Source organism: Coccomyxa subellipsoidea, assembly GCF_000258705.1.
Source record: "Coccomyxa subellipsoidea C-169, whole genome shotgun sequence".
In the NCBI taxonomy this organism is placed as follows: domain Eukaryota; kingdom Viridiplantae; phylum Chlorophyta; class Trebouxiophyceae; family Coccomyxaceae; genus Coccomyxa; species Coccomyxa subellipsoidea.
Window position 1 is genome coordinate 1,356,969 of NW_005178040.1, and position 1,058,245 is coordinate 2,415,213.

At 54.0% G+C, this 1,058,245-nt stretch overlaps 223 protein-coding genes across 223 annotated transcripts in view; 111 read left to right on the plus strand and 112 right to left on the minus strand.

The window, feature by feature from the left end:
- Positions 1–4,164: 4,164 nt before the first annotated feature.
- On the plus strand, positions 4,165–4,605 carry COCSUDRAFT_60902 (hypothetical protein; the record flags this gene model as incomplete). The annotated part of the gene is made up of 2 exons (XM_005650379.1): positions 4,165–4,308; positions 4,447–4,605. The coding sequence occupies 2 exons, from the start codon at positions 4,165–4,167 to the stop codon at positions 4,603–4,605; spliced, it is 303 nt and encodes a 100-aa protein (XP_005650436.1).
- A 242-nt stretch (positions 4,606–4,847) lies between these two features.
- Positions 4,848–10,816, minus strand: COCSUDRAFT_40132 (hypothetical protein; the record flags this gene model as incomplete). Its single annotated transcript, XM_005650380.1, has 14 exons — positions 4,848–4,976; positions 5,143–5,256; positions 5,452–5,649; positions 5,954–6,151; positions 6,347–6,649; positions 6,915–7,050; positions 7,368–7,494; positions 7,873–7,989; positions 8,332–8,479; positions 9,016–9,178; positions 9,544–9,794; positions 10,152–10,319; positions 10,491–10,646; positions 10,757–10,816. The coding sequence occupies 14 exons, from the start codon at positions 10,814–10,816 to the stop codon at positions 4,848–4,850; spliced, it is 2,268 nt and encodes a 755-aa protein (XP_005650437.1).
- A 379-nt stretch (positions 10,817–11,195) lies between these two features.
- On the plus strand, positions 11,196–12,520 carry COCSUDRAFT_22161 (ubiquitin conjugating enzyme). The gene is made up of 4 exons (XM_005650381.1): positions 11,196–11,383; positions 11,493–11,561; positions 11,701–11,901; positions 12,017–12,520. The coding sequence occupies exons 1-4, from the start codon at positions 11,351–11,353 to the stop codon at positions 12,158–12,160; spliced, it is 447 nt and encodes a 148-aa protein (XP_005650438.1). The 5' UTR covers positions 11,196–11,350; the 3' UTR covers positions 12,161–12,520.
- Positions 12,521–13,550: 1,030 nt separating this feature from the next.
- COCSUDRAFT_60906 (hypothetical protein) lies at positions 13,551–14,763 on the minus strand (the record flags this gene model as incomplete). The annotated part of the gene is made up of 5 exons (XM_005650382.1): positions 13,551–13,724; positions 13,830–13,945; positions 14,049–14,277; positions 14,388–14,584; positions 14,718–14,763. 5 exons carry the CDS (start codon positions 14,761–14,763, stop codon positions 13,551–13,553), a joined length of 762 nt encoding a protein of 253 aa, XP_005650439.1.
- A 472-nt stretch (positions 14,764–15,235) lies between these two features.
- Positions 15,236–17,604, plus strand: COCSUDRAFT_12871 (cryptochrome; the record flags this gene model as incomplete). The annotated part of the gene is made up of 6 exons (XM_005650383.1): positions 15,236–15,444; positions 15,547–15,877; positions 16,078–16,179; positions 16,414–16,752; positions 16,850–17,095; positions 17,257–17,604. The coding sequence occupies 6 exons, from the start codon at positions 15,236–15,238 to the stop codon at positions 17,602–17,604; spliced, it is 1,575 nt and encodes a 524-aa protein (XP_005650440.1).
- Positions 17,605–19,961: 2,357 nt separating this feature from the next.
- Positions 19,962–21,579, minus strand: COCSUDRAFT_60908 (hypothetical protein; the record flags this gene model as incomplete). The annotated part of the gene is made up of 6 exons (XM_005650384.1): positions 19,962–19,970; positions 20,089–20,250; positions 20,395–20,580; positions 20,697–20,918; positions 21,041–21,308; positions 21,422–21,579. 6 exons carry the CDS (start codon positions 21,577–21,579, stop codon positions 19,962–19,964), a joined length of 1,005 nt encoding a protein of 334 aa, XP_005650441.1.
- Positions 21,580–23,237: 1,658 nt separating this feature from the next.
- On the plus strand, positions 23,238–25,285 carry COCSUDRAFT_52611 (hypothetical protein; the record flags this gene model as incomplete). Its single annotated transcript, XM_005650385.1, has 6 exons — positions 23,238–23,282; positions 23,388–23,651; positions 23,771–23,950; positions 24,086–24,337; positions 24,455–24,593; positions 24,772–25,285. The coding sequence occupies 6 exons, from the start codon at positions 23,238–23,240 to the stop codon at positions 25,005–25,007; spliced, it is 1,116 nt and encodes a 371-aa protein (XP_005650442.1). The 3' UTR covers positions 25,008–25,285.
- Positions 25,286–28,178: 2,893 nt separating this feature from the next.
- Positions 28,179–30,881, plus strand: COCSUDRAFT_12868 (calcium/proton exchanger; the record flags this gene model as incomplete). The annotated part of the gene is made up of 7 exons (XM_005650386.1): positions 28,179–28,334; positions 28,617–28,833; positions 29,141–29,345; positions 29,658–29,801; positions 30,021–30,198; positions 30,423–30,571; positions 30,761–30,881. The coding sequence occupies 7 exons, from the start codon at positions 28,179–28,181 to the stop codon at positions 30,879–30,881; spliced, it is 1,170 nt and encodes a 389-aa protein (XP_005650443.1).
- A 531-nt stretch (positions 30,882–31,412) lies between these two features.
- On the minus strand, positions 31,413–36,324 carry COCSUDRAFT_64891 (hypothetical protein). The gene is made up of 10 exons (XM_005650387.1): positions 35,966–36,324; positions 35,531–35,687; positions 35,158–35,313; positions 34,782–34,983; positions 34,528–34,655; positions 34,253–34,362; positions 32,899–33,003; positions 32,538–32,765; positions 32,167–32,388; positions 31,413–31,892 (listed from the first exon to the last, which is right to left on the minus strand). The coding sequence occupies exons 1-8, from the start codon at positions 36,025–36,027 to the stop codon at positions 32,687–32,689; spliced, it is 999 nt and encodes a 332-aa protein (XP_005650444.1). The 5' UTR covers positions 36,028–36,324; the 3' UTR covers positions 31,413–31,892; positions 32,167–32,388; positions 32,538–32,686.
- Positions 36,325–51,407: 15,083 nt separating this feature from the next.
- On the minus strand, positions 51,408–52,618 carry COCSUDRAFT_32406 (hypothetical protein; the record flags this gene model as incomplete). Its single annotated transcript, XM_005650388.1, has 2 exons — positions 51,408–51,656; positions 52,376–52,618. 2 exons carry the CDS (start codon positions 52,616–52,618, stop codon positions 51,408–51,410), a joined length of 492 nt encoding a protein of 163 aa, XP_005650445.1.
- Positions 52,619–60,542: 7,924 nt separating this feature from the next.
- Positions 60,543–61,756, plus strand: COCSUDRAFT_27505 (hypothetical protein; the record flags this gene model as incomplete). The annotated part of the gene is made up of 3 exons (XM_005650389.1): positions 60,543–60,674; positions 60,781–60,864; positions 60,969–61,756. The coding sequence occupies 3 exons, from the start codon at positions 60,543–60,545 to the stop codon at positions 61,326–61,328; spliced, it is 576 nt and encodes a 191-aa protein (XP_005650446.1). The 3' UTR covers positions 61,329–61,756.
- A 1,510-nt stretch (positions 61,757–63,266) lies between these two features.
- COCSUDRAFT_40138 (hypothetical protein) lies at positions 63,267–67,783 on the minus strand (the record flags this gene model as incomplete). Its single annotated transcript, XM_005650390.1, has 13 exons — positions 63,267–63,334; positions 63,605–63,865; positions 64,000–64,303; positions 64,526–64,717; positions 64,984–65,201; positions 65,374–65,530; positions 65,688–65,854; positions 66,006–66,182; positions 66,394–66,598; positions 66,765–66,924; positions 67,060–67,247; positions 67,344–67,448; positions 67,577–67,783. 13 exons carry the CDS (start codon positions 67,781–67,783, stop codon positions 63,267–63,269), a joined length of 2,409 nt encoding a protein of 802 aa, XP_005650447.1.
- Positions 67,784–73,849: 6,066 nt separating this feature from the next.
- On the minus strand, positions 73,850–78,040 carry COCSUDRAFT_40139 (hypothetical protein; the record flags this gene model as incomplete). Its single annotated transcript, XM_005650391.1, has 8 exons — positions 73,850–73,963; positions 74,112–74,267; positions 74,573–76,291; positions 76,436–76,597; positions 76,955–77,154; positions 77,333–77,488; positions 77,586–77,814; positions 77,984–78,040. The coding sequence occupies 8 exons, from the start codon at positions 78,038–78,040 to the stop codon at positions 73,850–73,852; spliced, it is 2,793 nt and encodes a 930-aa protein (XP_005650448.1).
- Positions 78,041–80,955: 2,915 nt separating this feature from the next.
- On the plus strand, positions 80,956–82,697 carry COCSUDRAFT_35450 (mitochondrial carrier; the record flags this gene model as incomplete). The annotated part of the gene is made up of 8 exons (XM_005650392.1): positions 80,956–80,978; positions 81,120–81,205; positions 81,287–81,412; positions 81,509–81,633; positions 81,730–81,786; positions 81,826–81,939; positions 82,068–82,235; positions 82,473–82,697. The coding sequence occupies 8 exons, from the start codon at positions 80,956–80,958 to the stop codon at positions 82,695–82,697; spliced, it is 924 nt and encodes a 307-aa protein (XP_005650449.1).
- Positions 82,698–83,030: 333 nt separating this feature from the next.
- COCSUDRAFT_27509 (hypothetical protein) lies at positions 83,031–89,514 on the minus strand (the record flags this gene model as incomplete). The annotated part of the gene is made up of 17 exons (XM_005650393.1): positions 89,030–89,514; positions 88,856–88,924; positions 88,696–88,752; positions 88,494–88,613; positions 88,215–88,356; positions 87,891–88,053; positions 87,571–87,703; positions 87,168–87,477; positions 86,679–87,002; positions 86,233–86,412; positions 85,756–85,994; positions 85,533–85,637; positions 85,198–85,365; positions 84,639–84,823; positions 84,068–84,291; positions 83,589–83,778; positions 83,031–83,301 (listed from the first exon to the last, which is right to left on the minus strand). Exons 1-17 carry the CDS (start codon positions 89,210–89,212, stop codon positions 83,031–83,033), a joined length of 3,063 nt encoding a protein of 1,020 aa, XP_005650450.1. The 5' UTR covers positions 89,213–89,514.
- A 204-nt stretch (positions 89,515–89,718) lies between these two features.
- COCSUDRAFT_27513 (translation elongation factor) lies at positions 89,719–92,926 on the plus strand. Its single transcript, XM_005650394.1, has 8 exons — positions 89,719–89,743; positions 89,852–90,038; positions 90,208–90,594; positions 90,952–91,173; positions 91,351–91,560; positions 91,748–91,930; positions 92,087–92,221; positions 92,352–92,926. Exons 2-8 carry the CDS (start codon positions 89,865–89,867, stop codon positions 92,379–92,381), a joined length of 1,341 nt encoding a protein of 446 aa, XP_005650451.1. The 5' UTR covers positions 89,719–89,743; positions 89,852–89,864; the 3' UTR covers positions 92,382–92,926.
- A 534-nt stretch (positions 92,927–93,460) lies between these two features.
- Positions 93,461–99,976, minus strand: COCSUDRAFT_40142 (hypothetical protein; the record flags this gene model as incomplete). The annotated part of the gene is made up of 15 exons (XM_005650395.1): positions 93,461–93,670; positions 93,760–93,943; positions 94,219–94,442; positions 94,710–94,907; positions 95,201–95,326; positions 95,428–95,543; positions 95,667–95,775; positions 96,014–96,209; positions 96,550–96,620; positions 96,737–96,961; positions 97,076–97,449; positions 97,627–97,687; positions 97,802–98,011; positions 98,238–98,521; positions 99,658–99,976. The coding sequence occupies 15 exons, from the start codon at positions 99,974–99,976 to the stop codon at positions 93,461–93,463; spliced, it is 2,907 nt and encodes a 968-aa protein (XP_005650452.1).
- A 1,174-nt stretch (positions 99,977–101,150) lies between these two features.
- Positions 101,151–102,624, plus strand: COCSUDRAFT_64895 (hypothetical protein; the record flags this gene model as incomplete). Its single annotated transcript, XM_005650396.1, has 4 exons — positions 101,151–101,318; positions 101,585–101,622; positions 101,731–101,860; positions 101,992–102,624. The coding sequence occupies 4 exons, from the start codon at positions 101,151–101,153 to the stop codon at positions 102,178–102,180; spliced, it is 525 nt and encodes a 174-aa protein (XP_005650453.1). The 3' UTR covers positions 102,181–102,624.
- On the minus strand, positions 102,564–104,270 carry COCSUDRAFT_60920 (DNA topoisomerase IV, alpha subunit; the record flags this gene model as incomplete). The annotated part of the gene is made up of 5 exons (XM_005650397.1): positions 102,564–102,767; positions 102,852–103,003; positions 103,114–103,313; positions 103,529–103,708; positions 104,248–104,270. The coding sequence occupies 5 exons, from the start codon at positions 104,268–104,270 to the stop codon at positions 102,564–102,566; spliced, it is 759 nt and encodes a 252-aa protein (XP_005650454.1).
- A 440-nt stretch (positions 104,271–104,710) lies between these two features.
- On the plus strand, positions 104,711–107,040 carry COCSUDRAFT_64896 (hypothetical protein). The gene is made up of 6 exons (XM_005650398.1): positions 104,711–104,980; positions 105,239–105,413; positions 105,538–105,675; positions 105,781–106,034; positions 106,149–106,382; positions 106,519–107,040. The coding sequence occupies exons 1-6, from the start codon at positions 104,882–104,884 to the stop codon at positions 106,729–106,731; spliced, it is 1,113 nt and encodes a 370-aa protein (XP_005650455.1). The 5' UTR covers positions 104,711–104,881; the 3' UTR covers positions 106,732–107,040.
- Positions 107,041–107,954: 914 nt separating this feature from the next.
- Positions 107,955–108,807, plus strand: COCSUDRAFT_60922 (hypothetical protein; the record flags this gene model as incomplete). The annotated part of the gene is made up of 4 exons (XM_005650399.1): positions 107,955–107,975; positions 108,094–108,216; positions 108,391–108,508; positions 108,692–108,807. 4 exons carry the CDS (start codon positions 107,955–107,957, stop codon positions 108,805–108,807), a joined length of 378 nt encoding a protein of 125 aa, XP_005650456.1.
- A 1,010-nt stretch (positions 108,808–109,817) lies between these two features.
- Positions 109,818–119,650, plus strand: COCSUDRAFT_35453 (ATP-binding cassette transporter; the record flags this gene model as incomplete). The annotated part of the gene is made up of 27 exons (XM_005650400.1): positions 109,818–109,993; positions 110,242–110,362; positions 110,499–110,684; positions 110,786–110,945; positions 111,241–111,462; positions 111,789–111,907; positions 112,099–112,305; positions 112,471–112,642; positions 112,856–113,091; positions 113,366–113,532; positions 113,653–113,813; positions 113,968–114,068; positions 114,240–114,351; positions 114,503–114,648; positions 115,230–115,325; positions 115,537–115,699; positions 115,893–115,999; positions 116,126–116,215; positions 116,434–116,587; positions 116,707–116,816; positions 116,922–117,017; positions 117,158–117,294; positions 117,746–117,967; positions 118,295–118,466; positions 118,780–118,867; positions 119,009–119,175; positions 119,354–119,650. 27 exons carry the CDS (start codon positions 109,818–109,820, stop codon positions 119,648–119,650), a joined length of 4,185 nt encoding a protein of 1,394 aa, XP_005650457.1.
- A 4,692-nt stretch (positions 119,651–124,342) lies between these two features.
- On the minus strand, positions 124,343–128,769 carry COCSUDRAFT_27516 (type II DNA topoisomerase). The gene is made up of 13 exons (XM_005650401.1): positions 128,458–128,769; positions 128,227–128,307; positions 128,041–128,103; positions 127,719–127,951; positions 127,467–127,610; positions 127,106–127,349; positions 126,883–127,005; positions 126,613–126,732; positions 126,403–126,489; positions 125,985–126,204; positions 125,296–125,480; positions 124,873–125,106; positions 124,343–124,695 (listed from the first exon to the last, which is right to left on the minus strand). The coding sequence occupies exons 1-13, from the start codon at positions 128,755–128,757 to the stop codon at positions 124,495–124,497; spliced, it is 2,235 nt and encodes a 744-aa protein (XP_005650458.1). The 5' UTR covers positions 128,758–128,769; the 3' UTR covers positions 124,343–124,494.
- A 269-nt stretch (positions 128,770–129,038) lies between these two features.
- Positions 129,039–129,711, plus strand: COCSUDRAFT_35455 (small nuclear ribonucleo protein E; the record flags this gene model as incomplete). Its single annotated transcript, XM_005650402.1, has 5 exons — positions 129,039–129,077; positions 129,177–129,266; positions 129,378–129,456; positions 129,547–129,592; positions 129,702–129,711. The coding sequence occupies 5 exons, from the start codon at positions 129,039–129,041 to the stop codon at positions 129,709–129,711; spliced, it is 264 nt and encodes an 87-aa protein (XP_005650459.1).
- Positions 129,712–130,315: 604 nt separating this feature from the next.
- COCSUDRAFT_27519 (DUF185-domain-containing protein) lies at positions 130,316–132,873 on the minus strand (the record flags this gene model as incomplete). Its single annotated transcript, XM_005650403.1, has 10 exons — positions 132,648–132,873; positions 132,386–132,449; positions 132,086–132,283; positions 131,896–132,019; positions 131,623–131,789; positions 131,325–131,510; positions 131,106–131,210; positions 130,819–130,965; positions 130,572–130,707; positions 130,316–130,455 (listed from the first exon to the last, which is right to left on the minus strand). The coding sequence occupies exons 1-10, from the start codon at positions 132,710–132,712 to the stop codon at positions 130,316–130,318; spliced, it is 1,332 nt and encodes a 443-aa protein (XP_005650460.1). The 5' UTR covers positions 132,713–132,873.
- Positions 132,874–133,571: 698 nt separating this feature from the next.
- On the plus strand, positions 133,572–168,404 carry COCSUDRAFT_12734 (hypothetical protein; the record flags this gene model as incomplete). The annotated part of the gene is made up of 49 exons (XM_005650404.1): positions 133,572–133,783; positions 134,977–135,077; positions 135,156–135,322; positions 135,462–135,573; positions 136,366–136,385; positions 136,581–136,643; positions 137,121–137,234; positions 137,620–137,739; positions 137,919–138,041; positions 138,431–138,565; positions 140,029–140,253; positions 140,440–140,559; positions 140,943–141,190; positions 141,492–141,768; positions 142,042–142,230; positions 142,473–142,489; positions 144,210–144,436; positions 144,707–144,936; positions 145,774–145,863; positions 146,132–146,210; positions 146,447–146,674; positions 146,861–146,889; positions 147,698–147,911; positions 147,986–148,108; positions 149,248–149,548; positions 149,733–149,943; positions 151,481–151,621; positions 152,210–152,380; positions 153,980–154,264; positions 154,692–154,799; positions 155,013–155,222; positions 155,947–156,079; positions 156,578–156,649; positions 157,752–157,976; positions 158,557–158,669; positions 158,893–159,081; positions 159,370–159,580; positions 159,705–159,907; positions 160,615–160,767; positions 162,302–162,475; positions 163,106–163,246; positions 163,738–163,892; positions 165,649–165,712; positions 166,050–166,134; positions 166,466–166,627; positions 166,890–167,077; positions 167,441–167,563; positions 167,773–167,949; positions 168,165–168,404. Coding segments are annotated over 49 exons (7,698 nt in total), but the record flags the coding sequence as incomplete, so codon positions are not given.
- Positions 168,405–168,945: 541 nt separating this feature from the next.
- On the plus strand, positions 168,946–170,266 carry COCSUDRAFT_52618 (hypothetical protein). The gene is made up of 2 exons (XM_005650405.1): positions 168,946–169,141; positions 169,400–170,266. The coding sequence occupies exons 1-2, from the start codon at positions 168,983–168,985 to the stop codon at positions 169,583–169,585; spliced, it is 345 nt and encodes a 114-aa protein (XP_005650462.1). The 5' UTR covers positions 168,946–168,982; the 3' UTR covers positions 169,586–170,266.
- A 1,098-nt stretch (positions 170,267–171,364) lies between these two features.
- Positions 171,365–174,375, plus strand: COCSUDRAFT_40146 (hypothetical protein; the record flags this gene model as incomplete). Its single annotated transcript, XM_005650406.1, has 7 exons — positions 171,365–172,197; positions 172,563–172,614; positions 172,876–173,017; positions 173,152–173,341; positions 173,673–173,949; positions 174,023–174,106; positions 174,208–174,375. The coding sequence occupies 7 exons, from the start codon at positions 171,365–171,367 to the stop codon at positions 174,373–174,375; spliced, it is 1,746 nt and encodes a 581-aa protein (XP_005650463.1).
- Positions 174,376–174,918: 543 nt separating this feature from the next.
- Positions 174,919–175,388, plus strand: COCSUDRAFT_9567 (thioredoxin-like protein; the record flags this gene model as incomplete). The annotated part of the gene is made up of 3 exons (XM_005650407.1): positions 174,919–174,960; positions 175,052–175,138; positions 175,287–175,388. Coding segments are annotated over 3 exons (231 nt in total), but the record flags the coding sequence as incomplete, so codon positions are not given.
- A 1,522-nt stretch (positions 175,389–176,910) lies between these two features.
- On the minus strand, positions 176,911–178,948 carry COCSUDRAFT_64899 (hypothetical protein; the record flags this gene model as incomplete). Its single annotated transcript, XM_005650408.1, has 6 exons — positions 176,911–177,155; positions 177,444–177,631; positions 177,931–178,160; positions 178,311–178,475; positions 178,588–178,706; positions 178,834–178,948. The coding sequence occupies 6 exons, from the start codon at positions 178,946–178,948 to the stop codon at positions 176,911–176,913; spliced, it is 1,062 nt and encodes a 353-aa protein (XP_005650465.1).
- Positions 178,949–180,824: 1,876 nt separating this feature from the next.
- On the plus strand, positions 180,825–183,967 carry COCSUDRAFT_13058 (cytosolic phosphoglucose isomerase; the record flags this gene model as incomplete). The annotated part of the gene is made up of 11 exons (XM_005650409.1): positions 180,825–180,922; positions 181,044–181,155; positions 181,273–181,401; positions 181,499–181,711; positions 181,833–181,984; positions 182,162–182,379; positions 182,547–182,713; positions 182,849–183,040; positions 183,223–183,456; positions 183,567–183,730; positions 183,862–183,967. The coding sequence occupies 11 exons, from the start codon at positions 180,825–180,827 to the stop codon at positions 183,965–183,967; spliced, it is 1,785 nt and encodes a 594-aa protein (XP_005650466.1).
- Positions 183,968–184,508: 541 nt separating this feature from the next.
- Positions 184,509–185,035, minus strand: COCSUDRAFT_32424 (hypothetical protein). The gene has a single exon (XM_005650410.1). It carries the CDS (start codon positions 184,930–184,932, stop codon positions 184,744–184,746), a length of 189 nt encoding a protein of 62 aa, XP_005650467.1. The 5' UTR covers positions 184,933–185,035; the 3' UTR covers positions 184,509–184,743.
- Positions 185,036–185,196: 161 nt separating this feature from the next.
- On the plus strand, positions 185,197–186,750 carry COCSUDRAFT_64901 (hypothetical protein; the record flags this gene model as incomplete). Its single annotated transcript, XM_005650411.1, has 5 exons — positions 185,197–185,383; positions 185,654–185,785; positions 186,009–186,155; positions 186,259–186,402; positions 186,600–186,750. Coding segments are annotated over exons 2-5 (570 nt in total), but the record flags the coding sequence as incomplete, so codon positions are not given.
- Positions 186,751–188,485: 1,735 nt separating this feature from the next.
- COCSUDRAFT_60929 (hypothetical protein) lies at positions 188,486–189,344 on the minus strand (the record flags this gene model as incomplete). Its single annotated transcript, XM_005650412.1, has 4 exons — positions 188,486–188,545; positions 188,663–188,722; positions 188,839–188,943; positions 189,201–189,344. 4 exons carry the CDS (start codon positions 189,342–189,344, stop codon positions 188,486–188,488), a joined length of 369 nt encoding a protein of 122 aa, XP_005650469.1.
- A 284-nt stretch (positions 189,345–189,628) lies between these two features.
- On the plus strand, positions 189,629–192,826 carry COCSUDRAFT_60930 (hypothetical protein; the record flags this gene model as incomplete). The annotated part of the gene is made up of 7 exons (XM_005650413.1): positions 189,629–189,719; positions 190,403–191,047; positions 191,204–191,547; positions 191,701–191,853; positions 191,983–192,246; positions 192,483–192,608; positions 192,749–192,826. 7 exons carry the CDS (start codon positions 189,629–189,631, stop codon positions 192,824–192,826), a joined length of 1,701 nt encoding a protein of 566 aa, XP_005650470.1.
- An 864-nt stretch (positions 192,827–193,690) lies between these two features.
- Positions 193,691–196,770, minus strand: COCSUDRAFT_64902 (hypothetical protein; the record flags this gene model as incomplete). Its single annotated transcript, XM_005650414.1, has 8 exons — positions 196,570–196,770; positions 196,052–196,303; positions 195,686–195,935; positions 195,220–195,569; positions 194,745–194,973; positions 194,327–194,524; positions 194,083–194,192; positions 193,691–193,924 (listed from the first exon to the last, which is right to left on the minus strand). Exons 1-8 carry the CDS (start codon positions 196,630–196,632, stop codon positions 193,691–193,693), a joined length of 1,686 nt encoding a protein of 561 aa, XP_005650471.1. The 5' UTR covers positions 196,633–196,770.
- A 112-nt stretch (positions 196,771–196,882) lies between these two features.
- On the minus strand, positions 196,883–199,595 carry COCSUDRAFT_27528 (Oxysterol-binding protein; the record flags this gene model as incomplete). The annotated part of the gene is made up of 7 exons (XM_005650415.1): positions 196,883–197,564; positions 197,796–197,922; positions 198,019–198,167; positions 198,379–198,546; positions 198,688–198,837; positions 198,957–199,127; positions 199,350–199,595. The coding sequence occupies 7 exons, from the start codon at positions 199,593–199,595 to the stop codon at positions 197,319–197,321; spliced, it is 1,257 nt and encodes a 418-aa protein (XP_005650472.1). The 3' UTR covers positions 196,883–197,318.
- Positions 199,596–203,184: 3,589 nt separating this feature from the next.
- COCSUDRAFT_12949 (long-chain-fatty-acid CoA ligase) lies at positions 203,185–207,173 on the plus strand (the record flags this gene model as incomplete). Its single annotated transcript, XM_005650416.1, has 11 exons — positions 203,185–203,276; positions 203,375–203,444; positions 203,586–203,705; positions 204,380–204,538; positions 204,642–204,740; positions 204,853–204,957; positions 205,340–205,615; positions 205,903–206,029; positions 206,163–206,218; positions 206,332–206,457; positions 206,973–207,173. 11 exons carry the CDS (start codon positions 203,185–203,187, stop codon positions 207,171–207,173), a joined length of 1,431 nt encoding a protein of 476 aa, XP_005650473.1.
- A 1,473-nt stretch (positions 207,174–208,646) lies between these two features.
- Positions 208,647–211,196, minus strand: COCSUDRAFT_64904 (kinase-like protein). The gene is made up of 5 exons (XM_005650417.1): positions 210,723–211,196; positions 210,510–210,625; positions 210,255–210,421; positions 209,756–210,025; positions 208,647–209,425 (listed from the first exon to the last, which is right to left on the minus strand). The coding sequence occupies exons 1-5, from the start codon at positions 211,024–211,026 to the stop codon at positions 209,077–209,079; spliced, it is 1,206 nt and encodes a 401-aa protein (XP_005650474.1). The 5' UTR covers positions 211,027–211,196; the 3' UTR covers positions 208,647–209,076.
- A 2,918-nt stretch (positions 211,197–214,114) lies between these two features.
- COCSUDRAFT_32425 (hypothetical protein) lies at positions 214,115–215,230 on the minus strand (the record flags this gene model as incomplete). Its single annotated transcript, XM_005650418.1, has 1 exon — positions 214,115–215,230. A coding segment is annotated over exon 1 (848 nt), but the record flags the coding sequence as incomplete, so codon positions are not given.
- A 3,093-nt stretch (positions 215,231–218,323) lies between these two features.
- COCSUDRAFT_64906 (NAF1-domain-containing protein) lies at positions 218,324–221,545 on the minus strand (the record flags this gene model as incomplete). Its single annotated transcript, XM_005650419.1, has 9 exons — positions 221,191–221,545; positions 220,840–221,055; positions 220,426–220,632; positions 220,170–220,312; positions 219,937–220,054; positions 219,585–219,811; positions 219,207–219,418; positions 218,916–219,041; positions 218,324–218,694 (listed from the first exon to the last, which is right to left on the minus strand). Exons 1-9 carry the CDS (start codon positions 221,296–221,298, stop codon positions 218,324–218,326), a joined length of 1,728 nt encoding a protein of 575 aa, XP_005650476.1. The 5' UTR covers positions 221,299–221,545.
- Positions 221,546–222,129: 584 nt separating this feature from the next.
- On the plus strand, positions 222,130–225,376 carry COCSUDRAFT_60937 (hypothetical protein; the record flags this gene model as incomplete). Its single annotated transcript, XM_005650420.1, has 8 exons — positions 222,130–222,351; positions 222,627–222,778; positions 223,219–223,423; positions 223,713–223,992; positions 224,239–224,359; positions 224,462–224,528; positions 224,656–224,853; positions 225,116–225,376. 8 exons carry the CDS (start codon positions 222,130–222,132, stop codon positions 225,374–225,376), a joined length of 1,506 nt encoding a protein of 501 aa, XP_005650477.1.
- Positions 225,377–225,545: 169 nt separating this feature from the next.
- On the plus strand, positions 225,546–225,995 carry COCSUDRAFT_60938 (hypothetical protein; the record flags this gene model as incomplete). Its single annotated transcript, XM_005650421.1, has 2 exons — positions 225,546–225,554; positions 225,744–225,995. 2 exons carry the CDS (start codon positions 225,546–225,548, stop codon positions 225,993–225,995), a joined length of 261 nt encoding a protein of 86 aa, XP_005650478.1.
- A 444-nt stretch (positions 225,996–226,439) lies between these two features.
- Positions 226,440–229,655, minus strand: COCSUDRAFT_40156 (hypothetical protein; the record flags this gene model as incomplete). The annotated part of the gene is made up of 8 exons (XM_005650422.1): positions 226,440–226,632; positions 226,893–227,027; positions 227,330–227,454; positions 227,633–227,861; positions 228,036–228,316; positions 228,636–228,856; positions 228,993–229,163; positions 229,268–229,655. 8 exons carry the CDS (start codon positions 229,653–229,655, stop codon positions 226,440–226,442), a joined length of 1,743 nt encoding a protein of 580 aa, XP_005650479.1.
- Positions 229,656–232,988: 3,333 nt separating this feature from the next.
- Positions 232,989–237,736, plus strand: COCSUDRAFT_60940 (hypothetical protein; the record flags this gene model as incomplete). Its single annotated transcript, XM_005650423.1, has 13 exons — positions 232,989–233,018; positions 233,245–233,391; positions 233,476–233,627; positions 233,726–234,092; positions 234,354–234,524; positions 234,761–234,997; positions 235,152–235,276; positions 235,410–235,658; positions 235,986–236,582; positions 236,701–236,853; positions 236,966–237,083; positions 237,237–237,410; positions 237,584–237,736. 13 exons carry the CDS (start codon positions 232,989–232,991, stop codon positions 237,734–237,736), a joined length of 2,673 nt encoding a protein of 890 aa, XP_005650480.1.
- A 1,949-nt stretch (positions 237,737–239,685) lies between these two features.
- COCSUDRAFT_64907 (hypothetical protein) lies at positions 239,686–241,334 on the plus strand. Its single transcript, XM_005650424.1, has 5 exons — positions 239,686–239,878; positions 240,065–240,175; positions 240,264–240,333; positions 240,452–240,733; positions 240,916–241,334. The coding sequence occupies exons 1-5, from the start codon at positions 239,782–239,784 to the stop codon at positions 241,013–241,015; spliced, it is 660 nt and encodes a 219-aa protein (XP_005650481.1). The 5' UTR covers positions 239,686–239,781; the 3' UTR covers positions 241,016–241,334.
- Positions 241,335–241,606: 272 nt separating this feature from the next.
- Positions 241,607–244,077, minus strand: COCSUDRAFT_27529 (hypothetical protein; the record flags this gene model as incomplete). Its single annotated transcript, XM_005650425.1, has 6 exons — positions 243,754–244,077; positions 243,251–243,496; positions 242,835–243,140; positions 242,412–242,680; positions 242,084–242,230; positions 241,607–241,846 (listed from the first exon to the last, which is right to left on the minus strand). Exons 1-6 carry the CDS (start codon positions 244,019–244,021, stop codon positions 241,607–241,609), a joined length of 1,476 nt encoding a protein of 491 aa, XP_005650482.1. The 5' UTR covers positions 244,022–244,077.
- Positions 244,078–244,234: 157 nt separating this feature from the next.
- Positions 244,235–246,242, plus strand: COCSUDRAFT_52624 (thioredoxin-like protein). Its single transcript, XM_005650426.1, has 7 exons — positions 244,235–244,333; positions 244,674–244,782; positions 244,874–244,905; positions 245,140–245,265; positions 245,384–245,422; positions 245,581–245,698; positions 245,810–246,242. The coding sequence occupies exons 1-7, from the start codon at positions 244,250–244,252 to the stop codon at positions 245,857–245,859; spliced, it is 558 nt and encodes a 185-aa protein (XP_005650483.1). The 5' UTR covers positions 244,235–244,249; the 3' UTR covers positions 245,860–246,242.
- Positions 246,243–247,183: 941 nt separating this feature from the next.
- Positions 247,184–249,502, plus strand: COCSUDRAFT_35465 (S-adenosyl-L-methionine-dependent methyltransferase; the record flags this gene model as incomplete). The annotated part of the gene is made up of 8 exons (XM_005650427.1): positions 247,184–247,322; positions 247,440–247,643; positions 247,760–247,952; positions 248,056–248,179; positions 248,317–248,376; positions 248,485–248,610; positions 248,799–249,053; positions 249,245–249,502. 8 exons carry the CDS (start codon positions 247,184–247,186, stop codon positions 249,500–249,502), a joined length of 1,359 nt encoding a protein of 452 aa, XP_005650484.1.
- Positions 249,503–249,749: 247 nt separating this feature from the next.
- On the minus strand, positions 249,750–250,665 carry COCSUDRAFT_12599 (hypothetical protein; the record flags this gene model as incomplete). Its single annotated transcript, XM_005650428.1, has 4 exons — positions 249,750–249,920; positions 250,035–250,248; positions 250,373–250,463; positions 250,590–250,665. 4 exons carry the CDS (start codon positions 250,663–250,665, stop codon positions 249,750–249,752), a joined length of 552 nt encoding a protein of 183 aa, XP_005650485.1.
- A 3,018-nt stretch (positions 250,666–253,683) lies between these two features.
- Positions 253,684–256,033, plus strand: COCSUDRAFT_12792 (ribonucleoside-diphosphate reductase small chain C; the record flags this gene model as incomplete). The annotated part of the gene is made up of 7 exons (XM_005650429.1): positions 253,684–253,778; positions 253,999–254,102; positions 254,273–254,365; positions 254,483–254,613; positions 254,911–255,180; positions 255,439–255,648; positions 255,914–256,033. 7 exons carry the CDS (start codon positions 253,684–253,686, stop codon positions 256,031–256,033), a joined length of 1,023 nt encoding a protein of 340 aa, XP_005650486.1.
- A 580-nt stretch (positions 256,034–256,613) lies between these two features.
- COCSUDRAFT_35468 (hypothetical protein) lies at positions 256,614–261,453 on the minus strand (the record flags this gene model as incomplete). Its single annotated transcript, XM_005650430.1, has 18 exons — positions 256,614–256,723; positions 256,911–257,106; positions 257,716–257,930; positions 258,281–258,487; positions 258,735–258,858; positions 259,013–259,140; positions 259,239–259,393; positions 259,506–259,651; positions 259,761–259,889; positions 260,050–260,143; positions 260,225–260,301; positions 260,405–260,496; positions 260,527–260,528; positions 260,600–260,764; positions 260,864–260,887; positions 260,992–261,047; positions 261,205–261,277; positions 261,383–261,453. The coding sequence occupies 18 exons, from the start codon at positions 261,451–261,453 to the stop codon at positions 256,614–256,616; spliced, it is 2,064 nt and encodes a 687-aa protein (XP_005650487.1).
- Positions 261,454–261,897: 444 nt separating this feature from the next.
- Positions 261,898–263,596, plus strand: COCSUDRAFT_52626 (CRAL/TRIO domain-containing protein). Its single transcript, XM_005650431.1, has 7 exons — positions 261,898–261,945; positions 262,029–262,111; positions 262,239–262,395; positions 262,504–262,726; positions 262,830–262,905; positions 262,996–263,149; positions 263,309–263,596. Exons 1-7 carry the CDS (start codon positions 261,919–261,921, stop codon positions 263,420–263,422), a joined length of 834 nt encoding a protein of 277 aa, XP_005650488.1. The 5' UTR covers positions 261,898–261,918; the 3' UTR covers positions 263,423–263,596.
- Positions 263,597–263,987: 391 nt separating this feature from the next.
- Positions 263,988–265,044, minus strand: COCSUDRAFT_32430 (hypothetical protein; the record flags this gene model as incomplete). Its single annotated transcript, XM_005650432.1, has 2 exons — positions 264,662–265,044; positions 263,988–264,566 (listed from the first exon to the last, which is right to left on the minus strand). Coding segments are annotated over exons 1-2 (364 nt in total), but the record flags the coding sequence as incomplete, so codon positions are not given.
- A 341-nt stretch (positions 265,045–265,385) lies between these two features.
- COCSUDRAFT_60947 (hypothetical protein) lies at positions 265,386–267,538 on the plus strand (the record flags this gene model as incomplete). Its single annotated transcript, XM_005650433.1, has 5 exons — positions 265,386–265,500; positions 266,414–266,496; positions 266,601–266,654; positions 266,800–266,970; positions 267,131–267,538. The coding sequence occupies 5 exons, from the start codon at positions 265,386–265,388 to the stop codon at positions 267,536–267,538; spliced, it is 831 nt and encodes a 276-aa protein (XP_005650490.1).
- Positions 267,539–268,338: 800 nt separating this feature from the next.
- On the minus strand, positions 268,339–269,983 carry COCSUDRAFT_27533 (cyclophilin-type peptidyl-prolyl cis-trans isomerase). The gene is made up of 8 exons (XM_005650434.1): positions 269,734–269,983; positions 269,599–269,647; positions 269,464–269,507; positions 269,316–269,361; positions 269,163–269,200; positions 268,956–269,064; positions 268,775–268,843; positions 268,339–268,608 (listed from the first exon to the last, which is right to left on the minus strand). The coding sequence occupies exons 1-7, from the start codon at positions 269,872–269,874 to the stop codon at positions 268,788–268,790; spliced, it is 483 nt and encodes a 160-aa protein (XP_005650491.1). The 5' UTR covers positions 269,875–269,983; the 3' UTR covers positions 268,339–268,608; positions 268,775–268,787.
- A 230-nt stretch (positions 269,984–270,213) lies between these two features.
- Positions 270,214–273,365, plus strand: COCSUDRAFT_35471 (zeta-carotene desaturase; the record flags this gene model as incomplete). Its single annotated transcript, XM_005650435.1, has 11 exons — positions 270,214–270,259; positions 270,531–270,607; positions 270,716–270,892; positions 271,001–271,216; positions 271,349–271,503; positions 271,700–271,873; positions 271,972–272,126; positions 272,262–272,416; positions 272,554–272,745; positions 272,934–273,115; positions 273,269–273,365. The coding sequence occupies 11 exons, from the start codon at positions 270,214–270,216 to the stop codon at positions 273,363–273,365; spliced, it is 1,626 nt and encodes a 541-aa protein (XP_005650492.1).
- Positions 273,366–280,214: 6,849 nt separating this feature from the next.
- COCSUDRAFT_32432 (hypothetical protein) lies at positions 280,215–280,880 on the plus strand. Its single transcript, XM_005650436.1, has one exon. The coding sequence runs from the start codon at positions 280,351–280,353 to the stop codon at positions 280,618–280,620; it is 270 nt and encodes an 89-aa protein (XP_005650493.1). The 5' UTR covers positions 280,215–280,350; the 3' UTR covers positions 280,621–280,880.
- Positions 280,881–282,076: 1,196 nt separating this feature from the next.
- Positions 282,077–289,522, plus strand: COCSUDRAFT_60949 (IKI3-domain-containing protein; the record flags this gene model as incomplete). The annotated part of the gene is made up of 20 exons (XM_005650437.1): positions 282,077–282,088; positions 282,591–282,692; positions 282,831–283,005; positions 283,191–283,387; positions 283,715–283,879; positions 283,991–284,170; positions 284,332–284,461; positions 284,976–285,152; positions 285,318–285,537; positions 285,734–285,977; positions 286,147–286,374; positions 286,560–286,794; positions 286,893–287,058; positions 287,270–287,501; positions 287,625–287,816; positions 287,971–288,144; positions 288,298–288,444; positions 288,607–288,828; positions 289,027–289,213; positions 289,317–289,522. 20 exons carry the CDS (start codon positions 282,077–282,079, stop codon positions 289,520–289,522), a joined length of 3,591 nt encoding a protein of 1,196 aa, XP_005650494.1.
- A 413-nt stretch (positions 289,523–289,935) lies between these two features.
- On the minus strand, positions 289,936–291,403 carry COCSUDRAFT_32433 (hypothetical protein; the record flags this gene model as incomplete). The annotated part of the gene is made up of 3 exons (XM_005650438.1): positions 290,759–291,403; positions 290,350–290,552; positions 289,936–290,084 (listed from the first exon to the last, which is right to left on the minus strand). A coding segment is annotated over exon 1 (227 nt), but the record flags the coding sequence as incomplete, so codon positions are not given.
- Positions 291,404–294,142: 2,739 nt separating this feature from the next.
- On the minus strand, positions 294,143–295,603 carry COCSUDRAFT_13180 (cyclin-like protein; the record flags this gene model as incomplete). Its single annotated transcript, XM_005650439.1, has 5 exons — positions 294,143–294,505; positions 294,623–294,704; positions 294,812–294,987; positions 295,144–295,284; positions 295,370–295,603. The coding sequence occupies 5 exons, from the start codon at positions 295,601–295,603 to the stop codon at positions 294,143–294,145; spliced, it is 996 nt and encodes a 331-aa protein (XP_005650496.1).
- Positions 295,604–296,170: 567 nt separating this feature from the next.
- On the plus strand, positions 296,171–299,953 carry COCSUDRAFT_13147 (putative ATP-dependent RNA helicase; the record flags this gene model as incomplete). Its single annotated transcript, XM_005650440.1, has 13 exons — positions 296,171–296,293; positions 296,393–296,455; positions 296,560–296,683; positions 296,774–296,909; positions 297,005–297,251; positions 297,364–297,465; positions 297,606–297,784; positions 297,897–298,107; positions 298,247–298,461; positions 298,590–298,683; positions 298,900–299,003; positions 299,174–299,435; positions 299,708–299,953. The coding sequence occupies 13 exons, from the start codon at positions 296,171–296,173 to the stop codon at positions 299,951–299,953; spliced, it is 2,106 nt and encodes a 701-aa protein (XP_005650497.1).
- Positions 299,954–301,122: 1,169 nt separating this feature from the next.
- On the minus strand, positions 301,123–302,146 carry COCSUDRAFT_12541 (hypothetical protein; the record flags this gene model as incomplete). Its single annotated transcript, XM_005650441.1, has 4 exons — positions 301,123–301,383; positions 301,488–301,536; positions 301,622–301,685; positions 302,032–302,146. The coding sequence occupies 4 exons, from the start codon at positions 302,144–302,146 to the stop codon at positions 301,123–301,125; spliced, it is 489 nt and encodes a 162-aa protein (XP_005650498.1).
- Positions 302,147–302,449: 303 nt separating this feature from the next.
- Positions 302,450–303,422, plus strand: COCSUDRAFT_52630 (SOH1-domain-containing protein). The gene is made up of 4 exons (XM_005650442.1): positions 302,450–302,561; positions 302,648–302,741; positions 302,852–302,930; positions 303,012–303,422. The coding sequence occupies exons 1-4, from the start codon at positions 302,477–302,479 to the stop codon at positions 303,108–303,110; spliced, it is 357 nt and encodes a 118-aa protein (XP_005650499.1). The 5' UTR covers positions 302,450–302,476; the 3' UTR covers positions 303,111–303,422.
- A 5,068-nt stretch (positions 303,423–308,490) lies between these two features.
- On the minus strand, positions 308,491–310,751 carry COCSUDRAFT_64915 (hypothetical protein). Its single transcript, XM_005650443.1, has 8 exons — positions 310,415–310,751; positions 310,114–310,320; positions 309,810–310,016; positions 309,630–309,705; positions 309,423–309,542; positions 309,200–309,326; positions 308,894–309,089; positions 308,491–308,778 (listed from the first exon to the last, which is right to left on the minus strand). The coding sequence occupies exons 1-8, from the start codon at positions 310,538–310,540 to the stop codon at positions 308,680–308,682; spliced, it is 1,158 nt and encodes a 385-aa protein (XP_005650500.1). The 5' UTR covers positions 310,541–310,751; the 3' UTR covers positions 308,491–308,679.
- A 1,600-nt stretch (positions 310,752–312,351) lies between these two features.
- On the minus strand, positions 312,352–315,888 carry COCSUDRAFT_64916 (RNA-binding domain-containing protein; the record flags this gene model as incomplete). The annotated part of the gene is made up of 8 exons (XM_005650444.1): positions 312,352–312,429; positions 312,505–312,662; positions 312,752–312,945; positions 313,039–313,694; positions 313,896–314,045; positions 314,787–315,096; positions 315,428–315,550; positions 315,790–315,888. 5 exons carry the CDS (start codon positions 315,886–315,888, stop codon positions 313,342–313,344), a joined length of 1,035 nt encoding a protein of 344 aa, XP_005650501.1. The 3' UTR covers positions 312,352–312,429; positions 312,505–312,662; positions 312,752–312,945; positions 313,039–313,341.
- A 3,093-nt stretch (positions 315,889–318,981) lies between these two features.
- Positions 318,982–322,287, plus strand: COCSUDRAFT_12736 (WD40 repeat-like protein; the record flags this gene model as incomplete). The annotated part of the gene is made up of 11 exons (XM_005650445.1): positions 318,982–319,137; positions 319,253–319,405; positions 319,500–319,674; positions 319,798–320,088; positions 320,205–320,331; positions 320,486–320,696; positions 320,801–321,013; positions 321,132–321,371; positions 321,501–321,659; positions 321,765–321,896; positions 322,024–322,287. Coding segments are annotated over 11 exons (2,121 nt in total), but the record flags the coding sequence as incomplete, so codon positions are not given.
- A 984-nt stretch (positions 322,288–323,271) lies between these two features.
- Positions 323,272–324,267, minus strand: COCSUDRAFT_40168 (hypothetical protein; the record flags this gene model as incomplete). Its single annotated transcript, XM_005650446.1, has 5 exons — positions 323,272–323,310; positions 323,399–323,519; positions 323,616–323,707; positions 323,842–323,921; positions 324,069–324,267. The coding sequence occupies 5 exons, from the start codon at positions 324,265–324,267 to the stop codon at positions 323,272–323,274; spliced, it is 531 nt and encodes a 176-aa protein (XP_005650503.1).
- A 935-nt stretch (positions 324,268–325,202) lies between these two features.
- COCSUDRAFT_27543 (uroporphyrin-III C-m) lies at positions 325,203–326,757 on the plus strand (the record flags this gene model as incomplete). Its single annotated transcript, XM_005650447.1, has 3 exons — positions 325,203–325,351; positions 325,466–325,704; positions 325,903–326,757. The coding sequence occupies 3 exons, from the start codon at positions 325,203–325,205 to the stop codon at positions 326,361–326,363; spliced, it is 849 nt and encodes a 282-aa protein (XP_005650504.1). The 3' UTR covers positions 326,364–326,757.
- COCSUDRAFT_32440 (hypothetical protein) lies at positions 326,733–327,739 on the plus strand. The gene is made up of 4 exons (XM_005650448.1): positions 326,733–327,038; positions 327,205–327,305; positions 327,387–327,512; positions 327,652–327,739. Exons 2-4 carry the CDS (start codon positions 327,208–327,210, stop codon positions 327,710–327,712), a joined length of 285 nt encoding a protein of 94 aa, XP_005650505.1. The 5' UTR covers positions 326,733–327,038; positions 327,205–327,207; the 3' UTR covers positions 327,713–327,739.
- Positions 327,740–335,732: 7,993 nt separating this feature from the next.
- On the plus strand, positions 335,733–336,663 carry COCSUDRAFT_32441 (hypothetical protein). The gene is made up of 2 exons (XM_005650449.1): positions 335,733–336,275; positions 336,380–336,663. The coding sequence occupies exon 1, from the start codon at positions 335,888–335,890 to the stop codon at positions 336,239–336,241; it is 354 nt and encodes a 117-aa protein (XP_005650506.1). The 5' UTR covers positions 335,733–335,887; the 3' UTR covers positions 336,242–336,275; positions 336,380–336,663.
- Positions 336,664–336,988: 325 nt separating this feature from the next.
- Positions 336,989–337,794, minus strand: COCSUDRAFT_83614 (hypothetical protein; the record flags this gene model as incomplete). The annotated part of the gene is made up of 3 exons (XM_005650726.1): positions 336,989–337,163; positions 337,323–337,490; positions 337,592–337,794. Coding segments are annotated over 3 exons (546 nt in total), but the record flags the coding sequence as incomplete, so codon positions are not given.
- Positions 337,795–339,476: 1,682 nt separating this feature from the next.
- Positions 339,477–341,166, minus strand: COCSUDRAFT_12683 (Nhpms2 complexed with Adp; the record flags this gene model as incomplete). The annotated part of the gene is made up of 7 exons (XM_005650450.1): positions 339,477–339,579; positions 339,669–339,751; positions 339,885–340,187; positions 340,282–340,383; positions 340,511–340,726; positions 340,811–340,942; positions 341,032–341,166. The coding sequence occupies 7 exons, from the start codon at positions 341,164–341,166 to the stop codon at positions 339,477–339,479; spliced, it is 1,074 nt and encodes a 357-aa protein (XP_005650507.1).
- Positions 341,167–343,074: 1,908 nt separating this feature from the next.
- COCSUDRAFT_60958 (hypothetical protein) lies at positions 343,075–344,897 on the plus strand (the record flags this gene model as incomplete). The annotated part of the gene is made up of 4 exons (XM_005650451.1): positions 343,075–343,093; positions 343,448–343,544; positions 343,729–343,930; positions 344,217–344,897. The coding sequence occupies 4 exons, from the start codon at positions 343,075–343,077 to the stop codon at positions 344,895–344,897; spliced, it is 999 nt and encodes a 332-aa protein (XP_005650508.1).
- A 313-nt stretch (positions 344,898–345,210) lies between these two features.
- COCSUDRAFT_60959 (hypothetical protein) lies at positions 345,211–346,293 on the minus strand (the record flags this gene model as incomplete). Its single annotated transcript, XM_005650452.1, has 2 exons — positions 345,211–345,379; positions 346,172–346,293. 2 exons carry the CDS (start codon positions 346,291–346,293, stop codon positions 345,211–345,213), a joined length of 291 nt encoding a protein of 96 aa, XP_005650509.1.
- A 5,518-nt stretch (positions 346,294–351,811) lies between these two features.
- On the minus strand, positions 351,812–352,894 carry COCSUDRAFT_60961 (hypothetical protein; the record flags this gene model as incomplete). The annotated part of the gene is made up of 2 exons (XM_005650453.1): positions 351,812–351,980; positions 352,773–352,894. The coding sequence occupies 2 exons, from the start codon at positions 352,892–352,894 to the stop codon at positions 351,812–351,814; spliced, it is 291 nt and encodes a 96-aa protein (XP_005650510.1).
- Positions 352,895–355,845: 2,951 nt separating this feature from the next.
- On the minus strand, positions 355,846–356,530 carry COCSUDRAFT_60963 (hypothetical protein; the record flags this gene model as incomplete). Its single annotated transcript, XM_005650454.1, has 2 exons — positions 355,846–356,014; positions 356,448–356,530. 2 exons carry the CDS (start codon positions 356,528–356,530, stop codon positions 355,846–355,848), a joined length of 252 nt encoding a protein of 83 aa, XP_005650511.1.
- A 17,325-nt stretch (positions 356,531–373,855) lies between these two features.
- Positions 373,856–375,392, minus strand: COCSUDRAFT_12621 (zf-UBP-domain-containing protein; the record flags this gene model as incomplete). Its single annotated transcript, XM_005650455.1, has 5 exons — positions 373,856–374,098; positions 374,221–374,346; positions 374,464–374,640; positions 374,732–374,941; positions 375,165–375,392. The coding sequence occupies 5 exons, from the start codon at positions 375,390–375,392 to the stop codon at positions 373,856–373,858; spliced, it is 984 nt and encodes a 327-aa protein (XP_005650512.1).
- Positions 375,393–376,190: 798 nt separating this feature from the next.
- COCSUDRAFT_27547 (hypothetical protein) lies at positions 376,191–377,404 on the plus strand (the record flags this gene model as incomplete). The annotated part of the gene is made up of 4 exons (XM_005650456.1): positions 376,191–376,562; positions 376,655–376,949; positions 377,078–377,210; positions 377,303–377,404. The coding sequence occupies exons 1-4, from the start codon at positions 376,211–376,213 to the stop codon at positions 377,402–377,404; spliced, it is 882 nt and encodes a 293-aa protein (XP_005650513.1). The 5' UTR covers positions 376,191–376,210.
- A 3,242-nt stretch (positions 377,405–380,646) lies between these two features.
- On the minus strand, positions 380,647–386,158 carry COCSUDRAFT_64920 (DEAD-domain-containing protein; the record flags this gene model as incomplete). The annotated part of the gene is made up of 15 exons (XM_005650457.1): positions 380,647–380,785; positions 380,905–381,206; positions 381,324–382,374; positions 382,478–382,568; positions 382,707–382,954; positions 383,086–383,349; positions 383,471–383,647; positions 383,766–383,993; positions 384,109–384,284; positions 384,425–384,599; positions 384,709–384,874; positions 385,038–385,323; positions 385,453–385,655; positions 385,745–385,919; positions 386,020–386,158. 13 exons carry the CDS (start codon positions 386,156–386,158, stop codon positions 382,282–382,284), a joined length of 2,421 nt encoding a protein of 806 aa, XP_005650514.1. The 3' UTR covers positions 380,647–380,785; positions 380,905–381,206; positions 381,324–382,281.
- A 5,559-nt stretch (positions 386,159–391,717) lies between these two features.
- COCSUDRAFT_60971 (hypothetical protein) lies at positions 391,718–392,903 on the minus strand (the record flags this gene model as incomplete). The annotated part of the gene is made up of 4 exons (XM_005650458.1): positions 391,718–391,859; positions 392,181–392,371; positions 392,514–392,651; positions 392,808–392,903. 4 exons carry the CDS (start codon positions 392,901–392,903, stop codon positions 391,718–391,720), a joined length of 567 nt encoding a protein of 188 aa, XP_005650515.1.
- Positions 392,904–394,844: 1,941 nt separating this feature from the next.
- COCSUDRAFT_13116 (vacuolar protein sorting-associated protein 35) lies at positions 394,845–399,153 on the plus strand (the record flags this gene model as incomplete). The annotated part of the gene is made up of 15 exons (XM_005650459.1): positions 394,845–394,919; positions 394,998–395,129; positions 395,219–395,307; positions 395,419–395,560; positions 395,704–395,852; positions 395,978–396,077; positions 396,195–396,400; positions 396,510–396,723; positions 396,863–397,018; positions 397,148–397,288; positions 397,408–397,635; positions 397,819–397,965; positions 398,075–398,284; positions 398,678–398,884; positions 399,001–399,153. Coding segments are annotated over 15 exons (2,349 nt in total), but the record flags the coding sequence as incomplete, so codon positions are not given.
- Positions 399,154–399,353: 200 nt separating this feature from the next.
- COCSUDRAFT_22211 (WD40 repeat-like protein) lies at positions 399,354–401,241 on the minus strand. Its single transcript, XM_005650460.1, has 7 exons — positions 401,032–401,241; positions 400,887–400,955; positions 400,580–400,753; positions 400,319–400,462; positions 400,047–400,184; positions 399,721–399,936; positions 399,354–399,634 (listed from the first exon to the last, which is right to left on the minus strand). Exons 1-7 carry the CDS (start codon positions 401,083–401,085, stop codon positions 399,512–399,514), a joined length of 918 nt encoding a protein of 305 aa, XP_005650517.1. The 5' UTR covers positions 401,086–401,241; the 3' UTR covers positions 399,354–399,511.
- A 530-nt stretch (positions 401,242–401,771) lies between these two features.
- COCSUDRAFT_46447 (hypothetical protein) lies at positions 401,772–403,612 on the plus strand (the record flags this gene model as incomplete). The annotated part of the gene is made up of 7 exons (XM_005650461.1): positions 401,772–401,861; positions 401,963–402,017; positions 402,140–402,237; positions 402,338–402,391; positions 402,536–402,607; positions 402,751–402,830; positions 402,963–403,612. 7 exons carry the CDS (start codon positions 401,772–401,774, stop codon positions 403,252–403,254), a joined length of 741 nt encoding a protein of 246 aa, XP_005650518.1. The 3' UTR covers positions 403,255–403,612.
- A 193-nt stretch (positions 403,613–403,805) lies between these two features.
- Positions 403,806–405,635, minus strand: COCSUDRAFT_12946 (autophagocytosis protein; the record flags this gene model as incomplete). Its single annotated transcript, XM_005650462.1, has 8 exons — positions 403,806–403,836; positions 404,065–404,115; positions 404,271–404,437; positions 404,559–404,726; positions 404,814–405,070; positions 405,178–405,248; positions 405,371–405,438; positions 405,543–405,635. Coding segments are annotated over 8 exons (906 nt in total), but the record flags the coding sequence as incomplete, so codon positions are not given.
- Positions 405,636–409,506: 3,871 nt separating this feature from the next.
- Positions 409,507–413,726, plus strand: COCSUDRAFT_64923 (hypothetical protein; the record flags this gene model as incomplete). Its single annotated transcript, XM_005650463.1, has 11 exons — positions 409,507–409,657; positions 409,785–409,917; positions 410,187–410,219; positions 410,456–410,616; positions 410,754–411,036; positions 411,231–411,324; positions 411,903–412,094; positions 412,180–412,392; positions 412,475–412,542; positions 412,656–412,766; positions 413,574–413,726. Exons 2-11 carry the CDS (start codon positions 409,843–409,845, stop codon positions 413,724–413,726), a joined length of 1,383 nt encoding a protein of 460 aa, XP_005650520.1. The 5' UTR covers positions 409,507–409,657; positions 409,785–409,842.
- A 309-nt stretch (positions 413,727–414,035) lies between these two features.
- COCSUDRAFT_22213 (hypothetical protein) lies at positions 414,036–418,037 on the plus strand. The gene is made up of 13 exons (XM_005650464.1): positions 414,036–414,191; positions 414,275–414,330; positions 414,476–414,519; positions 414,650–414,779; positions 414,888–415,083; positions 415,218–415,417; positions 415,577–415,795; positions 415,918–416,148; positions 416,246–416,398; positions 416,515–416,709; positions 416,858–417,043; positions 417,149–417,357; positions 417,510–418,037. The coding sequence occupies exons 1-13, from the start codon at positions 414,101–414,103 to the stop codon at positions 417,664–417,666; spliced, it is 2,067 nt and encodes a 688-aa protein (XP_005650521.1). The 5' UTR covers positions 414,036–414,100; the 3' UTR covers positions 417,667–418,037.
- A 167-nt stretch (positions 418,038–418,204) lies between these two features.
- On the minus strand, positions 418,205–419,050 carry COCSUDRAFT_52641 (hypothetical protein). Its single transcript, XM_005650465.1, has 3 exons — positions 418,745–419,050; positions 418,576–418,623; positions 418,205–418,472 (listed from the first exon to the last, which is right to left on the minus strand). The coding sequence occupies exons 1-3, from the start codon at positions 418,843–418,845 to the stop codon at positions 418,409–418,411; spliced, it is 213 nt and encodes a 70-aa protein (XP_005650522.1). The 5' UTR covers positions 418,846–419,050; the 3' UTR covers positions 418,205–418,408.
- Positions 419,051–419,214: 164 nt separating this feature from the next.
- COCSUDRAFT_64925 (hypothetical protein) lies at positions 419,215–420,213 on the plus strand (the record flags this gene model as incomplete). The annotated part of the gene is made up of 3 exons (XM_005650466.1): positions 419,215–419,386; positions 419,513–419,562; positions 419,705–420,213. Coding segments are annotated over exons 2-3 (534 nt in total), but the record flags the coding sequence as incomplete, so codon positions are not given.
- A 3,038-nt stretch (positions 420,214–423,251) lies between these two features.
- Positions 423,252–425,318, plus strand: COCSUDRAFT_27556 (cobW-domain-containing protein; the record flags this gene model as incomplete). Its single annotated transcript, XM_005650467.1, has 7 exons — positions 423,252–423,603; positions 423,682–423,800; positions 423,909–424,053; positions 424,134–424,333; positions 424,464–424,631; positions 424,788–424,897; positions 425,036–425,318. The coding sequence occupies exons 1-7, from the start codon at positions 423,411–423,413 to the stop codon at positions 425,316–425,318; spliced, it is 1,218 nt and encodes a 405-aa protein (XP_005650524.1). The 5' UTR covers positions 423,252–423,410.
- A 1,346-nt stretch (positions 425,319–426,664) lies between these two features.
- COCSUDRAFT_10686 (CRAL/TRIO domain-containing protein) lies at positions 426,665–427,534 on the plus strand (the record flags this gene model as incomplete). Its single annotated transcript, XM_005650468.1, has 4 exons — positions 426,665–426,712; positions 426,828–427,050; positions 427,134–427,267; positions 427,376–427,534. Coding segments are annotated over 4 exons (564 nt in total), but the record flags the coding sequence as incomplete, so codon positions are not given.
- Positions 427,535–429,207: 1,673 nt separating this feature from the next.
- Positions 429,208–430,126, minus strand: COCSUDRAFT_64927 (hypothetical protein; the record flags this gene model as incomplete). The annotated part of the gene is made up of 2 exons (XM_005650469.1): positions 429,208–429,776; positions 429,966–430,126. The coding sequence occupies 2 exons, from the start codon at positions 430,124–430,126 to the stop codon at positions 429,623–429,625; spliced, it is 315 nt and encodes a 104-aa protein (XP_005650526.1). The 3' UTR covers positions 429,208–429,622.
- Positions 430,127–431,292: 1,166 nt separating this feature from the next.
- On the plus strand, positions 431,293–432,930 carry COCSUDRAFT_64928 (hypothetical protein; the record flags this gene model as incomplete). The annotated part of the gene is made up of 6 exons (XM_005650470.1): positions 431,293–431,456; positions 431,604–431,715; positions 431,879–432,119; positions 432,225–432,305; positions 432,409–432,507; positions 432,647–432,930. Exons 1-6 carry the CDS (start codon positions 431,434–431,436, stop codon positions 432,928–432,930), a joined length of 840 nt encoding a protein of 279 aa, XP_005650527.1. The 5' UTR covers positions 431,293–431,433.
- Positions 432,931–433,214: 284 nt separating this feature from the next.
- COCSUDRAFT_27559 (ARM repeat-containing protein) lies at positions 433,215–435,747 on the plus strand (the record flags this gene model as incomplete). Its single annotated transcript, XM_005650471.1, has 7 exons — positions 433,215–433,283; positions 433,455–433,639; positions 433,850–434,041; positions 434,162–434,269; positions 434,509–434,775; positions 435,095–435,325; positions 435,592–435,747. Exons 1-7 carry the CDS (start codon positions 433,280–433,282, stop codon positions 435,745–435,747), a joined length of 1,143 nt encoding a protein of 380 aa, XP_005650528.1. The 5' UTR covers positions 433,215–433,279.
- Positions 435,748–436,443: 696 nt separating this feature from the next.
- Positions 436,444–437,382, minus strand: COCSUDRAFT_52643 (hypothetical protein). Its single transcript, XM_005650472.1, has 2 exons — positions 437,189–437,382; positions 436,444–437,023 (listed from the first exon to the last, which is right to left on the minus strand). Exons 1-2 carry the CDS (start codon positions 437,305–437,307, stop codon positions 436,891–436,893), a joined length of 252 nt encoding a protein of 83 aa, XP_005650529.1. The 5' UTR covers positions 437,308–437,382; the 3' UTR covers positions 436,444–436,890.
- A 147-nt stretch (positions 437,383–437,529) lies between these two features.
- On the plus strand, positions 437,530–438,974 carry COCSUDRAFT_52644 (ribosomal protein L22 component of cytosolic 80S ribosome and 60S large subunit). The gene is made up of 5 exons (XM_005650473.1): positions 437,530–437,621; positions 437,997–438,162; positions 438,307–438,385; positions 438,482–438,568; positions 438,772–438,974. The coding sequence occupies exons 2-5, from the start codon at positions 438,003–438,005 to the stop codon at positions 438,827–438,829; spliced, it is 384 nt and encodes a 127-aa protein (XP_005650530.1). The 5' UTR covers positions 437,530–437,621; positions 437,997–438,002; the 3' UTR covers positions 438,830–438,974.
- Positions 438,975–439,698: 724 nt separating this feature from the next.
- Positions 439,699–441,475, plus strand: COCSUDRAFT_27563 (ClpS-domain-containing protein). Its single transcript, XM_005650474.1, has 5 exons — positions 439,699–439,775; positions 439,854–439,908; positions 440,214–440,319; positions 440,439–440,580; positions 440,767–441,475. The coding sequence occupies exons 1-5, from the start codon at positions 439,728–439,730 to the stop codon at positions 440,923–440,925; spliced, it is 510 nt and encodes a 169-aa protein (XP_005650531.1). The 5' UTR covers positions 439,699–439,727; the 3' UTR covers positions 440,926–441,475.
- A 610-nt stretch (positions 441,476–442,085) lies between these two features.
- COCSUDRAFT_60985 (hypothetical protein) lies at positions 442,086–443,321 on the plus strand (the record flags this gene model as incomplete). The annotated part of the gene is made up of 5 exons (XM_005650475.1): positions 442,086–442,091; positions 442,415–442,486; positions 442,813–442,974; positions 443,077–443,206; positions 443,248–443,321. 5 exons carry the CDS (start codon positions 442,086–442,088, stop codon positions 443,319–443,321), a joined length of 444 nt encoding a protein of 147 aa, XP_005650532.1.
- Positions 443,322–444,246: 925 nt separating this feature from the next.
- On the minus strand, positions 444,247–444,610 carry COCSUDRAFT_12698 (hypothetical protein; the record flags this gene model as incomplete). The annotated part of the gene is made up of 2 exons (XM_005650476.1): positions 444,247–444,350; positions 444,472–444,610. Coding segments are annotated over 2 exons (243 nt in total), but the record flags the coding sequence as incomplete, so codon positions are not given.
- Positions 444,611–445,918: 1,308 nt separating this feature from the next.
- COCSUDRAFT_46451 (Arginase/deacetylase) lies at positions 445,919–451,014 on the minus strand (the record flags this gene model as incomplete). Its single annotated transcript, XM_005650477.1, has 15 exons — positions 450,924–451,014; positions 450,779–450,833; positions 450,610–450,688; positions 450,303–450,480; positions 450,019–450,190; positions 449,649–449,906; positions 449,329–449,509; positions 448,782–449,038; positions 448,358–448,517; positions 447,953–448,142; positions 447,519–447,775; positions 447,114–447,298; positions 446,671–446,805; positions 446,229–446,415; positions 445,919–446,058 (listed from the first exon to the last, which is right to left on the minus strand). Exons 1-15 carry the CDS (start codon positions 450,965–450,967, stop codon positions 445,919–445,921), a joined length of 2,478 nt encoding a protein of 825 aa, XP_005650534.1. The 5' UTR covers positions 450,968–451,014.
- A 242-nt stretch (positions 451,015–451,256) lies between these two features.
- Positions 451,257–453,098, plus strand: COCSUDRAFT_12975 (Pantoate--beta-alanine ligase; the record flags this gene model as incomplete). The annotated part of the gene is made up of 10 exons (XM_005650478.1): positions 451,257–451,367; positions 451,450–451,493; positions 451,570–451,618; positions 451,700–451,741; positions 451,830–451,916; positions 452,051–452,143; positions 452,245–452,411; positions 452,576–452,643; positions 452,770–452,855; positions 452,982–453,098. The coding sequence occupies 10 exons, from the start codon at positions 451,257–451,259 to the stop codon at positions 453,096–453,098; spliced, it is 864 nt and encodes a 287-aa protein (XP_005650535.1).
- A 4,219-nt stretch (positions 453,099–457,317) lies between these two features.
- COCSUDRAFT_32453 (hypothetical protein) lies at positions 457,318–458,214 on the plus strand. The gene has a single exon (XM_005650479.1). The coding sequence runs from the start codon at positions 457,390–457,392 to the stop codon at positions 457,573–457,575; it is 186 nt and encodes a 61-aa protein (XP_005650536.1). The 5' UTR covers positions 457,318–457,389; the 3' UTR covers positions 457,576–458,214.
- Positions 458,215–458,509: 295 nt separating this feature from the next.
- Positions 458,510–460,522, minus strand: COCSUDRAFT_60988 (hypothetical protein; the record flags this gene model as incomplete). Its single annotated transcript, XM_005650480.1, has 5 exons — positions 458,510–458,850; positions 459,078–459,222; positions 459,571–459,762; positions 460,253–460,381; positions 460,502–460,522. 5 exons carry the CDS (start codon positions 460,520–460,522, stop codon positions 458,510–458,512), a joined length of 828 nt encoding a protein of 275 aa, XP_005650537.1.
- A 970-nt stretch (positions 460,523–461,492) lies between these two features.
- Positions 461,493–463,017, plus strand: COCSUDRAFT_12960 (terpenoid cyclases/Protein prenyltransferase; the record flags this gene model as incomplete). Its single annotated transcript, XM_005650481.1, has 6 exons — positions 461,493–461,754; positions 461,851–461,917; positions 461,997–462,121; positions 462,228–462,324; positions 462,517–462,676; positions 462,841–463,017. Coding segments are annotated over 6 exons (888 nt in total), but the record flags the coding sequence as incomplete, so codon positions are not given.
- A 41-nt stretch (positions 463,018–463,058) lies between these two features.
- On the minus strand, positions 463,059–468,119 carry COCSUDRAFT_46454 (hypothetical protein). Its single transcript, XM_005650482.1, has 13 exons — positions 468,066–468,119; positions 467,435–467,689; positions 467,182–467,315; positions 466,975–467,094; positions 466,815–466,868; positions 466,518–466,664; positions 466,037–466,177; positions 465,687–465,779; positions 465,364–465,495; positions 464,937–465,053; positions 464,420–464,557; positions 463,923–464,082; positions 463,059–463,729 (listed from the first exon to the last, which is right to left on the minus strand). Exons 2-13 carry the CDS (start codon positions 467,682–467,684, stop codon positions 463,641–463,643), a joined length of 1,575 nt encoding a protein of 524 aa, XP_005650539.1. The 5' UTR covers positions 467,685–467,689; positions 468,066–468,119; the 3' UTR covers positions 463,059–463,640.
- A 153-nt stretch (positions 468,120–468,272) lies between these two features.
- Positions 468,273–473,391, plus strand: COCSUDRAFT_52649 (NADP-dependent glyceraldehyde-3-phosphate dehydrogenase). The gene is made up of 15 exons (XM_005650483.1): positions 468,273–468,635; positions 468,944–468,999; positions 469,119–469,223; positions 469,350–469,445; positions 469,558–469,623; positions 469,731–469,850; positions 470,092–470,170; positions 470,287–470,364; positions 470,476–470,516; positions 470,753–470,959; positions 471,359–471,514; positions 471,857–471,998; positions 472,109–472,149; positions 472,621–472,659; positions 472,781–473,391. Exons 1-15 carry the CDS (start codon positions 468,491–468,493, stop codon positions 472,898–472,900), a joined length of 1,491 nt encoding a protein of 496 aa, XP_005650540.1. The 5' UTR covers positions 468,273–468,490; the 3' UTR covers positions 472,901–473,391.
- A 137-nt stretch (positions 473,392–473,528) lies between these two features.
- COCSUDRAFT_60992 (hypothetical protein) lies at positions 473,529–474,705 on the minus strand (the record flags this gene model as incomplete). The annotated part of the gene is made up of 3 exons (XM_005650484.1): positions 473,529–473,860; positions 473,960–474,218; positions 474,679–474,705. The coding sequence occupies 3 exons, from the start codon at positions 474,703–474,705 to the stop codon at positions 473,529–473,531; spliced, it is 618 nt and encodes a 205-aa protein (XP_005650541.1).
- Positions 474,706–475,832: 1,127 nt separating this feature from the next.
- COCSUDRAFT_40188 (hypothetical protein) lies at positions 475,833–483,370 on the plus strand (the record flags this gene model as incomplete). The annotated part of the gene is made up of 20 exons (XM_005650485.1): positions 475,833–476,060; positions 476,145–476,329; positions 477,582–477,696; positions 478,169–478,374; positions 478,490–478,640; positions 478,755–478,847; positions 478,952–479,077; positions 479,199–479,342; positions 479,454–479,540; positions 479,936–480,223; positions 480,435–480,581; positions 480,635–480,766; positions 481,052–481,221; positions 481,366–481,387; positions 481,514–481,597; positions 481,757–482,017; positions 482,218–482,349; positions 482,572–482,794; positions 482,899–483,038; positions 483,200–483,370. The coding sequence occupies 20 exons, from the start codon at positions 475,833–475,835 to the stop codon at positions 483,368–483,370; spliced, it is 3,105 nt and encodes a 1,034-aa protein (XP_005650542.1).
- Positions 483,371–483,939: 569 nt separating this feature from the next.
- COCSUDRAFT_40189 (RabGAP/TBC protein) lies at positions 483,940–486,042 on the minus strand (the record flags this gene model as incomplete). Its single annotated transcript, XM_005650486.1, has 9 exons — positions 483,940–484,047; positions 484,227–484,352; positions 484,431–484,481; positions 484,570–484,671; positions 484,805–485,008; positions 485,145–485,246; positions 485,366–485,548; positions 485,653–485,813; positions 485,904–486,042. The coding sequence occupies 9 exons, from the start codon at positions 486,040–486,042 to the stop codon at positions 483,940–483,942; spliced, it is 1,176 nt and encodes a 391-aa protein (XP_005650543.1).
- A 642-nt stretch (positions 486,043–486,684) lies between these two features.
- Positions 486,685–489,334, plus strand: COCSUDRAFT_46456 (hypothetical protein). The gene is made up of 8 exons (XM_005650487.1): positions 486,685–486,929; positions 487,073–487,140; positions 487,221–487,367; positions 487,474–487,553; positions 487,699–487,926; positions 488,130–488,229; positions 488,361–488,477; positions 488,703–489,334. The coding sequence occupies exons 1-8, from the start codon at positions 486,758–486,760 to the stop codon at positions 488,898–488,900; spliced, it is 1,110 nt and encodes a 369-aa protein (XP_005650544.1). The 5' UTR covers positions 486,685–486,757; the 3' UTR covers positions 488,901–489,334.
- A 275-nt stretch (positions 489,335–489,609) lies between these two features.
- COCSUDRAFT_60997 (hypothetical protein) lies at positions 489,610–495,765 on the plus strand (the record flags this gene model as incomplete). The annotated part of the gene is made up of 16 exons (XM_005650488.1): positions 489,610–489,996; positions 490,127–490,294; positions 490,542–490,629; positions 490,763–490,821; positions 491,112–491,327; positions 491,539–491,584; positions 491,727–491,887; positions 492,287–492,421; positions 492,562–492,602; positions 492,813–492,986; positions 493,587–493,699; positions 493,975–494,175; positions 494,469–494,638; positions 494,887–495,011; positions 495,178–495,280; positions 495,562–495,765. The coding sequence occupies 16 exons, from the start codon at positions 489,610–489,612 to the stop codon at positions 495,763–495,765; spliced, it is 2,391 nt and encodes a 796-aa protein (XP_005650545.1).
- A 1,341-nt stretch (positions 495,766–497,106) lies between these two features.
- Positions 497,107–499,914, plus strand: COCSUDRAFT_60998 (hypothetical protein; the record flags this gene model as incomplete). The annotated part of the gene is made up of 8 exons (XM_005650489.1): positions 497,107–497,158; positions 497,468–497,635; positions 497,788–497,899; positions 498,025–498,254; positions 498,438–498,661; positions 498,773–499,009; positions 499,177–499,263; positions 499,663–499,914. The coding sequence occupies 8 exons, from the start codon at positions 497,107–497,109 to the stop codon at positions 499,912–499,914; spliced, it is 1,362 nt and encodes a 453-aa protein (XP_005650546.1).
- Positions 499,915–500,187: 273 nt separating this feature from the next.
- COCSUDRAFT_60999 (hypothetical protein) lies at positions 500,188–501,187 on the plus strand (the record flags this gene model as incomplete). The annotated part of the gene is made up of 3 exons (XM_005650490.1): positions 500,188–500,410; positions 500,554–500,709; positions 501,114–501,187. The coding sequence occupies 3 exons, from the start codon at positions 500,188–500,190 to the stop codon at positions 501,185–501,187; spliced, it is 453 nt and encodes a 150-aa protein (XP_005650547.1).
- A 376-nt stretch (positions 501,188–501,563) lies between these two features.
- Positions 501,564–502,715, minus strand: COCSUDRAFT_61000 (ribosomal protein L22; the record flags this gene model as incomplete). The annotated part of the gene is made up of 5 exons (XM_005650491.1): positions 501,564–501,644; positions 501,738–501,835; positions 501,992–502,058; positions 502,218–502,475; positions 502,677–502,715. 5 exons carry the CDS (start codon positions 502,713–502,715, stop codon positions 501,564–501,566), a joined length of 543 nt encoding a protein of 180 aa, XP_005650548.1.
- A 715-nt stretch (positions 502,716–503,430) lies between these two features.
- COCSUDRAFT_61001 (hypothetical protein) lies at positions 503,431–505,091 on the plus strand (the record flags this gene model as incomplete). The annotated part of the gene is made up of 6 exons (XM_005650492.1): positions 503,431–503,523; positions 503,692–503,799; positions 503,905–504,126; positions 504,313–504,476; positions 504,647–504,800; positions 504,936–505,091. 6 exons carry the CDS (start codon positions 503,431–503,433, stop codon positions 505,089–505,091), a joined length of 897 nt encoding a protein of 298 aa, XP_005650549.1.
- Positions 505,092–505,806: 715 nt separating this feature from the next.
- COCSUDRAFT_12656 (cytochrome P450) lies at positions 505,807–509,453 on the minus strand (the record flags this gene model as incomplete). The annotated part of the gene is made up of 9 exons (XM_005650493.1): positions 505,807–505,966; positions 506,207–506,487; positions 506,806–506,984; positions 507,308–507,524; positions 508,048–508,263; positions 508,407–508,517; positions 508,777–508,995; positions 509,143–509,236; positions 509,329–509,453. The coding sequence occupies 9 exons, from the start codon at positions 509,451–509,453 to the stop codon at positions 505,807–505,809; spliced, it is 1,602 nt and encodes a 533-aa protein (XP_005650550.1).
- A 496-nt stretch (positions 509,454–509,949) lies between these two features.
- COCSUDRAFT_27574 (DUF1692-domain-containing protein) lies at positions 509,950–512,937 on the minus strand. The gene is made up of 8 exons (XM_005650494.1): positions 512,647–512,937; positions 512,443–512,516; positions 512,252–512,335; positions 511,964–512,143; positions 511,606–511,749; positions 510,980–511,213; positions 510,520–510,663; positions 509,950–510,385 (listed from the first exon to the last, which is right to left on the minus strand). The coding sequence occupies exons 1-8, from the start codon at positions 512,786–512,788 to the stop codon at positions 510,227–510,229; spliced, it is 1,161 nt and encodes a 386-aa protein (XP_005650551.1). The 5' UTR covers positions 512,789–512,937; the 3' UTR covers positions 509,950–510,226.
- A 165-nt stretch (positions 512,938–513,102) lies between these two features.
- COCSUDRAFT_32457 (hypothetical protein) lies at positions 513,103–513,808 on the plus strand. The gene is made up of 2 exons (XM_005650495.1): positions 513,103–513,560; positions 513,673–513,808. Exon 1 carries the CDS (start codon positions 513,297–513,299, stop codon positions 513,465–513,467), a length of 171 nt encoding a protein of 56 aa, XP_005650552.1. The 5' UTR covers positions 513,103–513,296; the 3' UTR covers positions 513,468–513,560; positions 513,673–513,808.
- Positions 513,809–514,962: 1,154 nt separating this feature from the next.
- COCSUDRAFT_12787 (hypothetical protein) lies at positions 514,963–521,860 on the plus strand (the record flags this gene model as incomplete). The annotated part of the gene is made up of 15 exons (XM_005650496.1): positions 514,963–515,005; positions 515,225–515,412; positions 515,877–516,011; positions 516,314–516,508; positions 516,824–517,006; positions 517,377–517,601; positions 517,839–517,898; positions 518,203–518,334; positions 518,713–518,911; positions 519,454–519,571; positions 519,862–519,967; positions 520,184–520,228; positions 520,659–520,793; positions 521,109–521,270; positions 521,609–521,860. Coding segments are annotated over 15 exons (2,178 nt in total), but the record flags the coding sequence as incomplete, so codon positions are not given.
- A 1,227-nt stretch (positions 521,861–523,087) lies between these two features.
- COCSUDRAFT_52651 (hypothetical protein) lies at positions 523,088–524,044 on the minus strand. The gene is made up of 3 exons (XM_005650497.1): positions 523,665–524,044; positions 523,447–523,583; positions 523,088–523,365 (listed from the first exon to the last, which is right to left on the minus strand). Exons 1-3 carry the CDS (start codon positions 523,786–523,788, stop codon positions 523,201–523,203), a joined length of 426 nt encoding a protein of 141 aa, XP_005650554.1. The 5' UTR covers positions 523,789–524,044; the 3' UTR covers positions 523,088–523,200.
- A 315-nt stretch (positions 524,045–524,359) lies between these two features.
- COCSUDRAFT_27575 (alpha subunit of acetyl-CoA carboxylase) lies at positions 524,360–529,098 on the plus strand. The gene is made up of 10 exons (XM_005650498.1): positions 524,360–524,787; positions 525,066–525,140; positions 525,289–525,516; positions 525,755–525,910; positions 526,140–526,346; positions 526,606–526,757; positions 527,077–527,203; positions 527,482–527,644; positions 527,852–527,979; positions 528,304–529,098. Exons 1-10 carry the CDS (start codon positions 524,455–524,457, stop codon positions 528,382–528,384), a joined length of 1,650 nt encoding a protein of 549 aa, XP_005650555.1. The 5' UTR covers positions 524,360–524,454; the 3' UTR covers positions 528,385–529,098.
- Positions 529,099–529,148: 50 nt separating this feature from the next.
- Positions 529,149–530,179, minus strand: COCSUDRAFT_52653 (mitochondrial inner membrane translocase). The gene is made up of 2 exons (XM_005650499.1): positions 529,848–530,179; positions 529,149–529,700 (listed from the first exon to the last, which is right to left on the minus strand). Exons 1-2 carry the CDS (start codon positions 530,049–530,051, stop codon positions 529,650–529,652), a joined length of 255 nt encoding a protein of 84 aa, XP_005650556.1. The 5' UTR covers positions 530,052–530,179; the 3' UTR covers positions 529,149–529,649.
- A 164-nt stretch (positions 530,180–530,343) lies between these two features.
- COCSUDRAFT_40194 (hypothetical protein) lies at positions 530,344–531,474 on the plus strand (the record flags this gene model as incomplete). Its single annotated transcript, XM_005650500.1, has 4 exons — positions 530,344–530,416; positions 530,538–530,624; positions 530,970–531,234; positions 531,396–531,474. 4 exons carry the CDS (start codon positions 530,344–530,346, stop codon positions 531,472–531,474), a joined length of 504 nt encoding a protein of 167 aa, XP_005650557.1.
- Positions 531,475–539,869: 8,395 nt separating this feature from the next.
- Positions 539,870–540,982, minus strand: COCSUDRAFT_61007 (hypothetical protein; the record flags this gene model as incomplete). The annotated part of the gene is made up of 4 exons (XM_005650501.1): positions 539,870–540,216; positions 540,361–540,524; positions 540,622–540,677; positions 540,962–540,982. 4 exons carry the CDS (start codon positions 540,980–540,982, stop codon positions 539,870–539,872), a joined length of 588 nt encoding a protein of 195 aa, XP_005650558.1.
- Positions 540,983–541,381: 399 nt separating this feature from the next.
- Positions 541,382–548,879, plus strand: COCSUDRAFT_40196 (hypothetical protein; the record flags this gene model as incomplete). The annotated part of the gene is made up of 22 exons (XM_005650502.1): positions 541,382–541,555; positions 541,638–541,805; positions 541,901–542,101; positions 542,213–542,341; positions 542,455–542,569; positions 542,661–542,832; positions 542,949–543,144; positions 543,469–543,684; positions 543,987–544,222; positions 544,396–544,573; positions 544,779–544,941; positions 545,227–545,486; positions 545,736–545,956; positions 546,198–546,365; positions 546,572–546,734; positions 546,954–547,016; positions 547,135–547,340; positions 547,457–547,600; positions 547,720–547,988; positions 548,212–548,319; positions 548,496–548,579; positions 548,710–548,879. The coding sequence occupies 22 exons, from the start codon at positions 541,382–541,384 to the stop codon at positions 548,877–548,879; spliced, it is 3,804 nt and encodes a 1,267-aa protein (XP_005650559.1).
- Positions 548,880–550,029: 1,150 nt separating this feature from the next.
- Positions 550,030–551,572, plus strand: COCSUDRAFT_40197 (hypothetical protein; the record flags this gene model as incomplete). The annotated part of the gene is made up of 6 exons (XM_005650503.1): positions 550,030–550,130; positions 550,260–550,346; positions 550,559–550,626; positions 550,751–550,858; positions 551,013–551,212; positions 551,477–551,572. The coding sequence occupies 6 exons, from the start codon at positions 550,030–550,032 to the stop codon at positions 551,570–551,572; spliced, it is 660 nt and encodes a 219-aa protein (XP_005650560.1).
- A 1,289-nt stretch (positions 551,573–552,861) lies between these two features.
- On the minus strand, positions 552,862–555,453 carry COCSUDRAFT_40198 (hypothetical protein; the record flags this gene model as incomplete). The annotated part of the gene is made up of 9 exons (XM_005650504.1): positions 552,862–553,092; positions 553,397–553,433; positions 553,582–553,729; positions 553,995–553,996; positions 554,127–554,293; positions 554,572–554,706; positions 554,867–555,008; positions 555,133–555,185; positions 555,307–555,453. The coding sequence occupies 9 exons, from the start codon at positions 555,451–555,453 to the stop codon at positions 552,862–552,864; spliced, it is 1,062 nt and encodes a 353-aa protein (XP_005650561.1).
- A 1,279-nt stretch (positions 555,454–556,732) lies between these two features.
- COCSUDRAFT_46459 (hypothetical protein) lies at positions 556,733–558,263 on the plus strand. The gene is made up of 4 exons (XM_005650505.1): positions 556,733–556,829; positions 557,026–557,205; positions 557,350–557,487; positions 557,764–558,263. Exons 1-4 carry the CDS (start codon positions 556,823–556,825, stop codon positions 557,961–557,963), a joined length of 525 nt encoding a protein of 174 aa, XP_005650562.1. The 5' UTR covers positions 556,733–556,822; the 3' UTR covers positions 557,964–558,263.
- Positions 558,264–558,764: 501 nt separating this feature from the next.
- COCSUDRAFT_61011 (hypothetical protein) lies at positions 558,765–560,739 on the minus strand (the record flags this gene model as incomplete). Its single annotated transcript, XM_005650506.1, has 7 exons — positions 558,765–558,932; positions 559,096–559,281; positions 559,426–559,596; positions 559,795–560,016; positions 560,118–560,225; positions 560,399–560,497; positions 560,713–560,739. 7 exons carry the CDS (start codon positions 560,737–560,739, stop codon positions 558,765–558,767), a joined length of 981 nt encoding a protein of 326 aa, XP_005650563.1.
- Positions 560,740–561,393: 654 nt separating this feature from the next.
- Positions 561,394–562,885, minus strand: COCSUDRAFT_64941 (ribosomal protein L14 component of cytosolic 80S ribosome and 60S large subunit). The gene is made up of 4 exons (XM_005650507.1): positions 562,751–562,885; positions 562,342–562,471; positions 562,121–562,205; positions 561,394–561,998 (listed from the first exon to the last, which is right to left on the minus strand). Exons 1-4 carry the CDS (start codon positions 562,853–562,855, stop codon positions 561,917–561,919), a joined length of 402 nt encoding a protein of 133 aa, XP_005650564.1. The 5' UTR covers positions 562,856–562,885; the 3' UTR covers positions 561,394–561,916.
- Positions 562,886–563,599: 714 nt separating this feature from the next.
- Positions 563,600–601,193, plus strand: COCSUDRAFT_46461 (hypothetical protein; the record flags this gene model as incomplete). The annotated part of the gene is made up of 93 exons (XM_005650508.1): positions 563,600–563,707; positions 563,795–563,858; positions 563,945–564,148; positions 564,306–564,538; positions 564,641–564,770; positions 565,413–565,591; positions 565,626–565,858; positions 566,000–566,262; positions 566,410–566,575; positions 566,678–566,864; positions 566,985–567,148; positions 567,272–567,473; positions 567,605–567,867; positions 568,048–568,224; positions 568,375–568,508; positions 568,740–568,897; positions 569,068–569,231; positions 569,513–569,785; positions 570,021–570,219; positions 570,316–570,465; positions 570,723–570,981; positions 571,197–571,289; positions 571,401–571,438; positions 571,587–571,840; positions 571,976–572,177; positions 572,407–572,560; positions 572,683–572,973; positions 573,147–573,418; positions 573,600–573,744; positions 573,847–574,106; positions 574,313–574,618; positions 574,843–575,100; positions 575,259–575,560; positions 575,707–575,947; positions 576,055–576,214; positions 576,371–576,537; positions 576,671–576,820; positions 577,013–577,270; positions 577,398–577,559; positions 577,693–577,854; positions 578,105–578,342; positions 578,536–578,673; positions 578,795–579,048; positions 579,206–579,349; positions 579,581–579,725; positions 579,903–580,076; positions 580,329–580,495; positions 580,603–580,851; positions 580,971–581,203; positions 581,317–581,507; positions 581,687–581,766; positions 581,921–582,186; positions 582,344–582,599; positions 582,833–583,555; positions 583,679–583,879; positions 584,046–584,274; positions 584,432–584,553; positions 584,697–584,927; positions 585,089–585,340; positions 585,599–585,823; positions 586,016–586,239; positions 586,476–586,614; positions 586,801–586,920; positions 587,201–587,408; positions 587,513–587,704; positions 587,855–588,153; positions 588,379–588,534; positions 588,674–588,763; positions 588,905–589,002; positions 590,046–590,265; positions 590,397–590,597; positions 590,686–590,997; positions 591,126–591,379; positions 591,638–591,807; positions 592,043–592,293; positions 592,408–592,435; positions 592,642–592,817; positions 593,042–593,263; positions 593,420–593,554; positions 593,655–593,933; positions 594,523–594,690; positions 596,778–596,885; positions 597,003–597,105; positions 597,235–597,347; positions 597,504–597,641; positions 597,810–597,941; positions 598,050–598,204; positions 598,320–598,383; positions 598,534–599,179; positions 599,304–599,409; positions 599,738–599,966; positions 600,408–600,581; positions 600,830–601,193. 89 exons carry the CDS (start codon positions 563,600–563,602, stop codon positions 598,570–598,572), a joined length of 17,097 nt encoding a protein of 5,698 aa, XP_005650565.1. The 3' UTR covers positions 598,573–599,179; positions 599,304–599,409; positions 599,738–599,966; positions 600,408–600,581; positions 600,830–601,193.
- Positions 601,194–601,524: 331 nt separating this feature from the next.
- COCSUDRAFT_27585 (hypothetical protein) lies at positions 601,525–608,023 on the minus strand (the record flags this gene model as incomplete). Its single annotated transcript, XM_005650509.1, has 15 exons — positions 601,525–602,122; positions 602,486–602,671; positions 602,818–602,889; positions 603,074–603,304; positions 603,661–603,855; positions 604,285–604,421; positions 604,541–604,622; positions 605,069–605,274; positions 605,479–605,750; positions 606,040–606,213; positions 606,406–606,488; positions 606,673–606,849; positions 607,040–607,228; positions 607,405–607,539; positions 607,742–608,023. 15 exons carry the CDS (start codon positions 608,021–608,023, stop codon positions 601,928–601,930), a joined length of 2,616 nt encoding a protein of 871 aa, XP_005650566.1. The 3' UTR covers positions 601,525–601,927.
- Positions 608,024–609,657: 1,634 nt separating this feature from the next.
- COCSUDRAFT_61016 (hypothetical protein) lies at positions 609,658–612,495 on the minus strand (the record flags this gene model as incomplete). The annotated part of the gene is made up of 6 exons (XM_005650510.1): positions 609,658–609,910; positions 610,133–610,380; positions 610,494–610,619; positions 610,732–611,864; positions 612,063–612,174; positions 612,280–612,495. 6 exons carry the CDS (start codon positions 612,493–612,495, stop codon positions 609,658–609,660), a joined length of 2,088 nt encoding a protein of 695 aa, XP_005650567.1.
- Positions 612,496–614,096: 1,601 nt separating this feature from the next.
- Positions 614,097–615,302, minus strand: COCSUDRAFT_64945 (hypothetical protein). The gene is made up of 2 exons (XM_005650511.1): positions 615,271–615,302; positions 614,097–614,997 (listed from the first exon to the last, which is right to left on the minus strand). Exon 2 carries the CDS (start codon positions 614,888–614,890, stop codon positions 614,450–614,452), a length of 441 nt encoding a protein of 146 aa, XP_005650568.1. The 5' UTR covers positions 614,891–614,997; positions 615,271–615,302; the 3' UTR covers positions 614,097–614,449.
- A 739-nt stretch (positions 615,303–616,041) lies between these two features.
- On the plus strand, positions 616,042–620,063 carry COCSUDRAFT_61018 (hypothetical protein; the record flags this gene model as incomplete). Its single annotated transcript, XM_005650512.1, has 13 exons — positions 616,042–616,078; positions 616,201–616,334; positions 616,449–616,573; positions 616,707–616,876; positions 617,063–617,220; positions 617,335–617,472; positions 617,661–617,751; positions 618,004–618,165; positions 618,468–618,700; positions 618,946–618,981; positions 619,243–619,348; positions 619,522–619,652; positions 619,917–620,063. The coding sequence occupies 13 exons, from the start codon at positions 616,042–616,044 to the stop codon at positions 620,061–620,063; spliced, it is 1,668 nt and encodes a 555-aa protein (XP_005650569.1).
- Positions 620,064–621,608: 1,545 nt separating this feature from the next.
- Positions 621,609–622,385, plus strand: COCSUDRAFT_61019 (hypothetical protein; the record flags this gene model as incomplete). The annotated part of the gene is made up of 4 exons (XM_005650513.1): positions 621,609–621,617; positions 621,918–622,001; positions 622,121–622,207; positions 622,302–622,385. The coding sequence occupies 4 exons, from the start codon at positions 621,609–621,611 to the stop codon at positions 622,383–622,385; spliced, it is 264 nt and encodes an 87-aa protein (XP_005650570.1).
- A 1,820-nt stretch (positions 622,386–624,205) lies between these two features.
- COCSUDRAFT_40205 (hypothetical protein) lies at positions 624,206–626,540 on the plus strand (the record flags this gene model as incomplete). The annotated part of the gene is made up of 6 exons (XM_005650514.1): positions 624,206–624,322; positions 624,556–624,800; positions 624,986–625,150; positions 625,474–625,696; positions 625,833–626,039; positions 626,319–626,540. The coding sequence occupies 6 exons, from the start codon at positions 624,206–624,208 to the stop codon at positions 626,538–626,540; spliced, it is 1,179 nt and encodes a 392-aa protein (XP_005650571.1).
- Positions 626,541–629,253: 2,713 nt separating this feature from the next.
- On the plus strand, positions 629,254–634,002 carry COCSUDRAFT_83615 (hypothetical protein; the record flags this gene model as incomplete). The annotated part of the gene is made up of 13 exons (XM_005650727.1): positions 629,254–629,395; positions 629,711–629,837; positions 630,124–630,187; positions 630,484–630,561; positions 630,737–630,808; positions 631,034–631,165; positions 631,367–631,474; positions 631,958–632,130; positions 632,382–632,528; positions 632,702–632,797; positions 633,018–633,211; positions 633,428–633,576; positions 633,871–634,002. 13 exons carry the CDS (start codon positions 629,254–629,256, stop codon positions 634,000–634,002), a joined length of 1,614 nt encoding a protein of 537 aa, XP_005650784.1.
- Positions 634,003–634,381: 379 nt separating this feature from the next.
- Positions 634,382–634,576, minus strand: COCSUDRAFT_10967 (hypothetical protein; the record flags this gene model as incomplete). Its single annotated transcript, XM_005650515.1, has 1 exon — positions 634,382–634,576. A coding segment is annotated over one exon (195 nt), but the record flags the coding sequence as incomplete, so codon positions are not given.
- An 843-nt stretch (positions 634,577–635,419) lies between these two features.
- Positions 635,420–636,497, minus strand: COCSUDRAFT_61021 (hypothetical protein; the record flags this gene model as incomplete). Its single annotated transcript, XM_005650516.1, has 5 exons — positions 635,420–635,616; positions 635,734–635,797; positions 635,908–636,063; positions 636,225–636,335; positions 636,474–636,497. The coding sequence occupies 5 exons, from the start codon at positions 636,495–636,497 to the stop codon at positions 635,420–635,422; spliced, it is 552 nt and encodes a 183-aa protein (XP_005650573.1).
- Positions 636,498–637,886: 1,389 nt separating this feature from the next.
- Positions 637,887–639,785, minus strand: COCSUDRAFT_13105 (Mak16 protein; the record flags this gene model as incomplete). Its single annotated transcript, XM_005650517.1, has 5 exons — positions 637,887–638,126; positions 638,649–638,811; positions 639,049–639,222; positions 639,332–639,546; positions 639,759–639,785. 5 exons carry the CDS (start codon positions 639,783–639,785, stop codon positions 637,887–637,889), a joined length of 819 nt encoding a protein of 272 aa, XP_005650574.1.
- Positions 639,786–640,100: 315 nt separating this feature from the next.
- COCSUDRAFT_32466 (thymidine kinase) lies at positions 640,101–641,852 on the plus strand. Its single transcript, XM_005650518.1, has 5 exons — positions 640,101–640,384; positions 640,467–640,624; positions 640,718–640,807; positions 640,921–641,121; positions 641,350–641,852. Exons 2-5 carry the CDS (start codon positions 640,574–640,576, stop codon positions 641,545–641,547), a joined length of 540 nt encoding a protein of 179 aa, XP_005650575.1. The 5' UTR covers positions 640,101–640,384; positions 640,467–640,573; the 3' UTR covers positions 641,548–641,852.
- Positions 641,853–641,902: 50 nt separating this feature from the next.
- Positions 641,903–644,116, minus strand: COCSUDRAFT_61024 (nucleic acid-binding protein; the record flags this gene model as incomplete). The annotated part of the gene is made up of 8 exons (XM_005650519.1): positions 641,903–641,988; positions 642,121–642,295; positions 642,399–642,512; positions 642,792–642,896; positions 643,041–643,202; positions 643,317–643,472; positions 643,627–643,785; positions 644,060–644,116. 8 exons carry the CDS (start codon positions 644,114–644,116, stop codon positions 641,903–641,905), a joined length of 1,014 nt encoding a protein of 337 aa, XP_005650576.1.
- A 533-nt stretch (positions 644,117–644,649) lies between these two features.
- Positions 644,650–648,750, minus strand: COCSUDRAFT_61025 (hypothetical protein; the record flags this gene model as incomplete). Its single annotated transcript, XM_005650520.1, has 14 exons — positions 644,650–644,848; positions 644,975–645,075; positions 645,228–645,330; positions 645,467–645,687; positions 645,902–646,120; positions 646,424–646,494; positions 646,605–646,687; positions 646,814–646,929; positions 647,047–647,130; positions 647,269–647,353; positions 647,487–647,551; positions 647,754–647,912; positions 648,315–648,500; positions 648,637–648,750. 14 exons carry the CDS (start codon positions 648,748–648,750, stop codon positions 644,650–644,652), a joined length of 1,806 nt encoding a protein of 601 aa, XP_005650577.1.
- Positions 648,751–650,384: 1,634 nt separating this feature from the next.
- COCSUDRAFT_61026 (PLC-like phosphodiesterase) lies at positions 650,385–652,390 on the minus strand (the record flags this gene model as incomplete). The annotated part of the gene is made up of 5 exons (XM_005650521.1): positions 650,385–650,540; positions 650,802–651,006; positions 651,348–651,538; positions 651,798–652,154; positions 652,262–652,390. The coding sequence occupies 5 exons, from the start codon at positions 652,388–652,390 to the stop codon at positions 650,385–650,387; spliced, it is 1,038 nt and encodes a 345-aa protein (XP_005650578.1).
- Positions 652,391–653,732: 1,342 nt separating this feature from the next.
- COCSUDRAFT_61027 (hypothetical protein) lies at positions 653,733–657,109 on the minus strand (the record flags this gene model as incomplete). Its single annotated transcript, XM_005650522.1, has 9 exons — positions 653,733–653,786; positions 653,888–654,052; positions 654,296–654,753; positions 654,897–654,945; positions 655,100–655,328; positions 655,516–655,784; positions 655,876–655,968; positions 656,092–656,644; positions 656,946–657,109. The coding sequence occupies 9 exons, from the start codon at positions 657,107–657,109 to the stop codon at positions 653,733–653,735; spliced, it is 2,034 nt and encodes a 677-aa protein (XP_005650579.1).
- Positions 657,110–657,698: 589 nt separating this feature from the next.
- On the minus strand, positions 657,699–663,187 carry COCSUDRAFT_61028 (hypothetical protein; the record flags this gene model as incomplete). The annotated part of the gene is made up of 15 exons (XM_005650523.1): positions 657,699–657,809; positions 657,917–658,050; positions 658,323–658,811; positions 659,104–659,319; positions 659,584–659,783; positions 659,920–660,103; positions 660,256–660,418; positions 660,543–660,662; positions 660,885–661,112; positions 661,372–661,473; positions 661,601–661,756; positions 661,915–662,091; positions 662,279–662,452; positions 662,761–662,846; positions 662,977–663,187. 15 exons carry the CDS (start codon positions 663,185–663,187, stop codon positions 657,699–657,701), a joined length of 2,751 nt encoding a protein of 916 aa, XP_005650580.1.
- Positions 663,188–664,934: 1,747 nt separating this feature from the next.
- Positions 664,935–685,448, plus strand: COCSUDRAFT_40212 (hypothetical protein; the record flags this gene model as incomplete). Its single annotated transcript, XM_005650524.1, has 45 exons — positions 664,935–665,168; positions 665,369–665,490; positions 665,596–665,696; positions 665,842–666,048; positions 666,308–666,501; positions 666,762–667,010; positions 667,287–667,545; positions 667,655–667,794; positions 667,985–668,240; positions 668,492–668,738; positions 668,955–669,154; positions 669,391–669,530; positions 669,763–669,936; positions 670,080–670,103; positions 670,334–670,505; positions 670,720–670,901; positions 671,137–671,301; positions 671,593–671,821; positions 672,237–672,443; positions 672,691–672,902; positions 673,013–673,109; positions 673,334–673,494; positions 673,933–674,100; positions 674,419–674,637; positions 674,998–675,168; positions 675,546–675,827; positions 676,234–676,314; positions 676,648–676,877; positions 677,130–677,241; positions 677,472–677,684; positions 677,998–678,264; positions 678,555–678,665; positions 678,809–678,974; positions 679,223–679,379; positions 679,594–679,739; positions 680,030–680,244; positions 680,525–680,656; positions 680,900–681,034; positions 681,292–681,429; positions 681,724–681,910; positions 682,161–682,317; positions 682,598–682,775; positions 683,100–683,270; positions 683,538–683,697; positions 684,115–685,448. The coding sequence occupies 45 exons, from the start codon at positions 664,935–664,937 to the stop codon at positions 685,446–685,448; spliced, it is 9,102 nt and encodes a 3,033-aa protein (XP_005650581.1).
- A 1,862-nt stretch (positions 685,449–687,310) lies between these two features.
- COCSUDRAFT_12682 (hypothetical protein) lies at positions 687,311–688,697 on the minus strand (the record flags this gene model as incomplete). The annotated part of the gene is made up of 5 exons (XM_005650525.1): positions 687,311–687,448; positions 687,642–687,725; positions 687,879–688,049; positions 688,246–688,418; positions 688,604–688,697. Coding segments are annotated over 5 exons (660 nt in total), but the record flags the coding sequence as incomplete, so codon positions are not given.
- A 2,652-nt stretch (positions 688,698–691,349) lies between these two features.
- Positions 691,350–693,415, plus strand: COCSUDRAFT_35513 (putative amino acid transport protein; the record flags this gene model as incomplete). The annotated part of the gene is made up of 8 exons (XM_005650526.1): positions 691,350–691,471; positions 691,562–691,680; positions 691,768–691,918; positions 692,013–692,248; positions 692,391–692,616; positions 692,776–692,869; positions 692,965–693,083; positions 693,271–693,415. The coding sequence occupies 8 exons, from the start codon at positions 691,350–691,352 to the stop codon at positions 693,413–693,415; spliced, it is 1,212 nt and encodes a 403-aa protein (XP_005650583.1).
- Positions 693,416–694,218: 803 nt separating this feature from the next.
- Positions 694,219–701,556, minus strand: COCSUDRAFT_13072 (hypothetical protein; the record flags this gene model as incomplete). Its single annotated transcript, XM_005650527.1, has 18 exons — positions 694,219–694,356; positions 694,758–694,945; positions 695,320–695,520; positions 695,797–695,887; positions 696,005–696,175; positions 696,408–696,455; positions 696,526–696,636; positions 697,313–697,426; positions 697,673–697,854; positions 698,113–698,252; positions 698,536–698,594; positions 698,942–699,170; positions 699,528–699,696; positions 700,030–700,143; positions 700,327–700,560; positions 700,793–701,004; positions 701,241–701,323; positions 701,461–701,556. Coding segments are annotated over 18 exons (2,580 nt in total), but the record flags the coding sequence as incomplete, so codon positions are not given.
- Positions 701,557–704,218: 2,662 nt separating this feature from the next.
- Positions 704,219–707,380, minus strand: COCSUDRAFT_22252 (NADH-ubiquinone oxidoreductase). The gene is made up of 10 exons (XM_005650528.1): positions 707,281–707,380; positions 706,848–706,986; positions 706,572–706,721; positions 706,272–706,435; positions 706,030–706,172; positions 705,703–705,897; positions 705,393–705,536; positions 705,003–705,201; positions 704,627–704,777; positions 704,219–704,470 (listed from the first exon to the last, which is right to left on the minus strand). The coding sequence occupies exons 1-10, from the start codon at positions 707,325–707,327 to the stop codon at positions 704,399–704,401; spliced, it is 1,404 nt and encodes a 467-aa protein (XP_005650585.1). The 5' UTR covers positions 707,328–707,380; the 3' UTR covers positions 704,219–704,398.
- Positions 707,381–707,532: 152 nt separating this feature from the next.
- Positions 707,533–710,948, plus strand: COCSUDRAFT_64948 (hypothetical protein). Its single transcript, XM_005650529.1, has 9 exons — positions 707,533–707,654; positions 707,810–708,175; positions 708,264–708,488; positions 708,595–708,720; positions 708,902–709,764; positions 709,872–709,967; positions 710,150–710,213; positions 710,350–710,537; positions 710,629–710,948. Exons 1-5 carry the CDS (start codon positions 707,556–707,558, stop codon positions 709,073–709,075), a joined length of 990 nt encoding a protein of 329 aa, XP_005650586.1. The 5' UTR covers positions 707,533–707,555; the 3' UTR covers positions 709,076–709,764; positions 709,872–709,967; positions 710,150–710,213; positions 710,350–710,537; positions 710,629–710,948.
- A 273-nt stretch (positions 710,949–711,221) lies between these two features.
- Positions 711,222–717,432, plus strand: COCSUDRAFT_52662 (hypothetical protein; the record flags this gene model as incomplete). The annotated part of the gene is made up of 15 exons (XM_005650530.1): positions 711,222–711,350; positions 711,534–711,628; positions 711,720–711,852; positions 711,956–712,064; positions 712,213–712,326; positions 712,635–712,841; positions 713,323–713,459; positions 713,772–713,921; positions 714,214–714,380; positions 714,638–714,812; positions 715,098–715,227; positions 715,526–715,759; positions 716,306–716,560; positions 716,883–717,076; positions 717,271–717,432. 15 exons carry the CDS (start codon positions 711,222–711,224, stop codon positions 717,430–717,432), a joined length of 2,391 nt encoding a protein of 796 aa, XP_005650587.1.
- A 592-nt stretch (positions 717,433–718,024) lies between these two features.
- On the minus strand, positions 718,025–721,114 carry COCSUDRAFT_12961 (tyrosyl-tRNA synthetase; the record flags this gene model as incomplete). The annotated part of the gene is made up of 9 exons (XM_005650531.1): positions 718,025–718,162; positions 718,375–718,548; positions 718,876–719,111; positions 719,482–719,653; positions 719,837–719,906; positions 720,014–720,147; positions 720,414–720,547; positions 720,722–720,917; positions 721,016–721,114. The coding sequence occupies 9 exons, from the start codon at positions 721,112–721,114 to the stop codon at positions 718,025–718,027; spliced, it is 1,353 nt and encodes a 450-aa protein (XP_005650588.1).
- A 551-nt stretch (positions 721,115–721,665) lies between these two features.
- Positions 721,666–724,532, plus strand: COCSUDRAFT_27599 (kinase-like protein; the record flags this gene model as incomplete). Its single annotated transcript, XM_005650532.1, has 7 exons — positions 721,666–721,809; positions 722,395–722,576; positions 722,698–722,728; positions 722,865–723,132; positions 723,405–723,628; positions 723,897–724,095; positions 724,367–724,532. The coding sequence occupies exons 2-7, from the start codon at positions 722,448–722,450 to the stop codon at positions 724,530–724,532; spliced, it is 1,017 nt and encodes a 338-aa protein (XP_005650589.1). The 5' UTR covers positions 721,666–721,809; positions 722,395–722,447.
- A 2,602-nt stretch (positions 724,533–727,134) lies between these two features.
- On the plus strand, positions 727,135–729,403 carry COCSUDRAFT_61038 (hypothetical protein; the record flags this gene model as incomplete). The annotated part of the gene is made up of 6 exons (XM_005650533.1): positions 727,135–727,291; positions 727,615–727,787; positions 727,994–728,084; positions 728,344–728,423; positions 728,736–728,907; positions 729,249–729,403. The coding sequence occupies 6 exons, from the start codon at positions 727,135–727,137 to the stop codon at positions 729,401–729,403; spliced, it is 828 nt and encodes a 275-aa protein (XP_005650590.1).
- Positions 729,404–729,623: 220 nt separating this feature from the next.
- On the minus strand, positions 729,624–732,139 carry COCSUDRAFT_46469 (hypothetical protein; the record flags this gene model as incomplete). Its single annotated transcript, XM_005650534.1, has 5 exons — positions 729,624–730,475; positions 730,696–730,812; positions 731,053–731,310; positions 731,607–731,723; positions 731,921–732,139. 5 exons carry the CDS (start codon positions 732,137–732,139, stop codon positions 730,191–730,193), a joined length of 996 nt encoding a protein of 331 aa, XP_005650591.1. The 3' UTR covers positions 729,624–730,190.
- Positions 732,140–733,200: 1,061 nt separating this feature from the next.
- Positions 733,201–735,325, minus strand: COCSUDRAFT_27604 (cyanase hydrolase). The gene is made up of 7 exons (XM_005650535.1): positions 735,213–735,325; positions 734,989–735,038; positions 734,761–734,882; positions 734,490–734,636; positions 734,298–734,342; positions 733,957–734,061; positions 733,201–733,788 (listed from the first exon to the last, which is right to left on the minus strand). Coding segments are annotated over exons 1-7 (534 nt in total). The 5' UTR covers positions 735,215–735,325; the 3' UTR covers positions 733,201–733,725.
- A 385-nt stretch (positions 735,326–735,710) lies between these two features.
- On the plus strand, positions 735,711–743,767 carry COCSUDRAFT_83616 (hypothetical protein; the record flags this gene model as incomplete). Its single annotated transcript, XM_005650728.1, has 23 exons — positions 735,711–736,037; positions 736,227–736,400; positions 736,703–736,771; positions 736,883–736,945; positions 737,054–737,116; positions 737,259–737,411; positions 737,534–737,711; positions 737,871–738,037; positions 738,150–738,424; positions 738,642–738,803; positions 738,983–739,095; positions 739,360–739,609; positions 739,901–740,122; positions 740,254–740,389; positions 740,519–740,703; positions 740,816–740,979; positions 741,085–741,185; positions 741,471–741,751; positions 741,889–742,017; positions 742,161–742,344; positions 742,653–742,770; positions 743,074–743,265; positions 743,610–743,767. 23 exons carry the CDS (start codon positions 735,711–735,713, stop codon positions 743,765–743,767), a joined length of 3,864 nt encoding a protein of 1,287 aa, XP_005650785.1.
- Positions 743,768–744,806: 1,039 nt separating this feature from the next.
- On the minus strand, positions 744,807–746,140 carry COCSUDRAFT_32470 (hypothetical protein). The gene is made up of 2 exons (XM_005650536.1): positions 745,053–746,140; positions 744,807–744,869 (listed from the first exon to the last, which is right to left on the minus strand). The coding sequence occupies exon 1, from the start codon at positions 745,516–745,518 to the stop codon at positions 745,213–745,215; it is 306 nt and encodes a 101-aa protein (XP_005650593.1). The 5' UTR covers positions 745,519–746,140; the 3' UTR covers positions 744,807–744,869; positions 745,053–745,212.
- Positions 746,141–746,966: 826 nt separating this feature from the next.
- COCSUDRAFT_83617 (hypothetical protein) lies at positions 746,967–750,278 on the plus strand (the record flags this gene model as incomplete). Its single annotated transcript, XM_005650729.1, has 10 exons — positions 746,967–747,014; positions 747,248–747,295; positions 747,409–747,579; positions 747,891–748,167; positions 748,586–748,796; positions 749,073–749,163; positions 749,428–749,559; positions 749,656–749,729; positions 749,859–750,030; positions 750,156–750,278. 10 exons carry the CDS (start codon positions 746,967–746,969, stop codon positions 750,276–750,278), a joined length of 1,347 nt encoding a protein of 448 aa, XP_005650786.1.
- An 18,620-nt stretch (positions 750,279–768,898) lies between these two features.
- Positions 768,899–770,240, plus strand: COCSUDRAFT_12575 (Hiv-1 Rna binding protein 1; the record flags this gene model as incomplete). The annotated part of the gene is made up of 3 exons (XM_005650537.1): positions 768,899–768,979; positions 769,397–769,557; positions 769,985–770,240. Coding segments are annotated over 3 exons (498 nt in total), but the record flags the coding sequence as incomplete, so codon positions are not given.
- Positions 770,241–770,775: 535 nt separating this feature from the next.
- COCSUDRAFT_46472 (hypothetical protein) lies at positions 770,776–776,100 on the minus strand (the record flags this gene model as incomplete). The annotated part of the gene is made up of 12 exons (XM_005650538.1): positions 776,038–776,100; positions 775,433–775,684; positions 775,145–775,281; positions 774,529–774,856; positions 774,038–774,193; positions 773,482–773,745; positions 772,987–773,103; positions 772,448–772,577; positions 771,711–771,836; positions 771,509–771,583; positions 771,165–771,359; positions 770,776–770,924 (listed from the first exon to the last, which is right to left on the minus strand). Exons 2-12 carry the CDS (start codon positions 775,667–775,669, stop codon positions 770,776–770,778), a joined length of 1,914 nt encoding a protein of 637 aa, XP_005650595.1. The 5' UTR covers positions 775,670–775,684; positions 776,038–776,100.
- A 2,685-nt stretch (positions 776,101–778,785) lies between these two features.
- On the minus strand, positions 778,786–780,546 carry COCSUDRAFT_61044 (hypothetical protein; the record flags this gene model as incomplete). Its single annotated transcript, XM_005650539.1, has 6 exons — positions 778,786–779,039; positions 779,194–779,305; positions 779,437–779,567; positions 779,725–779,862; positions 780,039–780,209; positions 780,531–780,546. 6 exons carry the CDS (start codon positions 780,544–780,546, stop codon positions 778,786–778,788), a joined length of 822 nt encoding a protein of 273 aa, XP_005650596.1.
- An 805-nt stretch (positions 780,547–781,351) lies between these two features.
- COCSUDRAFT_52664 (ATP-binding cassette transporter) lies at positions 781,352–791,368 on the plus strand (the record flags this gene model as incomplete). The annotated part of the gene is made up of 29 exons (XM_005650540.1): positions 781,352–781,761; positions 781,915–781,953; positions 782,061–782,227; positions 782,336–782,456; positions 782,591–782,921; positions 783,063–783,208; positions 783,354–783,429; positions 783,534–783,652; positions 783,779–783,857; positions 784,006–784,273; positions 784,545–784,620; positions 784,826–784,975; positions 785,216–785,382; positions 785,621–785,781; positions 786,044–786,307; positions 786,564–786,667; positions 786,871–786,966; positions 787,241–787,361; positions 787,651–787,757; positions 787,945–788,034; positions 788,254–788,407; positions 788,761–788,867; positions 789,080–789,309; positions 789,630–789,857; positions 790,032–790,168; positions 790,290–790,412; positions 790,607–790,782; positions 790,998–791,117; positions 791,228–791,368. The coding sequence occupies exons 1-29, from the start codon at positions 781,621–781,623 to the stop codon at positions 791,366–791,368; spliced, it is 4,239 nt and encodes a 1,412-aa protein (XP_005650597.1). The 5' UTR covers positions 781,352–781,620.
- Positions 791,369–794,130: 2,762 nt separating this feature from the next.
- Positions 794,131–798,356, minus strand: COCSUDRAFT_46474 (FAD-binding domain-containing protein). The gene is made up of 10 exons (XM_005650541.1): positions 798,160–798,356; positions 797,932–798,049; positions 797,736–797,831; positions 797,489–797,630; positions 797,073–797,216; positions 796,819–796,931; positions 796,410–796,601; positions 795,628–795,751; positions 795,020–795,290; positions 794,131–794,748 (listed from the first exon to the last, which is right to left on the minus strand). The coding sequence occupies exons 1-10, from the start codon at positions 798,279–798,281 to the stop codon at positions 794,604–794,606; spliced, it is 1,467 nt and encodes a 488-aa protein (XP_005650598.1). The 5' UTR covers positions 798,282–798,356; the 3' UTR covers positions 794,131–794,603.
- A 1,108-nt stretch (positions 798,357–799,464) lies between these two features.
- COCSUDRAFT_4945 (acyltransferase-domain-containing protein) lies at positions 799,465–801,583 on the plus strand (the record flags this gene model as incomplete). Its single annotated transcript, XM_005650542.1, has 5 exons — positions 799,465–799,640; positions 799,751–799,820; positions 800,174–800,439; positions 800,809–801,067; positions 801,416–801,583. Coding segments are annotated over 5 exons (939 nt in total), but the record flags the coding sequence as incomplete, so codon positions are not given.
- A 1,329-nt stretch (positions 801,584–802,912) lies between these two features.
- Positions 802,913–805,820, minus strand: COCSUDRAFT_61052 (hypothetical protein; the record flags this gene model as incomplete). The annotated part of the gene is made up of 7 exons (XM_005650543.1): positions 802,913–803,074; positions 803,352–803,489; positions 803,924–804,191; positions 804,532–804,701; positions 805,034–805,216; positions 805,547–805,645; positions 805,755–805,820. 7 exons carry the CDS (start codon positions 805,818–805,820, stop codon positions 802,913–802,915), a joined length of 1,086 nt encoding a protein of 361 aa, XP_005650600.1.
- Positions 805,821–807,690: 1,870 nt separating this feature from the next.
- On the plus strand, positions 807,691–808,162 carry COCSUDRAFT_61053 (hypothetical protein; the record flags this gene model as incomplete). The annotated part of the gene is made up of 2 exons (XM_005650544.1): positions 807,691–807,709; positions 807,930–808,162. 2 exons carry the CDS (start codon positions 807,691–807,693, stop codon positions 808,160–808,162), a joined length of 252 nt encoding a protein of 83 aa, XP_005650601.1.
- Positions 808,163–810,616: 2,454 nt separating this feature from the next.
- On the minus strand, positions 810,617–814,790 carry COCSUDRAFT_40229 (hypothetical protein; the record flags this gene model as incomplete). Its single annotated transcript, XM_005650545.1, has 11 exons — positions 810,617–810,701; positions 811,020–811,159; positions 811,470–811,673; positions 811,955–812,251; positions 812,517–812,595; positions 812,752–812,923; positions 813,206–813,324; positions 813,485–813,798; positions 813,937–814,053; positions 814,220–814,283; positions 814,666–814,790. 11 exons carry the CDS (start codon positions 814,788–814,790, stop codon positions 810,617–810,619), a joined length of 1,716 nt encoding a protein of 571 aa, XP_005650602.1.
- A 553-nt stretch (positions 814,791–815,343) lies between these two features.
- COCSUDRAFT_61055 (hypothetical protein) lies at positions 815,344–820,749 on the plus strand (the record flags this gene model as incomplete). The annotated part of the gene is made up of 12 exons (XM_005650546.1): positions 815,344–815,400; positions 815,607–816,326; positions 816,452–816,561; positions 816,687–816,807; positions 817,072–817,179; positions 817,583–817,777; positions 818,017–818,167; positions 818,450–818,515; positions 818,800–818,959; positions 819,221–819,469; positions 820,107–820,284; positions 820,612–820,749. 12 exons carry the CDS (start codon positions 815,344–815,346, stop codon positions 820,747–820,749), a joined length of 2,253 nt encoding a protein of 750 aa, XP_005650603.1.
- Positions 820,750–821,161: 412 nt separating this feature from the next.
- On the minus strand, positions 821,162–822,460 carry COCSUDRAFT_22269 (plastid ribosomal protein S10 small ribosomal subunit; the record flags this gene model as incomplete). The annotated part of the gene is made up of 3 exons (XM_005650547.1): positions 821,162–821,667; positions 821,922–822,092; positions 822,365–822,460. Coding segments are annotated over 3 exons (442 nt in total), but the record flags the coding sequence as incomplete, so codon positions are not given.
- A 186-nt stretch (positions 822,461–822,646) lies between these two features.
- Positions 822,647–827,301, plus strand: COCSUDRAFT_35522 (cofactor-independent phosphoglycerate mutase; the record flags this gene model as incomplete). Its single annotated transcript, XM_005650548.1, has 11 exons — positions 822,647–822,889; positions 823,050–823,082; positions 823,282–823,458; positions 823,724–823,912; positions 824,158–824,258; positions 824,385–824,514; positions 824,695–824,805; positions 825,177–825,398; positions 825,826–826,026; positions 826,540–826,695; positions 827,146–827,301. 11 exons carry the CDS (start codon positions 822,647–822,649, stop codon positions 827,299–827,301), a joined length of 1,719 nt encoding a protein of 572 aa, XP_005650605.1.
- Positions 827,302–827,866: 565 nt separating this feature from the next.
- Positions 827,867–830,251, plus strand: COCSUDRAFT_61058 (hypothetical protein; the record flags this gene model as incomplete). Its single annotated transcript, XM_005650549.1, has 6 exons — positions 827,867–827,909; positions 828,290–828,411; positions 828,902–828,970; positions 829,106–829,313; positions 829,428–829,864; positions 830,039–830,251. The coding sequence occupies 6 exons, from the start codon at positions 827,867–827,869 to the stop codon at positions 830,249–830,251; spliced, it is 1,092 nt and encodes a 363-aa protein (XP_005650606.1).
- A 1,856-nt stretch (positions 830,252–832,107) lies between these two features.
- Positions 832,108–834,639, minus strand: COCSUDRAFT_61059 (hypothetical protein; the record flags this gene model as incomplete). The annotated part of the gene is made up of 7 exons (XM_005650550.1): positions 832,108–832,374; positions 832,544–832,664; positions 832,964–833,195; positions 833,459–833,591; positions 833,837–834,016; positions 834,213–834,349; positions 834,483–834,639. 7 exons carry the CDS (start codon positions 834,637–834,639, stop codon positions 832,108–832,110), a joined length of 1,227 nt encoding a protein of 408 aa, XP_005650607.1.
- A 551-nt stretch (positions 834,640–835,190) lies between these two features.
- COCSUDRAFT_61060 (hypothetical protein) lies at positions 835,191–838,085 on the plus strand (the record flags this gene model as incomplete). Its single annotated transcript, XM_005650551.1, has 11 exons — positions 835,191–835,411; positions 835,491–835,551; positions 835,725–835,805; positions 835,893–835,990; positions 836,122–836,209; positions 836,427–836,522; positions 836,635–836,760; positions 836,974–837,081; positions 837,310–837,357; positions 837,476–837,562; positions 837,858–838,085. The coding sequence occupies 11 exons, from the start codon at positions 835,191–835,193 to the stop codon at positions 838,083–838,085; spliced, it is 1,242 nt and encodes a 413-aa protein (XP_005650608.1).
- COCSUDRAFT_46476 (Actin/actin-like protein) lies at positions 837,962–841,982 on the minus strand. Its single transcript, XM_005650552.1, has 7 exons — positions 841,626–841,982; positions 841,401–841,514; positions 841,147–841,291; positions 840,708–840,961; positions 840,132–840,357; positions 839,490–839,729; positions 837,962–839,178 (listed from the first exon to the last, which is right to left on the minus strand). The coding sequence occupies exons 1-7, from the start codon at positions 841,706–841,708 to the stop codon at positions 838,984–838,986; spliced, it is 1,257 nt and encodes a 418-aa protein (XP_005650609.1). The 5' UTR covers positions 841,709–841,982; the 3' UTR covers positions 837,962–838,983.
- Positions 841,983–842,112: 130 nt separating this feature from the next.
- COCSUDRAFT_46477 (kinase-like protein) lies at positions 842,113–849,285 on the plus strand. Its single transcript, XM_005650553.1, has 12 exons — positions 842,113–842,369; positions 842,688–842,978; positions 843,117–843,231; positions 843,652–843,856; positions 844,133–844,370; positions 844,868–844,988; positions 845,273–845,477; positions 845,804–846,077; positions 846,410–846,691; positions 846,977–847,133; positions 847,385–847,554; positions 847,862–849,285. Exons 1-12 carry the CDS (start codon positions 842,286–842,288, stop codon positions 848,111–848,113), a joined length of 2,394 nt encoding a protein of 797 aa, XP_005650610.1. The 5' UTR covers positions 842,113–842,285; the 3' UTR covers positions 848,114–849,285.
- Positions 849,286–849,685: 400 nt separating this feature from the next.
- Positions 849,686–850,169, minus strand: COCSUDRAFT_61063 (hypothetical protein; the record flags this gene model as incomplete). The annotated part of the gene is made up of 2 exons (XM_005650554.1): positions 849,686–849,736; positions 850,002–850,169. The coding sequence occupies 2 exons, from the start codon at positions 850,167–850,169 to the stop codon at positions 849,686–849,688; spliced, it is 219 nt and encodes a 72-aa protein (XP_005650611.1).
- Positions 850,170–850,442: 273 nt separating this feature from the next.
- COCSUDRAFT_40236 (hypothetical protein) lies at positions 850,443–852,411 on the plus strand (the record flags this gene model as incomplete). Its single annotated transcript, XM_005650555.1, has 5 exons — positions 850,443–850,647; positions 850,864–851,085; positions 851,222–851,380; positions 851,626–851,837; positions 852,142–852,411. 5 exons carry the CDS (start codon positions 850,443–850,445, stop codon positions 852,409–852,411), a joined length of 1,068 nt encoding a protein of 355 aa, XP_005650612.1.
- A 1,766-nt stretch (positions 852,412–854,177) lies between these two features.
- Positions 854,178–855,157, minus strand: COCSUDRAFT_52669 (hypothetical protein). Its single transcript, XM_005650556.1, has 2 exons — positions 854,302–855,157; positions 854,178–854,253 (listed from the first exon to the last, which is right to left on the minus strand). The coding sequence occupies exon 1, from the start codon at positions 855,017–855,019 to the stop codon at positions 854,849–854,851; it is 171 nt and encodes a 56-aa protein (XP_005650613.1). The 5' UTR covers positions 855,020–855,157; the 3' UTR covers positions 854,178–854,253; positions 854,302–854,848.
- A 386-nt stretch (positions 855,158–855,543) lies between these two features.
- Positions 855,544–861,822, minus strand: COCSUDRAFT_12762 (exostosin-domain-containing protein; the record flags this gene model as incomplete). Its single annotated transcript, XM_005650557.1, has 16 exons — positions 855,544–855,831; positions 856,101–856,231; positions 856,752–856,894; positions 857,236–857,375; positions 857,557–857,688; positions 857,860–857,941; positions 858,143–858,245; positions 858,716–858,881; positions 859,135–859,242; positions 859,555–859,714; positions 859,812–860,051; positions 860,243–860,340; positions 860,460–860,514; positions 860,619–860,724; positions 860,964–861,080; positions 861,195–861,822. 16 exons carry the CDS (start codon positions 861,820–861,822, stop codon positions 855,544–855,546), a joined length of 2,697 nt encoding a protein of 898 aa, XP_005650614.1.
- A 275-nt stretch (positions 861,823–862,097) lies between these two features.
- Positions 862,098–864,077, minus strand: COCSUDRAFT_64964 (glutathione S-transferase). Its single transcript, XM_005650558.1, has 5 exons — positions 863,708–864,077; positions 863,437–863,598; positions 863,215–863,343; positions 862,770–863,036; positions 862,098–862,491 (listed from the first exon to the last, which is right to left on the minus strand). Exons 1-5 carry the CDS (start codon positions 863,804–863,806, stop codon positions 862,381–862,383), a joined length of 768 nt encoding a protein of 255 aa, XP_005650615.1. The 5' UTR covers positions 863,807–864,077; the 3' UTR covers positions 862,098–862,380.
- A 206-nt stretch (positions 864,078–864,283) lies between these two features.
- Positions 864,284–865,061, plus strand: COCSUDRAFT_40238 (hypothetical protein; the record flags this gene model as incomplete). Its single annotated transcript, XM_005650559.1, has 4 exons — positions 864,284–864,394; positions 864,542–864,664; positions 864,757–864,798; positions 864,924–865,061. The coding sequence occupies 4 exons, from the start codon at positions 864,284–864,286 to the stop codon at positions 865,059–865,061; spliced, it is 414 nt and encodes a 137-aa protein (XP_005650616.1).
- Positions 865,062–865,169: 108 nt separating this feature from the next.
- COCSUDRAFT_27619 (phenylalanyl-tRNA synthetase) lies at positions 865,170–869,938 on the minus strand (the record flags this gene model as incomplete). Its single annotated transcript, XM_005650560.1, has 11 exons — positions 865,170–865,877; positions 866,292–866,504; positions 866,837–867,107; positions 867,423–867,628; positions 868,032–868,194; positions 868,418–868,552; positions 868,701–868,793; positions 868,950–869,149; positions 869,314–869,521; positions 869,645–869,700; positions 869,881–869,938. 11 exons carry the CDS (start codon positions 869,936–869,938, stop codon positions 865,600–865,602), a joined length of 1,881 nt encoding a protein of 626 aa, XP_005650617.1. The 3' UTR covers positions 865,170–865,599.
- Positions 869,939–870,400: 462 nt separating this feature from the next.
- COCSUDRAFT_27621 (ribosomal protein S3Ae) lies at positions 870,401–872,644 on the minus strand. The gene is made up of 7 exons (XM_005650561.1): positions 872,537–872,644; positions 872,348–872,453; positions 872,180–872,239; positions 871,959–872,036; positions 871,586–871,729; positions 871,132–871,264; positions 870,401–870,950 (listed from the first exon to the last, which is right to left on the minus strand). Exons 1-7 carry the CDS (start codon positions 872,593–872,595, stop codon positions 870,751–870,753), a joined length of 780 nt encoding a protein of 259 aa, XP_005650618.1. The 5' UTR covers positions 872,596–872,644; the 3' UTR covers positions 870,401–870,750.
- A 631-nt stretch (positions 872,645–873,275) lies between these two features.
- Positions 873,276–874,712, minus strand: COCSUDRAFT_27626 (Cpn10-domain-containing protein). Its single transcript, XM_005650562.1, has 4 exons — positions 874,485–874,712; positions 874,228–874,333; positions 873,868–874,106; positions 873,276–873,666 (listed from the first exon to the last, which is right to left on the minus strand). The coding sequence occupies exons 1-4, from the start codon at positions 874,623–874,625 to the stop codon at positions 873,418–873,420; spliced, it is 735 nt and encodes a 244-aa protein (XP_005650619.1). The 5' UTR covers positions 874,626–874,712; the 3' UTR covers positions 873,276–873,417.
- A 290-nt stretch (positions 874,713–875,002) lies between these two features.
- On the plus strand, positions 875,003–885,260 carry COCSUDRAFT_61071 (hypothetical protein; the record flags this gene model as incomplete). The annotated part of the gene is made up of 25 exons (XM_005650563.1): positions 875,003–875,234; positions 875,521–875,600; positions 875,774–876,061; positions 876,347–876,649; positions 876,923–876,970; positions 877,129–877,221; positions 877,349–877,492; positions 877,643–877,720; positions 877,951–878,210; positions 878,500–878,566; positions 878,713–878,770; positions 879,017–879,207; positions 879,614–879,841; positions 880,319–880,501; positions 880,827–880,989; positions 881,266–881,357; positions 881,590–881,715; positions 882,113–882,271; positions 882,572–882,694; positions 883,121–883,288; positions 883,684–883,821; positions 884,239–884,328; positions 884,500–884,587; positions 884,794–884,902; positions 885,155–885,260. The coding sequence occupies 25 exons, from the start codon at positions 875,003–875,005 to the stop codon at positions 885,258–885,260; spliced, it is 3,615 nt and encodes a 1,204-aa protein (XP_005650620.1).
- A 669-nt stretch (positions 885,261–885,929) lies between these two features.
- Positions 885,930–893,908, plus strand: COCSUDRAFT_64969 (hypothetical protein; the record flags this gene model as incomplete). The annotated part of the gene is made up of 17 exons (XM_005650564.1): positions 885,930–886,015; positions 886,255–886,416; positions 886,740–886,843; positions 887,123–887,287; positions 887,660–887,742; positions 887,976–888,091; positions 888,390–888,532; positions 888,712–888,997; positions 889,156–889,440; positions 889,663–890,138; positions 890,281–890,412; positions 890,844–890,932; positions 891,397–891,663; positions 892,044–892,182; positions 892,474–892,730; positions 893,082–893,261; positions 893,675–893,908. The coding sequence occupies 17 exons, from the start codon at positions 885,930–885,932 to the stop codon at positions 893,906–893,908; spliced, it is 3,204 nt and encodes a 1,067-aa protein (XP_005650621.1).
- Positions 893,909–894,499: 591 nt separating this feature from the next.
- COCSUDRAFT_64970 (hypothetical protein) lies at positions 894,500–900,186 on the plus strand (the record flags this gene model as incomplete). The annotated part of the gene is made up of 15 exons (XM_005650565.1): positions 894,500–894,740; positions 894,866–895,024; positions 895,136–895,295; positions 895,438–895,495; positions 895,627–895,752; positions 896,061–896,262; positions 896,487–896,577; positions 896,865–897,013; positions 897,350–897,598; positions 898,046–898,212; positions 898,488–898,682; positions 898,941–899,091; positions 899,225–899,307; positions 899,610–899,797; positions 900,074–900,186. Exons 1-15 carry the CDS (start codon positions 894,510–894,512, stop codon positions 900,184–900,186), a joined length of 2,322 nt encoding a protein of 773 aa, XP_005650622.1. The 5' UTR covers positions 894,500–894,509.
- Positions 900,187–902,763: 2,577 nt separating this feature from the next.
- Positions 902,764–920,287, plus strand: COCSUDRAFT_61074 (hypothetical protein; the record flags this gene model as incomplete). Its single annotated transcript, XM_005650566.1, has 42 exons — positions 902,764–902,934; positions 903,455–903,496; positions 903,626–903,709; positions 903,865–903,951; positions 904,141–904,215; positions 904,570–904,766; positions 904,987–905,035; positions 905,155–905,215; positions 905,368–905,456; positions 905,597–905,806; positions 905,948–906,067; positions 906,164–906,298; positions 906,389–906,475; positions 906,761–906,916; positions 907,110–907,265; positions 907,367–907,465; positions 907,817–907,984; positions 908,264–908,342; positions 908,480–908,537; positions 908,723–908,832; positions 909,586–909,806; positions 910,059–910,170; positions 910,393–910,768; positions 910,966–911,052; positions 911,220–911,408; positions 911,805–912,035; positions 912,302–912,523; positions 912,781–912,957; positions 913,315–913,525; positions 913,767–913,981; positions 914,332–914,496; positions 914,811–914,993; positions 915,226–915,301; positions 915,511–915,745; positions 915,881–916,720; positions 916,877–917,049; positions 917,231–917,362; positions 917,729–917,953; positions 918,335–918,494; positions 918,833–919,074; positions 919,503–919,697; positions 920,048–920,287. The coding sequence occupies 42 exons, from the start codon at positions 902,764–902,766 to the stop codon at positions 920,285–920,287; spliced, it is 7,140 nt and encodes a 2,379-aa protein (XP_005650623.1).
- A 1,501-nt stretch (positions 920,288–921,788) lies between these two features.
- On the plus strand, positions 921,789–926,557 carry COCSUDRAFT_61075 (mate-domain-containing protein; the record flags this gene model as incomplete). Its single annotated transcript, XM_005650567.1, has 12 exons — positions 921,789–921,872; positions 922,241–922,318; positions 922,479–922,550; positions 922,671–922,833; positions 923,142–923,272; positions 923,393–923,483; positions 923,771–923,956; positions 924,358–924,504; positions 924,879–925,008; positions 925,397–925,608; positions 925,895–926,083; positions 926,373–926,557. The coding sequence occupies 12 exons, from the start codon at positions 921,789–921,791 to the stop codon at positions 926,555–926,557; spliced, it is 1,668 nt and encodes a 555-aa protein (XP_005650624.1).
- Positions 926,558–927,362: 805 nt separating this feature from the next.
- On the minus strand, positions 927,363–936,133 carry COCSUDRAFT_46483 (hypothetical protein). The gene is made up of 17 exons (XM_005650568.1): positions 935,795–936,133; positions 935,433–935,558; positions 935,185–935,272; positions 934,740–934,931; positions 934,336–934,535; positions 933,883–934,064; positions 933,548–933,744; positions 933,181–933,342; positions 932,745–932,893; positions 932,276–932,464; positions 931,840–931,977; positions 931,407–931,581; positions 930,925–931,141; positions 929,072–929,282; positions 928,569–928,827; positions 928,257–928,339; positions 927,363–928,054 (listed from the first exon to the last, which is right to left on the minus strand). Exons 1-17 carry the CDS (start codon positions 935,930–935,932, stop codon positions 927,935–927,937), a joined length of 2,826 nt encoding a protein of 941 aa, XP_005650625.1. The 5' UTR covers positions 935,933–936,133; the 3' UTR covers positions 927,363–927,934.
- A 592-nt stretch (positions 936,134–936,725) lies between these two features.
- COCSUDRAFT_61078 (hypothetical protein) lies at positions 936,726–944,961 on the plus strand (the record flags this gene model as incomplete). Its single annotated transcript, XM_005650569.1, has 21 exons — positions 936,726–936,932; positions 937,094–937,210; positions 937,362–937,433; positions 937,749–937,950; positions 938,084–938,154; positions 938,277–938,421; positions 938,787–938,961; positions 939,229–939,459; positions 940,295–940,526; positions 940,772–940,817; positions 940,927–941,117; positions 941,534–941,614; positions 941,820–941,949; positions 942,064–942,188; positions 942,480–942,610; positions 942,908–943,045; positions 943,202–943,325; positions 943,442–943,506; positions 943,747–943,826; positions 944,109–944,340; positions 944,652–944,961. 21 exons carry the CDS (start codon positions 936,726–936,728, stop codon positions 944,959–944,961), a joined length of 3,105 nt encoding a protein of 1,034 aa, XP_005650626.1.
- A 1,060-nt stretch (positions 944,962–946,021) lies between these two features.
- Positions 946,022–950,827, minus strand: COCSUDRAFT_40245 (hypothetical protein; the record flags this gene model as incomplete). The annotated part of the gene is made up of 10 exons (XM_005650570.1): positions 946,022–946,184; positions 946,314–946,411; positions 946,548–946,793; positions 947,075–947,176; positions 947,401–947,579; positions 947,997–949,785; positions 949,946–950,155; positions 950,276–950,396; positions 950,505–950,720; positions 950,796–950,827. The coding sequence occupies 10 exons, from the start codon at positions 950,825–950,827 to the stop codon at positions 946,022–946,024; spliced, it is 3,156 nt and encodes a 1,051-aa protein (XP_005650627.1).
- Positions 950,828–951,495: 668 nt separating this feature from the next.
- COCSUDRAFT_52674 (selenium binding protein) lies at positions 951,496–956,231 on the plus strand. The gene is made up of 16 exons (XM_005650571.1): positions 951,496–951,570; positions 951,833–951,952; positions 952,046–952,075; positions 952,185–952,296; positions 952,386–952,463; positions 952,582–952,620; positions 952,730–952,809; positions 952,939–952,988; positions 953,088–953,151; positions 953,436–953,636; positions 953,893–954,068; positions 954,398–954,470; positions 954,753–954,850; positions 955,104–955,230; positions 955,424–955,519; positions 955,757–956,231. Exons 1-16 carry the CDS (start codon positions 951,532–951,534, stop codon positions 955,799–955,801), a joined length of 1,428 nt encoding a protein of 475 aa, XP_005650628.1. The 5' UTR covers positions 951,496–951,531; the 3' UTR covers positions 955,802–956,231.
- Positions 956,195–959,534, minus strand: COCSUDRAFT_32478 (hypothetical protein). The gene is made up of 7 exons (XM_005650572.1): positions 959,440–959,534; positions 959,188–959,233; positions 958,559–958,685; positions 958,118–958,327; positions 957,626–957,800; positions 957,205–957,350; positions 956,195–956,982 (listed from the first exon to the last, which is right to left on the minus strand). Exons 3-7 carry the CDS (start codon positions 958,619–958,621, stop codon positions 956,869–956,871), a joined length of 708 nt encoding a protein of 235 aa, XP_005650629.1. The 5' UTR covers positions 958,622–958,685; positions 959,188–959,233; positions 959,440–959,534; the 3' UTR covers positions 956,195–956,868.
- Positions 959,535–959,980: 446 nt separating this feature from the next.
- COCSUDRAFT_32480 (S-adenosyl-L-methionine-dependent methyltransferase) lies at positions 959,981–962,643 on the minus strand. Its single transcript, XM_005650573.1, has 6 exons — positions 962,258–962,643; positions 961,910–962,087; positions 961,493–961,652; positions 961,155–961,242; positions 960,708–960,910; positions 959,981–960,461 (listed from the first exon to the last, which is right to left on the minus strand). Exons 1-6 carry the CDS (start codon positions 962,381–962,383, stop codon positions 960,167–960,169), a joined length of 1,050 nt encoding a protein of 349 aa, XP_005650630.1. The 5' UTR covers positions 962,384–962,643; the 3' UTR covers positions 959,981–960,166.
- A 698-nt stretch (positions 962,644–963,341) lies between these two features.
- On the plus strand, positions 963,342–966,526 carry COCSUDRAFT_40248 (hypothetical protein; the record flags this gene model as incomplete). The annotated part of the gene is made up of 7 exons (XM_005650574.1): positions 963,342–963,900; positions 964,404–964,488; positions 964,657–964,792; positions 964,945–965,052; positions 965,571–965,721; positions 966,084–966,233; positions 966,387–966,526. The coding sequence occupies 7 exons, from the start codon at positions 963,342–963,344 to the stop codon at positions 966,524–966,526; spliced, it is 1,329 nt and encodes a 442-aa protein (XP_005650631.1).
- Positions 966,527–966,822: 296 nt separating this feature from the next.
- COCSUDRAFT_35534 (hexaubiquitin protein) lies at positions 966,823–968,928 on the minus strand (the record flags this gene model as incomplete). The annotated part of the gene is made up of 7 exons (XM_005650575.1): positions 966,823–967,039; positions 967,156–967,383; positions 967,524–967,751; positions 967,885–968,112; positions 968,247–968,474; positions 968,580–968,806; positions 968,911–968,928. The coding sequence occupies 7 exons, from the start codon at positions 968,926–968,928 to the stop codon at positions 966,823–966,825; spliced, it is 1,374 nt and encodes a 457-aa protein (XP_005650632.1).
- Positions 968,929–969,620: 692 nt separating this feature from the next.
- COCSUDRAFT_61084 (putative AX110P protein) lies at positions 969,621–972,041 on the plus strand (the record flags this gene model as incomplete). Its single annotated transcript, XM_005650576.1, has 8 exons — positions 969,621–969,645; positions 969,934–970,157; positions 970,298–970,361; positions 970,522–970,602; positions 970,757–970,903; positions 971,048–971,130; positions 971,464–971,604; positions 971,862–972,041. 8 exons carry the CDS (start codon positions 969,621–969,623, stop codon positions 972,039–972,041), a joined length of 945 nt encoding a protein of 314 aa, XP_005650633.1.
- A 1,418-nt stretch (positions 972,042–973,459) lies between these two features.
- COCSUDRAFT_64975 (protein serine/threonine phosphatase 2C) lies at positions 973,460–977,021 on the minus strand (the record flags this gene model as incomplete). The annotated part of the gene is made up of 8 exons (XM_005650577.1): positions 976,711–977,021; positions 976,191–976,340; positions 975,840–975,931; positions 975,450–975,613; positions 975,088–975,262; positions 974,411–974,631; positions 973,847–974,012; positions 973,460–973,591 (listed from the first exon to the last, which is right to left on the minus strand). The coding sequence occupies exons 2-8, from the start codon at positions 976,300–976,302 to the stop codon at positions 973,460–973,462; spliced, it is 1,062 nt and encodes a 353-aa protein (XP_005650634.1). The 5' UTR covers positions 976,303–976,340; positions 976,711–977,021.
- Positions 977,022–979,148: 2,127 nt separating this feature from the next.
- Positions 979,149–982,552, minus strand: COCSUDRAFT_61086 (hypothetical protein; the record flags this gene model as incomplete). Its single annotated transcript, XM_005650578.1, has 9 exons — positions 979,149–979,323; positions 979,576–979,700; positions 979,890–980,078; positions 980,275–980,392; positions 980,529–980,624; positions 980,772–980,931; positions 981,102–981,226; positions 981,365–981,687; positions 981,953–982,552. 9 exons carry the CDS (start codon positions 982,550–982,552, stop codon positions 979,149–979,151), a joined length of 1,911 nt encoding a protein of 636 aa, XP_005650635.1.
- A 2,223-nt stretch (positions 982,553–984,775) lies between these two features.
- On the minus strand, positions 984,776–987,293 carry COCSUDRAFT_27636 (sulfur stress regulator; the record flags this gene model as incomplete). Its single annotated transcript, XM_005650579.1, has 8 exons — positions 984,776–985,454; positions 985,701–985,820; positions 985,988–986,089; positions 986,201–986,293; positions 986,412–986,567; positions 986,664–986,738; positions 986,990–987,091; positions 987,228–987,293. The coding sequence occupies 8 exons, from the start codon at positions 987,291–987,293 to the stop codon at positions 985,230–985,232; spliced, it is 939 nt and encodes a 312-aa protein (XP_005650636.1). The 3' UTR covers positions 984,776–985,229.
- Positions 987,294–987,741: 448 nt separating this feature from the next.
- COCSUDRAFT_46488 (hypothetical protein) lies at positions 987,742–995,864 on the plus strand (the record flags this gene model as incomplete). The annotated part of the gene is made up of 13 exons (XM_005650580.1): positions 987,742–987,958; positions 988,726–988,964; positions 989,157–989,246; positions 989,442–989,654; positions 990,030–990,211; positions 990,704–990,898; positions 991,233–991,353; positions 991,809–991,928; positions 992,149–992,316; positions 992,995–993,078; positions 993,539–993,706; positions 994,367–994,513; positions 994,942–995,864. The coding sequence occupies 13 exons, from the start codon at positions 987,742–987,744 to the stop codon at positions 995,029–995,031; spliced, it is 2,034 nt and encodes a 677-aa protein (XP_005650637.1). The 3' UTR covers positions 995,032–995,864.
- A 301-nt stretch (positions 995,865–996,165) lies between these two features.
- Positions 996,166–998,682, minus strand: COCSUDRAFT_27640 (DHDPS-domain-containing protein; the record flags this gene model as incomplete). Its single annotated transcript, XM_005650581.1, has 6 exons — positions 998,295–998,682; positions 997,767–997,959; positions 997,570–997,636; positions 997,307–997,403; positions 996,768–996,995; positions 996,166–996,336 (listed from the first exon to the last, which is right to left on the minus strand). The coding sequence occupies exons 1-6, from the start codon at positions 998,601–998,603 to the stop codon at positions 996,166–996,168; spliced, it is 1,065 nt and encodes a 354-aa protein (XP_005650638.1). The 5' UTR covers positions 998,604–998,682.
- A 483-nt stretch (positions 998,683–999,165) lies between these two features.
- Positions 999,166–1,002,271, minus strand: COCSUDRAFT_61091 (aspartate kinase; the record flags this gene model as incomplete). Its single annotated transcript, XM_005650582.1, has 9 exons — positions 999,166–999,309; positions 999,459–999,606; positions 999,740–999,825; positions 999,934–1,000,072; positions 1,000,233–1,000,407; positions 1,000,652–1,000,753; positions 1,001,077–1,001,347; positions 1,001,737–1,001,934; positions 1,002,158–1,002,271. The coding sequence occupies 9 exons, from the start codon at positions 1,002,269–1,002,271 to the stop codon at positions 999,166–999,168; spliced, it is 1,377 nt and encodes a 458-aa protein (XP_005650639.1).
- Positions 1,002,272–1,003,078: 807 nt separating this feature from the next.
- COCSUDRAFT_27643 (P-loop containing nucleoside triphosphate hydrolase protein) lies at positions 1,003,079–1,006,129 on the minus strand. Its single transcript, XM_005650583.1, has 6 exons — positions 1,005,750–1,006,129; positions 1,005,298–1,005,564; positions 1,004,870–1,005,052; positions 1,004,476–1,004,598; positions 1,004,033–1,004,230; positions 1,003,079–1,003,679 (listed from the first exon to the last, which is right to left on the minus strand). The coding sequence occupies exons 1-6, from the start codon at positions 1,005,933–1,005,935 to the stop codon at positions 1,003,572–1,003,574; spliced, it is 1,065 nt and encodes a 354-aa protein (XP_005650640.1). The 5' UTR covers positions 1,005,936–1,006,129; the 3' UTR covers positions 1,003,079–1,003,571.
- A 2,717-nt stretch (positions 1,006,130–1,008,846) lies between these two features.
- COCSUDRAFT_12759 (hypothetical protein) lies at positions 1,008,847–1,010,330 on the plus strand (the record flags this gene model as incomplete). The annotated part of the gene is made up of 3 exons (XM_005650584.1): positions 1,008,847–1,009,071; positions 1,009,362–1,009,615; positions 1,010,048–1,010,330. 3 exons carry the CDS (start codon positions 1,008,847–1,008,849, stop codon positions 1,010,328–1,010,330), a joined length of 762 nt encoding a protein of 253 aa, XP_005650641.1.
- Positions 1,010,331–1,010,764: 434 nt separating this feature from the next.
- On the minus strand, positions 1,010,765–1,012,764 carry COCSUDRAFT_46490 (hypothetical protein). The gene is made up of 6 exons (XM_005650585.1): positions 1,012,659–1,012,764; positions 1,012,458–1,012,539; positions 1,012,307–1,012,377; positions 1,011,956–1,012,139; positions 1,011,508–1,011,619; positions 1,010,765–1,011,166 (listed from the first exon to the last, which is right to left on the minus strand). The coding sequence occupies exons 1-6, from the start codon at positions 1,012,691–1,012,693 to the stop codon at positions 1,011,072–1,011,074; spliced, it is 579 nt and encodes a 192-aa protein (XP_005650642.1). The 5' UTR covers positions 1,012,694–1,012,764; the 3' UTR covers positions 1,010,765–1,011,071.
- A 342-nt stretch (positions 1,012,765–1,013,106) lies between these two features.
- Positions 1,013,107–1,013,670, plus strand: COCSUDRAFT_12908 (Sm-like ribonucleo protein; the record flags this gene model as incomplete). The annotated part of the gene is made up of 3 exons (XM_005650586.1): positions 1,013,107–1,013,220; positions 1,013,331–1,013,426; positions 1,013,593–1,013,670. 3 exons carry the CDS (start codon positions 1,013,107–1,013,109, stop codon positions 1,013,668–1,013,670), a joined length of 288 nt encoding a protein of 95 aa, XP_005650643.1.
- Positions 1,013,671–1,014,595: 925 nt separating this feature from the next.
- Positions 1,014,596–1,019,089, minus strand: COCSUDRAFT_64981 (hypothetical protein; the record flags this gene model as incomplete). The annotated part of the gene is made up of 8 exons (XM_005650587.1): positions 1,014,596–1,015,723; positions 1,016,162–1,016,372; positions 1,016,685–1,017,225; positions 1,017,520–1,017,754; positions 1,018,091–1,018,189; positions 1,018,353–1,018,488; positions 1,018,766–1,018,841; positions 1,018,958–1,019,089. The coding sequence occupies 8 exons, from the start codon at positions 1,019,087–1,019,089 to the stop codon at positions 1,015,138–1,015,140; spliced, it is 2,016 nt and encodes a 671-aa protein (XP_005650644.1). The 3' UTR covers positions 1,014,596–1,015,137.
- Positions 1,019,090–1,020,160: 1,071 nt separating this feature from the next.
- COCSUDRAFT_46492 (hypothetical protein) lies at positions 1,020,161–1,023,654 on the minus strand. Its single transcript, XM_005650588.1, has 5 exons — positions 1,023,313–1,023,654; positions 1,022,452–1,022,716; positions 1,021,984–1,022,166; positions 1,021,513–1,021,678; positions 1,020,161–1,021,272 (listed from the first exon to the last, which is right to left on the minus strand). Exons 1-5 carry the CDS (start codon positions 1,023,354–1,023,356, stop codon positions 1,020,920–1,020,922), a joined length of 1,011 nt encoding a protein of 336 aa, XP_005650645.1. The 5' UTR covers positions 1,023,357–1,023,654; the 3' UTR covers positions 1,020,161–1,020,919.
- A 197-nt stretch (positions 1,023,655–1,023,851) lies between these two features.
- On the plus strand, positions 1,023,852–1,028,729 carry COCSUDRAFT_27646 (glycoside hydrolase). Its single transcript, XM_005650589.1, has 12 exons — positions 1,023,852–1,024,118; positions 1,024,301–1,024,405; positions 1,024,599–1,024,752; positions 1,024,984–1,025,101; positions 1,025,443–1,025,586; positions 1,025,854–1,025,957; positions 1,026,092–1,026,203; positions 1,026,560–1,026,694; positions 1,026,949–1,027,058; positions 1,027,424–1,027,509; positions 1,027,862–1,028,037; positions 1,028,259–1,028,729. The coding sequence occupies exons 1-12, from the start codon at positions 1,023,899–1,023,901 to the stop codon at positions 1,028,280–1,028,282; spliced, it is 1,488 nt and encodes a 495-aa protein (XP_005650646.1). The 5' UTR covers positions 1,023,852–1,023,898; the 3' UTR covers positions 1,028,283–1,028,729.
- Positions 1,028,730–1,029,814: 1,085 nt separating this feature from the next.
- On the plus strand, positions 1,029,815–1,032,487 carry COCSUDRAFT_61099 (2-phosphoglycolate phosphatase; the record flags this gene model as incomplete). Its single annotated transcript, XM_005650590.1, has 8 exons — positions 1,029,815–1,029,854; positions 1,030,012–1,030,083; positions 1,030,202–1,030,269; positions 1,030,420–1,030,584; positions 1,031,002–1,031,133; positions 1,031,426–1,031,606; positions 1,031,923–1,032,096; positions 1,032,381–1,032,487. The coding sequence occupies 8 exons, from the start codon at positions 1,029,815–1,029,817 to the stop codon at positions 1,032,485–1,032,487; spliced, it is 939 nt and encodes a 312-aa protein (XP_005650647.1).
- Positions 1,032,488–1,033,003: 516 nt separating this feature from the next.
- COCSUDRAFT_27651 (vacuolar H+ ATPase V0 sector, subunit D) lies at positions 1,033,004–1,036,313 on the minus strand. The gene is made up of 8 exons (XM_005650591.1): positions 1,036,193–1,036,313; positions 1,035,922–1,036,019; positions 1,035,675–1,035,791; positions 1,035,304–1,035,408; positions 1,034,865–1,035,006; positions 1,034,460–1,034,593; positions 1,033,835–1,034,062; positions 1,033,004–1,033,543 (listed from the first exon to the last, which is right to left on the minus strand). Exons 1-8 carry the CDS (start codon positions 1,036,239–1,036,241, stop codon positions 1,033,361–1,033,363), a joined length of 1,056 nt encoding a protein of 351 aa, XP_005650648.1. The 5' UTR covers positions 1,036,242–1,036,313; the 3' UTR covers positions 1,033,004–1,033,360.
- Positions 1,036,314–1,036,683: 370 nt separating this feature from the next.
- On the plus strand, positions 1,036,684–1,038,082 carry COCSUDRAFT_46495 (thioredoxin). The gene is made up of 4 exons (XM_005650592.1): positions 1,036,684–1,036,814; positions 1,037,024–1,037,146; positions 1,037,364–1,037,408; positions 1,037,619–1,038,082. Exons 1-4 carry the CDS (start codon positions 1,036,737–1,036,739, stop codon positions 1,037,706–1,037,708), a joined length of 336 nt encoding a protein of 111 aa, XP_005650649.1. The 5' UTR covers positions 1,036,684–1,036,736; the 3' UTR covers positions 1,037,709–1,038,082.
- Positions 1,038,083–1,038,231: 149 nt separating this feature from the next.
- COCSUDRAFT_52684 (iron permease FTR1) lies at positions 1,038,232–1,041,544 on the minus strand. The gene is made up of 7 exons (XM_005650593.1): positions 1,041,316–1,041,544; positions 1,040,910–1,041,145; positions 1,040,482–1,040,672; positions 1,040,147–1,040,217; positions 1,039,720–1,039,898; positions 1,039,219–1,039,426; positions 1,038,232–1,038,934 (listed from the first exon to the last, which is right to left on the minus strand). The coding sequence occupies exons 1-7, from the start codon at positions 1,041,440–1,041,442 to the stop codon at positions 1,038,861–1,038,863; spliced, it is 1,086 nt and encodes a 361-aa protein (XP_005650650.1). The 5' UTR covers positions 1,041,443–1,041,544; the 3' UTR covers positions 1,038,232–1,038,860.
- A 1,180-nt stretch (positions 1,041,545–1,042,724) lies between these two features.
- Positions 1,042,725–1,048,941, minus strand: COCSUDRAFT_46497 (hypothetical protein; the record flags this gene model as incomplete). Its single annotated transcript, XM_005650594.1, has 14 exons — positions 1,042,725–1,043,415; positions 1,043,681–1,043,765; positions 1,043,942–1,044,032; positions 1,044,359–1,044,629; positions 1,044,853–1,044,944; positions 1,045,188–1,045,323; positions 1,045,740–1,045,906; positions 1,046,191–1,046,315; positions 1,046,715–1,046,859; positions 1,047,171–1,047,339; positions 1,047,882–1,048,093; positions 1,048,361–1,048,458; positions 1,048,603–1,048,702; positions 1,048,816–1,048,941. 14 exons carry the CDS (start codon positions 1,048,939–1,048,941, stop codon positions 1,043,199–1,043,201), a joined length of 2,034 nt encoding a protein of 677 aa, XP_005650651.1. The 3' UTR covers positions 1,042,725–1,043,198.
- A 463-nt stretch (positions 1,048,942–1,049,404) lies between these two features.
- COCSUDRAFT_52686 (hypothetical protein) lies at positions 1,049,405–1,051,069 on the plus strand. The gene is made up of 4 exons (XM_005650595.1): positions 1,049,405–1,049,619; positions 1,049,900–1,050,118; positions 1,050,349–1,050,478; positions 1,050,611–1,051,069. The coding sequence occupies exons 1-4, from the start codon at positions 1,049,551–1,049,553 to the stop codon at positions 1,050,700–1,050,702; spliced, it is 510 nt and encodes a 169-aa protein (XP_005650652.1). The 5' UTR covers positions 1,049,405–1,049,550; the 3' UTR covers positions 1,050,703–1,051,069.
- Positions 1,051,070–1,051,409: 340 nt separating this feature from the next.
- On the minus strand, positions 1,051,410–1,054,886 carry COCSUDRAFT_40265 (hypothetical protein; the record flags this gene model as incomplete). Its single annotated transcript, XM_005650596.1, has 9 exons — positions 1,051,410–1,051,537; positions 1,051,842–1,052,072; positions 1,052,352–1,052,561; positions 1,052,809–1,052,923; positions 1,053,102–1,053,175; positions 1,053,296–1,053,441; positions 1,053,729–1,053,901; positions 1,054,170–1,054,337; positions 1,054,536–1,054,886. 9 exons carry the CDS (start codon positions 1,054,884–1,054,886, stop codon positions 1,051,410–1,051,412), a joined length of 1,596 nt encoding a protein of 531 aa, XP_005650653.1.
- A 943-nt stretch (positions 1,054,887–1,055,829) lies between these two features.
- Positions 1,055,830–1,058,245, minus strand: part of COCSUDRAFT_61106 (hypothetical protein) — a gene marked incomplete at both ends in the record, with an annotated part of 3,765 nt that continues 1,349 nt past the window's right edge. Inside the window, 6 exons of the mRNA XM_005650597.1 lie at positions 1,055,830–1,055,987; positions 1,056,352–1,056,582; positions 1,056,944–1,057,105; positions 1,057,416–1,057,530; positions 1,057,741–1,057,814; positions 1,058,078–1,058,223. Of these exons, the coding sequence (XP_005650654.1) occupies positions 1,055,830–1,055,987; positions 1,056,352–1,056,582; positions 1,056,944–1,057,105; positions 1,057,416–1,057,530; positions 1,057,741–1,057,814; positions 1,058,078–1,058,223 (886 nt within the window). The remainder of the gene's footprint in view (positions 1,055,988–1,056,351; positions 1,056,583–1,056,943; positions 1,057,106–1,057,415; positions 1,057,531–1,057,740; positions 1,057,815–1,058,077; positions 1,058,224–1,058,245) is intronic.

Sequence of the window (1,058,245 nt, forward strand, 5' to 3'; positions counted from 1 at the left end):
GCCGTGCGCTTCCTCCGTCTCAGTGCCGGTAAATCTTTTACCATGCTGGCCTCCTAGACCACACCCAACAGTCCCTTCGTGCAGTATGCATCGTGCCATCTTTTTCTTGTACAAGCTTGCAGTGCAAGCACAGCATGCTACAGAAATGTATGGACTGCAGCGGTGCCACATGCCTGCAGCCACTAAACATGGTTGACTAGAGACTTGAGACTGATGAGAATGTGTAGTTGTAAAACAGACACAAAGTTGGGTGTGAAGGAAAAAACAACAGCTGCTTGGGTGTGGCAGATGGAGGCAGTCACGAGGTGGAGGAAGAGGAGCTGGAGGCTGGGCCGGCCAAGCGGCGGCGGCGGGGCAAGGCGGTGAAGAAGAGTGCGTCAGACCTGCAGGCTGAGTGGGCCTGGCTGGCGGAGATGCGGCCAGAGGACCAGCCCTGGCTCTTCTTCGCGCTCTACAAGGCCTACCAGTCGCAGGTGCCCAGCCCTGTGCACCCCGCTTGCTCTTTCATGTTCGTGCTGCTGCGCATCCATGAAATTTAATAGTGATCTGGCCGTTGCTGTTGGCTCATCACTGCAGCGGTGCTGAATGGGCGTACCCTTCCAGCACTATTTGTGTGCCACGAGGGGCAAAGAGCGGGGCTCTGAAATGCCGCACTGCTGTGCAGGGCAAGTACGAGAAGGCGTGGGACAACCTGGTGGAGGCCAATCGACGCCAGCGCGATACCTACAACTACGACTCGACGGTGAGCATGCCCCCACTTTGTTTGTTTCGTCAGCAATGTCGAGCAATCAGACACCTTCCTCGATCACAATTCTCATGCATGCTGCTAAGAAGGTTCTTGCATGTCTCTAAGATCATTTGGATAATGGCAGCAGGATCCGTCATAAAAATTGTAGCAAATTGTGATCCATTTGTGTTCAAATGCTGAATAGAATTTTTCATTTGTTTCAATCGCTGAATAGACTTCATGGGTACAGGAGGAGGGCAGGATGGTGAGGGGTTTGCAGGAGGCCTTCCCTACGGTGAAGGCAGATCCAACGGTGGCGCATGTGCTGTCGGGGGAACTGGGCCTGAAGCAGCCGGGCCCCATTTTTGTGGTGGGCCTGCCGCGCTCCGGCAGCACGCTCATCGAGCAGATCTTGGCCAGCCACCCTCAGGTCTTCGGCGCAGGTCAGCACTGCTCGCTCAATGCTACAGCAGGGGCAACATGGCTTCCTGTCTTGTGATGCAATCCACCTAGGCTTAGCATTTTTTACGCATTGGGCCGGGCCCCTGCATGTCTGAGACTTTCCTGCTACAAACTGTACCTGAGTTTCGCAATCAATTTTACAGAGGTATGCAAATTGGATGGTGGGTGCTGCGGCAGGAGAGGACACGGCGTTTGCGCCTCTGCTGCCGGTGCTGTTTGACGTGATGAAGGGGCAGCCACGGGAGAATGTGCGGACGCCGGCCGACGTTGGCGCCCTCTACATGGCCAATATGCAGGCCCGCGTCCCCGAGGTGCCCCTTCCCTTGTATCGCTCCCCATGCCCTTAATAGCACCTTCAAAGGGCGCAAACTGTTAATTTTGAATGGTCCATCTTTCTCAGGACATGTTTACTGCATGCAAGGGCCACATGATTCCGCGCATGTGTGCTTATGGCATGTAATACTCCCTCCGGTCTTTGAACTCTGCAGAAACCAAAGGTTTGTGTACCAGTCAGCTCATCGATCTTGCTATGCGCAGGGCCAGAACGCGACCCACATCGTGGACAAGATGCTGCGCAATGCGTACAACCTGGCGTACATCCAGATGGCGCTGCCGGGCGCGTGCCTCATCCACGCCGTGCGCCACCCGCTCGATGTCGCTCTATCCTGCTTCGCACAGCCCTTTGAGGGCCGCGGTTTGCCTTGGGCATCCCAACTCGACGGTACGCTTTTGTTTCCAACACTTCCCATCTCCACTCTGAGCTGATCATCATTTACATTGTCACCTTGGGTGACCAGATCGAGCACACATGTAAATGCATGATGCTGCAAAGTGGCAGCTGGTTGAATGTATGCAGGCAGATAAACATGCGCAGCGCTTGAGCTGTTAAGGCGAGGCAGAGGATAATCCTAATCGGTCACGGTGTACTATTGACTGTGCGCAGAGATTGCGACGGCGATAAAGAACCACCACGACATAATGGAGCACTGGGATGGGCTGCTGCCGGGGCGCGTGCTGCGGGTGCCCTACGAGGCACTGGTGGGGCAGCAGGAGGACTGGAGCCGGCGCATGCTGCAGCACTGCGGCCTCCCCTGGGACGACGCTGTGCTGAGCTTCCACACCACACAGCGAGACGTCCACACCGCCAGTGTCAGCCAGGCACGCCCGCACCCACTCCTTGCATCTGAATATATATAATATTCCAATGGCATTGGCAACTGCATCCTGGCATGCTCTTGTCTCTTGGGAATTTTGACTTCTAATCAGTCCTCAAGATAAATTGTTTCAAATGTTCCCAACTCAGAAACTCAGGAGAAACTAGCCGAGTTCTTCCTGATCTATATATTTGCACCAAGTCTGCCCAACCTGATCAGAGATCTGGCACTGCATGCAATTGCACTGGACATGTATGAGATGCTGACGATTGTCCGTGATGCTGACAATTGTCAGCTCAGATGCAGCATCGTCCTCATCCTTTTGTCAAGCTTTGTCCGATGAAAGCACTGGTAGTGAAAGTTCGTTGCTGTGTTGTGGCAGGTGCGCCAGAAGATGTATAGGAGCTCGATAGGCAAGTGGAAGAAGTACGGAGACATGCTGCAGCCTGTCCGGGAGGCACTGCATTCCTACATCAAAGAGTATGAGGAGAAGTTCCCAGTTGACATGGTAGCAATGCATGAGGAGCTGTGACAGTTGTTGAAAAATTTCTGCTGCTCTGATAGAAACAGAGCATATATAAAAATCCTGAAACAGTCCCTATCATGAGCTACCCTCAAGTCTATCCATTGCAACTTGCAGTTGTATTCGCATGTTGCATGCCACGGTGGCACACCCTTCAATTGATCAGGTTGGGCACACCTGATGCAAATTCATAGATCAGGAAGATCTGCTAGTTTCTTCTGGTGTTTTGATGGGAGAAGAATTTCAAACCGAGATTGATTGTAAGACAAACTCCTCACGAGAGAGAGAGAGAGAGAAACATTACATCATGCCAGCCAACAAGGCTGATTAGATGTTCACTGTATCTAGATCAGTGTTTACGCGTCCTAATGAGAGTCTGATAAATTGAGCCACCTGTACAAGATCATCTTGCCACATGAACTGACGCATAGTGGTAATACTGGGCCTAAACAGGCTGTCATACCTAGCACGCAGATCATGAAGCGCAGGACATTCAAAGACAATATGCCGTTCATCACTAATGGCCTGAGTGTTGCACAAGTGACAGAAACGTTCCGAGCGAGGTACTCGATTCCCCCAACGACCCTGATCAACTGGAAGACCGTGACAACCAGTACGAAAGCGCAGGAAGAGTCTAAGCGTGGTGGCAGACACAGAGATCCTAAGACAATGGCGACGGGGAGGAATAGCAGCAAACCAGTTCTCATAGGTACAAAGTCGAGGCCCTTGTGTTGCACAGGTCCTAGGACACAAGGCCAAATTCTCCCAGTGTGCATCTAATTGACCCTGTAACTGTTGTCTAACCTGGGCCAAAGAGATCTGATCCATAGTATTGCAAGCAATGTCTAGGGAATACCCAAGCTTTTGCAGGGCCTTGTGTAAACTCCAAGCCCAGTTCTTTGTATTGTGCACAATAGCATCCCTGCAATCACGAGACTTCCCTTTCCCACAACGCATGCATGCAGACTGCTGACTCGTCATCTGCAGCTTCCCACCGCCCGGAAGCCATCCATGTCAGCTCTGATCCAAGCCGTTTCTCTCCTGTCATATTGGACACAATCATATTCAACCTCGCAGGACTGAGAAGATTCTCCTTCATTGTTCTCTGACCCGATATCACTGGCACAATGCCGATCGCTGGTCTGGATCTCACCGATGCCCATATTTTCCAAGGGGTAAATTTGGTGCTCCCAGCATGGTTACTGCTTATCTTGTTGCCGAGGTGGAAGGTCACACACGCCTTTGCCACGTTCACGGCAGTGGGATTCAGCATTCTTTACACGCTGCTCTTCGTCACGATGCTTCTGCAGCCTGTCGGTGACTTCTCTTTTGACAAGTTCTTCACCTATGAGGGCGTCAAGGAGGCTCTGTCATCTCCAGAGGTCGTGCTGCCAGCGTGGGTGCACTATGTTGCCTTCGATCTGTTCACGGCCAAGTGGCTGGTGAGCGCAGATTTTATTCTCTAAGATCGCGAGCATCCCTGTCCAATTGGATTGCTTTGTGATGAATGGCTGACGTAATGTTTGCAACATCAAAGTATATTTTTTCCTGAGGGGTCTGCATTTCGTTCATATCTGCAGGTGCAGGACTCCATTGCCAACTCTGTGCCGCACTGGCTCCTGGTCGTTCCATGCTTACTGGTCACCATGATGCTGGGACCAATGGGCCTTCTGTCCTACTTCGTTGTTAGGACCATTACATCAGCAGTGCGGCAAAAGGATGCTACCAAGAAACAGTGAGGTGGCCGCAAAGTTAGACAGTCATCCAGACCAAATGAATGCAGCAATGCGGCTTGAGTGGTCTTTGAGCCTTCTGGATCGCTGATTCGGAACGTTCTGGAAGTTCGTGAAAATGCTGAGTCTCAACTTGGTGTCCCAACTGAGCAAAGGATGTCAGCTGAGAAGGGCACAAATGCTGAGCGCAGCTCTTGTGCAAGGCACGAGCAAGTATAATTTGCACCAACAATGAGGACAACCTAGCACTAAGAGGAGCCTTCATTGGTCTTCTTGAGGTCTGCCTGATGCCTGGCAGCAGCAGCCAACAATTTTGCCGTTCTATGCTTGATGAAATCTCTGTCCAGCACCCCATCCCACTCTTCATCATCCTTGCCCTGCAGACATAGGCATCTTGCCTGAATAAGCTGATGTGCTGTTCTGTTTTGCACATTGTACGATTCACTGTAAAAAATGCAGTTTGGGATGGTGGAATGGACGCAGAAAGCTTATATTCAAGCCTGTTTTCGACAAGCATGTGCATGGAATGCCATGTTGCGTCACCTCTGGAGTGGCTGCACGCCCATGGCCCTGGTCAAAATCTGCTGGGTACCCGACCAATCGAGACAGGATGTCCTTGCTGGAGTCCTTTGCGCTTGTGACCCCACTAACTGTCCCCTGCGCAGTGCATGCCAATACACTCACACTCATGCACACAAAGACATCCGATTGAGTCGAGCCACTTCCAGAAACTCGCTGTGCCCCCATCATCTCCTGAACAGTAGAAGATAACCAATTTCACAAGATCCTTGAGGGGTTCTGATGTATTCATAGGACACTTTGAAGCAGCGCTTAGAAGTCAAAGGTGCTCACCGGATCATTCTCAGTGGATGTTCCCATCCAGGCGGGGCCCATCCAGGTCTGCCTGCGCGCGCCGTGCCTCATGGCCGCCTCGCTCAGCTTTGCTGCCTGCCCGGCCTTGCCAGCAGCCTCTGAGCCGTCCACCATGCTGCTCCTGCGCTTCTCCTTGACGCAGGAAGACTTCAGCCGCCCAACCTTGTCAGCCACCACCTGCACATGCCCACAACCACATTCGACAACACTCTGCATTGCCCAGAACTCCCTTCTCTGCTATCTATGGGATGCAGACATCAAGGCAGAGCGAGAGCCAAAAGTAAGGAGAAAGGACTGCCTTGCCGTGTAAATGCAAGCTGACGTGAAGATAGAGGATGCCAATTATGGAGGCAGTGCAGATTTCAAACAAGGGACAAAGCGCGGTCCTGCTCCTTCAACAGAAAGCACAACAGTACGGATGCGATTTGCCCATTAGTGGGATTGTAAGTTACATGATGCGCCTGCAGTGGGCGGATCGGACCTTGGCGAGTTGCGGCAGGTCCGGGAAGAAGGCTTGCCCATCCAGCCTGCTGCCCACTGCAGGGCCACCGGCGGGTGCTTCCTCAAAGGTCAGCGCGCCAGGCGCTGCCTCTACCTTGCCCAGGATGGCCGCCAGACTGGGAGTCACCACCGAGGAGCGCCTGGCCACTGTGCTTGAACGGCGCGCCGCCTCCCCCACCTGAAAGCAAAACGCTCCTCTCAAATATGTGCTTCCTTTGTGCCACTGCGGTACTTCTGATAGCGTGACAATCGTGACTTTGGTAGCCTTCCACCAACCATACATCATGTGTACCGTTTCATCTGTGACACTGCCTACTCTGAATGTATCAATACGTGCTTCATGTGCCGTAAAGAGCATTTTCTTATGCCCCACCTTGGAGGTCCGCCTTGACCCGGCAGAGCCGACAGAGTCAGCCGCACCGTCCTCTGGGATGGCCTGCACGGGGACAGAGGACTGCCTCCGAGCAGCCGCTGCCTCAGCCACCGAGGACTGCCGCCTGGACGCAGCAGGCTGCAGCGCGGCCGACTGCCGGCGCGCGGCCGATCCGTCCACAGCCGCTATCGACTGGCGGAAGACGCTGCTGCGCTGCCCTGGAGATGGCGCGCCCGGCCCCAGCTTCTGAGCGGCGGACACCGCCAGTGCTTCGTCCAGACGGCCCAGCAGAGAGCGCAGGCCCTGCACCAGTAAGTGGCATTATTGACTGCACACCCATTGTCTTCATCGAACCTGTATTAGACAAAGTACACATCGGCTTGGGCACCCGAACACATGACATCGATACATTCTGCTGGTGAAGATGCACCGCTTCTCTGTCTCTCTCTTCTCTCTTGTTCAGAATTGCAGGCGTCCCCTGATGGTAAGAACGGAACAGCCGCTTTCGTGCACGGAGAAGTTCCTATGAAGGTGTCTGCCCTCACTGGGAGATGAGCGCTGAATGCACCTGCTGGGCGTTGATGCAGACGGTGCGCACGCGGTTGAACTGCTTTGTGGACGCCGCATGCCGCTGCTGCGCCTCCGCGATCCTGTCCTCCAGCGCTCGCAGCTCCTCTTCCGCGCTTGCAGCCGGTGAGGCAGGCCTGCTCCATATGCATCCGTCATCAGATCATCCGCTGTTAGAGAGGCAATTGCAAGAATGCGGGGAGCAGCCACCACATCCATCAGGCTTCAGACGGCGCTTGAAAATGGCTGGCCTTGCGAGAGAAAGAGGCAGGGTAAGCAAAGCATGTGGCAGAGGCAGCCCTGCTCCACAGACATCCATTGCAAGGGAGGAAATCAGGAGGGAGTAGGCAGCTTATTCAGCGGGCTGTTCATATCAAAAGGCAGGCATCTGAAAGCAGCTCAGCGTGCATGAGAGATCAGGAACGTCCTGCAAAGCATAGGGTGAAAGGCACACATTGCCATGGCTTCCAGCATGGCGTTGCGGCTGTCCAGAAGGGCGGCCATTTCGCCCTTTGCTGCGGCCTCTGCCTCTTCTGCCAGGCGCACCAGCTCCTTCATGCTCGCCTCCTTTGCCTGAAGCTCTGCATGACACAGCTGCTGTGAAAACTATACTGTACAGAAGTCACCAGTGCCATGCATGCCATTATATTGAACATCTCGGTTTGAAATGAGTGGCAAATCTCTGATGGCTGCTGCAGGGTGGAATTGCTGTAACACCCCTTGCACCTAATCAAATTAAACACTGCTGAGCTTCAGCATTACTGCGACTCTCGGTGATTCAGTAATAGCTCTGCATGCCCCAAACACAGCTGCTGTGAATTCCCATTGTACCATACAGAAGACACCAGCGCCGAGCATGCCATTGTATTGAGAATACCCGTTTGTGATGATCGGCAGAATCTCTGATAGCTGCCGCAGGGTGCAGATGACTCAGTGCGGTGCATGTCTGCAAAGCGCACCTTCCCAGAAGCCGATCACTTCCTCGGGGCTATTTGCGCCGGTGATGGTGTGCAGCCGAGCCCATGCGGCCTCCATCTCCTCTATCTGCGGCTGCAATGTCTGCAACACACATCTCCCTCCTCAGCAACAATTATCTTGCCAAATCACCCTGTTATCCAGCTCGACTGTGCACCCTTCATCCTTGCTGTTCTGGTGAAAGGTTTCACATGCATGGCCAATACTGGCACAATTTCCCTGAGACATGCTGACACAATTGCATTGTGACAATGCTGACACAGGAGCGCTGGGAACTGCTGACACAATGCTCACCCATAAGTGTAGAGACATGCTGACACAGAACATCACAGATATGCTGGAACACGGTGACACGTTGCTGACGCATTTTCTGACACACAAGTGCTCAACCACGCTGACACAGTGCTGACTGAGAACAAGCTTTTTATTAGAACAAGTGGCACATGCCTGCAGCTGCTGCTCGAAGGCCTCCTCTTCCAGGCGGGCTTTGGCGGCTGCTTCGCGTTGGACGGCGTCGAGCTCGGCCTGTCGCGCGCGACGCTGCTCCTCCTCCGCCATCTCCCTCTTCTGCCTGTGCTCCATCGCACGCACCTGCTCGCAGCATAGCCCGCTCACCACAACGCCACAAGCATGCCCATTTTGTGCTACCCTCTTGCCCATCTAGAGCCACCTTCAGACCACATGCTGCAACACCCTACGACAGACTCCGACTCCTGTCCCACTGCTTAAGGCTGTGTGGTGTTGATGAGGCCTGCTATGCCAACCAGTAAAGTATGCAGCAGACGACATTCCCCTGCTGCTTCACGCCTAGCAAGCCTATACACTGCTTGCTCTCCTGGCTCTGTCTTGCTCGCTCTCAACACACCCAGATTCTGCAGGGTCCAAAAAAACACACACAGGCCTTTCCTCATGCAGCCAGCTACATCAATCTGGAATGGTCAATTCCTGCGCTGCCATTGCTGTGCTCAATCATGCAGGACTGCTTCTTGGCGATTGGGCCGCCTGCTCGTATTGGGCGATAAATGATCATTGCAACATACGAAATCCTATGCATTTTCCTCCCAGCAATAGCGATGCCGCGCCTCCTTGCGGCGGTCCTGCAGCTTGCGGGCCCAGTCGCTGCGCACGGCCTCCTTCTGGGCCCTGGTGACTGCCAGAGCGCGATCGGCATCCTCTCGCGCCGTGCGCGCCGCATGCATGTGCTCCGTCAGCACCGCATGGTCCTCCCCAAACGCTAACAACGCCTCGCGCCCCTCGCGCACCCTCAGGTCCTGCGCCATGTGCTCGCGCCTGCGCCCACATGCACGCATTCACTTCTTCCACGGTTGCTAGCTCACACTCATTTGTGCAGAAACAATGCAAACTGTGCCGGGATCTTGCTGCTGGACAACATGCTCGCCTGATCATGTGACCTTGACCACTGTCATCTCTAAGCAACGCTATGGCTTGAGGATAAAAGCGGGGCTGCTCGTTTGCAGGGCAAGCGTGCCAACTAGCTTTGCAGCGCACCAAGGGGCCGCACACAGGCATGTTGCGATCCACTGGACCCTAGAGGAGCCAGCTTGACTTGATCAACATATACACACCTCGTAGAAAAAGCAGGGATGCAAAGACAAGCCTGGCTTGATCAGAGAGGCATCCAGTCTCTTACTGACAGCACGTTGCTCATCAAAGCAGGCTTGGCGGCATTCCAGGAAGCAGGGGCATGCCTGGTGCGCTCTTGCAGGAGGGTGTAGAGGCGGTGCTGGGCCTCGGTCTCAGCCATGTCGGTGTCCAGGTGCGCCAGCTCAGCCTCCAGCGCCTTCACGCGCGCGTTCGCGTCCAGGCCGCCGCCCGGCATCAGCGCTGCGCAGTCCCGGCTTGTCAACGCCAGCCGCATCAGCTGCCCCTCCGCCTTAAGCGCTTCCTGCGCCCAGTCTGGAGTGTAAGACACATGCGTCTGCTGATCCTAGCATCATCATTTTCAAGTGAAAACAAGAAGACGGTGCTTGCTGCCCCTCCGCCTTCAGTGCTTCCTATACCCTTTGAATGTACGACAGGCGTATCTTCTGATCCTGACATCTTCTCTTTCAAGTGCTAAGGCGAAAGACGGTGCTTGCCGCATGCAGAAACACAAGGACAGCAGTGTCCATGCTGCTTAGCGCTGGTTTCGATGTGTTTTGTAGAAGCTGGGGCAGTGATGTACAGTATTCATGCTTGCCACGTGCAGTATATGGATGTACTATTTTGACGCGGATATATTTGTCAAGGTTATGGGGCTGACCTGTCGCAGCTCGTTGATCTTCTCCTGCTTGACCTCGAGCTCGCGGCGCAGGCGCGTGATGTCTGCGATCTGTAGCTCGCTGCCGGCCTTGCCCTGATCCCCCTTGAGCGCTGCCAGCGAGTCCATCAGCGCCCTCCTCTCCCTCTTTGCACCCTCCAGCTCCAGCCTCTGCCGTTGCACACAATAAGTCAAAACAGTTACTTACAATCTTTCCCTGCACAGTTATGTTGCACCATATCTTGTTGATACCTTTCTTGCTTAGGCGGACACTGTCTTCAGAGTGCCAAATGCATACATACTCCTTACACTGTGTGAAAGACAGGGGATGGGCGTCTGTACCAGTTCCTCCTCCTCAGTGAGCTCCTCGTCCAGACTCAGTCCCAGCAGGTCGGTGCCCGCTGGAGCCAGCCCTCCTGAAAGCTGTTTGAGGGCGCCATTGTGAGGAGACAGCTGCTCGAAGGCCTCCTCCAAGTACACGGCCAGGTCTGGGTCGGCCTGCAGTGACAAGAGCAACAGTTGTTTCGAAGCCTTCAAATCTGCTCGCAAACAAGCGATGATGAAAGCCGTTGTATCTTCCTTCAGACCAGCCGATTACCGTATCTCACCTTGATTAAATCATCTTTCATTCGCAAACGAGGCAGTCGTAAAGGCGCTTTCACCGACATACTGCTGACAGCTCTTACGTTGGGCTGCCCCGACTTTGTTCTTTCACTTTCAAATTAATCTTTTGTGTCCAGGCAGTTTCTTAAGATAGCGCTCATTCGTCCTGTGTTGGTGGACATCAGGAGGCAGCGGTTACATCCAAACCATGAAGCTGCACGCCTGGCAAAAGGTCATCATGGTGAATACTTTGTGCCCTGATACAGTTCGTCTTCTACAAGCAGATTTCAAAACTCCGATGCATCATCTTCGTGACGCTCGAGCAAATCAACGCTCGACGAAGGGAGCAACCGCCAGGCTGGAAGACACGGAAGAGACGCCGTCGGACGTCGCGTAAAGGCCTCCCGACCCATCGATGTCGCCTCTCTCGAAGAAGAAGACGCACGCAGAGAAGAGAAGTGGCCCGGCTGGCGTTGTTACTGTGCGTTGAAACACTTATTCTGACCAGCTGAGATTGCTCGCTGAACGTTGTGCCTCCGTTTGAACCTGCTTTGGTATAGATACATTCCGCGTAGGTGGCAAGTTTTTCCTAGACTTTGATGGCATCAAAAAGAATTCAAAAGGAGTTGCAGGTAGGCATTATGTGGCACTTTGCAGCAACGGATGCTTTCGATGGCCGCCTTTCTGTGCTCAAACACTTTGTGTCGTGTGTAAGACCTTGCTCTGCGATTGGCTTTGCAGGACTTGCAAAGAGACCCTCCTACATCATGCTCAGCAGGACCTGCTGGAGATGACCTATTCCACTGGCAGGTGTGGTGCCTTCTCGACTTCGTCACACTTTGTCTGTTTGTGAGGTTCACAGGTTCTCTAAGAGCTAGAAGCAGCAACACGAGGTGGTGATCAATGTTGATCAGGTTCAAAATATATGTTGTTAACAATTGTATCGCAGGCCACTATCATGGGACCTGGTGACAGTCCATACTCAGGCGGTGTCTTCTTCGTCATGATTCACTTCCCTCCTGACTACCCATTCAAGCCTCCCAAGGTGCAGTTCCAGACAAAGGTGTACCACCCCAACGTCAACAGCCAAGGAAGCATCTGCCTGGACATCCTGAAGGAGCAGTGGAGTCCGGCGCTCACGATCTCAAAGGTGACTTTGTTGCCAGCAGCACTACCGTGAATTTTACCCAATTGAATGAGCTGCTTGCCCATGCCTGTGCACCTGTTGGGCTGTATGAAAGTGACACGGTGACTGTGCTGTGCAGGTCCTGCTGTCCATCTGCTCGTTGCTGACAGACCCCAACCCGGACGACCCGCTGGTCCCTGAAATTGCACACATCTACAAGACAGACAGGCAGCGATATGAGGAGACAGCCAGGGAGTGGACGAGGAAATATGCGATGGGATAACACCGCTGAGCTCCCTTGTACGCGGGTGGATGGGGACTGCTCTAGCATCTGGTGCAAATGGTGCAGAGCAGACTTGAGCTGTGGGTCAAGCAGGCCAGTATTGATGGGCCAGAAGCTGCCTGTGGCAGGCTTTGCCCACATAGCAGCAATGTCTGATGCCACGAGACTGAAGGAGACACAAGCTGTGGAAACGTGCTTGTTGAGGATGATGGTGCTCTTGAATCCTTCAATCAACTTTGAAAGCAGTGTGAAGTGCTCTGCAGCCAGGCTGTTCACTTCCGTGGCATTGGTCTCTAGGTGCTACCAGCCCAAAAATGGACAAATGGCATGCACATCTCTGTAATCCGCAACATTTTGCTGACATGATTGCTCTCGCTATCATAGCAGCTAGCTCAGTTGCGACAACCTCCGCGGCCCGCTGGAGTCCCGCTCAGGCTTCCCTTAGGCTTAAGCTGACAGGATCTGGCGCTCTCAGATTACAGCATGCATGTGTCTCATCTTCAAAAATTGAAATTTGCAGGGTCATCGATTACTTATCGTTCGAGCCAAGGAAGAACTTGAAGAAAGTGTCCCTGTGACGTCAGCGTGACGCTCAGAGAAGAAAGGCATGCAGCATCAAGATGCACCATACCAAGATCATTTGAAGCTGAATGATTCGATGGAGCCAGATCTCAGGTCGATGCACATAACAGGCCAATGAGACCCTCGTCCAAGGAAAGGATTGTGATTAGCGGATGTCGTTTCCAGCAAGCTTTTACGCCAAAGTAGCAGGTCTGTGCTTCTTGGTGAGTGATCGAATGCTCTCCTACACATTAAAGTTGACCCAGATCTGCAATGACCACTATGATTGGGATATTTACTTCATGTTGTGCAGGTTGGGGCAGGCATGGAGAGCTTTATGATCAAGACGGGCTTTTATAACAAGTGCGAACCTTGAATGACCATTAATACGAAATAGTAACGATTCCTAGTTGTCTCCTTGATAATTAATTCGAAGTCTCTGTTTTGGGCCATGAATGCTCTTCCACTGCACTACATACAGGGTGACTGAAATTGAAGCTCAGCGATTGGAGGAATCAAGAGAAGAACGTGAGGCGTTCAAAAAGATGCTCAGAGAGGAGATAGAGAGACAAGCCCGAGAGAAAAACATAGCAATCAAGCTACCTGAGGACTGAGGTGTAAACCCAGTACAGGTGACCTGAAAATCACTCAGCAGAAGATCTAAAAACTCTTGCGGGCCAACATAGTAATAGACAGTGCCCAGGTGCTCCTTGTGAGATAACGTTCGGTAGATGAGTCCATGTATGCCATAGTTGAAGGGTCATATAGATAGCATTTCAAAAGCTATGGGCAGGTTGCCGGTGCTGTGATTGTGCTCCTGATGTCTTCATCAACCCTGTGCTTTTTGCTTGGCTGCTGCCTTAATCCTCTCAGCCACCTGCCTTTTCAAGAATGCAGCTTTGATCCTTTCTCGCTGCTGCTGAGCCTGCACCTCTTTCTGTTCCCTTTTCCTGGCCAAGCGCTCCCGTAGCTCTTGCGTTTCTTCCTCTATCCTCTCCAGAGCCTGCTTGCAAAACAGACGGACCTCTCGTTCCAGTTGCAGGTCGATGTTCTTGCCAATTGAACGTCCTGCAAAACTTCGTGGTCAGCAACAGTATGTTCAGCCCACCTCAATTTTGTCATCCCTGCGAGCCTCCTCGCGCTTTCTCTGCTCCAGCTCACTCCATTCATCCTCCTCCCATTGCCTCCGTTGCTGCTCCATTTCCATGTCAGCACTCGTCATGCCTGCCACCTCAAATTGATCAGGAATGTCTCAGGGACCACAATTGCACATTAGCAGCTGTACAATGTTGGCAGAGCTTGGCACACCAATGAGAAGCAGGCGCACCTCCCTTTCTTGTCGCTGCTGCAGCACTATCAACAGGAGCATGCGACGCTGTGTCTTCATGGGCATAAGACTCCATCTCCCGCCCCTCATCATCGAGGGTGCCCTTGCGCACAAAGTCCACATTGTACAGCTCATCCTCGTCGTCATGCTGCCCAGATGCCAGTTTGTCATACAGCCGCGCTTTCCGCTCCAACGCAGAGTAGCTTTCAGCCAAACGAGCTGCTGGTGTCTACTGCAACCAGAATGAGCTGGTGAGGGACAACACGAATTGGCAAAAACAGTTGTGAGGCACAGTCAGAGCTGGCAATGTTGGTTTGCTATAAGTGTTGGCGTGATGACCTTGATGTGCTCCCTGTCATAGCGATCTCGCTCCTCAACCCCAGCATTCTTCCTCGCATGCTTTGACAGGTCAATGCCAGCAGTGCGCCGTGACCTGCGCGCTGCAGCAGCTGCTGGGTCCTCTTTCGTGAGCTGAGCCTCCTGCTGCTCCTTGTATAGTGCTGCTTTAAGATCCAAGATGCCCGCAGCTCCCACTCCTGTTGGTGAAGCCGAACTTTGCTGAGTCTACCTGAATCTTGACCGGCTTCACCGGTATTTGACTAATTCACACTTCATCACCTTCGATCATGCGCCTCTTTCTAGGCTGTACGGAGCTCTCTGTGAGCCAACCTAGACGCTCCCTTTCCCTTTCGGGGGGAGGTTGAGTCTCTGACATGCTTGCCAAGTCCTTTGAGCTGCTATGTAATTGAAAGAAAGATTGTGATATGTTTCCTGTGCTGATGTACGTGGAATGGTTGGCGACTCGAAAATGCAGTGGTGTCACTGATCACTGAATGCCCTCAGAGCTTTCAGAGCACTCAGAACACTCACGGCTTCGGCGCGTAATTCGACAAGCAATCAGAAACTTGCCTCTGCCTTCTACAAATCCCCAAACCAATGAAACGCTGCGATCGAAATCATATGTGGATGGACCAGCTTCCCCATGATGAGAAGCTGTCGACCTCATCTCGGGACATGTATTCCTCCTCAGCTCTCCTCCCTGCATAAATATGCAAATCGGTATACGATGCAATAGGTTTCTTGCAAGAGATTTCGCATCTTGCCGACCGACCTTCAAGCTATTTCATATTTGTGCTGGAGCCAGGAGGGTTTCAAGCAACAAGTGTGATGCCTCTTCAGATAGGGACATGGTATCAAATGACATCAAGAAGGCTGCGATAGTTTGGATAAGGAGCGATATACGCTTGGCCGATCATGCGCCCTTGGTGTCAGCTTGCAGCCTTCCCCAGACCTGCTTTGTCCTGCCTGTCTACTGCCTGAGCCCTGCATTGTTGCAGCCGCGCTGCAACATTCCAGGACTCAATGGCATTCCTGTCCTTGGTCCTCACCGGGGCAGGTGGGACAAGATTTATCAGAAGCCACCCACCCTCTCTGTGCCTATTTTTGCAGCAGTGTATCATGCAGTGTGGACGAAGGCCTGACGTGGCTTGCAACACAGGTTTCTCCTCGAAGCCCTGCAGGCTCTACAGCAGCAGCTTGCTGCACGCGGCTCGAAGCTGCATTTTGCTGTCAGCAGACCAGCGGAAGAAATACCTGCACTGGTCAGAGGTCTGGCTGGGCAGGTCTCCCATGTTGATCTGTACCACTACCTCCAAATCGGACGGCACTCAGTTGAGGAAGAGGACGCCGTGGCTGATGCCTTCCACGCCGCTTGCAAGGAGTCACAGCTGACCTCAGAAGTCCACCACTTCTGGGGTCACACGCTGTACCATCCTCATAATGCTTTGGCAGCTCTGAAGCCGCCCGCCAGAGACTCCAATTCTCAATTGGTGTCTGCACCGGACAATCTTGATGACGTGAGGTTTAACAACATCCAGGCGCTTTTCGCGGATGTGCCGCATGTGATGACCAACTTCAGAAAGGTGAGCTGCTCCGCACTCTTGATGGGCGTGATGTCATCAAATGATCTTTCAGACGGTCAAATCATTCCAGTTCAGAGACACCACTGAATCAAATTTTGCTCTCGCAGGCGGTGGAGAGTCATGGCTTTGTCCGTGAACCCTTGCCTGCGCCAGATCAGATACCGCCATTCCCTGACAGCATCCCTAGTGCAGCTCCTCTGCCCAAGAAGGTCAGGAGCCTGTACAAGTCAGCAGGAGCTGCCCTGGCTGCCCTGGAGCAGCTGACAGCATGCCCAGATCTGGCCAGCGAAGCCAGGCACCCTCGGTCTGCATTCTGCCTTGAAGGTGGTGAGTTGGAGGGCCTCATGCGGCTGCGCTACTACCTCCATGGCAATTCAGAAGCCGCTGGCGCAGTGAATACAGCCGAGCCAGCACAGGCTTCCACAGCATTGTTTGGTGAAGAGGCCAGCACTGACAGAACAGATGCAGATGCAATTGCAGCATTGCCGTCCATTAGCGTGGCGCAGGAGGGCATGCCAGGGGAGGCAAGTGTGTCTAGAAATGATTCAGGGGCGGCGGATGGGAACCTGTCAGCTCCAGCGCCGATTGACTCCTTCAAGGACACGCGCATGTTGGCCGGGGGTGTGGACAACAGCGCCAAACTGAGCGCCTACCTGGCGGCCGGGTGCCTGTCGCCGCGCATGGTCTATGCAGAGATACAGAAAGCAAGGAACCAGAGTGGCGGAGACAGCGGGCACTCCTGGCTCATCATGCATCTGATCATCAGGCAGGCCCCACCCCTTGTTTTCTGCGCACATGCTAGACCTCCATGCATTTGATTGTTGCCGGCAACACTGAATGACAGTGAAATGTGTGTCTGGAGATTTGCACTAGTTTGAGCAAGCCAGCATTTCTTTGCCCAGGGATTTCTTCCTCTTCACAGCACTGAAGGAGGGCGACAAGCTGGAGCGGCCAGAGGGCATCCGAGGGGAGGCAAGACAGTGGCGGCACTGTGATGAGGAGTTCCTGCGCTGGTGCCGAGGGCGCACAGGCTTCCCATTTGTGGATGCATGCATGCGCGAGCTGGCCGCCACCGGCTACATGAGCAACCGTGGTCGCCAGAACGTGTCCAGCTTCCTGTGCAAGGTGCTGGGATCCCCCAAGACGGCGGTCATTATGCCACCATCTTTCATGTCAGCAATGTTGTGCTGTCTGTGAATTTAAGCTAAGCTTATATCGATGATGTGCCTCCAGAGCATGAATAGATAATGAGATTTGTCTGTGTAAGCGACTGCTTTCATGCGCAGGCGATGGGGCACAGTTGGCAGGTTGGAGCGGCGCTGTTTGAGACTCTTCTGGTGGACCATGATTGGGCGGTAAACACAGTGAACTGGGCCTATTTTGCCGGTGTGGGCAATGACCCGCGTGACCGCATCTTCCGCACTGTGAGTCAGGGAATGACCTACGATCCTGAGGCGCAACACATCAATAGCTGGGTGCCCGAGCTCAGTAATCTCCCAGGGGATTTTGCGCACAGGCCCTGGAAGTTAGAGAAGGGTGCTGCAGAGGCCTGTGGCTTTGACCTATGCAGGGACTATGTGCCTCCCTTGCTGGATGCGTCAACACAGATTGCGATAAATTACGGCAAAAAGTAGTGAAGTGCAAATTAGGAGACGAATGTTACAAAGTCCGCATTGTCCTGCAACTGCTATGTGTTGGAGCTGCTCTTTCTGCCTTGCGCTAGCTGGGAGCCACTCATCACAGGGTGGTACAGTACCTCTTCAAGTGTGTATGTGAATTTGCAAATATATTCTTACACATGGAGAACTTGATTGCATGCTCCACGCCCACCACAGATGTGCGGTTGTCCTGCATGCATGGTTGTCCTGCATGCGCATCCGTCAGTCCAAGGATTAGTCTTGACGCCAGCTGCTAAAAGGAATTCTGCGTTCCAGCACATCATCGACGGATCCTGGACGTGTGTAGATCCAGAAAAGTCAGTTTGGGATATTTATTTGATGAAATGATATTCAAGCAGGGATTCTTTGTGTTGGTAGCGCTGCTCGCCGTCCATGCCGTCCACGGGCAGAGACTTGGACCCACTTCATCGCCCCAAACTCCCGGCGTGAGTCAATTGTATCGGATCCAGAATGGGACTTGCTACGGAGCGGGACATTTCCAGTGAGCATCGTTTCCTAGCTCGCGACACCTGTTTAAACCAGCAGGATCTACCAAACGAGCCAGAACGGCGATCTGCCCCTAATGTCAACAAGATATGGGATACCAGCATTGCATTGAAATCATGCCATGGGGCCAGGGGTGTCGGCCGCTTTGTGGGCACAGGTCTATTTCAGGTTTTCAACGGAACGTTCAATGGATATGGCTCGCTGAACATCACCACTGGCACCTTCTCAGGTCAGCTGCTAGAATGTCTATACTGCCTTCCTCCCTTCAAAGACACTTCAGGCAACTCTTGATTGCTGAGCAAAGTCTGCCTGACATGCTTAAGGCAGGTCACTCAGAAGGCAGAGCTCCCACACTGTGTGTCTCACCTGCAGGGGATGGCACATGCAATGGGACTGACAGCACATTCTTCTCGCTCTCCAAGAGCACATACATGACTGGCGATGGCACAGTGCAAGGCAACGGGAGCTTCTTGGTTCCAAGCGGCACTTTTGTTGGGTCCGGTGAGAGTTTTGGCGGCCCTGTCAATACTGATCTGAAGCTCTTCATTGCCATTTGTCATGCGGCCTTGTCAACACTGATCTGGAGCTATTCCCTTGCCATTTGATATGCAGCATTGTCATCAAGCGAGCAGACCGTATAAAGTTGCTGCCAGTGACCATACCTGAGCATGGGCGTAACCCTTGTCAAATATTGGCATGCAAGGTGAATTCAAGGGCTCTGCCATCACCTATTACGGGGGTGAGGCAACATTCCAGGCCACATTTGGGAAGGCAGTTGGCAATCACACCGTCACAGGCAAGAAGATCGAGTGCGAGACCAGCAGCTTTGGAGAATATGTGGTGAGAAACGTTCTAGGAGCCACCTCAGCACCAGTGCGTACTTGATGCCCTGGAAGAATTTGGTCACTTGATTTTGCAAAGCATCAAATCTACCAGAGGCAACAGTGCTGCCATTGCAAACATGTCCATCAGCAATGGCCAGGCCCGGTATCCATAAACATGCATGCACACTTCATCAGCAGGTCTGTCTGGCGTGCAGTCTGTGTTGAATTGCAGTCCGTTCTTACACGGGTGTGATGTACATGTCAGGGGCAAGGCACTGCTGATGGGACCGGGCAGCTGGTTGGCAACGGGGCGCTTGACAGTGAAGACGGCGAGTTTACTGGAACAGGCACCTTCACAGGGATTGGAGATTGTGAGGGGGCAACATTTGCAGCGTACTGATGATGTCAACAGCATGGCTGGCAGGCGCAGTGAGCTGGCACATCAAATCCAACTGGAGTGTCTGGCGCCTCTTCCAGTGAACTCATTTGAAGATTCGATGTCTGATGGATCTGGTAGTTGATAGAGAAAGGCTCACAGTCAGGTCGATTAAGCCCTTCAGCTAATATCCAGCCCAAAAAGGGTGGAGCATCAAGTGTCAATATGTTACCTTGTCTTCATTCGTCATTGTTGCATTGTCAGGATTGACGGTCACATAGTATATATGGGACCTGTGCCAAAGTATGCGCATGCATGCTCGCAAAAGTGCTACTGCAACAAGCAGAAATTCTTTGTTCATGGGCAGTTCTTTCCATCGGCTGCAAAGTGGAGTGCATCATTGGCGCTGCCACGCTTAGCTTTGTCATTGAGACTACGTTTGCTGTATTGAACACCACAGACTGCCTGCAGATCTGTGACTGACCTCAATGTACCCAGACTTTCTCTGCAATGTCCTTCAATGCACGTAAGAGTCTCTTGTCCAAATATTGCAAGGACCCCTCTTCTTGAGCTCTCCTTTGCTGCGGCATCCTGCAAAACAAATCGCACACCTTGCAATGCGACTTTCATTCTCCCTAATCAACGACGGATGCAAGCTCTGCCATGCGACAAGGTTGTGAGTAGATCTCAAGCTTTAAAGAGATACCCAACGACAAGAATTTGAATGTGCCCTTGTGGAATGTGTCCACTCACCTGTGTTACACATGACTGGAAGGTATTCCGGTACGCTCTGCTATAGAGGTGGTAGGCAATGCTGGAGGGTGGTGAGAAGACATCGTAGCCATGCGTGGACATGCGCGCCAGCATGTACTGCTCCTCTCCAAAGAATAGAAATGGCAGATCTTCATAAGGGACCTGCGCATACAAATAAATCCTCAGCCTGGTCACAAGAGTTGGAGCATTCTCAAAACCTGTACAGGTGCTCAAATTCAAGGCAAACGGAGGATTGCTAAGACCGCATATGATTAATATGAAATGAAGCTGCATAAAAAAATTTACCTCCTGGATGAGCTGCGAGCGGGAGAAGGAGAAGCCGGCAGCCCAGAACAGGCTGGGCAGGGGTGCAGCAGCGCACTCTGCCAGGCGGCTTCCCACCAGCCGCAGCATGCCGTCCTGCCCAAAATGGCTTGCGCGGAGCAGAACTGGCCTGTCATCGGCTGGCACCGTGGCCTGCAGCCCAGACCCCTGCACAAATATCCATGATAGTCATTCTTTGCACGCATCTCAGGAGCAGCCGAGATAGTTAAAGCATAAAATAGAGCAGTGGAACAGCGTCCTGGGCTGACAAAGAGCATGCACACCTGGAAGTCTGGAGGGTAGGTAGATAGAACTGCCTTCCCAAACTGCGCCTGCTGCTCACAAGCGGCCAGCCAATGGATGAGCTGCTCGTCCCAGCCGGGTGCAAAGCGCATGTGCGAGTCAATCTGGAGGTAGTACTCCTCGCCTGCCCATAGCTTCTGGGCCAGCATGCGCGCCTTGCAGGGACCCGTGGCTTCTCTGTCTGGGATTATGATCTGCCTTATCTGCCCACATACAAGGTCACAGGTCAACTCAAGGATGGGGCCTCAGCACATGACAGCACTAGTGCAGTATATATTTCAAGATTTGGATAAGTGGTTGCTCGGAGGTAAAACTGCAGACACACCTGTTTCTGGTCCACGCAGTGAGACAGGTCCAGGAAATGGGCATCTGCAATGGCATCAATCTGCCAGACAATGCCAATGCGGACGCGGGCTGGATGTGAGGCCTTGGCCAGGAGGTCATGCACTGTCCAGCGTGTCTCTGGATCTCTAAAGGCGGCAATGGAGACAAAAATGCGGCTCTCTGGCTGGTCAGGATCCGGAAGAGCGCGTGGGACGGCACAGTCTGAAGCGGGGGAATTTGCTTTTGTGAACCACACTGTCAGCGCACACCTGCATAAGCATTCAATCAACAGAATGTTGTCACTTGTGTGGCGTGTAGCGATCTTAACCAGTGGAAAGAAATGCAGCTAGTGAACATGCATGCCAATTGGAGACAGACCTACCTTGCCTCATGCGCAGGAAGCACTTCATGGGCTATGTTGCTTTCAAAGACCACTAGGCGATTGGCCATGGGTGCAACCACAACAGCAGGCTCTCCTGCTGCATAGCCTTGGCTGCTGTGTGCATCCAGCTTCAATCCTGGCCGCCATCTGTCGCCCATGTTATAAATGCACAGCTGGCCACCATGTTTTGCCGCATCCCAGCCAGGATTCAGGTACAGGATGGCAGTGACAGAGCGACTGGGTACCGAATCTGAAGCATCTGTGTGACGCTCTGTAAACAAAATTTTCAAGGATCACTCATGTGAAGGTGATGGTCATTTGCTACTGTTGCACTTCTCAAATAAAGACAAAAAGGAATATCATGTGCTAAGGATGCATGGCATTACCATAACGAGCTCCGTTGCCAGGGTACATTGACAGCTGGATCGATGGGCGTCCACCGACACCATATCCACAAAGTGCCAGATCTGCTCCAAAGCAAGTGCTTGATCAGGAGATGGCTTACTTCAGCAATGCGATGGCCAAGGGCTGGCAGGGTGGAGTCATTCATGTGGATCAACTTACCTTTCTGCAGAGAAAGGACACTTTGTGCGGCAGCCTGGAGGGCTGGCCCTGAATGCGTTGGCTGTAACCAGCACATCCTGTCGCCACGATAACTGCTGTTTATTTGCACGTCACTCCCACCACCTCCCATCCCAGCAGGCTTGTTGGTCTGGTCCAGTATCCGTTCTGCATCGTGTCTCGCAGCCTGTGATGCATCAAAACTCCTTGAATCATTATTTTAATACTAGCAAGCCTGTCAAACATCAAGAACCATATCATATTTTCCCTGAGAAGCCGCACCTTGCACCCCTCTGCCATAAAATCGTCCTTAATGAACAGGCCCCCTTGGCGACGCAGAAGGTCGCCAATCGTATTTTCGCCATAATCTGCATTTGTTCAGGAAAGAAGATCATATCCATGCGTTGCATTGTGATCAGTAAACCTGGAGCATTGAAACAGTGGCTTACCTGTCGATGTCTGCCCAGAGATCACATCAGTGTTCTTTCCACAATGCTTGGGATTTTGTGATAGGATAGACAAAATTTGCGCCTTCACTCTGTCAGGTAGTTGGGATATCATTCCATCCTGCTCCTTATCGGTGGCCATGATCAGAATATTACCAACGAATGAAGGTGTTGTATGACTCAATCATCATCCTGCAGTCTTAATCAAAATTTCCAAAGTATTAATGTATACTTAATGACTTTTAATTCGCTCTTTGGAGATCCAAGGTAAATAGTACTGGATCCAACGCCGGAGGAACGCCGTTAGACAGATCGGGTGCAGCTGCATGCAAATGCGTCCGTGACAAGAATATTAGCGATGCAATACTCCGAGTATTGCATGTGCAACGTGAGCAGATTTCTAGGTACTTGAAGTGGGAGTCAAATCAAATCAAATGCGGGGAAGCCCTTCGTTATCGGCACAGTGGCTGAGCCAAGCCACAAAGCTTTGCCACCCTTCATTTCTCCAGCGGCGCCCCCCTCTGAAGTTCGCTACTGTTGCAAGAACTAGACTGGGAAATGATTGTCAATCATATTCCACGCATTCTGCGTTCCAAACTAGGCGAAATGTGTCTGTCGAAGAACAGATGTTCAGATCTTGCAGACGACCTCAAGGAGTCAGAGGACTCAGGTGCGCGCAAAGGTCAATTGACGATCTTCAGTCATGAAGATGATCTATTCAAGCATGCATCTGTATGCGAATTTGACCTGGAACGGATCCCTGGACTTATCTTACCTTGCTTGCCACGTGCAGGACTTCAGTGGTGTCCATGAGTCTGAAGACAGGCATTGTGGGCCTTCCTAATGTTGGAAAGGTAAAACCACATGAGGATTAGTCAATTGTTTTTTAAACATGATAATGATGGGCGCCTTTTCCCTGTCAGAATACTGCTTCTCAAGGACGCTGCCCTGTGATGTAGAGCACTCTTTTCAATGCGATCTGTGAGAATGGAAAGGCACAGGCAGCCAACTTTCCATTCTGCACAATTGAGCCGAATGTGGGGATAGTCGCAGTCCCCGATTCCCGTCTTGAAACCCTCAGCAACATATCAAAGTCCAAGGCCATAGTGCCGACCTCTGTGGAATTTGTAGACATAGCCGGGCTGGTCAAGGGTGCCAGCAAGGGGGAGGGCTTGGGCAATCAGTTTCTGGCCAATATTCGGGAATGCGATGCGCTAGCACAGGTGCAGTACTTGGCGCTTCTTGTGGTTTACATTGCTCTTCGTCTTCTCTTACATCCACCAAATCCTGAGTTGAGACACCAGCTTGGTCCAGATAAGGTGACTTGCTTGAAATTGTGCAGGTGGTCAGATGCTTTGAGGACGAGAATGTGATCCATGTGGCGGGCAAGGTCGACCCTGTGGAGGACACAGATGTCATCAACTTTGAGCTGGCGCTTGCTGACATCACACAGATCGAGAAGAGGCTGCAGCGGCTAGAGAAGGGTCGCGCAAAGACCAAAGAGGAAATTGCCTCCAACGAGGTACCGCTAGGGACTACCTCTGATGCATGTGCCGTTCAGCTGCAGAGCTGCCATCTTCATCATTTTGACAATCTCCTCACATGACCCACTCTGTTCACAGAACATAAGAAGAAAAATTTCTTGCATCCTGTGCAGGTGGAAAAGGCGGCGTTGTCGCGCATTGTGGAGGCACTGGACCAAAACATTCCAGCGCGAGCAGTGCAGCTGACGGCTGATGAGAGCGTTCTTGTGCGCGGGCTGCAGCTGCTGACCATGAAGCCCATGATATATGCAGCCAACGTCAATGAGAGTGACCTGGCGGACCAGGGGTCCAGCAATACTTTTGTGCAGGCTCTCCGGAAGAAAGCAGCCCAGGAGAACTGTGATGTCATCATTGTTTCCGCACAGGTGTGGCTCTGTGGACTTCAAATGAGCACTTCCTGGGTCAAAATGACAGTGAAGCCTTCTGAACACAGAAACTCAACGGGATGATCAGCAAATGATGGCGCATGTTGTGCTGGACAGGTTGAGGCAGAGTTGAGGGAGTTGGATCCTGTGGAGGCAGCAGAATACCTGGAGTCCTTGGGAGCCTCAGAGGGCGGCCTGGCCAGCCTTATCAGAACTGCTTACCGGCAGCTGGGTCTCCTCACATACTTCACTACAGGTAGGCATGCATTGCATTCGTCCAGCATGGGAACTTCTGCCCTTCCTTGAAGGAAGGGCTACTTCTCCCCACAAAGCCACAGGATTGCGCCTGCTATGGGGCGTTGGCACGCAGGTGCAAGTAACAGCTTTGAACTGGCAGTCATTTCTAAACATTCCATGTCATAATGTGTTTGCAGGTGTTCAGGAGACGAGAGCATGGACAATTCGAAAGGGGATGACTGCACCAGAGGCGGCAGGAGTCATCCACTCAGACTTTGAAAGAGGGTTCATCAAGGCAGAAACCGTGGGCTATGATGACCTTGTGTCGGCTGGCAGCCTCGGCCAAGCCAAGGAAAATGGAAGGCTGAGATTAGAAGGCAAGGAGTATCTGGTAAACGAAGGCGATGTCATGAATTTCAAGTTCAACGTTTAATTTCTCAGTTTAAGCTAGGACGAAGTCTGGTTGCAGGACCTGTCAGCAGTCTATCTAGATCTAAATTTGATAGGCGATCACAACTTTTCAAGTGGGGGAATCGCTCGACATCAACCACTACATTTATTTCTCAATACTTGCAGCACTGTTGTTTCGCTAGCAATTCCATGTCTACCGAACCATGCACCCAACTGCCAGCATAGCACTTCTTGGAAGGATTAGTTTAGGAACGTCTTTGGAGTCACATTGACACTTAAGCAGTTAAACTCTCTGCAAGGAATGCCATTCGCTCCATTTCTCATGCACTATGTGCCCGAGGCAACATTTGTGAACCCTGTTGGACGACCTGCATACCAAGCAGAGTGATCAGGAAATCTATAAACAGCAATTTGAAGTCATGGGAGCACATTATGATTATTTCTGACAGAGTGTAGTAGAGCATGTGCATCTCAATTTAGCACTAATGGGTCAGCAGATTAAGAGACGTCACAAGCACTGGATCAAATTGCAGCTGAGAGAAAGTCACCTTCTGACAGGTACCAAAGGGAGAAAAAGTCAGTCGAATCTCTGCAGGGTCGGGCATCGTAACCATCTGCAGTTTAATCTTATCCCCGGTGCTTCAAACGGGCACGCTGGACATAGAAGTTGTAAGCGAGCACTGAGTAGTCCACATCATCTGACGTGTCCTTGTCGTTTGCGGTCAGCGCTGGATTGATGCGCTTAGCGGTCACTGCAGCCCTCTTTGGCTGTCTCCGGCTGTCTGGAAAGCGCTTAAGCCAGCTCAGGCTGTCGATATACAAGTCTATGTCCTCAACTGGCTCTGGACCTGCCACAGGATCTGGGCGTGGCATGTCGAGCGCATAACCCACACATAATGGGCAAGGGCAGAATCCTTGACCGCCGCACTCGCTACATCGTGCATTGCCCACATAAAAGGGCACGCCTGCTCCTCCAGGCTGCATGTTGCAATAAGTTGTGAGGCTTTCAGCAATGAAGATGTGCAATAGCAAGAAATGCGTCAGTGTTGGGACTCTGGCATTTCATACCTCTGTTGGCATGATGCCAACGCCATGGCACTGTCCGCATGGAAGTATTCCATCTCCATTTCCTGTGTTCACACAGAGCAATGCCACTGCTTTTTCTCTGCACCGTGGTCTTTCTCTTATCTCTGACGGCGGCAGCAGGACCCTTACCGCACATCTCGCAGTGATGAAGTAGGCCAATCCTTTCAAGTTCTGAAAGGTTGTGAGTCGAAGGTTGCTGGTACAGGGATGGAAGCGACTTGTAACTATGAAGCTTGCTGCAAAATCTCAAACAACACCGCTCAAAAGTCCTGAAGAATTGAAATGGTGAGGTTCTTACGATTTGCCACTGAGATTTTATGCATGTGGGCCTACAGCAAGGACATGCCGAGAGGTGCATCTGAAGTAGAAGCCAGATCAACACAACAAAGATGCACCCTTTTGAGCTTGTGAGATGGAATTTCCATCATTGAAATCTCGGCATCCAAAATTACGATCAATGATCATACATCGAAGCAGAACATGCACTCTCTGACTCTTTCAACCCTGTGGCCCTCACTGACGAATGAAACGAAGGAATATTCCTTTCACTTCTCTGATTGGTCTCCTTCGTTGCATTTGCAAGTCCTTGGACTTTTCTTGGATGACAAATGCATTAAAGGTCGCGTCACTAGATATATCTTTAAGTGCGCGAGACCGGAGTTCCCTCTGAAGTAACAGAGGAGAAGGGTACTCACGTGGGTGCCTCCCGAAGGTGAGAGTGCCTCCAATCAATCCAATTTCCAGATGATGCAAGAATAGCAAATTATCCTCTTGTGATGGCACGGCTTATTGGGCGGATCACAAACATCGTTGCCTAAAAGACCTCTGCATCCCAACGTTCGGAAGCTCTTTCTTGTGCTCTGCTCGCTGCTAGCGAAATTTGGAAAGCAAATCAGTTTCTCAGAGCAAAATGAGGGTGCGAGCACCCGGAGATCGTCTCGTGTAATCACTAGAGAGGCCTCTTATTCAGCGGTAGGCTGGGCATTCACAAACCAAATGGCCACCCCATATGCCAGAGCTCGAGCTCATTGGCGGCAGGCGAAGCGACGCATTAATTTGGAGACAGCGTCTCTACCCGATCGTTTCGCAGGTCCGAGGACAAGAGCTTGTAGTGCTGATAGCAGTATGCATCTGAAGCAAGACTACTGGAACTTCAAATAGCTGCCCTAATCACCCCATCAAGTGATCAGATGATAGAAGAAAGTATTTGACAAGGCTGCAGAGTATCTGGACCTGCGGGCTGAAAGCTAGTTGCTATTTGGGGGTATATGAGCAGGCATCCAAGTGTTCCTTATGTGTTGGCAGGCAACGAGTCTGACACTGATATGGCACAGCCCATTCAACGAGCCAGGCAGGCTTTGAGGCAAGCGGACTCTCTCAACACAGCGCGGTCTTACCGGAGTGAAGGCGGCATAGGGTCACAGGATGACAGCGACGTCGAGGCACAGGTCCTTGGAGGCAGGAGTGGGTCGAGGCGGGACTCGTCGAGTAAACAATCCTTCGAGGGCCACATGGGACTGCTATTCACGCCAGGATCCCTCGAGAGGGACCATGGCTTTGCACCCAGATCATTGCAGGTGCATGACACTCCCCCATGATGGCTTCGCCGCATGCATCAATTTTCCCAGCAGATCAAGCACCATGCAATGCACTTAAATTTGTATTGTGTCAGCAGGCGCCCTTGATGGCAGACAATGGCAACGCAGAACAACAGAACAGCACTGCGACGTCTGGTGAGGCACACTGGCACCCTTCAGCCTGCATGAGATGACCTGATGCATGATCTATTCGTTGCCGTACACAAGATGTTTGCCTGGGCTGGCGCAAATGACTGACTGTTTCCATGCAGCCTCAGAGAAGAGCAAGAGCCGCTGGCGATCGGCGGTGCGCAGCATAGTGGCGATCAACAGCATGCACCCGGCTAAGGCGCCGCGGCCGGTGAGCTCCGTTCCAGACGAGGATGTCGCCGAGGAGCCAAAGCAGGTTCCAGGTCAGCTTTCCAGCATATCTTGCTCCTGCTATGGTGCATTCAGAAGAGTAAGTTATCGGAATGCACGTGTGCAGCTCACTCTGGCTGATGTTGGCATGTGGAGAGGCCGCGAAAGACATGTGTGGGATTGCAGGCCTCATTTCCCCAAAGACTGACGCGGCTGCGCTGCTGCGGCTGGTCACCAGCAGCTGGATGAGCCTCTTCCTCATCTTTGTGCCCCTGGGGCTCTGCGCAAAAATCTTCCACTGGGGACCAGTTGCCATCTTCGTTTTGGTGGGACCCTGCCTACCCCTTTGACAGTTGCATGCCCTCCCCCATATTTAAAATGTCATAGCCTGGCATACGCCCACATCTGCAACATCCAAGTCTTTCGGAGTGTGTTCACCTGGTGATCCAGGCCAAATTGTGCGAATGCCAGTCTGTCATGCGTGCTTGCAAAGATGAGGCGCACAAGGCCAGAAGCAGCGTCTGGATTCCATTCTTGCACCAGTCGCCCTGCAATAGCTGAAGAAGTATGGCATCAAATTGACAAAATTGTGTTTTTTTCGTCCACAGAATTTCATCGCGTTGGTGCCCCTGGCGCTGGTGCTGGGGGAGGTGACGGAGGATCTGGCGCTGCGCTTTGGTGACATCATCGGTGGCCTCCTCAACGCCACTTTTGGCAACGTGGTCGAGCTCATCCTCTCCATCGCGGCCCTCTCCAAGGGGCTCTACACCGTCGTCGCTATGTCCCTCGTCGGCTCCATCCTCTCCAATCTGCTCCTGGTTCTCGGTGCGCTCGTTCTCCTCCTGTCCCGCCTCAGCTCTCCTCGCTTGCTTCTGACTCTATTTTGAAGCCTGTTGCTGCCCATGTGTCCAACCAGAGGTCCCATCTGTTGCCTGAGGGTCGAGAGGATGCATGTGTCTGGGTAATCTTGATGCACCACAGTGCATGCAAGCTGCTGTGGGAGCACTTGTTTGAAGCTGGTTTTGGCGTGCTGCTGCCGTGCATGTGTATCAGTCATCATGGACCCAATAGAGGGCATGCAAGTCGCCCGGAGAGCTGTGTGATTGAGGCTGTGTGGCTGGCGCTTTCGCAGGCTTCTGCTTCCTGTGCGGGGGCTCAAAGTACAAGCAGCAGAGCTTCAACATGATGGTGAACAAGGCGTGCTGCAGCCTGCTCTTCATCGCCAGCGTGGCCATCGTCATCCCCACCTCCGCGCTCTCCTTCTTTGGGCCCCAGCGCGTCGACGACACCACCCTGCGCAACCTCTCCCACTCCATCGCCATCCTCCTTATCCTCCTGTGAGCGCCTCCCCTCCCTCTACTCTCTCCCAGTACCTTGCCCTCCATGCTACTGTGGTATATCAGCGCACTGACACTGTAATTTTTCGCTCCTGCGCCTGCCTTGGTTACTGTATTTTTGCAGAGGATTGATCTAACGGATTTTTCTGTATTTCCTGCAAATTCTAGAGCGTCCTTGCTGCTTCTGTTGATTGTGAGATGACGTGACAGAGATCCACTGTGTGGCTTGTAGTTGTGGGAGCATGTGGGTGCTTGGTTGCCGTAAGGTGCAGCCCAAAGGAAAAGTATCTATTATTGCTGGGTTGATGGCAGGTACCTGTGCTACCTGCTGTTCCAGCTGAAGACGCACAGCTCCTTCTTCAGCGAGAGCGAGGGCGATGGCGAGCCCGCACTGTCCCTTGTCGCCGCATTGGGGGCCCTGGCCGGCATCACTTGCATTGTTGCCGTCTGCTCAGAGTGCGCACACCCTTCTGCTGTGTTTTCTGCTAGAAATAAAGGACACACTCTATCTTAATCACACTCCTAATGGGAGACTCAAAGTGACTGACGGACCTGTGGTGCTCAGACATGTGTGGCCCCTTCTGCTGCTGCTTGACCTGCAAAACGCAGGGGCAGACCTTCTCAAGTGTAGTCCTGATGCTCTGAAAGTGACTGAAAGGGATGCAACTTGTGCAGGTTTTTGACGGGGGCTCTGGAGGAGGTGGCGGACAAGAGCGGGCTGGGGCAGGCCTTCCTGGGGCTCATAGTGCTGCCCATAGCCGGCAACGCATGCGAGCACATCACCGCAGTGTTCGTGGCCGTCAAGGACAAGATGGACCTGGCCATCGGCGTCGCCCTTGGCTCCTCCATCCAGGTGTGCACCGGATGATTCTGCAGGGAACCACAATTCTGTGATGGGACCGCCCAGCAATGCATCATATCCTGCTGTGCAAGCTAATCACGCAGGAAGGCAGAACTCTCAAGAGCGGGAAAGCACAGCAATACACTTGTATCTTGCTTGCATGCTGTGATGTTCATAGCTCCTGTCTTAATGCATAGAGAGAAACGCTGAGATACAATGGTTGCTGTTGCGCGCAGATTGCGATATTTGTGCTGCCGGTGATGGTGCTGGTGGGCTGGGCCATCAACCGCCCCTTCCTCCTGGACATCGAGCCCTTTGCCGCGCTCGTCCTCACCCTCTCAGTCATCCACACCTACTTCGTCTCCTCCGACGGCAACTCCAACTGGTGAGCCTGCGCTCTTATTGCTCATCGCCTTACCATGCCGCCCATGCTGTTTTGTTGTGCTGTGCAGTGAGTGTGCAGCCCCGGCCTTGACACCTGCAAGTCAACCTTGTTAGAGTGCTATGAAATCCTGGTGTGCAGTGGGCATGTAGCTTCAGGAGTGACTTGAGATGTGGCGCATGCAATGTGCAGGTTGATGGGAGTCCAGCTGGTTGCCACATACCTCCTCATAGCGCTGCTGTACCTTTTCATGCGTGATGAGGAGAAACCCAGCCAGAGCATGCTGGTACCGTCAACAACGATGCTGTTGTAGGACTCCACCAGCTGTGAGGCGCTGCCAAGGATATCTCTTACTTGAAGATTCAAGCGTCTCATTTAAGTCCGGTCCGGACTGTAGTGTAGTGCAACACCTGCACTACACTAAAGAAGTGTCAAGGCTGAAGTGGGAGCTGAGAGTGGAAGGTCAAAGTAGATGTGTAAAGTGGGTCCACTTCCTTCTGGTAACAACGTTGGTTTTGTACGGGAGCTTTGGAGAGCTTGAGCTGAGTCATCATGAGTTACTTTGCAACAAAAGAGTGGGTTGATTATGCCTTCTAAAACGCCTTCACAGGGTACGCATCACAATTTTGTGATGCCTGTCTTGATGACGTTGTATCAGGCGTGGTCAGATGCAATTGAGAGTCCAATGAAATTGGGGATGTGGGCAAATATGGATAGGTCCATGTATGAGATTATCATCATGCCTTTTCAGATAGAGACCTCTAGGTATTGGGGGCCCCGGGGGTTTATTTTAAAGACCTGTCTTCACATATCTAAAGGATCATTGCAAATTCTCTCCTGGTTTCAGTTGCCTGTTACAAATCCACGGTCGATGCACCATAGCGGTCTTTAGACGTTGCATACCAGAAACTTTCTGACTTGATGTCAGGTTGCAACAATCATGCACGGTGTTGCAGGTTGATCTAAGATAGTCATTTTGGTAGCCAGCACCAACCTTCCCCTCAATGTAAACTTTTATCCACAAAATTTCACTCGAGTCCTTTTCTGTTCTGACACAAGCAATGAGACAATGAGACGCCTAGAACCTCCAGCACGTGTGGATTTCGTCAACATGTTACATTCTTTTCTGGTACACTCAAGAGACCTCTTCATTTTCACACAAAGGATGATGCCTGTCTCCATGATGGTGGCAAAGGTGCGGAGCTCAATATCTCTGGGTCTCCTGGTCCATCCGGAGGCTGCCGCTGCCATACCCTGTCTGAGCGGGCCACTGGGTGGCAACTGGCCGCCGCACGGCGCCGCTTGCTCCAGTGCGATCATCGTGCTGCAGTCACAGCTTAACTCAGAACCTGCCACTACTAACAGCCGAGGACCATTAATTTAGACGGTACACATTAATTGCTGCCTTTGCTACAATTGAGAGGACAACCATGGTGGTTACAATGCAGGCATGCAAGCATTGCAACTGTTGTGCAACCATTGGACTTCTCAGCAGTGCTGTCATGCGCAAGGCACACTATCAATGCATCTGGCAGCTGCAGCTGAGAATTGCAGCTGCAGTGAGACCTGCTTTGCAGCACTGAGAAGGGTGATCTCACCTGTGTGCCGTTGTAGTATCCGCCTGCCGCCGCCCACACAGGGCGTTGCTGGCGCGGGGCTGCCATCGAGGTTGCCGCAGAGGCCCCGCCAAACGTCAGCGGGCCGGCTGCCTGCCCGGCTGCCTGGCCGTAGTACCCACTGCGCGGACCGAAACCGCCAACTGTGTACGGGTCCGACCCCTGATCGTTGTTCCAGGTCGCGGACGGCGCCTCCCCAGTGAACTGCACCGGCAAAACAAATCCCATCAATCTCATGCCTTATTAACAAAGACAAGGGACAGACAAGGCAAAAGCTTTTGTGGGCCTCTTGGGGCCTCCCTGCATGCGACCGCAGTGTTATGTATCTCCAGAGTGGAAATGGTGTTTCCCACCTTATCGTTCCTGATGGTGATCTTGAGAGCGGCAGGGTGCAGCGCCTGCTGCGGTTGCTGCCTGCCGCCTCCACCCCTGCCGCCCGCGCCGCCCCTTCTGCCCCCACCCCCACCGCGCTGCGCCCCTGTTGTCTTCACCGGCACCGCCATCACCTTGCCCTTTCCAGCACCCTGCTTCTGCACTCCTCCGCGTGCCACCTTGAGCCCCTTCTTCTTTGCCGAGCCCGCCTGCAAGCAAATGCCACCTTGGAATCTCTCCTATCAATGAGCCGAACCTCTGCCTGGTGCTGGTTGCGAAAACCATACTCCTGTGCAGTCAGCAAGGTGCTTGAGTATGAATTGATTGTGACACCTCCAGTACCTGATCTCTGTCAGCAGCCTTTCCCTGACTGTCTCGGCCAGGTCCACTCGCCCTTCCATTGCCTCTACCGCGCCCTGCCTTCCCACCACGACCTGAAGCACCTCCCTGCTAAACACAGGTGGACAATCTCGCGTCATAATCTGATCAACGTGATCTGATACATGGAAAGGACATATGGTGGTATGCAAATGACACACCAAGCAAAATGTTGGTTGTACAGATTGACATCCAGCCCAAAGAGAGCCTGATTAACTAAGCATGGCTAGTGGTGAACCTTTCGTGCAAGATACTGCACCCTTAGAAGAATCGAAATGATGTCTCAGTAAATTATGATGCATAGTACTGCGTTAATTGGAGCTGACCCAGCAGATGCAGTGAGTTGACAGACATCAAGCTGACGCAGAGAAGGAAGACTCGTACCCTGCCTCCTCTCCCAGCTCCAACCTTTTTGCTGCTGGCAATCAAAGCGTCCAAGGACGAGTTCAGCCGTTTCTCGACGTCGTCAAATGCCATGTGACCTCCCAGAGGCAGGCAGAAGGGAAAGGAACTGATGGATCTCTACTATTCAGGTGCCGTAGGAATACGATCAGGCCCGGAAAAGTGTTCAGCAGGATAGAACAGGATCTGACCGCAATATTCTGGAAGAAGAGGAGGGCATTCAAGGAAGTCTCTCGAGTTGCCGTTCTATGACTTGGTCCTAATGGTCAAAACCATTTTCGCCAAATGCATCGTGAGCTTGACTAGTTTCGCCATACTCACTGAGAACAATGTAAAGCTTTCATTCAGTTCAGCATGCAATCAGCATGCCAGTGCCAATATCACCAGAATTAGCTCTCTGCGTCATCTTCATCAACAAGATACGAATACACAGCCTCAGTGAGCAACTGCACCCGGATATATCTGAGATCTAGCTATAGCTCTGGACTTGACTCGAGTCTCAGTGGCATTGCCAGTGGCTGCACGCACTGCGTCAAGGCATGCAATGCATCTTTACCAAATATAACCAACTGATATTCGAAGACACTCGTCGGATAGACCGAAGAAGCAGAGAACTCCTGGCACAACTTGTATTGTATACTTTACACGGTTGGTAATGCAGCTTCTGCATGCACTGTACATTCAGTTTTCAGCCACATCACGTTGCACTGTTCATTAAATATGTAACGAGCTGGAATCCATTAAACGTTCATTTCTATAGAGTCCAAGGATTTCCCAGCACTATCACGATGGTCACCATGACCTGTGGACACCATGCTGGTCATGGACAAGCCTTCCAAATGCGCAGTCAAGGTCCATGCCTTCAGAGGAGCACACGTGTGCAGAGCTTGTGCTGGGTAAGTCTGCTCATTGTGACCTTGGAAGGACCCCGGCTGCATTCAAAGCTTCCATCGCAGCACCCTGGGAGTCGAAGAATGCTTGGTACGCCTCTCCTGACACATCCAAGATGGCTGTCCAGGTCCCACCCTGTGGCAGGCAAAGACTCAGCGTCAGCTCTGTTAGATTAGATGCCAGGTTCTCTGCACACTGCACCCTGCAAGACATGCAATCAACTGAGCCGAGGACAGGAGGGCAGCAGCAGTACTGTGCAGGCATTACTGTCTTGTCAAGGGATTCAGGGACCCTACAGACCTGCTGCAGGACCTTGCCACAGTACTCCCTGGCACTGATGGTCGGCGGCACAGCGCGGAAAACTCCATCGCACAGCGGCCTGTACATGAGAGGGCTTGCGTTTGACTTCTGGCGCTGCTGCGGCCCTCCTGCGCAACAAAAGGAAAGTCGGTCTTTGGGACACCCAGCAGAAGAAGGGTGGACAAGGCATGTGCTTAGGAAAAAGAAAACCTCTGACAGCCTAACGTAAGTGAGACGTAGAAGGCAGTTCTCACCAGTGGCACCACCATTCAGGCGGGGGCGCTTCGCCCCAGCGGCGGGGGTCCCGTTGGCGCCCTGCTCGGAGCCCTTGCGCGCGCGTGGGGGCGCCTTGCGGTCCTTGTCGGCGCTGGTGCGCGTGCGGCCGCCCAGCAGCAGCTCCCCATTGGGCAGCTTCGCAAAGATCAGGATGTCCCCCGCCTTGAGCTTCAGCGCATTCTGCACACCAATAATCTCCTCGTACACGAATGCCGTGACGTGATGCATGCGCAGCATTCAGCATGTGGCGGTTGTCATTCGCCACCGGTGCATTGCTTTTTATCAGCCAACCTTCAGCATGACAGTCTGCAAGGTACAGTAGGGCACATTTCTTGGAGGACAAGGAGGGCGCACCAGGGCTGGAGCGACGCCTTCGAGGAGGTACATGCGGCTGGAGTTGTTAATCCATGAGCAGTAGCGGAAGCGGTGTCGGGTCCCGTAGGTGTCGATCACCTCCACATGGACCCCATTCTTGTCTTCTAAGGAGGGCAGATGTGCCCTTGCATGCACCTGCAGCAACAAAAGCAATGTTAATTTGGGTTCTGCGGCGGCAACAGTGCACACGAATTGCACACAATCTTTGCATTCATGCAGCATGCAGCGGGATGGTCATCAGCACAGGGACCACCATTTCCCGCAGGTGCATGAGTGCATGACATGTGGGATACATGCCATGCCTGCTCCATCCTTGGACATGATGGTCTCATGCCAGAGCTGTATGGGTCACCTTGGGAATCACTACACGGCCGTGGCCCCCAGCATCGCTTGTGGTCAGCTGCTTGTCAAACAGGAAAGTGGCACTGTACGCCTCCAGTGATGCGTGCGTGCCATGTGTTGGCGTTCCTGCGCTTGTTGTCGCGTTCTCGGGTGCACCAGATGATGGCCTGCAAAATATGCTGATGGTCAGACAAAAGCTTGAAGCGTCCCCACGTTACTGTCCTTGTGTGATTCAGATCTTGCCAGGGTGGAGCAACCAGCTCGACAACACCGCCATTGGATCGCGATTTGCGTATTTAAGTACCTGTTAACATCATGCTTTTTAGAAGCACAACGTATCCATGAACGCGCGGTAATTCACCACAATCGCCACAATCGTCTACTTCTCGAGACCTCGTACTTGTGCAATCGTCAATGTCACCACGGTATGTTAGGCTGGACTCACGCTGATGCATCGGTAGCCGCCGGTGCAGCACTGGGTTGCGACGAGTTATCCACGGAAGCCATCGCTCACGCAGGTAATCGAGACCACAGCCTGCCGCCAAGATATGTCACCAAGGTGTGCCTACCACGCTGTGACACCCAGTGGGAGACGTCTTAATGCTCAAACCTGAGTCTTTTGAAATCTAGAGGATGCAGCCCTTCTTCTCGTTGTCCACCAAGCAGATAATTTGCACAACCTAAAGGTCCTCAAAGCGCCAAAACACCGTCTGCTGACGATCGCATGAACACACGAAGGGAGGAAAGCTGCTGTGGGAAACGGGGCAAGCGCTTCCGGGCGCTCTTGATGGATTTCAGATCTGCATCCAAGGATCTGCATGGACCTCTGCATTAATGATTATTGCGGAGGCCAAAACCCTAAGAAGATTTCGCCATCGGAGAGGGTAATAATTAGGGGCATTCTCCGGCATGCATGAAGTTTTGAGCGATTCAAAGAGGTCTCGGAGCCTGTTCTCGCAGATATCAACGGGAATATGCAGATGCAAAAAGCCCTTTCTCTGACAACGATCCTAATGTGAAGCTACCAGAAAATATAACCTCCAAGTGCCGATCAATTTGCAGATGCTACTGGACCCTGCCAAGTATGACTCGCTCATCATGACGCTCGTCATGCGTCCGTACTGATTGAATATTTGAGACAATCTGATCTGTTGAAAGAGAGCGCCACAGGCTGTACCTGCCGAGCCTCAGCAAAGGATGGCAGGGACAGCTCGAGCTCAGATCACCTTCGAGGGAAAGGAAGTGCTTGAAGTTCGTGTAAATGAGCCAGGTAATTGATATGGTCACAAGCAATTCATCAGGAGGATCTGATCTTGAGAATCATACGCGCCTGAACTAGCAGAACCAAGACTCGCTCCACCTTGCAACGTGCTCTGCTGTGTCCAGGGAAGGTGTCAGACAACATTTTAAAGCTGCGAGGAGACCTGATGGCTAAGTTGAATGCGTACATGGGCACCAACGCCTGCCAAACCAATGAAGGTGCGAATTACCGGTCCTCCTCTCCTGCAGGCTGTGCACACCCTGAAGAACACACCTGTTCTGCTCACATAAATCCGCTTTGCACAAAGCGAAGCGCAATTAACCAGTAGATCCTTCTTGTCCAGATGACATGTTGGAGGAGCTTATATCAGAAGATGATGATGATAATGATGCGCCGAAGATGGAGTCTCCGAAAGGCAAAGGGAAAGGAAAGAAAAGAAGCCGGGGCTAAACAGTTGGAGCATGGCCCCAGACAATGGCACAGGCAACCATGAAGCAATATATGGGATTGTGGTTACCAACCTTAGAATGCTGTCTAGATTTTATTATATACCACCATGAAATGCGGCGGTGATGCCGGCCTATCCAGCCATAAGCGACCCTTCTAGATATAGTCTGCTTACATTTCATGCTACGAAAGGCTGACTGGCATGTGCAGCTTTAGAGTTCGTCATTCCTGTAAGATGCTCTCAACTGAAAAAGCCATTGGCACTAAATAAAATGAAGAGCACAGAGCAAATCTAGATAAAGAAAGACACTATATTAGTGCCATCAGATTTATAGGGCACTGCAGACTGTTAACGCTGGCTCAAATACTCCTAATAGGCTCTACACATGCGGCTTCTAAACACTGATTGAAGCGAGCATTTCCACTATGGATCTGCGGTGTTTCAGATCCTCCAGGTCACTGGGTTCCAGACTACTCAGCAGGGCCCTTATTGCTGTCAGCTTCGCCCTGTCTCCAGTCTCGGCACCTTCTCTGCTGCCTGCGGTCAGAGTATTATGCTTAGTTCTGCTCTGCAGAGGAGTACAACACAACAAATGCAAAGCACAGAACATTTTTGGATCGTCAACCTGCCCGTGCCTCAAACTGGCTTGTCAAGCTGGCACCCTCACCTGACAGCCCAAGGTGACAGAGCTGTGCAGTTGCACCCAGAATGTCCCTCAAGCGCTCCGCCGGGGCATCTCTGCTCTCACCCACCAACAGCGCAATGGCTCCTAGCATCCCAGGCCTGCCGGTCGCCTCTGCACTCGGCCCTGACGCTGCATCCACCGCCTGCCCTCTCTGAGCTGTTGATCCAGGTCTGCATGCAACAATCTCTGCTCCTCTGGAAGAAGCTGCACCTTGGCGAGCACTGGCAGGGCTGCCCAAGGGCCCAGCTGCATCTGCATCCAAACGCGCTGCATCCTGCAAACTCCTCCTCTGCCTGATGCCCGCATCCTCTGCACCTGCTGGAGTGCTGCCTGGGGCTGTCTGCCCTGTCGCTGGGTTGCCCTGCGAGGCTGCTGGTGCAGCTGCCACCCCTGCAGCCACGAAGGGTGCTGGCCCTGATGGCCGCAGGAAGGTTGACAGGCGCTGCAGCGCAGACGGCCGCCGGGGCGCCCTCTCACCGCTGCCGTCAGCCGGCGAGCACGGCGGCGGTTTGTTTGCGATGTGAAGATCATCCTGCTCAGGTAGCAGTGAGACACAATCAGGAAGCCATTGCACTCCCAAGCTATGCAAGGAAGCTGGTTTCTACTCCAGGAATGTGAGAGGTTCTTGCACAAGGGCCTATCAGTCTTAAAGTGGCCACTTTCAAAGCTCTGCGATAAGGTCGGGATGGCAAGCTCACCATGTGCGAGGGCACCTCCTTCACAATATGTGCTCCTGGCTGAGAAGCTGACCCGGCAGGCAGCTCAGTCTTCTCCAGCAGGCAGGAACCCAGCTTCACCAGCAGGCTCTGGTGCAGCTCGCGCGTGCGGCAGCGCACAATCTTGCGCGCGGGCACATGCAGCAGCACCTTCTTCGTCTTGGTGAACAGCCCGACCCGGACAGTCACCTCGTGGTGGAGTAGCACTGTCAGACCTGCAGGCACACAAGCCTTCCTAATCGACATGTCTCTCAACAAGTCTGCCATGTTTAATCATACAAAGCTACAGGAAGTGTACTTCCATGTCTGCAGATCGATGAGGACAGTTGTCGCAAGGTAAGGCTTACAGAAGAGCCATCTGATAGGGAGATGAGTGGGGGATGGAGTTGGCGCACCCGAGGAGGACACGGAGAAGAGGTGCACGAGCGAGAAGGCCCAGCGCACGCTCTGGCGCTTGAGGTCAATGTACAGCACGTGGCGGTCGGTGAAGATGAGCGCTTTGTTGTCCTTGTTCTGCAGGTAGTCCAGCACGGTGTCTCCAGAGTAGCGACCCTTCTGAAGTCGCGTCAGCATCATGCGCTGCTGCCCCAGATTTCTCATGTCTCCTGCCATGCACAGAACACATACTTCAATGGGGAACACTTTACTGAGCGGTTCAGGACGTAATGCCAGGAAGCTTATCAGTCAACAGCGGTCGTGTGTTTCATAAGGCACACAAGACTGTTAGGATTAGCTCCTAATGAGAGCCTTTGCACAGCGAACCAGGATCACAATCAATAAAGGCCTCTGCACAAAATGAGCTCATACCTGACACGTCGCTGGCAAGGCCGGAGAACTGGCGTGGGTTCCTGACGCGCGTCTTGGGCGGGCCTCGGCTGGCCTCGTCGCCCCAGGCCTTGATCTTCCCGCCGGCGCTGCACAGCGCCTTGGAGAGCATGTCAAGCACCCCAGACGTGGGCTTCAGGAAGAGCCCTGACGCGCCAATATACAGGCCGTGCGACATGCCCAGAAAGCCATTGTCCTGATCACAGGACAGAAACTGCGTCAGACACATGCATTTTCAACCAGGGATGACAACACCTGTGTCCGATCTCGATCGGCTTGAAACCATTTTGACTGAGAGAGGAATACTACTACGCTAGGTGCACGTGATGAATAGGGCATTGCATGCCTGCCAGCGGATTACGGGCTCCTTCAAGATGCCAATGGCTCCTTCGTAGAAGCCCACTCCAGCGGACTGGAGGCCATGCAGCAGGTTCTGGCGGTACGTCCTCGGCCGAGTCCTGAACCTGTTGATGTACTCCTGGTCCGTGGTCAGGATTGCCAGCGCCTTGCCTGCCCCTCCAAGGATCTGCATGCATGCAAATCTCCAGTTCAATAAATCCAAGGTGTGTGCATGCATCTGCGATGACATGTGTGTGCATGTGTTCTCCTGCATGTGCAATGCAAGGAATGGAAGTAGCAAAAGCATCGAAAGAAAGCATCGCTGCCATGTTTGCAATGTGGCACCCGCATTAAGTGGAACAAGGACAGAGCAGCAAGTAGTGTACCTGACCAAATGCGTTCATGAGGCCAAAGGCAGTGTTCCTGAGGAGGGTAAATGTGCCACTGAAGACGCCATCCAGAAACTCCTCGGGAGAGTGGGCCCTGGTGGGCTCGATGATGAGGCTGGAGATGCCAGACAGCACGCTGCTGCCCAGCACAATGGGCGTGCCAAGGATGTCCACCTGCCCCAGCACCTTGTGCATCTGCTGCAGCGCCTGCCAGCACCCCAGGAACCCTCAGACATCAGCACTAGTAGCTGTCAGTAGCGGGCGCAAGTGGGTGGAAAAGGGGCCGTACTTAGTACGGGGCATAACTTCGAGGGGATTACGGGTAGATGGTGTACTCGAAGGGAGTCTGGTGATGAGTCATAGATTTATGCACGTCTGTGGGCGGGTGGATCCTACACAAGGCATCATCTCCGGTTGATGTTCTTGACCCTTCTTATTTCCGCTGATGAGAGCTAGGGTCAGATGACTTGCAGACAAATGACCAATAAACAGCATGCTGTGCACATTGCATCTCCCTTGGCGTCTCTTCGGCCAGGAGGCAGAGGCTTGCTGACCTGGAACATGAGATGGCGAGTCACGATGCTGTACAGAGAGTGCGGGCTGACAAAGGCATGCTGCAGCGGCAGAGCATGAATGCGCAGAGGCAGGCTGTTGATGTCCAGGAACTGGATTCCCAGCGTCGCTGCCAGCTTGAGGCGGCCCAGCACTGCCGCCTCATTGCGCATGCCGGATTGGGGAATGAGCGTCAAGTTGCAGCGTATCTCCTGGCGCATGCCACATGCCAGTTTGAGAAAGACGTCCTTGGCGCTTCAGAATGCAAACAGAAGATCAGGGACTGGGATTCACAGATCTATCAAGACACTGGAGGGCCCAATTAGGACGGGAAATCACCTGCACAAGAAGCTTCTCAAAATACCATTTGCGGTTGCTCCGCCCGCCAGACCCGAGCTGCCTGGTGGAGGACGCACTCAGAAGATCCTGCAACAAAGTCATGAGACCCCATTATTGCTTGAAACACATCTGATAATACAAGAAGCCACAGCGCCTGGCAATGCCTTGTCAGTAGACATCCGACAGATGGCTCACCTGCAATGCTGCCCTGCTGTGATCCTGGTGCAGCAAGCTGGTGTGCGCCGGTGTCAGGCCGGTCTGCCAGATGTCCTCCAAAGGCATGTTCCGCGCAAGAGCCACCAGCACATCCAGAAACTCCTCCTCCAGCAAAAGATCCATCTCCTGCAAAAGCAGATTCACAAGGTTCTGAAGCTTGCTCAAAGCAGCATGCAAATGTGTGAACAATGGTTTTTTTAGCATGCAAAAGACAGAGCACCTGAAGCGCCAGGCGTGCGCTCTTGAAGTAGAGGATGGAGGGGTTGTGCTGCACTGTCTCCCAGCTGGCCTCAAGGAAGGGCTGCCTGCTGTGGAGAGCAGTGGCACCGGCCCCATCCTGCTGGTCAGGGGAGTGTGATATCAGCCTCGCCTTCAACATCCATGTTTGAGCAGGGGGCAAAACCAAGCGCATGTTTTCTCACCTGATGGCCCATCCTGGTGGCGTGGGCAAGGACAACAGGGTTTGCCGAGGTCAGAAGCTGATTGTCAATCTGGACATCTCGCACGGCAATGCGTCCTGCATTCCCTGCAGGTGACTGCCTGAAGTCTGCCTCCACAGAGTCCAGCAGCACGTGGGCAACCTGCCCAAACAACCCTCTCTTATGCCCCTAAAGTTGTGCATATATTTTAGCATACAGTGGACAAACTTTTGCTGGCACATTGGGACAAAGGGGGTAAATTAGCAAGTACCTCTCGTGGAAGGGAGAGTCTGCCAGCTTCCACAATGGAGACCTCAATGCCTTTGTGGAGAGCGAGCTCCAGGCACAGATTGGGCAAGACGGCTTCTCCAGAGCCTGCCTCCAGCAAATCCTCAGCTGCCCATTGCACGCGCACGCGCAGAGAGCCAGCCGGGACACAGTCCACCCCGGGCAGCGACTTGGCACGCCGCATCAGAGGGAGCCACATGTACTGCGGCCTTCCATCGCCAAACGGGTCCAAACGGAGGGAAGCCTGCAGAAAGAGAATTAAATCAATGCCGCTGTCTATATTATTTAAAAAGCATTGCTATGTAATGTAATGGAGTCATACTGAAGCCAGTCAGGAGAGTAAGAGAGTGAGACCTGGCCTACTGCGGAGTCTGCAGTCAGCCGCCGGTGGGCAAAGACTGTGACTGTCAGGGAGTGGGTCAGAGTCACATCCGGAAACACCAGTTCCTGGTTCCATTTGGGAGACATTGTTCCCTGCTGCATCTCAGTCCGGGCGCTGATTGAAGAGGACTCCCCTGTCACTGTGGCCAGCGCGAACAGGTTTGCCCCAAATAACGAGGGCATCTGCTCATGCGGCAGAGATAATCCGCGCGCCTCAAGGACCTGCAGGAAAATCACATCTTTGCTGTTAATTTTTTGTTGACATACTCTTTATCACAATTCACAATCAGAGAGCTGGACCATGCGTGAGCGTCAAGAAGTCGGGCAACAAAATTGGAAGATTATCCGCAAGACAGCTCGAAAGCGCTCACCTTGACCCCAAGACGGCCTCGGCTTGTCCGTGCCATCTTGAGGTTGGCTGCATGCGCGCTGCTTTCTGGAACGGCGCTCACACTCTGTGCGAGAGGGGGCTCTGACAAGCTCTGGCCTGAATGCTCTGCTAGCACTGCCAGCACCTCCTCCCTCTGACTGACCTCAGCAGCCAGCGTGCGCACTCTCAGAGTCATGACGTCCTGTGGCGCCACGCGCCAGCAGCAAGCAAGATTGATCTCACCGCTCACCTACAACGCTAGAGCATGCATGCTTGAGCAGTCTCCAAGCTTTCGAGCTGGCGCATCATGCACGTTGTATCAAATGTTGAGTGCATTCAGTATCCACTTTCAAAAAGGAGGTCATGCTGTAGCGGGCCCTGCATGGCATGGGCAGGCGGGCGAGTCTGACCTTGTCTTTGACGGTGTGCCTGCCAAGGGTGTAGCGGCGCAGCTCTGCGCCGTGCGAGCTGTCACCGGTGTCATCAATCTCGCTCAAGGGAATGACAACATCTCCCAGAAAGACATCCTGGCCCAGCCTCGCTCTCCGGTACACGCTCACCTGCACTCATCGCAGAGTTTCAAACTTGATCGTGAATGGCACACTCAATAGCAAGCGTAGTGCTGCTCGTGGCAACATTTGTCGAGAGCATGGGGCTTACCTTAAGGTCTGAGGAGATCTGCACGCTCTTGAAGGACGCCTCATGCCTCCAGACAGGGTAGGGGTGCCCAGGAGCAAGATTCGTCCGCAAGACTTGGCCTTCACAATGCATGACGCAGAAGAACCCGCCTCGTCTCCGGCTGAAGTGTGCTTTCAGGCCCTTCTCAAAGCTGGCTCGCTCTGCCTTGGCCTGAGAGGAGCTTTCAGGCTGCTGAGGGGAGCGGCCCTGGGAAGCATTCTGCAGAGTGTAGAGGCCCTGCACACCAAAGATACTCTTTGCTAATAGGCATGCATGCATGTAAGCAAGCCCTGAGTGTATGTATTTGACCATTCGGCATCCTCATAGCGCAACTGAACAACAAGATGATCACCTGCGCATTCTCGACCCTGACAAGCAGTTCCCCGCCCAAAATGTCCTCCTTCTGTGCAGGTTCTGCCATGTCGCTGCTCTCAGCAAAGCGCGCATGGCGCTCCTCACGTCCTCCACGAGCGAGCACAATCGATGCGCGCCGAAGCGCATTTGACAGCCGTCCCTGACCACTTGGCTGCGCTGGTGCCTGCATGTCCAGATGATGCATACCCTCAGCAAATCACGGGAAAAAGCGTAACATCATGCATGCACCTCTTTGGCTTCATGCTGCATGACGATGTATGCAGTCAGCACATACCAAGCACAAGCCTGACATCATGCATGCACCTCACTGGCTTCATGCTGCATGGAATATAATGGAAGAACGGTGGGACTGTCGCACCACTGGAGACTTTGGGCTGGTTGCAGACGACGAGGCGTCCGATGTTGGCAATGAGCTGCTCCGGGTCAAAGAAAGCATCCTGGCCATCCCAGACCCCTGGCGCTCAGGCTTGCTCATGGCTGTGTCAGGCGCCAAGAGGTCTTTGACATCCTGTTGCACGCAGCACATGATAGTCCCACTTCAGCCCTGATACGCATGTGCAAAGATGGGACCTGCCAACTAGTCTGCGGGCGATCATCATGAGGACAATTGATCAGCTGGAACAAAGGCTGGAATGCAAAGGGCCCGTACCTGCTCGGCTAGTGTTGCGGAGCCAGCAATGACATTGGACACATCCAACCCCAGCTGAGGCAGCCTCAGCATCGTTCCCTCCAGAGCCTCCGACTCAGGGATGGCCTTGGCAAGGCTCGATGACGTGTCTGGCACTGGGGACGACTGCATTGGCGCTTCCGACAGGGCAAAGGAAGACAGGCGCGCGTGCCCACTCCCAAGGGAGTGGCTCTGCTCCCTTGCAAAGGTCAGCGTGTCCCCGTGCACGTCTGCGCCGCTGACATCTGCCTCATACTCTGCTGAGTGTGACGCGCCACGGCCCGCTGCCCTCTGCGAAAGCTGCGGATCAAGACGATGCAAAATGTCAGTGGTTTTGACATGCAAGTCTTCCAGGACTCATGAGGGCAGCTTCTGATGGGACGTTCACCTGATCCAGCCCTTCACCAAACGCAGGCGCTTGGCTCAATGGCTCTTCAGCCTCATTATCAGCCTCCCCGATCGCACTCAGCTTCCTCACGATGTTCTGGCTTTGAGCACTGTCAGCATCCTTCGAGCCCGGCGAGGCCTGTGGAATGCTGCTTCCAGACCGCATGATGGCTGCATGGCCTGCACATGGGGGGTCATAGGCTCCTAAGCCTCAGCTTCCCTGCCATTGTCGAAAGGAAACAGTAAACTTACTACGAGGCCCAAAGGAACACAATGTCAGGGAGCAAAGTCTTGCGCACCACCCTCTGACAAATTACTGGTCTGATGGCGGGGAAGGTTTGGCAGTCGCTGCTGACGGTGTGCATCTTCGCGTTTCCTGTGCTGGCCAGCCAACTTGGAGTCCAGGATGCCCAAATCCAGCGGCTGCTTACATTGCATATCCTGCAGCTGTGTGTTGACGTCCTGTGGACACAGCAGAAATTCAGACAGCTGCATGCCATTTGAGCAAAACACACATGCATGCAAATGAATGGAATGCACAGCTGTAATCATGACAAGGTCACCTTCAGGCGTGCTTCCAGGCGAGCCAGTTTTGCTGCAAGCACTGCCATGGTGTCTTCATTCGTTCCCTGAGTGTACTGATCCTTTCTGTCGCTGAAGCACAGCACCCGAGTGGGCCCATCTGCATGCAGTCCCACATACACATGGCGCATGTCTGGCTCTGGCTGGTCCTGCACACACAAAGGGTGAGAATCAGTGACTGTTGCAGTCTTACGGTAAGACTCTTACCCCTACAACTTCAAATGCATTGATTAAATGTTTATGATGGAGCAACTCACCACCACCTGTGCCTTTCCTGAGCCCGGCTTCCCTGCCGCAATAGTCAAGGGGGTGACCAATGCTCTGCCCATGGTGCCCGCCATCTTGGACACAACATTGGAGCGCTTGAAGCCTTTCATCTTGATCACAGGGTGCGCCTGCATCACAAAGAATGAGTCATGCAGCATCTATTGAGGCCGCACTGAACGAGAGAGCACCTGTGGGACAGTAGGAATTTGGGGGTTGGGAAGCAAAAGAAACCTTGATGATGTCCAGCGGGTACTCATGCATTGCTTGGTCGAGGTAGCCATTCTCTGCAAAGAGCACCACTCGGATCTTGTGCGAGAGCAATGGCTCATCAAAGGCATACTCCAGGTGCTGGCCAGCTTGCACAGTGTCCCAGGTTGCGCTGCTGAGGTCCTTCTGCTGGAACCTCAAGTTGAGCGCCTCACACCTGTTTTGGTAGCACCACACTTCCTCAACAAACACTCTCTGTTAAGTTTCAACCAGATGCACGGAAGAGAGCAATGGTCCAGCCATCATCAAAATGCCTGAATGTAAAGGAAAGTAGAGAGTACCTGTTGACAATCCTGTAAGGTGGCGGCTCGAGGTGCAGGTTTCCAAGGGAGATGACGCAAGAGGCGCCTTGCATGCTGATGCTGACAGGGAGGATTTGGAGCTCCTTTGTCGCAGAGTTGAAGACCCGCAACCCAAAAGATCCAGCAATCGCGATCTGCACCAGACACAACAACACAACAATCGGTCACTGCGCACGCAGTGCATGCCAGCTCACTGCGTAAAGATAAATATGAGCACGTCAAAGGAGGAGGGGTCATTGCCAACATGCCTGGAAGGCACCAGACCAGCCCCACTGCCCAATGCCTGGGCGTGCACAGAGCTCCAGAGGCTCATCGGCGTCACACCAATGAAAGGGGGCCCTGGTCTCCGGCTCAAGCTGCCATATGGTGCTGGTTCCTCGCTGCCCGCACTGGATGGTCCCATCGCTGGTGTTGCAAAGAATGAACTTGTGGCTGATGGTGATGACCTGCAGCAAGCATGTCTCAGCTGTGTTGTAAAAGAGTACAACAATCGCCAAGGGCTGCAAAGCGTTCGCAAGAGGATCATTCCGATTTGATTTTATTGATTAGCTTTGGGCAGCACCTTGGTCCGGTGGTAAATGTCTGGGCCAAATGAGGCATCGATAGCCAGGTCATATCGCTTCAGCCGGGATGACTCCCCTGCGCCGTCATCCTGGGCAGCAGTGCAATTGAAGCTTGCAAGGAGGTGGCCCGGGTCGCTGTGCTTGTGCCAATTCTTCTGCTGCTGGCCCTGCTCATCTCCCTGAGCCGGGCCTGGCTCAGTGCTGTCTGGCTGCGCAGCTGCCGGCGCCCTACATGACCATGAAATGCCATCAGTAATAGCAGTCAAGTATGCCAGGGCATGCCCAGCTGGAATTGATGGCAATGAAGACTAAGAAAGCTTTGAAGGCTCTGTCAGCAACATATGAGACAGGCAAAGGAGTTACCTCTCGCGCTGTTTGGTCCTCTTGGACCTTGCGCTGATGATCTCAGGTGCCTCCAGCAGCCGCAGCCCGCTGACAGCCTTCTCACCGGTGGTCATTTGGCTCGGCGACAGTATGTGGATGCTGCCATGCATGCCCACCGACTCCAGGTTGATTGAGCGGGACCAGAGCGCTGTGTGCATGCACACGCGCATGGCACCACGTGGCGAGCTGCACGCCACACATGAAGATTACTTAACCACCATACACATGCCATTTGACTGCGCCCACAAACACTGCAAAACAAAACTTGAATATGTGCAATCTGAAGGTAAATTAAATGCTGCAGCTCACCTGAAGAGGACAGGGTTGGCAGTGCCGTTGTCTGCCATGGGAGGTGCAGTACTGTTGGGCGCTGAGCCATACGGGCTGACATCCTTGATGTTCAGCGCCGCGTTTGTCTTGTTGACAATCCAGTACGGGCAGAAAATCACCACGTCCCGAGCCTTGCTCGCAGCGTTCAGCTTCGCAGCACGAGAAGAGCAGTCAGTCTCAACTACTCATTACCTCTGTCCTGATGGGCCTGAAGATGTTGGCAGAAAGCACACTGTAATCAAAGAGCACCCCATATTAGAGAGCACATTAACTTGGTACAGAGGCCCTGTGTGTTATAATGTTACGCACCCTGTTGTGGAGACGCAGAGTCAGCCTGGAGCCAGCCAGTGCAGAGATGACAGGCACGCCAGGCGCTGACTGGTCCTTCTGCAGGAGGATGTCCTTGGCCAGGCGCAAGCCAGGCAGGTCAGCGATGATGCTCCGCCGCACGCTGTCATCCAAGCCCAACGCCGGGGGGTAGTGTATGGCCACCCGATGGCGTGACTTGTAGTCCTGTTTCCATGTCATGCTCCAGTCATATCAAGCCAATCACCAAGCGTCATTCAATTATCCAGTAATAAGGCAGTGTGAAGGGATGAGGAGAAAGGACACAATTGGCAGAAGCACACCTGCAGCTGCATGGCCATGTGGATCTTCCGGCTCATGTCATAGCTGTACACCTCGATCGAGCCGCCGACACCAACATCAAAATGCTGCGGCCTGGCGCTGCTGTCTGTCAAAGTTATGGTAATCTCGCACGGCAGGCAATTCCGGAGTGTCAGGGGCGGCTGGAAGGACAGAGTGAACTCTGGCATGCTCTGAGCCAGACCAGTCCCCAGGGTCCCCTGCATGCAATTAAAGATTGTTTCCAGCCTTATTGATAGACTTGCTATCTTGTCAAAGCCCTGGTCGAAAGAAAAGTTTAGCTCACAAGAAATACGCAGACGCACTTGGTGCAAGACTTGGGTCTCCTGCAGTTCCAGGCAGCAGTGGAAGTCTGGCTTGCTGCCCTGAGGTGCGGCAGGGCAGGTGTACACCCCCTGCGCGTCCTTCAGCTTGGTAGCATCCAGCGTGATCCGGTCCCGCTTCGCTGGCTTGTAGGAATTGGCGTTGTCCACTGCTTGTAGATAGAGCACTCCACCCCTGCACAAGTACATCGGTGACTCACCAGTTCAATTTGACGGTGATGGATAGGAGTATGGGATGCATGTGCCTGGAAAAGCTCACCAGACTGAGTTGACGGCAAGGTAGCACTGCGAGCCCGGTGCAAGGGGCCCGCTGTGGGGTGCCCTGCTGAAAGTGGTGCCGCGCCCGTGAGTGTGCACGACAAAGCTGAGGGGCGTGTTCGTGCGATTCTCAAGGCGGAACGGTGAATGCACAGTCAGCACCTGTGGCAGCACATACATGTGAGTACTGTGCTACTTTCAGGTGATCTGGAAGGTTGAATCCTTGCGTTTGCCTGTGAACTCTTCAAGGAGGGAGAAGACCGCACCTTTGTGCGCACATCAAGGGCGACATCAAGGATGATGGGCGTGACAGCCTCCTGGGAGGGGCTGCTAATGGCGTAGGCGTACTTGCCCACCTGCAACGCAGTTGTTCAGGCACGCTTAAGCACATGTTGGCATGCAAGAACAGCATTGGTGCAGAGATGAAAGAGGAGATGGGCAGCCAGAGTGCATCTCCATGGATGAAAATGCAATCCAGGCGTCACCTTGTCCACCATGACATCACAGTTGGCAGCGAAGCTTCCCTCAAACTGCATGCATATGGTCCGCCCAATCACCTGTGCACAAGTGGTGTTCACAAAAATTTATCAGAAAGACCATCTCAGCACAGGAGTATGTCAGCACAGAGAGTAGCATTCAGTGCAGCAGCTGAAACATCCATGTAAAGGGCCGTTGGGCAGTGTGACCTGCTGCTGCGTTTCAGCCAGAACCACATGGTGCTCCACAGGTTCCACGAGCAGAGGGCTCTCTTCCCAGGTGTTCAACAAATGCGCAATGCTGGTCCCCTCTGGAGATCTCGTCCAGTATGAGAGCCTCAGGCCTGAGCGATTAACAAGCCTGCACAGTGCACCATCAATCTCAGAATTGCAGCGGCGCAAGAAGGCTCATCTCAGGCCCTCATGTGAAATCTGGGAGACGCAATGCAGATGTGAGGATCAACTGAGAGTGGGGGTTAGCCAATCACCTGTAGATGGTTGGCTTGCTGGCACTGCTGCGGGACAGCCACTGCATGGCTCTGCGCCTGACAACGGTGGATGCCTGGGCCAGAGACCCCTGAGGGGAGCATGAGAACAGGAGCAGGAAGCAGCGCAGGTCTCCAAGGGACCGGAAGGCTGCTGGGGTGGCTATGAGGTTCAGGCGCTGGTCAGAGGTCAGGTTGAGGCAGCGCAAGGACGCCAAGTGGCGGAATGTCAAGACCATAGTCCAGGCTTCAATCATGGGCTCTATAACACCACAAAATGGTATGTATATGAGTAAATTTCTCGCCCTTTTGGAAATCAATGGTTGTAATATACTCTGGGAATCCTCGATGGAGATTCCCCCACCAGATTTGTATCTACATAATTGGCAAAGGGTTGGTTGCATGGAACAGTTCCATATGAATTAGTTGTGAAACTTACCCTTTGCATCGACTGCGCTGTTGAGGAAGAGGACCTCAATTCCAAGACTGACGCGTCCGGTCGTTTCTGACAGGGACTCTGGCGCCGATGCCTTCCGCTCAAATTTAATGTCCATGTCCTGAAACACAGCTTTCAGATTGTACAGCAGACGTGTGGTCGCCATATCGCATTGTACAAAATAGAAGCGAGAAAAAGAATTTAGAATGAACGCCTGGAACCGGACTGTCATGACCTCCAGCTGGCCACCATGAGAGCGGTCATCTATGAGAGCCGCAGTGAAGCTGTGCACAGTCATGTCAAGCTGCATTCTTCCTGGGTGTGGAGAACTGGCTGTCTGCTTTGAACCCCCTGCCACTTCACCCTACACACAACAAAGTGCACTTTTTGTCTCTATTTGCTTAGTTGGTTTCTCAAGTGCCCTGAAACTTGGGATCCAGATTTTGCCTATTTTGGAAAAATTAGGGCCTAACATCAACTACACAACCTCGAAACCTCCAGCACTGCATCTGAAACGGCTAGTGACAAGTGCATGATGAAGGAGGTTGCTCACCGTCTGCCTAGAGGCAGCCGAACAAGAGATGTCCCTCAGAAAGCACTGGATCATGGGCCCAGAGGTAAAAGACGGCTGGATGCGCATGTCAGACAGGCGCACAGTGGCGATTGTGTTCTGAGGCTGCTTCGGCAGCCGCTGCCATGCAACCTCTGCTGTGGCTTGGAAGTGCGTCACGAGGACCTTCACAACAGAACATTAATCAGAGAGTCACAGCAGATCCAGTACAAAGAAATTGTAAGCACACAATGTCAGGCGTATGGAGCACACAGGAAAGGGTGCTTGCCTGGGGTTGCTGGGTGGGAGCAAGCTGGCAGGAGGTGGAGAGGTCGTTGGCATTGATGCGGAGGATGGTTTCATTATAGCCTCCCCAGAAATAGCCAACTCGCAGCCCGCTCCACTCTGTCAAGAGTCCTGTGTCCACCGTCTCAGACTGCGCATGGCGCGGCTCAGGAGCATGGGCCTTTGGCAACAGAAGCTCGGACCTCTCCAGTATCACATTGATGTACATCCACTGCTTGGGTCCCAACGCCTGCAATGAGGCAAGTAATACTCAGCCAGCCTCAAAGAGGTCAACTGCAACCCCTAAAAAGCAAATGACATATCAGGCCAGTGTAGAGCAATTTGCAAGTGACTCTGTGAGATCTGCACAATCTATTTTATTGGCACTGAGACATGAGATTAAAGTCTTACCTCAGGATTGGGTGCAACCCATGGCCGCACAAAGTAGTGGCTGAAGGTGGCTGCAATGTCCGTGATGAAGGCTGTCTGGCAGAGATGAGGCCAGCACAGCTGCGCTCCCTTCCCCACAATCTCCAACAGGTGAGGTCCTCCTGCAGACGGGCCCCCAGGGACAGCTGCCCGACCAGAATGCAGCACATACTCCAAATAGAAGCCCTCCTCATCCTCCGACTCGTCTGTATCCATATCCTGCACAGATACCATATAAATTGGCACCCCTGAAGGGCGCCCTTATGACACGATTAGCGCAGTGGGAACTCAAGTTGGCAACAGAGGGAATGCTGTAATTTTCAAGTATGAGCAGACCTCGCCAGCTGCGCTCTGCGCGTCTGTGCCTACTGACTCAGCAGTAGGCCGCAAGGATCTGAGAGACCTCGGTGTAATCGCTTCGCCAAGGGGCTCCCACTTCAGCGACGACAGCCGCGCCAAGCTGTGGGGAGGATTGAAGCCCTGTACCTCAATATGACAGTGGCTTCATTACTAGTAAACGAAATAACATTCTAGTGCAAAAGCACAGGTGCTCTGTATGGCAGTCAGTAGGAGCTCCATTGTGCCAAACCTGCTGCGTGCTTCCCACTGAAATCCTGGACCGATGTCTGACATGCAGTGAGTCCACATGGCGCAGGCCAGAGGACATTGTCGGCAGGTCCTGCCCAATGCTGATGACTGGAGGGGCTTGAGAGGGCGCTGCACTGCAGGCCCTGTCATCGGAGATCTTCAGGGTCCGGCTGCAGACAATGATGCTGAATGAGCCACAGGTGTGCACAGCTGCCTTGACCTGCAGCTCGCGAAGCCTCACCTGCAGCCAAACAAGCTCACGTTTGATTTTACAACCCATGCTGGCAAGAAAGACCATAGCATCCTTCCAGAGACATGCGTCATCTTGCATTGTGAAAAAGAGGACACACTCTTGCCAGCGCAGGTCCGGAGCCAAGGAAGGTCTCCGCGCTTGAAGGCGGCGCGCCACCCACAGCAACACTGATGGCGCCCACATTCACCTCCACCTGCCAGACTGGAGGGTTGCTGCGATCCACGCCCAAAGTCTCTGGTTGAGGGCCGGTAGGCGGCAGCCGGCGGCCGATGGGGATTTCCGGCCTGAGCCGAGGCCCAAAGCTGCAGGCTTCCTCCATGTTCTCCCAGATCACCCCCATCAGCACCTCAAACTCCACGCAGCCAAACGTTGCATCAACACCCGGCACCCAGACCTGAAGCAATTACACGTTTATTCACACATTTCCGACGATTCCAGCAACCTTGTTATATGCATAATTCTGAGCAGTCTAGCAGACGTGGACACGTCTGGCTGCTTGCCTGTACGTGACAGGGATCTGGGGAGATCTTGACAACTGCATCTGCGCCGCTCCAAATCTCACGCGTTAGCTCCTGGGCATGGAAGCCCTGCTGCAGGGCTCCAGCCGATCCCCAGTACAGCTTGGGTGCTGAGCATGTTAGCACAGCGGTGGCAGCACTGCCATCATGCCAGTGATGAAACTGACCATGCACCATCCCTGCACACAATGGCTGGTCAGGAGGATATGCAGGCATCTTGGCTTACACATGCCCGGACTTTCCTAAATGTCCTCTCTACGGCGCTGTCTCTCTCCAAGCGCTGATGAGGTGCTCACCAGATTGCGCCGTGCCCTCCGATGCTTCCCATGCATCTGAGCTGCCGCTGGCTGCCATTTCATTCACTGAGGGGTCCAAGGGTCCAGTGGACTCCCTGGTTGGATATGCTGTGTCTTGCGCCCAGCCCTCCATGTTTGGCTGAGCCGTCTCAGAGAACGAGGCCGAGGCAGGCGTGAGGACGGTGACATTGCAGCACGCGAAGCGCAAGAAGTCATCTGACCAAGAGTGCCTTGGAACATCCAGCAGCACATCCCTGAGAGTAACCTGAAAGTAGGAAAATACAGAGAACTGAGACCTCGTTTAGCTCTCTATATGTTTGTCAGGTTGGCATGCATGCAAATTGACAGGGATCATGAATAATCTGACTACCTCAATCAGGGTGCGGTAGCTCCCATCCGTCACTGCAGGTTTCAAGGCCGGCCCTTTGGCAGGCCATAAGACAGAGCGCATCTCGCTGCAGCAGTCTGCAAAGAAGCTGACATCGCGCAGGAAGCGAATGGTCAGGATGGCACGGACACCGGCGCAGCTTGCAAGGATCTCCGTCTGTGGCAGGAGCATCTACATGCAGGACACAATTTCCTTCTTGTTTGTCATGACAAGGGATCATGGTCCGAAACAAATGTCAGAAAGCTCAGCAGCATCACAAGTGTGCTGGGACAGATTAGCTTGCCTCCATGGCCGACATGCCGTCAGAGAAATTGCGTGCATGGTGCACCATGTGCTTCGTCTGGCTGACAATGATGCCAGGTCCAGATGCTCCTCCTCCGATGCACAGCACAGTGCTGTACCGCTCTTCCACACACAGCAGATCATGCACCTGAAAGCACCCACATACAAACTTTTCAGTGAGGCCTGGGCTCTCAGGCTATGGCAAGCATGATGGGAGATAGCAAATGTAATTGAGCCTGCTATGATCGTCGATATAGCTTCATGGGCCGCACCTGCAGACTCTCACATCTGATGACCACCTTCTCTCCTTCTGACTCTCTGGTAGCGCTGGTCCGCTCTCCAGAACATTCTTCAAGGGCCAGCCTTGCAAAGCTCCTGTTCCCCAGCGATGCCTGCAGCTCCAGAGAAAGTTTCACTACAGAGAACCCAGCGCTATTTGGATCGAAGGGGTGTGCAATGTTCTCTCAGCGCATAATCTGCTAGCTTGAAGGCTTTGCATGTTCATGTGAGGTGTAAGGTCTACCTCAATCTGTGCACAGTGCACATGGACATGCATCTGTAGCGCCGTGGCTGCCTCTTTGATCTCTGCGCACGAGGAGTGGCTGCTTATATGCGCCTGGCGCTGCAAGCCACCTGCCTCAAGTCCAGAGACGGCAGCCTGGGGAAGAAGACAGAACATTGGGTGATTGCAGGTAACACCCACGTTTTTTGTCATCTTGCCTGCACACCATTGCACGATAAGGTGACTGCATGTTGCTTCATAGTACCTCCACAAGGCTGCATGCTGTCTGGAGGCCTCGCTCCACTGTCCCCAGCTCAATTGCAACGGAGAGTACTCTGCCGACCTCAAGCAAAAACTCAGTGCTGTCTGTGCCTTTTGTCCAGCAACCAAAGAGCTGCGAGTCAGCAGTGACTCGAAGGTGCTCAGCGTTGACGCGCATCTGCCGCGCGAGTCTACTCCTCTCTGCGGCCCTGAGCCTCCAGACCTGGAGATATATAGCCAAATCTTTACTAGATTGGTTACCTGTTTGCAGTCTGCAACGTATAACAGGCTCCAGCTGCTCTAGCTGTGTATGCATAAGTTTTCATGCCCTTCAAGAATTCTAGAATCTAGCACCTGGAATGTCCTCTGCAAGAGGGCTCTTCTGCCAACAGCCATGGTGCACTTTGACACTGACTCGATGACCCTCGCCCTGAAAGCTCCCTCAGCTAGGTCCTCCAGAGAGAGTGTAGCAATGCTGAACCTGTATTGCCAGCATGCCCCAATTGTCAATGCTAGCATGACATGCCATGTACTAGCATCCCCTTTTGGAGAGTAGCTAAGGAGTAGCTCAGGAGTAGCTCAGGAGTAATAAAGCTCACCTGACATCCTTGTTTGATCCTTCCAATGCCACGCTCGTCTGCAGGTTGGACAGTTGGAGGCAAAAGGCGCCAGGAGGGGCCATGCCATTAGCAGCCGCGCCAGCCTGCTCTAGCCGTATGGACACAAGCGGGCAGCTCCACTGATGGGTCACCCCAATGCCATAGCGTGGCTGATGAGCACCCTGTTGCAGCAAGACCCCTTGCATGTGGAGCAATGTGGAAGGTATTACTGAGAAGGAAGGCATATCTTTGGCGCGAAGGTTCCTACCTGACGAAGGACATTATCCCCTTCTCTGCCATTAGAAGCAGAAGCATCCAAGGAAGAGACAGCTGAGTGGTACTGGCGCGTGCGTACCAGTGGGGTCGCCGGACTCTTAGAAGGATGACTGGCGGCCACGCATGATGCGTGCGGCAGGAAAGGCGACGGGGGGACAAGACTGGGGTCGCTGAATCGAGCGCTAGTCATTCCCTGGAGTTCATAGGAACAAGGACATTCAATCGTGTCCGGCAGGCTTTTTCATGAAATTTTTAACATGCTGTTCACCCGAATAAAGGAAGACAAGAGGGAAGGACACGCCTGGGGGGGTTTTCTGCGAGAGAGGTGTGTTGCTATAGCAGAGCACACAGCCTGGTTGTTGAGCGCTGCATTGAGGCACCCCCAAACCGTGCACAAGTCCTCCACGATGGCTGCTGACAGGGTTATGCCAATTGCAGATATCCTGGTGTCCAGGTGCAAGACGCGTCTGCACATTCAAGCCAACAGTTTCAGTGAATTCATGTACCATCAAAGTATTGCTGTACTTTATCCTTCACTGTCTGAAGAAAAGGAGCATGGAGTGAAACCTGTGGGCGAAGCCTGAAAGCGCGTCGATGCTCTGACGCATGCCTGTGTCCACAGTGAATGGCTCGAGCAAGGGCGTCTGCCCGCGCAAGTTTACAGTCTCACCCCCGCACAGCTCAGCAAACTGAATCGCCAGCTGGACATGAGCCTGTGATGATAAAATATTCAAACTTCAGACGCCATTCGTGGTCTCCATGCTATACAAACCTTCATTGTTCCAAAGGTAAAGTTTTCTTCAATGGGAGAGATGATGGCTCATGCCTGCAATTTGTCAGGGCCGCCATCTGACAAGCGCCTTGCAGGGTCTCTGGCTGAGGAACCAGGCTCAGACGGCCATCCTTTGCTGCTTGCGGACTCAGCGGTTGGTGGAAATGAGTCCCACAAGCGCCCTGATGCAAAAGCAACCCTGGTAAGTGGTGAAAGAATTCCCCATACCTTACTCACCGCAGCATTCTTCTTTGCTTTAAACCCACATGAACGTGTACTGTATGTTCTTGTCGCCTGACTCTCATCAACACTCACTATTATCGATACTTATAGAAAGGATCCAGAAAGCATTGACCAGGTGCGTGCACTACGTAGGGGTTCACCTCTGTCTGACGTGGTTGCAGCAATGAGAGGCTCTCGGGCCGGCGTCCCAGACTGAGATTGTGCAGAGGCGCCAGATGTCAGCGCCAGATCTCCAAGGAGAAGCACAAGGACCCTGATGCCCTCGTCCTCCAAGGGTGCAGCAGTGTTCGCAGGAGAGCTAAATCCAAGCCCCATACTTGCAGCATGCGGCGGTCCTTCGTAGGCAGATCCATGAGGCAGGATTGGAGGCCTCTCAAGTTGCGGCAGTGGTATGCATGGCAGCAGAATGAGGACTTTGCCGACTATGACCTGCACCAGTCACAGACAGTATCTTTGGAGGACGATCAAGGTTTCTCACGCAATCATGCATGAACAAGGAAACAAGAATCTGTAAGATGACTTTGAGTTGATTTACACCTGCAACCCTGGAAGGCTCTGCGTCTCCAAGCTCTGCAGCTGCGCGGATCGGACTGACTCTTGAACCACCTCCTTCAATGAGACGCTTGCCTTCACAGCCAGTGGATCTAGGTCTGGCGCTGCCGGCCATGCGTCATCCAGAAAGCCGGCGATGCGCAACAGAGATGAGTGAGAGTAGATGGCATCCAGTGCCCCAAACCTGACCCAGCACTTGCTGGGCTCACTGGCCAGCAACGGCAGGCGATACTGCAGCCGGACAAAAGCATCCTGCAACGAGATGACAACACAATGATTTCTTGTACTCGTCGGAATGCATGCACAATGACATGAAACCCTCATGACTCCCAGTAGCTCCCAAGGTGTTTTCACATACCCCATGCTCCGCGTTTCCACCAGTAGCAGGAGACATCACGAGCCATGGGGGCACAGCGCCAAATTGCGGCTTTTGAGAGCTGGATGCTGCCTCAGAGCCTGACATGCCACTCCTGAGCTGAGCTGCCCCAACCTCCCTGAACGTGAGACCTGCAATGCTGCCATCAAAAGCCGTGCGCATGGAGCCTGTGATCTTCTTCAACTCTGGCTGGATGTGGGTCAATGCGCAGGCCTGCAGCTCGCGCATGCACAGCTCAAACACCGCCGGATGGCTGCGCTTTGCTGCCAAGGATGAGGCTGACGACATGTGTGAGGCTGCAGGTTGCGGATGGACATGGAAAGCCAGAGACACTCTGGGACAGTGGAAGCGCAGCTGGATGTGCGAACAGGGCCCTTCTGCGCTGCTGCTCGCCCGCAATTTTGCAACAGCCAGCACTTTGGCCAACTTGGCTGACAACACCTGCTCAGCAAAACGGAAGTTTGCGGTCTGCCCTGCATTTAGGTATGAGGAAAATGCAAAAAGAACAAAATCTCCCTAGCTTCATACCTCGACAGGTATTGCGCTATGCACCGTTGCCCATGCCCACCAGCGGTACCTCACAATCTCGCACAGGCTGAGTTCTGCCTCATGCTCCTGTACAGCAAACGGGGCCTAGTGTGTTGACTCCCAGCCTTTCATGTACAAAGGATGTCCATCTTGACTTGCTTAATGCATGTGACATGGCATGGGCCACAAGAGTTCAGCACTCGTGTCTATCACAAGGTGATGCAGATGCCTCGCACCCTCAGCAGTCTGGCAGAGCCATGCCATGGCATGCGAAGCCATCGGCGCGGACCGTGCTGGTTCAGGTATGCCTTCATGTAGGCATGTCGCAGCGCACGGCGCTCAGGCGTCACAATGGCTGGTGAGGTCGTGTGCAGCAGACCCATGCGCTCTCTGTCGATGCAGCGCACTGCATGCTGCCACCACTGGGATGGGGAGGCGTCAATGGGCACCTGCAGAGTTGGTCACAGATGACGAGATTTGTCATGTATATTTTCAAATTCGGCATGGTCCCTGCTTTTAAACAGTAGGGGCCATTCTAATTGTTCTGACTGAACGAAACCGTCAGATTTACCTGTGGGCGTATCTGCAGGTAGCTGCTGTGCCTGAGGTATGTGAGTAAGCTGGCTCTGATCTGGAGAATTGCCTCGGCGCATTCGCTGTTGAAACAAAGTGGGATGGCATTTGCTGAAACAGTGGCTGCCAGAGACTCAGACTGGCAGGACCAGTTGGCTTGCACACTGAGGCCCCATCTCCGCAGGATGCTGAATGGCAGGCGCGCTGTCCGATGCATGGCCGGCCTGGTTCACAATTGGCATCAGAGTTTGTTTGTCAATATAATGAATTCAATGCAGGACAGGGCACAATGAGAGCCTCACCTGTCTGAGGGAGCCAGGAATTCCAGGCTCAACCCCTTGACATCTAGGGAAGTCTGGAAATCAGTAGATGCCATCACTGTGCTGGTGCTTCGCACGAGGACATCTCTCAGAAGAAGGCGGAAGTTCCAGGGAGTGTCAGCTGGGCCAGATACATGTGCCTGCAATCAAGTTATCTCAGACCATCTAATCATGACCATAGAATTCACATGAAAGGGTGACAGGGAGCCTCATAAAAATGTCTGTTTACCGGCTTCAGAGGCTGGCTTGGGCTGAAAGTGATGGACAAGTCGTGAAGACTCAAAGAAGCGTCTTGCAGGAGGCGCTGCACATATCTCCTGCACATGGGGACACATGTCTGCCCAGGAGATGACCATCCCCGCTTTCCACCCCACAGCAAGCGATCAACGGCAGCAAGCTTTGGACCATTGATTCTTTGTGCCGCTCTGATCTCCTGCTGCCGCTGCGCTTCTGGGCTTATGGGCTGCACAACAGACACCATGCGTGCAGTTCAACATTCAGCACATCTTCGATATTGATATCATTTCATTGAAGCATTGAATGTTTTGATGAGTGCATTGCAATTCCATGCTGCTCTACCTGTGGGAGACTTCTGGCAACCAACTCAATTGACAGCCCAACAATGCGCAGACGTGCACACCCCCGTGCCCGCCATGGCCAGGCAAGCTGGATATGCACGCTTCCGACGGTGACTGCAAACACATAAATCATGTGGCAATGTCTGATGACTCTTAGTCTGTGTCCAAAACTCTGCAGAAAACAAAAAAGCTTCAGTCGGGGAGTTAGGACTCTTCACCCACCCTGCCGGCATTCCAGATGCCAGTCTAGCTTCCTCAAGATCTCTGACGACAGGGAAACTCCATGCAAAGTAATTGAACCTGCGTCAGCAATCTCTCAATGACCGCTTGAGGAGGCAAGTGTTGAACTGGCCCTCACTGTGTCCATCGGCAAACAGAAGCACTAAAGCTCGAGTCATACCATCCCAAATAGAAAATATGGATCTGTCCACTGTGATGCCAGACAATTTTGGCACACATCGGATGCTGGATTTCAGACATACGAGTCGCCTCAGTGCCTGCACCTTCCTGCAGACACTCGAACAGTCTGCTACTTAGTCTGCTGCAGCATTATCATCAGTGCCATGAAGAACACATGCATCAATGATAACCTTGTATTCAGTAGATTGGGATACTGCACCTTAGGAGGAGCACGACAATGACGAGTAGCAGCGCAAAAAGCAGAAACGCAGTCCAGATGTGGACGAGCCACATCGGGAGTGCTTCAAAGGGACTAAGAAATCGGACGTGCACTATGACAGTTGTGCATTTTATATGTTAATGACACTAGAATCCTCATCGGGGAGGACGTCCGCAAGGAAGATCGAGGAGCAATATTACTCATTATTGTACGCCCAAAGGAGACACCCGCTGATCTCTTGTTTGACGAGCCAAGAACCTTGTTGAACATTTACTTTGCTGATACAACATTTGCGCTTGACATTTCAGTACTGAAGTTTCTCAAATTCCTCCTTCCTTGCTTATTGAAGCGACAATTGGTGCGCCAGATATCATGAACCCCTGCATGCAAAAGGGGATTGACGAATATGGATTTTTTCGCCGAAGGACAACGTCGGTTGTCGCCTCTTCGTCAAATCTTCTTTCAAACCAGTCAAAGATCCAAATTGTTCACAATCTTTCTGCGCACTATTGACTTGCTGTGTCACTTCATCATAGGTGAGAGTGAGCGTGTAAATGTCCTCATGAAGATCAAAGCGTGATATGAGCGAAGGTGCTAGTGATGATGTCAATGTACACAATTCTGGGAAAAGAACAGAAGAATGTCGTCGCATGGTCGATCATGCCCTCACCCGAAATCCAGTGGTCAAGTTCATGGTAGAGAAGCTTGAGGAGGTGCGCATTAATTGCTGTACATATCTGCTGCGACATCAGTGGTAAAATTGCTCACAACCATAACGCAAGTAATTATAGACTGTTGATATCTCCTATTTGCACGCAGGCGGGCTGTCCAGTAGGAGAGAGATTCTTCAGTTTGGAATCCTGTTCAGAAGAAGTGGGCGGTGGATTCAGAGTCCCTGACGGCGTAAGCTCACAGCGCACATTATTTGTTCTTCGGACTTTCCAACGCAATGACTGATTGGGGCCCGGTGGCTTGAATTCTGCATATGAGGGCTCAGTGTTGTGCAGGTGATTGTCTGCAGCAACCATTTGTCAGCCCAGGAAGAGGTGTCTCACGTGCTGACGCACGAGTTGATCCATGCTTACGACCACTGCAGAGGCGCAGACCTGGACTGGACCAATTGTGAACACCACGCCTGCAGTGAAGTGCGGGCTGCCAGCCTCAGCGGTGACTGCCACTTTAAGCAGGAGCTTTTGCGAGGGAACACTGGCTTCAGAGGCCAGCACCAGCGCTGCGTGCGCCGCAGGGCGGAGCTGTCCGTTGGAATGAATGATTACTGCAAGGGCCCAGGATGTGCTAAGCGGGCAGTGGATAACGTGTTTGACCGGTGCTTTGCCGACACTGCGCCATTTGACAGGATACCTTAGAATAGGGAAAACGATTGCACCAGTCCTACCTCCTAGGAACTGAAGTACTCCAGCAATTGAATGAGGACGCATGCTAAGGATGCCGTATTATTGCTGCCAACTTTACTAGGGCATCTGGACAGCTTCCAAGCTGCTGGAAGCTGACTCCAAGATGAAATGGTGAAGTGACAAAGTATTTGCAACTGCAGTGGATACATATGAAATGAGCTCTCATGAGCTGATCAGCGCTGATTAGGTTCCCCTGTGACACTAGTCAGTCCATGGCGAGGTGACCTGATATCTTATAAGTAATTACTTTCTTAGATGCTCGTGATGAGTGAATGCGATGAACTTCTTGGAGATCTTATTGATTCTGTGAGGATGCAAGCACAGCGATTACACGATTTGCAAGCCGATATCCTCATTACCAATGTAAAACCCAGGCAGACATCTAGAGTCACCTAACCACCCAGCTGCCTGAGAAATGCTCCTCCTGTGGATTTATGATGTCATGTTACAGTCCTCATGCAGGAACTCCCAAAGGCTTCGGGTGCTACACCAGCTGGTGCTGCAGTACTGCATTTGCTTGCATGCACAAAGGGTACAGGTGTGAGGGTGCGGCATTCCCTCATCACATCCTTCCTCCAGCCCAGGCTTGAACATGAAAAGTGTTGCACACTCTCATGCGCCCGAGTGTTTCTCCCGTCCAAGAGGAAGCTGTTCCTAAATGAAGCCTGACATCTCCTCGAGCATCTGCGGTAGCACACAATGCCGCAGGCTTACCAATGGATGGGTTGCATCTGCAAGAAGGCAACATCAGCAAAGCACGTAAGGATAACGTTGCAAATAGCAGAAGACACCTGAGACCTGGCGCACGGTTGAACAACGCCCTCCTCAAGAGCAGCAAATGGTGCAAAATATCGTCTGTAAAGCACTCTGATGGGTGACATGCAGGTCAAAAGAAATGCTCACCTTTGTATACTTTTCTGTGCCTTTGATAACCTCTTCAATCAATTTGTGGCGCTCTGCAACATGTTCCTTGTAAGACATCGCCTCGATTCGCTCCAACTGGGATGCTTGGCACTGATGTTCTCTGCCATGCCTTGTAACCTGTACGCACTGTGGCTTGTGGTCACCGGTGGTACCACACTGGTTACTGGCACGTGATCACCACTGCCTGGCAGTGCCACGCCATATGTATAGCCGCATGGTGCTGTGCCATGCGCACCTGTCGGCAACAAGAACATAGCCCTTCCAGTGCATACGCACATTATGATTATGTGCGCATGCATGCATTGTCTGACACTGCAGTCGCTCCTTAGACCTGCCCAGCTTTCCATATTGGTCCAGCCATAAACACTACTCTGGGGTTGCCACAATAAGTCAGGCATCCAGCAGGTATTGACATGCCACATCCCTTTGCAAGAATTACGACAAGTAAGGTCTCAAGGCTCAGGAAAATAGCTGATCTCCTGAGTGCTTGTCAAGTATCTGCGATGAGTTACTGCTTGGATTTTGATGTCAACAGCAATGGAATAGAGCACTCAAGCAACTCCACCAGCTGCGCATTGCAGCTATTTCGATCTTGCCGGCACCACCACATGCGCCACCAATAGCGTTGGTGACCGGCATAGCTGCAGGCAGAGGAGGAATACCACGCAAAAGGAAGGTGGTTGTGCCTGCCAAGTAGAAGTCTGACGCAGTGTCTGTTCAGGATGCATATTTAAAATATTAGTATCCAGACCCCGCAGCCGTGCAGAGAACAAGCAAAAAACCTGATGCTTTCCTAGATCTAAGACCATCGGACAAGAGAGATAGTTCGGAGTTGTCAACGAACTCCACAAGGATTTCGTTGTTGTATTTGATTGTATGTGAACCTCTTAATTTGCTACCAGGTGGAACGTCCTTCTTTACGTTCTAATCTTATTCCACAAAACTATTGCAACTCGCATGTCTACTTCAGTCCGCATAGTTCACAGGCAGTCCATAAAAGGTAGTGAACAAGCTCTTCAACCTGCTGCTCTCGCCTGCATGCAAAGCTGCAGCTGATCTTCCCAGCACTGAGACAACCTGGCCTGCTTCTGCCTGCATCCCAACGAGGCTGCATTTGAGGCGGTCATCAGCAAACACCTCGCACAGAGTGCTTGTTGCTGCAAGTCCACGCTGCTGCATGTCCTGTTCACTTGCTGCCGCCTGACTTGCATCAGCATGCGCTGCCAGCTCTGCAAAGACCCTTGGCAGGAATGCAGGTGCAGCAGCCAGGAGGCCAATATATGCCTCGGAAGGGTACTGCTGACCTCTCACTTCGGCTGCCGGGCTTGCATTTGCGATGCCATTCCGCTGGTCTGCTGCAGCTGGCTGGTGCACCCCAACTGCATACTGGACTACAATTCGAGGAATGCTGTCTACCAATGTCTGTGCTAAGCCTGCCTGCTGCTGAGACGGCGTATGACTGGCTGCTGCTGCCGTCAGGATCTGCAATGCGCCATAGTAAGACCGCATGCTCCCCTTGCTGCATTCTTGCAGAAGAGCGCCTGCCAGACAATCCAACGCGACGCCTGCATGCACTCATTTCAAGAGTTCAGTCTCTCAGACAAATGGATTTCTGACGTTGCTGGATGATGTGCATGCACAGATTCAAGCAAGATTCAATTGTTGTGAGAACATTTTGAAGAAAGCTGACATGACGCACCTACGCCCCCCGGAAATGTCTGCAGGCCTTGACGTGCTGCGTCAACCAAACATCTCGACCTCTCAAAGCCGGAGTCCAACTGCTCTGAGTCCACTTGACTGCTGCAACCTGTCAAAATGGAGAGCTGGAGGCTGAGATATCCCTCAGGTGCCACGCTGGGTAGGGCTGCTGCTCTCTGCGGCACTCCCAGAGCACGAGTGGCCAGAGCTACAGGGTAGATGGGCGACAGGCACAGGAGCGCCAGCATGCGCAGCGTGGCTTCTGTGATTGTAGCGTAGAAGTAGATGATGTCCACCGCCAGAGTCTGCTCAATCAAAGCATCAGGGAGGGACTTCAAACACTGTTGTACACGCATGCCCTTTTCAGGTGATTCCCTGGGTCATGAGGTTATAAGTGCACGACAGCGAGCGTGAGCACTCACCTGGCATTCCAGCGGAAGCCGCGCCAGGGGTCCTGGCATGAGTCTTGCACCAATTCGCTGCTCTCCAGCATGCATGCTCGCCTCCTCCTGAACCCCCTTCTTCACCTTACCTGCGCTGCCTTTTGCGGGCATTGCTGTGATGTACAGCGGGGTCATTTGAGCCTGGAGCTCCTGCAGGGTTGCGCTGATGGGCCCGTCCGGTCTGGAATAGCGCGCAGCATTGTGCAGCATGCGCAGAGCTGTCAAGGAAGTTGTTGGGTGCTTGCTGCCCAGCTCCCACAGCAGGCGCGGCAGCGGCTGCAACACCAACTTGCACACTCCAATCAATGTCTGCATCATGACAGCTTCTTGCGAGGTATTGGCATGAAAAAATTAGGCATGACCATGTAATAGAGTATTCATCCTCAATCAGACATGTAGGCGTGAGCATTCACAAAGAGGATGTTCATTCTCAATCAGACATTAAGGCATGAGCATGAACAGAGAGAATAATCATTCTCACTCAGACGTTTAGGCATGATCGTGAAACAGACAGGACATTGTTTTTCAGGCTGCAGCCTCACCCTGAGCCAGCCTGCAGCCTCCTCTTCGCTGATGAGCGGCAGCCCCGTGGCAGGGTCAGCATAGAACACATCGGGCCGCGCAAGGAAAAAAGCGCGGAATTGCAGGCAGGCAGCAGCCACCGCTGACCTGGCGGTGACGCGGCTCGTCAATGCATCAACAGCCGCCAGCAGGCTGTGCCGCCGTTCCGGAGTGACAAACGGCAGCGCAGTGCGCACACCTGCTATGCATGCATCCCTTGCTCAAGGTACTTATTCAAGTAGAGAACGCAATATCTGCTCATAAAATATTTTCTCATAAAATGGCAATCGCAGTACATATTCGTGCAGTGCAGCAAGGACTGTGATGGTCATCTAGATTCAGGGAGCAGACTTGAAGGAGTGTGTGCGCACCCGACAGGACATGCGTGTAGACATCGGCGGAGATGGCGGGCTGCTCTGGCGCCTCGCCAATGCTGCTGCTGGCTGGCAGCACCTGGCCGTCCCGCAACAATCCCTCGTAGAAACCCAGCAATCTTTCCATCCAGATGACATTCCCACGCTGTGACGCCTGCAGAGCAACTCAGGTGAACAATGGCAACCTGAGGGCTGCTGTGACAGAATTTACATCTGCTTTGAATTCCTTTTTTCTGCTGACAGAGTTCATTCCTGCCATGTACTTTTGCTTTTGCATATCTACATGGAGGCAGGGGATCGCGGAGGTGTACCCGAGCATCAGTGCTTGTCAAGAATCTCGTGAGCAGCTTCGCGGATGACACATTGATCTTCACCAGGGAGTCTGTGACTGCCGGGGACACTCTCACCACCGGCGCACTCACTGGCACGTGAGGCGCAACCTTACTGATGATGGCAGAAGCCCATGCCGGGTCGCTTCCTGCACACATCCAGCAAACTCATAAACAAGTAAACCCGATAAGCCGCATTGCATGAGAACACAGGCATGCTGGAATGCTGAGGGAGCAGAATGCGGCGGAAATGGACGTGTTCAAGCAATGATGAGGCAGCATAATCAATTGAAGACTTACCCGGCGTCATGCGGTCGAGAACAAGGCTTGCGCAGTGAAGGATTGCCTCGCAGCACTGCACCGCCGCAGCATCAGGAGCAGAGGACAGCTGGCCTGGGGTGCATTCCACCCATGCCTCCAACAAGCGCTCCAGCAAACTCTCCAACGCAAGCTGACGAGGCTCCTTTGTGTTGCCTCCTGCAATACCACAAATCTTACAAGTCCCAAGGACCGTAATGATCAAGAGGTGTGCAGGAACAGTGTGAATTCGGACAACGCACTAAAAAGCTATTTCCGATTAGATGTGGACCATGAGCAATCAAATGCGTGGGGATGGATGGAGTCGAGAGCCCACCCTCAGCAGCACCGGTTCTTTGCTTCTGCCCTGAAGGCTGCCGCAAGGGGTTACCCTGGCTGGTGCCGATCAAGTGCGCCATGAGGGACCTCGACGGCGGTTCAAATCGCTGTGCAAACAACGTGCTATCTGCTGCTCTGCCTGACACTGATGCGGGTGTATTGGTGCCTGTGCCAGCTTCCACATGCGGCCTCTCGTGGAGCTTGCGCTGGTCAACACTTGCTGCCTGATGCAGCAGGCTTCTCAACCCCTCAACCACCTGCAACATGTCAAGGCCCCTCACATGCGATGTGATCAAATGTAGAAGGAGCACTCCAATTTGTATTGGATGCTTCAGCAGTGGTGAACCTTGCATTTGAGGTCATTAAGGGTGGACAAGCAATCTTGTTACTGTCTTGGAGGATCCTGCAGTGCTTAGAGCGCACCTCCAGCAGTGTCTTGACAGAGCCGGCCTTGACAGAGCGTGAACGCTGGGAGGGCAGCAGCAGGTGGCTGTAGTGTTGAAGCGCCGGCAGCAAGAAAGTGCCAGTGACCTGCTGCGGCGCTGCTGCCATCATCAGGTTCAAGAAACGAAGGGCATCCTTGCTGCACGCCACAAACATTGACGAGCTCATTTCAGGAATCCAGCAGTTGTGACTGCAGACAGGTGCCGGCAGTACCCCACCTCGAGGGAAACCATCGTTTGAGAGTTTCATGCAGACAGTGCAGGGACATGCTCACCGGACAGCCTCAGCCAGATGGGTCATGGCACTGGTGATGTGAGCCATGATGAGGGGCAGAAAGGGCGCCAGTGCGGCAGGTCCCAGGCCAGGGAAGACAACAGCCTTGAGTAGGTCTTTGAGAGCCGCACGCACACTTGTATCAGCATCAGCTAAATGTTCAGCCAGTGCTTCTACAACAAGCCCCGCCTGCATCATCATCGGCCGACAGCTTTATAATTTCAGAGCAGGACTGCTCCTACTTCTTTGAGCTTGTCAGGCACTGTTGCGTTCAACGCAACCCACCTGGCTCTTGAGCTCCGCTGGATGATTCGAAAAGAGCTCTGACATTCCCTGCAGAGCGTCCTTGCGGACTTTCTCACTGTAATGACCAACTTGGCCAAGCAAGTCCTGCACGAAGGAAACAAATGATTGCGAAGACATGCGGATTTGAATATGGTTTGAAGTAAGCTGATGCAATAAAGATGCATAATGCACGCTATAAGTGCTATCTCAGACTGGATCGTCTCCCAGATCACCTTCAGTGTGAGGTTGCGATCACTGACTGCAACTCCGGCACGATCATCCGTGAAGGCACTCTGTCCTGGTAGGCTGATGGATTGGGCCTTAAAATTTGTGTCCGTGGCATTCTGGGCTTTCGGCAATTTTTTGCCAACCTTGAGCTTTGCACGTTTGAAGTCGATTCCAACACCTGCATTCTTGCTGCGCTTCCTTTTGGCCTTCATTACTTCAAGATACCACGATGCGAGGTAGCCAGGTGGAAGGGAGAGCGTTTTGTGGTTTTCCACAGGAGCATTTCTCATGGCACACACAGCAGGGAGTGAAATTGAGAACCCTAGGAGTCACCTGGACCCTAAGCAGCCACCTCTCCTTCGTGTGGTACTGATATATATGTAGAGGAAGGCCTAGAGGGAAAGATGGTGCAATCTTATTACATCAGACAGGGACTGCCAAACCAAAACACACACAAAATCTGCTTGACAACTGGCTCGGTCCATCAGAGGAACACACACAGGAGTCAATGCAAGACAAGAGGCCAGGCAGACAATGGCAAAACCAACACCTGCATGCAGATGGTGAGAAGTTAGAACCACAGAATAAAGGAGAACATCTCCCGCGCACACGGATGCATAAACTCCCAAGCCAGGAAGCACTGTGATATGCAGCGCTGCTGAAGGTTGAAGTGAAGAGCCGGCTGCAGAGGAAGCCTCAGATGAGCTGCGAGCACAGTAGAAGGCAGGGCAGAAAAACAACAGGTGCACACACATGACTGGCGATTAAAATCAAAGCGAGTGTCCAAAACTTAGCAGGACATCAGGAAGAGTATTGCTACTGTCTCAGCTCTGTGGCCAACACATAATGAGAGGGTCATTTCTGCACTGCGCGTTGCATGCAATAGCTGAGCTCAGCATGCTCAGCATGAGCGCAGCGCTGCAGGCACCATGCATCAATGTTCAAGGCACCATGCATCAATGATCATCAGAAAGGCCCTTACACCTCTCTGGCAGCCAGTCACCACCTGACAGATGCCATGCAACTGCTGAGTTGCCATGCTTCTTCTGCAAGTTGCACCTGAGACACTGCACATTGCACATGGTTAAGTGCATGCATGCTTGGCAACAAGTGGAAAGGCTAAGTGGTTTGCTGGCGTCAGATCTTATAGAGCAGAGCCTTTACAAAACAAGCAACCTACATGTACACTGGGGAGTGACACAAGCTACAGGTCATCTTGTGCCTGTCTCCAACCACAGACAGAGTCTGGAGTTTGCTGAACACTTTCCGCTGAACTGGTGAAACCTCAGGAACGACATTGGTCCTGAAGTACAGCTGCACAGACCCCAGAACAGCAGTCCTCAAGTATCACAAAGGGCTTGAGGTTGGAGTTGCCCTCATGTTCACCCCTCCATTCCAATCCACCTGCAGCCTCTTTCTGTTTCCTGCCATCCTTACAGTCTTCAAGGCCGGCTGCAAGCCTTCAATGGTCTGCAGGACACAAGCTTGATGTCATGAGAGCATGTACAATGTCTTCTAAAGGACACAGTGTCGACAGAAGTGGTAGCAAGGACGTTACTGGCAGGTATGTGAGCTGAGCTGAGTCAGTGAAAGACACCTATATGAGAGAATCTCACCCAGTGTATCGTAGGAGCTTTGCAGGTTCTTCTGCGCGAATATAAAGACAAGGTAAAAACAGGCGGCCAGAAGCACGAGGACGGCCACGAAGACTGCATCATGGATGATGTCAGAGAATGAAGAGCAGGAGCTGAGGGCAGTAGATTGGTATATACCCTGAAATCTTCGTTTCCAGCACTCCTCCAGAGGGGATCGTTTGCGGACATGACCACTCGAGAGTTTGTCACTGATGAGCGCGAGAGCAACTTACTTCCACATACGGTCCGCTGTACCTGTGGCGACAGCTCCCGCCTCTGCCTTCCGCCATTTATCTTCCTGTCATAAGAGCTCTGGTCATTCGTACGACGCTTCGTCATGCTGGCACCAGTCTATTGAGATTTATCTAAAGCTCTTCCAAAGCTCTTAGTTTGCTGGGTAGCTTTGCGTGTCGCAGTTTGCTTTTCAGATCGCTGTGCAGCTTCCAAAATTTGAAGCTGACGGGTGCCAATTCTGGCAACCCCCACCATCCTGCATGCAAATGATGTCCTGATCTGCGAGCCACCGAGAAAGACAGCACTCTGCTGTATGTCAAAATGTCATGATTCTGTATCAGCTTCTCGTTAAGCACAGACAATTTACATGTTTGGGAATATTTTCCAATTACAGAGAGTTCATAACTAGTAGCAAGTGTAGGATAGATGTCTGCGCATGGGTGAAGTCTCTCCCCTTGAAAGCAATCACTTTTGTAGCAGAGTCGGTTGAATCTGCTTGATTCAGGCCAGAGCCAGTAAGGCCCTTACATTCCTGTCTTCCCGTCTGACAAACCAATCCAGTCTTGTAAGACACTCAGTCAGTGCCTCATGATACTGTCACCAGGCATGAGCAATCGCATCTCACTGAGATGATCTCAGCCTCGCAGGAACAACCTCTCAATTGCCATCACACTCTGAGACTTCAACATGACGTAACAGTGCCGGCTGCACTCAGCCACCAAGCCAGTCAGCAATGCTTGTAAGCCAGCCAGCGGGCAGCCAGCCAATCATATCTGCCTTTGCCCCGACCCCAACCCTACAATCTGGCCCTGTCTTGGCTTGCATTTTGCAGTGCGGACAGCGTCAATTCCCTACGCACTGCGCACTGAGTGGCAGCTGGGGTGCCAAAAGATCAAAAATGGTTTTATTGAAAGCCTTGGCTAGTGTGGGTTAGTCCTTGCCAGGGGAGGATCAAGAGAGATACTGTAACGCTGTATACCGCGTAATACCATAACCTCATTTGCTTCCAATCGCCTGCCCGAACCACCTGCAATGATGCGCACAAGTCACTTGTTCAACAGAAAAGTTCTCATCAGCGGCTGTCACAGACAGACTTACTTGCACTGAAATCACGACTCAAAAGCTTGATGATTTACCATGTCCATTCCGCCAATGGCAGCGCTGAGGATGGCTTGCCCACTGATGCACATTGACCAGCTGAACTTTTTTGATTTGTTGTATATGATCCAATTATCAAAGTTCAATTTGTTGCCATATAGAAAGCTAACAAGGAAAATGACCATCAGTATCCAGTTGGCGCGGAAGAAGACCCGCTGGATTTTTTTCGCAAGGGTCGCTCCCAACCCTGCATGCGTTGTACAGTATTTCTGGTTGGTAGTTTTAGACAGCTCCAGTGCGTAACCAAAAGCAATGATTGCGGGGGCTGTCAGTGAGCAGTATTCTCGCCTACCATCCTTTCCTTGAGCACATTGCCAAGATCTTTTCATACACACAAGATAGAGGAGAACGAACCAAACTGCAGGCTCGTCGTCTGGTATTTTGGACACCGAGTATGGGTCTTACCCACAAATACCCCGGAAAGACTGCAGCAGAACAATATGCCGAACAGACGCCCCAATAGTGCGGTCGATCTGAGACTCCGCTGTGTCTCCCAAGCAAGACATGAAAGGACCCCGAGAGCTCCCTGACCGACCTATTCCAGCACAAGGGGCAATCTATGATGATGTCCATGACATGGTGTGGGGGACCTGTGGAGCTCCTAAATCTTTGATGCACTCTCAGAGGAAGGGGCATGCTTTGGACAGAAAAGAATGTCTGCATTTACGCCTTTTTACTTTACCTGGCATATCTGGTACGGCCCTTCAGTTTTCCTAAGAGCCCCTGCCCAGCAGCCATGATTCAGAGCTGCCTGTTAAGACAGGCACAGCCTTCGAAAGCAAGAGAATCCATGAAGGTGGCCGCCCACCCACCCAGAATGTATCCCACGACTAGTAAGGTCGTTGCAGCACTGAATATCTTGACGCTTTGCCTCCAAGGTATGTTCTCCCTCTTCTTCTCGTTGCGCATCTGCACAGCAAGAAATATGGCGATCAGCCAGTGAGTCGGCGGCGAGGTTGGACATCTGCCTTCTTTCATTCTGCGAAATGTTGGTTGCGCTAGATACCACGATGCACAAGAAGTAAAATCAAACTGCCAAACCTCAAATTCTCGTCTGCGGAATGACCTTCTCGACCTCATCTTCTCGCAATTTTGACAGTGTATGTGGTCAAGATCCCTGAATCTTCGGAATCTCGTCCGTTCTCTTGTATCACAGATTTTCACCAGACATTGACTGAGCTTGAAATTAAAGTGATCCAGCCTTTTCTATTGATCACCACATTGTACCAGGATCGAGAAAATATCAAGAGAAAGAAGATGTTTCATCGCCAAGTTGCCTGATTAGGTTGTACTCTGAGCACACCACACTAGTAAAATCTTTCCTGTGATGCCCTGTGAACAAGCCATAGTGTAAATTGACTGGAAGTGTGTTGTTTTGCTGAGATCAGTCACACTTCAAAGCAACCGCGCTCGACATAGTTGCCGCTGATCCCTTGCCTATGTCGTTCGTAAGTTCTTCGCCATTTTTGCTCTCGAATAATCTTTCAGTCCTGGATGTGCAGCAACCTGGTTGGATAACGGTGGCAAGCCGGACTCAAAGCCGGAAATACAGGATATATGATGATTAAGGAAAAGCTGCAGCTTTTGGAGCTGCACGCTGTGTAATCCAGCCATACAGGCGAAAGCAGTTCTCAAAAACCCAACCATCGAGTGTTAGGCGTGGTTGTGAATCAACAGCGTGATCACAGCGAAGTCATCTGAAGACTTAAAAATTCATCCAGGGCCTCATGAACGGAGTATGCACTTGGCAACCCAACATTGTAGGACTGATAGCAGCAATCGGCCTGCTTTCATTTGGCTACTTTCTAGGTAAACCCACCTCCACATACTCGGTGAAATTCTGCGTTAACTCGTCTTCACGGATGCACTGCTCACCGTTCCTTTGATTGATACACAAGCGCCACTGCAGGTGCAACGGATGGCGCTGTGGGTGTGTATGGCCTTCAAGGTCACATTGGCGAGGTAAACATAAAAGGAGTGGAGGGTTCAAACACCTCTAGATGCAAAAACGTGTCAATCTGCTTGTGCGTCTCTCCAGCAATTTTCTGATTTATAAAGTATCGAATTCCATCTGATTGGTGCTGGCTCAACAGGCTTTAGGCCAAAATTACAAAGCGCAAAAGAGAGCAACAGCCGCCGAGGGACGCGGTAAGACGTGCCAGCAAAACTCACTGGAGAATGACTTTCTCTTGTGGGAACCTCTTTGGAATTTTACCATCCTCCTGTCCTTCTCTGTGTTCTCAGGTATGAAAAGAAAAATTCCCACATTCTTGAAACATCCAATATTTGCCTTGGACCTTGTTGCTCGTTGTTCATAGTACAGTCAGGAGGCTGCAGCTGACTTGTGTGCGTGATGCAACCCGCAGCTGTTATGAACATTATATGCAAAAAGTATGTCCGTGTTTATTGGCGAAACTATGGTCGTTCACCTGGGCTCTGGTGCTCTGCTGGGCTGGGTGCCCTGGCAATGGGTCTCTTCATTCAGTCAGCCTCCAGCCACTTGACAATAATGAGCTTGGGCCATATGGTGGTTTGCTGCGCGATAGGCGGTCTTCTCAGCGTGAGCTTCTCAGGCCAGCACTTAAACAGCATGGTGCTCACCATTGTTTTTTAGATTGAAATCACCCCGCTGTGTTGCGTATGTGTATGTGTGAGGTCCCAACTGCATGTTGCAAGGTGCTTGAAGCTCTGACTGAATAGAAACTTTTACTTGACTGTGTCTGGAACTCAATTGATTCCCACTGTCCTGCAGGTACCTCAAGCTCAGAAATACAGCCAAACACGCATTTACTATGAAAGTAGTATGATTTGTTGTGCTGTGTTGTTTCTCAGTCCTTGGCAACTCGTACTAGCACAATAAGGATGGCAAGTCCGTCTTGAAGCTGTATATCCATTGCAAAGGGCTATATTACCAGTGCGATTTGCCTGATCTTATCTACCGAAGCCGGTCTGATGAACCAGCCATGACATATGAGCAGGTCATGACAGATCTCAAATAATCATTATAGGGTCGTAACAACACCATCTTACAAATTTCAGCTGCTGCAGCTACGCATGCGCAGTTGTAAGAGTGGACTTCATCAGCTTTTGGGGTCTTTCCTTGAATCTACAATCCCTAGATACAATTTTGTCAGACAGCAATCCAACTCTGCAGGCTGTATGTGCAGTACCAGCCTGGCAAGCCTTGTCAATTTTTCCATAATGCAGAATCATCATGCCATGACCAAATGCTGCGCCTGTATCTTTACCATCCTATGACAGGTGGGCTGAGCTGCTGCTTGCTCCACTGCCGAGTTTACCGCTCTCGCCTTCACGCGCGTCAGCACAGTCAAACACATCAAAACCTTCTGGCTCTTGAGTGCCCGCCTGCAAGCAGAAATCCAACGCAGCATGAGCGAGGCACATTGATCTCTACCCTCATCCACTGATGAAGCTTTCTTGATGCAATGCCAAGCCTATTCCAGGGATGCTGGGCCAAGAAGGGCATGCCAAGGTGCGCGTGATGGGCTCTCACCAGGTGCAGTCGCTGCAGCGCGTCCACGTCCTCGTCAATCTGGACCCCCAGAGCCGCAGTGCGCTGCAAAGACAAGTCCTGCAGCACGCAGGCAGCCGCTGCAGGATCGCCCAGATCGCGCGCAGGCAGAATGCGTTCAGCCGTCCCCAGGTTCTCCTGTACAAAATCACCAGGCGTCAGATCTCCCAACAGACATCCCACTGACACCTCAGCACAGCTGCCGCATGCTAAAAGCAATGGCTTTTGCAGGTATTCTCAACTAGCCTGCAGAACCCCGACAGAAGCACAAGACTATGACTGACCTCTCGCTTGAAGATTGCAGAGACCTCAGCACAGCTGCCGCTTGCAGACATTGATGGCTTCTGCTCTTAATCAGCTCGCAGCAGCCTGGAATGTTTTTCAAGCACAGGCGCACTGAAGAAGGCGAAGTAAGCATGCATTGAAGGAAGAGATAGCGCCACCTGGTCTGCAAGGACATCCAGTACATCGGCGTCGGCCAACAGGTCTCCAGTGTCCTGGTCGGCTTGGTGCCTGGCAGGAGGCGCCACATTCTCTGTCATGAAGGCCGTCACATCTTGCCTTGGCAACCGCGCATCTGCCTGCAGCCCCTGCAGCAGTGCCGTATCCTCGTACACCTCCAGGACGCCTGAACCAGCGTGTCGTGGGGAGTCTTCCCGCTGCGCGCCGCCCACAGTACGGAACTCTGTCTCCTCATAAATGCCGAGCCCTGCCGATTGCTGTGCGGCCGGCTGCGGTGCGGCACCGGGGCCGGCGCGACACGCGGCAGAGCCGATGAACTGTGTGTCCTCGTAGAGCTGCAGGCTGTCGCCTGGGCCGCCTTGGCCGTTCTCCTTCATGAATTGCGTGTCCTCGTAGAGCTGGAAGCCTGTGGGGGACTCCTGGGGCGGTGCGGCGGCCGCGGAAAAATCTGAGCCCTCACGTTCTGCCAGCGAGCGGGCGGTGAGTGCGGAAGCCGCCCGCATGAACTGGGTGTCCTCGTAGATTGCCAGCTCCCCGCTGGCGTCTGTCTGAGGCTTTCGGCCAAAGACCTGCGTGTCCTCGTAGACCCTGAAGTCAAGGCCGGCTTCACCCAGGGCAGGCTCGGCTGGCGCTGCCTGCAGTCCTCTGCCAGTCAATTCGTCCCCATGGCTGACCGGCTCTGCATGCTGCGCAGCTGCGCCTGCGCTCTCGTGAGGCAGCTGGCTGGCAAACATGCTGTTGAGGGTGTCGAAGGCGGCCTGTGTGCCCATGGTGACGGTCGGCTCGGGCGCGACGCTGCGGCGGAACGAGCTGCGCCGCGCTGACGGCTGGTGGCGGCCGGCAATCAGCTTGGCGGGCAGGGCGCCGCCGGACGACACGCGGCCGGCGCCGCGGCGTGGCAGGGAGTTCCCTATCTGGCTGGGCCAGGGCGCGTCGTGCGGCAGCGCGCCGTGGAACATGGAGTTGACCGCGTCAAAGGCGCTGCGCGTTGCGATCGTGATGTCGGCCCCGCTGCGCTGTGCGGCTGCCGTTGCCTCGCCGTGCATCTGCAGCTCTGCCTGCACTGCACCTGTAGATCCCTGAAGGCCGTGCTGGTCGCCTGCTGCGGAGAATGGTGCACTGGCGGACGGCTGCCGCTGCCTCGGCAGGGCCATGGTCTCCGCAAACATGTTGTTCACCGCGGCAAAGGCGGCTTGTGTCGCGATGGTCACGTCCATTGCGGCGTCAACCGTCGGCTGGTGCACCTCAGCCGCCGCGGCGAGGTCAGAGGGCAGCTCCTCCTGGACGGCTGTCAGTGGGCTGCCGGAAAGCGAGCGCTCAAAGGCCGGCGAGGAGGGCTGCGTGCGCGGCTGGCTGCTGCCGTCCGAGGCCGGAGACGCACTGGAGTTTGCGCGGCCTAGCCGCACCGCGTCGCACTCCTCTGCCGCGGCCGCCAGCTGCGTGCGCACCGCCTTCAGCCGTTCCCCAACCGCTGGCTGCTGTGCGGCCGCACCTGCATCCGGCTCACTGCAGCCTGCCATAGCTGCAGGGGAGCGGTGAGCTGCGTCCGGGGAGGGTGTGGCGTGCAGGTCCGGCTCTGGGGCGGCCCTGGCTGCAGGCGACTGGACTGGGGAGCTGATGTCCATGGCGTCTGACGCAGGAGACCGCTGGGTAGCCTGCGCCGCAGCCTTGGAATGCTGCAGATAGTCGCGGGCACGCACCTGCAACCAGCAGATCATCATCAGGTTCACTAATCTAAAAGGTGATGCGTCATGATGATACAGTAGCAGGCCACCATTTCTGTCAACCTTTGCGTTTGCAGAAGCATAGCATTTCAAGATTTGAACAAATGCTTGCGCTTCTACCTCCTCAAAGCTCAACTCAATCCCAGAGGGACCCTCCAGCTTTTCAGCATCCCAGGCAAAGCGCTCCTCGCGCTTGCGCTTGGGGGCAGGGCCCTCCGCCACCGCCCTCTCACGCGATGCAGCAATGGGCTCGTGAATCGCCTCTGACGCCAGTGGCTGACCCTACAAGCCACAATTCACATGCTTACAGTGTGGTCCACAAAGTACTCATTAGCCCCCCCCAGCACCATGTGATGCTGACAATGAGCGGGCGCTGGGTCATGGCGTGCCCAAATCGAAATTGAAATGAAGAAACCAGAGGCTAGGGAGCTCAGGATCAGCCAGAAATCACATCACAATGAAGAAAGAGAGTACGATCAGTCTTTTGACATTATACAAGGTCCATGTGCAAACCATTTCTAGATGCAGTCGGCAGCAATTCGCCGTTAGATTGCACCCAGGGCGGCAAAGCGCATGCATGTGCTCTACATCGTGAAATTGAAATGTCAAATTGTGGACTCAATAATTCAAGCAGCATACCTTGTGGAGTCGGAGGGGATCGTGCTGCAGGTGCTCCTCTAGGTCGGGTGCGTCCAGGCGCAGGCGCAGGCTGGGTCCAGCCGCGATGTCTGGCTTGGCCCTGCGTCGTAAGGGCTGCTGCGCCAGTTCCTCGTCCACATGGATCTCCAGGGAAGGAGCCGGTTCCACCATCAAGGACTGCTTCTGCTTCAACTTTGCTCCTGTGCACAACAAAATACCAATAAACCAGCAAACATAAATCAGTAAGCGCCGGTGCACCAGTATGCACACAAGTAGATGAACTTGTAGCAGGAACTTCACGTGCCAGAAAGCAGAGGTGTGCTATTGCACGCTCAATGTTTTTTGTACTTTGGGTTAAGGCAATGGGTGCATGCACACCTGCCCATCTGCCGGGCTGCTGCATATTCTCCTTTCGGGTCTGTTCAAAGGTGCCCAGCTGTTTCCAGCCCGTCTCTCCTGTGTGAGCGGCTTCTGGCACTGCTTCAGCAGATGATCCGCCGGGCCGGAATGCCTCGTCCACAAAGATGTCCAGCCCTGCACCGAAGCAACCATGAATTTAAAGATTTCAGTGATGTACAGTTTTGAACCAAAATAGTGATGTGCTTGTAAAGTGGTGCAGATGGAAGCATACCGCCAGAAGGCCTGTTCTCTGAGTCGGATGCGGCTGCAAAGAGGCCCTTGCGCTTGGGCCGGCTGATACCTCCAGCTGCCTGGGCAGTGGCAGCTGCCTGCCTGGCCCGAGGACCCCGCGGCCTGGCCGCCTTGAGGGTGTTCAGCGCCGCCCGCGCTGGGTGACCATTCTCATCCTCTGCTGCAGTGGCTACATCGCCCTCCACCGCCTTGCGCGCCTGCCGCCGCGCCTGCCACATCACAGGAAGCTGTTGCATGATGCTGACGGAGATCTCAGAGGGCACTGAGTGGGAACGGCACAGCGCAGGATCCATCCTTGTTTTGCTCCACATGCTATCTACAGATCAGATGAATAGTTGGAGTAAAGCATTTGTGCAGTGTCGACGAGTGAAGACGCACCATTCTGTGCTGGAAGTCCTCGTACTTGCTGCGCAGCCTGTCAACAGGGTGTGCCATCCTGTGCACGAAATCAGAGTATGACCCATCGTACTCAGGGGAACAGGGGTTCGTGTTGTGAGCAAGCCAAAATTAGGGATTGTCCATACCTTTGCAGACCGGCTTGGAACACTTTCTCTGCCTTGGCGTAACTGCCTCGCAGCTCAAGGTAGGCAGCATATGCAACGTAGTAGACACAGAAATCCTGCCCAATGTTGTGTTCCTGCGCTCACCATGCATGCTGAACGGCAATTGTATGGAGGAAGAGTATGTGCCTAGGCGCAAATACCCTGAAAGGCAGGTGGAGAGTGCTCCCACCTTCAGGTATGTGAAGACATCTCTTGGCTCCGGCAAACAGTCGGCCTATGGAACACCCAAGAAAGTTGAAGTTGACATAAACTTTCAAAGCACTCCTGGCATATGCCCGGTGGAAAGAGAGGCTATCGTTAAGGGGCAGGCAAGGCAGGAAGGTGAGCTTTCTTACATACTGAATCCACACACGGAGGTAGCGGACGTCGGTTTTATACTGCGAATTGTCCTGCAGCTCTCTAGTGCAACGTTCCAAGAGCGGAAGGACCTCCGCCCTGTGCCCCCCGCTCTTGAAAGTATCCTGTGTCCATTTGATGAACCTGCAGGATGTTGGAGTGTCAGCTTGCGTGAGGGCAAATATGAACAGTGCATTCAGGCGAGACATTACGGGCAGATACCGCACCTCAGCCAAACTTCCAAGGGGTCGGGACCTTCGTACTCTGTAATTTCTTTCCAGAAGAGCCTGCAATGGAGTTTTGTCAGCCCAGCTGTGTACGTGCCATATCAGCAATTATAGTCCTTGGAAGAATAGTACATTTCACATGTTTATTTGCTCACCTCCGTTGCTCTTCAACCTGAGAATCAAATTTCTTTGGAGTCTGGGCAGCTTTTTTCAAGATCTGTGTAGGGTCCCTTCCTTGCTTGAGGGGCTGAAAGTTCTCCTTGCTGGTCTCCCAGTCCATGACGGTCTCACCTCTTAACGTATTGTGGGAGACCCAAGAGCTGACATCTGCCCAAAACAGCTATACTCTCCCCATTTATCATTGAGCTGTCCGTTGAATTGTTCGGAATTAATTGGTGTCTAAGCGTGTCTTGTGTTGAGGCGGGGCAGAGAATGCTCCCGAACTGCTCATGTTCCACACGAGCAAATTATCCAGAAACTCCATCACTGCCCCAAAGATATATTGTTTCTCTACGGAATAAAGAGCTTGGCACTAGTGAGGCACTCATCCACATTATTGTTGCAGGGCTACAATGACTGTGACAGGGCACTGCAGTTTCGGATCAGTCAATAAGTGTCTTGTCAGGTCTCCATTCTCACAAAAAAGACCACCACTCACTAGAGGACGAGTCAGATCAAGTGATAACTGTTGCAGAGCACGGCAAGAAGACCGTGATAAAGGAGGCATTGACTGGGACGCTGAGTGGAGTAAGGCAAAGCAGAGTGAGTGTTTTTATTCTGACATTCTTCACTCTGAACTATTCACTCCAGATATGCTTTGCGTGCCAAATCAAGACCTTCACTGGGATGTGTTGACAGACCTGCCTGAGGTGGAGAGCAGTACTAGCACAAGGAGATCAGCCAAAAGATTACGACGAGATCAGATCAGAGAGCAAGAAAGTCTTTTGCTTGACGTGTTTAGCGGAGAGAACTTCTTCAAGGCAAGTGGTCGCTGTCTCTCCCTTGCCTGAGCAACGCGTGAGTCCTGCTTACTTCGGCACTATAGTAAGGTGCTGAAACAAACTGCAAGGCATGTGATTATACCTGACAGAATCAACTCGTGGTTCTGCAGATTGCCGGTGGTTTGGTGATAGCAATCTTATTTATTTTCATCGTTGTCGTTGGGCCTCCCACTCGATGATGGGGATAGCCGAGGCCGGTACCTGTGAACTACAGTTGGTCTGTGAGCGAGAAGACAAGAATTGTACGGAAGGCAGAGCGAAAGCGACTTTGCATAAGGAGATTACAGGGAATCTGAGTGGGTGCACGCACATTTGCTGGTAGCACGAGAATGCATGGTGATTTCAATTTGCCTGTCAGCCAAAGGGCAGCAGGGTGGCAATCGCAATTGAAGTGCTGTTGACAGTGCATGGAAAGAGTCAGGGATGCACACTCGGTCTACATGGCGAGAAGAAAATGATATATTTGCCAATGGGCAATCTAGGATGTAGCCAGCGCAGCCATATGGGGCCTTTCTTGGAACAGCAGATTTTTGGTATTATTTTCTAAGAACAACAATCAACCTGATGACGATATCTTATCTTGAAGCCACGCTTCTAATTGAAGTCAACTTGAATTACCGTGCAAATTTTGAACTGCAAAACACCTGCCAGGCTAGGCCTAGTATGCCTATAGTACTGATCATTGCTCACAGCTGGCCCAGCCACCCAGCCAGACTGCGCAGCTGATCAGTGAATCATTATACATAATCATTATATATAATAAAAAAAGAATTCTTATAATAATTCATGAATCTGTGATCACTCATGAGCGCGGGCTTCTGTGCAGCATAACATGCATGAGTCGAGCAAACTCCCACGAAAGCTTATTGTCCAAATCTCAGTGATGAGATCATACTAATGGAGAATCTGCATTGACCCATGTCTTCCTGCAGTGCACCCCCAAGGCACCTTCCCTTTCTGTGGAAGCTGCCTTCCACGACGCAGGCCATCCCATCGTCCATTTCTCTTCCTCTTTCCATTACTATGAAGTTGAAGAATTGACGTCTCCGTAAAGGACACATACAATTCTCACCTTTATCGCTTCATTCTCATTCAGTCTCACTGGCAAGTTGCGGTTCGGTGTACATGCACATTGCACAGGTCTATTTTGCTTTCGTACTTGGGATTATGTACGGTCTTGTGAAATAGAAAATAGCAGCGCGATAACCTTACCCCTTTGACAAATGTCTAACAGTGAGCACAGCTGGTGGGCTTCAGAAATTCAGCGCTCCTCAGCTGCTTGTTTGGGATGAATTGCTCAGTGGATCCTGTCTTTATATAGCCTTGCACTTTTGATACGATTGAGAGATCATCAGGCAATAATTTGAACTGATTTTACTCGTTGCAGGAAGCATGCCGTTGCTGGGTGCACCGCTGGCTTGGTTTCAGTCCTAGCCCTGCATCCGTTGGACGTCGTCAAGACTCGTCTCCAAGGTACAAGGTGCTCCTCAGGGTACTTTGGTCGCTACTAGATATTTTGATGGCGAGCCTGAACCCGTGTATGCTCCTCTGCAGTCCAAGACGGTGTGGCCGGAGTCCTTCCAGTGTACTATGGGACTCGAGATGCACTTTTCAGGATTGTTCAGGACGAGGGTTGGCGAGCGCTTTATGCTGGCATATCGCCAGCCCTTCTGGGCGCAGGTGCGGCCCCCATCTCAACAGACATTGTTTGTCCTCTCCAGCTAGGGACTCAGGCGCTCCCTTGTGCATTGCTCACGACTGTTTGCCATGGTCCAGGGCTGTCATGGGGCATTTACTTCACAGCATATAACAATGCAAAGATGAGGTGGCAGGGTTTGAGGAATGAAGCCTCCTTGTCAGCGCCACTGCACCTCCTGTCTGCTGCTGAGGCCGGTTGCATTGTAAGTATCCCTCACTTTGAATGAATCCTGCAACATGCTAAGTGCATCATCTGCATCTCGAGGCAACCTTATTTGACTGCTCAAGGGCTGCTGCAGGTCTGCCTGCTGACGAATCCAATCTGGGTCATCAAAACGCGCCTCCAGCTGCAAAGGGTGAGCAGCCTGAAGGCACTTGGTGGAAGAACAGCACAGCGAGCAGCCAGGCTCTCGAATCCATACAGAGGCTTTGGGCATGCAGTCAGACAAATAGCCAAAGAGGAGGGGTTCGCAGGGTTCTACAGGGGTCTCCTCCCATCCCTGCTGTTGGTGAGCTCTGCTCCTCTCCTGCGCATGTCATTGATCATGCAGCGCGAGCTGTTGTCACGTTATCTTACTTGAAGACTTATGTCATTTCAGGCAAGTGTTCAGCGCAATGAGATGCTGGTGATGCGCAGGTGTCGCATGGCGCAATACAGTTTATGGTGTATGAGGAGCTCAAGAAGGCGGCATCAGGGCCGCTCATGCGAGACAATGACAGCAAACAGCCCCTCAATTCCCTCGAAATCTCTGTCATCGGAGCAGTGTCCAAGCTTGCAGCTTCCATCGTGACCTACCCATCACAGGCACATACCGACATCATGTCCCTAATGCCCATGCATCAAAATCATCAACTGTGTGACATGTGCACTGTGTGACATCATGTCCGCTCCCCCCTGCCGCTCCTTCAATTGCGGAGCTGTGGGCACCTTCTCACAGAATGAGAGACTCGTGATAACCTGCAGACATGAAATATCATGCATAGAGATGTCTACAGCAGCTTCGACATGAATCACGTGTGAGGGTGGATGTGTGATGGGCAGGTTGTGCGTGCTCGGATTCAGCAGCGTCAGGACCAGTTCAGGGGCGTGCGCTATGACAGTGGCTTGCGCACTTTACAGGTGACTATGCGCAGAGAAGGCGTCAGGGGCCTCTACAAGGGCCTGCTGCCCAATGTGCTGCGAGTCATGCCGCAGTCAGCCATCACTTTCCTCATCTATGAGAAGGTCATGCAGCTGCTTGATAACCAAATCCAGTGGCCTGCCTAGCAAGAAAGGTAGCAATTGTTTTGTCTGACCTTGAGGTGCTTAGATGGATGTTGCTTGTTGGCCCAGATGCTTAGATGCTAGCTAGTATACTACAATATCTAAAGAATTCAGAGCTACCAGATACATAAGGATTGCCACACCAAGGCCTCAAATGGGAGGGATGGACTCAAACAGACAGTTGGCAAGCTGTGTATGTGTCTCACGTAGTTGGGAGGGCAAGCTTCAGTAACTTGCAATCATGTCTGGACCCCATCAATTGTAAATCAAAATTGCAACTTGAAGGTTGGCCCTACTTGAAAAGTGGCCTTGCAGCGCAACCTATTGCACTGTATTCTACATAGTTGCAACACTTGGAGTGGCGCCCACAACAGGTGCATACTTACTACTGTCCTCCCAGAACTTTGCCAGGTCAGACAGCATGGTGCACCCATCGGGCGCAGCACTGGTGAGTTTCTGGGCAAACGGCTTCCCTACAACATGCACTGCCAGCTTCCTCCTTTCCGGCCCTCCAGGCACCAGCAATGCCTTGAATACTCCCTGCAGCTCCTCAACAGTCAGCTGCTCCAGAGCCGCCACCTCCTCCTCCCGCGCCAGGAAGTCATACCTGCAACAGGGCAGCCAGCTCTCAGACACTGCCACTCTTGAAAGGCCACCGGATCTGTCAATCACCCCAGCCAACAGCAAAGTCTAAGGTGACCTGCTCCAAATCGCCGTTATGGCAAGCTGAAGCAAGACAGAATGCAAGACATGCAAGGCAGTGCAAGCGCCAAGAAGGACATCAGGAAAGGTTAAAAACATAGAGAATCAGGCTAGAATGGCAAAAGGTAGAAAGATAGGGGCGGCAGGGGTTCCATGTGGAGCAGAGTGCAAGGTAATGTGGCTGGCGCGCACCTCTTGCTTGAGATCTGCTCCCAGTTGCGGTCGGCCTCGTCTGCCAGGGTGTGGTCCTTCTGGGTCTTGGCCGCGATGAGTGCCTGGCGGTTGGAGTCCAGCTCGTCCACTGACAGCGCGTCCAGCCGCGCAGCAAAGCCCCTCAGGAATGCCTCTATGCGCTCGTCTGCATGCCCCGGCCCAAAAGTCGCTGTTCAACGCAAGCAGCACCGTCAGCTCCCCTCACACACAGCCGCTCCAGAGGACATATAAATGTGCCCCATGATAGTAACCCATGATGACCATGGACAAAAAAACAGATGCTGCATGGTCAGGCCATCTTAATGACTGGCAAAGTCATCCACAATGCAACAAGAACAAGCTGCATAGAAGGGTCTTTGGACCTTGCCATGACTAGCATGGTCATCCACAGCGCGAAAAACCCGGCTGCATCGAGCAAGATGAGCTGAGGAGGGGGCGCAGCAGGAGGCAACGCGCACCAGACACGACGACAAAGGCAAAGCCGAGGATGCCGTGGGTGAGGCGGGTGGAGGCGTGGACGCTGTAGCCCAGCTGCTCCTTGGTGCGCAGCTGGTCGTAGAAGGGCTCGGACAGCACCTGCTCCAGCAGATCCAGCGCCGCGCGCAGCCGCACCTCGTTTGGCCCCGCCATGAGGTACACCTCCGCCACCGAGCAGTCCTCCTCCGCGTTCTTCACCGGCGCCCTGCGCACACAGATGCACCCCTCATGCACAGTGTCCACAAGAAAATTGGGAAATGTCTCGCAGTCGCAGCAATGGACTCTCTGATGAGGCGTTACTTGCTTGGTGCTGGCTCAAAGTGTGACTTTTTCTTAGTGACATTTTCTAGGGCGGCCTCCAAGAGTGTCGCACAACAACAACCTCCAGGGAAGTGTCTCTTGCCAGCGCATAAAAGCGCTGTTTCGCTTCGCACTGGTGTGGAATGCCAGAGTGAACAGAGATTGCTGAAAGGGGCAATAACAACCAGAGCGACACACACAGGTGGTGATGGCAGCAGGACAGCGCAGCAGGGGAGGGCAGCGGAGCAGCACCTGTGGAGAAGACTGCTGGCCTGCGGCAGCATGGCGACGCGATCGAGGGGCCGCTCGGCAGCTGGCATGATGCCGTCAGGGAATGCGGCGCGCACAGAGCTGGCGATCTCCATCGCATCATCCGCTGTCAGGTTGCCCTGCAGCAGCGCTGTGATGTGCGTGTCCCTGAACAGCCGCGGCAGGAACTCCTGCGCGCACCAGACCAAAGATGTGGAGCACTCGGTGAAAGAGTTGGCGTTCAGGGTGATGGATTGTTGGGTGACAGCAAGGTGAAGGCATTTCTGGCAGCTTGTGCCGCGGTGAGCTCAGGTTATGGGTGGTGAAAATTGTCGTCAAGGCTTTGTGAGACTTGGTGGATCTCGCCATTCCGACGAACGAGACAAACATCATCGCTCACCAATGCCAGTTTTCCCCAGTAAATAATCATTCTGTCTAATTATTATGCATTTTCTCTCACTTCATGCGATTCCTCTCAGTAAAGCAGTGTGTCTCTCTCAGTATATTGCTGAAATTAAGGAACATGAGTTAGAGATTACTGCGTGACTAAACATGCCTGCACAGCTGCTGGTGTGAGCAGTTTGAGCTCCAGAAGAATGTTGTCCACATGCCACAGGTGCTTGAGAGCGCGCAGCCGCAAGTAGCTGGCATGCCGGTCGGGCTTCATGTTGGCATTCTGGTACTTGCGCGCCAAGACCTCCCGGATGCGGTCGAAAGACTGAGGGTCAGCCTGTAATCCACCACCATACTTCACAAGATGCATGTGTTTTTTCAAGGACACAGGCCACTAAACATTTGACATGCATGAAGAAGAGGATTACATCGTGGAGATGAAAACTGGAAATTGGATGAAAATTCAGGAGCTCTAATGTAGCTCAGGGATAAGTAAGAAGCAACCTTCAGTGAGACCAGCTGCTGCACAATGGTGGAGGTGAGCAGTGCCATCTTGTGACTGAAGCCCTCAACCTTTATTTCGATGCCAGACAGACCTTCAGGCCACACCTGCAAAGTTCCAAAAACACCGTGAGGACACCATCATTGCTGTACTGGACAATCTTGGAAGCTGATTGAGGCATGCATGATCAGTGCATGTCAGAGATGAGGGGCAGGAAGGGCGCACATCATATCCAAGCCCGGCAACATCAGCGAGGTAGGTGGTCTCGCAGAGGGTATCCTCCAGCAGTTTCATGGCGAGGTGCGTGGCTGCCGCAGCCCGAGGGCTCTCATAGGCCGCCTTGGACGTGATGTTGATGTATGCAACCGCCTTGGGCACCTCAAATGTGCTGTCCAGTTTGTGCCACACCTGCAGCCCCGGCGCGTCTGCTATGAGCTGTGGCGGAGTTGCCAGAGGCTGAATGCCTCCATTCTGCTGTGCAGCTCCGTTGGTGTCCCCATTGGCCGCCTGTCATATGGAAGCCACATGCGATCAATGAGGCATGTTTGCATGCATGAGACCCTTCAGCCTGTCATGACGAAGTGCTGGCAGACCGATATGGAAATATCCTGCATGGCAGGAGGGAGCCTACCTCCTCAGCTGTCCCTGACATGCCTCTGACCAAAGCGGCAGCAGCTTCTTTGAGCGCAGCTGCCTGAGCACCGTTGCTGCTGGCATCTGCATTGCCAGCAGAGCGCAGCGTGAAATCTGTTGGTATGTAGTGGTTGCGGGGAGGCAGGGAGAGGGCCCGCATCATGGCCTCTGAGGGCTCCTCCCAGGACCTGACAAGCTCAGCAGGTAGGGGCAGGGAGACATATGGTAGCTCAAACCTGTCATGGCATACTGCTCTGTCAGGCCGTGTTGCACACGGCACACAAATGCAGTCCAACGGTAATGTGCAGTAGGAGTCAATGACATGGCATGTGGATATGCTGGAATGAGGTGTTGAGAGAACTGTGTACCAGGGTTCTGTGCTGGAGATTGCGCCAGGCTGTGACAAGACATTCTGCTGTTCTATCAACTCTGTGAAGGCGCTGGTCTGCAGGTCAAAGCGCGCTGCTGTTGGATTCATGCGATCTAACAAAGTGTTGACCTGCAGCCAATCAAACACTGGTGAGTCACAACTCCAGTTCTTATGCATGCTGTTAGTGTACATTTCAAATAAATTGGGGAGCTGTACCCTTGAAGTTTGCGCACCAGTGATGGATCCCAAGTATCATAGAGGTGGGGCCCGCACAGGGCGTGCTCTGGCGCATAGTGTGGCATGTCAGCAGCAATGCGAGCCACGTACTCGCAGGCGTCCTCCTCCTCAGCGAATCTGAATTTCAGGTTGGCGATGGCAGCGAGCTCATCAAAAACCCACTGTTGGGGCCCCACCGTGCGCAGCATTTGCAGGTACCCAAACAGAAAGCCCACCGTCGCCAAGCCGTTCCCTGACCATATGCATATGAAGTGTCAGAAAGGACGGACGTTTGTTCTAGCAAATGATCCAACGGCTTTCTGCACCGCATCATAAATCGCCTCAGACCCCTTCACATGCAGAAAATGCCAGAGCCCCTCTGACACGAGGGATAAGAATGGTGGATGGATGAGCACACCAGGAGCAGCTCGGAGGCCGGCCTCAGTGAGGGTGATAGTCACATCAAAGACAAAGAGGGCCGAGTTGCGCTCATAGCCGCTCTCACTGACACCGGCGCTGAGATTGCTGGCCAGGCCGGCGGCCTTGAGGGCGCTCAGCAGGCTGCCGCTGCCCTCATGGCCCACCAGGTGGCTCACGTAGTCTTCTGCCTTCTCCCTGTAGGCTGTCAAGAGCGAAGGCAGCTGGAAAGTTACCGTTAGCTGGTGGCCCTGCCTCACCGCAGGCATCATGTGTAGCCTGCCGCCCTGCGACACAGTTGCTGATATCAGCTGCTCAAGTTCGTATATGCCAAGATGACAATTTTACCTTTTGAGGGATTTGGGCAGGCAGGAGGGGAAGTGCACCGTGAAAGGCAGGCCGACATTTGAGAACTCAGGCCTGGGTCCGCGGCCACAGGGGACAGCTGAGAAGAGCTCCAAGACCCACTGCTGCAGTGTGTCCAGCGGCTCTCCGCCAAGGACAGCTAAGCACATGCGCTCAGCGCTATAATTTTCCCTGGGTGCATCATGCATGCTCCAGTTCAGGCATCACGTCAAACCCACTTTAAAGGGTCATGTTTGAGGTCTGCTCCGGCAGCAAAGAGCATGACATGAAGCGGCTCGTATAATTTTTTAGCAGTCCTGATAAGTCACATAAACATGGACAGAAAATACAGGCATTTCATGAACGATGGAGGACTCACTTATAATACTGCACCAGCTCTGAACGGACATCGATGCCCTTTGCGGCTGGGCAGTCCACCAGAGACTTCCTGTTCCCCCATGTGAACTTCCTGTAAATGTGACCCTCATGGGATGTGTGGCAGCGCAGCTGCGCCAGCCGCATCGAGTCATCTTGCTGGACCCCTGCCATGCAAATGTCAGCAATTCTTCATCTATCTGTCATGTTGAAAGTCTATGTTCGGAAGCCCTTCACTCCTTCTAGCAGCTCACATGAGGATAGCCAGTGCACAGCATTTATTAGAGGTTACTGTCTCAAAGCAGCATGAAAGAAGAGCTGAAATTACCAGAAAATTCATTGTCCACAGCATTGACCTCCCGCTCAAGGGCATCAGCCTTGCAGAGTGGCGCTACAAAGAATTGCGAAAATCGCTGAAGAGCGCCGTGCAGTGCGTCTGGTTTGCAGTCAAAATGATAATTTGTGAACTCCTGTTCAGATAACATGCAGGATGATTGTTTGCACAAAGCACACGAATGACAGCCACCATGCCTGAGCATGACATGCAACACACTTCTAAGTACATCAGTGCAAGGTGAAATGTGGAGATAGCTGATTTGGTCCGCACCAGCTCTGTGAACGCATTGGCTGAACCTCCGTGACTCTGCAGATATGCGTCATAATCGTTCTCGTCGGGGAACTGCTCGGAGCCCATGAAGAGCATATGTTCCAAATAATGACTCATGCCCTGTTTCAAAGCAGGCAAACATCAGCCTAAGAGCATATTAAGACACGCAAGCATTAAAGAGAAGCTTACAATGCAATCTCACCGGAACATCATCTGGATCACTGAAACTGCCCACCCCAACCGCCATGGCTGCAGCTGCCTGTGCATAGCATGAGAGCCATATGAGATGATGCATGCTGCCAGACATGTAGATCATACTGCAGAACAACGATGTACAGTACACAATTACATGGAGCCATCACCTTTTTGACACCCTTGGCCGTCGCTTCATCACCAGAACCATCCTCATCTTCACTGTTGTCACTGTCCTGCTGCGCAAATCCCTCCGAGTGTCAGCAAGCAATGCCATGCCAGGCAAGCATAGACCAGGGTAGATCATTTTTTCTGTGGGTCCTGGTGCCTCAATGATGGCGCACCTCCTCCTGAGAACTGTCGGCCTCACTCGACGCCATGCTGCTGGCGTCGTCATCTTTTATGGAGGATCTCTCCATGTCTGGATCCTCAATGAGGAGGACATCTAACTCATTGGCTAGACGGATGCGTCTGTAAAGCCTTTTGTCCTGTGGACTCTTCACGGGCTCTGGTAGTATCGTAGTCATGCTATAGTGCGGCTGTGCAGCTCCTTTTAATTTGGAGGACCTAGAAACATCCTTCAATGCTGAAGGGACGCGCTGTGATACCAAGTGAGAATCACTCACACCCCACCGTGCCTGCAGTCGTGGCGGGGAGCCTGTGATGCTAAGAGGCGATGCCAGTTGCCCTCCACTTGCCTCAAAAAGCTTTTAACTCTCTGCAAACGGAAACTTTTTATACTGATGAGGAGCTGCTTCAGAGTGATCACCACCAGATCACAAGAAAGATGAACCGCACAAGATCAATCAGATCTGATCAAGGAATCGATCGATGCCTTCTGGAATTCACAAGGGACCAGAAAATTCAGGAAGTGCGTTCGAAATACATTTGCTTTGATGGCACCAGGCCAGCAACACCATCTACAGCCTCCAGGAGCCAGATTAGGTTAGACTTCTCATTTTATTAAAGCCTGCCCAGGCGCTGAGAGCCGCCTCCTCTCCTGGATTCTTCAAGCAAACCTTTCTTTCTCCAACCAGACTACGCATCCTCTGTTGCTGGTGAGCCACTTTTCCCTTTCCATGTGTATTGTTTTGAGGCTGAATATGAAGTTGTTTTGCCTTCGGAAAGCTTGGCTTTTTGATCTGACAAGATTGTGTGCTGTGCAGGAAACTCGCAACCATGGGTAAGGAGAAGCTGCATTTGAACATTGTGGTCATTGGTCATGTCGACTCCGGCAAGTCCACCACCACCGGTCACCTCATCTACAAGCTGGGTGGCATTGACAAGCGTGTGATTGAGAAGTTCGAGAAGGAGGCTGCTGAGATGAACAAGCGGTCCTTCAAGTACGCCTGGGTGAGTGTTCAAGCTTCTTCGATGAAAAGAATATTTTATGCATTGGTGGCGAGGTTGCTGGATGTGTTTTTGTTGCCTTTTGGATTCTGGCTGCTGATTGTAGCGCCACAGTGTTTTCAGCTTCCTGTAGCTCTGGTTTGCCACTGACTGCTCTGCCCCTGTGCTGCAGGTGCTTGACAAGCTCAAGGCCGAGCGTGAGCGCGGTATCACCATCGATATCGCCCTGTGGAAGTTCGAGACGCCCAAGTACTACTGCACTGTCATCGATGCCCCAGGCCACCGTGACTTCATCAAGAACATGATCACGGGAACCAGCCAGGCTGACTGCGCTGTGCTCATCATCGACTCCACCCCTGGTGGTTTCGAGGCCGGTATCTCCAAGGACGGGCAGACCCGCGAGCACGCCCTGCTCGCCTACACCCTGGGCGTGAAGCAGATGATCGTGGCCCTGAACAAGATGGACGCCACCGAGCCCAAGTACGACCAGAAGCGGTACGACGAGATCGTGAAGGAGGTCGGCAACTACATCAAGAAGGTCGGCTACAACCCGGCGAAGGTGCGCCTCACAGCCGATCTTGGCGGCTCTTTGACCTGGCTATCTTGGCTTTGCAACTGGTTCTCATGACTGCTGCGCAGTTGTGCCCTTTGGGTGTGCAACATCCTGAGGAAAGGCTGTCAACGGGGGGTTTTGGCTGCCTATGGCGTCCACCAGGACGTCCACCTGTCCTGCAGCTACTGCATCGGGAGCTGACACTTGCTCCCTTTGTTGCCATCAGTGGCCTTTCTGGTTGCTTTTGTGCAGGAATTTGCAGATGTATATCTCGGAGCTTTACAGGTGTTGTAGTAGTGTTCTGGCCTTTACAAGATTTTACCCTGGCAGGATTGCTGACATCAACCTTTTTGTTGGCTGCAGGTCAACTTCGTCCCCATCTCCGGGTTCCAGGGCGACAACATGATTGAGCGCTCCACCAACCTGGGCTGGTACAAGGGCCTCACCCTGCTGGAGGCCCTGGACGCCATTGACCCCCCCAAGCGTCCCTCCGACAAGCCCCTCCGCCTGCCCCTCCAGGATGTCTACAAGATTGGCGGCATTGGGACTGTACCGGTGGGCCGTGTCGAGACCGGCATCATCAAGGTGAGCATGGCCACAACAGGACAACCTTGATTGACTTGGTCCTGACCCATGCAGGATGCATGCATGACATGAAGGATCATGAGGCAACAGCAGGATGCAGTTGCCATGGCACTGGCTGCAATGGTAGCCTGTGGGCTTTTAGATGTGTTGCTGATGCATTTCGTGTGTAATGTGCAGCCCGGCATGGTGGTGGTGTTCGCTCCCTCCGGCCTGACCACTGAGGTCAAGTCCGTGGAGATGCACCACGAGTCTCTGCCCGAGGCTGCCCCAGGTGACAACGTGGGCTTCAACGTGAAGAACGTGTCCGTCAAGGAGCTGAAGCGTGGCTTTGTCGCCTCCGACTCCAAGAACGACCCCGCCAAGGAGGCCACCAACTTCACTGCCCAGGTGCGCATCTACTTGCCCCACGCAGCACTCTGGCAGCCTTTTCTGCGGTGTCTATATCTGCTGCATGTCATGCATGTGATCAGAAGCAGTCTGGACTGCTTTGTTGGTTGCGGATTTTTTTATGGTTTGATGATCAGGGCTGCAGGAATGAGCTGTGAGAGTGACACAGCATGTGGCTGGTGCGCAGGTCATCATCATGAACCACCCCGGCCAGATCGGCAACGGCTACGCGCCCGTGCTGGACTGTCACACAGCCCACATTGCCTGCAAGTTCCAGGAGATCACCACCAAGATCGACCGCCGTTCCGGAAAGGAGCTGGAGGCCGCTCCCAAGTTCCTGAAGAACGGTGACGCCGCCTACGTCATCATGGTGCGCCCTCTGACCACACCCGCCCTGTGCTGCTGCATTGTGCCATTGCTATAATGCTATTTTTTCCAGCAATGTGTAACACGTCCCTTCTTGCCTGCTCCACAAACTGCCTTCTGACAAATCTTGAGACTGACATCCATGTCCTGTCCTGTGCAGGTGCCCACCAAGCCCATGTGCGTGGAGCCTTTCACAATGTACCCTCCCCTGGGCCGCTTTGCCGTGCGTGACATGCGCCAGACCGTGGCAGTCGGCGTCATCAAGGCCGTCGAGAAGAAGGACGCCTCTGGCAAGGTGCGCCGCGCTGCCTCCTTCCCACTCTATGTCCCCGCCATCCGTCCTTGTCGCCCTTTGCTTGTCAGTGATGTGAGGAATGAGACATGTGCAGATCAGCTGTGCTGACTGTTGTGAACTGTCCTTGCAGGTCACCAAGGCAGCTGCCAAGAAGAAGTGAACCGCTGAGAGCTGCATGAAGGTCTGGGCTTGGGGCTGTGCATCCTCGGCTGGCGATGCCCGCCCCTGTTGTGCCCAGGCAGCTCCTGCCCAGCGGGAGCTGCTCAGCCCTTGCTGGCATGCCCTTGTCGCAAGGCATGCTCAGAACTGGGTGCTGGACTTTAGGTGGCGTGGCTTCACGAAGCTTCTTGTCTAAGCAGGGCCTGCCCTGCGGTGTGCGCAGTCTCCTGTGCATTCCAGATCTTCGTTGTAGCATTGTTACCAACCCTTCACCTCCTCATAGGATAGGCTTGAGCCCTGTGTTCTGGCTTTCATCAAACATTTTGGAACTCCCAGCGCTGTGCCATCGGTGTTTGTGACATCAGGATGTTTGGTGGGGATGACATACTTCTCGTTCCATACTTTGAAATCTCAACTTGTTTCCTCTATATAGGGACTGCTTTGTGACCCATCAACAGACAATGTGTTTCAATCCTTTGGTTTTGCAAGGGAGCTCAAGTGCAGTCTATACTTATGTGGGCGTGTAACCAAGGCAGTTTTAAATGCTGTGAGGGTGTCATATTTGTGTTTGCATTGTTTTCCCATCGCAGCAAATCTGCACTGCAGGTGCACCACGTGGGCTCCAACATCTTCTTAAAACGGGCTGTTGGCAGGCAACACTAAAAACATCTATATGACTGTCAGGCGCTAACATTTCTGATGACTCATTCAGCAATTCGAATTGCTGATTCACAATAGCAGCATGGACAACCCTTAGTAACTAACACGTGTGCACCCCATGTTCTGCTTGACTGTGAAGTTCATTCTGCCAGCTATGGACAATGGACTGCTCACAACTCAGATTGCTGAGCATTGCCTCACCTAGGCCAGCAGGTGTCTTGTGATAAGTTTAAACAAAGCAAATTTGCTCTGTTAAAAACCTCTTCATGTGTCAATGGCATCACTAGAACCTTGTGATAATTTGCTCTGTAAACAACCTCTTTACGTGTCAATGGTATCACATCACATACATCCTGCAGATATCACAACGAAGATATAAATTGCCAATGACATCTATCCACACATGACCTCCCGTCTCCTTCAAGCGGAGGCCTCCTGTTGCTGCAGAACCGCATGCTGGTGCCAGGCGACTGGATCCTGTTCGACCTGTTTCATCAGAGCCTTTACAACTGCAACGTCGCCTGTGGGTTGGCTCCCCGCTGTTGGTCTCACGGGGAAGATGTCCCGCACGTCAGGCAGCACCGAAGAGTAGGGGTTGGGCATCTTCTGCCTGCCGCCTGTCACAGGACCCTGCAACATACAGGTTGTTCTCAAGCTATTGACAAAACATGCGCACCAGCAATTACCAGCGCAATAAAAGGCATTCTTGAGTCTCTCACCTGCAAGCGGAAGAGCAGCAGCCACACAGCATCGGCGTCCAGCTTTGCCAGGGCAAGCAGCAGCTGACATGCAGTCGTGCGCTCAGTAAGACCCGCGCTGTCCGCCACATGCACGGCCACAGCATCCGCCACCTTGGCAACGATCTGTGCCAGGACTCCCGCGCACCCGGAAGTCGATGCGATCCTGAGCAGGCCAGAGGCATCATCGCATAATGGCGCGTACCTAGGCGCTACACTAGCAAAAATGGTCCTCCCAATTTTGTTGCTAGCCCTGGTTGCGAGTTAGGGTGATCTCTAGGATGAGCCAACTCACGGGCCATATACTGAAGAGAAGACTTGCAGGGACCTTGAGCAGATGGGGTACATGCTGAATGGTATATGCAAATGCCAAGGAAACTGAGGGGCATTGGGGACATTTCTCTCAAGGCTAGGGAGCATTCTTGAAGTTCTTGCCCGTACCTGAGCAGGCATGTGAGCACAGCTGAGCGTGTGCGTTGCACGACGGCCGGTGCCGGGCCGCCGTCCTCGGCTCCGAGCGCGGTGTCAGGACCGCGGTGCAGCAGCAGTGCCAGCTGGGGCCACGCCTCCTGCGGGAATCTGCGCGCCAGAAATTCGCCGCCTCCGACGTCTGTGTAATCCGCCAGGAATCCCAGCGCATGCTCCACTGCCGCCACCCGTGCATCCTGCACACGCATGCACACGCACGCTGTCAGTGCAGTCAAGGGTATCTAGGTTTTGGGGTATATGAGTTACTTCTAGTGAAGTCAAGGCCTGCAGCGTGCCAAGAGAGTACAGAAATAAAGCTTTGTTTTCGCTGGCAGTAGTGGCGCAAGCCTGGCTTCATGTGCTCCTCAACTCAGGAGGATCCGCCGCAACGGTGTTGTCATAAGACAAGAGTGAGCTATGCTTGATACACAAGGCGTATTGCAGGAGAATCGCATGGCGGGCACCTTGAGGGACTGAACCAACGGCGACCACAACGCATGGATGGTGGGGAGCAGCTGCGGCGTTTCGGGCGCCACCGGCTCTACGGAGGTCTTCTTACGGACGGCGGCCTTGATGCGGTATTCATGGATGTCTATCACCGCCGACGTGTGCTGCAGCGTGCGCAGTGCACTCCTGGCCGCATCCATGGCCAGCAGCACAACCTGCACCGTGGGATGCTTGGATCACTCCAGAGCAAACGCTCACATATAATCAAGCAGAGCAAGCCAATCAAGGGAGTGACTGACATGTACTGAGAAATCAGTCATGACACCTTGCTGCGTGCAGCAGACATTGCAACAAAACAATTGACCTGCTATCATACTGAGAAAGCAAATCCCCACTTGAACTTGCCACAGAATCTGCTATGGCCGTGGTTGCGTAATATGACGCCTGCCCAAATGTGCCTCATGAAGATGCTGTCAAAACAAAGGAGGGCCTAAAGGGGGATGCTCACCCGCAGGTCGGGTGATGTCAGCAGGGGGCCGGCCATCAGCGCGGCAGCGTGTGCCAGGGTGGCATCTGCGTGGGCCCTGCGCAGCCGATCGTCTGCCTGCGCCCAAGCCTCTGCACTCCACGACACCTGCAGCATGTCCCTCATCATGGTCAGAGCACTGCGCATCAACCAAACGGGAGTACATTCGCCGAAGGGTCTTGAAATATTTGCAGAGTTGAGATAAACACCTGGGCTGCTTCCTGCTCCTCATCAGTGAGGTCCAGCGCTGCTTCGCCTTCATCCTGCTGTTGCTTCTTTTCCAAGTGCTGCATGAAGTACTGCCTCACCTCTTCCTCTGTCTTCCCTGAATTACACAATACACAGGCCTCGGATCAAGTGGAAGCAGGATACATAAATGGTGGATGTCAACATTGGGAGATACAACACCAATTAGAACAGTGAGGGTATTTGCTGTCCGGAACCCCACCCCTTTCAAATTCCCTCTCAGCCTCTGCATTCCGTTGATGGTACACATCTCGCTTAGCTGTGCTTTCTCTCTCCGCCTCAGATGCTGCCTCCTCGGCAGCTGTCAGCACCTGATGCCCGCATAGGAAAAGATCCCCTCAACAGCAGCGCTCTTCCGGTGCTTCCATGTGCATTTCAGAGCAGCTTGGACAGCATGGAGCAGTTGCTCTGCACATCCAGGCCACCACTCTTCCGTTCTTTCAGTCGATGAGTATCTCCTCAAAGGACAAGTTGGCACTTTGAGGGAGGAAAATCTTTCTTGTAGCTACTGCATCGTGCAGACGGCAAGGAGAGGGCAGCGCCGCTCACCGCGGCGGCGTCGGAGGCGGCACCGGAGCAGATCTCGCGCAGGGCGGCCAGGAAGGCGGCGATGTGGGCCGGCCGCTTGCGGTGCGCGGTGACAGCCAGGCCCTGCACGGCCGCGCGCGCCGGCTCTGCCAGCAGCGGCAGCAGTGCCGGCGCCATCCCCGCCCGCCGCAGCAGGGCCGCAAACAGATGCGGCGCCCTGCATGCCAGCAAACCCATCGAGCGATCTGTTGTGCGGGTGCTTTGTCTCGAAAGCATCGCCAGCTACCCTGATGTCCAGCACAATCGTGCGATTGTGTCTCGTGTAGGCAATCCCCACTGGTGATGGTATCCTTAGCCCGCACAGGGCATCTGTCTATGGTCTTGCTGCGCATGTCAAGACATCCTTGAAGAGCGCACACAGGCGTCCAAGTGTTTGTTCTGCACCAGCTCTTCTTGCAGCCGGAAGCTGAGGAGGGGGGTGACTGTTTCGTTGTTGAGGACGATGCACAAGGGCGAAATTGCTAGCGTAGTGAGAGGTGCACGGAGCAGTGAGTCACCTGGGATGGCTGTCCAGGTGGCGCAGCTGCCGACACAGCCCATCCACAATGTAGTCCGCGTTCGCCCGCACCTGCACCGCGTCCTCCAATCAGCATTTACTTCACATGGCGGCCGCACAGACTCCCATTTGCTTTCCACAACACGCAACGCACGCATGTCATCAGTTAAGAGATGAGGGGGCAGCACCAGCTCCTCCAGGCCAGCATAGCCGCAGTGCAGGCAGATGGAGCCGACTGCCGCGGAGGCTGCGGAGGCGACGGAGGGGCAGGGGTCAGACAGGCGCTCCAGCACGGGGATGAGCACGGTGTACATCAACCGTCCACCCGCCGCATACCGCCGCCCGAGCGCGCGTGCAAAGGCGCCAACGCCCTCCAGCAGCGCCCTCGACAGCAATGCATTCTCCGCCAGAGCCTGGGAAAATTACATAACACTGGCTCGGCGCCCACACATGAACTAAACACCTACAAAAGGCGCCATTTTACAACGGGGACCCTGAAGCAGCCAAGTGGAAGTGCCAGGGGTCACCTGGGGTGTCAGGCTGGCTGCTGCGTCGCCCATAGAAGCATCGGCGCTGGTGGCGACTCCCCACAGAGGCTCGCGCACCAGCTCCTCCTGGGTCATGACCACTATGGCCTCCAGCTCCGCTCCATGCCCTTGCAGACTATACTGGCCCTGCCTGGGTGCCTCGCTGTCTTTGTCCGCCTCCATTGAGCCCAGATAGTTGGCCGGGCGCCAGGCAGCCGATGCCCCAAAGATGACCTCGGTGATGACGACGACGCATGAAGCTGCAGATAGCTGCCAGCTGGCGCTGGGCGCGCCACGATGGCGGGTCCCCCCCGGCAGCAGCTTGCGCAGGTCGCTGATCAGGCGGTCCAGCAGCCCACGCAGTACTGTGCCACCTGTCATTGCAGTGCCCACAACAAATATTCAGTGCCCACAACAGATCATCCAGCTGCATGTTCATCATCGTTGAATGCTATGTAAGGGCAACATCATGAAGAAACGCTCTCCCTGCTAATGAGGTTTGATTTGGTTGAATAGGCATGCATGTGTGCGTCTTCCAGTCTGGGACCCACCTGCCAGGCTGGCAACACGCCCAGCGGTTCGCGCGACGCTTGCAACTGCTTCATAGGATTCCTGGGACGAGATGTGCGCAAGACCATTCGGCATCCTCGGCAGCAAGATGGCCGACTGGGCCGGATGCTGTTCTTGTGCTGATACAGGCTGCTGCTCTCCACTCTGCAGTCTGACCTCTGCATCAGTTGCAGCGCCCTCTGCGCTGCCTGCTTCGCTGGAAGGCAGCGCCTTGGTCGTGTGCGAGCCGCCTTCTTGGGGCGCATGCAGCAGCAAGCCGGCAGCAGTGCGGTCGAACTCGAAGCATTGGCACAGAGATGCACACAGCAGACCCAGCTGCACCGGGCTCTGCAGCACCTGCGACGCCACCAGCTGCACATCCGCCACCTGTGCGCAATAGGCATGCCTTTTCAATTGCATGCTTCACTTATTTTTATTCTACTGAATCGGCGGCAGGTAAAAGAAGACAATCACCTCCCAAAAATAACAGAGTGACCCCAAATAGACATGCAAACTGTGCTCTGCCAAAGGCCCGAACCATGAGCCGACTTTCACACATCTTCCTGTAAGGACTCACTCACCAAACGCAGTGAAGTTTGCACGAAATATGTACCTGCATGGCGGCGGCCAGCCGGTTGGCCAGGGCGAGACCGTCCCCATCAAGGGTGCGCACAGCCGGCAGCAGCGCACGCAGCAGGCGGCCGATGAAGCGCTCGACAGAGGCCTGCGGCAGGTGCGCGTCCAGGGAGCCCTCCGTTTGTACCCTCGCCAGCCATGCGCGCGGGGGGGCTGCCACTGCCGGCCAGGTGTCCGCTGCCAGCGTGAAGACCAGCTCCAGCAGCAGCTCGCTGCATGGCGCCAGCGTGTGCCGGCAGCTCACCAACAGCTTGCACACACCTGCAAGACGACAATCCGGATCATCGCAGCAATCATTTAGTCGTCAAACAAATTCTTTATTGCACAGGCTCATGAACGGTCTTGAGGATACCTCCTTCCCTGACCTTGACATCGAGTGCTGCCACCATTCTGCTTCTCAGAAGAGTGCCACCCCCAGACATAGGGGCATCGTGTCATCCAGAGTCAGCATGAGGGCAGTGCTCAGAACAAGAGATAGAGATGAACATTACCTTCGGCCAGGGCCTGGCGGACTTTGGGGTGGCGGCTGGAGGCTAAAGGTGGCAGGACGCGTCTCAGTAGCAGCTCCAGGTGCGTCACTGTGTTGGCCAGCCAGGCAGCGTCCCTGATGACTCTGTACTTAGTCTGCCCATGCACCAATGATGTCAGGATCCAGACATGACAGGGAACCAAATGGAGCATGCATCCAAACGCTGCTTCTCAATCAAGAGCTCTAAATTCCATTTGCAGCAGGATCAGAAAGAGTCACCTGTGCGTTGGGTGCATCACGTCTGCTTGACACGGGCACTTCTAGGGCTTTCTGATCTTGCCCAGGATGTTGCCCGGGCACTGCCACTGCCAGTTGCTGCAAGCCCTTCAAAGCTACCAAAGCATCTGAGCTGCTTTGTATGCGCTCCCCACCTGGAAGACAAGCATTCGTCAAGCAGAAATCTTCTTCGAGGCTGGGTCTTGCGAGAAAGGGTGAAGAACCAACTTTAAATCTAACTATGAGCACTGTCAATTGTTGCACACCTGCGCTTCTTGCTGCATTTGCAGCAGCGCTCCGGGCATCTGCTGTGGAATCATCACTCAGTGTGATGCAAATGACAGAAAACAGGCCGGCCAAGGCCTCCACAGTGGCTGTGGTGCTGGCTGCAGCCCCGCTCTGCTCCCTCGTGCCATGCCTGGTCATCGCTGACCCTGTCCAGAAATGGGCATGACAGCGTTCAGACTGACCTGGCTTCACTGCACTGATCTCACAGCACTTTTGAGGTGTCAATATTCCTCAGCAAATGGTCCAATTACTTTACACAGCTGCTTGACTGATTCATGCTGATTGACACCAGCAGCTGTCATGTGCAATGCCAATGACTCCTCACAACATGACGATGGCAGTGGCCCCAGAGAGAAGTGCACACCTTGGAGGAGAGCTTTGGACAAGCCGCCCACTGCGCCTGGCAGCACGTAAGACAGTGCCTGCGCATCATTCACAGCTTCGTATAACAGGCGTAGGGCCCGGAGCGCAGAGAGTCGAACTGCCTTGCTCCCATGCAAACCGGCGCCAGCTTCTGCACTGGCTGCCTCCTGCAGCATCATGGCGATGGCGGCCACCAGTGGCGTGCTGGCCTCTGACTGCAGCGTCTGTGCTGCCGCGGGAGATTCATCTGTAATAGTGGCGAGTAGTGCAACCAAGCACTCCAGAGCCGCATGGCGGACCTGCATTTTGGGCACAAGCATTAATGGGGCAATCCATTTGGTTTGGTGATTATCATGTCTGAAAAACTCAAAAGAATTTGTAATTTCATGTATATCCGAACAAACCTCTTCTGCCGCTGCAGCACGGCTCAGGGCAGCTACAGCTCCAATGCGCTGCAGCAGTTCGAGTGCACGTTCTCCATTCTGGGGACAGCATCTCTCCAGCAGCGTCTTGCAGCAAGACAGTGCTAGCTCCGCCACCTTGTCACTTTTTGCAGCAGGCACGGATGCAGCAGCAGCTCCTGAGCTGACTCCTGGATGAGGATCAGAAGGCCTTCTGCTTCCTGGTCCTTTTAAGGGCAATGAAGTCCAATGGCGAAAGAAATTGCAAAGTATGACTCGCCTGACTCGTTTCTGACAGCGTATATAGAGTCCACTATGAACAGCAGTGGGAAGAGCACATAGTCGCTGCAGCCCTGCAGCCCATCTCTGTCGAGTGCATGCAGGCGAGCATCCAATTTGCGTAGGGCATCGGACAGTTCAGGTACGTCATTGCGATGCTGCATCAGGCAAGAGCACAACGGTCGCAGCTGCTGAAATGCAACACGCCGAGCTGTCTCCATGTCCATGTGTTGGCTAGTGATACACTTTTAAGCAAAATCTTCACATAACACGCTGGCGATGACAAGAATCTATATCTCGATCTCAAAACGTGACATTGACATTGATAAGCATGCTCTCCTCTGCTCTGAGATTGGCATTCCAGATCAAGACTGTAGCTTCCCTGGACTGGGAAGCCAGGGCTTTACCCCTGGGATAGTTCCCTCGAGGGCAAAAGGGTGAAGCAAGTCCAAGAAAGATATCGTCTGCGTCAGCGGATCTCACCACCAAACCCGAAATCACCCTCATATGAATTAATCTTCTGAATATCAAGATGTTGGCTGCATTCCATCGCGACCTTATCGCCACACCATTCCTTGGGTCGCGTCGTTTGGTGCTAAGAGACGAGGGCGATCATGTGCAGTGCAGTCTCCGCGATCACGCTGCGAAGATTTGTTCGTCCAGCACCTTCCATTTGAGTCAGAAGATCCACCTCGATGAACGTGGGCACTCGCTTGTCTGGACGGATGACAAAGCAAGGGCAGCACGGCAATCCGGAGTGAGCACCCCGGAACGACTCGAAACCCTGCCATTGACGCTCTTAGCTGAAAACACTATGGATGATGTCGCTTACGTTGACCTGAGATGTTTCGGCTTTCAGGTGAAGGTAGTGTTCATAGGCAACCTCCTCAACTACGAGGAGATCTGCTCGTTGTACCACGACTGCGAGAAAATGTTGACAGTGCATGACCCAGCACGTCTCCTGCTGCACCTGTACCTCCAGGTACATGTGAATCTGGATGCGGGCATACTGCGAGGATCGTCTTTTGATTGCCAAATCTAACAGCTCAAAAGATTACATAGTATTGGTGTCCATGCTGACTCCGCACTCTGTCACTTGCAGGGCTACAAAGACCAATACGGCGACCCCTCTGACCAGCCTTCGACTCTTCTCAACTGCATGGAGGTGGGTCAGATCGCTGCCCATCCTCACACGCAGTCATCTGCAGCTTGGCTGGGGCTGAATGTCCTGGGTGGTGGCCAATGCAGGGAGACTTCAACTACATCCTGCACGACTCCAACAGCAGGTGCGCCTAGAAGTGCGATTTCTGCATGCCTTCTGTTGCAATTCAAGATCATACAGCGTCAAAACTTGCCATGTTGTTGGGTGTAACACTTGCGGAGTTTGCAAGCAGGTATCTGCTCGTAGCCAGAAAGGGTGCAGCTCCACTGTTTTGGGGCGTCGATGATGGCAACGGCGATAATGTCATCATTAGCACCGTGCCTGCCTACCTGTCATCCTTCCCTGCCGGATGCGCTTTCGAGGTACGTGAGCCCTTCAGATGGCCATTTTGTCCTGATGCATCAAGTCCTGCAGTCATCACCGTGACCTTGTCACGTGGGTTGCGAGGATGTGAGCGTCAAGCTGAAGCAAGTGTTGGTGCACGACGGTGCAGAGCCAGGTGAATGACGAGGGTGAGGGAGACTCGCGCATGTTCAATTTTGAGCGCGACAGCCCCAGCCAGCGGGGTGTTGACACTGTGCGCCGCATAGACAGCAAGGGGCACCTGTGCGGACTGATGTTCAAGTCTGTGAGTGGGCACGATCTGGTGCATGTGCCACTGGCGCCCAGCAATGTCTTCTGACCAAGGATAAAGGATCAAGGATAAAGGATCAAGGCCGCTGTTTCTCTGTCATCTCAAGATGAGTATAGAATGTACAGAACTGATTGCTGCTGAGGATGAGAGCCCTTGACAGGAAGGGATGTGTCATATGTACGATACACTCAAGAGCTGCTTTAGGACTGATGGAACAAAGAAACAGCTGGGGCTACAGAGGAATCTGAGTCAGGCTGAGTTGTCAGTGGTGCAGAGTGGACTGCATTGTCTGCTTTTCTGGCTGAGTTCGCTGGGGCTCCTTGCTCAGGCCCGGCTGGTCTGGGAGATTCTCAATCGGTGGTGGTAGCAATGTTGACACAGTATGACCCAGTACCCAGAACAAAGACATCCAAAGTCTATTGGATGAGTGCTTATGTGCCATACTGCTGAAGGAGACTCTGTGCTAAGGATGCTGTAAAGTTGTCAATGCCGACCTTCTCATACAAGGCTTCAATTTCTGCCTTTGCATCCATTTCAAGCATTGCATCCAACTCTGCCAGCACTGCTGGCTCTGCTGACAGGGGACCGGCCTTCAAAGAAACTGTCAATGCTTTGTCACGAGTCGTGAGGGGCCCCTGCAAACATTCCACATTGCATCAAGTTCATGTGCACATGTGACTCAAACCTGCACATGCAACGCATATTATCAGGAAGGATACCTGGAGTACATGATTGGGGACTCCATGCAGCAGCGCAGCACGGGCAGCGAGCCATGTCAATCCAGACAGCCCATACTGCGCTGAGTGCCTCCTTGTGCTCCCATACTTGTAGACACAATAGATGTTGACGCCAGCGGGGTTCCAGTCGACCACTGCACACAACACCCACCATCTCATGCCACTGCCCATCAGATACCAGTGTTCATTCTGGGAAACAGAGGCACGAAAGCACATCATCAACACCATTGAAAGGAATTCAGACTCAGTGTGGTCCCGTTGTGAAGTGACTTGCCTGCTATGGGGGTCAGATGTGGTAAAGCCTGCGTCAGAGCATGCAGAAAGGCCCTCGTCGCCATGTCTGGCATCCCCTTAGCAGTGACCAGGATGCCCCCAATGTGCTCTGCAAAGCCGTCATCCACAAGCCGCTGAAAAATAGCGTCCTTCTCAACCACCACAACAAACCTGGAGCGCAGGCAAGGAGCAAACTGTAGAATTTGATGACGCTCACAACTGACAGGAGATCACCAATGTCTTTGATGTCAAAATGCAGCAGCAATGCAAAAAGACATGCACCATGCGTCAACCCTGAAGCCTAATGCATGGCCACTCACTTAGCAGGGCTCTGAAAGCCAAATGAAGAGACAACTCTGCTGTTGCCTGGGATGTTCCTCGCACACATGCTGCAATCCATCCACTCCCCGGCTGCCTCCTCTCGCACCAGCAGTGGTCCATAGACTGCTCCCCTGCTGGCACAGCTGAATCCCAGCAGCATGGAGGGCACCTGTACCATGCTGGCCACATCCTGGATAGCCTGGTTCACCTGCTCTGGTGTCTTGAAAATGTCCAGTGTCTTGAGCCTGCGTTTGCAGGCATGCATAGACTTGATAGACAGCATCCTTGGAGCATAGGCATGAAGACATCCTGTCAATACTCTCAAATTTTTGTACAAGCCAGACAGGAGCAGGGTAATCAACCTGTAGAAAACGTCCCTCTGTGATGCTATCATGCCCAGGCTTGTCAATTCGTATGCTATCTCCAGAATGGGGAACAGCCTTGCATAGCCATGGGCTCCTTGTCCTTGTCTTGCCATGAGTGAACGTGTTCTCTCACGTGTCCCATATCTTGTGATGACAGTTCCCTGCAGCATGAGTGTACTGCGCTGCGTCACGCACAGGAGCGCCAAAATGACATATGTACATCTGCCTCATCTGCATCAAATGTACATAGAAGACCTGCTTAATGTCTTGGAGCAATTTGTCCAGCTCACCACAGAGATGTCCGGTGCATTTTGCTGGTGGAAGAGCTGCTCCAGGAATTCTAGTATGCAGCTTTCTATTCTCGACAGTACTTCGTGTGGCTCCACATCTGTGATTGTGTGAGTAAGAGAAATTTGCACCTCAGATAGGTGGCGTTCTGCATCTGTGCGTGGGCTTCTTGCGAAGAGTAGGAGTAGACTCGTTGTCTTAGAGCATGAACAATTATGCAGACTGAAGTACTTGTCTCACTTTACCTTCTTCATGTTCTTCCAATCTTTCATCGACGTAGTGCTCATGCTCTCCGAAAGAATTATGAGCTGCTGCTTGATCGCCATTGAACCTTCCATCATCCAACCAGTCGTCCATCAGCAACTAACTTCTGCTCTGTTGAGGTATAGATTGAGCTTTCTCTGGTACAATCACATCTTCATTCCTTCCTTTTCATGCATGTTGCGTAAGCAGGAAACGAGTTCCCTTCGAGGTCCAAGGAATTGGATGTGCAGCTAAAATTGGCTGTGGCCTACTCAGATTTTCGACCCCCTGGGAAGCCTTGACTCTTGTTCTTGAAAATCGCTTCCAATTGCCCGATCTGTCCCTTCAAACCTCACATGGGTTGCAATCTGGTCGGATTACAAAAAGGTTCTGCCGATCTTGCAGTTCAGAGATGAACAGCGTTGAAAGGTGATGGGTTTGACAGCATGCTCGAACTTTGCGTGGTGGTTCACCCAGAGTTGTTGTGACTCCAAATGTGAAAGATAACTTTTACAGTGCTGCATGGCTCCGCCACAAGAGCAAGGGAAGCCAGGATGGCTGAAGCTTGCTACTGCTTGCTACTACTGTCTGGCGAGCATGACAGTGCAGTTTATGAATAAGGTAATAGACTTCCTTGTTGATGTTCTAGAACAAAACGTATTTCAAGTGAATACATTCCATTAAGCTGAACCACCCAGTGACCTGTTTGCAAGTTGCAGATTTGCCTTGGTGATTGTGAGAGAAAGTGTCACAGTCGACACCTGGAGACGATACTCTCCTGCAGATGATGAAAAGTTTTCCAGATGATTGCATGTCTCTGCTTTCACTTGCTACCATAAGAAATGCAACCATTATTGATACCTCACCCTACTCTTGCAGGCGCTCTTCACGCTCTATGGCTTCAACTATCCCCTGACAGTGGCATTCCTGCAAATGGCAGTCATTGCTCCTGTCTGCTATGCTGTGGCCCGCCCAAAGCTGGAATGGGGCATTGCTCGGGGCACACTACCTTTGGCAATGGTGAACGTCCTGAACGTGGTCAGCGGGCTTATAGGTCAGCCTCTCCCTACATCTGCTGTGCTTCCTCTAATGCGGCAGCAGAGCTGCTTCCCAGAGTGTCCAGTGACCTGGCAGTGAGTGCAATATTGAGGAGCTCATCTGAAAAAGTGGCTGTGCAGGCACGGGTGGGCTCAACGTTCCCATGTTTATAGCTTTGCGGCGCTTCACACTCTTCTGTACCATTATCTTGGAGCGCTTCATGATGCAGAAAAAGCACGATAGATCTACGCTCGGAGCGGTAGCCATCATGATTGGAGGTGAGCGCCTTCCGTAGTCTTGTTGTTGGACTTGCAAAGGTATGACCGGCTCCATCTGCACTCTGTCTAGGCAGTGAATAAAATTGGCCTGGGCTGCTTGCACAGGTGCTGTGATTGCGGCGACGACAGACTTAACCTTCAGCGTGTATGGCTACGCCGCGGTATTGGGCAATGATTTTCTGACGGCGTTGTACCTCATCCTGGTCAAGAACACGCCTTCAACAGCCGGCTTGACCACCACTGGGCTGCTGTTTTACAATGCAGCGCTCTCCCTGCCTCTCCTGGCGGTGGCAGTGGCTGTGTCGCCGGAGCCCGCTGGGTTTCTATCGTACCCTGATGCTGCCAGCAGAGGCTTCCGGGTGAGTGCCTGAAGCTGCGTCCATGTGGGGTTTGTTGGTGCACTTGTGATCATCGCACACTTGCATGCCATCTCTGGAGCAGTAGGAACACTGGCGAGTATGTGTGCTGCGCAGGTCACGCTTATGCTGAGCTGCGTGTTGGGGTTGACGATTAACCACTCAACTTTCATTTGCACCCGCTACAACGATCCTCTCACGACCAGCGTGGCGGGAAGCCTGAAGAACATCATCATGACCCTGATTGGCGCTGTCTCATTCGGCGACTTTGTATATGCCAAATGGAACGTGGTTGGGCTGGGGGTGAGCATGGCGGGGGCCATTTGGTATGCCACACGGGCGGCCATAAAGGTGTGATTCACAGCTCTTGAGACAGAACAGCCATAGTTTTCTGAAGCATGGGTGACTTTGTCATAAGTAGGAATGCTTCTATTTTGCACTTCAACAAATTTGGCCGTGCTTGAAGGGATTTGTGCATCGTTCACAGGCAAGGAAGAGGGGGTTGGCGCAGCAGCTGATGATGAGGGACCCTTCAAAGAGCGGGCCTTTAATAGGGAGAGATCGGCTGAGTGCGTTGAGGGCAACAGAGGCTGCCAGGAACGGCGTACAGGCCGGTGCATCAGCCAGTCAGAGCACTGCAGCCTCGCCCAGCAATAACACCAGCGCTCCCTTGGTGACCAAGCGGGTGGAAAATGTTTAGGGAATGAACTCTTTCAGGACTATCACACTGACATGACCGAGGTTGCTGCCCTTATCCTACCTGGGATGTTGACATCACAGCAGGAACGTGCAGCTCTCAACTAACTCTGGGGGGTGCTTAGACTGTACAATGCACAGTCTATGTACAGTGCGCATGTGTTCAATAAGCGCTGCTTAATTTTGCAAGGCATCCATTAATATTCTGGCATTAATGAGGATTTCAGAACGTTCAAACTATTCAGGGGATGGCAACAAGCTGCTTGTTGAGTGGAATGTCAATGACCAAAAGTGTAATTCTCAAAGCTGGCATAAAAGCTTTGGACGCAGGCAAATACAGCAGAGCATATGAGCATATTCTGGTGATTTGAATGACCACTCATCGCGATATTAAAAGCTGGCAGCATGTGCACTTGCATGTGCTTGGCACTTGCATGTGCATGTGCACTTGCATTTACGTACTGATTGCTTGCAATTGAACCTCACAATCATTGGAACCTCACATAATGATTAGTTGGTCTGCCGACTGTGCTGGCAGGGCCATGCAGGTATTCATGACACCAGAGAGTGGAGAGCAAACTACCTTCTAATGCAGCCTGCATGGTAGCCTCTGGGCTCTGGGTTCGCGACTCATAAAGATTATTATTATTATTATTATGGTAGAGATGCTCTGAGCAGGTGTGGGCAGACAACAATCACCATGCTGCTATCCGAAAATAGCATTGTCGCCCTTTCAGCGATGCTTTCACCTAAGGCCCAGGCCCATCCTCATTTGGAGTACTCTGAAAGCAGATCAGAAGTATTAAACTCAAAGGTACAGCTCCTTCACAAATGTTTTGCGTCAAGAGCTTACGTTGCCGACCAGTGCAATGTGACATGCATTGGACGCGTTCACAAACACTTTCTGAAATCCTGAAACCCTTCATGTGAAAGATCGTCTCCAATATGATCTTCAAGAAATTTAACTTTTCGGCGCTATCCTGATATTGCTGCCAGTAGCGCAGGTTTCGTGGGTTTCCGACAGTGCACCATGTCGTCAAAACTTTCGAGGGCAGTTGTGAGGACGCCACGAGGGTTCAAGAAGGTGCTTTGCTAGTCTCCCTCTTTGAATTTCAGATACTCAGCAATTCTGCTTGAGAAGCCATTGGTCTACAAGTGTCCGAATACGCATGACCTGACGCTCCAAGGCTGCAGGTGCTCGCAGTGCAATTTGGATTCGGTGTGGACATGCACGGCCAGGACCCCACGGTATGTGGCACCTCCGGAAGAGTGTTTTCCAAGACTTTGATTTAGATCTGCTACATGTTCAATGTTGTCAGCAATGCACACAGAATTTCGATGCTCACTCGTCCTACCTGATCCCCAGAGAGCGGCAGTCAAGGCAGTGGAGGATGCTCTTGAGAAGACCAGCCTCCCTGCTGTCCTGGAGTTTGTGCCTGGAGGCTTTGAGGGAGTGCGCATCAAGACCAAGATTGCCGTCCCAAATCCTGTACGCCTCCTGGGGTGCTCCCACCTGATGCCTCTTCCATTGTGACACTTCTGGGATCCCACACACCACGACTTCTTTGCTTCGCATCTACATTCCAAGGCAAATTTTCAGCAGAAGCATAAATGGACCACCTTCAGTTGTAGCTTCGTGAGGTGTGGTGTGATGGCTGCTCAGCAGAAGGGCGTCGATGTGGACATCGTGAAGAAAGTGTTCCCCTACGGCAAGATTGATGACCCCAAGATTGTGAAGGGAGGCCTGCGCTGGCACAGCGGAATCATCATTCCAGAGCTGGGTGCGTCCTGGGAACGGACCAACAACAATTGTTCAGCATGCCCGTTGAGCCTCACAACCAACAGATCATCATGTGCGCATCAATTTGCATGCATATGTGGGGTAGAAAATTTTTTTCTTTGGGAAGCAGGCAAGCTGCTTCCTTGGTGATGCTTGCATGAGCAGTATCTGTTCTGTGCTGCAGGTGACCCACCTCCAGAGATGGAGTTCAATGCAGAGACCAGCGACGATGAAGATGCTCCAGTCACATGCAACGACGAGAGCCTGGCAGCTGTGGCTGCTGTGCGGGTTGGATACTAGGGGTGGCAACCAGGCTGCATGTCATTGGGCTTACTACTTGCCATGCATGTGCCACATGGGTGGCTTTGTGCAGAGAGCTCCCTGTAGGCTGTTTCAATGTTCAACAGACATGGCACTGTGGAAATATGAATATGGCATTGATCAATTGTAAACATGCATTTCAATGGATGGTTTCTGCAGTCTGCAGTAATAAGTGAGATGACAAGGAGACAAAAAAAGTGATTGCCAACAATCAAAGCCTTAAGAAAGTATGTGTCGTACACTGGAGCATTCCAAGGCTGAATGCAGGCTAAGCCCACTTGATATTTTGATTGATGCTGCAATTAACGCTGCAATCCCCAAGCTTGCCAGCACCTGCATATGCATCGTTTTGAAGACTCTACCATCGTGCAGCTTGCATGGTCCACAGGCAGCGGTCCTGCTGCCAGAGTATGCCATTGGACCAATTGCCATAAGAGCTGCTCTGATGTCAGTCTTACTAGTAGTCCATCACCCTGTGGGCCAGCCATACGACGGAGTCCGACTCAGACCACGTGGCCAGCTTATTCAGTCCAAATGTATCAAAGCATGCTGCTGGCCACCATGGTCATCGTTTCAAGGTGATGGAAGCATGCTGAAAGATGTGAAGGGTGTCAGCCCCAAAATATCACTTGCTTCATCACCATGCCAAGAGCCACCAGTGCATGCAATGGAGATGTAGATACTGATTCACCCTGATAGGGTAAGGGAAATGAAGAACCCCTCTCGGAATTGTTTCGGAAAATGGACTAGCTGAGCAAGTTTAGCCCGTCTTCGGGTTGTATGAATGCAGCTTATCACTTATGGTTGTAGTTGAATGCACCTGAAACTTACTGCGATGGTTGGAGGTTGGTTTTGTCATTGCTGATATAGCTGGTTGGAACAGATCGACGAGGCTGTACAACTTACTCTGAACGCACATAGCAATATTACTCCCTTGTCATGTTCAAAAGAGCTTTTGGAATGAGTCAACATTCCCCAAGGCTTTGACCATGGCAGATGATAGGAAAAGGGGCCCTGTCCGTGACTCAGGCGCTACGATAACACGAAAGATAGTGCCTGGCCGCTTGAGACGCGAGGAAAGAAAGCTTATCCTTGACAAACTTATTAAAGAGAATGGGAGACAGAACAGCAGACTTCGCAGAAAGATACGGGAGCGGCTGGATAGGCAAGTACATGTCCTTCCATCCTTTCTTGTATACATAGCACTGACCACTTGTAGATGACTTAGCATGTCGTACAAAGTCAGTCATGCCGTTATAACGTTATTCTGGCCCACACTTCAGTCACTCATTATGTCGAAGTTGCACTAGCTCAGACTTCATGGCATGGTATTCATTTATGTCAGTACATGCAATCCAGAATGGGGCCGTTGAGCCCGACATCATGATGATTGCCTCTTTGCATTGCTTGCAGGGCCGGTGTCCAGCGGCCAGAGGTGGAAGTGCGGTTTGAGAATTTGTCTGTGTCAGTCGAAGTGCTCCTTGGACAGCAGGCGCGACAGACACTTCTGAACTACTACAGCAATGGCATCACGGTGAGTACATGCCTTTACTTACAGGGGACAGTCTTGGGGTTATATACGCGCTGCTTGGCATCCACAGCTGCCCATGTCTCTTGTTGTATGGCTGGATATGAATGGTACTATCTGTCAGGAGTGATGTGTTGCACAGGCTGGTCTGTCGAGGTGTGGACTCCGGCGAGACCGGAGGCAGCACCTGCAGATCCTGGACCGGGTGAGCGGTGTGCTGCGGCCTGGCCGCATGACCCTTCTCTTGGGCCCGCCCGCCTCTGGCAAGTCTACCCTGCTGCAGGCCCTGGCAGGGCGCCTGCCCTCAGGTGGCAATCTGGAGGTGCAGGTCCTCTTACTATGTCATGCTCTCACACAGCAGAACATGCTGCTGTCATGTGGCATGCACTTTGGGGCGCACATGGCAGTGAGAGGCGCTGGCAACTGCAGGTGTCTGGGAACGTGACCTACAGCGGCCGCAAGCTCAGCGAGTTTGTGGTGCACCGCACCGCCGCCTACTTGGAGCAGCAGGACATCCACATCCCCCACCTGACTGTCCGGGAGACTCTGAACTTTTCCGCTCGCTGCCAGGGCGTGGGCAACCAAACTGGTGTGTGATGAACCCATTCATGCGCGCTACGGCCCATGGGAACACCCCTCAGCACAGGAAACTGCACCTCAGTGCATTTCTGCTCCTGCACTATTCTCTTTGCAAATACCCGTGACGATGGGTACATCTTATGATGTCTGCAGTCTCATGTACTGTATATTCTGTGGTTGATTGGATCTGGCGAGTTCAACAAAGGGCCGCCTTAAAACTGCAGCTTGTCTGCAGGACATACCTTGCAATTTGGCAGGAAGAGCATGTAATATTAATTATAATAATGATCCTCTGTGGGGTGCAGCTGAGATGGCGGAGCTGCGCAAGAGGGAGAAGAGGGCGGGGGTGGAGGTGGAGTGGGCGGTGGATACATTCATGAAGGCGTGCGCGCTGGCGGGCAAGCGCGAGAGCCTGGTTACGGACTATGTGCTGCGCCTGCTGGACCTGGAGATCTGCCAGGACACGCTGGTGGGCAACGACTGGTTCAGGGGCGTCAGCGGCGGCCAGCGCAAGCGCGTCTCGGCAGGTGCGCTGTTCATGACTCTGGAACCACATACTATTGCGTCATGGATGTTTTACGTAAATGGTGGCCATGATCAATTACATGATGCACTGCACTGCAGGCAGCGTGCTGCTCTTCAAGCTCTGCCAACAACAGTCGATGATGAGACACTATAAAATCTGCCAAAATTTGGGCCGCGTCAAGCTCGTTAGAATATGCGTTTTCTCACCAGAAATGTCATGCTTGGTTATCTGTTCGTGATGAGGTACAGCACTGTGAAAGGTCCCGCTATTCATCTGTCGAGCTGGGCTGCTGGAGCCATCAACATGTTGGGTTGGGCATCTGTGCAGGGGAGATTCTGGTGGGGCCGAAGCAGGTGTATCTGCTGGACGAGCCCACCACAGGCCTGGACTCCTCCACCGCGCAGCAAGTGGTCCGCACCATTGGGGACTTTGCCCACATGGATGGGGTGCGCCTGGCTGTCATGCCTATCACCTCAAAGCCAAATGCATGGGGCATCATTTGAGAGAAGAGAGATGCAAGAAGTACAAGGCAGTGTGAGCGCCTGTTAGACCACCACTTCCATGAATGCTGTGAAGTGCTGGTGTGAGAATACTTCGTCAGACCTTAGCACTGAAATTTTACTGATGGGGTTGCCAGGCAACGGTCATGATGGCGCTGCTGCAGCCCTCACCGGAGATCTTCCGACTGTTTGATGACGTGATGCTGCTGAGCGACGGCATATGCATCTATTACGGCCCATGCACCAAGGTGCTGCCCTTCTTTGAGGGCATGGGCTTCCAGTGCCCGCCGCGCATGGCCATTCCCGGCTTCCTCCAAAACATCACCTCCAGCAAAGACCAGCAGGTGCGCAACCTTGGCTGCCCATGTCTCATGACGGTCTCTTCTTTGCAATTTTGTTGTGGACCTTCATGACTCCTTTTTTGATGGTGTCTTCTTTGCACAGCCTGCTGCCTGAGTACACCGTAATGCCGATGATAATTCGGTAAGTTGATTGTTCCTTGGGTGCAGCAATACTGGGCCAAAGACCCCACACTGTACCGGGTAGTGTCAGTGCGGAAGTTTGCGGACGCATATGCTCGGTCAGACGCCGGAGTGGCCCAGACAGAGGCATTGCTGAAGCCATTCAATTGCACGGAGGAGTCAGACAAGGCGCTTGCCTGGACCAAATTCGCCCTCACAGGTGCGCGCTGAAGCTGCTCATGTGCATGAAGTGCTCATATTCCTTTGCATGCATCTTTGACATGTCTGCGCACCAGTTGCGTCGGGGACTCTCTGCTTGCTTTCTGCATGTAACAATTGGGCTCTTGTCAGCATGCAAAGCTGCAGGAGGCTATGAGGGCGCAAATGTCCAGTAGACTTAGTAATTTCAAAACCTATTCGGATGCTGACACAGGGTGGCAGGCGTTCAAGGCGTGCCTGCGGCGGGAGTGTATCCTGACGGACAGGTACCAGTTCCTATACAAATTCAGGACGTGCCAGGTACTCATCATGGCCACCATCACCGGCACAGTCTTCCTGAAGACCCGCCAGGCGCCCACCTCCCTGCTCAACGGCCAGAACTACATGTCCGTCTGCTTCTACTCGGTCATGGTCCTCTTCTTCAATGGCCAGACTGAGCTCACCATCGCGGTACGCCCCTCCCTCCCCAATGCACCTTGAGAATCGCATCAAGCTGAAAGTCATGCAGCAAATGTTTCATCAACTTTGGGCACCGGTTACCGCAAACTCTCGGATGACGTTCTAAAAGCTTTGTTCAAAGCTTTGTGCAATTTGGGGTCAAGAGATGGGTAGAGACTTCTTGACCACTTCCAAGTTTTCGCCTGATGCCGTCCCAGAGTGCATTTGGCAACATGTTGGCATGCTACTGTGCTGATTGTTAGTAAGATAAATCCTTTGCATGCAGGTGGACAGGCTGCCAGCATTTTACAAGCAACGCTTGGAGGGGCTGCACCCTGCGTGGGCCTACACCCTACCCATCACTTTCCTGCGCATCTTCTACTCCCTGACGGAGGCCGGCATCTGGTCTGTGCTCGTGTACTGGCTGGTCGGCTTTGCCCCGGACGCCGGCAGGTGAGCGTGTATCTTTGACCCCCACTGACTACCTTCTGCTGACCTGAAGGCTGGAGCACCAACGTGCAGGCTTCTGATCTGAGGAAAATGAGGGGAAATGTCATGTCATGCAATGTGCAGGTTCTTGGTGTTCTTCGCAATCCTGTTCCTGGTACACCAGAACGCAGTGGCCATGTTCCGGGTCTTTGCTGCGCTGACGCGTGACATGGTGGTTGCCACGTCTGTGGGCTCCCTCTTCCTGGTCATATACCTCATGCTGTCCGGCTACATCCTTGCCAAACGTGCGCCATCTGCAGCTTCTATGTACAGGCCATGACTGCAGCCACATGTGTGAAAGCGCCCTCCATGGATGGCTTCTTCTTCATTTCAATGCATTTGTTGTGATGAGGCCAGGCTATGTTTTAGCTTGATTTTCTGAAGGCTGTGTGTTTGCAGCTGACATGCCCAACTGGTGGGTGTGGGCATATTGGCTGGATCCCTTCTCGTACGCCATCCAAGGCCTCATTGCAAATGAGTTCTCGGCGCCCCGGTGGAATGTGCCATACAACGAATTCTCCAGCAAAAGGAGGAGCATCACTCTGGGACAGGCATGCCTGAATGTGCGCATCTTTCACCGCATCTTACACTCTGAGTTACCTCTCTGGGGGGCTTTATGAAGAGCTTGGCGCTTATCAAATTGATTGTCACCAGGTGTCATGGTTTGGCAGGTGAGGGGCTTCAGGGGAGAGCGGTGGTGGAGCTGGGTGGCAATTGGGGTCCTGACTGGGTCTATCATCCTATTCAATGGCTTCACAATACTGTTCCACCAGATCATGCCACGTGAGTCATCCTCTGCCCAATTTACCCTCAGTCATCGATGGCATGCATGTCATCATGTGTCAAAGCCAAGCCAGAGCAGTGCATGCAAAGGTGCCTGCTTTCGGTTTGTAATTACAAATCCTCTCATGCATTGCATGCATGTCATGTGCAGCCTTTCAGAAGCCGGTGGCAGTCATGTCAGAGGACAGCCTGGAGGAGCGTATAGCAGCGCAGAGGGGCACCCAGCAGCAGCCAAAGACCAGCAGCAGCAGCACATCGCGCAGCGTGACCGCCTCAGAGCGCGCATACTCCGTCGCGGCCGCCGCCGGCCTCATCCTGGACACTCCTCCCCTGCGGCGCATCTACAGCATGCCTCACAATGCCACCCGCGGCCTGAATGGCAACAAATCTGAATCATGCAGGCATGCGTGCTACTGCCATTCCTCTCTCTGCACTCTTTCTTTTGGATAGAATGTCTGCATGCATCCATAGGCAAGGGGCGAACAAGCTCTGAGACAAATGCATCTAATAACACTGAATGGTATTCTGTTACCTGCAGCTCGCCAGGGCCTGATATCATGCACACAGCACCTGTCGAAGCGTGGCATGGAGGAGCAAACCGTTACAAAGGGTCCCCCAGGACACATGTCAGGCAGCTGGCCGAGGACCAAGATGCTGCGCTCATACCCAACAGAGGCGGCATTGCCAGCTCTCGCACCCCCTCCTTCCGGTGAGAGTCGCCTGACCCTAAATGCTAGTTGAACTGTCTAATTTCGCAGAGGCTGAGCTGCTGGCGTTCGTTCGACAATCCTTTCAATGGTTATATTCAAGGGGCATTGCGGAAGGATGCTAGCTCTGCATGCAGGGATGGCGTGCTGGATGAGGGTGAGTCGCTGCAGGCAGTGCAGCCGCGCATCAAGCACGGCATGGTGCTGCCATTCTGCCCTGTCACCCTCACCTTCCGCAACATCCACTACTTTGTGGACCTCCCTGCGGTAAGTGGGAACTGGCACCACCCTTCACACCATCTGTGTAGCGCCTTCGATGCATGCATCAAGCACCGATGACACTTGCGTCCCTCGTTGTCAGGTTGGAGGCAGCGCTCTGAATCAAGGACCAAGACGTTCTGTCTGGCTGTGTCAGGGGCACGAGGTGGATCTGAGGTTGGATCCGGACAATCCCGGCCACAGCAACAGGGCTGGGAAGGGCCTGCGAGCAAGCCTGCCCTGCTGGGGCTCCAGGAGGCGGGAGCTGGAAATCCTCAAGGGCATCTCTGGCATCTTTCGGCCGGGGGTCCTGACAGCACTGGTGGGAGTCAGTGGCGCTGGCAAAACCACTCTGCTCGACATCCTGGCCGGCCGAAAAACAAGTGCGCAGCAGATGTTATTTGGGCTTTATATAAGACATTGCTTGCTGTTTTGGTATAATGGGAGCAATGAAATATCTCAGGTTACTGTGGTATGGGCTTGTATGATACAATGCATGCTGCACGTGAAGGCCTGGTACACCTTGAAAGGAAGTAAAACATGTGGCATTGAAGATTGTGTGCGGGTGATGTGCAGCGGGGAGGATCACAGGGGAGGTGCGGGTCAATGGGCACCCATGGGAGAGCACCACGTATGCGCGCCTGTCCGGCTACGTGGAGCAAACCGACATCCACTCTGCCAAGGTGCTGGCTGCCGAACCAACTCCATGCTTTCACGATGTCCCATCCAGAGCAGTCAAAGGCTGGGATACAGCTTCAATGCTCGCTGTGTGAGGGTTGCCTAACGCTCTGTGAGTTGTTGTTCTGCAGGCCACAGTGCACGAGGCGCTGATGTTCAGCGCAGCCCTGCGCATGGCTGCCAACATCCCCCGCAAAGTGCGCGTCGCTTTTGTGGAAGAGGTACGCACCCGTCTTCACAACGTTTGCTCAGACCACAACGCAGAATGAGCTCCTTGCCAGCATATTAATGTGCTGGAGCATGTGTACACGTCTCACAACCACTGTACACCCCACATCTCTGAAACTAACTTCTGGACATCTTGGAAAGCCTATCTTTCCTGACTTCAGAGGTCCCTCCTGAACTCAAAGGCCTGACTGTGGATGGCTGTGCATGGCAGATGATGGAGCTGGTGGAGCTGACTGGGCTCAGGGATTTACTTGTGGGTGTTCCTGGGGGCACTGGTCTGAGCGTGGAGCAGCGCAAGCGCCTGTCCATTGCCGTGGAGCTCATACCAAATCCCTCGGTCGTCCTCATGGACGAGCCCACCACTGGTCAGCCTACCACCCACACTATCAAATCTCCCTCGTATTCTTTTGTGACTTTGCACTTATTGTGATGTGTAAATCATGAACCGGGTCTGCTATGAGCTGGTATTTAATTTTGCATGCAGGTCTGGATGCCAGGGCGGCTGCCATCGTGATGCGAGTGGTCAGGAACATAGTGGACACAGGCCGAACCATCACATGCACAGTGCACCAGCCCAGCATTGAGATCTTTGAGGTAGGGTGTATCCAGATGTTGCTGCAATTTTCCCAGGATTGTAATTGCACAGCAGTAGGGAAGAACAAAGACAGCAATGGCGCTTGACTTGCTCTTGTGGTGCAGGCGTTTGACGAGCTGCTGCTCTTGAAGCGCGGCGGCCAGACCATTTACTGCGGGCCCCTTGGAGCACAGTCATCAGACTTGGTGGCGCATTTCCAGGTGGGCTCCCTGGCGCATGAATATTCTTGCAGTCGGCAAAATTGTCATTGGAAATCAAGAATTTTTCACACACAGCCCTGTGAGATTGGAAGCATGCCTTGTTGCAGGCCATACAGGGGGTGCCGCCTCTTGTGAGGGAGGACGAGGGTGGCGTTGGGCGGCTGGAGCTGGCTGCCATCAACCCGGCGACCTGGGTGCTGGACATCAGCACGCCTGCTTGTGAAGACCGTATCGGCGTGGACTTTGCTGACATTTTTGCCAAGTCGGAGCTGGCCAGGTGAGGTCTCACGCCCCACTATGATCCTCCTTGTGATGACCCCTGTCCGCCATGCATGTGACAGCAGCTTCGCTATGCGCGAGAACGTCAATCATGAAGCGCATTATTCGGAATGTATTTTACAGCATCATGGCCTTGTGCAGACTTCCAGACAGCTCTAGGCAAGGTCCACAAATTCTGCACTGGAGTACAGAGCAGTGCAGAATCAGATAACTCTGCGCAGCGCATGGTGTTGTATCTAGCATATCATGCGCTGCACAACCCGTTCCTTTTTAGTGCAGAGCCGTCCTTCCAGTCCTGTGTGTTAAGGAAGTCATGAGGGCTGGGCGCTGGGCGCTGGAGGATCGCAAAGCCAGCACATCATGCGCTGCAAAATTTGATTCTTTCCAATGCAGTGCAGAGCCATTCTGCCAGTTCTCTGTGGTGTTAACAAGTCTGTGCTTGGGTGCAGGGCGGTACAGAAGCGGATAGCGGAGGGTGCGCGGCCGAGCGTGCTGCCGTTGACGTTCTTGCGGCGGTATGCGCAGCCGCTGGGGTCGCAGCTGGGGCAGCTGCTGGTGCGGAACGCGCGCTGCTACTGGCGCACGCCGGATTACAACGCCACACGCATGGCCATCAGCTTCGGCGTTGCGCTCATCTTTGGCTCCATGTACTGGATGCGCGCCACGCGCAGGTGTGCCTCCTACACTTCTTGTTTAATCTTTTGTGGCCCACGGCAAGCTCAAAGGGCACAGTGCTTTCTGCGCAGTGCTTGCCTCTCATCGCGGCCTTTTTTGTGTATTTTTATTGAGACAACTTGAATCGCTGTCTCGAGGGCCCTGATTGCTGCAATGATAATCCCTGCTCCGAGCGGATCCAAGATGAACAGCTGCATTGACATCTGGCTCTTTCTATTGAACGGAGGTAGACAAAATGGCTGCCTTGCCTCCTCCTTTTTAATGCGAGATCTATTACTGCTAAATTTGCTTCTGTGAATCTTCTAAGCTTGTGACCTGTGCAGGCTGCTGCCCAAGGACATTCTGAACATCCAGGGCGCGCTATATTTCTGCACATTCTTCATGGGCATTGTGAACAGCCTCATAGTGCAGCCCGTGGCTGCAGCAGAGCGCACAGTGTTCTACCGTGAGCGCGCAGCCGGCATGTACTCTGTCGCCGCCTATTCCCTCGCCATGGTGAGCTCCTCTCCCTTTCCTTGCCGTTTCCAACGAGGCTGAATTGCCCTAGGATTGATCCACGCAAATAGATTTTCACCAGTTGCCTCAGAACTACAGACGCTTGGTTCAGCATCTTGTACACATGCTGATGTTGTTATGAGGCATTCGTCATGCCTGATGACCACTCATTGCTGCTACAGCGGGAGACCCATCTGCTGCAGCTCCATGCACCAATTGTAATCAATAATGGCACCTTCAGATTGGCACATATATGCAGTCAAAGCTAGCAGCCATAAATGCAGTGGCTCATGTAAATGGTGCACACATGCAGGGGCTTGTGGAGGTCATGTACAATATGTTTCAGGCCATACTGTACAGCTCAATTGTGTACTTCATGGTGGGCTTCAGCAGCTCTGCTGGTGAGCCTGCCCTCTTCCACTCGCCTGCCAGTTCTATAGACGTTGGTGATAGTGGTAGCCATGAGCCAAGGCAATGCGTTGCGTATATAGTGCAGCATTTAGGTTCTGTGCTGAACTGCTTGTGATGCCTGGCGTGCGCAGGAAGCTTCTTCTGGTTTGCTTTCTTCATGTTTGCCACGCTGCAGTATTGCACCATGTATGGGATCATGGCGGTGGCTGTCACTCCAAACCTCATGATGGCTGCGGTGCTCTCGTCTGCGTTCTTTGCAATGTGGAACCTCTTCGCTGGCTTCATCATTCCAAAGCCGGTGCGCCCGCAGAGGATTGCACTGGGATGTTTACATGACGATTTTGTGAGCTGCCCCTGCAACATTGCTCTTTCTGTGTCGCACAATAAATGGTATCATTTCTAGGCAGTTAAGAAGAAAGTGAATCTGCGGCAAGGCTGAGCTTGAACTCTGACTCCTTTCTTGGCATGCTGCGCAGCGCATCCCAGACTATTGGTCTTGGTATTACTACTTGAACCCATTCGCATGGAGCATCTATGGGCTGGTGGCCTCGCAATTGGGAGATGACTTCACCAACTCTGTCAACACCTACGGCTTTGACCCAGACGATGGGCCATTCGGCCAGGACCTTTATGTAGCGCAGTTTGTTTACAGGTACTACGGTTACGATGCAACATTTCTGGTGTACTTGGTCCCCATCGTGCTGGGCTTCACAATAGCATTCTGGGGCATTGCAACTGCAGGGCTCAAGTATCTCGTGTACATCAGTAGATGACATCATCCTGGCGTTGAGCATCCCGTTATGAATGTTCAGCCGTGTTTGAAGCTGCCAAGCCAGTTGCCTGTCAGAGTGGCACCCTGAGGGCAGTGCTGTGGGTATATGGCAGAGTATTCATTGGGGATGCATTGACACGGCAAGCTGCCACACGTTGCGTCCTTGGATTCAGACTAGAAGACCTCAAAGATGTGCAAATTTCAACTTGTAAAAGTAAAGTCTTGTTCAGTCAATGCTGCAACTAATGAGGAGCTCCTTGATATTTCATGTTGGCGTGCCTGTCACAAACTATTGGCTTAGCTGCGCGGCGTACAAAGGGGCAAGAAAGCTCTCTCCTGGCTTCAATACCAGCTGCCACGGGGTTATGATCAAGATGGCGCAGCAGATGAAACTATTCTCGTAATATACCCGCAAGCGGCTGTACTTCACATAGGTTCGAGTTACCTGCAGAACACATACAGTATGTCAGGTTATGATGACCTTGTGCACATCGAACATATCTGCGCCCAAAACATATATTAAGTTGTCATCTGGCAAGGTTTCTCAAGCTTGGCATCTCAGCACTTCAAAAGTATGCCAAGCATGCAGCATCAAGAATGATACTTACATAAGTTACTGCACTGATGCCAAGGCAGATGCATATCCTGCCAATGATCAAGACGGTGATATGGGTGTTGAATGACTGCAAACAGAAGCCGCAGGCGAGCAATGCGAACCCGCTAATTAGTATTTGCAGCATTATCGGGAAAGAGTGCTCCTCTCTGTAGATTGACGGGTCATCAACATGGAGGAATCCTGCATGAGTGCACACTGCTTTGCTGAGACCTTCTTGAATTTGAAAGACCCCTGCTTTTCACAAAGGGAATCGCACTAGCACCTTCATTGAACAATTGGGAGCACTCTAGACCTGTAAGAATAGCGAACATGATAAGGACGATGCTGTCGAAAAAGGGAGCTCCCACTACACCCCTGATATCCATCGATCCATCCTTGCACAAGTCACTAGCTTCGCAAGCTGCCAGGGAAGGTTCCCAAGCAGCAATGTTGCTGTGTACTGACTGCGCAACCACAAGTTCATAGCTTGTTGTTGTCATGCAGGAAGGAACCAAAGGGAATCCTGCAACAAGTTGAGAACACACCTCTGAAACTGAAAGGAGACTTCGAATACTGCAAATGTCGAGGTGTATTACCTGGGCAAAGGAAGTCAGTCCCATCGTTCCCGAACTTGTGCCTGCAACGCAAATGCAGAACAAGTTTGATTATCAAGAGCAAGCGAGGCAGATTGTGAAAGCTTTGGCGGTCGCATTGATGCACATGGATTGTGTACATTATGTGTGACAGGCATGCTTCATGTGGTGAAATGCACACAAGCTTGGCACTCACCTAGGAAGTAGCCATACATAAGGAAGCTCATGGCCGCCAGGAGTCCCACAAAATTGGGCTGCAAGTTGCTGATAAGCTTGCACGTGGCATTCTCAAGGGCCTGGGGGTGGAAAGGGATCAAATTAAGCATGTCGATATGGGAAAGTAGGAAGATTGTGTGCAGTACCACTGTGGCACAGCCTTTCTATTTCTGTGATTTCAAAGTACAGTGTATCGGTTGCCTCTCCAAAATCTTCCACGACAAATGGTAGCTTGTCTTCGTTGAGGGTTTGATGGTGACTTTGGAGTTCTCTATCACAGAGGACTGAACCCCAGCAGGTGCAGCTCACTCACGAACGACATCGACGAAGGAGGCTGGCGGCGAAGGAAACAGATCTATGTCGATTTGTGTTAACAAGAAGAATGTCACTTTGCGACTGGCAATTTTTATGGCCGCTTCTTATAAAGGATAGATATTCATTTCGCAGTCCCACTAGGAGTCCCAGATTGCAATGATGGCCTGACTTGAGTGTCGGTGTCTCAAGACCTAAATTGGCAAGTTACTCACGGGTGAGCACTTCGTCGGATACCACAGCGCAGTACGAGCTGATAGAATCGATTTTTTGTCACAAGGGACTCGAAAGATTTGGGTAGCCCGAGTAAGACATTCTGCCAGCAAAAAACGCCTGGACAATTGTTGAGCATCAGCCTCATTTCGAGAGTTGCACTCTAGCCAGGAAAGTGTTGCCAGGAAAATGCATTCAAGAAAATATATTGTTGAAAAGCAGGTAAGATGCATCAATGCGCTGCTGCTGAGCTCTGTGACATAAAGCGAACAGCCACGGCACCGGGGTGATTGACTGAAAAATACTGTCGCCGTGCAGAAATTGGATGAGGCAAGGAGGCAGTACATAGACAAGAAGTCAAATACTGCATTTTTTGGCACTGCATCATGCTGGCTGCTTATTGGGTACCTTGCAGGTTGGCTGCCTTCCAGCTGGCTGACACATGCTTGTAGAAACTGAGCAGATCACAGGCCATATAAGGACTGAAGAGGAGCCATTAAATTGCTGGGATCGCAACACTGCGCAGGAGCCATTGGATCTCTTGATCTACAGCTCGATTCCTGTGAGGTGCTTGCAGTCACATTGGCAACCTGCAGTAGCAAATTATGGTGCAGCAAACCTTGAAGCATCATCCTGCCCTGTCAAGACCACACCTGCCCACCTTCTACACCATGGTTGTCACACACGATGGAAGTCAATCAAGTCCATGCATTTGAAAGCAGGTCTCAATGGCTACCTCTTGCATGGCTGTGATTGTTGTGGAGCAGGCCCAAGAAGGCTTTTGGAGCATTATCACGTGCAATCTGATGAAAGTGAAGCGCTTGCTGGGGGCTGCGGAGGTCGTGATACCAGCCACCAACCTGATGCTCTGCCTCCTCATTTCCGGAGTGTCTGTTGGTGCGGTCCTTACATGAATTTTACGGAAGCTGAACAGTGTGAGCAACATGTGTCCGTTTCTGTCAGTCCCCTGCTCAGTCGATATCTGAAAGCTCACCTTGTCAAATTTGTTGAAGCCCGTATCAGACTGGTCACCGATAGTGTCAATGGTCAGCACGGCGGTGCATGATCAATACTTGCTTGTGCTCCCCAGTTGCTGGAGTGGCCGCGGTACAGCAGTGCCAACGCCGCTTTCTTGTTGCCAGCTGGGAAGCGGTGGCGTGTACTGGCTATGCTATGGCCACCTTTGGCGCAGTTCTTCTGGCAGTGGGTGCAGATGTGTTCAGCCAGATGGGGGGTCCCAGCAAGCCACTGTGGATCACTGGGCAGATCCTTGCCTGCATTGCCATTGGCGCTATTGACACAGTACGTGCCTGCCTAGGTTCTTATTTGAACAGCTTGCTTCTGGTCAGTTCTGGTGCACTGCTTCAGGCTGCTCTCGGATTTTGACCCGTCAGCAAACCGTGGCTTTGCGCCTTGCAGGTGTACCATACAAAGTACCGTTACAAGGAGATGAGGCGGCAATATCAGGCGGCTTTCCTTATTCTTGTGGCTGTCTTGACGACGCCCTGGCACAGAGTTCTTCGCAGCAATAATCCATGCTTTTAGTGAAGTTGTGTTGCTCTTGCATCGCGCTAGTATTCACCAAGAGATGACACCGGTGAGAGACCAAGGCTGCTTCAGCTCCTTGCCATCCAATCAGATTGCAAACATTTCCCACGGATTTTCATCAAAGGTCAGGTGTCCAAACATCATGGGCACAATAAAGAACTGTGGTTTCCATGTGTAAACATCAGTAGCCCTACAGATTGATCCATGTCTGTCAATTGCTGCGGTACAAGGCTTGTGCTCTGCAAGGATTCATGACACATCGGATGGCCATCAGTAATTACATAGTGCTCTCTGACTGCAAGTATTCACTCTGTGCAAGAAGAAAGAAGCTCCTGTGTTCAACATGTCGATGAAGTGAATTGTGACCGTGCTGTCCAAGGGTCCTATTGCGCTCATTGTAATCATGTTGCTGATGGTATGCCTTGTTTGTCTGCCCGGCTTATGCAGTGCTCCGGTGTGCCATGTTTGACTCTTTGCAGGAACTAATTGGAGAGCAATTGTCAGTTGGAGAGCGACTGTTCGATGCTTTCCTTGGCTTGCCATCCTTCGAGAGGGCCGCCACTTTTCTGAGGGACGACTTCATGTCTGCTGTCCCTGCCCGGTTGTCTGCATTCCACCGCCTTGTCGACAGTTTTCTATTGGACCTTGTGTCTCACAGGACCTCCATATTGCCTGCTCAGTGATTGGACGTGTTTGTGTGCCATGTTGTGATCAATACTGCTTTTTGGCCTGTGTTTTGCATAGTTGCACGACACGTCCGGGGACGGGAACTATCCAGCCTGCACAGAATCATAGAGATCAAAGACTCAGACATGGGCTCTGGGCTAAGAGAGGCCTTGAGAGTGGCCTCCTAGGAATTCAGATGGCTTGCATGGGGTAATGCAGTGTCATAGGAGGATTCCTTCAGTTCAAGAGTCAACTTGCTATTTTGTTGAAGCTTCTGCTGTCTTGCAGGCCCCTGTAGACGGGAGAAAAGTATCAGCGGAGGACGAAGGAGCCAGGCTATTATTACCTGACTGAGGAGTGCTTGAAGAGTCTGGGATTCAAAGCATGGGGGCTTGTTGGATTGGACTTGGATTGGGAAGGGAGTCATGTTCTGGGTCCGATTGGCAGTACTGACTGGTCCAGTGATTCTTCTATAAGTATAGTTCAATCTTGTCTATAAAATGCACAAGCATTTGGATGAACTCGGAAAGTAGCCATGAAAAGCCAGATTGCACATTGGAATTATTACACAAGTTTCAAGCTGGTGTCAAGCAGCACGCATACATGCTATTTGGCCCTGCACATTCTGCAGCACCACTGAGAACCTCCCGCATCCCAGATATTGCACAGGAATGCAACATCTGTCTGTCAACAAGCGCACAATTAAATGTCGAGGTCTTCTAATGCAAGACTTGCTCCGTGCGCCTGTATGAGGGCACGCCTCGGCTCCACTTTATCCCCCATGAGTAAAGCGAACAGGTGGCTCGCCTCAGCTGCGTCGTTCACAGTCAGCCGCTTCAGCATGCGCGTGGCTGGATTGAGGGTTGTGTGCCACAGTTGGTCAGGCATCATCTCCCCAAGACCCTGCATTTCACAACAGGCTGCTTTCAAGCTCACATGCGCCGACAGAATGGCGAGAAGCATTAGACATCTGAAATCACTCCGCCATGTTCGTCAAGCCAGGCCTGCACCAGTTGAGCATCAGAAGCCGTGCATGTGCGCTCATGTGACAGCAGCAGCTCAGATGGAAGCACAGCGCACCTTGAAACGTTGTACAGTGTAGCTGCCTGAGGCCAGTCCCTGCGTGCGCGCAGATAGCTCTCCTTCGCTGTAGAGGTACACGCTAGAGCGTCCCACCTCCAATTTGTAAAGGGGGGGTACGCCGACATAGATGTGACCTCTATCAAACAGATCGCGGGCGTATCTGAACAGAAAGGTCAGCAAGAGCGTCCGGATGTGTGCGCCATCCACATCAGCATCTGTCAGTAGAATGACCTGCATGGCAGCCATCAGCAGAATGTTGCATGCTGGAATCACATGATGCCACAGAATATGAGCACTCGATGACAATGATGAGGTGATCCATGATGAGGATTGCTTGATGACAGATGATGCACGTGTCATGACAGACACAATGAGGGGCTTCTGAGACTGATGTCAACAGGTGATCCTGGAGATGCGCACCTTGCCGTAGCGCAAATTTGGCATTTCCTCGCCCTTCAAGCCCAGTCCAAGGGCCACAATGAGATTCGAGATCTCATTGTTCTTGTAGAGGGCCGCATCATCCTTCCTCTCGACATTCAAGATCTTGCCGCGCAGCGGCAGCACGGCTTGGAAGCGCCTGTCCCTAGCCTGCTTGGCGCTTCCCCCTGCATGCCATTTCCCATATGCCTTCAGTGATGCCCTCCTGTCTGCATCAAGATGATCAAGTCCTAGCAGGCTGCACCTGCCTGATGTACCTAATGAACACCATCAAGCATGTCTATGAACATGCCATGGGGCAACAAGAGCAGCATAGCATACATCAGAGCATGACCACATGCCTGCAAAATTAACGTGTACTGGCCACATGGCGACATGTCTGCAACATGTGACCAGGGCAGCCAACATGCAGCCATTTCATAAAATTCAGCAGACATTCTACAGAGCTGTGCCCCATTCAGAGGACAGATTGCCATTGGCCAGTGGACAGGTTGCATTCGGGAGGCATGTGGTTATATCAGTGCACAAGTGGCTGTGCCATCTTGCATTCAACAGAGATGTGGCCATGTCTGCTGTAGATACATCATGGCACGGCCCAACTGCCGAGCATGCATGACATCTGAAAGGCATGCATGTCACCGGAATGCTGAGGAAAGGGGTGCAGCACTGACCTGCTGAGTCCCCCTCGACCACGAAAATCTCCGAGAGGGCTTTGTCCGTGGATGTGCAGTCCGAAAGCTTCCCAGGCAGCGTAGATTTGGTCAGAAGACTCTTTCTCCGCACCAGCTCCCGCGCCTTTTTGGCCGCCTCCGCCGCGCGCCAGGCCGCCACAGCCTTTCCCAGAACAAGCCCCAGCGTCGCTGTGTCCATTTCTAGGCTCTCCATGATCCCCTGCATCCAAAGAGCATGCTTGGCATTCCAGGGGCATGTTGACATGAACCCAAGCATCCTAGGTGCTGCAGAGGCACAAGACATGAGTGATACATGGTGCGCACAACAGAGGCATCTGGCATGAGCAGACTCTGCCAGATAATGTGCAGACAGTAAGCAAACATGAAGCAACAAGAGAGCGCATGAGAGGTTACCAACCTTTGCCACGCAGGCATCGACTATCTTGCGGACTTCTGGGTTGCCTAGTCGGGTCTTCGTCTGCCCCTCAAACTCAGGCTCTGGCACCTGCATGGGCATGACATGCATGTCATGCCTCGATGCAATTCCTGAACATCCATGAGGCAGGAATAACATACATTGTTCATGCAGTGCATAGGAAGCCAGTGTGAAGCAGTGATGATGTTGCACCTTCACAGAAATGACGCAGCTCAGCCCCTCGCGGATGTGATCCCCAGCGAGGTTGGCCTCATTCTCCTTCAGGGCCTTTGTCTTTCTCCCTAATGTGTTCAGCGTCCGGGTCAAAGCCGCCTGCATTAAGGAACACATGCGGCAGGCAATAAATGATAATTCCATGCATGTGCCTAACTTGGCCACACGTGTTCCTGCCACCGAACAAACGAGCGCCCAAGGTTGTACAGTGGTGGCAGCTCCAGCATGAGAGTACAGGATGCTGCACACCTTCAATCCATCGATGTGCGTGCCGCCGTCTATTGTTTTGACGCTGTTGACAAAGCCGATGAGCAGATCTGAGAACGTATCGCTGCACCATTGCAGAGCAACTTCCACAACGACGCCGTCCACCTGCCCAGCATTTGGCACCCTTAGTCACCTTCACATGTCAGCATGGGACAATGAAAGTTGTAAAAGGAGCCAGGGAGCAGTGACAGTGCCACGCTCGCACCTTTTCCGTCACAAAAATGGGCTCGTGCATGGGCTGCGAGTCCCGGTTGAGATACTTCACATACTCGCAGAGGCCGCCATCAAAGTGAAGCTTCTCCCACTCAGGCTCTGGGGGAGGGCTTGCACCATTGCCGTTGCTCGGTGCGCTGCCTGACTCGATTGTCCTGAACCAGATTGTGGCATTGCTGTTTAGGAAAGCCAGCTCCTGCAGACGAGTGCGGATGGTCTTTGGGTCCATTGTCACCCTGCTCCACAGCCAACATTCAATCTCAAGATCAAAGTTGACAAAAATAAACAAAAGTCATGAAGAAGACAGAAGGAGTATATACAAGAGAGCATCTGGAATGCAAGAAGAGCCGCACCCTTTGGCAAAGACATCCTTATCGTACAGGAACTTCACTTGTGTTCCAGACTTTTTGGAGTCCTTCTTTGGCAGCTGAGCCTCCAGCAGCTCTGTCATGGGCCGGCCCTGCCTGTAGCTCTGCTGGAACTCCTTGCCTTGCCGCCTGCACGATAACGCTGAAATTCACATCCTAGAATGCTGCATTCCGAACAAGTTACAGAAGAACAAGCTAGCAAGGCCTGCAAGAGTCAGGGCCAGGTTGGCATCTTACCAGACAGTGACATGGAGTTGTTCTGAGAGCGCGTTGACCACTGAAATCCCCACGCCATGCAGCCCCCCAGAGACACTGTACCCGCTCCCCTGCCCTCCAAACTTTCCGCCAGCATGCAGCACCGTCAGCACAGTCTCCAGAGCGGAGCGGCCTGTCTGTGGGTGTGTGTTGGTGGGGATCCCCCGCCCGTCATCCGATATGGTGACCCACCCGCTGGTCAAATCCATCTCCACCTGTCCAAAGAATGTGCAGGTCAGGATCCAGCTACCACATGACTAGGCTGGGCTTTGGGGTGATTGACACACTTGCATTGTGCTCGTACCTTGACAGTGTGCGCATAGCCGCTCTGAACTTCATCGATGGCGTTGTCCAGGATTTCATACACCTGCAAGCGGAGGGGTCAGGCCGGTGGGATACAATTGTGAATGGCTGAACTTGATAATGAGGGGTTGTGGTTCACACATCCATTGAGCAATAAATTTCAAACAATGTGATTGAAGTCCTGTACCAGATGATGAAGGCCCCGCTGACCCGTGCTTCCGATGTACATGCCAGGCCGCTTCCTGACAGGATCCAAGCCTTCCAGCACCTGAAGGTCGTTCAATTGTGTACAGTAACCAATGTTTGGCTGGGCTTTGGCTGCAGGTGCCAGAGACGTGCAGATTGCCAGACTGTGCAGCTCTGCAGTGACAAGAAAGCAGGCACCAAGAAGGCTGGTCTTCGCCAAAATGGCACGCACCTGAATCTGATCGGCATCGTAGTCTCCATGGGCGCTCAAAACATTAGATGGACTTGTCTGGGCAGCAAAAGTGGTGGTCAAGGACCGCCGATGGTGGAGGGTGGCTGTGGTCTGACATCCTCCAACTAGCTTACCACCCTCATCCAGGCAAAAAACGCCGTGATGGGGCCTGGATTCAATCTGCAAAAATGTGCGAAGAGGAATCAAACAAGTGCACGCCCTCTTGAAGTAGGCTCCATGCATGGTTGGAGAATTAATTGAGTTCAACAACGTGCTAGCATGTCCGTTTCCAAACAGCATTCTCTCTTTAAGTTCCTCAGAGTTCCTCTGCTTCAGAGATTTGATGAGATTGGCGCGAGGGACAACAATGAAAGTGATAGAAGCTGTGACAGCTCGGAGCTCACTGCAGAACGCCGCCGACCCGCTGGCTCCGAGACATGCAGTCAGAACATTCTCAGCTAAACTCAAAGCTGATAAGTTTCATCAGCATATATACACGATTTCATATCTGTGTCTTCTTGCTCAAAAGGATTAGCCTGTAGCCTGAGGAATCCCCTCTGTCCCTGCAGAAAGATCTCAAGATGGCCACCAAAGTCAAGAGAATTATGACCCAGCCCATCGTACGTCCTCCTTGTATGATCTCAGATTTCAAAATTTGTGCTCACTTCTATCAGGGCACGTCCTGTGCGTGGGCTAAAATCCTGGTGTGTTCCATGCAGAATCTTATATTTCGCTTCTTGCAAAGTCGGCAGAAGGTGCAGATCTGGCTCTACGAGCAGACAGACCTTCGCATCGAAGGACGTATCATTGTAAGTCTTTCAGACAAAACCTCAAATCACTGCCCTATCATGTCACCCAAGATCTTTGCTGTACCTGTGCCAGTGATCAGCCAGAGATAACAAGTGCTTGTGTTCTTGCAGGGGTTCGATGAGTACATGAACCTAGTGCTGGACGAAGCGGAGGAGGTCTCCATGAAGAGGAAAACAAGAAAAGCACTAGGTATGCCTGGAGGGTTTGCTGCAGCTTTGTTGTATGCAGAGAAAGTACAACTGGGCTGGGTGCTAACGTACATGTTCAATGATTTCACAGGCAGAATACTTCTGAAGGGCGACAACATCACACTCATGCAAACGACGTGCGCCCCTGAACCTGATGCCCGTATCCTACTGGGAGGCCTGCTTAGCTGTAAAACCCATGCTGACCCTAGTCTGATCTAATGCTTGCTGTGTGTCTTGAATCTGCAGAGGGCGATAAGTGGGGTACGTCTGAGAGCGTGCTGAGGGCCGCGAATATGTCCTTGCAGCAGTCAGGCCCAGCCCTACGTGTAGCTTGTCTGTTCCATATCGCGCATGCAGACAGCATGCGTCTGTTCCAATCACCTGATCCACCTGACAGCTGGATATGCACATGACACCTGCCGCTAGGGTGTGAATTGTTTGCTAGTCTCCGGGATGTCTGCTGTCAACTGTGAAACAGATATTCAATAGGTTTGTTTTGGCAGCATGCTGCTTTACAAGGCTCAGTAACAATGAAACAATCTGCAGCTGCAGTACCAATGAAGCACGCCAACCATTCTTGGGCTGGAGATGCATGCTATCGCGTGCCTGACCAATGTTAGAATTGAGATGGGCTTTCATTGACGTACACAATCCTGCAGGTCCATGCAAAACAAAAGGCACAAAAGAAAAGGCCACACTTCCCATTTGCAGAAGCATATATACAGTGAATTTCTTTGAACGACCTCACATCTTGATCAATATGAATGTCGATATGATATGAAATATCTGATCCAATGCTTTACCTTGTCAAAAAAAGGGTATGCCATTATTTGACTGCGAGGCTTCACGGCAGGCGCTTCTTAACTTAGCTGGCCTACAAAGAACGAAGTGTTTGAGTAATCTTGCAGCAGTGGGTTGTATCCATTGCTTGTGGTGGTGTCCGCAATGCTTGCATAGCGCTTCATGAATGCTTCACTTTTCATCACCGCCGTCGAGATGCCTGCACCAGAAACCATCAGGCATCATTTGCCAGACAAAAAAACAAAACAGGCACTCAGCAACAATTCTCACAAGCTGATTCTGCAAGGCATGCGAAGAAATCACAAAGGCATGCACCTCCAGCTGAAGCCAAGCCCTGTTTTGCCAGCACTCCATACATGCGCTCTAGCATGTAGAAGTCGGTTGGGAAGAATATGTCTGCACTCCCGGGTTCCATCAAATATGTGCTGTGATCGATTGTCTGCCCACCAACCTTGCGGAAGAATGCAATTTTAACTCAGTTGTCAGCATCACCCTTTTTCAACATATCTGTGTCTGCACATAATTTGTCCGACTACTCGAATGCAGAAGGGACAGGGCTTACTGTTGTTGCTGCCAGAGGAGCATTTTTCCCTGGTATTCTTGTCTCAGGAAGCTGATCAAAATCTGCAGCAAGGATGCAATGGAATGGGCAAGCCTTCACGAGCGTGTCGAGCAACATCATGCATTTTGTCGGGAGGAAAATTGTGTTCTCAACATTATCGAACCCTGCAGCATCATAGAGTCCTTGTAGCACCGCAGACAGGCAAGAGGAAGCAAGTGAGGTCAAAGGCCATCATTGTTGACGCATGACATGAGAATCACATGACACGAGTTCTCACCTTCGCCCACAGCCCAATCCAGCAGACGATGCCAAACAGGCTTGCCATTGTGTTCCCAGGGACCCACTGCTAGGCATTGCTGTATCAAGTCATCTGTCAAGGGCTCCAGCAACTCCTCTGCTTTAAATCGCTCCGCCATTGGATCCTGCATGATGGCATGGAAGAGTTGAGATCCGTCCTCTAGTTTTTACAAAGGACAGAGAATATGCCACCAGACTGCTGCACAAACAAGTGTGGCATGCGCGCTCACTTGCTTTTGAATCACTGCTGTCTGCAGCCAAGGATTTGATGTGCTCTCCCTGTGCACTCGGTCATGTGGACAGTTGTCCAGCACTTCCATGAGCAGCAAGAAGCAAGGCTCCTCACTCTGGCTGCTGTCCCAGCCAAGCAGGTCAGTAGCATCCCTGCACTCAACCTGCTCACTCACAGAATGTCTCACATGCAGCCTGGACGTTTGCCATGCATGATGGGGGGTGGCAGAAAATTTCATGCCCATGATCCAGCCGCTAAATGCGAGGATGGTTCACCTGATAATGGCTGCTGTGCCCTGCAGCGTCTGCAACAGTTCTGTTCTGCAGCTGTGCCAAATGGGGGCTTATCTCCACACTGCAATACTGTACATCTCTGTAGACCTCTGGAACAGAGCATCTCAGATGGTCCAGGATATCCCTTGCCAATGTCCCAGTTCCCCCACCTGCATGCATGAACCTTGGAAACCAGTCGACATGGAGAAGGGCAATGCAACATCTCATCTTTAAGTAAGCCATCTGAGGGGGCAATATGGCATACTGGAGTCCCACCTATCTCAAAGATACGCAGCGGAGTGTCAGGCTTTGCCATCTGGCTATGCTTGTCTAGAATGAAGTTCGCTATGCTTTGACCATAGTATGGTGTGAAGATCTCGCTGGGCGTGAGCCATGATGCCTGCACAGGACACCCTTGTGCTGGACCCACCTTCTAATATCGGGCAGCTCAAATGATTGCGATCACAAAAATTGATTGATGAAGATGGACACCAACCTGTAATTCATTGTAGCGTTGCTTGACAGCAGCCAGATAGTCTGCTTGCCCTAGCAGCTTGCTGAACTGCAGAGGCTGCCCAATCGATCCTACTGGCAGGACCCCTTTGGATGAAGTAAAGTACCCCTCGTGAGGATCATACAGCGACTTCTGCAGATAATCTCGCAGCTGCAAGCACAAAACATGGCTTGAATATACTGTCAAATTCCTGCAGTTGCACTTTTCTTCAAAGCGATCTACAAGGAGGCACTGAGGACAGCTCTGGCTCACGAGTTCTGGCGATCTCCTTCCAAGCAATTCTGGCTCTGCGCTGGCTGATTCAGTGGCAACCGACCTGCAATTGAATGAGCAGCAATTGTTAGGGTATTTCGTAAGCTTTTTATCAACGTTGTGATCTGTTGCAAATCAGTTGCACATATGTAGGTGATGTGGATCACCAGATCCATTTCTTGTGAACTTAAGCTCACAGTGGTCCAGGAACATAATCAGCGATCAGACGTTAATTTTAGCACTTGAATCTTAGAGGACGCACCTGGCATTGCAAGTCAGTTGCCTAAAATTGAAAGGTGCCCTGAGGCACCTCAGAGGATGCACCATGAACACTACCGACGCTGAGGCGGAGTCACAAGCTCCATCTCATCGTTGCAACACGTGAGAGTTCTGGGATTATTTGTCTCGTGCCCACTATCTGCCAAGTAACATTGGAATACTGAAGACCTTGGACTGCTTACGAGGACGCAATTTTAGGTGTCCTGCTTTCAATAATTTCCACGTTCTGATGACTTCCTCTTTTACTGGTCGCCAGTAGCAACAGGCCTGCCCTCGAATGCCTTGCCTGCCTTGCATGAGATCTCCAGCATGCTTTGCCTAATCAGGCTGCCCTCTCCTGTTCCGAAACTTTTGTTTGCCGTCACAACGATGCCAGCCGCCACTTCTACATTAAAAAAACCAATCAACATGATCTGTAGCCTCCAAGCTGCAATTGGGTGTCATGATGCACTTTGAACAGCTCAAAAAACGGAACGTATTAATATACACTCAGCAGCCGCTTTCTGTTTTCTGCAATTTTAGCTGAAAGCTTTTCATTATTAGGAATGGCTCAACAATTTGACTTTCAGTGGTCTGGCGCATTGCGTGCATTGTTGGGGCGGTTCCCATCTTTGGAGGACGAGCCGCAGTTGGGCGCATTGCTGCAGGCACAGGTGCATCACCTTCTTTCTGCGGGTGTTGTACGGCGCAAATTACGATTTGGATAATTGTAAAAAATAATTAGCGCTGCCAGCATCGCACTGATCTGTGGCTTAGACCCCCATTACTTCCTAGCCAAATCACACCTTGAAAGCAGATCCCACTGAAACGATCTTTTCCTTTTCCCCATGAAAACCACAAACCTATAGGTTCTTATTGATCTTAGTATCAGTGCGTGACTTTTGGTTTGACGGTGCAGGATCCACCTAGCATTAGGCACATACTGGACGCCCTTCAAGGGCTCCTCATTCGCCCAAGCCTCACCCTGGGCATTGGCAGCTGTTTCCGCCCCGTGCTACTTTCCCTGGTCAGCGCTTTCGTGGATGCCCGTCTCAGCGGTGCCACACGCTCGGGCCCCTCGCATGCAGCCGTATCTGTGGCCCTCATCAGCCTTTTGGACCTGGCTCCACAGTTGGAGAGGTGAGCGGATCTGTCTGCTGATATTCTGTACATGAGGCATGATGAAAGTAATACAGAACTTTGAAGGCCCAATTTTTGTTGTTATTCAGAAATATTTAGGCGGGATGACCATACGATTAACCCCGTATGAGTCATCCAGCGCAACATTGGGGCGCCACCCCTTCGGGGGACATAATATGGCGTGAGGCCCAGCGTAAACGCCTGAGAATGAGGCACCCCAGTCGAGTCTTGACTCCTGGGGTGCCATCTGCTGATTCCATCGCCGTGGGGAGTGGTGCCGTCGGCGCCGTGACCCTTTCGGTCCTACCCAGCAGGGAACATTCCCACAACCATAGCAATGTGCTGTCTGGAATGCAGGCAGCCCCATCCAAGTGCTCCTGATGGTGTGCTTTGCAAACAGGGTCGTCGTGCGGTACATGGAAGCTGCTGAGCCGCCATTCCATCAACTGCTGGCAGGGCCAACGTCCCTGCTGAACATTGGGAGTCCTGCAGAGCCCATCACGCAGGTAATAGAGCTTCTCCATCCAGCAATTAGCCGCATGACTGGGTTTTTTGTGAGAGATTTTTTATGCTTGTTCTTGAGTAGTGAATCACTGTTGTTTTGCATCACAGGTGCACATGGCCAGAGCTGCCATGCGCATGCTCCAGATGTCCCCAGGCCTGCGCGACAAGTGGTCTTTGGCCCCCATCCAGGCCCTCCTGCTTCATATAGATGCTGATGTGAGGTGGGCGGGCGTGGAGTGTATGGCTATCCTCACAAACATGGTGAGGGCCCCTTTATTCCTTACTGGTATTGCACTTAATATGTTGCCTGTCAATATGTTTTTGTCCTGTTGGTGAAGGTCAATATGCATGGAAGGGGTGTAGAGAAGGTGTGTGTGGGTGCAGAGCGATGCTGGAAAGGAGAGTCTCAGGGCTCAGGTACTGTCCAGCGAGGAAGCTCTGGCGAGCGCGCTGCGGTGGCAGCAAGACCGTCTGCGCTACACTGTTGAGGATGCATGCCTCTGGATGCAGCCACCTGCCCATTTCAGCAGCGCGGCCGGCTCTGAGACTTCCCGAGGGCCAGGCAGCAGCTCGGTTGTGCCTTTGTCAGGCATGGCTGAGCCTGCGCTGCCAGCAAGCGGCTTTGTATCACTGTGTGGCGTTGAGCTGCCCTGCCGAAGCGCTCCTGGGCTTGCCACAGCAGCGCACAGCAGAACCCCTTTTGTCAAGACGGAGACGGTGGCCCGCAACCTGGAGGCTGCTGCACTGGTGCTTTGTCAGCAGCGCGCTCTCCTCTTGGAGGGCCCACCTGGTGAGTCCATACCATCTCATTCCTCAAGCATATCTGGATGTTGAAGGAGGCCTAGGACTTATGATGGTGCATTGACAGGGTCCGGCAAGTCTGCTGTGGTGGAGGAGCTGGCGGCTGCCACTGGCAACAGCGACTTCATCCACGTGCATGTGGATGACCAGATGGATGCCAAGAGCCTGCTGGGCGCCTATGTGTGCACCGCTGTGCCCGGCGAATTTGTCTGGCAGCCCGGCCCGCTCACCCAGGTACCACTATCTTCTGCTAAGACTTTCTGCTCCTGAGACTTTCTGTCGAGATATGTAGAGTGCTGTCTTAGTGCGTGCAATGTCCTGCTCTTCTCTGAAATGTTCTGGATGTTGCTGAGTTGAAATTCTCTTTGGGCAGGCTGTGTTGGAGGGCAAGTGGCTGGTCATAGAGGACATCAACCTGGCTCCAATGGATGTGCTGGCTGCCCTTATCCCCTTGCTGGAGAGGCGCGAGCTGCAGCTGCCACAGCGTGCCCAGTCCTTGTCAGCTGCCGACGGTTTTCAGCTGCTGGCCACCATAACCTCATCCCCAGGTGTGGCTTTCATTGTTTTTGATAGCTTATATATTTAATGTCTTGCTGGAATTTCAAACCATTGACCGTGTGCACTCAATTACCTGCCTCATGGCTTGCATGAAGTACCCATGGAGGTGTTTGCTTTGACTGCATCTGCGTGGAAAATTGCGCTGTTGTGAACAAGGGTCATTGTTCCGGTCTTGACTGGTGATTTATTGTTGGCCAGGTGGGGGCTCAGGGGGAGCCTATGGCAGCTCGCAGGGCGTTCGAGACCTGTTGGGAAGCCTGTTGGCCTCTGTGACAGTCCAGACTCCTACTGGGCAGGAACAGCTGGCCATCCTATCCCAGACACATCCCCTCCTGGCGCCTCTGCTGCCCCCTGCTCTTGCGACACTCAGCCTGATTCGGCTTGCGGCTGGGCAGGCCACAGCAGACAACAGCACTGAGTGGTCTGCAGCTGAGGTCAGCCCATATCCATACAGTACATACAAGCGCCATAAATAGTTTTTGCTCATGTCCCTTCGTGCTCTCATGGTTGATCATGTAGCCATGTTGGCTGTGACATCGGCATGATGTGAGGTCATTGTCTTGCAGGAAGCAAATGGGTGGGACAGCTTAGCAGGAGCGGCGTTGGAGAGTGCAGGGTTGCATGCTGGGGATGCAGCTCTCCATGTGGGGCGCCATTTCTCCATGAGGGACGTGCTCAAATGGTGTCGCCGTATGCAGGTATATATCTGCTCAATCCAGCAGATGCACAGCTTCCAAGAGTCACCTCATGCTGTGTTCTGTCTTCCATCCCCAATTTTTCAATGTTAGCAACTTGCAGTCACGATTTTGGCTACAGAGGCAGTTCTTGTGCTGCGCAGTCTGTGCATGCGCCCCTTCTCCAGAGGTCCGTAAGGACCCATGACAATCCGGACGTCCACTCCGACGTGTCTCTGCTGCCCGTGGCAATGCGGGAGGCTGCATTTTTAGAGTCAGCCGACTGCTATACTGCAATGATTGCCAAGCCAGAGGTGCGCCCAGTATGGTTTGGCTATCTTGATGCAAAATCCAGTAAGAGATCCGATCCCTTGGAATCGTCATGCAGTAGTGTGACGGACTTTGAAGTGGTTGTTGTATTTGCTGCGCAGGCTCGGAGGAGGGTGTTGACTGCCATGTTGGCGGTGTGGGCGTTACCAGAGAATGTTCTGGAGCAGTACCTAGTGCTGAAGAAGCCCATGATCCAGGACAGCGGCGCAGATGTGGTTGTGGGCCGCGCTGTGCTGCCCAAGGTCTCAATGCAGGCCGATCAGAGCACCAGCAAGAAGGTGTGCACTTGAATCTGCATGTCTCAGGCATCTCAAGATGCATACGCCCAGAGCTTGAATGTTCTTAGGATTCATCACTCTTTTGTTGGAATACCTACCTCAAGGGAGTTGCTCTGCAAGCAAGACATGCACCTTACAAATGGGGTCGTGCTGGCACAGGTTCGCAAGTCCAGCTTTGCGCGAACCGGCCAGGCAATGAGGGCAATGGAGGCTGTGGCGGTGGCGACTGCTCAGCAGGAGCCTGTGCTGCTGGTGGGAGAGACCGGCACTGGGAAGACCACCCTGGTGCAGCAGATAGCTGAACAGGTGTGCTGCTTGATGCCTGGCCTTTGGCATCACCTGTCCCGTGCAGTACCCATGCATATATCACCCAAGCAATGGCGATGATGATCATATTGTTCTGATCATGATGAACATATCAATAGACTACAATTCTCTGAGCCGTTTGCTGGTGATTCTGGACGCATGAAAGCACCAAGTGTTTATACTCCAACCCATTCTGTATGTGCCTTCATGTCTGATGCATCTCGTTCCCTCGGCCTCATTCGCAACAGGAAGGGCAAGCTAAATATTCTGGTATTGATGAAGGCCACATCTGCAGAAAGCCACTTTGCCACCTCTATGGAAATGTGTTGTCACGACAATGCCACATGTGGCAGCAGCGTCACAGTATTGCTTTGTGCTGTGGCAGGTGGGTACCAATCTGGTGGTGCTGAATCTGAGCCAGCAGACGGACAGCGCTGATCTGCTAGGTGGCTTCCAGCCTGTCGAGCCTCGCCATGCACTGCTGCCCCTACTAGACCGCTTCCAGGTATGTTCCTTTTGCTACATCTTTACTTCTGCCCAAAGTCAGCCCCATGATGAGGGCCGTTCAGACATACGCCACTTCTGGACAGGAGCGCGATGCCCATCTAATGCCACCTACAAATCTTGTGATGATCAGTGCAGAGCATGCCAAGAGTGGCTTGAGTGCGGGGGTTTCTGGTTCAGGGGCTTGTGCGCAGAACCTGGGACCGTGGCAACAACGATGAGTTCTTGGGGCGCGCGATCAAGTATGCGCAGCGCCGCAAGTGGAGCTCGCTGCTCAAGGCTTTTCACACTGCCATCGGCAAGGTGCCTGTGCTGATCTCTCTTGAGCTGCCCCTTCTCCTCAATTTGAGCTCTGACCTGCGCCACATCCGCTGGAGATTCTGTGTTGTTTTTCATATGTGACATTCTCACCCGTAAGCATGATCTCTGCAGGTGGAAGCAGTTGACTCCCTGGCGGCTGAGGGTCAGGGCAGCAAGCGGCCCAGCAAGAAGAAGAAGATGTTTGACAGCAACCTGAGGTGTGTAGCCGGCACTCTCCTCTTCCTTGATATTTGAATTGACTCATGCATCAGGCTGCCGCAGTATGGATGCAGAAATGCTCTTGCATCTGGCTTGCATCACTGAGACTTGCATGTGCCTTACATCGCTGAGACTTGAAATGCAGGGAGGACTGGGCGCAGTTCAAGGAAGAGCTGTCTGCGGCAGAGCGAGCGGCCAAGGTGGCAGAGGGCGGCTTTGCTTTTGCTTTCAAGGAGGGAGCGCTGGTGCAGGCGCTACGCAACGGCGACTGGGTGCTGTTAGATGAGATCAACCTGGCACCCTCCGAGGTAAGAAGTTTGCCCTCACAATACCTGATTGCAGGCATGCTTGCACCATGGTGTGTGTCTGTCCGTAAACTGCCTGGGTGGCTACATGTTGGCGGCATTTTCAGGTCCCGTACTTTTTTTATCGATGCAATGGGGTGTATATATATGAGGTTGGTTCAAAATTGGGCCAACAGGAAACGGAGTGTTGAAGGAAAGGCAGAGGTGAAAGACAAAAGTGATATGGGCGGGTTGGCCATACGATTAACCCCGTATGAGCCATCCAAAAGTGGGGCGCCACCCCTTCGGGGAATATATGGCGCATGTCCCAGCTCCAACGCTCAAAAGTGAGGCACCCCGGTCGAGACTTCGGACTCCTGGGGATGGTGCCATCTGCTGATTCCATCGCCGTGGGGAGTGGTGCCGTCGGCGCCGTGACCCTTTCGGTCCTACCCAGCAGAGAACATTTCCACACTTTGAGACAAATTTCAGCGCCCCATGCCGCGTCCTGTGTTTGTCCCCTATAGAGTGCAATGCTGTTTTTGTACTGTAGGCGCTGGAGCGGCTGGCTGGCCTGCTGGAGAACGAGAGGGCCAGCATCACCCTCATGGAAAAGGGCACCACTGACGCCGTCCCCCGCCAAGCCAACTTCCGGCTCTTCGCTGCCATGAACCCCGCCACCGACGCAGGTCCATTTCATTTCTACTCCTTGCTCTGCAACCCCCATGCTCTTGTTCCCCTCAGCATGCCCATGATCTGAGGAAAGAGAACTGTATTTTTTCCTGCAAGCTACACATCAACATGCCATGTTCCAGCCAGGATTTATATTGAAGAGGGGGCCGCAAGGTTGACCGGGGAAGCTCTGATGCAGGCAAGCGCGAGCTGCCGGCGGCGCTGAGGAACCGCTTCACAGAGATTTTTGTGGCGGAGCCTTCGTCGCGCGAAGACCTGAGGGGCCTTGTTGCAGCGTACCTGCGAGACACTGTGCCCAACCCTCCCCTGGATGCAGTCGTCGACTTCTACCTGGCTGCCAAACTAGAGTCGGTGCGCATGCCATAGCTTTGCCACATTCTTGATGAACTGTGTTTGAGCGATTGGCTATGCGAATGTTATGTGCATCCTACTAAAGCAGCTGCGCTGCACCTTCACGGGGTGCGGCTGTTTCGCTTGGGTGCCACATCAGACCTGTCCATTCAGCACCCTCTGGCAGCTTCTCAGTGGCCATGTGCGGTCTATAATGAACAGACATCTCACTGCAACACAATTACATTTGCCAATTCCTCATCATGTTTACTGCTCATGCTTTGTCCTTGGCTCAAAGACCGACTTGTGCCAGCTCTTCGGCTTGTCATGCCTGCTGTGTTTTGCGGTCCTCGGCGTGAGCATGAAAGCTTTGCCACCTCACAGGCGGTCATCACTCTTCTACACAACCCAATGCAGGGAGGCATGCCAAGATATTGACACGGTGTGTGCCCCTTCGCTCACAGGAGAGGAAGCTGGTGGACGGCGCTGGCAGCAAGCCGACCTACAACCTGCGCACACTGTGCCGGGCTCTGGAGTACGCGCGTACGGTGCTGCCGGTGTATGGCCTGCTGCGGGCGCTGTACGATGGCTGCAGCATGGCCTTCCACACCCAGCTGTCCCCCTCCTCCGCCCCTGTCATGGAGGGCCTGCTGCAGACCCACATCCTGGGCGCCGGCACCAAACTGAAAGTGAGTATGCGTTTGCTGTTGACTGCACCTTGTACCTTTTGGCAAGAGAGCAAGATCACATGCAGACAATGACAATGCCTTTGAGCGCAATGCTCCGCACCACAGTGGGTCTTATAATAACCATTATCATGACTTCCTTCCCAGGCAGGGCATAATCTGGAGGCTGAACATTTTGTGTTGCTGCAGGCTCTTCTGCGAGCACCAGCGCCACCCCAAGGGGGCTCCCATGTGCTCTTTGACCACTTCTGGGTGGAAGCAGGCGACCAGCCGCTGCCCGAGCCAAGCGCTGAAGCCGAGGCCGGCCGGGTGCAATTTGTGGCGACGCCCAGTGTGCAGGGCCACCTGCGCAGCCTGTCGCGCGCTGCACTCACCCGCCGCTACCCCGTCCTTCTGCAGGTACCCGTCTCTGCCGCCTCTTGCAACTTCCCATGCTGGCTTTTCACACTGTCTTCTTCATCTTGCCCATTCCACCGTTTAATTTGTACGCATTGGAGATGCCCAAGGGCGGGAGAGGATGTGCATGACTGCCATTGTGGATGTCAAAGTTGTAGCACACTTTCCGCCCTTGCTGCACGAACTTAGGCAGGCTATCATTGCCTATACAGTTCACAAGGTGAGTCTTGACTGTCAGAGGGGGCCATTATGATCAAAGAAATCAGCGGTGGCTGAGATTAAGAATTTCTTCACAGGGTCCGACGTCGAGCGGCAAGACGAGCCTGGTGACGCACCTGGCGCGCGCGACAGGGCATCGCTGCGTGCGCATAAACAACCACGAGCAGACGGACCTGCAGGAGTACCTGGGCAGCTATGTGGCGGACGAGGCCGGCCGCCTGGTGTTCCGCGAGGGCGCCCTCGTCACCGCCGTGCGCGCCGGCCACTGGGTCATCCTTGACGAGCTCAACCTGGCGCCCTCCGAGGTCCTGGAAGCCCTCAACAGGTGCCGGCCCTTTTCCTTTTACAGGCCAATGTGTGTAGGAGGTGACCATGCATGTGATGCCGCTGCCTTGGAACAGGGAGTGAGCGGTGTTTTGGGAGATATCTGCTGTGCGGTTGATTGCCTCGCCCTGGTGTATACCCTGCTGGGAGCTCTGCTTGCATATATGCATTTGTTGGTGCCCTTGCGGCTGACCAGCTTGCCAGCGGGAGCTCCTCAAAATTTGCAATGTAACCCTGCTGACTTTACAGTCCTTGAAACAAGAATTCTGGTCCTGAACGTCATTTCATGAATGATGCTGCAGGCTGCTGGACGACAACAGGGAGCTGTATGTGCCGGAGCTGGGGGAGATGGTGCGGCCGCACCCGCACTTCATGCTGTTTGCGACGCAGAACCCGGCGGGCGCGTACGGCGGCCGCAAGGCGCTGTCGCGCGCGTTCCGTTCGCGTTTCCTGGAACTGCACGTCGGCGACATCCCCGACTCGGAGCTGGCCCACATCCTGCAGCTGCGCTGCGCCCTCGCGCCCTCCTACGCCGCCAAGCTTGTCGCTGTCATGCGCGAGCTGCAGCGCCTCCGCCAGGTACACTCTTGCGCGGCCGACTGATTTTTCAAAAAGCTGGTTTTCCCTGGATCTCGCTTGGAATTGGCGAGTGCCTCAAGGGGTAGAATTTGTGGCAGCCTTTGCATGCAGCTTGTCTGCAGACACACCGTTGCCTCTGGCAGGAATAGCGTGTGATTATAACAATGCTTGAGTTCTAATTTTATCTGCCGCATGTTAGCGCTCGCCTGTGCTTGTCTGGTGCTGCTTTGCATACAAGTCAGTGAAACCTGAACAGATTTCGTGACTACGCAGGCCACGAACGTGTTTGCGGGCAAGCATGGGTTCATCACGCCCCGGGACCTGTTCAAGTGGGCCGGCAGGGGCGCAGTGGGATACCAGGAGCTGGGCGAGAATGGCTGCCTACTCCTGGCCGAGCGCCTGCGCGACCCTGCCGAGCGCGACGTCGTCCAAAAGGCCATCGAGGACATCATGAGAGTCAAGGTCCGCCACCCTTCAATGCATGTGATCTATCTTCCAATGTGTCGTCGCCTCCTTGGCCGGTGCGCATGCGGGCCTGTTCTTTGACTGTCACTGTGTTATATATTTGATAGGAGGAGGCCTGAGCATGAGATGCTATTGTCTCGCCTCCTTGGGCTTTGCGTATCAGAGCCTGTTTGTCCAGTGTTGGTGTGTTGGAAAATCAATTCGAGAACACCTCTGAGCGAGGCATGCTTTTTTCGCAGATTGATCCCCAGGAGCTGTACCAGAGAGAGGGGGGTGAGCCCCAGCTGCGACTGCAGCAGGCCCTGCAGCTGGAGGCACAAAATACAGATGCGCACAAGCTCGCGCTGCAGGCGGCCCTGTCTGGGATCGTGTGGACTGCAAGCATGCGCCGAATGTACACCCTGGTTGACCGGTATGTGTCTCTAACGCTATATTAATATAAGCCTAGGCATTTGCTATTTTTTCAGAACATGCATGTGCCACTTTTTAGCCTAGTTTAGGTGGGGAAAAAATGTGTTCAGGTTTGTAATAAGGGCACGAGCTTCTTTTTGGGGCATGCATGGCCTCTGGTAAATGCAAAGATCATTATTTGGGATGCTTCATGCCTGGAGCTTGAGGAGCTTAACAATTTGTATTGCTGCGCAGGTGCCTTGAGAATGCGGAACCGGTGCTGCTGGTGGGCGAAACAGGAACGGGCAAGACGACTGTCTGCCAGATGGCCGCGCTCATGCGTGGGCAGCGGCTGCACATCCTGAATTGCAACCAGCACACCGAAGTCTCCGACTTTCTTGGTGGATTCCGGCCCGCCAGGTGAGCATGCATGCATGCATGGCGTGCAGCGAGCCTTCTGTGCTTTCAGTATGCTTTAGAAAGCGCAACCTTCTCTCGCTAACCTCTGCCAACTTGATGTTGAGCATCATTACTACAAACAGCAACCTCGAATACAATTCAAGGGCTGGTAAGGGGTTGATGAATCAAACTGACCACATGATTTAAGATGGGAGATGCTCACGAATCGTTGGGTGTTCCAGGGACCGTGCCGGCGCGTTTATGCGGTTGGAATCGGCAATTGAAACAATCAGAAATTCCCCTTTGGTCACACGCTTCAACATGGACGTACCCGCGGCGCCCACCGGTCTAGAGGCGCCTGACCTCCTCGACACTGCCAAGGCTGCTGCCAAGGCAGTCCACACTGTGTTAATAGCCGTCCAAAATGATGGCTCTGCACATGACATGCAAGGTGTGTGATTCACAACCACCATATGGTGCTTCTGTCCTGGGGCAATTGGAGTTGCTGCACTGTGATATGGCTTCAACTGATCTGGACGCCTTGGATTATGGGACCCTGGGAGGCACTTCATCAGTACTATCCTGTTGTCTGCATGTGTATTTCAAGGATTCCAGTGTTGGTGAGCTGAAGTATAATAGTAGGGATTATTTGCATGATGCATTTCTTATGGTGCAGGTCTCCTGGAGGACCTGCAGAGGGCGGCCAGTGAAGCCATGTCGGCAGCGGTGGCTGCGCGAGCGCCGTTCCAATGGGTGGACGGGCCATTAGTCACGGCCATGCGGCAGGGCGACATCATCCTCATTGATGAGCTGAACCTGGCAAAGGACGCAGTGCTTGAGCGCATGAACAGGTGACTGCAGTCATCGTCCATCAATACCAACCATGTCGAGTTGCATGTGGTAACTCTGCACAGTCTCGGAGCAGTCATCTCCTTTGCGCGTCACAGTATCCGAGGGCCTGTAGCGACCCAGCATTTCGTATTTCCAGTTTGCTGATGTTCTCCGTGAGAGCACTGTACCCAAGGATGGATCAGGAAGCAGGGACTTGATGTTGAGTTCCTAGTCTCCGCTGCCACTTGGACCTGTAGCTGACGTGTAGCTGACTGCATCTTTGTGATCATACTCTGGATTTCCCTTTCTTTCTCAAAATTGTGCTGTCAATGAACATCCGTTGCCGGCTGCTGCAGTGTGCTGGAGCCTGGGCGCACGTTGACGCTGGCGGAGAAGGGAGGTGCGGGCGCTGAGGAGGTGGTGGCGGCGGCCGGCTTCCGCCTGGTGGCCACCATGAACCCGGGCGGCGACTACGGCAAGCGCGAGCTGTCGCCCGCCCTCGCCAACCGCTTCACCACCGTCTGGGTGCCCCCTATTGAGGACGAGGCCGAGCTTGCGCAGATCCTCAATGCCCGCGTCGCAGGTGCCGCCTTGACCCCCTGTGTGTATCTGTTTGCCTGTCAATTGGGCATTGTTAGAGGTAGATTGAAGGCCTGTGGCAGCGATGTCTGCACCAGCTGCAAATTTGAGGCAATTTGCTTGTTTGGCCTTTGAAATGTAGATAGGACAACATCAGGTTCTCACAACTTCTGGGCCCGAGATGATCTGTATCAGCTTCATTCCCTGAGCAATGCTGCAGCGTGCTTTTTTGCGTGCACAGAAATGCTGAGGCTTGAGGCATGGCATGACGCAGACGAGGAGGTGCGTCAGGAGGTGGCAGGGCGGCTGCTGGACTTCTGGCGCTTCTTCCGGGTCGCAGCCGGCCCCGCGGCGGGCGGCGCGCTGTCAGTGCGCGACCTGCTGGCCTGGGCCGGCTTTGTGAACGCGGCCGCGCCGCGCATCGGCGCTCTGGCCGCCTACGCCCACGGCGCCCACCTCGTCCTCCTGGACGGCATCGGCCTCGGCATCGGCCTGCCCACGCAGGTGCCAAATCCCATCTTCTTCTTTGGATCTCTCTTTCCTCCGTGATCTACAGAAAAGTATTGTTCAAAGGCATGCCCCTGCCCTTTTGGATCAGGTGTGTACTCGCAGTGTTTTACACATTGCAAGGGCCAGCGACGGGTGCAGATGCTGCGAAGTCATGCCTGAGGCAGAAGTTCAGGAGTCTAGAGTCTCATTTCCACGAAGTAGCCTTTAATACATGCCCGCAGCTTCTTTTGAAGGCCTGCAGCTTTATGCATGTTATTCAATTGCTGCAAGCATGTCTATCTCGTGCTGCCATCATTAATGTCGAGTGAAGCTGCCACTAAAACCTGAGTGTGCACTGTGCTGCTGCAGACTGCACAGAGGCTGCACGCCATGTGCCAAGAGAAGCTGCTGCAGCAGCTGCCGGAAGCTGCGCGCCCGGCCGCGCTGGCGGCTGCGGGCCACATGGTCCTGGACACCTCCGACGCACACCCGCAGCATTCCGCGGGGCCACATGACGAGGATCCCAACGCTATGAACATTGACAACGCACCCTGTACAACAGTAGCACAAGGTGTGCCATGACACCTGCACCTTCTCAAGCTTGCATCCTCCCTATTCTTGTTGCCCTGCTCTGATGCTTCGAAGAGGCAGTTATTAATATGAATCTGAATGTCAATTTGAAATGCCTGTGCAGGAGTGACTGCCGGCGTTGCATCGCCGAGCAGCACGTGGGGCATCCCGCCATTTTTTGTAGAGCGAGGACCCCACAGCGGCGCGCAATCCGGCGCCGCCTTTGATTTTCGGGCGCCCACGACGGCGCGCAACGCACTGCGGGTGCTGCGCGCGCTGCAGCTCAAGCGCAGCGTTCTGCTGGAGGGCAGCCCTGGCGTCGGCAAGACCGCACTTGTCGCCGCCCTGGCCCGCGCTTCAGGCGAGCATCCTGTCTCCGTCATGCTCCTGCCATTTGCCTGCTTCAGCTTATACTCCTTTTGAGAGCCTTTTATGGACATTTTTGCATGTATTTGAAGGGACCTGGTCCTGCTATTTTTGTTTTTAAGAAATACAAGGACGCACTCAGCATGTCTGTTTCTGACTTGTGGACTCTATATGCGCAGGGCGGCGGCATGTGCGTATCAATCTTAGCGAGCAGACAGACATCATGGACCTGCTCGGCGCGGACCTGCCGGTGGAGGGGGGCCTGCCGGGTCAGTTTGCTTGGTGTGACGGGCCGCTGCTGGCCGCCCTCAAGGCCGGTGACTGGGTGCTCCTGGACGAACTCAACCTTGCAGGTAAATTGCCTGGCATGCATGACTTGGAAATTTTCAGAGATAAATTTGGTTCTGGGCAAGCGCAAGTTGTCGTTATTGCAGCGCTCATACAGACTCATGCTGTGAGTACCTAGCCTAGATATTTTAGTAATTTATTCTTCTACATGAGCCAGGGGGATACAACTAGTGTATCTAGTATCCCCCTGTACAAGCTGCTGTGAGGGTCACTGACGGATAGTTAATCTCCCTTTGTGCAGGTCAGAGCGTCCTGGAGGGCCTGAATGCGCTCCTTGATCACCGGGCGGAGGTGTTCATTCCGGAGCTGGGTTCCAGCTTCCAGTGCCCGCCCACGTTCAGGATCTTTGCGGCGCAGAACCCGGTGCAGGAGGGCGGCGGCCGCCGTGGCCTGCCCAAGTCCTTCCTCAACCGCTTCACGCGCGTGCATGTGGAGCTGCTGGACGTGCATGACCTCCAATTCATTGCAGGTGGGCCTTCAATTCACACACTCTTGCCACCTCACTGCAGAAGCTCGGTGCAGGTTGTTTGAGGCAGTGTCGACCTTAGTGTTGCTGTTATCTTGTCCCGTCTTTTATGGGTGCTCTCCTATGGTGCCTGGAGCATATACTAGCGTTACCTTCTTGCTAATGGTGTTGCAACGTTGCCTTCTGCAGGGTCGTTGCATCCTGCTGTGCCGGCCAGCGTGCGGCAGCGCATGATCGCCTTCCTGCAGACTCTACATGTGGGCGCGAATGAGGCGCGCTCATTCGGGGGCGTTGGCGGTCCCTGGGAGTTCAACCTGCGCGACCTGCTGCGCTGGTGCCAGCTCGTGGAGACTGTCACTGGCGCCAAACAGCCTGGGTGCCCATCTGACTCCCACCACTGTTTTGCACCGCAGAGTCTAAACAGCGTGCTGTTGTCATGCTCTTTCTGTGCCAAGAGGAATGGCCATCTGCAGACAATTCGTAGTTGAACTCTGCCAGAGCCCCTGTTATATCTAGAAGAAATGAAGTGAGCAGGGATGAGGTAATCGTGAGAACTGGTGATGGTGGCTGCCCGATGATGACAAATCATACTAGTGAGAGCGTGGCCGTCAGTCTTGCCTTGGTGTATGCCTTGCTTGTTCCACCTTCACCTCTCCCCAGATCAGGAGGTGGGCCATGACTCCGGCATGCCCGCGAGGTGTGCCGGATGCGTGGACCACCTCCTGAATCGCCCACCCCACACCACCCCCCACTCAAGTGCAAGGCCGATGGCAGGATCATGCTCAGATGATACTGGATTATGAGAGCTGAGGGCTGCCACCCACGGGAGTAAATCCTCATCATGTTAATGTGCATGGAATCATGTTTTGGTGGTTCTCTTGCACATGCAAGCGTTCTTTTGGAGGTCGTGAAAGGAATGAATGTACCGGTGTACCACAGGTGCACCTGATCTTCCGTGAGGTCAAGCCTGGTCTTGCCCTTGACCCTGTCTCTGTACTGTGTGGCAGGGTTGGCGATGACGTTGAGGAAGCAGCTGCGGCACACTTTGCAAGGCTGCTATTTCTGCAGCGCATGCGCGCTGCAGCAGACCGGGCTTTTGTTAGCCGAGCTTTTGCCGAGCATTGGGGCACAGCCCTGCCAGCCTTCAGGCGGCCTCCGATCCTAGCCTCCCCCGAGGCCATCAACATTGGCTGGGCAACCCTGCAACGTGCCCAACAAGGTGAGGCAAATCCCAATACTCGTTTCCCCTCAAAGACTGTTCGTTTGAACTAGGGGTCATAGACCAGATGTGCTGAAGGTCTGGATGTACTGCAGGGACTGGCACAAAAGACGACCTGCAGTTGCTGCAAGGACAGGGAGCTGCTCTTGAGTCGCTGGCGCAGTGCATGCAGCTGTCCTGGATGTGCATCCTGGTCGGGCCTTCTGGATCGGGTGAGCGTCCTACCTTTGCCTCATGCAGACATGTATGCACATGGTAATGTGCTGGTGATTGGGGCCCTGCCCATGCAGTCAAGGAGTTTGTGAGGGGTGCTCTGTGCGTGGTGCAGGCAAGACTAGTTTGGCGCATGTGGTGGCTGGGCTTGCTGGGCAGGAGCTGGTGGAGATTGCACTGACCAGCAGCACCGACACCTCCGACCTGCTGGGCGGCTTTGAGCAGCTGGAGCCACGCCGCCAGCTGCAGGCGAGCCTTCCACCGCTGCTTTCCCATTGTCATCTGTTTCAGAGGACTAGAAAGTTAACATGGGCTGTACAGCAGGACATAGCACATCTGCATTGTGAGGCTTGACTGAGGTTTTCATAGCTATTCTGTTTTTGGGAGAGACGGCATGACATGCAGAATTTCTGAATGCAGGAAGCAGCGGATGAAGTGGGAGGCTTGGTCAGTCGGACTGTGGGGCTGCTGCTGTGTGGCACTGGACGGCGACCTTCCGATGCTGCCGACCCCAGCGGCCTCGCTGATCGGTTGCGGCTGTCTAAGGACATCAGTCACGCTTGGATGGCATGCAAGGGAGCAGTCAGTGCTCTGTCAGACGCTCCGAGCCTCGACACAGGTGGGTGGGGGTGGACTGCTTCAGTTCTCATGTCTGGGGACGGACTGCTTGAATGCTTATCTCTGCATATACAAAATGCATGCATGCAGACTGTGCGCTGAAGGAAGGCTGTGGCTGTGCAGGGATCCTGCAGCAGGCTCTTGGAGGCCTCCAACGAGTGCTGACCCAGCTGGCCAATACACTGGCGGCCTGCCCTGCACCACAACTGGAAGCAGAGGCGGCTGCAGAACTCACCTCCCAGATCTCAAAGTCGTCCCGTGCAGTGGCCGATCTCACCACGGCGCTGCTCGAGCGCATTGGGGACGGCGTTGCAGGACGGTGAGCGCCATGCACAGAATGCTCCTCAATATGAACCCGCACACTCCACTGATTTAAGAGAACTTGGAATATCCTGTGAAGGGGCCATTCCTTACATTGATGATGCCCATGCACATGAACTGATGAGACGGTACCAAGCAGTGCATATTTACCTGCAGCTGACGCCCAGTGCATGCACGTCTGGTGTGAGTGATGTGTTCGGCTGAGAACTTGTGCACAGTTTTCAACTGCAGAAATCCCATTGCATGCATGTCTGGTGTAAAATCCCCTTCTGGCTGGGGTCCAGGTTTGAGTGGGTGGATGGGGCGCTGACGCGGGCGATAGAGGAGGGCCGCTGGGTGCTGCTGGACAACGCCAACATGTGCTCGGCCACCGTGCTGGACCGCCTCAACCCGCTGCTGGAGCCGGCAGGCGCGCTGCTCCTCAACGAGGCCGGCACCGCCAATGGCCGGCCCCGCGTGCTGCAGCCCCACCCCAACTTCCGCCTCATCCTCGCCCTCGACCCCAAGTGCGTCCCTTTTGAGACCTCCTGTTTTTCTTTCATGCAAGCTGCCTCCGCGATAGCATGCTGCATGGCTCTATGACCACATGGAAACTATTAGTCTAAACCCTTTTGCACAATTGATGCTGATGGTGTCTGGACTTGGGCGCTGGCTCTGGTGTCAGAACCTGAAAATCACTTCACTGTGCAGGCATGGGGAGCTGTCCAGGGCCATGCGCAACAGGGGCATCGAGGTGTTCGTTGCAGATGCGCCTGCGGATGAGGGCAGGGAGCCAGGTGCCTCGGGACCCCTGCTCGGGGCCTCAGAAACATCTGAGAGCCAGGACTTGATGGCTGTGCTCGCCCTGCAAGGCGTGCCTGGCTCAGCCCTGCCTCGCGCCATGGTGGCTGCACACCTCGCTGTCGCCCAGGAAGCTGCGCGCTGCCACAGGCAAGTCCTTTGTCTGAAGTCTTTTTGCTGCTTTCATTATCTCACAGTCAAGAAGGGCATGCACTGTTTCTCCTCTTTACTTGCTTGTGACCCTAACAACAGAAAGCATAAATGTGAGCAACTAGTAGAGGAGATGTCTTGAGGTATCCATTGTTTGAACAGGCGGCGGCCGTCGGCACGGGAGCTGAAGCAGTGGGCGTCACTGGCACGGCTGCTGTGCGAGCGCGGCCGCCCGGTCGCCGCCGCGCTTGCCACCGCCTGGCGCCACGCCTACGTCAGCACCCAGCCGTCTCCGGACGCCCGCGCCTTTGCGGCCGCCGTCTTTGAGCGGCACTGCGCCGGCGCATCGGCCGACGCCGCGCCTGCCAATCCCCTTGCGCTCAGCTTGCACCGGCCGGCTGCCTGGCCCAAGGCGCTCTCTGCAGCCGGCATTGCCGCTGACTCGCAGCTGGCCGCTCTGGAGGTGGACGCTGCTGTGCTGACGCACCTGATCGCGCAGATCGGTGCTGCAGAAGCGGCCAGCTTGGCGGCTGCGCCTGGCGGTGTGAGCAGCGCCTTTGGTGCGGCTGCTCTGCCAGCGCCGATGCTGATGGCGCACCTGCAAGGTGATGCGCTGGAGGGCGGCGCCACAGCTGCGCTGGTGCAGAGCATTGGCGGACATGAGGCTCTGGAGGCTGGTGTTGAGGGAGGCTTGCGGCTGCTTCGCTTTGCTGTTCTTTGCTTTGCGGAGCGCGCCTCAACGCTCGACTGGCAATGCCGGCTGCAGTGGCTCTCTTCCATCAAAGAACTGGTGAGAACCCATGGCTTGTTGTGATTCTGCAGAATGTTTGGTGCACTTTAATGTCTGCATGGATCGTCATAAATTGACCTTTTTATTTGCAGGCTGATGGGTTGGCCACCGGGTGCACCTCTGCCAGAGAGGCAATTGGACAGGCCTCAAAGGCTGTAAGAGATGCTCTGGGACATGCCATTTTCCAAGAGCTCCTGCAGTTGTGGCCGACAATGCAGGTATGCCCCCCAATCTTCCCGGCTTCTTATCAATGCCTCACCTGAACCAGCAGCAATATTCTTGCACTGGTATTTCTTGCACCTCTTAAGCTGTACTGCAAACTCACAACTCATGGTGCATTTGCAGGACCTGCTTGAGGCCATCCTTCCGCCAGATGCACAGACAGCTGCCAGGAGCAGGCCTCTGTTGCCAGGCACCCTGGCCATGGTCCTGCAGGAGTCAGTGTGGTCGTCCCAAGCCTTAATCCTGTCAGCACGCCACTCGTCGGTCAGATTAGCTGCCATGCACGCATCACTCATGAGCGCTGTTCTTGAGGCGGCTGGCGCTGCTGCATCCCCCAGCGTCCTGCAGCTGTCCTACACACGCTACATCAACCCCCAGGTATGCTCCATAATGATCTTTGTGATTAAAACCCCTCAAGCGGTTTCGAACTGGATGTGCTGTTCTCTAGAAATCTTCAAAGGGGTCCTGATTGATTTTGTCATGTGGGGTTTTGCAGGTCAGAGCAAGGACAACTGCTCCACACCCTGTGCTTGACAGCATCTACCCGGCATTCGCAGCCCTCTCGGCGTTTGAGGCGGCTTTGCTGGACCCACACTCAGCTCCCCAGATCCAATGGACCCCACAGCTGGCTCAGCAGGTACAGATTCTCTTGGACTTCATCTAAGCCAGCCAACCTTCCATCCAAACTGTTTTTCTTCTGCCCACAATGATGTATGTACCAACTTGCACCACCACATATTCCCTACGCGCTTTCTGACTTCTCATATGTCTCTGCTCTCAGGTGGCCCTCTTCCAGGAGTTGCGCGACGCGCTGTGGGAGCTGGCGCACGGGGGCCTCACGAGCAGAGCAGCCCCTGCAGCCCTGTCAGTGCAGGAGGAGCCCTTTGCCTTTGCATGGCTGCGCTTGACCAAGGCCCTGCGCGGCATTGCGGCAGCCGCTCCCGGCATAGCATCCCTGCGGGAGGCCGAGCGGCTGGCCGGCATCGTGGATCAGGTCAACGGCGGCCTGGGCATGCAGAGCGGTCCCCCACCCAAGCCGCTGCTGTGGCGCGGGGGCGGCCACCCCAGCAATCCGCCCTCCCTCGAGCTCTGGAACGCCTCCCGACAGCTGCACCTGCTCTGCAACGCCGCGCGCGCCCCCGCCACCGGCGACTTTGGCGACAACGCCGCCGCGGCGCAGCTCGTCCCTCGCACCCATGCCGGCATGCTGGAGGGAGGAGAAGAGGAATATGGCATGCAGACCGGCCCAGATGGCGAGCCTCGAGTCAGCAGGGAGACAGTGGCGGCGGTCGCGGCGGCTCTGTCCTCGGACTGGGGCCTGCGCCGCGCGCTGTTGGAAGGGGCGGGCCTGTTTGCCATGGCGGCTGCCCTGGCTGCGGGCCGCAAGGGCACGTCGGTAGCCGGCAAGCTCGGCGACATGGAGCCTGAACAGGCCGCCAGCAGCGCTCTGGCTATTGTGTCCGCCCTAGAGGAGCGCGTTAAGAAGGCCATTGAGCAGGCGCGAGAACTTTCACTTGAACCCACTAAATTAATCTCATCTTTCGACTGCCATTACTGTCTTTCTGACAAATGCAGAGCTTGATGTTTGGTGTTTGCACTGCAGGCGCTTACAAGGGTTGGGGATGAGCGCGCTGTGATTAGGAATGCAGCCCCTTTGTTGGACAAGCCTCTGGATGATGGTGTTCTGCCAGAGGTGTTCCCGACACAGTTGATGGCAAGCGACACCACCAGATCTCTGCAGCACGAGCTCCTGACCTTCCAGGTAGGCCCACGATGCTGTGACCGTCTTTCCTCACAGGGCGCGGTGTGTTTGTTCAATATGCATTTTACATCAGCTCTGAATTCTGCTGATGTGCTCTGCAGGATCACTGGACCCTCCAGAGCCAGAGACAGGTCCTGCTTGCTGCGACTGTGATGTTGCTGTCGCAGCAGAGGGCTGATCCTTCAGGGATGAAGGACAGAATGAGGACGCTTGTGCTGCCAGGCTGCATGGCTGCTGGCCGCAGCATCGATGACTTTGCCCCTCTGCAGCTCCTGCTCTGGCTGCTTGATGCAGAGGTGAACTTTGACATCCCATGCCATGACTGCAATGTCACCCATGCACCGTCCCAAGTACTGCGCAGACTGAATGCAAGAAATATGTCTCATCCTCTTTCTTATTGCAGCACCTCCAGTACTACAGCATCAACACTTTACATCCGCGCTCATGAGGGAACCAATGTTGCGATGTCTTGCAGGAGGATAGGGCTACGGTGCAGCAGCAGCTGCCACAGCTGACCCACGAGATGTGGTACTTTTGGCATGCTGCACTTTGGGACTGCAAGCGTGGCACACAGAGCCCAACAGCTCTCACCCAGTCCTCCCTGAGTGGCCTCGTGGGAGCGATTCTGGATGCAAGCAGGAAGAGCAGCCTGGCCATGCGCACTGCCAAGTCACTACAGCTCAGACTCGCTGCTCGGCATGTGTCCAAGTGCGGCCCCTCGGCAGCTCCCTTCCCATGAAGCAATAAGCTTCTGCCACTGCTCATGGGCAGCAATCTTGTGCATGGCTGTTAAGTCAAAAGAGCAGAAGTCATAATTTTATGAAAGTTTTTTACATGTTTCCTCACTTAGCAATGCCCACTGCAGGTGGTCCACAGAGAGGGCTCTGCCTGCTGGCGCAGCAGCTGCTGCAATGGAATGGGCAAGCCTGGGAGCTCTCCTGGCAACCATCTTCGCTGCCCACCGGCCTTCCCTGCCTGATGCCTCGGCGCGTGAGGCGCTGGACGCCGCAGTCGCCTCTCTTTTAGAGCTCACCGCTGCACAGGGACCTGACACGCCATCTGCCAGGTGATTGTCTACTGCCACTCTCAATTTGCCAGTCGAGTTTGTATTATAAATCGCCTATGTGCTTGATGTGAATCACCAATTTTTGTATTTGTCAGAAGGTTATGGAATTCAATCTGGGGTACTAAATTCCTGTCCGGTGTCACAGCGAGGAGGGTCTCAGACAGCAGATAAGAGATCTGCTGGCTTCTTCCAGCCACAGCCTCCTTGTGCAGTTGCTGCAGCCTGTGCTGCTGCCCCTCCTTGCCCTTGTGCTGGAGGGCAGCCAGGCCACAAGGGCGGCCGGCCCAGCCGCTGCGTATGGCGCACAAACCCTCTCTCTTGAGGCCAAGCGCGGCGCTGCCTGGGTGCTGCTGGGGGCGGCTCGGCTGCACCTCGCATCTCCGCCGCCCGGGACCGACCCGGCTGCCAAATACGCACACAAGCGTGCACACCTTCTGGCTGTCCTGGAAGACGTTCTGGCAGGGCTTGAGGTGCGCCCAAAACAATTGCTGCCTCCAGGATTCAGACAATGGAAAGCTATCGTTCATTTTAATGCACAAGGATGTCCTGCACAAGTCACATGTGAAGCGCTGTGCGGTATCATGTGGCTGTTCAGCTTGATAGGCTACTGACAGATACTTGATCCCTTCCGGCACGTTTCGTGTGACTGTGCATTGCCATCATGCTAGAGCGGTCAGGCGCAGAACCATGAAAGCTAATACTTGTGGCACTGCTTCCCTCGAGATGATCAGGGATGTCTGGGTGCAGGTACGGAGAGCGCTGCAGCGGCTGCCGCTGGGCCCGGACGAGTCTCACAGCATTGCTGTGCTTGAGGAGAGGGCTGCAGCGATGCGCGCAAGAGCGGAGGAGCTGCGCGCTCAGACGGTGCCGCGGCCGCAGCCGTCGCAGTACCCGGCCCTGCAGCAGGAGCTGGCGCGCTTCATGCACAACCTCGGCAGCGTCCAGCGCATCGTCGCCCTGCTGCAAGCGCTCCAGGTATGCCATGAAGTCTGCTGCTATCTCTTTCCTCTCCCTTCACTCCAGGCATCTTATTTGTTGGATTCAAAGCCCAATGCAGCCCATCTTGCTGCTTCATGTACTGATCACCTGTGAAGTGCCATGAATTTTTAGATCGCACTGTTGTACAGGCTTCTGATTTCTCAGCTAAAGCATGTATTGTTCTCTGTTGCGGGGGTCTCATTGGTGGATGTGCTCTGACAGGCGGGCCAGCAAGGCGCAGCGGACCAGGCAGGCGTGTGGCAGCAGAATGCCGATGCATGGGCCAGCCGGCTGCTGCCAGCCTTCCCGCTGTACGCAGACCTGCTGCAGCCGGTCGCACTGGCCGTCTACGAAATGCGCGCTGGTTTCTCCATGCTCGCACACGCGCATACAGCCCTGCAGACAGTGGGCACAAGTCTGGAGCTGGGCGCCGTCCTTGCTCAGCTCATGGCATTCCCTGCCACCAACCTCCGCTCAGGTGAGACCTATGTGTCAATTTACACTATTGATAGCAATGATTGACACACCTGCTTGATCAGAGAGGTTTGGGAGCCCCTTGACAGTGATTCTGATAGGCTAGTGTGCCCTGGTGCAGGAGCTTCGCTGCTGTGCAGTCCTGCGGCGGTGTCAGTGACAGCCGCCACAGCCAGGCAGAGTCAGCAGGGCCAGTCTGCCGCCGGTGCTGAGGTGGCTGTGTACTCTGCGCGCCTCAACGTGCTGCGCGCTGCGCTGCACTCCGCTGCACAAGCTGTGCTTGGGGCAGCGCCCAGTGACTCCACTGCAGCAATGGCCATTGCACCATCGATGCCTTCAGGTGAGAGCAGGAAAAATTGAGCATCTCAGGGCAAGGCTTGAGGCGAGTACCCCAAGCATAGAGAGTATGCCAGTCCTGCATTCGTGAGTGGATTCCATAGTCAGGGGATGTGTGAGGTATGTACAGCCAGTCTGAACCCTATATATTCCTGAATGTTTTGTGAAGAAGGCCTTGTGCAACTATTTTCACAAGCATGGAGATACTCCAGTCCTGCAATTACGAGTGGATGCCACAGCCAGGACATTCGTGAGTGTATTACAATTGGTCTGGACCAATTTAACTTCTAAATGGTTCTGGATAAGGGACTAATGTGGAGCGTGCTATGCAGGGCCAATGGCGCAGTTTGAGGCGGTTCTGACGGCACTGCTGGGCGCGTGGGAGGAGGTCAAGGCGGCCGAGGAGGCGCGCGCCGCACTGGAGGCCCAGCTGTTCAAGACCAAGACCCAGTCCACCACCATCCTCACCGAAGAGGCAAGTTTCCTGCATGCGTCTTCTTATCACTGTCCCCATATGCAGCTGCAAGAATTGTGCTCCTGGGCCCTTCTAGCACTTGAGAATTTTTGATGGCCTGTCCCATAACTCGATTTTCGTTCGGTTTACCCCTTATTATAGAAGATGGGAACGACGTTATTGAAATTACGGGTTCACTCTTTGAAGTTTAGAGAAGGACTTAAGACTCTCAGCAATCCCATCGCAAGGCAGCTCAATAGCCTGGGGTCCACTGCTGCAATCGGTGGGCCCCCCACTTCCGCTGCCAAGAGAGATCCGTGCGGGGCAGCCCGCAAGGGCTGCCGGCTGCACGCGGCTGACAACCGGGTCTGTCTACATACCCACGGAGGTCCCCAGCTCTCCACTGGTGGTCTTCACTCTTGACATGACCACATTCCACAACACCCGCATCACACCATCACATCCCGTTTTGGAAGGAAAATTGGTGTTCACATTTTGCGCATCGCTGCACTTGCTCAGGAAGAAGAGGAGGCAGATTACAAGCAAACCTTCCCGGACCACTCAGCTGCGTTCGCAGACATCCTGGATGCAGAAGGTGATGAGGGCATGCTCGAGCCGGCTGCTCCTGCCGCTGACGAGCAGGCAACGGAGGCCGAGGCCGGCAGCGCAGCCGCGCATGCCCTGCTGCAGGGAGACCTGCTGGAGGACATTGTGCAGGAACATACCAGGTGCACATTTCATTATGTCACATGCCTTCTTTCTTCCATTTCCTTTGGTCATTCCCAGGTTAGCGTTTATGTTGGTGCACTTCAGAGTAATTCATGCCCAATTGTTCTGCGTCAAAGAGTCTGTGAAGAGAGGATGGTGATGTAAGGGAGGTGCGCTAATGTGCAGGGTGTTCCGGCATGTCGCTGGGGCGCAAGATGAAGCTGGTCAGCTTGACAGCAGGATGGTGTTCAAGCATGCGTATGATCTGGGTGCACTGCTAATGAGCAAGCATGCAACCGCCGGTGGCGTGCTGCCCCCCGAGCTGGATGAGCGCACAGCCGCCGGCCACCTCATGCGGATCTGCTTGGAGCAGCAACGCCTGTCGGAGGCGCCCGCCGCCACATCATCCGATGCTGCAGGTTTGCAATCTTCTGCTGCTTCTCGTTGCTACATTCTCTTGAGATGTCTTGCTGCTTCCTGATGCTGCTGTCCATCCACTATCTGCAGTTTATCTTGCAACCTTCGCAGTGTGAAATTACCGTATTTGTATGTGTCTTGCAACCTTGCAGTGTGAAAATTACAACCAAGCTAATTACTGTTTGCACATGCTGCAGCGCGGGAGGGTGCGCTTGACATGGAGAAGCCGTCACTGGCGGAGGCGGGCCTGATGGAGGAGCCGGTGCAGGCGCTGCGCGCGCGTCTGGAGCAGCTGATGGCTGACTGGCCCGACCACCCCATCCTATCCCAGCTCCTCGTCCTCTGCGACCGCCTCGTAGGTACGCCCTTGCACCCACGTCTTGTATTGCGTCCTTTATGTCACTGTAATTTAACCTGCCTGAACACCATTGATGCATATTACGGCATACAGACCGCTGTCGGGCTATTGCACTTCCTCCCAGAGCTGCAGGGCAGAGAAATTGACAGCGGTGAATAGCAAAGGTTCCCCACACTATCCTCCTTTGGGTCTTGCAGAATATTGACATAGTGAGGGGTGGCCGGTGCAGGCATGGTGGCGGAGGCTCCGCTGAAGGCGGCGCTGACGGGGCTGGAGCTGCTGCTGGCGCGCTCGCAGGTGTGGCAGGAGACGGCGGCCTCCCACGTCAGCCTGGCTCCCCAGCTGGAGCGCCTAGCCGCCCTCGCGCTGCGCTGGCGCCGCCTGCAGCTGGCCGCCTGGCGCTCACTCATCCGCACCCTCGCCCAACGCCACGCCGCCGGTGCGGCCGCTCGCTTTTCCCCTTCGTTTAGTGCACATTCTTAATTCCTGCTGCCTCCAGCAGCATGGAGTCGACCTGCATCACCGCTTGACTTGCGTGGTGGGCTGCATCATTAGGCGCCATGTATGACACACGTGATGATGGAGGTCGACCCTTGGCTGCATCCTCAGCCTCTGCGCAGCTTTTGCAGCGGAGATCGGCTCTGATTGTTCTCTTGTGGATGTTTGGGAATCTTCCAAATGACATGCGGAGTGATGCCGGGGTTGCACGCGTGCAGGGGCGCACCGGTCGTGGTTCCACCTGTACCGCATGCTGATGGCGCCCGGCGAGGCGGACGCCGAGCAGGACACGGCGGTGGCGGTGGCGGTGGAGCAGTTCATGCAGAGCGCCACTCTGGGAGAGTACCAGCGCCGCCTGGACCTCATCGGGACCTTCAGGTGGGCCCGCTTGAAGGCAGACTGGTATTTTAGCACAACATCCTTGTGACCGTGACTCTTCATTGATGAACCTTATGAGTTTTGAACTCAAGAGGAATTGGTGTGCATGCACAGATGCCAAGCGGCTGCAAAGGGATCAGCAGTCCAGACGCTTGTGGCGATACTGGAGAACGTGCATGCGTACTACAATCAGTTCAGTCCCCTTGTGGACAAGGCCATCAAAGACAGCCTGGCGCCCATCGAGAAGCGCTTGGAGGTGTGCATTCTTCCCCCAAGTATTATTAATAAATTCCCATCATTTTATCTTGGACTTTTTGTACATTGCTCAAATCTCTCTTTGCAGAAGATTACACCTCTCTATGAACACCTCAACATTGCGTAATGCAGATTTCGTAGCAGCCATGTAGCTCATTCTATAGAAGAGCAAGGGAACTTCGGCAACGGAACGATGCTGACGGCCGCTTGTGTGTCAATTGCAGGACTTTGTGAAGCTGGCCAAGTGGGAGGACCGGGGCTACCACTCCCTGAAGCAGTCCACGGAGAAGGCCCAGCGCCAGCTGCACAAGCTGCAGCGCCAGGCCATCGCCGCGCTCAAGCAGCCGTCTGCCGCCGTGCTGGCCGATGCCGCCAAATCCATGGGCATGGCCGATCTGACCGCCCCCGAGGCCGTCCTTGCCGACTCCGCTCGGCAGCGGCGCAGGAAGCCCGAAGCTGCGCCACCCACTGAGCTGGAGCTGACCGCCCAGGTGAGCCTTTGTTTGACGCAGAAATTCCACAGCTGAAATGATTTAGATATCCTGCAGATCAGATGGGGTTCAGAAGGAGGTGTTGACATTCCCTGGGTTGCAAGGGCCCAATCGATTGCATGGTCTGCGGTGAATGAGTTCAAATTGCTCTGCATGCGTTGGCACAGAGAGTGATGGATGCGGGCCGAAGAAATGATTGCACTTTCGCAGGCTGCGCAAGATGCCGTGCACTGGCGCGCCTTCTGCACGGCCGTCATTGCTGATTTGCAAGCGTCGGCTGTGCACGTTCCTGCTGCCAATGAGACAGATACTGTACGGCCCGACGGCTCCACGCTGTACCGGCAGCGCATCCCACAGCTGGCGCAGCGCATGCAGGACGTCCTGGCATCAAGCCTGGACAATGTCGGCCACCACGCTTCACGTACTGCTCTTTCCCATCTTGGATCAACGCAATTTCGACTGCAAGCAGGAATGTAAGAAGCCAGCGGCAGCTACCTTTCATGCTTTTCCTGTTTGTGTTTCTACATCACGTAGCATGAAATAAGCTTCTGATATATTTTGTGCTGCAGATGCGGGGTCGCTGGATGCTCTGGCGGGCGAGGTGGCGCAGAGGGCGCTGGATCTGCGTGGGGCGGCGGACAAGGGGGCACGCTCGCGCAAGAAGAAGGCCCTCACCGACCTGCTGCACGCGCTGGCCGCCGCGGGGCTGTCGCGCCAGCGCAGCGCCGTTCCCTCCGTCGAGCGCAGCGTCCATGCCTGGTTCACCCAGGTGCGCCCTGGGCAGCACACAACCTCCCTTACTAGCTCTTAAATTTTGCCTTTTTGGTGGACATATCAGGTGGTAGAAAATGCTGCTCCTTGTTGGATGTGGGCGTAATCAAGGCTGCAGGCGTCTTGATCCATGAAGGAGTGTCTTGTTTATTATCGCCTGATCTACCCTGGGTATCGGCTACTTGACTCTTTCCAACATGCAGTGTTTACCTGCACTGCTGTAAATGTCATGACTGTAACTCTTAACCTTGGCTTGTTCTGGACAGGCCTCCCCAGGTGCACTGCTGGAGCACCTGCTAGGCGCAGAGGCTGGCTCCCACAGCGCCCTGCCCACGGAGTCAGTGGCGCAGGCGCGCGCTCTGTGGTCCAAGGCGGACGTGTACTACTACCGCAATGTGGCGCGCATCCAGCGCCTGTGGCAGGTACCTTCTTTGCTGCTCCGCTGCATACCTGAATTTGATGGTATACCCTATTTTGCCGTCTGCACTGCTGAGGGAAACTATTCGTATCCCTCACCCTTGAAGCTGAGAGAGCTCTTGCATGTTCGAGAGTATGGGGTCATGAAGCGTCAGGGAGTGAGTGTGTCAGGATCGCCAGCATGTGTCTTACTTGTTCTCAAGATGCAGTCGGTGTGGGTGCGCGCAGGCGGCCCAGGCGCCGAGCAAGGACCTGTCGCAGCGGGAGGTGGCGGCAGCGCAGCGGCTGAGCGAGCATGCGCTGTTCCTGCAACGCCGCCAGCGCGCCTTCCTCGGCCGCCTTTCCACGGCCGCAGAGCGCCTGCGGTCCCTGTCAAGCACGCTGTCTGATTTCTCGGCTAGCGTAGATGCGCCACCAGCCGTCCCTCCGCAGGCGCGCATTGACCCTAGTATTCTTAATAATTTTCTTTGAAAGTAAAGCACAGTCTTCAGGAATTACATGTCACATCATATTTGCATGCTGTTCAGAAGGGCAATTGTAATGGCCAGCCCCTTGTAAAACCAGGATCTTCTTGACTGATGGAGGAGCTCTCTGGGTGCAGGAGGCTTACAGGGTGTGGGCTCAGAAGCAGGCGCAGCAGCTGGATGACCTAAATGTGCTGGTGGGAGGCTCGGCGCAGCTGCTGGAGGCGTTCTCTGCTGTCGAGAACGCTCCACAGCCCAATAAGCAGCTCAAGGTGAATTCCCAATATCAACCAGAGATGCCACACGTAACTTGCCTATAAGTGGGTTTAACTTTGCATGCTACGATTTTGAGACCCTGTTTGTGTTGATTGCAGGATGCTGGCGGCTGTCTGCAGCGGTGCCACATGGAAATATTGGCAAGCAAGCAGGCTCTGCAGAGCGTGCTTCTGCAGTGCAACACATCTGCCGTCCTGACACCTGCACATGCGAGGATCATTCTACACAATCAGGAGGTCAGTGTCTTCACCATAAACTGCAGGTTTTTGTTTGATTCCACATCCGTTTCTGTGATTATCAGGTGCAATTTAGCAGCGGCGTCATTCAGTGCTGAGTACAAATTTGCGCATGTGCAGGTCCTTCAACGGTCGGAGGCGGATCTGTCTGCAGCCGAACACATCCATGCATACTCCAAGACTGTCCCCAATTGGTCCAAGGTGCAGCAGGCAGTGGCCAACGCAGCCATGGACGGTGTTCAGCTCCAAGCAGCAGCCTGCACATTCACAGCGCCGACAGAGGCATGTGACATGAGCTCAGAGCCCATGGAGGCGTGGTCGATTGCCATGGAGGCAGCAGTCACCTCAATCCTGCTCTGGGCACAGGCCGCTCAAGCCTCTGGCCCTACCAAAGACAGCAAGAATGGTAAGCACCATCGCAACCTCTCAATCCTTGCATCACAGCCAGGACGCTCTTGTCCCATTCACTGCACAAAATATGAAGGGGATTCCATAGGAAATCTTGCAGATCTGAGTGTAATGTTGCATTCAAGCAGGCACCACAGAGGAGGGAGTAGAGGAGGAGCGGCCGCCCAGCATCACAGAGATGATGAAAGACCTGGAGGGCCACGCCGCTCTCCAGCGCCTCGACGCAACCTGCAACGCTGCCGAGGCCCTCACTGCCCAGATCGCTGCCCTGGGCACACCCGATGCTCCTGCCGGTGCGTGCACACCTGCTCTTATCCTCCTTTTGCCTTTTGAGATCTCACATATGCGTTCACGTTTCTCCTGTGACCCCAAAGAGTCAGCAAGAGGCAGAAAAGTCTTGTATGAAATTCTACACAGGAGTCAGCAACAGGCAGGCAGAAAGTCCTACAAGTAACCTTGTCAAGTCTCCCAGGCTGAACCCATTGCGGCTGAGGGATGCAGAGATGTTGCTGGCTGAGTGACTCACGATGACGTCTGTGTACATCAGGGGCGGGTGCGATGGCGGCACAGTCGGCCGCGCTGGCGCCGCTGCTGGGAATGGCGGCTGGCGCGCTGCAGGCCGTGGCCGCGCGCTACCTGGCGCTGCACAAAGCCCTGGCAAAACTCGGCTATGTGGCCGCCTCGCTCTTTGTGGGGCTCATGCAGGAGGGCTTCTGCACCGCCGAGGCCTCCGAGGAAGAGGCCGTCGGCGGAGAGGGCGGCTCCTTCAAGGAAGCCGAGGGCACGGTGAGCGCCGCCGCATACTCCATCTGTTCAATTTGCTGATCGTGTCCAGTCCAGTCAGTGAAGCATGCCCCTGTGTGCAGTCGGTGTTACTGGTGAATGGCAACCCATTGTAAATGCGGTATATTCTTTGCTGAGCATGTCCATCCGGTCACGCAAAAAAGCATGCTGGAGCATGCATGGAACCCATTTGGTGATGGGGGTGTGGTGTCCTCGCAGGGCATGGGCGAGGGCGAGGGTGCCAAGGACGTGAGCGACCAGATCACAGACGAGGACCAACTGCTCGGCGCACAGCAGAAGGACCAGCCCGCAGACGCCCCCAAGGTGCCGGTCTGATACACAAACAACATACAGACCCGTCAGAATTCTTGACCAACTATAGCTTCTTCTACAATTACTTGTTACGACCCCAACCCCTAGCATGCCTAGCTCCCTCGTTCAATAGATATATGCAATTTTTATTGGACATGGCATCAGGGGAATCGTGCACGGAGTTTTGGTAACAGGAGAGGAATCTGACAGGTGGGTCCTGCATGCGCGCAGGAGGAGGAGGAAGCAAAGCAGCAGCCGGAGGAGGAGCAGGATGTGAAGGGGGTGGAGATGGAGGGTGACTTTCAGGGGGACATCCACGACGTGCCCTCGGACGCAGAGAACAGCGAAGAGGAGGAGAATGAGGATGAGGATGGGGAGAAGCTGGACCAGGAGATGGGGGATGTGGGGGAGCAGGGTGAGGTGGTGGACGAGCGCATGTGGGGCGATGAGGACAAGCCCGAGCCGGGACAGAAGCCCGGGGAGGAGAAGTACGAGAAGGACGCCCCCGTGCAGGTGCCTCCACCTTTCTCCCTGCCATGTATTTGAATAATCATTAATCATCGAAGGCATATGCTGCCGCGACTTTCTTCTTGTCTTCAAGCTTGGACTTGCGAGGGGTCTGCACCTCTGTGTGTGTGTCCCCTGGAGGGCCTAGGCTTGCACCAAGTGATGGGTCCCTTTTTCTTCAAACTCAAGACTTGCAGGGATTCTGCATCTTTTTTGTGACCCCTGGAAAACGCAGGCTCACACAAACAGCACTTGCGAAGTCAAAACGCTCATGAATGTCTTTGTATGCACAGGTGGATGACAAGAAGGACCTGGAGTATCAGGCCGGCCAGGAGGAGGAAGCTGGCGGGGAGCAGGGCAAGGAGCCTCAGGAGAAGGATGGCAAGGGAGAGAAGGACAAGAAGGCGCCTGATGAGGCACCAGCCCCAGACCAGGAGGCTGCAGAGGAGGAGCAAAGGGAGGAGGGCGGGGAAGGCCCCATCAACGAAGATACAGAAGAGGGCTATGAGCAGCGCCAGTTTGCCGCTCCTCAGGTCAGCCGATACCTTGAACATATGACGTGACATTTTCTTTTACAATCTTTTCTTCCATACTTGCATGAACGCATTTCTCATTTGCACGTCTTGACTAATACCGCAAGTCTGTGCCATTGTTGCAGGCGCCTGAAGAGGAGCTGGAGCTGCCAGAGGACATGGCCTTGGATGGAGAACAGGGGGACAAGGAGGGCCAAGAAGGCAATGAGGAAGAGGCTGGCGCCGAGCACCCTGACGACGCCGTGCAGCAACCATTTCCAGAGGGGGCCGACAAGGAGGAAGCCCCTGCAGACGGGCAAGAGCAAGAAGAGCAGGGCCCGGACACCGCTCCCCCTGACGAAGGCCCGCCTGAAGAAGGTCAGCAATCTTTGGTTTTAAAAGCTCTTCTTTCGCATTGCAGCCATTTTGAGCCTGAGAGGCACCCACGCCCACTCCTGAGAGATCTTCGAATGCTCTTTTCCTGCATTGCTGTTGTGTGGCGTCTGAGAGGCACCCACGCTCATTCCTGCTTGATTTTAATTTCATTCCTTGCTGCTGTGTAGCAGGTGCAGACGCGGCCGATGAGGCTGCTGCCAAGGCGTTGGAGGAGGGCGGCGGCGATCAGGCGCTGGACGAGTCGGCAGAACCCGGCGAAGAAGAGGAGGTGGAGCCGGCAGCGCAGCATGGCTGGGACGAGGAGCAGCCAGAACAGGACGCCCTCCCAGAGGCTGGGCCCACAGGGCTTGCCTCCCAGGCAGCCGCTGCCCAGGTGTGTACAAGAGACAAAACTTCATTTTCGTGACCCAGCTGTTGACAATCTGCTGAGTGGCGGCCAAATTTCGCTGATGAATTTCCCCTGACATGTGCAGGCAGCAGCACAGCCGGATGCGAGAGGTGTTGGCGACACAGACAAGGATGAAGCAGATGCTGCCGGAGGACAGGATCAGGGAGCGATGGCTGAGGTGAGCATTATCTGAACTCCTGACAATTGTGGAAGATACGTTGCAGTGAGTAGTTCTGACAGGTTTCAGGAGTTGCTGCAATATTCTGAGGTATAATTGTACTGACATTACATTGTGCTATTTGTATTGAAGGCGTGTGTCGTCTCTTTGCAGGATTTGAGCGCTCCAGCAACTCCGCCGCAGGCGCACAGCAGCCGCATGGGCGCATCCGAGTCCGGGCGCCAGGGCAGGGGCCGAGCGGAGGCGGCGCAGGGCGGAGACCAGCCGCCCAGCCGCCAGGAGCAGGCCCTGCAGCAGGCCAACCCCTACCGCAGCCTCGGTGAGCAACCCTCTAGACAGCTCTTCTGCAGCGCATTCACAGCAAATTGAGTTGGTGTGGTTGGAAATGTACAGGCTTGGTGGCAGAACACTTGCTGGTGTCGCGGCTGTTTCCAACCCACGAACCTTCTCTGAGTATCTGCAAGGTTGTGCTGGCAATGCTGCTGTTTGCAACACTCGCAGTCAAGGAGGGAAACATTCACTTCTATTGTGGCATGGCACAGGTGATGCCATGGAGCAGTGGCGCAGGCGCTTGTCCGTCACGATGGACTCCGCTGCACCCGACGCCGGGGATGGTGCCACCCAAGACCATGACGAAGACATGACGAACGAGGACAACACGGCAGGGGGCAACTATGAGTTTATTGCTGACGGCGACCGCAAGCAAGCAGGCATGCCACTGTCTTTGACTGCCCTTCTATCGCCACATGTGAACTGCTCTGGCTGATTGATGTTGCCTATATTCTCTTCGACAAGAAATTCAGGCCAGGCTGGTGCTTGACTGGTGGCTGGTGTGGGAGAGCAGGCGACACGCAAGCGCTGGCACCGGCGACAGAGGAGCAGGCGCGCGAGGCGGCTGCTCCCGAGTCGGGAGCTGCCGGCGGAGACGCCGATGAGGCCATGCCGGATGCTGGGGCGGCGTCCGATGAGGAGGAGGCCGCCATCGCGCAGCCTGAAGGGCCTGATGAGGAGCCCCAGCAGGTCAGGCCCCCTTCTCAATTCACTGTGAGGCAGATTGCAAGACGCCCATTTATATACTTACATCAATATAGGCAGCGGACTCTGTTGAGGGTGGTGTGTGGGTTTTGGGCTATTAAGCACAGTGCAAGTGGCACATGTCTTGCCTCTTTATCAAGTGGCTGTGTTTGGGGATAGTGCGTGAAGTTTGGGTGCTGGTGTGTACAGGCGCTGCGGGGGAGCAAGCAGCAGAAAGCGGGCGCCAACAGGCGTGCAGGTATTGCAGAAGATGAGGAGGATGAGGACATGGGAGAGGATGCTGAGGAGGAGGGTGACCTGGCGGACGGACAGGAAGGCTCGCCCAGGGGCGAAGAAGGTCACGATGCGGCCATGGACAGCTTTGTGGCGTCCCTGCTGCAGCGCACCTCCCTCAACGGTGGCCCAGGTGAGACTCCTTCTACGCATGACATTCAAGCAATCATCTGTTGGCAGAGTTGAGGGCTGAGGCTTCACAGCCAAAGCTCCGGGCAAAGCAAGCTGTACGAAAGCTATGCACATGCTTGCTGCCTTATTTTCCTGTGCTTCTCCTGCTTGGGTTTCTTGATGTGCAATCGTTCCATCACTGTGGCCCGGCCAAATCTGTTCCTGATGTTTCCTGGCAGCAGGGGGAGAAGACGATGAAGACGCGGGCGAGGTGTCAACGGAGGAGGCGGCAGCGCTGCGCGCGCAGATGGAGGAGCTGCTGCGGCAGCCCACCGCTTCTGACGACGCAGACGCGCAGTACGGCCGGGACATGTGGGCGCGCTGCGAAGCCCTTACCGCAGGTGTGCACTCCAGCCGCATGTCCTGGTACCGCTAGATGATTCTCACTGAATCGGCCTATCATGCCATGACAGAGGACCATCTTCGTTCAGTACGGCACACAATCTCACATTTGTGGTTCCTTGCACCGCCAATCAGATAAAAAGTCTCCCTCTTCTAAGTTCTTTCTGGACATCCATTGTCTGACAAGGGTTCAACGCTAAAGACGAAGAACAACTAAAAGGGGTCGTGGCGTGTGTGCAGGGCTAGCGGGTGAGCTTGCAGAGCAGCTGCGGCTGATTCTGGAGCCAACGCATGCGACGCGGCTGGCAGGCGAGTACCGCAGCGGCAAGCGGCTCAACATGCGCCGTGTGATTGCGTACATAGCGTCCCACTTCCGCAAGGACAAGATCTGGCTGCGCCGCACCCGCCCCGACCAGCGCACCTACCAGGTCAGCCCTCCCTTGCCAGCTGTATCAAGTACCTGCTGTCACGTTTTGCAGCATGAAACAGTACGGGATGGGCAGCAGCCTGTCTCCGCGTTGCACAAGTCCATGGGAGGAGTCCGTTTTCGCATGGTGGCCACTGCAAGCGTGCTGGAATATTTATCTGCATATTGTGAAGGCTGGTCCGTATCTCCCGAGGTATCTTGTTCGTATAGGATGCTGAAAGGTCATTCTGAATTCTGCTTATTTGAATGCAAATTCAGAAGTGCGGTGATGTGGTGGCAGGTGGTGCTGGCGGTGGACGACTCGCGGTCGATGGCGGAGAACGGCTGCGGCGGGTTTGCGCTGGAGGCTGTGACGCTGCTGGCGCGCGCGCTGGCGCGGCTGGAGGTGGGCCAGCTGGGAGTGCTGCGATTTGGCGGCACAGACCATGTGCGCCTGCTGCACGCCCTCGATGCCCCCTTCACCGACGCCAACGGGCCCGCCGTCCTCTCCGCCCTCCGCTTTGACCAGGTACTGTGCCACGCCAAACTCATCCATATGCCTCTGAGTAGACGCAGCCTAGCCAGGGTTGAAGCTTGCATGCCATCAAGCTGTCCTGCTTTTGCACAATTGAGTTCCTGTGCCATCCTTGGAAAATGACCAGAGGTGAGGCTGTTTTGAAAAGTTCATGAGTTCATGTGGTAAGGGGCAGAGGCTGATGTTGTACATGGTGGGTGCAGGACAACACGCTGGCGGACCGGCCGATGGTGGAGCTGCTGACGATGCTGATGCACATGCTGGACCTGGCGCGCGCGAACGCAGCTGCCCACGGCTCCGCCCAGCAGCTGCATCAGCTCGTCCTCGTCCTTGCCGATGGCCGCTTCCACGAAAAGGACTCCCTCCGCCGCATGGTCATGGTGCGCTCCCCTGCCGTCAACCTCATTCGTATGTGGCAAGCTCCAACAGAAGCTCCTCATCTGCATGCTCTATGCTGGCATTTTCCTAGCACATAAGCAGGATGTTGACAAGCGCCATAGAGCTCCTTACCTGCATGCTGCTGTTCTGGCAAGCAAGCGAGAGGGAGTTACTGACATGCATGGTGGGCTGACAGCAAGCTGGTGGGTGTGTGCAGGAGGCGGCCTCGAGGCCGGGTGTGCTGCTGGCGTTCATAATCCTGGACAACCCGGCGGCGAGCGTGCTGGACATGCAGGCGGTGCAGTTTGTGGGCGGGCAGCCCACCTTCTCCAAGTACCTGGACAGCTTCCCTTTCCCCTTCTACATCGTCCTGCGCGACCTGGCCTCCCTGCCCTCCACGCTCGCCTCTCTGCTGCGCCAGTGGTTTGAGCTCAGCGCTGCCGGTGCCATGGGCTAGGCTAGCCTGAGTGCATACGACTAGAATTTTATATGCAAAGGCAAGCATAATTAAAGCATGTTGAACGGTGAAGTGGATGTGGCTGTCACAGTGATGTATGATTGAGAGTGGTATTTGAGGTTTTACATGAAGAGGCATGAGCAATGTAATGATCAGGTCCTGTGCCATTGAGAGAGCCATCTTGTAACACACTCCAAGCCTTATATTGCCGCTGAGCCAGATGGGACCAGGTCGGCAGCTGTTTAGTTACAGATACCGCTTCATCCACTAGCGGAGCTACCCACATGAGTACTCCCAGCCGGCCTGCTCCCTGAGCATGGCATTGTCACTTGTAATGGAGTTGCCCAGCTGCAGGCGATTGATGCTTGGACTGACATCATGCTCTATAAGCTGCCAAAGGGTTCAAAGGAGGGACATCTTCTCTCCTTTCTCTCGAAATCCACCCTTCTGAGGCCAGGCCCGTAGGAAGCTGCGAGAAGCTGGACGATCCTCAGACGAAGGTCTCCTTTCTTGTGAGAACGTATCTCAATTCTACTAAATTGTTGTCCAGCAGTCAGCTTGATGCATTTCGCATCTTCATGTTAGTTGCTCAAGCTACCTGGAGGCGTCGATCTGTGGTTTCACGATTCCAGAGCCAACTTTCTTACGTTCTACTCTTTGGAACAGAGGCCCATGAAAGCAGCACGAAAGAACTGCTGGTGAAACCTGTGGAGCCTGGTCCGGAGGATTGCTGCCAGGTGAGAGACAGAAGTGGAAGCGCTGATGTTGGGAAGCCCTGAAAAATGTTGACACCCAGGCGCACCGATATAGCATTTGGGCATGCTCCATCAAGTGTGATTGGCAGTAAGATGCTCTCAAGAGGGACCTGTGAATATTAAATTCGTCGATCTTTGGAGTTTGTTGTGTGACCCCCTATACCCTTGTTCTGAAAAGAGCGAGGAGGTGCAGCACAGACTCACAGCACTCCCATTGCTAACAAGTGATCTCATGTGCAGAACGGCTGCCAGAATTGCGTGTGGGAGGTGTACAGGCGGGACCTAGCTGTGTACAACCAGCAGCTGGCTGTGCAGGAGGGCAGACCGCCACCGCCAGTTGTGCTCGATCCATTTGCAGAGCTTGAGCGGAAGATCCAAATGGAAAAGGAGGCTCGGGAACAGACGCGGGATAGAGGTGCTGGTTGATGACCACTGTAGGGCAGCTGCAGAGAGTCATGTGCATACTCTGCCGCAGTGGTGCCCTCACTTCAATTTCTTCTCGGGACCTGTAGCTGCAGCACTGTCTGTCAGCATGCAGGGCATGCAGGGTGCTTTGCTAAGGTCCTGAGCCACATGGTAAATTCAAAGGACAGACCATCATATATATTTTGCATTGAAAGCTTCAACAACAGCCGCTCGAGCTGGAGCTCCAGACAAGTTTCTGTCTGAGTGTTGCTACAGCTGTACTGGCTACCAAGCTACAATTGCAGCTTTGCTTGTCAGCTTAAGTCTGATCTGACTGTCGCGCTTAAAGACCTATAATGTTCATTAGGTGTAGGGCAAGTTACGCTGTACATTACAACAAATTGAAAACAGATGTACATGTGCTGATGCAAGCCTTGATGTCCAAGGTGCACGTGCATGCAACAATACTGGATGACTCCGGTGGTACGTTGTGTGTGCCCATGACATTCAACAGTGCATCAGGCTGACATTCAGATCTCAGAGTGAACACTGCTTGGAGCATAGGATTAGGAGAGTTATGAGCGTATAAAGGTATTTACCATGGGTGCTGGCCATTTGCAACAATTGTTGCTGCTCACCTCACCGGTACCCAGGACTTCTTGAAGGTGTTACCCGCAAGCTTAGTAATTTTAAGGATCCGAATCTGACTTGATTGTAACGCCTCACTGCATAAATTTTTGCCTCGTGATGGTTTCATATGAGCATTGAGCACAGTTATGGTCATGACAGCATTGATGCCACGATGCGCATGCAGCGCAGGATGAGGACAACTAGGGGTTTCAAGAAGCAGATGTGAGTAGGAGAAAGGCACGAACTGAGCAGGGCTAAGGTCATTATATTTAATGACTTCCCTGCCTTCCAGACATGCAGGGGACTCTAAACTATCTTGTTAGTTTAGAGTCCCCTGAGACATGTTGCAGTGCAATGCCTGCATGCTGCAATCCAGTCAGCAAGAGGTGCACGTGCAGTTCACAGCTTGATGGAATTTTGGACTTGCAGAGCGAGCATGCAAAGCGATTCCATGTTTATTGCGATGTAAGTACGTCCTTTCGACCGTAATGCCAGCAATCCATCAATGATCAAATCTATCCGATTCACGTACGTGGTGTAAAGGATGGAAGAGCACTCTTGGACTCAACTTGAACCTCAGCAGGGCGATTCTAACGAGATCTTGATGGCGAAATTGTCTGCTCTGAAGCTCCTCTTGAAGGTGATGGTTCTGTTTTTCTCTTTGAATGTCCACGAATCATGTTCAAATACATCTTGATCTATTCATATAGGAGTCAATTGCCCAGTTGTGGCTCATAATGCGGACAAAGGGTCTCTTTCACGACCTCACAAATGCTTATTTGAATGCAGACGACATCAACAGCTATTCTGAGGAATGGATGGTCGGATGGAAGCACCTCTGGGAGCCAGCATGCTGGAGGTGAAGGTGGTGTGCAAGCTCAATCTGGGGACTGCAAAAGCAATGCAGAAGTCAACACCACCGCCCTTGCACAGAGCGCTTCATCAGACGCGCAGCGAGGCAGGCTGCGCAGCTCTGCCAAGCGGCGGGCGCTGGGCTTCACACCTCTGCGCCGCAAGCTTCAAGCCAACCTGATGACGCCGTCTCCTGCTACCAGACCCCGAAATGAGCACCTCAACGAGTTCACACATCCGAATGATGAGGAAGAGGGTGCGGATGGGCCAGGCAGTCTGGCTGGCTGGCACAGTCCTGGTCAGTTTGAAACACCAGCCATGGCGAGGCTGCCAGCGCCGGGACAGTGCATGGAGCAGGCGGCCGCGCTCAACACCGCCGAGCCGTCCTCAGATGTCCCCACGCACCAGCCAGCCGGCACCTCTGGCACGCGCTGCCTGGCAGTGCGCTCACCGCAGCCCATGCAGGCCCGCCGCCAGTGGGGCGTCCTGTCCCTGCAGCAGCAAGCTGCGCGCCCCCCAGAGCCGCAGGAAAACAACGAGCAACAGCCGCCGCAGCCGCTACCCACGAACAGGGCTCCACTGGCGGAGCACAGCCAGAACGACAGCGACTTCCTGGATGTGTCAAGGTCGCGCGGCTTCCAGGGAGCCGGCCCCAAGAGGAGGAGCCACCGCGCTGCACCCTTGAGGAACGGCAGGCCTGGCAACGCTGTGGCCCCCAGCAGTGTGCGGCCTGTGGAGGTAGCGGAGCCCCTGGACATCTCGCCTGAACCCATTCGTGAAGGAGATGAGAGCAATGAGCCCGCCAGGGAGCAGCCACAGTGGCGGCGCAAGCAGGGGCTCTCCATGGAGCCTGCAGGGCGCGCGGACAGGGAAGCCAACCTGGTCTCGACCGGGCTCCAGCTCGCGCTCAACTTGGCAGCAAGCCCATCAGATGCCCAAGGCTCAGGAGCAGCAGGCACTGAGGCAGCGCAGCCCAGGGAGGACGAAGGGGAGGAAGAGACGGGGAGCAGGCAGCATGAGGCACAAGATGCAGACAGCATGAATGTGTCCACCGGTCATCCGCTTGCTGGCATGTCCTTTGTGCCGGAGACATGCCTCCCGGTGCTGTCCCTGCCGCCCTCTGACACAGTGCCAGACACGCCGGACGCCAGGTCTGTGCCAGGCTCCAGATCAGCAGCCAGGAGTATGTGCAGCAGCGTGCCAGCCGCAGGCCACTTGTCTAGCATGAGCGCCCAGGCACAGCAGAGCATCCACACAGGGGAGGGTGGGGGAAGCGAGCATGCAAGGGATGCATACACGAGCGGGGGGCAGGGCGCTGCTGCCGCAAACAAGCAGAGAGGCACTCAATGGGAAGCATCATTCATGAGATTTGCCAGACCGGTGCTCGCTGCTGTGCCGTGCACATCCACTAGGTGACATATCCATTGCATCTCCAATCCTGGTACCGGTAACACATGCCTTTGGGACTGCCCTGATGGCAACTTACTTCTTTTAACATCTGAGCTTGGGCATGCAGGTGTATGGCGGTGTGCTTGGGCGATGAGGAGTCACCCTGTTGCAGCCTGGAGGTCTGGCGCTTGGCCAGCACCTCAGAGCCTGCTTCGTTGTTGGGCAGCACGGATGCGCGCCTTTGGACTGAGCGGCCTGAAGGCCTACAGCTGCAGCAGGGGCTGTGCTTGCTCCCCACAAGGCGCGCATGCATGACCCAGCTAGTGTGCTTCAAGAAGGGATCGTTTGTCTGAGCAGCCAGGGACACAAGTGACTCAAACCATTGAAGACCTTGCTGGTGCAGGGATGGTGTGATGCTGCTGGCATCTGGATTGTTTCAGATGCAACCTGGGCCGTCCTGCATCAGTGTGCTGTGGCTTGGGGTGGGCAAGGAGCTGCACACACAGTCTGTCCAGCGACTTTCCTCACCACAGCAAACCACCTGCCTGTTGGTGTCAGGCGAGGATCACATGTTTGCAGCAGGTGAGCACCCGCCTGTTGCATGCAATTTCCTTCAAGGCTCTATTGAAGGCTGATTATTGAGAGCCTGAAAGTTAGTATGAGGCTGACGTGCCAGTAGCACGTGAGGATGCCGATGTTGAATGTGTGGCCGACAGGGGAGGGCGGCAGCGTGCAGCAGTGGCGCGTGTCAGACGCGGCTGACAGCTTCAAGGAGCTCCCTGCACTGCCGGCCGCCAAGTATGGCAACATCGAGTTCCCAAACATTGCACAGCTGGCGCCGGCTGGCCCAGACTGCATCCTGGCCTGCTCCTCGACAGGCTCAGTTGCCCTCTGGAACCATGCCAGGTCATCTTCCCATCATGCTCTATCCCCACAACCCATTTGTTCACGTTCTCGCATAGGCGCCCTCTCCGAGATCGTCATTCATCAGGTGGCAGTCCTAGACGAGCAGGTGCAAGTCTCCTAATTATTTAGAATGAATGGAAGGGACTGGAAGACAACTTGATCCAGGCATTATAACCATTATTGCACGCTCTTCCTGCCAAAAGGCAAGGTACGTCCTGCAGGCAAGCTGCAGTCAAAGGCTGCCACAATCCTACCCCTTTCTGGACTCGCCAGATCCAAGCAAGGCCAGATCCAGGCATTTGATGGTGATCATGTGGATCTGTGCCGCCAGGGGGGAACTGCTGATTGCGCGGCAGCACAGCGCATACAGCGTGCGCGACCTGCACCTGCTGCCGCCGTCGGTGGCGGCGAGCGCGGCCGGCCGGGGTCTGCGAGCGGGGCTGGCGGCTGTGCGCGACAGCCGTCTCCCGCCTGAGCAGCGCGGCCCCTGGCGCCTCGCGAGTGTGGTCATGCATTACAACCAGCTCGCAGTGGGCTCCAGCCTCCTCGATCAGCAGGCAGGGCCCCCTTTCCCCAACACCTCCTCTGTGCTGCACACAATCTGTCATGTGCCTCTAATTTGCGCTGGCTCTCCAGTAGCCTTCCAGGACCCTGCAGTTAACTTTGGGGGTGTTCATGCAGGAGGTCACTCATGTTGCCATGAGCGGGATGCTTGCGGCTGTGGCGCTGCCCGGGGGCGCGATCCACGTCATCGATGCTGTCCAGGTTTGGCCACATTGCCCAGCTTCCCCACAGAAGCCAGCATGCTTGCAATCTGTGATTGAAGATGTACTTGAGATGCTCATGGTGTTTGGATGTCTCTGCAGGGGACGACACTTGCAGTTGCGCCCCCATGCGCAGACTGCATCCAGCTGACTGCGATCAGCTTCCTTGACGGTGGCGCTCTCACTGCCTTGGCAGGCAATGCAGTCTGGTACTATGAGCTGCAGCCTGGCCTCAGGGAATGCTGCCCACTGGCTGTAAAGACAGTCTGACAGTGCCAGCTAGCTGAAGGCAAACTTTACACAAATTTGGCCTGGGCTCGAGCTCATTATGTAACTTTATAATGATAGCAAAAAAGTTAAGTAAATCTGGCAATTTGGCATGTAAGGTGCAGAGTATATTGTAATTCGATACTGCTTTGTATCTCCTAAGTTTTGAAGCAATCTCTATTGCATGCATGGGAGACCTCCTAGCTAGGGTGATGCGGACTCAGCAACGGAAGGCGAGGCGAGCCAGACACATGTTCAATTTCATGGCCCCGATCACCATACGTGAGAGCTACCGACTCGTAAAGTATCTTCAAACATTTGTTGATTCCTTTCACCTGAAGTGCAATGCAGGGCCTCTTTGTCGCTCAGGCTTCTCTTCCCACTTGTTGCCAAGCGAGTACAAGTGGTGCTGGGACTGCACCTTGGAGAGCACCGATCGCTACCAGCAGGCACATTTTTCGTGGGTCATACAACATATCAGCTACACACTTGCGCTCTGCGAGCAGGAGACATGCACGAAAAAGCGTGCAGATCAGCAGATGCCTTTTGGATGTAACGGAGGATACCTTTGAAAAGGAGGTCTTGCAGGTCCGATCGAGACTTTTGGAAGTTATGTTAGTCTTTGCGTTTCCTTTTTTCGAAAGTTCTCATTCCTGAGAGTTCCTGGTGTGTCCTGCAGGCTGACGTCCCTGTCTTGGTTGACTTCTGGGCGACGTGGTGTGGCCCCTGCAAATTGATTGCGCCACTATTGACCACATTGGAAAAGGTATGTGTTGTGTCGGCAGCACACGTTCACCAACTCGTGATTGTGGCCTACCTCTGGGAGGATAGGGCAAAACTCCAAAGCCTGAGGCACACAGCTTGCAAAGATATTATTACTTATTTACCTGAGGATGGCTTCTGCACTCTTGCAGGAATACGGATCTGCTATGAAGATTGTCAAAATTGAAGCAGATCCCTGTCCAAACCTTATGGAGCAGTATAAGGCACGACCCCTGCCTACCTTTGTGCAATATGCATGCATCTGTCCTGCACATTGTAGTCCAATCTTGAAAAGGCACACTTTTGATTTGGAGCCACTCTTAGGTGCGCAGAGGGCCTGACTAGAGCTATTTGGGATAATATGGTGCCTGGTCCTCCTGCCTGCAGGTGTATGGTTTGCCTACCTTGATCCTCTTCAGGGATGGGAAAGTAATCGAGGGCAGCCTGCAGGAGGGTGCCATTGACAGGAAGAAATTGATTGCCTACCTGGAGAAGCATGGTCTAGCTCCTGCAGCAACGTGAGAGGCAGAGCGCTGCAGCACAGCATGTACCTTGACATGATGGGACATGACTGCCGCACCAAATTTTTTGATCAACTTCTCCCAGGCTGTCCTGTGTGTCAGAGACAGATGTACTTGAGTGATAGTTTGTACTTGCTGTTCTGCAACAAGATGTGCTGGCCGGGCGCATTTTGAATCTCACGGGCATACCGTATCTGTCAATTCTTGAGACCTGCGAACACCGGGCTGATGCACCTTAAGGCTTCGTTTCAGCTCCATGGTTGCATGTGAGTTGCTGAAATGCTTGGTGACCACAGAATATCGTACGTGTTGCAAAGCAGCAGCAGCAGCAGCAGCAGCAGCAGCAGACAGCAGACAGCAGCAGCAGCAGTGAAAGCATCTGTAGCTGCAAACATATTGATCAAAACAGACCGCAGAGATTGATATATCTCGATGTGCCACCAGTGAATGCTGGACAGGACGGCAAATTTTTAAAAATGATCAAAGCCATTGCAACCTTTGCAAATTGATCGCACTGCCTTGTATGTCTTGCATCTCACCTTGGTTTAAATCCGATCCTGCAGAACCAACAAGGCATTACATAGGCAGTCAATCCCAAGTGTAATGTCACAAGCTCTTTTTAGCTTTGCAATCGCTCTTGGCGGTGTTGTGATACCATGCAATTAAGCCCCATTCTTCCTTCATGTTGGCACTTTCATTCAAGCTGGTGTCATGACAATATAATAGCTAAAACAAACCGAAGTCATTCTCCTGCACTGAGGTCAGCACCACCCAGGCGCCCATTTGCTCAATCAGGACAAGCCAAGCATACATAAGCATTCTGACACCAACAAATTTTGCATTTCCCCGCCCATGTCAGCATGCATTCTCTTGAGTGCTGCATTCCACCAGTCCCCAGGAGGCTCATCATGCACACTCAACCCACCCTGCCTGAGTCCTCCTCTGCATCAGTATCATACATAGCTACTCACGTGCCCTTCCACAATCTACATCCTAGACGGGCCCATAAAGCCGTGACATTTGTCTCATCCCTGCAAATAGCTGTCGGTTCCGTGACCTGCGCTGCTCGGCGCCTCCCCTCTGCTGGCCCGGTGAACCCCACCCCTAGCTCTCCTCGCCTGGCAGACCCAGGCCTTGCACATTCGCAGCGCAGCTGCTGGCACAGTCCACCTCTTTACAACAGGGTCCCAGGAGCATGCGGGCTGCAGGGCCGTCAGTCTCTGCGCCTCGGTTGTGGCGGTGCGGTGCGCGCGCATCAGAGGTTGGCGGTGTCGTCGGAGAAGATGTCGGCGACGCCGAGGGTGGGGGGCACGTCGTGATCGTACCAGCAGGTGCCGGCGTCCAGGTCGGGCGTCTGCATCTTCATGAACACGCTGGGGCTCTGCGGGTGCATCGCCAGGCCCAGGCCCCCCGCCAGCGCTCCGTAGCCCCCCATCGCCGGCAGCCCCATCGCGCCATCCAACCCTGCTCCCCCCACCGGCCCCGCGCCCATCGCCGCGCCTGCGCCACCGCGTCCCGTCTCAGTAAAAGAAACAGCCGCATCATCCAGGTGCGAGGCTGTAGGAGTATGCTTCTCTTGACTTGTGTGAGCTTCGAGCAACCTCAGTGGAATTTGCTAGGTCTTCTCCATGACTGCAGTAGGGATTTAACACTGAAGTGGTGGACAACGATGATGCAATATTCTATAAATTCTCACCCCGAGCATGCAGCACCTGCCAGGCCTGTCTTGCAATGTATAGTAGAGACACTGCCAGGGCTATGGCGAGGGGCACAGCTGCAGGGAAGCACCTGTGGGGTGGGCAGCGCCCTCGGCTTTGAAGAGGACGCCGGGCGAGAGGGGCGCGGGCGTCTCGGGCAGGGCGCCCATGGCCAGGTGCTGCGCGTTTGCGGCCGCCATGTCCGGCAGTGCGTTGGCCTGGTTCTTGGTGGACACCAGCCACACCTCTATGGGGTCCGTGTCGCTCGTCAGGATGGCCCTGCGCATGCCATGCAGTACGATTGAGAATGTTTCTTTAGGAAAGGACAATTGAAAACTGAGGTGTGTGCCAAGGACTTTCTCAGGGGTCCCTGCCTTGCATGTCTTGTAACAGGTTGCCCCGCCTAAGAGGTCATCCAAGGCTTTCGAGTCCAGGGGAAAAAACCCTTATCCAATGAACCACCCTTGAGCCGCGTCAGCCCTAAGGACAGCGCATGCCAAGAGATGCAAGGCTGCACTCAAAAGGCAGGCATCGTCTCAGCATGCAGCTGATGTCAACAGCACATCCGCGGAGTACACCTGTAGTTACGCGGCTGCCCCATCTCCACGTCAGACTCTGGGTCGGGCACAACCAGGCTGGTGCCCTGGGGGGCTGTCACGGCGAAGACGGTGTCAGAGTTGATGGTGGCCAGGCTCACGATGTCCTCGTTGGTCACGTACAGCCGCTCTTTGTTGGCTGGGTCCTCCGTCATCGAGTGAATGCTGCTCCGCACATGCGCTATGTGCTGCTCCAGCACGTCCGAGTCACTCTGCGCGCAACAACAAAGATGTCTCAGAATGCCTAATCATTGCAGTGCATGCAAAGATCATCAAGTGGGATATCAAGACCCTGCGTGAGGACGCTAAAAATCTGCTGTAGGTTGATGGGATTGACAGAGGGTGAAATGAGCTTGAAGCACCTGGAGAAGGGCGATCTCGTCAGTCATGAGTTGGATCTCTCGAGAGAACTCCTCGTCTGCACTTGTCGCCATGGGCCTCCATTGGATGTTGTTCTTAGACTTCTTCTCAATGAGCCCGATGCCTTCCAGGACATTAGTGATGTCGTAGATCCGTCGTTTTTGCACCTGCATGCTCAACAGGTGGGTTAGAACAGAATGAGAAGATGGAGCGACCTGCAATCTAAGTAAAGGCACAGTAAAAAATGAGCAGGAACCAGCTTAATGAGAGGGTACGCACACTCAGGGACTCTGCTGCTTTGTTGAGGTCCAGCACACCATCCGGAGCCGCCTCCACAAGAGCCACGAATTTCTTTGTGAGCAACCCCAGTGAGCTGTCATAGCGGCAGTTGCCTGTGCCTGCGCAGAGCAGATGTGGCACATGATAATTTGAGTCCAACCCACCGCAAGGGGATATCTTCTGAAGAGTATTGCCTGGACTGCACAGCTCATGGGACAACACACCGGGAGATGGCAGCACACCCACCTTGACCGGGTGTCGTGGCGGGTGATTTGGCTGTCCCTGATCGCGAGGCCGACCTGCGGACCACGCGGCCGGAGTTGCGTCCAGCAGCTGCCTCTCCACCGCCGTGGTCCCCCATCACATCCCTGACGATGTCCCCAACGATGGAGTGCCCCCCTGTCCCCGGCCTGCCGCTGCTGCTCGGTGGCCCCTCCGTGCTGGCCGCTTATGAGCTTGCCAATCCCTGCATCGCACAAAGGCTGCTTTGGTGCAGCTGGAAGGCTGTGTCAGAATTCTCCCAATGCATGGCACCCGTGAATAGCTGCTTAAACGCAGGATTTCAACATGCTGAACAACTAAGCCTATTGTTGGGGTGAGTCGGAAAATGATGGAGAGGTCTGGTGAGGATTGAACCTGCTGCTGAGATCCGACCTCTTGCCAAGCGTGGAATAAAGGACACGATCTGCACAGCACGCCCATGAATTGGTCTTTAAAAAATCGTTTGTATCGTCATGATTCATTTTCATATAATTCTGTACGAAGCTGATCCAATACCATAGTAAAAACAACAGATCAGGTCGAGGTGAGGAAAATAAGGCAGGTTTAAAATTGCAAAATGTGCTGTGTGCACGCACCTGTAGAGAAGGTTTAATCGATGATAGCTTTCATCATGGGGCAATAATCATGGGTGCGCTTCTCACGTTCTTTGCGCTTGCCTGGCAGGCACATTATTCACTTAGGGACTTCAGACTGTGGAATATACAGGGTTGATCATCAATGCATCCTTGGCGATTGCCAAACATGCGATCGCCTCCTTATAGCGGACCTTGTGGGCTCCTCCATGATGTGCTGATCGTGCTTGCAGGGGTAAAGTGTGTAGCCACCACGGGGTCTCTGGATCGATCGCCGTGCCTACCTCTGCACACCTCGGGTTTCAACTGTCACACACATGTCTATAGATCTGGCAAAGGCCTCGCTAGCATGCACCGTCATCCCCGGCTACGATCGTGCTGCGAACCGGGTCCGGATTCCCGCCACACCCAAATTCCAGATGTTCTGAAGACCCCCAATCGGTGGGGTTGTGGATAGGGTGGCCTTGGCTGGGAGCTCCAAGATCGATCATTTCAAATGTGCAAGGCCTGCGAACTTGCAAAATTGTTCGAAGCCTTCCTTATGTTGTCGCCTTAAGACCTGCGCCCCATGATGCATGCGCTGAGAGGCTCGGCAGGCGCTCGACCTAGTGTATGGGCCTCAGGTGTGAGTGACGGCTGCAGCGCACGATTTGGCCTGCCTTCTACGCAGTTCACTCAGCAAAAGAAGCCTTGTGCGCAGCACCAACGGTGAGGGTGCTCGCCCAGCGAGCCGCAGACTATGAAGCATACACCGCTAGAAACCCTACAACACCATTCTCTAGTACAATTTTGGAAGAGAGGGCAAGGAGTGTTCCACGAAGAGGTGTTATGTCTTGAAGGAGGCAGCTGAAATCGTTTTATCGTCGAGTTGAAGATTGATGGGCAGGTTAGGGGTGTGTGCATAGGAGACTTGGCCATCAGTTGTTCTGGTGATCGGATCTGAGTAGTATCATTATCGGCTCAAACTCCGTGTTATACATGTCTCGCTTCAGTTTTGCTTCTGTGCTGCCGCTATGTTGCATTCAAGTTGAAAGCATGCAAGGATTTTGCATGGTGTGGAGGTACCCTAGCCAGTGAGGTAATAGGATACTATACAAATATCCTCTGGCAGATTAAATTGGCATTGTGAACCAAAAAAGGAGACTTTTCGTGTTGGGCGATTGCAGGAATCTCTTCAAGGGGGTCACAGTCGCTGTTTCCCAACGGGGTGCAGCAACTCGAGCTCTCTCTCCGGCCATGGTGGTGCGTTCCTACAGAAAACTGAAATATATAGTATTGAACTGATTTCACTTTACTTCCAATATGTCAACTGCCAGTAAGTTGTTGAATCAATCACTGCGATCACTGTTGCTCGTGTGCTGTGGGCTTACTATTTGTTGGATGATGTGTGATGGAAAGGAGTTGGAGACAGCGTCGTTGCAAATCTCCCAGACTCCAGAGTGGAAAGCTTTGGAAGATCATGTCACCGAAATCGAGAAAACGTAAGTCGATCACGCATGCTTGCTTCCAGAGGCGACGATGTACACAAAAGGCCTGACTTCGAGCCAGCGTTTCCTTTTCGAACATTCCAGTCAGGGATCGCTTACAAAAAGATATGCGCAGGCATTTGAGGGACCTTCTCAGGGACGGCCACAGAAGTGATACCCTTTTCCACGAGTTCAACAAGATTATTGCAGACTTCTCAAGGCAGAGGGTCACGAGCAAGACTCTCGAGGTGGCGCAGATCCATCATTATCAGTATATCCTATTCGTACATTCTGTCTCATTTGCACAGCATGCTAATTTAATGCTACTGGCAACCCCATTGAAAACTTCTTGTGTGCTGCTGCAGCTTTTGACGAATCTGGCTGAGAGGGCCAAGCTGCGGGAGAAGATTAATGCAATGTTTGCTGGCGAGCACATCAACACTACAGAGGACCGCGCTGTGCTCCACGTGGCCTTGAGGTCTCCGCGCACAAAGGTGCGGCCGGCGCGGCTCTTGAGCTACACTATCTGGCTGTTTTAATGCAGGTCCTTTCAGCAGAACCTGCAGTGACCAAGGGATGTCTGCCCTGCAGAAAATTGTTGCGGACGGCGTTGACGTGGTGCCAGACGTCTGGCAAGTGTTGGACAAGATCAAGGACTTTTCAGACAAGGTGCGCTCGGGGGAGTGGTTGGGCGCCACTGGCAAGCCCCTGACGGATGTGGTGGCCATCGGCATTGGCGGCTCCTTCCTTGGGCCGCTCTTTGTCCACACAGCCCTCCGCACAGACCAGACCGCGTCAGAGCAGGTGCACTTCTCACACACATGGGACTGCTTTTGCATTTGGTGGCCCTTGTAGCCAACTGCAGGCCTTCCTTTTGCCTTCTTTCTGCAAAATTCATCTTCCTGAGGGCACTTTTGGCATGCAGGGCCGGGGGCGAAATCTGCGTTTTCTTGCCAACGTGGATCCAGTGGATGTGGCTCGCGCACTGAATGGCCTGAAGCAGGAGACCACCCTCGTGGTGGTGGTGTCCAAAACCTTCACCACAGCTGAAACCATGCTCAATGCCCGTACTGTACGGTGAGCCTCCTTGGCAACTGCACTGCCATAATATCAAATCCTGGTTCAACTGCATGCACTCAGGACATCTTGTGCTGCAGCCCCCACAAGATCCTTCCATAGGTTCTCTTTGATAACGCGAGCAAGACCATTACTAGACGCTGCTGGATGGATCGAAGTGGGCGCTGTATTGTGCAGGACATGGCTTACCACTGAGCTTGGCCCTGCGGCCGTGGCCAAGCACATGGTGGCGGTCTCGACCAACCTGAAGCTGGTCAAGGAGTTTGGCATTGACCCCAACAACGCCTTTGCCTTCTGGGACTGGGTCGGCGGCCGCTACTCCGTCTGCTCCGCCGTCGGCATGCTGCCTCTCAGCCTTCAGTACGGCTTCGACATCACCGAGAAGTTCCTGGAGGGTGAGTAGCTTCTACCTGCCTACTCTGTCAATGGCACATCTGTGACTCTGTCATCATGGCTGCAAAGCATGCAAGGACCATCTGTGTTCAGGGCAGCAGAAGAACAGTTACAAAATTTTGCTCTTCTTTCTGGCGCTCATTTTAATTTGTTCACTGGCCCACCTCAGGCGCGCACGACGTGGATGATCACTTCCGGACGGCGCCGTTTGAGGACAACATTCCGGTGCTGCTGGGCTTGATGGGAGTGTGGAACACCACCTTCCTGGGCTACCCCTCCCTCGCCATCCTTCCCTACACCCAGGCCCTCTCCAAGCTCGCTCCCCACATCCAGCAGGTCCGCACTTCCCTCAAAATGCTTAGGTCAGGTTTGCATGCATGAACACTTTTGCCCACCATATGACACTATCAGCAGCAGTGACAAGGATAAAGGGGTTCTGAGCGGTCATCTATGGTGACTGCTGTGCTGCAGGTGTCCATGGAGAGCAATGGAAAGGGCGTGGCCCTGGACGGGTCGAAGCTGTCCTTTGAGGCCGGCGAGATCGACTTTGGCGAGCCGGGCACCAACGGCCAGCACAGCTTCTACCAGCTCATTCACCAGGGCAGGGTGGTCCCCTGCGAGTTCATCGGCATTGTGAAGAGCCAGCAGAGTGTCTACCTCAAGGTGCGCTGCAACACAATTCACCTGTCCCCGCCCAAATAAAACCGCTTCTGCACACACAGAGCATTTTTTAACAGTCCTAAATTTTGCAGGGCGTCTCAGTTCTCCTCTAGAATGTGGTCATGGAAGACTAGTATCCTGCTGGTCTATACAAGCATTTAAGTCACATATATAAATTGGCGCAGGGCGAGGTGGTGTCCAACCACGACGAGCTGATGTGCAATTTCTTTGCGCAAGCGGACGCGCTGGCCACGGGCAAGACGCCGATCGAGCTGCGCGCGGAGAACGTGCCAGACTCGCTCATCCCCCACAAGACCTTCACAGGCAACCGCCCCTCCATCTCCATCCTACTCCCCGAGCTGAACGCCTTCACCGTGGGACAGATCCTGGCGCTCTACGAGAACAGGATCGCAGTTCAGGTGCGCTAAATTCATCTCCCTTCTCACTGCCAGGTTCTGACAAGGTGCCTGGCAACTAAGAGTGATGGTCCAGCTACAGGCCACATGACGTCAGATGTACGGGTGTTGAGCAGGGCTTCATTTGGGGGATCAATTCTTTCGACCAGTGGGGAGTGGAGCTGGGTAAGGTGCTGGCCAGCAAAGTGCGCGCGGAGATGCACACCTGCCGCACCAAGGACCGCAACGTGTCCCCCACCGACGGCTTCAACCACTCCACCACCAAACTCCTCAACAGGTCTTTGCTGCTACCATGATCTGCTCCAAGCATTTGCCTTTTTCTATGAAATGTGATATACTCCTTGGTGCATGCAATCGGTGGGGTGTGCACGAGATACTGTCAGCTGATACTGGGGCTGTTGTGCGCAGGTACCTGGAGGGCAAGGCTCGCCTGTTGTACCCCGAGCCCGAGGATGTGTTCCCATGCGACCTGATTGATTCAGACACGTGCCGCCCTCCTTCCTCATATGTGTAATTGTGAGGAACTTACAGCAGAGGAAAGACGGCTGAGAAGACTATTTGCTGGTGAATGTTATCGTATTGTGATGGGCACAGACAGAAATCCAGATAGCTGATCTCTAACAGAGTACTGCGGACATCAAAGCAGAAAGTTGTATGCGCATCTCCTTACCCTAGGGTAGGCTAGGCTACTTTTGGCAATACGCTGCTTGAGTGGAAATGGGCACCCTTCCTGAGAGACCTGTAAATCTTGCAAGCCTGTGTCATACCCGGAATGGGCCGTCAATAATAGGGTGCTGGTCAAAGCTATGCTCCAAAATACACCTTCAAGTTGCTCTTGCATTTCCCGGAGGCCCCTCTATTAGTAGCACTACTTGATCATCATATATGCATGATGCGTGTGCCAGAGATCAGTGATGCCATATCATAAGATATGGCGTGTCTAAGCTCAGCCGGAGTGTGACCGTACGGTGGTTCTGGCCTGGCCACCTTTGTTCCTCTCATTTTCAAGATGCACCACGCCCGGTACAAGTTGAATGCTGTCGAGACAGATCTCAGTCAGTCAGTCGGTTACATCTATTCCAGCCACCTCAGGCTGATCAGATGTCTGACTCTGATCGTCAGAGTCAGCGCCCAGCATCACATCCAAACATTCTGACACAAATGTGGTAACCCCAATCAAGTCAGCCTGCCAGAAGAACTGCAACATAGTAGGACACTGAAATAGTGAAGAATACTTGTCCCTAATAGGTTGCAGGTGTGGGCACTCAAACACTAAATGTTTCTCATCCCCTAGACTGCCGGGTCCACACAATGTACAGGCACGGTCAGCTCGGGGAATCCTGGCCCAAGAGCCAGTGTCCCTGGGCAAGCCATGACAACCCATCCTGAAACGCAGCATCTGTGTGACACACCGAGCAGGCAATGGCAAGGACAAATAAGATTTCCTAGCAGAGCCAACAGGGCGAGCAAACCACGCATGATAAGTGCAAAGGCGAGAATTATGAGACAGGCAGGTCCTAGGGCAGAAATCAAGGTCTGCCCAAACAGAGGCAGCACGAGCATCAAGCAACTGGGTAAATCGTGGCACATCAACATGGGTCATATCTGATCATCAAAAGACACATATATTGCGATGTGTACTGCTTTTCGTGTTGCTTTGGTGTACTTTATGTTGCCTGAACAGGAAATGTTGTACCTTGAGATCCTGTTGTTCACTTTAAGCTCCCATAATCCGCGGTCCTCCTTGACTGTCCCTTTTGAGACTCTGCGCCAAACCGTGAAACCCATCTACCGGTGACTCCGAAGACGCAAGGGTAAGATTTGAGCAGGGAAGAAGAAGCCGTGAGGAATAGAGGGAAGAGGAAGTGGTATCTGTGTCCACCGGTGCACATCCTCAGCAGAGCTGACCGGGTCCTCTCCAGCTTTCAACGTGAGTGTGCGGCAGTATGTGGCCAGCTGATCTTTTTCTTGCACCAAACAGTTGCCTGTAGTTGTGCAAGGGCGACGCCTTTCAACGTGCTTTTTTAGACGACCTCACGATGTCCCGCGAAATTCACCAGGAACACATTGTGAATTGCTTTGTCTGTTCTCTTCTTCCTTTGTTTCACTTGTTTCAACTTTGCCCTTCTCGCGCAGCAAGTGCCGATCAACATGTGCACGACTGTGCCTCGGGGAACTAAAGCAGTACATGTATGCGCAGCGTGATGGGCGTCCTGTCCCACGTCGACGGCGTGGCAAAGAATTTAGTCAACAATTGGGCGTCTTCGGCCCTTCACGATGGCGGCGTCTCAAGCGCAGCCCGTGAATGCTTTGAGGGGGCGACAGCAATAAGGTGTAGTGCCCAGCCTGCCTGGAGATGGCTCAGCTGAATGCTTGCCTCTGTGCACATTGAGGCAACGACGAATACTCGCTGATCTGCAATTCTTGTGATGTGTCTTGATGTTGCCAGGCGCCTTGTTCTCAGCCCAGGCTTGCCACACTGGCCACCAGTTTTTCGTGGCCACCGTCATAGCCGTTCTTTTGTTACTGATCAATCGGTGTGACTCTATCTACAGTCTTTCCGTGGTTGCCGGGCGCGAGCTCCTCATTGCCGTGGACGACTTCCAGCAGCAATGGCAAAAGTCTTTCCAACACCTCGACCGATCCCTGGCTGGGAAAGCAGCGTCCACGTCTTCTCTCTACACTGAAGAACGCATGGACAGGTGAGCGCCTCACTTGCTGAATCTCTTCGTCCTGTGCAGCCAGCATCGGCATGTGGCTTTGTTTCTCTTATGGGAAGCCCTAATCGGGACTTGCCCTTACCAGGCCATCGGCACTGGAGGATGTGGAGGCAGCCTATCAGAAGGGCGACTGCAAAACGCTGACAGCCATGCCCATTGTTGGGGACAACAACGATGTTTTGGGAGTGGTCTGCGTGGGGCTGCCTTCACATGTACCCCTCACATCACAGTGCGTGCTCCTGCGCTACCCCTGTTTCGCACCCTGCACCTTTGAAAGTAACCCTCATGTCACTGGCTTGTGTGGTCTACCTTTGTTCCCAAGCACTTGTAGCTTATGAAATTTCAGGGGGCACCATTTGTGTCTTCAAGCAATTCAAATGTACATAGCATGTGGTGGGTTGTTGAGGAGCTCGCAGTGTTCTTCAGGCATGTGCATACATTGGAGACGCTGGCAAAGGCCCTGGCGCCCCACCTGCAGCAGTACAGCACGGGCACAAGCGCCACGTGGGACACCAGTGTGTTTGGCGCCAGCGCCGACATGGACTGCCTGCCAGGCTGCTCCTCCGACAACGGCGGCGAAGAGGAGTGGATGGACTTTGACTTCAGCGCCTATGCAGGTGCCCACGCCCAGCCTCCACACCGTCGTCACTTCCCAAATCTCAAGGCTTTTCCCTTTCACTTGGCCAGCCAAGAGTTCAGTCCACCCAAGATCCCCAGCTGTTGTAGGGCACAGAATTGTGTTAGCAGTTCATTTATTCTGAGATGAAGCCATGCTATGCGCAGATGTGATGGAGGACAACCTGAACTGCGATGTGGTGGCACTGGACCACTCTTCCCGGTGGAACGGCCTGGAGCAAGCCACCGACGGCCGCAATTCCACATCCCTGGTATGTTGATTCCCTCAGGAGCTCAAGGCAGAGAGCGTTTTGTACATCTCCAGATGCCTACACAGATCCCTTTTTGGTCTTGAGCCTGATGGATTGCTTTCTCTGTGCCTGCAGGAGAGCACTTGCAGTGAGTGCTTCGAGACTGCGGGGGTCATGCGTGCCAACCTGGCAGCTGGTGCCCTGCATTGCTGATGCTCTGTCCCTCTGATGCACAAGACAGACTTTCTTAAGCCGCAGCCAGCAGGGAGATCATTTCATACAAGTGGGGAGTCATTTGCGTCGAGTGACTTTGCTGCTGGAGTTCTCTTTGGTGGTCATCGGGCCGGCCTACATGCACTGTGCAGACTGCCTCTAATGCTCCATTATTCCAAGGGCGCTTGCTGGGCGGGTCTTGAGTGGTGGCGCTCTAGAGAAGCTCCCTTTTCTGACAAAGCCCCTGGCACCTGGTGCCTTGGCGCTCCAGCCTGGCTGACGCCAATCAGTGAGCAGGATGGTCTGGGGAACTTGAATTCCCAGGCACGTCCTGCACTTGGCACTCAGAGTGTGTGCACCTTAGCAACAGCTTTGCAATCCACCCAAGACACTTAAGTATCTCTTGTTCCTTCTCTTTTGAATCTCAGAGAGTAATCGTGGGCACGCTTTTTCTGAGGGTTTCGGACCCCCTTTGCATGCGCTTGTCTGTGCAGCAACCCGGGGTTGGGCAGTTTTAGTGTACCAAAACATTTCTTTGTCAGACCTGTGAGACGTGGTTATCTTGTATTAGGTTCCGGTGAAAGCCAGTCTCTATCTGGGACATACCAAATAAATGTGTTCCAGACAATGTTGTCAACAGTACCTGAAGTGGCAAGTCCTGCAAATGATTCTGATCTCTGCTGTGGTAGCTGCTGTAGACATGAAGGCGTTTGCAAGTTGTGCGGCTGCTACAGTAGATATGTGGCTGACATTGCTTGACGTTTTTTATGCTGCGATCGTTTTGGATGGGACAAGTGCCAGGCACAGTGAACCTGACTCGAAAATGTACTCAAAGCAGTATGTATCTTCTTCAACAATGTATTGTTGTCACTGAGGTACCTCCGGTTGTCAGGTGCGAAACATTGAATTAACAATGGGCCCATGGCAGTGAATCATCTGATAGTGTTGAGTGCTTTGCAAGGGCATCTTTCAATTATAAACAGATTTGCTGTGTTGCGACGTTTTCATATTGCAATGACATGGCTGCTGCAAAATTGAAGCAGAGGTCAGTGCTCGGTCAAGAGCCTAATTCAAGCATGGGTCTGTAAAAACAAGCGTGAATTATGCAAGCCCATTACCATCAATGATGCAATTCTTACTATGCTAATCATACTTCAAGTGAGCATTCATGCGTCCTTGCACTCAGTCTAGACCTAGCGACTAGACTCTCTAGTCCATGCATGCACTCTGCTGCTACAAGTGCGCAGCGCCATGCTCTTCCATGTATGCATTGATTTCCTCCGGGCTCATCCCCTGCAAGCACATTATCCCAGTGTTGCTATGCTTACTTGTACCGCTCTCTACTCCTGGACCTTGCAGAAAGGCCCATCACTGCCCTTGAAGCACAACAGACGTCTGATGCTCTCTTACCTCGAAGGGATCTTCAGACGACGCCCCCTCTGTCGCAGTCTGCACGTACTGCTGGATCTCCTGCAACATTGCAGCCATACGGTGGGCACCAGACACTATAGAAGAGAGGAATCTAATCTCAAATACACTTGCATGCAGGGATGACTGAGGCCGCCAGAGGGGGGGGTCCAGGGTACCTGCGGTGTGAGCCCTTCAAAGGGGTCATCATCGTCTGTGAAGGGCTGCCCTGCCAGCACCATCCGCGCCTTCTGCAGCTTCCTGGCCTCCTTGTCCTCGTCCACCTGCCACCCCCGACACCAATTATTCAATTCTGCAGTACAACGCAGCCTCCTCAACCTGCCTGCCACATGCCTCCTGCAACTTGGACCACATGTCCAGTGATCTGGACCATGCTGGTAGGGCAGGCTTGCGTATGTCCCTTAGCGGCCTGCTTACAACTTGAGGGTTTGCATGCTGGACACATGCTGCCGCGCGAGCACTGGCCATTTATCACCCAGTGATCAAGCAGGGAGCATGCGGCAGCGTGCAGCATAGTCACCTTGGGATCGGCCTTTTCTGAGCGGTAGAGGCGCGAGAAGAGGAGGCCGGCCAGCGCGGTGACAAAGACGCCCCAGTACAGCTTCTCCCACGTGCGCAGCCCCTGCGCATTGCTGTCCATCTGCCGCCTCTCCCAAGGGAACATCCATGCGCTCGCTGCAGCGCAACCAGGCCGCGGCAGTTATACCTTGCTACTGCATGCTATCCTTTCACACTGCCGCATGCACATCATGCAACCACAACATCCGCTGCACAAACACGCCAGAGGCACATCTGTGTTGACAAAGACTCTCCAGGCATTGCACGAGCAGGTCTTTCATACGGAATGTACGGACCTTTCGCCAATCACAGGTGACAGTACTTCAAGAGCTCACTGGCAGGGAAGGATGAGAGCAGAGTGACTCACCTGTTTGTGCAGATTGCAGCTGAATGTCCCCTGGAGAGTCTGCTCTGCTGCTGGTGGAGGCCTCTTCCGAGCCTGCAGCAGCCTCTTCGGCTGGCGCTCGGGATGCCCTGGGAGGTCGTTTCGGCTGCAACGTCTGTTTATTATAGTAGCCTTGGTATTCTTTTGGAAGATCTGACAGGTGTCTTCGTTGCTCTTTGTTGGCGGAAGAGCCCAGATCAACCAGTTTGCTGATTTCACGTGTGTGGGCAGATCGTGCCAGCGCCACCAATCTTCGAAGCATCTCTACTAAATGTTCTTACCTGCAATATTAATATCTGACCATGAGGACAATGATAGATTCTCCTGCCTCATTTCCTCTTCTTGGGCAACCCTATACAGACCCTATCAGGGCCCGGTCTCGGAAGACGGAAGTTGCCGTTGCCTTGAGCTGAACAGTTGCATCGAGATTCTCAACGCATCTCGCGTGTGTAACAGTTGATACGATTGCACTCACTCCTCCTGTGCACTTATGGCCACTGACTTTTTTCTTTGACACAAACCTTTTACTAGGCATCGTGCTCTATTGAGCGTTTCGGAAGTACTGCGTCGGCCCTGTAAACAGGTGCTTTGCTGATAATCACATTCTATTTTGTTGTATATAACATCAACACAGTGCCATCATTTTAAATCGAACGCAATTTGCCGATTTCGACTTGCCTTGAGAAGGTCGACATGATGTGCAGGAATGGCTGTTGCGCGGGTTCGAATACTCGCAATCTTCTTACTTTTGATATCGGCGTGGGTCAATCATATTGCAGCCCAGGATTTGTCTGCCGCTGGTGCGCCAGCCAGTCTGGCATCACTTGTTCCATTGGTCGACGGCACGATAGCGCCCGAGGTCAGCCAGGCGTCAACTCCAGCAATTGTTGCAGACACCGCGGCATCTCCCGTGGCTTCGACTGGTGTTACCAACCAAGTCACAGACGCCGTAGCGCAAGCTCCCCAGGTGCTCGGCACTGACCAATCAGCTGCCGCGAGCACACCGTTGGACCCTGGCATCACTGCCGTGCAGCCACCAACACAGCCGACAGACCCACTCCCTGTAATCGATCCCCCAGCTCCGCAAGATGCGCTGCCACCAGTGCCTCCAAGCGACCCAGTCCTTCCCGTCGGCCTCCCAGAGATCCTGGCAGCAGCGATAGCCCCAGCACTGGCAGCGGCACTGGCCCCTATAGAAGTGCCGATCATTACGACAGCAGCACTGCCGCCGGCCATTGTACCACTGATGCCACTTCCTCCTGCATTGGCGCCTGCACCGCTGATGCCGCTCACAATGCCTTCGATCCCGGCTATCCTGGCGCCCTTGGCTGCGCCCTGGGTGGCGCCCTGGACAGCCCCTGCCCTCGCCCCAAGCATGGCGCCAGTCTGGGCCCCTGTGTCAGCGCCTTCAGCACTCCCACCAAGTACGGTCTCATCTGAATTTACTTGACATTTCATTCACCTTGGGCAGTCTGAACATTCCTTGAGCACAGCCAGCATTCTAATGTGCAATAATTATTGCAGGTGCTGATGCTCGCATCAGTCTGGAAGGTGATCTTGCCATTGTGTGTCTGTTGCAGGCGAACAGCTTGCTCCAGTTCCGGCTCCTACTCCAGGGGTTGCCCTTGCACCGGCCATTGCACCGGCTAATGCACCGGCCTTTGCACCGGCCCTTGCAACGGCCATTGCACCGGCTAGTGCACCGGCCTTTGCACCGGCCCCAGCACCAGCCCCAGCACCGGCCCTTGCACCGGCTCTAACACCGGCCATTGCACCGGCTAGTGCACCGGCCTTTGCACCGGCCCCAGCGCCGACCATTGTGCTAGCCACCGCCTCGGCGCCTGCACCGGGCCCCGCGATGGTCCCGCCACAACAGGATACTCCCTTCAACACCCTCCCGCCGCTCTTCCCCTTCCTCGCTCAAGTGCGCCCCGTGCCTCCACCCTTGTTGCTAGTCTTAAAGTGGCGCACGCCTCTTGCCAACAACATCTTCCATGCTGTGCCAACCAAGGAGCAGTCTGCTTTGGGTAACCTTGTAAAAGTAGAAAAAGCGTGCAAAAGTTTCTGTGGTGGCCAGAGGACCACTCCATCGCCCACGCCTTCTCCCAACCCTCAGCCGGGCGCCAGAGTGCAGATTATTCCGCAGCTTGCCGGCCAGGATGCGCTGACGCCGGCACCGCCTTGCGGACAGCCAGCCAGGATCGCAGGCCCCATGGCTGACTACAGTCAGGTGCAACGCCTCCTCATGCCCTTGCCTTTAACCGCCCAGTGATGTGCAGCATGAGTGACCTGGAAAGATTCCGTCACAGTGCTCCATTAGCTCCAGATTTTGCGTCCATCGTTGCTGTGTTGGCTGCAGTGCACGTGCACCTGCCCAACGGGCTTTGCGCCACTGGAGCCTGTCTGGCCGCCCGCGCCAGCCCCTGCACCCGACATGGCCCCTGCACCCGCCCCCGTGCCAGTCCCGGCACCCGCTCCTGCACCTGGCATAGCTCTAGTGCCTGCACCCGCTCCAGTACCTGCGCACGCCCCTGGTCCCGCGCCGTTTATAGCCCCAGCGCCTGCTCCTGTGCCAGTCCCTGTGCCAGCACCGGCTCCTGTGCCTGCACCCGCTCCTGCGCCAGTACCCGGTATGCACTTCAGCCCTCCTGATTTTCACATTAACAGATTGATTTGATTGGAAGATCAACCTGGACCAAGATGCTTATTACTGCATCCTTGGCTCACATTATAGGGCCTGCTGCGCCACTTGATTTGGCAAGGCCCAATTTGTGGTGCAACGCGCATAATTCCTTTTTGAGTTTTATGGCAGGATTCGCGCATATCCGCGTGTTTGATATCTGTTTTGTCCTGGTGCAGCCCCAGCTCCGGTGCCGGCGGCAGTACCAGCCCCGGCGCCTGCGCCTGTACCTGCACCCGCCCCCGCCCCTGTGCCGGCACCTGCCCCCGCTCCAGTGCCTGCCCCCGCACCTGCTCCTGTACCAGGTCTTTACCGCCCATCTGCTGCTTCTTGTGCTTGTTTCCCCTTCTTTCTCGGACCAGGTTGATATGAGCAGCCCTGAAATGAGTAGCCTGCAGGAGCTAAAACATATGTCTGACAATATTCCTATTATTCTGCAATGCAGCTCCTGCGCCAGCACCTGAAGCGGCGACGCCTGCGCCAGCGGCTGAGCCTGTGGCAGGTCTGTTTGCTCCTCATCTGACCCGAGCCTGCCTGCTTCTGCAGCCTGAAAGTCCCACCCCGATATGCGTGTATGTGCAGCAGTTACATCTGGTCCACAGCTCAAGCATCCAACAGAAACTCTGACTTTGGAGAAAGTATTGGTGGATTATTTGATTGTTTTGGTAAAAAACTTAGGGAACTGACGTGCTCATGTTGGGGTGTGTGCAGCTCCTACACCTGCACCAGCTAGCCCCACCCTGTCGCTGTCCGCCTCTACGTCGGCCACAGTAGCTGCCACTACCAATCCCTCCAACCCATCTTCCTCCTCCTCCTCTAAAAGCTTTGGAGTAAAACTGCCCTGAAGACCAGTGCGCAAGGGTAACTGGTGCCCTGACAGCCTCAGCAGTGAGGTTAGTTGCATGCAGAGATATGTTGCAGGATGATAGAGGACCATTCTGTTGGATATCGTGACAGATGATTATTTTATGCCGACATAGGCAATCGATAGCCAATGCGTGTACGCCTTGATCATTATTATTATAATGAAGTGCATTTTTGGATCCAAGTCCTTTAAAGTCTTACAAGTGGACACTGCTAATGCTAGAGGGGCCTTGTAGATTGCAATCCCGGTATTGAATGCAGAGTAAAGGATGCAAAAGGTGGATCTTGTCTTCTGTAAAGAAAGTAATCATAAATGCTCATGAGCTGACTGAGCTACGGCCTAGACACTTGCATGCCAGCTCATGCCATGTCACAGGTGAAGAATGTCGGTCAATGTCCCCATGAAAGGCCTCAGCATCACAACAGAAAGTTTGCTGCAGGCACAACAGTACACAACAGCTCATGCTCTTTCAATGCCGCATCAACCCTGCAGCGCTCTGGGGATCTCGTGGTGCTATCAGAGTCACTTCTTGGCAAAGAAGGACTTGATGCCCCGCTGGCCCGGCAGCACTTTGGCGCCGCCCTTCTTGGCACCTGCCTTTGCCGGCTCCTTCTTTGGCGGCGGTGCTCCAGCGCTGCCCTGCGACTGGCTTGATGCCTTGGCCGCCTGCGCCGCTGCAGGCTCTGCCGGTGTGGCCGCCTTCAGCTGCGCCGCTTTTGCTGCAGCTGCTGCCGGGACATCCTCCTTCTCCTGTTCCTGCAACGATTGAAATCCCTTCAACACCGCAGCACCATTGAGAAAATCTTTTTGATCATCACTCGACACATCTATGTTACTCGTAGCGTACTAAACTGGTCCTTTGTGACGTCCTGGCACATGAGCATAATAAAAATGAGGCGTGCCTGTGGTTGTACTGCCGGCTGGGCTGGCTCTGGCGCAGGCTCGTCCTCATACACCATCTCAGTCACCTCCTCCCCCTTGTCATTGTATGTCGTGCGCAGCACCTTCCTCCGCTTGGGGCCGCCTGCACAGTATGCATCATTTCTACGTCAGTGCCATGTTTGAACTCTGTACAATACAATATGGTTGTCGCCATTGTTTCCCATGCGCAATTTTAAGCTGCAAGACTGCAAGACAGCAGACGGATGTGACCATCACCTGCGGCCTCGCCATGGTCTTTGATGGTCCCTGGCGACGGCCGCTTGGCCGCGGCTGCCTTTGCGCCCGTCTTCTTCTGGGCAGCAGGCTTCGCTGCCTTCCCCTTCTGACTAGCTCCCTCCTCTTCCTCGCTCTCCACCACGGCAGCCTTCGGTGCGGCCGTTACGCCATTTTGCTTTGCCGCCGCAGTACCTCTCCCTGAATATCACAACAGCGGGCAAGTCAACACTGCACAGTTTGCAGGAAGTACTGCATGATGGGTTAGGTGTCCAAGATAGGACCGAGTGCAGCAAGGAGTCTCCCTGCGCTGGTCAATCACCTCATCACCCCGATGAAGCTTCCTACTGTACCCATAGAGCAGCACGGTTGCAACAACAGAGACAGTTGCCCGGCTGAACATGATGCATACGGTGCCCACCTGCGCCCCTCTTGGGAGCTTCCCAGTCGCTGTCGTCATCCGACTCATTGAGGACAGTGGTGTTCTTCCGTGCGGGGGCGTTCCCGGAGCGCGGCCGCTTGCTGGCGGGCTGGGCCGGTGAGTCAGGGCCTGACTCATCTTCATCGTCGTGCAGCACGTGCGCTCGCCTGCCCGGATTGCTCCGCTGGATTGGCGCCTGCTCCTCTTCGCTTTCGCTGCTGCTCTCTGCCTGCGCACACATGGTGGACACACCTCAGGGCTCCTGTCATTCTCTGACTCCCTCAAGGCTTCATCCCTTAACGGAGAGATGTGAGCTTTCAACCAGAAACTCTGTCAAGCATGATGGACAAAGACGTACATCAATCTATCCGCATACACCGGCGATATTCTTCTTGCGGAGCATGGTGTCATCTCTTTATATGCTGAATTGAAGGATCTCAAAACTACAGATTGGGACAGTGGAGAAAGAGCTCACCTCTTCATTCAGGCGCAGGGCTGCTTCGGCGTCCACAGCAACGGTGGAATTCTGCTTTGCTTCGGCCGGCCGCGCAGCTGCCTTGGCCTTCCCGGCAGCTGTGGACTTTGCTGCTGCCGCTGCCACGCTCGCCTTTTTGGGCGGGGCCTTGTTCCACATGGCTGACAGCGCTGCTCCCTTCTTCCCAGCGCCTCCTGCAGCCTTGGCTGGCCCCTTGGCTTGATTAGTGGCTGGGCCGGACGCTACCGCCGGTGCTGCCGCAGGTTTTGGTGCAGTGCTGGGTGCAGCTGCGGCTGCCGGCCCCGACCCCTTGTCCTTCGCTGCCTCCGTGCCTTTGCCAGCCTCCTTACCTGCTTTGGAGACAAAAGGAGTTCACCATTGAGCACACTGGATGCAGCATACACACTGCTGAGCGTGGGTGCAAGCACCGCTTGTTAATTATGATGTTCAGTGGCAGAGTTCTCACCGGCAGCGGCCTTTTTGATGGCAGCCACGACACCTCCATTGGCCGGAGCAGCTGGTTCCTTGGCTGCATCTGCTGCTTTGCGCGCGCCAAGAGCCTTGGCTGTGCTGAGTGAGGGGTCATGCTTTGCCTGCTGGCACTGCACGGCGCTCCAGCGGTTGTCTGCCAGGCAGTTGTCGCTGCCGCCCTTTACCAGGCTGGTGAAGAATTCCAGCGTCTGCAAGTTGTCTGTGTTCCACAGCTCCGACGCATCCTGCACAGCACAAAGGACCACCTCATGCGTGTAGGTATCTGAGCTTTACAGCGCTTGTAGCACAAGCATCGTTAGAGCTGCACTGGTTGGAGATGGGTGCCCACGGTGGTGCTCACCTTTGGCTGCGTGGGCTGCACGCTGTAGACGTGCAGGGATGTGATGGGGTCCAGCGTCTTGCGGCGCTCTATGAGGCTTCCAGAATCGACCAGCTGGATGCTGTGCTCTGGCTCGGGTCCCTTAGTCCAGCCGGATATGAGATATGTCGCTGAGACCCTGCCCTGGTTCTTCTCGAGGAACTCCGACAGGACCTTCTTGGCTGCATTAGCTGGTAGAGAATATTGTCGTGCCAACCATTTGAAGGAGACCACCTGCAGTCATACAAGCTATCACATGATGACAGACATCCTTGCTGCAAAGCATACCACTGAATCAGACATCGAGAAAGACTTGCACGGTGACCACTTCCCAACTTGATGGGCTTTCCAAGCACGTCCATTTCTAGGCCCTACAACTGATGGGCTTCCTGATAAATGACACATCTTCCGAAGGTAGAGGTCTAGGTATCACATTGCATTCACCACGGGCGCCCACAATATAATTGCAAGCCATCAAAATACAAGATGTGGACAATCACCTTGAGCTCTTCTTCCACAAGCTCATTTATGGTAGTGAAGAGTTTCTGCTTGTCAATTCCCATTGTAGAGAGTACTTTAGGAGGATTTTTACCGCTGCACAGTAGGTCGCAACATTTCTTGGTTTGATATCTGGAACCAGAATCCAAACATTTGCTTTTGTTGCTATTCGACAGAATCTCTCGAGCAGAAAGGGAATCCGCGAGAAACCATTATCCGATGCAATAGAAAATTGCGAGAGGTTTAAGTCGCTTGGTGAGTCAGTCCTACATTAAAGCCTATATTGGCTGGAACAGGAAGCTTCAGCATGCAAGAGATCTTGAGGGGCTGCTTACATCAAGCATCAAGCAAGGGTGGCACACAATAGGTCAGACCGGCAAGTAGGCGATGCGCACATGCAACACAGCTCCTGTGCAGGAAATTGATAATCACTTGCAATTGCACCAAACACAAGTTGTCACAACATTACTTTGCAAAGCACTCGAGTTACTAACGAAGTAGTACTTCGTCAGCCGGCACTTTATGCATTACCATGCAATCGTCACACCGCACGACTGCGCCATTAAATACAATCTTAAATGCAATGCCGAGATCAAGCTGCTGCAGGTGCGAAAGATGGCTGCTGACCAGATCAAAGTCTTCTTGAGCAGGAAACCCATCTGCAGCGCTGGCAATCAAACATGCAAGCAAACGCCAGCCAGCGGAAGAGAAAGATATCTTGATTGTCATGATAGTGCAGCCCCGGAGCGCGTCAGTGCGCATGCGGGGAAGTGGGGCTGGCCGGGGGGTCAGTAGCGCCAAAGATGTCGCGCACTCCGGGCCAGTGGCCGGCATCGCGCGCCTCAAAGTAGCCGCCATGATAGACGTAGGCCTGCTGCTTGCCCGGCTCGGCGCCCTCCACGCGCGTGAACCAGCGCGGCCTGATCGGGTCACCCCGCTCCGCCGCCTTGCGCGCTGCGCGCTGCTTCGTCTCCAGCCGCAGCTTCTCTGCGTTCGCCTGCACATCCCATCAGTGATCATTGCCTTTCCTACTCCACAAAATCACGGTCTTCACCGAGCCCTGAAATGCCAAAATATCACATGTGCAGCGGTACAATGACGCAATTACGTGACCCTCCTGCCCATGAAGAGAGCATGTGGGCCCTCTTGGCTTGGTGTGGCACCCATTATCCATGGACTGCTCCACTTAGTGCTAGTATAACAAGGAGACAAGAGGGAAGGGCTCTACCTGGTCGTACTGGCCCAGCTCGAGGTGGTGCTGGTCTGGGCGCAGGCGGCAGTCCGTCGGCGCCAGCTTCTCCTCCAGGCCAGGCGTGATCTCATTCAGCTGAATGGCCCACTTGGTCAAATTGTACCTGCAGCAACAAATTACAAAGGTTGGCGACAATGACGCGCCGCAGTGACAGTCATTCCGTCGCATTTTTGTTGCAACTCAGCTTCTGGGCGCTCACCTGGTGGGGTCTGGAGGGGGCTCAGACTTCTGCCATAACAGGCTCTGTGTGTTGTCAGGCATCTCTGCGTACATAGCCTCATCCCATTTGCCGAACAGCAGCGGCTTCACCATCTTCTCGCCAGTCGGCAGCTCCAGGTGGCCCCGCACCTGCCAGCCCACAGCAAACTTCAGTGCAATTTCGTCCCAAACCCGAGCGCATGCCCCTACTTTGCTTGTGGACAGCAGGCCTTCAAATGAAGCTGATCACAGTATATGAGACCACAGGAGAGGCAAGCCAACTTGACATCAACAGCTCAACATGCAGGCAAAAGTACATCACGTGCACCGCCGTCAGGTGAGACTGAGAGCTGGAGCTGACCTCGTGGGCTTCGCGCATGCGCAGGACGCCTTGCTCCCGAAATTTGAGCTTGCACACAAGGCCGTTGGCGGAGCTGTGGATGCGCATGGTGCCCCCATGGTCCACATATATCTTGCCAATGATCAGGTTGTTGATGCTTGACACCACCTGTTTCAGCATCCCGATGCACTTCAGCACGCTGTCCAGCCTCGCACACCGGGCTGACCACTCAGTGCAGCAGCAGAGAGGAGCTGCGGGGTGGCAGCACAACAGGGACAAGGGAGCTGTGTGAAGAGAGGGCAGGATGCTTGCCTTGTTCCAGGTGTACACGTCCCCGTCCTGGAAGGACAGGGTCAGCAAGCCGATGGGGGTCAGCTCGATGGAGCGGCCCCAGAACTTGCTCTTCACGTCTGCATCCCCGGCAAACTTCCAGCCGCGCCCCTCGCCGTAGGCTGCCAGCACTGTGGGGTGGTGCACCACCTGTCATCCCACAACACATCGTTTAAATAGCAAGCAGAAAAGGAGCCTCATACTCTCCATGACAATTTTGTGTCAATACAAATGAGTATGCTGCGTTATTAGTGAGTGTGCCTCTGCACCTTTTCAACAATGGCCCGCAGCCCCTTCTCAGGGTGCACGATCTCGTAAGTCTCGCCCAGCAGGGGGTTGAAGGGCTTGCTGGTGCGCCCAGCCGTGCTCGAGTAGCCGCTCACTGCAAATGCCGCCACGTACAGCATGCGCTCCTCGCTGCCCGCCGGGAATGTGGCAGCCTGGCCACACAAAACCTCTCAGCTGGTAGCACCGCATGTGCAAGCACAAGCATGCGCATGTGATCGTCAGGCGAGCAGCGCTTGCAAAGCTTGATTTACCGAGGCCGTGCACTTTGGGAGGATCAAAGGTGGGTTGTCAGTTCACTGCACACTCAAAAATTTGGAATTCAACTGTCCAGGATACAGTGTCCATAAGCAGGGGTGGGACAAGTGGAATCTCACCGTGTCAAGCAGTTCGCTGTATTCCAAATCCTCGGCGATGCGCTGGAGGGCGGAGAGGGGCTCGTTGAAGTAGACGGGGAGGCAGATGCGCGTCAGGTCCTTGCCCACGCACTCCTTGATGATGGACCACAGGCTGACGCTCTTCTCCTGCTGTGCCGGCGGCGGCAGCCGATCCCTCCGCTCCGGCGCTGGCAGCTCCTTGGCCAGCCACTCCGGGACATCCTCCTCCCCACTGCAGCACCACATCGGATCATTGACACCGAGCAGTATATCCCTCCTCTCAATGAGGCAGGATGGTCCCTCACGGAAGAGAGGGACATGATTCAGACAGGCCCCTTCATGTCATGCCGACTCCAGTGTATAAGAAAGTATTTTAAAGAGACCCACAAACAGGGCAGTGCGTACAGCTGCGCAACAATCACCCCAACGCCCGGCAATAAGGTGCCTGTGTTGCCTGTTGCTGTGACATTCACTGCCTTCACAGGGTCATTCAATGTAAACTTCGCAAGAGAGGTCATGGCAGGAATTCCAGACACTGGTAGGTACCATGCTTTTCTTGTACAGGTCAGACGCATGTGCAGCGATACAGGCATTCTTGGGCTCGGGCTTTGAGGGGCGCGCTCACCTGGTCTGTTTGGCAGGCGTCACAGGCTCCACAACACCATTCTGGGAGGAATCCTCCAGGCTCCCGGCGCGGCCGATGCTGCCGAGGCTGCCGCTGCGCGCCAGCTCAAGGGCGTCATAGAATACCTCTTCGTCTTCGTCTGTGCTTGCGCTGTCTGCACGCTCCGTCGACTCATCCTCGTCTGCGTCCGTGTCCGACTGTTCGCTCTCCCCAAGCTGCGTCAGCTCCCACACTTAGCATGGCAGTAATTTCTCTCACCTAGCATGCACTTGAAACTGGCTGATAGAATGAGCAGAAAAGTGTAATTCCCTGATGACACCCTGTATAACTGGAATGGCATAGGGCAGGTTTGGATCTTGGAGAATTGTGTGCCCACCTCAGAGTGCTCCAAGCCATCTTGTGTGTCGGCCAGGGACCTTCGGCTGATGTTTCTCTTGTTGCTAATGCGGCTCTCAACCACCATGGCAGTCTCCAACTGCCGCTTCTCATTCTGCAACCAGGCACTTTGGTAGCTCAGGCTTGTGGATGCCCCAGAAATTCTGGGCCAGAATTTAAAATTCCAACCTGAGGACCAAATGATGACTTAAATAAGTGCACATGATTGTTTATTCCTGGATGACAAGAGGGCGCACCTCAAGCTTGTGGAGGTGTTCCAGCAGCAAGCGGCGCTTGTCGGACTCGGCAGTCATAAAAATGTGGTAGCGCTGGTGCTGCTTCACGAGGAGGTCCTCCACAAACCCGCACAGGTCATCGCCTGCGCCCCTCTCCTTCAGCCTCTCATGGACTCCTTCGAGGTCCGTGAGGAAGATGTTGTCCCCAGTCACAATCCTGCAGAGGCAAACCGCTACATGAAGCAAGATGTTGGAAGCGTCAGATACAGCTTGTAGACAGTCGTTGTGTCGTATTCGACATGTCTGGTAGTGCAGCAGTGCAAGCACACAAATCACCTGGCCATGGACTTGGGGGCAGTGGCATCAGGTGTCTCTGGGGTCCTGTCATCCCACACCTCCTGCGAGTAAAAACAGGCCAGCAATTGGACTTCAGCCAGTAGAGGGGGAATTGCTGCTACTTAATGGCTGGGTCTTTGAGGGATAGATCATGGTGTATACTGGTATGGAATGGGAGGCATCACCTTTGCCTGGCTCAAGGCAGTTATCCAAGCCCACCTGTCCTCCCTGAATGCAAATTTGGCCATATGTCAGCATCCAAACAAGATATTGCCACCCATGATCCTGTGCTTGTATCCTCCCCACAGCAGGATACCAAGTGGTGCACGCACTTGGTCTCAGCTCGCAATCTCATCACTTTGGCGCCGTTGTGCATGTAGAACTTGCGATAGTCTGTGGAGGATTCCTGGATACTAGACACCTGCACAAAACATTGAGATACTAAGCTATGGTGCCGTACACAAGATTGCCTTCATTACGCACTTCAAGACAAAAGCAGCACATTTTCAGGGCATGTGGCCCCCACCTGCAAGTGTAACTCTGCCTGGGGTGCAAGTGTCTCCTGAGATCCAGGGCTGGATACACCCATGAGGGCATTGTTCCTGTGGCACAATAAGCGCTCAGGGTGGCAGCCCAGATGCAATGAATCATAAGGGCATTTGGGGCAAGATGAATGTATTGGCACAAGAGACGGAAGACCACCTCTTCCACTTGTTCTCCACAACGCCAGTCTCTGCGCCTATCAAAGTCAGCTCGCCCTGTTTGCGAAGCTGCTCAAAAAGCGCATGGACATTCACTCTGCTTTCCCCAAATACCTGTGCCACACAATTGTCAGATAAAAGATTAAACTATGCTCAGGTCACATAAAAGAAACATGAACACAGGAACGTCAAAAGTGCAAAAGGCCAGCTTCCATATCACCTTGTAGTACCGAAGAACGCCATTTTGCAGCACGAACAAGCGGTGTCTCCAACCCTTGCCAAAATTTACGTATTTCACAAGAACTCCTGCGACGATCTGCATTAAAGCAAAGCCTCTTGAGATCCAGCGCTGCTATCGCCTTTACAAAGTATGCCAGATATCTAGGGACAGGGACCAGACAGTATTTCCGGAACAAGTTAGCACAAATAATGGTGAAATGGAGTGTACCTGCTTATACATCGGATGAGGATTGAGCTCTGGGACTTTCAGGGCCAGCCTTAAATCCTCGCCAAACCCCATTTTAGGACGACTCTTCATGACTATATTGCAAGAGATCCGTCGCTTACAACACGCTGCGCGCTAGTAATTCGATGTAGTAGCATCATAATAAGGGGACGAGCGGCACAGGTTCTCAAAGCTACAGCGTTGGGTCAAAGTGACAGTGACAATAGGCGATTGTCACATCGTTGATGGCTAGCTGCCACATTAGAACTGTATGCGCCGGAGAGCATACATCGACCAATTGGGAAAAGTCGTTGTCAGACCAATGCTGAAGGCATTTGATGTCAACATGTCTTCCCGACAGTAGCGAGCCCATCGCGTGCCTATTAACTTCAACGGCCCTCGCGGTACAAAGGGAATAGAACTATCCATAGAGATGAAGAGTTCGAGATTGGCCTTCCTCACATATTTGCCTTCTCGTTTGTGGGAGCGACATGATGGGCTCGCCACATGCATTGCCTTGCTCTGCAGGCATTTGCACACCTCCAGTGCAGAGACGTGGTTGTCCTCTTCTAGTACCAAGCGGAGCAAGCTCGCGGTTCCTGCACAGCACGTATAGCTGTGCGAACAGAAGATCCTTGTCGCATGTATCAATTTCAAGACGGTGTGGGCGAGATTACAACAGGCTAGCTTGCCAGGTGCTCGACGTGCATACTTCCTGGAATAATAGTGTGCCTTCTGTTGTTGAAGGTCTTAGCATACTGTTGATTTGTATTTGCTCCGGATCTCTTTAATTGCTTTTTTTTTGTACTAAATGAACTTAGGATGCCTTGGGTACGCCTGAAACTTGTTAAGACTCTGGGCTCTGAGGAGAAGACAAGTTACTGTCGTCGTTCAACAAGTCGTTCTGGACACTGCAGGTGCAAGCCCCTGAGCGCACTGAGCAGCCTAGAGAAGAACCCGTTCTGTTGGAGCCAGATGGATCCGAAGTTTCCTTCATAGGGGTCCCACAAATGTAAGCTTCCTGACGTGGTCCTTTGTGCTACATCCACCAAGCTACACTTCCGTCTGCTTCGCCGATGCTTGCAATTCGTCTTTCTGCATCAAGATAATTCTTTGCATGTGCAGGTGGGCGTCTCTTGCTGACGCACATGGTGACAAGCTGGCTGCCATTGACCCCCACCAGAGCCCAGCAACAAAGCTGACGTTCCTGTGCGTGCCATGCCCCCTATCAGTGCATCTATTTGTGAGGCTCAGCAACAGTACGGCTGATCTTGAATCGGTCTCCTAAGCTATGTGGGTGCATGCAGGGAGTTGGAATCTCAGATCATTCAGTTTGCAGCGGGTCTGCGAGCTCTCAGCCTGAAGCCTGGAGACAAGGTGACCACTTTCATCACTCATGAGGGACTACCTCCTTGTCCAACTGCAGCATGCCATCTCCACACAGCGCTCATAGCTTTCTTACAGGCCTGGAAGCCCTGATGTGGCATACTCACATCGCATGGCATGATGACATCGCAGGTGGCGCTGTTCAGCGAGAATTCGTCTCGGTGGCTGGTGGCGGATCAGGCAGTGATGACGCTGGGCGCTGCAGATGCGGTGCGCGGGGCCAGCAGCCCGGCGGAGGAGATGGCCTATATTGTGTCCCACTCTGAGAGCTGCGCCATCGTGGCCCAGGACTCCCAGACCCTGGAGCGCCTGGCCCCAGCACTGGCATCGTCATCCTCGCAGAACGGCAACGGCAATGGCTCAAATGGAGCTTTCCACAATGGGGTACGCTTCCAGCTTACTTCATACTTTGCATGCGGGGTGCTGAGCGATTCTTTCTCAACAGCACACAGGGCTGTTCACCTGCTAATGAACCGAGTTTACATTACGGTCAGTACAGAATGATGCATGATGAATGATGCATGATGCATACAGAATCATGCAGAATGCAGATGTTTAGCTCAGTCTGTCCTGATCGGGCTGTGGGCGGGCAGCAGGTGCATCGACCTGCGGTGCGCTTTGCTGTAATACTATGGGGCGAGCCCAACGACAAGTGCCGGTCCTTGCTGGACTGCCCAGTTCTGTCCTATGCAGAGGTTTTGGCGCAGGGGCACCGCGCCTCAAATCAGTTTGAGTCCGCCCCTCTGTCCTCCGACCAGCTGGCCACCATTGTCTACACCTCTGGCACCACTGGCAACCCAAAGGTGCCTTCCCTGCTGAGCACTGTGATGAGCTCCTACACCTCATACCATGGCACATTTTGAATATGTTCTCTCCTGCTCTGGATCTTTTGCACAAGTTAAAGGACACTGTTCTTTCGTGTGCAGGGTGTCATGCTGACGCATGGCAACTTGAAGTATCAGATGGACAACTTAAGCTTTTTTCTGAAGCCCAAGCCCGGGGAGCGCTCGCTCAGCCTGCTGCCTCCCTGGCACATCTACGAGCGCTCCTGCGGCTACTACCTCTTCTCTCGTGCCTGCACCCAGGTCCACCCTTTTGTTCAATATATGTTTATATTACTAGCCTTGTTGCTTCCTGCATGAGCTTGTTTGGAGAACCCAATGCATGATTAATTGCTGGGTGTCGCAGGTATACACCAACATTCGCAAGTTCAGGGAGGACTTGTCCGCCTATCCGCCCCACCACTTTGTCTGCGTCCCTATGGTCCTCGACACACTGTACGGCAGGGTGTGTTTTCTTTCTCCTGCCTCTCCTGCAATCTCGTATGCTCGTCTTTGCTGTAAGCTGTCCATAAGGAAATCTCACCAGAGTTGAAATGCTGTCCCAATGGTGTGTGCAGGTGCAGCAGCAGATCAAGAAGAGCTCGCTGGTGAAGCGCACCATAGCGCGGCTGTTCTTCGCCATCGGCGCGGCCTACATCCGGGCCAGGCGCATTCTGGACGGCGTCGCGCTGGAGTACGCGCGGACGGCGCCCTCCATGTTCCGGGTCATGCTCGCCACCTTCACCGCCGCTGTGCTCTACCCCCTCTACAGGTCAGCCTGGAGCCAAAGATCATTGTCCATCACATCTGCCATGGGTGCTGTGCTCATCAGCATGACCCTGCAATGTATCCTCTCTACAGCAGAGGAGCGCTTTCTTGTCTGGGTATCAAGCATGTACAGAGATCTGCAGGTGTTGTTGCACAGTTAGGGAGGCATCAGGAAGCTTTTTCATGCTCTTCTTGCTGTGCTGATTTTCTCTCCCTCTCTCTCATCCGTTGAAGTGCTGCAGTGCAATTCAAGAGTGACTCTGATGGGTGCATGTGGGGGGCGGCAGGCTGGGGCAGGTGCTGGTGTTTGGCAAGATTCGGGCGGCGCTGGGGATCATGAGCACGGTGATCAGCGGCGGCGGCTCCCTGGCGCGCCACCTGGACGACTTCTACGAGACGCTCGCGCTACCCGTGCTCAATGGCTGGGGCCTCACCGAGACCTCCCCCGTGCTGTCCTGCCGCCGGGACGCCACGCGCGAAAACGTGCGCGGCAGTGTCGGCCTGCCCATCCCCGGCACCGTCGTCCGCGTCGTTGATCCCGAGACCCTGCGCCCCGTGCCCGAGGGCCAGCAGGTCAGTTTGAACGATTTGCCACCTTGCTCAACTCTTTGCGCGCTTGAGGGTTTGTTTTAGCAGAATCACACAGATCTCTATTTCAATGGTACTGAGAGCTTGCATGCCTTGCTGGCCCTCTACAGGTGGATAATTGTGAAAGCCTGCCTGTGTATGAGCCACAGCTTGAGGACTAGCATGAATAGACAGACAGAAGCTGCAAGCCTCTTGGGCCTAATTTGGTGTGCTTATCAGCCCTAAATTGATGAAATGAAGCATTGGAGGCTCAGGGAGATGTGGTCATGCAGGGGCTGCTCCTGGCAAAGGGTCCGGGGGTGATGAAGGGTTACTTCAATGATGAAGCGGCCACCGCCAAGGCATTTGTGGCTGGCGACGGCTGGTTTGACACCGGTGATCTCGGCTGGCGCGCACCAAGTGAGCAGCTTTGCCCCCTATGGCATCCCTGCTGTGCTGCGATGGTGCAAATCTCATAGAGTGCAAGAGTTTCTGTCGATTCCGTGAATGATGTTTGTGCCTGAGACTGAGGGCTCTGTATGTGGTGTTGCAGCGGGCGTTGCTGGCAGCAACATGGCGGGGCACATCGTGCTCACCGGCCGTGCAAAGGTGCGCCAAAGCTGTCTCCAGTGGGTGCAACAATGCTCAGATTCAATTGTAAGCTTCTGCGCCTTGCATGGCAGCACCTGATTACTGACAACTTACTGGCACTGCGCTCGCAGGACACGATTGTGCTGAGCAGCGGCGAGAACGTGGAGCCGGCGCCGATAGAGGACGCATGCGCGGTGTCGCCATTCATCCAGCACCTGGTTCTGGTGGGGCAGGACCACCGCATGCTGGGCGCCCTCGTGGTGCCCGCCCCAGAAGCCTTCGCCGAGCTGCAGGACGTAAAGGGTGCGCCTACTTTTCACCCTGCCACTCTCAAAATGCTTACCACCTTCCCACAGTATCAGGCACCTGCTCACTGAAGAGCAACGCCCACTTGCTGTGCATTTGCACTCCTTCTATGCTGCTATCCTTGGGCTAGGAGAGAGGAAGAGAGAGGGCTTCTTCTGGTCCACATGAGATGCTTCTATTGTCGCAGAAACAGGAGGTGTCTTGTATGCTTCACATGTTCAACTTACACTGCGAGGCAGCCCTTTCCCCTTAATTTTCGCGCTCGCTCTGCTTCCACATCAGCTTACTATTTTCTCTGATGTGATTCGATCAGAGCTTCCTTTCAACATCATGAATTGCAAGTTCTTGGTGGAGCAGCAGAGCTTCATTTCACATCGGTGAATTGCAAGTATTAAGTGGAGCAGAGCTGTTTTTACATCAAGAATTGCAATTTTTCGGTGGAGCAGGGCCGATGAGCGAGGAGGAGGTGCGGGCGGTGATCCGCGCGGAGATTAACAAGGCGTGCGCATCGCGGCCGCACTTTGAGCGCGTGGCCGCCTTCACGGTACTGCAGGAGCCGCTGTCTGTGGAGGGTGGCACCCTCACGCGCACATTCAAGCCGCGCCGGCCGGCCATCCACGCCAAGTATGCGCGCGAGGTCGCCGACGTCCTCTCCAAGCTGCGCTGAGAGTGGCCGTGAGTACTGAACTCTCCGAGTTTGTTTCCGTGCACGCTCTGAGAGTAGTACACTGAGCTGCTGACCGTGGCGGTACTGGACCGGGCCTGCTCGTGGAAGCTGCACACGGGCAGCGGCATGCAATAGCCTGTATGAAGTTCCAAGGAATCAGCTGATACAACCTTGCAGACACCGTCTGGAGCAAAGACTGGAATTGCCCTAGTTGGGGCGCCATTCATTACCGCCGCACCTTGCATTGTGATGCTGCATCAAGGGCCAATTCTGGCCCTTGATGGAAAGCTCTTGGGAGGAGCTGTTCGAAAATTATGAGGTTTGCTCAGTGATTACTACCTACACTGGGTATTGGTGCCTGCAGATCTGTTGATCTGTGCAATGACATTGTTGCTGAGCAGTCCTCCTGCGTACCTTCCAGGCATGCATGCATTGAAGGCAGCTCGTTTTTGTGTTGGATGATAAGAATGGCGCTCTTTGTTGGCAAGTAGTGCTCACACAGCAAATGAGTGATCGTCTGTTGATGGTTGTTCATCAGCCCATGCAGCGGGTATAGGAGCAAACAATTTTGGTGTTTCGATTTTGTAACGGTTTAGGTTAGGAAGCCGGTGTAGGAAGCAGGTGTTAGGTGTCCACACAATGTATGCAGTGTATACTCTTGTATTAGTGTGTTCTCGTGCTCAGTCGCTTTAGGTTGCCTCAAACATCTCAAAGAAAGTAGGGGAAATTTTGAAACCTGTCAGGTGACAGAATTTTGTACCACTTTTATTCCTGGGATCTTATGGCTTGCTATGGGTCGAAGTCCATCTTCCCATAATTTATAAAGCTGGCTTGCTCTGTTGGGTAGGCAATTTTGTACTAGGATGTATTAGGTTGTGTCACTATCAGACGGCGTGGTCAGGGTGTCTGCAGGATTTATAGGAGGTGTTGGCGTGAAATAGTTATTATTATTATGAGATCGATCAAGGATATCCAGCAAGCTTTTTCAATAGCCTGAGTACCTCTGTCATTTTTAATGTGGCCACATCACTAACAACGTTGCACAAGCCGCCTTGTCATCACATGAAGGGTTCATGCTGCGTGCAAGTCAAACGCATCCATGTGCACATGTCTGTCTCCTACACCATATGTTACCAGGTATTCAGCACCTGGCCCCGGCTGGCGTGGGGCAGTACAAATACTGAGCACCGTGCCCATGCTTGATTGGGTCTTGCTTGGATCTGGCGAGTCCAACAAGGGGTCGGAATTTGGCGGCCTTTACATGCAGCTTGTCTGCAGACGCACCTCACCTTCGGCAGGAAAAGCGTGTAATAGTAATCATAATAATAACAATTCACCACAGAGATCACCACTTGCCTCCTTGCATATGCAAGGCGATTTGGGTACGTCATTTATAATCCTCATGATCATGCACTTGTGTTCATCGTGCACCGTGAGGCAATTTGATTGATGATCAGCACGTGCATGCACTCAGCGTCGCTAAAATGCTACAAGCACTCCAGTGTTGGACATGTCAATGCTCAAAGCCAGCAAGCAGCTTGTTAAATGCTATCCTACACATTCCATCTCGGTAGGGGTTCTTTGAGGATGGTGCAAAAATCCAAACACTACCTACAGCACAGAATGCTGTTCTAGACCTGATCCTGGTCCAGATCTGATGCATTCAGAGAGCTTATCTATTCAGGCCCCTCCAGAGGCAACTACCCATTCAGCACATAAGATTTATAGTTCTGCAATTTTGTATTTCAGTGAGCACCATGATGCATTGTTTCACAGCCATACATTCCAGCTATTCATTGGTGCCACAATACAAAACCCTTTCACTCATTGAGTTCAGTGCTTATGCATACTTGGCAACTGTACATGATAATCCCAGCTCTAAAGACCGCGCCACCGGCTGTCTCTAGGCGTTGGCGGTTACAGCAAAGGAATGGCTGGTCCTGTCCAGCGCCGGCTGCCGATTGCTCCCAAGCGCCCCCACGCCGGTAGAACTCAGCCTGCGCTGCTGCTGCAGCCGGCGCTGCCTGGCGCGGTGGATGACATCCCGGATGCCCTCCTCGCTCTGCAGCGGCGCGACGTCGGCCGCGGCCGGCTCCTGCGCGGGGCTGAGGACGGAGGGCGCGCCGTCGTGCAGCCAGGGGTGGCGGCGCATGGAGGCCAGGCCGATGCGGTGCTTGGGGTCCGGCCGGAAGATGCGCGCCAGCAGGTCCTGCACCTCCAGCGACAGCGCAATATCGCCTGGCAGGTAGTACCTGCAGTGGGATGCTCCGTCAGCGCAAGTGGGGGCGGTTTTGAGAAACACAGAGCATATTGCATAAACTTGGTGAGGTGTGCCTTTCAACTTGATTTCCCGTTGCAACTACAGCTGCCGGGAACAGTCTCCTCGTGTTGCACTGCAACTGACAATAGCCCTGTTCTAAAGCGGACGGAGTTCCAAGTTGCATGCGCAATGAGGTCATGTGTCCCAAAAGAAGGCTCATGACCTTGGGATGAGACAGCGGCGCTCAAGGGAGCCTGCTGGTCCTTTTTTCTCACTCAAAGGAGTAGAATATGAGTTTTTCTTGGGGATGAAAGGGACGCACTGGCCGCGCACAATGCGCTGCATCATGGCGCGGTCCAGGACGCCGCTCGCGTTGGCGTCGTGACAGAAGGGCATGCGCCCGGTCAGCATCTGGTAAAGCACCACGCCGCACGCCCACACATCAACAGCTGCCGCGTCGTAGGCACCGGTGGCCAGCAGAACTTCAGGCGCCATGTAGCCGCGCGAGCCCACCGCCGTCTTTGCCATAGAGTCCATCGCCGCGCTCTTGGAGAAGCCGAAGCCGCCGATCTTCAGCGTCGGCGCAAACACGCTGCAGCATGCGCAGAGCGCTCGGTGTACATTTATCCAAAGCGCCATGGCAATATGACTGCCGCTTTGCGCAGAAGTGGAAGCAATTTGCTGAACTGCGTCCGTGCTGTGGCTTCAATAAAGTGTGTCTGATGAGAGCAGCGCAGTCAGAATGCAGGCGCTTTAGAGATCTCACGCGCTCAAGTCATGGCAGACTTCTTGGATATTACTTTTAAGAAGGGCTTCCACACCTGCCAGAGAGGAAGATGAGCTCGGTGCGCAGGTCGCGATGGTAGACACCCTTGCTGTGGCAGTAGGCCAGCCCGTCTAGGAGCTGGCTGAACAGGGTCAGCGCCTCCCTCTCTGGCATGGGGCTAGTGCACTTATCCGCCAGCTGTCCAGCTGATGCATACTCCGCCTGGGTCACAGACTCTCTCAATTATTTGAATGACTTCAAACGCAGAGCAAGCTGCAGGCAATTCAAAGAAGGTGAAGGCAGTACGTACCACAATTGCCAGCTCTGTATCTGTTGTGAAGACCTCCCGGAAGGCCAGGATGTTCGGGTGGACTAGCTGCCTATGATTCAGGATCTCCCGCTCCACGTTCTTGTCAAGCAGCGTGTCTGCGCACATGCGTAAGATGAAAGGTCCCATCTGAGATTCAAAAAGAAACAATGTCCATACTGGCTTCGTTTCAGTGAGGAGATTCTTATAAGTTACCTGCAGACTGCCTTACATATTTCACAGCCACTAGCTCCTTTGACCGTCTATGCCTCATCAGCTTGAGGGTCCTCTGCTGAGCATCCCCAAGGTGCCCAACTTCCTCGTACGCATACTGGCCATGCTGTGGTGTTTGAACCAATGACCTGAGCTTGCTGACTTCCTTAGCCTTCGTTCCATTGCCATCTGTCCCAAGCAGGTGGCTGATGTCCGCAACCTGACAGGACGACTGGTGCAGCATCGGAGCTGCTGCACTGGCTTTTGGATGACGATCAAAATGAAAACAACCGAAGCAACCAGCCATTATATTCGACGATCACAATCCACCAACAAGCCGCAACTTCCGAACCTCGGAACGACGAACCTGTGCAAGTTCTGCCGTGATGAATTGCTGTAATAATTTGCTTGCAGATGAGAAGAGGATCTACCGTGATATGATCATCAGAGAAAGAGATTTGGCAGGTCTCCCCCAGCCTCCTCCCTTTCTGTCGACTTCTTCGTTAGCAGTTCCGCCAGCTGGCTCTGTGGCTTCAGGGAGGACATGAAGCTGCTCGGACAGAGGAAGCTGCCGCAGCGAAACGCCGCTGTACTGGCCGGAAACTTCTTGGGTCCGGCCTGATTCATCGTCGTCACCCCAGTGAATGCCTTTCAACGGATGCGATATCTTGCAATGAATTGTGGCTCGGAATTCCTTGTACAGGTAGGTACACAAGGGTGCGAAAGGGTGCTTGAACCTTTGATCGTTTCGGTGGGTCCTGTGCATCAGTAGGGCTATCGGAGCACCTGAACAAAGTCTTTATGACTGGGATGATGATTGCAGTAGCTTGAAAATACTTTGCAGTGTTTCTCAGAACCAAAGGATACACTGCTCCGGCAATTGCGCTGGTGAAACTTGGCGTGTTCCGTCAACTGTTGGTTTTATAGTAAAAGGAGCCATCGACTTTGAAATGCAGCTGAATACTGTAGATAGATAGACAAACATCTCCACTTCAGCATCGGGTATGTTAAGCGTCGCTCAATTTATTGTGCGAAAATTTGTAAGGTAACATATTCCAGCCAGGCACATGCAACTCCAGGATCAAAATCTTGGTGCGCTACAGATGATGCAGCATCTACGGGACACATCATGGCATGCAAAGAGCTTGCTGCTTTTGCTGATAATCATCAGTGCTCAGCGAGCAGCAGCACTGAACAATCGCATAGATCTGTACAGAAACAGTGCCCAGCTCGATGCGAACCCACTTCGACGGCTCAACAACGCCATGGTACAGACTCCCATAGCAGCTATGCATCATGCCCTGCTCTGGGAAAGAACTGCTTTCAGCTTGTACTGACTGGTCTTGCAATGCAGTACTATGGAGTTGTGCAAATTGGCACACCCGGCCAGAACACAACTGTGTGCTTTGACACTGGGAGCTCGGTCCTGTGGATCCCAGCTGACACCTTCTCAGGAATGGACACGACAGCCCAGATGCAGAGCAAGTTCTCTACAAACGCATCCAACTCTTTCCAGGCATGCGCTCCCCCTATCACATGCTTCTGCCCGATCTTTGCAACGCCAAATGTTTTGCAAGTTAGCTGAGTCTGTCTTTGGTCTGTCACAGGTTGTCGCGCGGAATTTCTCAGAGAAATACATGACAGGAGGTGTGGTGGGAATGCTCGGCTTAGACTCCCTGAAAGTGGGGGACTTACTGGTGAACAATGCAAGCCTCGGCTTGGTGACTAAAGCCTCTGTCAATCTTACCGGCGCCTCCTGTGACGGTATTTTTGTGAGTGATCTTCCCCCTCCTTCCGTGCCTCACAGCATATGTGTGCTTTGGGTTGTTTGCCTGGGTTCATTTGCCCTCAATGCTGCTGATCAAAAATTTGTGTTCTTGCAGGGCTTGGCACGCCCCGGACTGGCCAGACTGGGGCGACCAGCATTCTACAAGATGCTGTCGGAGAAGGTGAGCGCGCAGGTCATTGGTTGACAACTTTGCCACTGCGTGAGGTGAAGGGCAACTTGTGATCCTTCTTGTGGATGCTCTGCAGGGATTGCTAGATGAGCCAACGTTCTCTTTGTGGCTGAATGGCGACCCTGCCGGCGAGCCGGCTGGATCAATCGAGTTTGGCGGCAGCGATTCTGCGCTGTACACTGGGTCCCTGTACCCTCTTCCTGTCATCAGTACAAAGTGCGCCCTGTCCCATTTCTAGGTCTATGAAATATTCTGAACATGCGGCCCTGCCCTGCAACGCTTTGCATATTTGATGGCAACACGCTCTCCTTTTGTTCGGACAACAACAAGTTTTACAACCATGCATTGCAGTCTCGAGAACTCATTTCTTTCATTTTGGCAGGTACTGGATGGTGCCGCTGATGGGAGTGAGAGTTGGGGCCACGGCAGTGCCAGTGACTGCACGCGGGGCAATCCTGCACAGCGGCAGCGCCCTGAGCCTGCTCACATCCAAAGACTTTCTGTACCTAGGAGCGGTGATCCCTCATTTGCGAGCTGATATTTGCAGTTCAATTGCCTGCATGCACGCTGTGCAGTTGCCATATTTGTCAGAAACCCTTGCATGAGGCAATGATGGCTATTTAATGTAAACACATGACGTTTTCCATGCAGTCTGTGCCGGGCGTATTTCTGGGGAAGGAGTCAGGAGCGTTGGAGATTGTTGGGGGATGCAGCAACATCTCCTCACTGCCAAACATCACCTTCAGCCTGGGGACGGGCAACTTCTCTTTGACACCACAGCAGTACATTGTACAGGTATGCACCTGGAGCTCTACACAGCCCCTGCTGGCTGCATTGTGAATGGAGATGTGACAAGGCTTGTAGAAGTGACTGGCCTGAAGTGGACTTTGTCTGCACAGATTGGTCCCAGTGGTGCATGTGCACTGGCCTTCCAGAGTGGGGCGTTGGATGACACCATTGTTCTCGGCACAAACTTTCTGCGAGCCTTCTACTCGACTTTCACCTACAATAGCACGAGCAAGAGCTCCTACATCTCCCTGGCTCCATCAGCACCGGGGACACCTGCCAGCAACCGTGAGCATCCAACTTCATGTCCTGAGAAAGCTCATGAGAGGTGCAAGTCAGGGGTCAGTGCCTGTTGACATGTGCTCCCTATTCTGAGTTGATTAGAAGAGTCCTGAGCCTCAGAATGGTACTACCACAGGGAGGAGCACCCAGGAGCTTGGAGCTTACCCTGGAGATCCGTTCACAGGTGTGCAGCCAAGTTACCAAATCCGTGCGGAGTGAATTTATATATGGCAACCAAGTAAGCCGCCTCACGTGCTACTGACATGACTTTGCCTTTACAGCAGGGACACTTCCGCCCCCGGCCACGGCTGCGGTGGTGGCCGCGGGGCCGGCAGCCTCGCCAGGAGCCACCGCCGCGGCGCTCACAGCCGCCATTGCAGCGCTGCAGCCGCCCGTCACCGCACCAGCGACCGCAGCAGCCTCCATGCCGGCCGGGCCCATTCCCGTCCTAGGCGGCACGGTTCCCATCACGCCCGGGAAGCCGGCGGCAGCCGCCGCGGCAACAGCAGCTGCCCTCGCGCCCGTGCCGGCCCCGGCCCCAGCCCCAGCCCCGGCCCCGGCGGTAGCTACTCAGGCAGCTTCCTCTTCTGCTCTGCCAGCTGTGGCGCTACCAGCATTGCCTCCCGTGGCAGCAACTCCGGCAGCGGCGAAGCCGGCAGCGGCAAAGCCGGCAGCGGCAAAGCCCTCGACTGCGCCGCCGGCCCTGCAGCCTGCCGCGCTTGCCTACACAGCTCTGCCGCCGGCGTCCACCGCAGCTGCCCCTCAGCCGGGTGCTGTGCGAGCCCCAGCTGTGGCCCCAGCATCGTCTGTGCGGCCACTTGCCTCGTCAAAAGCAGCAGCACCGGTGCCCACGGCCCCTGCAAAGGCTCCCAAGGCAGCCGCAACACTAGTGGCGGCAGCAGGAGGCGCACCTGCACCGTCACAGGCTCCCACAACAGCCCGCCCACAGCCGACAGCGCCGAAGACGCAGCCGCCGGCAGCGGTACCGGCTGCGGCTGAGCCGCGCGTTCGTGGCACTCCAGCCCCTGCACCCTCCACCGCTGCACGCACAGCCGCAAGCACACCCCTGCGCGGCTCTGTGTCGCTGCCCCCAGCTCCCGCTCCTGCACAGGGGTCGGTGGCGGTTGCAGCCGTCGCTGCACCACAGCCTGCGCCAAAGCCAGCGACCAAAGCTGCAGCGCCTGCAACGGCACCCGCAACAAAAGCTGCCGCGGCAGCCGCAGCTGCCGGTGCTCCTGCACCTCGGCACGCAGCCCCACAGCGGAGCGCTCCTGCTGCCGCAACGGCAGGCTCCGGCGCTCCTGCTGCTGCACCTGCAAAAGCTGTGGCGGCTTACAGCGTGGCGAATGCACCGGCACCGGCTGCCAGCACAAAGAAGCCTGCAGCAGCATCAAAAGCAGCAACAGCAAAGCCTGCATCGGCGCCAGCAAAGGGGCCTGCCAACGCACCGGCACCGGGGCCGGCCGCCGCAGTGTCAGCGGTAAAGGCGGCCGCACGTGCCAGTGTGGGTGCGCCCAGGCCGCAGCCGCTGCCGCCCCAGGCAGCAAAGCCGCCCTCGACAGGAGCAGCGTACAAGCCGAGAGTGGCGACAAGCCCACTTGCTGCCCCTTCCAGGGCACCTGCCACAGCGCCTGATATGGCGCCAAAAGGTGCTCCCCTTGCGGTGGCAGGCGCACCTGCGCCCTCTGCCAGGGCGAATGCTTCCTCTACAGCCGCCAAGGGAGCGCCCGCCCCGGCGCCGGTTTCTATGCGGCAACCCTCTACTGAGCAGCTTGTCTACGCGACTGGCCTGCCCCTTCCTGCACCTGCGCCTGCACCAGGTGCGCAGTCACCTTTTTGCTGCAACACATGCACGTGGTTGCATCTCCAAATAATTAATTTAGCCTGCAAAGACAATGGCCTTCTGGGAAGTCGGAATGGGTGTCAATAATGTCGTGCTCCTGCAGGAATGGGCATGCTATCCAAGGATGCGGCGCCACCGTTCCAGGCATTGGCAGGCATCGAGGCCCTGTACGGCGGCCTGACGTCTCTGTGGCAGCTGCCACTGCAGATCACCGACACCAACGACACGCTCTTTGCCATGTACCTGGCATCGCGGCCCCTGACCGCCAAGCAGAACGCCAGTCTGGCCAAGCCCAGACCCCCCACCACACCAGGCTTCGGTGAGAGCCTTCTTGGCTGGACCCACTGCATCTGCTTGACCCAGTCACAGTCTTAATGCAGCATTGGCCCTGGGACCACCACCTGCAAAAGGATTACTTACAGGATTGCAGGGAATCAGTAGTACGCGTCTCGCGCGCCTGATGGAAGCCAGATGTAGAAGGGGTGGGAATGCATGGTGCAGGTCAGCCGGTGTCGTTGGTGGCCCTGGATGAGGATTTAGACACATGCGTGGTGGGCTGGAGCTCCGTCAACTCCTGCAGGGCCAAGGGTCTCAACGAGACCACCTGCTCCCTCATGCCAGTCTTCTCCGACGTGGCCACCGTCAAATGGCAGTGCCCCTTCAAGAATGAGACCAAGGTGACTGAATGAATCTTCCTGTCCCTGCAATCAGAGTCCGAGTTCGCTGATGCGTAGAGGATATTTTGGCTTATGAGTTTGGACCGCTTGGAAGGTCTACGGCCTGCTTCATCACCCTCACGTGCCCTGTGTGGCAGTCACAAGCATGATGTCGGATCATGCACTGCTGCAATAGGGACATTCAACTGGGCATCTTCAGTGACAAGTGCTGGCTGGCACCACAAATTTAGCTGCTGTTGTTGATTGTTCACACCGTGTGAGAAATCCTCAGGGAAAGTCTTGCCTCCACTACTCAGCAAAGGTGCGAAGGGAAGCTCGTTTTGGGCATTTAGAATGACTAGGCTGGCTGGCACTGCAGGTGGAGCTGCCAGTGGGCAGCGGCAGCTATGTGCCGGTCAGCCAGCAGTGGCTGCTTGTCCGCGCGGGCCCCAACGCCACTATCACACGCGGCGGGCAGCAGATCTACAATACCGGCCTGGGCAAATGCCTGGACGTGTGCACGGACGCCTCCGTGTACAGCCAGTGCGGCCACCCGGGCAACATCTTCCTTGAGGTGACCTCCTGCCTCCAACTGGAATGTTTGCCATGCTTCGATAACTTTGAGACAGTTGACGTGCTGTTTCCTGAGTGTACTTGCTGATGAATGATGGCTTGCTGCCTCTAGAAATGATTGTTTCAAATTTTAGTGAGCACAGATTTAATATTCTGCCTGGAGGTTTGCAGCGTTGTTGAGGGCTGGTGATTAATGCGCAGGACTGTGATGCGACGAGCCGCACGCAGCAGTGGCTGCTGACGCCAACCGCAATGGCTAACGCCACCCTGGCGACTGCTGACAAGAGTAATCTGACGGCCTACCAGGCACGTGTGGCTTGCATTGTTTTTCAACCGCGTGCAAGTCTGGCATCTGCTTGCATTCCGAACTCTGCTGCTAGCTGCAAGGGCGCATTTGGAAAGGCTCTTGCCACGAGGGAGTCAAAGAGGGTTTTGCTGGGATGTGCAGATCTCCAGCTACTTTGTAGACCAGGCGGCGAACATGACAATGGCGGCAAATGGGACAGAGACCGCAGTAGCAAGAACGTGTTTGGACACATGTGAGGCCGAGCGCTCAGCCGACGCTCTGAGCAGCGTGTACCAGGAGACAACCTGCAATCTGCTGCTGCCTACCTACCCATCCAGCGCTGCAGCCTTCCCGTGCAGGAGTGCTGCTCTGCCCCGCAGCATCCTGCAGGGGTTTGCCATTGTCATTTCCCAGCGAGCTGCTGCGTCTTGACAACATCGTTAGAGCAGAATATATCTCTTCTGACTGCCAAAGCACATAAATGTTCCCCAGACACAAGTGAGGAGAAAGAAGGAAATAGATTGCAATGTAGTGAAGCTAGAGCTTCTGTGTGCAAGCTTGAGAGCGCCGTGCATGTGCTTATGCAGCATGTACTATCATTGTGTCTATAGAGCAAATTGGCAGTAAAGATGCTTGGACAGCGCTACGTGTACGACTATGCATGACAATAGAAGGCTTGCCGTAATCTCCTCGCAAGGCATATATCCCACACCCAATCACAACAATGCATAAAAAATACTTGGACTCATATGATGCATCATAGCATGATCATTTCATGAAAGATGCATACATGATGGTGCCCTATTTTGCAAGTTGCCATGTGACCATCACACTGGTGACTGGTTGATTTGTCACACCAATTGGTAAATTTGACCACAAGGGTACACTGCGCCCACAATACTTTCCCAACACTTGGCATTATTAGAGGGGAGTGCGCTCGTGATGTATTCTTTACCTAGACCTGAGCTTTGCTCCTATTACTCTCAAGAGCTCTCCCAAATGGTGCTAGTTATGTAGATACAGTTAATCAAAGTATCAATCAGAATAAAGTCATGTCTGCTCCCTTGCAAGTGGTTTCTACCATTACGGCTGTATGTCACTTGACATCACAGAAGTACAGAATGTATCGAAATTCCACAACAGGCAGCGTTGTGATTATGTCCCTGCATGGAATGCCTGCCCTGGGACATTTATTAAACACTTCCGCGCATGGTGGGCACCTACTGGGAACGCTTGCCTTGTCCAACCCGCTGCAGGTGCTCCCTTCTGCCCCTCCCAGAGCTCTGCCCGCCTCCTATGTATGCATCTGTCGCTGACGCTGCACCCTGCATGCCTAGCGGCCGCGGCGGCCCATACTGTGCTTGCTGAGGCATGTATGACAGCTGTGCCTGGTACTGATTGTTGCCGCCGTATGCTTGCTGACCATACTGGTCTGGAAAGCTGCCATACTGCGCGGCGTACTCAAAATTGCCATAGGCGCCTGGCTGCGCTGGGGCATAACTCTGCTGGTGTGGGGCGTAGGCTGGGCCCGCACTCTGCGGCGGTCCATAGCCGGGTGGCCCGTACGGAGCATAGCCTGGCATGAAGCTCCCTGCAGCAAGCATCAGCGCATTATAACCGTTTGCATGTCTCAGAGGTTCCACAGGCACTGGTGATAGGTGTACTGCCCTTCCACTTTACTGCGCCTTTTCTAGGCAGGCTATCATTTGTTTGTGCAGCGGGTGCTCCACTTTCACAACAGGCTCCTGTGAACAAGAGGTGGGCGAGAGAGTTGGCATCCAAGGGGAGGGAACAAAGGGACAGCGAACGCACCGGGCCCCGGCCCTGCATAGCCTTGCATTGGCTGAGCAGCCTGGTGGTTCTGCTGGGGGGCTTGCCTATGACCTCCCTCAGAGTAGCCGCCGCCCCTGCCTCTGCCCCGCCCGGACCGCCGGCCTCCTGCGCAATTCAAACACTCCGATCGTCATTCCAAGCTCAATCTTGAAAACAAATCAAGATCCAAGCAAACATCCTGGGCTCAACCTTTGACACCCTCCTGGACAACTGTCCGGCATGTATAACATGGGGACGGAAAGTGACATTGCAGAGCTTGCTCAGGCAGACCTGTTCCGGGGTCGGCGCTGCCGGTGCTGTGGCGCCCATTGTGGCGGCCGCCGCGTGCCCCGCTGCGGCCGCGAGGGGCGTCCTGCGCCTTGCGCTTGGCCGGCTGCAGCGCCTTCTGCTCCCGCCGCCATGCCGCCTCCTTCTCATCGTCCGAGAACTCGTACTCTTCCGCGTCCGCTTCGCTCACGGCCTCCGCCTCACCGGCATCGTACCTGCACAGCATTGTACTCTTAAAGAGAAAAGTTACAGGATCACAGACTTGAGGGCTGCTCACCTTAGGAACACCACTTCATATATGAGTTACTGCAAATGAGCTTGACAGATATGCCACAAAGGAGATGGCATCGGGAGGACTGCCCAGGCAGATAGTGGGCTCACCCCTTAACATAGAGCTCCTCTGGTAGCACGTACTGCGTCAGCCTCTCCACGGAGCACATCTCCGCGCCCACGGCCAGCTCGGCGGGCGGCGTGGGCCCGCATGCATAGCGCAGGCTGTACAGCGGCTGCATGACCGGTCCAAAAACCTCCTCCACTTTGCCTATGGGCTCCCTGTTGCTCAAGCACAGCACGCTGCCCTCTGTGACTGCACGCCCGTTCTCTGGTGCCTGCATGCGCAGCAAAGCAAGTCCCATCACATGCAGGCAAGCCATGATCTGCAGTGAGCTTGGGCAGGAAAGGAGCTCATAGAAAAGTGTGAAATTCTTGATGCCCATTTAGGACAGGTGCACACCTGGACCACAATGATGGACCCAATAATCGCGGACACAAGCCCCACTGGAAGCAGCGTGTCCTCTGGGCTAATCTGCACGTCCAAGGGCTCCACTTGAGGCAAGGTAGCCGCCTCCTCCCTGCAAAGCCACGGACAAAATATAGTGTACCAGGCTCCTGTTATAACGCAGTCTAATGCAAGGGGCATGCGAAAGCCTCTGCCCCAATACAAGATCGTGGCAGGAGAGGCCTCACCGCTTGGCAGCCTCAATTTCCTCCTCTTCCTCTGCATTTGGGTCTGGGCCATCTCGCTCCATCCGGTCAATCTCTGCTCGCAGCTCCTCAGGGTTATAGGCGTCCCGCTTGACCACCAGCTTCACTGTCTCATCCTCGCCAACCTGTTGAATTTGCCGCAAAAGTAAAACAGAGTAAGGAACTTAAAGTCCGAAGTTGAACTAAAAGCACAGCGCGTACATCAAATGCATGCAGGAAAAAGATTCACTGACGGCACCTTGAGCTGGATTCGAAGGCTGGGAGCATCACTGGTCAGTGCCATGACTGCATTATCTTCGTCATCGCTGGAGTCTGATTCCGATGAGGTCTCCTCGCTTGACTCCGACATGGACTCATCGGAGCTGGATGCTGCCTCATCATCTTCATTGTCTGCCTCATCCCCTCTGTCAGCATGATCAAGGGTCTCCCCATGTGTCTCTGCTTCCTGCATGTTCCGACATCCCATTCTGATATGCATGAGGTGTGCATGCATGCCGGAGGTTCGGTGATAGCAATGATCCTTCCTCCTCTACTTTCAGTGCAATGAAGACGCACAAAATTTACCGACAACATGGCAGTAGTGTGTGTGCCCTAATCCTAGCCACAATTGCATTGCCGGGAGCCACGATGTGGGTTCATGGCTGTCACATACCTCCATAGGACTGTCGATATTGCTGGTCACAAGTGCCTCTGCGTGTGGCTCCAGGAGCTCATCCTCCTCCTCTACTTCCTCCCCCAGCGCCTGCCGGAGCACTGGGCCGACAGGATCTGGTGCCCCTGCTGCGGCCCGAGCCGCTACAGCCAGATCATCTACTGAGGGCAGGTCTTCATAATCCTCCTCGTGCATGGGAACCCGTGCTGAGCGCGCCTGTAATGCACCGTGATGATGCATGCGTGAGTGCGTAAGAACAGGAGTCACTGGAGGTTCAAGCGGAGTGCTGGGGGCCTAGTACCAGCTGGACTATTGCCTTAATTTAATTATTGCAGGCGCAGGAGCTCTCACCCTCGGCTGGTGAGGCGCTCTGGAAGGCCTGATGGGGGCTTCAAATGTTCCTCCCGCTGCATAGGCCGCCGCTACCGACATGTCGGTGTCTTGATGCCTGCCTCCCATGGCTGCTTCCTTCACTTGAGAGATGCTGTTCGATGAGGCTTTCGGTTTATAAATAACCTATGAATTCACCATTTTCGACATTTAATACACGTGGACGTCAGTGGCCGAAAGCCAGGCCCTCAGAAGCGCGACGTCTAATTTCCAGTCCTGTTCAGCACTGATAAAACATACACAAGCCGGTGTCGAATACTTCAGGGAAGTGCACTAGGACACAGCAAAGCAAATTTTTGAAACAGCTGTCGCAACACTTGTGTACTTCTGCTTCACCAGAGTGCGAACAAGCAGCCTTTGGAGCAGAGGAGGAAGCTCTGGGTGACTCATTTCAGCCGGTGACAAAGCGGGTGTCGGGCGCGTGAACTTGAGGCTAAAATTTGCACCTCAATGAAATTTAGGCTGAGCGGGGCAAGCATTGCGTCTAATTGAAGGCTGTGGGACGGAACTGAGGTCATTTATTCTCATAATTCGCAATCCTTTGAAGGCCAAGGCGTGTCGCATGTATCTAAGGCTGCGCTTAACAGGTCCTGAAATCTCGTGAATACAAGGCTCTGTTCGTACAGATGTCGCCTTCGTAATCTATGCATTGGAAGGGGCATTCTCCGTTCATTGCTGGATGGTTGTTAGAAGTTGCAGTAGGGCCATTGAGGAGTCTTGAGCAGCCTCGACATGCATCATATACACTGCCTTGGATGTGTTAGATGCGCAATTTAAATCCCAAGCACGATTTTGCTAGCAGATGAGTGAGGCCTGGTCTCGTCTAATTGAGTGAGGCCTGGCCTCTTCTGGTGGCTAGGTGTTGCGCATACAGCAACAGAGCACAGTGTGTCAGCATCTATGTCTCTGCATGAGCGCACATCTGGCATACGGCCGTCAGCTGCACCCCCTCAGAACCAATGGGCAGCAGAGAAAAGCAGTGGGAATGAAGAGCTGCCTGTATCGAGCTCACAGCGGCAATTTGACAGGGGAACAACATTCCTTCGAGTGGGCAGCGGAGACATTGCAGAGCTGCATGAACGCCTAAGCTCGTCCCGTGGGTCAGGCACCAGCACTGACGGGGTGCGTGGCTGGAGAATTCCCCAGCAGGTTCAGTGCCTTTCATTCTCCGACAGGAAAAGACGCCACTGAGCGTTCTGTGCATGCACAGATTGATCAGCAGACGAGCGCCCCTATACCGGAGCGAGATTGGTCAGTACGGACAGGGGACTGGCAATATCGGCAGGTGCGCATGCATGCCAACGCATGAGCCTATCAGGAGAGCACCGTCAAGTTCTTTTGCGGTGCATAAAATTTGCTGCACAATTGCTTCTAATGCTCATGAGGATCTGGGGCAGGGGGAGGGGCCGGGGCCGAGCAGCCCGGTCAGAGGGGAGCAGAATTCTATTGTGGCATTTCTGAGGAGCAAAGAGGGTGCGCTGGGCCTGCTGAGCATGGCGCTGCTCATCTTCCAGGGCACTGCGCTGTCCCTGACTCTGCGCTTCTCCAGGTGCCCACACCACCGCTGCATAGCACCCTCTTTCTCTCTGTCAGCATCTTCTTGGACCATTAGTAATCGATGATGTTTTCGAAGGAGCAGCTATCCTTTAGATTGACAGTTGGGCCTGAAGTTGAGAGTTCGAAGGTGCCGACACCATCTGCTGCATGGCACTCTCTGTCACAGCATCTTCTTGGAGCATCTACAATTGATTTATTTTCTGAAGGAGCTACTGCCCCTAATTGAGTCGGGCCTGAATTTGAGGGTTGGAAATTTAAAATCGAGTTTAAATCAGTGATAATATGACGTGCAAGAGCGGCATTGGAGAGGGACGGGGAGGCTGACCTAGCATCGTGTGGCTAGGTATCTGGTCGCTGCCGAAGCTGTAAAAGATCTGATTACATGCAGATGAAAGGAAGTTCAGAGATGAATGTCGGGTGGTGTGCTGGCAGGACAAGGGGAGGAACTCAGTACCTGGCGTCGGCGGCGGTGGTGTGGACGGAGCTCATAAAGCTGCTGGTGTGCATGGTGGCGCAAATGGTGGAGTGCGGGCGCACGGCGGGGCAGCGCGGCCTGGCCTTCCGGGCCGAGGTGGTGCATCAGGCCGAGGAGATCCTCGGCCGCTCCTGGCCCATGCTCGTGCCCGCCGCCCTCTTCGTCATGCAGCAGGCGCGCTTTCTTCCTGAGCATGCCACCCCCACATGCATCACACAACTGAAGTCATCGACCAGCCATAATTCTTCATGTTGCCCACTCCTCTGTTCAGATCATCTCTGCATGCTCTCAAGAGCTCCTGCCTGTCCTGCAGGACAGATATTTTGATGGAATAGACTACAGGTGTCTCGGCATGAGGGATGTCAGCAGCAATATATGCTACATTGGCTGCATGTGGGTTGGGATGGGGGATATCTGCTGGACTGTTTTGAGGCATTCAAGTGCCGTGCAGGTTCTGGTGATAGTGGCGGCAAGCCACCTGGACGCCGTGACGTTCCAGATCTGCTCGCAGTCCTTCAAGATCATGCCAACGGCGCTGTTTGCGGTGTGGCTGCTGGGCCAGTATCTGGCGCCGCTGCAGTGGGCCTCGCTGCCCGTTCTGGCCGTCGGCGTGGTCTTTGTCACAATGAATGGTTCCACGCCGGCCGGCGGCGGCAGCTTTGAGGGCGAGAGCGACCTTGTACTGGGCCTTGCCGCCTCGGCCCTGTCTGGCCTGTCCTCTGCCTATGCCGGTGACTCTCCTGCCTCATGCACCCCATCTTGAAGCAATGTGTCATCTGACCACCCTCAAGATGAAAGTGTATTTAATCGGCAGCGCAAGGGACCATAATTGTCAAACTGCATGCCGTTCTGAAGTACCGTCCTCTGTCACTAGCTGCCACAGAGGCAGCTTTCTTGTCTTGGGCCTTGTTGGGGCTGCTGCGGTAAAGTTTTAGGCGGATGGTTGTCTTACGCTGTGTTGTGTGGGGTGGCTGCAGGGGTGTATTTTGAGAAGTATGTGAAGGGGAAGCAGGGGCAGACGCTGTGGATCCGGAACCTGCAGCTGTCCTTGTATGGCGTGTGCCTGTCGCTGGCATACACCTACCTGAAGGACGGCCGGTGAGGGCCTCTGTCAGCATCCTTGCAAATCACCGTGGCTGTGTCGCTCTCCTTGCCAAGTAGTTGTGGTGCACGCCTGATGGCAATTCTGTGGGTGCGCAGATCTGTGGCCAATGGTGGACTTATGCAGGGCTTTGACGGAATTGTATGGGGAGTTGTGGCACTCCAGGTGTGTCATGCCTCACTTTCTTTGCACATGGGAGGCTGGCCTGATTGGTGATGATAATGCTTCTTAGCACCTCAAGGGTGCCTGCATGTTGGGCTTTCTTAGAGACCAGCGCTGCAATTGAGCGCAGGTGTTTGGGGGCTTGATTGTGGGCATGGTGGTAAAGTATGCTGACAACATCCTGAAGAATTTTGCGAATGCGCTGTCCGTGATATTCACGGTGATCGGGGCCATCCCGCTGTTCAGCCAGTACCCCAGCGGCTGGTTCATTGTGGGCGTGGCAGCCGTGATGCTCTCAGTCTTCATGTATGGCAAATCCACACCGCAGGTCAGTTTTCTGCCCTTCTCAGACAACTCCATGCCCATCAAACCTGCCGGTTCTGCACAATGTCAGATCCGTTTTGCTCGCTGCAGTTCCATGCATATCCCAGATTTAATCCTCCCAAGCTCAAGATGCAACCTGGATCATCTGGAGTACACGCGCCATCGCTGCACGTGCAGCCCAAGCGGTTGCCATGGCTCACTGGACTCAAATTTATTTTTCCAGAGATGTCAAAAGTGGCTGAGGACATGGAAATTGGTGTGAGCAGGGGTATGAGACATTTGAGGCGTGCTTCAAGACGCTGGCGGGGCGCAATCTGCTGCCGAGCACGATGGAGGACACGGCGGGCATCATGCGCTGGCTGTCGCCGCTGCGCCGCCGCCCCGACAGCGCCTCCGACATGAACAGCCGCGGCCGCTGCAGCGCCCGGGGCACCGCCACGCGCGTCATTCTCATCGCATCCTCCATTGCGATTCTGATCGCCATGATCGCTCTCACGCACCACCCCCGCACCCAGGCGCGCCCCTGATGCACTCTGCTTTCAAAATCTGAGTTTGAATCTCGCAGTCCTCGGCATTTCCCATTCAGAGTTGTGGATACTAGTTGACCTGGCCCTCAGCCCGTCTGCACTTGTCAAGCTAGATCACGTGCGGGCCAGACATCATTGCTGAACCCAGCCTGTGCGGTTCCCAGCCTGTATGCCAGGGGTACGCTGCTCCCTGCTAGATTTCCTGGCCCAAAGCTATGCCACAGAAGACACAGCAAAGAGTCATCAAAGGAAAATATTGCTCTGCAGGCCCCATGGAAGGCGGACAATTGATATGTGCGGTTGCTTACTGCCTGGTGTGGTTTCTGTGTGGGCAAGCGCCTGAGCCTGTGCTGGCCCTGGTGTGCAGGAGGTGATGCAGCGTGGCGCAGAGGAGATTGGCAAGATGCTGAACAAGGGGTTTGACCGGCAACGCATGCCCACCAGCCAGATGGCAGCCTCTCAGTTGGACTCCGCCTCTGGAGTTGGCCCAGCAGACCTCGCAGGCGAGCAGGGGTTCCCAGCCGCCAGCACCGGAGCATCTCAGCTTTTCGGTACCTCGGATGCCAATAGCGCTGCCAGGCAGTGGATGAAGGATGGTCTGGATGATGAGATGAGCTGAGAGGATTGTCCTAGTGCTACATGTGCGTCAGCAGTTCGGCTAAATTGTCACTCATAGAACAGACGTCTGAGGCTGAGAGATACTTGGGAGTGGAAGAGGCATGAGTGCTTACATCACATCAGCGATTTCTATTACGGTGTTTTCAACGCCAGCACTGAACAAAGGCTTGTGCTTTATATGGGGATCGTCAGAGGCTTCCATCACAAACACAGCGGAATCACAGGTTTACAGCCATTACTCCGCGTAGCAGTAGTACAGCATTGTATGTTATCAGACACTTTAGCACATGCCGCATTGGGCAGCCCAACCCATCCTGGATCCTTGAAATAATGTAATCACTGCTCAGTTGTCAGACAAACGATTCTTCACGCACTGAATGGCACTGTAGAGGTCCAGCTGGCATAGCACAACAAATTTTTGGCAAATATGTAGCAGCTCTTGCTGTCAAGGATGAAGATCGCCATGGGTTGCATTGGCAGCCATTAGGTGATCTGTGGACAGCGCGCGGTGCTGCAGGCGGTTGATGAGGATCCAGATGAACAGGTGGATAAAAATCGCATAGGCAAATGCCGCCAGGCGCCCCAGCGGGTACTGCTTCAGCACGCGCACAACCGTCGACGCCGTAGTGTCCAGTATCCTGCAGGCCACACACCAGCAGCCTCAATGCACATGCTCCAGCATTGCAATTTACATCCCATCCAGGCATCACATCAAGGACAAACTCTGTGCAACCACTACCAAGGGACTCAATCCTGCGCAGCGCCTGTGTCTTGTCTCCCAATGCAGTGGCTTTGCATAATTGTGCATGCCTTTCTAACCCATTTCTCGAGCCAAGCTGTGATCATTAGGGGTATAACGAGTAGAGACTTCCCACAGAAAGACAGCGGGGGGACTCACGCGGCACCGGCCTTGACAGCGCCGCCGACGCGGTTGTTGTTGGCGAGGCGGTAGTAGGCCTCCCCCATGGCCTCCATCGGCACCACCACATCCCCCTCCGCAAGATACCCAGCCGACCTGTCGCTCTTCATGCGCCTGCACAACAGGCACTTGTTCCTCAGTCATACAGAAGCATACATTTGCAAACAAAGAGCATTTGCTACTCCCACTCTCAAGATTTCCTCAGGAAGGCCTCTCTGCTGCATTTTCAAGTCCAAAGCCAGCCGAGCACAGTGGAGCTGAATGAAATGAGCCCCGAAATTCTGACACTTTGAACCCTCCCAGACAACCGTGTTCCCAGTGGAAACAATATCAGTCTTGATATTATGCACTCCACTGTGGCATGCCACACTATCCATGGCCGTCATACACATAAAGGGCGGTGAAGAGAGTGGTACCTATTGACGCGCTCGGCCTGCTCGCGGGCAGCGGCCAGCTCGCGTTCCAGGGACAGCTGCTGCGCAGCTTTCTCCGCCGCCAGGCGCTCCAGCTGCGTCTGCTTGAGGTACAGCAGCTCTGTCACCTGCTCAACGCCGCTCGTCATCCATATATTTCTAGGCCGTTGTGGGCACCTGATTCAACAATCTGGATCACCCAACTCAAAAGATGTCATGCACAAGCAGCATCAAATACCATCCTCCAAAATGGGTGACATGGCCAAGTACAAGAACAAAGAGAAGTGATGAGCGGGGCGCAGTCACCTCTCTGAACTGGCGCTGCAGGTCAGAGGCCGGCCCAGCCTCATGCAGCTCGCTGCTCAGGCGATCGACGTCCTGCTGCAACCTTCTCGCCCAGTCCTCTGCTGCCTGCCGCTGCGCTGCTGCCTCCTGCAGAGCTGCACCCTGCTCCCCAACTGTTCTGCGGAGCGCATCCACCTCACCAGCATCTTGCTGGGTCCCTGGCTGCGCCTGGCTGCCAGCCGACTCCATCCTGCACCACCAAACAGGTACATTTAACGTCTTCCAAGTCAGAAATGCACAGAAACCATTTTTCGCTCTAGCAGGGCTCTCAACTGAGACGGAGCCAGCAGGCAAGGCCAGCACCCACTCAGAATGTATCAGGAAAAAAGCATAAGGAGAAATGTACGCCTTTCTGGCCAAGCACCTGGCAGACTGCAAGGCCAGGTCCTGCGCGAGAGCATCGGCCCGCTGCTCGGCGGAGAGCGCACGCTGCTCGGCCTGCGTGCAGCGGCGGGTGCGGTCGTCGAGTGAGCGCTGCATGGCGGTCAACGCGGCGGCGCTGTCGGCCAGGCCGGCTTCCAGCTCGGCCTCGCGCGCCACGAAACTGCGTCGCGCCTCCGCATGCGCGCCCCGCTCCTCCTCCAGCCGACGCTCCGCCGCAGCCGCCTCCGCCCGCAGCGCCGCCACCATGTCCTCCTGGCTCGCCTGCATGAGCCATTGAATAGGATGATAAAGTACCTCCAAATTTGTTTACCCCTTGCGCTCCTGGTCTGCCTAATTTGTTCATACATTCCTTGCATCAACCACATGTAAAATTCTTATTACTTTCTCTGCTTTGAGTGCTCAGGTCGAGCCGCAGAATCTGCTTGGTTGCCAACTATAGATACAGGGCGTGCGAGCAAATAGTGGTCAGCTCTCTGGAGACCTTGGCCCTGCTCAGTCCCCGTGACCGCACCGTGCGCACCTGCCACCTTGTGCTCCTTGCTGACTGGGATTGTGCAACATCATGAGGAGGCTCTCACACCTGGCTTTCGGTCTGCAGCCGTGCGTTTTCTTCGGCCAGCTTGGATGCCTGGGCCTCCGCCTCGGCCAGCCGCGCCGCCATGGCCCCCCTCTCGCGCTCCAGGGCCTCCTCTGCAGCCTGCTGCGCGGCGTTGGCCGAACTTGTAGACGCCTCTGCTGACACGCGCGCCACCTGGGCCTTTGCCAGCTCGTCCTCCAGCCTCTCCGCCCGTCCAGCAGTATCTATATCACATGCATTAAACAGCCATTCATGAACAATGTTCTAGTCAGGGTGCAATTCGTGAGTTGTTCTGGGGCAATAGACCACGTCTTCAGGGATGACCAGGCAAGGCAATGAGGCCATGCACAGGGACGCCACCGGTGAGCTTGCTGTCGGCGTTGCGCAGCTCCTCCTCCAGCTGCTCGTTCTCCCCTCGCAGCTGGTCCAAGCGGCGCCGCAGCTGCTCGACCACCCGCACGAGGCGAACCTCCCTCTCGTTGTTGCTGGCCGACCCCTGCATGTCTGCAGGGTCCGAGCCTGGAGCCTCCCCTGCAGGCCACACCATCCCCTTGTTAGCACACTGCAGATGATGGAGAAGAATTTGCACCTTGTTGAGTATGTATGTGGAGAACTGGGAAGACCCGGGTTCGCACCAGCAGGAGGGCCGGCGGCAGCAGCTGCAGCAGAGATGGCTTCCGCTATGGCAAGTGCCTGTGACTGTGCTGCCGTGGTCGTGCTTGGCCGTGGCTCGCTCGTGCCCGGCTGCTCTGGGTCGCCCCTCTCGATTGCATCTGCCGGCTTTGAGTCACTCTGAACATCAGGTGTTGCCTCTCTGGGGTTCCCCAAGAGCTGGCTGTCTGCCTCTGTCTTGTCAGCTGGGACTGCAGTGGAATCTGAGTCAGGCTGAGGTGTCAGTGGTGCAGAGTGGACTGCATTCTCTGCTTTTCTGGCTGAGTCCGCTGGGGATCCTTGCTCAGGCACGGCCGGTCTGGGAGATTCCCGATCGATCTGGCCGCTTCCCTTGGAGGGCAACTGGAGCATCACGGCAGAAGGGCTGCTCTCAAAAGGAATTTTGGCACTGCTTGGGGCAAAGGGAATGTCCGGCTGCGCTGCTGCAACACCAGGAGAGATTCCGGTGCTCCCAGGAGGTTCTCCAGCTGCCATGCCAGAGCTCAGCACTGGCTTGTCTGCTTGAGTCCCTGTGCCTTTCGGACTGGTGATGGCAATATGCTCCTTTTCAGCATCTCCCAGGGTGTCTGATAGCTTGACCGTAGGGGTTTCTCCTACTGCAGATGGCATCTCAACATCCGATGTACTTCTTCGCTCTGGAAGATCGGACGTTACAGCCTGCAACACAAGGATATGTAAAGCTTAAAAAAATAAGGAGCGACGATAAGGCGCGCGCTGAAGTGCGTGTGTTCAGCAACTGACTTCAAAAGTGTTGTCATTCAGTCGCTCTGAAAATCCAAGAAAGTTTATATAAAAGCACATCTTGTGCTCGACAAAGCATTCGATTGCAAATCCCATCACCTGCTCAGGAGGTTTGCGTCCTCCGACAGAAGTTGGAGCGTCTTGTTGATCCCATCGAGGTACAGCCACAGTCTTAGCTGTCCTGTCCACGGCTTCCAGCAAGCCTTCCGCTGCCTTAAGTCTGCTCTGTATCCAGTTTGCCATGCTTAATCTCGTGAGGCTCAATACAGCTTGAAATGTTGATGCAATGCTCAACAACAGTCGAACATTCCGTGAGTAAACTTGTCCCTTGTTCTGCTCAATCAAGCTGTAGGGTGGACCAGGACTTACAGGGCGTCCCTTTTCATTAGTGCGTCTTCGCAGTGGTCCGTTTGTGCTCATGCAATCAGCAATTTCTTGTGAATCCTAATCTGGCAACCTTGGTATATGCATGCAGACTTTCATGCACACACTCAGTATCTGCGAGCTTTCGAAGAGATGACAGATGCCGTGTCGTGTATTTCATAGCGCCATGCAAGGTAGTAGGAGTCCAAGTTTGGGAATTGTGGTTCAAGGAATCAAGTATGCAGATTGACATCTTGCTATCTGAAGGCCTGTCTTTGAGAACCCAGCAGATCACGCAATATGAGTTCTACCGAGAGCGTTTACAATCCTCGGCTCACTCATGCTGTCTGGTTCTGCACTCGGACGTCTGGATCGCCTTTGGATGGGCAGTACTTGCAAACACTCCAGGTGCAGACGCAGGCAGAATGCAATATCCAGTGTCTTTCACACGCCCAAGACGCTCTAATGTACCTCTCATTGTATGACTGTGACATTGTTGTCTTTTCATCGCATGCTAGGAATTCTTGCTGGACTCCAGCACGGCCGATGCCACCTACATGACCATCATTGGAAGAGCCCGTGCTGAACCGCTCAGGTGCGATTGTGTGCATATTTTCAATATCTTAACCATTCTAATATCTTCCTTTCTCCTGATACCGGCGATCAACAAGACATCGTGTTGTGCAGTGTGGCTGTATGGGTGAAGTGCGTGGAGTTACTGAAAAGATATCTTCCCAGGTGAGCAATGTGTACGTGTTGCGAAAAGCACTGCATGAAGTATCACTGTCCATTTTCATGAGAATTTGGGCCTGACATTGCATGGAAGGATCGGGAAAAGTGCCCACAAACCCTCCCCTGTGACTCTTCCGTGTGCAGATTTGAAGCATCCACAAGCACCCTACAGGAGATCAGAGCTTTCTGCTCTGATTGCATGGCCAGCATGGAGGATTTGCAGCCTGGTATGTGCTGCCCTTGATGGCAAAAACTAGTGGTACTGACACACCTTTTCAAGCTTGGCTACTTCAGTGCTCCTGTGCACTCAAGGCTATTCCACATTGACAGGCCTCCTCAGCTCCTTACAATTTCTGCAAGCACTGGTGGCACAGCAAGCAGGGGAGAGTTCCCCAGCTCGTACGCTATTCAGGTCGGAATTCACCCACTGTGCTACTGCGTTTGTTGGCTGGAGTCCTATTGCAAGAGACAGGAAAGGGTGCATCATGAGTTTTGGACATGGCGCCAGAAACATGTCCTGGGCTGGAGAAGTAAGAATCATTCTTACAACTTTGGTGTCATCAAGATCAATAACGCCCTCTGTGACTACCCTTGCAGGCAGGCAGATGACTCACAGGCAGGCTTGGACATTTTACCCGCTGGACATGGTTCACCAGTCTCCCGGCAAGAGCTTAGCACGCCACCTCGTGGTACAATCCCGGCTTTCTTGTTTGGCATGCTGTTCAGAAACACTTGTTGCACATGTTGTGCATTGCCACCTCACATTGACCATCATGCTGGACGCATGCCACTGCATCATGTTGTATAGAATGATTCTTACTTCACTTATTGTCTGCAGGCCCGGCGTCAGAGCATGTCAATTCCGCATCCCAAAGCAGGGCTACTGAGTCACGATACCAATCCCAGGAAACAGACCTCATACCAGATATGCTCACGTTCGCATGGCTGCCAGAGGCTGCTCAGGAATATCATTCTCTTGAGAGCTGTGCAGCATTTGTGCTGTCGCTTGCTGTGGTATCCAAGCGAGGTAAGGTACAAGCTAGTTAAGGATGTCCCAAGTTTGGCTTGTTTCTTTGTCTACTGCCGGAGCAGAAAGGTCTGCCCTTCTTGTTGTCCAGGGGCCTTCAGCAAAGGCCTTGCAGACAGCATTTCACCAGACAACTTGGCTGGGGAGACATTGAAACTGCAGAAGCAGCTCAACACAATTGCAGCGCTGCATCAAATGCGGGGCAGGCATGCGGCTTATCTCCCAAACAGGAGAAGCCCAGAAGCGTCGGCCAGAAAGAGGTCCGTGGCACTACCATGTCGTATAGCGATCCAACCGGCACCTTCTGTCTTATTGCTTTACTCAGTCCTGATGGCAGCATCTTTCTTCTGCAGGCAGCACCGCGTATCAGCCAGCAACAGTGAAGCAGCTGCCCTTCTCCTGGATGAAAATGACATTGAAGCAATCTTGGAAAGTGTGTGCGGGCCTTCTGCCCTGCCAAGCACAGCAGCGGTAAAGATCTGCTCAGTAATTACTACAGCAATGAATTCCTGCATTTCATCATTTGTAAGGGGTCTCAGGACTGCTGCGCTGCAAAGTGGTCCTTCTGTGTAGGGTGGGGCATCAGCAAATGGTGAGAGCAGCAGCGGTCACACAGAGGCTCCTGAGATGTGCTGCAGCCTTCTCAGTCACCTGTTGCTGGATCTCTGGCAGCGCGCTGGACCAGGGAATTCCTTCACCCTTGCACTGGTTCTGCTTCGGAGGTGAGCCATTCAGACATGGCGCTCTCTGCATCAGATTGATACAGGGAGCGGGCATGAGTTCGGCCCCTTCATTTGGTTCATCATGTCACGTTGGTCAGCATGATTCTTGGCGAATCGTCACAAGCTCTGGTGTGTGATGACAGGTTGCTGAGGGCTGACAGGAGGGCTACGCAGCTGCGAGCTTTTGATGTGCTTTATAACATGTCCCTGAACTGCGAAATCCTATCTCCAGGCTCAAAGGACAATACCTCTCCTTCTGTCCAGGTGCAGCAAATCCTACACAGTACTCAGTGTCTGTACTTGTTAACGGGCAAGTACTCACTATCCACATACTCATGTGCAGCATGCATCTCAGGGGCCGGATGTGGAGCTTGTGGCCGTCTTCTCCGATGAATCTTTTGACAATGCACACAGCCCTCTGCAGACCAGAAATGAGCAGACAAAGCAGATAAAGACCTGGCTGAGGATGCTGCTGTTTGAGCTGCTGCTGTTTCTGGCCCAGGTAGGCCGCTTCCCATCGCATGCTTACCACATCTGCAATGATGTGACTTTGCCGTATCTGCTTTATTTGCTGGGTGGTGTGCAGAACAAGGCAACCAGTGAGGAGCTTTGGCAAGCCGCAGTCGGCTGTCTGTGCCATCTGTGCTCAAGCGGAGGGGATCTGAAACGAGAGTGGCTGCAGCCCATGCCACCCCGAGCAATGGCTGCAATCCTCCGCTGCAGCAGCCAACATCACTGGTGTGCCACTAGCTCAGCGTCTACACCTTTGCTGTCCACAGGATTCAGGCTGTATGCTGAAGGTCAAATCAAATGAAAACTTGCTGGGGTACTTGCAGGCCGGACAGCCTCCATACCCAGCTGGTCAGGTTGACGACCAACCTGCTGTATGTGGAAGATGACAGCCCAGCAGCAGACAGGAAGGGCAGCAGCCAGCAGCCAGAGGGCGGACTGGAGAATGCAGACAGCATCCCCGACAGCAACTCTGATGGCGGCCTGTCCTTCAAGACCGCCGCCACAGACTCCGAGCCAGCAGCCGCGCAGCCGTGCAGCCATGCCGGCCTGCGCCTGTCCCTCGCCCGGCTGCAGGCATTTGGGGGGGTTGAAGAGGTGGCGCGGCACTTCCGAGCTGCAGCCTCTCGGGAGGCCCGCCGTAACCTACTGTGCATCCTGCTGGACTGCATCGTCGCCCGTCTCTGCAAGGTGGTAATCACCTTCTTGATGTTTTGCTGAATCAAATCAGCTGATGAAAGGTGAAAAGGAAATTCAGTTGCAAGCTTATGTAACCCAGAGATGGTGTGAGAATCGGTGAGGCAAGTTCAGCTCAGCAGGAGATACCCGAGATCTCAACTGGTGACACCGTGCACGCTGAAAGAAATGTCAGAACATTGATCATTTGGTAACCATCCCTGGGAAAGAGTGGCTTGGTTGCAAGATGTTATGCACATCTTTCTGCATGCCACTCAGGGGTTGCACGAGGAGGCTAACGACATCTCACAGCTCCTTGAGGGTCCCGAGGATGCTTTGCTCATTTGCCGCATGATGGCCGCCAGCGATGTGGCAGATGCCCTCAGCGCGGCGTTCCTCTGCGGCCTTCCCGGCTTTGCGCTCCCCATTGCCTCCAGCCTCAGCCTGCCGGTGCTATTCCTCCCTTCTTGCAAGGTCGCCCATTGCTTTGCGCTGCTGCTAGCGATGACACATGATGACACAAAGTACAGCGACTTCAAAGACAGTCCGTCGGCGCTATCTGCAAAGCCACCCACACGTCTTGCATGCAATGCAACTCATTCCAATCCACTTTTGCCTTAAAGGTGTCATGGCATCACCTGGTGTCGCTGGAGTGGGGTGACAAAGCTCGAGCTGCATGTGCGCAGGCGTCGATGCAGGAGAGCGAGGCAGAGCGGATGCAGGCAGCAATAAGGCTGGTGCTGGAACAGGCGGAGGCCCTGGCAGTCAGCACTGCAGCCGGCGAGCTCACGCCTGCGCTGCTGCCTGCACTCACCCACACGCTGGCCGGCGTCAGCAGCGCAGCCGCCGCCTCGCAGGGCGCCAACGGCGTCTGGGCGTGCCTGACCGACCTCTTCTGCAGCCCGGATCCCCGCTCTGCCCAGGTCTGCTAAGCCCGCTAGATCTGAGCTCCACATACGTGCTGGGTCTGTATGGATGTTGCCTGCACGTCTCTGAGTGCCATCATTGCTATAATCAGCATGATGTTGTACAGTTTTGATAGTGGGCGGGCACCTGACCAGCAGAGTTATGGTGCAGCTTGCGGAGTCATGGCTGCTCCGCCTGCTGGTGGCTGCGGCAGAGAGGCATCTGCAGGAGCATGAGGAGGCAGTCGCACCGGCCCTTCTCCCAGTGCCGCCGGGCACCGGCTCAGACAGCATTGGGTGAGATCCTCCTCCTCACCCTCTGAGTCCCATCATCATCTGCACCTTGTTGCATTGAAGCTATGATCAGCCACACTTTGTAAGCTTCATGATGTTGTGAGCAGACCAAGATCAGGGCATATTATGGCTGCAGGCTTCAGCAGGAGCAGTTGGCTGATGTGCTCCAGCACATACTGGACAAGGCCACTCCAAGGGTCAACACGGTAGCGCGGCTGGTGAGGGTGGTGTGGCGCCTGCTGCTGGTCGTGAAGCAGCGCTGCAGCCTGACGCACAGCGTCTCCATGGAGCTGACCTCCCCGCCCATCTCGCCGCCCTTCCTGCGCAGCCTCCGCGGCGCCGCGCGCAGCATCTGCACTCCCAGGCACGGCCCACTCCCGAATAAGTCCAGAGCATCCTTTGGAAATGTCCACCAGGTCGTATCAATACATCGAGGACGTTCACCTTACTTCTTACATACTAATTGCTTATTTACTGCTCACTTACCTGATAATGGCGTCAACGGATGTTGCATTGTGTTTCAAACGAGTGGCTTGTTTTTGTGTTCTGTATCAAAGTCGCGCTGTGTCAGCACTTATGTTCAAAGGATGGAGCAGTTTTTTGACAGGGCCGATTGCAAGGTCTCCAGGGCTGGTCCAGTCTGCACCTTATCTCGGCTCTGGGCAATCGAGGAACTAAACCTCTATTCAGCACGTGAGGGCGCTGCGCGCAGGCCGAGCACGGGCAAGGAGGGGAGCGGGCACCACCGCGTGCCGTCACTGGACGCAGCGCTGCGGCGGCTGCGGCTGTCCGACGAAACATACTACAGCGCGAGTGCCAGCGCGAGTGCTGACCAGGAGGTCCTCTCGATTCCCCCACTGCCGGCATCCGAGCGGCAGGCCTCGCGCTTCTCCCTGGACCCTGCTGCGTCCAACGGCGCCGCATCAGATGACACCGCGGCCACTGCATCGCCGGCAGACAAAGAAGACGAGGAGGAATCGGAGCCGGGGGATGAAGCTGGCGAGGCCGGTGTGGAGAAGCCCAGCCCACGTCCAGAGGGCGCCAGCATGGATCTTGCAGCCCGCGGAGACATGGCGAGGCAGGAACAGAAGAGCGAGGGCGACGCTCCTGACGGAGCTTCGGCTGCAGAGCCGGGCGCGGAAGTGCACGGCGGTGGCGCATCCGCGCGCAAGGTGCTGGTGACTGAGGAAGAGGAGCAGGGCGGTGAGGAGGAGGCCAGTGTATGGCACAGCTACAGCGCTGCAGAGCTCAGCCTGCCCACCCAGGCCGTGCTTGTCGACTGGCTCTTGGACGCGCCAGACATCTGCAGGTGAGCTGAATTCGCCTCTGTATTTTGTGCAGTGTGTTGCACGCTTCATAATACGCCAGAATTAGTCCCATGTCATACTGATTTTTGCTGATTATGGTGTCTGGTGTGCCTTCTGCAGGGAGGAGGCCTTCCTGGAGCTGGGCCGTCTATTGATCATCTCCCTGGTCTTGCCGGCGCAAGTGTCCTTCTCCCAGGCAAAATCCTTCTCACTGGACGCAGCCGCCGATCTGGACCCGCATGCTGACGTCATATCAGAGCAGAATGCTGTCGGGTGCGCAGCATCCGACTAACCATTTTGCATCAAAGGATAGCTTGCACCCTCTTCGCTGTCCGTTGCTAAGCAGCTTTTACATACAGGGCTGAGCATGATATGTGTTTTGCAGGACGGTGGCTGCATTCCTGGCGGGCACTTTGGGCGTGCCGCATGATCTGCTGAGCAGCGTGTCCCCGGTGATGCTGGCCCACATATTCCAGAATATGCCACAGAGCAGCCCCAAAGAGGTAAGACCACACAGGCTCATTGCCATACAATGTCTTGCTCTATTACCCGCTGTGCGATCTGCACACAGAGCTGTCATTGACTTCAATGCCATCCCTGGGACAAGGCAGCCGGCGTGTGATTCAGTGTGTATGAGAATGCACATTTGCATGCAGGCCTGGTCAAGCACGACTCTGAGGGATGTCCGCGCAGCAGTGCTGCTGTTGCTGGCAGCGCGCTGCAAGGGCAGCCTAGAGGACACGGCAGCTATCGGCGGCAGCAGTTTCTTTGTGGGTGTGCTCAACGACAGGGATCCTCGTGTGCGCCACATCGCTGCCAGCTTCCTGCAGGTGTTGTCATCACATTCCATCACATTACATCCCAGCTGTTCCTCCCCTTGCCAATTTTTTGCATGTATCCCAGGCCTCTGCTTAATGATGCGGCATGTGCACTATCTATGTTTGTGTGGATAGGCGCATCAAGGATGACAGTGTGATGTAATAGGGTGCATGTGCATGCGCAGGCCCACTTCATGGCAAGTCAGCCAAGAGCATACAGGCGGGGTCTGAGGCAGCTGGTGATCCAAGCGCAGCAGAACGCAGAGGATCGGCTGTGCAATGCTTTTCTGCAGGTCTCCAGTCTGCTTGATATGCGCCTTGTGGATCCGGCAGCATGACGGTTGTGGCAAGTCCCATAATATGGGCTTGTCTGCCAGTTCATGATGTGTATGTGGTGGTCAATTTTCAAGATGCATTCTAGACTATCATCTCTTAGTATGTTGCTATTGCAGTGCACTAGGTAGTCACTGTCTGCTTTTGACTTTGTGTAAGTGTGTATGTATCTTAGCCAGCTTGTCTCTAGGTAGGTGACGTTTTGAATATACGATACATGTATGATCATCATTACAGGCGTGCATGCCGAAACTAGATAGTTTCGTAGACGATATGAGGCAATCTTGAAGATGCGTTCCAGTAATATACATGCAGCACTGTCAGGTTCAAAAGACACATTTCAATGTCTCTCTTGACAGTGCTGATTTCAGTCAACGCACTGCAATTCCACACACATGTGGGCCGATCAGGCCAAGGCCTGGCACTGAAAAGTGTCTCTCCTGCTCCAGCGTGGAGAACTCGATCCCAATCTTTTCAAGTGGGTCCCTGTGCACCGGCAAATTTGCGTCCTTCAACCTTCGTCGTGTGTGTAATTGCACCTTTCCTCCCCTGCCTGTGCTGGTGTGGACCAGCAAACCCTTACAGACAAAGCAGCAAACCCCCACAGCCGCTCCTATTCTGGGCTGTCTCACCAAGGAATGAAAATCACCTGGTGAGATTGCAGCCATCAGCCAGTGCTTGTTGCAGAGGATTCAACACCGCTTGGGTCAGCCGCAAGAACGGGTGCTCTTGCCCAGCAGCTACATGCTCCAGAAAAAGCAATTTTCCTCCCGGCTTTAGAACCCTGTGCATCTCCCGGACGGCTGCTTGTACATCTGCGACGGAACAGAGTACCTGTTGCAGCCAGCCAACATGCCGAGTCACCTTGTCAGCTGCAACAGTCACAACATGCATTCGAGGGCAGGCTGGCGTGTCACTTCTGGAGTTTCATGGCAGCTGGAGGACATGAAGGGGCCCACCAATGTGCAAACCACTCTGTCAAATGTGCTCTCTGGGAAGGGCAGCTCTTCGGCAACCCCGTTGACCAAATTTAGACTCCTCAGCCCATGCTGTGCGGCGTTGGCACGGGCATATGGCCACATTTCTGGATTTGGGTCCACAGCAGTCACGTCCAAATCCTACTGTGCATAAAACAGTGTGCAATTCTGCAACTAGCACAGATCAGATCCACGGCTTCAACAGGACGGAGAATAGTCCAATCACCTGGAAGTACTGCGCATTTGGCAGCGTGCCAGCACCAACATCCAAGATGCTCACTGAACTTTGGTCTGTTGGTATGAAGGTTTTGAACAGATCTGTCCTCACAGGGCCCACAAGCTCCTCATATTCCTCTTCGAATTGGCTCATGTTCCATGCAAAGTACTTATCATACCACTGCATTCGACTCCTGCTCTGACAGAGACCACAGCTGCAAGACATGCCTACAGCACAGAAGCCAAAGGACTTCATGAGAGCAGCCCCGACAAACGAAGGCAATTTTGCAACATGAAATTGATAGAAGACAAGATGGGTAGCCCATGCCTAGAAGAGCACGTCTGCTTGTGCCAAGGCATGAGATCTGTGTCGGCCTGGCAATAGTGTTGCGGACTCTCGACCTCTGAATGCCAATGGCTTTTGCAACATCTCGATTTGGTTGGGGTGTCCTAGTGTAATTGTGTGTAGATAAGCCGAGGATCATTGTGTATTGTTGGCATCAACGCATCCTAGATCAGCCAGTGAGTCACCTACCGTGAAGGGCGATCAATTCGACGATGCCAAGACAGATTATATCTAGAAATGATCACGACCCCGAATTTTTCAGCTCATACTCGGCCTTATTCTTCCAAATTCATGTCTGAATAGCGCTCTCTGATTGGCTCGAGGAAGCTGCAAAGGGATTTAATCATACACAGACGATGTCTCATGCAAATGCGCTCCTCTGGTGTTTGAGATGAATCTGACGCAGTTGATATATACGAAATGCTTATAAGAAAGCCTCGCTGCACTTTGGAAGCGATCGGTGCTGAATATTGTTTGCTGAAGGTACCAGACATTACGGATTGTCTCCGGCATGGAGCAAACCACAGACAAACTCTGCATTCCTGGACATGATGACCCAGCAGATATCAGTGCAACTCGCTCTTCAAAAAGCATACATTGGGACGAGGGTAACACATCAATAGACTAACCTCCCCCTCGTACGAGATCTCATAGAACGTGTTGGGTATATTAGTGTGAATAAGGGCTCATGTTGGCAACTGAAGAGTGATAGAACTTCTCTTCGACAGCTGATCAGACTTCCTGCCGTATGACCAGTCTCTGCAAATTACAACCTGTGTCTTGTGTCCATGCAGCAAACTTAGAAGAGAACGAGAAAATAAAAGCAGAACTTATGCCTACGAAGATCAATGAGCCAAAGACTCCTTATCATGCACCTCTCGGGGAGAGCGATGATCCTGACGAAGGTACGACCCATGCAAGGCCTACTGGACACTTGCTGTGCACACCATCGTGCTTTCAGTGACACATCGTGACTACAGGGGGAATGTACAGGTGCTGCAGACATGGCGCCTCTGACTCTGGAGGATGATTATGCACGAACCCCTGCCGGTAGCCTGTCCAGGTGTGCTTTCAACTGGCTTACTGCTGATAGCTCAAAATAAAAGTTCCTTGCCATGGAAAAACAGCGTGCAGCGGGCAGTCTGCGATATGTCAGATCCTCACATGCAGTGTCGCTGCAGGTCATCGGCGGACAGGACAAGAAACACCGCGCACATAACAATCGCAGAGGCGTCCACGCGGTTGGAGGAGACTCGGAGGCAGGAGGCAGCAGAGCCATCCATGTCAAGGTCCAGCGGCGGGTACTCCAGCGGCCCAGACCGGGGCTATTCCAGTGGGGCAGAGCGGTGCGGCTACACCAGCAGCGATGGCGAGGGGCTGACCTCGGAGGCCAAGAGCCTCAAGCGGAGGCGCTTTGAGCAGCACCGCAAGCAGCACTACAACATGAAGGCCGCCCTCCAAACGTGCGCAAACCTGTGCTTGCTAATCGCTTGCTCTGCTTTGACGTCTGCGTTCCCCTTTTTTTTGATGTCTTCATGTGCAAGACTGCTGCTTCTTGAGTGTGCATTGAGTATAGCAATTAAAATGGTATGATTGATATCTGCATGTTGGTCAGATCTGAAGGAGCGGAGATGGTGCTTTGCAGGGGGAAGAAACTGGCGGAGCAGGATCTGACAATGGCAGGTGTCATCGATGGTCAAGGGGCAACATCAAAACGCATGGGAATGCCTGAAGGCTTGAAATGATCCTTGCAGAGTATAGCTGTCATGTGCCGTGCCAAGCTGTCCATGCTTATCTGAAAAAGCCCTCTTGGAGCGGAGAGCTGAGCAAGTCTGACAAGCTGCACATAAACGCTGTACATTAGTATTACGTGCGCTTTTTATGCCAGCGAGTCTCACATGTGCATAAGGACCTCTGCCTGGTGTCTGTTGCAGTCTGGCGCTCCAGAGGCTTTCAATATGTGATCTAGAATGTTGAATACTCGACTTGCAGAATTATTAAAGACCAAATCAATGTGTCTTACACGGGTGGTGACATGTAACCAGAAATTAAAGGTGCTCACTCAATCCTGATGTGATGACAGCAATTACACCGTGAATTCATGCCTTTCAGGCTTCTGTGTACACTACCAGTAAATGCTTCGACAGGTGCAACGATACGATCTACAGACATGCACTACGGCACTGTATTGACAAACGCAGTGTACATGTTGATTGGCTGCCTGCTAAGTTCTATACATCCGACAACCACGACTTCACTTATTTCAGGCTTTTCAAGCCTTTCGACCAGCTACCCACTTCAACAACAGTCCTTCTATAGAAGCCACAGCATGCTTTTCACTTGCGGCGGTTGGTCCTGACATGCTTGCGCTCGTTGGGATTGTGCTTCCACACGGCCAGAGCGGCAGCGGCAGCCTTCACGTGCGCGGGCAGCGCCGCGTTCCTCTGGTGCCATGTCTCCACGCCAAATTCGGGCGCGAATGGGTCCGCGGCCGCCTTCTTCTTGGCTCTCAGCTGCGGCACGCGCTGCAGCAGCACGTCCTCCCTCAGAATGGGGTCCTTCCGGTTCTTGCCGCCCTGCGCACCACAACACAGACGCCAGTGTCAAAACCGGCAAATACTGTTGCAACGCCTCTTCTGTGCCCCTTGTCAGGGACTCTGCTGCTTTAAGAGATCATTTATCAAATCTGATGGTAAGCTGTTCCTTTAGATGTCTCAAATATTCCTCACGCCACGCATGGAAACGCTCAGAACATGGCCCAGGATGATTAACGGTGAGAGCGGGTAATTGGAGAGGCATGAGAGAATGTGGACCTTGGGCTTGGGCAGAGGAAAGCGGGTGCCGCGCAGGATGTGCTTCTTGCGCACGCCGTACTGCTCTGTGCCCTGCGGGCCCACAACCACCTCCACCTTCTGCAGCGCCGCATTTCCACAGCTGCCACAGAACAGACGGCCCACCTCCTGCGCATGCACACCCACCACTGCTTCACAAACATGACACCCCCAAACAAACTATCACAGTCCTTCATCCTGTGCACAGACACGGCCCTGCCAAGCACCACACAAGCAGATGCTATATAGAGTGAGGAATACAGGGTTGAATGGGTATTAGAGTAGCAGGACAGGGGCAGGCAGAACTGACCTTGGAGACCTGGGAGCAGGCGGTGCAGCGCAGAGCCCAACGGCGCGTCTGCTGGATGAGGCGGCCATCGGGGGAGGCCAGCCGCAGGCCCATCTGCAGGATCACGTTCTGCATGGCAAAGTCCCCCGTCACACACACCACGCTCGATGTGCTCGCCTCGCTCGGCTCCTCCTGCTGCTCGTTTTCCTCATCCTCATTGTCCTCGCTGTCTTCACCATGTGATGCCTCCTCATCTGCTGCCTCGTCTGCACCTGCTCCCTCCTCATTTCCTGACGCAAGCCAGGTATGTCTATCAGCAAGATCCCATGTTCTTTAGCACCAGATTGCAACAGTAGACCTGCCACTGTACCAGGAGAGCAATCTTCCACAGATGAACAACATGGTCCATTTGCTGATGGTACACAGGGGAGGTTGACAACACACCATCATCTGATATTGATGCATCGTCGGCCGCGTCCCCCTGTGTGCTGTCTGGCGGCTGGCTTGCTGCTTCTGCACTGCTGTTGGCGGCAAGACGAGCCTCATACTTGGACTGCTTGCGCCTGCGCCGACGAGCTGCATTTGCGCTGACGGCCGCCACTTCCCAATCTCCATCATCCTGCTGCACCTCATCAGCCGCCCCCTGCTCTGCTGTGTTGCCCTCCGCAGCCTCCCCATCGCTGCGCTCTCCCGCATAGCTGCTGTCCTCCAGATTCAAAGCTTCGATCTCGGAGCAGATCTTGCTCTCGCCTGTGCATGCGCCAGTCGCCCATCCATCAGATGTGCTTCACAAGCAGCATACAAGAAAGCATTCAAGATGACTCAGCAGACTTGAAGGGATACATCTGGCAGGAGGATACCTTGGCTCTGCTGACTGTCCTGGGTGGCCTGGTCGAGGGCATCCCAGTCCGCGCCTTCCTCGCCCCAACCAGGCAGCTTCTTCACACTAACGCTGGCCTTGGAGTGGACCCGCGGAGGAGGGGGTTTGCTGCGCAGGTTGGTGTGCCCATGTGCGGCCACCTCCAGGGTGTGCGCCAGCGCGATCAGCTTGATGTCCACCGTGGAAAGGGAGTGCAGCTCCCCGCTCTCCCGAGCGAAGGCCATCACTGCAGATACGGCAAGATGCTTCTGTGAGTGCCTCCGAGTTGAATGAAAAACAGGATGGGTGCGGACACTTGGTAGCAAGAAAGTTCAGACATAGAAGGTAATGAGAGGACGATAAATGAGGAAATTGACAGCTTTCTCTCTACGACTATGGCACTAGTAAAAGCCCCTTCAGTAAACCGAAGTACTAACCCAAGGCGGGCCAGCTTATAGGGGACGATCGAGCGTGAATTCATATGTTGTATGGGTTTTGACGCACCTGCTCGGACAGACTCCTCTGTGGGCTGGATGACCTTTATGGTCTGTGGAAAGGCCTCCAAATTCTCCCGAGACTTTTTATCCTTGATTTCCTGCAGCACCTCCGGGATGGTGCATATCTGATCTGCGATCCCATCCATGCGCATTCCAGCTATAATAGCATTTGCATCGATAACAGCCGTCGTGCTTTGCTGACTTACAGATGGTTCCGCCGTCTCTTGAACTGCAGCCAACTGCGGCTCTTTCTTAGCCACACTTGCCCACGACATTGGAACGAGCCTGCCCTTCTATCTCGATGCTCTGAACGTATGCCAGATCTTCAACTTAATTTTTCTTATTGAGGAAATTGCTGAGTGAGATTTGGAAACCCTGCAAAGCCCCATAGCAGACCCCAGACCCTGAAGACAGGCACGCCGTCGGTCTGAAAATTATGAAACATTAGACCATGCAACTTCTCACAAGAGCACCCACGCGTTTGCTGTGTGCTGCCTTACCTGATGCTTCGGACTCTCATATTTGCAAAGACTTTGCAACGCCATCTAGTTTCCAATTCACAGATCGCCAAGATGAGCACCATCAAGGTACTGTCGGATCTCTCCAAACACCCTAGATACCTGCGGTCCAGTGAACGTCTTATTTTAATTTATGTGAAGAATTGGCCGGAAAAGCAACGCGGTGTTTCTGATTTTCCTTGACATCCATTCTTGTACTAAAGCGTCCTTAAATATCGGGGTGATCGTGGGATGCCGTGATTGTAAGTATGCTCAAATTGAGCCTTACAAGGGATTGGCGGTTGATCTGAAGACGTCATTCTAAGTCGGCAAATTATTTAAGTGGAAAACGAATCCGATCACCGGCGAGCACCTGCTTTAGAGCACTTGAGGTCTTACCCACGTTTGTGCGTTGTCGCCTCGTTGACAGGTCGGAGACCAGCTGCCAGACGCCACCGTCTACGAGGGAACTCCTAAAGATGCCGTGAAGATCCGTGATCTTTTCGCTGGCAAGAAGGGTATCTTGTTTGGAGTGCCAGGTGTGGATCCTAGGGCAAAACAAACATGTCACTTTTTAGCTGCTCTGTTGACTGGACGGCACCTGAAGTGGAGTTTCTTTTTTTTTCACAGGGGCGTTCACTCCAGGCTGCTCGAAGACACACGTATGTTTCACACCCTTGAATCCCCCAATTTGACTTCCTGTATGAAAACTTGCATGCGCGTCCATCACAAGACCCAACAAAACTTGTCACATGCGTCTGTGGCCATTCTGGTACTTGTTGCACCGTGGATTGACAGGGTTAAGAGACCCTCCAGAACTGCTGGAAGGTGACGATTCTTGGTACATTTCGACGAATATCTGTACCCGCTCAATAGTTCGTTTTGTGTGCGCGCAGTTGCCAGGATACGTGGGAGACTATGACAAACTCACTAAGGCTGGTGCAGAATTGATTGCATGCGTCACTGTGAACGATGCCTTTGTGGCAGCAGCATGGGGCGAGGCAAACGGTGCTGATGGCAAGGTGCACATCCTCTTAATTAGTCTCCTCTGTCATCCATTTACATTGCGCTCGGCTTCTTCCATGAAAATGCTGTGACACACATATACCTTTGTGTGCTCATAACTCTGTGCTTTTCCAGGTCAAGATTCTGGCTGACCCCCATTTGGAGTTGACAAAGGTGAGTTCAGCCGAGCACTTCAATGCAAATTTTCTGGATATTTATTAAAGCATCGGCCTTCCCAATGGTGCATATAATGGCGCGCTTGGATCTGTGAGCCATTTGAGGCATAGGAAGGGGCTGCTGGAGTTGTCTGACTCGTACAAATTGTCATGCAGGGGCTTGGGCTGGTGCTTGATGCTGAGGGCATGCTGGGAACCAAGCGCTCGAAGAGGTACAGCGCAATTGTCAAGGACAACGTCATCACTCACCTCAATGTGGAGCCGGATGGCAGTGGTGCGTTGCCCATATCTCATTCATTTGCAGCGCATCTCATTTCTGAGCTGCATTGTTTTACAGGAACCTGAAGGTGCGCAGACTAAATTATTGTGGCGCCTGTTTCTGCAGGTCTCACATGCTCCCTGGCGAACGTTGTCCTGAACCAGCTGAAGGAGTAGGGTTGTTGGGAGTGGCCAGATAATTCTACGCGGGAAAACTTGCAGCCTGCTGCGGCCCTTCAAGCTCGGTGTTCAGACTTTGCATTGCAGCGATCAGTGAGTACGAGTGGTGGTCAAGGACACTAGAACTTCATCTGTCCTCTATAGTTTGGAGTTTGCGAGGCACCCTCTGTGGAAGGCCGCCATCTGTCAGACTGTTGGATTCAATTTGCAGGCGTTCTTGTCTATTTCAGATGGAAGTCGATGACACATGTGGTAGGTACTACTTAGTAAGACCTGGAAGTAGGCAGGTACTATATTCTGGACTCACATGGTGGGTCTTGCAGGTGACGAAAAGTTGCCGCTGTTGCATTTCTTCAGTGTAATCTGATCTTGCTGCATATTTCCAGATCTACAGCTACAGTGTTCATGACGCGCATGCACTGTTTCTATCAACATGATGATCATGCACCGCATGAACATGGCCACCATCATGGTGTGGGCCAAGTTTCCTTGCTTGTAGCAGCTCCTCAATGTATGCTTGTCATTGACAAGTTGTCAATTTAAAAAGGTTACTTAAATCGATATCGAAATGGATGCATCGTCAGCTGCCAATTTGCAAAGCCATAGGTAAATTGGGCGGCCGATAGGTGGTGGCGCCACCGTCACGGTGGCTGTTGCCGGCCGCGGCATATGCATGCACTGCATAGCTATGCACATGCGGCGTCAACTTGAGTGGTCCCCAAAAGCATGAATTTTTGGAGAATCATCACGTCACAGGAGCCTGATAATGCACGATTCCGTGACTTCTCATCTTCATTGCCTGTTTCATGATGAGTCATCGAGTCCAAGTGGCAGGTCCGAGCAGCTTCCTACCCTATGGAAAGCTTGCGGTCTTGTGTGATCTATTGTACCGATGATAGAAAATATCGAGACAGATCACGCTGCACGTCATTCCTGTCGACTCTGACGATTGATCGCAATATAAACAAACTTTGCAGCAGTTGCCATGCCTTGACATCAATCGCCTGCAGCCTTGGCAAGTTTGGCAACAGATCCCCAGGCTGTGTCCTTGTCGGTACAACTGACTGTTCATAATGTGCAGAAGAGATGTCTTGGGTGTACCAAGGGGCGGACAAATTCCCTGTCACCGACACCTGTTGGGGAGACCTCAGAGAATTACTCTTGTGTTGAGGATGCAACGCACTGCATCCAACAAGCATCCAACAGGGGAAAACAGAGCGAGGGTTGCGGCTGTCCAGCAGGTACGATTCCTCAGCAGATGTAAGGTGTGCTCAAGGCCTGAGTGGGTACTGGAGGCTGATCGTTACTTCCACCGCAGCTGATGAGGATAGATGAGGAAGGAGCATTTGTTGGACTGGTGGGCGGCTCACCCACTAGGACACAGCCACATGCCAGGAAGAATAGTCCATCTGCGCCTCTAGACAGCAGAGACGCCAGATTTGTAACAGAGCTGGTCTTTGGTGAGCTCTTGTAATGCTGCATTTTGTAACCTACCACCAATATCTGGAAATATCCAAGGTGTACCGTGCTCCAGTCTGTCCAGATTCATGGTGAGCAGCCTGTTGGGACTGCAACAGGTGTGACTCGATGGAGAAGGAGGTTGGATTGGCTGATCAGCCAGCTCAGACCAACAGGAGGGGCCCTGGATCCACAGCTCCTGCAGATACTCAGGCTGGGCATCTTTGAGCTCCTCGAGCTTAGAAAGCCGGACTGGGCAATCAATAGCCATGTCGACCTGGCAAAGGAACTAGTACGACCTGAGGCTGCTCGTCTTGTGAATGGTGCGCACATTGAGGACACCAGGTGTTGACTTGCAAAGCAGTTGCGTCTTTTTTGCAGAGCTGATGTGCCACATGGCAGATGATGCAGGAAGACAATACGGGCATTGCTGCTGCAGGGGTCTTGAGAAACTTGACGCGCATGCGCACCGCAAATGCGATTCCTAAGCCCAAGCTCGAGCCGGGGTTCAGTCAGAGTCAGCGGGCAGATGTCTTTGGCATCGCTGCCAGTCACCCCTCCTGGCTCGTTGAGCGCTGGATGCAGCGCTTTGGGGAGGCAGAGACTCTCAAGCTGCTGGCGAGCAACAACAGGTCCGCTGGGTTTTCTCGAGGTGTCTGAAGTAAGAGATGGTGACAGCTCTTTTATTATTGAGCACTCTGTACCTGCATAAGCATCTTGTGTACCTCTTTGCAGGCGGCCAGTGTACAGTCTCCGTGTCAACACCATGAAGGTGGACATTGGCGTTCTGGAACAAGAGCTGCAGGAAGGTGGTGTAGATGTGGAGCGATCGCCCTATTTGCCAGAGGAGTACTTGCGGGTACGTGACCTGCAAGACTCTAGCAATTCAGAATCGCCATTTTGGCTTTCCCAGGGCCCTACTGCTGATACGAGATGTACTCCAGCACACCAAGACGCCGCATGCCATCTCCTAAAAGCTTGCTTGGCATGCCACAGGTGAACAGCGGGCTTCAGGAGGTCCTGGGGCAAGGACTGCTCAAGGATGGGCTATGCCAGGTGAGCAGAGTGGCTGATCTGGAGGTTGCTACCAATAAGACAGAGTCTCCCCTGACCTGGTTGGGGCGCAACTTAGCAAGACCCGAAGATGTGGTTGTGGGGATGCAGGTGCAGGATGAGTCAGCGGGCATGGTGGTGTCGCTGCTGGATCCTCAGCCGGGCGAGCACGTGCTGGACGCGTGCGCTGCTCCTGGCGGCAAAGCGCTATTCGCGGCCGCCAGGATGCTGGGCAAGGTGCTTTGCAGCACCCTTGCTTTTTTCAACATGTGAAGTGAAAAGTGAGAACCAGGGAGGAAGAGAAGAGTAGGAATATAGCAATGGGAGAGATGGATTGCGTCAGTGGGGCTCCCTCACCGTCATCTCTGTTACCGCTTCAAATTTGTTGAGTGGAGAGAGTGTGAGATGGTGAGCTGCGCGCGCAGGGGCAGCTGGTGGCCAACGACGCTAACGCACGGCGGCTGCGGGGGCTGCCTGGCACTGCCGCGCGGCAGGGGTTGCCTGCCGGCTTCCTGACGGTGGGATCGGCAGATCTACGGGAGCAGTCCGGGCAACGCCACGTGCCCTTTGACCGCGTCCTGCTTGACGCGCCCTGCTCTGGGCTGGGCGTGCTTGCCAAGCGCGCCGACCTGCGCTGGCGCCGACAGCCGGCCGACATCCAGAGCAATGCGCTGCTGCAGGTCTGCTTTTTCCTGCCTCGTGGCTCAATGCTATGCGTGTCTCCACCTGACTGAGCCAGGTGATTATTGCTGGCTCGCATACTGCTGAGCATGAACACGTGCTCAGTGGGAGTGCGTGTTCTGCTGGTGAGCGCAGAAGCGGTGCATGGAAAGTTCTGACCTTAAGGAGAGCACCATGAACATTTGTGCAGGATGAACTATTGGACGCGGCTGCGCAGCTTGTGAGGCCTGGCGGCCTGTTGGTCTACAGCACGTGCAGCATCGAGCCAGAGGAGAATGACTTGCGCGTCGATGCGTTCCTTTCAAGGCATCCTGACTTCACTGCGGAGCCAGCCCCACCAGGTCTTCTGCCAGACAGCGTCCTTGATGACAATGGCTTCATGGCCACTTTCCCACATGTGCATGGCATTGATGGGGCTTTTGGTGCACGCTTACGGCGCAGGCAATGACTCTACTCGTTGAAAATTTACCAAGTCTGTAAACAATATGATACCATCTTAAAATGAGTTTGAGGACAGGTTGCTGACCTCAGGCTGCTCTCCTCTTGACACCACTCAACTATCTGCATCCTTTGAGAGTACGCTGTGTGTTCAAAGCTCTGCCCTCTCTCTTAGCAAGAGCTCTTTAGGCAATGCATTATACGCGATGCAATGCCATATGGCACAAGCATATTGTGGACAAAGCGCAGATGAGCAGCTAAAGAAACTTGTTGTTCTTCCAGAGACCATCATTGAGGTAGTGGACGTTCTCCACAGCAATGCCCTTGTTGATCTCCTTTATGTCCTTTGTGGACATCTTCGTGAGACCCACCGCCATTGCATGCTCCTTTCCTTCCGCGTAAATTGCGACAGGTGATTCGGCATCCACCTGACCATTCAATTCAGCACAAGTCAATCACCACACGCCAATGAGAAACTATTATGCACTTCATTATGTGCCAACAGGCTGTGCAAAGCTTCAGAAGAGCAGCAGCAAAGTCACCTCATCGTGAAGTGTTGCGCCAGGAGATGTGAGCCCAGGGCACATGATGTTTGCTCCGGACAGGACAAATTTTATGGCGCCTGTGTCTGCTCGTAGCTTTGGCATCATATCCGGGTACTTGTGAAGCAGTCTAAGAGTGGGAAACCAGTTGTCCTCTCTTTGGGCGAAGAACAGTGGCTCTCCATTGATGCAAATGACTTGCACTCTGTCAGGCCTGCAATAAAGCCACCATCACTCTCAAGACCCTAGCGTGTACTTTAAATGCATAGTATGCACGAATGATCGCCAAACGGACATGAGAAGCAATAATTGCAAAAAGAAGGCAGAAAGGGGCTCACAGTTTGGCGAGGATTGCCTGTTCCTTCTTTGGAAGAATGTCTTCAATGGCACCAGTCTCTTCCAGAATTGGATAAGTACTACATACTTTAGCTGCGCACAACAATGATATATCTCAGGTGTTGCAATATTCAGCCATTTATCTTCAGGATCAGCAATTAACTTGTTCCTGCAGCATGATGCTGAACTAACTTAGTATAGGTCTGATTGAAAAATTACCTCTGATGCCTCTTTGGATGGACGATTTCACCTGGTTTTGTGTCGAGACGTCCTCTGGGGTGAATTTCTTGAACATCACCTCATCAACGTTGCAAGTAATGCCTTCACCAGATCTTCGAATGCAAGGAATAGTTTACAGATCTCTCACGGACAGTCTTTGCGATCTAATGACGCTTTTAACCTGTAGAAGTGGACCATTTCACAAATGGGTTCTGCCGAGGGCGTCGTGTCGGTGTCTACAATGGCGTTCCATTGATCTCCATCGTCTTCTGCGTTCATGTTGAGATTGGGAAGAAATTTTTTCTCAATCACACCTTTTTGGCTCTACAAATCAATCGAGAACTATTTTGCCATCACCAGGTGTATTTCAACATCGCTCAAAGCATCGAAGCAGTCTCCACCGTTCACAGGTCTGTCGAGAACATGATCATTTTCAGGATTAATGCTGGAATCAGCCATCTGGTTGACAAGCAGCTGGTAGCAGATCCTAGAACGGGAAAATTGGAAGTTTTAAGCGTGAGTTGCATTCTCTATCAGACCCCTGTGACAAACTACTTACTCAACCCAATTTTTTGTTTTTTTCTGATTGAGGACTACTCATGTACTTGCATGTATGCTGAGGATGACGTCATTTCAAAGGCACCAAATAGCTTACATTTAATGCACTTGCTGCAACAGGACCAAGACAACCTGGTGCATTTGACCTGGACCGAGAGACTGCCAGATGGTGGAGCTCTGTACAGCGATGGAAAGCTGGTGGAGCCCGAAGTGGAGTGCATTGTCATGCCCGGAACGTCTGCAACTTTTGAATTGATACAGGGGAGGCGGGTCTGGGTGATGAAGTACGAAGAGCAGCAGTACTTTTTCTGGTGAGTCTCAGTGAGCTCTGGGATTGCAGGAGTTTGATTTCCAGTCAGACATTGGATCTCTAAAAGTACGATGGCTTCACAATCTGTGGTTGTGCTGTGGCAGGGCCCAGGAGCCTGATTCGAGTCAGGACAGCGTGGTTGCCGAGACAATAACAACCTGCCTCAATGCTGGGGGTGCAGGTGAGCAAAGAGCACCCCGCAATAAATTAATCTGGTTTGATACTATGGCGATGCTTGGGCAGGCCGCCAAAGAAATTCTGTCTGTCTGTGCAGCAGCTGAAAGTGATTCTGAGGATGAGGACACCGCCACAGCAGATGTACAACCCGAGATGAGCGGCCTTGTAGCCAAACGCCTGGCCGAGATGTTGGGGTGAGCAAGACTCTTGAATCCCTCACCAGATATCCAGGCTCATGCATTCGTCAGCCATTGACGCACCTCTAAGAGCTCAAGAGGGGATCAAATATAACAGGAGCATCCAGTGCCCGCCTCGGCAACCTGCGACATCATCGGCAGCTGCTGCGCCGTCGGCCAGCGCGCCTGCAGTGGACGCGAGAGCGTTGGCGGCAGCTCTGGGCAGCATCAGCAGCGGGCAGGTACAGATGCAGCGGGCTCCGGGCCCCAACCTGGCCGACGTTCTGACCCCCGAAGTCATCATCCCCCTGCTGCGCCAGCCAGGGGTCCTGGAGCGCCTGGCCCCCCACCTGCCGGTGCGCCACCATCCTGCAAGCCTTTGCTCTGTTGCTACTCTATGAAATTTGCAGAATGTATGCTTTCTTTGCACATGCCGAGAATGTTAGGACCCCAACATTCACATTAGCAAATGCAACCAGAGGTGAGTGGGGTACTGGGGCATGTCCTGACAAGGCTGAGGGAACCTCCGGCGAAGTAATGAGAGATCCACTGCGCAGAGGATGTGTATGACAACCCGAACACAAGACCGCTGGAAAGGTGGACATCCAATGCACATGCTTGGGCATCATAGACAGTCGAAGACTTGGGTGCTGAGGTGCAGGAAGAGCACCGGAATGACGCCGCGCTGATGGAGCTGGCGGCCAGCGCGCAGCTGCGCCACCAGCTGTATGTTTTGGGCGCCGCACTGCAGACCGCCCAGCTGGATCCCTCGCAATTTGGACTGTCCGCTGCGGTGTGTCGCAGCTCTGTCATACCAAGGCATTGCCTGTCACCACTACTGGTGTATTGGGGAAGTTCAGCAAGCTTTCCTGCTTGAAAGGGTTGTCAAGTTACTTGTGCTGTGTACAGGGGTACACTGTGGCCGATTTCTTGGAGAGCATTCAGAAGAAGGTGGACGAGGAAGGCTCTGCTACCCGGCAGGCTTGAGGGGCATGCAGCACCATTGAGATGTGAAGTATGACTTTTGACCTAATCTTTCACCTGAAGATCAGCAAGATAGGCGCTCAATAGATTATTGTGTTGAGGACAGAGTTCAAGTGAGAGGATTACTAGTAGGTTCAGATTGCAGGGTTCGATCGTCTCAGATCTGAGATGCAGGGATGTAAGGCAAGCTGGCAGGTAATCAGTAGTGATGGTTCAAGTTTAACGCTAGTCCGGGTTGCGAGTCCAAACCTGCAGCCGCGCCCACTCGCTTGCCATTATCATGATGACTCGTTCCAATTGGATTTGCTGCAGCCGCTGCGGCGCCGTGCATCGTGAATCGGGCCAATTCCTGAACAATCTTCAAAAAGGCGGGCACGAATCATGCATGATGATCATGCCATGGAGCGAGTGACATTAGTTAATTCCTTTCTCCTTTCTTCCTTCTTTCCAAAATCATGCATGCATTCTCTTGACTTTAACTCCCTCTGAGGGGGCCACGGCGGTAAGGCGGCCCAGCTTCTTTCGTTTTCGTGCGGCTGCTCTCTCCTCCATTCTCGCGGCTGCCCGACTTATGTTCACCTAATTGCCAACCTGTAAAATTCATGGGTGCAGAGGTCACAGGACTGGTGCAATTGCGATGATGACGGTCGACTTTTGCGCCCCCAACTTCCTGGGACGTGATCTGCACTCCGACGTCCACCATTATCCTTGCAGCATTCCTTCTCTAGCTAGATCGTTAGATTCAGTTCATCTAAATGGATTTGTACCAAGATCACCTCCGTTAAAGCTAGACGTTGCAACCCCACGAGACGTGGCAGAGCATGATTCGAGGAGTGCAGATGTTGGCGAGGCTGAGGATGGCAGGCCTTCTGGTGCTGACATAGATGTTATGTCACCATCATCCTCAAACTCCTCGAGAAATGAAGAGAGCGATGAGCCTCTTCTCTCTCCAAACGGGGACCGCTTTGTAATGTACCCAGTGAGGTGAGATCCTTGCAATATGCTGCCATGCGTCAAGATTTGGCATTCTCCTTGTCACTGGGATGCAAAAATCAAAACTTGGGTCCAGGCTGGATCAAATATGTTTGACATGGATGTTGACAGGTGTGTCCTAGGTGTCCTAGGTGAAAGGAGCCTGATGTCGTGAGTGACGCAATCTGTGAGTTTCATGGCCCATTTCAGTGTGAGAGTGATGCATGCGCAGGTACCAAGGCGTTTTTGAAATGTACAAAAAGGCAGTAGCGAGTTTTTGGACGGTAGAGGAGGTTGACCTGTCCCAGGACATGCGCGACTGGGAGAAACTCTCAGGTGCGGTGGCGATGCAACATGCGAGCTATTGGGCCTGCATGCTTTCAGTTTCCATCGGTGCAGCATGATCCGTTGTGAAGTTGGCTCCCAGTTGTAGCAGCGTTCCAGTACAAAGGTCAACGTGTGTGCGGGAACTTGTAGACAAAGTTGCTGAGGGCTGTGCCGCGCAGATGACGAGAGACACTTCATCACGCACATCCTGGCCTTTTTTGCTGCTTCTGACGGGATTGTGATGGAGAACCTGGCTGTCCGCTTCATGTCAGGTACTTAATTTGGTAGCAGTTAACATTCAGAAGCTCTGACCACTCTCCGAAATCTGCAGCTTGCAAAATTGCGGCAGAATGCAGAGCAGCAACTTAGTGTGCTGAATGCCGCCACAGAGGTCCAAATTCCGGAGGCGAGGGCGTTCTATGGCTTCCAGATAGCCATCGAGAATGTGCACAGCGAGATGTACAGCCTGCTGCTAGATCACTACATCCGGGATGTGGACCAGAAAGACAAGATGCTGAGGGTGCGCGGCCGCCTCCTCTCACCCCCGCTGCCAGTGCAAGCATATTCCGCTCAGATGCCAGAAGCTCCTCTAGATGCCCTCTATTTGCCAGATGCCATGCTGCCTCTCTAAAAGCAGCCTTGGAAACATTTGTCAACTCGGGCATGGCTTGCCTGGAGTCCATGCTGTGACGGTGGCTGGCAACTTGTAGCCAGGCACTGCCAAGGGAAGGGAGGGCTGCATGAGGCAGATTGCAGTACCGTAATGCTGCAGATACTTGGCAATCTTGAGGGGTGCTTGCTGCGCTCGTCTGCACAGGCTATCCAGACGGTGCCGTGCGTGGGGAAGAAGGCGGAGTGGGCGCAACGATGGATCGGCGGCGGGGAGAGCTTTGCCGAGCGGCTGGTCGCGTTCGCTTGCGTGGAGGGCATCCACTTCAGCGGCTCCTTCTGCGCCATCTTCTGGCTGAAGAAGCGCCTGCTCATGCCCGGGCTCACCTTCTCCAACGAGCTCATCTCGCGTGACGAAGGCCTGCACACCGACTTTGCCTGCCTCCTCTACAGCCAACTGCAGCACCCCCTCGACCAGGTGCGCACCCATGTGCCCACAACTCACCTTTGCGTGCGCTTTCATGAGCTGCATGTTGAGGGCATAGAGACAGGGTGTCAGAGAAGCCGTTCTTGTGACAAGCCCCGAGCACGCTCATCAGAATTACTGCTACCTCGACTGTCAAGGGGCTCAACTTCACGATGATGTGAGAGACCCCATGGCGGCACACGTCAAGTTACCAATGCATCACTTTGTGACAAAGTATTGGAGTCTTACTGGAGGTGCTGGGTGTCGCAGGCGGCGGTGTACAGAATAGTGCGGGAGGCGGTGGAGCTGGAGCACGAGTTCTGCTGCGAGGCGCTCAGCTGCGCGCTGGTGGGCATGAACGCTGACCTCATGCGCCAGTACATTGACTACGTGGCCGACCGCCTGCTGGTGGCCCTGGGCTGTGAGAAGCTGTACAACACCGCCAACCCATTCGACTGGATGGAGATGATCTCCCTGCAGGTGCTCTTCTTGCATGGGCCACTCTTCACGTGCAATTTGCTGATTTGGTGCTTGGAATCTGGAGTGCAAATTTACTGGAAACTTTGCCTGAAGGCAGGAGGCAGTGGGTTGTTGCGCCTTCGCCATGGAACACTCTTCGCCTGTGATTACGTGCATGCTCCAATGTATGTTTGGAGTAGATTGCGGGAGTACATATCTGGTTGCAGAAGCCAGCAAGGCTTGCATATCTGGGACAGTGCTCTGAGCAAGAGAGTGGTGCGTGCAGGGGAAGACCAATTTCTTTGAGAGGCGGGTGGGCGAGTACCAGAGGGCCGGGGTGATGAATGGCGCACAGCCAGCTGGAGAGCGGCAGGCCTATGTTTTCACAATGGACGAGGACTTCTGACTTTTAAAAGAGCCGCTCATGCAGCTCTCTGTTGCTTTGCTGCCATCAGCTGTCAATTTTGCGCTGGACATCTCGATGCCTGCGCACCCCGGTGCTCATGCTTGATGTATCATGTGAATTATCCACCACAAACGGTTTGTGCCAGTGTGGGCCGCTGCCCTTGCCTGTCCCAATTCTTTATAGGAGGACGAATGTGCATGACCCTGTGTATCATGTCTACTTGTTGCATTCGTTGGCGCAGTTGACATCAAGTGCAACGCTCCATGTTTTAGCACTGATTTTACATAGCTTTGACGCTCATTTGTTGACTAACTGATGCGAGTATCATAGAGTGCGACGAATAAGACTATGCTGACAACCTCGCTCACAGCGACAAATATATAGCTAATTGTAAAGAGGCTTGTGGATACGATCTGAATAAGCTTCTGTGACTTACTGAGATCTTTGTGCAGTACAGACTAAGCTAGACTCAGATCTGACAGCGTGGTAAAGAATTTAGATCAAGATGCACTTCATCCGTGAACAGATTTCAAGTGCGGTGTCAGATACACAGGTCTTCTCATGTGCGATATGAAACTGGCTACAAGCAGCGCGCCAGCTCTGCAAACTCATTCTTGCACCTGACCAGTCCCTCTACCCTCCGTGCCAGGCCGTCCCTCTTTGCAGTCAGCACCTCCACCGCCCCAGGAGCTGCACCACACAACTGCCTCAGCCCAACTTTCCCCTTTGCCAGTCCGCCCAAACACTACTTCATGATCCCTGATATCTGTGGATTCCACAACAGTATTCTTGAAGCCATGCAACACAGGATGCTGCAACAGTGCTGAACCGGGCTCTGTTGTCAAAGCATCCAGTGTCAGTGGTATTCGGGGCTCACATGCAAACCAGGTCATGAAGTGCTGGTCGGTGCGCGCGAAGAGGTGGATGGACAGGTCTGTGGCCAGGCGGCGCGATATGGGCTCGAGGAAGGCGGCCTTTAGCGTCGCCGGAGCCTCCTCGGCCGCCACGCTGCGCCGGATTGCCATAAAGTGACGCTCCGCCATCGCGCACACGCTGCTGTACGTCTTGTTCACCTGCAGCATCAACAGTCATGTCACGGCTCTGAGACTACTAACCACCTGATGGCTTACATTACCTACATGGCAGGCTAGCAAAGCTGCAGCCATCACAATCGGCATGTACAACCACCTTTTGGAACTACAGTCCTCCATAATTATACCTTGCTGCTTTGAAAATCTTGAAGGACAGTACTTCTGTGCTCCGAGCCATGTGCACCAGAGGCACACCCTTGTTAAGGGATCTGACAAGCATTGAAGTCATATCCCTCTGCAAGTTATGGAAAAAGTTGTTCAGGGCGAATCCGGGGGGCGGGATGGGAAAGAGGGGTCCGCACTGAGTTGCTGGCGGGCTTGGATGGGGCCGTGGTCTGGAAGGAGGCCAGAGGCCGTCGCGCACGCCGGGTGTTGGCCAGCACCTCCGGCGACGGTGTCTCAGGCACCGTCATCTGGCTCGCCGCCATCATGTCCCTGCATGCATGCAGTGTATCATCTACTTGATCCCAACACATCACACATCTTAGCGCTCCTCGCCTACCTCCTGCCTCCTTCCAGCCTCCCTATTGCAGGCAAGCAAGACATCAAGGGGAGGCTCAGCTAGAGGGTGCCGTACCTGTCGTGCAGGACTTGGGTGGGCGCAGGTGGCATGTTCTCCTCGCAGTCATCATCGTCCGCGAGGCTGAGCGCGGCGATGGAGTGGGCCTTGGCAGCGTAGGCGCTGGTGGCCACGTCGAGCTGGTGGCGCACGATGCCGCGGCAGTGCTCCTCCAGGCCGCCCACAAACGCCTGGAACGCAGCACGCAGCTCCGCGTTGAACGCCACATACGGCCGCAGCGCGCTGTCTGCGCACCCCCGTTTAATCCCCGTTAAAATCTCACCATGCACCATCAAGCAGCAAAATTCACAGCGTCTACATCATCTCAGCCAAGTGCCATGAACTCCATGGCTCCACGCGACACTGCCGCATCACGGAGACGACAGTGATCTCAGCTTGTCTTGGATTGGGGAGGTTGCGACCAATACGACTCATAACGTTCAACGCAGTCAAAGCTAGGAGACAAGTCTGCAAGGGCCGGTGCCACCGTGGGGCCGGGGTGGGCCCGAGGTGGTGTCTTTGCAAATCCTCTCCGGTGCTCTCGGAAGCGACTGCTAAGGAGCTCTGCGCAATTGACCCCCCAGGATGATGCCCCACCTTGGGGCGCGGCGTGGTCGACGGCGATGTGCCAGGTGCGGAGCAGGACGGCAGCCAGGCGCGCGATGAGGCGGTCCAGCAGCGGCAGCAGCAGCGTCCGCGCCGCCGACCGCGCCACATCCTGCGCCGCCCGCGCAGCCGCCGCCGTGCCACCCGCTCCCTTCAGGCTCAGCGACAGCAGCACATTTGCCACGCTCGCGTGACCCACTGCACCCGTTGGCACACCCTCTCAGCAGTGCGCTCGTGCCTTCCCATATGCACTTGAACAAGAGACTTGGGTTTTTGCATCATGTTCATCTTCAATGGGCGCGAGTGTTGTCAGACATCCGGCGCGTGCTCTGCCCTCCAGGAAAACAGGAGCACTGGGATGAGAAGGGCACAGTCCGCAGCATAAGCGACAGCCAGGGTGAGTGCATGTAGCGGTCCCCCAAAGCGCCAGCTGGGAGGGGCTCACCGCCAGGGAAGGGGAGCTGGGTGACGGCGGCCTGGAAGTCGGCCATGCTGCGCTCGAAGGAGGCTCCCCCCAGCAGCCGCAGCTCTGCGTTCGCCACGTCCGCCGCGCCCTGCACTCCCGGCCACTGGTCCCCGCACACAGCAGCACAGTCAGCTCGCGCACAAATCCAGCACTCTTCAGGCATGCAAGACAAGAGCTGCAGTCAGTATCCTCGGCGAGTATAACGTCGACGAGAAGTCCAAGAGGGTGGGCCACAGGAGAATGTTCTGGATGGTGACCTGAGGGGTGCCACTGGCTGCGCGCTCCTCCTCCAGTGTGAGGCCGTGCTGCATGAGCTCGGGTGAGGCAACGCCCTCCAGCAGCATCTCCTGGAAGCTCGTCACCGCGCCTCCCACCTGCTTCATGGCTGCGCACCGGACCCATGTCATCACGCCAGCTGCATTATCACTGCTGGTCATATATGCATGCGAAATGTAAGGCTGTAAAGGGGGGGTCATGGCATACCCAGTCGCCTGAGGGAAGCCGTGTCCTGCATGTCATGCAGCTTTGACTCCGACTGCGCCAGCTCGGCTGCCAGAGTGTTGGAGCGCTCCTGCAGCAACGCCAGTGTCGCCGGTGCTGCATCCCTGTACCTCCGGGCCAACTCTTCCTCCAAATACCTACAGGAAACGATCAAAGTGCTAAACGAAAACCTGATTCAGCACGATGAGTGATGTTCTAATTCTGCTGCGGTGTTGCAGCGCAATGTTGTCAGGCACGCATGCAAGGCACCTTTTGAGGTTGCCGAAGCCGATGCAGGATCCAAAGCGCTCCTCGTCAAACCCGCCAGCGATCTCCTTGCGCAGGTGCTGCAGGCAATCCCTGTCCACGGCCTGGATCTGCTCCCTCCACTCGCTGCTCTTGATGATGGTGCGCTCCTGCACACATGCACCCCAATACCACTACCACACCCGGCCAATCAACAAAGCCATGTATATTGAAGTGAAGAGAATCAGAGAGCAGTCAGCAATGCTGATGAGTGCACACCTTTGGCAGCGCCACGAAGAAGGGCTTCACATTTGCGCTCAGGTAGCCTGCAGCAGACAGGTACCGGTCCACCTCCCAGCGCTCTGCAAACTCCTTGAGACGGTTGTCAAACTTGCTGGCCACCACGATCTGGCAACAAGCAAGGATCAGGCATCAGCTGTGATTTCACATTGTCACGGGCAAAATGTCACGATTCATGTTGTAAGAGAGCAGAAATCATTATATCTGGCTGAAAGTGATGGATGTGTATATGTTCAAGTTGGCATGAGCAGTGGCATGCCACACTCACCGTTCTCTGGAAGTGCGGATCAAGCTCTTGGACAACATGCATCCAGAGGGAGCTGCACCACTCGACGCTGCTCTGCTGGAGGAAGAGGATCAACCTGCACCCGAAAACGCTGTTTCACTCTATCCATTCTCCATGGCATTTAGGACTGGCAACATGTACATGGACAGGCACGTGCCTGTTGGGAGGAGCAGCTTGAGCCTTGACCATCTCCAAGATGTCATTGGGAGTGCTGTCTCCCTCTCCCTGCCTCGCCTGTGCTCACAGCCCCGTCAGAACCCACATCATCAAAAGGAGGATCAAGAGCAGCATATACAGGAGATGATCTGGCAAATTTGAGGGGCTCAATTTGGCGCACCTTGAGGATGAATCCAGGTGTGTCGATTATGGTCAGATTGGGCGCATATGCAAACTCAACACGCAGCACGATTGGCTTGGCTGACACGGTTCCTGTCCCAGCAGTGCACCCAATTGCTGAACCTCTGTCTTGGGTTTTACCAACTGATCACATTTGCTGGTATTCAATTGCTGCAATGAGTGCATGTGCAGGCACATGCCTCCTGTTTGGCGCAGGTGGGCCTCTGTCATCTCTCTGATTGCCTCAGCCACTGCAGTCTCAGGGTATATGGGTGAGCCAAATTCCTCAGAGTCCTCTGCCTGAAGTCTGCAGCGCGGTGTCTCCGCTGTGGGATCGTGGACCATTAGGCAAATGAGGGGCCTGTACAACATACTTTAATTAGTTTTTTTGCAGTTGGGGAGGCATGTAGTAATTTCTTCGATCTTACAAAGGGAGGTCTGCAATGGCAATGATGCACACCTGCGAGTGCCCATCTCCACCTCCCTGGACAACAATCAATTAAATGCTTAAAATCCGAACTCAGGATACCAGCGTTGCAAAATAAGCTTCGATTGAACTGTTTCCAGTTCTCAAATCAGCAAGCACACCTGACGTTGAACTTGAATCCAAGGAATGCTTCCAACAGTGAAGACTTCCCATCGCTCTACGACATGCAGAACAGCCAGTAAAGTACAAGCCATCGATCAAGGTTACAAATGACGGCATCAAGGATGTAAAACAAAGCATTATTGTCTGGAGTATTGTGGTTGCAAAACCCCTGTCTCATGCAATGGCAGCGACTTGAAGGGATTGGTGCCCACCTGCCCTCCGATAGCTACGATCTCTGGTATCGGCAGAGATTCTCCAAAAGCAACAGCAGCTGCTTGGAGTCGGCTGTGTAAAGCCCAATGATCTTAGACAAATTAACAATGAATGACAGTTTCAGTGAACTTCAATAAAGATAAAATTTCTCTCAAACTCACAGGAAACTCGTCGTACCTGTATGCTTCAAAGCGAAGTATTGCTTCTGCATTGGTGTAGAGGTCAGCATCATCGCTGGGGGGCCCCATCGCAGGAAGGTCTTTCGACTATAGCAGGAGATGCTGCTGTGAGACACAAGGAACCAGTGGAAGGCACAAATAACTTACACAGGTCAAATGTCAGCTATGCCACATCGAAGATATTTGCAGTGTCATGTGATGCTCACATTAATCAGCTTTCTGCTAACTGCTTTCTTGGGCTCCCTGGGCTGTGCATTTCGAATTTATCCCTCGTGGGCCCACGTGGAAGCTTCCACGTGATGTCACCGGTTGGCGAATCCATTGCCTTGGGGAATCCGAGTGACAGTGCTGTAGTGAATTCTCACGACAACAACACTCAAAATCGGGCCAGATAACATCAATCAGCGTTTGACAGGGATAGCAGGGCGTCACTTCAGCTTTGTATGGGCCTCACTGGTTTGGGAGCGTCTTCTTAGAAGGCGTGTTGGATCAGCATCTATTGCTCATCGACGGACTGATCTGAAAATACGAAAAATGCTTTCCTTTCTCAAGGGATCTGAGGTATGCGAGGTGTCTGGGATTGTGTTGGTTGGGAGAGGGCTTGTCAATTGCTGATCTGTGAAGTGATCTGGCGTTGCCCATAGGTGCAAGAAGAGGATAAGGCATCAGCATTGAAACACCTCATCAAGAACATCAGCGGATCCGATGTTGAAGCAAGTCTTCGGAGGTGTGTATCAGCTGTTTGCCTGTTATATCGAAATGAAATGCGTCCAGGAACAATCAACTCGGTGTATCCAAGGGAAAGCTGATCAAGTGTTCTCTGTTCCTTACAAGTCTCTGCTTGTCCTTTACAGCGGTGGAGAGCAAGGGTTGCAAGATAAGGGAGGCCTCGAAGCCCTTCTGCTGCGCTTCTTGCGGGCTGAAAAATACAATGTGCCCAAAGCAGAGAAGCGGCTTAGAGAGCATGCTGAATGGAGGAAAGTGTTCTTCCTTAATGGAAGCATCTCAGAGGTAGTTTACTAGTAACCTACCTCTGAAATCTGGCAGCCCTGCATGATTGCCTTGAAGCATTCCTGCATGCAATAGGCATTGATCATGCGCTGTCTGTATGCATTGCAGGAGGAGATCAAGAATGAGCTGGCTGCTCAAAAGGTCTTCGTGCAAGGCTGTGACAAGTTTGGCCGTGGGATTATTATACTGCTGACAGCACGGCACAGCAAGTCAACCCGTGATCTGGACGAGACCAAGCGTTTGATCTGCTACAGTTTGGAGCAGCAGATTCAGCTGCATGATGCAGTGCGCAATCCGGACGGAAAAGGCATCGGCATCTTTGACATGCGTGGTGCGCCCACAATTTTATTATACAGGCGCGCTCGTCTCTTTGCATTTTTGAGACCCACTACTTCGCCGACAAGTGTCTGAGAGGGTGGTGGCACTATATGAAGGAATCGGCATGGACTGCTTGGACGCTGGTGCTCTGCGGGCTGTGTTTGACCTCCTGCAAAACCATTATCCTGAGAGGTGCGGAGGTTTTCTATGCTGGCTGTGTTGTCCAGGATGTACCAACAATGGCCATTGCATCCATTTGATGTGTGCTGGTGCATGCGGCAGGCTTGGGGCCCTCTACATGTATGAAGCTCCGACAATTTTCTGGGCTCTCTGGCACGCAGTCAGCCCTTTCATTGATCCAGAGACAAAGAAGAAAGTGATTTTTGTGTACGGCTCCTCAGGGGCAAAAGAAATCCAGAGCATCATTTCTCCAGAGGTGACAACCTAAAGCAGCCACATTTTCAGTTCTGGCAATTGCCCATAAGCATCTTTTTCAGCCGTAAATTGACACCTTTCCGGATGGTCTTCACTATTTTGGTGATGTGCATCAATTGAGTCTGAAGCATCTTGATGTTTGCTGCTATTACATGTGCAGGTGCTACCCACAGAGTTTGGCGGCACTGCGGAATTGATCCCTGCTGAGAAAGCTGTAGCTCAGTTCAAGGGAAGCACCAAGGCACAGATTCAGAACGGAGGTTTGATCTCTTAGAATCAGAAGAGAGTATTACTTGCAGTCAGAAGTGAGCTGAGTACTTTGGATATTGGACATATGCAAAGAACTCTGAAGAGCAGTGCGTATGCTCTTGATCTGTCAGCATTGAGTAATCTCCTTTCAACCTTTCCAGCATTTCTTGAAAAATCTTTAAGGGCCATTGCCAAATTACTTATCTGTCAGCTGATCAGCATTCTATTCTTGCTAGCCAAGCAAATCTCAATGGCCATGCCAAATAAGCATTGGTTTCCTACAGCTTCATTGACAATTGCATGCCATGGGTTTCTATGTCTGCGATCCTGGCATTAGATCGAGGTCGTGTGTCTGTTATTTACACTTTTATGGACATTTGAAATCATCTCAGCAGTGCTTGAGCCTTTTGTTTCTTGCCTGAGATGCATTCAGTGAATGTCAGGGTCATCTTAAAAGGTTCTGGTGGGGCCTGGGTCCTTCGGGATCCGGCTCCTCGACAATCATGGCAACATACATAATGGCTGGGCAAGGTGCTTCGATAGAGGCGGCCCTTTTACAGTTATCGGCATCACCATAAACCACTGATCAACTGGGTCGGGCTTCAGCAGCCAGGCAACATCACAGAGAATTGAATGAAAAGGATGTAATCAGACGAAATAATCGCCGGGCACAAAGCGACGCTTCAACAGAGGTTGCCCTGACAGCAACAATGTGGGTATACAAAAACGGAGCAGACAGAGGCCAGGCGATAGCGGCTGGGAAGCATAATAATAAATTGATGTTAATGACACAGTAGTAAAAATATCTAGGACGGCCAAGCTTTGGTTGGGGCGGAAGAGGCAACAGCCGCCAGCCGCCATTACCAGTAAAAGAAGGATGCGACGGCTGTTTGCATCATTGTCTGACGCGAAGAATCGACCGCAGTAATAGAAATGGCCATGAGACCTTTTACAGAACAAGCAGATTTTGCAGTGTTGCGTTCTTGTGTGTGCCCTGCAAAACCCAGGCAGGATGTTCTGGGTCCTGGTCCAAACCTAGGACAAAGCGCGTACAAGCTGTATTGGGGCTTTGAGGAGATTTTAGTCTAACCTCCTGCAGTTTTCACCTGATTGCAGCTCCTTGAACACCTGCCAGTCCAGGTGTGCCTTTGCAAACCACTCAGCTGTGCTCCTTGTGGGGGTACTTGATCCACAGTACAAGTGCAGGTCTGAGGCTCTGTTTGGTGACCTTGCATTGCTGGTTCGGTACGGGTCTACATGCTGCTGTGTAGTAGCTTAGCAATACAGGTGGCGGCAAGCATTGTGGGGCATTGGGTACCCCCCTTGCTTGTTTCACCGAGAAGCGCTGTTATTGCAAGGATTTGGGCAGTCTTTACAATGACAGCAAATGGCTGGACCCACCCGCAGCACGCACAATCTGTTTGGCCTGTGATTTGCGTCCATGTCCTGCCCTTGACTTGTCGCTGATTTGGACCGACATACATCCACAAGCAGCCTTGCAGTCCTTTTTGGCAGTTGATACTTGTCTGCGTGCTGGGATGCATATTTTCGAGTATTCATGATGTGTGTGCTACTGATGGTTTGAGATATGTGGGACGCTTAATCAGCCCTGCGTGGCTGGAAAAAGTGTAATCTCTCTCTCTCTCTTGACGCCAGCATGAAGCCATTGGAGCCAATGCCGCCAATTAGCACTATGCTCGCGCCAGTGAATTCGAGTCACTGGCTCTAGTCAACATGGTACATAATCTGTGCGACAGGGTGCCTTGACCCAGTTCATGGCCGTTACAATACACAATTTTCTGTAATGTAAGTTGAAGACTGACATAACAAAGTAGTCATTTTATGCGATGACCAATCTGCAAACTTTGTCTTGAAGACAGACCAAGCGTCATCCTGTTCATGGAGATGTGATTGATGGCATAGATGGGCTACACGCTGACTTGTGATTTGATGCCGTGCGGGGGTACCAACTGCTACATATGTATGACATGGCGACGGTGTCCACACCGGCAGTATCACCGGCCGGTGGCGTGCGCACATGCATGGGTTCCGGCGCAAATGCATGGGTTCCGGCCAAGATGCGCGCGGCTGAAGGCGGCCTTGGTGCATGTCATCATCGTGATGATCCGATCGGGAGTCCCATGGCCATGCTGCCTTCACAATGCACAGAGACAACACTGCATGCAAGAGTTATCGGTGCTCACTTCAAGTTTGTGCTGTCCTGCTGGGTCATAAGAAGAGGATGAAGAAGATTACCGTCTAGATTATCAGGGCATCCAGAATTTAGGGATGGAGATTAGTTATTTCCAAACCCTCTAACCTCCCCGCAAAATGGTAGGTTTTACCTAGGGTTTTGAAAAAGATAGCGTTCTGATTCGCGTCGAATTTTGCGTTACGCAAGGGAATTGGGCAGGCAGAGCGAGGCTCACTCCCTTCTAAAGCCATAGCAGCCGCTCAATTTGCCCATCGGCGACGTCCGGCAGTGCCCACTTGGTGTCAATTTGCATTATTCTTGTCATCAAGGGCGCTTAAAACCTCATTTGAGCACATACTCCACAGAGGGCTGCCAGTTGGCACTGATTGCCCTCTCTGGCATGATGTGAAATCTCCAGGGCTCATTTCCTCTCCGAAGCACCACAAAGGGGGGCTGGACTGAAAGCAACACCAACCTGTTGGGGCAGATTGTCTGGTCGAAGAAACACGTCGACGTAAGCGTGACCCTTCCTTCATCAGGGACTTCACCTATGCTCCCGTCAAATGCGGGGAGCAGTCACGACCTGAGTGCCTCTGGCGATCGTCTCAGTGATGCAAGTGCCCAAGCATTCAGCAGAGCGCTGATTGTACAGCCAGAGGGCTCCACAAACCTATCAGCACTGGCAAGAGATGGCGCGGCAGAGTCCGGGATGGGGCTGCATGGGCCGCCCGCAGTTGCAGGTGTGACATCATCATTGCCTTGATTGAAGCTCTGAGATCGCCCGGTATGCAGTTGTGGACAAATTCTTTAATGTGGACGCAGGGTATGAAGCAGGAATGCTTCAGGGTGGTGCACAGGCCGCTGTGTCAGGCGTTGTTGCCGCGCCTGAATACTATTATCCGCAGGTAAGATACCTTTGAAATATCTGCCTGTGGCATGCATGCAATTCAGGTGCTCCAGTTGTGACGAATATGGACATGTGCGGTTGAACGGCTGTTATACTGTGCAGGGACCTTACCAGTATGATCCGTACTATGGCAGCCTGATGTATAACCAGCCGGTGGTACGTCCCTCACCCCCTCACTGTCATTGGCGTCATCCTGTCAGCCAATAGCTGCACATAGCTAACCCGTGTCGGATCCATGGTGGACAAAAACTCAACAGGTGTTCAGTCCACGCTAGAGATAGCTGTGTTTTGACAACTGCAGGCGGCAGCAGCACCGACGGTGGCCGGTGGCCAGGCCCGCTTGGCACTCCCCACAGAAATCATGGAAGAGGAGCCGGTGTACGTCAATGCGAAGCAATACCACTGCATACTGAGGCGACGCCAGCAGCGAGCCAAGGCAGAAGCAGAAAACAAGCTGATCAAAACACGCAGAGTGAGTGGCCCTCTGACTGCTGCCGGCACAGAATAAAAAAATGCCAATGCATGCTTCACATGTGCTGTTACATAGATAGATGCTGCCTGGTTCTCCGGGCTGAAGCACTGCGTCTGTCCTGCTGCACTGGCATGCGCTGACATCTTGTCCCCATGCGCAGCCCTACCTGCACCAGTCACGGCACAACCACGCGACGCGGCGCATACGCGGGGCGGGCGGCCGCTTCCTGACCGCGCAGGAGGCGAGGGCCCTGGAGCTGTCAGGGGAGATCAGCGGCAACTCCAACAGTGGCGCAGCATCCAGCCAGCCCAGCGACAGCCAGGCAGACAGCAGGAACCAGCAGCCCAACGGCCCTGCAGACTCTGTCTTCCTGCCTGCTGCGCCAGATGCTGACCGGGATGGCATGCATGCATCAGATTCAGCGCCGTCACCCTCACAGGGGGAGGCCACCATGCAGCAACAGGCGTCACAGCAGAACCACATGGCTCAGAGTGTTGGAGTCCAGCAGACACTGGACCAGGCGATGAACAGCCAGCTGGCAGCAGGGGCTGCTGTCAGGGTGCAGTAACGGCAACCTGGATTAAGCATCATCATTTATTTGCAGAATGTCCACCTGTGGAAACTTTCACGCTCTGGCGTTTAATGCTGACATCTCCGCGAGGATCAGTTTGTTTTAAACATTGCAATGCCTTGAGTGCTGCAGGGGCATTTAAAGTGTCAGAGCTAATATAATGACAGTATGACTCGCTGAGGGAGAGCTCTCAGTTGCTATGCGACTGGCCGTGGGCGCGGGGTTTATCGTTTCTGCAAGCTCTCACGCATTTCGTTTTGTAGCAAATCCCGCGACACAGGGTCTTTGTTACTTGTGTATTTGTACTGAATCACCGATAGGGAACATGCTTTGTGCAGTATTAGAGGTATTTGTATAGCAGCTGGTCTTTCTTGCGGCTGAGCTAGCAGGGATCCGGCCAACCTACCTGGCCCAGCCATGGGTGATCTCCCAGGAGATTGTAAATACCCTCTGGCGCTTCAAGTTCGAAGGAGTATGAGTAGAAGATCATCAGCATTCTGCACATTCTTTCCACGCTCACAGCTGGAGTGATGCAGAAGCTCATCAATCTCAAGAGCTCAACAAACTCAAGTGGATGATCAGTTTTAGAGCTTCCAAATTCCCCACAATTGCAAAAATTTTGAGAAGAGGATTATTCTGTGTTGTTGCAGTGTCTTTTCCCTGTGCAGATGATGTTGACATCGGCTTTCTGCATCAATGCGAGGGAATTGCGCCCTGGATTCTGATCTAAAAAACCAGGATCTATAGCGCTATAGCGCTAGCGTTCAGCACGACAATCTCTCACAGGTATGGTAGCTACCACAAATTCCTTTGCAAGCTTGCGATACAGTACAAGCTGAAGTCTCCCCTCATTCCAGCTGTTGCAATCAGTCGGTGCCCTCCCGTGACACCCAACTCGTCTCAGCTGATGCAACAATTTTGCGCAACATGGGATTTAATTATGCGGCCAAACTCGTAGCTGCATGTTTAAGAAGTGTCTCTCTGCATTGTATCTACCTCCAAAAGCATTGCAAATTCTGCCAGTGGGCTCCAAGCTAGAATATCATCACCACAAGACATATGCACACCTTAACCAGAGAACGCTCCCAGTGAGGCCCTTGTCAGAATGCATCCAGCCATGTAATGCCCAGTCATAAAGCATGTTGAACATCAGTGATAAGTGCGCCCTCGAACATGGACACTGGAGACCTCAACGATGAGCCATTGAGTTGTGGAAACAGAAGAAGACCTTACAGGCTCGCTAGTGCTATAGAGGCGCTGCTGATAGAATCTTTATTGCTGTTGTTGGCCGATCATTAGCGTCTGCACATGGCACACGTGCATAAGAAAGATACAGAATTGCACTGTTTGGATCACCACCTGGACACTGGAGGCATGAGTGGCAGGCTAAGAAGAATAGCTGGTCAATAGGCACCTGTTTGAGTGTTTCCTATCCTCTTTACAACGCTCATCCCGTTGCAGACACGCCCAAAAATTGTATGCTTCCCATCAAGATGCGGTGTGAGATTGAGTGTGATGAAGAACTGCACACAGCCATCAGATTTGACAAAATAGTATAAAGTTGCCAGTATTAACGCCATGCTCTTTGCAACCAGATGCAAGTGAGAGAGCGGGAGCTTGCCTGGCTGCCGTTAGTGTCCTTGCCTGAGTTGGCCATACCTGGAAGACAACATAAGGGATGGTCTGGACTGGCCTGACATTCTGAAAGATGAAGCATTTTCACATGCTTACACATGCAATGCAAAACCCAAGGATTGCCAGTGGGACCGCTTACTCAAGATGCCCGCTCCTGTGTGACGCAACTGTTGATGTATCTCGTCCTGCAATGAACCCAAGCCATCTCTGTCAAGTTTTGCAAAGTGAACGATGAACCATCTCAGGGTCTTGCACAACCATTAAGCTTGGACCAGACAATAGCATACCTCAAATTTTCCACCAAAGATGGACTCTCCCCCTCTCCCCGTGCCTGTGGACGACACGTACTATGCATGATGACACCTTTAAGCAATTTCACTTCAGGTCCTGGGAGATCACACTAATCTTCTGTTCGAACATACCTGTGGGGTCTCCTGCTTGAATCATGAAGTCCTTTATTATCCTGTGCATCTGTGCAGACGCGTGGAAACATCAGACCCAGAGCCACCTACCACGCTTCATTGTAAAAGCTTCTTGGAACCAACTGATGGCCTCACCACAGTGTTGTTGTAATACCCTCTTCGAGACAGCTCCAAGAAGTTTTTGCATGTGCGGGGAGCGTGCTTCACATATAGTTCTACTTCAAAAGTTCCCAGCGTTGTTTTGATCTCCACACGAGGAGCACCGCCATCTGCCATCTGTGATAACCAATATTTTCAAATCGTGCAATCAACGAGAGGAAGGCTGTGCAGAGGGTTTCCACAGCGAGCAGAAATACGAGTAATAGCACAAATGCTTTAAGCAGACTTCAGTTATTGCCTAGCTGTCGAATAAGAGTTCCCATGTGATCTCATCATCATCACCATCGACGTGGCGACCTCTATCTCTATCCATACGTCCGCGATGGGCTAGAACTTATTTCTTCCTTACTGGATCTCCACTAACTTTTCCTTCTTAAACTTACTGTTTTTCCAATGCATTGTGCTTCCTCAATGTGAAGCTTCTCATTATTCGACCGTGAGTTGATGAGAACACCAATGGCGAGTGAAACATACAGGCTCATGAATGTCAGGCCCACGTTGAGTGCGCAGCACTCTTGTTTCTTTTTCACAAACAGGCGATCATCTTTGCGTCCTATCCAGCATACACACGCCAGGAGGCAAGGTAAGTGGTCTAGTTTTGGGCAGCTTTGGTGTGGCAGGTCGTTGGCCTCGATTTCTCTGCCAATATACCTTTGACAATCTGACGATCGTCAATGCTTGTTTCTGATTCTTTCTACGCCGGTGATCAGCAATTTGGTGACGTATTGTTTGTGCAGTTTCTGCTGCCTTAGCGGCGCCACTGGGGCGCACAGAGCCTGGTGTAGATGATGTGGGACTTAAGGATGCTCCCCTGCGATCGCTCTTCCCTGAAATCCCCAACATAGCGCCTGTGAGCGCCACAACTCCTTGCTTTCGTCACTTTGATGGTTGCTGCAACTGCAAGAAGGGCTTGTTCCTCCTGTTTTCGACTGTGTTGAGTGGTCCTGCATGCCTGCAGGGTGCCCCAAAGTTGAAGGTGGCGATTGTGGGCAGTGGGCTGGCCGGGCTGTCCACTGCTGTGGAGCTGCTGGATCAGGGCTATGAGGTGGATGTGTATGAGTCACGGCCATTCATTGGCGGAAAGGTTGCCAGCTGGCAGAAGGATGGCAACCATGTTGAGATGGGGCTACATGTGGTGTGCTCCCCATGCCAATCTTGAATTTTTCTGCTCCCTCATCTATGCTCACTGCAGTACGGACGGGTCAGGCAGTCTCTGAAACAGCGCTTGTGTGCCTGTCCGCAGTTCTTTGGCTGCTACTTCAACCTGTTCAGGCTGATGGCCAAGTGCGGCGTGCTGCAAAACCTGCTGCTCAAAGAGCACGTGCACACTTTTGTCAACACTGGCGGCGACGTGCGCGAGCTGGACTTCCGGTTCTTCCTGGGGAACATGAAGATCGGCGCCCCCTTCCATGGCCTCAAAGCCTTCTTCACCACGCCGCAGCTGTCAACTCTCGACAAGGTCCGCTGCATGCTGTAGTCTTTCAGCTTCCTTTGCCCCACAGACCATACGAGGAGCACTTGTTAAAGTAGAATGGTCTTTGTCCAAGAAATATCCCGGCGGGGTTTTTTCATGGTCAGGATGTGTGGGCAGGTGGCCAATTCACTGGCGCTGGGCACCTCGCCAGTGGTGAGGGCGCTGTTTGACCCGGAGGGCGGCATGCGCTCTGTGCGCGCTCTGGACAGCGTGTCCTTCACACTGTGGTTCAAGAGCCACGGCGGCAGCCAGGCCTCCATTGACCGCATGTGGTGCGTGCCAGCCATGCAGCCACTTTGACGCTCTTAGAAAATCTGAACCTGCGGATATACGTGCCTGAGGATGCACTGCGCATGCCGTGTGGTGGTTGCTTTTCATTGATTTCGATCTGCAGTTATCTTGGGCTCTGCTCTGGATAAAAGGCTTGGGAGTGGGACATGGGTCGCTTATGAATCTGTGTGGCTGCAGGAACCCTGTGGCGTATGCGCTGGGTTTTCTGTCGTGTGACGACATCAGCGCTCGCTGCATGCTGTCCATCTTCCAGTTCTTTGCAACCAAGACAGACGCCTCCGCGCTGCGCATGCTCAACGGCTCACCTGCAGACCGCCTGCTGGCACCCATCTCAGATTACATAGCATCCAAGTAAGTGCTTCTACTTTCAAATTAGTGCGCTCTGCTGCAACTGCCTTCAAAGAAAGGCCTGGCCTGGCAAGCACCTGACATTCATGATTATCGTGCAGGGGTGGCAGAATACACACGCGATGGGGCTGCAGAGAAATACTTTATGAGGAAGCGGGCAACGGTGAAACGGAAGTGACTGGGCTGCGCCTGACAAGGGCTGGCGTCGAGCATATCGCCAAGGCTGATGTCTACGTTGCTGCACTGGACGTGCCAGGTGGGCTGCATTGCGAAGTCACCAGAATAATTTGATCTCATCAAGGGCTTCTTTGTGGGAATGCATCCACATGGGTCGATTTTACGGTATATTGATTCCCCCCAGATATGACACTAAGACCCTGCCTGGCTGCAGGTGCCAAGCGGTTAGTACCGCAGGAATGGAGGAAGTGGCCGCTCTTTGACAACATCTTCACACTGACGGGCGTGCCAGTGATCACAGTACAATTGCGCTACAATGGATGGGTCACAGAGCTGCAGGACCCTGCCAAACTCAGGGATCTCACCAAGGTGAGTTTTCAGCAGCTTTACACCCACACACTGCCGCATCTGCTGCAAGCAAATGCAGCAGGCAAGTCTGTGTGCAAGGAACAGACAGAATACTATGTGTCACATGTCTATCTGAATACCTTCATCTGCCTTTGCAGGGTGCCCAAGGAATGGACAACTTGTTATACAGTGCAGACGCTGACTTCTCCTGTTTCGCTGATCTGGCCGTGACCTCACCAGTGGAGTACTATAAGGAGGGGCAGGGCAGCCTGCTGCAGTGTGTGCTGACTCCTGCCGACCCCTACATGCCTCTTCCCAATGAGGAAATCGCCGCCAAGGTCCACGAGCAGGTGAGCCAACATTCTCAAGATGCCTGTGCACCCTCGTGTATCGTTTTCCACACATGATATTCCAAGTTGACGATGTGTCGCTTTTGGCACGAGATGGCGGGAACAACAGCCTTGCAGACCTTTCTCTTGGTGTAGCGTATGGCCTCGCGGCCAGCACAATGCATTACTCATCCACCTTGTGGCTGCAGGTGCTGCGCTTGTTCCCCACAGCAAAGGGCCTGGAGGTGACGTGGCATTCCATCGTGAAGATCGGGCAGTCCCTGTACAATGAGGGGCCGGGCATGGACCCCTTCCGGCCAGACCAGCAGACCCCAGTCAAGCGCATGTTCCTTGCAGGCTCGTACACCAAGCAGGACTACATCGACAGCATGTAATGGCCCTCACATACTCAATGTTCCTCCTTCATGTGCCATTATCCCTGGAGTGTCCCACAAGAGTGTCAGATTTGCTGTTCAAAAGCCTTCCTGAATCTGCCGTGCAGACCGTGATCAAAGAGCTGATGGGCTGCATGCTTGTGCTGCAGGGAGGGCGCCACCCTGTCAGGCCGGATGTGCGCCTACAAAATCTTGGAAGCCGCACCCTCACTGGCAAGAGCACCTGCTGCCGTATCTGTTGCCTAGGAAGATGAGCAATGCGACGCATCTCAAGAACAAAGACCAGGCTTATGGCTGTAGAACGCTTCTGGCTGGTCTGTCAACTTTCTGCACTCTTTGTCTGACTGTTGCTGTTCACGAGAGTGTTATGAATGAAGCTCTCTAACAGCAAAATGACTGAAAGAAGTGTTTCTGGCACTTGGAAATCCTGTATTCTGCAGGCAGTAGTGCTGCTGCGTCAGAAATTACGCCTGAAGTAGTTTTGCTGTCACTTAGCATGCACCATTGGATTGCTCGACCTAGTAATACATGTCCATCTCTTTAGGGTGTTGTTTTGCAGTGAAAAGAATCATTTGCAAATGCCTCTGCAATGGCATTTCAATAAGTTGTTGAACAGTTGATATCAAATGAGCGCGCTTTCTATGGGTGATTAAGGTGAGCATGCTGGTAAATCGAGCGGGGGGCTTCAGTGGAGGCCCTATGATATTGTCAGCTGACATCGTTTCTTCAAGAAAGTACAATCTTTACTTTGGAAGACTAGTCTGGCTATCTATAAACTGGCTCTGCAAGATCTGGGCTCAATTGTTCTCATGTGAGGACACTGCGCGCATGCATGCGGATCATGGCGCCGGCTGGCGTACATCACTGACAAGAATGCTCCGCAGCTGCAATAATTTGCATTGCCATATGGCCATCAATATCCCTTCACTGCGGCAGACAACCATAGTTGCACGACACGGCTGGTCAAAATTTGGACACGCGTTTGCGAACGTTCGCGACACCGCGACACCGCGACACGCGTGTCCAGACCTGAGGACGTTAGTAACCATGCAATCGGGTGATGACTACAGATTACTAAGGTTGACGGAACCTCAAAAAGCTGTTTCCGGACCCGACAACGCAAACTTTATCACCAATACCGTGCCCTAAAACGAGGCCACCTTAATTGGGATGAGAGCTAAAAATATATCTTCTGAATGGGTTTGTTGCACGTGCCTGATCCAACTTCAAGGTTCAGCGGCAGAGAACACTCGAACTTCTCTTGGGAGCAGAGACGCACATCTATGCTGGTCACTAGCTCTTCGCACGTTATGAGCTGCCCCTCTATGCTTTTATCAGCTTTTTACAGGCCTAAAGGAAGTCCAGATGTGAGCGATCCTTTGTGATGGGTGGCTGTGCTTCTGCTTCAGCAAACGATACTGAGCATAATTTGAGTATAAAAGCGGCGAAAGCGGAGGTTGCTGCAGAGCCGGTGCGTTCCTGCATGTACTCGAGGAGACAGGCTAAATGTTAATAGGCATCGTTTCCAAAGGAAGCGGACAGCTAGGAGAGGCAAAATGGAGCACACATCTGCAGCTCATTCTGGAAGATTTCTCTCATCATATGACTTTCATTTCAATCGCCAAGGTAGCCGTCTGGAGTTCAGAGTGAGGGCGGGTGACTTCATCCAGCTGCACTGCTCTTGAGATTGAGCAGCCCATCATGCGCATAAGATTTGTAGTGAGCAACACCGGATTTAATTAGAAAGACTGTATGGCTGAGTGGAGCAGGGCTGGGGGCCTCCTGAATAGCAACTGAGCGCTGAGCAATATTCTGGCAGGCCCAGTACGCCAATGGCAGGCCAGGGAGCCTGGATTCTGAGCGCAGGACAGCAGAATCGGGGCAGCAGGGGAGCGCTGCCACCAGCAGCAGTGCTGCAGACGCGGGCGAGGCATCCTCCCCCGGACGCCGGGGGTCTGCCGATCTGCAGTCCCCGCGCTCAGTGTCTCTGAGCAGCGACGCCACGCGGCAGCACTCCCTGAGCAAACCGCCGCTGCCACCAGCGCGCACGCCGTCCACCGGCTCCTCCATGCCGCCTGTGCGCAGCGCGCCCCCGCCCTCACGTGGCTCCCCCACGCAAGGAAGCGCCGGCAGCGGCAGCGCCTTCAAGCCGGTTACCCCAGCTTGCAGCAGTATAGCAGAGGACGGCGCGGTGTCTGCCTTTGCAGCGTCTGTGGCGGAACATTATGAGGAAGTGGGGGGCGCGGGGCACGTCCTGGAGCTGCAGCCTGCCATGAGCGTCCCCGAGCACATGCTGCTGGGCCGCTCACCGCCGCCTGCGCGCGCGCACTCCATGTTCACCGGCCCCGCAGCGCCCCGGGCTTCCCGCATGTCCCTGGGGGCCGCCCGCAATAGCGACAAAGGGCTCGAGCAGGCGCCCGAGCCCAGTGTTGGTGCGCCACTGCTTGAGACCAGACAATTATGACCGAGCTCGTCCCTCATCTGAATGTCCCTTTCTACAAGAAGGAAGCTTCACCGTGAAGGACAGCTGCCACAGGCATGTGTGAGAAGACCTTGATAGAGCCGGGGTGTTGTGCGTGCAGATCACATACTGGGCCTGGCCATGTCGGTGTTCCGAACAGACTCGGTGCTGCTGCACCTCCGGGACGGGGACCAGGTGTTTGCGCGTGGTGGCGACGATGCTTTCTCGCCCGGCATCCGTGCAGCGGCGTGCCGGCTGCTGGAGCCGGCGCAGCGAGGCATCACTGTTGTGGAGGATGTCGCGGCGGATGGCAGGTCTGCAGCCTCTGCCAGTCATGTCTGCAAAGTGCCACTGTCATTATGGAGATCGCCCCGTGCAATGATTCGTGTCCTATTCAGTCATGCAGGACCGCAGAGGGAGACATGTTGGTGTGGGGTTGCAGGGTGAAGGACAGGCCTGACATTAGAGCGGAGGTCATGTTCTTTGCCGCCACTCCTTTGGTCGCCGCGAACGGCTACCGCCTGGGCTCCTTGTGAGTGGCCTGCCCCATGCTTTCTGTGACCAACCCCAGATTTGTCCATCAGCACATTCCATGCCTTGGGAGTGAGTCCACTGAATTTATGCACATTGCACGCGCTGACCATGTGGGGCCTGGGGTGGCAGGTGCTTGTGTCACTCCAAGCCGCAGAAGTTTGACATGACGACGCAGTTGATCATAGGCAGCATGGCGGACCTGATGGTGAGGGAGATCTGGGGCGCCTATGAGCACGCCCACAGGCAGCGCATCATGCAGCTCATACGTGTGGTGGAGTGCTACAGTGAGCCGCTGCTTTTCGTGGAGGCCTCGCAGACACAGCCCTGGCACCTGCTGCACCTCAACGATGCCGCCATCAGCGTCACAGGTGAATTTTCCTAGCGAATCCCCTTGAACCTTTGCACCCTTGCTCATTGTTTTGACATCCATTTCCTCTATTCTGATAAATTGTGGGCTTGTCTGAAGACCCTCTCTAAAAGAGATTGTTTTGTGTTGTGTGATCTTGATTGCCTGTTTATGAGCGGATGTGGATCAATGTGCAGGGCTGGACATTGCAGTAGCTGCGGAGAGGCCTTTCTGGGACGTGTTCAAAGGAGTGGAGGAGAGCAATTCAGTGGTGCGGCCCTCCAGAATGTTGCAACATGTGTACTCGTGGTGAGAGAGTCCCAGCCAACATGTTACTGTATGTGCTGCTACTGCAGCTGCTGTAGCTGATGCTGGGGCGTGTCTGCAGAAATTGAAGAGCGTGTCAGAAGCGTCGGCGTGCGGCCAGGAGTTCACTCTGCAGGCAATGCAGGCCTCAACTGCGGAGACGTCATCCGCTGTTCCCTTCGCACTGGTCTTTAGGTGCTTCCCCTTCTGTCCTGCTCTGTAGCATGTGCAAAGCCACATATGCAATTTTAGTCATCAACTCATGACCACCGTTTGTGTAAACAGAAACAGCAGGTATTTAGCAAAAATGCCAGCTGTCCATAGCATGGCATGGTTGTAATGGCAGCTGTCAGCCATCATCATAATAGCAAGATACAAAACTTGCTTTTGACCCCCTTGGTGCCGCGGATGTAGCCACACTCCAATGGAATTATCAAGGGGACACGGGCGCGCATCGAGCCCTGCTGTCAAAGTTTCTTCACAGCACAGAGCTGACAGTGACTGGGGTGCCCTCAGGCCGGCTGCGATGGAAAGCATGGCGGATGGGGAGGCGGTCGGGGCAGCAGAGGCGGAGAAGCAGCGGCCGATCAGCAATGCGGGGCGGCACTACTACTTTGTGGGCGTGCGCCTGGATGCTGACGCTGCGCTGACGAGCGCGGCCGAGCGGTCGCCCTTCGTGGGCCTGCAGCTGGGCCTGCTGCTGGGCAAGGGCGCCTACGGCCGCGTCTACAAGGGCTACTACCACGGCAAGGTGGTCGCTGTGAAGGTGCGCGCGCAAAGGCGTTCCCTTCAGCAGGCTGTCCATGGAAATGGGGTTTTCTTGAAAGGATAGGATCCTTTTTGGATGCATACAAGTGCTAGCAGATGTTTGGAAAGACTTCGAGGAGATCAAGTTGTTGATTCTCATGGAACTGTTCCTGCGTTTCTTTGCTCTTTTCAGGCGCTCAGGTGCCCTGCTCTATGAAAGTCGAACATGCAGTCATTGTTGGTGCTCTGTAAAATGGATGTTCTTGGCAATTAATGTGCCTTGCAGTGACAATGCTATGTATGATTTTTTTGTCTTAATGGGATAGACTGCATGTTGAGGTTGTAAAAATATCCGTGCATGTGCGATAGTTACACCTGCCATGGAGTGCCAGACTCCACTGTATAAGGTGATCTCTCAATCATGTCAAAGATGGTCTCTTTACAGAATTGAAGACTTGAAATACGAATGATCAGCAACCTGCTCAAGGACAGGAGACTTTCTCAACCTGGGGCAGACATATGGATGGGGTTTCTTGAAAACTGGCACGTGGGCCTAGGAGGAAATGCTGCATCACCCTGGTGGCATGATCTCATGAGGATGTGTCTAGAGCACACCTGCTGCGCTGCGAACCTCCTTGCTGATTAATCTGACACGACAGTGCATCTGTGCACATGCTCTAGCCAGGTTATTACTCGATCATACATGAGTTCTGAGATGGTGCGGTGCATGATGAAACAGGTGTGTGACAGCAACAAAGTGCGCCGCAACAAGGAGGGTGTGCCCATTGAGGCTGATGTCACCGCCCACCTGGCGCACCCAAACCTCGTCCGAACCATTGATACCGCGTCGGCCTACAGGGAACCCCTGCACAAGCTGAACTGGGAGGTCACCCAGGATGCTGCTGCAGCCCCTGAGAGCCCAGCAAAGACCCCTGTGGCCAGCCCGGGTAAAGAGGAGCAGCCTGTGGAGGAGACATGGCTGCTTCTGGAATACTGCGACCAGGGCTCCTTCATTGTGCGCAGTCTCCCCTGTTGTCTTTCTTGTTGCTGATGTGTGAATGCAAGCGCAATCCCTCTTCTGTCAGCGGATCAGATGTTGCATGCAGTGGCCAGTGATTAGGGGAGGCATTCAGAGAAAGCACGTGATTGATTGGCTGTGGTGGTGTTCCTGGCAGGATGCTGTGTTGGGGGGCTGGTTCCGGCTGACGCCAGATGGGCCGCCCAACATGGCGACGGTGCTGGCGACTGCCGGCGAGATTGCCTCAGGCATGGCGCACCTGCACTCGCGCGGAATCGTCCACGGAGACCTCAGCTCAGGTCTGTCCACCTCCACACTTTGTGCTGTATTCTCATAAAACCTGCACATTCATTGCTACTTCGCTTGTGATAAATATAAGACTGAACTCTGTCTAGTTCCAAGAATGAACCACTGCGTGCCGCCGTTGCGCATGCAGCAAAGATTGCACTCTTTCGGCAGGGACTGCACATGTGTATTGCTGAGTGAGGGAGTGTTGTTTGCGCAGGCAATGTGCTGCTGACGTCATGCGCGGCGAATCCGCATGGCTTCTGCGCCAAGGTGTCTGACTTTGGGCTGGCGCGGGACATGGACGTGGTCAGCCGAGTGGAGACGAAGACCACTGGCACAGTAACGCACATGCCCCCAGAGGTGCTCAGCCATGGCATCATCAGCAAGGTCGGCCTCTGTCCTCCCCATTTTGTCAACATAAACCCAATCCCATGGCTCCCTACAGGTTCTTCTGAAGGAAGCTGTGTGGCTAGCAACATTGCATTGCGTGCTGCCAACAAGTGACACTAGGTCTCCAAGACACTGTCTAAAGCATAACTGCTAAAGTCAGTGAGGAGATCAAGGCAGGATTTGTGGGTCTGGGTTGCTTGAGCAAAAAAACATGGTCTGGGTGCGTGCAGGCTGCGGACGTGTTTGCGTTTGGTGTGCTGCTGTGGGAGATGCTGAGCGGCGAGCGCGCGTGGGACAAGCAGACCCCTGCGCAGGTCATGCTGGCAATCGCCCTGCAGCAGAACATGCTCACACTGCCCCCCACACCCCTGCCAGAGCTCAACAGGTGCGCCTGGGCGCCAGCCCCCATGTGCCCAGTGCACGTTTCTTATTTTCTGTTGTGCCTTGACCGGTAAGGTGTCCTCCTGTGGCATCGAGCCTTCAAGCCTCGCCATGTGCGCAACAAGTGAGTCTACATAGAGTTTGTGACACCAGGTTGCCTGTGCACGTTCCAGGTTGGGGCGGCGGTGCATGAACTACACGCCGGATGGCCGGCCCACATTCGCAGAGGTCCAGCGGGAGATAAAGGCCATGCAGACCCACGCAGCCACTGATGATCGCATGTCTCTGGGCGCCCGTGCGTTTTCCTGCCCCCGTTGAAGCCTCCATCTTCCATCGCGGATGCACTCAGCCGTCTGCCAACTGAGCGTGCAGCCAGAGCCTGTTGCTGCCAGATGTGCCATCAGGTCAAGAGTGGGGTTTTGGTCCAACCAACCTCTGCATGTCCTCTCGGCAAGTGTTGCATTGTCCCGTTCTAATATATTATCGAAGTAGAAGATGGTGTTGGGAATCAAGGGGTGGCATGATAGTCACGTGATGTTCAATTGTTTTGGCTTTGGCCCAGCAATAACCTTCCCAGTCATCAAGGGCCTGAACCCATCTTCATGTGCATGTGTGCATTCCATTTCTTGAATATTGTGCCAGAGTTTGACTCCTGATCAGTGAGCAGATTCGTGCAGAAACCTCAGCCCAGGCGCCAATATGAATTTTCGGCATAATCTTTTTGGATAGCCGGCCATTCAATTATTGGACAGATCGAGAAATGCTCTGTTTTTTGTGGCAGTGTTATGTGATCAGATGTGGTGCATTATATGCAGCTTTGTCGTGCCTGCTTGTCCAGAAAGAGCAGTTTGCTCGCTTGCCAGTACCAGTGCAAACAATTTTGGGGAGGGATGTTCAAAGGGATTTGAGTTGTGCCCTATATGTGGACAACTGTTGGCTAGTGCGAGTTGACTTCCCATGGAGCCTTTTTGTCAAGCGCATTACGCAGCATTTGCCTATTTCAGATGGAAGGCAACTTGCTATGCTGTGAATTGTGAGCTTTGTGTGCTACATATATGTCTAGACATGACTATTTCCTGCCGTTCCAGACGTCACAGTCAGTTCCTGTATCATAGAGGATCCTGTGATTTTTGACGATACCGTCCACTGGAACTTGAAGTATGGTGAGCGCAGTGCTTTGTGGCGCTGTTGGGTGGAGAGTGACGTCATAAGCAATGCAATACTTGTTGATGACATTGGGATGCAAATGGTGTTTCCATGATGATGAATACATTAAAATGCTTATAAAGTACATATCATATCACGTTGGCACTGCATGGCAGGGGGTACTGAAGAGTATTCCAGTAGTCTTTAGTACCCTCTAGGCCTGTTCATGGATTTTGTGGAGTAAATGCATCAACGCGACAGTGTCTGATACATTGCGGGCACATGCTTACTAAGTCATGGCTTTGCGAAGAGCTATAAGGCTGGTATGCTTCCATCCCATCTTTGAATAAAACTTAATTGCTGGAGTGTTGGAGCTGTCTGCCAAGAGTTGAAGTCTCAACAATCCTTGTGTGGATGCCCAGTCTGATGCAGCTCTCTCAAGCTGTTTCCCAATGCCTGAAATCATTAAGCAAAAGTCCATAATATTATTGTTGACAACTGAAGGACAACTTGGTTTCAGTCAAATAGGGGTAGAATTTGTCTACCTTTGCTGCGGTATTCTTTCTTGACACTCACGTCTTCAACGAGCCCCACAAAACCTCCCTCAGCAGTCGAAATCAACTTCTGAGAAGTGATGACGCCCACCACCTGCAGAACAGATCAAGGGAGGTTCTGGGACCGGCAACATCGGCAAACCCTAGTACGAATTTTCCCTTAGCTATTTTTTAAAACATACCTCGCCATTGATCTCAGCAACAAGTACATATGCATCTTTACTCGACAGCAGGAGCTCTACGCCCTTCTGCTGTTTTTTGTAGTCGAAAGAGAAGTCAACTTCGATTGCAAATAAAAGTTCGAGCAAATGCAAGATCCCTGGAATATCGGAAGCTCGCGCTTCACGGATCAATACATGCGCTGCGCCCTCCATTTGTTATCTTCCATTTTTGTGTGGACTAAATCATCTCCAACCCACCAGATGCATCCAGGAAGCTGGAGGATGCTGCCCGCCTGGCCCGATCTGCCCTATTGGGCGCCATTCCATCATAGCGCATGGTGTTCTGCTTGTCTCCTTCTGAATATGCTCTACTATACTTACTACCATAACGTGCTTAAAAAACTCAGGCTCATTATAAATTACGCAAACTGAGGAGGGCCAGCGAGCGCTTGGGCAGCCGGCCCCCACTGCAAAGCAATGCAGAGTCTGAGTATATTGCGGGAACGCATCACCCAATTATGTGGCTTCACGGCCACATCTGATGCTAGAACAATAGCTGCATTTTGTAGGGATGCTATCAGTGGGCAGATCTACGTAGCTATGTCTGACTGCTCCATTCGATGCTATGGAGGCCCTGGTGAACAGGTTCGCGATCTCTGCTATTTCTCGGATCCCATCGTGACAAAAAGTTGAGAACAGCGCATTAGCTTGCATGTTAAATCTCAGGAGTCTGATTCCTAGTACTGAAAATGGTTCCTACTGGAAACTGGCAGCCGGAGAGTTTTTGGCTTCTAATGTGTGTGCTGCAAGTATATGTGGATCAGCGCAGCATGTATACCTGGTTGTAGGCGATGTGGGACGTGCAGCTTGAGGCGCATTGCAGTGCTAACGAGCAAGACAGAATAATCTCCTTTGAGCACATCTCAGAACTAGATGCATTATTTGTGGCGACGGCATCTGGACACTTGTTCGTTATCCACGTTGAAGAGCAGGCTGAAGTCGAAGAGGTGTGGGGATTGCTACTATGATACTGCTGCATCAGAGTCGCTTTTGTGCTCTGTGTGACTCACATATGGGGATATATGAAGTCCAGAACAGGCAAGCCAAACACTAGTTGGATACAATTGCCCTGTGTGCAGGTAGGAGCTGTGACGGGTGGAGTAGCTGCTGCTCGATGGAGCCCAGATGGGGAGGTGCTTTCATTGGTGTCTGGGCAAGGCCAGCTGCTCCTCATGAACAAGGTCATCTCCTACTGAATCAGCAACATGCCAGACCCGGACATAGGCCCGGTTCTTGCCTCCCCTTGTGCCTATCTCATCTTTTTGAAATGAAGTGGGTTGACCTTTTTTGAAAATGAAGGTCACTCGCTGTTGATGCAGGACTGGGACACCATAGCAGAGACATGGCTTTTTGGCTCCATCGAGAACCCCATCCCTGCCCGGCCGCTGGCCGCAGAAGCCATCCCTGACAGTGTCTGGCTGGGCTCTGATGACGTCAGCCTTCACTGGCGAGGAGACGGCAAGTTCTTTGCCACTGCCAGCCGCGCACAGACAGGTACATGCCATGGACTGCTCATATGGAATCCACTGTGAGGATGCGATCTTGGGGAGCCACCAGGACAGCCTGCACTTCATGTTTGTAACAAACTTGGGTTGGTATACTGTGCACCCCAAGCAAGTACCACGAACTTTGCTCTTGTTAGGGCTGAAACATGTCATGCACATCATCGTGCGCCACAGGTGAGCCATGGGTGGTGCGGATTTGGGAGCGCGAGAGTGGCGCGCTGCATGCAGTGGGGGAGCATGCGCCGGGCCTGCTGGGGAAGCTGGCATGGCAGCCCAACGGGCGCAACCTGTATGCGGCATGCAGGCAACCCGACGGCGCTCTGCGCGTGCTGCTCTTTGAGCGCAATGGACTGCAGCACGGCGGCTTTGATGTGCCGGGAAAAGGCAAGGCTTTGAATTTTAGTTTCTCCCGGCGTGCATGTTGCTTGCAGAGTGTGGGATCTCCCATGTTTGTGGGTCAAGACCGAGTCAATTGACGCAATGCAGGCACCATTACTAGAATGGAATGGAGCCCCGACTCGGAGTGCCTTGCCATTGTCCTGTCATCTGCTGAGAGTGCAGCAGGCCCCCAACAGGTGCAACCTGCTCAATATTGCTCAACACAAGCTTGCCAAATATTTTCCTGGATTTGGTCCAGTCGATTTGGACCACTTGCACAGCATCGCGGTCTCCTGACTGACACCTCTCATTCTGGTCAGGATGTGGACCAGGAGCAGCACAGGGTGCAAATCTGGCAGCGCATCAATTGGCACTGGTACTTGAAGCAGGAGCTTCGCCCATACAGTGGCTCTGAGCTCCATGTTGCATGGAGCGAAACAGCGCTGGCCTTAGACATGGTCGCCAGCAATGGGACCTTTGGCAGCGTGAGCCTCTCGACTTGTGACTCCCCCAAGACCTTAGTCAATTTCTTGCAGTAGCATAGCAATGCGTAAGGTGGCAATCTGGTGCTGAGGGCTTGCTGGGCTCGTCAACAGGTGAAGTTCAATGCACACACTTGCGTGAGTGAGCGGGGCACGGCGGCTGTTATTGACGGAGCCAAAGTGTTGATCACACCTCTGGGCCTGGCCGTTGTTCCGCCGCCCCTCAGCGCTGTCGTCCTGCTTGCGCCGGCTCCTGCCTCCTGCGTTGCCATCAGGGACTTCACTGGAGCAGAGGTGCTTGCTTCCTCCCCAGATACCTCGCACGGATTACAAGCATCTCCTTAAGCAGTGGTTGCCTGTGCACCCTGTGTCATGATATGTACATATATGTATGTGATCAGATTGCAGACACTGACTGTCTGCATTGTTTTCATGCTTTTCATGTTGATCTGCAGGCGATTGCCATGGTCCTATCAGATGGCAGGCTGGCGGTGATCAGCTGCCTTGAGGAAGATGATTGGGAGGTGACAGTTGAGACACTAGCTGCCTCAGGCAAGCCGGAGGGCCCGGACGGCCTTCCTGCCTGTGCCAGCGAGCTTTCAATGGACTGCATAGTCCTGCCAAGAGGCCTTGACCTGCAAGGCTCCCGGTGTGTGGCATTCAGAGTTGCCCTTGTCTGCGAAGCCTGGTCATCTTAACAACATTTCAACAACATTGTTTGTAAATTCCTTTGCCTTTGCTTCGCGTTCACTAAATGTTGACATGCATGCAGGATTATGGTATGGACATCAGATGCCACACTTCTGGTGGTCACTCGTGTGTCATCGGGGCCTGCTGCTGAGGAGCAGGACGTGCTGACAGAGCTGTGCCTGTCATGGCATGCATTCCCAGACCATACGAACAAACCATTGGCAGCCTTAACGAGTGGGCTCCCTGCGTTACAAATGCTTGTCAATAATACTGAACTTCCATCGAGCACAAATGCATGCATGTCTGGCGGCTGATTACTTGCATGAGCAGGAGCCTGGCCGCTGAAGGAGACTTTCCCCTGTGTCTTGCTGACTGATGATCATCTCAGTCAGGCTCTCCTTTTCTGCAGGTCAAATAGTAATTGACCCCCTGGACATCCAGGCCGCAGTGTCCCTTCCGCAGGGCGGCGCTCTGCTACAGTCAGGCAATGGCTTGCTCCACAAGTGTCATGGGGGCAGCCTGGAATCTCTGCCCGCCCCAGACTGCTTCCCAGAGTTCTGCCCTGTCATGTGCGCGTCACCCGCTGGTGCACTCTTAATAGAGGGTATGCTTCCGATTGCTCCATGTAAGATTCGTGTCAGAAACCATTTCTGAGTATATTTGTTTCACAAAGTCCTACATGAGGAGGACATGGAAGGAGCAAAGGCCTGATCAATGCTCTTTGTGGTTTAAACATGCTGCATTTCGACAGGGGGAGAGCTGCCGCCCGTCTTGGGACTCTCCGACAAGGGCAAGCTCTATTGGGGCCCGCTGCTGCTCTGGGAAGACTGCACATCCTTTGCAGTACGCGCAGAGGGCGCCGGCGGCCCATACTTGCTTTTCGTCACGAGGGACAATGTGCTGCATACACTGCCCTTTACCAGCCTGCTGAAGCCCACAGACTCGAGTCCCCAAGCAGATACTCATAAAAGGTGAGTACCAACTTTCACTCAATATGCGTTTACTTGTAGTGCAGCATGTTCGAAGAACATCAGGATGAAACACACATTTGCAGAGCAGGGAGCCAAGATCGTTGGTTGGAGTGTAGAGTAATGGCAAGCTTGGCATGGCATGGATGTCCATTGATGTCCAACCCACTGAATTGGCTGCTGCCTGTCCATCCCCCAGGCCAGCAGCCAGGAAGCAGGACGGGCAGGCGCGGCACTATGCGGACATGCATGCAGCCATGCGCGGTCACGGCATCGCGTCGACCAGCGGCCGGGATGCCAGCGTGCGCGCCGTTGAGGCCGGCAGCCGTCTCGTGGCCGCGCCGCGCGGCGCCGACTTTGCAGTGCTGCAGCTGCCCCGGGGCAACCTGGAGACTGTCTCTCCCCGCGCCCTTGTGCTGGCCGCTCTCGCCCATGCCCTCCTGGTCAGCCGCTCCTCCCTCTCATTTTTAGAAGCCAATTCCCCACCAGTATTTTGCATTGCAACTGCCAGTTGCTATATTCTCCTATGCACCTATTTAGGGATTATTTGTGGGGATTAAATTTGCTGTCTAAGGAATGTTTAGAAATTGAGACTTTCATTTAATGTCACAGGAGGACGATTATGCGGCGGCTTGGCGGTTGGCCGTTGTAAACAGAGTGGATCTCAACCTGATCGTGGACTATGCATGGCCGCGCTTCCTGGCCCACGCATCCGACTTTGTGCAAGCAGTGGTGGATGACCAGGCCGTGTGCGACCTGCTGGCGGCTCTTCGGCTAGACAGCGTGGCTGCCCCCGGCGGGTCCTATGCCTCTGCCCTGCCTCACCCTAACCCTTCCACAGTACGTTTTTCTCGCTATTATCACAACACTTTGCATACCACACATTCTGCTTGGCCCTGCGGTTTGCCTGATTTGCTGCTTTTTTGTCACAGCATGCTCAGGGTACAGAGTTTGATCAATGGTCAGTGTTAGCCTGTTCGCAGAGACCTCATGAACTTGCTAAGCACCATTGTGGTCGTGTGCAGGAGGCACCACAGGCGGTTGAGGAAGGCAAAGTGGCTGCCGTGAGCCGGGCAGTGAGTGATGCTCTGGTCGCCATTGATGCGGCTGCTTACCTGCGGCCACTGGTCACAGCACGCACCACTCTGGGCGACATCCATGGTGCTCTCCAGCTCATAAAGGACGCCAAGGAGGCCCAGCTCGCCAGAGATGAAGCCCCACAGGTCAATGGCACCGGAGAGCCTGGCGCAGCTGCAGGAGGTACGCTGGTTGCACGGCCCGCTGCCTATGTACAGATATATGCTGTCATGTGTTGCACAAAGAATATGGCGTATTGACTCTTGTAATCTGTTGTGCAGGGGACCAGGCAGCAGCTGGTGCAGGGTTTGCGAATGGCAGCGGTGTGGAGCTGGCGGGGATAGGAGCTCTGGGGCGGTGGCGCAGGCGTGTGGCGCGGGCCGTACCGACGGCCGAGGACGCCCTGCGCCACCTGCTCCTCTCCGTGGACGTTGATCGCCTCTTCAGGTGCCCACCTCGCTCCCAATCCTTCCCTTCTTGTTGCTTGCTGGATTGTGTAATTGTCTTTCTTGTTCTGCAGCACTCCTTGCTTTGGGGGGTAATGACATTCCCCCAACAGCCCCACGTGCCACAGCTGTCTGTTGCATAGGAGCTGCAGGACAATGTTGGATGATTAGGGAGGTGTTGGTGGCTTGAAAGGATGGCTCTGTGGGTGCAGGTCTGCGCTGGAGATGTATGAGCTGGAGCTGGCGTTCATGGTGGTGGCGCACAGCCAGCGCGACCCTGGCGAGTACATGGCGCAGCTGCAGACCTTTGCAGCGCTGCCCCCGGGGCCCCTGCGCCGGCACGCCCTCGACATGCACCTGGGCCGCTGGTGGCATGCGCTGCACGCCCTGCTCCAAGCCGGCGACGCCCACTTCGACGCTGCCCTGCGCCTCGCCCGCGACAAGGTACCCCCTCTGATAAGCCAGAAAACCCCGCCCGACCTTGCAGCACTGACTACTGCCCTTCCATGCAGCACTGCGCTGCAAACTCCAGGATGACGAAATGGTGAGAGGGCGCTATGAGTGCAGGGTCTGCTGCGGGAGCTATTGGGAGCGTTGCCTGCCGGCGACGCGCGGCGCGCGCAGGTGCTTGAGGCATATGGGGAGGCGCTTGCCGCCCGCAATCTGACAGAGGACGCAGCGCTGGCGTTCCTGGCTGCAGGCTGCCTGGAGCAGGCGTTGGCCCGGTACAAGGTGGCCGGCCAGTGGTGCATGGCCTTCGTGCTGGCAGGCAAGCCCTCATTGCACCAAAGACCGCTGTTCATACTAAAATGTACGGTATGTTCTGCCCAGCGCTCAGCTTGCGATGTGAGGAGTAAGGGAGGGTGGGTTGAGAGGTTGCAGCGTGGAATCATATGCAACTGACGTGCAAAAGGGAGCAGGGCGGCTGGGGTGGGCGGCGAAGCAGGTGCAGGCGCTGGCAGCAGAGCTGGTGGAGGGCCTGAGCGGCATGGGGCGGCCGGCAGAGGCCGCCACTGTGGCTGCCACCCACCTGCATGACATTGAATCCGCCGTGCACCTCTTCTCCCAGGCCCACGAGTGGCGCCAGGTGTGCATCCTGCGCTGATACGGCATTCTCATTGGGCATTCGCCTTTGGCCTCATGGACCATGACATGAGAATGACTTGGAGCAATGCCATGGAGAAAGCATGCGCGTTCCTAGGTCAAGTTCGCGCACCTCCTGAGGTTGTGTGTCTGGCAGGCGTCGTACACAGCGTACCAGGAGGGGCGTGAGGACTTGATTGAGACTGTCATAGCGCCCGCAGCAGCCGATGCAGCAGCCACTCTCCTCAGCCGTGCTCTGGACGACCGCAAACGCACTTGCAAGTACCTTGGCCGCCTCAAAGAGGTGACAGTTGCTGATAAAATACCGGAAATTGTGTGCACGAAGCACGCATAGCTTGATGTCTTTGCCCTGGGGTGTTGTGTGGAGGACACATAAAAAGATGAGCACATTTCATTCTCTGGATTCTCACCTTTTTTTTAGGTGACATTGGTTGCCGATGTGCAGCTGAGGGAGAAGCGCGCGGCCATGGAGGCGGCGCTGGCGGCCCAAGAGGACGGCGACGCCGACGGCGCGGCCGCGGACGACATGTCTGACGTGTCCAGCGTCGTCAGCGGCCTCAGCGCTTACACGCAGCACAGCGCGGCCGCCACATCAGGGCCCACCTCCACTGGCACCTTCGCACCCTCCACCGTCGGCGGCCGCCGCCCCCAACGCCGGCGCCAGAAGGTCTGGGCTCCTACGCTTTATCTCCCTCGCGGTTCCTTTCTTACTGGACAGCGGCAGGCAGGCACAGGCTGCGAACCTGACATTTATTGTGAGGTCGGAGATGCCACGTGAGTTCTATACACCCAGCACACATCCGCAGCAATCATGGGTGTGTCTGCTTCCGGCACAGCATTAGTGACTGATTTATTGTGGGAGCAGGGCTCCAAGGCGAACCGCATCAGGCAGGGTGGCCCGGGAGAGGACAAGGCCCTGGCAGCCCACATCCTGGAGCTGCAGCCGCGCGCGCAGCAGCTGGCAGAGGCCGCACAGCTGTGCGAGCTGCTCATCATGCTGGGCCACGAAGCAGACGCGCGCACCCTCCAGCAGGCAAGCCCAGCCTGCATGCGTGCAAGCAGAACTGGCTGTGATTCTCACTTGTCTTCATGAAGTAGGTCTGCTGCGCTGCTGCGCTGGGTTGGCTAGGTGAGAATGTGTGCACAGCTGCGCAGTGATGTGCATCCATGCCATGCAGGCTCTCTCAGATCTCACATCGGAGTGCGAAGCCGCCGCTGCATACATTCTTGCCAACGCAGACACGGTGAGGCATACCGCAGACGACAAGCAGAGCGCTCGTCAGAAAGAGCCTGCAGGGACAGAAATGAGCTGGAAGTGGGACATACTGCGCCCGATAAAGAGCGCATTGCCTTCGTCTTGACTGCAGGCAGAAGTGTATTGGACACTGAAATGTGGAGGACGCTGACTTGGATATTCACAACCTTACTCAAAGCAATAGAGAAGGCCGCGAATCTTGTCCTTGATGGTCATGAAGGCAATACAAACACTGTTGGCACCGGTGTACCCAGTTGAACTTGGATTAAAACTGACGCTGCCTGATGAAATGTTGACTGGGATGATCATAAATCAAAACCATATCCAGCTGCACTGATAATCTCCATAGTCATGCAAGGAAGCTACAAATTCCTTGCATTTCAGGCTTTCCACAGACTTGCAGAGAAAGCTGATGGTAGGGTTCCAGGCAGAAAAGTTATATATCGACCCACAAACTAGGGGTTAAAATCTGCAAATGGCGCTCTATCAAATTCGAGCCAATATCTGAATCAAATAAAGCAATGAAGAATCGAACGGTTCTCAAGGGTTTCTGTAGGACTCCAAATTACACTGTGTGGATCTAGCAATAATCTTTTGAGTCTTCTTCTAAAACGAGGAACGGTGATCTCAGATCTCGTTCTGCATAAAGCATATTTTGGTGATCTCAGGTGATATTCACGCAACCTAGATAGCTCATATACCCTTAGCACAATACATCTAATATACCAGGATGGTGTGAGCTTCTCTCTTGCTGAGTCATGCAACATCGCGAGGCAACAAGTGTTCACAAGATGCTTGATGTTGCACCCAACTTGCACGATTGAGAGGTTGACGCCGGTATATCGATGCACCAGGACCATACTGTGCCTTCTACATGACCTTGCCCTTTACGGAATTCCTGAAGGTGACGCAGTAATATTGATTTGTTTGTAGGGTTTCAATCACTGAACACATCTACGGGCACCAGCTGTGAGCGACGTTCTTTGCAGCTAAAGGAGAGCAATATAGCTTGCATGCTCTGAGAAGACTCTGAGAAGACTCTGAGCTCGATCTGTCCTGTGAACATATGCAGAGTATGCAGACTTGCCAGAATTTCAGACTTCTCCTGTGCTGTGAAGGGCAGGACTTCCCTTGAGGTAGACGCAATTGACTAACATGACTGCCCATGACATTCCCACTAGCGCAGTCACTGAAAAGCACAAGCAGGCAGTCCTGGAAGACCTGCAATTGCATGGGTCAGTCTATCTTCTGATGCCTTTGATCTAAAGAAGTTTTGGATGCTGTCAGGAAATGAAACGGATGTAGCTCAAGGATATTTTAATTTCTTTATGCACTGCTGCAGGTACCAGCTCACATCGGGGTCCAAATTTGGAGCAGACTACTTGTTGTACATTGGGGATCCCAGCACGTGCCATGCTGCAGCTTGTGTGCGCATCCTTCAGCCGGGGACTCCCCCAGACCCCATCCTTCTTGCTGCTGCAGTGCGCAGCGCATTTGGTGCACGCAAGCTGCTGCTGCTTGCAAGTGTGGATGACAGCACAGGTGTAGTGGACTACATGACTTTGTCGCAACAACCTGTTCCTCATGGTCCTGTGCAACTGTAATTGATGGAAATCAGCATCTTTCCTTGCTAAAGCCATCGGTCGATATGGGGTGCAAAGACCTGATAAGAATTCTTACGGCAGTGTGAAGATCAATGTTGCCACGTGGCGCACCAAATGCTGGGCATTGTTTTAATTATTCACTGGATCTGTTTGTGTACAGAGACATTACAAGTGCGCAAAGCATGCGCTTGATCATGTGATAATGGGTTGGTGCAGAACATGGGCATGCATCCAGTAGTCCCTGAGCGTCCCTATTTGTTCTGATCACCTGATCGACAAATTCTACAGTCGTTACACAGTACTGCTGGTGAAGACACCAAAAGCAGTCTGCCCCCAGCAAGTGTCTCCTGTTCGTGCCTGGCATATTAACAGAGCACACTTGCACAGAACAAGGCAGGAGGACACCATTCTCATTCCTCAGGGCATCTCAGACTTGTGATAAATACCATTTCTGGCAGATCAACTACAGGAATTCTCAACCAGATGCATACGTTGGTGCTTCTATAAAAGGACAGACTTTGAGGTGGACACAAGCCCTGCACACTTCCACACGATATATTTCTGCAGGACATATCTGCCATCCTGGGGTGCCTGTGCCCCGGCATTTACAAATTACGAACACACAATGTGTCCTACGTCTGACACCAGACCATGAGATTGTGATTGCCCTCGCTCCTCCAATACAGAGCCAGCACAAACAAGCGTGATGCGGCATCACTGATCCCTGATGCCCACTGAAAGCCACAAATTTGTTAGGAGAAGCAAATAAAATTGTCCCAACTGCATCAAGGCCTTGGGGCTTGGGTCAAGGAAGGAGGGGCCAAGCTGCTGCAAAACTAATGTGAGTGGTCTTCAGTTGAATTACTGACGCACGCCGTCCCACGAAGCAGCTGAAACGGGCTCCGCAGCTCCTGCCAAAGCAAGTTGCTGATCAGAAGATTCTTCATGCACTGTTCAGAAGCCCTTATCAACACATGCCACAAAAGCAGTAGCCCTCATACGATTTTTTCCTCCGCATGAGCTAGATAGCTTGCTCAGCATAGCGTATATGTTTTGTTAATCATCGGGCCAAAGAAGCTGCTCTTGCATCAAAATATGGAGCACAAGGAGACAGACCTGTGCACAGGCGTGGTGTGCTTCCTCGATTAGCACCTCATCACCTGTCTGCAGGAGGAAGGGGGCACACATGGTCAGATCAAGATGACTCTTGAGACTTCACCAAGGCGATACACCTAATGTGCCTCAAATTGGGCCAGCAAAAGAATGACATTAGGCCAATGCGCAGAGCAGACCCACACAGAGATGGGACTAGCGCCACCAATTAGCGGGGCAGTAGCACAAGAGAGGAAGGAATTAAGGGGTTATGACACTTCCAGAACACCCCCTTTGACGGGTGGGGAGCTGACTGCCAGAACAGTGCAGCTGCACCGCGTCATGTGGGGCTGCAGAAGGGCCCCGGCCTACACCGCACCACCGCTGCCGCAGCCCCACGACATCCTTGCAGGGGGACAGCTGCCGCTGCGAAATGCTGCGCTGACTCACCACCACTGCCACCCCTGCAAGGACGGACCGGCGGCCAGCCAAATGGGGTCCTCCGCAGGCACAGCACCCCACCCGCCCAAACCACCCCAACTGGGCTTCTTGTAAGGCCTACCCACACACCAAACACGCTTCAACATTCCGGCACCAAAGCTGCTCTGATACCCGTGAGGTTGGTGCACTTGCATCAATGAAGAGTGTCAATGCTATTGACATTGGCCGATATCAATATGCTCAGAGTGTCATCAGCTACATTACAGCAGGGACCACAAGAGACAACGGCCATAGAAGGCGAGGCCCCTCACAACCTTTGAGCAATCAGGAGGTGGCCATGCCACTCCCAGGAGCCCACTCTGCTTCCAACATCTTGGTATTGCCCATTGCAGTCTGGGAGCCGCTGCTAGCATGAGGAACATTCCAACTCGGGAACAAATGGAACACATAGCTTGCAGGCTGGCAATTGCAGGAATCCACGAGCGAGGATATGGCTTGGGCTGTGTACCTTTGTGGAAAGAGCTGGGGCTCTGAGGGAAGGGGACCTCCACAGAGTTGCTCCTGGAGCAACTGCGCTTGAGCGGCCGCCTCCCGCCTGAGCCGTTCTGCACTGATCTGTCTGGGTCTGAGGGGCTGCCGCGCTCAGCAGGCTGCAGTGACCTGCTAGCCCCCTTCCCATCCAAGCTGTCCCCTGGGCTCGGCTGGCCGCTTGCAAACCTGCCACGGCCGCCGCCGCAAAGGCTGCCATTTGCGCGGGAGCTCCTCGGCGACTCTGACATGCTTCCATTGGGCCGCCTTGTATCCCTGTCAGCGACGCTTGTCAGTCTGTCACTGGCTGGCCACTTCCCCGCATGATTCCTGTCAGCGCCCAACTGTGCGCCGCCAGCTTTCAGGGCGCGCTCAGAGTCTTGGTGCAGGGCTGAGCTCGAGCTGTGGGCCTGCCGGTACGCATCGGATCGCCAGCAGTCCAAACCCCTGTCGGAGCCGTCTTGAGCGGCGGACGACCGCTCGGCTCTGTCCCGGGCCCTGTCAGAGTACTCCACAACCCGCACCCTCCTACTCTCCCTCTCCTGTGGGTCGTCCGTGCGGCTGCGCTTGTGGCCTGCCTCTGTGACATCCCTTCGGCCGCGACTTCCCCTCTCGTCTGGTCGGGCGCGCTCAGCCCCCCTGTCCCTGTGGGCCCTGTCCCTGTCGTGGCGCTCGCTCCTGCTGTCCCTATCGCGATCGCGCCCCCTGGCCTCCCTCTCGCGCCCATCCCTGTCCCTGTGTGAGGCGCGCTCGCGCTCTTTGCCCGCCCCTGCCTCCCTCGCTCTCTCTCTCTCCCTCTCCTTTGTTCGCCTACGCTCTGGGCGTTGCTGCTTGCTGTCCTCCTCCTTGTCCTTGCTTGGCGCTGCCTTGGCCACCACCTGGAACAGCCAGGGTGCACAACGTCACACACTGCCTCGCATATTTGGTCGCATCTATCTCACAGAAAGTGAATGGAGTAATCTTCTTGAAGTACTGCCACAGCTTGCAGAATGAGGTAGCAGTACTATCAGAGATCAGAAGAACCTGCACATGATGCACTAGGGGTGTCACTAGTAATGCAGTCAGCATGAGCTCCTTTGCAGCACTTTCACACCAGCATACTGGAGTAAAGGTCCACATCGCACCCCGTTTGGCAGGGACGTCTCCGCAGCATGTGGCGGCTGAGCACCGCTGTCCACAGCTGCTGCACCGCGAGAGCTGGCAGCTCCCGGTGGCCCGAGCGACATGACAGGGCTGCCCTGGCCCGTCATTGGAGAGGCCTGTGGAGTCGCGGCTGCGCTGCTCGCCTGCGCGCCTCGCGTCAGAGCAATGTAGCGCGCAGGTGGCCGCTGATACAAGCTGTGCACCTCCATGCAGACCTCACAGATGTCCTCAAAGGTGATATTGTGCAGCTCCCACCAGGGAGGCTCCTCAGGCAGGGGGATCTGCCGCACCCCCACAATCACACCACATCACAGGCAGAGCTGGACCAGGCAAAGTACTGAAAAGACAAGAACACTCAAAGATTGCGCTGCGCAGGCTGCTCGGTCAGCACTCCTTACCTTGAGACGCCGCGCGGCCATGAAGATTATGCCGCAAGCCACCACTTCGCTCTTCAGGCGCACGCACAACGTCGTCCTCAGGCTGTACAACGCACAAGCGCGCTTCAGTCAGCATGTACCTTATAACTTGACCAGAAAATGCAGAATGCAAGGGCTGTTACAGCTGCCATTATGTCACTTGCACCTCACCTGTCATTCGTGAGGTTCCAGGCTTCTTGCATCAGCTCTCGATGCCCTGTGCCCAGCATCATATGCAAGTGGTTCAAGACCAGCTTGTGCGGATGCTCAACGTGCACAATGAAGCCAAATTCGCGCAAAATCATACGCTCCACTCTTATAAGTTCGAGCTTCATCGTCTCATACTCCTGCACAGCACCGCACAAGCCAGGCATTCAGCATAAGCATGCAGTGCACAAATGCAACCTGAGCAAAACCACCAGGCAAAACCACCGGGGGACACCAAGAGTACTTCGGACAAAAGAGGACTTCGGATACAAGGGTAGAACAATCAAGATGCGCACCACAGTGTAGAAGTCTAGTGGTTTCAGGGGAAGAGCCTGCCGCCTGAGCTGCAAGCGGTAGAAGACAGCCAGAACGTCCCGTACGCGGCGTGGAATTTCTTCTAGCTTTGTGGCGAGCCAGCAGCATGTCCAGGCCACTTTCTGCATTGAAAATTCCACATCAGAGGCGTTGTGCTGCTTAAATTCAACCGTGCTAAACAAAATCCAGGGTGGGCAAGGATCCTACCTCTACATCGAATTTCGCCATCGATTCTTTGCAGAAAAAGCGGTGGAACAGCACTTGTCCTGTTGCCATAACAACTTGAGGAAGCTCCAGCAAATAGCCGCCCGTCTGGATGAGGGTAGTCCCAAATATTCTGAGTTCTGTCTCTGTGTCCTCGGACACACCATCCTGTCTCGATGGGCTCCTTTCAAGATCTTCCTTGCTGAGGTAGAAATTATCAAGGTTCGTGTAGATCATCCTGGCCGAGGGCTACAGCCAAAAGAACACCTCCCAGAAGGAAAATGCCGCCACACACCACCAGCGCCCACACAACGGTGCTGTTACTCACCACCCTCTTCATATGCACAACATTCTGCAACAAATTCCAGCGGTAATTTGAATTTTTTGTACTGGCAGTCCGCCATGGGAAGGGCACGAAGCTCTCGAAGACAGGACCGTGCCCACGCGTATACGGGCGGATATTCCCGACTCTGGTCCGTAGACAGGACTGGGGGGCCGCATGCATGGTAAATTTTTGCAGGGAAGTTTGACAATATCCCATCTACTGGTGTTGTGGAACAACAGTACGGTGAAAAACAAATGTACCTTAGGCTATCGTTTTAGGAGCGTGCTTTAATTTCCATCGAAAAAACAACTATTATTGGATCCTGTCCTTCGCGTTAGGCACGTCCTTAGAAGAGCAATTGTGCTATATTTGATTTTATGCATCGATACTTGATCCGCTCATTGATAAGCACCTGTCATCAAATACACGTCCAAGTCAATTTTGTAGTTTGTCGATCTTGACAAGGCTTGGGTGCACCGATGACAGCTAAGGAGCTGCCAATATGGCCCTTCAGGCAGACGATACTCGATACGGTCTTCAAACACCCCATCACAGTCATAATTGGCGAGACAGGATCTGGAAAAACTACACAGATCGCCCAGGTCCAGTAACTCTCCAATGCTTTGGAGCCCTCGAGGTCGCTATAAAGGTTGCACTCAATAACACGCATTCAAGGATGACTTATTTTTTGTGCCGTATAGATGCTAGACAAAGCGTATTGTGCCAGAGAAGGTTGCATTGGAGTGACACAACCGCGGAGGGTGGTAAGTGAGAAGCTCAGCTACTGGCATCCAAGCTCTGCATTTGACAAGTGTCTTGAATTGCTCAAGGGAAGACGCACGCCTGAATGTCTGGCTCACCTTTGCAGGCTGCACTTACTGTTGCCCGGAGAGTGGCAGAGGAAATGAGGTGTGAAGTGGGGCAGGAGGTTGGGTATCGTGTCAGGTTTGAGGAGCGGACTTCCAGGAGGACGCGCATTGTCTATTTGACAGGTACCTTTCCCACACAATTACTTGACTTGCACGGCAATCTTCTGATGTACCTCCAGCCATCCTGTTGAGTTGCTAGCCATTGCCTTACAGACGGCACGCTGCTACGGGAGATGTTGGACGATCCAGAGTTGTCTGCATACTCGGTGATAGTGCTGGATGAGGCACATGAGCGCAGCCTCAACACCGACGTCCTCTTTGGCGTCCTGAAGAGTTTGGTGAAGACGAGGTGAGGGATTGTGCTCATCATGTCAGCACCCAAAGCTTGCTGCCTAGAACATGGTCATCGGGCAGTCTGACGGAGAATTGCCTGAACACATGCAGGCAGAAGCCGCTAAAACTCATTCTCACGTCAGCCACGCTTGATTCTGCCAAATTCTCTGCGTACTTTGATGGCTGCCCAGTCCTCAACATTCCTGGCCGGCAGTATGAAGTGCAGATTGTCCACTCACAAGGCAACCATGAGAATGACTATCTTGCTGCTGCTGTCGACACAGCACTTGATATCCACCTGCATCAGCCTCCCGGAGACATCCTTGTATTTCTGACAGGGCAGGCTGAGATTGACAAGGTAAGGTTTCCAGTACGTGCGTCATCATCATAGCATGAATTCTTTCGTGTGTGTTACCTGTTCAGTGTCCGTGCATGGCATTCTATAACTTAACTCTGTATTTGTGCTTCAGGCTGTCAAACAGCTTAGTGAGGCAATTGCCGAGCTGCCAGAAGACTCCTGCCCTGATCTTCTGATTCTTCCCCTGTATGCTGCCATGCCCTTGGAGCTTCAGGTATGCAGTAGCAGGAACTACCTTTTTTACTCTTGCCTTGTATGTACACTTGTCCTACACGACCAGACATTATGTTGAAGGGCCTCAAAGACACGTGATGGGATCGCAAATGTGCTAACTGGAGGTGAATGTTGCGGCAGGCTCGGGTGTTTGCTCCGCCGCCAGATGGTTGCCGGCGCTTGATCATGGCCACCAACATTGCTGAGACGTCCATCACTGTGGACGGCGTTGTGTATGTGGTGGACCCTGGCATGGTCAAGCAGAAGTCCTACACCCCAGCCACAGGCATGGAGTCTCTGCACGTGGTGCCCATCTCAAGGTCCGTCTACAAGCCTCGCCGCCGTGTCATGCCCATGCAATCTCCTTCGTCACTGGGGAAGAAAAGGCTTTGCTTCTTTTAAGTAAGGGGCATCGCACTCCTTCTGGTGCAGGGTGCAAGCCACGCAGAGGGCTGGCAGAGCGGGGCGCGTGTGCAATGGCAAGTGCTATCGGCTGTACACAGCCCAGTTCTTTGAGAGGGAGATGAGCGAGACAACGGTGCCTGAGATCCAGCGCACCAACATGCTGACGGCGGTGCTGTACTTGAAGAGCCTGCCGCTAGACATCGATGTGCTGGCGTTCGACTACCTCGACTCTCCAGGGGTCAGACACATCTCCCGCTCTCGTACGCTGCATTTCCTGCAACCAGACCTACAGCGGGAAAAGCGCAATGGCCCCCTGTGCAGCCATCTGTATTGGTCAGTTTGGCCTGTGCTGAGACAGGCAACCTTTTTGTTGGCAGTCAGAAGCGTTGGAGGATGCGCTGCGGCAGCTGCTCATTCTGGACGCCCTAGACAGGGACGGCCACATCACAGAGCTGGGCAGGCGCATGGCTGCTCTGCCCCTTGAGCCCAGCCTTGCCCGCTCACTCCTGGCCGCTGCAGATCATGACTGTCTGCCAGAGACTCTGACGGCTGCGGCCATGCTGTCTGCCGAGACTATCTTCTTGGGGAACAGGTGCTATTGGTCCTTCCCCTCGGATCCTAGGAGCGTCAAAGGCACCGTCTGCTCAGAGGCTAAACCTTGATACTGTGCGACAGGGGGCCCGTGCAGCTGTTGAGGAATGAGGCTGGCGCGCATGGGAGGCAGGGAGAACTGTCAGAGCAGGGCCGTGCAGCTCTGGCAGAGCTGATGAAAGAAGGCTTGGGAGACCACATCCTCATGCTGCGCATCTTTCAGGTTGGTCTCCTTTTATGCTGCAGACAAAAAGGAGCCTTCCAGCAGGATCTTTGTCCTCCATCTTTGTGGGCCCGTCTCCGCGCGAATGAGCCTTGAAGGCTGACATGTCCACATACAGCTCCCCCATGCGGACCCCGAGCTCTCTTTCTGTTTAGGCCCTGCATGAACCATTCAGTTGGCAGCTGCCCAAAATTTGAAATTCGATCTGCGACGCAGGCCTGGGAAAGGAACAGCTTCTCATCAAAATGGTGCAAAGACATGGGTTTGGATGTGCGGGGCATGCACTTTGCAAGGGAGGTGCGCAAGCAGCTGGCAGACCTGTTGGCACATGCAGGGGCCAAGGTGCTGCCTGAAGCCTCTCTGGCTTGCGCCAAATCCATTGCGAACAATGCAGAGGACAGGAGGGAAGCAAAACGCAGGCGGCATAGCTCAGGTGCTTGAGCATGTCTGTGCCACTAGCCATCACAGCAAAGCATGCCTTTCCCTTTAGTGGCTCATGTAAAAGTCAAGCAAGGGGTGGATTGTGCCTTGCAGGGGTGGATGCTTTGCGGAGGGCTTTGCTGGTGGGGTTTGCAAACCGCCTGGCGCGCAGAATGCCCCGGCACAATGGTTACAAGACCCTAAACGAGAGGGCCACCCTGGCACAGTTGCACCCGGCAACCGCAAGGATAGCGGCTGATGAAGACGGCCTGATGCCGGAGTTTGTCATCTATTACGCTCTCTTTGCAACAGCCAAGGTGTTTCTGAGCAAGGTGGGACCTTTCAGACAGTACATGTTTTCCCAAGGTCTGTGCAGTTGTCATGTGTGTTAAAGCAAAATCTGATCTGGTAGATGGATCTCAGCTGACGGAGCTATATTTTTGTTGTTATTAATATTACACGCTTGTCCTGCCAAAAGGCAAGGTATGTCCTGCAGACAAGCTGCAGTTGAAGGCTGCCACAATCCTACCCCTTGTTGGACTTGCCAGATACGTAGCTGTACACTACACATTTTTTGGCATTGAGGTGTTATGCGCAATTGTAGGTGTGCCCTATGGATTCAGAATGGGTGGAGGACATTTTGCCAAAGCTGCGCAACATTGATGTGGAGCGTCTGAGTGGAGGAATGACTACAAAGAAAGCTGCAAAGCGAGCAGCAGTTGTGGGAGACTTGTCTGAGAAACAAGTGGTGAAGAATGTACCAGTGGCAAATGCTCGCAAGAATGATTTAGCCGCAGTCGATGCAGCCCGGCAAAGATACCTTGCCCGGAAATCTGACAAGAAGAAATGAGCACTCTTGGCCCAAGTTCTGGGTGAGGTCAGTGTTTGAAAAGTCCCAAAAGGGTAGCAAGCATAATTGGACACTTGCTGAACTTCGCGAACTGTAATCATGACTCAATGACGAGTTTGAGCAGATGTGCTGAGATTTGAATTGCTCTACTTGCATCATAATTGCTGGAAGAGCTAGAATCTGTCCATGCAACACCAGCGACTGCAGCCGTTGCGCACTGTGAGACTGTCCAGGTTGAACTGGCAATCATCCACTAGTACGCAGAAGGCTTGTGTAAAATGCTGTGTATTAAGCATTCCATTATAATATGTGCGCCAAGCATGTTTATGTGCTGGCTGGTGATTACAAATCCAAAGCTTTCATAGCAGACTGCATACGTACATGTGCACTGATGCTCGTGATTGTTACGACTTCTCATTAGATCACTCAAACCGCAACTTCAATGCAGGACCCCGTGCCACTGCCCCTTGAGACCGTCAGCCCACTGTCAATAAAATGAGAACTTGCGAATGCTGCCACCGTTACTTTCTGCGGGCGTGCTCTGTGGCAAAGCATGCTGCAATGTGCGACCTAAGGCGAGCGCGAAAGCCGTCTGGGTGACCGAGACAGAGAGCGGCGCGGTGACAGAGAGCGGCGCGGCGACAGAGAGCGGCGCGGGGTCAAAGAGCGACCCCGGGACAGAGAGCGCCGCGGCGAGAGGGAGCGCCGCGGCGAGCGCGATCTGCTGTACTCTCTCACAGGGGATCGGCTGAGGCTGGCGGCACGGCCCCTGCACCGTTTCCCAAGGTCGTCAGTGAGAGCAAGCACTTTGCACCTCAAGATGCCATGATGTAAACACAGGCTTCACAGCTGGCAAGGATCGCGCTCGGTATTGTGCATGTTCATGGCGGCAGTGTAGTTCTTGCCTGGGGGTAGGCGAGCGGCGGGTGTAGACAGGAGATCTGCTGCGTGGCCTCCGGTAGGGGGACCGGGTGCGGCTGCGGCTCCGCACACCTTCAGAGAGTGTACGGCCATCGGCTTCACGTGCTACATACTCCACAGACAGAGGGCGAGTGTCACCTGTTCATCCACACTCAGTTATGGAAAGGAACCTGGCATACCCAAAGAATGTAACATCTGAAGACCTTGACGAATGCAGTCAGAACAATGATTTTGCTTTCTGCGAGTCATCAGCAAGTATGGTGCGCGCCTGGCAGGTGGGTGCCGTTCACAGATTTGAGAGCATCGGCCGCCTGATCTACATTCTCAAACTGCACAAATGCATAGTTGCGCTTGATCTGCACGCGCTTCAGCCGACCAAAGGGCTCAAAGTGCTTCTCCAAGTCACGCTCGCGTGTCCGATCCGCATCAAAGTTGACCACAAAGAGAGTGGTCGCAGGCTTCATCTGCCGCCGTCTCAGATCCTCACGGCGCCGCACTTCCCCATCCATCTGACCAGCACCCGCTCTGTTGGCTCACAGACATGCAACGTATGAACACTTTGAAGCAGTAGCTTGAGATGCGGATGCCCGAGAAAGGGATGAGGCCAACCCACCTTCGCCCACTCAACACGAAGTCTTCGCCTTCGGTTCCCAAATTCACGCCTGCCAGCAGGAAGAAGTGCAGCTTAAATATTTGAGCCTTCAGGCCTGGTGGCGATAATACAGCATTAGAAAAAGGGAGCCTCACCCATCAAGTCCCCTGATGGCATCATCGCCATCTCGAGAGTCCCTCATGTAGACAAATGCAAAACCTGCACACAAGCTCCATTGTCAAGATCAAGCCACACGTCTCCAAAATATCCAGACAATGCACAGGGGGCCGCATCGCACCTTCAACCCAGCAATTGCTGCGCCGAGTCTACTCTTGAGTGTCAGGAAGGCAACAGTTGAAACTGAGGTTGGATTGCTGGTTGGTGATGGCAGAAAAGTCATGTGGGTGTCTAAGGTTGCTCCGGGCTCGTAAGGCACACGTCGATCGCGGCAAGCCTTCGTCTGTGCGCTTGGACGTAGATGTCCCGCGGATGCAGGTCAGGGTGAGGGCGGAGAAGGGGATGGGTTGCCACGAGGTTGTCTGGCGTGTCAGTTGATGAGCCTCACCAGTTTTCATGTCCACCCTGTCCAGCGATCCATATCTGTCGAAAAGCCTCTCAATCTCCCGCACGCTGGCGTCGTACTCAAAATTACCACAAAATACAGGTCTGTCCCCGCCCATCCTTTGTGGAAATATTGTTTCTGGGCTCAGTGGCTGTCACCAAATGGATTTCCAGAGACTGCTTGCGCTCTGAACGTAATGCAGGCGTGGTAATCCCACACAATCTTTCTCTGGCGAGGTTCAACCATGGACATTTGTGTGAGATGGGTCATGACTGATCAGCTGACCCGTAAATATAATAAGAATATAATATCGATATATATATTCGAACCGTAGGAATGACTCATCACCGTGGATGCCTGCAGAGCTGATTCAGCTGAAGTGCCCCAGAAAAGACATTGTCCACACATTGTGACTCAGATAGTTGGATCTAAATGTTCAAACTGGCGCATGGCAGCTTTGCCTGACGAGCGACGGCGCTTTGAGTTGGAACTCGAGTTCATCAACTCCTTGGCCAATCCGCAATATGTGCAGTGTAAGATTCTTTGTGGTTTTACCTTTGTCAAAATGGTCCTGCACAGTCAATCAGTCTAACCTTCTCAGCCTGTGATGCTGTAACAGGGATAGCACAGACATATGGGAATGACACATCTTTTCTAGAGTACCTGCAATACCTGCTCTACTGGAAACAACCGCAATTCGCAAAATACATCATGTAGGCTTTCTCTAATTTGCATCTCCTTGCCTGCTCCATGCATCTTTCTTGAGTAGGCCTGTACTACCCTTGGCTGATCAGCACGTGCTCATGAGGGTGCGCGGGTGCAGATATCCTCATTCCCTTCACTTCTTGGGGCTGCTGCAGAGCCCGGAGTTCAGGACGGCAGTTGCCCTTGCCCCAGTACGGGTGCGCCTCTGACACCATGGCACCTATGCATCTGGAGGTATCAAAGGCATATTTTGCTGACAGACCTGCTGAAATTTGCAGGAACTCATCGAGAACCAGCAATTCTTCATGTGGCAGCACTTCAGGAAGGACAGAGAATTATCACATGAGGGATCAAATGCAAGTGCCGATCAGAGATAGGACATTGTGATGCCCGGCAACGAGGGCTTCTGCTGCTGAGGTGGACACCAACTGGAATTGGCAACCTGTGCAACATGCATATGCTGTGCACATGATGCAACTTGCTGATTCTTATCGGTCTTCTATAAAGTCAGCACTGCAGGCCAGTGCGTCCAGTATGTGACTTTGCTGTGGGAACTGGCATGGTATTTTGAGTGCCTTCGTGCAGTCTCTAGCTTGGTTCATTCCTTTCCAGACACCATCAGGCTTCTCCAGTCCTCTAGTGTGTCCAGTACTAATGTGATTTCGTCCGCTGTAACTCACCTGCCAGCACAGTGTATATGTTGAGAGAAAGAAATCGTGCTGAATTTGGGATAATGAACATAAAATTGGCCTTGTCAGGGAGAATGATCGACACCAAAAATACCTCGGGGGCTTCCCTCACGTCCACCGCTCCCTTCAATCACAGCACCAGCTGGTTAGCAAGTTGGCAGGACTTTCCTGGAAATCTTGTGACCGGTCAAATATTTCGTGGGTTTGTTTGTACGGTACCCCTTGCCGATAGCACATCAAGGTGCCACCCGGGCTATTGACAATACTTCTACCTACTGGTGATGGTTGTATGCATGTATTGCTGTATTACTCGAAGTGTGCCCAGTTGGACCTCTTGTGCGAGGTGCAGAGGCAAGCCATGCCAACATGAGCGGCGGTACCGAGCGCAAGGCCGCGACTGCACCAGCAGAAAAATTGGCAGGTGCCGACTGAGATGAACAGGTGGCATAAGCCAAGGCATGCTGTGACTTGCAGGTTACGGCAGCATGAGCGATGTAGCTGTGCTGCTGCGTGCTGTCACAAAATCTCCCCTCACGCACATGCTGTCTATAGCAAGCAGCCTGATGGAACGGGGATTCTGTGCCAGGCTGCTTGCTATTATAAAAATTGCACCTCTCATGCACATGCTGTCTATAGCAAGAGACTGCTAGCAATGGGATTCCTGTGCCAGGCTGCTTGTTGTCACAAAAGTGCCCCTTTCATGCACATTCTGTCTATAGCAAGAGACTGCTAGGAAGGGCGTTCTGTGCCAGGTGCTTCTTGTCACAAAACACCCTTGTCATGCATTATGTTCATTATGATTACAGTGTCGGCATATGCTGTCTATAGCAAGCATAATGCTCAGAAGGGTTTTCTGTGCCAGGCACACCAAGGCGCCGCAATTCTAGTAATTCTGATGAGGGGGCTGACAAGCACTCCGCAGCAACTCGGCTCTCGGCGGCAGCATGAGGCTGCTGACAGGCCGACGGCAGGAAGGCCCGAGCACAAACACCAGGCAAAGGCATGTCATGAACTGCCAGCACCAGACAGCGTGGTGAAGAGCCGCATGAGCAACCTTCTGTTGCTTGCTGTGCAGCGGAAGCAGGCTCCTCTCATGTGCATGCCACAGTGTGCACAGGGCAGCTAGAAGCCGATGCATGGGTGTTGATTATGGTTTAGCAGAGCAAACGGTGACAGAGCTGCAGCGGCTCGACGAGGGCAATTTAGCAACTTAGGATGTCATTAATGAGAGGGTATTCACTGCCCATATCTGCAATGCAGCATCATATGTAGCATTGCTGTAGTGCAAGCCATCATGTGAGCACATTGGTCCGCAGCCTGTGTGCATGCACATCAAGCCTTCAGGCAAGGAACCCCTGATTTGCACGACCCCATCGATCAAATCAGACATTCCTTTCAAGGCAAATGTGCAGGTTGTCATACTGCTACAGGGACAATCACTGCTGCACCTTGAGTTAGGTGATGCAGGTCCACGAGGTACAGTGCCCCATCAGGCACCAGTAGGCCTGCCTTCTGTATGGCTTCGTTGTAGAGATCAACATTCTGGTATGTCAAGTGCTTTCTCTTCTCTTCCGTCTTCAATTTTGGCGGGAAAACTTCAGAGATGCTGAAAAAGGACATGGGTGGCAGAGCAATAACCTGATAAACCAGTAAGGAACATCTCAGTCAGCGCTCTAGTTGAGGGTAATCACATGTCCACAATTACCATAGTCAATGAAGTCACAAGGTCATACCTTTGAGGCACTGACAAAACCATGTACGGCGTGTCTAAGCGCCTGCAACTGCTTGGCATAGTCAGCAGGATCATCAATGTGCAGCATGTGCCATAGCCCCACACTCATTACAACTGCATCGGGAGCCACATTCGCCCTACTCCTGCATGCCCAGAAATTTGGAAAGTGTGAGGTTCAAAGTGCCACAACGCACAGGACATTTGCCGGTAACTCTTCAGAAGAGCTGACCCCATTTTTTCTCAGAAAGGTTTTGCACCCACCAGTTGCCAAATAGCTCTGTTAGATTAGCGATGTATGGTGCCCATTTGAAAGTGGCTCTGATGTTGTTGGGCAGTATGTACTCAAAATCTTGATGTCCATACACAATCTGCTGTGCTGTTGTAGCAGTCGCACACAAACTCAGTCATTGGCAGTGAATAAGTTGCCGCAAGGTCAGCTAGTCATGTTATGCGAGTTCTCCTGGGGCAGGCGCTGTTGATCCCGGCTGGGCTTACATTCATTGTTTGAAGCAAGACGCAGAAGCGCTGCAAAGAAGAACCTCGCAATGGAGTCCCCCGCAACCACAATCCAGCGATCTGCCAGAGCCTTCCGCATGTCTGCGGGTCCTTGGCGCCTTGCTCCGCACCGCAGGGCTTCACTGGACCACTGCCAGTTGTCTGCATGGCTTGGCCCGCACGTGGCTACACTCCTCGTACTGGTATCACAACTGTGACAGCACCACCGCATTCCATGTGAGGACCTCGACATGCGAGGACAGCGCGTGTGTAACTTGGGGGACAAATCATTTTGCAGGCACCAGCACTGGGCCCAAGAACCCGCCAGTCGGAGGCGCCCACCTGACATTTGGGATTCCCACCCATCCCCCTGAATTGAATCGAGTATCGCAGAAATCATCGTATTCAAATCGAAACCCAGTCCTTGCCCTGCACAGTGATGACGCCCTTCAACTGGGTGGAGGTGGGAGCAACCTCATGCACTACGTGAGCTGCGAGAAGTATAGCATTGCAATTGCAGAGGCTTACGTCGAGACATTAATGGGCGTCCTTGCAGTTTTTTCTGCATTCCGCTTCCAGGCAGGGAGATAATACAAAGTAATCAATAGTATCAGAAAAATGATCGACCCTCTCCCCAAATATTTCTTTGTTTCCATTTAGTTGTCCACACGACCATTTCGAAGATGGTGACTACCCGCGATTTGTTAAGTCTAGCTTTCGGAAATGTGGGTGAAAGCCATAAAGGAAACCCCTGTTCATCGGTAATTGAACGATGCAGCAGGTAACTTTGGCCACTTGCAAAGTTTACTTTCGATGAATGTGATGCTGTCAAAAGCTTTGTAGCGAGAAAGTAATGGCATGGCCCCCGTTGGTGAGAGTTCAGTGGGAGGGTTCCCGAGGGGTTTGTATATCTTGAAGGGGCAACACCCTCATAGAAATGAACGCTCTCTGACTGCCAAATGCTCCCCAAATTGAAATACAAAAGCTGAGCACTACTGCAGTATACATATGTATAATCCAGTCGGCCAGATACATCAAGTTTCAGCACGATTCACCAAGGAGTCCGTTGACTGCAGACTAGTACTGCAGCCAAGCAAGCAATAGGAAATGAGTATTCCATCGGAGAGCGATTCTGATTGTGACGCGTGCAGTCCTTGTGCAGTCCTAGAAAGATACAATGCTGCAGGCTATTCTGCTGCTCTGCGAAATACGTTCAATTTTGAGCGTGCAAACTTGGAGCTAGCTGATCTTTGGCAGCATCTAGGCAATGGCAGAAGTCACAAGACTCGAAAACCTTTACAGGATGTACTTTTCAGAGACACGATGATGGCTGTGAGCCTGTGCGACGGGTAGGTTTGGACTAGTGTCTTTGTTGGCAGAGACTGCATCACACCGGAGTGTATGATCTTAATGCTCCTGGGTGTCAATGGTTGCACAGGACAGGAAGGAATGCAGATGCCTGCGAAGGCCTGGTCTCAGCGGCTGTGAAAGTGCTGCCACAAGCAAAGAAAAAACAACTGCAACGGCTTGTCAAAACTCAGTCAATAGAGGCCATTAAGGAGCAGAAGCGAGCAGCAAGGGTGTTAGGTGCAGTAGATGGTGAAGGAATTGCCTGGACTGATTTGGCGCCTGAGCTAGTGGAAGCAGTGTTCGACCGCTTGGATCCTTGCTCCTTGGGTGTCTCTGCTTGCGTCTGTACCGCCTGGCATAATGAGGCAAGGAAGGAGGGCAGATGGATGCGCATGTATGAGAAGGCATGCGGCATCACTTTCCGAGAAGCAACCGGGCAGCAGCTATTCAGAGAGGCAGTCCGGGACCTTGTGAAAGGCGTGTCGTCTGCCAGTCTGATGTGCTCAATACATCAACATGAAGAGGATGCAACATCAGTTGCAAAGCACTAATGCGCAGTCGGTGCATGCATTGACTCCACTTGTGGCTCACAGGGAAAAGCAGGCAATATCTGAGGTACAGTAGTGGGCGTCGTCTTGGGGGCGGCGTCCTCTTCTGGCTTGACCCAGCTGCAGATCCCAACAGTTGCCCTCCCATCTGTCCTCTTATACGAGAGGTGAGGCTGGTCAGGCTCGCACTTACCTTATTTTCAGAGCCTCATATGACTTTTAAGATGGTTTCTGGGATTGTTCAGGTGACACGGTACATTTTGGAAGGGCGGGAAGCAGGATTGCTGTCTGATGCCACCATTTCAGACAGCTCTGATGATGAATGCGCACACATCAAGACAACTTATAGAGGAAAATTGTGGCAACGATTGGAGTAAAGGAACACACAGGATTTTTGCACTTTTTGCCTAGTGCAACTGCAAGATCAGGATTGCTTCAGGAAATGTTTCCACCTTGTTGAAGAGTAGCATGAACTATGCAGTGAGGCATGCAACATGCAGGGCATGTGTCTTTGTGTTAGGAATTTTGTGGATCCATTTATGGGCAATGCAAGCGCAACTCCCCGGTCCATATAGCTGGCGTCTTGTGCCACCATACGATGCCACCGCTCCATTCAAACAACTGCGCAGCCGCTGCGTTATTTTTAGTGCGGCTACAAAAAATCAGCGCAGCCTGGCAGTGCAAATGCACTCCCATTGACGTGTTGGGGACAACTGTGTGGGAGTTTATATAAGTAATACGAACACAGGAGTTGCCAGTGTATCGATATATCCTCACTAGTGGTACTTGCAAGTATACGTACTTGCAACACGCTTGTGGAAAAGTACGTATGGAACGTGCATTCCATGTATGCACGCATGACAACGTGCTCACCATCCGTGAAGCTTATCTGCGGTTTGATCAGTGGCTTCATGCATGCATCATGTCACTAGTTTACTGCCTTAGTTTGAAAGCTATTAAAGACAACAGAAAAACTTGCATGAAGTCAGACGCATGCAGTCGTAAGCCCTCTCATGAAAGCAAAAAATGATCAACCAACCAGTGTATTGATCAAGATCCGTATGGATGAATCTTATGCATGAAGTGTGGCTGCAACTTGCACATGAGCTCGACATGTCTTCAGAAGACAACATCAATCTTCCTGAACATCGTCTGCAGTCAATTTTTGCATCCTTTGTCTTGCTGTCTCATCTTCTTCAGAACTCCTCTCCTTCCGTCTCTTCAATGTGACCTGCCAGATACATGACTGCTTCAGGGACTGCGTTGCTCATACATGATCAAGGCAGTGACTGTATGGGTTGCAGTGTCTTCACAAAGAGATGATCACATGACCGGGCTGGCCCTACCCCTGATGGTCGCTGAAAGGCTTGTGTTGTGGCCTGCTTGCCACGTTTGAACAGAGACAGCTTTGTGTCAAGGTCTGTGAAGGTCACACGGCCCTTGTCGAAATAGAACCAAAAGGTGCTATGGTCCTCATCATTGTGAACCTTGTAGTTGTATTCCCTGATCCACTCATAGGAGATATGATCCTCAGCATCATCCCTGCTCCCATGCATCATCAGAAGCCTCAACATGCGTGCCAGATTAGGGGATGCAAAGTACTCCCAACAAACAAACGCAGAATGTGTGCAGGGTGAGGCACCAGTGCACACCGGCTCGAGGATGGCTCATCAGCATTGCGCTGAACAGGATCCTCTTCAGGCAGCAGGTATGCCACAAATCTCTGCTCCTTCCCGTGCTGGTCACTGTTCAGAGTGAAGGACTTCATGATCGCGTGTTCTACGCAGCAGAGAAACCCAATGTCAGCACAACTTCTAGACATGGAAGGTTTTGAACTAGAGCTGTTCATCACAGTTGCAAGTATCTGAAGCTCACCGGCTAATCGCTTCACGCTGTCTGGTGGGAGGCTTGCGAGCCTGTCATGATCAGCTGTTGGCTCTCCATCAAACGCCATGCGCACGTATATGTTCCCCAATCTGTCAAGGTCAGGGAGGACTGCAGCCACCCAGCAAACTCAGTGAAATTTGAAAGTCAGCTGAGACGCGGAATCCGAGGAGCAAGAGACATAGGGGCTGCTCATACCGGGCATGATCTCCACAGGAGTCAGGCTGGGATCTCGGATGTGTGTTGGGGGGGCCCTTGCTTCCTCAAAGGTTGCCTGTCGTGGTCAGCAGAACAACTTAGCTCACCTTCAAACACTCTAAATCAGGGATGTGCAGCAAATAAAACCACAGAGTGTGAGCGCAGCAAGGACAGATCCACCTCAATCGCAGCAATCTGCGCATCGCGATCGATGGCTTCGTCTTCAGTGGCCGCCACTCCGGATTTCTCTGCACTCCTCTGCTGCCTGCGCTCCTCCATGTCATTGGCAATGTAGGTGGTCCGCATGAGCCAAGACAGTTCCGTTCCCTCGCCACGCAATCTCTCCCTTCTCTTTGTAGCCCCCGGTCCCTCTTCTGTTGTCGGGCCCTGCCACACCAATGTCCATCATGTAAGCAGATACACAGGCGCCCTCCCAAACAGTCAGCATGCAGATCAGCACTGCAACTCGTCCATGCAGGCATACCATGACTAATGCAGCATCCTCTGGAGCCAATGGTTGGGCGATGTCTGGGACAGCATAGCGCTGCGTATCCAGCAAACTCAGCGGGATGCCCACACCGCTCTCCAGGATGAGGTCCTGCCGCATTTCCTGCTCCAGGGTGGTGATATTGAACTGTGACAGCTTGTCCGGCTGAAGCACTGCAACCAGCATCTTGGGGTCGCACGGCACCTGCACATTGATGGACAGCCCCCATTTTGCTTCGAGTGTTGATGCTGGCTTGTATGGCAAGCACTATACCACAAGGCGAGAACTCGGCACTCACCTCCGGCAGGCTGGTGCGAAACCTTACATTGCTGACAAAGGGAGTGTTTCGTTTAAGACGGTTTTCAGGCTTTTCCACAACTTTGGCAGGGCTGTGGGGAGGCCTCGACCTGCCAGCCTTCACCATTTTTGCCAGACGGATTCCACTCACGAAAGATCACAAGCGTGAAATACGTTGTTCTGACGATCTGTCAATCTGCAATTGCACCACATTTGGCATAAGCAAAGGCTTTGATCAGTGTGTCGAGAAACTTTTGATGTGGGCTTGTGAACATCTTCCATGCCACGATGACGGCTACAATTCAATAATGAAAAACAAAGTTTCATATATGTTGCAGACAGCCATTTAAGGATTCCCTGCCATAAAATATTGAGCCCTCTTCCGTTTCAGAGGCCTAACCTGAATCCCTCGTGCACGTGGTAGGGTTTATGGGGATATAATGAGAAGTCCGAGAAATGCCCAAGAAGAGCTTCATGAGGTATAAGTGAGAAATAATTTTACAGATTATTCCGAAAATGCAGATGTACCTATCTTTCGGTGCTCCAGAGAGCGATGTAGTGTTGTCAGGACAGGACTTGATATCTATTGTGGAGTGCTTTGCAGACCAGGGCGTCACAGAAGAGCCACAGGCCCAACAGGATTTGAAAATAGTGTTCACGTCAGAGTGTCAGGATTTGCGTGTTGGAGAGCGTGCGAGTAAGAGGAGACGCAATGCAGGCACGGCAGCAGCGCTTGAACACATCAGCTCTCAGAAGGGTGGGCGAACAGATCGCCAGAATGGTGCATCTCAAGGAGTGGATGATGACACGCCTATGCCAGCAGGACCTCTGCCGAAAGGCTGGAAGGTGTTTTACAGAGTAATTGGAGACGGCAGAAAATGTGAGCACCACCCTCTCCTCATTGCATGTATGACAAGATTGAAAAGAGGCATAAACCACTGGACTTCTGGAGAGATCTTGACAAAGCACATCTTTGGGCATGTGGTGATAAATTACATGTCTGGCACAGATAAGGTCTATCAATCACCTTATGGAAGGATCTTTCAGACATACACAAAGGCAAAGCTCTACTGGGAGCAGGATAGACGGAAACCTGCGGGGCTCAACAGCAAGCGATCAGCCGCCCAGCAGCCTGAGGGGGACACGGCCAAAGATTGGCCTTCGCCCGAGTCCCTGAATTCTCTGATCTCATGGCTGAGGGAAACATCAATGGGAATTCCCACCGCAGTGATCGATGGACACTTCAGAGAGGCTGTTCTTCGAGCTCGGGCCACCATACTTGATGTGAGGAGCACAAGGCGATTGTGACCATGCAGGCCTCTTGCAGGAGTTTCCTTGGACACTAGGTTGTACTTGTGAATTGATTACACAGCATCTCCGCATGTCAGCAGTCTTGGAAACACATTGGCCACTGGCAATTGTGAATTGCCTGGCAACACACCAGTGCACTTCAGACCTGGTTTGAACCTCCTGCACTTGATGTGTACGTGCCCTGCTGAAGGCTTTAGTACATGCCACTCTGAAGGTGAACATTTTCCGCTTGAAGTGCAAATGTAATATATTGTAGGACGTACCATAGTACCAACGGTAGTCTGCTCCCAGCACACAGGCTGTTGCCGACTTGAAGTTACAAGTTGCCAAAGCTACTGTTGAACACTGGCAGTGTCGGGTGACAGTGACTAAATGTATGGTGCATACATGCGGTGCAACTTGGCACTATGCATGGTATGGTCAGATCGCTGTAATGTCACTAATTTCATCCACAGTATGTTGATTCTTTGAGAAAATATTTGAAGGAGGAAAGTGGATTTCCAAGGTTTAAATTTTCAATTTTGAGCTGACACGTCAATGACGTCATATCTATTAGACGCCCTGTCAGGATATTGAATGAGAATGAGAACTCCAAAAGCGAGTGTTGGAGTTCTCATTCGGGATTGACTGTCATTCAGTTGGAAGTGTCTCAACTCCTTTCGTCTTTGTCAAGCATGAGCTACTCTCTTTGGGCAGAGCCGAAAGGTGCGGCATCTTGACGTTCATGGTTTCGATAGTGATCTGGGTTCCAGTGGAGGATTGAAACCAGCTTCCTCGCAGGTTCTGTACGACATAAGTTGCAGCAGGAAATTAATCAGCTAGCCTCAGCACACAATGCACCGAAATTCACACCACACATCACGTTGCTCGGAGGAATTTCCAACGTTTCCGAGGAGTTCGTCTTGAAAAGAAGTGAGGGTGTGGCAAATCAAATCAAGGTGATGTGTTGGATTATTGAATAACATTTTCCAAGGCGTTCATGTAGAAAACAGACCTTTCTTCAGGCACTTGTCCTTCAACTCTGCAGGCTTTTTCTGTGGAATTGACCAAACCTGCTGCCGGCAAGCTATTTCATCAATGCGTGTATATCTTGTGTCAGCGAGACAAGCCCCTGATGGAAGCTGCTGCTTCCATAAGGAAAGCGTTCAATCACAATGATGATCTCAGTGACTACATGCCTCATATCTCACTCCTCTACTCCGATATGGATCAAGACACGAGGTGCGTCTTTTTTAGCATCCACTTATGGAGTTACGGGATTTGTCTGCATTAGATTGACCTGGCGGATCCCCAACAGCATATTTTGCAATCCAGGGAATCCATTGTTGATGCTGAAATGGAACGACTCGGGAAGGAGGAGGAGGTTTTGTCTCAAGCAATGCCCATTGACAGCATTACATTGTGGAGAACGCCAACAGAAGACAATACACTCTGCTCGTGGACCTTACTGAAAGAATATCCCTTGAGGAAAGATTAGATCCGTTGATCACAACGCTCACTGGTTTTGACTATGCCCACACCGCGAGTCCAAGCAACAGAAGCAAGTTGGTGTACAGATCCGAGTTGGTTGTAATACTTTTGGATGGCCAAGCGCATTTGCAGAATTTAGCGGTAGTATCAACTGAACGAAGCAGGCATGACCACAGCAAAGACGCATTCCTTGTGGTCCCAGACCACCTTCAGGCGCTCTGCCACTGACACAGATGGCGGCACCAGGTAAAGCATTCGGGGGCCAGCCACAGGGTCGACAGCTGTCAGGCCCTGCACCACCCCGGCCCGCGAGCGACTGGACAGGTTGTTGATGAAATCGATGAACATGCCGCGCTGCCGCGTGCGCCGATCAGCATCGGGCTGGGGGGCTGGAGCCAGGCACAGGACGGCGCTCATGGCAGAGACGTTGCTCAGCACGTAGCTCAGGTCGGCGCGCACTGTCACATCCAGGGTGCCCGGCCAGCTCTGCAGCTCACGCACTGTCCACACACCAGCATTCATGCAATCAGCAGGGCATCCCTTCTAATACTCGCGTGATCTCCATTAAACAGACAAAAAAAAGACAATGTGATACAGTCACATGAGTTGCACCGCTTGGCAAAGCATAAGCGCCCAAGACACTTGATCGCAGGTCGAGTGAGAAAGCTAGGTGTACAGCAATGGAGGGCAGAGCCACACACCAGAGCTGCTGGTTTCTGCGGTGCAGATCATCTCGCAGACGGGGCTGCCGCTCTTGGCCAGCATGCCCTTCCATCGCGGCCATGTTCCACCGTCCACGCTGGAGGGCCTTGAGGTGAGTGCCGGGGGTTCCGCAGGCATGGAAATTTGCCCTGCATATACCGTACAAAAGTTTTAGACGCCATCTTGTGCCGTCATGTGTCAGGCATTTCACTATCACAAAGGAACACCAGTCACCTTCTTCTACAGAGCTCCTCCTCTGCAGGCTGGTAGGCGGCCCAGGCAATGTCTCTTGCTTGTGCTCAGCAGCTGTATCTGCGAGGCCTGCTGGGGCATCCCATTTTGAGACTCTGCCGGATCTTCTGCTGGACACCGAGAGCCTTTCATCCAGTCTTGCAGAATAAGGCTGGGCTGGCGAAGAATGATCAGCAAAGCTCCTTCCCCTCTTCATTTCTCCTGCGCAGGGGACGTGGCTTGTAAGATAATGATATGGTGCTGTACCTCAACTGGAACGCAAAGGATGTCAGACCAGCTGCTGATCCAATCTCGATGTCGTCAAGAGGTTTCGGACTGATTCACCAACCTGACATGGACCCATGCGGCTCATAGAAAGCTCGCGCTGGGACTGGGACACGTGATGGGGGCCCCTGATCCGATAATGCTGGTGGCCAGGAAAGCTGTGGTGAGTTATCCCTTGCAAAGCGCGGTCTCCTGTTCCAAGCAAGCAAATCCTTGAACTTCATCCCACAGTTATCTTTGCTCTGCTTCAGGAAGATTAACAGATCTTTCTCACCTTCACAACAGGCATCTGTACATTGTGACAAACTTCGTTCTCTCATCGTGGCTCCCAGGAAATGGTTGCAGTGCTTGCCTGACTGGCGGTGAATCTCCACGAGGGCCGCTGCTCCTGTGGCTTGGCTGCCAGCCAGGCCGGCCAGGGGATGGAGGGAACCTGCCTCCACGCGGGTGGCCTCGTCCCCCCGAGTGAGACCCTGACTGGCCCCTCTCGTCCTTGAACTCAATTCGAACATGAGACCCATTGAAGTTGGCACCCTGCAGGGCCTCCAAGGCAGCTGCTGCAGAGCCCGGCGTGTCAAAGTCTATGAAGGCGCAGTTGGAGCGGCGCAGGAATTTCCATCCCGTGACCATGCCGTAATCCCGTAAGGCAGCTATCAGCCTGTCCTCATTCACCGCCGGACCCACCTGCCGCAGATTAAGAAGCCTTTTGAGGACAACAGGGACCGCTGTAGAAGCAAGGCTGAGAATGGTCGCATGCCGGAGTTCTTGTTATGTTCACAATTACAGTACTGTTCTATGCTGTTCCTGCAACAAGAGGCAAGGTGCATGTGCAGAGAGCTACAGCTCTAAATCAAGGCTGGCCATAAAATATACCCCTTATTGGACTCGCAAGTTTCAAGCAATTGACGCAGTGTTCCGTGCTCATATTGTTCCCGGGCCAAATGGGCAGGGCAGTTAATACACCTTTGAAAGCACTAATTGGATCACACAGTGCGCCAGTGACACTGGCACTGACCTGGCCAACCCAAAGGGTGCGGCTTCCACCTCCCAGAGGAGGCCCAGATAGTGGTGCAGATGCGGGTGGGTCTCTGCCCTGGGATGCAGCGTCACGGTCCAGCGCTTGCACTGCCTTGGCACCCTGCATGGATCAGTTTTGGGTGAATAAGTAAGAGACACCGAACGCATGAAAGATTGCCGTTGCCATGTCATTGAATCATCAAGAAGTATCTGACCAAGCTTGTGGTTGGTCCACGAATGACTGAAACACTGCATGAACGGGCACCACTGAAAAAGGGCGCAAAGGGGCGTTGCCTGTGAGACAGTCGGATACTGCAGGATGAGGCCTGGCCTGATCCCAGCCACTCGCAGTATGCTGACAGGCGCTGCAACACCCTCATCAACCAGCCTCCTAAGCACCCCCTCCTCGCCACGGGGGCTGCCCACTCCACCCACCCACACATGCACCTTGCCATCCATTCCATCAACCCTGTGCATGCACCAAAGCTCATGTTATGCACATAAACAGATTTTGCTCCTTGGGATAGAACCAGCTCGAGCAAAATGCGGGTGGGAGGCGTTGGGATGGTTTCCTCATGCAAGGACTACTATGAGATCTTCTGCGGTGGTGAACCATGCGCCCTAACAATCTTGGCAAACAATTTAGACACCAGATGGCTGCAAAACTGGTCAAAGCCTTTCATGTCTCTCACCCGGAAGGCTGATCTGGTACTTTGCAGAATCTGACATTGGATCGCTGTGCACCCCACACGGGCGCATCGCACATTGCCTCATAGCAACATGCTGCATCCCTGCATGCAGTCGTGCATACTGAGCTCATCAAACGTCCTTGAATCAATACTGGCAAAACAAACAGAATTGAAAGAGCATACCCATGCACAGGCAGGACAGGCCTGGAAGGTGGCGATGCAAACCTGATGTCAGCAAAGACCACAAATGCTTCATCACGAGGAGCTGTGGGCTGCAGCACGTCCACAACCGTGCCAAAAGAACTGCACTCTGCCCTTATGGCAGCATCTGATAGGCCTGGTGGGATCCCAGTCAACCACAAGATTGACGAAGCCAAGCACACGTCTCCGCCAGGCTGCAGTTGCTGGGGATCAATGCTCACGGTAGGCAACGCGACGTGACTCGCCCTCTCACTCCCTGGAGCATAATCCCCTCCATTCATCCCAGTGATTGTCTAAAAGCACACAGGACCGGCCCAAAGCTCCTGAGATTGGCATGCAGCAAATTATATTCATTCAAGTGACAACTACAAGTGGGGACGTGCCCCACCGTCATCTGCAAGGACTTGTCCTTGTCCTTGCGGATCAGTTTGCCCGCTCGCCTCTAGCGAAAAGCCCTCAAGCGAGAAGGATCCAGGTCTGCATACCACCACATTTGGATTAGTACCCATTGTTGATCAAGGAGCAGGTCCAGTATGAGCGCCAGAGAAAAAGATGGACCTGCCATACCTGCATGCACCTTCACGCTGCCCAGCAAAGGGACTGGCGAGTGGGGATGGGCGCGGCTGCACATCCTCTCTTGCATCTGCAGGAGAAATTGGCAGAAACGGCTTTGCTGCTGGCCACTGTTCACTGCCTGGTGCGACCGGTGGAAGCGCCTGCAGTAAGAGGGTCAACATCTGCCCAGCTTCTCCTGTGCTTTTGCTCAAGGGGCTCCCTGCACAATGCATGCAACTCTTGTAGTGCCTCAGCTTCAGAGAATTGCTGCCACATTCAATCAGGCTGAAAACGTAGTTACACTCCTGCTGACATGCACACTGAACATGTATCTTTACCTGCATGTTGTTGCGAGCTGGAGATGGACTCCGTTATCCAGTGCTGCACATGGGGCATTGATTGCAGCACCTCGGCTGCCAGGCAGTTGCCCTGTGAGTCTGTATCAGCAGTACTTGCCCCTTGCCTATTGGCTTCTGTGGCATCTGCCTCAGAGGGTCTTAGGAGGATATCAGACATGAAGCGCTTTGCACCATGGAAGAGATCCCCATGTCCCTTCTGAAGCCCACGCAAGCAGGCAGAGAGGACTTTCTGAGGGGCTGTCCTGAAGATCGCACTCAAGGCGGTTGTCATCACAGATGCCTTGGCCCGTGACGCCTCCTGACTTTGCCTGCCCTGCTCAGATCCCCGTTGGCGCTGCTGCGAGTCCGGCCTGCCTGACATTGACAGGGAGAGGTCCCTGATACACATTTACGATACGGTCAGGTCTAGATTCTGAGTGGCTACAACATGTGCGTGAAGGAAGCGCACAAGAATGCAAAACACACACCTTAGTAGGAATTCTGCGCCTTTCATGACAGCCCTCTCCTGGGACGTCTCAGCAGCAGCCTTGCACACAGTCCCCAGACCTTCCAGGGCACTGAGGCAGGACGCTTCAGCAAGCGCAGGCTCGGTCTCCCAGCTTGCACTAGGTCTGGACAAGTGTATCAGGCCGCTCACAGCAGCATCTGCTTTGTCGGGGAAATTCGCTGCGAAACTGGGAATAAGAGTCGAAACCAATCGCTGTTCTCCAAGGGATCCTGGCCAGATTCTTACTAGTCAGAACTAAGTTGCTGTTCATGAGTGTCAGTGATTCCCCTGCATGGGCTATCGACTGGTGCTTGCTTAAGATGCAGACCTTTGGTTCTACTAAGCAGATGTTCAAAGGCTCTGAGGTCGCCTTTTGATGCCTTGGAAGAAAGCAAGAGATAGCTCTCATATAGTCTCCTGATCTCCTGCCGACGTCTGGCCATATCTCCTGAGGGCCCATTCTTGATGGTGTCCCCTTTTGCTGTTCGTTTGGCATCGTGGGTCTGGGAAACTTCACTCGACGATCTCTTGCGTTTGCCGTCTTTCTTGCTCTGGATGCCCATCAGGTGCCCATCCATGCGCACAAACCCCAAGCTCCAGTAAACCTCCCTAGTGAATGATCTCCAGATTTGAAGACAACCAAGTCCTAATGTATCAATTGTTCTCGGTCGAAGTGGACGGGATGCAACATTGTGCAAGGCATGACTCACCATGCATACGCTGGCCTCATGAGTCACCGGTTGTGAGCAGGAAGCCAAGAAGACAAGCCAAGAAGACATCTACCTGATGCACCATCTGATAGGTGTATGTTCTCTCTTATATCTACGTACGCATTGCAAGGAAATTAAATCTACATGCGTTCAGTGTATAGTGTGTTTCAAGTTCAAGTGTTGATGTGAGCTGCTTAGGTTCAGTTCGGCTGACCATGGAAAGAATTGATGGTGTCATGCTGCATGGTGACGGTATGGCTGATCTCGCGTGGATGCCATCCGATACCGCGTTTGAGCTGTTCAGTTGTGGAGCCGATGGTAATTTACTGGTCACAGACCCAGCAAGCGCGACAACGAGGCTGCTTGGAAAGAATGAGACTGCGAAGCTGACTTGCTTGGCGGTGCATCCTGTGGGGAAGATTCTGGCGGTTGGCGACGATGCGAATTTTGTCAAGGTTTGCCCCCCATCTTGTTTAATACTCTTTTGGGCCAACTGCATACAAAAGTAGCTATCCCCACAGTGCGACCCCATTTAGTGTTCTTGTTGCCCTCTGCAGGTCTTCAAGCTACCCTCAGGGGAGTTTGACAAGGTGGCAACCAGGTTCTCTTTGCCTGTTCGAGCGGTTGCTTTCAGCCCGAGTGGCACAAATATTGCAGCAGCAGGAGATGATGACGGCATCAAACTTGTGAATGTTTCCGACAGCAAGGTATGCAACGCAAAAGTTGCTTGATGCATCAGCTGCATGGCTGTGCTACTTGTCATGTGACCAGCAACAGAGCCCGGGAAGTGTTTCACTTGAAGCCTGCTCATGTGTCGTGGAGGTCTTCCGAACTCTCAAGGCCGGGCCATACACACGAGCCCTGGCATATGAGTGCGACGGCAAGTTCCTGGCATCTGTTTCTGCACACGGTCATCTTCAGATTTGGGACACCACAACAGGAACTGCTTTCAGTCTTCAAAAAGCAGCCCCTAAGGTATGGATATCCTTCACACAAATGGGTGTATTAGAAAATAATGTCATCCCAATTTCCTCTTTTTTCCGCAGATCTCAGCATGCGTGCTCTGCAGGTGGACACTGCATCACCTGCTCGCTGTGGCCTGGCCTGGCATCCGGACGGGAGCCTTCTTGCCTTGTCGGACACAAACAATGGCATCACTCTCTATGAGAAGCTGTCTTGGGATCCCATCATGCACCTTGACGGGCACACAGCGCCAGTCAATTCACTGCAGTTCTCTCCCAACGGTATGATCAATGTCAATTGTCCCTGAAGTCGTATACTTTGCAAAATTTCTTTCTGAGCAATTGTAGCTCCCCTAAACACTCAGTGTCAAAGGCATTAAGCAGCTGTGAGTTGGTGCATAACAGGCCTCTATATTGCAAGTGCCAGCCGCGACAACGATGTCATCATCTGGGATGTGTCCCAGAAATCCGTAATTACAAAATGCAAGGCTCCCGCTGTCCTTTCTGCTCTGGCCTGGCATCCTGGCAAGGAGGAGAACATCCTGGCGGGTATCAGTGAGGACGGCTGTATCACCCTTTGGCGTGATGTGATCCCAGAGCACCTGCCACGACCAGCAAACATGGACGACCCCTCCCCTGGGCTAGAGGCTGACAATCATGACGATGGAACAGCCGATCTTGACGGTGAGGGCCACAGTGCGACCCATAAGTGTTTCCCACTATGAGTGCAGCACAGCATTGTATTTTCGAAATCCTTGGTACTCTCATGTGCATTGATTCGTGCCCTGATGCGCTTTGGCATATTTCACCAGGTGATGGAGACATGGAAATGTCCACCAGTCCAGCTGAAAACTCTGAATGCGCCAATGATGCTGGAGTTCTCTCTGGGGACACTGCTGGATCCATGGAGGCAGGGCCAAGGGTTAGACCGCAACCCAAGTCTGCATACCAAGGAAGGCCTCTGCAGCGGATGCCAAAGCTGCCAAAGCTGCAGAACCCGATTCACCCTGGCTCAACTCCCACTGGTACAATTTCTGACGCGATCCAAGCATTATAATGATCACCAAGTCGTCTATGATTGATCGTGGTCAAGCATTTTGATGAAGAATCAAATGCTCTCTGGTGTGTCAGGGGAAGGCAAGCGTCGATGGCTGGCATATAACGTGAGTGGCTGCATCAGCAGCAGGGAGGATGATGGGTTCTGTGTGGTGGAGGTCAGCTTTCATGACACCTCGCGCCATCGGAAGCGTGTCCCTCTGCTGAATGACTTTTATCATTTCTCCATGGCCAGCCTCGGTGCAACGGTGCGTCCCTTGGCCTCCTTCTAGTAGAGTGTGAAGCACTTTGTCTAGTTTTCCTCTTGCTGTCCTGTGGCAATGTCTGATAACGCGTGGCATGGCGGAGCCAGGGCGCTCTCTTTGCCAGCACCTCCAATGCGGATGCTCCTTCCATGGTGATGTACCGACCCTTTGAGAGCTGGGCGCCCAACAGCGACTGGACAGTCGGTCTTCCAGCCGGGGAGGAGGCCTGCGCTGTGGCAGCAGGAGAGTCGTTCTGCGCTGTGGCCACATCCCGGCAGCTGCTCCGTGTGTTCTCTGCAGCAGGCAAGCGGACGCGCCATGTCCTGATCAATCTATAGCAAATTCGTGTGACTTGCATGTTGACTCTGGAGTCTGACCTGCTGAAGTCATGAATGATGCATGATGTGACCAAACTTCTGTGTCCTGGCAGGCCTGCAGCTCAGCGTCACTAGCATTCCCGGGCGGGTTGTTGCTATGGCCGCGCATGGGAACCTGGTGGCTGTCGTGTGGCATGCTGGCATGCCTGCCCAAGATGGCCACCAGGCTCTGGCATACAGCCTGTATCGGGTTGATGGGCAGGAGCTGGTGCATAGTGGCATGCTCTGCCTCAGCCCACAGTCCAGTCTCAGCTGGATGGGCTTCAGCGAGGAGGGCATGCTTGCCACTCACGACTCCCTGGTGCGTCTACAATCCCCCATAGGGTCATTGTGCAGCTCAAGGACAGACTGAGGAAGCCCAAAGGAGAAGGATCAACCTCATTATTCACTGTAGCAATGTTTGACCATCTAGAGTGCGTGTGACATGAAGGGCGTGATGCGTCTGCGGTCCTCAGTATATGGAGGCTGCTGGGTCCCTGTATTCGAGGTGTCGAAGGGGTGCTCAGAAAACCAGACATGCTGGCCCATTGGCATCAGCTCATCAGAGATCTACTGCATCATCAGCGCTGCCAGCGCGTCTGGACCCCAGGTAGTGACTGGGGCCTTCAGCACATACTTGCACACTGTCCAAAAACACGAGTGTGACCTGATGTAAGAATTCGTTGTGCAGAGGAGCATAAATTGATGCACGCAGGTTGTACCACGTCCTGTGCTGAGTGTGCTGCCCCTGCATATCCCAGTTGTGGCCGTGGATGCTGTCTCCGCACAGCTTGAAGCTGATGCATTGCGGCTGCACGTTTGCGTCACACACATGCAAGACCTCGAGGTGAGCTTGCCAGTGCTGTGGATCAGGCAGTGTAATGGAAGGCAGGCCAAAAAGTTTACAGTAATATGTCTGTCTCATTGAATAAAAGTGTGTGGTTCCTGCACAGGGAACAAGAGACGACGCAGAGAATGAGATAGAGGCAGCCCAGAGGGATGCAGACAAAGCGCTGCTGAGGGTTTTCCATGCAGCAATAAAGGCTGAGAAGATTGCCCGTGCCCTGGAAGTGGCTGCACAGCTTGTTCTACCTGCCTCTCTCCAGGGCGCGCTCAAACTGGCCACCCATCACAGGTGTGACGCCTCTGTTGTTGCTTTCAATTTTTTGGTTAAGCAGGCACATTCTCATGTCGTCTCAAAACCCGGGCACGGCTTGCAGGGTGACTGCGCTTGCTGAGCGTGTGCAAGCCCTGATAGAGGAGGCAAACCAGGATGACAACAGGGATGCTTACCTTGCCCCAAGATATGCAAGCAGCTTGACGGGTGTCTGCCCGAGGGACATCACAGCAGAGGTCCGAGCCCCTCTGTCTTGGTGTTGTTTCAAGAGAACAAGTACAGACAGCAGTTGTGCAGAGCAAAGACAGTGCAAACTAAGCTGCTGGCATTTTTTCAGGATGATGACCATGCTGCCGGGAAGTCTGAGAATGGCACTGACACTGTCCACGAACTCGAGGCCAGCAAAACCCCACTGAGCTCCCAGATGCTACGGTAAGCGCTTTTATCATCACTTAGCAAAGTTTCTGGGAAGAAAATGAGCAGTGTGGGTCTCAGGATGCTCTAGCTGATTTATTATGCAGGATGGATTTAAATCGGGGTCAAATTAGTACTTCATTTCTTGTCTTGCAGGGAGAAAAAGATCAACAACGGAGAGGCTGGGCAAAAAGCTTCACAAGGCAAAGCATCAGCAGACGGTCCTCAAAAGACTGTCGGAGAGAAAAGGAAGGAGACTGGTGGCAACCCATTTGTCCGGAAACCCAAATTTACAAAGCCATGAAAAGCCCTCAGTTTCAAGAAAGGCCGCAGTGTGCAAGAGATAAAGATTGACAGGTCGATGATGTTCTTTTGCATGGCCAGTTTGTCCACCTGAAACTTGGCCACCTTTAATATCTATCTATATAGCCAGGCAATACTACAATTGTGATAACCTAAAACCTTCATTCATAAGAAGGGAATAAAGAGCAATTGTGTTGGCCAACAGACATTTCGGAGCAAGCTTTGCAGACCGATTATAGCTCTCAAGCTCTCAAGAAAGAGCAATATTACAGTTCCCTCCCGTTAATCTTTTAGATACATACGGTACATCGTCAGCGCATGAAACATTCATGATGAAAGATCAAATTTGCACATGAGTCTGGCAGCTCCTGTGAGCATCTGCATGATTCTAGAATCCAACTGACTCCCAGCCCTTCTTTTCTAGAGCCTGCATCAACCGCCACAGACGATCTTAGACCCAGCCTTTCACAGATTAGCAAATCTGCTGGAATGATCAGAAATGCTGTGAGGAATACCTGTCGAAGTGCCTTGATGCGCTTCCTGTTGACCTTGCCATCACTCTCTCCAATGCGGGATGCAGATCTGTATTCCACTCTGTCATTGCCAGGGAAGAAGAATTCCACATCATCAATAAACCTGTGTCATCAACAAACGGGAATGTCATATCATGACATGGAAAGGGGATAGGAAAGAAAGGAAAGGGAAGGAAAACAAGGATGTGAATGCCAGCACCCGAACGTTGGGCTTTGGTACTCCGCATATAAGTAGCTATCTGTCTGTTTCACAATTCGAGGCTCAAAATTGTCAGGCTTGAGACTGGACACCTGCAAGGATACACACATCCTCTTAAGTTCACACCACGCTGAGAATGAGAGTGAGCCTTGCAGAGTCTGCACTTATCAAGTCTGGCGAATGCGTGGACAGAAAAAGGGGATAACCATCCATTCCAACAACGCACCACACTGGCAAGCTCCTCCATTGCCTCAGCTTGAGTCTTCTTGAGTCCTTTGCGCTTGGACTCCTCGGAATTGAAAGTCCCTGCAACATTGCCCAAGCACATATGTCATGCAACAGATGCTTTCGCACCTCAGCGTCAATCAAGCGCCAGGGACCATTTCATGTCAATGCACCTAGCAGGTCACACGCTGCTGGTAAATGATGACGTGTTCAGGGACCAACACTCACATGGAGGAATGAAGTGTGCTATGTCATTGGCCTCCTCAGCTGTACTGACGCAGTTTTCGGTGCTTGGACATAATCCAAGAGCCTTGAACCCACTGTAGTCCTTGACTCCGAGTGCATTGGGGCGAGGAGCGGCCCCAAACGTGAAGAGAGACGCGATAATCCCGACGTTCAATCCATTCAGGAGCACCTCCCTGTTCATAAGACGTGAAGTATCGCTCATACATCCCATCATTGACATTCCTGCAAAAATGATACTGGTTCCTCGTCATTTGCATCAGCATCTCATGGCACCCAATTCTGCAGGAATAAAGGCATCCTGCAGTGATCTGGGTGATCTGTGCTTTTTTTACTTCGTGTGCTTTGCTCAATTTGGACAAAACCATCAGACGTATTTGAATGGATAATATTTCATAGTCCCAGACCTTCTGTTGCTTTGGGCGCCCTCATCACCACTAGCTCTAACGCAGAATTTGCCCCTTGGTAAAGCTGATCGGAAAGCAGAAGTGCGCAGTGTCGGTCTGCAATATTGAAGCAAACTCGTGCTGCTGCCCACCATCGTTTGACGCTCCATCATATCGCCAACATGGGTCTAATGTTTTTGATCTGGCTCTGTGGTTGGAGAGCTTGTCAGAGCAATGCATGCAGTAGCCAGATTTGGCAAGCTGATGACTAACGATTACCACAGGTTTTTAGGCTGCCCCTTTCGCCTCATTGGGCTCCAGTCACATGGCTCGACAACGAGAAGGCGGTGCGATGTGCTTCTCACGTCATTACTTTCAGCTCGGAAGTGCGTATCATATTTGACTAGATCCGATGGTGTGTCAAGCATTCCAGTTTGTGTCCTTCAACTCTGGGTCCTTACAGCAGCACCTGCACAAATCACCACCTCAGCTGACCTCTCTGCTGCCTTTGCTTCCCTCGTGCGGGAGACTGTATACTCGACGATGTCCAGTCTCTTGCACAGTTAGCAACACCAACGGTGCCACCAACGGCGAGTTTGCCGACCTCAGTCGTCTCTCTCCGGAAGCAATTTTGGCAAACCGTAAAGAATTGAGGGCCACAGGTACAATTTAGGATGCTGATCTTTCACTTCAACTGCTTGCTGGTTGTGTCTGTTCCAATTGACCGTCGCAGATGAGGCAGATTCAACTCATTCGTGTGTGTGCCCCAGGGTCAGGGCCTGGTAGCGTGTATCTGGTGGGCACCGGTCCTGGTGATCCATTGTTGCTAACACTGCGGGCTGTTCAGCTGATGCAGAGCGCAGATGTCGTTCTGTATGACCGGTGCGTGTCATAGCCACTATTCAAGGCTGTTGTCTGGGGCTGTCAGTGACCTAGCACTGAACACCTGGCGCACTAAGAAGACTCCCTCTAAAAACAACATTTTGCGCGATTCAGGCTTGTGTCTCACGACATCCTGCGGCTTGTACATGCGGGAGCCAACATGATCTATGTGGGAAAGGAGGCAGGGCTGCACACTCGGTCACAGGACGAGATTCATGCCCTGCTTTGCCAATTTGCGGAGAAGGGATCCACAGTTCTGAGGCTGAAAGGTGGAGATCCCTTCATCTTTGGGCGAGGGGGTGAGGAGGCAGAGTACCTGCGTGATCGTGGAATAGCAGTGCACTGCGTGCCAGGTAACATACCTTTATGTGCTCACGCAGGCTGTGACAGCGCATAGCTCATATTATAAAATTTAAGGCCTGAGCATGGATACAGCTGTGAATTTGCAACAGCAATTCTATTGGAGTATGTTCTCGTGCGTATGGGATTATTTATCAGCCAGAGAGCTGGGAATAGGTGCCAGTATTGAACCTGGTAATTGTTGAATGCAGGGATCACTGCTGCCTCTGGCATCTGTGCCGACCTGGGCATACCAATGACGCACAGAGGCCTTGCCACCAGCGTCCGCTTCCTCACGGGCCACTCGAGGGAGGGCGGCGAAGAGGAGCTGGACGCCTCAATGGACACCATCACAGACGCGCACACAACCCTGGTCGTGTACATGGGCTTGGGCACCCTGCCAAAGCTGGCGCAGCAGCTGCAGACGGCGGGGTGTGACTCTGGCATGCCCGCTGTTGCCATAGAGCGGGGTACCACACCAGAGCAGCGCACCGTCTTTGCGCCCTTGAGCATGCTCGCCGCAGATGTGGCCGCTGCCCGGCTGAAGTCACCCACGCTCATCGTCATTGGTGAAGTGGTTGCCCTCTCGCCTGGTTGGGCCCTACAGAGGTCCAGTGGAAGCATGCTTGGCTTGGAACATAGCCCAAAGTCAATGCTTGCTGTGGAAGCTTAAAAGTTCATCAAATGCGCTGAGATATAAGGATTATGAACGAGTGGTGAGATTGATTCGAGCCACATTTCATGATTTGTATCACGCCTTGTTGTACAGGCCCTTCCGGGCAATGTACTGTTTTCGTAAAGTTTTCACGAGACGCCTGCAGCGGGAGGTCCTCTGAGAAGTATTTGTTTCAGTCATGTTGTTCAAGTGGTGTCCGTGTAGCTGTCACAGTTATGGTGATTGGTTCAGCATTTGGGATCTCTGTTGTGTCTGAGACTCTGGCAGAAGAGTCTTGCAAACAAAGAGAAGAGAGACGCAAACTCTCTTCTAGAAATGAAGGCATCGCGGGCGCCAGTATTGGAGAAAGGGCTGCATCAAAACGTTGTTAAATTTAATATTACAATTGGATTTATTCTGTCATGGTTTAATCTGATAATGTCTGCATTCGAGTTCCTCTTTCCCTAATTCAGTAGTGAGGATGTGAAATCAGACTGCCGCAGACCGCGGAGGTCCTTGCAATTAGCTGGCTAACAGCACAGCTGAGAATTTCTCTCCAGATAAAACATTTCAGTCAACTTGAGGCCGGTCAACAAGCGGACTCCCTTCATCCATGATCAGGTTGAGGGCGGTGGTGGTGTAGGAACTAGAAGCGCCTGCTGGTAGATTGTAAACAGGCAGAATACTGCAAACCTGCATGGATCAACACAGTCTCCTGTCAGCTGTGCCAATGGCAGTGTACACCAAAGCGCCCAGCTGTCCCTTGATCTATTCTCCCATTTCAAGGGCACAGACGCAAATGCATACGCTCTCCCATTTCACAGTAAATAGAAGCAATGCCTGGTCGAAGGAGCCTCACATGATGGACGTTAAGATGTGCTTCCCACCAAGATCTCCCGATTTCATATTGGCCACAGAGGCCAAACAGCATACAAGTGCAATCCAAGCTGCTGCTTTGACCTGCAACCAATTAAAATAGGGGCTGGCTTAGTCTGGATGCTTTCCACGAAATGAGTATGCACCGGCGGCGATGGGCCCAACCTTCAATAGTATGGAAGCTACTCCCGCCAAAGACCCCAGAACAGTGAGGATGTCGGCTGAACTGGCAGGTTTAGGGGGCAGTTTGTACTTCTTAACCTCTCCTGGCCGCCTGGGATCTCCAGAAACCTACATCGATCAAATGCAGATGAACTGACTGTTGACACTTAGTGTCCAAGGGAATGTCTGACATCAGACATTCCCTTGGATCGAAGCCTTCCACGGCTTAGAGTATGGGAAAATGAAAGTGATCTGTGGTAGGGTTCACCTTTTGCACTGCCACTGCCATTGCGGTCTGCACGTCCAGGGTTCTAGCACTTGTGTGTTAATTGGAAAGTTGACGGACTACAATACTTGATCCGCTCACCTTGGCTTATGTATGCCAACAAGCACTAGAAACGAAGGAGGACTACTCCTGTTCAGATCACTATGAGTTCGCAGCGAACAGGCCTGGACACGTAAGTACAGATTACGAGTTCCTGAGTATATAAAGTATCCCCGTCGGAGGTGAATATGAAAAGATCACTGGTTTTTGATGCAAAAAGAGATTCTTCTTGGCTCCCAAAAATGGAATAAACCCTTCGTAGGCTATAGAAGGGGGCATTAATGCAGCATTAATATTAATGCAGCCAAAATGTTCACATTGACGGAATTGACGGACCGAGGAAGTGAGAATCAAGGTCTTACGGATCCTCCTTCACATTGTTGCTTCCGACAGATGTCAAATGAGAGGTAGACATCTACACAGACTCTGACTCTGAGAACGACATTTACGAAATTCAGCACACGTGTTCTAACTAATTAGTACTATTGCCACTGCAGCTGCAGCCGCTGGCCTCCGCATGCGACCCAACTTCCACTGCTGGTAGCTGCATGGCACTTAATAAGGATGGATGGCTTTCCAGGTAGCTAGGTTGACGTCTGCATGATCATGAAGAGCAAAAGCTTGCAGGGTCATGCATTCAGTGCTATAGCTAGCATCGGTGGTACCAAGTTATTTTGCTCGTCTTGAAGATTCAATTCAAGTCGGCAGACAGCATACTCTTGACAATTTTTCCAACCGGTGTGCAACAGATTTACCAAGCAATGGCTACATTCATATCATCATATGTCAGCCATGGCCATTGCATGCATGCTACGTCCCCATTGTGAGCAGAGCAATATCGGCAGATTCAAATTCCATGTTCTACAAAAAAAAACTTCTAGATACACAGGACAAATCAAGCAACTCGACAATTGCGGTAATCATCAAAATGAAACCTCCAGCCTTATTCCTATTTCAAGGCCTTACCTGTACTACCCTGATCTTACAGTAAAAGATAAATTCCTGCATTTACATCAGGCATTTCAAGCGTTGACAAGGACATACAAAGGGTAGATGGCAACGTTTCCGTGCACTGACTCGGCTCTGGCAGGATCTGCTGGTCTTGCATGGACATCCACGGCGGACAGGCAGTATACGCCGGGATGGAAGAATGTGACTGCAAAGCTACTCGAAGCTCGTCCCCCTTGATCTACAGAAAGCTGCAGCCCTGCGGACACTCACACGACACAAGGCATCAGGAGGACCGAGAACAAAGCATTGGCCAACATATACGTGGGCGAAATGACAGCTCACCTGACACCTGTCCGGCGGCCATTGCGCTTGATGTGTCAAAAGCCCCCTCAAACCGTCCTCTCAAGTGGCTCCCGTCATGGCATGACACCGAGAGGTCAAAAAACTGACTGCTACTGGTGCTGTTGCTTGCCTGAAGCACCAGAATCTGTGGGAACCTCTCCATTACAAAGGGCAGAATTGTACCAGACTGCTGCAAGAAGAAGAGCTTGACATGATAATAATCAGATGGGAGGGCAGGCACCTGCACGCTGACATGAAGAGGGTAGCCTGCCGGCACAGAGGGGCCCCACAAGGAACCCCGTGATACCCAGGCATCTGACAGCTTGTCTCCAGCTGCCAGAATCTCTTGCATCCTGCAGGGTGCCATCTCACCACCTGCATTTCCTTACAGGATCGTCAGCACCTCATTCGTTGAAGCATTGGTCGGGCGGCGCTCACTCAATCGTCCCTCAACGTAAATGCAGCCATCCACTGTGTGCAAAGAGTTAAGAAGCACAAAGACATTACCTGCTTCGCTTTCAAAGGGAAGGAATGATATACTGAGCGGCGATCCCAGTGGCGGAGGGCATAAAAGAGTGAGGGCCCGAGCGTCAAGCCCCTGTGACACCAGATCTTGCGGCAGAGGCAGCACACCAATCTCCATGGGCATTGCTGCAGCAGAGCACACCAGCCTTCAGCATTCTACTGTTCTAAAGCGCACGCCTGCCTGAGGAATTGATTGGGGACTCAATGCAGCAACAGCTACCTGCATCATGCAAGTCCTCATGTCGCCAGTAAATGGAGAAGCTCCCGCACAGCTCCTCTGCCACAGTCTCCATGGTGTAGCGTTCGCTGCTGTCCATGCTGCGGCCGCCCTCTGCGCGTTCCCCTGGCCATCTGCTGGAGCGCAGCCGGTACGCAGTGGCCGTGCTGCAGTCCACTATGCAGGACACTGTCACGCGCTGCCTTGCCGGGACCAGCTTGCAGTGGGCGTTCAGCGGGGCATGGCCATCTGCGCACCAGGCACAATCAGCCGTCTCACGGAGGTTCGTACTTGGAATCTGCGCCTGCAACAAAGCTTGACTTCTATATAAAAGAGTGATTGCATGCACATAACCAGACAACAGCTCCAACAGACCTGGGGATCGCGCTGCCCATGGCCTTGGGCTGTCTGCAACGCCCTCCCAAGCTGGTGAAGCTGGTGCGGGTGTCACTCGCCGCCCCAGCCATACCTGGTCAGGCAAATTCATGTGAGAGATTTGCACTACCCTGAGGGAGCCTGGATGGAGTTGGATGCGCAAATGAAGCCCCGAGCATGTCAGGCACAGAGAGCTGCAGGCTGCAGACGTACCTGGAGAACAACGTCTGAGCAGTTCATGGCGTCCACCTCCATGACGCAGCACCTGGACACTCCAGCATCCATGTACATGGCCGCCCGCGCATCCGGCGCCTCTTCTCGCACGCTGGCTGGGTCCAGTGGCTGCGCAGCCGCAATCTTGGGTTTGGGCCGAAGACCGCCGGCTCGCTTGGAGGCCGAGGACAGGTTGAGGTCCCCCAGGGAAGAGGAGCGCCGGATGGAAGAGGTCTTGCTCTCCTGCTCTCTGGTTTGCGCCGCCATATCGTGCTCATGGAAAGCCACTGACACCACCTGCAACAGGTGTTGATAAGGTCCGCCATTTGTATCTGACCCATTGATAGTGCACGGCAGAGGAAGACTTCTGACAACTTACCTGCAACGAGGGCAAGAAGCGTAGGTGGATGGGCAACGTGATGCGCCGCCCAATGGTGTCTTCCCTGGAAGCCTCATCCACACTAGAAGCATACTCCAAGCGAACATCCAGACGAGCCTCTTCGTCTCCTGTGTATGAAGCCACCTGCAGCAAGGGCAAATTGTGTCGTACATGCATCCAGCCGGAAAAGGGATTGCATGGGAAAACACTGCTGAGCAGAGAACAGGTGCTTACCTGCGCGGCATGCAGCAACAGCGGCACTTTGGTGCGGGCCTTCTGAGGAAGCAGAGGCACAGCTGCTTGCAGGTGCGCTTCATCCGCCGACACCGCAACGTTGACCACCTGTGCCCTGTGCGGGGGCCCCGCTGATATGCTGGGCATCTCATTGCCTTTCAGTGTGCCTGTCAGTGAACGTGGCTGCGCTCCTTGAGATTGGCCTCCCTGCTGTTCAACGTTGATCACTGCGGCGACCACCGGCAGCTTACCTGCGCCGCAACACTCTTCTGTCAGATCATGATGGCAGATGCTGCAATTAAGTGTTTGCAAAGGGAAGAGGCACGGGGCGTGACCTCACCAATGTTGGCAAGGCTGATGCACCATTTTAGCACCTGCCCCTTGAGGGCGGCGGCTTTCGTCAAGGTCACAGCGGCAGAACCCTGATTCTTGGCGCTCGCAGCAGTCTTGCTCTCCTTCTTTGGAGGCGCAGCTTCAGCACGTTCGGCTGGACGCGCCACACACGTGGGGGCCACCTCAATGCGCGCCTCCACAAGTGGAAGCGGATCCACCACGCTCACTCTGGCCTGTGCACAAGCCCGCCAGCAAAATCAGTTCTTTCATTGTCGCGCCAGACATGCGATGGCCAGGACCCAACACATGCTCATCTTGGGGACCTCAGTAGACATCCAACCTGGGCCCCGCCTCCAAGCTCCTTACTGGAGGCATGTTCCTTTGGCCAGGCCGCCCCAGCCAGGAAGAGGTGACGAGGCGTCCAGGGCTGCCTCCAAGACACTCCCAGTGCCGTCACATCGCATCCCACCACCGTGAACATGCCCACAGTCAGCGGAATTCCAGTCAGCAGGACCTGCACACCGAGCGCAAAAGCATCATCAGCTTCCCGGCCGTGGCATTCCAACACACTCACTGATTTGCGCTCTGCTGCTTCAACGCCCGGGCTTGTGCAACAGCAGAGTCTGAATTCAGCTGGAAAACTGCGGAACCCAAGCACACCTTTGTGGCGGGTGTCTGAGGTGGAAGCCACATGGCAACCGGGTTGGGCTTCCACACAGCCTGTTGGGAGGCCATTTGGTCACGCGGCGCCACTGAAGGGTGCCCGGCCCACTCCACCTCCAGCGTCAGTCGCTCAACCTGGCTAACATGTGGACCTTCAGAGCATGCAATTGGCCAGTGTGCCAGCAGAATTGCTTTTTAAAGCAAAGATTGGCAGAAGGCTTGCGGAGGCTGCCCACCTTGATTGGGATAACGGTGGGGTTGCGAATCTCGACCTCGACGGTTGCCACCTCCCCGCACACCCAAGAAATCGATCCCGCCTCCCCAACGGGCACCACAGGCCTCTCCTTACCCGTCACCTGGACATCGGCATATGTATCTGTCATCAGAGGCCTCTTCTGTACAGCACATGGCTACTACACCGGCAGCAATGCTCAAATTCTCAGCAAATTTGCGCACAGGGGGCTGTGCAAGGTCCCTCACCGCCCTGAAGGCGTTGTATATGAAGGGGCTGAGGCTGCCGGCCAGGCTGCCCTCGGCAAGGGCCACGGAAGCATCGACGGATGCCTTGACCACAACCCCACGAGGCTGCAGCGCTTCTGCAGCCGGCATGGGCTGCACCAGGGACAGCAGCGGGGGTGGGCCTGGGCCGCCGCGCCGCTTCTCTGCTGGCGTCATCTGATTGGCCGCTGCTTCGAGTGTCCGCTGCAGCGCCTGCTGCCGGCTGGGCGGCAGGTCCCTGTGCAATGGCAGGAGATCAGCTGGCAGGAGGAGGCACAAACCCTCTCCCTGCAAACAAACTGACAAACAGCTATGACTGCGCGACAAGCACCTGCAGTGCTCCCTGAGCAGCAGCGAAGCAGCGTCCCACACGTCTGCATGCTGACCCGCAAGGATGGCTGTGGCAAGCACGCCCTCTATGCAGCCGCACCGCACCACGCTCCAGTGGTGCAGCACACCAGCGGAGAGCGGCCGTCGCGCAGGCAGCAGCTCCTCATCCCCATCCTCATCCGCCATATCAGGCGGCTCCAGGGCCCTGCGCGCGATCTGCCGGCACAACACTGCGCCTCAATCCTTTGCCTTTCACCCTGCTCGACACAGCTCTCACAGTGCCAGCATGCGGCTCGTCGCATCCCTGGCAGTGGCCCCACCTGCAGAGTGGCGAGGTTGGGACGCTCAGAACTTCTTGAGAACTCCACTGCCTGCCAGAGCAAGAGCACACGCTTCCGGAGCGAGCCCACCATCCCCATGACCTGAGACATGGCAGAATCGAGATACCTTACGATTGATTTACAACTCTTGACTCAACAGGGGCAGCTCAAACACACAAACACACATGCATATGGACTTAAAGCCACATTATTGTTTTCACAGTGGCAACAAGTCCTGGATGTTACGCGAGGTTTCGGGCCTTGCAGCGCGTTATCAAATGCAGGCCAGCAGATACATGGCATTATCACACCTGCGCCGCCTCCATGATGTTGGCGAGCTTGTCCTCAGTGAACTGCAAGCCAGCCCCCAGTTCAACGACGCCACTGATGAGGTCGCTGACTTCGCGCCGCGCCTTAGAGCCACGCAGCCCCACCAGAAACCTCGCCCAAGCAAGGTCCTGCTCAACCTGTCATACAGGGCAGGACATGCTAAGTACAGAGAAGCACTTGGGGGTGCCAGCCGCTGTAGGTCAGCAGTGCGGCCAAGCCTCGACTCACCATCAGCGGGAGGACGCTGCGCCGCCGCAGGACAGAGCGAGCGTCTGCCAGGAGCGCCCGCACTTCCGCTTCCAGCCCGACGACCTGCCGCAGAGACGTCCAGAAATCCGGGCCGCCAAAACCTGACGAGCCGCGTGAGCCCGCACTCCCAGCGTCCTCAGCCTGCAGGCGTGCAATTGAGGGGTGGCGCGTCTGGGTCTCAATGCCAGGCGGGGGTGCAGTGCTCCGCAGCGCTCCACTTTTGATGCAGCTCTCCAGAATCTGCAAGTAGTCAGCCAAGCGATCTGGTCATGCACGAGATGCCAGTGTGCAAGGCATGGGATGCAGTAGCAAGCTTAATGTGCTCCACTCCAAATAAGAGGAGCAGTACCTTTGCACTCGCAAGGCCAGCCAAGGCAGTGCCATGCCATGCAGTGTCTGAGCAGGTGCGAGCCAAGTCGACTGCAGTCAAATAGTGCTCTGCTGCATCAGCAGGAGACCCTGCCAGCAATGAAACATCCCCCATCGCCTTCTGCACACGGCAGTACCGCCGCTTGCGCATCATTTCCTGGGAATCAGTAATGCTGTCAGCTGTTGCGGAAGGTAATACCATAAAGTCCAGATGAGGCAAGTTATTGCTGCAGACCATGCACCTCGTCTGTGTAGAGTCGCCTCTGCACTTCTTCCACAACAGAGACAGAGCTCATGAGCTTGTCTGAGGTGTCGCAGAATGTGTTGAGGTCAATCATGGCAGGGCCAGCTGTCAGCATGAATCTTTCCAGCTCAGCGAGCATGCCAGCCGCAAAGTCAAGCATAACAACCTCAGCGTGGCTCGCCAGCTGGTCCAGACCACCTGGACAGGCATTGAGGGTGTCACAGTGCTGTTACTTTTCGGAGGTATGGCTTGAACCAGAACAAGCACAGTAGAGTATTGCACCTGACTCCGTTGGAGGAAACATCATGAGGTAGGGCTTGTCGCTCTTGTCCTCCTCCACAGCGGCATCACCCGGCTCAAAGAAGAAGCACCTCTGAGTGATGGCATCCGAGTATGCCCTGCAAATCAGGGCACCAGATTCCAGGACGCGGCGTGACCTGGACACATTCCATTTACGAGACGTGCCCCGCAGTAAAATGTATGCATCACCTGCAGCGGGTCTCAAATTGCCGGTATGCAGAGCCAATATCTGTCACGGCAGGACCGTGGCATATGCCGATGACGCCCAGCACCTTCCGGTACATGTGCAAGGGCGTCAGGGCACTCTTATGCGCAGCAGCTTCTTCCTGAACCACAGGGTCACATTTACGTGTGAGATACGGCTCATGTGCCCGAGCACCCAACGCGACTAATCACATCTTCTGCTTGCACAGCCATACCGGCAAGAAGCGGAAGTGCATGAAGCCATTTTTCCAGGGGAAAAAAGTGAATGGACTCTTCTGCTGCTCCTTGTAAAAGGACCGCAGCAGTTGCAGTTCCACTTGGCGGTGCTTTGTCAACAGCCTGCAGTACTGAGCTAGCGTTTCTTGCGGGATGTCTCCGACAGGGACGACAACCTGCAGCAAACATTGTAGGTCCATGATAGTCGCACTACCAGAAAGTCCCCTTGTGGATACAGCGGGACTGGTGCTTGGACGTTGTCAATCATGATCAAAGATCCGCACCACTTGTACTTCCGCAGGGCTGAAAAGACTTGTCCCAGCCTCCAACAACCTCGAAGGAGCTGTTGTATTGGCCATTCTTCCCAACGCAAAATCTTGAAGTTATGCTCAGAAGGTCACACCGCCACATAAGACCCGATAAATGGATTGTATGGAGCCCAAAGTTGTACTTTTTTAAGTACTTCCATTTAATGTTATATCTGCAAAAAGGACCTGTAGAAAAACGTAGCACCCCATCTGAAGAGGATCTGCTGTCCTTAGTACTGGTGCATGTAGCTCGCAGTCGACACAATCATTGTGCTCCTGCGACAGACCTCGCATCAAGTAAATTTGCATAAATTCCCTCTTTTTGCTGCTAAAGATCACTTGCGTATTAGAAAGATGCATGCGTGCACGTGCTGCTACTTGGCAAAGCCACCAGCCTGTCTTGTGCGTTCAATGTTTCGGTCTCAACAAATTGACTTCTTGACTTCTAGATTGTGTGCCAAAAGCTCGAAGTGGTGTGCAAGATCAGTAGATGGTGATCTAATGAACTTGTTTGTGGCAAAGGTTGGGCAAGTTGGTGTGTCTTGCTTGCTTCGTTTCTCTATGCTTGCTTGAAGCACGATGTCATTAGCGCGGATCACAAGGATTGCCGTCCGATTTTCTCCCTGGTCGACTGATTGTCGCAGTGCCAGAGATTTTCTGGCTAGGATAACCTCTGCCCAAGGAACGAACCCAGACTGCCAGATTACAACTCAGCTGAGAGTATCAGGCCGCCCTTCCGTCACCGTGGAATACAGCAATAAAAGATCCGACACATTTGATACATCCGGCCTGTCCGCTCCTCAAATACTCGCCAGACTAAGAAGCCTCTCAGACGAGATGGACACCTCAGATATCCTCTCCAAGGTCGGTGTTGCAAATACCAAGCTTGAAGTGCCAGTGGAGGTTGGAGCCGGTCAGCATAGAAGGGTGTGATGGCGTCCAAATGCTGCAGCAATAATATGGTCAGGTGAGTTCCCAGCATCACGTGTCTGGAAGTCAGCTGGAAATTTTGTCTTTGATATAATGTCAGCCCAGATATACATCAGTCATCTTGAGAAAATATGCATTCAGGAGGAGAGAGGGATGCCTACATGATGCCTGCATGGGGCATCATGGCTGGAATATTGAACTTGGAACCCGGAGACAGTCTGGGAACTGTGGCTGAATAGTCTCTGAAGAGAACCGTAGGACTCAGGATCTTCACATTTGCGCAAGCATGCTGTCATGTCACCTCAACGATGTTGGTGTAGGGTTCTATACAAGATCCAGATCCCAAGGCAGTCTGCGCATTTCCGCACGTATTCCTCGTGAGATGATGGCATGGATGATGAGGCATGTAATACTGAAGTGCTTCTGTCATCTATGTTAACTTTGAGTCGAAGCATATGTTAGTTGAGATGTGTACCATTGCGCCTATGCCGCTCGACTGTTGGTCAATGCCAATCGCATTTTCTTGAGTGCTTCCCTCTGATTTGCATTGCTCGGTGGATGAATTCATGCATAGGCCGATTGCAATGGAGCATGCATGCAGTGCTTCGTAATCTTATATGCGTATCGGCAACTTACACAGTGGCGCTAGTGCTAGCACTGACATAATGATCCTTGCCATGATCGGTACCTCCAGCACTGAGCAATATTGTTATTAATGGCAACCGTGCTCTCTACATTATCTTAAGGACATCACTCCTGAGCCAATGTGCTGAGATGGCGCAGCGTCGGACGACCATGAGGGCAGTTCCAGGGGGACTCCAGGGCCGACAACCTTGACAGTATTGTCTGCATCTGCGACGCTGTGAGTGCTTTGCCAATCATCACAGACGACCGGCACGCTCGCATGGCCAGCATTGCGCGCACCCTGCAAACATAGTGAGGTTCAAGACATATTTGGCCACGTAACCTTGTAGAAGTCGGATCACAGTTGCAACATATGCACCAAAGCCAAAATGTGCAGTACCTGCTTGGCCGCACCACCTTGGCTGGCTGCGAAGCAGCACTGCTCACAGCTTGGCTAGACATCTGAAATGCTGCAGAGTTCCCACTGATCATAAGATGCAGCAGCTCTTGAACATCTTGGATGCCAAAGACAGTGTCCTTGCTGAAGGGGACAGCCGTCAAGTGAAGTTGTCCTTGGTCGTCCTCCTTGAAGTCGAAGCCATTTGTGTGGAAGATGTCAATTTTGTCCCTGCACATGCAAGGATAGTATCTCAAACCGGAGTGCTTTGTCACAATAAAATCGCAGCGTACATTGAGTTGCTGACCACAGCAGAGGAGACAGCGCCTCACTTCAGCAGGATAGCCTCCGCTGGGGTTAGGTGGAGGGGCTGAGGGCGCAGCAGCGGCTGTCGATTCAGAAGTGTGATCTGCTGAAGCCTCTCAAAATTGTACTTCTCATCTGCTGCATGCTGGTCTACAATGAACAGATCTTTGCCAAGTTTGGCGAGGATGAAGCCGAGGTTGAATTGGCCGACGACGTCCATACGCGCAAAGTCACTCTTCTGGAAGATGCGCTCCAGCTCGAATGACGCAGCATCTCCAGCATCACGAGGTTCATCCTCCTGCTAACATCATGGCATGATCAAGAAGAGTTTGAGCTCCCCGGAAATGCATGTCCCATACTGTGATGTGTTCTCTCATTTTCATTACCTTCAGAGAAGCTGCGCTGTATTGGCACGTGCCAGCTTGCTCAGAGCCCAGCTTGGCAGAGTCTCTTGACGTCCATGCCAAGCGGATGGCATCTAAATCCACATGCACAACCGTGGCAGGGGGCTCAGACATCCTCCTTCGCTTTTCCATGCTGGCCCTCCCATCGGCATTTGTACAGCCGCCTAGCTGCTGTGATGTGCAGACGAAACATTTTGGCTCAGAGCCCTTACTTGAACAGACACACAAATGCCCTAAATTTGAAGATGAGCCGCATGTTGGGACTCCAGCAACTCACCTTTTCATCAGGAAGCTCCTCTTCTGGACAGGCATCCGAGGTGTCCCTCACCACCGGTGAATTTTGTGCATGCTCTGCAGCAGGCATGATCCACTGCTATTTAGCATCATCCGAGGATGTTTACAAAACTGGAATAAAATTTTAGTGCTTGGATATCCAACATAATGAATCCTGCACATCTCTTCTGCCGTGTTCACTGCAGATGAAAGATCACCTGTTGCAGATGGGCTGCAAGCCTCCTCCACAGGTATTTCTGGTATGGGACGGGCGCAAGAGGGCGCTGGGATGGGCGGCCTGATGGCGCGACATGCATTTGAAGGGTCTCATCTATGCTTGTGTGTCATGACAAGGATTAAGGAGACATTGAGCATTGTTGAACCACTTGCTGACATAAGGAATTGTATGAGAGGACCGTACAGTGAGTCGGCGGACATGCTTGCACCACTGATGGTGGAAGAGACTCCAGCAGAAGAAGGTTCTTGCGTCGCAGCTGCATCAGTGCCAGGACTCCTGGGGGAAAGACTAAGACGATGGCCTGCGCTTCACGTGACCTCCTAAGACACGTCAGAATGCACTGGCGCTGTTGGGAGGCAATTGAAAAGGATGGGAGCAGCAGATGGAGGGGCACAACTTGTCGTTGCCCAGGATGACTTACCAGGTTCTGGAACGAGAAATGAGGTCAACAAGGGCTGTGTTGACCTCAGCTGCCCCCTCGGCTGACGGCTGATGCTGGTCCTGGCTCCATGGGGCTGATCACCACAAACAACTCCCTTGCGACCAAATGAGCCCAGTCCTCCCACAGGCAGCCGCCTGCTGGACAGGTCAAACTCTGAGTGATCAATTCTTGTGCATATTCAGGAGAAGTGTAAAAGCATAGGAGAGGGAATTGCTTGCACCTGCTGAGCAGAGGGGCCGCTGGCGATGTTGACTGCAGGCTGTCTTCAGGTGCCTCCGCCGCCTCATCGTCACTCATCTCCTGCGCCGTTCACAGCGGGGTGAGAGGGGACAGAGCATGCCCTGGACATATGTTCTATGCATGCAATTTGTTCACACGGCAGAATGCAGGCTCGTCTACCTGACTGTCACCAGTGTAACCATGGCTACTCGCAGCAGCCGCATCGGGTTGTGGTGCCAGTGTCACGGCTGCTGGCTCCCACATTCGAACCAGCGCCTGTGCAAGATTGAAAGGTCATACAAAATTGATGCAACATATCATGCCAGCATTAGAAATCATATTGTGAAAGGAGCATGCACCTTCTGAAATGCCTCCAACAGTGCCTGCTCCTGATGGATGAGCGCCTTGCGCTTGTCGGGTGTGACATTGATGTCGTAGCTGCACGTGCACAGCCAAGAGCTACTGTCTGAGCCGAATGTGCTTCTACGACTGTAGATTGTGGCAGATCAGAGTTGCATCAGACAAACCTGTCCTTGGGAAGTCTGATGTCAACGAAGGCTGTCGGCCGGACATTTGCTGCATTTCCGCAGCTTGTGTAGGTTCGGTAAGTCTCCATGAGCACCTTGGAAAACTGCACAGTTGCACAACCTTATACTGTGGCAGGAGGCTCCTGACAACAGGGACCATCGACGCATCTACACATGTGACAGGGCAGGGCAGGTGCTTGCCTTCGGCAGGTTGACAGGGCGCCCGTTTAGGAAGAAGTAGTGCCGTTCCCCAGCTAATTTTCCAAAAGATGCTGATGCTCTTGAGACAAACCTGAGGAAACACCGACCATTAGAGGCAGAAGACATGCAAGAGCATCTGCCCTCCATGTGCCCATGCAGAGTAGACGCACACCCGTGCATAGAGATTTCATTCGTTGATGCTTCATCCAAGGGTATCAACGCCTCAGCCGTGCGGCTCCCAAACACAGTGACGATGTTGTCGCGCATGCTTGCAAGCCCCTGGGTTGAAATGATCCTTGTCCGAGGACCTGTACCCACCTGCTCACAAGGCTCATGCAGTCAATCATTCACCGACAACATTGACCTGGAAGTCACAGGCCGAGGAGCTTGATTGGGCGCACAAAAATTTCACCTGATTGGTACAGATGATGCGCACTCCAGTGGAAATAATTGCATACGCTTGCAGAAGGGTAAGCAGCTTTGCAAATTCTCGCTTCAGGTGCCGTCTCAGCTCCTGATCAGCACAGAGGATGTTCAGAACCAGCCATTCCAACACCTTGACATTGATTACCGCATGTGGTGGTGCCGCATGCGTTGGTTGCCAGAGATGGAGGGCCTCCTTGGCTTGATTCTCTGCACACCTTGAAGCGCACTGGAAGTGGCTTGAAAAGTTCTTTGACAGCAACGGTGGTGCCCTTGGCACGGGCAACAGCTGCTGTTGAGAGGATGCTACCATTCTTATCATAGGCTATCCTGGTGCCGGTGGTGCTGTCCTCTGTTCGAGTGGAAACAGTGACCTCTGCAACTGCGCAGAGTGAACTCAGAGCTTCCCCACGGAAGCCAAAGCTGCTCAGCTCCTGTGCATCCAACTAACGATCAAGAAGGGACTCTGGCTGGCAAATTTGGCGGTGTTGGATTTGAAAACTGGCAAGAACACGCACCTGTAGATCTGCAAAGGAGGTCAGCTTGGAAGTGTGATACTTCAATGTCAGAGCCCGATAGTTTTCATTTGAGATACCACATCCATTATCAGCTACCTCGATGAGCTCGCTGCCGTACTCTTTGAGCTTTATCTGAGAGAGCAATGCAGGCAGCAAAGTTCAGCAATCAAAAATTTTGGACCATCAAGGTGTTGCAAATTACTTCCTGGAAACAAGATCACCTCGATGTTGGTTGCACCAGCGTCCAAAGCATTTTCAAGAAGCTCTTTGACTGCTGTTGCAAGATCCAAAATGACCTGTCCACTTGCAATGCGATGGACTGTTGCTGCAGGCACGGGTGCAATGGGCCGTGCCATCAATCGCTCCAACAAAACGTGTACGAATTAAAAGCAACTTTGAGGACTGACGTCGTCGAGCCTCACAACATCAATCGGTTTTAAAGCCCATCAACTTGGCATAGATGGCAGGGGGGTGTCACGACATATACATGCATCCAGGAAAGCTTGCAATTTCTGCGAAAAAGGAATAGAGTAGGCATCTCTTCAGATAGGATTTAAATTCCAGCGCAGAAACTTTGCAAGAGCATTGTCGTTTCCAGTCCACAATAATGTATGCATTTCCCTTTACTCACGAACGAACCTCCAACTTGAAACCTGGCTCCTTGATAGACTTCAAAACAATTCAGGTCGCGCGATGCACCTACGTCACAGTATTCCATATCCCGCATGTGCATTTTAAACACCAATTGGTTCATATCGATGCGACCAACAGATTACATGATGCACGATTCGAAAGTTTGAAGACATTTTCCGATTTTCAATTTTACTGTTCTTTGACTGAGAGGATGCCCTGCTGCACCATTTCCTATGTTGAACAGGCACCTGTACAATATCCAGCTTTTGAAGGAAGCTCAGACCATAAAGTGACCCACATTCTGCTGCGGTTTCCAGCACTCTGTCGACGCCAGCATCCTAGGCACAGGGCACCGTTACCTATATGGACTTCACATCATTACCGCGTCAGCAAGAAGCAGGACGCTTGCCTGCTACCGCGTCTCTGGCCCTTGAGGCAACAGGGCCACTTGCCAACAGTGTTGTAACGCATGCATGCATGATGTGCGTGGAATCTCACGCCTGCTCCGGGCCACTCAGCGTTGTGCAGATCCTTGCGCTATATGGCGCGCTAGACCGCGTCAACAGTGAACACATCCTCTCATGTGCGTCGCTGCTTTTCACGCTATCCCAAGACATCTGCTGCATGTGGCCAATGAGTTTGCCTGACGTGCATGCGATTTCTATGTCATCTGTGCTGTGTCTCATGCAGACAGACTCTTATTGCCTTCTGTGAAGTCGTCTGTGCAGCTTAAAATGACCTTGAGCAGGATAGTGGAGCAATCCTACTCTGTCATGGAGAGCTCAGACTGCTGTATGAAAGTGAAGACCCTGTTCTTGAGACTCACGAACAAGTTGGTATTGGGCTGTCCTGCCCGTCTGATGCTGAGCCATCCTGTGGATGGCACCATTTAACGAATGATTCATAATAAAGCAGCTGAGCTCATAATTTACTAATAGTCGCACTGAGCTAAGTGTAGCCAGGTAAATATCAGGTGCTGGCGTCTTTGAAAGGCCCGGAATATGCCCTGGCATGTAGAGGAGCGGTGACATAGTCAGGGCTATGGAGGCGCATTTCTTGCAACTCTTGCACTTGCTGTTTGAGGCAGTCTGTTTTATGTCAATCATACTGAGCAAGCAGGAGCAGCAGCAAATATGGCGGCAACAAGATCTGACGGCAAATAGGCTAGTAAATGGCAACCGAAGCAGCAGGCAGCCAGCAATCTCGGCACTCTCGTCTCTGTGAGATGAGAGCAGCGCATTCATTCTGCAGCTGTGTGCTCCAGCATACTGCTCTGGTTCAATGTCCCTTAATGCATACCGATACCGATCGAAACCAACAGTGACAACATAGGATTCCGGGCAGCGCACAGTTGGAACTGTTACAGACCTTAGCGAATTCAAAGCTTCGGCCTGTGCTCAGGGAGCGCTGCACAGTTGTAGCTCTGCTGGAGCACAAACTGCCTAAGACAACACGACGTCTGTCTGCAACAGCGTCCCTCTACCCGGAGCTATTTAGGCAGAGGCCAAAATACGAATTCAAACGGGACATAATCTGAACTGTGATTCTACAACCTGCAGCTGAGAACCCTGAGTTCTTCCGAGATCGTGTCGCAAAAGGCCGGTCAGATTGGATTGGCCTGTCTGTTGGGTATGGTCCCTTTGACAAAAGGTGAGAAATGCTGACAGCAGAGAATCCCCTTCTTGATATCCGTGGGCAGCTCTGTTGTACTGCATGTGGCGGTGGCGGGTGGCGGGACTGTGCCCATCGTGTGGCCCAGTTGCTGTTCATATACAATCGTTATCACTTTCAACAGCCATCCGCCTGATCCTCATTCACACTTCCCATCTCGACCGGCGGCAGCATATCACGGCCTGGGGGCTGCTTCACGGCAAGCTCTTCGTCGGCGCCTTCTCACAGCACATCCGCCGCGCAGATCCAGCAGGACACAGCTGCCCGCATAGCGGCTGCGAGAGTCAGCCCGCCACATTCACCCACGTCTTCATCAATTGCCCTTGGCAGCAGGGGTGTGGGACTGGCATGCAGCGACATGGGCAGCCGTCACAGGGGAGGCCGCGCCGCCTCGCAGCACGGACCTGCTGCTGGCAGATGACACCAGGGTGTGGGAGCCGCCGCGGCAACTCAAGCCTCTCTGGCAGCGCCTCCGCTTAGCTACCATCTAGGCCTTAAAGGGGCTCCCCCTTTAAAAAAAAAAAAAAAAAAGGCCGCCTACTAGCGCGGCCGTCATCAGCCGGACGCCCACACATCGCCCGGGCAGCTCGCAGCCGCATCTTGTCTTCCTGCAGGAAGGCTCTCCTGGCCGACTGGCGACTTGCCACCGCCAACATTCGGCTGTCACCGGGCGTGCTCAGCGACTGGCTCCGGGGACGCGATCCCACTTTCAGCCGGGAGGAGTTCACAGCGCGCTGGTGCCACCGCGGAGTCCTCTGCACGGTGGACGCCCTGCCGGACGCACAGCCAGTCATCCGCTGGAGCGCACAGCACCCAGTGCCGCTGCCCGCTTGATGCTCTCCTTCACCAAACATCGTACCCGGCCTGCCTTGACCTACAACAGGTGGCCTGCCCTGGCCTTAACCAGGTGGCCTGCCTTGGCCTTAACCAGGTGGCCTGCCTTTTTTTTTTTTTTTTTTTTTTTTAAAAGGGGAAGCCCCCGCTATTACACAGGTGCCAGTCGCACGCTTCCCAGCACGCATGCAATAGGATATTTGGGGAAACCTGTCAGAGTTGGGGCACGCAGAGCACTCCCGCAGGAGGATAATGCGATACTGAAGAGAAGAAGTGGCAAGTGGTGCACGCTTCCCATCTGGACCGGCGGCAGCGCGTGACAGCGTGGAGGCTGCTGCATGGCCAGCTCTTCGTCGGCGGCTTCGCGCGTCACGTCCACCGCGCCGATCCCGCCGGTCACGTTTGCCCGCATCCGAGCTGTGCAGGTCAGCTGGCCACACTCACCCATGTCTTCATCATCTGCCCTCTCGCCGCCGGGGTGTGGGACTGGTTCGCAGCGACATGGGCCGCGGTGACCGGAGACGACGCGCCACCGCGCAGCGCCGACCTTCTTCTCGCCGATGACACCAGGATCTGGGGACCGCCGCGGCAGCTCAGGCAGCTCTGGGATCGCCTGAGGCTCGCTACAATCTGTCAGCTGTGGGCAGCATATCAGCGCGGCCGCCACCAGCCAGATGCGGCGGCGATCACCCCCGGAGCGGTTGCGGCTCGCATCCTGTCTTCCTGCAAGAAGGCCCTGCTTGCCGATTGGCGGCTCGCGACCGTCAACGTCCGGCAGACAGCAGGTGTGCTCAGCGACTGGCTTCGCGGACGCGACCCGATGATCACCAGGGAGCAGTTTGCGGCGCGATGGTGCCACCGCGCGGTCCTCTGCGCGCTGGAGGAGCTGCCGGGCGCGCAACCAGTCATCCACTGGAGTGCCCAGCATCCCGTGCCGCTTCCAGCGTGACGCTTCCGATCCACCATTCACTGTACCCAGCCGGCCACGGCTCTAACTTGGCTATCTGTATGACCATGCTCTCATTTGGCCTTCTGCCATGACACCCGCTCGTGTCGATTCTTGTGTTGAACTCACACCCTCTCTTAGGGGGGCCTTTGCGATAGGTGCTCTGGGCACATGGGCGCTAAGAGCCTTCGTCATACCATAGTCAGGCACGGATGACTAACCTTTCACCAGTCCCGATCCCACCCCGGCAAAGCCCGGCCTGTCGTTCCTTGTCTGAGACCCCTTTTTGCCTTAGAGCCCTGGGACCACAGATTGCCTACCAGACGCTTTGCGCCTCTCCTACTTCTAACCTTTGCCAGCGCGGAATGGGGCTCCGAGTCACGTGCTTCCACTGGTCGAGGGACCTGTCGAGCTCGGCCCAACACGGCCCCGGGGGTGCCTCCTTCACCCCTGGGGCACTGGCCTCGCCATCCAGTGCCGGTGGCCTCGCCCACCACCGGACGTGTTTGCGCGGCTCACATCTTGGGTATCCCTCGGCCAGACGGATCCATCGTGCGCCCCGCTACCTGTGGAGTACCGTGCCGGAGAGCTGGAGCGTTGGCGCAAGCTTACAGAAGACCACCCTGCCCAGGGCTTTAGGCTATCAATAGTTTTCCAGTGATCCTCCGATGTTTCTGTCTCACCAGCAGCCCCAACAATCCCCGTGGCTAACCCGAACTGCGCCAGCATGCCCGCCCTACCTTCCAACCTTCATGTCATCCGTGGCCTTCTGCCTTAGTGTCTGTCCTCCTCACCATTCACTGTAGTTCATTGAAGGCTATCTGAAGGGTTTAGGGTTTCCAACCCCAGCATCCACCCTTGAACCTGAGCGGGTGTCTAGGACCTTGGACATGATGCCTCCTGCCTATCCCCGCCTCCAATGTGGTGGGTGTGTGTATCTGGTCGAGTTCTCGCCAGCCTACCTGTTTTTCGCCTCATTTGCGGCTTCATATCTCCCATATGCCACCGTTTGCTTGTGCCCCACCTTGCTGGCAGATTGAGGCATAGTTTAGGGTCACATTGCCAGCCCCGAGCGGCCCCTAGTGGTAATGGGTCCGAACGCGATCCTGTTCTATCCCTGTCGGCCAACCGTATCAACGTGCCTTTCATGTCTGTTCCACCACTGGTTGCCCGCACATCCATAATTGCCTGCCAGTGATTGATGATTGCCTTCTTTGCTGTGACCCCTGCCTCCAGCTGCAAGCCCTAGGCTTGCCCCGTGGGTCCTCCAACGTCACCTCAGCGGTGTTGCGTTGCCGGCGGGCTGGAGCGCGCCTCTGGGGATGAGGTTGCCCTCTGGTGCTTGGGACATGTCCATCGCTAGGAGCCTTTCTGTTGCCTTTCTGTGGTATGCCTTCATGCTTGCGCTTTTCTTAGGTATCGCATTATCCTCCTGCGGGAGTGCTCTGCGTGCCCCAACTCTGACAGGTTTCCCCAAATATCCTATTGCATGCGTGCTGGGAAGCGTGCGACTGGCACCTGTGTAATAGCGGGGGCTTCCCCTTTTAAAAAAAAAAAAAAAAAAAAGAAGCGCAAGCATGAAGGCATACCACAGAAAGGCAACAGAAAGGCTCCTAGCGATGGACATGTCCCAAGCACCAGAGGGTAACCTCATCCCCAGAGGCGCACTCCAGCCCGCCGGCAACGCAACACCGCTGAGGTGACGTTGGAGGACCCACGGGGCAAGCCTAGGGCTTGCAGCTGGAGGCAGGGGTCACAGCAAAGCAGCCGGCCACGGCTCTAACTTGGCTATCTGTATGACCATGCTCTCATTTGGCCTTCTGCCATGACACCCGCTCGTGTCGATTCTTGTGTTGAACTCACACCCTCTCTTAGGGGGGCCTTTGCGATAGGTGCTCTGGGCACATGGGCGCTAAGAGCCTTCGTCATACCATAGTCAGGCACGGATGACTAACCTTTCACCAGTCCCGATCCCACCCCGGCAAAGCCCGGCCTGTCGTTCCTTGTCTGAGACCCCTTTTGCCTTAGAGCCCTGGGACCACAGATTGCCTACCAGAAGCTTTGCGCCTCTCCTACCTCTAACCTTTGCCAGCGCGGAATGGGGCTCCGAGTCACGTGCTTCCACTGGTCGAGGGACCTGTCGAGCTCGGCCCAACACGGCCCCGGGGGTGCCTCCTTCACCCCTGGGGCACTGGCCTCGCCACCCAGTGCCGGTGGCCTCGCCCACCACCGGACGTGTTTGCGCGGCTCACCCCTTGGGTATCCCTCGGCCAGACGGATCCATCGTGCGCCCCGCTACCTGTGGAGTACCGTGCCGGAGAGCCAGAGCGTTGGCGCAAGCTTACAGAAGACCACCCTGCCCAGGGCTTTAGGCTATCAATAGTTTTCCAGTGATCCTCCGATGTTTCTGTCTCACCGGCAGCCCCAACAATCCCCTTGGCCTGTCATCCGTGGCCTTCTGCCTTAGTGTCTGTCCTCCTCACCATTCACAGTAGTTCATTGAAGGCTATCTGAAGGGTTTAGGGTTTCCAACCCCAGTATCCACCCTTGAACCTGAGCGGGTGTCTAGGACCTTGGACATGATGCCTCCTGCCTATCCCCGCCTCCAATGTGGTGGGTGTGTGTATCTGGTCGAGTTCTCGCCAGCCTACCTGTTTTTCGCCTCATTTGCGGCTTCATATCTCCCATATGCCACCGTTTGCTTGTGCCCCACCTTGCTGGCAGATTGAGGCATAGTTTAGGGTCACATTGCCAGCCCCGAGCGGCACCTAGTGGTAATGGGTCCGAACGCGATCCTGTTCCATCCCTGTCGGCCAACCGTATAAACGTGCCTTTCATGTCTGTTCCACCACTGGTTGCCCGCACATCCATAATTGCCTGCCAGTGATTGATGATTGCCTGCTTTGCTGTGACCCCTGCCTCCAGCTGCAAGCCCTAGGCTTGCCCCGTGGGTCCTCCAACGTCACCTCAGCGGTGTTGCGTTGCCGGCGGGCTGGAGTGCGCCTCTGGGGATGAGGTTACCCTCTGGTGCTTGGGACATGTCCATCGCTAGGAGCCTTTCTGTTGCCTTTCTGTGGTATGCCTTCATGCTTGCGCTTCTCTTAAGTATCGCATTATCCTCCTGCGGGAGTGCTCTGCGTGCCCCAACTCTGACAGGTTTCCCCAAATATCCTATTGCATGCGTGCTGGGAAGCGTGCGACTGGCACCTGTGTAATAGCGGGGGCTTCCCCTTTTAAAAAAAAATAAAATATACACAGCCATCATTGAGAAGGTGGAGGCCCGCATCGCCCGCTGGTCCGGCTTCAGACTCAGCCTGCTGGGCCGAGCGTACGTCGCAAAACAGGTGCTGGCCTCCATGGTCACCTACCATGCCACCTTCATACCGGTGCCACAAGACTTGCTACAGAGGCTCTGCAGAGCCATCCACACTTTCGTCGCGGCGAACCGGCCGGTGACCCCTGGCGCAGCGGCGGCGCTGTTCCCAGGCAAGGACGTCTGCTTCCGCGCGGCCGCACACGGCGGCATCGCGCTGGTGGACATCAGGGCCCAGATCCTGGCTCTCCAGGCCAAGGTGGTGGGCAGGCTGTTGGAGCCGGAGCAGCTGGCCTGGAAGGCCTACTTCGACCACTGGCTGTACAGGAGCACAGCCTGGCTGGCAGCGCAGGAACCCGGCACGGTGTCAGCGCGGCGGCAGCACATCTGGCAGCTGGGAAGATTCCTGCTCTTCTCCACCTTTGCAGCGAAGCATGTGGAGGCACCGCAGCGCGTCCGGCAGTACCTGCATGCCTACCAGCAGCTGCGGCCCCATCACCTGCGGAAGCCGGAAGCGATCGGCTACGACGCAGTCATGGGTGAGCCCCTGTTCTTCAACAGGCAGCTCACAGATGCAGTCAGGCAGCCCTTTGCCTGGGAGGACTGGGCCAGGCTTGGCCTGGTCAGGATCAGCCACCTGCGCGATGTCGTGCGCGGCCCGGAGCATCCGGATCGGGTGGTGCGAGAGCGCGTGCCCATCCTCCTGGCTGCCTTGCCAGCAGCCTGGAGAGCGCTCATTCAGGTGCAGCCACCGGCCGCTATGTGGTGCGCATTGCCGGACCCGTCGGATCGCCGAGTCTGGTCTCGCACAGCCGAAGGTAGCACCTACCTTCTCAGCCACACAGTAAGCAGCACAGGAGCCCTTGTGCCAGTGGAAGGAGGCGTTGCAGCCATGCACGCATTCCTTCCTCCGGCCGCGCAGCCTGCATTGGTTCAGCACTGGGACATCACCAGGCCCTGGCATCCACGCAGCGGCACACGTCAGCAGCGCCAGCACGCAGAGCAGCTGCACCCAGAGCAGCACCTGCAGGTGGAGCAGCAGACAGGGGAGCAGCAGCCAAGGGAGCAGCTGGAGTGGGAGCAGCAGCTGCCAGAGCCACCGCCACCACCGCCGCCCACACTATACTTCTTTGGCCTCTGGGGATCCCAGGTACAGGACCCTCAGGCTTGGGGGCTCGGCACGCGGCCGGCACATGAGTTTGTAGTGAGGGAGGCCACCGCGCGGCGACAGGTGCTTCACAGGATCAGCAAGGGGGAGGCCAGCCCGGCGGGCCCGCTGCGACCAGCCATCTGGGCTGATACCACAGATGATCAGCGCAGCGGCCTTCGGGCGCTCGAGGCGCGATGGGAGGCCAGGGCTGCAGCTGCTGGTACCGCGTCGCAGGTCTTAGGCAAGAGGCCTCGAGGGCAGCCTGATCCCTCCTCCTGGGCGATCTGGATGGCTGCGCCGCAGCCACGTCCGGTTCCGCTGCGGGACCGCGGCGGGCCTGCGGGCGCGCCAGCGGGCCCTTCACCAGTGCCACAGGGAGCAGATGTCACTGTTGATCCTGCTGCTGCTGTCACAGCAGACCCATCAGCACCTTGGGCTCATGTGTGGCAAGTGGTGCACGCTTCCCATCTGGACCGGCGGCAGCGCGTGACAGCGTGGAGGCTGCTGCATGGCCAGCTCTTCGTCGGCGGCTTCTCGCGTCACGTCCACCGCGCCGATCCCGCCGGTCACGTTTGCCCGCATCCGAGCTGTGCAGGTCAGCTGGCCACACTCACCCATGTCTTCATCATCTGCCCTCTCGCCGCCGGGGTGTGGGACTGGTTCGCAGCGACATGGGCCGCGGTGACCGGAGACGACGCGCCACCGCGCAGCGCCGACCTTCTTCTCGCCGATGACACCAGGATCTGGGGACCGCCGCAGCAGCTCAGGCAGCTCTGGGATCGCCTGCGGCTCGCTACGATCTGTCAGCTGTGGGCAGCATATCAGCGCGGCCGCCACCAGCCAGATACGGCGGCGATCACCCCCGGAGCGGTTGCGGCTCGCATCCTGTCTTCCTGCAAGAAGGCCCTGCTTGCCGATTGGCGGCTCGCGACCGTCAACGTCCGGCAGACAGCAGGTGTGCTCAGCGACTGGCTTCGCGGACGCGACCCGATGATCACCAGGGAGCAGTTCGCGGCGCGATGGTGCCACCGCGCGGTCCTCTGCGCGCTGGAGGAGCTGCCGGGCGCGCAACCTGTCATCCACTGGAGTGCCCAGCATCCCGTGCCGCTTCCAGCGTGACGCTTCCGATCCACCATTCACTGTACCCAGCCGGCCACGGCTATATTTTTTTTTTTTTTTTTTTTTTTTTTTTAAAGGGGAAGCCCCCGCTATTACACAGGTGCCAGTCGCACGCTTCCCAGCACGCATGCAATAGGATATTTGGGGAAACCTGTCAGAGTTGGGGCACGCAGAGCACTCCCGCAGGAGGATAATGCGATACTTAAGAGAAGCGCAAGCATGAAGGCATACCACAGAAAGGCAACAGAAAGGCTCCTAGCGATGGACATGTCCCAAGCACCAGAGGGTTACCTCATCCCCAGAGGCGCACTCCAGCCCGCCGGCAACGCAACACCGCTGAGGTGACGTTGGAGGACCCACGGGGCAAGCCTAGGGCTTGCAGCTGGAGGCAGGGGTCACAGCAAAGCAGGCAATCATCAATCACTGGCAGGCAATTATGGATGTGCGGGCAACCAGTGGTGGAACAGACATGAAAGGCACGTTTATACGGTTGGCCGACAGGGATGGAACAGGATCGCGTTCGGACCCATTACCACTAGGTGCCGCTCGGGGCTGGCAATGTGACCCTAAACTATGCCTCAATCTGCCAGCAAGGTGGGGCACAAGCAAACGGTGGCATATGGGAGATATGAAGCCGCAAATGAGGCGAAAAACAGGTAGGCTGGTGAGAACTCGACCAGATACACACACCCACCACATTGGAGGCGGGGATAGGCAGGAGGCATCATGTCCAAGGTCCTAGACACCCGCTCAGGTTCAAGGGTGGATACTGGGGTTGGAAACCCTAAACCCTTCAGATAGCCTTCAATGAACTACTGTGAATGGTGAGGAGGACAGACACTAAGGCAGAAGGCCACGGATGACAGGCCAAGGGGATTGTTGGGGCTGCTGGTGAGACAGAAACATCGGAGGATCACTGGAAAACTATTGATAGCCTAAAGCCCTGGGCAGGGTGGTCTTCTGTAAGCTTGCGCCAACGCTCTGGCTCTCCGGCACGGTACTCCACAGGTAGCGGGGCGCACGATGGATCCGTCTGGCCGAGGGATACCCAAGGGGTCACGGCTATAACTTGGCTATCTGTATGACCATGCTCTCATTTGGCCTTCTGCCATGACACCCGCTCGTGTCGATTCTTGTGTTGAACTCACACCCTCTCTTAGGGGGGCCTTTGCGATAGGTGCTCTGGGCACCTGGGCGCTAAGAGCCTTCGTCATACCATAGTCAGGCACGGATGACTCACCTTTCACCAGTCCCGATCCCACCCCGGCAAAGCCCGGCCTGTCGTTCCTTGTCTGAGACCCCTTTTTGCCTTAGAGCCCTGGGACCACAGATTGCCTACCAGACGCTTTGCGCCTCTCCTACTTCTAACCTTTGCCAGCGCGGAATGGGGCTCCGAGTCACGTGCTTCCACTGGTCGAGGGACCTGTCGAGCTCGGCCCAACACGGCCCCGGGGGTGCCTCCTTCACCCCTGGGGCACTGGCCTCGCCATCCAGTGCCGGTGGCCTCGCCCACCACCGGACGTGTTTGCGCGGCTCACCCCTTGGGTATCCCTCGGCCAGACGGATCCATCGTGCGCCCCGCTACCTGTGGAGTACCGTGCCGGAGAGCTGGAGCGTTGGCGCGAGCTTACAGAAGACCACCCTGCCCAGGGCTTTAGGCTATCAATAGTTTTCCAGTGATCCTCCGATGTTTCTGTCTCACCAGCAGCCCCAACAATCCCCGTGGCTAACCCGAACTGCGCCAGCATGCCCGCCCTACCTTCCAACCTTCATGTCATCCGTGGCCTTTTGCCTTAGTGTCTGTCCTCCTCACCATTCACAGTAGTTCATTGAAGGCTATCTGAAGGGTTTAGGGTTTCCAACCCCAGTATCCACCCTTGAACCTGAGCGGGTGTCTAGGACCTTGGACATGATGCCTCCTGCCTATCCCCGCCTCCGATGTGGTGGGTGTGTGTATCTGGTCGAGTTCTCGCCAGCCTACCTGTTTTTCGCCTCATTTGCGGCTTCATATCTCCCATATGCCACCGTTTGCTTGTGCCCCACCTTGCTGACAGATTGAGGCATAGTTTAGGGTCACATTGCCAGCCCCGAGCGGCCCCTAGTGGTAATGGGTCCGAACGCGATCCTGTTCTATCCCTGTCGGCCAACCGTATCAACGTGCCTTTCATGTCTGTTCCACCACTGGTTGCCCGCACATCCATAATTGCCTGCCAGTGATTGATGATTGCCTTCTTTGCTGTGACCCCTGCCTCCAGCTGCAAGCCCTAGGCTTGCCCCGTGGGTCCTCCAACGTCACCTCAGCGGTGTTGCGTTGCCGGCGGGCTGGAGCGCGCCTCTGGGGATGAGGTTGCCCTCTGGTGCTTGGGACATGTCCATCGCTAGGAGCCTTTCTGTTGCCTTTCTGTGGTATGCCTTCATGCTTGCGCTTTTCTTAGGTATCGCATTATCCTCCTGCGGGAGTGCTCTGCGTGCCCCAACTCTGACAGGTTTCCCCAAATATCCTATTGCATGCGTGCTGGGAAGCGTGCGATTGGCACCTATGTAATAGCGGGGGCTCCCCCTTTAAAAAAAAAAAAAAAAAATAAAAAAAAAAAAAAAAAAAGCAGGCAATCATCAATCACTGGCAGGCAATTATGGATGTGCGGGCAACCAGTGGTGGAACAGACATGAAAGGCACGTTTATACGGTTGGCCGACAGGGATGGAACAGGATCGCGTTCGGACCCATTACCACTAGGTGCCGCTCGGGGCTGGCAATGTGACCCTAAACTATGCCTCAATCTGCCAGCAAGGTGGCCTTAAACTTCGTCGCAAAACAGGTGCTGGCCTCCATGGTCACCTACCATGCCACCTTCATACCGGTGCCACAGGACTTGCTACAGAGGCTCATCAGAGCCATCCACACTTTTGTCGCGGCGAACCGGCCGGTGACCCCTGGCGCAGCGGCGGCGCTGTTCCCAGGCAAGGAGGTCTGCTTCCGCGCGCCCGCACACGGCGGCATCGCGCTGGTGGACATCAGGGCCCAGATCCTGGCTCTCCAGGCCAAGGTGGTGGGCAGGCTGTTGGAGCCGGAGCAGCTGGCCTGGAAGGCCTACTTCGACCACTGGCTGTACAGGAGCACAGCCTGGCTGGCAGCGCAGGAACCCGGCACGGTGTCAGCACGGCGGCAGCACATCTGGCAGCTGGGAAGATTCCTGCTCTTCTCCACCTTTGCAGCGAAGCATGTGGAGGCCCCGCAGCGCGTCCGGCAGTACCTGCATGCCTACCAGCAGCTGCGGCCCCATCACCTGCAGAAGCCGGAAGCGATCGGCTACGACGCAGTCATGGGTGAGCCACTGTTCTTCAACAGGCAGCTCACAGATGCAGTCAGGCAGCCCTTTGCCTGGGAGGACTGGGCCAGGCTTGGCCTGGTCAGGATCAGCCACCTGCGCGATGTCGTGCGCGGCCCGGAGCATCCGGATCGGGTGGTGCGAGAGCGCGTGCCCATCCTCCTGGCTGCCTTGCCAGCAGCCTGGAGAGCGCTCATTCAGGTGCAGCCACCGGCCGCTATGTGGTGCGCATTGCCGGACCCGTCGGATCGCCGAGTCTGGTCTCGCACAGCCGAAGGTAGCACCTACCTTCTCAGCCACACAGTAAGCAGCACAGGAGCCCTTGTGCCAGTGGAAGGAGGCGTTGCATCCATGCACGCATTCCTTCCTCCGGCCGCGCAGCCTGCATTGGTTCAGCACTGGGACATCACCAGGCCCTGGCATCCACGCAGCGGCACACGTCAGCAGCGCCAGCACGCGGAGCAGCTGCACCCAGAGCAGCACCTGCAGGTGGAGCAGCAGACAGGGGAGCAGCAGCCAAGGGAGCAGCTGGAGTGGGAGCAGCAGCTGCCAGAGCCACCGCCACCACCGCCGCCCACACTATACTTCTTTGGCCTCTGGGGATCCCAGGTACAGGACCCTCAGGCTTGGGGGCTCGGCACGCGGCCGGCACATGAGTTTGTAGTGAGGGAGGCCACCGCGCGGCGACAGGTGCTTCACAGGATCAGCAAGGGGGAGGCCAGCCCGGCGGGCCCGCTGCGACCAGCCATCTGGGCTGATACCACAGATGATCAGCGCAGCGGCCTTCGGGCGCTCGAGGCGCGATGGGAGGCCAGGGCTGCAGCTGCTGGTACCGCGTCGCAGGTCTTAGGCAAGAGGCCTCGAGGGCAGCCTGATCCCTCCTCCTGGGCGATCTGGATGGCTGCGCCGCAGCCACGTCCGGTTCCGCTGCGGGACCGCGGCGGGCCTGCGGGCGCGCCAGCGGGCCCTTCACCAGTGCCACAGGGAGCAGATGTCACTGTTGATCCTGCTGCTGCTGTCACAGCAGACCCATCAGCACCTTGGGCTCATGTGTGGCAAGTGGTGCACGCTTCCCATCTGGACCGGCGGCAGCGCGTGACAGCGTGGAGGCTGCTGCATGGCCAGCTCTTCGTCGGCGGCTTCTCGCGTCACGTCCACCGCGCCGATCCCGCCGGTCACGTTTGCCCGCATCCGAGCTGTGCAGGTCAGCTGGCCACACTCACCCATGTCTTCATCATCTGCCCTCTCGCCGCCGGGGTGTGGGACTGGTTCGCAGCGACATGGGCCGCGGTGACCGGAGACGACGCGCCACCGCGCAGCGCCGACCTTCTTCTCGCCGATGACACCAGGATCTGGGGACCGCCGCAGCAGCTCAGGCAGCTCTGGGATCGCCTGCGGCTCGCTACGATCTGTCAGCTGTGGGCAGCATATCAGCGCGGCCGCCACCAGCCAGATACGGCGGCGATCACCCCCGGAGCGGTTGCGGCTCGCATCCTGTCTTCCTGCAAGAAGGCCCTGCTTGCCGATTGGCGGCTCGCGACCGTCAACGTCCGGCAGACAGCAGGTGTGCTCAGCGACTGGCTTCGCGGACGCGACCCGATGATCACCAGGGAGCAGTTCGCGGCGCGATGGTGCCACCGCGCGGTCCTCTGCGCGCTGGAGGAGCTGCCGGGCGCGCAACCTGTCATCCACTGGAGTGCCCAGCATCCCGTGCCGCTTCCAGCGTGACGCTTCCGATCCACCATTCACTGTACCCAGCCGGCCACGGCTCTAACTTGGCTATCTGTATGACCATGCTCTCATTTGGCCTTCTGCCATGACACCCGCTCGTGTCGATTCTTGTGTTGAACTCACACCCTCTCTTAGGGGGGCCTTTGCGATAGGTGCTCTGGGCACCTGGGCGCTAAGAGCCTTCGTCATACCATAGTCAGGCACGGATGACTCACCTTTCACCAGTCCCGATCCCACCCCGGCAAAGCCCGGCCTGTCGTTCCTTGTCTGAGACCCCTTTTTGCCTTAGAGCCCTGGGACCACAGATTGCCTACCAGAAGCTTTGCGCCTCTCCTACCTCTAACCTTTGCCAGCGCGGAATGGGGCTCCGAGTCACGTGCTTCCACTGGTCGAGGGACCTGTCGAGCTCGGCCCAACACGGCCCCGGGGGTGCCTCCTTCACCCCTGGGGCACTGGCCTCGCCACCCAGTGCCGGTGGCCTCGCCCACCACCGGACGTGTTTGCGCGGCTCACCCCTTGGGTATCCCTCGGCCAGACGGATCCATCGTGCGCCCCGCTACCGGTGGAGTACCGTGCCGGAGAGCCAGAGCGTTGGCGCAAGCTTACAGAAGACCACCCTGCCCAGGGCTTTAGGCTATCAATAGTTTTCCAGTGATCCTCCGATGTTTCTGTCTCACCAGCAGCCCCAACAATCCCCTTGGCCTGTCATCCGTGGCCTTCTGCCTTAGTGTCTGTCCTCCTCACCATTCACAGTAGTTCATTGAAGGCTATCTGAAGGGTTTAGGGTTTCCAACCCCAGTATCCACCCTTGAACCTGAGCGGGTGTCTAGGACCTTGGACATGATGCCTCCTGCCTATCCCCGCCTCCGATGTGGTGGGTGTGTGTATCTGGTCGAGTTCTCGCCAGCCTACCTGTTTTTCGCCTCATTGGCGGCTTCATATCTCCCATATGCCACCGTTTGCTTGTGCCCCACCTTGCTGGCAGATTGAGGCATAGTTTAGGGTCACATTGCCAGCCCCGAGCGGCACCTAGTGGTAATGGGTCCGAACGCGATCCTGTTCCATCCCTGTCGGCCAACCGTATAAACGTGCCTTTCATGTCTGTTCCACCATTGGTTGCCCGCACATCCATAATTGCCTGCCAGTGATTGATGATTGCCTGCTTTGCTGTGACCCCTGCCCCCAGCTGCAAGCCCTAGGCTTGCCCCGTGGGTCCTCCAACGTCACCTCAGCGGTGTTGCGTTGCCGGCGGGCTGGAGTGCGCCTCTGGGGATGAGGTTACCCTCTGGTGCTTGGGACATGTCCATCGCTAGGAGCCTTTCTGTTGCCTTTCTGTGATATGCCTTCATGCTTGCGCTTCTCTTAAGTATCGCATTATCCTCCTGCGGGAGTGCTCTGCGTGCCCCAACTCTAACAGGTTTCCCCAAATATCCTATTGCATGCGTGCTGGGAAGCGTGCGACTGGCACCTGTGTAATAGCGGGGGCTTCCCCTTTTAAAAAAAAAAAAAAAAACTTAACTAGGCACTCTGTATGACCATGCTCTCCTGGCCTTTTGCCATGACACCCGCTCGTTTCTTCTCATACTTTGGTCACCACCACAGTTCACTGGACATCTGGGCGCTAAGAGCCCCTTGGGTTGTATCAGGCACGGATGACGGCTTTCACTCCTGCAGTTCCACCCCGGGTCAGCCCGGCTTGTCACCTTGTATGTTTTCCTTAGAGCCCTGGGGTCACAGATTGCCGCGACGGAGCTCCTTGCGCCTTCACCATTTGCCAGCGCGGAATGGGGCCTCAAGCACGCGGTACCACCGGTCGAGGGACCCGCCGAGCTCAGCTCTGCACGGTCCCTGGGGTGCACCCTCCAGCCCCGGGACACTGGCCTCGCCCCCCAGTGTTGGTGGCCTCGCCCCCCACCCACCGTGCTCGGGCTGCTCACACCATGGGTATCCCTCGGCCGGGCGGCTCAGTCGTGGGCCCCGCTACCAGTGGAGATCAAGACCAGAGCGCCGGAGCGCCGTCGCCAGTACGCAGAAGCCCATATCACCATGCCCAAGGCTCTCGGATGTCAGTTCTTGTTGTTCCACCTTCGCATGCTTCACCTTGAGCCTCACCAGGCCTTTCCGATTGTTCCACGATAGTTTTCAGCCATTTTCTCGACCGTGGCCGTTGCATCATCGTCATCCGTGGCCCTTTGCCTTAGGAAATTTAGATTGCCTCCTCGGCAGTTGTCTCATGTGCACCACCATGAGCGGGTGTCTAGGATTTTGAACACTCATGCCTCCTGCCTATCCCCACCTGTGCACTCGGTGGGTGTGCTGCTCTCGACTTCTTATCGTGACCTACCTTCATAGCCAGTCAGCCGGATCGGCGTGTTGATGCATCATTATGTTTCACAATCCCAGCAGTTTAAATCCTAAATCCTAAACCCTAAAGAAGGCCCAGCGCCTGACTCTTGCTGGGCTGCCTCGCACCCGTGGCTGCGCAGTGCAGGCCCACGCTGGAGTCCAGAACTATCTGGGCGTCGCTGGGGCTCCTCGCGTGCACTGTCGTGTTATCGGCATGCTGGTGCATGACTGGTGCTGGCTGTCCGGAAGGGAGCCTGATGGGTTGGAAGACCTGCTGCTGCGCGAGGAGCCTGGCATGTGCTGCCATCGGCTGCGCCGCGAGCACGAGAGGAGCGGCGACAGCGGGCTGCCCTGGAAGACGCCCGAGTCCACTGGGAAGGCGTCGGTGTGCCAGCCGTTGAAGACGACGCGTGCTGTCGTGCCGCAGTACAAGAGCTGCACCCAGCGCAGCGCTCCGGGCCCAAAGCCGACTGTCAGCATGCACCGCTCGATCCAGGCCCTGTCGAGACGGTCGAAGGCCTTATCGAAGTCCAGGAACACCAGGACTGCAAGGGTTGGTTTATAAGACTCATTGGTCGATCTGTGGAAAGCGTGAGTGGTGGGTTAACAACGTTGTGATACTCTTAACTTGTGAGTTCCTAACTGGCTGCTGGGTGGCTGCCAGGTAGCTGATGTCCTCAAGGTGGGCTGGCACGTTGTCCCCAATCCAGCGCTTGGGGAGGAAGCCTGTCTGGGTGGCGTCCACAACCTGGTTGAGCAGCGGGCCGATGCGGCTGGCGATCGCCCGCGCTGCCAGCTTTTTTTTTTTTTTTTTTTTTAAGGGGGAGCCCCCGCTATTACATAGGTGCCAATCGCACGCTTCCCAGCACGCATGCAATAGGATATTTGGGGAAACCTGTGAGAGTTGGGGCACGCAGAGCACTCCCGCAGGAGGATAAGGCGATACCGAAGAGAAGCGCAAGCATGAAGGCATACCACAGAAAGGCAACAGAAAGGCGCCTAGCGATGGACATGTCCCAAGCACCAGAGGGTAACCTCATCCCCAGAGGCGCACTCCAGCCCGCCGGCAACGCAACACCGCTGAGGTGACGTTGGAGGACCCACGGGGCAAGCCTAGGGCTTGCAGCTGGAGGCAGGGGTCACAGCAAAGCAGGCAATCATCAATCACTGGTAGGCAGTTATGGATGTGCGGGCAACCAGTGGTGGAACAGACATGAAAGGCACGTTTATATGGTTGGCCGACAGGGATAGAACAGGATCGCGTTCGGACCCATTACCACTAGGGGCCGCTCGGGGCTGGCAATGTGACCCTGAACTATGCCTCAATCTGCCAGCAAGGTGGGGCACAAGCAAACGGTGGCATATGGGAGATACGAAGCCGCAAATGAGGCGAAAAACAGGTAGGCTGGCGAGAACTCGACCAGATACACACACCCACCACATCGGAGGCGGGGATAGGCAGGAGGCATCATGTCCAAGGTCCTAGACACCCGCTCAGGTTCAAGGGTGGATACTGGGGTTGGAAACCCTAAACCCTTGAGATAGCCTTCAATGAACTACTGTGAATGGTGAGGAGGACAGACACTAAGGCAAAAGGCCACGGATGACATGAAGGTTGGAAGGTAGGGCGGGCATGCTGGCGCAGTTCGGGTTAGCCACGGGGATTGTTGGGGCTGCTGGTGAGACAGAAACATCGGAGGATCACTGGAAAACTATTGATAGCCTAAAGCCCTGGGCAGGGTGGTCTTCTGTAAGCTCGCGCCAACGCTCCAGCTCTCCGGCACGGTACTCCACAGGTAGCGGGGCGCACGATGGATCCGTCTGGCCGAGGGATACCCAAGGGGTGAGCCGCGCAAACACGTCCGGTGGTGGGCGAGGCCACCGGCACTGGATGGCGAGGCCAGTGCCCCAGGGGTGAAGGAGGCACCCCCGGGGCCGTGTTGGGCCGAGCTCGACAGGTCCCTCGACCAGTGGAAGCACGTGACTCGGAGCCCCATTCCGCGCTGGCAAAGGTTAGAAGTAGGAGAGGCGCAAAGCGTCTGGTAGGCAATCTGTGGTCCCAGGGCTCTAAGGCAAAAAGGGGTCTCAGACAAGGAACGACAGGCCGGGCTTTGCCGGGGTGGGATCGGGACTGGTGAAAGGTGAGTCATCCGTGCCTGACTATGGTATGACGAAGGCTCTTAGCGCCCAGGTGCCCAGAGCACCTATCGCAAAGGCCCCCCTAAGAGAGGGTGTGAGTTCAACACAAGAATCGACACGAGCGGGTGTCATGGCAGAAGGCCAAATGAGAGCATGGTCATACAGATAGCCAAGTTATAGCCGTGGCCGGCTGGGTACAGTGAATGGTGGATCGGAAGCGTCACGCTGGAAGCGGCACGGGATGCTGGGCACTCCAGTGGATGACAGGTTGCGCGCCCGGCAGCTCCTCCAGCGCGCAGAGGACCGCGCGGTGGCACCATCGCGCCGCGAACTGCTCCCTGGTGATCATCGGGTCGCGTCCGCGAAGCCAGTCGCTGAGCACACCTGCTGTCTGCCGGACGTTGACGGTCGCGAGCCGCCAATCGGCAAGCAGGGCCTTCTTGCAGGAAGACAGGATGCGAGCCGCAACCGCTCCGGGGGTGATCGCCGCCGTATCTGGCTGGTGGCGGCCGCGCTGATATGCTGCCCACAGCTGACAGATCGTAGCGAGCCGCAGGCGATCCCAGAGCTGCCTGAGCTGCTGCGGCGGTCCCCAGATCCTGGTGTCATCGGCGAGAAGAAGGTCGGCGCTGCGCGGTGGCGCGTCGTCTCCGGTCACCGCGGCCCATGTCGCTGCGAACCAGTCCCACACCCCGGCGGCGAGAGGGCAGATGATGAAGACATGGGTGAGTGTGGCCAGCTGACCTGCACAGCTCGGATGCGGGCAAACGTGACCGGCGGGATCGGCGCGGTGGACGTGACGCGAGAAGCCGCCGACGAAGAGCTGGCCATGCAGCAGCCTCCACGCTGTCACGCGCTGCCGCCGGTCCAGATGGGAAGCGTGCACCACTTGCCACACATGAGCCCAAGGTGCTGATGGGTCTGCTGTGACAGCAGCAGCAGGATCAACAGTGACATCTGCTCCCTGTGGCACTGGTGAAGGGCCCGCTGGCGCGCCCGCAGGCCCGCCGCGGTCCCGCAGCGGAACCGGACGTGGCTGCGGCGCAGCCATCCAGATCGCCCAGGAGGAGGGATCAGGCTGCCCTCGAGGCCTCTTGCCTAAGACCTGCGACGCGGTACCAGCAGCTGCAGCCCTGGCCTCCCATCGCGCCTCGAGCGCCCGAAGGCCGCTGCGCTGATCATCTGTGGTATCAGCCCAGATGGCTGGTCGCAGCGGGCCCGCCGGGCTGGCCTCCCCCTTGCTGATCCTGTGAAGCACCTGTCGCCGCGCGGTGGCCTCCCTCACTACAAACTCATGTGCCGGCCGCGTGCCGAGCCCCCAAGCCTGAGGGTCCTGTACCTGGGATCCCCAGAGGCCAAAGAAGTATAGTGTGGGCGGCGGTGGTGGCGGTGGCTCTGGCAGCTGCTGCTCCCACTCCAGCTGCTCCCTTGGCTGCTGCTCCCCTGTCTGCTGCTCCACCTGCAGGTGCTGCTCTGGGTGCAGCTGCTCCGCGTGCTGGCGCTGCTGACGTGTGCCGCTGCGTGGATGCCAGGGCCTGGTGATGTCCCAGTGCTGAACCAATGCAGGCTGCGCGGCCGGAGGAAGGAATGCGTGCATGGCTGCAACGCCTCCTTCCACTGGCACAAGGGCTCCTGTGCTGCTTACTGTGTGGCTGAGAAGGTAGGTGCTACCTTCGGCTGTGCGAGACCAGACTCGGTGATCCGACGGGTCCGGCAATGCGCACCACATAGCGGCCGGTGGCTGCACCTGAATGAGCGCTCTCCAGGCTGCTGGCAAGGCAGCCAGGAGGATGGGCACGCGCTCTCGCACCACCCGATCCGGATGCTCGGGGCCGCGCACGACATCGCGCAGGTGGCTGATCCTGACCAGGCCAAGCCTGGCCCAGTCCTCCCAGGCAAAGGGCTGCCTGACTGCATCCGTGAGCTGCCTGTTGAAGAACAGTGGCTCACCCATGACTGCGTCGTAGCCGATCGCTTCCGGCTTCTGCAGGTGATGGGGCCGCAGCTGCTGGTAGGCATGCAGGTACTGCCGTACGCGCTGCGGGGCCTCCACATGCTTCGCTGCAAAGGTGGAGAAGAGCAGGAATCTTCCCAGCTGCCAGATGTGCTGCCGCCGTGCTGACACCGTGCCGGGTTCCTGCGCTGCCAGCCAGGCTGTGCTCCTGTACAGCCAGTGGTCGAAGTAGGCCTTCCAGGCCAGCTGCTCCGGCTCCAACAGCCTGCCCACCACCTTGGCCTGGAGAGCCAGGATCTGGGCCCTGATGTCCACCAGCGCGATGCCGCCGTGTGCGGGCGCGCGGAAGCAGACCTCCTTGCCTGGGAACAGCGCCGCCGCTGCGCCAGGGGTCACCGGCCGGTTCGCCGCGACAAAAGTGTGGATGGCTCTGCAGAGCCTCTGTAGCAAGTCCTGTGGCACCGGTATGAAGGTGGCATGGTAGGTGACCATGGAGGCCAGCACCTGTTTTGCGACGTACGCTCGGCCCAGCAGGCTGAGTCTGAAGCCGGACCAGCGGGCGATGCGGGCCTCCACCTTCTCAATGATGGCTGTGTATAGGGCTGTGGCAGCTGCAGCTGCCTGAGTGGACAAGGGAATGCCCAGGTGCTTGACGCCGTCGCCCGAAGCCGCGAAGGTGACTCCTGTGACTGGATCAGGCCCGGCGAGATGGCTGAGGCTGCCAGCTTGTAGTCGGTGTTCAGCAGCGTGATGGGCCTGTAGCTGGCCGGAGACTCCCTGTCCGCTCCCTTCCCCTTGTACAGAAGAGTGATGCGGCCCTGTAGCAGCGATGGCAGCAATGCTCGACTGGCGCCGCTGCTGAAGGCCTCCTGGAGCATGTCTGTGAGCTCCTGCCCCAGCTCGGGCCAGAACCGAAGGTAGAACTCGTAGGGATGCCGTCCAGCCCAGGCGCTTTGCCGCGCGGCAGGCTCTTGGCAGCGGCCTCCAGCTCTGCGAGTGAAACGCTGCCACAGGGCCGTTGCTGGCTGGGACTGGATGAGCTGTCTCCATGACGCTGGCAGAGCGGCGAGAAGAGTCGGCAGGCGATCGCGGATGGCGCTGCGCTGGTGCTCCGGGCCGCTCAACAGGTCGCAAAAGTGGCTCATCCTTACGAGGCCTAGCCTGGCCCAGTCCTCCCAGGCAAGAGGTTGCCCGCGTGGCTGAGCTCGTCTGGCTGGATGCGGCGATGAGGCTGCAGATTCTGATAAGCGTGCACGTACTGCCGCACGCGCGCCGGGGCCTGCAGCCGCTCTGCTGGGAAACTGAAGAAGAGTAGGAATCTGCGAAGCTGCCAGATATGCTGGTGGCGCGCTGAGAGCGAGGCGGGCGCCTGGGGTGCCAGCTAAGCGGCGCCCCTGTGCAGCCAGAAGTCGAAGAAGGCCTTCCAGGCCAGCTGCTCTGGCTCCAGCAGCCTGCCAAGCACCTTGGCCTAGAGTGCCAAGACCTGGGCGCTAAGGTCCACCAGCGCAATGCCGCCGTCCTTTTTTTTTTTTTTTTTTTAAAGGGGGAGCCCCCGCTATTACATGGGTGCCAATCGCACGCTTCCCAGCACGCATGCAATAGGATATTTGGGGTAACCTGTCAGAGTTGGGGCACGCAGAGCACTCCCGCAGGAGGATAATGCGATACCTAAGAGAAGCGCAAGCATGAAGGCATACCACAGAAAGGCAACAGAAAGGCTCCTAGCGATGGACATGTCCCAAGCACCAGAGGGTAACCTCATCCCCAGAGGCGCACTCCAGCCCGCTGGCAACGCAACACCGCTGAGGTGACGTTGGAGGACCCACGGGGCAGGTCTAGGGCTCTTGCAGCTGGAGGCAGGGGTCACAGCAAAGCAGGCAATCATCAATCACTGGCAGGCAATTATGGATGTGCGGGCAACCAGTGGTGGAACAGACATGAAAGGCACGTTAATACGGTCGGCCGACAGGGATAGAACAGGATCGCGTTCGGACCCATTACCACTAGGGGCCGCTCGGGGCTAGCAAGGGGACCCTAAACTATGCCTCAATCTGCCAGCAAGGTGGGGCACAAGCAAACGGTGGCATATGGGAGATTTGAAGCCGGAAATGAGGCGAAAAACAGGTAGGCTGGCGAGAACTCGACCATATACACACACCCAACCACATCGGAGGCGGGGATAGGCAGGAGGCATCATGTCCAAGGTCCTAGACACCCGCTCAGGTTCAAAGGTGGATACTGGGGTTGGAAACCCTAAACCCTTCAGATAGCCTTCAATGAACTACTGTGAATGGTGAGGAGGACAGACACTAAGGCAAAAGGCCACGGATGACAGGCCAAGGGGATTGTTGGGGCTGCTGGTGAGACAGAAACATCGGAGGATCATTGGAAAACTATTGATAGCCTAAAGCCCTGGGCAGGGTGGTCTTCTGTAAGCTCGCGCCAACGCTCCGGCTCTCCGGCACGGTACTCCACAGGTAGCGGGGCGCACGATGGATCCGTCTGGCCGAGGGATACCCAAGGGGTGAGCCGCGCAAACACGTCCGGTGGTGGGCGAGGTCACCGGCACTGGGTGGCGAGGCCAGTGCCCCAGGGGTGAAGGAGGCACCCCCGGGGCCGTGTTGGGCCGAGCTCGACAGGTCCCTCGACCAGTGGAAGCACGTGACTCGGAGCCCCATTCCGCGCTGGCAAAGGTTAGAGGTAGGAGAGGCGCAAAGCGTCTGGTAGGCAATCTGTGGTCCCAGGGCTCTAAGGCAAAAAGGGGTCTCAGACAAGGAACGACAGGCCGGGCTTTGCCGGGGTGGGAATCGGGACTGGTGAAAGGTGAGTCATCCGTGCCTGACTATGGTATGACGAAGGCTCTTAGCGCCCAGGTGCCCAGAGCACCTATCGCAAAGGCCCCCCTAAGAGAGGGTGTGAGTTCAACACAAGAATCGACACGAGCGGGTGTCATGGCAGAAGGCCAAATGAGAGCATGGTCATACAGATAGCCAAGTTAGAGCCGTGGCCGGCTGGGTACAGTGAATGGTGGATCGGAATCGTCACGCTGGAAGCGGCACGGGATGCTGGGCACTCCAGTGGATGACAGGTTGCGCGCCCGGCAGCTCCTCAAGCGCGCAGAGGACCGCGCGGTGGCACCATCGCGCCGCGAACTGCTCCCTGGTGATCATCGGGTCGCGTCCGCGAAGCCAGTCGCTGAGCACACCTGCTGTCTGCCGGACGTTGACGGTCGCGAGCCGCCAATCGGCAAGCAGGGCCTTCTTGCAGGAAGACAGGATGCGAGCCGCAACCGCTCCGGGGGTGATCGCCGCCGCATCTGGCTGGTGGCGGCCGCGCTGATATGCTGCCCACAGCTGACAGATCGTAGCGAGCCGCAGGCGATCCCAGAGCTGCCTGAGCTGCCGCGGCGGTCCCCAGATCCTGGTGTCATCGGCGAGGAGAAGGTCGGCGCTGCGCGGTGGCGCGTCGTCTCCGGTCACCGCGGCCCATGTCGCTGCGAACCAGTCCCACACCCCGGCGGCGAGAGGGCAGATGATGAAGACATGGGTGAGTGTGGCCAGCTGACCTGCACAGCTCGGATGCGGGCAAACGTGACCGGCGGGATCGGCACGGTGGACGTGACGCGAGAAGCCGCCGACGAAGAGCTGGCCATGCAGCAGCCTCCACGCTGTCACGCGCTGCCGCCGGTCCAGATGGGAAGCGTGCACCACTTGCCACACATGAGCCCAAGGTGCTGATGGGTCTGCTGTGACAGCAGCAGCAGGATCAACAGTGACATCTGCTCCCTGTGGCACTGGTGAAGGGCCCGCTGGCGCGCGTGCAGGCCCGCCGCGGTCCCGCAGCGGAACCGGACGTGGCTGCGGCGCAGCCATCCAGATCGCCCAGGAGGAGGGATCAGGCTGCCCTCGAGGCCTCTTGCCTAAGACCTGCGACGCAGTACCAGCAGCTGCAGCCCTGGCCTCCCATCGCGCCTCGAGCGCCCGAAGGCCGCTGCGCTGATCATCTGTGGTATCAGCCCAGATGGCTGGTCGCAGCGGGCCCGCCGGGCTGGCCTCCCCCTTGCTGATCCTGTGAAGCACCTGTCGCCGCGCGGTGGCCTCCCTCACCACAAACTCATGTGCCGGCCGCGTGCCGAGCCCCCAAGCCTGAGGGTCCTGTACCTGGGATCCCCAGAGGCCAAAGAAGTATAGTGTGGGCGGCGGTGGTGGCGGTGGCTCCGGCAGCTGCTGCTCCCACTCCAACTGCTCCCCTGTCTGCTGCTCCACCTGCAGGTGCTGCTCTGGGTGCAGCTGCTCCGCGTGCTGGCGCTGCTGACGTGTGCCGCTGCGTGGATGCCAGGGCCTGGTGATGTCCCAGTGCTGAACCAATGCAGGCTGCGCGGCCGGAGGAAGGAAGGCGTGCATGGCTGCAACGCCTCCGTCCATTGGCACAAGGGCTCCTGTGCTGCTTACTGTGTGGCTGAGGAAGTAGGTGCTACCTTCGGCTGTGCGAGACCAGACGCGGCGATCCGACGGGTCCGGAGATGCGCACCACATAGCGGCCGGTGGCTGCACCTGGATTAGCGCTCTCCAGGCTGCTGGCAAGGCAGCCAGAAGGATGGGCACGCGCTCTCGCACCATCCGAACCGGATGCTCCGGGCCGCGCACGACATCGCGCAGGTGGCTGATCCTGACCAGGCCAAGCCTGGCCCAGTCCTCCCAGGCAAAGGGCTGCCTGACTGCATCCGTGAGCTGCCTGTTGAAGAACAGTGGCTCACCCATGACTGCGTCGTAGCCGATCGCTTCCGGCTTCCGCAGGTGATGGGGCCGCAGCTGCTGGTAGGCATGCAGGTACTGCCGTACGCGCTGCGGAGCCTCCACATGCTTCGCTGCGAAGGTGGAGAAGAGCAGGAATCTTCCCAGCTGCCAGATGTGCTGCCGCCGCGCTGACACCGTGCCGGGTCCTGCGCTGCCAGCCAGGCTGTGCTCCTGTACAGCCAGTGGTCGAAGTAGGCCTTCCAGGCCAGCTGTTCCGGCTCCAACAGCCTGCCCACCACCTTGGCCTGGAGAGCCAGGATCTGGGCCTTGATGTCCACCAGCGCGATGCCGCCGTGTGCGGCCGCGCGGAAGCAGACGTCCTTGCTTGGGAACAGCGCCGCCGCTGCGCCAGGGGTCACCGGCCGGTTCGCCGCGACGAAAGTGTGGATGGCTCTGCAGAGCCTCTGTAGCAAGTCTTGTGGCACCGGTATGAAGGTGGCATGGTAGGTGACCATGGAGGCCAGCACCTGTTTTGCGACGTACGCTCGGCCCAGCAGGCTGAGTCTGAAGCCGGACCAGCGGGCGATGCGGGCCTCCACCTTCTCAATGATGGCTGTGTATAGGGCTGTGGCAGCTGCAGCTGGCTGGGTGGACAAGGGAATGCCCAGGTGCTTGACGCCGTCGCTCGAAGCCGCGAAGGTGACCCCCGTGACTGGATCGGGCCCGGCGAGATGGCTGAGGCTGCCAAGCCCTAGGGCCTGGCTCTTGCTGCGCTGCAGCCTGGCTCCTGTGGCTGCGCAGTGGAGGCCCACGCTGGCCCCCAGCACGATCTGAGCATCCCGGGGAGTCCGCGCGTGCACGCTGGTATCGTCCGCATGCTGGTGCATGACTGGTGCTGGCTCCCCTGAAGGCAGTCTGATGGGCTGGAAAGCTAGCTGGCCTGCAAGCATCCTGGCATGCGCGGCCATCGGCTGCGCGGCAAGCACAAACAGCAGCGGCGAGAGGGGGCTTCCCTGGAAGACGCCGGAGGCCACCGGGAAGGCATCGGTGTGCCAGCCGTTGAAGGCCACTCGCGCGGTCGTGCCGGAGTGCAGAATGTGCACCCACCGCTGCACACCGGGCCCGAAGCCCACCGCAGCCATGCACCGCTCAATCCAGGCCCTGTCAAGGCGATCGAAGGCCTTCTCGAAGTCCAGGAAGACCTGCACGCCTGGCTGGTGTGTGGCCTCCAGGTAGCTGATCTCCTCCAGGTGTGCCAGCACGTTGTCCCCCGCCCAGCGCTTAGGCAGGAAGCCTGTCTGTGTGGCATCCACCACCTGATTCAGCAGCGGCCCGATCCGGCTGGCGATCGCCCGCGCCGCGAGCTTGTAGTCGGTGTTGAGCAACGTGATGGGCCTGTAGCTGGCTGGAGACTCCCTGTCTGCCCCCTTCCCCTTGTACAAGAGAGTGATACGCCCCTGCGTCAGCGGTGGCGGCAGCGCCGCTTCCCCGCCGCCGCCGAAAGCTTCCTGCAGCATCCCTGCCAGCTCCAGCCCTACCACAGGCCAGAAGCGCAGGTAGAACTCATATGGCAGGCCATCCAAGCCCGGTGCCTTGCCGCGCGGCAGGCTCCGGAGGGCAGTCTCCAGCTCTGCGACCGACACGCTGCCATCACCGCGCTCTCCTTCTGCCGCTGCAGCTGCCTGAGGGGACAAACGCTTGTCCACTGCCCGCAGCAGCTCATCCTGGGCTGCCAGCGACACCGGCTGCGCCGCGAAGAGGCCTGCCGCTTCGTCGCCACTGTAGTACTCCCGCAGCACCGCGCCGCCCCGATCCCTGCCGGCTGGGTGATCCAGGACAACCCGTGGGCTGTCAGGGGCTGGACCTGTCCTGAGGGCCATCAACTCTGTGCGGCCCTGCCGCTCCGGGGCCAGGTGGTGAAACCAGAAGGTGGACTGCTCACCGTAGAACTGCCATACGATCCCAGCCTGGAGTGCTGCCCCCTTAGCTGCCTCCACATTGAGGCCCTGCAGAAGCTGGTGGGCATCCTGCCATGCCAGAAGGGTGTCTGGTGCGGGCCGCCGGGTGAACGCCGCGAGTGCTGCGCGGCTGTCAGACTCCAGAGCCCGCTGAGAGGCCCGGCGCTCCGCTGCGAGAGCCCAGGAACGCTGCATGGCCATATCTTTGACCTGCCTCTTCAACTCCACCCACCTGCTGCCCTGCGTGACGCCCTCTCCGAGCGGGTGTGCGGCAAGATACTCCGGAATCGCTGCCGTAACGCGATCGCAGAACGGCTGATCGTCCAGAAGATGAAGGGGCAGCCTCCAGGCTGCAGAGCCATACAGTGTGCTGGCTGGAGCTGTAAGGCTCAGGCTGACCCCCAGGTGGTCTCCTGGATAACCAAGAACCTGCCCGATCGCTCGCGGCTCCCGGCTGACCCGCGCCCGCAGCGTCTCCGAGACCAGCCAGCGGTCGAGCCGGGCAGCTGACTGACCTGTGGTGGCAACGTGGGTGAAGGCACGACTGCTGGGGTTGAGGTCACGCCAGACATCTTAGAGCTGATGCTCAGTCTCCACGAGCCGCAGGCCGGTCCAATATCCATGCGTCCGCTGACCGGGCTGCCCGGCGGCCATGTCCTGCTGGCCTGCAATGCAGTTGAAGTCCCCTCCCACCAGAAGGCAACGTGCTGCTGGAAGGCTGGGCAGCAGCTCCTGTGTGTAATACTGCTGTCGCTCCGCTGCGGCCGCAGGCGCGTACACGGAAGCTACCGTGTAGGGCTGGCCACAATAAGTGAAGTCCACTAGTAGGGTGCGTCCGGTGGTGCTGCAGTGACGCACCGTGATGGCTGCTGTGGAGGCTGTGGGTCTTAGTAAGACCGCTACGCCGCGTGACTGGGAGGTGAAGTGGCACCAAAATGCGGGCCCGCTCCAATTGCAGCGAAGCCCGGCAGGCCCCTCCTGCGCCCATGCTGTCCCCTCCTCTGTAGAGCTGTGGTGGGTCTCCTGAAGGAGGATGATGTCCCACCTGTCGCGCTCCAGAAGGTTGAAGAGGCAGAAGGTCCCGTCCTTTCCCGCGCGGAAGCAGGTCGCCTTGCCCGGGAAGACTTCTGCGCTGCCTGTCACTGGCCTGTTCGCCGCGACGAAGGTGTGGATGGCTCTGCAAAGCCGCTCCAGCAGCTCCTGCGGCACTGGCACGAAGGTGGCATGGTAGGTGACCATGGACGCCAGCACCTGCTTGGCGACGTACGCCCGGCCCAGCGTGCTGAGGGGGAACCCGGACCAGCGCGCGATGCGGGCCTCCACCTTCGTGACGATGGCTGTGTGGAGGGCTGTGGCCGCCGCTGCTGGCTGGTTGGACAGAGGAATACCCAGGTGCTTGACGCTGCTGCCTGGGGCCGCGAAGGTGACCCCTGTGACCGGATCTGGTCCGATCAAGTGGCTGAGGCTGCCCCGGCCCAGCGCCTGACTCTTGCTGCGCTGCAACCTGTCTGCCCCCGTGGCTGCGCACGCTGGAATCCAGAACTATCTGGATGTCGCTGGGGCTCCTCGCGTGCACTGTCGTGTCATCGGCATGCTGGTGCATGACTGGTGCTGGCTGTCCGGAAGGAAGCCTGATGGGTTGGAAGACCTGCTGCTGCGCGAGGAGCCTGGCATGTGCTGCCATCGGCTGCGCCGCGAGCACGAGAGGAGCGGCGACAGCGGGCTGCCCTGGAAGACGCCCGAGTCCACTGGCTGCCCCAGCTCGGGCCAGAACCGAAGGTCTCCTGCAGTTCCACCCCGGGTCAGCCCGGCTTGTCTCCTTGTATGTTTCCTTAGAGCCCTGGGGTCACAGATTGCCGCGACGGAGCTCCTTCCGCCTTCACCATTTGCCAGCGAGGAATGGGGCCTCAAGCACGCGGTACCACTGGTCGAGGGACCCCCAGCTCAGCTCTGCACGGTCCCTGGGGTGCACCATCCACCCGGCCTCGTCCCCCACCAACCGTGCTCGGGCTGCTCACACCATGGGTATTCCTCGGCCGGGCGGCTCAGTCTTGGGCCCCGCTACCAGTGGAGATCAAGATCGGAGCGCTGGAGCGCCGTCGCCAGTACGCAGAAGCCCATATCACCATGCCCAGGGCTCAGTTGATGTCCGATCTTGTTGTTCCACTTTCGCACGGTTCACCTTGAGCCTCACCAGGCCTTTCCGATTGTTCCACAATACTTTTCAGCCTTTTCTTCGACCATGGCCGTTGCATCATCGTCATCCGTGGCCCTTTGCCTTAGGAAATTTAGATTGCCTCCTCGGCAGTTGTCTCATGTGCACCACCTTGAGCGGGTGTCTAGGATTCTGAATGCTCATGCCTCCTATCCCCAGCTGTGCAGTCGGTGGGTGTGCTGCTCGCGAGTTCTTATCGTGTGTTACCTTCATAGCCAGTCAGCCGGATCGGCGTGCTGATGCATCATCATGTTCCACAGTTCCAGCAGTTTGAGGCCTAGCTGTGGTACTGTGGGCCGCCCTTCCCGCCCCTTTTTAGTGGTGTCGGGTCCGAACATGATCCTTGTCTTCTCGACCGGCAGCCAAGGCTCCATGTACAGCTTTGCCTTCCATGATTGTCCGGTTATTGGTTGCCTGCAATGCACATGATAAAATTCCTGTGATTGTTGCTTGCCTGCTTTGCTGTGCCCCCTGCCTCCAGATGCAATGCCGTAGGCTTGCCCCGTGGGTCCTCCAACGTCACCCGAGGGGTGTTGCGTTGCCGGAGGGCTGGACTGCGCCTTGAAGGATAAGGTCACCCCCTGGTGCTTGGGACATATTCATTGCTAGGTCTTGCCTGTCAGCGGTTTGCCTTCATGATTGCTCTTCTCTTTAGGTATCGCACTATCCTACTGCGGGAGTGCTTTGCGAACTCAGGGTTCTCAGCTGCAGGCTGTAGAATCACGGTTCAGATTATGTCCCGTTTGAATTCGTATTTTGGCCTCTGCTAAAATAGCTTCAGGTAGAGGGACGCTGTTGCAGACAGCCGTCGTGTTGTCTTAGGCAGTTTGCGCTCCAGCAGAGCTTAAAGTGTGCAGCGCTCTCTGAGCACAGGCCGAAGCTTGACACTTTCAGTGCATTGTGCATTGGATGGATATTCTCTGCTGTGTGCATGTGGCGCCTTGTGATGACTTGTCATGCTATGCTGTTTGGGCTTGCCTGCCTGCCTTGGTTTGCATATTGCCTGCTTGCCACTGGCTATGGATCCTGCCTCCATATGCAGGCCTTTGGCTTGCCCCGCGGGTCCTTCAACGCCACCCATGGGGTGTTGCGTTGCCGGCGGGCTGGAGTGTGCCGCAGGGGATGGGATTACCCTGTGGTGCTTGGGTCCTGGTCAGGAGGGGTGCATGCACCTTGGCGTCTGATGCACAGTTTGCCATATGTTTGGGATGTGTTGTGCCGGGGAGTCGGGTTTGCTATCCTATTGTAGGGCTGTTGCTGTTTGCCAGTTAGGGTTTGTATGTCTGCTTAGGTGAGCATGTTAGGTTGTGGTAGTCTTTTAGTTGGTGGGCCGTCTCTGGCCGTCCGGCTCTATGCCCATGTCACTGCTCGACCACTGCTCGACCCAACGGCCGGAGCGCACCTTGTGCTGTGCCCTGCCCGGAATCCTATGTTGTCACTGGTGGATTTGATCGGTATCGGTATGCCTTTTGCATTAAGGGACATTGAACCACCCATCAGACAGGTTTCCTAGATATCCTTATTATGCATGTGTTCTGGAAAGCGTGCGACCAGCATGCGTGTGTAAGCGAGGTTCATCCTTAAAATAAATAAAAACTTGTGACTGGAGACATAACTCCAGCCACACTTTCACCCCTACTGTTGTATTATGCTTCGTTTCAAAACCCCGGCTAGTACACGGACGCCTGCCAGTATAGGTCCATTGGGACAGCTGGTGATTACCTCGCTGAATGGTAAGGCCTTGCAGAGCTTTAATGCAGGATACTGCGACACAATGGAGGAGCGCAAACATTAGGGCAAGTTGCGGATATCGATAGGCAAGTCATAAGAGTCCTTCCGGAAAGAGTCCCCATAAGCTAAGCAATCCAAAGCACCAGGAAATGTCATTTGCCTCCTTTGCAGGTCAACGGCCAAGACAACCTCCTTGTCCACTGAACTCAAAGGCTTGACCTCGAGATGTGGAGCGTTGTATCATTACATGACAGGGGTGCGAAGACAAACTTTGAAAGGTGCCAGCATGATACAGGCCTGATACAGGGCCTAGGGTGAGTGAATGCAGGACACTAACGGCGCCTGCTTGTCTTGTGCTTCTGTGGAACAGATGCCTTCTGTTGAAGAGGTACAGGGAGGAGGCTGGCATCTTTGAGCTCTCCTCCGGCTTCCGCAATCGACTTCCCTGCTTCAATGTAGATCATCAGGTCGCGAACCTACAGCAGGCAATGAGCATCTTCCTTTCAGTAGCCCCAAGAACCAATGCAATCATGTCAAGCGTTGCACAGCGTGTTGAGAAATTCACTTCAATCTGTGTTGATGGGTGCCATATTCTCAAGAACGTGCCTGTTCCTGCAGGTCTTCGATGAGTGCATCTTTCTTCGCACACTCAGCCTGACAATATGCTTGAATTTGCTTCCGAGCAGTCTCCAACTCTGCCTGATTGAGCTCCAGTTGACCGTTGACTTCCTTGTAGAAGGTAGCATCCTTTTCCAATTGCTTACTTTTCTCGATAAGGGCATGCTGCAGAAGAAGCAAGAAATAAATCACGTTCCTGAACTCGACAGTTGCAAGATTGCCAAACGTCTTTCTTGAGGTTTGCAGAAGAAGATGGGGGCAATCATCTCACCATCTTTTGCTCAACTGCACGCCGGGCCCGGTCAGAAGTCCTGGCATCCTCGCTGGCAGATTCACGCTTCTTGGACAGGTCCTGAGCCTGACGCTTCACTTCCTCCAATTTCTCTGCTTGCTGCTGGAGCCGATTCTCGAAATATGCGCGCTGCTGATTTAATTGGCTGACAAGCAGCTGGTTGTATTCCTCGCTCAGGTAGTCCACTTTGCTTGCCACAAGAGCCTCCTCGGTCTGCGGATCTATCTGCTCTCCCCTGCAGATCAAAGATTGGTGCTACATCTTATCATGCGACATGCCTCGGACATTCCACAGTTGACATCACTTTGGGACAGCACAAGCATGCCAGTACTCACAGGCTGGCTCCATCGCGCCGTGAAGAGACTGGGTCTGGGCTGGGCAGTTCCACCAGCTTGCCATTCTTTTTTGACTGGACCAAGCGGTGTACGTAGTTGTCACTAGCATAGTCCCACACGCGCTGTGCTTCCAGCTCCAGCGCATAAGAATGACCCGTCTCCTCGCTGTGCTTCGCGGCATGTCCTTCACGGTAGCGGCCACAGCCCATATGCCCGCAAATGAGGCACATCCACAGGTCCTTCACACAGAGGCCACTGTTCACACAGGTCTGTAGTGGCCTCAAGAACGCAAAATGTTCTTCATAAGCATGCAAAGCTTCCACGAGATATTGGGCAGGACTCGCTGTCGGAAGACCCTCACCCTGGAGGTGCCGCAAGTCAGGCAGTGAGAGTCTGCAGAGCTTGCTCCAGAGCAATATCGGCACACAGGGCAGCTTGTGTCCCCCCAGCGCTGCAGGCACTCATTGTGGAAGCGGTGATTGCAGACCTGCGCATGCAATATGGAGCTCGGCTCTGGTATCACACTCTTTGTTCAGAAGCCCATCACACCAGCATGTATGCCAACAATTGTTGCAGGGGCGCCAGACATGTGTGAGGTGTACACCGTTGTGACAATGCCGCTGATGTGCTCATCCAGCCTCTCGAGACAGACAGGACATGTGGGCAGCTCAGTCTGTCCTGCAGGTGGCGTGGGTACCGACGTGCCATCAGTGCTGCTGATGAATTCCAGGTCTTTGACAAAGACCAGTCTACACATCAGCTCCGGCTCCAGGGAGGAGAACTGCGCACCACTTGCAAGCCCGATTAGCAGAGGAAACCTCATCCAAGCGCAGTTTACATTTGTGACATTGTGCCTGCTCCAATCCTCATACCGGCTTGTTGTTGAAATTCAGGTAGAACTCATCAGTGGTGGCTACGCTGATGAAACGCAAGAGGACCATACATGCTGCTCTGCCACCCTCTCGTCTGACCAGACGCATATCTTTGATCTGTGGCAAGTAGGCGCCCACATAAGAGCAGAATTCTGCGACTCCCATGTCTGAAGGGAGGGCCAGCGCGCACAGCCGGTCGCCACGCCCCACCTGCACCAGATCAAGAATTAGACTCTGCGCTTGGCACGTAGAATGGCAGCATTTCCCTACCTACCCACCTACCCCAGATTCAGCACTGCCTGTGATCGCCTCAGAAGCTGTCCAAATGACAGGCGTGCCCGGGTAGGGAGCGATGTGAGAGGGTATGAAAGGGTTCAGGACAGAACGAGTGATCAACTGTGCATCGGAATGGTGAAGGAGGTCGTGCTTGTACCGGAAGCTTAGGTGAGAAGGTGCCAGCCTCATCGCGTCCGTGCGTCTGCCGGTAAAGGTGCACTATGCCAGTGACGTGCTCCACGCGTGGATTTCCCACAGATACTTGAATTTCGTCAACGTCCGCGTTTGAGCAAGGGCCAGCATCAGCAGATGGGACTCCACTGCTGCTGGCTGAGCTGCCCTCACCCGTCTTGCCGCTGTTAACTTCGATCTTTACCGCATACATTATACTTTTGTAAGAATAAGTACACCCGTTCTGTATTAATTGCGATTCATGATGATGAAACTCGTGCATTGTTGTGTTGCTGACAACTGATGAGTCATCGGAACCTGAGAGAAGGTGCCAACGGCAACCTGATTTCCCACCCTCACAATTCCTAGACATATTTGCTATGATTGTGAGATCTCCCAAGTCCTATAGTGGCGCAGGGACTGGAATCAGGGCTGGAAGTGTGCAACGATTGATGTTGTAGACATTGGAAACCAATGGTCCGACCACAAGGGTCCGCTTCATTGATATGAAGCTTCATGAAAGACAATCAAGGGCCACTCAGTTCCAGGAGAGACGCAGATTGGAAGCTTTAAACAGGCAGCGTGCGGCTCGGAGGGATCTAACATCACATGTGCGCCAGCTTGCACTCAGTGAACACAGCAATGCAGCTTCTTCTGCCACCCCGCAGGTGAGCAATCTCATCTTATTGATGCAATTTTCTTGATCAGAACCAAAGGTTCACATGAAGGATGTGTACTCACGCAAGCAGCCATTGACACATGGCCAGGCAGAAGACGACAGCCTTGCCACCAGCACCTCAGCACAGGCTCGAGGCGAGGAAGTAGTAGTGGGCACGCACGTATCTGGGCTCCGCACCTTCTTTGCAAACCAGCTCATGCAGCATGAATGGCTCACAGATGTACCGGGCGACCTGGCTAGCCAATGGTGTGGCATTTGCCCAAAGCATGGTGTTACATCTCTTCCGAACATGTCCAATGTGTCCCTAAACTTTATTGAAAGCACTTATTGCATGTTGGGGATGCAGGCTGGCAATGCCAAGACCGGAAGGCCAGCGCTGCCTTGTTATTGCTTCCCGGCAGAACACCATCAGCCGCACACGATCAGGATCCATTCTCCATTCTTTCCCGTCACCTCTTCCTGGTGGATCTAAGGCCACTCATGGAAATGCGGACACTTTCTCCATTTTGGACACCATATTTTCCGAGCCAGAGAAGACCTACTTTGTCCTTGACGTGATGGCATGGAATGGATGCCTTTTATATGATTGCACTGCCGAGTTTCGCACATTCTGGGCGCAAAGCAAGCTGGCAGAGATTGCTGGTGGAGAATCCTGTCAAGGCGGGTTCTCTTTTGTCCCTGTGCCGCTGTTTCCCTGCAACCCAGGTGAGAAGGAGTTTTATGGAGACCTTGTTGGCAATGCGCCGCGCTCGATCATCAGTAAGGTTCTGACTGCTGATATGACGATGTGCATGCAGAGGGCATGCAAGCCGCCTACTCAGGCATGGTGCCATTCCAGCTGCGAGATGGGCTCCTTTTTCTCAACAAAGAGGCACACTATGACTTGGGGTCTTCACCACTTGCGCTGCTGTGGAAGGACGTCCACAGCTCCAGGTTTTCCCTGGACACCGATGCTGCCGGTGTAGTGCCACAGTGGCAGCACGTTGTGCTGCAGTTTTTGGACAATGGGTGCCTGGGGACTGGCGATGACCCACCTCTGATCGTCGGCACAGTGCCACAGGCCCTGTTCTTGAGCAAGCCAGACCAGTTGAGGTGCATTCTCAGACTCTTTCAATTCCAATTTGCTTGCAGCTTCTTCGGCTGCTGTATTATTATTCGTTGCTTTGTCCAGATGTCTCTTCAGACGCTTTCTTTCCAGCAACTTCCCGACTCTGCTGCAGGCATAGAAGACTCCTGCGATTCACCATCAGGGAAGGTGGACTGAACTTGAGGGAGGGAGAACTTGTAGGTGCTGATCTGCATTTTGAAGGTCCTGCCAATCAGCGACGTGGCAGGGCAGATTTAAGCAGCAAGGTAAATCTGCATCATGATACGTAGCGTTTGGCTAGATGCCAATATATATTGATACGCTGACGACCCTGCTGTCATGCTCTTATTGCTCGCAGATTGTGTTTCAACACCTTGCCCGCAGCAACCCTATCACCATCGGTATGTTGCTGGAGGTATCTGGTCACGATGACAGCCACCGGGGTGAGTTGAGACCTTGATGAATGGTGCAACCTGCATGAACTGAGCACATGATGCATTTCTGCACCGTGAGACAAAGACTTGGGTCTGTAGGGGCATGTTTTGAGCTGTCCGTCTTGGCATACCCGATTACAGATGAGCTGGGACTTTCTCAGAAAAAGGAGGGGGGTCTAAAGGGTCAGAGTCCTGGCGGAAGCACTAGCAACGTATCCTGGTCTTCCTCAAAGTATCCTGTGCTTGCAGGGGACACTTGCGAAAAGTAAGTTTTGCAGCTGTGTCAGTATCAAATGCCGCATTCGGTGCCCATTGTCACAACCGTGCCATTAGCTGATCAAAATCATGAACTGAACATTTGAACCATCATGCTCTTAAGATGCGTTCCTACTTTTAGTGCTGTGACCTTTTTTGTAAATAGTATCACAGCTATATTTTGATTGTCAAAGGCTTGATCCAAGATGGAATATCCATCTGACAACACTGTCACCGGCAAGCTCTTGACGCTTCACCTGGGGGGGTTGAAATTAAGCCAAAAGCTTGCTATTAATGTTGCAACTGACACCGTGTGACTGGGCATCTGTATGCAATTATGCATGCCATCATATGATTCTGATGAAGATATATTAAACACTACATAATTCAAGGAGAAAGAACAGGTACTGCCGATTCGCCCCATCTCATCAGATGTACATGTTGACATCATGATTACTACTGAGATGACGCCTCATGGCATGATGCTGAATCAGAATTGCTAATAGCCATGTCAACATGTACATGAAAGCATATGCTGGCACCCCAAGGACAGACGTGCTGTGCAAGCCTTGCTGTTTCTGGAGGCAGCTTTCCAATCGACTGTTTGCATGGTACTCAATTGGCGCAGATCTGACAAGTGCGAGCGCCCGCGGGCGGGCGCGAGGTCATACGCGATAAGGGGGGCAGAATTCTTTCGAACCTAGGGATCAGGCCAGACGTGAGGAAGTGGCCGAGAGAGAGAGAGAGAGAGAGTGAGAGAGACCGAGAGAGAGAACGCACTGGAGGGAACCCCGTAGGAGACCCTAACATGCATACGCGCAGAGCCAGAATGGCAGAGCAGGGAACATCACTGGTAACAGCTAGCCCCCGTCATCAAAAGGTAAATGGGGGGGCAAGGAGAGGGAACCAGGAAGGGGCTGGCAAGGGGCACGGCGGGCCCGAGAGGACCGGCGCAGAGCCACGGGTGGGATAGAAGGGCCGGAAGGCAAAGGGGCAGAAGACCGGGGAGGGACACCGGGGGGTGCCACAGGGCGGCGGGGCCGAGGGGGGGCAGACGAGGGAGGCCGATATCAGAAGACACAGAAAACACACTAGAGACTGCGATTGCAACTCTCTCTCTCGAGCTCTGGAGTGGGTCACGACTCGTCGCCGTATCCGTAAAGCCAATCGCCAGGGACATAATTAGAGATAAATTAGGGCCTAAAACGGGGCAATCCCCTCGAAATGACCTCTAAACTTCAGTTCGCGTTCCGTACAGCAAGCGTGGCCGCCTGATCAGGAGCCAAGTGGCTCAGGGAAGGGGCAAAATATAGAGATAAATCGTACCAGGTTGGGCGACCATTAAGTGCGAATGGCCATAAAGAAAACGTGCATAGATTGGGATCCTAATTAAGACACATCCCCCATTCCCGGCACCGGTGGTCACCGCTAACATCCGTAGAGCGGGGGGCCCTGGTATAAACATGTGCTGGGTTTTGTTCTAGTCCTCCAGAAAAAACGTCCAAGTCCCGATCACCTGCGCGCCGTTGAGCACTGTTTATCCTGCGTGATTCACACAGTTCGCATCAACATTGGGCAGCGTATCCTGGCCCAGCCTAGCAGTCCTTAAGGCTAAGGACATCGCGGGCCCCTTTCCCCGGGATTCCATGTGAAGTCTGCGTTGACACTGGTGCACAAGGAATGTGCGCTTCAACGGTTCCCTGGAAGATCGCGCTGAGGAGCCATCACGCAATCCTTTTCCAGGTGGGATGTCTTTCTTGACAGTCTTCCTTAAATCTGGCACTGCTCCAGCAAGCCTCAGCACTGCCCTTTATATCTTGCATGCTTTGGAAAGGGGTAATGGGGCATCCATGATGGAACGAGCACCTCGTAGATTCATACTCTGCGAAGTGTCAGGTTTTGCACGTGTGTCTTATCGCTGGAAAGTTTATGATGGATGCGTTCTCTCCTGATGCGTTTGTGTATTGAGTCTGTAGGCATGCAGTGGCTTCAGTTGGTAGATCAGAGCACGATAGAGCCAGGGTCTCTCTGTGGAGATGGCAAGTGCTGACTTGGTAAGTGGACTCAGTGCGCTTCACCAGCCCACACATAAGGGCTCAGTGGATATAACCCGTCCAGAGGGTTGCTTCGTGGGCAACCTTGGGAGATATGTCCAGGTGAGCGCAGATCATAGAGTAGCGCATTCCTGTGTGTGCGTGTTTTCTGGGAGTTATGAAAGTGCCTTGTGACCTCTGCCATGCATCCTGTCCAGATCAGAGCCCTGATAACGCGACATGCAATGTAAATGTGGGTTTCTCATGGTGCTTGTAGACTGGAGTCCTGGGGCAGGGCACGTTTGGTACAGTCATTCGGGCGACCGACTCAGAGACCAACCCGCCTACCGATGTGGCCATCAAATTGTTACCACGCGGCAACTTCATCAAAAACTTTAAGACATATGTAAAGCGAGAGATTCTGCACCAGTCCTCATTGAAGCACCCTTTCATTGTATCACTTCGAGAGGTGAGTTTGCTGGATGTTCCAAGGAACTTTGTGCCAGGCAGTATGACTGTGAACAACCCCGTGCGCCAGCCACGTCCTGAACGATGTAGCTGATACATCTTTGTACCGCAGGTCTTCCTCACCCCAACACACCTGGCTATTGCCATGGAGTTTGCGCAAGGAGGGGACCTTTTCATATATGTCTTGCGACATCAGCCCATCTGCCGGCTGTCAGAGCCCAAGGCTAAATGGATCTTTCAGCAGCTGATCATTGGCTTGGATTACTGTCATCAGAGGGTGAGTAGGCAGTGTGGCCTTATTGTTGTCATAGAGGCACAAGGGAACTAGAACAGTGCTGGCGCACATTGTGCAAGTGTATTAATTTGTGCGGGATTTAAGGCTCCCTCTTTCCTAGAATAAGCGGTCCATGTATCTTGTTTATTAAATACCCGCACGTGTGTATTTGGTGTGGCAGGGTGTTGCAAACAGGGATCTGAAGTTGGAAAATCTCTTGTTGGACCGGGATGGCTGCGATGGAACCAGGCCCCTGCTGAAGATCTGTGACTTTGGGTACTCAAAGCATGAGATGAACTCATCAGCAAAGACTGGGGTTGGGACCCCCATCTACATGGCGCCAGAGATCATCTATGGCAGCAATCGCTATGATGCAAAGGCGCGACACTTTTGATTTTGTGACCTGTAGTTGCGTGTCTCAACATGTCTCGACTGGAAGCTCTCGAGAGGCAGTCAAATGCTTAGCATAGCCTGACACTGCGGTCATGGGTTTTTCAGATGGCGGACATCTGGAGCTGTGGCATCATCTTGTATGCGATGCTGTTTGGGCGGTATCCATTCAACGCGCGGGAGAGGGACTACGCCAAGAAGATCGTGAAGGCGCAGTATGTGGTGCCGGAGGACATCCCCGTGAGCTCAGAGTGTGTGGACCTGCTGACACGCGTGCTGGTGGCTGACCCCAACGCGCGCCTCTCCATGGAGGACATCAAGATGCACGATTGGTTCATCCAGGACCTCCCAAAAGACGCCCTGGACATGAACGACTTTTACCTTCAAGTCCCCCAGTACTTGGACATGGTAATCATTCTTCTCCCGCTTGCTCTATGACACATTTGACGATGAACAACCTGCCGCAGCAGGCATAGGCTGAACAATTTTGTCTTGCATTAATTCAAACCTGATGTATTTTTGCAGTATGCTGAGGGCGTCGAGTCATTGGTGGAGCAAGCCCAGTATGTTGGCCAAAGCGGAGAAAGCAGCATGGCATCCCTTTGACTGGACCCACGAAGCCGTCAGCTGGGGTGTGCTGCACAAGACAATTTGACCAGGAAAGCAGTGTCCATGCAAAAGACAATGTACCAGATATGTTTTCCCAAAGGGACCTTGGAAGGTCTGCCTTGTCAGTAGGGCTCACTGCCAGTGGGCCTCCAACCGATGTTGATCACGTTCTGATCTGTAAACGACATCGGTCACTCGCGGTTGCTTTGAGGTGGCAGAGTTTCAGAGTGTTGACGCGTGAATTTTCCTGTTTTTTCTCGCAATAAGGATATCTGTGATGGTCTCGTGTGTGTTCACCTGTCTCTTATCATGTGATGGCTATTGGCCTCAGGGTCTGCAATTGTGTTGTGGCGATAGTTTGTGATGATAATGACGACGGGAGAATGTGCAATTCAATCATTGTTTTGGGAGAGGATTCTTTACTGTTGTCCGCAAGGTTGTCTGCAACCTCAGGGAAATAGATCATACTTTTTATAGAACCTTAAGGCGGAAGTTTGCTAGTGCTTGAGTATAAGCATGGCAACCCAAAGTATATAATAAGAACATTTGCAAAGCATGTAAGAGCCTCTTACTAAGAGGTGTACTAATTCAAGATTACAAGACATTTTTAGAGCCTCCATATGACTCATGTCGGACATGCCAGGAGTTAGTAAAGTACCATATTGGATACCTATGCACAGTAACATGATCTAACAGCATAATGCAGCCTTAATATGCGTTCTGATGAATTATAGGCACAACTTGTTGCTCACATTGAATGCTCACATCCCATTGTCTCTTACGGGCGCTTGTTGGAACTCTCACATACAAGGGTCAACTTCCTTCACTGAAAGCAGTATTTAGACATTGTTTCGGTCAAGCCCAAACATAAATGCTAGATTTTCCTTTTTCCTGAGCTTTTCTTCTTTTTGGATGCATGCTGGACTGCCTCCAATTTGCGCCTCTTGAGCTTGCCTTCTTTGCGCACCTGTACAAGCACACACGTCCGCTTGCCAAGATCCATAGGCGAGTTCTGTAGCCCGGCAACAACAAGTTTTGCTGGGCATTGAGGGTTGCGTGCCCTTGCTCACCTGGTCCTGGTTCTTCAGCTCATCGCGGATGTGAGCTGTTGGTCCTTGGCTCTTGAAGGGGTTCTTCCAGCCTCGACCACCCATCTTGAATCTGGAATCAGCACTGCCAATTGTGAATTTTGCTTATCTTGGGGAATTGAGAAGAAAAGTCAGCAATAGTCAGTTAAAATTCAATTTTGCTAGTAGACTAAATGGGACACATCCTTGATGTACTGGCACATAGGCGCACCTGTCCGACAAGTTTGCTGTATCCTTTACACCCGCATCAGGCAGCTCCCCAGTAGCAGGCACACGCATCTTGCTGCTGCGCACCCACTTCTTATACAGGCCCGATGGCTGACTCCCCTTTTGACCCAGTTTCCCGCTCTCTGTGCGCTTCCTCTTCCCTGCCTGCACCTTCTCATTGGGCTGCAGCTGGATGTAGCAGCGTTTCCTTTTGTCCCAGTGGAACCTTCGCTGCTGCGCTGCCATGCCCGCCTGGCAGAGACACATACCAGCATTTACAAGATGACCATGAGGTATGTCAATATTGCAGCAATGCCCAAGCACATGAGGCAAAGATCACTGCGATGGTTACAGCATGTACATTTTGGTGGGCTGCCACCTACCGTGTCATCCTCCATGAGGTCCAGGACAGCTGCTGACATCAGGTCGTCTCCACCGCTGCGGTGCACTGCGAACCCCTCATCCTCGTAGCGCGACGACTTGGTGCTGGCTATGAAGCACTCTGCATCGCGGAAGCGCCCTTGCTCCAGTGCCTGGTCGCCCTCCCTTGCCGCTTCACTGGCCGCCCTGCGGAGTGCTGCAGGGTCCACACTACCTTGGCTTACTGCATCGCCTGCTGCCTTGTTCTCCTGCTGCCTTTTGGACCTCTGTCACACAACAGCAGCATGGGTCATAAGTGCTGCACTCAAGTACACCTTCCCTGACGCAGTGGATACTGATAAAAGAAAAGATGAGGGGCCCGCATGCCTTGATAGTGCCATCGTGCACGCCGCGTTTCAGGCGCATGACCTCCAGGAAACCGGCCGGCCCATGCGACGCTGTCATGCCGGGACCCGACATGCAGCCGGCGCCCTCGCCCCGCCTGGCCGGTGCCACTTCGGCCTCCAGGACGGTGGCTGATGGGCGATAGGCTCGCAGCCTGGCAGCAATGTTGGCCATGTCCTCCTGCAGGTATCCGTCGCCAGCGTTAGCACAAGGGGAGCCAATGCCTGCACCATCTAAAAGATAATTTGTGGACCCTGCAATGCTGGTCTGCATGCACTATTCCAATGAAAGGGCTCACCTGAGCCTCCAGGCCCGCAAGGCTTGACTGGGGGCATGCTGCGGCCAGATCTGGATGGACGCCAGCTGCGGGCATGCTGCGGGCCCGCGTCACCGACTCTGGTGAGGCTGCCGGCCGCGTGCGCTTGTACAGTAGCCAGGCATTGGCGCAAGACCGTTGCAAGCCCTGCAGCTCTGAGGCGTTGGCCACAGCCGCCCGCACGCGCTCTGCATTGTCCTCAAGCGCAGCCTGCGGCAGGTTGGCATCAGAAAAGGTATGCATCGTGATGTGGCAAGCATTACTCAAGAAGCCACTTTGAATCACAGATTCCCAACTCCAACAGTGCCAGGTGTTGCCGATTCACCTGAGGGAAAGTCCCATACAGGGAGACATCACTGCTTGCGCCGCCAGCAACTGCAGCGGCCTGGGCAAGTGACGCAACGGGTGCGGGTTGCACGCCGCGAGACAGGAACAGGTGCAGGTCCAGCAGGTATGGCAGCTCCTCTCGCGTGAACAGTGAGTAGGCGGTCCCGGACCGTCCTGTTGACGGCATGACATGTATCAGGAAAATGCAGGCGTTGATAAGTTTCGCACTATTGGTTTCTTCAAGTCAGAGAGATGCTGTCCCGACAGGCAGCTTATCAATTTAATGAATCAATAACAAAAGGAAAATAGCGCACCAGCGCGTGCTGCCCGACCGGCGCGGTGGACAAAGAGCTTGGGGCGGGCAGGGAAGTCATAGTTGATGACATTGTCCAGCAGCGGGATGTCAATGCCGCGCGCAGCCACGTCTGTCACGATGAGGATGTTCACTTGGCCCGCCCGGAATTTGCCACTGTGAATGCGACGAGCAGCCTGCAGGCAGAAAAGTTTACCTCAGGGTGTAAGCCCATCGAACAGCTTCCTGGGCACAGCATATTGCGACTCTTGCACTGTGGAGCATGCCTCATGCGTGAGTGCCAACCTGATCCATTTGGCCGTACACGCAGGCACTCCTGAGGCCTTCACGGGTAAGCAGCGTGTGTAGGAACTCCACATGGTGCCGTGTGGCTGTGAAGATGAGAGTTGGGGAGCCTTCGGGGATGACTTCATGCAAGAGCCACAGCAGGGCGGCTGTCTTGTCTTCCTGCCTGCGCCCATCATGCACACGACTGCACGCGTCAGCAGGGTGGCACTTATTGCAGCTCGATCACGACATAGCGAGATGGCCACTTACTTGTAAAGGCCTGCACATTCTCTAGCATTTGCCAATCTGGAGTCGATTGGAAAAGCGTGATTAATGAAGGACCGCACCGCAGGCAGGCAAAACAGAGCTGCAGGTTTGGGGATAGTTTTGTGTCAGCGTCTAGTCGCACGAATGCCGGGTTCTTTAGCCCAGCCCTTGCAAATTCTGCAAGGGCTGCAGGCAAGGTGGCTGAGAACAGGAGTGTCTGGCGCGCATCCCCCATCTTGCTAAGAACTGCCCTCAGTTGCTCAGCAAAACCCATCTCAAACAGCTGGTCTGCCTCATCAAAGACGCAGTACTGCACAGTCTGCAAACTCATGCCTTCCACCTCCTGCAAGTGGTGCATCAGCCGGCCTGCACAAAAGCAAGATCCCGTCAGCCTGCATGACCTTGGGCCCTCAAAATGCTCAAATACGGGGTGCCGCCAGTCTACATTGCCGCAGGTGCTGCCGTCACGGCACGGCAGCAGAGGGAGGACCTCACCAGGGGTTGCAAGAAGGATGTCTGGGTTGGCAGCTAGCTCAGCAAACTGAGCCTCCATGGAGTCGCCTCCCACGAGAACCGCTGTGCGGAGGTCAGTGTAGCGGCTGAGTTCTTTAACGACCTTGTGCAGCTGCAAGGTCAGCTCACGGGTGGGAGCCAGTATGAGTGCTCTGGCCCCAGCCCTCGGGGAGTGCTCCCGCAACCTGGTCAGAGACAGAACATTATCTCAAAGATGACATCAGCTTGAGAAAATACACATTTTTCGAGCCATAGCTCCCCAGCTTGTGCTCACCTTTCAAGCATCGGAATAACGAAGGCTGCCGTTTTTCCAGAGCCTGTCCTTGCCATGCCAACGACGTCCTGGCCCGTCAGAGCCAGGGGTAACGTGCGCCGTTGAATGGGGGTTGGCAGCTGGTATCCCTTCCTCTTGATGCCCCTGATAATAACTGGACTCAAGCCCAGCGTCTCTGCATGGTCACACAAGCTGTCAAGAGTTGGGTACTCCTACTGTGAAGCCAGCAGATAAACGCCCCCAATACTTTAGCTCAGATTACAAACAATCCCCACCAAAGCTTCCGGGCTTCAGTTTCTTTCTCTTATCCTTGATGGCCTTTGCTCGCCTCCCTGAGACGATCTGGGGCTCTTCAGCAGTACCAAACTCCACCACTTCAGTCCCTTCCCCCTGACGTGCATCATGATCCTCCATCCCTGTTTTTTTTTGCAGGCCCGAAGCTTGTTTGTGCACCCAGAGAAGCAACAAGTGCTCTTTCGCCTCTATCGCCGACTGACTAACCGGTGACACACAGCTTCCTCCGAGACGGAAGGTGCTCTCCTCTTGATCTCAGAGTCTCCAGGGCCACCTCCCCTCCCTTTCTGTGAAGATGGAGAATATACGCTCAAGGATCCTATCTATCATGGTTAGTACATGTTGTTCATGCTGAGGAGTCTCATTCAAGGCAGGGGGTTGTGGTGCCTCAGAAGCCCCCTGGAGAGTGCAGTGACAGGCCAGAGACTCCTCAGTAACGCTACTGGGGACGAATACGCAGCCCAATCAATCCATGGCAAGAATAGCATATTAGGCATAGACCGTAAATTTGTTGACAAGGTAAACGTGGTTTCCGCTTTGCGTAGCCAGGTAGAACAATGCAGTTGAGATCTGTCCGGTCTGATCGTTGCACGGATCACAGGTTCGAATCAAAGCAACAGGAGGCGACGGAGGATCTGGAAGTATTAGTGTGTGGAAAAGTAATAAGAAGGGGAAATTCAAGCCTCCCGATGGAGGCAACGGTGGACGTGGTGGTGATGTCATCGTGGAGGCTTGCTCCATGTGCGTTATAAATTCCTAATTGCATCAAAATCTTGCCGCATGCCAGACTGTCGCTCCTCAGCAATTCCCTTCTTTGCATGGCATGGCAGGATCAAGGACTTGACTGGCATTCGATTCGTACAAAAGGCAGGGCGTGGCGGCCTGGGCAGAGCTCAGAAGCAGGCCGGCGCTCGAGGAATTGACAGGTTGAACACCTGCAATGCCATTGTGATTTACGCTCCTCGCATTCAAGATTTCAGACTAGGCATGCACTTCCAGGCACTTAGCACTTTGTGTGGCTCTACCAGAGTCATAAAGGTGCCAGTGGGTACCACAGTCGGCTATGTGCCCGCGGACATTAGCTCCTTTGACAACACCATTGCTCATTCTGATGCTGGAAAGCAAGGAGTCACAACTGCACTCGCTGAGGATCTCAATTCCGTCGAAGAGTATCAGGATGACAGCGATGATCTACAGACGACAGCTACACAGCAATCTGACAGCGATGCTCTGGAGAAGAGAAAGCTCAAGCGCACAATAGCTGACTTGACAGCACCAAACTCCTCCTTCATCGTGGCACATGGTGGTCGAGGAGGGCGCGGCAATGCAGCACTGCGTAGCACACCAAACAGGTATGCTCCCGTTTTGGGCCTGTTTTGGGATGCTGCTTACCCCTGATTGGTGCCAGAGCCCAGCAGGCAATGGTGGGTCCAAGGACAAGCGCTGCCGCGTCACATGTTTCTGTGGTGCAGACCAGCACTTCGGGAATGTGAAGGTGGCCAGCCCGGTGAGGAGGTTGTGGTTGAGCTCGAGCTCAAGTTGCTTGCGGACGTCGGTTTTGTGGGCGCACCAAACGCTGGCAAGAGCACGCTGCTTCGAGCGCTTTCCAACGCACTACCAAGGGTCAGTTTGAACCGGGAGCAAAGGAAAGAAAGGAAGAGAAAACTTGTCAAGTGGGGTCATGTGTTGTGTGTGGAGAAAACAATGTCAACGAATGTGTTGTTGTGCCAGCCTTGACGCGATGAGCTTCCTGCAGGTTGCCAGCTTTGCATTCACCACGCTCCAGCCGCAGTTGGGAGTGGTGCTCTCTGATGAGCGACGGATGATCATCGCTGACATACCTGGGCTCATAGCTGGGGCATCTGATAATAGAGGCCTTGGACATTCTTTCCTGAGGCACATCGAGCGTACCAGCATGCTCGCATTTGTAGTTGATCTCAGCACTGGACTGCACGGTGATGGGGGCCTCCCACCGTGCCAACAGCTAAAGATGCTGCAGGTTGGGCATCCTCCTACCCACACGGCCAGTTGTTTGGAAGTCAATATGTGCACTGCTGCTGAAACGAACCCCATACCGATGTGCCGAGAATTCGGGTGGACCTTACCTGCAGGATGAGCTGCGCCTGTACTCGCCCGCGCTGCTTCAGAAGCCTGCTATAGTGGTCGCTAACAAAACAGATTTGTTGAAAGAGCACGAATCTGCCCTGGCAGTGACAACATTGCAGCAGTCGACAGATTTACCTGCTGTAGCTGTGTCTGCACTGAAGCGGGATGGCATTTCTGTTTTGAGGGATGCTCTTTTGCAGCACAATCTACGCCCTGATCTGCGACATCATCCCACACAGTGAAGTGATGAAAAACACATCTTGAGATCTTGAGCTGAGTGGCATTCGTTCATTCATTCGCAAACAAGGTCTATCAGATCTGCTACTTGAGGAGTGTACCATGCTTGTAATCTGCACCATCTGATGTTTTGTTGGCCAACTGTAGTGTACTCCTCCATGGTGTCAACCCCCAGTGGCATTGTTTCGCGTTGTTGCCATTTGCATCTTGCTTTGATGCCAAACTTGCATAGTGTATAAGTTTACATGCACAAGGGCAACGACTGGAATTAGGGAGCACACAGCGCAAATACTTATGACTTATTTATTTTCTCAGCTAACTCGACAGAGCAAGCTGAACCATCTCGATTGCCTCTTCGAACCAATGAACCATGTACTGCTCATAACATGCATGCCCCATACCAGCAAGTAAGCTCAGTGATCATTGTATCAAACAACACCCCTCTAGCCCTGAAGGTGTGCACATAAATATTATGCGTGGAAGTGTCACAATCAAATCTTCACTGCAACTTGAAGTCCTTCAGGTCTATCAAGATTTCATTTCTTCTCAAAAATGGCAACGTGAAGGGATCATTGTAGCGGGCAAGCGTGTATCCATCTCCAGGCGATAGGCCATCCACAAGCAGTGCCCCCCGCAAGCGCCGTTCTGCTTCAACGACCTGCAGAACACATAATGTGTACAGCCACCATCATGGCAGGCATGTGGACTCTACACTTCTCACGGCCGATGTATGCCAATGCTGAGGAGCAGCAAAAGCAGATGCCAGCACAGAGACAACTCACCTCACTGTCAAGTGGAAAACCACTGAAGCTGAGGGCCGCCATTGTTTTGTTGCCCTCTGATACCACTTGCATTCTGCAAACATAGAGTTGAACGTGATTGCCCTGATAAAAGTTTCATTGCAGCAAGGCTGAATGTGAAACTGCATTCTCCATTCTTGTATGCCAGTGTCCAACCTTGAGTCTCTTGGAGTTGGAAATTTGTCTGGATTATTCCCCAATTTTGCTTCCATGACAAAGGCCATCTTCCCCTCTCTGCTGGCTTGTCCTGCTGTGGTGAAAACTGGAGTCGTCATCTCCATCTTTTGCTGCAAACCATTCACACACCCGTCAGCGATGCAGTCTCTCCTATGCAGTCTTCTGCATACACAATGCTGGGTACTGCACCTTCTCATTGTTCCCGCCAAAGATGTAGCCCGCCAGATCATTGAAGCCAGATCCTGCAATTGCATGGCTTTGGTGTCTCATAATCTTCCTTAAATCAGTTAGCCTCAAATTTTGAGCATACAAAGCAACTTGGAGATAATCTTACCTGAAGCCGGTGATGATCCTGAAGGCATGGGTATCTCTGCTGTCAAAAATTGAGAGTACTGTCTCACTTCATAATCTCTATTCTTTTGCAGAACCTGATACTTGGGCGTGTCCAAGTCTGGAGTTTGCATGGGACTGAGAGCCATACTCATCACATGTAGGACCCCCTCCATCTGCAATGGCAAGCAACCATGAAGAAGAGAAAAGCAAGATGACTGTTCAATGTCTTGCGTTATGAGAGTTATGGCAACAGCTTACACTCAAAAAGTTATTGTTAGCGACTGCATCCCAAACATCGCGTTGGCTCTGCAGCTGTCCCCCGCCACTTATCGTATAGTAAGACCGCCCTGTAAAGATGATATTCTGCTGCCAAGGGAAAGCCTTCAATCTAGCACTGAACGTCCACCTGCCAAGCAAACACCACAGGCACCTATCTGAGAAAAGGCATATGCACATAGCAAGCAGCGCAACGGTATTGAGCACGCAGGATCGCCACCTTGTCACAACTTCTTCAGGCCAATCTCCTTGAGCGCTGCTGTGCACAACATGCTCAATGTCGAAGATGTTTGTAAGAAGACGCAAGTTCTGCGCAAATGCTGCTCTTCCTTGCAGCTGTACAATGGGATCTGAGAAGCGAAAGTCCTGGGCGTAGCGACTTTCCGTGATCACCTAGAAGGTGTGAGATTTCACATCAGTTCATACTTAGGACTTCAGCATGCAGTTCCATTCCAATCCAACTCTTTCCATCACATCTCACCCCTTTGGTGAACATCTGCTCGATCTCACTCTCCAGAGAGTGAATGATCTGCTCGGCCCTCCCCGTGCTGCTTTGGTGCGCTGGTATTGAAGCTGGTTTGATAGAGTCACTTGCGGGGCTTATTGGACTTGCCGTGCAGAGGACACGTCGTGTGCAGAGTTTTCGTGCATTCAGACAACCCCTGTGAGTAATGGCTCTCAGATGGTTGCGTGGAGGCAGGATCACTGGCAACGAATTCATCGGACAGGAGACTGTGCAGATCAACGGTGTGTCAGCAACCTTTCTCGAGAGAATGAATGTCGCTACACAGTCTGAAGATAGCTTGAGGTACCTTGCACGAAGATAGCGTGGGTGGACAACACGACGGTTGACACGGTTTCACATTCGAGCTCAGGACAGCTTCCTATTGACAGGAAGCTGGGGGTCGATAGGAAAAGGAAGCACATTTCTCGACATTGGTATGGTTGCAGATGTCCTCATGAACACTTCTTATGACTTTCGATGGTGACATTCTCAGCACTGTCAGCGCTGACGCTGCAGCCGGCCGGGGCGCCCCGCGCCCCAGGGCTGGGGCAAGCCCTACTAGGGATCCTAGTATTACTGGGATCCTAGGATCCGGATAGTATTATATAATATCATATGATATGATGATCATGCATTGGATGCATCATGGATCTAAAGATCAGTCAATTGTCATGGTGACCGTCCAGGTCTCTGTCGCCATGTCTTGCATTGTCCCTTCCAGCACTGCCTCAATGCCTTCAGTCTCTTAATCTCTGGTGTGTGTCATGTCACAAATAGACGGTCAACTACATTGTCTCTGGGTGATGTTGACATCAACATCACCAATGGTACCACTGTCAAGTCCCAGAGCCTCGACTTGGAGCTGATCAGCAGCTTGAGCAATGTGGTAAAGTTCTCCGCGCTGTCGCTTGCTAGCATGCTTTGGCACCATTGCTTGGCATGCAGATATGTCTTCAGCCACTGGGATCTAGTAATCAAATACCTAGGGACCCTGACTTGGATGCAAGGGAGTCTAGCCGCATCAACAGCAGGAACTTCTTGGTTGGAGCAGCACTCACAGTCGAGCATCCAGAAGGCTTAGACGCCTTCGTTCCTAGCGTCTGATCGCTAGGATGATATTGCGACTCCAGAGTTTGCAAAAGCCGTCACCTGCAAGTTTGATGGCAGCTTTTCATCTGTAGTACCCTCAAGTGCGCAGTGTTTATCAGTTGCTGGTATACCATGATGAGAATGCCAGAGAGATTTTCAAGGTTTGTAGTTGGAAGCACAGTGGTAGGTGACAAACGCAGGTGGGAGCTGCACCTGCGCAGAAGGTACCTGTGCGGAAGTTGCAGGGGCTTCCTTGGGAGCTGACGCCTCAGCAATTGTTCGTCGTACAGCTGCTGCCCTGATAAAGCCCCAGCCCCAAACATTCAGCCATCATTCAAAGCATCTACCTGGTGTGTTGCCAAGCTAGTATTGAAGTGTCCACTCTTGAAATACAAAAAGGTGCCGAGTTGCTCTCACCTTGTGGAGTGCAGCTCTGACGTTGCTACTCGCTTGTAAGGCTGCACTGTTTCTGATCCAAAGCCTGGGATATGAAGGTTCCTGTGCAAGGCAAGCTTGCGTATTGTCATCAAATTAGGCACAGCTAACTTCAAGGGCTTCTCACACTTAGCCAGAATCTAGCTCAATAGGGCATATGTGCACAGAAGATCGGCGCACGCACCAGGTCCTCTCAAAATATGGAGCCACGTCTGATGGTGCAAGCTGCTCTGCACCTCGCTTGCGCGCAGAAGCACATCCAAACACAATTGCCTTTGTTATCCAGTCTTCAGCCAGCTCCAGTAAGGCAGCCTCAGCCTCACTGCCTGCGCTGCTTGCGCTGCCCCCAGCCGCCGTTGCCAGCCTCTCAATGCTCTGCAGCACCGACCTTTTCAGAGGTAAGGCACTCGCTAACAAACAAAGTCATGAGCCTTCACAGATAGCTGGAAACCTGATAACACAGTGAATAATGTCGGTTGACATCGTTGGTAACATTATCAACACATTATCAGCGCACCCTCTTTGGAATGATCCGCCTGTCCTCATCTGTCAAGGGTCTCTGCTGCTGAACTGGTAGTGCCTGGGGCAGAGATGGCTGCACCGCTGGCTGTGGCCCCACTGCTCTGTACAAAGGCTGCCCAGCAACCATGTGCGACTGCAAACATGCAAAACCCCGGTTGTGATTGTTGCAAACAGCTGGAAACCCAACACCTCCACCCGCATTCCCATTGACACACAGCAAGATGGGAGCCAAAAGAAAATTTTCACGTGCTGTGCAATACTGTCTGTGATAAGCCTTGTAGGCACTCACCTGATATTGGGGCTGGGCAAAGTTCTGGGGTTGTATGCCTGGCTGACTCATCACAGGTGGCCACTGACTGTAATTCTGAACCACCGGCTGCTGCATGGGTCGTGCCTGCCGTAACCGCGCCAAACCGAGTGTTTTAAGGGCAAGCAATATACCGGTATATACTTCTCCTGAGGATAGACAGAGCTCAAATTGATGGACCAAATCTTGACCTACTTGGAGTCCTTGGCTGCCTGCAAATCCGATTGGACTCTGTCCCAGAGACGGTCCAGGGAGTCTGGGTACATTGATGGATGCTCTGTTGGGAGCATCTGCAACAAGCATCAAGCGCGGAATTGTTGGTCCGAGGTACCCCATCAGCGATAGTGATGAGGACATACAGCAGCACTGTGAGAGGAGCACATGAACCAGCACACGAACATGTAGTTTGCTGCTGAGGTACAGGTTGACTGGCTGAGAGGTTCCAAGGAGGCCCGCGAGGCAATTGCTGTTGCGAGAAGCCAAGCAAAGATGTTATATCAGGTCGCACACTTCCCTGCAAAGCATAGCATTTCCACCACTAAGCGTGGGATTTATTTGCTTGAAGCAATCTATGATCTCACGGGGGGTTGAAAATTTCAGGACTTACCAGTGGCATGATTGGCAGCTGCCCAACAGCAACAGGTGGCTGTGGTCTAATTTGTGCCGCTGCTGCCTGAAACTGCGCTAAGGCTGTGGACAGACAGATCACAGTCTCATAATTGGCCAGAAAGGAATGTATTATTACATTTTAGAGTACATGAAACGACAAGAAAGCACAGAAATGATACCATAGCATTACACAGCCATTCACCTGGTGGCTGGACAGGTGCTGGCGCAACAGTTAAACCTTGTGTCACAACGGTCGCGCTTGCGCCCTGTTCAAGCACCTTCTGATGTTCAGAACATGAAGTGAAAGCACGCCCTGACCGCCAAATTGTATAAAACAACAAAGTTATGCCTGTTGCTTTGTTGTCACGTGTGAAAAGGGAATAAGCAAAACCATATCCAACTTCCCTCCGTTTGCTTACCATCGTAGCTGATGGCTCTTGATGCCGTGACATGTTACCAGATGTCTGCTGACGTATTGGATTGAGGTGATCTGACTGTATGAACAGGGGCTGTTCCTGAACACCTTGAATCTAGCACCGCAGCCTACTATGCAACATAAACATCAAGGCCAGCTTTCGGCTAATCGCATTTCTTCGTCATGTGTAAAGAAGAGTGTAGTGCTTTTCGTTATTATTGTGCTCCTGGGACGGGGGAAAATAGTATTTTTGTTGCATGATATTCACTTGCGATTCAGCCCTTTCTATCAATCTTGGCGCTCGCTCTACCTTGGGTACCAAGGGTGTCTGTTGGGTTGATGTCTGATGGGAAAGGAGAAATGCAGCAAGCGTCAGGAACGCCTCCCCGTGCGTGGAAATTCATGCATGATACTGCAGGACAGAAGGAAGATCATGAGGAAAGAGATGGCCCTGAAACAAACCTCGAGAGCAAGAATAGGGAAGAATGTCCTAAATTTCACTTCAAGGAGCAGAGGCAAACAATTCACACGTCTCAATCCAGCCAGATGGTGAGCTTACACATGCTTTCCCCAGCCTATATTCGCACACTTTTTTTTTCTGTTTGCTACATGTGAACGTTTAAATGTACAATAAGTGCGGGTATCTTTGACTACCGGTTGGTATTTTCCAATGTGCACCTTCAACTTATTCGTTATGATCCCAGACAACGTTTGTGTTGCTGGTATCCCTTCCTTGCATGCCTCTCAACTCAAGATGTCTCAATGTGCAGGACGAACACAGGATCATGACTCCTCAGGTGCGACACAGGCCGTATCAGGCTTCCAGATCAGTATGACCAAGCTGGCTCCAAGTTGTTGCTCATATACGCTGCACCATCACCTCGAACAAAACGAGAGAATTCACAAGCCTAGTGAATTATGAAAGATGATGCTCACTCGCACAACAGCCTGGTCATTCCAGCACTCACTTTCCTGTTCACTTCCCCATCGTTCAGGAAGAGCAGGTCAAATGGCTGCAAGATGCCAGCAACTCCGTGAAGAGGAATGCCTTCTACATGAAGCGTGCCCTGGTGCGCATCTTGCATCTCGAATTTCGCTCTTTTCAGCGAGCCCTGGAGTGCTAGTGGTCAGCACGGTTATGTATGCAGGACGAGGACAACCTCAGGGAGGCACTGCGATTCTCGGCTGCCATGCTTGTGGAGCTGCGCACATCCCTGCTGACACCTCAAAAGTATTTTGAGTTGTACATGCAAGCTTTTGACGAACTCCGTCATCTTGAGGTGATGCTCTTGGACCATAATCGCCTGTTCTCCTGAAGCATGTACCTGTAAGACCCTGCTCATAACGCACTTATCCCAATCTGGTGCAGGCATTCTTCAAGGAGGAACACTCGAAAGGCAGATCATATGCGGATCTGTACGAGCTTGTCCAGCACGCCGGAAATGTGCTTCCGCGGCTGTAAGGCCCCCAACGGGCCATCTTGGCTCTGGCAAGTTTTGAAAGGTGGAAGTACAGGTGGCTTCTGTCATCTACCTCAGTGCTCATTAAATCATGCTGTTGATGACACAGGTACCTTCTCTGCACAGTCGGCTCATGTTTCATCCGCTCAAAAGAGGCACATGCCAAGGATATTCTCAAGGATTTGGTGGAGATGTGCAAGGGTGTGCAGCACCCCACCCGAGGGTTGTTCCTGCGATCCTACCTGTGCCAGGTGACACCGCCAATGCTTTGCAGTGCCCCTAGAGCATGGCAGAAGATGACTTGACTTTGATAATGATTCTTATAACATTGGCACCAGCGAGCACCTCAATCCAGACATTCTTGAAGATGTGGAATGTGGTGCTACATGATCAGGTGTCCCGCGGGTTGCTCCCTGACACAGGCTCAGAGTATGAGGGTGATGGTGGCGACATAAATGATGCCCTGGAATTTCTGCTGCTGAACTTCACAGAGATGAACAAGTTGTGGGTACGCATGCAGCATCAAGGCAGCGGCAAGGACAGGTGGCTGCTGTCTCCTCCATTCCTTCTGCATCCAATTTGGATTATGCTTGGTGACTTTTGGCTGGCCGTGTGCACGGAGTGAAAGAGGCAGGTATAAAGTTTGGCATATCTGCATGGTTGCGCAGAGAAAGGAAAGAAGGTGAACGCCAGCAGCTCGCAGACCTCGTTGGCAAGAACCTCACCTACATCAGTCAACTGGAAGGGCTCGACTTCAAGCTCTACCAGGTGCATTCCAGTTCCACACACTCATGTCGATTCAACTTGTCTCTGGTTTCCCATGAGCGCTCACTGGGGCATGCACAATCCAGATAAAGGGAGTTGACTGGACATTGTGTGCCACAGGATGTTGTCCAGAGCCGAATGATGGAGCAGGTCGTCAGCTGTAAGGATGAGATTGCGCAGCAGTATCTGATGCAGTGCATCATTCAGGGCTTCCCTGATGAGTTCCACCTTGGCACACTGCCCACTCTCCTGGCAGCTCTGCCAGAGCTGCAGTCCGGCGTCAAAGTCCACCTCGTCCTGGCATCCCTCCTTGATCGCTTGTCCAGGTGCGTAATCCCCTACTCAAGTCTGCTGGAGACACCGGCGAAATCGTCTGTGCATGTCTTTGCAGCTGCCGCAGTTGCTGCATCTGAATGTAAGAATTTTTGGCTGCAGGTTTGCCGCCACAGATGCCTCAGTTGTGGATCAGTTCAACGACAGCGACGCATTTGGTCAACTGTTGGGCGCTGCGACGAGGGTGTCAGAGCAGCACACCGAGATGCCTGGTGCAGACATTGCAGCCATGTATATTTCCCTGGCAAACTTCGTTGGAGCAGTGTATCCAGATCACCTCGATTACATTGACCGCGTGCTGCAGTCCTGCCATGAGGTATTTTACCTATGACTGTCTCACAGCAGGTTTTCGGCCTCGTTCCAATTCATATTTTAAGCACATGTATGGCTTGGTCAAGTGCAAGCAAAGAGAAAACTAAGTCAACTCATTTACGTATATTTGGATTGCTCGACAGGCACTGGAAGGTCATGGGGACATCAGGGAGGACAGGACAGAGAAGCAGATAGTCGCACTGTTGACGTTGCCACTCACTTCCTATGACCCCGTCACTGTTCTGGGCTTGTCCACATATCCCCGTGTCATGTCACTCCTGAAGCCAGCCACCTGCAAGGTATAATCCCCAGCAATGCTCATTTGGTCCTGCCTGATCCAAAACACATTTTACATCGTTTCAACAGGCACGGTCCGGATTGCTTTTAAACGTTGACGTTGGCCCAAAGCTCCAATTGTTCTGCTGCAGGCCATGGCAGTCAAGATTGTGCAAACGATATTGAAGGTTGGAACTGAGATCAGCGAACCTGCACAAGTGGAGATGCTGCTGGACTTCATTGCTCCTCTTGTGGCTGATGTCCACCTGGACGGAGGCGATGATGATGAGGAGGTGCCCCCATGGCCTTGTCTTTCTGCAATGTGTTCATGGCACATCTGCACATCTTCGCAGTGGCTATCAGCCAGTGCTGCAAATGTCGGTGGAGTTCAGGCATGAGCTCTGGTGTGCAGGACTTTGAGGATGAGCAGGGGCTGGTGGCGCGGCTGATCCACCGGCTGCGGGCCAGCGATCCAGCACAGCACTATGCATTGCTGCAGACTGCCCGTGAGCGCTTCTCAGCCGGTGGCGCGCGCAGATTGCGGCACACGCTGCCGCCTATTGCATTTGCTGCCTTGGGCATCGTTGCTCGCCTGGCTGCTGCCGATGATGCCAAAGCAACAGGTCCTTCGCCGAAGGAGGTGAAAGTCTGTTGTCATCCTTGCCAAACATGGAAAATGGCGCATAGCCTGGACCTGTCAAAAGCTAAGCGAAGCATCATCACCAGACTCCCTTTGTCAGTACAGAACCTGTGGCGGCATCTCTGCTGAAATTGACGTGCTCAGGGTGGAAACATATCTAATGATTGGTTGTGACATGAACAGGTGCTGCAGTTTGTCCATCAGTGTGCGGCGCAGCTTGCCGAGGCGGGTGAGAACGCAGAGATGGCCCTGCAGCTCTTTCTCACGGCCGCACAGTCCGCCTCTGAGCATGCCCGCCTTGAGCTCATCGCTTATGAGTTCTTCGAGCAGGTAGGGTGCTGAGGATGGACTCCTGAGTGTCTGCGCACATGCCTAGGGCAATCCCAATTCCCTCTTAAGCTTGCAGAAGCTGCCTTCAATTTCTGGTCATGGCCTGCAGGCCTTCATACTGTTCGAGGAGGCGATCCCAGACAGCGCATCTGAGCGGGTGGCTCTGGCCAGCATCACAGGGGCCCTGCAGCGGTGCCGCATCTTCCCCGCTGAGCCCAGAGCCACACTTGTCCACAAAGCCACTGGGTATTCTGCCAAACTGCTGCGGAAGGCTGACCAGTGCCGAGCTGTCCTGGCCTGCTCTCACCTGTACTGGCAGGTGCTCACCAAATCCCTTCTGTCAGTTGCCTTTTGGTATCCCGTCCTGCCTTCTGTCAGACTGTGTTTTGGCAATAGTCGGTTGAGTGTTTCGGACATCGCTCGATGTTTATTGCTCTCCTTTGATCAGGACAATGCGGAAGCTACCAGCGAAGAACCAGAAGAGGGACAGGTGGCAGCTGGAAGTGAGGAAAAAGCCCAAGCAGCTCCCTTCAGTGACGATGGTGAAACTGGCGATGGGGCCAGTTCTTTGCAGCCTCCAGTGCGTTTACCTCTGATGTTTTCAGTTTACACACTTCAAATAGTGCAGTCCTGTGCTTCTCAAGCCAAGGACATCATTTAAGTAATCGTTCGACAAATTCTTTTCTGGCGCTTTGGTTGCAAGTGAACGGAGTCGCACATTGTGCAGGTGCAAGATGGGGAACATGTGATGATGTGCCTGAAACGTGCACTGAAGATTGCACACGCGGCACAGCAGCAGCTGGCTGTTGCGCTGCGTTCGTCTGATACTCTGCCTGCATGGCTCTTTGTGGAGATTCTGAACCACTACCTGTACTACTTTGATCAGGGGCTGTCATCAATCAGCGCCTCAGTCCTGCAGGTGTGAACCCTCTCTTGCAAGGTCCAGGGCAGCACTCCTAGTTAATGTCCAAAAGCGCCAGTTCTCCTCGTCTGAGCCTTACACACTTGTCTCACAAGAATGTCTTCATGTTGCAGAACCTGTTGGAGTTGGTGGCCAATGAGATGGCCGGAGAGAATTGCCAGGCAGATGCCGGTTTGGTTGCATTCTACAATACTACCCTCGCACACATCGCTGCTCAGAAAGTGAAGCCGGAGAAGGCCAGCCTGTATGAGGCCCTGCAGATATAATATGTGTCCTTGCATATGTTCGTCTCTGGCATGCGTTAGTGCTGACTGTTTATCATCGTCTTGCTGTTGTGACTTTGTATTAGTTAAGAGGGAAGGCTTGAGGGCGTGGTAGGACATGTAGGACACTTCCGGGGAGTGCTAGCCGTGATGTAAGAACAAAATCCTTTGAGCAGAATCTTTCCCTTGGTCCAATCAAGATTAAATATTACTGGCAATTACATGGATCTTTACTGGATTAATATTATATGTCCTCACGAATTTGAGCAATGCACCATACCATTGACATTGAATATTCAAATATTAATAGCCTTCTCAACAAATATTTTAAAACTTGGGCCTGCGCTTCAAAGGATGAACCTCAAGAAGCCAATTTCTGCCAGCTTCCATCAAGCGACTCCTTCCACGTTGTCACGTTCCCCTGGCTGTCTGATACTGCTAGAATGCTTCCAGTCACTGACCAACTCACCCGCCACACAGGTGCCTGCACCAGAGAACATTGTAAGAAGGCATGCTTGAAGCAGACATGCAGGGCACATCATTCCCACCAAAAGCGGAAGGCCTTCGCACCTTGAAGTCATGCAGAAGCGTCGGTGTCCATGTGCCGGGTGCGTCTCGGCCCTCAGACCAGATCAGCACCTTCCCATCCTGGCCTGCAGACGCCAGGGTGTTGCTGGGCAGTCCCAGATTGGGAGCCCAGGCAACATCCCGCACCCAATCGCTGTGCCCTGTCAGCGCAGGGCCCTCCTGCTGCCACTCACCCGTCTTCTCATTCAAGCGCCACACCTGCATTTCCATTGGTTGAACTCGGTTGTCATTGATGCCGCAAATCGGAAACTTGCCAAAGCATTGCAGAGATTGCCGCCACAAGCACCATTGATGGGTTGTCAGCATACCCTGACTGTATTGTCTGCACCAGACGAGGCAAGGCGCTTCTCAGGTTGAGCGGGGCCCTTGACTGACACGAGTGAGCCCGCAGGCGCTGCTGGTGACCATGACACCGCTGTTGCGCCCAGACTGTGGGCATCTGCTACCTACACCCCGCCCCAGCACCCCTTATGTCAGGTCCAGCACTCCCACTCATACCTTGGAACGGGACTGCAAAGCAAAGTGATGCTTGTGCCTGTGCTCTTTCCCCCTCAGCACCCAACAGCAGCTGCAGCCGCACCTTGTAAGGCGTCCAGGCACCCTCGTGATATGTGAGAATGGATATTGACCCATCGGATGATGCTGCTGCCAGAATGAGGCCGAGCTCATGCGGTGCAAACGCCACGCTGTTCACAGACGCGCTGTGCACGGGTGCCGAGTATGCCTGTGAGCAGGGCAGCCATGCATGCCCGACTTTAGACTGACAGTGCACACCATATGGTACTACTTGCTCCAACTTGGCCGATTCTTTGAGTTGGCACAGAAAGAAAGCACTGCGCACCTGGACCCACTGGGACTCCTGAGCTTCCTTCCACACTATGACTTTGTGGTCAAATCCGCAAGATGCTAGGAGACTGCCAAACTTTGGGTGTGCCCAAGTCACTTGCCAAACAGGTCCTTCATGTCCTACCAGCTGTGACACTTCCGCCATCTGATCACCAGCTGTCTCAAACACCTGTCGACCGACACAATGGCACGTCTTTGTCATGTGATAGCTAGATTGCTGCAAAACATCAGATGCCCATGATGAGTTGCAGGACAGGCACACAAAGACAGGGAACGTTTTGATGAGATGGCAAGAAGAGAACCTTGATGGTGCGATCAGAGGAACATGTCGCCAAGCGCCGTCCATAGTAGTCAAATTGAACGTCATGCACCTGCGCAGGCAGTGTTTTTAGAGGCACAGCCTCATTACTTTCCATTTGCAAGCACATAAAGAAATCGTTGATTCACCGTGTCAGAATGCCCCGTATCTATTTGCGCGGGAGCAGCGACTGCCGCGGCCATTGCAGCGCAATGCAAAAGCGCCTGAGATGACCAGTATCCTGAAAATCTTGTGCGAGAACAAAGCGAGCACCACCACCGTCGAGCAGGAACCTGATGCTACCTGATGCTTTCAAAAGAAACAACAACCCTTTTCCTTGGATCTTAAGCAATATTAACACAATTCCTCTACGTAAAGTGCATGCAGGACGATTGTCAGTGGGACTGGAAGCTCATTGAAATAAGGTATTGTCGTAAACAGATATGTTCATCACCCTACGACATGGGGTTTTTGAAGGGGCTGAGACTAGGGTTCTCTTAAGGTGCCTCTCCTTCGTACTTCTGTCCATGGAGCGATTATTTAGGAGACAAATCGTCTCTTTTATCTCGCCTTTGTAGAGTTGCATTGACGCTGCACAGTGCGGGGCATCGAATGCAATGGATCAAACAAGAGCTCTTTTGGATGAACTCATGGGGGAGGACAGAGACGGGGATAGGAAAAAGTAAGGATTGTTGCGATTATATGGCGCATAATTTTGTTTCCGATCAACAATCTGGCGCTGATCAACAAGTACATTGAAATCTAGTTGATCTCAAAAGTTGATCTAAGACCACATCGAAGTGTAGTTTAACTTAGTATGAGAACTGACTTGCGCAGGGTGAGAAGGAAATTTTCAGATGCAGACGTTTGTCACTTCTACGTGGTGGGCATGTGCCCATATGAGGAGTTCGAGCGCACCAAGCACGATTTTGGTGCCTGCCCACTGATCCATGACGACGATCTCAAGGCGCAGTGGGAGGTGCGCATTCCAGAGCCAATGTGAGTCCAACAAATGCTGCGTATTTTAAACTGCAAGCCATGGCGGTGTGGACCTCAAGCGCAATTTACTATCATTTGCAGGACTTGGATGACAGGTCGAGGGAGCGGTTGGGCTTCGAGAAGGAACTTTACAAATGTGAGATCCCCTCTTTGATTGCACAAGGCTCCGCAATGTAATGTTGCTCAGTGACTGACTGTGGAGCCAGAGAGCTGATAAGGCTGGAGCCACTGTAAATCGACCCTGTAATTTGTATTTAGGGATCGACAAATTGATGCTGGAGCTGAAAGCAAAGATACGCCGCAATGAGGAGCGCGTTGCGAGCGAAATGGCGCCGCCCATCAGCCTTGAGGACCAGGTGAGGCAGAGCCTTCAGCCGCAATCCCAAACCTCGCCATGCCGTGGGCTGGACCCCAAAGACAGCGGTAGTGCTCATAATTCTGTTGTTGCACATGCAGAGGACGCTGGATGAAATGGCGGCTGAGCTGCAAGAAATGCTGACGCGGTCAGAAGTGCTTGGCGAGGAAGGCGATGTGGATGGCTCCCAGGCTGCTGCTACCCAAGCGGAGGCGATAAAGGCAAGTTTACCTCCACCCATTCAAATGTCAGATTGACAGCAGTAGAGAACATAGCAAGATTCCATGCTGCCCGTGTAGGTGCGCCGGGCTGCTTTTGAGGAAGAGGCTGCAATTCGAGCTGGAGGTGGACCAAACAGATATGGTCAACAGGTGCGGGCAGTCGTCTGTGATGTGGTCTGATGGTGAATTTATATCTAGCGTCTTCTTGGGGAAAAGGCTGCACACTGCAGCAAAGTGATATGCCATGTCGCTGGACTGTTGTCCAGCGTTCATCCCTTGCATCATGAACGCAGGAGGTGTGTCCCCTTTCTGGAGTCATCATCAACAAAGAAGAGAGCCGCTTGCGCGACCACAAAAACGGCAAGAATTATCGGTGAGTGAATGAGACTCGATCATCAACAGGTTACATACTTACAAGCATATTAGCTGTTGGCCCTCCGCAGAAGCCAATCCCTGGACTGCTCTTTGCATGTATCCTTATTTTCCTCGTGGTGCTTCTTTTCAGGACTTGGTGCAAGACACACGAGAAGTACAATGAGCTGATGGAGATCTTCAAACGGCGGGATGCAGAGCGCGATGGCTCATCTCGCAGTAGCAGGCCGCGAGACGGCGGCAGCTCCAGAGATCGACCCCGGGATCGGGAGAAAGACAGGGACAGAGAGAGAGACAGGGTCAGGGACAAGGACAGAGATAGGGACAGGGAGCGACACAGGGACAGAGACAGGGAGAGGGACCGCGATAGGGACAGAGACAGGGACAGGAAGAAGCCAAGAAGGGAGCGTGATGAGCTCTTTTGAGTCTGGGGTCAGGAGTGAGTCAAGAAGAAGCAGTTGAATTTACAAGGAAAGCGGCACAATTGCGTTTCCCTGGGATTCAATCAAGCAAGTTGCAGCAACTCATGTTTTGGTCAATTTGCTGCATGGAGCAGCTTTGCAAGCAGATTTACATCCAGTTGGTTCTCTTAAGCTCTTTCAAATAAAGGCTGCTGGTTGGTCCTCATCATGTATATTCATACATGCTTGCAGCTTACATTGTTGCTAATACAAGCTTGATGTATCAAGCGCATATGACTATTGCTATTGTACAAGGCCTCAAATTTACTGGGGCGAACGATCTGTGAATACAAGGGTTTATCTGGAAAAAGCGTTCCAGAAATACATCTCAACTCAGGCGCTGCATTCAGTTGCGCAGATCCACTGACAAAAGAGGATAGGAATTTACAGAGAAGACTTTGAACTTCCTGCTGCTCCTCAATCCCACAGCAAACGCAGCATGTTGCCAGAAGTCCTTTTTGTTATGGCCGACAGACAGGCTGACTGATGAAGTACAGCAGATGTTGATGTCAACATCACCAACCAGCTGCCATGGTGTAGTCATACCTGCATCACCCAAAAGTGCATGAGCATCACCAAGTGCAAGCGGGTCCCGCATACAAGCACAAACAACCAGTTGAGAAAAGGTGATCAGCAGTCGATGCAATTTCTCAATCAAACAGTCCACGCCAGCGACGATCTAAACACACAAGCGTACACCATCATTGATGCAATCTTTGCAGTTGCACAACAACCAGCCTCTTTCAATCTCAATGGTTGGGCTGAATGACTTACTCAATTGTGGGGATGACAGAAGCAATGAACTTCAGGAAGAGGACCAGGTAACTGCACAGATTCAGAGAAAAAACTTCAGTAGGCAGCATTTTGCGGCGCTGGAAGATGGGGCAGGTTGCTCTTGATTGGGACAAGGCCGTGCACCCTTGATGTCATGGCAACATCAGTCAGACAGGAGGCTCCTGCGAGGCCTCCCAAGATCTTACCTGTCCACTTGAAATGGCTTGCCACTGGCCTCAGCCATACTGGCCAGCTTCTTCATTACAGATGCATGCTTGCAGGGGTGAATTGAAGCAGCCAGCACGCCCGTGTTTGGGAAGGGATCCACAGTGATGGTCTTGCGCGCATGTTCCTCGCTCACATCCTCCAATACCTGTGCATGGCATTTATGTCTCATTTGCTGCGATCTGAACCAACAGCCCCAATCAGCAGTTCCCAGCCAGCTGATACTGACAACAAGATTTTCTCAATCAGGTACATGGCGAGCAGCCCACCTGGTTGGGCTTGAGCGGCTGCCGCTTCTCATCGTAGCCCACCAGCCAGAAACGGGGCACCTGGTAGTACTTGTCGTACGTGATCATGAGGTCGTACGTGCGCGTGCGCATGATGTGGTCCTGGTCTGCTCCTGGGCTTGTGATTGCTGCGGCCTGAGGCAGCATTGCCTGCAGCACAATCTTTGCCCTCAGAGGATGCCATCCTAGAGTATATTTGGTAGTCTGGATGGTGGCAACAGAGATGAGAAATCCTACCTCGTCCTTTTCTGCTTCGTCATCTTCCAGCTCGAGATCATCGATGTCAGGAATGTCGTCCTCAGGATTAGTTCTGGCCTCGACGGAAGGACCTGCAGCAGACTCGGGATGGGAGCTGGGGATCTCCTCTGCGTCCCGGGTGTCCTGTGTCGCAGGAGGTGCTACCCAACCATCTTGCTCCGCATCCTCCACCATCGTGTTGGCCTCAGCACGCATGCCATATTGCTCCAGCTCACTTGCGCGCTTGTTCGAGGGTACTGCATCCACCAAATGATGATTCTCAGCACGTCAGCGAATGAGGTGCTCTCTTGAATCAGCACAAATGATTGTGTCCAGAGCCAGTCTTACAGTCCAGGCATCCCACCCTTGCGAGTGACGAGGTACTGCTTGTCCTTTGGAAGCCAGTCCTTCGACTTTGCGGGGTCACCGGCTTCCCTGCAGATCAGGTAAAGAAACATCGACTACACCGTCATCATCACCAGGGATCATACACCCACCACAAACGAGGCAAAATTTCAACAGTCACTCTCTGGAGAAGGCGACGTCTAGAGACACACCACGACCACGTCGAGCATGTCCTCACTAAGTAGTCTCCTGATCTTACAAATTCGTCCGGGGTGAGCACCTGTTGGCGCACAACGGCCTGCTGTGTCAGCGGTGCCCAGGCATGGCAAAGAAAGTACCAGAGTTTGACTAGAAAATGTACATAGTCGAAGATTCGAAGCGCACCCCATGTGTTTTAAACCCTGATTCACTCCGAACAGGTAGCACACGCTCTGCAGCACTCTTAAAGGCAGTATGAATAGCGTGCCTCATCGCACTTGCTTGATCTCTGTGTTCTAGGCCATATCTTCAGCAAGGCACGCGATCAACCGATGCGAGCACTATTTTTACTCTCGACAATACGAAATGACGGTCTTCCTTAGATGCAATTCTCCGTCTCGTGCCAGCATGGCATCAATGGGAACTTGCCAATCTAGGCTGCTCCAATGTGATATGAACTTGCTTGGCGACAGGTGGTCTTCCAAGCAAATCTATGCCAGAACCAGAATTCGTACCTTCTTGGCCTTGCATGTGCATTGTTGAGCCTGTGGAAATGACTTGCGTCCGTCTGTCAAGTTTTCTTGCTAAGATACACAATATAATAATGAATATTCGAATTCGTCTACAGTGTAACTTACTTGAAGTTAACTGTGACGTTGCAGTGTAGCAGGAATTCGAATATTGTGTATCATGGTTACACTGTGTAACCACTGGGGCCACCGCTGGCAGTGATTCACTTGAATTGGTGGCTCCATGGTCATCGTGACCGGTCCCACCGAGACGGTGACTTCGGTACCGCCCCGGAGGCCGCGGCAATGTACACCAGCAATTCCACCATGGTGTACACATATATGCGTGCTCAAGCTTAGGTCTCAAGAGGTTGATGATATCGATAGCATCCTGATCAAACTCCATCGTGCTTATGATGTTGGCAAGCTAATATCAATATTGGCGCCACGGTGTGGCACACTTATTGTACATTGCCACTGTCTCTGAGTGTTGCAAGAAATCCACCACCCCTAAGGATGATACCCTCAGTCAAAATTGAGCACAACACCCTCCACGTTGATGACTTAATTGATCAGATGTGAGGCGACTTGCGGCGGGGTACAGCTACAAACTCTGTTGCAGTCTATCTGTCTATCTGGGGCCGGCTAAGTGATCTCAAGCATTGCAACATCAACAGCAAGATTTACTGGTATGCTGGACAACTGAGAGTATTCTCCAGAGAGTTCATGGATGCTCTGAAGCAGCAGGTCCCACAAGGTCTGTCCACGTCGCTCTGGCTGACTTCTGCAGAGAAAGAAAGGTGTCAGTCATTTATTCAACTTGGAAACCAAAAGTCAAGCTCAAAGATTTACTGGAGATTTGCATTGTACAACATGTGCATGATGGCAAGGGTGAGATCGACAACCTCACCGCATCAAATTTGGTATCTCATCTTCCAGGAGCCGCTTCAGATCTTCCTGATTTGCTCTGACGCATAACCAAGCACCGCCTGCTAACTCCATCTCCAATTGCAGGGGCGCCCATAAGCATTCTCCGTCAAAGAATCGCATCTCCCTTGCTGCCACATTGCCTATAGATACTTGCTCCTGCAGCTGCTCTGTGGAGAAGCCTGCAAATATAGGTGAGAAATTTGACATAGGAAAAGAGGCAGATCTGACAGCTTTTCCAGCCACATGAGAAATGTATAGGAGGAGGAATATCGCACCAAAACGGAGACCGGGTTCCTCAGAGGCGCCATGCAGAATCTGGGAACCTCCAAGATCAGCTCTGGTGTGTAAGACCTGTATGCAAGGATTACATTCAAGACTGCTGCATTAAACTACATCATCAATCTTTGCTTGGAGAACGACCGTCAGAAGCGCTGATGTACTATGCGGCACAGGACAGGGAGACATATATATGTCCATACCTGCAGACTGTGCGTCGCAACAGGACCCCCACAACATACATCATTGTGAGAGAAATGTGTGCGAAGCTGTTGGCTTCCAAATAGCATGTCGTCATGACTTTGAGCCCTGCCACCTTGCTCAGCACTACTGGATGTTCCTGCTACTCCTGCCTCTGAATCTCTGGATGCACTTTCCGCTGCACTGGTTACCGGGCTGCCTTCTCCTGTGAAATGCTGCCATTCACTGCTTGCAGCACCAACATCCACTTGGTCTTCTTCCTGCCAAAGTCCAGTCAGCGATCGGTTACATCCCTGCCAAGAAAAGGTCAAGTATTGAATAACAAGTGAAAGGAAGGACTTGTACCTCTTCAGAATCGGTGTCACCAATACTGAAGGCGAGTCGAAAGGTCTGACCCTCATCTGTTTCGCTTGTTTCCAAATGCTCGACCTTCACAATGCCAAAGCCTGGAACATGTCGTGAGAAATCTCCTTGCAGATAATCAGTGCCGCCAACGCTGTGCCCCTGGGCATAACATGTGGGAGAAAATTCAGCATGTGCTTTGAGCTTAGCAGGGTTCCGCACTGAATTCAGCACTTGCAAGAGAACTTGCCATGTCACCTGAGTGCCTCCTGTCAAGCTATAGTCTCTCACTTGATTTGAGTTGTCTGAAGGCTTGTTCATGCACAAACCAGCACTCCCTTGCATTGGTTGTGTGGATGTCAGCAGGACAACTGCCCGCTGAAAGAATCCTCTAGCCAAACAGAGAACACGCCATTTCAGTTCTTCATTTTATACCCATGCGTGAGCAGAAACCCACAATCTAATAAATATACCGTAAGATGCATATTTCCGACACACATGGTCTATGCTCCATGCCCTTCCAGCTTGAGCCACACGATGTGACACAAGAGTTATTCATATCACCACACAACTGACACAGGCATGCGCATGGCGGGGCTAGAAAAAAAAATCCTCCAGGGTGGCTCAGGATTCTCACTGCTGCATGGGATGCGCAATGAGAAGTGCACCAGGCTCCGGTGTATTTGACAGCAATTCCACTCCTCCCATCTGCAAGGAAAGAAAGTCAAGAAGACAATGGAATATAGATTTTATGGCACTTAGAGAGGCACCATCAGTACGAAGTCTGTGTAGCCATTACCTCCTTCCCATAGTTGGCCCCCTCTTGTCGCTTGGATCTAGCAGCTTGTTCTCCATCTTTCCCTGTGATGACCACGAGACTGTTGCACGATATGCAGCTTGTGCACAGGATGAATGGCTAGCTGCCCACATGCAAAAAGGTTCAACGCTAGAATGCCGCCACGGCAGGGCTCACCACTGTAAACTCTGTGCTTGTCTGCAAGACGAAGCAGTGCACTGAGATAGCGAAGGCTGGCAAGCGCAGTGTCGATGGTGGATTCTGTAGAGGGCTGCAGACACAGCACGTGCTTACAGCTAACATCATGGGGATGACGCTGATTGATGCCAGGAAGCAGTGCAGCATGCATGTCCAGGATCTTGCATCATTGGATAATCTTGTTTGCATGTGGTGCATGGCAGGAAGAAGACTGACATGCCCCTCCTGAGTAAAGCATCTGGGCCAATGGATTTGATGGTATGACTGCATACTCACCGGATATCTGAAGGACTGTTTTGCAAAGTCTGCTACAGATCGGGGCATCAATGGTGAGGGAACATAGAAATTCTGTCCTCCCAGAAAGGTGTTGACCAATGCATCCAAGTCCGAGGGAAAGTCGTGCTTCGTCAGGAGAGCCTTGAGCACTGGATTCCTGTCGAACTCTCGTGCGCTGAGAACAGCACAGGATGTCTGAGATCAGCTTGATTTGGCTTCACATGACGCTGAAAATTTGTTGCTGTGAGGGCGTACCTTCTAATCAAATGCCTGAACACCGTTCGATAGAGGGCTGTATGCATCACTTGATTGCAAGCAAACACTAGAATTGTACCATTGGAGCTCTACCCCTGTGAGCACGGCATCTTGCAAGTGGCATACTCACACCAGGGTGCCACAATGCTGCATTCGCGTAAATGATGATGTGAAAGTGATCAGTAGCAGATCACCAAGGTGTTCTAGCACTCCTAGTCTCCGACTATTCAATCTGAAGCTGAACATCATTTGCTTTTGTCAGACAAGCCAAAAATCCCGTACGACGGCGACACCTCGATCGTGGCGTCCAAGAAGAGGAACGAGAGTGCTTTCCATTGTCAGATTCCTCTCCTTCTCAATCTCTAAGTCATGGACGAGTACAATAAATAGCGGATTGACTTTGTACACACAGGGCATTGGCGAAAGCCGCATCGCGCACACTCCACAGTCGCTGATTTGGACTACCAGACGATCGCGTAAAAGCTCAAGAGCAGGCCTCTCGATTTGGACTTTGATAGGTATGCATCATTGTGAGCTAAATATGGATTATCTCCATGATCATTCATTGTGGCCAAGATCGGGGATCCAATGCTGGACACGTGCTCATCACTTCATCAGCCCGCTAATCGTTGCGCCTTCTGCCAGGGATCGCTTCTTAAGTTCGGCCATCAGAAAGTTTAGTACTATTCGACAGATTGCAACAATGCATTCGAGGCGCGGGGACGTTGAGATGGCTCTCCTGCTCTGTTTGGTGGGCTTTGCTGCTGCACAAGAGCCGGTGAGCACTCCTCTTGGATGAAGCAATTCAAAGGAACGACCTCCAACCCTTGAAAGCTTTTCACCAAGCTTGACTTTGAAATCTCAACAAGGGTGTAGACATCCCTTCAGCCCCATTCAATATTGCTGTGGCTCCTCGGGCAATGGGACCATGAGGTCTGAATTTAAATAGCTGCCCCAAGCTCCTTTAGTACCTCGAAACAACAGCGTTTTCACTCGTTTTTCCATTGCCTCCTCAGCTTCATTTCACACCCTTTTTCTGCTGCTCAGGTACTTGGCAATTTGGAGCTTCAGGGGCGCAGGGTGAGCTCTCAGTGTATCTTTCCTTTTTTTGTACAATTTGCTGGCTATCTACGAAAAGTGTTGCAGTTGGAGCATGCTGCATTCCTTGCTGTGTCAGCCCCTGTCACTCTGTCGTGGCAAGGATCTCTGTACAGTGACCAACCTATTGGCACTTGATTGTGTCAGGGTGGCATGCATGGTGTGAGATGCATATGCAATGTGCAATGTGATTGAAGACGCTTCTCGCGATGCTATAGATACTGCAGGCTCCGTACTCACAGACATCAACTCCATACGAGACTGCTTGCAAGTTGGTTGCCATTGGCAGTAGCGATGGGACCGGAATTGCTGACGGTAGCATCACCTGCACTGGGCCTGGAACGCCCGTGATGCTCTCTGTCTCTGCAGATCTGAAGAGGTGTGTGTTGTGTCACATTGCATACTGTCCTGCCAAATCTCCTTATATTGCACAGTACATGCAGAAGTACTTGTGCTCCATTTATTGAGACTATCACATGCTGGATTGGGAAATCACATATCCACGGATATGTGCAGGTTTTCCAGCAAGTTCACCGGCGTGACCACCTCTGATACAGTCCCCAGCAGTGCTGCCATTCTGGAGATCAGCGACACAGTCAATGTCGCGATTGTGAACTCAGAAATGACTGGGATACCCGGCAACATCCACATCAGAAATTCCACAGTTCAGATCCTCAATGGAAGCTTCACGCTGAACTCGGGCGGCACTGCCGGCGCAATTTCCATCGATTCCTCACGTGTCCTGATTGACTCCAGCAATTTTGCCAACAACACTGGCGCAGCTGGTGGTGCCATTCAGGTAGGGTCCCCTACCCACTTGCTCCAGTGCCTTCTGCATTCCTCGATGAGTATCGATTGATGAGTGGGACTCCCTGTAAACCAGAAAGTTCACTGCAAAAATTTACGGGCGATGCTGGGGTGTTTTGACGTGGAAGGAGGCTGCCGGAAAAGACAAATGCAAACCTGACCGGCATGTGCATGCTCATGTACCAGGTGCAGGGGCAGTCGTCGGTGGGCGTCACAGACTCAACGTTCCTGGGCAATGTGAATGCAAACTCACAGGGAGGCGCGCTCGCTGTTGGCCCTGGTGGCCTTGTGCAGGTCTTAATTTCTCCAAGCACTTTGCCGTTGAATTTGCAGAATGGGTGCTGCAGGCCTGCAGATGTTTCAAGCGTGTCAGCCAATGTCTATTAAAAGTTGAGGCCTTTGGCCTGCTGGCATTCATCCATTCACTCTCAGTGTCTACTCAATAATGCTCGCAGGTTCTCAACTCGCAATTCACTGCAAATGCAGCCAGCAGGTGCGTGAAGTCATGAGGATTTCTGTGGTTCTGCGGACAGCATGATAATATCTCTGCAGTGAGTTGATGTCTGGCAGATGATTCTGATAGTCACGCAGGGGTGGCGCCATCTACACGTCTGCTGCAAGCTTGTCCATCATCAATTCTCAGTTTATGCAGAACACTGCCAAGACAACCGGAGGCGCAGCATACAATGCAGATTCTTCTGCTCTCACCCTTCTCAACTCGACATTCACCGGGAACACCGCAGGCATGCCAGACCCTGGCGTGTTTTCAAACACCATGGCTTGTTGCAACCAGCCTGCCCGATTGCCCGTGGTTTTGCCAAAAAAATTGCTGATGCAAATACCCATTTCTGCCCGCAGGTGCCCTGGGAGGAGCTGTGGCAGCCGAGAGCACTCAGTCAACGATTGGCGGATGCATTTTCTCGAACAACACTGCGGCTAGCCAGGGAGGAGCACTGTATCAGAGCAACACCACCGGAGACGTGACCACATGCACGTTCAGCGGAAACAAAGCTGCAAACGGAGGAGCCCTGTACCAGAATCTGGCGCAGAGTGAGTGATGCATTCCAACCTTCATGAGTCAATTGGTGTCGCTTTATATACGCATCTAATGCTGAGCCGAGCCTGTCATGTGCAGGCAATGTCATCCGCACTGCCTTCAATGAGAACGCGGCATCTCAGAAGGGGGGTGCACTGTTTTCCACCAGCTCCACAGGGAACATCATGAACAGCACATTTACATCCAACAAGGCGGTGCAGTCTGGGGGTGGCGTCTTCCAGAATGACTGCGCATCCTCAATCTCCTTCTCTATCTTCTCCAAGAACGATGGCGGCAGCGGTGGTGGAGGAGGTGCGCTACCTGGTCCTCACTGTATTCTAAGTATCCTTGCTGCGAAGAGGTTATATTGAAATGTGCCATGTGCTGACACCAGGAATCTACCGCAATGCCTGCAAGGGCTTCACAATCAACTGCAGCTACATCGAGAACACCAGTGCTCAGGTAAACTGCTGCTTGTCACTCGGTCTACTTCGCGAGCTTTTTTGTCCCCATTATGTGTGTGGATGATATCTGCTCAAGAATAGCTGAGAAAGTGACGAGCTCCTTGCTGGCAGGGAGGCGCCATATACCAGAACAACTGCATATCGAACAACATCCGTGCCACAGTTTTTAATGGGAACAAAGCCCAGCAAGGTAGCACGCTGTTTCTGAACAACTCCGTACCGGTAAGTGACCGCGCAAAATCCTGCCTCGCTGAGACCAGCTGCCATGCAAATTCTCCTGCAGGACGGCATGCCATTTCCTTTTAATGTTATTCGATGTTCATTTGAAATTGCTTTTCCCCCAGGTGATCAACGGGAGCTTGTTTGATGGGAGCACGAGCGCCGGATCTTCAATCTATCAGAACTCTGATGGATCAGTGAGCAGCACCTCAACAGGGTCCTGAGGTTTGATCAGAAGACTGCATGACCAGCTCAGAGACTGCACTCAGCAGCTGCTAGTCACAGTCATACTCCCCCATTCGGATATTAATTATGGGGCGCGGTAGCAAACACTTGCAAATGTGCTCCTCAGGCTGATGGGCCCAATTTGTGCCTTGGACAATGTAGGAGGCCGCCCCGCTCAGGACTTCAGGGCACTCAGGAGCCTTGCAGATGTGCTATGGCCAATGTACAGGATCCTATTGACAACTTTTTGATACCTGGTACACGTTGTCCTCGCTGTGGGTTATGCTTTCCGTTTACCACTGGGACCTGCAAGGGCACCTTGCACCTTCCAATAGGTCACTGTGCTTGGCACTGCTGATGTGGCCTGTTATGCATATGGTGCATTCAACTGATGTGAGTCTATAAAATTATGATCATCATGCTGCCATTGTTGACGCCGCGTGGTCCAATATATTTCACATGAAAAAGATGCTCGTGCACGTGGTGAGGCAGTGCTGCACTTGCACAGCCATGGCCATGGCCATCGGCATCGTTATTGTTAGCCTGCACACGCATGAGGAGTCTAGGCCTGTAGTACACTAGCAGGCCGGCCTGGCGCACGCCTGGGCAGCTCAGCACAGCGTCGCATACAGCCTGCCGCAGTGTGTGTTGCTGGGCCGCCGCTGCAGGCGCCTGCCGGCAGTGCTGATAGCCCATTTGGCCCCCGCCGCGGGGGCCAATTTAGGCCCGGCGAAATAGCCAAATAGGCTATCTGTTGCAGTTGCGGCAACTGCAACAGAAAGTGTACCATATGGGTGTACACACACAACACTTTGTGCCCAGTAACAGAACAACATGACGCATTGTCACATCATTCACGCTGCAGGAAGGAAGGAAGGAATTTACACAGGAAATTGCTTATAATTCATGCATGCAAGGAATTCCGAATTTACTATCATGCACCCCCTAGGGTTACAGATGCATTGGGGGGAAGGGAGGGCTTGGATAGGAGACCGCCACGCCTCTCCATTCACTAGAACACCTCAGAAGTGTCTTATAATCTAGCCTGGACACCGCGGTTCAATCAAAGAATACGCACAGCTTGATACAGTAGTTCCAAAATTGTTTCCATCATGATGTCGCAGACATCCACCGGTTCGATGAGGCCTTTTACTTTGAGCCACAATCGCACCACGCACCTGAGTATCCTCCCATCCACAACTGGTGAGCACTCCCTGCTATTGTTCTCCTAGTTTTTTTAATCACACATTCTGCCTCATCTAAATTCTCTTTGCATACTCTCGCAGGTAGAGGGTGCACCATCCACGCTCGCGGTCCTCGACGTGCTGTCCGTGCCAGCGCTGTAAGTGCCTTCGTGTCTGAAATGTTGAAATGGCCACCACAAATTTGCATTTAATCAGTTTGTGCACATTTCCTGGTAGCTTATCAGAATGTGCTTGCCTGCTTGTTCAGTAGCGGATCTCTGAGGTCAGCTGCTGATTTTGCAGGAGAATGCACCCACAGACAACAACCGGCGGGACCTGATCCGCAGGCATGTCACGTCTTTGGCTGATTATCTATGTTGATGACTTCCTGTTCTTCTTTCGTCTTGCTTGCTTGCTTGCTTCCCTGTTCTTTGACTTAGATCAATTGTCTGATGTCCTTATCTGCTATATCTGCAGAGCTTTGGCTGCAGCTGTGGCTGTTGTCCCTGCTGCTGCAGCTCGTGCAGAGGATGCCTCTGGTGTTGCATCTTCCCGTATGTCATACTCCAGATTCCTGGAGTACTTGGACATGGGCAGAGTGAAGAAGGTGAGGCTTTCTGTCTGCTGTTGTGCTGTGGTGTTTTGCTTGTTGGTAGTCTAAAACACTGCTGCCTTAATGATTGCGCTGTACTGAATGGCTGTAGCATATTCCCAGGTGGATCTGTATGAGAATGGCACAATTGCTATTGTGGAGGCGGTGAGCCCAGAATTGGGCAACCGCGTGCAGCGCGTCCGTGTGCAGCTGCCAGGCACCAGCCAGGAGCTGCTGCAGCGATTCCGCGAGAAGAATGTCGACTTTGCTGCACACTCAAACACAGAGGATGGCGGCGCCGTCTTCCTGAACCTGCTTGGTATGCCAGCGCCAGCTTTCACAAGCCCATCTGTCGATTTGTTGCTCTTTCTCTCAAAGGAGACTTGCTGAAGTTCATGATGAACAAGCATTGGCATACCAGACATTCAACTCCCCGTGCACCCTTTTATGCAGGAAACCTAGCGTTCCCCCTGCTGCTGGTGGGTGGGCTGTTCCTGCTGTCGAGGCGCTCCCAGGGTGGCGTTGGCGGCCCCGGTGGCAACAACCCACTGGCGTTCGGCAAGTCCAAGGCCAAGTTTCAGATGGAGCCCAACACAGGCATCACCTTTGATGATGTTGCTGGCGTCGACGAGGCCAAGCAGGACTTCATGGAGGTGGGTGCACACTCTGTCGTCTTGTGTTGATGTCTTGTCAATCTGGCTTTTGCACACAAGCTATAACTAAACAAAATTGTGGAGTTCTTGTGCTCAAGCACGAGATGTTCAAGTTGCAGCAGAAAAGTTTTTTATGAAAGATTGAGCATTCTTGTCCAGGTGGTGGAGTTCCTGAAGCGGCCAGAGAGGTTCACGGCAGTGGGAGCCAAGATCCCCAAGGGTGTGCTCCTGGTGGGCCCACCAGGCACAGGAAAGACCCTGCTGGCCAAGGCCATTGCTGGAGAGGCCGGCGTCCCATTCTTCTCCATCTCTGGATCTGAGTTCGTGGAGATGTTTGTGGGTGTTGGAGCATCCCGTGTCCGTGACCTCTTCAAGAAGGTGCTTCCTTGTTGCCTTCCTTGCACAGCTTCCGTGGAGCTCCAGCATGTTGGGGTTCCTGAGGCTTAGTCAAGCATGCACAATATTACGTGTAGTTCTCGATGTGGGGACCCACTGTGCAGGCCAAGGAGAATGCCCCGTGCATTGTGTTTGTGGATGAAATCGATGCGGTCGGCCGGTCTCGTGGAACTGGTGTTGGAGGCGGCAACGATGAGCGCGAGCAGACGCTGAACCAGCTGCTCACAGAGATGGACGGCTTTGAGGGCAACACAGGCATCATCGTGATTGCTGCTACCAACCGCGCTGACATCCTGGACAATGCACTGCTGCGTCCTGGTCGCTTTGACAGACAGGTGGGGGCTGGTGCAGAATGAGTGATACCAATGAACAACAAGCTTGAAGGCATGTATGGTTTTGCATACATTGCTTGAAAGCTGAGTGCTTCCGCAGGTCACTGTGGATGTGCCTGACCAGAAGGGCCGTCTGGCAATCCTGAAGGTACACGCAAAGAACAAGAAGCTTGCTGACGAGGTGGACCTGTCACAAATCGCCATGCGCACCCCAGGCTTCTCTGGAGCTGACTTGGCCAACCTGCTGAACGAGGTGAATGTTTCCTGGCTTGTCCTGGAAGAGTTTTCTAGCAGTGACCTCACTACCAAGTAAGGCATACTACTGATGCTTGAAAGCACGTACTGATCACTAATTTTTTTTATGTGCAGGCGGCCATTCTGACAGGGCGCCGCAGCAAGGCAGCGACCAGCAACAAGGAGATTGACGACAGCGTTGACCGCATCGTGGCAGGCATGGAGGGCACCCCGATGGTGGACGGCAAGTCCAAGTCCCTGGTGGCATACCACGAGGTCGGCCATGCTGTCTGCGGCACCCTCACGCCCGGCCATGACGCCGTGCAGAAGGTAAGCTGCCCCTGCCTTCTTTTCTTGTTTTGGACAAAGTTTCCTAATACCTCATCCCAAAAACAAGGGGATCAATAGTATTTGAACAGAGTTGGTTGCAGAGGGTAAGGATGACAGGACTGAACCAATATGCGCCCTTGATGTGCAGGTGACTTTGATTCCCAGAGGCCAGGCCCGGGGCCTGACCTGGTTCATCCCAGGCGAGGACCCGACCCTGATCAGCAAGCAGCAGATCTTTGCGCGCATTGTGGGCGCTCTGGGCGGTCGTGCCGCCGAGGAGATCATCTTTGGTGATGCCGAGGTTACCACTGGCGCATCCAGCGACCTGCAGCAGGTGTGCACCATGCATCTCTTAATCTTTCCCCACCTCTTCCTTCCCGTATAATGTGTGCCCATGTTGCTGTGTGCAGAGGCTCACTCGCGACTTGCCATTTTGCAGGTGACCAACATGGCGCGGCAGATGGTGGTGAACTATGGGTTCTCAGACATTGGCCCCTGGAGCCTGCTGGACCCCTCTGCACAGTCGGGTGACATGATCATGCGCATGATGGCTCGCAATGGCACCTCCGAGTCACTGCAGCGCAAGATCGACGACGCTGTGAAGAAGATTGCAGCAGAGGCGTATGAGGAAGCGCTCACACACATCAGGTGGGCAGCACTAGACCCCCTAAATGTTGTGATGTTCTGTGCTGACGCACGTCTTATGCACTAGACCCCCTAAATGTTGTGATGTTCTGTGCTGACGCACGTCTTATGCATACGTGAATTTAGATTTTCCTCACCATGATTCTGTCGTGCAGGGAAAACCGTGAGGCCATTGACAAGATTGTGGAGCTCTTGCAAGAGCGTGAAACTATCAGCGGCGATGAGTTCAGAGAGATCCTGGGCCAGTACACCACCATTCCTGAGTCAAACTTGAAGGCTGCAAAGTCCACTCTTGAGCCCATTCTGGCCTGAAGTGGCGATCTGTACTGGACAATGTGGGTTACCTGAGATTAGCTGAAGATCTTAGTTTGATGGAGCGGTGTGTGTTGAGTCACAGCAAGCCTATGGTCACCATCACGGTGACGTGAATGCTTTTCTCTTTGAACAGCATGTTGTATCATTAGAGGGTCCATGGATAGGCTCGGTCCAATTTTGACGGCTGTACACTCTGCTTGAGCTTAGCAGCACCTCTGGCAGGCAGGCCCTTGGAGCTCCTGGAGTTTGAGTAAAATTGGAGTGTGAAGCCCTGAGGAAATAAAATTTGACGTTCATTCACCATGTAGCAAGTTGAAATGGAAATTGTCGTATAATGTACACTGTACAGTGTAAATATGCACTGAACCAGCTGCCTGCAACATTCAGCCGTTCTTGTGTGTAGTTTACAATAACAGAGGCATAAATAAAAGAGATATCATCTTTGTTGCAGACATTGCCAAAAAAAGCAGCTCTGTCTCCTTACATTGTTCGCAGTGCCTGCCAGTGGTGTGTCTTGCCTCCAATTCAACTTGATAACGTTTTAAACCGTTACAGACGCACAGGGGCCCATGTCAAGGGCTGCTGACCACTCTGATGCTACTGCACATACACTTGACATCATTTATCCACCGGTATTTATGAAGTGACACCAACTAAGCTGACCAGTGACTCTGGTAAATCACTGAGACACGGTGAAAAGCTTCGCAGGGACAAGTTCCAGGGCATTCCAGACCAGTAATCAGACGTTTTGCAGCACTGGACGAATAAGGGGATGCATTTGCGCGATGTACACAAAGCACCACCTGCACATAACGAACCTCGGTCTTGGCCCTGGTGTATGTTTGAAGCAGGCTTCACGCAATGGATAATGTGCCACGAAGGAGCAACGGCAAGGAAAATACTTACAGTAACCAGCAGCAGACGACGGCCAGGAGACACAATAGATGTCTCAACCTGTCAAGAGGAGACTGGCAGGTCAGTCTTGCTAGGAAGCTAGTAACGATATGACACTGTGATTGGACAACATGGAAGCACAAGATGAACAAGAAGATCTGCGAATTGGAAGAGAACGCACTGCTTTTCGTCCTTCTTTCCTCCTGTGAAGGCAACACTGAGTGCAAATATGACCTCCAGCGCGATGAAGAAGCCAGTGACACCCCAAAAACCGGATGCCATCTTCTTATAAGACCTGAGTTCACTCCAGCTGACTGAAGCTGGACACAGTTCGCAAGGAGTCAGCCAAGTCTCACATAAGCTTTCTCTCGCTGCCCTAAACTGCGGTGAGGATCAACCAGGACGTTGACCTCGTGCCTGTACCCTGTATGCAGAAGAATTACCCAGCTAGGGCAGATCTATAATACTAAGTGCGATGCTTGACGGGATGCTAACCAAGGAGTGTGCAAAAGAGCATGCTTCATTCCTATAAAATGCCCGCGCCCGTAATCATGAATGTACGGACCCGGATCCAGAACTGATCTCGGCCCGTAGATTCCAGGTTCGCAGTTGTTCAATTGAGATGTTCACACTTTTGGAGACCGGAACATCGATTGGCACAATAGATGTGACCGTAACCTGACTTTTAGAGAAAGCACCAAGTCCAAACGGGATTCTTCCTGCTCGTCCAGGAAAGCTGGGCAGGACTGAGAAATAGTTGACAAGGAGTCTTTCGCACTCCTTGGAACACCAGATCTCAACGAACGTCAATGATAATCTTGAGGTATGATATTGGAAAGGCACGATAGGTATTTTTCGTTCGAAAATGGATCTCAAGAGTTTGGGTCTACTTGCAACTAGCCAGTGCTACTTTCAAACTCAGCACGAACGTGGCTCTTGTGCCCAACAGGTTTCTGGCAACATCCATCGCAACATGAATCCGGACATTTCCCAATCAAGGTGACCACTCTTGCAAAACATTTGAAGATCAAGCACTGCACCTTCACGAAGCTTCGTTATGCCCAGCTTGTCCTCCTTCAACTGTATTATAGCCCTGATGTAGCGGTGTCACTAGCAAATAGGTGGTTTCGTTTGTCTGCAGTGCTTTGGTTAGCACTGCTTTGGAGCTGCCAGAAGGGATGGATTTGCTGGACGACCTTGATCTTCCTTCCCTGGACGACCTCTTGCTGCAGTTTTGCGAGAATAGCGACAACGGCGTTTTGCAAGCTGATTGTCATATCACTGGAAGCTGCTGCGGGCACACATCACCCTGCAGCCAGGCCAGTGTGGGCCCTTCAGCAGGGCTGGCAAGCAAGCTTGGGGAGCGGTGCCTGCACACGCCAGAGGGCGAAAGCGCCTTGATGGCCACTGGTACCACTGCTGTACCATTCAACCCTCTGGACAGCAGCTGCAGCACTGGCCACGGGCGACAGCTTGCAGACTCAGCCCAGGCCACTCTCAGCCAGCACCAAGTTGAGAGACCCACCAGCAGCAATGATAGCAACCCCTGTGAAGAGAGCCCGCAGAGCAGCTCTGATGTTTGTCACAAACGGCGCCGCATGGCTGACGGTGACGCTGCCTCTTCTGGGGAGCAAGAGGATGGTGGCCCTTGTAGCCCTTGCCTGAGCAAGCATAATGAGGTACAGCTCCTCCCACAAATTGTGCCACACAAGCATGAAAGAGTGCCATGACTTTTTAGGTGCCCAAATATCTTCAGGTTCTAGGCCACACAGTACCTATGACCAGAAGCAGTAAAACATGAAGCTCGTGTTCCTACAATCAGGGCTCCAGGGCAGGCAGTCCGGAAGGGAATGGCGGCGAAGATGAGCAGAAGCGGCAGGCGCGCATGCAGCGCAACCGGGAAAGTGCTATGCAGTCCAGGCAGCGCAGGAAGATGCAGCTTGAGGAACTTGAGCGGCGCAATGCGGAGCTCCAGACTCAAAACACCCACCTCACTGGCAAGTTCCCACTCAAGCCGCGTCACACCCTGTGAAACAACAGGGTGCTGTTGAAAGGTTGCGTTGAAGCGCAGTTTGCTGTGCATGGAATGTCTGTCAGTGCAGGCATACTGAGGACTGGGCTGTGTTGCAGGTCTGGTGGCGGGGTTGTCTGCCGAGAATGCCGCTCTGCGCCACCAGCTGGCTGCTGTCCAGGGCAATGGCTCGGCACCCCCTGCGATGCCTGCGCACCCAGGCAGTGTTCCTGTGCCAGCAAGGATGCCGGTGCCCTACATGCCATGGATGCCTGGCATGCCCTACATGGGCCCCACGCCAAAGGTAATCAGTTCATCATCTTATGTGGTTCAACTGAAATGAGACGCGTGAGACTCTCTCAACTACCTTGGTAACAGGGTAGAATTTTGCTGAACTTGAGCGTGATGATATTGGGCAGGTTGCAATCCAGAGGTTGCCTGTGACACGCCCGGAGCCAGCAAACGGGGCGGGTTCTCGTGCCAAGAAGGCGGACACGAAGAAGCGGGCTCGTGCTGCAGCTGGCAGCACAGCTCTCCTGGCCCTCTTCTGCTTCTTTGTGTTCATGGGGCCTGTGCCCTTCTGGCCTGGCAGCAACAGCATTCCTGCTTCCAGAAGCTCGGTGAGCTTTTCCTTTCCCACCCCGCTCTGGCTATTTCTTCTTACTCTACATCAGAAGCTTTTATTTATTTGGGAGTAACTTTATTTCTGAACCTGCTTGTGTGCATTTGCAGGTGCCACTGCAGAACAACTACGTTGCTCTGCCATCTGCTGCTCGCACTGGGGGAAGAGTGTTACAGTCTGTGCCAGATGATCCTTTCCCTGAAGGGAACTGGACTTCTGGTGAGTGACCATGCCTATTGATTGGCACGCTGTCAGCTAGCACCATGGTCCCAAACAACAGACTTGATTGGGTGTTACGTGCAGATCAACCACATGAGGGACGGGTGATCAACAGGACAGAGGGCGTGTTGGGCACTTTGAAGGAGGCGAATGACAGTGCATTCGATCTGGAGTCTGCAGAGGCAGCCCTGGTGTTGCAAACCAGCACTCAGACAAAGGCATCAGCTCTGCAGCGCTTGAAGGTGTGGAATGGTTCTCGCCAACTTTGCTCAAGCTTCATGCCTGCCAATGGGACACAATGTAGCGCGCTATTCTCCTGACTGTATTATAATTGCCTGTGCAGGACTTGGGTCCTGTCACTTTGTACAGCGATTGGGGCTCCGACGGGGGTGTGGCAAAGGTGTGGGAGAATACCGGGAGCGTGGGCATCAGGAGTGGCCGGCCCCTCATGCCTCCACTGCAGTGTCGGGAGGTGGGTTGCCAAAGTTTGAGCTCTCGTTGGCATAGCCATGAACCCGAACTCGGTTCTCCTGCGGGCAAGGCGGATTCAAGCGTCCTCGACACTGCCTATCCCTTTGCAGGTGTTCAGCCTGGATGCAAGCCAGAATGTGGATGCAGCAGCAGCACGGCGGCAGCTGCAGAACTACCTGGCCACCATGAGCAGCTTCCGTGGGCGTGCTCTGGCAGGAGGCCCTTTGGCCATGCCCCCAGTTTCTCGGCATGCCACTCATGAGGTGCGTTGCACGGCGACATCCAGTAGGTGATCAAGAAATGCAGTATGCAAATTGCCTGGGGCTCAGGAGTGTCTGGTGATGGCTATCTAATGTAATCGAGTTTGTGTGCAGGAGGACGTCAAGCACAGCAAGCACCCAACAAAGATTGGATGCGAGGACTCCGACAGCGATGTGGTGGTTTCAATTATGCTGCCCGCTCAGCAGCCGGAGGAAGGGGCGGGAAACAAGTCATTCGCCAGCCTCGATGAAGTCTTTGTGGTAGTGGTAAAGCCAATGAAGAAGTACGTGACATACGCATGCTCTCTTGAAACTCCGGTTCTGGTGTGAGCGAGCTGTCTCAGCATGAACAGTCCGCAGGTGTCCAGTTCAGATCTTATCTTGTAGTTTGCCTCTGAACTCACAATACTATTAAGTGTCCATCCGATCTTTTCTTGCTGAGAACTCTTTTCTCGAATACCTGAGCTCAGGTACACCTCGAGGTGTACAACTTGTAGCTTGAAGCACGCGTGGGGTCTGGTGAAATGCCTCAAAACTTTCTTTGATGTCAATACATTGCCTGAAAGTGATCAGTCAGTCTGCTTAGTCACATAGAGGCTTGCACTGGCTTGGATGACACCTTGTACATGTAAAGAAGCTGTCCATGAATGAATCTCAAGCATCGGTACCGGTTGATTCATGAAGGGAGTCACACAGGGCACCTGGACTTGGCCAGAGGAGAATCTGCACGAAAGCAGGATCTCTACCATCACAGACGCTTGGTACCAGGGTGCACACATGCACAAAGAGAATACTAGAGTTGCTATAATCATGACACAGCACATCATGTGCTCAGCATGAGGCTCATGGCCAGCAGTGGCCGCGAACGCGACCGCGACAGCCACTGCAGTTCAGTATATAATGGTGCCACCACTTGCCTGCATGTGTAGCAGCGCTAACCACATGTCCTGCGTTGTGCATGTCTTCAGATTGCCGTATTGCACGAAGTGGTGGTTCTTAGGTGAATCTTAGTGTCAGCCCAAGAACTGAAGCTGCCCAGAAAGCGCACGTGCGCCAAGAATTCTTGATGGAGATCTTGAGCACGATGGATCATTTGTGATCCTCTAGAACATCGAGATAGAATTGTGGTGATATATGACCAGGTAGTTTGTGCAAATGTCGTATTTGTGGAGTTTCCTCTTTTGAAACGTGCCGATGAGAATCTTGCCTGACTCCTGCTTTGTCTCAACGCTTGTAGAATAGAATATTGACGAGAGCAAGCTCTATGGATAGACAAAAGAGTGCCGCACGTCCTCAGGCAGATTCTGACGAAGATGAAGTGCCTTTGGCAGTCAGCCTCTATGACAACGGAGGAATCGATGCTTCGCCAGTGAGTGATGATGTTGCATTGACGCATGAAGAGAGTCACAAATTCCAGCCCGTGCCTGCTACCATCATAACAGGCTGTCTTGGGGCAGGTGAGCTCGATCTGACAATTTCACTCGCTTTCCACAGCACAGATGGCCACTTCATGAATGATACTGTTCGCTGTGTAGGTAAAACCACCCTTGTGCATTACATACTGAAAGCAGAACATGGGATGAAGATAGCAGTGGTGATGAATGAATTTGGAGAGGAGCAGGGGTTGGAGAAAGAAATGCTGTTTCAGCAGCAGGTACCGCTCTAGCTGCGCACCTCCAAAAATGACAAAGATCATTGCATAGCGAGCTGACTGCCAACGTACAGCGATATAATACCTGACGCTTTTGGTGATCTGCTGCAGGAGGCAGACCTCTTTTCCTTAGGGGAATGGGTTGAGCTCGCAAATGGTTGCCTTTGTTGTAGCGTCAAGGATGACTTCCTCCGCGCTCTGGAGGCCCTTATGGAGCAACGCCGCAATTTTGATCACATCCTCATCGAGACCACAGGTGAGCGTATATACAGTCCCCACATGGTGCTGTGCAATATCAATGTCTCCAGCTTGGTCTCAATGTGCCATGGGAATGAGCAGGTCTGGCAGATCCGGGGCCGGTGGCTGCATCTCTGTGGACAGATGTGGAGCTCCACAGCTCCATCTGTCTGGATGCCATCATCACTGTTGTGGACGCTCTCAACCTGCAGAAACAACTACTGGACCGCCTGCCCACCGAAGGCATCAATGAGGCCGAGCGGCAGATCGCATACGCTGATGTCATTCTGCTGAACAAGGTAATGGCGGCCACGCCATGCAAAGTAATCGTAGACTATGCATGACCTGACAGGGCAGAACTTTGAGGGCAGAACTCTGGAGCAGAGTAAAAACGAAAGAAACTGCCAATGAAACTTGTGGGCTGGTCAGGTGGACATGGTGGAGACGCCAGAAGATCTGAGCGCTACTGAAGCGAGAATCAAGGTGATCAACTCAGAGGCAGTCCTCCTGCACACCCAGCACTCCCGTGTGGACATCAAGGCAGTGCTTGACAGGGGGATGTACAGAGATTCGTTGTGGTCGGAGAGATGGTCAGATGTCCATGAAGGACCCAGCGCAGATAGTGTGAAGCACAGCGAAGATTCCAGCAGAGCTGAGCACAGGCACAGTAGCAGTAGTCACAGCAACAGGCACTCGCACGATAGCAACACAATAGAAGTTGGCACGGTTTATTCCCCCATTGAAGCCACTCAGCCTGACAGCAATGAGGCCAGCAATGTGAGGGAAATTGACCACTCCCATACAGAGCGTGCAGGGATCACCACCCTGACATTACGGACAGACCTCAGACTAGATTTGGAAAGGTGAGGTGCCCAAGTCTCATTGCTCAAAGGTGTGCCAGAGGAGGAGGTCAGGCTTGGTACTCAAGGTGCAGTGGGAAGGTTAGGAAGGTGTTCCCAATTTCTGTGAAGTACTGTTTTCTGACCTTGAGTGGCCTGCAGGTTCAAGCGGTGGATGGAAGATCTGCTCTGGGATGACGGGGATGGAGGGGCGCCCAGATCTGAGATACTCCGCATGAAGGGCATTGTGCACGTCACAAAGAGCGATGAACCACACCTGGTGCAGGCGGTCAGGGAACTCTACGACATCACAGAGGCACCCCACAGGTCACCTGCAGGTGCAGGTTTGAGCCAGTCACGTGTCGTGCTTATAGGTCGCATCAAGGATCCTTCGGCACTGCACGCAGGATTTGAGCACTGCCATGATGAAGGAGGGCGTGTGTAACAAAAACTTTCCACCTTGAAGGTGGCCAAGAATTAGCCCAGTCCCTGGGTGCATGCAGCCACTCAGGCTGCCGTTGAATGATTCAGTGGATAAAACACAGCAGGGGCTGTACACTTGCCACTGGCGCCCGCAGCGGCCTCACTCATATTCAGTCCAGGCTGTTGGATAGTCTGCTGTCTCTGGCAAATGCCGCGTGGCCTGGGGGCGGTCATGGGGGTGATCACAGCAAAGGGTTGCCACAGCCCCGCGCGGCCCCAGGCCCTGCATGCAGGCGGTGCACTGTGCACTACACTAGAACACAGATATCATAGTTACCTGTCATGCCCATTTCATGTCCATAAAGTGCAAGCTGCATGTGCCAATGATGTGGCATCAGATGAGCCCCTGTGGCCACAGCTTCCCTCTAGCTACGGCCTTCATGGGCTGGGGATGTCATCTGACTAGATTCTTCGGCTTGCAGTCCATCTCGCCAAAACTTGCATTCCAGGAGTATTCTAAGACAGATGAGGTTGCGCTTCACCGCAAAGGATGTTCAGACGACAACGTTGCGCTGTCGCTTTTGAAAGAGGCTGTATTCAGAAGTATGACCTGTTCTGTTTCACAAGCGTTTGAATTTTTGCGAGAATGACAGACGCAGATACAAGAAGTGTTGAATTGGCCTGGTGCGTTCGAAAGGGGATGAAACACCCCCTCTGCTGTCACGCATGGCGACCTACATAGTTATAGTTGTTCCAGTTGACATCGACTTTTGCTGCATCAACATGACTGATTTGCCAACTCATTGGCATTTAAAGCTGATCTTGGCGTGCTGTGCCTATCGAGTTTTGAAGTAGGCGTCCTGTGTCTGTTGCAGTACCAATCCTCTTCTGTGCGCTATATCTTCCTCTCCAGTCCACCTGCGCGTGCGCCTGTGTGAAGATCTTGTATTTTCGAGGACCTTCAGATTGCCAGGCCGACGATGCCAAGCATGCCGGCCCATATTGGCATTGCCTGCACCCCCTTTGAGCGCAGACTTGGCAGAGCCTTCTGGCGGACTGGTTGGGGAGCTGCGCAAGCGGATAGGTAGGATCCTACCTTCAGTGGTGATGTCCTGGATGCTTGAGTGTGCTGCAGACTGCAGCCCTACAACCCAAGAGCACAAATATCTGTTAATCGCCAGTCCCACCTGCTGCGAGTCTGTAGCTTGTCTGATATGTGAGACCTGTGCCTTCGTGGAACTATCAGATAGCCATGGGGACGTGAGAGGACAGCTCGCGAGGGGAGGAGAGCCCGTGACCGAAGACTTCTTCCAGCGGTGGCTCAAGGCAAAAGGCGGTGTTGATGAGGCTGAGGCTTGCATCAGGGCCCATGCACAATGGCGGGCAGACTATATTCCCTTGGGCCGGATCCTCGAGGTGGGGCCCAATGCACACTCTTCACATCTGGCATATGGCACCCGTCTTTTACTTTGCTATGCCAGATAATTCATAAAGATTTTGACATATTATGCAAGCGACATGGTTGTTTCAGGGGGAGATTGCCAATGAGCTGGCGGCCAGGAAGTGCTTCCTCCAGGGCTGTGACTATGAGGGCCACCCCGTGTTGGTGGTCTGGGCAGCGCGGCATGATATGGGGAACCGAAGCTTAGATGAGACGAAGCGCTTCATCTGCTACTGCCTGGACAACACCATTGCTGCATCAGACCTGCGCGTGAATTCAGGCGGCCAGATCAAATGCCTCTTCGACCTGTCAGGTCTGGCCAACAGCCCCTCACATTGCCTGTATGCTGTGCCAGGCCTGATTGAACTTGAACTCTGAAGCTGAATGCTCATGCAGGGTTGCGCACGAGGAACCTGGATGTGAAGGCGCTGCAGGCCATCTTCGAGCTGCTCCAATCACACTACCCCGAGCGCCTGAACGCGCTTTGGTTCCTTAACGCCCCCCTCATATTCTGGGGCGTCTGGCGCCTGGTGAGCTCCCAGGACCCTGCGCACAAACCGTGATGACCCCGCAACTGTGCTGCTCTCATTCCAGCTGAGGGCAATCAGCAGCTCAGGCAGTGGGTGAGCTGCGCGCAGGTGCGGCCGTTCATCCGCACGGACGAGACGCGGAACAAGATAGCGTTCCTGTCGGGGAGGGACAGGGTGGAGGCCTTGCGCAGCACAATTCCTCCGAGCGTGCTGCCGGAGGTGTACGGGGGCGAGGCACCACTGGTGCCGCTGGAGGATGCAGCGCTGCAGCGGCTGTCCATTCAGAGCGCCGCTGCGGCCAACACGGCAGGCGGCAGCGCTGCGGCGTTGGCGGCCGGCACCGGCCCCGGCAAGGGCAGCCGCCTGTCGTCGGCCACCCGCGCCGTCAGCCGATGGTCCGGCGCAACCTGGGCCCTCCTCAAGAAGCCAGCCCATGTGCGCACTAACGACCTCAACACTCGATGTGTCCCTGATCTGACAAGCTTGGTATGACCTCTGTGATGCCGTGATATCGATATTTCTGATCCCAGTTGACCACAAATCTATCAATGACTTGAGATGGTGTTGTATCGTTTTCGCGTTTGAGTGCTGCATGATGTGTGACAGGCTGTGGCATCCTCGCGCATGTGGGCGCACTGGCCGCGCTTGCGGCACAGGGGCCAGGGCGGCAACAGGAGGGCGATGATGCGCGCGGCTTCGCAGCACCTGAGGAGGGGCGTGGGCATTGAGCCCCACGACGACAAGCACCTGCTGCTCCACATCCTCGACCCCAACTTCCTGATCCAGGTCATCCGCATCCTCGCGCAGAGCGCCGCACAGGTCTTTGCCACCCTTCCCTTGTGTTTGACTGCCTGAAACAGGATGCGAGAACTTCACAGCATGCAGGCAAATAACTATTCATTCTGCAAGCCTGCGAGTAGTTTGTGAAGGTGGTAGTCATTGCAGGCGCTGCTGTGGGCGTGGACGCATGCGCTGCCAGTCAGGCTGCAGCGGCCGGAAGGCGATGCTGCTCGCTTGCCCTCAATGGCACCAGGCGCTCTGCTTGCACCCCCCAAACCGGCTCTGCTGCAGCCGCTGGTGATGTGTCCGGCAGCCGAGGAGGCAGTTGACACAGGCATCAGCAGCGGCAAGGCAGCATCAGGCGCGGCCGACGTCGCGTTGGTAGGGAGAGCGCAACAAGTCACGTGGGCGGCAGATAATGTGTGTATAACAGGGTCCGCCGCAGAGTTCCAGCAGATGCATGCAGCTGCCAGCTCCTTGTATATGCGCAGTGCTATGATTGCACTGATAGTCGCTTCCCTGATGCTGTCGCTATTGCTCGTGTTTGTCAAGCATGTGCAGTAGAGTAGCCATTGTGAAGCAGATTGGGATCCAGGAGGCCTTCTTGTACTGATATAATCTTGACAGACAGGCCTGCTGCATCCATCTTATCCGGAAGTCTTGCCACTGCAATTTTGGAAGTCTTTCTTTCATCCCTCTTTTGTGTAGTATAGTGTAGCCATGCGGTGCTGGTCAAACACTGATCAAGTCAGGTCTTGTGAACGAGCGAAGTGTGCCTGACAATCCAGTGTGGGGAGCTTGCTGAGCCAGATCTTCACCAATTTTGTGACAGCAGCATAGGACGGTGCTGTGCAGTCATGGGATAGTGAAGGAGGTAGGTTGAAAGCCTTCAGACTGGCGCAAAACGTCTGTAGCAAGTCCAGGATGCTTTGGCTCGTACCTGTGCAGGACCTGCGGGCAATCTTTTTTATAGAGTGGGCTTTGGTACTAAAGTCGACGGAGTTTGTTGCCGGTGTCCTCAAGAGATGGAATGGTGTTCATGTGATGAGCTTCGACTATACTGCTGTGATATGTCAGTTTGCGTGGCTATTGTTGATCACGACAGTCATGCATTGACAGCAAGCTTGATTGTGGCTAAAAACAGCTAGAAACCAGCAGCGTAACATCCTAGTTATAATTTACAGGCGTAAAGATAGTGTATTGACAGCATCTGTACGCCATTTGCAAACAATTGTCAACAATTGTCAAGGACGATAATATTTGTAAGCACCACAGCATCCGAAAAGGAAGGGTCATGGAAGGCTGCATCGTTGCAACTTCTCTCTCATATTGCATTCAGCCCACCCTGTGACATTGACGATCCTGGATTCAGACTGAATGCAAACAACTGTACATGAAGTGGCTGAAGTTGAGATTGCTGTCTCAAGGTCTATTTGTTCCACTGTCAACAGCATTGTGCTGCACAGTGCTATCCGCCTACTTATGATGACCCAGCGCACTGAAGGACTTTATGTATGGTACATGCATAGTCAGACCTGGATGTCCCATTGGCATGAGTACATTGTCCCGAATGGTTCAGTGCATCAGTTCAGACGGTAGAGCATGTCCAAACTCAGCAGCGTAGTGCTCGCCCAGTGCAATCCTGTTGTACATCAGGTTGGCAACAACGTAGTCCGCGGACGCTGGTCGCACAGGACAGCCCACACCAGTCACCCGCACATTGGTGTTCCTGTAATACAGGTACACACAGCGATTTAGTTTGACCTGCTCCACTTTGTACTGCTCCACCAATACTCACACTGCAAAGTGCAGATGCAGCTCTAATCATCATCCCTTAAAGCCTTATATTAATCAGATGCTAAACTTCTCTGCAAATCAAGTGTCTGAAGACTTGCTCTACGTGTAGCAGCAGGCTCACCTGGATATGCGATACAGGCTCTCCTTGAATGCAGCGCACGTCTCCGGATCAAGCCGCGAGATTTCTCTCCTCAGGGCGCACATGGATTCTCCTTCCAGGTCCAGACCCGGCCTGACCCCAGAGGCAGCTGGCTGTGACCCAACACCAGCTGTCGTGGTCATCTTCGGGAGGACAGCTGTCCCATCAGCACGATAAGAGTCCAGGAACTGAGCTTGCTGCCGCTGTGTTGGCAAATCTGCATGGCAATGGCCGTGCCAGCTGGCTTCGTGCACAGCTGAATGGCAAGCACGCTTGCCGTGCTGGGATGGCAGGACTTGCTGAACGGCTTCCCCGGTCATTATCCCACGCTGCTGTCCACCTTCCACCTGCTGGCAGCCATTTTCATGCTTGCTGGTGGCACGCTTTCACCATTTTGGTTGCAACGTTGGACGATGATAGACAGCTTTACGGAGAGGCTGTGAGTTGAAGGGAGAGGGAGACTGATTACCAAAGACAGCGGAGTCCTTCAACACTGCAGGTGAGGATGAGAGCAGGTGTGAAGGGTGCAGATCATGCAATGAAGGGGAACACAACACTCACCCTGCCTCTAGGTGTGCAGATCCTGTTGCTTCTGCTTCCGGGCACTCTGAAGGGGCAAAGGTAACTTGTAGTGGCTACGAAATGTGGAAAGAAAACTTTGAAGCAGAAAAGGAGGCACGAAGCGCATAACCAGGGCACCACCTTGCGTCGGACCCATCCTTGGACTTGAGTTGAACACCTGTCTCAGCTGCCCCAGCCGCGCAGCTGCTACCCTTGTCCAATGCATCTGAATCCCTAAGACGATATCGAACACCGCCAGCGGATTCCTGTAGCACATGCGACACATTCAGGCCGTCCAACGGTGGTTTACGTCAGCATCAATTTCAAAGGCAGCACTATAATCACGTCTAAAACTGTACAACAACAGCGTATGTGCAGCACCTTCAGGGCTGTAACGTCCGCATAGTCCATGTGGTATTCCATGGCACAGCAAGCCACTTTGCAGCTAGAGACGAACAAGCATAACACACAAGGTGCCGTATATTCTGTCGTCACCGAGCACCCGATCAATCTATATATCTCCCGATCCAAGAATTTCAAGGACTGCTCCTCCTGCCTTGAAGTAAAATGCCTCTAGCCGCAACATGGACATCGGGAACTTAAAGTCGAGCTCCGCCACAGAAAAAGGGATTCGCCGCTTTCCGCCACTCGATCGTGGTGGTGGCGCAATCTGCAGGTTGGCCCCCACCTGATCAGTGGTGGGTGGCCTGCATCTCTGCCCTGTTCCCATTAAAAAAGGAAAAATAATAATGTAATGTCGAAAGAGGTCAACTTTGGCATGCGCCCGGGAGTCTGAGACTTGGCAGCCAGCCAGCTTGCAGTGGGAGCTCTGTGGACTCTGCAAGACGGCTGTGAGGAGAACGTTACGTGAAACACAGTCGAGGGCTCCATGCTCAGCTCCAGCCCCAATTGGTGAGCATGGCTGCAGGCTTCAAAGACGTGTCTGGCATCGTGCTGCTTTCAGCACCCTTGGTATATGCTCCATTGCGTCCAAACCATTGGCAGAGGTTCCTACCATAAGTGGACCTGACAGCGGCTGCAACCTGGTGTCTTGCGCAGGCGTGAGATTGATAAGAACGTCGATAGGTTAATAGATGAATTTGAGGTGCCGAGAGCGACGTCGGCACCACCCCACCTGCAGGAAGGTCGCTGGGGTGGTGGGCCTCAAGTGGTGAGCTCCCATGGCCAGCAACAGGCATCAAAGGAACCATGCTGAAGTTCCATGATAGAAAGGATTTCGTTTTCCAGTCACTATTCCTTCCTAATTCGGGGTTGGCACCTTTCCAGTGGACTCTATGGACAGTATCCCAACTGTTGTCTTGTCGTGATTGAAGGGCGCAGTGAGTGGGCCAAGCAACGGGGACGGTCGATGGACCCCAGCGGAGGGATTCTCAGACATTCGCTGCGATGAGGACTATGAGGCATTCTATCGGGCACAGTTAGAGGCCGGTCGAAAACTGCCTCCACCGTTGGAACACGGCACTGTCTATGAGAAACTGCCGCCGCATTTGCAGCATCGACTCAGCCAACAACAGCAGCGGCTCCTTGCCTCCCGAATGTCGCCATCACCGAACGGTGCGTGCCTTTCTGTTGCATGAATGTGACCAGGATTGGACATCCTCTTTTGTGAGCAGTGCAGGCCATCCATGATTCTTACAAGTCAGTGCAAATGATGTGCAGGCCTTGATCCGATAAACGAACGGGGCGTGAGTCCAGCGCCGGGCAACGGGCTGAACATGCTGCAGGCCTTCCAGCAGCTTGGTATGCTTACACCATCACAATGCCCTTTGTTGCACCCTGATGCGCGTCCCCACATTCAGGCGGCAAGTATTATGAACAGAGCTCACACAACACGTTTCTGCAGGCATGAACGAGCATCGGCATTCCCCAGCACCGCCACCCATGTCCCAGCAGGAGCAGCTAGAAAATCTTGCGGGACTGCAGCAGCATCTTGCACAGCAAGGTGGGCGCACATGCTTGCCTCCCCAGCGCCGTGTCTTTGGCAACTCTGCAAGTGCGAGTCCAAGTGTTTCCCGCGCTGCCTCGTCAGCCTTTAATTGTGCAGGATGTCCTCAAGGGGGGCCGTGCTGGTGGGTGTGCAGGCGATCAGCAAGCCCAGTTGATGGCCATCATGGCTGCAGCAGGGGGGTTGCGGCCCAATTCCACGCCGCCGCCCATGACGCACACGCCGCCGCTGCCATCGCAGACGCCTCCGGTGCCTTCTGGGACGCCCGGGGCCGTCAGCCTAGCGGCTAACGCTGCGGCCTTAGCGGCTGCTGCCGCCGGCCAGAATGGCTTCCAGGGCGGCATGAATGGCGGCCTGCTCGGGTCCCTGGAGTACCAGGCGGCATACCAGGCATGTTTTTACCTGAGAGCATTCTACTAGACTTGGATCACAAATGACTCAACTGAGCAGTTTTGAGTGCTTAGTGCCGTCTGAGAAAATATGGCAACAGCCATGCATGTTGCAGGCATGCTGACGGCCTCGTGTGCTGGTGCAGGCGGCGTATCAGGCAGCGCTGACGCAGCAGGCGGCGGCGGCTCAGAGCATGCTTATGCAGCAGCAGGGGAACGCCTCGCTGGCGGCGCTGCAGCAAGCGCAGATGGCAGGCAACTACAGCGAGGCCCTGGCCGCCCAGGTGGCCGCGCAGCTCTCCCTCACGCCCGGCTACTTCAATAACTCCAACATCAACGCAGCAGCCGCTGCTGCCGCCGCTGCCGCCGTGCAAAACCTCATGGGTGCGTCCTTTGATCATGCCATATCTCTCTCAATGGCTTCCTTTCCACTGTGCAAAGTAGGGGCTCTCGTATGCCGCTGCTTTGCCACAGTACCCTGTGCTTCACTATAAAGCAGATCTGACGAGCGGAGTAGGTGTCAAGGCTGAGAGGCGGCCATGTGTTTGTGTGTAGGCGGTGGGCACGGCAAGGGCGGGGACAGGGATTTGGACGGCAAGCGCGGCGGCCGGGACAAGCGGGGCAGGCGTGGCGACCGGCGGGACCTGGAGCGCGAGCGTGAGCGCGAGAGAGACCTTGAACAGGACGGCGCCAATCAGTTTGCCAGCCGCTTCCAGAGCATCGAGGAGGTGCTAGGCCAGGTATAGGGCGCACCCTCTCAGCCTGATCAGCCTCTTGAAAGCTGTACAACGCCTCATGCACGAACAGAGTACACAAGGCTGCTGGGGATGTCTGTGACTGAGGGGAGACAGGTAGCACCTTTCCAGGAGGCCTCACGCCCCCTTTCAGGTGGTGGTTTGGATGCAAGGGAGGGAGCACAAAGAGACTGATTCAAGGCGACTGTGGAGCAGGTGATGGCCGTGGCCAAGGACCAGAATGGGTGCCGGTTCCTGCAGCGCAAGTTTGACGAGGGGGGCCCTGCGGCCATCCAGGCGGTGCTGCCAGAGGTCCTGGAGCACCTCATAGAGCTCATGATGGACCCCTTTGGCAACTACCTCATCCAGAAACTCCTTGATCGATGCTCGGAAGACCAGCGCCTTGCGGTGACTGCCCTGCTCCTCTCTGTGTGCAGCAACTCCAGTTCACTGTGCAACGACTTGCCACTAGAAATCAGAGCATTGCACTGTCTGCATATGCTTGAAAGCATGCAATCTGTCTTCCAGGTTTTGAAAAAGGCTGCGGAGCGCAAGGAGCTAGTTCAGGTTGCGCTGAACACGCACGGCACCCGCGCTGTTCAGAAACTCATCGAGACCTTGACGAGCCGTGAGCAGGTGATCCCTCATATTGATACTTCGATCACTGCTCTCTTCTCCCTTGGACTGCCAGTCCCTGACGATCATAGCCTCATTAACCGATCAAATGGAGTTGAGTCCCTGACGATCGCCGAGCAAAGCCACATCCACCTATTAATTGGAATTGAGTCCCTGACGATCGCCGAGCAAAGCCTCATCCACCTATGAAATGGGTTAACTGTCCAAAACCTGATGGGGTGTTGGCTAATTGCGCCCAGGTGGCACTGGTGACGGATGCGCTGCGTGGGGGAGTGGTGTCGCTCATCCGCGACCTGAACGGCAACCATGTGATCCAGCGCTGCCTGCAGCGCCTGGGCCCCGAGGACAGCCAGTTCGTGTACGACGCGGCGGCCGCGCACACCATGGACATCGCCACGCACCGCCACGGCTGCTGCGTGCTGCAGCGCTGCATCGACTTTGCCACGCCGCCCCAGAAACGCCGCCTCGTCGACCAGATCACCAGCCACGCCCTGCCCCTCTCCCAGGTGCGCACACTTCAGCTCTTTGCCTCTTTGTGCTTGAGAGTATCTCATAGATCAGCACCTTAATTCACTGAGGCTTTACGGATCATACTGCTAGCAATGCAAGTGTCGTCTTCCCAAAAAGGTTCCTCGCATTGGGAAGCTTAGACACTTGCACTGCAGCATTCTGAATACCAATCACCCAGGATGCTTTTGAAGCAGAAAACGTGCCTTTGCTCTGTATCGTTTTTCAGTGGGTGGCTCGTACAGGACACCAGTCTGAGCTGCATGCCTGGGGCAGAACATAATGCATATCCTGACGGCGTGGCTGCTGCTGTGGCAGGATCCATTTGGGAACTACGTGGTGCAGTACGTGCTGGAGCTGGGGCACTCAGAGGCGACAGAGTCCATCATGCGCCAGCTGTGCGGCCACTACCCGGAGCTGGCGCAGCAGAAGTTCAGCAGCAACGTCGTGGAGAAGTGCCTCAAGCTGGGCGGCCAGAGCCTGGCCGAAATGCGCGAACGCGTCATCCGCGAGCTCCTCAACTCCCCCCTCATGCCCCGCCTCCTGCAGGTAAACTCCTCTTGCACTCTCTTTGCGCGCTCCTTACCCAATTGGCTTGCATTGCTTCTCTTACACCACATCACTCACAGGATGCTTCTCTGGTTATGAATCAGGAGATCTGCTGGGCGTCCCTGAGGAGAAGTGCTGGAACATGCGGCAGCATGCATGGCTTTGTCGCGGATGTGCCCACGCAGTGGCTGCCGCCTGAGCCTGTGATTGCATGCATGATGCCATCCCCCCCCCTTTCCACTCATGTGTGTTGCCGGTTTGCGCAGGATCCGTACGCCAACTATGTGCTGCAGAGCGCTCTGAGCGTGTCGTCCGCGCAGCTGCACAACGACTTGGTGGATGCGATGCGCCCCTACCTGCCCTCGCTGCGGGGAACGCCCCACGGCAAGCGCATCCTCTCCAAGATCAACGTCAAGATCTGAGCATGCACCACGTGCACACCCTGCAGGCACGCATGCGCCAATAGGCCCTGCAGGAGATCACCTGAGTGCGCCCTCTCGGTTTGCAATGGCATGATCTCCTGCCAAGGCCGCTGGTCATGCCTGCATCACAGGCTGCATGACGAGTCCAGGGGAGCTGTGTACATGCCTGTCTGCGGCCCTGTGTCGTCCTTCAATTTTGGCTCTTCTGGATGCGACATCGTGTCATTTGATGGGGTGCAGCTCTTGGGTCACTGCGGCCTCGTTTGACCGGAAGGCTGCAGTTGGACCTTCAGGATTGTAGCTGGTGTATCATGTGGTCTTGACATCATTGGAAGGCTGTTCATTGAGCGACGCCATACTGTGTAAATGCACCAAAAATTCTCTGAGACTGCCAGTACAGGGTTTGTAGCAAAGCAGGCTTTGGCCGAATCAGGGTCATGGCCCTCCTCAGATGAGTTGTAGAAGGTTTTGTTGAGGGTGTGTGCATGTAAGCAGACAGACTTTGGTCTATTTCTGTACAACTAGGGCTCAAGATTCTTTCAGATTGATGCAGACTGATAGTGCCATCATGATCCTGATGAGTTGGAGTGTGCGATCCACTATGTAAATCCTGCACCACAGAAGTGGCCATATGACTCGGTTGGAGTTTATTATATTCACCCTGCATACAACCAGCATGCGGATCCTTGTCGTGATGGGCATCTGTCCTACATGGGTACATTGCATTTACACCGTCAAAGCACGGGCGCCATTGCCATGAGGAAAGTGGGCCACACGTAATTGCGGACACAGCAGGTCTGCTGCAGCAGACAAATTCTCTGGATGGCTGATGAGCCAGCCCTCTCAACAAACACACGACTGCCATCATCAATCCCAGCAGCAGGTCACCCGTTCAATCGCAATCAGTTAATTATAGCAGCGCTCATCAGAATATGCGACTCAGGTGCCTATTCTTTCTGGCCTTGACACACAGAAACTTCCATACAGTGCTGCATTTATTGTGCACAGCCAAATCCAGCATTGATTATGTTCATAATGGGCCACATGGACATCCAGGCAAGACTCTTGCCCTGCCACCTCACTGACCTGTGCTAAACAAGATATTGCTTGGCAAGATGCCCACAAAGGAAGACCCTTTCCGGTTCAGTCATCCACAGTTTTGGCCCTCCCAGGCAACGTGTTGATGCCTGGATCCAAGTTTGTGTTGTACTTTGCGTTTGCTGGGGCTGAGTTCCAAAAACCAAACGGCTTCACAGGTTGGTTGATGGCATCCTTCCTGCAGAGAACGGGAAGATGACATTAAATCTTCCTGTTCAACAGGTTCGAGGACCATCTGAAGAAGTACAGGCAGTCTTGAAGCAACAAAGGGTCAAAAGATGTCGGTTTGAAAACGAAGCCCAATAGGCATGATTGGAACAGCAAGGACATGCATGGGACTTACACTTTCTTCCTTTTCATGTCAACGTTGTCTATGTGGGCATTCCAGTAGTCCTCCCTCTCCTTGGGGTCCTCCATGTTCCTCCTTATGATGTGGCCAACGGCCTCGAGAATGAACGACATTAAAAATGGGCTGTTCGCTCGCCACTTACATCTTTTGAATCAACCTGATCGGATCTTGGAGGACGTCAGTAAAGGAACTGCAATCCAGTTACTGGATCCCAGGACCAACCAGTCACTCAGTGCTTTTGGCCAAACCCTAAACCCAATTGTAGGGCAGGACGGTTACTAATTGATGGAGGCCGCCACTGCATTCTCTGAGCTCTGCAGTGCACAAAGGGGAAGCAACAGACGTCCAGAGTCCCAAGGGCGTCATCGATCAGCTGCTTGGGTAGGTGCCGGCATAAAGTAGAGGGGACGTCGGCGTTGAAGCAGAGGTCGGTCATCGTTGGCTGGCCTTCTGCACTGCATTTAATGGGGAAAGTTTTAGTGGATCATCATGAAGTCTAATGCGTCCAATTATCCTGAAGTCGTTTAGTGGTGTAGTGTTTCATTCCCAGCTGTATGCCACGCGTTTGCGTGAACATCTTAGGTGGATTCCATGTTCAGGACTTCTTGCCAACTGCTGAGGCTGATAATCTACTTGGGTATCAACACGAGAAGTTTGGAGGATCTTTACTTTTGATGCTTCACAAATTGTTCCTGCTCCGCCTTTGATCGCCCAAGCGTTGCACAGCAGCAGCTTGGCAGATATCATTTCCTCTGGGGGCCGTATTATACCTGGAAGACGAAAGTGCTTGTGATTACTGCAGGATACCATGGCGGTGGGTAAGAAGCCCGCAGCCGCACCCCTCAAGGGCAAGAAGAAGCCCGCCACCTTTGTCATCGACTGCGCCAAGCCAGTGGAGGACAAGATCATGAAGATCGGCGAGTTTGAGAAGTTCCTGCTGGACAAGATCAAGGTGGACAACAAGGCTGGTGCGTCTCTTGCTCGCCCAGCATGGTGCCAGCATTTCTGCTCATATCACTCGCTGTGCAGCTCTGGAGGCCTGCGGATGGAGTCGAGCTCTCTGATTTCAGATGGCGTGGGAAGAATTGCTGAAGCCATTTTCTTGTTAGCAGGTGTGCTTGGGGACAACGTGGTCGTGTCAAAGGACAAGACAAAGGTGACAGTGACATCAGAGATTCACATGTCGAAGAGGTAAGCCGAGGGGCTTGTTTTTCTTGCTCTCAACACATCTGATTTGTCTTGGCAAAGTGCCAGATGGGCGATGCTGAATCTCCCTCCTTGCCGCAGGTACCTCAAATACTTGACCAAGAAGTTCCTTAAGAAGCACAATGTCAGGGACTGGCTGCGAGTCATCGCCTCCAACAAGGACCGCAAGTGAGTCTCCTTTAAAATGCTTGCAAAGCATGAAGAGTGATGTAAGGAAGAAAACACAGACACACAAGGCAGTCAGAGCGCCAAGAAAGAAGGGCTGCCTTGTGGAAACATACAAGACACCTCCTGTTTTGTGATCACATGAACAGGAGATTTCTGCCGCAGCTGTTCAAGGCCTCTTTCTGATAATGATTGCTTTTGCGCAGTGTGTACGAGTTGAGATACTTCAACATCGCCGACAATGAGGCCGAGGAGGAGGATTGAGCATGGTTACCAGTAGCCCTGTTGTGAGATAAGTGTGCAGCTCAGCTGCGAGGGGACCAAGTAATCATTGAGCACTGGCGAACATTTATTGCTGGGGTAACATGGCAATTTTTTATCGCAAGGCTTTGTAAAGTCATTCTCATACTACAGCGCAGCATGCATAGCTCAGTGCCATGCCTCATAAGTTCATAGCCTTCAGGTGTACAAATGGCAGCCGAGACATTATTTCCATGATGGCATCATGATCACGGCGCTGGCTCTGCAGTGGCATGCAGGCTGACATCATGCACTGCTCACTTTGCCAACTTGGCATTTAGATCAATGAAACAAACATTTTTTGGCATTTCACCCTCTGCTTCAAGCAAGTTGCAGTGAACTCGAGTGCAGCTTCATTGGACTTCAATTGTATGGGGCAGTTACCACAGGTATGTTAATCTGCTGTATGGCATGCATGATCTTCATATGATCATCACTCGTGATGCCATCATGATCGGATCAGAACTTCAAGTTCTTGAACTTTGTGTGAACTTCACCTTGAAGTCCTTGAAGCCTGAGGCCACCACCGCGCGTGCGAACTGCTGCAGCTGCGTTTTCACTTTGCATTTTTTGCATGACCTTCCAGTCAAGCTACTGCATCTGAGACTCCTTTTGGCTACATGCAATTGAAGGTGCACCTGTCTGCCAATCCGTGTGCTGAATCATCTGGGCCCACCACCTCTGCAAAATTGGGCCCAGGGTACCATCTACGGAATCTACTCAACCTCAGGGTCAAGGACCGTAATGTATCGTGGACTTTCGTGCCATGCCAGAAGCAAATCAGAGGCGCATTGCGAGTCGTATTACTGAATAATCCTCGGATAGCGAAGTGTCTTGCTGTGTGACCTGTGGTGGGCCCTTCATGGGCGTCGTGGGCCTACCTCTGTCGCTGAGGGTTCCTTTGCAACAGGTGAGTCCCTTTTCTGATATTCATCCCGCTAATTTTTTGGTGACAGCTATGAAATAATACCGTATCATGTGTTTGCAGGATATATGTCGTTCTAGCGCTGCGAATACGACTCCATTTCGCAAGACTGGACCAGGCAAGAGGACATTCTCATGTGCTCAGCCAAGAGTCCTGTGAATTGGTATTGGCTGTGGAAGCCTCATGATTCCTGCATACAGATGCCATGACATGCGACGCTTATTGTCGCGATGATTGGTTTGAGTGAATTACTAGTCAGCCCTTTGTTCTGAAACCATGCACTGCAACCATGCGACCAAGTATAGCCTGTACTGGTGCATTGTTTGGCTAGAAGCTGCTACGCTAGTCTGATGCAATGCGTCAGCTTCATCTCAACGAAAGCAAATTATACATACAGTCTCATATGAAGTGGTGCCCTCGCAGGTCTGAAGAGACCACATGCTTCTCCGCGCATATCTTGTGCTGCTGGATCAGGAGGAGGGGTTTTGGATAGGCCCACAACGATTGGATTGCCGGGATTTGATTTAGGGTGAGCCAGAAATTGGGTCTTTGGTGTAGCACGCTCATGGCGTACACCACTTCAGTACTGGCACCAGAAGGAAACTTTTAGTGGAGCTCTGCATTCCACAAGTAAGTGCATGTCTGCAGGAAAGCAACCACCAGGCAGCGACCTCGATTTTACCGAGTCATGCTGCACAATGACGACTTCAACAGGCGAGAGTACGTGGTGAAAGTCTTGTTGAAGGTCCTCGACAATTTCACGATGGAGGATGCCATCAATTGCATGCAGGTAAGGGCAGCGCTCAAAGACCCTTACACCACCTCATTCATGACACTTGTCCTGCAAGTCCTGTCTCGTTTGCCTGTTGTTCTTTCCTTTGTCCTGCAGTTTACAGCAGTGCTGATGGGACTGGCCTGCAAATTCCAGTTCCAAATTGCAGTTGGTTTCTCTAGTAGACATTCTTGTGCTGTGCAGGAAGCGCACACAAATGGTGTTGCTTGTCTTGTATCATGCCCACAGGAGGATGCTGAGAAATACTGCGAAGGCCTCCGGACCAATGGGCTCATCAGCACCATTGAGCCTGCAGGAAACTCTGGGGGAGGTTCTGGAGGAGATGGGCCGGATGCTTCTTAAATTCTCAGCTTCTGCTGCGGTCTGTGAGCATAGCTGTGCGCAGCTCTGTAAGCAGGCTGCAGCTGCGTTGTGTGTGCTGTATTTATGCCCCCAAGGAGCGCTCTTGGTGAGGGTCTCAGACGGTGACTAAGTCAGTGAGGGTCATGCCACCACAGTGCAATTTGCCAGACGGTGCTCAACAAAACATGTGAGAGTGTACAATCAGAGTCCTTGGGAAGAACACCGTGGTTGAAGACTTTGCAATTATTTCTCGAGTCTGTCTGGAGAAGTAGTTCGGCCTCGATCTCTCAGCGATTTATCGACTAGCTGAGCCCTCACTCCAGCAAGACCTTCTGTACAATAGCGGATGTACTCCTACTCTGGTGCTCCAACTTGGGTTGCAATATCGGGCTTGTTTGCTTGGACTTGTTAGCTTTATCCAAGTGGAGACCCTGGTCTGATCCAGACCGGATCCAAGAACTATACTTGAAGCACAATCACTGATTGACATGGCATGCAAATATTATTAGCGTACTACATAGAATGCAGAGAGCGTGTAATAACTTTTCTTAAACTAAAATCTATGTTTGTAGCTCTATGCACCTGTGGATACGCAGCTGGAGTGCAAGAGCACTCTCAGACCCAGGCACTGAAACCCACAGTGGGTTTGGGCACATGCATGCATGATCCGATCACTGATGGCATTGTTTACGGCGCAGTACGAGTATCTAGTTGCAGCCGGCAAGATTTATACCACCGTAATAATGTGACATCAACAGTGTCACCACGTCTAGCATCATGCTATGATAGTTTGGCATCAGCGTTTTTAGTGGCGAACAAAATCGAAGCCAGCGTTCTCATCAGGTGCATGAATCTCACGGCCTCCAATCTGCCAGAAAGCGCGGGGTATCTTACGCGAGGTGACCACGTGCCGGTCCTTGCCGCCCGCCGGCCGCAGCTGTGGCAGCCGCTTTCCTAGGAAGCACAGGCCTGTCAGGAAGCGCAGTGCGCGCCGCGGCATGGACTTAAGGAAGCTTCCCGCGCAGGCAGTTCTGTGTCAATGAGTGCAGCAGAAAGTGCGCGGTCCTCCAGGACAAGCCTCACTCCCTACATATCGTAGAAGAGGATTTATGATGGCGTGAAGCTTTGTCCATGGAGCTCTGGCCAGATGAAATCTGGCAATGGGTGTCAGGAGCGGTTGTGTGTGAGCGGATCTGCAACGGCGTGCCTGAGGAAAGCAAAGGAAAGAGGAACATAGATTTGTCCTAACATTTGTCTTTCTTTAAAGAACGTCACTCTTCAACTGGAAAAGATTGCATTATTGAGTACCATTGATCTCCTAGGCTGATGCTGTCTGCTGACGCCGCTCAACAACTGGGATCCTGCAAAGTAAGAAACTGATCTGACACTTGCAGTTCACATTTCTGCATTTTGGAGGATGTTTGCCTTCATCATCTAGGCGACACATAATTATAATTTGTCGTTCTCTAAGGTTTTCTTGTGTATGCAGGCAGCAATTAAAGCAATTGAGGACCTGCTTTCTCAGTATTTGGTGCTGGATGATAAGAATGACACAGCTCAGGTCAGTCAGTCAGAAGTCTATATTACATATCAACATATGTGTGTCAGGAGACACGCTGTTCAGGGTGCGTGACGATCTGGATCATCATGGTGGCTCCTGCTCTTTGTCAGGTGATACCGCTGGAACAAGCAACACAGCACCTTCTACTGGCACAAAGTGTCAGTTCTCTCTACCAGTGCTACATCCGCTTGAGTGGCGAAGATGTGGAAGACAGCCCACACGCAAAAGACATGGTCAGCCTACTTCAACACCGCATGCGCACATTTTTGCAAGGATATACCATCACATTCCATTCTTTGTGTTTAGCTATTGCGCGTGTGTTGCAGGAACGTCTGAGACTCTATAAGAAGAAGATACACAAAGTGGAGTCCCAGAAATGGTTCAAGGAGCACAAGCGCTCACTGGAAGTGAATGTCTCAGCAGCTAATCGCTTCATCAGCAATGCTATCCCAGAGCTGACCGCAGAGCAACGCTCTGCCCTGAAGAAGGTGCTCTATCATCCCATGTACCTGGTCCTTGCTAGCAAGGCTGCAATTGCATGTCAGCAGTGCATGCCAAAGCGGTCCTTATGGGGACTGGTGTGACTGCAGGCAAGGAATCCTGGCAAGAGAGTAAAAGAATCACAGCACACAGAGGCGCCATCAAAGTCACCCACAGACGACGCAGCAGACTTTTTAGACTCAATGCAAGTCCCGGAGCAGCCGCAGAGGCAAGCCACAGGTGACAATCCCCTTCGGAGCAATTAACCCTCCTCTGCACAGTAGTGGACGCCCTGCCGGACGCGCAGCCAGTCATCCGCTGGAGCGCACAGCACCCAGTGCCGCTGCCCGCTTGATGCTCTCCTCCACCACACATCGTACCCGGCCTGCCTTGCCTTAGACAGGTGGCCTGCCTTGGCCTAAATTGCTGACCACAGTGTGGGCAAAGTCAGGACGAATGTAATTGAATTGGATTTGCTACTCATGCAGGTCAGACAAGGATTGATGCAGAATTGTCCCAAGAAGGCCGGATCTCCAGGCTGGATGTCAGTGTCGCTATTCAGAACAAAGAGCATGGAAAGAGCAAAGGAAAGAAGAGAGGAAGAGAACCCAAGCAAAATGAGCAAACGAATAGATGAACAGGATCTTGCCTCTTGAGTGCAGGTCCATCATCTCTGTCTCTAAATTATTGCCTTGAACCAAATTCCGCAAAGCTAGGCCTTGACTCAATCGCATTGTAGATTTGACTCATCTCAGACTTCCAAAGGAATGCAGCAAGCACAACTTGACTTACATCTTGATTTAAACTCATACTTGCCATTGTTCCTAGCCACTGTTACTCAGATGCAGTCGTTCATTGAAAGAATATTCACTGGGTTGACTAGACTCATTTCAAAGCGAGGATTGCTGTCATCGTGCTCATCCACTGGCAACTCGACAACTCATGATGCCTCAACAAGTCATCAGCTAGTGATCACAACACCGGCAGTGGTGGCAGAATGTTCTTTCACAATTCTGCTAACAACTATGTTAATAGTATATGTCCGTCAATGGATGACCATAACCACAGTAATGCTAAAGCAGATGGAAAGTGGCCCTAACAAAAGAGCAGCTGCATAATCATGATCAGTAACGGACAACAATAAATGATGTCCCTGTTGCGCTGCCTACCATTGTCACACACCTACTAACTAAGTCTTTGTGTCTCTCGCTCTCTCCTTCTCACAAGCCTGCAAGCGCTCTCTCAGGAACCAGAAAGACAATTTGCTGCTCATTTATCCATTATGATAGGAAGCCCAACTTCTCCCCGTTTTTCTTTGCTAGCCTGATCAGCCCTTGCACCTGCTTCTGTTCTGCTCCAATCTGTGCTCCAAAGGTTTTTATTACTGCAGCACACAGCAATGAAGATGGGCAAAATGCTTCCTTCATGCGCGTTCCACCAATGAGAGCGCACATAGTACCAAGCCCTGTGACACAGCGTTGATTTGGATCAGTCCAGAGGCATACCTTGAGAATGTAGGGATATAGCCTTCCCTCTAAATTGGTTGAACTCTTTCTTTCCCATAGCGTTGCGCACAACGACGACAATTGGTGTGAAGGGCCCTGTTCCTGACTTGTTACCCATCCTCGTGACTCGCCGCGTCCTCAAACAGGTTCCTGGGAAAGTAGTGATGCTTATTATGACCAAGAGTAATTGATAGCTTCAGAGCACTAGCAAGCTATTGATTTCCAAGGCATCGTATCCTCCTGCAATTTCAGAAGGGGCCTCCCAACAATGAAATGGTGAAGACGTGGTATTAGATATTGTGTAAAATATTGTTTCTTACCATTGGTACTGCTGTACTGTTCTTTCAATTCACAAATCCCAGGTGCTTGGGCGAAAGAATGCCATGAAGCTATAGATGGTGAAGCTGCAGAACACAATCGATAGGATCTCGATGGTCCTGGCGGCTCTGTGAACACGCTTCGATGCCGGTGTCTACACCTATTTGTTATGTGTGACTGGCAGCTGGCAGGATAGGCTCTGAAAGCTACGCGGTTCATACCACCGATCGGTAAGGATCTCTGACAGCCAACTCCGCAGAATACCAGATAATACAAAATACAATTGAGCAAGCACGTATGGTTTAAAAGAAATGCTCTTTTTTCGCTCGTCAATGCCACACGCCTTCCTGAAACTCTGACCACTGAGTGGTCATTTGGTCGACGCCCAGTTTTTAGGGTTAGGGTTGCATTTCTTAAGGGTGAACAGATGCCTCCCATTGGCCAGTCATGGGCAGCTTGGATCTAATATCTCCTCCCTCATTTCAATCCTCCTTTGTCCCTTCCTGGTGAAGTTCATAATATGGAAAGGCGTCTTTAGCATGCAGTGTTATCGGATGTCACGTGGGTTCCAAAAATGGTGACAGTGCCTGGCAGCCTTCACTGATTGCAGTGCAAATACAAAATTTGAGTTAGATCAGATCTGCACGTGCACGGCATCAGATGGGTTATGAAATGCGGATGCGTCATGGAGGGATTTATTCAAATGCTGCAGCAGACGGGGCAATCTGCTAAAACCATTCCTATTCCCTGTTACCGACAAGCTCAGCTGTCAGACTCAAGCTTGTACAGCGCCACCGTGACAAAAATTCCAAAAGCCCAGGGTTAAACCAGGCAAAGTTGCAAGTGAACAATCCAAGAGTGATTCTCTTGCCCACATCGACACCATTGAAAGCCATGTAGCAATTGCCCCATTGGCATGCCAAGGCAATTGCAGACTATCTGCCTTGTTGAGGGAATGAATACTGCAGGTCCAGAGCCTTCAAAAATGACACCTCCATTACCCGCCTGTTGGTTGGCACGAGAGAGGCAGTACATCTATGAAATATTGAGCCCTTTAGTGAACAGATGTGCAATGAAGGACTCTAAGACATCAGCTGAACACCGCAGAGAAGTCTGTGATCCTGCTGCATCACTCAGCTTTGGCATCTGCGGGTTTAGTGTCTTCCTGCGCCTCGCGCTCTGCACGCAGCTGTTCATCCAGCGCCCTGTAGTCCACTGTGCCAGATCGCCGCCGCCTCTTCCTGTCCGGCTGCCCCTCCTCTGCAGCTCCTGCGCCCCAGACACCACGCCTCATTTTTACTTTGCAGCCCAGGACTCACACATGCGCTGCCACAGAATCCACACTTCATATTGTCTCGCCATATTTATACCAAGACGCTGCCAATTTCACATGACATGAGCACAGGCACATGGGTACAGCAAAATGGGCATCCTCGCACCATTGGGCTCGGCGGCAGCGGTGTCGGCGGCGGCCTCCTCAGCCGCGGTCTGCGCCGCAAGAGCTTCCAGGCGCTCCTGCATCTTTGCCTTCTCGGCCTCCGCCGCGGCCTGCTTGGCCGCCTCTGCCTTGAGCTTCTGCTGCCGCTCGTACTCTCGCTCCCACCGCCAGTCCGCTGCATCCCATTTCTGTGAAGGCCCCGCACAGCAGCCCACCCATCAGCGCCCCAGCCAACCACTTCGCAAACGGTCGTCCCCCTTCATTGCTTTGAATTATGTTTCGCAGCAAGGCAAACACCATCTGCACTCATTCCATGCAGTGGAGAAGCTGCACTAGGAGGCCCACTCCAACGGCGCAAGGCACATGCCACATGCAGTTCTGGGGCAGAGGTAGGCCTTGGATGACTTGAAATACAAAGGCAAGGGTAGCGCAGGTGGCGGCACCTGGTGGTTGGGCTCTGCGAGGGCGCGCACGTGGGCGGCCACGGAGCGCGAGAAGGCGGACACGACCTGGCCCTGAGTGCGGTAGCCGCCCTCCAGCACACTCACCACTCGCCCCTCGCAGCACCGATTCGCCACCTGCCCGCACCAGCCATTCCTAATCTAGTAACCACCGATAGACCACAATACCCAATATAAACACAATGGCAGAGGCAACAATTACGGAGTGCTGTCAGCCACTCGCCATCACTATCCACCTCATGCTTGTGAAGAATTAGCCTAGCCCTTCTTCACTGAGGCCCTTGTTGCAGTCAGCTCCTGTCAGACTTTCATGGAATGGCTGTAGGAGCCAGTCTTTGAGGCATTGGGCGTCACAGTACAGGGCATGGGATGCACGTTTATCACTATCCGAATGATGTGCTTTAGTGTCTGGGCCAGGGTGTCACCTGCACGATCTGGGAGGTGAGCCACTCATAGTCCTTCTCCTGGATGCCAATGAAGCGGTTGTTGATGGAGTCCTTGCGGTGCGCGTCAAAGCCCGCGGAAATGAAGATGAGGTCCGGCTGGAAGCGCACCAGCGCCGGCAGAATCTTGTCGCGCCACGCCCGCCGCCACGTCGGCACACGCCCACCTGCCCACACACCAGCTCTTGTGAAGGAGTCCCTCACAAGCAGGCGCGTTCCCGACTTGAGCTTCTCCTGCCCATATCTGCTCTGCAGAATGTACTGCTTGCCTCCCTGAGACTGTGCTGCCGCTGCCAGAAAAATTGTGCTCACAGAGGTAGGAATTGAATAATTGCCAGTAATACTGTGCTTACACAGATAACAACCAGTCCAGATTTGCAGACAAACCTGGTCCAGGGATGCCGACGTTGATGATGCGGAGGGGGTTGTCGCCTGGCTGCGTGGAGGCGGAGAACTCTCCATCGGGGTCCTCCTCAATGTCCTCCTCCAAGGGGCTACCGGCTGCAGCGCCGTCCTCGGAGTCCCGGCCCGGCGCGGGCGTGCCGTGCTGCGGCTGCTTCGGCGGCGGCGGCCGAGTGTCGCAGGTCGCTCCGGAGCCCGGGTAGAACCAGTGCCCCGCGGCCGGCTGGCCATAGCCTTGCACGCTGCGTACAGATGCATGCAACCGGTCAGAGCTTGGGGTATATCTTGACGCCGCACCAGAGTTAGAGTCAATGTCTCAAGGAGTAAGTGCATCCTCACTAGGACAGCTATTCATAGGACAGCTGAAGCGTTCAAGTTCGAGTTAGTAGCAGCTGCAGGTGGCAGGAGTGCAGGTGCACCTGGCGAAGAAGATATTATCGGGGTCGTCAGTGTCGCGCCAGGGCTTGTACTTTGGGAAGGTCTGGGAGCCCTGGCTGAGGGGCGTTTGGAAGTTGTAGTTGACCAGGGTTGGTACCGTGTTGCCGATGCATGCCTGAGTGCCGTTGCCGTGATGCACGTCAAAGTCCAGCAGCGCCACCCGCTGAATGCCTGCCACACCAGCGCACCACGTTGGCAACTCTCCTCTGCCCGCTCCTGACCCTCCTGGCAATTGAGTAAGAACGAGCAAAGCGCCAGCAGTCCACATGATGCATACCTTACATCACTGTCACTCTGCCCAGTCATTGATTGCAAAATCGTTGGGAGGTGACAGGCTATGTGATAATTTGAAATAAATGGCATGTAGGAGGGAAGAGAGAGCAAACCTGCATCTTGGTAGTGGGTCATGGCGTATGCAGCGCCAATGGCCAGGTTGCTGAACAGGCAGAAGCCGTGGCTGCCGGTGGGTTCGTTCGCGCATGGCACCACCCCAGTGGGGCCTGCATGGTGCCCCGGCGGCCGCACCGCACAGAACGCGCTCCGAACCTGCACGCGATGTAGATCCACCTTATAAACATGCCTGACCAAGAGAGGGTCTGCTGCATCTACTATTCTAGCTCCATGAAGAGAATCACCCACAGAAGATACCCACAGCCATTCAAGGGTTTGAGATGTGTGTTCCTGGAACCAGACTGACTGCAACACAGGCTCCTCTTCCTTGAGAAGAAGTAAAAGAAAAACAGAGCCATATCAAGGTGGAAGATGTGCTGTTCCACTTGCTGTTCTTAAGGGTACGACCAATGAGGGCACCTGCTGTTTCACGACGCGGTCAACAGCGGCGATGACTGCGCCGGCGGCGGCCAAGGCGGCCGTGAAGCTGCCGGCGGAGAGGGCGGTGTCGCCGTCCAGGTGGCCCAGCTCTTGGCCCTCCAGCGCGCCGCAGGTGTTCTGCAGGGTGCGCACGTACGACCACTCATGCACGCGCAGGATGTCCGTGATGCGCGCGTGCGGCGGCCACGTCTCCCACTCCAGATCCGCAAACTCCGCGCTCCGCAGGATGCCCAGCTCTGCATCGCAGTCCACCCCTCTTTGCGCTTATGCTCACTGCTGTACTGACTCCTGAAGAGCTCACCAGAATTGCAAGGGTATCCCTATGCTCACTGCTGTAGTGCACTGACTACTGAAGAGCTGTCCTTACATTACAGAGATACCCCTGTGCGCCCATTGCTCACTGCTGTAGTGCACTGACTCCTGAGAGAACTGTCCATAAAATACAAAGATTATTCCTTGCTTGGGCACATGCAAGCCTGTTGATGTGACAATTGGATGCAAGAATGTGGGATGCCGAGGGGCTTGCCTGAGTCTGTGAGGACGTGCAGGCGTTTAATATTCTCTGGGGGAGGAGGGCGGCTGCCGCGCAGTATGGGGAAGGGGCACGTGTTGTGCAGGTGGCACTCGTCAGGGGCCACTAGCAGTGTCTGAAGCTGACCACCCCTGTGTCCATTGCACTCCGCATTGCTGAACACCGCAACAACATCCTGCGCACGCCCAGCACGCAACAGCAGTCAGCATGACGCTTACTCGACTTGACATACACCCCTCAAATGTGGAAATTATAAGCAATGCGGACGATCCATAGAAAGCTCCATCTGCAGTCTGAACAAAGGGAGAAAGCACCTGATGACCGCGCTTGGCGGCCCATTCCAGGGCGGTGAAGCCCCTCACGTCCCTGTTGGCGGCAGTGCTGGGATTCGCCTGCAACAAGGCCCTCACAGCGTCCACATTGCCCGACTTGGCTGCCAGGTGCAGCGGAACCTGGCCATCATGGTTCTTTAGATGTGCTGCAGCAGTCCCGTGGCCTTGCAGGAGGACTGACAGCAGCTCAGGGCAGCGAGCCCGAGCACCCAGATGCAACGGGGTGTTTCCCTGCTTGTCCTGCACATGATCAAGTGGCCCTTGATAAAGACTTGCTCTATGAATGGCGGCAGAGCTTGGGACATCTCTGAAGGGCAGTCAGGAATTCAAGACTTAGGGGAGCTGCGCTCACCTTGACCTCTGTCGAAGGTGTGTCATCGAGGGCATCTGCCGGCTCGCCACTCTCGATTGTGGGTGCGGGATCTGTTGTCCTGGCGGCCTGAGCGCCATCTAAGAGGGCCTGGGCCACCTCTGCACAGCCACTGGCAGCTGCCCAATGCAGTGGGAGCCTCCCATGGTCATCTCTGAACCAAGCAGCACACAGCTTGGTACAGAGCACATGCAGCAACCTGACTCACTGCTGCCCATATTGTACAGGAATGTTCCCCTGTAGCTGATGCATCCATTCTGCTTTACCTGTCAAAGACTGATGCATCATGCTGTAGGAGCAGCCTTGCTGCCTCGGCGCTGAACTGCCGTCTGGCAGGCAAGGCCGACAAGCATGCTACCATGTGCAGCGGCAGCGCCCCCTCGCACCGGCTGTTGACCTGTGTCGGGCTTTTCTCTAGCAGTGCTGCGGCAACAGCAAGGTGCCCTGCACAAATTCCCCTGTTTCGTGGATGTGCCATCCTAGGTCTCCAGCTCTCAAATCATAATCACATAACTCAACATATATGCCTTGATTTCTCAATCAGGCATGTTCGTTTTTGTAATGGATCCATACCATGCAAGAGACTGAGCTGCAAAGGGGTGCATTGGTCCAGATCCCTGACACGCAATTTTGGCTGCTCAGTATCCGACGCCTGCAGCAACGATGTCATATGTAAAGAGTTCTCTGACGCTCACACTTTGTATCCATCGAGATCAAGAACAGAGAAAGCAAGAGAGCGCACCAAAAGGGTTCTGATTGCCTCCAGATTTCCAGCCTCTGCCGCATTGTGCATCAAGCTGCAAGCATCATATACTCTTTAATACATGCATATTACAATATCGCAGCTCAAGCAGGCAGGAGCAAAGATGATGAAGAGGTTTACTCACTAGATGTTCGTGTCTTCATCTTCACTGCTGGAGTCAGAATCCATGGTTTTCCAAAAGCGAATTCCCTCACACTGGAAGAAAAAGTCCTGCGTGAACGATGATCTGGAAACTATTTGAGAACGAAATCACCGCCTGCAACAGCGTGCACGTGCAGGGCTTTTCCTAAGCTGTAGGGTTTCATGTTCAGATATGAATTCCATCGCACTCTCGCTCGCGAACATTAATTTCGCATCTGAAATTCTATGTACCACGTCGCCAAGAACCGTTGTGCTGACGAACCGAATCGGAGGAATTTCGCACGCAACGTATTTCTGTCGTTGGCAACATAGCAACATGGTATCAGATACCGTGCAGCCCAAAGTGTTCACTGAACCACAGAGCATGCGCGAGTTTTCTCGGGAGCAGAGGAAACTAGGGCGCCGGATAGCGCTGGTCCCTACAATGGTGAACAACGATCTTGATCTGCTCTCTTTGCACCCTGCTCCAGTTCAGCCTGCAATTGCTCATCAGCTACTGGTGATCACAGGGATACTTACATCAAGGACATTTGTCCCTCATCAAGGCTGCGAGGTAAGTGTCAGAGGCCTGATCAAATGCAGCATCCCTGACCAGCCCGGTGAGGTGACCTATGTCTCCTGACCTGTAGGGACTTGGCAGAGGTTGTGATTGTCTCAGTTTACGTCAATCCTACACAGGTGATACCTCAAAAGCCTGCTTGCTGCTTGAGGTTCAAGTTTCTCTGGTGGCAACTTACTCACCAAGACTGGTCTTTGCAGTTTGCGCAGCACGAAGACTTCGGGGTGTATCCTCGCGATGAGGTGAGTGACACTCAGGTCGCAATATTTCTTAGACTATCACTGTAGACACAGGATGTGAAGATTTCAAGCAGGGAGCTGCCTGTGTCAGGAGGGCGACATGCAGAAGCTCACAAGCCTAGGAGTCAATGCTGTCTTTGCCCCAGTGCGGCTGTATGCCTCAGGTATGCCAGAACCAGTTACGAATGGCTCCAATCCTGTAGAGCACACCCAGAGGCTGCAAAGGTTGGGTCAACTAATTGATGACCTGCAGGAAGTGGCAGTGCAGACGGCAGCGATGCTGGAAATGTGGTGGGTGCTGGTGAGCATCAGAAAGGCGCTCACGAAACCTTCATTCAGGTTGAACAGCTTCAGCAGCCGCTTTGTGGGCAGTCACGGCCTCACTTCTTCAGAGGGGTAGCCACGGTGACCTGCCCAACCTCTCGAGGGCATATCTTTCGATTGGAATGCTGAGCTCGAGCGGCGAAGGGGATCCACAGGGCTGCTGACCCTTCCAATGTTTGCAGATTGTTGCAAAGCTCTTCAATATCACAGAGCCGGATCTTGCAGTCTTTGGGCGGAAGGACTATCAGCAGCTGCTTGTCCTCCAGAGGATGGCAAGGGATCTGAACTTTGCAGTGGAAGTGGTCGGCATGCCCATCATGCGAGAGGACGACGGCCTAGCCATGAGCAGGTGCTGCTCAGGGCTACCTCATGACTAGTGTGCATTCTGCTTACTGAGAACTCCCAATATTCAAGGGATGTGCCCGGGGTGAATTGCTGCCGCGATTGCTGAATTGTGTCTTCTCGAAAGCTGTGTGCCTCGATGAAATTGAGACTGGCCTTGTGTGCTCGCAGCCGCAATGCATTGCTCTCTAGCGAAAATCGGCAGAAGGCGCTCAGCATCTCCCAGTCTCTGCAGGCAGGTCCATCGAGTACTAATCTTGCCTTTCGTTGTTGGGAGGACAACTTACAATATCTTTTTCATTCTAAGATATCATATTATTGATGGGCCTTCTATGCTTTCCAGTGGGCGAGGAAGATGGTGGAAGAGAGGAGGATTGTGAGCCCAAAGGAGCTACAAGATGCTGTGGCTTCTCGCATCTCAGCAGCAGGAGGGAGAGTTGACTATGTTGAGGTGGGCTGCACGCTTTGCCTCCCTCAGAAATACAGCGCTGTTGATCTAGGGAGTTCTTGAACTTACCTAGTTCTACTGCACAGACAGCGTTGGTGCAGAGCGAGCCCATGATTTGCCTGTGTGCAGGTGGTGGATGCATCAGATCTTAAAGAAGTGGAGGACGCCACAAAGCAGCCTACACTGATTGCAGTGGCAGCGTTCTTTGGCTCTGTACGCCTTATAGATAACATTGAGATTAAATGAGATATACATTGTCTGGCAGACTTCGAGGGGCTGACTCAGAGGCATAGTTCTTCGATGCACATAGCCCTGTGCGTTTCATCGGGTCTTTCATCAATCCATGCAGATCAGAGACTGTAGAGCCTCAGTCAATGATTGCCTTCTTCCCAGAGCCGCCAGTGTACAGCAGTACTGTAGTCGCCTAGCTAGTCACATGTGTGACTAGCTAGGCTTGCACGTGCCCGCGTGCACTGTGGGGTTCATCACTTAGTGGCAGGCTGGGTGTACTGCCATGCTGGGGACTTATTGGGTGCGCATTGTTTCAATGTAGGGTGATAGCAGTGACCAATTTGAAGGTTTTCGCTTCGAAGACAACTTGCAGCACTGATGAATCTGAGGGCACCTTCGCTGCAGCTTCGATAAGCGTGTTATGCCCTGCCCATTGGTCTTGAAGTCAAGTTTGTTCCAAGGATGATTTCAGCTAAGCTCTCCGATCGGATAGATTTAGTATGCTATTCTTGCCATCCACCAATCGATGTGCCTGACTGTACTCTATGCCTAATTGCTGTGGACTGGGGGCTTCTTTGCGAGGTCCAAGGCGGAAAAAGAAGACTAAGGACTCTCTTGCTCAGAACTTGCATTCGCCTGCCAGCTCAGTTCCAGAGCAACACTTGCGTGCGTGCCTAATCTTTGTGTCCGTTGCTCATTCTATTCCACATCCTGTAACATACAGCGGCTGGGAAGAGTGCATGTGCTTCTTGTGTTGAGGTCAAACAAGGGCCAACCGTTGATGAACTTCAACGAGATCGTCCAAATGATTGGGAAAGATTTCGAAATGATTTGATATGTGCTTGATCGAAAAAATGCAATGTGCAGAAAATGGGGATGCCAGCTCACCAACATACCAGACTTCGCTGCAAACGACCTTGCGACGATTACAATCATCAAACAGCATTGTTTCACACAGCAGCGTTCTCAGTAAGTAGCATCTTCATGCATATGGTCTCTTGAGGGTGACCCCTTGTTTTTGCCTGAACAGTCACCCTGCTACTTTCTCCCTTGGATTTGGGCTGTTTCTAGCGCCTTGAAGAGCTTCAACAACGCTGGTACATTGCAGGTGACAGTGCATACCATGATGCCGAATCTGATCTGGAAGACGATGGTAAGCAAGGCTTGGAGCATTATTGCTGGCCTGCAGTTCCACCGGTCTCTCTGTTGTTGTGGGAAAACCCATCAAGCATCATGTGTGCCTGCAGGATTGGGGCACAGCAATGTAAGCACCAGTTCAGCTTTTGCATCTTCACCTGGCCCCAGCAGTACTCAGGAGAGCCCACAACTGAGCGGCGATGAGCACTCCCCGTCCATTTTTTCGCCCTTTGCAGCATTCATTGTGAGTCGCATTCTGATCCTGCTCCTTTGCTTTCACAATTCTCAGTGTTGCACCCTGTACTTCGAGGGCAATAAGGCCCTGATGTGCTCTCCTGCATCTGTGGCATGGTCTCTGGCATTTCGTCAGTCAGCTTCTGTCTGATCCAGACTGGGTGTCCAACAGGGAAAGGCGCGGGCAAGTTTGAAAGGCAGCAATGAGGACAGTCACCCTGACAAAGTGCCCTCCGACAAGGTTCATCCGCATGATGTGCGCAACTTTCTCTCAATTCCCCCAAAACTTGTTTGTGCATTTAGATCTTCATCGCTCAGGCAAGTCTGTATGTCTCACCTGCCAAATGACACTGCCTGTGTGGTGTCTATCGCAGGAAGCACTGCCTGGCAGTACCTTGGTTGCGAACGGGCCCGGTGGGGGATCATTTGGGAATGGAGCGGCCATCATGGAGCAGGAGGAGTCCACTGTGGGCTGCATGTCCATCCTGCACCCATTCCAGCCGCCGCCCAAGCGACTCATACGCACAATAAAGCCTCCTGCGGGGTCATCCTTTAATGTGCGCGCCCAACTTATACCCCACATGGACACCTGTGCTCCTGTAATGTGCATGAAGTGATGATGTGTCAGCGAGGGGCGAGCCCGTGGAAGCATCAAATTGATCAACTTGCCTATAGAGGCGTACTGAGACAACTTGGCGTGTCATGTTGGTGCAGCGGCAAGCGCCAAATGTGGGCCGGGTGGACGGGATAGAGTGCTGGGAAGAGCCGGACGCGCGAACGTTCATGGTTCGAGGTGTGAACTACATGAAGGACAGGCGAAAGGTTCCCAGCGAACACTCCGTCTACAGGCATATTTACATCCCGCTTCCACAACTGCTAGCACCTAGCATAAAAGAGCACTGCTGATTGTGGCGCTGATGGACTGCTGTTGCTACTTTGCAGGTTGCTGGGGTGTGATATCTATTCATTCGAATTCAAAATCAATCACATATCCCGCCACATACAGCTGCCGCAGCCGCCCACTCTTGGCCCTGGCGCACGGTCATTGCCGGGCCCAGAGCAGCTTCCACCTCTGCTGATTCTGAACATCCAGTTGCCCATGTACCCGGTGAGCCCCCCGCTGCACACCCATCTGTGCTCATTCTGGCATCTCGCTGCTGTGCGTGGGCCAACTGCATGAGCTTTAGATTGTACTTTAAGAGAAGTGAGCTTACCGCAAGCCTTCACTTGTCTAAGATGATTGTTGATATTTCATCAAAGGTTTTTGAGGAATTGCTCGTGTGTCGGACAGGCATCTCTCTGGGGCAAGAGCGACGGTGATGGCCACAGCCTGGTGTACTATTTTGGCCTGCCTGAAGGCTGGGAGCCCTCCATGCTGGACAACAAAGCTGCGCTCGGCCTCTTGCAACGCTTTGTCCACGATGGCACGGAATCAGATGGGTGCGTCACTCTCTTTATTGCTTCAGCTCCAAATCACAGCAATTCTCCCAAACCTTTGCACGCCAGGGTTCTCAATGTTGAGCAGCCCTCCTTGCAAACCATGTACCTTACACGTATTGTCAATAAGACACCAGTCTGGACTGCTGCACCTCATGCACATTCATCAGTAGTGCTAGTGGGCCGGCAGATGTTTGCCTTGTTTGATGTACTCTGTTTGCACAACGATGCAGCCCTTACTTCTACCCTGGCGCTCGCACTCTTCTTCGTGTCTTACATTTTCTCCTCTCTTAAGTGGCAAGACCAAGCCAGCCAGCATGCAATACCGTGCATGAAGGGCAAAGTACAGAACATCCGGTGAGGGAGCAATGGCGGCCATGCAGGACGTCGACGCGGAGCCGGCTGAAGCTGGTGCCCCGCGTGGCCAACGTGGAGCAGTGGGCCAAGGACGGGCCGCTGTCCATGGCTGAATACAAGCTGCTGAGTAACTACAACGACAAGCCCGTGCTGACGCGGCCGCAGCAGCGCTTCTACTTTGGGCCCAACTACATGGAGGTATATCAGAGACTCTAGCTATATGGGTCTAGTGATAGTCTGTCACGTGCAATGCATGTGCTAGTCCTGGTACTACGGTAGTCTAGTAGATTGTGATATCTCAGATTACATCTGTGATCTGTGACATCCCTCCGCCTCATTGAGAACAGGGGCCGTCACCCATACACAGAGTCCTGATGATCTTGTCTGGTCTGCCCTGGAGGTCACCCTGGACATCCACGCCTGGGCCTACCTCGCGCGCAAAGCCTTCTCCTCCTACATCCCCCGCCTCGGCACCGTCGTCTTTGAGAACGCGTTCATCATCCAGGCAAGCGCCTGACAACCCTGCTGTCCCTGCGCATTAGGCATGCTGCACGTGCACCCACCAGCATGATGGGACTTTCAGACTGCATTCTTTGGTCCTGGCACAACAAGGCTGCTCAGTAGGGCCAGGTATAATGATGTCTGGTTTGAAGATCTTGCCCTGCTGTCATGCTCATATCCCGGTGAGATACTGTGTTGTGCGCATGGTCTCTCCCAGGTGCAGAGCCCGACTCCAGATTGGGGTCAACCACCCCTGACAGCTGTGCTGGACAGCTGAGGCACATGCCTGTGCGCGCACCTGCTGACTGCCAACTGGCATGTGCGCGGTGCAGGGGAACCGGGAGGAGGAGCTGCCGGAGGTGGTGCTGGCATGTGCGCGCGTGTCGCGCGTGGACTTTGGCAAGGTGCGCGCGTTCCCCGCGCAGCTGCAGCGCAACATGTCCGACGCAGCGCGCGCCCTCCCCATGCGCTACTCCGCGCAGCAGGGCCTGGACAACCCTGCGCACACCTCCGAGAAGGCCGTAGTTGCCAACGCTGTCTAGCGGACGCTGTCTAGTGGACGGTGTGTGCAAGGCTGTCTGCTTTGTGCTCATGCGACACATCCTGAACATGCAGACATCGGGGCACGTCTTTTATTCTGATGGTGCACACCGCAGCAGGAACTTTGTCGAATCGCTGCCTGCATGGCGCGTTGCAAGCTGTGGCGTGGGTTGCAAGATGGCAAGGAGGTTTTGGTTGGAGCCCTAGCTGCAAAGCAGTTGACTTTGTGGCCCGGTGTGTTTTGTGGCCACTGTATGTCTGCGGGAAGGAAGCAGTGCAGCTGTGATAAATTCAAGCAGCTTGTTAGCCTTTGTCGGGAGAGTTTTCTTGGGTTTTTGTGTGGGAACCTCATCATTGTACATCACGAGCAGAGCCCTTCCAAAACAGCAAACTGCGCATTGATCCTCTCGCTGTGTGCTGGGAGAGCTTGCTGGTATTGATGTCAGGGTAACCCCATGGCAGTCACTGTCACAATTGTGGTTTCTGGGCATGCAAACGTGAGCATTGAGGAAGCATAGGCATATATGAAGCAGCTTTCAAAGTTCAAAGTTTGCGCCGACAAATGCCACATTTTTGTGAGATTAGACTATCGCAATGGTTGTCGGGGCTATCCAATGTCTGACCTGTGTTGAGAGGACTGCATGTGTCTAGCACTGCTTTGATCATGCAACAAGCATGCATGCCTCTTGGAGATGGGGAGTAGCGCTCTATCCCTAGAGTAGGGTGAGTTCAAGCGTGAGTGTCTACAAGTCATGCAACAAAGCTTGTCAATGGCGACTGTACGGCCAATGGATCTCATTTCTCCAATTTTGATTCTTTTGGCCGCCACCACATCAATTTCTATCCGGGTGGTGCCTCGCAGTACTGGTTGCTGCGCTGCCAAGCTGGCAATGTCAGTGAATGTGATTGTAAGGCAATCTGCTACAATCGCCGGGAGATCATTGCATTGTTGATGCATGATGTGCAATTGCAAGGGAGCTCATTCTCATAATCTCTGGCACTCACTCTGCTTTTAGTTTGCATTCTCCCCCTCTCACTCTCTCACTATTCTGCTACAAAAGCCGCTCTTGTTGATCATGGCGGCTATCCCAAGACTGGCACGTGCCCATCACTGCAGTTGACCACTTCAGAGAGAAATCATTCAATGCCTTAGATGGACCGCTCTTGCTTCTGTGCTTGAGAGTATACTGTACACAATGCTTCCCCTGTGTCCTTAAGACCTAAGCACTTGGAGGATGTGCATCCTGTGTCCTTTCTGCCGCTATTCCATCCACACCAGCTTGTTGGCTCATGCGAATCCCATTGTCACTGCCCACCAGAGGTTCCGCAATCTTCAAGCCAGCTTCAGAGATTTGCGAGTCTGTGAGTGGCTGTGACGCTGCCCCTGGTGCAGCCATTTCCTCTGACACCATGACGTGTGTGCTGCTGCCTGGATCTGGGCTCTCATTCTGCTGTGTCCCCTCGTAGCTTTGCGATTGTGGTAAGAAATGCGGCCCAAAATTGCTGTAGTCGACCTGCCTCGACCTCTGATCCAGGACCTCCAGTATCTGAGATAACATGTCTGCGCGTCCACAGCAAGCATTAAAAAGGGGCTTTCCCATGCCCATAAATGTGGTTGTATTCTCATCTGGGATCGAGTCTTGCGTGGATCTGGCGAGTACAACAAGGGGTAGGACTGTGGCAGCCTTTCACTGCGGCTTGTCTACAGGATGTACCTTGCCTTCTGGCAGGAACAGCGTGTAAACAATATGAAGAATGTTCTCATCCGGCAGGCTTGTGAGAGCGCACCTTGGAGCTGGGCTGCGGTGACGTTGCAGTGCTGCCACCAGTGCCTGCCGTCCCACAGGGGGGCCTCTGACAGCAGCATCTTCATGGCCAGGTGCACCACCGCCACCGCTATCTGCTCCGCCTTGTACTGCAGGCTCAGCTGCGTCTGCAGGCTGCAACCCCCACACCCAACCGTCAGCCGCCTTGCCCATGATTGTTCCAGTGTACAGCTATGCATTGATGTTATAATTGTCAGCGGAGCGAAGATTGGAGGGGGTATGCACGTCAAAAAGAGGAAAGCAAAAGAAGTCTGCCGGGTGGACCCTGTAATGCCCTGAAAGGTGGGGACTCAGCCAGGAGACCGCAGGTGCAGGCTGCATGCCCCACACCCAACACTCAGCAGCCTTCCTCATGCACATGCTAGCAACCCAGGGATGGGCAAAAGTGTGCCAAGTGATTGCACACAAAGGCCGCCAAAGGGAGCGCAGTTCAAGTCTTGCCTGATGTTGGTGACGTTGAAGATGATCTGGGGGAGGTCGTAGAGGTTGTTGCGCAGGGGGGTGTGCATCTTGAGGCGGAAGCCGCGCTCGTTGACCAGGTTGAGCGCGATCCTGTAGGGGTGCAGGATGCTCATGTTGAACCCCAGCGCATACATCACCGCCCGCTCCGCTTGCAGCACCCGCTCCCGCAGCTCATCCTGCATTGCCTGCAGCCGCCACACAGAGCTGTATTACTACGCTTGTGCAACATTGCTTCAAGTGAAAACCTTCCATCGGCGCTCCTTCTGAGGCGGTGTGTCCGCAGTATGGATGCAACGAGAAGAATGTCCTATTGCTTCCTTAGCCTGGTGGATGCGAAGTGAGACCTCCCGTCCTGCGTGCTAAGAAATTGGAAATACGGACTGGAGACTCCCCATCCGACAAAGGGTGAGATCATGCAGCTTCAAGCTGTGTCGCTGCGCTCAATTGCATGATTTTGGAGATGCTTGCAGTCTGGTGTACGCAATTGATTGGGAACACCGATCATGCAAGCAGACTGACTTCTCAAAATGACAGCAGCCCGGTGGATGCAAGCAGTGTTTGTACTTCAGTCCTGCGTGCTAACAGAAAGGCATCATGGACTGTTTGTACATGTGCTAGATGGGCAGCTGCAACAAATGGCTTGGATGCTGGGCAAGAAGCAGGGAGGATGGGCACCATGACATGCTCCAGCTCCCGGGGCTGCTTAGCAAAGCGGACGCCGCTCACAACCTTCAGGATGTCTGTCAGGGCTTTGGGCGTCTCCTCAATCTTGCCGGCCAAGAACAGGCATGCACATGCTATCACCTGGACGCCCACAGCGCATCCCTCTTCAGTATCTCGATGTGCAAAAGACCTTCAAGGAATTGGGTCTCACTGCGATGCTTGGGACGTCCACAGAAAGCTGGGAAATTGTGAGGGGCTTACGAAGCAATCATTCTGCCGCATTGAATTGCAAGCATAGTATCGATGGCAGAGAACGATCGCAGTCGCAGCTCCAGTCTGGACCCTGCATTGCAGATTATGATTTTGTTCTGTGAGGCCATGTGTTTTGTGAAGGTGGTTACATCAGGCAATCTTAACTGCACCCACGTACATCTTCAGCCTCTTTCCAGCTTCTAGAAGCAGCTGGCAATAACTCCTTCGAAGACAATTCTCCTCCTCGATGGACATGCCATCGTGACGAGAGGGACTCGCCAAGTCGAGATCCGCTCTGCATATTTCTTTTGGGTAAACTATTTTGTCACAAGCGTCCTCATGAAGAACCCATGACCAGATCTCCATGCTATTGCTATAGTTTTTGCAATGAAAAGATCATCCTGAGGGCGCTTTCTCAGAATACACGGTAACTTTCTCATTCAAGCATATTTCTGTTGACATTTTCAGGGTTATCAGACCGACATACATCAAGTGGAGAACAATAACAGTGTCCAAGGATCTGGCTGCCATCTCTATATTTAGACACCCTCTTCACCGTCACCTTTGGCATCCAGCAACGCCCCCCACAATCATTTCTTTGATCAAAGTTGGAGATTTGTCCTGCAAAATTTACTTTGGGGTTTTGCCTTGAAGAGTAAGGGAGGTCCTCAACTCAACAAACTGCCTTGTTTGTTCGTTTGATCTGAACTGATGATCAGCATTTCTTGCTTTCCCTGGTGACCAAGAAGGAAGCTTGACTGGTCCAACTGAGACAAAAATGGCGGTCTCAATCCTTTCATATGACAGGATGATATTGCTGAAGGAGAAGCACGCCGAATACGTAGCCAGCTTTGAAAAGGTGGGTCACAGCATAAGTGCTTCAGTAGCTGTCCCTCGAAACACGATGCTGCCTTTTGTCCAATCTGACTCCTTGTTGATGACCTTACAAACAAATAGGCATGTTTATGGATGCTGACATTCTTGTGCATCGCAGAACAAGGAATCTTTTGAGTACTATGCAACCGAACATTTTCGCATGTCGGGCGTTTACTGGGGCCTTACAGCCATGCACCTGCTGGGGAAGCTGGACGTGATGGACAGAGACACCATCTTGGGATGGGTGCTGTCCTGCCAGAAGGATGATGGGGGTTTTGGTGGCTCAGAGCGCCACGACTCACACCTCCTGTACACGCTCAGTGCCGTGCAGATCCTCGCGCTATATGGCGCGCTAGACCGCGTCAACAGTGAACAGATCCTCTCATGTGCGCCGCTTTCCACGCCGTCCCAAGACATCTGCTGCATGTGTCCAATGAGTTTGCCTGAAGTGCATGCGGTTTTAATGTCTGTGTCTCATGCAGATGTCTCTAGCCTTCAACAGCAGGACGGCTCATTTGCAGGAGACAGCTGGGGAGAAATAGACACAAGGTGAGGGCATAGCCCTTCGTGTCCGTTTCCCTGGCCTTAGCAGCTCGCATGCCAACAAAGTGATTTGCTCCATTTGCAGGTTTTCATACTGTGCGCTATCCTGTTGCTCGCTGTTGGGCAATCTCCAAGCTGTGAATGTTCCGCGAGCTGTCAGCTACATTGTGTCCTGTCAGAATATCGATGGAGGCTTTGGATGCTCAGCAGGTGGGCTATCGCAGATCCACAAGCCTGTGGTATACCAGTAATGCCACTGCTGCTATGTCTCGGTTTACAATGTCAGACATCGGCTGACAGCGATGTGCGAAGGCAGGCAATGAGTCGCATGCCGGCCAGGTGTTCTGCTGCGTGGCAGCTCTGCATATTGCAGGTGCCCTTGACCGCTTGGACAGGGACTTGACATGCTGGTGGTGAGGGAACCCCTCCTTATTGCTGAAGACCCCGCATGGACCGGTTGCATGCATTACATTGCCAACTTGTATTCCGTTGGACCCAGGTTGACGGATCAGATGCGAAACCATCTGATAGGAGAAGCAGGGATGCAGATGTTCTGCCCTCAGGCTTGGTCCCCTGTCGCGCCGAGAGCGGGTTGATCTGTGCAGGCTGTGTGAGAGGCAGACGAAGAGCGGCGGGCTGAATGGTCGGCCAGAGAAGCTGCAGGATGTGTGCTACTCCTGGTGGTGCCTGTCAGCCCTCAGCATCCTGGACCGCTTGCACTGGATCGACCGCGATGCGCTCTCAAACTTCATTTTGGAGTGCCAGGTTCGCTCTCGTCAATGTTTCTTTTCAGCTGCCCTGGACCAATGCCTCCTGCCTGTCACAATGAAACAGGCCGTTGCAATTCTTTAATGTCATTTGTTGAGAGCATCATGAAGAGTCTGCAAGGGGAAAGTGGAGAGGAGCATGCGTGTGTGATGATGATGCAGGATGAGGAGAGAGGAGGCATTTCAGATCGACCAGACGACATGGTGGATGTCTTTCACACCTTCTTTGGCATTGCAGGCCTCTCCCTGATGGGGCTGTGTGATCTTGAGCCGATTGATCCCACCTACGCACTTCCTGTGAATACTGTGCAGAGCGTGCTCAAGGAGCAAGCGCTGTGACCCCTTCTCGCTGAGTGTCCAGCTATCATTGCAGGTTTAAAGGCTTGGCAATGTGACACATTTATGCCGTCACACTCTAGGTCTTACAAATGTATAATACTGGACGTTCTAGCATGCATTTCAAATAAACGAAGCCTCTTTGATACTGTATAATCGTCCAAATTGCGCAAGAGAACAAAATTGTATACTACGTAGTAAGCTGAGGCACTCTTAATATATACAAACTCCCCATAAACATGAGAGGCGTACAGGTCAAGTCTGCTAAGTATCTTGTCCTAATCTTTCACAAACACAGATGCCCACTGTTGGATACATGAGCCGCACAGCAGCTGGAAAGACATGCCGACCTACAGAGACAGCCTGACCTACCAAAGATGCATTTCAAACCCCCTACAATGTTCCCCCTATCAACATCCTCAACGCTTACAGATGATCTTCTTTACTGCAGCCCCGGGGCGGGCCTCGTCTTCCAACTACAGACCCCTTCTTGCATATGGGTGCACCTTTGTCTGTAGTACGTGTATCTCATTATTGCTACACCGTCAAGATGTTGTGCGTGGCAACCTCCCACAGGTGCTAGCTCCATATATAGTTCTGCCCTTCAAAGGTGTGTCCTCACACTCTCAGGAGGAATAGTAGAGGCCGTGAGCGTTGTTCTTGAACACCTGTGCATCTAGCAGCTCCTCCAGGCCCGGCATTGGCAGCGCAGCACCTGCCAGAACAAGGAAAAATATCAATTTGCAGCAATTGCATGCCATGATTCATTGCTTCATTGCAGCCTGCACCTGCATGTATTCTGACTGAGGCATTCGGCCAGCAACAAAATATTTCCATATTCTGACTGGCAATAGTAGGAGATGATGGTGTTAGGTGTCTATACTGAGGTGGGAAGAGAGGGGGCGCACTTGCTGCGTCCACCACGGCCTGCTGGGTCTCGGAGCGGCCAGCGAAGGGGTGCGGCTGCTGCCCCTGCCCCTGCGACAGCACCGTGCACATGGCCAGCACGTCCGGCAGGTGCGGGAAGCACAGCTGGTCCGCGCGCGCCGCCTGCACCGGTGTTGCCACCTGCGCCCGCCATCAGCCCCCATGAATAATCTGTGCAAGTAAGGCTTGATATCCTTGGCAAGCTAGTCCGCGTATGGCAGCCACAGCATGTATTTGTTGAGCTCTCAAGGGGGACAAAGGCACACATCAACCAACTCCTGAATGCCCGAAAAATTACATCACGGGGTGTGAATGCTATTCATCTCGCGCAGTCGGGCGCCCGAATCAAGGCTCTCATCTCCGGCTTTGGCTCATACAAGAATGAGCCAAGACTTGCTTGCTGCTGTTGGAACAGGCCAAGAGCATTATGCTGAGGGGGGGAGGGGGGACAGGGGAGAGAGGATGTGCGGGAGCCCACCTCCCAGAAGGTGTGAAGCAGGCCGAAGATGAGGTTGTCCTCACGCTGCATGTTCCTGGCCAGACCCTCTGCGGCTGCGCTCGTCAGTACGTGCGCATCCAGCTGCTGCGAGTCCGGCGCCAGCGACGGGGACGCCGCCTGCACACACACACCTCTTGACCCGTCACGGAGCATCCTCACACGCACACCTTGCAAATACGCAGCAATGCTCCCTGCAGAGACTTGGTGGCCGCCCTGCAATGATATCAGCACGACTATCCAATTGCTGATCAGACAATAGGATTTTCTTGAGAAAGTAACAGGCACCACAGCTACCCTTGAACAATGCCAGAGCAAGGAGGCTCTCAGGAGATGTGCTACCAACAGATTCCAGCAATACCCTGGTCGTTTTTAGGTGCAAGTCGCCCCAGATATTTTGAGGCTGTGTTGAGCTGTGGGGTGGGGCGAATAGTGCTGGGTTAGGGTGCGTGGCAGAAATATTGAGGGCCCTGGCAGAATGCGGGGCAGAGCAGCGCACCTGGAGGGCGGCTGCGATGCGCTGGCGTTCGGCGGCAATGGTCTGCACCTGCTCCATGACGGCTGCGCGCGTGTGCAGCAGCCGGTCCGTCTGATCCGGGCTCAGCTGCAGCTCACCCTGCACCGCCACTACCCCCTAAACCTCACACCCTTCTTCCACTCCCTTGATCAGGCCCCCACACTCCATTCAAAGCCCGAGGTCTCCATTAATGACACAGCAGATGGGACGGATACCCCACGGACTGCCAATAGCCAGCAGAGTAGATTGGCTGCAGACACGGCATCTATGCAGCAAGAGAAGCGCTTTCAAGAGATAGACAGCTTGCTCTAGCTACTTCCCATGGTCCAGCTCCCCTTCTCAGCGTTGCCAGAACCACAAAAAAATCACACACAGGCATTTACTGCAGCAGGTGAGAGCGGGTGCGCACCAGGATGGCCTGCCAGCCGGCCAGGGTGGGGGGGTTGAGGGTGGTATTGGCGGGCAGCGCGCATGCCTGCAGCGCATAGTGCTTGTGGATGGCCTGCGGATAATGCGTCCACGCCTGCCTCTCCGCCTCGTGCTGCACCCACACCCCAGGCATCACAAAGGCAATTGCGATCATATTGGCTGATGATGAATGAGAGCATTTAGTGGGGTATCAAAGATACCAATGCTGAAGCCAATGGTCTGAAGAGACAGCAATGTGGCAGCTGTGGCCTCAAGGGCCATCAGGAGCTGTAGGGTTCTCTGGGAGGGGCAGATGGGACACACCTTGGCGCCCACGAGGGAGGCCAGCTCGGTGCGTGCCTTGATGTCCAGGTCGGCCCCGCGAGCAAACAGCTGCGCCATTTGCTCGTGGTACGCCTGCGCACACGACCACACACCCCTTCAGAGCTCCGTCTTGGGCGCCTGTATTACGCAGGCTCACTAGCCAACCAGCCTACCAATTCCACGTTGCCCACGTTTGCATGCATAGTGGACATATATGGGCCATATGCACTTTGCACATGAACTAGAAAGGAACGGCGGCCGCGCCTGCGGCCTCGCCTGCTTGCAAAGCAGAAACACGGACGTAAGCACGGCTGCCGAGGGGATGGAATTGGGAGGGGAGGGGCCTGCACCTGGGTGAACCTGCTCCAGTCGCGGAAGCGGAAGAGCTTGACCTGGTCCTCGCTGATGGCCTCGCCGGAGACCTGGCTGCAGAAGCGCGCCAGCGCCTGGCACACCTCCTTCTGACGCGCCGCCATCGCCGCCTCTGGACCCTGCCGCGCGCATATCATATCTTATGCAACCCGTCAGACTTTGATGCGCCATAGTCATCTCCAGATGGGGCCAAAACTCTATGACACTCAAAGCAGGGATGCGTGGAGACCGTCCTTGCGCGGTCTTTATACCTCAGCCGTGGCTCTCTTTTCTGCCTCTGTGTGGGGAAAAAAATCCGCCCCGCAGAAGACACTAGAAGAAGCATTCACACGCCGTGAAAGTCCATCAGTCATGCAAATCAACTAAGGATTCCAGCGCAATATTTGAACAGCCGAAAGTGAAGTTTTCAAGGCGGCGGGACGCATCCTCAGCCTTAAGTATCAGGGCACGGGAGCTCACCCCAGCGTTTGCTGCAGTCTGCACTGCAATCTGCGCTGCCATTTCCAGCTCGCGCGCGCGTTGGGCCAGGTTCTCGTTCTGGCGCTCCAGCGCTTCCTTTGCGTCTGCCAGCTCCTTGATCTGGTTCTCTGACGAAGTGATTTTCGCCTGCACAGAAACTCCTCATTGAGTACTCCAGCATAAAATACAGTATCTGGCCCAGCCCTACCAGGGGTTCTGCACCATCTGATGTTGCCCAGTAGCAGCAAAAAAACAGAGGCGTGTTTTTGGGCCTCTTGGACTGTTCAAGGGGGTCACCTTTTGGCGCTCGCGGTACTTGCGCTGGTTGCGCCTATTCTTCTCCTGTGTCGCCTGCAGTAGAGGTACTTTGTCACATAAGGAGTTCAGAAGTGGCATGGCAGGGACGCGGTGTCACGGTCAGTTGTCAGTGTGAAAATATACAGCACAATGGGCTCACTTGGATGCGTTTCAGGTGCAGCGCTTCTTCCGTCAGGGCCTGGCTTTCCTCGGGCTTCCCGGCTGCTCCTGCGCTGCCGCTGTCTGCCCGCTGCGCACTGTTACCAGCATCCATGCTGCCCTGTAAGAAGGCAGCCGTGGCTAAAGCTAAGCCCAATGTCAGTGCATGGCTGTTTGCAAGAAGCCTGTCAGACAGAATTACGCGTACCTGCGCGGCCTGGATGTTGTATGGGCCTGCCCCGGCAGCCAGCTGGCGGGACAGCTCAGCGCCCGGGTACATCTGCGGGTTGCCCCCCAGAAGCTGCATGATGGCTTGCACCGACGCGTTGTCGTTCGCCCAGCCTGCACATGTCCAACGTCAGTGATTATTTAGGGGCTCATCCATACTCAAGCTGGCGCCGTCAACTCCCAACTTGGGCACGGTGAGTCTGGACCCAGGTGTTGTGTATCTCTGCGCGCACCTGTCATCTGTCCGAGCAGATTTTGGGCGCCGGCCTGAGAGGTGGCTCCCAGCACTTGCGCCAGTGCGCGCGTCGCCTCTGGCCGTATGGGCTCCCCCTCAGCGCCCTGTCCCTCCTGCCCAGGGGCCCCTGAGGACTGCTGCTGGGCCATGAGCAACTGTCCAACCAGTGTCTGCACGCTTGGGTCGACTGGACGACTGGGGGCTGTGGGTGCGGGCAGCGCGGTCGACTGTGGCACGTATGGCTGCATACCCCCTGCACAGGTCCAGGCGCTGGTGGAGATTCAAGCTGTACTGCCCTGTCGCTGTGTGACGGCGCAGGCGTCTTAGAGGGGTAGCATGCCAGCGTTTAAACAAGAATTACATGAGCATCCTGTGCTTTTGGTGGACCATCGGTTCCCCACGAGTTGCACTGAGTCCTATCTGCACGAGCTGGATTAACCAACTTTGGCACTGACGTGCAGGTCAGATACCTTCACTCGGTTCAAGTGGGCGCCAAGATCAATCCTCCAGGGAAAGATTCACGAGAGAGCTGAACGCGAGGGCCACACGGGACCCATCAGGGCTCGATCAAAGCAACCCCTTTGAACCTCCTCGTTCCTGTCTACCCCTTCACACCATTTGGGGCACACCTTGTCACCCCGATTGTGCACGGAGGCAGGCCTCGCAGGAAGCTCCCCACCTTCGCCCTTGACGGAATCGGAATGGCGTGAGTGCTACTACTCTGATTGCTGAGCGCCTCGTAACCGAGTGCACTTCAGATTGACGACACCTCACTTCCCCCTATAGGGCTTATTATTCCTGGTCAAAATTGACTGAATGCTCTTCATTCATTTCTTCTTGAAGAGAAGAGAATAAGCAAAGCCTGAAGAATTCATTTTTGTGCGACAAGTGACCTTCACCTCACCACTGGGCTTGTGGAAGGGCTGCTGGCTATATCCTGAATTATTGGACGGTCGTCAGTGCCCAGTTGAAACTGGTGGTCCTCCTGCGAGTGTTCAGTACATCTCTGCGCAGGTGATTGCAAAAGGCATTGTATTTCATCGACGACGACAACATGAGCACCGATTTCTACGGCGATATCTTGGCGGCCTCTGGATCCTACAAATTCCTGTTGAATGGTAAATGGCTCGAGTCGAGTTCTGGGAAGACAGTGCCCATTCTGAACCCCGCGACCAACCAGACTGCCTACACCGTCCAAGGTAGGGACGCAACGTCTATAAAGAGCATGCGGGATGGTTTACCCTAGTCGAGTGACGCTTGATGGAAAGTAGCAGATTATTGTGATGCCCAGCATAGTACAGACAGCATCTTTTGTTGTTGACGCGATACGAACCAGGTGTATGTGTCATTTCGCCGTAGCGTGTTTCTGCTCTGCTATCATCTGCCCTTGCAAAGCGACGACCCTCCCATGTATCGCCCGGAAACCTGTGTCCCTACTCTTGGCCAAACAAAGGCTTAAGCTGTACTTCACGCACAACTTGCTCACGCCATCCCTTGAACATCGCAGCTTGCACACGGGAGGAAGTCGATGCCGTCTTCGAGGGCGCCAAGAAGGCTCAAAAGGTGAAGCCTAAGGATCAGTCCTAGGGTGTAGCACCTTGCAGGGTGGTATTAAACATGATTTGCGACTGCTGCTATGACTTTATCCATGTGGAATATTCTGCAACCTCTTTGTGCCACAGGCATGGGCTCGCACGCCCCTTTGGAAGCGGGCAGAGTACCTGCACAAGGTTGATGGCCTGATGAAGGCCAATGCACAGCCGATGGCCGACGCACTTGTGAAGGAGGTAAAGTAGATGAGCGCTAGTTGCTTGCAAGGACAATTTTGTTTTCTGGGGGTACACATGTTGAAAGGCATGAAACTGTCGTGGGCTGTGATATGGCGTGCCCTAATGCCTCCCCTGCACTGACAGGTTGCCAAGGGCGCGAAGGACAGCCTGACAGAGGTCATCCGCAGCGGTGACCTCATTTCTTACACTGCTGAGGAGGGCGTGCGCTGGCTGGGAGAGGTGCGGCTCCCTCTCGGCAGGCTCCCTCGATCTGCATGATGGAGGCAGCCTAAGAGCTTACGCAAATGTATGGCTAATTCATGTTGTGAGGAGGTGGTTTGGCTTTGTGCAGGGCCAGATGCTCATGAGCGACTCCTTCCCAGGCCAGGACCGCTCCAAGATCTGCCTCGCCTCCAAGGTATGAAGCCAGTACCTTGGACTTTTCAGTAAAGGATTTCCATGAGTGTCATGGTCGCCTGCTCAGGAAGAGCATGGTCAGAGGCCCCCACCTGATCGCTGTCACAGGTACCCCTCGGCGTCGTGCTTGCCGTGCCTCCCTTCAACTACCCGGTGAACCTGGCTGTGTCCAAGATCGCGCCCGCGCTGATGGCCGGCAACACTGTCGTCTTGAAGCCACCCACGCAGGTTAGTATCCTTGCACTTCATTCCTCATATATCTCAGCAATGATTCAGTCTACCCTATTTGGCACTCGGCACTGACTTTCACGTATGCATCCTCTCCTGGTGTAATCCTGATAGTCGTGTTGTCCAATTTGACAAGCTTTGCATACTGAGCCTCGTTTCTGATTGGCTTCCTTGGCTTTCTGTGAGAGGCTTAGCGCTACGCGACTGTACTCAGATGTGTTGATGTAATATTTTTCTGCAGGGTGCCGTGGCAGCCACCCACATGGTGCAGGCCTTCCATAAGGCTGGCTTGCCTCCGGGTGTCCTCAACCTGGTCACTGGTGAGTCATGACCTCCACGTTCTCCTTTTTCTCATCTCAGAACCCATTTTAGAACCCAAGGACAATCCAACATTCGCGCTGAGTCCCCCTGAAAATTTCTGGGCCTTTCTCTGCAGGCAAGGGCAGTGAGATTGGGGACTACCTGACCACTCACCCTCTGGTCAACTGCATCAGCTTCACTGGAGGCGACACCGGTATATCCTATACTCCTGTCCACAAAGCATTTTTTTGTCCACGTATTAACATTTAAAACTGTTCAACGACGACAAAACATGAGTCTGAAAGCAGAGCCTGGTGTCTCGCAGGCATTGCCATCTGCAAGAAGGCGGCTATGGTGCCAATCCAGGTACTTGCTTCCCAATGGCTGTCAACACCACTAAATAACATCAATTACTTGCTATTAAACCAACCCACACGACCCCAATGCACAGATGCCGCTTGGCTCTTGGGGTCGTCAATACCTTGCTTAAACACCCACAGGACCCCTATTGACAGATGCCTCTTGAAGCCCCTCGGACAGGATGATAAATATTGCTTATAATGCATTGCCCAAGAGTACTGAGAGGGCCTGCTGCGCTGCAGATGGAGCTGGGAGGCAAGGACGTGTGCATTGTGTGCGAGGACGCTGACCTGGACCTGGCTGCCAAGAACATCGTGAAGGGGGGCTTCAGCTACAGCGGCCAGCGCTGCACGGCCGTCAAGCTGGTCCTGGCGCTGGAGAGCATCGCCGACGAATTGGTGGCCAAGGTCAAGAAGGGCGTCGACGCCCTCTCTGTTGGCGCCCCCGAGGTGGGCTTGCAGACGTCACTTGGCTCCTACTGTGATTAAACAGCATATAGCACAAAGCTGAGGGCCATCCGGCAATTAATTTTTGGTGGGAAACACCGAGCGCTGGGCCCTTTCAGCCACTGGTCTTCCATGAATGGCTCCTGGTTGTGAGGAGTGAGCTGGAATGGTTTAAAAATGAGAGATAGCCTGCCAACAGAACATCCGGGAGGATCAGTATTCAAGGTGTGCTTTTGAGCAGACTGCAAGGGCTGAGGATTGCTCCCTTTGCGCATGTCTCCAGGATGTTAAGAGTTGAGCTGGAATGTCCATGTCGAGATCTCCTGCCAAGGAAACATGCAGGAGGATCATTGATGAGCAGACTGCGGTCGAGCGGCTGAGCATGGTGCTTGTGCGCGGCAGGACAATGCTGCGATCACGCCGGTGATCAGCAAGAGCAGCGCAGACTTCATCGAGGGCCTGGTGAAGGACGCGGAGGCCAAGGGCGCCAAACTGCTGCAGCCCTACAAGCGCGAAGGCAACCTCATCTGGCCCCTCCTCATCGACCATGTCACCCCTGTGCGCGCCCTGCCTGCACCCTTGTTTTATAACTGGCAGAACCCTGCACCGACAAACGATATTTTGGATCACCAGTGGGGATTGAAGACAAGGATCGCAGACTAGCCAAATTTTCCAGGCGGTGAGCCTCTGCAGGCAGGGTCAGGCACAAGATAAGTGAAGAATTTTTGGTTGCCTTGGGTCTTGCAGATGTCTGTCTTGGGCACGTTAGCAACTGATCTAGAATGCCCAGAGCTGTGCCTTGCACCGTGACTGCTGAATGTTGGTCCAATAGCATATTCATCCTGTTGGACAGCAGAGCAACTGGTCAGTGCTGAGTTTTGCTTGCCTGGCACACTGCAGGACATGCGGCTGGCGTGGGAGGAGCCCTTTGGGCCGGTGGTGCCCGTCGTGCGGGTGAAGTCTGTTGAGGAGGCGATCGACCACTGCAATGCCAACAATTTGGCGCTGCAGGGCTGTGTATTCACCCGAGATGTGGATGCAGGTATGCGGTTGGCACACATCATGTGCCATGCATTCTTCATTACCATATGACCTGGCATCTTCCTGGAGACTGAAGGCCCCCGCACTGAGCCCAGCTGTGTATTTGTGCAGCCATCCGGATTTCTGATGCCATGGAGACCGGGACTGTGCAGGTAAGAGACACACTGATCCCCTTTTATATTCAAATAAATAAAAGGGGATCTGTGGGAATTTAATGGGCAAGAGGGCCAAGAATCTTGAGCCTGTGCATCTCTACTAGCCAAAGAGGTATGCAGACATCAAAGCAGTGCGAGTGCCAGGCAGACCAGAGGAAGGGCTGCATCGCGAGTGCACATTAAGTAGCAAAAGTAAAATATCCCAGGACCACTGGATGACCGCTAAATGACCGCTTTGCAACCATGCATACGGGTGTGGCTAGGCAAGGAGGTTACAGACGGGCAGGAGTGAGGGTCAGCCGTGGGCAGGAGGACTGTGGAGATGCAGCCCCACCTTTCTGGGCCAGAGCACCTGTGCACAAGTGTCGTGCAAAGACAATCGCGGCGGACAGTTTGAGCAGGCAGGGGGGAATTGCATGTGAGGGCGCCTGTGAGCATCTTTCATGACGCTCGTGTGCTGTGCTGCAGGTCAACAGCGCGCCGGCTCGCGGTCCCGATCACTACCCAGTTCCGTTTGCTCTTCCCTCCTATCTCCAACTGTGCTTATGCTTTCCTGCTTGCGTTTATGCAAATTTTTGCATTGAGACGGCTGGGACAAGCGACTGACGCCTTGTGCTGGTTCTTGCAGTTCCAGGGCTTCCGCGACAGCGGCATCGGCAGTCAGGGCATCAAGAACTCCCTGGCCATGATGGTCAAGATCAAGAGCACCGTCCTCAACCTCCCGCAGCCTTCCTACACCATGGGATGAAGCGGACGTGTCCGCACCGCAAGCAGCGCAAGCGCGACTCAGGGTCTAGGGCCGACGCTGCATGGGATATGTATTATTTCTGTGTGGAGTTCATTCTAGCATTAAATGGCCACCTATATCTGGCTATATCTGGTGTGGGCAGGGCACAAACTTGCCCCTCCTCGGATTCTTTGCAATATCACTCGTCGATATGTGTCTTGAAAGAGGGCCACACTTTGTGTGCGCCAGTCGGCTGTGTGTGTACCTCCAATCCCTGTTTCGCGCACCCGATGTAACGCGCACACATGACATTGTTGTGCAATCTATAATTCAAGTGTGATACGTCATACATGATGCGAGGGTTGCTTATACATATATGGTGATGGTACAATTGATGCAAGGCTCTCTGCTGAAGCGGTATTGCCTCTCTCCAGACGCGGTGATCGTAATCAGAATTAAGTCTACTGGCCTACTTGTGACCAACAAGAGCTGTAAATTTCAATTCGCCGATTTCCAATGTTGCCATGCTCAATGAACGACCCTCGCAATGCATCTGCGTCCAAGCAAACATCCATGGTAATTTACACCACAAGCACTGCCAGACAGCCGCACATTCTCACCCTCACATTCCTGCTGCGGAAAACATCATTCAAGGGCCTGCAAGAATCATGCTGAAAAGCATCTGTGCGTTCGGGTCCTCAATGTACTGGGGCAGCTCCTCCTTGGTGACCCATGCATAGTCGTGTGGGCCACCGCCTGGCTGCAGGGCAACTGACCCCTTGATCAGCTGAGCCCTGTGGAAGAACATGTCATAGTCTGGGTAGCGTCCATGCCCGGCTGGCGAGTTGCCTATGAAGTAGACCTGCCTTCCCTCATCCGCTGTCAAAACACCTTCTAGAGCGCCCTCTGCTGCCTGCTTAATCGTCTGCCCTGCCTCATGCCCCCTCTGTGGAAAGTGCCAAACTTCCTTGCCGCCTTCACCTGCATGATGACATGCACTCCCTTGAGCACACTGTGGTCAGGAGGGCATGCATGGAGGCTGCATGGCAACGATCCAGCAAGGCCTGTTGCATGGCGTACCTTTGCTTCTGACTAGGAAGAAGAGGCGTTTGTGCAGGGCTCGCCGCAAGGATTTGATGTCGTTCTGCTCGTCTGCCTCAGTGATCCTCGATGCGAACGAGAAGCTGGTGTCTCCCGCATCCCCTTCAGGCGTGTCGCCGCTCTCGCCACCTGTCACCTTGGTGAACTCGCTGGGCAGCTCACGCCGGTACTTGCTGAATAGCCTCTCCTTCAACTCATGGTATTCGATCTCATAGAGCGGATCCTCAGGCACTACTACCTGTGGCCACAAGCAGTGCTTATTGTTATGGAATATGTATTAGACACTATTGGATTGGCTTTGAAGCAATAAGGAGGAGGCATACTCACCGGCAATCTCTCTAGAACGCAGGCAGCAACGAGCCTCCTGCCTTCTTCCTGGCGTACAGGAACATAAGGAGTCAGATGGTGCTGAGGGACATCCTCCAGATCACAATAAAGTGAGCAACCGCATGAGAACGTACTGTAGAGAAAAGACGATGGTAGATATTCTGATATTTAAGAAGCACTGATGTGGATTGCAAGTGAGTCGAGAGGTCTCTTGCAATTCTTGTGGTGATGCCAGCAGCCAATCTGTACATGCTCTTTGCTCTTCCTTTTGTTAATTAGAGTATCTTGCGCTTAATTATCATGCAAGGCTTGCAAGCAATCCACAGCCATTCGCTGTAACTTGAAGGTGGCCTGGATGGTCGATCAATCACAGCGGCCTGCAGACTTGCTGGCGTCATTGCGAACACGTGGCATGGCAAGTAATTTCTCGAGGCCTCTGCTGCCTGATCGTGTCGTTTGCATTAGTTTTCTTTACTTTACATACAGTTACAAAGGGAGACTGTTGTCTCTCGAAGCAAATTTGCCCACACCTGCTGTAGATCAGTTTCAATGCTCGGCCCAATGTAGATCTGGTGGTATTATTTTAGTATCGATGATGTGCTGGTATCCTTCTGAAGACTTGAAAAGGCATCAGGAGCGTTCCAAGATTAAAGAATAATGAGAAGAAGGACAACGAGGATTGAGGAAGACGAAAAGGGACCGACCTCTCTCCTTGGTTGGGACCTGCGTTTCAAGGAGGCAGAAGTAGAAGCTGAATTTCTGAGAGGTCTGCAGATAATGCTAAGAATTTCTACAGCGCCTGACTTGCACCTGTGTTGCATGCTACGAAAGATTGGGACCCTCAGAATGTACCAAAGGTGTTGTGCCTGCACTGTAGGCCAAGATGTTGCGTCTAAGATTCTCGACGCCACCTGGTCGATGTTTTGTGCCGTTGCTGGTATCTTTGCGACACGCAGGTACGCACAGCCCTTGTGGCAGGAAGAAATGCAGGTGTAGGTGTAGAGTTCAACATAGATTGCAAAACGTGCGTGTCAGCAGGGCCAAACATGCCGTGCTGACTTTCCTTGCTTTTCTGCAGGGACTTTGACAATTTCTCCAAATCTACAGTTTATTTGAACACATTGTCCGCCTTGGTCCCAATCGTTCTGCTCCTGCTCTGCCCGGGGTGGTATGTTGCCAACAGACGGTGGCTCTTGGCTTTCATCAAAGCCAAGCACCTCACCCTAAGTCCCTGGCACGGCAGAACATTTCCCCGCCTGGATACATCCTGGGCTGTTTTCTTCTCTGTTGTCTTCAGCAGTCGCACCTGGGTGAGTCATATGCAAAAGTGCCCTGTCTGAACATTATCGGCCGTATGCCCTTCACAGCTGTACATCCTGCATGCGAGGCCCCAAGGAATCTGAATGTGATGAAAGATTGGAAACCAAAAAAAGCAACACTGCTGTGAGTTAAGACGCTGAGATGTGTCTTCAAATGGTTGCAGCTGCAGCTGGGCGACTGCCTCTTCTGGAACACTGGCCTGCACATGGAGATCCTCACATCCTGTCTCTGGATAGTGCTGAGCGTCATGCGCACACCCGTGTACTGCAAGCGGTCTTCAATTGCGGCTGTCCAGGAGGAGCCTGTGCTGAAGCAGATAGACCTGCTCCTGTCGAAGACTGGTGCAGATGCATTGGCAGGAGTGTCCGGCTATATAGAGGCCCGGCCCCTGCATGACGCCAATGTCTGCGATCTCACTATGGCTTACCTCTCGGTATGTGCCTTTCAACCCCGATCAAGCAGAGCTAGGCGATCAAAGACATGTTATGCATTTGAGGTTACTTGGTTTGCTGTGCAGATTGTGCTGGGAGGCGTGATTCCCATCAACATAATTTTCTGTTTTGAGCGGATGCTTCGAGTGCAGCATGCAAAACGCGTGCTGGCGGCCAGAGGCAGGAGTGCTGAAGCCGGCGGTCTGCTGGATGACCAGTGCTATGCGCTCATGACAGTAATGGGTCTTGCCATTGGCCTCAGCATAGCCATGTGGCAACTGGTAGAGTTTCTTGATTTCTCGTTCCCCGATGGTGTGATTCCCTCAGACATCCCACGTATTTAGCGGCACAGACAATGTCTGGCTCAGCAAAGGCTAGATTCCATCTGGCTAGAGCTCTCGAGCCCATGTGTACAACGGCAAATTGACTTCAAGTTTACCCTCAGCTGACTTTGAGAGTTTCAACTGATCTCAGTGAGATCATCTCACACTGGTACCAGACCTCATGCTGCATGCGGCATGCTTTATACTAAGTTTCGAGAATTAGTTATTACAATTTAATTGACTGCTTGATCGGTAAGGGTGATGAAATGTTAATGGCGATCACGTGCATGCAAATGAATTCACGGTATATGTTTTGGAAGTATCGTGATCACGGTAAAACAGGCATGAACCGACAGTGTTGATCAGGCCTGGGACAAGCTTTTCATTCCAGTCCAAATCTTGGTTAATTTCCTTTCCAGCAGATTAAAGTAGCACTTCCAATACTGGACTTCCATGCATTCTGTCCATCATCCTTGCATCATCCAGCTGTCCAGATTTGGCAACACAGCACGCAAAGCAGAATGTTCCTGCAGGTGACGCGCAGGAAACATGGGAGTTGGCAGATGCCTGATCGCTTTGCATTGCAGAATTAGCACCACTAAGTTGTGTGAAACTAGTCTGTCCCGCAACTGATGAACTCATAATAATTGATGCTTCAGATAGTCATCAAAGCAATATAACAAGATGAAAGACTGCGAGCCGGACGTGTGCGGAGACACTGACGACGAAGAAGAGTCTTGTGCAAAAGAAAGCAGTGCAGAAGAGGAGGAACACGGTACGTTGCTTTCGACAAGAATTCTGAAAACAAGCTTGAAGTCTAGGCCAAAGCAATATGCTGCTGCTCTAGCAGCAACTTGTTTCTTGTCCACGAGAGAACAGAACTACCAACAGTATGATGATTTTGGCCGAATGCTACTTGTCTGTACAATCTATTTGTCCGAATTAAGTCTTGCTGATGTTATACCAATTATGTGCCTCTGCACCAGCACAAGATGGCGAGGAAGCAAACGAAGCCGAGTCGCAAGAAAAGCAGCGCGATCGAAGAGAAAGTAATATCAGAGCCTTATTGTCCGGCAGGTAAGGCCATCCGCAATGCCGTTCTATGATATACTTGAGGCTCAGGCCATTGCTGACTTATACAGTGCTGCCTGTGTGTTCTGCTCATAACGCAACCTTGTTGATCTGGTCTGCCATGCGCAGCTTACAAGTGCAGCGCAAGGCTCTGCTGCCAAAGATCCTGGATGTCAACAATGCAGAGGCCACCCTTCGGTCTGCCTTCAAGTCTCCGTTCCCAAACGCACCTGCTCGGTCAGATGTGAGCACCCAGGCCCAGTGGAAAATTGCAATACTGAGAAATGCATGCCATACCGACACAGGCAATTTGCAGACGAGTGCAGTGCTGATGTTGTCTCTTCATAGGCCCTCCGGCGCAAGCTGCTCAAGAGGCGCACCTTTGTTCCCTGGGGAAGCTCGACTCCCTTCAAGCTCCGTACACCCCTACACACTACGGCAGAACCTCCACCATTGCAGCCACCAGTGAGCCCTCCTCCCTGAATTGCCTTCAGTGTGAAACACTCATCACTTTCTTCCCTGGAGCCCTAGACTGCCAGTCCTAGGGGACTACCACAGTCTCGGACCGAGCCAGGATTGCCTTCAAGCATCCTGCCTTGCATGTCATATGATAGATTGCCCTGCTGAGAGGTCATCTGGGGCCTTCAGATACTAAGATATAGATAGGATTATCAAACCTATAGAGCCCTTGTAATTAAATTAGCATTGTCTGACAGATGGAGGCAGAGGATCCTGAGGAGAGGCTGGTGCTGTGGGAGCCGCCGCCATACGCAGATGGCAGTCCAGTGGCAGTTGATGGCATGCTGACCAAGTGGCTGCGCCCGCATCAGCGCGAAGGCGTAGCCTTCATGTTCGAGTGCGTGACAGGCCTCCGGGACTTTGGGGGCAACGGCTGCATCCTGGCAGATGACATGGGCCTGGGGTAAGCGTCCTGCCACTTTCGTAGTGGATTGTACTTGCAGATGCCAATGTGCTCGTCCTGGCTGCAGGAATTGTGTGGCAATGCGCGGAGAGTCAAGGTGCTCTACTGGGTGCAGGAAGACGCTGCAGGGCATCTCGCTGCTGTGGACGCTGCTGCAGAGTGGGCATGCCCTTCTGGGGGGTGAGCCGCTGGCCAAGCGAGTCATCATCTGCTGCCCCACCTCACTGGTCAGCAACTGGGACAGCGAGTGCGGCAAGTGGCTCAAGGTGCATAACTTCGCTCTCAATGCATTGGAATATTATTCCGCATCAGGATTCCATCGGATCTGTTCATGGCAATCATGAGTCCAGATAGGATCACCAGATCTCTTTGACATGCAGGGAAGGGTGAGGACGCTGCCACTCAGTGAGTCTTCAAGGGATGATGTCATCAGCAGCATATCTGACTTCCTGCGCCCCAACACCATGTACCAAGTAAGCTCCAGGCATTCCATCTTCTTAACCTTCTTTACTGCCTATTATTGTTCTGAGTCTCCGCCTTATAAATAAGCGGTTGATGGCTGCACTGCTGGCTGCAGGTGCTCATCCTGTCCTATGAAACATTCCGACTGCACGCTGAGAGGCTCAAGGGGGAGCATGCCTGCGATCTGCTGATCTGCGACGAAGCACACAGGCTGAAGAATGACCAGACCCTCATCAACAAGGTACTTGAAATATGCAACATACATTCTGTTTTGTCTAGCTCTGGTGGTTCTTTCATGTCATGAAGACGTGGACATTCCCATTGCCAGGCTGTTTGAAATGCTGATGTGTGACTAATCGCAGGCACTGGACAGCCTGGCCTGCAAGCGGCGGGTGCTGCTGTCCGGGACGCCGATGCAGAACCACCTGGACGAGTTCTATGCCATGGTCAACTTCTGCAACCCTGGAGTCCTGGGCACCCCCTCACAATTCCGCCGCCACTATGAGGTCTGCAAGACTGCTCTTAATAAAGCACTCACCCTCACATTACACCAAGCACACCTTGTCCTTGTCATTGATATGTATTGCTGTGATGTGAAGTTCAGAATATATCTGCAGGGCCCCATTGTGGCGGGTCGGGAGCCTGATGCGTCAGAGGAGGTGGTGGCGAAGGGTGCAGAGCGCAGCAGTGAGCTGAGTGCCATCGTCAACAACTTCATCCTACGCCGCACCAACTCCCTCCTCAGCGCCCACCTGCCCCCCAAGGCACGCCCTGCCCACACTGCATGCCCCCAATCCTAAACACCTCTGCCTTCTCTCCACTTCCCACCTGGCGGTCTTCCCCACATGGTCGCGCACAAGCAAAAGCATCAAAGGAGGCCCTCTTTTTTGGCGGTGCATAAGTGTGGCATGTCATGCTCATAGCGATGACGTAAATGTGGCTTGCGCACAGGCACTACAAACAGGAATTTCTTTCTTGGATAGTGGCCACACAGTGGCGTCAAATCCTCAATTGTGCCGTGTTCCCACATATCCCCTTTGGCGAGCACCTCCTCAGTACTGAGCAAGCTGATGAAATTGGCTGTGCTGTGCGCAAACAGGTGGTGGAGGTGGTGTGCTGCAGGCCCTCACCGCTGCAGGTGGAACTGTACAACCACTTCCTGGCCTCCAACGCGGCGCAGCGCGTGCTCAGTGCGGAAAAGACCAAGGGCAAGGCGTCCGCCCTGACGGCCATCAATGCGCTGCGCAAGCTGTGCGGCCACCCCAAGCTCATCTACGACCTCATCCACCCCACCTCCGGCAAAGCCCCCGCCGAAGCCGACGGCTTCAAGGCAAGCCGAGTCATCATTCCATTTTGCATGGCTGATCTCTGGACTGAAGCGCGCAAGGTGCTGCTGCTAGAATGGCATGCATGGTGACCAGATGTAATATTGTGGAGGTAACAAACCCCCATTGGACAAGAGTGGGCAATGGTGTGATCTCCGGTGCCCACTCTTGCAGCATGACAACTGTGCACAGTGTCATGATGCAAGAGTGGGCAGGTTTGGTGTCAACGGTGGTGCATTTTCTGTCAGCTCACAAAGAGCTGTCCGTGCGCAGGACTGCGCCCAGTTCTTCCCTCCGGGCCTTTTCGATGACGGGCGCGCTGGCCGCTCCAGGGGCATTCTCCCCCAGGGCTGGGACGCCCTCTCAGGCACGTCCGGCAGACCTTTTTCACTCTGCTGTCTCTCACTTTGCACTGGGAAGGTTGGCCTGACAATCTGCCTGGGGATGAGGCCGGGAAATTTAACGTGAGGCAGTTCCCTGCAGGGAAGATGGCGGTGTTGGGGTGCATGCTGGCGCTGCTACGGCCGACGGGGGAGCGCATCGTGGTTGTTTCCAACTCCACACAGGTCCTGGACCTCATCGGCCAACTCTGCCGTGAACGCTCAGTACGCACCCCAGCCTGTGCGGCACTTGAAATTCTTGTAAAACCAGTACAGCATAGGGACAAGTGATTCAGCCATCATCCGCATGTTGGATTGCCTCAGCCGAGGAAGCCCCAGCAGCCTTGTTGATGTCTTTTAATGACAAACTCTAATCATGGAATTGATATCACCAGCTGCAGTCGCTTCTGCAGCCTCTTGGGCTTCGTGGGTTCTAAGCTTTTGGGATGGGAAATGTGGGTTAAGTACAAAGGCCTGTAGTCTTCTGAAACTTGCCTGTGGCTGATGCAGTATCCTGCGCTACGGCTGGATGGCACAACGACGCTGAAGAAGCGCGCCAAGATGGTGCAGCAGTTCAACACGGAGCTGGGCCAATTTGTGTTCCTGCTGTCCTCCAAGGCCGGCGGCTGTGGCATCAACCTCATCGGCGGCAACCGCCTTGTGCTCTTTGATCCAGACTGGTGAGTTCCAAGCACAATGCAATACTCTCATGCCTGAATCTGTCAGTGACTGATGTGAAAGCACCACTTCTTGTCTACTGCTGCTTCCTTTGGGGCCAATAACGCGTTCCATGATTTAAATTCTTCTTGTGTTGCCAAACGCAGGAACCCTGCAAATGACAAGCAGGTAGGCTGCCCGTCTACCCCTTGCTTTCCAGCCGTGCATCTGATTTCTTGTGCTTGTTCTGCTCCTGTGCTGCACGGCAAATTGCGGTGAGCTGCATATGATCTCACCCTAGGCTTCGCCTCTCAGGCTGCGGCCCGCGTCTGGCGAGACGGTCAGAAGAAGCGCGTCTATGTCTACAAGTTCCTGACGACCGGCACCATTGAGGAGAAGGTGCAAACAGCCCATTCTATGCATCCCACCATCTGACAAAGATTTTTTTTCAACACCGGGGATGCTGAAAGGGGGCCTTGTAATTTGTGTGTAGGGTTACCTGGCAGAACAGATATGGAAAAACATGTGTTACTCACCTGTATTGCGTGTTGTTGCCAGGTGTTCCAGCGCCAGCTGGCAAAGGAGGGGCTGCAGCAGGTGGTGAACAACACGGGGGCGGCCGCGTCTGCGTCGGCCGGCTCGGACGCAGGCGACGGCGGCGGCATCGCAGCGGCCGCCATGAGCGCCGAGGACCTGCGCGACCTCTTCACGCTGCGCCTGCACACGGCCTCCGACACCTTCGACTCCATGTGCGACAACGACGATGACGAGGCGCCAGATGATGAAGGTAGCAACGAAGGCAGCGCAGCAGCCGTCGACGTGCACAAGGACCAGGCAAGTCACGCGCAGCTGCCAGTCGCTCTCACCCTGCCTGCTATTTTGAACGGCGTTAGCTTGGGGATTATGTGACTGCAGGGGAGCCATTTCAATGACCTACACCTATGCTGCGTGAATGGGCTGATTGGGGAATAAATTGGTCTGGTCTGCATCAAGATGAAGGGAGAATTGGTGCCCATCAGATTGGGTCGCCGGCGGAGGAGGATCTGAAGAGCTGGGGGCAGCACACATCCACGTCTACTGTGCCGGACGCCATCATGCACACCATCGGCCAGCAGCTGCCGGGCCAAGTCTCCTTTGTCTTCTCCTGCAAGGTACACCGAAACGCCCCCACCGTGCCCCTTCCTTGCCAGGCCTCTGCAAGCCCTGCACATCTTACACTGTGGCGTTTGAAGCAGCGAACCACCACTGAGAGAAATAGCTGGCGTGCAGACGTTCCATCGCTGCCCTGCTGGAGGTGGCGATTAGAAGCAGAGAGACAACACCAAACAGGCACAATTTCTATTTATGCATAGCATTCTTTTGTGGTCCTGCAGGTGGCTGGGAAGGCAATAGAGGGAGAGGAGCCGGAGGAAGCTCCAGGGACCAGCGGCCGGGGAAGCGCGGCGGCCGGCACTCCAGTGACGCCGGCCGCGCGCACCGGCCTGTCAGCCGCCGCGGCCAGCGCGCCGTCGCGCATGTGCATGCCGGCTGTCACTCCCGCAGCTGCATCCCGGCGCTCCCCGCCGGCCACCGCCTCCGGACGCAGAGAAACTTTTGGTCCGTCACCACCTACGAGTTTCTGATCACTGCAATGTGCAACTGCGGAGAGATTGCTGGAGATGAGAGGAGTGGGCTGATGGAATGGTGATTTGGTCTTGCAGGAAAGGAGAATGAGCAGATTGGTGCAGCCCCTCTCGGCACCAGCCGGCTGGCAACCAGGCTGCCTGCTAAATCCATGTCCTGTGCGGTGTCAACAAAGCTGTCTCCCTTGTCGTCACATCGCCTGACGCCGCCCTCCCAGGTCTGCTCTCTCTTCTGCTCTTTGGTCAGCTGCAGTCGACTAGACTTTGCACTGGACACTGTAAGCACTGTGTAAGCACTGTAAGCACTGTGCCAGAAATAAGTTTGGCAGATGTGGCTCCTTGCTGCATGTGCTGAGCGAATGTGTGTGTCGCTTTGCAGAGGAAGAAGTCTCCTTTGACGGCGAAGCATGTCACCATGGGCGCTCTGGAGCAAGCAGTGCAGCAGGAACCAGCCAAACGCCAGAAAGCACAGCTCGGCAGCAGTGCTACAGCGGCGGAAGTGGTCTGGCCTCACAGAGGTGGAGAATCCTCTGATGATGATTTTGAGTGAGTCAGCGCGCATCTATCTTGAAACAATGCGGTCCTGCCAGAAGAGCGAATTTTATTCCCCATTGTCACAGAGATTCAACCCCTGCGCTGGTGATTGTAGTTTAATTAGACAATAAAGTATAAATGTCTCTTTCATTTGTGCAATCAGCAAGCGTGCAAGACTCTGAGAGCAGGCATGATATTTTATAGTAGGTCTTAAGGAACAGAGGTAGGAGAATAGTATGGACAAGAGAAATTTACTGTACAATAATCCGAAATTTTAGAGGTCAGCCTGGGTTTACAATTCATTTAGCGAAAGTTCGTGGTTCATGTCTTGTGGTACTTGTTTCCATTGTAATGGTTTCTGTCCTCAAGATACTTCTTACCACATGCATGGTATTCACCTGTCACGGGCCATGGTAATCAATTGTTCCAAATTGATAATTTGCTTCTGATGCCAGCCTGTGCCTATCCTATGTCCAGGAGGTCAGATCAATGTCTGTAAAGATTACAAGAAGCTGTCCCCAACTAATCTCAAAAGAGCTGCAAGCTTAAGCCTACTTTACAACACGGCCAGCTCTCAACTGTCTGTCATGAAATGCTATTTGAATCCGCGAGCTGCTCAGCAATGTGCAGAATGGCGTGCGCGTCAACTGGAGGGTACCGCTGCAGCAGTTTCAGGTTTGCAGAGAAGTCTCCCTGTCACATGCCATCACTACTACATCAGCTTCCCTCCGATTTCCATTTTGTGTCTTCCCACGGAAACACTTTACTGTAATGCAATGCGAAGCATGAAAAGGATAAAAGTAAAGGAAATGAGTCACACTAGTCAGAAGAATCTGGAACCGAAATGGTCTATGCTGGTCAAATGCGCACACCTGCAGCAGCTCTCCACGAACGTTGACAAGCATGGCAACGCAGGTACGCAGCAGGCAGTCTGTGCGGCCGCCCGGGTCAGAGAACAATGTGTCCCACAACCGCACAGCGTCCGGAAAGGAGAACTCCTGCACGTCAACCACTTGGTCTAGAAGTCCAGCAAAGTCACTGCAACTTAGTCAGGAAATCCTCGAACAATGGCATACCTGTGTCAAGAGGAGCGTGATCCATCTGAAGGCATAAAACTGCGGGTTGACCTGCACGGCAGTAATCTGTCACTATTATTTCCAGGAAAGTCTATGTGAGGCTGCATGTTACTGAAACACATAAAGCAGCGAAGCGCACCTTGTTTTTGTGCGTGAGGTGATACCACAGCTCTGGATCAACCTGGTTTAAGAGGCTGCTAAGACGGGACAACATTGCTCTGATGCCCACTTCACTATTGTCCTGCAGCAAGGGTTTGCCATATCTCAGCAAGATCATGCATAGCAGCACTTAGGAAGGCTCTTTGAAGGCAGCAAGCAGAAAGCTTCTATTGTTTGCCCTCTACATGAGGAGCCCAGGGTGGTCCTGGGCACACCAGCTGCTGGCAGAAGTTGTCCCTGAACTCTGAAATGATGTCCATGAAGCAGAAGAATGCGTCTGCCTCTGCATGCAATGCAGCGTCTCTGTCGCAGTCGCAGCGGAAGTGGAAGTACAGCGGCGCCAGAAGCTCATTCATGCCTTGCACATAGCGCAGGCCCGGGTTCAGCTTTGCAAAAATGAACAGCACCCGCTTCATTTCCTGCTCACATCAGCACACAACCTTGTCAACAGGATATCGTCTCAACAGATGCAGGGAGAGAATTGGCAAGTGTGGGTGGCTGCTGTGAGAGACCAGCAGGGTGTGGGGCAGATGTAAAGAGCAGTGCATGGCTGACCTCTCTGTGGGTGACGGCTGCCCCATCATCGCCGCTGAAAAAGTGCAAGCCTGGGTGGGTCCGCATGACATCCCTGTCTATTTGCTCCATCATCTCAGCATCCTGTGGCACCACACGCAGCCTGATCACTTGCCCTGCCTCCAAGAATATGCACTGCCGCTCGAATGGAAATATGCAGCAATGCAAGCTGATAGGATCTGGCTCAGGGCGCATGCTGGCACCTTGAAGAAGGCGTTCCATTTGCTGTCAATGCTCTGGCTGAGGGGGTGGTCCCCTCCCGTGCACCCTTCCTGCTTCTTGGGGTCTATGATGAGCTCCTCCCTGAATTGCTGATATGCCGCCCGCTTCTGCCGCAGCACGCTCTCCCATTCCCCCCTGTCCGGGGGTAAATACCCCAGCAGCAGCTGCAAGCAGCCACACACAGCACTTTAGCCGCTGGTGACTAGGGCGACTCAGTTACCAAGCACCGGAGAGGATTGGGGATGCGCATGCATGCAGAGGGACGCACCTTCCAGGCAGTTGCTCGCATGCCGTCCTTGTCAGGGATCCCATGAAATGCCAGGCGCCTCAGCTGTCTCAGGTCAATCTTCTTTGTGCCCAGCACGTCTGTGAACCGCCTCAGCCTGTTCCTGTGTGAGGGGCTGTCCCCACTCACGCCCTCTGAACCACCTGCGACAGGGGAGATGTAATCATAGTCGATGCATGTCTGGATGCATGTTCTGCCAATTAAAAGGGGTTGGGCTGATCAGCCAGGCAGACCTGGCTCTCTCAACCCGTCATTTGTTATCTGGCTGCCATGGTTGACAATATTGGCTGGGCTAGTTGACAGGCTGAGTTGCTTCAGGCTCAGAGGGTCATCCACAACCCCTCCTGACGATGTTGATGAGGCCTCTGCCATGCCCTGGGATTCCTGTTCACGATGAACACGCTGCACCTGATCATCAGCAATTAAACTATATCATGGTGGGTACTCAAGATGCACAGGAGCAATGGAAAAAAGGGGGGACCAAACCCAAGTCCAGAACACAGAGATCGTTGCTTTATAGATTATGCTTCAGTACACTAAGAAGGTCTTTTATTATATTATATTTATTCAATGCTCACCCTCTCAGCAAATGGTGACTGCTTGGTCATTTCGACAAGTGGATTTGGACATGGTCGAGATAGAATGGACTGCAAATCTACCCATTTCAGCCACGAAACTTTCAGATGTGGCCAAGACTGAAGAAAGAGGGACCACAAGGAGATTGGTGTCCTAGAGAGGACATTCCCTGGGCCGGCCGTGCTGACTGATCAAAATTAAGCCTGAATTTCAGTTTCACTTGTCAGCTCTTTTGTCAAGCTTCTTCAGATCGGCACTATATTTGCATTCGAAGTACTTGAGATCCTCATATGATGCATCTTCCACTTCAAAAGCAGAGCAACATGTAAGAGCTCGATGGCATGCATGAGCTGGAGTTAAGTGAGGGTTTTGCAGGGTTTCTTCTTGAGATCATGTTTGCCAGAGCTTAAATTTCTAATATAATCGTAAATGTTGTGATGAAAGAGTAGAGCAGTCTGCAAGGAAACCAGAGAACAGAAGATTGATCCACCACAGACGATCGCCGATTATTATGAATGTGCACACCTCATCGAGGATGCTTGCACCGTCCTGCTCATGTCTGACTCTGCAGAGTCTTACACGTTGTAGATCAGCTTTTAGGATTCAGGCACTGCAAAAGCGGCAGCGGTATTCTAGGCAGTACAGCCAATGTGGATCTGCCAATGCCCGAGTGGACTCCCTAGGTTCGTAGCTTGCCCAAAGCTACTTATCACATTAGTGGCATCAAGGCGCAATTTCTTCTTGCAAACTCTAATGGCAAGGCTTGGCAAAGCAACATCCTTTCATCATACCTGTCATTCCTGGCTCACATGGGCTGTTTTTGCAGAGCACGGTAGATATATCGATGAAGTTGCGACATCGGTTCGGCCAGGAAGGATAGGAAGTCTACTAAAGGTCCGCATATGGTCCTTCTAGGGATGGATATGGCTCATCACAAATTTAGGCTTGCTTGATCTGGAGGTACTGCCGCACAGGTGTTGGAGGCACAAGGGCAGACAATCGTGCCTCCATTGGATAAAAAAGGTTTACAACCTCTTCTGATCCCATTGGCGTGCCGTCCATCTACTGCAGGCCCAGTATACACTTGCTTCTTGAGATGGCCAGACCTCTCCAGCACACGAGTGCGCCCTGCTTCATTCTTTGCATCGCCTGCTATATTGGCGAGCAATTGATACCAAATGATACCCCGTGACGGCTCCACAATCATCTTATTCTGCATGCATGCAGGGCCTCCCCATTGTGGAGACTTCTAGAGGGGCAAGGCAGGTGCATATGTTAGCAAGGAGCACTGACGAGTACATCCATAGGTGCGCAGAGCCACCCAGTGTACACCCCACACGATCCCGCACTCTCATGTCATACCCAAGCTTGACATCTGCTGCCCCAGTCCATGTCAAAAGCAGCATTGTGTGGCTTTCCGGCCGCCTGAGTCTGTGCACTTGATCGGCGCAGAGCACTCTGTGAGGAGGATGCCGCTGAATCATCAGACAGCCTGGCGTCTGCAGCAGGGCAGGAGGGGCGAGACCTTTATGAACGGGGCGCTTTCCGCAGCTCTGGCTTAGGCAGCATTGATGCGTACCTTGTGAGGAAGGCAGGCATGTACCCAGATGTGGTGGAGCGGCTGGCCATGAACCATGTGCAGAAGGGCGACCAGATGTCAGCCCTCATCACTGCCGAGTGGTGAGCTCTTCACTCCCTTCTGCTTTATATCACTCAATTAGCATCTGTGTATTGAATCGGAGCTGTTGACTCTTGACTTTTGACTCAGAGCTTGCAGCTCAGAAGACTTGACCACTTCCAAGTGAAGGTCACCGTGTCCAGATACCAGTTGAATGGACTGAGGAGACTGACTGTAAGAGGATATGACCCAATGTGCACTGCAGGTACACTAGCAAGAACCACTTCCCGGGCTGGGCGAGGCCATTTGAGTTCAACGCTCATCTGTACAACAGCATAAGCCGCAACGAGGAGGCGCGAGATGGGGTCAGCTCCCTCAAATCCACGTACAATTTGTCCTGCCTGCTCCACTGTCAGCAAGTTTTCTCCATTCTTCAAAATGGACACAACCTTATCAGATCTCAGAAATTTTGCTGACGTCGGCAAGCTTGTTGCAGGCTCGCATAGCGCTGCGGTTCCCCTGGTGGACGCTGTCGGGCGGCTTCCATGAAACTGCAGCGCTGGCGCAGCTGCCAGACACTGCAGCTGAAGTTAGAAAAGCACTGGACATGCAGGTCAGCTGCTACTCCACAATGCTATCTCTCTCCAATGTTCATTTGTCTTTGCTGCGTCCTGGGTGCATCCTGCTGTCAGAAATGGTCAATCACAACAACACACAGTTCGACAATTACGGCCCCTTGCGCTGCCGATAAAAAAAAACCCTCACGGGAGCACACTCTGTCTACCTCGGTCCGGCTTCCTGGAATGGAGAGCATGATGGTAGGATCTCTGTGTTGCAGAGCTCCATAAACAAGGAGGGGATTCCACCCGGAGTGGCTGCAGCGCGCAGCCCCAACCAGGTAGCCATGGATGAGGCGGACCATCTGCTGAACTGCGTGGCGGCTGGGGAGGGCGACTGGGATTCCGTCAGGCAGCCCCTAGCAGAGAAGTATAGGGAAGCCGGGCTGTCTGCAGTTGCCGATTTTGTGCTGGCGTAGACACTGTAGAAGTGGGCAGCGGAACATTTTTGAAAGTTTTGTGCGCTGCAGGCATTGGGTGTAAGAGTATTTTGTGATTACTCACGAGATTTGGAACTCCTGCCTTCTCGGAAGCAAAATAGAAATCATACATGCACTCAGCTTATGCAGGGGCCTGTCCTGACTCTAGCGTCGTCAGAACAACGCAGGCAGTACTGTTGATCCAAGTGGTTGATAGTGTACTGGAGCTATATCCGGTCCTCAGTCCTGCTGCAAACAATTAGTCCTGGAAATACTTCCTGGCAGACCTGCCTAGGTCTCTAGATGAAGCTGGAGCGCCGGTGCATCAGCCTGACTGGCCTTCCGAGGTTCAGCTGGCCTGCAGGGCTCCTTGCATTTGTACAGCCCATGCATTGAGATTGATTCTAGCTGATGAAAAAGCTAAGATTCATAATAATGTTCACATCAACAGATAATGATAATGATAATGGTGATGTGTCGACGCAAAGCCTTGGATCAGGCATGCAAACGTAATTGCCTCGTCCAAGAAAATGATGCCCAGATCATCCAACGTCTGTTCTGCCTGCCCGATTACAACTGCACAGGAAGCTGCTACAAGAAGTTTGGTGTCAACCTTTCTCCACCAGCACGACACTCCTCAGAATCATTATGATGCACAGCAGATGTAGCCCAGGATAGATCTGTCGACAAGAGACGACGGGGTAAAAAAATGGCTAACCCTTCGGTGTATGTGCCAGCGATTGCTGTGGCTCACACGTTGGGCCTGATCCTTCTCTTGTACAGCTTGGAGAAGGTCTTCGGCATCTTTTCCAAGCTATCACGACGATTGAGACGGCGTCCGAAGGTCGAGAAGGTTGCATCAAAGAAGGTGGGCTTTGAGCCGAGGGAGGAGAATGGCAGCACGATCCACAAGATCGAGGAGGAGGAGACGGACGACGCGGCTTCCATCGCTTCAAGCAGCTCCGATGACGGAGATACTGTGCGCAGCAACCACGACTGGGACTCCAGTGCCGACGCGAGGGCAAGGGCAGGCATCGTTGCCGAAGCCGAGCCCCACGTCCTGACACCTCCTTGGATCAGGGGCTGTGCCTGCCAGGTAACTTCTAATTTTCGTTTTGACGTGCTGTAGGTCCGATGCACAACGACTCACTCCATTGCTGGCAATGACAAAGCAAGCCGCTCTGCTCCCTTAAGTACCGGCACCAGGACACAAGGTTATGACACAGGAGATTCTGGTGCAGGGGGCCTGCAAGCATGACAACCGCTGGGTGCCACGCCACATCAGTGGCAGGCAAGATGAGGAGGATGGCCACGCCACAGCAGCCTCAGAGCGCGACCAACAGATGCTCCTCGACTACCCTGCAGAACTGGCCTGGAGCGGCCTAGCCTGCTCGGTGCGTGCAGTTCCCCATGCCACTGGAAAATGCTCAGTCATGCATGAAGTTTGTAGAGAGCCAGTGCAAAGGATGGAAGGCATTGGCATGAGTTGCCCAGACTGTCTGCTGATTGACCTCTCTGCTGCTGAAGTCCTGCTCATTCCCCACCTTCAATCAATCAAGTCCAGTCAATCAAGCCCATACAAGGCTTGATAAAAGTGATTTGAAAGGAGGTGCACTGTTGACAATCCTGGTGTGTGAGCAGGTGCTGGACAAGAACACAATGCAGCAGAAGCAGATTCTGTACCCTTCTTCTGGCATGGTGGTCCCAGGAGAGATGTGCGCCCTTGTGGGTCCCTCAGGAGCAGGCAAGTCTCTCTTAGCTCTTTCTCAAGGAGCTCTGTCATAAATCATTTTTGTGAAACAATTCGTTCAGAGCTCTGCTGGACGGCCCCTTTTTTGAGCCGTGTATCTGCTCGCTTGCAGGCAAGTCCACTCTCCTGGACATCCTAGCCATGCGCAAGGGAGGCAAGCTCATGGGGCAGGTGCGCTCCTCTGACCCACTTCAACACTGCTGTTGCGCCCTTCCTCCAGATCCCTTTCAAAAAAACATGCAATTATTCTGAACCCACTGTTCCGACTCTTATCGAGCGACTCTTATCGAGCGCAGCACTGCTGCTCTGCTTCATGTTCGACCAAGCACACGCCTTTGTCAAAGCCCATGCGATGATTCTCTCGAGCAACACCCCTTGGAAAGGCACCTACCATCAACATCATCAACAACAACATAAATGATAACGATGATGATCAGAACTCCCTGGTCGACTGGCTGCAGGTGTGGATGAACGGCGCGCCGCTGGGGGAGCGGTTCAAGCGTTGCAACGCGTACGTGGCGCAGGAGGATGTGTTTGTGCCGACGCTGAGTGCGTGGGAGACGCTGCACTTCCACGCCATCCTGCGCCTGCCCAGGGGCACCAGCCGCGCCGACATCAAGCAGCGCATGGACGATGTCATGGCAGTCATGGGCCTCTCACGAGTCCGCACCACCCAGGTAAGTAATTCCCTCATATGACCTGCAGATCAACTCATTATCAGCACATCAGCCTTGTTGGCTGTTGGCTGATGAATATGTAACGTTCCTCGCTCACACTTACTGGTGTAAAAGGGTGCTTGGTTATGGGGTACTGAGAGGCTGTGGAGCATGTGCCCATTTTGGCGGCAGTATCTTGAGCATGAGAGTGATGCGCTGCTGTCTGGTGCAGGTGGGAGGAGCTCTGCCAGGAGGCATCTTGGTGCGAGGCCTCAGCGGTGAGCACCTTGCCCGACACCCACAACGATTTACTGGAATACTGATCTGCGACCTCAACGCAACGCAACGGTGACAACGCAACGGTGCAAAGGTGCCCAAACTGTTTACAGAAATGGAATGCTAAGGGTGGTGGCGGTGCAGGGGGTGAGAAGCGGCGGCTGACGATATCGTGCTCGCTGATCGCCAAGCCGAGCATCCTGTTCTTGGACGAGCCCACGACTGGGCTGGACGCGTTTGCGGCGCTCAACATAATGGACCACATGTCGTGCCTGGCAGCGCTGGGCCACACCATCATTGCCTCCGTGCACCAGCCCCGCTCAGCCATCTGGGATATGTTCCACAAGGCACGATCCCCAATCCCCTGGCTCCCACATGGGCAATTATAAGCAGGCAGTGACATTGCACTCACTCAAGGAGGGAACCTCTGGCCTTGAGTCACAAGATGAGGCCTCTGTGTAAGGCACCCTACTTCAGCATGCATCAACTTGACTCGAGACTCTCGAGACTAAGTGGCTCAATTGTGAGTTATAACCCACAGCTGTGACAGGTTACTGATTGCTGTTGCCTTCTTCAAACACTTAACACTGGACATCAACTGCCAATGGCAGTCTGTCAGGCCACTTCACCAATCGAGGAGTTCCCCAGGGAAGCGTTTGTCCTGGTAATCAGATTGAGAGCGCAAGCTGGGGTGTCGTTTGCAGGTGGTGGTGCTGTCTGAGGGGTACCAGCTGTACGCTGGCGACCCGAGCCAGGCGGTGCAGTGGTTCAGCGGCACGCTCCAGTACACCTTCAGCCCAGACAAGGACGGCACTGTCCCCGACTGGCTCATGGACATGGTGAGTAGCGCCTCCTCTTTTCACACAGCTGTCTGCTGATGTCTCAGATTGCTAGCTAACTCTTTGAGCAGTGTGAGTGCAAGAGGGGCAGCATTGCACCATGGCATCATAGGTTGACCTAATCCCATGGTTCAATGCAGGTGTCTGTCGGATTCACAAAGCCAAAGGATGTTGCTGCACGGTGCGTACTCTGCTCCCTGCTCCATTTCATTCCTGCATTGCAACTGCTCACACCTGGCATGTCAGTGCGCAATCATGCCAATACAGCGCTCTGACAGCCCACTGGCTCCGTTGAAGGCTGATGAGGCATCCAAGAGTGTCAGTCCATCATCTCGCATGAAGTCGGGTGAGGCGTAGAAAAAAATTGTCAGCAGATTAGTGATGCGCGCAGGTCGATGACGTCACGGGAGGAGGTGGCGATAGCGGCGGGGGAATGGGCCGCGCGTTGCGCCAAGGTGGACAACCCCGAGGGGAACGCCATCCGAGACCTGGCCGCCAACGCCACGTCAGAGGCCAGCTCAGTGCACAAGCTCTCCCCCTGGTCTCGCAGCCGCTACGCCTCCAAGTGACCATTTAATTTTTCTGTTCTTGGCAGAACCTTTGCTTTGATGCGGGCGTCGCAACGTGATGCACGGTTGAAAGGAAGGAAGGATTCCAATCTTCTTCTCTCGCCAATACTTGAGGCAATATGCTTGAATATCTAGCTGTAAGCATCATAGCACGCCTTTGCACATGCGTGAATGGCCGGAAGCCCTCCTTCACCACCATCACTTCATCTCATTGTCTGGTGCTTCAGGACGCATGATCGAGCAGAGAGTTGATGAGATAAATATCGGCCCAGATAGTTCCATTCTGATATCTTGCTGCAAAGTCTGTGTTCACATGTGTTGGTGCTGGAAACTAGCATGCATCTGATCCGACTGTGCTGGATATAAGCAAGTGAAAACCACAACAGTCATTGTTAAATGCTAAGTGCCGCCAAAAGCGTTCTGTGAAGAATAAGAGCACCGGTTGGTATGGGGTTCAACTCCTAATGCCCGCTGGTGTTCTTTTTTGCTTCCTTTTTTTTCCACTCAGGCTTCAGAGACTGAAGGTGTCAAGCGCTCCGTGAATGTATTCCACTTGTGTAGACTCGCATTTGAAATGGTGCTTTTCTGTCATGCAGCTGGGGAACACAGTATGTGGTCCTGCTGAAGCGCTCTTTGCTGGCGCAACTGAGGAATCCCACCGACACCACTGCGCGCCTGCTGCTCTCCACCTGGGTCGGCATGCTTGCCGGTGCGCCCCTCGCTGTCCAATCCTGGTTACAATGCTGGCCAGACTTTTGAAATCCATGCATGCGCGCATGCTGTGGATGATTTCATTCACTCGCGCGAGATTGAGCTTGACTGTTGGAAGATGCCACACCTGGCTTGCATGTCGGCATGCAAGCACATGGGCTACCCCACTTCTTGGAGCTGCCTTGTGATTGGCAACGCAGGGGTGGTGCCAAGCTATTTTCAGACTTGCAATTTGAGCATTGCCTTTGTTGAGGAAGACAACGGCTGGTGCAGGGCTGACGTTCTACAACATCCCGGAGGGAGCGAGCGCGTCCTTCAGGCGCATGGCAGTCATCTTCTTCATCATGCTACTGTTTGAGCTGCTGCCATTCTGCTACATGTCCTTCTATGTCTTCGACCGCAAATTCTTCATGGCCGACCGCGCCGCTGACCTGTACCATACCTCCGCCTACTATGTCGCCCACACAACCGCAAGTGAGCATCTATTCCCTTATAGTTTCTTACTGCAATCTTTGTGCCATGTAGCTCTACACCTGCAGACATGGACCATGAAAGAATGTCTTCACCATTACCTAGGTTGCATCATCATGTTGTGTCCGTTGCGCTGCTGTCATGTTTCATGAAAGTGTGTTTGACTTTTAAGGCATATTGTCTCGTGAAGAGGGCTTCATCTTAGACGGATTTGCAGCTGATGCTGGGTTCATCTGATAGAGACTATTCTGCACTGGTCTTAGATTTATCTTAAGACCCTTGTGCACATGTTGCAGGCCTGCCGTTCGTGATAGTAAATACCCTGTGCGGGGCCTACTCTGTTTACGGGCTGGCGGGATTGCACTACGAGTGGCGCGCAATCCTGCTCTACGGCGTGATAATGGTGCTGCAGTCCATCATTGCCATCCAGCTCATGATCTTCTGCGTCTACCTCACCCCCAATCAGGTGATCTCAGTGCCCCAGCCACTCATGATTTTCCTGCGCATGTCATCAGCTCAAGGCCATGCAAATTTCAATCCCTGGGAAATGATACCTCGTACTAATTTGTTCCAAGAGCTTCATCATCGGCTGAACCCTGTCATGGTAAGTGCACACGTCTTGGCATCTGCATCCCTGTCTGGATATGTCTGGGAGAGCAACTATGTCAGTTCTAATGAAGGTAATCTGACGAGAGTCTCTATCCTGCTTGGCAGGACTTGGCGTACATATTGGCGACAGGCTATGTGGCGATGTCAATTCTGCTGTCTGGGTTCCTGCTGCGGCCCAGCCAGCTGACAATTCAGCCCCTGCTGTGGCTTTCCTATGTCTCCTACCCCAGGTGAACATCTTTCCTTCTCTTTAAAATGTCATGTCACCCTGCGGTAACAGCACCTGTCCAGGATGTGTACAGGACCTAAACATGAGCAAGACCCACCCATGCGGCCTCCACTCGGTGAGGTACTCATTTCCCAGCTTTAATGATAGGGGTGTTGCTATGCATGCAGATGGACATATCAGGGCCTGGCACGAAATGAACAAGCTGGAGTGCTGTTTTGGCCGCCCAATTGCCCCAAGAACCCCAGCCCCGGCAAGCCTTGCTGCTTCACGGTGTGATCCTGGGCTCCACCTGAAACCTTGTCTGCCTGCCTGTGCAGATGGACCTTTCAGGGCTTGATCAGGACTGAGTTGCAAGGGGTGGTCTTCCAAAAGAATGAATGCATCTCGCAAGACATTCCAGGCGCCACTAGTGCCGAGATCAATGCGGTATATCTCACTTCTTCTTCATGCCTCCGCTGCTAGCTCAGCACTGGGCTGTGTCCATACTGCTGCATGCATGCGCCTTGCAGAGTTTACCTTGACACTGAAGCTTGCGCTGTGCTGATGCGCAGATCACACAGAATGCTCAGCTGGCGGCACAAGCAGCAAGCCAGGGGTTCACCTGCCACCCCACAGCCACAGGAGACCAGATCCTGCAGTACTGGGAGCTGACACTCACCATTGGAGAAGTCATAGCAGTCCTCGTCGGCTTCTACGCCTTCTTCCATGTTGTGTCCTTCATCGCACTGTCTGCTCTGTACCGCCAGAAGCGATGAGCTTGGTGCTCACATCAGCTCAGGCTAGATGCCTCCTAGGATGCCTCCAAGGATACCTCCAAGGATGCCCCAGCCTTGAGCGATATTGACTGCAGCAGAGAGGAAGCCGAATTCTTGTGAAACGGTGCTGCTGAGCAAGAGCATGGTGACTGAGATTACTGAAGACATTGGAAACAGTTTGTGATCTGCATGTGAACTGGTATGCATTCGTTATCCTGCACTGTATTCCGTCCCCTATTCAGACTCTACAGCTGCTAGCAGATTGCACTGCGTTGTCAGGATTCGAGCTTGGGAGTTGACTCGAGGTGAACTGAGCACATGTAGAGCAGTGATGCCTGCACCTATGTGTGCTTCTTTGCAAGCAACTTTGGCTGAGTGTCACACTCTTTGGCTTTGAAAGAAGGCATCCTGACAGCAAATCAGGCGGCAACAAATTGCTTCCTGGATGCTTCATGGTCATGTATGCTTTTTATCATGCAAATGTCAACAATGCATGGCGCTGTAACATTCAAGTACGAAGTACTGAAGCGCCCTGCATGCTTCTTTTCTGCTTCTTCGTATGCTTGCACCGGGATACTAGAAGCATGGGAATAGTATTCCCATTTGGGTTCCCATGCGCATGCGCGCAGAAATGATTGTATAAGACCATCACCGATTTGGAGCCCAGTGATTGGGCAACTCGTCTCGGCTCGAGTGTGCACCAATCGAGGAGTTCATTTACATTGCTGTTTCCACACTGTCCTCCTTTCTCCTCACTAGCTGGGCCGCAGGCACCTGCTGGCATGTGCGCACCTGCGGGCAGCACAGGCGACAGCTGCAGTTCGCAAAGAAGAACAATGGGCCCCAGTCGAGTGGACCACTCCCAGTCCTAAGATTAGTTGAAATGAATGTGTCATTAGCATCGAAAGCCCAGCTTTTAAGGTCACTTGCAGACAAAGGTTCGCAAGGTGCGCATGCCACGATCTCTTTCGGTGAAGTCATCAAGCAGCTCGGTCTGCTTGGAGACGATCTTGGAAACGCTTCTGATGTGGCGATCTCAGACATCTCAGGAGGCAACGATCATTTGATCCAGCTAGCCAACAACCTTACGTCTAACAATGAGGTGTGCTAGCTTGTTGAGGGGCGGCTTTGGCCCCCTTTGAACTGTGCTCTTGACATGTCTCTGTAAAATGCACTGTAATGTCGTTCTTGCAGCAGTACTCAGCACGATGTATGATTGCTTTGTTCCTCTGGTGTGCCACCTAGCCACAGTTCTGAGTGGACAGCCAATTGTGTGTCTGATGTGATGCAGGACTCCCAAAAGCTCACTGGAATACTTTTGCTTCGCCTACTCATCGATGAATGCAGCGGCCAGCGCTTCCTGCAGGCTTTCCCAGCCTGGGGGGCCAAGCTGGTGGGGATGTCCAAGGCATCAACCACGACCGAGATACAACACAATGTCTGGGCTGCTCTGCGGAGCCTCTTCTTGCGCATCGGCCAGATGTGTGACCTGCCAGGAGTGCGCCAGGAGGGTTCAGCCCTGGCTGGCAAGCTTGCAGGCGCCCTTGGACCCCTACTGAAACAGAAGCAAGGCAAGTAGCAGCCCCCTAGCACGTCCTGCAACAAAATATCGCTTTTCACGCATGTCAATGTAAATAGGCTCCATTCGCATGGTACTGGGTGGATTGACAGTCTTCGATATCAATGCAATGATATGCTGCAGGTGAGTCGATCGGGACCGATGCAAGATCCGCGGCTGCGGATGTTGAGGCGCTGGAGGCACTGGCTGCGGCGCTTGCAGCGGTGCCGACTGCCTTCCGATCCCATCTGAAGCTGCTGGGTCAGTTTGCAGGCGAGGCTCTGTGTGGGGTGCACAGCACCGCTGCGCTGCGTGCAGCTGCTTCCCACTGCTTGTCCCTCCTGCCGCACGTCACAGGCAAGTATTCCTTAAACTCTGAGGAATCTTTTCTGTGATAGCCGAGGAGGTGAAAGGTGATAGATGAGGAGCGGAACAAATAAATGTGTTCTACTGTCTGGTTGCAGGTCAAGCAGAGCAATGGAGCGAGGCTGCACAGAATGTCCTGGCAACAGCGCACCTGCAGCTGGATGTCTTATACATAGGACTGGAGGATGCTGCTGCGGCCAAAGTTTACAGGTATGCTATACTCATGGACGATTCGCTTGAGCTTCAGTCCCCACACCTGAACAGCTCTTGCACCTTCTGTGCTATGGGAACAGAGTGCTTTAGGATATGGCTCATTCGGAAATCATGATGCGCAGGTCAGCAGTGAAGCCGGGCGCTGCAGGTGTGCAAGCGGGTGACACTCCAGCAGGCACCATCCAGAACGCGCAGATGGTGATTTTGGCGCAGCAGCGGCTGGCGGCAGTGCTGGACTGCCTGGAGAGGCTGCTGACGCAGCCAGCGCTCGCCCCTGTGCCTGTGCCCGGCCCCGGCATTGTGCAGCTTTGCGCGCGCATCCTGTCTGTGGACGACTCCCTCTCCCGCGCCGGTAAGCGCCCTTTCGTGAGGATCTCTGGTAGCAAGCCTCATCTTGGGGCAAATTCTAAGCGCTTATTCCAGGCTTGCAAGGTGCTGATTATACAGCTTCATATACAGGCTGATTCTCCAGGGGCTCTTGCACTTGGTCAGGATGTCTGTGGCATAGAGTATCAAGAGTTGTCTGTGTCTGCAGGCCGGGCATCTCCATCAGCAGCGGCGTACACCGAGCTCCTAGCGGTGCTGCCGGGCATGCACGCAGCCGCCGCAAAGCTGCTGCAGCTGCTGCTGCACGTGGGCGGCGGAGCGCTGGTCCCGCAGCACAAGGGCATCACCCGCCTGCTCGCTGACTTGCTGCGGCGGCTGGCCGCTGAACCCCCATCCTTCCTTGCCACATCCTCCTGGCTCGTCCGGAGAGAGGTGGGCCAGCACCCTCCTGCACTGTCTCGCTTCTTTCTGATGTCTCTCGTCCAGTACGCTAACTAAGGCATTGCCTCGGCAGCTCTTTCAACAGAGGCGTTGTGTGCGCAGGTGTATGCATGCGCGGCTGGGCTGATTAGGGTGGGCGGCTGGGGCCCAGTCAGGGATCTGGCAGCGCCAGTGATGCAGTGCATGCTGCTGGAGCTCTACACCGCCCCGGCCGGCACAGCGCAGGCGCCCAAGCCTGGCGCCAAGCAGGCCAAGAAGCGCAAGAGGGCCAAGGCCGACCAGAGCCTGGATGACCTGGCAGGCATCAGCAGTGGCAGCGCCCTGCTGGCATCCGCGCATGTACGCGCCTGCTGCCCACCCGGCCTGTCAAATTACCACTAGCTTCAGATGCTATTATCTTCGTCAGAGTGTGTGCGTTGATTTGAGAGTAGATGATGTAGTAGGATTTCGGATGTTCTTTGCCTGCGAGGCAAGCAGCTATTGACGTGTATGCTGCTGGACTGCAGGGCTTCAACACCCAGTCGCCTGCTGTGGAAATGAGGAATGCGGCGGCTCAAGTGGCTGTGCTGGCCCTTGTGGAGGAGCTCTACAAGGTCAATCCTTCATTCTTACCCCGTGGGCTCATTCAAGACCTTCACATTGTCATGCTTGCTATCTTTTGAGTCTCTTGCTCGCATAGAACATGAGGTATATTACAACTGCCCCTTGCTAGATCAAGAAAAATACTATGTTGGCATCACTCACCTTTTCCCTTGCTTGCAAGCTTGGCCATGTGCCTGCTCTCCCAAGACGCCCTGAAGCAGTGCACGTGTGCTTGAGGAACGGGAATACAATGATGAAGAGACTGAGGCTATGTCGAATCGATTTGTCAAACAATGTCAATCTGTTTAGAACGTCTCTTTTTTGTGCTCTGGAAGACGTCTGGGGTTGAGGGCATGATGCTTAGAGTTGGTTGATATTATCCTCACAAAGCAGAGCATCATGCTATGCAGGTGGGAGGGGCGGTCCTGCGGCTGGAGGCGAGGGCGCAGCTGGATGCAGCAGTGGCGCACCAGGCGGCGACGGCGGCGGCCGGCTGCGAGAGGGCGTCCAGATCTGGCGCGCAGGCCCCCCGCTGCGTCCGCGCCGTCCAGCTGGCGGCTCTGCGCGCTCTGCTGGCGTCCGTGCTGGCGCCGGCCGCGCACCGGCCGCCCTTCCTCGCGCACGCCCTTCATGCCTTCCGCAAGGCGCGCCACCCGTGCTGACAAACCAGCGTGTCATTCCTTCAGCATTTGATGAAGTCATTTTTTGGCTGCCCTAATTGTTGGTACCGGTTGTGATTCTTCTCTGCAAATATTACTGGCTTGACATGGTTGCAAGGCGTGTTGTGAATGCAATTATCACTTAGAGTCTTCACTCTTTCTGTCTGCATATTCATTGCACTAGCGGTTGCTTGATGTCGAGTTGGCCGCTGCCTGGCTGGCTGTTTGTCCCCTGCAAGATACGGAGCTGTTAGAGGCAGTGCAGTGAAGCAACTGATGTTTAAGCTGCAGGGGCTGGGCTCAGCAGACCCGGAGATGCGCGCCTTCTGTGTCGGGGCTCTGCTGGCCTGCGAGGCCTTTGTGCACCCGCGCTCCCAGAGCCCATGGCCTGCCGCCGCCTCGGCCGCGCCTGCCGTCACCGGCCCTGCCGTGCCCAGCACCAGCTACCTGGGGGTGCCGCGCATGTGGTCTGCCATCTCACCCGTCCCCGTCCCAACAGGTGTTCAAGACCTCATCATGCCCTATTTGATGTCTCTGCTCATCTATGTTGACCTTTCAAGCTGGGATTGGATCACAATAAAGCCTCAGGCCTGTGCTGTAGTGTTGGACTCCCTGTTGTAGCTAAAGCACTTCTTTGCGCAGGCCCAGAGCAGGAGGCAATGCGCCAGATGGAGGCAGCAAGCCATCCGGGGTTTGATCATCCCATGCACATCAACGCTGTGATGGCCGCTGGAAAAGGTGCTCACATGGGTGGCGGCCAGGCACAGCCCATACAGGCAGCTGAATCCATCATGCGGGGTCAGACTGGCGCGCAACACATTCTTGGCAGTGAAGAGCCCAAAAGCATCATAAATAATAGCACGCAACCGACTGCTGGAGGTCCCGCAGAGGGTGAAGCTGAACCTGCAAGTAGTAAGCAGGCCCGAAGAGAAGCAGTAGAAGCAGCAGCTGAAAAGCAAAGCGCAATGCAGACGGAGCCGCATCCAGTTCTTGGGCAGCAGAGCAACGGAGCCTCTTCTGTGTTGTTCCATGCACAACAGCCTCAGGTGCTCGATGTTCAGCAGGCGGCGCCCACTATGCAGAAAATGAGCCTCCTGCTTACTTCTCCATGCTGGAGGTCTTTTCACAGAAAGTGGTGATGATGCAGAGGAGTACAGAGGGTTACGGGACTGTCAGAACAACACAAGTTGGCTGCTGTGCAGGTGAGCAAAGGGCCTGTAAGGAGCAGCCAAGAGGCACTGGCCCCGGCCGCTCAGGAGGAAACAAGCAGCGATAGCGAAGGCTCCTTGCCATCATTAGACACAGGGAGCGCTGGCAGTCAGAGCTCTGATAGCGATGAAGAGATGTGTCCTGAAGTGTGTTAAGTGAATGCATGAGGTTTTGTTGACGCCGTGCGACTTGTGCATGCGCCTCAGGGTAGTAGTAGGAAGAACATGTTCTGAGTATGGATGTTGATGGTTGTATACGTATTAGTGCCGCCAAAGATACTCAGCATGTTTAGGATAGTAGAGCGCTGCTCAATGTCTATGATTCTGTTTGTCAGCAACCTGCTTGTTACAGAGCCACACTTCATATGAGGCTGAATGAGCGTGTCCCTTGCACATGATAATGGCTACACCATCAATAAATATCCAATCAAAAGCATCAAAGAATCACATGAATCTTCTCTGCCGCTCCATGAGAGGCAACTGGAATTGACTGAATCGCTGGGCATCCGACTCTCGCAAGACCACCTGCATCACAAGCACATGTTTGCGTGAGCCTTGAAAGCTTGTGTACAGCACACAGTGAGTGCGACACCCTGCGGACAGGAATGCAGGACCCACCGTGAGATGTGAGCGGTACATGCGTCGCACACCGGATCTGCCGCGGCCGTGCGGCCAGGTCTTTTTCAGGTGAGACCCCTGCCCCACATGGATCAGGTCTGCATGCCATACAGAGACATCAGCATCTAGCCAAAAGAGGGACACTACACCTGCATGGCTACTTGCACAAGTGATGATATTTCAGTGATATGATATCTTCACGATGAGAGAGTAAAGCATCGTTCAGCTGGTTTCAAGTCAAATGGAATGCTTACCCACACTCAGCCTGTCGCCATCTAGTCCATGGTTGTGAACAGCGTTTGCCTTGGCTGATTGCAACACCTGCACATTAACTTCCATAAGGCGTGCAGACGCATGCAGACATTCTAATTTTTGCTTGCACATTTATAGGAAGAGATGCAGGTTTGCTGTGTACAGGTGTATGTTGCTTGCCTTGAGGCAGATGCGGGCAGCCTTCTTGGGCGACATTTGGCACTGCACAATGGCATCATCCAGGTGCTGCCGCCGCATCAGGTCTGTCCACATTGCCATCTTTTTGGGAGATATAGGGATGGCCCGATGCACCGCCTGTGCTGTCTTGGGATCCCTGTCTCTGGGACCCAGCCTGCGTCTGCTGCTGGCAGCATCCTCCTGCCCCACCCCACCTCTCCTTGAAGGTCCTGGGGTCTGTAGCAACGGGTTGATCTCTGCCTCCTGTGCTGCTTCGTTGGCAGCCGCCGATGCAAAGGTCCGCGTCGCCTGAAGCAAAATAGGGGATCACTGGCATTGGGTTCCTTCAACAAGTGGAATGACAGGTTGTATAGCAGAAAAGGACACGAGTCCAGACTTATACGTTATGATTCGCTCGGCAGAGAGGTATGCTTGCCATGACACATCCTCAGGACGCCAACCGTCGTGTCAAAGACAAATTAAAGTTTAATTCGTATACTCATGACTTACCATGCTTCCAGACCACCACGTCAACAGGGATTGCTGCATCACGATCGGTCGGTCTCCTAGGTCATTAAATGTTGCAATTGCATTGGAACACAATGCAGAGGCGAGTGGGCCTTCCAGTGCGCTGTGACCAGAGCAAGGCAATAAAGATCTGCTTGGCAGCTGTGACAAAAGAAGTCTCGAGTTGCGAATGAGGCTCTGCATTGGTAATGCGATCTGTGTTTGCGTAGAGGTTGATTAGGACTGCAAAATTTGTAGCAATTGCTGACTTGTGATCGCAGCAGTCTTGGAAGGGTAGACCTTGTTTGCCACAGGGTAGACCACTTGGCGTCGAGTGCGAGGCGTTCCTCCCCGAGCTCCCCACAAAGCTGTATGCCGACAGCCATAAAGGGAAAAAAAAGCGCAATCCAGAATCTCCAGTGGTCTGTTGTAGTGCTTTATAATATCTCCTGCTCGACTCGTTTACAGCTACAGCAAGCCACTCGCTATCTACAGACAACGTCGGCTCCGTCTTCTACCAGCGATGGCTTTCTTTACCACCATACCTCAGGTAACGAGCAGTGCACGCAAGTGTCTCTCCAAATGGTACAAGAATTTGTTTTGCATCCACCTCTCGTTCAGTGGCCCTCTAGCTTTTCGTCGGCGCGTTAGGGATCACTCACAGATGGTCGAGTTCATTGGATTCCATTACCATGATCAAAGCAGAATATCTGGAGCATAAGTCATGTTGATGAAGTGTTTCGTGCATCAGCAGCAGATGTCCCAGACGGCGCTGGGCTTCACCGGCCCCATTACCAGCTGCTTGGCAAGCCATGTTGCCGCCACAGCCTTGGAGTCGCCACAATTCCAGGTAATATTTTAAGACAATCTCTGCATGCACTCACCTGATTGTAGCACTCTTCAGATGCAGCCAGCGTGCGTGAGCTTGCGTGTCGTGTTCGCCAGCATAGCACATCCTGGGTTACCAGTAAAACCATGTTTTCCAAGTAGGCTGAATCTTTTTCATTGTTGCTTGCAGACGGACTCATTCGGCCCAGTGGTGGCCCACATGGGGGGCATCTGGAGCCCAGGCTGCAGCACAAACAAGTCTCGGCCCCACACTGCCATAGCTGACCTCCCAGCCCAGGTATGGCACTGCCTATCGCGTGGTCAGATCTGGTGTGAGCCATTCTGACACTGTTGTTTTCAACATATTGAGAGCCCTGTGCTGAGGCTGACATCTGCTCTGCAGCTGGAGGAGCCAGCGCCCACAGCTGACATCCAGTCGCCTGCTGTGGAGGCAGATGATGGCACCGAAGAGGACTACACTCCCCTGGACCGTCCCTGGTACGCAGACAGGCTTGCACAATACAAGCTGTACCCGGAGCACTGCGCGGTGGATGCCACCAGCAAGGGGACATCAATTGATGGCCAGCTCGAAAGCGCTGAGCAGTACCGGCACATTATCCTCAAGGTGCGCCATGCAGCCCTATACAATCCTCTGTCTTTGTCATTGCAGGGATATTTACACTTTAGACAACTTCCAAGTAGAGAAATTCCGTGCAAGTCTTCAATTTCCTGCACTGGCACACGCACGATGACACAGACTCCGCGGACAGCAATAATTCCCTGTTGCTTTGAATATGCTGGTGCTGTGTAGGTTGGGAAGACTGGGTACTCCTTTGCGGACACCCACATGCCACCACCAGAGCTTCCTCATGCCGCGGAGCACTTCAGCATGTTCAAGAAGCACTGCGCATTGGGCTCCACCTTGGTATCAATGGACGATCAGCTCATCAGCGCTGCCGGCGCGCCCATCAGAACGTGCGCACACCCCTTCCCTTGCATTGCCCTATGCCAGTGATATTCCTTCATTTGCAGTGAGGGATCACCAGACATGCCCGGTTATGCCCAGCATCAACGGGTCAATCAAGCACTCACAAGTTCTGCGCTGCCCTGCAGGTAGGCATGTCCAGTTACTCCTTTCCCAACAGTGATCTCCAGAGGTGCCCACAACCGCCTCCCTCCAATGCCAGCACAACCAGCGGCGCGCCCACCAGTGAGAGCCCCACAGAGGAGCCATGCCCGGCTCCACGTGCATTGGATCTGCTGGACTCCCTCTGGACGCAGTCACTGCCCGGCCAACAGGTGACACTTCCCCTTCTGTTGGTCCCCTTATATAATGGTGGGTGATTATGGCAGCTGTCAGCTGAGGAGCGTGCAATGATACGTCTGTAGTGTTGGTACAAATGCTATGCTAATCAGCTTGATTCTGCGTGGCAGGTACCTGCAGCTGCCAGCCACTGCCACCAGCCAAGCAGCTATGTTGAGTTACCCATCAGGCGGCCAACACGCCGATGGAGCCTTCGCAGCATCTTCTCCTCATTCTGCAAGCAGGTGCCCCTGCAAGTGGGAATGATGGCGCTGCCTCTGCAGTGAAGAGAGGAGACCTTTCAGAAGTATAGAGTTGCAGCTGTATGAATTAGTACAGTTGAGGAGACATTTGGTGAACGTCCAGCAGATTGGACAAGCAGGACCACCTGAAGCACAATTTTCACAGAGGCTATTCACTGCGCATAATCAAGTTTGTCTCGCATACAAGATCTGCTCAGGCAGACTACGCAGCAGAGTCGCTCAAGTATGCAAGGTTTGGCAGTTGTTCCATTGCTGATAATAGAGTTGTTGGCCACAACGGCACAGATTTGGCAGCAGTGTCTGTTATCTGCCACAGGTCATGAGAGCTGCAGGGGATTTACGTGCATGTCAAAACATTGGGTTGGCCGAGACTGCTGAGGTTGACATTGCTTTCATGATCATGGATGTTTTGTCTGATAGGTCATCCTGTGAGAAAGACAGAGACGCCTGATGCGTGGTAATTTATTGCAGAGTGAGGTTCAGGATACTTTGCAGCACAGCATTCTGCCCGAACCATTACATACTGGAGTAAGTCATTCAGGTCTTGATACCTCGACAGGTCAACGCATCACATTTCAGATGTCGCAAAACTGTGTAGATGCCGAACTCAGACCCAATGCAGATGGACTTCACGGATATTCTTCTCAATTTCTCAGTGATACGCCTGACTCACATTGTCACCTTCCACTGGGACATCATTAAATATTGTAGGACACCCCGCCAGCATGACCCACAGCTCTCACACAGGGACTGCGACTTCTTGTGACTCTGCACCGGCAGGGGTCACACCCACATCCCTCCGCTGCACCCTGACCTGCAGGCCATTTGCAGTGTGGATCGTGGCCCCTGTCGCCATGCCCACGCTCTCCGGCCCCTCAACGAAATCAAATGTGAATCGCCTGCATGCACGCAACAGTGCCCTGAGTCCCCCTGCACTGTCACCTGGTCCCTCTTTGCTACACCATTTACAAGATTGCCCTTCCATGTGAGACATTAGCAAGGGCACCATGTAGCGCACTATGCATGTTTGGTGGGCCAAAGGTACCCTCAAATCTTGTGGTGAGAGGTGAAATGAACTTACAACCCGCACTTAGATGTGAATTGAATGTAAATGTACAGCACGGGTGTAAGCAGCTCACCGCAGGAGCATGGTGAGAGCGACGGTGGCCTCCAGCAGAGCGAATTGATCGCCCACACATTTGCGCGCGCCCCCGCCAAAGGGGATGAACGCGAAGTCAGACGCCACCTCGTTGGGGTAGAAGCTGCTGCCCTGCGCCTCCGGCCGGTAGCCCGCCCACGCGCCGTTAAAGGCCGGGTTGCTGTTGGTCTCCGAGAAGCGCTCCGGCCTGAACGTGTCCGGGTCCTTCCACAGGTGCGGCGACCTGTGCAATGATTGGAACATGATCGTACCACTGCTGCTCTACAGTCTGAAGAGCTGCAGCAAATGCACCAGCTTCAAAGGATCCCAACACTGCTGGATGTTTCAAAACTGATTAGCCACTGCTCTGGAGAGACGCCACTGCTGTTACTTGGGACTCTGATGAGTCAGCCAAAGTTGCCAGGTACCACAGAGCCAAGCAGATATTGCGCAGCATGGTAGAATCTTTCAGTAGTTTGATTGTCTGCTCCAGGTATTTGCAGCCACCAACCAGAAGCCTGCCCGGTGGCTGCAACAGAGGCATGCTGACAGCATGCGGGCAGTGTGTTCAAGTGGGGCGCGCCTGTGCAGGTTCCAGACGGAGATGAAGATGTCGGCGCCCTTGCCGATGGGGTAGCCGGAGGAGTCGCCCCCCAACGGTGCCGGCAGCACGTCGTCGGAGAGCGCGCGGCGTATGAGGATGGGCGGCTGCGGGTACATGCGCAGAGACTCCGCCAGCGCACACCGCACGTACGGCATCGCCCGCATGTCTTCAATGCCTGCGCGCGCCAGCAAAAGCTCAGCGGACAACCTGAGGAAACACCATGACTGCTCACGTCTCAGTGCAATGAGGTTGTCTTTTAAGAGAATACTGACATGCCCTTTGGCGTACGCCTTCTCAAGCTCCTAGAGCCTTTGCCCACCTTTACGCGCCATTGCTTCTTCTAGAACTCTGCAAGAACTACATACAGTGCAGAGATTGGAATAGAAATTCAGCAGGCAGCATCTGCACTGGCACGTTATTCCAAACAAGGAAGAACACCAGGGAATTGCGTGGTGTATATGCCGTCTGTCTAACAGTGGGCAGGACAGGGGGGCGCACTGGGGGTTTTGTCGCCGAGCACGGAGTCGATCTCAGCCAGGACTTTGGCGTAGGCGGAGGGGTGAGTCAGCAGCGCGAAGAGCGTCCAGGTCAGCACGGCTGCGGTCGTCTCGTGCCCCGCGATGAGCATGGTCATGAGATCGTCGCGCAGCTGCTTGTCCGACAGGTCAGCGTCGCGCATGTCCACCAGGAATCTCAGCAGCGAAGGATCTCGCACCTGCGCGCGTGCCAGCCCTGTCAGTGACGCAATACTTGCGTTGTGGAAGACCTGGCGCAGTGTTTGCTTTAGCGGTGGATGAGTTCATGCGGGTCCTTTCTGCCACAATGTGGCGCTGGTCAGGCATTCACAGTGGAAGATGCATGCTAAATTGATTGTCCAGATTTGAGCCTCTGCATTGTAACTGGTGGTGCCGGCCAGAGCTCTCTGCTGGACAGCTGAATGCTTAAAGTGCCCTGCCCTTCCCTTTACAAATCTCAGGTCACCACAGCATGGCTGCTTGCTGGGTCATGGGCCCAGAGATTCAAAACCCTCCAGGAAATATTATTATAATCGCAACGCTTGCCTTGCCAAGAGGCAAGGTGCATCTTTAGACATGTTGTAGTTGATCTACCCCTTTGATGGACTCGCAAGATCCAAGCAAGACCTAATCAATAGTGGGCACGGTGCTCACTACTTATACCGCCGGGGCCACCTCCATAATGACTGTTGCACAAGCTGCGAAGAAGGAAGCTATGCGCACCTTGGAGTAATCCCTGGCCTGCAGCGCCTCCACATCATCGGCCTGGCGCGTCTGCTTGGCCTGCGCGATGAGGTCATCCAGGCAGGCATTGATCACCGCCAGGTCAGCGTTGAACTTGCGCTGACGTGGCACAATGTACTTGGTGATGGGGATGTTCCAGTAGGGGATGTAGAACGTCGAGCGGTGCTCCGCCTCTTTCAGCACTCCGTACACAGCCTGCCAATCACAGTCACACCACTGTAAAGCCCTTGCGTAAAACTTCATCGTTTCTTGCTTGCAAAGGAAGACTTTTGCAGATCCTGCCATGCCAGTGCTGCTCATTGCAGGTGATTATCGGCCATGCATGAACAAATTGCTACCTTGATGACTGGGGACTCCTTGGTGATGGAATTGAAGTCATAGTTGAACACCCCCAGTCCGATGATGTCCAGCCCCAGGCTCAGGAAGACCTCCTCCATATCAGTCTGCCCCTGCACACGACACCAGTCCCTTTATCTCTAACCAATGTGCAGCCATGCCAGCCTGCCACCTGGCAAATCATGCTTAGTCGGCCAGGTACCATCACTAGTAACAGAAGTGTCGGTATGAAGATGTGCATTGCTTCCAGTGCAGGTGCACAAGCGAGCCATTGAGTCAGACGGTGACATTGCATCGCGTCCAGCCAACTCAGGGCTGACGCCGATGACTGATTGCCAGAGCCAGCGCCCAGCATAGAGGTAGGTGAGTCACCTCGCCGTCAGCAGTGAGGGCGTCGAGGCTGCGGATAGTCTCCTGGGTGCAGGCGCCAAACATGGCAACCATGGTTTCCAGGTAGGCCTTGTGGAAGGCCGGCACGATGGCGCGCCGCCGCGGCTTCCACGTCTCCAGATCGGCTGGGATCAGCCCCTTGCCCATTATGGGCTCCAGGATCTCCGCCAGCACGCCCTTGTCATAATTGAACGCATTCTCCTGGTGGAGCAGGAGCACAGGGGCTGTCAGCTTCTGCAGCACTGCAAACTGCTGCAGCAGACCCTGCTGTTGCATTTCACACGGCAAGCAAAGTGCATGGCAAGGGTCTTGGCAGGCTTGGGTGTGGTGTGAGGTGGGAGGGCAAACCTTGAGGAGATGCCTGACCACGACTGGATCCGAGACGACGATGAACGCCTTCGGCCCAAATGCTAGCTTGTAGACGCCTCCGCTGTCCAGGAACCTGAAGATCCAGGGAACCTTGAGGCAAAGGATGGAGTGATCAGGGATTGTCATTGAAAGATTGGCTGAGCGTGCATGTTGCCAGAAGCCCACCACTGGTACAGGGCTTTGAAGAGTGGTTCGTCTCCTGCCAGGTCTGACAGCTCTCCTTGAGCCACAGGAATAGTCTCTCCTCCCACATTCGGCTGAAAGTAGCCCTGGCTGAGCTCTGTCAGCATGCGACTGAGGCCATCCTTGGTGTTGCCCTTTCCCTTCACTGTCGCATAAGCCAAGGCCAGCAAGCTAGGCGTGAAAAACAGGCCCACGCCAATCAACGTGTCTTGAAGGGAACAAGTGACAACATTCCTGATCCCGTGTTTGCTTTGCCTGTGCTGTCTCTGGAAGGCATGCCTATGACAAAGAGATCGACTAGATTGGGAGTGTGATATTTGCTGCCACGACGAGGTTCTGAACGGCAATCTTGAATTTCTTATACTCAATGCACTGCAAGGCTCTGCACTGTGCGAGGTGCTACAGGACGATCGCAAAGATTGCCCACAAAAGAGCATTGCTCCCAAGTCACTCCACGTTCATCTAGAGATTCATTGCCATTGCGAATTTGAGATAGTTTCAGCTGATTTGATCCGAACAACCAATTTGATCAGAACAAACGTGGGTAAAATGAGCTTTCGAAATTCGAGATGATGTCGGAAATTAGAAGGACTGATCCCTCAGGATGAGGCATAGGGTTTACAATTCCTGGGTCACAAAATAGAATAGAAGCCAAAACAAATTTCAACAGCCCATATATGGGCTGCTATATAGGTGCAGTCCAACTACCCTTGCAAGTCAACACTGGTCCACCAGCCAAACACCTCTCAAAAAGCAACTGATGCATTAAGCCACTTATGCCCTTCACACTGACGCCCTCATATACTTACAAGCAAATCGCAGCCTGCTCCTCTGAGAGGATTAAGTGTGCCTTCCGCACACGGCGGGACATGGCACAGTGCTAGATCTGCTTGCCCAGGTCCACCTTCTTCTTGATGGCCTGGTGGCCATGGTAGATGAAGGCGTCAACAATGCCCGCCACGGTGAAGATGCCTCCCACGATGGCACACACGCTTGTCAAGAAGTGCAGGAAAGACATCCTGGTCTCGTGGTACTTCACCTGCGCCCAACACACCCCATCTTTGGATGCCCCTCTCTACACGTGTTGCACCAAAAAGTGCCAAAAAGTGCGATGTCCGGCACCTGCAGGGAGTTGCAACTATGTGATGGCAATAGTGCATGAGGAGGTCTGACCTTGATGGGCGAGAGGTCATAGTAGAAGAAGACGCCCGGCAGCTGCGCCTGGAAGTCTTGGGACCCCTTGAAGTGCTCCGTGACCGAGTACTGGTTGCTGTTGATGGTGTGGTTGTGCGAGTTGACATATATAGTGGGCACCACCTGCGCGCACGGCAACCACCGATGATAAACCTGGCACTGGTGTTGCTTGAGTACCGGTGGCATTGATGTGTGACTGCAAGGATGTAACACCTAACACTATGTACACCATTATCAACAGATCTCTTTCATCATTAAGGGCCTTATGCATATCCGGTGCTGACAGTTTCCTGCAAATGGCATCAAGATCCTGCCAGCCTCCTCCTCCCACAAATCCCGAGTGCCCCATGCCTTCTTCCATTCTGGGATTGAGTGCGTACACTTCCCACGCACTGTTGGGTGCATGCAGAGGGCAGCATCCTAAAGAGAGGGGAAGCACCTTGAGGAAGTACTGGTAGGCTCCGGGGAGGCCCTGGGGGTTGCGTGTGTTGAACTTGGGCAAGTTCACGCGGTCCAGAGGGTTGGTCATGCCTGGGTACTCGTGCCCAAAGCTGAGCTTGTCGATCCTGTGGCTCAGGTCGAAGGTGACCCCCTGGAAGGGCACCAGGTCGTGCACATGCATCGGCCCCTGCTGGAACGACTTCCCAGGTGCAAAGTGGAAGTTCCCCGCCACCTGTGTGCCACGCAGACACAACTCTTGGCCCTTACACGGAAAGAATTGTTGACGTCTTGACAGTGGGCTTGTGCGTAATCACGTGTTGTCAGAATTGAGAGGCACTCTGATGCATGTATACATCACAAATCGATTGGTCAGGCGCCCAAATGGCACAGATTAGGCAAAGAGGTAGGCAGACATCAAGGCAGAGCGAGCGCCAGAAGATAGGAGAAGGGGCCGCCTCGCAAGTGCACATCAGGTAACAAAAATACAATGATACCCCGGCCCAGGAGCACTAAATGACCAGATTGCATACATGCACAGGTTCCTATCGACCACATCAAGCAAAAAATCTCCAGCGAGGCTTCCGGCCATACGGGCAATGGGAATAGCCAATAGCAGGCAAGCACCTTGTTGACAGCCAGGGAGCCCCACATGTGGCACCCTTCCCCCTCCTGCGCACGCAGCTTCTCCACAAAGCCCTCCTTCGCGCACTGTGATATTTGCTGCGGGTCTGTGAAGCCCCAGCCCTTCCGCCTGTACGCAGCCCGCACCTGCAAACAACACATCCCTATCGCTTTTGTTCTCTAACAAGAAAACGAAATCTTGTATAATATAGAGATGGTGTGTGCAGGCCCACATTGGCGCGCTCTGCAAGCCAATTACTGTACTGGCAGTGATTGCATGGAGGCCGCCTGACACTGATCTAGAAAGATCTCATCACATGTTGGTCGATGAGCCTCAATGGAGATTCGGAAAGCAGCACACCTCCTCACAGTTGTTGCAGCACTCTTCATCAGGCGCCGCGCCATAGCACGATCCACACTCCGTCTCGTTCGCCTTGTGCAGCAGCGTGTCATCCAGCTCTGGCCCCACCTGGTGCTTCTCTATGCTGTCCGGAATCACCACCCCATTCGAGTCTAGCCGCCGCTTATACACATCATGATCCTGTCCACAAAAGTTCACACTGAGCAAATGCAGTCAGTTTCCTGCCTTGTTACGACGGTATGGCAGCTGAGGATGTGGGAGACTGCTGCACAAGACAGGAGAGCTTACCACATCCAGATGCATCTCTCCGCTGATATCCATCAGGTCTAGGCTGATCCATTCGCATGGGAGCGCAGGAAATGTCATGTCGAACTGGAATGACACAGACTCACATGTCAGCTACGCTGCAGGTTTGTATCCTACATCAGGCAGGCGACAGTGGCGAAAGTAAAATATGAAGCCATCGTCTCGATACGCACGTTGATAGATAGTTGATCCCCTCTCGTAGTGTCTACCGAAAGCTCGTTTGTGGTGGTGATCTTCATGAAGAGACCTGTCCAGGTGTACAGATTTGATCAACCATCAACGCCAAAAGCATGCGCAGCGCCACCCGATCGGATTAAAATTCTGGCACGAACAAACCTTCGAACGGCTAGCGCTGAATGAAAGGAGACGAAACGCACTTAATTCGGACAGGAAGAGGCAGAGCATTATTATGCTGCTGCCAATCGTTATGATGCCCCCACTTAAAGTTCTCTGAAAGAAGTCTTCATTGACTTTTGGATAGGCGTCCAGATTCTTCAGTTTACTGACAATCCCCTCCATAGGATCTAAATTCCGCCACCACCTTTTGCTCTTATGTTTCTCGAGACATCACTTCCGACCATTACCGAATTCAACTGATCCCAAGGAGAGCCACATTGCGCCAAATCTGTTTCACGTCAAATCAATCAATGAACAAGATCAATTTCAACGTCCTGCCAGCAGAAGCCACAGGATTGATGGACTTTGCATGGCCCGCGCCTGGAGAGGTCTTTGAGATCAATTACCAAGATCGCCGTCGGCTGCGCGCTCTTGTCACTCTAAATCACTGAGTTGAACATGAACCCAACTTCCTGCCCTGGAGGAAGCGACTTATAAGCGCTGTAATGTAACTGTCAATACCTGTAGACATGTTTGACAGTGTGAGACAGTTAAAATTTGCTCCAACTTGATTTTTTTGGGAACATCTTGATCTGATCTGACCAATTATTCCCGATATTTCGCGTCTTTTGCACCTGCTGAAGTAGGGATGGGCAATTTTTATGAACAATGACACTCAGTATGTTGGACGATGTCCAACAAGGTCCTAATTCTGCGGAACCGGCCAGTCCTCCCTACACCGAAGGAGAGGCAGTTTCCATTCAGTCAGAATTGCAGGATCGCCTGCGATCGAACCATGCGGCAGAGGCATCTGGCCGTGTTCATCCAGAGCTTGCCCCTTTTGCCCATCAGCTTCGGCTGAAGAGGCAGGCCCTGTCAGCTCTCCTGAGCAACAAGGTTGCCCCAAGCACCATATTGGCTCGTCTGAAGCACTGCAATGCCTCAAAGGTGCGCTTTTAGAGCTGCTCTGCATGCCCCTAGTTTTTTTTAAACATGCCTGTAATCCTTCAGTCGGTGCAAACCCAAAATAGACCGCTACACTCACTTGCGGTTGCAACTCCAGGTAGCAAGTGAGCAGATCCAGGCGCCGCTGCAAGTGAATTCCAGCCTTCTCTGTGCGCATCGGCAAGATGCTGGGCAGGCTCCCCAGGAGAAAGCCGCTGCAGCACCGGACGTTGTGACCCTGCGCGCCGAGCGATGCAGAGCTGCAGAGCACGCAGTGCAGGACCGGCTGGATCAGCTGGCAAAGGGGGCGCCAGATCTGCCTGCACAGCCGCAGGCACGCTCTCCCCCTCCTGTCCAGGCGCAGATCCGGATTGAACAGCAGTCACTTCCAGCGGACGAAGATCACAAAGCCTGTCATACCATGCCTTTTGCCATTCTTTAATATGAGTTCTCCTGCCACCAGTTTCTGTGCCAGCTTGTTTCAAAAATAGGGGTGCATGGCTGAGCATTGCATTGTCAGCAGGTCGAGCAGATGCAAGCGCTACTAGAGTGGAAGCGACTGCACTTGCTGGGGCTGCAGCGGGGCCTGCGCAGCCAGGTGGCGGCCGAGCAGCGGCTGCAGCAGGACGCTGACGTGGCGCAGCTGGCTGACTGGACCGCCTGGCGCCGGCCCATGCCGGACCAGCCGCTGCGGCCTCCGCCGCCCCTTGTACCTCCCGTGCGCCGCGCCGCCGACACCGGCGCCTCGACGCAGGAACTGCACGCCGAGATGCTGCGGTGCGCCAAACTCTGATCACTTACATGCTCTTCCGCAATTCATTGGAATGCATCATGGCGGCCCGCCTGCTCTCCCTGAAACCAGCCCAACTACGCACCTACCGCCACTTTTGGCTACCTGGTATGCCAGCGAGCAAGTTCTGCTCGATAGGTACACACGATTCTGGTCTATTGTCTTGTGAAGAAGGGAAACAGACAAAGATGAGGATCGTGGTGTGCAGGGCAAGGGCGGCAAAGGAGCGGGAGGCGATGGAGCAGAGGGCGCGCATGGAGCAGGAGAGACTGATGCGCAATGCGCAGATCCGTGCGGCCGACAACATGCGCCGGCGCGAGGAGATGCTCGCCCGCCAGCGCCAGGCCAACATGGCCAAGCTGGTAAGCCAATTTGACACTGCATGCCCCTTAATCTCTTGTATTGATGTAATTTTGCTGATGCAATTAGCTCCTTGTGTTTGTAGGTATACACAGTCAAATTGGTCTAGCAGCTGTGGTGAGGACTGGGAGCATTGAGGGTCACAGTTGACGCGGGGTGCTTGTGCGTGGTGCAGAAGGAGATCCAGGACCGGCGCAACTTCTGCCAGGAGGTCATCGCCTTCCACCGTGACACACTGCGACCTGCCGGCCTCACCGCCGCCAAGCGCCGCATGCAACGCAACAACGGCGTGAAGGCCTGGCACGGTGCGCACCCCTTCCTTCCCTGATCTGTAGCAACGATAAGCCCGCTACCCATGTGGTATCTCATGGGGTCTTGACGGACCCTCCTGATGCATGCATGGCCATTTGTACTCCTTCATCAACACTATCCTGGTGGGGTGCTGCTGAGAGTGTGTCAGGAAAGGGACCAACCCCCATCGAGGGAAGGTACAAGTGGTGATCGGTTCGGTGCAAATTGTGCAGGGCGGGAGGGGCGGCGTATCGGTCGGGAGGCAGCGGCGCGCATAGTGGCGCTGCGGGAGCAAAACTACGAGGAGTATCTGCGGCTGGCGCGCACCACCAAGGACAAGCGCCTGCGCACGCTGCTCGACAAGACCGACGCCATCATCTCCGATCTCGGCCTCAAGGTGCTGCAATTGCCTCCTGCTGGTGTGAAGGGCGTGGCTTATGCCCCAGCAACTGTGAAATCAACAAAGCAAGATTGGAAGATCCAGGACACCTCGCCCACCGCTGACTCGTGTCCAATTTCCGTACAAAAGATGCCAGGTCGGCGCACCAGTACTCCTGCTTACAAGCACAGCAAATAGTTGGACCTGCTTTAAGGAAGAGCCGGCGCAATAGATTTTCTGCTCACAAGCATGATGCTGGCTCACAGGGGCGTTTAATTGCATTTGAAGGAATGCCCAACAAAGCTTGTGATGAATTGTCAGTGTTGAACAATGAGAAAATGCAGCATATTGCAGATGAAACTCACATCAGCATGTGTTATAGCAATAGCTTTGAAGTCTTCGGTATCAAGTTCACGTGGCGGCTGCAGGTGGCTGAGCAGCGGGCAGCGATGCTGGAGGAGGCGAGCGCAGATGACGTGGCACCGTGGATGAGCGGCGACGTGGAGGAGGAAGCTGCCGCGGAGCTGCGCAAGAAGGAGGAGGACCTGGACGCCGAGACGCTGCACCTCCTGCACACGCAGCGCCAGTACTATGACTCCGTGCACGTCATCAAGGAGAAGGCGTGTGCACAGCTCCTTGCTGTAATCTTGCCTGTTTTCTATACTCCAGTGTTGCAGCAGTCAAGATTTTTTTCAAGGCAGCATGCCTGCAAGTGGCTGTCCCAACAACGATTTGGTAAGTTGCAGTTTTTGCCGCTTGCTTGTACTGGAATGACATGGCTCACTTGGCAAGTGGTTGAATGTCTAGTGAACAGCGTGGTGCCGTCCTCAAGCTCCGATCGTGACCAAGCGCAGAAGTCTTACCAATCCAAAGTCTTAACGAGCCTCAGCATACAATTCTAAACAATCGTCTGTTTGTTGCGCGGCAGGTGCGGCAGGCGGAGATGCTGCAGGGGGGCACGCTGCGCGCGTACCAGCTGGGGGGCGTCAAGTTTCTGGTGTCGCTGGTGAACAATCGCATCAACGGCATCCTGGCCGACGAGATGGGCCTGGGCAAGACCATCCAAACCATCGCCACGCTCGCGTTCCTGCAGGAGTCCAAGCGCAACAATGGGCCCCACCTCATCCTCGCCCCCAAGGTACTCCCCGCCCCTGCGTGGCCTGTTTTGTCATCCATTGTAGCAAATTAATCAATTTTTTGCAGAAGTGGGGGCTAGTCTCCTGTGAATATGCATGTGCTATCTCGCTGCTACCGAGCTGCAGTGCAGCCATGCTGTCAGGCTGCCGGTGCTCGTGTCCGGTCAATTACAAGCACATGCATGCTTCCAAAATGAATATGGTTCAAGCCCTACAGCCTGCAAAGCAGATCACCAGGCTCTGGGCAGATGCTTCTGCATGCTTGTGAGTGCTTGTAAGAATGACTGATCAGGGGCGTCTGGGTGGCTTCTGCGCAGGCGACGCTGTCGAACTGGATGAACGAGTTTGGCAAGTGGGCGCCGAGCATGGGCGTGGTGCTGTACGACGGGGGAATGGAGGAGCGCAGGGCCATTCGCGCGCAGCACCTCGACAAGCCAGCCTTCCATGCGCTCGTCACCCACTACGACCTCATCATCCGCGACAAAAACGCCCTAAAAAAGGTGCCGCCCTCTTTTGTAAACATTTCCTTCTCGGCACAGCATGCCCTATGTGTTGCAGCGTGCACCTGCGGCCCATTCCAAGAGTTCATCCTGTCACAGCATGACAACGATCATGTTATAGCGGCGCTAACGCAGTGGATGCGTCGCTGTAGAAGCCGCTGATGTTGATTGTCCCAGTGATGATGGAGGCGTGTCACTAAGCTATAGATCAATTGAGAATGTGGGCCTCACAGGTCCTCTCACGAGGATCGGACTACTGTTTAGTGGAGCGTTCAAGGTTACTATTGAAAAGTCTCGAAGTGTAAATTGAGAACCTCATTCTGTTGCGCTTGGGCTTGCAAGCAAAAGCGGTGCGCGCGCGTGGGTGCAGATCCAGTGGGAGCTGCTGGTGGTGGACGAGGGCCACCGGCTGAAGAACGCGGAGAGCAAGCTGGCGGAAATTCTGCGCACCTACGCGTTCAAGCACCGCGTGCTGCTGACGGGGACGCCCATCCAGAACAGTCTGGCCGAGCTGTGGGCACTGCTCAACTTTGTGCTGCCCCAGGTCTTCAACTCCTCCGACAGCTTCGACGAGTGGTTCGCCGCCCCCTTCAAGGTTGGTTCTTCCCACCCTTTCAAGGCTGGCCTGAAAATGGGATCACAGGCGAAGGCAGCAGGCTCTTGTTTTGATGCCCAACAATAATGGTGTGAGCGCCTTGCACGACATATGACCAGTTGTAGTGCGCTCGGTCTTCTGCACACCCCTGCATGATTGCCAGAAGGAGGGATGTGTCTGTTTGTAGCAAACGGGGTCTGAAGGGTAAAACTGGCATTTTTGCAGGGGCAGGGCGAGGATGTGGCGGTGCAGCTGAATGAGGAGGAGCAGCTGCTGGTCATCACCCGCCTCCACCAGGTGAGCTTTCTGCCTCAACACCAGAGTTCATACAACATGAATCTGCCAATCACTAGGCACCGCAGGAGTGCCATGTACTCAATCATGGCAGTGCAGGCCCCTTTTTCTCTCAGTAACTCTAAAATGACACATGCATGTGCATGCATTTGCCCCATGAGTTTCAGCTTCAAATTTTTGATGGCAATGCAAATGCAGCCCTTTTCTGCATTGTTAGCCTTCTGCCACCAATGTTCACAACAGGTGTCAGCAACTTATTTACCAGCGTCCCATAACTGCCAGTTTCTCACCCAGCATAGCGGTGCAGGTGCTGCGGCCGTTCATGCTGCGGCGCACGAAGCGCGAGGTGGAGACGGAGCTGCCGGGCAAGACGGAGCACATCCTGCGCTGCGACCTCTCCGCCTGGCAGCAGCTCTGGTACCGCCAGATCGCCGAAGAGGTGCCGCCCTTCACCCTCTCTCAGTCCCTGTCAATGTCCTCGATGTTTGCAGCTGCAGTGTGAGCTGCCTGTCTTGCACAGTAGATCACCATATGGTGACCTTGATTGAGTCCTAGAGACCGCCTGGCGGCAGCTGGCAGTGCAAGCCAAGTAGGTTTCTAAGAAAAAAGGCATTTAAAGACGTGGAAAATGCACCAGTCTAGGGTACAATTGAGCAGTAGCTTGCCTTAACACAAGCAGCAAAGTGGAACCAGCAGGAAATCTAACAAGAGTGCCATGTTAATCTGTCAGAGTCCTCTTCGATGTGCCGCCTGATGAAGAGTTGCTAGTTCTTCCTTTGCAATCTTCTCATTCAAAAATATACAAACTTGCTCTCAGGGGCGCGTGGCGGTGGAGGGGAAGGCGGCACGTAGCCTGCGCAACAGCGCGATGCACCTGCGCAAGGCGTGCAACCACCCCTTCCTGTTCCTGGCGGGGCAGCATCCGCCCTACGAGCCGGCCGACGCTGAGGAGATCGTGCGCGCCTCCGGCAAGATCCATGCCCTCGACAACATCCTGCCCAAGCTCCGCGCCACCGGTGCGCCGAACCCCTGCACGCCCCTTTTGTCTTGTTACCCTGTGCCACCCCTCTGATCTTATACCCCAATTGAAGCATACCGGCCCAGTCGCCCTGGTTCAGCCCGCTGAGCCAGGGATCTGAAAGTTCATGTACAGTATTCGCATATGTGGCCTGCTCCGCCATGATTCTTGTCTATGTGACAAAGCCTGGCTCTGTTCCCTTGGGGATCATGGCGGCATTCCAGTTGTTCGTGCCATTCTGTGGGTGCACGAATGTTTGGAGAAGCTGGCGTGGTACCCTGAGGAGGTTGATGCCCAGCCGCCCAGCTGACTTTCCTAATCTGCTCGGCAGTCCATTCACAGCTGAATGGGCTTGAGAGCACCTGTCGATTTGGTGATTCCTTGGCCACATAGTTGAGGACGTACCGATGGAAACACAATAGCAGGAACACTTCAACGGCTCCTCTCACAGCGGAACTTTGCGGACAAATACTTTTTCTTCATCAGCAAGCAATGCATGTGGTTGTATAGAGGATGTGGAATATGCATGCGTGCGTGCAGGGCACCGGGTGCTGCTGTTCAGCCAGATGACACGCGCGCTTGACGTGATCCAGGACTACCTCGACCTGCGCGCCATTCCCCACCTGCGCCTCGACGGCACCACCAAAACCGACGACAGGTGCCGCATTCATCCCGGTTGCCGTCCAGAGCAATTGGCATGGTGCAATTTTACATCATGATCAAATACCTGATCCAGGACCGAAGTTCAAAGAACAGCCAGTCTCCGGCAAAGACTTTCTGCATGTTTAACCACTGTGGCTGCTCGCGTCGACACAGGACAGCTAAATGCCATCACAGTTGTAAAGCAATAAACAGTGAGCTTCCGAATGTTATGCTGGAGCCTGGTAGGACGGGGTTGCATGCATGTGGAGAAGGAAAGTAACAGAATCTGCACTGGGGTGTGTGCAGGGGGCGGATGCTGGCGGAGTTCAATGCGGAGGACAGCCCCTACTTCATCTTCCTTCTCTCCACGCGCGCCGGCGGACTCGGCCTCAACTTGCAAACCGCCGACACGGTGCGCCTCGCTGTACAGTACAGTGTTGCAGTTGCTGTGTGTCATCCAGAGATGCTCTTCTTGTTGGTCCCTGGGGTCAGTTCTGCGATGGCAGCTTGACAAGCCATCATTGTACTGGCTGGTTGGAAGCAACAGGCAGAGCCTGAGATGCCTTCATGTTCAAAGCAATTCTGCGGAATGCTGCAGAATAAGGATGTGCTCGGGTCTGGTGTGCAGGTCTTGATGTTTGACTCCGATTGGAATCCACAGATGGACCTGCAGGTGTGTCCCCACACCAGTCCTGCTCCCACTATCCTGTTGTGCTCTGATTGAGCTCCTCCCAAGAATTTGTTTTGGGGAACCCGTTGTCATGAGCTTAATTTCAAGGCGGTAGTGTCAAGCTTTGGACACTGTGATATCTCGTTCGTCGTTCTTGGGAGATCCTCATTCTAGCACATCCTGGATGCCTCTGGAGTGCCACACTTTCTTTGGCCATGCTAGTGTGCAAGAAATTGCATGATGCCCCATCCATACTGGATTTTTCATTGCATGCCTATCCAATATCCGAAGATCAGGTGCATCGCAGCAGCGTCTCTATGACCGCCTTCCATCCTTCTCTATTCTGAGCTTTCCTCCACCAGATCTTGTTCGCAAACATGATAAAAAACGGTGGCTCCCCGGAGGCACTAAAATCCCGTGGCATGTGCTGCAGGCGGGTGACCGCGCACACCGCATAGGGCAGAAGAAGGCGGTGCTGGTTCTGGTGCTGGTGGCGGCTGGGACCATAGAGGAGGCCATCCTTGACCGCGCCCAGCAGAAACGCGACATTGACGCCAAAGTCATCCAGGTGGGTCACACCCCCACCCCCTGCTGGTGCCTGTTCTGCCTCCTGCCTCTCATATTCATTCCTAGCATGCACGCCTCTCCAAGATGCGTCAGGACGGGACTGCAGCAGTGTTGCAGCTCAAGAACCAGCTGCTCTGCAAGAGATTTTTGGAGGGGCAAAGCACCATTGGCTTGAGTGTATTCCATGTGGCAGTGTAGAGGCTGGAAGTGAATGGGCTGATCATGGCAACGTCACACCTGCTAGAGAACTTCTCATTGATGCAGTACCTGAGATTCACGCCCATCCTGAGGAGGTGGCAACTTTGTGTTATGGCAGGCGGGGATGTTCAACGACGAGAGCACGCACAAGGAGCGGGTGCAGGTGCTGCAGTCGCTCATGGCCAAGGGCACCGGGGACGTGGGCAGCGGAGTGCACACCCCACGCGAAATCAACCAGCTGCTTGCACGCACAGACGCCGAATTCCGCACCTTCCAGCAGGTGCGTGCACATGCCCCTGTCCTGGTGCCACATGAGATGCCACACTCCGCCGCGAGCAGTATGGCCGTCAAAACGCTCGCTGCCACAGAATTTGCAGACTAAAATTCTGAGGATGACATTCTGCCAGGACAACCCTTACAGTCCTTGCAGCTCCGACCTTGCCACATAAGTGCACTCGTGGATTTCTCGGTGATAATTCTTGGCACCAAGGGTACAGCACAAGAGCACTTGCTTGGCAAGCCTGTGCCTGCATAACAGGCCTGTGGCACCTATCAAATCTGTGGTGTAGTGACTGATGATGTAGCAATACAAAGTTATTAAGGTATTTCGCAATGCAGATGGACCGGGAGAAGCGGTCGTTGGGCAGCAAGGCGGCGCAGTTGATGACGCTGGACGAGGTGCCCAAATTTGTATTTGAACAAACCTCCGAGGCCAAATCAGGCACGGCGTCTGACGAGGAGGGCCTCGATGACATCATGGACCCCCGGCAGCGCCGGCGGCTGCTGCGCAAATCCGTCGCCCAGTCAGAGGTTAGTCAGCCTTGGCCACTTCTGACACTGATGCTGCACCCGACAGCACTCTTCAGATAGGAGTGCAGCCTCCGCCGTGCCATATTCAGCTTTGTGGGCAGGCGGCAGAATCCGCAGGCCCTGATGCTACAAGCCAGGAAGCATACTCGCATTCCCAGATGTTATGTCCTTCTCAGGAGGCATGTCTGCAGTCCATTTAAGCACGGCACCAAGCAGAATTTAAGGCATGCAGACGTGACACGTGATCTTGTGTGTGTGTGTTTGTGTGCAGACATCAGATGCAGCGGCGAAGTCATCTGCAGCGACGCCGTGTGCCAGCCAGAAGACCTCCATGACCAGCCAGCCTGCAAAGAAGCGGAGGCAAGAAGAGCAGGTACCAGTTTTTTGCATTTTCTGCGCATGTTCTGATTGCTACATGCATGCTGCCAGGGCCTTCAGAGAGCAAGCTCTGATTGTGTCTTTCGAATTCCACACTAAATTCCTCTTGTGGATGTAGAGGTCAGTCTTAAGAGGTGTGGTGTGGATGTCAGGTGGACTCTCCTGAGGGGTCAGAGAGCGAGAGCAGCAGCAACAGCGAGGGGGATGCGCCACAGAGGAAGCGGCAGCTGACAGCCTCACCTGCACCCAGCAGAACCAGGTGTGCCACCAAACTCTGCGCCTTGCTTGTGATTGGCCTGTTTCTTTCCTTTGTAAGTGCAGTCTGTCAAATTGCCTACAAATTGCTTTCTGTACTTTGCGGCAGCCTCGAATGGCCAAGAGAGGAACGAAAGGTATTGAAGGGCCCATCAGCTTTGTGATCTTGTGGTGTTTTGACGTTGTCTGTGCAATGGCCTCAGCAGGGAGAGTCCAGCTGTGGAGATGGTGGAGGCAGCAGAGAATGGGAGTGGCAGCAGGGGCCGCCAGTTGCAGCAGAGGGGAAGAGGGCGAGGCAGGGGCGGCCGTGCAAGACCACCAAGGAAACCTTGATATTGTTCTAAAGAATAGAGAAAAGAAGGGGACGGCTGCCCTGCCAGGAATGGCTGTCCCTGGCTTGCGCCATGCTGATATTGCTCTTGCTTATTCACCCTTGTGAGAATATAATGAATGTCTGTGAACACTTCAAGATGTGCGCCAATGCCTCGAAGAACACAGGGATTGACAGAACATTGCAATTGTGGTTGCTAAAGTGCATTGATATTACTGCGAACCTTGCATTGAATATAGCCAGGTATGAACTGTATTTAGTGCCGGCTTGCACCCTAGTAAACCCCAAACGACCAGAATTGCAGAGCGTGTACTGTACTCTTTGTATTCTGTATGTAACACCGTGTTGTGACATGTCATTGCCTCATCATATAAGACCCTGTCCATTCCCCTCGACAAATCCCCAACTCAGATAGCAACTCTGTGCTTATGCCACGTCAGCTGCCTGGCCATGGGACGTGCGGCTTGGGAGGATTCAATTTGCTGGGAAGGATATAGCCAAAGTGATTGCCTTTCCCCGAGGGCCTTGCTGTGATGTGTCGCGCCTTCTTCATGTTCAACAGCATCTGCTTCATGAAGCGCTTGCTCTTCAGACCCTCGTTCTGCGTGCACACGTTTGTTTAGTAAAATGCTCGATTGTAAAAGCTGGGTCCATGTGCGTGCAAGTGCAGGAAAATGCACACCTCAGCAGCCTCCCAGATTTCTGCAGTTGTTAAGGGCTCGTCTGCATTCTTGAGGATGGTAAACAGCACACTCTTGGCTCCTGTCCTGTATTCCTCGCTGACTGGTCTCAAGTCCTGCTTCTTTGATTTCGTGACTCCTGCATGCAAACGATGGGATCCTTCAGCCGATATGGCCATGGGACAGGGCCTTCACAATGACGGCAAGATATCCTGCCTACCTCCTAGTGGGTGTTTGCCCTCTTCTGCAGCAGTAGCGATTTGTCTAAAACCTAATCCAGCTAAATCCTGGCGTAGAAGCCTGGTGAAGAAGGGGTTGACCAGGCTCTGTAGCCGGTTCCTCATTCACGCTGATACTGTAATGCAGTACCAGTTTCCTTCTCTGATATTTTGATAACAAGAGTAATCAAGAGAAAAGACAGTGATGCTGCAGAAGCAGAAAGATTTTTGTCAGTTGCAGATCGCCCCTCAGATCACCATCGCTGTGACGGCAAGTCAGGCAATTTCACACTGTTGAACGCAACCTCTTCTTGAGCCTGAAGCACCCTTCAGTATGTCGTTTGAGCGCCAGACTCTTGGACCGAGGAAGGAAGGAATTTCCTCCAACTCAGCAAATGTCGATGTGGAAAGGTGTTGCCCACCCCTATCACATCAACCCTAAATTGCATGGAAAATGTGAGGATACTCTCTTCCTGAATGCATTCCAGCGAGTTACTGACAACTTGCAGAAGCTATCATTGAGCTTGAGATGAAGACAAGTACATGTGCTCAGCGCTTCTGAACTATTGCTTGCAGAACCTGGGCCCGTTTCGAGTTTCCTTGGAAACTTGAGCTGTCGCCTCGTCAGAAACCCCGGACCCTGTCCAGTCACATTTGGCCATCTATCTCTTGCCATCTCGGCCAAGCAAAGGACAGCCTCGGCCGGTGTACATGCACTTTTTGCTCAATCTGAGAGCAATGCTGTCCTGAAAATATATTTCGAGCATTGCGTGTTCCTAGGCAGCGTCAGGGATGTCGCAATTTTCTCTCCCAGCCCATCTGTCCCCACAGACTGCTCATCGACAGGGAAGCTCTTTGACAGCCAACTCGCAGCCATTGCCTCCAAGGCACAGATGTGGTCCATTGTTGCGTCGAGGAGATATTGGCAACGTACGAGCTCAGGCCAAGAGCAAGAAGACCAACCCTGATCCCCCAGATACGCCCAAAGATGAAAATCGTCTAGGGGGCAGGGAGTGGCTGCAGCAGCTGCTGTCCAAGTTTGGACCGATCACAGAGAAGGCCATGAATACACACGTTCTCGATTTCGAGAAGCCGCTCGTCGAGCTGGACAACAGAATAAAGGAGGTCTGCCCTGCTTGTGCCTTTCATCTTATTACTAGCGCTGGCGAGAACCGCACAGTTTGATGGAATACCTGCATCAGAATACTTCCTTATATCGAAAAAGGTTGTTTAGTGCATTTGCAGCATTGTTTCTTGTAGCTGATCGTTGATTCACTTGTGAACTGACTTGCAATCTATGAACGCTGAATATGTACAGTGAAGTTTTCGCTGGCGATGCCAAGCATCTGTCGTGCACTTGTGGATTATGCTAAAACTTACTGCATTTTTATTTATGTATTCAGGTCAGGAAAGTTGCAGAGGAGAACGGAGTGGATGTCTCGGAACAGGTCAAAGAGCTCGAGGCAAGGGCAAAGCAGGTAGGAAAACCCTCTGCCACAAGCTTACAATGGAGACTTCAGTGCAAAAGTCCGCTTGTAGGATCAGCATCAAATGCTGCATGCATGGCACCCAGCTGTGATGCAGCGATAGCAATCTTTGACGAGTCCTTTTCTGTCTGTGGTGCAGCTGCGCAAGGACACATACACGCGGCTGACGCCGGTGCAGCGCCTGCAAGTGGCGCGGCACCCCAATAGGCCCACCTTCCTGGACATCGCGCTGAACATCAGCGACAAGTTTGTGGAGCTGCATGGCGACCGCGCCGGCCTGGATGACCCTGCCATGGTCTGCGGCCTCGCCTCCATGGACGGTGTCTCCTTCATGTTCATCGGCCACCAGAAGGGCCGCAACACCAAAGTGCGCAGCTCACCTGCTCACCTGCTCACCCTACATGCCATGCATGCATTGCGGACACCGTTACGGCCTTGCATGAAAGCTGTCAGCTCCAGGTGCATCTGAGAAGTACTTGTCAGCGACCAACGCCACTACAAGTCGCTTTGAATTACACGATGGGCTCTTAATGAGGCAGGCTGATGAGGGGTGACAGTGTTGTCGTGTTTATTTGGAAGGCTGAAATGTGGGTGCGCACGTGCAGGAGAACATCTACCGCAACTTTGGCATGCCGCAGCCCAACGGCTACCGCAAGGCGCTGCGCTTCATGCGCCATGCGGACCACTTTGGGTTTCCCATCGTCACCTTTGTCGACACCCCGGGCGCCTACGCCGGCAAAAATGCCGAGGAGCTCGGCCAGGTGCACTATCTCCCCTTCTCTAAACTGGATGCCAACGACCTGCCTTCACCTGTTAGGCACCTGTGGCTGCATCACAATTGTCCGAGGTGCAAATGCGTGCAGCGATTTCTGATGCTTTTATTGATGTGCAAATGTTCACGCAGCAGGTGTGGTGCTGCCCCCTGCTTGCAGGAATCTAGCCAAAAGCACCTGCGCTGCAGACCTTGAAGGGACTTGTGTTGTTCTGCAGGGTGAGGCGATTGCAGTGAACCTGCGGGAGATGTTTGGCTTCGAGGTGCCCATTCTGAGCGTGGTGATCGGGGAGGGCGGCAGCGGCGGCGCGCTGGCCATCGGCTGCGCCAATCACAACCTCATCATGGAGCACTCTGTCTACTACGTCGCCTCCCCCGAGGCCTGCGCCGCCATCCTGTGGAAGTCTCGTGACAAGGCCGCCACGGTGCACCCCACGCCCCTCCATCCTTTCATTTTCGTACCTGCAACTTGTGCTTCCGAGGAAAAAAAATTGATAAATTCCTAAATTGCCGACACTGCGTTTTGAGCACATCTAAGCATTTTACCTGGCATTATGATGCTTCAAGTGCAAAGAAAAGGCAGCAGGCAATTGCTGCAAGAAGAATGTGAGATGCAGGCTGAGGAAAGGTGGTCTTTACACGGCATGTGTGCTGAGGGCTGGGGTCTGTGCTGGCTGCTTGCAGGCAACAGAGGCACTGCGCATCACATCGTCGGAGCTGGTGACGTTTGGCGTCATGGACACGGTGATCGAGGAGCCGCTGGGAGGCGCGCACGCCGACCCCATGGGCGCATTCCCCGCCATCAAGACCGCCATCATGAAAATCTACAACGACAAGTGCGCCACCCAGCCACTTGCTCTGCATGTCTCTGTGTTCGCTTGCATGTGCATAAGCTAGAAATTGCAAGATGCACTGCACAAGTAGTTTCGAAACAAGTGATCCCACCTGATTTGCCACGACATCAGAAGTGACGAGCTAGCCCCCACTGACACTGTCAGCCGCATCTGGCGACAAATGCTTGCTGCTGGAGTGGAGGGCACCAGGCAACAGGTGTAAGTACTAGGTGCCGCCAAGCTCTTTGCATGGAGAGTGTTGGGAGGCATGTTGGGAATCGATGGTGTTCAGATGTGTTGAGCATGTGACAATGGCGTGCAGGTACGCGAAGCTGTCACCGTCGGAGATCCGGCTGGACCGCTACGCCAAGTTCCGCAAGCTGGGCATGTTTGAGGAGTTCCTCGTTCGCGGCGGGCAGTGGCGGGAAGCACGCGCCGCACGCGCTGCCGTGAGCCCCTGTCCCACACCCTCTGCCTTGACATGTTTCTAATGCACATGCAAGCTTGCTACCACCCATGCTCATACCCTGCTCCCACACACTATTCAACACACCTGCAGCTTGAATTCACCCGCGCTAGTGTACTCTGCTCTGACATATTCCTGCACGTCAAATCTTGGGACCTCGCCCCAAGATGCGCAAGTCACAGCCACAGCCGCAAGGACAGCACAGTGGCATTGCTGTCATGTCCTTCAAAAAGTTGGCTGATAGAGTACATTGTGGTGCAGGCGGAGGGTGCGCGCACGGCGGCGGGCACATGGGCGCCGAATGCGGAGGAGGCGGAGCTGGTGGAGCTGATCGTGGACAAGGACGAGGAGTGGGAGGAACGCCTCAAGGGCAAGGAGGCCTGGATCAACAAGCCCGCCCAGCCGCCCGGCCTCCTGCGCTCCGGTGCGCGCGCAACACTTCTCCCCACAACATATCCCCTGCTTTAAAATGCCGCCCTGGCTTCACTGCAACTCCTCTGGAACATGAGGCGTCAGCCGACCCCATAATCGGGCACCCCTCATTTGCATTGCTACTTCCTTAGAAGATTAGTGGCAAGAGAAGTGGAGGTTGTGTGTGGACAGCGTGTGAGTAACGGTGGGGCATGTGCAGGCATCATGGAGCTGTCGATCTCGATGATCGAGGCGCGCAGGCGGCAGCAGGCCGCGGCCGCGCAGGAAGCCGTCGAGCAGCGCCGCTCAGCCCAGGCCGACAGTGGCGCCCCCGCACAGCTGCCCTCGGTGCGCCGCATCTCCACTGGGACTTTGAACATGAATTCTTGAGCCCCACAGACCATATGCAGACGTGTAGGCAGAGAGCACAAAAGATAGGATCAAGGGCTGCCTGATGTGATGCTTGCAACATAGGAAAGCTCCCAACCACATTGTGTAGGTTAGCCTTGGCATAAGGGGAACCTCCTTGCTGTTGATGCCTCAACATTGCAGGACATGAGCCATGTGCAAGTTTGCACACGGTTGGTGCTGGTCCAGAATTGCAAGTGATGATGGCCGAGGGGCTGCAATTGCCTGCTGTTGCGCTGACGCGGGTTGCGCATGCTGCTGCAGGGCAATGGGAGCTCGTACATTGCGCACAGCGACTCGAAGGAGCGCAACGGTGCCCTGGTGGAAGCTAAGGCTGACAAGTGAGCATTGGAAGACTAGCCAAAGCTCAGAAGCAACTAATTTCTTGGGCCAGTCATGGAACGGCTGAGGAAAGACTGTCGAGGCTAGGCACAGCGCAACGCAACGCAGAAACTTGAGGGCTTAACAAGCTTGCAGCAAGGAATCTGAGACGAGAGGTGCTGAGGAAGAGGGGCACAGCGAGACCACATAGCGATTGGCAAGGTAGCGAGCGAGTACAACAGAAGACATTAGGCAAGTCAGCAAGCTATCAAGGACGAGCCCATACCAGGTTGCTGCTTCTCCCGGCAACAGGGCAGTGGAGACGGCAGGCATGCGGGGATATGAAATTCTGAGCATCAGAATCAATATTTCTCTTGTGCGGCGTGCTGCGCCCCATTGGACATCTGCATAGCATCCCAGCAAGGACGGCCTTTTGCTGCTTACAACCTCTTAGCTACGCATGTGGGCCCCTGAGTGCTTTGGATGCAAACTGCATTGAGCAAGTGAATTGAGACGCGGTTGAGAGATCACATGTACTTTCCTGAGCAGTGTAGACGGCAGTGGTGACATCTGCTGTCTCCCATGTATTTTTTCTTCTTCACAGAGAGCTTGACATGTTTGCTTGCCAAGATTTGGTCATGATATGTATGAGAGAGATGTCAGGGACATGTGGAACTGTTGTGACGTTGGTGAGAGGTTTCACTCCTGGAAACGTTCTGAATGAACATGATGTGAGCCATGAGCATACCATAGTCAAGAGCCCTTGCCGGTATGAGTACGGCAATGACTTGCACCCATATGCTTAAATTGCCTGCAATCCAGGATAAATTTACCACTGCACAGGGCACAGCATTGTTGTTGATGTCAACATAAAGGGCTTGCCTCCAGATCTGCGAAACAGACAGATGGCCAGGGAAAAGATCTTGCTTTGACCCATACAACATATATGGTACCATATAAAGGGCGCTGATGCCCAAAGTAGTGCAGATAAAACACTGATGACTGTATGGCTCTAAACCATTAGCAGTCCTCTATAGCTAGTGACTGGCATTCTGCACATTCTATCACAGTGCAGCCTGGCCATGGCTCAGTATTGCAAAGACTCTGAGGAAAAAGAAGACATCATTTCAGCTTCAGTTCGGGAGCATGTCCCAGTTCATGCGTATACTACTGATGATTGCCACCCCAGGCCAAGACCAGGAACACTGAAGCATTGCTAATCTGGCTGGCTGCAAGGCGAGTTGCTGCTCAAAGTAATGTTCCGAGTCTCTGGCTGAATGGTTCACTATTTAGAAGCCGCCGCCTGCGCTCGCTTTTTGCTGGAACCGCTGTATGATGAACTGCAGCAAATGAAGGGAACGCTTGAGACAATATGTTGGCGCGTGTGAAACTCAACATATGCTGTTGTGAGCACTGTGGCACCAGAGGGCCTCCACATACACATGTGGCAAAGCTCAGGAGCTAAGAAAATAAGGTTATTTTCATACCTGAGTTGTTTCTATGAATCGCTTTGCACAGTCGCTGAGACAAGCCTCCTCTCTGCTGCCCAAAGAGCGACCTGGTGTGCCAACGCATTTGTCCCAGCATGTGTCTGTCAATCGTGCGACTGTCTGCTGCATCTGAGCCTTTGCTTGCTCATTGAGTAAGAACTGCTGCAACTCGGGTGATATTTTCTCCTCAGAACCGCTCATCGTCTTGTCAGATCACTTTTTGCCAAAAGACCTTCCCCGAAAATAAAATTATACGGTGCGTTCGTCGGCTTCTCTGAGTGGATACCAAATGATTTGCGTGAATGATCGTCTAGATCTGTGATGCCGATGTTCACAACAACAATGCACCTAGCCGAAGCAGCTCCAGCGAAGAAGCTGCGGCTCCCCCGCAGGTCCTCCCGCTCTAGCTACTCATTCTTCCGAGGAAACTGGCCCTGCTTCCTTTCTCTTTCAGTTCTCCGGTTCCATCAGATGAGAAAGTAGGGATCCAACCATGGACATCAACGCCATTGAAGGAACCGTTGAAGGCACTGAAGGCGTACCACTTCCGTTTGACGACAAGAGCGGTCCGCTTGCTATTTTTAGTTCATTCTGCTCCTGGTGTATCCAACTGTATTCAGCTACAAATCATCTGCTAGTCATAATAAAATCGAGCGATCTCATCTCTGCCGTTGGAATGATGCGTAGATCAAGACGGCTTTGGAGCTGTAATCCCCACGCTCGGCATCTCTGCCGAGAAAGTGACGGATGATCAAATCGATGAGATTGCCGAAGGTGCAGTCGCCGATAATAGTCAAGCTGAAATCGAGAATTATGTCTTCGAGGCTCCCGAAGTATCGGAGGCTTATGCAGGCCCTGCGGACGGCGAGACAGCTGCGGGTAGGCACTCTGTGCCTCACACCACATCCAGATTCAACATCTGCATCACATGTTCGTGAGTTGTCCTCCAGTCTCGATATTTATATACATATTTGGCCTGTAGACCACCCTCATCAAGACGCAAGACAGCATCTTCTGCGTCTTGCCAATGTAGAATGAAAAGAGCGCCAGGCATCTTGGACGTGTCTATTTCTCTTCATGAACAGCAATTGGACCTGATGCACCTGCTGTTCCCCGCAGAATCACCCCTTACAGGAGAGGTGCAAGATGGTCTCATTTCTCAAGGAGACCCGCAAGCATCAGAAGTGGCAGTCACAGATACGCTTGAGCACACGACGGCGGTAGTGCAACCTGAGACCGTCGCCATCAAGGAGACATCTCCTGAGGATGGATCTTTGGATGCTGCAACCGCGGTCGTCTCAGAAGAGCTCCCAGTGAAGGAGTACCTGGATGCAACAGTGGTGCCAGTCCTCAGGGATGGGCTGCGCATTCTGGCCAAGCAAAGGTGCGCCAGACCACCCATAAAGGTTGCCAATTGAGCCACAAATTGGCCTTTCTGGGGCTTGCTTTGCTGCAGGAGTGAGCTGATGCACATCAGGGGTGACAGTGTTCATATATGAGATAATGTGGATGCTGAATGGCCTCTGCGCTCTGTGATTTGCGCAGGCCAGAGGACCCATATGAGTTCTTGGGAGACTATATCAAGGCATACAAGGGCCCTGGGCGGACAGAATCATCCGTGTGATTGGATGCCATTGTGCCCAGCACGTGCTCTATTTACTGATGCAAACAGACTGTTGCAGAAGCTCTAAGCATGTGCTGCTGCACTTGCATGTTGGAGCTGCAGATGTCTCAATGGACTGTCCCGGATTGTGCTTTGGCGTGGACCTGCCATTAGTGGTGACTTGATGATACTCTCTTATGAAAAACTATGCCGTGACTATGGTGCTGCAGCTCCTGATTAGACACCCATTTCGTTGTTACATTCTGTTTTACCCTAAAGTTTCTCACATTCAATCACTCGTGGCAATTTCCTAATGATTTGTCATTGCTAGCTGTCACCCATGCACTTGCCATGCGATCTGATGCCTGACATGAGTGTCTCCTACCCCTGAGATCTCATCGCCTAAAGAATAAAATTGATCCGGACGGTTGTGACGATAAAAAACACCAAGAATTGGCACATGCGTGGGTGCCAGCACTCGCATGGCCAGCTGTAAGGCAGCTGTGTCTGTGATGACGCCGCTTGCATGACTTGCCTAACCCCACTGGACGACACTGTGCTCGTATGGTCTTCTCTTAGTCTTTAATAACTACCTCTCGCCCTCAACTGAGTGGCACTGACCTCGCTCGTCTCCAGTCCCAAGGGGGCGCGTGGTGCAGTCAAAGGTCTACATTAAATCTGACATTTGTGTAGTAGCTAGGGTGTCTCTGGAAACTTTACTGGAAAAATCCGCATCCGTCACTGCGCAATTACATGCCCAAAAGTGTTGGAATGCGCCCTGAACAGCACAAGGTCGTTCGAAATCTGCTCTGCTCAACGTTCGTTTTGGAACATCCCAGAGTGTATATCAGTCATGTCTCATGCAAGGCGCAATGGCACCTTGCAGGCCTTGCATTAACAAGTTCCGTGAAAGTTCAGCTAGATATGATGATAATCAGAACAAGCATCCGAGGTGAAGTCTGCCCACCGTTGTAAGCACACCAGCCGGCAGTGTGCCTGGCTCAAGCCACTGCTGTCACTGCTACCAAGAAGGTTCTTGGGTGCTCCGGCAAGGGATGCCGGCCGGCCTGATCTAACATTGGCGAGGCTGCTCCAACGAGTAAAGAGACAAAATGCGTCTCAGAATTTCAGTGTCTCCTTGTTATACATGCCGGGTGCATGTTGCTGCAAATTCCGGCTCTTTGCTAAGACAGTCCACTACTGAAAATTCAGGTGCCCCTTGCAGGCAAGCTCCAGGGTGATCTCATTTCTGCTATTGCGGTTTGTTCTGAATCCCTACCCTCCATTGTCCTCTCATCCTCGCCTCACGAGGGCTGCACAACAGAATATCCGCCCGCAGCTGCCCTGGGGGCCTTTCTACTGTGCTACCCTCCGGGCAGGCAGGGCCAGACACCCAATATTCCCTCTGCTCCCTCCTGCACGCCGCCACACACACGCCCGGCCGGAAAAAGCACTCGCCCAAATTGCGCGTCTGGCCATCCCATAAGCTACCCAGGCTGGGAGCTTATTGCATCTGGCCCAAGCAGCTATGTACTCCACTGGACAGCAGGTCAAACTCCCGATGAAGCAGTGAGCAGGGACCCTCAGCTGCCTTGCATATTTCAACCAACCGGCAGTCAGGCGTCGGGCGATGAGCGCCTGTCAGCTGCGCGGAAGGTGTGGAAGCCCTCGATGAAGTTGCGGCAGAAGGGGCACAGCGGAGGTTTCTTGTTCACCTCGCACAGGCGGATGGCGCAGTCTATGCAGAGACCGTGGCGGCACCCGTTCACCGCCACGTCCAGCTCAGCTTCCAGGCAGATGCCGCAGTCGTCGTCCTCGCCCGCCAGCTCCGGCTCAAAGCCGGTGATCGACGCCGCGCGCGAATGATCTCCCACCGGCCGCTGACTCGCCTCGCCGTTGCCGCGCCCGCCGCGCCTGCGCACGCACACCAGCGCCTCTCAGCTTTGCTCACTCTCGCACATTTCTGGCACTGGCCGTACCTGGCTCTGCGACACGGTGTGGGCTGTGGCTACGTCAGACATGTGCCATGGAGTCTGACTGCTACCTGCCTGGCTGCAGGGTGCGCAGGATCCGGGCTAGAACAGCGCAAAGAGAGCCGCCCGCATCAATGAGGCCCTGTCCTTACACATGTCAATGCACAGCATGCATGGGCAAGGGCCAGGGGTGCTGCATCCTGACTTCTGATTGGAAAAAAACGGTTGTTAGGTACAGTACCCCCGAAAGGGCCAGATAAAAGGGGGTGAAAGAGGGGGGAGCGCACTTGAAGGAGGAGAGGGTGCGGCGGATGGAGAGGCTGGACTTGCGCACAAGGCCAACAGAGAGGGCACGCCTGCTCAGACCAGCCTCCTCACGGCGCTCGCCGTCAGAGCTGCCCTCCAGCGGATCCACTGTCACTGCACGCTCCAACTCCTGCAGCCGCTCGCTCATCTGCACAAGCAATTCCTCAGCCCCTGCCTGACATTTGGGTGACAAGAAATTGCACATGGTTTCTGTATCCTGGCAGACTGAGCTGTCCGGCAAAAACGAATCCAAAGGAAAGAATATCCCTGGGCCCCCATGCCCACAATCGCTGGGCACCTTGCGTGTGCCTCTGTGACAAAATAAGCTGTCCAGTAGAAGAGGGTCTGAAAGAACCACACTCCTCAGCGCCTGCCTGACATTCAATGGGTTGCTCACATGCACACGGCCTCTGCACTGTGGCGGACTGGGCTGTCCAGTAGAACAGGTTCTCAAGAATACATATCCCTGAGCCCCTTGCCTGACATTTGCTGGACATTTTCTTGCACATGGCTTCTGTGTTGTGTCAAACTGAATTCTTCGGCAGAATCGGGTTGTAAGGAACGATATCCCAGAGCTTCCTGCCCGCCCCTGCCTGGCGTTTGCTGGACAAGTAGCTCATGGCCTGGGCATTCTCGCAAAGGCCTTGTACTACACTGCACAACTTGCTCGCAGAGGGCCTCTGTGCTCTGGAAATTTGAGTCCTCCAGCAAAGAGGGTCCTGACAGGCAGACATAGGAGAATTGAAGCTTGGGGAGGCATGGCCTAATCACCGTGTTCTCCAGGAAAGAGCCTGTCGTGATGCGCCTCGATATGAACGGAGCGGATGCGGACTTGGCCCTCAGGGGGCCGCCGTCCGCTGAGTGTCTACAGCAGGTGTCGTCACCGGTCGAGCTTGGTCCCCGGCTGCCTGTGCAGATGCACAGAAGGGGTCTCAAGCCCTGAATTGTGTTGTCTACTGTTGCCTTTGGTTCTGGTCTGGTAAGCAAGTGGATCTTACACCAACAAGGAGTCAGACTTGACCAAGTAGAGAGCAGGCAACTCCAGGACGCAAGCCTCGCACCCGCTCTGCTCTCTGACAGGATCGCGCTGCCGTCTGCCGCTGTGAACGGGTTCAGCGCGACCCGCTCAAAGGGGCTGACGGTCGCGCGGTGGCCCGCCGCAGGCTCCGGAGGGGCCGGCTCGGGAGTGGCGGCCTCAGCAGCCGCCCCAGCGTCCGCGGCAAAGCCCACGCGCTTGGCAGCGGATGATGAACCGCTGCTTCCCGGCCGCTCCTGTCCCCTGTCAGAATCCCTTGGTGCTGCCGCGGCCAAGCTGTCCTGTCCAGCCGGCGCTGGAGGCTCAGGCTGGGGTGAGGCGGAAGGAATGCCGCCGTCCGTGTGTGACCCGGCCGATGCGAGCCCCTCGTCCTCGTGCTCCAGGACATTATGGAGGGTGGTGGCGGAGCAGGAACGCCGCGGCAGACGGTGCGGCGGCGGCAACCCCGCGTCGGCCGGCGCGCCGGGGCCGGCCGTGCTCGAGGACGCCTCCGGAGCCGCCTCCAGGGCCACCACCGGGGCCGTCCTCTGCTTCCCTGCCGCCTGCTGCAAGCGCGCATGATTAAGTCGAGGTCGATCAAAGGTGCTGATAGCAGACATCTATGCAGGGGTTCAGGACAGGGCGCAGATTACCAAGGCATACATCGTCAGACAAGTGAGTTCGCTGGCCCCTAGCATTCCCCCATAGATGTGCAGCACAGTAGCAATGGCAAGATGCTGTGTTGTACGCTGTTACATTTTCTGATTGCGGGGGGCGCTTGCCTTGAGCTGCTCGGCGTGTTTGCGCATGCGCTCGGCGCAGACCTTCTCCACCTTGAAGGTCTCCAGCCAGTCCAGCAAGTTGCGCCGCAGAGCGTACGCCGCCAGCGTCGTCAGCTTCTGCGGCCCATACCCTGCGTTCCACACCACAGCACCCTCAGGCTCACTCAAACATGTCGCAGCAAAAGAAAATGAAGAAGAGCAAAGTGCAAGACATGAATCAAGCAGGCTACAGTTGCTTGCTGCCTCTGGCTCAACATGTCTGAAAGGCCCCTGGTGACCCTGCTGTCCATCAGGATAGACCTCAATCAAGTTCAGGACATCAGGAACATTTCAACGATATTAAGCCAAACCAGAGTAAAAGAATACAGATAGGGGCAGAGGCCCAGGCAGGGCCAGTGCATGAGGCCCTGAAAGAGGGGCTGCGCACCGTCGTCAAGGTCGCGGGCGGTTTCGAGGGCGATATCGATGGCGATGGTGGGATTGAGCACGGTGGCGGCCTGGCGGAAGCCGCGCTGCCAAGCCACGTGGTACGGCAGCTGCCGCAGGGAATTAGTCACGCTGCGCAGATCGATGCGGCCGTCGCCCTCCCACGCTCGCCGCGCCACCTGCCCATCCGCAGCGCGCAGTCCCCCTCCCCACGTCCCCAGAGCGTCCGCGTGCGCCTGCGTGCAAGCCACCAATACTAACACAACACTTCACAAGCAACATTTTTGTGGTTGCAGAATGGCCGCGTGCCACTCTCAGCCCCGTACACGGTGGTTCCTGAGCACGAGGGAGACACGACAGCAGTCGACGCACATCTGCTTCTCGAAATTCCACCCAGATTGGCAAGCATGAAGCCTACATCTCCCCAACTAACAAAAACATATAAATTTGCTCCAATGCTTGCAGGGTGATTTCAGCAGGCCTCTGCCTAGATCGGTGCAAGGTTCAGCTAAGCGCTGAGTGGTGTTTTCCTTTGCACAGCTTGACTATGACGAGATGGAGGAGACAGAGGACTACTACGACAAGGACGGCCCTCGCGATGACGAGTATGAGAACGTGCAGAGGGCACACCTCTTGATGATACAGGGAGCTCAGCCAGCGCAGCCTTAAGATATGAATGTGGGCAAGGCGCCGCAGGACACAACACATGGAGGGTGCGGTTGAAGGGTGTGTCACCTGCAGCATGGCTTGGAGGATGGCGATGTGGCCGCGCTGGGCGGCGAGGTGCAGCGGGGTTGAGCCGGCGGGGTACTGCAGGGCGGAGGTCATGTCGAGATCGACCGTGCGCACCATCATGCTGGCGCCCGCCCCCAGCAGCGCCTGCACGCACCCCACGTCCCCCAGTGCCGCCGCCATGTGCAGCGCCGTCAGCCCATTCTCCGCGCGGCTGTCCACGTACCTGCGTGACGCCAACATGATTGATAGCTTGCTTCCTCAAATTAGCAAGAATCAGACTTCTCCTGTGTTTGCTGGTGAGAAGGTTGCTTGGCGGTCAGAAGTTGCAGCCACTCTTGCACCTGGAAATGCCTCGACAAGCACAGCAGCGGTGGCTGTCATCCTTCACGACTCTTGAGTAGTGAACAGCTGCATGTGTGTTTAAATTGCTGAACTACGCAAGTTTAGCAATGATAATGAGTCCAGAATGGAGCGAGCTCAGCAAGTGATGGCTGGGCTTCTCAAAATGAATGATGACACAGTCCTTGAACTGGGCGGGGCTTTGCAATAGCAAGATCAACCAAGAGGCAAGCACAGTGCGTGGCAAGGGGAGGGCGCACCGGCACTGGCCGCTCATGTCGTGGATGCGCACATCGCGCAGGGGCACCTGCCCATCCTCCGTGTGCACCTTGGCGCTGTCGCTGAGCAGCAGCTTGAGCACGTCCGTGTGCCCGTTCACCACCGCGTAGTGAATCGCGCTGCGGCGCTGGCTCTTGTCCACCGCAAACACGTCCGCCCCCTGATCCAACAGGAACTCCACACAATCCACCTTCCTGCACCACCCAAGACACTCCCTATGCTCACACCGTAAACTTTGATGTCCTTCACAGGAAAATGGAGCGTCCTGTGGGCATCCATCGGCGGGAACCCATCAGGTATGAATGTAGAAAGAAATCATGGAAGGTTGGTGGGCAGGCCAAGACCAAGGCCTGCTGTCCTTTTCCAGTTGTGGCCTGCTCTTGTGTCGTGCATTTCAATGAGCTTGCAAGCGGCAGTGAGTGCATGCAGTGAAAGCTACGCACCCGTTCTCAGTAGCCAGCATCAGCGGTGTCTTGCCGCTCAGTGTGCGTGCGTTCATCACATCCTTCACAAAGCGTCCCCAGGTGAACAGAGTGATGCTGGGCTCCTTCAGCTCGCCAGTGCTTTCGCCGCCAGCGATTTGCGCAGCTGTGGATTGCAACACTTCCACCACTGCCTTGAGCACCTCCACGTGGCCTTGCTCTGCAGTGCAACGATAAGTGTGAGGAGTCTGCACAGAGTCTTAATACAATCACAGATGAAGTGCATCACTTGGATTGACTTGCAAGCGTTGCGCGAGCCAAGGGAAACAAAAGGAGCAGCCTTGGATACTTTTGAGAGTTTGGGGTCCCCACCAGCTGCGTGATGCATGACATTGTACTGATAGTTGAAGAATGTGAAATTTGCAAGCTCTGGTTTCACTTCCAGTACCTGCACAGGATAGAGCGTGTACTTCAAGACGTCTGCACAAATGCTTGACACGAATCGCATGGCCAAAGATCACAGGTGTACATGAATAGCAAATTATGAAGCTCGTTGCTCGATCTAAATGGCAGTGTCGGTGTGAGATATGAGTTGCCAAATGTGAAAGGGGCCAGCAGGATGACGCACAAAAGAACTTAAGCACGTACCTCTCGGACATTATCAGGAAGACCTTGACATCCCGCCGAAAGAAGGCTTCGACCTCCAGGAGAAGCGCAGGAAAGAACAGCCCCCATGTCCCCACAGATGTGGACTTGAAAAGTCAAGGGTATAGTGGCTGATGTATCACAGGGTACACAAAAGTCACTTATTGCTCAAGGTACTCCGGCCCATAGATCAAGGAATAAATGCTCAAAGAACGGCTTGGACGAAAAGGTTTTGCAGGACCTGTGACTAAGTCGACGACGACGGTTCACCGTGTGGTCTTTTTCGAGATCCTACGCTTCACCTTCACACAAAAGCTGGCACATTGTTTGCGCTGCCCATAGGGCGGAATAGAAAGTGGGATCGTTTGCCCAAACAGAAATGTTATGTGATAGCTTCTCAGGGCTGCCTGGACGACGCAGAATGAGTCATGCCGATGCCTATGTGGAATCTCATTCGGGCTTTTGGAAGTTGAATGCGAAGTTACCAATCGATTCAAAATTCAGTTTGAAAGGCCAACTTGAAGTGGCGAAGAGGCCAGTTGGAAGGCCACAAGACGGAGGGGTGATAAAAGATTACTCGCAGTTTTATGTGCAATTTGCTTCTATCTAATTCAACTTCAATATGAAAGGTTGAGATTGTCGTGATCATGATGATCGTGCCATCCGGTCACCGGTGGGCCATGGCCACTGCCAGTGGCCCTGGCTGGCAGCTGCAGCCGGGCATGGCATGCCCACAGGATAGATCTAGGTCATATGCAGCATATGTTGTGCCAAGATCCAGAGGGTTATTACTGATCACCTGAAATATTCTTACTCTTAAGAATGTGCAGTTGGCCCATACATGGGATTCCCCGTGATGGGAACCATGGATGGACCATGAATGGGCCCATATAAGAACAGGCTGGCACATGCCTGAGATTGCTTCAGCAGCTGGTCAAGGTAAGACGCAGGAAGCTTCCACCGAATCCTACTTGAGTCGGAGTCCATGGCTGTCGGCATATGTCGTTAGCGCCACTGTCATTGGGATGCCATAGTAAGCATCCGACGTCAACTACCTTAGCATGTCACCGGAGCAATTCGTGTGTCTTTGAAGTACAAAGTTTTTTCAACATGCATGCAAATCATCATCAGAACGTACACGTTGCCTTGAGAACAGACCTCCTTTGACGAATATAGCGCTCGCTCTGTCATTCATTTCATGCTTATGGACATAGCCTGCAAAAACCCGATTTAGAGTGACTTCCAAGCCACAATCTTGAACTCGAGGACCACCAGAGATCAACAGATCAGGCGAAGCTTGTTGGCATTGTGGCACCCCAATTCAATAGACAGTCTTCACTATGCACAGCCAAGATCAGCCTTGCAACCCAGCATTGGTGCTGCCATGTCAATCTATACTTGGCATGCCCACAAAGCTGGTAACGCTGTGATGCACCATCTGCTAGCGCTGTTGAAAGTCTTGAAAGCAATTTGGCCGTGACAACCTCACACTGATCAGTCTCGCACAAAGATGAAAGTCCCTCCACTGCCTGTCTGGGAGCCAATCAGCGTGTCATCGTCCAAGTACGTCAACAGGTAATCCGACCCAAAATTCCTCTCCAGACTGGTGGAGGCGCTCTGGAATAGGGCTGGCAGTCTGGCGCGCAGCGGCACAAAGACCTCCGCCTCCCTCAATGCCAGGAGGACCTGATGATTCAACCAAGACCGCGGCAGTATTGCAGGGGCCAAGAGCAACTCCAGCTCATCTGTGATACTCAAGTTCCTCACTCCAGCTTCCTGGAACATCAGGCGTATGCGCTGAGGGCTCCTGATGTCATACTTTGCTCGCACCTCCACGGTTCCTGCCAAGCACATGCACAAAGGTGTCAAGATTCGGCAGATCATCACAGTGATTACTTGGCAGTGCTGCCAATATGCATGACAATATAATGGAAGCAAGGCTGAGCAGATCAGAAGCCCACATGTATAAGGGCAAACGAGCTCACCTTTCTGGAGTAGCATGGGAATGCTGAACTCGATGATGTTCTGGACGTCGCCCTGCTCCACATCTGAAAATTGCTGATAGATGTTGCCGACTTGAAAGGGTGCAGGGCGATCCGCAATCAAGAGTGGCCTGACATCTGGGGCTGTTGTGTATATCAGTCTCCACCTGCCACACAACGCAACCTTTTGCCATGCGTTGCTTGTTGTGCAGGCAAGCATGGGCACTCAAAAGAAGACCTCTATTCGTAATCAAGGATTCTCACCTGCCAGGCAGCAAGGTGTAATCAATTGCCCTGTTTGAAAGGGCCTCCAGGCCCACCTGCAATGAAGACCACAGGAATTGCCTTAGTCAGGCTCTCCTCGACGGGTCTGTGTACTGTCAAAAGGATCCGAGTCCATAATACTTCATTTCGTTGATCTCACACTCCTATTACTTGTGTGTAGGACTTCCAGCGGTCACCTGAGCGTCTAGTACTTCAGCCCTCTGGGAACTCGAAGCAGTGCCGCCTCGATTGGTTGGTGCAATTGCATCCAGCAAGACATACTTGGCTTCCGAGATGTCTACACTACCAGATGCAGATCTACAAGAAACAAAACTCTTACGTCTGGGCCGATCACATACATGTCGTTCTGCAAAGAAATGTCCATGCTGTCTGATGCCAGATGTCATCGAATGCATACAGTTCATTGTGATCGATATTCTTATCATGTACTCCTTCTTCCAAATCATTGCATGGATCGAACTTATTTCGGTGAAGTGCTAGGAACGCCGTTAACGTTGGTTGGGATCATGCTGTGACAAAGCAGAGCATGATGTTCCACTTGCACAGGAGTTACATTAGTGGACGTTTTCGTTACCTTCAAGATACTGTATTGTGCAGATCAAGCGTTTCCGACACATTGAAGACTTTGACAGCTGGGGATGTGGCATGCAACAGATTCAGTGATCTGAAGCTTTTCTTTTCTTGCCGAATGGTTGAGGGCAGTAAATCTGAAATGCGATGATCATTTAGCAAATTAGCAATGAAGCCGAAGCCGAGCGAGCTGCGTTTTAAGACTCTGTGCGACTTTTTCGACGCTTGCGCTAGTCGGAAAAAGTCATCAAGGAAGAAGGAGCTTCTGAGGGATTTTGCAAACAAGTTCATAGAGCGTGGATCGTCCGATGTGTACGAGATCTACCGCCTCATGGCACCCTCGGTAAGTCGTTGCTGATCAGTTGAAGTTTTCTGTCCTCCTGTGAACAGCCAGTATCTATCCTGACACTGATATTGATGATCAGCTGGACAAGGAGCGCGACCACTACAATTTGAGAGAGGCAAACCTGGTCAGGGTCTTGATAAAAGCATGCTTGTTGGACCCAAAAACATCCTCTGCAGCAAAGAGAGCCGAGAACTGGCGCCAGGCGGGCGTGAAGAACGCCGGGCAATTCTCAAATGTCATGGAAGAGGTATGCTGGGCTGCTTGAAGCTTGTTGCTCATGGCTTTGCTGCAAGCATGTCCTCTGAGAGTGGTGTGCATGCGCAATTGCGTGCATAATTGCAGTACCTCTTCCGGACGTGCTGTGGGAAGCAGAGGGGCATGTCAGGAGAGGCAGAACTGACAGTGGGCGAGCTCAATGACATTTTGAACAAGCTAGCCGGCGGCGGCGGTGAGGAGCAGGTCAAATTGTTCACGCACCTGATCCAGATCACCACAGCCACACAGATGCGCTGGATTGTGCAAATTGTTCTAAGGGACCTCAAGGTGCGATGCACAAGTATCTGATGTACGTAGCACTCCTCTTACCTACCTATCTGCTTTGTTTATTTTTTTGGATGAGGGTTGGACAGTAATGGGAGCTGTGCATTTGTGCAGATTGGACTCTCAGAGACGAGCATCCTGAAGGAGTATCATGTGGACGCTGTGGAGCGCTACAATGTCACCTGTGACTTCCCTGGGGTCATCCGAGAGCTCACTGACCCGCACAAGAGGTTTCCGTTCCAGGTGTGCAGGACACGCTATGCACCACTTGCTGCTCTCATGCGTTTTTGCAATTATCAGGAGCACTGCTGATTATCAGGAGCACTGCTGATTAATGGAATGCATCATGGTGACAGGACATCAAGGTTGGCAAGCCTGCCAAGCCCCAGCTGGCCAGAGCTGTGAAGGGGCCAGAGGAGGCCTTCAACATCATGAAGGGCAGACCATTCGTGGTGGAGACCAAGTTTGATGGTGAGCAAGTCTTCCTGAAGCTGCACTCCTGGCGGTCTTGTTCCCCAGCAGCAGACTGGCAAGTTTTGACGCATTGTGAAATGCTGTGCAGGCGAGAGGATGCAGGTGCATGTAATGGAGGATGAAGTGCAGTACTACAGCCGCAGGGGAATTGAGCATGGCACCTACTCCCACTACACCATGCTGGACTCTTTCATCAGAAAGCAGCTGCGAGAGACAAATGTCATCCTTGATGGCGAGGTTGTTGTCTGGAACAAGACTAAGTAAGCACCCATATAAATATGGTCGTTCTTCCTAAGCGAGAATCGATTGCAGCCTCATGTCCCCTTTTCCTATCTTCCACATCTAAAGACAATTTGGTGTGATGTGTTGCCTGCAGGAAGAAGTTTGAGCCATTTGGCGGCATGAAGGGGGCTGTTCTGGCGGCAAAGGACAACAAGGGGCCCGACGAGAAGCTGGAAATGAACGGATGGCACGGTGACACAATGACCAGCGACCCAGACTACGAGACGCCCTTTGTCAAGGACCTGGAGCTGGTCTTTGTGGTCTTCGACATCCTGTACCTGCGCGACCAGGTGAATCCAGCATTTTTATCTCACAAGGATTCAACCATTGCTATTTCCAGGTAGTCAGCCCTTTCCTCCTTTATTGTCGCTCGCTCTGTCTTCACTTTTGCAGTCTCTCTTGGCTTCAGTAGTCTAGGGACGGAGTTAGAGTGAGCGTTAAGAAAGCATCAAAGAGCATCTGAAATTGAAATACACTGGACCCTAATGCCAGCCTATATGCATCGAGAGGCCACCTAGAGGGTCGAGAAATGCAACCCTGACACACAGCAGATCAGGGGCAAAGTCAGGACCAACTAAGCAGTCTCTTAATACAGCCAGCTTGCATGCATGCAGAGTGTGATCAACCGGACCCTGCTGGAGCGCCACGAGCTGCTGAAGGAGCTTGTGATCCCTGCGCCTGCCGAGGGCCATCCAGTCAGCTGTGCCATGACTGGGCGAATGGTCTGCCTGCTGCCGGGCGCACCCCTCATCACCGGCGTGCCGGGCTCGAAGCTCTCCTACGTACTCGACGACATCCAGGAGAAGTTCGAGGAGTCCATCCGCGTCAATGTGATCTTTCCCCACTCCCCGCAGCAGCATCCATGGTGCATGTCTGAAATGTGACATAATTGAAGCTATGCTTGTCAGGCCCCACTTGCCCTCAACGCTTTTCTCGAACATCACCTCTGTCCAGTCACCATGACCCAGGGGAAATATTGTATCACACAATTGCCAGCATGAATTGAATAATCAACCTTCATGGGGCGCCTCGCTGTTGTGGTTGGATATTGCAACTTGTACTTTCGTCTTCTTGGTAACAAATTGGTAAGCGAAACAAATGTCGAGACGAACTTATTGTTTTGTGTCCGCAGGAGGAGGGGATTGTGGTGAAGGCGGCAGACTCGCCGTGGCGCTGCAACGACCGCGGCATGGCCTGGCTCAAGATCAAGGCGGACTATGTGCACAAGGTGGAGATCGACGCGGTCATCATCGGAGCCAAGTTTGGCACCGGCAGGCGAGGAGGCGCCATCGCTGAATACCTGCTGGCCCTGGCTGAGGTGCCCCAAGGGGGCACCACAGAGCCCTCCACCTTTGTCTCCTTCTGCGTGTAAGCCCCCTGCCCTCAGCAGCTGCCAGTGTTCCTTTGTTTCGTCGCACTGCATGTCAGGGCAAGGTCATGCACACACGCATGCATGCATGCGTACGTTACGCATGTTGTAATAAATAGGAAGGAACAGAGGATTCAGGGAGGGTGGGAACCGAGGTATGGATCTGCTGCAGGGTGGGCACAGGGGTGAATGATGCGGACCGTGACACGCTGGCAAAGAGGCTGGAGCCGCTGTTTGTGGACAATGTGAAGGGGAAGAACTGCGTCCCGCGCTGCTACCGCACGACTGGGATGCCAAAAGAGAGGCCGGACGTGTGGATCAAGGACCCCACTCGCAGTGTTGTCCTCCAGGTGACCAGCGCAGACCTTTCTTCAGATCATGCCATTCTGCCTTGGATCTTGATGTGATGTTTTGGACAGCAGGGAAAATCCCCATGACTGTGCCACTGAACATCCATGGAATCGCTCTCGACACCTGAGATTCCACAAAGGATCATGTTGTTTAGGTAAGCATAGAGAATGAGGGTGATCCTGAGTGTATCCAGTGGATGTGCAGGTGCAGGCAGACGTGAGGACAATAGTGAGCAAGCAATTTGCGTCGCGCCACTCGCTGCGCTTTCCGCGGGTGCAGCGTGTGCGCTGGGACAAGGGCCCTTTGGACATCCAGACCGACCAGGAGCTGTGGGACATTGTCGAGTCCAACCAGGGCGCCATTGTGGGTGCGCACCCCGTTTCAGCAACTGACACTCTGTAACCTACCGTTCTGTCACAATATCTTCTGTGAGAATTTTTGGCAGCATTTCTGTGGAACATGCAGAAAAGGTGCACTCTCCTTCTATCACATTATCTTCTCTGTTGTTTGCCACGATGAGGCTTCCCAAGACCTTGAAGGTATCGCGAGGTCTCCACATAAGCCCAGGGCTTGATGAAGCTGGGAAGCTTCATCATGCATTGCATGTCATCGGTAATTGCATGTAAGTTGTATGTGTGCTGGGGTGTGACAGGCGGGGAGGGCCATGACATGGAGAGCCCGGCAGGGAAGGGCAAGGGCCGGGGAAAGAAGCGCGCAGTAAAGGGGGCAGCGACGCCGGCACAGCAGCGCAGCAAGGTGGTGGAGCAGTTTCTGCCGACGGACGTGTCCCACATCCGCCGGGAGTGCGACGCGCTGCGAGACTCCCTGGTCTATTTTGTGCCTGCTCCCGTCAAGACCGCCAAGTACCCCAAGAAATACCTGGAAGAGGTCGTTGCGCGCCTCGGCGGCAAGGTGCCTCGCCTTAACTTGCATCTACTTTCTGAATGCATTGCAGGCAAGACCATCAGTAGGTCGCGTCCACTGCTCGCTAGCGCAGTAAGCAGATGCTCCTTTGTCATAGTGGAGCTATGTACGGCGTGCACTGCATTGCCGACAGAAGACCAGCAATGCATCTCTACCTTTCCTATCAGGTGCTTCCATGCTTCTAGCAGGTCAATGTGGGTCCAGCCAATAATCAGAATTGTACCGGGGGGTGCGCAGGTGACCCAGAACTACGTGCCGCGCGTGACGCACGTGATAGCGCAGGACGCGAACGATCCCTTCTTCAAGGCGCGCAGGGACAAGGTGGACATGATCAGCGTGGAGTGGCTGCTGGAGTGCGCTGCCAAGCAGGCGCTCATCTCCTTGCGGCCCCACCACTACATGCACCTCACGCGCGACACCCGCAACAACGTCCCCAATGTCTGCATATACGGCGACATGTGTGGCCTGCCCACTTTCTCTCTGTGTCACTTGACAAAGTTTTGCAGCAGTGGTCCCTTGGTTGCAGCCTTTGATATTGCTTTAGCAAGCCGATTGAAGTGTGGTCTTGATTCTGCTAGCTCTGGGATCTCCTGCATGGCATATACTATTCATTTCAGGAGCATGTCATCAGGGCGTTCACTGACAAACCTCAAAGATTGGTCTTCAAGAGAGGCTAAGCCGGAAGGACGGGGACTGTAGGTACTATGAGGATGTCAGCGCGATTGATGTGAAGGTCATCCTGAACAATCACGCCCACCTGGAGCCTGGGGCACTGGATGACCTGGCGGCACTCATGGCTGATGAGGCTGGCGAGCCGCAGCCAGGAGTGGCCAGCCGAGCAGATGGCACAGCGCAGCTCTATAAAAGGTGTGAGACGCTCGCAGGTGCCCAGAATTTGTTTTCACAGAGAACCTCAACCTTCCCCAAGTGATTCAGCATTATGGAAGTGCTCATGCATGGCTGAACTCTGAGCTCTCATATAAGGGACAATGAGAGCTCTCATCCATGAAGAGTTGTGTTCAAAGTGCCAGCATGAGTTTGCTGGAGAGAGATCTGGATATGGTGGCATGCAGGCTGAAGAGGAAGCCGGGTGTGGAGGACATCATGCTGGCGGTGGACAGGGAGCTGGCAGAGTATGGCCTGCTGGACAGCACTGCCTGCCTCTTCCGCGGCTGCCACATCTGCCTGCTGCAGCTGCCCGACGACACCTGCCCCGCTGCTAAAGACAGCGCCCAGGTCTGCTTCTCTTCCCTAATAATGCGCCAGCTACCTCGGATGCTGTGTGTACTGCTGTGTTGGCCTTTGTCGTCCAGACGATTCTGAATGGCAAGATGTGTGGTGTGAGCACATTAATTGGCCAGCCAGCATCGAAGGAAGCTTACGTAGGCGATCACACTGACATTTGTGGTAATGCAGGAGGGTGGACCACGGCTGGATTGCGCGCATGCAATGCAGGAGTCGGCTGCCGCTGCAAAGCGCGAGCTGGCTGCACTGCAAGCCCAGCGCAGGAAGCTTGAGGTACAGCACTTTCCCAACAAAATTGATTATTGCTGCGCCATACTCAGTGGTACCAATTTTTGCAATGAACCCCTTGCGTGAAGTGACATGTGTTCAATTATGGGATGGGTGCCCCCAGGTGATGCTGCATGGAGGCAAGGCGCAGGATGCCATCGACATGTCCACCACCCACATCGTCGTCATTCCCCCTGCCAATTGCGCGATGCCCCGCCTGAGCCCTGCAGACCTGCTGGGCATCCTGCACAGCGAGAAAGGCGGCACCGCTGGCCTCACCACCCTGCGCAAGCTGCTCGCTGCTGGCGAAGTGCACATTGTCATGCAAAGGTGCCTTTTTTCCCCCTGCATTCCCACCTTGCTGTTGCCAGTTGACACCACAGCGCCGTCAGAATGCTGTCTGGTGCTTGGGTGGAGTGACTGCAGTTGTGGATTTCTGTGCGCAGCTGGTTGGAGGAGAGCCTGGAGGCCCTGAGGCAGGCAGCAGAAGGGCAGGCTGTGCGGCGTGCATCGGAGCTGCGGCATACTGTGCCTCTGAGCAGTGACAGCGCGCCTGATACTGTAGCAGACGCACCTGAGGACATCCCCAGGTACGCCCACATAGCAGCCAACTCTTTGCAGCATCGTCTCGACCACCAGTGTTGGCATTTGCCCATGCAACAAGTGTTATTTTGGTGCTTCCATGTCTGATGTAGCCTGGATAGCACAGAAATGTGGACTCATATGTGCTCACCTTTGCCGCTGCCAGTTTTGAGGACTGGGGCTGGGAAGATTTCGGGGTGACCACTGCTGCGACGCCGGTCACCAGCGGCAAGCGGGGCCGCAGCACGAGCCCGGGAGAGGGGACCGCCGGCACGCGCGCTAAACGCGGCAGAGGCAGCAGAAGCGGCAAGACCGCCGGCAGCACAAGGGGCAGGGGCGGAAAGGCAGCCAAGCCGCCGCCGCTTGCGCCTGATGTCGGCAAGAAGCCTAGCCGGGGTGTGCACTTTACAAGCTAGCTGTGTCCATGTCGGCTACAGTTTCCTGTTGCTGGGGTGCTGATTTTCACATGCCATTGAGTATGCATGCACTAGCAGTGTGTGGGCCTGCTTACGCGCTCGTCATCGACAGGATCATGCATGCATCAGCGGAGGTGCTGGAAGCATTCGTTGCGGTGCAAATGGTAGTCTAAAGAAAATGCTGATATGGTGTTGATTGCCAGGTGGCGCGGGGAGAGGCCGAGGGAGAGGAAGGAAGAAGTACGTCATTGATGACACCAGCAGCAGCAGTGATGGCGAGCAACCAGACATGGATGCCAGCGTGTCCGCACGTGATGAGCAAAGTCAGCAAGGGTCACTGCAGCTCACCTCAGCACCCGAAGCTGCTGCTCCGCCCCTGATCAGTACGTTTTGCACTCTTGCAAGCTCGCGGCCTTTTCAAGCTGACTTTGCCAGATGCTATGCATGCAGTCAGCACTTGTCTGATGTCCTTCGCTTTGACATGCAGATGGCCATCAGAGCACGTCCATGCTTGAGGACCTGCTGAGCCTGCCCATCACAGGCAATGATGCTCTACCTGCACCAGCCATCGGTGGGTCCAGGCAACAACAAATGACTGGTATGCCTCCATGCCAATCATCTGCTGCCCTTGACTTGCATTCTTTGTCTTTTGGGTGCATTTGCACAATCTGTGGCAATGTGTGCACAAATGTTTGGTCAAGGTGGACCCGTCTTCTCTGCCGGGTCCAGGAAGCACCGGTGCTGGAGCTCAGAGAGACAGGCAGGCTTCCGGAGCTCATCATCCGCAGGAAGGCAGTGCTCACCGGTGGACACACGAAAGTTTACAGCCTTTGGCAGAGCCACAGCCTTTGGCAGAGCAGCCCACTGCTGAAGTGGGTACTTTAGCAGAGCGCCTGCCAGTCACAACCGCTCCAGAGGGTGCAGGAGAGCCTGTGCATGTGCAGCCCCCAAGTGCTGGCACACAGCCTATTGGAGCAGCCTCAGGGGCGCCAAGACTGTCCCTGAAGGAGCGCATAGCACTGCTTACACAAAGGAACAGACCAGCTGGGTGAAAGAGCAGGCAGCTGGTTGCTGTTTGCTGGGCTCTATCATGGCACTGCATGTGAACCCTGAGGTGACTGCGCAGTGATGCATGCAGATGCAAGAAATCTGCAACAGAACACCGCATGAAATGCACCTTTAAAACTGATGTTGAACATCTTTGAATTGTACTCCATTGCTACCAGCTGGAACTAATTTCTACTTGTTAACAAGCGCTCCAGACTGTATCATTATGATGCATGCCATTGGCATCATTCGTAGGAAGTGGCGGCAAAAGTGCGCCGAGAGTTGTAATATGTTTTGTTCCTCCATATGTTGGGAAGGTGCAGATACATTATGTCCATTTAAAAGATATCTGAGGCATCGCAGTCAATGTTTTTGCTTGCTGTTGTCTGCAAAGGAGATGGCCAGGGTGCATCTTGGGTGCATTGGTAAAGCGAGTTGCCTGAAGTGGCCATGAGCCTTGGACGTGATTCGCTTAAATTTGGACAGAGATAATGCACCTCGCGTACCGTGCTCGGATCGTCTCCCATGTTCAGAAGCGACAGATTGGCATTTTGAGGGCAGAATTGAGGCGCCTTATAAGGTCTGAAAGTTGCGAAAGGTGCGCACATATCGTTTCCGAGGTGGCCGATGCCATTATGAAAATCCGTGCCTTTGCTTCTTTTGTAACATGCTTGATGACAAAGGCATAGCTCAATGTTATAAAATGCAACACAATAGCCAAGAGGTATACAACGTGGTGATTTTCGTCGCGATGACAAAGCACCTTCTGGTCCACCTCATGCGACTTAGATAACGAGAGCGAAGTGCAGCCTACATTTCGTGCCAGATCTGGGCACAACAATATTCTCATCATTCAAAAATATTGTGTTCTGGGTGTTGCGTCTCCGCGTTGTCTCGCCTGTGCCTAGGCTGACAAAGCGGCATGTACGACCGCAGGCTGAGGCTCCGGTTGTTGGACTAGATCTACACAAAACATGGGACTCCCTAGATCTGCGGCAAAAACCCTGTGGCCACTGGTGGCCCTCATCGTCATCGCCTGGATCGTAGAACTTTGCGGGCTGCTCTCCCTGCACAGGTAGGAATACAATGGGAGAACCCTAGACAGCCTTGACAACATGCTTGTGCTCTACTGACCTTCAAGAGCTGCCAGGGACGTGTGTCAAATCAAATGGGAGTGATACTGCCTGTCAATGGTTTTCCGCAGGTCATGCCAAAATCATGAGCACCGGGACTGGTACAGCTTTGCCCAGCTGCCACACGCCGCAGAATGTGGCAAGGTCCTGCGCTATCTGTGAGTGCCCCAGACCCATCCTCTTGCCTCAATCTGGGAGGAACGCTATCACAACCAGCAAGTCCCACAGGAGATCAAGCCGAGTATTGCTTGCCTGAGAGCAGAACATATAAGTGCTGGGGCAAACCTCAACAGACACTGCTGTCCCTGGAGGTATCTGTGGTTGCCAGTGCCAAGACGATGAGCATTTCTCTTTGGTGTGCTGTGTGCAGGTGGTGGGTGGTGTTCCTGCAGTTCCCCCTGGTGGTCGCCATCATCTGTGCCCTCATCGGCTGGCTGGGTGCGTTGTCCTTACACCCCCATGGTGAGCCATTGATGTATGTTGCACTTTGGACCAACGATCCAGAAGCTTCTGGCCTCTGCTGAAGTGATGGATAGACAAACATCCGAGTGTGGTCATGCAGGCTCTGCCTACAATGCTCTGGCGCGCTTCAGGCTGGCCCTGATTGGCCTGCTTGCAACCTCCCTGGCGCTGCATATGTGGGCCACCAACGTCACCCTCAACCTGGCAGGTGCAGCACACCTTGGTTGTCACTGTTGTTGGGTTCATTAGCTGAGATGGCTGTGATGAATGGCTCCCGTGGCTGCCACAAGCGCCATGAATGGTGTGGTGGCAGTGCAGCGTGAGTTCTGGGTTGTAGATTTGTAATGTGTGCTGGCGTGCAGACTCTGACGCGACCCCCTACCTGAGCAAGAGCGAGATCACCCGCGCCCGCATCACCCTCGTGGGCTTTGCCGTCGAGTCCCTCTTCACGGCAAGCACCCCACAACCCTACTCTTATCTAGTGCACAAATGGGTTGTCAGTAATGTCACTGCACGTTTTGCCTGCTGGGAGAGACAAGAAGCATCTGCAGACAAGTCTGAGGTGACCATTAGAGATGCCAGCTTTAGGTGGACTTGTCAGATCCTAAGGAGACCCGGTGAAACATGGAGACGCCCCTGCAACACATATGATCCTCACGGTTTGGCGTGCCACAGTCTTATCAATTATAGGGAAGGTGCTCGCGAATAATGCCAGCCCACGCCAGCTGGGGCCATGCATGACTGCAAGCGTTGCTGATTAGTCGTGCTAAAGAAGCTACTGGCAATTGTTTAATGCTGAGCGGCTGGCATGGTGGATTGATTGCAGGCGCTGCTGATCATTGCGCTGGGGGACGACGGAGAGGACGTGGCCATGGAGCCTGGCATGGGCGTGCGCGAACCTCTCGCCTCCACCGCCCTGTAGCCTCGCACCAGCGCTGCACCAAGACCAAGCCCGGCGCCCGACACATGGCACCCGCAGTTCCCCAAATCAGGATCAAGCAGTGAGCTGCCTCCGGGCAGCAACTACCAGTCTTGATGAGAACATCAGCAACGGGGCAAACGGGCATCAGAACAACAAGCAGGAAACTGCAGACCATGCCTCATCTGATGCTCACAAGAGATCCTGCGCCATAAGACACTACACCAGCATGGCGTGGGCCAAGCTGGGTAACAAGGGAAGCAATAATCATTATGCTGTCTGATCTGCAATCAAGTTGCAGACACACCAACACAGGGCAATGTGCTGCTGAAAGCAGGTTGTATGCGATGAGTTGGAGCAGATTGAACGCATGATATGATGTCAGCCGTTTCTGGGCCATGCTTGCATGGAGAGAGATATCCAAATTATGAATGCACTGTGCATAGACTTATCCTGCAAAATACCTGTGCTTGGAGTGTTCGTCAGGTTGTGCCAAGTCACCATGCTTGATATGCAGTCAATTTTGAGAATGAGTGCAGGATGTTCCCTGCAGAAATTGATTTGGTCTGAACTTGTCCATTTGCGCTGCATGGTAGCATTGCCATCTGGTTTTGCTAAGATAGGCTTTTGAAATACTCTGAGTATAATGAAGATCCTTATAAGGATCAGATCCTGATATACTAATCAGGAGATTTTCCGAGGATGGTGAACATCTTACAGTGAAAGTCTGAACATCACTGGAGGAAACTGAAAAAAAAATTGTAACAGTGATGGCTATGTGTACACATGGGAAGCGCTCATACTTTTCTGCATTCACCTCGCCTCAGCAATTTGCTGACAATTCACTACCTAACTAACCATATTGTACAAGACCACAGCACACTGTGGCCTTGGGTCCAATCGTCTACACTTAGCCCTGCTCTCACAATGTCACAAGTCCTCTCAAAATTCTCTCTCTCTGGTGTAGCACACTCCTGATCATCGACAACCCTCTCGCAATCTCTGTCATGTGACACACCACCGACCACACTGCAGGAAAGCCCAGCCGCGCAATGACATACTGGGATGGAGGTATCCGACAGCAAGTGGTGCACAACAAGGGCACGGCAGCCCTCTCTCCCTACATGGCGCTCGCCCTACCTTGTACGAACTGCTTTCCCACTTGGTACAACGAGATGCTTAGCTGGCTAGATGTGCTCTGTTGACGCTGCGAGGCAGCCCTGCATCGTGTTCTGGCGCTTGAAATAAGCGCGGTATCCTTTGCATGCTCTCTTCGCTGAACATTTGGCGGCTCAGGCGGTGCCGAGGGCGCCCTGCAGTGCGCGCTGGCCGTCGCAGCAGAAGACCCATGCGGAGTAGAGGCAGGCGGCGCTCAGCACGGCGGCGGCCGACAGGTTGACCAGCAGCGAGAAGGAGGCCGGCTCCGCCAGCGAGGCCGCGATTCCCAGCATGACCAGCTCGCTGCCGCTGCAGAGCGCCACCTCAGCACTTGACACTGACGCCGCCTCCTTCGGCTGCACCGCCTGCGGCCGGCATCGAAGATAATAACGAGAAATGAAGTGACTCAGATTGTGAGGGGGGACCCTGCTCAACAGCGCCTTCCAATGAAATTTGTGCCGGCTGCAAGCAAAAGGCTGGAAATCGCTTGGAAGGCGGGCGGGGTTGCACATGAAATCACAAATGTTTTGTTAGGTGCAAGCAGCAACTGAGCCTTCTTCTGTCACACAAGATTTAATAAGAACCTTGTGCTTCCTTTAACATTTTTACGGCCTTAAGACACCATGAGAGGTCCTGTGCAGGTAGTAAAGGAGGGTGTTTCACACGCACCATCTGGAAGAGTTGAGAGTCCACCATGTCGTAAGACCTGCGAGGAGGCAGGCAGGCAGCAGTCAACACTGCAAGTACTGCTGTCATGTGAGCTGCAATGTGCGCAACATCAGCCAGATCTTTACTCTGAATATGAGTACCAGAGAAGGCGTATATATAATCTTGCATCAGCAGGGAAGCCCCACCAGAGGCCGATGCGCGAGAGCATGATCAGCGCTGAAAACACAGCGACGGCGACTGGGATGCCCATGACAGTGCCTCCCAGCAGCCCAACCGCATCAGAGGCAAGCACCTCCAGCGGCATATGCAGCACCCTCTTGTACAGAACCGCCGCTCCAACCAGCAGCACAGCCTACATGGTGACCATGAAAAATTACATACACGGGCACACTGATCTCCCTGGTGGTGTGGGTCGTTCTGAAGCAACAAGGACCTCAGGAGTATTGCAAGGTACAGGAAAAACAAGCGTTCGAGGTGCAGGAGGGGAGGGAGCCTGCCTGGAAGCTGATGGCAGCTACGCCAGCTCTGAGAAGGCCCAGCCGCGATATACAAAGCCTGCCGGCCCAGGTTCCCACAAATCCCATCGCCGCGCACCCACCCCTGCATTACACACATTCGGGAAGATTACATCAATCTAGAATCCCATGAAATCCACGCGGGGAGTATGATAGAAGGGAAGGAGCACAGATCTGCTCAGACTTGCACAAGAGGGAAGGAAGCGGAGACCCACCTAAAGAGGGCAGCAGCAGTGCCGCTGAGACCCCTTGAGGCCAGGAAGGCCGTCATGAGGCCGCCAGGGCCCAGCACTGCGTTGAAGTAGAGCATGATGTACGCGATGCTGGCCGGCAGAATCGGCTGCTTCAGATACAGCCTCCACCCCCACATCGTCTGCTGCATCTGCAGACATGGGTGCAAACTCAGTACACCACCAAGCATCCTCTTGATTAAAAGAGCATGCACTCCAAGCAACCCCACACTTCACCATCTATCATCATTGCTGCACACCATGACATGTGCATTGACCGTGTTCTGAATTGTTTGGGCAGTTCCCGAGTGCCCATCCGCATGGTCACAAAGTCGATACGCACCTTTATTTCTTTAACTGGGGGCACATCGGATCATACGGTAAGGATGCGCAAAGAGGTGTGAGCATGGGCAATGCGGAGAATGACCACCTGCAGGCCGAGCTGGTAGAGGATGCCGCGCAGGATGTGGCGGTCAGCATAGGGGCTAGGCGCCATCGGGTTGGCCGCCCGCTCCATTGCCAGGCTGCGCACTCGCACCATCACTCTCGGTGTCGCCTCAGAAACCTGCACTGTCGCGCAAATCGTATCTGATGTACATATCTTGCTGTGCAGGCGGCAACCCCTGCTGCAAATACAACAGCCAGCCAGCCCCTGTGGACAGTTGTTCTCAATCGGGACGTCCTGCCGCGTGATGGAGGAGGAGGCAGAATAAGCACAAGTGCACCTTGTCGAGGAGCCAGAGCTCGAGGGGCAGGCCCACAGCAGCACAGGCGACGAGGGCAATCAGCGCCTTGGCAGGGCCCAGCTGGGTGAAGCACCAGCCGAAGCACAGCGTGCCCACCATCTCTGACAGCATGTCCATCCTCCTGATTACAACCACCAAGGCATTTCTCTCAGGCCTCCATTTTTGTCCATTCAGCTTGGAACACTTCAATTACGAAATTTCCTCAGCAACAATCATTTTGAGTGAGGCCTGGGAAGGCATCACACCTCAGGATGGCGTTGCTGGTGGACAATGCTTCTGGATTGGTCTTCCCAGATAGCTGCACCCAGCATCAGAGTCAAGTCAGAGTCAAGATGTCTTTTGGTATGGTATTTTGCAGCAAGGTTCTGTCCATGATGATGTTAGCCCAGTCAAGCTGAGGCACGCATGCAGGATTGCACCTGGGTTATCCAATCTCTCTCGATGGCAATGTCCGACGCAAAGGCTGACAGCCTCTCCACCATTGTGCACCCGAGCAGAACCAGAAACCAGGTGCTGCGCTGCAAGTTCAGAGTCGGTCCCAGGTGCAATACGTGCACCATCACCATTCCTGCACCCAGCATCATGGCCCTCAGGTCTGCTTATGTGCAAGCAAAGATAATCTTTCCGTATTATGGCCATCACAGCCTTGCAATTTTGCTCCAGTATGAACTGCGCTGGAACCCACAAGACAAAGTGGAGGCTGCAGAAGGCTTTGGCTTGCCTGCGGTGACTATGGCAGCGGTTTGCGCCACTGCAATGAATCTGAGGGAGGTGCGTCTGGGAGTCAGATCCAGAAGCTGGCCACACCAGGGTCCCAGCGTGATAACTGCCAGGGGAGAAATGAAGCCCACAAGGGCAATAGTCTGGAAACCACCTACAGACCCAACACACGCATTCAGGTACCACATATACCCCCAAAAGACGCAAGCGCAATAAAAGTGGCGGTAAAATGAGCATGGAAAATAAGAGAGGAGATGACATCACCATTGATTCCTGCCAGTACCAGTGGTAATGCAAACCGCCAAGACCTCTCCACCAGGCAGTTTATAGTGTACAGTTTGTATCTGCAAACAAGTACCTGTCAGAAGCAGGTGGATTATCGAAATAAACGTGAGCGCCTTGACGTCTCAGATCTCATAAGCCCAGTATGCAACAGAGAACAAGTGTATGCCCGTCATTAGGCTCTCACACAAGCTCCAAGGCTTCGGGATGGCTAGGCCTCGATTCGGCAGCTGCAGATGAAGCATTGCAGAGCAAATATCGTCTATTCAGACTGATTCTGACGGCCTGGGCAGAAATGCACAGAGGGCCCAGTCAGTGCACGTCGCCTGAGGCTCTGATTGCTAATTTGGATCGTTCTGATGCATCTCGCAGAAATCTTTTGAAAAATCTATGCACCTTTCTATTAATTGAGAGGCCTTCCTTTCTTGTTGAAATGCTGGCATCATCCCACCCATGCTGTAAGCAGATGCCCGCAGCAAAATCATAAGGGCTGTGATACGTGCTGGAGCATCGTACGGAACGAAAAAAAGAATCGAAGTGTTGCCCATTGATGTCAGGAGCTTTCCTGCTTCCGAATCTGATTCCGAAACACGTACGAGACATTGAGCTCCTGTGAACAGATCTCTGCAAAGAAATAGAGCCCTTTGTTCCTGTGACGAGCAAAAGATCGCATTACAGACACAATCGAATGTCTTCTACCTAAGAGAGATATTTTATCGCGAAAGACAAAGAAAACGAGCAATACAACGCGAAATGAACGCACGTGCTGGCCATGTGACTGATGAAGTCCTTGGAAACAGCAACGAAACCGAAGAGCACTCTTGCTGAGCCCAAAATATTCTCTCAACACAGAAAATGGCTAAAACTTTCACGATTGTATCAGCCTAGGACAAGGAGGTTGCCACTCTTGCCTTTTCATGGAGCCATACTACGATGTCAGGTGATCTCAAAAATAAGTCCTGACATCCTGTAGGTTCATTGAAACACAAAAGAATAAAAGTCACAATGCAAGGGATCATCAAACGTTGTGTGTAAATTTACTTGTAAATGTCTTGAAGAGATCAGTGCAACAGAACTGCTTCCATTTGCCAATGAGCAGACTTTGATCCCTTGTGCACAATGTACACCTATCGCAGAATCAGGAAGACGTAGCGTCAGGTCCCGCAAAGTATCAAAGCGCATCAGCACCGTCAGTTTAGCAGAGCGCGAGAGTGCTAGAAACGCACGCCTTGATGCCCTCGAAGACGATGATGCAACTGGGGAGGGCATAGTAGGCGACAGCGATGAGGAATTTGTCATCCAAGACTCTGATGATGGTGAGGGCCCCTCCTGCAGCTTCTGATTCCTTGTCAAGTGACCCTTCATGCGCCTAGCCAGGAAGAAATTTTCTAAAGCCTCACAACAGGCTGGATTTTGTTCGTGACCTGTCAGCATACTGAAGGTAGAATGCATGCGTGCAGACTTGGAGCTTGGAGTGTCGGCCAAGAAGCGCGGGGACAAAAAGAAGGGCCCAAAGCGCAAGACGCGCGCCATGCTGGAGGCGGAGCGCAGAGGCCCCATCACCTTCGCAAGCCTCCTGGAAATGGCTGGAGATGCAGGTGCGCCCCTCACTGGCAGCCACAAAGCCTGGCTGGCATGCAAAGTGGCATTCCAAGTCCAGATTTTATACGGATCACTGCCCACATGCAGAATGCTCAGCAGTGACTGCTAGCTGAAGCCATCAGGACAGCTAGAAGTCTTCAGTCGTCTATCTGATCATCTGTAGCAGCTGTGCAAGATGCTGTATCCCAAAGGGCCCTGGGCACAATGCCCCTGTTGTACTGAGGGTGCTCTGGGCCATAATAGGATGAGTCTTCTGTTCATTCCTCGTGCAGAGGGAGGGCCGGCGAAGGAGGCTGAGGTGATGTACACAGCTGCGGCTGTGGGGCCGCCGCAGCACAAAGCTACGCGCAAGTGGTGCAGCGTTTGCGGATTTGCGGCGCCGTACAAGTGTGTCCGATGCGGATCGCGCTTCTGCACCAGGAAGTGCTACGCTGTGCACATCGAGACGCGCTGCCTCAAATTTGTGGGCTAACTTCAGCCCGAGCAGTATGTGGTTTCTCTTCTCTGGCTCGCAGGGACCTTCAATTTGGACTAAGCAACTTTGGTATAAACGATTGATTTTCAAGTTGACGTACTTCAGTTGTTGGGTGCTCATTTGAAGGCTGGCTGAGGTAATTTGACATGCAAAGAGTGCTGAGATATGTACATTGAGAATTCTATACTTCCAGTGCAATTTGGCATTTGTGGTATAAGAGAATTGTGATGTCTGGACTGTGGATGCATTCGCTGCGTACAAATCGCATCCATGCAACACTGTGACGATTTGTCAGACTCTGTGCTGCAAGATATCTCACATTCCATAACCAGCTCATACTGGGTACCATATTCTAGAAGATGTTCTCATTGTTGCAACCCCTTTCACTCTAAAGTTGTGCCGCTCAACATTTTGATCATGAAATCAATGTCCACTACCACACCATTCTGGGGAAATATGTTTTAAAGCAAAATATCTGACATCAACAATTGCCTGCAACCCTTCTGAGCTGTGAGAGATGACACACAGTGCTACTTCTGCCCAAGGCACAATTGAAATGATGATGAGCACTTTCCTTTCAGCAACAGCACAACAAAACAAATTTGTTTGCTCACTGAAGCGATGATGCTTGGTATTCCAGAGGACAGCCAATCTATAACGCTAAATCAATTTCCTTCTGAGCATAAGTCTGTATGCTTTGGCAAACAGCTGCCACTTGTTCGCCAGAGGAACAACACATCCCGCATGGTTCACATTCAATTGAATATTGATTCTCTACACTGATCAACCGGCCGGGAGTCACTGACGACTCCTGGACACCGCCAGATGCATCATGCCCACTTCCAGGGGCTCCTGCTTGCGGGAGAAGGAGAAGAGGCTGCAAAGGCTCCATCGGCGGGTTGGCCGCCTGATGGGCAGTTCAACATAGCTGCTGGGCTCGCGGCAGCGGCTGGCAGCTGCAGGTACCTGCCACAGGGAATCAAGCTGATAAGCACTGCAGGTCTCACTCGCACCATCCTTCAGACAATTACTGGCATGCTCCTCAGGTGACAGCTGCCATGGTTATCCAAACGCGGCACAGCCTGTACACTGTTATATTTGAGGGGACCAATGGCAGGGCAGGTGTCACCTGTTGGCCGGGCAGTGACTGCGTCCAGAGGGAGTCCAGCAAATCCAAGGCGCGTGCAGCCGGGCATGACTCCTCTGAGGGGCTGTTGCTGGTGGGCGCGCAGCTGCTCGTGCTGGCACTGGATTGAGGCGGCTGCAGGCACCGCTGCAGACCGGTGTTTGCAAATGAAGATCCTGTCTTGCCCACCTGCAGGGCAGCGCAAAGTTGTGAGTAATTTGCTTGATTCACCCCTTGATGCTGGGCATCCCCGGGCATGTCTAGTGATCCCTCACTGCAAATGAAGGAATACAAATTGGCATAGGGCACCATAAGGGAAGGGGGTGTGCGCACGTTCTGATGGGCGCGCCGGAACTTCTCAGCGCTACGTAGCTGATCGTCCAAAGATTCCAAGGTGGAGCCCAATGCGCAGTGCTTCTTGAACATGCTGAAGTGCTCCGCGGCATGAGGAAGCTCTGGTGGCGGCACGTAGGTGTCCGCAAAGGAGTACCCAGTCTTCCCAACCTGCAAAGCACCAGAGAAAGTATCATCGTATTGCACACACCAGGGAATTATCGCTGTCCTCGGAGTCTGTGTCATTGTGCGTGTGCCAGTGCAGGGAATTGAAGACATGCACGGAATTTCTCTACTTGGATGTTGTCTGAAGTGTAAATATCCCTGCAATGACAAAGACAGAAAATTGCATTGGGCTGCAATGCGCACCTTGAGGTGAATGCGCCGGTACTGCTCAGCGATGTCGAGCTGGCCATCAATTGATGTCCCCTTGCTGGCGGCATCCACCGCGCAGTGCTCCGGGTACAGCTTGTATTGTGCAAGCCTGTCTGCGTACCAGGGATGGTCCAGGGGGGTGTATTCCTCTTCGGTGCCATCATCTGCCTCCACAGCTGGCGGCTGGATGTCAGCTGTGGGCGCTGGCTCCTCCAGCTGCAGAGCAGATGTCAGTCTCAGCACATCGCTCTCAATATCTCGAGGAAAACAGTGTCAGATTCACTTTAGATCTGACCACGCGATAGAGAGTGCCATACCTGGGCTGAGAGGTCAGCTATGGCAGTGTGGGGGCGAGACTTGTTTGTGCTGCAGCCTGGGCTCCAGATGCCCCCCATGTGGGCCACCACTGGGCCGAATGAGTCCGCCTGCAAGCAACAATGCAGCTGATTGAGCTTATTTGTAGAAGTTGGCTTTATTGGACACCAAGGATGTGCTCTGCTGGTGAACACGACACGACATGCAAGCTCACGCACGATGTTTGCATCTGAAGAATGCTGCAAGCAGGTGAGTGTATGCGGAGGGTGTCAGAATTTATCACCTGGAATTGTGGCGAGTCCAAAACTGTGGCGGCAACATAATGGCTTGCCAAGCAGCTGGTGATGGGGCCGGTGAAGCCCAGCGCCGTCTGGGACGTCTGCTGCCGATGCACGATACACTTCAGTAACATGATTTACGCTCCAGATATTCAGCTTTGATCATGGTAATGGATTCTATGAACTCGACCGTAGTGATCCTGTGAGTTGATCCGACGAAAAGCTGGCCACTGAACAAGAGAAGTCTTGAGATGGAAAATAAAACCCATTCTTGTACCGTTTGGAGAGACGCTGCATGCACTGTTTGGATGCTCTTTACCTGAGGTATGGCGGTGAAGAAAGCCATCGCTACTAGAAGACGGAGCCGACGTTGTCATTGGGTGGCGAGTAGCTTGTTGTGCTGTGAACGAGCAGAGCAGGTGATACTCAAGAACGCTGGAACAGAACACTTGAGACTCTGAACAGCGCTTTTCTTCTTACGGCTGTCGGGTTCAGCTTTGTAGGGATTCGGGGAGGAACGCCCCGCACTCGACGCGTCTATTTAGGCACGAACGAAATTAGTAAGTAATTTCTGCCTAGCTAGCTTGCATGTGCAACTTTCTCTGGAGTCTCGCGTGGCATGGCAATTTCAGGACAGGATTCAGGCTAGAGAAGGCCAACACCCCTTGCTGGAGCATATCACATACAATAGCGCCGGCCGGGCCGTGGGACATGCGACTCGCATCGGCAAACTTTCGGATAATTTTGCATTCAGTAAACGGCAAGCTTGCAAGTCGGATTTACTTCAGCGCTAATGCGGGGCTAGAGCAATATATCATCTGCAGTGAGGGAAGATGTAGTGACAAGAAATGCAAGAGCTATTCAAAATTTTTAGAGAGTCCAGCAATAATGGATCATCTATGCATGATGCCATTTCTCAACTTGAAGTGATCACATGCCATGCCACGGTGTGCAATCTTGATGATCTGATCTGTGTGACATACCTGCCTGCGTCACTGGCACTTTGTCAGCATGTTATAAAGAAGAGCAGTCAGCATAATCACTGGGTAACTCTGCGGATAAAGAGTTTCACTGTGAACTTAGCTGACAATGAGGCCTCCAAGCTGCATCAGGGACCATTTTTATCGGGAGAACTATTGGATATCAGCTTTGTGCATTGATAAGCAGGTTTAAGCCTGGCATTTGGGAGCAAGCCTATTCGACGCCAGCGTGCTCCGTAATTACTGACAGGCTGGGCCATTGACTTCAGCAGTCAATCTTACAAGAGTAGCCCTCAGCAGCCAGTAGAACATGCTGCTGGGTCCAGATTAGGTGGCGACTCAACGCCCCCATGCCAGTAGATACACTTTTCTGCCACACAAGCAGCAGACGTTGTCACTGCGGGCGCAGCGCTCACACCCAAGATGTCAACATAGAGATCCCTGTCAGGCGCAAGAGATCATGTGCACACTCCAGGCTGCCGCAATGATAGTCAGTTCCACTGCTGTAGGTGAGCCGCAGACTAGATGGGCAGCTGACAGTGCTCATTCTGAAGCGCTCTTGAGCTTGTTGAACACCTTCTTGACAGCTGCAGAGTTCTTCTTCCGTGCAACAGCCGCCTGATACCTGCATCCCCAAGAGCACAGACTTCAAGAGGTGTCCATTCCAGGCCACCAACATCATGGCCGAAGAGAGGTTCTGTCCTGACACTGCTGCAAACCAGTGTCATGCAGACGCTCCCAACACACCTCTCAAAGTCTGTCTGTGTCGTCTTCAGTGCCCGCTTGGCCAGCTTCTTTCCCCATGTGCTGTTCTCGAACTTGGAGAATACATCTGCAGCCACATACCCAGCCATCAGCGCACATCTTCTATAACAGGCATCCACAAAACCAAAGACATACAGAAAATCCACCCCCTCCATCTCACACAGTACACCTGGACAGTGGCAGGTCAGGAGCCTGATGATCACCTGACTCCTCCAGAGCTGCTGACAACACCTTCTTCTTGGCTAGCCTCGGGATCTCAATCTTGAAGTCCGTGAGCACCAGCCTCTTGAAGTTAATGATGCGACGCACCTCATCTGGCCTGTCAACCAGTGCCTGCAATCCCACCAAGCAAGGGAGTTCAAGGCCCCAAGAAGAGGGTGTGCACACACGCCAGACCAGTACAACTACAAAAATATTGTCATTGCTTCTACAATCCCAAGGGTAAGTCTGTGTACACATGTCTTCATTATGAAGACTGCAATAAATAATCGTATCGAGATATTGACAAGCAGGAATAAGTCCATGTGCAAATATGAATAGTCACATGGGAATAAAAATAATGTCTATTTGCTGATAGCTATCCAGCTGGCCGATACACGAGCGATAACGCACCCTGTTCTGGTCTACAACATCAGAGATGACCACGAGCTTTCCATACTCCTCGCCGTAGTTGATCAGAGCCACACGCCCGATCTCAACGTACCGGGAGAACGGCATCCTGCTGAAAGACCTGGTAATGTACCTGGGATGCTGTTCTTTGGAGGAAGGCCAAGGAGGTGCAAGGAGGCGGCTAGTGATGACTGCGGGTTATGTTGCTTCCACGTGTCTTGATGCCTACTCAGGCAACTGCCTCACATGCAACAACCGATCGGGACAGCAATGGCAAATGTTGTCTATGTTCAATTCCTGAACACTCACAGAAGTCAGAATAGAGTTGGATGTGCTCTTCAAAGGGAACAAGGCATGCAGTATAGAACTCCTTGTGCTTCTTAAGAACCTGCATGAACCTGGGTGATCGTCCCACGAATTTCGCCTAGACACATTGGGATTTGGAAGGCAGAACTGCTATCGGTCAATTTCTCGCCTCATAAAACGTTGGTAAAGTCTGGAACACAGCAATATCAGCAGTACTAGGTAGTTGAAGTCATCCATCTTCTCGCAGACTATGATCGTATTGCAGAGTCCAATCAGAGCAAATTACCCTCTCTGCTTCTATTGGTTTATGCTTGAATGTGATATGGTGGCTCTTATACATTAATGATGTAGAAGCATTCTCGCAGACGATAAATCAAGTGTCGCCTAGGACGTATATAGAGAAAACATCACTCCGTTTTGCAAGCCATTCTAGTCTTTATCTGTTTTCGTCAAACTTCTGATCACTTGAGCATTTCCAGGGTGCAGGCGCGGATGTGATCGGGCCACCCTGCAGCACCAGTGCTGCTGCACAGCTGAAGGGTGGGAATGGAAGTCTGGCAGGACTTTGGGCAGAAAATTGACCTGGCCGTCCGCATCAGAGACATTCTACATGATTATCCAGAGGGCACAAGCGTCTTGAAGGAGCTCATACAGGTAAGAATGTTGTCGTCGGAACACAACCGTCCGGCTGGAAATTTTTTTCTCATCAGGACATTGTGACATTTGCTTGTGTTCCTGCAGAATGCTGACGATGCTGGCGCAACCACCATAAGGTTCTGCCTTGACGAGCGGCAGCACAAGACAGGTACATACATGACTTCATGATGACACAACCATACTGATCAGCAGCATGCCCTTGAAAGGATCCGCTTGACGTTGTGTGACCCGCAGATCGCCTTGCCGCACAGTCACTGGCTTCCTTCCAGGGGCCGGCCTTGCTTGCGTACAATGATGCAGTCTTCTCAGAGGCAGACTTCCAGTCCATTTCCAGCATTGGACAGAGCGTGAAGCGTGAGCAGAAGGGCAAGACAGGCCGTTTTGGTGTGGGTTTCAATGCAAGCTACCACCTCAGCGATGTTGTCTCCTTCATATCAGGTGCTCACCTGCGCTTTCTGCTAGTATCAGCAAAACATGAGACTGTCAACGTGACAGGGATCTTCATTTTTTTTGTGGAGTTTTATGTGTTCATTGTCTCTGCAGTGCATGCAGTGCTCCAGCTTCATAAGCAAACAATTAATGTGTCATGCATCAGGGAGTCAGCTCGTCATCTTTGATCCGCACTGCACCTACCTGCCGAACATCACGCCCCAGAACCCAGGCAAGCGCATAGACTTTGTGCAGTCGAGTGCGGCCGCAGCGCACCCGGACCAGTTTGCCCCCTACCAGGCCTTTGGGTGTGATGCCAAGAGCTACTTCAGGGGCACTATATTCCGATTCCCTCTGCGGACTGCTGAGCAAGCCACAACTAGCCGCATCTCGAAGCAGGTGCTGCAATCGCCTGGCTGTTTTCCATCCCATTGCCTTGCTTCCATTATAACGTTGAGAAAAACGGTCAAGAGCACTGATGAATCTGTGGGGACTGAGCAGGTCTACAAAGTGGAGGGGGTGAGGGATATCCTGGAAGATCTCCAGAGGGAGGCTGTCAGCGCGCTGCTGTTTCTGAAGAACTTGCAGCGGCTGGAGGTGTATGAGTGGGGGAGGTTGTCAGCGCAGCCGAGTAGGCTCTACAGCTGCCACCTCAGCAATGCATCCCCAGACATCCTTGCAGACAGGCGCTTCTTCACTGCTGCTGCAGCCAGGGCAGGATCAGACAGCGTGGGGCAATCTGCCAGCCTCAGTTCCTACTTGGCCATTTTTGAGAGCCAGAGCAGCGCCAGTGCAGAAGCAGACAGACAGACCTTTCTCATCAGCCAGTCTTGCGGCGGCGCAGCATCTAATGCCCTTGCTGCAGAAGCTGCCAAGTGAATTCACTACACTTCCCTGTCTTGTAGCATCTATTTGATGAGAGCATGCAATATGTTATTTGTTTTTGCAATGTCCCGTAAAAGTGTCTGGTTTGCTCAACAGGGCCTTCAATGTATCTGTGGTCCCTTTCGCTGCGGTTGCTGGCCGTTTGGCAGAGCCAGATGCAGCTGCAGCCAAGCCTTTGACTGGGCAGGCCTTTTGCTTCCTACCCATAACCACCACAGATCTGCCCGTCCATGTCAATGGTAACCTCCTCACTTCCCACTGCCTGTGTGCACTGTGTCTCTAAGCATCTTTAGTGACATGTGCATGCAAGCTTGCTTACCTCCTTCAGTGGCTTGTAGTAATTTTGCAGTCCTTCTACAACTGACTGACAATGCCTGCCGCATGGCAGGCTTCTTTGAGCTGTCCAGCAACAGGCGAGACATATGGCATGGCAAGGGCATGGCTGGTGTGGGCCAGCTCAGATGCGACTGGAACATCAGTCTGTTGAAGGCAAGCCCAAATCCCCAACCCAACGTACCCTCCATGAAGCACACCGCAGCGACGATGTTGTCGGCATGTGCTGATCATGTACCTCCAAGATGTGATGCTTGCCTGTGCGCAGGATGTTGCGGCCCCGGCCTATGCGAACCTCTTGGCAGAGGCAGCCAAGGGTCTGGGCCCCAGCCCTGCCTTCTACAAGCTTTGGCCTGTGCAGCTTGTCAGGGAGCCCTGGGCAGTGCTGGTCACAGCGCTGTATCAGGAGCTGCCATCACGCAAAGTGGTGCACACCGCTGCTGGAGGCGGCAAGTGGCTTGCTCCGGACAATGCGGTCTATGTGGACGGCGCTGTGCAGAGGTCTGGCATCTGCACCTGTATTCTCTTTCACGAGAATCTCTGAATTCGCAATTTTCCTTTTGGCATGCCAAAAACAGTGTTTGTGCACATGTAACATGTAACGAACAGGAGTTGAGACCGTGATTGCCTGGTCTTGCATAGGGACAGTGCTCTTGTGGATGCGCTGATAGCGGTGGGAGTGCCCATTGCCAGTGGTCCGCCAGAGGTCACGCGCATGCTGGTGCAGCACACTGTGCAGCGGCCGCAGCTGCTGTGCCCGGCCTCCCTGCGCGTGCACATCCGCTCTGCCCAGCGTGCCACCCTCGCCGCCTGCAGCGCTGACAAATCTCGCGCAGCCGTCCTTCTGGCCTACTGCCTCCAGGACTTGGATGAGACCGACCCTGAGTCGTGCCTGGAGCTTGTTGGTGAGGCCATCAACTGTATTTATCCTGCAAATGATCAACTTCAGAAATATTGGATTCTTTGAAACCATGTACCTTATAATGAGATCGTGGTTGATATCAAGTACATGGCTTTGTGTGCATGTTCAAAGCAATATTCGTCTGCAACAGGGCTACCACTGCTGCCACTGATGAATGGTACGATCAAGGCAATGGAGCGGGTGGCTCCTGGTCAGGATGCAGTGTATATCTGCAGCGCTGTTGAGAGGAAACTGCTCGGCGCGCATGCCGCGTGTCTTGTGGACTCCGACGCCTTGAGCAGGGAAACAGCCGACAGGTGTGCAACATCCCTGGGTCCTCATAATTGCCTTGGATGACAGGCATGAGCGCCACTGACCGGCCAGATGATACTATGTCGTTTGAATTGTGCATTCTGCAGGCTGACGGCAGTGGCATGCACCGGGTGCCTGGACCTGCAGCTGGTGGACAGCTCGGCTCTGGTGGATGTGTTTCTGCCGCGGCTTCTGCCGCGATTCTGGCAAGGACAAGCGCTTGTGTCCTGGAATGCTGGAGCTGACGGCGCCCCCACAGCTGACTGGATAGCCTTGCTCTGGCAACAGCTGCAGGTGTGCAGCTTCAGTGGTTTACCAGACGCATAGACTACCACAATAGCACGGCGTTCTTTTGCATTTGGTGCATGCGGCTGCGGCATGCATGGATGACAAGATGTTTTGATGGTTGCACAGGCGTTTGATGACCTCTCAGTCTTCTCGCCATGGCCCCTGCTGCCCACAGCATCCGGCGAGCTGGCGGCACTCACAACGCTGGACAGATCTCTGCTGGTGTGGGAACCAGATGATACTACATGGGAACCTCCTGTCACATCCGCTTTGACAAAGCTGGGCATCAGGTAATTACTTGCTACCAGATTCAACTGATTACATGACAACATAATGCGTTGATGCTTGTGTCTTGCGTCTTGACTCTGGAGAACAATCTTGGTGGGAGCTGAAGCGGCTATTCCTGCTTGCAGGCTTGTGAGCAGCAGGGCTGGTGTTGCGCACCACAAGCTGCACCGCCATGTGCACCTGGGGACTGGGCGAGGCGTCTTGGCTGCTCTGGAGGTGGTCTTTGCGCAGTCTGGGCCATATGCAGGAAGCCACGCTGAGGAGCTGTTCCAGAGAACTGGCATCTCTCAGGACGAGAGGCACGCTCTTCGGCGGCTCCTGCTGCAGGTTGGCTTCAGCAGCATTTCCCATCAGCTGTTGTGTGAATTACAGGGTCAATTCCCAAGCTTCAAATTAATATTTAAGACGATATTGCGTGTGGCAATCAAGGTGTTGAGCCTGTATGCATGCATGGACAGGAGAGGTGGCTGCGGGGGCACCCAGAACACTTCGATGTGCTGCGTCACCTGCCGATCTTTGAGACGGCATCTTCAGCTTCAGAGAGCAGAGAGTCCGGATCACCGGCCTCCTTCATTACCCTGCTGGGCCAAGCCTTCATCGCCCCAGCAGCCATGCCGAGCTCTGCGCTGCCCACCTCTTTCGTGGCATTCGCAAATGATGCCGAGAGAAACGCCCTGCAGCTGCTTGGCGTGCAGCCTCTCAGCCGCAGCGAGGTCCTCAGGTGCCATTTCACACCAGGTCCTGTATGAATAGATATACAGTCTATGGCGTGACGCTCTTGAGAAGTCTACGCTGTCTTAAGTGATGATGTGAAGTCAGTTTATATATGGCTCCCCAAGGATTGAGAAGCGAGGGTTGAAAAATCCTAGCCCTTTTAAAATGTCATGAATGTGCCTTGCAGGAGGCATGTGCTGGGCCGTCTGCCTGACCAGTCAGCTGCGGCAAGGCAGGCTATAATGCTGTATGCGCTGTCCCACCTGCCCCTCATGGTGGCAGAGGACCATGCAGTCCTGGACCATCTGCGCGTGACCCCCTTTGTAGACACAGAGTCTGGCAAGCTTCAGCCGCCTGGTATTCTGTACGACCCAAGGCAAGCTCTCCTTCAGCCCTTCTCCTCCTCTCATGATCTTGATTGAAGGCGCATATAGATTCATACATGAATACTGTAGGTGCATGTTCTTCATATATGTATGAAGTAGGATGGGATCCAGTGTGCCTTGGCATGCAGGAAGCCCGAGCTTGTGGCTCTGCTAGACAGCTCCTCCAGCTTCCCAGCAGGCCCCTTTGCCTCAGAAGAGGCGCTGGCTTCGCTGCAGCGGCTGGGCCTGCGGTCCACTGTCAGCACTGCAACGCTGCTGGACAGTGCGCGAAGCGTTGTCGAGCTAGCTGCTCGTGACCAGGAAGCCGCTCGTGCCAGGTAGGTGCTTCACACCTGGTTATGCACCTTGTACCCTCGCCATCGCTATCTTATCCTGCAATGACTATTACAGGACCTTGGGAAGTATTTAGTGTATGAAATATATTCTTCTAAAAGAGGGGAGTGATCCTGTAGTACCTGAACCACCAGTATTTATGAAGCTGGTTGTGGCAGAGGTCAGCTGCTGCTGGAGTACCTGGAAATGGAGGCTGGTCGCCTGCTGGGCCCCTCTCAGGGCCAGCAATCCGGAGTGGAGAGCCTCCTCAACAGAGTCACTGCATTCCGACAAGCTCCAAGCGCATCGCCTTCTCCAGAGGCTGCACGCTTCTGGGCGGTGAGCCAATTTGCTCATTTCCATATCCCAATGATCACAGCCCCTGCCTTTTGTATTCTGCACATGGAAACCGATGATGAAGGTTGGAAGCCCGTGGTCTCTCCATGCTTCGAGATACCTGACTCTTGAAAGATCTTGGTTTTTGACACCTTTCAATGATGTCAATGCAGGAGATGGGCGGGCTAGCTTGGTGTCCTGTATTGGCTGAGGCGCCCTTTGAGGGGCTGCCCTGGCCGAAGCAGCAGGAGCTTGTGGCGCCTCCGCGCGCCATGCGTCCCCTGCAGGACCTCTGGCTCTGCTCCGGCACCATGTGCATCCTGGCAGCTGACTGCAGGTGCTGCTTAACCCTCAAATGGCATTCTCTTCTCCACCCATAGCAATGTTCTGTCTTCTTAGTGGCGTCTTTCTTGAGTCCAAAGAAGAGCGTCTTCTTTCTTGCATCATTCTGGCATACAGGGACTTGGACTCTGCAAAACTTCTATTGTAATACAGGATCCATCATGAAGTATGCTGCATGGCATGAACATGTGCTGCTGTGGATTGTGCTTTTTGCGTTCTTTCTGGGTATGGTTTACTCATGGATGCAAGCAGTGACAAGTGTGTCACATGGAGCAGGACAGCTGTGTTGGCGGACGGGCTGGGCTGGTCTGCGCCGGTGAATGGCTCGGTGGTGGGAACGCAGCTGGCCAGCCTGGGTGCAATGCACCCGGCCGGCCAGGCCGCTGACGTGGCGCTGCAGCAGCGGCTGGCGCGCGCGGTGCCCCAGATCTACACCTGCCTCTCCTCGCTCAGCCGCCACGACATGGAGGTGGTGTCCGCCATCCTGTCGGACGCGCCCTGCGTCTGGACCGGCAATGGCTTCGTGCCCGTAGCGCGCGTGGCCTTCAGGTGAGTCATCCTCTATCACAGTGGTTGATACTGCATCCCCTGGGCGCTTAGGCATGCGCATCTAGCATCCCCTTCCTGCTCAATGCATGGAGCCAGAGCACCTTCATCTGAGGCCTTATTTACCTTGGCTGAATGTGCTCTCTGTCCTGCTCAACTGGCATTCTGACAATCTCCTCATCTGTATTGTTTGTTCAAGCTCGGCTTTTTTCATGGATTGAGAAATGCTGTGTTGTAGGGGACCTCTGAATCTGAGCCCTTGGCTGTACTGCATCCCCGGTGACCTGCAGCCATTCAGGCAAGTGCTGGCGGAGCTGGGAGTGGCTGAGTCCTTCACAGCAGACCAGTATGTGGGCGTCCTCGCAGACATGGCAGCAGCATTTGGCAAAGACCCCTTGTCTGCGGCGCAGCAGGAGCAAGCCGTCTCTGTGCTTCAGGTAAAAGCTCATCAGAGGTTCCTTTTATATATTGCTTCACTTTTTGTCCCTAATGATCAAGTGCTCATGAACTAAGTTCCGCTCTTTCTCTTGCAGGCACTGTCAGACATGCGCGTTAATGCTGACAAGCTTTACATCTTGGACAGCCGCAGCGTGCTTGCACCAGCCAGCGACTTGGTCTACAATGATGCTCCATGGGTGCCAGACCAGCAGATCAGATTCGTCCATCCAAAGCTTTCCAATGAGGTGTGCCTTCTTCAACCGGGACCTGACATGTCATGATTACAAGGAAAGGGTATACAGCAGGCAAAGCCAATATATGTATGTGTCACAGGGGCAAACATCATGCACGCTTTACTGCAATTGGTGGTGGGAGCCGTACAGACTTTTGATAATGTGGCACAGACATACAGCAGCGCGTGCCTGCTGACGTACTTAATATTAGGGTGTGAGATTGGCAATGACTTTTTCTGCAAGAGTATCACGAAGAATGGCGGGCGCAGGTGTCTGAGAAGCTGGGCGTGAAGTCGCTGCGGCGCATGATGCTGGCAGACAGCGCAGACACGGTGCCGCTGGGGCTCCACTCGGTGGAGGCCTTTGGCCAGAGCGAGGCGCTGACGACGCGGCTGAAGCACATCATCGATGACTACGCGGACGGCCCCGGAATCCTCATGGAGCTGCTGCAGAATGCTGACGATGCGGGCGCCTCTGAAGTCTCCTTTTTGCTAGACAACCAGCAGTATGGCACCAACTCCGTATTGGGTGCGTTGCCAACCCATGGGTTTCTGTTTGCCTTGCGTCTTGTTGGCTTTATATCGGCGAAATATCTGAAGATGTGAGGATCCTCCCAAGTAAACTGTGAAGGTGGTGCCGTTGAGCAGCAAGTTATTAGCAAAGGAAGCAAATTGCCAGGTGAGGCTTTGGCAGAAGTAAGGGGCACGCATGCATGCTGTGACGGGTGTCCTGTGGGCTTGCAGCGCCGCGGATGGCTGCATGGCAGGGCCCTGCGCTCCTCTGCTTCAACGACGCGGTCTTCACGCCTTCTGACTTCCGTAACATCAGCCGGATAGGTGCGTTTGCCGTCTGTGGACTCTGCTTTTGCCACCTTTGCGCAGACTGCAGAACAGTCCCTTTCCTCAAGAATTGAAATCTGAAAAAGCTATTCTCTTTATGTCTTGCAGGTCAGGACACGAAGGTCGACAGGCCAGCCACTACAGGGGTACGTCACACCTGGGCACATCCCCCTGCAAAATGCCGTGCATCCTGTTCATTTGCATCTTATTGATGGTGGCTTCTGCTTCAGCGAATCTAGACAAATGAGAAAAGATACATGTCGCATATGGCCGATGTGTTGTGTTGCCGTGCAGCGCTTTGGTCTGGGCTTCAATGCTGTCTACCACTGGACAGATCTGCCAGCCTTTGTGAGTGGGGACTATCTTGTCATGTTTGACCCGCACGCCAAATGGCTGCCTGGCACCAGCCCTGCGCAGCCGGGCCTCAAGATTGCCTTCCAGCGAGCCAATCTCCTCAGCCAGTTTCCAGACGCCTTCCAGCCTTTCCTGCACTTCAACTGCTCCCTCAGAGATACATATCCCGGCACCCTTTTCCGATTTCCCCTGCGGTGAGCATGCCTCCACGCTTGCTGATCACTTCTCTGTGAGCGTGCCTATTGCAAGCATCATCTTGGAGCTGAGTCACCAAGGCCCTGACATGGATGCACAACATTCAGTGCGTGACTTGTGTTGGTACAATGCAGGACCGAGGAGCTGGCGAAGCAGAGTGAGATAAAGGGTCAGGCGTACACGCCCAGCAGCGTGCTGTCTCTCTTTGAGGGCATGCGCGCTCAAGTGGAGCGGACACTGCTCTTCCTCAAGAGCGTGCGCTCTGCAGCTGTCTACGTGCGCGACGCTGGAGACGAGGCTCCCCGACTGCTCTTCAGGGCCAGCATGGACACTCAGGTGCCCAATTCAACTCCCCTCAATGTTTAAATGACGTATACAGCATTATGAAAAGCAGCCCATGCAACCATGCTCGATAGCCCTGGCGTGCCTTGATGTTTTGAGCAATGCAGAGTTACTAATTGCAGAGTTATCGGCAGCACAATGGCTGTGTCTCTCTTCTTGACTCTGGTGTGTGTCACCTGGGAGGATCTGCATCGATGTAATTGCTTAATTGTGCAAATCACAGGACGGGCGCAGCTCTCAGGCTGCCATCTGCCGCTTCATCGGGGAAGGCGGCAGGGTGCAGCGGGAAGCCTTTTACCAGAGGCTGGCAAAGGCTGGCCCTGCTGAGCTGCCTGCTGCGCAGACCACTGCCACTGTCACGATTGAAGACCTCCATGGTACATATCCAGCCGATTATAAGTAGCTCACATGCCACTATACTGGGCTAGGAGATGCATGTTGGTGATTCCTGTGAGAAAGCAGTTATCACGTTGTCTGAGGATGCTGATGTTGTCTGCAGGTGAAGAGCAGAGGAAGCTGGTACAGACATGGCTGATCAGCAATGCACTGGGCGGCAGCCGCGCCAGACGCATGGCTGTCCAGATGCAGAAGGCTGGTAGGGGCCTCGTCCCCTGGGCGGGAGTGGCGGTGCCAGTACAGCTGCCTCCTGCCAATGCCCTTGAGCCTCTACAATTACGAAACAATGAGCATGAGCAGCTGGTGCAGAACCAGAGTGCTGCCCCTGCGGCCGAGTCTACTCAGCCGCTGGTTGGGCGTGCCTTCTGTTTCCTGCCGCTACCGTGCTCCACAGGTTAGTTTCTCTTGCTGCTCTATATATATAAATACATATATATATATTTATCTCGATAGGATCCTTTCCCAATCTCAAAGTGTTGCGCATTTGCAAGTGTACAGCGTTCTCCATAGCTCTGATATTGTGCAAAGTCATGGATGTCAGCAATGAACACTTGTATGTGATGGCAGGGCTTCCGGTGCATGTGAACGGCTACTTTGAGCTGAGCAGCAACCGGCGTAACATCTGGTTCTCGGACCTGCCCTCAGATCTGGCAGGGCAGGGCAAAGTGCGCTCCGACTGGAACCTGGTTCTGCTTGAAGACCTGGCAGCGCCCCTGTATGCCGGCCTGCTGGCTGAGTCAGCCCAGCGCCTGGGGCCTACACCTGCCTACTTTGCGCTGTGGCCGCCGGCAAACCTCGCTCCGCCCTGGTCCAACCTGGTAACGCAGCTCTACAAGGAGGTGCGATCTGTTGTACCTTAACTGTAATCTGCTCAGATGGCACATCTTGTCAGCTTTGGTGGACTGAAGGTCTGAGCTTCTGTCTATTTCTTGGCAGCCTTGCACAACAATCAAGACCAAAGAAAGGGATCTGCGATTTGAGTTTGCAATGGAGTTAGAATTGGATCCTGGAATGGTGCAGGTGGCTTCCCTGAAGGTGGTGTGGACAGACAGCCGAGGCGGCAGGTGGGTCACACCCACAGACGCCCTCCTCCCAGACGAGGCCTGCACCGCCGACCCCGAGCTTGCCGCGGCCCTTTCCATGGAGGGGATGCCCCTGGTGACGGGTGCGCCAGCCTGGCTGCTGAGCGCCTGGCTCAGTAAGGTCCCGGGCATCAGGACAGTCACGCCTGCTGCTGTGCGCTCTCACCTCAGGGCGAAGGGCGCAGGATTGGCTCTGGCGCAGCGCCCTGCAGAGGAGCGTGCGGAGGCAGCTGCAGCAGTGCTCTCCTACTGCCTGTCAGGGCTCCCACTCTCTGCTCCCAAGGCGGTGCAGCAGCTGGCAGGGCTGCACATTGTGCATACGATGCAAGGGGGGCTGACGGCGCTGCAGCCGTCTGAGGCAGGCGTGGCGCCCCTTCTGCTTGCCACTGGGGAGCAGCAGGAGCTCCTGCCTTCCAGCCAGGCGGCCCTCGTCCTGCACTGCAAGGTATATTCTGCTCCATGCCATCTGGTGAAAGTATTATGCATTAGAGTATTGCCTTGCACACACTGATCTAGTCACCTGGCTAGGGCTACTTTCTTTACACACAATTGTCTCTCAGGCTAAAATTTAATTCATTCATTCATTCATGTTTTGGGGATTAATAATGGTATGTGACATGGGCCTAAGAATCTGATGTGTGCGTTCTGCAGGCTGATTCTGTGCTGGGAGGGAAGCTGCTGGCGGTGGCCGGCTACGGTGCAATGAACATCAAGGCTCTCTCGGCTGAGAGCCTGGCAGAGACGCTGCTGCCAGAGCTGCTTCCCAGGCACTGGAGGGGCCAGGAGACGGTCACCTGGGACCCTCAGGCGGCCGCTGCCGATGGGCACTTCACCGCAGACACGCTGTGCAAGCTGTGGTCGCTGCTGGCTACGTTGCCTGACCTGTCGGCTCTGCAGTCCTGGCCGCTTGTCCCAGCGCACAAATACACCCTCAGCCAGCTGGGCTCTCCCTCCAAGGTGGGACTCCCATTGTACCTCCTTTCATCCAGAAATGATCTGATTGTCGATATCGAGCATTGATCAATTGTACCTCTCTTTCTAATGGCTAGGATGGCTTCAGGGACATGGCCGGGCAGGGACTCTATCACACTATCCTGGATCACCATCGAGGCAAATGTTTGAGTGATCTCTTCTTGTTAAAAAGCAATGTGGTGAACTCAAGGATTCACCATGGTACACAGGTGGTTGAGGAGGGCGCCTGGGCGGAGGGAGTGAGCTCAGCGTTGGCCAGGCTGGGCGTGCGCGTGCTGGACGGCAGTATCCTTCCCCCGGCCGCCATGGGCTCTGCACGCGCGCTGGTCAACCCTGCCACGGGCTGCGGCGTGCTGTCCGCCATCAGCAACGCTGCAGGCGGCGACCTCGGCCGCATCGGCCGCAGGATGATTGCCGAAGGTGTCACCACAGAAGAGCGACAGCAGCTGCGTGCTTTCCTCATTCAGGTCCGAGACTCACTTATGAGTCACCTTTCTTCGTGACATCCTATTACCATTCACTTGATGCATGAGGCGCCCATGTGTCGTTGGAGGCTTATTTGCATCGTTTTCTTACATGAAAATGACTATATACACTCTACTGTACATGTGCTTTATGCTTGCAGGAGCGGTGGTTCAGTGGCCCCGGCTGTGTGACACCGGCGCAGCAGAGCGTGGTCAAGGCGCTGCCAATCTTTGAGGCCGCAGCAGGCGCGGCGGCTGGCGATGCTTCTGCAGAGGAGCCAGCTGCGGCATTCCTGGATCTGCTGGAAGGCCGCTACCTGGCGCTAGATGGCACGGACGAGGCTCTGCTGGGGCCGGGCTTCCTCAAGCATGTGGCGGCTGGGGAGGCCAGGGTGCTTGTGGAACGGCTTGGGGTGCAGCTGCTGACGCATCAGCAGCTCATCACAGACCATGTGCTGCCAAGGTGAAGCCACAACACCTGTCCTCCCCGACCCTGCTAGGCATGTGCATGTGACCTTCTAGGCCAAAAGCCATCCAAATTCTTTTGAAAACGGCAGGAGCGCAGCTGGCACGACTCTGCCCCATCACAATGTTCTTGCTGTGCTGCAGGTTGCACAATATTGCGCCCGCTGCCAGGGATACTGCAATGCTGCACCTGCTCGACAGCATCCAGGCAGTCCTGTCCAGCAACCCGGCACTTGCGAAGCAGCTGTCTACAACAGCCTTTGTGCCAATCAAGGCTTCTCTGGCCGCGCCTGTTTCCCTGTACGACCCAAGGAATGAGGAAATGGTCGCGCTGCTCGATGCAGACACCCACTTCCCCTCAGGGCCCTTCAGAAAGGATGACAAGGTGCTGCGCTGACAAGCCTGCCACTCATGCATGATTGGCGTGTAAAGTTGTGTGCTGCAAAAGCTCTTCATTAAAGTATCTGATCTCCTCTTTGGTGTTCTTCACAGGTGCTGGATGCATTGAAGGCTCTGGGTCTCAGGAGTGAGGTTAGCTCGGAGATGTTCCTGGATGCAGCTCGGTCTCTGGACAGCCTCAAAACCACGCCTGAGAAGGATGTTGACCGAGCATCCCTCCTCCTTGAGAAGCTGGACGAAGTGGCCACTCAGGGTGCGTTGAAGCTTCTTGCCTTCTCGGAGTGCTCATTATTGGGGAAGCAATTGCTGGTCCAAAGCTCCTTTTTTCTGCCCATGCAATATTTTAACAGCATGCAGAATTGCTTCAATTTGGACAGGTCCTGAAACAGTGCCGACACGGTGTGTGCAGAGGATGTTGAGGATCAGGTTGGCAATGACCTGAGTGGCAACGAAGGGGACTTCTGGGAGAAGATGAAAATGCTGTGCTGGTGCCCTGTGGTCACTGTGACACCCCACCCGGACATGCCGTTCGCCAGAGCCAGCGGCCACCTGGCGCCACCTAGGATCGCCCGCCGGGTAGGACACAATGCTGACAATTCCCTGACAATGTTGCAGACACTGTAATCTTTGAGAAAGCCATCATGAGAGCCTCTTTATTAGTGCGGTGCCCTCATACGCAGCATATGTTCAAGGTCTCCACTGCATGCAGGTGCATGAGGCTTGGCTGTGCTCGGCCAGCCTCCGCCTGGTGAACGGCAATCCGGGGGCAGCTCTGGCGTCCAGGCTGGGCTGGGCTGGTCCCCTGCCAGCCACCACGCTTGGCGCACAGCTGCTGGAGCTTGGCAGGCTGCACCCCCAGGTACAGCCATCGACCAAACCTGCTTGTCTCATGGCACTTGTGTGCATGATACAAATCAAGTATATATATGCATCACGGTGGTTTACGAAGTCGCAGTATGTCTCTGGAGTGGGAGCAAATTCTTCGTTTCCTAGCCCAAAAATTCTATTTCAAAAGTGAGTTCAAGGGCCCAAATGGAAGGTTCCGTGGCAGGTGGAGGATGACATGCTGCTGGGTATCCTGGAGGACAGCGCTGTGCAGATCTATGCCGGCCTGCAAGCACGCCTGGACGACGCAGCCGAGTGCGACGCCGTGCGTGTCATGCTGGAGGACAGTGCTTGCGTCTGGGCCGGGCGTGGCTTTGTTCCGGCTAATCGCGCTCTGCTGAGCCTGAACCATGACTGCACCCCCTACCTGCACCATGTGCCGGAGGCTGTGGCGCCCTACAAACAGCTCCTTGCATTTCTGGGGGTGAGTTTCTGTCCTTTCCCTGTCCCTGTTTCTTCTCGCTCGCTTGGTGATACTCGAAGTGCTAAATGTGTGAATGCTGTATCTTGGAGAGTGCGTGAAATTAAATTCTGTCTCGGGTCTGTGGCAGGTGGCTGATGGGCTCAAAGCCGCCCATGCCACGCGCGCGTTGCAAGACATGGCGAAGGAGCAGGGTTTAACCAGCCTCAGCCAGAAAGAGTTGTCTGTTGTGGTCCACCTGGCACGAAGCCTAGCAGAGATGAAGGCGGGAGGTGCCTCCATACATGAGCAGGTGCTCCCGGCTTCTAATCTTAATCTGTTGCGGTTACTGAATGCCAATACTGTGACCCATTGGCCAGCATTCCAGCATTTCTGAGTCATTTGCGCGGGCCAATTCGCTTATAGCATTAATTTCGTCACTGCAGGTGTGGCTGCCAGACAGCGAGGGCGTGATGGCGTTGGCGCGCCACATCTTCTTTGACGATGCGCCGTGGCTGGCGGGCGGCGGGCAGCGCCTGGTGCATCGGGACATCCCCAACGACGTGGCAGAGGCCTTGGGCTGCCAGAGCCTGCGCTACCATCACCAAGTCCGCCTCCAGCACATTGAAAACCTCCTCAGGGAATTCTTAGTGCTGTCGTGATACGCTCCTTGCCACTCAATATCTGTCATTGTCAAGGAGACGTTTGGCAAGGCCATGAAAGTCTGCTGCAAGCTGTGAGGCCATGTCCATATAATCAGGATCTCTCCAAACCAAGCATACGTGGGTGTGTGATCGATTCAAGCATAGAAATAATTGAACAAGCTTTGACGTTTGCGATGGTGCGTTGCATGTGCAGGTGAACACCCGCATGACGGCGGATCTGCCGTGCGCGCCAGCCTCCATGATAGCGCCGTTGCTGACAGCGGCGGCCGAGGACATGGCGCATGCGCTGCTGGACATTGCTGAGCTGGCGGATGCCGTGGGAGCGGAGACCATGGAGGTCACACTAGACTACAGGCAGCATGGCGTCGAGTCGCTCCTGCTGCCTGGCCTGGCAGACTTCCAAGGACCAGCCATCTGCATCACCTTGCCAGGTGTGATCCTTCTACAACAACCTGGAATGTACCCCATGTACTTAGATTTGTAAGTACAGGTGGCTATACTGAGGATATGCGGAAACTGGTGAACGAAACCTAAACACCCAGGGGAGTCAGCATAGGCTATGTGAAAGAGACACGTTATACAGATACAATAACTTAGGAATTAACAAAATGCATGCAATTGCAGGAGTGGTGCTCAGCAGAGAAGAGCTGTGCCAGCTGCAGTGCCCCGGCACGCCGTACCGTGTGCGCGGCAGGAACTGTCGGTGTGGTACCGGCCTCCTGAGCTCCTACAACCTGACAGACCTTCCCATGGCCATCTCAGGTAAACCTCCCAAATACTTGTCCATGCATTCCTTGCCCGATGTCGTGAGCTCATGCTTGGTCACAAAGGCACACATTGTGTTGTGAATGACGCCCAAGAAAGAACATGTTGTGCCTCACAGGTGACAGCCTGTACATTTGGGACCCGCATGGGCATCACCTGTCAGCTTCAGGCAAGAAGGGCACCGGCGCCAGCGCAGCAAAGCAGTACCAGCACGTGGGCGGAGAGTCGGATCTGGTGGCGCGCTTCGCTGACCAATTCTCAGCATGGGACTTTGGCGGCCCGAGCGTTGACATTAGCTCCAAATTAGACTGCACCCTCATCAGGCTGCCTCTGCGCAGCGCCACTCAGGCGCCAGGCAGCAGTGTGTGCCAGGTGGGTGCAATCCGATAAATTGTCTCATACTGTCTGTCCTGCAATGCAGGATTGCACTTTGAACTTGCAATTCTCTTTGCAATCGAGAGATTTGGAAGCACACCGAGCCAGTGGTTATTGCAGAGGAAACTAAATTATGGGCATGCGTGGTGTGCAGGACGTCTGGGATGTGGAACAGGCTGCGGCCCTGATACGTCAGTTCTCTGCACATTGTGGGCGCATGATGCTCTTCATGGAGTCACTCCGCTGCATCCGCACCCAGCACACCCTGCAGGACTCTGCCGCTGTTCCCCTCTCCCAGGTCAGTATGATTGCCTTTGCAGAGGATGTTGGCACCCATTCGGGGGGTTCTGCTTTCCCAACAGTATCAGCAGGGTTGTTTGCACCATCAATGCCAACGGTTGACACGCACATCTGCAAAGACATTTGTGCCCCCAGCTGCTTGCAGTACATTGAGCTCTGCATTCCTCTATAGAGGGAGTGCTTTTGCTTTCATTAATGGCAAGTACGAGTACAGTCCTTGGCATTGCAGGTGTCCCTGGTGCCGCATGAGCCTGGCAGGCGCGTGGTGTTCGATGACAAGGACTGGCGCCACAAGTCCCTGGGCCAGCTAGTCCGCGGGCACCGCTTCCCAGGCATACGCAAGACTCTCAGCTTCACCATTGTCACGACCTCTGGTGTGCCTCTGCAACCAATCTGTCTTCATACCTTCTGGACCAAAATGCTCAATTTTCTGTGTAGAAGATTTGCTTGAAGTACAGTGGCACCTGCTGTCTCCTACTGTGACCTGAGCAAAACATAGAAGCATCATGGGAGCGCAAGAACAGGCACATGATGGGAATTATTGGGGGCAGGAGACAAGAAGGACGTGGTGCCAGAGCTGTGGCTGGTGTGCGCCAATGCCGGCATGGGCGCGGCGAGGGATCTGGCTGTGGACAGGCGCTATGCAGCGCTGCAGCTGGACCCCACAGCCGCCGTCGCAGTCCGCTATGACAACATCAAGGACCCCAAGGTCCTCCCTGCAGGAGGTGTGTGCCCCCATGGGCTTGGAGGTCTTGGGAATCCCATTGCGCATTTATAAAGTAGGACTCTCTTTGACCGCACAAATGGAGGATCTGATACACGGGTTGCTGGACGTACCTCGATCCTACATCCCTAGGAACTGAAAATTTTGTAAAAATAATAAACTCCCATCTGCAGTTTGTATTGTTCCTGCCGAGAAGATCGGGTTGTAGATTGAATGTAAGTTGAAGCTTGTGTGCACTGTGTGTGTTGGGCAGGTCTGTTTGCTCCGGTGCCGCTGCACCTCGGCAGCCCAGCCAACACGGCAGGGGCACTCGCGGATCACCTCCCCTTCCTGGTGTACGGCGCCTTTGCAATCAGCCGCAGCGGCGGCAGACACATCGCCGGCGCTGACAGCGTGCATCGACCACCCATGCCCCCACAGGTTGTGCAAGCCCTTTGTGTATTTCAAACGTGTTTGTGCATGCTCTGTTATGCTCTTCTGTGTCAATATGAACGAGGTCCTGATGTGGTGGTGATGTTGTCCTGCAGGCCCTCCAGCAGACACAGGAATTGCTGGCTGCGTTCAATCAAGATCTCATCGCCACAGGCGTGGTCACTGCCTGGTCAGATGCTTTTGGGGTGCTACTTAACCGCTACGCAATTCCGGGCAGCTCGCGACTGCGACCCTGCTCTGCCATCTACGACATGGTGCCTAGCGGGAGCCATGGCACACACGACGAGAAAGAGGCCCTGGTGATGAAGAGAGCTGCAAGGACTACGAGATACATTGCGGCTCAGGTGGCTCACAGCCGAACTTGTTGCTGCAGAATAACTGCTGAATAAGTTTTGTGCTTTTGGTCCCCGCCCCTCTTCCCAATTTTGATGAGGTGTTCATTCTCCTCTGCGATGTGCTACAGGTGTGTGAAGACATTGCGAGGAAGCCGCTGTGGCAGCTGCGCGATGGCCGCATGGTGGGCCTGAGCCAAGGCTGCTTTATACAGCCAAACGCGGATGTCAGCGAACTGGGTGCGGCAGCCCTGGACTTTATCCAGCGCAAGCTGCCACTCTTCAATGTCCCCTGGCATGTCAAGACGGTTCTGGAGGCGGCAGGCATGAAGGATTGCAGCACTGTCACTCCCAAGGCTGTCAGGTGGGCTGTGCCTCGGGGTTTGGTACTTGCACTAACACAAAATCTGTGTTTGCGGGCCCAGAGATGCCACCGTATCTGGCGTATGAGATTGCACGTTTCCGTTGTTTTCGCAGACCCCTTCTGAAGCAGATGATGAAGAGTGGAGACGGGGTGTCAGGCCTCAACCCCACTGAAGCTGCTGAGCTGCTGCATTTCTGCTTTCAAGACATCTGCAGCCTGATGAAGGAGCTGCAGTTGATGCCACCACTCCCAGACCCTCCAGGACAGCAGCCATCAGCGACACAACAGGAGAGAAATGCTGCAGGTTGACACCCCTTTTGTGACTTTGTTTTTAGCTGTGGTAGCTTGCATGAGCACCAACCGTACTGCTTGTATGGAGATTCCATGCCGGCATTTCTAGAATGATAATGCTGTCTGTTTGTAAGACTGCGACCGTTTGGGCGGATGGCGTGGAATGAATGGCTATTTGCTTTCTCCATGCAGAGACGCCGCAGCCACCAGGGCCGCCCCAGAATTTGCTGGACGAAATACTGGGAACCGCAGCAAACAATCATCATGTGCAGGTGATGAAAGGCTCTAATCCCCTGCTTGTGTGGAACATACGCGCGCCTTGCAGTACAAGTATCTGACAGGTCGCCAGCCCCTTCAGAACCTTGTATTTACCAAAGCATGTAACATCGGTAGATATATACTAAGCAGATGACGGCTGTGCTGCAGGCGACAATGTCGTACTTCAGGGATGTGCTTGGCATGGAGGCCGGAGCTGCAGCCAGGGCAGCTGCTCCAGTGCATCAGCGAGATCTGCCTGCGCAGCGAGCACCTGAAGAGGCCCCAAATGCAGAGGGGCCAGCATCAGCTTCTGTATCATCAGAAGCTGAGGCGGCGATGCAGAAGCAGCGCCAGCTGTCAGGGCTGCTGCAGGAATGTGTGGGCCTGCCCACGCCCACTGCAAGCAGCAGAATTGTGGCTCTTGGAACACGCAGGTGATGTTCTGAAATTGCTCTCATGATTGAGTCTGTCAGGTCTTGTGCGATGTGAGAATCTGGTGTTACTTATTCTGGCAACAGAAAGATGTGGGCACTGCGTTGCTGCCTATTAATCAAAAGTGCTTGACAACGAGTGTTATTGCTGCTGGTGCAGGCTGTACATGCTGCCGCAGCAGTGTCCACTCAGCCTCATAGATGTGTTGCCCAAAGATATCGGACTGTGCGATTCCCTGCTGCATCCACTGGTGGTGGAGCCTCTTGGGGAGTGCCTTCACAGGGCAGACGTTGCAGATGTGGTGATGGTGCAGCCGTTCACACTGCGGGCAGCTGCTTTGGCGCTGCAGCAGATGCTGCCCCATTTGTGGGCCACAGGCAACTCTGTGTGCGTAGCTTGGCAGGACGGCACGCAGGTGAGCGTTCCTTCCTTCTCACATTGCCTCCACTGTTGCATTTGGCAGTCAATTAGATCATTTAGACCCACAGGTGCTGAGCAATTTGCACGCAGCCTTATGCCCATGTCCTGTGACACCTGTTCCATGGTCGTCTCATTGCTTATGTCCTGGCGTCTGTGGCAATGCGCCAGCTGCAATCCACTTCTTTGTAATGCATGGGTGTAACGCTTTGTGCATCTGGTACTGCACAGGGTGGACCCACGCCAGAGAAGTTGCTGCAGCTGTGGCAGCTGCTGATGGCCCTGCGCGACCCACTCCCCTCAGGTGACGTGGCACTGCTGGACCGCTGGCCGCTCATCCCCAACCGATGCGCCCGCGGCACAATGGTCCGCGTGGCGCACCGCGCTCTCATCTTCTGCCCGCCCGATGTGACCCACGGTGCAGGCACATCAATAGCAAGCGCCCAAGTCCCGACACAAGTGCACAACAGCAGCGCAGCTGGAGAGGCGGACCTGTCTGACCAGTGGGCAGAGATAGAGAGTGCATCCTCCTTGGATGGCTTGGAGGATCAGGATCTTGAGATAAACAGACTTCCTCGGCTGGACCTTCAAAATCTCAGGCATCGGCTCGACCAAGAGATGCAGCCTCTCTTGACAGAGGAAGAGCCGGCTAGCGGCACAGCAGAGGGCGACAGCAGGCAGCAGGCAGACCATATTGAAGGAAGGCAGGGCAGCTCAGCTATGGGCCAGGCCATGCCAGCCAGACCAAATGCAGATCTCTTAGCAGAGACCGAGGTGGAGGAGCCGGCTGGGCCGTGGGAGTGGCTGCTGCCTATCTTGGAGCGGCTGGCGCTGCCGGTTCTGGACACCCGATTCGGCATGCTGGCCCCAGTCTGTGCTCTGGATGGGCAGCTGTCCGAGCAGGACACCATCCTGCGCAAGCTGCAGCTCTGCAGCGAGGCTGGCCTCTTCCAGGTGGATTTCTCTCTGCCTCATCATGATATTCACCCCCTCACTGTTACCGCAAGCTCCTCGTTGATCCTCTACAGAAGTGATTTGAGATGTTGCAGACAGACGCTGAGTTCAAGGCTCATGCAGGTGGATCAGCTGGGACAGATGGACTGCGAGCACCTGTTCGGCTACTTTGCACAGCATGTACCACTCACTGAGGAGCCCTCCCAGCTGGACTTCTTGCGCTGCATTCCCATCTTTCCGGCGCTGCTTCCCGGCCGCCGTGTGGCTCTCAATTCAGGCCAGCAGGCTGTTGCCACCTGCCCTCCAGCAGTGATCACTGCGGCGGTGGGGGACGTCAATGCATTGCCAGAGCAAGTGCAGGCACGGCCCAATCACTCTGCAGCCTCCCTGCAGATCCAGATCACTTTGCCTCCGTTACCAAGGCATACTGGAAGGCAGTCATTGACAGGAGTAGGATGAGTACCGTGTGACAATTTTTCACGCTGTGCAGGGCATGCTCCTGGATTTGAGGCCGCAGTATGAGCCCCTGTACCGCGCCCTTGGAGTTCCCACAATGTCAAAACCCCTGCTGATGGCCAAATACGTTCTGCCCCACTTCAGTCAGCTGGCGCCCCCTGCCCAGGACCACGCCTTGGAGAAGATTCTGCAGCAGTGGCCGGTGTTGCGGAACAATGTGGCTCTGTTCGACGCGCTGACCAACACACCATTTGTGTTGACAGGTAAATGACACTGCATCAGTCAGCTCTCTGTCCTCTGTGCCTGCGCAACACTATATAATGCAAGCTGCGTTTGAAGACAAGGAGGGAGCTTGATATCACAAGTGATATGTTGAGGGTAGCCAGGACTGCTGAGTGACTGCGATCAACTGTACTGCAGCCACTGGGGAGAGGCGGCATGCGAGGGACCTGTACAACCCAGCAGTGGCATTGCTGGCCAGAACCTTCCGCGATCGGCCTGTCTTCCCCACCGCTCAGTTTGCCACTCCTGGATGGACTGAGGTACATGTGCCTCCACCCCTTGTAAAGACCGCTGAAAGCTCTTGCTGACTCATGTGCCGAGAATGCTAAAAGATTGCAAGATGCATTACAATGCATTTGGATCCCATTCTGCAAGCTGATGCGGGAATTGCATGGGTTTGCAGGTGCTCAAGCAGATCGGTCTGCGGTGCGAGGTGGACAGTGTAACCTTCCTGGCGTGCGCTCGAGAGCTGGAGAGCTGGGGCCTCTCAATGGCTAAAATGGATGAGGAGCAAGTGGGCGAGAGCATGGCTGTGGCCCGTGAGCTTGTGCAGGAGTTCAGGAGCAACACTGCCCTGCACTCCAGCGAGCTCTTCACCGCTCTGCGGGACATCGCCTTTGTCCCTGCAACCAAGGTCCTTCTCCTACCGCCAAATGCACAACGTTGATCACATTCTCCTCAGTAATGGTGGCATCCTTCATCCCTTTTTCCTGACAACACAACCCAAGCGTCCAAATTCAAGACTATTGAAAAATAGGGACGGGCCAATAAGAATGCAAAATCTGTGCGTTGCAGGGGTTGCCTGGCAGCCACGAGGCGAGAGCAGTGCTGGTGAAGCACTCACATGCGGCCCTGCACAAGGACTGGCCCCTGGCATGGGCGGCTGCGCCTATCCTGGAGGAGGGCAGCGTGCCCCCTGCGACCGCCTGGACTGCGCTGGGGCTGCGGTCTCCGCCGCTGTTCTCCACTATGCTGCAGCACCTGAGGGCCCTGTCGAGTGATGCCGGCCAGGGTGCACTCAGCAGCTGGCCTGCGCGCGGGCCCACGGTTGACGAAGCCTTCGGCTCCATCCTGGACTACATCTCCGCGCAGGCAAGAATTTTGCCAAAATGATGTGGGCCCAAACATCTGGGGTTGCTAGATCAGCGCTGCTTAAGTCCTTGCTGAAAAGCAGGGCGGAGCCCCAACAAGTAGATTGTATGCTGTTGAAGCAACCACATGATGCCTACATGGCTGTACAATTAGCAAGTTGGTTACCTTCTGACAATGCTAAATCTGTGAATAAATGGACAATGTGATCTGCAGGGGTTGAATCCTGCGCAAGCGAAGGAGCTGTCGCATCTGGCGCTGATCCCTGTCGCGAATGGAACCCGCTTGGTGCCGCCGTCCAGCCTGTACGTGCGGCTGAGGGATGACCTGTCACCCTTTGCTTTTGAGTTGCCTACCGCTCTGGTCGGCCGATCCACTACCCTGCAGGAGCTCGGCATGAAGGCTGCACCCAGCGCAGCCGACCTCATCTCCTTCTTAAAGGTGCCCTCTTTGTCATCTGGCCACAGCAGAGCAGTAAACAGAGCTTCAACTGTGCGTGATATGCAGGTCCTCACCTAGTTGGAGTCTCCTAGTCTCGAGCACAGCTTGAGGTCGATGTTTTGAAGCTGCGTGTTGAGTGGAAGAGTTTGCAATGAATTGCGCTTACTAGAAGAATGCCATGTTGATGCACAGGGACTGCGGCGGACCCTTGGGAGTGCACCGCTGAACATCAACGAGGTGCGCGCGGTGCTGCGGCTGCTGCGCTACATCTGTAAGCACAAGGACCCGGAGCTGCTGCGGCTGCTGCGGCAGGCGCAGGCGGCCGACGGAGTGCTGGTGCCTGCGGCTGACAGCCGCCTCGTGCCTGCCAGCGCATGCGCGCACACCCTCACCTGCCCTCCCCATCTGCTCAGCAGGTGACAGCATTGTCTCGCTTTTGCACCTTTTGCTTTATTGTAGTGAACTCATACTGTACTTCTCCGAAGGCAACGTTGCATGCCATGTAGGACTGATGCCCTCCTTGTGCATGGCATTTATTGTCGGCACATTTAGTGCTTCATACAGTGGAGTACGAGCAGCGTCGCCATGTGTCAGTGCTTGCCAAGCACGCCTGTCTCCACTGGCAGTTTTGTATAGACTTGAGGCCGTGCAGGGCTGCGGAGTGTGTGGTGTGCGCGCATCCCCAGCTGCCACTGGACATCTGCCAGCTGCTGGGCATTACCGCACTGGAGGACATTGCATATGAAAGCCTGAATGAGGCAGAGCCCCTCCAGTATCAGAACATCATCCAGGTGAGGCATCTTACAAACATAGTTGTTTTCTGCCTGGGCAAAGCCAATCAGTTGCAGCTATGCGGTCCCAGAAGGTCAATAAGATCAGGTGCTAGCAGACTTGATTCACGTTGCCTGGGTAGAGCCACCAATTGCTGAAAGATGCTGCCAGGCGCATGGTTCCTAGAGGTGTTGTGTTTGCGACAGGGGCAGCACCGGAGGGACGTGCAGCAGCTGCTGAAGAGCCACGAGATGGCGCGTGCTGTGCATCAGGTCGTATCACCATATGCAAAAGCGGTGCCGGCTCTCGCGCTGAGCGTCAAGGACGTGAGGGCTATCCTGTCCGGTGCGGCAGATGCCCTGCACTTTGTCATCGCCTGCCAAACCACTGTGCACTTCAAGGCCAGCAGGGCAGTTATTGCCCAGAAGACCCCTTCCATGCAGGCAAGCTGCTCTGCCTCCCTTTGCTTCTTTTGCCTTGATAACCCAAGCTATTGCAAAAGGTCTGGTGTAAGCAGCAAACAGCAGCGAGCAGTTGCCTTAAATTGAATTGGAGGTCGTGCATCTGATTACAATTTCCAGTGTTCTGATTGGTGGACTCGCACAGGTGTATGAGTTCACGTCGACCGCGAGCGGCGCAGTGTTTATCGCTGATCCACCGCCGGGCATCCAGCTGGCCACGCTGCTGTCCCGGGCGCTCAGCCGCGCGCTGCGGAGCCCCCTTGCGCTGCCTTTGGAGCCGCTGCTGTCCTGCGCCGCCGCCGACCTTCCGGCCGTGCGCGAGGCACTCCTGCCGGCTGCCGCAACTACGAGCGGTGAGTACTGCTCCTCTGTGGTACTGGCATGCTCAGGCAGTTTCATGGATGACTTGTGGATTTTACTATATGAGCCCTTACGATAAGAAGAATGGGTGTCACAGGAGGCTTGGAGCTGGCCAGACTGGGCGCGGCTGGCAAGCTGGGCACCACCTTGCTGCCCAGCGACCAGGCGCTTGTGCAGCTGAAGCCGCTGCGCCCATTCGCTGCCGGGGAGTTGTGTGCCTACCTGGCTGGGGCGTCGCCTGCTGCATTGGCGGCCAGGGCTGCCCAGCAGCGTGCAAACGGCCTCACAGGTGCTTGCCATTGCCACTCCACAGCCTTTTAAGTTCTTGTCATGATCTCCAGGCGCAGCAGGGCTGTGTGTATGACTTGGATGGTATCTGAGGCTAATCGATGCTATTTGGAAGGGACGGAGACCTCAAGGGGCAGGATATGTTGCCCAGGGGTCTCGGGTGGAGGGCAGGTGCTGTGCTACGGGCGAGTGGCACGCGACGCGCGGCCGGAGGAGGGCGCGGCCGTGTTCAGGGTGTCGGTGGAGGTGTCAGCCAGCCACTTTGCCTACCTGCTCTCCTCAGAAGTCTACTCCTTCCGTGGCGGCAGCGCCGGGCCGGGGCCGGCCGGCGCCGCGCAGGACGCCGGCCAGCCGCCGCATGACGCCCCGGCAACGCCGGGCGCCGATGACCCGATCAGCAATGGCGCAACCAAACTGCCGCAGGCCAGTGAAGCAGTCTCTGAGCAACTGGTGAGCGCAAATCGATTTCTTTGAATGAGCGCCAGCATTTGTGAAAAACTGCCGTTGAAGAATTGCGATGGTTAGTGAGAAGGGGAGAAGAATGCGTCGATAGGAGAGTAGCTAGAAATGATTGACGTGGATATAAAGGAAGATGAGTGCATAGCTGGTATGTTGATCTACACAATGGGGCGCTGTTGCTCTGTCCTCATTTCAACGCGCATCGGACTGGTGCAGGCGGTGGAGCCGAGGGAGGTGGTGTCGGCGATCCGGGACATGCTGTCGGCTGCAGATCTGCCGCTGGGTCTGGAGCGCGAGCGGCTGCTGGAGCACTCCCTCAGCCTGCAGGCCCAGCTCAAGGCCACCCAGGCCGGCCTGTCCCACCAGCGCCAGGTGCGCGCAGTCTACCGCCGAATTCTCACCATTTCTGATGCATTACGACTCTGCATCCTGTGGGGCATTCCTTGGTAAGCAAAGTAGTCATGTGTCAGTATGCGCGCTGTTTGTCATGGTGTGTTGGGGGTTGCATCAGGCGGCAGACAGCGCTCGGACGGAGGGGGAGGCTGCCCGAGAGGCGTGGAGGTGCCGCATCTGCCTCAGCGCTGACGTGGACGCTGTGCTGGTGAGGCATTGCCCACCCTGGCCTTTTTCAACACTCTACCTGCTAGTCATGGTGTCTGCCTGCTGCAACACGTATTGGAGCGTGTCAAAGATACAGTGGAAATGCACTTGATGCTGAGAATATGCTTTGGGTGGGGTGCAGACGACGTGCGGCCACGCTCTGTGCTGGGACTGCGGATCAGCCTGCCGCCAGCGCTGCCCCTTCTGCCGCACACACTCACCCGTCATCCGCCTCTACAAGTGACCTGTCTGCCTTGTGGCGTGGTGTTTGGGGCTGCGTGCCGCCCTCCTTGCCTTCGATCGATTTAGCTGTAGGTATATAATGTAGAATGTGCGTGCTTAATTGTAGAACCAGCTGTTTGAATCTGAGCTCGAAACAGGCTGTACACATATGTATGCAACGGGACAATGCATTTATTGTCAGTGCCGGAAGTGAAGCTAGTAGGAGCCATCAGAATGTATTCCGGGATTTTTGTTAGCGTCTGCCAGACACATTGAACATTCTGGTAGTAGAGAACCTGCGGAGTGTAGCTAGCAGAGAGGGAGAGGCTTAGGTTTCCAAGAACTGCAAGAATTATTATTTGGTCTGTGTATCAAGATGTGCAGTAGGCCTAGGCCTAGGCCTAGGCTAGCAGTAATATCGCAAAGTAGAGCTAAGATCTGATGCACGGATGTAGATGGTCTGTTCGAAGTCCATTTTTGCCGTGCATTCTGTCTTGCTTCAAGTTAAGATATCCTGAGCCGTTACGGACCGTTACACCACGAAAGCTCACGAATTGATCCACTACATAGCGCTTTACAGATTAGAAGTGTGTATTAAATCACGCTTTAAAGTTCCCGTATTGGTTTTCCGAGGCAAGCATGAATTTCAGAAAGGCACAACTGATCTCGGAGAATAGCGATGTGCACGTCCTAGACCCGCCCACTCCCCCACGTCCCTTTCTGAAATTATGGCCGACCAACGCACCACAAAAGCAAAGGCACCCATTAGAACGGGAGCTGCCTGTTGAGCTAGCCGACCGTGTTTGGGGATTTGTGTACGGTGAGGCTTTGCTGCACTTCTATGCTTTTGTACTGGAATGTAATGGTGTGGGAGCAAAATAACCGTCAGTGAATCTCATCAATGTTAAAATTGCTCACGAGTTCTCTTGTGCAGCCTGAAATTATGTCGTTTTCGACACAGAGGAAAATGAGGCACACTGGATAGTGTCCCAGGAGGGCACCCACCTGTCACAGACATACTTGGAATACCTGCACGCGGCAGCTGAAGGGTTGCAGAGCAGGATTGGCAGCCACAGCATTGCATCTCGGGCGCTGATCATCAATCTGGGGCCCACCTGGCCGACAGCCGAGGCTGGGCGAGCCTTCGCCGACAGCATATCAGAGATGAAGGTGGATGCTTGGGAGCAGCCTCCAGGGCTGGGCATCTGTCCCCTGGACACCCTCTTCAACGCCTGCACCACCATACACCGCTGGCTCTCCCTGCAGGATGACAATGTGGCGGTGAGAGCTGCCACCCATGATGCCCGTCTTTCTGGCATGTTTCCGTGCGCCACCAGCCCCTGAGTTATTGCAGATTTTGCTCACCATTAGGACATCTGCGTGAGTGAAGGAGAGGGAACTCAACGCTGCAGGTGTTGCACGTCAGGGGCTTCTCTGGCGCCGGTCTGACATTCCTGGCCCTGCTCGCGGCGTGTTTCCTGCTGTTCAATGTGGAGTGCCGCTCCCTAACGGTTGCCCTGGCCATGATGCCTGACCTCAGGCTGCAGCGAGTCTTCCACCAGACAACCCCGGCATCCATACCACCCACAAGAAGGCGAGCAGTCATGCACCTTGTGAGACCCCATTCATGCAGAGTAACTCCTCGATTGGGGGCATGCCGTTTGGTAAATGCATGATGGCTGCTTGGCTTGTTGCAGGCAGTTTGGGGGAGCTCAGCTGCGCTACGGGCACTACTTCCAACAGATTGTCACGCCCGGTGCACTGCCGATGTTGCGCAAAAAGCGGCTCATTCTGTTCAAGGTGACGTTGCGCGGGTGGCAGAGGGACGAGCACGCAACAGAGCACGGCAGCAGTGGCAACGAGGCCAAAAGGCCAGCGAAGCCCTGGTCTGAGTGGGAAGGGCCTGGTGGACAGCACATCCAGCATGGCAGCCAGAGTGTGAAGCTGCGACGGGCGTTCTTGGTCATCTACCAGAGGGGCCGACAGATCTGGGCAGATGAGGCTGCGCCAAATGTGCGCGTCTGCCTACGATATTACCTTCATATTCCTCATCCCTCCTTTTCTTTGAGCTGCAATAATATCAGAGCCATAAAGTTTGGTGCATGCAGTCCAAAGTTGATTCTGTGTGATATTGGAAACAGGGAGAAGAGGCGCTTTTTGACGTGGGCATGGTCCTGAACGGCGATATCACAATTGCTCTGTGGAGAGGAGATCAGATGGGGCCTTGGGACAGGCCCAGCTGGGCTTATGCTTTCCACACTGCCTTCATGCAACCAGGAAAGCTGCCAGTCACTGCTGATGACCTGGACTTTCCAGGATCAGAGTCAGCGGTCGATGGTCTCGCAATGGACCTCATGTTGGAAGAGGACACCCAGTCACAGGAAGCTTTGTCAAGGTGTTCACCACCTTTCACTGATTTCATGCAAGAGGGGCTCTTTGGCAAGCTTTTTGTGCTCTCACATATCTGCAAATATTCATTTTTGCTGCCGGCTAGCACATGCGATCTGCACGCATTGCACAAGCAAGGCATCTGACGAATCTGTAGGCTGTGGCCGCACATAGTGGGAGGCTTTCTGTCGGTTGCAACGTGGGCGACCTGATGTTTCACATGAGGCGATCCTTACAGACTGTAGTTGACACTGGTGTGGTACAGGGGCCCCAAGGGTGGCACGCTGGACGTGGCGGAGCTGCGCGCGGACTGGATGGCGCTGGTGGCGGGCGTGCAGGCGGCGCGGTCGCGCAGCAACGCGATGCAGAGCGCCCGGGTGCTCGAGGAGATGCTGCCCTTCGTCCGCAAAGGCCCCTCGCCAACCGCCGCGCCGAGTAGCCCTGCCCCGGCTGCACAGCCCGCATCACCCACGGCCTTGCCTGGTGTGGAACACAGGCAGCAATTTGATGGCACCACTCGTGCTTGGAAAAGCCCCACTTGGATCAACCAAGTGGGACGTGTCACAGATGAGGCACAAGTAGGCACCAAGATTCTGCTGAAGGATGAGTGTGAGATGTGGGTGAAGTTCAGGACGCTGCACGAGATAATAGTGTGGTGTGTTTGGTGCAGGTGGGGAAGGGGAACAGGCAAATAGACAGCCTGCAAAGGACCCCCCAAAGCGTCCGCCGCCACCTCCGCCGCCCAAGAAGAGCGTCAAGGCAGGGAAGCTGCCAGCAATGCCGCCACCTGGCGCAGTCAGCGAGTCAGGGCCCCAGGCCGGTCCCAGCAAAGATGAAACTCCCAGCAGTGACAAGGGTGCCAATGCCAGCGCAGCGCCGCCCAAAGTGAAGCTGCTGTTCTGGACGAAGGCGCCTCTCCAGGTGAGGATCTTCCTATATAGTAATTGAGCTGTACCACTGCCATGTCTTTTGGATGCAGCAGAGTGTGCTATTGTGAGCCAGCGGTGAATGCGTATGCTCCTGTGCTGCCTGCAGGGAGGGACAATCTGGTCAGACCTAGCCAGTGCGAGGATGTTGCTGCAGCAGCCCATGAAGGCTGCACTGCATGCCCTTTTTGTGCAGATGGCTGCCGCTCCACCAACATCATGTAAGGCTCTGCTCATCCATTGGTCACCCAACCATTTCCCACATATAATGTAAATCAGCACACTTTCATCCATCCTGATGGCTGGCACATTGAGAGGACCAAGGGAGTTGGGTGTCTTGTAGGGAGCCTGGACAAGGGAGCAGCGGAGGTGCTGAAGGTGATAGGGCTGGGGCGCGCAAACAACGTGGCCATCATGCTGACGCAGTTCACCGACTTCAAGGGCGGCGCTGCCGACATTCGAGCTGCCCTGCTGTCCGGCGCCCAGCTGAGCATAGAGCGCCTCAGCCTCCTGTGCCAGGTACACTTGTCGTGGTATTTGATCCCTCTATATTTCTGGAGATCTCGATCTCATCGTACCTCCCCTGATTTGCATTTCTGTAGACATCCTTCCAGGGACACACATGCATAGCTCATATGTCCCAGCATTGAAAGCTGCATTTGTTTGGAGGTAGAGTGAGACAAGGATATGATGACTCCCAAGTTGTCCTGGTGGAATAGCAAGGCGGTGGAACGCCTGCGCAGATGGCGCCGACTGAGGAGGAGGCAAAGAGCTTGGCGACCTGGCTGAGCAAGCCGGGCCACAGCGCAGCGCAGCTGACGGGGCCGGAGCGGTTCCTGGCAGTGATGGCTGCGGTGCCCCGCATGCGCGCCAAGTGCGCGGCCCTGCTGTTCCGCGCGCAACTTCCCGGACTGGTGGCTGATGTGCACGCTGCGCTGGGCTGCCTGCTGGCTGCATGCAAGCAGGTGGGGATCCAAAAGGCATACAAGGTCACCTTATGAGGATTTTCTGCAAGGCACTTAGAGTCCAAGCCTCGTCCGTTGAAGCTGTGCAAAAGGCAACTGTACTTTTCATGGAAGTTTGCCTAAGTCACGGCTTTTCATTGGTTGGGGCGTGGCCAGGTGAGGGAGAGCCAGCAGCTGCGGCTGGTGCTGGTGGCTGCTCTGCAGGTGGGCAACTGCCTGAACGAGGGGTCCCACCTGAGCGATGCCAAGGCTGTACGCATAGAGTCTCTCCTGAAGATGGCAGACCTGCGGGTGAGGTCTCTTCCCACACATGGCTCCGGCAACTCGCTCTTCCTTCTTCGCTTCCTCATTTCTGCCATGCCATGTTTGATGAGCGATGTATTCTTTTCAGGTGACACGCGCCACTGTGAGGGCCCCGGACCACTGGCAAGGCTCTGCCACAGAGAGAGCGCCCGCATCTGCCTCGACACCAGCAGCAGAGTGGACCCCTCCCAAGGGGACGCCCCCTGTCAGGACCCTGCTTGAGTTTGTGGCCTGGCTCGTGCACAGCATGGAGGGCCCATTGGGGGACGGTGCTGGGCGACAGAATACTGAAGGCTTGTCTCATAGCCAGCGCGTGTCACTGCGGCATGATCTGGGATCTGTTGAGGAGGCGGCCAAACGGATCAAGGTGCCCAATTTCAATCTGCCAGGATGCACAGTTACCATTCTTTTGCTTTGACGGCGCTTCAGCACTGAGATCCTGCACTTGTGGCTCGCTGCTAGATGCAAAGATGGGACCTGAGTTCATGTGTGTGCAGGGAGACATGGCTGAAGCTCTGAAGGCAATTGACAGTGGCCTCGCGGCAGCAGAGCCAGAACTCAGGGCATGTGTGTCAGAGGCAGATAATCTTATGCACTTACCGGCAAGATCTGGCTTAGCGACAACAGCGGCAAGCAATCAGCCCTCCTCAGCTGCAGTAAGGGATGTTGACTCTGAATCTGGTAATCCTGGGCGATCAGAAGCAGGCGTGCGCACAGAGCAGCAGGCAGGCAATCTACCGCAGATGCCTTGCTCATCAGATCAAGGCCATGATGACAGGCTGCACCTGGGATCCCAAGCATTCACAGCATGTCTTCAAAACTTCTTGGTGCGTCATGCAGCTCTGCCACACACTTTATGGTTTTCTGGTTTTAGTTGGTTCTATTAACCACATAATGTTGGTCGTCCTAATGCAGGATTGCTGAGAGCCTCTCTACAATTTGCGTTGTGCCTGCAGACTGAGGCACAATCACAACGAGCCTTACTATTTGAGGAGGTTGCAAAGGCCGAAGCCGCCATCGCCGGCTTGGCAGCTTTTCTTGGGGAGCCTCCGAACAGCGACCCCGCAAACTTGTTTGCAGTGGTGTGGACGTTTGTGTTGGCATTTGACAGGGCATATATTTATGTAGCCCAGTTTCTGCCTCCTTGAGACCGTGACAACTTGTCACTGACAAGTGCTCAGGACCAACGGCATCTCAGACATTGAATCATATCTTACATACAGCAGGCAAAGATGCCTTGTTTGTAAGCGGGACTGATAACACTCAGAAATCCGCTCATCTCAGTCAGGAATGAACAATCATCACATTCACAAGACGATACTAAATTGATCCGCATGCGCTCCAGTGATCTCCCACATGAGGTATACCTCCTGTACGTACTAATAGCGCTGACTCAGCGCTGTCGGATAGCGCTGGGGCTGCTTGCCAGCTCCACAGTAGCATAGACCTCACAGAGTCGAAAGTACAAAAAACATGGGCAGCCTGTGACAGGATGCGCATTGAGCACCGTGCACCGAAGCACCTTGGCATCATAGTCCAAGGGTTCATTGGAGGCCAAAAGTAGACTTCAGGGCTTCCAGCTGGTCCCTTATGCCGCTGGTTGCATCATCAAGAATTCCGCCTTTCTGCAGCTGCTCATCTGCCGTGGTGGCCTCAGTTTCTAGCACCTGCACACGGATTGAAAGCTGCATTGCTTAACGTCAGGGACCTTGAAGAACTCACGGCAAATATCCAGGTAAGTTGCTCACTGCACCATTGGGCACCATGTTCACTGGTCATCAATGTGCCAATCACACGCTATGCTACGAACTTTCAGAGGATTCGTGATGATGCACTTACACCCAGCTGCTCTGCAATACTCTCCTGCTGCTCTGGATTGCCAATGCTGGACAACTCCTCTTCCACCTGTGCAAGAAATTTGAACTTTGGAAACCTCACTTGAGCACTGCAAGATGAAAATGGATCTCCCCTGCTGTTCAATGATCCGTCGGGTATTATAACACGAGGATTTCACCTTCGGTAGATCGTCGGTCAACACGTCTTCCTCAGCCAAAACGGGGCCTGGCGACAGCAGGACCAATGAGTCAATCGGAGTGGGGATTATCAATTGAACCTTGTAATGTCAGTTTTCCGATTGCGTGTGGCGCACTGAGCAGCGAGCATAGTTGGCAACACCACCGTCCCTTACCTGTGCATGCCAACAGAGTAGCCAGCACGGCTCCAGTGATGCGGACTGGCAAATTTCGAACCTGAACCTGCGAAGGAATCGCGCATACAAAGTTGAATTGCATGGACTTGCACGATAAATATGAGAATAGGGCCCTGCATCTTATTGACGAGCTCCTGGCTAGGAGGGTTTCGCGTTCTTGCTGCACGTCAAGGTGAATGCCACTTTCATGTTGCATTCCATATGCACAGCCTACCGAATCAGAATCTCGTTGGGCGCAATTCACTCGCGTAGACATACGCTGGTTCCCGAAGGTTCCAATGGGCTTTGCTGCGACCCGCGTCCCGCGTCCGAACGAGACGCATACCTGGGGCCTCGCTGCGACCGCTGACATATTCATCAATGCTTTGGTACTAGGAGAGGGAGCTGCATTAAAGATTGATGGAGCCGGTGCTTTACGTATTCTGTGCCAGGAGCTCCATGGTTCTTTCAATGCTTATCTGGCACGTGAACAACGATGCCGTAACCCCCTTGTCAGCAAGCTGGTTTCTCGTTCATTGTCTTGGGACGCAATTGGCACTACTTACATTACTATGTTAGCGTGTTGTATATGCTGGTGTGATAAAGAGTGTATGACGTGCTGGTCTGAGCAATTGCTATAATTCTTTTGTCTGCTAAAAGAATCAGACAAGAATGATGTGCGATTCTGATTACCAGGCAAATTAAAGCATTCATATATCTGCAAAGTCCAGGAGGTGTTTCACAAACGTGCGACTTTCTGCTGTGGAGGATGAGGGCTCTAGTGTGCAGCAAACTAGGCGATCCTCTAGCAACGGAGCCCGCCAAGAGTCCCTTGGACATCGTTCATGACCATCCAGAACCAAATCTGCGGGACAGGGATGTCAGGATACAGATTGTCGCGGCCTCATTGAATTTTGCCGACGTTCTCCAAGTACAGGTGAAGACCTCCAGCAACTGGTGCAGTGGTGATCTGGGACCGTCATCAATGCATAACATGAATCCCACTGATACAGGATTGCGCAGGGCCAATATCAGGACAAGCCACCCCTTCCCTTCATCCCCGGCTCTGAAGTGTCCGGAATTGTCACCGAAATTGGCAGCAAAGTGCGCGGCGTGACACCGGGAGAACACGTGAGCTCATTCACTCATTTCCTATCAACCAAATATGGTTATCCCTTAACACAGCTGTTCACCAGGTCTGCATGCTTCCGCTGTCCACATTTGCGCTGACTCGGCTTGCCCTTGCAGGTGTGTGCTGTCACAAGAGGGGGCGCCTTTGCTGAAGAGGTGGTCGTACCGGAGGGCGCTGTACTGAAGCTGCCTCATGGCGTGGACCTCATCACAGCCGCAGGTCTGCTCCTACGCAAACACCTCCTTCTTATGCTTACTGCTGTGCTCTTCCCAATGGCATGTGCTGGAGTCATGATGCAGCGGATCGGTGGTACCCGCACAGATAGACAGTTTTATGTTGTGAGCGCAGGGCTTCCTGTGGCATTTGGCACGTCGCATGTGGCGCTGAAGGAGCGAGCAAATGTGCAGCCAGGCCAGACGGTGCTGGTCCTGGGAGCGGCGGGAGGAGTGGGCATCGCTGCCGTGCAGGCATGGGCTTGCACCACGATCCTCTGCAAGAATACCACATGTGTTCATTCACACTTATTGCCAGCACATACAGCATCACGGACAGATGGAGGAGCCGGAAGCAGCTGGGTGAAGAGACGATGAGCGTTTAGGAGGTGTGCTGCTGTGCAGATAAGCAAAGCCATGGGAGCCAGGGTGGTGGCGGTGTGCCGCGGAAGCAGCAAGGCGGAGGCACTGGAGAGGCTGGGGGCCGATGTAGTCATTGACACCTCACAGCAGCCGGACACACCTCTGCGAGCCCTCATAAAGGTGTGACCTAGGCATGCGCTTTGCACCCTGTACTTATCTCTCTTGTCATGTGATTCCTTTGCCCAGAAAAGTCATGGACACATTAATGAGGATTAGGATCCCACCCATTCTTTACTACTGTATCTGTCCAGTATTGATGCTGAGGTTTCCTTTTTGTGCTTGTGGCAGAAAGAAGCACCAAAGGGCGTCGATGTCGTGTATGACCCAGTGGGCGGCTCTGCCTTCCAAGAGGCTCTCAAGGTTGCCAAGTGGGGTGCTCAGATACTCATCATCGGCTTTGCTAGTGGCAGCATCCCGAAGGTGCTCTATCTCTCAGCACCAGAAGGACACCTTGAAGACATCTTTACAAGCAGTGCCTTTGGTTCGCTGCTGTCCTTGCAGTGCATTAGATGCTTTTGTTTCTTGCAGGTCGCAGCAAATATAGTGCTTGTCAAGAATTTGACCCTGCATGGCGTGTTTTGGGGAAGCTACATGCAGCACAAGCCCATTGTCCTTCAGAAGTCCCTGCAAGAGCTTGTCAGCTGGTGGGCAGCAGGGAAGATCAGCATCTCAGTGTCCCACAGGTTTGCTGCCCCGTACTCATCACCTTTCGCCATCGGAAGAACTTATGCTCAAGCATAATATGAGTACAAAATGCCACTGGATTAAAGGTGAGTTACCTTGGATGTGCACTGCCAGGTTTCCTTTGGAGGAGTACAGGGAAGCTTTCAGAACGCTCATGCACAGGCAGGCAGTTGGCAAGGTATGCTGTGCATCATCAATGGGCATCCTCTTTCATCGGCACAACGCTGTATCTGTCGTAATGTGTGCTTCTAGTGGCGACACCTGCATCCTGGTGTCTCATTAAAGGGCAAGAATGACGATTGACAGTACAAAACCTGGTTGCGTGCAGGTGCTGCTTCTGCCGGGTTCAAGCACGAGTCGGCTTTGAGAAATTGTACATCAGAAAATTGTACACCTATTTGTACAGGAGCAATATAATCAGGAGAAGCCGTTGACATTAGGACATGGCTTTTTTGTGTTCTGGAGGTATTAGGAATTACATAAGGACTTACAGGGCATGTATGTAAGTCTAGGGCCATAATCTTGTGCTACCTGGCATGATGAAAACGATGGCGAAGTAATATCATGTGCATATGTGATGTGGGCAGATGCCAATGCAATGAGGCCATGTCTTGCAAGGGCTGCAGCAGTCATGCATTGCAAATCTCATCAGAGAGCACTGTGCAAGCAATGAAAATCACAAGATCTTCTTGTTGAGCACACTGGGCAATTGGATCCATGATGTACTGTGTCTCTGCCTCGTCATACTTTTCGGGTCAGTTTTCATCAAATTGTCAAAAACACCTCATGCATGCCGGCCGGGGGGGGCACTCCTGTACAGATGGTCATCACCCGAGACGGACATACACCCTGCACGCATACTTTGCCGCTGTTCCCCAGCCCGCCTCGGTGTGCGGCGGGAACTCTGATGACTTGCCTTCCTTGTCCAAAAACACCACATGCAGCCGGTCGCCTCGCGAGCAGGGCAGCCCATCCTGCCATGTGCCAACAATCAGCAGGTCAGCCCCATTTTTAAAACGCCTGCTGATTGAGTCAATGGAAGGGTAAAAGAAAGTGCACAACAACAGAGAAATACAATATACCCAGTACAGCGCGCACCTGGCCATATGCGGCTGAGAGGGACGTTGCCAGGGATGTGCGTGATGAGAGGGCCTCAGGCGGCAGCGTCAGCCCCCACCTCACTCCAGCATAGAAGCACTTGATCCTGCACATCCAAGCACCCTTGATGAATCCTCCCTTGACGCTTTTATCTGCTTCACCACACCTTGATCCAGCTGTGTTGTTTGCAGTCACTTTGACCATTGTATGAAGCTATTCACTTCCCCGTGGATGAGTTGTGGACATTTGCTTCTCCACTGTATCATGCTGCCAGCATGCACGCCCAACCACCTTCTACAACTCCACACTCTCTGGGTGTGACTCAAAATTGAGCGAATGCCACAAGGACAGGGGCAAAGGGAGTAAGGCACATGCAGCCCTCTCTCAGCGAGCAAACGATGTCACTCCTCCTGTGAGACTCAGCGGCAGCGCACCTGCTGGGCTGCGGGTCGGCATCTGTGTGCTGTGCGCGCTGCCGGCCGTCGGCCGCGGCTGTGGACGCGACGGCGTTAAAGCGCTCCTCGGATCGGCCGTCCTGGCCGCTGTCCTCGTGCTGCGCCCCACGCTCGTCCTGGTGCGCCGATCCGCGCGGCTCCGCCTGCAGCGTGGACACCTGCTCCTCCATCTCGCAGCTGCCCTCATTGCCCTGCCTCTCGCCCTCCCCTGCGCGCACCGGCCATTGCTCAGGACGCTGCACGGAATGGTGAGCGAGACGGCGGTGTGATCTTGCGGTTATCTGACTTGATCAATCCCTGTGGCATCTCTTGCAGGCACTGACTCTTATCATGACAAACTTAGTGAGAGTTGCAGGTCCCTTCATGCCTGCAAGGTGGCATATTTCACAAGATCCGGAGAGCCAACCAAATACGCTGGATCCAATTTACAGTCCCGTGCATTCACAAGCCACTGCTTGGGATGTTGTCAAACGACCTGAGCCTTTACAATGTCCGAGCAGACAAGGGCAGGCCCTTTAGAAAGGCCGCTTCGGCGATAGTCTGCAATCTTGGCGGCCGCACCTGGTAAATGGACAGGACAAGAGATGGAGCACGATCAGTGTGGAGAGGCGGGGTTGAAGGATCAAGGAGTCTCTGGAATGACGCATACCTTGCTTCCGTGGGCGCTTTAGGCTGGGTTGTTGCTTCTGCCCGTCGCTGCTCGGCTGCTGGTCCCCCAGGCTGCCACTTCCATGCTCTCGCTCACGCCTTCCCCCAGAAGAATTGGGTCTGCTTGCTGTGCCAGAAGGCCTGGGCCTATCCTTCTCGTCGCTTCTCGGCTGACCTGGAAGAGCAAACATTGGAGATATGCAGTGCTCGCTTGGGCAACAACAGCCTCCTCGTATTCAGTTAATTTGCATCCCTCTTCAGTTGTCCGAGAAAGTATCTTTGATGCAATTATCAGTTATGATTCTAAATTATCATTTATGATTCTGAATTTTTATACCGTGCTACTGCAGGGAAAAAATAGACAGCTGGATTTCTTGCCCAGCAAAGTTGGAGAACTCATCAATACACTCCAACAACGTGTACCTGGAGGTCCTGGTGCGGTTCTCCTTGGGCGAGTGAGCCCATTTACTTCCCGATGGATCTGCCTTATGAGAGCTTCGGTCGCTGGGTCAGGCTCTGCCATTTCCTGAGCAAAAGCGCCAGGAGCTGATCGCACAATCAGACTTTCACGTTTCCCATAGACACTCCACTCTGGGTGCGAGAGCAGGTTTGCAAAAGCAACATTTCCAAGGCGGATTCAACGCATTGTGCTCCCTGATTTTGCTGCTGCCAGAGCGCATAAGGTACTTCTTGAAGGCGTCGGGCGTCTCATCTTTGAACGCTTTGTCAGCGAGGAGCTGCTCGGACTCAGTTACCCGTCAATCAAGCAAGGGATGTATAGCCTGTGGATGTCTGGTGCCAGCAAGTGCATCGCGGGAACTCTTACTCCATTTTGTCCCAGTCCACGTCAGCCACGTGATCCACATCACTGCCACGTCAGCTGTTCCTTCTTTTCTGGGTTACTGGAATTCCTTGAATGTATTCCTCTGGTCACAAGGAACTAGATGACCTCTAGATGCCTGGAGAGCAACCGTAATGGGCAAGCAAGTGTGACAACTTCACTGGGGTTTGAAATCAATTTCACGATTTCTGAGCAGATATTGATCAATATCTCATCATGATCAAGCTAATGAGCTTCAAGCTGCCGCATGTTGTGCATCATAATGATGCCATAATTTGATCGTAGATATGCCTTTCTCCATCACACTGCATCGCCGTTGACCAGTTTTAAATTTGATCAAGCATTTATTACTAAGTCAAACCATGAGTCGTGTTATTTCAATTCCTTTCTGTGAGACGAATCGTTCAGTCTCCAACATTCAGCAGAACAGTCTCTCACTTGCGCAGTGCCGGACACCCATGCGACATCATATATGGGCAAAGCAAATAGACCGAATCGGTACAATACACATGTGACAAAGGCTCTTGCGGATTCTTTGCAGAATCAGAACTGCGGAACATGGTGCACTATGTTGATGCCGTTCAGCACCTTAAATGCGTGCCAATCCGGGTACCTGAGCATGCTCATATTACGTAATATGGGGCCTCCAAGTACTGCACAAATAATGAAATTTGGGGCCTTCAGGTGCTGGGCCCCGGCTCGCCCTTCTGCACGCGCGTGTAGGTGGTCATCTTGTCGTAGCCCTTGTACTTCCAGTACCCGTACACCGCCCCAAAGATGGACACCGCAATGAGCGCCATGATGCCCAGCACAGCGCTCCAGCCCGTCAGAGTCAGAAAGCCCACACCCGCCTCCTTGGGCGTCAACGTCCCCTCCTGTTGCACGCACACAAACCCATGCAATGTCAGAAACAGCTCTGTAACGGCAACTGATGACGGCCCAGCGTATCCACTTTGGTACTCCAGAATCATCTACTTGTACGGTAGTAGCCATTGAGGAATTCACTTGATTGTTTTTGAAAAGTTGCCCTGTTAGTCTGCTGGCACCCAAAGGAATCTAAAATGCAAGACAGCCTGACACCATGTCTGCCAATGTGCCATCCAGAAGAAGCACCAGCGCATGCAGGCACGGGAGCAGGCCGACAGCTTTCCCAGCTCTATTGAATAGGCTGCTGGGAGGGTGGTGTTGTGATGCTAGACAGCACATTGGGGAGCTGGCTGGTGCAGAGCAGTGCCCACCTTGAGGCCCAGGCGCTGCTCAATGGTCTTGATCTGGGTGGAGATGGCGGCGGCGCTCATGGCCGTGTTGTAGTGCGCGTACACGTCGCCGGGCTCCGCCAAGCGCACGAGCGTGTCGCACGCCGGCGCCAGCTTGGACACCGGCTTGGCCGCCTCCTTAGGCACCTCTGCCAGCCTCCTCACTGCCTGCACAGCCCCAGCCGCCAGTCAGTGCTAACTGTCAATTGAGGAACGCGCATGCCAGTCGAGAATTGCATATGCTGGACGATCAAGACGTGAAGCCAGGGTGTGAAGACGCGAATGGGTCCCCAGGGATGTGGGAAGAAAAGCACCTTATTGTCGTTGGGCACCTGGACCTCTGGTGGCAAGGCGACGGCTATCTGGCTGGCCAGGCACGCCCTCACCTGCATTGCACAGCCCACCATTTAGGGCACCCTGCCTACCATATTTACACCCTCTGAACGACCTCTTCTGTGGGTGGGTTGGGTAGACTTCACGTGGAAGTCTCTGGCCATACTCTGGCAGCCACCAGATTAGCTGGGAGATACAGAAACAGGCTGAGAGAGAGATGATGACAGGAGGGCGGACCTGGCCGATGCCGAACTGATCGAGGCCCTGGGAGCCGAGGCAGAGGGCGGCGATGTCGGAATCGCAGATGTCGGTGACAGGCGCCTTGGGCTGGTAGAACTGCAGCGCGTACCGTGCGGCGCGGCCGGTCTCGCGCGCGCACGAGGACGACAGGCTGTCCACCTTGGACACCAGGCACTTGAGGATGGCACCCGTGCCCTTGTCCTCCTCCGACCGTGCTTCCGCGCATACCTGCCGATGCACCCATGACACGCCCCTTCAGTGACATTTGCTAGTGTACGCTGCCAAGAAACCTACCACATGGCGCCCTTCCTGGACGCCAACAGACTCGAAGGAAGCATTTAAAGATCAATTTGCAAGAAAGCAGTGCTCCCGCACGGCCAGGACCCCGGAGATGGCGGGCCCGCTGTAGCACGTGCACCCTTGGCATGCTTGACCGCATCACCTCACCATGAACGCAAACGCACAGTCCTCCCTTTGCAGAACCATGCGTCTTCCACAGATTGCTTTGGAGGTCGTGGGTGTTGGAATCATGAAAAAAGCAAGTCTACCAAGAATTGTGAAAGGTGAAATGCAGGGAGTGTGACCTTGGGGACGTCGTCCTTGCAGGCCTGGCGCAGGTCGTAGTCGAGGCGCCAGTCCTTGACTCGGCGCGCCTGCTGGGCGGCCAGCTGGTCGCGGCAGCCGGCGCTGTAGTCCGCCGACTCGATGTGCGACAGGAGGCACGTGAACACGCGCGCCTTGCCCGGCCGCACCCCCTGGCAATGCGCCGCGCGCTCCGCCTGCAACGGCGCACCCACACGTGTTATTGGGTGAGAGCTTCCCCTTTTCCCTCTCTTTCCGTTTCTCGCCCAGGCCCCTCAATTGTCCCAAGATTTGGCACAAGGTGCCAGATGGCGCAAAATTGTAGAACAACCTTTCAGCTGATCCATGCCTTGTGCCGACCTGCTGTCCTTTTGTGGAGTGAGCCGGTTTGAATTCTGCATCTGTGCGTATGGTGCTCAGCATTGCAACCGTGGTAGTTTGTGGGATTAGTCCCTGGAGGCCCTAGTCTATCCTAAATATCCGTCAGCCCACACCATGGATATGGAGTTCTGCAACGGTGGATTAGAAGTGCAGGTGCCAGCTTGGCAGATGCTAGCATGTCAGGGTCCATGCACTGCTTAAGGTTGCAGCCGTTTCAGCATTTTGTGCATTGTGAGCAGCAGCACCTTGCATGCGGCGGCCAGGTTGGGCATGAGCTCGGTGTTTTGGGACTGCAGGATGGCCAGCTTGAGCTCCTCCTTGCGGCAGGCGTCCGTCAGCTTGTCGTACTTCTCCCGCAGGCACGTGTGCACCCTCCCCTCCCCTGTGCACACGTTGACTGCACGTTCACAGCCTGCAGCGCGCTCCCTACAGAGGCCCAACGTACACCACTTGCATCAAAACTCGTGACGACACGCAGGAGGTGTTTTGCGGCAGGCTCACCGGCTGGAGTGTCCTTGCAATAGGTCTCCACATCGCTGTGGCAAGCCTCTGCCAGGATGATGTCGTTCCTGAAGTCCCGCACCTGCGAATCAGGCCCCAAACTGTCAGGTGCATTCTGCAAGCACCTCATAGCGCCACGGTGATCCGCCAATATTGCTGCCTTGTGATCGCATTTTGTGCATCAGGATCCCCACAAAATATGGATTCCTCTGAAACAAATGAAGCTGCATTCCGGGTAGTGACCAGGTCCAGTGCTATCCAGTGTGTGTGTTGACATCGTCCAGTCCAGCCAATCAAACCAGTGTGTGTATCGAAGCAAACTAGAGTGGGCCGCACGTGGGCGTTTGCTTAAGAATCCCTAGTCTCTACTCTCTACATAATGGAATTTGCTGTCTTTTCAAGCTCCCCAGCCCCGTTTTTGCAGCTCGATTTACATTCGGGCAGGCCATAACACAATTGCCCCACCTTTCTCTGGTACTCCTCTAGATTGGGCAGACTAAGTAGCAAAAGCAGTAGATTAGAGATCACCTCCATCTTGACGAAGTAGAAGACCTCCTTCTTGCACTCAGCGTCGGTGACCTCCTCGAGCTTCTCGGTGAGGCAGCGCAGCACGGTGCCGCCGCAGGGCTGGTCGATGGACGTGGACGTGCACGCGTCGGCACACTTGTCCATTATCGTGTCGTGGCACGCTATGCTCAGCCGGTAGTTCAGCCTGTGCACCCCGACAGACTCACCTCACGCCCCGGCCACCCCAATCCAAGACCTTCCTCATACATCCAAGCTTTCCTTATACATCAGTGTTGCTAATGCTCTCCACCCTGCTTCTTCAAATCTGGTCCAACACTTCGCATGCATCGCCTGCAGCAGGACAGAGGCAAGGCATGCAATATAGTGTTGCTACTGCTTTTGCGGAGGGAAATGGTGGAATGTGCAGTAACAGGCGAAGTGGGCATCGTGCCTGTAGTCGGTGGCGGCGTTGGCGGCATGCTTCTGGACCTGGGCCTTGCAGGTGGCGTTGAAGGCGGGCTGCTCCATGTTCTCCTCCAGGCAGCGGATGATCTTGGCGTGGCCGTGCTGCACGTCCTTGCAGTAGCGCCCGATGTCGGCGCTGCAGGCCTGCTTCATGGGGAACTGGAAGTCGATGTTCTCCGCCATGCGCACCTCCTGGTCAAACAGCGTCGCCTTGCACTCGTAGCTCAGCTCCAGCCGCCTGCGCGCACAGGCACAACCGCATCAGCATCCTCCGCGCCCAGTCACCATGTGAGGGGGCATGCCTCAGCATGCATGTACCTGCTTGGTGGGACATTAATAAGAAGCGGTTGAGCTGTGACCATCGTGAGAAAGACAAAGAAGCATGCATGCGTGATGGGAGGTCGCCAGTTGAGATGTTGGAGTCAAAGCAGGGAAGGAGGCTTCCCGCCAAGAACTTAATATCCATTCTGACATTGTGGGGGAAAGAAAAGGACATGTGTGATGCAAGCAGCGCAGCCTAGTCTCACCTGTCCTGCAGGCAGCGGATGACGCGGGCGGAGCCGGGGGGCACGTTGGAGCAGAACTCCTGGCGGTCCTCGAAGCAGGCCTCGGCCAGGGGCACGTCGAAGCGGATGTCGCTGGACGCGTACTCCATTATCTTCTGCACGCGCGCCGAGCATGCTGGCGACTGGATCTCGTCCCTGCGGAGACACACGCGACTTAGCCATGATTACTGTAGAAGTTGTGTCCTGAACTTTGTCAAAAGTACACAGGGTGTGGTCCAACAAATACGGTGCACCTTGCCAATATAAACAAGTGATGGTGATCTGACGACAAGGAATGCATGGCGCTCTCCGGCTGGGCATGGGAAGGTTGGGAGGTCTGGGCCGCACCTGTAGTCCTGAAGGCACTGGATGACACGAGCGTCATAGCCCACGACAGTGTCCATGGAGTCGCGCTCAAAGCCGCACACATGCTGCACAACATGACATGACAAATGTCAGGGGCACTCCATGTCTGATTATTGCTCCTTTTAGCGGTGTAGCATGGTATCGGTGTAAGGCTGACCCATGCATCGTTGACAGGGCAGGAAACCTCCACATTGGGTGCATGGCAGACAGGCAGGTACGTCATGCAGGAAGAAATGCAAAGCAGCGCACCTGGATGTCCTCTTCGCAGAGCACGCGCAGCTTGGGGTCGAGACGGAAGTCGGCGGCGCGCGCCTCCATCATCTTCTCCACCTCCACCTTGCAGGCAGGGCTGAAGCCGGGCTGCTCCCGGTTGTCCTCCAGGCACTCCTTCGCGCGCGCATTGCCCGGAGGCACGTCCGCGCAGAACTGCTCCCCAGCACCCACCGGGCTCAGCCTTGCCCTTTCTTTGCTTTAATCAAGTCGTAAGTACCCATACATGACGCTGCTTCAAACAGAGCTACTTTGGTATCTGCAGAACTACACAAACAAGTAGAAAAGCTCAGCGGCCAATTTTTTGTCTACTGTATTGAAGAAGAGGGGCGAATAGGGGCCGCACCGTCTTCTTGTCTGCGAGGCAGGCGTGGAAGAGCTTGATGGAGAGGCGCAGATCCTCAGCGTTCTCCACCTCCTGGCGGAACAGCTGCTCCTGGCAGTCCCATGACAGCAGCGGCCGGTGCTTGGCCAGGCACTCCTGCACCTCCCCGCTCTCTGCCTTGGCATCCTTGCAGTTGCTCACGACGTCCGCCTGCCAGGCACCATGAACAGCTCAGCACCAGCAGCAATCAACCCCTGGATGCCTTGCCTGTCAAAGCATGAACACCAGGACAAGAAATGTTCTTTAACAGGGCTGAGACAGCCAGTCGGCCTTTGTGCGCCTGTCATCAGGCAAGTGAAGGACATGCGTGAGGGGGAAAGACCCACATCGCAAGCTTCCTTGAGCTCCTTGTCGGTGCGCCAGTCATTGGCGGCCTCCATCTGGCGCTTGAAGACCTCCTCCTTGCAGGCCGCACCCAGATCCTCCACTTGCTCACGCAAGCACCCCAGAATGCTGTAGTGCTGGAGCACACAGACAGATCTGTGAGCACATGTGAACCCATTCCAATCACCTCTGCTGCTTTGTTGTCAACAAATTCATTGTGCTCGTCTTCGGGTCAGGTCAGCATGCGCTGTCGGATGATACTGGCTCTTTATGTGCAGTGAGCAGTGGAAAAAGAGGAGTGCGCAGTGAAAAAGAGGCGCTGTGTATCTGCTGCCCCACCTCAAAGTTGCCAGCACACAGCTTGTCTGCGTCCGTCTTGCAGGCCTTGGCCAGCGGCAGGTCGCGGTTGATATTGTCGGAGCGCTCGATCTTGAACGAGGTCAGCGCCTTCTTGCACGGCTCGCTGGTTTTTGTGCCGGCATAGCCAGGCTTGGATTCGTCCGCGAGCTGGTCAGTGATGCACTTGGCCAGGCGGCCCTCGCCCGGCTTCACAGCTGCACACCACTGGTCCAACTCCTCCAGGCAGGGCCCTGCGATTGGCACAGCCTCTTCACACGCCATGCCCCATACACATAAACCCCCATGAATGTTATTGCACCTGCAGCTTTTCATGGGTGTGCCTAGATGACCCACCATTTCCTAGGCACATTCATGAAACGTTGCAGCTACAAAGACGCTAATGCATACCGTTCCACATCTCGCACATGCGGAAACAGTCAACACCCCATTTCATAGGGGCGCCAAAAAGGTCTACAGAAGACAGCATGCATTGCATGCATGACGAGCTCTGCCTCGCCTGACACACAGGGGACAAGCACCTGTCGTGGAGATGTCCCCTGTTCCGCTGGCGATCAATGCTGCTGGCTCAGCCTTGATGACCTGAGCGTTGACTGGCACTGTCTCCTCCTGGTAGTCCTGCGCCTCCACATTGGCCTCTATGGCCTTTTCCAGCTCCGCCCCGGACTTGGCAGGCTGTGGTGCTGTTGCTGGTGCCGCTGCTAGGGACAAGAGGGGCGCGCACAGCAGACAGGCTGCCAAGAGTACTGCAGCAGCAGGCGCCTGGCACAGGAGTGCCTGCGAGGGAATACAATTTTGTCAAAGCAGGCTCATGGAAATGTCAGATTGCATCGCCTTGTATCACCCTTGCTCATGAAAAACGAATGCAGTGGCAGTGAAGGCTTCATGTTAGATCCCTGCTGGCAGTGTTGGAGTACAGCCTTATTCAGGAGGCATCCAAACCTGGCGGTGCTGCCTCATCGCAGGCAAAGCAGATCTGAGGCGTCTGTCTGGCCCAGATACCTGTTTGCCCTCCTGTGAAACACGCAAAGCTCTATAAGATCTTGGGTTCAGTCCCCAACTCACAACTTGGCAACATGCACTTCCAGACTTGCTAATCACGTCTGGACCGTTCATTCCTTGTTCGATAGAAATATTTCAGTTTGAGAATTGATCTTAAGACACCCACAGTGGCTCTGTGATTAAAGCCCCCTTAACCGCAGCATCCAACACCCATATGTCTGTCAGGAGATGATGAGACAACTCAACCAACAACTCAAATTCTGTTCCCTAGAGCACAGCATTTGGATTAATGTATAAGAACTGTCTCATGAAGGGAAGACATACCTTTCAACCTGCAGGCCTCAAGACTTCCTCCTCAGTGTAAAGACGCCCTGAGCAGGCTCCACAGCGCTGCCAGGTATCTCGCTGTGAAATTCCTCTTTGGCGTCCTGATACTACGCCGTCGATCGAAAGGCAATCTTCCTTGTATATGTTTCAATGGGAAAGATCGCGTCTCGATTCCCTTCGCGCCAAGGCGGGGACGAACACGAAGGAGACAAAATGCAAGAACGCCGCCGAATGGGTGAAATCAGCAAATTTACATGCATGAAAGGGTGGGCTGCCTTCTGATAAGTCTCCATAGCCTTGGGATCGAACAGATAGTGTGCATGTCACACAGCAGGCTGCAATGTGAACAGCATGAGCTATCACATGCTTGTGGCCCGAATGAAACAAGTAATTTCTGAGAATCGGTGCCAGTGGGCGTGCGGCCACGCATCGGCCGGCCATGGGGGTTTAGGCTCCCAACTGCCCATATTGAGTAGTGCATGTGCGAAAGCCGCTTACAATTGATGTCCGGGCCCTGACGGAGCATGTCAACGTTCACTGCCAGATCTGCAATATTGGATTGGGATTGATCAGGTGAATCTCCTTTTCTTCGCATTGGCATGGTTTGGTTCATCTGGCGAGTTCCTGTGCCGCTTGCCTTGGTGTGAGCTCTTGCGTTTGTATTGGCTGCCGCCATTTTGGGTGGTGGCCGTTGCATGGCTGTGGAGGCTGCTGAGTGGGTTCAGCTGCCGTGCACAGAGCTGTGGCAGCGGCTGTCCTGAGTTCAGGGCAGCACCCCACGAGCCACTGGCAGCAGTCTGGCCCAGGACTCCATCGCAACCCCTGAACCAATCCATCCAAAAACATCCTCGTGAACAAATGTACAGTAGGCACAAGCAGTACATCTCCAGGCTACACCATACAGCGCAGCACAAGCTGCACAGTGCAAGAATGCACCACCTCATCTAATCATTAGTCCACATTAAGCACACACGAGGAGTTTCATGCCGCATGCCTTCAACAGGACAGCATTACAATTTGAGCAAGCTGCAAGAAAGCGCGCACTCTGTGGATGGCTTTGCAGAAGTGCCGGCCCTCTCCTGGACTTTGATGTGGCGCTTGATGCTGTTCATGGCCCAGCTCGAGAGCCTTCGAATGGTCCAGGATTTCAGGGCTGCGTTGTGCAGGTCCTTGAAGAACTCGTACTGCACTGCCTCACTGCAGTTGGCAAGGGCCCACCAGCAGTCGCTGTCCAGGTCTCCACAAATGGTGCTGACCTTTGCAGCGCCCTCCATGGCAAGCTTTGCGAGGCACTGCATGGCGGAATATGTCAGCTGCAGCCTTGCACAGCTTGGCAGTACAGAGAGAAGAAACAAGCTGGAAAGGAAATGCATGCACACCACAGCGCTGACTATTTGTGCCGTACCTGTACGCTTGGGAACATTGTGCAAAAGGGCAGCATGGGCAGCGTGCTGATCTTGCTCTCCAGAAATTCACTGGCGCTCATGGTGAGGCTTTTCTGTAGGAGCGCGTTGTACAGGAGGGAAATCACCTGCACAAAGTGGCACCCCTTCAGAATCGCTATTTTCCCTCCCCGGTTCAACAAGGGAACATCCATTAAGCAGCTATTGTCATGCGTCTGACAAGCATCCTTGATGTCTGACCTGCTCCTGTTGCTCTGGCTTGCTCAGCGCAGCCAGCGCTGTCATGCATGTCTCAGTGAGGCTGTTGGGGTACAGCAGCTTTGTCTTGACGAGCTCTCCCAGCACCCACTGCACGCCCTCCTCCAGGCTCTCGAATGGCTCGTGCTGCATGAACAGGTATCCTTGCTGCCCTGCCAGGCGGCAGCCTTTGCTCTCTTCTGCTGCTGCTGCCCGGATGCTGGGCTTGCACTGCTGCTGAACCACAAGGGCACGAGGCTTCTCTCGCTGAGATGCGCTCTGAGGCTGCTGTGACGACTGTCCTGCCACCTGCTTTGTTTCGCAGGCTCGCAGGCACTCTTCGATGAAGGCCGACACTTCGTCGGACTCTGTCTTGGCTGCATCTGGGGGCACGAGATCTTCCGCGCATGGCTGCTCCTGGACTTCTGAAGAGAAACCACCGGAAGCAGCACTGCTCATGTGCTCTGCTATCAGCGGCAGGTCCTCTCCTCTCAGAAGTGCCTCCCTGTGAGAGCTGTCAATGCCTCCTGTGCCGCACTGCTCCTCGGGTACTCCATGCACAGCGCCTGCCGGCAGTGCTAGCCCTGGCGCATCCTGCTGGCTCCCATTCAAAGCCCCAGGCGCTTGCAAGGCATACTCGCCCACCATCCAGCGGCATGTGGCCAAGTGTGGCACTGGCTCTGTTCCGCTATCTGCTTCTTCTGAGCCTGCCTCACTTTCAACTGCCTGGGACACAGGATCTGCTTGCGATGGGAGCTTGCTGGTGACAGCTTCGCCTGCAGCTTTGCCATCCACCTGTGCTGTGCGCCCCAAGCATGCATGCTCGTGTTCAGCGGCGGTCTTCCAGATCTGCTGCTCATGCGTGGGCACTGGCACAGACTGTGGCTCTGCAGAAGGGATCTTGGCAACCACCAGCTGCTTGGGCGGGGAGGGGACCTCAGCGATGCTCTCATCTGACAAGTCAATTGAGTCACTGTTGGAGGATGACTCGCTGCTGGTGCTCTGAGTCGTCGAATCGCTCGAGTGGCTGCTGGTACTGCTGTCTAATCCTGACTTGGCTGACGTGCTGCTGGAAGAGGACTTGCCGTCAGTGTCACTGTCTGACTCACCTGATGCCATGTCCCTTGAGCCGTCCGCTGCATGCAACAACGCAAGACAAGTCATGCATGATGCAAAATCATACTGGGACATAGCATCACGCAGTGCAAATACCTTGCCACTCGTGTGCCCATCAAAGAGCCGTCCTTGATCTAGCTTGCACTGTATTGCATGGCTGACACAGTGTTTCCCAAGAAGGCAACAAGGGTCACGGTCTGGGAGGTAGTATTGCCAACCCGTTTGAGCGGCGGTGGCAGATGTCTCAGGCTCCGAGGCGGGGGTATTGGGCAGCTGCATCAGCAGGCTGTGCAGTGCGTCTCGAGACAGGTACTCCTTCTGCCGGAGACCCTGCGCAACCGCGCCTTCCACAGACGGAGGCCGCAATCTGCTGCATCCCTGGCTGTAAGATCGGGTAGCACCTGGCAGTGCCGGATCAAATGCTTCCAGCGCTACCTGGCTGTTCTCCTTGCGAGCTGATGGAAGGCTGAATGGTTTGAACACAGGCTTGGAAGTCCACGCCTTGCTCACGCTGGGCTGCGGCTGATTGCTTGTTGCTATGGGCTTGCGCCTGGTCCCTAAATGCTTCTCAGACTTGACTGCTTTGGCGCTGTGTTTGGTTCTGGATCTGCTCTCCGGTGGCTGCAAGAGGTCTGTGAGGCTTCGATCCATGCAATCGAAAGTTGCACCCCCCTTCCTGTCGTCTGTGGGTGCTGCACTGACTGGCGGACCAAATCTTGATTTTGCTGCATTCTTGTGCTTCTGCCTGTAATGTGGAACGCGTGCTCCGGATGAGGAGGTCAGTGGCCCTGCATAGCATCCAGCATAAGGTGAAGACATGCAACATACTGGACTAGTATATGCTTTATTGCTGTTGTACTTTGACTTCAGGTATGTACGCATCAAGCATGCGCAGTCAATCCATGGCCATCAGGCTAATTGATTTGAGGACTAGATGTAGATGACATGTACAATCGATTGGCTGGTGCAGAATTCTGCTTTGCACAGGTGCCAAGCTCGTGAGGGCATACCAGGATTGACTTCACAGTGCTGGTCCATGATTGGAAGGTCGTCCAACCCAGGCACTGGCTTTTCCATTGCCTGGTGCTGATATCTCATTTGCGCATGCCTCCGTGTTAGAACGGCTGCTGTACTTGCTCCTGCCAGGTTAAATATCGTCCTGTCACGAATCCTTGGCAGGATGAATGCAAGGGGTGATCTGCACAGCAGTGCTTCCATTGAAGACGAGGACACATTTGAAGCAGCTCTAGTAGAGCTGCGCTGCCAAGTTTGTGACGAAGCTGTGACAACGAATTGTCTGACTCGATCGCCACTCCCTTTCAACGGCACCTACGCTGTCATAGAGAACGCTCCTCCACTGGGGGATATCAAGCAAGTTGCCCAGACCAGAAGGTAAGTTTCTGGTCATCGAAAAGCAGCTCGAACAGAATTGCCGACTTGGCAGGAATGATAAAAGCCTTCGCCACATTGGAACGCGGCACGATTTGGCAGAATGCACAAGTTGGATATTAGCAGCAGGGTGTCACCGGATGTTAATAGAAATGAACGAGAGACTTCACGAGACGACTGGCAGAAGTCTTCACTCTTGCATAATAAGCGTCGACCGCTGCAGCTGCCCACCAGAAGATAAGAAACCCTTATCGGACAGCATGCTCCAATAAATATTCCGAGTAGATCGCTGATAATAGAATGTCCATCAAAATATGCCGTCTGCTCAGGAGGAAAAGAGCAGCATGACATTGCGGCGGTGCCTATTTAAGGAGTGGAGATGACATGCATGGTTGAGATGTGTTCATGCACTGGGCCCCATGGGCCTGTCACAGACGGTCACATTACATCTGCAGCTGCAGCACATGTACATCCAACGTGGATGTACGTACCACGTCTGCTGCCTTCACAACATATTTGAGTAATGGCTGTGCAAGCAGCTGTTGCAAAGCAGATACCTGCGCAACCATAGCAGTGGGGGGTCTTGAACACTTCCAATTGCTTGGTCTGTTGCTCACTCATATGGAAGTATTGCACAGGTCTGGCAGAAGATATGCTGCATGCAAGACAGGAGAAAAGTCATAGCTGTCTATTGCTGAGAACATCGCTGCATTGTATGATGTCGTTTAAAGGTAAACACTATAGGTTGCTGATGGGTTAAGGTACCTGTGTCACTGGTGTCACTGAGGGTGGCGCATGTGTGTGCATGATGTGGCCATGATTATGGCAATGATCATCCAAGATGGTGATAAGACCACTTCAAAGATCACCTGCATGACTTACATGTGTGCTGCATCATGTGCAGTACTTTTAGTGTTCACATTAACAACAACAAAAACGCCAGAAAAATGCTCCAGTTGTTGCATCAAGTCTCCATCATGACATTGCACATGCACATCATGACCACGATCGTCCCAATTGTTGTTGCAATATCCTAAGGGCACCTTTTCTTTCTGGTGCATAGCGGCTGCAACCTTCTGATCACTCAAAGAGCTCAACAGCAACTGAACCATTATGAAATGCAAGATGTCACTGTTGGGCATGCAGTACATGCCCGGGCAATGCTGCAAACAGGCTTTGTCAGTGAGCATCAGAGGCTTAACAGGAGACTTTACTGCTATGTCACCGCAGTGTCTTGCGCCTTCTCCTTCTCTGCATGCAGCTCCACAATTCCTGCTCGCCTCCGGCCCTTGTGCCCACCTCCCTGACTGCCTTTCTGCCCCTGACTGCCTTTCTGCTGTCCGTCGATGACATCGGCAATCCCAGATGCTGCTTCCCCTTCCATGCTCATTGGTTCTCCATCCCCTTCCACACCCTCATCATCCTCATCATCGCTGCTGCTGCTTGCATCAGGGCTGCCTGGAGGCAACTCTTTGGCAGGCCGACCATCCCTCAGGGACCTTTCAGCCAGTGAGACTGCCTGCTCATCCTTGAGGTCCAAAACCCCACAGGCAAGATCCATCTCAATGTGGGGGCGTCCCTCCTCCACGTTCTCGATGTCCAGCCCTTCAGGCTCACTCGCAAGGGCATGCGCCAGCTGCTCATTGGCCTGCTGCATGGACGGCAGGAAGGCCTTGACTCTTTTAAGGACACTGCTGGGCGGCAAGAGGGGTCCAGAGCTTGGCAGAGGTCTGCTCTTGTCCTCACCAAAGCACAGCTTTCGCTCTGCACAACACCAAACGTATTATTATTGGAGTGGAATCTGCCAGCCTGGCAGAGGCAGAGGCAGAGGCTTTGCTTGTTGCAACTCTTGGATTGATAATTTCAGCATCAAACTTCCAGCAGCAGAGAGAGACACAACTGGACGGGAGATGCTCGTGTTAAATAATGCACTATAAGTGCAGAAGATTCAGGCAGTAATCCAGACAACCCTTGAAAGATGGCAAGTGATTATACATTGAGATCTATCCGTGAATTGAATAAAGAAGCAAGAGGTACCTAGCAATGACACTGATGGGATTTCCAAACGCTGTCTTTTTGGCCCTTCAGCTCCTTCTGCATTGCTCGCTGGGTCTGCCATCATTTGACACCCCATTCATTCCAGACACAACGAGGACCTTTGGATCTGCACAAACAATCCCACTTCCGGAAGGGCATTTCGGAGGTGCATGAGGGCAGTCCATAACACGTCCTGGTCGCTGACAAGGGCACAGTACCAGAATTTCCTCATGGAACGACGATGTCGCATCTAATTAGTGGGAATTGAAGCCTTCATATGTCTGATGCACAAGGTGCTCGCACCAAGCCTGATGCCGGTGTGGACGCACAAACTAGAGGAGGTGGGCTTACCTTGAATGCCCCACCATTCGTTCCCAAGGGCAGTCAGGAGCAGCGCCCTGGCCTGAGACTGTCGTCCAATGTCAACGCCGCTCCATTTGTTCCAGCATACTTTAGCGCTGGGATTCAGAATGACAGCGGCACTGCTCGGTCTGGTGAGCACCTACTGTGCTTGCATCAGTTTTCTGGAGTGGAATCACAAGTTTTCTGGAGTGGAATCATAACGATTGGGAGGAAATGAGCTTCTAAGGAGAATTTGGATGATGCAGCACATTTTGAGAATCCCTGCTAATGCCGATATTGCTGCTGATATCCTTTCCCCATGCTTGTGCAGGACCAAGCTCGCAGTTGTCCGCAAGCGCAGCATCAGCTGCGGTGTTTGTGCCAAGCAGCTCCAGCAGCAACATCACAAATGCAAACCGTCTTGCATCCATGTCTTCTGCTGCTGCACCTTTTGTTCCCAAGGCTGGTGCGATGCTTTTCTCCCAGTGGGATTTACTTGGTTTCAAAGTATGCTGTCATTGTCTTGATTTACGACTGCAACCGAAAGCTGTGCAATTGACATTATGCTGCATTGTGCCGTGCCTCCAGAGTCCTTCAACTCCCCAAAGAGCAAGGCTGCCAACGGCCATGCAGTCCGGAGCTCAAGCAGGAATGATCTCATGCTGCCAGATGGGGATGATCTCCTGGGCATGACAGCCCACACACCAGGAGAACTTGCACAAGTACTCCCTTTTTATTGAAGTTCGATCGCAATTAAATGTAGGGCCATATTGCCTAGCCACAAGCGAATAGGCTTGCTCGATCTTCTCTGCAGTGAGCCTTGTGTCACTTGGCAGGCGCTGAGCAGCAGGGCTCCATGGAAGAGCACTGGCTTTAGTGGAACAGATGGTGCAGCGCCGGGGACAAAGATGGAGAGTGCACCTTCTGGCGCCAGTGCAGTGGCGCCAACATCTCCATCCAGGTGACTGTCATGCTCTTGCATGCATTGCCTAAAGGTCAAAGCAGTGGAATTCAGGGTCAGAGCAAGTGACATTAGCTTAGCGATGATGCTTGCCTGAACCTCTTGAGGAAATGCTGCCGTGTGTTGCACGCAGGCCGTATGGTTCTGGTTACAGCCAGGGATATGCACCGTCCCCGAACAAGGGTCGCGGCATGGCCCAGGCGCCAGGCGTGCCGGGTCGAGGCGCTGCCGCTCTGGGGCGCGGCCGGGTCGGCCCGGATGTTTCCGGCAGGGGCCGAGGCAGGAGAGGTGGTCCTGGAGTAGGTAAAGGCTTTCCGCACCCGATGATTGAATTTGCATCCTTGTAGATGACACAGTGTCAAATAGAATCTGCAGATGATGTAGATCTCGAATCCCATCATATGCGCTAATTGGATGCTTGGGCTACTGCAGTGCAGCAAGTGAATGCAGCACAAAACCTCTTGACATGCGTGTGCCTGGGGCAAGCAGGAATGCAGGGCGGCATGCCACAGGGCGCAGGGGCGCAGGGTTCAGTGTCTCTCACACCGCATGGCATTGAGCTGAGCAAGTCATCTGCGGCGGCTGGCTACTTTGCTGATCGCCTCAGGACGGACGAGCGCCAGCGCTCATACATGACACTGCAGCAGGTGGGTGGCCATTCAGTCCCTGCTTATGCGTACTCAAGCTTCACGGGGAGCCTATTTTCAGGTCGTTTCAAGTCGTCCCAACAGCCAGACTTGAGCAGATTCTGTGCTGTGCAGGTGAACTCTGGGGAGCCAGACTGGGGACTTCCTGAGATGGTGCAGCAATACCATTCATTGTATCCCTTGGAAGACATTGCAGCAGCGCGCGAACAGCCATCCCAGGCATTCGGCATTCCCACCATCGTCCTGAAAGGTGTCAGCAGCAGAGATGGCCAGCCGTACACTCTGCGCCGCCTTGACAGCAGACAGGCATGGTCATCTTCCCACCAATGAATCTGTACACACAAGAACACATGAAATTCAACAAAAGAACAATCTGCAGCCAAGTGGTTGCCCACTGTGACACAGGTGTCTTCTGAATACCAAAGAATGTGAATGTGCAGGTTCCTCCCAGCCCCGAGCTTGCCACTTCAGCACAGGAGGTGGTGCAGAGCTGGACGCTGCTGAGCAGCCATCCAAACCTGAATGTTCCCCGTGCTTCATTCATCACTGGCGAGCTAGAAGGAGGAGCTGCGCTCGTCTTTGCGCATGCATTTCATCCTACAGCTGTCACGCTTGATCAGGCCCATTTGCAACCCACCTCAGGTTTGTTCCTCTTCTGAAGCAGTCAGATTACCTTGTTGGGCCTCAATCTGGCAACAGCATCTGCTTTGTAAGTTGAGCCAGACTCATGATGACTTTGGCAGGTTGTCATATGCTGAGCTGATGGAGGTTCTGCCCTTGCAGCAATGGCTCGCAGTGCTCCTCCCACAGAGGAGCAGTTGTGGAGCTATCTTGTGCAGCTGATCTCTGCCCTGAGGACGGCGCATGGCTCCGGCCTGCTCCTGCGACCCGCATCCCTGCTGCCCTCCAAAGTCCTCCTTACAAGTCCTGGCCGCATCCGAGTTGGTGAGCTGTATTCCTTGGTCATAAACAGTTTCCCGAAAAAACATGGTGTGTATGTGGAAATGGCCTCAGTATTTTTCTTTTGCTTGGCGGGCAGATGAGGCTGTGATATCACCTTTTGATCTTGCCCCCATTGCATTGCAATGCGGCTTAGTGGGTTGCATGGCCAATTTACTGCAGGAAATTTATTTATCTGTATGTAGGAAGAGGGCTCTGCATCTTTAAGTTTGAAGGTGCTACCAGCGTCACGTGCTCGTAAGAGGAGTGAACTAAAGGGAATGATTTGAGTAAGTCATGGTGCACAGGTTCGCTGGGGGTGGCGGACGTGATGGCGGGGGAGATAAGCAGCCGCGAGGAGCTGCATGCGCTGCAGCGGGAGGACCTGACGGCGGTGGGGCGGCTGCTGCTGGTGCTGGCCTGCGCAGGGGCGCCCCCCAGCCTGGACTACGTGGCGGCCGGCTTCTCACAGGGCCTCACTCGCACCATTTCTGCCCTCCTTGCTTCCTCCCAGGGCAGCTCCTTCGCCTCCTGGCAGCAGGTGCCCAGCCCTTGCTCCTTGTGCTTGAACTGGCGGCATCATCACCCTTGCAACCTCTAGAGTTCTTCACCAGCTTGAGCAACTTGAGAGCTGTAGCGCAACTGTATGTGGCAGCTCAAGCAACTGTTTGCCATCGCCTTGCGCAAAGCAGTGCAATGTCATGTGCGAGAAGTGAGGCTGATGCTGATGAAGAGCATGATTTAAACTTTAACAACTGTATAATTGTTGAGTCGTATCGCCTGCAGGTGGCGGCTGTGATGAGCGAGCAGCTGGTGGCCGAGGTGGACCGGCATCAGCTGGCAGCCGAGGCCGCCGCCATGCAGGCACGCCCCCTGAGACATGACATTGGCCTTTGACACACCCTGATGCAGCATGCTTTGCATGTTTGGCAGGTACCCATATAATCGAGGTGCAAATTGAGTACCACCCTTTCAGAGCATATCACGAACATACTGTGCTATAAGTGACTTACGGCAAGTGCTGGACCAGTGCTGTCTGGGAGACTGTGGTAGCATGTGCAAAGAGCTAGTGGACCGGTGCAGGTGTGGAAGGGCGCGGAGGACGGACGGCTGCTGCGCGTGCTGGTGCGCCTGAGCTCTGTGCTGGAGCGGCCCGACAGCGACAGTGACCCCCAGTGGGCGGAGACAGGTATGCTTCCTCCATGCTGTCCTGGACAGAGGAGTCCTGCTGTCATACTCTCCTGATCTCTAGTTCTGTAACTGTCTCAGCTCCTTGTGCTGTGCATAGCTGAGCTGACACCTATATAGTGCTGCCGGGGGTGGTGATGCGATGGTGATTGTGCGTATGACATGGGTATACAGGGGATCGGTACCTGCTGAAGCTGTTCCGGGACTTTGTGCTGCACCAAGTGCGAGAGGACGGCTCGCCCATGCTGGACTGGGGTCACGTGGTCGAGTGCCTCAACAAACTGGATGCCGGCGTGCCCGAAAAGGTACTCGTCCTGTGCCACTCTTTCTCCTTTTGCCATATATGATTTAATCAGTAAGTCAGAGACCACTCACTCATAGAAGCAGGAGGTGCCCGTGAGATTAGGTGGCAAATCAGGACTTCCTTGTGCAGGCCAATTTAAGTGCATGGAGCTCTCAGCATGATTGCAAGGAGAATTGGAGGCCAGAAACCCACGAGGACTGCGTGTGTCATAAATTTGTCAGCTTCCAAGGCAAACAACACTCTGAGATGTTGCTGTGCTGAGCAGATCACGCTGATGAGCCGGGACGAAGCCAGTCTCCTGGTGGTGAGCTATGCAGACCTCAAGCGCTGTCTTGAGGGTGCCCTGGGAGAGCTGAGGACCAGGGGCTTGAACTCCCGGCCTCAGATCCGCTTGGATGCTCGCAGACGTTGACGACTCCTGACAATCCATGCTGGGCCCAGGAATTGTGGAGTTCCTTTACAGCATGGGCCTCTGATGAGGAGCAATTCGTGACACAAGTATCTGGAACACCCTACTGAGGTAGCGGGGGCGGATGTCTTAGGATTACAGGTCTTGACATGATTCTCCATGCCGAACAGCATTAGAACAGCGAGCACTTAGAATCCCACTTTGGAATGAAGAGATTGTTGCACTCGTGTATAGCATTGTTGAAACGCAGACATTGTGACTTTGCTGTGCATGGTGCCGTTTGTTAAAGTTTGCCTCTTGAGACTGAGCGTGACAGGATTGCGTGTTGTTGGCATTTGTACAGTCTTCCCGTATTGGGTGCAGATGTGCGTTGTTTCCTGAGTGATGTCCTGTGGGACCTAGAGCTGGCTCCTGTGCTAAGAGCAGCATTGAGTTCTTCCTTGTCTGAGCGGAGACATGATTATTTTCATCAGAGGCATGCATGCCAAGTGTCTTTGGGCAGTGCGAGCTAATGGCAGCTCCATGCCTATGTTCAGGACATGACGTGATCGACCGTGTGATCACAGGAATTGGATTGAATTGGACTGTAGTTAATCTGATCATCAGAACTTCTTGATTGAATCGGATGCCTCCTTTCAGAATTATGTTGACGTCAATAGATCAGCCCCGAGGCATAGAATGAAGTGCAAGATCACTTTGCATCTATTGTGAATTGAGCATATAGGAATCTGCATGGAAAGTTGTCATAGGTACTTGCTTATTGCCTCCAGTGCTGTCACAAGCGCCATTCACCTGTGTCAGAGAACAGTATCAATATATTTTCTGTTCAGCTGCAGCTGCTTGGAGCCAGCTGGGCTGTGTGACACTGTGCAGTGCTATGGCCCGGCTTATAGATGTTGACCAAACCTTATTACATTTTCCTTTCCAAAAGCAAATTTTTTCTTCCCTCTTCCCTTCCTTTCAAAACCTGACGTCATACGCGCTCATGACGTGATAGATCAGGCCATGACTCGCTGCATGAGCAGTGCTCATTGAGCACTCTTCAGGATCCCAGACTGTGACATGCCGACACATCTCTAGGGATAGCCGATTTGTCGAACACTCTCTACAATCATAAAATTGCTGTGCACAAAAAATTGTCTTTGTGCTCCTGGCGATCTGACGCCCAGATCCATTCATAGGAGGCATAGATTTTTTGATTGGAATTATTATTGAGTTCTTTCGCTACCGTCTTATATATTTAGGCGTCGGACATGCCTGATGCTGCCAAACAAATAAGCTTTCCTCTCGTAAACAACGAAGGACAGAAGCTCACTGTCTGGTTGTTTACAAACGTGAAAAATGCAAAGTGCGCCTCTCAAAGTGATTCCTCTATGTCCAAAAAAGCTTGCTGGATCCTTGTGTTTGGTTTGAGCATCGAGCCTGAAATAGTCTGCCCTCTGAAAGAGTGTCTGCACACAGGGACATTCAGCAACAGCTTGTAGCTGGATCTCTGGAGCCGGAGCTCGCATTCATCAATGCCAGTGTGGTAAGTGGATTGAAAAGAATATGCCCGAGGTGCTTTTAGCACAAATACTTGCAGTGACAGCCACCTGAAGCATTGCTTCTGCAGGTGCCAGACCTCCTCATAGTCCACACAGCAGCACAGAAGGCCTTGGCGGCACACGTGCGAGGCTCGTTGCGCACGCGATCGTTGCACGCAGAGCTTGTATACAACTTGTCCGGGTCCAAACATGTGCGCTCAGTTTTCCAGCCCCCAGACGCAGCCACCCCGGTACATTGATGTATGTCTCTCGTGGCGAGAGTGAAATTTGATGTCAAGGCGAAAAGAAATGCAGAGCTGGTTGTGTTCTGCAGGTCGGTCAGTCACTGCAGCGCTTTGGCATTTCAGAAGAGAGCGAGAGCATCCTTGTGGCCTCCTTTCACACAGGCGATGCTGATGTGCGCCCGGCTTCCAATTTATCAAATCAAATGTAGAAGTGGTTTGCGCAAGTGACTTTGAATGATTGCCATGGAGGGTCATCTGCTAATAATGGAGTCTTGGCTGACATGTCGAGCAGGCAGAAAGGGTCCAGAGCATTGTAGAAGGAGATCCTGTCGACCTGGACGCTCTGTCCAGCCTGGCAGACATGGCTACAGTGAAGAAGGTGAGGCTACCACAGTGATGCTTTGCACTCATGCACTGGTTCCTCTGTGTCTCATTCAAGAAGGAAGGGGTGCTCATTATAATGCAATGCGCAGATCTACAAGATTGCTCCGCCAGAATTGGAGGTGGGGAGCGTTGCAGATGCCATCTGCTGCAGAATCGCTGCCAGCCACTGCTGAGAACAGTGTAGGTTGCCCTTGGCGGCTGCAACCTGGAGCCAGTGGATGCACACTGCAATTTTGACCACAGTGGTCTGCCCTAACATGCCTGCCAGATTGCAGCGCTGCCTGCAAGGTTGACGTTGTTCAGAAACCAAATGCAAAGCTGGGGTAGCACTGCATGGGTTTGTCTTTCCCACTGTGAAGTGCAGCCTGTGCAGGCCTTAAGCCTCAGATCTGACTGAGAATAGTTGACTCCCCAGTGAGCGCCCTCAATGTTAATTGAATGCTTCCATTTGAAGCTCACTGTGAGCAGGCTTGCCTGCTCTGACAGGGACGGCCATTGTGAGATTGGCGGCCTCAGGCTGAATGGTTTCTAATCCCAGCTGCAGCGCTGGCGCGCATGTGCATGCTCCTTGCTGTTCACACTGTTCAATGAGACTAATGAAACACCAAAGTGATCTGCATGCAAACTGTGAATGATCATATGAAATTTATGTGCAGACGTGTAAAGCTCCACCGTGACCGTGTGACACCGATTCGCCGAGCGGAGCTTCAACTTGACCAAGCAATTGCAACGTTTGTCCATCATGTTGATCCATTTGGAGATCCAGTCATGACTGATCAGCTGCAGCCACATGGCCATGGGCAGATGTCCAGTTGTCTGGCATGAGCTGAATTGAGGGGTCGAACAGGCTGCATTAAGTGGGGCGCCTATGCCCTGTAGACCTCCCGCCAAGATGCATGCTTTCGCCAATGAATTGCCGGGCGCTATCCGGAAGCTGCGAGACCCCCCGCCTCGTTTTGTCAGACTGGGAAAATTCAAGGGACCCCCCGACAGACTCTGGAACAGGTTCGGCACTTGTGGCGTTCCCTGATTGTCTTCCGGATGGAGGCACTCGCGGGCACGCCTTTACATTGACCATTCATTTCACGCCTGATCTCCTCTTCACTGCCCACTCCAACTTAAGAACTTCGTTGCTCTGCACTCTGCAGTCGGTGTTGCTCACGGCCACAATCGCTGCGTGCAAAAGCAAGGAGTTGCGAAGGGGACGTCGCAGTGCCCGTGCTCTTCTGCCAAGAAACGCCTGCAGTGAGCGGCGGGTGGAAATTTGTTCCAGTGCTGCGATAAAGTTCGCATCCAGCGCCGCAGCCTGCATCAGACGGTGAGCAGCCAGGCTCCAAAAGAGCTGCCCGTTCCGGCAGCTTTGATGCGTCGCTCCTCCACACATCTTGCTAAAGTTTTCTGGGCGAGTGGAGCGTCTTGAGACGCAAGCCTGGTGCAGCTTTTAGAAGATTGCCGAACAACTCGATTGCCGACCTGTGCTCGCCTCGCTGCGATTCCCTGTGTCCCTCTGGTTTTGGCGCGTCGGGACTCTGTGCACACCATCTTCAGGGCTGTGACTTCGGTGTACGACGCCCCAAATCTTACGGCTCTCTGTTTTGTGGCATTTTTGTGGGTCGACATCAAGCTTTGTTCATCCTAAGGACAGGTCCGGGCAATACGGGGTGTCGGCAGTCCAGTTCGTGCAAGCCGGAACTGGCGGCGATTGCTTTTTAGGCTGGGACGGCGTGAGGGGCTGCGTCAGTGGTTGGCCCCTTAGATGGACTCAGTATCAGCTGCGTAGAGCATATCGGGAGGCTTCGTTTTAAGTTTGTCGAAAAGTGTCTTGTGGGGCTGGTGCATCGAGTAGCTAGGATTAGGGTGAAGCCGGAACTCGTGCTGAGGGCCCCTCTCAGCAGTGTGTTGCCATCCCTGCAATTTTGTATGTGACATTCATATACTTGCGTGTCGCAGGAACCATCAGAGGTCTTGATCTTTGTCGCGAAGCTCGGAATCCATGACTCCTTTCGGCGCCCTCATCGCCTTTGTGGTCACAGCAATCAGCGCTCCATTGGCGACAGCTGAGTTTTCATGGTCCAGCGTGTCGAATAAGGACAGCCTACAGAAGGGAGAGGTGAGTCTTCGTCCCGCAGCCTGAGCAGATGTTTGTGAGCCTGCAATTGAATCTTTTAGAGAAGAGGCGTCTCCGCTGAGAGGCAAGATACAGCTTGTCGCACATGGGAGATCATCAGATCCCATGTTTATGTAGCCTATGGGGCTGCAGCGCCTGCTTGTGCCGGCGTGCATTTGGCCTTCACCCACCAGGGCTTTACACCAGAACTCATCAGGCAGATCTGGTCTGCGCAGGGCACGTTCTATGGGCAGCAGGACGGGCAGGATGCACAAGGGACCTGCAGCTACAACGAGAACTTTGCCAATACAGTGAAGCTGCCCTGGAGCAGCGGCACTGACATGACAATTGCGCTGAACGATGCCCAGTTCGAGAATGGCAACGGCTGTGGGCTCTGCATCAAGTTCAGAGGCACCGGCGCCGGCCTCGGCACCACACCACCCAGCACCACCGAATGGAAGACCGGCTTTGTCAACAACAGGTGCTTCACGTCTTCACTACAGCGTCTGCTGCTTGGTCTGGCCTGCACCCCGAGCATGCATGCATCTGTGCACCACTGCCTGTCTCGTGTATTTGTTGGCCCGCTCCTTCGGCCTGCATGCACCTGTGCACCACTGGCTGCTTTGGAGTCTCAGGGATGCTGATATGCAGCCGTGCTGAGCGCAGGTGCCCCGAGTGCGCCTTCGGCGACATCGACATGAACTCGAGGGGCGACGGCCGCTGGAAGGTAGAGTGGTACGCGGTGCCCTGCAACGTTGCCGACACCCCCCTGCGCTATGACATCGTTGTCAGCTCCTACTACTGGTTCTCCCTTGTCGTCTCCAACACCAGGTGTGCTACCTGGCCATCTTTGCTGTACTTCCACCCAGCAAGATACTTCTCAGCTTGAGCAGGTAGTGTTGCCACCAAATAGAGCACCACATAGAAGTCAGCATATCGAGTGGTCCAGTGCAGAGTTGTGCCTTTGCTGATGTGACTGCTCTGTGGTGATGTGGACGTAAACGGGCGGCAGTCTCTGTGTTGAGCTGATATTGGGGGCGAGTGTATGAATGGCCCAGTCGTGCGCGTGCTTGCATAGTCATGATCCTGTGATGGGGTCTAAATGTGCCCGGCAAATGCGCAAGTTGCTGAGTCATCATGCATGCTTGCGGCAGGGTGCCCATCGCGGGGGTGGAGGTGAAGCTGAACGGGGAGTGGTTGCCGCTCAAGCGCACGGTGAACAACCAGTGGCCCTACTACAATACCCACGGGCCCTGGCAGAGCAGCTTCCCCATGCCCATCCGTGTGACCTCCGTTACGGGCGAGACCATTGAGGACACCATCACCTCTGCCAAGGGCGGCGACGGCGCCAAGCAGTTCTCCGCTGTCGGCGGCTCGGTGCGCCTTTTGCTCCCTTCTGAACAACACTTGTCAGTAACACCCCCGGCAGCATCTTTCTTGTGATTTTTGCTGACCTCTTAGCGTGTTTAGCCCTGAAACAGTACTGATTGTGGGGCTTTGCTGGCGGCTGCAGGGAGGCAGTGGCAACACCACGAGCTACTCAGCGTCAGCGCCGTCTTCCTCCTCAGGCTCATCTGGGTCTGGGAGCTCCTCGAGCCCCTCACCAAGCAGCGGCAGCAGCCCGTCGCCGGCTGCAGGGCCTTCATCCTCTCCCGCCAAGGCCCCCTCCAGCGACAGCTCCTCACTGTCAGCTGACGGCAAGATGTACATCATTGACTATGTGAGCTCCCCAGCCTCCTGCCACCCCCTTGACTTTGACTTTCTAGATTTTCCAGTGCTCTGTGAATCCAAAATTAGCCTCAAGCCGTCCAAGTTCATGTCTTTGCCCAAGGACCCCAAGGAGGTGCTGGACCCACAGGCCAGTAGGATCAAGGGGGCTGCATGCCAAAGGGCTGCAAATAGTGCACACAAGAATGGCCTCGTGAGCGTGTGTTCTGTGCTCTTGGATGACCAGGATCTGAGCAGCAGAGCCTGAAGGACAATTGCCTTGTGCGCGCAGGGCCAGTGCGGAGGGAACGCGCTGGAGTGCGGCAAGGGGTCGACAACACCGTGCATCTCCGCTCCCTGGCCGTCAGCCGCCTGCAAGAGCAGCGGCTGGACCTGCAATCGCTACGACGACGGCCTCTTCCAGTGCCAACCTCCCAAGAGCCAGTCCGGCAGCAGCAATACCAACTACGCCGCTGTCTCTGTCGGCGGCCGGAGGCTCTTAGGCGCGCACTGAAGCGTGCCGGAGGGTGCTGGCGGTGCTGAATTATTTGAAGGGCGCTGAGCAGGACCCTTAAAGTGGACACAGAGAGGAGGGGTTCCACAGGAGTGCTACGTGAGACATCATTATTTTTTCCGCACAGTGGAGGCTGCACAGAGGAGACTCACAACCAACGAATGAACACAGCTGGAACCGCTCTCAAGTTGGCCCAGCACCGGGAGTGCGTTGCGAAGTCGCAGCCTCCCGGCACCCCATCCTCACATTGCGGAACAGCATGTAGCACGCCAGAATTTTTTTGGGGTCGCAGGATCCGCCGTCCTGGCCCAAAGCCGCGCCCTTCTGGGCGGTGCCCCTGGTGTTTTGTTTTCTCTCTCTGGATTGTTGGATTTCGAATCTGGCTCCAGGACCTGCGCAGTATAGCTTGCTAGCCTGCGCATGCCCTGGCTGCCGCTCTGTATTTGTCTGTGTGTCCCAGCAGGCCATCGACCAGAAAATTCGGTCTTTGTCCACAGTCAGGCGTAATCTTTCTTCGGAGGGCCCTTTTCCGGAAGGTAGTTCGGTGCAGAGGGGAGGGCATGCAGCGGGCAGTGCATGGGTCTCAAAGCAGAGCCAGAGGCCACCTGCTGCCCTGAAGTGACAAGGCAGGCGAGGGGAGAAAGCTAGACTTAGTCACCTTTGCGGCTTGCACCAGTCATGTGCTGATTTCGGCAACAGCAGCGCTCCTCCTGAGCGTGCTGACCATTTGCGCAGTGTTTGTATCATGGCAGGGGTATACTTACGCCCTGGAGGTAGAGTCATTACTGGTGGGTAGTCATCCCGGGCCCTGCCCCTATGCCAGGGGCAGCCCAGTGGGCCCGCTCAGGGAATCCCAAGCAAACCCCCAGTCGTCCACGTGAGAAACATTCCCTGCTGAGCACTAGTCAAACTCATGCTGGAGCGAACACATTGCAGTCGTGTGTCAGGTACATAATTTACCGGCTGGTCTTTTCGGGCATGCGTGTGTGATATATCCGCTGTATTCTTTGCGCGAGGTTGGTTCCTTGGATGGATGGCCATACAGGGAGGCTCCCATGATGGGTGCACCCTATTGTACCTTTTTGGGACACCTCGAGAAAAACTTAATATATGTCGGGCAGGCATTGACATTGAACCATTGAGAACATTTAATTATGAGTGCTACTGAAATTCTTTGTTAGTCATGGGCCGCTGTTGGCTGCATTGGCAATACATCGTCGAGAATTGGGCATGGGATTTCATTTGCTGTCGATCAATTAGTGGGCTGTATGGTGACTGCATGCATTGCAACAATGTCAAAAATTTGACTATGTTGAGACTGCTCTTGTAACCAACATGTACTTCATACTGCTGGCTCCAGTCCTATGAAAGGACTCCTTTCCGCTAATTTCATGATGTTGATCACCTGATAACACTGAATATGGGCTTGTGCTGCAAAGAGAATTGATCCATAATAAATCTACATGCATGCAAGCAGCTCCTGCAGGAAAGAAGAACCCCACGGTTCGATTCCTACATCAAGTATATGCAGATGGTCCTTAGGAGCTAATGATGGGTGGACCCGTGGGTGGCCGCTTTGCTTTGGTGAACACAGGGCCCTCATTCTAGCATTTGGCAGAGGACAGCTGGCATTGAGAGCTCTTGACCGACTGTACACCTTGATGTATTACCTAGCAACGCGCACATTTTGACGTGCGAGCACAATTGAACTTGGGATTCTGTACAAGGCCTTGATCGCTGATCTGGTATTTAACCATCAATGCGCGCTGGCTCATGGTAATATGGATAAAACACGTCGCGAGGTCCTAATTCCGGGCAGTCTTCTGCCTTCAGAACATCGTGGCGAGGGGCGCTTTCATGTGAGACAGCTTGCCCCTGGTGGTTCCCAGTGCCACTTGTTTTGCTGTGTATCGACACCCCCTTCGTCCCCCTTTCACACCGATAAGTCGGCATTCTTATCTATCTGTACAGAAATGTCCATTTTACATTAAACTTTCCGCGGATCGCAAGGTTTAGCGACATTCCGCGAAAACATATTTCGAGATTGGCTCAGCAGGGTATCGTGACGTGCGTGAAGCGCTCAAATGCGGCACTCGAAGCATTCATATCCATTTCTGACCTTCGGAATGTGCGCATCAAGCTCCCATGGGAGGAGGCACAGCAGTACTGTCTGGACGCGCCCAGTGGTAAGAGGGCTTCCCTTCCTTGCAGCGAATTTGATTCTACCCAAAGTCGGGTAATACCTCAATTCACTAAAACGGTAAAATATTAGTCTTTTAAGAGGGAGACTTGGGGTACTTCTCAGGGTCAGATTGGAAAAGTCAGAAGAGGGCCAGAAGCAAGAGGAAGCCAGGAGACTGGCACAACCTGCAGCTGCCTTTCACGCCTGCAGCACCAGCTGCTTCCAGCATGAAAGAAGGCACCAAATTTTGCTCTTTGAACAGGCCACATACTAGAGCGGCTGCGCAGCCCAAGGCAGAGCAACCTCCCACAAAGCGGCCACGAGGGAGGCCTCGGAAAGCAGGCACCGCTGTTCTGCCCCCCACAGCCGTGCCGGTGCCAAGACGCGGCGCTGCGTTGCTGCAGCGCATATCGGAGATCTCAGAAGACACATGCACCAGGTGTGCTATCCCCAGAACAGAGTAGCTAGAAAGAAATCAGCGCCCTTTCAAGCCATTTGCTGCACGATAGATCTAGGGCTAGAGAGCAGTGCATGTGGTTTGACAGGTGGGTGGTAGGGACGCAGCTGCTGGCCAAGGTGCGCGGCTGGAAGTGCCACTGGCCGGTGGTGGTGTGGAGCGCTCGGCTGTGCCTGCGCAAGGACATGGGCCAGCTGCTGGAGTCCCACAAACATGGTGCGCTGCCGGCCTGCCCACTTTCCCAGGAATCATTCCCTTTGCACCCCCACATTGTGCCCATGCAGCACCTCTTATGAGGAGGTGACTCTTCCTATGCGGCCCCACATTGTGCCCATGCAAGATCCATGTGAAAGGGAGGAATTTGGTTGACGTTTGGGGTTGTACATTTGGGTGATAGCTTCTGATAGCAACGTGCAGCTAGGGTGAACCAGTACTGAGAATCCACCTGTCAGTGGCACGGGGTCAGGGAGACATGCAAGTAATTGCGCAGATGGCGTGTAGACAGCAACGACACATGGTTGGTGTGCACAGAGCGGGTGCTGGTGCGGTTCTACGGCGAGCGCAGCATGATGTGGGTGCGGCAGGAGGATCTGCGCAAGGACAGCCTGGACGACGGCCATGTGGCCGACATGCAGGACTGGGAGCGCCTGCACCGCAAGTACACACCCCTCTATTCCATTGCAATTTCACTGACCTGTCAGTTTACAGGGAACTCCAACTCAAGTACTTATATAGTCTTGCCTAGGAAAGTTACAGGAAGAGGATCTTCTTCTTTTGCTTCCCCTGGTCTCGTTCGGCCATCTCTATCTTGGGTGCCACGTTGCATGGCTGGTTTCGTCGTGACTATCTTGTTGAACCGCGGGCTTGAGGGCAAAGCAGGATGCAGATGTCAAGCACTGTGCGGTTGAGTGGGGGTGAGAATGTGTGCTGTGGCGCTGTGGCAGGCCTGGGCTGGTGCAGTCGGTGTTGGAGGAGCTGGAGGGTGCCTGTGGCGAGCCGGCGGCCGAGGTGGCGCGCCTGCAGCGCCTGCAGCAGATACACTCCTTCTCCACCTCTGCTTCCTGCACTCTCTGCCTGGAGCCAGGCACGTCACACCCCCCTTCACATTTCCTTCAAAACTTACAGAGACGCTTAGTGGCAAGGGACTTTCAACTTCAGAGTCCCCTGTTACCAGAGCATTTGGCATTTGTCGGTCAGTACTTGTGGGGCCTGGCACGAAGGAGAGACTGGTGGGGTGCGGTGTGACAGGGGCAGAGCTGCACTGCGGGCAGTGTCAGAGGGCGATGCACACGCTGTGCCTGCAGCAGCCATGCCTGACGCCGACCGACCTACCAGACGGCGCCTGGGACTGCCCCTGCTGCGGCCAGGCCAACACCTGCCTGGTGCATATTCAAGCTACCTCTTGAAAACTGTTTTCCACGCTGGAAGCCGGAGCTCTGCACTGCCGTAATGCGGTGCATTTCCGCTGGAAACGTGCAGGGAATGAAGTTGAGTTGCATTTGAGACGCTGCAGGGAAAGCAGTGCAGTTCTGAAGCGGCCTGCTGAGTCAATTGCAGGGGGATGAAGCGGAGGTTGACACAGAGGAGAAGGTGGAGCGCATGGGGCTGACGCCTGACTGGATCATCCAGGTGCCCGTCTCCTCCATGCAGAGTTCCCTCCTCCACCCGTCAAACCCAGCCATTGCTAAAACACCATAATCACTAATCTTGTCAACAGGGTGCTGAGGAGACGCCGCACCCTATCACCTCCTTCTTCAAGCAACAATTGCTCAGCAACCCCAGCCGTCTAATAAGATCTTGCAACCCGTGATGTCTGCGTTAAAATTGATCAGAGGGATCGGTGCACGCATGCAGGCGGCGTCTTTTGTGGTGTTTCGGCTGCCGCGGCCGACGCCGGAGCAGCCGTTCATAGCAGGCCTGCTGGATCCATGCACCAACTCCATGGTGGCGCCCAACATCCCCGCCCAAGTCCTCTATGACAAAAAGGTCCGCCTGCATATCTCAGCTTCACCATCTGCCATATTGTATTCATTGTTTCCCTCTGTGTTGCTTTCGGATGCCGCCCAACTACTTGCAAAAATTGATTCTAATTCCGATCCATTCATCCAGACCACAATCTCCAAGCATCCGCGGTTGAGTATTGCAAAAACTCAGCTCCTGACTGCGTGGAAAGCTGCGGCCGTGCAGATGAACGGGCTGCTGATGAGCAACAGCTGGGCGGGGTTCCATGTGCTGCTCAACCCCGACTACTCGGCCGCCACTCAGTGGCGCTTCGTCAATCGCGCCATCGACGAGGTGGAGAACGACCGGGTGCACCCCTGACCCCCAATGTCCACCCAAAAGAAGCACAATTGCCTTGCAATATACCGAGGAAGTTAACAGCCTTTGAATGCAGCTTGTCTGCAGATGCACCATGCCTCCTGGCAGGAAAATCATGTAATACTGTAATGATAATAATATCGGCGATTCCAGCAGAAAAGAAGCACCCTTCAGCACCTTCCCACCCAAGGGCATGCATGCAAATATGAATCCCTGATGTAGGGCCAGCGGTGCCGGCACCCTAGAGTGGAGTGAAGGCCCCTCACTGAAGCGTCTCTGTGCTTAGACAGATGGTGCCCACCCACCATGCATGCTCAACACATCAAGCAGACATTAGGTGCACTGTCCAGGGTAGACGGAACACAACCTGTGTTGGAAGAAGCAATTGGAATAAATTCATCACGCGCATTTATTATGCTCCTGTCTCAGGAAGGTTGAGCAGGAGGGGTGGTTGCGCAGGTGCCGGCGGTGCTGCTGGTGTGCCGCAACAGCACGGACACGGCGTACTTCCAGCGCCTGCGGCCCTACCCGCGCGTCATGCTGCGCCGCGGCAATGCCCGTTTCAAAGATTATGACAAGACGCCCATTGGCTTCGGCGTCGCCGTCTTCTGCATCGCCAAAGCCCCCGCCACGTGCGCGCCGCCACCCCCTGTCACGATAAATCATGAACCTGTATGTATTTTGAATCAGCGATTAAGACATAAAACCACCTGGAAATATGCGCAAACTTGGTGGAATTCTTCAATATAAGATATACTCTGCTAGTGTGGTCTTCCTGAGCTGGTCACAGGCACTCTCAATTGTCAGATCATGGTGCAGCAGAAGCATCGCTCGTCAGTGTCATGTTTGTCAAAAGGACTTGATGTCAAGATGTTGGGTGCAGGGAGCTGTACGAGCGGTTCTTTGACGGCTTTGCGGCGATGGGCGAGCCCAACATCCCCATAGACAAGGCGCTGATGCAGAGCACTGCATTCTTGGAGCTGCTGGGCCGCCTCAAGCGCCACTCCGAGGAGCACCAGCGAGACCACTGGTCTGGCCCCTGCCCCACCATGCTTTTATAATTCTCTTTGGTCTCGACTTCATTCCTCATCTGCTGTACCTTTGCTGGTTGTCTATGTTCAATTAGATCGCTTCTGGGGCAACAGCTAAGAGTCCCAGTGCAGGGAACGTTTAAGCTGGCTGAGGGCTTGCGGTTGGGTGCAGGATCCAGTGCAGCCTGTGCGTCCAGTGGCGCATCATCGCCTATGAGACCCTGCTGCAAGTTCGCAGCGACGCCTCGTGGACCTGTGCGCAGCTCAGGTGATCCGCGCACTCATCTTTCCAGGTCTGTGAGTCGCCACAGGCACAACGTTATTTGCCAGGCAATGTCTATTCTGTGTTCATCTGTACACATACACCTGGGGAACATGCTCGTGATACTTGAATGCGATCATGGAATATATGGAACAACTGGGTACGCAAGCTCTGACTAAAGATTGCCGAGCAGGCCGCCATTCTCCTCCTGTCGGACACCGTGCAGCAAGCGCGAGCTGGCCGGCACCCGGGGCTATGCCACCATCGGCTCCTCTGAGTCAGCGACGCCGGGCCAACCCAGTGACGGCCCATGTGCCGGGACGGCTGCGCACGAAGACCAGCCGGCAGAGGACGCGTGCACTGCTGTAGAGGCACCTGGCAGCCTGGAGGCCTGCGCCAGCACCAGCATGGATGCTGCGGGTGGAGCTTCTTCAGAGTCCTCCTGCGCAGCAGCAGCCGCAGCTGCCGACCCGCCCCAATGCCCCTTGAGAGCATGCACCGACAGCAGCTGCTCAGAAGGGGCCGTCCAATTGGAGACAGATGCTGCACCGGGCGATGCGCCGGGCGCATGCAACAGCGACCCCGAAAATGCGGCACACACACTGGCGGTCCCCACTTGCGCTGCTTGCCGCGGAGAAGAATCGCTGCAGCAGGACTCGCAGGAGAGCGACACTTGCCACCTGCAGAGCTGCCAAGTCAGAGCGCCAGTGCAGCAGATGCAGCCAGCACAAGCGCATGCTCCGCAGCAGCAGGAAGCTCCCGTGCAGCTGGCGCAGCAGCACGCGGTAATTGCATTCACTACATGCGGAGTGGCTACCAGAGCCGCAACTCCCTGCATGGAGCCGGCAGGGAGCCCTGCGGCTGAAGGAGGCTCTCTTGTGTGCAAACCACCTGCGACGGCTATAAGTGGGGATGACTCTGCTGGCGGCAGCAAAGGCTGTGAGAGCGTGGCCCTTTGTGCAGCCGCCCCTGCATGGGCCTGGGCGACACAGCACCCGGCGGCACCAGGTGTCGCAGTGGATTTTCCACCTGTGGGACAGCCAGGCACAAGCAATGTCTCCGCACTTGGGTCCCGGCAGGCGGCTGGGCCGCAGAATGAGTTTTTGCAGGCTGCATTACAGCGGCTGCCGCCTTCTCAGATCCTGTCCACAGGTGGCCTCGAGTCTGCCGGCGATGAAGAGTGCCAGGTAGACGCCACAGCAATTCCTTGACAGCCGGATTTATTTAATCAATGTGGGCCAACAAGCTGCCATGCTTGCCGAGGCTTGTTTCTCACAGAATATTATTAACCAATGTAATAGGAAGTCCTGAGCTTGACGTGCTGGTCTGCTCCCTGCAGCAATTGAGCGCCATAGAGCTGGCGCGCAACGCTCGCATCGCGGCAAACAGAGCGTTCATGGCCAGCGTCAGCGCATCCTTTACTACCACAGGCTCTGATAAAAGCAATATTGATGGTGGTAGCCTCCCGGTGGACCACCCCCTCGTGCTGGCAGCCGCCAGGCAGCTGGCAAGGACGGCGGCGCTCGAGCAAGCCCGACAACAGGTGCACAGCATGGCCCACTCATACGTGCAGCACATTTTTGTGCACAATACACTCTGCGAGGCGAAGACCTTCGACAGCTCCGAGAACTCGATCACTCCTGTGAAGTAGTAAATCAATGAGCAACCGAAGAGCAACAGGCCTGGCGAGAACACCCCTAAGAGGAAGTACTTCAGCCCAGCCTCTGTTGAGAACTTAGATTCTCTCTTGAATGCCGCTAGAACATAGAAGCAAAGGCTTTGCAACTCTATGGCAAGATACATGGAAATGAAGTCTGCTGCTGATGTAAGGAACAGCATGCTCGAGTTACAAATACTGAGCACCCTGCCCACGGTTGATTGGGTCTTGCTTGGATCTGGCGAGTCCAACAAGCTATCATTCAGTCAGGAAGTTGTGCCGCCTGTGAATGCAGGTGGAAGCAGCAGAGCGGCAGTGGCACACAGGGCAGCGCGTGCGCAACATGAAGGCTGCTGAGCTAAGATCCCAGCTGGCTGCTCTGGAGGAGCAAGGCTTGAGAGCAGAAGAGCTGCTGCAAGCATCCAGGTTGACGTACAAGCAATTGAGAGAGGAATATCGGCATGAGACCGTGTGCTGACACCTATCACCTCTGGTACTGCGAACAATTTCTGCACTTCCGACTGTCCTTTACAGGAGGTTCATCGCAACACTTAAAGCAAAGGTACAGCCATTTGATTTTCATACATTTTCCAAAAAGTTTATGCCGAGTCCTTGCAGCTTTCATGCATGTGGGAGTGCGCTTTTCCAAGCACATCATGATCATGCAAGAACAAGGTAATTACTGCCCGTAGCAAGAGAAGCATGGGCCTGCCATTGTCTAAAAGTGAATACATTCTAATGGCTGCAGTGGCCCAGTAGACACCTACCTAAATCACACTGGCAACCATATCAGCTGTACATGCTTTATCAAACTAATGATTAGTTTTAATCTAATGATGTACAACAAGCACAGGTACTGTCTTTAGCTCTTATGGAGCTCATCTGCAGAGCACATGAGGCAGACATTGTTCAACACCGCAGAAGCCAACACAGCTGCAGGGCATCGCCTCCCGGCTTAAGCATCTCAAGAGTCACATGCGGCGGCGGTAAATGACACTGTAGGTGGCCGTCCTGCCCCCGACTGTGATGGCTGACTCCACGCGCAGAGTGTTGACATCATCCAAGACATAGAAGAGGTCATAGCCGGTGCCTCCATGCGGCTCCGGCCAGACCAGGTCTATCCTGAAGGCTCCGTCTGTGTGCAAGCTCACCCTCCCGCGCGCCCCACCTGTGCAAACAGAAATTGTCGGCCTTCTCGCTGTCTGTTTGAGCAACTGTGTTCCACCCAAGATCAGGTGATTGATGTTGAGGGAATGGATGTTTGGGGGTGAGATGATAATCTGACCTCTCCTCAGATCCCTCCTCCTGTGCTGCCTCTCCTCGCTGGTCAGCGGATACTTCTCCCTCACCTGGGCACAGCACTTCACATTAACAACCTGCCCTTCCACATAATCAACCTAATTATGTCTATCGCTGACACCATGTGTGCATCGAAGAAGAGTGCTGTGGGGTTGGGCACCTTGAACCAGGGGATGACGCTGGTTATGGCCATCTCGAAGGTGTCATCTGTGATGCTGATCTCCACGCCCCTGACCAGATTGATGGCCTTGCGGATCAGCCCGTTGAGGCCCATCAGATCCATCGCGGGATCCATGGAGTCCGATGCATCCTTGTCCTTTGCAGCCACACATTTCCATCATTCGACAATTGCTTCAACCTACAAAGCGCTTGCGATGCCTTCCTGTCTTGTAATATCTCTCCTCTAAATTCACATGCAGATTGAATGAAACAGTGTCAGGTGGAGGAAGGCAATAGCCTGCCAATTGAGAGGCTGACCTTGAGCCACATGCCGTTCAGGTTCTGCGCTGACTGTAGCGAGGCAGCAGCTACCGCCGGTGACTGCACCGCCGCCGCCACCGCTAGCGCCAGAGTGGACTGCTCCTTCACCTGCGATGCGCAGAAAGTCTTGAAGGCAAATGGCTGAGCCCTCAAAGAGCCCAATGGCCCTGGACCCTGAGTGTAGAGGACGGCATGGGACCTAAAAGAATAAGTGCAGAGATGAAGGAAACAAAGCTCATGGCTCACCGTGGCATAGATGTGGGCAGCCATGACCAGGAGCAAGCAGGCGCACACTGTGACAGCCGAGACAAGCAGGTCTGGAGTATAGAAGGCAACACCTGCACATCACGTGCATTCTCTTATGGCCTGTGAGCAAGGCGCTGCTTGGCCTTGGCATGTGATGACAATGTTGCATTAATGCAACGGGCGTGCTCATCAAGACATGCTCTTTAAAACACAGACAGGACAGGAGTGCACGGTGGTGAAGCTGTGTGCCATAAGCACTTCCTTACTTGTCAAGACAGCAGCAGCAAAGAAGGTACAAAGTCCAAGAAGCTGGAACAGCTTCTCCTGACCCATGGCTGCAAGTGACACCAGCTTTGTCCTTCCACGCACTACAGTGTTAGAGGAGGTCTGTGCCGTTGCCAGAAGAGTTGACTGTGAGCGCTGCTGCAGATACTCTTGCTGTGCTCGCCCTGCATGGCGATTACTATGGCTATTCCATGCAACCAAGGTCACTGCAGGCCAGGACAGCAGTGCAAGAGGCAAATGAGACTGAAGGCGATCCCAATCAGGGAACTCACTGGCTCTCCGCTTTCTCCTCCCATTTGCAACAGTCTTGTATATATCGACGGCGACGAAGGTCACCAAGATGGCTTCCCTGATCATATTGAGAGTGACTAAGCTGACTTCCTCAATCGATCATCTCCTTTGCATCGTCCCTTCTCGTTGTCCAGTGCATCCAGCAAAGACACCAATGTTGCCGCTCTCACATCTCACTACATGCAAAATGCTTAATAGATCAATTAGGCGGATGGTGTGGAGGTATTTGATTATTTGCACAAAATGTCCAAGGCTAATGATTACGTCTACTCAAGATTTCGGTGACGCCGCAATAAGCTTCGCTCCATGCGATGGTAGAAAATGAATATAGGAGTTTAGCTTTATATTTCCATCTGGGCCCAACAGAATTGGCGTTTCCAATCAGTGAATGACATGTTACCAACTTAGGCACTCTGCCTTGCTAAATTTAGGACTGAAATCTCTCACACTTCTCATCCGTTGCATATGTCGTGCCCGATCAGCTCCTTGGAACATCATCTCACATACAGGATGGCTCGAGCTTCCATGTGTCTCGAGACCTCCCTCCGTTTGAAACAAAAATTATTGGCCTGGTGCACAATTTGATGAAATGATGATGTTGGACACATGTGTACAGCTGTACAGCTACTAGCAAGATGATAATTGATTCAACCTGGGCCAACTGGCAAGTAACTTTGGGCACTGCCTGTAATGATCCAACATGATGACCACCTATGATACACAGCAGACAGAATATTCATCCATTGTTGCAGGCAATAATGGGTGTGCAGATATCAACTGCCTTGAGTGGGCTGCCACCCAATTCTCGCCCATAACACCCACTCATTGCTAAAGTCATCACCAGGCAGCCTGTTGGCGCGCATTCCCCGCCCTCTCAGCTTCATGCTCCACCTCATACTCTATGTTCAGCGGCCGCCGCCGTTTAGCGCCCGCAGCACCCCGACCCCCGGCGGCCGCCGCGGCGCCGCGCTTGCCCTGGGCCGGTCTGTCATGGCCCTGCCCGGCCGCCTCGTCATCCTCGCTGGAGGAAGCTTCCTCGTCAGAGCCATCCTCGTCACCCCCACTGCTGCCCGGCTCCTCGTCGCTGCCAGCATAGTCCTCCATGTCTTCGTCCTCCTGAACGAAAGGAGACACATCTCTGTGAGTCACTTCTTAAGCCGGACACACCACACGTCTCAAGAGTGCACTTGCCAATCAGTGCCAGGCAATACCAACATTCTGTTGACAGGGAAAAGCATGCTTGTGACAGCTCCTCCAGGATTAATTCTCCAACAGAAAGAAAGAGTGGAGCATCACCGCATCAAAGCCAAGGTCCTCCTCATTGACATACTCCACCTCCTCCTCTTCATCCTCATCCTCGTCATCATCCCCCTCCACATACTCATCCGCTGCTGCATCACCCTCCTTGATGGCCTCCTCCTGCACGCACAGCGACAACCCATCTTTATCCCTGGTGCGCATGCGCTCATTCCCTCCACAGACGGTCAGCTCTTTGAAGAGTCAACAAATGCTTAGACAACACAGTGCCCAGACCCATTCCATGACACTGCTGATGACATGCTGTGAGCACGTTTAAAGTGAGCAGGTGTGCAGGCTGACCTCGGCGGCCTCCAGGACCCTCTCGTAGACCTTCTGGTCAAAGTTGTAGATGTCGCCGTAGGTGCCCTGCTTCAGCCGGTTCAGCAGCTCCTGCTCGATGCTGGTCTCCAGCTTGGCAGCCGTCAACGCCTTGGCCTCCCTCCTGGCATCCCTCTTCTCCGTCCTGCATCAGACGAATCACAGTGGCGACCTCAGAGCTGCCTCACCACAATGCCAGGCGCACCACTCTTCCGCAAAGATTGCCCTGAATGGCCTTGCAAAGAATTTAACGCCGTTTGTTCTTGTGTCTTCATGCAGGCCCTGCAGCCAGTTGCGAAGCCTCCCCTTTGTCAAATCAGGCCCTCTTCATCAATGTCAGGTGATGATGCTGCTTGTGGGGAGCATGGGGAGGAAGGGTGACCTGGCAGGGAGCGTGACAAGCTTGGGGCGGGGCTTGAGAGCGAGGCGGCGCATGCGTACGAGGTACTGGGTGATCTTTGTCAGCCGCTGCTTGTTCTTGTGCACCAAAAACTTGGGCCAGAACGCCAGGTGCTCATCAATCTGCTCCAGCGCTTCCATGTACCTCTTCTTCAATCTGCAGGGCACAGCGCAGCAGATTCATTCAGACTTGAGAGGTTTGAGGGGTCGTCCCTGGCATAATAGGATGGGTCCAGTCTGCATAGGTCCACCACGGCTGAGCTGACCTGATCTTCTGCCATAGATTCTTGGGCGTGTGTGCGCGCTCGATTGTCTTTATGTAGAGGTACAGGCGGCCATCCTCCTCACGAATAGTGGCATATCTGCTGTTTGCCAGGGGGCATGATGACCGGTTGCAGAGTCCTGTCACGTTGTACTCATTTCTGCAGAAGTTCTGGGTCTTGGTCTTGACCTTGTACGTACAGTGTCCATGATTGATGACCTGCGCCCAGGCAAGTGCAACAAACCTTACTTCTAGTACTCTACATTTCTAGCACCATATGCGCAGAAATCAGTAAGTCCCGAATTGCAGGACACGTTAGTATGGTAAATTACACGTTAATTGCTATTGTCGTGCATATCTTCTGCAAAGTAGACGTGAACGTTGTTTCTACATTCCCAACCAAGAGCCCAAATCGCTAGCGAAAGTCTCACCTGCCAAATCACTGCATCGTTCTGCATGATGCTGTCTTTATGTCAACCTCTTCGACCACTGCTAAAGGGAGCACAGCAAAGAATAGCAGAATACAGCCGTGGACAAGCACTTTCCCTTCGTCTATTTAGCTCACGATCACCTAACCCTTACGATCGCTATTGAACACAAGAGTGAGTATATCTTAAGATGAAGTAGAATGCTCGGTTATCCTCTGCTCTGTTTGCTGCTTGCAAAATTCCTCCAGCTTGGGCCAAAACGGCGCACGTGCGCCGAATCAGCAACAATGAACAACAATTTCTTTTCGCAGCACGCACAAACACCCGTTGATTGGGAAATTAGATATCGATCACGAGACAATCGAGGCTAAGGTATTCTTCAAGTCTGGTTCAATTTTTTGTCGTCAGGATCTTTAACATGTTCACCCAATCGCCACGGCTACTGCACGCTGCTGCGCTTAGAGAGACTTTATTTTCCATAAGTGCACGACTAGGATACTGCGGCTACCCCTCCCTGTCACACCCTGGTCATTGCATGCGCTGGGCCCCTCGCGCTCACTCCCTGAGGAAAACGTCGAGATTGCCAAGGGCTGACCTGACACGGCTATCATGCACACATAGCAATTTAGGCAAGTGCTCTTGATCACCTATTCCTGTTGTTTCATGCTGTATGAATTTCTTTAATGGGTTGCTGGGACCATGGGGCTACAGGGGCGACAGGTCAGAAGGAGGGCACATTTGTCCACCCTTCTCGAGAAACAGAGGATGAAACCTTGTCAAACAGCCCAGTTGGCCGGATTGACATCATCCTTGGGCCGATGTTTGCTGGGAAGACAAGCGAGCTGCTGAGACGAGTGGAGCAGCATGAGGTGCAGCCACTCTCTCACTGGCACCCTGTTGCTGTCATGCGCTTCAATATCTCTTCAACCCAGTTGTTGATATTATCTTCGTCTCCTTGGCAGGCAGCAGGGAGAAAGGTAGCAGTGGTCAAGTCTAGCGTTGACACCCGCTACCATGCAACCCGGGTGGTCAGTCATGACGGCAATTCCAAGGTGTCCTCTCCTCTTCTATTGATAGATCTGGATGGTCACTTTCTGAAGCCATGCTCATGACCAGTTGCACTTCAGCTTATTGCGCTAAGTAATATTGTTGTGGGGTCATGCAGGTGTGCTTTGCTGCTTCAAGTTTGGGGGAGCTGCGTAGACAATTGGGGGACAAGTATCTGGAGTACAACGTGATAGCCATTGATGAGGCCCAATTCCTCCCAGACCTGCTGGAGTTCTGCACGGCAGCTGCCGACCTCGACCACAAGCACATTGTCATCGCTGGGCTCGATGGTGACTTCAAGCGCCAGCGATTTGGTCAGGTCAGCTTACATCTCCCTCTCAGGAAAGATCATTTGACGGCATGCCGTGCTTTCTATTGTTCCAGGTTGGCAACCAAAGCTAGAGGACATAGAACATACATGCAGGGCGTTTGCAGCCACATCTGCAAGGCCTACAACACTCTGTGCCAAGCAGTAGTGCGCGGTGCGTCCAAATCTCAGGTCCTGTGCAGGACATGCTCACTCACAGGTTGCTTGACTGACATGCAGGTATTGGACATGGTGTCTGTGGCCGATAGCGTGACAAAGTTGGCTGGGAAGTGCGCGTACTGCAGTGAGCAGGCATTGTTCAGCCTCAGGATTGCTGCCGATGAGAGGCAGGCGCTTGTGGGGGGTGCTGATAAATATGCGCCTGTCTGCCGGCAACACTACGTGTCTCTGAGCAATGTGAGAACACCAGAACCCTGAATGCAAACTGCTTGGATGTGGTGTCTTCTGGGCATGGGGGTGGACTGCTCTTTTCTTTTACGAGAGTTTGCGGGGAATTGATTGGACCATGATTTCTTCCGGTGGTCCTCAGTTCAATTCAACCTGTGTAGATGTAGAGGGGGATGATTTGTAGGGGATAATTGTACATGTTTTAGTCACAATGTCATGAATTGTGTATGAAGAGGGCACTGCCAAGAGACAAATGCAGCGCCAGGAGTCATTTGATAACTATTACAAGGATGTCCATGTCACACAGAAGATTTGTAATGCTAGGACATGCAATCCAAAGAGCGTATCACTGAGATCTTTTCAAAGACATGTCACTTGTGAGGAGTCACTTGATCGAGGCATTGGGGATGCTCGCTGTCACCGGTCCCTTGCCAGTCATGAATGGAATGCCCTTGTAGACAGCCAATCCATCTGCCGATGCAGAAAACACAAACATTCAGGTGATGAGAGCTCTGAAACAATGAAGCACCAAGAATGCAATGAACACCGACCGTTGGTGACAGAAAGACAGACAGAAAGCAATGTGGTGAGCACTGTGAGCACCTGCATTTGTGACCAGGTCGTCTGCTAGCTTCTCAAAGATCTTCTTCTTGGGGTTCAGCTGCGCATCAGGTTCGCCAGTGAAGCCCTCAAACTTTATTCTTTCCCCAATCTGTGCATCTGGCGGCGGCGCAATGGGATCCACCTTATCGTGACTGGCATTGGATGCACACAACACCTGCAAGACACAGGACCCCATATACCTCGACACAGGAGATAAAATCATCTCATCTGGCGATGTCAGATATGTAGCGCAACATGTCAACAGTCTGAGGGCATACCATGCCAGAAGACAGCACATCCCTCATCTTGGCCGGTTTCAGGTTGCACAGAACCACCACCTTCCTCTGCTGCATCTGGTCCAAAGGTACAAATTTGACAAGGCCCGACACAATCTGCGCCCACACCAATGCCTCAGCAGAGCTCCTCCATTGCAGCACACAACCAAAGAAAGGGGCATGCAGGGCACCCGTACTCAACACGAGCACCGCTGCATCCGACTATAGCATAATATATTTATTAAACGCTGTTCCTGCCAGAGGCGAGGTGCGGAGATAAACTATAAGATACAGAATTCGAGAAAATCAAAGTCTTGCCTGTCGAGGCTTGTCCTCGCCGAGGTCTATCTCCTCCACATAGAGCGAGTCTGCGTTGGGGTGCTGCGCAACGCTCACAATCTGGCCCACCCGGATGTCCAGCTGGTCAATGCGCGCCTCCGCATCCTTGGCTGCCGGCGCTGCCTTGCCCCCATCAGCCCCCTCCTTCTTTGACCCCTTGGCCTGTGCCAGTCAAAGATTTCAAACAAGCGGAGTAGCATCAGCACCAGCAACAGGACAAGGGCTGGTGTAGATATATTTGAATGAAAGTGCAACATAATCCTTTGTTCAGTAGCAGAGTGTAAAGAGGTGAATGTGATGGCACACCTTCTTTGGTGGGGCTGCCTCTGGTGCTCCATTTGCTGAAGGCGGGGCCTGCTTTGTGGGCGGAGGTGCCCCACTGGTGGAAGAGGCTGCCTTTGCAGCCGGCGCTTGTGGCCTTCCGCTGCTCGGTTTCTGTGTCGAAGTTGCTGACTCTGAGCCCTTTGCCTGCACATGTTGATTTTCAGGTTCACTGTCCTGTAGCACACTCTTTCCCTAGTTCTTAAGAAGATGGAGCATTCGGTGAAGGCAAAGATTTTGTTCTCCTGAACATGAACACACCTTTGCTGGTGCCACGACCGGAGGCTGCAAATTGAGCGGTGGCTTCTTGAAGTTGACCTTGGGATAGATGCCTTGTGTGTCTGCCCTATGCTGCAAGTAGTCGTACCATCGCACAATGTTCTTGTGGCGGCCTGTTTGCGCAGATGGAAAGGACACCTGCGCACAGCTCAGCGGTTTGGCACACCAGGGATACCGCTGCAAGTGTAGATGTTCAAGGATATGCACACAAAGCAACGCTAGTTAGTGATGCACGCTAGATACTCAGTCATGAATGTAATAGCGATGGTATCACAGAAGCAGCAGATCTCACCAGGGCTGGATGCAGGACACTGAAGAGCACCAGATCGGCAAGGGTGAGGGTGGTGCCCAGGAGGAAAGTGCGGGTCAATAGCTCATCGTCCAGCTTCTGGAGGGCTTCCTCAGATATTGGAGACAGTATGGAATAGCGAGAGGAGAGCCACTGTGCTATCTGCGAATACCCTTTACCTTTCAACATTGATCTGCTGCCAGATGATGCTCTCAATAAACTGCGAGAGATTGCACGATGATCATACCAAGGCTTCGTCTTCTGGATTGCTGCCAAGGAGCTCGCTTGCTTTACAGCCGGACTTTGCCAGATGTTTGCAGATCGTATTGCTGCCTGTCAATGTCTGCCCAGTCTGAGTAATGAGCTGCAGTTCCTTTGAGTTGTCTTGAATCTCAAGATTGCCAACAACACCTGAATAAGATGCCACTAGCTTCACGATATTGCTGTCCTCTGGGCTGGGACTGAGCAGCTTAAATACTGCCGTCTGCACCATGAACGCAAAGTATGATTAACCGCTGCTTGCTGCCCTTCCTGTATCCCCACTGAAATGCTGCTCTGTAAGTTCTGACAAGCTGGCAGCAATGGCTGCCTGTATCAGTCTGTGTGTGATAGGAGGTACTCGAAGGAGATCTATCAGTCTTTTGGCATGCGTTCGATATCTGAACGCCCTTGGCAAAGGTGGCCAATTCAGGCGCCCATCTGCATGCTTGTGAGCTGTTGTGAGCCTAATGAGAGAGAACGGAAGCGAGAATTTTGCCACGATGCATTTTACGGAAGTACTAGCAGCTCAAAAGATGGCCATGCGCTCTCAAAGGCTAACTCAATGCTTCAAAGTGTCGTGACCATCAGTTGGCCAGTTGCCAATGGATCAGCCTGAGTGATCAAATGCATGCAGTAGTTAGCATGACTGGGCCTGGTCAATCCCTCTCAAAAATACTATTGTCACAGCCGTAAGAACCCTCTCTAGATGCACATGCACGGCTTAAGCGCTCCTGCTGGCCTACTGCTTCCTCCGTGGTCGCGCACTCAAGCCTGTCCGATGCCGAGCAGGTTGTCGAGGTACTCATTCCTGAACACACCAGCCGGGTCTGCAGCGGCGACAGCCGGCCTGAATGCAGCTATCTGGGGGTCCATGACCTTCTTGACATATGTCTCCCAGTAGGTCTGAGGCACTCCCTGCCCACTGTGCAGCAGCTGCTCCTCTGTCAGCGCATTCCACTTTGCCCTGCAGTGAGAAGCTTCATACTCAAAGTGAGCAAGTGAGTGATACCCAAACGCGGCAGGTATGTCAGATGTGTAACCCAGTGTTCTTCATGTCAAGCTGTCATCTGGACAGGGACAGAGGCCTCACCAGTGTGGCTTGGGCGGGCTGTCAGGACTGATGACAGTCCAGGCATCAAAGACCCTCTTCACAAACTCATCCCAGTGCGGCGTCCATACATTCCCCAGAACCTGCATGCACAGTGGCTTCAACAATGCAATAGTCACTCTCTGCATTGGCGCTGCAGGCTTCAAAAGGAGCACCGCCAATCTGTAGGAGTCTTTCACTGTGTCAAAGGTTGCCTATCCAAATGAGGTGGTCTTTGAGGGGGGCTGCGGCTCACATCTATCCAGCAGTATATGTCATCAGGTTCGCCATGATTTCCCTCCAGAGTCACAGAGCTGCCGCCTGTGAAACGCCACTCTACTGCCACATTGAGGGCATTGCTGCATGCAGCAAAGAAGGTATGCTTGGAATGCTGGCAGCACAACAAACAAAATCATCCTCAAACTGTCAGCACTCCACGAAAGGCAGATCAACAGCATGCTGTGCTGTTGCCAAAGAAGCAGCTGGGTATCCGACCTTCCATACTGCACAATGATGTCTTTGGCAATGCTGACAGCAGCATTCCAGGCATCCACCACGTTCTGGAAGTCCTCTGAGACTTTGAAGCACAGCTCAAAGTCGTAGATGTGGTCCTGCTGCAGGCCGGGCTGGTAGTGGATCTGCGATGGGAGTGTTTTCAGGCCGCTCTTCACAACCACATTCTGCAAGAGGACCACCTGAACGCTCGCTGACAGCACCTGTGAAGGCAAAAGTAAATCATCAACCCCTATGATTCCCATGTAGAAAGGGTGAACAGGTGCACTGACTCCTATAGACCCCAGGCAGCATTGTGATTTTGAATGGACTCTTGCCCATGCTTTTAATCGGCGGTATGCTCCTGCAATCTGAGCAAAGCGCATGGCGCATGCATGCATGCATGGATATCTAACAAGATTCCAATATGTCTCTGACCTGCAGGTCCAGATCTCCTGTCTGCTGCGCAATCTCTGCAATCAGCCAGCCAAGGTATGTGGCAGCATTGAGGGCCAGGTTAGGCTTTGACAGAGCGTCGTTGTTGAATTTCTTGGGCTGAGTGCCGTCTGAGGGAATGGCCGCACGCGTGGCGGCTGTGATCCAGAGCTTGTCATCCAGAGGATCCCACTTGGAGCCATCGAAGTGGGGAGTCTGCGCCTGGTTCAATGGGAAATACAGAAATTCCACGCTGCCCACAAGAGGCTTGTCAGCATTTGACTGAAGTCATTCCACCAACTTCGTCAAAACAAGCAAGGAATTTACGCTTGCAAAAGGAGAAACAGATTCAAAGTGGTGTGCAGCTGAGCAGTCCGAAAGCTGTGCACACCTGTAATGGCTTGTTACAAGTTCCTGCACAGGAGCAGTGATTCTCATCGGGACCTTCAAGGCAAGTTGCTGGGATGTACCAATCTGCAAAGAAAAAAGAGGTGATGCTACGGCATCTGGTCAGGGGATGATTACCTTGATGTAAGCAGCAGCGTCCGGCCGTCCGAAAACCTCCCTCAAAGTGGGGAATGTGTTGTTGTCGTACACTGCAAAAGAATGGAAAAAAATTTCATGCATGAGGCTGACCATGAATACGGGAGCCAGCTGAAACTCTGGGATTAGGTTAGGCATGTATAAACCAGTGCTATTGTAGTACCGAAGGGCAAGTCAGGATACTGAGTGCGGCTTGAGAATGCAAACACAATCTCCACAATAATGCCCATCAGCCCAAAATTGAACCTGCAAGCAACAATGCAGGATTGGCAAAAAATGGGCGGGTGCATGCCCTTCGATAAGTGCTATGCCTGTGAAGATTGCAGTGCAGGAGTCAACAAATTGTCAGCTGGTGCACATCAAAATGCTCACCTTGCTTCGTTAAATAGAGGATGGCTGGCAGTGTACTCTATCACCTCCCCAGCACCATTCACAATCTTGATGCTGTGCACAAAGTCCGCAATTGCTCCAAAGCCCAGCCCCTTGCCCTGACACAGTAAAACAAGTCCATGCCAGGTGCGAGGTAACCTTAAGCAAGGCGAACCAGTGATTGATCAGAATCCAGAAGCAAGCATGTGAAGGAATAGGGATTTAGAAGGGCTCACATGGCTTCCAGTGGATATGGCACCAGCCATGCGTGGCATTGTGGTGGCCACTTGCGCCGGTAGCGCCGAGTAATTCAGCAGGACCTGAGCACACACTCATCTGCTTTGTCATATGAAATGGAACTGCTAGAATGTGCATGCATGACTGGAAGGTGCTGCTTCCTTCCAAAATACGTTTTGATTTCGAGGGATTTACAGGGAAAGAGGAGCAGCCAGGCGTACCGCGTTGTCATCAGTCCATTGAGACAGCTCGCCGGCTTGTACGCCTGGCGCTATGCGGACAAGGGGGCTGCCATCTGCATCTGACCTGCATACCACCCATTTCAGATGGTGGTTAACTTGGTAAAGTGGTTATAATTGAAAGGTGCTGCCCGTAAAGCATGCATGCATTGGCCGTCAGTCACGCCCATTTGGCTGCAAGGGCATCGACTTGTGCGCACCCAATCAGCTCAATTCGCTTTCCTGACGGCAGAAGCAGCTCTGCAGTAAAGATGACGGTGGCTCCCTGCACATGTGGACTTCCTTACAAAGCAGCCAATACTCTCTTCAGGCCATCATTTTTGATATGAAATTGCACCCGGAGAGTCGGCTGCAGACGCCCTTAGAGCTGTGCGTCTGCCCTAAGAGTCGGCTGCATGCGAGTTCAGCTAAGCTTGCTCAATAGCAGGAAACTAAAGTGCTTTCTTGGCAAAGAGGGCTGTACTTACCGCGTCGAAGAAGACTGGCGTCCAGGAGTTGCCATGGCCGATGCAGCGCACATTCTCGCCGGATGCGGCGGCTGCCTTCACCGCAGAGACGACCTGCCCCACTGTGCTGGGCGCCAGAATCCGCCCCGGCGCAGTCGGCAGCAAGCTCTGCTCCGTGTTCTGCGCAGCCCACACCCTCCTGTGCTCACTTGTTCGGCAGCTGCTGTGATCTTGTCAAACTTCTGAGTGCCATGCAGTCTTTCTTCTATGCTGCTCGTCCCCAAGGAGTGCAAAGGAAGACCTCAATCTAAACAGCACCCAGGACTGAGGCCTCGTAGACCCCTAATGAATGCCGTCGCGCAATGCTTTCTGTGCATGTTTGTTGATAATTTACTTTTACATTACACGCTCTTCATGCCAAGAGGCAAGTTGTGTCTGCAGATAAGCGCTACCACATCCTGCCGCTTGTTGGCAGATCCAAGCAAGACCAAGGCAACCGTGGGCACGGTGCTCAGAACTTATCGCCAGCCAGGGTAAAGTGAGAAATGAGAAGTCCACAATATTGCCATTATACAGGCGGACCTGCCAGGTGAGGGTCTTGTTGGTGTAGCCCAGGCGGCCGTCCTTGATGGCAGCCGTGCCTGTGAGGGGTAGGTCGATCGCAAAGTGCGGCAGGACGTCCTTCTGCTGCCCCGGTAGCGCTGGCAGAATGCCCAGCGATGTCCCCGCCGCGTACCACAGCGTGTACAGTCCCCTCAATGCCTCGGCCTGATACACCCACAACATTTGTTTCTGCATGCTTGTTCATTCTCAGCAGCATCACACAGACATGCACCTCCTGAAAGGCAGAGAATTTTTGGAAAGTTTCTTCACAATTGAGCTGAATCGGGTGATGGAGGCTGACCTTCTTGGCTGTGTCTGCATCCTCCAGCAAGCTTGGCTTGCTGATGACTGACAGGGTCCGGAAAATCAGCGCGCTCCAGTTGGGCGTGGAAGAGTTGACGTCTGCTGCTGTCATATGGGTACCTGTGGGCAGCAGGTAAGTGATTTTATCATCTTAATTCTGCAGGCAGTGGATTATTTTCTAATTGGCTTGCAGCAAAAATGCAGAATGCAAAATGCAAATCAAGTAAAGTGACTGAGGCGCAGCTTCTTTAACAACTGTGTAAGGCGTCAGGAGGTGACAAGGGTACCTTCTAGTGCGGTGTGTAAGGGAAGCAACAGCCCTTGCAGGGACCCGGAGGCATTCAGAGGTTCCCAAAATGGCTTTTGGGAAATGGTTGCGGCGGTGCGAGAGACGAGCACCGCCAGGAAGAAGAGGGGGACCTTCCACGTTGCCAATTCCATCGAACGCTTCATAGAATTTTGATATTTTCAGATTCACTAGTAACCGTCCAGCTCAACTGTAGACTAATGCCAGGAAATTACTTATGGTTAACTGCATATCGTTTGGACGAACGTTGAAAAGGCTACCTTGTCAACCGTGCGCAGTCGAGGCTTCAGAGCCCGTTCTACCGCCCGCTCAGAGAAGTAAGAGTTTAAAATGCTCTAACAACCTGACGCTATGAGTTCGTTTGACTCGATCCACCACTACCATGTGCTGAACAGGACGCTCCGTCTGTCTATATAGCAAGATGCAGCATTGGACTTCTTTTGCCACTTCTGTCAAACGTGTTTCGGCAGGAGTAACTCGTTTGAGTGTTCATTGTACTCAATACTCCGCATCATAGACATCCTTTTCAGCTCCGGACCCATCTACAAAAGTCGAAATTGCAGGACACATTCCCGGAAAGGGGGGACCCATGACACTGGATCATGTCAGATCATAATTATTATGTAATCCATTAATAATCAATAGATAATGTAACCCATCAGTCACCAAAATCATGAGCCCTTAGGTCAAGCCTTGCCAAAAAAAGGACTAGCTGCCAGCTTGAGCCTCCAGTCAGTGACATCATGTCAGTGACATCGTTATAGCTGGTACTGTTACGAGATTTTGCCATGGAATAGTACAGTGGACCCGCAGAATGGATCCTAAGAAACATTTCGAGAATTGCAAAAGATGCATTGCACTGAATGGCCACATAGGCTACCTGCCTAATATTTCCTTGACCATGTCCATTACATGCATGCATGGCCAATATCGATGAATTATAATCCCATAATCAGTCCCATGCACAATTTCAGCAGATGCCATTTCTCAAGACTAGTCAGTACTGTGCCTTCCCACGTAGCATCACTCCAACCAAGTCCTGTGCTATCAAAAAAATTAGTGTTGCAGATCTGCATGTCTCTTTGAACAAAAACCATCACTGCAATGCGAGCGCGGCCTTAGGTCTTCAGGCATGTCAAGGTGACGTTGTTAACAAGGATTTCAATTGCAGCAATAATGTCACAGCAGTGCATCACTTGTTCCATTTGTAAAGCTGCAGCATGCTCATCCACGGTGGTAAGCATGTAAGAGTTGCTTGTCAAAAGAATATTTCAACATGCCTGTGTGTGGATCTCTGTCACCTCTTTTAATTAGAAACGGCAGGGGGAGTAACAAGAACAAGCATTGTTCTCATTACTCCCCCTGTTACGGGAAAACTGCCTGAGCAGAAGCTGACAATTCCTGTTGTCCCATACTCGAGCATTTGTGGCTGCAAGCCTTTACTCATCCTCCAGAGCAGGTGCCTTTAGAGAGGACGCTCTGCCAAAGGCTGAAATGATGCCAGCCACATCGTCCACTATGGCTCCCTGGATGCCCAGCGTGTACTGGTAGCGCACCCACTCCGGATCGTTGTTCTGCAGCCCGTAGGTCAACACCTGCAGCCAATTTGGTAGCACCATCAGCATTGCTCTTGCAAGCCCCTCATACAGCAGAACCGCAACCACATTTTTACTACAGCGTGACATTTAGATATTAAGAACCTCCCTCTCCTAGGGCACGCCCCAATGGTCCAGTGCAGCTCATCCGATGAGTCATCCATGATGCGCTGAACACTACCATTGAGGCAAGCCTGCATCTGCACTGATTCCTAGCTGAGCGCTACGGGGGACGAGGTCAACAGAAGGGTGGGGACCCACCTTGAGCCCCTTGCTGCGCGCGGCTGCGATGGCCGGCTGCTGCTGCTGCACAGCGCCGCTGTCCAGCACCAAGCCTTGCAGGCCGGCCTCTAAAGAAAATGCAATGGCGGCTGCGATGCTCATGCGACGTGCGTCCGCATGCCAGCAGGTGCCGCCGGCCGACAGCAGCAGCACCGGGAAGCGCGCCTGCCGCTGCCTCAGCGCCCTGCGCAGCAGCAAACAGCTTCAAATCACTGTCTCACAGATCACTGTTCTGTTTTGTTCAAATCTCTTGAGAGCTCAGGCAGGGAAGGACTCAATAACAGCTGACCATGGATTTTGCAACCCACTGGCACAGTATTAACATCTATCCATTCTCTCTTGAAGGTATCTGCACCTCCATCAGTGGGCATACACAGGCGCTATGTGCAACCAGGATCATCCATGTTCAGCTTCGTCTCCAACCCCCATTCAGATCCCACATGTTGCTGGACAAATCCAGATCCTAGGGCTCTAGAAACTGGAAAACGGGTAATCTTGATTGGAATAGTTCAGATCTGCAGTTACGAGGCGTGCCTGCAGACGTCTGGGTCGAAGGAGGAGAATACGATGGGGCGGCTGCTGTGAGTGGCGACTGCCTGGACCTGGTCTAGGATGGCGTTGACCATTCTGTCCACCTCATGGGACGGTGTCACCGCCATGTCAGGGGGCGTTGCCATCTTCACCTCTATGTCAAAGCCCACAGAGGGGTCCACTCCCTGTGCACACCGCAGCAGTAAGTCAGCAAATAATGCGCCATGATTTCCTGGTAATTTGACAGACTTTCCATTCTCATTGGCTGGATTGACTGGTACAGATGGCCCCTGCCGACTGTGCGCCAGGAAATTCTGGAGACCCAACTGAACGTCAAGTCCACAATGTGATCTCAATCATGCAGGCGGCTGTGAATAAGCGGCTGAGTTGAATGAATTTCCAGTATCCTGTGGTGTATAAATGCAGTGGATTTGATCTGCCCACCTGGAAGACTTCTGCCAGGGTGGGCAGCTCGTCGTCTTCAGAGACGGCCCACCGCATGGCATGGCCCATGCGCTTGCCCTGCTCACTGTTGAACACCCGCCCCAGCCCCGTACAGGGCAGCTCAGCCGCGCTCGTGGAAGCACCCGCATGGCTGTTCACTCTGTCACTGCAGCTGTCCCTTTCTTCGCAGCTTTCCTGGGCTGTGGTGCTGGAGTTGCTCCTGTGAGCGGGCGACAGCTGCTTGAACTCCTCCAGCGTCAGATCGCAGATGCCCCGCAGCTGAGGCAACCCCGACTCGCGTGAAAATATCAGCACGCTGTCGTCGTGCCAGATGACTGGAATGCCATCGGCAGTCACCTGCAGATATCAAAGCACCTCAGCTTGACCCCTTGTGTGTACTATGGCCAGTGCTCCAGCAGATGCAACCTCGTCTGATTAATCGTGAGCAGGATGGCAAAGCGTACCTGAACATCAAATTCAACAAAAGATGCGCCGGTGGCTGCAGCTGTGTTGAAGGATCGAATCGTATTCTCCCTGTACCGCATCAGCGGGCGTCGTGTGGAAGGACTAGCTGCTAGGAGGTTCTCACCCATCCTGTGTTGGATGTATAATGAATTTTCTAAAGGCCCAACAAGGAACGTGAAATGGCCTTCCTGCCTCTGACAAAGATACAGTCGGCAGGCATGGAGAAGGTGAATGTTCACACGCACCCGCGATGCCCACCGAAGACCATACCATCATGGCTAGACTTCTGAATGACGCCCGTGAGACTTCTATGATATGGGCTGGGCCTCACTTCCTGCAAAGGCAATTTACAACGTTGGTTGAAGCGCGCAACATGCCGGCCTGTGAAGTCGTACTTAAGACACAAAACCACGTGATGGAGCACTCTGATTGTGAGAATCTTGAATCATATAAGGCAGTATAGCTGAGCAGTCATATTCATTACCGTGTGTTACCCACAATCCTGGCTGGAATGCTCGAGGTTGACGACAAGGGCAAGGTTAGAAAACAAACAAATTTGGGTTCGAACCTGAGTGATCAAATCGTTTGTGAGGTTTTCAAGAAGCTCCCGCCGAGGAGATGTCAATGAACCTCTGCTCAGCTTCGCCATCGCGAAACGCTGCAGCATACAATGCCGTTCTACAGTCTTGGAATGTCAGCCTGCACCGAGGGCCAGGTATTGGGAAAACGCCTACACTAGAAAATCTGAGAGAAACCAACCAAGCCGAGCAGAAGCGAAGTTGCTTTGACAGTATTTCGGATCTCCCACACAGAAGGCATCTCTCGGAAGCATATGCCGATTTAGGAGAAGCTGACAAATGTGCTCACGTGGCTGAATTGCATGTGAGCCGAAATCCTTTGATTACAGCAGTTGTACGTAAATACAACACTCTTTGGTGCAATCAAAAGACCTACTACCTCAAGCCATGTATAAGTACACTCCGGAAACTCCCACCCCCGCCGGCCAGGACCCCCTTCACAAGCAGGCCTGCTGAAGGCCTAGGCTGAAGCCTCAACCACTATGATTTCCAAAGCCTGGCTGCGGATCCGCTTTAAAATTTGCCAAGGAATTTAGAGCTAGCCACACAATGTTTCTGGCTGCAGTTAGAAAAACAGCAGGGTACAGTCTGCCAACAGCTCTCTTCCTATAAATGACCTCCATCTGTTAGACCTCAAGTGTGAGACCTCATGATCACAGCATGTCCGTCACGAGAGAGCATAAAGATCATATAGATACAACAGACAGCTCGGAATGAAAAACAAGGGGGGTCACAGACCTTTGCACATATACATAGTGTGGCAACAGGGGTCATCGCTCATTGAGCAGCAGAAATAAGAACCAATATCACGCAAAAAGAAACCAATACTTCACGACGTGCTCACAAAGTCCACAATGCGGTCCAGGTGAATCATTCTGCTGCACACAGGATCTCACTGCCTCAGGACGCCACCACGTGCCTCCATGATGCGCCTCTGCACATCTGCCTGCGCATGCATGGCCACCCTGGTCAGTGGTCGCTCTCAACACCGGAAGAGCCTTACCTACATAAGGGGGCACAGGATGCAGCCCAAGCAGGGCCAATCACCTGGTCAGGAGGGTGGAGTGCATCGATGCCGAACAGCGTGTGCCTCTGGGTTTCCCAGGACGGATAGCAGTGCAGGTGCCAGTACTGCGTGGACATGACTCCCGTGGGCATGCGCCGCGACTGGTGCAGGCGGCACGTCCCCGGCGTGATCAGCACCTCGCAGCCCTGCAGCAACGACAAGGCAATCAGCGGCCCGCTAGCACTTCTGGAGCACTGGGGATTATATATGCTGCTCTCAGCCCATGGCAATGCCTATTGCGTATGATGTGTCCTTCTCAAGTCAAGATGCCGAGTATGTCAGGACACTGCTCCCGGCAAGAGGAGGTGCATTGTGCATGCTGCCAAGCAAAGCAAAGAAAGTCTGCCGTGTGCAATAGGATCACACAGCTTCGGCTGTTGTCCAATTACCGAGCATGTGGCGCGGCTGCCGGCGTGGTAGCCAACCCCAAACTCAACCGCTGCCGGGGCCCGCAGTGGCAGCCTCGGCAGTCCCCGGACCTCCTGCGCCTGCCGCAGCCTCTCGAGCGACGCGCGCCTGCGCTCTACACTGACGCCGTGGGTCATTCCCAGCATCTCCTGGATGCGCTGCAGCTCCACCAGCTCATGCTGCCCCCACTGGAATCCAGCCGCGCCCGGGGCGGCCCTCTGAGCTGCGCCTCCGCCGGCCGGAGGCGCCAGGGCGGCCTCTGCCACTGCCATGGCTGCACCGCCGTCCAACTGGCGCTGCCTGGCGTTGCGAGCTTCTGCTGCAGCCAGCTGGCTGCGCGGAGAGCGGCGCAAACCGGCCCTGCCGGGAATTGGCCGACCTCGGGGAGGCGGCGGGTGCGCTGGCGGCGCCGGCGGCGGCACTGGCGGCGGTACCAACCCTGTTGCCAGCAGAACACCCATTGCTGCCCTTTCCTCGTGCAATGACCAAGCTTACCTGCATAGACCAGGGACATCACTTTAAGAAGATACTGCAATAGGAGCTCCTGTTGGAACGGCAGGTGTGCAGACAGGTCGCGCGCACCTTGCTCCAATCGCGGTATGCTCCACTGGAGGAAGACATCCTGGACGCCCTGCGCATTTGAATGTAGAATTCTGAGCAGGGCTTATAGTTATATTGTATGCGTTGTATATGCAAATCGGCAGGGACACCTCTGAACGTTGTGTGAGATACACGGCAGCAGGGTGAGCTTCTCCTTCCAACAAGTGCTGAGGCAAGCCACGTACAATGCGGTTGAAGAAGTCAGTGCCCCGTTGCTGTGCCCTGCGCGCGCCGGTTGCCCTGCCGCCGGCAAACATGGCGTTCCAGGTTGCCACAGCGGAGCCCGACACGGCCTTCCAATGCTTCTTGCGGCGCTCGCGCTCGGCCGCGTCTTCGGGGGCGAGCCTGCCCTCCAGCCCCTCCGCCATGTTGTTGATCAGCAGCGCTGGCACCGGCGGGGCCGTCACATCCGTCCTGTGCACAACAGCGCCCACATTAGCTACTTGACTTGGTGATTCACACACTTCAGCATGATGCACACAGTTCAGTGCAACAAACCAAGGCAGGCAAATGCTGCACAGCTGACTGGCTGAGCGTACAACATTTTCTTGGATGGCAGTGTCAGAAAGCAGGGAGGAGTAATATGAAAGTTTGTTTGCACCTGCAATTGGGGCAGTTGGCGGCCTTATGCAGCCAGCCCATGAGGCACTGCCCGCAGAACACGTGGCCGCAGGGGACAAGGGTGTGCGCGCACACCAGCATTTCTTGACACACTACGCATTCAAAATCATCCTCCAGCTTACTCAGCACGCTCCGAGACGACGGCGCCGCCGCCGCCCTGGCACCAGATGAGGTCCCCTCCCCACTGGGGCCCACTGTCTCCTCCGCCACTTCCAGGCTCAATGCAGCCTCTTTGCGTTTGCGGGCCCTCTGCTCGAGCGCAAACGGGGTGGTCAGTACCTTCAAAGTGTGGTGGAGGAATCAGCAGGTGCAAGATGTCAGAGAGCGATGCAATGCAAACCTCCAAGCCGGAGCTGGTGACAGACACCGGCATCCCCGCCAACTGCTGAGAGAAGGACAGACGCTGTCGCAAAGGGCTGCCACCTCCATCATCCTGCAAGATGTCACAGTGACTCACGATGACAGCCACCCTGCTAAAATGAAATATGACATGCAGGTGAGGACATGGAGGTGCACAACTGTAAATCGAAGCAATCTAAGATGCAGCGATGCCTACGTCGATAGTGAGATCCACAATCTCATTCACCCTTGCATGGGCTGTTGCGGAGTGCGTGATATTTCCAGGGGTCCCAGTCAGATCGACAGGGCCCTGCGAGGCTGCAACTGGGGCTGGCAAAGCAGGTGCAGCAGGCTGCTCGCCAGCTGCAGGTGATGCAAGAGGCCCTGCAACAGGAGCTCCTGCAGCTGGCTGCTCTGCAAGTTGGGGATGGGGAGGGATCTGCTGCTGAGGAGGTACTGCCTGCACTGTTGGAGGTTGGCTTGCACACTGCTGCTGCTGCGGCTGCTCATGTGAGAGTGCTGCAGCCACTGGCTCTGGTGCTAGCTGCGGTGCTGCCTCCTGAGTGTCTTGAGCAGTGGGTGATCGTGCTGCAGCTGCAGCTGCACGAGCCTCATGGAGCAGCGCTGAAACTCCGTGCACCACAAATGCGAAGGGGTTCTGCTCTGGCCTGCCGTCCTTCAAGATCTTGTCCGTGCCACCAAAGTAGATCTTTCCACCATCGTAGACCTCTGTCAATACTGCCCTCTCCAACTTTCTGCGGTCGATATACCTGCACGATAAGGGCATCGATGTCATGGGTAAAATAGACGCAACTCATCCAAAATGTGTCAAGGCCGGCACACCAAGCAACAGGATTCTGTGTCCATCAGGTTTCCCGTTTTGCAGGAGGACAGGAGTCGATGGAGAGTGCGTACACTCCGTTCGTGCTCCCCAAATCTACGACGCACAACCTTCCATCCACAATGACGAACCTAGCAAATCACACGGGCTCAGGACCTTCGAGTTCACCAGCGGAGCACGCAGCATGGCAGGGGAGTTGTCCTCAACGTCAGGCAAATCAAGGGACTCACTCTGCGTGGGACCGTGAGATCAGGGCAGGGAAATCAGGATGTTCAAGCAGCAGGTTGCTGTCTGGGTTGCGTCCAATTGTGAACTTGCTACCAGGACTAGTGGCCAGAGCATTCAGAGATACCGGATCCCCTGGGAATCCGTTGGCGTCCAAGGATCTTAACATCGCAACCTGATTTCACTTCACCCTCACCCAGAGACAGCAGCCGGCGAAGGTCACAATGGTCTGGACTTTGTAAGCATCATGCGTCAGAAATCTGAGGGAGTTTATGCACTGGAAGGGTTGACAAGCCTGGACACCTCACAGTATGAATCCCAATTCATCAGGAAGAGCTGTATCAGATCAGTCTGATGCCAAGCGATAATGCACTGATTTAACAAGTCCACAATTACATATGCATGCCACAATGTGCATAGGATACGGTACATCATGGGATCCCCGGGATGATCCTGGAGCATGATCAGGCTGCGGCCGACTCGGATGAGTCTTGATCAATTGGATGCAACTTGCAGCTGAAGCACGTTGACTTAATATCATCAATGGTTACATAATTTGGTATGGGAATCAAATGCTGTCTCAGCTGCAGCATTTCCGAGCACGTTCAGGGATGTTTGTTCACACAAAGAGTTGTTCTCACTGGCAGTCCATTATACTTATCACTCAAATTCCTCACGGAGTCAACACTCTGGTTTGCTGAGGCCTTCAATCTCAGCAAGTGCAAACATGCAACAATAATAACAGCACTCCTCTCCAGCTACAGCTGCATCTGGTAGAGCTTCCAGAAAACTAGTGCCAGCAACAGCGCAGACAGGGCCGACAACGAAGTCAGCAGCATCAGCCATGGCCTCTCACTCTGCTCCACGGCCTGCAACAGACACACAGGTACTTCGAATCAGACCTTGTTCCAGATAAAGTCAGATCTCGATGCCCCATGAAAGGCTTTCAAAAGATGCCACGGATGAGACCGCTCACCTTCTGCATCAGCTTCTCCACATGGACCTCCTTGAGACGCCAGCTCTCCTTCACTTCCTCTGCAATCATTTCAATGGGGAGATCGTTGGGCACCATGAGCTCCTCCATCTCAGCCTCCCTGCGCTTGGCTGCCTCTGCACCACAGAAATGCCAGCAGATAAGGTACACATCACATATCACTGTGACCCAACTCATAGACATTTCATGCAGAGACGAAACCTAATGCAGGGGAATCTGCTTATGGAGCTGGCTGCTTAACAAATGTGATGTACAGAAGGCCAGCAGTAAGGTACCTCTCACACATGATTGTCCCCAAACTTATGGAATGCTGGGGAGACATCTCATGCAGAGGACTCTAGTGATTCAGCTGGCTGTTTGACATCTGTGATGTACAGAAGGGGCCTACTTTTGATGTCCTCTATTGTTTCGTCATCATTCATGCTGCCCACCCAGGGCAGCCAGCTCCACCTGCTCTTCTTCTCTTCCTGTTTCGCCTCAGCCGCAGGTGCCCCCCCATCCGCTGCAGCCGCGTCTGCTGACCGGTCTCCCTCTGGGGCATCGGCGCCTTTGTCCCCTGCTGCTTTGTCATCCCCCTTCCAGGGGTTGAGACCCTTCACCCACCCTAGCCAGCCACCACTTGGTTGAGCCTCTCCCTCTGAACTCTCCTTCACTTGCGCCGCGCCGTCCGCTGACGTGGCTGCCTCCACCACGCCATCTGCATGCTCTTGCTGGGGCAACGTGCCAGCCAGAGACGCGGCTGCGGCTCCAGCCTGCTCTGCCGTGTGGGGAGCACTGCCGTTCTGAGACTCCTGGTGTTCGTCCTCGCTGCTGCTGCTGCCGTCGTCGCTGCTCTCGTCCTCGCTGCTCTCATGGCCACCAAAGCCTCGTCCCGAGCCTGCACATGGAAAGAGCCCAAGTTGTCATCTCACTGCCAGCACAAGCCCTGCCACCCTGGCTTGGCAATATCCTGAGCATCCAAAAATTGCGCAAAGATCAATCTGAAGGTCAGCCATCCACTACCTAAACAGGAAAAGCCCCTGCCTTCACAGACGGCAAAATCTATACAATCAGTCTCCTCCTGTTTGGGTCGCAGGGGGTGTCACATGTGTCGATAGCTGCGAACCTGAGACCCAGCTGGACATCAAAGCTACTGCATGACACTGAATTCTGGGGAAAAAGGAGCTCACCTGGGCCGCTGGTGGAGATACCGGCGCGGCCGTGCACTGGGTCAACCTGCTCGGGCCAGGTGCGCATGGGCACGCGGTCGTCCGAGGCGGGGCCGAGCTCCAGCTCGATGCCGGCGTCGACGCGCGCTGGGGCGTCGTCCGCGCTCAGGATCTGGCCGCGGCCGATGCTGGGCACGCGCTCCACTATACGCCGCCGGATGTCCCCCATCGCTGCATCTGCGCGGTGCCGAATTGAGCCTATTTAGGAACACTTCGGAGGACTTCATTAAATACTCTTGTCATCTACAGGATGCCCGGCTGTAACGTTGGCAACAGCCGGGGCCGCATCACGATGCAACTGCCCCGATGGTGATTGGATCTCGGCGTGGCAACATTACAGCTGGATATTGAATGTTTGACGACAGAACAGCGAGTGGTGCTAGAATTTTACTGTTTGGGGTTGCTGCGGGGACCGGGCAAGATGCTGCTAGCATTTCGCACCAGCTACATTGTCGGTGTCGACGCTGCCGGAGTCTTCCCTGGGCCTGGGGCGGACGGGGCGGGTGTAGGGCATGTCCTCGTCGCCGTCATCCTCGGTGATGCTGTAGGCAACGCCGGGGAACAGGTCCTCCGGCGTGATGTCCTTCAGGGAGTCCATGATCTCCCACACACCCCGCGGTGCCCCATTCTTGGACTCCCTCCTGCAAGCATCCCCAACTTAGTGAAGTTTGCAGCCTCCATGCTTCCACTGAAGTGCAAAGATTCCAACAAATCTGGAATGTCTTTGCGACCATGCACAAGGGAAACTCAAGGATAGAAATTGAGTAGAAAACGTACCCCTTGCGCGGCCGAGCGCCGTTGTCCTTGGACCACTCCGGTCGTGCGCCGTTGCCGCCCTTGGCGGCCAGCTCCTTGCCGGCCCTCCGCCGCACCTTTGCGGCCGCGCGCGCTGCAGCCGCCTTCGTGACGGCCACCGCAGCCGCGGCCGCCGACGCTGCCACCGCCGCTCGGGATGAGGCATCTGCATGGTAATGCACAACATTCACCACAATTTGCTCCCAAGCAAAAATTGCCAAGGTGGCGGCTAAAGCAACGTTTGCCTCTTCTATGGATGGAGCTTGGAAATTCCGAGCTGCTCTGCAACTAATAATTGAGAGCTGGCGGATTGCGCACCTGCAGCAGAGCGGACGTCGGTGATGTTCTGGTCCTGGGAAGCTGCAGCGAAGGCTTCAGCCTGCTGGTACGTGCTGTCAGTCTCCTCCTCTTCGTCCTCAAAGGGCTTGTAGATCAGCTGCACGTGCAGCTCTCCCTGGCCCCTCTGCCCTGGCACGCTCGACTGCACATCAACTCACATTGTCAGCCCAGCCAATTGATCAGCTTGAACAAGCAGGGCACGGGGCATGCACCGTCCATTGTCAATGCATAAGTACAGTCCTTTACAGAAGAAGGCAGCGTCAGACCTGAACAGGCAGCCATGCAGTGGTGCGCCCATCGCTGGGCATGCGCACGAGAGGGAACTTCACATAGCCCACATCAGGCCGCCCGGTTATGTGAGAATCGCAGACCCTGATGGTCACCACCTGCACACGTCACAACAGCGCATCAAGCACCCAACAATAGACTCAACATACCTCCTTGCATGACCCAGCACACCCATTGCACAGCCATGAACTGCATTTGCCATCAATGGCACCTTGTAGCTGCCATGGCCTTATCAGTGCTGGTTTTCGCTGGTTGCCAACTGCAGTTCTACACTCCTCACAAGGGGATGAAAGTAAATACAGGCCCAGAAAGTTTGCCACCCCGACGGTGTGGTGCAGCCTGGATGAGACAGTTGCCTGGCTGATGGGATTTTCCACGAGGAATTGGAACTCCTGGTTCCAGACGGGCGCGCGGTGGCTGCCGGCGTGGCTGGTGTCGTCCTCGCGGCGGCTGCGGAAGGACTGGTCGCCCACCTCCAGGCGGCAGTACGGGTTGGACTGCCACGGGAAGCCCCACACCGGCAGATTGCGCGCTTCCAGCAGCGTCACCTGGCCAGACAATAAACATGTCGCTCACAGACTCCTAGTGTCACAGACTGGCACTAATGCTGCGGTTTCAGACCCCACAAGGATCATCAGTGCTGAAATGTGCATAGCCTGATATAAATACCTTGCTGATCCGTGACACTTAAGGGGGTATTGCCAGTGAAAGTCTCTCCAAAAGCGTCAAGGGTGAGTTTGGGAATTGAAGGTGCCAGCAGGCATCATGCTGACCACATGGATGAAGGTGTGGAGAAAGTATAAGTACCGTCAGCTCGCCATGGAAGGAGTCTGGCAGGGACACTCCGCCAGCTGCAGACTGGGGCCCAAGCGGCAAGGCTGCCATGAGGCTGTGCTCAAGAGCCTCCGACTGCAATGGAGAACATCACCCTCAATTGCAAGCAATAAGCCCAGCATGTCCCATTCCCAAAAACATAAAGCTTCCTCATACATTTAGATATCAAGGCAGCAACTGTTGCTGAATGGCTTCTATATACCTGCAGGACGGCGGATGCCACAGCCCTCATAACCGCATCGCGCCCGACTGCAGCTTCAGCGACGGCTGTGACCGCAGGAGGGATGTTGATGTCTAGCCGCTTGGGCAGGACAATGAGGCCTGGCAGGTCCACTGTGAACAGCTTGGTGAGGAACGCCTGCATGCACAGAGATACATGCCACACCATCAGGGCAGCTGTGGGGTTTCCTGCAGTCCTGCCAAAAAAATAGCTATGAACAGAGGGGGCGCTTCCTGGATTCCTGCCTCAAGGGTAGCTCTGAACAGAGGAAGCAGTGGAATTGCCAGGGAGGTCACCTGGAGGATGGGTATGCGCATGACGCGGACGCGGTTGTAGGGCAGGAGCTGGACTTTGACGTTGGGGGCGCCGACGAATGCCAGGGAGATGCTGCCGATGTAGGGGCACATGGGCGCCAGCCGCAGCTTGATCCACATCTTGCACTCCAAGTCCAGGTCGCTCACCAGCACCGGCAGCTGCACAGCCACAACACCCTCCAATACCAATGTACTTACTCTGTGCGCGCTCTACAGTGTATCAAGACTACCAAACCGGCAATGCTTGAATGTTTTGGCATCAGTCCGCCCATCACCCTTAGTTCCAACTCACCTATTTCATCAAAAACCAAAAAAACAAGTCAACTATAAGCAATAAGGGACGCACCTTGAAGCGCCACCTGCCCTGGCCCACTTCAATCAGCAGCAGCATGCGGGCGCCTCCAGTGTAGCGCACGTCCACAATGCCATTCAGGTCCGAGTCCTTGCGGCTGGTCCGTCGCCGCATCTTTGAGAAGTATGGGGCCTCGTGGTCTATCGTGAACTCCAGGATGCGCAGCCGCTGCACCATAACCCCTTTGCTGACCCGAATACTAGGATCTCAAATACATTTAGAACTCTGTGGGATCACAGCCAATATCTTGTGTGGGAATGCTGGGCACTTGCCTGAACAAAGCGTGGGACCATGCCGTCAGTGACCAGGTTGTCAAAGACAGGCTGCAGAAGGTCGGCAATCCAGCGCTCTAAGCCTCGTTGGTACACTCTCCACATCTGCAGGGGATCGCCAGAGTCAACCCTCCATCTCTCGCCTCTTGCAAAGATTTGAAATTATATCTGGACCAAGCTCGTGACTATCTCTTGAAGACACACCTTCCGCCAACACATGTTGACCCACTCCACAGCCTCCTCATTGTCAGAGTAGAGCACCATGGCTGTGGTGGTGGTGTCTGGCTCCCCTGCACATATTCACATCATGTCCTAAGTAACTCTCCATTCCTGTCCTTGCCAGAATGCGTAGCTGCTTGGGAAAGCTAGAAACATAAAGCCTCTGCCCATGTCAATCATATTGCAAAAGATCACCAGTACCTGCATATGTTCCGTATGGACTGTAGGGCAGGGCATCAGCATGCCACCAAATGAAGCGCCGGGAGATTCGCTGCCACCAGGGCATGTGGCCCAGCCACTGAAGAACATAGTGTGCACACAGCGCCAGACCCGCCCCCAAAAACACCAGCCGCAAGTCCCGCCCCTTGCCGGCCAAAGGCGCAGGCATATGCACCGGCGCTGCGATTGCCATCTCAGCCACTTCATTGCCTCTCCGTCCTCTCAGATCCCACCGAGACTCCCGCCTGAAGCACATGGCGCACTGCTTTTCAGCCTGGCTGACAAACAGTATTGGGGTTCTGGCCTTGTCCAGTACTGCCAATTTCACTGGGAAGACGAAGTTTCTTGGTATCCAATGAGGACTTGGAAGATGCCAAACAACAGGGCATACCCGCTGAAAGAGCTCTCGGCATGAGCCTTCATACGGTCTGCCAACTGCTGCTCTGAGAGCTGTGAGCGAGCCGCATGTCCCAAATGCTCCACCCTCTGCAAGCAAGAAATGACAGTCTCGAGTCACAGTGCGAGTAGATAATACGAGAGGAAGCCTCTGGCAAAGCAGCACTCCCTCTCTCTGAGGGAGACCCTGAATTAGTCATCAGCAGGGCTGATCAACAGCTGTTGTGCAGAGTAGAGATCTCAATGCATGCTTGCCTGGGTCGAAGGTGATGGGCTGACAGCGGCATTTCTGGGCTTGCAGCACAGCCGTTTATTGCCCACCAACAAATGCCTATGACTGCGCCGTATACAGTCCTGTAACATCAGGAAAACGATACTGGGTCCTCAATCTGCCAAGATCTTCTGGTTTTCATCATGACTATGTGTCCTATTATATACATAGTAAAGGACATCACAGGCTCTATGGGGATTGCCTTGGCGGCTATTGTTTGCACAGTCAATAAAGTAAGCATACGAGAATCACGAGCAATTATGTTCGCATAGTGAGACATCGAATTGCATAGGCTTTACAGACCTTGTCAGCAAGCAAGCTGCATCCATTCCGTCGAGAGCTGCACAAGCCTCGCTGCAGCAAAGCTCGCCTCTCGGAATGCAATATAGTCTGAATGTGATCGCTCGTTAACATCTGATCAGTGTTTCCGCGACAGGTCCCTTTTGCCACCTAGACTCTTGACACTTGACATTACTATGAAGTTCGTATCCGACTGTCAGGGCCATTTGGGAGACGATAAGCGCAAAGAACATTCGACATTTGTACCAGTAGCAATTGCAATTCAAGGCAGATTTGGGACATTGCGCAAGATTGGCTCCAGATGGGCAGCGTCTTCCTGACTTCGTCTCCAACACGTTCCCTCTCCCCGAAGAATTTTTCGAGGGCGAGAATGTAATCAAGTTCGTGAAGAGAGTCCTGAAAGGACAAACTTCGAGACTAGAGAGACTCGGAAATGCCTCTGTGGTAGTTAAGCGTCCTTGCTTCGTGAGAATCTACTCCGATGCAAGCCTTCATGTAAGCTTGGCCCGTCCGTTTGATTATACCCCAACATATATAAACATTTCTCATCAAGATAAATCAGCCTAGCACTTATGATGAAATGTTAGCGTGTGCATTTGTTGTACCTAGTGAAATGACCTCGTTTCATCAGTACATCATGTTGATGTCTAACCCCTGTCAAGGACAAGTTCCCAGCTGACATATTAGGAAATGTTCGGATATAATTTGTAAATGCGGCAACTCAAAACTTCTCGCCTGATGGACAAGCTCTGTGGATGCAGATAAAATGAAAGGGGGAGGATCTCCTGGACTTGTCAGGACTGAGGACCTCGCAACGAACTACTTTGGGGCCACTCAGCTGTTCAAGAAACGCTAGACATCTTCCAACTTCTAGGAATGCACGCTGATCCTGCGGCATCGTGACAGCTGCCCCGGACCACTAAGCACATGTGAGAAGCACCAGAAACAACCTAGGAGGTGTACATCTTTAGCCATGTCAGCGGCAGGCGCGGTGGATCACCTGATCGCGCAGATGCGCAAGCAGCAGGACCCGCAGATGCCACCAGACTGCGTGGGACGCTTCCTGTGCACCAAGTCCTCGTGGCGGGGGAAGTACAGGCGCATCATGTGCATCACACCCAATGCAGTGATCACGCAGCACCCCGACAACCTGTCCATCACGAACACCTACAGCTTCACTGGCGAGTCGGATATTGATGGAGTGACGGTGGGGGCTTCTGAGGCGGAGGAGCAGGAGTTTATTCTCTCAGCACGATCGGACAGAAAGGCGAGGAATCAACTCCGCTCCTTTCCTGCACGCATGCAGATCTTGGACATTGCCATCCTTTTTGTACCCGCTTGGTAGTGCAATCCCAAAAGAAGGGACCTGTTCATTGATGGTGCTTAACCCATTGAAATGGCATGCAGAGCAAATACAAGGGCGTCAAATTCTCATGCAAGCAGCGAGCGCCGCTTCTGACTGCTTTGTACCAATGCATCACCCTTGCCGCTATCGAGCAGCGCTGTCCCATTGCAACAAAGATCTTGGGGTGAGAACAATCTTCTGTGCTCTCATTGCAAGGCAACTCTCAGTTCAGAATTCAGGCTGTGCTTTCACTAATAACGCTGCCCGGCTGAATATCTTGTTTTTGCAGGTCCACCCAGGTGTTTGTAGCGTACAAACTGAAAAAGGGTCAGTGGGTACCAAGTAAGCTGCGAGTCACATCCTTTGCTGTGGAGCGATTGGATGCATATGGTGAGTGGACTTTTTCGGTGCATGGAGCATTTCTTGCAGCAGCCGTAGAAGAAGTTGTGCACTTCATGTAGCGCTGCCCTATGGCAAACCTTGTTGGGCTTTGTCTTCACAGATTGAGAGCATATTGTGCATGCCCGGCTGCCAGGCGGTGTGATTTGGCGATTGGAGTACCGCAACATGGCCTCCCCTGCAGCGCGCCTCCTTGTGACGGGGGTTAACGACCCTGGCTCGGTGTTTGCCTTCTTCGGCAAGGTGGGCCGCTCGCCGCGTGTCTTTGCAGCCCGGGACCGGGACACACTGCTGCGCGAGCTGCAGACTGCAGCCCTGAAGAAGATGGGGCTCACCGTGGCAGGTGCGAGGCCTGCACTGAGCTCACCATGATTTGGCTGGAAATAGCTCCTCAGCTTTGCGGTGGACACCTGTAATGCGAATCCTGCCGTTCGCATGCATGGCAATGCTGTTTGCGGTTGCAGGAACCAACCACCTGCGCTAGCTGCAAAGCTGTGCTTGTTGTCCAGTGCCGCAGTGGATGAATCTCTGCTGGGAACCACAGATGATATCTGAAGAGACCTCTGCGGGGAGGTTCTTGACGGTGGTTCAATTTGTCACAGTGGACAGGCAGGCAAGGATGAGCGGGCCGGAGCTGCTTGAGGCGGTCGGCAATGCAGAGCGCGAGCGCGCAGCCGCCCCAGACGAGGTGCCGCTGGGCGAATGGGAGGCGGTGCGTGTCCGGCCGGACTGCAACGCGCCCCTCATCTCCCAGGCGCTGCTGGCCAGCGCCGAGGAGGCCAAGAGCCTTCTGCAGGTGGGGATTTTGATCCTATCTTGGTGTCTCTCAAGAATCTATTGGTGTGGTAAAACAGCTTTGATACTGCTGACTCACATGGCTGAATATGTCAAATGCAAGAGCACGATTGTTGAGTACCAGCAAGCGAGCGGCATACGGGGTTGCAAGAACATTCTGGTCAAGGAAAGGGAGGCGCCCTCTGCAATCCTGAAATTTTTCAAGTTGGCCTCATGCGCGGGCGACTGCAAAAACAAACTGGGATTACGCTGCTTCGGCAGGAGGGCGGCGAGGGGCGCAGGAGAGGAGTGACGCGGAGGCTGGTGCTGACGGGGGGAGCCCTGCTGGAGCGGCGGCCGGCCAGCTACGAGGTCGCCGAGCGCCGGCAGCTGGCGGCATTGGCAGCCGTGGTGCGCTTCGCCGCGGAGCCCACCTGGCTCGGCCTGGAGTGGACCGACGGCGCCCCAGCCGCCATGTATGTCCTGCCCGGCCGCGACGCCCTGCTGGCCGCCCTTCTTGACGCCGCGCAGGTGTGCTTCATCTGCCCGCTTCCTTGTATTCTTCAAATATGCCATGCCCAAGACATCTCTTCTCCGGTCGCTCATGCTGTCTTTCGAGCATGATTGCAGGACCGAGACAGGGAGGGGTGGTTGTAAGTGTATTCAAGCTGCGCCCTTACCTCCGCCACTCTGGGATACCCGAACCTGTGTGGCACATGAGCCAGACTTGTATGCTGTATCCCACATGGCGTGTGTACTGTAAAACATCATGCCGTCAGGTTAGTAGGGTGCTCGGATTGCACACAGGTGTCGGCGGGGCGGCCAATTCCGGTGCTGCCGCAGCACACCTTCCCGGGCAATGTCGTGCTGTCCAGCCGGGCCACGTCCGGGCTGTCTCCGCCAGTTCTGCCAGACGCAGAGCTGGAGAGGCTGTGCCTGGGCCACATGGCCGCTGCAGCCAAGGAGGCCCTCAATGCGCTGGGGGATGTGCCCAGCTCTGCTGCGGAGGATCCCCGGCCCAGCCAGGCAGACACCAGTGACGGCTCTGCATCAGATCACATGTCGGGTGAGAGGCCCAAACCACTCATGTCAGCTGCGTGCCAGGGAAGCTATGCCATGCCATACTGCTGTGTTTCTCATTCAAAAATTTGGTGACATTGGCGTTGCTGGCGCAGTGGGCTCCCCACCGGATGTGAGGCGGCGCAACATGATTGCGGGGATGGCCGCCTCCTTCGGCGGGAGGAACCGTGACAGCGCAGAGGCCGGCCGGCAGGCCGCTCTCCGTGGCATGCCTCACAGCGCCGGCTCCCTCCCGGTGAGCATCCCTTCCTGTTTCGTCTGCAAAAGCCTAGACGTCCTGATGAGCCATCGCTTTTACTTATTCTGCTTCATAGGCTGGTGCCCAAGACGTCACCACTCAGGTTGAGGCTGACACATGTTGGCCTCATGTCCCTACATGCAATAAGTTGCAAAAGGTCCCACGTCTTACGGCAATTTCTGTGCAGGAGCCGGTGACAGAGTTTCGGCAGCGGGTGGCGGAGTTCAACGCATGCATTCCATACAGCGGGGTGTCATCCGGCGCTCGCCTGGACGACCCGGCGCTGACGGTGCTGCTGAGCCTGCTGCCGCTGGAGCCGCCGGCCGGCGCAAATCCCCCGCCGCCCACCACTAGAGAGGCCATCCGCACCATCAACGTGCTTCACTGCCTGCAGCGCCTGGCCACCTCCGCCCCCATCGCCGCCGCTATCGTCCAAACTCCTGGTGTGCCCTCCAGAGCATGCTCTCAAGTCCCATATTGCAGGATATTGGGGGTCTTGCTGTCATAGAATTTGTTGGAACGAGCATAACGAGCCCGAACAGGAGGTTGCTCTTGGCATTGTCATAGTGAGCAGACACAATAGAGGAGAGGGACTGAAAAAGGCCTGTATCTTTGACGGCAAAAACTCAGCTTTGTTACTGTGTCTAGCTGGAGCCACAGCAGAATTTGAGAGATTTGAGGTGCGTGTGCGCAGGGGCGGTGGTGCGCGTGTTTGCAGCGATGACGTGCGGGCATGAGCATGTGTCGGCAGAGGCGCTGCGGCTGCTGGCGCGGCTGTGGGCGCCGGCCAGCGCGCGCTCGGGGCAGGGCCCCTGGGTGCTGCCGCGCGTCGGCGGACCCTCAGCCATCGACGCCGCAGAGACGCAGTCGCAGCTCGCCGGCTTTGATGCGGCCGCCGCCGGCCGCATGGCCAAGTCAACCTGCCTTGGGCAGAGCGGCCGGTGAGCAAGCGCTTCCCCTGCACACAACAGCATGCAACACAACATAAACAATTAGGCAGATTGATATGAATTGTATAACCGCATATTGTTTGCAGATGCACCTAGCCTCTTGGCAGAAATAGTGTGTGACAATAAGTGATGTTTAGAAACCATGTAAAAGGCGTCTTGCAGCTAGAGGCCTGCCTGAGGCGCCTGTGTGTGTATGTGTGTGTTAAGGGCGGCTGCTTTGGTGGGAGTGCTGCGAGCAAGCGGCACGCCAACGGCGGCGTATGCGACGATGGCGGCCGTGGAGGCTCTAGCGGCTGTCGTGTGCCTGCCTGGCGCGGACAGCACAGACCCCATCCTGCGCCATGCACTGCTGTCAGAGGCCGGCGCCCTCGGCCACCCTCTCTTTGCGCTCTTCTCCCACCCAGCACGTATGCACACCCATCTCCAGAACCTCAATTATCTACCTCTGCCTCCGCCGCCTTTCGAGAAATTGATTTTGCTGGTACAATCAAGAAAGGCGCCGCTGCCCGTCAGAAAACAAGACCTTGCTCCTGAGCTATCGGTAGTATATCTGCTTGCATACACACCTCATGAAGCCAAGCCTAGCTCATGTGAAACCTGCCATGGACCTTGCTGAAGCTGAGGAGCACTGTGGCCACCGCAGGGCGCGTGTTGGATGCTGCGGCGCTCATAATGCGCGCTGTGGCGTCGGGCGGCGAGAACGCGGCCGCCCCCATGCGCGAGGCTGCCCTGACCGAGGGAGCCATGCTGCACCACCTCGCTGTCGGCATGTCCGGAGCTTCGGTACGTCCTTCTCCTCAAGAGAAGATTCATTGTCTTGGCTTACAGGATCCTTTGCTGCCGCCTCCTAAAGCACTGTGTGATGCTTGCGTGACGGCATTGAGTTCTGGACACAGAGGAGTTTGCCACCTTTGCCGAGCACTGCTTGGCGCTTGCACGGCTCCTGCCTTGCCACCCAAAGACGTCTCTTCTTAGAAGAGGAGAGAAGTGTGATGTGGAGGATGCTGTGGTGCAGGATCCGCGCGCCAAGCTGAGCCGCGACCTGGTGGGTCTGCTGGCGGACGACTACAAGCCGGCCCTCGACCTGCTGTGCCGCACCTACCCACCCGGCCTCCTGCAGTATCTCGCGCAGCCGTTGCCCCTGCCGCCCGCCGCAGCTCCGCGGCATCTTCCGCGCTCTCCGATACAGGTCAGCGGGTGCAGAGCTCGGTGGAGCTTTTTCAGGAATATATGCGGGAATTGACATCAAAATAGCGGTCTCTTTCTCGGAGTTACTGGCTCTGCTGGCAATACGGTAGGAAGTAGGCTGATGATGGGCTGGGTGGCATGCAGATTCAGGAGAGGCAGGCTGAGCAGGTGCCTCAGGAGAGGGCTATGTCGCCCCAGCCCCGGCACCCTGGTGCACCCTCCTCGCAGCGGGAGGTGCTGTCCGATGCCTTTGTGAACCAGCCCATGCTCACAAGTCTAGCAAGAACATTTAAGAGCCTCTACTCTTGAGCATTATAACACCTCATATCTAAATATTTGTGCTTGCAAATGCTGAGTTCATCGCAGCGCGTTGACAGCCATTCTGTGGCGGCTCACAGGTGCCAAAGTCTCCGGAGCGGGGCCATCTGAGCCCAGTCAGCAGCCCGCCGCGCTCTCCCAGATCAGTCATCGAGAGACCAGGCTTGGACCGTGCTGCGAGCAGCAGCGCAGATGCAGGCGGCGTCCTCGAACCGGGCCTCACCAGACCGCCGGGCTCTGCCACTGATGCTGGTGCGCCCCAAGTGCACCCCAGGAAACCCTAAATATTGGGTGCCTTGTAGCTTCCTCCTTCCCAGGGACCGAACCTGGTAGACACACAACAGCCCAATATACACGTGAGAGTTTTGATATGACAATATGAGCTGTGTCATATGCACAATTTAGGGATGGGTGCCACCTGTGTCCTCACCTTTGTGGATGCCAGAATGAAGCTGTTGGGTTGCAGGCTTGGTTGCAAGCTCCAGCGGTGTGGACCGGAGCAGCATGCGGCAACCGGAGCCGCCTGGCATGAGCCGGGGACTGCGGGGCAACTGGGGCGCCTTCTGGACGGCTGCGCTGCGGGACCACTGCCATGCCGGGCTCATCTGGAACCAGCAGACGCGCTCAGAGCTGCGAGAGGCCCTCCAGGTCAGATCCTTCACCAATCACTGGTCCTGGGATCAACCGTGGAGCCCTATAGTAGCCTAGGCAATTGGGCACCCCTGAAACAATACGTGTCGGGTTGCAACCGCTTCATTGGCCTTGAAGCAAGCCGTTTGCAGACTCATGTGTGCGCATGTAGGGCAGCAATGCACTGCCAGTCTTGCGGCCGTTCTTCCAATATGGCTATCCAAACATGAATGACACACCTGTGACCGTGCAGGCAGAGGAGGGCGCGCTGAGGGCGGGGCGGACTCGCGTGGCGGACGGGGCGGGCGGGCGGCCGACGTGGAACCATGCGGAGTTCCGAGTGCGCTATGCGTCACTCGCGCACCACCTCTGCGTCGCCGGCATCTACATTAAGCTCCTGCTGGATGGGCTCGATCAGGTGCGCTCAGCTATGTCCCACTCCGAAGTACAGCAGAGTGGCACCATCTGACCCCTTCACAAATAGATTCGCAGTCCGTGGCAACTCAGTGGGTTGTATTCTCTACGTGTGCCGTGCTGCTGTTAATTTAAAGCTTGCAACTAGCACCTGGGGTACTGAAGGTGCCGAACGAGGTCTATGTTTCTTGTGGTAATGAATGTGACATCACGGCCACATGCATGACATATTGCCGTTGGCAGATATGTCGTTACAATTGTTGCATGCAGTCTAAAGAAAACAAGTGTGACTCAGGGGGCGGTGGACAAAGTGCCGGCGCCGCGGGAGGTGTTTGGGGCGCTGCACCACCACTTCCTGTGCCTGGCGGACGCAGGGCTGCGCCTGGTGGGGCCCGAGGATGCAGCGCAGGGCGCCAGCGAGCAGGCGCTGCTGGCCGCCGCGGTTTCGCGCGATCCTGAGGCCGAGCGCGAGCTGTGCGCCCGCGCCATGGCCGCCCTATACCACTCCCACGCCGCCGCAATTGGTGCGCGCTTCGATCCGCCTACCTTGTGCGTTGTGTAGCTATGTATGCATGAGTGTCGGGCCTGCTCCTGCAGATCACCGGCTTGGCGCCTGCATAGCAGAGAGGATCAGAACAAAAGAGATAAATGATGAAGATTGCATTTGTCGATTTCTCATGATGCAGTTTGCTCATGTTGCACCCCTCATCATAGCAAGTGTCTGCTTGTTTCTCCAGTATTGAAGCCCACCAAGCTGAGACACGGTGAGAGAGAGCTGGCAACCCAATCTTGCGACGATATCGAAGATGAGCACCTACAAAACAATGGTGCTAAAAAGTGAGAAATAGCTGGTAACCCATTCTCGCAACGATATCCCAGATGAGCAGTTACAAACAATCCCGCAAGTTTTTGTCTTTAGGTAGGTTTGAACATGCGCAGGCCCGTTTGACAACACGGCGCACATGGCGGCTCTGCTGGACCGTACGATGAGCCGCGGCCTGCGCCACTGCCTGCTGCGCCTGCTGGAGGCCCTGCTCATCCCCAGATGCGGTCACAGCGACGAGGCCGCCTCCCAGGCCGCCCGCGCAAATGCTGTTACCTTTGTGGAGGCAGGAGGCGTCCAGCTGGCTGTTGACCTGGTGGCAGGTTTGGCAGCCTACTATGCACCAGCACAGCATCTTCTTGGCCTTGTTCATTGGTTGAGATATACTCAGTTTTTCTCTTGTAAGATATCTTTATATTGCAATTTTCTTCTCGCCATCTTCGCCTCCTGCATGGGAAACGGCTGCTGGCGTGGCAAAGTCAACTGTTTGACCTGTGTCTCTGCGGCTGATGGGGCAATGAGGAACCACATGGTGCATGGAAATGTGACGGTGTCACATGCGGCCTGCAGGTGCACATGAGGCGAAGGAGCGGACGCAGGTGCCTCTGCAGACAAATCTGATTGCGTACAACAGCCATGCCACAGAGGTGAAGGAGTGGTTTCACTACGCTGAGGGCGGGGAAACGAAGGGTGAGCCCAGAAACAAGGCGGACAGGCAGGAGGGGCAGCGCCTGGGCCCAGTCAGCAAGGATGAGCTGAAGACCCTCTTCTACAAGGGCAAGGTGCGCCGCTGATCTGGAATCGTGCGCGCGTCCTTTGAAAGAGCATTGATGAGAAGCAAGACTGCCAAAGAGAGAAATTGTACAAATGTTGCCCTGGGCCGGCTGTGCAGATTGGGCTGAAGACGCCAGTGTGGGTGGCTGGAATGGCGGAACCTGTGCCGATGTGGGCAAATAGGGAGGTGCGGTGGCTCGTCTCCAAGGGCGCAGGTAATTTCTTTCAAATATGCATCGCTCACCATGTCGTGTAGCAATCTGCATCTAGATGACCCACTGCACATGCATCACTCCACAGCAGAGCGGCAGCTGCTGTGCCGCAATAGAGCGGCAAATGCTTCCTTGAGCTTGCACTGCTTAAGTTGATTGCAGTGCATGTTGCTTCATAAAGTAAAGTGTTCTTACCTGTGACGTTTCTGCTGTGGCTGTGCCACCAGGCACAATGAGCCCGACGGAGGCGGCGGAGATAGCGCTGCGGGTGCTGCACTCGCTGGCGCAGCTGCAGCCGGCTGTTGATGGTGAGGGCCACAGTCTGCAGCCGCTGCCCACCGTGCACCGCATCCTGGCCTCGCCCCAGTGCCTCCCCCATATTGCACAGGTCCTGATCCACCCCTCATCCTACCCTGCCAGTAAAAGAATTGCAGCATGTTGGCAATTCAGCTTATCCTCCAGACCCTCCAACAGTGATGCACAGATTAACAAGCGCCCCCCTTCGCGCATGCTACCATTCCGGAAAACTGTTACTAGCGAATTAGCTCCTCCTCTAGACTCCAACATGAAGCAGGCTCTTGTTTCTGACATGCTTCAGCTGGGGCTCCTGATGCCCCTTTGATGTTGGTGAGGATGGAGATACTCCCTTGCTAAGAGAAAAAGAAGAGAGCCTCTGACTGCTTTGCGTGATTTCATGACATCTTAAGAGGCAGACACATGCCTCTTCAGACCAGAGAGGCTCTGAGCAGCTCTTAGCAGCCTGCTCAGGACACAGACGGTTGCCTCACAGACATATGATAGTGTCCTGGGATTGGTTGTGGCACAGGTGGTGCTGAGTGGGGAGCCGGCGTTGGTGTCACTGGCGGTGATGCTGCTGGAGGTGGTCCTGGAGCACAACGGCCCTGCACTTGCATCCCTCTACCACACCGGTCTCTTCTTCTTCACCCTCGCCTACTGCGGCTCCAACCTGGTCGAGATCGGCCGCCTCTTCAAGGTGCCATTCATTTCCTGCCTGCCGCCTGCTCTGCTGTCTTGTCCCCACGAGTTTGGTAGTGCTGCCACTCGGCATGCACCAAAGGTGCCGCCTTTTAGCATTGTGCAATGTGTAAAACACCCAGTGACAAAACACAGATGTCTCACCCTTTCATGACTTGCAATGACCATGTGGTACGACTGTGTACCCAGTGACACACGTACCTATTTTTGTGAAGACTTTGAGAGGACTGCCTAGAGAGAAAAGATGATGTAACTCACGCCTGCAAGAGAAACCCATGTCAACGTCATCCTACACGCTGTGTTGTTTTGCTTGCAGGTGGCGCACCTGGGGCAGCATTTCAAGGGGGCGGCAGGCTTTGCGGCGGGGACGCCTCTAGGGCAGCGCTCGTTCCTGGGCGGCCTGCTGCCGGAGTCGCTGCTGCACATCCTGACCAGCTACGGCGCCGGCGCCTTCGCGGCCGCCCTCGTCGGCGACTCGGACACCCCCGAGCTCGTTTGGACTCACCGCATGCGCGCCCAGCGCCTTATCCCTCAGGTGTAATATTCTAAGACGATTCAGGAATTGGGCGCTCTTCAGGCCTTGAATGATTCCAAGGGGCGATTCTGAATACCCTGCGGAGATGGCCCCCCTCACAAGCAGTCTCTGGTACTTATCACGGACAGAAATGCCATCTCCCAGCCACATCCACGTCCACAGCTCAAAGTCTGCTACAATTTGCATCCCCACTTGTTGGTCATTCTGGGGGTGCACAAGTTCCAAGTCATCAGCATCTGTAAAGGGGAGCCACTATAACAAGCTCAGGGCCTGCAATAGTATAGTGCAGACATCTATACCTTGTGAGCAGTGCAGGATGTCAGAGAGATCTGTCATCTTCATGCATGCCTGGCTGCGCAGATGCACCAGCACCTGGGCAACTTCCCTCGGCGGCTGGCACAGCATGCGCACGCGGTGTACGAGTACGTGGCCTGCCCGCCGGTGGGCTACCCGGAGCTGCGCGAGGAGATGTGGTGCCACCGCTACTACCTGCGCAACCTCTGTGACGATCGCTTCTCCGACTGGCCCATCGTCGACCACATCCCCTTACTGCAGGCAGGAATCTCATCATGAGCAATGCGTAGCTCTGATCCTTGCTTTTCATAGCGCTACGATATCATTCTTTACCAGTAATCGAGCACTTGCTGGGCCTCACTGAGGCTGTAGATTCGCCTGCGGGTATGGAGAAGGATTTGAGCATCAGCTGGAGTTCCTTGCACCTACTTGTCGTTCCATCCAAGGTCTTCAACGTGCACCATGCTTGCATCACCCTTCGCATGCTCCACCTTCAGACCCAGATGAGATGATTCATGGGTGTGACAGGGCATATTCACACATTCATCACAGAATGCACAGTTCTAGCTGAGTTTTACTTTTTTTGCTGCTTCATGACTCGCTGCATGCGGCAGGCGCTGCTGGATGAGTGGAGAGCGGAGCTGGCGCGCAAGCCGCTGGGCATGAGCGAGGCTGAAGCCTGCACGCTGCTGGAGATCTCTACAGGGCCCAATGAAACATTAGACGAGGAGACGCTGAAGGGTGCGTACCGGCGGCTGGCACGCAAGTACCACCCGGACAAGAACCCGACCGGCCGCGAGCGCTTCATGGCGGTTCAGCGCGCGTACGAGCGGCTGCAGGCCGGCGCCGCCGCCGGGCAGGGGCCGCAGCCCTGGCGCCTGCTCCTCATCCTCAAGGTGTGTCTCGCACCTCTCACTGTTCCAACGTCCCGCTGAATGGGTCTCATCTGTCTTCCTGATGGCGCTCCCCATGTTCTTTGAAGCATCCATGAACTCATTAGGTAGTTTTGATATTCATTTTATGGTTGCGCCTCTTTTGTCCGGAATCCCATGTCTGCTGGTGCCATTGGCGCGCACCTGTGGCATGCCGCAGAATCGCGCAATGCCCTAGTGCAAGAACCTGTCAATTCACTACAGCATGATCATGTTGGGGACTGAGGGGACTGGTTGCTGCTGCTGTCTGGCCTGTGGTTTCTCCAGCCATGCTCACCCTTGCGCCATTTTGGAATAGCTTGCAATGTTGTGGGAGCATGCATGTCATCAAGTGTAATATGATAAGATGCTTGGTTGTGGGTTGCTGCAGGCGCAGTGCATCCTGTTCAGGCGCTACCCGGACGTGCTAGAGCCCTTCAAGTACGGCGGCTACCCCATGCTGCTGGGCGCGGTCACCCTCCCGGACGACGACACCGAAGACACCGGGCCCAAGCACTTCCTCGCCCCAGAAAAAGCTCCCCTGCTGCAGGCGAGCCCATCCTCACCGCTCCAATTTCTACCTGAGCCTGCTAAGCATATTTTGTAAAGGTCACCTGGTTTGTGAAGAACAGAGGAACATGACAACCATAGATTAATCACATAAGATTAGAGCAAAACAAAATAGCAATCTACTTTGGGTATGAGTGTAATTCAAGTGATTCGATTATTTTAAACTTATTTATTTTATTGCATCATGTTGTCAAAAGTCTCAAAATTAATTGACTTCATGAATCATAATCTGCAGGCTGCAGTGGAGCTGTGCTGGCTGACGTGCGTGTCGTCGGAGCTGAACGGGGGCGAGCTGACGCGGTCGGGCGGGGTGGATTCACTGGGGCGCCTCATGCAGCGCTGCCTGGACGTCCTGCCGCGCGACGCGGCGCCCACTCTGCCGGCCGTAGTCATCGCCATGCACTGCATGCGCACCTTTGCCGGCATGGCCTCCTTCCCAGACGCCCGCGAGCAGCTGCAGCACCGGTGCGCCAGCCAGATCCTGTTCAGATTGCAAAGGATCCAGGATTCACAGGTATTGTCCAAGAACACTAGGAAGGCGGGCCATGAAAGAGGGAGATGAAGTCTTGGTTTGCTGCCTGCCCAAAATGCCGCAAGAGCAGCGCTTCCCACGCACAGCTATGCCACTGCAAGAGCAGCTGTGTGACAAGTATCTTGAGCATACTGTTGGAAAGGTGGGATGATTGTTGAAGTATTGGTATGTTGGGGTGATTGTAGGGAAGCATTGGTGGCGGACATAGTGCAGAGCTGCGGCCTCGAGCGCGCGACGGGGGCCGTGGATGCAGCCCTGCAGTGCGTCATCCAGATGGCCGCCTCTCCGGCACTCCAGGTACTGCCAGTTCTTTTCTGGTTGAGCATCACAGACCCCATACTTCTGCATGTCTTTGCCAACTGCTGCATGTCAATGGACTGTAAGGTCCAGCTTGAATCGCTATGCCTGAAGGCACCAACTTAGAAAGGCAGCGATGCAGAAACAAGCCTACCTCACTTGTATGAATCTGTGAAGGGAGCGTTGTTAATCATGGCTGTTGACCATGGCTGTGGCATGTCTGCGCACAGGAGCTAATGCTGAAGGTGGGCGTGCTGGGATACGTGGTGCCGCTGCTCTTCAACTTCGATGCCACCCATGAGGGGGACTCGGCTGCACCATCCACGGAGGCATCCGCGGTAGCCGCCCTTGCTAACAGCGGCGGCGACGGCGCAGAGGCAACCGCCTCCAGAGACACCGGGCCTGCCTTCCTGGGCCTGGGCACCGAGAGGTCGAACATGCAGGTGCAGGCCCCACTCAATTCCTGCCTGGAGTGCAGTGGCCCTTTGTGTGGCACTTCGCACAATCTCCGCTCATGATAGTGTGCACCAGGATCTGGTGCACCAAGGCTCCGAACAAGATATGAGCCCTGGCTTGCCTTGCATACACAAGACAAGCGGCGGCTGATGCCTAAGCAAGAGACCTTCATGGAATGTGATATGACATGTGACATTATGATCCAGTTGATATGGCTGATGAAGCATCTGTGATGATCCATCTATCGTGATTGCTGATGCTTGATGATGATTGTGATAAGATTTGGTTGAACAAATGCAGGCGGCGCGCAACTACCATGCCATGCTGGCGGCGCGCGCGTTGGGCCGGCTGGCGGGGCTGCTGCAGGGGGCGCTGGCGTCGGCGCCATGCCCGGCCGCGCGCGAGGCGCTGTCGGTGCTGCTCACGCCCGCGCTGGCCGCCCAGCTGGCCAACCCGGACCCGAAGCCGCTGCTCATGCACCTCAACTCCTCCCTGCTCAATCCCCAGGCACGCTGGATAGAGTGTCTGCAAACGCGTGACTTCTGCTTTAACAATATTCAGGACCTAGTAGATGGCTGGCCAAGTATTTCTGATATAGATCTCCCAGAGACCCAGTCCATGGTCGGCTAGCTTTAGCTGTACAGTTTCAGCCCTGCTTTACGTACTTCTCAACTGGGCATTAGGAATTGCTGTATTGGAATTTTACCCTGCAGTATCTTGTCCTCCAGGAACCAGGACACAAGCGGATCTTTTAGATGTGTGGGGGATGGAAAACCAAAGAGAACAGGATGCCATGTTGGTGTGGAAGGACAGGTCGGCGTGGTTGGTATGATTGAGGGCCTACCATGCATGTGCAGGTGGTGTGGAACAACAAGATGCGCGAGGAGGTGCTTACACAGATGGAGGCAGCCCGCGCCGACCCGGACAAGGCCGGCACCGCCCAAGGCTTCCGCTTTGAGGCCCTGCAGGTGACTCATCTTTGCTTGTCGCACAACTATGCCTGGTTGCTGCGTCATGAGTAGCATGTGTCATAAGTAGGAAATCTATCTGGGCAAGCCTGTCATCTGTGATCATCACAACAAAGGTCGAAGGCAGGGTATTTACTGCACAGGGCGAGCTGGTGGTTGCAAACGTGTTCGTGCGGGTGTACAACGAGCAGCCAACTTTCCCTGTGTCGGACCCAGCCTCCTTCTGCAAGGGCCTCGTCTCCTACCTCCACATGCAAGCGCAGTCGGCCTGGTTCAAGGACGCCTCACCCGCCGCTGCGACGCCGAAGGGTGCGGGAGCATTCATGTTCACTGCAAGCCTGTGCAAGCTCAACCCCTGCACTCTCTGTTCATCACTGGTTCTCACAATGCGCCTTTATTTGTAACCCCAACCCATTTGTCCCTGCAAAGCTTCTGTCTGGTTTGCTTGATTGCACAGCGCTTTCTACTGTCTTCTCTGGCTCAGCATGAATTGGATTCGTAATGAAGAGAAATGGTAATTGTATAGCAAGTGGTAGAGCGGGTTCTGAAATTTGCAGGCGAGGCAGAGGAGGGTATCCGGCGGGAGAGGGCGCACATGAGCGAGGCGGTGCAGGCGCTGCGGAACATCCTGGAAGCTCAGCCGCGCCTGGCAGCGCTCATGGCCTCACAGCCCGCCCTCGCACCCATCCTCAACTGCATCGACCCCATCTGCAGGTCCCTTTTTGCTCCCTACGCTCTCTTACGATACGCCTTACAATTTGCAAATTCCTAGCTGTTGCTGTGATTTTTCATTACTTCTGATGCCTTGCTGATTGGTTGCGTTAGCTCCTCCCACACATGCTGCAATCCTTGCTACACGTAGGAGTTGTTCATATGTGTCAATTTATGTACGTCTTGCAAGGCTGATGGGCTGGCGCCTTGGGTGCAGGCGGCTGCACCAGTTGGAGGCTGAAGGGTTGGGAGGCGAGCACGCGGCGGCTGCTGCGGCCGCAAGGGCGTCCCCCGAGGCGGCTTCTGAGGCGGACATAGCTGCCCTCGCCCTGGCCGTGCTTGTCCGTCTCACTGCGCAGTCAGGTGAGTTGACGTTGCTCATGCAAAGCTATAACATCATCTCACCGCTGTTATAACAATAAATTGCCGTGCTGGCTTGTGGTGTTGAACATCAGAGTCGATCTTCAGACTGCTGCAATGTCTCATTGTTCGCGAGTGAAAGCCTTGGTGGCTCAGCCAAGGAAAGCAGCATTTTGGCTTACTAGATGTTCCTCATGATAGGAGAGATGCAGCGATGCACGGCAGCGGTAGCGCATGCGGGAGGCTCCACATACAGAAGTAGCGAGCTAAGATGCGTTGCATTTCGCACACAGGCTGCGTGGAGGCGCTGGCGAGCGAGAGGGCGCTGCTGCTGGCGTTCTGGGTGGTGCACCGGCCGCCCTCCTCCACCGCGCTGGCCCTTGCGCTGCGCCTGCTGCACGCCCTGGCCGCCACCCCCGCCGCCGCCTGGTCCGCCGCCGCGCAGGGCGGCGCTGCCTACCTGCTCACCGTCCTGCTGCCCACCACGCCCCCATCCGCTGCCGAGCTGGTCCGTCCCTGACTCACAGCAGCAAACAGACTCGCTGGCATAATTGGTGTTGTTAATGATCAAGTTGCCTCTCGGGTGGCAGGAAAATGTGGGCGCTCTGTCAATGACATATTGGCAGTGTGAGGGCATTCGTAGCTCTGCTGCTATTTGTCCACCAGAATGCGCTGGCACATTGTTGAAGATAGCCTGGCAGTAAACTAGAGGGCCTATAAGGTAACTGCAACCCTTCTGCTGCAACTTCTGCCTAGAAGATAAGAGTTGATGGGTCGATTGAATGCAGGAGGCGAGCGAGACGGTGCGTGCGGCAGTTGCGACGTTGCTGGGGCAGCTCATGGGGCAACCCCTGCACGGGCCGCGCGTCACCCTGCTGCTGTCTCGCCTGCTGCCTCCCGGCCTTGTCGCTGCCATCCAGGTAACTCTCTTTGACTTTTCAGATCACCCTGCATTCTCACATAACACCTGCAGATTAATTTGTAATGCTCAGATTACGCACTTGTAGTACGCAAGGCTGAGTCTCTAAACGCTACAAAGAGCATTGTAAGGAACGGCAGGAGCAATCTCCACAGCTCGCAAGGAAGATGCGTTTGATAGATTTTGCTGCATTGTCAGATAATGCAACTGGCACCGGTCTTGACAGTATGTGTGCTGTGCGCAGGAGGGTCCTGGTGAGTCGGCAGTGGCGGCACTGGGGCACGCATCGGAGACGCCGGAGCGGCTGTGGAACATGAGCATGGCCATGACCACCGCCGACGAGCTGGCCGCCCTGGCCGCCTCTGCGCGCCGGTCCCAGGTGCTTCTCCCTATCTTTCTGATGTCCTTCCTTGGTCTGAGTCTCTTTCTCTCTATATCTCTCTACTTACACCATTTTGTCAATCTCTCACCCCCTCAACACTAGTTGCTGGGGCCCTTGGTTTCGTTTGAGCTGTGGCTGCACAGAGTCTCGCCTTTGATCTGTTTGGAGGCATGAAAAGAAGGGGGCACGCTAGCATGGGGGTCTCAATATAAAGAATACAAGGCCGTGAGAGCATGGGGTGGGGACTGGTGCAGGCGGGCGGCAGGCTGGACTGGGTGCCTCCGGAGGGATTCCGCATCCAGTTTGAGGGCGAGCAGGCCGAGCTCTTCGTCGGCGGCGTCTATGTGCGCCTGTTCCTCAAGAACTCCCAGTTCCCCCTGCGGCACCCCAAGGTGTGCGACGTTCCCCACGCTCCACTCTGCACCTGCTTGGACTCACACTTGGACTTGTCATATTGGACCGGTATATGCCAATCAGCTTGCATGGTCTTCTGTTGGAACCCATCTGCATGACCATCCATTCCTTAGCACATGGGTGGATCATATTGGACCAAGTTAGAGGCCGCGTTAAGGCCCATTTAGGCCAGTTTTCCAGACTCTGGTGGTGAGCTCTACGCATGCAGTGGTTTTGTGGTTCAAACAAGTAAAACCGGTGCTGAAGGGCTCTAAGCGTAAAATGTACCGCAGAGGTTCCTGGAGGGCTTGCTGGAGGCGTACGCAGCAGACGTGGATGCGCACAACGCGGAGCGTGCGGTGCTACTGGCGGCGGCTGGTGTGGAGCTGCTGCGCGTGCACTCGCTGCTGGCCGATCACGCCGTCGCGCTCGGCGCCGCCGACAAGCTGCTCAGGATCCTGGCCGCCAACGCCCCCCAAGGTGCACATCTGTTAGTACACTGCTTTATGACATTTTGCATGTCACAATTTGTATCACACTGATGTGCGTTCACGTAGCACTGTGCAATGTGCTCTCCAAGCTGCTCTCAGAGTGTATGCTGTCTGCAACACCCAATTCGCAGCCCAGTCGTTAGCCAATGGTCAGCAGCGTGTGCACATTGTTTAGTTCCCCAGAAAAGGAGGGCGCCAGTGTATGCGTATGTTCAAGCAACGGTGTTGCTGCCAAGCAGGGGAGGAGGGCGGCGGCGGGAGGCGGCCGACGGCGGCGCACGAGCTGGGCGGGTCGGCGCTGCGGCTGCTGCACCAGCTGGCGCATGCGACCACGGCCGCGGAGGCAGTGTCACGCGCATCCACCCCGGCCGTGCCCACCCTGCTGGCCGCCACCAGGTGGGCTAACCCCAGATCATCTCAGTCATTCTTGCCACCAAGCATTCCCCAGCCACGTCGCTGTCATTGCACAATGCTCAAGCTGCATACACTGCTCAAAGCATGTTGCATGTGGTGCAATGAGCTTCACAAATTGCAGAAGTTTTCTGGTGATATACAAGGTTGCGAGGGGTCTACAAGATTGTCAAGATGCGGAATGACAATATTGTTTGAAGTCATCACACGATGGCATTGTCAACCCATGCCTATGAATTGACAGGGGTGAGGATGGGGCGTGCAGGTGGGGCCTGGCGGGCAGCATACTGGCGCTGGAGACGCTGAAGCTGGCGCTATCAGTGGACAACCGCGCGCGTGACTCCCTCGTCGGTGCCGCGCTGGCCGCTGGCCTGCTGCCGCGGCTGCTAGCCAAGCTGGACTGGCGCAAGGACGCGCGCCCCGGCGGCTTCGGCGAAGAGGAGGTGTGCTTCTGGGCCCCTTCTGCCTCGACGATCATTGGCTGACTGATCCACAGATTGGCACATCAAGGCAGTCATAATATAATTGCATGATGCATATAGGTCAATCTGATTGTGTGCTGCTGCCCCATGCCATTTTCTTGCCGCAAGTTGAGAGGAATCAGCGGCCTATTCGGCAGGAGGAAGCATACCACAAAGCTGTCAATCCGCGTACAGGCACTGCCTTGCATGGAGAAATATTAATACTGGTACCCAGAGGATCTGGCAGTGCGCTCCAGCTCCGACGCGCTAGCTATCTTCCTATCTTACAGTTAATTTATGTGGCAGGAGCGGGCGGAGTCAATGGAGCGGGTGCTGGCGGTGGAGCTGCTGCACCTGCTGGCGGCGGAGGGCGCGTACGGCGCACAGGTGGCCGCCCAGCTGGACGCCAGCGAGGTGTGGCACGCCTACCGCGACCAGAAGCACGACCTCTTCCTGCCCGCTGGCGGCACGGCGCAGGTTCGCACACCACACCCCATATTCATCCGCACTTGCCACCCTTGCACTGCACTGCCATGCCAATTCTATTCCATCTGACTTTTACAGATGCGGGCTGTCTCACAGCTTCAGTGGCAGTGTCGATAAGTAGCTGCACACCTGTCCTTGCTGCACATGCATGGGCAGACTCTAAAGGTCGCTTCATCTTTTAAGTAAGAACAGCTTACCTACCTGAGGCTGTGTTGCATGTGGTGCATGCATATTGACAGCGGCCTGTGATGTGTGCAGGGAGGGGTGTTTGGGCTGCTGACGGGGAGCCAGGTTGCCCGCTTCGCGCTGCCGGCTCCGGAGCCGCCGCCGGAGGCAACGCCCATGACAGCGCCTGCTCCCCCAGCGGCCACTCTCGCACCCGCTACTCCACCCGCTCCCATGGCTGAGGACGCCAGCCGTGCATCTCAAGAGCAGGCACCGCAGGCGCCGCCTGCGCCACTAGCTTCGTACACGCCTGTAGAGCAAGGCGGAGGCCCAATTGTTGCTGAGAGGAGCCAAGCGGAGTCACCCAGCAGGCAAGCAGGCGGAGAGGGCAGTAGTGCTGCTCCCGCCCAAGTCTCTGAGGAGCCGCCACAAGCAGGCGGCGCTAGGCAGCAGCCAGACAACGCCTCAGTGCTGGCGCAGAGTTTGCCAGGTGATCTGCAAGCGCCTGAGCTGGCTCCTGCCTCAGCAAGCAGCCTTGAAGAGCCGCCCTCGGAGGAGGCCAGCGCAGCAAAGCCTGCAGAGCTAGGTGCTGCGGCTGCATCCCTGGCTGAGCAGGAGATCAGCCCTCCCTTGCCGGCTGCTTTAGAGAAGCCGCAACATTGCAGCGCAGCTGCAGCCATGCCTGATGCAGAAGTGCACCCAGAAGCTGGGGCAGAGCAGGTGGCTGTTGCCCCAGTAACCAGCAGTGTGAGCTCGCCGGGGACAGCTGGTGAAGCAAGGGAGGAAGCAGCAGCAGCAGCGTCGCCTGCCACACGGGAGCCGCCAGAAATCATGATGGATGAGGATGCCGCGCCACCTCAGCCTGATGCTGCCGAGCAACACCCCAGCGATCTAATTGAGCCTGCTGAGGGCAGCAAAGATGCACCAGCACCCAGTAGCGACGCCATAGATACTCACCCCATAGAGACCTTGCCAGCGGCACCGGGTGGAAAAAAATCGACAGAGAATGGAGACACCTCAGCCATGCGTGCACCTGGCGAGCGGCTGGACAGTAATGGCGACGCCTCACCAGCAGAGGGAGACCATCTGCAGATCACACAGGAGCCAGGTGCACAGGCAGAAAGCACTGCTCGCCAGGAGAGCGCTGCAGAAGCGGCCCCTGCTGCTTCAAAAGTACCGGCAAGCCAGGCCTCGGCGGACGTCACGCCTGCAGCTGCCCATGGCTCGAGCACAGCAGGCACGACAGCTGAGGCGTCCTCAGCCCCTACACCACCAAGGCAGGAGGAGCAGCAAATAGCGCCCTTGGGAGAGTCGGCGTCACAGCAGGTTGCAACTCCTGCGCAAGCAGCTGTGCACTCGAGAAAAGCTGCCCCAGCGTTAGAAGCTGCTCAGCCCAGGCCAGCTGCCAATGAGGCTGTGCCAACCCCACCCGCCGTGCGGGCATCAGCAGAGGCTGCAAACGCCACGCCACTGCCGCCGTCCAGAGCAGCAAGCCGGGCCTTTGAGGCCAAGCCGGTTACAGCGCCTTCGGTGGCCCCTGCCAAGAGCCCAGCCGTGCCAAAGCCGGCCCCGCAGCCGCTGCCGCAGCCGAAGGCGGCGCAACCGCGACCGCCATCTGCAGCCGCCTCTCCCGCCCAGCCTCCAGACAACGCACCGCCTGCTCCGAGATCCGCGCCGCGCGCAGCAGCAGATCCGCTGCAGGCGCTGCTGGGCGCATCGCAGCTGGGGCCGCAAGCAGCCGCCACAGCCGCAGCGTCGCCCCTGCGGAGCGTCAAGTCCCCTCCGCAGGTGGCGGGGGCGCAGCCACTCACGCGCGCGCCATCTGGCCGCAGTCAGCCGCTGCCGGCGCCCCGAGCGCCCCGGCTTGTGCAGCCGCCAGCGCAGCGCGCGCTCGTGACGCCGATGTCGGTCAAGCCGGGGGCCCAGAGCAAAGACAAGAAGTCCCCCACCGCTTCCGACGGGCAGTTGGTCAGAAACAAGGTGGAGTTCAACCCTCTCGGGTGACCAAGTTCAGAAAAGTGCAGAATGGGATGCAAGCCGCGCTGCTCTGGGAGATGATAGCCATTGTCACTGTGTCAGAATTAATAGTTGTCTTTGATTTGGTTTTCAACCTTAGATCTGTATGTAGCTTGTTCCGGTAGCTAGTTGGGTCCACTGAAAATACATGCACATTTTGTAGGCCTGTACCACTAGATATCTGTCAGAATGTGCAATGTAGCTGTTTGCTAGAGTAGGCATGATGCCCATCCCGGGATGTGTCAGAATTCTTATGGCTGGCCAGCTGGTAGGAATGTATACCATTGCGGCTGGAGTACCAGCTGGTAATATTAATGCCACTTGGCAATACTGCAAGCAGCATCATGCTGATGATCAGGAGGTAAAGAATGAGGCCCGGAGTACAATTATCCCAGAAACCCCGGACAAAGGTCAGAGTCTAGGCTCAGGTCTAGTTCAATCTTCATTACCCCGGTGATTTCATATCAGCGCCTGGGCACCACCGGTCTCCGTATATGGTATCGGTCGTACCGGCTGCGCGCATCATGCATGCCGGCGGCCGCACATAGCAATGCATTCATATGTATATGTCATTTGCTACATGCAAAGCGCATGTCACGACACAAGGGCACACCTCAGGGTCGGTTCGCTGCATAATCCAGCAACCGGCATATTCAAAATTCTGAAGCTGACGTCCCTGTACCCTTGAGAGGCAGCTGCGCGTTCAGCTTCCGTGCGTCCGTCAAGAAGGGAATGGATTGACTGCTTTGCGGCTGTTTTGGACGCTATTCGCGGCCTAGATATGCTGCAATGTTGACACCTGCATCCCTGTTGTTTGTTAGTCTGTGCTGTGTGCTCTGCGTCACTGCACAGACGCCAGATCAACCCACACAAACGCAGACAACCGTGCTGCCGAATGGCCAGACAATAATCATCAATACGTTCCTGAATAATACAAATACCAATGCGAATGCTAATTCCAATCAGAACAGCAATGCAAAACCAAATACGAACGTCAACACGAACACCAACACTAACAGCAACGCAAACTCAAAAAACAACAGCAACAATCGGATTTCTTACACAAATGGGAACACTAGTGGAGGCTCATACTCGCCCTACTATTCAGGTATGCTGTCATAGCCTGAACGACCAATGATCATGTGAACGTTGCAGGTACGTCTTGCGTTTCTCCCTGTTCTGATGCTCCTGACTTGTGCCAACAGGGGGGGCTCGAAACAGGTGCAATCTGGTGCAGAACACCAACTACAAGGGCGACTTGATCCGAACAGTGACCACTGCCACCGCGGCAGATTGCTGTGGCATTTGCTTTGCACAGAACAACTGCAGTGTCTTTGTGTTCTGTGCAAGAACTTCTGGGTGTCGGAACGCCAACATCAATGTCTTCCCATACCAGTCATGTTCCCTCAAAAGCCTGCCAGGGATTGCATCAGGAGGGGCTATAGAGTCCTGGGCCAGTGGTCAGGGTGTGGAGTTCATCTCCGGCAGTGTTAATTAGAGTGGCGCCCTCAGGAGCAGTCCGGTGTACTATGTAGATGCAATTTACAAAATTGAATAAGACATGCAGAGGTCAGCACTGAGTTGTTTCATGATAGGTGAATAATCCTTTAAAGATTGTGAGTGCCATTGCTGCTTTGCTGAGGGCTAGCAAATTAGCCAGGTGCCCTTTCATGGTCCACCACCATTGAGATGTAGACAGCACCATGAGATCCTCATTACACAGAAATCCCACTTGCTTCGTTACTAATGCGGGTATAAGCAACACTCGTGCACTTGTACAGTGCCGAAGATGTGGCTGGTATTTGTCGTGCAGAGCTCTGCTAACTTGTCATTATATCATGTAGTATGATTTATATGAACTCCATGTGGACCTCGAGCACATCCAGGTCAAGAATCTTAGCAGATTCTTCACAGCCCACAAGAGAAGCAAGGTTGGGAGTGGTGCGGCCGTCGTCAGAATGCACAAACTCCTTTATGTACGTGCCAGCCTGCACATCACACAGCTTCTGGCAGACCCATCAGGACGCTGCCTGCCATTCCTGAAACAAATTAAGAGAGAAGGGAGAATGTAAAGCATTGATTGACTGCACTGTACGATACGATACGACAAGGATACATTTGCGCAGCCCCTCAGCCCAGATAGAAGAGAGAATATCTTTAAAAAGTGGTCAGAAAGGCCACCTGAGTGCGCAGGCGCAGAACCAAGCTATGGGGATCGCCTTCCACAGGCTCTGCACTCATTGAGTAGATGGTCTTCTCTCGCACCTGTCATGCGCAGAAGCTCACTAAAAACCACCACATGCAGCCCAGCAATTTCAGCCCACACAATACGATTCCTCAGGCAGTCAAGCACACAGTCAGCAAACAGTCAAGCGCTTAAAAGGTGGTCAAGTTCAGTCACGCAGGAGGGGGCCCCACCAGCATGGCTCGCCTGTGCTCCACACGCGTAGGTGTGCGCTGCTGCAGCACGAGGTTCTCGCTCGAGTTGATGTTTTCCAGGATGGCGGGCGTTACTGGGCAGGGCAACCAGCATGTGGCCAGATAGGACTTCTGCTTCTCTTGCTCGCCCGCCTGCACAGCTCTCAGGCTCTTGGTATGCTCTTGGTGTTTACACAACAACCTGCTAATGCCTCTTTGGGATTACACATTGGGAGATCAGCATACTGGGAGTGCCTTCTTTCTACGAGAAAGACCAGCAAGCATAAGGGCAGCAGAGAGAGCTTGGTGCATGCAATTGCGCGCATGCTATTCCATCCAGCAGTCGCACCTTGATGAGCTTCAGAACGTCCTTGTCGACCGGCTGCAGCTTCCTGACCTCCACTCCAACGCCGGACTGATTCAGGCTGTCTGCCATCTGCTCGAAGCACTCCAAGGCAGGCATCGCTGCCCGTGCATTGGCGATCTCCAGCACAAAGGGCCGCCCGCTGCCAAGCATCCTCACATTCATGTCTTCTCGGCCTGCCAGACACAAGAGTTCCTCCAGGGCGGCATGATCATTTTGTACAAGATTTGCCATGGGACTTCGACTAGAAAAAGTCAGGTTGAAGGAGGTAGAGCAACATTTCACAGCAGGTCCTTGCGAACGTCTTCTGCATTATATCCTTGCAGAGCAGTGGGGTGGGAGGATTGAGCAAGGTAGCAACCTGCAGAGATGAACTTGGACCCGTCGCAGCGCAGGTGAGGCAGCACGACCCTCTCAACCTCCTCCTGGATGCTCGTCCGGCCCTTGCGCATCCCGTCTATGACAAACGGCGTGTGGCTGATGTCCCTGCAGAACAGCAGTCCAACTCATCTCAGTCTGTGTACGTCATCTGCATGCATGGTATAACGAGACCTTATGGTCGAATGATTACATGCAAAGTGCAAAAAGTGTCAGTTTGAGCTGCTCGCCTTTGCAGCTTCAGGTAGTAGCCTCCAACATACACTGCCTCCCTCCTTGGCCGCACAAAGACAGACGCAGGCTGTGCAGGAGGGAGCGGTGGGATCCTGACTTCCTGGCCAAACTTCAACTCCATCATCTTGGCAGCCGCCTGTGCCAGGGCCTCCGACGCAGACCTGCCTGCCACAGGATAGCGACATTTCATACTATGAAGTTAAAGTGCTGTGATTCTACGCTGTGCAATACACAAATCAAGTCACGTTGAATGCAGTGTTTTGCTGCTACAGCTGGTGTCACGGTGCAGGTCACATACCCAGCTGCACAGGCGCGGCGCCTCGCTTCCTCTTTGCCCCTCGCCCCTTGCCATTGCTGCCAAACAAGAAGTCTGCCTCTGTGGCAGTAGCCGGGTGCGCAAAGGTGAGCCCGATCCGCAAATCAGCCTCTGAGCGCATTCAAATTTCAGTCAGGCCCATCTTGTACATGCAGTTAGCAGCTTTTCTTCTTCATACTCCCTCCACACCTTGCAACGAGTAGTAGACTGTTTGTTTCAATTGTGCCGTCATGGACCAGTGGCAGGCCAGAGCCACAGTTGCACCCGTATTGGGATATTGCCCAAGAGTGCTGCGCTAGCTAAACTAAATGGTCCATTCCTCAAAGCAGCTGGCTCGCCTGGGTCCTGCCGGCAGCGCAGCTCTTGTGCAAAGGGCCCCCCGAGAGTATGGCGCAGCGCCGTCTTCAGGTCCACCACATCGACAGACGGCGAGTGTCCCGGTAGCGCTGGCAGCACGGCGGCGTCCCTGCGCAGCCAGTGCCAGACGGCCTGCTGCCGCACCTGCGCCGCGCCCGGCAGCGACACATCCAGCCAGAAACTACTGAACTCGTGGCCCTCCTGCCTGCGCACCAAACGACAACCCATAATGACTAAATGAGTGCTCCTGGGGACATGGCGGCGGCTCGCTTTACTACATGACCAAGGCAACAGGGGTGTGTTTGGCTAAGAATGTTTACACCATGCATGCAGGGCTCTGCAGAGGACACTGCATGCAGCTGATGGCGGCTCATGCGGCTGCCTCACCTGACAGCTTCGGCAATCGCGGCAACAGAGGCTGTTGTGACCGGGACCCACGGCTGAGGGCTGCCGCTTGCGTGCTGCACTGCTGTGGTCAAGTCGCTGCTGGGTGCGGGAAGCGCCGCTCCATCTGTGCACTGCAGTGCTCCCAGACACACCGGGCACGCCTGTGCGCCTGCATCAGCCTGGGCTCCTGTCCCCTCTGCTCCCAGCAAGACCCACCATCAGTTATATGCAAGGAAACTTCAACACAGCAGAGAGCAGCAGCCGTTCTTTAAGCTTGTCCAGTCCAATGTACCATGCCTCTGGTCTTGCCTGTGGACGACGGATTGCTTGCTTCCTGCGCGCTGGCATGCAAAGCTGACACAGCTGCCTGCAGGTCCCGGATCCTGGGTGCGGGAAGTGCATAGATCTCGCCAGATACACCCGCAAAACGAAGACAGCACCGCGCACACACCTACATAGACATCTGAATTGCTCAGCGGCAGGGTTGTGGCCAAGCTCGGTGCTTGCCATGGGTATCCTTTGAACTTACTTGGATCTGTAGCAGCTTTTCGAGGATCTGCAAACATGCCGTCCCTCCTTTCTGGGTCACTGCTTGTATGTAATTGTCCACAGTACCTGACGCAAGAAATTGTCGAGTCTCAGATCAATTACTCAGATAGGCACTGAACGAAATAATTATTGGAAGAGGAACATTTCTTCAGCGTACAAGATTACCATCGTTACTATTATTGGTGGTGTTCATAGCAGATCAGTCCCCAGATCAACCTCAAGTAATTTTATAGGAATCGATCCCTGCACTGATATCCTTTGTTGATCAACAAGAATAATATGTTCCCGCAATTAATTATGTGGAAATGGACCCGTCTTCAGCATAATTACTTGTCTCTGTGCACGTGCCTTCACGTGAACATGCACGTGATATGACAAGTCTTGTGTCTCTGGGCTTCTGCGTTTGCATAACCTCTTCCGTGCTTTATTCAAACTGCTGGATGTTGTACTGTGCGACTAGGTCAACAGCCATCCCGAACAGGCAGTGACGAGATATCCTCAATGGGAGGGCACCCGTTAGGAAGGTTGGAAATAAGCACCACGATGTAATCTCTGATGACGTACAGACTAGTGTGAGTATCCCTTTTATGTGGAGAACAATCTTAAATTAAGCTCTGCACATCAACGTAGAGCACAGGATAAAAACAGACATACTGTCCAAGAATGGATTTGATGTGACTGCGTCGAAAATACAAGCCAAAAAAATAGTCCTTTAGACAGCCTCTCGCTTATTTTATCGCAGTGATACTATCACTCTATTGAATTTCACTTGATCGACCAGAAAGGTTGCAAAAATTCATCTGGTCTTGGTCATCTCACAATACAACAGGCGCGAGAGACAATACAGCAGGGATGTTCCTTGATGTGGAGTCAAGAGTAGCATGCAATGGGAAGGAGGCAGGAGGCTCGCCTTTGGTTGAGGCTGATTGTTCTCTCCTTGGTCAACCTCCCACACCTGAATTCGGCAGCAACATTCCTGAGGGCCTTCATTATGACCCAGCTGAGCAGGTGCGGATCATGAAACAATTCAATTGCAACACTTGAGTTTCACTTGCGACTTACTTTGGCTGGCAAGCAGGTGTATGTACCGGGGGAGAGCGGCTTTTTCCATTCGCTGTTCAACTCCATCAATATTATGTGTGGCGTGGGCCTTTTAGCAACACCCTACGCTATTGCGCAGATGGGCTGGATCAGCTTGCTGCTTCTTATTGTTCTAGGTGCGGCTCTCAGTCCATATTCGTCATCATTAACTGGGATTACAAAGGGTCTTGCCGCTCTTCACCGTAAGAATTTGTGGCATGCAGGTTGTATATTTTTGTACACTGGAAAGCTGCTCGGCAGATGCATGTCCAAGGCACCATGGATCCTGACGTACCCCGATATTGGGGAGTATGCGTTTGGCAGAAAGGGGCGAGTGTTCGTTGCTATCCTGCTCTATGCTGAGCTGTACCTCAGGTCTGACCCAACTGCACCTCGAAAAGGGCTGGGTGCGGTAATTTGTCAGCTGCATACTGGTATCCTATCTTATTTGAGCCGTGTCATTCTGCAGTGCTGTGGAGTTTCTGATCATGGAGGGGGACAATCTGTCAGCTCTGGCCCCAAACTTTAAGCCTTTTGGCGGAATCTTTGGGTCAGCAAAGCAGTCATGGGTGCTGGTGGCGGCAGCCCTGATGCTGCCCACGGTCTACCTGCGAAACTTCAGCCTGCTCGCCTACTTATCAGCAGCTGGAGTCTTCACGGCTTTTTCCCTGACTGGCCTCGTTGGCTGGGAAGGTTTTTCTCTTGGTGTGTTTGTTGGCAACACCTCTTGTCGTCTGCTGAAGCTTGTGTCTACCAACTTTTGCCACATGTGAGCCAGTCACACTGTGAGCGTTCCATATCATAAGCTGCTGAACAAATACCTGATCGCTACTGTCCACATTTGCAGGCTTCCCACACACGGATGCACCAATTCTTCGTGGCAGGGGCGTCCCTCTTTCGATCGGGCTTCTGTCCTACATCTATGGGGGCCACAGCTTGTTCCCATCGCTCTACACTGCCATGAAGAACCCGAAGCAGTACCCCAGAGTGCTGGACTTCACCTTTGCCATCGTTTGTTCCTTGTATGCCGCCATGGCTGTGCTTGGCTACCTGGCCTTTGGCGATGATGTGGAGTACGCCCTCATTTGCTCTCGCCGTCTTTGCATGTATTGATCAGAACACTTCCGACATTTCACGGTAGCATGTACCTATCTACCTATTTAGGACTCTTATCTGGCAGATGCTACTCCGCCTTATGTGATGGGAGGCTGACCCTCTTTGCGTGTGGACAGGAGCAATGTTACGCTCAGCATGCAGCACAGAGTTGCTCATGCAATCCCAACCCATCTGGCCACATGGATCACCATTCTGTCTCCGTTCACAAAGGTGTGGCACTTTCCACAGGCAATTTGGGCATTTCAAATGCACATGCATTTCTTGGCATGTATAGTGATATCAGCCGTGTATGTTTTGTGATGCAGTATGCCCTGGTTCTGGCTCCCATAGCCTCCGCTATTGAGGAGGTGCTGCCTGCCACTGCCTCTACTGTACAATACAAGCCCTTGCCTGGGGAACCAGATGAAGCACGAACCCTCCAAAGGTGCTTCTTGCTTTCCAACAATGGCAAGCAAATCCACCCTGCGTGATACTGCACTGCTGTCTCTGCTGCACAGGCACTGGTCTAAGTATGAGAATGGTGGTTCCCGGCATGATTGCAACTGTGCTGTGGTCATTGGCAGGGCACCTAAAAGTGGACCTGCAGCACTTGCTGTGTCTTTGGTGGTCAGAACGGCACTGGTTGCCAGCACTGTTGTTATTGCCTTGTCGCTGCCATTCTTTGCCTACATGGCTGCCCTTATTGGGGGTCTCTTCGGGCTGTCGGTCTGTGTGGTCGTCCCAGCGCTCTTTTTTCTGCAAATGTCAAACGGGTGAGTGATGTTTCTCGAGACGATTTCATTGTTCTCTGTTTGATTTTGCATGCGAAAGTGACTGGTTTAAAACTGAACTCAAGTGTCTGTGCATGCTGCAGGCACATCAGCCGCTCAGAATATCTAGTAGTTGTTGCAATTGTAGTTGTGGGCATTATTTTGTCAGCAATTGGGACCACCAATGCAGTGATGAGCATGCTGCACGACCTCAAAAACTAAATAACCGTGATCGCATGCGGAAACTTTGCTGATCATGACTGTCATAAGCATCAAGAGTACAGATTTCAGGGAATTTTGATGTTCGCGATTAATGCAAATAAGAGCAGGATCCCTTTTTCCATGGAGGTGTTGGCCAAATTAGGAGATATGTCCTCTACTCTCCAAATGTACATCGCTAAAGTATGCCAAATTCTTGACCTTGCATCAATGGGGACGTTAAAGACAGTTTATTGAGTAGGTTCAGTTTTGGGTGCTCATGATAAAAGAAGCTTTAAAGAAATTCTCTTGCCTAATCCTCCAGTCACTTCAAGGCACTGGCCAGAGTCAGATACATTTGACATGCCCTATGAGCGCGCTGCGGTCCAAATTCAGATGCTGGACATGACTTTGCTTGTGCAAGGCTTTTTGTGTACTGTAAAAATTCCACAGATCTGGCAGTCAGTAAGCTGCACATGAAATGCTCGCCTTGACAAGCGCCATCTCACTAATAATAAATTTGGCGGCACTCCTGAAGTAAAGTCTGATAATTGAACCATCCAGGAATGATGTAGACACTTGATTGAATCCTAATAGACGCCCTAATTCGCATCACTTTGCTAGGTTTGCAGCAGGGGTGATATAGGGCTTCAGGCGCGACCGCAGCACCAGCTGCACATCGCTGTCCGCGCTGGCCTTGGGCAGGTTCACAAAGCCGCGGCACGTGGCCGCCCCGCAGTTGCATGGCAGCTGCTCCTCCCCGGAGAACCTGCGCGCCCACCCCGCCACTTGCTCACCTGTCTTGTAATCCACTGGACCCTGAGGTGCCAGCTTGACCTGCCAAATTTGCCTGCCTTCTGCCAAGCCAAATGTACACAATGCAGCACTGTTGTGATCACACAATCAGACCCGTGAGAGCCCAAGCTCTGTCAAGCAGGGCATAAAGAAAATGGTTCCCTAGCTGGACCGTAAGGACAAGATCTGTGAAAAGAAAACCAAAGATGGTGCAAGCAGAGGCAACTCAACCTCTATATTTGTGGATATTGTGCCCGAGTTATAACGCACAGGTGCAGCCGCCTCAACCATTCGCTGTTTCTGTTGATATCTAGGCATGGCTTCCTTCTCTCAATGTAAAAACTTTCGATGTCAACTTTGTGTGGGGTGCTGTGGGAAGGTGCGCGCCTGTAGTCGTAGGTGAGTTCCTCCCCGGCGGCAATGGCGCGCTTGGCAAAGATGACGACGTGGTCTGAGAGCGTGCCGGTGTCGGGGCAGCGCACGGAGACGGTGCGGCTGTAGCTGTTGGGCTCGCACGAGTGGTTCAGCAGGTGCGCCATGTTGCCTGCACATGCCCGCACATGCCCATGCCCTCAACTACCGCACTCAACTCCATTGCCACCAGCCCATCCACATGCCAGGTGTCCCAGCAGCATGCAGCGTTCACTTCCAGACTGAGATTGCCTTGCGCTGGCTGCAAATTGGGAGTAAACTTGTCAATCTTACCACTCCCTGATCGATGCATGCCAGGGTGGAAGTCAAGCCCCACGACAATGCAGAAAACCCTCACTGATGTCGAGTTCCTCTTGCCCCTAAGGCCTTAGACGACCTCTTAGTAAGGCAAAATCATGCAGCCCATTTGCAGCACATTGGCGCTCACACCGCCGTCATGTCTCGAATTCTCGCCTCTGTTAAATTCAACTTGAAAAGGGCGCACACCTTTGCGCGTGGCGTCGACGACGAGTTCGTCGGAGAGGCCGAAGACGTAGGTGCCGGCGCCCACGAGGCGGTCGTAGGTGCGGCGCTCGCGCGCATCCGCCACCGGCCGCCGCAGCAGCTCGCCCATGTACTCCACCAGCATGTCGCTCTCCGCCGCCGGCACCTTGGTGAACGCGCCCCAGCCGTGGATCGCGCTCTTGCCTGGGCCAGCCGGTCAGCACACACCCTGTCAGGCAAGAGTCTTGGCATTGGTAGAGGGGAAGGGGAAGCCTCTAATTTGAGCTGGGACATCAAAGGCGGCCGAAACCCTCAATCGCTCAGTCAAGGGCCTGGATTCACACACGGGCTCAACGTCTTTTTGCACTCCACTGCTGCATCACATTGGCGTAGCATGTCTTGGAACAGGGGGAGCTTTATCCAAGCATTGTAATCAAAGTACCCTGCTCACACCCTGCCTGTTGAGGAGTGTCCACGCACCGCAGGTGAGCCGCGCCGTAACGGTGCGCCGCATCTCCTTGAAGCGCTCCGCTAGGGACTGCACGGCGCGGCCGCCCGGCGCCGGCCCCCGCTCGTCTGCCGCGCTGTTTACTCCGGCCGACACCCCATTGGACCGCGCCGCCTGCGCCGCCGCCTCCAGGAACAGCTCCGACGGTTGCCGCTCGCTGTGACGGCGCACTGCCGGCACTGCAGCCGCTGCGCCGGTCAAGGCCGGCGGCTGCGTGCGCGCCATGGTGACGAGGTAGGGAGTCGCGCGGACGAAGGCGCGCTTGGCGAGGGCCGCGACGATGGCGTCTGGGGCCCGGTGGCCGCGGCGCAGCTCGTGGTTGTACGGTATGCATCGCGAGCAGGGCGCTGTCTGCGCTGTCAGCACCCCTGCTGACAGACAGGCGGGTTTCCCATCAGTAAATAGAGCAAATATGGACATGCACCGTACTGCTGGGCATTGACTGGTCGGTGTACCACACATTTCCACTCTCCCATGATAAATAGGCATCATGGCGCACTGTTGCCTGGGAAGGCCACTGTTCCCAAGGCAGATTTGCTGAACAGGCCACAGAGCATAAATTCAGGCAGGGGTGTCACCATACCTGAATCTGTGCTCGCAGGGCCCGGGAGGGAGGCAGGGGGGTCGGAGGCTGCTGGTCGCTGCGCAGGGGCATCCTGCTCGTTGCGCGAGTGGAGGCCGCGCAGGGGCCGCCCGGTGACAATAGACATGCGGGCCTTGAGAGTGGAGGACTCCAGGAGGGCGGTGTGGCGCGGGCAGTAGCACATCAGCCGCAGCCCCGCGCTCAGCGCTGTTCCCTCCCTCCACACCCGCTTCGGCCGCGGCGCCTTTGCCGCAGCGCCGGCGCGCGGCGCGCCCAAGTTAAGCGAGCTGCCAGTCCTTGCAGGAGCTTCCGTGTCAGGCGGGCGACCGTCTGCCGCACTGGCAGTTGCGGGCAGCTGTGCTGTTCGCACAGCCTTTTCCCTGCCGAACGTCCGCGCTAAAGTCTCAAGAAAGCGACTGCCGGCCACGGGGCCTCGGCCCTCGGGAGGCGCACAGCTGGTCTGCTCGCTAACATCAGACGAGCGCGGCTGGTTGTCAGGCATGCGGTCGTCAGAGGCTGTGTCTTTGGGGCTGGCCCCGGACTCTCCGCCCGCCGCATCGCTGCAGTCAGCCCGCAGAGTTATGACCCGCTGCTGCTGCACGACCTTCTGCTGTGAGCGCAGGCCCGCTGGAGCGCAGTTGGGCGCTCTGTTCTCGTCGCTCTCATGCGCGCTGGCGTCCTCCTCTTCTGCCTCACTGTCAGACTCGTACTCATCCCGCACCGCCACCTGCACCAGTATGACCCATGACCCAGCTGCAGCTTTGGATATATTAGTCTGCAGAGCAACCACGGGCCCTGCCCTAAAATTGCAATATTTGAATGGCCACACAGGCTCGGACAGTTCCGCAGGGCTGTGCTGGGGATTTTGCCAAAGATCAGGAGGCGAGGGAGACCAGGGGAGTTACCATGCAAAGGCCGGCGGCGCGGGCACAGAGCGGGTGGAAGGAGGCGCAGCAGGAACGGTGGCCGGCGCACTGGATGCACGCGCCGTACGCCTGGCTGCACACAGCGCAGCTCAGCTGGAAGCGCCCCTGCAATTCCCACACTGCATCTCAGCATATATCTGGCAGATCCTTTAGATGAAAATCCCTCTGCATGTGTCCCTGCCAAAGATGCCTTGAAGCCAGTCCACAGCCTCCACTGTGAATGTGAAAGATGAGAGAGCTCTTAAGATATATGATACCAGAGGAAACACTCAGGTATACAGTAATGAGATCATCCCTCTTGGGGTGTGGGATGATGAGATCACTTATTGGAGTCTGTACTGGGAGTCTGTGGCATGCCTTGGGAATATACTGGAGGCCGTCCACGAGGCCCACGTCGCAGTCGATGGCGGTCTCGGGAACCCACAGCGTGCATGCCGAGTGCACCCAGCGGCCGCACGTGGTGCGCTTCAGCAGTCCGCCCTCCACAGGGCACAGGGCGCATGCAGGCGCCCGGCTCGGGCCTGGGCAGGTGCACCACAGATTTAGCTTGTGTACCAAATGGTTTCAACAACCACTTTGCACAAATCATGCAAAGCTTCCCCCAATTTCTTCTCAGTGGCAAGCCACCACCATTGGATAGAGGATCAACTTCCACGCACAGGAAGCACCCCCTGATCCATATGCATAAAGGCACCTTAGGAAGTAGCTGATACCACTATGTCAGCTCTGGGCAGGGATCTAGGCACCTCACAATCTAAGAGAGCTGCAGCAAAGCGCACCCAGTTTGCAGACATCGCACAGCCAGAGGCGGCCCTCCGGCGGCGCGCCGACGCCGTAGCAGTCCATGTGCACGAACTCGCGGCAGCCATCACATTGCAGCAGGTGGTTGGCATCCGTCTCCTCCTCCTCCCCGCACACACTGTGCGCATGTTCACAACCCGACTGTCAATAACATTGAGGGTGCATGGAGGAAACCCTTAGCGCCTTAATCGTTCACCCTCTGCTCCCTGGAACCATGCCATCCAAGTTGGCTCAAGCCAGCATGGGTGCACAGGCATTTGCATGAGCTGCCTTGCACGGAGATTGATCACTGCTGCGGAGTCCAGCGCAGTTAGCCAATGCTTCATGTAGAAACTCTTTTTAAAGTTTGTGGATGTCATGGAAACCAACATAGGAGAGATTGTGTAGGGGAGGCGGCTGACCTGCAGACTCCCTGGACTGCTCGATCAGCGGGCACTGCGCGGATGCCGGCCGGCAGGCGCTGCGCTGCCGCTTGGACGGCCAGCCGCTCCTTCTCCTCGTCGGGGCTCTGCGCGCCAGCCATCCATTCGTCTTGGGATGTGAACTTTTCCCTTGTTCCCACACCACTCCTCAACCTTCCGCACTAGACAGTCTAGACAGCGCCATGCTAGCAAGTGGCCAGAGGTGGCCATTGCTTTGACAGGAAATCTCAACAAAGAGACACAAGGCGTGGCCTGCAAAGATGCGGCGCTGCCTCGGCTGCGCCGCTGTGCATGGAATAAGGGCCGACAAAGCAGCCTGTTGAGGCGCTGAAAGATCCAAGCGCTGACGCAAGAGTTTGGGGTGGTAGAAAATGGTAAGTCGCACCAGGGGTTCGCAGGGGGGCCGCTCGCCGAGCCAGGCGTCAAAGGAGGCACAGCGGCCGGCGTGCGGCAGCGCCTGGATCATGCGTGCGATGGCCGGATTGTCCAGGCCGAACATGCGCGGGCCCGACAGGCCGGCCGCCCGCCGCTCCGCGCCCGTGGCCGCCAGCACCTCCTTCCATGCGCGCCCCGGGTGGTCCGCCTCCACAGGAACGCCCCCCTCCGGCGTCACCCTGTGCCGCACCCCCAGTGTTTCAGCACCACAAGCATGCATGACAGAAGGAACCCCCTCATGAAGGTGCAAGCGGGCGTGCACAGCTCGAGTCACCCAGCCTTCCTCAGGAGCCGTTGTGCACGAAAGCACACCACGTCAATTGCCAGTGACACATACTCTGCATGTCCTATGCAATGTCTCAGATGTCTGATTGAGCAGGGTGCTTGTGGAGATGCAAGCGTCACGACGGGCGTGCACAAATCCAGTAATTCAGCCTTCCTCAGGAGCTTCCGGGCACAGACTTCCGGGCACCATGATCAAAGATGCATGTGATGCATGGCAAGAGCAGCCTGGACCTTGTGGGACTGCAATCTACCTGAAGATGGGTGCGAGGGTGTCTGGCGAGGACAGGATCTGGCAGTGGCAGGCCATGCGCTTGCCGTTGGGCAGGGTCTCTGTGCGCATGGCAGAGTAGCCCAGCGGCCACAGGTACTTCTTGTTGTGGAAGGCCTGGCGCAGGAACTCAATCCGCCCCAGGGAGTTCACTGCAGAAAGCAGACAATGCAACCGAAATCAGGTAGATTCCTGTAACAAATGCCAGGCTTAAATGATCTGTGTTCTCCCATCTGCGGAGGAAGGAGACTTCCACATCAATTTTCAACTTATAACATGCACCAGCTTGGGAAGTGCAGCGACAGTAGAATTACTCAGCAGCACGCCTATTCGGCTATTGCTCCGCCCGAACGAGCCATAGCATTCTGTATATGAATGATAATCTCCTTTCTCCGTAGTTTAACAAGAAATGAAGTCACGTGCCGCAAGCATAAACTAACTTCAAAGATCAAAGATTTTTACAAAGCAAGGTGATGGGTGTGCACCAGTCAGGTTCTTGCCCAGCTTCAGAGGGAAGTCTGCTCCAGTGAAGTCTCCATCAGGGGCCTCATCCGCATCGGCAAACCATGACTCATCATTGCTGTCCAAGATCATCTGGTCTGGCAGCGTGCCCGTCTGCAGCAAGGCATAACATCATAATTCAAGTACGTATGGTCATGTAAACATATGGAACCACCACAATCAGCGCATCCTCAAGTCCAGAGTTAGCTAGGCGCTTAGTACTCCACAATGACTAATGGTGTTGATCAGGACATACACATCGTCTGCCCTAGGTGTCCAACCAGTCCTGATCATAGATACTCTGGAAAAAATTAGCTCTGCATAGGGAAGAAGGCTTGCCTGGAGGTAGGTGTAGGCCTCATGCAGGGCGCGTCGGAACACCTTGACAGCGCGCTTGCACTTGACATGCAGCTCCTGGTCCAGCCCGGTCCTGAGTCCCGCTATCTCCGCAGGCTTGATGCAGCCCATCTCGTAGGTGCCAAAGAACCACACTGTCACGCCGCCCTTGCATGGCCCTACCACACACCCGAGCCAGCCTCAGTACAAAATATACAGGAAATGTCTCATCCCACAAGACATGAAGGGAGCCAGGAAGGCAACATGGCAGCAATCTCACATCAAGCAAATCATTCGCATCCTTTCTTGCACTCCAGGGCCAATCAACAAGCATGTAGTGTGAGTGCAGCATGAGACACACACAGGTCATTGTGAAGCAGTCCCTGAGGAGGGCAGGGAGGGAGGGCTCACTCAAGGGTGACAAATCCCTGGCGCTCTCCAGGGTGATGACCACGGACGGCCAGGCAGGCCACCCCTTCTCGCGCGCCCACACCACCTCCCCCAACCCAAATGTCTGCTCACCGGCCTCAGGTGCGTTGGACGCTGGATCCTGATCATCAGGTCGACTCCCTGCTGCAGCAGCGGCCTGCTGCTCTGCAAGTGTCCTCAGCTCCTCTGCCTGGCTGCGCATGTCTTCTGCTTCTTTTCGGCTCTCTGCAAGACAGGCAAGTCACTCAACATGCGCATCATCAGATGCATAAGCACTCTGCGCATGAAGGACCTTCATCACTGGGAAATGATCCCTTGCACAAGGTTCATGGTGCATGAGTGAGTGTACAGTGCAATACCTGCACTCTCTTTCGCCTCTCGGAAGACATGCTGTGCCGTCAAGGCCAGGTCACTGGCTGATGGAGGCGACAGGGTCTCGCCAGCAGAGACCTCCAGTCGGACCCTCGATGTGGCCATCAGAATGCTCTCCATATCTCCATCCTCATACCTCACCTGTGCCAAGGCCGGCACACATGTTGCATGCATGGCGTCATCCTGCAAAAGCTTGATTCTCCTGCATGTTTGCACATCAGGTGCCCTCCAGAGAATGAAGAGAATTCTCAAAATTGGTGCATTAAAAGTCTGCTCACCTCATGCTTGCCATCATCTGGGTTGTAGCTACTGACGCTGCCCAGGAACCAGGCGTTGTCGTGGGGCCACAGCACGCGCACTTGCCGCCCCACCAGCTCTTCCGCAGCGACAGCAGTCGCAGAGTCAATCCTGCGCACCAGCACACAATCAACCTTTTACCACAGTGCCCACCCGCTGAGACCTGCATTGATGTCACCAGCATTAGACACCACTGCAAGTGATCAGATCTGCCGCGATTGTAAGATGCGGAAAAAGCAGGGTCTAGGTTTTACAGGCAGGGAGCAAGCTTCTGGTTGGAGGTTGGAGGCCCACTCTAGGAACATGTGGAAGGTGTCACAGCGCTGCTGGAAGCCAGCGTGGCTGTCACACAGGTGCCGGCCAAGCTCCCCCATGTTCTGCTCTGCTTCCCACTCCTGCCTCGTCAGGCACACAGCTACCTCTGCTGGCTCTGCTGGCGGAACAGTGGTTATCGGCTCGTCTGCAAGCTGCTCTGCCGTAGGGCCAGACTCCCTGACCTCTGCTGGCTCTGGCGGGAGAATGGTTCTGAGCTCATCTGCAAGCTGCTCTGCTTCTGCTGTAGGGCCAGACTCCTGGACCTCTGCTGGGGCGTCCTTCTCAGAGCCTGTTTCCCTCTTGGGCTCTGATTGAGGGGCAGGTAATGTGAGCCTCATCGCGCACTTCCTGTCGCTGCCTGGAGTCTTTGCTGGCGCTGGCTGCGCAGCCTTCTGCTTGCTAGCAGGCTCATCCGCAGTTGTTTTGGCCTTCTTAGCAGGATTCTTATGGCTGACAGGCTGCTTGACAGGCGGGCGTGCAGCCTTCGCAGGTGTTTTTGCCTTCTTCTGCCTCTTTGCTACAGGCGACTCTGCACAGCAAGCAAACGCAACATTGCTGCCAGTGCATTGTGTGTTGCATCGAGTGACATTACTCATATTCTGTTGATTTGAGCAAGAAACAGATGGGTTTTGAGCAAGAAACAGATGAAAGCCTCCGCACCTGCTTTGGCTGTGACCTCCTTTTGCACGGGCTCCACGGTGCCGACACTCTGCTGACTTTCAAAGGAGAAGTGCTGCTTCAGGCGCTGCAGGTGCTGCCCTTCTGACTCCCCTTCCTGGCGCGCATAGGGCCGCCATTCTGCCCGGCAGCTGCCGTGGTCGTCCAGAAACTTCATAATGCGCGCCATCCTGTCCAACCGATAGTCGCTGCCGTGGCAGGACACTGCAAAGAATATTGAGCGCCGTGTGGCATTCTCGCGCACCTGCACAGTCGCATGCAACCTGAATTGGTGATGATGCCGCAGCAGTGCAGAATTCCTGATACACTCCTCCATCTGACATGCATGTCAGCCAGCAATGTAGTTTGAGTCCTGCTTGCAGCCCACCAAGGTGACAAAGCCGGCTGGTGGATGAGGTGGGCTCGCATTGGCGTCCTGCCTTTCATCCTCTTCCTGCTTTGTCACTGATGCACCAGGCTGGTCCTGGTCAGAGGGACTGGGGTCCTCATCCAGGCCATTCTCTGCTGCAGCATTCCGTTTCCTCTTTACTGACCTCCTCGGTGTACGTCTGTCGCCCTCCTTCTGATCTGTTGCATGAGCCTGCTGTTGCTGTTTCACTTTACGCTGCATGGCAACTTGCCTGGGTCGGTGATCTCATTCAGCCCTGTGATTGCTGACTGCATCCGGGCATTTGGAAACCAAGGAACTGCACCAATGATCGTTCTTTTTTTTCTCTCGAATAGTGTAAGTCACTCATCAAACCCTTCACAGAGAAGGATGGTCACCTCTAGGACGGAACGTATGGATATTAATAGCAAAGGAAAAGCTCAGGAATATATCTGGATTGCTGATAATTTTACCATGCACCACAAATTAGCTATTGTCCAGTGGAGATTTTTGTGGAAGGTCTCATATGACTTTACTTCCTAGATTGCCGCTTAATACAGCTCTTGTCTTCTTTGGACAGACAAAGTTCGATGAGATCTTCCAATCAGATTGTCATGAACTTCCTAATAACTCCGTAGAGAGCCACAAGGCCAAGCTAAATTCTCACATGTAAGTGTCTGGACCCAGATCCGACGATGAATATCCCAGAAGCGTTTTTTACACACTGTATCTGTGTATTGTGTAAAAAAGCTGCAGTGATGAACCCTCAGCTATACTTACACCTCTGAAGTTGCTTGAAACTGCCTGATTGCTGATGTCGAGGCTGTTTGAATTTCATTCACCCCTGGGTCACAACAGGGTCCACAGATATCGTCACCCATGCAGCCGTCTTGCATGAATGTTTGCCAAGATTGCAGCGGCCGATGTCAACAGGGTGCTTCACGAACTGATGCCTGCGATCAGCCTTTGATATGCAAGGCATCATGCACCCATAATGCACCGAGGCATCCCCACAGCCTGATGATGATGATGGGTTAGCTGCGCAGCTAACCCATCATGCTGCTGCATGCAGCAGCAATGCACGCGTGGCTGGCCGGCCTCAGGCATATGCCGGCAGTGTGCCCAGAGTTTGCATGGATTAAAGTGCATAGTATATTTGATCACATGAAGGCCAGTCATGCATGCAGGAGCCTGCAGAGGCGCGAGAGCTAGCATTCATTGTTTGCGCCATCATGGCCATAATGGTTACCTATGTGCTAATGCATTAATGAATATTCATATGCCTTGGCCCGCAAGGCTTGGCACACGACAACAGGAAATATAGGTTTCCCAAGGTGTCATTTGAGTCCGACTAGCAGGTGTCAGATCTGCCGGTGAATGAATATGACATTTTCCAGTATTTTACATATAGAAGCCCAGAGTCCAGTGTACAGAAATGCTCCCAAAGATGCCTGAATTGCTGCCAATGTGGCGATGATTACGTCAGACTGACCTAGTCAATTACTTGAGCTTGTCAAAAACATTCCGGACATATTATGCTAGATTAGACAAGACGCAGCTTATGCAGCAATCTGCTCACAGAAACGCCCAATCCTCTCCTCCATTTCTGGCCTGAAGTGCCGGATAAGACCCTGTACACAGTCACACACCATCGCACTTCGCAACTTGATACTCAGCCAAGCCACCAAAAAATTTGCACATAGAGCACATGCACCGAAGCCCAGTAAAAGGAGGCACCAAACAAGGATAAGACAGAGAATGTTTCACGCCAGAATGCCAGGGCCCACCTGCACAGGCCAGGCAGCAGCATCGCCGAGGGCACAGATAGTGTGGCCCTCGATCTGCTTGGTGACCTCCCACAGCATGTCAATCTCCTCCAGCCGCGCATCCCCCTTCTTCATGCGGGTCATGATGTCGTACAGCCACGGTGCTCCCTCCCTGTTCAACATCACCACACTCAAGATTCAAGCTGTCCTCTGCTAATGACAACGGGGGATGACAGGGTTCAGAAACCAAAAGAAATTGCATTTTGGCTGTGGTTGCAAGCAGCCGCAGCAGCTCATTCACCAGCCACATACCCAACACTTGCTGCAGCCGGTCAGTAGTTGACAAAAAGACCACAGAAAATATGAAAGCATCTCTGTGGTGTCGAAAGTCCCATACCTGCAGGGAGTGCACTGCCCACACGACTCGTGCTTGTAGAAGTAGGAGAGGCGGGCGATGGCATCGATAATGTCAGTGGACTTGTCCATGACGATGACAGCGGCTGTTCCCAGACCGGACTGGGCCTCCTTCAGCGCGTCAAAGTCCATCAGCACGTCGTCGCAGATCCTCTTGGGCAGGCAGGGCACCGATGAGCCGCCTGCGTGTAGTCCAATCTTGATTTTTCAGCAGTACAGGCAATCAATTGTACTTCCCACGCAGGCCATCATTCACAAATTAAAAGCTGGAGGACTCATCACGAAGCCTTGGAAGAAGGGATAGATGCAGATCTCAATCAGCACATACTCCTCATACCAAGGCCCGAGATGAGGATTCAGCACTTGGGCGCACCAGGAATGATGGCAAGAAGGTTGTCCCAGCCGCCCCGGACGCCGCCGGCATGCCGCTCAATGAGCTCGCGCAGGGGGATTGACAGCTCCTCCTCCACTGTGCAGGGCGTGTTCACGTGGCCGCTGATGCAGAACAGCTTGGTGCCTGCCATGGCCAACACAACCAATATAAAATCACCTTCCTTGCTGTAAGTCCAGACGCCTTGTTTCAAGATGGTGCTAGACTGTTTCTTGAAGAACAAATGGGAGCGTCTGCAGAGAGCAGAGAGACAGAACAGGTAGAATCTGCTTGCAAGGGCAGAAGCACCCACCTGCGTTGTTCTTGCGGCCAAAAGAGGCAAACCACTCGGGGCCACGCCGCAAGATGGTGGGCGCCACAGCCACAGTCTCCACATTGGTGACAGTGGTGGGGCAGCCGTACAGGCCCACATTTGCAGGGAAGGGCGGCTTGAGACGTGGCTTGCCCTGCTTGCCCTCCAGACTCTCTATAAGCGCTGTCTCCTCACCTGAAAGAGCAAATATAATTTAAAAAAAGAATTGAGACAGGGCGCAGGTTTGACCTATACTGCCGGGAATGTATTTCCGTAGAGTTATTGGCGGGTCTCTGAAATGCAAAGCAATGGGACAATGCGGCTTACCGCAGATGTAGGCGCCAGCACCGTAGGCAACATTGAGGTCAAAGTCATAGCCAGAACCGCATGCATTCTTTCCAAGGAAGCCCTTAGCGTATGCCTCGCTGAGAGCCCGCTCCAGCGCTAGCCTCTCATTGTAGTACTCCCCCCTGATCCAAAATTTCCCTTGATACACCCTCCCAACTAGCAAATCCAGGGAGTTGTAAACAGCAATGGTCACATGACAACCGCGTTTCAGGTGCTCTCACCTGATGTAAATGTACCCCGCCCGGGCGCGCATGCCCACACCAGCAATGAGGCAACCCTCAATGAGCTTGTGGGGGTCATGGCGCATAATTTCACGGTCTTTGCATGTGCCAGGCTCCGACTCATCGGCGTTGACAACTAGGTATGATGGCCGCCCATCTGACACCTGCAGCATGTTGCAATCCCTTGAGATCAACCTGCAACGGCCTGTAAGCCCAGCACAACACAGCAGCTCGCCTCATATTAACCAGGGAGAATGCAAGACATACAAGGCAATAATTGTATGTCAAGTTAAGCAGCACCTTGGGCATAAAGCTCCACTTGAGCCCAGAAGGGAACCCTGCACCGCCACGCCCTCGAAGTCCAGACTTCTTCATCTCACCCACAATCCAGTCGGACCCTTTTTCTACAAGGTCTTTGGTGCGATACCAATCACCGCGCGCCATGGCGCCCTGTGAGGCCACATGCAGATATCATCAAAAGCTTGACGGATAGAAATTCCACTCAGATGCATTCCCCTCAAAGAATTTAGCAGTAAAGCACTAACGGCACGGGTCCATATGAGGGTGAAAGCTGACCTTGATGAAAGGGTCTCCCTGACGATAGAGATTGGTGAAGATTCTATCCTCATCCCTGAGGCCACCATATGTTGTCTTCTCCGAAGGAGGAGGCGTTGGAGGTGGGGGCGAGGCTTGTGCAGAGAAGGATCGCAGAAGACTGCACCACGAGACAGAGCCGTGGTCAACATATCTGATGGCGCATCATAGTGAATAGACTATTTCAGTTTTATTCTGACATCGTCTGACTAAGGTGTTTACAAGTCAGAATGCTTTCAGCAAAGAGCCAAACAGAAAATCGGTTGCACGGAAGCGAACTCAAGCTGAAAGCCATGCATATTCTAGGAACAACAGCAGGACCGTAAAAATGCAGCCTCTAAGCTGTACATCAACGCAAAGGTGCCATGCTCTGCCTAGGACAAGCTACAAGTAGGGTACAGTGGTGTTTGCTCACCTTTTCTGGAGCTCACGTGCAGCTGCGCGAGAGCCCCTCACAAGCATCTTATAGGCAATTTACGAACCAACCTCTCACTATGTCGAACACGATCCCTGCCACAATTCCCAGAATGTGAATGCAGCATTGTTGGAATGGAGTGAACGAGCCACGAGGGCGGCCTGTTCTGTGCTGGCGTTCCATCCGGGCCAGCGTGGCAGAAGTGCTTAATGAGTAGGGCTGATCTTTTGCCTGCGCACACTTTCGCTGAGAGTCAGGTTGTGGCAAGGTGTAATATGCTGCGCTCTGGTGGCGCGGCCTTGCTGCGCACCCTAAGGCAGGGTGCTGCTGCGGGCAGTCCGAGCATCGAGCAGAGCAGTTCTAAATTGACACAGGTGAGTTTTAGCCGCTCATGTGTCTGCTCGCATCAGCGCTGTTTTTCTTTGAATCCTGTGCGCCATCTCATTCCCGAGCAATCATCCATTGCATGTCTAAAGATTGTGCCTTGCTCAAAGACTGATCGATTTGCTGCCCTACTTCTTGCGAGCAGGCAGCACCCCTTGTAGGCGCAGCGCAGAGCGTGCACACAGAGGCTGCAGCAGCTCAGAATGCCGAGCAGAAGACTCGCAGCCGGTGGAGCTGGCAGAAGAAGGCAGCTGTGGGGCTGGGAGCTACTGTTGTAGGTGGCCTGGGCATTGCTCTGATGGAGGAGGAGGCTGAGCTGGGGCTGCACGCCCCGCATTACCCCTGGAACCATGCTGGCCTCTTCTCAGCCTATGACCACGCTGCAATCAGGCGTGGCCATCAGGTGTACAGCCAAGTGTGCGCAGCATGCCACTCTGTCAACCAGCTGCACTACCGTGACCTTGTGGGAGTCGCCTACACTGAGGAGGAGGCCAAGGAGATGGCAGCTGAGGTAGGCTCTCAATCTCCTGACCACCTCAAAAGCTGTGAAGTTCAGTCCTGTGACTTTAAGTGACTTTTTCCTCCTGCGTTCTGTGCAGACCGAGGTGGAGGATGGCCCCAATGATGAGGGCGAGAATTACACCCGCCCAGGGCGGCTGAGCGACCCGCTCCCACGCCCCTATGCCAACGAGGAGGCTGCCCGCTATGCCAACGGCGGAGCTTACCCGCCTGACCTGTCCTTGATCACCAAGGCCCGGCACGACGGCCAGAACTACGTGTTCGCCCTCCTGCTGGGATACAGAGACCCACCTGCCGGCGTCAGCGTGAGTCTCTCCTCGACCGCATGGCTTATGTGCAGATTGAGATCAGAAGTGGGACCATTGAGGGATGCAGTGATGGGTGGAGATCTAGAAGAGTTTTGGTATGCAGGTGAGGGAGGGGCTGCACTACAACCCCTACTTCCCTGGCGGCGCCATTGCCATGCCCAAGATGCTTGTTGACGAGGGAACCGAGTACGAGGATGGCACTGCGCCAACAGAGGCGCAGCAGGCCAAGGTGTGTTTGCCTCCATTTTTCTTCTTTGTCACTGCCCTGATCATCTGTTGACCACATCTCGACCAGGGCTGCCTTCATTATTATGTCCATTGCCTTCTTCTTCGCATAGAATCATCAGACAGTTGTTGCATTGTTATGGGTGGCTGGCGGCAATTGAGATCCACTTCTTTGATTTAAATAGGATGTCACCACGTTCCTGGCATGGGCTGCTGAGCCGGAGCACGATGACAGAAAGCTCATGGGCGCCAAGTGGATCTTCGTCCTGTCCATTGTCTATCTGACAGCCGTGTACTACAAGCGCTGGAAGTGGGCTCCCCTCAAGGCGCGCCGCATTGTGGTGGATGCCATCAATTAGATTGCCTCATTTCTGGCTGGACACCCATATTGGGGCATGATTTCTCAAGGTTTATGTAGCACTGCTGGTCATGCGTTGGCAGACTATCAGTGCAGAGCAGATGACCTGTTTGTGGGGTGGGAAGGACGTAAGAAGTTGTGCACTGCTTTTCCCTGGATCATTGCTAGCATTCTGAGGTACAGCAAGACAGAAAATAGGGGTTTGAGATCCTTAGGCACTTCATGAGAATTTGCAGGTGTGCTTAATAATCATTTAATAATCAAGCATTTGTGCCATCTCATCTCCATTGGGTCTGGTGGGAACCTTGTCGCGTGCAGTGCAGTGGCGACCGCTGTGGCCTCTGATGTATCTACAGGCACTCACTTACTCATGTGCTAATTGAGGGCACACATGTTGCTGGCACCAGCAGCGTTCTGAGCTGGCTCCATATGCATCAACTTGATTGAATCCCTCCAGTGATCAGATCCTCCATTAAATCCTCCACCGCTCATGAGGCATATGCCCGGCGATAGCTATGATACCATATGCATGCCATCATGGCATGCTGCGGCACAGAACCAGCGGTTACTTTCTCAGCATTCTCACAAGTCAGGAGACCAAATGCGTGCTCCAGCAGATTTCGCTTTATCGGGCAAGCTCATGACTCTGTAGCGACTGCTCCATCGAAACCCACACTTCCAGAAGAACATCTGCACATCCCCGCACATTTCTTTCCTCAATTTCAAGGTCTCAATTGCCAAAAATATTGAATCAGAACGAAGCCTAGGCCTACATGCACATATTTTAGAGGTCTTACCCGCTCACGAGGTGCAAACACAACGCATCCGCTTGCGCCCTTCCTGATGCATGTCTTCATTAAGAGGGTGACAAGCCCTTTGCCAACACCTCGCATCTGCAGACAGGGAAGGAGAATGTCAGGCTGAAGTGCCCTGATAAAGGGACGATCCCCTTGTTTCAATACATCATGAACATTGATGTTTTTCCAATTATCTTGCCCGGATCCGGAGGTTGCCGCTTGCCAGCGCAAAAAGAAGCCGCACAATGCTGCCCCAATCACAACAAAGATCTCCTCACCCTGAAATCTGGATGTATGACAACGTCTATCAGCAATGCTGCAAATGCGCCATCCGAGATTACCCTGTCCCATTTCAGAGTTGAGATATTGTCAGTTGCTTGTAATGTGCAAATTGCATCCTTGCAGCAAATTTAACACACAGGATCACTTGAAGATGCTGTGACACCCATTAAGACAAGAGGTTCATTACAGGTTCTACCTTGCAAAGCCGATCATCTGCTGCGCTGAATGGTCCATGATTCCATAGGACAGCCTGCACGGCCTTGCATCAGGCAGAGCTTCACTCGGCGCGAATGCTGCGGCCACTACGTATGAGTTCCTGAGAGCTACTTCCACCTGACCCTTGTCTCGAGGATCAAATGCAGCAGCTTCCCACAAGGCACAGACCTGCATGAACCAGCCTTTCACAATTATAATGATTCCTTCAGGTGGAATGATTTGAGGCAGAATTGTGGAAAATTCTGGACATATATGGCACCTGAGATGCCCCGATGTCTTCTGCATCAGTTGTGAGCGATATTTCTAAGCCTGATGTATCAGTCCTGTTCCAAAATGCACCACACGACTTATGCAAGCACCCGCGTGCAGGCCGTTGAGGCGGTTGCCTTGATAAATTTTCAAGTGTAAGACATTTATGAAGCCGCGCTGAAGACCACAGCTGTCGATTGTGGTGCCAGATCGTGGTCATGAACTGTAAACCAGATCACCTTCCACTAAAAGTAAAAGCACACGGTCCGCACGTCACATTATAAGTACCAAGGGACATATCTTCGCAGACTTTCTCGTAAGACATGTCCTTGCGGATCTGCCCCTTTGCACAAGCTGATGTCGAAATTCGAAGGAATTGTGGCAGAGCCTGAACAGGATCTGGGGCATGACGGGACTCCGAAATGAGACTGGTTTTGGCCAAAGATGCAATCTTCTGCTGCAATGTATCGCAGCGTGCTCGGAAAATCTCTCCGATGCTGTTGTAATTGCTTGCACAACAGGGTGCCGAAGGCCTTGCAAGCCTGGCAAACGCACAAACATTTCCGGCCACGAACGGCATTGCCTTTCTCATCAAAAAGACTGATGGCCACAACAACAACATCATTGCAATCCGGAGCAACATCACAACAGCCAACAAAGACAAATCCCAAGTTCACAAATCGTCTAGCGAGCGAGGAGAGCCCGTATCTACTGCAACATGCGCACAATCCAGTAAGCAAATCAGCGTCACGATGCTCCCTGTGACGATCTCTCATTCGATGTGGTGCTTATTGTGACCCATAATCATTTCAGGTATTACTGAGTAAATGTGTGACAGCAGAGTTTTGTTCTAGTAAAGTCACGGCACGTGCAGCACTTGCGAGAGAAGAAGTATTTTTTGTGCTGCTTCCCCAGGTGGATTGGTATCCCTGGGGTGAAGAGGCCTTCGAGAAGGCGCGCACGGAGAATAAGCCGATCTTTCTCTCAGTGGGCTATGCCACCTGCCACTGGTGTGCTCAATGCATGCAGCTGTGTAAATGTCCCTCTGCAACAGGAGAAGTATAATACATGGCCTGCTGAGATCGGCGCGCACCACTGCAGGTGCCACGTGATGGAGCGGGAGAGCTTTGAGAGTGAGGCCATAGCCAAGCTCATGAATGACAGCTTTGTCAATATCAAAGTGGACAAGGAGGAGAGGAGCGATGTGGACCGAGTGTACATGACCTATGTGCAGGTACATGATTTCTCACATCCCTTCAACTTGCCCCAGCACACAGCACACATGCGTTGCAGAGATGCACATGGCGACTCACATGTGGGTGGTGACCGATGCGCAGGCGACATCTGGCGGCGGCGGTTGGCCGATGAGCGTTTTCCTGACGCCGGATCTGCAGCCCTTCCTGGGAGGCACCTACTACCCTCCCCAGGATGCATATGGGCGGCCCGGTGCGCACTTTATCCCACACTGCTTGTCCTGCAATCTTCTGAAACTGCTGCTGCTACAGATTTGCTGCCGACCTAGCCGATGTGGAGGCCTTCTGAGCGCTAGCGGATGTTGAGCATGGCGTGAGCGGTATGTTTGGATTTGCTACAGGATTCTCAACCGTGCTGAAGCGCATAGCAGACGTGTGGCGGTCGCGCAAGAACGAGGTCATCGAGCAGAGCGCTGACACAATGCGCCAGCTCAACGAAGCCATACAGCCCCAAGGTTGGCAGTTCCCCTGACCTTCCTCACTTGTTCTGATGCATGGCACACACCGGCTTAGCCTACTGCTGCGGCCAGGCCTGCTGCATACACAGTGCTGCTCATGTGCTTTCACGACCCATTTTGGGGCCAGGATAATCTCTGAAAGTGGTCAAAAGAGAGGCTCATGCAGGCTCCCCTAGCATGCCCTTGATGGGCATGCTGGGGGTACTATCAATTTCGTGTCAAAAATCATTTCAGTGTCCCCTGGTGTGCATGTGTTCATGGGAGATACAATGTCTCAGATACTGTGTTTCTAATGCATGGTGCAGGCGGCAAGGCCGAGCTGCCGGAGGGGGCGGCGGGCCGGTTCATAGAGAGCTGCTACAGCATGCTGGCATCGCGCTTCGACCCGACGCTGGGCGGCTTTGGTGCAGCGCCCAAGTTTCCGCGCCCCGCGGAGATCAATCTGCTGCTTGTTGAGCACCTGCGCGCCAGCCAGGACCGGGAAGCCTCCTCTGCCACCGCCTCCAGCTCCGGTGCAGCCCCCTCCATAAACGGCGGTATCCTAATAAACCAAGAAAATGCAATATTGCAAAGGCGGCGCGAGCGCCAAAAGTTGAGGAAGACCTGCCTCGTGAATTCTTTGTGCAAGCTATCATGCGGTGCTCTAAGAAGACTTATAGGCACATGCACAACAGGGCACCCGAGATGGACGCCCTGAGGTTCTGCCTGATTCCTGCTGTAAGATTGTGTTGCCAGTAGACACTGCTGTCTTGTTTGTGTGCCCATCAAGCATGGGTTGCTCAACATGCCGGGGGAGGTTTGCGTTTGGGAAGAGGGACTTTCCCAATATGCAGAGATCGCCCGGCATGTTTTATGCAAACAACCATAGCGCTGATGGCTTTGAATATCCAGTGGGCATCCTTCTCTCCACCTGGGACCCCATGGGATCAGGCATGTCGCTGCAGGTGTTTGGGACAATGAGAATTTGCGTGTGAAGTGTTGGTGCGGGTGCAGGGCGCAGGAGGGATGCGCTGGGCATGGCGGAGACGACGCTGCAGCGGATGGCGGCTGGCGGCATGTACGATCACGTGGGCGGCGGGTTTCACCGCTACTCTGTGGACGAGCACTGGCACGTGCCCCACTTTGAGAAGGTCCGCATCTCTCCCTATCAGCTGACCCCACAGCCGCCTACACACTCGCCTTTCCCTGCCTCCACCTGGTCCGCGGATGTAGTCTCTCTACCTTGGCTAGAACACACTGGGGGCTGAATCTTTCTGTCGCAGTCAAGGGCTCAAAGAGACACAGCTCTGGTGTCAGCAGCAAACCTGATCGGGTTTTGCAGCTGCCAAGATGCAGCTGTGATTCCGGTCAAGACTTCCCTGCACGTTCCAGAGCAGCGTTCAGACCAGGCGAGGCAGAGAAATTCAATCAAATCCCCGTTGCTGACGCGTTTGCATGCACAGATGCTGTACGACAACGGGCAGCTGGCGCAGACGTACCTGGACGCGTACAGGGCCACGGGCGATGTGAGGTATGCGCGAGTGGCGCGAGGAATACTGGACTACCTGCACCGCGACATGACCCACCCGGAGGGCGGCTTCTATTCTGCAGAGGTGCGCTCCGCTCTCTTTCACTATTTTCAGGCCACGCTTCAGCTGCATTGAAAAGCCAGAGTGGCCAGTGCCTGTTTGCTAGGCTTTTTTAGCTTTACAAGCGTTTGAGAGGGAGAAGAGATTTAGCAGGGAAGCAGTAGATCTCCCGGCCGCCAGGCCTGAGCGTTGCTGCATGCAAGCCCCCAATCTGACGTTTGGATGCCCGTGCAAGGAGCTTGCATGCTCTCTTATCGCTCCTTTCCAATTGAAGGTATTACTTGGTCACAGGCAAGTCATGTTTGTGGTGGCACAGGATGCGGACAGCCTGGATGCGTCTGGCAAGAAGTCGGAGGGCGCCTTTTATGTCTGGTCAGCGGACGAGATCGACGAGGTACTAGGCACGGACAGCGAGCGTGGCCGCGTCTTCAAGCAGCACTACTACGTAAAAGCCAGCGGCAACACTGACCTCTCTCCACGCAGGCAAGCATTGTCTCTCATTCTGCCTACAACGCTACAAGCAGCTGTCGTTGGTTGCACCTGCACTGGGGAGGGTCGTTTCCAGGGGTGGCCGGTTCTATTAATTTATGCGGGAGTCAGCTGATCACCTGATGCGCATGCATGGGCAGCTCTTGTGAGCTTATGCCCAGAAGAAATCCTTGTTTTGCCTTCCTGTGGTGGTTGGTACATGAGGTGGTTCACTGTTGTCTTAATATGAGTGGTGGTGGGGTGCGCTGCAGCGATCAGCATGGCGAGTTTACGGGGCTGAACTGCCTGATCGAGCGGGAGAGTGTGAAGGCCACAGCCACCAAGTTTGGGCTGTCTGTGGAGGAGACGGAGGGAACACTGGCAAAGGCGCGCCAGCTGCTGCACGAGCGCAGATCCCAGCGTCCCAGGCCACACCTAGACGACAAGGTGACCTTGTTGCTCTCTGTCAAACGCCCTGACAAGCTCTTTATGAAATGAGCACTGGCGCCTTTGCTGCGTGCAAGGCAGTGCTTGCATTGTGCTCTCTGTTTACTGCTCTCTGTGCCCAGCTGGTCATGAGGGACGTGTCTCTGCTTTTTGCTGTGTGCAATATATTAATCATATGTTTGATACTGAAAAAAGGAGGCATTGTACCCTTGCTTCACAGAGGTGCCATTGTGTGCAAGGCTCTACAAAAGGAGAGCGGTCTTGAAGTAATTAAGTGCACTGCAGGTTGTGACTGCCTGGAATGGCCTGGCCATCGGGGCGTTTGCGAATGCCTCACGCGTGCTCGCCAACGAGCCGCAGCCGCCGACTCCGCTCTTCCCAGTGGAAGGGCGCCCCGCGAAAGACTACCTCACAGGTGCCTCACTCCTCCGTTCGTGCTGTGCATGCCTTTGGTGTCTGTGCTCTTCCAGATTGGTGATGCGCAAATAAAATGAAGTTACGGTGTCGCCCAATACATCATCTGTTCCCCTCTCGCTGCGGAAGTGCAGCAAGCATGGGTGGCACTTGTGGCTCTTATCATGGCCAATTTTGGGGCCAACCCTGCCAATGGCATGGGATTCCACTCCTTGTTCTGATCCTTTTCCCTGGAAACGTACGAAAGACCAGAATGCAGACATAGACAGCCATAAAAACGCAAGCACACGTGTGCGCAGACGCGATACGGGCGGCAGAATTCGTGCGGGACAAGGTGTGGGACGCGGATGCGCGGCGGCTGCGGCGCAGCTTCTGCCGGGGCCCCTCGGACGTGGGCGGCTTCGCGGATGACTATGCGTTCCTGGTGTCCGGCCTGCTGGACCTGCATGCGGCCTCGGGGGACGCCCAGTGGCTGCAGTTTGCGCTGCAGCTGCAGGCTGCGCAGGACGAGCTCTTCTGGGACGATGCAGCAGGTGAGCGCATCTTCTCGGCTGCCCTGTTTGTCTGACCCAGAGCGGATTCTAGAAGTCGCATGCCAGGGCTCTGAGAGGCAGTCTTTAAACAAGCACTGTATGTTTCAGAATCTTCTTTGGATCAGCGGAACCAATAGTCAGGGGCCTTACGAAGGGTGAGACGCATTGACTTTCCAAGGCTTAGAAACGTCTTGTCACAGAAATATTGAGTATATCCTGGCCCTGATGAGCTTGAGCCCCCAGACAAGCTTGTCAGAAAGGCTGGTGAGTAGCTTGAAGGCATGGCAGGATCCTGAAGCATGCAGCAAGAATCTCACTGCGCCCATGGCGAGCCTGTCTTGGTCCTTGGCAGAATTATTACGTGGCTGCCAGGCCTTTCAGCCTCTACTCTCTCAACGCCAGCAAGAATTTGTAGCTGTCCTGGGCAAGCACTTTTAAAAGCGTCAAGCATCCACTACCCATCTGACATACTTCCAGGGAAAGTTTGCTGCTGCTGTGAGCGGCTGTGCAAACTTCTGAAGGGGCTGTGCCGTGGTTGTGCTGCAGGCGGCTACTTCTCGACGACGGGCGAGGACCCCTCCATCCTGCTGCGCATGAAGGAGGATTACGACGGGGCGGAGCCGGCGCCGTCGTCCATCGCGGCGGCCAACCTGCTGCGGCTGGCGGCGCTGACCGACCCCGACGCATCCGAGCCGCTGCGCGCGCGCGCATCGGCCGCGGCGGCCGCATTCCGGGAGCGCCTGGCCGAGATGTCGCTTGCCATGCCACAGATGTGCTGCGCGCTGCACCTCCTGGACTCAGGTCCAACTCCTCTCTGTCGTTGTCTGCGCTTTTGAAATGAGTGAATGTCTGACACGTAAACAAATGCACAGGAAGGCAAGTTGATAGATGCCCTAGCATCTGCACTTGTGCCTTTGTCCCCCCCTTTGCATTATTGCGGCCTAAATACGCACTCCGATTGCATTTGCGTTCCCGTGTTCTGCAAGCAGCGTAGAATGACAGCGTTGCTGGCAAGGAGAGCAACTCTATTGGTGTTTTGGGATCTCCCGCGCTTCTGAGGTCTGAGATAATTTGGAGAGGGACTTCTCAGGGGACGAGTCTGATGGTGACTGTCTTTGTGCAGGGCACCTGCGGCAGGTCATCATTGCGGGCAGGTTGGGCGCTGCGGACACAGAGGCGCTGCTGGACGCTGCGCAAGCCATATTTGCACCAGACAAGGCGGTTATCTTCATCGATCCCTCTGATGAAGCATCCGTGGAGTTCTGGCGCGGACATAACCCACAAGCACTCGCCATGGTGGAGGGAGCAGGCTTGCAGGTGCCTTGATATTCCTGCTGACAGCCAATAGCATTGGCTAAATCTAATCCTGCTGCTGTCTTTTATGCATGGAGCTGCGGGGCACGGGGCATGCGTTGAAGCGAAAGCAAAAGTCCTGGTGGTTATTGGCATGTGCTGCATGAGCATGGGCACTTCTCTGCACTTGTGATGAGCTTTGCATGCATTTGTTGCAGGCGGACAGCTCTGCGACGGCGTTCGTCTGTCAGAACTTCACGTGCAAGGCGCCCACCACGGACCCCCAGAAGCTCAAGGCGGCTCTTGGTGAGGCCCGCAGCGCGCCGTCCACCACGCCGGTGTTGGGACAGATTGACCTCAGCAGCTTGGGCAAGAAATAGGGTGACGCATGAGCATGTGCATAATTAATACATCAGCAGAGTTGCAAAATCTGAGGTAATTAAAGCAAGATCGCAGTCCATCTGCCTTCTAGAGGCGCAGACCTTGCATGTACCTCATGAACGCAACGACTTGAACGGTTGGAATAAATCTGACTCATTGTTTGTAGAGTTGAAATGGTGGAATGGTGGAAATGAGAATGGTACCAAAAGTGCATGCAGAACCAGTTGTCCAGGTATTGCACAGCTGTTGTATCACCGCATGTGATAGCAGATGAGCAGCGAGATAGCCATCCGCCCACAGACATGAAGAAAGTAGGTTCATGCCAAGCCTTTACAGATGTTTCATGTGCCTGCAATCCTCAAGATGCCCATTGAACGTCCGTGTCCGAGAAGAGCCCCAAGATAGTCTTAGTCCAGTATGTATGTCCATGATTGCCCCCTCTGCACCACTGTTAAGATGAGCTTGTAAAATTGCATACTGTGACCTTTGACTATTGTTCTATTGATCATTTCTTGCCAAACCAAAATAGCAGTCCATGTGACACCAGGGCTTCTGTGACACTAGTCCTGCAACAGTTCTGGTACCTACTAGCTACCTAGATATCCGCAAAAGCATTTTGTTCTTCTTTCCAGCGGCTATGAGCGCCAGCCGGCCATCAATGAAGTCATCCTCACTCAGCCTCCGCTGCTCATCAGACACCTTCTGGTTGTTGACTCGCACCCCACCGCCCTGCATGTGCACCATCAGCTCTTCTCAGACTCACATACAAGAGAATGCGCTTGTGTCTGATGTATATTAAGTAAGAATGCCTCTTCGTCTTCTTTGTAACAGGACAGAATGCAAGGCAGTGGGAGCGCCAAGCAGGGAGCAAGGTCAGCTTTGCAGTTTGATTAGTCTGCATTGAGAATGCATGAGTGCATGGTTCCAAGGGGACGATGTACCTTGATCAAACGCCGCCCCGCGCTCTTGCTCTCCTGCAGCTTGATGGCGACCATGATGTCCGCAAGGGTCTGCCCGAGCACCTGCCCGGCGGGCAGCTCCACTGTGGGCGCGCTGCCCGCCACAGCCTCCAGCGTGTCTATGTCCAGCTTCGTGTCTGAGCCCGGAGCCAGAGCCTGCATCAGCACAGGAATGCCGCTGACATGCACACCCCAAGACATTGCATTCCACCCTTAACAGTACCCAGCAGGATTCCCCTGTACCACGTGAAGCAACTTATCTGCTCTGCAGTCACAACCCCCAAGCCTTCCTCTTTTTGTTTCTTCCCCAGCCTTCTTCTTCCATGGCTGTTTCAAGCAATGGGGCTCTTGTGCATGCTGCTCCTGTACATCCTCTGTGAAAAAGGACACCTCTAACATCCCAGCACCAAACGAAAGGGTGTTGCCTCTTAACAATTATCCGTCTTTGCAGGGACTCAGAAAATGGCCTCTATTGGAACACACCTGGGTGGCGTTGAGGGCCTGGTCAAGCCCCAGCTGGCCATGCACGAAGCGAGTGACCTCGGACGCGAGCAGGCGCTGCGCTGTGTTGGGCTGGTAGCCCGGCTGCTGCATGCTGGCCTCCAGCTGCGCGATGTCCTCCAGGGGCACAAAGGTGAGCATGCGCAGGAACTTGATGACCTCAGCGTCCCCCACGCTCGTCAGCAGGTACTGATAGAACTTGAAGGGCGACATCTTCTCTGCACAGCAGCCGCGACACGGTCAGTGCCAGTCTTCACATGCTTCGCGGTACCCAGCGTGTTCTATGCCACAGTAATAGCGGTCTTTTTGCAGCATCAGAAACCTCTCCTGCTGCTGTGGCAGCTTGATGTTGACAAGTGCGCAAGGAAGAGCGCTCGAGCAATTTAAGTAAATGCAAAGAAGGGTGCTCATCAGTGCTTCCTCGGTCGTAGTCTGTGCACGCAAAACAGCTATGTCCACCATTGCATATGTGCTTGCATGAGCAACATGATTATGGGCGCTGACTTGTTGATGTATGTACTTATTATTTATCGCCTGTCAGGATGCAGATGCGCATGTGAGGGATGCTCCAATGGTGATGTGGCGCACCGGCAGCGAGCCAGACGGCGCCGTCGGCGCTCTTGCCCATTTTGGTGCCGTCGGCCTTGGTCAGCAGCGGGAAAGTGAGGCCGAAGCAGGCCGCTTCCGGGGCGCCGCCGCCCATGCGCCGGATGAGGTCCAGCCCTGTGATGATGTTGCCCATCTGATCCGACCCGCCTATCTGTGGGCGCAGCAGCGGACTCCATTAATCTGAGCTAAATGTGGGTTGACCAAGCTCACCTTTCTTCCAGGCAATCAGGCACAATAAAAAATATCCACAAGAAAGTCCTCAACGGAAGACTGTGTCTCCCATAAAAATAGCTCACTTAGTGATGATTGGTATGTGAATGGGAAAGCATCTCACCTGCATCCGCACCCCGTGCTCCCGATTAAGGTGCACAAAGTCATACCCCTGCAGCAGCTGGTAGGTGAACCTGCACAGAAGACTCCAACATCACACAGTTTCAACAAATTTGCAAGATCCCTGAGACCGTTACTTGATGGAAAGAGTGGAAGACGGCCACAGAATTCGTGCGCTCACTCAGTGAAGGAGATGCCCTCATTGTCGAGCTCCATGCGCGACTTCACGGCGTCCCGTGCCAGCATCGTTCCCACGCGCGCAAATTTGCCCACATCGCGCAGGAAGGACAGCAGGCCCACCTCCTTGAACCAATCCTGCATGGGATCCGGGAGCGGTAAGCCCCCGCTTGGGCGGCAGGCGACTCTTATAAAGAGGAAGCAGCAGACTTAAGCTGTCATGCGACACTTGATGGAAGAACAAACTGAAATGCTCAGGGAGCAGTGAGCCCCCACTTGGGCAGCAGGCAACTCCTACACTGTGCACAAGTGTCAGGGCAGCAAAGACAGCATGGACGGGCTTAGCAGCAGACTCAAGCTGTCGAGCAACATATTGCGGAGGAAAGAAAAACTGAGGTGCTGACCAGGTTGTTCAGGATTTGGGGGGCAGGCCCTGCTCCATTGCTGCTGCCTATGAGGCTCTCCAAGATCCGCCTGATGCCCTGAACATTGCGCTCAATCTCGTCCTCTGACAGTACTGGCCTCTCTGTGCTCCTACCTGCATGTCAACAGTCTCAGGCTGACGACCTGCTTACTTATGACACATTGCCGTTTCATGTCTGCCCATTCGAGCTTCAGAGTGATTTGTGTTTGGCAACAGTGGCTGCAGCTGCATGAATGTCATGAGGGGTCCAATTCTCGGTGTCCCAGTCAACTTGGGAAGGTTGAACACCTGAGGGATCCCCCACACGGCCAGTTGCACCCCCCAGCAGAGCCACTGGCTGGTGGCCGCAGCGCTGGAACCAAGTGAGCACGATGATGCCCAGCAAGTTGCCCAAGTGCAGGCTCTCGGCTGTGGGGTCGAATCCGCAGTACACCGTCAAATTCTCCGTGGCAGCCACCTTCTCCAACGATGGGCTGGTGATGTCCTGCAATATAATTGCAATCAGATTGTTTTGTAAAGCGGAATTTGTGGCGCACAGGGTGCATGCAGCTGGAACGTGTCTGCAAAGGTGGACTTGCTAACCTGCACGAGACCCCGCGATCTGAGCACTTCGACTATTTTCAGCTGTTGTGCTCCTTGCTCCTTCTCGGGTTCAAGCACAGTAACTGCATCTGTGGCCATGGAGCTGCCTTTGCAAGGCGTCCAGTGCCTGCGTCGTCTACAACATGGCCGATGTGAGGACGATTGCCTTCTGCACATTGTACAACAAGGCTGGCATCGCGAGAAGCTTGCTGTCGAATGTCTGAGACCTCTAGATGAAAGGAGAGATGAGCATGGCAATCTGTACAAATGAGTTCTTGCCAAGCCAGAGCATAGCTGGCGCATGGTACCGAACATGTGAAGTACAGATGTGACAGTGCTCTCTAATCTGATCAACGATCGTTTCTATGCACCCCTAGCACGGGTCACACTTAGTAAATGCTGTTGAAAGTACTTTGGGCACGGAGAAAATAAACCTAGCAGGTCCTGAGATGAGGCTCTTAAAACGAATGCATTTAACACGTGATGGGAGAAAGGTGATCCGCAATTTTGGACTACATTCCCGCATTGTTCTATCAGTAAACTGTGTTGAGTCAGGTTCGCCAAATCTGGCAACCGGTCATCATGAGTTCAGTTCTACCGATTGCTTCGGTTGCTACGGAAGGAGCACATTCTGTTGTATCAAGGGGAGACAGGAAGAATGATGGTGCCGTTGACATCGATGGGAGTCGGGGACCCCAACCGAACAGACTTTCAATAGCTGGGTGAGCTTGGAGAACCCTGCCTGGAAGCTCGCCTGTCCCCTGATCCCGCTTGGGCTTGCCGTTGTTTGGAGGGTAAGACCCTTCGGGCATATCATCGTGACGGTGTCAGGAGATGCAGAGAAGCATCATTTGTGGATTTACAGTGCCCTAGGCTTTGCTCCGTTTGTGTCCCGGGTGGACCGTAGCAGGTTGTGTACAGTGTCAAACACAACCTCCTGTGTTGGGCACTCGCTTTCCAAGCAAGACTCACAAGATTTCAAGGGAAGTCAATCTCGCAAGATGATGTTAATGACAGAGAAAGGCGTAGGTTTGCTTACAACGTGTCATATAGTCACGGTCATGGTAGGCACCCTTTTCTTGGCCTGAGCTTCCAAGTTCTCTGATGGAGGCTCCTCAAGATATTGCGAACCCTCAGCCATCTACATCTAAGTGGCGTTGTTAGATGGCCGAATACCTTTAGGTCCAGTCACTGGCAGGCATGTTGCTAGGACGTTCACACTAACAGCCTTCTAGGGAGAACAGGCACAGAGGGACATGGCAGGGTTAAAGTCGTAGTTGCACGAAAAGGCTTGCAAGTCTCCAGTTAGCCCAGGTATACTCCACAGGGCACCAGGCCAGTGACGCTCTGATTGAATTTGCTATTTGCTCTCCTCGCAGGCGGCAGACCAAGGTTCTAAGACACAAATTAGAAGATTTAGGCAGCAGCTGGCATGGCGCAGCAGGAGCACGCCGACAGGGATCTGTTGGCTGGCAACGCGCGGTACAAAAAGTTGCAGGATCTGAATGAGGGCACCTTTGGAGTTGTCATGCTCGCGCTCGACACACAGGCTCGAGAACAGGTGTGTGTCCCTTCATCTGTTATGACACTATGCAGCGTTCAAACATTGTGCATGCCAGCTTGCTATCTTTGCTGAAGCTTTTGCCTCGGGTCTTGCTGACGCGCTTTTGTGCACTTTGCAGGTGGCAATCAAATTCTTGGAAAGGGGGGCAGGTGCGAGACTTTCACTGTGCTTGCAAACCTTCCTTCTTTGCTTCACAACCAGCAAGTCCAGCAAGAATAGCCACCCATTTGCACAGGCTGCAAGTGCGTGACACCTGTGGCTGGAGACCCTGTTGATTCGCTGCAGGTGTCAGCCGAGGGGTGGTGCGGGAGGTGCTGAACCACCGGCTGTGCGTGGCCCACCCGAACATCGTGCAGTTCAAGGAGGTGTTCCTCACGCCGCAGCATCTCGCCATTGTCATGGAGTTCGCGGCGGGCGGTGACATGTTTGAGTATGTGATCAAGCACAAGGGGTCTGCCCCCGGGGAGGGCCTGCCCGAGGACGTGGCGCGCGGCTTCTTCCAGCAGCTCATCCTCGCCCTCGACTTCTGCCAGAAGCTGGGCATCGCCAACAGGTGCGGGCGTCTGGAGAGAGCATGTCTTGGAAGACCGAAGGGTCTCCTGTCATTAGGGCCACCTGCCTGAGCAGCAATGCCTCATGAAACAGTGAGTTTGGGGCCACCAATGATAAAGCATCGAGTATTTGGGTTCGTCACTCAGCTGAGGCATGTGTAGATTCATGCAGAAGCAGGCATGTGCTGTCAATATGGTGTGAAGAGTACAACAGCACCCATTGCGACGACCAAACGGCGAGCGGTGCTGAGTGTGCGGGGGTGCTGTTGCGCAGGGACATCAAGTTGGAGAACACACTGCTGGACGGGGCGCTGCCGCGGCCGAACGTGAAGCTGTGCGACTTTGGTTACAGCAAGAACGAGTTTGTGGACTCGCGGCCCAAGACCGTCAGCGGCACGCCCGACTACATCGCGCCCGAGGTGCTGCTCAATGACCAGTACGACGGCAAGAAGGCCGACATCTGGTCCTGCGGCGTCATGCTCTACGTCATGCTCACAGGTGAGGTCACCGCCGCTGCTCCAGACCTGCTCACCTAGGCTGTTGCCCTTCAACAGGTACTTGCTTTTGCTTCGTGCTCTTTCCAAGCATGTGCAGGGATGCTGTCTGGCCTCCAGCTTTAGTGGACTCCCTGCACAGGCTTGGAAGGGTAAGCAGCGGAAATAATACCAGCCGAAAGAAAATGGGTGACGAAAGGCATCTGCAAGAGAGGTTGGGTATTCAGAGGAGGGATGCGCGGAGCTGAGGGGTGTGGGTGTTGTTGGTGCAGCGGTGCTGCCGTTTGCAAAGCGGGGGGACGACAGGAGCAACAACCTGGTGCGCCTGCAGCAGCTCTTCCCGCGCATCGTGGCGGCGGACTACGAGCAGCCGCGGCGCGTGAGCGAGGAGTGCCGCCACCTGCTCAAGCGCATGCTCACGCCCGACCCCAGCAAGCGCGTCACCATCCCTGAAATCATGCAGCACTCCTGGTGCGCTGCCACCTTCTCCCTATGCCCCTCGACAAAGGGGTAGTCTCACCTTGGGATAAAGCTCCATTTGGGCATGTCCGGCTTGGTGAGCAGCAGCCTGACAAGGAACCTAGTCTTCCTCCAAGCTATCAGTCCACTTGGGCATATGCACTTATATCTAGTCTATACCCCTGACAGTATGAGGATCATTCGTGTAGTCATTGAGGGGCGGTACCATCCACAAAAAGCTGTAAGGTGCGTCAGCAACAAGTTGACGGACTGAGTGGCGCAGGTTTCTGAGCAACCTGGGGCCCGGTATGGGGGAGCTGAACAACCGCTTGGTTCAGAAGGGGGTGCCGCCGCATCTGCAGAAGGTTGAGGAGATTGAGGCCATTGTGCAGCAGGCCACCCAGACAGGAGGCCGCCCAGCCTGGGCCATGGACGACTGGCTCTCCTGAAGGCCTCCACGGTCAGAGCCTGCCCCCTAGCAATGCAAGCCTCATGTCTGCAAGTGCCACTGCCAGGAAGAGAAGCTGTAATGCTGCATGATGCTGATGCTGCGCTGACGTGCGCTGTTGGCTGTTGGAGTCCTGAAGCTTTCTGCGCCTCTGGTCAGATTTTTAGGCACATGCGTGGCAGGAGGAACACGCGGCTTACAGTTCTCTTGGAACGTTGGGCAAATGTTATGTTGTGTCCTCAGGATGCAGGTCACTATCTGACGCTTACTTGTGCTGTTCTGTGCTGGGCAGGCATTGAGCCCTGGAGGCCAGGTGGGGCGCTCCGTGTGCGCATCCCAAGGGGCCTTTTCTGCATGCATCTTTGCCCGAGGCGCATCTTGTGCCTAGGCCTCGTCATTAGAGCATTGCTTTCGGCCCATTTCATGTCCATTTTGTGCGGGTGGGGTTGGTGAGGGGAGGGGGGGAGAGATATGAGGCGCCAGGTCAGCCACTTGGTGTGGCTGCCCTGGCTACGGTGGCAGGGTGCAATTGTACTGGGGGATGCGGGAGTCTTGACACCTTCATCGGCGCATGATGCGCCGCTCACGGTCGCCTTTTGCACATGAGACCTTTGACAGCGTCAGATATGAGCAGTCCTGCACCTGCTGCCCGGGCGCAGCTTTGCCGGGAATGTATGACACAAGGGATGAAGGCTTGTGGAGAGTTGCAGTGCGCGCTGAGGAGCAGCAGCGCCAGAGTTCGTTGTGCATTGCAAACTCGGATGTGTGTTCCAGTTCCTGATCAGCAAATGCTGAGCCAAGTTTGTGTGGTCGTGTTTCCGCCTTCTGTACCCGGTTGCAAGACAGTTGCAAGACCCTGAGTTTCTGCGCTGTTGCATGCTTGGGGCTGCGCGTCTGCGCTTTGCAGGGCAGTGGCTGAGTGTGTTGCATGCATTAGCCTTGTGTGGTCACCTGTGTGGCTCGTCTGGAGGGCCCGGCTGTATCCAGTGAATCTGCCCTGCGGAACAGAGTCTGTCATGAGACGACGAGCTCACAAACGCCCAGTCAGACAGGGCGCAGCACAGATTTCCGGGGAGAGATTCCCAGTGTGGCTGCCATGCTTAAGAGGGCTTCCATGAAGGATTTGTGGCCCTGAAGGCATACAACGACAGAATGGAGTATGTCGATATTAAAGTGCTACCCTTTTTAGTAGGTGCTAATAATAAGGAGAGTTTTTTTCGCCCCTTCAGCAGGCAGGTCTTTTCTGCGGCAAGCAGGCTAGTGCCACAAGTGGTTGGTCATCGTGCTGCACTTCTGGCTTGCGCATCAGGCTAGTGATCCTGTTCTGCGTGCCAGACATTTATTCCAACGATGTATCCTCGTGTCCCTTGCATGCGCATGGTCCAAGTCGTGCTCATGTTGAGGCCAAGAGCTGTCCAGAAACTTACATTAAAAAGGCTCTCATGATATCAGGGACACCCTAACACTGGTTGGGCGGTTGACTACTCATGCCCAATGGATTCAACTTTCTAACCACTGAGCACTCATGAGGACCCATTCATCCACATTCCATCTGTGTAGAGAGAGTGAACGAGGGATTGTAGCGTCTTCCACATTTCTCAGAAGCAGATTACTTCAAGTTGCAATAGCCAGGCCCATGATGAGTCATACACAAGGACACCACCCCAATCGATTCGGTGCTCCTAGAAGCAAGGCAGTGCGACGCAACCACAAAGTGTTATTGGCATTTAATCACGGACTAAATTAATCTGCTATTGCTATCCCCGGGAGCCTGTCCCGGATAGCACACTCAGATATATCAGCTTCCTGATGACCGTGGCTGTCCTGTGTGCGGTTCCTTTCAGAACACCAACCACATTGAGCTGGTCGCAGACTCCGCTCTGTACACAAAGACAATCATCGAATAGAAGGAGCGCGAAGGGTTTCAACACCGTTCGAATTCTGTCAAAGAGGGGGCGTGATTGTTTAACAGTCAAGGCTATTGGTTTTGATCTAGGGCACGAGCCGATCAAAGGTATCGCTAGAATCTAAATCGATATGGTGTACAGTCCTAAAGCAATTCTTGATAAGAGATATAGCTTTCGGTATCTACATTGCCCATCAGATCACAAGATCTTTGCAGTGCTGCTTTCACATGCAGGCGTCGAGAAGAATGCTGAAACGCTCCTAAGAGCAGCCAATTCCCTGCTTATTCATCAGTATGTGCTCAAAAACAAGGCCGCTATGGCATTCACAAAGGCAAGCGATCTTTGCACCTTGCTGAACAGATGAGACAAGCAACACCTTTTCTGATATCCCTCTGCATCTCCGAAAGGCAATTTTAATCCGGAATATGTCTGTACAACAAGCATGAGAGCAATGCAACTGCTGCATAGGTCCTTCTTTTCCTGCAGAGAGGCGGCAACTCTGATGCAGTCCTGTCCGCTTATGGGGAGTTTTATGCCGAGCTTGTCGCCGCAAACCATGCATCATGGCAGGATCTCCTGTTAGATGAGGTGACAATGCTCTTCAAGCACCCAAAAATAACCAGCCCTTGCATACTACACTTCACTGTGTTCTCAACACTGAGTATGTGCATCTGGAGCGGTATATGAAACATTCCAATGGAGCGCGTTGCGTCGCAGATTTTGGCAGGTCGAACGCCCTTGGCCAAAGCCGCTGCTAAAGGCAAGCTGGCAGGACGTGGGCCACTCCAGGATGCAGCAGCCTATGATCTGGAAGTCCTGCAGCGCCTAAGCCTCGCTGAGAGCACACTTGCTGGTGAGCCTCAGCTCAGCATGACGGAGAGATGAGGTCATTGATGGACTGGAAAGATTGCTGACCTGCCACACGGCTGGGCTGCATGTATTGATGCCTGTTGGGCCCTGCAACTTGTGTCTTTGCACCAGGTATAAAGATAAAGAACTGACAAACACTGTGTGCATTGGCCAGGTTGGGTGAATGAAGTGCACCGGACACCGCCCGGCTGGCTCTCAGCAGGTAAGGCCTTTGCACAAGTATCCACATTCTTGCTGCAAGCACTCCTTGTCAGGGTCCGACATGCAGCCTTGTACTTACCTTGGAGCCCCAATGGAATGGTGCAGCTTCGGCAGTGGGCAGAGCAGCGCTTGAGCTCGAGGAAGAAGCTGCAGTAGAAGGCTCAGCAGAAGGCCGCAAGAGTGAGGGAGGTCCAGCGGGGCACATCCTTGCACCGCTTAGCGGCAGGGAACGTCAGAGCTGGCGTGACAGAATTGGCGGCAGCTGGAAATGGTCTGAGGTGCACACCCAGGCTCGAAGCCTCAACTCAAGAGTTCTCCCATCTGAACTGACCTCCTCAAATTGTTGGTTGACCTCAATTCACACTACTGTATTGACAGGTGGCTCACCTTGGCTCCCTGAGAAATTTGGGTGCAGAATTTAATGCAAGGGCACAGATATCATGAATGAGACATACTTCCCATGACATCTGTATGCCTGCAACAGGCATTGCCTGAGTTGCTGGAGTTCTGGTCAGAGCATGGCTTTGGGCTTGTGGGGAAATACAGCGCCCTTCAATGGTCCGGCAGCTCCGGAGGTGCCCTGACAGCAGCAACTGCTAGCTTCGACCCCCAACATAAATCTCAATGCACAGGTGCCACCCCATATCCCTTCCAGCCACTGACCACACCTTCCAAGTGCGCCCCACTTATTCGAGTGACGACTTCATGTCACACAGTTTCCAGCTCGCCTGTTTTAGCTGACCACAAATATCTGTGCGAAAGGGGAAGGAAATGAAGCCAGCTGTCAGGCATTGCTGGATCATAGCCGTGCCTTCCTTGATGGATCAGATACAGGCGGCAGCCGGCACGCACTGCTGTGGGACACATCGCACACCCAGGAGGACACTTGCCTGGTCTGGGCGCGCCTCCTGCAGGTAGCTTACAGACCATGACTCTTTGGCAATATAATGGCAAGCAACAGGCTGTATATCAATTGCAGCATCCAGCCTTGTCCTGCGTTTCAAGACTGGAGAATGTGCAGCACTGCAGCAACCATGGTGAAGACTGCAAAACATGCAAGGGTGCAGCAAGTATAGGGAAGATCATGCGGCAGTGCAGCAACTGTGGTGAAGATTGCAGAACATGTCGCAAAGCAACAGTTGTGGAGTGGGGGCCTCAGAGTTCTCTCTTTAGTGCAAATCTCCTTGAGCTAGATAATGCTGAAAACCACCAAATGTTGTGTGCAGGAGTTGGGCCCACAGGGGTTGAGGCTGGTGAGGCTGCCTGCCAGCGAGCTGGGCTCCATAGACGAGCTGGGCCGCACGCTGAGGCAGCACCCGCGCGTGCGTTTTGTGGTGCTCTGCGACCCATTCACCTTCTCCGCGAGCAGCGCAGCCGCCGTCGTGTCCGCCCTCTCAGGTCTGCACCTATCCCATTGGTGGTCCCTGGTGGTCCTTCCATGATTCAGTACTTCTGGCAGGATGATATTGTTGGTGTCGCCTTATTTCCAAAAGTTTGTTTGGATGCACTGCTGGGCGCTAAATCTGACAATCACTGTCATGCAACCGATCAGCCCCAGGTTGGATTCAAGCTACACATTCATGTGGTGTGACCTGAATGACAGGTGCTATAGGCTGGGATTGTAAAAGGCACGGAAGAAGGGTTTCAGCAATTTTGACCGACATGCAAGAATATATATATATATGCATATATATGTGTGCACGGGTAATTAAAGTGAATGGATGACGTGTGCGTGGCAGGAGGGGGGAGCTGGCCGGCCAACGCAGCGCTGTACACAGTCGTGCACAGCAGCAGAGAGGAAGTGGCGGACGCATTCAGGTCTTTCCCGGCCAGCCGGTGCCTCCTAGCATCCCTGGAGAACAAGTTTGGCCTCAAGCAGACCTGGGGGCAGTAGGCAGTCTTAGTCCTGCATGCCCTTTGTCTGCCGTTCATTGCTGAGCATTTGGCTATAGAACCAAGTTAGACTGGAAGACATACAAGGCGGTGCAAACGCGAAGGAGAGAGGAAGGGCTGCCTCAAAGAGGGAACGAATATATAAAGGGATAATTGTATAAAGGGCATAGCTACTTGAATTCACAAACTTCTGAGACTCAGAACTCAAATGAGAGGAAATGAGAGCAAAAAAGCGTTACAACACACGCATTCCTCTCAGACAGGTAGGACATGGCGCCTATTACTGTGAAGCCTATTCCTTGATGGGGCTGACATGTATGGCGCATCTTTTCCTTCTGCCATTGCTGCTCACCAGCCTGCAGATTGCATAATATTTGCTGCAGAGCAATAAAACAGCACCACTTCATGCGTTCAACAAAACTAAAACACTATCTCATCAATGTTCCCTAGCACTGTGCCTACAAATATCTCATCATAACGCGTCGCAGAGGGCAAGACTCTTATGAAGGCTACACGCCTGTGCTGGCCTGATAGGTTCCTTGAGTTCAATTTGTCCAAATTTCGGGAGCAGTGAGAAGGGTCAGAATCCCAGCCGTGTATCTAAGCCACGCCGGCCTCTGCCTTGCCGCCCTACACAGTTGCACCATACGGTGACTGATCATAAATGATCATAAATGACCAAGCTTATTAATGGCAAAGTAGAACCAACCTGGCCATACATATGGCTGAAAGGTGTCTACACAGTCTTCTAGATCAATAATGCCCGTATGGTGCAACTACCTGCCGTGCTATCTGGCGGCCTTGCCGTTGGTTTTCACGACGGCCTTCTTGGCCACCGATTTTTTGGCGGGCCGCTTGGATGGCTTCAGCTTGGCAAGCGCCTCGGCCTGTCTCGCAAGGCGTTCCCGTACACCGGTCTCTGCAGTGGGTAGATAATAGAGCCGCTGCCGCCAGTGCTCGTGCGTGAAGACGACCGAGCGCCAAAGCCGCGCGGACGGCACCGGCTTGTGCATCTGCACCGTGTTGTCCATGTGCAGCAGGTCGCCCTCCTGCACCCCCAGCCTCTGCATGTCCTGCGCCGCGCATGTGAACCACATTTTTGAACCCAAACATCACACCATGACCCATAGACCTCTACCTCAGGCACTGTAGAAGACTCCCTTTGTGGCACATGTTGGACAGGTGCAGATGCCCGCGCCAGTCATGTCAATAGTGGGGGCTGTGCTATGTTGTCCTCTATCATGCATCAAGTCAGGGGGTGCTTGGGAGAGGTGCAGCCAGGAAATGGTGTACCTCCTCGGATGTGAAGAGGAAGCCCAGGGCACGCCAGGTTGCCTTCACGTCGGGGTCGTCCGTGCTGCAGAGGAGCAGGTAGGGCAGCTTGCACGCCCGCGCGATCTCCTCAATGGCCTGCAGAGAAGAGCCATTTCAAGCCAGGCACAGGTGACAACCGATACTGTATCAGGGACAGGGCGCAACACACAGGTTCTTAAGGACATCACACAAGCCTGCTGCGAACAAGGCTCCGAGTCTTCAGGTCACAGGATCGAGTCTTACACAAGTGGGTGCCGCCTGGACAAGGCTGAGAGTCTACAATATAAGATAAATTCTCAGATGTGTCAATGCTGGTCTCTTGTGTCCAATGGTCACCTGCAGCAGGGCGCGGCCGTAGCCCTTGCGGCGGCGCGCATCCTGCGTGGCGAAGAAGGGGACCTCCAGGAAGCCCGGCCCGGCACGGATGACGGCCGCGCAGATCGGCTTGCCGTTCGGCATCAGCGCCGGCAGCGGCGCGGCCGGTGCGCCCAGCTCCGGGTGCCTCTTGGGCGCCTCGTCAGCATACGCGCGCGGCGGCACCCACCCCGGCTTGAACCGCGGCAGCAGCGCGACCACCCGGAAGCCGCCAAAGTCCTGGTCCATGCAGCGCCAGTTAGCGGGCGTTCCCTACAAACAAGCACGCGGCAAACCCCCCTGTGCGCGCGTGCGTTTGACCCGGCTGCGGAGCCGGGGCGCGACGGTTGCGCACCCGCCGCCCCCGGCATCCGTTCGCCAAAGTAGTTTTGATCGCTATAGGCGGGGCTATACATGTCGCCAACAGAGGCTCAAATGTCTAATTGTGCAGCACCAGGTTGCCAAATATGAAGCTGCAAATGGTGACTTGGGGGAAGGCTTAAGAAAGGGGAGAGGCATGGGTATGGGCAGCGCACCAGCTCATTGTCTCCAAGAGCATCCTCAGCCGTCACCGTCCAGTCCAAGTACTCGTGAATGGTTGCAATCCTGGGTGCCTCCTCCAGAGTCGTCTTCCTGCCGCGCGGCGGCCGCGTCTGGGGGACACAGAGCAGGCAATGAGCATGCAACATCCTGGAGACTCCCGCATGGGCAGGCAAGGCATGCATTAATATTCACCAGCACAGCAATCTGTGAATGGCGTACATTACACAGGGTGCATGCTGCGCTGCTGTGAATCCTTTAGCAAGACATGCATGCAGATGCACCAGCTAAGGGAGGTCCCCCATCTCACCTGCCCGGTCTCAAAGGCTTTGAACATGAAGCCGACGTCCGCTCGAGCCGTTTTGATGCCCTCCTCCTTCCCCTGGGGATGGTGGCGGTAGTCCCGCAGCTCATAGTACACCATCGGCTGGCCAGCCACCTCAAACATTTCATTCCTGGGCAGTGTGAACAGGACCTGGCGGGCCTGCCTCAACTCGTGCCTCCTCAGAGAGTTGCTGAAGTCACTCATCCCCAGTGAGCCTCTCCGTCCAGTCCAAAATGCTGTGCTGAACCATGCCCCTCGCCAATGTCAGGGCACCCCTCCACAGGTAGGGGCTGTCACCCCATGTACGATAGTGGGGTCGCCCTCTTCAGCCTCCTAGCGTCTTTCCAATCCCCAATATTTGACGAAGGATACGACTTGTGGCCTTTGAGTCTACTTCAATGCTCCTGCTACTGCTGGGCTTTCTCTTCTGAGCTTGAAAGTACTGGTACTGAATTCTCTGAGTCGAACCCTCTTGCCAATATTGAATGCTTATCAAGGAACGAAGGCAGCCAACGATGATTGTGTGTTGAGATACCTTCTTTCAGGTCATTCCTGTACTGAGATCGCACACAGAATATCTTGGTTCACAGCCAACCTGATCTCCTGTCGTGACCCCAAACTTTGGCTGCTGCAATCGATGTACCAGCTTCTAAGAAGACTAGCGACCTCAATAAGACTATGCAATCCACAGCTGGGGACCGTCAACTGCAGAATTCAAGGTACTGCACCCTTCTTCACCTTGAGGGACCTGGATTGCTTTTACGGATTCAACATTTACGGTCTATCCGCACTCGTGATCCGTAAGTGCTGGTTGGGTTTGAGCCTGCCCTTCTGATTCTGCTGCCCTATTGCCTGACAAGGTGCAAGTCGAGCTTTTGCTCTATTATCCTGAACCGTCACGGGCCCATGGACCGCCGAGGTCATCTGCATTAATCCGTCACGGTACCGTTTACCGGTTTAAACTACAAAATCTTGAAGTTTTGCGAAAAGACTGCCGCTGCCGCTCAGCGGGTTGCATGCTCATGGCATCAGAGATCATGGATGGATCATGATCTTTGACATGCACATGCACAGAAGAATTGACGTGTGCACTTCCAATGCATGTGCACACGGATATGGCCACCTGACCAGTAGCTATGGCAGTGCATAACTTATGCACTGTTGCATTGAATGCATCATGCATGATGCTGCCCATCATGGCGCCATGCCCAGTGCCGGCAGTTCTGAGTCAGGCTTAGAACTGTTCAGCCAATTTGACATCATGTGGCTCAGTGGTAATGATTACATGAGGTCGTGAAGTACTCCAGGACTCCTCGGAGGATCCTTCAATTCTTGGACCAAAAATGCACACATTGCTGAAAATCTGCAGATGTTCCACAAGACCTTTATTTGACCAATTAGGAGTGCAAGACGACTGTAACAGACAAGAGATTAAGACAGTTTCCAAAGAATTTCACTTGGGTAAGCAGCCGCAGCACAATCAAAACAATTCAGGGCAAGAAATGTTGATGATGCTTTAGCTGCAGCCCCTGCTGCAGCCTGCCAGCAGCGCTGTAGTGGCTGCAGCAAAGGGTGCAGTGACTTTATGAACAACAAAGTGCGCTGCTGCACACAACACATCCAGAGCAATTGGAACATGTTGCGCTCAGCTTCATGAATGCAGTACTATGCATGGTACTTCAACTCAATGGCAGACTTCTTGCATTGTGGCATCAATCAGAGCAACTTCTCGCTTGAGCGAGCGTCTTATTATTGCTCCAACATTTGTGTACAATCTCTCCGCCCAGCACTCACTCTGGCTTGGGTGAGCGCGCTGTGATGTTGGCAGTCTTCTGCTCAATGTGGGGAAGAAACTGCAACGCAGCACATCGACAACTTCAGGCCTTGACATGCCTTGTTAGTTTGAACTTGATGGAGCTTTCACTTGCTCCATGTCTGCAGATGGGCCTCCCAGTATACAGCTGGTTGATAGATAATATTGTTCTGCCAAATGCTGCAGGCATGTGGAGAGTGGTGCTTACCTTGCCATTGAGGGTGATGACCACCCTCTTCTCACCAGCACCCCCCACGATGTCATCAATATTGGCAAACATGTCAATGGCGCTCATGATGCCGTCACCGAACTCCTGCATACACCGCAAACAGTTGGTTTTCCTTTGGATAAGTAGATGCCAGATGCCAGATGGCTGGGAGCCCCCTGGAGGAAGGCTCAGTGAGCCAGAGTCACTGCTGAGCTCTCAGGTCACAAAACTTGGAGGTTCAAAGCATTCAAAGCATTGATGGACGTCAAAGAGCTACTGGACCACACTGAAGTATACAATGAACTGGGTTAGTTATGATCTGCTGCATGCTCAGAGCTCACCTCGTTGCAAATTGCCTTGATTGACTCGCCATACAACATGATAGCCTGCAGCGCGGACACAGCCCAATTCATCAAGTGGGTCTTGACAACAAGTCATAATGAGAGCAGCGTGTTACACAAAGGGAATGCCTTTCAAGGCACATCAGATCATAACAATCGATTTTATATTCAGAGAAAGGGCTGCACACTGACCTCGTACAGCCGGTACACTGTTGGCTCCTGGATGATGCTGGGGTCAAATTGCCGCAGAGGTGAAACTTTCATCTCCTCGATGAGCTCATCCGTGAGACCCGGGACAGCACTTTGGAGGGCTGCGGCTGTCGCTGGCTTCAGCTCGGTCTGTAGCAGTACAATGACTTGATAAGATCTGTTGAGACGAGAACTCAAGGATTGACTACCTGTTGTGACACAATGACACGAGCATAGCATTGACTGTCGAGGTGATGAGCTGGAAAGGGCTCACCTGGTTGTGGAAGAGCTGGGCAGTGTATAGGTTTGTGAGACCAACTTCGTTGGCAATCTGAGTGAAAGTCTTGCCCGATGCCTTCTTTGCTTGCAGCAGCTTGTACACCAGCTCCTCCTTCCCTGAAATCGACAGAAGAACTCCAATGAGTGTGTAGTGCTGATGCATTAATGACTGCACTTTTCATAAACGAGTGGCAGATCTGTCCAAGGTAAAGGGGAGACGCACTTGCTCCACGAAGGATGGAAGGAGCTGCTGGCGCAAATATAGGTGTTGCCCTGCGACAGTGAAATAAAAAACTCAGATCATCCCGGAGTAGCTTTTGCACCGTGTCATGCTCTGCGGCATTGACGTAGCCTAGGTTGGCTACGACACAGTGAGTGGCACTGATCTTGAGCTGATCGTGATGCGGCAATGTTTTCGACAATATTTGTCGCTATCTTGAAGCTTACATTGCTCTCGGTGGTGACTGAATGGCTGTCTAGATGCCGATGATCGGAGATCGGAAGAGCAGGGTTGCGTTGAAATTCGCGCTGAATGGTAGTATAATATCCTGCAAGCAATGTTGTCCCTTCACCTGTTCCTTACTATGACGTTACCCTAGCAGAATTGGACCTTTCGCAAGAGCTCGACTTCGCGACAACAGGCGCACGCGGCTGGGGTTTGACCCCCTGGGCAAGGGTCATGGAAAAATTTACTGGGCCCTAGCTTCCATTCCATGACATGCTACGCTTTGATCTAAATAAATAAATATCAGGTGTTTTTGCTTGCCAATAATGACGACTGGCAGATCTTTGTGATGCGACCTTAACATATAAAGCAGCTGACGGATCTTTCTGTTCCACGTCGATGATCTTGTTTGAACGGTTATTCTTGGACGTCAGTGTTGAAGTTTCACGCCCCGATGATGGCCTAGAGCATACGTTGAGATAACATATGATTGAACCAGAATGAAGGTGCAAAAGAAAGGCACGCCAGGCGTTGGCAGGAACAAGAAGGCCAAGCCTGCAGCTACTTTAAACTCTGTAGAGGCTCTCAGGCTGAAGTGCCGCATCGAAGCTGGCGATCTTGACAGAGAAACGCTGCTGGATTTGTTGAGCGCAGCACAGCAGGCCTGCGACTTATATGATAAGGCATGCAAGGGCAAGAAGGACAATCCGAATTGCCTCTGTGGCCTCATCCCAGCACCAGGAAGCTCCAGGCGTAAAGGTCTTTGGCAGAAGGAGCCAGATGCTCTTTTCAGCCTTGGATCTAATCCTTTGAACGACAAACGACAGGTGCTCTTTGCAAGCCCAGTGAAGATTAATCCATGTATGTGTTTGACGTTACGAGCACAACAACATCCTCAAATTGATTCACATAATTGCACCTGTGACCCACTACACTGCTTTGCAAAGGCCTTACCATGAAGCAAAGCAGCCGTTCCAATGCCCTGAAGTCTGACTGGAACCTGTGCTGTCATGAAGATGTCACCCCAGAGCAGCAGCATACCATCAGGGCTCAACAACCTCGGGAACACGTGTTACGTCAATAGCGCTCTGCAGTGCCTGTTCATGATCCAAGCTTTCCGCGAGGGCCTCTTTGCTGTGGATGATCCCATTGCGGATCTGCCCGTCATTTCACACATCAGGTATGCTGCAGTGCGGAGCCTGAATGCCTCCATCAACTGCCTTGCCAATCTATAAAGGACATTGTGCCCATTGACTGATGCAAAGGTGGTTGGATTAGTTCAATTTGGTGCGGCAGGCGTCTGTTTGCGGAGCTGCAAGAAGGACCCAGAGACAGTGCAGACCCCACTGCCTTTGCACAGTCCCTGAACCTTGACCACAGCTACCAGCAGGCGAGTGGACTCTGCCCTTGTTACTCTAGGTTTTCTTGCACTCAGATTCTCTTCCTGATGTCTGATGCTTGCCTGCCTGATGTGATTTATTTGACCATGCAGGATGGACAGGAGTTCTTCAAATTGCTGCTGAACTTGCTTGAGGCAAAGCTGGCGAAGTCGAGCATTCCGGTATGTTTTCTATTGGTTTCCATTGGTTGTAGTCTGTTTGCGCCTAATGACCTTGACCGGATTATTAATGCATTTGCTTGGCTGAGGTGCCTCGGTTCGTCATGTGATCAGGGTGTGAGGGACGTGGTGCCAACGCTCTTTCGGGGACGCTACTTCTACGAGACAAAGTGTCTGGTGATCCTCTGCTCTCTTACTTACATGGCCTTTATTCCCAGCTGCCTTGTGAGTAAAGAGGGCACAATGGAAATGTGTGGTGCTGAAGTCTTCTGTGTGGTCCTGCAGTCTTGTGGACAGCTGTCAGAGGGATCAGGCAGGGCCACAAACTTCTACGAGCTGGATGCCCAAGTGAAGGGCATGCCAACTTTAGAAGCTAGTTTGGTAGGTCAAAGGTTCTGTCCGATCAAAGAGAGGTGTCTCTGGGTTGCCGATTGTAACTCACCCGTTACTGGCACAATGGGTGGCTGAGACTGGCTTTTCTACCTGGCAGGCAACGCTGTTGGGAGCAGAGCACATGGAGGGAGACAATCAATTTTTCTGCACACTCTGCCACAAGAAAACAGATGCCCAGCGGCAGATGAAGCTGGTGTCAACGCCACCATACCTCTGCCTGTCCCTGCAGCGCTTTGTCTTCGACATGAAGGTGGGTTTTTGTTGGCACCTGCATAATTATACTGTTATTCACTGGACACTATAGACTTGCTGTATACCTCTTCTTGTGGCCTGTCATCAAGGAAACCCCAAGGTGCTGCTGCGTTCGTGCAGAAAATGGCAAAGGTGAAAGCCAGCGACAAGCTATCTTTCCCGCTGAAGCTGGATCTGGCTCCCCTCCTGGGCACAGATGGGCCGAGCCAGTTGCGAGGCAGTCCCCAGAGGGAGACCCAGTATGAGCTCATGTCCATCCTCATCCACAAGGGCTCCAGCGCAAGCCATGGCCATTACGGTATTGCCTTCTTTGAACACATTCACTCCATTGTGCCTGGACTCTGTTTTTCCATTCAGGATCAGATGTTTGCCTTCTCATTTTTCTTGCTTTTTGCGTGCGAGTGTGTGTGTGGGTTCATGGCTTCATAGTGAGTGTGTGGGTTGGTGCATGGTACAGTTGCGCATGTGTGGGATGAGGAGGCAGAGAAGTGGTGGCGCTTTGATGACGAGACAGTGGCCGAGATGCCTAAGGGGCCTGTTGGCGAACGCGGCGATCATGGCGTTGCCGCTGAGAAGAAGGCAAGCCCCACTGCGTCTCAATTCTTCCCGCTCGTTCACCTTGATGTCCGTATGCAACCACATGATCAGCTGCGCAGGGCAGCTGCAGGACATGCATGAGCATTGCTGATCTTGTGATTGCATGCATGAAAGTGACTGAGACAAGTGTGTGTTGCAGGGCGGGGCTCCTAGCACGAAGGGCAAGCGCAAGGTGAGCGCGGCGGCGGCTGAGGAGAATGAGGTGGAGGTTGTGGGGGTGGTGAGGAGGCAGGGAACGCCTGATGATCCCATGGTGCTGGATGCTGACCCGGAGCCCGCTGATGTCAGCACGCCGCCAAACCAGGCGGCCGAGGAGACTCAGCAGGACCGCATCGCATCGGCCAACGCCTACATGCTCGTCTACCGGCGCCAGAGCCACCACGGCGGCGCCAGAAGGATAGAGCTGCCTGCCAAGTATGTCAGGCTACTGTGGAACCTCTATATGCTCAGCTGTCGGATTTTGGTAGGCTGTACATGCAGCTTGTCTGCCTACGCTCCTTGCCTTGGCAGAAGAAGCTTGCAATAATTGTAATATGCGCAGCAAACTGCTAAAAACGGCGGCGTGGCTTGCTGTGTGTGGGCATTCATATATGTAACAAAGCGGAGGATCTGAGCGTGGCGTTTGTTGCAGGCTGAATGCGCTTATGGCGGAGGAGCGTGCTGCTTTTGAGACGTCATGCGCTAAGTACGAGGCCAAGAAGGAGGAGCTGATGGAGAAGGTGCAGCGGCAGCAGGCCTCTGTGCGCCAGATACTGGAGTCTGCACTTCTGCCAGGCCCCGAGTGGGAAAGCAGGTACTGTCCTTGGCGCCTCTAGCATTGCCATTTGCAGGTCCACATGCACATGGTCTGAACCAGTTCTGATGAGCGCTAGCAGTGCTGAAGGCTTTGATATACAAAGGGCGACTTTTCCTTGCCTGTAGAGCCAATAGTGGTTTAGGGTTGCATGTGCTGATCGAGGTCATGCGGCACAGGTGGGTCTCAGCGGATTGGCTGAAGCAGTGGGCAGATCAGGGCTCCACCGAGCCTGTGAAGAATGACCCTCTCCTGTGCTCTCACGGCAAGCTGGACCCTGCCAAGAAGACAGGTGTGTCCTGAGTCAATTTAAAGCCCATTGCTCCAACCGTGTTGTTTTACATGTGTGCTTTGCACGAGTGCCTATTGTCATGAAAGCTTCCCCTGAGTCCTGACTCCGCAAGAACAAAGTAAAGCTCCTTGATGAAGCGGCGCATGTTGTGCGGAGGGGAACGGATCACAGCAGATGCTCATCAAATTATTCGGCCTCATCAGATATAGGGATTTGAATCTAGGGGTTCGAATTGGGCATTGACGTGCGGCGCACGGTGTGCAGAGGGGAAGAGGATCACGGCGGAGGCGTGGGGCCGGCTGCAGGAGGAGGTCGGGGGCGGCCCGGAGCTGTCCGACGGCGATGCCTGCTGGCAGTGTCTGGCTGTGAGCCTGCAGGGGCTTGTGGACGCGCAGCAGGGCTCCATGGAGCGCGACAGCGTGCTGCAGATCGTCAACGCACTCGCCGAGGAGGTCGAGGGGCACTCGCGCCAGCCGCAGCCCGACGACTTCTACGTGTCCAAGTCCTGGCTCTTGTGCGCGCCCTCTTCTTGTCTGAGAGCCGTGCACTTTGGCTTGTCTGCAGTGATATGGGGTCACAGGCACTAGCAGGACACCCTTCTCCTCAATGATCTGTTGTGCGCATGCCCTTTGCTCTATCAAGATTTTGTGTGTGTTGGAACAAGCGTTTCGAACTTTGCCCAAGCGAACGCATGTTGTGGCGGACTGAGCTTATTGATGCTGTCTAGGGAATAGTCAGGGGTGGCAGAGAGCGGTCTTTTCTACTCTTGACCTGCAGATATTGATGTTCAGTGCCTTGTCTGCAGGGGCTGGAGGCGACGGGCGAAGAGCACCGTGAACACCATGTCTCCCACGCAGAGCATCACCTGCAAGCACGGCGGCCTGCTGCCGGAGGTGGCCGGCCCCAAGGCCAAGCGCATCGCTGTGCCCTCCTTTGTGTGGCAGCACCTGCGCAGCAGCTGGCGCCCCGCTGACTCAGCCGCGCCTGCCAAAACTGGCTCGTCAGGCTCAGACGCCTCTGATCAGAGGTGGGGACCTGTCAGCATGTTCTGAGTGACTACATAATGCTTGCGTCGGTTGAAATACTCCACAGGGAGGTGCTTCTCACACTTGTGTTGGAGGTAAATCATGAATATGAAATGTAGGTGGTTGATTGCAGGGCACAGCAGCTGGACGAGCGCGAAGCAGCAGTGGCAGCCCGGGAGCAGAGGGTTGGCGGCGGCATGGATTCAGAGCTCCTGGCTGAGACGCTGCAGGCGATGCCAAACGGGCACGGAAAGGCAGGAAGCAGAGAGGTGCGCTGGTGTCCTTAATTGCCCATAGTTTCCCGTTCTCGCGTGTACGACCACCCCTGGTCCGTCATATAGTAGCATTTATGTCTTGTCAAAGTCCTCAAGCTGACGTGTGAAAGATATTGAATGCAGGGAAGTCAGGAGCGGCTGGCGGCTCGCGAGGCCATCTTGGAAATGAGGGAAGCTGCTGTGGCAGCCAAGGAGGCAGCTGTACTCGGCGCTGAAGGGGGTGATACACTCTCAAATGCGCCTGGCCCAACCGATGGCATGTCGCACGACAACAGGCCTGGTGGTCCACAGGAAGCCTGCCAAAACGGGTAGGCTCTTATAATGTTTCCAGCTCTTCCTGGGCAAATCCGATGTTGCTGCATTGTGCATGCCGCTGCGGGAGGTGCAGGAGCCTGAACAGGGTGCGGTGTGTCTTTGAAGGGACGGAGCAGCCGCCGGCCGCGAGCACCAGGACACAGACATGGCTGATGCAGGTGCAGCAGACACCGCAAAGCGAAAAGTGGAGCCCGCCAGCAATGGTTATGCAGCAGAGCAGATTGACCTGTGTGGCGACGAGGAGGATGCTCCTGAGAAGGCTGAGCCAGGTACTTGCCATGCTGTCTCACAATCGTATTCAGAACTGATGCACTTGTGCCAAGACGGTTCGATCAAAAGCCTTTTGTGTGTCTTGATGTGTGCTGATGGCGCAGGGTGTTCAGCCCATCAAGAGATGCGGGAGTTCAGGGTGTCAGATGCGAACATCTGCCCTATCTGCATGGTTGAGCTGAACGCCGACGCCAGCACCGGCCAGGTGCGCCTCTCACAGCACCTGGAATGTTTCAAGCCCAGTGCCAACCTCAGGATATGCTCATCCATGCAAGCACTATGTCAATCCGCACCTGCAAAGTGTCATGCCCTCCAGAGCTAGAAGCGCAGCCCTACCTTATTCATGCTGATATATGCATGCGCCATGTGAAGCCAGTTCCGTCCCTTGCTGCTGCGTCGGAAGAGAGGCTTTGGCGGTATCTGTGCTCCCCATGCGCAAACAAATGCCTCTTGATGGTGGAATGGCTCACGTGTCGTCTGGTGGCTGCAGCACTTGAAGGAGCAGGCGGGGGCGCAGAGGAACGTGCTGGCCCAGCTGGCAGCCAGCACCTCGCTGCATCTGGAGCCGGGCGGCAGCTACTGCCTGGTGCCACGGCCCTGGCTGGCCGCCTGGCGCGCCTTCCTCGGCACCTCCGGCCGGCGCGGCAGCGACGCCGGGCAGCCGCCGCCGCCGGTGCCGAGCGCCGTCGCAGAGGTGTTCTGCACCTGCCACCCTGCCGACGACAAGTGTCCCGGCTGCCTCAGCGTGACGCCTCCTGCCGTCGTCAAGAGGTGCGTGCTGCTGTAAACTTGAGCCTAGCAGACTGGTCTCTGGTTGGCAGCGCTCTCTCCATGGTGTATTTCTTTTGAATTCTGCATTGGGTGTTTCAAGTGAAGAGTCTCAGGCGCTGCACATTTGTTACCTGCAGGCGAGGGAGGTGGGCTCAGGCCAGCCTGGAGACTGACGCCTTCGAAGTGATCAACTTGGCTGACTGGGAACACCTGATGGCCTTCTATGGCGATGACCGCACCCTCAGCGAGGCCCACCCCGCACGCAGGTATGCCTTCAAATATTCACCGTGCTGTATGATTCAATGCAGCGCATCAACCCTTGTTGCAGTGCTTTTTTAAGTCCCAGAAAATGATCACACAGGTGTCACCTAGCACTGCAGTATGGTAACACCCGGTCTACTTTATGCAGGCCCATCAGGGCGACCCTGGTTGTGGACCCGTCAGCGCCAGTGAAGGCAGCAGAGCCGGCTGAGGGAGGCGCTGAGGCCCAGGAAGATGACGGTGCGGCAGCTGAGGCAAAGAAGCCGTCGGCTCGCGGCACAGACGAGTCTGCGCGCGCCCACCTCGCCACAGACCCCGACTGGTGCCGCCAGGTGTGTAAGGGGTTCCTCTCTGTTCGAATCACATCAGCACGGATGCCTCAAAGTGTGGATACTTGTGTAACAAAGGGTGTAGGTGGCAAGCAGAGGGGTGACTAATCTTCTGGGCTGAGGAACTTGGCACGCCTGAGACAGACACTAATGTGTAAGATTGATAGAGGAATAGAGGCCTGCACTTGTAAGATTGGTTTGGAATGGCAGCAAAGGAAGCATAATGGATGTATTGTTTTCACTCTGCTTGACGGAAGACAGGGACGGCAGCAGAGTGTTGAAAGGCGTGCCTGGTGTCTGGATGTGCGCAGGCAGTGCAGGAGCGCGAGGATGCGCTGCGGGTGGAGCAGCTGACCTACACGGACGCCACCTTCCATGTGGAGCTCGTGCAGCAGTCGGACGTCACTGGGTCAGCCACGGCCTTCACTGGTGAACACTTGCCTCTTCTCCTAATCATCTCCCCTTCTGCCCGCCCTTCCCTTGTTGCACTCTCGCACTTCCATGCGTCACTTGGAGAGCTTGAAACTGTGTTTCTAGAGGCGCTCCACAAAGTGCATGCAAAGACCGGACACAACAATCTTCCAGTGGAATGTCCAGTAACAAGCTTTCGGTCTTAACTCTGGAATAGCAGTGTGTAATTGTGCGACGTACTGGGGGAAAATTGATGTATGAACTATGTTCGACACCCTTAGCCACGCCAGTAGCCGGATGACTGACGAAGCTGTGGCGCAGTGTTGGGCGAGCGACGGTCGAAGCGCGTGCGGCGGGGCAAGGCGGCGGTGACGGTGAGCGCGCTCAACACGCTGTGGGACCTTAAGCTGCGCATCCTGGAGGCCCTCAGCGTGCACCCCAGAAACGCCGACGTGTACTGCCTCGCGCACAGCAAATGGACCAAACTCGACAACGACGAGGCCAGCCTGGCCGGTACGCGCCCGGCGTCTTTTGCCTGTGGTGTTGTCCTGCCGGTTGGGAAATATGCCTGCTCAGATGTTGGCCCCGCGCAGCCGTTCATTTAAGGTCTTGGCAGCATTGAATGTTAGCATGTGCAAAGATGCTGTGATACCCTCTGCTGACCTGGTTGCTGTGCCAAGCACTTCAAAGCACTGGCACTGCATCTTGTGATTGATGTCCTGTGACAGCAGCAAGGCCTGTCTGCTGTACGTGCATGCTTTGCAGCAGAGGGAGAGAAACCTTGGCATGAGGGATTTGCGGGCTCTGCGCTTGTTTGCCGGGTCGAGGGATTGAGCAGGTTTCATGGGTTGCTGCAGAGCTGGGGGTGGGGCAAGGGCAGGGCATCCGGGTGGTGCATGCTGGCGTGGTGAGCGATGATGACCTTACCGGAGTCCTGGGCGGCCCAGTCGAGGCAAACAGCTCCGCACGGGCGGCCGAGCGTGGATTTGCCGGCACTGGTCTGGTGGGCCTGTGAGGAAATTCAGTGTGCCCCAGCTTATGTTCATTGGGTCTGATGGTGCCATCTGGAACTGCAGTGAGCTGAAATAAGCACAGCTTCACATGTTGTGCTTTGCACCCTTGCAGATGCTTGAGACGGCTGCAAGGCAATCATTGGAGGGTTCTTCATGTTGTCTGAAAGTCCAAGAATCAGAACAGCATGCAAACGAATGCAAACTCAGTGGTGGACATATGTGTCTCCGGTGTCCTAGCTAGGAATATTGTCCATTGTTGCTCGGTTTGTTGTGCACATACAGGAACCTCGTGAAGGTCAAGGGCACAATATTGTAATAGCAGAGGCGATTTCTCCTAGGTTGGAAAAAGTCTACAATGCACTCACTGGCATCTTGCAATTGTATTGAATACTATTTGTCTGCACCAGTCCACTGCCTCATGAGATCAGGCAGGCTGTACTCTCAATAAATACTAGTCCTTTTGAAACATTCATGCGGTTCAAATTGTGGCATGCTGCAACAATGGTGTTGAAGGGGTTGTACCAAAAAAGATTTTGGCACTGCTGGCAGCATCATGCAGAGCGGCGCCCGGGCCCGGCCGCCGTGCGGTGCTGTCGAGATTCGGCAGCTCGAGCTAACTCAACTTGATCGAGCTCTGACATGCAAATATGCTTACAGGGATTGAGCAGTGCTGCGGGTCGCTAGGGCATGTCATGACCTTGTTCGACCCTTGAGCAACAAAAAGGCATGCATCCGGTTGGAGATTTGTGAGACCGATTTGGAAGGGCAGGGGGAAATATCATGCGATGTCGGAGATGTTGTTCGAGCGATCGACGGTTAAATTATTGATTAGATTAGTCTGCATCCATCCTGTACGCGGGTAACAAGGTACGCCTCCCGTGACTGTATGCGGGACAAGCTTTTAGACACTTGGAGACCAATTGATCGTTCCGGAAGAGCACTTCTCCCATGTCGGAAACAGGGCTGCAAGGCAACGCGCTCATTTAAGCTGCGACTTTCGACACATTTACTTCTCTGAATGATATATAGTGTGTGTTTTGCAGCCTAAAAATTATTTGTTCAGTCTACATCTGCGGCAGCTGGCGTGAGCAAACACGGGGCAAGGTAGGTGATCAAAGCGACCTTCGAACTCCTGTAAACATGTTTAAGCCTCACGGACGATCCTTCTGTACTGCGCCAAAATAAACTTTGATGTAGGGTTGAGACATCGGGCAGTGTCCCTTTTCAAATCAGAAGCTGTCAACCCTCTGACTCAGCATGTGTTGATGGGCGATGTCTGGTGTGCAGGTCGTCTGCTGAAGGTATGGACATTACCCGCATCTTCTGCGTGGTACTCTGCTTCATGCTGCTCGCGTTGAGCGGCCTGCAGCCTGGAAGCTGCCGGTCTCTGACTCAAACCCCCGGTACGCCAGTTGGAAGGGACTGCAAGCCTTCTGGCAGCAACTGCTCAAGCAGCTCTCACTGCTGCAGCCGCAAGTGCAGCACAAGCTACTTCCGCTGCGGTTGAATCCGCATGCAGCACTGACCCCTGGACTGCACCATTTTGGACACCACACTTGTACAGAGTAACCACACACTGCCAAAGCACCCCGTTGCCAGTTTTTCTGATGTCCATCAGGCATGGGCTAAAATCGGTGAGTCCATGGTCAGGATTGGATTGGAACTTCAGGACAGGCGTGTACATGTTGAACTTGACTCTGCTGAACAGAGAAGTGCAGACTGTGACTTGCAGTCGAAGTGTGCGCCCTGTCATTCCAACCGCAGAGATTTATGGTTCTCAGCAGAGTGTGGGCGGGGCGCCGCACCCTGTCACTGCCAAACATAAGGTGTCAGGTTGGAGTTTTGAAGGTGCAATGCTGCTTGTAGGAAGCATGGCATGTCTGCACCTGCTGAGAGTTTTATTATGCTCAGTGAATGTGTACAAGATGCATGACACCCGTGCAGCGCACCCGTGCAGCGCATGCAGCCGCCATGCTATTTAGCATGGAACTGGATATGAGAATCTTTGAGTATTATGTGCACGTACTGCAGTGCAGGCTGTTGCAGATATTGATGATTGCACACCGGCAGTGTCATCCTGACTGCAGTGCAGGATGATGATCATAGGGTTATGATGGACACTCGCGACATCAAGCAGACTGTACATATGTATTGCTGGCCATACTTGGCTAAAGTCAAGTCTCCAAGAGCCTCTGGCCGCCATGACTCATCTTCGGAAGCCTGCATCTGATGAGCATTTTAGTCATGCATTGCGCAATGCAGGGTGGGTCTAGTCACTGAGTGCTGGGGGCAGCAGTGTAATGGAGTGATCGTGATATATTCCCCTGTGGCTTGTGACTTTGATGGCGCCGATCGTGTAATACGTTCTTGGCTTTCTTGCTGCAATTCCTTGTCCTGTCCCCATTTGGCTCTCCCTTCACTTGAATTTGAACGGCTTGCCGTCGATTAGGGCGTTCCCGGTAGCCGCTGGAGTTGAAGTTTCGGAAGGTGGATGATGCACATTGCAGCCTTCAACAAGTGATGGAAAGCAGATTGTACTATGTTCCATGCATTCGGTCTCATTAAGCTGTATCACGCAGCCCAGAGTACTCTTCAGATCACACTTCCACAGTCCTTACCGTTCTCTAGATCGCTCTGCACCTGCGTTGGATCGAATCTGTCATCCTCAATATTTCCGTTAAGAACAACTGAGGGTTCAGGAGGTCTAAGCGCGAGATTGCTCGGCCCTGGTACTGCGCATAGGGCTCAGATCGTCAACGATGCACTTGCAACCCAGTACAGGTCAGTTATGATGTGTTTTGTGGATGAGTAATATATCCAGTGCAGACATATGCTCTAGCTTTGGTCAGGACCTCAGGAAAGCTGTCTGTGATCTGCCCTACGGAGGTCACAGCGAATGAATGCAGTAATAAGCTCCTCATCATCTTGATTTTCATCCTGTTCATTCTTAACCCTGTGTACTCAGGATCAGCCGGCGATATGTAGCAGAGCCTGCAGCTGATGAAGCACCTTCCCACTCAGAGGACCCGCCCTGGCTCAAGGGCAGAGGGTTGCAGCGTGGTGACAGAGAGCTTCAGGACAAAGATGCCGACAGGAGATCCAGCCATACCAAAGCCTCTACTGCCCCAGATACAGCCAGAGCGCAGGGTCGCGGCAGGAACCCAATCCTGGATGACAGCATGCACCCCATTCGTCCGCATGATGTCCCACGCGGAGTCTGGACAGTGCTCCTGCGTCTCAGAGGAGCAGGTGAGCTTCCGTTCTCATAGCAGTGCATAAGCACCTCCATTTTTCTTTCAACCAGATGCATGCACCGGGAATGGTGATCTGCACCATGGGAAAATGGCACACTTTCAGCTCAAGCGTGTCTTAAATCTTTCTCTGAGCTATTTCTCTGTGGATGCTGAGCTGAGACAAGGTGATACTGCACAGGGCATGAGGGGTATCTAGTGGGAGGCGCAGTGAGGGACCTCCTCCTGCAGGGCAAACCAAAAGACTTTGACATCCTCACGACCGCCACTCCCGTGCAGGTGACAGCGTGCCCCTCCCTGCATCCCTGTATTCCCAGTATTGACTTCCTTCTGCGGTTGGTTGCCATCCTTGCAAGTCACCTGCCGTGCAGTGACAGAGCCGGTGCTTGCAGATCAAGCGGCTGTTCGGCAGCTGCCGCATCATCGGCAAGCGCTTCCCCATTGTGCATGTGTACGCGGACGGGGCCTGCCTTGAGGTGTCCAGCTTTGGCACGCGAGCCAACCGCGAGCTTATCCCTCAAGATGCAGCCGCCTTCCTGCCGCGCCACAAGCCCCACGACAAGGTCTCTCACCCGCTCTCCCAGAATTGGGTAGACTTGTCTCATGGCAATAAGGTGGCCACTTGGAGTGCATGTGGAGCTGGGCTCCTGACTCGAGATCTGCTCGTGAAGCGCTCCACAAGGACATGACTAAAATCACAACGTTACAAGCAGTCAGACGCTGACGGTATAGGCAGTTATGGATATTTTGTGTCCTGTGACGGATGCTCCGCTGCACTGCACTCCTGTCCTCCTTGGCCTGATACCCCACAAGCTAGAGTTCCTTATTTGGAATGTCAATCAAGACCACCGACCTAGCCTTCACCGCTTCTTAGGGGAAGGCCGGGAGGAAACCCGGGGCGGGGATGCCCGCGGCCGCCGGCGCGCGGCCGGAGGTGCTGTGGGCGTCAGCGCGTGTGGACAACGCGATGGCGCGCGACTTCACCTGCAACGCGATCATGTTCGACCCGTTCTCCGCGCTGCTGCTGGACTATGCCGGCGGCTTCCGCGACTGCCAGCGCCGCGTCCTGCGCACCGTAATCGACCCCGAGACCTCGTTCAGCGACGACCCCGCCCGCATGTTACGGGCCGTGCGCCACGCCGCGCGCGTCGGTGAGGGCCTGCCTCTCAGAGCCCCACATTTGGCGAGATCAGAGACACCGAGACATCAGAAAGTCTATGCTGAGAGGCTACTGACGCAACGACATGCTTGCCGATTCGAGGTGGTTGAGCAAGTTTTACAGAAGAGCAGATGTTGGAGACTGAGCGGAGCCAGACTTTGAAGCAGCCCAAGTGCATATGGTGCAGGCTGTTTGTAGGCTCCAAGGTCAATTTTTGAAGCACAGGCACTTCTTATCCTGGCGTGTATACAGTGTGCCCACCAAGCGGGAAGTAATGCGCAGCAGGGCTGGCTTTGCCACCCCAAGCTTGGAGTAACTGATCCCTGGGCAACTGTGGTTGGGTGCAGCTGAAGGGGTAGCTGCAAAAGGGACCCAGAGGCTGACAGGGGGCGTGGTGGGGGTGCGTGCAGGGCTGACGATAGAGGAGAAGACGGGGCAGGCGATGGTGGGGAAGGCGGGCGAGGTGCTGAAGCTGCCGGGCTCGCGGCTGCTGATGGAGGCGCAGGCGCTGTTCAGCTACGGGGCAGCTGCCGCGTCGCTGCGCCTGCTCTGGCGCTACCGCCTGCTCGACCTCCTCGTGCCCCCCCTGGCCGAGCGCTTCACGCGCAGACGGCTGCCCCGGTGCGAATGTTTCTCCTGCTCTGGTGCCAGATGTGGAGCCATATGTGGCCCCAGAAGGAAATACAGCGGGCACAATAGATTAAGATTGGCGTTCAGGATGTTGTGGTGCCTCAGTGCTCTTGCAGCGCTGCTTAAATATGCCATCAATTTTCAAGGAGAATCGTCTGCAAGCTGGAGTCATTCTATTGTCGTCTGATATTCACGCATGTAATTATTAGTAATGATCAATGTCAAATGGCCTCAGGCTGCCAAAAGTGATTTGGCCATGCACTGCAGGAATCCACGGCGGCCGGTCTCCGAGCCAGTCCTGGATCTCTTGGAGCAGCTAGATGCGAAAATGCAGCCGCACTTGCCCATTGACTGGACGGTGAGACCCCCGCCCTTCAGCAGCCCCGGCAGCCCAGCACTGTCTTGGCTGTCTAATCACTGCGCATCTAATCTCGAGTGATCAGGAGATGACGGACTGTACACAATGGAGGGAGTTCCCCAAGACTCTTTGGTTGCAACGCTGTTTTGCCACCACGATGCTCCCTGGAGTACTGCGCCACAGCAGCAAGGCTGGCAAGTGCCTGGTATTTTCCAGCAGGAGATGTTGGGGAGTTTACTAGTGTGAGGCCAGTGCATGGTGCAGGTGTGGGCAGCAGTGATGGTGGCGCCGCTCGTGACAGATGCACTGGGGGCAGCCCAACGGGCAAAGCGCGCCAAGGCTGGAAGCAAGCAGAGGAGTGGAAAGCAGGGCCCTGATCGTGTGGAGGCCTCCAAGGTCCGTGTCTGCCTCTATGTCTTTACTTTTGAATAGCTATAAATTCTGTTTGCAAGCATTGTAAGTATTTTGAGTAAAATGTGTTTTGCGTAACAGGCAGAGGAGGAAGATGGAGGCTGCTCTATCTGCAAAAGGAGCGCGGATGTCCTTGAGAAGGAGGCAAAGTTCAGGTGTGAGAAAATTGCCTTCTTCACCTAGTGCTGCAAAGTCCGCTCTTGCGATGCGTGCTTGACATGACCCACTAGCTGCAGCGTGGTCCCTGTTCCTCAGAAATTGCCCTTTCGTTCCTGTCCTGGCAGGGGCATAGTGGACGACACTGTGCGCAGCCTGATACTAGCGTCAAGCGGCGGGGCAGAGGTGAAGGGCATGATCCCTGTGGGACAATGGCAGAAGGTTGGCAGCCTGCTTGTGGGCCTCATGGACTCTGTGGAGCTTCCCTCACTGCGCGACAATGCTTGTGAGGACTGTCAGGTGGGCTGAATAGCAGCCCACCCATGTCGCGCATCATCCTGCTGGGCTTGCATCCAAGACAGATGGAGGTCACTGTCAATTCTTGACTTCCAGAGCATCTTGGTGACCTAGATTTTGCTGCGCAGGCTGACTTGGCGAGAAAAGCCTCCTTCGGAAGTTTTGGAAGCAAGGACCCCGCGCGGCAACTGCTTATAAATGTGCTTGGTGGTCAAGCGCTCCAGTGGCTTGACATAAGAGCGGCGTTGTAGCATGTGCGTAAATTATATAATAGGTTGTATATATATGGAAACAGTGCACTACTTGCTGCACGAAACAGGATCCTACGCAGGACTTCCGGAGCTAGCTTCAACTCATGGATGATGATGCATTTAGGACTGATCATGAATGAAGTTCGGACAGCTGAGAAGCAAGTCCCTTGAAAGGGATATCTTGTAATCCACTGGACCCCAAGGCGCCATCCTGACCAGCTATACCAGAAAGCACCTGGTAGGAAGGGCAGGATGCAATATCTTGAAATGGGAGTCTGACTAAGCAAAGGGGATAGATGGGATATGCAAAGGCGGGGAGATCTTCACCTGTTCCTTCGATTTTTGAAACTCCACACCACAACTTTCTCAGGACACCAAACTGCCGGCCCAAAGACGTGTGTGAGGGAAGGAGTGTGCCATACAAAGGACATTGGCAGTCAGTTCGAGGTGAGCACTCGCAACGTTTCCCCTTTCTGAAGAACGTGCCTGACATGACGGTCAAGTTACAAAAAAAGCTGTGTTCGAGTGTTGCACTGGATAAAGCATCCTTGCAGCAACCTATTCGGAAAGGATGGCACCGAAGATGTGCCGTTGAAGGACTGAACGTGCTCTCGCGTGCCCTCTTTTGCGGAGCACGGGGATTTGTGAAACATATTATGTTGCCTGTGCAAGCCTTCTGGGAAGGAAATATCCTTTTGTTGTCTTGGAGAGAGTATTGTGACAGATAATGGGCAGTTGCCCGCTTATTTCGTGATGCTTTCACCCGTTGAAGTGTGGCACTGAAGTCCCCTGACGCATGGCGCCCTGCCTGCCAGTGACCCTTCGTGCATACTTACTCATGCCTTTGGTGGCTCTACTGGGCTCGATAAGAAGAGTAATACAACCCATGTCGCCGACTCGCTTGATGTCCGGGTGTCGAGGGGAATATGTCCGGTTGGGTCGGCGATTGGGTAAGGGAGCGCTTAATCTTGCAGTGGCAACGCAATATGCGACATGCTTGTTTCGTGGTCTTACTACTCTTAATTTGCTTCCTGCAGGTTCAGTCCCCTGGCTTGCCTTCAGTATGGCCACCGTGTGCAGGATGCTCGCCTGCGCAGCTGCGGTCGTGCTCATGCTCCTTCCGTTTTCTCAAGCCCAAGTGCTGCCTGACGTAAGACTTCTTCCTTCGTCTTGTTTTTCGCCTCCTCACGTCTCCTCCTGCGGCTCATTTGTGCTCGGACCCTCCCTGACCTGTATCCAGGCAGATACACACACCTTGTTCTCAGCACCCTAAAGCTCAGCCACCTCCTTGCAAACAGGAATTCACTGATGCACTGACTACACAGGTTGGACTCACGGCTACGGTGCTCGAGGGTCAAGAGACCCCAACAGGAAATACTGTTTATGGCACTCCACGCACCTTCTCGGCCACTATCGTCCAGCTGGGCACAGGTGGAGCCATCCAAGGAGATCTCACATTTTTTGCCGGCGCCACCCCGATCTGCACAACCGAGCTCAACCCAATCAGCCTTCTTAGCACCACGGTGATGATTCCCTGCTTCATCCTGCACAGATTTCTAGAGCAGTCACCTGTGCAAAGCCCATGTGGCGTACCATGAATTCTTAGACCAGCCGTACGTGGGCTGCTTTGTGCACCATGGATCGCCCCCGGTTTTTGTGATGACGCGGCCTGATGGGAATGCATTGCATCTGCAGGTGGACCTGAACGACCTCAACCCAACCTTCACAATCGAACTCTTGAACAACGTGCTGGCGGGCACCGACGTTTTGGAGCCTGGGGTTCTTGCTTTACTCCAACCGGTGATCACGTCGGTGGTTGGTTTGCTGGGTGGAGTTGTGGATTCTGCCAACCTGCCTGCCGTTTTGACTGCATTGGGTCTTGCTTCCCTCAACGACATTGCAATCCAAACTGCTGTCATCGCCACGTGCACGACTTCCACCATCCCTGTGGGCAACTACGCCGCTGTGACAGTCGCTTACGCAGGTGACCACCCTGACCACTTAAATCCACAGCAAATAGAGGGGTGTCTTTTAAAGCAGTTCACTTCAGTACTTTTGCCTTAGCAATGATTGTATGTGTGTGAGATGAAGATGCAGTGCTGGTAATTTGATATTCACACACGGTATCAATGCGGGGCCCACCAGGATGAGTCATGCTGACAAATGCCACTCCTTCCTCATCTCTTTGCGCATGCAAGGGCAAGCTGAGCCTCATTCTGTGTGTTTTTTATGCAGACTTGACAGTGGGCGGCACCACAGTCACGTTGCGGCCACTTCTAGATACCCCCCTGCTAAGCCCCACTGCCACCCTTGCTCTGGGAGCATTCCAGGTTACCAAGGTGAGCAATACCGCCAACCTGGCCCCTTCCTGCAGAAATGTAGAGCAGACAACGCACACTGCACCTGTCTCACATCAGCTGTTGTAGCACAGGCAGGTGTCAATACACTTGTGTTCCAACATCCCCTGGGTGCATGCCTTGCCATGCAGAAACCAGCAAAACTTTCTTATTGTGACTGCGCGTGCTTACCGTTGCAAAGGCCTGTGTGTGTGCTGTAGACAAGCACAAAATCTAGCAGCCATCAGGATTGAGGAGCCTTCTCATCTGCGTTGCGCGTTGTTTTCCAGTCTTTTGCCATGCTTTTCTGACTTGTTTCTCTTTTGCATTGCAAGGCCCCCGACATAGTGCAAGGGACCAACCCGGCCCCCACTCTCCCCGGTGCCACCACGCCATTTGTGGCCACCGTCACCAACACTGATGCAGGCAGCGTCCTGCCTCCCGACGGTGAGCCTCACTGCTAAGCCTCACTGCACTCCTCTTTTTCTTGTCATTGTTTGCAGATTTTACTAGTGTCCTATGGCATGCACAGAGTTTATCGGTGTCCAATATGCACCTGATCGTTTGGCGCCCGTTGTCATGCACAGAGTCTCATCTTAATGTCCAATTGCATGCACAGCATTTCCCTGTTGCAGGCCTCGCCTGCCGAGCCATCAATACCTACCTCTCTGCCAGGACTTGCAGATTGTGAAGATTTAGCCTCGGTCTCACCCTCTTCATATGCAAGCCCAAGACTTGGGAGACTAAACCAGTGATGTGTTGCATTGCAGGCGGCACCGTCACTGCTCTCCTCAACGGCGTGCCAATCGGCCAGGGCCCCATCACTTCCACCGCTGGCAAGACTGCAACCTTTGCCTTCCCCATCACCGTCCCTAACTCTGCTACCCCTGGCGCCCAGGTGAAGAGTTGCACCTCCCTTTCTTCATGCCCCAGCTGTCTCGTGCAGCTCCTATTTATAGTTTTTAGGGGTTAGCTTTTATGATGCCCCACATCAAATTGTGCATGTACCTGTGGACATGCCCCAGGCTGCACAGCTTACTAACTGGCTCTGCTGCCTTGTTGTCGAATTGATTGGAAGGCCTGTCAAGAATGTGGATGGTCTTGGCAAGTAGCACCTTAAAATTTGCATCAAGCGGAACCAGCCACATCAGAGGAAAGTGCTGATCCTTTGTGTGCCTGTGCAGACCATCACCCTGTCGTACACTGGAACATCCAACTTTAATCCGGCTCAGAGTGGCGACGGCACATCCCCTGCTGGACCCACACTCACAGTGGTGAGCCTGCGCCCCATCCTTCACTCTGCCTTCCATAAAACAACCCCCTGCAACAACAGCAGATTTTTTCTATATCCCGCCTCACCCCTTACATGCATGCGCACGGTTGCCGGTAGTCACCTTTGTATCTTTGACCTGTCTGAAATGCATGCATCAGTCCAGTCCGGCCATTGCATGTGTACCGTATTCTGCTCGCTCAAGCGCAATCAATCCTGCTCAAGTAAGCCTCTTGAAAGTTACTGACAGTGTCTGTGACTTTCTGCAGCCCGAGGTTGTGACCTTCACCGCCACTCCAAGCCCCACCACCCCCCCGGCAGGCACCCCTGTCACAGTCACAGGAACTGCCACCGCCCCCAGCGGCGCCATTCCCACCGGCACAGTCACTCTCACGGTAAGTCCCCTACCCCTGCCCCTTTTGCCTGCTGATGGCCAGACACAAGTAAACACCGCTCATTCGTTGCGGCAGGGCAACCCTTGCCCTGACCTAGGACTGCTCTGAAGGTGCAGCTGTCCATTCTGCAGCAGTGCGCTTTGCATGTTCACGCGTCTGGGCACCTCAACTGACGGCAGTCTCTGGGCGTGCTCAGGTCAACGGCGTGACCACCGGCCCCTTCACGATCCAGCCGGACGGAACCTTCACTGGCACACTCCTTGCCCCAGCCCAGCCCTCAAACGGCACGCCCTACCCGGTCACGGTTACCTACGCCCCTGCCTCACCCGCCTTTGTCGGCCCCACCCCGCCATACACATTCCCCCTGACCGTCGGCCCGGCCACCGGCACCGTATTCACCACTGTCACCCCCAACCCCGTTGCCGGCACTGCGCCCGTTACGGTCAGCGGCAACATTACGGGCACCAACGGCCTCCCAGCCGCCGGCACCGTCGACATCAAGGCACGCCGCCCTTCAATCCCACTTCCTGAGCTGTGCGCTGCAAATTTGCAGAGTATAGATTAAAACATGGATCGTAAATAGGCACTTGCAGCATTGTTGCAAGTCATGAGGCGCTTTGAAAAAGCTTTATGACATTTGCTCCGCAGCCGGGCAAAGCAATCTTCAAGAACTGCTCTATAATAATACTGCAGCCTGTGCTATGCATGCTGATATGATGACGATATGTTTGGGCGCTGACAACCAGTTTCTGCTTGCAGGTTGACGGCAGCACCGTGCTCCCTGGTGTGACGGTGAACCCCGACGGAACCTTCACAGGCACATTCCCCGCGCCCGGAGCCGCCGGCACCTACGCCGTGACTGCCACCTTCAACCCGGCCCCGGGCAACTCCATTGCTGGCGCCACCTCCACGCCTGTCAACCTATCAGTCACCGCCCCCACCTCCACCATCACCCAGACCGTGATCCCCAACCCGGCGCCCCCCGGCGGCGCGGCCACTGTCACCGGCACCGTGACCAACACCAACGGCAGCCCACCTGGCGGCAGTGTCACTGTCTTCGTGCGTGTTCCCTCCCACCTGCTTTTCCTCGCTGATCTGCTGACCAGAAACCCACGCAGCTACTCTCACGCCCTTGTACCAGGACCTGCTTCTGACTGTTGCAGTATGCAACAGTTCATGGCAATGCTCAGCCACAACTTCTGAAGTGTCCGCCTGCTTTTCCTAGCAGCTTGCTGCTCTGCAAGCGCCAGAATGCACTGCCATGTTCAGCCACTCAATATGAGCCTGGCATCTCAAGTACCCATATCTGACGAGTATTCTGGTTTCTGCGGCTGCAGCTGGACGGCGTGCCCGTGGGCACCGCCACAGTGGGCGCTGACGGCAAGTTCACCGTCCCTTTCACCGCGCCGACCACGCCCGGCAGCTACAACCTGCTGACTACCTATACCCCGACCGGCGCCACTGCGCCCACCGCCTCCTTCCTCACCAACTTTGTCGTATCGGCCGGCAACGGGGGCGGCACCGCCCCCACCAACATCACCATCAGCTTCGGCAACGGCGGCAACGGTGAGAAGGATCCCCCATCTGTGTTCATTTGATGTATTTCCGAGTTGAAATCCTCATCTCAAGTGTGTATGCATTTTTCAGGCACTCTGATCGGCCTGTGTTGTGGAGCATGTCTGGCTGTTTTAGCTATGCGCTTCACCGAGGCAACAGCTTTCAGCTATGAAGCTTGCAAGCAATCAGATTGCCTGTCTCTAAAACTACAGAGCAGCCATTGTGGTGCACTCAGTCTTGTTTTCAGATGATTGCAGTCCAGAGCAGAGAAAATGAGCTGCATTGTGCAGCGAGCCTGGGAGCCTGGGTGTATGTAGGCTGCTGAGGATGACTGTCTGACAGTGCGTGCCTGTGTGACGCAGGGTTCACCTTCCCCAACTGCCTGGGATCCCTGACAATCAGCGTGTCTGCCTCTGGCTCGCCTTCCCCCACAGGCAATGTGACCCTGGCCATCTCGGGCGGCAAGCTGGGCAACAACCTCGTCACCCTGGGCACTGTGAGTCCCCCCTCTCCTTCATGCATGCATGCACCTGTGTGCCACCTGTCCAGTGTGCAGCAAATGGCTGTGCTGTGTCTTTGAGTCCCACTTGCCTGTCGTTTCTGCCGCTGCTGAACTGCAAATTTCCTCCCCGGCTACCTCCCGGAGTGCCTTGCATGCAGAGATTTGTCAGTGGTCATGCCTCATGCTGGAACCTCCCGAACGTCTCAATGGGCTGGCATTGAGATGCACTGGTGATCAAGACATGTGCATGCATGCGGTGGTGACTCACAAGGGATGCATGCATTTGCGCGCAGGCGACCTTTGCGAACGGAGTGGCTACCTTCAACCTGGAGTCGCTCAAGGTGAAGAAGGAGCTGCTGGACAAGTTCATCACCCACCTGACCTCCTTCAAGAAGAAGCTCACCCTCAAGGACATCCGCGACTACGACCTCTTCCCCGAGGGTAAATCGCCTCCCCACCCCCTGATCCACCCAATCTCACCCTTTGACCTTGATGGACGCACAGATGCTGCTTTGGGGCTTGTTGCTGGGCAGAAATGTACCCCTGGACAGCCTGTCTTCTGCGGCTTGCAGTGTACAGTCTGTCATGCATGTTTTGTTGTGTCCCTCGTGCAGTCGCAAGGCCCTGACTTGAGGCAATTGGAGGTGCCCAGCAATTGTCTTTAGCAGAAGGTGCAATGCAGCAGATTGTAAGTTGCTGACCTGTGTGTGTGCCTTCAGGCGACTTCCTGCTGCTGCCCGGCGACTACACGCTGACTGCCACTTACGGCGGTGACAGCGTCTACGGACCTTCCAGCGGCTCTGCCCCCTTCAGGGTGGACCCCCTGTGCCTGCTGCTGGCCCTGGCCCTCAGGGGTTAGGCTGCAGAATTTTCCCATGCCTGCAACGGCAGGCATGCAATGACCCTCCCTGCACGTGCACCTTAAAGCTGCCATTACGCACTGTGGGGAGGAGATGGCAGATCTGAGTATTTGGAAGAAGAATTAGTCTTGGAAGGCCCCCCCATAATTTAATTGGGTCATGACGCCTGTGATTTACTTTTATTCTTTTCATGCTGTGCCGGCTTTAAACGCCTGCAAAATTTTGCCTTGGCTGCCCAAGGCTGTTCTGATCGAGTGGGCACAAGTGCTATTTCACGCCAGGACCCCGTTGGTGCTCGGGGTGGCTTGCTGTGCAAGCTGGCTGCTCTTAGCAACGATGGCTGAGCGCGTAAGGATTGGCACGCATTCCTATTGACAATAATTTGCAGGCCAAGGAGTCTCTCAGCCATGTTTGCAATTTTGTTTTCTATTAGCAAACATGGATGAGAGACCTTGGCCGCGGCAGCTTGTGAGGCGCGCCGTTTTCACCATGCCGGCTTTGGCAAGGCTCTTTGAAGAAACATACAGCTTTCCTGGCTTGCATAGAAGCATGCCCTTACTTGGCAGTGCCTGACCCTTTCTGTGTGGAAGTGAATCTGATTTGGAAGCTCTGGTGCAACCTGCTTCATTTGCTTGATATTATTTTGTTTTGATTCTGACTTTTGGGAGTCCATTTTCTGCCTGTCATGATGCCGGGTGACGTCCAGGCAATAAAGCGTGTGCCCCTGTCTTGCAATGCACTGCAGAGAGCTATGAACTCTTCTGGTTCCTATCTATAGCAATCAGCTGTGAATGGAAAGTTGCACCAGCTTTGCAAGTGACCATCCTCATCTGAGTGCCCTAGATAGGATTGTGGTGTTGCTGGCATGAACACAAGAGGGTTGTACAGAAGGTTAAGGAATCCCTGCAATGACCCAGGATTGGAAGCTTCTGTCTGATCCTGGGTCATTGCGGGGCCTTCTTTGGGCATCATGAAGTATTGAGTGGCATTTTGAGAGTACTTGTAGATACTACATTGCAATTAATTACGTAATTGATTGCATTTAATTCCAACTGTAAGAGAAGTCTGTGTTCATGTCAAGACGAACGCTTGTCCTTACTGTCTGATGTCATGGCTGTCTGTTCATAATGGAAGCAACTGGCAGGCACACTACGGTATCTCTAAAGAGCCAGTCCCTCCACATAAATTTAGACCTCACCACCGATTTGGTGCGCATGCAGAAGTGCATCTCTCAAAGTACTGCAGTGCTTGAGCATTTTGCGCCGCCTCTGCCACTTATACTTCAGACAGTCGAGCAGAAGATTGCCATACTGTATCCCTTGCAGCAAAGCAGATCACAGCGACGCTTTGAGAGACACTCAATTGTCAGTTCCAATGTCCCCATGCATGCATGAGGTGGCAAGATGACCTGTCTTCATCTCCTGCGCATGCTCTCCGCGAACGTCAGGCTTTAAATTCCTTACAACTTGTCAATACTGTGAGGATGTTCAAGGGCAGGTATGAGCTCGATCATAAATCTGGAGGACGAGCCCAGATCGTATAATGCGCTGAAGACATGGGAAGAATTTCCTGAGTCTTCATCGTATCTAATATCGAGGACTCTGGCTGTCAACTGCAAAGCACAATGAACTTCTTCTATTCAGCGGAGGAAAGCATTAGTTTGAGTGCTCTGCTTCCAAGGCTTGCACATGCCGCACCACCCAATGCGAGTCTTGAGCAGCAGATATCGCTTATTTCAGTCCTGACAGACTTCTTGGATGCTGATAAAATATATCTTGGAATCCTTCGTATCGCCAGCTCTCTGCTATCAGACGAGGTGTGCCTGACTCTGCCTGGATAATTGAAGTTGTCCAAACAAAATATTGCTCTGTCCTTATTATGGATCCTCAATATCCGCACAAAAGAACAAGTTTGATCGAAGTGGACAAGGCTGTCAGCAGCTAAAATTCATGGAGCTTATAGGATTGAAAAACTGCCTGCAGTCTGAGGACCAAATTGGAGGTGCCCGGAGCTCTTTCAACAGCGCCATTGCCCTCTCTATAGCGCTCTGCAGATCTCAGCAGGGTGAGCCAGACAGTACACGATGCAGCGCTGAGGCATGCATCATCTGGGATGCGCACATCGTGCTGCCTTCATTGACGTGTCTTTTGCACATGCAGGTGCAAAGTATCACCTGGATCTCATAGGAGCAATTCTGCTGCCTGCCCTTGGCCTTCAGACGGCTGCACGTGCGCCTCTTCATGCAGAGGTGATGTTTTATCCAATCTCTTTTTACCACTGTCCGCTGTCTCACCGCTGCTTGCGATGTAACGGTCTGTTGCGAGAACAATGTTTAATTGACATGCACATTGCTTGAGTGAGTTGTGCTTGACTGGTCTCAGCTCACGGAGTGCTTGCGCGGCATCATCTGGGAGCATGGAGCATGGCATGCAGCCGCATTGATCCTCCACAGATGCTCTTTGCTGCTTCCACATCCGAATGAGGCATTGGGAGAGCTGTCAGCTCTACTGGCCAAGCTGGAAGCCTGTGTGCCCACTGAAGAACCACCGGTTTGTCCAAGTCGATTTGCGCCCTCTGCTATCTTGACCTCAATTGGAAGATGTAGGCGATCCCTGCAGGTATTGTTCATGCAAAGGCCGATGGCCATCCCTTGTTGAGGAGCTCAAGTCTCTTGTAACCTATTGCAGGCTCATGTCCGGAAAGCTGTCGGAACCCTGGAGCGCTTGCCGCTGCCAGCTGTCTGTCAGCTTGTGGCAAGTATCCTGCAGGAGCCGTCAGCGAGCGGTGCGGCTGCCGCTGAGACTGCCAGTGGGGAGGCTGCCTCACCACCCTACTTCAGGGCGTGCCTGCCGGGCACAGTCAGAGTGCATGGCAGCACTCACAGCCCCGGCGCAGAGCCGACCGGCCATGGAACCTCGACGCCCGAAACACAGCAGCTGCGCGGCGCTCGGTATGTGCAGGCTCTGGGGCTGAAGCTGCTGCTGCGGCGCACGCTGGGCATGCTTGGCTCAAAGGATGAGTCAGCAAGGAAGGCAGCGCAGCGCATGCTGCTGCCCAGCTGCCTGCAGGCGGCCGCTCTGGTCGGTGGCCAATTGCAGCAGCTAACCTCCTCTGCTCTGTGGCAGACCTGCAGGTGATCAAACTGCTGTGTGCCTGCTCATGGTAAAGGATAAGCTACTCAATTCAGTGCACTGGAAAAGCATGATGTGCAACGCTGCACCAAGAACATGGACAGAACCATTTCAAGATCGTGTTGTGCAATCCACATGATATAAACCGATGTGATTTTGATGGCATTTCTGTGTGTGTGTGGGAAGTAATGCTGCGCCGTGAATATGGCCAGGCTGATGATGGTGGAGCCAGGAAAGCCCCACACAGACATGGTGCTGTCTCTCATGATGCAGCATGCATCTGTCCTCCTCCCTGAGACACAAGAAGTGGACGGGGAAGAAATGCATGGGCGGGAGAGAGCTCTTGATGTCCGCACAGAGGAAGAGTTCTGGACCCTTGTGAGGCATGCGTTGGTGAGCTCCAGCCACAATGATCCATCGGACTGACTTTAATGGTCCTGTTACTATGTGTCCTGAAAATGTGTTGTCTCTTGGAACCTCATGTGGCGACTTTAAAATATTTGCTCACATCCTTGCGCATGAAGTATTGAAGGGTGCTGATTTGGTTTAATTTGCAGGCGAGCACTGAGCCTGTGCACAACAAGAGAGGCATTTACCTGCTGAAGGCAGCCTTGCCCACTGCTGCTGTAAGGGAGGCTCCCTGGTCGACTTTCCTATCCCTTCATGAGCTGCTCGATGAGTACCCATTACACCTGATAGAGGTGAGCTTGTATAATCTGTTATTGCTGTGACAGGTCATTTCCGCCTTTTTCAGAGGGCGAGGTTCTCAAATAGTGCTTTGCCTCCATTTGCTTGACCCATTCATGTTTTGGCAGGGACCCTGGAAGGAGCAGATTGGAACCCTGCATCCTCCTTCTGCCGCAACTGCTCAGCAGGCTCGTAGTCAAAGGTGGGAGAATTTCAAGCAGCCCATTTGAGCAGGATACGCTCTTCCTGTGCGGGAATGATAAATATTATGAACATCTATACATGGAAGGGCTATGAAAGAAAGTATTCATATGTAACAGACAGGGAGCAGCGCAGGCTGAATCACCTGAGCTTGACTTTGATTGGGCGTCCTTGCTGTGGAGGCATGGCTTCACTCATCCAAACCCTCAGGTAAAGGAGATGCCTTCTTGTGTGCCTTGATTTCTATATTCAAACAAGCAATATCAACATCACTGTGCTGTCAGATCAATTCTCTTGATGAGGGGGCTTGCATGCCAAACAGGTGCAGCGCATGGTGGTGCACAGCTTCTTGGAGCGTGACTGGACTCCTGTGAGGGCCGCGCTTCTGCCACCTGTCTTTGTCATTGAGAGCCTGCTGCGCACCGTGACTCAGCCAGTCATGCTCCTGAAAGGTTGGCTGGCCTGTGCCTCTCTGTTTCAGCACTTTTCATTCGTTCCTCTAAGCAAAGCAAAACCATCTTTCGCCGGTTCAAGGGCGTCCCAGCAGAAAGCAACTTTTTGTGATACTGCCTCATGCCTTGCAGGTGATGGGGAAGCGCTCATGCAGCAGACAGAGCGCCTGGTGTCCCACTACATGGCGTCTGCATCTTCTGACACGTAAGCAGACACTCTTACCCTGAGGTTGCAATGATCTCCTAGAGGTGTCTGTTGCCCTTGTCAAAGGCCACGACAAGAATGCTCACACGCTAGTCGATTTCCTTGCAGGCAGAGGAATTTCCTGGAAGCGCTCATTGAGTCGCAGACGGTGCAGTCTCTGCCGCGCGCCACTCGCAAGGCCATAATATCCTGCCTGGCCGCAGCGGCTGAGGCGGCAGCCCCCGTCGACGATACCGGCTGGTTCGCTCAGGTCATCGCACGCCTCAGGACTGTTGTCAGCACCTTCCACTTCTACGGCAGCCCCAACCTCACTGCTGACCTCTGCAAGGGTGAGCCCACTCTGTCAACTCGGATTGCAGGCCATTCCACTGGACATGTCACTTGCTAGTACCCTTGCATGCCCACCAGAATTTGGGTACCTCATCTGGTGACAGTAATGTTCACTTCATTCGTTTCATATCTCCAATATTATTTTTATTGATTTCTTGTGAATTGATTTCATTCAGGGCTTGTAAATGAGGGTATCTGCATCGGCAGGGGTCGTGAGGACGGCGGCTGCGCTCGGGCGCCCGCCGAACATGCCGCTATCATCTGTGGTGCCCCTGCTGCAGGAGCTACCTGAAGATGCTGTCAGTGTGGGGGGGTCCCTCCACCTGCCTGTCAGAGGTTTGTTTTGACACTATTACGGTGGATAATGCACTGTGAGATCTCCGCACATGAGCCTGCCAAATTGCTGAAAATTGCCTTAGGGACAATGTTGGGGCAGATATGTTAGGGATCGACATCCTTCTACGCATCGCAGACTGGCTGTTGGGGAGTGGTGAGGAGACGCATGCAGCGTGGTATTTGGACGGGCTGAAGCTCGCCCTGGAGGAATTCTTCACTGATCCTACCACTTCAAATGAGGCCCAGTCTGCCATCACAGCCGAAGAGCTGGCTGCTTGGACCTCTGCGGCCCAAAGGTGGCATGTTCTTCCTTGTCAGGTTCTTTGCACTTCACCATACCTAATACCGCCGTATCTTTGTGCAATGAAGTTTTGTAGGACCTAAAAGTTCCGCTGCATGCATGTCGCATCAGCATAAGCGCCATGCTTGAAAAAGGAACCATCTGGTTCACATGCAGGTGGGCCCGCCTGATGATGATTGGCGCGCATGCGGAGGGTGCCTTGAAGGAGAGGCTGCTGCAGGCACTGGAGGATCAGACCCAGGAGCTCTACCGGCGCCCCTACCTGCGCAGAGGCACTGCCGATCGCACACTCATCCTCCTTAACGCCCTCTTTGAGGTGCGCCCTCACTCTTGAATACTGCCTCTTCCGGCAATGTGAACAACAGACAAGCGCGCATGACATGTATGCGCATTCATCGGTCAGGGACCGTGCAAGAGAGGATTATGGTACTGCTTCTGTGCAGGTTGGAGCGGTGAATACTGGCAGTGCAGAGCCAGGATCAGAGGCCTGGCTGCCTGGTCGACTGGCGAGCCTGGCAGAGGTTGTTGCTGAGGAGCTGTCGGCATACGCTGCTGCATCGTTGCAATTCTTTTGGACGCCTGTTGAATCCCCCCGTGCAGCATCATCCCAGGTACTTGAGACCTCTGTTCTTACTGGCACACGCACTCTTAAGGGCACACCATCCTGCTTTGATTGACAGAGCAGGCTATGGTGTGCTGTAGTTGACATTGATGAAAGTCCATTACACATAACAATCTGCAGAAGAGGAGCAGAAGAGAGAAAAACTAGAAACTTTGTATTCAGGGCATGGCTCCCTTTCAGTGGAGCAGTGCGGCCTCCAGCAATCTGCCAGCGGAGGTGCAGGCCTCTGTTGCGCGCGCCAAGCTGGCAATCCGGTGCACCCAGCTGGCCACGCTGTGCATGCTGCGCTCCGCTGCGCCCACAGGCACACTAACGGAGGCTGCCGCGCGCGCGGCGGATCTGCTGCAGAGGGCAGCCCTCAAATTTGTGCAGTGCTTCGCTCTCACCCCCCTGCCGCTGCCCGGCGGCCGAAGGTGAGATTCTTTAGTGGTCTCTAGCAGCTCTCACCCTTCTCTTGGTACTGCCAATGAGCATCCAATATGTCTGCCAAAGCTCCATTCAGGAACATCAGGAACGTTCTGCTTTTGAGCTCGTTGATTACCAGCTCACGCAAGCTGAAGAGCAAAGCTGTTCAGCGTTCCAGTCTCGAGATTGACCGATGCGAAAATATCACCCTTATGAACATCTTGCCCCTATTTTACATTTGATGGACAGGATGTCTGAAGATGGGAGGCTGCCAAAGCACATCATTGACAGCTACATGCAGCTGCATGCTCATGCGCTGGGCTGCATGGCCGAAGCCTGCAGCGGGCTGGCGGCCACAGGCGGCGCCCTGCAAAGCCTTGGCAGGGCCTTCACAGGCACGTTAAATCTGGAGGCCGTCATGCAAGCTCTGCTACGACATCCACTCGCTGCTGTCACTCCCGAGGTGCATCCCTTACCATCGTGCAGGGACCTGCAGTCCTGCTCAATCATGCGCATGTGCCTGCACCCGGACCGTGACTCCTGCAAAGCAGACACAAATCATTTGCTTGTCTTCGGCCTTCATCATGTCAGTCGAGGGCATTTTGATGCCATGGACAGCACTAATCATTCCAGGTGCTCAACATAGCCCTTACAGAGATCCCGCTAAGCAGAGGCTCACCTGCATGGGCTGGAGTGGTGCATTTGGACTACTAGGAGCTGCAGAATAGAGCCACAGCCAGTTTATATGTACAATTCTTGCACAGCTTGATGACAAGAGGGGCACGTTGATACATGACGCTTGTTTCAGCGTCAAAAGCCAAGGCATGCATGAGGCTGGCGGTGTGTCACGCAGGCGGCCGCCGAGCGTTTTGGTGCGGAGACAGAGACAGAGCGTTGGCGAGCGGTGGAGGGCGTGCTGTGCCTGGCAAGCAGGCTGCCGGCCGGCAGCCGCGCGTTTGCCGGCACCACGCGCGTGCGCATTCTGGCGGAGACTCTGCAGGCCCTGGACGCTTCCCATGACGACACGCTCGTTACCCTGCTGCACTGCCTCAGGTCCGCTGCCTATAGTTCTCCGCACCACAAGTAGCGTGTGACACCTCCTGTTTTCGTTCAACTACCAGAGAAGCTACAGATTCATACTCAGTCAACACAGCCAAGTCCCGGCAGGATGTGATCTCGGGAGAGGGACGCTTCTTGTTTGGTTTGCAATGATGAGCTTGATAGCTCTTGCAAGTGTTGCCCAAGACAATTAATGACAGCATCTGTTTCCTGTCTTTGTGGCTAAAGTTGCCTCATGTGCGCTGCAGGCTCGCTCTGGCGGATGTCATTGGGACGCCGGTGCTGATGCCTGCGGCAGATGCAGCGCTGGGACTGCAATCGGCGGCAGGGGCCACAGAGGGCAACCTGCTTTTGGCAGTAGTAGGCGCGGCCGCGCGGGGTGCATGGGCGGCCGTGCAGGAGTGCCAGCACAATGCACGAAGGCCGGCCGTGGTGACAGCACTGCTGGATGCTGTGCTGCAGCCGTCGCTCTTTGACTGCTGGGCAGAGAGCACTGCGTACAGGTGGGTGTATGGCCCTTTTAAATTGGCCCCCTTTTCCAATGCTGCCTTTGAATGGCCCCAAGTGCCTCAAATGTCTCATGTTTTCTCCTTGATAGAGGAAAGTATTACCAGGTTCTCTTCAGTGTCAAAATCTGTAGTACTCTCGGCTGCCAGGCTGGCGGTGCATGAGGAGGGCGGCCCGCTGTATCGGTTCCTGGACGCGCTCTTCAAGGCGTCTGCCAAATCTCCCCAAACAATGGCCATCGCTGCGGTGCACCTGTGCGGGCTGTGGGTGGAGCATCCTGCCATTGCGCTGCTGTACCTGGGGTTCTGGGAGAGGCTACTATTGTACGGCAATGCTGAGTCTGCTGCACTCAAAGGCTCGGACCTCTCCAGCGAGGCGCGCCTCCATTCTTTTTTCAAAGTGCCCTTCTGGGCGATTGCCAAAGTGGACATGAATGAGACACATTACACACTCGCCTATATAGCCAACGTATCTGAGAAACGTTCGATTGAAGCTTCGATCAGACACTTCAAACATCAAGTGCCCCTACGGACATAGGCTGACAGGACCCAAAGGTCTGCGGACATGCCAGACAATTGTGCCCATTCTTAGAGTGAATCCTTTCCACCCATGCATGCAAGCAGCGGAAGGCTGGTCGAGCTGAGTGTCTCCTCATCCCAGGACTGTCATTGATGAGTGCATGAATATCTTACTGCGCCCCATTGCCGAACTATCAATTGTGTCCATGCAGGCGGAGTTCTTCCAGGAGCCCGGCAATCTCTGTATTGACCCAGATGTCCAGGAAGCGTACATGGGCACAGAGATGGCGGCTCGTGTGACGTCCGTGGTCGCTGCTCACCAGCTGGCCTCACAGCCGCCGCCCCAGCCACAGTCCTGGTTCGGCAGCAGCTCGGCATCTGAAATCACGGGTGCTGGTGCGCCCATCTACCAACCACAAGTGTATTCAAGGGTGGGAACCATGCCGCATCTTCAAGTGCCAAAATGACACTGCCCAAACTTGTTGCATATGAAAATGATGCAGCTGAAGCTCTTTTCTTCAAGCATCATTTTGGAGCAACAGCAGTGCCTACTCAGCAGCTTGGAATCAACAGCTGCAAGGTCGCTCTCGGACGTCAAGATGCCAGATGGAGTTAATTCACCGCTAGTGATATTGTCTGTGGACAGAGAGGGTCGGCCAAGCACTATGGCGGCGGCTGCTGGGGCGGGCTGCGCCGGGCGGCGATCTTGGGCAGCCGGGGCACTATGTTACGGGCAGCACGGTGCACAGGAGCCGCGTGCGTGCATGGCAGGCATTGGCCGTGCTGTCCAAATTCGCCCCTGCCGACGATGTCAAGAACACCTTCCGCACGATCTGGTCCTCCCTGCAGGTGCCCTTTACCCTGCCTGCATCGGGCATGCCATGTGAGGTCTCCCATGCATGCCAACAGCCACATGCTTACCATGCAGCCGTTGAATACGGCATATGTTCAGGGTTAGTGGCCCACGTTTGAAGGCTGGTTTGCAGTCAGGGGTGCTGATGATATGTTTGCAGGTCGATAACATCCCTTCAGTGCGCCAGTACCAGGAGGCCATCCTGGTGGGGCTGCTGCTGAGGCACCCAGAGCTGGTGGAAGAGTACCTGCTGCCAGTCCTGGCAGCCTACGAGCACAGGTGAACCCACTAATGATTTGTGCAGTTATTTACTGCCCTGCCATTCAACAATGGTCAATGTTCTTAGTGTGTCAGAGGAGATGATGAAGGTGTGGGAGTGTTTGCGTGCAGGTGGGAGGGTCTGGCGTCGGCCGTGCTGATGTCAGCGCAGGTCGTCCTGCATGCGCCCAAGGCAGTGCGAGACCGTCTGCTGCAGCCTGTGCTCACCACTCTCTTCCCCTGGACCCTCCACCACCACCACTCCCTCAGGCAAGCCCCACCACTCCCCTCCCTTTGACAGCCTTCCATCGTCACCCCTAGCCACCGCATCAAGATGGCTTTAAAATTAAGCACTATGCACGCATGCCTCTCAAAATGTTTTCCAGAACTCTCCTGTTCGTATACAAATACCAGGCTCACTCTACTGAGCGGCTGTGGCTTCAATTTCACCCGCGTTCAACAGGAGGAGCCATCATGCTTCTTTGCAGGTGCTGAGTCGGTTGAGTCAGCTGAAAGAAGAAATTCTGTGTGGGCAGGACGTTCGCGCAGCTGGTGGTGCAAGAGCTGCTGGAGCGCTTCCCAGAGGCCACCGGCACGGCGCAGAATTTACAGCTGGCGGCCGTGGCGCGCTTCCTGGGAGTAAACGCGGATCTGCGCCGCCTGCGCCGCTCCATCGGTGCCTGCATCGCCGCCTACGACCCGGCCACTGCCAGCAGCCCCCGTGGTGTCTTCTGCGTTGTGCGCTTGCTTCTCATCTCATGCGTTACATGTAATTCCTGCAGACTTGCATCCCTTGTATTGCGCTGTGCCATGCTTTCACGGGGCGATGATCAAAACATGGGCCAAGCGTTCTTCAGAATCACTGGGTATCTAGGCCGCCTATCAAAACCCTTTGTCGGGCAGGCTTTATGAGGATCTCAACTCCTACCTGGAGAATGAGTAGATACATGGAGTGCGTGCTCTAGTTTCTTCACATACTCCTATACGTGAAGATTTTTGCTGCAGGACCTTGGCCAAATAAGAGGGTTGAGCGCCAAGCGTGTGAAACTCATTTTGAGCAGGGCAAGCGGCAATCAGTGCCAGCATTGTCAACTCTTCTTGTGTTGGAAGATTGCCTTTCAAGGATCCACCAAGACGTTTTAAGGCAATATGCCCCATTGAAGGAGGTTGGCGGTGCAGGGGGTGCAGATGGTGGGCAAGCCAGAGGACGGCCCCGGCATAGAGGGCGCCCCATTGGCTCTGCTCGAGCGTGTGACTGCATTCCTGGCTCAGGAGCGCGCCAAGCTGCGCACAGAACTCAACGCAGCCAACACAGGTGACTTCCAGCAAAATATGTTATCCACTGCCCACTAGGACATTTCATCGTCTTTGTAGCGCGCTGCAGGCATAGACGATCTTGATGGATGGTGGTCGGGCAGAAGCAAATGTGTCGCTTGCCTGTGAGAAGCTTGATCAGAGGCATGCATGCACATCCGCAGGGCTTCAGGACTCAGAGTCCCTGGCGGTGTCAGACAGGCAGCGGAAGGCAAACCCTGCAGGGAAGAAAGATGACTCAGCCAGAAGCCTCACCATTGAGCGGAGCCTGACTGTCGCCGATGCTGTCCTCGGTGAGCACTCTGCGTCAGGTGCAGCCCTCCTTGACTTGACCAGTCATGACAACATGGCAAGTGTGCAGATTTGCCTGTAAAAAGCAAAGCTGGGCCTTTACTGTAATGTACAACATCACAGCACACCCTAATATTAAAATCACATGAGATTCTCCTGTATCGGGTAAAGTAGTAGGTTACTAACGTGTGGTTGGGAGCGCAGGTGGGCCTGGGGCGGATGCAGGCGGCAGCGAGCGGCAGGGCATAATAGTGGTAGCTTCTCTGCTGGACAAGGCACCCAACCTGGCAGGCCTGGCCCGCACCTGCGAGGTGCCACTGCCTGGATCCTAGCTGTTTACATATTCTCAAGCCCTGCCTTCTCCATTGTCTTGGACTCTGCTATGCAATATCTGATGCGGCTGTTAGTGGTCATCTTATTATTACGCGCATGGTGTTTATCCTTTCATCCTCTGGCCGGTCATCTGTGCCTGTCGTGCATTGCATCGCCTCAGAAGCAAACTTTCCTTGATCCTTCCCATGCATGCATGCCCCACAGCCAGCTGTGTTGACTGGAGTCCAGAATTGACAGGTGCAACATGGGCCGCCCGCTGGAGAGCTCAGTCGCCATTTGCGAGCTTCGCCACTCTCGAGCCACTTGGGGGCGAGGTGCTCACCTAGCACCTTCTAGCCAGCAGTGATCACCACCATGCAAAGGTTCTGAACAGTGCTGGGTGCATGTGGGCGCAGGTGTTTCAGGCGGCGGCACTGGTGATGGCGGATCTGCGAGTGCTGAAGGATGCTGCGTTTGTGGGAGTGGCCATGACGGCGCAGCAGTGGGTGCCGCTGCTGCAGGTGGCCCCGCGTGACCTCCTGCCCTGGCTCTCCAACAAGCGCGCGCAGGGATACCGGTGAGTGCGCCAGTCTACGGCCTGATACCCTTTCATGGCCTTGTCCACATGCTGAAAGGGCCCTTGTTCATGTGCTCTTTGGAGGTCTTCCCGGGGATGAAACGTTCCGTCAGGGCATAAAACGACAAAGAATGCAGGAAGATGTGCTGTTTGAAGCGCGACGGATGTCTCTGCCTCCGCAATTGTCTCGTATTTTTTGCCGTTGCTGCGCTGGTCTCAAAAGGTGGGTATGCCAGCTCTGGGAAGAGGTTGCATGATCACCCGTGGGCTCATGGCCTATAGGTGGCTCTACCATCACATTAGGGACTTGTTAGGTAGGGGCAGATGAGTGTGACAAACATGTGCAGATCACTTTACTGGCACAAGCGTTCACTGTGTGGCCGACCGATGAGGTGAGTGGTATGCTGATATTGTGTGTGTGGCGCAGGGTGATCGGTCTGGAGCAGACAGTGGAATCACAGGCGCTGCCGCACTTTGAGTTCCCAGAGAGGAGCGTGCTGGTGCTGGGCAAGGAAGGGACAGGAATCCCAGCCAACTTGCTGCAGGCGGTGGACTGCTGCGTGGAAATTCCCCAGCTAGGCCTGATCCGCTCCCTCAATGTCCACGTCAGCGGCGCCCTGGCAGTCTATGAATACACGCGCCAGCAGCAGCGATGGAAGGCCGCGCCTGCTGCTGTGTCTTGACTGGGAGTGTGTGCTTGTGGCTTGCTGTGTTGCAGTGGCATCTGATCTTATATGCAGTGGACCCGAAGTCTGTTTCGACCGTCAATATGTTACAGTGAACTGCAATGGTATTCCCAAGATTTTTTCACAATTTCATTGCATTGCAGTGTTTTGCAGAGTGTTGACAGCAGCAAACACAGCATCAAATCAGCAGCAATTGCCTAAAACACCCAATACATTCATCATTTCTCAAGCACAACAGCTTCCAGAAACATTGTGCAAACCACAGAAGCATAACAACTTCAATCAGAAGGATCCATCATGGATGCAACCTCACAGAGCAAGAATGCACACTCGCTAAACATCCCAGCAGGATGAGTTTATGACATCTCGAATGCAAGTTAGCACTGTCTGCATCACCAAGAATTCCATGAACGACCTAGCCTTCGTTTGTTTGCATTCTGACTACCAAATCTCGATGCTCTTATCTTGCTGACTTTGATTACATATTAATACAGCTCCCCTGTATTATAGAGGGTTTTCACCGGTATATGCCTCACTCCTCGGGGCGCCTGCCCAGGATGCTGTCAACAGCGCTTTTGGCGGCACCGGCGGCTCCGCGCAGCGAGTCCTCCACGGTCTGTGCAGACACCTCGACCGCCTCATTTGCCTTGTGCGCGACCTCCCTCGCCTTGCTGGTCACACCTGTCCAAGGCACATGCCGTCAACAGCCACTGAGCCACAAAGCAATGTCCACAAAACCATACACGCCGCTCTACAGCCACCCCTTGGCATGTCCAGAAATTCCTAGACCTTAAAATTCTAGCTAGAACGTTCAGAATGAACTGGTGCATCTTAGGGCACCAGTTCCTGCTTTACATGCGGTGAGCCATTGGCTGCCAGTCTGCAATGCTGGCAATAGATCATGGATCATATGCAGCTCACATGGTGCGTTGGTGGATGCAAGGGTCAAACCTGGTGCTGTCTCCTGAGCCTTCGCCTTGACCGTCTCCTTGGCCTCCTTGGTCTTCTGGGCAGTCTGGCGCGCGGTCTCATGCGCAGCTTGCTTGGCGCGCTCGGGGTCTTGGGCAACTTCCTTGGCCTTCTGGGCCTTCTCCTTGGCAGCCTCGAGGCTTTCCGCTGCGAATTCAGCAGAGAGCAAAGTCAGGTGTACAGGAGCAACCAAACTCAGAGCAAGACAAGCAGGTCTGCTGTATAACTTCTCCATCCCGCTTTCCAGTCCTCATCAGGATGTAGAAAGCTACTATTGAGGGCGTGTTACAGCACACCTGCTGTCTGCTTGGCGGCCTTCTTCACCTGGCCAGGATCCAGTTCTGTGCTTGTCGCAAAGTGCTTGCCGTGGCCTGCATCAGGCGCATACTGACCCTGTCAACCTGACAGTCACGACGCATATAAAACCATATGACATCATATGAACACACAGGATGGGATGGTGGCAGCAAAGGGAGAAAATAAGTGAAGCAACACAACCTTTGGCAGTGGGCTTGGTGCGCTCGCGCAGCTTGTAAGCCTCCTCAGCCTCCTGAGCCATCTGCTCCTGGGCTTCCTTGGCCCTCACAGAAGCTTCCATGGACTTGGCACCCGCTGTCTGGCCGCCTGAATCACACAACCATTCCCTATAACGCAACTGTGCCCCTTGCACTGCCTTGCAGGTGCCACCACATGGCATGCATGACAACACACAATCCCAGAACTTGTGAATCCTACAAAGATTTCTGTGGGTAGGTAGCACAGTCAGACGTACTGTCTAGGTGGTTGTGGGGAGAGGGGAATATTTGAGGAGCCCAACCTGGTTCATGCCAGGGATACAGGTGCATTTCTGGGACCTCTGCAGGAGACAGGTCCCAGTCTGGCACCGGCGAAGCCTCCTTCACATGCTCTGCTGGCAGATGCTTCACTACACCAGAGAAGGAGGCACCCCTTGACTTGCTGATCTGACCGTCCGTCAAGTGCCTCGAAGCATGCATCAAAGGCTGAGCTGGCCATGCATGCATATACTCACACCTCACATATACCACAAGCTCATCAAATGTTGCCCCCGCCATCATAAAGGGCCATGATGGGCCTTGCTGATGGTTGGATCACCATCCAGTCAGCCGGGGTGCGATCCGGCAGGGAGAAAGTTTGCAGGGCAAGGCAGACGTGCTTGCTGCATGAGGCATTGTGTTGTTATGTCATGCAAGGGGTGTTGACGGGGGGAGGCGCACCCATCTTGTCTGGGTCAAGGCCGGGGGTCCGGTCATCTTCGTCCAGGATGTCCAGCCCAGTCACGACCGGGTCGGCAGTGGGCTCTGAGAAATGCACCGCCTCCTGGAACTTCAGCTCGTCCTCGTCGATCTGCAGCGCCACAAGTGTCCTTAGCTAAGGATCCCTGCACAATGATGACGACGAGACGATGAGATGCTGATGCGCATGATGTCCTTAGCATGTAGTCACATCATGGACCGTGAGTGACAGCGAATAAAATACATCCAAGCCATACATTTAACTGCGATGTCAAAGATCCTCTTGCATACACGCAGTTTTAAGAATCTGAAGATGGTACTTTACGTTGAATGCTGGAGAGATGAGTGGTCTTCTAGGGCAGGAGAATTCAGAAGGACTGCATGTATGTGCTGCGGGCAGGCAGACGGCACAAGGGAGCGACAGGCACAAGCGCATCATAGCCATGTCAGGCAAGGGATATTTTGCCCAGTGCTGCTGCCTGGTGTCCAAATATGACTTGACGTGGCAATCAGTGGCTGACCTGGGGCTTGTCCTGCTTTGCTTGCTCACCCTTGCTGCCTCCCTCGGCTTTCTTGCCTGTGCGGTACGCGCCCCCTGCGGGGCTTCCTGCGCCACCACCTGACTTGCTGCCGGCCCCCTGCAGCAATAAATGACACCATTGCATGTCAGCGCTCAGCTGCATCTCTCGCGCGCAATTTACACCCCTTCCTGCCATCCCCTCAATACAGCGCATAATGAGCACCTGCATTGCCTTCCCATGGAACCGGAACCTGCATCCACCATGCTGATCGCCGGCAGCACACCTAGGGGATGTTGATGATGGGTTGGGCAACTTGACAAGAGCTTGCTAGTTGAGAGCATGCCGACATATCTTCAACTGAGTTGCACCGGCCTTCACAGGAGCAGTTGATGAAAAATAAGAGGATGCACTCCCACAAGCTTGCTTGGGGGTGGATGGCCTGTGAACAGCGCAGTCTCCGGTCAAGTGTCATTGTCTACAGCGCGCCAGTCTCACCTTTGCCTGGCCTCCTTTGGGCTTGGCCTGGCGGCGGTCAGAATGGCTCTTGGAGGATGACAGGTTGGCGTGCGCGCTTTTCTCCTGTCGCTCGGCGTCCTTCCTGAGGCGTTCCAGGTCTCGGCGCGCGGCGGCCGCCTCGGAACGCACGGCCGCCAGCTGGCGCTCAAACTCGGCGCGCATGCGCTCCAGCTTCTGCTCGGCTTCCTTGATAGCGTAGTCTGCCCGGTCCAGCTTCCGCGTCAGCTCCTCCGCCAGGTACACCTGCGCAGACCGTGGCTCTTGCTCGGTCCCGTATTCAATATCATGCAATAGAAAACAGAAAACACCTCCATTTGCGTTATCTGTCAACTCCTCATGAAGTCTACATGTAGAGGAAGACACAGCCCCGGGGCCATTTTCGTTAATCTCTCCACTAAGCCCACATGTCGCCATGGCTTGCAGGCAACTCCCTTTCAGCACGTCAGAACAGGCAGCGAGGAATCTCCATCAAAGAAGGTGTGCTGAAAGTGCATTTCTTTCACAGCACAGGGCATGATAGGAAGTAAAGAGGGACCTGCTCCATCTTGGCGCGTTCGACCTGCTTGCGCGCGGCCTCCAGGGCGTCCTTCTCTCCAGTCAGCATGTCGTGCTCCTGCCTGATCTCGCGCTCCACCTCCTGCCTGCTCGGCTGCTTCTTCTTGGAATGCTCCTCCGACAGCCGCTCGACCACCTGTGCGCACGCCACAGTCATCACCAGTCCAGCTACTGGGAGGTTTCCTCTCATGGCAAATGCTCCTTGGACACCCTGCTAGGTCTCCCAGCCTTGGTTTGTCTGCGAGCCTGTGCTTTATTGTACCGTATTGTGCTTCAGAGTCGCCGTTGCACGGCTGGCATGACCGCCTTGCACATGAGCGCATATGCCGTTGTTCTTATGGCGGGGACACTGCCCCCAGGATTAGCAGGTCATTTTCACTAATATGGCACACTATATATATATAACACTAATATTTTCACCAAATTTTTTAGTTAGCAATTGCAAAAATTCGTGGAACACCAGTGCAACACCTTCAGCTCCTGTGCGCGCAGCGCAGACTCGTACTCGTTGTCAACCTGCTTGGCGATCTGCTCAGTCTCATACACGTAGGCAGACTCCCTGTCGTTGGCGGTGTCGCGTTCCTCCTCCATGTGCATGCGCTGCTGCTTGGCAGCTGCCAGCTCCTTCTCGGTGGCTTCCAGCGCCGCGGCAGCTGCCCCCAGCAGCCGCCGCTCCTCGGCCGCCAGCTGGCCCATGCGCTCATGCAGTCCACCGCTGCGATCCTTGATGTGAGCCTGGATCTCTGTCATACACGCCTCTGCTTCGTCCACCCTCTCCCGCGCCGCCTCGGCCTGCTTACTGGGATGCAGCACAAGACCAAGCTGTTAGCGTGGGAAGTGACAAGTAACTTCACTCTTCTAGTAGGCACAGTAGTGCCAAAGTGTGCAGGAGGCCAGGGAGTTCAATTGCAGCATGTTTTCTAGTGGAGGAGACATACCTTCCTTTTTTTACAGGAAGTCATTGCCATACGATGGCCACAGTGCTGATATGCCGTCAGCATTGCAATGCATGCCCACTTGGACCAAGGTGCCAAGCATGCCAGGGCATGAGTATCAGAGGGGGCGTTGCAGGAGGGCTGTAGCTTACTTGGCGTCGTCTTCGGCCAGGTAGTAGGGAATTTTCTTGGCATGCTTCATCTCCTTCTCTGCCAGCTCTCCAACAAAGTCTTCGGGCTTCTCCAGGCCCTCTCCATTGTCTGCACCGGGCGTCTCTTCCAAGGCAGCCTGCGCATGCAGGCATGCAATCATGTCAGACTCCCAGACGAGTTGAAGAACAGCCAAACATGCGTGCTCTTCTTGGCCCCTGCATGATGTGGGGCATGGAGCATGAGTACCGAGGCATCCACAAGATGCATGCATGCCACAGGTGCTTCACCTGGGCCATGCGCCGCTCCAGATCTTGGATGTCTTTGTGCTTCTCGCTTCTGGAAACGTGGGAGGCCTGCCGGGCAATCACCCGCTTCTCTGACTGGGTTGGGTCGTCAGGTCTGCTCTCGGCCGAAGGGTGCCAGGTCTCTTTTATTGATGAAGCCTGGCCTTGGGGTTCCTTGTCTTGTTCTCCTGTGGCGGTGGGGTGGTGGGCATGTCTTCTGTGTTCCTTTTCTTTCCCCATCCTTGACGAGATGCACTGCATAACACATCAACAAGTCTCCTCACATCATCGTGCATTGAAGTCACCAATGATGACATCAACTGCTGATCAACCGAAATCTCATACCAACATCAATCGAATGGTTGGCGACCTTCTGGGGAGCTAGCAGCAAGCAGCATGCACAGTGAATATTTTTCCACCCGTTACCGGGCGTCCGCTTTGGACCACAAGATACTTAATAAAAGATTGATTGGTGTCATTTCATGAAACAAATACAAGCGCAAACTCATGTGCGCCGGTTGTGGGTACCTCGTCATACGATCTCTCGTCTTTTCGGAATCAGCAAAGGAGCGAATAGCCCCACACAATCAGGTTGTCTTGTTCTTCACCTTATTTAATTTGCTTGCCGCGAATGGTGTCCGCCTCCGACTGTCCGTCTGATCGAGGGATCGGCCAACAGATGTCGTGAATGCCAAAAATACTCCACAAATCCAGCTAAATTCTGCCCAAACCCTAGCTTGTCCACATGGCATGCCACCCTCAACACACACCCCACTGGCAGTCATCCCTTCTTGTCCCAAGCATCCCTCTCAACACAATCTGTGGATTTCTATCACAAGAAATTTTATTGTAAAAGCATATGCACCTGCAGCACTAGCACATGCACTGGCGCCACAAGAAGAAACATTTGTCGGCAGGACAAGATTGAGTATGTAGCCTTCCTTCTGCCGCCCTGCAATGCACCTAGCAGCTGGGTGGAGCTTTCATTTGCTGGCAGACTTGTCCTTGTTATGGAGACCGCTTCTTCCATCAAGGTACTGCGTCAGAGCATGCGGGCTGTCTGTCATGATGGCTGTGATGCCATCCAATTTCAAGGCCACTTCCCAGTCCTCTTCGCGGTTCAGAATGTACACCAGAACAGGTACACCGTGCGCCTGCAATCACACAGCAAATATGCATCAAATTTTCACAGTCAAGGATTGCCCTTGAGAATTGCTTGACATGCATCTTCATGGTGTGATTGGGCATGTCAGATGGCAGGTCGCCTGTATCACGATCTCACAGGCACATATGAAGATGAGGCAAATGGAGGAGGCTGAAAGAGCCTACATTGAGCCATTTGAACAGACCAGGGCGGGGCATGAGCCACTTCTGGAATTTAATAATGGCTTGGAATTTGAGCCGCTGCCATCCAGAGGGAATGTGCTCGATGAGGGCTTCTTCCCAGCCGGTGAAGAGCGAGATGTTGAACACCGTGCCCTGTGGCGGAGTCCACCATCTGATTGTGCCCGTCAAGTACCTTGCATACACCTTGTACACCTGCATGACATCTGCAGCTCGTTGAACATGAGCAGATATGCTTGTCAGTGAGGTTGCTCATGAGAGAATGGTCATTCTGTCAGAGTACCCTGCATACATTTCAAACCCAAGCACAGCATCTAACATGAAACAGCCAGACATTAAGCTGCATGGAGTATGTGAATGACAAACAGCTGCGACATCCTCCATGAGATCTGGGCATTCAAGTGCAGGAATGACACAGGGATCCAGGTGAAAAGGTGCGCACTTCGCTGTTGGGCAGAATCCGCGAGGCTTCTGGGAGGGCCTCCCCACACATCTTCCAGATCTTGGCATTGGATGGCGACCCCAGTATGACCCTGTCGGCCCTGCCAGCCTTCCTTATCTGCTGCGCCACCTTCTCAACAAGCTCCTGTCCACATGCACTGCCAGTAATTGCAATGGTCCACCTGTGCATTTGCAAGGATGACAGCAGGCGCGGTGCAAAGAGCACACCTTGTTCTCGTCCCATATCTCACACTGGATATAGGTGTCAGGTCGCGCCTACATCAGAGAAAGAGCCTGATGCTCTAAGTGTACTCATGCAAGAAAGCTTTCATGAATTTGAAGAAAACAGAGGACAAATGGTTTGCAAACAATGCTGCAAAGGTTTGGTTGGTAGGCTCACCTCGTTGAGGAGCTCCACAAGGGTTGGGATGTGCCTGCCATCTTTGAACTCGGTGGTGTGAATTCGCGGCATGTCGCCAAAGTCAAGAAGAGGCTTCAGGTATTCTTTATATTGGGGAAGCTTTTCCTCAGGAACCTGCACGGCCACCAATGCCAGTCCATGCAGTGATAGGGAATGCAGACATCGTGCATTGGAAGCCAGGTGATTCCCTAGGCTGAAACTGGAACATCAGAACGCTGCAGCACAGTCGCTGCCAATTTAGACAAGTGGATACCAGTCGAATGTCTGCGTCGAGGCCTGTTGCACGCTTCATGTTCAGGTCATGGAAAACAACCGGGGTGCCCTCTGACGTTGGAAGAATGTCCATCTGCATAATCTGAACCAAAAGTATTTCATAGTTTAGGACATGATGTGGCTTGCAGGGCAGTCCAGAGAGGATTTGGTGCAGCCCAGTGGAGAACGATATTCCTTGTGAAGCGCATCAATGCAATCATGCAACTTTTCCTTTCTCTGAAAAGCAGCATCACCCCTGATCCAGCCTCTTCTGCGCTCCTCAAAGCTGCCAATGTATTCTCAGGGGCCTCATTCCCACCAGCTCGATGTGACATTACCTGAAACACAGATGGTCAGTCCATCTCAGGAACCCTCCGCAATGGAAAGACAGTATGTCAAGTCTAACTCAATTGGGATGCTTGTAAAATATCTTTGCTTTGTAGGACGGAACTTACAAGGGGACGCCCTGGTTTTGCCTCGTTCCACGGTGGTGGAAGGCCATCGCTGGCCAGAAGGACCTCCGAGGTCATTAAAAGGGCTCTGATCAGAAGATGGTCAGGAGGAATTCAAAAGTTGTATGTCCTCTGCGGTATACGCTGAGGACTGATGGGAGATAAAGCTTCAGTTTTCAAGACCGATCTGGGAGTGATCAGAAATGTCCACCTCGGTCAGTCCGATAACAGAGCTCCTGAAAGTCTGTATGAGATATATGCAATGATCTCGCTGATATTCGAGCGATCCAAAGTAAATTAACGACAAAAACATTGACCATCGTCGTCCAAGAAAAATTACAACTTCAAAATTGGCACGTGGCGCTTCCTGACAGCTTCTCTACATCTCTCGAGCAGTCAGAACTCTGCAACTCCAAAAGCAACTTCAACACTACTCGATTGCCTCATCATCCCTTCTCCTGGGCACCTGTCCGGGCTTCCCTGGGCTTGGGGCGTTTGTATGCTGACACAGCTTTGGCAGCTTCCTTCAAGGCCTGCGAGCCTTCAGATTTGCCCCAGTCGACCGCATCTCGCTGCGCTGCGCTGTCTAGTTTCACACTTGCGGGAGGCTGGGGTGTGCTGGCAGTCTGTGACTCATCTCGCTTCCGCTTTCTATCTGAGGCCTCAGATCCTTCCGCTTCTTTCCGGCTGCCTTGAACCCCTGCATCATGAAATGGACTCCCATTTCAATGCCCTCCATCATGCAGTGTCATGAATTCGAAGCACTGTGCATGCAATCTGGATGTCCATCATTGCAGCAACAACTGTCGGACCATCATTCTGCATGGCTGCAGCAGCGGGCGCTTGTTACCTACCTGTTTTTCGGAACACAAACGCAGCGAACAGTGCGCTGGCCTGCGCTAGAGACGGGTCGGAGTTGCTGGGGAACCTGGGGTGGAAGTGCTTGATAGGCTTCTGGGCATCAGCCTACAAAAGTGTCACCTCAGCTCCCAGAAAGGTCAAAAAAAAGGCTGCCATACTGGAGTGCCAGATCACGGCGCCCTCCAGAACAGACGTGCTTGTGGATTATGTTCATATTCTGGACACGTGGAGTTCACCTCATCAAAGCAGTCATCCAGCTCTGGGTCCCTCCAGTCAGTGATGGGTTCCAAGCCGTGCTTTGCAGCCACTCCAATGAGCGTGGAGTTGAACACAAGATACTCATAGGACCCCTCTGCAGCTCCAACGCCTGCACAAATTAACGCACCCCCGACTAGTCAGATTGACAGACATGATCATGGGACCCAGCACTCATTCAGAGCTCATTCATGCAAAAACTTTGCAGCATCAAAATTGCAGTTGCACGCCTTGTGTGACAGTGTCGCCAATTGCGCAGGTGTATGCACAGCCGAAGGGCGCAGCCTGGCCCTTCCAAAGCGCCTGCAGTTTGAGCATGGGTGCCTTGAACTGAGGCCAGGATTTGGCTTTGAAGATGGTGTCTTGCACGCGCTTCCCACTGGGGAATGTCCCAAAGAAGTGCCCGCCTGCACCAACACCCAGGAGATCAAGCAAAGATGCATCCAGCGCCAAGCACCCCCGTTTGACTGACACACAGAGACAATGGAGCCATCCTTGCTGTGTCACATTCTTAAAAAGTCAGCATGTCTGGAGCCTTGCCAAGCTTCCTCTCAGACATTTTCCTGACTCCCTGAGCACCCACCATCCTTCAAGTTGATGGCAACATTGTGCAGGAAGGTGTCCAGAGCGCGCTCAGTCACGAAGAAGTAATGGATGGCAAACATGCAGGTCACTGCATCGTATTGCCGCGGCTCCCTCCACAATGACAGGCCCAGCTGGTCTGAGTCTACAAACTCCGCCTCCAGAAGGGGACCTGGTTGGCACACTCAACCTTTTGTATCATACGGTGAAGTTTAGCAGGAACTCTTTTGGCAGGAATGAGCTGCAACCAGATGTCCAGCACAAGCTATGTCCGGTGGAATGCTGGACCTGCCTTGCTGCCTGGGGTTGCGTTGCTTGACATGCTCGGCAAACCGCCTTGTTGCCTCCTCAATTTCCCCAGGGGACAGGTCAACGCCCTTTACATACCTGATCTGTACAGCCGGGAATCGTCACTTACAATTACATCAATGCTTGAGGAGGCAGTGCAGATCAGCTGCGCATTGAGGGAAGCCTTGCAGGTAGAGGGGCTGACCTTCGCTCGTGCCCATTTGTGTATGTCACCGCCTCGACCGCAAGCAAAGTCCAGCAGACTGTCCGCCTCCCCGGCAAATCTGCTCAAGAGACAGGCCCGGTTGAAGCAAACCTTGTCCCACTCACATGCATGGCCTTCATGCAGCTGTGCTGTTGCATCATTACACTTGCCTCAATATCATCCTGCGCTTGATGTCATTGTGGAAGTCTTTCAGAGGCAATGCTGCGCCCTGACGACGCGCAAGGAGGGCCTGCAGGTCACAAAGTGCTAGCATTGGCATGACAATATGAGCTCTCTGACAACTGCTCAACATCAGAGGCCTATGTTCATGATTTTTATTGTACCACTGCAATAATGTAGAGCTGCACATCCCATTATGGCGAGAGTGAAAAGCTGAACCTGATCGCGGTCGACGAATACGTTTGCGTGACTATTATAATGTTCCCTGGTCTTTCTTACAGCATCAGCATCCATCACCAGCCTAGAGGATTAGAAAAAAAAATCCTTTTATTGATATATCATGACCTGGCATGTAGTGCAGGAAGTCGATCGATGGATGATCGAAGCATGACCACGGTTACCAAAGACCTCTGACATGCCTGCACTCCTAACTATCTGTGCACATGCGCAGAAGGTCCGACTTCCCTGATCAACAGAAGTACTCAGGATGTCTAGTGTGATGTGAAATTTTCAAGGAAATTCTGACGAAGATGGAGTAGGTTTTGCAAGACCCCACAAATTTCTCGCGGACCCCTCCATGACGTAAGAAATTCCTGAGTCATAACACACCACGAGAAGGAGTCCCGTCTCGTATGCGCTTCTCCTCGCTTCCTGACGGCATGAATGTATTCATTACGATCAAGAAAATCTTGACCGATATGCTACCGCTTTGAGTCGTTCTGCACGATGTGATCCTGCTGTTTCCCCATATTGAAAGGGGTCGTCTGGTATTGATACAGGGAGACGGCTTGATCAATTTCCACTTTAGTGGCATGTCCTCTGCCTATCACTGAGACGATCACAAAAGAGCTGTCAGACTGCGCCGATCACGGCATTATCAGGGGAAAGGCGTGAACGTTGGACTAGCGGCATGGCCTCAGAATCTGCAGAAGACGATGTGGTTGAGCAGCGGTCGTCGATTTCTTGGAAAAGGATCGACCCTGCAGAGGAAGAATTTCCTGGCAGATTGCAGGACAACAATGACTTGGACGACTTTGAGGAGCTCATGAAGGTGGGCATGCATCCTTGTGCATGAGGTAGCACTGAATGTCAGGCAGTCAAATGTTACAGCCGCTCAGGCTTTCCGTGTTAGGATCAGAAGACACCTAAAATCTGATGTAGTAGAGCTTCTTGCTAGCGCTGATGCTATTTGACCATCCTGCAGGCTGCTCGAGGCAACTTGGACCCTGCCATGAGATCAAAGGTGCGTGACATCAGTGACATGCATCAGCTTCGAGAACGTATTGTCCGCCCCTGCATGATGTGCTGCCAGCAAAACGGGGCCATGATGGAATATCATCATGCATGCAGGTGGCAGTCCTTCCCAGGAGCGAGAGTGGGCATGACAGGAAGGTAGAGCTGGTGCCCCTGAACAGCCTGAACTTCCAGCAGCGCACCCAGATCCTGGACATGGCCCTGAAGACGAAGGACATGGACAACGAGCTCTTCCTGCGCAAAGTGCGCTCCAGGCTGGACAGGTGCTCACCTCCTCCTGTATCGAAGAAACAAATTCCATTGCACACATGCTTCTCTTCGCAGGTCCTCCTTAGGAGGACAAGCTCGCAAGATATAACTGCCCAGTGCAGGGTGGGCATAGAGCTGCCATCGGTGGAGGTGCGATTTGAGGGGCTGGAAGTGGATGCTCAAGCATACGCGGCTGGCCGCGAGCTGCCGTCAATCTTCAATGCCTACAGAAATTGGGTGGAGGTAGGCTACTTCACTGCTTTATCATACATCTTCATTCAGCAAAATTGCATTGCCTTGAGTGTGTGCCCAGATCACCTGCTATGCGTCCTAGTTTCAGCTGCAGTCTCTCCACAGATTCATCGTGTGCTCGGCAGGGGCTGCTGCAGCGGCTGCGGCTGATGCGCAGCACAAAGAAGAACATCAGCATCCTCAAGGGCCTCACCGGCACCATCAAGCCGGGGCGGCTGACGCTGCTGCTGGGGCCGCCGGCTTCGGGCAAGACCACTCTGCTGAAGGCGCTGTCGGGCAAGCTCAGGAAGGACGACCTGGATGTGCGGGGCAAGGTCACCTTTAATGGGTATGGCTTTGATGAGTGCGTCGTGGGGCGTACCTCCGCCTACGTGGACCAGGTGGACAACCACATCGCCGAGCTGACCGTGCGCGAGACGCTCGACTTTGCCGCGCGCGTGCAGGGCGCCGGCTTTGGTGCGTCCCAGCCCTCTCTGGGCCCTGTTTTTTATTCATTCCGTGTCATGTGGGGCGATGTTCAATTCACATTTACATGAAGCATGTGTCAGTGTGTATGGACATTTCCTGTTGTGAGCTCCGAGGCTGTTGATGATGCAGATGAGATCCATGAGCTGCGCAAGCGGGAGAAGGAGCAGGGCATAGAGCCGGACTGGGAGATTGACTCCTTCATGAGAGCAAGCGCAGCGCGGGGCAAACGACACAGCATCATGGCAGATTACGTCATGCGCATGCTTGGCCTCGAGGTATGTTCCAACAGCTGCCTCTGAATAACTGTATTCGCCCCTGTTTGTCATGATGTGCTTCAGTTTCAGCATGGGTGTGATGCCTTGTCATGATGTGCGGTGGCGTGATTGAAGTACATCTCTGACTGTGTTGTCATGGATGCAGGTCTGCGCGGACACTATGATCGGCAGCCAGCTGATCAGGGGCATCAGCGGCGGCCAGAAGAAGCGAGTGACTACAGGCAAGTTCTCTACTGTCCATCAAATTTTCGGCCATAAAATGCTCATGCATTTCTGGAATGTAGAGCATCATGGATTAAACATTAGTTGATTGGGGTTGTCATAGGGGAGATAGTGGTGGGCCCATGCAAGACTCTGTTCATGGACGAGATCTCAACGGGTTTGGATAGCAGCACGACCTACCAGATTGTGCGCTGCATCCGCAACATGGTGCATCTGCGAAAGGTGTGGCCAATCTTCCTGAGATTATCCGTCAACGACGCTGTTGCCTCTGATACCCAACCCACTAGTTGTTATCAAGCAGACCTGGGGCGCCGTTGATCCTGAACAGTTTTTGTCATGTCCTGGCAGAGCACGGTGTGCATGAGCCTGCTGCAGCCGCAGCGGGAGACCTACAACCTCTTTGACGACGTGATGCTCCTGGCTGAAGGTACAATCATCTTCTCCCGACAAGTGTGCATTGTTCAACCCCAGCCTGCTATCATCTGTCCTGCACTGTTTCAGTGAGCCTTCTGAGGAATGCATGGCTGCATCCACTTCCTGGAATCCCCCATGACAAGCAAGTGTGGCTGCGGCAGGGCTGCTGGTGTACCACGGCCCCAAGGAGGAGGTGGTTCCTTTCTTTGAGGGTTTGGGCTTTCGGCTGCCGCCGCGCAAGGGCACGGCCGACTTCCTGCAGGAGATCACCTCGCGCAAGGATCAGCGCCAGTACTGGGCAGACCCCTCCAAGACCTACCGCTTCATTCCCCCCGCCGAAATGGCGCGCGCATTCCATCACTCCCCTGTCGGCCAGGCCGCTGCCGCCGAAGCCGCCTCTCCCCCTGTGCACACCAAGGAAGGTCTGTTGTTCTTGGCACAATATCTCAGGCTATCTCGCCTATTGGTACTCAATCAGACGGTGTCTCGGGCAAGATGGTTGCCACATCAGCCAATCGGTCGTGCAAGGAAGATGTCACGGCTTTCCCTTGCTGGGCATCACTGGTATTGATGGGGAGCACCTTTCTAAGAGAGTTGAATGCAATATGAAGCATTGAAAATTGGACTGAAGGGGAGAGTGTCCAATGGCAGGCTGGGAGGCGCTGGTGCACAGGAGGCATGCGCTGTCTGCGTGGAAGAGCATGAAGGCGTGCATGCGGCGCGAGTTCATCCTCATGTCCCGCCACAGATTCGTCTACTTCTTCCGCATTGCCCAGGTGCTTAGCCCTTTCATCACCTGTCTGGGCCGGCAATATTGTCCGAAATTACTTTTTCTTGTTCCACATTTCTTTTCCTCCATCCAGGGGATCTCGGACAGGGTCTCCAATGCTCGCAAGCTCCCCATGTTTTACAGCAAAATGCACGAAAGTGGGACTATACAGCCCTGTGGGCATGTCTGAGCGTTGTGCGGTGTGCATGCAGCTGGCGCTTGTGGCATTTGCGGCGGCTACGGTATTTCTGCGGGTGCGCATGCCGACAGATACACTGGAGGACGGCAGAAAGTTCCTCGCCTTCATCTTCTTTGGCATCTACTTCATGAATGCCTCTGCCTGGAGCGAGCTCTCCATCACCGTAAGCCCCCTTGCCCACCTGTCCTCCCCAGTGGCAGTCCTGTTCGTAGTTCATTTCTCTCTTGTTTGTGGCTCCTGTACAGAGGCGTGTTGCGTGCTTTTCACAGTGCGTGTCATGAGGGGTGCAGCTAATCACAATGGCACATGGCAAGACCGCTGAGCCTGCTTCTGCTTAATCAATGCCCACCAGCTGCAAATCAATAACACTTCGCTCTGACAGTAATTTTGGCTGGCTGTGCAGCTGGGCAACATCAGCGTGTTCTACAAGCAGCGCAGCAACCTCTTCTACCCAGTCACCAGCTTCAGCCTGCCCACCATCCTCCTGCGCATCCCCCTCTCAGCCGTATCAGCCATGCTGTGGACTGTAATGACATACTTTGTTGTGGGCTTCGCCCCCGACCCTGGCAGGCAACTCCCTCCCTCAGTGTCTGCTAGCATATCCTCCTCACCACAACACCTATGAAATAACAGTAAACTCGGAAGCAGCTCAATGAAAACCTCTCCTATGCATGTGCCCTTCCCATTTTGCATTGTGGCCTTACTAGGAATAATGGGCTGCAATCGTCCCCTAATGAGCGAGGCCAGCCAGCATAAACACTGGGATAGAAAGTGGAGTCAAAAGTGATCCGAGGTATTGCAAGTGCAGGTTCTTCCTGTACTTCCTGATCCATGGCCTGGTCAACCAGACCTCCATCACCATCTTCAGGGCGACTGCGGCCATCGGCAGGGCTGTGGTGCTGTGCAATGTGGTGGCCTTCATTTACATTGCCTACAGCCTCATGCTGTGCGGCTTCATCATCAGCTACAGTGAGACCCCTTTCCTCACCCCTGCACGACAAATCCCTGCACCGAATCACCAGTGCAAACCCATCTGCATGTCTCACCCCTTACAGCACCTGTTCTTGACCGTCTGTCTGACATGGCCTGATGAAGTCTTTGCTGGACGCATCTTGCCAGAAAGTGAGCAGTGCTTGAAGACTGTACTGAGGGTGGGCGTACAGAAAAGAGAAATTGAATGCAGAAACTTGTGTGGGCATGTCATGTGAAGTGTTCATGCCCATGCTGGCAGGCAACATAGGTCCCTGGCTGATCTGGGCGTATTGGATCAACCCACTCACCTACGCCTACAAGGCGGTCACAATCTCAGAGTTCTCAGCGCCTCGCTGGCAGAAGCCCACGCCAGGGAACCCCTCCGTCCCTCTGGGCACAGCCATTCTCCAGGCGAATGACCTGGACACGCGCTCCTGGTGGATTGGGGCCGCCATAGGCATCCTCATCGGCTACGTAATTGTTGGCAACATCGTGCTGAACATTGCACTTCGCGTTCTCAATGGTGGGTGGCACAGCCTAATAATTTGTGCCTAGAATCTGAGATAGATACATACCTAGGGCCATAAAATATAGGGCCAATAGATACCAAATTCACCAGTAAATTGCTCTTGCATGAGCACTGAACTCACTAGACAGTTGTGCTTTGATGAATGTCTTGTGGCAGATCACCCGTAGAACTTTAGCTTTCTGTTCAGTGAAGTTCTTCTTTGTCGAGCTGTTGTGATGTGATTGTCAAACTGTGTGCGATATGGATGCAGAGCTCCAAGGAGGCAAGGCAATAGTGGAGGAGCCCGGGGAAGAGGATGCCTCTGTGAGCAACCATCAGCCTGCTTTGGACACAGCCAAAGCCAGCACGAATGGTGTGCTCACGACGCCAGCTCTCCTGAAATCCCTGCAAGGTTTCTTTTATGACGAGGAGCGTCTCAGTAAGTCGTTCCGAGTGCGGAGAGCTGCTTTGCAGGGGAGGCAAAGGTGCATGCAAAGACAAATGGGTTGCTGGCTGAACCTGGCCAGAACGGGGCCAAGACCAATGGAAATGCTGAGGTGGCGGATTTGGAGTCGCAGCAGGTGGTGCAGGGCGCTTCGCACGGCATGGTGCTGCCTTTCATGCAGGTCACCGTCAGCTTCCGGGACGTGCGCTACTTTGTCCCCATCCCAGAGGTGAGACAGGGCCTCCCAGCTCACAGTAAACACACTAAAAGCACATCACAACGTGCGGAGCTCTTCTGTGATGTCTGTTTGTGGCATGCATGCCAACAATGCCATGCAATCTGCAAAACTAGGTTGACAGAAGGCATGTGTTCTCAGTATTGACCATTTCATGGTCAAAGTGGACTGCTTTCTTGCAAGAGGAATGATAGGGTATTTAGTACCTGCTGAGTGAGCTTGTATGGTATGACAGGGGCATGCGAAGGGGCTGGCTGCCGGGGTAAAGGAGCTGGAGCTGCTGAAGGGCATCACCGGGTGCTTCAGGCCGGGCGTGCTGACGGCGCTCATGGGCGCCAGCGGGGCCGGCAAAACCACGTTCCTTGATCTCCTTGCGGGACGAAAGACTGGTGAGCCCGCTCTTTCGTTTGCTCTTGAACCCATGCCGCTGGGTAGGGGACCAACAGAATTAACGATGGCCAACTGTCACCATGGACAATCTCCAATAGTCCATGGTGACAGCTCACACACTATGCATTACCATACTCGACAGGTATTCAATGAAGAAATGTTGATAGATATTCCTGTCAGAACTCCATGGCAATTTTGCCCACATATACGGAGCAAGTCTGCCCTGGACATCTAATGCGAGGCAGCCTAGTGTGCATTTCATTGCCAAGAATGTGTCCTGGCATGCAGTTGGGAGGATCGAGGGCGACATTCGGGTGAATGGCTTCCCCCAGGAGCACCGGACGTTTGCCAGGGTGTCTGGCTACGTGGAGCAGAGCGACATCCACTCCCCACAGGCATGATCTTCCTGTACGCCATTATCATGCTATGCAAAATCTGCTTGTGGAGCTCACCTTTGCTCCAGTGTGCTCAGCCTACAACCAAGGTCCTGCTGTGACAGCACCATGGCTGATTGCGAATTCTGCAGTCATGCATCATAGTGGCAACAGTGCAATCTGACATGACCATGTGGTGTCCTGGCAGGCGACAGTTGAGGAGGCGCTGTGGTTCTCTGCGCGCCTGCGCCTGTCAAAGGACATCAATAACAAGCGCATGTGGGCCTTCATCCACGAGGTGAGATACAGCACTGTACATGCTGGACTCCTGTGCTCTCTGATCTTAGTGTACATCATTCTATGAATGATGACTAATGATAAAGTCTACATAGCCTTCCTTTACTGGATGAGGCAGAGGAACTCTGCAGCAGTCTACTGCATGCACAGTCAACCTCTGCTAGAAGTCAATTCTGAGGTTGCAGCGACTCAGAAGGATCGACACTTGCTGCTTGGCCAGGTGATGGAGCTGGTTGAGCTGATGCCGCTGCGCAGTGCGCTGGTGGGCCTGCCCGGCACCAGCGGCCTCAGCGTGGAGCAGCGCAAGCGCCTGACCATCGCCGTCGAACTGGTCGCCAACCCCAGCGCCGTCTTTATGGACGAGCCCACCTCAGGCACCCACCTCCCCACATAGCAGGCATACCATGGCAAACATGATCCTGACACATGCAGCACCTGAGCTACCCCAAACAGCCACAGCCAACGGATGCAGTGCTGCAGCTGTGAATGCCCACCAATCCACATGCCAGGCATACCGTGGCAAACATCATCCTGAGTAATGCCGGTCATGATCTACTGTGCTTCCCCCAAACAGCCACAGCCAACGCATGCAGTGCTGCAGCTGTGAGTGCGCACCTATCCACATGCCATAAGGTCTTCAAGGCCAGCAGGAAATGCGAGGCCGAGTCTTAGATCAAACAGGGGAACGCTTCAGGGGTGTGAGCTCACATGTCAACGCTGTGCGCAGGGCTGGATGCGCGGGCGGCCAACATTGTCATGCGTGTTGTCCGCAACATTGCCAACGGCCGCACCATCGTCTGCACCATCCACCAGCCATCCATTGCCGTCTTCGAGGCGCGTATAAACTCTTCTGCTCTCCTCCCATGCATGTCTATTTTGTCCGACCGCGCCACATGCAAGCAGCCAGTCATGCTCCCGATTCATGCCGGGCTCACACAAATTGAAAACGGGAGGCTGATGGATGTTCTGCATGTCTTTCCTCAAGAGAAGACCTGAATAGAGGGAAGCCAGCCTTCTGAGGTGCATTTGCGTGCGCGGCTGCACAGGCTTTTGATGAGCTGCTGCTGCTGAAGCGCGGCGGCGAGGTGATCTATGGCGGTCCGTTGGGCTATCACAGCAGTGACATGGTGCGCTACTTTGAGGCCATCCGCGGCGTGGACCCAATTTCCCCCTCGGCCAATCCAGCCACCTGGATGCTGGAGATCTCCACAATCTCTGCCGAGCAGCGCCTGCGCGCAGACCTGGCCGACCTCTACCGCCACAGCCACCTCGCAGCGTGAGTTGCCACCCAAGTTGTCTACCTGTTTCCTCCTTCAAGAGGCCTGAAGCCTCCTCAACTGCTACTCCTGGGACCTGCTTTTATGAGGCCTCCCACCATGACATGGGGCGCGGCTCTTATTTGCTGCGTGCGTGATACTGGCTTCGACTGGGACCCCTTTGTGTATGAGAGGAGGGCTTCTCAGTCACCGTGGGACACTGAAGCTGGCTTCAAGAAGCAGTCATTGCATGGCCTGGCTGCATGTCATCCACAGAGAGCCCTGGAGCTAGGCTGGTCTTTTCATGCACAGAGAGTAATATGTGAGTGTGCATGAGCAGGGCCATCGAGGACATGGTGGAGGAGCTGAGTCAGCCCAAGCCCGGCACACAGCCGCTGGCGTTTGACTCAGAGCATGCGCAGCCGTTGCTGAACCAATACCTGATCATCCTGAAGAAGAACACCATTGCGTACTGGCGCTACCCTTCCTACAACGCCGTCCGATTCACCTTCACTGCCATCTTTGCTGTGCTCATGGGCGCAGCCTTCTGGCAAGCTGGCGCCAACAGGTGGGCTTTTACCCTGTCAGCACATTTTTGCTATGACGACACCATCATGCAACATCATGGGGAGGATTTGGGACACTGAATTTAGCCCTCTACCCTCTCGTGCTATTACTGAATGCTTGTAGTGATAAATGCATGCAATCCCATGCTGACCGCTGTGTGTATTTCACTGCACAGGACTACGGAGCTTGGGGTCCTGCAGGTGGCAGCTTCCCAGTACCTGGCAGCTCTTATCATCGGCTTTGTCAATTCGGCAACAGTTCAGCCTGTCATTGCCATTGAGAGGACAGTCTTCCACCGAGAGAAGGCAGCAGGCACGCACTTGCTCTTGTCATAAGCTGGATCTACATTTTTCCGCATCCAGAATGTGCTCGTTGACGATTACCTAGTGTACCATGCATGCTCAATTGGTGCTCAGACTTGTTTTCCTTGCAGGCATGTATGCCAGCTTCCCATACGCGCTGGCTCAGGGCGATGTGGAGCTGCCTTATATTGTAGTGCAGACTGTCATCTGGTCCCTGATCACCTATTTCATGATGGGCTTCGAGCTCCAAGCAGGTCAGAAACATCTCCGTGCGGTCACTTCATCACTGTGTTCCAAGCTATGCGATATCTGCTGTCATGCTAGCATGCCTGCAAATGCATTGGCCAGATAAATGTCTCAGTCTTTTGGTTTTTGCCAATATCAGAATCTATATTACACCGCGCCTGTTAAAAGGGTGCACTCTGAATATTAATTCTGTTGTCTGCAGGAAAATTCTTTTGGTACTTGCTGTTCACACTGCTGACCATGTTGTACTACACCTTCTATGGGCTGCTAGCAGTGGTGCTAAGCCCAAACCTGCAAATCTCTTCGGTGGCCTCCACGCTCTTCTATGCCATCTGGAATCTGTTCTCAGGCTTCCTTATCACCCTGCCCCAGATGCCGGTGCGCACATTTCCAAATTCTACCTGCTCCCACTTTTCTCTCTGTTGCTCAACATGCAATTGCCAACCCCGGTCTTTACTTTTGACTCCCGCTGCTGCCAATCCAGTAATGGTGGGGCGGTGGGCAGATTTTCTGCATTTCTGGACTTGTTTTGGTTGTCGTGAGATTTTTCTGGTGGTGTTGAAGAGCTGAATGCATGATTGTATGCTGTGCAGGGTTGGTGGTCATGGTACCTGTGGCTGTGCCCAGTGTTCTGGTCTTGCTGGGGGCTCATCACAACGCAGCTGGGCAATGTCCAGGAGCCCATGACGCTCCAGAATGGCACTGTGACTCAGGTGAGGCAACAACCCATCTGCATTGCTTCCTCAGGACACTGCATGTATCATCGTGCAGGAGTGACTTGAGATACTTTGCAACGTCTTACTGAGGGGCAATGTGCGTGCAGGTGGATGTTTACATCAGGGACCATTTCGCCTTCTACTACGAATGGAGAGGCTGGGTCATTCTCGTGCTGCTAGCGTTTGTGCTGGCTTTCAGGGTTGGTGCTATTGTGGCGGTTACAAAGCTCAGCTTTGTAAAGCGGTGACATCTGCATTAGTTACAGTTATAACTAGATGTGCTAGGTAGCCCAGGTATGCCCATTTCTTCAAGTCTGCAGAAAGATCTTCTAGTGTTGTTTCTCACTCTAGCAATACCGAGGGTCTCTTTATGAGGCTACTAGAATTAATGCGTTGATTCATTTGGAGCCCTGTATATGATTCTAGGACTGCCATTGCAGTCTTTGCATGATAGGTATTGCTGAACTGGTGCCCAGCTGGCTGACAATTGCAATGATCTGCCAGCATGCAATCGGTGCTGTGATCGAGTATCATGGGCATGATGACATTATTTGAATTGGAGGAACTCCATGTAAATTGTATGCTGCCATTAAAGTGCCATAGAGACATGCCTGAAGTGCACTTCCCAGAAAACATGACGGAAGTGCCACTCAATCAGTGATAAGTTTACTTGCGTCAACGATATCGCAGGGTTTTTATGCTCCCGGCTTCATCCTGTAATAGCCATTGTGAGAGGACCTATTAGATATCATTCAAATTGAGCAGGGATAATAGTCAGTGGATGATGTGCAGATCTGAGTTGCATGCATGCAGAAAAGGAGAGAAGTCGGCCTGATCAGGCAGGTGGACGAGAGCATCATATAAGCATGCCACAACAGGAAGTTTAATTGTCTGCAGATGTCTCGTCCTACAAAGTTGGACAGTAGTTGGATTGTTAATTGCATTTCCAATAACAGAACGAGGTATTTGCCTGAGACGCAGCCTAGACTGTCGTGTGCAAGACAAACAGCTCTAGTGATCCAGACAGATCAATATCGTATCATGGAGAAATCACTCACACCTCAAGCTTTTGCGTCCAATAATCTTAATAGAAGCATCACAGAACGCCGCGACAAGAATTTCTTAGAAGATACCTTCCCCAAATCCCTGTTTTTGGTTGTTTCCAACGGCAAGGTTGTGGTTTGGCGCAAACCAAAGACAGAGCTTCGATGGTTTAGGCAATTCGAGTTACAAAATCTGGCCTATGAGCCCTATTCCGACGTCCTTTCCAGGCGTGCAGGTAATAAGACTTCACCTTTATGTGTACCCTCGCCTGAAGGTCTGAATTATGTAATAAATATCGGACATTTGCCTGGGCCTTTCCCAGTGGGTATGTCTGCAGGTGAAGTTGACATCAGCCCATACCTGTTGGGGCAAGGATTGGACACCAAGAATTGGAAGTGGGTGCTGGCTCCTAGCGCAGACCAACTCGAAGAGTTCAAAGCTGGCAGAGACTTGGACTTTGTGGATCTGCGCTCGCTGATGGCGGAGCTCTCTGTCGAAGAGTTGGCAATTACAGGGCATGCTGTGGCTCTTGCCCAATGGCACCAGGTACTTCAGTCTAGCTTCATGACCAGAATCAGTTGATGCTTGACAAGTTCATAGATCACATTATGCAAGCTTCTCCAATCTGTGGAAACTTCCTGTGCACAGAATCACATGTACTGCGGCAAGTGTGGCGGGCCGACAGTGTCAATAGAGAGTGGCAGTAAGCGGCAGTGCACGAAGGACCCGGCTCACAGGGAATATCCTAGGACCGACCCAGTGGTGCGCCTCATGACACCTGGACCTGCAACTCCAGCTCTCACATTCCTGTCACCCCATTGCAGAGCTTGTGCATTTGCCAGGGATGGATATGTGCACATGCATCTCTTTGTGCTACTCAGCGTTTTTTGGGAAGGATCTGTGGCATGCTTCTCTGGTTGTGCTAGTCACTAATTTAATGGCAGGATCTCTGCGCATGCATCCCTTTGTGCTAGGCAAGATCTCCAGGTCAGGACGTGTGCGCACACATGCAGGCGATCATGTTGGTGGAATCTGTAGATGGGCAGAGTGCGCTGCTGGGCAGACCACGCTCGCTCAGCAGGAGGGGCCCTGTCCTGACCTGCCTCTCCGGCTTCATCGAGCAAGGAGAGTCCATCGAGGAAGCGGTGCGCATGACCAAGATCCTGTACCCGATTGCCAGAGTCTTCTCGATAAATATCCTGGAATCAGGCAATGCGCCAAGTTGTGTCATCTCAGTACACAGGGCTTGTATCGAGGAACATTTGAATCACTGTTACAGGTGAAGCGAGAGGTGAGGGAGGAGGCTGGCGTGCAAGTGGGCGCTGTTCAAATCCTGGGATCGCAGCCCTGGCCTGTCGGTGTGCCCCTGCACCTGACCTCTACTGCCGTGACATTTTACAAGCATGATTGAGGAAGGATCATTGACTTGATCAGGCACATGCCATGGCTCGCCGCGATCTGGCGCAGAACTGGACATGCTGTTGGGCATGCCGACTGTGCCTTGCAGCCACCAGAAGATTAACTTTGCCTATGGAAATGCTGGTGCTGGGAGATGAGCATCGGCGTTTTGGTTGCAGGCCGCGGCGGCTCTTGTGAGCTGATGATAGGGTGCGTGGCCAAGGCCACCAGCGATGAGCTGCATGTGGACAGGAGCGAAATGGATGAGGTCAGGTGGATCCACCGGGACCAAGTGGCCAAGGCTGTGCAGAGCAGCTCCAATGCTGACAACCCCCTGCTGGGTGCGGCCGACCTCTCTCGCAACTCTTGACATCACATCACTTGAACTGGGTTTACAAACATTCAGACGGCCCTTAATGAAGGGCTTCAGGACATTTCCAGCACTCAGTGGCTATTGCTCTCTGCCAGAAGGCTGTCGGAGATATATCGTCGATGTGACAGAGTTTGCTTTAACTGATCAGATGAAGGAATGGTGCTGGTTGTAGGCGGAGATGCCAAGCTTGGTGCTGATCTGGACTTCTTTGTTCCACCGCCGTGGGCCATTGCGCATCATCTCATCAAGCTGTGGGTCGAGCAGCCGATCGGATGGTTCTCTAAGCTTTAGCAAACCTGCCATGCTCATGCTTGAGTACACCGCCAAATCTAGAGGAACGTCTGGTGAAAGACTTGTGTCTTCAAGGCACGTCTAGTAGATGTTATATGTCTAGTGGTCACACCCACATCAGGTTGATTCCTTTTACGACGATTCTACTCCAACTTGTCAGATGGCTTCAACAGACAACTAAAGGCACTTGAGTCCCCATGGCGGGAATCACAGAGTCAGATTTTTTTTATAGAACTCATCAGTCCATTTGGACATGTACAATATCCAGTGAATACGTTAGATATAGGAGTACATTGTTATGAGTGATGCTCAATACAGCATCTCACAATTTGAAAGAACGGGTGGTGCACATTCAGAGAATAAAAAGGTGGCACAATCTAGGCCGCCATAGCGTTTGCGTGATGGTCGCCTCTGGACGCCCCATCCTGTGGCAGGACCTTGTAGGGATTGAGGATGCCATTTGGATCGAACACCCTCTTGATCTGTCCCATCAACTTCACAGCTTCCTGGGACTTGGTGTACCTGCACCCCACCAGCATGCATTGTTCAGAGTCTACGCACTAATCTTTCAGACTTTCCTGCACTAACAGCTCTGGACAATGCGTGCATCGCCACTGTTGTGCCATCCTTCAAGCATCCAGACAGATGACAGATTGTCACGCAACAAATTCATCGCTCTGCTGACATCATTGGGTGCCCAACAGTTTTCAACACCTGCAAGCAATCCCAACGACAATGACAGCAGAACGGCCTCAGCTTATGTGCGCATTATAACCACATTGCAGCCCCTCACCCGATGCAGTCCGCCTTCATCTGGCCGAGGCCGTGCTCGGCGCTGACGCTGCCGCGGCGCGCGGCCGTCCACTCGTACACGAACGGCTCGATGTGCTTCAGGATGTTTTCGTCGTAGTGCTTGGTGGAGATGTTGAGGTGCAGATTGCCGTCCCCCAGATGCCCGTAGCCCACCACCTCCACTGGCAGCCCCGCCAGCCGCTGCCGGGTCTCTTCCACCAGACTGTACATCTCCGGCACCGGCATGCTCAGGTCATACTTGTACACCGCGCCTGCCGGTGCAGCACAGACCCCTCATGAGAATCGGCCCTCGGTGTCCCTCATGGATGTTGCAGGGTGCAGCCTCAAGGTAAGGACATATTGACCCTCCTGGTGCATGGCCATGGAAGGACGCAGCGACTCTGCGCATCAGAACGACCAACATGCAAGCAAGCTCCACAAAATGCCAGCCGCAATTGAAGAAGGTCTGGGCAAAAGGGAGCCTTCCCGCTGCATGGCGCGCTTCAGATGCATGACACAGTCGATCCACTCATTCTGTTTGTGGCGATGAAAGAGAGCTGCTGTTCTACAGCAACTAACAGGAGTTTGCTGTCGAGGAAGGGATGGCACCTGCGTGCTTGAGGGCGACGGAGATGCCTTCCCTGAGGCCCCAGATGGCGGCCGTCTGCGTGCTGTCTTGCGCTATCGTGCCGTCCAGCACCCACCCCTCCTCCATCACCTCCTCCAAGAACCCCTGGACCCATTAATAAATCTCCCTTCACACCACTGGGACCAACATGTATACAGCCAACAGCCACGACCCGTAAGGGTGCACTGGAAGGTTGCATCTGATGCCTCCGCTCCAGTCTCGAACAGCCATCACGCATGACTGGAACTACCCTGACAGGGATTGCTGAGCATGGGTACCTTGCACAGGCTTGAGAGGGGGGGAGGGGGGAAGTACAAAGAGGAATGTGGTCATGCCAAGAGTGAAGGCCACCAGGGGGATGCTGGGGGCCTCCGTGGGTATGCAGGCAGACCCGGTTGTCAGCCGTGTGTGGCCGGCGGCCCTTCCGGGCCGCCCCGCACAGATCTCTCTCGGCAGCGGAAGTGGGGGGTCCACTGATTGCACCAGTGGACCCCAGGCTATTGAGCTGCCTTCATAACTAAGATTTTTCATATGCAGGTCCACTCCCTCATCATGAGAGACTCTGTTTCATAAGACTGTGCTCTCTCGAACACCACCACGCTGTGGGGACCAACAATCATCTATGCTTGCAGGCTTTTGAGAAGCTTTCATTGCAGCGTTGTCACTTGCATTCCCAGTCCCCGTCCAAGAGGAGACTGCGCTCACATCATTGTACCACTGCATGACTAATGAAGGCCATTGTGCAAGGTGGAGAGATCCCGACCTCCATTTTTTCATAGTCGTGCGCCTCATTGCTGCCGGAGGTCTCCACCACGAGGTAGAAGGGCGTTTGGGTGTCTGGCAGGGGGTTGCGCACGCCCTCCAAGTGCTCCAGGGTGAGCTCCAGCGACTGCTGGTCCAGGAACTCGAAGGCCGACAGGATCTCACCCAGCTTCTGCCGCGCCCTCACAAATACCTACACACCACCCTCTTCAGTGGCTGCTGGGGTCATTACCTCAATTGTACCCACAGAAACCCAAGATGAAGTCTGTCATTCCAAGTAAGCCAGGGTAAAGGGTAAGGGTAAGAAGGCATCCCTTGATGCTCAAAGAAATGTTGTCACGCCATTGGAAGGCGTTTAGCATGGCGGCATCCTAGAGATGTGAATACTAGTATCAGCAGCAAGGGCGCACCTTTTGGATGGTTGCAAAGTCTGGGACTGCGAGGTAGCTGACGTGCACCGCCGACGGCCGCGGCGGGCACAGGATGGAGACAGCTGTGACCACGCCCAGCGTTCCCTCCGCACCTGTACCATGCCAATAAGGATCAAGTTAGGTTTTTCTCCTTAAGTTTGTCAATTTTATTGGTTATGAAGTATATCTATCTATAAAGGAGATAGTGCCCGGCAATGCTTTTGTTGCGGTGTGGAATGGTCGGGCAAGCGCACCAATGAAGAGCTGTTTGAGATCGTAGCCGGTGTTGTCTTTGCGCAGCGTTTGTAATGTGTCGACGATTGTCCCATCCGCCAGCACGGCCTCCAGCCCCAGCACTGTGCCGTGCAGGCTACCGTACCGCAACAGCCGAAGCCCACCTGGCAGCCATCGCAGATCACTCTTCAAGACTACTTTTGTTGACTACTTATTACTGTGGCCACCATGGACAAAGCAGTTGAGAACAATCACCGCTGTACCAGAACCATCTAATGAGCCCTTCAAATGTAATGCCCACACTCGCTCAACACCGCCCAATGCACATGCAAGCGAGATAGTCCTGCCACCACTGATTCTACTGGGAGTAGAGGGCGATGTTGGTCATGCAGAAAGAAGGCCAAGCAGCGCAGAGTGAATTTTGTGTCTGGCGCACCGGCATTGGTGGAGACGTTGCCGCCAATCTGGCAGCTGCCCTTGGCGCCCAGATCAAGTGGCATGGTGAATCCATGACCCCCCACATGGCGGTCCAATTCCTCCAGAATGCACCCAGACTCGCACACCAGCGTCCCGCTTACCTGCCAGACACAACACGGCAGCTTAATTGTCCTCTCTATGGGGACATGCAGCATGTTTGTGAACAAGGTTCTGATATGTAGTGCAGCGTTGGAGAGGGTGCGCACCTCGTCAAAGGAGATGATACGATTTAAATTGGTTGTGGTGAGGACGATCTCATCGAAGAGAGGTACGCTCCCTCCTACCAATCCAGTATTGCCTCCCTGCCAGCACATAGAATCCTTCATATCAAAGTTGACCAGGGGTGCATCAATTTGAGCGCGAGGAGAAGGGAACACGAAGAGGTGCAATGACTATGCCCACCTGTGGCACGACGGCCAGTCTCCTTGCATTGCAGTGCGCGAGTATCTTGGAGACCTGCTCTGTAGACTTGGGCCGAAGGGCAACAGTGCTCTTCCCCTCGTACTTCCCCATCCAGTCCCTGTCATCAGGGTATCCCTCAATTGGCAATGGGGTCAGACTACTTGATATCCTTTGACATCATCATCAAAGTCACTTTGCATCTTTTCAAAAGGTAAATGAAAGACACACTGGTTCAGAGCTTGCAAAGCTGTACTGTCGGTGATGACCCCGGTGTCTCCAAGCAGGCCGCGAAAGTAATCAATATCACTGCTTTCAACCCTTGCATAGCTGGGATCCCGAATCAGGGGCATTGTGGATCCATGACGCACAGCCCACCACCCATGCAGGCCGCTCGCTTTTGCGAGTCTCTGTGCTATATTTCTAGCAAGCATACTAGGAGTTGGACACTTCACATGTGGGAATCAAAGGGTGACTAAGCTCGCGCAGATCATTCAGAGCACGATGAATATGCTGTTTCCAGATCTCTAGTCCAACAGATCAGACATCGAGAAGCCAGGACGAAGAATTGCTTGGCAGAATCTAAATTTCCCAATGGATAAAACATACAGGTTACCAACTAGCACTTCGATTCTGATGATCTTGCATTCGTCTGCTGAGAACGTGCAGTTGACTTGAAATCTTCCATGTCGACCCTTTCCTCGGCTAGGGTCGACGTCATAATAGTCCCCTCCTGGCCCAAAGTTGTTACTCCAGACAGATGCAGAAGGTCATCGATTTAAGCCTGGCTGTCCATCACTATTGAAAGGTGCCAGAGATATTCAACGTCCATCTTCATCAGTATATAATTTGCACATACTTGATGGCTCGTGACGGATGGCATGGCTTTACTGGGTAGCAAGCGAACCCACTAGTTCATGGAAGCACCGCAATATATTGTTAAATGGTCGAATCTGAAATAGATCCACGGCGTGCTGCGGCGAGCAGGGCTTTCTCAGGAGCTATGTCGGGGTAAGTGGCATTCTGAATGATCTCTGAACTGTCTTTCAGCATCGATGACACCTGTGCGGTGGCCACTGCAGATTGATGCTTCCCATCCTCTTATTGTCCTCCTGTTCAACTGATGGACCTGGAGCTACTGCGCTGATTGTGATTTTATTTTGAGCAGGTTGAGGCATAGGGAGTTGAGCCAGGCTGACCTGCGAGAATTTGATTATGAGGTGTCCAGAACCAAGCACTCGGCAAACCGGGAGAGTAAAGTTGAAAACACGATCGAGGTAATGGATCTGTGAAAAGTGAGATTGATGCACTCAATGAAGTAGGACGTGCTTTCCCTCTCAGATTCTTTTTGTGACTGCAGGACTATGTGGTCAAATCAGAGGAGAAACGATTGTCTCACGAGTCCAGCTCCATGCTGTGCGTCTGAGTCCCTCTTCGATGCATTTATGGTTCTGCATCATGTGTGGGTCATGCATGTCATGTCAGCAAATGTTGGCGCACAACAAACCGGTCTCACATCATGCTAATGTCTGCAGGCGGGACCTGCTTGACATCAGTCCTCTGGTACAAGATGCAGCGGCCGCAATTGTGGATGACTCATTTCTGCGCTGCTTCCAGTCCCAGTCGACTGACCCCTGGAACTGGAACATCTACTTGTTCCCCTTGTGGGCTGTGGGCATGGTTGTCCGCTACCTAATACTCTTTCCTTTGAGGTGAGCCATCCTGCACTCTGTTGTGTGAATTTGGCGCCTATGTCCGTCAAATACAGTAATGTCAATTGCTTCACATACTCAGAATTGATGCAAAATGTTGTGCTCTGCAGGCTGATCGTACTGCTGGGCGGCTTCATCATCTTCTTCATTTTGTTCTTCGCTGTCCATGCAATCTTCAAGGTGGGCCTCCACTCATCGTCCATATTATTCCGTTATTCCAGGCGGTGCAACGCAATGGGCACACTGTCAAATAGAAGGAAAGCCTCGCCAGGCAACCCCCTTGTGCGCAATGGCACTTCTGAGCCCTTAACCTTATCTCTGCACTCCTTACGGGCAGTGTCTGGGCCTTAAAGTGGTGCAATGCTATGGCACCTGGATGTACATTCTTAGGGTGCCTTTGACACATAATGGGCCCATCAAAAATCACATTCAGCGCCCAGATTGTACTATCTGAGCACTCACCCTGCCAACACAGCTCCGCGAAAATGCATCACCACATGAGACTGAGAAGTGACCACTTGCATGGCGTGCAGTCGGACCATGCGCGGCGGTCGCGCTGGGAGCAGTCGCTGGTGCAGTTCCAGTGCCAGATGTTTGTGGCCTCCTGGACAGGAGTGGTGCGCTATCACGGGCCGCGCCCGGTCAACCGCCCCAACCATGTGTGGGTGTGCAACCACACGTCCATGATCGACTACATCATCCTGTGCGCCTACTCGCCCTTCGCCGTCATCATGCAGCTGCACCCCGGCTGGGTCGGCTTCCTGCAGACCCAGGTCCTCAACTGCCTCGGCTGCCTCTGGTTCAACCGCACCGAGGCGCGCCCCTTAATTGAGCCCGCCTCCTTCCTCTGATTTGCATACTGCAGCAAGCTTCAAGGATGTCCAAAATTTGCCGAGGTTGAAAGCCCACCTGTGCACAGAGCACCCCGCAGTCTATTCACCATGGCTGCCAAGCAGGATTCAATCTGCGTTTGAATGCGTCTTGCTCCGCGACCATGGCGCCAGGACTGATCGTTGCTGCACAGGTCCTTACCGGACAGTATATCGACTGTGCTGTCCTCATTCCCATCACCCTTTGTCACTTTGGCTCATGCTTTGTCTCTTTGGCACATGCTTTGCTAATCAAAAGCAAGATGTAGACACATGCTACTATCATATGGAGTTAAAAGGCGTCAACATTGCTGCAAAGCTCAGGTGAAGGATCGGCTGATAGTGGCGGAGCGCATGAAGGCGCACGTGCAGGCGGCCGACACGACGCCGCTGCTGATATTCCCGGAGGGCACCTGCGTGAACAATGAGTACTGCGTCATGTTCAAGCGCGGCGCCTTTGACCTGGGCGCCACCGTGTGCCCCATCGCCATCAAGTACAACAAGATCTTCGTCGACGCCTTCTGGAACTCCAAGCGCCAGTCCTTCACCGCCCACCTGGTGCAGCCCCCTCCCAGCCTGTCATCACGTCCCCTGCAACAAATCGTTGCATTTTACAGCCAGCAGCAGGGCTGCAGTACACACCAATATGATGCTGTCCTTTCGGGCGTGGCATCACGGTCATGCATGCTGATTCCCTCACCGTGGGCCACCTGCTTCGGCCGTGGCAGGCGACTTGATGTCTCAAGGAGCTCCTGTGTGAGTGCATGCACTGCTCAGAGCGGAGGCAAAGCACAACCGCTGCATTGGATGGTGCCTGCACAAGCAGTGAGGGCTAGCAAGGTGGTGAAAACATTGCAGAAGTTTAGGGTCGTGGGGGTAAAACAAGGGTGGAATGCGCGCGCGCAGGGGAAGCTGATGACGAGCTGGGCGGTGGTGTGCGACGTGTATTTCCTGGAGCCGCAGACGAAGCTGCCGGAGGAGAACGCGCAGCAGTTTGCGGAGCGCGTGCAGAAGATGATTGCCGAGCGCGCCAAGCTGCAGGTGGCGCCCTGGGACGGCTACCTCAAGTACTACACCCTCGGCGTCAAGGTGCGCTGGCTTCCCCTCAAGTCACGGCAGTGCCTTGCCCTGCACTGCTCGTGCACTCTGGTTAATTCTGACTGTCCATGTAAAGAGTGTGATGAGAGAGCCTTCCGAGAGTCTGACTGCGCTTGTGCCCCCTGTCTTGCCCATTGTGCTCGTGGGGCTCTTTCTCGTTGGTCAAGAGTACATGCAGTCGATACATCAGCAGCTTTCCATGAGGCAGTGTTAGTGGGTGCATCCGTCTGTGTTTGAGTGGGTTGTATGGTGCCAGAAAGAGTGACATGCGTGCATTGGGGACAGAAAGGGGGGTATCAGGGAGTCAGACGTCCTGAGATGACCATCGGGCCTCGCTGTGGACCGCACTTCCTCCTTTGTCTCAGATTTGATGTATGGTGCAGCACCCGGACCTGATCGAGAAAAGGCGCAAGGTATTTGGAGAGCGCATCGCCCGCTATATCCGGCCGCAGCCGCCGGCGCGGCCCCCAAAGCCGCCAACCAATGCCCTGAATGGCACAGAGGGGGCGCGGCAGCGGCCAGTAAGCCGGGCCACGACATGAAGCGTGCTGCAGGTCTTGTCATGTTGGAACACTGGTCACGAGCGAGAGAGAGAAGAGAGGCTTTCATTGGTTGTGCCCTCATGTCTCTGTCAGTTGTGGCAGACAAGCGGAAGCAAGGGTGAGAATGGCCCGAGTTGCCCAGTGCTCTGGGTGCATTTGATCATGGGGTTGCCCCCAAGCTGTGTAGATTGCACCACTTGAATAATTTCTGTTATTGGTTGTGTTGCTGAACAGGGTCTTTGTCCGCAACTTGCATTAAAATTTGTTGGGACTTGTAATATATAGAAAACCTTATTGAGAAGGGTACTCTTTGACATATGTCGGAAATGGTTGATAGTTTAGCTGCGCTCCCAGTTGCCACACTTGTAAACTGCTTGAATATGGGATTGCATGTGGCCACCGCACAAAAAGGACCAATGCAAAGCGCTTTTATCCACCTTGCAATCTATTGGACCGTACAGATCATGATCAAATGTCCATCATAGAGTACAGTGAAAATGAAATTTAGGTTGTCAAGGTCGAATCAAATGGCCGTGCGCATTGGTAATAAAATGTCGTCAAATTTCAAAGATGCTGCAGAGGCGCATGCCTGCAGTGCATCCAAATTTAGATCAAGTTTGATCAGATTTAAATCAAATACATTCAAAATTGCCGATGTTCACGTACATCCCTTGATCTTTCATCTTTGGTGCTGTTTGTGGCGAGCCCCTTGTAAGCTTGCTGCACAAGGGCCAATATATGCATCGGGGGCTGCCAGTGGCGGTCACAGGTACCCTGATGCGTCGCTGTCATCGTCGGGGTCTTGCTGGGGCACCTGCTTCCTGGGCCTCTCCTCGATGGGCACGCCATAAGCCCCGCTCATTGCCGCGAGCGCCTCCTGCCTCTGCGGCCTCTCCTTGTGGTGCTTCTTGCTCTTGTGGTGCCGCTGCAAACACATCCCATTGATCAGATCGCGCAGCATTCCACAGCCTTGTGTGCAATGCCGTGTAGCACTGAACACCTCTCCTTTTTGTGCGCCATCAGCAGCCGCATCAATTTATTGTAGTTCGTTGCTGAAGAGGGTGAGTGTCTTGCAAGACAGACGTTGCATGCAATTCACTGTGCCACTTCTTCCCTCATCCATGAGCAATGGCAAAGCCGCAGCACTGTATATCCCCTGCATGCTACACCCCGTCTCGGGGTGGGTCCACAGGGCGGGTCACCTTGGTGGGGGTGCCGTCCTGCTGCAGTGACATAGGCGCTCCCGGGCTGGACTGCGCGCTGTGATCCATCGCGTCACTCTCGCCCGGCAGGATGAAGCTGTGCGTGCTCAGCGGGCTGTCCAGCATGGTCACCGGCTCCTGTCATGCAAACCGATTGATTACTCATAGTGATGATCCACAGAAGTACTGCTGCATTAACGGGGAACACAGCATGTAACAGGAGGGGAATCCGAGTAGATACTTCCTACTGGGACAACCCCTGGGTGGACCCGGCAGAGACACAGCCGCAAGAGAAGGATTAAGCCTATACTCAATTTTGGTGTGGACCCACAAATGCAGTTGCTGAGCAGATCTTCCTCAAGCACCCTCACTACCTAGCGCATGCTGCAGGAGAAGCAGCATATGCAGCTTATCTAGCAAGGCCTCTAAAGCAGGGACAATCCATATACCGCACGACTATCTGCCAAAGGCTGGTGTTTGAGCTGCAGGGCTGTATTCATGTTGCCTACCTTGTGCAGAGAGCTGCAAAGGAATTAGCAACGTTGGGGCAAGGGTGGAGGAGGAGACCTCACCAGGAGTGTGTGGAGGTGGCTGGGGCGCTGCAGGGGGCTGGAAATCTTGGCAGAGAAGTCAGTGGACGAGCGCAGCAGCGGGTTGGAGGCCAGAGATGAGCGCATGCTGAGCGTGGATGATTTCCTGCTGGGCGGCCCCAGAGAGGGGCTGCGGCTTAGCGAGTCCTCCTCTGCGATGCTGCTAACATTACTCACTTGCGCGCCGGGCGGCCGGTAGAGGGATCGCCCCAGCAGCCCAGACGACGTCTGCTCCTGCTGCTGCACACCGCTGCAAAGCAAAGCAGAGTTCCATAAGAAGTTGCTCGATCGGCCCAGAAAAAAGCTCATCCAGCATGCCGTTGCATGACTCATGGCCCTGGTTTGACTTGAATGTGGGTGTGACGCATGCTAGGAACCAACGGGCATATTCGGCCTCTGTCCAAGACAAGCAGCTCTGCAGTCGCATGGGCTGCAAATCGCCTTGCACAATGAACGCCCCTCCTGCGTGCACACCTTGCACTGCAAATGATGGCGGGCCCTTTGGTGGGGCCCTCAAAGAGCAATGATGTTTGTTGTAAGAATTCTATGCAGATGCCCCTCATGTCTTAGTCGGGACAAGCGCGCTATACCCCGCATGGATATCGATGGTGTGTTCTGCAGGGGCATGCGGCATGTCACTAACGGCCTCCTTGACTGCGGTCTTGGCGCTGCCAGCAGCCTTTTGAAATGCTGCCACAGCCTTGTCGGCCAGCTGCATGCTCGCCGCATCCCCGCTGTCCCGCAGCACTCCGATGCTCCCCTGTGCGCACCAGCCCTGCCTCAGAAACTCCGTGCTGCTGTCAGACTGTCCCGAGCCAGTGCGACATCATGGCCTCAAATAGTGCTGTCGCTTCCTGCTCTCCTTCGAAACCGAGTTTCCGGGTCGCAGAGTTACGGATAACTCCTGCATGGCTGCAAGAGCAGCCACCTGTGTGTCCTGGCATCTTTGTGAGGGCCCTATAAGCAGCGCTGTGTATAGTTTCTCCAGAGGCAGGATAAGCAGCACCTTCCATCGGTTGCCCATTGGTCTCAGCTACTTCTGTAAAGGCAGTACAGGTGAATGAAAAGCAAGCGGTGGGTGCAGGGGCGCACAGCGAGGGCGTTGGCGTGCAGCGTCAGGGGCCGTCCCTCCTCCAGCAGCCGCAGCTGATCCGCGAGGCTGGAGCGTGCTGCGCGGACGCGCGCGCTCTGCACGCTGCGCACGCTCTCTTGCCGCAGCAGCGCTAAGAGGCTGATCACCACCGGCGCCGCCATTGATAGCAGGGTCACAATGGCCTGCACGCCCAAATTTGGACTCGCTTCATCCAGAATTGTATCAGATTGAGAGCTTGCCAGCTGGCCAAGTGCTCTTCGGTGACCACATTTGTCATCTTGATTCAAGATGTCGCCAGCATTAGTCATTGCTGACATGTGTCAGCGGCACATGCGGCACTTGCATCAGTCAACATTGGCCGCATCTCTGCCCCACCCATTGTCAGCTGCCAAGAGCTTACATAGAAAGCGCACAGACTATACTCTAGCAGACTACTTCTTTGATGGCCATTACACCCTTGTCATGCCCCGCACATCTGTCATGAGGTATCTCCAGAGATGTTGGGTTCGCACCGTCACAGCGACTATAATTCTGTTGCTGTCAAACTTGGTGCAGAAGTTTGTGGACGGCGCGCTGCACCCGGCACACCCCGGTGCAATGTCCAGATCCGCCTGCAAGTCAGGAAAAATTAGTAATTTTGAGCAACAGATGCCGGCACATGTTCTTGGCGTGCTGCGACAAGCTGTAAGAATTGAGGTCAGCGTTTTGAGCGAGGCTGACCCGCGTGCAGAGGTCCGCAGCAGCACATGCGCAGGATGAGCAGCCTGAAAAGGCAGCCTGGTGCATTGTGCATCTGCAAGGAAAGCAACACAAGATCTTCAGTTCTTACCGTGCCAAACCTCTGTGCAAATTAGAGCTGCCCTTTCACCAGCACCAGCACGAGCTGCCATTGCCCCGCAGCCTTGGGTTCTCTGATTGAAAGCGGAACATCAGTGTGACACGCGTATAACCAGTGTGCGCATTTCTGTAACGTGATGAAGGTCAGATGAGGCCAGCCTCTGCACCTGAACTCCAGCAGAGCAAAGTTTGCGGCATCATGCGCTGTCAGGGCAGCAGCTGCAAGTCCCCCCAAGACAACATGCAAAGACAGCCATCCAGCATTCCCGCTTGCCAGAGCAATGATACCCTGCACAGTGTGTTTTATCTTAGCTGGCAGCTGCAGCATCTCCGAAAGGGTGCAATCATCAGGCAGGGGATATCTGATTTTAGAATGGTAAGGATATGGTGGGGCAGAATGCACCAGCAATCCAACCAGTGTGGATATCCCCCAATGGACAAATGACTCTATGGACCAGCGCATGTGCCCATTGAACACCTGCATACAGACCTCACGATGAGAAGGAAACAGGGGGTTGACTAGGGAGCTTGACCTTGAACAGTTTTGTACATGATTTGGAAGGCACACAGAGGCCAGAAGAAGGTAGCTCACCCATAGAAACGTCAAAGCTGGTAAGACTGCAGCTGCTGCGATTTGAATGATACACACGAAGAAGCCCTGCACACGAACAGGTAGGATGTTTCAGGAGGATGTTCCCAGGTTCCGACACCCCAGATTTGTGCCAGAAGTCCTTAAGCAGAGATCGATCTGTTCTATGATCGATCTAAAGAATATAGATGATATCGCTCACACAAAGACTAAGGCTGTCCAGCGGGGCTGAGCGTCTCCTCTTCGACCGAGCACCCACGCGGTGCACACGGAATCTCATGTTGTCAAAGCTGTGTTGAATATATTAATCAAAGGCTACAAAACCACTTCATCTGCTTTTTCTTTTCGGCGGGAGAGCTCCAACCAACCTAGTTTTGTCGAGTGCAGCCTGCTGTTCATTCTAATTTTAGGTGGTGAAAATTGCCCGCTGCCCGATCTCTGGGCACTGCATTTGGGCTCAACATTTCTGGCGCTAGAATTTCGAATTGAAGAGGTTGCAGAACTCTACGCCCTGATCGCTGCATGTCAAAGACGGACGCATTGATCAAGTAACGTCTTATTCACATCAGAGCGACAACGGCTTGCCGTAGACAAAGGGTCGTGGAGGCGTTCTCCACACGGAGATATTGGGAGGTTTTATTTGTGCTTCCAGGAAAGCTTAATGCCCGAGTTGTTTTCAAAGGTACATCCAGACTAACATCAACGTCATAGGTCCTGCGAAATACTGTTTGGGCAGCGTGCTGGTCAGTCTCTCTGTCACGGCATCTACCGTGTTCCACCAATCTCACTCTTGCTTTATCCAGAGCTGCATGCAGCACAATTGCATGAGAAGTCGTGAGATTTTGTCAGTTGAGCAAACACACTATTAATCAATCTGATCCTGACTTAACCACGTATATTGCTGTAAAGCAGGGAAGCATCTTGACGTGGAAGCCCAGCGAAAGAGGTCTAATAAAGAAGACCGCGATGAGCCAGCAGGCGCTCTTTATGACGGCAGTGCTGATAACCTTGCTGTGCATCAGTGCACCTGCTATGATAATGGGTCAGCACCCTCGCAGAGCCGCTAGGGAACTACAACAAACAGGTCCTCTACACAGGCACCTGGCCGCAGAAGCGACAACTAGATTCTCCTCAAAGATCAGCAGAAAAGTCGTCAATGTGGAGGAAACAAGTCATGATGAGGAAGATGAAGGCATGCAGCTGAGCAGTGGCTTCCCACAACATGGAGACATGAACTCAGAAATGGCAGGTGTGGTATTGCTCAATGCTGCACAACCATGCGTGACAATGACTCTCAACAGAAATTATCATGCACAGCTTCTGTGCTCTGTTCCAAATAAACCTACACTGCTGCCAGGACTAGACTAGATAAGCAGCATGCCTGCTGCCTCTCCACCTCTCACAATCTCCGCACCTGCATGAGCTGCAACCTCTGCCGAACATACTCAATCTCTGATGCTCCTGTGCAGACCTTGGAGCAAGCTACTGGACGGCAGAGGATGCTGGTGTGGATGAAAGCATGGCTAAAGGGGATCAGGGGAGTGGCCGGGCAGGCGCCAAAGAGAGGCCAGAATACTGGTCCAAGTTTGGCATCGTGGGCGCGCCTCAGGCCATTCTTTACTACTCCTCTTTCGTTGTCTTCTCGCTGTTCATGTTTAGGAACAGCAGCTCAGGGACGACGGTCATGCCCAAGTCTGGGTGATGGCAGGAGGCTCATATTTCTGTTGCCAGATTACAAAAGCATGTTGTTGCGCATGCTTCCCGGTTTGGGAAAAGTTGTGCTGGAATATGCTTGGGACATCCCAGGCAAGATAGCTCGTGGTTCATGTTGGAAGAGCAGTCTGATGATTTCAGTTGAGATTGACTGCAGTTGTAGAGCTGGAAGACACCGACTTTTGAAGATGCAAGACATGCAGTGTCTGGAATGCACAGATGCCCGATCAAGACTTGCTGCAGCTAGCTGAGAAGTGCTGTTGAAATCACAGTGACCTCACCTTGGCACAAAATCGGCATGCCTGAGACATTATCTTGATCAAGCGGATATTCTCGAATCCACCTATAATAGTATTTAGCATGTCACAATCAGAGCTTTGTCACAGCGTGAAGCTCAAACGTCACGTACAGACCGATGCACTCGTACACATGACTGACAAGCGCAGTTCTAGCGTTTTGTGAACGACATTGATAGTAATAGAATAATTGAAAGAAGACCCAGCCATAGTCTCAAGATTGAGAGCTCCCAAGTCTCCTTGTATGGCGCCAATTGCACCATGAGATACTTTAGTATAGCTCCCTGGAACCTCAATTCTAGCGGACGCCTGGTTCAACTAGTTGTCCCTATTCAGATCAACTCTCTTATTGCGCTAGCGCAGTGAGAGCTTGTCATCAAATCAAGCATCGCCGGTTCAGAAGATGGATCTTCAGCACACAACCACGATAGAGAAAATATGCAAACCTTGACCTATGCAGTGCCCTGTCCAACAATATCCCAATCAATGAGTTGTATCAGCCACACATTGACCAACCACTGTCATCGGCCGCCTGCCTTGCTGTCTAGAACAGACTTCTTGGGGCCGCAGCACCCTCTAGTTGGTGCCCCTATACATGCCTGGTCACCCCCTTCTGCAGACAGAACTGAAATTTGTTCAAAAGTGATGCAAGATATCATGTCATGCGAGGACAGTGCACGTACATAATGTAATTCACCATGGAGTTTGCGCACTGTGCTTGTTCCTGTCGTCCCCCAGTGACTAGGCTGTTTGCGCCGCTCTGGCCATCAGCAAAGTGTCCAGCAGGAAGAAATCATACGTCCAGTACTTGGGAACGACAGTCATCCGACAGAGGCCCGGCTTTGCCGAATCCATATGGGAAATAAGTAATGCCCAACAAAATCACCGCCGCCTCCTATGCAGCGATGCGGCACTCACAACAGCTCAGCACGGCAGTCAGCGGCCGAGGCAGCGCGCACGCTTTGATGCACAGGAGAATGCTGGGCTCTTGGAGCCCATATGAGCCCTCCCAGATGCAGAGACATGTTCTCTGCACGCGGCAGCTCTGAAGGGCGGAAGCCGCAGCCGGCGCCGGCAAAAAGCAGCCAGAAAATGACGCCAGGGACCCCCTTCAAGAGCTGCCGCCAGCTTGCGGCGGATAACTACAGCCTAGCTGCTGGCCCAAAAGCCTGGAGTATACAGCGCGCCTGGATCAAGACAGCGCACAATGCTTCGGCTCTTCATGCGCCCCAAATGCAGTCCGGGGCGGCATGCCACAAGCGGCACGCCCGCCCCGTCATAAAAACTACTGAAAAAAGTTCCATCCTAAGCATGCATCCCCCACCGGCTGAGCGCGCACGTGCGCTCGGCAGCCCGGCCCTTGCTGCTGTCATTTACAGCAAGCCTCAACACAAAGATGCAGGGTGCCCGCTTCCGCAGCAAGGCACCCAGCGACAAATTCGCTGGGGTACATGTCTGACATGCCCTTAAGCCATTGCAACACACCCAGTGGTTTGTCCCTCAATTTTTTCGCGTTCCCACTTCTCACACTTCTGCACCCCAACGCTAGGCCTAGCCGCTACTCAGGAAAGCGCAAATTGCCAGATGCGCCGAGCCATGCTGCTGCCCTCAGTGCCAGGCATCACTCTTCCCCCGGAGCAGCTCCTGTGAGAGACTGCCCCACCCAACAAACCCTCTCAGCCGCTGAAAGCGACCGTGAGCTCATCGGGTCCTGCAAGGTAGAGAAGGGATGCTACGGCACCGGAATCTACTACTGCACCCCAACCTGCATCAACCTCTCCAAAGATAAAGATTGTAGAGACAGAAGCACTCGCTCACAACCTTGTCACCCACGCGCCAGGACATGTGCGCAACTGGAGGCACGCTGGAGCACGGACTCGCCAGTCATCACAAGATGTAGCCGACACGGACATGAACAAACGGAGGCTAGAGCGCTTCTGCAAGCTGCTGGGCTACAAAGGGAAAGCCACAAATGGCTGTCTGGAGTGTCAGTTTGCCCCTCAAAAATTTTAAAGACGCAGTGCAAGCAGCATCCAGGCGGCAGGAGCCTCTGAGCGGTCCTAAAAGCATCTGTCTAGGCTCTGCTGATCTCCAGTGTAAAGTCTACGAGCAGCGGCGGGGTCTGAGTAGCCGGGCAAGCATGCGTGTCACTGCTCCGGGTCGCTCTGGTGCTGGCTCGACTGGTGGGACTTGTGCGAATCCAGCGACGCCTGCGAGGGCAGCCCCGATGCCCTGCACAACAGATGGCCGTCGCAAAAGATCAGCATGACATTTCCTGCATGCTGGAACCCGCAACAACAGCTGGCAAAAATGGAGGCGTGCAATAAAACCATTATTGACAAGCGGGCAGTTCCTCTAAGGCCATGTCACAAGAAATCCTGAATGAAGGGTCTGACTGCGCTTGGGGACATCGCATGCCATCCTCCATCACAGTGACTGGCGCAGTGACGGCAGGCTTGATTACGCTTCTTGGCGGGGCAAGAGGCGTGCCTGTTCTGCGATCTTTGCTGGGAGCCGCTGCCGCCGCGGCGGCCGTGGGAACGGGCGGACCGAGCTGTGGCAAACTGCGGCTGGTAGGACTGCAGGCCCGGCTGCTGCAGCATGGGCTGCTGCAGCTGCGCGTACTGCGCCTGCTGCAGCTGCGGCTGCTGGGGGCCCTGCATGACTGCGTGCAGGGGCATGCCATAGCCCTGCATGCACAATGCTCAAGCTCAGCAACACCGTCAACTCAAAGACTTGCATGGTGGGATTCTTCCCGTGCACTGCAGGCCGCAATCTCCCCTGCTCAGATGGAGAGACGCCAGAAGACTCACTCTAAATCAGCCAAGAAGATCTTGATGGCAAGCCTTGGGCTTTAGATTACGAGTGCTATTTGTTACAAGCGAATATTATGCACACCCTACAAGCACCTCACAAACAGACAACAACCTGTAAATACTCCTGATGACAGTCTTGGTCTGAAGCCCCTGCATTGATGAAGTTGATGGAAGCTGAGATCACCTGAGGGCCTTGGTAGCTGCCGGCAGAGTGGTAGTCGGCATACATGGGCATCGTGGGGCGTGCGTGGCTTATGTGAAGCATGGGCATGGGGGTTCCCTCCATGCCCTGTCCCGGCTGCGGCGCAGCCGCCATGTAGCCGTAGGGCGGCTGCATCGCCATGTTGCCAATCGGCACCAGGTGCCCCTGGCCGTAGATGGGCATCCCCTGCCCAGCACCCAACAGTCACATCAGCGCTAGGCAAGTGCCAGGCACCAGTGCTGTGCTATGTCCCATGCACCATTGGGCTTGGCCTGCCGTTCGCACAGGGGCCGGCACAATGGACCACGTGGCACACTTGCAGCATGCAAAAGTTTACCAGTACCACAAAGTTTTACAGCCGCTGCTGCAATCCAGACTGGCTTGAGGTGAATAAGTGCAGGCAAAGCAAAGACTATTGGAATGAGACATGTCCTGTATAGAGCTGAGCAGGGGATATGAGCGCGCACCGGCATCTGGGGCTGAGAGGGCACAAAGGCGTAGCCGGGGGGTATCTGCATAGGATGCCCGTAGCCGGGCAGCGGGGCGACGTTGCCGACGGGCAGGAACCGGCCGGACTGCTGCTGCTCCGGCGGCAGCGGCAGCTGCATGGGCACCATCACCTGCGCCTGCGGCTGCTGCCCCCGGGACGAGCGAGCCGACGCCGATGCGCTGGGCGATCCCGGGTCCGACAGCGGCGCCACGCGCGGCCCCCTGCCGGCCCCCGGCGGCGGCGGCGGCTGACCCCCCGCTCCCAGGTAGGGGAACTGCATGCGTCAAACAGGCAACTTGGACAACGCCTTTCTGCCCTACGTACATACTTTTTTAATCACTTTCCATGCCTTTTTGGACCCCACCAATGTATCTTCAGCGGATATGCAAGGGGTTTTGCGTGCCATAGCACGTGTGCAAAAGCTTTTCATTTGCTCTGAGATTTGCTCTAAATGCAGACCAACACAGGGAGTGCAGTACTTCAGATGCATTGGAACAAGGGTGCTAGAGAAGTTGGCTGCTTGCCGAGCGACCTCACACCTCTGAGGAGAAGGTACGCTGCACGGAAGGGTGTGCCATGCCCTGCTCGCCGGGCCCAGGTCCAAACTGCTGCAGAGCCCTGCACACGCACCAGGGCTCCCCTCAAGACCCGCTCACAGCCACAAGTAGGCTCTCAATGGAGCAATCAGCCCCGGCAACGACAAGAGCTCACAGCTATGAGCAACATAAACATGTGTGTGCAGGCTTGTGCAGAGCGGGATTTGGCAAGACGCACTCCCGCTGGAAGTCTGGGCCAGGCAACGCCTCCTCCCAGCCGCGCAACAGGCCCTTCTTCCAGCTCGAGCCGGCGCCGCTGTCCTGCGGCCCCGGTCCCTTCCGTTGCTGGGCTGGCCCTGCAATTTCGCGCGCCAGGCTCCTCGACAAAGGCCCGCCACTGCCTGCAACGCCTGCTGCCACAAAACAAAGACCGTATGAGCCAATTATAAGCAAAGGCGGGCCCTGCTGTCCGGGCATATAGAGAGAAGCATGTATACGGATGTTGCGTCCCCCTTACACCCTCTAGAGCGACAGAAAACGTGACGGGGCACATGCACAGTATGCGGAGTGATATGGACATTGAGTATAACATCTGGAGCGGCAGCGCGGATGCTCGCACCCAGTCGTTTTAGTGAGATCCACCCTCAATGGTGGGATTGTGGAGACAGAAGGGTGCAAAGCACGGGCCGGACCTGGGCTTCCGCTTGTGCTGGAGTGGTGGCCGCTGGCGCGCCTCTCCAGAGATGGGCCCTCCGTGGGAAATGCGCGTGCCTTGGCCCTCTGGAACTCCTGCTGGCGCTCCAGCTGTGGCCTGTCGGACATCAGGTTGGAATCAAATCTCTCACCTCGGCACACTGATACATTTGTCTGTCGTGTTCTTGAGCAACAGGAACTTCATACAGTACAAGAAAAGGGAAGGCCCACTGTGGGATGGTGTTTTCAGGTCAGGATGAGGGGTGGTATCATCTTACCGTGTCTCCAAGCCAAGAGGCCCTTTGCCAGACTGTGCCTTGCCTTTGACGCTGCCGGGGCCTGCTCCTTCAAAGTTCCCGCTGTCCCATTTGGAGCCCTCTGTCCTGGAAGCCCTCGCTGCTTCAGCGCCTTCAAGGGCAGCACTGCTGGAGTCCAAGCTCTCCTTGCTGCTGCTGGCAGCGGGGCCTCTGCCAGGATCGCTGTCTGCAGAGCCTCTAGAACCCATGGAGGTTTTCTTTCGAAGCACCCTCGATGCATCAGAGCCACCACTTCTGGTCCGCGGAGTCACACGCACGGCGTCTGCAAGCTTCATCTGCAGTGAATGCCAAATGCCAATCAGGTTTTAGTCAAAGAGGAAAATCACATCAGGCATTACGACCAACAATTTAAAAAAGGATTTTCACGGAAACATCAAAATAAATTCGAGAGCAATCTTGGAAAAAATCCTGACCAGAGGCAGTCCGGTCCTCGAAGTTCTTCTGCCCATGATCTTCCCTTGCTGTGCACCCTCCTCAATGGTTGACGTCTCCAGACCGTAGAATTGTAGCACACGGTGCACTAAAAGCCGCTGCAGACAACAACAGACACATCAATGACCCCAAAGACTCCACCTTTAAGGTCGTTCAAAGAAGCATTCAAAGGACATGAGGGGCGTTGGGGGGACATGCCTGGAATCCTGTGAGGGACTGCCCGAACAAAAGCTCGCTTCTTGTGCTCTGCACAAATTGGCGGACCTCCTCCTCGACCCGCAGCACTGCGTGAACGACACAGGCAGTCGTGAGCCCAGGGGTGCGCAGCCTTGAACAAAGCAGAGCCAAGCGAGGGAGTTCAGGCTTCGCACCCAGCAGCCTGTGCTTCGGGTTGCTCAGAGCCTCCTGTATGGCCTCATCGATGCGCATGAGCGGCTCCGTCCGAGTGCTGGGACCGGCTTGGCCAGGACTGTCCTGATCAAGCCCTTGTCCTGCCTGGGTTGCCGCTCGTCTTCTGGATCTGGACACATCCCGCCCAGCTCTGTGTCACAACAGGCATTTGTTTGGACTGCAACACTTTCCATGCAGCGATTGATACCAAATACTCCACCATCCTCCCAGCGTCCAGCAACTAGACCACAGCGCTACCTGTCCGCCGCCCGTGATGGCAATCCCTCCCATGTAATAGCCACTGCTGGTTCGCCACATACCTGACTCGGGGAGCATCCTGAGCGGTCGCCGGCGGGAGAGGCTCGTTGCCTGAGGTCGAGATGGTCAGCGCCTCCAAGCGCACGGGGGCCAGGTCTTCCGCTGGTTCTTCATCCCCCGTCGCCATGTGCTCCAACCCAGCAGCACGGCCCGCGTCTCCTCCTAGGAAAACATCCGAAACATGACGAAATAGAATCCTCCCCTTGTAGAATTCGCGTCAGGCTTTGGCTTGGTGACGTCAAGACTGTGACTCGACCCTACCACCTGAGCACTGCATGATATAAAAACTCCCCAAGATTCCCCTAATAATATCGGGGTCAGAAGACGGACGCATCGAGAAGTGACTAATGAGAACGAGGAATCACCCCCTACATTCCACATTCCAATTGCTGCATCAGTGCTGTGTGCATCACGTCTCACGCAGTAGAACCCTTGCAGCCGAATCGAGCACACCCACATGTCCTTTTGTAGTGAGATTGGATTGCATGTCTGGCATTTCAGGATGTGATCGGGCAAGCATGATGCAGTCCTCGAGGAGCGCATTTGGCCGTAATTTCAGCCCTTTGTGGGGATCTCCAAGGCATGTATGAGGCTGCATGGAGTCCTTGGGTGCGATGAGAGCTCGCTTTGTTTGTACTGGCTGGCGTGTTGCTCATCAGTGAAGATCCTTCCAGTGACCTATGATGCCCTGCAGAGGCCACGTCGCCACCTTCGACACTTGCGAGGCGTGGAAGGACGTAATATTGCAATACCGTCACCCCACGAACTGAACACGAGCGCATGTTATTTCACTGCATGGCAGTACACTGGGGATGCCTCACTTCGGTGGGTGTACACCAGCGAGCAGGTATGCCTAATACTGCAGCCGTGTTTTATCCTTTCCTGGGATTCCAGTGTTTTGCTGAGGGATGAATTGTATCCAATGCATTTTTTGTGCATGCAGGTGTGCGGTGGCACTGCCCCACAGTGGGCCAGGCTGCAGCAAGAAGACTTGACAGAGGTGGAAAATAAATCGACGGACCGCTCGCTGTCAGGCCTGCTGCACATCCACCTGTACCTGGTCCCACGCAAGGCCGCACCTGAGCGTCCGCCCACCCCCGGCCCCGCCCATCCAACCATCGGCAGTGCGGCCGACGACGGCCGGCGCACGCCAGAGCTCGGGGGTCGGCGCGGCCAGCCGAGCCTGCTGGGGCTGGCCTCGGGCCGCGACGAGGCCAGCTCCGGGGGGAGACTACACGACAGCGCCCGCAGCAGCCCCAGCGGCTCGACAGCAGACGGTTGCCCCGACGAAGAGCAGGAAGAAGGCTCTGGCAGCATGGACGGGGTTCTATCAGCGGCGGAGGGGGTGGGGCTGCGGCCGGCGGGGTGCGAGGGAATGGCGCTGCCGGGGCGGCTGCTGATGTCAGCCTTGCTGGACCTGGATGCGCTGGAGCCGTTGGCGGCTGCGGCAGACCTGGACGGCCGGGCACTGCCGGCCAACACGCTGCTGATTGAGCTCAGCGACGGGCTCTACGTCTGGCCGCCCAGCCAGCACCTGCAGCGCACCGCGTCCGGCGCGGTGCCGGCCGCACAGCCGGCCCCTGCACCGGCCGATGGCCGAGGCGCCGACGGCTCTGCCGCAGCGCTGGGAACCCTACCGCCGAGCGTGTGGGGCAGCCCTCAGGTGGCGCCCTCACCATCCACTCATTCTCATACAGTTCTTCAGATAAATTGGTGTGCTTGTGGATGGGATTTGACACGGTTGTACATGCTGTCCTGAGAGGCACCTCATCTTCTGATTTGGTACAGGCGCTCAAGGCGCGCAATGGCGCCCGAGGCGCCCAGCAGAGGCTATTCAGAGAGGCGCCGCCCGCGCCCGACCCGCCGCCCGCGCGAGCCCATGCACGCAGTGATAGCAGGTAGGATGAACTACCAGTGTTGCTGAACCTGCCCTGAGCTCAGCAACATTAAAGGCTCGGCAGAAATGTGCATTTCTGAGTTTGACTGGAAACAGTGAGCAAGGGAGCGGGCTGGTGTCATGCAGAGGAAGTTCAGAGTCTGTGTCGAGGAGCAGCAGCGTGAGCCGATTCACAGACGGACAGGCGGACGCCGAGAGGCGGTCTTCATTTAGAGGGACCAGCACGAGCGGTTCGGAGGAAGTGCAGGTGGGAGGCCTGCCAAATACACCCTCATCACTTATGTGCACATCCGTAACGGCAGTCCCCATTACACAACTTGCATCAGCGGTCATAAGGGTGCAGAATTCTTTCAGAGCCACATGTTTGAATGCGTCTGCTCAGTCCATGAGAAAGTTTGGTCCTGAACACTGGCATGTCCCCTCAAAAAACTCCCACTCTGAGAAGATCAAAATGGCGGAAGTTGCTTCAAGTATGGTGGAGCTGGAACTTGGATTTGTTCCTGCAATGCAGATGGCTGTGGGCGACCTGGAGTGGTCGCTGATGAGCATCTGTAACGCACACAAGCAGCTGCAAGCCGCGCGTGCCAGGCAACGGCGGCTGCTTGACACCCTGAACGAGGTACATCCATTTGCAACTGTCCGTGCCACTGCTAATAACAAAGTACTGCCAAAAGGGGCCACGACCTCGTGCAGTCAATTGGGACCAAAGGGAGCTTTGCAACTTTGAGATACTTCGCCCTCGTCAAGTCACCAATCTCGGGAATGTATACTCGCACCAACCCTGTAGGCTTATGGATTCAGGTTTAGAATATGTGACGACGTGTGTTGCTTGTCTGCAGACGCACCTTGCACAAAGCAGGAGCAGCGTGTCACGAAAACAATGATCATCGTCATGTCATGTGACGTAATTTGTAGGATTGTGGTAGCCTAGCCTTTACCTGCAGTTTGTCTGCAGGACGCACCTTGCCTCTTGGCAAGGAAAGCGTGTGATAATACAGATAATCCTTTTCTTCGGTGCCCAGGTGGTGGAGCGGCGGGCGGCGGCGCGGCAGCAGGCGGCGGAGCTGCAGAGTGTGCACGACAGGTTGGCATGCCAGGTGACGGCGACGCAGCGCGCGCAGCAGGCGGCCACAGCACTCCAGCGCAGCGTGGCCGTCTCCCGCCAGATCGCCACGCTGCAGGCCCGCGCTCTCCTAGAAGCGGCCTCCGCCATGCAGGTCCGGCAGCCGCCTCTTGGGGTTTTTTAACTTGTTGCACATGGAAAATAGCCAGTACTTAAAGACTTGGGGGTGCTGTCACTTTCCAGGTGCTCTGATTGTCAAGGTCCTGCTGACACCTGCCTGACACTCTTGCTAACTCTTATAACGAGCATACTTGCTAACTCTTACTCGGCTGGCGTGAATGGATGTGGTCCAATGGGATGTGGGGGTGAGGTGTTACATTGGGCTGCACGCAGGAAGCTGGGCGGAGGCTGCAGGAAGCTGCGCGGCTGCTGGAGGTGGAGGGGCGCGGGTCGCGGCTGCAGTGGCTGCAGCGCCAGCTCGTCGCGCGCCGCTGCCGCATGGCCGTCGCCCTCGGCCGCATCTACAGCGTCGGGCCCCGCACAGGTGTGCGCATCACCTAACGCCTCATGAACCTTCTCCCATTTCTGGGCAATCTGTGTTGGACTGTCCAAGAGGGACAATAACCCTTGTACTGACTAGGAGGGATATTGTCCCCTTGTGTTGCCTTATTCCATTGATGTAGTGGCCTCCCGCTTATCGACAAGGGCCAGGACAAATGAGCTGGATCTTTCCAGCCTGAAGTGTTGCATGTTGGGTGCTGTGGGTTATTGGGCGGTAAAGGAAAGATGTGGGGTTTGCTGATAAAAAGGTATTGGCGCCCTGCAGTGACAGAGCCAGAGCCGCCGCCGGGGGGCTTTCTGTGGGACCAACTGGATGACCTGTGGTTCACAGGTATCCTCCCGGACCCCTCTCCGTCCCTGCAGTATCGTTTGGGCTTCCATTGCACTTCCTGTCGCTGTGAGAGAGTGTCCGTTCTACACATCACTGTCTCCTCTTCTTAGTGTTGTACTCTGCCGTTTCTCGTGACAGTGCCCAAGCGATACTGTGGGGTGGAAAGGGGCGAAGGTGGCCTGCCACTCCTTAGAAGGATGGTGTTATCCCCTCTATTTAATGGTGTGAGCAAGCTAGGATGGACAGTGTGAAGATGAGTAGCGCAGAGTGCTGAATGTGCGCAGTTGGGGTTGGTGCAGAGTTTGTGCTCACAAAGGCGCCAGAGCCGCAGCAGCCGGAGGAGGCATCAGATCTGGAGCCGCCTCCGTCGCCGGCGCCCTCAGACCACGGCTCCTTCACCAGCTCCATCAGCAGATTCAGGCAGGCCCCTGCGCTAACTCCCAAGTGCTGGATACCCCTGGTGTTGTCTAGCAAGAATTGCCATGGAAAAGTCCTTAACAATTGGGATTTGGATCACGACAGTAAGGGCAGGAGCACCTACTGAATGCGAAAAAGGAAGGACTTGCGGCTTTGCCCTGCATGCCCCAATTCTCGATTTTTAGTCGCGCACGTATCAAATCTGGCCTCTTTCACCTAAATGTAAGGAGTCCCTAAGTTTAGGAGCCAGAGCATTTGCAGATTACTAACTTGGGGGGATTGCCGCAGGGAGGTGGCGCGGCTGGCGGTGGGGGGACTGGAGCTGGAGCCTGATCTGGCGCGGCGCGCGGCCGACCCAGACGGCGGCTGGCGCGTCGGCCACGCCGAGGCCGAGCGCGCGGCGGCGGCTCTCGGCTACGTGGCGCGGCTGACTCAGCGGCTGGCGCACCTGCTGGACGTCCCCCTGCGCTACCCGCTGCGCTTCGCCAACTCGCGCTCCTCCGTCTTCAGCCACCCGCCGCCCGCCGGCACAATCGGGTGCGCGCCCTGGATTACTAATATTATGATGACATACTTTTCCTGCCAAAAGGCAAGGTACGTCCTGCAGACAAGCTGTACTTCAAGGCTGCCACATTCCTACCCCTTGTTGGACTCGCCAGATCCAAGCAAGACCCAATCAATCGTGGGCATGGTGCTCAGTATTTATTCCCACTTCCCGCCAGCCGGGGCCAAGCCTTGGATGGCGATATTTGTATGGTATGCCAGATGTCACAAGTGACCCTTCAAGGTTAAAAGAAGACACATTTTGGTACCGGCTTTGGGTCTGTAAGTCAGTCGTCAGTGCCGATCTGTGACGCCAGAGCTCTCGTGGAAGGATGTGAGAGTAAAACGGCATCCCCTCACATACTGAACCGCAGCACGTGTAGAGCAGCCATGCAGAGTGGGCACTTCACTGGGCAGAAGCTGTGGTACTGAGCTGTGATGTGTAAGAGGGATGCACATGTGCGATGCCTTGCTGAAGTTATGCCCTGTGCTACTTTGTGCTACCTTTGGCAACCGCCAATTTTCACCCCAAACGAAGTGGTCCTCGAGACTGCATGCTTTTCCTTTTGGTAAGGTAAGATCATTTGTTGAGATGACTGTCAGACATTTTTAATGAGGATTTTGTGGGCAGGGCGAGGGGCCAGAGCGCGGAGGGCAGGGAGGGGCCATCGCGCATGTTCGACCTGCTCCAGATCGGCGAGCGCACGCCGGATGCAGAGGACGCTAGCCTGGCGCCCAAGGAGTTCCCCCTCTTCCTGGACGGCTCCGAACGCATGCGCTTCCGCTACGCCGTCTTCCTGCTCAGCAAAGTGCGCATTTGGTTATCGGCAGATCTTGTGTCTCAAATTGAGTAGAAAATGACTGATGCGGTGAAAGTTGCAAATGAAAGAAGTTTAGTGGGTCTGGCGGCGCCAGTCCTGTTTCCAAAGCCAACAGTCTTTTAATGGACCTTTCTACTGGATCTGGACGACACCCTTGGCACAGATCCCACTGAATCCGATGGTCCAAGCATGGTTGCTAACCTGTCTGCAGAGCTACTTTGTTGCCATGTCAGCACCTTTCTAGAGCTGAAGAGCCTCGGTCAAGGTTGCAGGAACACTGACAGGGTATCAAGACTGTGGTGCTGTGACGAGCAGGACATAGAGCAGCTGCTGAATGCGCATGGGCTGCACTCCACGGGCGCCAACCAGCTGCTGCAGAACCTGTACAAGCTGCTGGCCGCTGCGGCCTCCGCCGCGCCATCCAACAGCAGCGGAAGAGCGCCCTCCATGTAGGCCAATTTTATGTGCCATAGTTCCTGAGAGCCTCACACTTTACAGAAGGTGCATTTGCACTCTGTTTGGGAGTCGCATGGATGTGATGCTTGCGCGAGTGGTCCCTTTCTATTGATTTAGATCCAGCCCTGAGGGGTGTGCCACTTATAGTAGATGTGAGCAACGTGTTGTAGACTAGATGTTCGAGACCAGGCTGATACAGCATCTGTGTGGCAAAGGAGTGGATCAACAAAGAAAGTGATGCATTGATTTGAAGTATACTCTAGTAAATTGCAACACGAAGCCGAAACCAGAAGAATGGATGCATTTGATGTGATTCAGAAGCTTTAGGGCTCTTTAAGAAGACCATTTACTGGTCACCAGTAAGATTTGCAAGCCATTGTAAGTATTGCTGACCACTGGTGGTATCTGTCATTGAGCAACTTTTACAGACCTGGTGCGCTCAATGCCTCCAAAACAAATGATCTCATTGATGCAGCAAGAAGCAATGTCCGGAAAGGAGGCAAGCATCTCATTTTACCTATGAAAGTAGCTCAGTATTTCTACAAGCGTCAACGTCTTACAGCAAAGCTTCCTTTATCGACTCTCACAGCTGTGACAGCGGTTCCTTATCAACTGCTGTCTTCAAAAGTGTCTTCCTCCCATGTGTTTCCAAGCTTAGAGCCCCATGACGTTCGCAGACTGCAGTTCGGGCCATGAGACGAGACACCCCAATCCTCCTGGTACAAAGCAACAGCAAGCAGCTAGAGCTTGACTTCCACATCCACGCCGGCAGGCAGGTCCAGCTGCATGAGCTCGTCGATGGTCTGTGCTGTCAGGTTGCGAATGTCCACCAGGCGGGAGTGTGTCCGCGTCTCAAAGTGCTCCCGAGAGTCCTTATTTACATGAGGCGACCGCAGCACACAGTATATGCGCCGCCTGCAACCACATCCAAGAATTAGGAAGCTCTCGCTGTTCCCCAGTCTTCTACCGGTGCACCAGACTCCATACTGTGGAAATTCGGCACTCCTGACCTCATAGTGCATGGCGAGCAAGAGCACTGCTGTCTCATGCTATACCAAAGATCTTACAGTGGTAAATATTGCAGCCTGAATGAGGGCGCTACTTCTGAATGCGTCGATCGCCAAGTTGCAAGTGAGGGGATGTGAAGCAAGAAGCCCCAGGTTGCTCACCTGGTTGGCAGGTATACAGGGCCACTGACGCGTGCGCCTGTGGATGATGCAGCATCAGATATCAAGCCTACTGACTGCTGCAGCAGCTGAGCATCGTAAGCCTTGAGCTTGATGCGGATCTTCTGCTCCGCAGCTGCTGTTGCTGCTGCGCTCACCACCAAGGACTGGTGCCTGTGCCACAGCAGCTGGCTCAGCAACGCACCACAAGAAGAAGAGATGATCCTTTACAAATAGACGTCTCTGAAAATATTAGAGCTGCCAAGATTCATCTTCAAGTGGTCATCCTCCTCTGAAACGCGAGCCAGGACAAAAACTAGATTTTCAAGCTCCACGTGCAGCACCGCTGTCTACAAGTCTTCCTGTACCTCTCAAATGATATCAATGAAGTTCCTAGTGTGTCCTGACATGTACTGAACCTCAATCTGCCTGAAGAGATCGCCCACCTGGCTCTGCTGCACAAGGGCGCCTGGGGTCTGCAAGAGAAAGTTCTGAGCGTCTGCGGGCAGCCGTGGCGATGCCCCAGAGAAGTACTGGCCATCTGGCTAGCCATTTTCACAATGACTTGCACTCTTTGATGGTCCTGCGGCTTGAAGTGCCAGGATAACCCTTCTTCTGTTCGCGACCCCTTGCCAAATCCCTTGCCACAACCCCGGAAGCTAGGGCGAAGCTTGGCGCCCATTCGTAAGTACGAAATCGAATTGTTCTCGATCCGATGCGCAGCAGTCATGGGGGCAAGCGAGTTCCAGCTGAAAAAGCACCACTCGATCCCAAAGCCCGAGAAGCCTCTCCTAGTGGTGGTCTTGGACGGCTGGGGAGAGGCCCCAGATGACGAGTTCAATGCCATCTCAAGGGCCGAGACACCCTGCATGGATTCTCTCAAGGAATCGAAACCGGATAGATGGATGCTGCTGAAGGCTCACGGCACGGCCGTGGGCCTGCCCTCCGACGATGACATGGGAAACAGCGAGGTGTGCCTAGGTCTTGGGCCTCCTAAAAGCACCTAACTTAAGGAGCCCTATGCCCTTTGGACACCGTGTTACCCTTGCTAGACCACCAAATTATCATTAGACTTCAGGCAGCAATCAAGTGACCAAATTGAGGTGTGGATTTTTGTGTGCCTGCTGACAGGTGGGGCACAACGCACTTGGCGCTGGACAAGTGGTGAGCCCTAGACACCCCAACCAATCCCTGATACACTAAGATGACGCGCCTTTTCCTTCCTGTAACTCTCTCACCATTGCCACCACAGTGCCCGCTTGCAAGCATCGCTGTGCAAGGCACGCTCGATTCCAGGTCCAGTCGCACGTCAAGGAGTGCGCAAAAGGAGCGCAACAGGTGATATCAGCGCTCTTGTGCAAAGGTGAGCCAAGGAGCGGCGCTGGTGGACAAGGCGCTGGAGAAGGGGGAGCTGTTTGATCATGACGGCTGGAAGTACCTGGAGCCAGCGGCAAAGGAGCACACGCTGCACCTGATCGGCCTGCTGTCTGATGGCGGCGTGCACAGCCGCTACAACCAGCTGTGGCTGCTCATCCAGGGGGTGCGCTCCTCTGCCTGTCTCCTACATAAGAAACGCTCTTTACGTCTCATTCTCTGATGGTTCCAATCGCTCTTTAGTGCCCACCATGCTTGGAAGCACCCTGTCACATTTCCTTCAAGTCTGAACAGTCTCCTATTTCACATTGTCAGGCTGGGAGTGCCTGGCCTAGATGATCACAGTGACCCGATACACATTTTCAAGGGCATCAGATTTCAGGGTAGACATCATGCCTTGGAAAAGTGTAATCTAATGGGATCATTCGCAGGCAGCAGAGCGGGGCGTGAAGCGGATCAGGGTACACACGCTGACAGACGGGCGCGACACGGAGGATGGCACCTCGGTCAAGTTCATGGCGCAGCTGCAGAAAGACCTCAGATCCCTCGAGGGCAAGGGGTGCGATGCGCAGGTCGCATCCGGCGGCGGCCGCATGATCACCACCATGGACAGATACGAGGTTCGAGTCCCTCCTGACACCATAAAATTTTCCTTTTGCATGCCTTCCTACCGCAAGCATCCAGCCTCTTCACCAGACTTCAGGGGAGGGCCAGCTTAGGCTGTGGACAGCTTCACAGCAGTTTGGTGATCTGCACGGCATTGTGTGGCAATGAGTGGGGCTGCAGCACAGGAGTCAGGGGGTGCTAAAGACTTAGTAGGAGTGGCATGCATGGTCTAAATAGTATGTGTGTGCGGGGAATGCAGTCGGACTGGAATGTAGTGAAGCGTGGGTGGGAGGCGCATGTACTTGGAGAGGCGCCCAACAAGTTCAAAGACCCAGTGGAAGCCATCAAAGCGCTCAAGGCGTGCCCCCATTCATAAGTACTGTCAAAGTCATGCACCGCCCTGTTTTCTTCAAGCTATGGCCAAGGAGGGCTTGCAAATTTGCAGCTTTGTTTTGAAGCTGCTGCACTGTTGTCTATCGAATGAAGGAGCCATTGTGACGGGCGCCGGTGCAAACTGCAGAAGCCAAAGGAGGCTGGCGGGAAGCCGGTGTCGGACCAATGGATCCCCCCGTTTGTCATAGTGGACGACGATGACAACCCAGTCGGGCCTATTCAGGCAAGCCCACTCTTTGCATGCCTGCAACCAGAGCACTTTGATTTATGACACCTGAGATCTGGGCACTGTGGTGTGCTACGGGACTCTCTGATGCCTGCATGTGCAAGTTCAAGCGGGGACTGATGCAAGGACATAATTTCTCGTGACGGATAGTTTGACAGAAATGTTGTGCCATAACAGGATGGAGATGCGGTGGCGATCTTCAACTTCAGGGCGGACAGAGTGGTGGAGCTGTCCAAGGCGTTCGAGTACAAGGACTTCAAGCATTTCGACCGCAAGCGCCACCCGGATGTGCGCACCCTTTTCTTGATCCGCCCTTTTCCCATCTTGTCTTCCCCACAGGGTGCCAGCATGAGTCGTATCCTGAGCCGTGCATAAATCCGCTGCCAGGCAACACATGATCTGCTGCAGACCGCCTACGCATCTAAGCGGCTGGCGCCAATGCCAGACTCCTGCCTTTAAGAGGGCAGTGTGTAGCCTGCAGTGGTATATCTTAACAACTTGGGAAGTGATCACCCCCTGATCGCCTCCCCGCGCGTTGCCTCTGGCAGCAACAGAGGGAGAAAAGAAAAGGCCAATAAGGGCAAATACTTTACTAATTATTTAGTATACACATGACCCCTTATGGCCCGAACTGAGCATGTGCCGGCATGTGAGTGCAGGTGCGGTTCGCGGGCATGATGCAGTACGACGGGGAGCTGAAGCTGCCGGCGCACTTTCTGGTCCCGCCACCGGCGATCAGCCGCACCACGGGCGAGTTCCTGGCGAAGAGTGGGGTGTCCACATTCGCATGCAGCGAGTCCCAGAAGATCGGCCACGTCACCTTCTTCTGGAATGGCAACCGTGCCGCGCCCTTTGACAAGAAGCTCGAAACCTTCCACGAGGTGCGCTTGTGGTTCTGCGGTCCTTTGATCACAAATACTCTGCCCAGGAGAATACTATTGGATGTGAGTGGAGGGTTCTGTGGAGCTGCACGGGCGAGACAAAGGAAGCAGCCTGGGTGTGCGTGTTTGTGTTAGCAAGGGTAGCTCTGGCAGCGCATTTGAGTATCATCGCAATTGTTGGCATTTCAGAAATTTGCAGCACAACATGCTTAGCTGGTGAAACATCCCATTGCACTGGATGCTTGCTGTGCAGCGCTGCGCTGAATGATACCACCAGCAGTCTACTGTTGATGCCCATCCGCACAGGCTCCCTCCTTGAGATTGGAACACCCTCGAGGCAGAAATATATTTAGGACAGGTGCAGGAGAGAGGGGCATGCATGCATGCTGTGAGTGAGCAGGTGTGAGCGTGACTAATGCGAGCGCAGGTGCCGAGCGATCAGAACATCCCCTTCAACGAGAAGCCGGCCATGCAGTCGGCCAAGATCACAAAGCTGGGCATCGAGGCTCTCAAAAGCGGCAAGTACGACCAAGTGCGGCTCAACTTCCCCAACCCGGACATGGTTGGCCACACGGGCGACCTTGAAGCCACCATCTCAGCCTGCAGCACCGTGGACAGCTGCGTCCAGGTGAGTGTGATTCCTTGATGAGGCATTCCAGACGTGTGGCATCAGTGTACAACAGAGGGAAGCAACGGTGAGATTGGTGGGCGCTGCAGTGGGTAGGTAGCACCACACGGAGCGACGCACTAGTGCTTGCATGATTTGCAGTGTGCTGCAGTGACAACCTCGGTTTGCCACATCCTGTTGTGCATACTGGCAGGCATGCAAATCAAGACTGCATGTCAAGAAACTGTTGCTGTCCATGTGTCCAGGGCTCACTTTCTAGAGAGGCTGCAGAAGAATCTTTTACCATCTGATCTGGCCAGACCCAGAGCAGCCCCTCATATGAGAGCACTGGGCGCTCTATTCCAAAGCGGCCTTCCCTTGCTGCTAGAGGAGGGGTATTCAGAAGGAACTGTCATGAGGTTGAACAAGCATCTGATTGGCAGCGCAAGGGACTGCTATAGTCACAGTATGAATAATCGCCCTTTGCTAAATTCTTCATGGGTTGACACTGGTGTTGGGTGTGATGGCTGGTAGGAGTTGATAAATGCTGTGGAGGAGGTTGGGGGCACCTGGCTGGTGACGGCGGACCACGGCAACGCAGAGGACATGGTGCAGCGCGACAAGAAGTCCGGCAAACCGCTGATGGAGGATGGCAAGCCGCGCATACTCACATCCCACACCCTCAACCCGGTGCGCCGCTGACATACGCACACTGATGACAACAAAAATGAGAATCCATGTCATCAAGACAGGGCACACCTGCGTTGGCGCGCCCTCCAGGCGTGGCATGCTGTGTGAGCGAGTGAGTTCCTGCTGGGACTATTTAGACTGTCCAAAGATTTTGTCTTGTGTGTCAGGCCCGGTGTTTTGTGGCTCCTGCGCATCGCTCAGGCGCCGGTGAATCCCTCACCGGATAGCCATGAATGCCAGGGAAAGCAGAGTCGCAAGTATACTTGTCAGGAAGCTTCGGATTTTTGCGGTGGATGGGTGCAACTGTGAGGCACCTGTCCTGCGCCTTCTTCAGAACAAGCAACGGTAGTGTCATACCCGGGGGTGCATTGTGCAGTTCGGAAATAAAAATCTAAAAAAAAAAAAAAAATGACATGCAACTTCTCAGGTGTTTCTTGTGCATTTATTCAGGTGCCTGTGGCTATGGGCGGGCCAGGGCTGCCAGAGGGAGTAAAGTTCAGAACAGACCTGAAAGAGCCGGGCCTCGCGAATGTTGGCCCAACCATCATCAACCTGCTGGGCTTTGAGGCGCCGGACAACATGGTGCCCACACTCCTGTCAGCCTGAGCTGTGCCCAGACCGCAGTGTAGACATAGAAAGGAAAGCACAATAATGGCGTTTGAGTTTCAGCATCGAGGTCCCCATCAAAGCAACGGTGTGCATCAGGCAGTGTACAATATACTTGGCAGGCAGCAGTCCGCTAGCGCTGTGTCTCAGATGTTGCATGTGCTTTTGGTTCCCTTAAGTTGGCTGCAGGCAAGATATTCTTTGCATGTCTGCCATCAGCTGTTGTTAGACAGCAGATACCTTGATAGGTTTTTTTATCATTAATTTTGCAGGGTATCATCGGTTGTATGGTCTCAGATGTCACCACGGTGGTTTACCAGTTCTTATTTCTTTGCTACAAACAATTTACGTCAAGGAAATCACACTTTGCTGCCAGCAAACATCAAAATGAAAGTGGCTGGCTGACAATATATTCAGTGCAAAGCTTTCAAGCTAGCTGTAGTAAACAACAACAATGCATTTTGCCCTGAGGGCTAGAACAATGAGCTCATGGTGATGCTCATGCCATCATGTTGTACATCACTGATGGTCATTGAGTGCAGAACCATCAATAATCAGAGCATTGATGTCACAAGCTTCAAGCAAGTTGCCGGCCGGCGGCTTCGGCGGTGCATCATGCTGTTGTGCAAGATGTGAGGACCTGCTAGCAATGCCTGCAGGCAGCTGCTACTTCAATTGTCCCTTGCATGCTCATCGGACTTGCATGCATCAAAGTGCGCATCCCACTCAGAGAGGGGTGACCACCCCCTGTATTGCTTGCTACTCCCGCCTTGATGAGCCACCATAAGGCGATGAGTCAGTGATTGCCTCCTCATCTGATGTCCCTAAAGTACTAGCTGATCTGGCCGTAACCCTGTAGTCAGTGCGCAGGGGCCTTTCCTATTGCTCAGCAGATGGAAGACAACACTGATCGTCGCGCACTTCGTTTCATCCCGAGGGAACGTTTCCAACTCCATCACAGTGCGCACACCCTTTGCTGTAACAGCAGGTGACGTGCGCGGGTGGTGCGCTTGGAAGCAACTGTTTCCCTCGCGATCTGTGGCGACCGGAACGCCAAATCACAGAGCAGGCACCTTCGCACCTCCAAGGATCAGCGTTTTGAGTGTGCAGGTACGAATATCTGCTGTACACGCTTCAGATGTGGCCTTCGCGGGTATCCAGGCGGCCATTGCGTCAAAAGCCGAACAAGCAGTGCCTGCTATATTACCTTGTCGTACTGGAAAGTAGCTGCTATCGAAGATGGGAATTGAGGCTTCGAGAGATATAGGATTGGCTCTAGGATCCTTCTGTACAGATTCCCGACCTGAGAGACAAGTGCGGGCATGGCGGAAGGCAGTCACCGAGGCGGTTGAAATGGTCTGACACAGCTGTAGAGCGTTCCGAGATTGAGACCAACGTTCAGGATAATATTATAAACTGCTAGTGGATGCAGTTTCCTGCTCCGTCACAGCCTGCTCTGCTCGCGCCTGTATTGCCGTGTATTAGGCCGTTGCTTATGCTTCCCAATAGATACATTGCTTCCCAATAGACTTTGACAGAGGGAAGTCGGTGAGTTAGGACGACGGTTTTAAGCTATGTTCACTCCAATGTTGCTGCGCAGGGCACAATCTTTCCACGTCCGTACGTAGAGATGGTCTGCGAGCTTCCGCAGTCGTTGCATGCCAGCCAGGTGTGTCCTCGAGCATCGCATCCCTTCTGTTGCCACAGAAGCAGATGAAGACCTTCTCTTTGCCTCATTTTCTTCGATGAATAGGATTTGTACGGTGATCTCGAGGATTCGGAATAAAATTTGACGGATCTGCAGGACGATGCACGACTGCGTCTGCTGAGGGCGCTCCTGCGTAGAAGGACCTTGCACGAGCTCGTCAGAAGCCATCCGAAGCTTGCTCTCGCTCTGCATGCTGCCAGGGCGCGGCTCATGCTGCAAGGAACAAGTGTCGCGACCAGCCCAATGGTTCCCATGGAGACCAGTGTCACCAGCGACGCCCCTGCAGCTACGTCCCCCGAGCAAGGTGCGCTTCTCCACCCTTTTCATGCTCGTTACGAACGCAATCACGGCCTTCAGGATCCTCCTCGAACGCTCCCCACCCGCAGCAGGAGTAAGGACGTCACTGTTTCACGTGCAGGGGCAAACGAGCAAGGCTGGGACGCTGCAGTGAAGGCCGCGTGCCAGCCCCCAAAGCCTCACGTCCCAGTGGAGGCCGAGACGCTGCACCAGCTAGGGGTGCTGGAGCTGCTGATCCAGCACTCTGCGCTGCTGTTGCGACTCACTGCGCGCATGGCGGCGGCGGCGGCTGCCGCGGCCGCGGCGCGGCAGCCGGCACCGGGGCAGGACAGCCACAGCTCGCAGTGCGCCGAGACGGTCTGTCTCGCTGACGACGCCGCGTCACATTGCTGCCGGGGCGGCCGTTGCAAGCGTGCATGTCCCGAAGCCAGCGACGACGGCTGCGAATCTCCCAATGCCCAAGCGAGGAAGCGGGCCCGCCATGGAGCCGGCTCGGAGCCTGCGCATGACGCGCCAGTTCATTCTTCCCGCCACCCGCTCGCCACCCGCGCTGTTCAGGTATATGCTCAGTCTGCATTGTATAGCTACTTTAGTGCATGCAAGCCGCATCCATTTGAAGCAGGGGATGCAAGGAGTGCCACAGAAATGTACCTTCAATGTCTCTACTATCGGAGATTCTGCATGCTGGTCTCTCTCATCTATTCTAAGAAGTTGGAAGCTTGCGTGTTTAAGACGATGGACCTGACAGACACTCTGCTGGACCCACAGGGCGAAGCGCGCCAGAATAAGGCTCTAGCAGGCGACAGCCATGAAGACAGTGCAGGCAGCAGTGGGGAGTATCAGGCCTCGGGAGCGGATGCCAGCAACACAGAGACGAGTGAGAGTGAGCCAAGCAGTGACTACGATGCTGATCTTGAGGATGACGCATCATCTTGCTGCTCCTGAGCCCACCACCAGCTCTGGTGGCCTCCTGCCTGTGGCGGGGCCATCAGAGCACCATAGCCTGCTCTCTCTGTGCCTGAGAGATAGATTGGTTGCACATGCAAAATGCACCTAATAAAGGAGTGTACTAGAAGGCAAGGCGGGCACCAAAGACAGTAGAATCCCGGCCGCTGGCTTTCCTGGGATGCAGTCATTTTGGAGAGAGCTTCATAGTTTCAGCTCTGTCTTGAGGCTTTTGTCCATGTGAGAAAGTGCCCAGCACTGATCAGGGCTAGGAACGGCCAGATGCATTTGTGTTTGCAGAGCTGGCCCGACCTGCCTGCTGCAAAGTGGGCTTTGAACCATTTTGTGGCTGTGCCTGGCTTAATAATTGGCTGTGACAATTCCCCTCTGCAGTGTTGTAGTGCCGATTGAGGGAAGGGCGCTGACACTGTAGACTGGGGGTGCAGATCAAGGGCTTCATCAGGGCATAGGCAAACGCAACTGCTAGCAATAAGTGGGGAGATGGCCTTACCGGGAATAGAGCTGGTCCATATCTGATTGAGTCACTTCACACAGGCAGAGACGCTGCGGCTGCCACAGCTGCAGCTATCTGGACTGGCAATATCGTTTACCAACCAACCAAAATAAATTAAACTGAAGTTTCTGCGTTCAGAGACATTTGGAGATGCAAATGATGGCTCCAAATTGTCTTGGAACGCTGGGCCTGCTAGATCTCAGCAATTTGTCGGTCCACAGATTGTTACCAGATGTTTTGCAGATGTTTTAAAACTGCGCTGCAGATTAGGACCTAGATCAGATCAGACCCTGGCCATGAGTGGACTCCCTCTCATGGCAGGTTCAGAGGAGTTGAGTTTGGCAGAGGAGTTGGAGTGCGACAGCTGATCAGCATGATGTGATGAACATGGTGCATTGCACATCTTACGGCCTTGATTTAGGCAAGACCATGTTGATCGAATCTTTGTGGATGCATTAGTCCGCTTGTACACATCATCACTGTAAGATACAACCACTGCAACCCATGGCACCATGGCCATGCAGATAGATCTGCTTGCCATCACCCTGTTTACGGTACAATTCAGCAGATCCTATACTAATGTTTTCCGTTACAATCTGTTCCCTGGGTCGGCACCACAACTTTCTGGGCTGTATCAAAAACTGTTGTGTACATGTATGCCCTTGTTCGCAAAACCATGGCTTTCCACCCGCCAACTGGTGATGGCAATTTTCATGTCCACATGCCAAAAGTAAGAACAGACGAGAAGGTCACTGTGATACTGGTGCTAAAGGCCACACTTTATCAATGATTAAAGAAAGACACACTCTTCAAATTGACATTGGTCTTTGATTCAATGATCAAACAAGCATCCGTTAATTGCATGAGAGCACTCCCAGCAGCAGGCATTTGGCACTATTCGCGACTGCATGCGTGCAAGCTGTCATTTTTTGCTCTCCACCCACATTGGATTTGAGCACCCCTTGCATTACCGGCCACAGGGAACTGTGGCTCAAAGTTTGGTCAGAGTCCCTTGGCGGCCAATATTACAGCTTCTGCCCCGGTGGCCGCACAAGAACGCGTATAGTCCAGAAGAAAGGCTGTGTCAGCACATTAGTCGCAGATCTGTGACGTAAAAACTGGAAGAGTTGCCATGGTTGTCTTCTCTCCCATGTTACCCCCATGCACGCAAGTTACACATTCACGCCAGCTGCTGAAATAAGCTCCGCCAAGGAGCGAACGGTTTCTCAAACGGTTTCCACCTCAGATAGAAGAAATGAGCACCCGTGGCATCGTCCGCTATTACCGGATCTTGTGCCCTCAGTGTCCGAACAAACATCAATCCCGAGGCCTACAGAACTGATCACGCCAGCTGCTGGCGCAGGGATCCGTCCAGGGGCGTGCGTTGGTGCTCGTTGCGCAGCTGCCCGCATGCGGCGGCCGCGTCGGTGCCGCGGGTGACTCGCATGCTGACGGGGATGCCGGCCTTGTCGAGCGCGTCGCGGAAGGCGCGGCCAGCCGCCTTGCTGGGCCGCTTGAACTGCGCGTCCTCGACGGCGTTCCAGGGGATCAGGTTCACGTGCGCGCCGCGCAGCCCGTGCCGAGTCAGCACCCGCGCCAGCTCCTCCGCCTGCGTGCACATGCCGGCACCTGCCGTCAGCCCCTCCCTTGATCCGCCGCCATCGGCGACTGGCAATGTAGGTGATGCGCTTGGCGCACTGCAACGTGCTTCAAAAGCACATGGGTGAGTGACGAGCAGCGCAGGGAACCGCCGAATAAAGTCTGCATGTTGTGTGCACCTGTGCAGGGGAGTCATTGACCCCGGCAAGGAGGGTGTACTCGAAGGTGACCCGCCGCCCCGTGATGCTGTAGAACTTGCTGCAGTCCTCCAGCAGCGCCTCAAAGGGGTACGCCTTGGCACTGCAGCAGCAGCAGCATGATGCGAAATTTCACGTCTTCTCAAGCAGAGGCACAGAAAGAAAAGCACACTGAAGCCTGGGGATGAAACAGAAAGCAAGCGCGCAAAATTTGCAATAAGCCTTCCCCACATAGAAGAGGAAAGGTTTCTGCAGCACCCTGGCTTGACATGCGAAGTGGAAGACACGGTGCAGAAGCTACTACGTCACAAGAGCAGTTTGCACCCAGGTTAACAAATATCCACCCTGTCCACAAGCAGACAGGGACTACTGATCAATTACAGCAGGTCCAGGGAGGCTCACCTGGGCACGATCTTCTCACGAATTTCCTGGGAGGGCGCATGGATGGAGACTGCCAGGGTGACCTGCAGGCTGTGCTGCTTGAGCGCCTGCGCCAGCATGGCGATGGAGTTGGGCACGCCCACCGTGGAGATGGTGATGTGGCGCGCCCCCACGCCGATGTCAGCGTTGATGAATTGCGCTGACGCCAGCACCGAGCGCCACGTCAGGCACGGCTCGCCCTGCCCCATGTACACTGCGGGCCAGACAGCATGTCTGTCAGACTCGCACATGCAGGCACATGGATACGAAGGCATTGGGATGTCACTTGACATTCCTCAGGAGTGCGACTTGATGCCGGCAAAAAGCTGACACCTGCCTTCTGACATGCCATGCTCGTCAGAACAAGGTGCTTGATTTGGCAGATCTGAACTTCTGCCACAAGATGTGACAAATGTCAAGCAAGGACTTGGAATGGCGGAGTGTTCTTGGTGGGTACTGAATGGGCAGACGGCGCACCGACATTGCTGACGCGCGTGCCAAACTGCTCCTGCACGGTGAGCACCTGGTCCACGATCTCGTGCGGCCGCAGGTTTCGCGCAAAGCCGCCCTTGCCCGTCGCGCAGAACGTGCACCGCATTGGGCAGCCCACCTGTGCATCCCAGATCACTCATCACTTACTGCAACATCGAAGGCGCGCCAGATGAGGATAAGAACTTTGCGGGCTGCGACCGTCGCCATAGCCCTTCTTGTCTTGGCGGGAGGAATGCCTTAATACTGGTGATACCACTCCATGTAACGAGCGACATGTGAAAGTCCCTACCCACACCCTTTTCTGGATATTACTGCGGCACTTGCCAGGGGATTCTAGCGGCGCGCCTGGGAGGAAACGCAGACGGTGAGGCGGGGCTTGTTGCTGTCATCCAGGGGGATGCCAACGGTCTCCACCAGGAAGCCGTCGTGCAGCTGCAGCAGAAACTTCCGCGTGCCGTCCGCCGCGCGCACCTCCTTGAAAAGCTTGGAGCGCCCCGTCGTCACCCCCTGCCTCACCAGCTCCTGTCGCCAGCTGCCGGGCACCTGCGCAAGCAGTCTCACCGCTGACTCAGCTGTAACCTATGGAAAGCGTGCACACTGACACCTCGCTTAGCCTAGCCTCGCAGATTAGCCAAAGGTATGTTGTGAGGAGTTGAGGGACAGTCAGGAGGCCGTCCCAAGGGTCATGAGATTGAATGGAAAGCAAAAGGTGTGAGGCAACTCAGGAAAATGATCTCACATTGGTTATGTCGTTCACGCTGTGTGCGCCGTGCATCAAGCCATCGTACAGTTGCTTCCCCCTGTAGGCTGGCTGTCCCTGCGCCTTGGCAAACTCCTGCAGCTCCTCCAAGGTATTGCCCAGCAACACCTGGCCACCTGAAACAGTGGGAAAACCGCTGAGCACACCATCTGCAAAGAAATGCCTTCCCCTTCAGAGTGTCTGAGGACCTCCAAGACGAGTCATTTGTCATCAAGGAATGCTCTAATCAATAGGACGGTCTGGGCTCACCAGTGTCTGGCCCCCTTCCAGATGTGCTGGCTTGTTGAGAATCCCTCAGCGCCTCTTTCACTGCGATGACGTCAGCGCGATCCCAAGCACCCTCAGTGACACCAGGTTGGCGAGGAATTGTCACCTTTGGCGCGAGCTCCTGAGCTGCAGCAGCCATGCACCTAGCGCCACCTCTCTGCCGTACTTTCTCAGGCATCATGCTTCGGCAACGACATCGCTGCAGGCATTTTATCGATGCTGTCTGACCTAGGTGCACACTTTGCTGCAGAAAAGACAACGTTCTCATCTCGCCAAAAGTAGAAGATCACGCGGATCCTCCGAATGCGTTCAGTGAACCTGAAAATTCACACCAGACGTCAAGACAAACAAAGCAGCTGTAAATCACAATGTAATAATTTGCCAGTACCTACTTATATTTGGAGTTTTGCACTTGCTAGCAATTTGCTGACCTGCAAAACTCCGAAATCGTTTCAGGCGTTCCCTCCAGTTATGTGGTCATCCTCGAGGTTCTCGTCCCTTCCTTCCGTCCCGGCATTTGCAAACGCAGCAGCTTCAAGGCAAACCAAACAGAAAGAAAAAGGGGCCGCAATGGACTTCCTAGCACCTCATCAAAGTGACAGCACGTTTGATTCGATGTTGGCAGGATACCTTCTTGAGGTTCTCCCGACACCAGGACCTGTGTCGCAGAATGCGCACTATGCACCAGGAATGCCCCAGATCATGCCGTCCGAGTTCTTGGGCGAGCCAGGCCTGGACGCGGAGATCATGGTTGGCTTGCCGCAGGACCATGCCAGCTCCAACTCTGGAGAGTATAGCAACGAGCACAACGGAGCACCGTTGGGGGAACCAGTGGCGCATCAGAGATCAAGCAGTGCAGAAGAACATGAAAAATCAGCACAGAGGGCTGCGCGTGTGGCTGAGAAGAACAGGTGCGTGCGTGCACTGCCTTGATGCAGCATGATGCATGCGACCTCTGGAGCTCTGTGATCAGCTATCATTGCCTCACAGGAGGGCTCAAAAGAGATTTCGAGAGAGGGAGAAGATGAAGAAGGCCACGTTGGAGAGCCAGGTGTGTGTGGTTCGCCTGATGGTTGCTCTCACCATCAGAGAGAGCACACGGTGAGATCAACCATGTGCAACCATGTGCTGGTTGCACATGGCTGATCAACGTCAATTTGAATAGCTAGCGTGCCCACGCAAAACTCATGTTCTCAACCCCGCAACATGAAAACTGCTACGCAGGTTGCTGAGCTCACCACGAAGCTAGCAGCGTTGTCCCAGGAGAAGAACAGGCTAGAAAACAGAAACAACATCCTTGAAAAGGTAAGGCTTGATAGAGCTTACGGCTGCAATGCTGGCTTTTGAATGCAATTACAGTGCCGAGGTGTGACAGATATGCACGCGGCACAGGTAGTGAAGCTCAAGGACGAGTACATCACAGATCTGGAGAGCAAGGGGCCGAAGTTGGAATTGCCCCCGGCACAGAGCAATTTGAATGAGGCACTCCAGTGCGCAGTCTGTCTGAGATATCACTGAACAATCTTGCATGCACGTACTACTTTTCAGAGCTTGGTTGAAAGGCATACCTCATCACAAGGAAAGCGATACACCAGTCTCTAACGTAGTCCGTGTGGCGCAGTGACTTCTACAAAGTGGTCATGGAGGGCCCATGCCCGCACAACGATGGCGGAAACATCCCGATGTCTGCTATCCAGAAAACGCACAAGGTGAGCCTTTGACACTTAATTTACAAAATTGATGCCCTGCTATTGCATTGTTTAGTTGACTGCACCAGTTACTGCGTTGCAACAATGCAACATCTGCATGTCAACCTGACCATTTATGGCATGTGGCTCATGGGGTTGGAGCATCATAACTTCATTCCACACTCACTACACACGAACATTGTGCATGATAGTAACGTGACGCCCTGTGGTTGTGCAGGCTTACATCGATGCGCTGGCCAAAGCACTGGTGGAGGGCGCTGAGGATCCCACCAGGCCGGCGCACAAGAGGATGTGTGACCTCGTGCGTGCAGACGTGCGCACTCGCCAAATAACCCTCTGCATGCTAAATTTTTGCTGCGACGACATGAGGGAATGTCAGAGGGGAACATCTTTGAATGACAGCTGTATTGGGGGTTGTTGTGCAGCGGGCAGTGATGGCGCGGATAGGCCTCCTGAGCGACAAGTTGTACATGATAGTTGCCTCGCAGCAGGTCATGCCGCTCGACAAGCCAATCGGCAGGCCGGATATGCAGCACTGGAAGGGTGTCCTGGTGCGCTGCCTCCCCTTAGCTCCTTCCCTTGCTGTAGCTGCGCAAGGACCCCCAAACATTCTCCGACTCTACAGCGTTTTTCTGTCCCTTGCAGCATAGCAGTAAGAGGCCAGAATCCAAAGTTGAGTGCAGACTCCAAATCTGACTGTAGCAAGGCTAGACTTTAAACTTTCCTTTCCAGAAAGTCTGAAGGTGTTTTTGTGTGGTGTGCAGGATACGGTGAATCTGTCTATGTCCCAGAAGGAGGCGGTCCTGGCGGCCAGGCATGATTTGCTCTCGCGCATGGGCTCTATTGTCGCTGACAGGCAGCCCCTCGTGCAGGTGAGCCCAGTGCTGACTCATACTCATGACCTGACCGTGATGTGCTCTCGGCACATGCTGAAGGGCATGTGTAAGCAGGGGCTATCTTCTTTCGATTATCTGGGATTTTTTGCAATGGACATCCAGAGACTTTGCCCGTCTGATCGAGTTGTGCTTCCGATCAAGTCCAGTTTTTGTTGAGGTGCAATTACCTGTGCATGCCATTGATGTAGTGCATGGTGTCCACAGGGAATTGCAGCCAATGCTGAGGGAGGCGACTTCTCCAAGCAGTATGAGGTGCGCTCATCACAGGAAATGATAACAGGAAATGCCTGTTGTCTGGCTGTCAATTTCATTGTCTTCCTTGGCAGCTGGGCATTGTACATATGCTCAACATGCTCCTGCTTGCAAGCAGAGGCGGGAGATGATTGAGCAGCTCCAGAACAATCTCAAGGAGGAGTACCGCGCTGTGTTTGATTTCGAGGTCGCGCTCTATCAGACGGTAAGGCCTTCTCCCCAATTCTGCTTACTTTCCGCTACCAACAGAAATTTGCTAAATTCTGACACTTTCATACAAGCTGTCAGTGCAGCTTACATCGCCTATCACAGTGCTCGTGGGCAGCTGACACCCACACAACCTCTATGTTAACCCCACACAGCTTTCAGCTTGTGGGTGTGTGAGACTTCTTGCAGATTATGGGGGTGGCAGTGTTAGACTCGGAGTGGGTCCTGAGAGGAACACGGGAGCTATGCAGAAGGTTCATGGGCTGAAATACTTCACTGTTCTGTGCACGCAGATTCTCAAGCCGCTGCAGCAGGCGCGCATGCAGGTGGCGTCCTACCCGTGGCCGGTGGACTCGCTGGCCATCTGCGGCCTCATCGCGGCCGAGCGGCAGTCCCGGGAAGCTGGCGGCAGCTTCGAGGAAGGCGCGCAGCAGATGGAGGCTGACTACTCGTCCCTGCTCACCGGCCTGCCTGAGAAAAGCCCTTTCCGCATGCTCGCCGCCCCCATGCCGGTCCTCTGACCTGCTTATTGTTTCGGCGAATGCCCACACGCCAGTCATCTGACCTGCTCTCTGCATTTGGGAATTCCGAGATGCCAATCATTTGACCTGCTCTCTGCCTCAGTGCATGCCCTCACTAGCAGTGTCAAGCAGAATGCACGAGGAGATGTGAGGAAATGGCAAATGCCCCGCCTCTGTTGCAGTTGCAGTAATACTGATATGGCAGCATCAGAAGTGCTTTTGGGTATGAATGGGTTTTTGTTCACCTTTGGTTTAGTATGTGTAGCATGCATGCCTTTGCGCCTGATGTGCTTGTAGAAATGGAGCACTGCCAGAGGGAAGCAGCGGCTGTGGCTTGTTGCCGAGCCGCTGATTCCAGCAGTTATGAAGTTTTGGTCACCTTTTTATTGAGTCCTTTGAATGCAATGTGGGTTGAGACTGCTGGTTGCACAATGTATTGGCAGCTGCACCTTGTTTCCTAGGGTGCATGTTATGTACTTTAGGGGTATTTTTAGGCGATGTTCGTGGGTTGAATATGAACAAAGATCTGGTCCATTCAGATCCGAACCTCATGGGGAAGGGGTTGCTGGGTGAAGTAGTTTACTACTGAAATTTTGTGGGCCTCTCATGAAACAGACCGTACACGGGAATTTCTGTAATGATGCATCATATTGATATATGCATACCTTGAGACTGGTGAATTTACTGTTTTTTTGCAGACGATTGTCTCAAGAGCTTGTCTTTGCAAAAGTCCTGTTGGACATGCTGCACTATCTATTACATATTCCTGATTTTACAATGCGGAGGTACTTTGGGGTTATCAATGCATCAATTCACCAGTGGTTCAATTTTTGGGTTTCTGTGGCTCCTTTATTCAGGGCGATAATATATTTCCTAGTCGAAGGATTTTACAAAATGTTCACCCAGAGGTTGTGTAATATCCTGTCGCAGCAGCCTTTGCTGCATCGGGTGCCAGATTTAATAACCTCTCATACCCCATCTCCTCATAATGCGCTTTGGTGATGGCCTGCTGCGAGTAATCAGGGCTGGTCGCAAATGCCGAGGCCCCCTTCCACGCTGCAAGCACAGGATCCGATGGCATGTGCACGCCCACCTGCAAACATATTACACACCCTGTCCCTTCCCTGTCCTTACGCAACACTTTCCTAGCAAGCCAGGCCCAGTCACTGCTCGTACACAGCCACAATACAATGCAGAAGCTTGCACATTTGAAGGAGGCTGGAGAAGGAGGAACTTATTGCTGCTGTGAAGCCTTGGGCAAAGGAATGCATTGTTGCTGCATGATGTTCACTTGCAAGGCAGCCTTTCATATCTCTGGCGCTCGTTGTGCCTGATCTCTGCAATTATTTCCCTCTAGAACGCCAAAAACAGAAAGCTTTTAAGGACAGCAGGCAGTGGACGGACCTCTATGTCGTCGGGCACGAGCGGCCGCAGCTCCTTGTACAGGCGGTCCCGGAAGCCGGGGCATTTGGCGGAGCCGCCAGTGCAGAGGACGTTGGAGTAGAGCAGCGGGTGCAGGTCTGGGTGGGCCGCCTCCACCGCGTCCACGATGGTCTGCGCGAGGCCCGCCTGCTCCAAGCCGATGTCTGACGGCTGGAACAGGACCTCCGGCACCATGAAGCGCTCGTTGTTCAGCATCAGCACCTGCGCGCACAATGGGATCAATCACTTACAATTATCTGGCAGCCCAGAGAGGCAACACCGTAATGCATTGGGAATGTGCAATATCGACTAAGGAATGACCACAGGTAAATGCGTCTGCCATTTGCTGAGCGCTGTGAATCTTGGAAGCCAAGCACTGCATGCGATTAGATCATCGTAGGTTGAACAACCTTTCTGGATCCTGCCTCAAGGCTGCCTCAAGCTGTGGGTAAGTCTACCATGGCCCCGCTTCAAAGAGAGACCTGGGATTACCTCATGGCAGAGGCATCATGGCCAAGTTACCCACAAGCTGTTGTTCCTAAAAGCCTCGGTCAGGCACGCAAAGACCTCACGAGGCCAATCATCAAGTCCCACTCCAGGCAAGGGAGAATTTTGCAGTCTCACCTGTTCCCGGCTGGACTTGTCGGCGGCGGCCTGCTTGCCCCTCTCCCGCGGCTGCGGCTGACGCACGTGGCCTAGCTGCTCGTTCACACCGTCCGGCAGCACATACTCTAGTCTGTGTGCCCCGGCGCGCGCGCCCGCCAGATCAGCCCTCAGGTCGGCGGACACAAAGCAGACAGTGTCCTTGATGTGCTCCACTAAATATGTTTCCTCCATCATGTTTATGCTCCTGCGGGTCCAAGGAGCTAAAGCTTTAGGACTGGAACAGCGGCGTTTCGATGCAGCCAGGAACTGCATGACTACGCGTCCTAAGAAATCGTCCATCTCAGCCTTTCAGGCCGTATGCAGGTGCATTCTTCTGGATCTGCAATCTCAAGATGAACTTTTGTCTTCTTCTACCACATAGAAAGGCACAATAGCCAGCCTCCATCCATCAGCATTGATTGTTGGAACACAGGTGGGCCAGAGATAGCATCAGCCGCACAGGTCTCAGTGGATTGTGTCCTGCAGGTTGTGCAGTGCTGCACATCAGTGATGCACGCTCTTACTTCTTCATGGACGGTGTGGGGGTGTGCGCACCGATATGAGACGAGCTCCTTCAGGTAATTCGTGAGCGCCTTGCCGCCGAGGTTGACACGCCGCACGGCCGGCCACAGCACGCGCCCGTCGCACAGCGGCACTGCGTGCGTGAACGAGAAGCCTGCATCCACAACCACGCCAACGCCCGCAGCCGCCGCCGGCAGATCGGCGCGCTCGGCCGCCCACGCGCGCAAGCTCAGCGGCTGCGCCGGCATCGCCGCAAAGCTCCTGAAGCCGTACTCCTCAAACACCATCTACGGTGCATGGTGATCCCCCACTTCACATCAATGCTTGGACGCGTCATGTGAGCTGTTTGCGGTCAAGAGCAGGCGTAGGATTGTTGCTGGCGTACGCATGCCAGAGCAGGCAGTGTACCTAAAACCTTCAAGCCTATGCAGATGAGGATGGTGAGATCTATGCATGCAGAATTGAGGAGTACCTGCAGGGTGGAAGCCTGGATGCTGGGCAGGTTGAAGGGCGGCTCGGTCATGAGCAGGCCGCAATCCTGCGGCTGCATCTGCAACAGGGACTTGAACGCCCGCCACCAGACTGCCTTCTCCACATCCCAATTCACCAGGTAGCCCCTGCATGGTACACCTAGTGTCGAGACTGCTACGCTGAAAGGATTGACTGCATGCTTGTATGCAAGCAATCAAGGGAGGGGCATACTAAAGTCCCCCGGAAGGCCCTGACCTGTCAAACGGCCGCTTTAGCACCAGCGAGGAGGCATCTCTGTAGCTCAGCAACTGGTCAGCGACGAAGCTCTGCCGCTCCCCCTTTGCGCGTCCAATCGCATTGGGAAACACTCTGCACACCACAGTCATACCTAGGCCTCACTTGGGAAGGCTGTCCCTTCACGGGCTTGAGGAGCTGGATGCATGCAGTCAACACAAGGGACATGCATGAGCCAGACCATGCCTGTATGGCTCGGACTGTCCAGCTAACCCAATCTTGCAGGACGATCCGCCGTTGTCCAGCACTATCACAGGCTCATGGCCCATGCTGATCAACAGCTACGGTAGAAAATGAGACACACCGGCGTGGGTCAGATGTGAAACTGGATGTATAGATTTATGGTTCTAGATCTCCAACCTGATCTAGAGGATATCCCTTTTGGATATCTAATATTCCAATTTGGGAAAGAGATCCGCTGATATGACGAGGCAATATAAATGCTTTTCGGTGATTCACACGCCAAAATTAACGCGTACCATTTTCACACGTATATAAAAAACAAGGATCAGCAGACTTCGCCCTCAAAATTGCGAGCTTTACTGCAAAATTGCCAAGATGCGGAAAGGTTGCCTAATTATAATACATCTTAGAGGAATTTCCTGTAGATACTTATGGCCTGCCTGAAAGCACACGAAATCTTTCGCTGGATCCTGTGGCCTCTAGAGCGATGAATATACCCAACTCCCCAAGTGCTGGTCACGGGGAGTGCCCACGATCGCGTGTAGCAGGTACTGCGATGGGGTAGTGCTCGGTGGAGGAGCGGGTAGGCACGACAACAGCGGCCTGAGTGAACCCAGCAAATCTGCCCGTGTGCTGCAGCGTTGTCATCGTTGAGCAAGCAGAATGGGACAGGCATGCTCTTGTATGAGCGATAGCAGTCCGGGCGGTCATGCTGACGAAGGAGCTGCGGTGGTACGCCCAGGCAAGGTGAGGCTGCCGAGGGAAAATCCAGGGATGTAGAAAGTGCGAGGTTCGTTAGACCTCAATAGAGATGATCTCATCTTATGCAACTGCTGAGATGCTGAGGAGCTCTTGCCGGCAAGAACTTTTGTCATTTCTGCATATCTCTATGGTCCCTGGCAGGGACACCCCTCTCGTCGTTCTGGGGCCATACCTTACTATTTTCTCTTTTAGGCAAATTCCCGGTACTCAGTACTTCCAAATCATTTCAAGGAAGCTGCTGTAGTAGCTGCTGAGCCTGGTGGAGGACCTTCCTGAACACTGAGCCTGGGTACATTCTTGCAGGGTCAGTTGTATGCACTTGACCGAGGCAGCGCTAAGGAGGAGATGTTGGATGGAGCCATCAATAGTGTGCTCAAGGAGCAGGCAAAAGCAACCAAGCCAGGGCTCGTGCAGCCCACAGCTGGGGAAGCCGTAATTGAGGACTTTGATGCGCAGCCAAAGCGCACTGCTGTCTTCGACCTCGATGCAGTGGAGCTCAGGGACCGCTGCGACTCGGCCTACACACCGCATGTGGTGCCGTTTGAAAACATGAGCCCAATTAGCGATGGACGGAGCTGCCAGGAGTCGCAGAAGGCGCGCACATCTATTATGTGCTTTACTCTATCAGAGCATGCAATATGGAGCCTGGCGCAGTCTGGCTGGCTTGTTGCCACTCTACATTAATCAGTGGCTCCTTAGGAGAGGATTCTGAGGTTACAAGTGTGAATACAGGGTCTGCCTTATGAGACAGTCAACCTGGGTCCTCCCAAGCCGCCATGCAACGACGATCGCGTGGCCACGATCCGGGCTCTGGACTGCTCTGATGGGCCGCCAGACCCGCAAATTGGTGAGGGTCCCACCTTCACTGTCGCGCACAAATACCAGATGTGTGGTTGTCCAATGCGGGGAAGTTTGGTGCACCAGGGGCAATTCGCTCAAAATTGTGGACTGGCTGTCTAGGTGCAGTCCCCACAGTGGGTCTTTGGACATGTATCACAATTCCACAGAGAACAGAACAGACACCTCTGTGCTATGTTCCGCGCCTATTGTCTCCTTCAGGAAGGAACGGTTTATGATGGAGCTAGATTCTCTCACCGTATGCTGAGATTTGATGAGATGCGAAGCAACAGCAAGGCAGCAGACCTTTGTATGCCCCGCAGACGTGACTGCAGACGCCCTGCGTGTATGCCCTGTGACCTCTGGCTTAGGGTTCGCCGACCTTTTAATATTAATGATGCTGAGGGGCTGTGTTGGGGTGGCGCTGCAGAGCACATAATCCAGCTGGCGTGCACAGTGTTTGGGACGTCCAACGCGCTGGTGGCGCTGCTGGACTCGGAGCGCATCATCATCCGCAACGGCAGCGGCATGTTTGCGCCGGGCGACTTCCCTTGGCGCTACTCCTTCTGCGGCTACACGCTCACGCCCCAGAACCCCACCACCATGGTCATCGAGGACGCCCACAAGGACGCTCGGTGCGGCCTCCTACCTGAATCTTATATATTCCTTCATACGATCACTGCAAATCCTGTGTACCCCGTATCTCGCACAGTCCTGGTGTTTTATCATAGGGGTTCCTTTTGTGGCATCCATGGATAGCTGCTCATGGGGCTGTGGGGCAGTTGGAGGAAGTCCTCGAGCTGCGTGGCTTGTCAGCTCCTCATTGTCAATGGCAAGCTGGACAATGTGCTGCCAATTTTTATAAGGTCATGTGCTTGTGGCTGATTGTGAATTTTTGGTCCGCGGTGCAGGTTCAAGGACAACGTGTTTGTGAACGGGGACCCCCCGGTGCGGTTCTACTGCGGGACGCCGCTGGTGGCCAGCAATGGGCACCGCCTGGGGACGCTGTGCTTTGCGGACCACGAGCCGCACAGCTTTGACGCGGAGCGCTGCAACATCCTGAACAACATGGCGGAGCTGTGCGTGCGCGAGATCGAGCGCGACTACATGCTGCGCCAGCAGAGCCAGCAGCCCTCCGAGCTGGAGCTGGTGAGCGCTCCAGCAGCTTTTCAAGAGCTGCTTTGGCTGAAGAATTGAACACTCGTTTCACCTGTGCTGCTCCTGGGCAATAACTGGAGCATATCATCCACCTGCTTTTCAAGAGCTGCTCATGGGCAATGATGGTGACACATGTTTTACACGCCTGTCCAGAGCTGCTCTTGGGCAACGATTGACAGAAGTGTTCACCTGCAAGTTAAGAGCTGCTTTTGGGAATGGATTGGAGCGCAGAATGATCTCAAGGCAGAACGGGACGTGCAAGGTTGCATATTTCATGGTGGAGATTGTGGCTGCGTGATGTACTTTGCGCGGAATGCAGCCAATCCTGGTGATTGTTTGGGAAAATCGTCCGCGCTTGGTACATTGCACATTTAGGCCTGCCTTCAACCGGGGGGTTTTAGGTTCTGCTTGCTGTTTCGTGGCATTACTGCTGTTCAAATGTTGGGATGATGAGGTTGGCTCAAATTTTTTCATTTGTGTGGCTGCAGCTGAATGCTGGCATGAAGCGCGCGCTGGAGGCGTTTCAGGAAGCCATCCTGATGGTGGACGCCTCCTCCCAGGACACATGGACTGTGCTCCACGTCAACAGCGCGTTCCTGCAGCAGACTGGTGCGCCGCCTGTGTCTTCTTCTGCGTGCTTTTGTGAGGTCCTGAGGCTGACCCGCGTGCAAAAATGGATCTTTTTCCCAATGTGGGGTTTCTGCTGTCAGAAACCTTTCTCCAGGGTTCTGACACCCTGATTGGCAAGCATCGAGGGATGATTACACGTATCAGTATGCTGCACGCGTGTGACATGTCATGAGGCTGAGCGAATGCCTCCTTGTCTCGCTGTGCATGTGGATTCTCTCTTGAGCTCAGCCAGGATTGTGACCTTGTGAGTGGCATTGCTGCAGGGTTCAAGAGGAACGCAGTGGTGAAGGGCGACTTCTGGGAGGTGTTTGGCATGAAGGACAGCGCTGAGGTACCCGAGACAGTGAGGGAGACGGCGCTGCTGGGCAAGGAGTTCACCATCAGCAACCTGGTGATCAGGGACAGCGCCAGCCTGGACCCTGCCGCCGCCTCCGCAGCCCCCGGTCGCCTCTTCAACATGGGCTTCAGGTGCGCCCTTGCAACCTGCACAGAGTCGTCCCAGCAGTCTCATGTTGTCTGTGTAACATCAGCTAGCATCAGCTGTCTCAGCTCATGACTTCAGCCCGAAAGGCGCCACTGGGCGCAGACTTCGAGGAGGCAAGGTGCACACTGTGGCTCCCTTGATGGCAGCGAGATTCCGAAATACAATCCCTTTGGCACATCTGTTCCTGCAGAGACGTGAATGCGGAGTTTTCCTGTTTGAATCTCTGCTCGCTGCACAATCACATTATAAATTGCGTGCCTTTTTGTCATTGCACTGTCACTTGACATGGGGCGTTGCCTTTAATTTGCAGGCCGGCGAACCGTGACCAGCTGGACGACAACATGCTGGCCATCGGCGTTCCCTCCTACATGCCCTCCTCCAAGAAGTCCGGCCGCGGCCTCTACTTTGTCTCCATGCGCGAGGCGGCCGCAATCACCTCCATCAACTCCACCTGCAGCAGCCTGGGCGAGTGCAACCTGCGAGATCCACCCTTCGCGGACCTCGAGCTGGGCACGCTGCTGGGCAAGGGCGGCTACGGCAGCGTCTACCGCGGATCCTACAAGGAGCAGCGCTGCGCCGTCAAGGTGCCGCCTCGCACCCTGCTTCCCTGCGTATGGGTCATGTATATGCACCCCTGGCGGCAAATTTGCAGCCTGCTGAGCAGTTCTTGTGAAGCGTTTGTGACGCCGATAGATGTCTGGTGTCTGGTGCGGTGGTTGGTGCCTCGCCAGTGCCTGCTGCTCCATTTGCCATGTAGGAGCTGTGATAGGGTGTGCACCTGAGAGCATGATGGAAGGTCAGTACAAAGGAGCGATAGCCTGACGAGAGCATGTGCAGCAGAGTGGGATGGACAGACAAAAGCAGTGTCAGTGCCAAAGGATGCTGTCAGGGAAAGTGAGCGGCTGTCATTGTGCAGGTGATCGAGGACCTGAATGCGATTACAATGATTGACGGGAAGCCGCTGGAAGCTGTGATCACAGAGGGCATGCGCCACCCCAACATCGTCAACACAATCGCACACACCGTGCAGCATGCGCCGGCGCCGCCGCCGCGGCAGCCGCGCACACACGACTCCGCACACAGCACCCTTCACAGCAGCCCAGGCACCTCCACAACTCCGCGCAAGGCCCCTAAGGGGCTGCAGTCGGAGGGCGTTGCCTGGCTCCTGCTGGAGTACTGCGACATGGGCTGCCTGCAGGTGCTTGCTCCTCACTACCCACCTTTGCCCCTCCCCTGTGAGGAGAATCGCTTGCCATTTTCCGCGCAGCAGCGGCAGGCCTTGCGCATTGACTCATGAAATGGGAGGCATTGCATCACGCTGCACTCTCTTTGACCCTTGTCTCTTGCTCAGAACCGAGCAGCCTGTTTGTCGCTCAGTAGCTCCAGGTGGTGGTGTAAGTCATGGCATGGGACGAAAGGCATCACATGTCTGGTTGAGGCTGCATGGCGTGGGATCTCATGCACAGATTGTGTGTGCGTGCAGGAGGGAATCGACAAGGGGTGGCTCAGGGAGGAGCGATCGCTGACCTCGGCAGAAGGCGTGCCCTGCATGGCCACCATCCTGGCCGTGGCCCTGGAGATCGCGAGCGGAATGGCCTTCCTGCACGAGCGCGACGTGGTCCACGGCGACCTCACAGGAGGTCCGAGCCTGCTGCTACTTAAATTTATGTCTGCAACCCTTTGGTTTGCCGCATTCATGTGGTGATGAGTAGACCAGTCGTTATCGTGAGCAGTTCCGTGACAGTGTTGACGCTGTCTTGATGGCTTCCTGAAGCAGGGTCAACCCTCTTGTTCCACTTGCCTTCTCAGGTGTGCACCGCACAGGACATGCCCACATACCAGAGTCTTGTGCTGGGGAGTCGAGGTGATATTTGCGATGTGGGTTTTGCAGGGAACATCCTGCTGACGAGCAGCGCAGAACAGGCGCACGGCTTCACGGCCAAGGTGGCAGACTTTGGGCTGGCGCGCAACCTGGCCATCACGTCCAAGGTTGAGACCCGCACCTACGGCACCATCACCCACATGCCCCGCGAACTCCTCTGCAATGGCGTCCTCTCCAAGGTGCGCCACACATGCTGCACCCCCTGCTGACTCCCCAATCCAGGGGTGACCTTAATACTTCCGAAAGTACATTGTCGTCTCGTCGTCAAGACTGCTCTTTGTTCATAAATTAAAAGCTTACATGCCGCATCCGTATCTGTTTGTCTTCTCTGCATGCCGGTGTGCACTCTCGCTCAGTGGCTAGGGCAAGCATGCGCAAGCTTGGAGGTGCAGCGCAGAGGCTGTAGAGGCCACTGGCATTAGGGATGGTTCTGTCAGCTGGCAGCAGGGGTGCACACCATGTGAGGTGTGTGGACATGTGGTGCAGGCGGCTGACGTGTACGCGTTCGGAGTGCTGCTGTGGGAGATGATGGCGGGCTGCCGCGCATGGGCGAGCATGAAGCATGCGCAGGTCATGCACTGTATCGTGGTGGAACAGCGCTCGCTTGTCTTCCCGCCGCACGCCCCGGCCGACTACGCCGCCTTCGCCGAGCGCTGCCTCTCACACGAGCCCGCCGAGAGGCCCAGCTTTGAGCAGGCCTGCGCCGAGATTGCCGCCCTGCAGGCCAAGCTTGCCTGATGCGTGGCTGCGAGAGTGTGTCTTTGCCATTGTCACCTGCGGGAGGGCTGAAAGGGCAGGCAGAGATTGCCTGGCAAATAACTGAGAGGGTATCATGCCAATTTCCAATGGAAGAGAGGGGCACTGTATCAGATCGGCATAAATAAAGAGAGCTCCGATCAGGAGCGATATGACACCATCAGTGCTTTGATGCAGCGAGAGCTGCAGCAGTCAAGACAGGATGCGTTTTTGCAACATGATGAGTCTGCTACGGATGCTTTCTGATGAGTCGGGTGTCTGTGCCCAGTCACTTATAATAATTCATTGTCGTCACAAGGCAGGCCTTGACAAGCAGGCGCTGCCGCACGACCACTCTCACAAGCGTTGCCATTGTGCACGGTTTGGAGACACACCTATGTCATGAAGGTTCCGTATTACGTCAAATAAGATTGTATCGTATTGGTTGGTGAGCAGAGTCAGGGCATGGTTAAAGGATCAGGATGTTGGAGGGGCAGCTGCTCCTAGTGCCAAGGGTGAATGATGATGATTGAGCATCTGCATATCCAGCTGTTGACTGGGTGTGTTTGAAAGTCATTTAATCGTTGCTGGGAGCAGCGTGCATATATTGACTATTGTTGGGAGCAAGGCCGTTCCTGAGCTCTGTATATTACACTGAGATAGAATGCGCATGTTTCCCTTGGTCCTAGAAAGGTTTTGGAGTTTGACGCTGTGCAAGCTGTCACAAGTGGGTGCTTTTATGTGTCAGTGCATGTGCATGCGTGTGAGTTCTGGGTGCATGACCATGTGGGAACCCAGGCCCAAGAACAGAGACAAGACGTGTATCACTCTGGTGTTTGGATGTGTAGATCATGACGAGACCTCATGAAGACACCTGCTTTGTTTGTGTTGCTGCGCAGCTTCAAATATGATGTATCATTATGATATGATTGTTGGCGCTGATCTGAGTCCATTGGGTGCATAGGCCAGCGGCACCATTGTGGACTCAACAAGGAATTGTTTGCCCTGTGATGGGCGTCTGGTTGACCTGTGCAGCCTCTCACCATGTTGCAGTTTGTGGCTTACTAAGTTTGTGGCCTTGAAGGCTTCAAGGTCTACCAAGTTTGTGGGATGACTTACTGTCCTTTTTTCTCAATGCGTGCACGCGTCAATCCTGTAATTTTCGTGATACACATAAGACGACTAGCCCATCACCGGGCTTCCTTGCTTCCCCTTCAAAACTGTTGGGCATCATTGCAAGCCATGCATGAGGATCCAGGGTGTCCAAGATTGGCTGGCCACCTCAACACTTCTGTCCAGCTTCTGTCTGCCTAATGGTGCCAATACATTGCTGGTAAAATACATTGCTGGATAGGTGTAGTGAGTTAAAACTTTCTGCAGTGCGTTTCCAGGCGAAGCATTGCGTAGTAAGGCGCTGATTTCCAGCAAGTTTGACTGCGATGTTCACGCCTCATGACCTCCATCCTCGGTCAAGACAGCTCGGCAGAATACCGTTTCCGTCGCTCACTCCATGGGCTGATCCTAATGTCTCATCGTCAAGCCCACCGTTGGGCACCCCATCTCCCATCCATCTGGCTACTCCTGTGTTGCCCAGACTTGGTCCTCGCCCTCTCCAGCCCCAGCAAACTGTAAATTACGGTGTGACAATGATTTCTGGCGACTCTTGAGATTAATATTTGTAGTGCGAGCAATCGTGCCTCACAAGTGACTTGTTCTAGTTTTTTACTGAAGACCAGCATTGCAAGCAGTGCCACAGCATTCCTTCATAACTGAAACAATCTAACCATCGAAATGTGATGATCGAATGAGATTGATCTCACGTTGCTTCAGGTGAAAGCAGAACCGGGAGCCATCAGGGGGGAGGGCCTGGTGCTACACAGTCAGCGAGCACCCACAAATCACGGCTGGGCAGTGAAACACCAGCCTCGCCGTGGCTGTGGCCATCGCGCACGCCTGCTGAGTCCTCCCAGCGTGACAGCGCCAGGAAGTCACCCTCACTCGCAAGTCTGCCAAAGCCCAGCGCCAGCTTGCAGGACAGCCGCGATCGGGGTGAGACCATCATCCTCTACTGCAGCTACATCCTGCCGAAAAAGCTGATCCTGCACTGCATGTGGCTGCATTATGTGTGGCTTGCTGCTTGACTTTGTGTCGAAAACCAGAGCAGGAAGACTCCATGAGCTTCCTTCTTTTCACTAAAACTCATCCTGTTACCATAGCCCGGTCAACCATGAACAAAATTGCGTGTGGTGCAGACAGGGGCAAGAGCGGCTTGCTGAACAGCCTGCATGCTCACAGCAGCGCCCGAAGGATGCTGCATAATGCGCCAACCGCCATGTCGCCTTCGCTCCCCAAGGCAGCGCGCGCCGATCCTGCCCTCGTCAATTTTGCCATCACCGAGGGACGCGCGAGGCTTGGATCGCCCCTTTTGCGTGCTGACTCGACTGCTGAGCTGTCAGTAGATGGCCTCAGCCTACAGAGTGGCACGCTGCAGCTGCCTACACCAATGCTGCAGGGCGTGCAGCAACAAGCCACCACAGGTGAGCTGAGAAGTCCAAGGTCAATGGGAGTGGGATCATCTTGTGAGCAGCGATCCTCGTGAGCCATACGTGACGGCAAAGATAAAGTCCAATTGAGCTCGCTTGAAAGAAGCTTCTGTTTGTGAGACCAGGGTGCTCAGTCAGGTGACGTGCCTTAAATTCTTGAGCGCTCCGAAGATTTGCTTAGATAGCTGTTCACACAGGCATTTGGTGCAGGTGCGGCCGCGGGAACATCAATGGCGCAGACAGAGGTCCAGATGGGGGCTAGGAGGAAACCGATGCCTGTCAATTCCCCGCGCCTGACAGCAGCGCAGCCTTCATGGCTGACATCGGCACAGCAGCCGCCAGCCTCTACAGAGAAGGCCCAGGCCAGCACTGGAAGCGCATGGTCGCCCATGCAGCCAGCCCAGAAGAGGGGACTACAACCGTTGGGTGCAGGTAAGGTTTGCCTCTCTTTTCAGGCCATGTCAATATGGGCGTCAGTGCATAGACTAAAGTCAATCTGACGGGCCGAGCTGAACAGGACATTGCACGCATGCGAGTCTGGTGTTAAGGTGTGAGTTGGTGTTGTCAGGGAAACTCCGAGTCTTGAGCGCAGCACCGCCGCCAAACAAGCAGGAAGAAGCAGAGGCACCATCACAACCTGCCTCCGTTTCCTCGACGGACACCCCGCCACTCCAAACAAGCATTTCTGCCCAGCCTGCTCTGTCGGGCAATCTGCGCTCTGCCAAGGGTAATTCTTCGATCATTTCCAGTGTCTGCTGCTGTGATTTTGTGCCTTGACAGGCCAGCAATCTTAATCACCAGCCCCTATGGCTCTCGTTTCTGCCTGCTGCCCATTGCTGGTTGCACCGAATGGTGCCCATCTGCTAAATGCTGCATGCTCAGTGCTCCTGGGAGGTGCACACATGGCACGCAGAGGCTGATTGCAGATGATGATGGGGGCTCTCTATCAATGTGAATTGTCACTGGGCGCAGGGCGGAGCAAGGAAAGACTTGAGGAGCTGCAGGAGATTCTGAGGCAGCTGGGCGCCCTGGTCCTGCCGCAGCCGTCGCACCCGGCGCCTGTGCGCGCGTTTGAGGGTGTTCCCTTGAAAGGAGCCTCCAGCGATGGGGGATGGGCGCGCGAGCGGCTGGAGCAATTGCGAGACTTGCAGGCGGAAGCGGCCGACTCGCTGGTAGTGCGACAGGTGGGTTCTCAGAGGCGCCACCTGCTGCAAAGACAGTTGTCCAGGTCCAGCGGCCTGCAGATGTCCAGTCATGCTGTGCCCAATAAGGTGCTACTGGGTGTAATTGAAGATATTTCTGCCCCATGTCCTGTCTCTCGATACTTGAATGTCTGTTGCGCCGCTTTGCCCATGCCAGGCTTGTCTTTGCGCCGCTGGCTTGTAAGAATCAAAGTCTAAAGTCCAGTGCATTCTAAGTGATCGTTCAGTTGTCTTTCCTGATCTAAGGTGTGAAATAGCTTCAAAGGGAGGTGATTTGCTGGTCCAGGAGCACCAGGTAGCCGACAGCGGCGGAGCAGCATTGGCTAAGGTGCTGTCGGTCTCCGCGCGGCCGGAGGCTCGCCGGACGGCATTGCTGAACATCGTCACGCAGCCGGCGCTGCGGCAGAGGCAGAGCCGCGGCGCAGATGGCGGCAGCGACCGCGATGGGGGACGGCCGGCGGCGCGTGCACAGTGCGCTCAGGCGGAGGGGTTATTGGAGCGCCTCCGGCGGCTGCAGGCCCTGCAGAGCGAAGCTGCCCAACTCCTTGTGCCCTAAGAGAGGAGGCTAGCAATCGTCGGGGAGGGTCGTTGGCGAGCGCTCGCCGGAACCGTTCCATGTGACATCATGTGATTGTTTGTAGTGTGAACACTGTTGGCAACTTGTCATTGAATGGAAGTATTTGTGTATTGTACTTCACTAGCCTTCTGAGAATAGAACGGGGAAACTGTTGGAGCTTTTAATGTGCAATCCGTGCTTGAGGGGATCAGCTGTGCCTTCAGCGGATGCAACTTGCAACACTGAATATTCGCAGTAATGTGTGCAAAGTATCAATTTGATCAGCGGGAATGACTCATTGCCAGTCGGACTGCCAAGTCTAAAGGAGTGCTGGTGGGTCAGGTTTGCATGATGCACGCCATGCTAGAAGGCTGGGCCCCTGCTGCGGCATCTTCACTCAGCACATTGCATGCACAAGATGTACCAAGCTCCCCAAATTTGTACATTTGGCGGCTCTATGACCTGGGATCAGTGAAGGTGACTCAGCATCAGTAGAGCTTCATCAGAACCGCTATTCTTCCATCTCTGATATTTCATCCTCGTCTCTGAAACTTTCTTCGGGAGTTCGTCTGGAGAGGCAGCCGGCTGTTGCTAGCTACCCGTGATACTGGGTCGGACTGTATCTCAGGTGCATAACTACCGGACTAGCGTTTCAGTGGCCACCTCCGAGATAGTGCGTTGCAGAGGCCGAGGGAGACCCTATTTGTGCGATCCTCGACTATCAGCTTGCGTCGCAGGCCAGCTGCGACAGGTATGCTGCTGGGCATCTCTACCTCTCACGCAAGAGTTGCAATCGGCGCGAAATCGCGCTACTGTGAAGCTGCTGTCGTACCCAAGGGAAGGACTGGCGTTGCGTCATGCAGGCTCACTACGTCATTTTTATTCTTAACGAAGAATATGCAGAACTGAACCTCACTGTGATTACGGACCGCTTTGAAGCGTTCGGATGTGGTGGTGTGCTTCCCAGGTTTCGGGATGCTCCAGGGTGTATGGGCGCGGTGACGAGAGGAACGCACCTGTTTCTGTTCGTCTATGTCATCTTAAATATCAGCGTTACCCAGGTGAGCATCAACAAGCCCTCTTGGTGCCAATAACCTTGGGAAGGATTCAGGTTCTGAGGCAGGTTCCAGGTTGACTTCTGGACGTAGCAGTCTGTGCTAACTCGCCTGCCAAATACCACTTTATTTGAAAAGGTATCTAAGTCAATGATCGTCTTTACTGGAGCATGCTGACACTCACAGATGTAATCCTTTGGCCTTGCAGGGCGCAGAGGTCGAGGGGCTCCGAGTGGTGCGGAGGCCGGGGCGCAGGCTCCTGCAATGCACGACTGAGGCGGCCTGCAGGGCGCGCTGCCCAGCAGGCAACAACATCATCTACCTAGCGCCCCAGGATGGCACCTCGGGGCAATGCGTCTGCATCTGCAGCCCCACCAACACGCAGCAGAACTCCACGCCCTCGACGCGCACCAGCTCGGGCCTCATAGGGGGCAGCAGCTTCGCGCAGCCGCTCAGCGGCGGCGGCGGGGGCGGCAGCGGCGGCGGTGCCGGCGTGGCATCGGGCGGCCAATCCGGCGCCGGCGGGACAAACCCAGATTCTGGCAGCGCAGACAGCAGCACAGCAGCTTCCACACAGAGCTCTGGGTCCGGCTCGGTTGTGGGCACGGTGAACTCAGCCTCGCAGCAGAGCAGCTCCTCTAACAACCTGGTGGGCACAGTCCAGTCATCAGGCTCTTCGGGTTCTGCGAGTGAAACCACTACGGCTGCCCTGGTCAACTCAGCGACTAGCGGCAGCAGTGCTGGGTCAGGTGGCAGCAGCACTTCTAGGTCTTCCAGAGCACCTCCACAGAGCGGCTGAGAGCTGAGCTGAGCTCAGCTAAGCTACAGCTCAGCTCTCAGCCTATGTTTTGCGCTCAGCTCTCAGCTCTCAGCCCATGCTTCACGCATTGTAATTTTGCAGCTGCACGCCCCTGCAGCCTGTCAGTCACCCTTCAAGGCTTCTCTATTGTTGATTCTTCCCACCAAATTGACGAGACGTAGAGGACTATCTCAGATTTGATGTGGTTTTTTTCTCCTAGGGTTGATTTTGAGGTGCAAGCAAGGTCCTGCGATGACCTGTCGACCTCAGTGTGCAGATGGGATTGTACATGCTTTTTGCATGTTTTGGACGATATTTACGTGAACATACTTCTGCTAAATGTGCGACTCCAGATGGTTTCTTCTGTGAGTATGTGAGGCACCCTTGCTCAGCTCAGTGTACAGAAGGACTGAAGTGCCCACTGCGTTTGCAAGCTTCTACAGCTTGCCAAGAGCAAGAGCAGCTCTGTGCTGCGGCCCCAAAGCATCAGGAAGTTTTTAACTGTGCAGGAACTCACAATCAGAATACGTTGGCAAGCATGCAATGGTCTCCAGCAGACGAAGTGAATACTATTGATTACATTTCATGTGGAGAGGTCGTAGGAAGTAGAACTGCTTGGCCCGATCTGCTTCTGTACAGCTGTGTATTTATTCTTGTTCTGTGCCACCCTTATGAGCAGTGCAGGGCATAAGACTTGCTGGCGGCAGTGGCAGATTTTGATGAAAGTTTCTCTTTTATTGGTAGCTTCATGCATCACTGGATGCAGAGGCGCCCAAGGTGTACAAAGTTCCACCCAGACTGCTGGCACTTTGTGTAACTTATTAGACGAGGCAAAGACGGATATCCTGCTTTCCTATGGCATGGCAGATATGTAACGGATCTTGGATTGGATATTTGGCTGTCGTCATTGAAAGGCACAGCCACTCATGCATGGTTCGCAAATTGTAATGGAGTGGTGCGCTTCCATGCTGACCACCACACTTGCACAGGGCAACATTTTGAAGCTACACACATGACTGGGCTACCTGAATGACACCCCCCGACTGCCCTTGGTATTCCGCACCCTCAAGCACACTCAAGCTGGGACCCTTCCTGCTACCCCTATCGCCACATTTGATCGGATCTCCAATTCACATGAATCAATCATTTTAGAAACATATATGTTTCTGGCTTGTTCAGAAGTCGTCCTTTTGTGACAAATTTTAAAAGGTCCTGAAGCAGCACCTGCCACCTTGCACATCATGCAGGGGGCCTTAAGGTTCTATTTAAGCTTATAGATCAGTTGGTGCCCATTGCGGCGGGGCCCAGTGCCGCAGACCTGTGCGCCAGCCACTGCATGACGGTCGCAAACGCATCCTCTCTGGCAGGGTCCTCGCAGCACGCCTCTGCAGACATGTCAAGCACCGAATTCAAATTCGAATTGTAGATATCGCGCACAATCCTCCTGAAGATCGGCAGCGAGCTCCACTTGAAGCGCTGCCACACGTTGCGCAGGGAACGCTGCATCGCCTGCAGCCGCGCCTCTGGAACAGCCAGCAGGATCTGCGGCAGCTGCTCTATGTCCGCCTGTGCACTCCCCAGCAGAGGTCCTCTCAACAATCCCAGCATTCTCCCAGACAGGACATCATCATTTCTCAGCGCTGGGGCTGAAGCCAAGGCAATAAGTCCCCAGCAGTGCAGCTGTCTTGTGCTGGCAGCTTGGACTAGGAAACAGGAAATACTTCTTCCATTTGCTTACACATTGTACAGTATGATGGGCTGCAAAAGGAAAGTAAAAGGGTGAGCTGAACCCAGCGGGACAGCAAGTGCGGTGGAGGCTTTGGGGAAGCAGCCACCTCAGCGATGCGGAGGGAGAAGGCGCTCCAGTCGAGGATAGAAGAGAACACGGGGTCCACTTCATCCATAACCACCACCGGCACGCAGCCGTGCAGGATCGCATCCTCCGCCCGTGGCGAAAATCCGTCGCCTGCCAGAATTTGACTCACTCACCCTTGCAGCAATACGTTTGTAGTTAATAGAGGGGATTGACTGCATGGATCACAATCACGCAATCACAATCACGTTTGTGTTCAGGGCTGCAGTGACTTGCAGGCATGCAGTGACTGATCATATCATGTCCTCCACAGAGGGCTCCACTAGATTGAGGAAGCAGTAAGGAATTGGCGAAGACTGATAGGCGACTGTTTGCAGGATGGCAAGGCCGCTGCTGAGCAGCTGTGCCGGCAGGCTGAGGCGGAGGTGAAGACACTGAAGGAGAACTAGGCGCTGGACTTTGAGCGCATCGGGGTCCTCTCAAACGAGAACGCAGCTTCGTTGGCATACTGATGCATGCATGCATGCATACATGCAGTGCAGGGAGCAAGCCTGGCGGCTGGGCTTCAATTGAGACAGAGCCACAGTTGCTTTGGCCCCGCTAGCAGTTATGATCTTGGCAGATCAGGGGAAGCGCATGCGCATGGTTTTAGCATCAGGCAACGAGGGCTCACCTGGGGCGACGAGGCAGAACTTGGAGCGGGTGAGTAATTCGCTGTAGTCACCGGCGACGTCATCTCGGTCGCCAATGAGGATGGCGTGGCGGCCGGCCCAGTCGTGCTCCTGAGCCAGCGCAAACAGCCGCTGCCGGATGCCCCTGCCACACCACACAGCAAAATCATCGTCTTATTCTGCTGGTCAAAGTCATAGAGAAGGCATCCCATAGAATTAGAAGAAATAGAGAAGGCACCCTTTCTCTGAAAAGTTGCAAACGGTGCTTGGGACCTTCATCTGCCATTCACTGTGTCCCTGGGAACACATTGTCCTGCCACCAAAGGTGGCTTAAAGTCCTTTCTCATAAGGATGCTAGGGCAAGTGGCAGAGGCTCAGCTGCAGGCCCACTGGCTGTGTGGCTGCAACTACTTTGTACCAGAGGCAGTTTGGTGGAGCATGCAGCAGGCATATAGGGAGTGATGGTGAGGAAGAAAGAGCGCGCACCGGCTGTAGTGGGGCAGGCGGTGCTTGCCGACATCTCCCCTGAACAGGAAGAGGATGTCCCGCGGCGGCTGCGGGTGACCCACCAGCGGGGAGAAATTGGCAAATTCCGCCGGATGCTTCAGGTTTGGGATGATCAAATCCTGCGCATGCGCACATTTCTTGGATCCATTACAATTTCTCAAATCAGTCGTCTATCGCCGACTGACAGAACCTCTTTCCGTGCCCAAGCTCATAGAGCATGGCAGCGTATTGCAAGAACACTTGGGAGCAAAGAGGTGTGGTGGGGCATTGTGCCAGAAATAAAGGCGGGGGTTGACACACCTTTATTGGGTCGTAGCAGGCGTGGCCTTTGATGTGGTGGGTGTACCCTTCTGGCCACCACTCGGGGTGGATCACCTCCTGAGTGTAGTTGTCCCAGGGCTTAAAGGCCGAGTTGGATGTGTGGTTCACATCCTGCACGTCCCACAAACCTGCTCTTGTCTGCCTCGAATCTCATCTGCTTCCTTTCGCTCAGCACCAAATTGCCTACATACATGCCATGCAGTACTGCTGCAGAAGCAATGCAACAGAAGCTTGCAGTTGCACAGGGAGGACTTGGCATGCCAAAGCAAAAGGGTGGGCCACCTTGCGCCCCCAGTGGGAAAGGATGATGGATAGCCTGATCTCCTTTGGCGCCCAGCAGGAGCCCTCATCATGCGTGATCAGCCTGCTCATGCCCATACCATGCTTCACATCAGTCCTTTGGGTTCTTAGCTGGCTCTCTGATATTCCTCAATATGCCCTGCAAGCTCACTGGGTGCCTTGATACATATAGCATGCAGTCTCCTCTCTTTTGACCAGCTGGAGCAAGTTAGGCCCTATCAGCAAGCTGCCAGTGCAGGCTGCGCAAGGCAGTTGAAGCTCGCACCAGATGTGGTCTCTGCCGCCCTTGCGCCGCCACCAGGGGTGGTTCACCTCCACCCACTTCTGCGCCTCCAACAGCATGAACATCGCCTGCATCACCCGATTGGCTGCACAGAGCCCAATCCACACCGTCAGCAACACTGCATGTCAAAGCACAGCCACTCTTGTCGCGCCTACTGCCACCCAGCAAGCCTACAGCTTTGCCTGGTGATTGCTCTCCTGCTTGCCACAGATGCAGCTCGTCTCCACAGAACCTGGTTCTCTCTGTAAGGCGCATGAACCTAAAGATGAACGGCTAAACGATCGCGAGCACCTTGGCAACCCCTTGGCATTCCAGGCAATACTGCAGCAAAGAAGAATTATCCACAAGTCGTCAAGGTGGCATCTGCAAGGTTGCCATGGGAAGCATGAGGCATGCCCTCCAGTCTGGCAGAAGTGATAGGGGAGGATGCAACTGCCAGGACGAAAAAGCATTACACCACTCTAAGTTGTGGGCAGCGCAAGCATGTCGCTCAAGGAGCCTCACACCTAATAGAATCTCCTCAGCATTACTGATGCCATGTGTGACGGGGCGTACCTCCGGTTTGGCAGATCTGCATGTCGCCGTCGCGGCGGCAGTCGATGGTGGGTCCATAGTACCAGGGGTGGTCCACGTAGCCCCACACCGGGTGCAGGAAACACGACGTGTACACCGGCATGAAAAAGAAATCCGCCTCCTCCGGATCCAGCGTGCGGTGCTCGCTCTGCGCAGCCGCAACACCCCACTTCACCGTTTAGGCCTGTCTCAAGAGGTCATTTAGGGAAAGTTGCTCAGAAGATTGCTGACTGCCCTTCAGATGACACGAGGCAGGCTGTTTTATTATGATTAATCGTAATGCAGCTGCTTCACGGCATGCATACGCATATATATGGGTGGATGTACTTGACAAGCAGAGCACAAGCAAAGGGAGCACGAGCAGAGGAACCAGTGCAGAGGAAACGTGATTGCATGAGTACAGAGAGTGCCTGCAGGAGGCGCTCGTGGAAGGCGCTCTCGATGCCATAGGTCCAGGAGTTGATGTATGACTCGTTGTTGTCCTTGAACAGGCGCCACACGCACTCACGCTGCACCAGAGTAGAATAGATTGTGCATAAAGTGAGTTCTCACGGTTAGTTGGGTCTTCCTTGGATCTGGCGAGTCCAAGAAGGGGTACGATTGTGGCAGCCTCTGACTGCAGCTTGTCTGCAGGACGTACCTTGCCTTTTGGCAGGAAAAGCGTAGAATAGTAAGAATAATAATGAAGTGAGTGCAGCAGCACAAATACAAACAGAGCTGGCTGTCGATGGCAAGGCATGCGTTTAAGGATGACAAAGACCTTCGAGGGGCAAAGCATATCATGTAAGGCATCTGTGCATGTGACGTCGGCTGACAGGCACCTTGTTGAGGCGGTACTGCAGCATGCGGCTGTTGAACTCGGCGGGCAGGTCATACACATAGATGAGGGGCCGCCTGCGCTCCTGTAGCTGCTCGGCAGCTGGAAGCACCTCCCGCAGCCATGGCTTCTCTGTCAAATTCACCCCTGCATTGCCAAGCCCCCTGGTGAGCACCTTTGCACCTCAGGGCAGGTTGGACTCAGTTCACTGGGCTCCCTGTTACACCACAGGTGTGCAGGAATGGCATGTCTGCAGCTCACACCACTCTGCAGCCGCTCATGCACTGTTCAGGTACCAATGTTTTAGGGCATGAAAAGATCTCACCGTCTGAGGCTGGCAGGCCTGCCACACGGTTGGCACAGTCGTGGCCGAACCAGCCGGGGTCGCACTTGCAGAAGCCCAAGTAACAGACACCGCGCCCGCTGCACTGGTTGATGCAGGTCTGCTCGTGCGGCTGGTCGCAGTAGTCGCCGCCCATGCCGTCCAGGAAGCAATCACACCTGCGGAGATTCATCCACATAGCAGTACACACTCTAGGGGCACTGCTGCTTTGCCTCTATGGAAAAAGTCTAGGCATGCAAAAGCAATTGATGCTGACCTATCTATCCAGGTTGGCATACGCCCCCAGCACACATGCAGATGCATGCAAGGAAATGCAAGGGACTATCAAGATATGTAAAGGTAGGTGTACCTGGTGAAAGGGGTTGCTGCCTCACACCAACCAGTGTCCGGATCAAAGAGCTTGCTGGGTTCATGCTGGCCCCAGTGCAAGGCCTTGCCATCATCACCCTGGCAAAACACAAGCACAGTTGACACAATTAGCATACTGTGCAGCCCCCCAGGCGCCTCGCATGCATGATACTTTCTAATATCAAGTACAGTGAAGCGAGGGATATGGGTGGGCTGACCTTGTTGGGCTGACAGTGCAGGCCCATCGGCCGCCCTTGCCTTGCTGGTGGGTAACTGCACAGATCGCAGCAACCTTCATTGTAGGGTGGGATGCAAAGTACAAATGATCACCACCACTAAGCAAAACAAATGAATTGGCGAAACACATCAGTCCTCACCTGTGAGGCCCTGTGCCAGTGTAAGAAGGTAGCCTTGCATTTGTCCCGTTGCAGTAACAGGCGGCAATGTCATCATCGCACACACCTGACAACAAACCAGCCGTGGCTCTCAGGCATGCTGATAAGTGTCATGGTAGAGCAGGCGCTGATCCTCACAGACATAAGCATCAGAAGGACCTCAGGATCAAATGTATGGCAATGGGAAACTCACCATGGCAGCGACCTGTGGCAACAGGGCCCTCAAATTCCTCGCTCCAAGACTGGGGCGGCCCATTGGGCTGCAAACCGCCCCTGCAACCAGCATGCGCACATGTGTGACTCAAAACTTGCTATCTGGAATGAGACAAGCTCCAAAATAACTGAGTATCTGGCCCTGCTGTGCCAACAACACAGAAGCGTACCTTCGATATCTGTCAGTGCATGGGCGTGGGTCGCGCTCCAAGCAGCCCACTCCCTTCCAACCTGCAAGGCGCCCAATCTCACATAATTCGCACCAAATGACATGTGAGGGGGTCTTCCTGCAAGCTCACGTTCAACACATGCAGCGGGTGAGATGGAGGTCGGAAAGTGAGCCACCTGCCGGGCAGTCACAGGTGCCCGTGATGGCGTTGCAATTGCCCACGCCATTGCAGTCTGCATGGCATGACAGGTTGCTGCTGGGGGGCTGCTTTCTTGGAAGCACAGCATGCTGTCGCAGTGCATGCTGGCACCAGTCGCCAAGAACTGTTCTGCATCGATCTGTCTCATTGGCTGACAGAGCTTGGGTTCTGGGGGCGGCCTCTGCAGTGTCGTTGCCTTTGTGAGAACCCTGCTGACTATGCTGCACCTCCAGATCTGTACTGGAAGGCTGGCTGATTGATCTGTTCCTTCGTAGATCACCGTCAAAAGCTGAATGTTGGCTGTACGTTTGCTGAGTTGGGTTTTCAAGCCATTGCTCTGGCGGCTGAACGTCCTCGACGGCTGCATGCCAATTGTTCCCAGCTCCTCTCGTCTGACGTGGGAGGCCCTGCCTATGAAGTGCGTGATCTTGGGCTCTCTTGGGACGAGCTATCGACAGCTTATGCTTCAAGTTGTCGATCTCAACTAGGGTGGGTCTGAAGGACGCAATTGCCCACTGCGTCGTAAGCAGGAGAGAGGCACCTAGCAGCAGAGACAGGCCAAACACTGCCAACACTCTGCTCAGAACAGCTGCTGAATTTGACATGAGTCTGAGACCATGCAGATATTCTAAGCAGCCCAACGATGGTGACTCAACTGGAAGACAACTTCACAGCGGCCCCAGAATAAAATTAATCATCCAAACCTTTGAGATGAATTGGGATAAAGCAAATCGAAGAAAATTATGGCTGTGCACCGAGAGATCCTGTTTCACGATTGGACATTCCAAGAAATATGAGGCACGTGCCCCATGACAGGTAAGTCCCTAATTCTCGTGTAACGTCAGCTGAAGCAACGCATAAATTTCATAATATGCAGCTTCCCATATGTAATTACATGCGTAAGAGACACAGCGTTGTTCCAGGTGTGCAGTTGTCCAGACACACGAGAGCTTGCACAAGGCACGCTCTTAGTTCTGAACTCAAGAACTGTACGGTGCTTCCATTGGTGCATTCCCTCTACAATCATCTACAATATTCTGGAGTAGCAGTGCTTGCAACAGCACCAGCTATGGATGGAAGTCTAAAATTAGCTAATTGATTGTCTCTGCATACCAGTTCTTGCCCACTACTTTTGCGCACAAAAGAGTGAAATAATTAATGGCTTAGAAGGACCATCTGTAGTCTTTCTGAGCCACTTGATCCATAATGCCGCGCTCTTCCCAGCGCCCAGCCTCCTTCCAGCTCTCCAGGCCGCTCTCAATTTCGTTGATGACCTGCATGCACAATCCTTCAGGATTCCAACAAGCCCGTCATACCGTGATCTCATGGCACAGCACCCTGAATTTGCTGTGCCGCTGGCTATCTAGGGTCTGCAGTACTCAGGGACAGAGCAGCTGAGCACTTGGTATGGTTGTCGTGGGCTGTTGCCTGTGCAAAAGATTAGACTGCCAAACAGCCAGCAGTCCCGGATCGCATATCACAGGCTTCTTCACAATACTCGAGTACTACTAATACTAGTAGTCTCCCAGCAGGTGGGGAAAGGATGGCACACCTTGGCACCAACGGGGTCCGCCTCTATGGCAGCCCAGTAATGGCCCAGCTGCTGCCGATGCACAAAGAGGTCCTCCCAGCCAAAGAACTGCGGCAGAATGAAGCGCATGAAGGTGAGCGTGGGGAAGAGGGCTGCATCGGCCAGGCCCAGATGGTCCCCACCAACGTAGGGGCCCTTGACGAGCCCGTTCAGGACATCCAGCTGGAATGCCAGCCTCTCTATGGCCTTGGCACGCTGCGCTACCTCCATGTCCTTGTACATGGCACCCTGCTCAAGAAGAAAGGCAACGAGCGAGTCGGCAACATTCACTTGCATCATACATCTCCAAAGCATACCAGCAGGCCTGCCATGCTTGTGAGGCGATGTAAGATGCATCTTGAGCTTGTTGAAGCTGCTCAAAACAGTCCTGTTCAAGTCAGGAATCTTCAGGGCAAGGGGTGCCTGCCTGGATTGGGGCAATGTACTGGTCGTGGATTCGCTGAACAAGCATGTCCTTCGCGCGCAGCTCTGGCGTGGGCAGGTCGAAGGATGCACCCTCGTCTCTGTATTTGTCTGCCAAGTAAGCAGCAATCACCTGGAAGCAAAAGATACCCATCACCATTCAGAGGTGCATTTCTCGCCCCTACTGAGAGCAGCTGGAACAGCATTATATATTACCTCTGCTCACCTGACTCTCTGGCAACGATGTGCCATCAGGCAATGCCAACAAGGGCATCAGGCCTTGGGGGTTGAGTGCAAGGTAGGCTTCTGACTTCAAGCCTCCCAGCACTTTGGGAGACTCAATGGCAACCAGGCGCTCAATGTTTTTCTTGTAGATCACAAAGCGACACTGCGCAGCAGGAAGGCTTATCATAAAGGGCGGTAATGGTTGAGAATATGAAGGGTATATTGAATGCAATTAACTTGGATATCCCTTCCAGGGGATGTTGGTTGCTTACCCGTCCTCCGTTGTTTGAAATGGGAACATCAAAAAGCGTTGGTTTCTCAAAACGAGAAGGTACACTTGCAGGAGATATCTGTGGAACGACAGTGGCCATCTAGACCTGGTTGATCTGACACCCTGACCTGGTTTCCTGATCTGACTTCTTTTGCTTGTTGCCAGGAATGAATCAAAACTCCAAATTTACGAAATGTGGTTCTAATGCGAAATACCTATGTTTGATTGCAGTGGCAGATTAGTACTTGTATTCTCCAGAAGACTTCGACAAGGGGTTGACCACAGACAAGTACAACCCTCTCACAGCTGTTTCGGTAGAAGCGAAAACAAGTAAAAAATTTTCACAGTGTTTCCATGCATTAAATATCGTCAGTTTTCCAGAACTTGTGGCTCCTGGCAGTCGGAACTTTCGTAACTGAGATGGACGTGACGTACGGTCGCGACGTCACCTGTCACGTGAGACCAGATTGGTCCATTTGCCAAGCAAGGCAGATGGGCGTGATGAAAGGCGCTGTGTGAAATCCTCAGCTTGGTTTTGAGCAAGGAGGTCCCATCTGGTGGCCGATCTGGGTGCAGCATGGTGCGCACCGCACCCCAGGCACTTGCACAGATTGGAAGGTTGGCCACACCTGCAGCAGAGACTTTGGTTGGACCTGTGGAGGCCAAGATCAAGGATTTTTACAGAGAGGTGCGAATTTGATATTGATCAACCGCCCGGGACATTCATTACAGAAGGACCTGTTCGCCTGCATAGCGTGCCCTACTGACTTGTACCAATTGTAGCAACTTTTTGGGATCGTAAATCGTCTGATTACTGATTAATATATTCCTGCAGGTATCGAGACTCTTGCCATGGACCATGAAGAACTACAACCTGGACGAAATAACAACACTGTCAGAGCTGAGGAAGAATGTCTCGCTCCTCTTCAGGCAGAACGAGCATATCACAGACCCAAAGGTATGCACATAGGTTGATAAAATTATGCTTTGTATTGGAAGTGATTTGAAGCTCTCAGGAATGCACGCTCATCATTGAGAACCATGCCACAGGTGGTCAACATTCTCATTTATAAGGGAAGGGAGGAGCTGGAGGTAAGCCTTCAGCATCTTCCAATCATCACTCGAAAACGATGTGATGTGCAGCATCGCCACCTTTGCGTGCCTAGGTATTTTTGTTAGGCTGTCCTGCACGGTGATAAAGTCAGTGTGTTCTGCAGTCTGTTGCCCTGCAGCACAAGCAACGGCATCACTTGATCGGCCAATTTGTGATTGCGCCTTCAAAGATGCGAGCAGAGATGCACCGGAAGAGGGACATTTCACCGTTCCTGCTGAAGTTCTACAACAACCAGCTCTGAGGCTGGGGTTGTGGCTTCTGCTCATGCATATATGTGCCACCGCGGAATGAAGTGAGTGTTATAATTTGTATTCAGTCGTTGCGTCATAAATTTTCCGATAGGACACAACACACATGAGGGGGCTCTTGTGCAGAGGGACGTGCATCCTATTGTCACAGTTGTGTATGCCCTGCCATGAGTGGGAATTTGCTTCAGCGCCATTTTTGTTGAGGTCTGAAATCATTAATGGGAAGCAATTAAGATGAGAGCAGCCCAGGCTTCTGTAAAACAGTAAAGCGCATTGCGACCATCAAAGTTTGCTTGCGCATGCATGCGCAAGGTGTGAACTCCTGCAGATTATTCATCTGTGGCGGTGTCTCAGATCTGCTTCCGCAATTCTCACAATTGTTGCCATTTCACTCCGCTTGCAAGACATTGAAAGGGATTGCAAGATCTTCACCGGTGCCGTCAACCCTCTGAACAACCCCACAACCTTCAATGTGTATCCTCTCAATCCACCCCGCACACACCCCAAGGCCGCAGCCTGCTGCTATGCATGTCATCGTTGGGGGGCCGGCTGCATGTGGGTGGGCAGGGGCCTGTAGAACTGGTCAAACAGGAAGGGCTCCACGTTGATTTCCAGCGCAGAGACCGGGTAGGGGATGTCAAACGCGGCCAGCACCTCCGGATGCACCACGCCAAAGTGGCCGACGGTTTTGCCATGCGCCAGCACGCTCGCTTGCCGGCCGGGGAAGAAGGTGGAATCCTGCGACGGCCGCCACTCGTAGCCCACGCCTGCCGCCTCCTGCAGCGCATTCCTTCCAGTTCCCAAATCCCCTGCGCACGCCATCAGCCACAATCAGCTCATCAACAACCCCAACAGCGGTATATGCGAGCGTGGCTGCAGGCACATTGCACATGTCCACATTCCTGGCCCAAATATTTAACGAGTGCCGCTTTTACCCGTCCTGTGATGTACTGGGCAGACTGTGAAGGGTGCACCGCCACACAGTGAGCTGCGTTTGAATTGTTTGGTAATGTGGAAGGAGCCATTCCAATAACGCACGCTGGCACATCCCGCCGGGGAATGGATTTGTCCGAGCATCCAGCATCAGGAAGATGCATAGAGGTGCAGCACGGCCAGCAGTCAGCAGAGCTGATCTAGGATCTCTGCGTCAGACTCTAAAACTCTAGAGTCTAAGAGGTAGCGTTTTCAAGTGGAAGAGGTTAGATAAGTGGCTGGGGCCGCACCGAGGAGGGGCACGCCGAGGACGTCCATGACGCGGTTCAGGAGACCGTGGATGACCTCGAAGCTGCCCTCCTTGGCGCAGGCCACCGCCACTAGCCGCCGCTCATTGCGCGCCCCCGTCTCCGCTGCGGCGTCCAGCAGGATCACGTCCGACGCCTCAAACAGCTTCACCGGCAGCGCCGTGTCCTTGTTCGCGCCCAACGTCTTCAGCGCACCTGCGCGCGCGCCACGTATTTAAACTCAACTCTCAAGCACTACTTGAGTAAAAATCTTGCAAGCCCACATACCACTTGATAATATGACATTGGATGCTACGCATCTTGTTCTGGGCTTCAAGTGCCATTGCAGTCCCCTTGGCCGCTCCCATTCTGACGCCCAAATCCCTTGGACCAGAGATTGGAAGACAGCAATCAGGTTAAGACAGCCTCAGCCTTGTGTAGCCTGCTCTCCCATGCTATGTGCCCGGCCTAACACATGATGTCAGCCCTGTTGGCAGCAGGGATACCCCCACACACAAGGTCGCAAGGCACAGTATCCTGAGCGGCACCTGGCAGCAGGCTGGTGCGGCAGACTTCGAACTCGGAGGTGGCGGGGTTGCCGATGGAGGCGGCGGAGGCGCCGTCGTCCGGGCGCAGCAGGTTGGCGAAGTTCTCTGCGCGCGAGCAGAGCGCCCAGGTGAGGATCTCGGTGAAGCCGGCCATTGCGCACTCGCCCCGCAGCAGCTCCAGCAGCGCGCTCAGCGGCAGCTCCGCGCCAATTGTGGTCGTCGACGGCACCGTCCACTCTATGTTGTTGTACCCATACGCGATCGCAACGTCCTGCGCACGGCAGTGCCACACTTTTTGACAATGCAGCACACTTTGGCGCAACTTACCCAGTGCACCGTAGTACGCTAGCCACAGCAGCACTCTTGGGCACTGGAGGAACCCACAGTCAACACACCCACAAAGCAGCCAGGGCAATGCAACAGATTATCAATTGCTTTACTGGAACAGGCTTTATCAGCTTCTGCTCCTGAATGCTTGGTATTGCGCGCCTGACGCCCTCCCTTGTGACCAGCTCGAAATAAAAAGGAGATGCCACAAACAGACCATTTCAGGAGGAGGAGAAGCGGATACTCTGCAGGAGCCCACCTCCATGATGTCGCAGGCATGCAGCACATCGCTGCGCGTGGGGGGCACCTCCACACTGACCGCCTGCCCGCCCCCAACCGCCTTTGCAGTGAGCGCCATGCGGCTGAGCAGCTCCGCGATCTTGGCCGCACCCAGATCCACCCCAACGCAGCGATTGATGTACGCCACATCCACCTCCATCGCTCTGCTGGTCAGGTCCGGGAATACTGCGAGTAACGACTGCCTCTCATTAGGCACTCCGCGCTTGCCGGCCCTCAGGAAGTGAGGTAATTTCTTACAGCTATTCGCATGGCAAAGCCTTACTTAGATGTAAATATCATCAAAACTGCCTACAGGGATCACAATGGAGAGCTAGGGAAAGACGGGTTCCATCATCACGGCAGAGCGAGTGCTCAAGACAAGAGTAAGGGATGCCTCATAAAGTGTACATCACTTATATGATTGCAGCTCTTATTTGTTGCGTGTACAGAGAAAGGTGCATGCAATAGCCTGGCAACTGGCAACAAGGCCTCTTTGCAGCGCACAGTCCCACAGAGCCTGCACCCAGGGGACCTTATAAATGCAAATTTGCTTGCATCCATGCCATGATGATGAGACGGAGCAGCTCACTGTGAGACTGGCCAAAGGCGTCGACAACCTCCACAGGCTCCACCTCGAAGGGGTTGGAGCAGTACTCGGAGAACATGGTGCACATTGTGTTGAGCACCGTCTTGGCCTTGGTCAGGTCAGTGGCCGTGCACTCAATGAAGACATCCCTGGTGTCCAGGGTGATCTGCAGCACAGATCACAAGTGAGACAGAGTAAAGCATGCCAGTACATGACAGTCAGCATTGCCCCAACAGATGCTTTAACTCTTTGGCGGTTCGGCCACCATCAAAGATCCTCTTGATCAATGGGCGCAGGTGAGTGCACTGCAGGGGCGATCCCGTTGAATCACACATCTCGCAAAGTGAATGGAAGGAGCTAGAAGCTGGATAAGGGAGCAAGCCGCGCACCGCAGAGTGGGCCCCATTGATGATGGGGGGCAGGGAAAGGACGGTGCGGTTGGCGTCCAGAATGACTGGGTAGACCACCGACTGCTGTATGATCGGCACGAACTTCCGCAGCTTCAAATCATTATCCAGGTAATGCTGCGCGCACAATACAAACCCTTTTAGCTCCCTCCAGCTCTGAGCCCCTCAAGATCTAGGTGGCAGCGCAACACGTCAAATGCCAGCTCAGCAAGGGTTGCATTTAGATGCACAAGTGGGTCTAAGAGCATGCAGAGAGGCAGCCCACCTGAAGCAATTCTCTGGCGTTGAACTCCCTGGTCTGCTTCAGCGGCCTAAAGCTGATGTCTGCGGGCGACAGCGCCTCAAATGTGAACGGCCCCTGCATGCAGGCCAATCTCTCTGTCAATTCCCACACTTCTCATTGGAAGAACGCTTGCTTGCACTGCCATCCCATAGTTCCACAGTCATGCAACTTTGCACTCCCTCAAAGCCGACATTTAAATATATTCTTGGAAAAATATCAGAGGGACAGCACCTGCACAGTGGCGAGGTCGTGGGTGCCAATGGCGACAAGGGAGCGCTGTCGGCACAGGTTCTGGTGCAGCTTGTCCTGGAGGTCTATGAAGGAGTTGTAACGCAGCTCGTCAAACTTTATCCCCCGCAGTATGGCCGCGACCACAAACGGACGCACCAGCGCCGTCTCTGGCTTCACCACCAGCCGCTGCATCTGCTTGCCTGTCAGCAAACACCAGTATTTGTGACTTCACAGGCTCATGTTCCACGCTGCAGACCCACAAGAAAGGGAAGATTATAAAGGCTTGCATGAGGTGCGCATAGTTTAGGTGACGAGAGGAACTGAAAGGAGCTGTGAGGCAAATTCCACGGCTAGGATGGATTACCTGCCATGTTGGCCAGCCTGTAGTCGACTCTGGGGATGCGGCCATTGAAGATGTTGAGGGCTCGAGCAATGCCCTCCAAGCAGAGCATGTCGTAGCGGTTGGCGGGGATGTCGACTTTGTACAGGATCTCCTCGCTCAGGCCCTCAATGTCCTTCTTGCTCGCCCCCTTATTCCCGAGCTCCTTCTTATGCATTTCCTGCTCTGAGGTCTGCGCATGCATTGAGTCCCTTCTCAAGAGCAGTGCAGAAAGAAAGTGGAGTTTTGTGGAAAAAGGAAGGTGTACAAGGAAGTTGGCGTATTTTGGGAAAGCAAGAAGCTAGAAAAGACTTACAACATCGTCGAGCTCGATACCATACTCGAAGCAGAGCGCCTGGAACTCATCATCAGCTGCGATGCAAAAAATTCTGGTCAATTTGCGAAGAAGAGCCAACACCATATTGCAATTCAACTGCCAAGGAGCAACTGCCAGCAGCTTCCCAGATCATCAATTTTGCAACACTCGCGGATGCAGCTCGCGCGCTCCCATGTAAATGCATAAGAAACTCTATTACTCTGTTGAAGACGCACTGTATCTCTTGCCGAGAGCCTCGAATAGCTTGTCACGCCCAACGCTGACGATGGGCATCCTTTACTATTGTCCTCTTCAACACGAGGATCGCAACGAGGATTCCTTTAACAATTATGTGCTGATTACTTGCCAATCTTATGTGACAACGATCATTGATTGCTTGCAGTGTCAACAGAACAGTCAGTTGGCGATGGCCAATCGAGCGAAGCCTGCTCAGATTCCCCTGGAAGCATTTATACCAGTTCCAACGCTCCCATCGAATGCCAGATTACCACAATGACTATATGCATTTGTCATTTGTTGTGACTGCTTGCATTGGAAGTCGCAGACTGGATCGATTACTCATCGACAGCGGGCCGCCAAGCACGTGCTGGTTTCTGAAGAAGCATCAACTTTGCTTCTGGCAGGAGCAATGGAGTGACTGCATGCATCGTATTTTCTATGCAAAATGCTAGTGCAGGTCAACTAGGAAGATACTGCAAGAAGAGGGTGGTGCATGAGAATTTTGGACATGAGGGTGTCATGACCACGTGTGTTACAGCATCCTAGGCTAGTCGTGTGTATTTCAGATTGACACAGCTCCGGCAATACACACGTACACCAAACCACAGTAATGTGTTCGTAATGCCAAGAACGGGCAATCACAGGACAGAATGAACCCAATTGGAAGGCAGCTGTCGTGCAGCGAACAGCACAGAATTATCGTCGCTTGAGACAAGCCGCACAAGCTACCATTGCCCATGCAAATCCCAATCAATGACATCTGCACGCACTGCATAGCACAAGTGCTCCGAGCAGGGAGTGCGCAGCCGGCCAGAGCCAACTCGCTCTGTTGTGCCGGCCAGGCGGCTCAGCGGAAGAAACCCGGCCTAGGCCTCAGCAGTGGCGGCGCCGGGGATCTCCTCGGCGGGCTTCTCAGCAATCTTGGCGCCGGCCTCTTCGCTGTAGTCACCGTGCACCTCGAGCAGCTTGGTCAGGTCGAACTTGGGGGCGCGCAGGATCTTCACCTTCCTGATCGCCGTGTTCTGCAGTGGGTAGATGCCCTGTGTGGCCTTCTCAATCTCCTTGCCTGCAACCCCCAGAATGGACCCCCATCAGCACATCCTCTAATAATGAACAAGCCCAGCATAATGTGTCGAGAACAGCATCTAGTAGTTGAGTATGACACATGCAAAGCAGCTTATACTGATGCATCAAGGTAGAAAATAGACGGCGGGGCGGCAAGGGAGTGGAGAGAGATGAGGGCTCACCAATGGCCTCAGGGATGAACTTGCCCACCAGCTCCTTCAGATCGCAGGAGGACGCCTCCCTGGTCATGATCTCCACCATCTTCTTGCGGATCTGCCTGATCTGGCTGCTCTGTGCGTATGCAGTCTTCTTGACCTGCACGCAGCAACACCCAATACGCTCAGCGCACTTGCAATTTTACCATCTCACTCACATCTGCACTTTGAGTGTTTCACTGGGCACACACAGCATACTGGTCCAGTCCACACTGCTGCAACGCTGTGATGAAGGCCGTCTGACAATTCCAAGGCTTATGCGACTTTTTCCTAATTCTTGCAAGGCAGGCGCTGACACAACCTCTGCATCACAGCAGAGCATCGGCGCACACAGGACCGACGTGCTGCGTGCGCCCTCAAGGCTGAGCCAATACCATAGTGCATTTACATAATAAGTACTAAGATTGAAACTGTAAAGTACCTGGCCAGTGCGCTTTTTGGTGAAGGCGATGGCAAACATGCGCAGCAGGTAGCCGTCGGTGGTCTTGACGTCCACCTGGGCCTCAATCAGCGTCTGCCACTTGCGCACCAGCGAGCGCAGCTTGTCCGTGGTGTAGTCCATGCCCTGCGCACGGCACGCAGCAAATCTTCATTTCACAGCAACTGGCCCCATATCTGATCTGTTCCGCATTCGCATCCATGGCGCCCGCCCCATTTCCATGTAGCACAGCTTCTGCAGCAACTCTACTCTTGCTAAGAGGAGGAGCAGCTACTTCCAGCAATGTACATATGCAAAGTGATGCAATCAGCACGCCGGCTCAAATATTTCTCGGCTGGCTGGCATGCAGGCTCACCCAGAAGTTGGTCAAGCAGTTGCGGCCTTGCACATCCTCCACGCGTAGCCTGATCTTCCTGAAGGCGTCTGCCTCGTTCTGATGCAGACACCAACAAACTTGGCAAGCGTTGTCAAGCACATCTTCTTAGTAAGCTTACAGTTGAGCAATGCACAGACTAGATACTTCATGATCTGATCAATCAGCAATTTGCTTGTCACTGAAGGAATTTGGGCACTCACGGTCTGAAGATCGGCCAGAGACACCTCGAAGACGCGACCCTTCAAGCCATCTGAAGCGATCTGCACAACGCAAGGAAAATGATCATTAAGGAGACAATAACCAGCAATAGCAACTTGCGCAACAGCAAAAAGCATTTGCCAAGCTGCAACAAATCTATTTTTCCGTACCTTGGTTCCCTGTGTTCTGGTCACCAGAGTCTTGCCAACGTTGCGGCTGGTGAAACTGGAGGGAGCCTTGACATCATACCAGTCCTTCTTCGAGAAGGGATCGACCCTGCATCCAGAATACAAGAGCCATCAACATTGCCCAGATCAACGTAGCAATAATGCAATCGATGTAAAGGATTGTGCACTCACACTTTCTTCTTTCCTCCCTTTTTGCCCTTCGAAATCCGCTTGTTCTTTCCCACAGCCATCGTGGGCAACTACACTTCGCTCCCCAACCTAGCTAGCGGGATGAGCTTTTGCCTATAGGAAACAAATCCAGGCACAGACTCAGGCGGCTGCTCTGACGAGGTACGCCGGAACCGGATGCGCCGCCTAATCAGGATCCAGTCGAGGGAGGGTTCCTTTCGAAGACAGCTGAGACAGCAGGGGGCGTGACCCAGAAGAATGGTATGGATTCCCTGACAGGCCTGGGGAGCCTATCCTGCAAGATGCAGACATGGCAGGAACAGTGCAATCTACATTTTGCATAAAGAAAGCTTCAACCATGGTTGGCCAACTACTAGTACACGGAATTTGAGCGCCGGCGGCCGCCGCGCCGGCGGGCGGCCCGGGCCGGTGATCATGGTGATCTAAGTGAATTTAGAGTCATTTTGGCAAGGCAGAATTAAGCAGATTCATTTCAAGTTTTTAGTCATCCATGCTCCTAAGCTTGCGCCACTCTGAAATGAGGTATGCATGTATTGAAGATTTCTTGTCACTGATACTATCTACTAAGTGTTAGTAACACTTGGGGTGGTGACCTGTTGATGTCTTTCACATGTGTACTACCATCATGGTACATCATAGAACTACGATAGTACTATCATATATCAGTACCATATACCATGATGGTGTACGGAGATTGTTTGTGGCTCCCGTAAAGTGTCAAGTCACGCTGATCATCTTACATGATCATGATTCATGAAGCATATCAGACTTTTCCTGGAATCCAGTCGATCCACTTTTACGGAATTGCGTCACACAGTCCTACTGCAAAGTAACATTGACTCAGGTTGTGCCATCAGCAGTCCCTAGACTTTGCAGAGCACATCAATCTCATGCACAACAACATACTTGTCCCCGGAGGGCGTCTCCATGTTGTCGCCTGCCCACTTGAAGTACAGCACTGAGTCCCCCTCCTTGAGGATGGGGGCCTTCCGGCTGCCGTCCTTTTCCCGCTTCCCTGGACCCACCCGCACCACTGTGCCTGCAATCGGCTTCTCCTTGGCGCTGTCTGGAAGCAACACTCCTCCTGCTGTCACATCGGCCGAGTCTTGCACCTGCGCCCGGGTAATGTGTCAAGCCTGTGGCAGCCATGTGAGCATTTATGCATTCATCATAATTGCCTGCCTGTCTCCAACCCTTTGGGCACTGGGGCGAGCAAGCAAACTCTGTCAATAGTAGACCATTTTTTTGAGTATTGATGGGCAGCAGGCTGTGTTTGAATCCTCTTGAAGAAAGATGCAAGGGCAAAAACAGACCTTGATGAGGACTCTGTCAGCTGCTGGTTTCAGATCTGGGATTTCATCTGCTGTGGCTCTGCTGCGGGGCATCGTGCCAATGACATCGTCCTCTCGGATCAAGATGTGCAAGTCCCCCTGAACAGTAACATCTGTGACGCCGATGCCAAACTTTGAGTATAGTATGGTCTCCCCAACCTTCAGGTCAAAGGTCTGTGTGTTTTCTCCGACCTTGCCATCGCCCACGGCTACAATATCGCCTGCGAGAGGGAAGCACAATGCCTTATTAGCCTTCTAGAACACACACACAGGCAAGCGCAGCTTGAGGGAGAGCTAAAGTCAAATCTTGGATTGTGGTGACATCAGGGTAAAGAAAGATACCAGACGTGGGCTTCTTCTGCGCCGAGCTGGGAAGCAGAACTCCGGCAGTTGTCTTCTCTTCGGCCTCTGCAACCCTTGCAAGTACAAGGTCACCCTTGGGCGCCACCTGTAGCGATACAGCAGCTTCTTTGTTATTGCTAGGCAGCTACTTCAAGCTACTCTGAAGGATTGGCTGATTTGGATGATGCATGTGAGTGTCCAGGATAGCAACGTCTAGAAGATGCGATCTGGGAGACAGAGATCAAAGAAGCGCCCACCTTGGAGTACTGACTAGGGAGTTCTACAGCAGTTGATGCGCAGACACCAGAATTTCGCCTTTGTGGTCTCAGGTTGATAGGCCTCGCCAGGGCAGGTGCAGAGAAAATCCTGCATCGCTGGAAAGTTGTAGTTGCTTGCATGAAGACAAATAGTGCGATACCAAATTGCAATCAATCTACGAAGACCACAAATTTTGTTCTTTTGAAAGGGCCTGATTCAGAGTGATAGCTGATCTAATCTGCTTTGTTGTCTTCCGTAGCCGTCCATCCTGGTGCCAGCATGTCGGAAAAGGGAAGCCTCATCCATGCACGTGAGACAAACATCGGGGTGTCCACCTGAATTCATCCAGCAATAATGCTCAACAATTGACCCATCAGCATTTCCTAGACGATGTTTACATTATCTAAGCATGTGAGCTTCCAGGATCTTTATTCATGAACAAGCCAATATCCATACTGCACCACGGCGATGGGCTTGTGACGTTGCTTCCTGCCCACAGCTGAGAACAGCCATAGCAATGGGGCATAAAAAGGGGAAGAGCGATGCATCCCCGATTGACAGATCGGTTGCAGAGCTGAAGGCCCTGCGTGAGAAAGCGTTGGAGGCTTCAGATCCCCATGAGAAGTGGGCCAGGACCACTGCACTGTTGGATCTGAAATCCTGCTTGAGCCCTGCACTGCTGCTGGCCACAGCCGCAAAACTCGCATACATCCAGGGATTGGACGTGTTGCTGGCGTTGGACTTTGCCAGTGAGGATGTGAAGCAGTTTAGTCGAAAGGCAGACAACGCTCCTTGCCTGGAAACCCTCTGGCAATCCGCCTATGATTGGGCACTGGCAGGTCTCTCCTGGACACCATCGCGTCTGCTCATCAAACACATGCCATGGATTGACTAGTGAACTTCATTGCTGGCAAGTGTCTGGGAGCCGTTGTCACAAATATTGGCAGCGCTCTGCATGTGCCTGAGTCGTGGTGTGACAATGGTCTGCAGGTGCTCAAAAGCACAAATCTGCTGTATGCGCCGTCATGTGCGCAGAGCTCATCTACATCATGAGTGGAAGTGATTTGGACGAGAGATGCAAGGTGCTCGAGGGCTTCACGATCCTCAAGTCCAGTGTCTGGCGTGACCCTGCCGAGGACATCTTGGATCCAAAGGACACAAGACTGACCCCCTGCGAGCAGGCATGCCTTCTGCGCTCTGGTGGCACATCTGTGTCTGCACTTTGCCTCATGCCTTTCTTTCTCTGGTAATGGCCATGCGTGATGTGGGGGACGACCTTGCATTGCAGGTCAAAGGGGATCTCAAAGCTGACCGCGTGAAGAAGTCGCTGGAGATTGTGGGCGCTGTGCTTGAGAAGATCAAGAGCAGCTCAGGGCTGGCTCGCTACCGGAGGAAAGGGCATGGAGGCCTCCTGGACGGCCCTGTGGGCATGCTCATCCGCATCGACGGCAGGTGCAGCCTGCTGGTGCCTGGCTACCTGAGGAAGCTGGATGAAGCGCGACGAGTCGCCGTCAATTTGCACAACATACTTCCCGATCAAAACCTGCAAAATCAGCTCGAGCAGTGGAAGAAGGAGGTGAATCTTGCTGCCTTGGAGTTTCCCCGCAGGCCAACATGTCTTGCACTGACTGCTGTTGGCACCATTGCCCATCCCATGGCGGGCTAGTTGCTGCTTGTCCAGTTCTTGGAAGCGCATGACCACCTGATGTCCCCAAGGCGCATTGAAGGAGGCAGATAGGGCCCAAACATGCACCCGGCTTGGGTGTAATTTAGACCTCGCACAGCAGAGTTGAAGCCCGACCGCGTCATCGCGGCAATCCAGACCGCTTTGCCAGCAACGCGTGCGCGTGTGCATGCGCAGGAGGCCGAGAAGAAGAAGTCACGTAAGGTGCTGCTGCAACACGCTGCCATCGAGCAGGCAGCTGTAGCGCAGCCGGCCCTGCACCGGATGGCGTTGCCTCTACAACTGTACATCGACGTGCACCAGCTGCAGGAAGAGCTGAAGGAAGCATCACAGCAGCCGCTGGACAGCCAGCCAGAGCAGATGCTGTTCTTGACCTCGCGCTGTGCAGACCTGCCCTCCAAGCTGCTCCACAAGCTGCCCCCTGCCCAGCAGAAGAAGGCTGACAGCTTGGCCAAGGAGGCGCGGCCCCAAGACATCCTTGTCCCACAGATCTTCTTCCCACACACCTGTTATGCAAGATGTTGCCCGCAGCACCACCATACAGATAACTGGCTTGCCCCGTACAGCACGCCCGATGCTTTCTGCAAGAAGCAGAGGCATGTGCACCTATTGAGGGGACGCATATTTTGGATGACTTGGAGTGTCCTCTGTTTCGTGGGACAGGAGGAGCCAGATTGCATGCCACTGGTGTAATTGCGCCTTCTGAAGCAACAGCACATGCACTCAGATCCAATCTGATGCTGCTGATCGCAGGTCAAGCACTTTGTTGAGGAGAGCTATGCTGATCTATCCGGCCGAGAGGTGAGGGACACGCGCTCTGCTGACCAGTCATGAATTGTGTGCAATGCAAAGCATATTGTGGTGGCTGATTTGTCTAGGGCCCTTAAGAAGTGTTTGTCCCACACCTTCAGCTTCCTGTCTTTTGTGGGATGCAACACCATTGTTGATGTGTCCTGCAGGAGAGGTTCAAGAAGCACTGCAGCTTCTTTGAGGTTCCAGCAGCGTCAGTCAAGGAGGCCATTGAGCAGGACACCAAGAGCAGCAAGGAGGAGGTGCTTCACATTCTTCTGCAAATACCACAAGTTGCTGGACTGGCAGCTTGGGCCTAGTTGTGTCTTGTGCTTCATGTGTCTGTGGGATTGCATGCCTTGATTCTGAGAAGCTCGTTTGCGTGTGCAGGCAGCGTATGCAAACGGGCTGTTGGCTGACTGGTGTGAGCAGGGCAAGCCACAAGCGGTGGCTAATATCTCCTCTGGGACGTGCGCGAAAGGATCCCTACTGCAGGAGTATGTGGAATCCCTGGCAGCGCCTGCAGTCGAACAGGTCTGTGAGGGACCCCCCTTTTTTAATATCTTCACATTAGTTGAAGAGGTGCTGACCATATGCATGCATGCAAGCTTCCGAGCACTGAGAATGTTTGCCAATTGGACAGCAGTCACAGCAGCCCATTAATGCAGTGTGTTTGTGCTTCAGCTCGCGAAGGCTGGTGAAACAGAGTCTGGGCCGGATATGGGTGACATTGCCCCTCCATCGGCTGAGGAACTGATCAAGGTCAGATGTCTGTCCCAGCATGCCCATTTGCTGTTCTGGTGCTCAAGAATGGAACCTGTCCTTCACAAGCTCTTTGGCACCAGTGACAGCCCTCAATGGCGTTCCTCACGGAGCTATCAGATCAGAATTCTTTCCTGTTTGAGTGGCCATTGCACCAAAAGCAGAAGGGACGGGACAGGCAAGCACCCTAGGGACAAGGTACATGTAAATGGGATATGCGTGCCTTGCAGGTGGCTGTAGAGGGCCAGGGGCTGCTGTGGGAGGGGGAGCTACCAGGGGAGGTGAGGATACCGTCCCCAGCCGAGCTGAAGCGCGCAGTCGAGCAGCTCGGCACAGAGCAGCCCCAGGCGGCAGCAGCGCAGGATGCAGCTTCCCTTGCGGTGGTGGCAGCTGGAGAGCGGCTGCACCCCATGGCTCCTGCCATTGGCGGCTGCGGCGCCCTTGCTGAGCCTCTGCACAGGCACTTCCGGCGCGCACAGCAGGATGCCAGGTGAGCCCTTGCCTCGGCTGCTGCCGTTAGATCCTAGTAGTCTACTTCTCCTTGATTCTGTCGTTGCTCTTTTGCCAGTGTTGACTTTACCACACATCAGCAGCCGCTCTCAAATTTGTTGACCTGCCTGATGGCAGACGATGTGCTGTCCTTGCATTTCTTATAACATGATCTCGGGTATTTCATTTCATTAGTGCGGAAATACACAGAACCACTCGACCCGGAAGTGTTGCTTCGTCTGCACCAATGAGAGGCTGTCTGACAATTGCGCATGTCTGCCTGCCTGCAGCCGATCTGCTGCATGCTTGGACTTGAAGGATCTCCTGAAGGCGGTGGCCGAGCCAGCGCACGGACTGGTGAGCCTAATCATTAACCAGTCAATTTCCTCAATAGCTATCACGAATTGCTCTGGTTCTATGCTCAACCAGAAGAGGATTCATGCCCTTCATGCCAGCAATGAGATCTGCATTTCTGCTGCTGAAGACATGCCACCTCATCGCAGGTAGTAGAGGACATGGAAGCTTCCCTGACTCGCATGTCCCTGCAGACAAGGAACCAAGGTGATTGTGGTCGTTGTGTCTCCCCGCTGTGTCAGTTCCTTGCGCACATGGAGGCCTCTCGCCTCTTTTCCCACTGAGCATTCGAGCATGCATGCGTTTGCTAGCGTTCTATGTGATTTGTATATTGCATGTAGGATTGTCTCTCCTAATTGCACTAGAACATCCGTCTTTCTGCCTGTCTTATCACGTGCAGGGAGTCCATTTTGAATGCCAATCTGACTGGGAATGTCTGTTGGTCTTCTGCAGAGGCTGTGGCTGAGATGGCGGCTGGGAATGCGGGTGGAGGCATCATTGACAACGACTGGAACATCAGGATGGAGCCGATCCGGGACACGGCTGAAAGCAGATACCAGGTCATCACGCTCGGTCAGTCGCGCCCGCAGTACAAGATCAGAGCCGAGCTCAGGCCGGATTTCTGTGACTCCATCGATGATGGGGTGAGGCACTCCCCTCCAATGCACCTAGCCACCCCGCCGGAAACATGTTATTCTTTCATTAATTTATTAATTCATTTGTTCATTCATTCATTCATTCCCTGAGATATATATGGAGTGACCAGGGGGCTTGTCACCTGCACCCCCGCCAAGGCCCCTTTGCAATTTTGTCTCTGTCTTGATGAAGTGACACCCCATGCCATTCTCAAGGAGACCTCCCAGGTTTGCAACTTACGACCCTATGGCCTATGATAGGACCCTTCCTTGGGCCAAAGTTGGAACGACATAGCGAGAGCCGCATATGTGTCATGAGGGCCATGCCCGCACTGTCCCTTTGCAGTCCTGTTGGCGCGCCGCAAAGGCTTAGGCCATGTGCGCATCTGACAGACAGATTGCTGTGGCCGGCCAGGATTGGAACCTCAAGCTCAAGGTGGAGGCGAGGAGGGCGAGGGGCCGGCTGCTGCTGGTTCTGCGCCACCTGCTGTGGCGGCTGGAGGCGGTCCGCTGCGAGGCCTGCTGGGAGGTGGACGCTCCTCCCCACGAGAGCTACTTCCAGGAGCCCATCTGCATCATTGCCGACGCGCTGCGCATGGACGATGAGAGCATCCTGCTGGACTCCAGCCACTTGGTGTACCCGGTGCGTCCGCCGCATCTGTTTTTTATTTGCTGATCGTGCCCTGCATCCTGTCTGTATGCTGTGCGTGCAGAAGTGGCTGCCTGCTGGCTGCGCTTGGGAGCGCTGGCCGCATGTTTATTGTGGCCATGGATATCTAGTATGTTCAAACCACTCGAGTAGCTTGCTACTGCTGTGGTGCCCAACCAGTATTGGGCGCTTCTGCTGGTCTTATCCTGCTGCAACAAGGCGTCTGCTCTCTCAGCGTGCATGATGCATGCATTTGGGGAATCAGCAGCATTTGGGGAAGGATGGGCCATAATGTCAGGTATCCGTGTTTATCCTTTGCTGTTGAAGTAACAATTAAGATCACGGGCCGTCACTAACAGTAGATCTTCCGATAACGGGCAGCCTGATGAAGGCTTTTTCATACGCAACTAAAATTTATGCGAAAAATTAAGTGCATACAGAAAGTTGAGCGATGTACATCATGGGTCACAGGCACCTCCCAAGGACGGCCAGGGGGAGGTTACGCCAGCGCAGATTGAGCTCCCAATTGTGAGCCGCTTTCGCTTCTATGAGGTAGCCGATGGGCCCGGGCGCGGATGCGGACCCGCCAACATCGCCAAATTTGTCCCCGGCTTTGATGTCCCCTCAGGCCACAACGCCGATGCTGCAGCTGCGGTAAGTAAATCTGCTGTGCCTTGAGAGCCTGCGCATTTTCTTGAACCTACACGCGTGGGATCTGTGCGCTGACTCTGGCGCTGCTGAAGGCCAGTCCACATCCCTTGGAGGGGTTGAGTGTGATGAGGGGAGTGTACGCTGATACAAGTTGACTGAAGAGTCCCCTGGTGTATCACCCTGAAGGGATTTGGGGCTCTGATGAGAGTTGCTCCCTTTGCACTGCCAAGGGTGCCTGATGAAGGTCCTGTTCCTGAAGGTCAGGGAGGTTCAGAGCACAAAGAAGCTCCATGAGGGGCGGGATCTGGAAAATGACTTGTGGATGCAGGCTGACAAGGACCCTTCAGAGGACTGGGCGGCTGCACAGAGTGTACCTCCCACCCAGCAGAATGGGGTGCACGCGGATGCGCAGTCGAGCGCGGCTGCAGAGCCTCAGGAGAGCGCTGCAACCGGCGCAGCCCATGCAGCTGATGCAAAGAGCGGCTCCGAGGGTGTGTGCCTGTCCCCTAACAACCCCGACGTGCAATCGTGCATGAGTCCATGTATTCCGAAACGCCTTCTTTACTAAGAGGTAACGTCAGAAGAAAGTGACACAATGAGTTGTTCGGACACCTGGCACGAGAAAGGACGGCATGAAAGTTGTACATATTAAGCTACTTAGTGTCCTGACAAGAGGCTATACAGTGTCTTGGAGTTATGTAGCCCAGTGCTGACATTGATTTGTGGCTCTTGCTTGAAATGCTGTATTTATGCTGTTTTCAATGCAGGTGAGGTCTCCTCTGGGCGCGCTGCCAGGAAGTGGCTGGGCACAGGGCCTTCTCCACTTGATGTCCCTGAGCAGGAGGAGTACAACTCGAGGGTGAGCACTGCCTTCCTTCATGCCTACCAAGCTTCAGGACACGATCTTAAGACACAAGGCTGAAATTTCGCATTCGTGGCATTCTAAGACCTCACTGTTGCGAGATGTATCAGATCTTGAGATGCACAGCGCAAAGCTACTTTTATCATAAATGAACATCCCATCATTCCATCAGCATGGAGAATTTATCCGCACCCCGATGTCGATCTGAGGACTTTCTTCTGATTTTCAGAATCCCCACACCAAGATGGAGATCCTGCAGGACATTTTTGACGGGCTGGAGATGCTGCGAGAGAGCAGGCTGCTGGCACCCTGGCTAGTGTCCTACCTGGCCTCCTACATGATCCAGAACCTGAAGGTGCGCGATAGCTGTAGACCGGGACTCACACCCATGCTTCTTAATAAATCAGCACTCAGCCAGAGGAGGGTCAGCCTCTTTCCTGCTGCTTGTATGTGAACATCGCACAGGCTTGCGGGCAGAGCCTGTCCTGGGGTAGACATGGTCTTGTTGCTCAATATTTCTCAGGAGGATTGTGCGGAGATGGCTGAAATTGGACAGTAACACCTCACTTCTGCACACTGCAGACAGCTAGCTTGCAACATGGACTTTTCTGTTGACGGGGCAATTGATCTATTGGCGCCTTGGGCATTCTTTGTGGGCCGCCCTGATTAGAGGCTTCCATGCTCCTGTCAGAGTGTATTTGATCGGTCCAGTGACAAGTCGAGCACTGACGTGGCTATGGGGTGCATGGCAGGAGGAGGGTGTAAACTGGCTGCAGCTGCACTGGGAGCACCTGGCCTTCCTTTCAGAGAAGAAGCTGGCAATTGTGCGCGACATAGTCCTCCAAGCCCTTGCGCTGCACTGTCATGTGCTGACGGCAACCTCCGAAGCCGCGGCCCTGCAGAGGGCGTATGTAAGTTGCGGCGCCTTGAAAATCTGCCCCATGCTTTTTTTTTTTAGTTATATATGGGCACGCTTCCTTGCCAAAGGCAAGGTGCGCCTGCAGGCAAGCTGCAGACTAGCTGCAGATATGCTCATTATGTACTGAGGAGTATAGCGAGATGTATGAGATTACGATCTACTGATTCTTGACGGCAATTCCGTGCTCTCTCAAGCTGTGCTGGTTCACTGCCGGTGTTTGAAAGCGCCCGCTCGCATGCTTGCATGTGTTGGGCTGTGTCCCCGGCCCTGAGATGCTGCTTTTTGCCTGCAGCATGTCACTGGCCACTTCAACCTGGTCGAGGGCCGGACAGATTGCTTCCAGATGTACTCGCCGCCGCTGCAGCAAGCACTGGCGGAGGCTGTTGACGTTGTGCAACAGGAGAAGCAGAACGTGGTAAGGCATACTTTCATGGGATCTTACAAGTCAATGATGTACTGTGCATGCGTTGGATCTCAGAGTTGGATCTTCTTCAATTCTCACCCCTACCTGCGCCAGCTTCTCTTTTGAGAGACACAGTGGCCCTCCCTTTCAGGCAGGCCTCTCCTATTAGTTGCAGCTCTTGAGGTTGTCCGGTGGATTGGAAAACAGAGACCAGAGTTGAAGCTTCTTCAAGTAGGCCTTCTTTTGAAGGAGCGGCTCTGCTTGCTTCCCTCCCTCATTGACTGGTGGTTAAATTTCTTGTCAGCAGTACAGATCTTGTAGGGCAGGCAAGCCCTTAGGGGCCCCCTTCAACCGTTTGAGGGTGCCACAACGCCCTCTCCCTGTAGTCAGCAACCTCTTGGAAAATGCATGACCATGCAGTGTTTGCCCTTGCTGCAGTGCAAGGGGTGCCAAGGTTGCAATGGGAAGGGCAGCAATGGGCAGGCTGAGGCGCATGAGAGGAGCACGGCCAATGGGGACAGCGCGGAGGCTCGCCAGCAGGCAGAGGAGCTTGAGGTCTTGAGAGCCAAGCTCGCCGGCACAAAAGAGCTCGAGCTTGCCGAAGAGGTGCGTGCTGATCAATCATCCTCTCTTGCATGCTTCGTCGCGGATAGTGTCGCCTGCTAGATACTCATAGCACCGCAGAACATTCCCTCAAGGGACCATGCAAAGGTCTTGCAAACTGAGCAGCAGCCGGGCGCCCTGGCCTCGACTAGTTGCCTTATGCAGTGCTGTCTTGCTTGCCTCCAATGCGGCAGTCGGCTGGTTTCACTTTTGCACGCGCATCTTTCTGCACCCGGATTAAAGAGCAGACCATTGACAGATGAGTAGTATGGTTGAAGACCTGTCCAGGACCTTGGGGGATCCCATGTCTTGGATGACATCAATCTGCAGTCCAAAGCTTGAGTGTTCATTTGCGTTTCTTGGCGGCTCGGGCTGAAACTGGTGTGTTGTGGCGGCAGTACATCGAGGTGCAAATGCGCGACAACCATCCCGAGGACTGGACCGCGTTGTTGGTGGACATTCTGTTCGGCGTGTCCGGCCGCGTCAATGCGCTGCGGCCGCCCACAACTTACAGCCTCAAGGAGGGCGCCGTCAAGGTGCTGAGAAGGCGCATACTACGCGCAACGGCCTGCTTCTCCAAGGCAAGCTCTACACCTATGCTGCAGAAACCGCGCAGAAGCATATTGTGGGCATGCTGCAAGCGCAAACCTTGCTGTTTGTGCCGTTGCAAGAGCAGAGCCTCCGGCATGTGGGTGGAATGTTGCTTGTAAAGAGAACCCTTGCTCCACCCACTGCAGACATAGGCAAAGGGGAAAAAATTTGGTGCCCACCGCAGCACAAGCACAATTATTGGTGCAGAGAGACTGATCACCCAGAGACCCCCCACACATCCTACACTTATGGCGCAAAAAACCAGCTCACAGATGTTTGTGGCATCCTGCCTGGTGTTTTCTTTCCAGCCGCTGTGACGACTGTCAAGTAAGCTGATGGTGGAAGCCGTGCTGCTGCCTCAGGTGATCCAGGAGAAGGCAAGGAGGGAGGACCTGTTGCATGCGGTGGCTAACACCCTCAAAGTACACCTGGATTACGTCGAGCCTCTGAAGGTACGCCCCCGCTGACCGTCGCCCTGTTGTTGGCTAATGTCCACTCCTGGACACCACTGAAATTGCCACTTCCCCTTGTTGTTGCTCCAGCAGTGCAGCCATAGATAGGCATTTAGTGAACTCCTAGAAGAAGATGTCACCCTCTTATCTTGTCGTCTGCATTGGTTACAGGATGGATCCTTGGACAGCGGGAACCTGTCAGCAGACGATGTGCGCCGCGTGACAGAGTGGCTGGATGCAGCTGAGGAGGCCCGTCTGCGTAAGTCACACCCTCTCGGCACAATGCACTGCATCGCAGGCGTTTGCGCTTGTCTTTGAGCATGACATCGATCAGCGTTGATAAGCACTGGAAGGACTTGGACTACCTTGATTGGATCCGGAGGGGTTGCACGCACAGTGCCAAGCGCACGCATGCAGGAGGAAATTGTAAGTGGCACTGGGTTGAGCAGCCTTGCTGGGGTGCAGGCGTCCAGGGTCTCTGGTGGGATGAGCAAGTCCAGGTCAGCACATCCAGGCTGTCCCGGCGCAGACTGGCAGCGGACTTCATTAAAGACCAGCTCGCCAAGGCCTACAGGTGTGCATGGCACAGTTGACCTTGAAATTTTCAAATGAAGCCTAATTGAGTTATAAAGCGTCTCGATCTACCTTAAACTGTGCAGTCCAAGCTATCGGCACATGTGCTTGGCCCCGAGCGTCCTTTGGAAGTGTGTGCTGCTGGATTATTCACAAAGGTCACCTGGAATGCCGTGCATGACTCGTGCTTGGCTTCTCGAGCAATGAAGAACGGGTCATGCATGCAGCAGACATGTCGGCATGCTGTGTGCAGGCGGAGGCAGAGTGCCGGCAGCGGCACGGAGCGCGCAAAGAAAGAGGATGAGGATATTGAAGAGGCGAGTTTCTACCATGAGCCGATCTCCTTGTGCCGTCTGTAAGATATGATGTAAAGAGCTGCTTTTTGACAAATGCATTTGGGGTACTAAAAAGACTGCGTTTTGCACACTTGGATTAGGTATGTTCAGGTGTGCTTGTCAGCTATGTTTGACTTGACACGTGGACCCAAATATCAATGCAGCAATGGTGAGTTTTACTGCCTTACAAAGCGCATGTCTGACAAACTGGCCTGGTATTGCAGAAACGCTCATACATGAAACTGTGCGAGGATCAGCGCAAGCGGGAGCAGATGCATCTTGACAATGTACTTGATGGTGCGCACTTCCCATGCACTCCATATTCCAAATGTAATGTCTCGGCAGCCAACCTTGCCTGTTGAGGCAACCTCCCTCAGCATGACATGTCAGCAGCTGCACACGCATTTCCTAGCCTGGAATCTCCCTGTCATGAGCTGTGTTTTTGTGATTGCACCTTGAAGGTGCATGTAGTCCTCCATGTTATTTATTCATTTCTTACTATTTAAAGAAAGCACATTGTTCCGCTTTTAATTATCTAGCATCTAGGTACCTCCAGCAACACGTGTTTCAGATTTTTCCATCTGATACTGTGCGGTCATGGCATTTCCTCCATCAATGCAATGACTTTCCAAGATGCCGCGTAATCTGCCAGACATGCTGTGACTGATTTTCTCCTGATATTTTGTACCAGAGATGGAGCAGTTCCACAAGGATCCCAGGAGGAAGATGAAGACCAGCGGCCTCAAGAGGGACCTTCAGGAGCATGCCTCCGGCAGACTGTGAGTTGCCATCCTGCCTCAATGCTAAAGAAGATTAAGACCTCCAAAAAGATGCATTTGTGCATTTGGCAGGCAGGTCTGCCTCAGAACAGTATGGCCGCAAAGCACTAAATAACACAACTCCCTGATGCAGCCAACTGGATCTCTTGTGTCAGTGTGTGCTGAATCACCACAGCATGTGAATATTTGCACATGACCATCCGATCCGGATGGTGAAGTGAGTTCCATGGAATATGCAGGAGGCTGTCTGCAGAGGATGTGCTGAAGCGTCTGGCAGAGGAGCAGAAGTATCTGCAGCAAGGCTTCCGAAGTGCCCTAGTAACATTGTTCCGCTGCGATCTGCACATTGCCACTGCACGCCTGGCTGCTATGCGCATCATCAGGCACGCTCTCAAGCCACAGTTCCTACCCTGTAATTGACAGACTGCCTTTTGTGGGTCAACCTGCGTGCTTGATGGATGCTTGCCTTCCTTTTGCCAGATGAGTCAAAAGTTCGTCTTTCCATCTGTCAAACATATCTTAGAGGCCTGCATTTCCTTCTACGGATGCTGAAGCAGTGTGAAGTATTGGCGGAGGTCATGGGCAGCTTCTAGGACCAGGGAGCAGAGAGCAAGCAGCAGCATGGGCAAGAGCAAAGCTATCCGCAATCTGACCTGAGATAGTTTTTGAGGCTGTGACAAGCCACGGACGAACAATTTGATCCGATTGTGTCATGTGCTGGCAGAATCTGCGAGATGGAGCTTACCGTCTGCTTTGGGGAGTACCTGGAGAAGTGGCTGCTGCAGGGCTTGCGCAACACCTTGCACAAAGCCGCTCGCGAGCGCTTGGGTCAGTGCTCTTCCTACATAAACTCCATCCTGCAGTCTGGCATGATTGTACTGTCATCATTCCTACTGAGTGCAGGCCTGTCATCTTCTCTGCATTATGTATAGCCACAAATGAAGGTGTCAAAATCTATCAGGCAATTGCAGGGTGCTTAAGACAGCTTGCTTGCTACGCTCGGAGTGTCGCTCGTCTGCATGACTGCCAGCATGCACCAGCAATGCATGCTGTAAAACGTTGTATTGGGATCCCCGGGTTTTGATGCATTGCTGTGTTGGCATGCAGAGCGCGAGCAGGAGGCAAACATGGCAGCTCTGGTGGAAGAAGAGGAGAAGCTGAAGGCTGTGAAAGCCAAGAAGCAGGCCAAGAAGAAGGCGGCAAAGGCCAAGTCGCTTGTGCCGAGCATCCCCCTGTCAGCATTCCAGGCAGCAGGGGATGTCCACTCAAACGGTGATACTGCAGATGCAACGCCCTCCACCAGCCAGCAAGGCGGGGCCACTTCGACCCTGCACAGTTCCTCTCATTGATGCATGACATAAGTGTAATTCTCAGCATGCAGCATGAGATTTGATGAGTTGTGATACAACACCAGGTTGCAGACTTTTGTAGGCCCCGCAGACGTGGCTGCAGATGCCCTGCGTATATGCCCTATGGCCTTTGGCTTTGGGTTTGCCGACCTGTAATAATATTGACATGCAGGTGATGACTACCAGTATGCCAATTGCATGCAGAACTGTTTCAAATGAAGAGTTGGCTGCCACACTGAGTTTGGGAAGGATGTGTCATCTGTGATTGAGACAGCTGTCATGTGCTGCGTGCCAGGTCCTCCTGAAGCCAGAGCATCGGAGGCTGGGGACTTGAGCGCAGCCGTGGAAAGGCCCATCGACCCTGCATCTGCCGACACAGTACGTTCCCCCTCATGTGACCTTGCATTCTACCTTGCATCTGACAACCTTGTAAGTGGGTGTGATGACTTGCAGTACTTCAACATCTGCTGGGCCCTGTGCCCTAGCGAGATGGAGGATGCATTCTGTGTTGAGCAGGGCTGCATTGTATGACTTCAAGCTGGGACCTAATACGATGTGCACATGGGCGCAAGCTGGGAGGTGATGTCTGAGAGGTGTATTGTGTCTAGCAGACGGAGCAGTGGGACAAGGTTGCCACAACCAGCGCAGAGGCAGACGGCTGGGGTGACGAAGAGAAGGATCAGCCTGAACTGGCGAGCTCGGCAGAGGCCTCGACTGCACTCTCCCTGTGCGCCCCTTGCTGCCCTCTGGACCTAAATCATCCCATATCGACCAAGCTGTTCCGCGCTTGCGTCCAGAATTTGACTAGGCTTGTACATCTGGTTACCATGACTCCATGTGAAAGCAATTGTAGGCCTGTGAAGTATGCCATGCATGCAGAAATTGTCATCTACTCTGCATGAAAATGGTGCACAATTGTCAATTATTACCCCTTGCGCTACCATGTAGATAAGGGTAGGATTTGGGAGTGCCTTTCTGAATATCACTGCTCGTCACTTTGCCCTGAGTGCGCTCTGCTGGCGCAGTGTGCAGGAGGAGGCTGGCGGCTTTGAGTACGTGGAGAGCAAATCGAAGAAGAAGAAGAAGAAGAATAAGAAGAAGACTACCGAGGATGAGGAGGCCTCTGCTGCTTCTGCATCCACCGCATGGTGGAGACCTGAAGGAGCAGGTACCAATCTCTGCTTTTTAAGACCTGATGATTGGGGGCAAGGGGGTTGCAGACATTGAGCGGATTGCAACTGACTTTCTGAGTGGAAGTGGTGTTAATGCACACTGGAAGTTCTAAGTGCACTGCAATTGGAGGTGGCCCGGATCTTCATTTGAATATGTGGTGCTGCGTGTAAACAGGAGACGAGGACACAGCAGACGAGTGGCAGACCGCAAAGCCGCGGCGGCAGCAGCAGAAGCGGGGGGACCGGGGGGACTCGGCAGGCCCCCCGCACCAGCTGAACGGCCACTCTGAGGAGCCGAAATCGCCACTCCCACAGCCGCGGGCCACAGAACGGGCCCCTGCCGCTCCAATGGCATCTCCCAGAGCCGTACCTGTCTCTGTCGGGGATTACGGCTCTCCCGGCCCTGCCTCCCGGACCCAGCCAGCTCAGCGCTGCGCCAAATGCAGAGAGCCCGGCCACAAGTGCGTGCCTTACTCCTGCCCTCATTGCACAACTACATGCGTTGTCTGAGACTTCCGGCACGGATGCTGCCCTTAACTTGCCTGTTTCTTGTGCCTTGGCCTGCGAGCAATGTGCTATGGTGACCCTCGAGATTTCAAGACAGACTCCTTGGCTGCAGGGTGATGGAGTGCCCAGAGCTGGCGCACCTGCCTCCCTTTGTGCGCGGGGAGATCCTGATGGCGCTGCTGGAAGGGAACGCGCAAAGAGTGCATCTTCTGCTGGCGCGGCCGCCGACAAATGCATGCCACTGGTGCGACGCTCCGGAGCACAGCGTGTACATCTGCCCCCAGCTTGCCGGCGTGAAACCCATGCTGAAGGCCGATCTGGCGACGGCGTACGAGACGTGCAACCTCAAGCTGAAGAGGAGCACGTTGGCTGAGCTGGAGCGCCACCTTCCCGCCAGGTGTGGCAAATATTGAAGTATAACTCACCGCCCCTTGAACTCTCCTGCGCTGTGCTAGGATGCCATTCAGTACCACCAAATCTTGCCGTGAATTTATATGCAGAGTTTTTATCAAATAGTTGGTGAGCACCTGAAAGAATTAAATAGACATGTTCATGTCTGATTTACGTGGCAGGCAAGTGGCCACATCAAGTGCACTAACCAAGGTGCTGCTGCCTGCAGGAGCAGATCTGGCACCCGTCCTGGCAGCGACCAGCCACCGGCCCCGCCCAGCAGCGGCAGCCGGCCGCAGCCCGGGGCGCCGTCTCGCGCCGGCCTCGCGCAGCCGCCGCCGCCGCCTCCGGATTGCGTTAGCGGCCGCAGCGAAGCCGAAAGCTGGCGCCGCCAGGTCAGCGCTGGGTCCGATGCCTCTTTTGGCAACGACGGCTCCGCACCCGAGCAGCCGTCGGCCCGGCCGCAGCCGCGCGGCGCAGCGGCCGACAGCCGGCCCCGGCCGCGCGGCGCGGCCGCCGAAGATGCGCGGCCGTCGCCGCGGAGCTCGATGCGCGCCGTCGCTACTCCATTCGTCCCGAGCCAGCCTGGCACTCCCCGGGACGGCGTGGCTTCTACATCCGCGCCTCAGATCAACCACGTGCAGGCTGTCAGGACCGTGCCCATACCTGCCAATGCCACCTACCGGCCGCTGCAGCAGGGTGCAGGTGCGCCTGCTGCCCCTGCCTTGGACCGATTGGCACTGCTACCTCTGTGGGTGCTCTGTGTCTGACGACAAGGCCATGAGCTGGGTTGTGTGAGAAACCAAATGGTGTGGGGATGTGATAGAGCGCTCTTGCCGGGTGCCAGGGCCGGCGTCGCCGGCGCTGGGCGTGCCGCTGCAGCGGCCGGCGCAGGGGCTGCGCAAAGACAGCGCAGACGACAACTTCAGCACCATCATGGACATGCTCTGCCCGCAGCCCTCGCTGGATGCACCTCCAGGTGCGCGGTTCTGCAAGCCTCTAACAGCCTTTTTGCTCAGACCTTATCGTCCTCCTCAAGAATCTGTTGTGTCAGAAAGTAAGCAATGCCTGTGTACCCTTGCATATCAATGGGCTGATGGCCATTAGAAGCATAGCTTTCAAGATTCATGTCTTTTGTTGCTTGGATGTGGCGAGTCCATCTAGGAGCAGACTTTTTTGGCAGCGTGTACCTGCTGCTCCTGTGCAGGCGCACCTCGCCTCTGGCAGGTAAAGCATGTACTATATAACAAAAGGGAATTTCTTCTACGTTGACAGTAGGACCCCGATACTCCCTCTGACAGAATCCTGTGAAGAATTTTTTCTCCAGTTGATGAGGTTTGAAGGTCTGCACCATCTGCTGGGTGCAAATGAAGGACAGCAAGCTTCAATGTGTGCGCGTGTGTGTTGCAGCTGAGCGGAGCTGGGCGGGAGTGGCGGAGGGGCAGGAGGCACGCGCATGGGCAAACAAGGAGGAGGATGACATGCAGACCGCTATCCAGGTGGGCTGCTCTACTTCACCCTTCAGCGCTCACAGCTGCATGCAGCGATGCAATCTATTGTCCTTCATTCTAGCAGCCAATCTAAATCGTTCCGGCTCATACGCCTCATGCAACATGTATTCCCAGTATTGGCGCAGAAATGTATCTTCCCATCCTCGGCGTGTGAGGCAGATGCCATCTCTTATCTGTGCCCACTACGCGACAAAAGCTTCAATGCCCGCACTTCTTAACACTATCAACCATTGCAGTGTTCACCTGAGGTACAGTGCTGACCGGGAGGGAAGCAATGTGTATGCCAAGAGAGCATTAGTAGCAGCAGCAGGAGATGTTGAGTGGGGCAGCGAAGAATTGCCTACAAGACAAATGAGCCTCAGGTGGCTCCCAAAAGGTCTCTAAATGTAATAAAATCTGTAATCGTAATAAATATGGTAATTCAGTCTTAGCAACTTGGCTCGTCTGCGCAGGCGAGCCTGCACAACAAGCGGCGACTGGGGCCAATGTCAGCGCTGATGCTGGGCCCCAATGGGGACCTGGCGGGCGCCAGCTGCCACCAGCAGCCGTCACACAGGGTACAGCAGGCCTCCATGGAGCTTTTGGTGGCCACTCCTGGGCTGCAGAACCAGATCGGGGAGTACAACTGCTTCCTCAACGTCATCATTCAGAGCCTGTGGAACTGTCGCCAGTTCCGGGAGCCCTTCAAGACCGCCTCCGCCGCCTTCTTCTCCGCCCAGGTGGCCCCCTTACCCTCCAAGATGCTCCAGCATCAGCTCTATTTAGCACCTGTTTGCCAGGGGGCTATAAGGTGGAACTTGGTGGCCATAAAAATTACTGAAACGCCCTTGATTCTCATTGAGGAGTCTGAGTTGGTCCACGAATTGAAAGCCCTGGGTCTGTATGTGCTGCAATCCTGATATGTCCTTCATGGCATGACGGCTGAGGACTTGCAAGCGCTTGCCTCAAGCCTGAGAAAGAGAACAGCACTCAAAACTGCATGTGCCTGAACAGTCCGTGGACTGTATGCGTGGCCTGGCAGATGCTAGAGTGGCTGTCGTGGTAGGGATCCTTAGCAAATATCGGATTCTCAATTTTCAATTTGGATGTGCATGCGCAGAGCAACGCGGTGGTTGCAGCGCTGGCGGAGTTGTTTGCCACGTTCGAGGCGGAGGAACGGCAGGGCAGCCGCAGCGTCATCGCACCCACGCGGCTGCGCGAAGCACTTGACGCCCTCAACTCCCACGCCTTCCAGATCGGTATGGCGCCCTCACACATCCGGCAGTGCTGTGCCAATGCGGCCAGAATTTTTCTGACAGAACACTGTGTGGAAACGCATCAGGATATGCATGGGACGCGCATTGGCCGCGCAGCTGCTTGAAGAAAAGGCTGCGTCGGGACCTTATGTGCTTGGGGAACCTTCTTGGGGCTGTGGGTGTGGCAGTTGCAGGCTGAAGGCATTGGCAGAAGGTTCCTTGTTCCGCTGCATCACAGAGAATAAAGAGATTTGGTGTAGTGTTATCCTCTGAATCTTGCGCTCGGGTGTCTAGGGGAGATGAGCGACGCAGCAGAGGTGCTGGGCGCGGTGTACGACAGCCTCAAGGAGGTTCCCGGGGGCGCCGAGTTGGTGAATGCAGTGTTTGGGCTGCGCGTGCGCGAGCTGGTGCACTGCGGCAGCTGCGGCCGGGACACGCACTGCACGCGCTACACGCAGTTCTTCTACAACGTGTCAGCGACAGCGCTGCGCCTGCAGGCCATGCTCAACGGCGAGGACGGCCGCCTGCCGCCGCTCGGCCGCCTGCTCTGGGTGAGTCATCACTTTTACATAACTTCCTGCCGAATTCTCTGCACCCGCTCACCGACGGACAAGGCGATTTGCTGCCTCATCAGCGAGTGCTGGACTGGAGCAGCTCAATCTTGGTGAGAGAAAATTGCAGAAATCTTTGTTGTGCAGCCAGGCGTTTCAACTAAGATTCACTCTGGGGCATGAAGAGCGTGTCCATCTGCGCCAACCAGCTGCTGAATTTGTGCCTGTGATGGTTGGTGAGCATGCCATGACAAGCCGAGTGTGCTGAGCACAGCTCAAATCAATTGTTGAAATTGCGATCTTGCCGTGCATAAGTGAGCGTTGTCATGACGCAGTCGGCTGCCGTTGCAGGAGATTGAGGCGCAGGACGTGAAGAGCTGCGACACGGACGTGGGCGGCTGCGGGCAGCTGAACAGCATTCAGCACCTGCTGGAGGGCGCGCCGCCGAACGTGTTCACCGTGCAGCTGGCCTGGGAGTCCCAGCACGAGTCCTCCGACGCCATCCGCGCCACCCTCGCCGCCATCCAGGAGGTGAATTTCTCACTCCCTCTGAAATGCCCTTCATATTACCTGGACTTCAGAGAGAGCCCACAGAAAGACTCTTCATCATATCCATGAAGGCTGTTCCACCAGACCTCTGTGAGAGGCTGGAGACTGTAGGCATCACAAATGCGCCCGTCATGCAAGACTCCTTGTGTGTCTCCTACCTTTTGCCGCATCTGCACTATGCTTTAAATGCAGCCTCAAACTCCTGCCAGCCTCCAAGCAGCTTGCTTCCCTATGAGCCAATGCCAATGCCAAAGCAATTTGCCATTGATGTTTTGATTCAGCTGCGGTATGCCTGGGCTGAGTCAGTTGCTGTAAGGTGTAGCTCGGCGGGTATTATTCAAGTGTGGGGAATTGAGTACATTGGGAAGATTTCGAGCGCGTGCATGCATGCGCAGGAGGTGGATGTGGGGCACATCTACAAGGCGCAGGAGCCGCGGCAGTACCGGCTGCGCAGCATGGTCTGCTACTACGGCGCGCACTACCACGCTTTCGTGCACGCGAGCGGCCAGTGGATCATGTTTGATGACGCCAATACCAGCGCCGTCGGCGGCTGGGACGCTGTCATGCACAAGTGCCAGCTCGGCAAGATCCAGCCCTCTGTGCTCTTTTTTGAGGCCATGGGCGGCTAGCATGTGGAGGGAGTGTCGATTCTGCGACTCCGTAGGTCAGGGGTGGTGCTTGAATTCATGCTGCGCGGTCCTGAAACCGTTCTGATTTTGTGTTCTTTTGCGAATTGTCGGTTTGTGCTGCTTGCTGTCTCGCGTAGGAAGCTTTTGGGACGGTGGATCCGGAGGCCCCAATTCAGATCGGTACAGGTTGATGTAAGCGAATAGGTAGATAGCAGAGCATCCTGTAACAATAACGTGTACTGGTACTGGACTCATCCTTGCAGACATGTGGGTGGTCACACAAAGCCAAGTGGGATCTTCCACCCCACCCCTCTTCCACCCCTCAATCCCTCCAACAACTTGTTCGTCAGTAACTCAAGCGGCTGCAAATAGCCTCAACATTCACCGTGTCAGACCTCTGAGTGCGTACCATCGACCATGTCGACTGCTTCTTCTCTGAAACCTGCACAGAATCTGTCGATTTCGAGGTTTGAACTGAGATTTGACAGGGACGCCAGCGAACACCGTGTCTCCACCACCGCACGAGATGGCGTGGTTCATCTTGCCTCTGGGAGATCACTTACAGGACCTAGAAGCAGTCACGGGCATCTCAGGCACCACAATGGTGGTCCTGCGCCTGTTGCGATGGACGACGAGAGTGCTCGTCGGCCTTGTGATATCGGCATTTGTGCTGGGATCCGTACTGTTAACCCTGAACAAGGTCCTCCTGAGCTCAGTCTTTCAGAAGTTCAGCTCGATCTGTTACTTCCCATTCATTACCAAGGCATTGAAGAAGGGTGCAGAAGCAGAGGGATTCGCCTTCCTTGCGGAGGATCGACTGTATTCAGTCGCGGTGAGGACCTTGCCATTCTTCACTCGCACTTGTATTGTCGATGGTAGATCTCTTGACATGCACACTTGTGTTGATAAGCTGCCATCTTTTGTCAGAGAGACTTATTGTTGCTGTTGACACTGCAGGTGTACTGCATCTGGGGCTTGACATTCCTAGCAGCGCTGCTGACCATTGTCTTGCGAAATCTGCCAGCTCGAAGGCCCAAGCATGTGCAGAATACATCTAGCCCAGACACCCCACTGCTCAGCAGGCCGGCTGAAGAATTGAGCGCACCGCATGCTGTGGTGTGGGCAGTGTCTTTTCAATATCCCAAAACTGGTTTCCGAATTGACTATCTGACATTGGTGACCCTCAAAAGGCCTCATGTGCTAAGCAATCTTGCTTACGGCTGGCAGGTCAAGCGCATGTTGCATTATCACCTGCCACCAAGGGGCTTCTGGTCTTGGTGGTGTGGTGGCATGGCGGTCTATGACGCCCTTGTGGTGGTGGCCTGGGTGATCGTCAACATTCTATATGTGCAGCAGCGCGTCAGCCTCATCCTGCCCATCTTCAAGCGTGCGCCAACCCCATTGCTGAATCCTGCCTGCCTAGGCCTGCCGTTTGCATTGTGTGATCATATCAGGTCTTTGGATTGTCTTCGACGTATGCTTACATCCAGCTGCAATCAGACCAACGCACTGTGGTGTCTATTCTGCAGAGGCAATCGCGCAGGGACTGCTGCCTGATTGGAGCACTACACAAGCGCTCCTCGCTCTGTGAGCACCCAAATCACCCAGCTTTTTATGCATATCAGTTGGCATGCATACTGCAAAAACACTCTTCTCTGTAGGTGTGATAGTACACCTCATTATGGCTGGATAGTTGAAGTGAATTGGCTGCCGTGCAGCATCTCTGGAGCGCTGGGGTGGGCGGCCACGCTGGACATTCTGCTGCTGTTCTACCCGGTGCCGCGTTCCATCTTCCTGCACTGGCTCATGGGCACCAACTTTCCCACCCTCATCAAATACCACAGGTGCGCATGAGCTATCTTACTGCTCACCCTTGCTTTGTCTACAGCACTTCAGAGCTTCTGTTCAGGATCATGACACTGTCATGCCAGCTGTTTTCCTTTGTCTCCTGTTCATGCAGCGGCCGGCAATGACGAAACATCCTTTATTGGCACCTGACAGGCAAGCACTTGCTTCAGAAAGAGAAAGGAGCAGAGAAACGACTCTTCTCCGTGTACTTAGGATGCGTTCTCCGTGCGTTCTCCGTGCATGTTGTTGCAATGCATCTAGATATGCATGGGGTGGTTTTGAATCAATGGTAGAATGGGAGCAGGTGGCTGGGGCACGGCACGATGTGGATTCTGAGCGTGCACGGCTGCGGCTTCTACGCGCTGTGGCTGTGGGAGCACGATTGGCTTGCGGGCCTAGTCTGGGACCGTAACGGCACCAACATGCTGGCGGGCACGCTGTCCTGGTTGTGCGGCTGCGCGCTCTGGTTCACCTCCCTCGAATTTGTGCGCCGAAAGTACTTCGAGGTGCGAGCTTCCTGTGCAAGGGCTGATGCAGCACTCCAGTCTGAAAGCTGAAAAGCAAGATGATTGCTTAGCACAGATTTAGGGCCCTCTTCAGCACTTGCGAGAGTTCGTGCTTCTGGCTGAAGCTGCACATGCCTGCATGTGCGTGAGTCAGGATCATTGCCTGATGTTGAAGGCAGAATGTTGCTACCTGACTGATTAGGGTGAGACTTGCTTTCATGCAGCTCTTCTACAAGACCCACATCCTGGGCTTCCTGGGCTTCATGCTGTTTGGCTTCATGCACCACATCAGCCTGTGGGCCTACACCATGCCAGGTCAGCACCTCCCTCAGCCTGCCCAAAAACTGTTCTTGACTGTAGCTACTAATCTGACATACGTCTCCGAGACTATGAATTCGGGGCTATAGAGTTACCCCGAATCTTTGCTTAAAAGCATGTCGCAGCCATTGTGCAGCTCCTTGAGTGCAGAGCTGAAAATGATCCTTCATCACTTTGGTAATGCCGGGGTTCTGATTCAGGACTTCTGAATTCACCATGATGGTGTATTTATTATCTCTTGGGATTGGCATCACTGGGCGAGCGTGCCGTATTTTGGGGTGCAGGTCTGCTGCTGTACCTGCTGGACGTGACAATGCGCATGGCGCAGCAGGCGCAGCCGGTGAAGATTACGAGCGTGGATGCCTGCCCCAGCGCCACGCTGGCCACGCTGGAGTTCAACACAGACCCCTACACGCCCGTCAAGCCAGTGCAGGTGTGCAGACGCCGTCGTAGTAATCTCCGTAGCTGATGCAAACTCAGCAAGCCATGCCAAGGACTGCCTCTTTGGAAGCCAGTATTGCAACTCCAAAAAGTCTGTGCTAAAGGGAAAGGAGCTGTAGAGTGCTTGATGTGCTCTTGAAAACATGGCTGGCTCGGCCAAGAACCATATCCCTTGTGCCAAGTGACAGCCAAGCATGGTCATGCAATCATGCAAATCACCATCTTCAGTTACTGCAATCCATGTGAGGTGCTCGGATATCATGCACCATGTCTTACATATAGCAAACTCTCCTACAGGCGCTAAAGCCGTGTCGGCTGTGCACTGCAGGACCTGTTTCTGGGTGTGGATGGCCTGTCGACAGTGCAGTGGCACCCCTACTCCACGGTGGGGGGCCCGCGCCCCCACACGCTGGTGGCCCACATTAAGAGCTACGGCGCATGGACCAGCGGCCTCATGCGCCGGCTGCTGCGCGACGGTTCCGTAACCATGCGCATCGACGGACCTTACGGCGAGTTTGAGGAGCGCCCTGAGTGGACTCGCCACCGCACGCTTGCCATCTTTGCTGGCGGAATTGGGGTGCGCGCATTGCTGCAATGGGAGCTCCAATCCTTAATTGTGAAACAATGAACTCTTAATCTGCAACACATCAGAACCTGAGGTGCTAGCTTGACCTGCTAGACGTAAAGGCACCTGATAGGACAGGTAGAGGAGCAAAATAAGGCATTGCTCGGGCATTATCGAAGTATATTCTCGCGCTGCCGTGGCTGGCGTGCTTGTGCGTACCATCTGCATGCTCGCTCACAAGGCGGTGCTTGCCGATCATGCAGCAGATCACATGGGCCAGCATGCTAGAGCCACTTGATCAGCTTTGCTGATCTGGGCTTGCGTAGGCACATTATAGCAATCTTGGCCTGTCAATCTGGCAAGGTAAACCACTTCATTGTGAGATGAGCGATGCTCACATTTTCAAATGCTGCAAGTACAGTGAAGTAGGCAAGTTCTGATGTCACCTGCTCGCGGCAGGTAACGCCAGTGTTTGGCATACTCAACGACTTGACGCAGCGGCGCGCGGCCGCAGCAGACGGCGGCGGGGACGGCGTGCCGGTGCCCGACAAAGTCATCTTCGTCTTCAGCGCGGCGCAGAAGAACGAGCTGGCCCTGCTGCAGCGACCCCTCCTGTCTGATGCCATGTGAGTGCCCCTCCTGCCTCCTGATGCCAGAAATTTACAAGTGCAATTCATGCTGTTCTGAAGACAGAGGCCTTGCCGCATGTAAGACGGCAATTCATTGGCAGAGAGACCTTGTGTTGTCCTATAGCAGACATGGATTGCTGTCCAGCAGGAAAGTTAAAGCTGACCGAGCTTCCAAGTCCCCTGTGCCTAAAGGTGGGGGTAATAGATTTTCAAGGGGCGACCCCGCATGACTAGAATTCAAAGGTGCATATGATGTTGCCTGTTCTTCACAGGCATGAGGGGTGGCTGGAGCTGGACGCATACTACACAGGAGCCAACAGGGGCAGGGACCCCTCAGACCTGGGCGCGGGGGCACCCAAGCCTGATGAGGCGCTCATCCTGCCCAATGACAGCGCCGCTGACCTCACCACGCCCCAGAGCAGCCGCCTCGCCACCAAATCAGGCGCCCTAGATGACTCAGTGACCAGGTCAGCCTCCTCAGAATTGACCTGATTTGTCGGGCTTTGCCTTGTGTTGCGAAGGAGCATCCATGATGCGCCTGACTCGGTGCTCGCTGCAATGCCAAAGATACGCTGCTGCATGCCAAAGATATTCCACTGCACCACGGCTCTTTGCAACAAGTTAGTAATGAGAGGGCATATGGCCACACCCAGTCAATGGCTTCCATGATGATGATGAAGAAAGAAAGGTGAAGCTAATACGGTTTTTCTTGTGGATTCCACCAGGACTGTGCTGCCGCCATATTTCTTTGGGGATGCGCACTGGGCGCTCGCGCATGTGCTGTGCCTTGTTGGTGCGGTGCTCGGAGGCGTTGCCTCCTTTGGCTACTCCGCGCATGCCAACACTCTACGCCCTGACGGCGCCCCAGACTGGCTGGTGAGCTCTTGCTTTCATTTCTCATTGCAATAAATTTGCTGTCTTGAATACCTAATTTGCATGCGCACGATTTCCAGTGCTATTTCTAGTGGGTCTGCTGTTCTAAGGTGTTTTTTTCGTGGGTGTTGCGCAGATTGGGCTCTACCTGCTGCTGGCATCGGGGCTAGGGGGCATGCTCCTGCCAGCCCTGATCATCATCCCAGCACACATTATCAGGTGGCCTTCTGACTTGTCCCCAAAAGTCCCAGCCAACTGCGGCTTATTCACCCGTGTCAGCCAGCACACGAATGTCTGGAAGAGCACCATTGTGCCCAAACCTTCACTCGTCAATGCCCACCGTCCATCGTTTGGATAGGCAATGCTGCCTGGACCAAGGGGTGTAAAAGGAGAATGACAGGAATGTCAACTTGCAAGGGAAGGAGTTGACACACCCTTCTATCCCCTTTCCCTCCTCTTGACTGCCGCAGCGCTCCACATGGGCGATCTTGCATCGAGGCTGAGGCTGTCGTGCTATGCAGGGCTCGGCACATTAGGCGGCTTGTAGCTGTGGGGACGTACCCACAGCAGCCTACCACGCCAGATGTTGAGAGCAGGGCAGCGCTGCCAGAGGTCAAGGCCACTCCCGGCCGGCCGGACATTTACGCACTGCTGCGGCAGATCTGCGCAGAGCATGAGTCCGAGCAGGAAATCGGCGTTGTGGCTGCAGGTGCCCTTCCTGCTTCATTCCCTGCATGCAGCGGTGTATGGCTCCTCAATTAAGTCCCATTTACCGATTTTGCAATCTGTGCCTAGGCCTCAAAAGGCTTCAAAGAGGCACTGGCTGGGGATCTGCACTGGGGGAATGAGTCGGGACACCAGTGCTGGAAATAGACCATATCCGTGCTGAAAGAGACCGGCAAGTATTTGAGATGGCCGTCTGGCCGTCCTCCAGGGGCTCAGAGAATTTTAGTAGGGAGCTGAGAGTGCTGCGTCGCATGTGCAGGGCCGGAGTTGATGGTGGAAGCTGTGGTGGAGGCGTGCCATGCCCACAATGACTCAGTGGGACTCCTGGGCCGCCCCTACCTGGACGTCAGCAAGCACACCTTCTCCTTGTAAGTGGGTATCTCCACACAGCAGCAGCATGTACCGGGGTTGATCAAGCGCCGGTGTGGGGTCCACGGCAGCAGCCCCATGTATTGAACTGGGTGGGGCTCTGTGTGCTCTGCTGCCCACCAATTGGCACTGGTTTGTAGTGGAAGATGTTGAATATCATTGTGTCCTAGGGGGACACATGTATCTGTTGGCTCACAGAGACAGTTGTAGCAAGGTGCGGACCCATTGATGTACTAGCCAGACGAGGTATGTTTGTACTTGTGAGTAATTTGTATCAAAGATTTCTCAGGCAGGGTTGCTGTGGCATTGTCCAGACACAATGCGGATGAACTCATGAGGTTGCAATTTGGGAGCAAATTCGGTCAGCGTTCCTTCAAGGCCTCGTAGGAAGATCCAGATATGCTCTCCTACCCATGGTTGCATGGTGGCAATTGAGTAATTTTTATGCTTGAATCCTTAGCATGCTATCGAGAGGATTTGTCGTGTCATTTCTGTGTTGTATCTAATGCAGGTCTAGCTAGCTACTGCAGTATAGGTGAAAAACCTGGATGAAAATATATGCTTGCCTTTGATCAATGGTGGGACTGGTACTGATGATACTGATAGACGAAGGTTGATACACTCGAAACTGTTACTACGTATAACGATAGTTGTTGCTGAGACGTGATTCACTATGCTCTCGAAGGTGGCCGCTTGACCAGTCGAGGCGACTTGCTACAGGCTCTTTGCACTTGACTTGATTAGCCGGCCTCTGAAAAGCACCTGACATGCATGAACCGGATCCTAGCTGTGAAACATGTGTCTATGGTGCCCCAGGTCTTCAATTTGAAGACATGCATGTCATGGTGACGTGTCATGGCACCCAGTGGGCCAGAGTCTCTGTACCTATAGTCACTTGCCGTCAGTATTATGCCGGCAGGCTCTTATAGAGTCTAGACCTTGTCGGTGGGACCTCGTACAAGTTGGACAACTCGTGTTCAAGAACTGGTGCTACGTGTATTGCATGCATACATCCTGCTGTGTCTCATTTCCGCATGCATACGTCCTGCAATGTCTATTCCCCCTGATGTTTTTACAGGCAGACTTGTGTTGTCCTGTTGTCCCCTGCCTGTAAGGGCTCTACTGTATCGAATTCAGCCGGCTGGGGGATATGAACAGTTCACTAATAGGGCGGAGATGCCACATTTCGCATGCACAAGAGAATCGCAGAAAATGGCTTTTTTCGTGCGAGAAGGGGTTTGATTACCGATCTGCAGAGCAAGAGCTAGATTGGCATTTGAAGGATGAATTGACGCAACACCACTACCGTCTCAGACGGTGATTGTCACAACGTGCTTCATGGGAATTCAGTAGGGAAATATTTGGGCCGCAGATATGGCCATGCAAAACATTGGGCGGCTCATAAGAGCCCATGATAGGACAGATCAAGGATCTATACAGCACTGCATTAAATCGATAGAGTATGAGGCAGAATCCGCAAGTGGAGAAGAGAGGGGACTCTGTTTCTGTGTTTTGGCGAGATTTGCTTACTTGCATGCACTCAGAGTCCTGGAGAAGCATACAGACAGAAGCCATCTGACGACATTCAAGGTTTGTCTTTGCTTCTCACGACTCACACGACGCCCTGACTGGCGCATGACCAACTTGAAATTTAAGAACGAAGGGGACATTGATAGCAACGCAGTGACCTTGCAGTATTACAGTCAAGTCGCCGCTCATAGCTTGCTACTTTGTTTCATCGCCTTCCTTCTCTTTACAGATCGTGGCTTCGAAAGGAGATATACATATATTGTTGTTTCGCACAGTTGAGAGGAATGGAGCTCTGTTGAATGTTATATTCCTGCTGGTTGGGCAGCAGAAAAGAGAATGAGAACCGCACCGGTCCATTCATGTTGGAGTTTAGGGGGTACTCAGCTGAGCTGTTTCTGACACCCATTTTTTTCGCACACAGAGCTATCTGAGGCAGGCGCTGGGCGCAAGTGAGAAGGGAGCAGAAGCCCGTTCTTTGCAGTGTTTGATCTTTCATTGCTGCCTGGCCTCAGCTGTTGGCCACCCTGGATGGCAGGAGAAGATGAAGAAGTGAGAACCTGTACTTCCCAGAACTATTGACAGATCTGCTTGTCGATCGCTCTGTATGGAAAATCAAACCAAGGGATTAGTCTTGTTCTTTCTGGTGTTCTTCCTCATCTTCTGTGCTGCTTGCCGCCAGGTGCATGGCAGCTCAAGAATGGATTGATCCAGGCCTGGAGCTTCTGTCAATTAGGGAGTACAGAAGCTTTATGCTGCCATGTGACCTGGTGAGGACCGCGTTGCGCAGCACTTGATCGCTTTTTTGTTGCGTATTGTCTGGTTGCATGAGTGTGCATTCTCCTGGATCCTAGATCTCAGGTTCCCTGGTTTGTCACCCTGCCGTGCCATGGCATCATAGAGGTCAAGAATGCGTTGCCGCATAATCTGGAAGATGCAGAGCCTGAAGCAGACACTCAAAGAAATTCTCACCTGCAGCTGCATGCATGTCAGGTTGAGGGGACAACCAAGGAGCAGCGGTGCAAGCGGAAGCTGTCTGATGCATTGAGAGTCATGAAGCTGCATATCGAGCTCAACAAGGTGCAGATGAAGGACGAAATGGCGGGCATGCTGCTGTCAGAGCTTGTGAACTCGAATTCGCTGATCCGCCCGGCAGACTGGCAAAGCAAGGCAATGGCAGTCTGCCAAAACTACTTTCAGGATCGCCTTGTACATCCCAAGAAGGTCCGACCTCAGACTAATTCCGAGTCAGCCTCATGTCCTGGCTGATGATCCTGGTTCAGCGAGCAAGGAACTGCAACTGAATGAGAGCGTTTGTTTCAGCATGTGACTTGCGATGATTTCGCAGGTTGGTTGTCCTTGTTTTGTTCAGTGTCCCAGCATGCTGGAGCCTGGAAGTGACAAGATCGCTGTGCCACATCGTGTAGTATCTTATGGTGAGTACGAATGTTGTAAATGTGTGCAGCTCAAAGAGGAGCAAGAGGAGGCAGCCCAAGTGGCAAAGGGTGCCAAGTTGAGGCAGGAGAGCCAACGTGGAAAATTGGGTGGGAAGAAGCTCCAACAGAAGGCGTCTGCATCTATGCTTGACAAGGCATGCGCCTGAGGGGCTCCACTCACATGTCATTGAAGAACATTTTCACCAGGGTGCTCGGGAGATTTTCACTTTTTGGTGAGCGTTTGAAGTCAGGAAAGAGGAAAGTAGGAGCCACTAAAGCAAGCTGAAAAAGCTTCCATCATGGCGCAGGTGCTCTCTCTGGTGGATGAGATGCTGAAGGAGAGGGGCAAGGTGGGGAAATGGATTCTTGCCCTGCCTTCCTATCACTTCCGTGCACCCAAAATGTACCTTCGTCTCATCGTGCAGGTAGGGATTCAAAGAGACAGAAAGGTAACATTCTTGCACTCTGTGTGTTTGCAGGCTGTGGTGTCCCGCCTGCTGACTGTCCCTGTGGACGAGTTGGAGAAGAGGCTGGAGGAACCTGATAAGGATGGAGAGCTGACGGTGAGCTTTGCGCTGCCTTCATGTTGAATTGCTGCACTTCCTCTGGAAGTCTCAGCACACTGCGGAGGCAGGGCGGCTGCTGTGAGTTGTCGGGGCTGACCTCTGTCCCTGTATCATGTGCTGAGAGTTGTCGGCTCTTCATTCTGTCTGTGCAGGGGAGAGATGCGCTGAAGTTCTGGGTGGAGAACGAAGGGATGCCATATGGGATCCTTGACGTTCGCAATGGGGCCTTGGCGCACCCAGTAACCTACAGTGACCACCTGCGAGGGTTGGTGCTGCGGAACAGAAAAGACAGCTTTGTGAGGCCCATGACCCGCACATTGACAATCATTTTCCTTGTCCTGCAACAGCTTATATTGGCGGTGCTGTCCACAGCATTCCCATCAAGTAGTCAGCAGGTATTTAGATTGTGTACCTTTCTGTGCTTGCAGCTCCAGAGACAGCTGAGGGATCACTCTGGAGAAGATGGGCCCACGGACGACGCAATAGCAGAACGCAGCAAACAGGTGGGCCTCCATCGGGGTGTGCTGTTGACACTTAAGGCTGCTGCTATTGTGCGCTGTGATCAGGCATGATATTACTAGTGGAAAGAATGCAAGAATCGAGAAGGCCGGAATGCTATATTTCATGTGTTGCTCAACGTACCTAGTCCTAAGGACTGAAAGCTGTAGTAATAATGATAATAATAATTATACTTGTGCGCTGAGTCAATTACATGGGCGTGTCGATGCCGCACTTCTGTCTCTGCTGTTCCGAGAAGTTGCATGACTTCCTCAAGATTTCAAGGCAAAGAGACCACAAAAAAGAGGGGACACCTTAGTGGCATCTTCTGCGCGTGACAAGGTTGTGATGTGCTGCAGGTGCTGAATGGGGATGGCTTTGTGTATATTGGGGACTTGCCCACCGAACTCCTTGAGGAGCCCAGTACCAGTGGCCAGGCATCCACCTCAGGGCAGCAATCATCGATACCCATGCTGCCTGTGAACGGCCGAGACGCACTCATGCATGATGCCAGCGCGGATCTCAGCGAGGCGCTAACAAAAGCATACAAGGCTGGGTGCGTGTGCCATCAGCCATTCTCTAGCACAGGGGCCAAAATATTGGCTAGGTCACCCCTGCACAGTGCATTTGGGCCCAGCTTGTACTTTTGCATGGATCCTAGTGAGGCGGTTTTGGTGCAGTGTAGAAGAGTGCAGCGCAGTGCAGGACAGGACACATTGGAAGGGCCTAGGTCGATGACCTCAGGGAATCTTAATGGGGGTTGTGCCTGCTTGCAGGGTCTTGAGCGCACATATACCTGCCCTGCAGGATGTCAGGTCCCGTTGGGTAAGCGCTCCTCTGCCCTTCAAGGCGTGCGTGCCCATGACACCTCTCTGTAGACGGCTTTGGGAAGGGAAAGTAAGTCCTGTCAGGCATGGCGTTCTGAGTCATGTGGTGCACATCAGGAGACTTCCAGGCGCCTCAAACAACACTTGGACCGCGTGAGACAGGAGCTGGCTACCGCAGGTGTGCTTCCTATTTGCAGCCCTGTAAACGAGTCGATTGAGGACTGACTGCCGCATGATGGTTTGCAATCATATACTGGATCTCTGACTGGCATTTTATTTGGCTTTTCCTTGTCATGTATGCCAATCTTACCCCCTTTTGGGCTGCCGCAGAATTTCAAGCTGCCGTGGACTCTGACACCGCTCCTGACATCCGCTTCCAGGACGTGGGAATGCAGACAAGAGTCATGCTGACGGACAGGGTGTGTCCTAGTCCCCTTTCTGCGCGTCCTTTGCAGCATTTCCTGACCGAAAACCCACCAGACCCAACCGAACAATTGCTCTTGCATGCATGGGGAGTTTGGCGGTCTCCAGAAAGATGAGGCGTGACAATAATCTGCAGGGGAGGGAGATCAGTGAGGAGGGCGAGACTAGGTTGAAGTGCCGGGGCTGGCAGCTCCTGGAGCTCATCCAGTGCTACGGCCGCCTCAGCCTGCTGCAGTGCACTTCTGCGCAGTTTGAGCCTGGCGATGAGATGCTGGTGCTGGCAATGGAGGGGGCTCTCAGCAACTTGGCAGAGGAGAGGAGTGAGAGTAGCTGGAAGCGGGTCCTGGTGCGTCGCTCCCATTCATAAATTGTTGCAAGCTTTTATAAGCTCACAATTCGACAATGCATGCATGCGTGACAATACTGAGTGCCGGCATATTCGCTTGGTCCTCCTACCTAAGCGCTACATGTACTGCTGATGTTGCAGATGAGGCTGCAATCGAGATGGGAGGACACCAACAGATTCGCCTGCCACTTCCTGGGCCCGGATGCAGATGAGCCCGTGGCCAGCTCTCTTGCCCTCATCAAGGATCCTGATCTCTGCCGGGTGGGTTCGGTGAAGTTTTGCATTCAGATGTGCTCTTGGGTATTTGTATGCACCATCGAGGATGCAATGTGCACTATATGAGTTGTCTCTGCGCAGGTCAAAGAGGACCAAAGTGCCAAGCAGCAGTTTCTGGACGTGATCCTGGACGGGCTCTGGATCCTGCAGCGGAACAAGCTGCTGACCAGTGGCTTTGTGTACCAGATCGCTCTGTACTTGCTGTTGAACAGAAAGGTGCGCAGAGCAAGGCCCGACAGGATCGCTAATATTGTGAGCCCGCTCGCCAAAGTTGTGATCGCACTAATTCTGCCGGCTGGTGTGCAGGACGATGAGTGTGTATCGGTCCATTCCTTGTGCTGGGAGCACCTGGGCAGCCTGAGCGATGGCGCAGTCGAAATGCTCGCAGATACGGTGTGCATGCAGCTGGGCCTGTGCCAGCACCTGCTGAAAGACTATGCCAACGCGCGGTCGATGCTTCACAAGGCACGCACCGCGCTCTTCTCCTGTGCGTGACAACGACTACTCATCCCTCTGTACCTGCTCTGGCACCAGCGTTGCAAACTGCATCACTGACTCTACCTTGGAGCCTTCCTGACAGAACAGCCCGGCAAAGGAAAGCACGTCTTTTGCTCGTATAAGGGAAGCTGCCCACTCACAGGCGCTTGAGTGATGGCTCACAACAGTTGATGTCTGCAGGTGTCCGCACTGGAGCTGGACGACCCAAATGTGGTTATCAACCATCTGCGCTGCCAACCAGAGACCCTTGGGCGCGAAATGGCCTATGCAAACTCTCTGTTGGGCTCAATCAGCCGACGCTCACCACCCGTCGACCACATCAAGGGTTATCCTGATGTGCGGCACCATCTTTCCTCTCCCTTGGCATGTTTCTCTGCGTTTCACGCTGTAACAAGCTCATGATTGGGCTTCAAATGCTGAGCTGCAAGACCCGGCGCGGTGTTGTCCTTCCTGTGACTCATACCTTTTTGAGGTGATATGAATGGCCAGAATGAGAAAATGATGGTCACGTCACATATGCATGGCGCAGGAGCAGGAGCAGGGGGAGTTGATGAAGGACTTTGTGGGTGCCCTGTATCCTGACAGCAAGACCAAGATCCCTCCGATGCCCTCGTTTCAGCAGGAGGAGTTGGACAGAGAGGACATCCTGGCATTGCTGCGGCGGTGTATGGGGTGTATTGACCAGGTCAGGGCCCAGCCTGTTGCCTGGAAGATGGTACCGGCAAATTTTTCTGTGGAACTTGTGCCCGATTTTGGGGGGTGGCTCATCTGCTTTTTCGACCGCAGGCGATCCTCTGCCGCTTTCATGCAGACGAGATGCTCCTGCACCACAGGACCTACCTGCAGGTCATCGTTGATCTGCTCAACCGCATCTCAGAAGGGCTGGTGAGCGCTCCTCCCCCTGGCCCAGCAATCTGCATGTCCACTTTGTCATGTCCCGTCAGGGTCACTGTGAGGCAACAGGCAACAAATGACCGAAGGTTTGCAATTTCAGGTGCTTGAGCATCTGCAACTTGACCCTGTGCTGCATCTAGTTGGCACCTCACCGTTGTGCCCAACTGCAGGAAAACAATGATACCCCTCAGAAGTTCTGGAACAGCGTTGGAATGGCAGTGCAGGCCTGTGAGAAGACAAGCGAAGGCAAGCGCAGCTTCTCAGACATCCATCTTCTTCTCAATGCTCCACAAAGAACAGCACATGCTGCCTATGCTCCAGAGAGACCTGCATCTGCCACAGGCTGTGTGCACCTTGCTAATGATCCTTTCATGCCCGCCCGCAGAGTTCCACAAGGCAATGAAGGCAGTGGCAGAGCGGGAGCAGGTCCTGCTTGCTTTCAGGAAGAAGAGCGCCCTGCGCTGCTGCCCTGAGGAGGATATCTTCGATTTGGCAGAGTTTCAAGGGTGGGTGCACTTGGCGACTTTTGGATGCTTTGTGGACTGTCAATCAAGTCACAGGGGCTTCAATTTAAACTCGATGCGCTCGTGATCATCAATCGCATATGTGTGCAATGTGTAGGTTGCTAGGTCCAGAGACAAAATTCGTCCATGTGCAGCCGGTATGTCCGGAACCCCTTGCTTCCATTCATACACCCATTGTTACAGGGTCAATCAAGTTATTGGTTTTGCCTCGGCATCTCATCAAGGAGGACGTCACATTACCAGGAGTATTGCCATGTCTGTACAGGGCGACCAAGGAGCGGGGGCTGCAAAGCGCCTGGGGTCTCCACTTTTGGAAGCGCTCCAGGAGCAATTTTCAGCATATGGTGAGAAGACTAATCCAGGCCCTTGGCAAATTGATAACATATGCAAGCAAATTTGAGAATCCAGGTCCTTACTGGTCCAATAGCCAGGCATCTTACTGCTAAATCAAAAACAACTGACAGCTTTTTGGGTTGTGCAGCCCTCCCGAAATTCGGAGTCCTCGTCAAGGAATTTTTCATCGCAATCAGGAGTCCCCAGTGCGTGCCTCTCCTGCCTGATGGTTCCTTTATTGTCCGGTGGCCCTCCTGCGTGGCTTTGTAGTGGTTCACCTACTTACATCTCCTATCCGCGAAAATAGTCTGGTTGTCAATGGCAGCCTCAGAAGCGCGCCTAGACCAGCGATGCCCTTGGTTGTCAAGTGTGTCATGATGGTGTCTCGCAGGCGAGAGGAGGCTCTTCCAAGGAGCCTCGGCAACATAGTCAACGCAATCCTTGTGGACCTCCTGACAATGGAGATGAATGGCATGCAATTAGTGGACGTCCAGATGGCAGGTGCTCGGCTGGCTGCCTTGGAGACACTCAGGCAAGCACTCTTTTCCCCAAGCTTTGGGGTGTGCATGCGCGTTCTCCAGAGGATGCAGCAGCAGCCACCCTGATTATTGCACTGTTGTGCTGAGCATTTGGTCCTTTATAGAGCGCTGAAGCAGCAGCCAAATATCATGCCCACATGTTGAGCACTCTTTTGCTGCATGAGCGTATCCTTGCAGTGCTTTTATCGCTTGCAACTGTTCTGCAGGATCATTGAGCGGCGCAATGAGGCATGCGTCCTGAACCATGTCGGGTTTGCGGCCCTTCACTGCCTGAGGGACAAATTTGACGGGCTTGTGGCGCAATGGGAAGGTGTGTCCCAATCGCCCAAAGGGCTGTGCATCATGCACTTCATTCCCAACAATCTGTACCCACCATGTTTGAGTGAGCCCAAGGACCAGCGCTACCCCAGCTGCTGTTGCCGCGGTATACCTCGCCCTGTATTGAGGAGAACCTGCTCACCACTGGTTGCTATTATTATGTGTGGCAGACCACTCTGGTTGTGGAGGCTCACGCTGAAGGGGGCGTGTCAGCCCTCCCCATGAGGCCACATCAAGGTCTCACACAGCTCATTTCCACATCACTTTCCAGTGATGCGGATTGTCCGTGCGTGACATGGGTGCACAGTATCCCCAGGATCTTGCATCTTCTCTCACATTTGTCGATCGTCCATATTCTGATGTTTCAAGAACAGATCCCCAGCGGTGTGACTTGCAGGGGAAAAGGAGGCTGCGGAGAAGAAGGCGCTAGAGATGGCGGAGGCAGAGAGCACCAAGATGCAGGAGGAGCTGCTGAGGGAGGTGGAAGAAGAGGGGAGGAGGAAGGCTGCGCAGGAGGAGAAGAAGCGCAAGAAGTCCAAGGGGGCTGCTAAGAACAACGCAAAGCTGGAGGAGGAGCGGGCTGCCAGGGAGAAGGCCGAGCAGGAGGAAGCTGCCCAGGTGCTGCCCCTGCCACCCTCATGCGCACCAAAATTCTGTAGCAACGGCGGCTGCATTTTGAGGCGGGCTTCAACAGCTGCTTTATTCTGCTTTTGGGATGAGTCTGCAGGATGCACCAGAGCATCTTGGGTGATCACGTACGGATACTTTTGGCTTGTTATAGCCTATCTTGGGGCCGGCAGCATGCTATGAAACTGTGAAAAGGGGAGCATGTCAATATGAATGTGTTAATGTTTCATGACGGCTGTGCAGAGGGAGGCTGAGGAGGAACGGGAGAGGGAGCAGCAGCGGCAAGAGGAAGAGGAACTGAGGAGGAAGGAGGAGGCCTGGCAGCAGATGCAGAACGAGATCGCTGAATCAGAAGGTGATCCCCACTTGCCATCCCACATGCGCTCCCTTGGGAGCTCCTGTGTGCTGTCTCTCTGGGCGCTCGCACCTCAAGAGCAAGGCTTCCTAACGCTCTCACATGAGAATTGAACAGCTGCTGCCAAGAGAGTGCCAACATGCAGAAAGGTGCATTTTGACATCTGTTGGTACGCTTGCCAATGCTGCTTGTGTTCTGAATAGATGGGGGCTGCTGCAGCAGGCTCGCAAGGGCAGCCGGACGCCGTCAAAGCAGTGGCCGCACGGGCAGACGACGAGAAACCTGTGGAGCGGGCAAGCCAGGCAGTGCGCTACGAGGCGCTGCATCTGCCCCCGGGCCGGCCCAGCAGCGGCCGGCGGAGCGGGAGGGATCGACGCGGGTCGGAGGCCACGCGCTCCGGCAGGGCCCCCCCGGGAGAGGGACCCCCCGAGCCCAACGGCCACGCCAGGACCGCCACCCCAGCAGACAGCAACGGCGGCAGCGCCGTCGTGCCATACTATGACAAACTGCGCTCTGGGAATCCCCCTGGATTGTCCAGGGGTGCCACAGAAGGCGCAGAGGGCGCGCCTCCTGACAGCGCAGCCTCGCTCGGGGACGGGTGCGCGTCTGGTCCCTGGTGCCTCTCTCTGCTGCTGCTTGCGGCGTGGCCGTCTAATTGTGGAGCAAGTGTGCTGGTCCTGAACATGCTTTTTTCTCTGCTGGGCAAGGGTTGGCATGGGTCAGCTTGTTTCAGGGTTCCCAAACTCCTCCTTGGCATGCATGTATGGCCCTGACTGTCTAAGGCACGGCTTGCAGGGACAACGGCGATGCCAGCGGCGCCTCGCACCAGGCACCTTCGGCTCAGCACGGCATGAGGGACAAGTACCGATCCCGTGCAACTGGGTACGCAACACTTCCTGCTATCATTGGCCAGCAAAGCATGTCACAATAGCTTCCCTTCCTGTGTGGCCTCAACTTGACTTTAATCCGCCCTCGATGCCTCCACTTGGGGTGCCTTTCTGAGCATCGTGGTTGAGTGCGCAAAGAATTATAATGGTGCGCTTGTGCAGGGACCCCAGTCACTGCCTGCACTGCGGTCATCCAGAGCACAGCATGGCCAGCTGTCCCATTCTGGAGGGCATGGAAGCATCGGAGCGGGCAGCCGTGACAAGGGGCTACAAGGTGGACAGCAGGAGAGGGCACGAGCGGGAGGCAAGGGAGCAAGAGGGCGGAAGGGGCTCCAGGAAAAGCAGCGGCAAGTGAGTTTATGCTTGCCTCTGCATAGAAGCATTTACTGTGCTCCTAAGCACACCAGTCAGCTTGCATTGTGTGGGGTACCGATCCATTGCTAGCTGGCACTGTGTGCACCGCTTTGGCGAGCGTCTTTGTGATCTACGATGTTGTGAGGTTCCTAATAGGGGATCAACTGCAAATGTGACAGGCCGGGCAAAGGGAAGGGCGCAGCGGTGGGGCACTGCCTTCACTGTGGGGCTGAGGATCACAAGTAAGGCCTCGCTCCCACATTCCATCAACTGCTTCGTTTTGCCTCGTTACACAATGGGCTACTGGCATCCTTGATGACATATCTGATGAGTGAAGCTGTGCAAGAGGGGAAGGACACAAGAGAGGATGTCTGATTCTCGGTCATGTGTCAGGTGCATGAGGTGCCCAGCTCTGGCAGACCTGGACCTGGATGCCAGGGCTGGCATCAACCAGGCCTACCTGGAGACTCCCAACAGAGTGCAGACTCTTCTGGCGAAGCACCTCGGCCCGAGGTGGGTGGAACTGACGGGGGGTCCGGCGGCCGCCACTGAGGAGGCAACACCTATACCCGCCGAGCCAGAGGTGGATTGCTTCTGCAAGCTCTGCCAAAAGACTGGGCACAGGTGAGACCTTGCTTCCACCCCATACATGATCTGTGCAAGAGGACGCCCGTGCCTTATCTGTTCTCTATGCGCATGTGATACTGCTATTGGATGTAGAAAGCAGACTCCAGCGGAGCCAATCTTTTTTTGGGGGACATGGTCGTTGCCCGTCCACAGACACTCTGCGAGCAGACTGACGCATGTCATGTTTCAGCCCTCACCGTGGCCTGATAAATGCCTACTGTCAATGGTCCGCTGAGGACAGCATGCTTGTCTTGATGGACCAGGGAGGAGGGCTGCCCCGTGACTCTGGGCATTCCAGCGCACAAGCTGCAGACTGTCTTGGAGCTCGTCCACAGCAGAAAGCGGCACTATGCGCTGAATGTGATCGTCCATTACTGGGGGCGCACAACCCCACGCAGCCATCCCATCCCAAAGGACGCTGTGCTGGTGAAGGACGTGCGCTTCATCAAGCGCTTCTGCTGCCACTGCGACGCTGACAACCACAAGTACGGCAGCGTGTGCCTGTGCCATGTTCCCACCCCCCATCTCTTCAACGCGTCCAAACCCAGCAACATGCAAAGCTTCTCACGCACCTTAGTGGCGTAAGGGCTTTTGAAATGATCCTGTGAGGTCGGAGTGGAGCAAATTCTTGTAGAGCTGACACAGCCAGAGCCAGGGGTGCAAGCAATTTGCCTGAGCAATGCTGTGAAGAAGAATACGATCCAAACGCCCGCCAAATCCTGACGAGTATATGCTTGTGCAGGTTGTTTGACTGCCCAGAGCTGGAGGGCATGGACGCAGCGACGCTGAAGGCCCTGGAGCATGCGTACGCCGACACTGTCTACAAGGGACAGACACCGGAGCAGGTGTACCACAAATGGCTGCAAGGCAGCTGTGATAGGCAGGCCATCACATGCGCCCTCTGCGCCGAGGAGCACAGGTGGCACCCCAACACGCTTCCTGGCCCCCACTTGGCTCATTTTGCAATGCCATTTTACCGGAATAAAAACGAAAGTGTGCGGCACACCAAGGAAGCTTGGTGGCCTGTACTACAGTACTATGGCTTTCCCGCATGATATCTATTTGCAAGTTTTCAAGTACAGGAAAAGATCCAGTAATGTCATATATCCCATCTGGACGTCCGAGATGACCTGCAAGTATGAGGCGCCTGCATGTCCTGGGAGAGGCCGTCTAACGGATCCAGGAGATACAGCAAGCAAACATGCAGCAAACATAACTCCTGGCATGAGTACTTGGGTAGTCAGGGCACTGACTGATCGTGTGCCGGGCTGCGCAGTGTGGAGGAATGCCCGCAGCTGGCCTCCCTTCCGATCGGCCCCTTCAGCTCCATCATGGATGCGTGCAAGGCCGGCAACGTGCCCGCTGCAGTGGACCTGCTGCACAGCTGGAGGGAGGAGGCTGCCGGGGCGGAGGCTGCTGCAGCAGAGGCTGCCAAGCAGCAGCAGCAGCCCCGCCCGGTCCTCCAGATAGCCGCTGCACCTGCGCCAGTAAGCCCTTTCATCACTTTCTCTGGCAATCAATCTACATCCCTTCCTGCTCGCCAGGGAGACGTCCTGTCCGCAAGTTGACGGGGCATCTGATGGGCTGGCCGCTCAGCATTTGTTGCAATGCTGGCTGTCCTTTTTAATGTGCTCAAGCCCTCTCCTATCAGCCTACCTGAGTACTTCATCAACATGTGGTGTCACCTTCTCCTGGGCAACAGGGCTCAAAAGTATCGTGATGTGCCAGGTGGAGCCACAGGACAGCCAGGCAGCGCAGTCCTGGCCGCGGGCTGCTAGCACCACCCAGGCGTCTGCGCCGGCGGTGCAGCCGCTCAAGCCGGGGTTCTGGAAGGCCATGAAGCTGCCGGCCAAAGACTCACCCTTGGGTGGCATCAAAGTGCGCGCCGACATGGTGTCTGACGCGTTCCAGGCCTGCCTGCACTGCCTTAACAAGAAGCACAGGTGCGCGCATCGCTGCTGCAGAGCTTATATCCTCAAATGGATGCCCGATGCACGAAGGATTCATGAGTGCCGAGGGTAACCTAAGAGCAGAACATGTGTTGCTTTGATTGGCTAACATGACAGGCGACCCTCGGTGGATGCCATTTCCACCACAGAGGAACAACTGTGCATGCATGGTCTCACGGGCATGACAAAGCAGGGCGTTTTGCCCCTTGCGAGCACATGGCAGACCTGAGCTGGACTGCAACACATGCACTGTGACCTGCTGCCTGCTGTCTGCAATCGAGACCCATGCACTGCTGTGTAGCTGACCAAAGCAAATCACAGAGAGGCCTTCTGCACTCCTGCAGCTTCAACGAGTGCCCGGAGCTGGAGCGCCTGCCCAAGGCTCTGCCCGATGGGAAGTCCACTTTTGGTCAGCTGCAGCGGGCTTACAAGGACGGAGACCTGCGGCATGCCAGGAAGATCGTGGAGATGGCCATGGGCTGCCGCATGTGCAGGCGGACGGGCCACTGGTGAGCCATGTAATTGGGGCAAATCCTGCACCCACTGAGCATCCCCCCCCCCCCCCTCCGGGCCCCATCTGTAGTGTTTGAGAAAGTATTGACGTCCTTCACTGAAGATGTGGCTGCACGGTTTGGGTGGCTGACAAAGCGCATGGTTTGCATGGGGCAGCACTACAAAGAGGAATTCTTAATATTTCTCTGCAGCTGGTGTGGTTGTTCTGAGGATGTCACAGTGTGCTATTGCGTGGGCCGTTCCCCTCAATAATACCTCTTTTGCTGCCTGACATCCATTTTGCTGGGCGCTCAAAACAATTTGCTTTCAGGCTGCCCAAGTGCCCCCGGGTGCCGAGCCACATCTCATGGGAGCTGGAGGAGATCTACAAGAAGGGGCCGGTGGAGGCTGCGGTGAAGCTGGTGAAGAATGCCCTGGAGGTGCAGAAGCCAGCAGCAGCGCAGAAGCCCGCCGCATCACAGCTGCCCACGTCAGCGGCAGGCCCCACAGACAGGTGAGCTCCGCTGCAGTTCTCTGGAGCACTCATCTTGGCACAATCTTGTACAATCCATACTTCTAGGTTGGTTACAGATATTGGGGGCGCTTAAGCGATTACCAACATGACTGCCAATGGCCTGGTTGCATGGATTTTTGCAATGCACTGGCAAGGTGATGTCATCAGTTGACGGAGGATATGTGAAAAGGACGTGACGCCCTCTTTTCTGAGCACACTGAATGGCCCGCAGGCTGCCAGCCAAGGCAGCGCCCGCTGCGCCAGCCCCTGCCAACTGGGCTGCGGCACTGAAGAAGGGAGCCAGCCAGGTGCTTCCGCCATTCCTCTCCCCGTTGCATCGTCTGCATGTATCCATGACAGGGCACCTTAGTGTATCGATTCATGTTAAATGGTCGCTCATGTAGCCATCAGGACTGGCAATGGGCACTCTGTTGGAATCTTGTGAGAAGGAACGCAATTGACAGCTTCAGCATGCGGGTCAGCTGCCACATTCTGAAGATGGCCCGCGGTGTTGCAGGAGCAGCAGCAGAAGCCAGCGAGTGCGCAGGCGGTGCCTGCCCCCATGCCAAGCCGGCCTGCCACCTGGCCAGGGGCTGCCTCTGCAGGTGGGCAGCCGCGGCCGCCCCTCTCAGAACAGCCGGAAGAAGAGCAAGTTGCCGAGGCGGCTGCCCAGGATGTGAAAGCCAGCGAGGGGGTCTGGAAGCTCCTCGCCGACGACAGCTCCCAGTCAGACACCGCAGACTCCGTGCAGAGTGAGCATGCTACCTTCTTGCTCCCGATATTCTGCTGCCACATGCAATACAATTCTGCTGGCGTCCAACATCTTCATAAGGCATCTGACCATTCATAGTAGTTGACTAAACGCTGTTTGATCTCCTGCGAAACAGGTGGGCTCGGGCTGGGCGGCTCGAGCCGGCCGCAGCCGCAGGGACTGGCAACAACGCTGGGAGGGCCCTTCTTCCCGCCGCAGAGCCCCCAGCGCCTCTTCCCCAGCGCGCCCACGCGCATGGACACCGCGGCAAGCAACGCAATACCGCCGGAGCTGCTACCGGGCAGTATGCAGAGCCTGTCTGACACCCTGCCAGCACCGGCCGCACCGCTGGCAGCGCCGTGGCGTGCCAGCGCGCCCGAGGCACACGCAGCAGGAAACCCCGTGGGATACAACCCCTTTGTCATGCGCATGCCACCTCCCGGCCTCTTCCCGGCGGCTCCAGCGGCACCTCCCTCCGCAGCTGCGCGGCGGCTGCCGCCCGGCTTCCTCTACCCGCTGGACGAGGCTGCCGCGCGCAAGCAGGCCGACGTGGAGGCAGCCATGCGAGTCTTCAGCGTCAGCAATGACGGCACCAAGGCATCCTCCGGTCCGCCGGGCTTCCCGCCGCAGCCTCTAGGGGCCCAGTCCCCACCAGGGATCCCCTTGCCGCATGCCTGGTCCCCCCATGGAGCGCAGCAGCGGCCCACCGGGGGGGTCGCCAGCGCACCTCCGCAGCTGCAGCAGCCGCCACAGCCGCAGGAGCCGGACAGCCATGAGTTCCTGCTGGGCTTGCTGGGTGTTGGCGAACCAAAACCGGCCCAGCAGCAGCAGCAGCAGCAGCAGCCCAGAGTGATGTCACAGCCTGCGCCTGGGATATTCCACGTTGCCAGCCAGCGAAAGGCTGAGCCTGAGGGGGAATATGACGAGCGTGAGTCCCCACCCAGGAGCCAGCAGCACGTGCACTGGCAGAATGCAGGTCAGTCCCCTCCCTCCGCCTATCTCCTTTCCCTTTGTGAGGCCACATCTTCAGAGCTTGGACAGTGCAACGTGACCCACCCAACCATATGCTGAGGCCCTTATTGGAAGGCGCTGTCTGCTAAAATGGACCTTAGACATGGCTGGTTTTGTGCAGGTGTTGAGCCGGCGTTGCAGATGCAGAAGGGCGCGTGGCGTAAGCCCCTTGGGCCAGCGGTTTTTGAATACAGCGCGCCTCCCAGTGCTGCCTCAAGCCCGGCCAGGCCACAACCCAGTCCCAGCAGGATCGGCCCACATGCCTGGCCGCCAACCTCGCCTGCTGGCCTTAAGGTCCGGGCGCACTTCATTTGCATCTGCTTCTGCGCTTGACAGGCAGACAAGATTATCTGTTATGGATTGTGTCTGGTGGGACGCCTGCGTGCAAGTGCACCTACTTTGAGGGCCTGAATTGCTTGATAATTATGCTCAAGACATACCATTTACCTGAATACTGGCGATGGTGTGTCCTCAGGCGAGTGCTGCGGAGAGGGCGCCCTACTTAGCGGTCCACACCGAGGAGCAGATGTCTGAGTCAGAAGAGGAGGAGACAGAGGAGAGAGATGAGGAGGACGAGGAAGGCCTGAAGGCTGCGATCCAGGCAAGCGTGCCAAACTTCCATGGGCAGCATCTCTCATTGTGAAGAGTGTACCTGTGCTGATGAAGAAGAATGTTGATGGTGGAACAAAGCATCTGCATGTCATGCCCAAGTTGTAAGGTGGGCATGTCAACTTCATCTGTAGGTCCCTTAGCAGGATTTCCAGCAGCGATGGTCTATACTTCATTGGTGTGGCCTGACATGCAAAACAACTCCAATTTGCCAACGTGACGTTCGGCTTGTTCTCGTGCCAACATGAGACGCACCTCCTGAATCCGAAGATAACTTGTTCTTATGCTGTTTCTTTTTCTTGAGCCCCTTATCTTCGTTCTTTTTCACCTGTTGTTCTGATGCGATGAGTGCACCTGCGCGCAGGCAAGCCTGCAGGACTCCAAGGAGCGGCTTGGGCCGCTGCACGACGCGGTGAGGGCGGTCGAGGCCGGCCAGCCGCGGCTGGCACTGATGGGCGTGGCCACTCCGGGGCTGCAGAACCAGACGGGCGAGTACAACTGCTTCCTCAACGTCATCGTGCAGTGCCTCTGGCACTGCCGCTCCTTCCGCTCCGGCCTGCTCTCCCGCCTGGACCCCCAGCAGCTGCAGGTGGGTCAATCCCCATACCCGATGCAAATCTCTCTCTCACTGGTCAACGCCTGCACTTGAGCAACGCCTGTACTGCATTGTCAACGTGAACAGCCTTCCACTTGTGCCTTGGTACTTGGCAATTCTGTCACTGAGCACTGCTGTCGTCAGTTTGCAAAAGATATGCGCCATGCTGCTTCCCTGTGGTGCCTACCTTGACAACCTTCCTTTGCGGAATCTCACCAGAGATTGTTGCAAGAGGTGGCTGTCTGCATGTGGCCTGCCAAGCGCAGGTGGTCACATTCCTTCAAGAATCAATGATAGCTTGCTGTGAGCGTTCAAGACAAGCACCTTGAGGCGAGCAAAGTCAGCCCTGACAAGAGGTTGATGCGCTGCGCGCAGGAGGTGCCAGTGGTGTGGGAGCTGCTGGGGCTGTTCATAGCATTTGCCAAGGAGGAGGACCAGCGCCGCACCGTGCCGGGGGCCGCCCGCACGGAGGCCGTCGCGCCCAACGCGCTGCGCGAGGCGCTGCACGACCTCGACTCCCGCCTCTTCTCCATCGGTGCGCACCTCCGCCCGTTTGATCCCACGCTTGGATCTCCGGAGCATCTCTGGAGTTGCAATCCTTTGTGGGTGGTTGCCCATCTTCGGAATGCTCCGCCAGCAGCTCTGAAGAACAGGACTTTGACGTCTCTGCCAAAAAAATGGTGTTCCTCTCGAGAGGTAGTCAAAGTAAGGGATTGGAATCCTGTATGGGTTTCTTGCCCTTGGGTGATGTGAACCTCTTATCTGGTGAAAACAAGTTTTCTCTACGTCTGCTTCTTGGAATATTGCGGCCAGTGAGTGCTTGCCTGAAGCACTCGGGGCCCGAGCACTGAAGCTGCCTTATTCGGGTGACAGGGGAGATGAGCGATGCGGCGGAGGTGCTGAACGCGGTATACGACAGCCTGGGCGCCGTCCCGGGTGGCGCTGAGCTGGTGGACTCGGTGTTTGGGCTGCGCGTGCGCGAGGTGGTGCACTGCGGCAGCTGCGGCCGGGACACGCACGAGGCGGCCTACACGCAGTCCTTCTACAACGTGTCCACAACGGCGCTGCGCTTCCAGGCGCTCTCCCTCGAGCCCGGCGAGGCCTCCCCCACCCTGGTGCGCCCAGTCTCAGGCCAAGGGATTGCAGAATCTCTTCTGAGGACTGCCCATCAAGGTCACGCCTCTTTGCATGCTGATAGCGGGATCGGGCCTCTTGCATCAACTTGGCAGGAGTTGTGGAGAGCTTTATGGAACCCCTTGGTGGGATTTGTTCTTGCTTATATGCCAGGGGTTGACAGCACTGCAGGCTGGCCTGTCGTAGACCTCTCTGCCGCCCATCTTGCATCTCTTACTCTCACAAGTGAACACGTGTTCTGGTCTGAATCGATTTAAGCTTGGGAGTCTTTGACCCAGAAAGACACCCTGTGCAACGCCCACCCTGAGTCTATTCAGACAAGACGAATTTGGGCAGAGTTAGCAAGATTGCTTACTTCTTCTGTTCTGGCGCATGACTAATGCATGTGCGTGTCTGTTTGTATGTACAGGGCGAGGCGCTGCGGGGCGTGGAGCGGCAGACGCTGAAGAGCTGCGACACGGACGAGGGCGGGTGCGGGCGCGATCAGGCCGTGCTGGCCTTCCTGGAGGGAACGCCGCCCGCCGCCTTCACCCTCCAGCTCGCCTGGGAGTCCCATGCCGAGTCTAGTGCCGACATCCGCGCCACCATGGCCACCATCCAGGAGGTGCGCGTTTTTTACAATACTTACTGCTTTGCCGAGTTGCTGCTTCCCAGTACTTGAACAGCCTCAGCGCAGAAATAGGGATATGTGTTCTGTTCAATGCTTCCGCCATCCTGCAGCCGCCTCTGACCAGTCGCAGCTGTGGTTGGGTTTATTCAAGTCAGCAAGCAATGAGGTCAAGACATTTTTTTGCTTGCTCTGTTGCGCATGGAAGAGCGTTCGGCATTCCTGTATTTGTACCTCGTGGTCTGCTCGGCAACTCCCAGCACAGCAAGGCATCCGTCTGAGTTTGGCAACACACTGCCTGTAAGTGAAGCAGCAGTCTTTATTTGGAATGTTTATTTCATGCGCAGACGCTGGATCTCGGGGAGGTGTACTTGGGGCTTCCCAAGGGGCAGCACCTGTACCGGCTGAGCAGCATGGTGTGCTACTATGGCGCGCACTACCACGCATTTGTGCACGCGGGCAACCAGTGGATCATGTTTGACGACGCCACCACCAGCGCCGTCGGCGCCTGGGACTCCGTCATGCACAAGTGCCAGCTCGGCAAGATCCAGCCCTCCGTCCTCTTCTTTGAGGCCCCCTCCTCATAGGTCTTAGGGGGCCTCAGCTGTACTCTCTGCTGGCCCGTGCCAGGTCTTTGAGACTCACATTAGAAGGTCCTATAGCTGTTTTTGCCCCTTGTGATTGTTAGTAGGTTCTTCAGAGAACGGCCGTGCTGTGCATGCTGGAAGTTGCCACAGCAGCGCAAAGCTACACATTTCCAGGCGCTGTACCTGTGCTATTGAGCGAGAGAGATTTTGCATGAGGGGCTGGTTTTATTGTTTGCTGCTGCGCATTTGTCACAGCACATTAAGTCGGAGAGAATGTCTCGTATGAAACGGAGGAGTTGCAGCGTGTGTCTGCGGGTGCAGTTAGGTTGTGGCGTATTTAGGGTCTCTGTGTAGGATTATTTGTGTGATCAGCTGGCAATGAATATCGACATGAATCGCTGATAAAAGAAATCGTGCGCATGATGCTGCGAATATTACTCACAATCCTTGGGAGTTTCTGGCTTACAAATTTTCTATTGAGGCCCGCTCAGTGAGTGGCCATGCATTTTTGCCAGTGTTATATAATATATTGCATTAATGCACAGGGCATAATAGTAGCCGATCCTCCCCAAATGCCACAATGCACCACACGTGCGAGACAGGACCAGGCCTAGGACAACACAGTAATAATAATGGACCATCATGGACAGAATGATGATTACGGTGATGACCATGGTGGGTTCGTACGGCTCGATGTTGATGCCCAGCTCTGCCGGCTGAGCCCGGCCTGCATGCATTTGCATGCATGCCACGGTACCGTATCAGATGGGCCCAGTGTGGGTGCTCTCTGCGTGGCCCATCTGTCTGTGAGTCCTGCATGTTGCTGACGACGTGCCCGAGCATTCTTGCCTTGCGCAACATTTACATAAGAAAAGGGCGAGCAGTGGGCAGACGAAGAACTGAAATGGGTGTCCCAAATTAGGCGTTCCGACGTTCGTAGGTGTGTCATGGGCCAGGACTTCCGACATCAAGGGATGGCCGCTGAGTGAGTGCACAGAATATGATACAGCTACAGTGATGCTAGCTGTAATATCCGGATGGATTCATGTATTGGCCAGGAAAGACGAAGGATGCCTATGGGTTCAGATGTCCACCTAGGTTTTTGTCTGTGAAAATCCTTGCTTCCTGTCGAGGCCATCACAGCTGGATCTGATACATCTTTAACAGGCATGTCTTTGCGTGCGCCCCTTTTGTCTTCAGATAGGCGCCCCGATTGCGATGATAACGAAGTCCCGATCTGGCAAATCTTCAAAGACGAACTCATTGCGATCATTGCGTTAGCTGGTCCAGCTTGTGTACAACTCGGCTCTCAACAGGTAAGATGACTATCTCTGCACCATGCATTTTGAATCTTCCTTTCATCATGTCATGGGCAGAAGCAATGCACCCCACCCTGTGGAGTCCATATCAAGCCCTCCTTTCAACGAGTAACTTACATCCTGCTTGGAATTTTCGGTCAATTACCAATTAGGAGTTGTGATTGGGCTTTTGAAATTTTCGCATGCAGGCGGTTCTGGTCACCAACCAGGTCTATGCTGGCAGCTTGGGGGCAGAAGCCTTGGCTGCTGCTGCGATTGGCTTCACGGTGACATGCCAAATCTTGCATTTTTTTCATCAGAGTTAACTTCAAGGGCTGAGAATGGGCCCTCAGCTGCTTCAGTGTCATTGAGTTGCATACTAGTACTGATACGCCTTCCACTGCTGCGCAGCTCTTCAACCTAATCTGGTATTTTCTCTTGGGTGTGTCCTCAGCTTTGGACACATTGGCAAGTCAGGCTTATGGCGCAGCCGATCGCGCCGGTGTGATATCATGGGCCATCACTGCAGCCATTGTGATGAGCGCTTTTGGGGTGAGTGGTACTATTGAGCTGAGATGATCTGCAGAAGCGGGGGCTGTGCATAGCATGAACAAAGAAGGTTGGTCATCTAGCTCTCACATGAGGTGTGCTGCAGGTTCCTATGGCTGCAGCTCTATACTTTGGCGAGCCAATTGCCATACACATGTTCAGGCAGGACGTGGAAGTAGCAAAGGTGATATCTCTCTTGCATGCCCGTGATGTGTCATCTGAAAAAGCCTGCAGACATTGAGGCACCCAACGCCAAGGGAGAAGAAACGTAGTGTTAATCAACTTGCCACTTGCCGTTGCCAATATGAGGCTCAGCTTGACACTTAAATGTGGGTGTGGTGCAGTTGGTTGCTGTGTACACGAGAGGCATGATCCCAGGCTTGTGGCCCTATATCTGGAGCTGCGTCATCATGAAGGTACTGCACCTTGTTGCAGCTATTCAATTGGTAACCTGTTAATGCACAATTGCATGCATGCTTGTGTCAACAGGAAATCAAAGCGACTATGCACGCGTCCATGTGTGTGGTATGTGTCAGGCGTTGCAGGCGCAGAATCTGATGTGGGCCCCAGCATATGTGACAGTTTCGATGTTCTTCCTTAACATTGGCTTCAACGCCGTGCTGGTGGCCCACTATGGGTTCACCGGCGCTGCCTACGCCCAGTCAGCTTCGCGCATCGCCCAGTTCCTGCTACTTGTGGGTGCGCCCCATGCCAATGCCATTGCTGTATTGCTCTGGAGTGACTAGGGGACTCTGAATCAATTTGAGACAATTTGGCTCTGATGCGCCTGGTGCAAGATGACATTTCCTAGGCGTTTGGTGCGAGATCAGCTGCCAACTGGTCCAGTACTTTCTGAATTGGTCATCTCGAGGTGGTAGAAGCCGGCACACTTGCATGCCCACTCTCTCTTGAAGAACCAGATGCTGCATGCTTGAGTGAAAAGCTATCAGCCAGTCATTTGCGCTATGGACAGCCGATAAAGGGTCATGGTGTGCTGCTGCGTGCAGTGAACGTGCTGACAGTGGGCAAGGCGTGCCTGTCCTTTGAGCGCGAGCCCATCGTGGTCCCCTACCCACACAATGACATCAGCACCACCAGCCTCATCAAGGCTGCCTTCGACTCCTACAAGGACGACGAGGTGCGCTGCCAGACTCTGACTTCGACCCCATACTCCACAATATTGCAGCAGAGATTGCCTTGAGAGAAGACCGTGAGAGCCAGCAATGGCACAATGAGAACAAAGTTTGGCTGCATGCAGGAGAGCTCCCATCACGAGTACCGCAATGGTTCTCCAAACAGCCCGCTCCCTCCCTTTCCCGTGAACTCCGCCCTGCAGCACCAAACATCTGGTAAGCCTCACAGCCGCGGATTCCTTTTCACCTGCTCGGGGCTTATTCTCATTGCATGCAGACATTGTGCTTCATTGACATCTATACATGTTGTTAAAATGGCCACGGGAAAATGCATTGAGGCATGTGAGCCACTCAGCACATCCTTGCTGCAGGCCTTTGTAGCAGCACAGAATCACATTGCTGGCCAGAAACAAGCGACGTCTGCTGTATTTATGCATGCACTCAGTGCATGAGAATTTTGCACTAATTTCGTAATCTAGAGAAAATGCGACTTGTCTCTGCAGGCGGCGCTGTGAGCGCGCCAGTGCCGGAGGTACCCTACGTAGCGCCGACCCTAAAGGCGGTGTTTGCGGATGCGGTGGCGCCGGCGACATTTGCAGAGTTCCTTAAGCTGGCTATCCCAGGCGGCCTCATGATGCAGATCGAGGGCAACAGCTTCGACATCACCAACGTTCTCGCCAGCCTTCTCGGTGCGCGCTCTTCTCATGCCAACAGCTTCACTCAGTCACGCCCCACACAATGACCTGTGTCTCTCCTGCGCGGCCGAGCACGCTGCACTCACTTCGCAGAGTTTGTGTGCAAGATGTGCCAAGGGACTGGGAGCTGATTCTTGGGCTTTTAAGAGCCTTACTATGCCAGTGGCAGCACCTTCTGCAGCTGCTTGCAAGTCAAGGAAGGCACACTCAGAGCATCTTTCAAGGTCACATGGGTGCACCCACATTGTCGCGTGCATCCCAGGCTTGGCATCAGATATTCTAGTCCTCTATTTTCTTACCCCCATTATTCCTCCTGACTGGGACCAGAGGTCAATCATTAATGGAACAACCAACAACGGGCGGCGGCTGAGGTCTGGTCGTCTGTGTGTCGCCAGGCACGGTGCAGGTGGATGCGCATAATGTGATGCTGACGCTGTGCGAGTTCAGCTACGTGGCGCTGCCCTTTGGCATCGCGACGGCCGCCACCATCCGCGTCGGCAACATGCTCGGCGCCGGCAACCACGCCTCCGCACGCAGATCCGGTACTACTGCTGTTCCCTCCCTTCCTGGCTGCTTGTAGTGGCTGCTTGCCTGCTGCATGCTCGTGGCAGTGACAGTGTCAATGACCCCTCACTGTTGATCATTCCTGCAAGTCCTGGAGCCAGCCGCCCCAAGCTGTTGACGGCATTTGGCAGCATTTGGAAGGAGTGCATACCTGTCCTTGAGTGATTAGCAGGCGTTAGCATCCAGCGCTTGTTGGCGGCAGCCACTCGCCTTCCAGCACTTATACCGCAGCACTGTCCAAATTTGCCCCACCCTCCTCCCATGCAGACCTTTTCTGGCATCCAAATAAGGTGATTCCAAGGGATGCACTGGACACCCGACATAGTTTGATTTGGATGCGTGCATGGTGCAGGCTATGTGTGCATAGCGCTGTGCATGGCGTTTGAGGTGGTGTCGTGCTCGCTCATCTTCGGCTTCCGCCACCGACTGGGCTACCTCTTCGTCAACGACAAGGACGTCGTCGACCTCGTCTCCAAGATCGCGTGTGTTCCCTCCCTTCCCTCCACCCCATGAGCATCCATGGTGTTGTGATTATAGACATCTTTGCCAAACTTGCCAAACTTTTAGACACTTGTGATCCATTGAACTTCATGTCGATGCCCAACACAATGGGCCCGCTCCAATAACTGCCCATGAAACCTGTCTGCGATCCCTCTGTTTCCTGCAAAAACAGTGCTCAGTGGGGCTGTGTGCAGACTTCTCGACCCAGTGCAGCAATTGAATGGAGCCTCTGTAATTGGACAGGTTGGAAGTGGGGTGGTGCCCAGTGCTTTAGGAGCCGTTCACACCTGCCAGTGAGGCGTTGGCGAAGCCAACCGTAGCCAATACCGCCAAAAAATCCAGAACACCGACTGGCGCGCGCATGCGCAGGGTGTTGGCGGCGCTGTACCAGCTGCCGGACGGGGTGTATGGGACGGTGTCGGGCATTCTGCGCGGCCTCGGGCGCCAGCCGCAGCTGCTCTGGGTCAACCTCACCGGCTTCTGGGCGGTCGGCATGGTCACGGCCGTCGCACTCACCTTCCCCCTGGGCCTGGGGGAGCTGGGCCTCTGGTGGGGCGTTCTCTCTGGCATCACCGCCACCGGTGCGCTCATCCCATCATTAGTCATGACCTCTTCTCTTCCCTGACCCCATGAAGAATTGCCCATGTGCCTATGTCAGGCTTGGAAGACCTGCGCAACAAACTCCGCAACAGTTACTATCGTTTTTGTGCAGCAAAGGGTATGTTTGAGGTGTGGTCAAAGCGGAGTTCTTGCTTGCTGCCTGGGTGTGGGAGGAGAATGTGGCATGCATACCTAGGCAGGATGGGAAGAGGTATGCAGCTGCTGGGGCTTTGCGCGGGGCTGAGGGTGACTGTGCAAATACCGCAGCGGCGATCTGCTCGGTGATGCTGGCAATGGTGGACTGGCCGGCGGAGGCTGCCAAGGCGCAGGAGATGATCGCGCGAGCCGCTGCGGAAGCCGCCGCGGAAGCCGCCGCCGCCGCGGAAGCCGCTGACGAGGACGCTGCGCCGGACCTGGAAGCTGCGCCCATCGTGCAGGCCCCGCCCTCGCGCACAGGTCCCGCCGCGTACCTCCCTGACCTTACACACATGTCATCACTGTGACTTTGCTGCTGTTCAGAGTCTCCTGCTTCAGGCACATGTCCCCTAGTAGCCCACCCTCTGGTAAGTCTTACCCTACCGGCCTTGAAGACTAGCTCCAATGCAAGAATTTGCTGCTGTGCAGAGCAATTTGCCGGCCGATTCCACCTGCCTTTTCAGATAAGGCACCAAGGTTGGGACAAGAGCACCAGCCAGGCAGCCTGCATCCCCACCCTCTGAGCGTGTGTCTTCTGCCGGTGAAGCAGGGGAGGGAACATCGGCGCAAGATCCGGCCGACAGGTGGGCGCACCTGCCGCGGCGCGGCGGCCCGGCCCGGCCGCTGCAGATCCGGCGCGCAAATTCGCTCTCGCAGCGCAACTCGGGGCTCTACGGGTCTCTGCACAACCACGACGTGGCCACGCGCATGTTTGCTCCCGGCGTGCGCAACTGAGTGTGCAGCAGCCTCAGACATCCAAGTCCCTGGCCGCCGTATTTCTGATAGCCACCGGTGCTCGTCTCAGGATCTGTAAGGTCTGAAGCGTTTGCAGCAAAGATAACGCGCTACGCTGCTGATATGAATTTGACAGGGGCTGCGCTAAAATGCGCGGAGGACTAAGGGGCCTAATCGAGATTTCCGCCCACAGTAAGAAGTCTCAAAGTAATGTTCTGGTCACTGATCACCCGAGAAACACCGGAAATTCAGGTTCAGGGTGAGCAGGGTTGTGGGAGGGGGCACAGATTTCCTGCGCCGCGCCCTGATATTGACATGTCCAGAGAGATCTGTTGTGTGTCTTGTTTGCTGTCAAGGTTCTGCTCAGATGATCAGGCCCTCTTGCGAGGGCGTGTGAGGTTGCATGCGACCATCATGACCAAATTTCAGTGCGATTGTGACCAGAGCAGTGATGAGTTGGGTGTTCAGGGCTGCATTGCTCGGAGCTCCTACAGATTATCAGGAATGGCTCCTACCAAGTAGTCATGTTGTCTGGAGAGTGTGAATCTAGTGGTATCAGTATTGATGAGTGCTCTGCGACATCTATGGACCACGCCCGTCTTCTGTAGGATCCTGTGCAAGGTTTAGGGTGACATTAGTTCATGGCACTGATAACTGCAATGTACTTGTTATGCTCAAATTATCTGTGACGCATTCCATGTTTTGCATGCAAAAGCACAAGGGCGGATGACACTGAAAGATGTTATCGAGATGAGTCAAGATCTTGACTCTAGAGCCTCTTGAATGGAATTGTACATGTAAGATTATTGCCAAAGTATATAAAATTACATTGCCCCAAAAGTTCAATCCAAGGTGGTGTTCTCTGATGTTTCAATCACTGCCACAAGCATGCTGATCACCGCCTCTGCTGGTGTATCAGCATTGCTTGGCTGCAGAGCAAGCCATGTGAAAATATTAGCCACGGGAATCCCTGCAGTCTTCGGGAAATTCCTCAAGATGGGCATTCAACCAACAGTCCAATGAGCCTTCCTAGAAAAATGTCACACCCAAGCTGGCACCAGCAGCGGTTGTACTTGCTTTGATACAGGCTGCAGGGAGCGGCTTCTAGCAATGAAGCAGTCACAGACCAACCTATCCAAACCACCCTAGTAAACTTCACATCATCAGAATTCGAATGGAAATGAAACAGACACCAGATGACATGAAATGAATGTCCTTTCACAAAATAGCACTGGACCCTGCAATCCTAGCAGGGCATGTGGCGCACAACAACTTGCTGGAAAACATTGCTCCAGCCCGTCAAGTCAAGTACACACAACATGCTTCGTTCCTTCAAACCGCCACATAAGCAACAGACACAAAGAGAGAGCAGACTCTCTATGGCAGTGCGGGGAGGGCAACTGACACGAGTGTGTCAGCGATGGCCAGAGGGCCGACTGGGTTCACCACGGTCTTCACTGGTGCGATGGCGATGAGGGCGGGTGCAATATTCAGCCCCTGCACACACACAAATAATTTGTCAGGCATCTGCCGAAGTCAGTCCCCTGGTATGTTCCACTGACTGCTGCTGCCAGAACAACACTTTGGCAGGGAAGAATAGCTGTGTACGAACAGCAGAAAGGCAGAATGAGGCGCTCTGGCAAGTGTGAGAGGTGTCATCCAAAATGGCAGATAAGGCATAGAGGTGGTAGGAGCGGACCTGGCCGGCAACAGTGGTGTCATAGGGACCGATGACGATCAAGTTAGGGGAGATGGACAGACCCTGGGGCTGCACGTTGACACCTGCACACACCAGATCATGCATTGGCAGAATGTCAGCATGCATTCGGGCAGCCAAAACTTACGACACCCACAGCACAAGTCACTCGTCACCATGACATATGTATTGATAGCACAGAACTCAACTGCCATAAGTGCTGCTTGGGAGACGGGCTCAGCTCTCACAGGTGAAGTCAGTTCATCACAGGCGGGTGGATCTGTGGGACAGGTGCAGGGCAGAAGGGCGGCGCACCGGTGGGGGCAATGTTGAAGAACTCGGGCTGGATGTTGATTCCCTGGGGGAAGACACCAACGCCGGTGGGGACGATGGGCACGGCGCACGGCGCGTAGCCGATGCCGGTGAATCCAAACTGGACGGCGGCAAAGGTCTTGGCGATGACGGCGGGGGCGTTGTTGAAGAAGACTGGGGCTGAGATCTGCACCTTGTTCTTCAGCAGGTTGGAGAGCACGTCGGAGAAGTCGCCGGTGGTCAGCTTCTTGAAGCTGTTCGACTGCACGCAAGAAAAGAGAAGTCGTCAGCGCTGTTTAGTGACCTGGCAGGATGTGCTTGAACTGCTGTATCACTTATAAGCAGCGTGTGAGCAGACTCAGCCAACGGCTGTGCTCAGCTCTTTTGATGCTTGAATGAAATTGTGCATCTGCTGCACACCCTGTCTGAGAACTACTGCTATAGGAGCATGGTCAAACACTGTGTCAGAGCTGACTCAGACAAGCAATGAAGCAACAAGGCGGTACCTGCTTCTGCATGTTTGCCATGACCTTGCCCTGGAAGCTCTTAAGGGCCTGGAGGGACTCTCCCTGGTTCTTGCCACCGAAGGACATGGCCTTGCCAACAACACCTGCCCATTGCTCGAAGCCTCCGGTGGCCACTGGCAAGTCGATGTTGTCCGCAGCGGATGCGCATGAAGCTAGGACGACAAATGCCAGAGGCACGAGCGCTAAATACCTGCACGCAAGAACGACAAGCTCAGGGGTCTGAAGGATGCAATCTCCGGGGAAACGCGCAATCTCCCGCACGGCTCTGTCCACAGGTAGACCAGTATGCCGAGTCCTGCTGACCAACGTGAATCCTCTAAGCCTGTGCAAGAGTTAGGTTGCACCTTTCCTGGGCTTCTGACACGGTCTTGTGCACAGCGCAATCAAATCAAACCGGTTGAGTGGCAAACGTCAAATACGAATTGAGCCAAATGACCCTAAACAACTCCTATTCGCTTGCTGAGGCTGGTCTCTAGAGCAATAGGAGGCACAATGACATAGCACAGCGCAAGCTTGCGCTTCCGCCCGTAAGATTAGACCCGTCAAATGTTTGAACCTTCACCTGCTGAAAGGAGTCTTTGGCAGGCGGCTGGGTATACTTGCCACTGGAAAAGTAATACAGCTAATACTCTGACAAATTTGAGACAACTACATCTACAAGACGAGTCCATAATGCTGCTGTGGCACCGATGCTGAACAGATGCGTGAACCCCCCCGGCCGCAGGTCAGGGTATGCACTCCACCATTGGACATTGCAAGACCGCGTGCAGACAGAAGAAGCCTGTAAGCTAAGGAATTGACCAGCCAGTCGCATTCGGCACCAGGCAACCACTGGCATACGTATGCGCATCCAACCAAGCTAACAAAAAGAACCCCTGTGTCTATCAGCGCCTACGCAAAGGCCTAACCACCCTCACTCAGCATCCTAAGGCCTCTGAGAGGCGAATTCCCAGTGTTTCTCTATTTCGCAAAGGCAGGATGCGCGACAATTTTTCTCACCTGACTGCCATTCTGACTGTGCCACAAGAGTGTCTTTCCTCAACGATAGCGTGAGCTGCCTCTCTCCGCTGTACTGTGCTACGGACGGAAACAGAACGGTCTTGAGAGAGCGGAGATTGTGAGAACTTTTGCGGAGTTGAATTCTGTCACATGACGGTTAGCTCTGACACGGGGGTTTGCTTCTGTCAAATCACAGTTCAGGCTGCAGGATCGCCAAGTTAGGCAAGCCTCAGGAGCTAGTTTTGGAAGGGGAACGCGCATAGCTCGAATGGAGGGAAAAAGGTAAGAGGCGAAGGATATGTATATTTTAAAAACGCGCAAACCGAGTTTGTGACTGCTCTATTGCTGGTGTGCGCTCTATTGCTGGTGTGCCCGACTGCATGGGAAAGGCAGCTGCCTTTCCCATACAAGAGTCTGTCAGGTTGACTGAGCTGTAACTCGAGTTACATTTTCCCTTTAGATTCTTAGAACCTTGCTGAAAACAGTTTTACTATGGTCTCAAAAATTTGCTGTGGTGCGATGCACTTTCCGTCTGAGTTTCATCCCATTTGGACAAAGAAGGCAGAGACCAGAACAGCCTTACTTTTTGGCAAAAGGGGATACACCTTGGTACACAAATGCAAGCTTGTCTTCATTCCTGTAATGTCTGCAGACTGCAGAAGTTTATATATGAGCCTGCACGCGGTTTTAGTCTCCTGCCACATCGCGGCCATACATACAAATAGCACAACGACCTCTCCAAATGAAACCCGGAAGGGCACTTGATCAGAGGTCCCTAATAGCCGCTGCGTTCTCTTGGGCAGGGCTCTGCCCCAGCAGCTCTTCAGGGGAACATGTTTGCCAGGACCGACTCGGTGTCTCCACCGAAATCCTGCAGCAGCTCTATGGCTGCTGCCCTCCCCAGACTGGCAAACTCCATGATCAGGACAATGTCGTCCTCGCTGTAAGCCCCATCCGGGCCCTCGTCATCGCTGTCAGTGGCAGCTGCTGTGTGTCTCTGTGCTGGCGCCTGCTCGCCCTGCCGTCCATGCTCACCGTTGCCGTCACCCCCTGCAAACATTGGCACACCGGAGTGCCTCACTCCCAAGGTCGCTCCAATGCCACAGGTACAATCACCACCCCAAACGACATCCCTCAATAACATCTCTCCCTCATCAAGATCCCTGCTATCCCTCACTGGTATACAAGAAAGTGTTCAATCCAGAGGCGCAGATTCTAGCCCTGCGATAAGCGAGTCCAACAGAGACAATAATTGCATCCCTGCCAGCATTTGAACACAGGGCATGAGGTGCAATAAAGGCACCGCACGACGCACCTGAGCCAGCAGCTGTGCTGTTGTCGCGCACTGCTGCGCCTGTGCTGGCAGTGGCGGCTGCTGCACTGGACGGCTTCTCGGAGCAGGACTTCAGGGCATCGAGGGACAGCAGCGGCTCGAAGCGGTCCTTGCAGCGCTGCAGCTTGAGCCACGCCTTGTGGCTCGCTACCAGCACCTGCCACACACCAAAATGTGTCCATACCTTGACATCATAAGGGGACCAGCACACCGACCTCTCATTGCATGCAACGATAGTGATGGATAGGTCCTGTTAACCCTTATATTCAAGCCTCACGAGAACTCCATCCCTCAGGCATATGCAGAAGAGCACAGTATCATGCGCACTCAAGGCAATGCATTCTCTCCCTCGGGCCGCAAATGACACCGCAGGTCCTGCAGGAGGTGACAAGAGATTGCAGCGGTGCATGCGCACCCGCAGCAGCTGCACGAGCTGGGGCTCCCGAATGTCCAGCACCTGCTGCATGCGCGAGGCCGCCAGCTGACTCAGCCAGACCGGCCGCAGGCATGCGCGCACCTCGCCCGGGTCCGCCACCGCCCTCGCAAGCGCCGCCTGCAGCCGCCAGAATTAGATTACTAATAAGCACATCGGCACTTCTCCTAAGGCCGTACCCTCAGAGCAGCTTGCAGATCATTGCCTTATTTGCTACTATACAGCAAGCAACACAAGGCCATCTTGTCAAGGACGCATCAGCCGCTCTGCTGTGAGACATTGCCGCAGGCCCTTGCAAGGAGCATGCAGAATCAACACCTGTTGGGCCGGAAAGTGCCAGAACCACCAGCCAACTATTGCTGCAAGGGAAACGAGTCTGCAGTGTTGCGCCATAAGAAAGAGCGGTCAGGGGCGCCACCTTGACCTGGGGAACCAGGTGGGGCTGATCCTGGGTGAGGGGCGTGAGGTGGGAGCGCGACAAGCGGATGGCCTCCGCAGTGCGCCCCTCGGCTGCCAGCTTGTAGAAGCAGGCCAGCTGCAGCTCAAAGAGCAGCTCCACATCGCCCTCTAAACACCCCGGGGCCACCACCCGCATGTCATCCATGGCCTGCACCAATGAAGTTGGTCAACATCATAAATATTGAGCACTGCCCTACTCACATCGTGTGCCCAAGCTCTGACTGCCCCTGCTTCTTGTGCTGAACCCAACAGTCCCAACAGGACCCCCCACATGTTTTTACACCAAAAAATGCTGCACCATGTATGACTGGCAGACCACTTGCTCTCACCTTTCATCCTCCTGAACAGGACTCATCGCATTCCACCACAAGTGCAGCCACATGACAGAGAGCACGAGCAACCATGCTGGAGCTGCCAGGATGGCGCACCTCCTGAAAGCTCTCGGCCTCGATCTTGCGGCGCACGCGCTTGACAAGCTCGTGGCGGAAATCCACCTCAAACGGCTTAGCGCTGCCCGCCTGCCCCAACTGCGCCACCTTGTGCCAGCCACTTTCCCGGCCTCCCACACCGTTCCCGCCTGCCACATTTACCAACATTAGTCTCACAGGACGCACAGCCCATTGGGTAGCTGTTCCTGCAACTCCCACTGCTTGCCAGTTGATGCCGCCTTGCACATTCCGGTGGGCATGGCGCAATCGGCAGCATATAGCGCCATGTGCGGAGGAGGTCTTGACAGCTACTTTCCTGGTCCAGGCAGCAGGAGTCAAGCACCCTTAGGAGAGCGCTTTCTGCTAAATACCCGGGACATGGAGCTGAATTCAGTGAAGGAGTGCAGTAGGAAAGCTTTTAATCAAGCAGGCTCACATTGTGGGGAAGCGCCGTTGCTGCGGGGCGGCGAGGCAGCGCTGTTTTCCGGAGCGCGTGGCGACGGCCGCCGGCGCCCGGAGCGGCCGCGCCATCGCGCAACCTTCTTCGGCGGGCTTTTTGACGGGTGCCTGTTGAACGCCGCTGTCACGTCCTGCCTCTCTGCGCACGCCCCAAACCATCGGATGTCACAATAACGTAGTTAGCCGTTCCATATACCAGCATTCCCTCCGATTTGCACAGAGAAAGACACTAAACTTTAGGCAATGCCCACTGCAGCCCTGCACAGCAAGCATGCAATGACTGCTGCTTTGCTTGCAGGATGCAGACCACTGAAATGAAATAAGGGGTGAGAATCGTAGATCACCTCCTTCAAGGCGTCCGCGGACTGCTTCATGCTCCATCGCTGCCTCAAGGCCGCTGGCTGAGGCGTCCTGCTTGGCCTCGCGCCTGGCCTGACCATCGATGTCCATGTCTGTCGCCGAGCAGGTTTCCCCCGCCTTCTGTGCCCCTGTTGAGTGCGTCGGGCTGCTTTCTGTGCTGGAACCCACTCGCAAGAGATCCCTGTGGCGGGCACAAAGACCCATGTAAGAGCAACACAACACCCACTCATACCCAGGGCAGGATCCCTCGTATTGGAAAAGCCCATTCCGAGCCATAGACGCATGATACAATGGCTGCAGTGACTTGAGCATGCAGCACCTGTGGGCAGCATAGGCAAGGACCAGGTCGTCCACAAGGGCGACGTTGAGGTGCATGGAGGCCAGCTCGTTGATAAAGGCCTTTTGCACGTCCCCCTTGGTGTGGCGCAGGGCCTCCACCGCCTCCTGGCGCGATAGCTGCACCGCCTCCTTCAAGCTCTGGATGTCTGCCTCTGGGAATCCCTACAACCAGAGAAAGAACCATATGCTTGCACTCTTGGGCCCTTCCAACTGAGCAAATGCACAGGTTGGACACACCCTTCAAGGGCGACATTGAAATTGGCGAGTCACAAGCAGTGCTAGCAGGTATGCAAGAAAGGAAGTCAGCAGGCAGAATGGCCCCCTTCTCAATGTGCTTGGCAATGATCTGGGGAAAGCTGCTCAGCTACTGCAATTGCAGAGTGCAGGAAGGTGGCTGAATTCCCCAGCTTATTGTACCGCTTAAGAGGCGTACCTGTCCTGACAAGGGGTCGAACTCTGGAGGGAAGGGGGGCGGGTCCCTCTCGTCGCTGAGCAGCTTGCCCAGGAGCTCCTCAACCTCGGGGCTGCAATCTGTGCCTGATGGCCTCGCGCTGCCATCTGCCTGGGTCTTCAGCAGCCGGTGCGTGAACACCAGGTACCGCAGTAATAGCGCCAGCTTTGGAAATTGGATGCCTGCAGTGCACACATACTCTCAGCACCCGCCAAACTTGCGCATTGATACTTTCCTTGTGGCAGTGGCAGTGGCATAAAGATATCGGCCACAGCCTCACATGGCAAAGCCACGCCAGCAGCCGTAAGCCTGGAAGGGTTGAATATCAGCACATGTTCTGATGAATGCAATCAGTGATGACTGATTGCATGGCAAAGCTAGGGCACCTGCAGCCTGGCGCAGAGTGCGGCTGAGGATGGCAGCCAGGTCAGCGCGGGTGCGCGCAGACCACTCGGACGCCACTGGGGACACGTCTTCATGCTGACTGTACACCAGCAGCAGCAGAGCCCGCTTGAACTCTGCATAGGCCTCTGGGTATGCGTTCAGGGCCAACGGCGCAAGCTTCTTGCGTACACACTCTGCAGCCACCAGTATTTACCTTCAGTGCCACCGTCTGTACAATGAAGCTGTGATGATATATAGTCTCCTTCTGATCACACTCTGCTGTCCCATGCACGTCCTTCATGCACATCCTTCATGCATGCTTCCAATTGCTCTTGTTCTGGCAGTCGTGTTACTGAGGTAGTGATTAATTTAGATATGTCATAGCGGGACAACTTTCTGAGATGCAGGCAAGATAGGGTAGAAGCTACTATGCACATTGGTGCTCACCCAGCGCCGTTTTGCGTCCATCCTCAGTGTTGCTGCGGAGATGCTCCACAAACTCCTGCTTTAGAACTCTGAAAAGTAGCCTCGAATCCTTGCAAGGAAAAAGAGCTTGCCTCAGTCTTCACTGCACTTTACTGCAAGCAGTGCAAGGAGGTGTCATGCGTGCATTATCTATACCAGAACCAGCAGATACTGCAAATTGTTCTGAAAACCAGCTTAGCAAGTTGAGAAGTGCCTCCAATGTCAGGCACCTGGAACACCGTCAGGTTGACTGACTCAGCGAGTCGCACAGCATCATCCAGAATTCCAGCCTCAGTACACTGGCGAACACTTTCACAAAGAGCCCGAAGAGCATTGTTGGCTGATGGAGGGGTAGCCTGCTTGTCAAGATCACCAAGCAATGAGAAGTATGATATTGAAGCATTGGTCCTCACACCATAAATGCATTTGCTGAAGGGGCGCTGAGCCTTTCACAACGGTTAACTGCTTTAAGAAATCCAATCTGCACAGCTATACCTGCCTCTGCTGATCAAACAGAGGGCAGACAGAGAAATGGGGAAGAGCATAGCACATGCCGAATATGACAGAACACAAAGCACTTCTTGCAACGCACCGGAGCAGACCCTTCTGCACGCATCGACGTTCCTTCCTCGTCAACAAGATCTTCCTCGACCATGTAATCCTGCACAAGTCGGTCCAATACCACCAGGTTGACCTCGGGCTGACCGTTCTTTGTTTTCAGCTCCACCATACTGCTCAGAATGTCAATAAGATAAATAAATGAAGAATATTATTACATTTTACTCCGCTCTGCAAGCATATGGCTAGCTATTCCGTATGAGAAAATCAGAAAGGGGATGACACAAGATTTGCACATATGCAATCAATGCACCGGACTGAAAACCGCTCAAAGTAATTCTACCTATTCTATATATAAAACTGTTGATGTTAATCTTGATGAATTTGAAGCGTCAGATCTGTCAATGGCACATTAAGGAGGCAGCACTCACCTAACCTGTAGTCAGCATGCTGGATCTGCAGATCACTTCCACAACGCATTGCGCAATGTCTTCATCGCCATCGTGTGTGAGATATGCTGTTAGAGATGTATAGTCTAGTTGTACCTAGTGTCTGGCTTTGTGTCATGTATGCTGTGCTCCAGCTCCATTGAGCATCTGGACTACTTTCAGACTCTTGCTGCGTTAGAGCAGACGTCCTGTGTTGCCTTCATCTGTGTCCAAAGTTGTGTGATATTAGGGCGCATCAGCGCAGATGCAAGAGCTTCAATGCGGGTACAATTGCCTTCAGTAGCAGACCCATGCCTCGTTACCAAACCCGATCGGCTTGACCCAAAAAGAGGTTAAAAGCGTCCAGAGGCATCCTGCATAACACCTCCAATTTGCTGACAGCAAGAGGTGAGCGTCGAGGCAGGGTCATGTGTGTGCCTTGTCTACCACACAGGCGCCAGGTGCATAGCATTTTGAAACCTATGGCTGTGATGATGCAGTGTAGATTTTGACTGTGATCTCACGGTCCTGCGCGCTATGAGCCGTGATGTGGCCATCCAAGCCTCAGCCAAATTGTCTGGGGACTGGAGTGCCCCAGAGTATACCAAGTCCCTGACCAAGGAAGTCCTCCAAGAGCTGCTGCCCCGCTTCCCCAAATTGGACCCCCTGGTTCGCATGCGGTTGCTCCTCTCCGTCATGTCGCTTCCTGCAGAGGCCCGAGCCGGCATGCAACAGGAACTTGAGGTGCTGAGCTGTCACTCTTTGAATCACCCTCCTGGCCGAAGTGCACTGCAATTGCTAGATGAAGCATACATTGCCAAAAGTCAGGTAATTGCAGCCAATGTCTCATTAGCGTTGCAAACTGTCCAAGCCGAAATCAGATCCCCACTTAACATCTCTTGCAGGCCCTGTCAGCGGCTGTAAAGGTGGACAAGGAGGAGTGGGTGGGGGTCATTGGGAAAGCAGTAGGCAGCTTTGATGGCCATCTGGACTTGGACGCAGTTGTCAGGAAGTCATCCGCTGTGAGCTTCCCTCTGCTCGTTCAAGGACTGCTGTATCTTCCAGACGTCCCACAACAAACCCTTGTCTAAGCAGAATGACAGCGGAGAGGTGCTAGCGTCCTGTTGAGGGACAATGTGCATGCACGTGACTGGCTGCTGCTGTGCATGTCAGGTGAGGGAGACGCTGAAAGACCTGCGATCAAGGGCAGACAGTGGGAAGACTGCCGGCATGCGGCCTCTAGAGGTGTGTGCATGTTTCTCATCATCCTTGACCTGTAGGCCTCCCATCATTGATTCAAAGGCATGGATGACCAGCCCAGGCAAATGCAAGAGCTCAAGGGCTCAAGGCAAACTCCGTCATTCCTTAAATTCTGGCGTTAACAATCGCAGGAGATGTATCTGAGCAGAAGGCTGCAGGCTGCAGCTCTAGGCGGGGCAGATGAGAGCTCGGGACACAGGCACTTCAAGCTCAGGCAGGGCTTCCGTTTTCGGCCCCTGTGGTTTGTAGCATCAAAGTGTAATAAACAACTTTATGTGCATGCACCCTCGGCGGCACCAGATCATACAGAGTATATGCAGGGAGGGAGTGGCGACTGCATCGGCGGCTCTGGCGCAGCCGGCAGCCAACGCAGAAGCCGCTGCGAGCCTGGCAAACGCTGCAGCGGTCCACGCAGCTGCCATGTCAGCCCCAAGCCCGCCGCCGGTTGAACATGCTGGCCCCTCCCACAGACACTCCTCCGACGCAGCCTCACAGTCTCTGGGTGCGCACGTTGATCGCTCTATGATTGCTCGTTGATTGCTACCATCGCACCACATCACCGTGTCAGCTGCGTTTCCCTGACTTGTCTGATTGTGGACATCATCAGTGATTCTTGCACCTTGTGGTGGGGACAGGGAAGCGCTCTGGCGGGTTGGGGGACATGTTCCGCTCTACAAGGCCTGTGCATGTCAACAGGCCAGCAGCGGTGGGTCTCTTCATTTTTGCACTTTAAAGAAGAGCAACCAGGGTCGTCAAGTGTCATGCATGGGAATGGCCAGAGCACTCCAAGAACGTGCATGAAAAACGTGATTTGTCACTGCTGCACAGGGGTCTGCAGCATCAGCAGGGGGAGTCGAAAGAAAAGGGATGCAGCGCACAGCCAAGGCCAAGCTCATCGATGTGAACGAGGTCATTGCACTCCAACAGCACAATCAGCCGCAGGCCCCCAGCGCTTCACAACCTTCTGAGTCTGGTGCGCGCCTCTCGTTGCGGTGATTTTTGATAGCTCTGGACAGTGGTGTGAGGGCTCCGTGTCGACCAGATCTCCAGGATTCGCCAAGAGACAGAAGGCATTTCTTTTCTCTACATCCGAGACATTGTTTCAGTGGAGCAGTGCTCTGCAAGTGGTGCAGCTGCCATTGAGATTGAGATAGAGATAATTAAATAGCAAGGAATAGTGACTTGAACATCCAATCTGATTTGTCACTTTGCACGCCAAGGCCCCACAGGCCTCAGGAGGACTCACAAGGGTCTGGCAGGCGTTTTGAACGTCTAAGCAGGCGTGTCTTGGCAGAAGATGTGGCTATCGCGAATAGCAGCGCTTGTGCTCTGCTTCAGGAGATCGCGGTGCAGCTGCCGCTGCGAACGGCGGGACAGTGCATGCCCAGGATCCTGACGACGAGCTGGAAGAGGGTGAAGTGGCCGAGGAAGGCGAATTGCCCATGCCGGCTGCCAATCCCACAAAACGGCACCGCCTGAACGGGCCCCCAAAGGTGGCGCAGCAGCCCTACAGGTGGGCCATTCACAGCACTTTTCAAACCATGTCAGGGAGCTTGCACATGTTAATTGGGTTTTTGTTCGGTCACTCGCGCTCAGCATTTTAATGCATGCAGTGCCGGGCAATGCAGTATCCATGTACAAGGCAGTATGCAATTGTTTTGGTGCATGGACAATGGGGCTGCCGAGCAGATCACAACATTGTGTACGGAATGTGCGAGGCAAGGCTGAGGCAGACGAGAGACAAGTATCTTTCACACTCGGGCATATTTTTGTCAAACAGGGATAGAGGGCCGTACAGCCCGCCGCCGCGATTCTCACCGCAGCGCTATGCAGACGACCACCTCAGCCCTGGACGCAGCAGGCAGTATGGGGAGCATGCACACCAGCGCGGAATGTATGACAGCTACAATGGGGGCCCTTATGAGCGCTCAGGCTCATGGCAGGATTTTGATGCACCGCAGCAGGACCCTTCTGGCGGCATGTCAAATCACCGAAAGCGGCATAGCATTGAGTGAGCACTCTACCCAATTGGGTGCACTGTGCACCGTGCACAGACCTCAGGAGCCAGTGTCCTTGGTCAGGCTTGTGGGTGCATGCTGGGTTTAACACGGTGTTTGCAAATGTGGTACAGTGACTGCTTGGGACCTCTGCGCGGTCTCTAGCTGCACGGTCTATAGAGCAGGAAATGCATGACACCAGTGCTAGGCCTAGGGCTTACGCTTCAAGAGCTCGAAGAGAAGCTTCATTGATGGCTGGGCCCTTCCTCTCGCACCAATTACTGCCTCTTTAACATGGTGAGATAGTGTTTGGATCTCGATAGTCCCAAGCGGAAAAAGTGACACTGTATTGTCCCGATTGTCTATCGGGAGCTCCATGGAGGTGTATGGCATATCACAATCACGCAGGTGTCGTGCGGGTTCCTCGTACTTTCTCCACCTGGTTACATGATGTGTGCCAGATCCTTTCCTGCAAATCGATAGAGAGGATCTAATTTCCATATTCTTTGATTTTCTTCTGGCGCCCACATCCCTGAATCTGTAATTTTGTGGCACTGCTGCTGCTGAAGCCTACCCTGCGAACAGGGGATTTCCGAAATCTAGTGCCATTTGGTGACGGCCTTCCATTATCCAGACATGGATCAAGCACGGTATGATCTTACTTCTTATCTCCTTCTAATTTGAATCAGGATCATGTGGCGCTTTATGAAGGGTTTCACATCAGTACGGCATGAAACCAGAGCCTCGAATTTCACCGAGATACTCGTTGATGTCACAAACCCACGAGCGCAGAGCATTCTGAAGTCCCAAAGGAACGATTCTTTGACGTGATAGCCCCGTGTGTCGCAGTCAGCAACTAGGGTATCTGACGACACTGGCGGAGAGCATCGCTTATTATGTCGTCAGTGGTGGTGTCAATTTCGCCGCGATCCTTATTGCGACGGCATTGTTCCCCATGTTTTACACGGCCGGCATCGCCATCAAAATCGCAGATCTGAAGGGTCGTGACAACAGGTTGGCTGGACCTGGGAAACCTGATATTCAGTATCCACGTTTCCTACCGCTCGGGGGTAAAAGCCAGGTATGCATCCTCCAATACCGAGTGATTCGTCTCATAATACGTTCAAATTGCACGCCTGGATGCAGCATTGATTTTCTGGCGCACACTATTGCCATCCTAAGCTCCCAGGTGTGTTTGAGATGCAGCTAGCAGAGGGCGCCCGCACTGGCTGGTTCGTGGGGATACTGTGGATCCTCCAATCCGAATCTTTCCTGGAGGTCGCCATGATCTTGCAGATTCTCCCTCTTTTGCTGGTGCCTTTGCAGATCATTTTCAACAATGTCCTTGAGGAGGTGCTGTCTTGGGTGTATGGTACGCGTTTTTGTGCCTTACAGCTGCGTTTCCAACGACCAGTCTCTTTACTCGCCCAAATTGCACAAGGATGCCCACCTATGTGAGCTTCAACCTCTGTGTTGTGTAGGTAAATATGACCTTGACGGCGGCTGCAACGAGCCGACAATCAACTCCTTGAAGCTCCTATTCACGGAGTTTCCATGTCGACTCATACGGAGCTGCCACTTGTTGAACAAGTGGCTGTCATACCTGGTCTTTGGCAGTCTGGTCTTTGGCAGTCAGGAGGAAGGGGTGCCTCAATATGAGGGTTACATCCAGGTGGGTTCTGTGCTTATGTCATAACACCACTGCACAACTTGCTCTTCTGATCCTGTTGTACTGACACTGCAAGTTTCATTTTGCTTGCAGTGGGGCTATCGGCTATTGAAGAAAGGGGTCTCGTACCTTGTGTTTGGCAAAGTAGAGACAGAATACCTTCTCAACAAGAATCATGCCTTCATCAACTACATCCAGGCGTGCTCAGCACATATCTAGCAGTCTCTTGCATGGCAATATTTTCCAACACACCCTGATCGACAACCTTGAAGGCCCTAGTACTTTAGTCCAGAGCCTAAGTATGTTTGTGCGGGTATCTGAAACCTGCCTTATCTGCCTGCTTTGCATGAGTATGGCCATGCATGCCCAGTGGGGGTTTAACATTGCCTACGTATGAAATTGATCAATCCAGCTTGCAGGGCATTGACTTCAGCATTGACAGGGCGACATTGGCAGCCTTTCCAAGCACAAAGGGAGCAACTTCAAAGGAGAATGCCCTGGTGCGCTGTCCCCCCCAATTGGACAGCACCATGGACAGCACTTGCAAGAACCATGAAATTCATAGAAAATGATGCCAAAATGTGTTCTGCTGGTGTAGTGCAAAAGACTCATGACAGCTTGGAAGGCGCACATCCTGAGCTGTCTGCTTCTTTAGCACCGAGATATTGTGAAAGCCTCGCCTAGAATTTCTTCATATGCACACAGGTCCTGGCCATTGCATCACAGCTTTCCTACAACCGCATCTACCTTATCAGAGACATTGTGAACAGGAACTGGACAGATGTAACCTTCAAGGGGGGATGGGAATTTGACTATGTCAGCCTGAAGCCAAAAGGTATATACGCTGATTCTTTGCAAAAACACCCTTAAGAAAACAGGGCTTGCATTATAATCCACAATTTTCCAGGGAGATGTCGCGGGTATTTAATGCACCTCGCTGTTGCTGCAGACGATGTGAAATATGAGCAGAAGAACTCCGACATCTCAGCAGTCCTGCTGCAAGTGGGTGGCCCGGGAGAGGGGCGAGCTCTCATCCTGGCCTTCCGTGGGACCGAGCCCCTGAAAAATGTCAATGTGGGCCCCCAGTAACTCGACTGGGTTCAAAACCCTGTTAGATGGGATGCTCGGTATGCAGAGTAATATTCAACGTACCTGAACCATGTAGGGATTGCATTCATGGTGCCATGCACAGGCAAAGCCCGAGCTATGCAAGTGTGCAAAGCTGCACTGTGGAGCTCTCGACGTCCTTATCTACATTAAGTGAGCAGATTTCTTGCTGAAGATATGCACAGAGCTGAAGGCATCAAATATATCACGCCACGTAAGCAAGTTGACTTCGATTCTGCTTTTGCATGCACTGGGCAGTGGGCAGTGGATTTCCAGACAGAGCCGCCGCCAGAGGATGAGGAGTGGAAGTATGGGGTCTACCACATGGGCTTCAGGACTGCCCTTGGACTGGGCCCTAATCTGGCGTCTGACAGAACCAGCAAAGTCAAGTGAGATTCGCTCTTTCCTGTCTTTGCATGACTCCGGTGACAAGAAGGCCGTTTCAGGGCTTGTTAGCACATGCAAATGTCTGTGAAGCTCCTGTTCTGTGTTTCTGCCTCTCATGAAATAGGTGTCACTTGGGAAATACAAACAACAAGACCAGTTGCCTTGACAATAAAAATTTACTGCCTAAAAATGACTGCTTGTGCTCTGACAACTGCACAGCAGCATCAGTGGGGAGGTGGCTATAAACGTGATCACATACATTGTCAGATACTGACTTGAAGATGGATGCTTTGTCGCAGGTACCTTTCTTGCAATGCAGAGAATGGACAGTATAAGCGAGAGAAGGCAAACTCCTCACCCTTCCTTGTCATGAAAGCCGCCATCGATGCAATTTTGGCCAAGGAACCAAAGATGAAGCTGTACGTCACAGGCCACAGGTAATAAGAACCCACTCTCCATCACTTCCTCCAGCTTTTCATCATATGCCGTTCAAGTGTGCAAACTTAGAAGTCTTAAGGAATGGAATCCAGCGGCACACAAGACTGCTACAGGGTGCTATGACCAAGCTTCAAACTATTGTTTTGATTTCCCAGCCTGGGCGCTGCTCTGGCCAGCATCTTTGCAGCTGCACTGGTGGTTCCCCCAGACACAAAGGCGGTCTATGACTTGGACCCCAAGCCGGTCTTTGGCGCCCTCTGCACCTTTGGACAGCCAAGGGTAAGCATGCTGCACACTTTGGGGAGCACAGCTTGACACTGCCACTATGCGGCAAGCCAAATCAACCTTGACTGCGCTGTCATTGAGAGATGTATGCCTCACAATTGAAATGGCAGGTGGGCAATGCAAAGTACACCATCAACCTGGAGAGTGCCCTGAGCAAAGACCGCACGGATCGCCGGTGAGCCTTGCTTGCATGATGAACCATCGTTCTGCTGACAAGGCAACCTGTTGCAAATGCCTGTTCTTGCTGCAATGGTCTGTGCACTTCAGTGACGGAAAACTTGAATGCAGAGAGAATCAAGAAAGCCATGTGATAATTACTGCATTCAAAGGCAGCCATTTGAGAATAACACTACACGATGTCTGCCATGCCCCAACTCACCTTGAAGGAAGCCACCGGGCTGCTGTATGCGTACAGGTACATGCGGGTGGTCAACACGGATGACATCGTGTGCCGCATGCCGCCGCCGCAAGTGTCTCCCCCGCCCTGGTATGCAGGTGAGGATATGCCAGCTCCCTGACAACCTGATCCCCTGCAAACAACAGAAATCAACTGCCTCTGCCGACGAGCTGCAGCAGTTGACCCTACCTGACCGACGGTGTTGGGGAAGGCCTGCAAGGCTTGCAAGCGACGGTTCCAGACAACGCATGAAGAACAATCGGCTCAGCCAGGAGAACAGGACAAGTCCGAGTGTGTTGACCGAAAGCACGAAGCCTCAAAGGGGCGCTTCTATCATGTTGGAAAGGTGTTATCAGAGACATACCTGTCTTGCTGCGAAGACGCGCCGTTCTGGCAGCACCCGGGCCACCTGGTCTTCCTGCCAGCAGTGCCAGCGCGCTTCAAGCCGATGCGCGCCGCTGCGATGCAGAACGGGTCTGCGTCCGCCCCCACCAAGACGCCGACAGAGACAGAGGAGGACGCGCCTGAGAACCAGCCGGGCGCGCGCGAGCGCAACCCTTCGGTCGTGGAGCTGTTGGAGCAGCCCACCATCTATCGCGGCAGCAGCCTCTGGTGCGCCCCTACAGGCAGCGTCTTGATCAACATTTGCTACTGTTGCAGTGTCCTTTTTCAGTGTTCTGTTGCTTGTGTCATAGCAGTGCAGGCGCTGAAGCTATTTCTGTTTTTGTTTCGTGTTCTCTGCTTTTTGGCAAAGCATGCACTGGGCAGGCAGGCATATACGGCCCTTTCCTGAGGCTGGAAAATGCCGTCAGCCATTTGACACTGCCACCATTGCCTCACTCCTTACATGACCCCTGCCTAGAGTGACCATAATTCAAAAGCTGCAAGAGAGATGAAGATCCCCGGCCTGCTTCTGGGTGCAGGCACGCCATCAAGAAGGCCCTGTGGGCGACTCTGGACCTCATCAGGGGCGGGGCCGGCATCAACAAACCCAGCACGCTCACCTTCAATCCGGCACCCAGCCTGCTGCGCGTGCTGACACTGTGGCTGGTGGTAGTCACTGTGCTGCCACTGGGCTTGCTGCTGCTGCCGACTCCGCTGTTCCCTGTGGGAGTTGCGCTAATTCTGATTGGGCTGCTGTGGGGCGGGTTGACTCAGGGCGTCAGCGACCATGCTCTTGACGGCTACATCCGCGCGATCGTGGCCTCCAACAAAAAGAACTGGACGGTGTAATTGCGCCGGGCGCGCAGTTGCGCCGGGCAGTGTCCTGTGATGACGGCCGACTCTGTTGGGCAGTAGGTTGTTTCCAGCAATGTGGTGTTGCTGGAAAGCACCATTCTCAAGCTTCTGTGGCATGTGATGTGGTCTCAGGAATGAGAAATTAGGTAGCGACTAGGAATTTCATCATGGCCTTATCTCCCTTGACAAAATTTTACTCGAGTATGTCACCATGGCTTGGGGCTATGATCCCCATGTCAATTGCTTTCTTCTCAGACATGAAGTGTCACAAAACCATGCACAGTATTTTTTTTCCTGTTCCGCTCTATTAGCGCTTGCAGACCGTTGAGTTGAGCAGGCTATATCTTCTTGCACTCTGAGAACGAGCATGAGCCTCTGTGAGCCCCCAAGACGACCCAAGTGCCCCCAGGGATGGGGGCTTGTTGGGGGCAGTTGGGGCTGCAATTGCTTCATTTAGAAGCTCCCGAGATTTGAGTCCTAGGACCTGCACACTGTGTACTGTTCACGACGTCTGTGGCACGTCGTCTTGGATGCTGAATTGAGCATGTCAAATCTGAGATTTTTAGGTAGGAGGTCAGCAATCTACAAGTAGTTTAAGGATGATCTGATCTGCCTGCTTGAGCATTTGTGGTTACTGAGGAATGTTGTGAGGCGGCTGCTGGAGCTCCCAGCCGCAGCCTGTATTTGTATTGCATTTGATATTGCAGCCTCTTGCTTGGTTTCATTTACTCCACTTTATCTTCGTCGCATTGAAGTTCTTTCATAAATGGACACGTATAATGTTTGAGCACCTTATAAGGCGCGTGTGTCCAGACGTACTAGGTATCCTAGGACTGTACAGTATTACTGATGGTGGTGAGTGTTGCTTTACAACAGTTTGTAATGCAAGTAACCATCATGTGTTAGCTGTGAGGTGCACATTTACCAAGGTGCTAGCATGAGCAATGGTATACAGCAGTACTGGCAATCAAATACATGTGATGTAATGTACAAATGGGCTCGTGCATTGGAAGGAAACAGGAGCATGTGGCATTCCAGGCACAAACAGGCACAGCTAGCTTGCGCAGCCTCGCAGAGCAATGACTCTGTGCAGAGCAGTCACGTCCACAAGAGGAGCCACTGTGGGACGCCCATGCGCGCAGCAGTGCCAGGCTCTGGTACTCTTCAGGTTCTCCAGCAGCCGCTCACACTGATCGATATCCAGGACGTCTCCAAACCTGTCCTATCATGCAACCCCACTCAGCAGCCACATGGACAAATGGGCAGGCTACTAGTGCCGTTTCCTGCATCTTGCATGCACAGCATGACAAGCAAGCTGTAGCGCATCTATCAGAGGGGACACCCACCGGATGGCAGAGTGGCAGGCTTTGGAGGCCAGCACGCGCAGGACTCCTGGAGGCACCTTGGCAGAGCCGCCAGTGCTCTCCAGCTGATGCAGAAAGGTCTGCACAACACAAATAAATCGCAAGTAGTAGCACCCGTCTGCGCGCATCACATGCATGGTCCTGAGCCAACACACGCATCATCCACTCCAGTTCTTGATGCGCTTTTGCAAGTAAGGAAGCATGTGAGAAGCATACCTGCAGCTCGACCCCGTTCAGGGGCGTGCCCAGCACCACAGCAGCATGTGTCAGCCTGGCGCCACCGTGTGCTGCTGCAGATTCGATAGTGCATGCGCCAGGAATGTCCCAGTGCCAGCCCCAGGCCTCCAGGATGTCGTTGAACCTGTCCAGCGTGTGCTGCTCCGCTGCGCTGATGTCCAGTGGCTGTGGAGGTGACAGCGTGCAGCTGTGCGTGGCCACAGGCACACCACCCGCACCCACCACCTGCATGCAGGACAAACACTGTTATTATGTACAGTACACTCATAGCAAACGTCAAAGCATGGGCACAACATGGTTGGATTTGGCAAGTACCAAGCTTCAGAATCCGCAAAATGTACCGTATTTCAATGCATGGATACAGATCTGTCATTTAGAAGCAATCCGGCAGCGCATGAAAGACTCACACACTACTATCCAAATGCAGATATGCTCTCAAAACTTGCAAGCACCTCAAATGATGCAACACAGAGTCTTGGTTGTGTGACACACAATCAGTCACCGACCTGGTCTTGCAGATGTTCCAGCTGGACGCGCTCATCGGCCGCGTGCTGATCCATGATGGCCAGCTGGGAGCCGCACACCAGCGGGATGAACTTCCTGTCCACCTGTTCAAACACATTTCACCCTCAACGGACTACAACATATTGCTCCGCAGCAGCCAAAGCTCGTTATACTTCAGCATGAGATTGCCCAGCGCCACTATAAGCTATGCTAAGCTATAAGGAGATCTAAGCAGAGCTACTTTGCTGCCTCAAAAAATTCCCTACAAACACAGTACACCAAAGCTGTTGACGTGGAAGTTGAGTGTTGCTATGGCAAATGGAAGCACCTGGCGCAGGGGCCGAGCAGCGGCAAGGGCCTTCTTTGTGATGGAGGCAGGCACAAGGCCCAGAAGATTGCCGCATGCCAGGCCGGCCAGATCAGGCACCTGCCGCTGACTGGACGCGCACGCCGGGTTGACCCACTCGCGCAGCAGATCCGCCAAAGTGCCACCCTGAACCGCCGCCGCTGCGCCGCCATCATGACTGATCATGACCGCAGATGACTGATCTGACTGTCCCACAGCTCTGCTTGCTGCTGCATCTGTTCCTGGCAGGTTGCCCCTCTGAATATCTGTTTCTGACGCCCCTTGTAGAGGCTCTGCTGCGCTCCTGAGCTGTGGGGAGCGATCATCAGGAAGTGGGTGGCACTGTGAAGGCTGCAAGGCTCCTTTTTCTGCCTGGTCAAAGCTGCTGATCAGAGATGCTGGACCTTGCTGTGTTTCTGCTGCCATGCATGCCAGGACATCCCCGGCAGCGCGGCCGATGCCACATAGCTCTGCTGTTCTCTGTGGCCTGCGCCGCCGAGCAGGTGCGTGCATCAGGACGTTCCTCTGATGCCCTGCTGCTTGCGCATCCGCACACTCGTCCTCTGCCAAGAGCTCACATGCGCCACTTCCTCCTGATGCACACGAGTTCCTTCCTGCTTCCTCTGCTCGGCCTCCCTCCGGAGCACTGTTGTGTGTCAAATTTGCTTCGCTGAGCGGCTCTGACCCAGCATCTGGATGTCGCTGCTGCCTCTTGGGGGCCATTGCCAGCCCAGGCCTGCTGCACACGCCTGACACTGTCTGGGATCCGCGCTTCCCTCTCCTCTTCGCCGGCACAGTGCTGGCACTCTGCCTTCGTCCACTCCCCTCCTTTGCCTGGCACTCCTCCATGCTGATTCCAGGCTGCCCACATGCTGCATGGTTGGCTGGAGGATCGTGGAGGGAGGTGAGGCCTCTGCCAGAGGAGCACAGGCTGGCGAGTGGGTTGGTGTGGGCCGCGCGCATGCGCGACCGGTGGTGAGGTGGCGCTGAGCTGGCGCGCTGCCTGCCAGCTGGCGGCCTGCGATTGGCCACGCAGCCCTCAAGCAGATCCGCAATGTCCGCCTCCGCACTCCTCTCTGCCCTCCCCAATTGTTTCTGCTGCTGCTGCTGCTGATTTGAGAGACTAGGTCCCTCGCTGTGTCCAGCAGGAAGCTGGGCAGCCTCATCTGCACGGCAGAGTGCTGCTGCAAGCGTCTCGCACTCCTCGTCATCCCTTTCCATCCATTCTGCGAGTGCACTGTCCATGCTCTGCCCGCTTGCCGAAGCCATCTGAGCATCTGCCGGCCAGAGAGGCTCGCCGTTGAGTCCCGCGGAGCTGCTGGGTGACTGAATCTGGTCCGTCATGCTGCAGCCTGCAACATTCCGACGTCCCTCTGGTGCCAAGCTGGGCCCACATGGGCGCCGCTGCACGCGGAAGCCAAGCTGCGGCTGCCACTGGCGCTCTGTACTGCCTGCAGGTGCACTTGGGCTGGCAATGAAATCTTCTGGCGAGTAGCGTGCAGGGCTGGGCAGCGTGGGTGAGTGGGGCAGCTGCGCAGCAAAGGCAGCTGTGCTGGGGCTCTGTGGGAAGCCCGATGGCCCGATGCCACTGTCTGGACCTTCAAAGCTCCCCCTTACGCCTGCCATGCTGGCTCCTTCAGGATCACTGACGCCCACCTCTGCTTGCTGTGCCTCTTCTGCTGCGTTCTCACTCCAGCAATGGGTTGGCTGTCCGTCCCAGTCACTGCTGTGCAGCCAGCTCAACGCAGGGATGGCTGCTCGGCTGGCATCTCCTTGACTCACGTCCAGCCAGGCTGCCTCTGACGCATCCTGCAAGCTGCCGCTGCGCATCCATGCTGACCCATGAGCAGGCTCTGCTGGGCCTTCCTGCGTCCTGAGGGGCCCCCCAGGTGCAGATTCCATGCCCATGCGGGCGGTGTCAATTTCAGCATCAAGCGAGAAGCGGACCCGCTTTGCCGCCCTGTGCTCCGCCCTGTCTCTGCCTCCTGCCGCAACTGCTGCGCCGCAAGAAGCCGCCTTCGCCCGCTGCACCGCTGACATGCCCTCCGCGGCTGCACAGCTTGCCCCTCCCTGACTGCCAACTGCTGCCAATGACTCTCTGGGCTGTGTAGCTGACGGCTGGGCCGGGGCTGAGGCGGGGCGAGGGGTGAGCAGCCAGAGGGGGGCAAATTCGTGCCAGGCCTGCATGGCGGCGCCTCGGACAGCGCTGAGCACCGGGGTCCAGTCAGTAAACTGTACGGCGGTCTTGTCTGGCCGGGCGGTCACGTCGGGCAGGCCGGGCGGGCAGCTGATGTGGCAGATGAAGGCCGGGAAGCGCCGCAGCCTGCCCTGCTGCTCGCAGCCGCGCCTGTTCAGGTCCTGCAGCAGCTGCGCATGCATGCAATGTATCAGCACACCCTCATCTTACAGCGAGAGACTGATTGTCCGTGCATATTGCCTAGTTTTCGGTTGCTTCAGCAGCACAAGGCAGGTGTCTGCAACAATGCTGAGAAGATGTCAATTCTGTAAAATGGGAATATGTACGTACCTGCTGGAAGAGGTCATTGAGGAGCTTGGAGGCGGCATCCCCGCTGACATAGCGGCCGTTCACATACATGTACTGGCGTGCTTTGGAGGCAAAGCCCTCCAGCGGGTTGCATATGTAGAGCTCGGCCTTGATGGGCCCATCATGGCATGCCCCACATTGTACCAGCCGCTGCCCAAACACCAGCGGCAGGACATCCCTTTCTGTGCGGCCCTAAATGGAGCAACATTGTAATTAGCAAGGTGATAGGCAGGAAGGAAGGTGATGAATACCTCAAAGGTTCTGAAAAGTAGCAATTGGCGCTGTAAGGGCGGCTGCGGCAACTTGGCTCACCCTTTTCAGGCAAAGCAGCACGTCATGACGCATGCTGTCCACAAAGGTGAAGCCCACATTCGAGCGCGGCAGCGCCAACCGCAGGATGTGCTCTCTACAGTCATCCACTTCCTTCTTGATCCTGCATTCACCAGTGGCATCTAAAGTAGCCTCGTCCAGGAGCAAAAGTGCTTGAGGGTGGTGGTCAGCACTGCTTGTGTATAGATAGAGGTAGTGTAAGAGAGCGTACCCTGCCCCAATGAGATGCTTCCTGCGCACTGGCTTGTTGAAGAAGAGGTCCCTGACGGTCACCCTTGTGCCCTGCTTGATCCGCTGTTCAAGCGCAAGCCCTTCCTTGAGGACCCGCCCCCCTTGCAGGAGCTTGGTGTGCGTCTCAAAGGCCCCTCTTGCCTTGGATGTGATCTCCAGACAGGCCGCCTCCGCAAGAGATGCAAGTGCTTCCCCCCTGTGGCATGATCTTGTGAGTATGCTGTTGTGGCATACTGAAGCTGTAGGAGGACAGTACTGTGCAGGAACCCACCTGAAACCCAAAGTGATTAGGCCCTGTGTCATCTCTCTGGAGCCCTGCACCTTTGAGGTCGCATGGCGCACGGCCAGCTGTCCAAAAGAGGTGGATGGTATCCCATGGCCGTTGTCTTCAACTTTGAAGCTTAATTGGCTTGGCTTGACATCCACCTGATTGAGCAGTGCCACACACACGGAGTATTTACATCTTCGATTTCTGAGACAATGCGTTCACCAAAATGGGCTGTACATCATTGCATAATCAGGGATGTAGAGCACGTACATAGCAGACAAAGCTACATACCTTGATCTCCGTTGCCCCGGCATCCAAGCTGTTGCACACAACTTCTTCAATAGCTTGAGATATGCTTGTGACGATCACGTCAGATCGAAGCTTCGCAACAGCGTGAGAAGACAGCTGCTTGATCTGAGCCACCATTACAAGTTCAGTCCGTTCTTGGCATGCTACGTAAAGGAGAAAATTACGGTCTCTTGTGAAGGATCCAGTTCTCGCTAAAACGAACAACTGCTGTGCACAATCTGTTCCAAGGTTGAATTCTGGTTGCATGTGCATACGTGTCATCGGCCGGGCTGCGGCCTCGTGCGGACGTGTGCTCAGATCTTGCATAGATCTGTCGCAGTGGACCGTTTCTCGTGTACTACAACCACCAGTGGGGATCAGAGTCCGCCGTTCTTGGCATCTTGCCCCTGCTTGTGCGAGCAAGGAATTTTTCCTGGAAGACACGTCAAAGATGAGCTGTTGTAAGGGACCTGGCTATGCGACTCCCTTGGTGAGATTAAGACTTCTTCATTCGGCATGCCTTTTTTATTTGCTGCACCTTCAGATTTAGAACGCGCTAGCAAAAGCCTGCACGCAGCGCGCTGGTGAAGTAGCGTTTGTCGTAGTGCCCAAGACAACATGGGAAGAGTCATCAAACCTCAAATGCAGTAGAGCTCATCCAGTTTCAAACTACCGCGTTACTGTGATGTTTTTCATATCTGGCATGATCACGGTCTCACCAATGCCTGAGACACCTCCCTTAAAATTCCCAGGAAGCGACGAAGGGGCCGAGAGAGAAGCTGGTGTACTTGCCAGCCATTGTTGCGGATGGTTCTCGTCCTGACTACCTAGCAACCGTCGATGTTGATCCCGAGAGTGCCACATACAGTCAGGCAAATATTGCCCCAACTTAATGGATGGTCTCTTTTGATTTGTTACTAGCTTCACAAGACAAAGCAGCCTAACAGTGAATGCTGCTGTCGCAGGTCATTCACAGGCTTCCCATGCCCTACAAGGTGCGCAACTCGTATATCTGATGCCCGCACTGCCGCCTAGCAAAGTGGGCTAAGGGACACATAAAAACTTTGTCTGGATGACTGACTAACGGCTGCATGGTCTCATCAGGGGGATGAGCTACACCACAGTGGTTGGAATGCCTGTTCCAGCTGCCACGGTGACTCCAGCAGATCTCGGAGCCTCCTTGTGCTGCCAGCATTAGGCACTGGCCGTGTGTATGGTAAGTTTGCAGCATCTCCCTCCCCTTAGCTCAGAATCCCTGGCTCGCTGTACGGTGAAGATCTTTATTATTGAATGTCTTCTCTGCAGGAGTGGATGTGGCTTCAGATCCAAGGGCCCCCTCCTTGGCCAAGATTGTGGAGCCAGAGGAGATTCAGAGCAAGACAGGTATATGCCCTCAACTTGTACCAGCGCTGGGCATGCCGCCGTGTTTTCTCTGATCTATATGTATCTGCTGTCTCATCTGCACCCTTTCCCTGACTCTGACTGTCATTGCCACCTGCAGGCCTGGCTTACTTGCACTCATCGCACTGCCTGGGATCAGGTTGGTATTTTGGCTCGCAGAAAGAGTTTTCATATCCTTCAATTCACCTCTTTCCATTGTTGGCTATGTCAGCTTTGCAACAATGCTGCGACACTGAGGCTTTCTGCAGGGGAGATCATGGTGAGTGCCATGGGGGATGTTGACGGGAAGCCCAAGGGCGGGTTTGTTCTGCTCGACGAGGACTTCAAGGTATCAGGGCCTTCACTGATTGTTCTTATACAAAGTGCACTGATTGAACTTTCACCAAGTGCAAGGCATATTTCCTGACATTGTTGTATTGCAAGCCCATACTTCAGTCCGTTCAGATTTTCCTGGCAGGTGAAGGGGACGTGGTCAGACACAGTCACCGACTATGGCTACGACTTCTGGTGAGCGCTGCAGCCACGTTTGGTGCTGTTGCAAATTTTGTGCCATAGATGAGGAGAATGTAGCATGGGACAGCCCACCAACAGAGTGAACGCCTGCAGGTACCAGCCTCGGCACAATGTCATGGTCAGCTCGCAGTGGGGGGCTCCTTCCAGCTTCACCAAGGTGCTTCTTCTCTGAATGCTATGCAGGGCAGCAAGTGGCTTGCTGTGCCACCTGCGCCCTGCAAACTCAACACAGATGGGTATCAGAATTATCAGTGTTCTTGGAACATTGTGGCGGGAGCAGCGGGCTGCACCCCATTTATGTTAGAGGTGTGGCAACGGGGAGCTTAGCCTCTGCACTTACCTGCAGCATGCTCATCTAAAAGACTTGATAGGCCACCGTGCTGAACGGCGTCAGCAGGACTTACCCGCATAGCTTAAACCCCCTGCTCTGAACCCTCGCAGGGCTTCAACCCCGCGGACGTCCCGACGGCGTACGGCGACACGCTGACGTTCTGGGACTGGGAGAAGCGCGAGGTGGTGCAGACCATCAAGCTGGGACCCGATGGGCTGATCCCCCTGGAGACCCGCTTCCTGCATGACCCCTCCCAGCCCCACGGCTTTGTGGGCGCCGCCCTCTCCTCCAACGTCATCCACTTCACCAAGGTGCGCTGTGCTGAGCTGTGCTCGGCTGCGCTTTGCTTGGTGCGGAAAGTTTTAGTGCTGCCCTGTTCTTCTTCCGGGTCCAGGGCATGCTCAGCCTTGGCCATGCTGCGCTGTGCCATGCTGTGCGGTGCTCGGCATGCAGGGCTTTGCAAGGGCCCTTCTCTTCTTGGCCCCGGGAGAAATATGTAGTAGTCACTATCATTTTGTGTGCACGCACGCATGAACATGATCATAAACACATTTTGCCGCTCTGCAGGGGGAGGATGGGGGGTGGAAGACAAGCGTGGTGATCCGGCAGGAGTGGACGAAGGTGGAGGGGTGGGCGCTGCCAGAGCTGCCGCCCCTGATCACCGACATCCTCATCTCCCTCGACGACCGCTTCCTCTACTTCTCCAACTGGCTCCGCGGCGACATCGTCCAGTACGACATCAGGCACGCACGCCCTTGCACCACTGAAGCACCATACCAGGACCAAGCCATGCATGTCTCGGCATGCCTGCTTTGCATGGCATGTACAACATTGCCCAAGTGATAGTCATCTTGTTTCCTGAGGATCTAGAGGAAAACCCATGTCAGGCATGGTTGCGATGCCACCGGCCCGTCAAGGGTTTCGTCAGCTGCGCCTGTATATGCCATGTTGCTTCTTCTCGGCAAGCACTTGGCGTGCACTGTGGGCGATATGGTAATGTGGGCGGTCAATTACCAAATGCAAATGGATTGAACTTGCATGATGAGCATAATGGCGTGGTGTGGGTGTGCAGCGATCCGGAGCACCCCAAGCTGGCCGGGCGGCTGTTTGTGGGTGGCAGCATCCGCAAGGGCGGCCCAGTCAAGGTGCGGCCGCCTTTCCCCGACTGCCTCATCTGACCGCAAATCAACAGATTTCTCTGCCAAAGTACTTCAGGCAGCCATTGCACAGCGCAGCCTGCACACATGCTCAGTGGGCCTCTGCCTCTTAGCACATTTGCCATGAATTTGATCTGCTGGTAGGCATTGATCGCAGGTTGAGAGTTTGAGGCTGTGAGGGGCATGCGGTTGGGCGCACGCCATTGTGGCGATCAAGAGGGATACCCACTATTAAAGAAGAAGAATTGAATAGACTACTTGCTAGCGCAGGTGCTGGGAGGACTGCCAGAGGACGTCCCAGAGGCCCCAGAGGTGCCCACAGTCCAGGGACATGAGCTGCAGGGCGGGCCCCAAATGCTGCAGCTCTCGTGAGCCCCTGGCCTCAAGATATGCTTGATTGACTGAAGCCGGATTAGCTGCAGTCAGATATAGATAGGATTCAGATGAAGCTGATAGGTAGCGACACCCATGAGGGTCTTGTTGCACTGCTGCAGCTGCTTCCCTCATTTGAAAGGCTTGCAGCTCTGCTGAGAGATCACGAAGAGTGCCATTGTCAGTGTCGTGCGAGCGGCTGCATTGCAGAAGGGCTGATTTGTTATAGAGGAGTGTGTGGTGTTGCAGGCTGGATGGAAAGCGGCTGTATGTGACCAACTCGCTGTTCAGCCCCTGGGACGCCCAGTTCTACCCAGACATGGAGAAGAAGGGCGGCTACATCCTGCAGGCATGCTTTTCTCCTTTTGGAAGACCTGTTGATGGGGACTGTGATATCGAGCTGCCAAAAGGGACATCGAGGAAGCATGCAACCCAAAAAAGCATGCAACCACAGTACCTTCCACAGAGGACGTTCACCCATTAGTGTTATCAGTACAAGGGGAGCATCTCTCCTCATCTCTCCTCTAGGTGAGAGAGGAATGGCTGAGGTGCTGGGATGTGTTGTGCAGGTTGATGTGGACAATGTCAATGGCGGCTTAACGATCAACCACAACTTCTTTGTCGACTTTGGTGCTGAGCCAGACGGCCCTGCACTTGCTCACGAGGTGATCATCTGCTTTGGCTCATATTCTCAACCAAGAAAGATAAACAATGTCTTTGGACCCTGTAAACGATGACACGCTCCAGCCACTGGGGCCTGGCATGTATCTTAGAGTATCCGTCACCCATGCCCATCCGGCATGCTCTGGGCGGGAAGGTTGTAGGGAGTGGCAGTGTGTCAGCATCACACGGCTCACACTAAGTTGCAGTGAAATCACTTCGACCACTGGGTTGGCCTGCAGGTCCGGTACCCTGGAGGAGACTGCTCCTCAGACATCTGGCTCTGATGTTCTGCCTTGAGCATTACAGTGACAGATACATGAGCGCACGTGAATGCTTTCTGAGGCAAAGGTGTTGTCCTTGAAAGGCCAACATTCCACCCGTGATCTAGATCTTGGCAACACACATGAAGAGGATTACAAGCACTCGGCCATTGCCAGTGTTAGCAGGGATCTGTGAGTCTCAACAGAATGCCGGAGTCATTTGCACAGAAGTGTGATTCAGTTGAGTGTTGGTTTCTAGCTAGCAATGACCTGGACATCTGCATGTTTGCTTCAATGATTGCAGCTCTACAATTGTGGATGTCTGTTTGTCACCAGCAAAATGTTTTTGATCAGTATGTCTAGAGTGCTACAGCAGATGCGTGCATGTATGCGCATGTGCAAAGGAACAGGCTGCTCGACCCCAGAATATATGTTACATATTCAGTGCGAATATAAATAGCTTGCATTCGGCAAATGCAACAAACTGGAGGGTCAAATCGACCAGAAGCAGTGAGCCTGGCTCTCACAGTGTGCGCGTTTGCATGTCAAGGGACCTCCCTTGTTGAGTCAGTCAAAAATAGTCACCCCCAACCCAGTCAAATAGTATTTCCCCATCCAGTCATGAAATGTCACCAAACCAGCCTGACTTCAAACCAAGTGCGGCTTCACGTACGTTGCAATTACACCCTCTGAATGAAATACCGTGGCTGGCAAAGCTGCGGGGTCAGCAACTACATAGCAGCCAGGCACAGAAATCAATCCCGAACCTATTCACACTTCCAAAGCACCCTTGATCCGTCCAAGCCACAGGCCATCCATCAGGCACTTCCCCTGCCAGCCAAAACAGGATGGTGGGAAATGCACACAGAGACTCTGCGAGCCAGCCATTCGCAGGTGGCAACCTGCCTCCGGCTTTGACCCGCCGTCAGAGAATGAATGTTTGTAACGCTTTATTATTGGGTGGCAGATGTCATGACTACTGTGCCTGTCAAGCACACATGGCAGGGCAGAGTGCAGGGTACCACGGCAGACTGCGCCGCGCATATTGCCCGGCTGTGACTGCTCGAGTGTGCGCGCAGAGAAGAGCCGATCTATGGCTGCTCGGCGGAGACGGAGATGAGGGCAGGGCCGATGGTGCCTCCCTGGGGGTTGATGGACACGCGGCCGGGGGTCACGGCGATCAGGGCGGGCGCGATATTCAGTCCCTGCATGCCAGCACCAGCTTACATCAGCAGTCTTTTCTCTTGCTGGAGGACGTTGCACTCCTTGTGCCCAAGGTCCAGATGTGTACTTGGCAATCAGATTGACAGTCAGCACAGATCATAAAACAGGCTGCCACTTGTGCGCGGAGACAGTTAAAAGCACAGGATGGCAGGGCTGGGAGGGCAGCACAAAGTTTATGAAGGGAGGAGGGGAGGTGTGGTTACCTGGGGCTGCACGTTGACGCCGACAGGGAAGATGGTGATGAGCACGGGCTGGATGTTGAGTCCCTGGGGCTGGATGTTGACACCCTCGGGGGTGATCACGGCCAGAGAGGGGGCGATGCTGATACCGGTGGCGGACACACCCACGGCTGCACAACACAAAGTCATGGCAGTCAGTCGCTGCTCACAGGGTGTTTTTGAAGGGAGTTTAACAGAGCACGCTCGAAGCAGGGTAGAGACTTGCACACAAGACAAGACGTGCGAGTGTCTAGGCAGGTGGATCTGTAAGGCATCTGTGTTCGCGACAGGTGTCACCAAAGGCAGAGCTGCATGACAAGAGGCAAGGGGAAGAGCTCTGGACTCCAGTCAACACAGCTGGCTGTGGGCATGCATGCATGGGAAGGGTCAAGGCAAGGGGGCGCACCTGCGGGTGCGAAGTTGACGAAGCATGGCGCATAGGAGAAGACAGCGCCACTGCCGGCAATAGCGGCGGGGTTCTCAAGGCCGGCCACCAGTTCCTCAAACTGCTCCATGAGGTAGGTGGTGTTGGCCAGCTGGGTGGCGTCCGGCTGGTTCTCTGGGGCGAGCGCGTCGGAGATCTGCACGGCACAAACTTGATGTCAGCACGAGCTGTGCAATGAGCCAGTCAACATGGCGCGGCACAAATGCACATCAGCACAAGCTGTGAAATGATGCAGTTGCATGCCAGCAGATCACTGGCTGAACTAGGCATGCATGCAAGCGCAACAAATACGACCCTGTGTGCATTTGCAGGACATGCTTGGGACCAGAACTGCTGTCTAAGAAGGCATCTGGTGCAACATGACCAGGATAATGTCTTTACGGAATGGATGCAGTGGTGAGGAAAAGAAAAGGTGTGGCACTCGAGTTTGCTGCGTAAGAGTGAGGTGCGCACGTTCTTAGGGAGGCCTGCAAGGTTCTCGGGCAGGTTTGTGACGAGGCCAATGGTGCCTTTGATGTAATTCTCCACTGATTCGAAGAAGGCGACCAGGCCCATCTCGGCAGCCAGGACAACTTGGGATACATTCAGGCTTTGGAAGGCCTGCAGGTTGCTGCCGTGGTGCACCATGAAGACTGAAGAAATCATCTCTGCCAGCTGGTCAACCTGGCCACAGATAAGCACCAGCCGGGTAAGCATTCTCTCTGGCCCAAGCTCAGCATTTGTTCAGGGCATAAGTATGGATGGTAAAGCTTTCAGTGCTTGCAATGACAAGAAGGATAAATGGCACGTTGGTGACGGGACGTTTGAGTCAGCAGTCGTTCAATTTTTGACTCCAAAGGAGCTTTGCATTAATAAGCCAATGAGGTGATTGGCCGTCAAGAAGCAGGATGGTACCTGGTCGTTGTACGCCTGCTCAACAGTGAGAACATTCTCGCTCTTCGCCTGCAGATTCCGCATTTGGGCGCCGCGTCCTGCGTATGCGCCTGAAACTGCACATGCTACCAACAGGACGCCAAGATACCTGCACAAGGGACACAGCGATATCAGATACAGCTGCAATTGCAGAAGACCAGGAGCGATGCCGTACAGGGGACAGACGCATGGGAGTGTCAACCAAATCCGTAAGGTGACAGCCCACACACGGGTGCTCAGAGAAGACGCCATCAAGTGCACAATATCTCTCCCAAAGTCCCTTACCCTGAGAAATTCCTAAACACACAGTGGCATGCACTTCGCTATCCTCAAAACTGACAGAGGGGTATTGTGAACGGATCTCGCATACGGTTGTGTTGAGGCAGTTTCACTGCTTCGAGGCGCAGGACTTAGGGGCATGGCACCAAACATCCTACAAAGGATGCAGACCACAGCAGGACTGCAGCTTTCTCAGCTCACGGCTAATGCACGTGATCCAGGTAACACATCTTTCTCTCATCCTGGCTCACTCCCCCGTCTACGTTTTGCTCCTCTTGCGTGTGTACCCTGGCCTCTGCCCTTGCAAGCGAATGAAGAGGGCAACCACGAACCTTGCTACGCCCGTCATCCTGCCTCTCAGTTGTCCTTGCTCCACCTCTGCATTCAAACGTAAGCCGTCATTTTCGGCGGATTTCGACGAGAGAAGCTGAGCATCCCACGGGAACTTTTTAGACATCTTGAAACCTTGAATATGCCAATATGTGTGAGAATATACATCGATACTGCAGCCAAAGGTGAGAAAGCTTGTGACATGAAAGCGCGTCACAAGCCTGGAGCGTCATGGGCCGAAGCGCGAGTATCACCTGTAACGTGACAAGCTGACCTACTCCTCACTCCTCAGAACCTCGTAGAATTTCTTTACCGTGAGAAAGTGGAGAAGTGGTATGCCCAGACTGCGTTGCGAAAGTCAAACTTTTGACGGGGATGAACGGTGGTTGGCAATGACGAGGAAAGGGGATAATGAGTGAACGTGAAGCATGTGATTGGCCACGTGAGAACCACGTGGTGATGATGGCTCAAGATCCAATTCTTTTGGATTTGCTGGGCATTTCTCAGCTCACTGCTTTCGTTTAAAGCCCAGATGAGGCTTGCAATCTTCCTAATAGGCATTTGCTCTGTTTGCATGCATTGCTCAGGTGTGACGGGGGCGCTATTAAGCTTGCCAAGTGAAAGGCTTCGAAGCTGAAATTAAGCTGGGACCGTCCCTGTAACAGCTGTAGCTGTCCAAGTTGCACATGCCAGAAAATCCACGTTGTCCAATGAAGTTGGCACGAAAGAGAAATTGCATTGCTTGCATGCGGAATTGCCTCGCTTGGAGAGATTTATGCCATGAGAACCACCGCACTCACAAGTTAAAAACTTACAAGTTAAGTTTGTCACAATGTTGTTACCCACCACTCACGCTTTCCATAGATCGACCAATGAGTCTTATGAATCAACCCTTGCAGTCACAGTTCCACATTCATTTGCCCTTGCAAGCTACAAGCTGAAGACGGCGCCCTAACAACATCAAGCCACAGCTTCCAGCCATCAGTTTGCGTCCTCCTGTTCCGACGCTTCCAAGGCAGAGTCTGCAACGGTGCACACTGGGAGAAAGTACGTGTCCAGCTGCCAGTACTTATTTCTGACGCCCTCCCAAATTTTGGGGTCTGCCACGTTGATGGGCAGCGGCACAAACTGCGTGGACAGGCCCAGGCTGGCCAGCTCACGCTTCACAATCTCGCTGTAGACTGCGTGGAAGAATGCGTTGTCCGCTGCCAGGCCGTGGAAGAACGAGTAGATGCCATCTGGGTGCAGCAGTTTTGGCAGCAGCGCATGAAAATCCCTGTCGCACAATGCCAGATCAATCAGACGGAGCGATCCCACCAGCACAGGGCAGTTCCCCTGAGCAGTATGCAAGTGACAGAATTGCAGTATCTCGCACCAACGCGCCACCGTGGATGCGACAATGCAGCCCAGCATTTCAGCAAAGACAAGAGCCTGCGCCCATCTCGGAGCACAAAGGACACCAGTCAGGCCCTGAGCAATCAGGCTAAGCACAGGACACGGGATGTGGGGGAGGGTGACTCACTGCATGTCACCGTAGAACTCCGAGTAGGTGTCGAAGAAGATGCCGTCGAACTGCGCGCCCAGCTGCGGCAGCACGTCCTGCCAGCGGCCGAACAGGATGCGCACGCCCGGCCGCTGGTCCCAGCCGAGATCCAGCATGCGCGCGTGCACGTCCGGATGCGCCTCCACTATCGTGTGCGACCGCGGGCTCCGCCGCTGGATGGCCTGCACATGCGCACAGGTCAGCGCCAGGTCAGCAATTATGTCATCGCCACGGTGGCGTCAACAGGTTTTGAAAAAAAGGTGACATGTCACGGCATGTGACAAAAGACTTTGGGGCCTTGCAAAGCTGCCCTCATGGCCAGCATGGGCATACAATTATTCTGTGAGGATTGTGGCAGCCTGTGGAAGAAAGCAGGGGTTGCACCACGTGGCACCGGATTTATCGACCTGGGCAGAGAGAGTGCACCTCATCCACAAGGCCGAGTCCAAAACCCACATTCAAGACATCCCCCCCCGACGCTGCCACAGCATGCGCATGTGCCTCCATCAGCGGCCTGCATGCACATCAGCCTTGCAGTTGCTCCTGTTACATGCACATCAGCATGACATGGAGCCTGACACGCCGCATATGCAAGTGCCAAAGGGAAACAAAGTGAACAAAGTACTGCTCTGTTGTAGGGTGATGATGCAGAGCCACCCAGAATCATTCTGGAACAGGATTATGTCCACGCGAGCGAGTCAAAGAAAATAGAACGGGTGCATGCAGGGTGGCGAAGCACAGGGCAGCTGGTGACGGTGCCCCACCCTTCCCAGGCCATCATGACTGCCCTGTCATCAGCATCCATCAGCCGCTCGCTGGCGGCATCGTACTGCAGCCTCTGCTGCAGGTACTCGTGACTGGGCCCTGCTGCCTCTTTCCCAAGCTTTCTCTCCAGCGCTCCCAATACCATCTCCGCCCGCACACCTAGCAAGTCAAAAGGACTGTTCAGCCACTGCAAGTTGCCAATGCAGTTGGAAAAGATTATCAACGAATGCAACAAGGCCAGCAACACTACTGGCAGCCGGAGCGCATCCCCCACATCATACTTGGCATCAGACATCATGAAGAAGCTGTCCAGTAGCAGGGATTTCCTTCCGACCTGCCAAGCAGGTGCATTGTTGTTCTTTCGGAGTCAACGGTCAAGCATCGCACAGGTGAAAGATGCATGGTAAAATTAAAACCTGCTTCAAGCAGCAGATCGATGGTCGACTGGTGGCCAGCCATCATGGCCAGGTCCCCAGCGCAGTGACCCTCCTTGTCAAAAGCGTTCCATGGCGTTCCTGCTTCCAGCAGGAGCTCCACAACGGGGTCATGGCCTCCCCTGGACGCCAGCATGAGCGCATTCTGCCCCCTCTCGTCCTGCGAATAACAAATGCAGATCATGCCCTGCTCGATGCGAAGCCACCGAGCACTGGGCTCTTTTCGGCATGCAGCGAGGCAATAGGAGTGCCAGAGGGTCCAGCGGCCTTTGAGCGAGGACAGGAGCACTCTGCTTGTCAATAACGAGGTTCCTGTTTGATGAAGCTGACCTGGTGCAAGTGGTCTGCACCACTTTCCAGCAGCTTCTTGACCCCATCAATGTCCCCCTTGGCCGCAGCTTCAATCAGGGTCTCAGCATTTGACGCTCCTTTTTCCTTTCCTTTGGCTGCCTCCATGGGCTCTCCCGTAGTGCTAGCCTCCACCATTCAGGCGTGACTGTCTCTACTTGGCGTACAGTCGAATTTATTTTAACAGGAACACATGTTCAACAGAACTGGATTATCGGACTAGTCTATTTGGCTGACTCTCGAGCAGCACTTCCACTACAGATCTACTGTTGTGCTGAAATGGGATGTTGCAAAGGTGCCAATTGCCGATCCCAGTAAAGTGAGACTTTCAACAGCTATTTTGGATCATCCGAAGCAGGATGATGGCTTGTACACGGCCTGTGGCATCACGGAAGGGCTGCATCTGGAGGGCACCCAAGTTTGGGTCACATGATACTCACGTGCTCTTAATTTACCGTCTTTGCTCAGGATCCACAGGATCCGAAACGCTCAATTGCGGTGATGATGAAGCATGGAGTGTGCACTCTTTACTGGAGATCTCTTAGGCGGGTTGCAAACATATTGGAAGAGGGCATGTCTGCATGATCAGGCTAAACAGTTCACACATTCGGGTGAGCTTTGTCTCGATTGATAAACGACAGTTCAATCCAAATTCTCTTTCTTATTGTTCCTAATGTCTGGCTTGCACAGTAGCAACGTCGGCAGGCATCGCTTGTCTTGACGCGCCATTTCAGTGCTGAGGCATCTGAGGCATCTGACATCTCAAATCGGTGTTGCAGACATTAATTTATCGCAAGTTATTCTGCACATATGGAAAGGGAGAGGCGAAGAGGTGAAGTGCATCCCAGGAGAAGCCCTCCAAGGCCTTCCCACAAGGCGAGCTTTCATAAAGACGACCCCAGTGGGAAAGATGATGATCAGGGTCGGCGGGTGAGGGAGCCCTTCTCTGAGATGGGCAGGGATGGGCAGAGCGACCGCCGGGACAGCCATCACGCCAGCCATCGGGAGGAAGCCAAGAGCAGGGATGCAGCCAGGGAGAGAAGCCGAGTTGAGGGGTCCCGACAGGATGGAGAGAACCATAAGCACCACAACAGCAACAGGGACAGGAGAAGCAGGGGCCAGGAGAAGGAGGAATCCAGGGCAGAGCGGCGTGGGCACCGGCAGAGAGAAGCAGAGCGGGAGCACCGCCGCAGAGAGGAAGACAAGAAGAGGCATTCTCCTGAGGATAGGTGGAGAGACAGGGACCGCGAAGAGGAACAACGAGCCAGAAGGCGCAGGAGCGAGGAGCGTGAAAGAGCAGGGCAGCACAGCGAGGCCGCGGGCAGCAGGCGCAGAGATGGTGACAGCAGCAGAGGCAGAGGGGAGGACAGTGGGCGTGACAGGGACTCAGATGCTCGGGAAAGTAGACACCTACGATATCGCTCGCCAGCCAGGCATGCTCATAGCGGCAGATCCCACAGTGAGCTGCCCAGGCAGGAGCACCGGAGGGCAGACAGACGGCATGACAGGGGCCCAGAGAAGCACTATAGGACAGATTGCCGGGGGCAGAGCCGTGGCGAGAGGCGCGCCAGTAGCCGCGACGGGCGCCATAGCCGGGACAGAGATCTCAGGGAGGCACGAGAGAGGTCGGAGTGCAGAGAAGAGGTGCTGCGTAGTCGCACAGCCGCCTGGAAAACTGACGGCCGCCGCTCGCCAAGTGGCGGGAGGTCGGAACAGAGGGAGCACAGGTCTCACAGCGCCCCAAGGACTGAGAGCAGGGCTGACAAGGGTCATGGACGCGATAGGAGCGGCAGCAGGGGGTGCGATAGGGTCTTTGGAGGAGATGGTTACCGGGCAAGCGCCACAGGAAGTAGGCGCGAGAGGGACGCATTGGATACGCGCCGCAGCAGAGACGGGGAGAGAAGGGGGCAGAGGGATGCGCAGAGGGGCGATGCAGGCTCTGCAGGTGACCACAGGAGAAGTGATGTTCCTCGCAGCGCCAGCAGAGACAGGCTGGAGGGTAGATGGAGGCATGATGGCAGCCGGGGTAGATACGACAGCGAGAGGGGCTGTGAGAGAGCCAGCAGTGCCCCTGGTGTGCCCAGAAGCTCACAGGATGACATACGTCGGCTTGGCAGTGGGAACACAGATAGAGGCGGGCGGCTGTTGGAAGAAACAGCTGCAGGGCACACCGAGGGCGGAGTTGAGAGCTCGCACAGATCTCGCCTGTCAAGGTGCTCTCAACTTGATCCCTTTGTTCTGATCCCACTTTTTTCGGCAGGTTTCCTTGGCACATGTATGCAGCGGTGTGACAGAACATGCTGATTTATCTAAATCTGGGGTGTTTTGCTGCCTTGTGGATCATCATCACTAATCACCACTGTCAGCCCCTGCCACCACAGGTCAGTTAAGGAGATGGCAGAAGCCAAGGAGGCCCCCAGTACCCTTGAATATGATGCCACCATGGACTTCTTCAGCCCCCAGTTTGACGCTGCAAAGGCACTGTCCACTCCAGGCCTCCTGCCTCCAAATCCCAAGGTCAGCCAAGGAAACCGCCTAATGCCATGCCCTTGATTTCCTCCCCAGGGACCTAATGCCTGATGCGTGCCCCATTCTTTTGACATGCATGCAGAGAGTGGAATTATTCATGCAACTTTATAAGGAACTAATTCCAATCGTTGTGCATGCAGGTACTGCCACTGGATAATATATCCAAGTGCAGGGCTATCTTGCCGGCAGAGCTGCCAGAGTCGCGAGCTGCCAAGATGGCAGTCAACCCAAAGCGGCGCAGATCCCAGGTGAGGCACATCTTGCAGTGCATTACCCGCCCACATCACCTGCCTTGCATGTTGATATACCATCCAGTGAAGTGAAGACCCTTCAGCAAGTCTTTGGGATGGCTGATGTCATCTGTGCACAGTGAGTGTGCTCACCAGCAGTCAGGCGAGAGGCAGCACCGGCCGCACATCCGATGCACCTCACCCATATTGGTGTCTGTAGACACCCTTATCATCCATGGAAAATCAGCTCCACGGTCTGAACATTTACGTTTTAGTGATTCAGACTCCATGCTTAGCAAGAATCTAGAAGTCGGACAAATTGGGGCACTGGAATCGGCAATTTTCCCAGAGCTTGTCAACAGAGAATGGTCAGTGCAGGACATTCCAGCCATGTTCCATCTCCTGCATTGGGATCAATCGGTTAGATCAAGCATCAGGGAAGACTGGTTGGCCCACCAATGCAGTACTTGTGATCTGCCTGCCTCATAATGTGCACGGCGCTGACTGTGCTCCATGGTCTCCGCGTTCCTGAACAGGCTGCCCAGGCAGCATTGGAGCGCGCGAGAGCACGCACGGCGACAGTGCGCAGCCGCCAGGAAGCTGCGCTGGCCGCAGAGCGGCCGCCGGCGCTGCAGCGGGTTGCGGCCGCGGTCCCCGAGGGGCCGCTGTCGCTGCTGCGCAAGTGCTGTGGCTCCCGGGAGCTCAAGCTCCGCGTCGTCACCCGGCACCAGAGAGGCGTCCGCGGCGTTGCTACAGGCACGTCCGCTGACCCCCGCCTGCGCGCTGCAAGAGTGTCTCTGACGTCCCCACAGCCCAGGAATAGAACCTGCAACCCAAAGGCATCCCGATGAGTGGAATCAGATTGTGTACAACACTGACGTCTCGCAGGCTCGCAAAGCAGCCTTTCTCTGCGGGCTGTGCTCTTGAGCTCACTTCTTTCGGTCTGGATGAGGGCTTGCAGCACAAGTTATTCAATATTGTCAGTGCATAATTCTTTGATACATGCAAGAAGAGGGGCGTTTGAAGGAGTGCTGCCTGTGCCTGTGCAGGCTTCCTGAGGGGCTTTGACAAGTACATGAACCTCATCCTGTGGGAGACGGATGAGCACTACACGGTGCGGCTGAGAGTGGAGAGGAGCAAAGTTGTGGGCGTGCCTGCAAGGGAGAAGGCTGACCCAGCAGAGGACAGCCCTCAGCAAGGTGCCCTTCTTTCCTGTTGACATCAATAATAAGAAGAGCGCGACACATAATGTCATGGTCTGCAACAATGTAATTGCCCATTGTTGATGTTGGCGTGTGGTCTGATCCGTCCACTGGTTGGTGACTGGTATGTGTGCATGCGTTAACATGCAGGCAATAAGAAGCGTGGCAAGATGGAGAATAGCCGATTAATTTGGAAGCAGGAGAAGCGGGTGAGACACCTCCAGCAAGTGCTGCTGAGGGGCAGCTCAATCGTCCTTGTCAGCCTGGTGCCTGTGGAGCCTAACCATTGAGAGTTGCAAATTGTCCATCGTGACCAGCAAGAGAGGTGTCAAGTATGTTGGAAGTTGCAGATGAGGCTAGTCAATATTAAGGATAGCTATGAATCATTTTGAACGCTATTCAAGATTACAAGGTACAATGTATCCATCTACATCAGTATTCACGCGATAATACCATGCCGGACAGGGCACAAGGAAATTCCACTGCTTGATTTGCGACAGCTGCAGTGTTGCACACCATCCACATATAGACGTATCTCCACATTACTGGTACAGGCAAGCCTCGACCCTCAAAGCATTTTAAAACCTCAGTTGCCTCCACGTAGACGCAGTACCAAGTGCAGGGTGGACTCCTTCTGGATGTTGTAGTCAGCCAGAGTGCGGCCGTCCTCGAGCTGTTTGCCGGCAAAGATCAGGCGCTGCTGGTCCGGGGGGATTCCCTCCTTGTCCTGGATCTTGCTTTTCACGTTCTCAATGGTGTCAGAAGACTCCACCTCCAGGGTGATGGTCTTGCCGGTCAGGGTCCTGCAGGTCACAGCAGGGGAGTGAGATCCTGCACATAGATGGCAACGCATGCAGCCGAACAAAGAGCACAATGTGGCAATGGCAGAGACCAAACACAAATGGAAAAGAAGACTCACTTGACAAAGATCTGCATGCCTCCACGCAGACGCAGCACCAAGTGAAGGGTGGACTCCTTCTGGATGTTGTAGTCAGCCAGGGTGCGGCCATCCTCAAGCTGCTTGCCGGCAAAGATCAGGCGCTGCTGGTCAGGAGGAATTCCCTCCTTGTCCTGAATCTTGCTCTTCACGTTCTCAATGGTGTCAGAAGACTCCACCTCAAGAGTGATGGTCTTGCCGGTCAGGGTCCTGCAGGCAGCAGTAAAGACTGCTCAGAGAGTGCCCAAGCTTGATGTTCACATTCCATGCATGACACAACCTCAGCAGACAGCAGGTCAGAGCAACAAGACCTGGCATGCATGTGGTGGAGCTACAGGATAGGAACCCACTTGACGAAGATCTGCATGCCTCCACGCAGGCGGAGCACCAAGTGAAGGGTGGACTCCTTCTGGATGTTGTAGTCAGCCAGGGTGCGGCCATCCTCAAGCTGCTTGCCGGCAAAGATAAGGCGCTGCTGGTCCGGGGGGATTCCCTCCTTGTCCTGGATCTTGCTCTTCACGTTCTCGATGGTGTCAGAAGACTCCACCTCAAGAGTGATGGTCTTGCCGGTCAGGGTCCTGCAAACACCAGTAGAAGCAGCCATCAAATGTGAGCAAAGACAGCTGTAACTTCATGGCCAAAAGACAGAACTGCAGAAGAGACATATAGGGACTGCTGCATAACGTGGCAGCTAGAGGAGCAAGGACACACTTGACAAAGATCTGCATGCCTCCACGCAGGCGAAGCACCAAGTGAAGGGTCGACTCTTTCTGGATGTTGTAGTCAGCCAGGGTGCGGCCATCCTCAAGCTGCTTGCCGGCAAAGATAAGGCGCTGCTGGTCCGGGGGGATTCCCTCCTTGTCCTGAATCTTGCTCTTCACGTTCTCGATGGTGTCAGAAGACTCCACCTCAAGAGTGATGGTCTTGCCGGTCAGGGTCCTGCAAACACCAGTAGAAGCAGCCATCACTTTGTGAGCAAAGACAGCTGTAACTTCATGGCCAAAAGACAGAACTGCAGAAGAGACATATAGGGACTGCTGCATAACGTGGCAGCTAGAGGAGCAAGGACACACTTGACAAAGATCTGCATGCCTCCACGCAGGCGAAGCACCAAGTGAAGGGTCGACTCTTTCTGAATGTTGTAGTCAGCCAGGGTGCGGCCATCCTCAAGCTGCTTGCCGGCAAAGATAAGGCGCTGCTGGTCCGGGGGGATTCCCTCCTTGTCCTGAATCTTGCTCTTCACATTCTCAATGGTGTCAGAAGACTCCACCTCCAGGGTGATGGTCTTGCCGGTCAGGGTCCTGCAAACAGAAAGATATATGTAAGTTCACGTCTAAGGAATAGAGCCACAGAGCAGACGAGGAGGTAATTCTGGAGACACAAGCAGCTGGGGAACAGGCACGCACTTGACAAAGATCTGCATGCCTCCACGCAGACGCAGCACCAAGTGCAGGGTGGACTCCTTCTGGATGTTGTAGTCAGCCAGGGTACGGCCATCCTCAAGCTGCTTGCCAGCAAAGATCAGGCGCTGCTGGTCAGGAGGGATGCCCTCCTTGTCCTGGATCTTGCTCTTCACGTTCTCGATGGTGTCGGAAGACTCCACCTCCAGGGTGATAGTCTTGCCGGTCAGGGTCTGCAGCAAACAAGGCTTCAGCCAAGGATGACAGAAAAGGTGCCAGCACCACAGCAATCCAAATAGTAGACACTAGACAGGGTAAAACCGCACGACGGACATACCTTAACGAAGATCTGCATCGTGGAAATGCGGGTGCTTGACTGGAACCTGCACAACAGAAGCACAAGTATGTCACCTTTGCTGTCACCACAACGATATCCTTCTACAACTACAGTCGCCAGTAAACCGACTCGATGGCCCCGGTCACGGATACAGATGCTACATACGAAAAATCATTGAGGCAAGCCTTGACACAGCTGGAACAAAGCTTCCATTACGTACAAGGAACTGAACAAGGAACCGCCAACGCGCTCCCATAACTTTGTCAACAACACAGATGCACGTCAAAGCAACTTGTCCACATCCCTGACAGCCTGCTCAGCCAGTGCATTCGATCCTAGAGCAAGCAAGGCGTGTGAACCGCGCGGGGGCGCGTGAACCCCGAGGAACCTTCTCGAACGAGATCTTACTCAAGCGAGCAGGCGGCATACCTCGAAGCGCTGGAAGACTCGGCTGTGGTCAGGAGCAGGCGAATGAAGTCACTTGCAGAAGGCCGTAGTCGCTCCTTGAGAGTTGAATTGCTTTGGAACTCGGTGCCACGTTGAGAGGTGTTTAGATACGGTGGATCGCCGTCGGGCATACGCATTCTGACTCACCTCATTACGCCAGAGCCAAAACAGACACAGGACAGGTTCCAGCGGTAGGGAAGCTGCTTTTAGAAACTGGTTGATCAGAGTATTAGCTTGGGGGTTCTAGTCTGATTATTGGCACGATGTCAGGACAGGAGGATAAGATTGGTATCGGTATCCTTGGGGCAGCTGGAATAGCTAAAAAGAATGCCAGGGGCATCTCCCTGACTAGAAACGGTCTGGGTGAGTGCCGACAAATCACCTCCTCGATTTACAAGAAAATAATATTTCATGTGATATCGAGGCTAGTGCAGTGCCTAGCTCTCTCTAGAATTGCGTCATGTTGAGGTGTGCAAGAACACCTTCAAGCCAGTGTCTGAGGGGGGAGGGTTTTGCAAAAGATCCCGCACAGATAGGAGTGGAGATTGATCTGAGGAGTTCTCTTGACATGTGCAGAGGTGGTAGCTGTGGGCAGTCGAACATTAGCAAAGTCGGAGGCCTTCATCAAGGAGGTCGAGGGGGCTCAAGACGCAACACCATATGGAAGTTATGAGGAGGTCCTAGATGATCCACGAGTCATTGCCGTCTACATCCCCCTACCAACCTCCATGCACGTCCAATGGGTGGAGGCAGCTGCGGCAAAGGGGAAGCACATACTGCTTGAGAAGCCCATTGCCATGGTAGGACTGCAGCGCTCCTTCTGCAGTAATACTAGCTCACTCCAGCAGAAAGAATTGATCATTGCCTTAGAGATGCCATGCCATGCAGTGCTGCCTTGTCATGATTGCACGGCAGTGACCTCTCACATCATGCTCTGCAGACGAATGAAGATGCGGATACCATGGTGAAGGCCTGCGCAGACGCCGGTGTGCAGCTCATGGATGGTGAGTTTTATCTATTTTGTTTGCCGGCAATGCGACACAAGGCATGGGTCCATCTCCTCCTCACATGCCGGCACACCTCATGCATGGTGGTTGGTGTAATGCAGCGCAAAGCAGCATGGCTGAAATGCTCATGACAGCAAGGTGATGTGTTGCATGGCAGGCACCATGTGGATGCACAATCCACGGGCATCGCTCATGCGCTCTGTGCTGGACGATGCAAGGGCGGTGGGCCTGCTGAGGAGTGTAACCTCATCATTCTTCTTCCCAGGCATGGTCAATGCACACAAACAATCCTCCTGCCTCCTCAGCATGATCATGACATCTCCCCTATTCGGCGTGCTACTCCCAGTGCAACAGCCGGAGTTATAATTCATTTTGCCTTTTGATTCGCGCAGCCACGGAGTCTTTTCTAAGGGGAGACATCCGGATGTCAAAGGAGCTGGATGGGCTTGGCTGTTTGGGTGACATGGGCTGGTACAATGTGAGGGCGACACTGTGGGCATATGACTTTGAGCTACCACAGTATGTGCAGGCCTGCCCAGGTGAGCTGAGGGATTAAGTCTGATCCTTAGGAGAGGATCACGAAATGCTGCGAGCAAATGATCTCTCTGAGGTTGCCCTGCTCAAGTTCAAGCCCAAGAGGACATACAATCCTAAGGGAGTTGTAACACTGCAATGGGATGCAGGGTATATCTTCACAAAAGGGGATGTTCCTCTGTACATTGCGGCCACGCTCGTATGGACACAAGGGCGCAGGGCTCACATTGAGGTGCGAGCCCTTACCAGAATGACAGCTGTATGTTAGCAGCTCAGTTTGAATCATAACAAGAGATTTTTCCTGCAAGGCCTCAGAGTTTCGCTAACAGCAGCGTTCTATCAGTTCCGGTCTCCAATATATACCACCCAGTGCTTCTGAGCGACAGGCGTGTCCATGCAGTGTGGCTTTGATCGCGCCGGAGTCCAATATCTGGAGGTGAGCCATGCATGCTTCACCGAAATTGCATTGCGGCAATGGTTGCTCAGGCTCCAGGTGGTGGTGGGCACGCACAGCATGTCGATGAACGCCTGCTTCTGGTAGTCATGAAGCACTTTCTGCTGGCAGGTGGCTGGCACCAGCGGCGCGATCAGGCTAGAGGACTTTGTCATCCCTCGCACCGAGAAGGTGTCACAGTTCCAGGTCAGGGATGGCAAATTCCTAGAGGACAACGCCACCAGGGTCGCTCAGAGCGCAGAGGAGCGCACGGTGACCTCCTAGGCTCCACCACGTCTGCACTCTTCACGATATCCAAAGTCCTTTTGGCGCCTAAATTGCACGAGTATGATCGTGCTGTTGCCCGTGCTGAGCTGGTCGAAACCTGCCCAGTAGCTGGTGTTCACAGAGGCTTCTGTCAATGTGCTTTGAAGATGTCAGTGCTGGTCTGGAGGGGTTGATTACCGTACTACATCTCCCTTCTATTGTTGAGTAGGAGGGGTGATGCGTAAATGGCATTGCTTGGGCAGGTGCACCTGGATCGGCCGCAGGAGACGCTGATGTGGGAAGCGTTTGGGCGCTGCATAAAGAGCATCAGGGCAGGGGGCAGCCCAGACAAGCACTGGCCCAGGATCGCCACGCTGACTCAGCAAGTGGTCCTCGCCATCGAGCAGTCTGCCAGAAACGGCGGCAGTAAGGTGGATTTGTGATCCGGAAGCCTGCTGAACCTCATTCTGATGTGGGCATGATGTTCAGAAGCACCCAGACTTGACAGCTAGGTCCGTAACAGTGCCTATGATCTCAGTCACTGAGCAATAGTTGCAACGCTAGCAACGGTGGCTATGACTGGATGCCATGCATGCCATATGGCAGGCCTGTGCCAGGTGGATTCTGGCAGGTCATGTGATCTATGCTACAGGGTGTACAATGCCCTGCCACTCATAAAGCTGGCATTTGCAGAGGAATCAATGACACCCAATTGGCAATAGAATGGCAGGCATTGTGGCTGCACTCATGCAGAACAACATGATTTTTCCATTCACCTCTGGGGCGGACATTTGGAGGCAGAGCAGCTGCCGGCTAACCACACAGGCTCATCTGGCAGATGCTTGCCTGCCTAGATAAAGCCACGATACAACCACTGGTTTTCTAAGCACAGCATCATTATTGGGTCATGCAGATCAGAAAAGGCTGTATAATATGGTCCCCAAGACTCAATTTTAATTGACACCCACTTCACTGGTGCCCTCTTCCTGCCAGGCTAATTGGGGTGTGGGAGCTGTTGTACAGCTCATAACTCAGAACAATGTATTTGGAAGCAGCCATAAGTAGGACTCACTGGTGCAGAGCATTTCCTCGAGGTTCAAGATGATAACTTGAGTAGGATTCAGTTGTGCACTTTCTAATACTCCTATGTACCAGCGTATGAGCAAGGGACACATCTGATCTCCCAGCAGCTGACCAGTGGCCCACCACATTAGAGAGCCAGAGTGTTGGCCCTGCTTGTGTACATTTTGCACACACAGCTAACAAAGCCCTGCATGCAAAGAAATATTACTGTTGGCAGGGCTGACTAAGCCTCTCTGCTGCTTTCCTGCTGGAACAGCCTCTTCGTCGCCCTGATCACACGCTTGAGAATTCTCTGATCTGGCTTGTGTGTTGCATGCACACATGAACTCTGTGAAGATCTTGCCACCTATCATAGTACCATATGCTACAGCCTTGAAGATACTTTCGAAAGTCTCCCTTGCCTCCACATTTTGGCAAGCAGCCAAAGGCTTTGCCGCACACCCAGGATCCGAACGTATCGCGTAACCCTCTAGGCATCAGCGCCCTATTGTGAGGCACTGCTAACTGTCCTAAGCAGCACAACAACTAGCCAAGTTGCAGTGGCATGCATGCCACAGCACACTCAGCGCCTTCACACCCAAGGTCCCTCCTAATCCCTGCACTCAACGCCCTGCCACTTGTCTGTGTGCATGCAAGTGTACGCAGGTGTTCTAAAACTCCACCACCGACGAACATGTAGCTATGATGCTAGATTTCGCGTTGCTGCGAGGCGGCAGCTTATCACATTGTTTTGATATATCTTTGTACCCGTAAATCGCCGTCACCACGAGCATTCTCTCTAGGACCAGGTGTTGAGCAGCACAAGAGCGGTGATGTTGTCGCGCGTTCCCTTGCGCAGTGACTCATCCACCAGCGCCTGCGCCACGCGTGCGGCCGCCCCGTCATCGATTGTCCCCAGCTCCCCGCGCACCTGCAAGGGGACTGACAAGTTCAGATCAAGAAAAATCAAAATCTGAACTGACACTCTAAAAAATATAAACTAAAAGTCTACAGAAAAAACATTGGCAGCACTGCGCTTGACTACAAATTGAGCACCATGCAAGCATCTTGATGCTCACATACTTCCCAGAGGCGGGGCAGTGAATACCGGTCCTACTGCCTTACTGAGTATTGATGCCTGCTCTAGTCTGAGAATTGATTGTGAAGAAAAGTGAGTGGCACGCGCCTTTGTGACAATGCTGACGACGTCGGTGTCGGACATGACATCCCAGAGGCCATCCGTAGCGAGCACGACCGCTGAGTCGCCCGGCTGCAACTCAATGCGCCGCATCTCGGGCGTGCAGTCCACCACCTCCTTCCCATCTGCCTTGAAGGGCGCGTCCCCCAGACACCTGCGCCACATCAGCACGCCACATCGGTGCCACTCGCACCCGGATTATGATTTCCTTGTCTCGCTGATTAACCGCCCGCGTCAGCCATACAAATGCATGCAGCCTGGCCCAGCTGATCCCAGAGAAAATTGCTGTGGGCAGGCCTGCATACATGCTGTCTCGACATAATGTCTGGACATGCTGTACCAGCCATCTGCAGGATTCTTCCACAAGGGAAACATAGAGCATACTAGCAGAAATTTTTAGAGTACCTGCTCACCATGACCAAGCACGGGTGCCGCGACGCGGCCTAGTGCTTTTTGTTCCATTTGATGAGTGACATTTTACTGGCCCTGGTAACAACTCAAGAGCTTTCTGTTACCCGAGCTGGAGAGAGACCACTCAGAATGCGTGCGCACCGGGACATGGAGAGGAGGGTGACGCGGCCGTTGTGGGGCTTGGGCTCGGACACGACGCGGTTGTGGCGCTCGTCGATGGCGCCCCCGGCCCCGGCGATGCGCGCATGCTCGTCCGGCCGGTTGGGCTTGTGGTCCGTGGTCAGCCGCAGCGGGAAGTGCAGGTCGTACGCCGTGCACACCATCACCGCCCCGCTGTCCCCCACGTGAGCCAGATACAGCACCTGTGACAGTGACAGGGAACCCCTTTTGAGACGGGTATGTGATCCGACAATTATGGTCCCATGCGCTGCCAATTTGGTCCACTGCCCCCCCCCCCCCCCCCGAAGTTCTCTGACAGACAACAGCTCTCAGCATGACAATTGCGCCGTGTGAGACGAATGCAGACAACTCAGGAGTCAGGCGCGGTGATAAGATTGTCAACAATCCGACTGCGCCAGGCTTGCGATCAGATGCGCGTGGGCTCAAGGTCTTGAAATTATGAGTCACACGGTACAGAGGTACAAGGCAGAGAGCAGAGACACCTAGATCCCCCAGATAGGAAAAATTGGTGTTGCAGCATGGAATGCACATCCGGCTAGCTCTGTATCAATTCCCACCCAAAGGAGAGCGCACTGTCAGCAAATGGGTGACAAAGGGGAACAGATGAGTCACTGCAAGGGCCAAGATGGGTGGCTCACATGGCCGATGCGCAGGGCCATGAGGGCGGTGGTGCCGCCAAATTGGCAGTCAGCGCAACCGCTTTCGTGCGCTTGTGTCAGGATCTCATCGTCCAGCGTCAGGAACGCCCTCTTGATCGCGCCAAACACCTCGTCCCGCGCGCTCTGCCCCTGCATCCCAAACACCGCCGGCTCCCTGCACGCAGGTGGCAGCCTGAGATCCTTCTCTCTGCTGATTGCAAGCAAGCACATTCTATCTTAGGTGAATGACCCTGAATGGCTCATCAAGGATCCCCCTGGCTTGTTTTCATTAACTGGGTGAAGGGCCCGCACTCCACAGTGGAACAGTGCACAGTGAAGTGCACCGGGCAAGGGGGGCTCACTTGGCCAGGAGGGCATGCAGCCGATGGCGCGCCGTCTCTGCTGACTCGCTGCGCTTGTGGCCGTCATAGACCGCCGCAAAGCTTCGAGGCTCGATGGACGCCAGGCTGGCAGCCCAGGGTTCGCTGGAGTCCGGCAGCAGCTCGCTCACTATCGTGTGCCGGTCCTGAACAGGCAAATCCCCACCAGGCTCAGAAGTTGCAGGCACTTGTGGGAGTATGTTTCCTAATTGGAGCTTTCAAATGTTGGGTCTCTTACCGTTGCCGTGCAAATGTCCTTTGGGGTTGCCACGACATGCTCAGACTTGTTTGGGCATGTCTATCTGTGCATCTGCAGTGAGGGGGGCAGGCTGATGCAGGCTCATCTCAGGAGCAAGGATAATCAGGCAGCACCTGCATGTAGTCGCGCGAGCTCCTGTCCTCTGCAGCCCCATAGAAGATGTCCAGCGTGGGGGGAATGGCGGGCAGCCCCATGGCCAGCACCCCTACACACCCAACACTTCTCTCAAATTGAGCCCCACGCCCGCAACGAGCCGGCCAGCATGCTCTGCATTGACATGTGATTCATAGTGATGCACTGCACTAGGCTCTTCATGGGAGCATGAGGCAGTGGCAAGTTGCATGAGGCAGGGGCGAGTCCTGCTGTTGGAGGGACAGGCAGGGAGGCTGCAGCATGAGCAATGCGGCAGCACGCGCAATGCGGCTGCAGCTGTGATGGCTGGCAGCACGCAGACTCAGGCTCACCGGTGCCGGGCCCGCCATGGAGAGGGTCTGCGGCGGCTGCACCTCCCAAGCTGGCCGCCTGCGCGCCGTCAGGCATGGTTGCGCTCTCTATTGAGCTGCGCCCCTCGCTCATGTTCTTGTCCTCTTCACCGGGGCCTGGGGTGGACCCGTCTGCGCGAGCATCAGAGTCAAAACGCTTTGACATTCCTGCTAGGAAGCTAGCAAGCGTCACGAAGTCCCTGTGATGCACTTGGATAGGACCTTTGAAAATGACTCAGCAAGCACACAAAGGACAAAGGCACCAGAAGATGGTGGACATCAGCTTAAGACTCCAGAGAGTGTATGAATGTCGTCCCAACCGGGCTGAGGAAAACCCCTAGACAATTTCCCGGGACGTCAGACATCGTTGTTGACGGTACAGTCCGCCAACGAGGTACAACAGGCACTGCCGAAAGGGCAGTACAATATAGCAATCAGAGGGTTTTGGAGCATCATTAATTTACTATGACGACTCACTGTCTAATGCCGATGGGTTTGTTACCGCGAAGTCGTCCATGCCCTTTGTACTGCCCGATCGTCCGTTAGAGTTGACTATCCTCGCTCAAGCCGACAGTTGGTCGATCGTAAGTCTCACAACATTCGTGTATAATAATATCGTGCTATCCGATCAATGTGATATGCCTGTCGAGAGGCTGCCTGACTTGACCTGCACACAGAGACTTGAGGGGTGCGCCTGGCCTGAAGGTTCCGTCTTTTCCCTCAATAACCACAGCAACCTCCCTTACTCTTTCTCACGGTTGCCAATTTTCTGCATGACAGTCGAATGATGCCGCACTGAATGATGCCGCACCAGTCCGCCATCCGTTATCAATTGATGATAATACAGAGAGGGGAGGGAATTGTATCTGCCCAGCTGTCATCGTCACGTGCATTTGGAGCCCAAACATCTGCAGGTTGTGTGGATGCTCATTCAAAATTTGCTTGTTGGAGTCCTTGTGGTGCATGGCAAACGCTTCAGTGTAGCTTCCTGCTGAGCTGCGAACCGCATTTGAGGTCCGGTTTCTAGATGTTCAGCCTCAGGCTAATATGAGACTTGACTGCAGAGACCTGAAATCCGGAGGTCTACTAGCAGTAGACCACCCCGGGCCCAGGCAGCGCCGCATGCGCGTGACGTTTGAACTCACATTTGAGCTCGAGCTCGCTGCGGCAGTGCGCTGTTCCTCTCAAAATTCGAAATTCGACACCGCCCGCTCTGCAGCTGCATGCAGGTTCCAGACTGGAACTTCCAGTGGCACTGTGCATGCGGTTTGGATGGTATCATCATTATGGAGCCGCGGCCTGCCTGGCAGGCAATCCTGTCCGCACAAGCAAAGTGAGATGCTCTGCGGCTCTGGCAGCACTAGATGCCGCCACTATTTACCATTGGTGGCACGTGACTGACAAGAAATGTCCTTGAGCACATGCATGCAAGATATGATCATAAGGGCCAGTTGCGCACAGAATGTCGCACACTCATTACATTCTACAAATGCTGTGCAAGATGTGCACATGACACCTTTTTTGGAGATGAGACCTGGTACCCAAGACACCTTTTAGCCAAGATCTTTTGGGAAGCAGTCACTGCCAGGGGCAATTTGCCACCTACAGTCCACCACACGAATCTAATTCTGTCTAAGGCTCTTGATATCTGTCCGCAGCATTGTGCAAGATGATGGTTGTCATTGGCGGTAATTACTGACATATCGCTAATCTTCACAGTACTGGTCATGACGGCGTCCAAGGTGCAATCATTCAAGTCAAATGGCAATGTAAAGAACGTTCATAAAGCAGTCAATCACGGTCTCCTTTGCTCATGAACAACATTTGCATTGGGTGTAGATTGTGTAAGTCAATGTTTTGCCGCCACGGCCACAACTGTGTATCGCACCAGGCCATATCCAGCCGCTGTTAGGCTCACATGGATGCAAGCCTGTTCAGTATTGTGACCCACGAGCAGTTCACAGAAACACTCAAGAGCTAGACTGGTGTACTTCTAGAGCCACCTCCTGCAGCAGGCTTCCAACAACATAATTTCCAGCACTCCTATGCAATAGCTTGAAGCAAGTTTCCTTCACATACCTCCCAGTTTGTCAGACCTGAACTATTGCCAATCACCCGCAATGACACTAAATGTTATCCCCCCCAGAACGTGTGAACAGGACTCGGTGCATGGATACAATATAAACAGACTGTGCTGTGAAGGGGCAGCACACAAAAGGACATCCCTTTGGAATCTACCTAAACGCCAAAAAGGCACACAACCAACAATCCACTACGGAAGACTGACTTGAACAACCCAATTGGGAAGTGAACAAACTGCAAGGGGGCTACTGTGTCCAAGAAAAGAAAACATGCTTGCCCACCAATCCGATGGGCTCACATCTATCTGTCCAATGATTGCGTGAAGGCCTCAAAGATTTCTGTCAAGAGAAGCTAATACTGAACTGCCAGTCCCTTGCCACGAGACACTCAAGGCAGGGCTCCCACATAGCATCAAAAGGGCTGGCTGAGACTCCCCCAAGTCCTCATTCCCTCTGCCTCTACATCACCACGGCCTCAGAAGTACATCTGTCTGGCATCTCACCGCAAACCCCTCAAAATCTGCACCGGCCTGTGAGCAGCCTATCGCCACATGCAAGCGGCTCAGGCCACTGCTGACCTGACATTCCTGCCTACCACTCATTCCACCCTACCTAGGCATCTCGACACAGAGCAGAGTCCTGAGAATGCATGCTGCTGACACACAGCCTCCCGCTGAAATCTAACTGGGTGAATTGCAGGGGTGCATCAGCCAGAGCTCGCCCAGTCAGAGAACTTTGACAGGGGCCCCTCAGGACCTCCAGTCAGCATTCTGCTCTGTCTGCGGCCGAGATTTGGCTTGATGCGCCCCCCAGGTGTCGGCATGGCCGACTCTTGAGTCACTGCTCTACTTGCGGCTCTTCACGAGATCAGGCAGGTGACCCCGCAGTATTGGCGGGCACCCCGTTTAGGGGGCCCATCAGGTGTGGTTGGGCCGGCAGTCTGCAGTGCCTGCCAGCCTCTGCGGATGTCAACAAAGTAGATTGGCTCGATGCTGCGGCCCTCAGAGCCGTCCTCTGCTGTGGCCGGTGCAGGCCTGCACTCAACGGGCAGCTTGTCACAAATCACTCCACCCACACGTACATGATGCTCTGCTAGTGCAAGCATGTCCTTTGAAGTGGCTTGAAGCAGGTACGATCAACAAAGTCGTGTGTGACAACTGCTGTATAGTCTGCACAAGATCAGACTTGTCTGCATGGGTGAGTGTGCAGCTCCTGGAAATCCTACTGTGCAGCCCAAGCTGACATTGGCTATGAAAAACACATGGGGAAGCAGGGCAGTATCGCACCTGAAGTGCAGAGTGAAATTGGCTGCAGATGATGCAGCTAGCTGGCGCACCCGCAGAGCAAACTCCTTTCCACAGATGATCTTCTGGCCCAGTCCAGTGGGGACTGATGCACTTTGTCCCTCCTCCTGCAGCGATTCACCCCACAAGCTGAGGTGCGACCCATGAACCATTATATACCACCGTGAAACGCTGGAGCAAATGCGGATGGGTGCCACTTGCTTTTGGCGCCCTTCACATGCGTGTTGGCTTGGGCCAGAAAAGTGTGATTACCTAGAAAAGATCCAGGGATTAATGCCAGCGCTAGAGCTCCCTACCTCAGTCTGTGGGGCGTCGGCGAACAAGTCCCAAAGGCCTCCCAGCAAGCCGCCCTCTTCCACAAGCCCGATGCTCTCCTTGGCAGCTGCATTTGCCTGCAGCACCTGCCAGTTGACTGTGGCAGTGTCCACCACCAGCTGTGCCTCCTGCTGAGGAGCTAGCGTGCGCAGCAGGTCCCGTCGCCGCTCCTGCACGACGACATGCAGTTGCATGGCGTCAGCAGAGATTATGATGTTATAGGCAAACACACAGCATCCTGCCCAATTGACGACTGGGCCTCTCCTCTGTGGTACAGCTCTGCTGAGACAGAAGGATGCAGCTCACATTGCAGCGTGCATGCATGCACTGGTACCACAAATTTGGTGGGTAAGTGCAAAGTCTCACCAGGACTTGGGCAGCCACGCCCATCTTTTCCAGGCGCTTGATGGCCGCCTTTGCAAAGTTCTTCAGCGCCAGGACCGCATCCGTGTCAAGCTGCTGCGGCTGCACATCTGCAATGTACCTGGATGCCATTTCAAATGCTCAGGCTTGCCAACATGATCGATCGAGGAGAGACATCATCAGCATGGCAACACAGGTGAAATGACCAGCTCTTTTTCCAGGCTGCAACCTGGGAGAGGACGGGAAAGGCAGCTCACAGCGAGCCAAGACGAAGCTGAGAACTGGTGATGAGCGGGACGGCCGCATAGGATCGAAGGCCTGGGGGCTCCAAGACTGCCGCATTTGACTTCAGCCTGAACAGCAACATACATGCAGCATGACACATGCGATCCCTTTCTTTCCGCACAGGCGGCATTGGCTTGCTGGTACACACAGCTTTTGAGAGCAGGAGTAAGGGTTCTGCGCATAGCAAAGATGATCCTGCATTCTGTGGTGCTCACCTCGGGTGCTGGAGAGTATCCTCCACAACCAAAATGTCCACTGTGCTCGGTTCAAGCAGGGATCCGATGAACCCGGCGTCCAAGGGGGCTTTCAAAGCGCCGCTGCCATAGGAAAACTGCAGGAGGGAGGTCATCTTGTCATCTTCAAGCAACAGAATACCTGCACGAGAAGCAGCGTCATCACACAGCTGCCCAAGACACTGTCACAATTGAAGTGGTAAAGAGATAGTCTGAACTGGGCAATAACGTAAACAATGTGGACTGTCTCAACAGTGATTTCTTCAATAGGGGAGTAGTGGGCGATATCTGTGGTGAGGCCAGGTTGCTCACCCACAAACGGCATTTGCACCAAGGACTGGGCCGACTGGCACAGAGTTGCCAAAACAGCCATGGGGTTTGGGTTGCCGGAAGGGGGAGTCGAGAACGCTAGATCAAACGACTCCCTTGGAGCCGACCTGCAAGCACACAACATGCAGCTGTCAAGCCCTCGGCCTAGATTTTTCTCTTAAAGTCTCATGGCACAGGCACAGCAAAATGGGCACAATGCCCCTGACACACATGCGCTTGGTGCCCACTTGCACCTGCATGCATACGAGAAGGAAGCATTTATGCGGACAGGGAGCTTGAAGGGCCACCTCTCTGGAGATGGACCGGGCGTCCTCAGCACAGCTGTGCCGGATGCAGTCTCAGAGCCGACGACACGTTGGATTGAAGGGGGGCTGCGGTTGCTGCCAGCGCCTGACTCCAGCTCGTCAGCGTCGTTTGCTGAGCGGCCCGGGCTTGCGATGGTGGGCAATATACCAAGCTGCAGGTCCGAGCGCGAGATGCGCAGGTCTGTGCTGCGGTTCATGTAGTCGAGTGCAGAGTCCAGGCGGCTGTTTAGGGGCTGCCAGCCGCGCGCAAGAGGGCTCGCTGCCTGCACCAAACAGGGGCACAGCGTTGTCAGGGCGGCGGGCAACGTTATACAGATACAGAATATGATGCGCTGATGACAGATCAGAGGTACTATGCGCACGTGACTCACAAGTCCCTAAATGACACAGGCCAACCATGCAACCACGAGCATGCTTGGTGGGATCAATACTGCACATGATGACGTGAGCAGAGCACTAGCGATGATAGATCATGCACCACGGTGTAGATTCTGACAATGCTCAATGTGCAATGAAGGGAACACTCACCTGGGACGCGGCATCAAAGGGGGAGGTGATTGGTGACGCAGGGGCTGTGTACAGCAACTTTGGCTCCGGGGATCCTTCCATGGACGTCCCTGGCACATCTGGCGCAGCTGCAGCTGCAGCAGCCGCCTCTTTTCTCTTCCTGCGTGCCGCCCGCCAGGCTGAAAACCCACTCCTGCGCTCTGGGTCCTGGCGCGCAAGAGCTGAATCCATCCGGTCCATTCCTGTCCTCGAGTATTTGCCCTGTGAAGCTACCTCTGTTTCTGAAGGGTGAATCACAGCAACCAGTGGCTGCTGCAGGATGGGGCTGGCACTGGAGGCTGCATCGCCCTGCTCCCCTCCTGAGGATGAGTCTTCATCCTCTTCAGATGCTTCGTAGGAGTAGTCACTGCCCTTGTCACAGATGGCGTCCACGAGATGCATGTAGGGGTCGCTGGTGCTGCTGCTCTCATTCGACGTTTTCTCTGTAGGCACATCTGGCGGCGACAGGCTGGTCTGTGACACTGAAATAGCGGAGCCTGAGCCTTGTGCAGCTGGGCTCTGGGAAGAGGTGACTGGTTCTGGTTCGGGAAACCAAATGTCTGTCCCTCCAGGGGTGGTCATCAGCAATCACGAGAGTTCCTGCGCACTTTGACAGAAACATTGGCAATTTGCATGGGCAAAGAGAAACTTCAGCCTTCCACGACACGCATGCATGGTGGTGATAAACAGAAAAGCGAAATAGCAATTGGCATGGCAGGTCAAAAAGGTGCAATTCTACCTCAACGAAATAGAAACGTACCGTAGATTCATGAACGTTCGTATCACCGCATTTTGAGCTGCACGAGCTGGGGACGAGCAACTCAAATCCTCCCCTGACAAAGAGAAACAGTTGGCAAATTTTAGCAAAACTAACCTTTATGAAACCTGCTCTTGACGAAACACCAGCGGGAGTGTTGTGAACGCTAGAAAGTGCAAGCTCCGACTTATTCAGATTTCCCGTACACAGCAGCAGAAGCAATCTCACAGAATATTTAGCGAGGTAGGACGTCAGAACACAATCAAGCAGCTTCTTTGACTTCCGTGAACATTTTGCAGAGCAGGTTTACTCGCCGACCTGCAAGGAGGCGAATATCGGAAAGGTCAAGCGACTCTGTGGCATCAGTAAGTGCCCCCAAGAATCAGGAGACGGATGTCACTGTTCTACCTCACCTCACTACAAGTGTTAGCAAGGGATGGCAGCAGTGCTGTTGCCTGCAGCGCGAGCGAGGCCCAAGAAGAAGTGGTGAGTGGGGAAAGTCGCAAGCGGCAGGACAGGCCCATGTGACCTGACTCAGTGAGTCAGGATTCTGCTGGGATCTCAATTGTGACAAACTAAGAAGTCAAATGTGACAAACCGTGACCAGGTGGAAATCGGACAAGCATGCTTCACGCAATAGGAAGAAGTGGAGACGAACCTGGATCTTCTGCAGCAGCATATCAGCTTCTCTGTGCTCTCTATCTCTTGCAGCATAAGCTGGGAAGGTGCTGGCCAGCACCAACACCACCACCACCACCACATGCATGATGTCTGTGAACATGAAGAAGGAGAGCTCACACTGATGCCATCACTGACCACTGGTCAGCGCTGATGCTATGCATGCTGGAACCTGAAGCAGTCAGGCCAGCAGCTCCCAATTGGACTCGAAGTTGGAGATGCATGCATGCGCAGCATGCTTCCGCAAATGCAAGCTTGAGATGCAGTCTGAGACGAGCAGCACCAGCATGATGCTAGCCTTGAAAGAACAGAAAGCACTTGCATTACATCACCACTGATATGACAACAAAATGATTTGTCGGGCCGTATAAGATCCAAGAGCTCTCACAGGCACAGCCCCACCACCGTGGTGACCATCAGGGTGTGGGGGACACCTTCTCATGGCTCAGAGTCCGGCAACAATTCAGGACGCTACGACACGGCAAACCGGGGCAGATCCCCGCTGGGATAGCCAATTATTCGAGGACATAAGGTAAAATCCTGGCCACTACGACTGAGCCGAGGGAACACGCCACAGCAGGACGGGAAAGCACCTCCTAATGGCCTGCTGCAAGAAACACGTGAAACTAGCGCATGATCGGCAAATCTCCGTGGGATCAACTCAAACTGTGCTCTAGGAGCTGCGCTGACAGGAAACGTGAAATGTACACAGTACAGTACCTCTGCCTTGAGATATGTCCTTACGAGTCGACTTCTTCCTGGAAATGCTTCTTGCTAACGCAGACAGAGCAGACAAGTCTTCCGCACGCAGAGGATTTTTCCTAGTCAAGCAGGGACGAGCGAACAAATTCTCTCTGTAAGCAAAGCCCCCACTCTACCCACTATACAGCATCCCACGGCGCCTCACACCTTGCAAGGGGAACCCTTGCCGCAGGCAATCAAGCTGCAGCTAACACCAGGGTCAACGTTGCAAGCACCTCCAAAGCAGCTCAGTGGGACCGAGCACCTCCTAGAACAGCAACTTACAGGCATGCCTGTCAGGTCGTGTTACCAACGCTCTCTGTCTAGTCTGTCCGGGCTGACAGGTGACAAGTCATCCACCACACGTGCTGAGCGCCACCAACTGAGGCGCCCGCACGCACAACTATCCCCTGCCCAGTTTCTTGTGACAAATCTGCCTAGTACATCGGCTTCCACGGCGGGTGCTGCAACCAAGCAGCTGCGCCTTGCGCGCTGCTTCTGTGTTTTCGTATATAGAAGAACGATGATGCTACCAAATGACACCTCTTTCTGTCTTTAGAGCCGCCCACATACGCGCTGGTAGCGCGCAGGGACACTGCAATCCAGTCCACGCACCCTCACACAAGGGTCAGCAAGATCCAACAAAGTCCGTCACAGGCTGAAGACCTCAAACCGCCTGGCGGATAAACCGACTACAGGATCTCCACACTCACCCATCGAGGGGAGATCCCCATGCCAAAAAAACCAGAGAAAGATATCGGTGATGTGGCGCCACTGATTCAAGAAGGAAAGTTCCATATGTATACACAGCTCAATATGGGCTGACCAGTACACATTGTCGTTTGCGGTGCTGTTCTGCTCGTCACGGCAAAACGCCAAGGAGAGCACAAAACGATATCGAGATTTCTTCAACGCGGGGCTTCAACCCAAGACGCAAAAGGGAGGGGGGGGAGGCCATGTAAGCAGTACAGTCCGATGCATGCCTCAGCAAGCAGGCCCAGCCACAAATCAAATAGCGGACGACATCCGGGAAGGGGGGCTCTCGGCTGTCGCAGGACAGCGGGGCAGCTGCGCCAGGACCGCTCAGAAGTTGCCGTGGGCCATCATATGCTGCTGCTGCGCGAGAAGCTGGTCATTCATCTGCGCGACTCCCTCGGGGAGGTCTCTGGTGAACCAGGGGTGCCGCTGAATGTCGGCCATGGTGATGCGCTTTGCCGGGTCAGCCACCAGAATGCGCTGCAGCAGGTCCTTGCACTCCGCCGACACCTGCTTGTTGTAGGGCAGCTGGTAGTCCACGCTCAGGATGCGCTGCAGTGCACCACACCCACCCTCAGCATGCCTGCTGCCGAATGCATTCTTGTGTTTGTCTCTTGCCTGGCGGCCCCGATGGAGGGTTTAGATTATACCAATACAAGATTGGACACTGGCTTCAGCTCAGCTGAAGGATGCTGTTCTTTGTTCATCTACAGCTGCTGCGAGCAGTATGACGGCAGGACGGGTGGTATGGCAGCACTGGATCATGCTGTCTCTGCCACACAGAAAGTGGGTCCTCACCTGCAGCATGTTGTGCATTTGGCGAGCCAGCTTCAGATTTGTGTCCTCCGGCCGTCCAAACGGGTACTGTGCAGACAGCATCACGTAGAGCATCACTCCACACGACCACACATCCGCAGCCTGCAGCAGCGCACAATGTCATCATCAGTCAGCTAGACAACAGTATGTGCAGCTCGATTTTGCAGACTTGGTCACCATGCACCAACACCCAGATTGCAATTCGGACACATGGAGCACAGAACAAAAATTAGACATATCGCCAGTCACAGTCGTCATGAATGCCTCACCTTGCCGTCGTAGGTCCTGCCCCTTGTGGTAGAAATCACCTCTGGGGCCAGATACGCAGGCGTTCCCACTTTGGACCCTGGAGCAGACTGGAACTTTTCGTCCTGCAGAACGCATCACAGCAAGTCTAGATCAGACTTGATTTTGACTACACTTCGGTCTGGTATAATTCAAAGGGCAGCCTTCAGGAAAGCAGCAAAGCAACACATATGCACCTTGGAGTAGCCAAAATCACAGAGTTTGATCAGCGGCCGGGCGCTGCTGACCAGAAGTGTGTTCTCCAGCTTCACATCCCTATTTGCCACGCCCTGCAAGGCAACCATGGAGGCCTTCATTGAATTACTGCAGACAAACATAATAGAATACTGCACTTGAGGGAAAAGCAGCATGCAGATTATTGATATGCGGGGTGAATATGGGCCGCACCATTTTGTGGCAGTAATCAATGGCAAAAATGAGCTGCTGGAAATACCAACGAGCATCAGGCTCTGGCAGCCCGCCACTCCTAGCCACTAGCTGATACAAGTTCCCCCCTGCCGCGTACTCCATGGCAATTGCCAGGTGATTATTTGTGAGGAACACCTGCAAACGAATGAAACCACAGCCTGTAAAAAGAATAGATCCATGTTTCTCTGACGCCCCCAAGCAGTGATAGTATGCAGAGAGCAAGAAACACACCTCTTTGAGCTGAACAATGTGAGGATGGATGAGTCTCTTGTGATTGAGAATCTCCCTCTCCACATATTTGGATACCTGCAGGGCGACCACTAGTCATAGGTGCCAAGATTGAGGGTGTTGCACTCAGCGCATGTCCAGAAGCATAGCTGGCCCTCAAAAGAGATTTATTGGGTATTTGCAAAGCATGTGCAGGTCAAAGAAAGGAACTTGCAGGCAAGGGATCTTCTAGCAGGAATCAGAGGTCGATAACTGAGCCATGGGATACCCTCGGCAAGCCTTCTTCAAAGCATACACAATGCAGCTGCTACCAGAGACGGACAATGTACCTCTTGACTCCGCTCGATGAACTTTATGGCCACCTGCTCCCCTGTAGTCAGGTCCACTGCGAGCTGGACGAACCCAAAGGTGCCCTTGTCCAGATCCCTTATCTGGCATGCCACATAAAGTGTGTCAGACTACATAAAGTGTGTCAGACCACAACGTGTATGCACTCCTGGTGACAAGGCCACTTACAGGCAGTACAGGGAGCCTTCACCAGGCATTAAAAAGATCGCCGTTCAGCACCTTCTGATACTTGGGATGATCTTCGAGCGGCTCAAGCACCGAAGGGGGATCGTGTTCTACACTCATAAGTTGCGGCCTGGGGAAGCTGGCTGAACTGGCAACTGCGGCCATGCACACTCCAGGCAGCACCAGTGTTGGGCAAAAACGGGGTCTTGCCACGCCAGAAAGGCCATCACCCAGAAAACATATCACAATGCAGACGCTCGCGCATGCCAGCAGTTGCAATGCACGTCGGAACCGAAGGATTGGTGCATTTTCATTTCTCACGGCGCAAAGTAGAAGGAGAAGGCAGAGGGTGAGTCACTGCAACCGTGGCGTCACTCACCGGATGCGTCCGCCATCTAGTCCGACGCGCTTGAGGGATACGCGCTACATGTTCGTACTTATCACTTCATTGAAAACAAGGAAGAAACGTTCAGATATTTGTGCGCTACATTACATGCACATAACGGAGCCTAAGACCTTGTTAGCCCACTGGTAAAGGCTGCTGATTCCGTAAAAACGAGTTTCGATCATGGGATTATTCAGCAAGAAGAAAAAGAAAGATCGGACGTATCGCAGCGAGGAGGCCAAGGATGATCCGGATCCCGACTTTAAGAAGAAGAAAGATCCATATCTCATCATCGGGGATGCCCCGCCGAAGCCATTTTTCGCTGGCGCGGGCCTGTCTTCCAACACAACCTACCAGGTTCAGAGGGGTCGATCAGGGGACCAAGGAGAGGAGAAACCAGGTGGGACGATTGACACTTTTTGGTGCACTTTCTTTTGAACAATCCCGTGTTGCCATCAGGTGGCCCTCAAACATACTCCATCCCGCATTGCGATCTGTACAAAATGAGCATCATTTTGACCATTGCAGTGCTAGTACTGTTGCTTGGTAGTGGCACGTAGATCAAAATTGTTATCAGAAACGATAGTACTGCCAAGAGTGCGGTGAACCCTTTGTTGATTGCCTGGGCCTATGTTTGCCTAGCTGTACTAGGTGCAGCCCTACACTGCTGCACATCACTTCCAAGCCATTTCAATTGTTCTTCAACCCACATCTTACCGCCAATTGCGCTAGTCATTTATCATTTCAACCTGCCAGATGGTCCCGAGGCAGCACCACCCACTCGGACAGTGAGGATACAAGAGCCCAGCAAGGAGGAGCTCGACAAAGGGAATTTAAGTACATTGCCAGCAGCGGCAAAGGAGCAAAAGTCAGACTTCCTGCCTGATGAGCCAGCCGAGGACGACACCATCGCTGCAACTCAAAAAGGTTCATGGCTTCCTGCCAGCTTCCCTGGTCTCCTGCGAGCTTCTGCACTGCTTTGGAACGGTCCTCGACCTGTTGCATCATAACAGCCTACATGTATGATGTGAATGAGGGTAAAGGCTATACAAACCATCGAGATGTATTCTATTGTAGAGGGTTTCTGTGCATATCCTGCATGGCTTCCAAGCTTCAATGCCGAGGGTGGAAATGGGAGGCTGATCAGTGTGTGTCTGCGGGATGCAGGTGTGCCCGGGCCAGTCAAGCCGGTGATCCCAGACCGGCCGGGCAAGGTGGTGCACGTGCTCAAGCTGCTGCAGGCAGCGTGCGTCGTCTATGTGGTGTTTCTTGCGCTGTTCATCAAGTGGCTGAAGCCCCAACCCTTAACCCTGTTCAGCTCCATTCTGCTGGGCATCGCCCTGGGCATCGGCTACAGCTTCCTGCACCAGTACTACCGGACCCGCCAGAACCAGCTCAGCGAGCTGGTGAGCGCCAGACTTCCACCAATTCCATTGCGTGCATGCTGAGGAGGATGGCATATACTGTGTGTACCTGGTGCTTTGCTGTCATGCTCTAGGGCTCTGTGGCTTTCGCTGGATCTTCGCGCTTGTTTGAGAGCCGTACACATTGCACCAGCACATTGCTCTGGTCTGAGACCTGATGGTGTTCATGTGCAGCTGAACTTGGTCCCGGGGCGGAAGGGGCTTAGGACTGCACTGGGGGAAGTGCCCTCGTGGGTGGCCTTCCAGGACAAGGAGAAGGTTGAGGTGAGGCAATCATTTTCCATCCCATTTGTCCTACGATCCGCTGCCAGCTCTGGTTGCTGGGGTCGCCAAGTAGCTTTGTAGCTCTGCGTGTCTGTCGGGTCATGGGTTGCGCCCTCTTACAGCTGGTGCAACCCACCGCTCGAGAGCACACCTCCCGGAAGGAGTCTCACACTGATGAGTGGGGGCACGCTGCAGTGGCTGAACCGCATGCTGCAAGGCATGTGGCCGTACTACGACAAGGCGATCGGGGCGGCCATAAAGGAGGCGGTGGAGCCCATGATGGAGCAGTACAAACCGCCAGGCCTCATCAAGAAGATCTACTTTGCCAAGCTGACCTTTGGTGATGCGCCCATGCGCATCGACAACGTCTGGGTTGAAGACGAGGGGGACCAGCACGTGCTGCTGGAGGTGCGATCCAGCAAGCTCGGATCCCCTGGATGCATGGCTTCATGGTTGCTGTCTCTGCTGAGCTTTGGCTGTCCGTGCAAATGCACGCCCCAACTCTGCTATAGGCACCATGTTTTCAGTGATAGCAGCATTTCATGTGTATCAAGCAACTTGAATCAATGACAGGGGAAGTACTGAGGTCCTTGCTCAGTTTACAGTTGGATACAGATGGCCATGCTGTATGACCTGTCCCTGATACGTGACCAATCTTCTATTTTTCAGCTCACCTAATGGGGAGGGGCCAGCCAATGGGTCACCCTGGACGACCAAGGTGATTTGCCTTGTCTGGGGAATGTGTGGTAGAGGTGTGACTGAGCAGGGGTCGCCTTGTGACAGGTGGCGTTCAGGTGGGCAGGGGATGCAAACATCGCCATCGCCATAGAGCTGCCGGCGGGCGGCGAGCAAACGCGGCTGGTGCCCAAGGTGACAGACCTGCAAGTGGCCGGCGTTGCGCGAGTCATCCTCAGCCCGCTCGTCCCGGTCATCCCCGGCTTTGGCGCAGCCGTCATCGCGCTCAGGTGTGTAACTGCGTTGCATGCACAGCGCAAATTGCTTGAAGGGCACTCTGCTGGTGCCGCGCTGGGATTTCCTGTATGGCGTGCTCCAGAATGGGTGTCTGATTTCCTTACGGGGCTCTGATCCGCGGGGAAGTCCTTGGTCAAAAGCTGGATCTAGGAAGAGGCAAAAATTCCTTGAATTTTTTTAATTTTTCTGGTTGTGGGGAAGTTGCCCCTCTCCGTCGCGCGTCATCTTTTGATGGTCCGAGCATTGAACAGACCTTGGAGCAGCAAAGATGAAGCCATTGGACTAGGGTATTTCTTCCACTGCCGTGCGGCCCTGATGCAATGGCCTCTGGTTTGGCGCATCGCATACCCTCGGCTTTACGTGAAGCTTGTACGCAATTACAGCAGCCTCTTCAAAGGCAGGCAGTCTGCGCAATGCTACTTTGGGAGTTTAAAATGCTCGCATCTTGCTTGCACCTCTTGAGTAGCTTACCAATGCGCGCGCAGGAAGCCGCCGCTGATCCGGTTCAAGCTGGACTTTGGCAAGGCGTTTGGCGGCAGCCTGGTGGCCAAGCCTATCCGGCTGTGGCTGGACCCCTTCATCCGCGAAACGCTGTCCAACATGATCGTCTGGCCCAATCGCATCGTCGTCCCCATGCTGCCCGAGGAAGCCACCGGCTCACTCGACCACCTCTACCTGCGGTCAGTCGCACACATCAGCTCAACTCTCCACAAGAGATCATGTTTCATGTCAACTTCTGCTGTCTCAGAAATGCCTTTTTGTCATGCCATTGTCTTTCTGTCTGGGTTCAAACCCACATGAACGTGCACTGCATGTTCTTGTCGCCTGACTGTCATCAACACTCAATTTTGCGCGCGCTGTGGCACATGCGGATTAAAGCAGATCACGGTGCTACCCAAGGGCTCTTAAGTTTTTCAAGGTTTATGTAGGTCAGATGCCCTCATGTGTCTGGCATGAGGGTGTAGGGAGCTGATGTGAGCGCATTGGCGTTGACTTTGCCTTGTTGCGGCGCAGGCATGTGGGTCTGCTGGTGGTGCACGTGGCGCAGGCGCGCGACCTGAAGAAGGTGGACACCATCGGCAAGTCCGACCCCTTCGTGGAACTCCACACGCAGCCCAACGCCGTAGCCAAGACGGTGCGCCCTCACTCTTCGTTGTTCAAAGCAGCCTGGGGGTCTTGCCAGTGTCTGGCATATGAAGTCTGTTTTTCCCAAGGTAATCGAGGGAAATCGGTCTGTGCCAGTCCACATTTGTGAAGGTAGTGTTATGAGCCATGCTGACCGTGCGCCCCAATGCCGGCAGCTCTGTAGTCTTGCCGATCCTGGTAGTCTGCCTGTGTTCCCTGATATGACAGCAATCTGAGCGCCGCCATCATGCAGAAAGGGAGCAATGCGCCTGTGGTGCCGCCAATGCTTCTCACCCTGTTGGGAAGTTGATGCACCTACAAGCGTCCAGGTCCATTTCTGCATGTAAGCTGCCCTGTCATAGACAAGCCCAAGATGGTTGGCTGGTTAGTCAGTCATTAGGCGCTCAAGCGTCATAACATGTGACTGTATGCCGATGCTGATGCGGTGCGGTGTGGGGTGCGCAGGAGGTGCAGAAGCGGACGCTGACGCCCAAGTGGGAGGAGGACAAGTGGCTGCTGGTGCAGGAGCCCAAGACGCAGATCATGCGCGTGCAGGTCTTCGACCACGACGTCGTCAACCTCAAGGCAAGCCCCTGCCTTCTTAATTTATATTTGTACCCGCTTGTTGTACACCTTTGGCGCAGCCCTGCAAAGCTGCCTGTTGTATTGCAATATGACCTTGCAGCACTCTCTGGGTAGCGGCTGGCAGCCAAATCTAATTGTGCGCTATCAACAGCCCCCATAAGATCAGTCTGCTCGTGGTATGTTTCCTAGTCTGAAAGTGCGGCGCCTGCTGTGCTCGCAGGAGCTCATCAGCATCAACGTGGTGAAGGGCATCAAGGACACGGTGGGTGCCAGGACCTTCCTGGGCCGCGCTGCCATCCCCGTACGCCCCTTCGCCGACCGGCCGGGCGAGACCGTGCAGGACTGGTACGACCTGGGCAAGGGCGAGTGGTCCAACGAGGACGGCACGGTGCGCGCGGCGTTGCCTCCCTCCCTCACATTTTGTGCAAATGCAAGACAACAGTGGTGTAGGCATACATAATTTATGGGATAGCTTTCTTCAGGGCAACCTGCTTACCACACAAGCAAGCAAGATAAGATACGGTGAGCCTTTGTTATCTCGACATTCCCACAGTGGCAGTCCTACCACTGGGCTCCTCCTCGCGCCCCTTGTGGACCTTCATTGGGACAAGAGGCACGAGGGGTGGCCATGCTGATTTGCCTCTGGGCTTGCATCCTGAAAAGCTCTCACTGCAGACAAGCTGTCACTCCAGATGGTGGCAGAGTTTTTCAGGCCATTGTGCAAGCAGAGCATGTGCACGAGGCATGTGATGTAGCATTGCCTACATGGTTTGGTTGGACGACGCCCCCAGGATTCTGCTCCATACAGCAGTGACAGCAGATTACCGCAGCGCTGTGTCAAGATGATGGGCACTGCTGATGAGAGGCGAGGGGTCTGTTGGCGGTTGGTGTAATGTTCACAGTCCATGCCACCGTGGCCGTACCCTTACACGCTGGCAGTCTTACAAGTGACTAACGGGCAGAGTACTCTAGTTGTTGAGCCCAACCGGTGTTATTTTAACACCATCTTACCATGGAAACCAATCACATTAGAGTTGGGCTGACGTGTGCAGTGGTGGGTGTGCAGGGCAAGGGTGAGGGCCAGCTGGAGCTGAAGGTGACCTACTTCCCCTTCGAGCTGCTCTACAGCAAGCCTCGCGACGCATCCCTGGTGCGCGCGCGTTCTCTCCTTACCCACCTCCGTACGCAAGTAATTGGCTGTTATGTCTCGTCTGTCCATCCAAATCAGTGCCCTTGATCCCCCTCTTGCACACCAAGGCGGGTTCCAAGGGTGTGGAGTGGAGAGACATGAGGGCCACCCTGTACATATTTTAGAGGCCCACGAGATTTTGTGTTGAATAAGTCAAGAGCCCCTGAAATACTTTGATTATTGACACAATGAGCGAGTCTCGTGCCAGCAGCACAGTGCACTTTTGCGCTAAACTTTTAGAAGCTTGTTTTGAGTGTCAGATGTACGTAGATGGCTGCAGAAGTTATCTAACCTGCGTGTAAGCTTAACAAATGCATGCTTAGTTCATTTCATATTCATACGCATGCTGGTGATTCTGAAGAAGGTGTCAAATCTGCACTGTATGGTTTTGAATGCGTTTTTAAAATTCAAATGTGCGCAGGGGGCGGTACTGGTAACACTGAAGAAGGTGTCAAATCTGCCGGCGGCTGACGGCAACGGCACGAGCGACCCCTACGTGCGCTTTGAGCTAGATGACCACAAGCGCACCTCCTCCGTCCAGCAGAAGACCCTCAACGGCTCCTGGAACGAGAAATTTGAGTGGCTCTACGTGCGCCCCCGCCACCGCCCCTGTCTTTACATGGATTGCACATCTGTGACCTGGCATTACCCCCTGTCTTGCCAAAAGATTTGCATGCAGGCCGTGCCTCCAGCATGCACGGTGTCATTGCTGGACTGCGTCTGTCAAACACCACGTGTGAGGTTATTGGAAAAACCTTCATGGAATCCACTACGATCTGTGCCCCACTCGCCCTGTCTTGCTGCTCTGGAATACAGACTCGAGCAGTCTCTGTATTCTGGCTGCAACTCAAAGTTTATATCGATCTATACATCCAGCTGATGGTCTACGGATTGGGCTGTACACCAGGAGTGACGTCGGTGGAGCTCTATTAGTGTCGAGTTTGGTGTGGCCTACAGTGGCCTAAAGTGGCCTGCACCACAGGTGTACCTTATCCTGTGCTCTTTGGGAGCTCCAGGGCATGCAGCCAACGATCCACACATGGCTTGGGGCTTTCAGGGACACTCCAGGGGATCTTTGATATCCCTGAGACTGTCCGGGGACCCTCTGGCCGTATGTATTTCTCATCACTGATGCTGTCCTTGGGTTCCGAAGTTGGCACGAGGAACTCACCTAGCAAGGCATGCAATCAGCGGGTCCTGGTCCAGCCTGTGCACCTTGTTGAGTCATGGGTTGTGTGGATGAATGCAGGTGCCAGTGGTGGAGGTTTTGGAGGCGACTGTGTGGGACAATGACCCGCTGAGCAACGACAACTGCCTGGGTGTGGTGGAAATCGACATCGCGCAGGACGTTGCCAAGGTGCCCGGCGGGCGCATCTACAAGACCTGGTACCTCGAGGTGCGCTTTAGCTTTGTTTGTCAGCCCAATCCACTGCTTCTAAATGACTCCGCAGTCTGTGCTGTTGCACTGCACCTCTCCCTGTGTGCTTTGCTATCCTGGTCACCCACGCCCTTTGCTTCTGCGTGGCTGCAGAGTTTGTGCTGTTGAGCTGCAACAAGACAATGCTGCAGCGCTTTCCAGTATTGCTAGATTGCATGTTGAGAGAATGTCGTGCCAGTTCACACTGCTGGACACAGCCACAATGCTCACATGGATAGTGTGTGCGCCATGTGGGTGTACGTAGTACGGTGAAATGGCATCTGTGCCTATAGTTTCTCTATGAAGGGTTTTTTGCAGGGAAATTGCGGGAAAGTCTGTTTGGAGGTCTGTTGCAGACTGCCTGAGAAGTAGGAGGATTGCTGATGCTTGCTTGCCTTGACATGCAGGACGTGCCCAAGGACGTCAAGACGAAGAAGGTGCCGAGCGCAAACATCACCATGCAGGTCCAGTGGGTGCCGTTCGACTTCAGCATGTGAGCGGCCCAACAGCGCTGTATTATCGCCAATGCAGCAGTCCCATATACAAGAAGCCTAAGCCCTGAAGGAGCGAGCTCAGATCTCTTTTCATGATGCTTCCCTGGAAGGGCAACAGACGATGCAAAGGAGCAGACGGATGCATATGTGAGAATTGAGTCATGCATATGGCTGTTACCATGAGGGACACAGCAGCGGCGGGTAAGCATGAATGCTTCTGAGCGGTAGCCATATTTTAATGAATCGGCCGCACCCCGACAAAAAATTCATGGCGCATGCGCAGTGAGCACTCATGACCAAGGCTCCATGCTCTCAAGAAGTTTTTTCTTCCTTGACAAGCAAGGCGGGCAATCAATATATATAAGAGGTCTTTCGGGAATGGGATTTCCTTCAGCTGTGTATATGTTTATCCAAGGGTGATGCAGCACCATGCTCGGGAGTCGATTTCATGTAGCTCAACAAAAGGTTCTTGTTTTGTAGCGACATACACCATATGCACCACTTATAGAAGCAGAGACCAATGGATGGTCATATTCAAGCTCTCGAGAGCACATCTCACCATTTGAAATGTTATCAATCTTGCACTTACACTGTTCTGAAGGCGATATGCAACACCTGAAGTATGAGCTCTTATTCAACTTGTGTACACCACCATGTGACAGTCCTGCCGTATGTCTGCCCCAGTTTGAGAAAGTCTCCTGTCCTTGAGCAGTCTGCTGATCATTTGGATTTCAAGTCTTCATTTCTGTAAAGAGACCATCTTTTGACAGTACTGAGAGATCACCTTAAACAGTGGAGTCTGGCAATCCATGGCAGGTGTAAAAATTGCACATGCATGGATATTGTTACAACCTCAACATGCAGTCTATCCCATTAAGACAAAAAAAAACGTAGCATTGTCACTGCAAGGCACAAGAAATGCCAAGAGCATCCATTTTACAGAGCACCAACAATGATCGCATGTTCAACTTGCATAGAGCAGAGCACCTGAGCGCCTAAAAAGAGCAAAGAAACGCAGGAACACTTCCATGAGAAGGTCTTCTCGAAATCTTTCCAAACATCTGCTAGCACTTGTATGCATCTGAGCCAAAAGCGCCATGCAACTGGAGAACGAATTGTTCTGAACAACGGGCAGTCTCAGTGCCTGCCAATGAGAATGAAGTCATCATCATCCAGAACCTTGATGTCTGTGACGCCGGGCAAATGCTCTGCCACGGCCCTGAGCAGCTTCGCTCCCTCAACCCTCTGCTCATAGCTGAGGGGCACGTAGGGCAGCCGGAACACTGGCTTTGCCATGCCGCACATCGCCTGCGCGCACCCATAATCTTCTAAGGCTTCTTCAGCCTGAGTGCCTCCCTCATTGGCAAGAGAACAACACTGGACTCTTTCGTCACAAAAAAGCATGACTTCTGATCGGACAAGTAGCATGGCTTTGTACGGAAGGAGCAGAGAGCCTGGCGGCAAAAGCAGCCTCGGCCAAGCACCACCAATGGAGCCACACAACAGACTTCACATCAAATCAAGACAGATGGCAGAAAGTCAGAGCATGGAGGGGCCAGTGAGGGATGCTCGGTGTCATGCAGAGCCTGTCCCAGTCCAGCTCATCAGAATGTCCAGAGGTTGAGGTCCCATGACAATCAAGTACACCGCGCAGTCACATGGCGCGCATCATGGGCGGTGTTACTTCACAACGCCACACCGATTTCAATTTCCCATACAAGTAAAAGTAGACAGCGCACCATGGCGGTGTTGACGCCGATGGGATTGGGTTCGCAGAAGAGCCAGGCCACGAGCGCCTGCAGGCTGTCCATGAGCTCCGGGTTGGGGCTGTTCATGAGCCGCGAGTACAGCCCCGGCAGCAGGTTGGACGTCACCGATATCACCCCCTGCCCGCCAAACTCGTGCCGCGCCGCGTGCGCCTCGTCATCGTTGCCGCTCCAGCACCGGATGCCCTGGTTCGCGTAGTCCTGCGTCGCGCACATGCCCCCACATGTCAGCACATGGCAGCCAACCAGAAAATTTGCAATCCACCGGACCCTGAGGTGCCACCTTTGACCTGATTGCACATGGGGGAGCCTGATGGGGAATCAGAGACATGCCAGTCTTGGAAATAGGGGCACTCGGATACTGCACGGTGTGCTTTTCTTCACCCCTTGGGAATGTGGGCATTTCATGCGAGTAATCAAGAAGAGACATTATCGTGACATAGAGTGAGCTGAGATTTGCAAGCGGCTGACACAAAGCTGCCAGCTAGAGAGGTTGGAGATGTTGATGCCACCTGTATTCTCTGGTTGCCTGTGCACTCCTTGACTCCCAGGAAGTTGGGGTGGGTGGCAAGCTGATATACAACATCGTTCGGGATGTCCTGGCCAGTTCTGCAGCAGACGGCACTTCTCAGCAGACTGCCCACAGCAAATGCCACCAAGCATGGAAAGCGCTTCCATGCTCAGTACTGAGCCATGATGATCAGCTCTCCCGCCCACTGATCATCATGGCTCATTACTGGGACCATCAAGGCATCTGCATGAAGCGGGGAATCACCTGCCAGGTACATTGTAGATAATGGCTGGCCCCTCATCCAGCACTGCGCCAAAATGCCTTACCAAGCCTGCACGCGAACACATGGCATGATCAAAGAGCATCAGAGCCAGAAGGGATCAAACAGCCCTTGCCAAAACTCAAGCACACACTCAAAGGAGTATACGGAAGTGTAAACAGACTGTATAAGCGACACATACCTGGCATGGAAGTTTTGCCATAGTAAGGATTGATCTGCAGGGAGGCATGCATGCCCACGGCAAAGCCCTGCTCTGTGGCATGCAGGGCTTCTCTGGTGGAGTTACTGCCTGTGTTCCCGATGACTAGAAGGTTCCTCCCGAACACATTGACTGTGTGGCTGATGAGCATGATGTGCTCATCCCAGTTCATCAACTGCAGCCAAACAGCATACCATTGAGCACGCGATGGATGCCACAGAGAAGCACAATCTCTCTGTTCACGACAGGCTGGTGTGGCTAACGCCAACGAAAGCATGCAACGTGGCGGGCGAGAGCGATGCAGGGTAAGAATATGCTTCAAGCAGTATCCAAGCGGGTTCCTAAAGGGTTCATTCTGGAGCCCAACGAGGTGGAGTGGTGCAATATGCCACAGCACAACGATATTAAGTGTGCAGGCTATGTAGCGTCTGTCTTTCAGCAACGTGCCTCCACTGCTAGACCACCAGTGCTAGAAAGAGGAGAACAACAGGCATCACACAATGGAAGTACCTGGCCTTCCCCTGTCGTTCCTCCGACGATGACTCCCTCCACACCTCCCAGTGCTTGCTGCTCTAATAATCTGTCGTAGGATTCCAGATCCATGCGGCCATTCTCAAGATAAGGTGTTTTCACTGCCGTGATAGTTCGAGCAGCTTGCAGCGCCTCAAGCGTGGATCGCTTCTGAATCTGAACTTCTCGTGGCGTTGCAAGCACAGCAGTCACAGGAATTCTTCGCCTCTGCCTTTGGCTGCTGCGATTTAATGGGCATGGTGTTGTTGTGCTTGGCAACGTGCTAGTGCCTGCACCCTGCAACGACATTCTTTGCTCGTTTCAGAGGTCGCGATTGAAAGTATGCGTCTTTCGTTTCCCCTTCTATGTAGTCCTGAGTGCACCGAATTCTTATTCGGATGTTAAAATGCTTGTCTGCTGTCCTACATAAAAGCCACGGGCCGCGGTAGGCACGTGAAATTCGAAGTCATGCATGACAGCCATAGAAAGAGGAGCGTGGCTCTGAGCTGAATGTACAGGATGCATCGCTTTCGGTGACGATGGAGATTCTGTTGATGTGTGCACGTGCACTTTGCTAGCTTTACTTGAGGTCCAACAAGCGCAATGTGCGCAGTGCACTGTGCACGTGCGTACAGGTTGACCTTTCAAAGCAATGTAGATAAAATCCAAAGCTTCAAAGTGCTAACATTACAGTCTGCCGATTGTGCATCAGCCTAAGAGCCATTCGTGCCCATCATAGAAGCTCTTTCTCAGGGCGAGGCTCTGATCTGACAACCGCACTTCTAATTGTTCCTGCGTTCCTGCTGCACCCCGAAAGCCCAAGGCTTCTCTAAATGCTGACAATCGCAACTTCTTCTCCTCGCGCAGCTCTTTAAGCTGCAAAGAATTCATCATGTAGCGCGCGCACCACCTGCTTGGCCTCGCTGTCGCTGACTATGAGTGAGATGTTGGTCTTCGACGCGCCCTGACTCATCATCTTCACATTCACATCCTGCCTCCCCAGCACTCGGAACACCTGCACCATTCCCTCTGTCAGCGCTTGATTTGCAAAACCTCGAATCCATACTCCTCGTTTATGACTAAGGTGAGAACAAATAGACAGTGTTTCAGAGCACTGGCAGGAAAGCCAGTTCAATGCATCAAGCTAAGCAGAAGGGAAATTACCCTCTCGAGGATGTTGGAGGTGCGCGCGACGTTGCAGATGAGGGAGATGATGGACACGTTGTGCGTGCAGGACACCTTTGCAAAGCCTGAGAAGGCTGACATCAGCGCCTCTATCTCCTCCTCAATCAGCTCCCTGTCCCAAATCTTGCTGCACGCAACCAAGTGCACCCCATTGACTTTCAATTCGTGCCAAATGAGGTTGCAGCGGTCCGACAGACACGATAAGCCCTCCAGAAAAACCCATCAGCCACCCTTTTTGTGAAGTATGGGGTCTGACATACCTGGGATCAAGTGTGAGGGAGACGGAGATCTCTGATGTGGCAACGACATCCACACTGACCTCATTGTCCCTGAACACGTCAAACACCTGCACAGCCACCAGCTTGGGTATAAGCAGCCTTTGAAGAACATGCAAGTAGGGTAAATCCACGCTCATGTTTTGCGGGGATGCATGATGTCAGATGAGAGGGGCCACCTTTGAAAGGAACCCATACTGGCCCAGCATGCGGGTGGACACGATGTCCAGAAGCGTCACATTCGTCTTCAGAACTATTGACGTCATGAGCACATTAGTCATGTCCCTCTCTCGACAGATCAGCGTACCCGCCGCCATCCTGCGCAAAAGCCACAAAGTCAAGGACCACATCATGCGCTGCATATTTGACAGATCACAGACAAATACCATGCCTTGCAGTAAGATTAGATCCAATTCCTGCATCTTTGGTAAGATACAAAGGGCCAGCATGTTTTGAGGATGGTTGGTGGGAAGAAAACCTGTTGTAGGAGTTCTTCACTCGCACATCCAGGTTGCTGGTCTGCAGCGCGGGCTGCATGGCGGAGGGGTGCAGCACGGTGGCCCCAAAGAAGGCCAGCTCAGAGGCCTCCTCATATGTCAGCAGCGGCACCGGCCGCGCATCGCTCACAATGCGCGGATCCGTTGTCAGCACGCCTGCATGCATGCATTGATGCTGTCAGACTCGCGGATCCCTGGCCCGTCACAAAACTCCCTTGGAAAACTGCCTGGCTTCTGTTTCCCTCCTCAGACACTTCGTTGAGCTTCAAGGAACTTCAGATCAGAGAGTGAGTCTAAGTGTTGAGAAGTCTTGGGCCTAGTCAAGGCAGTGTTACTGACACAAGCATCAGACAAGGTGTTGGCTGCAGAGGTCAGAAAGGAAGCATGGCAGGACGCGCACCGTCCACGTCCTTCCACACTTGGACTTCCTCCACTCCGAGGGCCGCCCCGATAACCGTGGCCGTCAGATCGCTCCCTCCCCGTCCCAGCGTTGTGATGGCCCCTGCAAAACCCCGAAACAGCTGCTGACACTTCCCCCGACAAAAGGCAATACAGGGCCCCTCCACCTGACCTTCCAACATCATCAAGATATATCCCAGGGCCAGCCGGCACAAGTGGGCCTGCATGTCACGCACGCGTATTCTCTTCATCTCATGCGTCTGAGGAACAGCTATGAGCCGGACTGGGAGGTCGCCAGCTTTCTCAGGAACAATAATGAACCAAGCTGCAGGTCTTAAGCTTGTCAGGAATGATCTTGAGCCCGCTGGAGTCCTCAAGCTTGCCAGGAACAGACATGAAACCGGCTGGAGAGTGAGGGGTCCCCACCTGTGTTCATGCCGCGGCCCAGGAAGCCTGTGACAACGGGGATGGTCTTGGGGCCGCCGGGGGGCCGCGTGAGGGATGCCTTGATGGCAGGGAGCGTCTCCTGGTAGACCACCTCGGCGTTCTGGAAGTCATCCGTGGTGGTCATGCCGATGGAGAAGGCGTCGTGCTGGTTGGCGGCGATGCCCTGGGAGCGCAGGAAGCTGGCAAAGACCCGCGTGGATAGCCGTTCCCCAAAGGACACCAGACTGTCCTGCGCACGCGGCGTCAGCTCCTGCAACAGCCACATCAGGAGGGCATGAAAAACTGCTTGTTCCATTCTCTGTGCGCCCTGCTCCCTCCGCTGACCCCGCCTCAGAAGCCAGTATCTGCATCATGAGGCACTTTTGTTCCCCAACAATACCTTCCCACCCAGCCAGATATCATTGCCAGAACTTTGATGTGGGGAGTCAAAGTGACTGCCTTGCAGATCTCCCTGCGCAAGGCGGCCTTGAAATTCCCAACATCAGAGTCCAGCACCGGCTGCATGCTCTGACACCATGACGCCTTCCATGCTCATGACTGTGAGCCTGGCAGGTCAAAAAAGACGGGAGCATTGGGCACATCTAAGGCCGGCAAAGGGCGCACGCTTTACAGCAGCAAAAGCGTCCACGAAGGCCGTACCTGCATGATGGAAATGCCAACGAGCAGCTGCTGCACTTCGCTGAGCAGACTCTCAATGTCCTCGCGCGCGCCAAAGCCCAGATCCCTGGCCGTGCGCCTGTGCAGCTCGCGGATAGTGCGCAGCGGCGCCAGTGAGGGCACATTCCCCGGTGCCACCTTCAGCGCCTCAGCTCCCGCTTGCAGCAGCAGGTTCGTCGTCTGCACAACAGGTAGCCAGTATTAACTTGTTAGTAAAGACAAGGGAGCCGGCCTTGCAATGAGTTGTCCCTTTCATTGGCTTGCAGGGGATAGCAAACATCTGCAGCATGGGCTTGATGTCCTGGCATTGGCGAATGTGGCCAATGTTTTGATTGACGGTTCCAAATGAAAATTTTGGTTTCAAATGGAAATTTGGTGCAGGTCTGAGGGCTGAGAGGCAGACCTTGCCCATTGCAGAGAGCACCACGCAGGGATACTGATCAGGGAAGCTGCAGATGATGCTGGCCACCTCCTTCATGCGCTCTGCTGACGCCAGAGACGAGCCTCCAAACTTCATCACCACCGTTATCTGCACGGTGGTTTGCCAGTCTACTCAAGACAGGTGACAAATCTTTGCAAGCATGAAGCTCATATCATACTAATTGTACAAACTATATTACCCAAAGCAACCAAAAGGCCTTTGCAGCAGACAAGCTGACTGGAGACGGACTTGACTCCTTTGTGAGACGCTTCCCACCTGTTCGCAGTCTACGCCAGGTTGCTGAAGCATGCTGGTCGATGCGTTTGGCAGTAAAGATGTTTTGCATTGATGATGACTGAGCCGTGCATGGCGCGCTTGGCTGCCCTTGCATTCCAGCTTCTGAGAGACGGCTGGGCCATACGAGACAGGCCCATTGGGACAGCGATGCTCGAAAAGATTCGATCGCGCGAAAGAGTGTGTAACATATGTGACCTCAGGCTTGTACAGAAGCCCAGGAGGGCGCAAAGCGCTCATTTCGAGCTGTAATCTAATATTCTAGTTTCTTGATGGGCGTCAAATTATTTAATGTTTGACATGTAGGGAGTTTGCAGAAGTCGATCAGACAATCATATTCTATGTCTAATGAAAGCCTGAAGGAGCCCGACCTGTTGCAGTGTCCTCTGAAGTCTTCAAGAGCCTGCCGCCAGCACGTGCCATTGGCTGACTCAGATGCCTCCAATGCTTCACAAAGTGACAATGGCGCATGGGATGACCTCCGAGTCTGATCAGAGTCTGATCATCTTCATGAGATATATGGCAGGGCATTACACGTGATCATGTGTGGGACGCCTTGATCACGTCATGCCAGAGCCTTGACTTACAGACATCCATGAGGATATATATATGTTCAATAACTTACACATCATGTAAACAACATCATGTAAGTTACACATGTAACACCGAGTGCGGCACCGGTGCACCGGAGCACCGATTTCAGCAAAAGCCGCATCCCGAGACCTTGATGGAATCCTGTCAACATTGACATCATTGTGAAAAAAATTGAATATTTCCAATCAAGCTGTGCATGACGTTTGCATGCAGGCCAGCTGCTGTCGAAAATTGCATCACAGATATCTCAAGAAAAAATTGAGCTGCATCAACAGAGCAGGCACCACTATGCAGCACACATCAATAAGATCTGGCACTACTCTACAGCACCGAGATTCCAGCTAAACGCAAAACAGCTGGTCCTGTCAACGCCAAGGTCCGCAATTTTGGATAGATATAACCGGCAACCAACCGGACACCGAAGATGAAACACTACTGCCAAAATTTTGCTCCAGGCTGACGATGGTAATCCTTCTCGATGCAGATCAACTCCCCTCCCCTGGGGAGCCTACTCATACTTGATGGGTCCTGTCAGGCTGCCAGAGGCAAACTGCCGCACGATGGGCTCATCGGTGGAATCAAATTCCTCCACAGGCCCCTCCCACACCACCTTGCCCTGCACACAGTGAATCCCTTCTTAGACCGTTTGCAACTCAGCGCTCCTGGGCCAGGGCATCATTAATTGTTGCTGCATGGCGTTCACTTGCGAGGCAGCCCTTCTTATTATTTCTGGGCATTTCTCTTTTTCTGAGCAGTGCAGCGCTGGACTCATCACAAATTTTCAAATGCGCACCATGCACCATCCACCCAGATGCATCAATGCAGCAGCAACAGTCTTGGAAGGCTCTGAGCTTCCATCTAGAAACAGAACTATTGATTCAGAGGGCTCCTGATGGGAGATGGGAAGAAATTTAATAGGCCCTAAAAACCCAATTACTAACATGCGTGTGCCTTAAGAGGGCTGCAGACCTCGTGCAGAAAGATGATGCGGTCGACGGCGCGGCGGATGGTGGAGTGCTGGTGAGTCACCACAATGTAAGAGGTGATGCCGCTGCGGGGGCCGGCCCCGTTGCTGGTGGGGCTGGCATGCATGGAGCGTATGAGATCCTCCACCACCGTGGACGCCACCGGGTCCAGCCCAGCTGTCGGCTCATCATACATCACAACCTGTGCAGCACGCACCAGCAGGACCACGTCAGCACACAATCTTCATATGTTGTCAGGGAGAGCTTGTCACAGCTCATCTGTGGATGGCCAAAAGACCGCGGGAAAAAGTGCATGCATTTGTGTCCTTTCTTTTGTGTTGAGCAAACATGATCCAAGAGCGATTCAGAACATTGCATGCAAGAAGAAGTGTTTCTGAGCCTGGAGCTGGCGGGGAGCGGGCTTGCCTGCTCGTCATTGGCGTGCACGTCGTCGCGCACGATTGCGCGAGCGAGTGCCACGCGCTTGCGCATGCCGCCGCTGAGCTCGGATGGCAGCAGCCGCTCCACTCCGCTCAGGCCCACGGCCGACAGACTCTCTGCCACAATCGCCTGGACATCCCAGTAATCATAAATCAGACATCTCAGATTTGAACGCACAATGTAAGGGGACCTGCCCCTTCTTGACACCATGCTTCTGCCGGCCTGACCCCAACTCAGTATTCTGAATCCTCTGCAGGTTGCAACAAAGGCGCAGCTGGATCGTAGCTCGCAGAAGCCAGAAGTCTGAGGGCATGCGCCTCGGCTGATACAGACTCTTGAAAGGCATAGAAAAGAAAAGGAGACCTGAATGATTAAGAGGGCAGCATGGTAGACTCCTGACCTCGATGCGGTCATGTGGCAGGGACGTGTGCTCGTAAAGCAGGAAGCCCACATTCTCGCCCACTGTCAAGGAGTCAAACAGAGCCCCGTTCTGGAACACCATGCCCACTTTGAGCCTCTCTGCCAGCTCTGGGTCATCTGCCAGCAGGCCCTTCCTGGCCTGACCCAGTATTTGCACCTCCCCCTGCACATCAAGCCTATTGATGGGCTCTTGCTCCTTCATTATGCACTGACATCGGGGTGCGCTTTGAAAAGGGAACATCAGCTTGCCTGCCCACTGCCAACATCTAATGCACTGAGTACAAATTTCAAAATGCACAAGACCTTCTCAATTTGAATGCAACTTAGCCGTATGCATGCTGGGGGGAAAGAGTTAAGCAGCTGGTAAAGATCCCCAGCACCAAGATGGAGAAATGCGAGGGGCTGTACCGCATCGGGAGCCAGAAGACCCGCCATCAACCGCAATGTTGTTGACTTCCCTGTTCCAGAGCCGCCTATGATGCCCACTGTTTCGCCTCGCCTGATCTTGATGTTCACACCCTGCAGGATCTTTTTGTTCCCAAAGGACTTGTGGACGTCTTTGAGCTCTATGAGGACCTCATTATCATTCTCTGTCCTGCCGGCCGGCGATATCAATGGACGTGCATTGTATCTTGGTCTATGGATGGTATCCACCTCCTGCAAAGCTGTTGTAACCTGCCACAGGACAACAGGATGTATTTCAGGAAAGACTGCAATATGAGCAGGCTGCTGTCTTGGTACGACACAGCTCAGGATGCTGTTTAGATCACGACACATATTGTGTCTTTCATATGATCGCAGACTTCTTCAGGCGAGTGAATTCATGTGAATATGGGACTTGGCTAAGGTTGCCAGCCCACCTTCCTTGCAACCAGCAGCTCTGTCTGCGGTCTGAAGGGTCGTCGCCTTCGAGAGCATATTCTATGAATGGAAACTCTCTGCCCGAATAAGCTGTTGCTGGGCTCCAGCTTGCAGGCACTGCTCTGGCTCGTGGAGCAACTCTCTAGGCATTCTGACAAGGCTCCCATTGGCGCCTTGGCTGCCATGATGCTCCTGCTGGATGTGAGATCCGTTTCTATCCGCAATAAATGTATAGCAAATTGCTGATTGGTCAAGCTGAAGTAGAGGCAAAGTCCACCTCAGCAAAATCTCCCCAGAAGCTACTTTCAGTTAAGACTGCTCTTATCCCTTCAGAGAACACAACTGCACGATAAACTCCTCCTTTGAAAGTTTACCTCTGGGAAACGATCGTTACTCCCTGCCCGCACAGCACAGCAACAACAGGACAGCTTCTCGCCAGTGACGTCAGCTGCCGGGACCAACCCACGTGCAGCTGGAACACTTCTTCTTTCTTCGACCATGCACGATGGTAGATCGTAGACAATTTGCAACTTTCGTATCATGAAATCTCTGGTAGATGTATGGGTGGCTGTACCACTTCCTGACAGATACATCTTGTTGGAACGAGAGAAGATGAGCAGTATTGATGATCCATTTGTCTGCCAGCCACCATTAAAGACGACCGTAGATGATAGAAGGAGTTAAGGGAACTGCAATCATGTAGAGCGCCCTGTCAGGTCGCTTGTAGGAGAGTGATGTCCATCTCGAAGAACGCAGGAAGGAGAAGGTTGACACCCACTACCACAGTGACGTCTTCCCGGCAGCATGGCTTCAGGGCCATGTCCTTGGGCAGCAGCTACAGAAGCCCAAACGCTAGTGCTGGTTCTTTCCACGGCCCATCTGGGCTCACAGACTCCGAGGACTCTGATGACGAGTATGACAGCCCTGGATTTTCCTTTCTGGCTCCAAGTGGCTTCACAGGTGACCAATATGAGAGCCTCACACCTGCTCTTTCAGAACTAGTCTCTATAAGCGCTCGATACTTATCTCCGAGCGGTCCAATGAGCCTTGGATTGATGTTTTGTGGTCAATTTCGTGAACAGATTCAGACAGCGAAGAAGACGGCGAGGAGGTACAGAGCAGGCCTGTGCATTCTTCAAACACAAAGGCCAGAGTGTCTGTGCCAAGCCCAGCTCAGCAGGCAGCGTCTGCAAAGAAGACACGAGCGCGACAGCTGCTTCTTGTGAGTCCCAACTGCTCTACAATTTGCGTCATGTTCTTGCCACACTTGTACCTAGACCTCAAGTCTTGATCAAGTCTGTGCTTTGTGTAAGTGCAACGTTCACTCATCAAGGAAAGCTGTTGCAGGAGGCAACACAGAGAGCAGTAGGCCAGTTTGACGCTGCAGTCCTGGAGATAGATGCGGAGGAGGCTGAGCAGCTGGCTGCAGTGGAGGAGGCCATGCGCCGCATGCGCGTAAGCAACCCACCCTATGCATGATGCCTAAAAGGCAGAGATCTCCAAAATCTTGTGGGAGCCTCCAATATACTGTACCTGGCCAAAAGAAATTGAACACCTTACCCCACCAATCACCCAGAATGTTTACTGCCTTTGGTGAAAGGACAGAGTGCACATACGGTCTGCAGTCCCCAAGTCTTGCAAAGAAGCACTGTTAACAATTGCGTCTGCAATGTGTATGCCAGCAACGTGCTCAGAAGCAGATGTGGTTCGATTATCACATGCAGGCAGAGGATGTGGACAAGGCGTCTGCACGACTGGAGGCAGCAGACGATGACAGGGCGGCCGTGCTGAGCCGGCTGCAGGTCGTGCACCGGCAGAAGACTCGGCAACTCAGTGAAACCGTGGCCGCCGTGCAGCAGGTGATGCATGCGATTGCCACTGAAGTTCCACGGCTTTTCCTGAGTGTGGCTGGCTCGGCAGCGCGGCGGGAGTGCACCCATCTGCATTCTTGAATTGATGGAAGGGACTTCTGGCGATATCAGGTGGCAGCGGAAAAGGCAGCAAGGGAGGCAGCAGCAAAGAGGGCTGCCAGGGAGGCAGAAGAGCGGCAGAGATTAGAAGCTGAGCGTGCGCGGCAACAGGTACACTTGTTTTACAATCTTTCTCCGCCCTTCTTTGTGGTGCTTTGCCTTCACCTGTTGCTTGAAATGCTGCCAGGGCGGATCCTTCGCTCCACAGCCTAGTGCTTCATTGCTCGCCAGTCTCATACAGTTTGGGTGGAAAGCGGCGGCATGTTCGATTGGTTGGATCAGAGATACTTTCGCAACCGGGTGGCTATTGCAAGCAGGCAGAGGAGGAGGCCAGGAAGGCAGCAGAGGAGAGGCAGAGGGCGCAGCAGGAGGCTGCAGCAAAGGAGGCGTCTGAGGCTGCAGCCGCAAAAGCATCAGCTGCTGATGGGGGCCAGTCTGCAGAGGCGTCCTCTGGGCGAGCATCATCCCTGCGCGTGGCACAAGGCGCTGCCGAGGTGGAGAAGCAGTGTTGGGACGCCCTGAGAGCTGCCGAGGCAAGACTCGCCTTGACACCATCTCCCCCTTTAGTTTACCTTCCAGTTGCAACTGAGCATCCTGTCTGCCTGTCTTCCATCTTTTACTTTGTATGATGCATCTAGCATGAGGAACATGCATGGCTGTGTGGGGCCACAGGTCTGCTGAGATTCATGGTTTACGTCACAATATGTCAGCTGAAATCAGCATGACGCATGTGCAGGATCTGGTGCGGCCCCTGGTGGAGGACGAGAGCCAGAAGAAGGAGCGCAGGAAGCTGGACAAGTTCATCACGCTCAGCGTGCAGCAAATCTCCGGCACACAGCAGCAGGTGCACTGCCCTCACCTCTACCTTTTTGGTCATGATTTCCTGCTCCACCCATCTCATTGCTCCCATGCCATCACCTCAAACTGACACCCTCGTGCATGCCAGACATCTGGCTGCCAAACCCCCCGACCCTGACATCGGTCAAGCTTTGCCCCTTGCTAGCAGCACGAGTGTCATCATGACCGGGGCTTTGCCACAGGTGAGTGCAAAATTCATCAATGAAGAGGAGGCCGCTAGCACACAGCTGTGCGCGCGTCTTGAGTGTGCTCACGATTCTGGATGCTTATGCAGGTGAACGCGAAGGCGAGCGCTCTGGTGCAGTTTCTGCGGGGGTTGGGGCAGGCTCCGCGCGCGTACGCGCTGCTACAGCTGGCCGGCCGCCTTGTGAGTCAGTGCGAGTGCCAGGTGGCGCTCAGCCACGCGTTTGCGTTCCCTCTCGCCGAGGTCACCGCCGCCGTCGCCGCCGCGCACCCCGACCTCACCCCCATCCTGCTCGCCAAGCTGCACCACGTGCGTTGCCTCTGTTCAGCACATTCCTGTGGATTTTTGATTGAATACTATCCATGTCTGGTGTCAGACCCTGCCTGCAGTGTGTCTGCCATAGGTGCGCGAGACTCTGTCAAGAGTAGGTTTAGTTTGGGGGCCAAGCCAGGCTCTAGCCTGGAACATACCAAATAGAGCTCTCACAGGACAGCAAACGTGATAAATTCGGGGGAACATGGGATATGCATCAGGTGATCAATGCGCGACCTTGTTTCTTGAGGGTGTGAAGAGAGAGATAGTGGATGTATTGCCTGCAGGCGTGCGTGCTGGCGGTGCCAAAGTTGCACGTGCACTACAAGGGCAGGGACGAGGCGCAGTACCTGAAGAGGATGGGCTACAGGGAAGTGGAGGCGCCAGCCAAGGGGGGCGGGCCCCCCACAAAGCAGCACGAGTCCACAGACCAGTATACTGCCCGCATGCAGGGCTACATCCTCTTCTACGGCGCCCTGGTGCAGAGCGAGCGGCAGGGCAACCCCCACAACCTGTCTCACGGCTGGCAGTACGTCGCCAGGTGCGCAGTCAACTGTCCAACATGCTGCTGTCTCACTTTAGCATGCCAGCCTGCAAGAATCTTTTGCATGCTTTTCCGACGGTGTGCATCAGTTGGTACGCACTCAATTCAGCAGCTTCCGTCCGCTTGTAGGGTACCTCAAGCAGGTGTCGGTTGCCACCGTGAGTGCCTCTGCTTAGCGCCTCCTCACTACAAACTTGACGTGTAGTGAGCTAGGACTGACCGCGTGATCAATGCTCTGGTACCCGTAGTAGTGCAGTAATATCTCACCTCTTCATTAATCTTACAACGGAAGATTAAGGGATATGTTTTGGCTGGTCAGGCAGCCGAACACTGCCAAATTAGGTGCTCTGCTTAGCATGTGCTCATCAGCTAGTTTAAAAGTCACTGAACCTCTTCGGGCTGAGCGTGCATGTGTTGGGAAATGACCAGGCTGCTGAACGCGCTGCCGGCCTCGCGGCTGAGCGCCACGGCGTTGGAGGCGTTCCTGAAGGCTGCCGGCTTCCGGCTGAACGCCGCCTTTGGCCGCCAGTTCCACAAGCTGCTGGCCTACATAGACTCGGTCTTCATGCCGGACCTGGCCAAGCAGGGAGATCCGGACGCGCGCGCCGTGCACTCGCGGCTGCGCTCATATATGCACGACCGCCAATTTCTGAAGGAGCCCGAGGGCCGTCGCATGCCAGTTTCGGACCTGTCAGGGCGCGAGCATGCCTGATCAGAGATCGAAGCAGAATTAGGGACCTTGTCCAACGATCTCTTTTGGGGGAGAGAGGATGCAAGACATGAAGGCATTGCGAGCGCCACGTAGGAGGAAGGGCTGCCTTGCAGTGTAGACAGAGCGCATCAGACAACACAGACATCTCTGTTTGAAGCAGGTGGTATGAGAGAATTATGTGCCACTGCCATCCGACTGCTGTGTCATTGTGCGTTTGGGTCCATTGGATAACATATGCGGGACTAGCCCTGGATGCGCGTCATGACGGAGCAATGCTGGCAAAGGAAGTTGTCCTAGATTGCACGTTCTGACCTGACAAGAGACATGTCATGACATGACATGAGTATACCGTACAGTCAGTGGCCAAGATACTTCCGGGTCATGGAAGTGCACGGGAATATTAACCTCATGGAATCTTAATTGGCTTCCGACATTGTGTTGCAACTACTTTACAAGGCAAATATTGAGCTTCAGTAGCACAGGGCAGTGCAGAACTGAGTCAACATAGCGGTCTTTCATGACAGGCCCTACAAGACCCTGGAAACGGCCCAGACATGTGATGGCCATTGATATAGTGTCTAAAGTATCTCTTAGATGTCATCATGATCCTTCAATATCATTTGCTACGAGGCTACATTTAGATTGATCTTATTAATTTTGATTGGCTGCACGTCTCACACAGAAGTGCTTGATCTCCATCGTGTCAGGAGAGCTGTCCGGCAGGAAAGCTGTTGGCGTCAATCAAACGATCTTCTTGTCGCCCACTTTTGCCATCTTGGCAAGCTCCTTGTCGAAAGATCTGAGCGCCTTCTGCTTGGCCTTGAGATCCGGGATGCCTGCGACAGGAAGCATGATCTGATTGTAAACGTGACACAATCTTTGAATGTGTCATTGCATTCCAATGACTGCATTGGCCTCTGGCCCGCCACCCTTCTGATAGCCTCAATCTGGTCTATTCTCTGCGTGCAGTGCCATCAAGTCACACTTCAGAAGACTCAAAGATTCTTGCAGGAGCCTGCAGATGCCGCCCCTATTCTATCGGCAGAAGATATGCATGCACAACTTGCCTGCTGATATTCCTGCCACTATTTCAACCAGCTTGTCACCCCTGACGCCCTGTCAAACATAACTTTTAACAGGGAACAAAGATTTCACGGTCGATGGGAAAAGGGCGCACGGTCTATGTCATCGAGCTTCTTGACCAGAGCGTCGCGCGCTTCCTGCACAGTCAGCGTGACTCTGGTCTTGCGCTCCTCCACCGACCTGGCCTCCTCCTCAGGAGTCAACGCCTGCACAGCCATTTGATTTTTCAAAAAATGCGTTGCAACCTGCCAAAATGCACACTGTCCTGCCATGCTCAGCTCTCACATACAGTAAGCTATGGGATGGCATTGCCCCAAACCGCATGTGTGCTGGGCACGTCCCCTTTTTTTGCGGCTGCTCGGGAAAGCAGATGTGGGCTGAACCTTGGGGCTTGATGGCATGCAGGTCAATCCGTCGAGGAAAGCAGATGACGGGTGGACCAGTTGCAAGTACGTGGTGCCTCGTAAGGCAATGTTCCTTGCAGTGGGGATTCAAGAACACTCTTTATAAAGCTGCCAGCAACAAATTTCTGGTGAAGTCACCTTTGCAGGCGCTGCGTCCTCCTGGTTCCAGAACCGCTCGAGAGCTGGAATCTTGTGGAGCTCTGCGCGCAGCTTCGTGGATCCAGGGCCTATGATGGTCTCGTACACCCAGGTGGCCCCCTTGAAGTGGGGCAGCACCAGCCATGCCAGCAGGATGGCCTTTGCCTCTGCATACAATGGCACCCTGCCACATGGCCCCATCAAATGAAGTGATGTGACCAAGCATCTCGTGGTAATTCAGAACGAGGGGTACATGAGCTGCTCATCATTTCAGAACTGAGACAGGGCGTCAGGCATATGTGTTTGATTTGCACTATGAGCATTGACATGCCAAGAAGAGAAGGATCTCACCATTTCAGGACTGGCCAGAGCAGGGTCTCTGCGATGAGGAGGAGTGTGTAGATGACCCAGTACATGAGCCACTGCACCACGGATTGAAAGTGTCAGGCCGTTATGGCAGTTGCACTGAGAAACATTGAATTGTTCGCTAGTAGAGATTTACCTGTGCATCGTCATGACCATTGTCTCCACTCTCTACCGCCTCAACAGACTTTGCTGTGGGGTATAGCAACCCAAAGAAAAGACTGCGTACACAAAATCTGTCAGCGTCAACAAAATTCAATACAGCACAGTAAAGCTAGATATGGTGCAACGGTGTATTGTGTATGTTGGGCTACATGCGGGCATCAGCAGGCAAACGTACTTCAAGGCATAGGTCAATACGATGCGGAAACTCATCGTGGCTGTCTGTCAGTCACAGTTCTGCTCACACCAGATCCTTGAGCGGAGTCACTTATCCCGTATTGGAGGAGGAGAAGGACGGGAGATGAGTTCCGAGATTGTGTATAGCTTCCTTCAACAGGGAATCTGCGCAGGGAATTTGCTTGCACCGGCGTTCCTGCCAAGCGGCTTCGCAGCTTGATGTGCATGTAGGTGATTTCTTCCATACGTTACCATATTCATCACATCGTCGAAGAACTGGCTTTGAAAAGCATTACAGGAACCCATTAAGACTTGCTTGCAAATCTTGTGCAGCCCGGAAAAGGCATTGGGCTGGAATTTTCTTACAAGAGTTGTACCTGAAGGAATTGAGACATCATTAAGCTTCCAAATCTTAAAAAATCTCACTGTCGAGAATCAGCAGAGAAAGAATGGCAGAAGAGGACGCAACTGTGAAGGAGCCTCTCGATCTCATCAGATTAAGTCTTGATGAAAGAATATATGTGAAGCTCAGAGGAGATCGTGAGCTGCGCGGCCGTCTACATGTAGGAGATCCACGCGTTGTTTGCAATGCCGTTATGTATTCTCAAGCAGCTCTGTCTGCCATACCTGGAAGACAGAAAGCCAACTGTAATGAAATTGTCTTTCCCTGCAGGCGTATGATCAGCATCTGAACATGATCTTAGGAGAGGTGGAGGAGACCATCACTTCAATTGAGATTGATGATGAGACGTACGAGGAGATCATCAAGGTAAGCTGTGCCTGTCATGGATCCTTCATGTTTGGCAGCGTACAGCCAACCTCTTTGCGGCAGGCTTGATTGTCTGCTGTCAGGCTGGGCCTGATGAGCTGCTATGAGTACGGACAACTGTGCTGGTCCTTCCAACAACTGAAAGCACCTCTCTGTGCCTGTGCAGACGAACAAGAGGGCAGTTCCATTTCTTTTTGTGCGAGGAGACGGCGTCATACTGGTATCACCACCTCTGCGGCAGTAGTGCAATGTCTTGGGGAATTGCAGCTCGGACTTTTACAGTAGCAGCTGCAGTTCTGAAGTAGCAACACCTTTGCAGAAACACCTAGGTCGAAGGAACAGGAAATAGAGTAATAAACTACCAGGATTGGGCACACAACCTACGTGAGAGAGCTGTGTACGGCGTTGAAGTCACAAATACAGAATCAAGAACGGTAATTGGGAAAGAACTGGGGCACAACAGCCACTGTGTCCGCCTATGGTGTGATGGATACCAGAAGGCATCATAGATGTGATTTGTTTGTCCTTGCCAGAGCGGTCATCAATAATGACGACAGAGATCATGCAATTTTGGCCATGGCCACTGCGCATGATGACTCCTGTAGTATGCAGTCTGCAGCTGCACTGACTTGCTCTGCCATAGCTTATTACATTTGCTGCTGCACATTACTTGCTGGAATGGCCCAATTCTGCCATTCAGCTTTTGCCCAATGCACCCAAATACGTTGCAAGACTTCCTGCAACCCATTTGGGTTCACCCCAGATTTGTTTAAACAATGCACCAACCCCCCGACAAGATTGTCTAAAGGTGCCTCTCTCAAACAGAAGATACCGATGCGATCGCTCCTGCTGCTCAAGCCTATGTACAAAGTCTCGCGCCATCTGTCCAGAGAAGTTCCCCGCCTGGCAACAGCCCATCTACACAACAGGACTCCTACGTTGCCGATTACCCGCCAAGTCTCTTCTGACAAAAAATATCAACATCCTGCACAGACTGCAGTGAAGTTGCCCTCACCACCCCTTGTCATGCCGTGCACCCCTGGGTTCCAAAAGGCTAAGAAGCGCTGATGAGCACAGCATGTATGTACAGGCCCTGCCCATTCCCAAAGGACTCACTGTGTCAGCTGTCTCAAAACATGTGTTCTTTCGATGGTCCCGCGCAATCCTCAGTTTGTACAAATCCAGCACATTATTTACTCCTCATCTGCACACAGCTGAACTGATGCCGACAAAAGGCACTCCTGACGACAAACTTATTCCAATTGCACAAAATGCTTGGGTCTAATGACAAACAAAAAGCAGCAAAAGCGCACTATCAATCTGTGCAGCTCTTCATTTCTGGAAATTGCTGCTGGGCACTCAGCATTCTGGAGCTCACCATCTCTCATTTGGATGTCGGTCACAGGCTCATGTTAATGTAAACCTCAGGCTCAAGAGGTCGGCCTGCTGCTTCAAGAATGTGCTTGAAAATGGTGGGCAGATTGGTGGACAAATGAATGGCGACTGTAACGTGAGTGTGAAAAAGCACCAGTGCACCCTGCACAGCCGGGCTGAAGATCATCCAGGGAGATCTGCCACCCCCCTTCATATCCCTCCTGTCCCTGTAACTTCAAAATTGGGCATGTCAGCACTTTAAACAGCTAGCAGCTCTCAGTCTACGCTACAGAACACCTATATGAGGGATGGTCACGCAGTGCGCGCATCCTCCAGATCACTGCAGGAATGCGAATGGGTCCGTGGACTCCAGGATGGGAGAGGCCTCTAGCTTCTCCTCGGCGGCCTTTGCCTGAACAGGCACTTCTGCCAGCCTCAACTCTGCCTCATCACCAGCCTGCGCTGTCCCTTCTGGCACGCCAGATGCCTCTTCAGTGGTACCGGCTGCTTCAGGCTGCTGCAGTGTCTCCTGAGGAGTTCCCTCTATCTTTGTGGCAGCATTCGCCGCCGCAGCCGGGAGGTCGGGAGTGGCCTCACGCTCTACAAGGTTGACTGGATCGGTGGCGGTGCAGGCAGCTGCCGCGGCAGCTGCCTGCTGCTGCTGCAGCTGCTTGTGCGACCAGGCGGCCAGGGAGGGAACGCTGGTCAGGACCGGCGGCTGGCCGTCGGCTGAGGTGGCGGGCGCGTCCTGTCTTGGCGCAGCTGCGATCGCCTGTTCTGGCGCGGCCGGCTGGAATCGGGGGGATGCGGCGCTCTTGGGCAGGAGAGGTACGCCTGCGAATCGCATGGATGGAGCCGCCGCACCCTCCAGATTCGCGTGGCTGCGCTCTATCCTTGCTGGCACCGTCGGCACCGATGCAATTCTGGCACACAGCAGGTTAAGACTGTTCAGTGCAATTGTATGGCTACGAGTTTGCTGTGCCCAACCAACTGCAGTATTCCATCATCTACTCTACTCGCGTACAGTAAGGTCATGCAGCAAGTTACGCATAACACCTATTTGTTTGTTTGTGTCAAGTCAGCCACAGTTGATACTGTGCCTTCAGCAGGGGTAAAGCAGCTTGATTCCATGGTGATTGAAAGTCACCCTGTTATTCTAAACCTTAGAATAACAGGGTGCTTTGCAAACATTTGGCTCTTGTGTCTACGCCTATGAAGATGAAATGGCCAGCAAAAGGAGGCATGTGGCCCCATGAGCTCTTCTCTCAACATTTGTGATCTCTGCTGTACACCAGACAACTGCGCCACTGGTTCAAAGCAACGCAGTATAGCATACAGACCATAACAGGAGGTGGGCTCACTTGCGCTCGTGCAGGACGTCGGAGGACCCGAGGTCAGAGAGGATGCGGTCGAGGGAGGAGGCGGCGCTCGGCTGGGGGGTGTCTGAATTTGCGCTGCCGGTCCCCAGCTGGCTGATGACCTGGCGGCCCTCCAGCGAGCCCAGAGTGGGAAACAGCGCCGCCAGATCAGCGCCCAGGCTCGGGCTACGCAGCTCCCGCGACCCCGCCATGCCTGCAGCGCACACAGCAGAGGGACGTTTATATACTGCTGTCCATTACCACAGGCAAGCAGCTTGTAGTCTTTGTTCCCTGCAAGCCGCAGAGCATTGGTGTGTGACCAGCTGCAAGAGAGCATCCTTCCTCACATCTGCAACCAGCTTCTGCGTGACTGTGAGGCATGTTCTGGAGTACAACTTGGTTGCAACTTGTCTAAAATAGCACAGGAACACTTGCGTTTCACTCTCCTCTGTCACCTAAGCAATCACAGCTGAGCACAACAGGCAACAGCGGTAGTAGGGCAACAGTCAAAGGCAGTGCGACTCACCGCCGGGGCCTTCCAAGGAGCTGAGGCGGTGGGACAGGTCCAGTCCGTCGGCACCCAGGCCACTGAGCAGCGCCGGTGAGCTGACAAGCGGGTAGCTGAAGTCCTCCAGGATGGGCGTGTTCCCTCCCACTGCCTCCCCAAGTCCGGCCGAGCCGCCGCGCAGGAAGCCGTGCAGGTTGAGCGCCGGCGAATGGGGGGCACCACCGGCCCCCCGGCCACCACCGCTGCCATGGTAGGACCCACCGCTGCTGCGCTCGGGGGGACCAAACCCCCACCCCCCGCCGGGGGGTGCGGCGAGGTCGCGCGGCTCGAAGGCCGGGAAGCCAAGTTCGGCGGCTGCGCCGCGGCCGCCGAGGAAGCTGCCGGAAGCCGCGCCCGCGGCCGCGCCGGCGCCCCCGAGCAGCGCTATGGCCTCCTGGATCTCGCGCACGAGCTTGTCCGCCGCGCGCGGAGAGCGCTGCGGCCCCTCGTGCGAGTGCGTGGAGTGCGAGTGGTGCGAGTGGTGGCCGCCGTGCGAGTGGTGCCCTCCCTCGTACGCCGTCTGTCACAGGAACAAAAACATTAACTTCAGTCAGGCAGCGCATGTGTGCGAGCAACAGGGCAGACAAGACATCTGGCTGCAGCGAAGAAGCTCCCAAAGACAATGTGCTACTGCAAATAAGGCTCTAGGCGTGCCGGAAAAAACATGCAAAGGCATGCCATTGATTGCACTTGCCTCATGACCCAGTGGTCAATTTCCAAATTCACAGCACTAATAGGCGATGTAAATGGGACATTTGCACCAAGAACTGGACAAAGCAGGGGGTATGTACGGCTTGGATATTTGGGGCCGTACCTGGTCCTCGGAGCTGGAGCCCGACTCGTTGTCGCGCAGGCTGCGGCCGGGCACGCCAGGCCAGACCACCTCGGAGAGGCCGGGCAGGCCAAAAGCGCCGCCAGCGCCGCCATAAGGGTGCTTGCCCATCATGTGCGGCGATATCAGAAAGTCCCCAGCATCCTGCCAGCCAAGGCTGGCCTGGTAGGCTGCGTTCTGGTGCTGCAAGTACGCATCCCCTATGCTCAGCGGCGCCCTGCGCAGCAGCAGAAAGAATCTGTCATGGTAAATGAGCCACCAGCTGGGCTCATGATCACCCATCAATGCTAGCAGCTGGGGTCACGCACGGAGAATCCATCATTGCCAGCAGCTGCTGATACTGGTGGAGATTGGCATTTGCATGGCTGAGGGCATCTGCTGAAAAAGAGGTCATGGTTGCGCAGCTCATGCACTTTACTGGGCTACAAAGATGTTTGTTAGGGAGGGCTGGATGCGGCCCCCTGTCTAGCAATGTTGCAGGTTCGTCAGTGTGCATCTGCACAGATTGTGGCTGCAGCAGGAGCTCTGGGAATAAACGGCTGGAGTGGCTCACCTGACAGAGCTGGAGCGATGTCCTGCTTTGCTGTGCCCAAAGTCCCCATCCATCCCTTCTCCAAGCATCATGTCGTCGTACTGCTTTGGCTTCCGTTGCCTGAATGCACATGCGGGTCTCAAGGTGCTGCTTTCAGGCCATCTCCTAGAAAGCTGGCACATCCAAGATGTGCCAGACGGAGGCAGACGGAGGGTGTCTTTGGGCGTACGGAGCTCTACAGAGCCTCTGCTGCGCTAGATTACGGCTTTGGAACATATCTCACCTCTTCGTCCTCCTGATGCCCCCCTGCAAGCGCTCAAAGGCGCCACCGTCTAGGCCAGAGTCGCCCAAGTTGTGCGAGTGCTTTCTTGGCGAAGTCTGCCCTGTTCCTAGCACTTTCGGCGTCTGCAATCCCGCCGCTGCACAGACAAACATCGGGTAATGCACTATGTTTGCGCAAAGAGCAGCTGAAGCTTGAGCGAGTTTGCCAGAATGTCTGAAAATGGCGACTCGATGTCAGACAGATCGCTGGTCAATCTGACCAGATGCGCCCTGAAAAGCTCAAAAAATTGGTCTTTGGGAGTATTACAAGGCGTCACTTAGCTGCAGCGAGCGACGAACGGGCAGCGTCACGTTGTGCCTCGAACTTCAATGTTCACGCCCTAATTGCAGCGCAATACAGCAAGCGTGGCTCACCTTCCATGAGTTTCCGACGGAGCCAATTGTTATTATTGGAAAATGTGGGGGCTCCGTACACCATCTTAAACTTAGCCTGCGATCGGACAGCACAGTCAGTCTCGCCAGATCAACTCCGTCTTCTTGTAAGGCATCGTGCCAGACTCATAGCTTCTGCCTCTACCACAGCTCCCATAGGCCACGAAATTTCACCTGCAGCTCCTTCTGCCCCATCCTTGCGATCTCCTTTGCGATCTCCTTGCTATCTGTGGTCCCAAAGTGTTCCGCCACGTCTATTTCCGGCAGTGTGTGCCTGAGCAGATGGCTGCGTCCTGTCTTCGACATGGTCGCCCTGCCGACCTCTCCCAGCCCCACAGCCTTCCTCTAAAGCTACTCTATGTTTCTCATCAAGATCTTGTGCCTCCAAACGCTATGATCATGCTGCAAATGATGTCGAAACCCTATTGTGCATGTCCCAGCGGGCAGGACAGCTTGGGAATTGAGTCGACCCATTCTGGCCGACGCCAGCTGACGCCAGCTTCGATGCGCCCTTCGGCGACAGGACGCCCCACCCGCAACGATCCCTTGAATGTTGATCCGTTGCATGTGAAATATCAAATGGTGCCAGTTGTATCTGTGTCTCAAGCGGTATTGAAGCTGCCGTATATTGTGTTTCATAGCGAATTTTGCCAAGAATGGAGCCAAGATGCAATGCATGCGCATGCGAGAATGATGATCATGTTGCAGTGCAAGCATGTCCGATAAAGTCTGCTGCAGCTGCTGCTGCTGTCTTCATCACACTGTGGAATATATCATGCTGTGCCTCTTGGCAACAGCTGGTCCAGAAGATCAGCAGCACAGGCATCATGCTGATGAAATGCCATAAATGATATTCATGTCGGCTCAAATTATTTCAAATGATGTTCAAGCTCAAGCACTCAGGGTCTCAAATGGGGACTTACACTGTTCCATTGCACTGCAGATGCTAACTCACTCAAACACTGCACCTGAAGATGATTCAAGCTCAAGCACCAATTTGAGCCCCTGCAGCTGAATGATCAAGAGGCTGGGAATTGTTTGTGAGCTGACAGCCTTTTATTTGCTCACTATATTCCACAGGTGGTCGACTTGCCAATCGAATCAGGTCAAATTGACAGCTGTGAGGATAGGTGATGATTGTAACACAGAGCAAGTCGCGTTCGCACGGCCTTGATATCTGGACTTGTTGGAGTTCAAAGAGCATCTCTGATGGCAAGCACTATTGCTGACTCCAGGTCACTTGGTGCATGTTGCCAGCGGCAGTGCCTTCCAGAAGCAGGCTTTTGAGGCGAGTGTGGCCGCGAGAGTCTCTTCATCTGTTGCTACCACCCAACTGGAGATGACTCGATAGCAACACCTTCTCTGCGCTCACACCAGCAGGGAGATAAAAGTGTTCCAGACAACACACTACATTCAGTAAGAGTCCCAGTGACTCGCTATTTTAATGTTTATTCCACAACCCACCCAATCAACATCCTGAGTAACTCTTCTCTGCATCCATGCCGTGATGATTCTGGCATTTTCATCCGCGTTCCGCTACAAGAAAATTTGTGGTGCAAAAAATCCAGCAAGCTGATGCGGCTGCCTACTGGAGAAAACGTGGAAGTACTTGAGGAGGTGATGATGCACCCTGAGAAGGACCGGAACCCAGCAGAGACATAGATGGCGTTGGTTCACACTCCTCCGAACTCAAAGCGATCAGTCGTGCAGCCTACGGTGTGCGCAGTCCCCCAAAGCCGTCCCCTGTCTCATAGAACAATTGTCGTACACTCTTCCTCTGTCCTTCCTCTGTCCCGCTTCACTTGTTGTTCTCCCAGCTGACTCGGCTCAGAGGTAACTCCAGACCACTGTCGTCAAATGAGACAAAAATCCTGGCCTCATACTCAGAGATTGCCGTGTCACTCATGCACTTCGCATTCTCTTCTTGACTTGTATCCTGACTGTCATCTGGCTGTCCAGCAGGTGAATAGCCAATGATAATTGTCCCTGTGACTGATGATAGACAACTTCCAGGAGCTATCTCAGCAGCCCATCTTGGGCCAAGGACCAATCTCAGGAGCCAATTTTGTTTAGGCAGGCGCCGCCTTCTCACCAATGCTCCTCATACATGAGTGATGAGGGATCCAGGAGTCAGTCTCAGGAGCCAATCTCGGCCGGGGAGGGGCGTCCCTCGGGCATGGAAGAGGCGAGCTCATCAGATGGGCTGGGCGGCTTGGACAGGCGTGCAGCGGTGGTGTGGCGGCGCACTTTGGTGGTCTTGCGCGCCTTGGCGGGGGCGTTGCCTCCGCCGATGATGTGGCTTGCGTCCATTGCGGCCGGGGCAGCTGCATAGCAGCCGCCGGGGGCCGCGCTCGCCTGAACAGGCGCCTGCTGCGCAGCTGCCGGCTGGCTGCCTGCATTGCTGGCCGCGTTCAGGCCCGGCAGCAGCATGCCCAGCGTGGCCAGCATGCCCGGCTGCTGCTGCGCCAGTTGCGCCACCACATTGTTGCCTGCATCCATGCATGCAAAGTTCCCATCAGCACCTCAAGCCAAAGTTGCAATAAAAATACCCTCTTTCCTCAGCATCCCTTCGCATGCAACTTGTTTGTTAGACCTCCCGTGGCTGCAGATGCGCCGCACGCATGCCAGACACCTGGCAACACCTGGTTTTTGGGCGTGGCAAGTTTTACAACCATTTAACACAACAGGGCGGTGCAGTCAAGGCAAGGGGCAGGGCAAGAAGAGCTCACCAGAGAGATCCTGCTGGGTGCTCTGCAGCAGCTGCTGCAGCTGGAGTGCCAGCTGGAAGCTGCCAGCCTGCACAAGCTGGCTCTGCTGCTGCTGCTGCTGTTGCTGTTGCTGCTGCAGCTGCTGCGCCAGAAGCAGGCTCTGCAGGTGCGCAGCGTCTCCCTGGCCCTGCATGCAATATGGGCCGTAAGAAACGCTGGTCAAATGAAGTGCACCTCCCAGCCTGCAGCTTCAAGCCTCATTTACTCTGAGGTTGGGGAACAATTGCCGGTGATCAAATGTGCTTGCTAAATGTGCAAGACAGGGCCTGCGAGAGCACCCTGATTGCCTTGCAAATGCGCTGTTGAGCAAAACACAGCCAAAGACGAACTGCTTAATTCTGTGCTTGGGAAGTGCAATTAGCTTGCCTTGCTCTGCCTTGATGTCTGCATCTCCCCTCTTTGAAACACGTCAGGGGCAAGGATGATGCGCACCTGCTGGATGGGCATGTGCAGGCCGGGGAACTGGACGACGAACGGGCCGGCAGCGGCCTGCGCAGCCTTGGCGGCGGCCGCGGCGGGCTCCTCCTTGCGCGGCAGTAGCACGCGCACGTTCCACTGCACCTCCTCCGGCAGCTTGCTGACCGCGCCCATCACCAACAGCTGCTGCATAACCGCCTGTTAAACCGGCATGCAAGTCCCAGTCAGCCCACAATGTCGGTGCCGCTGCCAGCTGTCTCAGGCACAATCTGACACAAAACCCGCCACGACAAACGCCTAGCTCCTCACAAGATGAACAGAAGAGCAACCGCGCAACTTATGCTCTAAGCACAGAGCCAACTGAGTCAAAATGATGCGAGGATGTTGATCTGCAGACTCTACAGCGCAGGAGCGCACGAGGAATACTACTGCAGACGCTACATGGGGGACATGATGTGACAGATATGATCGATGAAGCAGCACCTGCAGCTGGCGGATGTACGAGACGCAGGCCATGAGGAAGTTGGCCTTGTCCATCTTCTCGGTCGTGGGCAGCAGCTCGCGCAGCGCCTTGAACCCGTCGTTTATGCGGTCGCGGCGGCGCTGCTCCGTCTCGATATGCCGCAGCGTCGAGCGCGCTGCCCCCGATTCCGTGCGCGCCATTTTGGCCGGCCGGCCCGCGGCCTCGTCGCCGGCGGCCTCCTCCTCCTCCTCGAGTATGGGCCGATGCGCGTCCGTCTCCATGTCCCTGCGCAGGTGTGGCAGTCAGGTGAGCAGGAGAACGGCGTTCCAAATGCAACTTGCGCAGGTGGATGATTTGTCGCATTCTGGGGAGAAACATGCGCTGCAACGCATGCGCTTGCAGTGATGAGCATGGCTCTGGTGAGAGTAACAGCTTAAGATGACCGACAGGCAGCAGTAAACAGCCCCCTGCTGTGCGGGCAACATACCCAGGGTGTCTGCAGATGTCAGCGAAACACTCAAGCAAGGGCTAGATGTATACGCCTGAATATGTGAGCATGTTTGATGGTTCAGGCAACGATGCACACGTTTTCTAAACGTGTGCATCGTTGCTAAGGAGCCCTGCATGCATGGCCCTTTGAGCAGGGACATCTCCAAGAGAACAAAGATCTCCCCAACACAGCTCGTTTCCCTAGAGCCGGTCGAGCTGTCAACTCCTCTGTGATGTTCGGGAAAGACCAAAAATACGCACAAAATTGCCCCGGGCAAGCAGACAGAGGACGCCTGCTCTTCACGTGCGTGGCCCTTCGCCCACCACCCTTCACGTGCTGAAAACTCTTGCAGGAACACTGTCAACTGCTCCAACCCAACCGCGAAACGCACCTAAGAGACTGAGCGGCTTCTGCTAGCCCAGCTACGCCAGACATCACGTCCCGATGCGGTTCCGCAGTCCGTGGGCTCGGAGAGGCTCCTGTGGAGGACTTGAGGTCGCCTCGTGCTGGTGCGGGGTCGCTCACGGGCTGTCGCGGGAGCCGTTGGGCTACTGCGGCACGATATCGGAATGACGCCCGCACTTACTCCTAACACGGCGAACGACAACAACAGCAGCCACAACAAAGGCCCTGACACACTGGAGCTGCAATGCTGTTCACCTGTCCCTTCTTGATGATGATCAAAGCCTGCATATCTGGACCAGCGCCCTCTTCAAATCAAGCTCTTGAGATCAAGATCGCCGGATGTGAGCAAATGCACAGCATGCAGTCAGGATGCGTAAACCACCTTGTCTGAAAGCCTTGAGGAAGGGTTTTGGGTTTATAACGAGCCCAAGGGAGTAAAACCAGGGGAAACCACTCAGTCATCTGCGGTGATGCATCATTCTGATCGAGCCTAGTCTGAAGAAGTCGCGATGCGTCGGTTTGCATCTTGAGGAGTAAAGTGGCGTGAGGGTATCTCTCGCAGCATTGACACGATGCGAGGCACCATGGGCTTGAGTGCCTGCCTCGTGCTGCTGGCCATGCTGCCGTCCGCGCTGTGCTTGGGCAACGAACTAGCGCTCACACCGACTATGGGTTTCAACACCTGGAATGCCTTTGGCAGCGATATTAGCGAGCAGCTTATATTACAAACAGCAGGCTTCATGAGGAACATGAGTCTCGTTCAGCTGGGTTACGACCTCATCGTGCTCGACGGTATGTTTGCACCCTGATCTTGCTGCTCAACGGCATTCTTCCCGCCGACACAAACCTGACCTGCATCTATTGTGTAATTCTGTACCAGCCTCGCTCTTACGTAGATTTCCTTCATGATCATCCCTTCACCCCGTCGAAGTAAAACAGGCAGTCTGAGAGAGTCGTTTGCTTGGGCTGGGCAGATGGCTGGTCCACCAAGGAGCGTGGAATAGATGGAAAATTGCAGCCAGACCCCAAGAAGTTTCCTTCTGGCTTGAAGGAGCTTTCAAACCGCCTGGCTGGGATGGGTGAGACAGCACTGCTTACCTGAACCCACGTCCCTGCGACAGTGCACACAGCAGCAGTCCTTTCGTCCCTCAACAATGCCATGTTACTTTGCATCTTTTTATTCAGGATGGATCAAAGTAGCAGCACTGGACTTTGATGATACCACAGGGATTCATTTCCTGGGCTGCATGTGTAAGCAGAGCTGGCCTGCAGGAATCAAGCTGGGGTTGTTTGGGGATGCTGGCACGAGGACTTGCGGTGGAGCAGCTGCCAGCTATGGCCAGGAGAAGCTGGACGCTGCCACTTTTGCCAGCTGGGGCATATCATACCTCAAGTATGACAACTGTTACGCGCCGAAGAAGGACAAGTGAGTGGCCTCCCCGCTGCCAGCCCCTCACACGAGCCTGTGTTTCAGTCATTCAAGACGCTCGGCAGTCATATTGTGGGAATAAAAGCGCCCTGCTTTATTCGCAGTCTACCAGATCAGTCTGCTGTCGCCGTGCAGAGATCTCTCCTAGAGAGCGAATTTGCAAGGGGGCGCTGCATGCATTGTCCAAACAAAGTGAACGCTCATGCTGGCTGGCATGCATGCGCGCAGGGAGAGCGTGAGAGGGAGGTTTGCTGTGATGAGGGACGCCCTCAACGCGACTGGGCACCCCATCACCTACGCAATCGATGACTGGGGCGTGACAAACACCTGGACCTACGGCACCACGGTACTGTCTCAGCCTCGCCTTACTTATTCACCCTTCTATATCTGCTTGGACAGAGCATCTGGGCTGTGATGCACAACCTTGATGACATCATTTTCTGTGCATGCCTTGGACTCAGCTCCTTGCATGCACACTTCAAGCCAGCACAAGCCATTGTGGTCAGTGTATCTTAGTATGCTATCGGTTTTGCTGGGGCTCTGACTGCACATGTGCAGCCCAGTTGCATGTGCCTATCATGCTGCAGAAGGTGCTGCGATTGTGCTCCAAGTTGCCATTGTTTGGTCATTATCAAGCTGAAAAGTGCCGGGGAGCGTGCCATCATGTGACGCGGCATGTGCCGGCAGGTGGCGAACTCGTGGCGCACGACCGCTGGGCTGACAGACCAGCTGCAGGCGACGTGGGAGGGTATCCTGCGCGTGCTCGACAACAGCGCCGGCCTCGGCCGCTTCGCCGCCCCCGGTGGATGGAACAACCTGGACCTGCTGGCGGTGAGTCATCTTGGCCCCTCACTGCACCTCCAGCAGTGCTGTTAGATCACTTCAAATTTAAAACCAGTATATCATGTCAACATCTGCCTGGCATTTTCATTGTGGGTAAGTGCATGAGCACACTGACAAGAGTGTATGCAACTTCATGGATTGTCAAACACACCACTTGTCAGTTTGCTCGTACCTCTTTCATGCAATGAAAGGAGGAACCTCAAATGGTCACTGAAGAGCGAGGGCCAGGTGTGATGTGGCTGCCTGAAATTTCAGGTCGGAGAGCCGGTGAGTGAGGACCTCACAGTGGAGGAGATGCAGTCCCACTTCGCCCTATGGGCCATCGTAAAGTCACCCCTCTTCATCAGCGCTGACCTCAGGTCAGTCTTTGCTCAATTGCGCCCTAGCACAGGCACAGATTTCAAATCACTGAGATGGACTTTCAGCAGTCCAGCGCTGGCAGAATGATGAGTGGAGAAGAGTGAAGGCTGAGCAAACTTGCATGACACTGCAGGCAAATCACAAAGACTGCGCTGGACATCCTGAAGTCTGACGAGCTCATAGCGGTCAACCAGGACCCCCTGGGCGTCGCAGGAGACCTCATCTGGAAGCAGGGCGCCAATGAGGTGATGCCCCCTCATAGGCAGACATTATCAAGACACCCTGTCCTTGTACCTAACAGCCCTTTGTCGATATGAGCGAAGGTTGGGTGCGGAGGCGCGCAGGCACATTTTCACTGAATTATCGCGCACAAACCAGCCCAGCACTTCCAGTTTCAAGAGCACTGTGCTGCATGGTGACTGATGCTGTCTGTAAAGACAACGATGCAATGTTGTCACAATTATAAGTGTTATGTTTACACGCTTTTCCCGCCAACAGGCAAGGTGCATCCCCAAACAAGCTGCGCTGAAAGGCTGCCATAGTCCTACCATTTCTCGATGCAGTATGTGAGTCAATATTGAAGGGATTTGGGTCTGCACAGATTTGGGGCGCGGGATTGAGCGGTGGTGCGCGCGCGGTGGCGTTGCTGAACCGCCATTTTGATGAGGACCCGCAGTTTGACAACTCCTCCATCACCCTCCACTGGCACCACCTGGGCTGGGAGGGTGACATGGCGGTGAGTCACCCTCATAATATTCTCGTCCCTCCACTACACCTAGTTCCACCATGTGCGCGCCCTCTTGTCACATCTCAGGGCACATTCCAAAATACACATTGGCGGATTTGGCGGAAAACAAGAAGGTCTTTCATGCTCAAGATGCTTCCTCTCTTGAAAGGGGCTCAATTCCTCTGCTGCAGGCATGCGCGTAGTGCATGCTGAGATCTGCAGCGATGCTTTTTGTAAAATGGTGGATTGTGGGATGCGCGCAGGTAACTGTGAGGGACCTGTACGCCAAGAAGGACCTGGGACTTTTCACCCACAACTTCACAGCTGTCATCCCCTATCACGGAGTGCTCGCCCTCAAGCTCACACCCAGCAAGTGCGCACCTTACTCTAATAGCAACCTTTGCTGTAAATTAGATCCGCAGAGAAGGTTCATCTTGTACACCCAAATAGACGCCTTGCATACCAAAGCTAAGAATGGGAGAAGGGATGGACTGCACACACTGCAAGTCCTCCAGAGCTCACATCTGCCATGTCAGTCTTGCTGTGCCGTGAGCTCCTCATGCATGACTAGGAGTCGGCAGGTGCCGGACTGCACATTCTCTTGGTTGTCACTGCTCCAGTGCCTGGAATTCTGTGTGCATATTTAGGAAACAGCAGATACAGGACTGCATGCTGTGCTGGGTATGATTGCTCCTGCATGCAAGTGTGGGTGTGTGCTGATTCGGTGCCTGGCTGCAGGTATGTGAACAGCTTTGACCAGTGGCGGCCGTGGGACTGCGGCATCGAGACCGATGACGGCGCCCACGGCGTGTGGGCATGCTTCAGTGAGCGCCCTGTCCCTATCATCTTGCAGTTTCATCACTTCACAGTGCTTGTCCGACTGCAGATGCACCTTGCCTCTTGGCGTGAAAAGTTTGTAGCAAGGAGTATGACAATATCAGTGCATTGTGTTGAACCCAATGGCTGCAGCTTTGATCTCCTGCCAAGAACCTGTTGTCCCAAGCCCTGTATGTTTTGCGGGAGACCTGGTAGGACAGCCTTGTGAAGCCTGGCAAGCTAGAGCTGCGGTCCCTCTATTCTTCCCTATTCTTCTTGCGGTCCCTCTTCTCTGCTCTCATTTGCCAGCATGCCGCTTGTATGTGTATCTTCGCTGAACATCTCTCCTCTCTGCTGCAGGCCACACAGCGCTGGACAAGCCCATGCTGTATGGGACTCTGCCGATCACCAAGACGGTGGCGGCAGCGCTCGGAGCGGTCATTGCAGTCCTGGCTGTGGCCATCGTAGGCCTTGCAGTCGGCTGGAGGCTCTCCGTCACGCGCAACAGGAAAAGCTACAAGAAGTGGAATGAGGAGGTGCGCCTCACCCTCTATAATTGCAGCACAGCGAGTCAAGATCCGCACTCACTCGATCTGAGAGTCTCAGGATGCGCACATTGTGATAGGACTGGCATTGCAGTTTTGTGTGCTGTTGTACTTTCAGCGTCTAAGATGCTCAAGAAAAGAAGTGAAGGATTGTTCTTGAGAGCGAGGCAGGTCTTGGGTGGTGAGACTGAATGTGGTGTGTGTTTCTGCAGACTGCAGCAGCAGCTTCATCGTGAGGCATTGCTGCAATGAAGCAGGCGAAAGAGCAGAGTGCAGCCAAACGAGGACGCCAGGCCTAAGCAGGGGCACATGTGCAGTGCACTGCTGTAGTGCCATGAGTGATTCCAATCTGTGGCAACTGTACTGCATGTCAGGTATTTGCTTTTTGCATGCACACCGTATATGTGACATTTGAAGGGCGTCAATTTGTTTGCTGTCATTGTTTGGGTTTCAATGTTTACAACTTCCAAGGAAAGTCCTGGGGCTGTCTAGAATGAACGAGTGCAGCCACAAGAGGCTGCTGTCACTCCATTGGACGAGGCTATGGTAGGATCAGCTGCGTCAGTCATTGGGACAGAGCTCTTTGCAATGCATGAAATTGTCTTGCCCAGATCCATTGCAAAGGGTGTAGGATTGCAGTATTAATCCGCCTCGCTTTGTACACTGTAATTGTGCTAATACCTGAAGGCATCTCAGTGTCCGAAACAGTTTGGCCCCTGTCATGGCAATCTCTTCCCCTCTGGCCGCCCAAAACCCGTCTGCCTTGGCTGGCTCTGCTCTGGCTGGATGTCCTTCTCCTGCCATTCAGCAATGATATCCCTTAAGCCAGGGACGGATGTAGATTGAAGCAAGACCAGTATCAAGGTGCAGGTCCCCGCTACATGTGCGCATGACTTTCAATTGCTGCTAGCTGCGCAAGTGATCAGGACATGGTAGTGACAGGTGGTTGCTGAGGGCTCACGGGGCCAGAAAGGGGAGGTGTCTGTGTGTTGCTTCTGGAGGTGCGCCAGGTGTGTGCACGAGGTGCTACATCCTTTGCTGCAGGCTTGTGAAAGCAGCTAGGAGGCTCTTTCCCCTGCAGCTGTGCCCACCGCTCCTCTTCACCTCCTGCTGCATAAATTCTAGCGTTGCATCTTGTCTAGTTGAATCGAGACACCCTCGATGGTGTGCACGAGCATTCCTGATACTGTCTTCGCTACGAGGCAGCGTAAAAGCAAGCTCGCACCATAGCATAAGAGTCCAGCTCCTTGCATGCCAGCCACATCGATCAAGAATGTCATCGTTTGGAATTAAGGATATCCCGAAGAACTGCCAGTGGGGCGAACTAGCTGCTTTATAGCTTGCAAGTCGGACGCCCTTCGATTTCTACTAACAGGACAAGCACAGGTATCGATCATGAAGGGACCTATCCCAATATGTCTGTCGATTCACATCCAGCGAGTCGATCACTCCACCGAGATCATCAGTTTGACTGGTCAAAACCCTACAGGAAGCTAACGAAAGCCCTGCAAGCTCAGCCACAACTGCGAGACTGCGATTTCGTTGCCATCCCCGGAAACAGCACACCCCTGATGCTGCATAAGAACAGCAAAACATGACGTCCACTCTATTACAGGCAGGTAGTCGAGCGAGGTGCGCGGACTCCGTTTGCAGGTCAACATTTAGATCGGCCAATCGACACTCACCAAGCTTACAGATCCCTAGCACAAGTCTTTTGAAATTCAACAAGAGTCAGAAAGCTACAGAATCAAGCAGATCTGCGCATAGGATGGTCGTCAACGCAACCTCAGTGACCACAGCCCCCCCCGGTATTGCTCCATGTTGGCCCTAGCTGGATCATCGGTTCTTGGCACATTACTGGCAAATGCTGACATCATAAAGCTCATATTTATACATTCCGCCAGTCAAGTACCTCTTCATGCACAGCCATGGTGATCGAGAAACTTTCATGTGTGCATTGAGCAGTGAAGAAGGCTACTGAGGATACCAAGCGTGCTCTCCTGGGGAAGGTGGACTGCTTCATCTTCGACTGTGACGGTATGTCGTGCTGCACATGACTCACTTCCTTATCTTGTTCAAGGGCATGCGCGTGTCCTGCGCAAAGTTTTTGCTGGTCACCACTGCAGAATGACACTGTCTCCGCTGCATTCTGCAGGCGTGATCTGGAGGGGGGACTCTGTAATTGACGGCGTCCCTGAAACGCTCGATGCTCTGAGAAAATTGGTGCGAACCTCTTCTGCACCATCCCATTTTGTCACACCTCTAAAGCACTTGGCCTGAGCTGTTCAATATGCAATGTCCTTCGCAAATATAACATGCATTTAGTGATTGAAGTTAGTAAAGCTGCTGATTGAGGATGCCTGCCAATGACAGGGGAAGAAGCTGGTGTTTGTGACCAACAATTCCACCAAGTCGCGCAAGGGATACCTGGGCAAGTTCACGAGCCTGGGCCTCGATGTGAACGCGGAGGAGATCTACTCCTCCTCCTACGCGGCTGCTGCCTACCTGGAGTCCATCAACTTCCCCCAGGACAAAAAGGTCGACCTCCCTCCTCTCTAGGCCAGCCAGATCCTAGCAACCTCAGACTTTCGAGCTTCTGACCGCCCCATGCACGAGCATACTCTCATGTCACTCTGCCAGCAACCGGCCAATAATGCTAGCTGATCCACACTCTGGCAATAGAGTATCACTGCCCAGCTCTGCACTGTGGCGACCAAGCAGCAACATGCAGCTTCGAACTGTGGCAATAAGGGCAACTATCCGGCTCTGCAATGTGGCAATAAAGCATCACCACGCACCTCAGCACTGTGGCAATATAGCGTCACTACCCAGCTCTTTACTGTGGTTGCCAGTCTTGCATGCACTCTCTCTACCCCATCTGCTGATGATCCTGTAGGCCAGTGAGAGACACTGACCTTTGCAAATGTTTTGAAACCGAGGTTCATGAATGTGCAGGTGTACATAGTGGGCGAGGTGGGCATTCAGGAGGAGCTGGACCTGAAGGGCATCCGCTACTGTGGCGGGCCCGACGACGCCGACAAGAAGATTGATCTCAAGCCCGGCTACGCGCTGCCCCACGATGAGGATGTGCGCCGCTGCACCTCCCTTGAGAGCTTGCATGGACCAACTTATCACATCTGCGCGTCTCCCAGGGCGAGGAGATGAGGGCTCAAGGGCTCTCTTGCTCCCAACATGATCATGCTGAGAGAACACCAGAGCTGCCAAAACAGGCTGAATCGTCCGAGTCTCTACGCATGACAAACCATTTCCGGCAGCGGCGCACCCGAGCTCAATGTGGGTTCGATCAGGTGTGTAATAACAGTCATGACATTCTCAGCCCCAAAAGAACGGTTTTTTGAAAGTGGGTGTGCGCGCGCAGGTGGGTGCGGTGGTGGTGGGCTTTGACCGGCACCTGAACTACTACAAGATCCAGTACGCGACGTTGTGCATCAGCGAGAACCCGGGCTGCCACTTCATCGCGACTAACCTGGACGCGCGCACGCACCTTACCGACGCCCAGGAGTGGGCCGGCAACGGGGCCATGGTCGGTGCCATCAAAGGTGCTCATAATCCCTGTGGAAGATTCCCTCCAGTTGTCTAGCCCATGCGCAGCTGGCCAGCCCACAAGGCAAAATCAAATGTCGTGGGTGCCAGATGCCATGTGTCCTTCTGCAATGAATCCTTGATACCGACTTCTTGAGTACCCGATGTGGCCACTAGCTTGACCAAGCGCAAGCCGACGGTGTTGGGCACTCTGAGCAGCTGCATCTGCTAGCTAGTTAGGTCACATTGAATGCAGCCTGTCTGCATACGCACCTTGCCTTTTGGCAGGAAAAGCGTGTAAAAGGACTCACGATAGACCCAACGCCGGCGCAGGGTCGACCAAGCGCGAGCCGACGGTGGTGGGCAAGCCGGCGGAGTTCATGCTGGCCAACATCGCGACCACCTTTGGGCTGAAGCGCAGCCAGATCTGCATGGTCGGCGACCGCTTGGACACCGACATTCTGTTTGGGCAGCAGGGCGGCCTCTCCACCATGCTCGTGCTCTCAGGTGGGCCCCTGGGCCATATCCAACTACATTAGAACATGTGAATGCAGGCATGCACACAGCAATAGTGCTGTTGCTTTGCACGGCAGTGGAATTTGCGAGCAGCCGAAGATGACATCTGATGACATGCCATGGGAATGTCTGATGATTTAGACACCTACTTATGAAGAGTTAGGGGACAGCAGAATAGGGAAGCTTCGGAGCAGAGCGTCCCACCACTGTGCTTTGCCGGTGACAATAGGCGTGAGTGGGGATGAGCATGTCTGAATTTTGGTGAGCCTGTGCAGGTGTGACAACGGAGCAGGCTCTGCTGTCTCCAGAGAACACCATCCACCCAGACTGCTACACAGATCAGCTGTCAGACCTCCTAGAGGCGGCCCAGAGCGCAGCGTAGGTTGCAGGATAAGTCTTGAGAACACTGATATTGTCTACCTGTGCCATGAAATTGTGGTACAAGAGAAGGGACATAGTTGCCTCACGCTTACAGTTCTGTGAGTATTATGTCAGACCACATTCATCACTTCATTTGGGCTTAGAGTCGGTTGCAGGCCTCTGTTTTTTCACAACAAAGCAGGTCTGCTTCTAGATCTGCCCGAGGGAGTTTTCTTTAATAGCAAATTCCGCCCCTTAATGACAGACAGGCATATTATGAAGGCTTCAGCCTGCAGGTGTGTGTGAGGTGTTGGGATTTAGTAATACAGAGGATCTGTGGTGCACATTGCCACAGTGAGGTGAAGAGCGTACTGCTTTTCAGGTCTCCTGACCAAGACAAAGCAATCGGATATGTCCAAGTCACAGTGTGTCGTTAGCGTTTGAGAAAACCTCCTTGGGATTAGGTCCATAGACCTCTATAAAGATCTAGAGATAGTCTGCAGGACTGATCAGATCATGAGAGTTAGCTGACTCCATCGATACACCAATTAAGTTACAGGGGGAATTTTGATCATCGCGCTACATATCACACTCTGACATGCATGGTCTCATTCTAATTTCTTGGACTGAACATCTGTCTTGACAGAGAGATCTACTAATCTTGCAGACACCCATGAGTGCATAAGCCCATTCCAATATGTATTATGGATAGTCTTGAGCAGTCCCGTCGCATGCAGGCAGAGGCCAAATCTTCCTTGACCTTCCTTGACTACTCCTCTGCATTCTCCATCTGAGTCGGCACCCCAGTGGTGTAGGGCACCCCTGAAACATCACTGTGCATGATGCATCTGGGCAGCCTGGTATGACCAATAAGATGTCCATAGGCAGCAGCAGCCTAGAACAAATAGACAATGCCGTCCATGATGCGGGTCTTCTGGTCCTGCGCGACGCACTCGGAGATCCACATGAGGTTGCGAATCTCCTGCTCGCGCAGCCGCATGTAGGAGTAGAACACGCCGTAGTGGAACTGCTGCTCAAACGTGTCCGTCAGCCGGCGTACCTCCTCCTCGTACAGTACCTGGCACCACCCAGAAAACCATCAGCATGTGTTTGTGTTGCACATTGGGGAGTTTGCCGATGTCTGCAAGCCTGCAACCTGCCTTTCTTGATTAAGGCTCCTCAAGTGTCTGCAGCTAGGGCTGTACAGTCAGCAAACATGCTGAGTGGTTCTGGTGTGCACCAACGTGGGCGCAACGCACCGCACATGCAGCACAACAACTTCAATTTCACATCAGCGCCTGCGCCAGCCAAGGAAATGTTCCTCGGACCGACCAGCGTTCTCCAGCGCAAGAGAGCATCCAGCGCGCACCTTGTCAAGCATCTGGGATTCGCCGTAGCCGAGCTTGTTGAAGAGGGCCTGGTAAGGGGGGCACTTCTCCATGGCATTGCGGATCTGGTCAAAATCTTCCGCGCCCGCCAGCTCGTGGTGGCCGTGCGGGTAGAGCAGCCCAAAGTTGCTGTACAGCTTGCGCCGGTCATCGCGCGTCAGCTCCGTCCCAATGCTGTTCAGCGTTATGTTCAGCGCCCGCCGGTCCGCCTGCAACACAAAACCCAATCCTCAAAGTGTGTTTTTTGATATTATCTATATTAATTGTGATGTGGAAGGTACTAGGGTAACATCTGATGTACTGATGTGCAGTATAAGGAATTGGCCGTTCTGTAGCACACGTCATGCATCTTGATCCAGCAGCTGGGATGCTTCTCTCCTTGTGAATTCCTAGTCTAAGATGGTGCATTGCAAAAAAGCTGCGCAGGAACAATTCACCCAAGTCTACAAGCCATGCTCGAGGTACTGCGATGGGAGGTCTGCCCATGACGACGGTTCAAGGCAATGCAGCAAGACGAGCACAATATGCAGACCGAAAAAGTTGATCACTGCGCGCTGAAAATGGGCAAAGCTTGTCAAAGGACTGTTCCGTGGAGGCTGCGCGGACCTCGAAGGAGAGCAGGCTGCGCATGACCTCGGCGGTGGTGCCGCCAAGCTTGTTGCAGAAGGCGGCAAAGTCGTCCAGGTAGGCCTTGTACAGCGTGTTGCGCATGATCTCTATGTTCATCTCGTCCAGATCCTCTGCGCAGCGCATGCATGTAAAGCTCAGCCCCGCATCTCATGAGTAATTTCCATCCCCAATTTGCAAAGACACTCAATATGCAAGTGTGCACTTTGCCACATTTACATCTCTGCGCTACAGCTGTGGTTGAGTATTGCTGCAACGTTGAAATCAAAGGATAAATGCAGTGCTGACCATGAGTGTGGCAATGAGAGAGGCCAGCAAGGAGGCTTGCGATGCTCTGGCATGTGGAGACAAGGCAAGAGCCAAAGTCCTGGGGGTGGGCCACACCTGCAGAGAGGGACTCTGAGAAGTATGGGGCGAGGGGAGTGTCGACGAGGACCAGGCGGTAGAGCTCGCGCATGTTGGAGGCCACTGCCAGCGTGGCAATGGCATCAAACATGCCCAGCGGGTGGCACTTGTCCAACAGCTCCTGCGCAGCAGCAATGCCAGCTCAACACCACGCACGCTGACTAGCGCTGACTTTTTGCACAGTACGGAGCGGGCGTTGGCACATCCTGACGATGCAGCATGGGGACATGGTTGCTTGATTGCCTTCAATGGACACAGAAGCTCAAATCCTCAGCAATCGTCATTTGCATGCAGAAGACATGTCATCCCCTTGACTAATGCGATTGCTTCTGGGCAACCTTCCCTTGGCAATGGGGAGCGATTTGTGTGCTAATATACCAAAGAAAACAGGTGAGGCAGGGGTGCAACAGGAACGCACATGCACATCGCGCTCGTGCAGAGTTCCGGTGACAATCAGCACAACGTTGTCAATCATGTGGCCATAGGTGCAATAGTCCAAGAACTGGCCCAGGGGCTCGTCCGCCTGATACACACACAGCGCGACAGGCGTCTGAATTCGCTATATTGCGCATTTTGCACATCCTGCTGATTACTCCAGGGACTCCATAGGTAGAGTTGAAGAGGCGATGAAAATGCATGACATTCCTATCAATTCTCGCGCCCCAAACATGGACTTAAAACTGCATCAAAGTGTGCTTTTTTGGCTGAAGCGAAGGGCAAGGGCAGGAATGCAATGTACGAGCATGTGTCCGCTGCATGCTTTCACATGTGGTAGGGAAGAAGGCCCACGTTTGTCCGCATCTTGTTCCAGTCATCCACAAGTTTCTCTGTGCAGCGGTCCACGATTGTGGTAGTGTGCAGGGGTGATGGCTCGTTTGCGAGGTATGGGCCATAATCCGTGCTCGTCTGCACATCATCATCATAAATCTCAATCCTTGCTTTTACCTGTGAAACCTTGGGAAGCCATCCTCTCAGTTGGACAGGCTGTTGCATTTCCAAGTCCTCAATATGGATCAGCAAAAAGAGACTCGCTTACCAGATTCAGTTTAATATCCTCCAAAGTCTCGCATTGGCACAGATTATTGTAGTCTGGACTTGTGAGGAGCCCTGACCTGTGCCCTCGCACCACGGCATCTGCAGGCAACACACTTTCCAATCAAGGTGCACAGGAATTCAACGGATCTTGTAAGTCCGCGTTCTTCTGAATAATATGCTCTGATAGCCAGAGCACAAGGGATAGACATATGGGCGTCCAGATGTTGTAGCCCTAACAAGTCCAGGCCACAATAGCGGATGATCATGCTCACCTACATACCCATCCTTGATATTGAACCAAAGGGATTCAAGGCCGTACATGCCGACAGCTCTGATCAATGAAGCATCAAGGCTTGCTTCAAGGAATAGGTTGTCTCGATAGGTTTACTTCACAGTGCTTTCGAGATTTGTATGATCTGTGGGGACTTTGACGAGTAGATCTGGATTGAGAAAGTCCAAAATGCTCCACTGCTGTTCTTGAATGCAAGAGATTGCTCGAGCTCGACAGGAAAAGCTGGTCGCTTTCACTGATGACAGGAAAGGACTGACGAGGAGTCCTCTTCGAGTGCTGAACTTGCGAAAGATGCCAGGGCAGGGAACCTCTTCAATCAAGTGAGGATCTAGTGGTGATTGAGGGCCAGACTACTGTCTGTCTCCCATGCACAGAATGAGGGCAAGAGAGGAAGTCTTAGCAGGAACGCCTCAGGAGCGCGCGCGGGACCTTCACGAGAGTGTGGAGCAACTACATGAATGGAGAGCATCATGCTGTAATAGTGCCATTCATTGCGACCCTCGGCAGAATTTTCAAGGAACACGATGGGTGGTGGCAATGTTCACGTCGTGGAGACCGAGCTGGAGTGGAACCAGAAGCTGAAAGAGGCTGGGAGCAAGCCGGTGAGCAAGATGTGTCAAGTACCCCATTCATCGTTGCACCTACAGAACCTCAAGAATTCATCTATTAGAATTTCAATCTTCCAGCATGTGTATGGAAGAATAAGCTTGGCCAACCGGTTTTTGTCAGTGCTGTTGACTTCCCGGATTGACACGAGTTTTTGTTGTTCCAATTGGAAGTGTGACCCTCGACGCCTTTTCAATGGATGCAGGTTATCGTGGACTTCACTGCCACATGGTGCGGCCCCTGCAGAATTATCGCGCCTGTTTTTGAGCAACTCAGCACAAAGTATCCATCAGTCGTCTTCCTGAAGGTGGATGTCGACAAGAACGAGGTGACAGCCAGATTCTACATCCCAACCTCAGAGTTATGTCAACATGATTTTTTGTCATTGCATTCCAGGGCCCGAGAGGTCCCAGAATGCACTCATTTTTATGTACATGAAAGACAGCTGCGGATGGCGGAAGCTGTGGGCTGGCAATCATATGTTGTGTGTGGAAGGAGAACCACCTTTACTGCGTTGCACTGAAGTCATTGTGATCTGCTCGCAGGCTGTAGCTGCAGCATGCGGAATCAGCGCTATGCCCACCTTCCAGGTAGGACGCCAAATTCATCAGGAGGCTGCATCAGCCGTGCAAGGTTAACTGGATTTGACAGGAAGGATGTAAATGTATTTGTAACTTTGTTTTTACCATGTCCCTTCATTTTGCCTGACCTTACAAATGCTCCAACATTGATATGCCAGCGCAGAGATTTGGGATTTAGTGCAGCACCCAAGTAACGCTGGTGTCTTTTGTTCCCTTCAGGTGTTCAAGGACGGCAAGAAGATCCATGAGATGGTTGGAGCTTCAGCGGACAACCTTGAACAGCTTGTTGAGCAGTTGTCAAAGAGCTAGACTGGCACGGATTGCCCCAGCAACCGCCCAAGTTGGTGGTGTTGACATCAGTAGGAGTAAAGTAGTTCATTTCTAGATGTACCTTCGCAACTGTTGAGCTGTCATTGTTTTCTGGCTGCTGATGCATTAGGTTGTGCATGGCCTTCCATGTTTGCTGCACTTCAGGGCATGCTCCCTGCAACCTTTGCTTACAAAGCCTCGAGTGTCTCTGCTCACAGGCATCCGGATCCATCCATTCTTTGAGTTGCACCGTCACTGCTTCGGTTGGGAGCATCACAAATTATGATGCTCTGGGTTGTAGGAAATAAAACACTTTGTTAAGAGTAAGTGCCGGTGACGATTGCAATGTGCAGCTTTGGAAAGGAGCTCCCTCTTGAGAAAGGATGTCAACCATCTACTTTGTTGCAACTCACATCGCATGCGCGACATTCCTTGATCATTCACTGGGTAGAAGTGGCAGCGTGCAGCTCAGCAAAGGAACAGTCCTTGATCCTGGCCATCACATGGATGAGATGTTCCCACGCTCTCCAGCTTGGATATTACAATTTTCTGATGTGGTCAAACATGTCCGACTGTCTTTCTTAATTGCTTACCACTCTGCTGCCAAAGTGCAAGAGCGCTTCTCAAAATTAATGAGCCATGGCACACTTCAAATTATAACATGATAATCATGGCCAACCCCCGAAAACTTAGTTCATCATAAAAACCCTCAGAACCAGCTCATCAGGAGGCCGCCACAACCATCAGGCCTGGGCCACAAGGCCTAGACCACAAAGACAAACCAAAAGACTTCCCATCTCTTGTGCAAAGCCTTAAAACAATGGTCGAGCGCTCCTCTCAAAGATTTGCAGTACTATTTTATGCTCCAAGTCAACAGCACTCGACAAATTTGGGCAATGGAGAAATCAGACGATGGGCAAAACAAGTGCTGGAGATTGCAAACTATGGCACACTCGATTTTCTGGTAGACAACTCGGCAAACAAGATTTCTTGCAGGTCCGTGAAAGCTGCAACACATGAAGAAGTGGCTGCAGCGCTCGCAGAGTTTTGCCACCCCTTCTCACAAACCACGCTAGGGTGCAGGGGATGGTGCAATTGGCATCATGAGCCCGAGGAAGCTGTGCGAGACCATGCCGCATTGTGAACTGAGTTCTACTTGGCGCTGGTCAGCTGAGTCTCTGCATGCTTGCCGTTGGTGGCGTGCGCATCACCATTCAGGGGCGCAGCTGCACACAGACACAAGACCCACTACAGCAATTAGACCTGATCATAGCACAGGATGCACACATTGATCCCACAAGACAACTTCTCTGTACAAATAAGATACTCATAATCTGCCATGATCTGCCCAGCTGAAAAATTTAAGCTGCTTCCAGTGGCATTCAAGGAACTTGATCTTCCTCAACATGTGTATTCCTCTCCCAAACCTCCTGAACCCCACCCAGCTTCTGATTAAACGTTTATGTACTGATGGCCAAAAGAAAAAAGAAAAGGTGGCCGGGATGCGAACCTGGGACCTTGGCGTCTGGCGACGGGGGAGTTCCCGGGGCGGTGACTCCCTCCTTAGGCGCCAGAGCGGGCAGAGTGGCACCCTGCCTGCCTGGGCGCTTCTTCATGGCGCTCAGCAGAGTTCCCCTGGCGGCGCGCGCGCTCAGCACAATGATGATCTCCAACCAGTAGCCAAAGTAGGCAAACAGCCAGATCGCAGTGCCCGAGTCCTGCGCGCCAGGACAGCCCCCGTTTGAGTCCCAGACATACAACAAATTGTTTTTGCTTGGTTTTGCTTCTTGCACCGGCCAATGAACAACTGATGCCATGCATGCTTGCGACAGATGCATAGCAGCAGGTACTCCAGTCTCATGAGCACTCAATGCCTCTCCTGAATGCCGCTCACATCGCATCCTTCTAGTAGGACTTCACAGGTGAAGAGACTCGATTCTAGTTTACTGCCACAGGAAGGCAAAAGAGTGCTGAGAGGTGCAGGTGCTCTGAGATTGGAAAGGCAGCTCACAGTGTAGCCGAAGAGGGCGGAGACGAGGCCGAAGAACTTGTTCTTGGTGACGTCCATGCTGCAGCAGCGGCTCCAGTCCCACAGCTGCCTGTTCTGCCACGGCCGCGCGCTGTTGGGGTAGCCGTAGTAACCGAACCAGCCCACAAACTGGAAGTATGTGAAGCCGCGCGCAGTCAGGCCTGTAGCGACCACACAGTCCATCTTGAGTGACAGCAACAGTGAAAGCACCAGCGTGACCCAACAGCAAGGGTCATGGGCCGCCACATACAGCAAATTGAGGCAACGTCAGCCTCTCCAAAACCAGGGGGGGGTCGTAAAACTTGCTCAAGACCAATATCACGACAGTGGCACATTCCAAGGGGCAACAAGCTGAGCTAAAACTTGTTGAAATAAGGTCCAAAGCTATGGTGAGCTGTGTGTCGGGCACCTGCTGCAATGAAGAGCAGCAGGACGCTCATGATGACCAGGAACCAGCCAATGTTACTGATGGATTTGCCCCTGCGCCACACAGCACACCAGAAAGTCCCGTCAGCATTTCTGCACTTTCTGCGCTGAAACATAAGCTTCTGTTCATCAGCCAAATTCCTGCAGCAGGCAGCCCTGCCTACCGCCACACCCACAGCTAGAGTCCAGCCTCGCGAATATCCTTGAGATTGCGGATGACAACTAGCAACCAGAGCTTGAGGGACAGGCATTGCATGTGAGATGACTGTAGGGCCTACAGTGTAGGCTCAGCCATCTATGGTCAGGGAGGGAACACACGTGTAGTAGAGGATAACTCCAACGATGACACCAAGGATGATGCCCACAATGCCGGCCAGGGGAATTGAGCGCGGATCGACGCCGGCAGTGACTCCACACAAGAACACCACAGACTCCAGCCCCTCTCGCAGCGTGTTGGAAAAGGCCATCAGGAAGATCTGCCACCAGCCCTGCGTCCTGCCTCCCTTCGTCTGCGCAGAGCAAAACACACCCCACTCAGGCAACCACCCCCTTGGTTTTGGTCCCCCGACTTGCGCGCAATATTGCCCCTTTTTTGCCTCTAGCCCATGTCCCGGGCCTCAGTGCGCTGCATGCAGTGCTGTGCCTCTGTCCTCCCTAATACCGTGCACAGCTTAACAGATGACAAGTTGCATTGTTGAGTAAGGTAATTTTGTGGCATTGTGGGGGGCTGTGAAGTAGGAAAAAACCTGTGCTTGGGAGGCGTTCTCCAGCTTTGCTCGCCACTTCTCCTCGTAGCCCTTGTACTTTAGCATCATCATGGCCAGTAGGGTGATGAGAGCAGAAGCGATGAGCATCAGGAAGGCCTCAAAGATTGACCTCCCTGAGCCCTTGAAGACCTGCTGCTGGGCCACGTAGAACAAACAGATGAAGATTATTCCGATCACGATCGCCAACCCAATGCCAGCGATCGCTCCCGCCCAGACTGCACGCCACGAAACCTGTCAGGGTCCTTCGAAATGCCATTAGTACTGACTCATATATGGTATTGGAGTTGCAACAACTCTCCAGGTCCTGCACGGGAGTCCCGTCCATCCAAGAATTAGATGCAACATTAGTGCAACAGCACGTATGCGATGTTGCCGGTAAACGTACCCCATTTCTTCAATTTGTGCAGCCCGAGCTTTGAGCACAGCTGCAGCATCACAGAGATGATGACCGCCGCCTCCAGCGTCTCTCTGAACAGTATGAACATCGCGGCAATGGAGAATATGTCGTTCATTGTGGCGATTTGGAAGGATGCAGCTCTGACAAATCCTAGTATCGACCGAGAACGGTGGGCAGGCACCGGCTACTGCTCGAGGAAGAGTCTCGTTCGGCACGAATTAGGACAGACAGCGACAGCACATTGTGAGGACTATCAGCCCCGCGATCGCAAGTACAGGAGACGCCAGTGTCCGCAAGGAGTACCTTGAGGATGGGGTGCAATGCCCATCTGAAAGTGTGCAAACCTCGTGCTACGGCCCTCGGTTCGGAGCACGCGGAGCACGACCGCAACGACCGCTTGTGACGTCAGGATATTTAGAATTCATCTGGTCCCTTCAAGAGGAGACGTGTGTCTCTCTAATGGTGCTGCCATTCGGACCATGCAACAGTTCATGTGGCAGTTAGATATTGTCAGTGTTGCACACTTTGTCATGGATTGTTTTGATCACTTGGATGCTGTCAGTACATCCAATCAGCCCTGGGCGGCTGGAGTTGATGTGTAATTTCCTTCCTTCCTTCCTTCCTAATGCAATGGTTTGCCCAATGTGGAGCTTGCTGCCAAACATCTGGAGCTGTGTGGTTTTAGGGGGTGTCTTGAAGCAGATAATTATGTGCACACATTGCTGTGGAAACGTGAGCGCTCAGCATTTTTTTTTAGTAATGCAAAGCGCATCTCTAATTCAATGAGATGCTTGCTCAACTTGCCAAGTGGAGACGGTGTCAGGTCTCCACAAATCAGACCATTCCAAGCCAAACGTATTGTATCAATTATATCACAAGCTCAGTGGCCCTTAGGCACAAAGGGACATGCACATTAGTGTCCCAGCCTTAAATCTTATTGTGTCAGCAACCATAAGTCCGTCAAATCTGCACTTCGTTCATGAAGCGTGTTTGTGTCTCTCTAGCTAGCTCCGGCATCAGTCATGTCAGTCTGGTCAATTGCCCCCGCTACCTCCCTCAGAATTAGGGGCTCACGCTCTCACTCCTGAAAAAAACAACTCTCAGGAATACTTCCTGCAGTTCCCTGCAGCTGAGGTTCGAAAGTCAAATTGCCTTTTCATCTGAACCCCATCTAAGCCACGGCCACAGGCGTCAGTATAGACTTGGAGGCACATTCCCTTGAACACTGCCTTTTTCGTCATACATCTAGCGCAGCCAAAAGGATACACCCATGTGAGCCGTCATATTGGGATCAGGTCCACCCGCCTGTGGCGTTTCATGAAATCAATGGCAAAATCTCCCAAAGAAATAATTAGTCTACATCGTGGGGCTGCCTCTCAATGGGGCCAAACCCCATTCAAGCCGCGCATTTCGCCGGCCGGCAATGGTAGCTCGATGGAGAGGAAATTGTCCCGACAGTACAAATGCGCATGCAACGGCGAGCGCGTCAGGTGATGTGCAAGATAGCAGTACACACAACCGGCACTCGCCACCCGACACATGCACACAAAAATTCTAGCTAATGATGCAGTGAACACCAGCTTGCCAGCAGCAGCTGTTCACGAAAGCCACTGACCCTTTTTCCGGCAAGGACAATGTGCTAAAGTGAGAGCCTCTGGATGAGCCCTTAAGCAGCGCAGCCCTGGACGGGCAAAATCTGGGATTCCTCACCAGTGCTTCAGTGGTACCACTTGCAGGAGCCCTGCGCGGCCCAGCCCTGGACGGGCAGAGCTGCTAGCAACACACAGCTGCTGCAGCTCAATGTCTGAGGCAGTAGCTACACTGAAAATCCCTCAAGAGCTATCACTCCCACAACATTTTCATGCCGTGCTTCAGTGGTAGCCGTTGGAGTTGCCGGCCTCGGGATCAAATGCGGCGTCGACAAGTCTCGCCCGCGCCTCGGCCGGGTTGGCCGCCGCGCGCCGCCTCGCCTTGCGCCGTTTGAGTAGCACGATCGGCAGCACTACCAACAATGCTAAGCCCACCAGCACCGCGAGTGTGACGCCCGCCTTTGCCCCATTCGACAGGCCCTTGCTCACCGGCACGTACCTGCAATTCAAGCAGATTCATTATCAAAAATTGCTGAAATGCAAGTGCATGCTCTCAACCTGTCATGGTGTGCTTACAAATGCACAGTGGGGGGGGGGCCGGTGGTAATAGCATCCCAGTAATTCTCATCTTCAAATTTCATCATGTCAGGAGCAGCAATTTGATGGGAGATACAGCATTATGATGCCAGCAGGCTTGAAAGCAGTCATTTCAGAGCAGTGGAATTGTGTTGAGCGACAACATATAGAAGGACTGAGGGGCTCACGTATTCTCCAGCAGCTGCGTCTTCATGATGCAGCCCTCGTCAGAGTGCGGCAGAATGTGGCAGTGCAGCAGCGCATAGCCCGTCCCTGCACATCCCCAGTGCATTCACATCACAGGCCTGCTCTCAATATCATCCAATACAGACGCACCGACAGTATCCTGATCTGTACAAAAGCTGCTTGGCTCTTGTGCAGAAACAAAGAAAATAAGGTGCAGAATCATGAAATGCTGCGGTGAGGTCAATAGGGAAAGAAAGGAGCACCTGTGATCTCGACTGGGCCCGGGATCCAGCGCACAGTGGCGTTCTTCATGCCACTGCTGGGCAGCAGCAGGGTGTCCACATAGTCCCCCACCTGCGCACAACCAGCCACTAAACTCTCAGCAACAGCCGCTCATGCATCAGAACCATCGCAAGGATATACGAGGTACTGCCTTTTCATGGATCTCAGGACAGACACTGCCAGTGTCCGCTACGCTGCACACACAAGATTGGCACTTCCTGTGTTTCTTGCTTAAGGCATCTTTACCAGCTTCTCCATTAAAGTTTCCTTCATCTTAGTTCAACCGGGCCAGATGCGTAGCTGCTGTGAAGGAATGCAGATGCCCAGCCTTTGGAGCAGGCAGCTGCAATACTTACTAACATGGTTGTGTCATTGTGTACACTGTCAACAGCACTCACTCTCCAGAGGCTGTTGAAGGCGTCGGTGTCGTTGGGCAGTGAGACAATCTGGTAAGGCTGGATGTGGTGGTGGTAGGGGTGCTGGTCGATGTTGTCCACCTCCAGCTGGGTCACCTCGCCCAGCACCTCCTGCAGGGGCTGCGCCTCGTTGTAGACCAGGGAGTTGATCAGGCAGTTGCCCGACGCCGGCCCCGTCGGGTCCTTGTTCGTGAAATTGACCAGACCCGAGTAAGTTATGGAGGTCACGCCGTCGGTCGTGGGCCCCACATTCCTGCGCGCATCAGGCGCTCTTAGCATATCTCTCTAGCGTTGCCGGTGAGGGCATGCTTGGCATGGCGGGCTTTCAAGGTAAACTATAGATTCCTAATTAGATTGTGCAGTGTGGTGCAGGTGCATGGAACAACACACAGCACACATGCTCTTCATAATTGGAGCAGCTTCCCAGCTCCCAATACGTTGAGGAGAAGGGTAGGAGGCACGTGTGTGGGCAATACCTGAGGTCGGAGAGGTAGGGAGGGAAGCGGGGCTGGCAGTTGGGGGCGCCAAAGGGGGCCTCCGGGTACACCTTGTAACCGCCCTCTGGGCTCTGTCGCCACAACACTCTCACATCAGCACGATATAAGCAATAATGCCACAATTGGGGCCACCATTAACATGATCGGTCACCAACACGTCGTATCCTCACAGCACACGCCAACCCAATGCTCAGGCTGCCGCAGTCATATCCTTATCCCTGACAGAAGTTTAGGGACAAAGAAAATCTGCACAGAAGGAAAAATAGCAAAGGGGCAGCAGGAAGGAAGGGGCATTTGCAAAAAGGGGGACTTACCACGACGAGGGTGGCCAGGTTGTCCTGTGTGAGCAGCTCGCAGTGGGAAGATCCGCAGCCGAGGTCGTTGCCGAGCGGCCCAGCACCAGTCCTCAGGCTGTACTCGCCGGCCTCACACACCACCATCACATCCACCCTGCACACACCATGCTTGCACATCGCATTTGATTTTGGACCAGCCAATCCCTTGGCATGTTCAGTGCTGATCTTTCTTGGGCACATGTGTTTGAAGCCTGAGAAGATGGCAAGTCCCCAAATGTGCGAGCAAAATCAGTTGAATACGAAAACATTAGCTGAGAGAAAATTACAGCAGGGGCATCTGGCATTTTCGGGATGTCGCTGGTCATGCTGTTGTGCATAAGAGCTCGCCCTTCCTTCCATGCACGAGCGCAGCAAGAGAGCTCTGATCCTAGGGTTCCAATACTAGAAGTTGCGATTCTGAAGGGAATGGCGTCTCAGTCTGGAAACATCCCACTGATTTGGGATGTACCAACCAGCTTACAGATCTTTTGCTAGGTGCAGATTTCCAAGAGAGTGCGGAAATGCACACACCTGTTGGCAGCTGACATGACGATGTGATCAGTGATGCGGGGGAAGTCACGGAGGAAGTTGCCGTCGCGCGCGTAAATCCCCAAGTGGCAGCCGCTCTGATTGAACGACAAATCCATCCATTTCATTGTGGCACCGTTCACCATGCGCCACCTGTACGCCTGCCCCGCCTGAACAGGCACCCAGTCACTTTGTCAGCAGCAACCTTCCTGAAAAACAGGATTTGCAACGACAATATGATCGTCAGCTGAGGGAGATCGCTCCTAACTGCTGGAAGAGGTAACAAGATGTCAGGCCTTTTGGGTTCCCAACACCAACCTCCCCTCCTCAGTGGCCTATAAGTGACTTGGTCACAGTGGTTATGACATACCTGCTTGTCTCATTAACACATTCATCTCACATCTGTCACCAGTAAACACCAAGCATTAATGTGGAGCCAACAAAGGCGGCTCACCTTCATATTGATAATGGGCGAGAAGACGCCATTAATGACAGTGAATTGCGCATTCTGACCGCTGGTGTAGAACGCCTCCTTAGTTACCGTGGGCTCCCAGTCGTCGCCGGTGCTGTTCTCGCCGCCTGCACCCGCCCACAATCCAGTCCCTGCCCCAAAAGCATTTTATCATCAGTGCCTTGTGCATAACAATATGACCCGCTGCAGCTTTCTCACGCATCTGCCATGTTTGCCCACATGACCCAATAGCTACTAGAGCCCCTCCTACAATTCAGTAGCATGCCGATTTCTACACGCACTGAAGATCCCACCCCTTGATATACCCCTAAAAACACGCAGATGATGATTGGAGTTGAACGGTGGCCCTGACGCAATGCGTCCATCAGCATGGAGGCTAAGAAGACAAAGGGGGAGCATGTTTACAATGATGGCTTCTTTTTACCTCGTCAGCACCAAAGCCTTACAAGATGTCTGTACACCAGGAAAATCACCAAAAAGCGCAAGAGACAATAGGAGCGGCGCACCATCCTCTTGCTTGTCAGGACCGCTACAGCAGAAGGGGTCCTGCGGCACCGACTTGACGGCCACCGCTATGTATCCGTCGTCAGTGGGGCCCGGTGAAGGGTCCGGCAGGCCTGTGTCGTTGCCATTGATGTTCATCATGAATGTCTGCGCGCACCACACAAGTACATGACAAATGCTGGATGATCTTGGGCGATTCAGCATCGGTGACATCCCTTCCAATTGTACAGAATAGCTGCATGGCTTGAGCTTGAGACTTCTGTCTGGGGTTCAGCCAGAGAGTTCCCATGGGAACCGGCAGATTAACACAAATATTTGCGCGACAGAAAGGCTTCTGCCCAGGAAACTTGCATTTCAGCCCTCCCGCCGCCTTCTTTGGATATCATTTTGGCCTCACAGCAACGACTTTTCCTGTGAGTGCATGGACATGAGAAGAACCTGCGCGGCAAAGAGCAGACCTGCATGTGCATGATGACCTCGTTCTCCGGTGCGAAGAGCGGCCGGAAGCGCTCGCAGGAGGGCGTCGCCAGAAAGTCAAAGCCGGTGGCCGGATTTTGGTCGACCACCAGAGGCACGCTGGCCGACTGCGTCTGCAGCGAGCCGGAGCCGTGGTGGTGCGGGTGCATCCTGCACACGTCATGAACGCCTCAGCGCAAGTATAGCGAGTCCAGAATGGCTGTCAGAACTGCACAAGAGACAGCTACTGATTGTGATAGGTGTGTGTGAGAGCCAAGCTCTCTATGCATGTGTGTGGGTTTCAGAAGATGCATGCATGATAAGGCACCCCTGACAGCCATTTCAATGCGGCAGAACACTCACTCAGATTAGCAGAGAAGAAATCGACTGCTTTGACATGCAGCCAAATGTCCTGAAGCAAGCTTAACGTGGATGAAAGTATAGCGAGTCCAGAATGGCTGTCAGAACTGCACAAGAGACAGCTACTGATTGTGATAGGTGTGTGTGAGAGCCAAGCTCTCTATGCATGTGTGTGGGTTTCAGAAGATGCATGCATGATAAGGCACCCCTGACAGCCATTTCAATGCGGCAGAACACTCACTCAGATTAGCAGAGAAGAAATCGACTGCTTTGACATGCAGCCAAATGTCCTGAAGCAAGCTTAACGTGGATGAAAAGCCTGAAAGGGGTTGACTGGACAGGTGAAACCTCACCAGAAGGTGCCGGGCGAATGCACGGCTGGAATGTCATACTCGTACTCGACGCATTCACCCGGGTTGATATCTGCGAAGATGTTGTCGCCTCTGAAGCAGGTAGTGCCGTCTGCTGGTGGTGGACTGCACGGCGCGCCATCGGTGCCTGGCCGTCCATAGTGGCCGTGGAAATGGTGTCCCAAGATGTTGGGGTCCTTGAATGACTGTCCTCCCTGCATTGTCAGACACAGCGTTGCCTCCCTTAGTGCCTCGGTGGTTGAGTGCTGTAGTTTCAAGGAACTAAGGGCATGGATGGGTGCACAAAGGGTGTCACAAAGGCCCACGTATTGAATGCTGCATGCTAGGAAAATGGCCGGGTTGGGCTTCCAGCAGGCATCAGGTAAGCAAGGTGCACTCCGGTGAATGAGGGGTGTCATTTGGGGTGTCAAATGCATGCATGCGGGATTAGTAAACAGGCAGGCAAGGGACAGTTGACATACCTCGAGTGGGAATGCGGAGACGCCAAAGTTGAAGGAGGAATTGATGGTCTCGGCTGCGGCCGGCAGCGCGTTGCACACCCTTGTGCGAAGCACAGAGTCTGCACAGCAGGGCTTGTTTTTAGATGGTCTCGCAATCCCATGCATTTCCATTGACAGCCAAGAATGGATAGTGCTTGCTGTTACTCAGAAACTGAGACATTTTGACTAAGTTTGTCACTCAGCAGCAGGAGGTTAGAGCATACCCTGTTTCACACGGACAACTCCAGCGACCAGCTGTTCGTTGTACACTCTGCCAGTGTACAGAATGAAGGGGTCTGCATCGGATGTGTTGTCCCCAGGCCCCTGCGGCCATGCTTATACGTCTGAGAACAGCTCTCAAAGGGCTCAGAACCCAAACTGCTGCAAAGTGACGGGCGACAGATGAACAATGCATTGCATTCGATGCAATCACTCACCGTGATCCTTGCTGCGCCCATTGTCAATGTAAATCTGTTCTCCAGCACAGCGAGCTTTGGGAGCTCAACGCGTGCAGGGATGTTCACGACAGGGATGCTCGCCCCGAGAGCTGCAGAGGGCGCCATGGCCACGGATGGCGCCTGTGCTGGAGACTGAGCATGGACGATCGCTAACAGAAAAAGGATCGCACTTGAAAGGACTGATACAGACATCGACCCCATCAGAAGACAGTCCGTCCGATGTAAACCGGCCACTCAAGGTTCCCGACTCGAGCAGGCCTCGCGCTCACAGGCAACACAAACCCATCCCGCACAGCGTTTGAGAGGAAACGTACCAGAATTGACCTAACAGCGCTATCCCCGCACGTCGCAGGCAGAGGCTCAAAAGCTCGCGCTTGGAGCGTGGAAAGCATGCGCTGGTGATGTCATCGTGGCGTCTAGTACTTTGGGCTTCATGTCGCGGCCCGTATTAGGATCCGGCCTCCTTCGTCTCGTGACGGTGACCTCGCTCCAGGAACACACATGATGCGTGGGGTGTCCAGTGTCGCATAAATAATTTCAAGAATGTTTTTGTTGCTCGTGTGCGCCCTGGCGGGCATCGCCGGTGGGTTGGCATACGAGCAAGGGAATGTTGGTGCCCTCCCGCAGACCTGCAAGACCCGTTTGGATCGGATATACGAGACGTACTACTCCATCGATGTGTTACCGGGCACCTTAAATTGCACTAGCGTCCTGATGGACAACCTGGACAACACGAGTGGGGTGGACTGCAGCACGCCTGAAGAAATTAGAGCATGCTTTTATGTGAGCCCTATCCCTGCCTGCAGCCACTGAGCAACTTCACTTGTTCATACTGCCTTGTGGGCTTGTTGAATTGTCCTTACACGGTTGCAAACCCTTAGGCCTGGGCTGCCCACTCTGAGTATTGCAGTGCCCAGGACCTGCCCCTCTCAATGCCTCCCCTAAGTCTTGATAGTCAGTGAGCCTTGCCATTCCCATAGGTGGCCAATGTCAGCCTGACACTGTCAAGTGCGGCATCACACTCCTAGAGCAGACTAAGGACAGCCCTGCGCATGCTGTGCAGTATGCCTACAAGCCATGGACCAGCTTTGTGCGGGACTGCGAGCTGTTCTCCCTGGCACCCACCTGCACACCTGGGAGCCCCTGCAGCAAACCAGTCTCTGACAGCCCCTGGTGGCTGCGCTCGCTGAACCTGCTGTGGCGACCAGCCAGCTATGAGTACGGCACCGGTGTTGTGCCCAACAAGGGCGACGGCTGGCAGTACTATGCTGATGAGGGCGAGGTGAGTCACTATTCCCCTCCAAGCGCTGCTATGAAGCATGAATTGATGACCCATCTTTGAACAGCACAGGCCCTTTAACAGTTCAGCACTTGTTTGAAACGGGTGTTGTCCTTCTCAGCAAATTTTGCCATCTTATATCAATGCACTGCCCAGGCATTGAGGTTCCTTAATCTATTGGTGTGCGCATGAATGTAGCAAGAAGTAATTTTGAGGGTGCCGGGGTGATGCAGGGCACAAGGAGGAGGTACAGGCGGCTATTTGCTGAGGGGGAGGGTGGCGCGAGCGGTGCCAGCGCTGGCTGCTTCCCAGACTTTTACACTCCACAGGACTTTGAGGACTGGCTGCAGGGCAGCTTCCAAGGTGAGCCACTGACCCACTTCAGCATGATGGCCTTTCTGTTCCTGTCATTACCAATCTCGCTATTATATTACAACTCTTATTACCAACACTACGGTACTGTTACAACACATATTGTCTGTGTTCTGTGCGCAGACCCAGTGTACACCAACCAGGGATCCAGCCCAGTTCCCATCATCATCTGGATTGTGCACAGCGCGGCAATTCTCTCAATGGCTGCGTTCTAGGAATGGTGTCTTGACCGCTGCGGATTGCGCGGTGACATCAGACTTCTTATACTCTAGGTGACAGGACAAGGACCCACATTGAGGGATTGCACTGAAGTATTGCCCTGCTCAGGGTGCAGGTTGAAAATGATGGCAAATTGCTTGAGGTCATGCAACCTCTGCCTGGGTTGAATTTTGTTAGCTTCCCCAAAGTTGGAGTGAGTGAGGGGTAGAGATGCAGAGTATGTACTGCAAGGAAGCAAACAAACTTGCCTGCCTTCATTAATTTAGAGCTATGCACATTTTGCTATCACATGATGTTCCCTGCAGAGCGCTCCAAGATGCAATTGGTAGACATTGTAAAAGAGTTGGTAAGATCATTTCTGACAGACTGGCAATGTATGCAGGCTCACAAGACTTTAAACTCTCACTGTCCCCGCACATAGGCGCTCTCATGATCACGCCACGCACACGCCAACTTGCACACTAATCCTAGAGAAAGACATATGCACACTAAATTCAATAGCTTTTCATGCTGGTTTATAGTGTTTCAACACCTTGCCTGCCTACTGGACTGCACGTTTCCACTGTCTGGAGCCTCATTATTGTATCAGCAGCACTACCACAGCTTTCCTTGCATTGCAAATGGAGGGGAATACCCAAAGCATTCATTCAAAATTGCTATTCTTTGTCTGCATGATTAAGCAGGAAGGATCAAAGCTGGTGATTCAGGGCCCATTCGGAAAGATGCGCAGCGCATCAAATCCCCCTCCTAGGACATCGTAGTAGCAGGGGTAAGGACGCGTGCTCTTGGATTGCAACACTCCAGAAGAACTGGTCTGGATCGACTGTCCACCTGCATGGACAGAAAGAAAGTTCTCATGACTGAAAAACTGTCTATGCAAATACAATTTAACAATCTCAGCCTCACAATTGACGCATCTGCCTGTCCCCATGCACTGGCTACCTAGCAGAACTTCTGAGACACCAATCTTGTCGTAAGGGACTACCATGCGCCAGCTTTTGCTGGAAACGTCCTTGCGTCGCTGCCTCTACTGTTTCAAAAATTATGCACTCTTCTCAGGCCCGTCAGGCATCCAGAAAAGCACCACATGTCACCAAGATGGGACACAAGGGGAAGAAGGGATGTGTCTACTCACCGCTGGAGGAACTGCTGGAGAGGGACTGCTGCAGGCGGCGCTTGCCAAAACCCCCAAACCCATCCGTGAAGCCGGGGGTGTTGAAGAGGTCTGGCACAGGGCTGTTGGTCCCGAGGTTCTGCTGCTGCAGGCCCGGGCCGGATACTGCATTCGCGACCTGCGTGCCGGTCCCGCTCGCGCCGGCAAACTGGGGGCCGGAGCCCACGCGGCTGACGATGTTAGGGGAGGGGCCTGCGCAGCAGTGATCCATCTTTCAAGCAGGGAAAATAAGGAATCCCACGAAAAGAAAGATTGCACAATAAGAGGCATGAAAGCGCGCTGCATGTTGCCATGCCAGTCATCTCAGGCGCGCGCTGCAAATTTGGAGCTTTACAATTGGAACAGAACAAGCAGACTGATTGAATTTGTGTTCCAATTAGACCTGACAGCAATGCCAACCAGGTGATGCTCAATCAGATGATGCTGGCCACAAGTCACTCGAAGGTGGTGCAGCATGGGAGGAAGCCTCACTGGCAAAGAAGAGCGGAGGAGGGGGCTGCAGTGTGGGAATCTCCGTTACAGGAGGCGAGACTGCAGCGCCGCCACCAGCAGCGGCGAAGATGGGGGAGGGAGGTGGCAGGCTTGGAGGAGGTGACAGCGGTGGAGAGGGAACGCGCGTGACTGCCGCTGCCAGCGGCAACAGCCCGGCAGCTGCCCGCCTCTGCGCCAGCTGGATGCCACCTGCTTTTGCATCATTACACCCGCTCAGATGCAAGTTCAAGCACGCCATGTGTGGTGGCCAAAAAGAAGGTCAGCTGGTTTCCAAAATAATCCCTGCGCTTTGCACCCTGCCACCATACCTGCTCAGATTTGAGACAGTCTCAGCCATGAAAGTCTAGTTGGGCACCGTTCTGTTAACAAAGAGGAGCGCAGATTGTGTCGTGTTAGGTGGAGCATTGGTACTGAAGGAAGGTTGCTAGGGACCAACCTGCTGGGCAGGTGAAGTTGCCGGTGACTCGCAGGCCGCAGCTCCACAGAGGGTCAATTGTGGGAACATCAACGTAGTCTGTCTGCTGGCAGGGCGAGCCAAACAGGAATGGTGTCTGCGCACATCACCCAGCCAATCCTCAGATCAAACATCCGGTGCCAATGTTGCCATTAGTTGCTTACATGCCTCTGTGTGAACAGTGGATGAACAGGGCATTTCACAGATACTCTCTTGAGTGCACACATGCATCTGCCCGGAACGATTGTCAGCAAGCGAGGGACGGGATGACTCACCGTGACGAAGCAGGAGCCCATCTGATATAGCACAGTGTTGATACCTGATGCCTGGCCTGTGATAATTGCCGATTCTGCATGAGAACCATACATCACTTCAGTTTTGCCCGCCGCAAACCTGCTCAGTTCAACGTCTTCTGCAAGTTCTCCAGGACACTGAAACAAACAGGACATGCTCTGGTGCTATGGCTCACCATTGGTGGCCTGGATGTTTGCAGTCACAGTGCCTGCAAGGTTCAGGACTGCTGTGTCCTCCAGCCCAATCACATACACATCCCCAGAGCCAGACGCTGCAATTGTGGCATTCCCAATGATTCCATCCACATAGATGCGGCCCAACCTGTGCCCACACAAATGACCGGCTAACCATTGCTCAGGCAAGGACTGGGACAGACAACGTAGTATTATATCACGCTTTTCGTGCCAGAGGCAAGGTGCGCATGCAGACAAGCTGCATGTAAAGGCTGCCAACATCCTACCCCTTGATGGCCCCGCCAGATCCAAGCAGGGCCCAACAGGATAATGAAAGCTACAATAAGCAAGCATGCATGCTCATGCGAAGGGTCCTGCAGACAGCTCAGCATCACAACTTCATCACTGCATGCATGGGTGGATTTGGGATCTCACCCAGAGCTCTGCACCCTCAGGGTGTCCGCGGTGAGGCTCAGCACATTGAGGTCCTGAGATGAGAATGGAGCTGACGCGGTGAAGTTGTCTGCCACAAACCCAGGCCCCACAGTGACCTCTGCTGATGGAGATGGTACGAAGACTCCAGAGAGGGAGTCAAACGGCAGGCTCACCTGCAAAAGACGGGGATGATAAGCCAAAGAGAGCAGGACAAAGGGAGGAAAAATCCCCTCACAGGGGCTGGACCACTCAGCATTGGCGGTGTGCTTCCAACAGCATGCGTCATCACTATCTGCTGAGAAATTTTGCATGTGAATGGCCATAACTTACTGCTGGTCATCATGCCTCAATGTACTCAAACAGAACAGCAACAAGGAATCAACTCAATTGCTAAGCATAATGACCAACTGACTTGCATCCGAGATTGGGACAGAGGCGTACGATGGCAATGACAGGGTATGGCGTGCGGAAGTCGCCTTCAGTCCACAGCTCAAGCGTGCCATCATCGGTCACATTCAAGTTGATTGCTCCAAGGACCACATCCTCTGCCTGGATGTCCAATGTGTAGTTGTCGGCTGGGATGATGTATGTGTTGAAAGGCCAGCAGACCTGCACACAAGCATGTCACTTCAGAGAGTTTCAAGAGATACATCCTGGTGCAAGACAAGTTGATCCCCATGCATGCAGTGAACCGCACTCCTTCATTGGAAGGTCCAAAGCATTCCCAGATCCACTGCAGCTAAAACTTCTGACGTGTGCTCGACAAGTGCAAGGTTACTTCGGGGAAAAGATCGATGGAGATTCCACCTGGATGGAGCTGAAAGGTGTATCGCTGAGGTCGACATAAGTGTACGTGACTGGTGGGGCGAAGGTCTCCTGAGAAGGCGTGGGTGCTGCTGCAGGGACTTCCGCAGGTGCTGCAGCTGGGACCTCAGCAGGTGCCGCAACAGGAGCTTCCGCTGGTGTTGCTGGAACGATGACCTCGGCCGGAGCTGCAGCGGGCACAACAGAGGGACTGGGAGCTGCAATAAGGACCTCTGGAGCCGCTGTGGGTGGCAGCTCGGCAAAGAAGTTGTCCGCTTGTCCCTGAGTGCAGGCGATCGCAGCGAGGGCAAGCATCAAGCACAGAGGCATCCGCCATGACCAATTCCGAGTCATGACGTCTGCGATCGTGTAGCTCTCCTTTGCCTTCCTTGTATGGATCGACTCAAAGCATAGTCCCAAGTCTCAGTCTCTTCTGCAGTGGCTCGGCTTGCCAAGGACTGAATAGCACTTGCTTTGCTGGAAGGTTTAAGGAAGCTTCGCTGACATGAATAAAATCGCAGCGTGCCACCTCCAAACGACAAGTGGCCCGATCACCGAGTCAAGATTTGCGCTTGCATGCACGTGGTCCTCGTCACCCAGGCTCTTCTCAACTGCATCTTCAGGTCTCAAGAGCAAGATCAGGCAGCTTCACAATATTCCTCTCAATCCAATCATGCATGCCATGCGGTGCAAGCAGTCAGCTTATTGAGAGCTTGCGATGCATGCATGGGCGCGTCCGACGAGTCCATTAGGCTCTTCAATAATCTACCTCCTGGAGGAATCTTTTTAACTGGCGCCAAGGCAATATCCAATACCACTCACAGCCAATATCAGAGACATGCATGGCAAACAGGGCAGCTCACAGATGCAACATGTGTACACTGGACAGGCATGGACGCAAGCAAGCAAAATTGGTGCTCAAGTTCTGAAGGCAAATCCACCTGGCCAAAATGTCTAATCTACTGCTCTCTTCCATGAGGCAATATCACACGCAAGGCAAGTACAAAAGTCAGCTCACAGTCTCTACCCTATGGCATCAATGACAGGCCCCAGCCGATTTCATAGGTACTGCAAGCAAAGTTCCAACTCACAGGAAGGCAATGCAACTGCAACTACATGCATCCTTTCAAAGCAAATTGCTGACATGATCAGGCTGAAAATCAAATCTTCTGACTGCAGGCCATTGCGAGCAGAATATTCTTACTTTCCGCACCTCACATGCTCTCAATCTCATTCATGATCTTTATATCTCATCAAAATCTTGACATTCTCACTGCCACTGCAACTCTCTCACGGCTCACTTGCCCAGCGTGTTCATGAAGGGCGTGTCAGCAAAAATCTCCAGCGCATTATAGCCCCCGACATTGTCGTAGTAGCAGGGGTTCGAAGTTATCCAGACTGCTGCTGGGTCGAAGGCCGTCAGAGAGCCACCAAAGGGGAAATTTGTCGTCGCGCCTGCAGCATGTCAGGACGTGACGTCAGCTTGTTGCGATCAGTAATCCTTGTCACAAGATGTACCAAAGAACAGCCCAATGCCTAATTCATTCACAGAGCAAGTGGCTCGCTTCCAAAAAAATCTAACATTGTCCACAAGAAATCCCTCAGTTATGAAGCTTTCTAGAGGCCTTTCAACATGCACAAGGAAGATTTTGATGTACAAATCAACTGGCTTCCTTTTACACACGAAGAGGCCTCCAGTATCGACTGTTCATGTTGTCTGCCGTCGCTTTTAGAACCCATTGGAGCATCCACCAGTTTGCCAGAAGGAGGCAATTTAAAAGGATCATATGCATAAAGCTGCACGTGGGTATTGCCAGACCTGTGGGGTTGTTGTTGAAGAAGGCCTGCTGCAGCTTGCGCTTGCCCAGCGCTCCAAAGGTGCCCTGGCTGACAGAGCCGCCGTTGCCGCCCGCAAAGGTGTTTGAGCCGATGTTCTGGCCCTGCAGGTTGGGGTTGGACACTGCCTGTGCCGCCTGCGTCCCCTGCCCTGCAGTGCCCGCAAACTGCTGCCCCGGACCAACTGAGCTCGCCAGGAAAGCCGGCCTCGGCCCTGCGGGGCAAAATTTGCACTTCTTAAGCTTGAGCACCTTTCAGAAAGTGTTTGTCCACTGGATTATGTCCAGCCGCAGGGATGAGGGCATGTGCAACTCTCAGGCAGGCACTGAAAAACGACAAGCTCAGCTTTGAGCTTGTTTCTCGGTCAAAGTGTCATGCATCTACATACAATGAGAATGTGTTCATCATGCAGTCCATGATGTCAGGATGTATTCATCAGCGTCATGGAACCTGAAGGCAGGCAGGGCCAGCAAGGTTCCGGGTGCATCTTCCAGATGACTTTGACAAGCACCCATTTGGTTGCCAGATCTTCACAGAACTGCAAGTGCTGGCAGGGGTGAGGAATGCGCGCGCACCAGGGGGGGTGAGAATCTGGAAGGGGGAGATGGGGGTAGGGTTGATGATGGTTGGGAATCCGGCCACAGTCCGCTCCTGGGGGCTGCTCACGGGCAGAATTGGGATGTCCAGCAGAGGCAGCACCCCGGACAGGCTCGCCTTGCCCGCAGCAAAGGTGCCTCCTGCATGCATGCACATCATGCAGTGCTCTCATCTCATGGTATTGGAGCTGCTCAAGAACGATCTGCCATGAAAGATCCTGGGCTCCGATGCTGCTTCAAAATAAGAATTCAGTGCAAGGCCCTGAACATTCATGTATCGGGGCCAATGGTGTGCTGTGCAGAATTTTGCTAATCAGCGAGATGGCGTGACCCATTTCGATGCCAGTGGCTCAAGAGAACCAAAGGCAGCTCAAAATCGGGCAAATTATCTACACTGGTGTGGAAATGTACCCAAGCTCCTAAGATTGTCAAGTAAAGGATACAGACTGACCTGCAGGGCAGTTGAAGTTGCCGTTGATTTCCAGGCCGCATGTCCAGACCGGCTGGGGTGCCGGGATGCCGACATTGTCTGTCTGCTTGCACGGAGACCCAAACAGCCACGGAGACTGCACAAAGGCACACATCAGAGGCCTCAGTCTGCATTGTGATAGTACTGTGGCTCTGTAATATTTATATATCACCCCCAGGGTGACATGAGGACTCCTATCCTGATGTATTAGACAGTCTTGAAGCAGATCAGGTGCATGGCAGTAAGAACAGGTAATGCTTGCAGTCAGTGCGTGCAAAGATATCAGCACTGGAACAGGAAATCGCACATTAACGATGCACCGCCCCATGTCGAAGACCACAGAGTTGACGCCTGAGGCCTGCCCAACGATGAGGGCATTATCTGCATCACCATAGCATGCACATCAGCTCAGACATATCAATTTATACTGTCTGGCATGGCAATACCCTGAGCTGTACGGTAGAGTGTGCGAGGGAAATCATGCCTTCCCTAGGCAGGCACAGTGCAATATGCCGGTTCACAAATGTCTCTCTGTACACCATTGCAATCAAGTGCAAAGACATGATCAATGCATGCCTCTGGTACTCTGCAGCTCTTCAAAGCAGAACTTGAGTGGGGAGGGCATCGAGAGATTGAACCCACACCGCTCATGGGCTTCACGTACACATTGGCAGTGCCGGCGAGGTTGACTGTTGCAAAGTTCTCCAGGCCGATGACATAGACTGTGCTGACGCCTGAGGCTGTGATGGTGGCATTTGTGATGGTGCCATTCGCCAGCACCTGGCCCAACCTGCACAGCACCAGACTTTCTG

What these genes read in the sequence shown, in the direction of transcription:
- COCSUDRAFT_22161 (XM_005650381.1), top strand. Translation starts at nt 11,351, where the DNA reads ATGGCATCAAAAAGAATTCAAAAGGAGTTGCAG. An exon ending in GAATTCAAAAGGAGTTGCAG is followed by an intron (nt 11,384 to 11,492) that starts GTAGGCATTATG and finishes TTGGCTTTGCAG; the next exon opens with GACTTGCAAAGAGACCCTCC. An exon ending in CGGCGCTCACGATCTCAAAG is followed by an intron (nt 11,902 to 12,016) that starts GTGACTTTGTTG and finishes TGTGCTGTGCAG; the next exon opens with GTCCTGCTGTCCATCTGCTC.
- COCSUDRAFT_64891 (XM_005650387.1), bottom strand. Translation starts at nt 36,027, where the DNA reads ATGGCTTCCGTGGATAACTCGTCGCAACCCAGTGCTGCACCGGCGGCT. An exon ending in GCGGCTACCGATGCATCAGC is followed by an intron (nt 35,688 to 35,965) that starts GTGAGTCCAGCC and finishes CATATTTTGCAG; the next exon opens with GCCATCATCTGGTGCACCCG. An exon ending in GCAGCCGGGGTCCTTCCAAG is followed by an intron (nt 33,004 to 34,252) that starts GTCACAATGAGC and finishes TGTGTTTAGCAG; the next exon opens with GGAGGTGCTTCAGGTCGTGG.
- COCSUDRAFT_27513 (XM_005650394.1), top strand. Translation starts at nt 89,865, where the DNA reads ATGGGTAAGGAGAAGCTGCATTTGAACATTGTGGTCATTGGTCATGTC. An exon ending in CCACCAACTTCACTGCCCAG is followed by an intron (nt 91,561 to 91,747) that starts GTGCGCATCTAC and finishes GCTGGTGCGCAG; the next exon opens with GTCATCATCATGAACCACCC. An exon ending in AGAAGGACGCCTCTGGCAAG is followed by an intron (nt 92,222 to 92,351) that starts GTGCGCCGCGCT and finishes CTGTCCTTGCAG; the next exon opens with GTCACCAAGGCAGCTGCCAA.
- COCSUDRAFT_64896 (XM_005650398.1), top strand. Translation starts at nt 104,882, where the DNA reads ATGGCTCCGCCACAAGAGCAAGGGAAGCCAGGATGGCTGAAGCTTGCT. An exon ending in CTGCCAGCAGAGGCTTCCGG is followed by an intron (nt 106,035 to 106,148) that starts GTGAGTGCCTGA and finishes TGTGCTGCGCAG; the next exon opens with GTCACGCTTATGCTGAGCTG. An exon ending in CCACACGGGCGGCCATAAAG is followed by an intron (nt 106,383 to 106,518) that starts GTGTGATTCACA and finishes CATCGTTCACAG; the next exon opens with GCAAGGAAGAGGGGGTTGGC.
- COCSUDRAFT_27516 (XM_005650401.1), bottom strand. Translation starts at nt 128,757, where the DNA reads ATGCTGTTTGGAAACGGACATGCTAGCACGTTGTTGAACTCAATTAAT. An exon ending in ACGATGCCGATCAGATTCAG is followed by an intron (nt 128,308 to 128,457) that starts GTGCGTGCCATT and finishes AACGACCTTCAG; the next exon opens with GTGCTGGAAGGCTTGGATCC. An exon ending in CCATTTTTGTGACGGAAAAG is followed by an intron (nt 127,006 to 127,105) that starts GTGCGAGCGTGG and finishes AATGCTGGGCAG; the next exon opens with GTGGACGGCGTCGTTGTGGA.
- COCSUDRAFT_52618 (XM_005650405.1), top strand. Translation starts at nt 168,983, where the DNA reads ATGTTAGTTGCTCAAGCTACCTGGAGGCGTCGATCTGTGGTTTCACGA. An exon ending in GTCCGGAGGATTGCTGCCAG is followed by an intron (nt 169,142 to 169,399) that starts GTGAGAGACAGA and finishes TCTCATGTGCAG; the next exon opens with AACGGCTGCCAGAATTGCGT.
- COCSUDRAFT_32424 (XM_005650410.1), bottom strand. Translation starts at nt 184,932, where the DNA reads ATGCGTGGTTTGCTCGCCCTGTTGGCTCTGCTAGGAAATCTTATTTGT.
- COCSUDRAFT_64904 (XM_005650417.1), bottom strand. Translation starts at nt 211,026, where the DNA reads ATGGCTGGTTGCTTCGGTTGTTTTCATTTTGATCGTCATCCAAAAGCC. An exon ending in ATACAGAGCTGGCAATTGTG is followed by an intron (nt 210,422 to 210,509) that starts GTACGTACTGCC and finishes TCTGTGACCCAG; the next exon opens with GCGGAGTATGCATCAGCTGG. An exon ending in CAGCGCATTGTGCGCGGCCA is followed by an intron (nt 209,426 to 209,755) that starts GTGCGTCCCTTT and finishes ATCCCACTGCAG; the next exon opens with GTACTACCTGCCAGGCGATA.
- COCSUDRAFT_64907 (XM_005650424.1), top strand. Translation starts at nt 239,782, where the DNA reads ATGGAGCAAACCACAGACAAACTCTGCATTCCTGGACATGATGACCCA. An exon ending in AAGCATACATTGGGACGAGG is followed by an intron (nt 239,879 to 240,064) that starts GTAACACATCAA and finishes GTGTCCATGCAG; the next exon opens with CAAACTTAGAAGAGAACGAG. An exon ending in CCTGCCGGTAGCCTGTCCAG is followed by an intron (nt 240,334 to 240,451) that starts GTGTGCTTTCAA and finishes GTGTCGCTGCAG; the next exon opens with GTCATCGGCGGACAGGACAA.
- COCSUDRAFT_52624 (XM_005650426.1), top strand. Translation starts at nt 244,250, where the DNA reads ATGCTTCGGACTCTCATATTTGCAAAGACTTTGCAACGCCATCTAGTT. An exon ending in CAGGCTGCTCGAAGACACAC is followed by an intron (nt 244,906 to 245,139) that starts GTATGTTTCACA and finishes GTGTGCGCGCAG; the next exon opens with TTGCCAGGATACGTGGGAGA. An exon ending in CCCATTTGGAGTTGACAAAG is followed by an intron (nt 245,423 to 245,580) that starts GTGAGTTCAGCC and finishes ATTGTCATGCAG; the next exon opens with GGGCTTGGGCTGGTGCTTGA.
- COCSUDRAFT_52626 (XM_005650431.1), top strand. Translation starts at nt 261,919, where the DNA reads ATGCTTTCCTTTCTCAAGGGATCTGAG. An exon ending in CAAAACCATTATCCTGAGAG is followed by an intron (nt 262,906 to 262,995) that starts GTGCGGAGGTTT and finishes TGCATGCGGCAG; the next exon opens with GCTTGGGGCCCTCTACATGT. An exon ending in AGAGCATCATTTCTCCAGAG is followed by an intron (nt 263,150 to 263,308) that starts GTGACAACCTAA and finishes TTACATGTGCAG; the next exon opens with GTGCTACCCACAGAGTTTGG.
- COCSUDRAFT_27533 (XM_005650434.1), bottom strand. Translation starts at nt 269,874, where the DNA reads ATGGCAGATGGCGGTGCTCCTCGTGTGGAGATCAAAACAACGCTGGGA. An exon ending in TCTTTGGTGGAAAATTTGAG is followed by an intron (nt 269,362 to 269,463) that starts GTATGCTATTGT and finishes GGTTCATTGCAG; the next exon opens with GACGAGATACATCAACAGTT. An exon ending in GATAGGAAACACTCAAACAG is followed by an intron (nt 268,844 to 268,955) that starts GTGCCTATTGAC and finishes TGCCATGTGCAG; the next exon opens with ACGCTAATGATCGGCCAACA.
- COCSUDRAFT_32432 (XM_005650436.1), top strand. Translation starts at nt 280,351, where the DNA reads ATGCTCTGTTTTTTGTGGCAGTGTTATGTGATCAGATGTGGTGCATTA.
- COCSUDRAFT_52630 (XM_005650442.1), top strand. Translation starts at nt 302,477, where the DNA reads ATGGCAGCTTTGCCTGACGAGCGACGGCGCTTTGAGTTGGAACTCGAG. An exon ending in CAATTCGCAAAATACATCAT is followed by an intron (nt 302,742 to 302,851) that starts GTAGGCTTTCTC and finishes GCGCGGGTGCAG; the next exon opens with ATATCCTCATTCCCTTCACT. An exon ending in TTGCCCTTGCCCCAGTACGG is followed by an intron (nt 302,931 to 303,011) that starts GTGCGCCTCTGA and finishes TGAAATTTGCAG; the next exon opens with GAACTCATCGAGAACCAGCA.
- COCSUDRAFT_64915 (XM_005650443.1), bottom strand. Translation starts at nt 310,540, where the DNA reads ATGGTGAAGGCTGGCAGGTCGAGGCCTCCCCACAGCCCTGCCAAAGTT. An exon ending in TTCGCACCAGCCTGCCGGAG is followed by an intron (nt 310,321 to 310,414) that starts GTGAGTGCCGAG and finishes ATCAATGTGCAG; the next exon opens with GTGCCGTGCGACCCCAAGAT. An exon ending in GATGAGCCATCCTCGAGCCG is followed by an intron (nt 309,090 to 309,199) that starts GTGTGCACTGGT and finishes GCATGGGAGCAG; the next exon opens with GGATGATGCTGAGGATCATA.
- COCSUDRAFT_32440 (XM_005650448.1), top strand. Translation starts at nt 327,208, where the DNA reads ATGGACGTTAAGATGTGCTTCCCACCAAGATCTCCCGATTTCATATTG. An exon ending in ATCCAAGCTGCTGCTTTGAC is followed by an intron (nt 327,306 to 327,386) that starts CTGCAACCAATT and finishes GATGGGCCCAAC; the next exon opens with CTTCAATAGTATGGAAGCTA. An exon ending in CGCCTGGGATCTCCAGAAAC is followed by an intron (nt 327,513 to 327,651) that starts CTACATCGATCA and finishes GGTAGGGTTCAC; the next exon opens with CTTTTGCACTGCCACTGCCA.
- COCSUDRAFT_32441 (XM_005650449.1), top strand. Translation starts at nt 335,888, where the DNA reads ATGTCATTAGCGCGGATCACAAGGATTGCCGTCCGATTTTCTCCCTGG.
- COCSUDRAFT_22211 (XM_005650460.1), bottom strand. Translation starts at nt 401,085, where the DNA reads ATGGCCGCGGCAGTCGCTGCTCCCGCGCAAATAGATACGGGGCATTCT. An exon ending in GTGCAGACAATACAGTCAGG is followed by an intron (nt 399,937 to 400,046) that starts GTATGCTGACAA and finishes ATGGAAATGCAG; the next exon opens with GTGTGGCGCTTGAATGAGAA. An exon ending in CGCTTCTGCATGACTTCAAG is followed by an intron (nt 399,635 to 399,720) that starts GTGCGAAGGCCT and finishes TCTCTGGTGCAG; the next exon opens with GCACCTGTGTGGCGGGTGAG.
- COCSUDRAFT_22213 (XM_005650464.1), top strand. Translation starts at nt 414,101, where the DNA reads ATGATGTCGCAGACATCCACCGGTTCGATGAGGCCTTTTACTTTGAGC. An exon ending in GCCATGACGCCGTGCAGAAG is followed by an intron (nt 416,710 to 416,857) that starts GTAAGCTGCCCC and finishes CTTGATGTGCAG; the next exon opens with GTGACTTTGATTCCCAGAGG. An exon ending in CATCCAGCGACCTGCAGCAG is followed by an intron (nt 417,044 to 417,148) that starts GTGTGCACCATG and finishes GCCATTTTGCAG; the next exon opens with GTGACCAACATGGCGCGGCA.
- COCSUDRAFT_52641 (XM_005650465.1), bottom strand. Translation starts at nt 418,845, where the DNA reads ATGGCATCCGGTTTTTGGGGTGTCACTGGCTTCTTCATCGCGCTGGAG. An exon ending in GGAAAGAAGGACGAAAAGCA is followed by an intron (nt 418,624 to 418,744) that starts GTGCGTTCTCTT and finishes TCCTCTTGACAG; the next exon opens with GTTGAGACATCTATTGTGTC. An exon ending in GTCGTCTGCTGCTGGTTACT is followed by an intron (nt 418,473 to 418,575) that starts GTAAGTATTTTC and finishes CGTTATGTGCAG; the next exon opens with GTGGTGCTTTGTGTACATCG.
- COCSUDRAFT_52643 (XM_005650472.1), bottom strand. Translation starts at nt 437,307, where the DNA reads ATGTCGTTCATTCTCGAGGCCGTTGGCCACATCATAAGGAGGAACATG. An exon ending in GACATGAAAAGGAAGAAAGT is followed by an intron (nt 437,024 to 437,188) that starts GTAAGTCCCATG and finishes CGTTCTCTGCAG; the next exon opens with GAAGGATGCCATCAACCAAC.
- COCSUDRAFT_52644 (XM_005650473.1), top strand. Translation starts at nt 438,003, where the DNA reads ATGGCGGTGGGTAAGAAGCCCGCAGCCGCACCCCTCAAGGGCAAGAAG. An exon ending in CAAGGTGGACAACAAGGCTG is followed by an intron (nt 438,163 to 438,306) that starts GTGCGTCTCTTG and finishes TCTTGTTAGCAG; the next exon opens with GTGTGCTTGGGGACAACGTG. An exon ending in GCCTCCAACAAGGACCGCAA is followed by an intron (nt 438,569 to 438,771) that starts GTGAGTCTCCTT and finishes GCTTTTGCGCAG; the next exon opens with TGTGTACGAGTTGAGATACT.
- COCSUDRAFT_27563 (XM_005650474.1), top strand. Translation starts at nt 439,728, where the DNA reads ATGGGCGTCGTGGGCCTACCTCTGTCGCTGAGGGTTCCTTTGCAACAG. An exon ending in ATTTCGCAAGACTGGACCAG is followed by an intron (nt 439,909 to 440,213) that starts GCAAGAGGACAT and finishes GTGCCCTCGCAG; the next exon opens with GTCTGAAGAGACCACATGCT. An exon ending in ATGCCATCAATTGCATGCAG is followed by an intron (nt 440,581 to 440,766) that starts GTAAGGGCAGCG and finishes TGTGCTGTGCAG; the next exon opens with GAAGCGCACACAAATGGTGT.
- COCSUDRAFT_32453 (XM_005650479.1), top strand. Translation starts at nt 457,390, where the DNA reads ATGGTGCACACCGCAGCAGGAACTTTGTCGAATCGCTGCCTGCATGGC.
- COCSUDRAFT_46454 (XM_005650482.1), bottom strand. Translation starts at nt 467,684, where the DNA reads ATGCAGCCATACGTGCCACAGTCGACCGCGCTGCCCGCACCCACAGCC. An exon ending in AGACTGCAGCAAACGCTGGG is followed by an intron (nt 466,178 to 466,517) that starts GTGAGCTCCCGT and finishes TGCGCGCGGCAG; the next exon opens with GGTCCAGAGGCGGCGATGGC. An exon ending in CCTCCCTCGTGGGCGCCAAG is followed by an intron (nt 465,496 to 465,686) that starts GTGTGTCCCATC and finishes GTGTGGGTGCAG; the next exon opens with CACGAGGCGGAGAGGCAGGC.
- COCSUDRAFT_52649 (XM_005650483.1), top strand. Translation starts at nt 468,491, where the DNA reads ATGAGCACCGATTTCTACGGCGATATCTTGGCGGCCTCTGGATCCTAC. An exon ending in CGGCTATGGTGCCAATCCAG is followed by an intron (nt 470,517 to 470,752) that starts GTACTTGCTTCC and finishes GCTGCGCTGCAG; the next exon opens with ATGGAGCTGGGAGGCAAGGA. An exon ending in CACCCGAGATGTGGATGCAG is followed by an intron (nt 471,999 to 472,108) that starts GTATGCGGTTGG and finishes GTATTTGTGCAG; the next exon opens with CCATCCGGATTTCTGATGCC.
- COCSUDRAFT_46456 (XM_005650487.1), top strand. Translation starts at nt 486,758, where the DNA reads ATGAATGTGCACACCTCATCGAGGATGCTTGCACCGTCCTGCTCATGT. An exon ending in ACTGACGAGTACATCCATAG is followed by an intron (nt 487,554 to 487,698) that starts GTGCGCAGAGCC and finishes TGATCGGCGCAG; the next exon opens with AGCACTCTGTGAGGAGGATG. An exon ending in ACGAGGAGGCGCGAGATGGG is followed by an intron (nt 488,230 to 488,360) that starts GTCAGCTCCCTC and finishes AGCTTGTTGCAG; the next exon opens with GCTCGCATAGCGCTGCGGTT.
- COCSUDRAFT_27574 (XM_005650494.1), bottom strand. Translation starts at nt 512,788, where the DNA reads ATGGAGGGGATTGTCAGTAAACTGAAGAATCTGGACGCCTATCCAAAA. An exon ending in GGGATCAACTATCTATCAAC is followed by an intron (nt 512,336 to 512,442) that starts GTGCGTATCGAG and finishes GTGTCATTCCAG; the next exon opens with TTCGACATGACATTTCCTGC. An exon ending in GAGAGATGCATCTGGATGTG is followed by an intron (nt 512,144 to 512,251) that starts GTAAGCTCTCCT and finishes TTTTGTGGACAG; the next exon opens with GATCATGATGTGTATAAGCG.
- COCSUDRAFT_32457 (XM_005650495.1), top strand. Translation starts at nt 513,297, where the DNA reads ATGTCCAACAAGGTCCTAATTCTGCGGAACCGGCCAGTCCTCCCTACA.
- COCSUDRAFT_52651 (XM_005650497.1), bottom strand. Translation starts at nt 523,788, where the DNA reads ATGAGGAACCGGCTACAGAGCCTGGTCAACCCCTTCTTCACCAGGCTT. An exon ending in GGGCAAACACCCACTAGGAG is followed by an intron (nt 523,584 to 523,664) that starts GTAGGCAGGATA and finishes GTTTGCATGCAG; the next exon opens with GAGTCACGAAATCAAAGAAG. An exon ending in AAATCTGGGAGGCTGCTGAG is followed by an intron (nt 523,366 to 523,446) that starts GTGTGCATTTTC and finishes GTGTGCACGCAG; the next exon opens with AACGAGGGTCTGAAGAGCAA.
- COCSUDRAFT_27575 (XM_005650498.1), top strand. Translation starts at nt 524,455, where the DNA reads ATGTCGCAATTTTCTCTCCCAGCCCATCTGTCCCCACAGACTGCTCAT. An exon ending in TGGACAACAGAATAAAGGAG is followed by an intron (nt 524,788 to 525,065) that starts GTCTGCCCTGCT and finishes TTATGTATTCAG; the next exon opens with GTCAGGAAAGTTGCAGAGGA. An exon ending in AGAAGGGCCGCAACACCAAA is followed by an intron (nt 525,517 to 525,754) that starts GTGCGCAGCTCA and finishes GCGCACGTGCAG; the next exon opens with GAGAACATCTACCGCAACTT.
- COCSUDRAFT_52653 (XM_005650499.1), bottom strand. Translation starts at nt 530,051, where the DNA reads ATGAGCGGTTCTGAGGAGAAAATATCACCCGAGTTGCAGCAGTTCTTA. An exon ending in GATTCATAGAAACAACTCAG is followed by an intron (nt 529,701 to 529,847) that starts GTATGAAAATAA and finishes CATTTGCTGCAG; the next exon opens with TTCATCATACAGCGGTTCCA.
- COCSUDRAFT_46459 (XM_005650505.1), top strand. An exon ending in CATCCAAGACTCTGATGATG is followed by an intron (nt 557,206 to 557,349) that starts GTGAGGGCCCCT and finishes GCATGCGTGCAG; the next exon opens with ACTTGGAGCTTGGAGTGTCG. An exon ending in GGAAATGGCTGGAGATGCAG is followed by an intron (nt 557,488 to 557,763) that starts GTGCGCCCCTCA and finishes TTCCTCGTGCAG; the next exon opens with AGGGAGGGCCGGCGAAGGAG.
- COCSUDRAFT_64941 (XM_005650507.1), bottom strand. Translation starts at nt 562,855, where the DNA reads ATGCCGTTCTCCCGGTACGTTGAGATCGGGCGTGTGGCTCTGATCAAC. An exon ending in AGCAGCTCTGGAGGAGTCAG is followed by an intron (nt 562,206 to 562,341) that starts GTGATCATCAGG and finishes ATGTGGCTGCAG; the next exon opens with ATGTATTCTCCAAGTTCGAG. An exon ending in ACACAGACAGACTTTGAGAG is followed by an intron (nt 561,999 to 562,120) that starts GTGTGTTGGGAG and finishes TTGGGGATGCAG; the next exon opens with GTATCAGGCGGCTGTTGCAC.
- COCSUDRAFT_64945 (XM_005650511.1), bottom strand. Translation starts at nt 614,890, where the DNA reads ATGCAGCAGGCCAATGAGCAGCTGGCGCATGCCCTTGCGAGTGAGCCT.
- COCSUDRAFT_32466 (XM_005650518.1), top strand. Translation starts at nt 640,574, where the DNA reads ATGTTTGCTGGGAAGACAAGCGAGCTGCTGAGACGAGTGGAGCAGCAT. An exon ending in GACGAGTGGAGCAGCATGAG is followed by an intron (nt 640,625 to 640,717) that starts GTGCAGCCACTC and finishes TCTCCTTGGCAG; the next exon opens with GCAGCAGGGAGAAAGGTAGC. An exon ending in GTCATGACGGCAATTCCAAG is followed by an intron (nt 640,808 to 640,920) that starts GTGTCCTCTCCT and finishes GGGGTCATGCAG; the next exon opens with GTGTGCTTTGCTGCTTCAAG.
- COCSUDRAFT_22252 (XM_005650528.1), bottom strand. Translation starts at nt 707,327, where the DNA reads ATGCTTGTGAGGGGCTCTCGCGCAGCTGCACGTGAGCTCCAGAAAAG. An exon ending in AGTGGAGCTTTATGCCCAAG is followed by an intron (nt 706,436 to 706,571) that starts GTGCTGCTTAAC and finishes AACATGCTGCAG; the next exon opens with GTGTCAGATGGGCGGCCATC. An exon ending in GCGGGGTACATTTACATCAG is followed by an intron (nt 706,173 to 706,271) that starts GTGAGAGCACCT and finishes ATTTTGGATCAG; the next exon opens with GGGGGAGTACTACAATGAGA.
- COCSUDRAFT_64948 (XM_005650529.1), top strand. Translation starts at nt 707,556, where the DNA reads ATGCTGCGCTCTGGTGGCGCGGCCTTGCTGCGCACCCTAAGGCAGGGT. An exon ending in GCAGTTCTAAATTGACACAG is followed by an intron (nt 707,655 to 707,809) that starts GTGAGTTTTAGC and finishes TCTTGCGAGCAG; the next exon opens with GCAGCACCCCTTGTAGGCGC. An exon ending in ACCCACCTGCCGGCGTCAGC is followed by an intron (nt 708,489 to 708,594) that starts GTGAGTCTCTCC and finishes TTTGGTATGCAG; the next exon opens with GTGAGGGAGGGGCTGCACTA.
- COCSUDRAFT_27604 (XM_005650535.1), bottom strand. An exon ending in TCAAGGCAATTTGCAACGAG is followed by an intron (nt 734,062 to 734,297) that starts GTGAGCTCTGAG and finishes CGGTGTATGCAG; the next exon opens with GAGTTCGGTGACGGCATCAT. An exon ending in TCATCACCCTCAATGGCAAG is followed by an intron (nt 733,789 to 733,956) that starts GTAAGCACCACT and finishes GCTGCGTTGCAG; the next exon opens with TTTCTTCCCCACATTGAGCA.
- COCSUDRAFT_32470 (XM_005650536.1), bottom strand. Translation starts at nt 745,518, where the DNA reads ATGACAGGGCGCACACTTCGACTGCAAGTCACAGTCTGCACTTCTCTG.
- COCSUDRAFT_46474 (XM_005650541.1), bottom strand. Translation starts at nt 798,281, where the DNA reads ATGCCCCTGATTCGGGATCCCAGCTATGCAAGGGTTGAAAGCAGTGAT. An exon ending in GACTGGCCGTCGTGCCACAG is followed by an intron (nt 797,832 to 797,931) that starts GTGGGCATAGTC and finishes ATGTGCTGGCAG; the next exon opens with GGAGGCAATACTGGATTGGT. An exon ending in ATGAAGGCGGACTGCATCGG is followed by an intron (nt 794,749 to 795,019) that starts GTGAGGGGCTGC and finishes GGTGGGGTGCAG; the next exon opens with GTACACCAAGTCCCAGGAAG.
- COCSUDRAFT_46476 (XM_005650552.1), bottom strand. Translation starts at nt 841,708, where the DNA reads ATGGGCCATGAGCCTGTGATAGTGCTGGACAACGGCGGATCGTCCTGC. An exon ending in CTAAAGCGGCCGTTTGACAG is followed by an intron (nt 841,292 to 841,400) that starts GTCAGGGCCTTC and finishes TGTACCATGCAG; the next exon opens with GGGCTACCTGGTGAATTGGG. An exon ending in TCGTGCCCGACGACATAGAG is followed by an intron (nt 839,179 to 839,489) that starts GTCCGTCCACTG and finishes ATATGTTTGCAG; the next exon opens with GTGGGCGTGCACATGCCATC.
- COCSUDRAFT_46477 (XM_005650553.1), top strand. Translation starts at nt 842,286, where the DNA reads ATGGGACAGGCATGCTCTTGTATGAGCGATAGCAGTCCGGGCGGTCAT. An exon ending in GACGCCCACAAGGACGCTCG is followed by an intron (nt 843,857 to 844,132) that starts GTGCGGCCTCCT and finishes TCCGCGGTGCAG; the next exon opens with GTTCAAGGACAACGTGTTTG. An exon ending in CGCGTTCCTGCAGCAGACTG is followed by an intron (nt 844,989 to 845,272) that starts GTGCGCCGCCTG and finishes GCATTGCTGCAG; the next exon opens with GGTTCAAGAGGAACGCAGTG.
- COCSUDRAFT_52669 (XM_005650556.1), bottom strand. Translation starts at nt 855,019, where the DNA reads ATGCATGAAGCTACCAATAAAAGAGAAACTTTCATCAAAATCTGCCAC.
- COCSUDRAFT_64964 (XM_005650558.1), bottom strand. Translation starts at nt 863,806, where the DNA reads ATGGCCACTGTCGTTCCACAGATATCTCCTGCAAGTGTACCTTCTCGT. An exon ending in CATCGTTGCCAGAGAGTCAG is followed by an intron (nt 863,344 to 863,436) that starts GTGAGCAGAGGT and finishes TTTTGCTTCCAG; the next exon opens with GTGATTGCTGCTTACTTGGC. An exon ending in CGGACCCCGTTGGTGCCAAG is followed by an intron (nt 862,492 to 862,769) that starts GTGTGCCATCCT and finishes TTGTGCATGCAG; the next exon opens with GTCATCAACGAAATTGAGAG.
- COCSUDRAFT_27621 (XM_005650561.1), bottom strand. Translation starts at nt 872,595, where the DNA reads ATGGCTGTGGGAAAGAACAAGCGGATTTCGAAGGGCAAAAAGGGAGGA. An exon ending in CTCTGGCCGATCTTCAGACC is followed by an intron (nt 872,037 to 872,179) that starts GTGAGTGCCCAA and finishes TGTCTGCATCAG; the next exon opens with AACGAGGCAGACGCCTTCAG. An exon ending in ACTGCTTGACCAACTTCTGG is followed by an intron (nt 871,730 to 871,958) that starts GTGAGCCTGCAT and finishes TGCCGTGCGCAG; the next exon opens with GGCATGGACTACACCACGGA.
- COCSUDRAFT_27626 (XM_005650562.1), bottom strand. Translation starts at nt 874,625, where the DNA reads ATGCAAGCAACTACAACTTTCCAGCGATGCAGGATTTTCTCTGCACCT. An exon ending in TCCCTAGTCAGTACTCCAAG is followed by an intron (nt 874,334 to 874,484) that starts GTGGGCGCTTCT and finishes GTATCGCTACAG; the next exon opens with GTGGCGCCCAAGGGTGACCT. An exon ending in CTGACAGAGTCCTCATCAAG is followed by an intron (nt 873,667 to 873,867) that starts GTCTGTTTTTGC and finishes ACCCGGGCGCAG; the next exon opens with GTGCAAGACTCGGCCGATGT.
- COCSUDRAFT_46483 (XM_005650568.1), bottom strand. Translation starts at nt 935,932, where the DNA reads ATGGTGGAGCTGAAAACAAAGAACGGTCAGCCCGAGGTCAACCTGGTG. An exon ending in CTTCAACATTGCCCCCACCG is followed by an intron (nt 928,340 to 928,568) that starts GTGCGCCGCCCT and finishes TGGTGTGTGCAG; the next exon opens with GTGTCAACGTGCAGCCCCAG. An exon ending in ACACCACTGTTGCCGGCCAG is followed by an intron (nt 928,055 to 928,256) that starts GTCCGCTCCTAC and finishes GTGTGTGTGCAG; the next exon opens with GGGCTGAATATTGCACCCGC.
- COCSUDRAFT_52674 (XM_005650571.1), top strand. Translation starts at nt 951,532, where the DNA reads ATGAGCTGTTGTAAGGGACCTGGCTATGCGACTCCCTTG. An exon ending in GACTATGGCTACGACTTCTG is followed by an intron (nt 952,989 to 953,087) that starts GTGAGCGCTGCA and finishes GAACGCCTGCAG; the next exon opens with GTACCAGCCTCGGCACAATG. An exon ending in TTTCTCCTTTTGGAAGACCT is followed by an intron (nt 955,231 to 955,423) that starts GTTGATGGGGAC and finishes TGTGTTGTGCAG; the next exon opens with GTTGATGTGGACAATGTCAA.
- COCSUDRAFT_32478 (XM_005650572.1), bottom strand. Translation starts at nt 958,621, where the DNA reads ATGCGGAATCTGCAGGCGAAGAGCGAGAATGTTCTCACTGTTGAGCAG. An exon ending in AGCAGGCGTACAACGACCAG is followed by an intron (nt 958,328 to 958,558) that starts GTACCATCCTGC and finishes ATCTGTGGCCAG; the next exon opens with GTTGACCAGCTGGCAGAGAT. An exon ending in TTGCAGGCCTCCCTAAGAAC is followed by an intron (nt 957,801 to 958,117) that starts GTGCGCACCTCA and finishes TGTGCCGTGCAG; the next exon opens with ATCTCCGACGCGCTCGCCCC.
- COCSUDRAFT_32480 (XM_005650573.1), bottom strand. Translation starts at nt 962,383, where the DNA reads ATGGAGGCAGCCAAAGGAAAGGAAAAAGGAGCGTCAAATGCTGAGACC. An exon ending in CGATCTGCTGCTTGAAGCAG is followed by an intron (nt 961,653 to 961,909) that starts GTTTTAATTTTA and finishes TTGACTTGCTAG; the next exon opens with GTGTGCGGGCGGAGATGGTA. An exon ending in GAGTTCTACGGTGACATGCA is followed by an intron (nt 960,462 to 960,707) that starts GTGAGTCACCCT and finishes ATTGTGCGACAG; the next exon opens with GGATTTTCATGCGCTGCTGC.
- COCSUDRAFT_27643 (XM_005650583.1), bottom strand. Translation starts at nt 1,005,935, where the DNA reads ATGGCAGCCAAGGCGCCAATGGGAGCCTTGTCAGAATGCCTAGAGAGT. An exon ending in GTCTTCTGGCTCCCGATGCG is followed by an intron (nt 1,005,053 to 1,005,297) that starts GTACAGCCCCTC and finishes CTTGATGTGCAG; the next exon opens with GGGGAGGTGCAAATACTGGG. An exon ending in GCGCAATCGTGCGCGACGAC is followed by an intron (nt 1,004,231 to 1,004,475) that starts GTGCACGCCAAT and finishes CGTGCTGCACAG; the next exon opens with GTTGTGATGTATGATGAGCC.
- COCSUDRAFT_46490 (XM_005650585.1), bottom strand. Translation starts at nt 1,012,693, where the DNA reads ATGAGTTTCCGCATCGTATTGACCTATGCCTTGAA. An exon ending in CTCTGGCCAGTCCTGAAATG is followed by an intron (nt 1,012,140 to 1,012,306) that starts GTGAGATCCTTC and finishes GCCATGTGGCAG; the next exon opens with GGTGCCATTGTATGCAGAGG. An exon ending in AGGACGCAGCGCCTGCAAAG is followed by an intron (nt 1,011,620 to 1,011,955) that starts GTGACTTCACCA and finishes ATGGCTGTGCAG; the next exon opens with GCGTTGACTCCTGAGGAGGA.
- COCSUDRAFT_46492 (XM_005650588.1), bottom strand. Translation starts at nt 1,023,356, where the DNA reads ATGTCTGGCGTAGCTGGGCTAGCAGAAGCCGCTCAGTCTCTTAG. An exon ending in CGTACATCCGCCAGCTGCAG is followed by an intron (nt 1,022,167 to 1,022,451) that starts GTGCTGCTTCAT and finishes CCGGTTTAACAG; the next exon opens with GCGGTTATGCAGCAGCTGTT. An exon ending in CACCCAGCAGGATCTCTCTG is followed by an intron (nt 1,021,273 to 1,021,512) that starts GTGAGCTCTTCT and finishes GCATGGATGCAG; the next exon opens with GCAACAATGTGGTGGCGCAA.
- COCSUDRAFT_27646 (XM_005650589.1), top strand. Translation starts at nt 1,023,899, where the DNA reads ATGCGAGGCACCATGGGCTTGAGTGCCTGCCTCGTGCTGCTGGCCATG. An exon ending in CCTGGACCTACGGCACCACG is followed by an intron (nt 1,025,102 to 1,025,442) that starts GTACTGTCTCAG and finishes ATGTGCCGGCAG; the next exon opens with GTGGCGAACTCGTGGCGCAC. An exon ending in GGAAGCAGGGCGCCAATGAG is followed by an intron (nt 1,026,204 to 1,026,559) that starts GTGATGCCCCCT and finishes GGGTCTGCACAG; the next exon opens with ATTTGGGGCGCGGGATTGAG.
- COCSUDRAFT_27651 (XM_005650591.1), bottom strand. Translation starts at nt 1,036,241, where the DNA reads ATGTACGGCCTTGAATCCCTTTGGTTCAATATCAAGGATGGGTATGTA. An exon ending in TATCAAGGATGGGTATGTAG is followed by an intron (nt 1,036,020 to 1,036,192) that starts GTGAGCATGATC and finishes TGTTGCCTGCAG; the next exon opens with ATGCCGTGGTGCGAGGGCAC. An exon ending in AGGATATTAAACTGAATCTG is followed by an intron (nt 1,035,792 to 1,035,921) that starts GTAAGCGAGTCT and finishes GATGATGTGCAG; the next exon opens with ACGAGCACGGATTATGGCCC.
- COCSUDRAFT_46495 (XM_005650592.1), top strand. Translation starts at nt 1,036,737, where the DNA reads ATGGGTGGTGGCAATGTTCACGTCGTGGAGACCGAGCTGGAGTGGAAC. An exon ending in AAGAGGCTGGGAGCAAGCCG is followed by an intron (nt 1,036,815 to 1,037,023) that starts GTGAGCAAGATG and finishes CAATGGATGCAG; the next exon opens with GTTATCGTGGACTTCACTGC. An exon ending in GCGCTATGCCCACCTTCCAG is followed by an intron (nt 1,037,409 to 1,037,618) that starts GTAGGACGCCAA and finishes TGTTCCCTTCAG; the next exon opens with GTGTTCAAGGACGGCAAGAA.
- COCSUDRAFT_52684 (XM_005650593.1), bottom strand. Translation starts at nt 1,041,442, where the DNA reads ATGAACGACATATTCTCCATTGCCGCGATGTTCATACTGTTCAGAGAG. An exon ending in AGAACGCCTCCCAAGCACAG is followed by an intron (nt 1,040,673 to 1,040,909) that starts GTTTTTTCCTAC and finishes TGCTCTGCGCAG; the next exon opens with ACGAAGGGAGGCAGGACGCA. An exon ending in GCCAGACGCCAAGGTCCCAG is followed by an intron (nt 1,038,935 to 1,039,218) that starts GTTCGCATCCCG and finishes GTCTGTGTGCAG; the next exon opens with CTGCGCCCCTGAATGGTGAT.
- COCSUDRAFT_52686 (XM_005650595.1), top strand. Translation starts at nt 1,049,551, where the DNA reads ATGGACAACCTGGACAACACGAGTGGGGTGGACTGCAGCACGCCTGAA. An exon ending in AAATTAGAGCATGCTTTTAT is followed by an intron (nt 1,049,620 to 1,049,899) that starts GTGAGCCCTATC and finishes CATGCTGTGCAG; the next exon opens with TATGCCTACAAGCCATGGAC. An exon ending in GCTGCAGGGCAGCTTCCAAG is followed by an intron (nt 1,050,479 to 1,050,610) that starts GTGAGCCACTGA and finishes TTCTGTGCGCAG; the next exon opens with ACCCAGTGTACACCAACCAG.